The sequence below is a fragment of the Haemorhous mexicanus genome, chromosome 4 (assembly GCF_027477595.1).
Source record: "Haemorhous mexicanus isolate bHaeMex1 chromosome 4, bHaeMex1.pri, whole genome shotgun sequence".
In the NCBI taxonomy this organism is placed as follows: Eukaryota; Metazoa; Chordata; class Aves; order Passeriformes; family Fringillidae; genus Haemorhous; species Haemorhous mexicanus.
The window spans coordinates 23,197,253-24,245,408 of NC_082344.1; the positions used below are offsets into that span (position 1 = coordinate 23,197,253).

The window sequence follows — 1,048,156 nt, forward strand, 5'->3', positions numbered from 1 at the left end:
CCCCAACTAAAAGATTTACTGTGTTGCTCTCTGGGAAACATTCCTGTAGTTAAGGAACTCATGTAGGAAAGCTTAGCTGTGAGACAACCTTATGTGTCTGGAAGATGTAAGTCAAACTAAACTAAATTCCATGAATTTCCATGAATAGTGCATTAGCTGCCAGATTGCAAAGGATGGATAAGACCTGACTTTGATATAACTACCATACAAGCTACCATACAAATATCCTCTACAGAACTTTGTGATGCATGAGAGGCTTGTAGCCATTAAAATTTACTAGATTATGGCTTACTATATGTCAGAATATCTTAAGGCAGTGAATTCTTTGCTAATATCCTCAGTGTAATTGAAAAATTGATTTGTATATGGTCAATGTTATTTGATGCTGTTAATGTTACAGCTGGACTCTCTGCTGGAGTACTTCTGCAATGTTGCTCTAATTCCTTTTAATGTACATGCAGAAGTACCCTGCTTCCAGAAGAAACCAACATCCTCTTTCAGAAGTGACCACAGAGATCTGGTTTTTTTCAGTGATGTCTCCAGTTTTCTAAAGGTGTGTGATGACTTCACATGTTTCTGCTCTGCTGGAAAGGGTCACTTTGGTATAGCAGCCTGAGAACTCTCTTCAGCATAGGAAATTTGGTGGTGACTGGTTTTAAGTGGCTTATCCTAGTGGACAGGAAGGCAGCAGCTTGTTACAGATAGTGTACAGCCATCTGATATCACAGCTTGTAATAAAGCCTCATCCTTGGCAGGCCCTTTGGAAGAAACTCTGCCCCCGTGTAACTCCTTCAGAGCTCAGCACAGCATCAAACTTCACCACAGACAAAAAACTCCAGAAACTTCAGTAATTAATGAAGACACTCAGTATTGCTAAGTCTTCTTTTTATCATTTCCACTAAAGCAAATGAATTTGCTGTTGATACTGATGGCCATAGGATTATCTTCCTGTACACTTTGACAGGTGTCTATTGTGCATATACCTATAAAGAATTCATACTTTATATTAAAAAGGGAAAAAAAAAAAGTTAAAATTTTGTTTATCTTAGCTGAAGAGCAGTATCAGCTAGTCACACATGAAGAAAACTCACTTCAGATTCTGTTCACCTGACTGAGCTCATCTCTTTTTTTTTTACCGAGCTGAATCCTTTGCGCTAGAATAAATGGCAGGCTGCTGGGAGATTTTCTAAATGAGCCCTGGAAATCCTTGCTGAGTGATTGAAAGCTGCTTCTTCCTGTGATCCATCCTTCCTGGCAGGGATTTCCATCCTCAGGCCTGAGGGAGCAAAGTATGTGATGCTTTAAGCCATCTTTCTTGTGATTTTAATAAAAATCCTTGGAGCCTCACGCACTCAAGGAAAACTTTCTCTGTGTTGACTTCATGCTACATACAGTAAGCTGTAGTAAGAGAGTGCAATAGGCACAGGAGGAAGTGAAAAAAAAAACCCAAACAAACCAGAGAAGTGAATTCCTGCTTTACTTGCACCAGAAAGGGTTGCAATTCTGTTTCTGAATTCCTTGAAAACATTTGTGGGATCATGCTAGGAGCCCTTGTGGAGATGTTAAAGTGTCTCTTTTCTGCTAGTGATAAACCTATGCCATGAACTTCTTAATTCATTCCAGATAGGAATTTGTCTCTGCTAGTTTTAATGTAGGAATAGTGATTATCTTGGTTATCTTTGAAATTTGTGCCTGTCTTGAGTTCTGGAGTTTTTGTTACCAGTTCCCTTTTCTCCTCCTGTACCAATTCTCTGCATTTACTTTTAGTTATGCCGTTTACCTGTGTGTGAAGTGAACACTGAATTTATCATCGCTGCAGATTATTTCCAAGGAAGTCTTGGGCTGCCAAGGTTTCTATCAAAGGTCACAGTGTAATCTACAGCTTTTGCAGAAGATTTCCTTCTCCCTATGATGCCATGCCAGGTTTTGAGCATAGAACCCACTGCTGTTCCTTCCTTTCTTGGCTTAGGTTTGCCTTTCGCTGTCCCAGTGTATTCTCATCAGATGATTTTGGCAAGTCTTTTGACCCAACAAAAGAAGCATCACTGTCACAACAAGGTGATGCTGTCAAGAACTTCCCATGTTGCCTGTTTTCTCAGGAGTGTGGCCTGCAGAAGCATCTCAACCAACACATGAGCAGAGCACGTCCTGTACTTTCCCTTAGCCACTGGTGACTCTTCAGCATCACTGCCCATGAGCTTGCACACATCCACCAGCAGCTAAATAATTCAATGGCTGCTGAGGGATATATTGGAAAAAATTCAATTGGTCTTCTAAAAAGTGTATATTAATGAAGTGTGTCTATTTAAGAAACCACTTTAATAGGCAGCAGGAGAATTGTTGAGAATTCTGCCAAGGGCAATGGGTACAATTTATACTTCTAACAGAGGATATTACTCACATCTAGAAGAATAAATTGGATATCACTAAGGCACCGAATTACTCTCTTGAAATAGAGGTGGGGAATAGAAGAAAAAATAATATCCCAAAAGCATTAAAGAACCCATCAAAGAATTTAGACTTTTTATTAAAAACTGTAATCAAAGCTGGATCCCATTGTGCTCTCACTCTAGCTTAATGGTTGGCAATGCTCCTCTGATCTCAGTGGCATTGCTAAGAAGGGAGTCAGCACAGTCAGAAACAGACTCTTTTTCCTCTCATTTTTGTAAGTTAAAGGTGAACTGAAGAGAAAAACCTATTTATTTACCAAGATTGATGAGAAGAGGCTAGAGAAATGAAAGCAATATTCCCTCCTGTGTTCAGCTGTATTTCAGAACTGCAGGGACTAACCATGCCACCTCCAGGGACAGTCCCCTCCTTGTCACAGATGTAAGCCCTTCTGGCAGCAGGGCACAGGAGAATTTGCACACTCTGTGCCTGCCTGTCTGCCCCATGCTAGTGCATGGCCTCCATTAATGGCACCACAGTGTTTATCAGGACTCCTCTCAGATGAAAAGGCTCTCAACGCTGGCCAAAGTTGTTGTTCAAATTCTCCTGGAAGTTTTTTTAACAGCTTGGCACAGGCTAGCATTGTGTAAAGGGAGAGTATCCAAGGGAAAAGAAGGTGCAAGATGCACCCCATGCTGGGGAGAGATAAGGCAAAGTCAGCTCCTTTTCTGAAACTCACTGGGAGTTTTGTAATATTCCAGAAAGAGCAGAACTGAGTCGCCCATAAAAAACATCAGCACCCCAACCTCTGAAAAAACCTCAGCCATTGGAAATGTCTCACAACAATGTTAAAGCCCCTATATTTTTCAAATGTTTAATCTTCTGGAAAATACAGCATAGCCTCTCCCATGTGCTGAGCACTGATAAGCCAGCTTTAGCTCCTCAAAAGTTGAAGAAAATTGTGTAGGGAATGGACACAAATGAGTTAATTTCAAGTCTGTCACACAGAAGAGATGTGGTGTGTTTGTACAGTAACCAACATGTTGCTTTTCTGTGTAAGTCAGCAGTGTGTGGATTTTTCTCTTGTGCTGCATGTGCTGTTTACTGAGTCATTTGAATTGTCTTTCCACAGAGGATAACAATGTGCTTGCTATCTATAGCCACTGAACTCAGCTCTTTCTCCTCCAGGACTTTTCCCTGGCTGCATGATACTGGAGCGAGCACAGCCATTCTGAGCACATTAAATAAAGGTGCAGAGGGGGATTCAACAGGGGCAAAAATGCACCCACCTGAAATGGTTTTCTTCCCTTATATGGATTTTCTGATCCTCATGCAGGCCAGAGGCCTCATACAATGCAGGGCATGCAGCAGGACAAATTTTTTTCTGGAGAATTAATGTTGATCTAAGTTCAGGCTCCTGGAGGGTCCAGGGGGGTTGATGTAAGCTGCTAGACCAGAGCATGGTGCCTTCATGTATTTCATCACTTTACCAGGGCCAGCTAGCACTCTGCTGAGAAATTCCTGTGGCCTGGCTGCCTGGCAGATAGGATGCTCCAAGTCCATGCCAAATCACCTCATTGTGGAGGACACAAAAATTTACAAAATTCGATGGAGCTTGCTCCATGACATTTGGCTTCATCCTGCAGCAGAGGGGCCACAGACACAGTGTTTGCTTGAGGACTGCCAGAAGGATGTGGGGGAATGTAGTTTCAGGGCAGTTTTCAGTGCCCTGCCTGCCTCCTCCTCCCAGCTGCACCCTCCTGCCTCCCCTCAGACCAGCATAAACACTTCTTTTCCTCCATGGTGAGCTAGAGGGCTGATGAAGGCAAAAAGTATAATTCTCCAAATTATTAATTTTACCTGTACCAGCTCTCCAAACCATCTTACCACAAGTGTACAGGGACCTCTGGCCACCTCAAGGGAAATGTAGAAAGAGAAGTGAAACCTCCAGATCACAGTCTTGGCTTAAGTTGTTGTGGAACTGTACTTAAGCTGTGGGTAAGGTCCCAGCTCTCCTCTACCACTTCTCTTTACAATGCTGGTATGAAAAACAATTGTTTCTTAATTCTGCTTCAGAAACAAGAAGTGGGCCTTTCAGTTTCTATAAATAAAACCTGCCTCTTTTATAATAAGCCATCATAGCCCAAGGTTTAATTCATTAGGAAGAGTGGCTTCTTCAAGGTTTGAAAGATTTAAAAAATGTTTTAATGGATCTCACCACATAGTGGTCACTAAAGAAGAAGGGAACCTTTGAATAACTGTGGACATAGAAACACAGTTTGTCCTGGGCAGGCTGAGTGGTCCCATAGCAGTGAATAACTTGAGACAGGTACTGTAAACTCATTTGGTGTACAGCCTTCCTCGTTCCACATTTGCACAAGGCTTTACCAATGAAACCTCATTCCCTGTAGCAGCATAAGTAATGCCACAATATGACACAGAACAGCTGAATGGGAAAAGTGAGAAAGATTCCTGCTGAAATCAGGCAGATGGATCCAGGGCCCTGTCTACTTTTCATTGGACTGCCACTGGAAGGCAAGTGTCTGTACAGAATTCACCAAAGCTTTTCCAGCTGAGAACTTCAAGTGGGGCAGGCATCCCTGCAGGACAGCTTGGTAAGCTGAACATACCATTCAAATTTTACCCAGAAAAGTAAAAGCTTTCCCATTCTTCCCTTGAGAGGAACTTCAGGTGATGCCTGGCTGGCAGCCCTCTAGACATTGACCTTAGAAGCCCTAAAATCTCCAATTCCACAAGCAGTACATCTGTAAAGCATGCCTATTATTCACTGCTGTGCTACTCCAGCTGAATTCCAAAGCAGCTCTGTAACTGCTGCAAAATCTGACTAATGAAGTGCTAAATCAAGCCCAGCAAGTAGAAGGGTTCAATTCTTTTTTAGTTCAAAGCTTTTGCAATTAAGGATAATTATGATCCAATATTTAAACTGCTGCTGTTTCAGTTTTCCTGTGGACAAGATTTGAGTTTTGCACACATAATACTATTTTGTTTCAGTAAATATTTCAGTAATAGTATAAGTGGTCTATTATCATGTAGTAAAAATCTGTTGCAACATTTATTTACTAATAGCTGTGAACTATTCAGAAATGGCCAAAAAAAGAAAAAAAAAAAAAAGGCAGCCCAGTCTGGAAATGCATGAATGAGTTTGCAAGAGCACTGTTTGCTTTTTCCCTGTAAGCTTCTGTTGCTGCAGGGAAATTTGATTTATGAAGCCCTGAGTCCATGTCTGCTTCAGACCCTGGCCTGTTGCTTAATTTAGCAACAAGGCATCGGCTGTGGATTGGCTGCCTTGGAGCAGCACAGCAGTTGGGCTCACTCTCGCTTTCCCTTGTGTAAGGTCACTTTCTCCACCAGCTTGAACGTGTGATGTGCTGCATACAAATAGACAGGAAAAGGCACAAGCCTGTTGTGAAAACTGTCTGGCTCTCTGGTACTCATCAACAACATTCAGCCTGCTGAAGCTGAAATGACACTTACTCCTCCTGCCTTATACCTTAAACCTCCCTTTAGCCCAACTCTTTTTCTGCAAGTGTTTTCCTTCAACCCCCCATGCTTCGCTTGCTTTATTATTTTCTAGCACCTTTATGCAAGAGGCTTTATTTTGCAGACATTTGGAGTGGTGACAGACCATCTGAGCTCCAGACTGTTCAGTTCAATAGACCAAAAGGAAGGTGACATGACAGCTGGAGTAAGTATCATACCATTTAACACACATAGTGGGAGGCAAGGGACTCTTAAGTCTTACAACTTCACATGCTGACTGGCTGGAAGATGGAGGTGTAATAGGTAAAAAACAACTAACAGGAGCCCTAAATGGTTCAGCACCTAAATTTTAGCTTTATTTTTTTCCAGGTCTGTCTCTGTGTTTTCAGAACATGAAGTAAAGTTCCTTTCTTTTTTTACCTTGTAACCCCTCCAGTGGATATTCTTTATAACCCAGTTTAGGTCTGGAAAAGCTGCAGCTGCTCCTGCAAGAATCAAATGGAGGATATGGTCCACTGTAAAAATTTGCATTTATCAGATGGCAAAGAACAGAGATAAAGCAATTTTTAATGTCCTCTTCCAGCAAGTGCAGAGCTTATATTTCTAAAATTTGCTGACCGCTTTGGCTGGATTAACCCTTCAGTTATTGACTTCAGGACATGTTCTACTTGACTCTGCACAATGTACCTTTTTGGATATACATATTCCCATGGATGAAACTAGTATAGAGCTTCATAAGCAAAGCAGAGACATTCTACCACCATGGGACAGTCCTTCTGCCAGGCAGAAGGCTTATTCAAGCAAAGAAAATGTCTCAAGAACCCTTTCTAATGAAAATTTTCACAGAATATAAATATAGACATTTCTGTCAATTCCCTCATTAATAAATCACAAAGAAGAAAACACAATTGCTGTTTACACAGGAGAACAAACCAAATAATCTAACCTTTATTTAGCATTGGTTTCTGCTATGACTTTTTTCATAGTTGACCTTTTCTACTTCAAGAGAGATCTTTATAAAGAATAAGCATGGGGGGGGAGGAAGAAATGAAATTATCTTGCTGAAGTGATAATTAAGCAAGACAAGGGCCGTGAAAATAATATATTTTCAAAGGTCTGGGCACACTCAGTCGCCTTGGGCAACAGGACAACATAAGTGACGCTCTGCCCCTCCTACAGCCCTTCCTGTCCCTGACATCAGCACATCACTGTCATTAAAACTGTCATAAAAAAATAGACAGGGCTGATGGGCTGGCTGAGAGGAGCTGTGACAGCTGCTTTGTGTGTGTCACTGGGTTTTATCACTCCATTACAGGATAATGATAATGATTAGCCTTGCCTTGCTCTCAGAATGGAAAGAGGTATTTTTGATGAAAGGAACTAAAAACTTGGTTTGGGCATCATGGCAAGATTTCAAGAATCAACAGCATCTGTCAGCACAAGTCTGAGTTATTTGAATCTGCATTCCAATAACACCCTGATGGCAAGTGTATGATACAGTCCCTGGCCTGAAGGTTTAAAGAAAGGGGTTTAAAGAAAAGATTTTCATAGGTTTAAAGAAAAAAGGGACACGGTGTAGAAGAGGAGGCCATTTTTATGTGAGTTAATGTATAGCACTGACTGAAATACATGCATATGTGCATAGACATTTTGCATACAAACGTAGGGCAAGCCAGTTTCTAGCACTGCCTGTCAAGCAGCTCTTGCTTGTGGGACACTGAGCTACCTTGTACTCATGCCAGGTGGATTTCCCACTCAGCAGGTGATGTGAGACAACTCATGCAGGTTCTCTGAGCTGTATGACAGGCACCAAACTCTTCCTGTTGCCTGTATGTGAAGCCAGGGTATCCTGAGTTAACTCCTCTGATTTGCAAAGACAGTGTTTTGTTCTGGGCTGAAAGCATTAGAAAACAAGTCAAAGGTTCTGGGTTAGTTGCAGGCTTCCTTGTTGGTGCTAAGGATTTAACACAAGAGATTTACACAAGGACCTAATTGCACAGATAATACCAATTCCTGTATTTGCTGAGAACTAAAGATTTCAGTCCTCATGCTCATTAATGTAGTGTTTTAAGCTCTCAGACAAATGTGAAACATTCCAGATTGTTATATCTGGTAACCATATATCCTGGTAGGTATTCTCACTGTTTACAGCACTCCTCTCTTCACTTTTCCTCTTACAAAGGAAGTAGAAATCTGACTGCAAACACACCAACACTAAATGACCTGAAAATACGTCTGGTACACCAACAAGTATTTTGTGGCTCTTTTTGGGCCAGGATCTTCCACATTTATTTAATTCTGAGCATTTCTTGCTCAGGAGACAGTCCAGATATAATTAGTTTTTCCTCCAAATTAAGCATAGGGGAAACAGACTCACATCTTTATTGAAGTGTCCTTTTCTATGAAAATGAAAATGGAAGTTCTCAGCAAAGCAAGCACTTTAAAATGTATCGTGGGACCAAGGGTTCTCAAAATTGTTCAGATCACATTCTCAGCTTTCCTCACAGGGTAACATTGTAGCTGCTTTCTCAACAGCAATTATCTCTAGCCAGGCTTTAATTTTTCCTACTTTTGGAATTTTATCTCTTAGTTCAAATGGACATTCCTTGGACACAAATGACTTTTCTTGTTTTGTGAATTTCGGGAGTCCTCTCTGTTGCACATGCAACAAAGCCATGGGCTTTTAATGACTATTTGGGACAAAACAGAGCCAGTAAAAAAATCAGCCAGAAGCACAGACGTCTTTCCCTCTAATCAAATGGCCCCCAAATCAAATTGCTCTATGGTGCAAGAGACCCAGCTGTGCCACTGTCAGATGAAAATGTGACTTGACATTTGTTCACCTCCCTTGCCACTCAGTAGTTGCTCTGCTCTGCTCCTCAGCTGGAGCTCTGTCCTGCTGGGTCAGCTCACACTTCTCTGACCACAGGGGGCACGGTCAAGATGGACTCTGCACCCTGTGGTTCTATCACTTGCTGGCATGCAGGCCACCAGAGCCTCAAGCTCTTATCTGGCCTCATTCCAATCAGGTGCCAGTGATGACGGAACCGTCTGCTGATCTTGGGACAAGAGGTATTGTATCTCAGAATGTGCAAATGGAGCTTTCTTCATTTTGTATAGTAAGTTATTACTCCAGAAGAACTTTATTCTCTGTGTCCCAGACTCCTACACGTGATCCAGGGTTGGTATGTTATATAAACCCCACACAGAGGCCATAGCCAGAGAAGTCTAAGGTGTTGTCTCTTCTGAAAGGTTCATTTCCTAGCAAAGCTGGTCCACACCTTTCCAGCCAAGAGAGAACTGTGGATGGGCTAAGCCATAAAGCAGGTAACTTGTGAGAAGGAGAGCAACTACAGCTTCAGAATACACTAGCAATACAAGATCCTAGAAAGACCTGCCTGTGATCCACATGGTGAGGGTAAGATCTGGCTGCATGCTGCTGGTCTCAGTGCAAGCAGAAGCACTCATTCCACTGTGGGTGTGTAACGAAGTCAAATATAGTTTGGGAGTAATCCAAAGATATCAAGTTAATTGCTCAGTGCTACATCTGCATGCTGTGCAGAGGAAGGAAATGGCAATTTCATTAAGCTTTTAGTGCAAACAACACACCTCTTTGTCTTGCTTAGTTCCTACATGTTACTCGAGATTTGTTGCCTTCATCATATTTCATTTGTATAAACCGAGCTGTTATTTTGCAAAGGGGACACTGGCTTTGATTTAACCATCAGTAACATTGTTTAGAACATTCTGGTTTTATTCATAACAAGATAAAATACATGTGGTCCTCATAATTGGCCTTTTGGTTTACAAGGCAAAGGTATGAAGTGCAAAAAATATGGCACTGTATGAGTTCTGGATTGTAGTAGCCTTCAAAACCACCAGCAAAAAAATAGCACAATATCCTGACCTATAATTACTTGAACAATATAATTTGTGGCAGAAGCACAGAACATTTTGCAGCACAGTGACATTTTAATACCTGAAGAAAAATTCCTTTAGGTAAGCCTTGAGTAGAATCCTTTTCAGCAGCCAGACTCTCCCACTGGCAGAGTAGGCAGATGGATCTGTCCCACGGAGATGTGGAGGAGGAGTCACAGCAGGCAGCAGAGGGACAGCCTGCACATTTGGACAGCCTCCTTGGCTCAACAGCAATGTAAACACCTGCACCCTTTTACCCCCTCTTTGCCATCCTCACTCAAGGGAAGGCAGCTCTGGTTCAAGTCGCTGCTGCTGCTGCTGCTTGAGTGGAACGTTTGTAACCTGTAGATACACAGGCACCAGGAGTGACCCAGCTCCTTCTTGTTCCTCTACAGCACTGGGACCTCTGCTATCCCTTCCAGGCCAGTTATCTCAGGCTGTCCCTGCCTGCCCAAGCTCTTTTCCCCCTCCCCTGTGTGCTGCACACCTGCAGGTGTTCCAAGTCTTTGCTGCCTCCACCAGGTGTCCATTCAGCCCTTTGCTTGCTTACTCCTGCCAAACCATGCCAGGGCTTCAAGATCACCTCAGCCTCTGACCAACACTGACACTCTGTGTTTGCCATTTACTTCATCTTCTCCTGCAATGGCAGCCCCACTCTGCTTGTTTAGAGAGGCAGAGAAAAGCCCAAAGCAAACCTGTAAAAGCTGCCTCAGGGATTCCCAGTGCCCGTTCCAGTGGGTGGAACCAGGCAAAGCTGTCTCCCAGACATTTCAGACGCCTGCTAAAGGGCCCAATCTGTCACAATTTCATGCACTTACACTGTCAGGAAGAGCATTAGGAAAGAAAATTGCAATGAGTTTCTAACCTGAGAATATTTTTAGTTGCCAATCGAAGCATTTTGGCATTCAGAATTGTAACTGCATGGAATGGGCTGCAATTTCCCTGCTCCCTGTACTGATGTGATTTCCTGCTCCTTCAATCTTCAGAACAATTTTTCATGGAAACTGCACATTTTCCATGTTTTTGAGCAGTTAATCTTCATTCATGTAAATAGGAACCTTTTGATGTTTTCTAAGATTATTCAAAATTTTTAAATATAACATCCTAATAAAATTTGGTTATGAAATTGGGAATTTTGATGAAAAGAAGACCTTTGCAAAATTTTTTTTTGTTAAAACTCCTCAATTGATTACAGAGATGGCTAATATTTTACTGTTCAAACAATGATGAAAATAAAATAACATGCCTTTTCTGACTACCACTATTACTTGCTGTTGGAAATCTTTAGTGAAGAGTACATGAACTTTGACTTGGAGAAAAAACGTCTCCATGCTTTACCTATGCAATTAGCACCATATCAGTGCCGGGGGCTTGGCTGGCTGATTTCAGAACTGGCCTCTTGATTGGCAATTTGCCTTTTACCTAAATACCTTACAAGGCAATTTTGAGAAAAAGGCCTAAATAATTTGGGGTTTTTTTTTTTTTTTTTAATTCTTCCTCAAATTGGTTCCTAGGCTGTGGCTCTACATCCTTGATGCCACAGTTTTATAAATAGGAGCTAAATGAACTTCAACTGGATTGAGAGTTTACATGTGGTTGTGACATTTTAAATCTGGTTTACAATTGGTAGTTCCTTCAAAATTAGACTTAATTAATTGCAGCCAAACTAGTTTAAATCTAAACAGTCTTATCACCAGACACAACTGTTTAGCCAAATGAGTAAAACTACACCTTAAGCAGGCTGTTGGCCCATGATGGGTTTTTCTAGACACCAAATACAGGTAAAGAGAATCTCAAAAAAGCTCATTATGCAAATCATGAGGTACCTGGATGGTTGTTCTGACCCTTTATGGTCTTTCTTAGCACAGCCATGCCGCTGCCCTCTCTCAGCTAACCAGTGACACTGAGCTGTAGCACAGCCCCAGGCCAGGGCACTCTTTAGGCCAGCTTCACTGCACTGCAGGTGAGGAGGAGGCAGGCTGAGGCACAGCCAGAGCACACCTTCTGGAGCTACCAGGACCTGTTTCCAGCTGGCTGGGGAGGCTGGACACCCAGCCTCTGCACCCCTGCACAGCATGTTTGCAGCCCTGGCTGCCCGTTCGCCCTCCTTTGCTGCAGCTGGGGCAGAGCCAGGCATCACATTCTGACCAGATGAAATTACAGCTGGTGGGTCCAGGGGCGCTGGGGAAAGGAACGAAATGGGTGATTTCATGTCTTGTCTCTATTGTATTTCAATTCCTTTAGCCCACAGAATGTGAAAATGTTTAGTGATATCCTACATCACTGTGAGCAAATGAAATAGAAACAACGAGGATGTGTCTGATTGCAGGTTCTAAAGGAAACTGTGGAATGTTTCCAGTCATATTAGATTGAATCTAATCTGGCTTTTCCCTTTTCATTTTTTTCCCCGTAAGATAGCAGTCAATGTTCCTTTTTCATAATTTAAAGGGAAAATAAATCACTGCTGAAATATATAACACTTGCTAACATTCACCTGCAGGAAGTCCATAACCCTGGCACTGCCAAGCAATACATTTTAAAGCATGATGTTGAAGATGAAAATAAGGCAATGAATGCTACATAATCACAGATGCAATCTGCAAAAGGGGCTCCAGACTTTATGAATGAACACCCTGTTGTTAGCCTCCCATCTCTAGGCATAATAAGGGATACAGGAAAGGACATTTTACTTGGTTTTCAACTTTTTTTCTTTGTCAAGTATAAGACTTGAACTTTTGCTCCACATCAGTGGCCTGTTATTTTTTGGCTTTACACCAGTCTGTTAAAACAGGAGAAGGAAAACCTTTCAATCCTAAGGGTCCACAGGGAAAAAGATCTTAGTTTGATCTCATTTTCCTTTTAACATTAATTGCATGTTTATTTTTTGTAGGCAGAGGGCCAAAAAGTGAAATAACAGCTTCCACCATGAGCCATGACTGGGCCAAGCAGCAGAATTTAAGGCCATTTTGTTCTTAGTGTTTCTGGCACTGAAAATCCCCGACTCTGGCTCAGTCCTTCTATTACCATCTTGGATGTGTTACAGAACAACCCTGTGCATCTCTAAGTGCAGAATGGAACAGGAATGTAAGTGCCTGCAGAGCTTGAGATTATCTACACAAACATAGCATTTGTAAATACTGCAGTGCACCCTCACTGCTCTTCTGCTGTCTGTTCCCCTTAGCTCTTAAGCTGCACCAACCTCACTCTCTTTAAGAAATGGCACTGAAGACTTGATACACTTCTTTTTTAATCCGAAAATGTTTGTCCTTACCCTTTGCGTGTTCCAGCAAATAGAACCACTCCACTCAAAAAGAGAGCAAGGCATTTTAAAGAGAACATGCAGGGAAAGGAAGCATATTTTCATTTGGTTAGCTCTCAGTGCAAAAGAGATTTGTTTTCCATCAGTGGCACGATACAAACTGAGCCCAATAATCAGTTCTTCATGCCTCAGGAGCTGGGCTTAAGTTCATAACTTGATGTGATCCCAATTAGAGAGAGGAATCCTGATACAAGATAGCCCAGAACAGCAGACTGTGAGAGTGGCAGGCTGGAGATGAGAATAAAAATTATCAGTGGTATAAAATGGCTGTGGTTCCTTCTCCCCAGAACTGACCTGAGAATCCCAGAGTCTGTTGTGAATGCTCTGAGGGCCTTGATGAGAACAAGAAGATGCCCTCTCATTGCCCTGCTCATGCTGGAGATGTCTTTGTTCAAAGATCAGCTCCCCACCATGCCCAGGCAGGTTTGGAGGAGCCTGTGCCTCAAGCTGTGTTCTCAAAACAGGACAGGACTGGACCATTTACAGAAGGCCTGAGTTCACCTTGGTGTGCCACAACCACAGCTTCTAAGGCAAGCAGGAGCAAGCTCATTCAGGGCTGTGTTTTTTCTTCTCAGCATATTTTGGGTATACTTATTACAGCGCAAGCTCCTTTTGCTGCCATAAGGATTATAATAATTTAATCAGCTGTCATCTACTGAATGATTTCCTTCCTTCTAGCAACACTATCATTCTCAGGCCCAAATTCTTTAGAAAAAAGCAATTAACCACAAACTTCCTTTAGTTAACTAAAATGAGAGGAGTTCTTTTTATTTGTTTGTATTTGTTACTGCAATAGAAGCACCAATTTTGTTGGTTTGTTTTCACAATGACTTAAGGGGAAGCAAACAAATTATTTTAAACATGTAATAAATACCTAGAGAAAAATAACAATAATTACACTTTCAATGTCAAATAAGTTTTACCTACTCTTATCCTGTGCTTTACAATTTTATGGTGTTTCCATTTTTAAAGACTGCTGTTAAAATAAATGTCAGTAAGTGTTCCCCAGAAAATAATGTGTTTAATGGCATTTCTTTTCTTCTGTGTGTGAATGGCTTAGGGATTACTGTTGAGTTTTCAGCTGTAAATGCAAATGTAAACCTAACCCAGTTTACAGTTTGAATGTGTGCTGTTTGCTCCAGCTGTTCTGTGTTTGCAAGGTGGTCTGATTCAATCCCCTCTATCAAATGACACTGTTTAAATTCTCTGGTTGTCTGGAAAAAAACACTGACAGGTGGAGAAAAGAAAGTGATTTCAAGACAGACAAATACTGGTTTTCTGGTTAGATATGTAGGGAAACCACTACCTGTCCAGAAATTTCATAGGGCTTTTGAGCACCACATTTAGAGAATGGAAAGAAAACAGAACAGAATTTCTGATCCCAGTGAGACTCCTGTGGGACAGTGGATGGGGAGGTTTGGGGGCTCACCTCTTCAACTTCTGTGGAGCTGCAGGCCTCTGTTTTTTCCTGGCCACTCTGCCAGAGAGAAGTACATTTTATTTTCATGCCAGGAGTAGGCTTGCTGAGCCAGTAGGCTGAGTGCTCATGCTGCTTGCTGTACACAGTCAGGGACTGAAGGCATTCCCTGTGGAACAGGTATCTCAGCACACCTACATCTTGCAGGCTGAGAAATCCTGGTAGCAGAGTGGCCAGAATGGTGAAAAATCAATCCTGGGCTGGTGAGGCTCAACACAAAAGGCACTTACATGCTGGAGACAGGAATGCAGTGGCAAGCCTTAAAGCAAAATCATGAATTGCATGACCTTTTGGGGAGGGAAGAGTGCTCTTCCTGGCTGTGCCTGTGTGAGATCTGCTGCTCATCAGATGATCCCTAATGTCACAATATGGCAAGGTGGGAGCAGCGCCAAGGCTGGCAGAGGGGCTCTACCATACAGAGCATGGATCCTCCTCTGAACCTGCCCCAGGTTCTCTGAGGTTTTGAATAATGCTCATCCCAAGGGGTTGCATCATTTTGTTTACCTTTTTGGAGCTGCTGGTGTTACTGCCACAGCACTGCACACCTTGAGCTCAGCACACCTCCAGCTCCCCTCGCACATCAGTTGAGTTATGTAGGTCTCAGTCACTGTGGTGAATTTGTCTTGGGGCAGAGAGCCTGGTTATTTGAAATGCTGCTGCATCTGTGCTCAGTCCACATTAGGGTTGTGCAACCAATAAAAAAAATACAAGCAAATTGCTCTAAGTGCCAGTTTGGAAGCATAAATGAAATCTGGTTACATGCATTGTCAGATTGACAGGCTCTGCTGCAGGAAAGAATAACTTTCATTTTATGGCAGTATTTGCTTATGAATCTACTGGGAGACCATTTCTTTGTTGCAGTCTTTGCCAGCAGCCTTGTGAAGCTTTGGCATTCCCAATGTTCTTTGTCTTTCTGGTCAAGCACGGTGACCAGCCAGGACTTGGGAGTGTGACTTTCTTTTCCCAGCTCTGCACAGGCTATGGAGGCACAGCCTCACCCAATTGCAGCCAGATCAGCTGCAGAAGTGGGTAAATTCTACCTCCTTTCCCCTTCTCTTTGTCTGATGTTTAAACATTTGGATTTAGGAGCACCCTCCAAAGGTACCTCCCTGCTGCACCTATGCAGTGCAGAGGGGAGGGAAATATCCAGGTTGCCCTGAAGAATAAGTGTGAAGCAGCTCAGCCAAGTCCCACACCCTGCCTGGCATCATGTAGCCAGAAGCACAGAGTTTTACAGCTCAGATATTGCAGACAAGATCTCATCTAGTTCAGTTTTATCTTTGCATTCTGCAGCGTGCAGCCACCTTTCCTACATTTCTGCAGCCTGGTGACACAAAGGGTTGATGTTTTACAGTGGCTTTGTGATGTGGGGATCAAGCTCCTCCAGGATAGTGTGGTCTGCTCTAATGTAATTGAGGTCACTTTCAAGCAAGGTATCAAACCACAGTTTGTCTCATCAATACAGGCAGGAGATGGAGCACTTTAAAGGCTTTGAAGGCTGAACAAAAAGAGTGTAGAATCATATCCCCCTTTTTGGCAGCTCTTCTAATAGAAGGTGAAAAATCATTGTCCTTGGCAAGCCCCTTTCCTAACACCCAGAGACATGCCCCAACCTCAAAGCAGCTGAAAATAAAATAAAAAGAGCAACCAAAAACCCTATTTTCAGTAACCAGCAAGGCTTTTTCATCAAGCCCTTGCTTCAAGAACAGCCAGCATTAAGGCAAGGAAGGCAATGGGATGAAGAGAAGTAAAAATTGTCTGCAGAAGGCAGCCCATCATCTGCAGGGGTGCTCCCTGCTTCCCTCCCCACAGCTTGTTTCTCCTTACAGTGCACCGTATGGCTTAGCAACTCTGCAAATGCTGAGACAAGTGGGCTGGGGAGCAAAGAAATGTTTCCTTATAGCCATGCCAGGCTGTCACTCCTCTGCCTCCCCCACTGTTAGGAGCTGCTAGACTCTCTCAGCCATCTGGTGCAGGATTTGAAATTTCCTGCTGCTAACCCTGGCCAGTCCTGGCATTGCTGTGCACTTGCTGTATGGAGATGAGACAGGTTTTGAAGTGTTTCTACAAAGCTGGAAAAGCAGTGGAAAGGCTGGAGGAAAATGAGTGGGAAGATGTGAGCTGGAAATAAGACACACTGGTGATGGAGGCCTCAGCACTTATTTCCCTTTTGTGGGGGATAAAGCGAAGAGCTTTGCTGTTGGATTTTAGTGGTCATGGGACACAGCCATGGCAGAATAAATTGTGGATAACACACTCCTCTCCATTCCCTGCTGGGGAATGGAGATGCAGACAGATTTCCAGAGAAGCACAAGGACATGAAGCCCTTTGGATGAGGAAGGGTCTGTGAAGCCATCTGCCTCAGTTTCCTCTGCCAGCTCCTCCCTGTGGGATGCCACTCACGTGTGACAGTTGGGAAGCTAAAGAGATCCTTATGAGGTGTATTTGGACCAGCGTGCCAGCAACTGGGATCAGGACCAAGCTGTGCCTGCATAGGCTGCATGGACAAGAGAGGAAGTCATTGCTGCTCCTGTGGCTCTCCCTGCTGGAGTCTGCTCGGACCCCAAGTTACTGAGGTTTGCTAATGCACAGAGCTGTAAGGCAGGTGTTAGACCACTGTGATTGTGCATTTTTTTCATTCCACTGGCATGCAGAAACCCATCACACTGAATGCATGAATAATTTGGCCATGTGAGAAGATGTAGCCCTTTCTATACACTCAGTGCCAGCAGTGCTAGCAAAAGCAGAGACCATCCCTTTCCCTGGCAGACAGGGGATATCCCCAGCTGTCCCAAATCAGGCTCTGTGATCCCAAAGTGCTTATTCATCGCTGTGAACATATCCCTCATAGTCACTGCAATGAGTTTTAAGCTGGTCCTAGAAAGCCCTGAAGATTCCCAGAAATTCATGCTACTATTTTTAAAGTATTAAAGAAGTGCCATAACTTCAATAGGTGTTTTGCCTGGGCAAGAGTCTCATAAGGATGTAGCCTCTGGTTGGGTGGAGTGAGTGTGTTTGGCTATTCTTAGACACCATGAATACCCAAAACAGATGCTGCCTTGAGTGAGACCCTTCACTGGGTTTTCCTCTGAACATTATTACTCAGCAGATACAGTTTCCATGCAAAGTGACTTGACTTTTCCCCAGTAAGAATGATAGGATGGTCAAACAGTTCTTTAGTTATCAATATGTGAATTTTGAAAATATGTTAACTCCAGATAAAATGAGAAATATCTTAGAGTATATAGAAAAACTTTCAGTTCTCCAGTTTTAAACAACTCTCTCAAATATGTACTCTAATACACTAATATTGTTGCACTCACTATACACACTTGCAGTGTGTATAGTGAGTGTAACAATATTAGTGCAGGACTTCTAAGAAAAATACCCCATCTTTCCACAGGCCAGCATGAAACTGCTTGAAAATAATGAGCTGGAGATATTATTTTCTATTTCCCAGTGAATAGTTGCTGAAATTATTTACAGTCTTCCCACAGTTCCAATTATTTTGCTGTGTGTCCTTACAGGCTCTCTCTATGTGTGTGGCATTTTATTCCAGTATTTCCACACAGGGAAGAGAATTTATTGGCACAAGCTGGCACAGCCAAATTGACTTTAGCTACCTGCAGTGATTTAAGGTTGTAATAACTGAGGATGCTTCTCACACTACATGCACCACCCAACTGTGTGCCCTGAAATTCAGCCCATTAATTTGAATACTGTTTTGGTGAGGCTCTAACAAACATACTACCTTGGTCTTGTTCAGGGCAACTTTGCATGGACTTCAACATGAATTCACTTTATGAACAAGGAACAGGTAACATCTGCCCCATTAAAGATGCAGCTACACTGCAGTGGGGAAGGTAGATGGTGGTGGTGATGAAGATGATAGTGATAGTGATGACCATGGTGGTGGTGTGCTCCCCAGATGTCACTCAATGTCTTTATCTCACTACTTAGAGTGCCTTCCATTTTGCAGGCTAAATGCTGAACACAGAGGTTTGCACTGCCACGTTCTTCAGATTGCCCTTAAGCTTACAGGCTTTGGAGAAGAGGATGAGCTTCAGAGAAGCTGTCAGTGCTCCTGTCATTGGCTGGCAGTCATCAAAGGGACATTATAACCATGGACACAACAAGGAGCAGCTTGGACCATAAACAAGCTGTGTGGATACCAACATGTTATTCTCAAAGAAAACAGTTTTCTTGGATGTGTGCACAGCCTGCTGCTCTTTTGATCTTCAGAGCACCAAAAGCATGATATTTTCACCTAAACATTCACCTGAACCTGTCTGGAGGAACAGAAGTCCTTGTGCCCCAAGCAGGGCCTGTTTCCTTTTCCCCCTACATCACACAATGGCCACAAGAGTGGCAAATCTTATGCCTTTAGCATTTTTTCCCCCAAATCAGTGACTGTGGTGGGATGAAAAGAACACATGCTTCTGACTGATAAAACCAAGACTGTCATTTTCATCTGTTAAAAGAAGTCTATCTACTAACAGTCTAACACAGTTGAACAAAGAGTCTTTACTATATTTAAATTGATTCATACTATATTTATAATTAAATTCAGGAAAAATGGAATCATATACAAGAACTATACACATGAAGGAAAAGGTCTTTATACCACCTAACCCCCAAAATCCACCTGAGTCTGTGCTGAGAAATAGAAGTACTCAGCTATAAATGGGATCACATTCTTTGTGAGTGAGTTCTGTCCTGCAAGCTGGGCAAATGCTGACAGTCTCAAGGATGACAGAGAAGCACTGACTGCAGAAGACAGGGCCACAATAGAGTTGGCAAAATCAGTCATTCTCTTTGCACAACCTGGAAGCAAGGAAATCACAACTTGTATTGGGAGGAAAAAGTTTGAGTTTCCTGCTCTATTGGCACCAGGCCAATAGAACTTGGAATATCTGAAATAGTCTGTTACTGTTTGAATAATGAGAAACCCACGCATCTGCCAATGCCATCTTGGCTAAGGTTTCTCCCTCTACCTTCACCACCAAGAAATAACTTTGGAGCTTCAAAGCAGCAGCTGTGCTTCAAGCCAGCTGCACACATCATCCCAAATTATGTGGGTTGCACAGCTCCCTCCCTGTTGCATTTCCTGTCCCACAAAGCTGAAAGAATGACAAAATGTGGATCCTCACCCCTGAGTTTTCATCCACCCAAAATGGAGAACTCCCAGGACCTGCTGACCATGTGCTAGAGGGACAGCCTGCACATTTGGACAGCCTCCTCGGCTCAACAGCAATGTAAACACCTGCACCCTTTTACCCCCTCTTTGCCATCCTCACTCAAGGGAAGGCAGCTCTGGTTCAAGTCGCTGCTGCTGCTGCTGCTTGAGTGGAACGTTTGTAACCTGTAGATACACAGGCACCAGGAGTGACCCAGCTCCTTCTTGTTCCTCTACAGCACTGGGACCTCTGCTATCCCTTCCAGGCCAGTTATCTCAGGCTGTCCCTGCCTGCCCAAGCTCTGCTCCCCCTCCCCTGTGTGCTGCACACCTGCAGGTGTTCCAAGTCTTTGCTGCCTCCACCAGGTGTCCATTCAGCCCTTTGCTTGCTTACTCCTGCCAAACCATGCCAGGGCTTCAAGACCACCTCAGCCTCTGACCAACACTGACACTCTGTGTTTGCCATTTACTTCATCTTCTCCTGCCATGGCAGCCCCACTGTGCTTGTTTAGAGAGGCAGAGAAAAGCCCAAAGCAAACCTGTAAAAGCTGCCTCAGGGATTCCCAGTGCCTGTTCCAGTGGGTGGAACCAGGCAAAGCTGTCTCCCAGACATTTCAGATGCCTGCTAAAGGGCCCAATCTGTCACAATTTCATGCACTTACACTGTCAGGAAGAGCATTAGGAAAGAAAATTGCAATGAGTTTCTAACCTGAGAATATTTTTAGTTGCCAATGGAAGCATTTTGGCATTCAGAATTGTAACTGCATGGAATGGGCTGCAATTTCCCTGCTCCCTGTACTGATGTGATTTCCTGCTCCTTCAATCTTCAGAACAATTTTTCATGGAAACTGCACATTTTCCATGTTTTTAAGCTGTTAATCTTCATTCATGTAAATGGGAACCTTTTGATGTTTTCTAAGATTATTCAAAATTTTTAAATGCAGCATCCTAATAAAATTTGGTTATGAAATTGTGAATTTTGATGAGGAGAACTTTGCAAAATTTTTTTTTGTTAGAACTGCTTCAATTATCTACTCAGATTGTTAGTACTTCAATGTTCAAACAATGATGAAAAGAGAAAAGAGGATAATATGCCTTCTTTGACCATGTCTACTACTTGCTGTAGGAAATTATTTCCTCAAACTGATTCCTAGGCTATAATTGCATGATCGTTTATTCTGTAGCTCTTCAAATAGCAACGAGCTAAATGAACTTACACTGGATTGAGAGTTTACATGTGGCTCTGGCATTTAAAAATCTCATTTAAAATTTATATTTTCTTCAAAATTAGGCTGAATTCATTCCAGCCAAACTTGTTTAAAATAAAATAGTCACATAGCCTGAAAAAAACTGTTTAACCAAATGAACTTCTGCCTTAACTGGGCTCTCCTAGGCACCCACATGGGCCCCTGTACACCAGCAGTAACTGAAGGGTGCATTTAAAGTTATCCTTGGAAAATCTTGAAAGGGAGTCAATAGATAAAAATGTTTTCTTCTGTTCCATCTAATTTCACATTCCTTTTATCATTCACTTAGCTATTGCTATAAAAATAAAAACTACAGGAATATGTTGTCCTTTACCACCTTCATCTCATGCCTGGTGTTTAAGGCCAGAGGATCCAAAACCACGAGTGGAATTAATCAAAGTGCAAACTTCATATCAAGACAGATTCAGGTCTACACAGCAGAGCTGATTCTGGCCCAGGTATCTCCCACAGATGTGCTGAATTAATAGATAAGCCAAAACCTACACACTGAAAATCCAAAATCTCTTTCTGCAGAGCACCCGAAATTGGAAGAATAAAGAACCTCTCTCTTCCAAAGGAGCATCTTCTTCTTAGAGCTTGGCTTGAAACAGAACACAAATGAGTATGACATAGAAAAAGAGCAGGGAGAGAGTAATTTCAATAGAAAATAAAATAAGATATCCTTTCCATGACATGAAAAATAATTTCATTACTTCATACATGTTAATGTATGAGGAGTAGCCACCCTATCACAGCAGGTAAGCATAAAAAAAGGAAAACTTTTCTCCCTCAGTCTCATTTGCAGATTACTATGCTCAGCCTTTTTTAGTTAGGCTACATTTCTTGCTAATATTTATCCATCTCGGTAGTCATTTGCCAGTTTAGTAGTCATTGGCCAGCAAATTGAGAAAAATTACCTATACACTCAGCACCTTCAGAAGCCACCTGCTTAGCTGAAGGTATTTGCAGTACAAAACAGAGGGTTGTGGCTGTTCCAGCATTGCACCTCTAATGCTGAAAGAAACATAATATTTGCATATTATTAGGAGCTAAATAATTGTCCAAGAGTATAGAAAAAACCTTCAGATCATGCAAAATTGCATGGTTGGAGATGAACTTATAAAAAATCCTCCATAATTTACAGATATGAAAGTGAAATAGTAACCTCAATTCATTTTTACACTGTGAGAACTTGGCTACAGTAAATTATTTAAATATATATTTTTATTGACTTTGGAAGGGACAGGGATTAATTTGTTGATATTTTCTATTTCTTAAAGTGAAATCCCCAACTGCCAGTGCTTGGATGAAAACTGGGATTGAAGATAAGTGGTAAAGGGAGAGCACTTATTTGCCCCAAGCTCGGTCCCAGCTTCCATACCCAAGTATGGTGGCAGCTTGGACCCTGACCCAGAAATCCTTATTCTTACCCAGTTTGGATTAGCTGCTGCTTTTTCCCCCAAAAGCTATCAATATATCCAGAAATAAGTGCATTTGCTTTCTGTATTTTTTCTGGAACGATAGTGATTTGTTTGTTTTTTTGTTTGCTTGTTTATATTGCATAAAAAAGATCAAGTAGTATCTGAACTTCAAAAAAACCCCACATCTGACAGTTCCTCTAGAGAACTTCCATTTCTTCAGAGTCCATGGAGATGGTGCTTTTACAGGTGGGGTTTGGGTCAGCCTGTTCTCACTCATCATCTCACTCTTCATCTTTTTGTGTGTGTGAAAGTTCACGACTTGACAGGCAGTTCAATACCTATAAATGGCCATTTGTTATTTGTGGTGATTAGAAAGTGTCCATGTTTTCAGACCTGTTACGTGTGCAGTGATGTAAGGCTTCTATTTTAAAGACAGTGTTTATTTATCATACCAGGAGGGGCTGGTATCTGGAAAGGTTATATCGGTAAAGTAAACACGGAGCACTACTGAACAAAGGATAGCCTAAATGGCCTGTTTGCATTCAGTATTGCATTTTTAATCTCATTTCCCCATTTTGTTACAAACAGTGAGGGGAAAACACGATACAGAATCCATAGGGAAAAAATCCAGGGCGCTGTACATTGCATGTGAGGGAAAAGTCCCCATGATATCCTTCTGCTTTATTATCAACAACAGTTTGCTCCCTGCCACTAACAGTAAGAGCAGCAGAGCTTGCTATAAATTGTGGTTTTCCAGTTTGTAGCTAAGTAAGTTTATTAGGGGTGAAAAAAAAACAGGTGGAAAGGGGCACAGGAAGGAAAGAAGGCCTTTATGGTGTGTAGGTTGCACACTATGGAATAAATATTTAACACCCTGGTACCCTGTAAAGGCTGTGTTCCCAGGCAGCTCTGCTCTCTTGGGATGCAGCCAACAGATAAGGGAACATACTCCACCTTCAAGTCCCTTCTTTTTACAGTTCTGAATGTCAGGGTGAATAAGAATTAGAAGAGCCAAGAAAAGGGCAGAGAGAAAGAAGATCCAGATTATTAGCTGATCTGGAAAAGTGTGGGAAGTCAGACAATTTCTGAGTTGCCTGTGGATTCAGTGCAAGCTAAGACAGAGTCCTATTTTCTTAGCAGATATACGAAAAGAGAGCAACAAGTCATGCTGACCATGACACTTCAGGTTTCTAAAGCCTTTCCAGATGATCCTCCAGGGAGCCCAGTTCAGAACAGCTACAGAAAGAGCTCTGTCTTCCACTTTGACATGGTTTTATTCCTAAATCTTCTTATGTTTTTGGACACCTGCTGCCACATCAATCTTGAAAGAAAAAGGAAAGTCGCATGTTGTATTATTGATTTTAGAATCAATAGAAAGTCAGAATTCTGATACGATTTCTGTGATGGCACAAGGAAGATTAAAATGGCAGTTTGCCATAGAAAGCTCAGGAAAGTGAAGATAGGGTGAAATCCTGAGAGGAAGGTTTGTCAAAACCTCTCTGAACAAAGCAAACTTATTTGATTTCATGCACTCAGTTGGCACAACCTTCTTAGCCTCAGTTTTCCAGTGAGAGTACAACAGCCAAACCCACAAACATTTTTATAAACAGTGAAAGCAACACAAAGTAGAGAAGAACAAGGCAAATTAGAGCTGATTTCTATTGATTTTGTGATAAAGGCTCCATGGAGACTAGCTTTTAATTACCTTTCAGAGGAGACACTTATTTAGCTCGTAGCCAGGGTTGGGGTTTTGCCCCTTTCCTCTCAGGTACAGCAGACTGTACTGCTAGGATTAGCATAGGATTGAAACTATAAATGTGTATTGGGACTCACTTTTAATTATTCATTCATTTTATTGTGGTACTGCCAAAGACCAGGCAAGAATAAGACAATACACAAAATAGACATGCCCCATCACAGCTGCTCTGCTTGTGAGTAATATTTTCAGCAGTTTATCATCACTTTCTTTCTAGTCAAAATTATGCCAAAGCAGCACGTACCTGTCCATCTTGTTTTCCTTTACACTGCTGTTTCTACATATGTTAGTGACTTATCCCTGCCAGCTAAATGGCATGAATGACTTAACCCTGGGAGGTACAGAGCTCTCCTGATGCCTTCAGGGTGGGGGCAGAGGGGAGACACAGTGCTGTGTCTCTGTGTTTACCTCCTCTCTGAATAAAACCAGCGAGTCCCAGCGGTACGATGGCTCTGAGCTGTGCGTGGTGGAAGAGAAGCAAGTAGGGGCAAATGAGGCTTGAAAACCATCTGTTCACTCACCAGAGCCTGACATGGGCTGATTCACTGTTTGCTGCCCTGCCTGGGTGATGTGAGCTGTTCCTTACAGCAATAACAGGTGCAAAGCTTTCTGGTATAGTGTTGTTTTTAAACCCCTGAGTCCCTTCAGTAATCCAGAGAGGCGGTGAGCTGAGCTCTCCAAAGCCATAGGACCAACTTGGTACACGCAACCCAGGCTATTAGGGATGCAAAATGAATCCTGCAAGTGAAGTCACACTGTTCCTCACTTCCCAGAATTACTGGGGATAGTGTACACAGAGCAGGCTGACACACAACAGCAGGATGGCATGGTTAGACTCTGCAAACACATATGCTTTTCCTCGAAAATCTCTCTTCTGCTACGAGGGCTGATGCTGTTCTGCTGGAAGTCCTGATGCAGAGATCATGGAATCACAGGATTTCCAGGGACATGTTCTACTAGACTAGGTAGACTCAAAGCCCCATCCAACCTGGCCTTGAACACTTCTGTTGATGGGCTCTCCACAACTTCTCTGGACAATCTGTGCCAGTGCCTCAACACCCTCACACTAATGAATTTCTTCCTAACATCTAATCTAAATCTCTCCTCTTTTAGTTTAAGACTACTCTGCCTTGTTTTAACATAATCTGCCCCCTCTTTTTAAGGCCCCTTTAAGTGCTGGAAGATCTTCCATTTTTTTAGCTACCTTGAGAAAGAAGGTCAAAGAGAAAGGATGTTGATGACTGCAGTGCACAAGAAGATGAGCATTTAAATTATTCATTTTATACAAAATCTCTTTATACATGATTGAAAACAGGTGGTGCCTGGAATGACAGCTCATAGCTGCTTTCTGATAACTAATACACCATTATTATGTGGTGTAAGGAGAAGAGCTATAGCAGATGGGGCTCTCTAAAACCAGACAGCAGCAGGCCATACAGGAAAATGCATGACTCTGTTTTAGCTTACAAGCTGTAAGTACAAATGTAATACGATTTTGACTCAGAGAGAGGCCTTTGTGCAGTAAAACTTGGGAGTCTTCAAACACTGCAACCTCTCTAAGGAGACAGACTTTGGTTAGTCACTCTTCTCCTGCCTATCTTGAATTTCTTTTTCTTCTCTGTGCTTGTATAGCAGCATATCTAGTGCAAAATAAGCAAACAGAGTAAACTAGAAACAATCAGCATGATGATCTTAGTTCACACTACAACTCACACATCAAGAGTCTCTGTACCTTAACAAGCTGCCACTCACAAGGCAGCCAACTCAATCACAAATTAACAACCTCTGCTGGGTTTTGATTCCAGATCTATTGTGCCTTGAGAAATATTACATCTAAAAATACTCTGAATTAAGGTTCCCCCATGTGTTTCAAGCGGGGTGTTCTAGAAATGATCTATAACATTTTGCATGTTAAAGAACAGCAGTGGCCTTGGTGCAGAGCACTTTGCTCATTTGTATTTATATACATTCCCAGACCAACAAAGTGGCCAAGGTGACTTTGGGAGGAAAAGGCTGCTAGAGTACAATCAGTGCAATTGGGGCCCACAACTTTCTGTGCATGTCAAAAGTCATTTGCATATTCATTATCTTTTGATGAGCCTTGTGTGGTCAAGGGAAATGTGCTTTCCCCTTTGGTGCATATCTCAATTTGATCATCCTTCTGTAAATCTCCCATGCTCTGTATCAGTGTGGGTATAATTTAGTCCATTTGCTGTTTGGAAAGATCCTTCCCCCAGATTACTGTGGTTTTAACTGTAAACAGAATATTTGAGAAGGCAGAGAGCCTGGCATGGGAGTTTGCTGGGGGCAAATATATGCTGGCTAACTGTTTAATTAGGACCAGTTCCTAGAAGTTTTCTAAGAGATAAAAGAGGTTGCATGCTCACCAATGTTGAGCAGCAGAGGTGCCAGGCAGGGTTACTTATAAAGCCGAGAAATTTCAGTGTTGGGATCAGTCCTCAGCTCAGAGTTTATAAAAACCCCACAGCTCTTCTGTCCTCACAAGAAGGATGAGAATTTAAGCAGTTCTTGATCCACCCTTAAATATGAGACAGAAGCTACAGAAGAAAGAGTAGGGACTCAGCAGATGAGCTAACCAGTGCAAGGGAATTTGGAGTGGTCATGCTATTCATGTTCTTGGAAGCTGGATGTGCTTGGTCTGACTGCTTTGCTTCAGTAACACAAGGAACAACCTGGCTTGCAGCTCTATAGGAACAATTCCATGTCTCTCTCTCAGGTCTACTCTTACAGGACAGCAATGCCACTTAGTGGCTTCATGAAATCTGTTTTCTCATGAAAAGAATGCCTGTATTAGAGGGCAAGGTGTTTGATGGAATAGCAGCTTTTTGCTGAATTCTGAGCAGAGCTGCAGAGTAAGGATGAGACACCACCCAAATCTTTTGTCTTCATCTTTTCCAGGCGTTACACAAGGCATAGCCTCCAGTGGGATGTTATATCCCTGCCTTAGTGCCCAGAGCTGGCAGCACAAAGCCCACATGCCTGGGAGGCTGACGGGGAAGGCAAGGCTTTGGGCACAAAAGCCTACCTTGCCTTAAGAAGGAGCTCCCTCCGAACAGTGGAATTAGAACAAATAACCAGAGTTCAGCAGGAAAAGCCATTCTCAGGAAAGGAGAGGAGGCTGTATGGCTCTCACGGTCTGCGGAGCGTGTTCACTCCCAGATTTGTCGAGGTGCTGTGCCATCTAGAGGAATTTGGAAGGCATTTTCCCGTGCCTCTCCAAGGAGCTCGTGGCTGCCCCGTGCTGGCTGGTAAAGCTGCACCGGGCTGCCACAGGGGGAGCCAAGCCCTGAGACCTGGTCCTGGGCCAAAACCACTCCTGTGTCTGGTGTTCCTGCCCCAGCACAGCACCAAGGCACAGAGGGGATTTGTGTGAGTTTTACTAAATGCCTTTAAAATGTGTTCCTTTAACTGTTTGAGTGTGTTTTCTTTACCGGTTCAATTTACATCCAAGTGTGATTTACAGAAACAAGGGCACATCCCTACCCAAATTCCAGGCTACTGCTGACAGAGACACCTGCTACTAGATTAAACAAGGCCTTCATTGGTTTTTTTAATTTTTTGTTTTACTTTGTCATGTACAGCATCCCAAAGAGAACTGCTGTAAAATCCAGCTACCAGTGACTACAGGCAGAGGTGGGCTTCATGGCTTTTGGTGTGAGGAAAATACAGAGCACACTAATGCTAATGAACATGAAACAAGCTGTGGCCTACAAATAGAGGCACAGGGTAAATAGCTGCTGTCTCGGGATCTCTGCTGGTCAGAGTGACCCCGAGAGATGTACAAGTCTCTTTTCCCAGCCCGGCAGTCGAAGAAGGAGTCAGGATTCCTCGGCTGTAGTTTTTCAAGGTTGTTTATTATTTCTTATCTATAACATTCTTTCCATGGCCTGCTGAGGTCTGTTCAGCAGGTCAGACAGAGGCACACTGACTGCCCTCAGAGGTGGTGTTGTCTTTTATACTAAAAACTATGTGTACATTATTTACCATAACTTCCCAATACCTATCACCCATGTTAGACAGTCCGTCTCTACCCTAAACCAATCCAAAAGTGCCAGCATCACCCAGAACACGGGGGCTAGGAAGAAGGAGAAAGAAGGACAGGGCACACCCAAATTCCTCCATCTTGGGACCCCGAGCCCCCATTCTAAAACCCCAAAAATTTACTTTTCACCCTGTGACAAACTAACTATTGTTCTTCTTAAACTCTCTTGATTGTAATTCTTCATATAAAGGTGGTAATTTGTTCCATGGGTCAAAACCAAAGGCACAGGGGTCTCTGTGCCAAGGTCTCTGAGACCCCTGGCAGGGGCTTGAGCCATCCAGGACAGCCAGAGAGATGTCCTGGCTTCCAACATTGGTGAATGTTGCTATTGACTGAAAATAGTTATTTAGCCTTTAAAGTGTTATGTTGATGCACAATATTGCCTTCATTCCTTTCCTGTTCAACAACACCTCAGGTTTTATTCACCCCCTGAGCTGGCCATCCTCAGCTCTTTCCTGCCCCACGTGCCTGTCCTGGATCACATTTGTCTCCTCTGACTGGGAGCCATCCAAAGCTGATGGGCTGATTCCTTTGCATTACCAGAATAACCCTGTGCTCTCAGCCATGCACAATTCTTTTAGGCATCCTAATTCCTTATGTGATTCTGACCAGCAAAGACGTGAGCCATAAATTAGTAGAAAAAAAGCCTGTCCAATTTCCTGTAAGAAAAATAAAGGAATTTCCCAGGTTCTCATGATTTCAAAATCATCAGATGAAAATTCTACAGCCCACTTCCTTTTTGACCTGCCTTCAGTTTTGATGCCCTCTGCTCTTGATTTTGTCCCCCCCAGCTTGTGGGGCCGTGCTGTAAGGCTCCAGGAAAAGGGTGGCTTTTTCAGGCAGGAGGTGACTGTTACCAAGTGGCTGTCAGAGTAGGATGTTTGTAGTCAGAACCATCATCCCACACTGTTTGTAGTCTAGCTACAAAAACCTCAAATCCAACCAAACAAAAAAAGAGTGGAAACAAAAAAGCCTGCTGTTACAAGAAGTACTCCATTAGAATAATTTTTTTTTTAATGCTTTAAATTACCATGTGTGTGGGAGGCCCCTTTGTAAACTTTACTCTGCTTTTTTACTCTGCTCTCTAAGCTTTATTCCACTTTCACAGCAAATCTAGAGAGCTCTTCCATGTCACACTTTAAAAACGAAGATGGTTTTTCACATCCAAAAGCAATGTGCTTTCTCCTGGCTATCCAGGGGGTGAGGTCAGGGTCTCACAGGCTTGCAGTTGAGGTGCTGACATCCCCACCTTGCCCATGTGATCCAGGGGCTGGGACAAGGTCTGTTTCTGGCTCTCATTAACTTTCTCAGTAGCTCTTAGAAATTAGTTACTTCCTTCTGCCTTTTTATCCGTGTCCTGAGCCATAGGGCATACAGCATGAAGGAGAGAAATGAGCTTTCACTGTATTTGCTTTCCTTCTGTGATTTCTGCAATGTGCTCAGAATGAATGGTTTGTTTTGCCCCTTGTCCCTTGTCCTCACAACCTGCGTGGGTCCCCACCTCAGCCTCCTCAGGAGAACAGAAATAATTATTTCAGAGAATAAGTGAAATACTGCTGAGGCAGCAAGAGTTTCACATTTTAGTCTGATCCTGTAGTATCTGGGACTGTAGAAAACAGAGGAGCACATTTTAAATTCTAAAGGATTAGACTAAGCAAGGTCTCCAACCACCATAATTTCAGAACCAAAGAGCAGATGGTTTATATGTACACATTCAGCTGAATTCTGACCTGAAAAAATGATATAGCTCCTCCGGGTGTAGCTATTCCTGCTTTCCCCATGCCAAACCCAGTTGTGCTTATTCACTAGAATAGACTAGAAAAACAGGTTCAGTCTGTGCCTGGTAAGAAATGGCACCACTGTCTTGAAAATCAAATCAAGTAGACAAGGGAAGTACATATATACATTTTGATTCATGATATGTTTATCAAAATTACCCTGTGTTCTGTGAAAGATTATGTGTATGTTGCAAAACAAGAAATTAAAATGTGGCTGAGTAACTGGGTAAATGTGTAATATCATAAAGAAATGAATAATGATGATGATGATAATAATCTAAAATAGAATAGTAAATGACATGTGTCAAGGGTCCCTGTTGGGGATAGTCTGTGGAAGTTAATGCAGTGGGACCACAAGGTAGGAAGGATTTCTGGGCTGATTGGTGAATGTAAAAAGGTTAAGGGATATAAAAGAGTTCATGCTTTGAGTCACACAGCAATTGTATGGTTTGAATCATCAGACAGACCTAATTGAGGCACACAGAGATGCTGCCCTACTTAGAGTACAGCTTTGAAAACTGATCAAAGTCTGGCCAAAAATTACTACATTTTTATGTAGGACAACCAGGAAAATTCTTACAAAGTGCTGTTAAACCAGGCCCTTTAGGACCTTGCAGGAATATACAATTGTCCAAACTGCTCTCAGAAAGGTCTTGCAGGTAAGCAATGAACGTGGTAGAGAATCACACCACACAGATGGGGTAAGGGCTGCAGAATGCTGAGTGTTGTACACACATGCAAGGCATCACTGACCTTTAGGGCTTTCAGCACAGGCAAGCAGTGGTGGAGAAGTCAAAATTCAACACAATGGAAAGGTTTGCCAGTAAAGCCAGGAAGCATGACCAAGCTTCCCAAATCCCTATCTGTCTCCTTACCCCCAACATCCTTTGGATGATATGAAAGAGTTTTTACTGCTTTGTGACTTGTCTTCTAGAAGAAAATCACAGGAAGGAATTCTCACAGCAACAACATGAAAATGAAAGAACTAGACTGTCTCTTGAAAGAAATTTGGTCAACTGCACAATGTAAATTGCATGTACTGGCCTGAAATATCTGTTTTGATGCATTGATTTCTGAGAGGATTTTTGGATTCTTATCTCTCTATTTCAGTTGTCTGAGGGTCCTGGTGGACAACAAGCTGTCCATGAGCCAGCAGTGCCCTTGTGTCCAATGCTATCCTGGGGTGCATTAGGAAGAGCATTGATTCCAGGTCCAGGGAGGTGATCCTGCCCCTCTGCTCAGCTCTAGTGAGGTTTGCCTGTGTGCAGTTCTGGCCTCCTCAGGACAAGAGAGCCTTAGAGCTCCTGGAGTCCATGTGGAAGGCAACAAGGATGATTAGGGAGTGGAGCATCTCTCTTACGAGGGTAGGGAGGGGGTCTTAACCAAGACCTGTCAATAAGTGTCTGGAGGGAGGGTGCCAAGAGGACAAAGCCAGGCTCTGTTTGGTGGTGCCAAGCAATAGGACAGGAGACAATGGGCAGAAAAAGGAACACAGGAAGTTCCACTTCAACATGAGGAAGAACTCACTGCAAGGGTGATAGAGCAATGGAACAAGGTGCCCAGGGAGGTTGCAAGTTCTTTTTGCCTGGGTACACAAAAAGCTGTCTGGACACAATCCTGAGTGACATGCTCTAAGGGGACCCTGCTTGAGCAGGAAGGTTGGGCTAGATGACCCCCAGTTGTTCCCTACAATGTTATCCATTCTGTGATTCTAATTAAATATCTGAAAGCTGAAATACTTCAGGAAGGCTTGGAATCTTCAAAAGGAGATGTGATTTCCCCCTGCTCCAGAGAGTGAAGACAAAAATTGTGGCTTCCTTAGTAACACAAAGTAATCAGCCCATACTCTTAATCAAGCCTAAAAATGATCTTGTGATGGAGCTGTGTTCTTTGGAAAATGTCCTCCAAGCCTGACATCGTGTGGTGCTGGACCACAGCCTGCCCTCAAAGCTAATCAGCATGTGATTTAATGTGAAAGAGCTGAACAGCACTGCTCCTGCTAGCGGCACTTTCCTCCTAACACTGCAGGTGTCGCTGTAAAATAGGAAATCTGCTTCTAACAGAATCTGTTCTGGTGACTTTGCAGGGATTTGTACACAGCTAGAGTTTATGGGAAAATGTTTGTCCTCTGATGCTGGATTAGATGCTATCCTCTTTTCTAGCACTGTTGCTTGATCTGGTTCTGGTGATCATCGCAGTTCTCACAGGAAGAACAGAATGTTGATGTTATAAAGGCAGATTTCCCCCTCTCCGATGATATTGCCATTTGTGAGAGAAAGGCAGAGCATCCTTGGTCTGCAAAGCCAATGTGTTGCTTTGTACAAATGTAGCAGAGCAGTGAAAGTTCAGCAAAATGCAAAAAAGAAATTTGTTTCTTGAGCATATGATTGTCCATGGAATTTTGTCTTTCAGAGATGCCAGAGTAGCTCTTTGCAGAAGGAAGTTCAGATGCTTTAATTTGGATGGGTGTATCCAGTCCACCAAGTGATTAGGATGATACAGTGAGGGAATCCACAGCAGTCTGTTATACGTGAGCAGTATTTTAACTTTGCTGCAGCTCAGTTCCATAAGACAGAGAGATTGTGTCCTACCACAAAGGACACATTGTGAGGATAAATGCATTAAAGAATGTGGATCACTTAGATATTTTAGGTGTGAAGGTCAGATCAGATGCCAAATGAGATTCACCTCTTGTAGGAACCCAGGAAATTCCTCTGGCTGCCCTGGAGGACTCGAGACCCTGACAGGGGGCTCAGAGACCTTGGCACAGAGCCCAAGACCCCTGTGCCTTTGATCTTGACCCATGGTAAAAACAATTACCAGCCTTTATATGAAGAATTACAAGTCAAGAGAGTTGAAGTAGAATAATAGGTAGTCATGGGGTGAAAAATAGATTTTTGGGGTTTTTAGAATGGGGGTTCAGGGAGCAAGATGGAGGGATTTGGGTGTGTCCAGCCTTTCTCCTTCTTCTTCTTGGCCTCCTTCTTCTGCTGTGATGGTGGCACTTTTAGGTTGGTTTAGAGTAGAAATGAACTGTCTAACATAGGTGATAGGTATTGGAAAGTAATTGTAAATATTGTACATGTAGTTTTTAGTATAAAAAGATAACACTGCCCTGAGGGCAGCCAGTGTGCCTCAACCCGACCTGCCAGACAGACCTAGGTGGGTTGGAGAAAGAATGTTATAGATAAGAAAAAATAAACAGCCTTGAGAATGAGAACAGAACAATCCTGACTCCTTCTTCGACTGCCTGGCTAGGAAAAAGAAGCTTGTACATATCTCAGAGTCACTCTGACCAGCAGAGATTCTGAGAACCTCCCACTAAGAAATACTAGGTTTTGACTGTAGTTTCGCTGTTTTAACTCTCTGATGAAAAACCATGGTGTGAAAGCAAAAAAAAAAAAAATCACCCTGAAGCATTCCCATATTGCAAGCAAAGTTATCCAAGTTACCTACAATTATAAAGATGCTTGTAAAGGAAATATAAAATGCAAAATCATGAGTTTTTTTTTTCTTTTTGCATTAATTGCAAGCATTTATGCCTTTGAAACATGCCTAAGGATTATTTTAGTAATATAAATTTCGATACATTTAAAAAAGTCTTTGAAGCCTTTTTTAAGAATGATGCAAGAAATTCCAGAGAATGTGACCTTACCAAATGGCATAAAAGACTGTTTTAATTGTGTAGATATATTAGAGACATAAACCAGTATGCTAGCATTTATATATTAGTATTCTTATATTTGAGTATATTAGGACATATCAGCTCAGATATCCTGGAAGGAGAAAGACCCTAGCTGTCTAGGAAAGTGACATCAGCACCCATTTAAGCATCTGTTATCTAGGAAAGCCAGTAGGATGTTTGCCAGCATATCAACATCTCCGTATTTTCTGTTTCTCAGGTTGGGCAGTGGTTATTCACAGCCCAAGATTAACTTCTGCAGCCTGAACTCTCCAGTAAAGTCTCGACCACTGGAGTTCTGCCCTGAGCTCCACAGCACTCAGTACAGACACTCTGCCACGGGAGTCATTTCCCTTGGCAGCTGTGTGTGAGGGTAACAACAGCATCTGTGCAGGATCTGGAAAGAGCAAGGCTGTGAACCTGCAGGAAAAGCACCAAAGTGCAGCCAAGTTGTGTTGTGCCAATATTTCAGGAAGCTGTCTGTGTGGGATAAAGGTTCTCACCTCTCCTGGTATTTTGTGCTGATTCTCTTTCTATAACCAGGAACATGGAAAACTCTTGCTGCTGTTTTTCCACACTTCAAAGAAAATGTTTGCCTCAGGCAGATTTTTACCTTTGGCTTGTCCTGGCTAGTATTTTAACAGGTTCTGAGAAAATGAAAAAGATACATTTTAATGATTGATTCATTATAATTCCTGTGCAGGGATTCCTTTCACTGCTAGTGTGGATACAGCATACCACTTCAAATACTGTAGACATCTCATATAATCTTCTGTTTCCTTTACTCCTGCCCTGGACATAAGGATAGATTATTTTAATTTTTTTATTTCTGATGGTGTGCTGTTCCTAGATATTACAGTATAAATTTTTTGGTGACTGCCATTTACATTTAACTTATTATACTTACTTGTCATAAGTTGCATATTCTTATAAGCCTGTTGAATGGCAATGTTTTTCAGACATTGCCTGTAAGTTCCTTATTATTATTATTATTATTATTATTATTATCATTATCATTATCATTATCATTATCATTATTATTATGATTATTATATTACATGATTATTATTCTTATTTAAGTTGACACATGAATACCAGATGGATATGCAATAGAATAATTTATTAGATTGTCTTTTTTTTTTTTTTACCTACACTCTTAGAAGTCAGTTATAAATTGTATGTATTAGCATGGTGAAGAAATGAATGTAAAACTGAATGTGAAATATATGTATATATACTATGCAATTCCCTTCAGGTCACAAGCTTCAGAATTAATTCTTTTTGCTGCTTATTTCACCCTTCCAGTGTCCTGAAATGACAGCTTTTTTTTTTTTGGTTCCTAGCCAGCAAGCAAATGAATTCCAGGAGTATAAGGTAAGTAGCTCTATTGTATTCCTGGATTACTTTTGATCCCTACAGTTCAACAAGAATTTATAGACTGTGCAATGCATTGCCAGAAAATTTCTATAGTCAGAGAGTTTATTATCTATTCCCATCTCAGCTCCTGTGGAAAGTCCATGAAAGGAAGATTTAAAATCCTGAAGTTGTGCATGAGAGCTATTCTTATGTGCCCACATTAGAATTATTTATTATTAGGATCAGGTGGGTTTGAAAGCAAGTGAAAGAGAAAAGGAGAAAGAGAATAGGGCAGGGTTTTTGAGTGCTCTCAGGTGACTTAAATATTTTAATTTATTTAAAAATATTTAAATTCATTTGAATTTAATTAAATTTGTGCTTCTCTTTCTGGTAGTCCCAATAGGTACTTACCTATTTGGAAAACCTGTGGCTATTAGAAATGTCAGAATGTTGCAGCTCCTATTTCATCTAAGACAGCTGAGACTTTGCCACTGTGCTCTGTCATGAACATCTGCAACACTGCAGAAAGAGGTGCAAAACTCAAGAATGTTTTCTTTGCCATTAGCTTTCAGAAAAACCCTTTGCTGGTCTCTGGGAAAACACCTTGGACTGCTTTGTATCCACAGATCAACCCTCTGCATCTTCAGGTGTTGTAGGATCACATGATTAAAATCTGATTCCTTTCACTGCTCTTGAGTGGATGCCCCAAACCCGAATTCTCAATGTTCCTTTGCTGGACTGGGTACTCTGTTATCCTTTGTACAACAAAATGCTGATAACTCTGCCCTTGATCCTGCCAAACACTTAAATACACGCTTAAACCTACCTGCACATGTGCTTTGATGCGCAGCAGCCAGCACTCAGCAGTTTTCAGGTCCATTAGCCAGGGGGAATAGTTTTGAAATATTCAGTGAGAACTCCACAAACCTGAATTCTTTCAAGCAGATCAGTGCAGAAGAAGATATTCCCGTTGTTTTTTCACTTCTTTTATTTCTTGGGCAGGAAGAAAACGGAGTGGAAAGATAATAAAAGACCTGATGCAGAAACAACATTCCTATTCCTTACTGGCATAGCAAACTTAGGACACACATTTGGTTAATGAAGTATCCTGCAATGTGATCTTCTCCTTCTCACTATATTCAGGTTCATCCCATGGCTATATGAGAAGCAGGGAACTGTAAGAATAGCATAAAAGGAGAAGTCACACATACAATTTATCTTTTCCATCTTATCCAGGCCAAAAAAATTGGTACCCTTTACAAGAGGACTGGATAATTGTGACTCTTTCCTCTGATTCTGGATAAGGAAATGTGCAAACAAACCTGACATACACATTTACACCATGTACAGTGAAACCTGCAAGAATAAATATGATGGAAGAAAATCATAAAATAGATTATAGAGATATATTACTCAAACTTTATTTAGGAATGCACTAATTTACTGCTTTAGAACATTTATTTGAGTAAGAGACATATTTTTTCTGTTGACTGTGTGCAGAAATAGATAATTTTGTCCAGTTTCGTTTCAGGAGGGAATTACTCTCACACACATATATATAGGCATGTACTAACAGAATTAGTATTATTTCTAATATTAATCTCTGCCTCTCTTTTCTCCCAGGGTAGAATTATTGACTGTGAGATTTTCCTTTCATAATGTTTTTCAATGAAGTAGAGGTTGCTTCAGTCATTTAATTAGAAAAGTACATGTATTCATTTTTCTTGTTTGGTAGCCTTGTTTTAAAACCAACAAATGTAAGAAATTTTTTTCACACCCTTCTAAGATAGGTAGAGATGAAGTACCAATTTGAAAACCTTAATATTATACACAGTGGCAGACAATATTTAGTATTAAGGGCTGTAGTTTCCCTAAATCAATTATAATAATGTGCCCATTATCCAAATAGGAAGTTAAAACCCATTTCTACTGTATTAATAATATTTAATGAAGCCCTATAGCTGCAAAAGCACTTAGAAACTCTGGTACTGCCTAAAAGCCCGGCGTGAGTTGAGAAGTCCACGCTTCATTCAGCTGCTTGTTGATCCCATGCCTTCCAGAGGTTTGTAAGGTTTCTGCCGGGGCTTTCACCAGTGAAATCCCAGTGCAAATAAGATTCCAAAGTGCAGAGCGGTGAGGCGCTTCACATCCAGATGTTTCATTTCCACCTGCCCATTCTCTGGTGTCAAGACTGGTATGTATTCAAAAGGTCTCTGAGCAGGCAGTGTGATTACCCTGCTGCAACACCTCAGCCTTTCAGCTGCTGACTTGATAGTCTGGGATACCAGAAGCTCAATTACATTTTCTTCCCCTTCTTGAGGCAGTTTCACTCTGCATATTTCCCTATCTTCCCCTGTAGCAGAATTGCCTTAGCTCCTCTTGCTGTTGCATTTTGTATGTGGTAATTGCACAGTCATCAGACAGAGAGACTCACCATGTTTATTTCTTGCTCAGGCATTAGGCAGGACATGGGGATTACGTGGTGACAGCACCAGGAATGAATCAGGCATCTTAGCAACTCTGCATCAACAAGGAATCCAATTGCAGAGGATGCCCTTCTCATCCCATCAGCAGTCAACTGCCTGCAGAGCCATTCTTGCTTTCCCCAGCCATTTAAAAAAAATAAATCAGTGCTATTCATCATTTTCAGAAGTTGACAAAAATCTTGGAGGCTTAGCACCTGAAGAACTATATTAGACAAAACTATTTGCATTTTCAGTAGTTCCCCTTAGAAAGTCTCATGTTGTCATCTTGTACTGAACTGGCACAGCTTCACTTAGTTTTCTCACTATTACAAATTGCTGTTAAAAAATAAAAAACCCAACTTATAATATATTTAAAATATTGGTTAGTATACCTCCATAGGAAAAACAGCAAGAAAGATGATTTTTTACTACAAGTGATTGCTGCCAGTGAACTTCAAAGTTTGGTAATTTTAGCTCTAATTAATCTAGTGCAGAGATAGAAGGGCTAAATCATAGTGCTTCTTCATGTTTTCTTTCCACTAAAGGAAAGAGAATAGCTATCGACCTTTCTCCAGCAGCAAAAAGAAATTGGTATATTCAGTCCCCTGTTTATATGGAGGAAAGAATAGAAGTGCTCTATAAAACATGCTCAACAGCAAGTCCATCCATTCTAAAACTGTTTCCAACTTTAAGTCCTAATTTTATCCAAAGGGCCTACAGTGATAGGATTTCTTCACTAACTTTGGTAAAGTTTGGAGCTTAGGTATTACACCAGAAAAATAATATCCACTTTTCAGTCCTAGTCTGTTCATGGGAGTGGGAGAAAGAAGGAAGGATGTGAGCTGTCAGTTGGATGCTGGAACCCCTCCAGGGCACTGGAGGAAATCTGAGCTGTGGGAGCCAGAGACATGCACCAGACAAAATGCAGGTAGGAAGGGCAGCCATGCAAGTAAGTGCAATCCCTGCAATCTCTTTCAACAGAACGGACAATCTGAAGGACAGACTTGGTGTCACTGTCATATTTTTGGAAAAATTTATTTGCCCAGGATTTTCTCCTGGGAAGATGAGAAGCCTCAGAGGAAAATGAAAACAATAATTATCTCATTTGTTTCTCCTGTATTTTGCTGCTTTGGAATGTGTTTGGACATTGTTTACCAACAGGTAAATGTTTCATTGGTTTCACATGAATTGTTTTTGACTTAATGACCAACCACTGTCAGGCTGTGTCAGGACTCTGGAAGGAGTCACAAGTTTTTCTTTAGTATCTTTTAGCCTTCTGTCTGAATCCTTTCTCTACTCTTTAGTATAGTTTAGTTTAGTATTCTTTAATATAATATAGATCATAAAATAATAAATGAGCCTTCTAAGAACATGGAGTCAGATTCATCATTCCTCCATTCGATGGGGGTCTCTGAAAATACCACAGACTTGGGTGTAGAGGATATCTCATGGCCTTTTTACATTAATCCTTGATTTATGAGAGGACCCAGGACCTGATAATTTAGTTATAGGGAATAACCTAATTCATGGTTTGTTTTTTAATTCTGCATTTTTGTGCTAGACATGGCCATGATTGAAATTACATATGTGGTTTCATGTTCACTAAGCATTCTCTATGAGTTCACTAGGAGTTTCACTTTGACTTAGGAAGGAGTTTAGATTTCTTTATTTACTGACAGTTTTCCCTGACAGGAGGAAGACACTAAATGTTGCTGTCATCATACTGCTGCAAAACTAAGGCCAGAGAATAGTTTGTCTTGTGGATACATGCACAAAAAACATTTATTCACATAAATGAATAGCCTAACTGGTTTTCTACACTAAAAAGAGAAGAGGTCAGTTAGGCAAGAGGATGATTATCATTAAGGTGTAAGTTAGACACAAGCTTTTGGAAGGAAAAAATCCCTCTTCCCTTCTCCCCATAAAATAAAAAAGTCAGGGGATATGGATCAAAAATTTCAAAAGATAATGTTGAATTCTGGTAGAGTTGAAAAATTTTTAGTTTTTTGAGTTTTATCCATTTCTATATTAACTTAAATGGTGAATGCTTTTTGGCAAGATCTACGAAGACAGGGCAGGTAGGGCTCACAGAAAAACTCTCACAGCATCTTCCCTTGCTTTGATCTCTAATGAGAGAACTGCTGCAACGTTCATGAGTCCTTACACAAGAGTTCATGTCAAAACCTATGTAAAATTTACTGTGCAGTGCCCTGGAGGCCCTTTAAAATGCAGAAAAACCCATGAGATGTAAGGGAAAGGGAATGTAATGCCCTAGGTTTACAATTTGTACTTTCTTTTCAGTTCTTATGGTTTTGCTAAAATTAGAACCAGAAGGCACTTTGTACAATTCCCAAGTCACTGTAGCATTACACTGGGGCAGTGTATACACAAGGTACATGCTATATGTTACTAAAAAATATATAATCTCCCTCTATTCTACATACAATCTCTATATGTTTATCTAAAGTGAAAGTATGTATGGAAAAGATGTATTCAAAAAAAGGAACAAAAGGAAAATAAATAGGTAAAGAAATCCCTTCATTGTAGGGAAACATCACTTTCAATTTTGAAAAGTTGGCTGATAGTGCATAAGGAAATTTAGACACATCTCACTAAACGTGATGTCACTGAAAAATAACCTCTCTGAAGCACCTGCAAAACCCCCTCAAAATCTACATGACTCAAATAAGAGACATCCTAAATACTCATCTAAACTAAGTGTCTCAAAATGGGCTTTTGTGAGTCAGCAGGTTTGTTGCATGTTTATATCTGATAACTACAGCATTACTCCCTTACTTTTAAAAGCTGTGCAGAGTTCCTGTTTCTAAAACCGAATGAGACACAACCCTTTCCATCTTGTCTACCAGAAATATCAGCTAAATAATGAAATACTACTTTTCAGAGTTGTATTGAATCTGGAATCCTATGCTTCATCTGAGCAAAAGCATGCTGGCAAACTGCAATTAATATCTATGTGTGGTCAGCAGTAAAATAAATTTGGCAGGCAGTGAAAGAAATTCATACCAGTTCTGAAGAGCTGTCAGAAAAAATATGACCCATTTCATAATGGCTAAAAAGCATTTCCCCCAAACACCTCTCCCTGTAGATCATTGGGAAAAGCTGTGCAAGCTGCAGGTCTGACTCACAGATAAAAGTGTGAGAACAGGTGCTGTAAAGACTGGTATTATCCTTCAGAAGGGTGAATTAGTATTTGATGCTCTCTCTCTACATAGATCTCAAAATGTTTTTAAAAAAGCTAGAGAGTAATTTACTGTCATTCTCCAGTGGATTGATAATGGACCCAGGAACAGCTTAAATTCATTTATCTGGGTTAATATTCACATGACAGTAGAGAGAGAAACATAATTTAGAATGTGCTATTTTTTTTCCAGATGGCTAACTCCACATTTGTTGGCAATGATGGAGAGATAATAATGCCAGAACAGAATAAATAGGAATTCAAATAGTATTTACAGACATCAGCAAGAAAGATAGATAGATTGGCAAAAAATATCCAACTCTTCTGTCCATTGTCACAAGCCATTTAAAGACAGATTTTCATTCCTACTTCTCATTGAGATGCATCTACAGACCGAGTGGCATCTTTTATTATAAAGCAAAATAATGTGTGTCTGGTAGCCATCTCTGGATTTGTGTTCTGTCACTCTGTTTCACAGCTCGAGTTCCTGAGCCCATGGCAGTGGCGCTGCACACACATCAGCTTCCTCCAGAGGCTTTGTTTACTGCCCTTTGTCTGTTTCCCCACTCCTTTCTCCCTGCTCCCTGGAAAGCTGCTGGAGCTAAATCCTGCTCCCAGCCCTCCCTGTGTAACTCTGCAGTTGCCCACTGGAGGGACAATGTAAAATTTGTATGCAGTTGTAGCAATCTGCCCACCTTTGCTGGCCCAAGGTTGGTTATGAAAAATGCTGCAACCCCCCCAAGGAACAAGTAACAAATATCAAATCCTCATTAGACCCTAGAGGTTTTCATGGATTTCTTTGCTTGCAGATCAAAATCCACATAACTCTACCGCCTTTAAGGTTTTGTGGTTTTTTTGGTTTGTGTTTTGTTTGTTTGTTTGTTTTCCCCAGTGTGTTGGAACCCTGCATGCTGAGAATTTTAACCTTTCTGTGCTGAAAGGCACAGACCCACACGAGAACACTGCATTTGACCTGAGGCTGTGGAGAAAACTTCCAAAATTGATTAATAGCACTGGGATTATGGGTGTGTAATTGATTAGAAGTGTGCAATATCACAGGGTGGAAAACTTAGAGTTTGGGGTTTTAGAATATAGTAAAAAATATGAAGCAAGATGGAGGTTTTAGGGAGGAGACAGGTTGCTCTTCTTTACCTTCTTCTTCCTTCTTCTCCACGGGTTTGGGTGACATTTTGCAATTGGGCAGAAAAGCCTGCATTGCAGGCTCTTTGGGATCAGTTATTGGGTTAAAAGGGGAAATAATCTAGGTGTCAGTTCCTAATTGGATATTTCAGCCTTAAAAGACCTTGTAGCAAGAGATTGTTAGCCATTTTGTGCCTTGCTAATGACAGACTGCAGAACTCACAGTGCTGAGGCTGTAACACTAATAAGAAGCAATAAGCTCCTGAGTCTGAAGATGAGCTATCATCTCAAGTGCCTTCAATCCTGACCCTGACAGAGGCAGAAAAAATAAGCAGAGAACCTAAACCAGTGCTTTTCTGGTGCTGTGAGTACACCAGGAGGCTCTTTTGAAGACAGGGGGCTTAGCTGAAGAGCAGTTTAAGAACATGTAGAGCTTTTTTACTGACACAGGACACTGCCCTTGTCTAAACACATGGCATTTTAATCACTGATTATGCCAGCAACGTTCAAGGTTATATTAGGCCTTGTTCAAGTCTTAGAGCAGCTTTTCCACTGTTGAATTTACACCTCTGCCACAACATCATTAGGGGGTCCTCTGTAAAGGCCTAAAATGGGAGACACAGTTTTCAGCTTACCACAGTTCAGGCACTGAGGTCACTGTGTAAGGCAACAAACTGGGACTTGAGGCACTTCATTTTCCAGTCAGGAAATTCTCTGCCTTGGTAGCAAACTTCCTTGGGACTTGAGCTGTATCATGCTGGTATCCTCCCAATGCCTTCCCCTGATCTGGGACATTGAGTTACACCTGGAGATAAAAAACCATCCAAAATCCATCACCTCTGCACATCTAGCACTGAATCTGGATTTAATGCTAAATCTAACTAGCATGCAGAGTGTTTCCAACTTACTGGCAATATTTTGAACATAGTGAGGATCTTCTGAGTTTTGTGTGCATATAATTTATTTCCTGCTTCCTGACTCACAGCATGAGGAAATTTAATTATACTTCTTGAACACGTAATTTAGCTTTTGACTCCTCAGCACTGAGGTGTGAGCTCACAGCTTCTGCCAGTGAGCAAAATCAGTCACGGATCATGCAAGTTCCTCTCCCCAGTGGCACCACATCAGCCACTGCCTGGAATTTCGTGGAGAGCCTGGACACTCATGACAGCTTGCCAGACACAGAGGCTTGGGCAGATGGCTCTGAGAAGAAGCAGAAGTCAGGGTCACAGTATTGCTTGGGGTGCATTTAAATTGAATTGTCTATTGGCTTCCTGACAAAGGCTAGTTTTCTCCTTGGATTACTCAAGCACAAAGAAATATACTCTGCAGGGACCTAAAGGAGTGAAAATCTGTAAGCTAGGATTGCATTAGGAGAAATTGCTGCCTCAAGAGTGTGTCCTCAAGACACTGTCTCAGGAAAGTAATTTAAGGGCTGTAGAAAGCTCTCTCTGTGTAAAGTATCTGCTTATTTGGGCTGCTATCAACCCAGTGTTCTGGGTAATTCTGTGGTGGATGAAATGTACCACACTGTCAATTAATATAAATTAATTAATTTTGCACATAGTTTATAACAGCAGTATGTGCAAGAATATAGATTTTTCAAAAGTAAGTCTCCAGGAGAAAGACAGCTTATCTTGTGCCCATCCCTGTATCAAATTTTCAGGAAATTGCTGTTATAGTTCCCAGTCTATGTAATTTTATGTAATTATTATCAAAACGAGACTCAGTATTACGTACACAATTTACCTCAGCACTGAAGAATGCACATAGCTATAAACTGTGTGCCTGTTTTCTGTTTCTGGTTTTTGGGTTTTTTTAAAATGAATTCTGTGACATAAAAACTTTTAAAAAATAGGTAAAATTATAAAAAGCCCCAAAGTCTACTGCCCTGATAGAAACCCAAACAAACAAACAAACAAACAAACAAAAACCCACAAATAAAACCCCCAACAAAACAATAGATTAAAACAGCCTCAGCTCTAGTAACTGATAATTAGTAGTATTTCAGCCATTTTGGCTTTGAAAGTCATTTTGAACACAGCAGTCTGCTAACATTCATGCAGATGTCTCAAAAGATAGCAAATAATCGAAAATTATTCTAAGTAGGTGAAAACAATCAGATTTATTAAAAAGACAAGGTGTCCAATATTAATGGTAACTCTGATAATCTCTGCCATATTCAGTGCCTTAGTGGTATTAAATGCTTTTCCCTGTTCATGAAGGTCTCACTTCACAAATAATATGCATTTATTTATGTCTTTTCATGTTTGGTAGCAGGATTTTCAGGATTTTTCCCATGCTACTAAATATACTATCCTTTGGTAGCATTACATTCCCTTCCTGGAGCAGATTTCCAGCAGAACATCAAATATAAACTAACAGCAGTGCAGGAAAGCCTCTCCAGGCAGGCAAAAGAACATTGCAGCAGCTTGTCCATGTGATCCTCCTCGTTTCTGTAACTGAGCACATTCATCATCTTGACAGCCATGCTTGAGAGAAGATCTATAGTTTCTTTCTCAGCCACATATATCTCTGGGGCATGTGGAATCACAGAATGGTTTGGGTTGCAGGGGACTTTTTAAGGTCACCTACTTGAATCCTGCTGTTAGATCAGGTTGCTCAGAGACTTGTCCAGCCTGACCTTGAATGTTTCCAGGGATGGGGCATTGACCACCTCTCTGGGCAATCTGTTCCAGTGTTCCACCATCCTCACTGTAAAATTTTTTTCCTTATATCTTCCTTATATCTTAGTCTGAATCTATCCTCTTTTAGTTTAAAACCATTTAAAGCCAAATTTGTCCTGTATCCATAGGCCCTGTTAAAGGGTCTGTCTATATGACAGCACACAGTTTTCTTCTGCTTTCTAGGATTTCCTGACATATGGAATTGATGGGCACCTTTAGCCTGGTGGCTGCTCCACTAAAAAAAACATCTCCCATCAACTTTATTCAGGGTATTTCTACAGATGAAGATTTCATAGAAAGAAAGGAAAAGCTCATATATCCCTTTTTGCACACTGAGTATACCAAAATACAGAACTGGAGATGAAACTTTCACATAGTCCCAGAGGGAGGTCTTAAGTCATGTTTTCATTAGAAACCCAGAAAAGAATTCATGGACATGCTCAACTGATACAAAAAGCAGTTCAGATGAGGCTGGATGTGCTGTGATCAGGATCTTAATTTTCCTTGAAAATGTGCTTTTCTTGAAACTGAACTTAGTAAAATTGTACTAATTTGGCAAAACACTGCCTGAGAGCGAAAGAATTTTTACAATAATGCAACATGCCACTTTTCATAAGAGCTTAGTTTTAGGTGTTTTATTTAGCAATTTCCTATGGTATAAAGGAATACAGAGTGTTTAAATTGATTTGGTTTCAAGGTCATTTTTCTTTTTAGCATGAAACTTAATTTGGAAATCTGAAAAAACCCCAGACAATCAGACTTTGCATTCTCTAACTCACTTCTGCTCAGATGATTTGTGTTATATTTTTCTAGGCTTCTTTCTTTACATTGATTTGTGAAAATGAGAATTTATAGAAATTGCCCATGTCATGGTTGATAGAGATCACCGTGTATGAGGTGCTTAAAAGCCTTTGAAAAAATCTGACTCCAAGTCTCTATGGTATAATGTGGAGATGCATGTAGATAAGATTGATGAACGCAAGTTGGGCAGAGAGAAAAACATAATTAGGCTGTTTCTGATGTTTATCAGGGAGGAAGGAGCCATGAATGAAAAGCAGGCATTTAATCAGGGTGGAGAGACGTGCTCACGGCTGTAGCTCTCTGTGAGAGACCTTGCCTTGCTCCTTTAGGAAGCTGTTTGTCAGGAGCCAGGGCAGAGCAGTGGGAAGGCACAGGGACAGGAGGCACTTAGGGAGCACACCTCAGCTCTCTGGCAGCTGTGCCAGCACTCTGCAGCAGGGCTGGCAAAGGGCAAGAAATGGAAACAGAGGGTTTGATAGTACCAGTTTGATATAAGGATTTGTACCTGACAGTCCCATGAATGTCCCCTCTCCCACGGAGCTTGGGAAGAGGACATGGGAGCTGAAGCCCTGTCATGAACAGTTGTCCTTTTTTAATTGCTGTGGCACCCCTGGCAGTCAGCAGAAGCAGAATGTTGGGTATGCTGGTGTCCCACTGTGCTGTTGTCACAGCCCCTGGCCAGGTAATCATTAGCATTGACTCCATGATTCACAGAAGGCTGATCAATCACTTTATTTACTAAGAAACCCATTCCCTTACAGATACTCACAATACAGGTGCACCCAATTGGTCCTCCAGTCCAAACACCATCACCACTGGCTAATTAAGAAACCACCCTTTGGTCAACAAATCTCCATAACACATTCCACATGTTCACAACAACAGGTGCAGCAAGTTAAGATAAGAATTGCTTATCATTCTTTTCTCTGATCTTCTCACAGCCTTCCCCAGGACAATTCCTGGGAAAGTTGTGCTTCTCTCTGTGGCCAGAGAGCTGCTGCCACACTGTGCCACCCAGGCTTTGGGTCATGATTTTTAGGGATTTTTTTCAAAAAAATGTTGGAAGAGGGGGAAAAAACCCATAAAAGTTTTCTTCCAGTCTGAAAACATCCATCCATCTTGTCAGCCTGGTGCAGTCCATAATATCCCAAGAAGAGAATGGCAGATTCAGGGTCTTGGAGAACTCTGTGCAGAGCAGAAGAGTGGACTGCTGACTAAATCAGCTGCAAGGATGGCTCCAGTTAAGTTCTGACCCGGTACACAGAAGCCAAGTTTGATAGCTTTTTTAGTATGACACTAACTGAGCACAGGCAGTTTTCCCAGAGGGGTTGTGCAGTCTCCATCACTGGAGATTCTCAAAAGCCATCTGGATGTGATCCCAGTCAGCCTGCTTAGCAGGAAGGATTGGATCAGATGACCTCCATGTGTCCCTTCAAGCCTCAGCCACTCTGTGATTTGTGGTTCAATGAGATTATTACTGTTATTGTTGTGTCCACTTGCTGTTTCTCTGTAGATAGCACAGCAGAAGCTCCTTCTCCCAGCCTCTGAGCTGCCTGCTTACGTCTGAAGCTGCTCCTAAGGCACAGAGAACCTCTGGCTCAGTAAGGCTGTCGAGAAACCGTGACCTCAGAGGCAGCTTATGGCCGATATCATAATACTGCACTTGATCTAACAGCCTCCTCACTCAGGGGAAGGAGACAGCATTTTCAGTGTGTTTTCACTGAGTATCTATACAGGGTGGCCCAGAGATGGAAGCAGGGCTTGGCTGCTTATTCCCATCACCATGGGCTGGAAACAAAATTAGCCTGAGGTGGCTCACACTGGTATTATGAAATTGTTATTCACCCTTTAGTGGGAGGCATCTGTTTAACTACAAAATAATTACAAGCAGTAAATTCAAGCAATTTTATGTCCTTTAGTTCCAGTTCTAGGTTTATACCACCTCAACAACAGCTGTAATGAGTTCTGCCTTCTTGGTCATGCTCAATTTGATAGATGGATGGAAAAAGAGTCTGAGCACTGGAAATGCACATTAACACCACACAACCACTCTGCATGGGAGCAGGTCCTGGTGGTGCCAAATGTAGGTGCATGTTGACTCACAGCATTTTGGGCAGTTCTAGTGCTGCTAAAAGATGCCTCATCCTAGCAAGTGAGCAGAGGGTGCACTGAGCATCACTCTGGCAGTGTTTCATAATCAAGATTCCCATGAGATGTGAGGGATCACTGAGCAGTTTAGGCCATCTCACACTGGTAGGTGGAGGTGGACATTGAGGTTGAAAACCAGCCCATTCTCCCAAGTCCTTTCCCTTTGCCTATTTTCATGAACTGCAAACTGCCATTTCAATGTTCAACTCTTCATCCCCTCAGATGTACCTAGAACAGCTTCAGGAACCGCCACAGCAAATGCAGCCTTAAACACACAGGCAATAAACATCTGGAAAACGTGTGCAAGCACCACTGCACAGCTCTAGATCCACAACAAATCACAGAGTCCCCTCACAGAGACCTGCAAGGCTGAGCCTCACCTGGACAGGGTAGGGGCAAGTGCATCCTTTCCAGGAAAGTACACCAGAGCAGCAGGAAGATGGATACATTGCACTCTCCCAGCTTTCTGTGGTGTTAGGCACTGAGAGAGGGATGGCAGAAAGATGTCACTGTTCAGATAATGCACTTTCAAAAGGCTGTGCCAAATACTTACACTTTTTCTGATGAAGTACCAAATACTTACACTTTTGTTATTCTTCCCAGATACAGCTTGTTTCTTTGAAGACAGCATGGCTCAGTTCAGTCCAGGTGTATTTACAGTGGCTTCTCTTGCAACCTCCTTGTAACCAGGATAAAATTGTTCTTTTGTTCCACGTTTTCTTTTTCCTAACCAGCCACAGCTCCATTGTCCTGGCTTTTAACACTTGTAGCAAACCAGCAATTGCTGCCTGAAGTGCTTTTGTTGTCCATTTGCAAGGGATGACCTTCCTTTTCTCTCGGCACGAGTCTCCAGATGGAAATGAAATCTTTCACAGTTGAGTGGCTTTCAATACACAAGCAAAGGCAGAGTGAAAAAACTTAGCACTGCTATTAAAGCTGCTCTCTGTAAACAATTACTTGTCTTAATAAGGATTAATATAAGAAATAAGCATTGAAAGAAAGTGAAATCACTGCAAAGCCTGTCTTGCAACTGTAATTTCTTTCTGCAAATAGATCTGTGAAGCCACTGACTAAGTCAGGCACTCTCCATCGAGTAGGTAATCATCAGAGTGAGTGCAGGAACAAACTACACTGGTATCCATGGGAAGAAAACCTGTTTGTTTATTTGTTGTTAATTATGAAGACTGCAAACACATGCAGACATACAGAAAGCATATGCTGTAAGGAGTCTGGTGGCTTTTTAGCAACAGAAAGTTTACATAAGACTTCAACTAAAGGACAAACTCGTGTGTGCAGAACACAAGAACAAATAAGAATAAGCTAGGTAGTAACTTTTATTTGGTGAAATTTAATGCACAGTCAGTTCATTAGGAGCCACAGCAATAGAGAACTAACTACTCAGAGATGCACTAGCATAATCAGCTAGATTAAATGCAACCTTTTGAACCACTAATAAGATTAGATTTCAGTGAGCTAATCAATGCAATATTGTGATTACATGGAGTTAAAATAGATTTTTAGAATAGAAATCAGGCCAGTCATTTAGATGGAATTAATAGCCCACCTTTCCATGTTTTTACATTTCTTAAAACTCAAGTTCAGTGCTAACAGCTTTTAAGAATCCATTATTTGTTATGTTCTGTCTATTTGCCATTCACTGGAAACATCTTGTTCAGCCAAGTGAAGTGATTAGTGAAAATCTCATGCTTTGTGGTAATGTGTGGAAAAGGGACAACATCTGGGGAGATGCTTGTCACATTTTGCTAAGGGACACCAGTCACACAAAGATGCTAATAACTGAGCAGCACAAAGACTTTTTTAAATGCCGAGTGTTGACCCTGCAATCTGTCTAACTCCACGTTCTGGTGACAGTGCTGGCCTGCTCTGTCCCAGAGTCACCTGCGTCTCACCTGTCTCGAGACAGAGGCTGTTCACATCCCTCAGCTTCTCCATGTAGCTCAAGAAGTATCTCTGAGCTTAAGAGATTGCTCTGGACTCAGCCAGCACATCCCACTGAGCTGTGTGTGGCCAGTTGTGGCACTGCCACCACAGAAGCCACACATGCCAGCTGCCATGGGAGCACCTCTGTGTGCTGAGCACCTGGAACACACAAACACAGTCCATGTCATGCAGCACCAATTGCTTAGCAGTAATCGTTAGGTTATGGATAGCAGCTCATCTAAACAGTCATAAAGGCCCACACACATCATCCTGCTCCTTTTTTCCTTTTTACCTCCACAGCCAGGCTGTCTCCTGACTGCCCACTGCCCTGTGTCCTGTCCTTTGAGCAGTTTATCTGGGGTTTTTTGGCTTGTTTGTTTTTGTATTTGGTTTTTTGTGGGTTTTTTTTGTTTGTTTTTGTTTGTTTGTTGTGTTAAATCTTGTCTCCCTCGGTTTAAATAGTAACTTTTTTTTCTGGTGGTAGAGATCAAATACTGTGCTCTAAATGTAAGTTAGATGAAAACTGTTCTACTTTCTCATCTCTTAAAAAAACCCAAACATGTATCTTGCCTTAATCTGCCATAGACCACTGCTCAAGGCTTTTATTTTTCTCTGTCAGGTTTCAGAACTCTGTGCATTCTGAGGTTAGAAGACAGGATGCAATGTTTATGCAATTTGGTTTTTAATGTTTCTCCTTAAAAAAAGACATTAATTTACTTTTTGATGGTCATGGTATTTATGGCATTTTGATTCAGTGTTCATTTAAAATAAAAATTTAAAATTTTTACACCTTGAGCCAGAGCTCTGGGATGGAGAATACCCTATTTCCCTACGTTTTAACCTGGAGAATCTTTTTTACCCAGTTCAATACTCAACTATTTATTTTTATAGGTCAGAAAAGCCTCTGCTGCAATCTCCATTGAAAACTGATGCCAACTGTGCTGAATTTAATCCATCTCTTTACACCACTCCCCTTTTTTTTTCCTCTGTGAGACTCTTCCAATTTCCTTTGCATGGCTAATATCTGCCTCAGCAGCAGCAACTTTTACTTTATCATTATTCTATAATCTCCTAATATCCTTTTTAATATCCCCCTAGTGCAAGCTTTATTATCCTCTTTTACTAAAATAACTAGCAATCAGAATATTATTATTATTAAATTTTATAAATATCATACATTTATAAATTCTATAAAGAGAATAAGCAGACAAATGCAATAGAAATAAAAGGTAAATGCCAGATTAGTGTGACATTCTTGCTGTCATCAGCCTGGTTTTTCTCCAAATGACCAATTTCCGTCAACCAAGAGTTCAGGTTTGGAATCCTCTCCCCATATAGGGATGGTCAAGGATTTTGTATTGTTCCTCAGAGCAGAAAGGTTGGAATGGCTTTCTTTGCTCTCCTGGACATGCATTTAAGTATAAGCCAAACAAAAGCAGTTACTGGGTTTTGTGGTAAATCACAGAAGCTCAACATGCACTGTGAGCAAATTCACACTTTTCTCTAGAGCAGCTTCATGGTGGAATAAAACACTGTCTGCAAAAGGCATATTCAGATAATTTTGTTGCTCTCTTGTGAACTCTTTGTAATAACTGCAGAGGAAAATAGCACATTTACAGAAAATAATGGTGTTACATTGATGCTGTCAAAAGAGCTACAAAAGATCTGACAAAGGTTGAATAAGCCATTGAAATGCAATTTTTCTTTTATGTTACCTGTTCAAAATGCAAATTTCACTTGGTAAGTTTCACATTTGTGACATACCTTCTGCCTGGAAATGCAATTTGCTTAAGAGGTAGTTAACTTCTTTGTAAAAAACCAGAAATTGAAGTCTGAGTGAAATGGATCTATTTACTTGATATATTTACTTCCAAATGTGGACTTAGTTTTTATTTTGCATTTGTGCAAGCATTTTAGGTAGTTCTTATGTCTATTCAAAATGATTTAAAGACTCCTCTTATTTCTTTTTAAGGTATTTTCCCCCAGACATTTACTTTAAGGTTAGAAGGACCTCTGTAACCTTTATTTCTTAATCAAAACACATTAAAAAAAAAAAAAAGAAAAGAAAAGAAAATGGCTAAGTTTTCCTGCATTTTCTTCTGGTTTTCAAGCAATGACAAAGCCCCATGGTAGCTCCTTCCTGTTGAACCAAGTACAATGCATGATGAGGGGGCACAGCTTGAGTACAGGACCATATCAACAATTTTGGAAGCATGATATGCAGAAAACCAAGGAGGGCCTGAGTCCATACCCCAGTCTGTCTGCTTTTAATTTGATCCATGCAGAGTCTTGCCACTTATCATTGTCAGACCTGGCAGCCCAAGTGCACTTACACTAAATTACAGCTTCAAAAAAACCTCGAGGGACCTGCTGTGGAGTAGCCTGGCCATGGTACAAACAAGGAGAGGGCAACAAGCACTGGTACTAAATCAGCTTGCTATTTTGTTTCCTGCTTCTGAGCAATGGAAAGCAATCAAGAAAGCACTTCTGGTTTTCTATGCATGAAAAATGAATCTGGTATCACATCAGAAAAGACATCATCAGCTCCAGCAGGTTCTGCTATCCTAAGTTTGTCATCAGCACATCTGGCTGGCAGGTGAGTACAGGAGTGATGGTGAAGCAACAGTTTTCTACAAAGAAACAAACTATTTCTAGTTATACCCATATCTTTTTGTTTCACTGCAGTCATCTGAGCAAGTATTTGGAAATTTGCTTTTCTCAAAATGGTGCAGAAGCAGCAGATCACTCCTTCAAAGATGAAGAAGAATAGTTCTTCACAATTCTGCACCTATCAATTTTATGAAGAATGATGTATATGTCAACAAATTTCTTCCTTTTTTCTTTTTTTTTTTTTAAACAGGTCACAAAGAAATCAGGTTAGAAGGCTTAGCCAAATTTATCAGCTGCACATTGCCTCATATTACTCTGTCCAGACATTTTTGTTTCCTTTACTCTTCTGTTCTTACTTCCACTCCTCTCTCACAGCATAGAGATTTTCTCAGTGTTTTCACTGTATTTTTGCTTGAATTTTTACATGCCTGCAAGCAGCCTATGCACAAAAAAATTGAAAGAGCATAGCTTATCTAGTTGGCAAAATGAAACCTAGTAGAGGGTAGGATTTCTCCTCAGGAGAATTGCAGAATGGTAGCTGCTACAAATGGAGAATGCTGTTAAAACTACTGGGCTATACTGGCAGCAAATCAAACAGGCACCAACCAGTTATAAATTAATTTCACTTGGATGTTTTGAGGGTTCAGTGCTGGGTCTGAGCTTCCAGAATAGTCTTCCAACAGGAACATGAGGATAATTCACCAGAGTGGTATTAAAATAGTGTTTATTACCACTACAGTAAAAGGTTCATCCTGGAGAGCTGTAACACCAAGTGACTGGAGGTTCTCTCCAGATCTATTAGCTCACGTTACCAGCTTCCCAGTCCCTTTTCCTGTGCTGAAATTTCCTATGATTCTACATGAAAATTCATGCATTCAAAGAGAAATAAAGACAAATAAAAGCCTCTTCACTCTGTGCAGCCTTGAACTGGCCACATGCCCCAGCCACCTCAGTCACAAAGTGGAACTGCTGGTAACTCTATAGTGTAGCAGCACTTTGTTTTCCCTAGGTCTGCTTTCCAAAAAATAAAATGCATTAATTACACTAAAATGCAACAAACAGTAACACAGGTTTTGTAATGCTGCTGTTGTTACTTCACAAATTCCTGTCTCTTTTTGTGAGGCTCAGAACAACTGTGAGTCTGTCTCTTACAGAAGGTAATTAGCTCTTGATTAACACTTACACCTAATTTTATATAATTTCACATTTTCTAGTTTTCCCAGCTTAGCCGGCTCTGATTCTTTCTGTACTGAATGAACAGCTCTGTCTTACCCTGTGCTCCTCTCAAGAGAAGCATTCTGGTGCTCTTCTGCAGCCTGGTTCTCTGACACATCCTGCTGCACTGCTCTGCACCAGGGGGACTCTTGCAGGGCTGTATTTCTCCACGTACACAAACAAACAAAAGCAACTTTTCTAACATATTTTCAATGAACTTCAAATTAAGGCAAGAGCACCCTAAAACTATGAAGTAGGGGCTTGACTGAACAGGCATGAGGCAGCTGGTCTGGTACTTAATGGTGACTGACCCAGCATGAGACAGGTATGAGTTCAGAGCTATGCCTGAACTCATCTGAAGGATGTTTCTTTTTTCTTCTGCATCCACCAGCCCAGCACTCTTCTGGCTTCTTAGATGTCACACCTGTGTGTGAAGCAAGAAGTGTTGTCTCAGATAGCACGGGTTCTATCATCATTATAGCGCAAGGATTTCATACTGCCAGAGCTCCATACCTCCTCAATGTTTCTCACAGGCAGCTCCTCTAAGCACTGCCTGTTCCTGGTCCTTACAGCAGTCCTCTGACTCCAGATCCCACCAATCCACTCTTTTATACCACCTGCTCTTATTGGCTACAGCTGCGGCCTGTTAAGATCAAGCCTGCTTCTAATCTTTAGTGATTGGTCCAGCTGCAACTCATTGGGGGATTGGATTACCTTCTACACCACCTTCATTTACCCATACTGTATCCCCCTATACGTTTCTTTTTTGTTCTGCATCCACCAGCCCAGCACTCTTCTGGCTTCTTAGATGTCACACCTGTGTGTGAAGTAGAAAGATCTTGGAAAGTCCCCATCTATGGAAATACACCCTCCCTCAGAAGAAAGAAAGAATTTCTCTCTTCAGCATCAACCACTTTATCTGGCAGCAATCAAATATGTATTTCATTTTTCATTAAAGTTCTTTTACCTTTGGAAATCTGTAAAGCTCCTGAACAGGTTGTGTGGAAGACAACTGAGGGTCATATATTTTGGTTGATGGCTGGAATGTGCTGGAAGAATCAAGTGTCAAATCAGGCTCTGAAACATAAACTTAGTTTGAATTTTTGCTTTTTACTGAGAACATATGTTTGGGGAGATGCCCTGAGGCCAAATCACACCTTATCTTTAGATTTGCATGCTTTATATATTCAGACAATTGAACCATAAACTCTCAAGGTAACAGGGAAATCATCACTATTGGACTAGAATATTAAATATCAGTCTTGCTTGGTTGGTAGCTGAGGATACAGCTCAAGCTTAGTCTTATGTGGGTACACTTACTTCTGCCTATTGTCTCACTGCATTTGTGTGTGCTTTATTTTCCATTGGCCACGAGGCCCACCAGCTTGCACAGGAGTTGCCACTGTTAAGAGGTGGGTGGTGATAAATGGTGTAACCCTGTCACTTCTGATCATACTTTACCCTTCACAAATGTAGCTAATGAATGCTGACATCATAACTCCTGTCCCTATTCACTGGCTCAAGGTAAACAGCCTTTTCCTTTAACACTTTTTGTTAAAGCCTTTCTGACATGCTTCACCCACGAAGTATTTTGCTGCCTTTCTTGAAACAAGAAAACCTTTGATGCAAAGTCAGAATGACCTTGATATTTTTCCTGCTAAGATTATGCTCCTTGCAGGTACTGCTTCCCTTTGAATGGTTTGCTCTGACTTCTGAAGTGACTTTACAAGGTCTTCTTTATCTCTTCATCCCAGACTAATTCATTATAAATGTCTACAGCCTGTCTCAGACCTTGTCAGTGCTTGTACTGCAGTGCCTTTCCCAGGTGCTGCCAGTGCAGTTTGCTGTGTGTCAGGCACCTTTTTCACACCCTCCACACCCCTGGCAATCTTCCTGCAGTGATCTGCTAAATACTGCTGACCACCAGGTTAGACTGGCTCCAGTTAATGCCAGCCATTTTTTGCTTGGCTCCTTTCTGATACTTATTACAAGATAACAGGGATTACCATCAGCAGAAACCTTTGGTGTGGTCACAGTGTCATACAGTAAAACCTTCCTGGCACTATGTTTTTCCTTCCATACTGGTAATCTCTCAGGACAGACAGATGAGGTGGTGAGCACCTTTTAAAAGTGACCCTTTAAAGACCTGTCTGTAAACACGTACTTCTATAGTCTAGCAAGAAAAATTACCTGCTTAGCTAAAGGAAGATGTAAGCTTTTATCCCATCTGTACATGTGAAATAATTTTTTTTGTAGTGGATAGATACTAACCCATTCATATTTACAGTACCTGTGTGTAATGACACAGTTAATGTCACAGCTTTCCTGCAAATATTTCACAAAGCCCTTGACATCAGAGCAGACCAATGTCTATGTGTCAGCTCCTTCCTTTCAATGAGGAAATGTCCATGGAACCCTGTCCTAGACATTACAGCAAGAGAAACGAGTCAAGATTTCATGGCCTTAAGAGGCAGCTGCCAAAAGCAAATCATGGTGTGTACAAACCTGCTCCCATATCAATGGCACGGGCAGGCAAAGCCAAACCGCCCAAGGATCCTGTTTCTCTGTGTGCTGAGCTGACAAAGACTTTAACTGACACTGACAACCAACAGTGATGGCATGGCACCCAATCTGATTGTTTTCTCCCCAGATTTACTCAAGGTTACCTCCCAAAGTAAGGATATAGACAGGGGAAACATTGCAAATTTTAGATTCCTTAACAGCACTGACAGCCTGAGTCGTGTTTTCCGAAGGAGAGGGAATCAAGCTGGGATGTGCAGTGACTCAAAACCATTTTCAGATGAGTAGCTTTTGGCTGTACTTCAGATGACACAAGCAGCCTACTGAAGCAAGCACAGCCACCAAAAGAGGCAACCCTGCCCTTCTCCCCAGCTGTTTGTTTCCACACTGCTTCCTTGGGCTAACACAAGATTTTCTGTGACTGTTCTGCAGTACTGGGAAGACTGAAAAATAAATCTTTTCATTGGTTTTGGCAAGGTTATTTTTCTGCTCCCAGAGTCTCACCTGTCATCTGACTACACAAATATTTGTGCTAGCCCAAAGATGAGGCAGGTTTGAGGCCACAGAAACTACAACCTTCTGAGCTGTAGTAATCTGCACAGACTTTTAAAGCCAGATAATCCACCAGCTGTCCTTTGTCAGCAATGCTGTTTCTCCAGGTGAGGGTTGCATGCCCTGTTCCAAGATCGGTGCCACACCATGACACAGCCATGCAAGACCTTTGGCCTTTCCAAAAGAAAACTACCATGAGTAAGTGATCTGCCAACAGCAAAACAGCCAGAGTCATGGGTCTGTGAACAGCTCAAATGACAGTTTCTCTACACATTAAAATGAGATTTTCTAAGATGTGTGTATTTTCACAGAGTAGCTGTAATTGCTTTTTGTGCAGGCTGCTGTTTTTGTTCCTGAAAATTTACCTGGTAGGAACCCCTTTTAGGAGAGAACAGAAAAAAAGAAAAATAAAAGGAACTTTGTAGTCTTCTTGCTGAACAGCTATTTCGTTCTGGTTTTGCTTTGTCTTTTCCATTCCTTGGTGTGCCAGCAGTAAGAGAGCAAAACCCAATTACACCTGAAGTAAAGCTGTGAAATGAAAACAACTGAGAAAGCAAAATAGAGAACAGCAAGTGGTCCAGGAGAGCACATCTGGCTCTGCCCAGGGAACACAAGTACCCTGCCACTTTGTTAGGCTCCTGATGACTCAGCAATTGAGCAGCCAAAACTACCTGAAAATGACAGACTGTGGGTGCTGTTAGGAGCAGAAAGTGCCCTTCTGTGTGCAATCACTTTATCTCCTCCCGGAGGGGGTGGCATGTCTGTGTGCACGGATGCTTCAGTCACAGCTCCAGGGCCAGGGAAACCAAGGAGTGGAAAGGGCACTGCTTACAGGGGGACCCTAACAGGGGCTGCAGACTGGATGATGCCTACATTTTAGGCACCTGCATTGCTTTCTGCCTTAATACAAATACAAGATGGTACCCAACAGAACAAGGTGTTTAAGGAATTTAACTGCAGCTACTTGTATCCTTACAAGCTTAAGATGAAATAAGGGGAGGCAATATTGTTTTGTTGAGTCTAGTGCTCAGCTGTTTAAATTATCTAACTTGCTGAATAAACTGCATGCAGGGGTTTTTGTTTTGTTTTTTAAACTTTTTTTAAAATAATTTTTTTCCCTCAGCTACTAAACCTTTGTAATGTTTGGAGGCAGATGTTGAGAAAAGTGCCCTAGTGCAGGACAAGCTATGATGTGCTGGTGACCTTCAGCCAGCTCCCTGGAGCCTCCCTGAGTGTGTGATCATCCATTCATTTAGCAGAATCACTCTTCATCATGGACAGGGTTCATCCCACTCACCTTTAATCATGAAGGTATCTCACAGAAGCTATTTCTCTTGTCTTCTTCTGTATGAAGGAAAAAAAGTAGTCTCCAATTAGTTATAAAAACCAGAATTTTAAACAGAAACAGGGGAAAGTGTAGCTGCAAATACTTAAAGCTCTTTTAGTTCCATAGAGGTTGTTTTGTAGTTATTCATCTTTGAAATTTAATGCTCTGATTACTTTAAGACTTGCAAGTTATGGAATGAAAAATAATTTGGCTTTTTGTTACTTTTTTATATTGAGTTCATTACTGCCATTAGAATAATGCAGGACTTACAGAACTAAGAAGTACATGTACAAATTACAGTACTATGTAGATTACCTGACAAGCCATGGCTCTTTCCTCACCACTCCCTCTATGATTATTTTCATTTATATAACCAGATTTTTGACCACCAATATTACTTGTTTGTGCCTCTAGGCAATGAACAGATGCACCTCTCCTTCAAGCAATAATATTCTTTACAGGTGATGGTGTCTTAGTTTATTTGAGTTTAGAATTAATCTCTTGCAAGAGTATCTTTCTTTTATTTAGCTCTGCACAAAAGAACTGTCTTCTGTTGTAGCCTTGTGCTTATACAGCTAGTCAAAATGGATTTCCTTTGTTCTGATTTCCCAAAGGGTGTATGAAACATTATTGACCATTATTCCAAGCTTGTTCTGCAGTGGGCACTCAGCCTTGTACTGGCAGGTGTTTACAGGACCTTCAGCCAGATTAAAAAAGAGATTTGCTAATACTGCATCTCCAGGAAATCCTTCCAGCTAAACACCTCTGTCATAGTTAACTTTACTGTATGTGAAGTTTTCTGGGGCTCAGACCAAAAATTATTATTTACTTAATACAATAAATATTAATATAAAATATAAAACCAAAAATAGCAATATTTTTAAAACATGTTGCTACTTGTTAATAAGACTTATCATGCTGCTTTTCTAATTAGTCTGCTCAAATTGAAGTGCAATCAACACCAGGAGCTTTCATAATGCTCTCTATGTAGATAAAAGCAATTATCAATGTATAAATATATTTTATAACCACAGCTGGTCTTCCAACAGGTAGTAGCTTTACCCTAAAAAGAGTTTTTCCTTCATTCTCAAAGATTAGATACTTTTGGCAAAAATAACCATTCAGCTATTGTATTTAAGGTCTAAAGTCTTTTCTACTTATCCACCATCTCAGGAGTGTTTGCTGGTCCCAGTGCTTCCTTTAGACATCCCAAAGCTTAAATGATTTCTTTATTTTAAAACACTAAAGTACTGGGCTGGTTTTTTATTGTTTGTTAGTTTTTCTTTTTCTGAACAAAGAAAAAGTATCCTGAATCCTTTGGGTAGTCAGAATGAGCCACCTACCCCTGTCAGACTGAGCACCTTGCAGTCAGATTGTCTCAATGCACTTGGGCTCTGTTTTTCTCTGCTGGCACAGTGTGCCATCAGAGCACAATGACATAATTTTTCTTAATTTCACTTAATTTCTTATGCCATTTATGCCTCTTTATAAAAAGGAAAAGATCCTGCAGGTGAAAATAAGGCATTCTTTCCCAACATTAAGCAATGCTTTACCAGTGCTTAAACGTACATATATGTTTATATTTCTCACATCACCAGCTCCACTTTTCCCCTGCATTATAAGGGAAAAACTAGATTTGCCGATACATAATGAATGTGGAGAAGACCAGCTTCAAAGCTGACGGGGGCGGGGGGGGAAGTTCCTTAAACTGGGAGGACAGGAGAGCAAACACAGCACCGGTTTTGAGCCCAAGACCATCACCCCCTCTGGCCACAGCCAATACCGGTAATACCCCTTGGAAAGTTATCCGGGCGTTTTAGCGGCATTTCCCGGCTGCCGGGCTTGCAGAGGGACTCGCGGCTGGCAGAGGGGGCACAGCGGAGGGGAAGATGCCCTGGCAGCGGCCAAGGCGGCAAAGAGGGGTCTCAGGGCTCCTCTCCCCGCCAGGCACCAGGTGGCGATGCACGGCCAGCGAAACCCAGCTCTCCCGGCAGCATCCCCCGGGAGATGCTCCCGGCCCGGAGAGCATCCCTAGGGCCGGCACCGCCCTCCCCGAGCACCTTTAATTATGGGGCAATGTCGGGTAGCTCCTTACTTAGCTCTCCCCCTCCCCACTGCTCACCAGGTGAATCTTTACTTACCCCTGTGAGAGCTGGCAGATCCTGCTCAGAAAGGCACAAGATTTATTGCTGACATTTGTCCCTCACTTTGTTTTCCCATCTATTTCTAAAATATAGCCAGGCAAAATCGTTACTAAATACAGCAATTTTTCCTGCATGCAGCCTGTCTGAATATTTGTATTAAGTACATACAGCTTCCTTGTGAGGGGAAGAGGAGGGGCAGGCACTGATCCATCACTCTGACTACCACTGACAGGACCCAAGGGAATGGCCAGAAGCTGTGTCAGGAGAGGTTTAGGCTGGATATTAGGAAAAGGTTCTTCACCCTGAGGGTGGTTGGGCACTGAACAGGATTTCCAGGGAAGTGGTCACAGCACCAGCCTGACAGAGTTCAAGAAGCCTTTGGACTCCCAGGCACAGGGTGTGATTCTTGGGACACTCCTGTGCAAGGCCAGGAGTTGAACTTGATGATCCTTCTGGATGTTTTCCAACTCAACTTATTCCATGACTCTATGTCATTCTTTGGGCCAGCTGAGATGTGGCAGCAAGAATATCCATGCCTAGGAATTCCTTGGATGACTGTTCCATTCAGTCATCTGGCAGTGACTTGCAACAACCAGAGGTCTCCAGTACTCTGAGATGAGCTGCTTGTATTGGATATTCCTCCCCCAGAAGGAGACTTTCTGTCTGTGTTCTGAAAGGCTCAATAACCTCAGACCACATTCCCTAACTTTGAAAGACCTTTCAGCAATAAGCCCCTTTGAGAAAAAGATGTATGAATTAAAAAACGTTAATGCAGATTCCACCTCTATCTACAACTGAGGACACAACTGATTTTCTATAGTCTACCACTAAGACTTCTGTAGCTGTGTTATTATTGTGTGCCAATCCCTTCCATCTCTTACAGCCCAACAACTATTTGCAATTCAGTTGGAACACTCAGAACTGTTTCTTAGGAGGGAAGTGAGAATAAATTTTCATAATATTTAAAAGAAAGTATTTTCTAAGTTAAATATGGGCCATTTTTTCTTGCATTCTCTAAGGCAGCATGGCTCTGCAGTACTTTCATAACTATAAGCTCAAAGTCACACGATGGGTGAAATTTCAGAGTTGCAAGATTAAATATTTTTGTTAGTCACTTCAGTTTTGCTGGATATAGCTCTGTAAAGAAAAATTCACAAAAGATGCACAATTTCTAAAGCTGCCCTGTAAAGATTTCACATTGAGCACAGCTCTGCAAAAATGTTAGCTACCATTAATAAACAGCTGATTGAAAGGGCACCTGCAACTTTCACTGACCTCTCCTGGCCTCTCACATCCTGTAATAAACACCTTCCACCAGCAAGAAGAAGGATAGAAATGAGAAGGGATGAACTGCTCAAACAAAGAAAGTCAGAGAGAATTTCAGGGCACTCAGATATGACAACAATAAAAATGTAGGTAGGTTTATTTTGGCAGGAAGGAGCTATGACTAATCATGCACAAAGGAAGCCTCTACAGAGTGGGAGTTTGAGGTGCAGGTGGGGAAAAAAAAGGACAACACGAGGAGAAAGAATATTAATGTGACAGAATTTATATTTTCAGTGTCTGTCTGGGTTTCCCTTCATGGTGCCTCAGTCTGTGTCACTAGTACTCATTAAATCCAGAAGTTGCCGTGATGGCAAACTTGTACCTACCTTGAAATTCTGGAGTTCAAAGAAGAACGAGCAGATGCTCATTAGGTGCTGAGAGCTTAGATTGGACTGAAGTGGAGGGGGAGGAGGGAAACAAGCCCATTATCTGCTTTATTTTTAAAAACAAACCTACTAACAGTTCTACTTAAAAGCAAGCCCAAACTCTTCTCTAGGCCAAGATCAAAGTAACTAATCCAGGAGTATGCATGAACTCCTCCTGAAGTCTGTCCATGTCCATCTGGGACACCAGCAGGTACATCCAGCTCCTGGGCACGGTAAATGCTATCACGGAGCATGAAAACACAGACCACTGCAACATTTTACCTCCTCAAGTTGTGCCCCCCGTGAAGGTCTTTAAATTAATTAGTTTTTGACTTAGAAGTAGAAATCTGCTTGCCAAATATACTATAGTCTTAGACGCTCTGCAGATGATGGAAATTCCCAAGTTTATTTTACCTTAAAGAAAGGAGTTTCATGTGCCTAAACAAAAATAAGAGTCACCCCCAAAAGTTCAAACCTGTCTGTCAATGGTTAGTGGTTTCTTTTTTGTTTTGTTTTGGTTTTTTTTTAAAGCTGCCATTGAAGAAGCTGTCACTCTTCTAAGGACAGCTGGGCTTAAAACCAAGACTCAGCTACATGATGACTTGGTGATATTGTGACATCCAAGTGGCTGGCTTGGTACACAAGCAGCTAAAGGCAATTTGTCTCCAGACCACCTATGTAGACACTAGATGCCTCCACGGCCTGGAAATCTCAGAAGAGGTGAAGAGAGCTTATTCTGTGAGCCTCATCTGCATCTGATGAGCACCCATATCACAACCCACTCTTGGTGCAACCTGAGAAACAACCCCAGATTTTCAGCATTCCCACAACTGAAAGGCAACAAAAATGGCCAGAGCAGGCCTGAGTGGAAGGGGGGGAAAAAAATCTCAACTGTTAAACACCTATTGGGAATTAGCTAAATACTGCATTTTTAAAAATCAACCAGACCTGACCTTCTAAGAACTCTCTGGAGGGATTTCAGCTCAAAGCAGCAGCTTGAAAAGATAATAAGAAAAGTGTCTCAGGAGAGAGAAGAAAATATTTAGCCTTTTCAGAACAATGGGAAATCATCAACCAGGTAACTGCTGGAAAGATAAAACTGGATCTTGTGTGCTGAACATCACAGAAGGACACAACACTGAAATGTGGGACTGTATATAAAGAACAAAAAAGGAGGGGACACCCATTCCCTGTCGATTTTTAATTGGTTTATTGACAATGTCTGCTCTGCATTGATAGCTTAGAAGCATAAGTCCAGCTCAGCTGGGAAATCATACACAGGTGAGACCATGCAGAGAAGTCAGGACTAGGTGTTCAAGTCCTTAGATTAGATCAGGTTTATCAGATTTTCTACTGGAAGATTGTTTCTTCATTTGTACCTGGAATCAAAATGAAAACAACCAGAAGACGAAGAAAACAAATATATCCTGAGCCATGAAATAAAAAATAGGTGAAAGATGTTCTTGCAGGTCAAATCAATCTGAAGCAGGCTTGCTAGCTGTCTTATGAACATTCTAGTCTAAAAAATAAAATTATATCTTCAATCATCATCATCTGAAGAATGAGAATATGCAGCAGTTTTACATCATGGAGTCAGCAGAATTCTTATCCTTAAGACGATGATTTTTCCTTGAAATTTCCAAAACTCTATGAATGGGTCCCAAATTAGTCAGAGTTCAGTCCTATGGCATTTGCAGGACTTTTCTTGACATCACAGAGATCAGTAGTGGTATATCTGTCTTACTGTTTAGTGTAAATTCTACTTGGCTCCATATCCAAATTTTTAACACACACACACACACACACACACAAAAAAAAAAAAGGTAAGTTCAGAGATACATGGATGTATCCTGAGGCTTACAGACATATTCCACAGCTATGGGAAAAAGTAAAAGAAAAAAGAAACTAAGATAGCAGTTCTCATATCTTTTTAATTTTCAACAGAAAATGTGAATGGGGATCATCCATCCCTGCTGGGCAATTTCTAAGAAAGAATCTGCTTAATTGTGGGGCTGTTACACTCTATATTGCATGCATCTAAAAGTAGGAAAGCCTGGAAGTTATAGTCCAAGCCAATTATTAGTCTAATCAGTGTATTGTGCTTATTGTAACTCAGTAATGAGTTGTTGGAGAGATTTCTCTAAGTTGTGCAGAATAGCCTGGAAAAGATCCAATCACTTTACACATCTGAGAAGGTCACCAGGAGGAGAGGAATTAGATGTACAATGCTATTGTAAGAAAATGTTCACAATTTCTAATGGTTTTTTTACCCCTTTCAAAATACCCAAAGGTGAATAATTTGCAGTGACAATACAGGGACTGTGAGTAGTAACATTTACCTCACAAATATTTTTGTCAGATACCTGCAGCTTAACTACAGGAAGGAAAACCCAAATTAAACCATTCTTCAGAATTACCCTTTAAATCAAAGTCAAGCCTGCCAGGCATGAGTTGGAAGGATTCAGAGTCAATACTGCTGTGTCATGTTTGGAGGTAATTGGTTTGTTTTATAAATCTCTGCAAATAAAAAGCTATGCTTGATATGTCTAAGGCTGTGTAAACATTCCCCATTTGTGGCATCCAAATTCTGTTTCGAGCTAAATAATTTAAAATGCTGTCTGCAGAAACCTTACAACAAGCAATGAAGAATGTAAGTCTGACATTTCACTTTAGTCCACTTACTTTGAGATTTTGATTTCTTGAACACTCTTCTGGGACCCTGGGCACCTAGTTAATGATTTCAAGGTTCAGAACCTGACCACACTCTGCTCCTGCCTCCAGAGTAATAACATCCTGAAAGAGGCCTCCTAAAAATGTCAGTGTTCCCAGGAGAGAGCTGGGATGGAGGGGCTGGAACTTCTGGGCTGCCCTGAAGCAATTTGTACAGCAGGGATGCCCATGGGACAAACACACCAGGGACTCCCTTCCTGCTTCAGAGACCTCATGGCCAGCAACAGGAATATTATGGAGCAGCTCCGAGTAAAATATTTACTCAGCTCTGGAGCAGCTGCTGAGTAAAAGATTTTGCTTCAAACCTGCTGTAGTCAGATGCTTCTGAAATAAAGTTTTCTTTGATTTCTGGTTCACAGATTTCTGCTTGAAATAGAAGAAATGAAATGAACCAAATAATGTCTCATAAACAGTGGCTCCTGGCTGTTCAGTAATCCCCCTGTGGTACCGTTCTCTAGAATAAAATTTTATTTGAGGAGAGTTCCCATTGCTTTTCTGCAGGATACTGGGTATAGCTGCACTGCAGCTTGCTTTAGTTCCAAAACCTCATGAAGTAACTGCAGCCTTAACATCTGCACAAGAGAGAACCATACACAATTTTGCCAAAATCAGTCAATGCAAGAATCTTTAAAACAATACCTGAAGTGGGAGCAGAAAGAACTCCAGCTCTGATCCATCACTGCCTTCACTCAAATATTGTATTAATTTAAAAAGCATTGCCTGCAGCAATCTTTAGCAAAGCAAAGAAGGAGGAAGAGAATTAATTTAATCAATGGGTTTTCCCTTTAGAAGAGGCTGGTTTGGTAAATGTCTACAGGGATCACCAACAGGCATGCTGCTGGGTTCCTTGCTTTTTCTGAATGGTGCCCTAGCCCTAAAGAATTTCAGCTTCCTGCTCAGTTGCACCTCAGTGAGAACTGGCCCCACGGGCACAAAGGTGAGTGGGGAATTGTGTTCCTTCCTGTGTTCCCCAAGCAGCAGCTGCAAACCTGCTGGTGGGCATCCCCTCTATGTGAGTTATGGCTAAGATAATGTTTATTTTGGTGTTTAAAGCACAAGTTCTGAAAATGAGGTCAAGCAGGCATCTGGAGCTGAGTTTTTCCCTCTCCCACCATCCCTGGCACACTTGCTTTTTTTTTGTTTTTTTTTCCTCTCTGGGCAGCTTAGTCATGAGGTCATCCTCTAAACAGCAGCAGTAGAGTGGAAATACTTAACCAAAGACTGGCAAAGTAGACCCCATTTTAGAGAGGAAGCAGTGAGGTGGTGTGATTTTCATTTGCTGTCTTCTTGGGCACTTTGCAGCAGTTCTGCAAAACCACTCTCACCAGCAGGTAGAATTCGGCCAGTGGCAAGATGACAGCACCAGTGCCTCAAAAGAACTGGAAAAAACCCTGCTGCCAGGGGTATGCCCAGTGTTTTCCAGAGGTATTTAAGATATAAGGTATCAGTAGTGTTCTTAAGCAAAGGCTAGCTTTGGTCAGACCAGGGTGGAGAAGAGTATTCCAGCAGGAAATACTCCAGAGGTCCTGGGAAGTTGGATTGCATCCACTTAAACAATTTCTAGGATGGTGTCAGTCAATGTAGACAGCAGAGACAATGCAATTATGCACTGAGCCCAAGCAGAGGTCAAGACTGGGCTGCCTCTGAAACCTCAAAAACAACTTAAAAACAAAACCAGTGACACATGCAGAATGACAGCTCTTCTTCTGCATCTACTGGATACCACTGCCCCTTAACTAACAACTGAAAGTGTGAGAAAGAATCCCTGAAAACCCAGGTTTCAAAGTCTCAACATTTAGTCTGACTGAACAGGTGGGGAGTGGGACTTGGAAATCACCTTTCTCATGAAATTGCTGAGACTGCCCCAATACACAGTGTGAGGCTCAATCTCTCCTTTCCAGATGGGAACTCTTGCAGCCTAAGAAAGGGTAGCAAACTCTTCCTGCTGCCAGCAAGAAAAGAGGCTCCCACTGCTTGTACTCGGAAAACAGCCTCCCTGATGAACACCTGAGCGCCTGACCTGGGTCTGTTCTCTAGAGAATGTTTTAACAGCACAGTGCCCCCAGACAAACACAAATACAGGTGACTAGAGAAAGTCTGTGGTGAACAGCACCAGCAATTGCTCAGAGACACTGAAGCCAGTGAAAGTTGCTGTGATGTAACACCCTTAAAGCCAGGAAGTGCCTGGACCCCCAAGCAAGAAGTTGATTCTGGCAGCAGCATCACCCAGCACCTCTGGTGATGATTCCCTCCATATTTGGAGGCAATTTGGAGATGTTATTTTGAGTAGCGATACAACAAAGGACTAATGAAATATTCATCTCCAATAGCTTAAGAAAATTAGCTCCATAGGCATTTTTGGCATTATTTATTAGATCATTAAAAGTCTAGTAAGCATTTGTTAAATTATAAAAATTGGAGGTAAGGAGAGAAGCTGCAAATGCATATTTTCTCAGCCTTGCCTCCCTGTTGACATGTCTGTGGACTATGATTCATCAACACTGTTTTGGGGTTGGATTTACTTTTAAGCCCAGAAGCCCACTTAGATTAAATGAACAACTTTGCAATGCATTTGCTCCAGATTCTCTAAGAAAAATTAAACTTGGCAGTTCAAGTTATCCTGGCTGCCAGGCAGTCTACAAAATGTTTTTCTCAAAAGCCTTTGCACAGCTAAGAGCAGTCTTTGGGTTTGTTTACTTCATTACAAATGCCAGAGAGAGACTGGTAACATCACTCTCAGATCAAAATGTTTCCAAGAAAGAGTTAATGTAATTGAAAGAAAATGAAGCCAAGAAGACATTGCTTTCATTGGTAATTCCTAAGCAGGAGCTAAAAGGCTGGAATAAACAGAAGGACATAAATATTCTGCCTATGTTTCAGCTTGCTTGCTAAATGTTTACCTACCAACACTGTGGGATACAAAAGGGGTTTTAGGATGGGGTAGTTTTTCTCTCGTTATTCCTATTAATAGTTTAATTGAACATTTGGCTGTAATATAATTTTATTAATCTTAGTTAAGATATTTGCAATTTGTAATACTTTGATGTAACTTAATTGGTTAAATTCACTAGATACTGTGTGTACCTTAGGCTGAAGATGGAAAGGAGGAAAAAAGGGAGAACACTAGGCTTGCTGCAATGGGTGAAGTGAAAAATCACCAGACACAACTTCTAGGGAAAATTAAGGAATGTTAATGTTACACTCTTCTTGTGAAGGAAGGCAAACACTGCAGACAAAGAAAATGATGAGTTTGAGAAGGAAAGCTCTTGGTTGGGAAAAAAAGATAAGAAATTCAGTTTTCAATAGAATGAATAACACCATAAACTGCAGCAGGCTTGTCACTATGAAAAGCAGCAAGTGAGTTTAATTAAAAATGCTGCTTTTTCATGTAAGAACATGCAGTCTGGGCTGTGTCAACATGCTGCCTGCCTAATCTGTGTATAAAAAGAGCTGGTAGCATTGAGATAAAGACTGCAAGCCAAGGCAATGGTTTGATTGTTTGGATTTTTTTTTTTTTTATCGTTACTCTACCTTGTGGTTTGTTTCTTTTTTTTTTTTTTTTTTTTTTTTAAATTATCAGGCATTAAGCAGCTTCACCCTCTTTCTCAGATCCATATTAAATTGGATCATTCCATTCGGAACTGTAAAACACCAGAAGATGGATCTGGACTGCAAAGGGAGCGAAGACACCCCTCTTGGATTCTGAGATATGTTGGACCCAAGAAGTTTTGGAGTGCTCTTGGCCCAAAGACCTATGAACTTCTTTCAGTTTATTGCAAACTGAGTATCTGAAGAACACACAAAGGAGGGTTGTGGACGAGGCATGAAAACTCAGTAAGGCTCTCACATGCAGCAGATACGCTGAATACACTCAATGTTTTCCTGATCTGCAGAGGAAGTAAATTCCTATGTCATATCCAGGACTCTTACTAACCTTTAAAACCATTTGGAGGAAAACAGAACATGACCTGAAAGTCTTGGCAAATGCTGGAATGGACTCTGATGGGTTTTGGCTCAGAGTAAGAGGATTCTCCCTGTACAGAGTACACCCAAACATGGAATCAATCAGACTAGGGGAAAGAAAGAAACAAAGGAGGATTAAATTCCAGAACTTGAACACACACCTCCAGCATAATCTGACAAACCTTTTCATCATTTGGCAATTATCCAAAAAACTTGAAGAGTATAAAAATCAGTCAAGCTCTATCCAGTAAGCACCTTTTAAATTTTGCTAGTTGGTACATTTGCATGGCAATGATGCTATGAACAGTTTTCAAGTTTTAGTTACTGTTAGGAAATAAAGATTTCAATTGTTTGCAAATTAGAGCACCCATGTTCTGCAAATTTCAAAGTATAATTTTAGTACTATGATCCAGTTTATTTTCTGCATGTGTCTGCTTGTTAGGAATGAAAAAACTAAAGTGAAAAATCGTATTAATACAAGCACAAGAGACTTCAATTCTCAAATGCAATTACAGCGAATCAAGCTGAAGACCTGGAGCAGAACAAATTAAATGGTGTAAGTACTAATACTTTTCCACATTTTATACCAAGAAAAAAAACAAAAAAAGAGAAGAGTTGAGGGAAGAAGGTTTGAAAGCCCTGCTCAGCCTTCAACAAGCCACGGTCAGGAGCAGCCCAATGTCATCAGAGCCCAGAGACCTCCAGTGACAGCAGAATCAATAGGCAGTGTACAGCCATGTATGCATTAATGTTAAATATTCTTAAATCTAAGAACAAAATAGTAATCTTTCTGGTGACTAGAAGACAGAAAACTGCTAAAATGCATAAATTTTTATCTGCAAAAATATCCTTAATTTAAAATGAACAGAATACTTTTTCTTTCCCCCTGCAAATAAAGGCAGCTATTGCTGATCCTGCAATAACTTGGATTTAAAAAAAAAATCCAAATCCTTGGATTTTTTTTCCCTGCCAATAATTTATTCCTGGCAACTTTTCTTGAAGATCTACTGAAGAAGAAAATATGGGTATACAAAAAAAAAAAAAAAAAAAAAAAAAAAAGACAAAATCAAGTGTCTAGCTGACAGAGAGTTTAATTTCCTTTCAGCTCCTAAACAGAATGCAATGAACTTTCTCCAGCAAATGTAGTTTTAAAAAAATAAACAAACATAACTCTATTGTTTGACTATCAAGCAACAGTGTTCCTTTATATCCATTTTCAGGAGAAGCAAGAAATCATCTGATGTTTTTAAGATTCATGTGAGTAGTATAAAAACTTGAACCTGGAGATACCACACAGGACAGAAACTGGAAAAAATATTTTATAAATTAATTTTGGCATGCAAGCTTAGGGAATTTTCCCATCCAAAAATTCAAAAAGAAAAAGGAAGATGACCTAGGGAAATTCAGTTAACATCAATCCCAAGCAAAATTGGGGGAAATTAATATAAGACTCAACTGATAGCCAGTGAAGGATGAAATTAATGCCATCACCACAGTTTTATGGAAAACATCCTGAGGGATCTATGTTTTGTTTAATGGAGAAAACTACAGGTATGTAATGTTGTGTAATATAGTGTACACAGACCTCGCTGAAGAGCTCAGTTAATCTCTGCAGTATGTTCTGATAAAAACTGGCTCAAGTAAATGGATTTGATGAATTGACAGACTAGCAGACACAAATTTATTGAACAAGCATAATTGAAATCATATTGTTTCTGGAGATTTTTTTTTCCATTGAAGTAAATTAGATCTGATACAGCTCAATAGTTTTCATTTGTGATCCAGAATTATTTTTCAAAACTTGGATGATCAGATTTTCAGCTGACAAAGATGAGTAGAATAAAACCATTGAGACAGACAAGCAGTCATGGAAAATGACAAAGACAATCTGAGAGGGATGAAATTTTCATTTTAACAGGTTTCAGTGCAAAGCACTGTATTTAAACACAGAGATTACAAAACAAGTTCAGAAGATAACAACATCCATCCTGGAGCAACAACTCAAGGAGGACTCTGCTACAATAATCAGAAATCCCACCCTGAAGTCTCTGTGTCAGGGTATGATAGAGAAACAGGTCCTGCAGCAGACATCAAGGGCCTGAACACCTTATTATGTACTGCTCCAGTGCTTCATAAACACAGAACAAAGGGCAGCATCCCTTATCCCCAGAAATTAAATAGCACAGATGCAAGAGATGCAAATTCACTGACAAGAGGAAACTAGCATTCACATATCCCTGCAGCACTCACGTGGATCTGCTGCAGAGGCCAATTAAAACAGCAAACCAGGTAACAAATCCAACATCACACGGGGAAAAGGGCAAGCATGACAGTCTGAACCCTGCTGCATTTCTCAAGATAAGCAAGAAAAGAGAAATTGTGCAGACACAGGTCCCTGAAACAAAGCCCAGTGCCTGAGCCAGCTGAGGCTGTGTGATCCATGGCATTAAGAATCCTGGCTTCTGGGAAGGTCTGGGATCATGTGCATAAGCAGCAATAGCCAGCTGGACAAGGATCAACTCTGGCAGCAACAGTAGCACGTTTCACAGATGGAAATGATAAATGCTGAGAAGAGGCTTGTGGATTAAATATTATATAAAATATATTAAAACATAAACAGAAAAATATAAAATTATATATTAAAATTATATTAACCTGCACTGTACTGGTTTTTTATTTCTGCACTTCCAACCCCCTGGCTAATCCCTCCTTGGCAAGGTTTCCCTATGTTGTTCTCCAGTGGAAGGTGCAGGAGCTAACTCTGATCCTGACTAAACAGCATCTTAGCACAAGTACAGTGGGAGTCTTCAAGGTCAGCTCTCAGCCACTGGCTCCAGTCCTGGCCCTGGCAATAAGCCAGAGCAATCTGGGCTTGTTCTAACCTGTGACAACCAGTTAGGACCACCAAGTGACCACTGACCAGCAGAGAGCTGACACTTCCCCATCCCTCTCTAACTCAGTCTCCTAACATGCCTTCTCCTTGGAGTCCTGCACTAGTAAGGGTGTGCTGGCAGTGCTCCAAAAGCCACCTTGATGAACATAAAGGAAAAGCAGAGGGATTAGGCATGAACACATTTTGCTATTTCAGGACTCCTGCCTGAGGGGTTGAAGGCAGAAATGGCCTCTTCCACAGACAAAATTCACTGTGAAGATTTGCCTACAGCACAGGAAAAGATTAGGAAGGCTGCTGTCTCTGGAACACCTAGCAGGGTTTTGATTACACAAACTCAATTTTTGGTCAGCAGTTCTTTGCTAATGCAACAATTCTTCCTGTTGTGTCACGCATACCAGTGGGAGTTCTGCTATGGACTCTATATACAAGCTGGAGAACAGAAAAAATACTCTTGCTACCTTATTTTACTGAAAAAGCCACCAAAAGATAAGAGGCCAGCAAAATCTTTACCTTGGAAAGCAAGAATATTTGCAAACTCTTGTTTAATATCTATAATCTTCTGTTTCATAAAGACCCAAGTTGTTACCTACTTCAGGCACAATATTTGCAAATTCTTGTTTAATATCTATACTTTTCTGTTTCACAAAGACCTACTTGAGGCACACAGAACACATTCTGTGGACAGTAGAAGAAAGCTGCTGCATAGTAAATAGGGCACCACAAAATGCCTCCTGAACACCTAGCTCCAGCCTGCATTGGTCAGTGAAGTCAGCAGGGCAGCACCATGCCAGGTTCGTCTGGAATAATGTCTGAAGGTGCCTTAAGCACCTCCCCCCTGCTGGTGACAGCCCCTGAGGGGAGGCACAATGCTGTCCCCATGCTCATTTCCTGGCCCAGACACGGGAAGTGCAAAGATGCCACGTCCTCCTGGAGGGAGCTGAACCCTGAGCTCTCTGCAGGAGAACACCTCATCCCTTCTCTATACCTGTGACTGAGTGAGAGCCCCACATGTGACAGGTTAAGGACAATGACCAGTCACTTAGGTCTCCTAACACCTGGACTTCTAAGCAGATGACAGACCAGAAGACTGATGTACTGATGTCAGATTTTCCCCCTCCACTGGAATTAACAAGGTTCACCCACTCCATCCCAATGCCAAATCCAGCCCCTATGCCAGATATGAAATACAAAGTGGGTTTGAGGCCTTTCCATAAATGTAGCATGAATGTGTTTTTCTCAGTCTGAAGTATGAGAAGCCTTAACCAGGCAACAATTACCCAGAGTGCCAGAGTCAGCTGCAGGCAGAGAGCAGGAATGCTTTGCAGCAGGCAGGTGAGCAGCACCTCCATGGGAGGCATCACCAAGCTCCACAACACCTCCCTCTCCCTCAGAGACACAATGAGCATCCAGCTCCCCAGGAGAGACAAAACCTTGACTTCCTGAAGAAAAGCTCTGAAGCTTTGTTTACGCTTGACATTTAATATATCACATAAAATCTGTTCGGCTTCATTAAATGAAAGCAGGTGATCATTCAACTTCTTGAACATTACCCTTTACTGTACACACAGACTGGTACAAGGCAACAGCATGTGATAATGCAGATTCACCTTCAAATACTGTGAAAAGTAAACACCTGCCATTACCTGATTTCTGGTAATAGTGTAGCACCTGCCTCTTCAAAAGATCTCTGTAAAACAAACAAAAGCAATAAGCAAATTTAGGTATCACTCACCAGTACAATAACCCAAAGCAGCAATTAGAAAGCATTTGGGCCATGAAATGTGTATTTATGACTGTACAGCACCTAGCACAAGAGAATTTTGAAGCTTGATTAGGCTAAAACCCTTAGACACTGCCATCCAACAATTAATAACCATATTAACACTAGGAATTAAAACACAAGCCGACCACGTTGCTATGGAAATATGAGAATATGGCAAATACACCCTCCTGAATAGCAGCCAATAACTGGGAATGGCAGAAAGGAAATGAGCCTAAAATTAATCACTAAAATAGAACAGAATTTAAAAATGGAAGGAAGAAAGCCTTGCCTAGCCAGGCACCAGGAAACACAGGTGCATTAGTATTTGCACTGATCTTTACCTCCAATAATAACATTTCCAACAGCATAGTTACAAAAAGGATGGGAAGAAGAAAAATGAAGCAAACAAACAGAAGGTAAATAAACTAGATAAACACAGTTATTAATCTAAAATCTTTTAAAAGCACAAGCTTTCTGTCTTGAATGAAACAATGCTGCATCTTTTCTGCTTTGAGAAGGAAAGCTCTACTACAATATATCAAGATAAACAATTTAAGTGCCAGAAGACAACTAAAATGCTATTCTTCACTGAAATTTATACACCAGCCAATGCAGGGATACATCTAGAAGAGAAAGATCCTCTTGGGACTCCTTGTATCACCACATTTCCATCTGGTAACTTCAATCAGAGCACGTGTGTCTGAGTCTGCATTTCTCTTCCCCCTAAGGGAGGGCAGCACCTTTCCCCAGGTGCTGAGTCTTTCCAAACTGTGTTTGATTCCAGCTCATGGAGGTCCTTGAGTTGCTGAGAGCAGTCACACTGCCTCTGTGGATAAGAGAAGGAGCAATAGAAACAATTTCTGGAAAAACTTAATAGAAGGGCAATGAAGAGGCCTAGGAAATGACAGTGCTTGTTCAGGAAAGCAGTGAGCAAGAGGGGACAGAAATGCTTTTGCTTTCCTTTCCCCATAAAGCAGTACATCTCCTGAGATGCTTACTTTCAGCTATTGACAGAAACCTGCATCCAAAATTTCTCACAGGATCGCCTTCCCTGAGGTTCTGCTGTGCTCACACCAAAGAGATCTCTACTGGTTTGTGTTTGTGCTCTTCTGTTCTCACAGCATCTGGAAATTTCCTCACATGTACTGGGAGTTATTTCCCAGCAGAGGTGATTAATTTTTCACACACAAAACATTCTGGTGATTTTGACAGCATTTATTTTTTTGTGCTCATATGTTCTTTTACTGATTCTCCCTCAAAATTGTGGCTGAGAATATCATTCTGTCATCTTTGTGGTGGAAAAAGCCGATACACAGGGACAAGGACATAACTCTGTTATCTAGATCCTGGGCAGTACACTGCCTTTTGGAACACTGATATATCACTGCTTGAAGATACTCTTCTGAGCTGGATTCCCACTTCAGCCTGAGGAAGCAGGGAAGACATTCCCCCACCTTGAAGCACACACGTTGGGCACAGGTACCCCCACTCAGAGCAGTGGATTCAAGAGCTCTGCTCTTTCAGGATTGCCCTGGTCAGCCCCAGATAACACAGAGCACACGCAGAGCAGAGGAGCAGGCTGGTCAGACAGAGATTTAAAAGGGAGGGAGCAGGAGAACACACACATCAACAGTATCTATACACCAACTCCCCACCTTGCTCTGGGTAGAAGACTGCTGCACACAGCCAAGAGCTGTGCAAGCCCCCATGTGAGCAGTTAGGTTTTAAAAACAGATGCCTATTAAATGAAATACATCTCTATTCTCATCCCAGTAACAATTTGTACTTTTCTTTGCCCACAGACAGTACACAGAAACACTTTAATAACAATTTAAACACCAGAGGTTATGGAAATTTCTCAGTAGAATAAAGCCTTATATAGCACAAGAGACACAGACTTTATGGCCAGAAAACTTTTAAACAACAGGTAGTTGAAAAAAGTGGATTATTAAAAGCAACTTGTCATTTTTCACTTAAAGACACCACCATCAATAAAATCAGTTCTTTGCCTTGATGCAAGTTCCCTTAGAGGCAGACTCCATCACTTCACTTTAGACTTGGAGTTGTGTCTGAAGCACGAAAAGAAGATTGAAGATGTACCTGGAGTAAAATAAACAAATTGCAGTACAAAGCCTGTGGCTATCTAAATGCTGTCAGTTCCTTTGAAAAATGTTTCAGAGTATTAGCAGAGTAGCAAGAAGGTCTGCTTCTCATTTCATTGCTCTGAATTGTCTAAGTATTTAAGGGTCATTGACTAGGAATATTTTTCACCCAGGACCAAAAAAGGAAGTACCCATGGGTATTCATTATTGAGCACAGAACAAGGTATCATCTTTTAGTTCACAGAAAAACTCAAGCACTTCCAAAAAAACTGCAGCTGAGCATCGGGAATAAACTGCTGATAAATGACTGGATCTTAATTAGAAAAAGAAAAAAGCCAACAGTGAAATATAGTTTTTAAAAAGAAAAGAAAGGAAAAGAATGATGACTGATGCTACTGCTCTCCCTATTTCAGCTGATTAAGTTCTCTCTTGTGAAAATACAACACTAGAAAACAACAGATCCAGAAAGAAAAAATACCAGCAACCAAGACAGAACACCACATCAGCTAAAGGGGCAAGCAGAAGCACCATGCCAGTGCTTTGAACAGCAGGCTCTACTCCACAGAGGCTTTGTCTGGAAAGCTGATTTACCATTTATGCTTTATAGGCAATGTTCCAATAGCTGGTATAATCACATCTTTTTTTTTTTTTTTTTTTGTAATATTTTCAGGAAGCCACACAAGTTGGAAATGTAATACACTGTTTGGTAGCTTGTGAAAGGGCTGTACATGTGAGCAGAAAGGACAGAAGGCATTTGTTTCCATCTTTTCTAAACTGAATTTCATCCCAGGCCTTGTTGGGGATTGGATACAATACTAAGAAATCTGTATTGTATTGACAAGGCAACAACCAGAACTGAGTTCTTACACTGAACTGGAACCCAGTTTGGACCTGAGACATCAAATTCTCTATCAGAAGATTTTCAATTATGAAGCATTAAAAGGCAAACTTTTTATTGCAACTCTCCAGCCCTCTGCACCTTCTCTAGACAGAAACAAACTTGCTCACTGAAACTGCAAATAGTGATAAAATGAATAAAGGGGGAGGAGAACAACAGTGCACCCATAAACAGCATCTGTCTTTATAAGGGAGACATAAAAAGCTGAGGAAGAAATAAGGAGTTTTATGGAGGCAATGAGAAAACAAAGATAATTAAAACCAAAACTAAAACTCTTTACCATTATGATGCCCATATAATAGCTTCCCTACAGGAAAATAAAGGAACTACATCTGAATATACATGTACAGGGAAAATAAGTTCTCTTGGCACCAGAAATAAGTGACAAATCTTTTTTGTTTGGTTGGGTTTTTTTGGTTTTTTTTTGTTTGTTTGTTTGTTTGTTTTTAATTCAAATGAGCACCAAAGATACTTGACTTCAGTTCTTGTAATGCTAGAAACATTCTGGTGCCACTGGCCTCCAGTCACTGAAGGACACCCAGCAGAGGCAGGATCACTGTCAGTTCTCTCTGCCTGGGCTGCCCATCTCCAAGTAAGATGGTTTGCTTGCTTCTGTGGAGAGGAAACATTTGCCTGGTCTCTCTATTCAGCTAAGACAGTCAATGTAGCAGTTAATTTCACTTGTATTAATCCTTTCCTGCAAGTGCTTACAAGTGGAAACATTGCCCTCCAGCAGTGTTCTGGTCACCCTGCACTTCTCCAGCTCTGCCATCAGCCAAGCTCCAATACTCCATACCCACCACAAAACATCCCCTTCAGTCACAGAACTCCATGTGGTGCAGACATCAAGCTGTTTTGAGAGCTAAAATGCAAATAACTACCAACAGTTACACCTTCCTTCCTGCTCATTAGGAACATTCTCCAAACTCCAATTCTCATGTGTTTTTAGCTGCAGTTAAAAAACACTTTTCAGGAATAACACTACACCTTAGCCAAAGTTCTGTCACATAGAATCCACTCCCTGGTCTTGTAGGCAGTGATGGACAGAGCTGTACCTGTTTCTCCACCTTTCCAGAAACCCTTCCAGTAGGAGAGATGCAAGCAACCTCACCCAACACCCTTCCACCTCCTAGTGCATGACAGAAAGGCACCTGAAAGCCCAGACTGCACATGTAGCTATTGCTGTAGGGACAGCGAAGATCCCATTTCAGGGCTCATCTAAAAACCTTTCCCTGTGCATGGAAGTCTGCCAGAGCTTTAAGGAGGTGACTGTGCCAAAGGCCCATTTCAGAGCACATCTAACCATGCATGCCAGGGTGTAAATATTGCTTCCTCTTCTTTTACACTCTGCTATTGTTAATAATGCAGTTAAATTTGAAATACTGTGCACCCAAGGTCTCTGGTGGGAAGCAAAGCCTTTGCAGATGAAGCAGCTTAAGCCAAGAGCTTCCTTTCCTGCAAGCCCTCTCTGAACCACCAGCTGTGACTGCCAGAGTGAGCCTTGCCTCAATTCCCTCTCCAGACAATAAGGTCAGGCTGGCAACAAGACAGTTCTCTTGGAACAAGTACTTTCAAAAAAGGCAAACACAAACCCCAGCCCATTAACAGCTCCATGCAAGCCAGTGGAGCTTTAAAACCAAGAGTTTCAGCTCTGTCTCCACGTTGCCTATGACTTCGTGCCAGGGCCCACCCCTGCTGCTGCTTCTTCACCTCCCCTTCTTCTCTGAACTCAGTGAGCACATATTGAGCAGCAGATGTGTGAGCTGCCTTCCCTCCCACCTTCCAGCCACCAAAGCCCCTAAGTCTCTGCTGAAAATACTCCCAGAGACTCTGTCATGCCCTTGACCTTCTCTGTTGTGCTCATCTCTCTACCAGTTTGTACCATGGAAGTGAAATGCTCCAAACATACTTTCTGGAGGATCCTTACCAGGATTCATCTTTGCCCCTTTCCTTGCTCTCTCCATGATAAAACTGATGAGAAAATCCTTGGAGGTCCCACCTACCCACAGCACCTTTGCTACAGTGCTCTCTCACCTGGAGAAAGAAATACACTGCATTTATCTTCTGAGAAACAAGACTGACCATAATTCTGGTGCACAGCTGAGCAGTATGTAATCCTATTTATTATTTGCAATAGTAGACTGCAAGACATTAACCAAAATTTAAGCTTTTGGGTGCTAATGAGAGCAGGCTGGCAGACATTTTATGAAGTTTTCTTCACATTTTTGATCAAACTCTTAGCAAAGAATATTAAATAATAACAACAACCACCATCATCATCAACAACACAAACAAACAAAACCCCCAGTCCAACAAACAATCACAAAAGAGAATGTTTCATGTACTTCAGACTTAAAGAAGCACTTCTCATGAATTCAGCAATGCTGGTCAGGTTAAGATACATGTTGAAAACAACATATAGCTGATGCAAAATGCAACAAAAGCTCTTCCCCTCTGCTAAGGGCACCTATAAAACAGTTTATCTGTTTGAGTCATCTCAGTTTTTCTGATGGCATCAGAGGAGACAACAAGTCTGCCTCCTTCAGACAAACCACTAAAGCTAGCAGATGAACACTAAATTCAAGCAGAACCCATTCTTCTCTTCTGGAAGGATTTGCTAAAGTTTCTGAACATTCTTTCTACATCTGTATGCACAGAACTGAGCATTTAGCATTTTCCTTCCCTTTAAGGAATATTACAGGGCTGAGCAAGTGTCAGAATGTTATGCAGCCCTTGTCACTGACAGTATTATTTCATACTGTTTTCTTAGCAACTCCTGCTGAGATTCATAAACTGTTTGCACATAAGGATTACCAATGAAGTTCAGTCTCATTCTTCAGCCCCCCTCCAGCCCACAGTGCAAAATATAGCTGTACTTTGGATTTAGAAGACTGACTAATCATGCAAGATACCTATCATTTATCTATGGAGAAGGCAGCAGTTTCTACAAGAGGATTCCTGCAAGAGGATTTTACTCCTTTGCTCAGCTCTGTGTCAAGACAGAAGGACTATTCTGTGGACAGGGAGATAATCAAGACATCTAATCACAGAGTTTCAGAATGGGAAAGGCTGGAAGGGAGCATTGCTGGGGTCATCTGGTCCAACCCACCTGCTCAAGCAGTGTCCCCTGGAGCAAAGAGCACAGGATTGCACCCAGGTAGTTCCTGAATGTCTCAGGGATGGAGACACCCACACAGCAAATCAGAGCCTTCAGTCCCAAGGGAACTGTCAGCAGGTTTCAATACCCTACTCTTTAGAAAGACTGCCCACCATTAAGAGGTAAAGGATTATTGATCTAGTATTTATAGTATGAATCTGGGAGAAAAAATGCACCTTAAAGTGTTGCCTTAACCTAAGTTTTCATATCTTGGTACTGAGTCCAATAAAAGTCCAATAAACCTGACGATGACACAGCTCTCTTGGAAAAACTTGGCTAACACAAGTAGCCTTTCACAGATCAGGTAGTTATCCCTTCCAGGCTGTATTTTATAGTCCCAAAATATTTGGTGTTAATATTCAACCTCTATCAACAGTATCAAAGCAACATAAGAAAAGTCCTGCTACATTTTCACACATTTTCAGGTACAGAATCTTTTTTCAAAAGCCTCTGTAGATAAGAAGAGACAAAGTTTAAAGATAGGAAATATTTGTCTGGGCATCAAATATTTGTTTGTGCAGCCTTTACAAAGAGCACATCTGGAACAGAAAGAGGAAGAAAAGTCTTGCAGAAAAGCAAACCTCAAATAAATTGGTTGCATGTCAGAATCTGTCAGCAGTGTGAGTCATTCTGTGCTCATTTCCACTGTAACAAATTATTGCTTTTCCAGATTTGAATTTTCTCACATGCTGTTTTGCTACAGCACTGCACGAAATAACCCAGCACTGAGCACCCCACTGCAGGAGTGCCACATGCAGTTTATCATTAGCAATGTAATTTTGGCAAAGGATGGATAAGGGTGGTAGTGGAATGCATGAATGAAGCAATATAAAACAAATAAACAACGTGCAGCAGCAGCAGGTGGATTCAAAACAAGCAGCAGGCCATCATTACAGTAGGCTATTTTACACTGAGCCATCAGCTTGAGTGCTGCCTCAGTTTGTCAATGTTGCTGCCATCAAGCAGCCACTTATTTTCCTATTTCTAAACATGGTAGTGGCCACAGCTGTTCTGAGAGGGAAGATCCAGATTTTCAAGCAAACAGAGCACACCTATGGGCAGAGAAGACAGAGTATCACTGTGTCCCTGTTCTCCCTTTCCTGACAACAGACCTTCCCTTCAGCAGTTCTGCTGTGCTTGCTCAGCCTCACTACCATCCTCTCTGCATGCCTCCTCTGTTCTAGCCTTGGCATGGTTGCTGCAAAAGCTGAAAACCACTCCCTAGAAGCCCCAGCAGAAAACTGTGAAATATCAGTGAATGCTGGACTTTGCCCAAACACCCAGAACTGCCTTGAGCTCCAGTGTGGGGAAGAAGAAAAACTGGGAGTACACAAGCAGACAAAATAAGGAGGCTTCTGGTTTGAAAAGGACAGACTGGAAGATATCCCTTGCAGGGCATTTCTCTACTGTTTTCAGAGATTGGAGGAGAAAGACCTGGCTTCACTCCCACACCTTCCTTGGCACTTGCCACAGGGTTTTTAACTTGCTGAAAGAATAAATTAAAAACTCAATTAAAAAATTGCATATCAAAAGCATTCCCCACCTCAAAGCACATACCCTCAGTCTCCTGTAAATTGACTGTTGAGGTAGTCCAAGGTGAGTGTGACAGGGAAGAGGCTTCCTGAAAGTCAGAGCTGATGCAAGAAATACAAACTCATTAATATGAAATGAGATTTACCTGGTACAAAGTTAAATGATTGGTTCCAGAACAGCTTAAACAGAACATACCTCTTTTCTTCCCTTCTAGCAGATGTTTCCCTCTGTGTTACTCACTACAAGTAACAAAAAGATGACTTCTAATCAATACTAATTTAGAAATCAAAAGCAATCTCTGTGGTGTGATTGCCCAAAAGCACTGGGCATGCTGCAAAGACAAGAACCTACTCCCAAATAAAAAGAAAAACCAAGAAAATCTTCCTAATTGTGTCCACAGCACTGACTCTGTCCTGACATCACTAAAGCTAAACACCTGTGAGGACAGATTTTTAAAAGTGTTTAGACAAGGCTTCTATTTAAATACAGAGGTGAAGCATCTTAAATGTTAGCACAGTAACCCTGACTTCCTGGAAAAAATGCTCAGACAAAAGGTTGTATCTATCTGTAACCCTGATATTTGTATTTCTGCTTGTCCACCAGCCCAGGACCTAAAGGCTTGACCTGGAAATCCCCCAGCCTTCATCATCTGCACAAGACACTTCAGGCTGCATCTGCACACGTGCCAAAGGAAGCAGAAAATGGTAGAGCTGTTATCTGGTGAATCAATTGTTCAAAGGTCTCAGTTCTAAACAGACTGAATGCTCCTCAGCTCCTTCTCTGACAGCCTAAATAACACATTGTGTTTAAGGGAAGAAAAAACCAGGTGTGTTGGTGCTACAAAACAGATGAGAGGGTTTTGGTGGTTCTTTTAGGTCCTTTTTAATAAGAATCCATTTGAAAACAGAACATAAATGATGACATATGAATAACATTCCTGGTAGGGTTTTTCAAGTATATTCAGACATGGCCCCAAAAGGTGATGATGGTTTTTGAGATACCCCACAGCACGGTTAGACTCAGCATTTGGGGGGTCATTCATGTAAAATAACAGTAGTGATAAATCTACAAATCACCAGAATTGGCTGGGGGGAGGGAGGTAAAGGGAGGAAGATCTTGTGGTGGCATCCTAACAAAGTGAGGAACATGCTGAGTGCTGGCTTATCTCAACACCTGATGATTAGCTGCCAACACTACTCCTCAGTTTCCCCACCCTTTCCCCAGCAAATGCCAGAACATTCCATTGGAGGGTCAGAATGCAATCCCCAGCAGGTCAGTCTAAAAGCCAGGGTTTTTTTTCCAACTGAGTATGAAAAAATCTCCCTCACGCTTAAGCCCATGTGATCATTGGCAAACAAGGGACTGCTGCCATTTAAAACAAAAGTATTTAACAGCCTTTCTTTGCAATGTTGTTGTTTATTTGTGTGGCACTGGGAATATGCCAGATGTTCTAAAAAGCCACAGAAACTCACCTCCCTTTCAGCTTTGTAAATAGCAGGTAATGCATTTACATTCTTCGTCAGGTTTGTTTCTCCAGCTTGGTCTTTTAGAGCCCCTTCACCCAATCACATCTAGGGCCTGAGGATGCTCTCCTAACACCAGCAACAAATAATAGCTGAAGCCCCTGGGATTTCTGAAACTACTGAGAGGTGAAACAGGCTGCCAACCTGTCCAGAGTATTTACAATCTCATAAAACCCACAAAAATGACACCAGCAAGCTGGCTGATAAACTGTACATGACAGCCACAAACACTGATCTTCCTGCAACCAGTATCATTAAAAATGGCACTAGAAATACATCACTGTGTCAAACTGGATGAAAGCCAACAGGAAAGTGATAGGTCCTTCTGTGCTTCAGCACGGCTGAAAAAGCTTTTCTCAATGATAGGTGAAGCCTTGCATAGCCATAAAAATTGTAGAAAGTTACTTTTAAAGGTAAATCTGATAAGCATCAGCAGAGAGAGAGGCAGAAATCTGAAGCCCCAAAGCAGAAATGTGAAACAGGAGGAGGAAATGCCTTCTTTTAAGATTTTTGAGCAGCAAAGTACTGTGCAAAGCGGGATTCAAACAACAGCAAGGTGACTCCCCTTCTGGAAAAGGAAATGATATTGACAAGTGTGAAAATAAACTACTTGGATTTCAGTGAGCAGATTAATTAAATCTGGCCTCTGAGGTCTGGCTGACTTTTAATTGTCCCTATAGCTGAAAATGGATTTTGCTCCTCTGGGCATGTTCACACCTGGTTCTCACCTGGATCATTTATTCCAAGGTTCCCTCTTGGCTCTGCAAACCCAATCTCACTACGCTGTGACATGTAACTAAAATCACTGACATAGAAAAATGCCTATGGGGAAGCCTTTGCAGTGCTGGTTTCTATCCTCTATCTCTGTGACTCTGTTTCCTTTCAGATGGCCAAGACTCCTACTTAATGGCTAGTAATGTGCCCAGGAAAATACATATGCTCATAAACCACCTGGTTTTGAAATAATATAAATGGGAAAGGCAAAAATAGAGCAGATTTCCTTTTAAAAAATCAGCACATGTCCTTTGTACTAACCCTGCACTTTCTGTACATTATGTCTCCAAAGAGATTGCACTGGGAATCAGGGATGGGCAAGGCTTTGACCTGATAGTCAACACATCTTGGGCTTTGTAACTGAACACTGTAAGATCAGCAGGAAGACAAGGATAAAAGTTAAGGGAGAAAATAGACCATTTTTTTGGCAAGAGTGTTCTGGAAATAACGTGAGTGAAATTCTTCCCAAACCCTGAAGAAAAAGTCTAGGAAGGATGTACTCCAACTCCAGACACTTGAGCACACAGTACCAGAGCTCAGACTGGACTCTTGCTGGCTCAATCAACAAGTTTGGTGATGACAGCAAGTCTCAGCTCTCCTTGATCCCAGGTGTCACAGGGGTACAAACCCCAGACCTGGGATCAGCACGTGGCTCTGGCACGATCCCAAGTCAGGGAAGATGGAAAAACAATTACCTTCAGGTACCTTGGCTGTGAACTGATGCTGTGCAAATCAATTATATCCACGGGAATATTCATGTTCCAGTTTATTTAATGGAAAAAATAGAGAATTTTTTGCATGTCACATCTAACTGAGCACATTCCTCGCTTTCAAGTTAAACTAAGAAGTCAGAAGAAAAGACCTGCTGTTGCTCTTTTCCACCACAGAATGGTAAGCGAAATAATTTAAAAAAAGTTTTGGTAATGTACCCCTTTAAAAAACATCAGCCATCTACAAATAGTATGGCTTGGTGGTTTTAACAGAAATACCTGCATGTCAACAGGGAAACCTGCAAACTCATTCTTTTACACTTTCCAGTTCAGTTGTCTTGATCTTGTCCTGTGTTTCTTGAAGTCATGAGAGCCAGTTAGCCCTGGTAAAAGACACAAAAAGTGTGACAGGAGAAGTCAGAGGAAAAGAGACATCAAACTATGGCAACTAGCTAGCAATTAATTTCCCATTCCTTATCTTCTACTGTTGTATTTTGTCCACATTATTAAATGAAGTCAGGGTAGCTTCAGAACTAGCAGTAATAACACCTCTCAGATCAGCAAGCACTTTACAAGAACAGCTATTTCTGGTTTAAAGTTGGGCTCATAAATTCAGTTGAGGTGATTTCCCTACCACAACATCACGAGCAAATAGCAGAATTTGAATGAAAGTCTGCCTCTATATCCTACATCACCAAAGGATGCCCTTGTTGTGCCAATGTTGTGGGATCTGTACTTGCCCACTGATTTAGTTTTCTGATGTCAACCTTCATGTCCATCACAGACACAAAAAGCTGAAGGCACAGCCCAGTACTGGCTGCGCTGCTCCTGCAGGTACTAAAGAAACAGCAAAGCAATACTTCCCACTTACCTCCAGAAAGCACCTGCTCTTTGCAGCATCACAGTCACACACTCTTCTTCCTTTCCCTCCCTTTTCAGTTTCTGAAATAAAGTAAATCCCACTTAAAATGCAGCATCTCCTCTGGAATTTACATCCCTGTCAGCCAGGTGGAGGTGGAGCTGGTTCAGGCACTAAGAAGGAGATAGAGCTGGGAACACACAAATATATCATTTTAAACAATGCAAAATTCTTTGATGTTGGGTAAACTAAAACTTTTTTTTTTCCCCCCATGACAGCACCTGTGCTTTGTCTAATGAGAAACCTGGCAGGAACTTAGGCAACAAAGGGTTGAAGTAGCCCACAGGGACTGAGAGTTGAACTCTGCTCCAACACCACTCCTACCATTTTCCTGAAGATTTCAAAAGGGTCTCCAGAGACAACACACTTGACTCTGTTCTCCTGACCTTCAATTTAACACTATTATCCTTTTACTTCACTTAAGTTTCAGTAATATTTAAGGTCCTATCAAATAAGGGAACAAACACTCATGGAAGAGTCAAGGACCTTTCCCTCCAGCAACCTTGTGATGTGTAAGACAAGAAAAAGCAATTAAGGAGAGAGAAAAAAGATGGGCAATTTATCAACATATTAAATGCATTATCTCACCACAAGCTCTCCTCTCTTCACCAGCTCTTGCCTTTTGGATCCAGAGGGAGCGAGCACTTGTGTTCTCATTTCTAGACTGACTTGCATTAGTCAGCTAACATCCTCCCAGGAGCTGCCGTGCCATCAAGCTGCTCTGCTAGCACTCATCTATTCAGCTGTATAGTCAAGCTCAGGATAATTCCCTTTATTTAAGCAGCATAGCTTATCTCCTTATGAGAGAGAGACAGACTACCCCGATGTAACATGATTGTTTGCGTGATGGTCTACCCTTGACAGGAAGAGCTTGTTGGCATCACACAGGAGCCAAGGTCCCACTGGCACCTGGGTTCAGAAAAGCCATGCTGCTCTTAGGAGCAGAAGGTTTGCCAAAAAACTCCAGTGTTGTCACTGGAAATGCCAGGGTTTCTGGGCAGGGCGGTTTTATTACCACGCTCAGTTAAGTGGAACTGGCACTATGACAACTGCTTCAGAAAGAGCACTAAGTACAGTGTGGGGGAGAAAAAATGTTGGATCTCGACTGATGGAGCTGTATCATCCAGAACTCCTAGCCCTGGTGTAGTAGGGTAGTAGCAACAGTGTGTAACAACAGAGAATCTTTATTACACAGTGTATGTCACTGTAAAGGAACAAATAATGTCAGTAATGCTGCACCGTAGGTAAGATAAGCCACTTACACACTTATGTGTTATCTGCAAAGCTCTGCTAATGCAGGTTTGGGCTGTTAGTTGTGAGGCTTGAATTGGTATGTTACCTAGTATTTATATTAAATGCCTTAAAAATGGATTCCTTGAATTTGGGATAATCCCCCACCCTTGAAGACAATTACTGAAATACATTTACATATACTTGAATACACTTACAATACTTGAAGACTATTACTAAAATAAACTTCCAGTATCTAATGACAGTGCATACACATACTGAACAAGTACAGCAAGAAAAGACTTATCTGTCTGTGAAATGCAGAGTACAGGAGAGCTGTCACTCTAGTGCACAGCAACTGCCTTTGCACAGACTCTAATAGACTGGAATTATCATATTTGAATTTTTGAGCTTTCACAAAACTGAGAATGAAAATTGAAGCCTTTCAAAAGTCCATTTATTTCCCACCTTGGAACACCCAGTTAGTTATTAAAATAAAATATATATCACTCTCTTGCTGCAAATCTGGGCCAGAAAGGAACTGGATTTTGGAATGGGAGAGCTGAAGAAATAGGAGGAATTTTGTTTCAAGGGTTTTGTCAGAGATGCCACCACTTTCCTCTGCCAAGGAAAGTTGACACTTAGTGGACTGAGATCACAGATTTAATTTCTTTTTGGCCTTATTATGTGTTGCTTGTAAATCACTGTTCTTTATTTTCTCACCATTAACATGTTTTCCTATATTACACAACAGCACTGTTATGTCTTCTTGCTAAGGCTGCTCCTTTTGAGATTTTTCTGCTTTTGGGATAATGTAGCCATTTTAGGTTTTAGGTAATGCAGCCATTTCAGCAGGATGCTATCTTAACAACTGCTAACATTAGATGACCATCTTTGTTATTTTTGCAAGGATTCACGGAATTTTACAACTGAAATTCACATGAATAAAATGCCTGGCCAAATAACAGAGGATACAACCCTAAGGGCATGGTGCAGTTTCCTCTTCTGTTCAGGAGACTGATAAAATCAGATTTCATACTTTGGGTTTTTTTTTTTTTAATTCATCTATTACACTCAGTAAACTGCTTTTGTTTTTCTGGTACAGAGGATTTCAGAAAAATAGAAAAGGATAAAAATCCACGTCTCCTCAAACAGCACAGGAATTCTGGCTCATGGAGAGTAAAGCATCCCTGTTCTCAATTTACCTGGCTCCTGGAGGTGCCAGTCCCTGGAGTGTTGTAAAGCCATGGATATTTTCCATCATTAGCCTCTGACACCAGAAGCAGTGCCTGGGGGAGTGAGGCAGAACGAATGCCAACCAATTCCCAGCAAGGCTCTCATGCCTGGTTGTCTCCTCCAGCCTCCTCAGCTGCCCTTGCACAGCCCCTGTGCCTCCCCAGCTCAGTGCCTTTGGGCACTGCCTCTGCCTTGCCTTTGGCTGCAGCAGGGCTGGAGCACAGCAAGGAGGAGACAACCTGTCCTCTTCTCAGAGGGAGGACCAAGGACCAAAAACCCCAGCTCTGCAGACATGCTTACAGCCTCACCACAATGTACTAGACACACTGGCTGGAGTAAAATTTTGCAATGAAATGGACACTCAGCAATGGGCACAGGGTAAGATCTGACCTGCTGGAAACTGAGCAGATTATTGGAGATAAAGAAACCAATGGACAGTGGTGAATAGAAAGAAAAAGAGAAGATGAGGTATCCCAGCAGTTGCCTTTTCATAAAACATTATTCTGGTTAAATTTTATGCTTAATCAGTAGTGTATGGATGCTTTTGGCTTCCTGTGAAGAGCTCTCCCATGCTGCAGCTGAAAAACACACACTTGTAATCTCAGACACTCACCTTTTCTGCAGAAATGTACCCTACAGATGTATCAGCTGCTGGCAGACTCTGACCTATGCAGAGCTGTGAATATTAGTGGAAAATGATGAAACCCCCCTTTAATGCATCCAGTGGAGGAAGAAGCATTTGTGAAAGCATTTATTCCACCATGGGAGAAATCTCATCTGACCTAGTTTCCTATTCTGTTTGTTACCTCCTGGCTGTCTCATCTGAGGTTCCACCTGCTGTTTCTCCATCTGCCAGTCTTTTTCATACCAGAGGAACCTTCTGAGTTACATGTTAAATGTCAGGAAGGCTGGAGAAAAGCTGTTTATGTCTGCATTTAAACAGATTTCCATTAAAAGTGCTTCATGGAGACACTAAAGGCTAAGATGTCATTTGCATTTGGTTATTGCAATTCACAGGCAGGCCTGCTTGTGTGAAAACTCATGCTATTATTTCAGAATTTTGTACACCCAAGCAGAATGACCATACCCTGTGAAGTTCATTGTTAGTGTCTTTTCTAGTAACATTGAAAGCCTTAAGCTAGGGGCCAAAAAGTTACCAGATAATATAGTTAAAGCCCCTGGAAACCAAAACCACTTACCTCCTAAGCTATTTCAGAGCAGAACACAAAGAGGTAGTTTGGATTAATGTGTGAATAAACATCACTTACCTTAAAAAGGAATTAACTCTAAGGTTGCAATACTTAAGGGCAACCACCCCATTCAAACCCAGCACTTGAGGTGTATTTTGCCAGCATATAAAACCACAGCTATGCTGAAAATGCCCAGTAAGGACTAAACTGTGGGACTATCAAGATATTTATCTTTGCTTTTCTGTCACTTCTGCTATTCATAGATACTTAGCAAAGAACTTCCTTTACTTTCAGCAAGTTAAGGATCAGGGAGCATCACCTCCATCACATATCATCTGCCTGACAAAAAAAGTACTGCATAGCCAGTGGCTCAGGAAACTCCAGAACCAAGGGTCTCAGCAGTTATTTTCACACAAAAAAGCATATAGAAGAGAAGTGGAAACTCATCATGTCAATGCAGACTGCCATACAAAATTTGTAGAAGAAGATCAAATGTATACTGGAGCTACAGCTGTCCTAACACACCTATGTGAAGCCAGCAGGAATATTTTCACAGATTTCAGTAAACTTTGGATCAAATCTTAGGGGCAATTAATTAGTCCTATTATGTATATTAAGATTTTATGAATATGGGTAGGCAGACATTTTGTACCTGTCTTCCATTGTGCTCATGGAATTCGTTCAGCCTTTAAATGGACAGCTGTGGATCTTCCAGTATCTCATCTTGGAGGCTTGACTACGAGTTTGCTGCAGCTGTTTGACCCACTGTCCATTTCTGACCCATCCACAAGAGCATCCCTGGGCCTAGACTGTCCATGCTATGAAAACCAGGATGAATAACATCTGTGCTTCCTGGAGAGATACAGGCCTGTTACTTTTCTTTGAGTTTATGACATTGCAATTTACCTCAATTTGCCTACAACTGTCTTGAGGGAATGAACAAAAATCTTTGGTGGGGAGAGGAAACACTTGAAATTCATGATATAAAAGTCATGTAACACAAGTATTAACACTATGATTTACAGTAATAAAAACATTATTACAATGTGTTTAATTAGGAACCATTACAAGACCAATTAAAGTTGTCAAAATAGAACAAAAAAGCAACATGTGTTTTTCCCCTGGAGGAGTGGGAAATGGTGAGGCTCATTATTAACTCTTAATTAGACAATAGAAGATTGCTTTTGCTTTGAGTTAAAATCCAAGCTCTCAGCAAAAAGAGCTCCGAGTTATATTCCTCTCTGTCAGACATGGTTTAAAAATTCTTTAGCACACCAGCAGAAGCATTTTTTAATACACAGAGTAGACATTTTTACAAACCTGAATTCCACAGTATCTATTTAGTTCAGCTTTAGCACCCAACACAGTTCTGACATTTGCAACCTTTATGCCAATATCCATCTCACTGCAAAAATTAAGACACAATGACATTTGGTTTACCTGGAAAGGATGGTCAGGCAGCCCTTAAAGGAATCTAATTAAAATGCAGCTTGTTACCAGAGCAGTGCATCACACTGTGCTGCCATAGTAACCAGGGTCCCATGGACTTTTGGGGCCATCTGAGGGCATGCTTGCAAGAGGCACACGAGAACCAAACTGATCACCTTTGGTACATTTTAAGTGACCTAAAAACTCCGAATGATTTGCTGATATTACAAATGAAATAAACTAATTAACTCTGACATGTTCAGACAAGAGACCAACCAGTCTCAGAAACAAACTCATTACTGTTCTTTATGATAGAACACTCCCCACAGCTTATTTAAGAAGTGCACTACTTACTTGCAGCATGTGAGCAACCAGTTTTAATTGATTCCCTGGTAAAGAAGCAACAGAGAAATCAAGACCTGGGCTGTGAAAGTGAAGATGAACAACAGAAATACATATTCTATTTAGACTGCCCTTTCCAGTGCTATTTTCTGAAGTACCAGGCACAAGACTCATCTCAGTTGTTGCTTTTGATGGATGATTCCCTACTGCCATACTGGGGGTGGGGAAATCACACTCTAGTACTGAGCTTTTCTTTCCAAGTCCTCCTAGAACAGAAAGAGCCTTAAAAAAATTAAGGTATACATAAAAGCAGTATCTTACCTTGTACCCCATCTTGATATAATTTTCCAGGAATGCAACAGATTTGTAACTGAGGCATTCATTTTTCACAGTAAACATGTCCAGGTCAAGAAAATCTTTGATAATCACCTGTGAAAGAGACTTCGACCTGTTGGTGGGTTGCTACAGATTACCATGAAAAATTTCTGCAAAAAAGCACAGGACTTTAGATTCTGCTGAGCAATTAAACCATTGATGAAAATACCTGAAAGTTGTCTGAAATGTTCAAGGGAATTTTTCATTGCTTTGAAGAAGAAAACGAAACAAAACAAAAAAACTTGATAGTAATTCTTCAGAAATAAGTCAAAGTCCTGAGAAATATTGGGTTGGGACTGGGGGATGACTGAAGCACTGGTATTTTAAGCACCATGAAACCAGCATGTTCATGTAACTTTGGCTCACAGTGCCACATCATCAGCTCCCACTGTCCATAGATGGAATGGAAACACAGTTGCAAAGATCTATTTCATGTTGGGCATGATAGTACCAGAAAGGTTGCAGAAAGTCAGAAAGAAGCTCAGTTGACCAACAAGTTGGAGAAGTTCATCCTCCTTGGATCTGTGTCTCTTTTTGAGCACACCAGTAACATGCATTATGTGGTTGTGCCTAAGTTTCCCCACTTTCAAAACCAGACAATGATATTTACCTGTTACCCAGGACACTGAAAGGGGTAGTTGCAAGTTAAGCTCAAAATCCTACTCAAGACTAGAAAACCTTAAACACAAAACCACTTCAGGTTAGAGCCAACACTTCATCCAAAATAACAAAAAATAAAACATGATAGAAGTAAAACCATTTCAACATTTAAATCTTTATACTGTATGGAAAAATATCCAGGCAGCATGTGCCTAAAAATAGACAGCAGACTGTACTTCAGCAAAATGAGACTTTATACAAGACAAATTCACTGCAACTAAGCCATCACTGTAAATCCCAGCACTTTAACAACCTTGGAACAGTAATTCCTCAAAGGGCCTCCTGATTTCCTGATAATCTGCTGCAGCCCATTATTAATGGCTTCATTCACTTTCAGGTTGCCCTTACAACAGCAAGTTTATTAACCTACAAACAAATCTATCTGTCAGCAAAGCTGCACCCAGCTGCAGTGGCAGCCCAGATTTTCTCATTCTTCATGGATTTTGTACAGACTGGGCTTACATTTTCTGATTTTGCTTCTCCAGTTTCTTCAAAAGAAGCAACACAGCTTGAATGCTTCAACAGGGGCTTTTGGAAGGGAAAGGCGGTGTTAGAAATCATCACTAACTTAGAAATTCCTTTTCAATGGGTTACATTTTATTTGCTTCAGTTGAACACCATTATTTACAGACACAAGTTAATAAAACACATCACAAAACAATAAAATTTCAACAGCTAATATTTATAGGTGCATAGTTCATGCTCAATTACTTTTTTTATATGTATAATACATACACATATATATAAAGCTCTCACAATAAGTCATCTCTGCACAGAAAGAATAGTGATAGGAAACAAATAAAAACTGTATCTTAAACAATATCAAATTACTGACAGCCTATCAACAAAACATGTACAGAATTAGAAATAAGCAGTAGACACTTAGGTGTTTTCACTTAATGTTTTCTTTTTTAACTTTTAAACTTGAAGCCACAATATCCACAGCACAACAATGACCCTGCCAACCAGCTTTCATTTCAGCAGGAGGGAAATGCTGAAACAAGGTGGATGCAGTCACAGATACTCCAATCATTGCTGATGGAAGACTTCAAAATACACCGTAAAAACTGTAAAAAAATTGAACGACTGGGCACATTGGAACTCAGCACTTGTACAGGATGGGATGTCTTGAGTAGTTAGTAGACTTCAGGTGATAGGAAGGAAGGAAAGGACTCTCATGCTTCAGGCTCATAGTCTTGATACTCTTCCTATTGAGGGAGAACAGAAATCAACACTACTGCTATTTTAGATGAAGACATCCTATTTTCTCTATTCATTCTACTCCTGATGGATTCTATGCCCAAATATTATGGATTCTCATGTGACCAGGCTATGAAATGTATTTGGGTTTTGTCACATTTCCCAGATTCTGTACAAGTCATGGTACTTAGAGGAGAATTAGACTTCTACAGTGATTAACACACCATTCAGCTGATGCTGCCAGGAACTCCTGAGGCCACCCATGACAATTCACCAGGAGAGGAAGGAATACTGCTTCTGGGATGAACAGCACACCAGGTGCTGAAGATCCTCATGTGAGTCAGCAAATCATTTAAAGGCATGTTTAACTATGGCCACATGAGCAGCATCCATCATTTCAGTGATATTCAAAATGTTACCCTCAAGCCTTTAAGTCTTTTATTGGATCATGGCCTAAATTTTTTATACCTCTCATTTTCAGTCTTATTCTCTGTGCCACCATAAAACTGCTAGTCCAACTAACAGTGCATCATGCCAGACCTTGCAGAGAGCTCATTCATAAAAACCAACAAAATAATTTACTCCCATAATTGCATTAACTTAGGGTCATGCTTCACAAAGCAAGATGCACTGGTGAGTGGCCAAGCTCCTCAGACAATCTATGAAGATGCAGTTTGTCTTGCATTCCCTAGTAAACATACAAAAAAGGATTCCTCAAAACCCAGGCACAAGTGTTTTGAAACACAGAAAATAAATTCCCATTTAACTTCCTTACTATCAAAAAAGAAAATAATTTTGTGACTCCCAGCACTATACCTCTGGCAGATGTTGGCCAAAGAGACCACGTTTCTGCTGTGCCCTTGCAGCTCCCAGCACCAGCCTGGGCCAGGCTGACGTGACTTGAGCATGCAGCTTCCTCCTGTGGCCTTCTCTTACATGCATTCCCAGCCAACACCACAGCAGATTTACCTCTGGAGGCATTTCGTAAGCCTCGTTCTCAGGATCCACAGCAGCACCTGTATTGTTCACCATTCCCTCCTGCAGGAAGCCTTCTTCATTCTACGTTTAAAACAGGGAGAGAAAAGTGAGCGACTGCTCGCCTCAGCACTCCCACCAAAGTGTCAGCTTCCTTCCCCAACAGTGGTTGAATTCTTGGCCTGCCCTTTGGTTTTGGGATATTACCAGGGGTTGTGGAGAGTGAGGGGACATGAGTTGCAGAGAGATCTTCTCCATGTTTCACAGGGGTATTCCATGGGAATGATAATAATAATTTAGAATAGCTGAGACCTCATTTTTCCCTTGCCACGGACAGGCCAAGAAGTCAACGTGAATAAAAGAAGAGTACCACCACCAGCTTGCTGAATATCTTGGGAAAATATTTTAATTACACAGAAATGCTTTGGTCGAGTCACGAAGCAAACCAAAACAAGGGGTTTTTTGTGCCTTAAGAAACCGATCTAGGAAACAAAGTCCTGCACAAATGGTTTAAGTATCACATTAAGTTATCACATTAATTCATGTTTAACTGCTTTGGGGAACACAGTGACAGGTCTGCAAAAGTGCCTGTAAAAACAGGCCAATATCAAGACACACAAAACAGTAATTCAATTATTTTTTTTATGTTATAGACACATCCACCCTGTCATAAACCATTATTAATTTTAAAGTTTTAGTCTTTTCATATTGCAAAAAGGGGGAAACATGGTGCTTGTTTTCTTCTGTTTTAGAACCTAATTGTATTGGAAAATTCTTTTTTCCTTTAATGGGTCATACCTTAACATGCCTCCTTATGTCAAACAGCACGTTACTCTATGCACTACTGGTATGTGACACATCATGATACTTTTACCCAGCTTCTTGCATTTCTTTCTTTATTATAGGAGCACTTCAATTTTATACAGCAATTTTAGTAAGAGACTCCTGGAATTTACAGGATAGCAATGGCGTGAGGAATAATGTGTTGAATAAGACTATTAAAGAAAGATTATTATCCTCCTAGAACTACAGATGCTCTTTACTATATGAGACCAACACAAAGGAAAAAACCCACAATATTTCAATTGGGACAATCCTCTTTGCAGTTGTTACTCCAGAAGTTCACAGAGAAGAAGCATGAGCTCTGCCAGAGCAGAGGCTGCTGGCATACATCCTGAACTATAAGAAAACTGATATGAAAACAGGCGGAGTGTCTCAATGGATCTATTGCGACTATGCTGACTTATAACAGGTGTCAACCTAGACAGAAATGCACTAAAACCAATTACAGACACTCAGGAAGGAATTAATTTTAAAAAACCTACCTGCAGGCTGGTAGAGTAGACAGAAATACAAAATTAAGTTAATCATAAACCAGACTAATGAGATAATTCTTCAAAATCTATAAGTAAGATAGTGGCACTGAATTAAATTTAGGATACAGACAAAATGAGGATAAGCGAAGCTAAACCTGAAATTCACCTCTGAAAGCTTGACACAGAATATAAAATGCAAAAAAAGGTGGCACTAAACCCTCTTTACCTTCCCACAGTATTTACTGTGCTCCCCCATTTGCCACATATTGGCAAACCTCAGTGGTTTAACCAGGCGACCTTAGTCACAAACACTCTGTTCCTCACTTTCTGCACCACCCCAAGGACAAACTGTGACTTCATCTGCCAGATACCTGTTCTTCCTTGGCTCTGGCACCTTTCTGATACATATGTAGGTACACATTTTTCATCCTCGTCATCCAAGTCTACGATGCGCAGAATTTATAGCCATAATAGAGATTCTTCTTTTCAGCTCTTACTTCAGACATTAAAAGGTGCAGTTTGAAGAGATATCTGGTCCTATTACACCTCTATGCCTCTTCCTTTGGAGGTAAGCAGCACAGTCTGTGTGCAGTCTAACTGTTCTGCCAAGTTCCCTCCATGCGTGTGCCCACTCTGAGTCAACACCCTGAGCTGCTCTATGGCACAGACAACATGGACAAATTCCAGAAAGCCAAAGGATGCCAATGAAGTACCTGCAAGTACCTTTATTTAGGTATCTAATAGGCACCAGTTTGGTTTTCTAGAACTGCCAAAAATTTGGGGTGCTCAACACGAAAGGTAATTTTTCAGGCCTGAAATTATGAGAAAAACTGGGCCAAATTACATTTCTGCCTCATCTTATTAAAACCCCTGAGCTCCCAAGATTACTTGATTTCAGTATTTATTTACATTAGCTTCTAAACACATTTTTAATAGCATTTTTGCCTGTTTGCTTGTATGAAAAGTAGCATCAATCCTTACTAGCTTTAACTGAAATAGCCAAATAAAATGTGCAATGCAAATTTTACAGCTGTTACTGTGTCCTTGACCTAACAGACCAGCTCTAAAGACTTAAAGCTCCTGTTGCATGCTCTCCTGCTTAATCCAAAATGTAACTTCATTTCTGCTTCCCCCAGCCATTAAGGAACAGCTTCAGCTAACATCCAGCTCATGGAGTAAGACTGTGCCCAAAATCAGGCTTGAGGGCACACAAGAAAGCATGCACACTGCTTAATGTTATCTGTAGCAGGAAAACAGATGGCAAGTGAAACTGCCAGGACCATTATAAATGACAAGGAAAAACACTTCCCAGATGAATTTCAAATATGAGCTTCAAAGTTTGCATGCTGTTGTTTTGTTAGGAACCTCTGCAATGGATCTGGACTGTCCATCAGGATGATACTGAGACACAAGGTCTAAAAGACTGAAATTATCATCTTTCCAAGACCCTTCAGCAAGTTCAGGAAGTAGATTTCTCTACAGCTTCAAATAAAACAACCAGCAGTGCTAGAAAAACACAACATTGACCACATTTTTCAAAGGAAGTAAATCATAAGCCATAACAAATCTCCAAGGGAACTCCCTGCCCAGGAAAGGTTTATCACCTTTACCCAGCTGCAAACAGCACCACAAACACCACCTCTCATGTTGATGTCACCGCAGTTCAGATGAGGATGACATTGCTCAAGGTCATCTGTTGCATAAAAATGCACAGCAAAGGCGACCACCTCACTCTAAATGGTGGCATGCTCTGTTTCTGATGTACAGCCCCCCCCAAAGTAAGGGTATCACAAAAATAAACCACCGACCCCAGTAACACAGAGCCACCCAAGGTACACCTTAAATCCTATTTTAACTCCTTTAAAACAAAGAAGTGGAATTTTATGTTGTTGTGATCAGTAATTCCATATCCTAATCCAGTTATGGAAGGGGAAAACCACCCAAAAGACCAATTCTTGTCTTAGTATGAAAGACACATTTTTCTCTAGAAGCTACAACCTCTCTCAACCACACTGAAGGGCATTTCCAGAGGGAAGATTTTTTTTTATATTAGATCATCTGAAAAGCTCAACTAAAGCTTCTCAGAAATGAAGGCAGTTTTTAAATGGGGAGCAGGAACTCTTGCTGGAAAAACACTTTTGAAAGGGGAAATTACAATTCACCCATTCAACAAGGTGTTAGAAGAATGGCAAGGTGAGGACTTCTACTTGTCCCCTAAGGATTCCCTTAAGGAGAAATGATTACCCACCCATATATCAGTCTGAAGCATGGTCACTCTGGTTCTATTTTGACTCCAGAGTGTCTCATGCCCTTGGACCCCACGTTACAGGAAAAAAGCTTTTGCATATCCCAAGCAGAGCAGACCACACTGCTATTTTCAGGCATTAACAGGGGTGCCACTTTGTGCTATCAGCACTTCTGCCTGCCTTGCTGAAGACATGTGCCTATGAGAGCTGCACAAAGGCCATGTGCTGCCAGGCCACCTGGCAAGCCCTTGCACACTTTTCTCAGGAATACAGGGACACCCTCTCTTCCCTGAGGTTCTCTCCTTTGATCAAGCAACCTGTGTCCTTTTATAAACAAAGAGGAGATGGTATCCCATCATGGGGAAGTGACACTTTTGCATGACCCTGGGCACCAGTTCTGACTCAAAGAACAGGTATGAATATAAGTGGCATACAGGAGCATGAAGCAGAATTGCTGCGATGGCTCCAAAACATGGATTCCTCCTCTTTTACCATGGGAATGAATCCTGCTGAGCTCTGTGCACAACAGTGTGAAATGACTCACTTCTGGAATAAAACAGTAATCAAACTAATAAAAAACTCCTCCTGAAGACCTGGGCCTGTTAAAATACAGAATACTTGACAAAATTTCAGAACGATTCCTTCTGTGATGCAAATGTCACCAAATAAGTTTTACTTATTTCAGTGTTTTTGGTGAAAATTGCACCCCATTCTTTCCCTTCACTCTCTTTCCTACCTCATAACACTCCTGGTGGAAGGGAAGAGACTGTTTAAGATCCCCTACCCATGAAAAACAGACCAAGTGGTTGACTCCTGGTAGCGCTCCTATGTCAGCACCATGTAGTGAAAGGGTCACCTTCAGGAGTGTGCATTCTGCCCTCCTGGTGACATGTTGGTGCTGTAATGCCAAGCTATTGCCATCAGAAAAAAGGTAATTTACCCCAATCAGAGACAAGAGCAACTTCAAAAGGAAGAGTTATAATTGTAATTTAGTGACTGATCTAAACACTATACTCTGCCATCTCCGTGGTTAGTAAGATGTTTTTTCTCTCCATTATGAACACTGATGAAATCTTACAGTCATGCATAATTCTCATGATAACTGGAGACTAATTCCTTCTGGAGTGATTCTGCATCCTGAGATAAATAAACCAGGCTATGAAACTTTTTGCTCTTAGAACGTTTATACTGGCAAGAGGCAATCACTCTGCAAGCCAGGAACCACAGAGGCCAGAAGAGACCTCCAGAAATTGCCCACCTTGAGCAGGTTGCTCAGGGCCACACCTGATCAGGCTTTAACCATTCCCACAGAGACTCCACAACCTCACTGGATAACATCTTCCAGTGTTCAACTAAATTCACAGTGAAAAACCTTTTTTCTATATTTAAGTGGAGTTTCCTGCTTTTCATTTAGTGTCCACTGCTTCCTGCCATTTCACCACTGAAGAATCTGGTTCAATCTCCTTTACCTCCACCCCTACCAGGTGTTTATGCTCACTGATAAACTCCCTCCCCGCCAAACTCAGATCAGGTTGTTTCATGGTTGCTGATTTTCTGTCTGGTTTTGGGACCTCTATGGGATTTCCCATGCAGATATTGTGGGAGGACCTTTTCTCTAGTTGAAAGCCCTACTGACAACAATAAATACAATGAGGCTTGCCTCAAACAACTAAAAGATTAATGTAACCTGAAAAGTCATAGCTAATTCCAGCAAAATTATTAGAACTCAATGAGCACTGGTCACTACATCACTTGCCAGTCTGTTATTGAGTGTTTTGTAATGTAAAACTGTGAACCAATTAAATTTGATTAAATTAAATCTGTGTAAATTAATCAAATTAAAACTGTGAATTGAAAAACCTATGAACCGAGACAAAAGGCCTTATTGAGAAAGCAATGAACTAGAATAGGGGAAAAGCTGGTTTACAAGATAATCTTCTGGAAAGTCCTTTGAGACCCCACCAAAGCATTCCATGCAAAGCAATTTTAACATAGCCCATTTGTTGTACACACACTCCAGCTGGTACCTGTGGGAGCTCAAAATAAGAAAATACACATCTAAAAGCATCATTACCTTGAAAAATTATCACATACTAATAGAGTAATGCCTGCCAGCCATGGGCACATACATCTTTGCAGGCCCAGATGTTAATTGAAGCCCAGCATTAGTGAATTATTGAATTTTGTTGTTGTTACAGTCTGGATAATTGCACTAGCAATCTGTCTTTATTTATTTAGGGATAAAGTTATTTACCCCTAAAGCTGTTGGTCTCGTGCCTGTTACCGCATCCCAAACCTGCAACTCGGCAGGGCTGCCTCAAGCCCTTACAACTGCTAACTCCATGTCCCTACAGCCTGACTAAGCCCATTTCATTTTTGTATTATCCACCTCATGAGAGCCTTTGTCAGGAGCTGTCAGTCATTATATGGCAGAGCTTAAAGTAAAATTTTGGGATTCTTTTCTTATACCCCCAGCGCAGCTGTTATTGCTCCTGTGAAAACTTGCCTCCTGCTACAAGCTGAATAGCAATTTGCTGTGCTTATGGGCTTAAGATTCCCTTTTGAAAAGAAAATAATGTGCATTCCTTTTTCTCCAAAATGTCGCCCACCTGGATACTGTACTGAAGTGAAAAAATAACTGTCTTACTCATTTGGTAACTCATTTTTTACAGATCTTTTGACCATAAAGTCTGACTTTCTGGATGGGAGAAAGACCCTTGAACAAAGAATCCAACAAGAGGCAAAGCAAAGCTCTGCTAAAATGGCCTCAATTAATTTACTTTGCTAGTCCTAAGACATTATGTTCATGGAACTGACTGAGTTATAAAGTTACAACTGAGTTGCCAGGTCAGGTTAAGATACTTCAAAGCTCCTGCTCGCTCATTGCAATCATCAGTGCCTCCAAGACTCAGCTGTAAATGACAAAGCACCATCATCAGTCCAGCTGTTTCATTCCAGAGGTACAGAGATCTATCTGTGCACTATCTAGAAATAAAGCAAACTGTTTTAATTATCCCTAAGTTGAAGACCTAAGTGAAGGAAATGATGAGAAAGCATTATGTGGGAAAGAAATTAGCTGTTCCAGTGCACAACTCATTTATATACCAATAAAATGAGACTGTCTCCCTCCTTCTCCTCAAACCAAGAGTTGAAATGAAGAAGAGACATTTAATTAAACAAATAAATATCAGCATTAGCACAAATCCAATGAAGGCTAAAATAGTGCCTGCAAGTTCTACAGGCTGCGTTCTGATTTGCATTTTTATGCCTTTCAGTTGGCAATGACAAAAGTGAAAAGGAAAACAACTAAGGCTTACAGAAAAAGGAAAAAGTGTCTGTGGTAACCTGCAACCACAGGTCCACCTCAGTTATTTCCACCTCTACAAATAGCTGGAAATAACTTCTGTTTACAATAATCTACTAAGTGTTGCAAATGCCTTGAAAAATAAATTTCAGTACAACATAGATTGTGTATTTTTTTTTTCTTTCCTTCCTTTAAAATTCCCCAGTATTACTTGGACAGATGAGATGCCTTCAGAGAACAACAGGAACATTTCTGTGAGAAAAATCAAATTTGCTGAAACTCAGATTCATGTTTGCATTAACCAGGGTGGTAAAGTTCCTAATCAGAACTCCTGGAATGTTGCTATTTGCTGATAAATGAGGATCACATGGAGAACCAGCTCACTGCACAGACCACACCACAAGTTGACATGAGTTCTACAGCAACAGACATGCATCAATTCCAGGTGACAAAGTAAGAGGCTGCCTAAGGGCTGAGTCAATGTGACATCAGCAGCACATGTGAATGCAGCCAGGACACACAGCCCTTCCAGCTTCATCCTCTTCTGCTTCCCAAATCCATGGTGACATTGGAAACTCCATGGGCAGGGAAACAAAAAGCTAGAGCACATAATTTGGCAAGACTGAAGTTATTTCTAACTGCAGAATTAGAATATTAGAATATTCTATTAACTAGAATATTTCTAGTGGGGGTGATGCTAACTAGACATCACATCAGAGACGCGGCCCAGAAATGCCTCTCCTCCCATTCTCCTGAACAAGGTAATAACAATAATTTAGAATAATAGATCTGCTCAAACAATATCTGTCACTATATGCAACAAATATCCATTCTCGAAACTGAAATTTCAGACTGCAGTTCCACATTAATCTCCAGTCAAATAATACCACTAATTCCAGTAAGGATTAGGAAGAAGGGCCAAGGACTGCACTGAACTGTTTGCTCAATCTTACGCAGTAAGAAGGAACAATAAACACTCCAAGTTTATTTTAATTGTTTTTACTACATAAAGACACCTGGACAAAACTGAGTAAGTGACTGAAATAAATAACATGCACCTCAACAGCAAAAAGTGTATATAAATGTCACTTGGGCACTAACCAAATCAAAGATGATGGGCAAACAGTACACAAACAAGAATTACAAAGTCAAAGAGTAACATAAGCCAAAAATGTCACCCTAGTGCAAAAAGGAAAAAAGAAAAAAAGGAAGCCATTCTCTCATGTATTAAAAAGGCCTCTCCAGGGAGCCTTCTCCTGAACACAGAATTCAGTCTACACAATGCTCTTGGCTGGGTATGTTGGGGGATGCCAAAGGAGAACAGCAGGAATGATCACATCCTAGAACAGAGAGGACTATTAAGGAATCTGTCAGACACTATGTCACTCAGGAGCTCCATGGGATTAGCTAAACCCATCTGTCTCTTTCTGTAATGGAGGGTTCTCCATTCTGTGTGAACCCATTACCAAGAACGACCTCCAAGGACGATATCTAAACATTATCCTCATTAAATAAAACTAGAGCTTAGTGCATGACCTTGACAGAGCACATTAACTAGAGAAATGGCACACATCAGCTGGGAAGTCAGCATAGAAATGAGCAGTATTGGTCAGACTTGACTCTACTAGGTCAGTAAAGATAACTTGAGATAGTGTGGTCTCAGGCAGAACTGAAATGTTATTTTATCATACTTTATTTAAAACAGTTTGAATATCATAATCACATTTCAACCTTAAGTACTTTTTTAGTACAGATGAACTCCAGAAGTTTAGATTTGTATAGATTCCATGAGTACATGTTCTCTGAGAAAAAATTAAGGGAGAAAAACTAATTTCCTCTTAAAAAATTGTCCAGTTACACAGTTGATTCAACACTGTATTATGTAAAACAGCAACTTCTAAACCGTAGCTATTTCTCCTACTCTTAGAAAAAGTCCTTTACAGAACTGCAGGCCCAGCCACCCTTTGGCACTAAGAACAGCATGAGTTCCCACTCACATGGCCCCAGAGAGAGCACACGTTCCAGCTCTGCACCCTATCTATCTCCTGTGGCTGTTGTCACAAAGCTCACTCACACTCACTCCCAAGGAAGTTCTTAAAGAAAGGGGAAGATTCTCTCTCCAGGTATTGGGAAGAGGGCAGGTTTTGCTCCCTTCTGCTTTTTCCTTGAGTATGAGCAGACAAGCTACTGCAATCAGCACTGACTCATTTGCTTGTACTCTCCAGCACACTGAGCTGTGGGCTCATAGGTGATCCAGTGGCAGGATGTCACCTTCAAAGGCTGGGACTGATTGACAGGACATGTTATGAATGAAGTGGTCACCCTTCAGGTATTATCACTGAGCATCTCTCTAAAGCATTCCTTCAATTCCAACCTATTACAGCACTTTACCCAGCTGGAGAATTTTAAAATATATTTCTTGTACAGAGTAAACCAGCCCTTGTTTTGAAAAAAAAAAACCACTTGCAACAATTATTTGAACTACAAAGGTTTCAGGAGTATTTCTTGCCATTGTGATCCATTCAGCAGCAGATCAAACACTACAAAAAACTCGAGAGACAGCCTGCATTTTAAAATTTATACTCCTGAAGTGACACTCTTCATCTAGAAGCAAGTACACAACTATTCTGAGCTTTTACTTCAACTGGGAAAGGTTACATCACAGCTCAGTGGCACAAAACACAAACATCACCAACATGGCTTCAGTTTATTCTTCTCCCACCGAAGAAGAAATAACTCCTTTTAACTAAGTGGAAAGAATTTCTTAATAAAGCCTACTTAGTATGGTGTAGTATGCATATACAATACTTGAATATTTGTGCTGTCTTTCCCTCCTCCCCTGCACTGCTATTATCTTTGCTTTTTCCTCTGGCTTAGCTGCAAGAAAGCAGCAGACTGAAGCCTGCCATCCTCTACACTGCATGAGTGTGGACTTCAAAGCAACAGTTTCCCAGGCCAAATTCTGTTCTATCTCTGTCAGCAAAGGCCTGGTGTAGCTTTCCCCTTCACAGAGCCATTTCCATACTTACACCTGTATGTCTGAGGGCAGCCTGGGTTTATGACCCCCTTTTCAGACACCTGCTGCTCTCCCAAAAGGGATGGACACCAGAGAAGTCTTCACTACTACTTCATATATAAGAAGTCATAAAGACTGTAAGTTTGGATGGCCTTTGAGGAATCCTGTTTTAGGCAGGATGACCTTTTCCCAAATCATTCCCAACAGATGTCTCGGAAAAGCCACTTAAAAGCCTTAAAGTAACATAGGTTTGCTATTGGAAAAAACATTATCCTGATTGATTTCAGTCTTCTCTGGGCTAACCCAGTTTTTTCTGTCTACACAACACAGGAAAAACCTCTAGAGCATCTGCTACCCTGTACCTGTGGTGCTCATTTATGAGAGCTGCAGACAGGTTGTGTCTTGCTGGAGCTGGGATGTGACCACTTGCTGTTTGGAACAGAGCCAAGTGGAGCAGAGATGCTGCTCACCATGCTGCTGAGAAGGAAAAAGAGGGCAAGCCCCAGTGGTGCCAAAATTCCAAAACTACCTGAACCAGTGTGAACTGATGATCTCAGCCATAGATGAAACTTCAAAGGGGAACTGTTGCTGCACTGTTTTTACCAGAAGCAACCTTCTATTAATAAACTCTATTAAACCATTTGACATTAAAATGCAGAGCTGCCTTTAAAGGATCAAAGCACTAAATGTTAGTTATTAGAATTGTTAAAATGACACTTTCCCTCTGGTCCTTTCTTTTTAATTATCACAGTAGCTCCTCAAACTTGACCAGCTCAGCAGGGGCTGCCCCAGGAATGCATTTAAGACACAGTGAAGTTATCACCATAAACTGCTAGAATTCACAGGAAGCAGTCAGTCCCATAGCCACTAGGAACAAAAGGGAAATATCACTTTTCACATCGACTCTCCTGATTTGAAAGAAAGAATTCCAATCATACTCCAGCCCTCACCCTGTTTATATTTAAGCATACTAGAAGAAAAAATTATGCATACACACAAAGAGGTATGCATAATTTTTGCCAGAGGTAGCACACAAAAACAGTAGGCGAGATAAAAGAATTTATTCTGTTCACAACATCCAGAATAGCAGGTAAAACCACAATTCTGCCAGGAAGTATTGAGTGAAATGCTGCTTAGTAATTGCACTCATTACACCATCTACTTTGGGGATACATAGGAAAAACCAAACCACTTTTCTTCAATTTCACGGCATAAGTCAGCTACATGTGATTTATGGAAGTACAGATGAAGCTGAAGAAGAATAATTTCATGAATGTCACATCAATGAGACTGATTACCAACAAAGCTTATTCTATGAGAGACAAGAATGCTCAGCTAAAACACAGGAGGAGTGAGAGAACACATGTAACAAATTGATTACAGATGGTATAGCTCTTTCTTCTCCAAGCCAGATTTGTAGTTCCTGAACAACAATACACTGCCTGAAGCAATAAAACATTTCTTCTATCATAGCAGAAACCCAAATGCTGCTCTTCTGTATTTTGAGAACTGAGGACGAAACATAAAGACTGACAGGATGAGTCCATATTTCAGAAGAAGATGTGTACTTATCATATGACTCCCTGTAGTTTGGAAACAACATAAGACCTATCTGGTACCAGCCATAAAGATTGTTTCTCTACACGTGCTGTTTGATGAACATTTGGATAAGAACTAGAGCCAGATCTTGAGAATCACACATGCAGATCTGAGCACAACTGACTTGAAAGACTGCCCACAGCTCGATGCCCAAGTGTTTCTAAACACTCAAGCAGTATCAGTTAGGCACTCAGCTGGTGAGTTTATGGACAAACATCATTTTAGAAATGACCCATACTGGAAAATACTTCTGTGGAATACAAGGCTAAGGGTAAATGTACTTTGACATGAACAAAGTGAAATTCAGCACTATGCTGTATCATCACCTTTTAATAACAAGCTCCAAACAATTCTGTTTCAGTTATCTGATAAGTATTTGTGCATTCCCTCAATAGGGGTATTGCAATGGCTCTCATTAAAGCATGATAATTTTTGTAGTTGTTTAGCATAAAGCCAAATGATGTGTTTACTGTTCCATAACAAGCATTGTTCAACAAGCAGAGTCAGTGAGGAAACATAGCAGTGAAATAAGCAGTGATTTCTTTTACACATGTGTATAATTTCTAATACAAGAAGGCAACAAACCAACTGATCCTTGTTCTGTGGTTTAGTTGCTCATCTGCCTGGAATTATCCAAGAAAGGCAGTGGCATTGGAAAAAGCAACAGTTGACTGCTCTAATGTTATTAATCTCTTTCCCATACCTGGGACAGACATAAATATGCCAGGTGTGGATGCTTAGAGGGCTCCATTCACCTGAAGTCACTTCTACCAAGATGCTCTCTGGACCAACTAGCACCCTCAAAAAGCTGTTTACAGAATGCCACCCTAAGACAGAAGAACTAGTGCCTCAAGTATTCCAAGCATTTTTAACTTCTGAATTTAGCACTGAATAGACTATTGCAGAAAAGTTCAACACATTCTTTGCAACAACAACAAATGTAAACCATACAGTGTGGCTGCATGGTATTTATTTGCCAGCTGGACTTAAACCATGACAAATATGTAAGCAATCTGACAAGAGAAGCTTAAAATAACATGGCTACTGAAAGCTTAAAAGCTGATCTACTTCAACTTGAATTATTTTTAAACATTTAAATTCATTCATTTGATTCAGCAAAGATTTTCAAGCATACACTTAAGCAAGTAGGTAGCTGCACAGAAGGCAAAGCTTTCACACAGGTTTAATACTAACAGAATGCTGCAGTGAATCAAGAATCACCTTCAGAAATCCAAGGTGTTTCAAGTGCCAAAAAAATCTAACTACTTAGTATGGTAAGGTAGGATATCTTGGAAACTGGATGCAAACCACTTTCATCCAGTGAGACAGACTCAGCATGTATCCATCTGTAATCTCCCAGATGAAATCAGTGACAAGTGAGCTCTCCTACTGTACCCTCATTACAATCACAGCATTAAGATTCAGATATAAAGAGACAGCATCCAAACGAAATGTGTTCCTAACACCAGTTCCAACAGCCCTGGGAAAACCAAGAGTTAAGTCAAAGCAAACTTTGGAGACAACATTCCCCCAATGACTATTCACTGCAGGAACAGAATCCCTTCAGCACTTGAGGCTTTTTTTTTTCTTTTGTGCTGCTGATTACCCTGTGCAGAGGAAAAATGCTCCAGTGCTTTGTGTTGTGTGGGTGATGCTCCCATTTCCCAGCTGAGTTTGGTTCAACATTTATAGAAGGGATAAAGCATTCTGAATTGGCTTCTATCAGTAAAATGACTCAGTGATCGCTATGCAAGTGGGAGGACTTCAAGCATTTGACATTGCTTCTCACATTCTTGCTGTCAGAAATGCAAATGTTGGGGAATTTAAACTCGTTCCTATCTTGTCATTTTAAAATCCTAAAGAGACCTTTGATCATTCAGTGGCCTGTTAAATATTTAGGAGTCAGGAAGAAAAACCATCACAGAAGGAAAAAAAATCCTAACTGGTTTCAAATCTAATACTGCTTCCTTTATGTGAATACAATGTACCAGCATTTTCCTCAGAGAAAAAAAAAATCGCTTCAATTAAAAATTGATCTGCCTTCTAAACTAATGAAAAAGGAAGACAGAAATAATATAGACAGAAAAAGACAGGGCTGTGAACTCCACAAGCTACATAACCTGCATGCACAGAGCACATGTCCATCTTGGGGGCTTAAAAAATAAATTTTAATTACTCTGTGCTCTTCAAAGCTAAGAGCCTCAGAAATATTGGCTGGGGACATGCTCAACTTGTTGAAGGCAACACTGCCACCACCCTCTTCAGAGGCGCAGGGCTTTGATATGAGGGCACCAATACCCCTACTACACTTGAACCCTTCATCCCCACTGAAGCACCCGTGATTGCTGTCATCCCAATATCCACCACACTCCATGAGGAGATGTGTCCCTAACCAAGGAGCAGGAATGAAACACCAGGGAGCCCTGAGCTGTAAGCAGCCCTGTTGTGCTGGCTCAACTCTGCTTGCAGCCCGAGGAGAGAAGGCTCCTGTGGCCTCCCACACAAAGCCTCTCCCGTGCCTGTTAGCATGCCTGTTCTATTAATGACTCATCTTCAGCGTAAAGCACCAGCTCAGGCTTCTCATTAATCACCTCAAGTGTGCTGGCTCCTGCAGTTTGCTCAGAGTCCCTGCTAATTCAGCCTTCAGCATTACAAACACGGGCAAGGAGTTTATGGGTCAGGCCCCACTCCTCAGCAAGGACTCTCTAACTTCACAGAAAACACCTTAGGGTCAGGATCTGCCTTTTCCAACCCAGTGTTGGGTAATTCCTGGATATTTTTTATGAGCCAAAATAACTGCTTTCAAAATATGATTCTTAAATTTCATGGGTGGCCAGCAGGTCACTGCTGGTGCATTCCCAGTGACAGGCTCAGACAGAGAACTAGCCCTGTACCACAGCCCAGTCCACCCTTCCTGTAGAAAAAAAACACTGACTAGCTCATCCAATAATATGAAAAACCTAGAGTAAAAAATGAATGCATTGTACAGCAAATTGACTTTTCCTTCAGGGGAAGAGAAACATATTCTGAAAAAGGCTCTATACACATTATGAGAAGGAGAAAGCCACTGAGAAGAGCTGCAGGTTGTGATGAGGAAGCACTGACTTTTCATGGTCTGTGGGCACTTTGTCTTGTATCCTAGCCACCACATTCACAGCTCCTTCTTTACACCTCCTTGGATTTCAATTACTGTTTCTTCATTATTCCTGTAATAACTTCATTTTATTCCATTTTACAGATGACCTTTTTTAATGCTAACTAAAAAGTAATATGGCTTCCTACTCTAGCTTAAAATGGATTTTGCACAAATAAACAGCAGGGCAAAGTGCGCTGTTAGCAAAAACGAACAGCCTATAACTGATGTAAATTTATGTCCACCCACTGGCTAGCCCATCAATTTCTTCTCTTATGAAATGTCAGAGCACCTGTCAATCTCGCAGACAATGTGAGAGGCTTCACCACAGAGACTAAAAGAACAACTCTGCCTTCTAACTTGCCACACCATTCGGCGGGTGTGCCGTTCAGTACAGAGGTTAGAGCCCAGACATAGCAGATATGCATCAGAAACTTGACAGATATGTAAGCGGTGCATCAGGGCTGTACCACTCCTTGACATACCACTTTCTTAAAATACACACTAGGTAACACATATGAGGGATCCATCTAGAACCATGGATTTGGCAGGTGTATACCAGAGCAGCTGCACTGACTTTAGATCCCCTGATTGATCACTTATCCATCCTGAGAGATTACTTATCTACCAAGACTATTTTTGTATTATTGGAGCACCAATTCCCAAGTAGCTGGTCAACTTCAGTTCAAGAGCTGTGCTTCATTCAAGCCAAAAGCACACATCTTCATGTCACTCTTGCGCCGGGGTCGGGGCAGGAACAGGCGAGAGGCAGGATCGTAGCAAAGGCGAAGAAGCGCTTTATTCAAAAGAACTGCGCGGTTTTCATAGAGTGGTACGATAGATTCTGTTCTATTGGCTAAGTAACAGAAACGCCTTTCTCACACACTGTCCTTGAGAGGAACAGAAAAATAAAGTAGAAAAAAAGCACCTGTTTATAGTCAAAAAGTTATCACATCTTTCCAGCTCCCTAAAACTTCTCACAAGCCGCTGTGAGAAACGCTTGCTGTTTCTCTCTCTCTGTCTCATGGCATCCAAGTCTTCATGTATAGCTCTTGCCACAGAGGAAGGAGACAGCTTCTCCCCTGGCTGGGACTGTAAAATCGAACATACAAAAGCCTGTAACACCACTAAGACTGGATGTGGATAACTCACCAGCGTTTCTATCTTGAAAACACTACTCAATTTCCTTCCATGGGACAAGTGTCTGCAACTACCCTAAAGGAAGTGTTCATTCCTTCTTCCCTTGCCTGCTTAAAATAAATACCTTTTTGGCACAGAAAAAGCCTACTTTTAGACCTGCTACATATGAGCAATACATTTTGCTGTAAGACAGCAGACTGAGACCTGAGCTTACGGCAGCAAGGGGCAGCCCACAGCTGACAACACTCCCAGATCAGCTGAGCTCATGTCACAGGCAGCATTGCTTTTCTGCCTGAAATACATTCTGTTTCCCCTTCGGCTTTAGATTTGTTCCTTTTTTGCTTTTCCACTTTGGGATTACTAACTGCAAACCCAGCAGCCACGTGTTGCTGCCCCTCCAAGTCCCAGCTCCTCTGCTGAATGGCCCCTCAGTGAGGACCTCACCATCCTCATCTCACTGTGCTCTTTTCACCTTGGGTAAGAGCAGTCCAAGCCCAGTCAGCACTGACCTGTGTAAGGAATGGTCTCCTGTTACACAGGAAAATTTCCTGGCTCAAGGGGCCAGGCTTCTGGAAGTGATGAAGCTTCTCTCCTCTCCATCCCCAGAGGACTGCCTGCTTTGCTCCAAGCCCTGCTCCCTGCTAGATGGCTGTCAGTGCAATTCCAGAATGCTGGCCCAATAGCTGAAAACTGCTAAAATGCACCAGTGACCAAACCTCACTCAGCACTCCAGCTTGGGCAACATTGATGCTGTGGCTTCACCACATTGACTCTCAATTTTAATTGATTCAAACACTTGAAATCTCAGTAAACCATCCAGCGGCTGTTCAAGTCTCCCAGCACAGTATGAGTATTCATGAGAATACTGAAGGAGCTTTCCAGTTCTCTGAATAAAGCAACTTTTTATTTCCTTCCATAATACATTGCTTTAGTCAGAGCAATCTGACACTGTTCAAAAGCCCATTTTTAATCAATAGCAGTTAAAAGTTGTCTTTCTACACAGGAACTTCAAGTAATTCATTTCAGCTGCTGAGCTTATTAAGGACACTTCCCAGTCCAACACACTCACACCACCTGAGCTGGAACTGAGGCCCCCTCATAGCTACACCCCCACACTCACACACAATAGTCTTCCTCATCAGCTGGACCCCAGGATTCTCACAGCACACTTTCAGATGACTCCACTTTTTAACTACCTTAATCATGGTATAATAACAACAAAATTACAGCTCAAGCTGGTGCCTCTGAGGAGGAATTCAGAACAAAGGACCCCTGGGCTTTTATACCCTCACAGTGTAAGGGCAGGAGAATCTGGAATGACCAGCTCCTACTGCATCCCTAAGTGTCCCCTGGCTGGGCTACAGGTCCCAGGGCCCTCTGTTCTGCCAAGGGCTGGCACTTCATGGCCTCTTGCCTGGGGCTTGGGCTCCTGCCCCCCAGAGCTGAACCTGTAACTCCACAGCACTGCAGCCACAGCCTGAGCTACCCGCACTGAATACAAGCTTGCCAAAATGCTGAGAGAACTCACTCTGCAGAAATTCCAGACTAAGTTTGCACTGGAGAGTTTTGCTGTATTATTGGTACATAATGGGAGCATGAACCAATCTGTCTTTATTGATATGTCTGTACCCACAGCAATTCTTGCCATGCAGTTCCTCCACCAGTATAGCATATTCTGAAAAACTTTCTCAATTTTTTTTTCCTTTTACTATAAAAGCTTTGTTGACATTTGGGATGAAGTTCCTCAGAGAACTCTACCAGTCTCTGTCTACCTTCTAAATATAATCTTTCTTCAGACATCTATCACATCCTCCCATGATACACACAGAATCTGTTCAAGCTTTTTGTACAGTCAGTGACAGATTTAACTCTGCATTTGCCAGATTGGGAATGGTATAGATGTGCCAGCACACTTCTCTGACAACAGTTCTGTCCTTTCCCATCAACTACTGTCTCCCAATGCCACATAACTGCTGAGAAAGAGCCTATTTGGAGGTTTGTAAAGTGCACAAGCACATAAAAGGCCCTCTGATGCTTGCTCTTTACAAACTGCACAGCAGGAACCAGCTCCTAGTCCCTTCTCTGGATAACCTCTCCATTTCCCAGACTGCTTCTTGAGGTTCACTTGGAAGTGTGATGTGCTTTGCACTGCTACAAAGCAAAATAATCCCAGAGGATTGCCATGGGTTGGAAGTCAAGGGCAGGCCATGTTTACTTGTGATTTCTGTTTTCTTTGGGAAGCCTTGGAGGGAAAAGTCAAGAATAAAATAATCACTGCTGACACAAAGCACTGCTTCCCAAGCACAAATGTTTGCACACAGTGTCTCTGAGTGCAGAGACACTCTAGGTACCAGATGTGACCATAACAGCATCTCTGCTTTGAAAACATGATTATTCTCGCCTTTTTTTTTTTTTTTTTTTTGGTGAGAGAAGGAAAAGGTTTAAATTCAGGTAATGTTCTTCAAAAGACTGCATTAGAGATGCAAAGATAAGCAAAGCAAACCATGAAACACCATCTGCTCTCTTTTATCTTCTAATGTCTATCAGCATCCCCAGTGTTGCCAACATTAGTCACCCTCCTCATGACATTGGGTGTTTTTCTTATGCTCTCAGCTCTCATAATCAAAATTATACAATAGCAGTTTACTTAAACTAAAAAAAGGATGATGCCTGAGAAAACTGGTATAAGTCAGTAAGTAGCTCAGAGAAGTTAGAGCTATTTAGATAGAATTTAACAGCTAAAATTTGTAATGACATTAAGTATACTCCAGAAGCTATATTTCAGACTAGCTCAGCTTCCACAGATGTACCAAAGGGATAACCACACTTAAGACCCAGGGCAGCACACTGAATCTCTCAAAAACCTGCTTTTAACTATGACCACAGAATATCCAAAAAATCCTATTACAAGCCACATTTTTACACAGGCATAGTTCATGACAGAGAAGTCAGCTGAACTCTGTGCCTTTAGAAGCCAGGCAATGCTCAAACACCGAGCCCCATATTGAATACAGTCTCATTATCTCCTCATAGGAGCATCCAGGAGAACGAGCGCAGCCTCTGCCTCTCCTGCCAACTTTACACTATCAGGATGACATCTTACTCAGCTGCTTCACACAGCTTTTATTTTTATATAAAGTGAAGAAAGTTTCTGCTATTCTGAAACACAAAACACGTCACTGCCCCTGCCTGCTGAGACCAGGGTGCAGCTCATGACAAGTGCTGTAGGGACTGGAGAGGCACCAGCAGACCTTGCCTGGAAGGTGGAAGAGGGCAGCCCAGGAAATGCTGCTCACAGGTGCTTTTCAACAACTCAGCACAGCTGAGCTGGGACCTGAATTATTTGGGTCCCTCTGTATGCAGCCAGCAGCTGGGAAACACATCCATTATGCCCCGCTCTATCTCCCCACTGCACCTCCAGCACAGGTGCCAATCAAAAATTCAGCCTCATCCTTGGCATTTAATGAGATCCAAAGTCTTTACCCCAACCTCCTGCTGCTCCTGTTAGAGCTGGAAAGCAGGGGCTGCACTCTGTGAAAGTGATCTGTTCTCTGCATGCATGTTACAGCCTGCATCTTTGCAGGAGGCTCTGTGACTCACGTCTGACTCATGAGAGACCTGTACCACCGACAGAACCCAGCACAGCCAGAAAACAGAGTACTTGTCCTCAGGTTAGGAGCTATTTTAATGCCATGTGTGTAAAGGAAGAAATAAGCACAAGGCAAGGTAGCTGGCACAAGATGATTTGAAGATGATGCTGCCCTCATCCCCACAAGCCTCACCCAGCCCAAGCACTGGGGCTTCCAGGAGGAAGATCAAACTAACAGCCACCACCTGAACTTCAGCCACAGCACCTTGGCAGCCAAATCCTGCTCAGAACTTTCTGCACATACCCACTTGAGTTCATACACCTACACAAGAGTAAACTCAAGCACACACTTGGTCTTTTTCACAATCAAGTCCTGGTCTTTCTGGCACTGTGACACATACAATGCCTTTTTCAAAGCTTCATTTATTTTCCTATCTATATTTTCCAACATGAAACAGCAAAGTTAGTAATTTTCTTACTGTTACAGCCTTCCCCTGCCAAGAGGGAGGGGAAAACCAGGATTTCAGAACATTTGAATATTTCTTACAAAGTCACCTCCCTCTCTCCTTCCAGCCTCAATAAAGCAAAGCCATTTCTCCCCTACATTTAAAACCACAGATCTCATTAACTACTTAATGAATTTTGTGCTTTCCTGCTGCACAAGCAGCAAGGCTCAGTCTGTTTTCCAAGTTACAACTTCTTTTTTTTTGGTTGTCATTTCTAATACAGTTTTGTGCACAGAGGTTTCCTAAGAGTCATGTGGACCAAGACATGTTTCTTCACCATGGGAAATACAGAAATTAGTAGAATAGCAGCACTAAAATGAAAAGATTTATTTGAGACGTCAAACAAAACCTACACCACCAAAATCAGGCGTTCCTTATTATATTACACTAGATTAAGACAGCACAAGCAAAATCCGTAAAATATAATGTAAATAGAAATTTTAAACTCTTACAGGGTATATTATATTTAGCAATATAATTTAACTACACAGTAAAGCAAAACTTCTTAAGCACTGGACATGTATATCATTTTAGCTTACCCACTGCATGTAACTCTGCCAGTAGAGACAAGGGAATTGTCTGTAGGGAATTCTTTTGGATGAATTATCAAAGGTTGGTTAAATATTCAAAATAAGATACATTTTAGAAACCAATTTCTCAAAAAACGTCCTCTTCAGTTGGTCCTTCCAGAAAACCAGGCCAGATTTTTAATCGTGTATCTGTCAGTGCAGATGATCTAAACCAAACATTTAAATTATGCTCCATTTTTAGACATTAGTTTTAAAAATAAGAAGAGAGAAGAGACCACAAGACAATCTGCTTGGTTGATCTCCGGCCACTACTGCCACTAGAGCTGCTAGCAGGGGTGTTATCTCAGATATCACAAGTTCTAACGTCATTATAGTACAAGGATTTCATATCACCAGAGCTCCATACCTCCTTGATGGTCCTCATGAGCAGCTCCTCTAAGCACTGACTGTTCCTGGTCCTTGCAGCAGTCAGATGACTCCAGATCCCACCAATCCACTCTTTTATACCACTTGTTCTTATTGGCTACAGCTGTGGCCTGTTAAGATCAGCCCTGCTTCTAATCTTTAGTGATTGGTCCAGCTGCAACTCATTGGGGGATTGGATTACCTTCTACACCACCTTCATTTACCCGTACTGTGTCCCCCTACAAGGGGGAAGCAGACATCCACACATGCAAGAACCCATCTTTGTAATCTACTGCAAATCAAATCAAATGACCACCTGGGCAGCATTCAACAAATGCCATTAACAGCAGTCTCCAATACATGTCTAGAAGGCATCTTTGAACTAATTAGTCAGCTTCCAAACAGCAACAGCTTTCCAACAAGAAAACAACCATCTTATTTTGTCACTTTTTCAAGTCTGTATTTTACCTCATCAAAACCATATAAAGCTAACATACCTGGCATTAAACAAAAGGCTCAGATCCAAAGTCCGTGCCATAGCTGCCAAAAACCTAAGTCAGTTTTGGATTGAGCTGTCATTTGTGTGATAGGCTTCACAGTCTTGGATGCTTAGAAATGATAATAAAAAGCAAAATATGATTCTGTTAGCCTTAACACAAGTGACCTGCATCATATGAACTGCTCTAGCATTACCTGAATTCTAAACTTGAATGTTAGTTCAGGTGAAAGCAGGCAGGAAACAGCAGTGACATTGAAAGCATCACAATTTCAGGAAGCATACAGGAGCTGAAGAAAAGGCCAGTGAGCCGCATCTTTCTCCACATCCCCAATCCTTCAATTACCCTGTGGTGAACCATAGGGAAATCACAGCCTTGGTCCTAGGAGGGAGAGGATATGTGATAGACAGTGAGGAGAAGAAGAGGAGGCGGTTTTTAAGAGTAACCATTTAAGCAGAGTTTACAAATCACCAGCAAATAACTGCAGAAGAAGGCAAGAAAACCAAGAATGAGTCCCTGCCACAGGCAAAGAAGTATGGGCCTCTCTCTTTGTAATAGCTTTTCCTGACTGGAAAAGTCAAGCCAAGAGTCCTGTTGCCTGCAAAGTGGGAATAATCAGGGATCCCACATAGTCATTGCCTAGCAACACTGGTACAAAGAAAAACTAGCTTCTATCAATTGCAGAGTAATATTTTTTTAGAAGAAATTTATCCTGACATCCACAAGTTTACAGATTTATACCTTTTTCCTTCTTTAAAACACTTACGTACTTAAACAGAGAAAATAATGCTATTTGGCATTTAATAATTTGGCATAAAATCAAAGAAAAGAACACATATAAACAAAATGCTTCAATGGCACAGGAAATATTTATTCTCTTAAGATCTTACTGGGTCAAATCAATATGAAAAAAGGAATGCAATAGCAAAAGGTATCATTACTCATCCAACTACCATGGTATAATGAAAGGAAAAGTCTCACAGTAAGTCTGATCTCACTATTAGTCCTTGGTTTGATCACTCTGTTTCTCTAGAGATTCTGATGGGAAATATGTGAATGAAGTGAGGAAAGGGATCTCTCAACTACTCAAAACCCACAAAGATATAAATAAAAGCAAAACCCCAAAGTTGGTAAGACAGCTTCAGACACCTTCTTACATTCAATCCCTCTTCCCATCGCTTCCATGTAATGCTTCCATTATAATTTTTTTTCTAACCTTACCATTATGGTACCTGTGAGCCCCAGTTATTGCAGGGCTCCATCACCTTCTGGCCAACAAATCACTCAGCACAAAACATCCAGCCTAACCTGTCTTGAATGGGAATGATTTTTTGGAGGAGTGGTGCTCAAGCTCTATCATGGAGTTAAAGTGAGATCAAAAAAAGTCTATACACCTCTGTCAACCATATCCATTAATTTCAGCTTTCTGAATGCTTTGCTAAACACTGTGCTGGTGCTCACCTTGGCAGAAGTCTCCCCCTTGCTTACAATGGCATGCCAAGTTCATATTTAACAGAGATAAGGCAGAAATATCTTACCAGCTCTGCAGATAGGGAAACAGACTTATTAGATTGTCAGTGATTAAATGCAAAGCTGCAGCCAGTTTATGATAGAACAGAACCACTCCTCCTACTTCTCCAGCAGCCTCTGTCCATGGATCTAAATTTCAAAGTAGCTCAGAGTACATCCAAAGCATTTTAAGCTCTGGAGTTAAAAATTAGTTTTGCCCTTAAGTTATCTTACTTTCACAGAACTTGTGAACTTAAGCAACGTGCCCTTAAGTTATCTTACTTTCACAGAACTTGTTTCAGTGATCCTTTTTGTTACAGAGGCAGCTTGGGCTCAGTATCAGCCATTTCATTTACAACTGGTACTGAAAGAACCTGGAAAAAGCTTCACTTCATCCATCCAAACTTGAATTTTCTTCCCTGCTTCCTGCACCAATCCTTAACTGAGTATCACTGTCCCCATTTCCCCCAGAACAACAATTCAGGGAAATTACCTGGTTTTTTGCAGTACAACACAACATATTAATTTCTGATTTTCTCTTGACACCTGTGAGGATGCACAGAGTTCACTATGGGGTCACCAGCTGCAAATGTCACCTCCCATATTTTCGTACAGCTTCTCTTGACTACCTGCTTGTCTGCCATCAAGCAAGTTATCCTGCATTACTGCCAGTGTCTCAGGACAGAACATCTAATTGTTAATGATCACACGTCTAAAATTCACCAGCTTCATAACTACACTCCAGCTCCTCTAAAGATGCTGTGACAAAGCCTTCACATATTCACATATCTTCCTTCACATATCTTCCCCAGTTCCATCATATGAAAATTTGTCCTAGTCCTTTGAACACCTTTAAAGTCTCTGAAGAAAACCCTCCTGGCTTGTGCTTCACACACACAGAGCTCCCTCCTAGTCCTTAGCAGGGACAACGGACATAAATCCTATGTACAGAACAAAGTTTTCCATATTTAAACAGGTTTTCAGTGGGAGCCATATGAAACTTTGTGTGTTACCCAAATAATGCAGTTCAGGATGAATATTCCTATTTTTTTTTTTTTTTTCCGAAATTCCTATTGTTGCTGAAGAAAAAGGAAGCCTTAAATTGCTTTTCAGCCACAATCTCTGCATTGGATACCCTGCCAGATCTTTGCTGATCACTATATATACTGCTGCTGCTGCTTTTTTTTTTTTTTTTTTTTTTTTTTTTTGCCTGTTGAACTAATGGTTTTCTTTTTTTTAATTTTCACACAATGTTCTTTGGAAAAATGCAGATTGTTTTCCCAGTTATGCAGCTCCCATCATTATCTTAGCCACAAGTTTTGTATCTCTGTTTTGGCCACTTCCCCTCATTATTTAGTGTAATTTATGAACACTGATATTCATTCAGCTCCCATGCTTTTAACCAGAGAAAACCAGCCCATTAAATGCTTGCAGGAACTACACTACCTGTCATTCCTTCTGTAATCCCTGGCATTTTCCTGAGTAGAAAATGAAAAATTGAGGTGGGAGAGCATGCAACATCAGTGTCTCCTGCTGAAATGACTATTTTCTGTTCCTCCAGGAGCTGGAACATCAGGTGCAGCTAAGCATACCACCTGTGAGTTGCATGTTCCTCCTTGGGATATTGGGTGGTCACATCACAAATGAAAAGCTCTAGGGCCAGGCTTTACCAGGCAGCTGATACTGAGTTCAAATTGTTCACAGTAGGGTTATGCAGGCTGAACATGCAGTCCCAGGTTTTAGTGGTGCAGTGATTTCCTCACCAGTTTCCAGCAGCAGTCATAACTCATCACTAGGATGTTCACAGATGAGATTTTTGACAACATTGCAGCCATTTTTAATTCCCCTGCTACCACCATTCTCAATCTCAGTTTGTCCTGATTTTTTTTTTTTTGAGTCAGATTCCCTTAGAGTTTCTCAGGTCATTAAAAAAAAAAAGACCAAATAATTATGTATTTTAACAGGGAATAAATTAATTGAAACATAAAAGATGCTGAGCTCTAAGCAATTGTAAGGGAAATTAGGCCAACTTAGTGAAAAGCTCACCTCCTTGGCTTCCAAAACCACAATCATTCCTTTTGCCCAACTGTTTACAGTTACAGCCTTTAGAAAGATCTCAATTTTACATGCTCCTTGCTTTCTCTCATCGCTCTGTGGTGGTGAAACCATTAGTATTTAGAACTGAAGAGCCTGGCTAAGAAGTGTCTTAGCTCAAAGAACATTCCTTTTGACTAAAAGCCAACAGTCCATGATGGTTTCCAACTGTCCCCTTGTGAGCTTGGGTAATACCAGACAGGGGAAGATGCCATCTCAGTGCTCTCTCGCTAGGGCCACAGTAAATAAGGTTTCTGTCTGACCTGCCCTCATTTGTTCTTGCACTGCTACACACTGGAGTCCCCGGAGCCCCTGAGAACTCTGTACCACATTTCTTTTGAACACAACAAAACCCCATTTTTCTCACAGGCCCAAACAAATGCAACCAATGACCTTATTTCATTTCCTTTTCCCTCAAGGAGCACTAATTTCACTGCTGTGTTGTAGCTGGCAGAACAGTATGTCTTACAAATGAAGCAGTGAGAAGCAGCATTCCCAACATCACATTGCATAATGCAAGACACTGAGATTTACTATGTTATTCTCCAGCCTTAACATACTGTACTCATCTATTCACAGAGCACTGAATCCTCCTTTTCAGAAAAGGCTCCTACATGTCCCATGCTAACAAAGATGACATTTAGGAGTTTTACCATGAGTCTTTTTTCTCCTCAATTAATTTTGTCACGGTAGGAGTATGTCACTTATTTATGGCACGCGTTTGGGTGGAGTGTGGGGTTTTAATCACCAACTGCAGGAATTTTGGTTGTTGGACATTTTGGCCAAAGCTGTGTTAATTTAAGAGCGGTTCAGATTTAGTAACCCTGCTGAGCACTTTAGGAATATCTATTTCAGGATAAGTAATCTCAGATTAGACACCCTGAAGTAAGAATCCTAATTATGGGTCACTTAATTGCCTTGGACAGTGACCTAATCTTTAATGCTAAAATGATATCATCTGTTTTATTGCTGTTGAGAGGGAAAGAAAGTAATTAGCTGGTGCTTTTTAACAGGACAACCAGCAATTTTAGTTCCTTTTACAGGGAAACAGTTGAAATTACAGAGTTATCAGCAAATGAATCTTCACTGAATTGCTTCTCCACTGCCCATAATAGGCCCCCACTGCACAGAAAGCAGAGGCTGATGGGAGAGAACTGCATCATTAAAAAGCTAAAATGTGTATGTTATTCCACTTTCTCATGCAAACATTGCTTCTCTTTCACAGCCTTAGAGTAAGAGCATCACATTTGAAGGAAACCTTCTCTCTAGTTGCTTTGGAAGGAGTAAAATAACCAGTACAAGCTTACACAAACAAAGTAAAAAAATGCCAAGGCCCTAGAAGTCAAATACCTTAAGGCTTCTAAAAAGTCTGGTTATCCTCTCACCAAATATTCTATCAAATACTTGACCAGATGTTTAGGTGGGCCAAAATGAACATTGATGAATGTCAAGTGGCAACCACTGGCACCTGATGAACAAGAAGGCAACAGTCTGGGTGGAGAATTGAGAACTGCACCAGGGTCACTGAAGTTGCTCTCACAAAGAAAACCAGTAACTCTTGCACTGACTGCAACAGCCAACAACTACACACAGCCAAAAATCCTGCTCCTGGATGGAAACTAACACAGGCAATAAAACACCAGAGCAAATCTTGCCCAAGAAGATTGCTTCTTTTGCACAGAATCATAAGATTAGTCAATTAAGGGTGCACAGTTAAATTAATCTAGTCAGATTTTATCCAGGCAGCTGGTGTTATACCTTAAAAATCTTAATTTGAAAACTAATTCAAATTGATTTGAAAAAAACCAAAGCCTTTTGAATTTAAGCTGTAAAGAAAGAACCACAATAAATGACAGTGTTTCAGTTTGAAGGAAGGTGTCTTATCAGTTACTAAAAGGATTTTTTAAAAATATCTTCCTTAAAAGATCTGTGATAGAAAAGACAGCATACTAGTCACAGATTTAGAAGTGGTAATGAAGTGGAAGAAATTCTGATTACTGGCAGCAGAACACGGACACAAAAATCTAAAAAGTGAATCTCAAACATTAAACTCCCAGAATTTATCTCAGAAATAATTGGTTCATAAACTTAAAGTCTCACTTAAAAAAAAACCCCAAAAACTATTTGTAGCAGGAAATCTTGAAAACATGAGCCAAGTGTAACTGTTACATACATGTGTAAAATCCCAAAAGTACTCAGATGACAACTCAGAGATGCCTTCACTTCTGCCTGTTAGGTCAGAAAACTAAGAACAAGAGCTTAAAGGTCAGCAAAATTAACTATCTCAGTAAGTCTTGCTACAAAACCAGCATCCAGCTAAAGCTCATAATATCCACAACTTGAAAGCACTGTCTTTAAAATGCCTATTTTAAAAGTATCCATGAGAAGCTGCAGTCACACCAAGCCATTATGAAATATCTCAGAACACTCATGCAAACACAGTTCTTGTAACTGTTTCAACAGCATTCATCATTCCTTTTATTTACATTCTATTATCATATATATGAGAAGTCACTGCAAATATGCACACAGTTATGTATTTGCACAGTTCCTTCAAAAAAAGGCTTTGTGAGCTTGGAAGACTTTCTATCCAAGAGCAAGAACATTCAGTGCAATCCGTGACCAAATGTGCACTTCAAATAACAAACTGCAAACAGCAGACGTAGCAACTGATAGGCTGAAACAGCCAAATAATTTTGAATAATGGGCAAATTAATGGAAATTGAAATCTGTTCACGCATCATTTATGGACACAACAGCTAAAATCTCTGCATAACAAAGTTTTGAAATAAGTATTAGAAAACACTTCAGGAAAAAGATGGCTACCAGGACCAAGACTGGAAGATGATATTTTTTGTTACCCCCCCTGCCCCCCCCCCCCCCCCCAGTTTCTTATAATCATTCAGTCTAAGACAAGAACAGCACAGATAAACAAGTCACATTAAAAAAACAGGATTTCCCCTTTCCCATTTTATTGCAAGGCACACATTTTTCAAGGAGTGCAGACAGAAACTCAGTTAACGTCAAAAGACATCAGGATGAAGAGCATCTCCAAGAGCACAGATTTGCTATTTCTTTCATCATTAACTTGACCTTTGCCTGCTAAACAGCACAGAGATAAGGAATGATAGATCAGCTGTCTTCACAGATGAAAACTAAAGGACATCAAATACAGCCACCAGTGCCACAATAAAAACCTTCACGTGGGACACTGGCTGCAGAGGGTTACATGGATTCAAATAACTGCTCAAGGAGTTGAGAGGTACCACAGGGAAACACAGCACTTCTCAACCAATGGTTCTGACACCTCTGGTTAGGAAGTCCCTTAACTGAAAATCCCTCCTGGCAAGGGAAGAGTGAGACCATGCCCTTCATCTTGGAGATTCGCATGCCACACCAGTGTTTGTAACTCTTCTTAGGTTCTTATATCCGATGCATTTATAAACAAAACAACTAAGACATCTAATGCCCATTTTTCTCCTTCCAAAGATCAGCAAAACACCATAATAAACTTCAAACATGTCAGCAATGGTTGTAATTTCAAGAAGGACAATGAACAAACATCTACATTGCAAATCTGACCCAATGCTGAACACTGAAGCAACAACACCGAAAGATGCAGCTCTGAGGCTAAGCAACTCAACCCAGAGTCACATCTGAATTTCATGCTGCTCTGTGCAACTCCCCCTTGCCTTGCATTAAAAGCTTTTAAATAAAAATGTTGTTCAAAGAGATGCTACCAAACTTTGATTTCATGTTACTATAAGAAACTATCTTAAGAAAAATGAAGACAGTCATCACCTAACTAAAAATTTAATTAGTCTAAATTTAAGAGGACAAGCAATTCATCTGGGTTGAGCTGTGCCTGACTAGACAGATGGTGTTAAAATTTCTTTCAGTGTTCAGAAACTGTAGAAAGGACAGTTTCTAAAATGCTTTAGGAGTGCTGGTGTGTATTAGCCAGTAAATAGTTGCAGGTGAAGCCCCAGAGGATGTTCCAATAAACCATTTAAACATATCTGTAGGTGCCTAAATCAATACTGTGATGGTGAACCTGTGCTCACATGTCCATGTTTGGCAGACATTTGACCAATTCAGGTTCATACCTCTGACATCAACACTACTAATAGGACTAATTAATGTAGCTCATATCCTTCTACTTCTCAAACAGCAAGAGAAATCCAAGCTTCCTGCCTTGCATTTCCAACAGAGTAGAAGCATCTGCTCTGAAGATGAAAACTGACATTTGCTTTTAAGTTCTTTGAAATAATCCCCGTGCTTTTCAGAGTGGAAGGACTAATGATTTTTGTCAGTTTGGATGTTTCAGGATCCTGTTCTAGTGAGCTACAATCCTGTCACATTTTTTCCTGGATAAAATACAAGTAAATCCCAATGCAACAAAGCTTGCACAGTTGCAAACCCTCGAGAGGTGTATTACACTCTATCCACCCAAACTACACTGTGTTGGATTCAGACAACCACTACAGAAGTCTTCACCCAAAGATTACTAAAAACCACTGTGTTCTACTTGCAGTTCCGACTGTGTGTGATGAAAGGACCTTGGCTGCTTAGAGAACAACCCCTGCGACTCAGAAACATGGTTTTTGTGGGTCTGGTCCATGCTTCCAAGTACAGAAAGAGAAGTATCACAGCAGCTTCAGGCCAACATCTGTGTTCCTCTTCAATGTGATCCACTAAGGCACAAGGCATCCTCTCCCCCCACCATGCAAGAGGTGCAGTGATTTATTCTCCACAAGGACTGGACTCTAAGGTTACCTAGTTGATGCTGAGAGACTGACTATGACCCATGGGCTCACCATCTACTAAAATGGAGTAGGGCCATGCAAATACAGTTATTTCTGCAGCACCTATGTCTATAATTTCTGGACCGATGCCTGTTCAGGTGGTCCGAATACATACTTTTTAGCTGTATCTATAAATACTGGCACTGAACACTTAATTCAGTTTCCCATCCCTTTTCTCCAACAGAAATAGACATTCATGTGTGGCACTTGAGCCAATCCTGTCTAAATAATGTGACACAGAAGGAAGAGACTGTTGAGAAAAACATGCACAGAATGGTACTGCTATCACATCTCATGCTGCTGCATGTGTGTTCTGGTAGGAAGCACCTCAAATACAGCCCAACTGCTAAGATGAGACTTAAATCACAAGGAGGAAAATATTAGTTCATGCACTAGAAGGCATGGTTAAAACAAGCAAGGCAAAATTGAAAGTGCAATTACTTTGGTGCAAAATTTGACACATCTCACAGATATTTTAACAGATGTATGTCTACTCCTCTGAAATGCCCCCCTATTGTAAACATGTCTCCATCCTTGATTGCCAGTAATAAGACTGGAAAAAAAAAATCAAATAATCCAAACTCGATAGGAAACAAAAAATTCCCTCTGTTCCATTTCCACCTAAACACCTTTTTTTTTCCAGTGGACATGGACAAGGACTAGAAGATAGGCTATTCTACCATCCTGGCTTCATAAAGCAACTGAAAACTCAAAGGCCACCAGCCTTGTGATCACTGTCTCATTTCAAATCAAAACTTCCCATCACCTCACAGTAATTGTCTGCTTCTCTGGCTGTATGAAGAAGACTCCAATAACTTGTTACTGTATTTCAGAGTCTAAGGCAATGAAGAGCCAAACTGCTTGGCTTGGGAAAGGTGGAAAGGAAAGCACAAAAAAAAAAAAAAAAAGACAGGAGAGTTCTAAATTATTACTACTTACCTCAGAATTAATATAGTGATCTTTCAAAAGGAAAAAGGAGTTACAAGGCAGTACATGCCATCACAGTAGACTAAATGCATATAGAACAAGAGTACTTCAGGAAAACAAACAGATGACAGTCTGGATGATCTGTCCAAGAGCACAGCTAACATCTGTGTTATTTTTTTTAATTGCAAAGCACTTCTGTGCAATGCTTGACTGATCATTATTTCATATATTCACAGCTAAAGAAGCAGGTCCCTGACAAGAATATCCTGCTGCCTGGCATTTGTACTTTTTACTAATATCCCAATTATGTTACTACTGATGACCAAGAAACAGAATAAAGTATTCAGTAAAAAAATATGGCCATGCACCAAATTATCTTAGATTCTCAGATGTTCAGTCTACACAGTCTTGAAAAACAAAACTATTTATATGGCATAAAGAAGTACTCCAAGATCAGAACAATTTTGAATAGAAGGCAAAATAGAAATCAAACACCAAGTAAATGGAACAAGTTTTCTGTTGAGTAGGTTTGACTGACAAGATCATCCTTACTTGCTGCCAAAGAGTGACAGTCCACACTGAGGTGGCTGAACAAGCAGTGAAATAAAATCTTACTGTCAAAGGAAGTAAGAAAACTTAACTGCCACCAGCTGTCACTGTACCAGCCTTACCCTCTTGTTCTTAGTCAATTCTAGTTGCTTTCCAACCTTGCCAATCTAGAAGGCATACCAGGTTGATCAAGAGTACAAGACAGAACTGACAGCTGACAGGCCCATAATAGCCCTTCTTCATGCAGCCAGACAAATCAAATGGGAACAAGGGATGAGTTTAACAGACCCCAACACCATTTTCCATGCTAAGACTATGATGTTATTTGCTGCTCTGTACTATTTGGATATTATCCACCCAGTGCTTGATGCCTTTGGAAGAGCAGCTGCCCAGATGACTAACACTGACTCCCACAATGGAGAAGACAACACTCCAGATGCTATGGAAGAACAATACAAGGAACAATGGAGAACAAAACACATTTAAAGCTAGAAAAACTACACATCCTACTTATTTCCACCCTCTAGAGAATTATTTAATCATTAGTCCATAATGCCTGTGGGCAAAACTCTCAGGGTTTTGGTTTATTGTTTTGTCAAGGAGAATTACTATATTTTTTTCTCTCACATGAAACTTTACCAGACAGTGGTTGAGATTATTAACAAAAATGTTAACATTGCAGCATCCACTGCAATAGTAAAAAACAAGCAGAAACAAGTCACAACTGTTCATATATGGAGCTCAAAAAAGCCCAGATATGGCAATATCCCAAGGGCTGACTTAATGAAACTATGAACTCCTTTTAGCTAGTACACTTAGACACTTGACGGAGAAAGCCTATTGTTACCCAGAACAACTACAAAATTATGTACTAGCATTGTCAACATATGCTAGAATTCTACCTCACCAGTTCTATACGTGGGGATGTACTTTAGATTATTTTATGTTATCAATATGCCCATTCACTTCTGCTTGTTTTTCCTGCAATCACCTGTCAAACCTTCCTGCATTCTTGAGCAGCCCCAGTGGCTGCAGTTCTGCTTACTCACTCACCAAAGGACTGTTGGGTGGCTGAAGAACAGCAGAGTCTTACCCTTGATGCACTTTTAGTTTTAACATGAACATACTAAAGCACTGCAGCCTGCTTAGCACTCCTGAACAAAGGCAACCACAAGCATCATGCACTCAGGCATAAGCATGTTTTTGCAGTGAATGATTCTCAAGCACATCCCAAGCACTTCCAGTGCCAGTCCACAGCACAGGCAAGTGCTGCACTCTTGTTGTTTGATTCTGGAACTGAAGCAATCTGTGCTTCTTGAGAGAGACAGATCAAGTCACCAACCAAAACAGGAGCTTCTGGGTCCATCTCCCCCACTCCCTGCTGTCCTAAGATGGCCAGGTAATGTAAGTATTCTATCCCCGTCTGTTAGAAGTGTGGCAGGTCTCTTCTCTTAACTGGGCAGTTTTCTTTATCTCTTCCACAAGCAATCCTCCCTCCGGAGAGACATCTGCTGTTAATGGGCCATTGAGTGCCACTGCATCATCCCATTGTGAGATGCTCTGCCCAGAGGGAGGAGCCAAGCATTCCTAACTGCATACAATCTGAGATTTTGGGACACCAGGACAGCTTTTTCCACTGGATTCCCAGAGCAGCTGTCTTTTCCACTGGATTCTCAGAGGAAGAACCAGGCCCATTTGTACCACCACTGGATCTTCAGAAGAAGCCTACACACTTCTGCAGGCTCCCTGCTCCAACAGAACCACATCTGTCACTCCAGGAGGACTGCAGCCACATTTCCAATTGGACTGCTACCAACACCCTGACCAACAGGGTGTCATGCTATTTTCTGATTCTGTCAGTGTTGTTTTGTATTACTGCATTGTTTATTTTATTTTTATTTTCTCCCCTAATAAAGAACCGCTGTTCCTGCTCCCATATCTTTGCCTGAGAGCCCCTTTTAATTTCAAAATTATAACAATTCAGAAGGAGGAGGTTTACACATTCCAGTTCAGGGGAGTCTCCTGCTTTCCTTAGCAGACACCTGTCTGTTCAAACCAAGACACCTGCATAGCTTGGGTCCTACTAGCAGCCCTCCCAAGCTTCTGTAAGCTACTCATCCAAAACAAACAGGGTAGGAACTTCATGCAATGCCTCACTGTGAGGAAGATAGCTCCTGTTAGGCAAAGATAAGTTGTAAATCTGCACTTCTTTGCCCCCACTTCTCAAATCAGTCTCAAATGCTGGCCACACACAGAATGATGCTTTGTGAAAGCACAGTGTGTTCTAACAAAGAGCAACCAACAGCTAGCTGGGTGTTCTGAACGACAAGCCACATGTCTGGGGATGAGCCAGGCAAATTCCTGCCTCTCCTCCAAAAGAGATTTTAAAAATCCCAAAAAATCCAATGCAGCTCAGATATCACAATGAGAAATTATGTGATGGTCTTACAATAAAGGACATATCAGGTGAGATACTGCAACACAAAAGCTCTTCATAAATATGCTACATACAGTAGCTTGAAACACAGTCATGATTTTAACAGCTACACTGAAATGTTTTTTTGCAAGTAGTCGACAGCTCATGTCAAAACAAAAAAATACAAATGATTTCAAGTTTTCTTCCTTCTGAAAAATGTTTGGTAAATGCTATGACAGGTTTGTTTCTCTCCTTGAATGCCAGATACACTCAACTAAACATAAAGAAAACTCTAAGTCAACTTGAACTCTTACTTCTCCTGGATCACCGATACATTTTACTAAAGATATATACTCCAAGCTACATATTCCATTTTGTCTGCATAGCCACTGTGGATAAAAGTCTTGTACCTGTTCACCCATGCACAAGCAAAGCAGCCTTCGATAGATTTACAAAAATTAAGCTGAGCATTAGGGCAATAAAAAGCCTACTTTGACTTGCACCTTGATGATTTGTAAGAAAAGCAGGAAAGCACCCATCCAGTTCTGATCTCCCACCAGTCCACCTGGGAGATCAGGGCAAGAAGTGCACAAAACAAACATTCAGAGTAAATTCTTTATACTTTGTTGAAACAGTTGGCGCTTTCCTTGAGTGCCAGTATCACTGGCACTGATGAAGAGTCACCCCCCTTGCTGCCCTGGTGTCTATCAATACACAGCAGTCATTGTTACTTCCACAGGACTGCTGCAGAGATCATGGCAAAGGAGCCGGGAAAATAATGGCTGGGGAGTTGGAAGCAGACTGTCTTTAAGGTCCCTTCCAACCCAAGTCATACCCTGATTCTCTGGCAGAGCAATATGATGTTGTTCTGGACTGATGAAATAGCTGGTCAAACACTGTGCACCCAACAGAAACCAAAAGGATAGGGCTCCTCTACAGGGCACAAGAGTGCTTGTAGGACAGATGGACCTAAGGCCCAGATTTTAGCAGATTATAGAACCCACAGGACAGATTTTAACTCACTGGAAAATTTAAAAGGTATCCTGATTTTATTTTTAATGTGGATAGTCAACAAACACAAAGCCCATGGCTGTAGATTTTTCTTAAACTTAATAATCTTAGAGAATTCCTTTTGTCCTTCTTTCACACATAGAAACCCATCCAAATTCAAGATCCTCAGAATCTGATAAGTTTCTTTCTCCTTGGGGCAAGGGGTACTAATTAGGTGAGCTAGTGAGATGTCAGCATACAATCTAGGAACACTTGGGTGGATGTGATGGTTTGCACACAGCTCAGGCATTGAAGGGAAGGACAACATGATGGACCCTGCACAGATCCTTTCAGATAATTGGAAATCTTAGCTGAACCTATGTCCCTGTAAAACAACCACTCAAACACCCCGATTTTCCAAACAACTCCAATTTTAGATGCTAGGATAGACATTCAAAAGCAGTCAGCCCTTACAAAATTCTGCTACAAATAAGTTTCATGGCAGTTATCAAACGGATCAACATTAGGACAGATGCAGAGCATTTATTTTAAAAAATAATCAAAAATGCAACTTATTCTTCCCAAGAAATTCACATTTATTATCAACGTTCACCAAAAAGGCAAAACACCAGGCTGAAATATTAAAGTTCCAGAGCAGCTCAATTCCAGTCCCAGCCACTACTCTGCTGGAAAAACCTAGGTATAAGACAAAGGTGGAATCCATTGTATATCCCAGATCACAGTTTGAGCCCTTCTTCTATGTTTCCAGAAGCAGAAAGATTTCCAGAGAGTGAGTTCTGTGCCAGCATCCCATATCCCTAGGAAATAGGATCAGAGATTGCCTCATGGTGCTCAAAGGCAAGGGGAATCAAGAACTATCTTCTCTCATATATGGCCACTCTTTTCTCCTCCCACTCATTCCCTAATCGTCAAATATCCCCTACCCACTCTTTCCATTCTCCCTGAACCCAGCTGATCTCCACCATGGGCTCTGATTCCGCAAATAGACTTTTGCTAACTAGGGGATGCAGAGAAAGGTTGGGTTTGACATCTGTCCCCATCAAATCAGTTACTGTTTCCTTAGGCCAACTTTAAATCCAAGATAAACAGAGAAAAGGACAGTCAGTTACTTCAGGTTAAGTCTCTGTGGAATGCATTAACCTGACACGTTGACCAGCTATGGTCATCCGTTTTGAGTACAACCAAGAGGCCTCCACATTGTCTTCACGTAGCCTGCATACTAGGATGAATTCCCAGATCTGATTCTCCTTCAGGAGGCCTGCAAAGGCTTCCCTTCCCATCATGTACCACACACAGTCTAGAGGCATAGACCTGAACTAAGGACACAGAGGCTGGGAAAAGAAGAAAAAAAACAAATCCACTACTACTCATCTTAACATAAGTCATCAAGATGTTTACAAATAGATTTCAAAGCAAGGTGTAAACTTTGCTTTCTAAAGTGGTTTCATTACTTCTCCCAGCCTTCCCTGTTTCTCAGCTGGGACAACAGCTGGCATTCACAGCAGTCCAACCAGTCGCATTTTAAAGCGCACATCCAAAATGTAGCTCAGGGAAAAAATCCACAGAGACAGCTAAGACTTAAAAACTCCATCTCATAGATGGTGTGTAGGAGGTGGAAAGAGGCACTGCTAAATCTGTTACCTTTCCTGTGAATGATGAGTACACCACCCCTTCCAAAAATAGACCCCAGAGGAAACGTTATGCTGGTGACTGTGAAAAAGCAAGCTCACCACTCCGGCTCAGACACCAGGTCAGCTGTATGTGAACACATGCCCTCCTTCAAAGGTCCTAGAATAACTATTACTTAGGTTTTTTTAAAAAAGTAAACACAAGGAATCTATTGAGAAGAATGGTGCTTAAAAAAATTGTACCCTCATTTCAAGAACCTGTTTTATAAATTCCATACTAACAAAAGGTGACAGTAACTGACATAAGGTTCCAATATAAGCTTCCACCTTCCACCTGTGGGTCTGACAACCCTGCACTGTATTCTATCACAACAGCCATCACTAATCCCACCTGCCTTTTCCTTTTAAACTTTTGCTATGCAAATATATGCTCATAAAGCCTGTCTCTGTGCTGGGGACAAGGGAGAGAGTGCAGCTGCTGAATGCATTGGTCCAGCATCATCAAATACAGCAAACGCACTTCCAAAAAAATTTTAACACCACTGTAGGGATGAGGAGAACGGAGGAAATCTTTCTTCTATCTGAAGATCTGTGCTAAGCCAGTGACTTCACTCTTGACCTGTTAGAATAATTTTCTCCAGAGAGGGAAATGAATTCAGCCTCCAGCTCTATTTGATCTCTGACCGTTCTCTACGAAACAATCTGCATACAGTATGTCTGCACTCAATCAGTTCTGTCTTGAGGGATTTGTAATATGATGTGGTCCATGCACAAAATTAAAAATGACCCAGCCATTAAAATTGATGCTATTAGGAATTTGAACAGAATCCTTTGTTCAGATCAACCACATGACGTATTAGCTAAGTCAGACAGGGGTTAAACAAGCATCTGAGTACAGTCCTCACAGGGCTAAGATATGCTGGTTGTTAAGTAATGAACTGAAGTGTTTGATGCCACCAGAGTAATATTCTTTTTAATTGACGTAAGTATATTCATTAGGCAAAGTATAAGTGTTTCATGCACACATTATCATCTTTAAACTGCATTATGGATATAAATTCTACCAAACTGGCCAGTAACTGCATACACACTTGTAATTAAACCACACATTTCAATACCTTTAAAGTATTAACTTAGTACAAATTATTGGCTTAGTAATTAAAAACACTTCAAATTAGAAGCAATCAGAAGCTCAGAGTGAGCTCCCAACACCAGAGATGCTAACAGGTTTTACAGCTTCCAGCCTCCTTCCTGAAGGCTCACACAAAAATCAAGAGAACCTGCAAGTTTTAAAAGCACACTGTATTCCAGCTTAATTGCCCTTGTTATTTCCTTCCCAAAGCACATTTTGCATTACAAGCTGCTTGTTTCAACCACTGCTTCTTGCCTTCTTCATCTTGAATGGACATTCCCTGTTAGAAATACTGTCTCTATGGATAAGAAGAGATTTCTTGTGACTGACACATAACCTGACACCTTCACTGAATTTTTCACACCACTCCAGGGCAATGCATGTTCATTCAGACCACAGTGAACGCTTTGGGCCTTAAAACCATCACAGAGAATTAGTAATAAAAAAAAAAAAAAAAAATCCACATATCTTTCTTACCTGTAGGAGCCCATGAAGAAAGACCTACATTACACAATTAAAAGGTACAGCAGAGGTCAGCCAAAGAAGCCAAGAGCCTTTGCTTCATCCCACAGCCCCTGAGAAGAAATATGCATGGCTGACAAAACACTGGGAGGGTATCAGCTGCTCTAGGTGATGCCCCTGCTACAGAGGATGGAGTGGGAGGTGTGACAGAGGGATTAGGCTGCTTCAAAGGCACAAATACTGCTTTATGTGCTTCTGAAGGAAAGGCAATTAGAGACAGCTCCTCTTTCTGTTCATAGCTAACCCACCAAGCAGGGTAAAAGTAGTTCTATACTGGCTGCATCTCCTCATTTTGACTTTTCTGACCCAAGTCTGGCAAACCTCCAGGGCATGTGCTAATAAAGCAAAAGGAAATACCTCTGAAAGCTAACACCAAAAGCTTGGAGGGCAATCAATATGTCCAATACACTTCAGAATCAGGCTTTCTGCCTGCTTCAGTCTTGCAAAAAGCATATTTTTTTGAAGGACAACTTTAGCAGCTTACACCTCCAGTTTCCTCATAGGGAATATTTTGCATTAGATAAGCCACTGGCAAAAAAAGATGTTTCCAATCTAAACGTTCAGATGCATTTCTGAGACATTCAATGTAGTTTCGTCCAGTAACAAATTCCAGTGTCCATATATATCATGGAAACTTTTGAAACACTCTGAGACAAGTGCTTAAAAACTGAAAAATTATTAGCAATCATGCTTATCCAGGCCACTTAACTTCCTCTAGCAAACAAATTAACGCAGTTGATAGCAGGTAAGAACTAGAGTTTAATGACAGTTTACTGCAGGAAAGATGGATCATCTCTTCTCTTTCATTATGTCCCAGCAGCTTCAAAAAAGTCCCAGACATCTGCAAGCTCTGTCCAAGCTTTTATCAATTACTCCACAGATTATTTAAGAAGTTTTGTCAGTGGTTAAAATAGTCATGAAAAGGATGTATATAATATTACACTAATATTTGCTAATCATCATCAGCACTCTGATGATAAGCTTCCTTCCTTCTGATAGTAACAGCAGCACTGCCAGTTGTTAGGTAGTCCCAGTAAAGCATTCCACCTCACTTCTTTCATCCTCCCTCTCCCTCTTAACCTACAGGATTTCTTCAGGAGAGAGATGACATTGGATTGACATTCTGAAAATACAGATTCATCTCTATCTCCACAGAGAAGTATTTACTCCACATTTCAGTTCTTGAAGTTTATACAACCCTCATCATTCAATCCAAGACCCCAATTTGCTACTCATGCCTATTAAACATCCGCTGCAGTGCTTTGCTGAACAGACTGACAGACATAAACACACAGTGCAGTGCTTTGCCAAAATGTCATTTCAGCACCATAAACTTTCACTGCTAGCTAAAAAAACATGCCAGCTGCAGTTCTTGGCTTTTACAACATCAGCAACCAGTCACCATCACAAATCCTCTGGAGACAATGACTTCCTGATAGGCACAGAATGAATCACATTTAAGCTTCTTACCTTCCAAGGCTTGCACACTCTTCCTTGGCCAGCAGAGCAAAGGAGCACTGAAACATGGCAGAAGATGCTAAGGAGACAGCTTTCAGCTTGTAAACCCTTACCCTAAGTTGCCACTTTACAATTTGCCCAGCTATCATGGGTTACATGAAACTATTTCCCATCTGAAATCGCTGAATCTTTCACACAAGTGGGCAAGAACAGGAAGAGTTGGCATGAACGTGTATCATCCCCAAATGAACTCAGAAGTATTCCTCTCACCAAGTAGCACCTTCCTGAGCATTTAGCATAGGATTGGCAACTATTTAGAACAGGAAAAAAAATTCTGTGAGCACTGCATGAAATCCCATAGATGGATACATAGGAAAAAGTGGAACTACAAAATGGAACTGGTTCCATAGTTAGCCTTAGAGAATTCCATAATGCAATGGCCATAGCTACATAGGGGAGATAAACACAGAAGCCTGGAATGTGCTGTGGGGGCATATTAGGGAAGTTACATGGAAACAGAGGCTATGGGAGGTTGAAGGGAGACCAGAGTAAAGAAGGAAGAAACAGAGCAGATTGCAGACAAGCAAATCCTTATAACAAATGCAAAAGGCAGACTCCTGGTAAAGGATGGGGAATGTCCTTTGCTTCTCTATCAGAAGTTGAAGAAAAAGAAGTTTAAAATGGTGTTCTATTTGTAGATTTTGCAAATGTTTTGTCATTAGCATGACATGAACAATTCCTAGTGGAGAACATGTTTGCCCTTCTATCAGCTGGCAAACAATTCTTCTTGGAGACCAAGTGAGAGAGGCATACTCAGATTAAGATGGGGGTACTTAATTTCTCCACAGTCAAAGATAAATCTAAGGTTAAGCAATTGCTAGAAAACAAAGAATATGATGCCACCCAAAAGCTCCTTAACCTAATCTCTCCACAGATAATTAGGAATACACTATGGTCAGAGGCAGTGAAGGCAGCAGGTAGACCCTGAATATCAGTCTGCACTAAAATGTTCTCACAGCATGGAAGCCATTAGGAAACCAGGAAAACTCCGAGACCTTTATATTACACTGACATTTGCTCCTGAATTAATGAGGAGCAATAACCTCCAGGATATTTTGATAACACCTTAGTAGTTCTCTTTCCTCAAGTTCTGCTTAAGTCACAGATATGGGAAGTGCTTTGACAGAGAGAACATGGCTTTCCTTCAAATACTATTTTGCCCTCTGAGGAAAAACACTGGCAACATGCCCCACAGTAGGAAAAGTATTTTCTCTGTCAACCAGAGAGGTCAAGCATAAGTTGATATTCAAAGTTCTACCAGCACTTCAACAAACACAAAAACTCCAGAACTTCTATCTACAGTCACCCATCTTCCACCTTCTGCTTCTTCCCCCCTAAGTATTGTTATTTTCTGTGCACATTCATTTATATATTGCCCAGCCTAATTTTAAATATTTCAAACAGAGGTGTTAAAAGTGACATAAAATTAATCTACTTACATCCAGAAGTGCTACCAGAATGTGTACACACCTGCTAAGGAGGAAGTGACAGGTAAGAATAATCTTATAAAGCAAAAGAAAGGCAGAAGAAAAACATTCTATCTCCTTGCTGGCTTTGTGACTTCTGTACCCTTCCTATTAATCAGCATATTTTCTGTGGGCATCATTAGCACATTTCATCAAATAAAATTTCCTGTAAACATTGGAGTCTGCTTCACACACTCCACACTGTTCTTTACTGTGCCATTAGGCAGTACCAACATATACTAAGCCACATATGGGAGGCTTGCTCATGTGGAAACACCAAGAGAAAACAGAACTGCATTAATGAAACTGCATTGAGTGGCCTCAACTGCAGCTGAAATGTGCTTCCAAAATAAATTCAAACCACTAAATCAAAGCCATTTGCATTCCCACACTCACAATTCATACTGGATTGCAACACAATTTCACAGGTCTACTGACATTCATACCTCTGTACAACCTAGATGAGTCATGAGCTTTGCCATTAAAAAAAAAAATACATGTGCTGTCATGAGGAGGAGATTGGACTGTGTACATAAAGCAGATTTGAAACTTTAATATCACCTGCCTATGTGTGCCTTATGATTCATAACAAATTAGAGTTTGCTGTTTCTAGAATATATATTAGCTTTACAGAATGAATTTCTTAAGATATTTTAACACAATACACCATCATTAATTCTGAGAGCAGTAAGAAGAGCTCTGCCAAAATAAATCAGTCCAGCTCTGCTACAACCAAAGAGTTATGCCAGCTCACTGACAGTTCCACTTCCTTCAAGAACTTAAAGAAACATCTAACAAAGGCTTTCTCTTAAGAGGGTCCTCTGTGAATCAGCTCTGGAGCAGTGTGGATCCCCTAACGGGAAACCCATCCCTCCTTCTTCCACTCTCAATCAATCTACAGACATTAAACAAGGAGGCACTGCTAACAGCTGCTAAATATCCTCTTTGTTTTGCAGCAGCCACTCATACATTACACATAGATCAAGAATAAAATGAAAAGGGGAAAAAGAAAACTTACCCTGGACTATATGCTCTGCACATGATGGTTCAAATGGAAATTTGAGAGCAAGTGTCTGACTGATGTTCAGCTGTGACTATCTGAGCACCTAAACCACTTTGGTTTCCTTGAGGAAGACTGACCACGTACTAGTCATCCCACCAGAAACCACCCTATACAAGCTTGCAGGGCCAGGCTGATGGGGCACTGAGCAACCTCAATAGAGGAAGGTGTCCCTGCTTGTGGCAGGGGGTTTGGAACTCGATGATCTTTAAAGCCCCTTCCAACCCAAATCATTTTAGGCTTCCAGCCCATTGCTGTAAATGCTCCCACACGCCAGGCAGGAGTGTCACACCAGAACAAAGGTGAGGCCCACCCTGAACAGCCAGAAAGCCCATTTCCCTGCATGGCACAAGACCAAGTGGCACTGCTTGCCTCAGGCATAAAGGGTCAGACCCACGACTGCGTGCAGGCCCACTAACAAACTAGGTTATTTAATATATTTAATCAAACTTATCCATTCTCCACCGTGACTTTTGTTAGAGCCATAAAGGGTAAGAAGTAGCTGAGGAGGGCAATTAGATGCTGTACCCATAAAGCCTGCCTGCTCTACAGTCCCTACAGAAAATATTTAACTCCAGAAGTCAACTGGGTGGAGACTATTTCCGCATTTGACACGTCAAAACTTTACTGACGTTTCTTCACTTAAATCAAGGCTTGATGTTTTGCTCATGCTAAATGCTCTGGGAGATCTGCATGCTCCAACCAAAGAAGAACAGTTTCAGTCCCATGCAACTTGCACTTACCATCCTGCTTTTCATTGGGGTCTATTTGCCTTTGGGACACATCTAGCAAATAGCAAAAAATGGAATGCAAAGGTGAAAAAACTCTAACTCCCTTTCTGAAAAAGGGAATTGGACATCTCTGCTTCACAAAATTACCTGACTTCAAAATTATTTGACTAACCTGCAGACTGGAAAGAAGGGGAATGGTGATCCTTCAATAAGCCAAGCATCCTCTACAGTATACTGAACATGAAGGTGGTCAGAGAACCAGAAGATCTTTATATTCCATCAAAATATACAGTTCCCCCTACACCCAAATTCTGCAATGATCAGACCTACTTCTAGAATTTTATTTACAACAAAAAGTACATTAAAATTAATTTTAAAATTTTCAGGAATTTTCCATGTGGCATGTCAGTATTATGGCACTGTAGCAAAGAAATTATGCTAAATAGATCTCAAAAAGATAAAAAGAGACAAAATGAGAGAATGCCTTTTGAAGCTTTTCAATTACCAAGCCAGACATTTTTTATCCTATGCAGGTAACAAGGAGAGCACTAAAGCAGTGTTGGGGAGTTTAATGTTGATGTTAAAACTTTGGAACCTGACATCCAAGATAACTTAAGTAGAAGTCAAATGTCATCCCTAAGTTACTTCTGCCTAGGACTGCTACAGAAGGGTTTCTAAACTGATCTCTGTTTTACATCCAAGTGCAAAGTGCAAAATCTCAGGATTCTATATTCAGCTTTTTTGGTTTTTTTAAACTACAGATGGCAATCAAAACTTCTTTGGAACACACAGCAATCTCAGTTTGCAACAAGACAAATCAGATAACTTTGAAAGAAGTGGTATTGCTGACATTCAAGAAATTGATGCTTAATAAAGCAGAAAAGTATCCTTCCTTCTGCCACTAAAAGGCAAATTCTCAGAGACACTCACACGGTTTGCATTCCTTCTACAAGTAAGGTTTCCCAAATAAACAAGTAACAGATGACTGGAGTACACTGTGATGTTTGGTGTCTTAATCAAAACTGAGTTGCTCTCACCAAAATTGAAAGTTTCATCATGTCTTTAGTCTCAGCAATGCACCATGTCTCATGAAGCTTCCCTGTACGAAGGGGCAAAAAGGCTTCTACAAATTTTTATACTTGATTATGGTGATTCCCCAAAGTGGAATCATTCAGCCTGGCTCTGAACAAGGGATAATGTCTGTGGAAAATTTTGGTGGTTCACAAGATTAGCTGTTCTAGAAAAGAAAAGTAGTAAGACAAGAAATACTCTAAACCTGTGGGTTCCACTGCCCTGAATGTTTATTTTATGACACTGCTTGAATTCTAAGAAGTGCCAGGAAAGGCAGGGGGTGGGAAGGGAAGATACAGCTAACTTGCCATTGCTTTTACTCTTAATTTTCACATTAAATGCAATTATCAAGGGCTCCTGCTTAATTCCCATTTTCTATAGAAGAAAACACCTAATGCCTAAATTGTCAGTCTTGACACAGACTTTTTCTCTGAAAGCTTCATAATTAAACCAATGAGTTGTATTACCTCCTCAGAAGGCATATTGCCAACCTACTTGCTATCTCCTACTGTAGCTTTTTGTTTTCAGAGCTCTTTATTGCAAATGTGTTAAATAAAGAGACACTATTAAAAAAAAAAAAAAAAAAAGGATTTAGCACCTAGAGATACCAAACATGATCCAAACAGAACCCGAAAATCTTAGGGACAAGACCTGCTCTTCTGTTTACTTGAGCAGAATTTACAGCACATGAAATCCATATGACTATAGCGCCATAGGGCACTCAAAGAACCTTGACATTTCAGCTTGACTGGGCATTATGGTGCCAGAAGAGTAAAAATAAAATTACTCAGCATGGAAATCACAGAAGTTGGCAACTGTTTATTCTTGAGATGCCAAGGAACCAAATGCCATGGATTCAGTGAGGTTAAGAACTTCAACTGGTTAATTACCTATCTGAAAACAAACTTTGTAGTCCATATTTTGTTTTCAAAATATACACTAGACGCAGATGCTGGTATACCCCCGCCCATTTGTATCCATACATTCAGGCTGGCTTGCAAATAGAACATTCATGTTCATCTCTGCATTAAATGCAACTATCAGTAATCTTTACTTTTTAAAATACTCATTTAGAAGACACACAGAACACAGAAATAAAGCACACACAGTCACACAATAAATGTTCTGCCATACAGTAAAACAGTGCTTGCAGTACATTAGCCCTTTTATAATTAATTTGAGCCTACTAACCACCACCACCCTGGCTGTGTTTAGCAGTGAGCTCCTGCCAAAGCAGAAATCCCCCAGGCAGCCTCAGATGGGCACTCTCAAGTGACCCCTGTCTGTCACTGTCTCAGCTGTCACTCCACACTGCCTGCTCACACCAGCTGCAGGGCAGGTGGGTGACAGTGGGGTGTCACAGCAGCACTCCAGCCTGGCCTCACTTGGCTGCCTAAGCTTGTGCTTCATGCTCCGAAGCACATCAGTTTTTAAGGCTGCACGAGGCCAGCTTGGAGAAGCTTCTTAAGAAAGAGTTTTACCAAGAATTTGCTACTTACTTCCTCTGCATAAGTATCATTGTATCCACAGTTTTTTTTTTTTTTTTTTTTATATTGTGTTTTTAGTTAGTTGAAAGTCAAAGCAAACTTCCATCACAGCACAAGAAAAATGCCAGTCACCATGCAAGACAGCAGGCTTGCCCACAGGCAAGCAGCCCTAACACACATAACCTTACAGAGAGAGATAAGGGACACAAAGTTACATTGATACTTTGAATGCCTGGCTGGCACCTTCTGTTTTCTCAGAAAGACTCAACCTGCTTCCTTCCAGATCCCACTGCTACTCTGGATGCCCACACCTGCCCTACCAACCTGTCAGTCTACCTGGAAAATCCAAGCAAAATTTATCTCATGTGCCTCCGAGCTGCAAAGGAATGCAAACCCACCAGGTTTTAAAATAACTACATGATACTCAGTGTTGATATGAACATTTTCTAAATGGCCACTCATCCTTTGCAGAACCAGTAAAACACAAAAGTGCAAGGCAGTCCAGGAGGAGCCACAGACACTCATCAGCGACATGTCCACACTGCATAGATGACTGAGAATCTCAGTCTAAAAAATATCAGTATCAAGCCTCAAATGAACGATTTTACATATCTACAGAACAAAACACCAGTTCAGAACAATGTTGCTATTAATAGAAATAATATGCATGTACATTATGGATGTTCTTTCACTTCACAGATGTGATTTTATTCTGTTACAGCCATCACGACTCATATTTAAGCTTTACAATACAGAGAAGAGATTTAAATGAAAGTCAGCAGACATTTGCTTTATACTTGATAATTACAGGGATCTCTCCCTATAGAGAGAGATAAAAAAGGCATTAGTTATGGTCAATACTAAAGGGAGTAATTGTGCATTACAGCAGTGATGATCCTTATTACACTGAGTTTCAAGAGCTGTGAACAGAAAAGAATATTCTCAGCATAAAACTACGCAAGAGCCTTAGCAGAAATGAAGAGCAGAGGCTACTGTGACCATGTCACATTCATGTATTCCCTGGCAGGTCATTAGATTCTCCATTTTGCAGGTCTTCCCACACAGCTTTTACAAAGATCCATGACCACATCAAACGCACCATGTTACTTATAGCTGAAAAAAAACAGGACAAAAAAAATGCCCCAGGAATATTGATTTGAAAGAGAATAAACTGCTTGTGAGATGTTTCCCAGACAACCCACCACAGTGCAATGAATGCCTACCACAAGGTAATAGCCCTTTCTGCTCTCCATAGTAAAGCACCAATAAGATTTGTCAGACAGACAGGACTGCACTTGAATAAGGATAAAAAACTCCAGTTTTTAAGGATTCAATTTTTTACAGCTCCTCTGGACACCAATTGCAAATAAGAGACACAACAGAACTTCTTGCTCAATTCCATGACAGCCATATTCTTGTGTAAATATTAGACACTCTTCCTAATCCTATTTTTGTCTAACTCTTAAATGTTCATACAAAAAAACAAAACAGCACAGAAGGAGGCATTTGTCCCTTCCAAGTTATTTTTGTCTATTAAAAAAAAACCACTCCACACATTTTGGAAGGCATTGTTCCTGACAGCTGGGGTCACTTTTCACCTAATGTCAGTGGAAGAGTAATAACTACAGCGTATGAATAAAAATACCTACAGTGTTTTTTAGGATGACCTAGAGGAAAGTTGATCAGCATAACTGAGGCTATTTGGAGGCATTTTTGCAATAGTGTCACTGTATTAAGGGAAGACAGTGACTCTACAGATAGTACTCAACTTTAGATGCAATGTGTCTAACCAGTCAGTGGATTGGTACACAAATCCTCCTCTCTACAACTAGAGAGGATACAACTTGTGCTGTTAAACCTGAGATTTGCTGTTTGACCTTTCAGCACTAGCAGATTGCTTTTCAATCCCAAATTACTGGGAAAAACAGTTATATTTCCACAAAACTAAACTGCTATCCTACAGCAGCTGGTCTCCACTAGAGGCTCCTGAGTTCAGAACCACCACTAGATCACACTTTAAACCATGACCCAAATTAACTAAAACACTTCAGTTTAGTAAAGTTCCATGCCTAATCCTACTCAAGTTCCCAGATCCTGCCAGTCACTCAAAGTACAAGCTATAAACAGCAGACATCTTTGCTTTTTGTTTGGCACAACACAATTAATCCTGCATTCATACAACTGAGAGACAGAAAACACTCCATCTGCCTCTCAGCTCATGAGCCCCTCACTGCTCACTTCTTCACCTGGAAAAGGCTGTAAATAAACCTACCTGTTTGGCCAACTGGTCCTTCTTCACCAAGCCAGTGGCTGCAGCGATGTTCCCTGCTCCTTCCACCGTCTTTTGCGCCACCGCCGTCACTCCTGTCACCACAGCTCCCCCAACATTGGACACCTGCTCTTTGGTCTTCTCAGCCACTGAGGAGAAGCAGAAGATGGAAAATCACATGATGCCTCTGGGAGCTCTAAGTTTTTCAAAGAATTTATCACTGACAGCCTGACATCATGAAAAGCCATGAGGCCATTACACTTTGTGTACCCCAAGTGGATCTTAAGAAATTAAACTATCCATCTGGTAATTCTGGAGCAGCAGAGGTAAAAATAAGCCTTAGCTGGGGCTCAATTTCTTTCATGTGAAATATATCTGACATTTTCATTCATGTCTAACTGCACTTCAGGGAAGAAAAGTCATTATTTAGGCGCTCTTACTATGTCCACCTCACTGTATAATATATCCTAGTTAGGAAATGCATTCCAATTAGTCCACCACACTGCATGATACAAGGAATGGAAGATGTGATTTTCTGCATAAGACTAAAAAAATGTTGATTATTCCTTTTTTATTTTCTAAGATCTATTTCATAAAAAAACAGATCTATCAATGCTCAACCAGAGCATTTCAAACAGAACCTTTTATCTGACCCCCTCGAGATTTTTGCCCCAATGCTGATACATAATATACTAATTTATAAAAAGACTGAATGTCAAAACAAACTGGATTAATAGCTAACTTCCAAGCCCCAGGGAAACAACAACTCATTTAGCCTGCATATACATCAGCAGTTGCCATTCTACCTTTCAGAATATCACTGGGGTTTTTCTGCTAGTTCATCCCCAAGGGCTCTTTCTGACAGCAGCTTGAGCTACAGTGAAACTGCTCTAAGAAAAGAGATAGAATGACTTCATGCCTTCAAGTTACACACCCAGATTTTTAGCAAAACACACATTTTTGTACTTCTCTAAACAAGGGAATGCTTTTCAAAAACATCTATCATATATCTTTGCCATTCTAACTAATCCTGTACTTTCCTTCAGGCTAAATCCCATTGGATCCATAAAATGTACTCATAGCTTTATCTGCATCCTTTGCAAGGACTGGACAGATTCTGCTCCAAAGTTAGGCCATCATTTCTGAGGTTTTTTTGGGAAGCACATGTGAACATTAGACTTTCTGTGGATAAGTTACATTTCTTTAATTCCTTGCATAAAGAGCATCAGTTGTCCATATCACAGAGCAGGCAGCATGCATTACTATGATTGATAATAAAGAGCAAAAATTAGGAAAACACTAGAAAGCTAAACATGACTAATATGTAATTTTTATTAAAGATGCAAATTATAAATATCTGCTGACTGAAAATGGAGGCAGATAATTTAATGCTCATTCTAGCTAATTTAAAGGGAAAAGCTAGTAACTAATTAAGCATTATCTCTTATGACCAGGAGCTTTCATTATAGAGTAGAACAACAGACTACACGTTGTCTGAAATCAGAAACAGAAAAAGTCTGTTTCAAATATCTCCCTCACTATACATGTTAATAACCTAAAAGTTCATGAGAAATTTCCTTGTATACATCCACTACTGTACTGCCATGCTTTTTTCAGAGAGGGGGATGGAAAGATAATCAAAAGTGGGTTTTGCTGAAAAGCAAATGTTGCCCTCAGGGAAGGTTTGACTTAATGCTAGCAAGTGCAAAAATACATCTGTTAAGACGCCCCATTTGATTATTACCAGCTTCAGACAACAAAAAGCTTTGTATTTTATGCATGAAATTTATATAGAAAGCTTTCCCCTAGTTCTTTCAAGCATATATCTTCAGATGTGTCTCCTCATAATATGCTATATCTTGCAAAGCCTAGTGAGACCTGATTGTGCTTGGAGTCTTTCAGAAAGAAACTGTGTACTGTTATGAAACTCATTCATGTTGATCCAAATGGCAAAAAGAATTCTAAAAAAAATAAAGTATCATCTCATAAAAGTAGATTCAAAATCCAATTTTCCAATAAATACTTAAATTTAAAAAATTAAGAGAAGATATGTTTTGGGTACATTTTAGTACTGCCTTTTCTTTTTCCTCTGTTTCATTAATCTTCTGGGAGAGATCCTGGGGTGCATCCAAAGCTGCATAACCAGCAAGTCCAGGGAGGGGATTCTGGCCCTCTGCTTCGCTGAGACCCCACCTGCAGGGCTGCCTCAGCTCTGGGGTCCCAGCACAGGACAGACCTGGACCTGATGGAGCGAGCCCAGGGGACACTACCAAGATGATCAGAGGGATTGAGTGCCCCTCCCATGAAGACAGAGCTGGTGAGATCCTAATTGTGGCCTTCCAGTACCTAATACCCCACAAAAAAGGTGGAGAGGATCCTGTGATCATGTTGGGACAGGGCAGGAGTAGATTACTTCAAACTAAATAGGACAGGTTTAGATATGGAGGTAATTCTTTACTGTGAAGGTGGTGAGACACTGAACAGGTTGTCCAGAGAAGCTGTGGATGTCCCATCCCTGGAAGTGCTCAAGGACAGGGGGCCATGAGCAACCTGGTCCAGCAGAAGGCATTTCTGCCCATGTAAGGGGATTAGAATCAGATAATCTTTAAGGTCTTTTCCAAACCTAACCATTGGGTTTGATTCTATAATTCAGGGTCCTTTGATTCTGTTAAATTTTTTTGTATGGAAGTGCCACATGTTGTTTTGAAAACTCCCCTTTGCAAAAAATGTTGAATGGCAGAACACACAAAGTACAAATTCAGTAGGCTTGATGCTGACAAGGGCTCAGTCGGCCTTGAGCAGACTCATCCTTTCTGATAAATGATAAAGCATGGCTGTACTGTGCTGATGGTCTCAGGCACTATTAGTTTCATTATCTCAAGCTCTTGAAGCACCTTCCCCTCAAAATATGAAGAAACAGAGAGGAACTGAGTGCTCTTTGGATGCTGCAGTATAAACCACCTGATTCTCAATGCCTTTATTAGTCCCACATTTCTTACACTGTGTTGTCATGGCAGGTACAACCACCTACCAAGAGCAACTACCCAGTGGCTGCTGCTCCCACTAGTACAGGATTTTGGGAAGGCGCTGTCTCAACTACATTTCCTCCTCCCTGCAACACATTATCCTAGGAAAGACCTAGAACACACAAACTCAAATGAAAAAGGAAAGAATCAGGCCACTAACACTGTTACTGGCACAACAATAAGATACAGATAAAAGTAGTAACAAAAGCAGTGTACTTAAGACTGCTTCTATTTCAGACAGCCATGGTTTAACCCCAGCTGGCAACTAAGCACCACACAGCTGCTCATTCTCTTCTTCCTCCAGCAGGATGGGGAGGAAAAGAATTGGAAGGGTAAAAGGAAGAAAAATCAAGGGATAAGTATGGTTCAATTGAAATAAAATAATAATAGTAATAAAAAATTATAACACAAAGGAAAACAACAAAGAATGAAAGATAAATCCTACAGGTGATGCAAATTCAAACAATTGCTCATCACCAACCAACTGATGCCCAAGCAGATGACCGTCACCAACCTTCCCCATAGTTTTACTGCTCAGTATGATGCCATATGGTGTGGAATATCCTTCTGGTCAACTGTGGTCAGCTGTTCTGGCTGTGTCTTCCCCCAATTCCTTGTGAACCCCCAGCCTTCTCACTGGGGGGGTAAGGTGAGAAGCAGGAAATGCTGTGATGTGTAAGCCCTGCCCAGCAGTAACTACAGCATCCCTATGTTACCAACACTGGTTCCAGCACAAATCCCAAACAGCCCCATACCAGGTACTATGAGGAAAATTACCTCCATCCCAGCCAAAAGCAGCACACAGACACAGCATAAGAAAGCTGACACAGGAGTTACCATGGAAGATCTCTCACACACTGCTTCAGAAATCAGAGCCATGAAGATAAATTGAGCAAACTATATAAATAGCACAGTTTGGTAAAAGCAATCACAGTAAGGAAAAAAATCTTCTTTCCTGTCTCTAAGGAATAACTAAACATCAACATCATTACCAGAGTGACTCTAATAAAGAGATCCAGCCCGGTGACCCTACAGCTCTGAAAACCCCACAACAGGAGAAGAAAAACCAAAATAATTTACCAAACTCATTTATTTTATTGCTTACACTAAGTAGTAATGGGGAAAGCACTAAGTGTGCACAAACAAATCAGTTTAGAATGCAGGGGATTCATTCCAACTTAGTAAATTTATCTGAATACCAGGTTGCTTAATGATCTTAAGCCATTAAGTCTTTGTAAAATAGATATTTGCTTTGCATCACAGTGTCAAGACCCAGAGGAAATCAGTTTCTGCAGAGCTTTACTGTGCTATGGCCTGATTCCTTCTTTTATCCATGCAGAGACTGCCCATTCCATTAAATGACCCTGGGACAGTGTACAGTGACCACACCAAGGGTGAGTTTGATTTCTAACACTGACTATAGCACTGGGTAAAAAGTGTTAGCATGGAAGCTGTCTTTGCACTACTTATTACAGACGACTGGGTAGCATACAGTACCAATGCAGAACCTCTGGAGCAATTCAAAATAATAACAAGTTACATTCAATATTGAACAAAAGTAGATTCAAACCACAGAATTTCCCTGAATTGATGAACTTACTGTTATTGCACCAAATATACTTTTGAGTATGTATTTCAAACAGTAAGTTTGTCTTAAGTACTTGAAGAACTCATTTACAAAGATGCCATAAATATGGTGGTTCTTTAATTTATGCAATTTTCTGTAAGATACCTAGTGGAGTTAAAGAGCAGGAATACCAATGACTAAGAATGTTAAGAAGAACAAGAATGATCCTGAATAAAGAAAGAATTAAGCCAAACACCTGACTATGGTTTACTGCCATCAATATTGTGTCTTCACTCACATGACTGAAGAACTAAGAGCTTTTTTGCCCTGACTTATTTACAAATAGTGCCTTATTTACAGTATCTGGAGATGGACAGTAAATATTTCATCTGATACTGTTTATTTCTAGGAGATGGGTAAGATGGGTGAATTATGCATTTACAGTCAAAGGCCAGGAGACATTTCAATTAGGAAGTCAAGTCTAAACATAGGGCATACACCCCATAAAACCAACAAGCAAAGCTGCTTTTATCATAAATTCAGAGGAAGGGTGACCTGACAAATAACACCATATTCCAGTGACTCACAGCCTGTGAATGAGATACTGTGAATCCTCATTTCACAGTATCTTGATGTCAATAAATCTAGTACAATCAGGTCACATTTAAAGCAAGTCCTGAGTCTAGTAATTCTGGGTTTGGAAATGAACTGACTAAAGAATGCAACTAGGTTTTTTAGCTCTTCAAGGTGTGTCATTTCACAGTCATTTCACCAGCATAGGGGCCTAAATCACAACTTATTCAAAGACAGCAAAGCTATCAAGATTCTGGAACTCAGGCATTAAGAAAAGACTGACTGCAGAACTGTGAACACTCATTTTGATCTGTGACTCTACTTTGTATCTGACTGTCTCCAACCTCTCAAACCATTTTTATTTACATAACAAAGTGTTTATTTCACCTCAGGTTTCACATGATACACTAGGGAGTTAATATCATAAGACCAGCACAGCTTGTGAACTCCCAGTCACATGAAAAGAGACAAGTAGGTCTTTACAAGCAACTTAAAAGGCATTTTTGTCACATCAACTTTAACAGCATTGATTTAAATTGATTTGATTTCTACATCAACTTCACTAGCACCTGTCTTAATGTTACATCTCACAGAATCAATCACTACAGTGAACCCAAGTCTGTTTTTATCTACCTTCTCTTCTTGCGAGCACAACTATTTATAGGCTTGCTATTATTTTTTTATTCTTAAAATGTGTCCAAGCACTTGCTCTGTTCTTACACTAGCGAGCCCATACTGCTTCATTTTGGAAGCCATGACCTCCAGATTTTGCCTGAAGTCTTCTCTTCTCATTGCCACAGTTCAGCCTGTTCACTCCCTGTTCATTTTCCATTTTCATGCAACAGCCAAACATGTCAAACAGTTTGAAAGGACAGAGGGTGCCAAACTCCAGCACAGAATCCATTATTCCCAAGTTTTGGGCGTTTCACTTTGTGTCACCTGTTTCCTAAAGCATGTGAGGAGCAGCGACTGTTTTGCCTAAAATCAACAGTAACTTGTCCAAATTTTCTATTCACAGGCACAGCACATAACAGGTGTCTCTCCCTTATGTTTGGCTTTACAGTCTGTTTTGTACCTCCCAGAAGAAAATTTAAGGTATTTTAAAACCTATTAAAAATTTTATTCACCCACTGAAAATTTCCTGCCTAATTAAAAATATTGCCATCACATAAAGAGAGGCACAGCATTTGAGATCAGTAGTTACTTTCAGGATGAGGAAGAGAAGTCCCCCACTGAGGTAGCCAACTAGAATCCCAGAGCTTAAGCATGTTTCATACATGTGCAAATGCCCTTGACTTAGATTCCACCACATGCCAGCTTGGTGAACATCACCTCTATTAACTTGCTTCCTAGTGCTGTCAGCTCCTGCTCCCACATCTGTGATGATATTGGATATAGGTGTCCCAAATCTCATTCTACTGCAACCCTCTACTGGTCATAGCAATGATCCCTCTGAATATTTTTCTTAATTGAGGTCTAATGAGCTGAGATTTCAACTCTCATAACAACAGCACACATGCTCAGCCTGAGCTCTGAAGGACTATCCTCAATATTCTGTTCTGTTTTGTTACTGGAAATACCCTTGACTGACTTTTCAACCATTTATGTGGGTTGTGTACTAAGTACTGACTTTTGTTTACTTACCACTGTTTATCCTTTGCCTTGTGAGCACAATGATACACTGACACATGAGCTGAATGAGAGACTGGCTGTACACTGAGAAAAAAGAAATGCTTTTCTACTATCTTATTTGTTTCTCAGTTTGTTAGGAGAAAAATAAATTTATTGACCATGCATTCTCTTCACATCTTCCGAACTCCCACAGTCTACAGCAGAAAATTATACATTTTATTCAATGCCCTACGGTCAACTAAGGCTTTTCTGCACTCTGTAGATATCAAAGACATTGCCATTCATTTTGTCCCTTAAAACAAATTATTGGTTACTGGTTTCAGTTCATACCTAAAATGATCCCTGCAAATCAATTTAAAATGCAAATTTACTCTTTCTTGGTGTAGAAACGCCATTGTGAAGATATATGCCTGGCATTAAATTCCAAGTTTGAAAGTGCTCTTGCTAATGAGAGATTAGTCAGCTTAAAAAAAAAAAACATTCAAAACATTCATAACTGTGACAAATTCCAATCAAAACTCTAAAATTTGTTTTTTTCCTCTAAGCCATTTCCATTCAGTCTTTCCACCCAACCAGATATCTCAATTTTCCTATGGTCTTCCATCTTTGATAAATTATAGTGCTCTCAAAAAACTCAATTTTTAACTTGGCTCATGAAGCAAAGAAGCTGAAATCAAGAGGTAACTACCTTACCTGTTGTAACACCATGAACAACTCCTTCCTTGGTCCTGGAACCTAAACAAAGAAAAATATTAGGTTGAAAATGCATATTCTTAAGTATTGGTAAAGACTAGACAGATGATAAAGAGAGATTACATGCAGACTGCATACTGTTGCACACAGTATCTTCCAAGGTTATTAAGAAATTCAGTCTAAGGGAAGAGACAAAATCATCAGTAAAGAACAACTGTTCTTTAAACTAATTAGCACATACTGCTGTTTAAAACAGAAGTGGATGTCTTTTTCCCTACCAGCCCTCTACTTGCCCTTGTCAGGTTCCATAATTTGGCTACATTTCAGGGATTAGTATCCATCTGTGGACTATGATGCTTAACAATGTGCAATTAACAGAGTTTATGGCTCCTAGTTAATCATCTCACCTAGTCTGCCAGAGATAGGATGACATTTTATTTTTCTTACCAACACAGAAATGACCTTATTTGTAATGCAATTTTTTTGCTGTCATTCAGTATTTGAGATATTATAATTTATACTTCTGACTTTACACTTCCAACAGAAGAAAATGCATGAGCACAAAAATATTAGGAAAAAAGCAACTTTTTCTCCAAAATTCTTTGCAATAATACAATTAAACATAGAAACACAATATAAGCTCATTCATCAATATGTCCCACTTGCTACTAGTGCAAATTTATGGAACTTTAGCCATGTAGTTTTGGCACTTTTAGATTGATTACAAGATTGAAAAGCCTCTCTTACCTATGGGCAAGAGCAGAATAATAATTTGTGATAAAGACAAGGGGAAAAAATATTTCATCAAGTAAAATGAAATGTTCCTTTAGCTAATCATGAGGTTAAACAGCTGAGAGGACTTTTTCCCCTGTTTATTCCAAATTTATAATTTTAAAAAGTTTGTTTTCTCTTACTGAAAAATATTTACCATTGAACAAGAGCTCAAGAGTTTCATTGTATACAGTTCATGCCTAAGGACCTGTTTTAGGAATTTGGTGCTCAATTTTGTACCACCACGAGTCCTGAAGAAGCAAAGCCCATCCTGGAACTCAAGCAGATGATGGTTCTACTGATTTCTAGCAACTAAACACCACTGCAGGCTTACAGTGTGTCCATTGGAACACTTACTATTAAGCACATGCTTTTAAAGGCATTGTTAGACCTGGCCAATATCTTGTTCACGCTGTTGAACAGACTGCTTGCAAGCCAAGCCATTAAAGACATGGCAACCTATGAATTAGCAAATAGCCAGTTCCCTAAGGCCAGAAAGGCATGGATGGTATTGACAGAGTTCCCTGAGGACCTGGGCAGTGCACACTTCTCCAGAGGCACCTATTCCAAGTAGATTCTTACTTATGACTTGCCCAGACAACACTGCTGTAACCACAACTCGCACAGAAATGCTGGTCTCTTTCATGGAAGACAGACTTTTCTTTAAAAAAAGCTCAGCTCACAGACCCATATGGAACAGGGGTATGTATAGCCAGATCCATTAATTGGCAAACAGCCAGCTGGTTGGTGTTCCAGAGCCTACAGCATATGTTAGAGCACAAGAGTACCTGCCCCACTGCTGCACACTTGCATGCATGTAGCTGTTCCTGCCATGGCAGCTACAACAGCATCCAGAAGCACAACAGGAGCTGCCAGAACAGGCCTGTAAATAACAACAGTTGAATTCAGTAGGACGACTTCTGGCTAGCCATGAAGGAAAGCTGGTTGTCCACACTGGTTGCAGGATAAACTAGCATCTTTCATCCTGGCATTTCCAAAATACCAACAGTCTTGCTCACTGTACCCTGCATAACAAGGGGAACAGAGTAATCAGAGCAGAGATCATATGAAGACCAAGGAACATGACTCTAACCTAAACCAAGAAGCAATAGTGCTATGTGGTAATGCTACTTTTCCTAGCTGTAGTAGACATCTGTGAGAGGGGAAGGAGAACACTAAACAGCACTTTTGGGTTTCTTCCATTATAAAAAATACCATAGGGTCTCTTCATGATTTATTATCATGCTGTCACTGTGCCAGAATGAAGGAATTTATCAGCAGTTTGCAAATACACTAATTTCTGGACTATTTGAGAGACCAACAGACTACTGACATTGCTTAGTCAGAGCTGGTTACAGACTGGGAGACATAAACCCAAATTAGAAGGGGCAATCTATATTTAAGGAAAACACTTGCTTCCAAGTCCTGAAGCCATTATTCCACCAGACCAACACTGAGTTCCTCAACTACTCTGCTGGCTTTTCTACCACCAAAGGAAAATAAGAAACACTATGAAAAGGGAGTGGAGGAATTTGGATGGCTTTGCCAAATAGGTCATGACTGCTCTGCTCTACTCTAAGGCTACGTGCCAGCACAGGGAGTAGTAAACAACTGTCAGCCACGCTGCTGCTAATAAACTATTCTTTTGTTCTGTGAGCTTATGAATCAACAACAACAATCAGACTGGCAACTTCCATTCCTGAGCACTAAACATGCACTCAAGAGTCAACTGAGCAAAAACTCCAGCTCCCTGGGAGCACACAGAAGCTCAGCAGACATCATGAACACTGCATTGCCAAGAGTGTGTGAGCACATCCTTCTTACTCAGTTCCCGGTTTCAAAGTGAGTGGGGATTAAGTACTGCCCCTCCTCTCTGCTTCACACCAAAAGCTCTTAAAGGCTACAGAAAGATGCATTTTTCTATCTACAGCACACACAGGATTGCTGAGCCTCAATCCCTCGTTCTAAACAATGACCAGGACAGTTTTTGACATCGAGAAAGGTCCTGATGCTGTGCTTCAAAGAGTTAAGAGAGAACCACCAATTTGAGCCAGCCAATGCTGAAGCGCACTGGCAGAGAAATTTAAGGGAAAAAAAACCCCAATACTTGAAAGCACAAAAAACCATGGTAGACTGTATTGAAGGGATCTCGGGTACTTAAAAGGAGGCCAGACAGTGGACTGAGGGAAGGAACTAAAGACTTCAGCATGGACAGGGGAAAAAAACCAACTAGCCTCAATTAATCCTCCAATACACTGCTCTCAGTTTCTTCTCCCTTTACTAAGAGAAATTTTCCTTTCACCAAAAAAATGCTAAAACCAAAACAAGAATTAAAGAATTACAATGACCACATTTCATACTTAACAGCAGCTGTTGTTTATAGAATTCTTACCAGGTAGTCTTTCACATAATAGTTAAGAGCAGCTTGGACAGAAAGGTCCAGATGTTTTCCACATTTACTTGATTCTTCCCACATTTCAGTGGGAAGCCACATCACCTAGGGGATCTGGACCAAAGACTCTGCATCTTCTTAATTCTCCACCAGCAACTGGAGGCTGAATGTTATGAAACTGAAAATGATTAACAGGTCCCACTCAGCCCAGTGTTGTTAGGTTATTTTTTGCAAGATGTCAGGCAGCTTTCACAGTATAATGTGGCTGTGAATCTCAAATCTGAAAACCCAACTATAGAAAAAGGGAGTAAGAAGTCTCCATGAGCTCTAATGAATTGTGCTGCTCCTCTCCTCTGCTCATAAAGGGGCTTCACCACCTTTTGCACGGCAGTCATTATCAGCCTGCAGAACAAAAGATTATCACACTGGCCTCTGCTAATGCTGCACAGGGGAAGTGACACCTCTGCTGTGTGCTTGGGAAGCAGACAGAAAAACACTGAGCTCCTCCTTTCCCTATTTGAACTTGTTGAGACATCCTGCCTGTATGGGCAAGCACACAGCTGGACACAAGCTGCAGAGCTTCTGGACACAGCTTCCAACCAAAGGCTCTTTTGCCTGCACAACAAACTGTGCACGGAGCCCTTGCCTCCTGAAAAGGAGGCACCTGGTGGAAGAGGGATCCTCCACCATTACTACAGTCACAGGCACAGGTCCTTACCATGGCTCAGAGCTTTGCAGTCCCCAGTAATGTCTTAAAATTCTTGCAAAAAATAACAAGCCTGCCCTCCAAAGTTCAACCTCAGCAAAAACGTGTCTGAAGACAACAGGAAATCTGTTGCCTTTGGGAACAGAACTAGGTTCAAATGTTATTATGGTCTGGAGAACAGGTCAGAAACAAAGATGAATTTAGCACACAAGGCAGGATTCTAATATAAAGAAATCAATGACCCCAGAAGCATGGCCAGGGCTACAAGAAAACAGAATAAAAGAAAGTCCTACTTCTGGAAAATAATTCCAACATCAAGCACAATATACAGTGGAAGAACATCTATTTTGCTGTCTTGAAAATGAGCAGATGCTCATTTTAAAATAGATTCATCCTACAATTAGTGTTCAAAATGACTGCCATCCCTGTTGGCAAGAGCACTGAGCTTTGCTATGGCTTAAAAGGCAGGGAAGTATATTCCAAATGAGTAGTCCACACTATCTGGAGCAGAAATAATTTCTTACAGACTGGCACTAGGCTGCAAGAGGGAATCCAAAAAAGGCACTGAATACCAGAGACCTCAGTACTCCCATTGAAAAGAAATGCCTCTGGTTTTCAGCTCTGTTTAACTTCTCTGTGTTTTGTGAGCACATCTCCCTCAGCACACACAGCGTCCATCACAGAACTGACCCACTACATAATCAACAGAACAGAAATGACCTACAGAAAAGGGTATCTTTTCCCCCTCCATTCTTTTATAGACCAGCTTTATTTGATGAATAAGAGAAACAGAGCCACAATCATTTTTTTATAAATAACCACTTACTCATAGTCTTGGCAGATTGTTTTTCTGTGAATTTTTCATGACAGCATTTGCACGACACTCTTTACAGTCCAATACTTGCTAAATGAAGATGACTACTCTGCATGAAAGTACCACTCAGGGATTTGAAACTCATTTTATCCCAGGCTCTATGCAAAACTTGTTTGGCCTAGAATTAGACACTAACAACTGTTTTGCTACCTCGGGGTCTTCCTGCCCTACTTCATTAACTGTAGAGGCTCTTTCTTGAGAAGTCATGAAAAATATTTGCCATGAATTTGCAGTAGTAATTACAGAACATGAAATTAATTTCAGAAGATGAAACATTGACATACAAAATGTTACCATCAACGTAGCAAGCAGCTGGCATGTCTACTACTCAACTCCTGAGCTAACCCCTGAAGTGTCTTCTCCTGAAATCCTGTTCAAACTCCACATGCTCTGTAGAATGTTATGAAGCTACCTTCACCTCCAGCTTTTACATTTTTTCACATTTATTTTTACTGTACCAACCACCTCTTCAGCCTTGATCTGGCAAACTTCTTGCATGGAGTGCCACCCAATGACCCATACTGTAAGGCACTTGGCTTCAAAGAACCAGAGCTCAGGAAGGCACAAATTTCCTCTTGCTTCCTTTGCAATGGCCTCCTATGAGCAATTACATATTTTTTGCAGAAGAATGGGCCTGAGGAGGATCCAGCTGTGAATGTTGGGGTGCACCAATCAGCAGAGTGCTCTCTGCTGCCCACCTACCCACATAGAGGACTCCCTCTTTCGTCTTTCCTGCTGCCTCTGCCACACCCTGCTTGGTTTTTTCTGCTGCTGCTACGACTCCCTCCTTTGCCTTGGAAAGCCCTTTCATGAACACATCCATGGCTGAAGACTTTCTTCACACAGCTCTAGAGAAAAAAAACAAACAGTACACACTTTCAGTAAGGTTTTTTCAGCTTTTTATCCCCAAAAGGGAAAAAAAATATTCTAACTGAATGGCATCACAATTACTTTAAAATTATATTATTTATACCCTCAAATTGTATGGCTATATGAAACAGATATCCTATTTCCATGGAATCCTGTGGAGAGGCTGCCAATAATGCAGGTCTGATTGAAAGATGGTTCCATTGATAGAAGTACCTTCCTTGCCTATCAGGGCATCATTCTCCCAAAGGACAGTTCTATTCATGTGCTGAATGCAAGATTTGGTCCTGTGATTTGATGATACTCCACCTCTCATCCAGAGAAAAAAAGCCAGCTTAAATAAACATCAGCGACTTAAAAGCAAACAAACAGACCAAACTGAAAACCAAAACACATAAACCAAAACATCTCATAAATGACAAATATTCACTTGTAAGAAAATGCCATTACAACTCAGGACAGGAGGAAATAAGAATTGCTGCATTTCCATTAGTCCAGTATTTTACACACAGTCCACATCATTCTTTTGGAAACTGAGTTTTCCTGAATGAGTTCCTTGCATGCATCACAACTGAGAAAATATTTTACTAAAAAGCAAAAGCAAAAACACAGGATTCAAAAAGCACTGCACTAAAGCTACCAAGAGAGTCCTCTGGCAGCAATACAACCCAGTGCTACACTGAAACCACCGAAATAGTAATTAAAACCCAGGATCAGCGTCCCTTCAACAAATCCATTATCAGTATTCCTTTCTCTTCCTCCACCCACACAGACAGAAGTGCTGCCTGTTATCTTCGCTCCTTTGCCAGAGGCTGAGTAGGAGGAATGGATGTCTAGGAAGGCATCTGGGCTGTCGCAGCTTTCCACTAACTCGTGACGAGCGTGCGAAGGAAGGCAGCGTTTGTGCTCCAGCCAGCCTGCCCACGATACCTGCCGCCCCGGGGATGGCGGAGGGGCTGCGAGCCTCACACACAGCGCCGGGGGAGGCAACGCCGGCCCGCGGGACCCTCGGGCTCCTCCACCGGCAGGGTCCCACGGCCCGTCCCCGGGGCAGCGCCGCGACCAGGTGCGGGGGCACCTGGGGACCGCGGGTGTGCATCGAATAACACACGGACACCTGCAGACAGAGGAGGAAGGGAGCAGGGCGTCGCGCCCATACAAATGCAGGCGCATATGTAGCTATACATACACAAACACATGAATACATGCACACAGGGAGGTACCTACCGAGAGAAGCAGAGCGGCGCGACCATATGGGCACCCCCGGGCTCCCGCGGGCACGCCGTCGGCACACGAGGGACACGGCGCCCGGCTTTTCCTCCCTCCCCCGTGCCCACACGGGAACGTTCAACAGGATACCTCTACCTCTATCAGAGATACACACCGATAATTCTATGCGGACAACCCCGAGCGGCCCCGCCCTGCCCGCACTCACCGCCGGCTCCTCCGCCACCGGCGAGCGACCCGTTCCGAGCGGGCGGGGCGGGCGGGCTGCGGGCGGGCTGCGGGCGGCGGCCGAGGCGCGGAGCGGCCCGAGGGAGCGGCCCCTGCTCAGCACATCCCGAGGCGCGGAGCCGGCCGGCTCTGCTGGCACCACCCCGGCGGCAGCCCCGCAGGCGGCGAGAGGCGAGGGCGGGGGGCGGGAGGATGCGCCGCGGGAGGGAGGAGCGGAGGCTCGTGCTCCCGGTTGAGTGTGCGCCCCCCGGCCGGCCCCCTGCTATGCCCACCCTATCACGTTCTCCGTGGCGGTGAGGTGGGAGGCGTGATAAACTGAGGGCACCTGTTGGCTGGGCACTGACGAAGGGAGAAGCCGGGGTAGGTGGCGTGCCAGGCGACTTGGTCCCACTGGGACACCGCACAGTCACCACTCCCTCCAAAGGCTGGAGCGCCTCATCTTAGAAGTGTAAGGAAGCTGTTGACGCCGCACAGCCCTGAGTCACTTCACCAAAGCCTTAGAAAATCTCCCCCAGCTTCTAGTTCTTTTTCATCTGCTTCCTAATCTTCAACCCTGAATGACTGCAGTTCAATGTCACTGTTCTCACAAGATTCATGATCCCAGCTCATTTTAAGCACGGGAGGTGGTGCTCTTGCAGGTGTAATTCCAGTCTTAACTCTATTCCACACACACGAGAATTCTCATCCCAAATGAAGAGCAGTACGGGCAGACTTGCCCAACCCTTACACCTTGCCCATCCTCCACCACACAATCCATTGCAACTGCCACCCGAATCCTAAACTTAGGCAGAGAAGTCACTTTCTCCCCAGAAAAGGAAACCTATCAAACTCCTCTATTTTGGTCACAGAATTGAAGCATGAAAAGCCAAGACCAGTAGGAGACAAGGCACTAGAACAGATGGACCTTCAGCTTCAGTACATCAATTCAAATCCTGCAAGACTTGCAGAAACAGCTTGGGTTTTATTGCACTCCAAAAGGAGAAACAGAACATGACATAGATGAGATACAAGGTTGTGAGCTGCAAGGAGCATCTTGCGTCCTTCATCCCTTGCAGACAGCTGATGCATCCCTGCTTTTGTTTTCATGCTCAACATGTAGTGCAGGGTCTTATTCTTGTCAGGTTTCTCTGTAAGTAATATTTCTGTCTTGTTTGGTAAGCTTTCTTTTGCTTCATTCTACTAGTATTTTTAATCAACCAAGCATTAGGCAACAGATTTTACTTCTTTGTGTAAGAATGTTCAGACTAGTAATACAAATAATTTTCTCATAATTCTGCCCTCAAGAAAACCTTTTAAAAAAGCCCAGAAATTAAATTACATAAGGTACCTCACCTCATTCATCCTGTGCAGCACATTCATAGTTAGTAGTGCAACAGCTAGAAGTGGTATTTCTATTTTCTTCCTATTTTGGGGTGAGAACAATAGGTACAGTTCCAGACAGTAAATAAAATCATATTCTTTGCACATGTTAACTGGCACAATTTATGTATCTTAGTATGTAAATTGTCTCATTAAAAACCCTTGCCAGTCATTCTCTACTACCCTGAGCAGTAAACTTAGACCCCAAATAAGAATTAAAGTGAATCACGTACTCCTGATGTAAGTATTATCTTCCAGATTTAAAGAAGGCTTTTGTTTTTCCAGCATGCAAGTGACTATGAGTATGAAATGTTGCTTTTTATTATGCTGATATAAATCTAGATATACTTATTGTATTTAATTATGTTAGGAGAAACAGATAATCCAGTATAATATACAACCTTTCTCATTTATGGCTCTGTTTCTGAAAACTTTACAAAGAAGACCTCAGATATTTGCAACTCCTAAGTTTTGTAAGCATTCTTTATTTGCCTTATGTTTATTAAAGGCAGTCATTATGTTCTGCTGTTAAACAAAGTAACAGCTTGTCCTTTAGCAGAATCATGCAGCTAGAAATAGAGAGGTAAAGGCAAGAGGGATCAGTTGCTACAGCAGAAGTAAAGCTTAAAATTTCAGCTGTAGTATTCAAACTAGGCAGCTGTTAAATTCTAAATCATTGGGTAAGAGGCACAGTAAGAAAAAAACAGAGTACAAATGTTGACACAAGAAATTCTTCATTCTGAAAATGAATGGGACTTAGGTGAAAACCAGAATTAAAAATGGTAGAGGATGGGCATTGTATCTCCAAGGCAATTGCTATTTAAACCACATGGTCTACAACAGCTGGCTGGGGCTTTTTTTAGGTTGTCTCTTCAGTACTATTAGTATCACAGTAAGTTCTCCCCTGAAGCCTTTTCTGTCTGAAGAAAGGATAGCAGCAAACAGATTGCCCACTGATCACATTTAAAACAAATCTTTATTTAATGACACTGTTTACTTCACATGAGCATCTAGAGCAAAAATCAATTAAGTAGTACTAAAATCTACTTTACTTTATCTTGCCTTGCAGGCTAACTTACTGGTTTAGTTGCTAGTGATCGAGTATGTCTACTTGATCACTATAAAAAGGACAATTATGGACAATTGAAAAAGGCTGCAGAGTAAAATTGATCTGCATTTACTGGTTTTGGATTACTGACTCACACAGGCTCCCTGTGTTACCACAGAACTGATAGGTGATGTTCCTCAGAGGAAAGGTTCCTTTGAACACCTGAAAGCTGCAGTATGAAGGGAAGCTGTCTTAAGGCTCTCTGTTCACAGTTAACATTGATTACTCCAATTCAAGGCCCTTCTACTGATTGCAGTTAATCTGAAAATGGTCTTAATTGGATAAATACATTAACTGTGAGAAACTGTGAACACTTTATGCACATATAGTGCAGTATTTGGATTTCTTACAGAACAGTTTACTATGGATTGCTTTAGAGGCAACTGGGAGTTCAGATCAGTTTCCTAGACTTTTGCATCTCAATGTTTGCATTTCTATTCCCACTCAGCTCCCTCTGTGGACCATTGCTGTCTTTACTGACCATGCTGTAACTACCTGTGTGCATAGCCCCTTTCTGAGAACTCAAAAATATGCTCAGTTAAAAAAAAAAAAAGGTAAGGAAGACCTCATCTTTGCTTATAGGTAAGCCTGAGATCTAGAAAACCATTATCTTTCTTATAAACATTCTCATAAGTGTTGTAATTTAACACTCCAGAGCATGTATGGTGTTCCCATGATGTTTACCCAACTCAAAGTTAAGCACATGTATTAAAGCCTTCGTACAATCAAGATACAACTCATATCAGAGTTCATTTCCCAGTGGAAGAATTCGGTTTATTAATTTAAAATTAATATTTGTTATTATGCAGCACTCCCATTGCAAAGATTTCTGTTTGTGGACTGTTTTGATAGATATAGCTCTAGGTGCTTATTATGGGCTGGGCTATTGGATGTCCACTGCCATGCAGCCATGGCCAAGAGACGCAGGTAGAACTGATCAAAAAAGTTTCAACTGATATAGACATATATGACATCTATATATTGTATTGGAGATCATGGAGGTATCCACACACCTACACACACAGATGTATATTGTATTTGCCAGGTTCCCAGACGAAGGAAGGAATGATGCATCTGACTCCATGTTCTTAGAAGGCTAATTTATTATTTTAAGATACTATATTATAATAAAGAATACTATACTAAACGATACCAAAGAATAGAGAAAGGATACTTACAGAAGGCTGAAAAAATAACATTGAAAACTTGTGATTCTTTCCAGAGCCCCGACACAGCTTGGCCCCGATTGGCCAATAAGTCAAAACAATTCACATGAAACCAATGAAACAATCACCAGTTATGGATGAACAATCTCCAAACACATTCCACATGAGCAAAACAGAAGAGAAGCACTGAGATAATATTGTTTTCCTTTTTCTCTGAGACTTCCCAGCTTCCCAGGAGAAGAATCCTGGGCAAAGGGATTTTTCTAGAAAATATGACTGTGACAGATGTACATATATGTATATGTCAGGAAGATTGATGTATGTCTCTCATCTGGTGGATTTCAGCTCAGCTCTACTAATCTTGACACCAGACAGAAGGGTCCCACAGCTTTATACCACCTCTGTTACAGGCAGAACCTGCCAGACTTTTACCTCTTCTTCACTTGCAGTCGGCGGTGAAGTTGCAGAGCCATCACAGCTTTCATAAACAGTGGTAACATTTCATTAATTAATTAACCTCTCTGGGCTAGAAATTCATCCTAAAGGGCACAGAAACTCTGTCTGTTGCACCTGGAACATTTAGCAAAGCTTTACTCTGAAAAGCAGTATCTTGAGTGCCAAGGAGGCCATCTGGCAGCATGTTTCTACTCAGAGACAACCAGTAGGTCAGACGAGGCTGACCTAAGGGTGCCTGGCAAAATCAGTGTTGATTATTCTTTAAGGTGTTTCCCACAGAATTACAGAATATGCAGAGTTGGAAGGGACCTCATTGAGTCCTTCTCTCAGCCCTTCACAGGAACATCCCCAAGAGTCACTCCACGTGCCTGAGAACATTGTCTAAAGGCTTCTTGAACTCCGTCAAGCTTGGTGCTGTGACCACTTCCCTGGGGAGACTGTTCCAGTGCCAAACCCCTGTCTGGGTGATGACCCTTTTTCCTAATATCCAGCCTAAATCTTCCTGATACAGCTTCAGGCCATTCCCTCAGTCCTCTCACAGGTCACCAGAGAGGAGAAGAGATCAGTGTTTTACCCCTGCTCTTCCTATCACAACAAAGTTGTAGACTGTGATGAGGTTCCCCTCAGTCTCCTCTTCTCCAGACTGAGCAGGCCAAGTTGCATAGCACCAATAAATTGATTTTACCTGAAAGAAACAATCACCTTCCGCACATGTGATGCAATGTGTTATCAGCACCTCATATAAATGAAAATGCTAATGCTAAAAAAGTGGAAATCACCAAGCCAGAGTCAGGTCTGATGTGTGTCCTGTCCCAAGTTCTGTTTGACTGAGACACCAGCACCAGATGTCTCCAAGGTCAAAGATAAGGCAGCATGTTCTAAAGTAGCCTGCTGCAAATGTAGGTCTCTGAGCCAGTGCAGGCACAGCCCATTAATTACCTGGATGGCAGCATTTCTCAAGGGGTGCACCAGGAAGGCAGGAGCTTTAATTAAATACTACAGTTAGTTACCAGAAAACTGTTTGAACAGGTGGAAAACCCAAACAAGAGCATACATCATTCTATCACACTGTCTTATTTCTGTAATTTCTAATGCAAAGTAGACGTCACATAAGGAAAAGTGTTTTTCATTCAGGTATTAACCCACAGGGAAAACCTAAAATCTTATCTGACAACACATGACTCTCTTCTCATTTCTCGGATTCCTATGTTCTAGCTTCCCAGCCAAGTTGTCCCTTGGATATTTTTGCTGGTGCCACTCCAATCACCATAAACTCATAACACTGTTATCAGCTGTCAGCACTTTTTTGGTTACACCAGCCACTGGTCCAATTCAATTCCCATTCATGCTGACATTAAACCAGAGATTGACTCAGGGGAACCAAAAATAGCAAAGGAAATATCACTATAAGCACAGTATTATCTGTTCTGGTTTCTCTGGCTTTTTTATTTATTATATGGAATCACTTATTGGAATCCTATTCTAGTGCAATCTCCAACCCACAGGCAACCTTATTGTTGATGTTTGTATTACCACAAAACATAGAGGAATTTGTCTTGATCTAAAATTTTTAATTTTTGGCAACACTCTGGGCTATTAACATTTATCTATATGGAACACTAAGCAGAGCATGGAACAACTGTGGGGAGCCATTTCAGATTTCTTCACAAGGAGATGTATACTCAGTCTTGGGCAATGTAGACAATAGGAAAAAAATTACTTTTCCTTGTAATCATGCACAAAATAAATATACTTGCAAATTTAATTTAAATTACCATTTCAGTTACAGCCTCAAGCTCAGATCTTGGGGGAAAAAAACCTACCCTAGAAACATTTAATTTCTGTTATGCTCTCCAATTTGTTTCAATTCACAGGCAGTTTGAAGCATTCGCATTTGCAGTGATGCCCAAGAGGCAGGAGAAAAAGACTCAAAACATCACTTCAGTAAGAGACAAGGCAGTTAGGAAAGGGACAAAGGGACGACTAAGCAGCAAACAGGGTGACAGTGGTCAAAATTAAAGGCCACAGTCAAACCCAAGTCAAATTTGTGTAGGTATCTCAATGAGGGGTTTGTCCAGAAAGAAATTGCAGGTTGTCAGTGAGCTAAGTAGAGATTTATGGAGAATGACTTTTCATCTCTGAAGACTTCCTTTTGTGTAATGAAATACAGATGTAGAATTTGTGCAGAATCAGTGTCTCAGAAATTTACTTTCTTCTAATGCTACCAATCTACAGGAAATATTCAAAATATTTAATAAATTAAATTCTTTCCCTCTATCAATATATTTTGGCATTCAATTCACTCATACCTACTGATGAATGCCCCACTGGGCTTGATCTTTTCTAGCCATGATCAGACAATTTTCTTGCCTCAAAGGGGCTTTTTATCTGGGTTTCACGACAAGACTCCGACTGGGGAATAAAGCACAGATGAAGAATTTCAGAAGTAGTGAGAATGAAACACATGAACCATTCACAGTAACCCAAAATCACAGATCACTGCCTTTCTAGCTACTAACTGCCCTGTGAAATGAGAATTTGACATTTCTGTAGCAGTAAATTCTTTGTACCAGTGGTACATACTCATCAATAATATCTTCTGCTGGCATCCTCATAACCATGTTACCAGGTGCTTATGAAGTTTCCTCCAAAAATTAAACTCTTTCAGAACTACTTGAAATGGGCATAAATCAGAATTGCCTCTTGCTATCCACGACTCAAATGCAAATTTCATTATTCTATGACTAATCAGAACGTTCTGGTGAAGAAAGGCTTTGCCAATCATCAGCAAAGTTGAGTTTCAATTTGAAATATGTCTCATTACATGCATTTGAACTGAACATTAAATTTCCTAAATGAACTTAAATGTTCTTCACTTAAAATCATTGTGCTGAACACCTTAACGAAATGTTGTGTATTATATATTCATTTACTGATTTTAAAAGATTGTGTTTCAGTCACTGCTACTTCTGTCTGTTGTAAGTAATATAGAATTTACTCTGCAGGGGTCATCTGTGCTGCAAAGTACTAGCAGCATGAATGAGAAAATGAGACCTTGACACTTCATTAAGCCATCTCAGTCTGAGAACAGCCTTTTCAGTCTCTAACGTTTTTCATAAGTCAGCTGTGTTGCTCCCATCCAGTATCTTTTCATCACAATGTTACATTTTTGCAGTTTTGACATATCTAGTGTGTAGTCACCGAAAACAACCCTCTCCTATTTCTTACTTCAGTGATCTCCATTTGACTTTACCTGTCTGATTTGGGCTACCATTTAGACCAGCTCTGTGGAAGACTGATTCCTCGCAGGCTCCACAGAAGTAACTTTGTATATAGATGCTGAGTCAGCCAAAGCCACAAGAGATGGATCTATCATGTCCTTGTCTCAAAAGATCAAAACATTCAAACAGCTAGGTATTTATAAAATAAACCAAATTTTCTAGTGAAGTCAGCTTAGATCCGACCAACTAGTTAGCCCAACTGAAAATAAAAATATTTGTACCTGACTTTGTCCCACATTGCCAGGTTCTGTTTTGCTTCCAGACCAGCTCATCATCTTTCTGAGTTGCAGCAAGCAAGCCCTGCATGTTCTCCTTTGGTCCTGGGAAAAGTCCTTCAGCCCCACCTGAGGCTAGGGAGCTGCTCTCTGCTCTTCAGTGCCATACCCCAAGTTCTGTGAGCTGTAGGCTTTGTCTGCAGGTGGTGCTGTGCAGCCCTGCCTTAGGAACTTCCCACCCTTACCACTCCACCAAAGAGATTTCAACCTCTTTCTGCCTCCTAGGAAGTCTTCCTGATCCAGTCTTCTTAGGCCATTTCTCATCAACCAAGAAAGCATTCCCACCCTCTTAAACTACCCTGAGCAGCACATTCATAGTTAGTAGTGCAAACATTTGTTCATTTAAATGTCACACCCTGTTCAGACAGAGCTTTGTTGCAGAGACACAGCTGTGTCATGCACCCTTGTAAATCTGGAGATACTACATACCTCAGATATTGAGCTGAAATCCCATGCTGAAGATGGTCATGGTCCAAGCATGTAGAAAGTAAATGACATTTTAGCATTGAACTTTGACCCAAGTGCTAGTGGCACAGTCTGTTTGAGACTTTTTTCATCTGCTGTTGTGATTACAGATTTCAGACAGACAGCCTACATTTGACAGAGGGAGAAAACTGTAAGCACCAGAGCTGCTTGAAAGAAGCAAGGAATGCATTTAGTATTCATTGTAGAAACAGCAGAATTGTGTTAATCAATAGATCAGCAGGATCCTGTTGCAGTATTCCTTTGCAATTGTAAGGAGAGAGAAATTTATTTCTTGCAATAAAACCCTGTGTATGTCCACAAAGACAGGCTTATTCTTTCTAGCTGAGAATATGGTAAGGATCAAATATGTTTCTCTCAACTACATGTCTGTATAGGCACATGTAGGAAGACCTCAGTCTGCTGAAGTGAGATTGTTCTGTGAGGCTGTAATAGCATAACTCAGCTCTGCTGAGAAGCTCAGTGTGATGTACAGCTCCCAGTCCAAGTAATGCATGGAAACAAAAGGGCCCTCTCTAGCCAAGGGTATGCTGCCTTCGCAGCATGTGTTGCTGCAGCTTCTATAAAAATCTTAGTGACTCTCATTTATAGAGTAGATCAATACTTCAGCTTGCATGCTTCCTGCATGTTTAGTCTTGCCAAGCTTTGCCTTGTTCCGTGGTTTAAGTTTGGTGATCAGCTTATCACTGTGCAGCCACTCACTCACTCACTCCCCCACAGTGGGATGGGGGAAGAATCGGAAGGGTAAAAGTACAAAAATGTGTGGGTTGGGATAAAGACACTTTAATAGGTAAAGGAAAAGCTGCACAAACAAGCAAAACACACTAAGGAATTCGTTCACTAGTTCCCATCTACAAGCAGGTGTTCAGACATTTTTTAGGAAAGCAGGGAACCCATCACATGTTATGGGTACTTGGAAGGTGAAATGCCATAATTAGGAATGTATCCCCTTCCTTCTCCTTTGCCAAGATTTTATTGCAGAACATGGCACCATATGGTATGGAATAGCCTTTTGGTCTGTTGTGTTCAGCTGTCCCAGTGTGTCCCCTCCCAACTCCTCATGCAGCCCCAGCCTCTTTGGGATGTGTGAGGGGCAGAAAAGGCCTTGATGCTGTGTAAGAGCTGCTCAGCAATAACTAAAACATCCCTCTGTAATCAACCCTGTTTCCAGCACAAACCCAAAACCTATCTTTATGCAATCTACTATGAAGAAATTTAACTTTATCCCAGACAAACCAGTACACCTACTTTTGGTTGAATAGGCTTTCAGTGTGGTTTGCAATCTTCCAGGCTTTCTTCCAAACATGCAAGCAGCCATTGACATTAGAAGCTCAACTCTACATCTGTTTCTCTGAGATGCTGTGTCACTAGCTCCCCTATCCTGTTACACTTTGTGAGTTACAACTTTGTCTCTCTCTCTCTCTCTTTTAGACTCACATAGGGGAGCATAAAGAGCATGTAATTATGTTGTGGTTGAAGAAGAGGTTCAGTAACTCAAGCGGATTCATCAAGTGTTTCCTCCAAAGGATGAACACATCTCTATATTTGACCTTTTCCTGTATTCTTTCCAGTTTTTAGATACTGAACTCTCTAGGCAGCCAGGATGTGTTGACTTCAGTGAGAATTAGTCTTTGATGAAAATTTCTGCCTGTTCCTTCTTCTGTTACCTTAACAACCAGTATATGTGCCTCTCAAGTTACATCTTCATCTGAAGTGCCTTCCTCTTCCACATACATTTCTACTCTGAATATTCACTGAAAAATTATGCTGGAAATCAAATATTACACAGAATTAGTATATTCCTGTGTCCTGGTTTTCCCACAGTAATTGAAATTGTCAGATAGCAAGCAACTCTCCTGCCAAATTGTGTGGGTTTTTCTTTTTAAATGTACCCCAGTCAAAAAGGATAACTTCTTGTTCAATCTGTTGAACACCTAAGCAGAACTAATAAGAAGTACTCAATTTCCTCCTAAGAAAAGATTCTGTCACATTCTACATTAACATCGTGCTAGTTTTCAGTGGAGGACTGCAGATTTTTTTTTTATTTTTTAAAAAATTCAACTCTTCAAAATTCAGTTAAAGCAACAAGATTCTCAATGATTATACATGTAAAAGTCTCACCAAAGTCCACAGTATACTTCAATAGGATACATCCTTAAGGCTTAAAAATTTTTATGTTCCAATATTTTTTTATGGTGATGTGCCTATATGAAATAATTTCTCTGTATGGGAACACTGGTAGTTCAGACTCCTCAATTCAATGGTGTATATCAGCAAGTTCTTAAATTTGAAGTATGCACAGCAGCAAGCCAGACTTCACACATATTTAATGCTCAATTTGTAGACGAGAGTCCTGACATTACTGATCATACTTTATCATTCTTGATATATTTTCTATAAATACTGTCTCTAGGACTTTTAAATTGTTGTAATACTAATTTTTCCTTAAAGTCTATCATAAATGCACTTTGAGGATGTAACTTGTTTTATGGATGTTAGATTTTCATCCTTCAGTATCATGTGCACGTATTCTGTGCTAGTAATCCTTTTCTGAAAAATAAGACCCCCAAGTCATCACACTAAAATGTCTCGCTATGAGATTACTTTTAAAATTTGTGCTTCAAACTTGTTAGGGTTTCAATCAAAGAAAGGACTTAACCTTTTCTGAAGTACAAGTTCAAACACACTCTATCAAGTAAAAAACTAATAGACTTACAATCCAATTGAAATATGTTTCAAAGTTTAAACGGGGGGGGGGGGGGGGGGGGGGTGTGTAAAACCAACCTAACCAAAGCCCAAAACATTTTCTGTGATGATTTTTTTCTTTTTTTGACAATTTCTTCTCTACACCTATAAGAGAGCAGATTAAGATTTTTGTCTTCAATGTCATTTCCATGAATTTGTATGGAGGTTGCATTTTTGGCAGGAAGTGTGCCTTAAGATTGTATAGTTCAGGTATATACCTGACCCCTTTCTGCTTTTTGAGTTGAACTCTTCAAATGTTTCTGAGCATCTTGCAAGAAAAACATGGATTACAAAAACAAATGTCATTAACCTCTTCCTGTATTGCTGAATACAACAAACTTCTCCTCTTTGTTGCCTGTGCTTCATGCTTTGGTGTAAGGACACCTCAGCTGGGCTGCTGGCTGTGTCACCTTCTCAGAGAGACACCCCTTAATTCCTTTGAGGTAATTCCCTGGTGTTTTCCTGTTGGCATTTTTTGTTTCCCTGTTGGATCTTTACCTCAGGAATGCCAGACTCATTTCTGTAAGACTGGAAGTGTGCTCCAGTGTGGTTCACACATTGCAGAGTCCCTGGCAGAGGGGCCTCACTGTCCCTCTAACCTTTGCATATCACCCCAGGAACAGCCCTGACATTGTTGTGTGCCACGTCTGTCACTCCCCTAGCACACATAGTTTAAAGCTCTGCCAATTCCTGCTAGTTCCTGTGCAGACTGTCCTCACTTGCTTAGAAAGGTGGCTCCCATCTGATGCCAGCATGCCTGGTGCTATTCAGGCCATTCCACTGTCAAAACCCCCAAAGTATTGACCAGCCATGGAGCCATGTATTAACATAATCAGCCCATCTGTTTCTTCCAGTGTTGCTGCCTTCAATCAGAAATCTGGAAGAGAATATAACTTGTGCAACTTGTTCCTTTCCAAATGTCCCAAGGCCCTGAAGTCTTGTTTTGATGGCACTTGGACTGCATGTTGCCATTTCATTGTCCCCTGTGTAGGAGATCAGTATTGGGGTACTCTGAGGGCTGCACCCGGCTAGGAAGTTTCTTGGTGTCATCCTTGACTCAGGTCCCAAGGAGGCGCAGATGCTCCCATGGGTTGGGCCAGGTTGGCTTTTTGAGCCCTCTTAGAAAGGAAATCCCCTACAACTTCATCTTTCTTTCTTTTTTTTTTTTTTCTTTTTTTTGCATCTTTCTTCCACTTGGAAGTGGGTGTAATACAGGGGGTTGACCTTTCTGATTGTAACCTATCTGGCTTGTGTAACTGGGGCTTCATCCTCTTCATCCTTTGGCTGGCCTCGCAGGTACAGAACCTCATAGCTAGTCTCATAGCAGAGGGTGAGTTCAAAATTCCCTTGAGAAAATACCAGTAGTACAGAGCAACTTGTACTTCTGAGATTGCCCCTACTTCTTCTCTTTGAGTAAACAGACTGTTCATTGCTCTCTTACCAACATAAAGTCATGATGGAGGAAAAACCCATGGAAATAGAACCTGATCAACCCAGAAAAGAGGGTCCCTAGTCACCTCCCAGCCTCTCCACCACTTTTCTGGTGGCCCTAAGAAAGAGATCCAGCACTCAGGGTGGGGGAGCCATGGTTCTCTGCCACCCCACACTTGATCTGGACAAGAGTGAGGGTGAATGCTGATGCACACTAAGGGAATAGATTTATTACATTGTGGGTTAACATGTCAACATCATGATGCACCTTGAGTCAGGTGTTCCCATATCCTTCTATGTACCCTACAATGCCTTGCTTAGTGGCTTTAGGAAGGCTTTAGGCTGCTACTCTAAATATACATATTTTCTTGCACAGTAACTGCCACCATCCCAAACTAAAGCTACGTTTTCCACCCTCCCGACTCAGAAATTTGTAAGTTAGTGCTGTTTGAAACTCAGTAAATGTAGCTGGCAGTGGCAAAACAACTGGAAACATGTAGAAATGGAAATTGGGGCTCATAAAGAAAATTTTATTACTGCAGAAGGCAAGCATAGCTTGCATGCAAACATAAGCACTCATCTTAGGCCCCAGCCCACCACATGACAGGAAAATGTGTTGCTCAGTTCAAGCAGTTTGAAAAGCGAGGAATAAGCCATCAATCATTTCATTTTACTGTGCCTCATAAATTTGTGAAGTCTGTATTTCCCAGCAAACCATACAACCCGTTTTATGGAACCATGGAGCTTCATAGGAAGCCAGGCACTGCCTGGCCTGCCCCATTCTATTACATTTTCTTTGTCTTCTCACCAGAATTGCCTGTCATTGACAGTGAGCCTTTTCACAGAAATTAATCCAGTGAAACTCCCCCTCCAGTTATTGGAAACATCCCTGGTTAGTGGCCCAGGTTACTGGCAAGGTTTATCCTGGACTGCAGCACACACTGATGGGTTTTCCTCTGCTACTTCCAGTCTGCTGCTCACAGTTCAGATTCTGCTCTGCAGCTTGATGCATCCATATTAAAGATTAAATTGCCTGAATCCTCCACCATTATATTCCAAATCCATGAGCAAAAAGGGGAACACACCTTATATACAAAACCAACAACTTATTTTTAGTTTAATGAAACTCTAAGCCATGGACTGAAATAATTATTTTTGGTGCAGTTACAATGATTCTTACACAGTTCAAATGAAATACAGTTAAAAATGACATATACACAGACTTCCTAAAACCCATTCCTTTTCTCTGTTATTGTGCTCACCCTTGCACTGCCCCTCTGGGTATGAAGGCTGATACCTTCAGGCCATGGGCAGGGAGTTACAGCACAGTCAGCATCTCCTCCCTGGGAGGAACAGGGATATGGATTCTCCCTTCCCAATTCAGGAGTGGTGGTTGAGATCAATATTATATTTGGTAAGAGCATCTACACTCTGCTCTTTTTCCTTTGGTCTGTGATGCCATGCTACCCCTTCATTTGTGAGCTTAGCATGTGTTATATACTAATTCTTTGCTCTCTTCCCACTAGAACTGGTTCTAGGCAATTCTAGTAGGAAGAGAGCAAAGAATTAGTATGTAACATATATAGGCTGCTTTCCTTAAAAAAAAGGAAGCCTATTTGTATCTTCTTTCTAACAATAGGCCAGTGCTAAGTCATGGGTTTGCTGATATGGTCCTTTCCCTGTGCTTCACAGCCCCTGCCAAAGATGGCAGGTTGAGAAGGAAGAAATCATGCTTATATACTTGGTACAAGGTTTTCCAACTCTTGCAATTGGAACCATTTGCTGGTGACCATTACTGCTGCTCTGACCTCCTTTGATGCTGTCTTAACCTTCAGTTTTCCTCTTGCTGGTACAGGTAAGAAATCCTTCAAACACCTTTGCAACCCAAGCTCTCATTTGGCACTTACTGTGTCATGGCTGCTAGACATGAGCACACATGAGTATATTTAGATTTATTACTTGCTCTCAAAGCTCTTTATTTTCTAAATGAAGCCACTTCAGGCTCCAGTCCAACTCTAAACTCCCAGCTGCGGCAACCATTGCATCACACATTACTCAACCCTCCTTCACTTTTTTGTTCTAAGGGAAAAATTAGTCACTACAAATAATCTACACTTGCTCAAATAGAAGATTACACACAGAAGTCTATGTTGCCTTCCCTTTGTTTTTCTCCCAGGGCATGTCAAGGCTGCTAACTAATTTTCTAGGAATAGAATTAATCATGTGAGCCAGAGAAAACTCTTTCAAATTTATTTTCTGTATGATGGAAAAAGCTTCTTTGTAAATAGCAGAGGGCTCATTCCTAGAGCTTGGAGCAACATTCTTCTGTTGCACAATCAGAGGATTTTGAGAAGCCTTTAATGTAGATTTGTTTTGCCTATTATCAAGGTTTGCAGGAAAACAAAATATAGCTTTATATACTAGCAATCTACACAGTAGCTGAATGTGAGGTATTAAGTCTCATAATTAATTTTGAAATACTTGTGTTAAAGGCTACATTGAAGAGTAAATTTGAGCTGGTTTGGAATCTCTTTTCTGACAAATCCTTGGCTTCTCCCATGCTTATACACCATTTTCTGACCGGAAAATTAAAACACGTCAACACTGGTCAATCTGGAGATAATTTGCCCTACCTTCAAATGAGGTACCATTAAGGACCATAAATCCCCAAGTATCTCTTTAAGTAGGATAAAAGGGAGAAACACATGATAAAGCAATTCTGTTAGAGAAACTGAGCAGGTTAAATCAGTGTTGGAAATTGGGTCCAGCCAGTCATTGCAAATCAGGTTATTCTCTTGTATAGATATTCCACATCCTTAGCTCTTCTACCAAACTTATTCATACGTAAACCCACTTGCAAATCTGAGACAAAACTGTCTGCCCCCAGAGTGCTCCAGTCTTTGGAGAGATACTTGACACGAACTCGTTCCGTTCTGTGACTTAACTTACTCCACAGTCATATCTGAGGGAAATAAGACACTACCATATCCTGACACAGTACACTTCAAACCACAGAGATGACAGGTGAGAAACACCCAAAAAATCAAACTTCTTGCCATACTGAACTAGAACACCATGGTCACTACAAAAACTAGAGACTGACATTTTTATTCCTGTGCATTTCATACTCTCATCCTATGAACAGCAACAAGCTCTAGTCATGTATCCAACCAAACCTGGACAAATTTCAAGCACAGCAGCAAAATCTAGGAGACAGAATTATGCATAAGCTTAAATTTATGTATACTGAAATGTCTACAGCTGTATTACCACCTTCCCTTTTAGGTTTCTATCCCACTAAGCTTTTCCAAATGTCCCAGGCAGAGTTTGGCAGCAGACCACAGCTCATGAGTAGTGGAAGAACTTAATGGCTATCTGTGTGCTACGAGTTGCAATGCTGGGGCCTCACTGCTGGAAAAATGGGAAAAGGAATTCTGTGTATATAATGACAAAAATGAAATTGACCCAGAGATGTCTCAGAAGAGCAAAATGCAAAAAAACTATCATGAGCAGAACTCCTGTAGTCCTAGGAAATCACATGCAGCTTTTTATCTTGATTGGATCCATAAAGCCTTGTTCTTAGCATAACTTACACAATGTTCATCCTCCTTAGAAAGAAGCAAATGGGTTCTCACTGTCCTTTTAAGGATCTATGACTCTCACTCCAGACTGAGCTGCTTGCAGGGAGAGGACATATTTTCCCATGAAATGCATACCTACAAGAAAAGTGGTTAAAGAGTGTGATTGTAGAAAGCCAAGTCTGTATATTTGCCATGGAAACAGCAGTTTTAAGAAACAAAGTGATGGGAGGAATATCAGCTATCACTTCAGTCTGATTTCTTCAGAATGCAGTTATAGCAAGCTGGCTAAAAGTAGGCTGCTCCTCATGCAGCTTGACAGACCCTCCAGTTTTATTAGCTGGGTGATTATGGGTCATTTCTGGCTGCTACTTTTGAAATGTCCTAGCTTTCCTTTATTATATTCAGAAAATATAAGGAATTAGGTGAAAAGAGTGAAAAGGGCTCTCACCTCACTCTGGACAATAACCTCATTTTTTTGTGAGGCCAGGAGCACCCTTGATGCATATTTTATTCACACTTTTGCCTGTTTATTTACATCCTAGCAGAGGCACACAATATAAGGAAGGAAAGGGACTTCTTTGGACACCACCTTGTCCAAAGCAGTTCAGGCCTAATTCTGGTATTTTACTTTTGGAAGCTTTTTGCTTTGCACATACCAGGAAAAACTTGAAAGCACTTCCAGGGTCTACGAAAGCTTAATTGACATTAAAAGCACTTCCAGGGTCTAAGAAAGCTTGATTGATGTAACAAACACAAATTTTAGCTCAGGGTTCCTTTTCCAGAGCTGTCACTAGTTCTATAGTCACCACCTCTCTGGTTTTTGCCTCTTACCAGTATTCTTCCTTTTGATGCCCTGTTCCTCTTCAGTCACCTCTCTTTCCCTTCTTTATTCCATTCTTTTTGCTACCAAAGGTGCGGTGGAAGCATCCCAGTTTCCCTTCTCATCCCTACTGATGGGAATGAAATGAAGCTACTGCTTTTGCTGAAGGAGAGACATAAACATGCTCAATGCAATCTCTTAGCCCTAGACTCGACAAAACAAGTATGGCACACACTCCAGAAGAATTCCCAGCACCTGCCCTTAAGGAATGCCAAGGGGTTTGCCTGCTCCCAGAGTTCAGGGAAATGCTGCTTTTCCAGTCACTTACAGCACTGCTATTCAGGAGGGTTGATCACCACGTGGAGTTGCCTTCAGCTGCAGGAGAGCAGCCCAGCACAGACATGGAGGTGTGCTTCCAGCAGAGGAAACTTTTGCTCCTCTGGTCTTTTGTCACAGTCCTGGCTTCCTTCTAGTTTCCACAGAATGTTACGGATGGATACACTGGGGAATGAGCTGGCATGGGAGCTTGTCAGTCACACAGATTTGCTTTTCCCAGGGTGTTGCTAATGACACTTTGTCAGTAGCAGACATGGGTGGGAAATCCACACTATCAGACAGATGAAAAGTGCATCCAGGAAGTTTCTGTCCTTCAGACATCATTACTTAGTCCCCAGCTTGCCACATTTTCTTGAAGATAAAACCAAGCTTTTCTTAGTGTCAGATTTAAAGCCTCTGTAGGTAACTGTTGTTTTCCTAGGTCTCTTGCTGACTACCTGGCTCATGGGAATGGTTTGGTCTCCAGAATAGTGTGAGCATTACCTCAGCTAAACTGTTTTTTTAGCAACATCACCTTGAGGCTGGTAAAAGAGGCTGCAATGGTCATTAATGACCAGTGGCTTCATCACACTTGGGTGGCAATGCTGTGAAAAAAAAGGCCAAAGTCAGATCTCTGAAACAATAAGTTATTTCTTTTGTTCTAGGAAAAACCTAGTGTTCTTTGGTTTATTTGCCTATCAAGGTCAGAAGGGAAGTGCTAGGAACAGCTCACAGAGGGTTTTTTTAAAGCAACCACATGATTGCCCAGTGCCATTTATCTGATGTCAGCTTTGCCATAGGGATAGGCTGAAGTTAGAGCAAAGCAGACAGCAATCTCCTTCATCAGCTGCTGCTGCTCCCAAGTAAAAGAATACATAAATGTCTCTGAAGGCTAAAAACGTTCCCACTGGCAAAGGAAAAGAATATATTGGAATACACTTTAAAAACACAGCTAGTACATGATACTTCAGCAAAGGTATAATCAGATACAGTAGGGTATTTTGTGTGCTTAGTTTGATGAGGAGTGATGCTGGGGATGGAATAGGACTCTGTGCCTTAGCTGGATCCGGATCACAGCTGAGCTTTTAGAAACACTCATGCTGTAACCATGCAAACTTCACATCCTGACCTTTTACTGGAAAATCCTTATGCTGCTATGTCCTTAGTACATAAAGTAATGATTTCTCCTGTTACTACTGTTCTAAGGAAACTAGGATGCAAAGAATTTATTTTTTGAGAGGGACACAGTGGTCTGTATTATGTAATCAGAACAAACCTAAAGAATCTTACTGATTCGTTGAATCTTATTTTAGATGTAAAATTTCAGTTGCCTGCATAGACATATAGAAATACTTTTTTCTAAGTATAAAATGGTTGTAATTTGTAAAATGTGGCCACCTTAAGTCTGATTACATATTTTGTAATGCATACTTTTAATTAATGCTAATCAGCCGTAGACATTGGATATGAGCTCTTAAATAAAATAAACTAAAACTAAAACCAAGCCAAACAATAACTATGGGTATTGCTCAGGAGCCTTCAGTATACTTCTGGACCTTACAGAAGAAACATTATGACAAGAAAAAATAGCTTTTCTTTTGATATAGAGGTATTTAGAGCTCTTCAAAACTCTTCATAACCTGATAAGAATTTTCTGAATCATTGCAGACTGACTGCAGAAGTGATTTCTTCTTCCTTATCCTGAGGTACCTATTTTCCTGTCTTAAGTGCTGCCCTGTGCATCTGTATATGAGAGAGGAAAGTAAAGTGGCTTTTTCACTGGACCATTCAGCTGGTACCAAGAGGCACTGCAGGAAATGTGAGAATTTATGTCAAATACAAGTGTGTTTGATCTGGAGCAAGGGAAAGCAAAATTCTCCCAGCAGTAAGCGCACTAGTGGAATAAAGAGCTATTCAATAACATCTTTCTCACTGTTTTTGGCTGGGGTAGACATAAAATTCTGCCCAGTGGCTGGTGTGTGGCTGTGTTTTGGATTTGTGCTGAACACAGAGCTGATCATATTGAGATGTTTGTGTTATTGCTGAGCAGGGCTTGCACAGAGCTAAGGCCTTTTCTGCTTTTTGTGCTGCCACATTGGCAGGGAATTTTGGGGTGTGTGGGAGGTTGAGAGGAGCCACAGCTGGGACAGTTGACCCCAAAATGACCAAAAGGCTATTCCACACCATGTGGCATTATGCTCAGTGTAGTAAGGGTGGGGAAGAAGGAGGAAGGAGAGGGGATGTTTGGAGTGATGGTGTTTGTCTTCCCAAGTAATCATTACATGTGACAGGGCCCTGCTCTCTGGAGATGGCTGAACACCTGCCTGCCCATGGGAAGCACTGAATCAATTCCTTGTTCTACTTTGCTTGCTTGTGTGGCTTTTGCTTTTCCTAGTGAACTGTCTGTATCTCAACACATGAGTTTTCAACCTCTTGCTTTTTTGATTTTCTTCCTGATCCTACTGGTGAAGAATTGAGTAATCTGTGTGGGGCTTGATTGCTGGCTGGGGTTAAACCATAGCACTGGCATAGACACTCATTTTTTACCATATCACTTGTGACCCCCTGTGCTGAGCAGAGTGCCCACTGAATGAGCAGTGTTTTACAGGTGTTGTAGCTGCCAGCAGAGGTAGAGGAGACAGATGATGTGGCTGTGTAGTCCTTGGCCTGAATCATTCCAGGGTAACTAATCCCTGTGGATTCAGACTACTCTGCCTAAGACTGGGAATAGGTTTTCTACTGGTGAAGCCTGAAGAATGAGGATGACAGACTGTGGTTGTGTAGCCATGGTGATCTTTTTGAAGTTGTTAAATAATCTGGAGGATCAACAGTAACTCTGCCAAGGTGGCCATGCAGTCTGGTAACTCAGGGGAGAGCAAACCTGATGCTCTCCTCACAGTGCTTGGGGAGAGGTGAAAGTTCCTGAAGATGGCTCAGGTTATACAATGAGATGTTCAGGGACTTGTCTGAAGTCACAGTGTTGAGTGTGTGCTAGTAGCAAATGTAAAATATAAAAGTGTTTCTAAAATCACACTCTTTGTCAGCTCATTCAACCATAAGTAACTCACCTTGTCTGAAGAACCATTGCTGTGACCCTGAAAATAAATTGTGTTCTTCTGCAGTACAGAACAGGGATAACTCTTCTGTTAGCAGAAGGGTACTGCTCTTTTATATAATGTAGCCTGGTGACTTAAATGTGACAACCCCAGAAGTGCATTTGCATCTTTACAATCCATTTCCACCTCCCAGAAAACTGCTTCCTTTACCATCTTTTGCCCTCACAGGAGATGAGAGGCTCTCAACAACTCTTGCTGAATGTGCCAATACCTGTAGAGTTAAAACTCATGGAGTGAAAGAATATGTGTTCAGCAGCACATATGAGTGTAGACTCTGATATGGACAATTAATATGGATTGGAATATTGAGACCCAGCTTCTGGTCCAGGCTCAATTTTTAAAATTTCCAAGAAAAGCCTATGAGGCCAGCCCAACATGCAGGGATTTCAGTAACATGAACACACAACTAATATAAAAAATGTGGCACCTATGGATTTACGCTTACGGGAGTGGGCAGCATGTTGAGAGGGAGTTTTCAGGATAATTTTGAATCTAGTCCTGAGTTTCACCAAATGCATTCAAGTGCCGATCTTTTCCTGGGTTCAGTTTACAACAAGACAAGCAGCACTTGGATGTGAACTAAAGCTGAAATAAGACTTATAATGAGCTTGGGATTCAGATCCAGCATACAACAGTCTGAAAAGGGATATCATGAGTTTCTTACAGTGCCAAGATTGTTTTGCTAAATAAAAACAGCCTTCAAACAATTTTATATTTTCATCTAAAGCCCAGGCATATGCTAATGAAGTAATATAACCAATAGATTTTCATTTTGGAGTATTCAGACAGGGAAATAAATGCTGCTGTAGTGAAATCTACCAACCACCGAAAGCCAGACTCTTCTGCATTACTTTTTTCTGCACCAGTGAAAATCTGCAGTCATTTCTCTGAATTTAGAGGCAGAATTAACACTTGCAATGGAGTGACACAAAGCAGAATCCAAGCTTTTTTGCTATTAGGCACTCTAATTGCATAAATAAATACAGTATGTAGCTGCTGTATTTTTTTAATTAAAATCAGCTTGCGTTTAAGTTGCAAATATAGTCAACACTTATTTACCATTCATTTTGTCTAGGAATTTCTAAAAATATGGAATGCTAAATGTTAATTCTGGTAATTGTACTACTTCAAAATCTCAAATATAATGCTCAAAAAGCTAAGCACTCACATGAAATTGCTTGTGTCAGTCTTTAAATTAAATTGCTCATTGGATTGTCTCCTGTGTCCTACATTCAAAGGTCATGTACAGATTTCACTATGAGAAAGAAAAAAGAGAGTGGAAATAGTCTCCAAAAGAAGGCACAACTTCATATCTTTTCTAGTATGTTGTATCATAAAATTGCATCTGGTTTACTTACACAGGAGAAGCCCGTGCTTTCCAAGACAATAAACCAGAAAAATGTACCGTAAGAGAGGGAAATCCCAACCCTTTAGCACACCTAAGCTTTTTCACCTGGAAACTGAAAGCAAGACACTGTTATCCAAATCTTCTAAACAGGAAAAACCATCACAGAGATTTATTTGACTGCACCAAAAGCTGGTGGTTTATCACCAGCTTGGTTTGGTGGTTTGGTGTTTTGCTCTTGGGTTTATTGGTTTGGGTTTGGGGTTTTTTCAAAAGTATTTTCTGAAAAAATATGCAAGGAATTAACCAGCTTTTCCACTGTGTCCCTGTTAGTCACCAGATTTCCACGGAACAGGGATTTTGCATCTGATTTTGAGAAAAAGTGATCCTCAAATGACATGAGGGACACTCAAAAGATGCTGTTCTGTTTGCAGGTGTGTGAGCTTGCTTTCAGGGATGTCTTGTCCATAGACCTTAGTGCAGCACTTGTGTCAGTGGCCAGAGGCTTTTTGAACTGATGTGCAATGGCCTCTCAGATCTATATGGTTCCTGACAGGTCTATTCTGTTGCTGCTTTGTACTCACTTTAAAATTTCATGTTGTATTTCTCTATGCAATTTCTACAGCAATTACCTTTTCTCTGTCTTTTCCTTCAGCAAGAAACTAAGCTGAACTCTCTCTCTTACTCTCAGAGAGCTGGAGAATGGCAGAAGAGGAGGAAAGCTTTCATCTCCTCTTTCCTGGCTGCAGTGTTCAACCTTGCAGCTACTAAGCATAATTTCATAGAGTGATATAGACTGGAAAGGACATCCAAAGGTCATCTGGTCCAAAACCCAGTTCTAAGTAGGGCTGAGATTATATTGCTCAGGGTCTTGTCTTTGAGTTTGGAGTCAGGTTTTGAATATCTCCAGGCATGGACATCAGTGGTGGGTACAATACTCTTCCTTATATCTGCAGTTTTAGCAGCAGTGTGCTTAAATGTTCAGAGAAAAAAGAGAAGACACAGCAAATGTTCAGCTTTTTGTAGCGCACCAGTTTTGTCAAGTCTTTTTCCAATAACAAGGTCATAAGTTTGAACCATCCAAAGGGCACGTGTGATAAGTCACTTGTCCGTGCATGAACATGTGAAAGGAAAAATAGCTTACAATTTCAGGTTTTATCCCTCAGGATTACTTCACAGTACATATTTTTCCACATTTCTATCACACCATTAATCTTTATCCTGTGCCTTCTGCAGACTTCTTTTTTTCCTCCCACATTGGCTGCCAGGGTCCTGCTCTCCAAGAGGTCACAGGTTGCAGAGGGATCCACAGAAACAGGAAGCCAGGCTTCCTCAGTCAGTTTTGAAACACCAAAACCTGTTTCCTTTCTACAGAAATAAAGCCTGTCAGGGCATCCTCTGGCTAGTCTCACTATCTGAACAGCAGCCCAGGAGGAGAGAGAAGCTACAGGATTTCTTGTTTAGGAAATAAATGTGAGATAACTTGTAGAATTTACAAACCATCAGAATGAGAGAGATCATTTTTTTGCTGCTCCTGTTGCCCTTACAGAGGGGCAGCACTGGATTCAGCACTCTAGGAAAGCTCTGGACCACAGGACAAGGCGATGAAACCCAGACAAGTCACTCAGACTCGACTCCATCTCTGACAACAATTAGGGGGTCACCCCAGTCTGAAATTCAAGCTGCCAAAGCAAGAGCCTCACAGGGACCTCCTTTTGCATCTGCAGGCGAGACACTGGGAATGACGGCAGTGAAGAAAACTTCCAGTCCTACAATGTCTACCACTGCAAGTCAATCAAATGGACACAGTGATGGTGACTCTGGCAGAGACAAGATGGGGAGCTCATCCCGCAGCAAAGGGACCCTACAAAGCACTGCTGGAGAGATCCCTCTGCTTCAAGGGGTCACTGCAAGCCTGGATAGAGCTGCAGGGAACAGATCTGTCAAGCAGTCCTCTCACATCACTGGTATCACCAGGAGCCAGCAGGATGCCAACTCCAAAGCATCCGGCTTTGAAACTACCAGGGGAAAGTAAGCTACATTTTTTTTTTTCTTGTCTCATATGTACTGCTTATTTTCCTGTTTCCAGTGGCATAATTGGCAAAAGTCCTAGCAATTTCAGTAAAATTATTTTTTGACCTTAAAAAAGAGCATCTAAAACAAGCAAGGGACCAAACTGGCAGCATTTACTCAGGCAAAACCATTGCAACATTTCTAACAGTAAATGCTGCAATGTTTTATACCTTAGGGTAGATCTCAAAATCAACAGGGAAGTCATTATCATATATGGTAGGAAAGGACTACAATAGGTGGCTGCCTGTTTTATGCACAGTAAACTGCTGTTGATTTTTTTTTCTTCTTTCTTTTCTTGTGGATAAAAGAAATTGCAAATGCACTATTTCATTTTGAATCTATTAAAAAATATTGTGTTTGTAAACTTCTCTGCTAAATTGAAAATACAAACGATTAAATGTACAAAATGCATCAATGTCTGACAATTTGAAACATCCTATTCTGTGATAAAAAACTTACGAAAAGTGATGTTGTAGATGAATGTGCATTCAGAGCTCTATAACTTAATACACAATAGCTGTGCATAATAAAGTACATCAAACCCTACTGTCTAGTTTTATAGTTCTGGAGCATTCAATTCTTTTCTTTGTTCCCCAATGTCTTCAGTTCTCAAAGGGGATATTAACACTGACTTTGTAGATATTGCAAGTTTCCCTTAATTGCTGATAATATAATCAGATACTGGTAGAAAATGAAAGTTGCAAAGGATTGGTTGTTTTCCATAGTATTCATGGAGAGTGAGCTTTCAGAATATAGATTCTTCTTTTGATACTACTTTCCCATATGGTAGCATCCGTTGGATTCATGGAAAGGAGAATAAATCATTACTCCTACAATTTTCTTGCTGCGTGTGGCTGGGAGTTAATGTTCCTTCAAGTGAAAGAAAAGATTCCCATTCACCTGAGCTTGTTTTAGATGGTGTGTAAGTGAAACAATGCATAAGGACCCAAAGGAAAGGAGACCTTTGCTTGGAAGACGGAGCCCAGTAAAGGAGCTGTGTTTCCCAGACAGCTTTCCTAGCATACTCCTTAAGTTCTAAAAGTCATCTGTTACCTCCTTACCCCAGTGTTTGGCAGAATGTCTGAGTTCACCTGAGTTAATTGGAGTCTCTTTCCACATGAGTGCTGATAGCTACATCTCCACTGAAATAAATCCTAATACATGCTAACCTTGGTCTTTAGCTTTCACAGCTTTCTTCAAGAACAGTATTCCAGTTAAATCAATCTTCAGCAAAACTCTGTGATCAGCAGATTTCTGCCTTTTACTTGAGATATAAATACAAGTAGCAAAAAATTAGTCTCTGGTGAAGATGGTCACGTATTTTATTTATTATAATGACACATGATTGCAGCTGCAGAGAGGCAAAAGAAGCAAATCTTGTATTTGCCAGCACCTAATTTCATGAGTGGTCAAGGAGCAACCCGCTGTGCAGCATGCATATTGGAGTTCACTGATCCAGTTAGCAATAAAGCCAAGATTGCTTATCACATTTACAGGAATGTGTAGCAGCATGAAACTCCAGCATAAAATTGAATGCTGAATCTCCACTTTCTTGCTCAAACTGCTGAGCTACATAGCCTCTCCCTCTCTAGCAAATATCTACAGTTTTAGGTGTGGCTCAGTGTAGACGAGACTGGGGGTAGCACGGTCGGGACGGACGGAGATAAGAGAGATCTCTGAAGCCAAGTCGTGGAACTTGCGGTTTATTGCAAAGGGCGTGGGTACAGGGCCCTGCTGGGAGCTGCCAGCTGCAGCTCGGAGCACGCCCGAGAGAAGAGAGAGAATGAGAGGGTAATAACGTAAAAAGGCAAGAGCTAAGAGCATAGAAAATTAAGTAAGAGTAAGAGTAAGAGTGCAAGAGTAAAAGAAGAGAACAAGAGAACAAGTGAGCGAAGTTCCCGTTACAATACAATAAATCATCTTCTGCGTTGAATATTCTGATTCTCACTAACCAATCTAGTACAACATACAAATCCTATAGCATTTACATACAGCCTATAAGAATCACTACATCACCATATTGTGCTACATTTTAAACCCTAAAAACTACTCTTCGGACCCCTTCTGCCAAGCTGGCAGGGTCTGCTCTGACCCTTGGACCTGCCTGCTTGCAGAGGGTATTGTTTCATCAAAAGGGGATTACCTTCAGCCAGCCACACCATTGTTTTCCTGTTGTTCAGTAACTAAGGGATGTCAAAGCTTGCTTTCATTTCAATCTCGCTTATAGTTTCTATATTCTCAAAATCTTTTGCCAGGCAATCATATTTGTAAGGCTTTCCTGTTTTATCTTCCTCAACAGCTCAGTCCTTTTCAGAATAAGATTCCTGTGCTACAAGGCTTGTCTTCCCACGGTATATGAGTTTTTTTATAATAAGATGTGGTGTTTTGAACTTCTCTTCCACTTTTGCCATGACCTGGACTGTGACTTAAGTCACTTTACTGTTCCACTTCCTTTCCTTATGGATTAGACCTGGATGAATAATAAACGTGCTTGTGACTCATTTTTCTTTTTCAGCAAAGACATGAGAAAATGCCTAGTCTAGGGTGTTGACTGTTACCAATCACTGCTATGAAACACGTGAAAAGCTACTGCTGAGAAAATATGCATGAGAAGACAATTTTTTTTTATTTATTAAGTGCAGGTGCCATTGACTACACCCTAAATAATTAGTACCATATATTTCCCTTAAAAAAAAAAATCACAAATTAAGTGAAAAAGATACTGTAAGAATTCCAATAAAGACACAGCTTTCTTCAAGGTTTTACTCATTTGAATCCTGAGCTGAGCATGACTTAATAGCAAATTCCACAGCTCTAAAGTGTACTGTCTCTGAGGAAATTTGGAAGAAAAATTTGCTTTTTGAACTTACTTTGAATTAAAGCACCTCCTTGGTTATAGTCTGTACTCCAACCTGAATTTTTCAGTGACCTTGTAGGAGCTGCATGACGCTGTAATCCTTTATGGCAACCCATTGTGCTAACATATGTGCAGAGATGCTGATGTTAGGAGGCTCCATATTTCTAAATGGAACAATGGAGAGAAATCTGTGAGGGACAAGGAAGGAAAACAAGAAGGAAGACAAGAATGAGCATTTATTTTTAAACATTTAAAATTTAGAAAATACCAATACATACACTTTGTTAGAGAATCTGCAAGGCTGTCAGATTTTCCACAAGGTACAATATGTGTCCATTGTAGAATCATAATTACCTAAATACCCCTTTCTGAAGGAGGTCGTATGCCTTAATGGCTTAATTACAAAGATAATTCCCTTGCTGTTGCTACCCTTGGTTATGTGAGGTCAGTATTATGCACCCATATCTTATCACAAGGACTCTAGAAGTAGGTTAGGCTTTGAACCTCTGTCTAGCACATCCTAATATGGTATTACAAGGGCTAAATATTTTTGCATATCCTTTTCTCTAAGAAAATGAATCTCTTCCTTATTCTTTACTAGCACAGAAATGCAATTAAATCTTGTTCATTCACATAGGAACAACTTATCATTAACCTTAGAATAGGAACAGGAGAACACAATTTGTTGCTGTCTGCTCTCAAACCATTTCAGAGTGTTTTCTGTGTGAGGTATCCCCCCTTCAGGCAGGGTCTGCACCCAAGCTTTCAAGAGGATAAGAAAACTTCATAGGGAGCATATCTGGAATGGCCTGAGCTGAAGAAAAATTCATTTCTTCACTCCTAGTAATGAATTTGACTTACCTTCTGAAATGTGAAACTTAATGTCTTTACAAATATGCAGTTTTTTCTTTTTTTTTTTTTTTAATCTACCTATCTTCAAAGTTTTATGCATACATATCGATGAATAAAGAAATAATGAAATGTAGAGTGAGAGAATTTCTCTGAAATTAAGTGATATAAATCTGAGTATCAATTTGGTGTGAAAGAAGAAAATTTATGATGCATTCTTTTCAATTGAGTTTATTTGAGATACATGTTTTTCAGCCTTTGGAGAGAGACAATTGCAGTATTTCACTGTGTAAAGAAGCTTAAACAATAGTGCTGTAATGGAGTAAGTGTCTGGTGGACTCCTGAGACCAGCACACTCATCTTTTCATTCTGAACCTGATTTTATTAATTGCTATCCAAGGCAGCTCCTGAATACATGAGACCTTCATTCAGGTTGTAATTTAGGCAGAGTATCCTCACATTGCTGAGTGGCTCTACGTTATTCTTTTCTCTTGTTGTGCATATGTTACACTTTTCCCAGTTCTCTTGAAGCCATTGAGGGTCTTTACAGACTTCCTTTACCATTATCTGGGGTAGTGCTGAGGTGACAATATTTTATTACTAAGCACAGAAGGGTTTAATAGAGTCAGCACCAGGGACAGATTTGCTTAGCTGTCACATGTGATAGGAGTGCTGAAATATTTCATTCTCATGACCAGACGTGTGCATTTCTCTCTGGAAATTGCTTTTGCCTGTATCAGCTTGGTAGAAATCTAGTGTACTGGCAAATTAAAATGAATGGTTAAGATCAGCAGACAGTTCAGAAACATGAGGCATGTAGAAACCTGATTTAACTGCCTAGTTAATGCAAGGTTCACAGTCTCTTTTCATCATGTCACCTTTTAATGGAGCAGAGAGAACAATTCTTGAATCGATTTCCTAAGATTTTGCATCACTGTGCATTTACAAAAAATACAGTCACAGATGGCTTAGGTTTCTGCCTCGCTGGGTATATTCACTATGACCTGAAAGGAAGGAAGAAGCTCTTACACAGGCCTGAGTTTGCCTTGGTGGCTGTGTCAGGGTGTGTTTGACAATCTTTGTCCCCAGAATGTTGTACTACAGCTATGCAGAAGATCTTTGCAATAAGTCACTCTCATCCAGCAGCACATTGAATTTATTTCTGATGCTTGGCTGTAAGCCCACAATCCATTTTTCCTACACATGCTAAGCTCAGTGTTACTCCCATAGCAGTCCCAAGGACAGACTGTTTGCAGCAGGACAGGAAACATAGCCCTGGGGGAAAAAAAATCACTTCTTAGCCAAAGTTGGTTTTGACACACTCACAAAGTACTTAGCCTCCTCAGAGTCTTGCTGTTTAGATTTTCTGTGATCAGACAAGGCACCACTATACAGATGATTTCTGATTTTTTTTCAGAATGGTAAGGAGTGTTTCTGTTTGTCTCATTACACTAACTATTGCATTAATGCTCATGCTTATCTTGCTCTTGTTCTTTATTTCATCTGCCATGGGAACAGCAAGGATTAGAAAGAGGTGGTTTTCCATCCCTGGAATGTCCCTTCACCCCTGTGAATAGATTAGGATTACTGTACCAAACTGGACACGTTGTTAGGATTTATCTACTACCCACTGCAAATAGTCAACTCTTTGTGGCATTTCATTTAGGTGCAACAGAAACATCTGTTCAGGTGTATAGAGAAAATAGGCATTCTTAAAAATCTGAATATAATTAACATTTTAGAGAACTGATACTAATTCTAGAATAGACTTGGCAAGAGGACTGCAGCAAGGCGTGTCCCCATGTGTCTTCCAAAGGCATTATCTGTGTTGCCAGATAGAGAATGCAAGTGTTGCAAATGTCAGATTTTCTGCCAAATCTGATACAGAGCATCTATTCTGTATCACATTCTTGGTAAGCAACACCATTGGTCATGAGGAAAAGCCTGTGGAAAAAAAATCACCTTGAATTTTCCTGGACTTTGGCTCAGATCCTTTCTGTTCAAGAGCCCCATAAGATCAGGACTGTGACAGCATAAAGATATGTATCTGTGTGAATAAGTGGCAAATCAGATACAAAGAAACTGGCAAGGCTTTTAATCATTTTATGAAGGGACAAGAACCAAGAAAAGAGACGCTGCCCTAAACAACACTATAAACAAGGACAAATTCACCCCGGAAACTTTAATGGATCTTATTTTTTTGTATTTTCATTTTGTCATTTAGAAAGTTTTTTGTTGTTTTTTTTTTTTTATTGTCTGCCTTTCTCAAAGTGGAGAAGCCATCACTGCCATACTGCAATCTTCTTTTCTGTAGATCACAAAAGCACTAAAAAAGCATTGAACACCAATACTACTTAAGGTTACCTGGAAAGCACTGACAGTAAACAAGACCAGAGCTACTTAATGAATTTTCTACTCTGGGTCAATTAGAAGATAGAAAATAAATTTATATTCCTGAAGTAAAAAGGAATTCAGACCTCTTTACAGAGCAGTTTGTCTGCATTTTTGGATGTGTTTTAATTCTCAAAGATGTGAGATTAATGGATATCTTCTCCAAAGTCTAAATTCTATCTGGAAAAGTTTGATTGTGTTAAAGAGCTCTGAACATGGAGTGGACAATCATGTATCAAAGAGATCTGATTTGCAACAAGATAACATTTTAAATGCTTAAAAAGATTGGTGAAGTGCTAGATAAGTGGAAATGGTGAATTAATTTTTGCAGCATGAGGGAGGACAAACAGTAAATAAAAATTCAGATGAAACAAAGAGGCTGTTCGCAGTCCAAGGCTTCAGTACTGTAATACGAAAAAAGGAAATGAGTGATGAGAGCAGAATTTGTGCTTTGTAATAGACAGGACAAAATGTCAGGACACTGAGTCCTGAAAAAAACACATTAAACAAATCTTTGACACCTAATGCTCCGGTCAGTGTCAACAAGTCAGCTGTTTCTCAGGGATAAAAACATATCCTATAACATATTTTACTATCACTTGCTAGTTTATATTACATGTCACATGCACATTTTAGTTTCTTCCATTCCAGCCAGCTTGTAAAACACATTTTCCAATTTGATTTGTTTATGGACAGTCCCTAGTGAGTACTGAATTTTTATTGCAACTGAGATTCATACATTTCAGAGCAAAGGAAGCTGGGCACTGAACCTAAAGAATTAACTGGTTTTTGTTCAAGCTTATAATTTCTTTTTGAAAGAGAGCTTATATTTTTGAAAGATGACCGACGTTCACTTAAAGATACAGAATTTACCATATCACAGTGAGAAGTCTCTGTGGTCACCTGGTGGAATTCAAGGGAAATTGCCAAAGCCAGTCTCCCATGCAATAGCAGAAAAGCACCTTGTGAGGGTGCTTGCTATCCTTATAATCTGAGCGTTTACACTGTGTCAATCAACATTATCTCTCCTCGTCCAAACTTGGCCGGTTGTTTAAAGCAAATTGAAAAGCCAGCATCTCCTGGCTCAAGACGCTTGTAGCATCTTTGTGCATCCCCTTTGCTCAGGTGTAAAGGACAATATAAAATTAAAACTGTTGTAGAATCAAGGTGAGTATTTAATTAACTACTCTGTGAAATAGAAACAAGCCATATACAACATGAATGAGGCATAACCACCAAACTGGGCATGAACTTTGACAACAGCTTCAGCTCTGGGTCCTTTTGTATTCCATCAGCAACACAGTAATCACATTTTCATGAGTCAGTAATGTTCAGCTGGGCTGATTGAATACCATTTCTATTAAAAGCCGGGTAATCTAATTTACTCACAGACAAAAATCAGTCACTTTCAGGTACCATATGAAGGGGCCATGCCTGATTCTATACCCTTTGTGGTCCGACTAGCACTGGTGCTCCTATGGGGAGGCTTTAGGACCACTTACAAGGATCTGTGCTTACAAGCAGGCAGAAGCAATCACGTACAAGCATTGCCGGCAGTTTTTGTGACGTTTGCTTTTTTCTCGGCAACGGACCTGGGGAACATTTTACAACAGAAATGTGCCGTGGAGGGGGGACTGCAGGGACCCTAAAAAACCTGGCGTAAATGGTACTTGGCTTTCAGAGGCATCGGGGGCCCCAGCGCCGGCACCTCCGCGGGCTGCGGCCGCCACCTGCCAGCCGTGCCCGGCACTGCCGGCCTGAGCCCGGCTGATCGCGGCTTAGGACGGGGTTTAACAGCGCAGAGACGGGTTTAAGAGATCTCGAGCGTCCCCGGAACCAGCAGGTGGGGATCCCAAAAGCCACAGAGAGGCTTAAAGGCAGCGTCTGGGTGTCACTGATTCCCGCTGTGGGCGATTTGTTCCAGCCGCCTGGGCAGGCGCCAATTCCCTACTCAGGACTTGGAACTGGGAACGGCCCCAAGGCCCAGAGGGATCTCTCTGGCTGCCTCGGCTGCCGAGCTGACGGGCTCACAGCTTCCATGCTGCTCCTCCTGCCGTGCCCTGCTGCTCGGTGCGGGTGCTTCCTCACCCCTGAGGGCTCACAGCCTCCATTGCCGTGCCCTGCTGCTCGGTGCGGGTGCTCCCTCACCCTTGAGGGCTCACAGCCTCCATTGCCGTGCCCTGCTGCTCGGTGTGGGTGCTTCCTCACTCCTGAGGGCTCGCAGCCTCCATTGCCGTGCCCTGCTGCTCGGTGTGGGTGCTTCCTCACTCCTGAGGGCTCACAGCCTCCATTGCCGTGCCCTGCTGCTCGGTGTGGGTGCTTCCTCACCCCTGAGGGTGGGATGTCACATTTGGGTACAGCCAAAGCCCACCGAGTGCAGAGCTGGGCCAGGAATAGTTTGATTTAAGCTGGAAATACCGCAGCAAATACCACTTCAAGGAGGCTGCTTCAAAGGCCTGAGGACTCTCCCACACGCTGCCACCAGTGCGTGTTCCTGGCCAAGATGTGCGAGAGGAGGATGAAATCTGTCACTTGGGCTTTCTGCCAGCTGGGGACTTGTACCACTCTTTCTTGTTGTATGTTGTGAGGGTTTTGTTTTGTTTTTAAATACAGCTTTCCTGATTGAAATCAGGCTAAACGTAAAAGAGACGCTAGGCTCCTCCAGTCCTCAACAAAATCTGCATGTTAGAAGCCTGTGCTGATGATCTGGAATAAATTATTCCAGGGAGGGTAAAGAGGATTTTCAGGTTTAAAGTCCTGTTATGCAAATCAGTTATCTTCTGTTCTGCCTTTGCATTACACAGCCTGTCATAGTTCTTCCGCCACGCTTCATCTTCTATTTCCAAATCTACATTTTTTCAGACAATTTGATTTCAAAATTATATTTACATTCTTAACGTCTCTTAATGAGCTTATTTCATTGGTAGCGTAAACTTAATTATGAGTCACACCAGGGGCTCTTTTGCTGTGAATATTTCCTCCAATTTATCCTGATCAAAGATTGCTGGGCCATGTGAGAACCACAGTTTCAGACATTACACTCACGTACATTAAGAATGAGTTAAATATTTTAAATGGAAACAATTTGCTCAAGTTAGTTACATTTTTGGTAGAGACCAGAGGCTGAGTTCAGACTGTCTTTAAAAAACAAGAATAGCCCTTAACATTTGGGCTGTACTGGAACATATTTTCCTTTGGAAGGCATCCCTAAATGGGCAAGCCCCAATAACTGTTCCTCAAAGCTAGACACCCTTAGTAATAGTAGTAGTAGAAGTAATAATAATGATAATGATAATGATAATGATAATGATAATATTAATAATAATAATAATAATAATAATAACAGTGTGAATTTTTAAAGGTTTGGGGGGAGGTAGAGTTGTTTGGTTTTTTAACTGAAAACTATATTCCAGTGCTTTTGTGTCTTTGCAATTTTTTTAATGCCTGATTTCATTATTTTATCTTTTCATTGACCCCATTTGCTCAGGTGTGAAATGGCTCTCAGTTACTATGATGTATACCCCAAACATGTGCACTGCAGAACAGGTTGTCAATGACAATATTGCTGTATGTCTTGTTCTTCATCCCTTTTCTCTGGTGAGCTGTCAGATCTGCATGCAAGGTTAAAGGGCAGGCTAGGGAGCCACAGGCCCAAGTCCCTAACATCACCCCTGCCTCACTGTAGCCCAGATTTTAAAATCTGACCCCTATATTTGGCTTCTATATTTGCAGAGGTGGGATGCTTAGCACCCAGCTGCCCAAGGCTTTAGCTCCTCACTTCCTAGAGATCTAATGTGGAACAGAAATGCACATGTGGTACTGCATAACAGCTAGAGATGGCATTATTGCTTCAGGGGTTTACTGCACAGACTGTGTATGCCATCAGTTAATTGCTAAGATTTATTTAGGAATTTAGATATTTACATTCTCTATACTTAGTTTAAATCATAAGCAAATCCCCATGCTTAGTCAGAGCTCCTCCTGAATAGATCAGTGTCAGTCTGGCCCAGAATCACTTCCTGCATTTGCTAAGAAATATTTAGTATCCCATTCATATGCTGAGAGAGCTTGCTTTTTTTTTTTTTTTTTCTTTTTTTCTTTTTAATCTCTGTGCTGCACTTCAGAGGAAAAAAAATACAGTTTTTAATCTTGGGTATGAATTTGCAGAACCCTCACCACAGCTGTGAAAGGGAAGAGACAAAAGCAGGATAACAAGCCTTGATGGTCCTCAGCAACCTCATCTGTAGCTTCCACCCATACCCCTGTGCCAGGACTCCGCTTAAGCCCAGGCTTGAGATTGCATTATTTTCCTTATGAGGGTGCTTGTCTCCAGCAGTCTCCTCTCCTTGGCTCCTTACCTGGGCCCTGCTGGGCTGCTCCTTGACCCGTTCCTGCCACCCCACTGCTGCCTGCAGGTTCCTGGTGCTGTGGTAGCTCTGCTGCTGGGGAGGTCAGTGCCTGGCTGGTGTGGTAGACCCTTCCCTTAGGAAGAAGCCCCACTCTTGTGCTCCCTGATCCTTGGTGAGGAAGCCCCTGGAAGGGCTGTTTCCCTGGCAGTGCTTCCATGGGCACCATGTCCCCTATGCTGCTGGTGTTTAATTCAAATATCATTCTTACTTTGTTCCTACTCCCAGTCTCTGTGGTACAGGAGACTGTGAAGGACCCACATACCCCACCCAGAGGGGTGTGTAAGTAACTTCATTATTCTTTTGCAAAACTTGAAAGACTAAAATTTCTTCTTGATTTGCCAATTTTTATGTCTCTCAAATATTGCTGCTTCTGACTTCCCCAGAGAAAGAGAGCAGAATACCTAATTTTTATGCTCGTCAAATGCTTGATAACTGCTTTTGACTTTCAGTAAATATTTATGGAGTCTTTAATTAATACACACAGATAAAAGGCAGTAACTAAAGGAGTGAGAACCTAAAGGAAACATCAAAAAAGCACAGCCTTTTCATACCTAATTAAGAAGAAATACTATCTTAATGAAAACTCTCAAGCAAGCAGAGAGTGAGTGAGCAAAATCAGATCAAAGGCACTCAATAAAAGCCCACTTTGTATGAGGCACATTATTCCTCAAATAAACAATGTGTGTTGTGAGAGAGAGTGCTGCAATATTGGCAGTAGAGATATTGTGAGATTAAATCTGTTAGTTTTAGCATCTTTCTGGCTTATTCTGCTTTTTTCTCAGGAATCATTTTCCAAGTACAGCACTACTGAGCTTAATGTGCATACACTGGTAGGATCTCAGTAGACAAAAGCAATCACTTAAGGATAGATGCTGATACTATTTTGTGTTTTGTGCTGCTTTTCATGTTTGAAACACTGTAAATCTGTACTAATCCCACTTAAGTAAATTGAACTAATCTGGTCTTAATTGTATTTTGATTTCCACTCTAAGGAGCCCATAGCAAGGTATGATATCTGGGGTAGACATATATATTCATGAAACATGAAAAAAACTACTACTGGAAGAAAATGTTAGCAGCAAAACACAACACAGAAAGATGAACTTTAAGTTCTCATATGCAAATATTGTTTGGAAATTCTTGCAGCTCCACCAGTCCTGCAATTGAAACAATGTCTAGTCACTAACCTGCTAAGTCAAAAATGAAATATGTTTCAGCATGGACAGGGGAATAACATGATCCTGAGAAAGGCTCACCAAGTTTAAGATGAAATAAATAAGTCAGCACTAGGCCGAATAGGCATTTGTTCCACCAGCAGAAACACAATAATACTTTCTTCAGGATGCCTTCCAGTCTGCAGCTGGGAGACTTCCTGAGACGAAGATTAAAGTTACAGCTTAATGATTGTTAAAAAACCAAACTGATAATACCCTATTGGAATGTTTTTTTCATGAAATACTTTTGTTGCTTTTTAAAACCCCTTTTGGCTTCCAAATTCAGCACAGGCTATGGCTATGGAAATGCTGCCTGATCCTTCATTTTTGTCTTCTTTAGTTTTAAATCCGTTTTGTTTTCATGCCCATTTATCATAACAAGACTAACTGAATAATGAATGTCATGACTTCAGCTCCCTCCCGCTCTTCATTTGTCTTTTTTCCACCTCTCTTTAGGGTGTAGGACCAAACCTGAATTCTCTGTTCAAACTGGCTATAAACTCATACACAGCAACAGAGTTGATTTTCTGAAACTGTGGTGATTACTGTTTGTTCTTTAGTCCTTCCCTAATAATTTCAAGCATTTGATTACTTAGCTTAGTTAAGGAAAACCAATACATTGGCCTATTGAGAGAGCCATTAGCAAAAACTCCAAGATTATTTTTTACTCTGATGGAAGGTACTGTATGTAGTGATACTATCTCTATAAGCCTGTATTTGTAACTGATTCTGCATTACAAGACCCTTTTCTGACACCTACTTAGTTGGAAACTCGGTATCATGAGACTTATGCAATTCTTCAAGTTGAGCTTTTTTTACTGCACAAGATGATTTTGTAAACTTCTGTATAACCCTGCCATCCCCCTATTTACTTACTTCCCCCCTAGTTAATCAGTATAATGCCTATTACAGATTAATGTGGGATTGTGTTGATAAACTGCTTCTTGAAAAAGCAAACTAGTCTTTCATCTCTGATTTACTGCCTTATTTATCTATTACATGATCTGTCTTCTTACTATGTAATAGATTGCTTCCCCCCCCACCCCCCCATATCTTTTGGTGAGTGACCTTGCCAAAAGCCTCTGAAAATCATACATTTATCTACCTGCTTCTGATTCAAGGAATATCAATATATCTCTGTGGCATAATTTCTCAGTACAAATCTGTCCTGAGCCATTATTCACATGATTTAATTCTATTCTCTACTGTAGCCAAGTTTCAAAATCTGATTTAACAGTTTGTGTTTTCTTGCAATATCCTTAGAAACCTTTTCAAAAAGAAACAGCAAACCACCTCTTGCACTGACCAGCTCTGGTGCCCTGTGCTGCAGTGATATGGAGTTTGATCATTTTATATGTGACTGCCTTCTCTGGATGGGCATCCAGAGGCACAAGGAAGTGTGGAGCCATGGCATGTGTTTGCCGTGTGTGGCTTTGACCTCACAGTGCACTGGAAAACAAAGTCTACCTGTATTGCTGGGCCAAGGGAGAAATACTAGAAAGGCTGTCCCTAAAGTGAAAGCTGTAGATGATTAAAAACCTCACTGAATGATCCTTTGAATTCTGGATAAACAGTTTCTGTAGTTGGAAAATAAGGTGTGTTTTAAGACCTGACGTTACTGCAGTCTGGGAGAGCTTCTTTGTTCTTGGAGCTCCACAGATGTTTGCAAATTAAAATACATATTTGTAATAGAGATGGAGAAATGATTATTTGTTTTCTTTGTTGAAGCACAAAGACTAAGTAATTGTCCAAGACAACATTGGCAATTTGAGTGAAACAAACTTAATTTTTGTAACTTACTCTTATTTGTAAATTATGGGTTTAACTTTCACAATTAAGTATCATATATATCATATGGTGAAAAATGTTATTTGTACTTTTAATCATTTTACCTTCTCTGTTTTATAGAAACTGGTGTGCTTATGTCCATACCAGACTCATACCTACAGTTGTGGTGGATAACCTAGAAACCTTCTCATCAGGCAGAGCAAAGCCTTGCACTTGGCAAATTGGATCCTGTGCTCAGAGGTATGGAGAACTGGGAAGAAATACTATTTGCAAGCATTTTAATTACAACCAAATACACCATAAATGTGATTATAACTTGAAAAATTAAAAGGAAAACAAGAGGAAGCATGCCCTCACTCTGGCACCCTCCACTCTATTCAAAATCTTTGAGTCGAAGAGACATGCACAAGTACAAAGCTTTAAAGCACATGCAGGGAGGAAAATCCTTTCTGTGCAGTTTTCCAAGCTTGTGATCTGTTGAAGCAAAAAGCTTCCCCTGAGAGGCATAAATATTTTTATTATCTCTCTGCTTAGTGCTTATTTCTGGCACAGCTTTGGTCAGGCAGTGAACCTAGACAAGTAATTGGCCTGGATGGAACTTGTAAATAACACCCCTGTTAAACATTCAGGTTGTCCTTTGTGATTTTGGTGCCTCTTTGTATTCTCTAAATGTTAGATTTCAGTCATAAGTGAAATTGGATTTTGATGCATGAATTTGGAAAATGACAAAATGAAACAGCACCAGCAAAATGGAGGTTTAATGTATTTTTCCCTTGACAAATTTTATAAGCCTCTTAAAAGTCAGTTTGACTGTTCTGAGAGTTGTCCTCTAGATGGTATGGCAGAACACACTTAAAGCTTTGAGTTGAAACTGGGAATAGAGCTCCTTTAGCATTTGGTGACTCTGAAATGCAGTTGACTGCATGGCAAAAAAAAAGTAGACCCTGTACTTGAAATGTTGCCAATTTTATTTTGTTTTAGGTTGGTTTTTTTCCATATTTCATTTCCTTTAGGTCCTTGTGCTGCCCCTACAAATAAGGCTCTACTACATAAATTTCATGGGTTTTTTTAATGTGGATTATTTTTGAAATTGCTATTCCTGATTAACTCCTTTCATGGACGCTTCATTTTTATGAGTGGTTTTAGGAATGGATTATGCTATTGCAGAAAAAGGGGTTTTTATCATAAGACCATCCATACAGTAAAATAACCAGGAACTCTCTTGAATTCAGTTCACCTTAATCTTTATTGAGTTCTTGCTGCTGAAAAAGCCATTTCTTAGAGCCAAAGCTGGCTGGGGACACATGCAAAGCTTCTGCCAGCTGCTATGAGAATTTTAATATATGTAATATTACATCCCTTGGGAGAGGGTGACAGCATTAACTGGAGTGTAAAATACAGTGCTGTTTTTTAATGCATTGGGAGGATATTTTGGTCTGACAGCCTTTAGATTTGTCTTTTTCTGGAATGATTTATACAGGGATTCTGTGTACAAAACAATTCAGTAACTGTTTTATCATCATATTTTCTGAGATTTTAGGTGTTCTTCATGTCAGTGCTTATAACTAGTAACAGCATGTGACATTATTTTTATTTGAACTTTGTATTTAACACTTTAAAAGGGTAAGGAGAGTTGCTGTAGCTTATTTTGTATGCCCTACTCTGCAGCATGTTCATTCTAAACTGACTTCTCTGTGAAGTTAACAAACGTAGAAGTGATGGGGTAGCCAGGACATGCAGAATCTGTTGGAATACAGAAAAAAAATTGCTGCTTCCTCTGCAATTGTATGCTGTAAAAGTAATAACTGAGGCCTCACAATTACATAGAAAGGCCCTCCTTTCCCTGAAAGGAGTGGAATTTTTCACACTTTATTGGATTCGTGTTTGTGTAATCTTGTTCAAAATAATCAGAAGGGAAGGTTTCCAGTGTGCACTAAATGTGTGCTGATGTGGTGTAAATTTATTGTGAATTCATTTTTCCACTGATTTCAAAGAAAAGTGATACATGAAAATCATATTTTTGCCTCCCCTTTTTCAGTTCAGTAGTTATTAATTGTAATGTCTTCCATAAAAGATTGCAGTATTTGAATGCTGAGTAAGATATTCTGGGAAGAAATCTAAGTAGACATCAGGTTTCTTTAAAATTCATGCAGATAATCTGGAGGTTGCAGTATTAAAGCTGTGATTGCTAATGAAACACCAAACCCTGGTTAAAATTCATTTTGAATTAAAAGGATATGACAAGGGAGATAATGTGATGAAGCTATGCAGGTATCTTAGAGCTCCTCTTTGGTTACCTAAAACACATTTAAATTGTTCTCATTTCACAGGTCCCAGACAACTACACACCAGGCTTACAGAATCAAACATAAAATAGTGACATCACTGGAGTGGAAGTGCTGTCCTGGGTACGGTGGGCAAAACTGCCAACCCAAAAGTGAGTAAAACTGTAAGGGTCTGAACTCTTCATTTCAGCAAAAGAAAACAATGCAAGTTTGATCTGTGAGCAAATGGCTCTGTTGAAAACAAATGCAGTGCTTTCTGTTAAATTCAAAACCAGAAAAAATGAACAGCAAACTAAAGTGCTTTGGGACGTTGACTCTTCCCTGCACGTGAATTTCCAGAGGATCTAAGCAGAATGTCTTTTCCCCTCTCCCACTCTAAATAAAGCTCATAAAATCTCCAGCCATATTTCATTTTGGTAAAATATGGAGTTTGTATTCAGTGCGTCTCTTTGACCTTTTAGTTATTGAGAATTGCAGTGCTGGGGGAATTAAATCCAGGTCCTCTATTGAACACTTGCTGTAATATTCTTCTACAGCAGTGTTACTCTTTTGCCTTTTGGTTTCAGGCTCTAAGAATATATTTTGTTTGCGATAAAATATTGCATCAACTTTTTTTTGCTTCTCTGAATTTTGTAGTTCTTCTGCTAGTCACTTCAACAGTGACTGAATTTTTCTAGGTATTACACATGATCCCTGTATAATTGTGCCGTTTTTGACAGAATAGCCTTTTACCTCTGCCCTGGTGATCAAACGTGTGGCATCATATTGTAATTTTACATCTGTATAAAAGCTCTGTCTTTTGCTGCTGGCCTAAAGCAAGCAGTCCTTGAAAGATTAGATATGGCATCAGCATACAGGTTTTAAATTAATGAATATTGCAAGAAAGGCTATTAGATATGATAGGGAATTCAATCAGCAGTGGTAAAGTAAAGGGCTGTGATTAAAAATTAATGTAGAGGAATAAAGAAAAATCCCTATTGTTCACATCATGGAGGGAAATTTCAGTGCCAAAGAGCCAGAACCTTGGCAGGCACAAAATTCTCCTCTGCACAGCAATGTGGAGTCAGACGTTAACAGATATAACAGAGCACAGTTGGTCAGCAAGGCTGTGCAGCCAACATGGATCAAGTGTTTTAAATATTTCCTTTCTGAAGAGAGCAAACATTAGGAAAAATAGATTAAAAAAAATCTAAAGGGTAGCATTGAAGAGGGAGGTCACAGTTGACAAAATTGAAATGGCATCAAAATAACAGGCAAACATTGACCAGGAAGAAAATCTGTATAACTCAATTTGTAGCGGCATCTGTGTAAAAAATAAGGATAAAGGGAAGTGCTGTGAAGTGTTACAGGAGCGGGTGTTAGATCTCCTGGGTTCTATTTTTAAACCTCTTCTGGCTTACTGAATAACTTGGGGAAGCCACTTATAATCTGCATAACCAAGTTTACCCATCTAGAAAATTGAGATGACACTTATCTCACAAGGGCCCTGGGATGTTTAATTAATTAATGCTTGTAGAAATGCTTAAAGAGATTGGGATGAAAGGTGTTATGTCAAAGAAGCTTTTCTTCCTTGCTTCTGGAATCCTGCCTCCCATGAGGAGCAGACCACCAGCACAAGCCTGCCTGTATTATTCAATTCCCACAAAGGGATGTGGGCTAATGAACTTGAATATCTGGGAGCCCAAGAGCCTTGTCTTCTTTCCTGTGCTCCACAACAGCAGGGGAGAGGCACTGAAAGTGCTGAATGGTGCTCTCCCGAGTCATTGAGCCTCCCACTTGGCCTCTCTGTTGTTCAACAACAGAATTGTTACTGAAGGGTTTCTGTGCCAAGGGAACTGGGCTGTTCTGACAATCCTTTAGATCCTGGAATAGCGCTGTTAGTGGGATGGGGGTTGCTTGTAGCAAATGCTGATTTAAAATGCCTTCTGCTTTAACTTCTCTCTCAGACAGAGTGAAGTCATATGTAACTATTTCAATCTGATGGTCTAGGCAGGAGAAACCACTTACCACCACCTGATAGCTATTACCAGACATCTGAAAGTCTTATTTGGTAGCCCCCTTGTAACTGCTTGGCTACAGATGCTTCTCAAGTCAGTGCAGTGGGGAGAGAGATGGAAGTGATGTGTTCTGATCAGTTTCTAACCTTACCTCCCTTGTGGCGACACATGACCAAATTGGCTACGACATGGATCCTATGCCAGCATGGAAAATGCAATTTTTAATGAAAATTTATGAGAATGAAAAAAATGTAGACATCATTTTTAAAAGTCTAACGAGACAAATCAATATGGACAAGGCAACAATTAAAGCATCATCATTTTAACCTGGGAATATCAAATGCTTAACTGAGAGCAAAACCACTAAAACAAAAGGACAGTTCAACTCGGAGTTGCAGACATAATGATGTCGCTTTTACTAAACACAGCTTTATTTTAACCTTGTGTGTGTAGTAATGAAATCCCGGTTCCCCCATGCGTATTCAGAACACCGAATTATATGGTTTAGAGCCAGCAGCCGGCTCTGCCACAGCCGCTGTCAGCACGAAATTCCCTGGAGTGGCAGTGATGCCATTTCTCCAGCAGATGGCCGTGCGATGTCCCATTCTCCGTGTGCGGTAAGCGGCGCGGAGAAAAGGTGGGAATTCGCCTTGAAACACAGGGAAAGGGAGGAAACTACCTAACCCCCACTCTGGGAAACCCCTTCAGCCACTCGTGCTTCATCAAAGATATATTGAGTCAAAAAGACGCAATCTCTCTCTCTCTCTTTTTTTTTTTTTTTTTTTAATATTCCCTGAAATTATTTTGAGTGCTATGTTTAAAAATACATGGGACAATAAATTATACATCAAGGCCAATATATTGGATGGTAGACACCTAATGTTATATTTCTGTATGCATTACCTGTTTTTCTGATACAACTGGTAGGACTCATTGCTCAGGATTTCATATTGCTGCTTTTTCGGTTTTGTTTGTGGTGCTTTGCTATTGCAAATGGCATCTCTAAGGTGGGTCTAGCTGTCTCATTTGAATTTCTATTTTTTTTTTTTTGTTTTGTTTTGTTTTGTTTTGTTTAAACTGAGCATGGCATATCTAATTTTTAAAAGGTCTCAAATGTAAGTAATTTGATGGCTGTTTCTACCCTAAAGTGTATGTGTATTAGGTTTTTGGTCTGGTGCTCCCATCACACCTGCTGTTATCCAGCATCTACAATGGGAAATCTCAGCTGTGGGAATAAGAGGCACATAAATGTAATCACCATATGATGTCTTGGAGTGATTCCTTTGGAAAAGGCCCGAGCCCTGCTGGAAGAATGATGTAGGAGAAGCTATATTGCCAGTGACTCCCCTGAATTTTTTTCACAAATGAAAAGCCTTGAATTTCTAATGCTACTTGCCAAGTACCTTTCCTGTACCGTGGTGAAATGTGATAAGTACACAATATGTGACTGTCTGTGGGTGAGGATGGTGTGGGTGTGCATCGCTGGCTCCAGCCCTCACTGCTGTCAGAGGCAGTGCAGTGCACTTGGGGTTTGCTCCATGGCTGGTTTGCTCTGACAGAGATGCTATGTGCTTGGTCTCACAGCCATAATGTTACCTGAACGTTATGTTACATGAACAATTTTAAAGCATTAGTAAAACAAGCACACAGGGAGAAATATGTATCCTTGGAACTTTAAGAGTGGATAAAACTGTGAGGGCTTGGGTGTTCTAGAATGTGGGCAATTGATTTACTAGGGAGGATGAAAGATAAGTGGACGGTATATATTAAAAAAATGTGGCATCTGTAGCACCAACAGTGTCAGTGAATGCATTTAGAGCAATGGAAAGACCAGTAAATAAAAAAGGACATTGATTAGCTGGTCTTTATCACAGGCAAGTAACTGACTCCCTTGTCATAGATTGTATCACCACAACACCACCTAATAAATCCTGTATAATGAGTTGGGCTGACTGCAAGAATTTAGCTTCTGTCAAAAACCATGCCACAGAAAGATGACAGAAGCTGTTGAAATTATAACCATTTGAGGATTTTGTATTTCTCATCAGGCATTTTGAAAAGATTCTATCAAACTATTGATCCATATGATGATTTCATCTGAGTTCCTAGCCTAATTTTTACAGCACCCTTAATTTACAGCTTAAACACCTTATATTTTCCTAAGTGCAGTCTATTTATCTTCAAATGTTATGTGAAACATGGAATGTCTTGACTCCGCATTTTAGTCTGTTTTCCTGGAAACTTGCATCATGACTAAACTAGATTTTAATATTTGAAGTTCAAAATAATGTCACCATACCCAAGTTATTCTGCTTGTACTGTACTAAAGACTGGAAATCACATTAGTGCCACATAACTGGCATTCCTTAGATGTGCTCCTCCTGGAACATTGACTTCAAAATGTTCCACAAACTGAGCAAGTATATAAAAATTGCTATAAATTTACACAAGTAAATTTATTATCTAATTTGTACATATTTTGTTTTTCAAAAAAGTAAAATAAAACAACATCACTAAGCCTGATGGCTAGAGAATGTATGTCAGGAATATGGAAATCTCAGTTCTGTTCCCAGCTATCTGATCAGTTCATACCTTTTTGTGATTGAAGGCACTTACCTTTCTGGACCTCAGTTTCCACAGCTATGATATTGAACTAATAATGTTAGTCCAGCTATTTGCAAATTACCTTTGGATCTTTTGGGCTGAAATGTAAAACAAAAACAGATAATCCCATCTGCCATCACCAGAGAAAATATTTACAAAATTGCCACCTTTGTGAAGTTTTTTTATATGTGTACCAGTCATAAATGTCAGATGACATTTGCTGGAACTCAGAACTTGATTATCTTTTGAAATTGTTCTTATTTTTTAGGTGCTGCAAAAATGTAGCATCACCATTGCCTTTAGCAGTAAGATTTCCGTAGTTGAAGATCTGTGTAATCTGTAAAAAAACCCAAAACAAAAACAAACAAAAAAAAACCCAACCCAAAAATCAGTTTCAACAAACCTGGTTGATTTGGTAACCATTAAAAATCCCTAATTAACTTTACAGGTGACAATCTCTGTATTGTCTTTATACTGCTGTTTTATATTGTTCTAAAATATTCCTCTAGAATTTTTGTCCATGGCATTTAAAAATTCTGTTCATTATACAGCAAATTTTGAGATTTTAATATTAACATCAGCCCCTGTCATTCTTGAGACATCCTTTATAAAGCCAGTCCCATCTTCAGCAATGTGGTCCCACTACATAAAGCAGGTAAGAGTCACTGCAGATGATTAGACTGTGGTACAGCTGGTATAGAATAAAGAAAGAAAAAAAAATTGTTGTGTAATCATCCCAATTATCATGTTCTGGGGTTCACTCACATCCTTTACTTTCCTTGTTCTCCCTTCTCCAGCTCAAGAACAGCAATCAGTTATACACAGCAGTCAGGCTGAAAGCAGCAGAACTGTTGGTGAGAGGACACCAGGAGCTCTGCAGGACCCCAGTGGGCCAGGTCAGTTGTTAGAATTGCTCTTACCTCTACCCAGTCACTGAGATCACTGCAAAAACAATTTGAGGAAAATCTCTGCCTACTGAAGGGATCTGAATGCAATGTCTATTTCAATCAGTCATGGTGCAGTGGTTTGCTCTTCTGATAAAGATGGGCAGAAGATACTGAATTTAAATGCACCAGCAGGTTAGAAATAACAGAGGATTTTGTGCCTAAATTAAAACCAAGGAAGTATTTGGTATAAAAATATTTAAACTATTATGTTATTGAATACAATAAATTAATTAACAGGAAAAAAACAAAAGAAAAGTAAAGCAAAAAACCCCAGCCCAAATACAGTAGTACAGACCAGCATTGCAGACAGAAGAAAATGTAATGAAGTTATTGACTCTCTGAATACGTGATTATTGCTATGTATTTTCTTACAAATATTGGTTCTTTATTCAAAATCAGTACAAAGATGTTTCAAACCTTAACAAGGGCAGCTCAGGCTTCTTTTAAGCTACTATGTCTAGGATGATCAAGTAACTAAGAAACAAAGAGAGAGTATAAACATTTACACCAGAGATGCTTGAGAGTATTTCTTATTGCCTTATGCACTTGCTCATTATTGTGTTTACTTTATATAATCTGGATATTATGTTTTTGGAAGATAATGTCAGTGTTGTCTTGCACAAGTATGTACAGAAAAATGACAATTGTAGGAGCTGGTCTGTAACAAAAAAGATTTATTCAAATAGTGATCTAGATTGTGAACCTATGTTAGATGAGTGCTTTGTGAAAAGCTTCTCCATGTTTTGGTCACTAATTGCTGGAAGCTTTGTTTGGGAGATACCCTGCGATATTTGCCATTTTAGGAGGAGGCATCACACTGTTGCCTAGACGTGCTGCAACATGAATGGTGGCCGTTTCTCATGGGGATAAAGCCCCATTCCCTCAGGGTCAGGTCAGAGGTGGAGTTTGGGGCTCCAAGGGCAGGCAGAGTCCTAGTTGATGGCAGCTTTGGTCTTGGAGAAATCCTGAAACATTCATGATTTTTGGAGGCAGCATGTGACTTTGGCCACATGCACCTGGTCTCAATTGGTGGCCCTTTTCTACTTTTCATGGTGAGGAGCCAGAAAACGGCCAAGATGTGAAGGAGTGTTTAATGGAAGTATATTCCTTGAACTTTCTTACTACCTTCCTTTTCTTTTGAATCTATTGATTTTTGTCTTATTTTTGTCTACACTGGCTTTTTGTATAACCATTGTCTGTTCCACACTGTAGTGTTGTTGTCACTCACCTATTGGCCTATATCCAGAAACATTCTCCTGAAGCAAATAAATAAGTCAGGTTCTATTCTCAGGTCTGTGTTTTGCAGTTTTAAATACCTTTTTGTGGGCTGTAATGCATGCTGAGAAAACAGGGTGTCACAATTAAGATTGCTACAGAGATTTATGGAGATTTTACACATGCATGTGCTTATATGCATGTATGTGCTTTATTTTAGATCTTAATAGACAGGAGGAAAAAGAGAGGGAAAGATGGAATCTGGCGTGGAGATTTAGAGTGGTATTTTTGAAAGGGAGTTAGGCGTTTGTGCCTTGGTGATACTGAGTGATCAACCAAGTCTCTCAGGGCTGGAGGGAAGAGCATGTTTAGTAAAGCAGACATTACGAAAAAGTGAGCTTGATCAATAGAGCACTGAGACATGCCACTTCTGTTAGTAGGAATTATGCTCTGAGAAATAAATCTGAAATTGGAATCTCTAACCTCCATGTTTGTCACTGACATATGTTCTATGAAAAATCCTTTCCTTAGGATTTTTCTCTCCTGAGTTGCTGAGAGGCCTCAGGAACAAACTGTAAGCAATGATTATCTGCTGCTGTAGAATGCAACAGGTGGATCTGTGATTGGTCTTGTCTGGTTGTTTCCAATTAAGGGCCAATCACAGTCCACATGTCTAGACTGTCTCAGTCAGAGACAAACCTTTGTTATTCATTCCTTTTCTATTCTTAGCTAAGCCTTCTGATGAAATCCTTTCTTCTGTTCTTTTAGTATAGTTTTAACATAATATATATAAATAATAAACCAAGCCTTCTGAACGTGGAGTCAACGTTCTCATCTCTTCCCTCATCCTAAGACCCCTGTGAACAATGTATCACATGTTAATTGCTTTTCAGTTATTTTTAAATGAAATTGGGTCAGTCTAGAAGGAGAGAGATACCTGTGGTGGCTGTCAACCCTGCAAACATTGCCTGGGGCCAGGCCTGACTGCTGTGGTCTCTCATTCCATCAGCACCTGCTATGGCTCTACAAGCCAAATTCTGCTTCCAGCTCCCACTTCGCAGCTGTGCCACTTCCAGGCACAAAACCTCACTTTCAGGTTCATCTAACTTCTCTTCTTCCCTCAGTGGGAACTGAGGGAAGAAAAGCTAGCTAGAAAAGCTAGAAAAAGCATTACACCCTGCAGGTTAGTTATCAGTTTGGGTGACTGTGTGTGAGCTGCTAATGAATTCAGATCCCTTTCTCATAGTTAACAATTCAACCAGAAGCAGAAGTGTCCAGACCTGTTTGTGTCTCACAAAGCTGTATTATGAAGACCAAGGTTATCAATGTCTTTGCAGTGCCAGTCAGAAGAATTGCCAGAGTCTAAATGAGGTGGTTGAGTCAGAAGCAATTTAGTACTTGTGTTAGTAGATACCTTGGCAGAGAGCACAGTTGGAGATCCTAACATCCTAACCTAAAAGAGCCTTACTCTCCAGGCTCTTAGTATGATGGCCTTTACAAGCAACATGACTCTACAGGAGAGCATTCTCATGAGTGTTGGCCTGCTTCATCTGCATCTATACCTATCTTTACATAGCAGAATTTTAAAGAATACAAGTCATCAGAAGAATATGCCCTTTTGCATATAACTTGCTTGGGGTTTTTGGAGCCTTTAGACTCCTGTACTTAGACAGGATTTCTGATTAGAACTATTTGCTGCCATGGAATAGACACTGGTGCTATAATGAAAAGTGACAAGGGATCAATAGGAACACTGTAGACTTACACTAATAAATATTCATATGAAATGCTAAAGAATCTCATCCATAGCAGTTTATTAAGGCATAGTATAGCCCAGATCATTTGGGATAATATATCATATTCCTAACATAGGCTGAATTCTCATAGGACATTTTCTAGCTTTTACAGGAATTCAAACATTTAATTTTGTCAGCATCTTCTGAAAATCCCAGACTAAGTTTGATACCTATCACTTGTCAAACTCAGATTGCTGGCTGAAGTCATGTGGAGTCCTAATTTTCAACATCAGGGTATCCTTCACCATTACCTATCTTAAAAGCATCCATCTAGGCCTTTTTATTTCTGAGGAGACTACAAGTGTCAAGAACAACTTGGACAGGTTTTAAAACAAATTTGACTTTGTAGGTTAATCTTCGATTTTGATTGATAGACTAATCATTTTTCCAAAGTAATTTATCTATTAGTTGTTTTCCTGCCTCGCTGCTGTATTGTACAAGTCTTTATTTTGACCCTAACAATGGAAAGATAATGTATTCCTTCAGACACAAGCCTTGCAAATTCATGAAGTTGTGTTATAAATGGAAAGTAAAAATGAATGCTTTTGTGATTGTGTTAGAGGAGATGGACTAAATGAGAGTTAACTGAATATCCTGTAGGGTGCTAGGTAAAGGAAGGATGGCATTATGTTGATTAAAATAAGCTAACCATTCAGATTACTCTTGGAGAATCATAAATACTTTATAATGGATACATATGCTTCAGCAATTTGTAACTGCTGTGCTGCTGAATCTCACTAATACATGATACATGACAAAAATCAAGATGATTCACTCAAAACTGAAAATTCAGAAAATTTTCACTCCACTTTTAGCTAATGTTTCTCAGTCATTTATACCTTCTTTTATTTATTCACTAAATGATGTTTAACAATACTTGTTTTGGGGTTTTTTTTCCTCTTTTTTTTTTTTTCCTGACCAAGCACTTTATCAAAAAATGAACGAGAGGATTAGCAGTCAGGAGACGAAACTGACTTTTCTACAGAAGAAGGTTGACAGCATTGCTGCTGCCATGAATGATGTGAGCAAGATGCTTTCTTCTCTGGAAGGCAAAATCAATGAAGATAAGGGCAGAGACTTCCAGTCTTTTCTAAAAGGTAAGAAAAATAAATTAATGTAATCACTCACCCTGTTAGAAGTGCCAGGGAAAAAAAAAAAGCTAAAAATCTTCATAGACTGTTCTATTCTATTACTCAACACTTGTTGGGAGAATTCATTTTTAAGATTTCATTTCATAAGAGAGGGATTTGTTTATTTCAACATTTGCTATGGAGTCTTTTATAGTGACAAAAAATTTATATTCTTGGGTGCTTCATCATCTACATGGCAGCTTAAGCCACTGTCAAGGCATTTTCATTTGCTTAGAGCATCTGCAAATATTCTTATGTCTGTTTTTGTTTATCTGGCAGCTGCTAAAGGATGTAGTATTTGTTTTGCTACCAAGTCTAATATTCTTTAATACATAATTCACACACACAGGGCAAACTATAAGGAATCCTGTGGTGGTTGAGTTTATAATACAGCAAACATTCTGCTGAATAATTTGTCCCTGATTGTATTAGGCTATCTTTGATAAACATCTATACTCATGTTCAGTATATGAGAAAGACACAGATAGAAATCAGGAGCTTGGGCAGTTCCTCACCAACAGAATTGTGCATCTATTTGTTGTGAGTCTTGCAGCAAGATGTGTGTGTCACCCAACTGCAAGTGTTGTTTAACAAGCAGATTCAGGATGAAACTTTCATTTCCTCAATGTGCAGTATTTTTCTAATTTTTCAGGAATATTCCCCAAACCATATTTTACACTTCAAAATCCAGAGACTTTTCTACTATTTAAAATAGAAGGTTCTGGTGTTCCTTACATTGAGGTAAAACTGAACAAAACAATAAGTGGCTTTGTATCTCCCTCAGATTTACCAAACTGGGTGCCATTTCTTGTATTTTCAGTCCTCTGTCTCCTGAGCTGCTCCTGCCATGTGCTAGGTGGCTCTCCTGTATGCAAGTTCATTCCATCTCTTGATCAGTGACCTACTTTCACCTCTCCGCATATTGCTAGATGGCATTCTTGACCTTTGGGTGCACATTTAATCTGTCTTTGAATATTTTCCATTTCCCTTCTGCTTTCTCCTCATTCTTTTTTTTTTTTTTTCTATTTCACTCATTCTAGCTGTCATTTTCATGCTAGTCTAAGAGGTGTTTTTCAGTATCCTGTGCTTCTGCTTCTGCACTCCCTATCTCTATTTCAGGGTCTAAGTCTTAATTAAAAACTGCTGTCCAAAACCCTCCTTCTTTGAAAATGCCCTTCAAGCCTTTATTGTTTTTACCTGTAATCTTTTATATTATACCTATATGCTCAGAAAAAAATCTCCAGCTGATATCCCTCTTTTTGATTTATCTTCTCAATCTATCTCCTAATCAAGGAGATATAGCACCAATGAAAAAGATGCTATCAACTACATTCCTTGGCTCTAATTATGAGCATTCTAACACAGGTTATTCTTGGCTTCTACATAGGTAAACAGCAGGAATGAGGAAAGGAGGGGAGAAAGAAAAGGTTAGTGTGTATGGTGGCTTCTATGTGCAATGACAAATGGCAACTGCAGTTTCTGTCCAGGATATATCAGTCAGTTGTACTCAAATGCATAAAGAGCATCCTAAAGTAGCAGGACCTGAAAGGATCTTCCATCCACTGTAGCACTGGACATTCTACCTTGCTAAAAATTACTCTTAGAAGCTCTCCTGAAGCAAACCACAACTTTCCCAGTACCACTGCCATCCTGAAGCAACCTGCTTTTAAAGCACAGCTAAGTCTGGAGTAGCTTTATGCTATTCAGGCCTTTTACTTCTTCACCTACTTTTTCGTTTTCTTCCTCTGGTGCCAAGTCCTTTTCTCACATCCATACATCACCTTTTTTTCTTATCACAGAAGTTCTAATGTTCTGCCCAGCTCTGTATCAGGGTTTGTTAGGAGTGAGGTCAAACAATTCAATACAGTTTAAAATGTTTTTAATTCTTGGTTTCATCTATGACTTCAGTGACACAAATATGTCACATGTCATGCTGATAGAGGGCAACACTCACTGTAGTAACTGATATGCTCCTCTGTTTAGTTAATGAAACCTGTTGTGCATTTTAAAAATTGCTTTCAGTATTCAGGAAGCTGTTCCCATTTGGTACTTAAGGAAAATAACTTTGTGCTCTTTTAAATTTAAAAAACTCTCATTACTTCCTGCTATTATTTTCTTCCTCCTCTAATTCCATATTTAATATACACCTTTCCTCTTCATTATAAAAATGTACATTCCTTTCAAAATGAACTCAGTAATGGGGTGTTAATCACTTCCAAGTCAGAAATGTCATTTGAAGCCACATATATAACCTCAATTCAGTCTCCTGTGTACATAAATTTATTTTGCACATTATTCTTCAAATAATTGAAACTGCAAAGAGAGTATATGTTGACACAGAGTAATTACACCCTTTGGTTTTCAGCCAGGAAGCTAAAATTAAAATTTATAATCTCATAAAAAGTGCAAGAGATCTGAAACGTTCACAGGTAGTTTGCTCATTTTGAAACAGAAAGGTCCAACAGAGAAATTGAGTTACATCCATGAGGGCACCCATGTATTTGCAGCTCAAGCTTAACAATATATCCAATTGTCACAGAGTTTGGGTCAGGTCTTTGTGGGGACAAGTGTGCTCCCACAGCCCCTGCTGTGCTTTGCTTATGAGCTACCCAGTTGTCCTAGCCAAAAGGCAGGATAGAGAGAAACCCAAAGCTGTCTGGTTTAGCAGGCTCAACACTCCCCTGGTCAGGGGAATGCCTGAAAACCAGAGCTGAGCTCCATACTACTACACTCACTATCCAACTGCATGGAGCTGGAATAGCAGAGAGTGAGGCTGACACTTTCATGGCTGTCACAGAAAGAAAAGGTTGGTATAGACCCTTTGGAATGCCTCTCACAGATGAATGGTCTGTTACCAAGATTTGTTGCTGGGATGAACAAATTTATTGATTCCTCTCAGAAGGTTTAGAGTAACCTTGGTTCTTTCCACAGCCATTAACTTTTTCTCCACAGCTCATTGTGTCTCTTAGAGCACAGAACACTTTTCAGCATCAGTAAGTAACCTGACCAAATCATCACTTGGAACGTTTTTTTCCACATGTCAGTTTAACTTGGTTCATATCTTGGTTTTTCCTCTCAGCTGCCAGAACACCTTTATTCTCAGATATTTCAGTGTGGACATAGATGTGCCTATTCATGTACATGCATCTGTTTAGTCATTGACTGGCTTTTTAGGTAGTTAAAAGGAAGATAACAAAGGTAATCTCAGTATTATCACTGCTTTTTATTATATTTAATGTAAAATTGCTGGGACATTTGGGACCTCAGGTGACAATAATGGAATTTAATTCTTAGGGAACTTCATGCTAGATTTCTGATGTGGCTCTTGCCTGGGCTAGCAAACTTGGGTCTGATTTCTTGATGTTTTACTGCACTTGTTGAGAATGTACCTTCAAATAAGTTTTGAAGACATGCTTCAGTGTTTTAGAGATTAAGAAATAAATTCAAGCTCTAGAATTAATTGAGAATAAAATGGAAGAGGGCAACAGATAATTTCTGCCTTTATCAGTACAGTTTTAATCAGAGAACCTGTGGTCATTGAGGCATTGTAGAGGTTGAAGAGTTTAATCATTACATCAGAGTCTGGCTGTAAATGTTCACAGGGTCTATGAAATCTGTGCAAAAAATGCTTCAGTGTTTCAGTTGGACAGAGGAGCTACCTTTGAAGAATAAATTAATACAATTCCTTCTATTCTCACACCAGAGCAGAACTACTGCTCAAATTGTTTGAAATATCCAGAAGTCTGTTATGCCTGTCTTGACCTCTCTAAGTCTATATGGGAAACATATTCTCATGTTGTTCACTGGGGCAGAATTCACACATTCGCTTCTGCCTAGTACTTTGCAGGATCAGAATTCCTAGGAGCTGTTTAAGGAGTTGTATGCAAGACTTAGTTTCTGCTTTTAAAATGCCTGCATCTTGCAGCAGTTGTTATGTTACTAAATTTAGCTATTCAGTAAGGCTATTTTAAAAATTTTGCTTCTTTCTCACAATAGTGTGTTGCATCATCACCTAGCACATACAATACAGTAGGAAAATAATAATCTCTGCTTTCATTTCCTGATCATAATCTTGTAAAGCAGATTTTTTTTTGCCTTACTTTCCTAGTAGAGAAAGGACACATAATTTTTTATGAGCAAGCCACAAAAGCACACAGATCTCCACCTTTTAGTGCTCAGAAACAGCTTAGGTAAGAGGTCAAAGCTGGTACTATATGTAGAGTTTGAGTTTGTCCTTTCAAAATACCAACAAAAGTTCCACTGATTTCAGTAGAAACAGGGATGAATCCTCAAACACTGTAGCTGTATATAAACTGTAAATATCCTCTGCATTCTTCAACTATACATTTTAATCTCTGTGTGGGTAAATTGGGGCAGGGATGTGTGTTTCACCTCTGTGAAGCACTGTGTTTGCTCGCATTATGGGAAAAACTTAGATGTTATTAACACAGTTGATTTGATTGTTTCCATATTTCTCCTTTCCCCCAAAGGTCTCAAATCCAGAAGTATCAATGACTTAATCAAAGATGTAGTCAGAGAATACTTTCAAGTATTTCAAGGTGAAATGCAAGAGAGCATGGCTCAAATTTTCAAGACAATGTCTAGCATGTCAGGGGACCTTGAAAATACAAAAGAACTAGTCAAGCATCTGAATGAAACCCAAAATAAATTTGCTCAGGAGAAAGATAGTGGGCCTACAGAGATTGACATTCTGGAACTGAAGAGTCATATGGTGCAGATGAGAGAGGAAATGGCCCTCACTTGTGAGAAGCCTGTGAAAGCTTTACAAGAAAAGCAGAAGTCCTTGGAAGTTAACTTGGAGCACCAACAGTCAAGAAGTGTAATTTATTATGAATCTTTAAATAAGACCCTCTCTGAAATGAGAGATGCTCATGAACAACTGTTATCAGCTGAACAGTCTTCAAGACAAAGCCTCCCCTCAGCAGATCAAGTCACGGAGTACAATGTTACAGAGTACATGATCACACTTCATGAGAAAGTAAAGAGACAAGGCATGATGGTGCTGGAGATCTATGATGACTTAAGAGTGCAAGATAGCAAGATCAACAATCTCAGTGTTGCACTGGAAATTCAGAGAGACTCTGTTCTGGGGGTCTGTGATGACATGTTGTCAGAGAGCAGGACAGATTTCCAAGCACAGCTGGCAGCAGTCCAAGAGAGTGTGATTGTTCTAAACAAGAGTCTCTCTGATGTGTTCCTTCCATTGGGCAATAAGATGGACAGAATGAATGAGCAAATTAATGACTTGTGCTATGATATGGAAATCCTGCAACCCTTGATTGAGCAAGGGGTACCTTTTAGTCTAACTTCAGAGTATGAGCAACAAATCCAAGCTAAAGAATTGAAAGAGAAACTTGATAACCTCACTGTTGTCATTGAAGGAATGAGTTCTGCAATAAAGGAACTTTACAAAACTCAGGAAGGACTTAAAAATGAATCTCAGGCTTATCAGGAACTGTTTGAGAGTCGTGTTAATGAATGCTCCATGGAAATAGAAGATGGATTAAACAAGACCATGATAGTAGTAAACAGTGCTATTGATTCTATTCAAGATAATTATGTACGGAAAGACATGCTACCTGCTCTGAGAAATGAGACTGAAGTTTGCTGTGGCAGAGCTGAGGAACTGGACAGCCTCCTGGCTTTTATTCCCCAGTTCCAACAGTTGAATGAATCCCTCCAGTCACTGTTTTATAACAAGAGATACAAAATTACTTCGCAGGTAGCACCATCTCTTTCTGATCTTCCCGAAAAGGAGTCTGACAAAAGTATCCTCCTCAATTTCAGTAGAGTTTTCTATATTTTAAATGATATGTCATCAAAAGTGGACAAGCAGCAACAAGATATCAGCCGCCTGGAAGAAAAGCTGGTTGACTCTGTGGAAGGTTCAAAGGACCATGAGGTTCGCCTTCTGAATGTAGAGTCAAAATTTTCCAAGTTTTTGGCAAGCAACTGTGTCTCACTAAAAAAAACCAAAGCTGCCTCAACAGACAAAGAACAGGTGGTCTCACTTCAGCTCCAGGCACTCAGTTCCAGGATCAAGGCCCTGGAAGCCAAGTCCATCCGTTTCTCAAACATCATTCCACTCGTGAACAAGACTGCTCATGAGGCCTGGGGGCTGTGCCAGGACACCAACAAGAGCATCCAGAAAGTGAACGCAAGCATACCTGTACTAATTAAATTGTCTCAGCCAGATATGCCCCTGCTGCAGAGAGGCCTCAAGGAGCTCGTTGAATCGGCGCTTGAAGTAAAAGCAGGAACTATTCTGACAAATTTAACCCAGCATGTTGACATATCCATGGTAAATGCAATGAACAATATCACCAAACTTCAGAAGCAGCCAAAACCGGTTATAAAGAAACCCTCCCCAGCAAAAAAAGTGGCAGGAAATGCCACCATGAGCCTGGCAAGCCGAAGCCAGAGAAACACGGATAATGCAATAGATCCAGGTAATGCATTTTCCTAAAAATCCAGGTATGTTTTATAAAGATTATGTAAGCATTGTGATGAACTGAGTGGCAGAACTTGACTGAGAGTAAATAAAAAGTCTAAAGACTGCTGTGAAGAGTGTTTCAGAGGATCCTGAGATTAGCCTCTTGCTTAGAATATAATTTATTTTGCTTATGAACTTTTGCACTCAATCTAACTTTTCCTTAATGGGTTCCCATCTGATCAGTTTAAGATATATACACATGCACATACACTCAGCTGAGAACCTGACCTTTGAAAAGTTACTGACAGTTTAGACAAAACCTAAAGAACCAGAATTTTATGCCTGCACCTCAATTAGCAATTTCAGTAGAAAAGGATGTATGCAACCTGGAAGAGAAATTTGGAGTTGCATCAGTACTTTGCAGTGTCAGTAGGGATGATGGGTATCAAAAACCTGAAGCAAGTGAACAAAAATGACTGTAATGAGGCTTTTGCTGGCTTCTTCAGGACTTCATTGAGAAGTGCAGTTATAGTTACAGCAGTGTGTTCCTGAAAAGGAACAAATCCAGCCAATCAAGTAAATTTGGCAGCAGTCTACCTGGAGAACAGCTCAGCTAAGCAGGAGCTGCCATTCTTAAAAAGAAAATTTTGAGTGTGATCTGCTTCTGAACTTAAATTCAAATGCCATCATGTGAAATGAGTTATGAATGAAGTGACAGAAGTAGAAACTCTTGAGTTGTGACTTCTGCAATCATACTTGAGTGAAAATCACAAGCACAAGATAATGTTTTATGGAAATATAACTTCTGGCACAGTACAGAAAATGAGGAGTGGATGAGTGACTTGAAATACTCATATGATTCTAATTCACATTGTTATTATGAAACCTTAATTTCAGAGTCATGTCCAGATATTCTTGAAGATCCAGACCTGAATATTTTCTGTAACATGCTCCTAAACTTAAGAACATTTCTAAACCAATACTTGCTCCCTATTGCAAACAGATGTAGAGGTAGTAAGAGCTATTGCTCTTGTTCATGTCCTAAGGCCATGGGCAATTTCCTTTTCACTTTCCATGCTTTCCTCCTTCCTTTCCACTTCAATTCTTCATCTCTTCCCATCCTAGGGACAGCATTTCTCAGTGATCAATGGAAAGCATCCTTTTTAATGCCATAATTCCATGAGTAGCTTGGTTGCTGATGAAAGTCATTCCCATTGAAGGATGTCAGTCCTTGGTTATCTTTCCAGTTAGAGAGAGGACACAGCTACCATAGGAGGCAATCACACTTAAAAATGCACGAAGTAATTTGAATATTTTGCTATTCAAATTTGCAATTCATCCTCAAGTCCTTTTTGGTTTATGTTACTGGCACTGTACAGGATGGAAATTCAAAATCTTCGTTCAAAATTGAAATTAAAGAGAAAATGAGGGATGTCTTTGAGCCTTCCCACACCACGTACTTTGTTGGAAAGTATCACTAGTGCTACCTGCCTGGAGCATGGGAAGGTGCCACATGCTCTGGCTTTCTCTCCATTTTGATGGATTAATGTCTTTCCCATTTATTATTTATACTCAATTTTAACAAACAACTTGCTTGATAGCATTGGATATATGCTCACTTGCAGAAAGTGCAGTTCTTTGCAGCTGTGGAGAAGCCTTATTTTTATATGAGGTTTTTACATAGCAATGTTTATGCTGACTTTTCCATTGGTAATGAGATGTTGTACTTAACAAATTTCATGGCTAGCAAAGCCATACATTGCATATCTGTAAGTTAAAGAAGCAAGACCATTACCCTAATTAGCAAGTATCCATCTTCTGCCTGGGTGGATTTTACTTCTCTGTGAAAGCTTTTTCTCACAAGTTCTAGGAGACCACCAGAGATTTTGCTGCCTTTACTAAAATTTCTAGAAGAAATTCTAAGGCCTAATTGGCTAATTATAAAATGTATTTAATCTTAGATCGCCTTTTTCAACCTAAAAAAAAAAAATAATTCTAGAGAGAGGTAAATGACAATTTTCATTGACTCAAATATATTTAATATTTGAACCTGCTCTAACAGATTAGGGTTTAACTGGCTGTAATCTGTTCAAGATTTGACCCTGAGGTAATACTTTCTAAAGTAATTAGTTGTAATCAGAAGAAAACAATGTGATTTGCATTGCATATGCAGGAACATGAAGCTTTGCAGACTTCCCATATTGTGGAATAAACTTAAGAAAAGTTCTCTGTCAAGTAGAGGCTGCAATACATGAATGAGGGATGAAAGCACCAACACTTCACCTGGCACTGACTGTAACAGCAACCCAGGATGCATAAAAAAGTGATTATCTTAAGACAGCTTCAGTATCTAAAAGGAGATGACAACATTAAAATACATACATTTTTAATATGCATATATACACACAGTAACTGTTACATAGTCCTGGGTTTGGGCTATGACTGGTCCTACTTTCCAAAGCACTGTTCTCCTGCAGTGTGGGAGCTCAGCACATCACTCCTGATGTCCAGAGCTACTGAGAGAACCCTTGGGGGGCTCAAGAGTCTTAGAATGTTGCCAAAAGCACTTGGTGGCTTGATTTTGATCCATCTAGGGATGTGCCACCGATGTATGAGGAAATGGAACCTGCGAGAATCACTCGGGTGTAAATGGTGAAGGGAAGATATCATTATAAGGTGTATCACAAATTTTGGGGTTTTGGTACAGGGGACTTGTAGAGACAAGATGGAGGAATCAGGGCGTGCCACCAGGCTCTTCTTTCTTCTTCCTGTCTTCCATCTTCTGCAGTGGTGTTGGCATTTGGAGATTGGTCTAGGGTGAGGGTGTACTTGGTGACGAGGGTGATAAGTATTGGGGACAAAATGTAAATATGATATACGTAGTTTTTGTTATAAAAGATGCGGCTGCCTTAGGGGTGGGCAGGGTGCCTTTGGCTGCCGTGCTGGTCAGATCCTTCGGGCAGAGAAAGGACTTTATAGATAAGAGATAATAAACAATTCTGAAGACCAAAAAAGCCTAGCGTCCAGACTCATCTTTTGAAGCCCAGCGTGCAAGAACCATCCTAAGCGTGTGTGGGAGCAGAGACAAACAGCCAAAACCCCATACTGCAGAAATGAGTGATGCAGTGTCAGGGCAGTTTAGCTCAGATCCCATTTTCCTGTTCTATTAGTGCTGCTCTCTAGGGAATCTAGAGGTTGCTGTGTTTTCCAAATGTGAGTGTGCTCTCTTGTTGCATGTCTTGTATTGGTTGTGGGTTTTGCTTTATTCAGATTATGCCACCCTCACATCAACATGAAAAACTGAGTCAAGCTGTGTTGTATTTATGCATTTAAAACAGTGCACCTGTAATTTCAAGAGGTAATTTCAATTCATTCTCACTTTCTTTGTGTTTTATTTCTGATTTTGTTTTTACAAGATTTCTAACTCCTAGCGGAAAAGCAACCTTCCATTGTTGCTTTATTGTTCAAGCCTTCATTTCAAGTGAAATATTAACCTATTCAAATGTTTTCCATCTTGTGTTTTAATTGCACAAATGAGATGGTTATTCCAGTTCAGCTGGGTGACAGACACTTCAAATTTGCATATTTCCTCTTTAGACTAATGGGTTGATGAAGCCGTTGTGTTGTTTTTAATTTGGTGAGCCTAAAACCATCCCACAGGAATTATTAGATCCCTCTGCTTAACAGCGAAACAGAGTTGCTAGAGTCCAAGTAGCTCAGATTGGCCTGACTCTCTGCCCCACCCAAACTGGAGGGCACAGCCCTCTCCTCCTTGCTTTTTGCCCTCTGTCAGCCTGAGGGTGCTAAAACAGGGGTGATTAATAACTATGGGCCGGCAACCAGTTTGACCCTGTGTGAGCAGGGTGGTTTGGTAGGTACCCAGGCTCTTGCAGTCTCCTGGGGCTTCCTGAGAAGCAGGTACTGATAACTCAGTACTGGGAATATGTTTTTAGGTTACCTCCTGGTCAGAACAATTTCCAGGCTGAACTACTGGAGTCAATCTTTTTCATAAGGAGACCGTTAAATTGCTGAATATTTGTTTTGCTTCTAAAAAACCCCCGGTAGATCCTGAGAGAGCTTCATTATTTGTTTGAGATTTGTTTGCACAGCATTGGCAGTCTATTTCCCAAAAGAGCTTCTGGCTGTCTGCCTTCTCAAAGAGTAGCAAAACTAAGCATTACCTGGCTCTTCTCATTACTACCATACCAAGTGTAATTAGCAACTACATTATGTTCTCTGCTAGTAATAGTGACAATTTAAGCCTTTAATTTATAGTCTCTCTCTTTTACTCATCTACAGTACTAAGTTGTGAAACATTAATCAACAATAAAATATTTGTTTTAGTAGGAGATCTGTTCCTAATCTGCACCCTCTGCTATCTTTACCCAAGGAGATAATTCAGACATAGTGTCTCAGGACACTCTTTAGCAAGAAGAGAGAAAATACTGGGCAGAGGAGCAGCCTCAGCCACAAATGACAGCAGAAAGATGCCATTGTAGCATAGTTACATGGAGATGATTGGCACAGTGGAGAGCTGCAGAATTTGCCTCTTGCTCTGAAAATCCTAATTTGACTCAAACCCCACACAACTTCTCTTCTAGCAAATCGAGGAGCTTCCCAGTTGCTGTTAAGCAGTGTTTCACAGGGAGGGTTAATTTCATGTAGATAGAGCCATGTCTGAATTTGAATTAACTCCCGGATTAAGTTTGGGCAGAATCACCCCACGGCAGACTTCCAAAATGTCTCAATCTCATTATCATTTCCTTGTAGTGATGATCTTCCTGTTTCTTGGGTTTACTTCTTGATTATGATAAGTGGAGGCCAATTAGCAGAGAGACTGCTGTGTTCTTAGAGGAAGCTTTTGTATTTTGGGAGTATGATACAGTCAGCACAGTCAGCTGTTTTCCTTCCTTTTCTGCTTTCCTTTGACACTTGGTAAATATGTGGATGCTTGGAAAATATCAGTGAAATGTTGTGGGTGCTTGGTGAATGTGAGTGAAAAATAACTTCAATGAAGGATGTAGCAACCTATTATCTGAGAAGCAAACCATTATTTTCTCATGTCCAGTTGCCTGTGCTGTGACCCCAGTCATGGCAGTCCTAAATTGCTTTATTTCAGGCATTCCAGACTAGACATTATTTTCTGTGAAAAGAATGACTGTTGTGTTTATAAATTCATAAGCTATATCAGAGCAAATTCAAGTGTCACTGTACAATGTGCCTCAGCATTCTGCTCACTGAACTAAAATATCACACAGAAACAGTTTGCCTTAATGCAGCAGTCTGTGAAATACCTGGTTGGGAAAACGAAGATAACACTGGAATGACTGAAATATCTATGTGAAATCCAGATCAGCATTTTCCTGGCAATAACTAGATGTTTTTATGCAAGACTTTTTCAGCTCTGACCTACCAACCTAGATTTACTACAACAGGACTGTGTAGAGTTTTCTCTCCAGAGTTCTGCTGGTAGTTCCTGGCAAAGGCAAGGGTTCTTTTCTAAAATATCTGACTTTTATTTGACCAGACCAAGAGAAAGCAAAAATGTGTGGTTTGGGTTTGTGTTCAGAATTTTTCATAGCAATATTTAATTTTTTAATGTCACCTGAATTTTCTCCCCCCAAAGCACTGCTATGAGAACACATTATTCAATTACACTCAGTAATTACTGTCTCAGAGCTCAGCAGCATTGGTCTGACAGATTTCTCTGTATTGGCTGAGTTTAATTTGGCCAGCTCATACCGAACTGGCAACAGAGGCAAGGCCATTCTCAGTGAGGGTGCTCTGCAAAGCCACCTGTTTGGTATAATTTTTCTTGCTTGCAGTCCAAAACTTCTTTGACAACCTTGATAGACGTACTGGAATTAGGACTTAGGGACAAGTACTTGAAGTGGCTGGAACAGGATTTAGGACTTTTCATCCCCAGGAGCCTGGCTCTCCAGCATTGTGTGTCATGTGCCTGAGTGAAAAATGTCATAGACAAGGCAGTCCAACCTGTACAGCAGCAGTACAAAATCTCTTCTGGTACACCCAAGGATAAGATGGCTCAGCCCGGAAAGAGCAGCCTGATCTAACTTCTTTGGAGGGTCTTCTTTCTTACTTCTTGGGCCTGACCCTCTGAGACCAGCAGAGCTCAGAATTTACAGGTAATCTGGAATATCTTGGAGGATAGCTGCAGGTATGCTGTGTTCAGGTAGAAAGGGAGGCTGGACAGGAAGTGAGGTTGGCCTTCACAGAGAACTTCAGCAGAAATTGTGAGTTGACAAAGAGCCTTTCCAAAACACTGCATACTTAGGAAGTGTCCCTGCTGTGACATTACAGCTGAGGCTGTTGGGTTTGCTCCTCTCTTTCCCAGGGCAGTTTTCAGCGTGTGCCAGCTCCCCGTGCCAGAATGGAGGAACCTGTGTCAATGACAGACAGAGTTTTGTCTGCGCCTGTCGCCACCCCTTTGGAGGAGTCAACTGTAGCGTGAAGCTGGTGAAGGACAATTCCCTGAGTGTTGGCAAGTACAGAATTTAGCAGTGCAATACAGGATCAGTGCAGGCCTCCGCCCCAGGGCCTAATTACAGAGCATTTGCTGGTCAGAGGTCTCACGTTTCACTTTAATGAGTGACAACTCAAGCAGCAGAGTCCTGTGTTTTGGTGCTGAAGACATCAATCCCCACGGGTGACTCGTGATCTCTTTTCTTAATATGACCAGATGATGGGATTAAATTGGTTTGGGACCTGTGATAATAGCTGGAAAGCTCCCTGATGAAATGTGCAGAGTGGGAGGCTGTGCAGTAGATGTATTTCAACACAATGTCATGGATTTTGAAGGGAAGGTAAAATCACACCACTGGGAAATACTATCTTCAATAAGCAGCCATAAATGTTCTATAAATTCCAACAGCTACCAGAAGGTGTGGGACTGTGCCCTCAAGGAGTCATTTTAGGCCTGCCTCTGGCTTTCATCAGCAAAGGATGCAGCCCCTTGAAAGATTCCAAAAGAAAAAAAAAAAGTGAAAAGTATGCTTATTCAGCATAATAAATACAATAAATAATTTACACCCAGGCCACACAAAATGTGAATTTTATGCTGCATCTTTCAGCAGTCATTTGGCTGATTTTTACTCATGACAGCATATGGATAGTGAATGAAATCATTTGTACAGAAGCAGGGAATGATGGTGTACAGGCTCAGCTTGAAGAGAAACCATATATTTTTATCCCCTCATTTAACATCATGAATGCTAAACCTCCTCACTGTTTGTCTAAGATTTGTGCCGAAATTGTTGGCTTCAGCTCGCTCACATGAGCAATGAAAGAGATCCTGGAGTGGTGAAACTAGGAGGGAGTGTAAGGTGGAAAGAAAACTCCCTTAATGGTAACATAGTATAGATAAACATAAAGTTCCTTTGCTGTTGCTAAATTTTTCTCTGGTGGATACATTTAGCACTAATTATGAAGAAAATTACTTTTAATATACTATAAAAAGATGTGTTTATGCAGGAACACTGTGTTTCAGTTGCTCAAGTTCTGTCATCCACAGGATGACGTGACATCAGAAAATCTGCATTTGTTCTTCTGGCTGGTCAAAGTTGCCTTTCGACTATGCAACATCCTAAAATTTTTAACAACTTAAAATTTTTCTTTATTCCTTTCCAGATTTTTCAAAAGGATCATACAGATATGCACCTATGGTGGCTTTTTTTGCTTCTCATACATATGGAATGACAACTCCAGGACCCATCAGATTTAACAATCTGGATGTCAACTACGGTGCCTCGTTTGCCCCAGCAACTGGGAAGTTCCATGTTCCATACCTGGGGGTCTATGTTTTTGAATATACCATTGAATCATTCAGCCCACGTGCCTCTGGCTATCTGGTCGTTGATGGAATAGACAAACTCACCTTTCAGGCTGAAAATATTAATAACAGCAAGTACACTGACAGAGTAATTACTGGAAATGCTTTATTGGAGTTAAATTACGGTCAGGAAGTCTGGCTCAGACTGGCAACTGGCTCTATACCATCCAAGTATCCACCTGTAACTACATTCAGTGGTTACTTGTTGTATCGTACCTAATCAGTCCAAAGAGTGAGCTGTTAGTCAGATGAAGCAACCTGCGGGTGAATTTAGCTTTGCATTTCAATTCTTTGCTTCTTTAAGGCAGGAAGCTTCCCATGTAATGGCTTTTCTGGTGCCGATCCTCCAAGATGTTCTTTGGTTGTAGCCATGTGCACAACCCCAAGGAGACCACAGGCTGGAGATGGGGGAAAACAAAGCATCTTCCTCATGTTAATATGACTGGGAAGCACAAATCTGATGCTGTTCTGCTGATCCATTGCACAGACATGCTTTCACGAGATAGCTGAGAATTACTTCTCAAGAGAAAGCTCAGTTTGATCATTCCTTTACACCCTGACTGCAAATCAAACGTGATGGATAGATTTTGATGGCTCAGAGGCTGGAATACTACTTAGCTCATTGTATCAATTGATAATCACGTGTATATATTCTGTTTGGAAAAAAAGATATTTCTTTTTCATTTTGCCTACCATTATTCACTGCATACTTTGATATGGCGGTATTTCACTGATTCATGGTTTTTTATGTAACCAGTATGATAATAAACTAGGTTTTTTGAATCTGGCAGGAAAAAATCCCAAGAGGAATACATTCAGATTTGAAATAAGGTATTTTTATCATTTAAGTTAGTCACAGGATAAACACCATAATGGATTTGGTGGATTCTCTCTGCTGCTTGAACTATTTAAACCACAGCTGGATTTTGCTTGGGTAATATGTTTTAAGCAAACATTGCTATATTGGCTTCACACAGATTTTAGCATTTGACCTATAAAGTACACAAGATTAAATTATGTAACCAAAGTATTTTCTGAGTTGGAGTTCTATAAATCTATGGTATCCTTTGTTTCTGCATTATATTCACTAACTACTGATGCAAGATGAAATTGACTTCAGTCTGCATGTGATTTTTCAAGCACCAATCCAATAAAGAAATATTTTTAATTGATGCCTGACTGCCTGAAAAAACAAACTCTCAGGTTTTTATTCTTCTTCTTTGCCAAGTCCCAGGCTGCTACAATTTCTTGATAGCCTATCTCCTGGTGTGACTGGCCAGGTTTGTGTCTTGTTATTGCCTTTGTTAATGATATTTGACCAGGTTTTTCTGTGTCTCTGTGTTTGTCTCACTTCCTTGTCATAAAAGCTGAAAAAATCTCTCTATGATCTATGCCAATCTATTGAAGCACAGAATGTTTTAGAGCTTCCTGAATTATTTTGTTTCCCACCATCAGGAACTTTTCTTGAAAACACATGGGCATTGTCAATGCTCTTGTTAGTATTACTTAATGTACCTTACAAGATCTTAGGATGAATATCCTTGAAATGACTGAATTCTTGCCATGCTCTATGTGGATAAGAGAATCCACAATATCTTCCCTCAGATGCATAAATGTACCTTTTATTGTTCCAAAGAGAAAGGAGCATTCCCCGCCAGAAGCAGAGGTGCTGGAGCCTCTGGGCGTGTGCCTCTGGGTGCTGGCTACCTGAACTACAGAAATGTGCAGCACTCATGAGCATCCCTCCAACTTGAGGGGACATCTTATCATGGCCTGTGGTTAAGGACAGCAGTTAAGAATTCATGAAAGTTTTCAATCCAAGCCCACCTTCTTTTTTTTCCTAAAGGTTTTTCTGAGACCAGAAATCCTTTCTTTTCTGTAATTAAAGGGTTCTTAATATAGCATGGACACTGCATGAGTGTGCTACAGAGCTTTCTCTTGTTGCATGCCACTTTTTTTTTCTAAACAAACACTCAAATCTTTGATATGGCACTAACTCAGCCTACTGTATCATTGAATGTTATGAAATATAATGAACACAAGCCACTCTCTCTCCTTGTATGACGTTGTCATTTTACTGTGCTTAGTTCTCTTTATTTCTGCTGTGGTTACAGCTAAATGGCATGAAAATTAATCTCTAGGTGAAATGAAAATGACCCACCAGAGTCTGCATCTCTGTTTTAATGTGACTTTCTTTGCCCTTCCCTCCAAATCCTTCAAGCTGGGTCCTCATCTTCACAGGCACTATTTCCCCCAGCAATCAGATAATTTCTGTGTCATTGTACTGGTTTTCTTTCCTCTTTTCTCTCCCCTTTTTTTTCTCTCGTCTCACAAACAACAGATTCATTGGGGTAAAGTAAGAATTCTGATTAACACCACATATGTATGAGTAACATTTAGAAGACTAATTTCCCTAATAGAAATAGTTCTGAAACTAATTCTCATTTTCCTATTTAAAACATGGTAAAAAAGAGTACTTTAAAATGATAGTAAATGTATACTCCCCTTTTTATGGTGTTTAACAATCCATTCCAATCTTTCTTCAGATATCTTCAAACTAATTATAGTTGACTTGTCTATTTTTAAAAACTAAAATGCAGGTTGTTCACTGTGAAGATAGTTTTGTATCAATCACTGAAGCTTGATACAGTCCCACTGGGCTTGTGGCTGTACTTGAGCTGGCTGGACTCAGAATGCAAACCACTGAATAATAAGTGAGGATCAATAAAATCAGTCAGCCTACCCATTATGCAGAATAGGAAACAACCAGCCTGAAATCCCAGGAGAACTTTTTAGGCATCAACCAGGATAGGTGGTTCCTGAGGCACTTTGTCACCCCTCTGCTTTCATCTTCATGTTCTGATTTGCATTCTCTTATGACAGCAGGCAGCAAATCTGAACACTCATCTCTGCCCCCAGCCCTTGTGAGGACCACAAAGCCATCTTGAGCCTTTGTACTTCAGAGTGAATGGTGTTCTCTTTATTTGGGGGACTCAATAACCATGGCAACATTTTGTCTGCTCTGGCTCTGACAAGCCCATCCAATTTATTCCAGAGTTTGTGTTATCATTTCCTCACCTATACCAAGTGAGTTACAGCTGAACCCAGCCCCTCATCCACTTGGGATTCACACTGAGACCAGCAGCTGGTTTTCCTCACATGCCATTTCTAGCTGCAGAGCCAGCACAGCTTGTGCCAAGCTCCCCTGCTAACCCAGGCCTTCCTGGGTCTGTCTCGTGGGTATTGCTGTTTGTCCCTACATCTGGGATGTTTTTGTTCAATTATTTTTTCTCTGTGATAATAACATCAACGTTAGCAGCAAGCAGGAGAGAAACCATTATTTCTGAATTCAGGCAGTGACTAAAAGTAGCTATTAGGAGCAGCAAAATCCCACCAAAATCAGTGGATACCTGGTGATTAAGTACCGTTGGCAGTGGGATAAGAAGTGCATTGAGGCAATTGCAAAACTGAATCTACCTAGCAGCTCAATTGGGCAGGTGAGCAGGAGAGTGCAAAACAAAGTAAGACAACACACAAACAGTTTGGGCATTTCCAAACTACAAAAGTGTGCACCATGGCTTTGTACATCTGTCACTGGTGGCTGCTAGCTGGCTGCAGAAACAATTGCCTAGCAGCTCCATGCCTTTCATTTACCCCTTCAGGCCATCAGATGTATCACACTGAATTAACAATGTCTAGATTTTTTTCTGTTTAATTTTAATAATCCATACTTCTTCCTATTTTTAGCTGACTGCTGGAAAGCCTGAGCCAAATACTCCTGTTCCCATGCTAGAGGGTTATCAACAGCAGAAGATGGAAACCTTCTTTAACTGTTGTGGAATTGTACTTATTAAAGCATCCTGGTGTAATCATATTTTTAGCAGTTTTATAGGAAGTACAAATATTTATCACAATTTTGTTTTTAAAAATATACAGTCGTTCCATTGCCGTAATTTTCCCTTTGCAAGGCTGCCCTTCTCCCCCTTTGTATGATGGCCCCGATGGAAGGAGAGTTCTCAAGGGTGAGATAAAGTAAAACACTGTTCAGATGGGACTCCAGTCGAGAGTGCATGGTAAGAAAGCTTTACCAGCAAGCTGCTTCCTAGCTGAAGTTGCTATAGACATGTTACAAGCAACACACTGCCTTGTAATGAACTTCCTTGCTCTTCCCCACCCTCAGAAATCTGGGGTGGCTATGAGCTGAAAACAGTCTTCTGCACTCACATGTTACATGTAAACAAACCAAAGTGTTTCTGAAAACACCGATTGCTGTGGCTGCTGCTGAAAATTCTTATCTTAGAAAAAGCAAGTTGCAAACAAAACAGACCATGGCTGTTTACAAACAGTGAGCAAGTACTTCCAGAAAGTTTGCTATTCAAATCTGCAGGCGTTGGGCAATGCCATAAAAATAATCTGAAGTGCCCAGAAGACCTTTATAAATACTATAAGCATTCTAAATGCTTTTTGAACCCTTGAAAATCAGTATATCTCACATCCACACAGATTTAGCGTGGTGAATAGCAAAGTCAAGAACAGTGGCAACTAAAACAAAACAGACTTGTTTAGATAAAGAATTATCCTCAGCTCTAGCTGATGTCTCTGAATTCTCTGCAGCAGTCCCACGGCTCACAGCCTGCCTGGGGACACCTCGCAGGTGGCAGCGCGGCGGCAGAGTCCTGTGAGTGCCCCTGTGCCTCCTCACCTCCTGAGGGATTTTGGTTGGAAACGTGCCCAGCCCCACAGTGCCAGGATGGGTGCAGGGACACTGCTGTTCTTCTGGGACACTGGTGACAGCAGTGGGGTGGCTGTCAGGGCTTTTCTTTGATTCCCTCTGCAGTTCGGTGGCTGGGCAGGGAATCAGGAATCCCAGAGCTCAACCAAAACTTGTTTTTATTTCCTGTGGTGATGAGCACCCATGTCCCTGCCCAGCACCAGTGGCCACAGCTCAGTGCCTCCCTCTCAGTGTTGGCTGAGTCCCCCTTTCTCTCAGCAGGCTGAACACTACGGTCGCACCCCTCTTCTTCACAGACCAGTTCCTGCAGATCTCCAACTCCCTGCCCTCCTATTTAATTTTGGGGCCAGGGAAGCACCTGAAACTGCTGTTCCTTGACACAGCATGGACCAGGGTCACCATCTGGAATTGGGAGATGGCACCCATGGCACAGAGTGGGGCTGAGAGAAAAGGAGACAGATTCAGCTGTGCTCCTGGAGGTGGCCCTGCAGCCTCTCCTGGGGCTGGGGAGATGTGTCAGCTGGTTCAGCCCTGGGTCTTGGCCATAACACTGGACAAACCCATGGACCCTTGTCCCCAGGCCCAGGTTTGTCCCCCCAGAGCTCTGTGCTGCCTGGGAGCTGTTTGCAGGGCTCTGGCTCAGGGCAGGGCTCGGCTGACTTGACAGAGTTTGGGAGCACAGCCCTGGGTTTGCACCTGAAGCCAGTGCTCCTGACTGGAGGTGGGGGGAGGTCGGGTGGGTGTGGAGGTCTCCAGCAGAGCCTCACTGGCACCACACCGAGCTCTACTCCAGCCCCACGTCAATCTCTACAGCTCCCACCCTTTCTACCTGGTGATGGAGGATGATGGTTTAGCCCATGGTTTCTTTCTGCTGAACAGCAACATGATGGGCGAGTCCATTGGGGGCGCCGGGCACAGGCCTGGCCCTGTCCTGGTCCTCAGCTTCCTCCCCTGGCACTTGTGCTTCCCCAGACATGCTCCTGCAGGCCAGCCCAGCCCTGAACTGGCACACAACGGGGGGGATCCTGGACTGCTACATCTTCCTGGGCCCCAGCACCAAGAGTGTGGTGTGGCAGTACCTGGATGTGGTTGGTATGGCTGAGCCACAGCTGGGATGCTGTGAGCCATGTGGCACAGCAGGGCTCTGGGCTGGCACAAGGCTGGGCCATCCCTGCCAGCACCCACCCTCCGCTGTCCAGGGTTCCCCTTTGTGCCCCCGTACTGGGGCCTGGGCTTCCACCTGTGCCACTGGGGCTACTCCTCCATCGACATCACCCGGCAGGTGGTGGCCAACATGACAGCAGCCCGCTTCCCCCAGTAGGTCCAGGCTGCTCCTGAGGGCCGTGGGGGGCTGGGGGGAGCCCCGTGGGCTGGGGTCCCACAGCAGCACGTGGGGTCCCTGCTCCTGCCCAAGCCGTGGTGCCTCCATCCACAGGGTGTGCAGTGGCACGACCTGGATTATGCAGATGCCAAAAGGGATTCCACCTTCAACAAGACAAGCTTCAAGTACTATCTGGAGATGGTGCAGGACTTCCACGTCTGCGGGCTGAGGTACATCACGATTGTGGTGAGTTGCACGGGCTGGCTGGCACAGGTTCAGCTGCGCCAGGGTGGTGATGAAGGCAGGGCTGGCTATTCCCTGCTGTTGCTGCTAAAGCCCTGGCTTTGTGCCCTTCCAGGATGCTGGGACCAGTAGCTTGGGGCCCCCCAGCACCTACAAGCCCTATGACAAGTGTGTGAAGTGAGGTGTGTTCATCCAAAATGCCATGGGGCAGCCCCTGACTGGGAAGGTGCATGTGGGGAGCAGCCCCAGTGCCCATGGACAGGGCTTGAGTGGGGCTGTGGAGCAGGACCCCAAGAGTGGGAGAGAAACCTCTGGGGGGCCATGGTGGAAGGTGGGGTGGTGCGTGGGGCTGGGGGCTCTGCCCAATGCTCTTCCTCCTGCAGGTCTGGCCAGAACCCACGGCCTTCCCAGACTTCTCCAACCCAGAGACTCACAAGGGGTGGCACACCCCCATTTCCCAGAGCGCTGGGGGTTCCCAGCTGTTCCTGCAGCCCTGGTTGTGCCACAGAGGCCCTTGGCTTGTCCTGCTGCCTCCAAGCTGTGGGCTGCTGCAGTGGTGTGCTCAGCTCCAGGTGAAAATGGAGCCTTATCCTCCAGAGGCTTTATTGAGGGGCACCTTGACCCTTCGGCTCCTCTGGCTGAGAGCCAAGGCACCAGGAATCCCTCAGTGCTCTGGGTGGTGTTGGCAGCAGAGGGCAGAGCCTCGTGGTGTCGCCTGGGATTTGGGACCAGCCCATCATGGTCCCAGTCCTGGTCCGAGCCCTCGTGCTCCACAGGAGCACAGCACTGTCCCGGGCACATGTGGCACTCACAGCTCGTTGTGCAGTGGCCAGCACTGGGGGCTCAGTTTCTCCTCCAGGATAGCATTGAGGGCGCACACATGCACAGCAGCTGCAGGACACCGGCGTAGCATGGCTCGGGGGCCAGGTTCTGGCTCTCGGCAGGGTCACGGCTGCAGTCAGAGATCTCCCAGCAGGCCCAGGGTCTCCTGCAGGGTCTTGTTCCAGTGCATCGGCTGCCCCGCCTTGGTGCAGTTCAGCAGGTTCTGGAAGGTGGGTGAGACATAGAAGTCCTTGTTGATGGGGAAGGGCATCTTGTAGTTGGAACTGCTGGTGCTGGATGGCTCGCATGGGGTAGCACGCGGTCTCCTCATGGTGGCTCTTGCTGCTGAAGGCGGTGGCCCACGGCTGCTCCGACTCCAGGGCTGGCAGGAGAGACTTTCCAGTCAGCTGCACCCACCTGGTGCCAAAGATGCTGTAAGCAGAGTAGGGGATGGAGAACCAGTCCAGAATGGTCGGTGTCAGGTCTGGAGGGATGGAAAAGGGTGAGAGCAGGGACAGGCACCTGTGGGAGGAAACTCAGCCCCAGAATGCAGCAGAAAGGTCCCTGGGGATGGTGTCCCTGTGCAACCTGGCTAGGCCATGTGCTTGGTGCTGGGGAAAGGAGCCCCAGAGGGGTCCCAGGACCCTCTGCCAGTGGTTCTGCTCGGTCCCTGAGTGCCCTGCTTGGAGCAGACCAAGCTGAGCACACCCTCTGCTGGTGACCAGCTGGGGGCTTCCAGGACACCAGTAAAACCAGGACATGGGATTTGGTCACTTGCAGGAGGCACTGGGTGATTCTCTGGCACAGTGGGTTTGCAAATTTGGAAGCTGAGGGTGGTTTACAGCCCCAGCAGCCCCTCACTGGCCTCACAGGGACCTGAGTCTCTGCTGGGCTGCCACACTTCCTTTGTGGTTAACCCAAATCAGAGCCTCTGGCAGCAGCTCCAGGCCGGCATTGGCTGCGGTCACGGCGCTGGGCTGTCAGCACGCTTTGTCTGCCTGCACAGAACATCCTGGGGCTGCAGGGCATCCCGAGGCAGCTCTTCCTGCAGGTCTATGAAACGCTGCAGAGGACTGGGGAGACCAGGTCAGCACCATCCTGCCCTGCTCCCTCACCATCTCTTGGCACAGCTTGGGACTGATTTCTTGGCTGTGACACAACCCCCCTCCCCTGGCCTTTGTGGGAGCTCTCACAGCGTGTTTGGGGTGGAACTGATGTGCCTCTTGCAGGGCTGGGGATGCTGTGCTGGGGCTGAGCTGCCTGGCAGTGCTGGCAGGGCTCTGGGCCATGAAGAGCCACCTGCCCCAAGCTGCCCCCACAGAACCACTGGCTGTCAGGATCAGCTACCTGATTGTGTGGATCTCTGCCACAGGTGTGTCAGCTGTCCCCTGCCCTGTCCCCTCCTGGGGGCTCATCTCTTTGGGTCAGGGAAGAGAGAGCCTGAAACTGGGAAAGCTCAGGCTGGTAGGAGCTGAGACCTGCAGGTGGGGCAGGGAGGACAATATCCCAAGGCCCTTGTCACCATGCCCTTTCCTAAGGCTGGGAAGTCTCCAGCAGCTCAGATGCCCATCTCCTGCTCCCCTCCTGCTGCCCTGGGCTCTGGGCACATTTCATGGTTGTTCTCTCCGCTTTGGCAGTACGCAATGCTCTCGTTGTCCTGTTTGCTGGCCTGGTGGCTTACTCCTTCCAGGTGATGAGCTTTCAGCCCTTCAGGCTCGCCAGCAGCATCCCCCAGGGCCTGCCAGACTTCCGGCCACCACACTTCTCCCTGGCAGCACCCAATGGCACCGTCCCCTTCCAGAGCATGGTGCAGGTGGGTGCTGGCAGCTCCCCAGGGGCTGCTCTGCTCCCTCCTGCATGTGCTGAGTCCCAGCCCCCTGACTGGATTCTTCCCTCCCAGGACATGCTGGTCGGGCTGGCTGTGATGCCACTCATGGGGCTGCTGGAGACCATCGCCATCACCAAGGCTTTTGGTAGGGCTGTGCCAGGGCCCTGCCCTGTGCTCTCAGGGGGTCTCTGCAGGGGCTCGGGGTGCTGGGGAAGGGTCTCTGCAAGGCTTGGGGTGCTGGGGAAGGTGCTGCTCCTTTTGGAGCACTGGGGGGGACTGGACTCCAGTTCATAGCATGGGCTGGTAGGAGGGGTCCTGTGGGGTGCCCAGCTGAAATTTGCCCAAGAGGTGAGTGTTGTCTCAGGGTGCTCCTGTGCCCAAGGGGTGCCAGGACAGGGCCCACACAGTCCCAGTCACTGCTGGTTCTGCTCTGTGTGTGTGGCAGATGCCTGTGGGAGCCTCAGGCCAATGCAAACATCTTCTTTCAGCCTTGCAGAATGATTACAGGATTGACCCTGACCAGGAGCTGCTCGCTCTGGGTAAGAGCTGCTTGCTCAGGAGGGCAGGGGTGGGGCTCCCAGCACTGCCAGGTATCCCACAGCCCCTGAGCTGCCTGAGATCCCCATCTGGGCAGTCTGGCCTCCACTGAACTTTCCCTTCCTTACCTCGAATGTTCTCACAGCTTTGGAATTTCCGGAGCAGGCGGAAACACTCTTGCGGTGGGTGGGCATTGTGTCCAGCCTGGGGCATTGTCTCCAGCCCCCGGGGCCGGAAGGAAGGGAGGTCACAAAGGGAGCTCAGGGGAACACAAGCACAGCAATGACTCCCCAACCCCTCTCCTTTGTCTCCTCCGGCGTAGCCAATGTCCTGAGCTCCTTCATCTCCTCATTCCCCATCACGGGCAGCTTTGGCCAGTGGGTAGCAGGAGGGGGAGCAGGGCACTCGGTGGGGTTGCATGGTGAGAGAGCTCTACAACATCCTGAGTGGAAGACTGTGCTGTCCCCAGTGGGTCCCTGAGCTCACCCAGCAGCCCACCTTTGTGGCTGGGCTATGCGTGTGTCCCAGTGGCCGCCTTCCCTTCCTGCTGTGCAGTCCTGGAAGCCAGGGCTTGCTTATGTTTCTCCCTGACAGGGTGGGCGCTTCTCCTGGGTGAGGTCTTTGGGCAGTGGGCAGGAGCAGCTCCCAACTTTCCTATCGTGAGGGTTTGCATTTCAGGATCACAGTTGAAATAAACAGGGGAAGGAGTTCTTCCTCCTTTTAAAGCCTCTATTAAAGTGACATGTTCAAAATAGGGGGCTTGGCAGATCCGCGGAGTTCTGCCGCCACTCCCAACAATGATACGGAAGAAGAGCATACGCAGTCCTACCCTCTAGAAGTCAGAACCACGAGTCCCATTCTCTTAAGGGCAATGGAGCATATGCGCAGAATTTCAGTTAAAATTGTCAGTCCAGGGGGGTCCTGGGTCTGACTGGCATCGTTTGTAGTTGGGGCGAGGAGTGACCGAGGTTTTCAAGCGTCTCTGCCGGCTTCGGACCTCGGCCCTGCTGTCCAGACACCACGCTGACTTCTCAATTCTGCTTTGGCTCGTCTCTTTTGGGGTATTTTCCAGGATTTGGTGAAGGTCCCGTCCCAGTGCAGTTTGGGTTTTGAGATAAATTTGCATGCCTCCTGAGATGCAAATATTTCCCTCTCCCCACCCTCCGAGGGGGGGTTGTCATCCTCCTGGCAACAGGCTAGGGTGGTACTGAAAAACAAAAATTCTCCACAATAGAGAGTTAAACGGCGATACTTAAGGATACTCTACAGGTGATTACAACATTTCACTAACAAAGAACTCTTGGCCAGCGATCAGTTTCTCAGTTTAACTCAAAACTCCTCTGCAGCTCCTTCTCATAAAAAAAAAAAACAGGCAACTTTTTGTTCATAACAGCAGTGAATGCTCAGTCAGGGGTCTGCACCCCCGCAGGAGGGCGCGTCTTAGGTACAGCCCTGCCCTGCCCCTGCCCTGTCCCCAGGCTGCTGCCCGTGCCGGGGACCCCTGGGCAGCAGGGACCCCTGGGTGTCAGAGACCTCTGGGTGTTGGGGTGCCTGTGGCTCAAGGTCCCTCTCCTGCAGGTGCCCTGGTCCTGCTGTCTCTGGCATAGCTCACCTCTCTCTTCTGTTACATCCCCAAAGCAGCACTGGCCGCTGTCATCAACTCGGACGTGGTGCCCATGTTCGACGCTGGCATCTTCCAGATGCTCTGGCAGGTTAAGAGTGAGGGCATCAGTGAGCAAGAGGCAGTCCAGCCATCCAGGAGCCACTCTGGCAGTCACACTCGCCCCCCTGAGCTGGGACAGAGGCCCCTTCACGGCTCCCCCTGCCCTACGCACACAGACCAGGTCTCCTCACTGGTTCTACCCCAGGTTTGCCATAGCAGATTCTCAGACATCCAGATCCTTGAAATAACTTAATCATGCTGCCATAACTAAATTACAGAATAACAGCTCTAGTTGGGTGTTTCTGAGGAGGGATCCAGAACAAAGGAGCCTATGAGCTTTTATCCTTTATCCCCTCACAGATGTGCTTAAGTCTGAGGATGGTCTCTGAGCGTGGTGTCCCATCAAGGTCTCTGAGCGTTCCATCACTGCCTCTAAGTGTCCCATCACTCTCTCGAGTGTCCCATCATGTGGCTGTCCACTGGGGCCTGGGTCCTTTGTCATGGCCCCTTCCAAGTGCTCCCACCCAGAGCTCCACCTGCAGCTCCGCCGAAGCTGCCCTAGCCACCTGCTCGGAATGGATTCTTCAAGACCTGGATGCAGCCTGGCTGTGCCCGAAGAGCTGATGCTGTCACTGAGTGCCCTGTGGCACCAGGACCAGCCACAACTGGTCTGCAAGAGAGCAGGGCTTCTCTCTCTTGCAGGGCTGGACCTTGTGCCCCTCTGTGTGACATTCATGCTCTGCTTCTGGAAGGTCCAGTATGGAATCATGGCTGGGGTGCTGGTTTCTGGGGTTCTCCTGCTCTACTCCGTTGCCAGTCCACCAATAAAAGTGAGCTTCTCCCCTCCCCTTATGTTGGTTTTCCCAGCTTTTCAGAGACAGGGCAACTGAGAGGTGTTTTAAAAGACTGTATTCCATTATCAGCCCCGATGAAGGGTGAGACATAAGAGATGTAAAACTCAATGCCATTCTATCAGAAGCCACCCTATTTCCTGGTTACAATACCTTAAAAATGTTTTTCAGCCTATTACCTTTTGCCCCACAATGCTGCTAATACTTCTAACACCAATCACCCATATTTTTACCCCATGTAATGCTACAATGCATCTTTCACAGTTCTAATTCTCTAAAATATCTGGTCTTTTTGCAAGGACATCATTTGAAACTTGTTGAAACTTGTTTCTAGCTCAATCTCGCTCTCAACAATGTCATCTCTATTCCATGGCCTTCCTAGGTGGCCACACCTTATCTCAGAGTTTGCATACACTTGTACAAGACTGTGTGAGCTTTCTGTCAGGTTTTGAGAATTCCTTACAAATCCATTTCTCACACCCTTGCATGTAGTGGGGCCAGGGAGGTGGGAGTGGGCTCCTGAGGGCAGTGAGGTGCTGGAGTGCAGGATGCTCCTGACCTGTTCTTGCTGTCCCCAGTCTGCCATGGGCACAGCACAGGGACCCCTTTGAAGGAGCACGAGGAAGGGGATATCCTCAGATTGGAGAGCAGGAGAGGGAGGCATTGCTGTCCCTGCCCTGCTGACACTGGGCTGTGTGCAGGAGGGTTTTCCTGAGGGATGGGGGCTCCTGCTCCTCCCACTCCACCAGGAGGGCAGGGAGTGACACGGACAGTTGTCCCTGCCTGGGAAGATCACAGCCCTGAGCTCCCTGTAGCTGTCTCCCCCCACAGGTGTCAGAGCGGGGAGTGTGCTGCTGGTGCAGCCAGGGAGCAGCCTGCACTTCCCAGCCGTGGAGCACCTGAGGGACTTGATGTGCAGACGTGCTCTGGCAGGTACAGTGCTCCTGGCCTGGCCTGGGGACATGGCTGTCACCGCCTGTGTCACTCTGGTGTGGGTGGCAGGTGCTGCCCAGATGCAGGGACTGTGGGTGTCAGCACAGTGTCCCATCCCTGCCAGCCCTGCCCTGGCTCTGAGGGCTGTGACCCCTGGGCTGCTCATTTCTGGACTTGTTCGGATGTGCCTTTATGCTCGTCCAGCAGCATCCCCACCACATCAGCAGCATTGATTACATGGCAGTGCTGGGGCTGGCAGAGCTGCTGCAGGAGCTGTGCAGGCATGGCCTCTCACTAGCCTTCTGTGCCCTGCAGGTGTATGAGACCTCGGCCACACCACCCCGGGCCCGGGGAGGGTGTGGCTGATGGGCTCTGTGCTGGACTCTCCTCTGGTGGCATCATCACTATCCCAAGCACCTTCATCTCCCAGACCTGGAGGCTGCGGGAGCTGGGAAGGGCTGGGTGCTCTGCCCCAGCGGGATGGGAAGTGGCCAGCAGTCCCCAAACGCAGGTTTCTCTGCCCTCAGGACCCCATTCTCCAAGTCCTCCAGTCTGCAGACTTAGAAGGATTCCAGCATTTCCTCAGCTGGGAAGAGGCAGGTGAGGCTCTGGGGCTGCTCTCCCAGGATGGGGTGAGTGTGGCTCTGGAGGACACCCGTGGGGATCTGACCTGTCCAGCTGAAGAGCAGCAGTGTGGGGGCTCCAGGGGCTCTTGGGAGGGTGAGCTGGAGCCTCTCCCAAGAATTGGGTCTCTCCAGCCTTGGGGATTCGTAGTGAGCTCTGGTGGTGCAACCCAGCAGCAGCTCAGCATCATAGAGCCCTTCACTCCCCCTGCAGAGGGGTTGGGCAGAATCAGAGAAAAAGTAAAACTCGTGGGCTGAGATGAAGGCAGTTTAACAGGACAGAAAAGAAAAGGAAAATTACAGTAACCTGTCCCAGATTGCAAGGCAAGATGTATTCTATTTGCCATCTGTATGGCAGTTGTCTTCTATTAAGTGGGCAGTTTTTCTTATCTCTTCCACACCCACTCCCTTCCACACCCACTCCTCCCTCTGCGGGGTGGGGGCGGGGGCGAGGGAGGAGAACATCTGCTTATGACTGATAAGAGCTGTAGCATCCCACTGTGAGGTGCTCTGCCCAGAGGGAGGAGCCAAGCATTCTACCCAGATATAACCTGGAGATCCTGGAATACCAGCACAGTCTCTCCACTGGATTCCCTGGCTGCCTCTTCTTCCACTGGATCTTCAGAGGAAGACTACACCCTTTTTCTACAGAATGCCTAGTCCAGGAGAACCACACCTGACACTCCAGGAGGACTGCAGTCACATTTCCAACTGGACTGCTACCAACACCATGACCCGCAGGGTGTCAGATTGAGTTCTGACTCTGTCAGTATTGATTTCGTTTACTACACTGTTTATTTTATCCTTTTATTTTCCTCCCTATTAAGGAACTGTTATTTCCTGCTCCCATATTTTTGCCCGAGAGCCCCTTAATTTAAAATTTATAGCAATTCGGAGAGGCGGGGGGTGGTTTACATTCTCCATTTCAGGGGAGGCTCCTGCCTTCCTTAGCAGGCACCTGTCCTTCCAAACCAAGACATAACCACACAGGAATATCCAAAGCCAGTGATGCACAGGGTGCTTGCTCACCACCCTCTGAGCAATGCCCAGCCAGCCCCTGAGCGGTGGCCCTCACCCCTTGGCCAAATCACCCCAGTGTTTCCTTCAGCACCATGCCCTGTGCTCTGCTACATCCCTCTGGGCACTGGGGCAGCTCTCCTGGCTCTGCCCCCTCACAGCTCCTCGCTGCCCGCCCAGCCTGGGAGCCTGAGAACTCCTTGGCTTAGTGGAAGCACTGCTCAGCATCCAGCTCAACCATCCAGTTCTTATCAACAGCAGCCTCACCCTGAACTTAAACACAGCTCTGAACCCGCTCCTGGGAAGAACACTGCCTCTGCCCCAGGCAGAGCCAGCACATGAACCTTGCTTTGACTTTGCTTCCCCCCTTCTTGTCCCAGGGTGGTGCAGGGGAGCAGAGCTGGGGGGCAGCAGGGCAGAGTTCTTCAACAACACTGCCAAGAGCACCAGACTCATCCAGTGAGAGCAGTTTGGGCTGAACGTCCTGTGACACCCCAGTGACACCAACACCCTCTGTGGGAGCTACCTGCCCCATCCTGGGCACAGGGATGGACTGTCCACATGTCCCATACTGAGATGGACAAAGAAGCACCAGCCCGACCCCACACAAGCTGTGGGACAAAACTATTCCTTGTCACAGTGACCAGTGCAAAGGCATCCTTCCTACAGGGAGCTGCTGACATTTTTTAAACCACTGTTTCAATTCTGGACCTTTTTCATATTCTGGGCCGCTCCAGTGGTGATGCTTGGTGAGCTCTCAAAGCTGTTTCAGGGCTGCTGTGCTGCCCTCCAAGCAGACTCGGGGGCTCAGCCTCCAGATGAAGAGAGGGAAAACATCTGGGATTGTACTCCTCACTGATTTTTATCCTTACTTATCCTTACCTTTTTTATCCTTGTCTGTGGGTTGTTGTGCCAAACACTGTCCTGGGTTAGGGCTGAGCTGTCACCCTGGGGTGCAGACCCTGGCCTGGGCCCTGCCAAGGGGACAGGCATGGTAGCACCAGGCTGTGCGGTGGGGCTGCGCAGGGTCTGGAATTCAGTTTCCCTGAACAGCCCTCGGGACATGGCGGGTGTAATAAATCAGAAATAGCTAATGAGTGTGATCTCCGCCTTCCTGAGGGAAAGCGTTTTACTTTTGTGTGGGAAGGGGAGTTCTGGGTGTTGCTGAGTGTGCTGGGGAAAAGAAAGCGAAAGCAATCTTGGGCAGTGTGGGTGAGTCGAGCCCGAGGCCACGTTCTGCACAGCTCCTGCTGCCGGAGGTGCTGGAAGGGTGGAACAGGTGCCCGGGAGCCACACACCTGCCAGGACTCTGGGTCCTGCCCTGGAGTGCACTGAGCTGTGGGTATGCCGGGAGGGGGAAAAGAGGGGCAGGGGGGTAAAATGGGCTGGTTTTTTAGGGCAGGATTGCTGGGAGCCCGTCTTCGGCTCGGTCCTGGTCGGATCCGGGATGGGGTACCAGCCGTGCCCCCACTTTTGACTGCAGAGTCCGCTTCTGGTTGTCGGGACCAGCACAAAGTGCTCTCCTCCATCACACCTGCCCTCACTGGTGCTGCCGGGTCCTGCCTGCGCCCCTGAGCCGGCCGGGGACTCCTGCACCGGGCTGATGCGTGGGGGGATGCTCGGGGGGCACCGGGGGGGACCCCGGCCGGGATGGGGGGGCCAGACGGGCCGGGACCCGTCGAGACCTGCTCGGGAGCGGTGGGGCTGCCGGGGTCGGGATCGGCCGGGGTGGTCTGGGGCTGGCTGGGGACCGTGCCTGTAAAAACGAAAGCGGAGAAACGAAACTTGTCAGGGTGGGGATCGGCGGAGCGGCAGGACGAGCGGGCGCTTCGGGTAGTGGTGCCCGTACCCGTGCCCGGTCACTCGGTGAATCGCGCTGCCGGGGCGGCGAGTGGCGGCACGGGGCACCGGGCCTGGGGGGCTCCGGGGCGGGCGGCGCGGGGCGGGGGCAGCCGCGGCTCCGAAGCAGGCGGCGCTGCGGGCTCCGGGCCCCGCTGCACCCTCGCGGTGTCCCGAAGCGCCTCCGTGCGCCTGGATTTCCCCGGTGCACCCTGATGCCCGATCCGCCCGGAGCCCTCCGGTGCGTCCCCGGGGACTGCCATCTCCTCCCCGTTCACTCGGGACGCCCCTATCCCGTGTATCCTCCCGTGTCCCCCTCCGTTCCCCCCACCGTCTCCCCCATGTCCCCCTCTGTTCCCCCCCCCCCCCCCCGGTCCCCCCAGTGTCCCCTTCGGTTCCCCCCCCCGATCTCCCCCGTTCCCATTCCATTCTTCCCCGTGCCCCCCCCCCCCCGTCCCCGGGAGCCGTGCTAGCCCCGCCCATCACATAGCGGTCTCATTTTCATACAGGCCCCGCCCATTACATAGCGGTCTCGTTTGCATACAGGCCCCGCCTATTACACATCGATCTTATTTGCATACAGGCCCCGCCCACGGGACAGCGCCGCCTGGGGCGAGGCCGAGCCGGGCAGCGAGCGAGGTTCATGTGCTGGCTCTGCCTGGGGCAGAGGCAATGTTCTTCCCAGGAGCGGGTTCAGAGCTGTGTTTAAGTTCAGGATGAGGCTGCTGTTGATAAGAACTGGATGGTTGAGCTGGATGCTGAGCAGTGCTTCCACTAAGCCAAGGAGTTCTCAGGCTCCCAGGCTGGGCGGGCAGCGAGGAGCTGTGAGTGGGCAGAGCCAGGAGAGCTGCCCCAGTGCCCAGAGGGATGTAGCAGAGCACAGGGCATGGTGCTGAAGGAAACACTGGGGTGATTTGGCCAAGGGGTGAGGGCCACCGCTCAGGGGCTGGCTGGGCATTGCTCAGAGGGTGGTGAGCAAGCACCCTGTGCATCACTGGCTTTGGATATTCCTGTGTGGTTACTGTAATTTTCCTTATCTGTCCTATTCAACTGTGTTTATGTTAACCCACAAGTCTTGCCTTTTTTTCTGATGCTCTCCCTCATCCAGGGACTTGGAGCGACCTGGTACAGTGCAAGGTGCCCCTGCTTGTGGCAGGGGTGGAATGAGATGAGCTTTAATGTCTCTTCCAACTCAAACCATCCTGCAACCCCTCTGGGGGGTGAGTTTCCAGTTTAACGATTAATTTCCCTCCTTAGCAGGGAGAAGAGCGGTGAGGTCCATGCAGTCCCTGACGCAGAGGAAGAGGTAAAGGGAGGAGGTGCTGCTGGGCCTCCTTCCACCACTGAAACAAAGGGGCAGAGGGTGAGTCACTGATGGATCAAGCAAGACACAAGCCCAACACCTCCAACACCACACCTGACACTGCAGGTGGATCTCCCAGCTCTTCTGAGACACGTGAGGAGGAAGAGGGATCCTCAGTGCTGGAGTATGTCACAGCTTCAGAGGACAACACAGAGCCCTCAGCTCAGCCTGGGGCTGGCGACTCTGCTCAGGTGGTTTCTCTGGGGAAGAAGGTGAGGATCCTGCTGGGGACCAGCTGTGATTTGTTGCTCTCTTGCTAGAAGTGAGGAAGCCAGGCTGCATCCCCCACATCCCTTTGGCCATGTCAGAGAGCTGCTGCCTGGCTTCCTCCAGGAGAAGCTTGCTGTGTTTGCTGACGCTGTGTTGTGTGTGTGGAGCTGTGGTGCCAGGAGGGGGAAACCACAACTTACATGAGTCAGCTTAGACACTGCTGCACTGCTCTGTGCTCCTGTTGAGCAAGTCTTGAATATTAAACCTACACAATTCTCAAGAGTTATTGGCATTTCACTGGCTGGTCTTGTACCTTCTCTTCCTGATAATTCTCTGTTAGCCCTGTGTAGCAGGACGATGTCGGCACTTGCTGCAATGGAGGAGGTGACAAAGAGTTTCCCTTTGGCGATGAATAAACAGACATTGTGGTCTTTGTTTTTCTTTTTTTAATAGAAAGAGAACAAGAGTAAAGCAAAGAAACATATGTCCATCTCAAGGGAACCTGTTCCCCTGGGCTCTGCCTCTTCAAACCACAGAGTTGCCTGACACATATGTTGTCCCTCAGGAAATCCAACCCCCTGTTGGTGAGGGGGCAAACCCAGGTGCTGATGGATGCACTGATGCCAGTGGAGATGCACCTGAAGGCATTGGCACACCTGGGGAAGGAAGCTGGCAGCCCGGAAGCAGAAAGGCTGAGCCCTGCAGAGCAGAGCAGCCCAGCCAGGGGGGCTGCCCCAGCTTGCAGTGCCGCAGCCCCAGGGGACAAGGTGGGGGATGGAACAGCCAGGGGTAATGTGGAAAGGGGCAGTGGTGCCCCTGGCCAGCTGCCAGCAGCCACAGTGTGTTCCCAGGCCCGGGGCAGCAGCAAGGAGCTGCTGTCAGCAGGGCAGGAAGCGAGTCCCTCTGGGCTGCCTCCTGCCAAGGGAACCCCCCAAAGCAAGCCTGAGACCAAGACCTCCCCTGGGGCTCAGAGCCGGCAGGCTGGGAAGGAGCCCAAGCAGAAAGGGACTAGTTCCACTGTTAAAGTGAGTGTGAGTGAGCTCTGGTGAGTGTTCCAGTGGGCACAGCTTCCCACTGTGTTCCAGTGTGACTTGCTCGTGCTGTCAGTGAGGCTGAGGAGCACCTGCCCAGGCATTTAGGGGTGAATTGGGGAGGATTATGGGGATGCTCTAATTTGAGTTCTGTTCTCCTGGGTATCAGTTCTAGCCCAGCTCTCACTGAGGGGTGGTTCAGATGCCCCCAGGACTGGCAGGTGTCTCTTCTCCAGCCAGCCATGCTCTCTGGAGAGCTCCAGGATCCCCTTGAACAAGGGGATTTTGTGTTTTGCAGGTGCCTGTGCTCTGTTCATACACAGGCCTGCTAAGCTGGAAGTTGCTCTGGTTTCTCTTTCACTTTTTTTAAGTCCCATCCTCTGGGACCTGGGGCTCACTGAGCTGACTGTGTGGCAGTGTGTTTGGGTTGGGCTCCTCTTCTATCATGAGCTGTTTTCCTTAGCCAGTGGCTTCCCTCAGTGAGGGATCAGTGCTTCCAGGAGAATGGAGCTGGTGGTGCACCAGTGTTGGGGGGCAGATGGGCATAGAGCAAAAAGTACTGCACAGCTGATGGGTGATGTGGACATTTTGACTCTGGTGGGCCAGAAGTCCTGGGAACATCAAGCAGAAATGTAAGCGAGGAAACAAAAAGGAAATTTGCTTTGTTTAAAGGAAATCATGCAAGACTGCAGGTGCAAGACTGTTGTTAAGCAGTGGTTATTTGAATAATAATAATGTGAATAATGTGGTTATTTCTTAGCAGTGAAAAATTTTACCTAAGGCTGTAAGAGTATATAAATGGAGTTGTAGAAACAATAAATGGCTTCTTGCACCAGGAGTCCCGTCTCTCAATTGCCTACACACCATGAGGAGATGCTGTGCTTCCAGGGTCTCCTGCTTCATTGGGCATTGTTTGTCTCCCTGTTGCAGGATGCAAACACAAAAGAGAAAAATCAGACCCCATGTGAGAAAATGCCCAACGTGAGTGAGAAGACAAGTCGGAGCCAAGGAGCAGAGGCTGCCAGAAAGGAGGGTGCTGTGGCTGCAGCAGACAGGCCCAAGAACAAAAAGGAACAAAGGAATCTGAAACCTGTGGAAAAGGTTAAAGAAAGGTAAGAACAGCCCTGCTGTTCCCAGCATTCTTCACTAACAGGAGTTAGCTGTGAGGAGGACTCAGGACTCCAGACTGAGGTGCTGGGATTGGGTCAGTATGTACCTTGGACATGTGGAAATGGGCTTGTCTTGAAACTGCGGTGAGGTGGTTGTGCACGACAGAACCCGTGTTGAACGGGAGATGCAGCACAGGTGATGTCCTGGGTGATGGGTTGAACCTGCTTGAACATCTGATAGATAAAAGAGAGATTTTTCTCTTATTTCTAGCTCTAATGAGCACCATGTGCTTCACACACACAATGTTTCAGGTGAATAGTGTGAAGAGCTGTTTTGATGTTTTGCTTAATGTGTATGAGCTGGAAGGGGTGGAAAGTGTGGCCATTCCAGGTGACTCTGCTAGGCCAGAGCATCTCCTGCTGCCTTTAGGAGCCCATTTTTCCTTTTTGCACTGGGCTTTGCACTAGGCCTGCTCAAACATCAGTTTGAGTGAGCTGCTGCCAGAGTTTATGGATCTTGCAGCCACTCAGCTGGTCTCAAATTGAGTCTGATTTGAGGTCTACAGTGACTTGTGCAGTTTAAAAACCCCAACAGAATCCCTTCTATTTCCCTTCCAATTCTTTCCTGCAGTTCTGTGAGTCGCAATGAGGGTGTTACAGTGCATTTCCATGCAATATTATCCAAAGACTTCAAGCTCAACCCTGGTACCGATAAAGTGTTCATCAGGGCTCAGGGCATTCCTTCCTACGCTGACTGGAATGACAACATCTGTGAGCTGAACTGCATCCGGTGAGTGTTTCCTGCTCTGAGAACGGGGCCTCAGCCGCTGTGCAAGGGGTGGCTCTGTGCCCACAGATGGGGGTTGTAGCAAAGGGTTTCGCAGTGCAGAAAACTGTTCTAAAGTGTTCTTGTGAAAAACAGTCACCATTCCTATTAAAAATGGAGCAGTGCATGGAAAAGGAGGTCTGTAGATCAGCTAACGTGTCCTTTGCCTGTCTTTGCTGTGTTTATGTTTCCAAGGCCTCTGGAAGAACATGGATACCTCATTGAAGGTGCTGTAACTCTCAGCAGAGAAATCCTGGATAAATACATTCCTTACAAGTACTGGGTGACCTGTGAGAAGGGGGAGTATGAGTTCATTTACAAGAAGTCAGTATCCAATAATCCCGTCAATCGCTGCTTATTGATAAACAGTAGATTCCTCAAAAAAGGAGGTGAGCTCTGTTGGCTGGACCTACACCTTGGGGTGATCCCTGCAGTCCTGTGGCCCAGCATTCCTGGCAGGCAGCCCCGTCTGAAGCTGACAGCTCAGTGGGCTGCTGGGGGTATTGCTGTGCCCACTGGAAGGGAGAAGGCTCCTGATTGCAATGGCTGTTTTCCTGTGTTCTCCTTGTGTTGCTGTTCCAGAGTGGCACCAGTATGATGACATTGTGTGTGCAAAGCCTTCCAAGCGCAAAAACGTATTACAGAAACTTGGTTTTGATAAAAACAAGGAAGTGGTGGAAGGGAAGAAAATTGCTGCTGATATTATGTTAGAAAGTATCTTCAGCATTCTTGGAACCCGGAGTCCTGACAATCTGAGGAATTTCTTCTGTCAGCTGGGGCAGTTCCATTACGTTGCAGTAGGCCAGCGGGTGTTTGATGGTGTGCTAATGACATGGAGAGAGTTAAACTTCAGCACAGAGCAGGTAATCCCTTCTCTTGCAGAGACAGAAAACATTCTGTTGCTGAACACAAACTTTCGTTTTGCTGCTGACCTCGCTGGGTTAATTTTACTTTTCCAGTCAAAGTTCAGGTACAGAAGCAGTGGGGATCCTTCTGGGGTGGCTGTCACTGACTGTGTTGAGGGCTGCAGTCAGCCTGTGCACCTCAGTGTGGTTCTGAGACCCCATGGGGGTCAGCAGCAGGGCTGTGATGGGGTGACTTCATACCTGAGTGGGTTTTGTGTCTGGATATTAATTTCCTAAGCCTTGCCATTAAGTTTTGCTGCCAGTTGTTCTGTCACTAACAACTTCTCTGCACTCATCTCTTGCTCCAAAATTGCCTACTTTTTGGGAGAAGCTCCTGACCCTGTTCTAAGCAGTGATGCCAGTAGGGTTTCTGGAGCCCAAAATTTCTTATTTGACATAATTAGGAAATGTGACAGAAATGCCACATTGTCTTTTGGTTTTCAGGGCTGCTCCTTCCTGTCCTGTGGCCTCACTGGAACTGGCAGAAGACATTGGCTTCAGAAGAGAAAGACTAATGCTGTGTTTGGTTTATTTCTTCTCTTCTTTATCCCAGGTGAATGATTTGCTGCTAAAATATGTGAAGAAAATAGCTCTCCCTTTCCTTGCACCAGTAGCAGCTCCAGAGGACAGAGTCATCCTAAGCAAACTGACTGTGGGGCTCACCATTCTTGTGGTAGTTGAAAACTATTCACTGTCAGTACCTAAAAGTGACCTGGCTGACCTGTGCAGCCTCCTGTGCTTGGATCAGGTGTCACCACAAGATGTACAGAATGAGATTGATCACATCAAACAGGCTTTTGCAGGAGATTTCAGGTAGGTGCTCCATGTACCTTCTAACTGACCAGGCTGGTGTTGCTTTGATAAAACAACAGGAATCCAGCTCTCTACTGCTAGAGAACCAGAGAAAAAGTTCCATTTGGAGGTATCTTTGGAGGTCTCAGTTCCAGCCTCTTGCTTGAAGCAGGGCTAACATCCAGGTAAGGTTGTAGTGCATCATTCCACACTTTTTGGTTGGTTTCCCCCATAGTGCCTGTTTGCCAGGTTGTAATCTGACTGCTTACCTGGAACTGGATTTGGAGTTCTTCACTCACACAGCTGCAGCCATTGCATTTCTGTCTGGAGTCCTTCTCTGTGTGGGTGTCACAGGGATGGGGGGGCTCATGGGGAGACTGTAGGTAAAGGTTTGGGTCTTCCCAGTGCTCCAGTAGCAGGATCTGTGCAGAGAGATTCAGTAGTGTTGCAGCTCTGGGCCTTAAACCAGGTACGCTCTGCAATGAAGAGAGATGGAGCTCAAATAATGACCAGAGGTTGATTGAAGGTGCATAAGGCAATTGAAATGTAGTCTCCCACACCCCTAGAGCATTCTCAAGGCCAGGATAAAGCTGTTCTTTCACTCAGTGTCTTTGTTTTGTTTTCTTTTTTTATTTAGCTTGAAGGTTGACCTGACAAACTTTTGCCAGAGGTGCATTGAACGTGACGTAGACCAGTGGGTGTGGGTCCTTCCCCTTCTGCATTCCTTTGCTGCTCCCCTGCAGCAGGAGCACGGGCTGGTGGAGGAGGATGCCTGGGCAGGGCTGGAAGGGCTTCCATTTGCTGAAACCAGGAGGAAGCGAGATGCGTGAGTTTTCCAGAGCTCCCAGTTCCTCCCAGTGCCCTCCTCATCTCTCTTTTTGTTTTTCCCCTCCCCCATTTTTAAAGAGTATGAAATGTAGCATGTTAAGGGAGGATGTTTGGGGTCTTTGGGCACACCACACTGGTGGCTCAGAGGTCACTGAGTGTAGCTCAGTTGGGCACTGTGTGACCCCTCAAACACAACCCCCCCAGTTCTGCCAGCCAGGGAGCAGGTGGGAGCTAAAGCTGCTCCTATTGTGTAGAGTCTGAGCAAAACCTGGAGTTTATTTTCCCTGAGTACTTGTGCTAAGTGGTTTGGTTCTGCTGTGCCACTCCTGGGCCCTGGGGATTCCCACTGATCTCAGCTGCAGGGACAAAAGCACAGGAATGGAGGAGACTCCTCTGTGGGCTGCACAAGCTCACAGCCTTTTGTTCCCTAGAATCCTGAAGATTTTCTTTTGTCTCCCCTCCAGAGCGACCCTGCTGGAACGAATGAGAGAAAAGAGATACTTGATAGAATTTGATGGGACTCTGGTCAAGTCCTGGCTCTGTGTGCTGCCCCTGGGGAGCCTGGCTGACTTCATGACAGACTTCTCCAGTGACCTGCTAGCTATTCTTCAAGGTGTTTTGTACAGATTGGAGAATGTTGAGCTCTCGTGCGATAGCTCTCAGGTTTGTCATGTGGCAGCTTTACCCAGCTCTGGGATGAAGGCTCAAACTGGGCTCCTGGGTGTCTTTTGGCAGAGCTAGCCATCACTGAGGGAACTGGGCCTGGCAAAAGGTTGCAGCCCAAAGAGCCTCAAACCTAGCTAAGAGCAAAAATAGTTGCTCTGAAGTTAGACACTCCTCAGGGGGAGAGTTGGGGGTTTATCTGCAGCCAAAAGTGGTGTTGGCATTGGTGAGAGGAGGGTGTTCGTAGCTGGATTTGCTCTTGATTAGTCATGGCAGATGTTTTAATCCTGACCTCCTCAGATGTGTGCCTGAAACTGGTTTTTTTGCACAGAAGGGTTGGGCAAGGGGCTGCTTTTTTTGGAGATCTTCCTGCTGTTGTGAAAACTTTTGTATTGGTGTGAGGACAGCAGGAGTAGGACCTTGCAACTGATAAGAGAAATTGTAAGAAGTACAGGTTAAGTTTGTGCATATAAAAGCTGCCCAGATATTGTCTCTGACATCCAGTAAATAAGTTCTGCTATTTTACAGTGTATTTATAAAAATGTTGGAGAAGATGCGAAAGAATAGTGAGTTCCCTCCTCCTCAGCTATTCAGAAATCAGTCTGTAAAATTCCTTCCACAGTTTCATATTTTTGTCTTTCCAGTCTCAGGTGCTAGTGAGGATTCTAAACACAGTGCTGCATGCCTTGGATGAGCCCCCAGCCAGGTAAGTGCAGTGCACCTCTGTGAGAGCATTGTCTGCCTCTGCACCAGGGCTGGGGTCCTGCTTGTGTACCTTGAAATCTCTGTGGGGAAAAGAATCCTGGAGTTCTATCCCATCTTTTAAATCCATCTGAGGGAGGGAGCTGCCACACTGTGTTAAATTTGGTGGGTTTTTTACTTTGTTTTTAATTTTTTATTTTTCCTTGGAGCAGAAAATTAACTCTCCCTCTGTGTTGCTGCTCTGCAGAGCTCTGGGGGCTCCTTCTTGGCAGTGCTGCCTGTCCTGCTGCCTCAGGCTGCACAAGAAGCTCTGCAAGGCTGCCAGGACACTGGGGTTGTTCTTGATCCCTGCCACTGCTGCCACCCTGATTGCCAAGGTTGCTCAGCTTCAGCCCCCAGCAGTGAGTACCAAGGAACTCTTGGCTTGATACAAGCAAGGTACCCAGAAATATTAGTGTGGCACAACACACGGGGTTTAGGTCACATCCAGTTTCTGTTTGAAGAACTTCACACTCTAAGCAAGACTGTGATACTTTCGGACAGGTGTGGAGTTACCTGATGAGTTTGGTTCTTATTGAAAGTAAGGTCAGATACTCAGGTTTGCTGTGATAAGCTTTGTTTTAAGTCTGGTTTTGTTTCCCCTTAAACATTTATTGTCTTTACTTCCGTGGAACAAGCTTATGCACAACCTGCCTGTAAGCACTGCACTTTCCCAGCCTCTCTCTGGTCTTTATTCAAGCAGTGCTGGCTCTGTTGCTGGGCTCTTGTGTGTTCTGGATGCTTTTGGGCTTCTCTTTAGAAATACTGATTTAAATCAGTTGTCTATTGCTGTCCTGCTTGAGCTGTGTTTATTTTGTTGTCACTCCCTCACTGTGGGGCAGGTTCCAGGGAATGCTGTGGAGGAAGTTCCAATGGAAGAGTTGCTCAGTGGAGCTCTGAGGGAAGCTCGTGCCTGGTTCACAAAGGTTTTAGATCGCAAGTTACTGGAGAAGTACCAAGATCACGTGATCTTCTCTTTCTCCTTTGAACTTCAGGTTTGTCATCTACTGATAATGTCAGTAGAAAGGGATTTTACTGTAGCTTAGCCAGGTTCTTGAGTCTGCTGGCTCTTTGCTGGGCTCTGTAGCTGTGGCTGGGTAAGGAAAGGGATGGGGATGGGCAATGTTTGAAACTCACCTCTGTTCTGCTTTTCCTTGGCTGTTCCTAAAGACATTGCTGGAGTGAGGAGATGCTCCTTGGTGTTGTTTTGCTCCCAGTGTGTCCCACTGGTTGTCCTCAGGCCTTCCAGCAGGCAAAGCTCAGAGAAGCCCTGCCAGTCTGAGCTGCTGCTCCCAGCCCACCCTGGGACAGTTTCCAGCAGCAGGGTGGAATTGCCTCATCCAAATGTCTCATTCAGCAGCTGAGACATTTACACACTTTTTGGGCTTAAAAGCTGCCTTTTGCAGCTCTGGGAGTGTTCCTTTCCTCAGAATGGAAACATCTGAAAGGGCTCCAGACTGTCTGAGGCGTGTGGGGCATCTCTTCTACATTGTTCTCTTAATTTCCTTTCTTTCATTTTCCTTTCTTTTAATTTTCCTATTAAATCTCAGCACTCAGTGGTTTGGGTTGGTTTGCTTGTCCCCTGCAGGTCTGGGATAAGTTTGTGAAAATCAACTTTCCAGATAAGTTCACCCAGAAATGGAGGAGCGCTTTACTTGCAGATCTGAAGAAAAGAATCCAGCAGGTAGGGGAAACTCCAGGCAGCCTTGGCTGGTGTCCAGAGCAGATGGTGTGACGTGTGTGTGGAAACCCAGGACACGGGGAATGTTTCTCTGTCTGTTCTGGGGTGCCCTGACCCTCAGGGGAGCACTGACTTTGACCCTCATCCATGGAGAAAGTTTCCTAAACTTCAAGGTAGACTAGAATCCACAAAAGTGTGAAATAGATTATAAAGAGTAGCGTAGGTGTATCACTTGGTGAGAAATTGACGTTTTGGGATTTTTAGTATGTTCTGGATGGGAGCAAGATGGAGGGCACAGGATGTCATCCTGAGTTTCTTCTTCATGCTTCTTCTTCCTTTTTCCTCATGGGTTTGGGTGACATTTTGCAATAGGGCAGAAAAGCCTGCATTGCAGGCTCTTTGGGATCAGTTATTGGGTTAAAAGGGGAAATAATCTAGGTGTCAGCTCTTAATTGGATAGTTCAGCCTTAAAAGACCTTGTAGCAAGAGATTGTTAGCCATTTTGTGCCTTGCTAATGACAGACTGCAGAACTCACAGTGGTGAGACTGTTTTACTGATAAGAAATAATAAACACCTGAGTCCGAACATGAACTACCATCTCAAGTGCCTTCAGTCCAGACCAGAGAAACCCACAGCTGGTACCGCCACACTTGTGCTGTGCTTGGAGCAGGAGCACATGCAAACACGATGGCTTTGGCCATAACAATTGCCATTGCTGTGGAGAAACATGTTGTGGAGGCTCAGCAATTGGCCATGACAATGTCTCATGCTGTAATCTTGGTCAGTGGCCTGGCTGTGAGTCCTGGTGCTTCAGAGGAAATCCACATTCTGAGTAATTGTCACCTCTGTGGTTTTAGGAACCAGCAAGTGCAATGTAAACAACCAGGGGCTCAGAGAAGTCAAGTTGGTGCCTATCTTTTCATTCCTTGTGCAGAAATGGTTCTGCTCAGGCTCCCAAATACACACCCACATGTGTTAGTCCCTTCCAAACTGACACTGTATATCTCCTCATCTCCTTTCTACAGCAGTTAGACGTTTACTTAAGCCATTGATTTTCACGGTGAACTCAGGAAACAAATATTTTCTGCTGCAAGCTTGGCTTGGAGAGGTAGATATTAAGTAATCACACACTTTAGATGGAAATCATTACAATATTTCCCAAGCATTTATTTGTTTGATCTCTCTCCCAGGCCCTCAGAAATGATCCCAGGCTGATGCTCAGGTTCCTTTTATTGTCTTTATAGCATCACTCCTTCATGCTGCCAGGAGAAACTTTAAGTTGATGAGAAATCTCCCTTTTGCCCTTCAGGAGCCTCCAGTGAACCAAATCTTGGTGTACTGTTCTCAGCACCACCACATCACAAAGATGAACTCCTCCATCAGCCAGTGCTTCCAGAGCTGTGCCATAGAGGCTGTACCTGCAGCTTGCCAGGTATTGTGTGTGCCCTGGTAGGGGAAAGGAAAGGTAGGGAAGGGAGGAGAAAGGAAAGTGGGGTTTCACAACAATTCTGTTGCGCAGGGATGTACCTTGTGGTGGAAGGGGAGGTGGACGTTCCTTGAGTTGCTGTGGATTGTTTTTTAAACCAACAACAAAAAATGTCAACAAGAAATCAGGAAATGAGGTCCGTGAGGAATATTTGTAATGTGTTTCCACCGTGAGCTCTGGTGTCAGTTGTGTCACAGGGCTGCTTTGGACTATTCCTCAGCACTGGAGGCGACTCCTTGGCATCAGTGCCAGTTCTGAGACACAGACACTGTGGGACCCCAGAGTCTGACCCTCTCTGTGTGCCCTGCCCTCTCTGTGTGCCCTGGCAGATGCACAGCAATCTCCTGGAGCAGATCTCTGCCTACAACATGGACCAGTTCAGCCAGCTTGTGTCTGCTGTCATGGTGAAGTCATGGCCAGTCACGGCTGGGCGGTCTCAGGGGGATTTTGATACGATTCTGCACCACCTGCTCACATGGCCTGACATCAAACATATCTTCAGCTTTAATGGTAGGTCTGTAGTTGGTTTTTAGGAGGCCCTGAGAAGCTTTTCTCTGCCTCACTGCTGCCACTGCACAGAGCAGCAGAGAGAAATTGTCCTGCTCTTATTTTAGTCCCTATCTCAAAGCTTGAACTATTCAGCTTGGGTTTGGAGAGGGAAGGCCAAGGAAGAGGGAGTCACTATTCCTCTTGGGCTAATCCACTACAGATTCCTTGGGATTTGTGGACCATAACTTCTTTCCCTGAGAAGTTCTCAGAAGTTATTGGCACACAAAAATGCCAAAGAGTTGGCCAAGTGAATGGATCCAAATGGCTTTTATTTGCCCCACAGGGTTTGGGTCTTGCCTCTCCATGGGAAGTTTCCACATTGCTGTCCTGGGATCCTGGTTTTGTTCAGAAAGACATGAGGGGTTGGAGGGTGGTGTGAGTCCACAGGCCCTTGGGTAGGGGTTCAGTAGGAAATGGAAGGACTCTGTGCCATGGCACGGAAAAGTTCCTGATTCTGCCAGTTTTCTGGGAAATGTAACATGCTTTGTGTCTGGAACAGGAACAAACAGAAGCCTTCTGGACAGGCTCACAGATGAAGCAAAGAATGTCGTGGGCATAGCAGACTCTGTGCTTATGAGTGTCACCGACGTCATCCACAGTGGCTGCATCCTCATTAAACACCTGGAGAAGGTTTTCCAGCACAAAGAACAGTTCCTTTGCATGTGGGACACAAGTAAGAGATGGGTTCAAAGGGGCATGGTTGGCTTAGAGCATCACTGTAGTGATGCTGGTCTACTCAGGAAGGGGGTACCAGGGTTGGGAATGCTCAGGAGGGGCTGCAGCAGTTTGGAGTGCTGTTCCTTGGTCTGGGCAGGGATCTACCAGCTCCAGTTTGTGTTGTCGCTGCAGGGTGTGTGACTCTGCAGTTCCCAACTTGAGTTGGGATGCAGGGCTTGGGAAATGTCTGCTTTGTGACTACAGGTGAGTTTTCTTTCAGAGCACCAGCAATGGCCAAGTGAGCAAAAGGAGCAGTTCCAGAGAAGCCTGAAAGAAGTTCTGGCATTGAGGCACGAAGAAGTCACACAGCTCAGAAAAGAGAAAGAAGCAATAGGAACCTTCCTGAGAATGTGCCGGGGGATAATGAAGCCTGTGAGAGGTAGAGTTCTGGGGAGCAGTCTGAAAGTATCAAGTCTAGAAAACAGCATTTTCCTTGAAAATCTCTTGGCTTTGGGAACAGGTTTGATTCTAAGCCCCAAAGTGAGGGTGAGGAGGGATAGGGGAAGTAAACCCAGAGCACTGGGATGGGGGGATGGGGGGTGGTCAAGTGAGTGCTTGTGCATCAAATGACACTTAGAGGGGTCCACCTGCCTGGTAGCATTTTGTGGCTTAGGGAATGGAATGAAGTGAGCTGGAGCCAGCTTGCACCATCTGATCTCCCTCTGGCCTGTCTCTGGTTTGCAGTGGTTTTAGGTGAGGTGGAATTTCAACACTCAGTAGATCTCCGCACAAAAAGACTGGAAAAAGTTGTGGTGGTGGGAAAGAGGCCCCTGCAGACCTTCTACAGCCTGAGCCCAGAGCTGAAAGAGTTTGTCTACAAAATGCACACTTTTGAGAAGAGCCTGATCTTCCAGCAGTTCTGGGAGGAAGCAGTAGAGAAGGCAGGAGAGAAGTATGAGCGTGACTCTTCAGAGGAGGAGGAGGACGTGGAGGAGATTGTTCCTGAGCTGGGCCTTAATGATATTTTGAAAAGCATGATCCGCCCTTGCTTTTACAGCTATGCAGAGCTGTATGATGAACTCAGATCAGGAAGTCTCACACTTCTTGCAGTTGATAGAATTTTCCAGGGATTCAGAAATGATCCTGAAGGTCTCAGAGCAGAGCTGGAGACCATCTGTGAGCTTTGGCCTGGAAAGGACAGAGGCTGGGTTGGCCAGCGAGTCCAGCAGATCCAGCAGTACCATGACATGAATTCAAGCTGTGAAGCTGCCAAGGTCATTGACTGTGTGAAAGAGAGTTTAGGCCTCTCTGGTGACTTCAGTATCCTGGAAAGCTTGTTGCATATAGTAAGTATCCATGACTTCAGCTTTTTACTGTCAGGGTGTTGGCTAAATTCAGACCTTCCCACAAGTCTATCGCAGTCTGTAAAGAGTCAGTCCTTATCCCACAATGCTTATTTGAGGTAAAATTCAGATGTTCCAAGTGCTTTTGTGTAGTCATTCCTTAAAGAGAGATGTTGATACTGCTTTGTTGGGGTGTGGCTTTGCAGAGGGCTTTCCTATCCCTGCTGCAGAACCAGTGATATTTCCCAATTCCAGACTCAGTGTATGTTTGCACCACTTGCTTTCCAGACAGAAAAGCTTGAACCCTACAAGACCCAGAAGCTGGATTCCATCAGCCCTGAGCTCATGCAAGCCAAGCAGCTGCTGCAGGGGATCACTTTGCCCCGCCGTAGCTGTCTGAGGGAGCTTGCCCAGCAGAAGGAGTTTGTCTGCTGGGTCAGAGAAGCACTGAAAGGTGTGTGCTGTTCACCCAGGAACTGGAGAGAGAGTACTAGAAGGGATGGCAGCTTGTGTGGGAGCAGAAGGAATACTGAATCCCTGACCCATCTACTTTATACCTTTGCAGCTTCTGGTGTTGAGAGTTACATCTCTGATGGGCTTTGGTGTAGAACATGCTACGAGGATGCTTTAAACATGCCCATGCACTGGTGCAGCACACAGGGACCACCCAGCTGGGAGTCAGGCTGGATCTGGAGGGCTTGAGCAGCTGCTGCTGCTCAGTTCAAACCTCTTGTTTCAGGGGATGGAGTTGTGTGTCTGCCAGCTGAGCTGTCCGACCTGCGCTGACACACTCGGCTGCATGCACCCCCAGGCACTGCTCCCATCCTGGCTGGGGATCTGGGGGTCTGTGGGGGTCCATGGATGGACAGAGGGCCTGGGAAAGCTGATGGGCACTTACACAGGAGCTGCTGTTCAAAGCATTCTTCCTGCATTTCCTGTAGAGGGTAGTCATGAGGGCTGGTGTCCAAGCTGCCTCACATGTTGCTCACTGCTGTGTTGCCTCGTTTCAGACATAAATGAGCTGAAGGTGTTTGTTGACCTGGCCTCTATCTCGGCGGGGGAGAACGACATGGATGTGGACCGTGTGGCCTGTTTCCATGGCGCTGTGCATGGCTACTCCTCCCTGCTCTATGAGCTCCGCCAGGACTCGGGCTTCAAGGACTTCACACGCTGCTTGGAGAAGCTGTGGCGAGCCCTGGACAGTGATAAGACCCTCCCTGAGAAACTGGTGAGTTCTGCTGGAGCAGGGCCTCTGCATCCTCCTGCCTTTCTGCCTTCCAGGTGTGGCTGGAAGTTGGGCTGCACTGGGCAAATGGCACCTGTGTGGGAACATCACCGCGGCTCTTGTTAATGGAGGAAAAGCAGCTGATGTTCCCATGGCACAAAAATTCACTGCAGCAGCTGCAGTTGGTGTAGCACAGGTTTCTCCAGGGTGCTTTCAGGCTTTCCACTGTGATATGTGGCTTGGCTCATTCAAGTTTGATGGTGTGAAAGAGGTAAGGCAGGTGCCCGGGAACTTTTATCCTTTTGCAGCAGGGGCCTGCCTCTGTAGCAAGAGGTGTCGGAACACTGTGGGCTCTGTTCAGCCTCACGTGATGTGGGTAAGGAGGAGCTGTGCAGAAAGAGCAGGCTGAAGCCAGTACTCATTCCTTTCTTCCTTCCCTATCATAAAACTCTTGTGCCAGCCCAAGCTGTTTGTCCTGGTCAGGTGTAAGCAGAGATCAGATTTCAGAGCAGTCGGGCAGTGCTGTGTCTCCTCTTCCCACAGCACGCCTCAGCTCAGCACCTGGAGTGGCTGAAGACAGTGAAGGAGAGCCATGGCTCTGTGGAGCTGTCCTCGCTGTCCCTGGCAGCTGCCATCAACAGCAGAGGGGTCTATGTGCTGAGGGCACCAGCTGATGGCCAGAAGGTGAGGCTTAGATCACTCAGCTCCCGCTGCCCCTCCTGCCTGGGGGCTGCTGCCCTGGCCTTGGGCAGAGCCGCAGCCCCAGGCACGCTGACAGCTCCTGCTCTTGGCAGGTCTCCTTGGACAGTGTCCTACACTTCACCCTCCCGCCCGCCTCAGGGGACACTGAGGTCTCCCGGAAGTACTCACTGGCAGAGCTCCGCGAGCTGCAGAACAAGCTGATGCTCATGTCTGCCAAGGGAGAGCAAGGCCTGGAGGTGGAGAGGTTCTCTGAGGTCAGATTCCAAACCTAGGGGGTAGCTGGTGTTGGGCCAGGGCTGGTTCTTCCCCTAAGATTTTTAAGGCTGTGGTTGACAGTGGAGTTGCTGGGGGTGGTGGTCACAGGCACATGGGTGTTTCTGCCTGTGGCTCCTTGCTAAGGTGGAACTAAGCTGCAGTGTACTGGTGGCCTTATCCTCTGGCTGCACTGGGGATTGTCCCGGCTGCCAGCATCACTGTAATTTTGTAGCAAGCTGGGAGTTGCTTACTGGTTTCCTGGGGATGCTGTTGTTAAAAAGTCACAGAAAGTCTCTGGTTGCTGTACAAGGCCTGACACGCTTTGGGACATGAATCGAATGTCTTTCCAGGGGTTTCGTGGCTGAAACTTGCAAATCGGCTTGTTTCTATCTCCTCTGTCTTCGCCCAGGTCTTTTCCAATGTCCAGAGACTTGCCCAGGCCTTCATAGACCTTTACTCAGCTGGGAACATGCTTTTCCGCTCCTGGCTTGCCCAGGTGTATTGTTCCCCCGACAGAGAATCCTGTGTTTCTATAAACTTCTCCCTGGGCCTCATCCCAGAACTGAAAGGGCAAGGGGATATGGTAGCGGTGCTCCCAGCCCTCTGCAAGACCATGGAGAGTTTCCTGGAGAGCTGGAAATGCTTCATGAATGCCAGGCGACGTGAGCATTTCTACCTGAACTACTACAGTGCAGAACAGCTAGTCTACCTGTGCTCGGAGCTGGGCCGGGGCAGCCCCAGCCAGGCTGCCCTCATGATGCTTTCCTTCCTCAACCCTCACTGCTGCAAGCAGGATGTTGTCACAACCCTCAGGAGCCAGGGCCCTCCCAGATCAAGGAAGGCTGTTTCTGACTTCCGAGTGCTGCTGGATGGGAAGAGGGACCTGAGCGCCCAGCTGAAGCACATCTGGGAGTGCTACATGAGCAACATGGGCTCCTTCTTCCCCAACTGCCTGGACATTGACACACTGGGCGTGTGGCTGAAGAACCTCGCCAGCAGTGGCAGGGAATATGTCACCAGAGACTTCCCTCAGGACCTGCTCTGTGTGGGCCAGCCCAACCTCATCCTCTGCCCTCACTCTGAGGTGCTCAGCTCTGCCCTGGCCATTTACATGAACAGCCCCAAGCAGCCCCTGCCCACCTTTGACGAGGTGCTACTGTGCACGCCCCAGACCAGCGCAGAGCAGGTGGGGCTGTTCCTGCGCAGGTGCCTCATTCCCTGCCAGGGTGGGGACAAGATTTACACCATGCTCTATGCAGATGAGCTGAGCTACGAGGTCAGCTGCAGGGCAGAGGAGCTCTTCCAGCACCTGAAGTGCTACAACAGCTCCTACAGGCTCATCATCCTGTGCAACTGTGAGCGGGAGAACAGCTACCTGCCCTCTGCCTTCAGCCACTACAAGGTGCACATGATTCCTCAGAGGTCACAGGAAGATATCCAGCAGTACCTGCAGCGCCACTTCCGAGTGGCTCAGCCCTCCAGCTCGGCTGCAGCCGTGTTCAGGGAGCACATGTGTGTTGGGATTGTGTCCTCCAAAAGAGCTGGCATGGGTAAGATGGCATGTGCAGAGTGGGCTCTGCTGAGAGCTCAAAACCAGGGTGGGGCTCACCTTGCCAGGTTTTGTGTCCAAGATTTTAATATCTTGGTCAAAAAGAGCAATTCAGACTGGTCAGTGCAGGGAGGTGAAAACTCAAAGTCACCTTGTCCCCTGGTTTGACTTTAGAAACAAGCACAAAATAGAATAGATTCAAGTCCAAATAAAGAGTAAAGCTTCTTTCAGGCAGCGGAAGGAAAACAAACCTTATGGATAACAAGAGCAATGTGTTGGATTGCAGGGTCCAGCTGCTCAAACCAGACTTAGACTTTGTTCAGGAATGCCTTTTAGGAAGCTTCAGATATTTTAGAGCATGGAATACTTAAACATTTTATTTCCTTTTATTGTCTGTTAATGTGATCTATCTGATATTGATGGCTTTGATTCTTGTGGTGATTTTAATAACAGGGAAATCTCTGTATGTGAAGAGGCTGCATGAGAGACTGCAAAAAGATCAGCCTGACTGCACAGAACTTCTGAAAACCATCAGACTGATTGAACCAGAATTGGATGAAGATCAAGTGCTAAAATCTCTCCTGCCTTTTCTGGAGAGAGAACACCAGACAAAGCCCATGATATTCCATTTTGATATCACCTCCTCAGTGAGTACATCCCTCCCCACAGCTGTCTTGTCCCACAAGTCCTGTGTGGACCCTTGCAGGAGCTTTCTGATAAGCTCTTGTTTCTCAGCTAGCCATTTCCCTAGCAAGTGTTCTCTCATTATTGTGTAAGTAATACAAATACCATCAAGGTGATTGAACTCTGGAACAGTTGCCCAGAGAAGCTGTAGAGTCTACACCTTGAGACATTAAAAACCTGTCTGAATGTGGCCCTGAGCAGCCTGTTCCAGCTGGGCCTGCTTTAAGCAGAGAGCCTTCCCACCCTCAACTGTTCTGTGATTCTGCAAAGTTGTGGTGGGCAAATAAAGAGGAAATGCCTTGGTATCTCTCTTTGTGATAGGTGCAGCGTGGAATTCCAGAGTTTCTCTTCAAGCTGTTGGTTTTGCAGTACCTGACAGATAATAATGGCAATATGTGGCTACGGCAGAAGTGTCATCTGTACATCATTGAGATGCTGGAGGTGTCCCCAGTGCCAAAGACAGCAGCTAGACCTGTATGTACCAGCAATGCTCCTTTTCTGGGAATTTCTCGGTCACTTTGCACATGTTTATACATAGCTGTGGTGAGTTGTAGAGACTGTAACTTTAAACACAGCCCAGGAGTTCCTTGTTTCATTGGGAATGTGCTGTATTCCATAGCAAACTGGTGTCCCTGGTATTGTACAAAGTGACATTTACACCGGACAGCAAATTAGGCCTGTCTGGTTTTCTTGGGTTGGTGATTTCTGAAGGCCTGTTAGTCCAAGCCCCACTGTAGTGTTTATAGGATTCATAAAAATGCAAAATCTAATCTTCCCTCATGTTAATTTGCATGTTTGAAAGTAGGGGAATATTTATATGCAGCTGTAAGAGCAGAATGTAGAAGTGACTGGAATAAATACCAGCAGTTTCTTGGGTTTTGTTTTCTTTGAAGTAGCCCTGGGAAGAGGCTGGAGGTGATGCCAGGCCCGTGTTCCTGGAAGGAAAATGTAGGAGGGAGTAGGATTCCTTGGTGCACTTTAAGTGGAAGAAGGGATGCATGGGGAAAAGGCTGGTTCCTGTTCCTCAGGTCTGTGGTTTTAGGCAAGGAGATTGTTAAGAACAGATTAACTAAGCTGATGAAGATTGAGGCTACAGCTCTGTGATGACCTTTTCTTTTTCTCTTGTCCAGATGTCAGTGGACCAGAAGTATCACTTCTTGGATGTGTTCCCTAAAATAACGTGCAAGTCTCCCAAAGAAGTGCTAGACATGAAGACACTTGGGAACCATTCTGGGGATGTGGAAATGGACATGGAAGAATTTTGCAGTGAGGCTTTCCAGAGACCCTTCCAGTACCTGAAGAGGTTTGACTGGGGCTGTGACCTGGACAGGTTCCGGTACAAGGCACTCTCAGTGGAAGGCAGCCCTGCAGAATGTCTGCAGCTCTTCCTCCTGCACTGTGGGGTTGTGGATCCCTCCTGGGCGGAGCTCCGTAACTTCACCTGGTTCCTCAACATTCAGCTGAGAGACTGCGAGGCTTCTGTCTTTTGCGACCCTGGCTTTGTCGGGGACACTTTGAATGGTTTCAAGAACTTTGTGGTTGGCTTCATGATTTTAATGGCGCGGGATTTTGCTACGCCCTCCCTAAGCATTTCTGACCAGAGTTCAGGAAGACAATCCTTCCACCTGGAGAACGTCGCGGAGGAAGATCTGCTTCCTTTCCGCATCAGGAAGAAGTGGGAGTCAGAGCCTCATCCCTATCTGTTTTTCAATGCAGATCGTACATCCATGACATTCATTGGTTTCCACTTCCAGCGGACCAGAAATCACATTGATGCCATTGATCCTCTGAATGGGAACGTCATCAAGAAGGACATCATGACTGCCCAGCTCTACCAGGGCTTGTTACTGCAGGGGGTTCCCTTCAATGTGCCCTTTGATCAGCTGCCCCGCAAGGAGAAGCTCGAGAGGCTTTGCATGGTGCTGGGGCTCCCCAGGGTGTTTGACCCTGACAAGACGTACGAACTCACCACAGACAACGTGCTGAAAATCTTGGCCATCGAGATGCGATTCCGCTGTAACATCCCAGTGGTCATCATGGGAGAAACAGGCTGTGGGAAAACCAGGCTGGTGAAGTTCCTGTGCCAGTTACGCAGAAGGTCTGCAGAGGTGGAAAACATGAAGCTTGTCAAGGTTCATGGAGGTACCACTGCAGAGATGATCTACACCAGGATCAAAGAAGCAGAAGCCCTGGCTAAATCCAACAAGGAGCAGCACGGGTTGGACACCATCCTCTTTTTTGACGAAGCCAACACAACAGAGGCCGTGAGCAGCATCAAGGAGGTTCTGTGTGACCGCACGGTGCAGGGGGAGCCTTTGGCCTCTGGCTCTGGCCTGCAGATCATTGCAGCCTGCAATCCCTACCGGAAGCACACGGACAGGATGATCCAACGCCTGGAGCTGGCTGGGCTGGGCTACCGGGTGAAGGCCGACGACACCCGGGAGAAGCTGGGATCCATCCCGCTGAGACAGCTCGTGTACCGGGTGCACGCACTCCCACCCAGCATGATCCCGCTGGTATGGGACTTTGGGCAGCTCAACAACCGCATGGAGAAGATGTACATCCAGCAGATTGTTCAGCGTGTGGCAGAGCAGCTGCCCATGGCCAAGGACGAGGTGAGGATGGTCACAGAGGTGCTCTTTGCCTCCCAGCAGTACATGAGGCAGACGGATGACGAGTGCAGCTTCGTCAGCCTGCGGGACGTGGAGCGCTGCATGGAGGTGTTCAAGTGGTTTTATAGGCACAGCCACATGCTGCTGAGGGAGCTGAGGAAGTACCTGGCTGAGAGGAAAGCTCCCAAGGGCGGCGGTGACAGAAACAGTGTCATCTGGTCCTTGGTGCTGGCTGTTGGGGTCTGCTACCACGCATCCCTGGAAAGGAAGGAGCCATATAGGACTGCCATAAGCCAGGTCCTCCCAAAGCCTTACAATACCCAGAAAAACATCTTGGAAGAAATCTCCCTGATGCAGGACGTATTCCTGAGTGGGGTGCCACTCCAGGATACCATAGCAAGGAACTTGGCCTTGAAGGAAAATGTCTTCATGATGGTCATCTGTATTGAGCTGAAAATCCCTCTTTTTCTTGTTGGGAAGCCCGGGAGCTCCAAATCCCTGGCAAAAACCATTGTGGCTGATGCTATGCAGGGCCAAGCAGCTCATTCTGATCTGTTCAAGCACCTGAAGCAGATCCATCTCGTGTCTTTTCAGTGTAGCCCCCTCTCCACTCCAGAGGGAATCATAGGCACTTTCAAGCACTGTGCTCGATTCCAGGAAGGGAAGAACCTGGAGGAGTATGTATCAGTGGTGGTTTTGGATGAGATTGGGCTGGCAGAAGACTCTCCCAAAATGCCCTTGAAGACTTTGCATCCACTTTTGGAGGATGGCTGCATCGATGATGTCACTGATCCTCACAAAAAGGTTGGCTTCATCGGGATTTCCAACTGGGCTTTGGACCCTGCTAAAATGAATCGAGGCATCTTTGTGTCTCGTGGGGTCCCCAGCAGAGAGGAGCTCATTGAGAGCGCAAAGGGCATTTGCTGCTCGGCACGAGGCGCTCTGCAGAAGGTCAAGCAGTATTTCCATCCCTTTGCAGATGCATATGAAAACATTTGCAAGGCCCAAGACAGGGAGTTCTTTGGCCTGCGTGACTACTACAGCCTCATAAAGATGTTTTTTGCCTTAGCTAAGAGCTCCAATAGGGACCCCACCCCTCAGGATATTGCCACAGTGGTTCTTCGTAACTTTGGCGGCAAAGATGACATCAATGCCTTGGAAATATTCACTTCAGAGTTGCCAGAAAAAGGGGAGATAGATGCTCACGATATCAGTAGGATAGAGCTGATCCGACAGAACATTTACAGCAGTGCTGAGGATGGGGACTGCAGGTACCTGCTTGTGTTGACTGAGAACTATGCGGCACTGCAGATCCTCCAGCAGACTTTTTTCACTGCCCGACAGCAGCCAGAAATCGTCTTTGGCTCCAGTTTTCCTAAGGACCAAGAATACACCCAGATATGCAGGAACATCAACCGAGTGAAGGTCTGCATGGAAACCGGCCAGATGGTTGTGCTCCTCAACTTGCAGAACCTCTACGAGAGCCTCTATGATGCCCTCAACCAGTACTACGTGTACCTGGCTGGGCAGAAGTACGTGGATTTGGGGCTGGGCACGCACCGGGTGAAGTGCCGGGTGCACCCCAAGTTCCGCCTGATCGTCATTGAGGAGAAGGAGGTGGTGTACAAGCACTTCCCCATCCCGCTGATCAACCGGCTGGAGAAGCACTACCTGGACATCGGCACTGTGCTGGACAAGGGCCAGAGGGAGGCCGTGCAGGAGCTAAAGCGGTGGGTGCAGGAGTTCACGGCGGCCAACACAGAGGGGCTCTTCATCAGCCAGCAGCAGTACAGCCCTGCAGACGTGTTTGTGGGCTACCACGCCGACACCTGCGCCTCGCTGGTGCTGCAGGGCACGCAGCGCCTGCGCCCGGCCTGTGCACCCGCTGAGCTGCTGCCCCGCGTCACTGAGCAGGCGCAGCTGGCCCTGCTCAACTGTGCCACCCCTGACGCCATCATCCGCCTCCCCATCTCCGTGGGGGGTTCCATGGCGCTCTCCCTGGCCCACACCTACTTCAGGCAGCAGCAGCACACCTCCTTTGCTGATTTCCTCAGCATCCATGTGGGTGCAGGGGCTGGGCCCCAGACCGCCTTCACCGAGGTGAGGCTGGGGTGCTGCCGGCCCTCCTGACCCCGCTCAGCTCCATGCCAGGGCTGCAGCATGGCACCGCCTGCGTGTGCCACAGTGCTGGGTGTGCAGAGCTGGGTGCTGGGACATAAGCATTGATTTGGGGGTGCAGTGCAGCTCTGCAGCAGGCCGGGGGGCAGTGCAGCTCTGCAGCAGGCCAGGCAGTGCAGTGCAGGTCTGCAGCAGGCCGGGGGGGCAGTGCAGTGCCGCTCTGCAGCAGGCCAGGGGCGGAGTGCAGCTTTGCAGCAGGCTGGGCCGCAGTGCAGCTCTGCAGCAGGCCAGGCCGGGGGGCAGTGCAGTGCAGCTCTGCCACAGGCCAGGCAGTACAGTGCAGCTTTGCAGCAGACCGGGGGACAGTGCATCTCTGCAGCAGGCTGGCAGCCCTGTGAGCACAGGTGCGTCTGTACTGCATTGCTGCCCCTCTTTCCCCAGGTCACCACCTTCTCACGGCTGCTCACCAGTGCTGACGCTGTCTACCTGGAGAGAGAAGTGCAGGGCAGGGCCCGGAGGCCCCAGATCCTGTTCCTGCAGCAGTTTGACACTGAGTACTCCTTCCTGAAGTGCATCCGGTGAGTCTGGGCCAATGTTTTCCTGCTTGGAACGGGCTGTCAGCTGTGTGGAAGGTGCGTGGGCAGAGCATTCAGAGTAGCACATATGGAAAAAGGAGGCTGTGCTGGCAGTGGGCTGGCTCTGTCCAGATATCTGCTGATGAGGGACAAACCTTGTCAGCTCCATCACATGAGATGGGATTTTATGTTTTTCTCTCTCCTTCTGCAGAAGCCAAAGCTAATGTGGAGTGGCTGGTTCTACGGTCTCTAATGTTTAATCTTTATACTTAGTGATTTTCGTTAAATCTCTTTTCACCCTTCAGGGATTTCCTGGATTCCACTTCAGGAAATAAAGTCCTCATTATTCAGACAGACTTTGAAGATGGCTCTAAGGATGCCCAGCTCATCACCTCAGCCAAGTGAGTGGGGTGTGGAATGGTTCAGTTCTCCCTGGCCACTCCTCTCTGTGTTTGGTTATTGGTGCTGTTTGGGGATCTCACTCTCAGGAATTTGCAGAACTTATTCTGTAGCAAAATGAATCTAAATGCACTGATTGTATTTCAAATAATCCATATCCCAAGTCAGAATAAGCAAAACTGGGTGAAATGAGCGGATAATCCCCTTTGTAGTGTGAATTCTTGCCCCTGGCTGCAGAAGCCCTGAAGGGCTGAGGGGCGTGGGATAATTCTGGGCACAGCTGGAGGTGGCAGCTCAGCACCACAGCTGGGAGGAAGGAGTGGGAGTCACCTGTGTCTGTTCTGGGAGAGGACACGTGTCCTCTCTGAGGAGAGACCTGTGGCCATGGGCCTTTGGTGTGCCAACAGCATTTTCTCTTTGCTTCAGGTATGCTGTTGTCAATGAAATCAACAAGGTGGACCTGGGGGAGGTCTCTGTCTTTGTTTACTTTATCATGAAGCTTTCCCGGCTGGAAGGAGGAACATCCTACATGGGATTCCATGGAGGTGGGTGTGCCCATCTGTCCCTCCTCTCTCTTCAGCTGCCTTCAGGAAATCATTTCTCTTGCTCATTCTTCCTTTAAATGCTGAAAACCTGGACTCAGTGTGTCCTGTGGGTTGTCAGAGCTGCTTCCCTGTCCCAGAGGACTGCCCAGGGGATCAGTACCTGGCAGTCCTGGCTGGAAGCACTTGCCTTGTCTGCTGACAGACAGGTCCCCTCTCCAGTCAGCTGGAGAGCCACAAGGGTAACTCTGTGGGCGTGTTGTCCTCCAGAGGCTCTGGAGCAGGTGCTGATGTGTTCAGCAAAGTTCCTCTGGGTCTGGGGACTTCTGAGAGCCTCAGAATCTTGGAACTGTCAGGCAGGGATGTGTGCAGCAGCAGGTTCTGAGGGCATTGTGCTTTCCCCTCCTACAGCAAGAGGTGAGAGTTGGTGACCCCTGAAGGTAACCCCAGGGCCTGGCAGGTAATTCTGGGGGAGCTCTTATGGAAGAACAAGCTGCAGGCTGGGAGTGATTCCTTGTTCTGTGCCTGTAGGGCTCTGGCAGTCAGTGCACATCGATGACCTCCGCAGATCCAAGGACATGATCTCTGACTTGACAGCCCTGCAGAACCTCACCATCAGCCAGGTGTTCTCTCAGGATCCAGGTGCAACCAGAGGTGAGCTGTGTGCTGGGGAAAGGGGGAGCTGTGGCCCCAGATTTGGTACTACAGGAACTGATGGCTGGCACAATATATCTGATGACTTTCCCTGCTCAGCACCTGATTTTTGTGAGGGTCGCCACCTGTCTCCCAACTTGTATTTAATTCGTTACTACAACTTTAGGTCATCAAGCAAGTTAATTTGGTATTTTTCCCTTTTCTTTTTGACAAAAATGTGGCATTTGCACTGCTCAGCAGCCTGAGTGCTGTGTCCCACCACAGGAGGTAGCAAATGCTGCATGGCAGAGACTGACAAGGATCTTTCTTTCCCCTTACTCTCCTTCCTTTCACCACACTGCCTGACAGGAGTCAGGGAGAGCTTAAGGCATTAGCCCAGTGTCACATTCCTTCCAGCTCTTGCTGCATGAAGCCTGACAGCCTGAGCAGCTGTGGCTGTGTTTGAGGTGAATCTCAGCTACTCATGCAGGTGCTAATGGGTCTCTGACAGATGTTTTGCTGCTCTGGGATGCAGTTGCTAAAATAAACTCTCATCTGACTGATGGAGGGTGCACTGCTGCTTTCTAACAAAAATTCTGCACCTTAGCTGCATCTCTGCCTGCCAATGGAGAAGCACATCAGGAAGAGGTGGAGGTTGGAGCACCAGTGCCAGGAGCAGAGCACCGTGAGGTCAGTTCAGAATACATTTGTTTGCCTCTCAGCTGTAACTGTGGCTCTCTGCTCTGTCATCCATGGGTGCAACCCACCTTTTGTGTTCCCCTTCACCTGAAACCAATCAGCAGTATTTGCATCATGGATGTTACTGATCAGATACAAGTTCCTCCTCCCCACTACCCAGTCAAAATCAGTATCGCTAAAGAAATAAACCATTCTAAGGACTCTATAATTCCTTAGTAATTTCATTCTTCTGATTTTTAAAAGTCAGCTCTAAGAATTTCTGTTGCCTTTCTCCCCCTGGAGGTGGGAGCTGTGGTCCTGAGCCTCATTCCAGCTGTGTGCTCTGAGGTAGAGCTGGAGCTGGCTTACGACTTGGCTGTGCTGCAGCCACATTCACACTGCCTCGTGTGCCCCTGGCAGCCTCAGGTGGACATGCCCAGCACCAGGGACATGGAGCATTTCCCAGGAGGGGCAGATTTTCCCTGGTCACATTGATTATTTCCATTTCTTTCCTCAAACTGCTGAATCTTTCCCCTGCAGGAATCTCAGCTCAGCACAAATGCTGTCTCACAGGCTAGTTTAAAAGGGCCACAGAAGCTGCATCATGTTCTTGATAGCAAAAGAGTTGAGAATTGCAGCCTGAGCTGAGGGAAGCTGGGAACAGGAATGCCAGGCAGCAGGCCCTTTGAGGGAGCCCTGGAAACCTTCCAAGGGAGTGTGCTGGGGACAGGAGGGTCACTCCAGGGGAATGACCTGACCTTGTTTTCCTGGGCAGGGTGAGATCCTGGACACCACGGTGCTGCTGAGGACCTGTGTGCAGAGTGCTGTGGGCATGCTGCGGGACCAGAATGAGGACCTGAGTCGGAGCAGGAGGAGAATTGAGATTCTGCTTGGCCTTTTCTCCAAAGAGGATGAGCTGAAAGGTGTGTGCTGCAGGGAGTCCCTGGACATCTGGGGTCCACTGAAACAGTCAGTCAGCTCACTGGGGATGCAGAGGTCCTTGCTGTGGTGCAGGCAGGGGGGCTTTCCCAAGAATGTGTGTCCATGCTGCAGTGTGTTGGTGGGTGTAGGGCTTTTCTGCTGTTTAAGTGGTGGCTTTTTCTCTCACCGTGCTGGCTGGTTTTTTCCCCACTTGGCCAATTATTGGAACAACTGTCAAATGCTGTTCTTGGGGGATATTTGGGTCCAAGCTAATAGAAGAGAAAACAAACATAAGTTCCCTGTTGTTTTGTAGCCTCTTTCCTGAAGATAACCAAGGCTCGTCTCTCCAGCCTGTTGAAGAAGCAAGAAGAAAATTCCTATCACCCAGAAAACTGGATGCTTCGGGAGGCTTGCAACCTCAGTGCTCTGCAGGAGGCAGGTACCTTGAGGTGAGGACAGCAGCACTGCCTTGTCACCTGCAGCCTCCCACGAAGGGTCTGCAAGTGGCGCCTGTGCAGCAGAGACAGCAGCTTTGTGTAATCTCAACATTTGCAGTGTCAGTCTCCAGTCTGTGCTAGAAAGTCTCTGAAGGCAATTTTAGCCTCTCCTGGGGAAGGGTGAGTTAGAGCTGAAGGGGGTGTACTGGGACAGGGATGCACAAGTGCTTGAGTGAAACAGTGGGATTACAGGTAAGCCAGGAGTGAGAGAAGTGAAGGGGTTTTTGTTGGTAGTATTCTTTCCCATAAAGGCAGCATTAGAATTCTGACACATGTTATTCTGTCACATGTCAGAATACTGACATGTGACAGAATTAGTGACTCAGGGCAGGCACCTCCTGTTTTACTGATGTCATTGCTCACATTCTCTCTGGGTTTCTCCATCTCTCTCTCCCCAAAGGCATGCCCTGTGGAAGCAAGTGCAGAAGGTGGTCATTCCCTTCCTGGCTCTCCTGATCGCTGTCATAGACAGGAATGGCAATCTGGAGCTGCTGGCCAGGTCAGGAGCAAACTGGGTGACAAACCTGTGGATGTTCATCTTCAATGACACCAAATTCCTGAGTGTGGGGAAGAACAGGTGAGCCCAGGGGAGCAGCAGGAGGGCTGGGCTGGACTGGCAGCACTGGGAGTAGCCCAGCACTGGCTCTAACCCCCTGAGGCAGAGGGATGTTTTTTGTTGGCTGCTCCATGAGGGCAGCCGGGCACTGCTCACAGTTCAGCCTGTTCTCCTCAGAGTCCTGCAGTTCCCTCCCCTTCTCTCTCCCCTCCCTCCTAGAGCTCATTTTCTTTCTGCAGCCTCTGCCTCTGTTGTCTGCACTGTGCTTCCCAGACAAAAGCCCTGTGCCTTAACCCTGTACCTTTTAACCCCCCAGCCCTCAGCCAGAGAAAATCGTGGTGCAGAACAACATGATGGTATCTGCTGATGCTGGGAATGAGATGCCCTTCAGCTGGAGGATAAAGGAGTACCTGGAAGAGATGTGGTTGGCGACTCAGTACATCCAAAACACTGAAGGTGGGAGCCTGGCTTCAGCATCTCCATCCACTGCCCTTTGAGCTCTGGTTTGTCACTGCTGTGCCCCTCCTGTCACTGGAGTCACCTTCAGTCCTCTATGCTCTTGTGAGCCAGCAGAGTTCTGTGCAGGCAGCTTTTCTTTGTGCTTCTCACCATTGATCTTTCTCACCTGTTCTGTGCCCTTGCATTCAAAGTGCTGTGGAGCAGCCAAGAGTTAATGACAAGGTGAGATTCCAGAAATACAACACAGTGCTGGACTGACAAAGCCTGGCCTGAGTCCCTCCTCAGTGCCCTGGATGCATCAGTGTTTATTGAGGTGTCAGTGTCTCTAGGATAGATGCTGTGTCAAAGCCAGCTTCCTCCTAACATCCAGCTTTTCTCTGCTTCCTCATTTTCCAGGCCATGCTGAGAAGTTTGTGCAATACTTCCAGAAAACTGCCCTGGGAAAATTCATCTCTGCTCTGACTGGGGAAGAAAGGCAGTTGCTCTTTGAGTGCTACATCAGAGACTTTATTGTCTTGACGATCGGTGTGTCCTCTCAGAAGCAGCTGCAGGTCAGGGGCTGGAAACCCTTTGGATGGGGAGAAGAGTGTGATGCCTCTGAATGTGTCCTTCTGAATCAGCCCTGCCCTGGGGAAAATGCCCCTCTGAGACAGTTGCCCCACAGCAAGGGAGCCCCAGAGCAGACCACTGGACACGGGTCACTCAGAAAGGCAGCACCTATATAAATTGACACATTTAATGCTGTCTTTGTAGAGATCTTTGCCAGGCTTTCAGAGATTTTTGCCAGGCTTTTCAGTACAAAATAAATTATAAAAGTACTTTTTCACCTTTGGTTTTCTGTGTCCCACCCCTGCAGTGTCTGCGTGTGGCGTTCCTGTCTTGTGTTAAGGAGTGGATGGCAGAGTCCCCCTGGACAAAGGAGCTGGTGCCCTCCCTGCCCTGGGCCCACCTGGCACACAACCAGTTCAAGAGCCGCCTGCAGAACTTCTCCAGGATCCTGGCTGTGTACCCCCGTGTGACTGGCTACCTCCTGACCCAGAAAGAATGCAGAACTCCATGCTCTGAGATGGTAGTCACTCCCTCAGCCCTGGCAGGGAGCTCTCTCTTCAGCAGGGAGCACTGCTCTTCAGTCTCCTTTGGATTTCAGCCACAGCAGAGGGGGAAGCACAGGCTGGGGTTTCTCAGAATTGGGAATGATCTGCTGTGTTCTTATTGCTACAAGCAGGTTTTTAAATAGTTTGCCTGGCTTTTGCATTAGTTATTGGACATGCTAGCGAGCCAAGCCACAAACATGAGAATTGCAGAGCCCAAAGTAATCAAGTAGGACATTATTCAGTAGAACATGTGGTGTAGCAAACCAGACTGAGAGCCCTAGGTCCATAAATAATTCTGAAATGCAGCTGTTGTTACCCCTGTCCCTGTGTGTGTGCAGGTTCTGGATGTGCTGGCTGCCATGGTGTGTGCTGAGGAGCTGGAGAAGCTGGTGCAGACAGCCTCCGCTGAGCTCTGGCTGCAGAGAGTGAAGAACCTCCATATGCCCATTGAATTCCTGTGCAAAGAGGAGGGTGCCCAGCATAGGGGCAGCCACTGCCATCAGCTGCTGAGGAAGCTCAGGTGGGTACCAAGCTCTGCTCACAGCCCTACTCTTTGCCTGGAGGTTCTCTGGGGCATTGGAGCAGGCTGAAGCTGTTCTGGTGCTGCTTTCCTCAGGCTTTGCAAACCTGTCCAGGTTCCTGCTGGGCTCAAACACATAACAAGCAGCAAGAACCACATTTTTGTTCACTCCTCTCCTTGCAGATTCTCTCTCTAAATTTGGCAATATCATCTTCTGCATTCTATTTGGGTTCAGAGGTTATTTAAAACTCTTCTCAGCTTCCTGTTAACCAGCAGTGTCTCCCCACTTCGTCCTCTGTGCATAAGGACTCAAGAGATGGGGAATTTCACTGTTTCTTGTGTTTTGGAAGAAAGCTCAGAGCGCTACTCCAGTTTCTCACAGACCTTGTTTAGTTTATTTGAAGTGAAGAAGGTGCAGCTAATTGTGATTGGTATTTTAAAAATTTTTTGAGATTGAAGTTAGAGGTGTGAGAAAGTATGTCCAGTGCTGCTGGTCCTGCTGCAGTGCTGCCTCCAGGCCAGGCCCTTGAGCCCCCTGGGTGAAGTGCTGGAATGTTCTGTCCTTGACAAAAACCCCTCAGAAAAGCCAAAGGGCAAAGCAAGTGAGAAGTGTGTGGGAGTGCTGTGGAGTGGACCAGGATTGGCAGTGAGCCCCTGGCTGCCCTGGTTGCCATTCCTGCTGTGGTGCCAGCCTGCTGTCTCCCCCAGGGCCTGCTGGAGCCGTGTGTTTGCCATGGCACTCTTCGTGGAACACGTCTTGTTGGACATCCACACCATCATGCCAGAATTCGAGGATTTAGTGAGAAAATATACTTTGATTCTTGCCGAGGTGAGCAAAGCTGCCATTTCACCTCTTCCCTCTTCAGCTGACCATGGGCTCATCTCAGGTGCTGCAGCTGAGTTACTGGGCCTTGTCCTTTTCCTCTGCAGTGTTTCCAGCACGATTCAGACATCAAGTCTCATCCAACCTTTGTTGCAGTGCTGAGAGTGCTGCACAAATGCAAGGACGAAGTCAGCAGCAGGCTCTACAGGTACTGACACTGGGGCAGGCTGCAGGGGCCAGCAGGGACATTGCCTGTGTTGCCAGCACACTTGTGGCAGTGCTGCATGGGGTGCAGTGAAAGCCAAGGGAAGAGCAATGACCCTGCTTGGTTCTGCACCCTGAGCTGAGCAGTGAGCCAGCTCTTGGTCTAGCTGCGGCTGAATGTCTTGTTCAAGGCTTTTTGGGAGGCAGCACAGAAGCAGCTGCACTCATTGCTGTTTCTGGATTCCAGGCATGGTCTGGAGTTGTGTCCTGTCTGCCTGGGAGAGCCGAAGGACCCCATCTTCCTGCCCTGCAACCACATGTTCTGCCACAAGTGCATCAGCCAGTGGCTGGTGCCAGCACAGATGTACTGTCCCTACTGTAGGGCTGCTGTGGAGAATGTGGAATTAACTGTCTCTGAGGAGCTCAGGTATTCCAGCTGCCCTCTCCAAGGTGGGAGTGTTGGGTGGGAAGGCTTTGTGAGGAAATTCTCAACTCTGAGGTGGTCAACACAAGCAGAATGGAGGGTGAACTCTGCTTCATCCCTCTGGAACTGAACAGGTCCTGTCTGTTCTGTTGTTTGAAAAAAGGGGAAAGCTGCCTTGGCCACTGTGAAAGCATGCAAATCATAGAATGGTATCGGTTGGAAGGGACCTCAAGGATCATCTCATTGGGAAGTTTGAAAAGTATCTCCCTTGGGTGACTTTTGCTTGTGTGTGCTCGATTCCTCTGTGGTTTAAGAGGTTCTGTGTTTGCTTTTGCCCCTCCCAGAGCTGCCACAGAAAAGAAGGCCCTGTTCCGGCAGAGGTGCAATAATTTCTTCATTGACGTGGTCACCACCATGTGCTTCAAGGACAACAAGCCCCCTGAGCCAGAGGTGATCCAGCACCTCCTGGATCTGCTGTTTGTTGAGAGAAAAACAGTCTTGAAAGACCCAAGTGAGCTCTCTTCCCCCTGACACTCAGTCTTAGAGAGCTGGATTTGTCACCACCTTCTCTTAACTGCCAAACCTGTCCTTCCCTTATCTCCACAGATCACCCTGCTGTCTACACAAAATTCCTGTCCCCTTTTAATGATGAGGTGGATGAAACTCCCATCATCCGCTCTGTGATGCTGAAGCTGCTCCTGAAGTACAGGTGAGCACATTCAGCTGAGGGAGGTTAGGCCAGGGCCAAGTTCAGCTTTGTTCCTCACCAATCTCATCCCATTGTTCTCCTCACCTCCCTGAGTTTCATTGACTCTGAATCCCTTTGTATTAATTCTGCAGCTTGGCTGGCTTGCACAGGGCTTGTGGTGCAGTGTGAGCAGCCTGTGCAAGGTTTACCTGGCTGTCCCTCACTTAACCCTGTGCTGAGGGTGGATGCCTGGGTTCTATAAGGTGGCTGAGTAGTTGCTCTGATCGAGGTCAGCAAAGCAAAACTCCTTCTTCACGGAGATTTAATCAGGATTTAAACTGATCTTATGTCTGCTCCACAGACCTCCCCATTCCCACAGCCCTCCCAGCCTCCCTTTGCAGGTAGGGCACAAAAGCCCCTTCTCAGGTATGAGAACCAGAGGCCTTTGTCCCTGGAAGTGCTCATTGAACACTGGTGATCAAAGCCTGGCTCATTCCCAAATGTCACCTGCAAAAAATCACAAGGGCTTCTCCATCTTGCAGCTGGATCCAGAGTGACCCCACCTGTCACACGACCAGCTCTGGGAGCTCTGCTGTGATTTAGAGCAGGGGCAGTCCTGTCAGCATGGCAGCTGTGTCAGGGGGTCTCTCTCTCTCCTGTAGCTTCAATGAAGTGAAAGATGATGTGCAGCATTACCTATCCCAGGTGGAGCACAACAAGCTCTTAGAGAAAAATGATAAAAAAGAGCTCTACTTGCTTTTTGTCAACTGCTTGGAGGTAAGAGCTGGGCAAGTGACTTTGTAGTTAAAATCACCATTCATGTTCTTGCTAAGGGACAGACAGGTTGAGTTTGGCATCCTGGAACATGAAATGTGTGTTATTCACAGCCTGCTCCTGGATCTAGCTCAGCTCCAAGCTTTGGGAGTGTAGGACAGCTGGGGCACATCCTAAAAATGGTGTTTGGTGACATGGCAGAGATTTAGGATGAGGGGGCAATGGCAGTGGTTTGGAAGGCTGCAGGGATGGTTTGGAGGCTCAGGGATGGTTTGCTGTGCTCCTGGCAGGCTGGGCTTGGAGGGTCAGGGATGGTTTGGAGGCTCAGGGATGGTTTACTGTGCTCGTGGCAGGCTGGGTGCCGTGGGGACACAGAGGTGGCTGAGTGAGGTGGCTCTGCCACTCACCAGTGTTCTGGCCTCTCTCTAGGATTCCATGTGTGAGAAGTTAGAGGACAGCCTGGGATGTGGGCATGGAAACAGTCTGCCTGATGACAGAGCCTTTCCAGAGAACTACCTGCCAGCCAGCAGCAGCGAGGCTCCCCAGGAAGCCTCTGTAGAATACCTGCAGGCTGTGGCTGAGGTGCGCCTGTGCCTGAGCAAGGCTGCAGAGCTCATCTTCGACCTGCAGCAGCACACGGGTGAGTCTGATTGCTCTGCTGGAAATGCTGCATGCAGGGCAGGTGAGCTGGACACAGGCAGTGCCCTGTGCTCTGCTAGGACCTGTTTTGGTGCGTGGCCAAGAAGGAGAGCAGCAACTCCCTTTTTCCTTGGGGGTGTCAGTCAGTGTCTGTCCCCTGTACTGCGTTTTAGAAGTGGTCTGTAACTGGCAGAAAGGCTGTGCTGGTGATCCCAGTGTAGTTACATGGCAGTTAACACCTGCGGAAGGGGATTTATTTTATCTTCCTGATGCTAACAAGGAGATTTACTTAGAGCCCACTAAATTGAACTTTAAAGCATAAATGCTGCTTGAGACCCAGGACTGCTGTAAGGGAATGAGAGCTCTGCACATCTAGAAGGGATTAAGAGTTTCTATTGATGAGTTTATACCTTCCCTGTCAAAGAAAGGAATCATTGTCTGAAATCTGGCTGAGGATATGCTCCAGACAACACCCGAGGAAGGGAGGACTCTGAAGTTCTTCTGTGTAATAGCAGAGTACTAATAAAGGGACTTGGTGCAACAGCTGGGGCAGACAGAAAAGTTTTAAAGGATGGGATGTACTTTTGCCTCTTTGTTTTAACCTCTTTTTTGCCCTCCAGAGCCAGAGCAGATGAAGGAGAAGCAGCGTTACCTGAAGAACGTGGAGGAGTTCTGCAGCCTTGCCAGGAACGACTGGCACCGTGTGTACCTGGTCAGGAGGATTGCCAGCCAGCACGGGATGGAATTTGCTCAGAAGTTGGTCACAGAGCCACGGTTCAGCTGGGTGTTCCCAACAGAAATTCTGCAGCAGGTAGACAAGAGGCGTCTACTGGTGATGGTTCTTGTCTCCTCTTTGCCTTTGTGCTGCTTTGGGGTGTTCCTACTGTTGTGTGTCTCTTGGGGTCAGGCCAAAGTGGCAGGGGTTGGGAGGTGGCTTGTCCTGGCTCTCGGATGAATGGAGTCTCTCCTGGCAGCACCATGTCTGCTGCTGCTGCTTTGGGAAGCCTGTAATGCGCCGGTGCTCAGGAGGAAGAGAAGATTCTGCCACCTCCAGCTGGGTGGTTTTCTCTAGTGCTGTGCATGGCTGTTCCCTTGGCAGATCCAGCACAGCCAGTCCAACCACATCGACCGGTACCTGGTGTATGGGGAGCAGTACCAGGCTCTGCGCAACAACGTGGGACGAGCCATGATGGAGGGCACAGCCCAGAGGCTGCTCGAGGCCCAGGAGGTACAGTCCAGTGCTCCCCCAGACCCCTGCTGGGCCCCGTCCCCCCTCCAGACCCCTGCTGGGTTTGCATGGCCCCAGCTCTGCTGTGTCCTTCTGGGCAGTGTCTGTTCCCAGCACCTGGGGGCCTCTGCTGGGAGGTCACTGGGGCTTGTGCTCAAGCACATTTTCTTTACTTTCCCATCTGCACATCCCATCACTGTAGCTGGGGCAGCTCTGGCCTGTTCCCAGCCACATCCTTGGTTCTTCCCAGGCCTCCAACAGCCCCCCAGCTCTGGAATCTGCCCATCTGCTCCTGGCCATCTTCCGAGAGGTCACTGCTCTGTATGGGAATCCAAGCCTTCATCCCAAGCAGCAGGTAGGACACCCCCCTTTGGCAGCTTGTGGAAAACCTGCTTGGTGGGTAAGGAGGAAGGGGGTCTGAATCAGTAGTGGAGGAGCTTTGGTTCCTGTGCCCCAGATGGCCCGGAGCTGAGCAGGCTGTGGAGGTTTTGGGAGTAGGGTAACCCACTGTGGGAAGCAGCTGCCAGTGCTCTTTGTTTGAGTGGGGGCAGTATCCTGATGGCTTTAGCTCTTTCCAATCTGTGCTTTCAGCAAAGAGAGATGATGACTAGATTCATCCAGCGCTCCCGAGTGCTGAATTCCCGTGAGCTGCAGCTCCTTGCAGTTGCCCTGGTGAAGAACACCCTGCCTGGGCTGGCCGTGAAGCCACAGGGTTGCAGCCAGCAGGGAGCCCTGGTGGAGATGGCTGTGCACATGGCTGTTGTGCTGCTCTGCGGGCACAGCCCTGTCCTGCAGCCCCTCAGGAACCTGGCCTTCCAGCCGCACATCATGCAGGTGAGGACACGGAGCTCACGTGCACTTCAGCTCATCCTTGGTTCTTGCCTGTGTCTGCTGGATCCTCTTTCTCAACAGCAATGCTCCAACTCACTGGTTGAGCTGTGAAACACTGGGGGGAATTATTTCAGTGCTGTTGGGATTAATTAGCACAACACCAAGCTCTGGCCTGGTATCTTTTCAAGGCACCTCTCCATCTTGAGCAGGATGAAGCAATACCTTTGCTGATATTTGGGTGAGCAAGGCTGAGAGCAGCTGGCAGCTCCTACTGTGCCAACCTGCCTGCTCAGAGAGCTCTGGCTCTTCAGTCAGAGGGAGAGAGCTGCTTCTCTGCTATTCCTGGCTACCCAAGGTGTAAGGGAACATGCTGTTATGTACCAGGGTGCATCAGCAATGCACTGCAGGATGTCTGGAGAGTGCACATACAAGTCTTAACAATAATGAGGGTTCTAAGAGTGGATTTTCAAAGGTGAATTTGAAAATCTGCATCTGCGTCACCTGCTTGACCTGTGCTCTCAGATGTCTCTTGTAACCCAGAGTGAACAGAGAACCAGTGAGTGACTGCTACAGGACAGAGCTGATTCCCAGTTCCATTTGTGACTGCTTTCCCCTTTCCCTCCTTAGCACTCTTTTCTGCCCACGATGCCTGAGGACATCATGGCTCAGGCAAGGACCTGGCAGGGAACACATGATCTGCACTGGTATGGTGAGTGCTGCTGGCTGGCTGGGGAAGGAATTCCTTGAGTTTGGAGAGTGAAACTATTCCAAATGTGAGGAAAAACACACTCCTCAGTATGAGTTATCCGTGGTAAATCCAGATTTGTAGACGAGGTACTGTGGGTGATGCACCAAAGGACATCCAGTGCTGTTTAGTCTTCAGCCTGCAGCTGTCCACAGAGCATGAGGGGGCACAAAGGCAACACAAACAGGGTGTGGGAGGAGAGCTCTGCCACCTTACTGGCCAGCTTTGTCTCTGCTTCCCACAGCTGGACCTTCCTGCAGCAGAGAAGGGGGGGTGAGAGCATTCCTGCCCTCAGCCATAGAATCTGTCCAGCTTTGATTCCTTGTTTCTCAAGGAGAAGCAACACTGAAAAATTCCTTGGCTTCCCGCATGGGTCTGTCAGTCCTTTGGGCTTTGGGATAGTCAGGGCTTTTGATTAACCTTGAAGTATATTTCCTGCTCCTGGATGATGGTCCCTAGGAAAGGGAATAACAAGGGCTGTATATCTGTCTTAGAATGCTGTCCTGTTTGTTTCTCTCTTCACAGAATGTCCCAATGGCCACCCCTGCACTGTGGGAGAGGTAAGAATTTAGGACTGGTGGGTATTTAAGCAGACAAAGTTTTCAATAACAAACTGATTTATTTTGTTTGCAGGTTTTAATGCTCTAATGCACAGAGTTCCACTTCTAAACTCATTATTGATCATTTTGTCATTGTAATGTAAAATATAGCATACCCCTAGCATTTATACCATAGATTGGGAAACATCAGGCAGAGGCCCAGTTTGTAGCAGGGTTTGAATTAACCACTTAGAGGTGTGATTTTTGTTTCATTCCCTTTCTCTGCTGGAGAAGCTATTGCTCTGGAATTCAGTGTTCTTCTGTTGCTTTTCCCAGTGTGGGCGCCCCATGGAAAAGAGCCGCTGTCCCGAATGCCGCGTCCCCATTGGAGGCAAAAACCACACACCCGTGAAGGGCTTCCATCGTTCCAGGTGGGCTTTGCTGCAATGCCTTTGCAGGGCTAAATGATGTAGGACTTGCCTGTGGTGCCCTCAAAGGCCAAAGGTACCAACCACTTCATGCTGCTCTCTGGAACGTGTAAGGGAGAGATGTCCAAGCAAGAGTAATCAGGCAGCAAAACCAAAGAAATTTGCTTTTCTGTGCACAAAACTGACTGGAAGCCTTCACTCTAGTGAAGGCACTTTGAATTGGCAGCTTTTATGGCATTCAAAGATATTATGGGTCAAAAAGGCATTTCTGGGTATCAGAGATGTCTTGTGTGGTTTTTGTCTAGGTAAAAATAAAAACAACATACATGCACTTTCCTACAGAACTCATCAAGACAGAACTCAAACTGGCCACATCCTTGGAAACGTTGAGCACAGAAGGACACTGGGAATGTCTGACAGGGGCATGTCCCCCGTGGTCTTTGTGCTGCTCCGCTTGCTCACCCACCTGTCCATGCTGCTGGGAGCCTCCAGAGACCTTCAGGTATCTTCCAGAAATGCTTCCAAGTGGTCACACAAAATGTAGGGGAGGGAACCTTTGTATGCTGCTGGTCCATTTCATCATACTGCCAAGTGACCAGGTCAATCTATCAGGATGCAAGACCCAAATTCCCTCCCTCCTTGCCTAGGAGGGATTTTTGTTAATTCCTGCACTTCCATGCAGGCACATCCACCCAGCCCTACCTTGATGGTTGCAGGTGGCAGGAATCCCACAGGTAGAGGTGCCTGGCAGGACAGAGTTCTGTGTGCTTTGTGCTTCCCTGGGTGTTTTTGGCCATGCTCAACTCTTGCCTTTGTTGTCTTTAGTCCCTGGGAAGGATGATCAAGCCGACAGTGGATGACGTGGTGAGCTTCCTGCAGCAGCACATTCAGGAGGACTTGGCACAGCTGACCAGGATTTTGGGGAAGAGTGTGGATGACACTATCAACATCCTGCACCTGGTGCTCAGCAGCCTCCTGCAGGCCCCCCAGCGGCAGCCAGGCCAGTGTTAAGAAAAGCCACCTGCCCTGTCACACCTGGGGCTGTGGTTGAAGAGCTGTGGCCTTGCAGCCACCTTGCTGATAACCCCCTTCACCCCTAAACATCAGCAGCTGAGCTGAAGAGAAAAATAGAGAGTTTGAAGTTTATTTCTTACTGTAGGGAGGGAAGAATTTTTGGCTGTTTGCTTCTTTCAGTCAAGTACGTGAGGTTTGCAAGGTTTGGTGCAGTCGGTAACTCTGAAAATGAATTATTGACAAGACAGTGTCATGACAGGTGGGCAGAGCTTGCAGCTCCTGAGCAGGGCTGCTTCCCAGCACAGCAGCTTGTTGTGAATCCCTGTTCTGTGCTGCCTCTCAATGACTCCCAGAAGCTCTTTGGGAGAAGAGGGATGGAACAGTGGGGTTCATGGTGGGGTCTGGAGTCACTGTGGCACAGAGGCATTAATATGTAAATAGCCCATATTTGGAGTGTGGGACAGCACCAGTCAGTATTCCAAGCTTTACTCTGTCATGGGACATGGTCTGAGCTTGGACAATCTGTTCAATATTTTTGGGGTTATAAAGGAGTTGTGTAAATGTCCCCATCATTCACATGAAGCTCCTGGAAACCTGGATCACTGTGTGATGCTTGGGTGTCACTCTCCAGCTGAACCAAGATACTCAGTTTACTTCTAGCATCTGTGAATTTCTTTTCACTTAAATACTGCAGATATAAGAGATGAAATATTCCTGTTGCAGGGCTGGTGTGGTTTGATGACTTTCTGTCCAGCAAGGACAAGAGAAACAAATGGGAAGAAATTGTTGCAAGCACAATTATTGTTCCTGAATTGAAGGTGAGAAATCTGCTGTACAGAGTCAGTAGCTGAGCAGTTCAAAATCCACTGGAAATCTCATGTGTTGTAATATCTGTGCTACACTTTTCACCTGGCTGTTCCCAAAGCCAGCACATCCATGGCACAGCTGCAGGTTAAGGATTTGCCATCTTTATTCTACCTGGGGAGTTGAGAGCCTGAGACTGGAGTTGTTCTGGGATGAATTTGTATAGCTGGAAAAGCAGAAATGGCTTAGCTCTTTTGAAGGTATTTCACAATATCCAATAACTTATTATTTTTTAAATGCAGGATTTGGATAAAAAGCTTCTGAAGTTAAACCGACAGATACAAGAGGATGAGAGAATCTCTTCCAACCCCATAGTGAAAATAGTATATGGGGACCCAGGTGCATTCCTGTCCCAGCTGCCACGGGACAGCCACATCCACCATTCCAAGATGTGGAGCTGCCGCAGGAGGGTTTCAGTGGAGAACCTGGGCCACGTTGTGCAGCAGAAGAATGCCAAGGACACTGTCCCTCTTCTCTGGAAGTTCCTGCAGAAGGTGAGGCTGGCACAGGGGTGAGAGCCTGGGATTGCCCAGGACTAAACCACATTTGGATTATCTCAGTACTTGCTATGATCTTGAGAATGAACATGGAAGATGTTGTCTTTTAAAAATTTAAGAAGTAATTCCATAAAAGTATTCCCAGCTGGTTTGTCCAAGCACAGCTGTACCCACAAGTTCCCATTTCTCTCCCAGGAAAGTGAGCTGAGGCTGGTGAAATTCCTACCAGAGATTCTGGCTCTGCAGAAAGATTTGGTGAGGCAATTCCAGAACACAGCAGAGATCAAAGACTGCTCCATCGAGGAATTCCTCAGGGAGCCCCACTCAGGTGAGGAGACTCTGCCAAAATTGTAATTAATGAAACAGAAAATGCTGGATTGTCTTGTTGAAAGTGAAGGGGAAAACTCTCCTTTTCCTTTTAATTCTCACCTGAATGAAATGGAGATTTGAAGAGGGTTGGAAAAGTTACCAGATGACTTTAAAGGGAATTAAGTACAGGAGATTTTTTATGAGGGGTGGTAGCTCTGTGCAGTGCAGCAGTGGTTCTTTTGGCATTTTAAGCTCAGCCCTAGAGCAGGACTTGCCTTACTTAGTTTTTAAGTACTTATGGGAAAGTACATAAAGGTCATGCAGAATCAGACCAAGGACCAATCCATCCTTGTGGCCTGGCCCAGGAGCAGACAATAATGGAAAAGTAACAAACTGAGCAGGTGACGCCATTTGATACCTTTAGAAAGGTGCTTGGTGTCTGTTTAGTCTCTTGAGCAGTTGGAGCAGGTGCCTGCCTGGATTTCAGTGGTGTGCTCTGAAGATCCCTGCGTTGGAAAGTTTTCACCAAGGAAAGGTGTTTCATGGATTTATCTTTCCGTTGTTTCTCAGGTGTGATGAGGGACCTGTTAGAGAGGAGAGTGAATGTGTTTCTGTCTGTCTGGAACAAGCTGAGAAGCTCCCTGGACACCAATGGTGAGCAGCTCCTCCACTGCTTCTCAGAGTTCAGGTTCCTCCCATCGCTGATGCTGAGGCATATCCTCAAAACTGGGCTTGGCCATTGAATTTTAAGGATGTAGGTACAAAGGGAGGGATTTGTTTCCCTGTTGTAGTATTCTCACCCGAACTTGTTTCCTTTTTCACCTGAACTTGTTTCCTTCCCACGTGAACTTGATCCCTTTTGTGCTTGTCTCTAACTCCGAGTGCGCAGCTTTTCTCAGCTCGGTACCTTCTCCTGCCCTGGCTCAGCCTGGGCTGGCTCTGGGCCTCCTCAAAGCCTGCTGTCTGTATTTCAGGGGAAATCAAGCTGCCTAAAAGCTACTGTGATGCCGAGCTAAGCCTGGACAGCAGGCTGGAGGTGCTGCTGCCGCGGCGGCAGGGGCTGGGGCTGTGCTCCACGGCGCTGGCCAGTTACCTCATTGGGCTGCACAACGACTTCGTATACTCTGTCATCAGAGACACCAAGGAGGATGACAGGTGTGTTGCTGCTCTGCTCCTTGGGCTCTGCTGCATTCCCTGCTCCCTCTCAGGCAGCTTTCCCTGCTCCACAGAGGCCTCTCCCACTGAACACAGGCCTTTTGCTCCTTGCAGGTACCTGGTCAGCCCCTCAGAAGTGGCCGACCTGCACCTGATCAGTTACGAGGTGGAGAAGGACCTGATCCCTCTGATCCTGTCCAACTGCCAGTACAGCATGGAGAAGGGAGGGGAGACCTTGCAGGACTTTGATCTGAAGAGGATCCAACAGCAAGTGATCAGCAAGTTCCTGCAGGGGAAGCCACTCATCACGCTAACGGTAGGAGGGGCAGGGCCCTGCAGCCAGGAGGGCACTGGGAGCGGCGTTCCAGGCTTCACATCCATGGGTTTCTCTCCCGACAGGGAATCCCCACCCTGGTGTACAGACATGACCGGAACCATGAGCAGCTGTTGAGTGATGTCAGGAGCAAGCTGGAGCAGGTTGGTTTCTGCACTGCAGGAAGGCAGAGCAAGCATGAAATCCCTGCTTTTGTAAAAGTTTTCTGTGCCTTGCCTTGTCCATCCAAAGGCTTGCCTGCTGATTTCTCAGCATGCCTTGGGTACGTGCAATCTGGCCTTGTGCTGTCAGTCAGGATTTACAAAGAGAAGGGAGATAGTTCAGCATTTCAGTTTCCTAAATCTGGGGCTCTGTTGTCTTCCTTGACTTGAGTAATTGGAACAGAAAAAGGGATGGCTCTAAAACAGTATTAACTGTGACTTGGTGGTTTTCAGAGTGCTCTGCCCAGTTCTGTGATGAACATGATCAGTGGGGAGCTGCAGTCCTACAGTGATGTGTGTGATGCTCTGTCCCTCACTGAGATTACCCTGGACTTCCTGGCCACTGCTGGTGAGAATGCTGACATGCTGCTGACTGAGTACCTTGAGCAAGTTCTGCAGATGGGGGATCAGACAAACCCTCATGTCCTGCAGGTGAGTCCTGAGGGCAAAGCTCAGATTCTTGTGGGCTAAAATCTGCCCTGGTTTATGCTAAATCCAGCCTGTGTGACAGAGCCCTCTCACTTTCCCACTGCCTGTTGTGATATCAAAAACTGGCTTATTGAGGGCAGATGGGCTCCACCACAGGCCAAGGGGCTGGATGAGCTCTGTGCTGAGCTCTCCCGGGCAGGGCAGGCAGGGGACGGGCTCCAAGGGCATCCCTCACATCCACAGATGTCCTTCTCTTCCAGGCCCTCAGACGGTGCCAGCTCAGGCACAGCGTGGCCCTGTGGCAGCTCCTGTGTGCCCACAAATCTGAGCAGCTGCTGCACCTCGGCAGGGTATGGCACCCCCAGCACCTCTGTGTGACCTCCTCTGCTCTGCTCTGCTTGCAGCTGTTCAAATGTGTCTTTGGGTTTTTTCTCCCCTCGCTGCAATTTCAGGATCCTTTTGCAGATGTCAGTCTGGACTACAAAGAAAAGCTCACCCCAGAGCTTGCCAAGCTCCTGCACACCTTCCTGGTCCACTCCAGCCTGGAAACCTTCCTGCAGGAGCTCCATGAAATGATCATCCTGAAGTTGAGACATGTCCAAGCTGTGGAGGAATTCAATCCCACGTGGAGGTAGGGATTACACACCCAAAGGCACCACAGTTGTTGTTAACTGACGCTTCTCTGCCTCTGAGCATGCACCCAGTGAGAACACTCCCTTGGTACATGCATGTCCTGGGGGACACTGCCCAGGCAGCAGCATTAGGAATATCCACACCCATTTCTGGCAGGTGTCACTTCCATCTCACACAGGCTTTTTTGGGGACCCTGCTGGAACACTCCAGGAGCTGCTGTCCAGGGCACAAACACCAGCACTTCTGCAGGCACTTGGATAAAATAATAACAGAATCACAAACTCATTAAGGCTGGAAAAAAATCTCCATGGTGCTCAAGGCCAGCTTTCAGGGATAGGCACACAGCTCTGCACAGGCACAGCTCAGCCCCAGAGCTCAGCGGTGCCCTGCAGCCTCCCCTTGCTGGCCTCTGTGCCTCCACCTGGCTGTTTAACCCTTCTCATTACACACCTGCACACCTGTTTGGTTGTGTATTGAGTATTTTGGGTGCTGCAGTGCACTCATATTGTGGCACTTGAGGTCTGCTGTACCCCTGCTGTTAATGCCATTCTGCTCTGTCTTCCAGCCTAAAGGAATCACTCTGTGGTTACCTTGATACCAAAGACTCTGAATTAGCTGTGGAGCTGAAAGACACATTCCCAGATGAGATTCTTCTGTCTCAAGCTGCTGGGACCTGGAAAGCAGCTGCTGTCTTCAAGAGGGAGCACAGGGACAGTTAGGACGGAACCCTGATGCAACACCAATGTCAGGGCTTCTGGAACTCTGGGCACTTGTTTGGGTCTTGTTGGTTGTTCTTTGGGTTTGGGGTTGTTGTTTTTACATCTGATGTGAAGAGGGGAGTGGCTGTGGAGGAGGAGGAGGGTGAAATAGACCCAGCAACTTGGTGCAAACCCTGGATCGCCACAGCTCCAGAGCCACTGGAGGAACGTGAATGTGAAAAATGCATATTTTATGATTGGCTTTTTGCAAATATTATTATGTGTTATGTTAGAAAGTTATGCTGTATTAATTTTCTCAAATATAGTTTTAGGTTATAACATAATGTTAAAATAGAAACTATGTATGTGGGATATTTTTTTAAAGAAAGGAATGAGGTATTCACATCAGATAGCAGCCACAGGACACCTAAATGTTTCAGAAAAAAGAGGATTTATTGCCCCCTTATCAGAAGAAACTAACTTCTTCCCACCTCGCTCACCTATGACAACGCCTTTAGGATCAAGAGGAAGAAGTTAAGGATGACCAGACAGAATCCTTTGTTTTTATGCATCATGTATGAAGTGTATGAATATGCAACAGGCTATTGTTTTTAAGGGTTAATCCTCTGTTACCGGGTGTCCTTTTTCAAGGTTATGCTGCCCAGGAAAAGGTACCGGGACATCCGTAACTCTTTGTTTCTATTGCCTCATATTGTGCAAAATTTTTATTACTCGAATTATATTGCTATTTTTATAACCATTTTATTACTATTAAACTTTTAAAATTTTAAAAAACAAGTGATTGGCGTTTTTCACAGCGCTAACGGGGCTCGGGCTGGGAGGGGCCCCGGGGCCCGCCCGGCGGCGCCGCTGGGATCGGGGATGGCGCGGGGCCCGGCCGCGCTCGGGGCTGCCACGGCGCCGCGTCCCCCCAGGCACGGGCACTCACGGCAAGAGCTGCCGGTGCTGCATCCCCCGGTTGGGGTCAGGCGGCTCCCCGGGGAGCGAACGGGGCGCGGTTCGGGACGGGGGCTCGGGCAGGCGGCTCCCGGGAGCGGCCCCGCTCGGAGCGCGGTGGCCCCGCAGGGAGCAGGCCCGGCTGAGGGCCGGCGTGGGGCAGGAGGACCTGCAGGGCTGCGGGCTGCAGAGAGTGGGAGATGTGGATTTATCCTACCTCAGGGGGGACGAGAGCCGTGCCTGCGCCTCCCTGGTTGTGTGCTCCTCTAGCCGGCTATAGAGGTACCGCCCGGGCCGGGCTGTGCCGCGACTGTAATGAGGTTTTTGCTGGCTCCTTCAGGACTTCATTGAGAAGTGCAGTTATAGTTACAGCAGTGTGTTCCTGAAAAAGCAGGAATCCGGCCAATCAAGTAAATTTGGCAGCAGTCCACCTAGAGAGCAGCTCGGCTAAGCAGGAGCTGCCATTCTTAAAAATAAAATTTTGAGTGTGATCTGCTTCTGAACTTAAATTCAAATGCCATCATGTGAAATGAGTTATGAATGAAGTGACAGGAGTGCAAACTCTTGAGTTGTGACTTCTGCAATCATACTTGAGTGAAAATCACAAGCACAAGATAATGTTTTATGGAAATATAACTTCTGGCACAATACAGAAAATGAAGAGTGGATGAGTGACTTGAAATACTCACATGATTCTAATTCACATTAAAATTAAGGTTTCTTAATAACAGAGTCATGTCCAGATATTCTTGAAGATTGTCCTGGTTTTGGGCAAAATTGGGAGAGAATCCCCAAAAAGGGGCCCCTCCAGAAAGCAAACCCACACGGCCCCTCCCCCCAACCAGTTTGGGAAGAATTCCTCGGAGAGAAGTGGAAAGAACCTGTTTATTTAACAGGCACAGCACCCCCCAGCACACAAAATGAACAATACTGGATGACACCACTTCTTCACCGTTCTGAAAAAGATGACAAATTCAGAAAGTCTCTCCTGGGGTGGTCGCTCTGTTATCAGTCCCTCCGGCGCTGGGGCAGCTGCTGCAGCCTCAAGGTGCAAACTCTCTCTCGGTGTTTCCCAGGTCCCAGTCCAGAGCAGGTTTGGGTAGATCCAAAAAGGAAAGGAGAAACAATCCAGGAAGGAATTTGGACTGTTTAGCTAAACTAACTAACGAGAAGAAGCAGAAAGCAAGAGCAAGCAGAAGCAAAGCAGAAGCAAGAGCAAAGCGAAAAGCAGGGCCAAAAAGCAAAACCAGCCCTAGGTATGTCTGTATGTCCCGCTGGCTGTGAGGGAGTGGCTGATAAGAGGCCCAAAACAAAACTTTCACTCTGCAGGGCCAGTCTTGAAGACACAGAACATAATATCCAGCATACATCACACACACAAATGGGGATACCAGCATCCGAACATCACCCTAGGACATTCATCCAGACCTGAATATTTTCTGTAACATGCTCTTAAACTTAAGAAAATTTCTAAACCAATACTTGCTCCCTATTGCAAGCAGATGTATAGGTAGTAAGAGCTATTGCTCTTGTTCATGTCCTAAGGCCATGGGCTATTTCCTTTTCACTTTCCATGCTTTTCTCCTTCCTTTCCACTTCAATTCTTCATCTCTTCCCATCCTAGGGACAGCATTTCTCAGTGATCAATGGAAAGCATCCTTTTTAAAGCCGTAATTCCATGAGTAGCTTGGTTGCTGATGAAAGTCATTCCCATTGAAGGATGTCAGTCCTTGGTTATCTTTCCAGTTAGAGAGAGGACACAGCTACCATAGGAGGCAATCACACTTAAAAATGCACAAAGTAATTTGAATATTTTGCTATTCAAATTTGCAATTCATCCTCAAGTCCTTTTTGGTTTATGTTACTGGCACTGTACAGGATGGAAATTCAAAATCTTTGTTCAAAATTGAAATTAAAGAGAAAATGAGGGATGTCTTTGAGCCTTCCCACACCACGTACTTTGTTGGAAAGTATCACTAGTGCTACCTGCCTGGAGCATGGGAAGGTGCCACATGCTCTGGCTTTCTCTCCATTTTGATGGATTAATGTCTTTCCCATTTATTATTTATACTCAATTTTAACAAACAACTTGCTTGATAGCATTGGATATATGCTCACTTGCAGAAAGTGCAGTTCTTTGCAGCTGTGGAGAAGCCTTATTTTTATATGAGGTTTTTACATAGCAATGTGTATGCTGACTTTTCCATTGGTAATGAGATGTTGTACTTAAATTTCATACCTAGCAAAGCCATAAATTATATTTCTGTAAGTTAAAGAAGTAAGACCATTACCCTAATTAGCAAGTATCCATCTTCTGCCTGGGTGGATTTTACTTCTCTGTGAAAGCTTTTTCTCACAAGTTCTAGGAGACCACCAGAGATTTGCGCTGCCTTTACTAAAATTTCTAGAAGAAATTCTAAGGCCTAATTGGCTAATTATAAAATGTATTTAATCTTAGATCGCCTTTTTCAAACTTAAAAAAAAAAATCTAGGAGGAGGTAAATGACAATTTTCATTGACTCAAATATGTTCAATATTTGAACCTACTCTAACAGATTAGGGTTTAAGTGGCTGTAATCTGTTCAAGATTTGACCCTGAGGTAATACTTTCTAAAGTAATTAGTTGAAATCAGAAGAAAACAATGTGATTTGCATTGCATATGCAGGAACATGAAGCTTTGCAGATTTCCCATATTGTGGAATAAACTTAAGAAAAGTTCTCTGTCAAGTAGAGGCTGCAATACATGAATGAGGGATGAAAGCACCAACACTTCACCTGGCACTGACTGTAACAGCAACCCAGGATGCATTAAAAAGTGATTATCTTAAGACAGCTTCAGTATCTAAAAGGAGATGACAACATTAAAATACATATATTTTCAAAATACATATGTACACACGGAGTAACTGTTAATTAGTCCTGGGTTTGGGCTGTGACTGGTCCTACTTTCCAAAGCACTGTTCTCCTGCAGAAATGAGTGATGCAGTGTCAGGGCAGTTTAGCTCAGATCCCATTTTCCTGTTCTATTAGTGCAGCTCTCTAGGGAATCTAGAGGTTGCTGTGCTTTCCAAATGTGAGTGTACTCTCTTGTTGCATGTCTTGTATTGGTTGTGGGTTTTTCTTTATTCAGATTACGCCACCCTCACATCAACATGAATAACTGAGAGTCAAGCTGTGTTGTATTTATGCATTTAAAAGAGTGCACCTGTAATTTCCAGAGGTAATTTCAATTCATTCTCACTTTCTTTGTGTTTTATTTCTGATTTTGTTTTCACAAGATTTCTAACTCCTAACAGAAAAGCAACCTTCCATTGTTGCTTTATTGTTCAAGCCTTCATTTCAAGTGAAATATTAACCTATTCAAATGTTTTCCATCTTGTGTTTTAATTGCACAAATGAGATGGTTATTTCAGTTCAGCTGGGTGACAGACACTTCAAATTTGCATATTTCCTCTTTAGACTAATGGGTTGATGAAGCCGTTGTGTTGTTTTTAATTTGGTGAGCCTAAAACCATCCCACAGGAATTATTAGATCCCTCTGCTTAACAGCGAAACAGGGTTGCTAGAGTCCAAGTAGCTCAGATTGGCCTGACTCTCTGCCCCACCCAAACTGGAGGGCACAGCCCTCTCCTCCTTGCTTTTTGCCCTCTGTCAGCCTGAGGGTGCTAAAACAGGGGTGATTAATAACTATGGGCTGGCAACCAGTTTGACCCTGTGTGAGCAGGGTGGTTTGGTAGGTACCCAGGCTCTTGCAGTCTCCTGGGGCTTCCTGAGAAGCAGGTACTGGTAACTCAGTACTGGGAATATGTTTTTAGGTTACCTCTTGGTCAGAACAATTTCCAGGCTGAACTACTGGAGTCAATCTTTTTCATAAGGAGACCGTTAAATTGCTGAATATTTGTTTTGCTTCTAAAAAACCCCCGGTAGATCCTGAGAGAGCTTCATTATTTGTTTGAGATTTGTTTGCACAGCATTGGCAGTCTATTTCCCAGAAGAGCTTCTGGCTGTCTGCCTTCTCAAAGAGTAGCAAAACTAAGCATTACCTGGCTCTTCTCATTACTACCATACCAAGTGTAATTAGCAGCTACATTATGTTCTCTGCTAGTAATAGTGACAATTTAAGCCTTTAATTTATAGTCTCTCTCTTTTACTCATCTACAGTACTAAGTTGTGAAACATTAATCAACAATAAAATATTTGTTTTAGTAGGAGATCTGTTCCTAATCTGCACCCTCTGCTATCTTTACCCAAGGAGATAATTCAGACATAGTGTCTCAGGACACTCTTTAGCAAGAAGAGAGAAAATACTGGGCAGAGGAGCAGCCTCAGCCAGAAATGACAGCAGAAAGATGCCATTGTAGCATAGTTACATGGAGATGATTGGCACAGTGGAGAGCTGCAGAATTTGCCTCTTGCTCTGAAAATCCTAATTTGACTCAAACCCCACACAACTTCTCTTCTAGCAAATGGGGGATGTTCCCAGTTGCTGTTAAGCAGTGTTTCACAGGGAGGGTTAGTTTCATGTAGATAGAGCCATGTCTGAATTTGAATTAACTCCCGGATTAAGTTTGGGCAGAATCACCCCACGGCAGACTTCCAAAATGTCTCAATCTCATTATCATTTCCTTGTAGTGATGATCTTCCTGTTTCTTGGGTTTACTTCTTGATTATGATAAGTGGAGGCCAATTAGTAGAGAGACTGCTGTGTTCTTAGAGGAAGCTTTTGTATTTTGGGAGTATGATACAGTCAGCAGAGTCAGCTGTTTTCCTTCCTTTTCTGCTTTCCTTTGACACTTGGTAAATATGTGGATGCTTGGAAAATATCAGTGAAATGTTGTGGGTGCTTGGTGAATGTGAGTGAAAAATAACTTCAATGAAGGATGTAGCAAACAATTATCTGAGAAGCAAACCATTATTTTCTCATGTCCAGTTGCCTGTGCTGTGACCCCAGTCATGGCAGTCCTAAATTGCTTTATTTCAGGCATTCCAGACTAGACATTATTTTCTGTGAAAAGAATGACTGTTGTGTTTATAAATTCATAAGCTATATCAGAGCAAATTCAAGTGTCACTGTACAATGTGCCTCAGCATTCTGCTCACTGAACTAAAATATCACACAGAAACAGTTTGCCTTAATGCAGCAGTCTGTGAAATACCTGGTTGGGAAAACGAAGATAACACTGGAATGACTGAAATATCTATGTGAAATCCAGGTCAGCATTTTCCTGGCAATAACTAGATGTTTTTATGCAAGACTTTTTCAGCTCTGACCTACCAACCTAGATTTACTATAACAGGACTGTGTGGAGTTCTCTCTCCAGAGTTCTTCTGGTAGTTCCTGGCAAAGGCAAGGGTTCTTTTCTAAAATATCTGACTTTTATTTGACCAGACCAAGAGAAAGCAAAAATGTGTGGTTTGGGTTTGTGTTCAGAATTTTTCATAGCAATATTTATTTTTTTAATGTGACCTGAATTTTCTCCCCCCAAAGCACTGCTAGGAGAACACATTATTGAATTACACTCAGTAATTACTGTCTCTGAGCTCAGCAGCATTGGTCTGACAGATTTCTCTGGTATGGCTGAGTTTAATTTGGCCAGCTCATACCGAACTGTCAACAGAGGCAAGGACATTCTCAGTGAGGGTGCTCTGCAAAGCCACCTGTTTGGTATAATTCTTCTTGCTTGCAGTCCAAAACTTCTTTGACAACCTTGATAGACGTACTGGAATTAGGACTTAGGGACAAGTACTTGAAGTGGCTGGAACAGCATTTAGGACTTTTCATCCCCAGGAGCCTGGCTCTCCAGCATTGTGTGTCATGTGCCTGAGTGAAAAATGTCATAGACAAGGCAGTCCAACCTGTACAGCAGCAGTACAAAATCTCTTCTGGTACACCCAAGGATAAGATGGCTCAGCCCAGAAAGAGCAGCCTGATCTAACTTCTTTGGAGGGTCTTCTTTCTTACTGCTTGGGCCTGACCCTCTGAGACCAGCAGAGCTCAGAATTTACAGGTAATCTGGAATATCTTGGAGGATAGCTGCAGGTATGCTGTGTTCAGGTAGAAAGGGAGGCTGGACAGGAAGTGAGGTTGGCCTTCACAGAGAACTTCAGCAGAAATTGTGAGTTGACAAAGAGCCTTTCCAAAACACTGGATACTTAGGAAGTGTCCCTGCTGTGACATTACAGCTGAGGCTGTTGGGTTTGCTCCTCTCTTTCCCAGGGCAGTTTTCAGCGTGTGCCAGCTCCCCGTGCCAGAATGGAGGAACCTGTGTCAATGACAGACAGAGTTTTGTCTGCGCCTGTCGCCACCCCTTTGGAGGAGTCAACTGTAGCGTGAAGCTGGTGAAGGACAATTCCCTGAGTGTTGGCAAGTACAGAATTTAGCAGTGCAATACAGGATCAGTGCAGGCCTCCGCCCCAGGGCCTAATTACAGAGCATTTGCTGGTCAGAGGTCTCACGTTTCACTTTAATGAGTGACAACTCAAGCAGCAGAGTCCTATGTTTTGGTGCTGAAGACATCAATCCCCACGGGTGACTCGTGATCTCTTTTCTTAATATGACCAGATGATGGGATTAAATTGGTTTGGGACCTGTGATAATAGCTGGAAAGCTCCCTGATGAAATGTGCAGAGTGGGAGGCTGTGCAGTAGATGTATTTCAACACAATGTCATGGATTTTGAAGGGAAGGTAAAATCACACCACTGGGAAATACTATCTTCAATAAGCAGCCATAAATGTTCTATAAATTCCAACAGCTACCAGAAGGTGTGGGACTGTGCCCTCAAGGAGTCATTTTAGGCCTGCCTCTGGCTTTCATCAGCAAAGGATGCAGCCCCTTGAAAGATTCCAAAAGAAAAAAAAAAAGTGAAAAGTATGCTTATTCAGCATAATAAATACAATAAATAATTTACACTCAGGCCACACGAAATGTGAATTTTATGCTGCATCTTTCAGCAGTCATTTGGCTGATTTTTACTCATGACAGCATATGGATAGTGAATGAAATCATTTGTACAGAAGCAGGGAATGATGGTGTACAGGCTCAGCTTGAAGAGAAACCATATCTTTTTATCCCCTCATTTAACATCATGAATGCTAAACCTCCTCACTGTTTGTTTAAGATTTGTGCCGAAATTGTTGGCTTCAGCTCGCTCACATGAGCAATGAAAGAGATCCTGGAGTGGTGAAACTAGGAGGGAGTGTAAGGTGGAAAGAAAACTCCCTTAATGGTAACATAGTATAGATAAACATAAAGTTCCTTTACTGTTGCTAAATTTTTCTCTGGTGGATACATTTAGCACTAATTATGAAGAAAATTACTTTTAATATACTATAAAAAGATGTGTTTATGCAGGAACACTGTGTTTCAGTTGCTCAAGTTCTGTCATCCACAGGATGACGTGACATCAGAAAATCTGCATTTGTTCTTCTGGCTGGTCCAAGTTGCCTTTCAACTATGCAACATCCTAAAATTTTTAACAACTTAAAATTTTTCTTTATTCCTTTCCAGATTTTTCAAAAGGATCATACAGATATGCACCTATGGTGGCTTTTTTTGCTTCTCATACATATGGAATGACAACTCCAGGACCTATCAGATTTAACAATCTGGATGTCAACTACGGTGCCTCGTTTGCCCCAGCAACTGGGAAGTTCCATGTTCCATACCTGGGGGTCTATGTTTTTGAATATACCATTGAATCATTCAGCCCACGTGCCTCTGGCTATCTGGTTGTTGATGGAATAGACAAACTCACCTTTCAGGCTGAAAATATTAATAACAGCAAGTACACTGACAGAGTAATTACTGGAAATGCTTTATTGGAGCTAAATTACGGTCAGGAAGTCTGGCTCAGACTGGCAACTGGCTCTATACCAGCCAAGTATCCACCTGTAACTACATTCAGTGGTTACTTGTTGTATCGTACCTAATCAGTCCAAAGAGTGAGCTGTTAGTCAGATGAAGCAACCTGCGGGTGAATTTAGCTTTGCATTTCAATTCTTTGCTTCTTTAAGGCAGGAAGCTTCCGGTGTAATGGCTTTTCTGGTGCCGATCCTCCAAGATGTTCTTTGGTTGTAGCCATGTGCACAACCCCAAGGAGACCACAGGCTGGAGATGGGGGAAAACAAAGCATCTTCCTCATGTTAATGTGACTGGGAAGCACAAATCTGATGCTGTTCTGCTGATCCATTGCACAGACATGCTTTCACGAGATAGCTGAGAATCACTTCTCAAGAGAAAGCTCAGTTTGATCATTCCTTTACACCCTGACTGCAAATCAAACGTGATGGATAGATTTTGATGGCTCAGAGGCTGGAATACTACTTAGCTCATTGTATCAATTGATAATCACGTGTATATATTCTGTTTGGAAAAAAATAGATTTCTTTTTCATTTTGCCTACCATTATTCACTGCATACTTTGATATGGCGGTATTTCACTGATTCATGGTTTTTTATGTAACCAGTGTGATAATAAACTAGGTTTTTTGAATCTGGCAGCAAAAAATCCCAAGAGGAATACATTCAGATTTGAAATAAGGTATTTTTATCATTTAAATTAGTCACAGGATAAACACCATAATGGATTTGGTGGATTCTCTCTGCTGCTTGAACTATTTAAACCACAGCTGGATTTTGCTTGGGTAATATGTTTTAAGCAAACATTGCTATTTTGGCTTCACACAGATTTTAGCATTTGACCTATAAAGTACACAAGATTAAATTATATAACCCAAAGTATTTTCTGAGTTGGAGTTCTATACATCTATGGTGCCCTTTGTTTCTGCATTATATTCACTAACTACTGAGGCAAGATGAAATTGACTTCAGTCTGCATGTGATTTTTCAAGCACCAATCCAATAAAGAAATATTTTTAATTGATGCCTGACTGTCTGAAAAAACAAACTCTCAGGTTTTTATTCTTCTTCTTTGCCAAGTCCCAGGCTGCTACAATTTCTTGATAGCCTATCTCCTGGTGTGACTGGCCAGGTTTGTGTCTCGTTATTGCCTTTGTTAATGATATTTGACCAGGTTTTTCTGTGTCTCTGTGTTTGTCTCACTTCCTTGTCATAAAAGCTGAAAAAATCTCTCTATGATCTATGCCAATCTATTGAAGCACAGAATGTTTTAGAGCTTCCTGAATTATTTTGTTTCCCACCATCAGGAACTTTTCTTGAAAACACATGGGCATCGTCAATGCTCTTGTTAGTATTACTTAATGTACCTTACAAGATCTTAGGATGAATATCCTTGAAATGACTGAATTCTTGCCATGCTCTATGTGGATATCCACAATATCTTCCCTCAGATGCATAAATGTATATTTTATTGTTCCAAAGAGAAATGAGCATTCCCCGCCAGAAGCAGAGATGCTGGAGCCTCTGGGCGTGTGCCTCTGGGTGCTGGCTACCTGGACTACAGAAATGTGCAGCACTCATGAGCATCCCTCCAACTTGAGGGGACATCTTATCATGGCCTGTGGTTAAGGACAGCAGTTAAGAATTCATGAAAGTTTTCAATCCAAGCCCACCTTTTTTTTTTTCCTAAAGGTTTTTCTGAGACCAGAAATCCTTTCTTTTCTGTAATTAAAGGGCTCTTAATATAGCATGGACACTGCATGAGTGTGCTACAGAGCTTTCTCTTGTTGCATGCCACTTTTTTTTTCTAAACAAACACTCAAATCTTTGATATGGCACTAACTCAGCCTACTGTATCATTGAATGTTATGAAATATAACGAACACAAGCCACTCTCTCTCCTTGTATGACTTTGTCATTTTACTCTGCTTAGTTCTCTTTATTCCTGCTGTGGTTACAGCTAAATGGCATGAAAATTACTCTCTAGGTGAAATGAAAATGACCCACCAGAGTCTGCATCTCTGTTTTAATGTGACTTTCTTTGCCCTTCCCTCCAAATCCTTCAAGCTGGGTCCTCATCTTCACAGGCACTATTTCCCCCAGCAATCAGATAATTTCTGTGTCATTGTACTGGTTTTCATTCCTCTTTTCTCTCCCCTTTTTTTTTTTCTCTCCTCTCACAAACAACAGATTCATTGGGGTAAAGTAAGAATTCTGATTAACACCACATATGTATGAGTAACACTTAGAAGACTAATTTCCCTAATAGAAATAGTTCTGAAACTAATTCTCATTTTCCTATTTAAAACATGGTAAAAAAGAGTACTTTAAAATGATAATAAATGTATACTCCCCTTTTTATAGTGTTTAACAATCCATTCCAATCTTTCTTCAGATATCTTCAAACTAATTATAGTTGACTTGTCTGTTTTTAAAAACTAAAATGCAGGTTGCTCACTGTGAAGATAGTTTTGTATCAATCACTGAAGCTTGATACAGTCCCACTGGGCTTGTGGCTGTACTTGAGCTGGCTGGACTCAGAATGCAAACCACTGAATAATAAGTGAGGATCAATAAAATCAGTCAGCCTACCCATTATGCAGAATAGGAAACAACCAGCCTGAAATCCCAGGAGAACTTTTTAGGCATCAACCAGGATAGGTGGTTCCTGAGGCACTTTGTCACCCCTCTGCTTTCATCTTCATGTTCTGATTTGCATTCCCTTATGACAGCAGGCAGCAAATCTGAACACTCATCTCTGCCCCCAGCCCTTGTGAGGACCACAAAGCCATCTTGAGCCTTTGTACTTCAGAGTGAATGGTGTTCTCTTTATTTGGGGGACTCAATAACCATGGCAACATTTTGTCTGCTCTGGCTCTGACAAGCCCATCCAATTTATTCCAGAGTTTGTGTTATCATTTCCTCACCTATACCAAGTGAGTTACAGCTGAACCCAGCCCCTCATCCACTTGGGATTCACACTGAGACCAGCAGCTGGTTTTCCTCACATGCCATTTCTAGCTGCAGAGCCAGCACAGCTTGTGCCAAGCTCCCCTGCTAACCCAGGCCTGCCTGGGTCTGTCTCATGGGTATTGCTGTTTGTCCCTACATCTGGGATGTTTTTGTTCAATTATTTTTTCTCTGTGATAGTAACATCAACGTTAGCAGCAAGCAGGAGAGAAACCATTATTTCTGAATTCAGGCAGTGACTAAACGTAGCTATTAGGAGCAGCAAAATCCCACCAAAATCAATGGATACCTGGTGATTAAGTACCGTTGGCAGTGGGATAAGAAGTGCATTGAGGCAATTGCAAAACTGAATCTACCTAGCAGCTCAGTTGGGCAGGTGAGCAGGAGAGTGCAAAACAGAGGAAGACAACACACAAACAGTTTGGGCATTTCCAAACTACAAAAGTGTGCACCATGGCTTTGTATATCTGTCACTGGTGGCTGCTAGCCGGCTGCAGAAACAATTGCCTAGCAGCTCCATGCCTTTCATTTACCCCTTCAGGCCATCAGATGTATCACACTGAATTAACAATGTCTAGATTTTTTCTGTTTAATTTTAATAATCCATACTTCTTCCTATTTTTAGCTGACTGCTGGAAAGCCTGAGCCAAATACTCCTGTTCCCATGCTAGAGGGTTATCAACAGCAGAAGATGGAAACCTTCTTTAACTGTTGTGGAATTGTACTTACTAAAGCATCCTGGTGTAATCATATTTTTAGCAGTTTTATAGGAAGTACAAATATTTATCACAATTTTGTTTTTTTAAAATATACAGTCGTTCCATTGCCGTAATTTTCCCTTTGCAAGTCTCCCCTTCTCCCCCTTTGTATGATGGCCCCGATGGAAGGAGAGTTCTCAAGGGTGAGATAAAGTAAAACACTGTTCAGATGGGACTCCAGTCGAGAGTGCATGGTAAGAAAGCTTTACCAGCAAGCTGCTTCCTAGCTGAAGTTGCTATAGACATGTTACAAGCAACACACTGCCTTGTAATGAACTTCCTTGCTCTTCCCCACCCTCAGAAATCTGGGGTGGCTGTGAGCTGAAAACAGTCTTCTGCACTCACATGTTACATGTAAACAAACCAAAGTGTTTCTGAAAACACCGATTGCTGTGGCTGCTGCTGAAAATTCTTATCTTAGAAAAAGCAAGTTGCAAACAAAACAGACCATGGCTGTTTACAAACAGTGAGCAAGTACTTCCAGAAAGTTTGCTATTCAAATCTGCAGGAGTTGGGCAATGCCATAAAAATGATCTGAAGTGCCCAGAAGACCTTTATAAATACTATAAGCATTCTAAATGCTTTTTGAACCCCTGAAAATCAGTATATCTCACATCCACACAGATTTAGCATGGTGAATAGCAAAGTCAAGAACAGTGGCAACTAAAACAAAAGCCTAAAATGACAGACTTGTTTAGATAACGAATTATCCTTAGCTCTATCTGGTGTCTCTGAATTCACTGCAAATTTCCTTGGAAAGGAAAAAAAAGGTTCAGCCATTCATTGCTAGGCTACTTATTGGTACTTACTGAAGGGGAAAAAAGACATGTAAGAAAATTGTGTACTCTTATTTCCTTTCAAAGAAAGGGCCATTACCAGCTTACTCAAGCAAGAGACAATTTTCAGGCTCAGCATTTAGACACATTCTAGAAGAACATGTTATAGTTTTCATCAATAATTTTTAGGGTCTCGCTATTACCTTGGCCCAAATATCTGGCATTATTACAGCTCTTTAATAAACTATCATAAAACAATTAATTCTGGAAAAGCAGGAACAATGCTTACCAAAAAAAAGGGAGGGAGATTCTCTAAGAGTTAAAATGTAGCAAAGGAAACTGACATGCCATCAGCAGTGAATGACAGAATCATTTAGGTTGGAAAAGACCTCTGAGGTCATTGTGTCCAGTCTTTGATCATCACCTTGTCAACCAGAGCATGGCACTGAGTGCCATATCCAGTCATTTCCAGAACACTTCCAGGCATGGTGGTTCCACCATCTCCCTGGGCAGTCTATTCTAATGTTCCATGAAGAAATTCCTCCTGATGTTCAACCTGAACCTTCCATGAAACAGCTTGAGGCCATGTCCTCTCATCTTGTCACCAGTTGCCAGGGAGGAGAGGCCAGATGTGCATTAATACAGCCCATTTTGGGCAAACATTGCTAAAGGTTATTCCTGTATATGTAAAATAATTTGTGTGAACTAAACAGGAATATGATGGCAGCTATTAGGAACTCCTAGCTTCTAGAGCAAAAGATACAGATCTAGGACCACTCTTCAGTTTGTCTGTGGGCTTACCTCGTTTGTTTGGACTTAATATCTGGTCATCAAAGGAAGATCAGATGCTTAAATAATTGTGGGAGAAAGGTACAAATCAGGGAAATAACACAGGACATGTTTGTAAACGTTAAACAAAATGCATAAATAACAATATGTTTGCCTTCCTATGTCACTGACATGTTTTATGAAAAATCCTTTCCTTAGGATTTTTCCCTCCTGAGAAGCTGAGAGGCCTCAGGAACAATCTGTAAACAATTCTTATCTGCTGCTGTGGAATGCAACAGGGGGAATCTGTGATTGGTCTCATCTGGTTGCTTTTAATTAAGGGCCAATCACAGATCACCTGTGCAGACTGTCTCGGTCAGAGACAAGCCTTTGTTATTCATTCCTTTTCTATTCTTAGCTTAGCCTTCTGATGAAATCCCTTCTTCTGTTCTTTTAGTATAGTTTTAATATATTATCTATCATAAAATAATAAATCAAGCTTTCTGATACATGGAGTCAACTTTCTTGTCTCTTCCCTCATCCTGGGACCCTTGTGGACATTACTACAAATGGTGACCCTGAGTGAAAAAAGGAGCACCACCACAAAAGGTGAACACCGAGGACAGAACTGACAGATGGTGCCTCGAGTGAAGAAATCACCACAATTGGACCCTGAGTGAAGAAGAATTCTTCATTTGGTAAGCCCAGAGGAGCATTGCTACATTTGGGTAAACCCCGAGTGCGTGGCATTGATGGTCACCTACACAAGTGACCACAGAAGTGGCTTCTAGCCAGGAGCTGAAGAACCGAAGATCCTGAAATTGGACAGAGTTCACAGCCGAGGCTGGCCACAGAGAGAACCTTTTGAAAAGTCTCCCAGACAAGATGTCCAGAAGTCTTCGTAGCACAGAGCAGCCTGCTGAAGGCCAGAGGACACTGTCACAAGGTACTGTCAACTCTTCCCTTTCTGAAAATGCTTCCCTTCTTGCAAGGCAGATTCGGATGTGGACAAGGGTGCCTATGGAGAGGGAGGTTCCATTCTCTCCCTCAGAGGAGAAATTTATCGGCCTCTGGCAAAAATGGGGTCATGAGGACAGAGTTCCTATGCTGAAGGTACATTTCTATGAGTTTTTCAGGTGGGCAAAGCACCATGGCTTTTTCACTGATGTGCTGTATGCCCTTGATTCATACATATGGGAATGCATGGAATTAATTATCCGAGACCTTTTTTACCGGGGACTTGGATTTCCTCGGGTTTATCCGTCATTCAGAACTCTCTTCCCAGTTTTGAAACGGAAAGCGTCTGCATATCAGTGGATTGCGGATTGCCGAGGTATGGCTCCCTTCTTGCTGGAGCTGGCAAGAGAGGAACCTGTGCAAAACCACGGTCTGCAGGTTCCCAGCCCTCCCGAATCGCGACGGGGGGCGAAGCCTTGCCCGCAGCAGAAGAAAAAGTTTTTTCTGCGCCTTTGGAGCATGCTCCAACGGAGCCGCTTCCCCCCTTCGCTGCTCTCAGGGGGGAGGTGAGTTGGTCCTGCCGCCCGAGACGGAGCCGCGGGCCCCACCCCAGCCCGCCCCGCGGGAGGTGCCAGTCCCCGCGGCCCCTCCCGCGGCCCCGCCTCAGCCCGGACCGGACGCGTCGCCTCCAGCGGAGTTTGTCGGCGTTCCCGCGGTTGTCCCGTCGCCTCCCGTGTCGGCTCCGCCGGCTTTGCTGTCTGCACCTGCGCTGCAGCTTCCGGTACCCGGAGAAGACGCGGCTGCTGTCCCCAGCCCGGCGGGGGATGCGCTCCCCCCGGCTTTGCAGCCCCCACCGACCACCTCGGTGGCCCCGCCTTCACCTGCCATGCCGGTGGAGGAGGCTGAGGTTGAGAACCACCAAGCAGAACCATCATCGGAGCCACCCGTGGCCCCGCTGCCCTTCGCGGCCCCTGCGATCAGCCTGGATTCCCCCCCGAGCTTTTCGGGCTGTCCCGAGGCTGCCCCTGCGGGGGGAGCTGGGACAGGGGAAGGGGATGCCGGTCTGCCCCTCCGTGGGGGGCTTGTGGCTCGACAGCTGATTGCGGGCTCAGCCCGTCTGCCTGCCTTCAAACTCAGCGTTTTTCGCGGGCCGGTTCGGGTTTGGTTGGGAGGTTCCCGCTGGGGGTGGAATGCCTGACTCCCCCTGCGTGCCCCAGCACCGTGTGGGAGGTGGCTCCTGAGCCTTCTGCTTCTGGTCCCCAGCCCGGTGGGGGGGGTACCGAGGGGCATTTGCGTTGCAGAGGCAGGAGAATCAGTGGAAAGCGAGCATCGCTCACTTGCTCTGGGGACAAAGCACCCCCAGATCTGGGGTGATGATCCCTGGGAAAGCTTCTCTTCCCCAGCTGCTGGTCTGCACCGGTTCAGAGGGGATGAAGCGTTCGGTCACTCGTGCTGCCCAGGCACTGGCAGCAGAGTGCCGGGTTGTGAGACCACGGAGCCCGCTCCGCGGGCCGGGTCTGGGCCGTTTGGCTCGGTTCCCTGGGCCAGGGCCTCCGCCCGGCCAGCGGCTGTTTGGTTCGGGGGCTTTGCTTCCCCCGTCAGGACCTGGGCCACCGTTCTGTAGGCCAGGTCTGGGAACCCTGATCCTTCCACGAGGACCTGGACCACCTTTCTGTAGGCCAGGTCTGGGATCCCTGGTCCTTCCATGAGGGCCAGGGCCCCCACAGGGCCTCAGTGGCTCCTCTCTGCTGCTGCTCTTTCGTCCAAAAAAAAAAAAAAAAAAAAAAAAATTCATAAAAATAGTTGAAAGAGGTAGCAGCTCAAAAAATTTTGCAAGCCTATTTCAGGACCAAAAGGGACTTTCAGCGATGTCAAAGAGGAACATCTTCAGTTTGGACTTTTTCCTGAAACTCAGCTGTTTGGACTTGAAGCAATGAACTTTCTTTGCATTGTTTTTGCATTTTCTTATATCTTAAGATTGTTTTGGTGATGTGATGGAATTTGGTGTTTTGCAGGTGAAGAATCTCCCTGCTGGTTCCACACCAGCATTTGATTGATGTTTTGATTGGCAACACTAAGCCTCTCTTGGTGCTTGTTCTTTCCTCTGCATGGCCCAGCAGATGAAATTGCAAACACTTTTCTTTTTAATTTATTTAAAATAAAAAGGGTGAGATGTCACCGACATGTTTTATGAAAAATCCTTTCCTTAGGATTTTTCCCTCCTGAGAAGCTGAGAGGCCTCAGGAACAAACTGTAAACAATTCTTATCTGCTGCTGTGGAATGCAACAGGGGGAATCTGTGATTGGTCTCATCTGGTTGTTTTTAATTAGGGGCCAATCACAGATCACCTGTGCAGACTGTCTCGGTCAGAGACAAGCCCTTGTTATTCATTCCTTTTCTCTTCTTAGTTTAGCCTTCTGATGAAATCCCTTCTTCTGTTCTTTTAGTATAGTTTTAATATATTATCTATCATAAAATAATAAATCAAGCTTTCTGATACATGGAGTCAACTTTCTTGTCTCTTCCCTCATCCTGGGACCCTTGTGGACATTACTACAAATGGTGACCCTGAGTGAAAAAAGGAGCACCACCACAAAAGGTGAACACCGAGGACAGAACTGACAGATGGTGCCTCGAGTGAAGAAATCACCACAATTGGACCCTGAGTGAAGAAGAATTCTTCATTTGGTAAGCCCAGAGGAGCATTGCTACATTTGGGTAAACCCCGAGTGCGTGGCATTGATGGTCACCTACACAAGTGACCACAGAAGTGGCTTCTAGCCAGGAGCTGAAGAACCGAAGATCCTGAAATTGGACAGAGTTCACAGCCGAGGCTGGCCACAGAGAGAACCTTTTGAAAAGTCTCCCAGACAAGATGTCCAGAAGTCTTCGTAGCACAGAGCAGCCTGCTGAAGGCCAGAGGACACTGTCACAAGGTACTGTCAACTCTTCCCTTCCTGAAAATGCTTCCCTTCTTGCAAGGCAGATTCGGATGTGGACAAGGGTGCCTATGGAGAGGGAGGTTCCATTCTCTCCCTCAGAGGAGAAATTTATCGGCCTCTGGCAAAAATGGGGTCATGAGGACAGAGTTCCTATGCTGAAGGTACATTTCTATGAGTTTTTCAGGTGGGCAAAGCACCATGGCTTTTTCACTGATGTGCTGTATGCCCTTGATTCATACATATGGGAATGCATGGAATTCATTATCCGAGACCTTTTTTACCGGGGACTTGGATTTCCTCGGGTTTATCCGTCATTCAGAACTCTCTTCCCAGTTTTGAAACGGAAAGCGTCTGCATATCAGTGGATTGCGGATTGCCGAGGTATGGCTCCCTTCTTGCTGGAGCTGGCAAGAGAGGAACCTGTGCAAAACCACGGTCTGCAGGTTCCCAGCCCTCCCGAATCGCGACGGGGGGCGAAGCCTTGCCCGCAGCAGAAGAAAAAGTTTTTTCTGCGCCTTTGGAGCATGCTCCAACGGAGCCGCTTCCCCCCTTCGCTGCTCTCAGGGGGGAGGTGAGTTGGTCCTGCCGCCCGAGCCGGAGCCGCGGGCCCCACCCCAGCCCGCCCCGCGGGAGGTGCCAGTCCCCGCGGCCCCTCCCGCGGCCCCGCCTCAGCCCGGACCGGACGCGTCGCCTCCAGCGGAGTTTGTCGGCGTTCCCGCGGTTGTCCCGTCGCCTCCCGTGTCGGCTCCGCCGGCTTTGCTGTCTGCACCTGCGCTGCAGCTTCCGGTACCCGGAGAAGACGCGGCTGCTGTCCCCAGCCCGGCGGGGGATGCGCTCCCCCCGGCTTTGCAGCCCCCACCGACCACCTCGGTGGCCCCGCCTTCGCCTGCCACGCCAGTGGAGGAGGCTGAGGTTGAGAACCACCAAGCAGAACCATCATCGGAGCCACCCGTGGCCCCGCTGCCCTTCGCGGTCCCTGCGATTAGCCTGGATTCCCCCCCGAGCTTTTCGGGCTGTCCCGAGGCTGCCCCTGCGGGGGGAGCTGGGACAGGGGAAGGGGATACCGGTCTGCCCCTCCGTGGGGGGCTTGTGGCTCGACAGCTGATTGCGGGCTTAGCCCGTCTGCCTGCCTTCAAACTCAGCGTTTTTCGCGGGCCGGTTCGGGTTTGGTTCGGAGGTTCCCGCTGGGGGTGGAATGCCTGACTCCCCCTGCGTGCCCCAGCACCGTGGGGGAGGTGGCTCCTGAGCCTTCTGCTTCTGGTCCCCAGCCCGGTGAGGGTGGTACCGAGGGGCATTTGCGTTGCAGAGGCAGGAGAATCAGTGGAAAGCGAGCATCGCTCACTTGCTCTGGGGACAAAGCACCCCCAGATCTGGGGTGATGATCCCTGGGAAAGCTTCTCTTCCCCAGCTGCTGGTCTGCACCGGTTCAGAGGGGATGAAGCGTTCGGTCACTCGTGCTGCCCAGGCATTGGCAGCAGAGTGCCGGGTTGTGAGACCACGGAGCCCGCTCCGCGGGCCGGGTCTGGGCCGTTTGGCTCGGTTCCCTGGGCCAGGGCCTCCGCCCGGCCAGCGGCTGTTTGGTTCGGGGGCTTTGCTTCCCCCGTCAGGACCTTGGCCACCGTTCTGTAGGCCAGGTCTGGGATCCCTGATCCTTCCACGAGGACCTGGACCACCGTTCTGTAGGCCAGGTCTGGGATCCCTGGTCCTTCCATGAGGGCCAGGGCCCCCACAGGGCCTCAGTGGCTCCTCTCTGCTGCTGCTCTTTTGGGGAAAAAAAAAAAAAAATTAATAAAAATAGTTGAAAGAGGTAGCAGCTCAAAAAATTTTGCAAGCCTGTTTCAGGACCAAAAGGGACTTTCAGCGATGTCAGAGAGGAACATCTTCAGTTTGGACTTTTTCCTGAAACTCAGCTGTTTGGACTTGAAGCAATGAACTTTCTTTGCATTGTTTTTGCATTTTCTTATATCTTAAGATTGTTTTGGTGATGTGATGGAATTTGGTGTTTTGCAGGTGAAGAATCTCCCTGATGGTTCCACACCAGCATTTGATTGATGTTTTGATTGGCAACACTAAGCCTCTCTTGGTGCTTGTTCTTTCCTCTGCATGGCCCAGCAGATGAAATTGCAAACACTTTTCTTTTTAATTTATTTAAAATAAAAAGGGTGAGATGTCACCGACATGTTTTATGAAAAATCCCTTCCTTAGGATTTTTCCCTCCTGAGAAGCTGAGAGGCCTCAGGAACAAACTGTAAACAATTCTTATCTGCTGCTGTGGAATGCAACAGGGGGAATCTGTGATTGGTCTCATCTGGTTGTTTTTAATTAGGGGCCAATCACAGATCACCTGTGCAGACTGTCTCGGTCAGAGACAAGCCTTTGTTATTCATTCCTTTTCTCTTCTTAGTTTAGCCTTCTGATGAAATCCCTTCTTCTGTTCTTTTAGTATAGTTTTAATATATTATCTATCATAAAATAATAAATCAAGCTTTCTGATACATGGAGTCAACTTTCTTGTCTCTTCCCTCATCCTGGGACCCTTGTGGACAATACCACATTCCTAAATAAGAATGAAGAGGAAAATAAATTAAGAGATGGGAGAGTGATTATCAACAGTTAAAATGCCCAGCTGAAAGGGATTGTTCTCCCAGCTCTCTCAGCATCCATGTGCAGTTGCTGGGACTGAACCACAGCTCTGCCTTTTCTCTGCCTTCCCTGTCTCCAACCCTGCATTTTTTTTTGCTTCCCTGCTGTTTGTGTGAATGACAAGACTGCCATGACCTTGGAAATTGGTCATGATGCAATATCCTTGCACCACATTTCTTCTGAGCCATAAAATAAGGACATATTTTTCTTTCCTCTGTTATTTTCAGTTTGCTGACTCCAATGGGCACCCCAATCACCACCATTTTAGTTTTGTTATAGTACAGCACAAAACTCCAAAAAAGCTTGTTTGGAAGGAAGGGATAGAGCATTCTTTCAATATATTTCTACACAAACACAGTATTTCATTGTTCCTGTTTGTGTGGTTTTTTTTTTTTTTCAATCAAGAACAGGAAAAACTGGTGAGGAGAAATTACTTTTCAACAAGGTGATATACGCTTCAGTTAGAGAAAAATGTGCACATGGATCAGAAGCTGTCTAGTGTCCCATTTTAAACTCCATTCCATGCTTTTAATTTTTTACAGGTGTATTTTCAATCTCTTCACACATTTGGTAGCCAGTTTCACAGCTCTGCCTGCAGACTGTGCTACCTCAGGTCATTTTGCCAGTGACTGTGAAAACGTGTATGTCTAAGGCCCTCTATCAGCAGTGAAAACCAATCCATCTTCTACAAAAATACTTGGAGATCCTTTCAGGTTAAGGTACACTGCTGGTCACCCAGCAATGCTGCCCAGCAGGCAGACCTTGATCTATCATTTGAAAGAGGATTAGAAGCAGGTTCAAAGATACAAAGGTAAAAGAGGAGAGTTAAAACCACAGAACAGTTACAAACATTGCAGAAGCAGGGTTGGTATATGAATTTGTTGCTCAGTGCATAGGATAGACTTGTAAGATTTCCTAACATTGCTCAGAAGGAGATGAAAAATTCTCTTCTGTGCTGATCAGAAAAACTTCCTGTTTAATGAAGACACAGAACGTGTGGCAAGATATAGCCCTTTAAAAGGAGATTTCATTGAAGCATCTAAACACAAGGAAGGTCTTGAGGTCCACCTAAAAGCAGAAGGGATATACAGAATGAAGATTCATGCAGCTTCTGAAACTTGGCAGGAAAGCCATTGATAGGAGCAGCAGAACAGAGGCTGAGTGGGTCTGAGCAGTGTGCTGGCTTTCTTACTGGGAAGAACACAGTTAAGCTGGGGGCCTCTGGGGCACCTTGGGCCACCTCAGCTCTTATTGTGCCACCTCCAAGTATTAGATCAAAACTGGCTATGGATTTGTAACCAACCTAACTAACCAGCTTGGGCTGTGATGTGTATGTACAGAGCTCCCCTTGGCTTATGAGCATTGATAAAAATAAACTCATTGAGTGAAGTGTCTATCTCATGTCAAATTACCTGGATGTCAGCTGCCTGCAATTCTAAATACTCTTGCAATAACTTACTGTAGAAAAAGATTGAATCCTTATCTGAATGAGGAACCACTCAGCTGAATTTAAGCCAAGTAATTACAAAATGTTTAAGAAAATAATGAGATTTCATTTTGCATTTAAAAGTCTCAAAATAGACTTAAATACTACAGTAAAAGATGTCAAATAATTTTTCAGTATTAACTGAGGGAAGCTAAAAATGTGGCGATGGTTTTGCAGCCCTTTAGTTCTGCTAAAAGTATTGAGCCTGCAGAAGGGAGGCAATTCCTCCTGCATACAGAGAACAGTGCTAGTGGAAGTATTAGTGTGGCAAATTTTTTAAAATCTCAGGCTTAGGTGGTTATAGCAATGAATAAAGACCAAATTGCATGTATGTCACTCCACCTACCTGATGGAATAGAACTGCATGGAGAAACAGGTGCACAGCAGGTATTCTATTGCAAGGATGTAGAAAAGAGCAATGCTTGACAGAAGTAAATTAACACTTACGAGAGGCATATAAGAAGTTGAAGTAATAGAGAACAAGTGCCTGACAGCATTAACAGGTTAAGGGCCAGGCTCCTGCTCAAGTCAAGTATTTTTGCTAGTCTCCTGTTGTGTCTTGGACCTTTTGGCCCTCATGCCATTCTAAGGTGTGCTTGTGAGCTTCACAGCCTGCAACCAGAGTACGTGTGAAGAACAGCAAAGTCTGTTTGCCATCTCTGGAGAGTATCACCAAACCAGTGAGCACTGGTACCGTGTCAAAGGCACTGAGAGTGTTAGGGGGGGTCGCTGATGTCAGGGTGAATTGAACTCTATAACCACTTATGAAGGTGTCTTTGTAAATTGGATAGATCTTGCTTCACAACTGCTGACTAAAATAATGATGTCTGGTGGGAAAAGGAGTAGTCTTTCATCACCATCTGGTTTACTACTTTTCTTTACAGAATTTTTTTCCAAAGTGCCGGCAAGAACCCATTTCCAGCTAACATCTTTAATAAGAAATTTTTGTTTGACTTTTGATCTTCCCTCAGCATGGTGGCTCTCCTCTGCAGAGTTACAGCAGCAGCCATGTGCTTGTGTGTGCTAAGAACAGCTTGCTGCAAGTGCTGATGATGTTGGGTCTGTCTCTCAAACCTGACAGGATTGATCACAGCAATTCACCTCTCAAGTGGTCAATACTTCTGCAACATTTCAATCTTTCTGTAGTGAATCCCATACACTTTCATGCTTTTAACTTGCTTTTATTTCCTGCCAGTTGACTCCAGACACACTGGAGACTCACAAGGGCTCAATCTTTACATCCATGCTGTTTTGAGTTTTTACATTTCTTTGGAGCAGGCAGCATGTAAAATATTTTCCACCATCATTGTTATGCTGATCATTCAGTGTTTTATCTATCAAGTGCTCCCTTTGGGAATTTGCATTCAATCCGATTACTAGCATAATCCAGGAGCCTTAAAGAAATTGCCTTGGGAACAGCACCTTTTTCTCCCACCTCAGTACACCTCTGTGTTTGGTTTTAAGGAGGTGTGTTGTGTGATCTCTGATCTGCTTTTTTTTATGAACTTTAAAATCATGGCTGGTTCTAATGCAGCTCTTTAGGGCCTGGTCTGGGCACATACTGCTTCAGTTGCCCCCAGAAAGCTGATTCAGGTGGGCATTAAGAAAATTAAACTCTCCTTTAGAGGTAGCTTCCCTTCAATGCTGCACCTCAATAAATTTCCCTTCCCTGTTTCTCGGGCTGTTATGTCTCTTTTTGTGACACGGGGGTTGCAATTGAAAATTTCAGGCTTTTCTACCTGACTTGAGAGCAGGGTTTCACATGGAACAAAAAATGCCACAAACACCCACAGCTGAGAATGAGTGAGTGAGTGCTGTGTCTCTCAGCATAAAAAATTAACTTCAATAAAAACAACACTTTCTGGTAACTGCAGAGGCTCTAGCTCCTTATTTGGCATCATACATGACTTTATGAATTTTGATGGCAAAAAGTAATGTAAAATATATTGATTGATTCTGTTTTACCCTCATCCTGGGATGACTTTGATGTCTAATACTTTCTTCTTGGAGAGAGACTATTTGTCACAGCATTTCAAACAGTTAGCTTGAAATTATATGTTCTTCTGGAGCCCCCAAAACACTGGAAGCTAAACACTTCAGAAGTCAAAGAGAATTTGCTGAAGTCTGTAGATACAAAAATGCTTTCACATAAACTGCTGCAACCCTTTTAAAAATCCCCTCTGTTTCATGCCCTGTTTCATGATGAGACTAACTCCCCTTTCAGCTGGCAGATCAAAATGGCACAGTTTGAAGTCACAAAGCTTCCCCATATTCTCCTAGGAGCTGAGAACCCAATTTCTCCACAAAACTATCCAGTCTGCTGAAGTGCTATAATCTTTCAGAAAATAATGTCATTTTGCTTTGGAAGCTTGCTCTCATTTACTTGTATGTTGTCAGTATTACATGAGTTACCAGATATTCCTCCTAATCTAGAATCCTCCAAATAAATTGTCTTTATTGCTCATGTGTCCTCATGATCCTTTTATCCAACCATATGGAATGAGTACTGGCAGCAACCAATTTGATAATTGTATTGTGCAGATGTACAGAAGGATAAAAATTCAATTCTTAAAGACAAACCCAATGAAAACAAAAGGAAAACATCTTGCTTTGGCTGCCCTCTCCTTCCTTTGTACCAATACCCTCTAAAACAGTTTTCCCCATTAAGATTAAAACAAGCAGCTTGATTCTTGAGGATAGCAATTATTTTTGAGTACTCTGGTGAGTATAATTACACTGTCAAGAGTTCACTTATGTTCTGCTGGTAGCCATGTGGCTCTGTTTCAGATTTCCAATTTCTCTCTCCTACAGGATCTATGCCCCTTGAATGGATTTAATGCTGTACCAGTCCAATATGTTTGTGCATGTGCTGTGGTGAGTCACACACCACCTGCCCACAACTATAACAGCACTGAGCATACAAATATCATAGTCCAGTCCCCAGAGGCTCCTGATTCCTGTTTCCCAACAAGTGGCTGCACAACAATCCTGGAATGTCACCAGAAAATGAAAGTGGGAGAGGGAGAAAAGGAAGAACTGTGTTGAAAGTATGAAACCCTGAGAAGCCTAGGTGTGAGACGAGTCCTGATAACAATGACAGGGATTGTATTCCTGGAGTGAGAGAAGTCAGCATTAGGGGAAATACCTCACAGGGAAAGGAGATGTACCGTGAGCTGAAGGCTGTCATGCTGCTGAAGAGCATCCAAAACTGGAAAGCAGCAAGAAATAAAGGAACAGTGGTATTTGACAAGAGAGATACTGAAACAGAGGAGAAACATTTAGAAAAAAAAGCAGGATTAAGAAGAAAAGAAAACACAAAGGTAAAATGATTGTAGGCAGTGATTAATTAGGTAACATTCATGGGGTCTCTGTTATTGCCTGAGAACTAAAGCTCCACTCAAGGTATGCTTCAGAATAAATTCAGGCCTTCTCAAGGAAGGCAGAATGAATCCATCTGGTGAGCAAGATAAAACAGAGAACAGGAGAGACAATGAGAAATTATCTTTGCCCTACTGCTGATTTTCTTTCTGTGTGACTCAAGCTGCACTTCAGGTAGGCAGCACCAGTGTACCTAATCAGCACACCCCCTTGACCAAACTTAAGCATTTATATAAGGTTTGATGGCCAAATGCTAGATGGGGAAGAACAGAAAGATTTTTATGATGAGCAGAAAATGTTTTCATATGCTGCAGATTCTTTTAAGCTGGAGCAATGTACGTTTGTGCTATTCTGCAGAAATCTCTTACAGATTGCTACTCTTGGTTTTTTTCCCCACAGATAGATGTTATTATAGCTTGTGTTATGTGAAATAGGAGTGGGAGGGACAAAAAAAGTCTTGGGGGATTCAGAGTGGAAAAAGGATGAGCTTTCTTTAAAGGTAAAACTGGAAAGACATGAAACATCTTGGGGCCCATGACAGTGTTTTTGAAAATATGTCTTGACTCAAATGGGAAAACCTGTTAAGAGGATAAGCCCACTTGCTCTGCCTTGTCGCCTCCAATTTGCCACTCCCAAGAACATCCCTCTGCTTGGGAGATGTGGGGGAGACTGACTCTTCAGCAGGAAGCAAAAACACTTTTTCTCGGTGTTTTGAAAGGAAGAGATGACATCCCCTTTGGAGCTCAGAGTTGTCTGATCTCTCTCCACCTCTGCTGTAAAATGCAAATCTGTCTGAGAAACGCTGAAACCAGCAAAGGAAATGTGAAGACCTAGTTAAAGCATGTCCTGCTCCCTGCTCCAAAGGGACAGGAAAGTCCCTGCACAAGAGGTTTGAGAGGCTTTGGCTTGGGAAAGAGCCAGTGACTGACGTGCCCTGGGAAAGCACCTGCTGTTAGTGTGTTAGTGTTGAGACCCCTGGAACAACAATTACTTGGCTATGGGTGTGTTGGCGTTAATTGTTAAAGCTGTGGAAGGAATAGACAGGGCACAGAGATGAACACAAAATGTGTTCTGGACCATTTTTTTCATTTTGGTTTTTATCCCTTTTGTTGGTTGTCACTGTTGTTGCCACCTGCAATTTCTTGGCCTTATCTTTGCCTGCATGCAATTTTCTCTTTGTGCTCTGATTTAATTTTGTAATCTATATTTTTATGTATGCGATGATTGTCAACTATATAATGAATCCCTTTCTGCTGTTTTTCCCAAAACCTCCAGAAAGCATCAGATGGTCTGAGTTGGCTGTTCTGTTAGAATTAGAATTCTGTTCCACTGAATTCTGAACTGGTGAAGCAAAGCTGGCATGAAGGGCTGATGTTACAGTGCAGCAAAGGGAAGAGGAATTTCCCCCTAACTTTACCACACAAAATTAATAGGGATAAATATGATTCCATTTCTCATCTTTTTGACCAATGCTGTAGAATGACAATAGATATTATAAAAGCTTTCCATTTTTCAGTTGCCTGTGATATGGCACTTTGTTGACAGAAAGATAATTTATTTGCTTTTCGAGTATCTCTGCACAGCTCATGCTTGTCACAGGGTGACAAGCCTTCCTGATTCATTCCGTCTCTGTAGAAATATGCATCTCCTTTTCTAGTTTTTTATAAGATCAATACATGGGTTCCTTCCAATTTAAGATATTCTATGATTCTATTCCTTCCCTCCACTCCAGTGCAAGTGATACGGGATAAGCATGGGATTAAGGATTAAAACAAACAAGTGAAAACATATATTTATTGATTGCCTGGTTGTGGTGACAAAAATCTTCTCAGACTCATTGTGAAGTGCAGAGGTTGCAGCAAGGTGCATCCTCTGTGGATTTGGCTTTTCATGGGCAGCACAAGGGTGGAGTAAGTATTGTCTGGTTTTATCAGATTAAGCCAAAAAATAGAGGAAGGTGCAAAAGGCAGTGTGACATTAAGGTGCACATATGAATGCTTTTCCTTGTCACTGGTTGCTTTAAAGCTGGCAAACCAGTTCCTGCCTGTGTTTTGACTCATTTCAGGAAATTGCTTTCACATCCAGGTGAGAATTCTCAGGGGTTAGAAGATGCATTGCACTTACATAAAAATCATTAACTTCTGGGGTTTTTTCATTGGGATTCTATTTGACTGATTTTCTAACTCCCAGTTCTTTTGGCCAAAAAATCAGGGATAGAAAAGTGCGTGGAGTGGATTGGCTGGAAATGTCAGTTTTGAGTAAATGTTAAGGTTTTCATGTAAACCCTTGCTTTATGATCTGGATCTTCAAAAAGGTTCCTGTGAGACTGCTGGAAGCTTAACAGTGTGTTTACTTTTGGTGGATGTCAGGCTTGTGTTTCACATCCTGTGAGTTGTCATCTCTATAACCCATGTCTCAAATAGGCTTTCCCGTGCTTTTTTTCTTCTGACACAGCATTCAGAATTTTCCTGTTGCTATTTACTATGAATGCAACAATTATCTGCTCTGAAATTCAGGGATACAGCAACAATAAACCATCAGAAGAATCAGTAAGTCTGCATGTGCAGATAATCATATGCCACTTATGTTGCTGGGACTTAAGTGCTCAATGCCCAGTGCTGTATCCCACCCAGCTAACACTTTACATGTAAATGTAACTCTCAGTTAGTGACAGATGCTGAAATAAATATACAAATAGGGAGGTGAGGGTATTAGTTTATATACAGTCATTTATCTTCTGATAGCGTGAGCAAAGCTGAAGTCAGATACAGTTAAATGAACTGAAGCTGTAACAGTGCCTCTTGAACTGCTTGAATTAACAAAATCAATCCTCATAAATTAAACTCTCATTGATCTATGGTACAATTAAGTCCTATAATCAAAATATACTATTGGTGCACGCAGCGTAACCATACTTGTTCCAACGCTGAATTTTAACCACTGCTGGCTAACTGCTCCTGCCATGTTCTGTAAGGCTCCCATCTGGCATGGGAGATGCTAACATTATGATACAGTTATTTCTTTTCCATTTTTCAATTTAGGCTGACATCTGCTGGTCTCTGCAAATGGCAGGCAACCCTGCTGAATGCAAACCAATTTGAGGCTGCGGCTTCTCGTGTTTCCCCTTTGTCATTTTTCCAGAGCTGGGAATGGCAACCAAACCACTTAATTACAAAGGAAATTCATGCAGAATAATAACTCAGTGGAAGAAGAAAGGCAGGAACAATGCTGTGTAGAAGAAAATGAGTTTGACATGATAAATTACATGCATGCACACCCAGTGCACTGTGCAAGCACTCAGAGGAGCCAGTGGCAGCCACTGTATATTGGCCAATTAGACCTACACAAAAAAGGTGTTATTTAAGGGCACCACACTGTGGGTTGTAATGAGGAGGCTGGAGAGGGGAGTTCTCTCTTTTACACTCTCAGTGAGGGTGAAGAGAGGGGGAGTGGTTTGATATTGGGCAATCAGCAATTGATGTCTGCCCAGGCAGACAGCAGTGGTCTCAAGGAGCTGGGCATTGGAGGGGTGTGAGACATGCCAACAGGAGCTACCAGTACTCCAGGTGATGAGCTACACACACCTGGCCAGAAGCAGCAAGAAATAAGAGGCTATATGATTAAATAAAGCAAGAGGCACCTCCACATTCCCTGCTGGCTGTATATATCGTGGCTCTGTGTTTTAGGAAACTGAGTAATTTGACATCTTATATTGACTGTAGCACTCCTCACCCTGGCAGATCATTCAAGGATATCTCCAGTCATCCAGCTTCCACCTGCATGGACTTTCAGTTTGATTGTCACCCAGTTGTTATTTTGGACAGGAATCCACTCACAACCACTGCTTTCCCACTGAGGTTTTGAAACCCTGAGTAAAACTGTAGTCACCTCTGAATGAGCTGTGAATCTGTGGGGTACTGATGCTTGAGCTACAATGCAGATCTGGATAGGCAGCATTTACTGACTCCCCTGTGGTGGTTTGTTGTACACTTTGAAGTCCAGACAGTTTGCAAAATTTTTCTCTTGCCACTTTTCATTTCCTTTTGGTCCATCTCTCTGTTTGAAATAGCTGGTGTGCCAGCTCACCTCAGCAGCAGTATTTCCCACTTCAGCTGCATCACTTTGTCTTTCCCAAGATATTTTGTAAGCAAACAGAAGAAAGAAAGGAAGCATTAATTATGTGATGGCAGAGGTACTCCTCTAACTCCAGGGTGTTTGAAGCACTGGTTGCTGACAGTGGGTGTTGTCCATGCCTCCTACAGGCTGCTGTCCTTCAGCAGCAGGCATGTGAGTTGGAATATTATCCTGCTCTTCCCTGCTTTTCAGCAGGGTGATGACATTGTGGTGGCTGTCTGAGCTAACATCCTGAGACATTTCAACACTTAAGTCATTGCACAGGGCAGATTCACTTTAAATCCTGCACTGCAGATCCCTGAGTTGGTTTTTTTGTAGGGTGTTGAAAATACTCGATGCTAGTTGTGATAACTCGTGACGATGACATTTATTCTTGGGAAACTGGGTTGGAGTTTCTGCTGTAGCTTGGAGGAGCCAAGAAAGTCTGAGCCAGTGATAAAGGAGAGCACTTAGAAAGTTGCCACCTCTATGAGCTGCATGGCTGGTGCTGAGAAGCAGCCTTACAGCACACAAAGAAAGGGAGAAAAGGTGGATAAGATCTAGGTCCTTACACCTCGTGAGCACTAAGGATTCTCCAGCTGATCCTGCCCAGGAAAGCAGAAAGCCTCACTGCTTTGGGGAACAAGGAGTAACGAAATTTGTGCAGTTTATACATGCTGCTAGTATTTCAGCCAGGAATCTGAAGTCTAATTGGGGTTTGGCACAGGTTTAGTGATGGTTGCCAATTACAATTAACTAGTATTGTCTGTTAAGTGCTGACAGGCATAAAAGGAGGCAGTGCCACCCCCAAGCATGATAACAATCAAATGAATCAGCAGTTGCTACCAATAATCCTCATCCCTGGCTGCTAAGGTGCAGCTAAGTTACAGATTTGGACTTGATGAAGAGCCTACAAATAGTGCTTGGTTAATGTTGATGGGATGTAGGGGTCAGGAGAGTCCCTTGTGCTTCTTTTGATACTACTATTGCTAATACTAATGATCTTTTTTCAGCACCTATAAGAATAAAATACCATTTCAAAGTGTCAACCCTGTGGATCCTCACTAAAAATGTATTCATGAAGATAGGCAGGCCAGCTAGCAAGGTGAGTTTTTCCTCTTAATGCTTCAAATCATACCAGTTCTATGAAGTAGAAAACTACACTACTGAAGCTGACACAAAAGTTTGTCTTAATATTTCTAACATTAATTATATGGAGTTTTATCAGGTTGTTTGCTTTTGGTTTGTGGGGGGTTTTAGCATTTAGGCTATTTTTAGAGTTTTAGAACTTCTTTATAAAAATGGTATAAAAAATAATAGCACACTGTAAAGCAAGTGCCCAGGCAACATCAGTGTAACTATCAAGTAAATCCTTAAACTGCCTTAAGCCTTTAAATGACTTGTTACAAAGCAGTTTGGACTGTTATGTAAGTAACTGTAGTGACATTTGGTGCTTCTTCAGGTTAAAGCCCTCTGAATGCTCCCAGCAGCCCTGAGCTGCAGTTCAGATTGCTCTGTGCAGCTGCTTCCTGGTGAAAACACAGCATTTACCACCGAATGGCTCTTTGACTGCTGGTGTTCATTTCTCTCACTCTCTGATTCTGGGACACCCCGTTTATCTCAGGTGTTTAATAGTGACATTAATATACTGACAGATACACCCAGCCATGTTGCAATTTACTGGAGCTGATGGGGAAATGTTCTCAGGGCTACACTTGCAAAATGGAGCTGTTTTATAACTTTTGTGATTGCTATTCTTCAAAACTTGACCTCTCAGAGTGCTGATAGACAATTTTCCTTTCCATTCATTTCTCTGCTCATTGTAACAGATACTTTAAGCACAGATCAGTGAACTGTAAATCTGAACAGACTCCTCAGCATTTCATACAGTAGGAGAGAAGCACCAGAGAATTCACATTTGTTACAAAGCTAAAATAAATTATCACTCAGATATCTTGCTAAGATGGATTTCAAGTTCCAGATCTTCAACATCAGAGCCAAAAAAATTTAAGCCAAGTTCTCTATCTGCCTGCTGCTGTGCTTTGAGTGGACTTTAAAAGGAGTGATACACCGGATGGCTGAATGGACCTGTGAACCTCTCATTTAAATGAATTCCTGTAATTGCAGACTCATGTTTAGTGGGTTGTGTATCCTGGATTCGGATAATGGCAGAGGATAGAATCACCATGTGTGTACAGACAGAACATTTGTGTAGGTATGAGGCACATCATACTAGTGGTGTACCCAGAAATGTGTTCAGAATTTAGCCAGAAGCCAAACCAGCTATTCCCCAGCCATGTTGCATCTTAGATCAATAATGGAAAACTTTATTGTGGCTTTGACTTTGCTGCAGTTTCAAGCCACAGAGCAAGATACACTTAAGACTGGGCTATGGTGAGTGGTCTTTTACTATTAAATCACTGCTTTTTTTTTTTTTGTACTAATGACTTTTGCAATTTAATGATATGGCAGCAATGGCTTTTATTGTGAAAGTGAAGGTAGGTAATTTCAAATTTGTGAAAACTGTATAGTACTGCCTAAGTGTTTAGGATATGCTGTGATAACATCTAATTTTGTGTCATGGCAGGCATTCAGCTTGCATTTGTGCTGCCCTCCTTATACAATTTCTTTGACAGTGGCATCACTGCTAATGAACAAGGCCTGTAGATAATTATTTTCCTGAACATTTTGTGTCTAGACTTGAATAAGTCTAGAGGATTTCAGTTCATTTGAATTGCCACGTACTTTTGCACTCTGGAGTCTTACAGAAGTGAGGATAGACATGATCCAGAACTGCAGCAGTTCAGCTGTGCTGGGCTTTTTTTTTTTAGCTATTCAGTTGACAAGGTGAATAATCTTTGTCATTTTAGTATTTCCTGAGACAATAACTCTTTTTTTTCTTCTTGGAACTCACTAGCAAAAACATTCACCGGTCTGAACTGAAGATAATAGTATCTGAAGGCATTTCAAATTGCTGAGACAAGTAGAGTTGGTAACCACTGAACTTGAAAAAAGAGTGGAATTCCTGGACCAAACCACCTAGATGACCTTTCAGTCAAGTCAGAGAAAACTCTTCAAACAGTTTGGGGAGAGGAAGGGAAAGTTCGTCTTTCACAGCAGTGTCATGAATAGAAGAGGTTCCAAAGCAGTAGTGTGATTTCCTGCCTCTGGGTCCTTTTTTACAGACAATATACTCCTCTGGAGCAGCCTCTAATCACTTTAAAACTCCTGATCAAATTTCCCACTGCCTTCTGCTTTGTCTCTTCATGCCAGCAGAAGTAGTTGTGAGACATTTTAGAAGAGCTCACATGGTCACACTTCATGCCCTGTTTGCCTCCGGTGGAGGCAGCAGGTAAAAACCACCAGAGACTCAAAAATTGACCTGATGGAGGGATCCCAGAGGGGCAGCTGCAGAAGAGAGCAAGATGAGGACCTCTTTGCACAGCAGAGCTCAGGGCAGCACAGGCCATGTGAAGCCACTCCTGAGGCATCCAGCTGGGAGACAAGAGCAGGATGTAAATTGGTGGAGCTGCTCCAAGTCATGCTGATCACAGACTGACTAGCTCAGGGGATTTGGGGGCTGCAGGGTGCATGCAAATCCTCTGTAAGACTCAGCAGTGAAGAGCTCAGGCCAAAAAGCTTCAGGGCTGCCGTGTCGTCTCTGCCTCTGTCCTCATTCAGCTCCCACAAGAATGCTTAAGCAGCAAAGCTTAAGCTTAATCAAGTTATGTGAGCCAATAAACTTTGCTGCATTTCTTATTGCCCTACTACAGTTAGATGCTTCTAAAATGTTTTGCTTTAAATCATGGCAGGTTTTTTACAGGTTTCTTCTAGCACAGTCTCTCTGCTTCACCTCTTGAACTTGCTGCCCTGCAGCTCAGGTGGACTCAGGACTGCCTGGTGTGCATGTCTGTGAGGAACATTATGAACTGCACAGCTTTCACTTGACCTCAGGCTTCAGAAGGAATGTCAGGATCAGACTCTGAATATCTAAATTAAAGGCTTAACTTTGAAAAGCGCACCGTCCACGCGGTCAGAAGGTCTGTGGGGTGCACAAAGCAGCCAATTGTGCACCCTTAGCCCCCTGTGTAAACCTTCCAGTTGTTGCCAGCAACCAAGGCTGAAAGAACATGCTTGTGTTGCAGGTAATGACATGAAAAATAATTGTTCTTGTTAAAGTTCAGTTTTGCAGAAGCTGGCCTTTCTACCTCATCCCCCCAGCTTCACAGTAATGAGGGAAACAGCGAGCTCTTCCTCTCATGATAACTGAGCTCACCCAGCTTCTTCCCTGTTCAGTGTCTGCAATCCTGCTTGCTGTACTTTAAAAGCAGAACCTGTAACAACTACAAAGTCCTAAGGGAGGCAAGGCTTCAATTCTGTGGACACCAGTGACATTCTCAGGGGTGCATCTCTCTTGATCCCAGCCTGTGCTTCCCATCTCCTGGCGAGCACAGGAGCAAAGGCTCTTGTCTCAAGGCAATGCAGCTCCCAGGCATCCTTCTTCATGATTCACACAGAAACTTTTAATTTATAGAACTGACATATTAACTCCAGTGGCCTAAAAGAAGAAATGAGTAATACTGTGGGGTCTTCCATTCAACAAAGGGAATGTATTCCCCGAGACCTCTTTTTAATTGAAGCCATTTGTCATTTTGAATGTCGAATGTATTCATTAGAAAGCAGCACCTCGGAGGGAACTGGGGAGCTCAGGAGATTAGTAACAGGGTACAAAGCCTTTTGCCTCCAGGTTGCCAGTTTCAAATCTGGCCATGTCACTATTGATCAGAAGAAGTCATTACAGGCTGACAGATGTTTGGCTGCTTATATAGAAGTGACCTTGTCAGATTAGTCCAATTCTTTGTTAAGAGATATGTCCCTTCTCCCTCACACACAAAAATCCTCATTAGCACCTTGTTGGTAGTGCTCACAGCATCAGTAAGGACAGGGCACAGTTGTTTATGCAGAATCAGAACAGAGGGATTTTTGAGCTATGTGAGGGCTGATTGAAGCATTTTCAAAGCATCTCATGATGCACTTTGAAATTTCTAAGTTGATTCTGTGCTGCATAATTTAAAATGAACCCTTCTTAGAATATTTGCAGTGCTTTGATCAATATAAAATTTATTTTTTTTTGAATCTAAGAACTGGGTTTTTTCTATAGCATCTATTAGCAGTGAAGGATATTCTTAGCAGAAAAAAAAAAGGGGGATGACATCTGAAATATGTGGGGGAAAAAAAAAGAATGGTAATACTGCATACATTTTATTTAGTAACTTTGAGACTAAGGCTGAACATATTAGTCCTGTGATGTTGCAGACCAATACTTAGGGAAGAGAAGAATCTTAGAAAATCACCCCAGACACTTCAGTCCAGCCTGCAGTAACTCATATCTCTAGTTTGGATTAAACTCCTGCTCCATGGACCTCAATTGCCACCGATGGTGATGCCAGACATCTCCTTTCACAAGGCTCTGCTACCTCTTGAGCATAACTCATGGCTTTCAAAATCTCCAAGGACAGGCACTTGGGAGAGTGTACATGCAAATTTTCAAATACAGGCTCTTCAAGGGGTTCCTTTCCTGTGTCCTTTTAAGGACCCTATGAGGAAGATAATTCAGCTTGGGGTGAAGCTTCCTCCAGCTGAGACTCAAAGGAAGTTTACCCAAGTGGAGGAGCTCTGACAGAGATGAAAACCTCTGCACAAAAGATCTGTAGGAGAGACCCCAATTCTTCTCTGAAACAGAGGAAAGAAAATGCCAGAAATCCAGCGGGACCTCAATTTGCCATAGGGAAGAAAAGATTAGGTTTTTGTCAGCTTTGCAGCCTATGTTGCAAATTCAGTTTGAGACAGAAAAAAATGCTTTGGGGTGTTCATATTTTTTTACATCACCAGCAATAAATATCCAAGCTGGCCTGATAATGTTGGAGTGAAAAGTGCAGGTGCCTTTGGTCGGTATTGTGAACAGAGCAGGTAAAGTGTGTCTTGATTAGAGAGGTTGGTAGGTGACAGTTTGTAACATTGGGGGTTTGATTCCAGTCCAAGCTCTGCTTTTGGAAGACTAAATCACATTTTTACCTGAGCTGATCTTGCTTCTAACACAGGAGTTTTGAACAAGGTATTTTTAAAAACAATTATGATCTCTCTGCAAAGGGTGGTGGATTATAGAGTGTGAAAGCAATAAATAATAGCTTTGGGCAGGTCTGAGCTGTTCTGAGAAATGCCAAATGACTGCCACACCTTATTATGTCTTTTAAGCAATCACAGCATGTGACTCCAGCTCTTTCTATGTCAAGAACATTTGTTGTTAAATGCCACAAGGATATGGGAAGGTGTGCCAAGGCTTCTGTGCACCTTCAGCTGGTCTCAAGGTGATGACTTAAAAATGGCAATTTAGCCTTTGCAGAGCACAGAACAGCACGTGACATTCAAGTCTTGGGCAAAAAGATAAGATATCATGTTGTATTTTAGAGCTGAGGATTATGAATTGCATCTCTGGGGGGTGGGTAGGGGGAAGGGTGAACACTTCATCTATCAGACTTGGCTGATTTGATTTTTCTTATCAGTGAGGAGATTTAACCTGCCTGATACACCACTTCTTTAAGTAATATTGGTTCTGCAAGAAGTAATATTTCAGTGTGTGTATCTCAAAACCTGGCTTGCCTTAAGGTCACAACAGCCATAAGTAATACACACTGAGTACTTAGGATCCCACAAATGTGACCTTCTCCTTGTGTCCCACTAATGCAGAAGGCACCAGCCCAGAGCAGATCTGTGGATTTCATAGGCATCTAATAGGGAAAATAAAAGGACAGATATTTCTATGTGTTTTAAGGGATGGGGGGAAGACAGAACCAACAAGAAGCTCTAAATTAGTTCTTGTGGTGATGAATGCTGTGTTATGGACCTGTGTGTGTGCCTCAGGCTTTATGGGCTTGTAATTGTATTAGGAGATATTGCTTTGACCTAGACATAACTGTACAGGTTATTTACTATTATTATTTGTTTGAGAGAAATAAAACCCAATACAAACTCTTTCAAATACTGCATGCCACACTTACATATGACAACATATAGATTCCCTGATGAGAAAAGGAACTAAAATGGCAGCAGAAATCTATTTCAGGGTGGATTGATGAATGGCAATATTGAGGGTTTCATGATGGTAATTTAGCTTGTCTTTCTGTGTTGGTGTAGCTGAACTGAAGTTTGTTCTGCCACTCCCTGTCACCACTCTTCCCAGAGGCAACATGTCCTGATGGACTCAGGGAACTTGGCCTATTTCATGATAATGGGACAAATTAAGTTGAATCACCACTGAAGGCATTTTGGAACAACCTGGCTAACTTTTCTAGGTGGCCTCAAAGCCTTCACACCACCTAGAAAAGCTGCTTAGCTGGGAGGTTGCAATAAAGCACTGTTCTAAAATAATGATGACTGTTCATAAAGCAGATGAAAGCCTCCAAGTAGTACAGCCGAGCTGTATCAAAGGCTAAAGTAACGAGACACATGATTTGTTTAAGACTTTACCTCTATTTGCACTATTTTTTTCTTTCTTGCATTAAAAAAAAAAATAAAGCTTTAAAACAGAAGGCTAAGAATTTTCCAAGGTCAAAATTAAGGTCTTTAGTAGTCCTGCAAAAGTGTAACATTACTGCTACAAAATGCACATAGAAACAGAGGATATCAGGATAAAAATTTTAAAACATAAGGAGTTAATGACACATCCTTTTTAATATTGTTTCAGTAAAGGTAACCATGCAGCAAATCAAACAACAGTGGATATGAAGGATTCCAATTTCAAGGGAGAAAAGAAGAAACCTGTAACAAAGCCTGGAAAGCACAGCTATTAAAGCAGAGGGACTTTCTGAAGCTACAGGTAGATGCTATGCTTCAGGAGATACTGACACTCAGAAGGGAAAACTAAGCTTTAAAGAAAAAAGAGGGGGGTGGAATCTCCAAAACCAATTGAGAATTTATGTAGTGGGTGACTTTACTTGCATTTCTCATTTGTTTTCCACCAGGTTTCTTTTTCATATCAATATATACTCTCCATATCCAAAGTGCAAAGGCCTGAATTACTTTCTAGGTGATTTCTTTGCATTGCTGCAAGGCTTCCAAGCAATGAGAAAGATGTAAAGTCTCTGTAGCATGAACTACAACTTCTTAAGGCATTGAAAGTTGTCAGTGTGGCCAAGCTGGACTTGGCAGGCAAACAAAGAGAGTAGAAAAGAAAGTGATTATTGTGCCATTGCTGTAGTTGCTGTGTGTTGCTGCTCCTGGCAGTGCTGCTTTAAACTGTTTCTACTCCAGCTGCTCCCAAGAGCCTGTAGTGTCCCAGGGAAGCTGCCCCTTTCATCACATGCTTTCCCTACTCCTTCACCCTTCCCAAGGGGAAGTCAACAAAAAAGCTTGGGCTGGTTATCTGCAGGACCTGAGTGGTGAAGTGCTCTTTGCACACACAAGCACTTTCTTGAGGCACGGCTGCCAACAACTAATCACTCTTTAATCCTGCTAACCTCTTTGCCTCGGCCGTATGGTGGGGTTCAAATTCCTGCTGATAAGATTAAGTGCTGTCTTGGACTGGGGCCTACAGAAATAATAATGCTATTTCCACAGTCCCACTCATTAGAATGAAATGTAAAAAAGGATGTTGGTCTTGCTGCTGTGGGATGCCAGCCAGCAGCTAATTGTTTATGGTCAGAAAGAAGTTTTCTTCTTGTCGTTCTTTAGGGATCTGTGTGTGTGGATATAAGTCCATTTTACACTTGCACTGAACTACAGTATTTGAACTAGATTTTTACCTTTAGAGCACTGGATAGCTGCGTGTAAGTCTAGGTTGTATTAGCCACAGGTTTTGTCTTTAGTTTTCTTACAAGGTTGTCTTTTTAATCTCAATGGCACCTACAGTAAAATCCTTTTTAATGGCCAAGACACCTCAGATGAAATCCCCTTGTTATAAAGCAGACATGTCTTTCCCATTGTCAGACCAGTTGTGACTCGCTGCTCCTTTCTGCTAATAAGAAATCCATTATACTAATGTGAGCTTGAGAACTTCAATGACATTATTCCAGTATTTTTTAATTTTAAATATTCATCAGCAAGCACCACAGAAACAGAGTGGCTAAGTCTGCTATTTTACTGAACAATATAAAAAGAAACAGCTGTTAGAGACTGAACAATGGATTTGTGGCTTTAATCTTTAGAGGTGCTCTGTGCCTTGTCAACAGCTTAGGCACAAAAAATATGAAGCACAAGCCTAATTTTAGGCACACCTGCAATTCTGGAGTGCCTAAATGCTTTGGTTACTTTAGCTGTATGTTGGCAGACCAAGGAGACCTCTGGATACAACCAGTGAAGTCTGGAAAATCTTCTAAAGCAAATAATGTATGAAGATAAAACAATCACTCATGCGGCATTGTAGAACTAATTGTTAAAACAAACCCATCTGTTTTCCCTTGAAAAAATAAGGGACACAAAAGAGACTCAAGAGTAGCTTTCCTCCTAACAAGCATCTCAAGTAGAATAATGCAGGTGTGGCTGAAACTGTTCTTGACATAACGTATACAATAACACGTGTGATGGAGACGTGTTGACATTCCCAGCACTTTTTGTCTGAACACTTATGTTGAAAAAAAAAAAATCAATTTCCTTGTAAATTTCTCTGCTGGGGGGTGGGAAAAGGGTGGAGGGTAGGAGCACTGATATTTCCCATTTTGCTGGAGGTGTGCAGAGACGGCTTTGAACATGTGAGCTGAAGTGGCTCTGTTATCACCAGAGGAATCTGGCTGGCTGGGGAGCAGGGCTTTGCCAAAGGAGCTGTGTAGGGCACGCCTGCAGAAATTCAAATAACGCCTGTCTGTGATGCCGCTCCCCGCCGAGTGTGTCACGAGTCATCTTCCCTGCTCCCCAGCCTCGCACCGTTGAGAGGGAAATGCAAATTTCCTGATGTCTTCTGGAGGGCTATGGAGGGAAGAAAGTGAGGAAGGGAATCAAAGGGAATACATTATTGGTGACAGCAAGTATGCTAAGGGAGAGATGGAAGCAGGAGCTGAAGATGTGGTTAATGAGGGCGTGCGAGGGAAAGCAGCCCACCACGCACACTAAACCCTCAGCAGGGGGAGCCTGGGGGGAGACACTAGGGGAAAAGGACAAAACAGAGCTTGTCTGCTGGTGTTCCTGATACTGCAACCCTGCCCTTCCAAGAAAGCAGAACCCATCTGGTGGCATAATCAGAAGCCCTCTAATGCTTTTACTCCTCTTGATGTGTTCCCCATCTAGACCAGAGGTTCTCTCTCCCCTTTCTCAAACCCCTGCTACTCTCCTGCTCTCCAGCACTGACACTAAAAAGAGCAAAGCTTGGTGCAGTTTTGACATGGCAAAATGAATTGCTTATAGCTGCAATGACTTCTTTCAGTTTTCAGTTCTTTATTATTGTATCTTTTCATATTTTCAGAATGAAATGCCTTTGGTTTTCAAAAAAAAAAGTTCTTCCAATCTTCCAAGTAAAATGATTGTCTTCCCAGAATGTTTCTTTCCCCGGGGATTTCAAAACCACCATGTTTCATTGTAACTCATCTTGAAGCCAAGCCAGATTTTGAGTTATTTTAAGCCTTTGCCAAATAATATTTTCATCCTTTTGCCAGGTCTGGCTTAGGCTTGTAGCAAGACAGCAGCAGGACAGATTTGTACTATACATTCGTCCCTATCACTCTTACACAAGACTTGTAAACACGAGCATATGTCCTCATCTTGGCCTGTATCTTCATTTTCCTGATGGTTTAGTTTATTTTTGTTGCATTATTATCCCAGCCCTGCTTTTTCCCTAGAGGCACAAAAACCCAATGGAAGCAGCACAATATCACAATTCTGCAATTTTTATGGCAGGTGCTTTTGGAAATGCTTGATCCCACTGCTCTGCAATTATTATTATACTAATGCAAAACTTCCAGACCTCTTGATTTATATATTTATGCTATATATATATATATATATATATATAAAAGCACACACATAACCCCAATCATTCCTTGCATTTAACTAGTATTGGCATTCTTTCATCTATGATTAAGATGATCTTTCATGATCAATACAGTCTCCAGTGAACATTTTGCACACACTGTCTTATTAGCATCTCTCCTCAGAGGTCATGCCTTTGTATTCTCTACTCCATTGCATTTAGGACTCCTTCTGAAATTGTAAGAAGTCCAACCAAGATTGCCAATACTATCTTCATAAAAATTATTATCAGGATGAAGATGGAAAACTAGATGCATAGCCAATAGAACTTTTTTTTTATGTATAAGGAATATTGCTTTAAATTTTGTGTTCTATACAGAAATTTTCATGTTTGAATATCCTGAATGTGTTACAATGAAGGAGGACTCAAATATTTTAGAACGAGGACAGAAGCAATGCCTGGATGTAGGGACTTTGCAAAACATAAATGAAAGTTCTATTGGATGCATTCAATGTACCATATTCAGGGTTGTTGTAGTTATTGTTGAGTGGTGCTTGTGTGGTGTTGAGGCCTTTTCTGCTCCTTGCACCACCCCACCAGTGAGGGGTTGGGGTGCACACAGAGCTGGGAGGGGACATAGCCAGGACAGCTGACCCCAACTGACCCAAGGGATGTTCCACTCCATAAGGTGTCATTCCTGTATTTATTCCTGAAGGAAGGAGGAGGAAGGGGGGATGTTTGGAGTGATGACTTTTGTCTTCCCAAGTCACCACTGGATGTGATGGGGCCCTGCCTTCCAGGGGACAGCTGAACACCTGCCTGCCCATGGGAAGTGGTGACTGAATGCCTTGTTTGGCTTTGCTTGTGCACACAGGTTTTGCTTAACCTGTTTAATTGTCTTTATGCCAACCCATGAGTTTTCTCACTTTTACAGTTCTTTCCCCCATGCCACCAGTGGGACAGGGAGCTGTCTGGTGCTCAGTTGCCATCTCAGGTTAAACCACAGCAGTGCTGAGATGAGTTTAACACATAAATCCTCTCTAAATTCTGTTTGAAAAATTTCCAGTGGCACTTTGCTTTCAGGTCAGGTAGCGTATGCCAGTGAAAGGTCTTTCCATCCCCACCTCTAGTAAGAAAAGTAATTTCTGAGATTGTGTTGGACAGCACTTCTGACAAAAAAAGAAGACAGGTCAGTTGAAATGAGTTAGTATTTCAACAGAGAAACAATACAATCATTTTATCAGGAGACTGCTTGAAAAATAAAAGACATGTTGGGAAGGAACAAATAACTCCTTAGATGAACAGGAGAGCAGTCATTCATTTGAAATATTACAGATTAAATGAGTACACTTCTCTTAGTCTGATAAGAAATGAATTTGTGCTTTGCAACATTTTTAATATATACAGAATGAAATTATTATATTTTTTTAAATGCTCAAAAAAAAAAAAAAGAACTATATACATTTTATCAACTTGTCCAATCCCACAAAGTTTATATTTCACATAAAGCTAAGATTAAACTAAGTTGAGACTTCTAGGAGGATGAAATCTGTTTTCATAAGCACCCTCCCGCATTACAGGAAAATCCACACTTTAGGAAAAGCCAAAATCCAAAACCAAACCACCCTCCAGTTCTAGCAGCCTTATCCTGCTGGGGACACATGGTACCTACATACACTTTCTTCTCTGTAAACACATAACTGGATTAGAAGGACCTTGAGGGTGAGGATTTGATTTGCCTCTTGCCAACAGCAGAATGTCTTGCTGCCTTATTTTTAGTAAAGTTTATAAAATAAAAAGTATCTTTACAAATAATTTTCCAGGCAGTGCTTAAGAATATTTTACATTTAAATATTAAGATGCTAGGGAATATGATTGCTAACAGGAACATGGAAAAGTTAATAATTTTTTAATCCTCTTTGAATGTGGAAATACATGAACTTGAATAGAAATGTCTTCCCAGCTAAGGAATTGTCCCCTTTTTAATTAGCAATCACTAATCTGTCTATCAATTCCACATGTAAGTATCAAGCTAGGAAGCAGTCCTGTCATTCCCACTTTCATTTGTGCAGTTCTAATTTCAATGCAGAAATCCCTTTGTGTGAAAATCCCTGAAACCAGCATCAACATATTTTCTTTTTTACACAGTATAAACCTATGCCCATAGAAACTGCAGTTTTGGAATTCACTGATGATGTGTGTCAAGAGCTGCAGCTGTTTTGCAGAGTATTACTAAAAGAAACAACTACCAGTCACTTTCTGCTTCTTTTACTGTGTTTTACCTTGATCAGCAGCTAATGGCTTCTGCTGGGGACACAGGGGAGGATAAATCCTCTTCAAAACAAATAACACTCATTTTAATTCTTCTGTTGAAACAACATATTTATGGATCTAGTTCATCCCTTCCCTTTTGGGAAATGTATGTTGCAGAACGTGGCAGCTCCTGCGCATTGGGTACCACCAAGTTCCAACTGCAGAGCTTGGGAAGCTGGAAACACCAAATTCAGAGGGGGTCAGTCCTAAAAACTGCAGTGATACACTCCAGGCTGAGAAAAACGCGTGCTTAACTATGAGCAACTTCAGAATCACATAGCAGATAAGAGAGCAACTTCTGTGCTTGAAATTTTACTGCCTGTTGAGTTTTTTTGACAAAGTCCAGAGTGTCTCCAGATTGCAGGACTGAGCACCCCACATGACCTCTTCAGATCTGAATCCAAGCCCACTACAGGCAAGGAAACAGTGCCTGAGTGTTCATGGACCCTGTTATCTGCATCCGCCCCTGAACTGGGCCCTGTCATGGCAGCAATTTTTTTAGCTTTACTGAAAATTTTGTAGCTCAAATTTGAACAGTTATGGAAATTTCAAAACACTTTGATTATTCCCATCACTTAACTAAAATGTCTTCCTAAAGTTTCCACAGTATTATTCTATTACTTGTCAACTTGTTTTTCCCTATTATCTGGGTCCTCATTAATGCATAGTCTCTCATACCTCTTCACCATTTTCCTTTTCTGGGTGACTGATATAAGACAACAGGTCATTAACCCCACCACGATAAAATTCTTGTTAATTTGCTGATCCCCCTCATTTTTCAGTGATCTGACTTTTCCCTGGTTCTTTTTTATGCCTGCTCCATTAAACAGGCATTTATTATCACCCTTAGCTTTGTTAGATAGCTCATTGCCTTTCTCCACCTTGTCTTGTTCACTGCTGGTTATTTTCTGCTCTGTTCTTGTTTTCCCTCCCATTTCAGGACTTCCTCTTCCTTGCAGCTCTCTGGGAATCAATAGCACGTGCATGTTTTTAGACACCCAGCTGTGGTATGGTGGTTCTTTCCCTTTCTTTGGTGGCTCTGAAAGTATGGAGAAAAGATGAGGTGTGCCCTGGACACATTCCTCTGCAGTTCTCCCTCACTCTTCCACCTGTCTCCCTTTGGACAGGTCCAGAGCACTTTAGCTTCAGGACAAAGTTTTTTCTACTACTGACATAATATGAACTCAATTCATTATTTCTGCTGAAAATGAGTTCATGTTGTAAAATCAAGATGAGATTTCAGAAGAGGTGCATTTAGTCTGGAAGGAGGAAAGAAGAAATTCCCATCAGTATCCTGTCACTACTTTTGGCACATCATGTTTGGTGGCATATTACATGCTGCTGCACAAGTCTCTTCTACAAAACACCTGCTTCTCATTCAAGTTAAATTACAAAACTGCCATTAGCTTCAACATGACGGGAAGGCCTTGTGAGTTTTGCTGCTGGTGGAGTCACCACTGTGCTCTTCCTGAAGCTCTGCCACCACACCATCAAACAGGTACAAGGCTCTGTGCTCCTGCACTCTGTAATTTCACACACTTCTCGTGTAAGGGCATGTTTGAATTTTTGCCTTCCAATATGTTTTAACTGAGTAGCAGTGACAGGTGCTGCACAACACACATGGTGCAGAACTGCAGCTGCCAAAGCTTGCCTGCAGATTGGTCCCTTCAGTGCTGCTAATTCTTTGCTGTTAACCTGAGTGATCAGACTGAAATCTGGAAAAGGAGCCCAGCCTACATCACTCAAAAGAAATCTCTTTTACCCTCCCCTGGTCTCCTACATCTGAAAGATTTCCAGCCAAGGTGCTGCCATCTGTGTTCACAAGAGGGAGGAGATTCTGTAGCTTGCCATCTTTTGTATTCTTTCATGTCATCTCTATTTATGTGACCAAAACACTAGGATTAGAAGAAATACACAAAAGTATTCCCAAAAGAAATGGCATGAGCAATTTGATTGCTTATTTCCCAGGAGCTCATGTTAAAACCTCTCAATCTCTAAAATTAGTAGCTGGGGAAGAGCAGATCATAAAAGAGCAAACTAAGAAAAAAACCCACAATCATACAGCTGTGTCAGCTGGATTTGTGCTCTGGACCAGCTTTTGCTACTTAAATATGTATTAGTGGTAAAGATTTCTTAGTGTTGTCTTTATTCAGGGAGTTACTCTCAGTCAAATTACTGGCTAAAATCCAAATAGGTAAATTCTGGTTCCTTTAACTCTTGAATGTACCCATTTCAAAGCACTTACTCTGCATTCTGCTGTATTTTTCTCTGCTAATTAATACCTTTCTATGACAAGACTCTGAAAGTCCAAAATGTGCTGTACAAGTAAATAAGAAGCCACAGCTTGCAGTCCTTGGCTCCAGGCCATGCCATCCCTCCATACAGATCCAGACAGGCACAGGTATCCACCTTCACACACGCTGGGTTGTAACCTAAACTGAGGGAAGATTGCAAGAGGCTTTGACAAATGAGATAAAAACATAACTTGGAGCTTGGGATTAATGATAAATATACAAAGATTGAATGCCTAAACTGAGGCAAGGATGCTACATGGATTTGTAGCTGGCATCTAATTCCAGAAGCCCATTTCCAGGAAAGTATTGGCAAACACAGATTTACCTGATCTGTGGGCATGTGGATTGTAAAGAAAATGGAGTCACACAGTTTTCCTCTGTAAATCTGTACACCTGGAAGGAGACATAGGAAACACGGCAACAATCTCCCAGCCATGCTCTGCCTCTTCTAAATATTTCCAGGCTGATGGCTGGAAACACAGACCAAAGACACTCAAATACACCTGGACTTTTCTTCACTGCAACAACTGCACATTTGCCACCACCAGTTCAAGGATGCTGCAACAAGACATGCATGAAATAAAGAATGACCCCCTCCCAAAACTTGAAAGCCCCATGAAGCTGATGTTTCTGTAATACTCATATTCATAATTTACAGAGTACCATGATCAGCAGGGTAACCTGGAACATGTAGACAGCTCATTAGCACATTAGTTGTCATGGGGAATGTAATTCTAGCTCCCATTTCTGGCAAATTAAATTTTAGAATTAGTTCTGCTCTCCAACATGTTTTGTCCATCCGAATCAGACAATAATTTTGTTTTGCATAGTCTTGTCAGTAGACCTCAACCATACAGAGAAAATTTTTGTACAGAAAAATGTAGAGAAAATATACTCCATAGAACACCAAACAGTTTAGGAGAAACTGTCCATTTTAAAGATTTTGACCCAGAGCTCCCACACTGTGTTGTCTCTTACATGAAATGTGTCCTTCTCTTTTAATTTTTCTGGAGAGTACCATAAACTATGCCATGGCTTCTCCTTGCTTATAACAGGATCAATATTTGCTTAATCCTCTCACCTCGCAACAAATGAATTTGTTTCCTGTTTCATTCTCTTTTTTTTCTTTTTTAAGGGAGATTTATTTGCAAATACAAGGTTTCTTCTCAGACCTATTAACCACTCCTACATTGCTCCTTGACTTTCTTTCTCAGCATGGGTCTTAATCTCACCTAAGATACCATATCTTGCCAGTGTAGACAGGTGGCTAATAAGTTATTACAACCTAGATATTTTAAGAGTTATGTATTGCTTCTGAACAGATGTGACAAGATAATATTTAATCCCTGTAGCAGTCTTGACATCCACTGGGCTAAATGTCTAAAACCCACCACTCACATCAGAAATGCATGATTGCAAAAGAAAAAGGGAAATAAAAAAAGATTATTTGCCTTTTTCTTTGACTGCTGTGGAAACACACACACAGCTGTTCTTTTTCATTACTGTGTAGCAGACTGAGCACAGTATTCATTGTTGAGTAAAATAATTGCAGGAAAAAAAAGGAGAGATGAAGAGAGAAGAAAGACTTGCTTAATGAAGATAATTTGTTTGGAACTGAGGAATCTGTAATCCTTCTATCCATGCCTATTGCTCACTTGCACTGTATTTGTCTCCCCATAGCTGAGAATAATCCTACAGGCTTTTTTTTTTTTTTTTCCATCAGCAAAACCTGGAACTTTTATTAATTTTGCATTTATGGTGTGTTTTCTTCTGTGCCCCCTCTCTGATGGCACTGGTGTGTTACTTGAGTACTGAGAAGCAATATCTGCCACAGGAGTGGAGTGGGGGCAGGGCAGGGAATTGACTTTTTTAGTCCCTGATCATGCAACCACATCTGGAATTGTGGGATGTCTACAGTAAATCCCATCTTCTTATCCTGCATGTGAAATATAACTCAACTAATGACCATATGGAGCAGATTAAAGCAGGCAGTCTAATTTACTAAAGGCAGGGGCAAAAAAAGGAAATTTCTTGCTTAATTAACAAGGGCAGAAATACAGCAACAGACAGTATAACAGGAGGACCATATTTAAGGCATCTCCAATCAAATGTTTTAATGGCATATAAGACCCAAGGGAGATCTAAAAATGCCTGGCACTGCTAAAGCACTTGATACATGGTTCTGCTTTTAAAGTTATTTTGGGTAACAGTTTAGAAAACAATCAGTTATTAGGAATATCTTGATTTTTCTGTCTGTCCAGCTTGCAATGCCTACAGAGGGGATGATGTTTATGACTCTGTACAGTAATTACATAATTATGGCAAGGCAGAGCAAGATGATACACTCTCAAAGAATCAAGGCACCGTGGCCTCGGCTGGAGGAAGACACCACATGAGCCGAAGGACAAGGCAAACCCAGCGTCTGTCTGCTTGTTCCCCAGTGGTACCCAAGAAACATGATCTCACCTGGGACAGCAGTCTGTCATCAGCTCAGCAGCTGTAAAAGCAACTTGCAAGCATCATCCTTGGCCTGCGTGGGTGGTGCTCCATCATGTACTGCACGTCCTTGCTTTTGATTCCCTATCCAGCCCAGGCAGCTCCTTTGATTACTACTGCAGCCCTCAGAAGCCTTTTGTTTTCTCATATATTCAAATTAGTCCTGTGGATGACTACTGCATGAAAGGCTATGGAGTGTGTTTTTCCTGTTAAAGCAATAGTTTTTAACTGATTCTTTTTCCACTTCACAGCTGCTGTGAACCTTGTGAAGTTTGCTGTACAAACACATAGGAAAAGGCATTTCTTTTTCAGGGAAAGCTTTCTGTCTGAGAATCAAAGCAGGAAAAATGTGATTCATAAAGCCTAGAGAGACAGTGAATATAATTTAAAGAAATTAAGAAATGTTAAACTTGAAGGGCTTTTTTCTGCTTCTTTTCTCTATCAAGACAATGTAACAATGGGAAATGAGTAAAACCTGAAATACTTCAGATTTTTTTTTTGTTTGTTTTTACCGATGACCCTGGAACCTTTCAAAATGCAGGAAACCACAAACTGTATTTCTTTGTATTCCTGACAGCCTTCCTTCAGCCTCACTGCCATCCCAACTTCTAAACTGTTTTCTGCGTTGTCACATATATGACACGGGATGGCTTGGATTATGTATAGCAAAATGTAATTAAAGATACATATTGCATGGCAGAGGTAGAGTCACCAAGGAAAAGAAGATTTGCCAACCCTGAAATGAGGATTAAGGAAGAAGGAGGTTTGCAGAGACTTGAATACATTAATTTTCCTAACAGCTTACATAGCAATTCAGTGACTTCTATTGTGGAGAGTGTAGTTACCACCTTCCCTGACCTGAAATCAAGAAGAAAGGCTGTGCTTGTGTGGAGTCAGATGAAAGAACATGTTACTGCAGAGTCAAAGAACAAATATCCTGGTCTTGAAAAGAAAAGCTGACAGACTGTAGCCAAGGATTAAAGTGGCTATGTCCCTGAGGAAAAAAAACCTTTCTATCTCATCCTTTGGGACTGTAGTTAAGTGACAATTAAATGGTCAATGAGATTATTTTCCCAAATCACATGGTTTCACAGTGCTTGTTGGACTTTTCTTGCCTTGGACTCGTGATGAACTAGATCTGGAAATAAGATTAGAAATACCACCACAGTGTTACCTCTGAGCTGTTCAATCTCAACTCTGAAACCAGCCTCAGTGGTTGCACAAAGGAGAAGAAAATCCCATTTCATGTGAACATCTGTTCCAGAAGAAAATTATGATTTAGGAGCTCTGCTGGAATAGGAAGATATGTTCTCTGCTATTCTCCATTGTATGTGTCTGTCCACCAATTTGCATATTTTATACATCTTTTCAACTTTTGTATTTTGTGTTATACTATAGACTTTGCCAGTAGGAAAATGAAATACATGCAAAGGCACAGAGGGACAAATCACATCACTACAATGTGATGGTTTTCATTATTTTAATGATTAATTATTTAAATCTCTGTTGCTTTACTTACAGTTTTATTAGACCTGTGAACAAACAAACAAAAGCAGAGAAGATGCACAGATCAGAAGATTGTGTGGTTGTACAAACATTTACCCCAGCCCAGAAGCTACTGAGCAGGTGATATATTACTGAACAGCAAAGACACAGAACAAGGCACAGACCACCATAAAATTTTGATATCTGCAATGGGGAACACTGTGTTTCCCTCTGAGGCCACAAAGACATTGCTGCCATCAAATCAATACGTACAAAAAGGACTCCAAATGACAACTGAGCTGTGGTGGAACTTCAGGAACTCGAAACACTGATGTGGTTCACTGGAATCAACTTAATTTAGTTTTAATAGTAAAGGATTATTTCTTTGTAGCCTTGTTTCTCCAGACAGGCACAGGTCTGCTTCCAGCTCTGGCAGGAGGCTCTGCACACCCGTGGAGGGCTGATTCTTTCTGAAACCTTTCTAGTGCTGCCTTCCCAAGAGCTGCCCAGCCCTTTCCCCAGCTCCTTTTGATCCGTGGGGAATAGCTGTCCCAGTGGGGTGGGTACAGAATTTCCTGCCAGTCACACAGAACAGTCCCCAGTGGTGGCTCATGTGTTAAATACAAGCAATTTTGTGTTGCATTGCATGGGTGTCTCCATCACAGGCCAGGTGTTTTTGCTACCTGCTGAAAATCCTTGCCTTGATTTCACAGGAACCCACATGATGTAAAACTGTTCTTCCTGGATATGTTGAAGTTTATTTGCAGAGCCTAGGGAATGAAAAAGAAATGAGTGCAGCCAGACTGAAGTTCAATGAAATTTGCATTTTGTGCTGTCAATTGTGCATGCATAAGTGATTGCCTTTTGAATAATGATTAAGGGTTTTTCAAATTCAGTGATTATTATGAGGGCTGAGCTTTCTTTCAACACACAATTTGTAGGGAAAGTGAGAGCAATTCCCTCCCAGTTCCCTCCAAACTTTGCCCCCTGCTGTACAGCCCATATGGGCTCCTTTAATCTGATTCTACAAACACAGGTCAGTGGAGACAGTAGATGATTTCTCTTTTTTTTTTTCTTTTTTTTCTTTTTTATTTTTCCCCGAAGTTTGCAGTAGTGCTGATGGGACAGTAACATGAGAATCCACGGAAGGAAAAGCAATTGATTTAACCCAAATTTCTGGTGTGGGCTGTGAGATATTTCCCCCTCAGCTCTGGCCCTCTCCCAAGAAATAGCACAGCACCTGAAGTTTGGTCCTGCTGCTGGTGCATCCTCTGGGATGCTGCAGCCCTTGGGAGTTTGGTGGTGCTCCCCAGACCTTGTACACAAACACTGGCTCTTCTGCAGCAAGGGCTGAGGCTGCCCACATCCCCAACCTTACAGAGCAAAAAGTTCCTGTCTAGAACCCAGAAACTTGGATCCTGCTGCTTTTGCCTGTCTAGTAGGAGAGTAACCCAGGGCAGCCCTGCATGTAACAAACCTTTCCAACACCTTTCTTTTCTCCACTGGCAGTTTTAGCCTGGCACACTGTCCTGTGTTCAAGCAGTTTAGAATGGGTAGCTTTAACATATGACAGGTTTAAAGAGCATAAGTATGGGCTCTACTGGAAAATGTAACGTGTCTTTGCTGAACAGAATAGCCTGGGTGTCTTGGTAGTACAGGAGATCATTGTGCCTGGCTTATCAGAATAATTACACTATCAATGACCTTGACTAAGAAGGTCAGATCATTTCTGCTTATCTTCCAATTTAGTGTTATCTTTTTCATGCACCTTACACTGGCACTTAAGTGATCCATACAATGCAATTAGCAGGGAATGGCCATGAGTTTTACCTTCAGAAGTAGGGAAAAAAAGGTTGGATTTCTCTAGTACACTCTTGATTATTCACTAATTAGCTCCTGTTGTATCATTAACATCAGATACTGGTCTCAGGAAATTAAGGGTAGCTGACACTGAAAACAGACCACTCAGCATTCATTTCCAAATGGCAAATGCTATCTGCAAAAATTTCTCTCTGTAAAACTTTCTCTCTGTTCTTATAATAATTTATTATACAAAGTGCTAATCATCTTGAGGGGATTCTTAAATAATAATAACAATAACAATAACAATAACAATAACAATAACAATAACAATAATAATAATAATAATAATAATAATAATAGTTATTGTTATTGTGGGTGTTATTTTTTAACCCTCTACTATTAACTGTTAATTCACAATTCATACTCTAGAATGAGAATGCTAAGAACACACTGTTTCAAAGAGCTGACTGATCATGCTGTACTTATTGTTTCCTAGAGAAATTGTGTGGAAATGCTGGACTTTAATCATACCAAGTGCTATGCAATACCGTATGCTCTGAAACACCATGTTCATCATTGATCAAACCAGATCCCCACAATGAAGGTGTCTGTGTCTCAGTTCCTTTCTGTATAACAGAGATACTATCATCCCCTCACAAGGAGTACAATGAAAATTAATTATTTTTTTCAATGCACCCAGGTATTAGTGTAATGAGATTCTAGTCCTCACCCCCCCTCCCAGCTTGCTGTAATATCTGATTCCTTTCCCTTTTATTTATTCCTATCTTGATCTTAGATTTCACCCTTTTAAAAAAGGCACTTGTTCAAAAGTCCTCATTCAAAAATTAAGAATAAAAGTTGTTCAATATTGGACAATTCTTCTATGCAGAATAAATATTTCCACTTTCACTTTACTTAACCATTTTTGTGAATGAAATGAACGAGTTATATCCTTTTGAAATGGTCTGAAAACTTCCATGTTTTCTAAAAAACTTCTCACTTTCTATTTTACCGAAAATTGTGTTAAATTCCGCTTCAGGGGGAAAAAAACCCACACCTGAGATATGCTAAAAATGGTTACAGCTGAGTAGGCAACTCTACTTGGTAATAAAAGCAAAGCCCCTGTGAATCAGTTCAGCTGGGAGATTGAATCAGGGTCCTGCTTCAGGTGAGAAGAAGCCTCTGGGGCTTCCTTTGGGCATAGAAGGGTTTCTATTTTACCATTTGAGGACTGCTGTGGCCTGACCAAAGGAGGGCAAGAAAAGGCTTGTTATTTTCTCCTTTTTGTTTATGTGCAGTTGTACTATTTTTTCTGTGGAGAAAAGGTCTGGCTAAGTAGAACAGCTCTGGCATTTATTGTCCTGTGCTTGTTAAGTCCTGTAACAAATCTCTGGTGGAATGAAACGGCATAATCAGTCGTGGAAGAAATATGTCACCTTTTTTCAGCACGAGATGCCTGGAAAAAGTCAGGAGATAAGTTTGATTTCAACTTATTATGAGATTATTTTTAAATTTTGTTTTCTGTTGTTTTCAATGGAAATTGAGTTTTAGTATTGTTTCTTTAAGGGCTCTAATGTTTTGATTACTGTCTTTACCAGCAACACATGGCTACATCATGAGTTTTTAATTAGCAATATATGCCAGCTGAAAGAGATCTTCCTTTTCTTCATTCCCTGGTATCCTGTGCAGGACAGGTGCCCTTTGTGAGTTGTGTGGTCAGAGTAGGTACTTCTGCTCATATGTGCTTGTGCTCTCTGTAAGCGAGGTCCAAGGAGGAGATGTGAGAGAACTGGGAATTGGCTGCTATGACTGCTCTCAGCATCCAGAAACTGTAATTCCAAACAGCCAAGTGCTCTGTTTCCCTGCTCTCTAAGTGTTTCTTTCAAAGGCTAGAGCAGCCAAGGTAAGTCTAGAGTGATGAAGAGAAAAAAGCTTCTTTAGCGGAGCAGAAAGTGAGTACAGGAGAGATGTTGATTTTCCCTCTTTTGCCTGGACTGGGTTGTAACTGCAGTAAGATGACTACAGCAATTAGTCAGCCTTTCTGAAAGACAATTTTGCATTTATTTAACTGTATAAAATTGTTTTCATTTTGGAGTGTTTGCACAGTTGCCATGCAGGCTTATGCTTATTTTCTGACTAGTTGTTAAACTGGTAGACTGGCGAGATGTGAAATTTCTCGCTATATTCTCAACTTGATCCATTAATATCCCAGTTATCATAACATCTAATTAGGAAAACACAAAATGCATTCTTATCTAGCAGGTCTGAAATAAGAATACAAAGCTAAATGAGAAAAGAGCCAGTGAGAAGTGTTTTCCTTTAGCATCCTAGCTCTACAAACTGCTTTTGAAATGCAAGAGATAAATCTAGGTATTGGAAAGTCAGCTTAGAGAACAGCTGTGCATTAAGAGATGTCTAAGCTCCTTTCTCTGCAGAAGCAATTAGAAACCTTTACCATTAAGTTAATACTATTAATATAGCTGTAGAAGATTTCAAAGTCTGGATCTAGAATAAGAAGTGCTTTGTGTCTGTGCAGCCATTTGTTGATGCACACTTTGTGTCTATGCAGCCACAAACAAATATTCCCATGACAAAGCAGGGGGGAATATCATGTGTTTTGGATCACAGGTGTTTTAACTGTTCCCATACCCTACAATGCAAAGGAATAAGAAGCTGGCTATTCTTTGATTCAGTTGTGTACATGTATAAAATACGTTTGCCTTGTACAATGTATATATGTGTCGATTCTCGTATTTATTTGTATGCATCAATAGACACAACATTCCAGCAAGGGTCTTTGCCCCAGGGTCTCCTTACCTAACTTGTCACTCCTTCCAGCAGCAGAGCACTCCCAGCATTCAGGGCTTTGATGGATTTCTTTTCCCTTCCATGCTTCATTTGTTCTTCTTCCCCAGGGTGTATGCAGTGGGTGATGAAGTCTAAAATGAAGGATGTGCCTGGCTTTCTGAACATGCTTGTGCAGAAAACTGACAAGGAGAGTATGCTTACTACCTCTCCCTAAAACTTCCTCCTTGCTGTTCTGTCTTTCAGATGTGCAATGCTACCAGCTTGTTTTAAAGATAGATTGCTTTGGGTAATGAAACTTCCTATTCCTCAAAATTAGGTGACTGAAGTATATAGATCACACCTAGGGTAAAAAGGGGAGTTATATGCTGAGATATGTGTATCTTATGATAGTGATGTAAATTCTTATTTAGCAGATTCCATTTCTACTAATGAAGGGGTCCCTTTCCTCTATTATGCCTTTTGGGGAAGTTATGGCTCTCTTCCAAGATGATTTTTGCAGAGATATGGTGGAATATAACTTACTGCCAAAGCAAAAACAGAGCTTACAGAATACCTGGAAACAGGCTCGCGTTCCTCTGTGTTAGTGTTTACTGGAAGGTGCCACCTTTTTTCTGTCCAAGGACAGATGAGGTCCAAGAAGTCAGCAAATAAAGTCACAGTGCATGTCTTCCCATTTTCTGCCAAGGAGTCCTCAGATCTCAGAATTACTGTATTGCTGTGCTGTTGTTGCTCAAAGGAAAGGTTGTACTAGACCCTACCAGGCAGGGAAGCTGGAATTTATAGTTTTTCCTAGTGGTTTAAGTTTTAGTTCATGAGCTGCTGTAGAAAATACTACCTCATCTAAATATTCTGGGAAGCTTTACTGTGTACAATTTTACCTACTTGTACCTCTTATGCTACAGTCTACTTTCCACAGAATTGTTTCTTCAGCCTAAAAGATTAATGATTGAAAATTAAATATATACCTGTAGGTATTATTTGGTTTCACTATTTTAAGGTAGCTTTCATGAGATGATAACTTAATTGGAAAGAAAAGATAGTTAAAAAAAAGACCAGGTGTTTTATTGTCTTCATTTGAAGCCTGTGGATCCACAGTCAGAAAGAAAACACACAAACCCACAAAAAAACCCCACAAAAACCCAAACCAATATATCATGAGAGAGGTACTGAGGGACTGATTACTTCAGTGTTCCTGAAAATTGAAGGCTTGCCACAGGTATGCAAGGGGTTAACTGATGTCAGCAAACTTGCCTCTCAGCCCCCTCAGAGCACAGGGAATGAAAGCTGGGGACAGACCTTGCTACTGCTGCCAAGTTTCCCTTCTGGAGACTGGAAGGGAATTTAGGTAGGAGCTAAGCAGCAAACATGAGATTTTCCTGCCAGGTGGCTGGGCATGTAGATGATGCTAGCTCTAAAAATCAAACTCTTTGTTTCAGGTGATAAACAGTTCATAAAATTGAGTATCAAATAGCTTTTTGTGCTACTGATCTGTTAGGGTAATATGTGAGAAGAAATTCTTCTCTGTAGCCACAGGAAAAGAGGAAATAAAGTGTTAGAAAATGCTGGACTTGAATTATGGCTGTGAATGTATTTTGTATCTTCTGTATAGTAAGAGCAAGAGTCTTTTGCCAATCTTAATGCAAAATGTTGACCTGGAGTCACTGTAAGTGATTCTTGGGAGACCCTCTCTGCAGTCTGTGAAGCTATCACTGGAATAGGTTAAAGCTTTTCTTTACACTCCGCTTAGATATTTTGTCCTTTGACTTGATAAGTCAACATAGAAAGATTTAAGCATTAAAAATAAGATCTTGTTATCAAGTGGACTTAATTGGTACAATTAATGAGCTCACTGGAGATCTCTAGGTTTTTACATTGTGAAAAATTTTCCATTAGGTTATGGACCTGTGTTTTTCTGGGGTTTTCTCATTTCCATCTCCTTTCTCCTGCAGAAAACATAGATTGCTTTCCCTCCCTGGCCCCCTGCCTATTACTTATTAAATACAGCATGAAAAATGAATAGCATAATGGTCAAAGTAGTCTGAGTAATCAAGAAAGTTAATTATGAATTTTTGTGTTTACTTTTAAGAGCAATTAGTCATTAGAACAAAAATGCCTGGAGGAAAAAAAATGGATTTTCCTTCACTTGACATCTTTAGGTCTGGGTATGTGTTTTACTGTTCAAGCAAAAGCTAATTTTAATGTAGACACTTCTAGATTAGATTTTAATCTAGTCTAGTAAACTAAGTGAGCTCATATATGGCATCTAAAATAACACCTCTTGGGTAGTGAATTTAGACCTATCATTTTGCTCTTTGATCAGTGAAGGTAATCACCAGATTGCACTCTTGGAGAAGGATTAAATGCTCTTTCCTGTTCTGATGAAAATAGTTGGCAGAAAGGTGTAGTCTTCTACTGTGGTCAGTAAAAGCTCATGAAAAACCAATTGTCTGTACTCAAGATTCAACAGGAAAAAGTATCATGTGAGATGGCTTTGGCTAACACAGGAGCCTTTCCTGAGCTTGTGAACTAAAGGCTTTGTAACAAACTCTGAATTAGGTTTTGCAGTTCAGAAAGGATGATTTAACTGTGTTGCCCAGTTGAAATATTTTACTGTTCCTGGGCTCTATCTGAGCTTTTTTTTTAATTGTTATGAAATCCTGTTTATCCATGACTATCTGGTGGCTAAGATGGGGTGATGGGCATTTTAAAGGTACTTGGTGTTTGTCCCGGTGGAATGAGATGTAAAATCTCCTTTGTGTTGTGTCAGCACCGCCGTGTGTCACGTTGTCACTGTGCTATTTCAAGTGCTGCTGACCTCTCTGGGAGCGGGCAGAGCAGATTCAGGGTTGAAATTCCCCAAGTCCTTTGGTCTGTGCCAGTGCTGTGACAGCTTTGTGGAGAGGGAGGGCTTGGGGAGTAGATCTTGAGCTACAGGATGTGAAAATTATTTTGTTTTCTTTTATGTAGACAAAATGCACAATTTCTCTGCACACTTCTATCCAGCAATGCAGCCAGGCTCAGGGTGATTATTTTTGTGCTTCTTGTCTATACTGAATACCATCTGCTACTGAATGAACTGTATTAAGGAAATTTTTGTTTTATCTCATGTTGAGCTGACATGGTTCTTATTGACTGGTAGAATAATTTCTGAATGTATCAGGTGAAATAAATCCAAGCCATGTAAATACATATTCAGTGAGAGCTGGAGGAAAGTGCCTACTCCTGTATGATAGGCTGGAACAGACTTGGGAAGAAGCTGAGTGTACTTTGGCAGAAGGGATGTAGCACTTCCTCCTTTTTTGATAGAGCACCCTGCAGCAGAGAATTATCTCAAGCACAGCATAGGTTCCCACTGATGAAGCAGCTTGCCACTGGACCCAAGCATTTCTTACAAACCCAGTTCTTCCCTGTCCCATGCATCTCATAAAGCACCATCCAAAACAAATCCTTCCAGCTTTGGTCTCTAATACAAGCATGATTTCTGTAAAGCAAACAGAAACTTATGCTTCTGTAAACATTGCTAATGGATGTTATCAGAATTACCTATGTGTGGGTACAGTGATGACAGGAAGAAGCAAGAAATGCTGTACACTTGCATCTTCTGTGTCCAACCTCCTCCCATGCAGAGCCTCCCTTGCAGCCTCCCAGCACCTTGTGCTGACAGTCTGTCTGCCAGTGTCTGTCTGCAGCTCTTTCAAGGTGCCTCGTGCTCCTGGAGATCTGAGGGACAGCCTCTGGCTATGCCAGGGGTCATGCTTGAGGCAGAGCTGTTGTACAGTCTCCAAGCTTGGTCTCTGGGAGAGCCCTGGGGAAGTCTGATGTGATAAAGATGCAGTTTTAATTTATTTATTTTTTAACTTCCTTGGAGAGTGCTGGGAGTCAGCTTGCTCTGGGAAGTCCGTGAATGACTGATGTTGCTCAAGAGGAGACTTCAGCTCAAAATGTGAGGTTTTCTAAGCTCACTGTGATGTTCCTAGGCTGCTTTTGGGTTGGTCCAGAGTCAGGGAGCTCAGAATGGCTCACCCTGAGCTTGCTCTTGTGGGTCAGTGCTTGATTCAGCTCTCTGCATCTGACAGTACAGTTGTTCACTTTAGTTTTCCCTACCAAGCTGCCTGCCTTGCAATGGTCTCATAGTGGAGGTGGAGTAAGCACATCCAGAATTACCTGTTGTTAGTGGGCACAGGGATTTCCAGACCTCTTATGTCCTCTTTGGATAGATAAAAAAGAAACTGCTCAGTAGTTTTCAGTAAACAAAAATGAGCTGAGGAAAAAACAAATTAGGCTTCCTTTCTTATCTTCCAGCTCCTGGTAACACTTTCAAAGTGGCTTTGTACCATTACTTCAACCTGTTCAGTCTGTATGGTGGGTTATTTCCAACCCATGAGTGTGCGGGTCCGAGTCAGTAACACGGCGAGCTAAACCTTGGCTGATTTTCTTGTATGCCATTTCCTACTCAAAAAGAGTAAAACCAGAGGAATTTTTACTTTTTACTGCTACTTTTATTCACTCAATGCAAAATTACCCATCACAGAAGTCTTTTTAAACATGAGGCAGTATCATTGCCCAACTATAAACAGAGGTATGAGTATCCCCAGTCCATGGAAACCACTGCCAGTCCAGACCTCTGGACCCCTTTTTCTGCTTGTAACCACAAATCACCCTGCAGCCATCTGCACCCATCAGCTCATTTTTATAAGTATAAAATGGAGTGTAAATGGGTTAAGTGAGATACAGGCCCATCTTCTTATGTGTTTGAAATAACAATAGCAGCAGTTGACTGCAGTTTCTGTGGATACACTTGGTCTCTTTTATGTGCCTTCTCCATTGGCAATTGCTGCTCTGCTTTGCTAAAAAGCTGAAATACAAAAATGCTCTGTCAAGTGTCATCTGATTTACAATGGATAGTTTGTGAACAAAGACAAACTGTGGGCTTTATGAAAAGCAGAATATTGAGTAGAATGAATCCCAAGGATAAGCGTTCATTTGTTTTGTGAGTTTTATATCTAAATCATAAATAAGGCACAACAATTTAAATCTCCCTTCTGAGTTAATCTGATATGGCTCTGAAACAGTACTGATAGTTATGATCTTTTTCTTTCCCTTCAGTGCACTGGTGAGGGTGAGCACAGTCTTTATTGCCCTTTGTGCTGTTTAATTACCTAGTGGCATTAATTGCTGTACCTTAAAAATAGATTACCATGAATTCACATGTCCTGTGGTTGGCTTATGTGGTAAATCCATACACAGCTACAAGAGATATTTGAGGCTGTTTATGAGCCCTTAAGTGCTCACAGCTATTGACAGTGTATTTTAATGCAGCTATTACTATTGTTGTTTATTCTATTACACTGTGATTAGGTTCCACAATTAATTTTAATTATTACTAACCTTCCATTGATTTTCTGAATGCCTCAGATATTGGCAATAAATATATATGGATGAATAGTGGTCTGGAAAACAATTAAGGCTTGAGCTTTCAGCAAAGTGACTTGAGAGGAATTCTGGAAACACCTCCCCCCTTTTTTAAAAAACTAATGTGTGTGCAACATTTTACTATAATTTACTATAATTATTAACAGACATGCAAATTAAAAAGGAAGTCCTGGCACAAGGTACAGCCTTGCTCATCATGAGCTGGTATCTACAAGACTTTTTTTAAGATGTGGACAAAACAGTAGATAGAAGCAGCCACTATTTAAGTTTGTTTGAAGTTAGCTGAACAATAAAGGTCACAGGGAAAGGAGTGGCTTTACGTTCTAAGGAAAATGTGGCTGGAACTTGAACTTTGCCAATTTTCTTCTGCTTTAGCGCTGGCCTCCACACTTTAGACAATTGATTCATTAGCAAAGAAAATGGAAATGAAATCCAAGGCATTTAGCACAGCTTCTGTATTTGTAAGTCAGAATCCAAAGCAGCTCCTACTTTGCTTAGGAATAGGAGGAGATACCAGGGCTTTGTTTTTTCTGCAGTTATTCCTGCTCATTCCAGGCAGGCATAAAGGATGTTTCAGTGGGCTGGGCTGGAGGGGAGTTGATAAGGCTAGAAATGGTGCAGGCTCTGAATCAACCATCACCTCCTGGGACCTGCAGTAGAAGCCAAAGGCAGGTTTGTCTCTGAAAACCTCAAATGTCAGGGAAAACTGGAGCAACATGTCATCTCTCTTGCTCCTTCCAAGCACCAGCTGAGTCAGCCCTACTGGCTCAGTATTGAAGGCACTGAGAATAATCACAGTTGTTTAAGTTATTCTTGTATAGACAGAGGAAGCCCATGTATAATGTAATCATGCTGATGATTTAAAGAAAGGACAAGATGAAACACCATTCTGAGCATTCTTCTTCTTAAAAAAAAAAAAAGTGGTATCTTTCTTCTTAATTTTCTCATGCTTCTTAATTTGCATGTCAAATAAAACCTCCCTGACTGATTTTGATGGCACTGCAAGTGTTCAGCTCTGAAGACAATCAGTGTAAATTGTCACACATTATCAGATAACCACTGACAAGCTACCTAACCGTGTGCTTCACAGCCTAATGTGTAATGATTTTTCTCATGAAATTAAGAAAAATCGAGATCACTACAAAACTGTGCCTTTTGTTTGGGAACACATTATGTGCAGTGCTGGAAAATGAGAGTGGGGTCAGGGAATGTAACTGAGCTTCCTTTTCCCTCTGCCTCCAAGGCCTATTTAGCCTTGAGACATTTACCATATGCTGCAGATTGTTTTAACCATGAGTGCTCCACATCTTTATGTATTTGGAGCTACCACTGGGCTTTCACTGTTACTGGACTTTCAAGGTTATTTTTCTGAACCAAAGAATTATGCTAATATTGCAGACATGTCAATCCTGATCTTAGCATTGTTTTTCCTTTTTTTTTTCTTCCCCATGAATAAATTTAAGTATCTGTGAACAGCCATTGGTGACCTTGCAGTGTGAACTTGAGGCAGAGAGAGTAGAGTGTGTGCATGTATATTTTGCCTGGCGGGGGGTATGCCTTCCTTTAAACTATGGGAAATGTAGATATTGCATTTTCATATTAGGCACATTGAGCTCAGTCAGTTATCCCTCTTGGTGAGGTGAAGTGATCCATACTAAAGGTATTTTTCAGCAATATCTTTGCAAATGTCATAGAAACCATCTCTTTATCGATGGCAATTATTTTTTCCCAGTGGAATGATATCCCAGTCTTATATGACAAAACAATAGGAATGTGCAAAATTGGACTTGTCAACTCTGATAGACTTGATTGAATGCACAACAACAAAGCATAACTAAATATATATGCTTTCTTATCCTAGGATATTTTTTGTTTGTATCATGAGACATAATTTCACTTTTCTCTGTATTTTGGTTAGCAGAAAGTGAGAAATATCTCAGTTATGCAATGCTATTATTAGATGTTACCTATAAACATGGGTCTGCATTAGTTTGATCTGCTGATTGTTAGATTGTTAGCATTTGTTAGAAATTTTTTTTTCTCCTAAGAAAGACATGGTCTGAACTTTTTTTTTGTAAATGGGATTTGCACATTGTATATCATTTAACAAGGAATGAAAAGATGAAATGTCATGTACAGGTTTTCTCTCATTTGAAAGGTAAGCTTGAACTGCTTAAGGTTTGGTAACAAAAAAGCCACGAGAGTGAGAGATTTTTCTCAGGCCTGTTCCCAGGATTTTCTGAAGGGCCATCTTGTCGTATCCTTCACTCATCTGAGTCTCAGGTCACTTCCCCATGGCTGGAGAGCTCACGCAGAGTCCATCACATGAGGCAGGCATGTTCCTCAGCCATCCAGCTTCAGTACTTTATCCTTCAGCTGCAAAGGGGCCACGGAACAACAGAAAAAGAATGTAAAATGTTTGCCAACACACTGCTGTCATTGTGTGAATAGAATGCTGAGCTTCGTGTTGCACAGAGACCTCTTCTCTCTGTTGGTAAGAAATTATTTGGGTGCTGGTCACTTGCTGGCTGACTGGTATGAGAGCATTGCTTAAGAGCTCCTAACCACAGATGCTGGATTTTTGCCTTTTGTTTGGATGCAAGCACAGTGGAAATACTGCAGAGGACCACCGGGATATTTTGTTCTGAGGGCTTGCCTCAGGTGCTGCCTTCAACCTGTGGCTCAGGGTGAAGGAAGAGAGTGAGGAACTGTGCTCAGACACCCTGTGTCAGATGGGTGCTTAGAGGAGAAGGGAAGCACTGAGAGCCCACCAGGGCAAAGCAGCCCTCCAGCCCCTTGGGCTGAGCAGGACCCTTCTCTCCTCTCCCCCAGTGCACTCAGCCTGGCCTCTCCCACGGGAGTGGGAGGCGCTCCAGTCAAAGGGATGGTGTTCACTTTCCCAGCAGCTGGACAAACTTGAATGTCTGGTTCTGCCCTGGTTCACACGGGCTGTTCACTGAGGAGATCAAAGCCTATTTATTTCTGGCACAAGACTTGACAGAGATTCCTGTGGCTCTATGGAAGCAGGGCATGGATGGACTCTGACCATCGCGATAACCCCAGATCCACCAAGATGTCAACACCCCCCACCGTGCCTTTTGGAAAAACAGCCTTTCTTTGATCTAGCAGACCAACTTTCTCTACCAAGTAGTTTGTAATGATCAGAGACATCAAATTCTCTTGAATATTTGTTATTTTTGAGGTTTTATGGATTAAGTAATATCAGATTTTCAGACATCCATGTGAAATAGTTGTGAAACAGGATGATCAACAGTCTCATTTCATGTTATGCCATAATGTATGGCTTGATTCAGCTTTGAGTTTCACCTGTGTCTACCTGTAGTTATAACTGAGGGGTGAATCACTACCTCTCTTGGTCACTGGTCCTTTTGGTGTTGCTTGGGATTTATGACTAGAAATAAAAAGGCTTGTCCAAGTTAGAAATTTCCTGTTGCTTGGGCCTAACCTGTTCTAGCTAATTATCTGCGTCCTTACCATCCTAATGTTCAAATTCTTTTATTTGTTTGTTTCTCTTACTTTCCTAAGAGTTCTTGCCAGCTTGTGAAGAGGTTGGCTAGTTCACAGCCTATCCCCCACAGCTCTCTACCACATCACAAGCTCTGTCACATGTTAGGGTGACTGGCACTGAGTCATACTTTCCTTTACTGTACCTGTACTGTCTTTTTTCTTCCACAATCAACTTTACTCTTATTCTTTCCTGCCTTTTTATTCAAGTAATAATTCACATGCTAATGGGATTTTGTTTGGGCCTGTTTCTAGAAGAGTAGCTCTCAGCTGAAGTTTGTCTATACTTACCATTGTAAAGATCAGTTTAGATTTGAGGGGTGTTTTTTTGTGTTTCCCCCTCCCCAACAGCTGACATGGGTGATGAGCAAGCAGTGTGCTTCTCTAAATCCCTTGTGAAGAACTGAGTAGGATGCCTGTACTCTTTGCAGTAGTTTACCAGAGGTAAAAGCAATGTTAGAGCTCTCATGCTAAAACCACTGCTCTCTCCTCTGCCTCATGATTTTATCTGACAAATCCCCCTTTGACAGGGGCTGATTTGGCATTTTAGAGGGTCCACAGACAAATGTCTGCCATGGTAAAGATGCTCCAGAGTGTTGCAGGGCTTGCAGAGTAGCCAGGGTCCCCAGCACCACCATTTCAGAATTTCCACTTGTGTCTGAACACTCACTGTGTATTCAGCATTCAGGCCTCAGTTGGGCATCCAGGCTTCTTAGAAAAAAGGTTAAGAAAGTTAGAGAAAGGGATCCTTTCAAAGCAGGAAAACCCATATTGCTAGTGACAGCTAGGAAGTGACTACAAAAAGAAAGAACTGGAGTTTATGTATGTGCCACCCTCCTCTTCCTTTGGGGTCCAAAGTGTGACCCTTTCCTGGGGGCTTATTCCAAAATGTGGCATTAGTTATATACATCTTTGAATGGCCCTGCTTTGAGCAGGGTTTTGTACCAGGTGTCTGAGATCACTTCTGACCTAAATGATTCCTGCCTGGGGGGGGAGCTGGGTGGAGGGACATGGAACAACACTGCCTTGTTTCCAGGGGTTGGGATTTAAGCAGCAGCATGTGAGAGACCCAAGTTCAAGTTCCTGTCCTGCCTGTTTCACAAAACCAGGAATCCCTCTGCTCTACTCCTCAAGGGGCTGTCCTGACAAACGCGTTAATAGACATTCTGGAGAGCTCAGGTCTCCTTTGGTTTCTTTGTCTGGAGGAGTTTACCTTGAGGAAGAGACAATTGGATGTTGGCTCCACAGGTTAGTGCAATTCCCTGCAGATGCAAAAGACTAGGTCAGTAAATGTGGAGTTATTTGTGAAGTGTACACAGGGAAGAATAGAAAATAGCTTTCCTGTTTGTGTGCTTATCTGAATCAGACAGCTGGGTTGAGGGGGATCTAAATATGTTTCTCTGGATTCACTGCACCAGCAGATGTTTTGGTATTTGCTATGCCTACAAAAGCTTTCTAGCTCTTTGGAGAATGTCCCTATATATGCTGTAAACTGCAAATGTTTACAGCATATATAGGGACATTCCCCATTCAAAACCATGTTTACAAACCATGGTAGCAGCCAGCCCAGTACTGAGGGATAGGAGCATTCTCTGAATGAAGCTACAAGGTACCCTCCTTTTTCCTGGCAAATCTCACCCTTGGCATGACCACCATGAGGTCCAGGAGGCTTTCTGCCTGTTTTTATTTTGTTTGGTTTGGGTTTTTTTAATCTCAAGAAAGAAAGTGTGACTCTACAGTATGAGGAGACTTCCTTCTATAAATACTGCAACTGTGGGCACAAACGTGCTTTACAACCAGAGCTGAACACAATCTTTTCTTTACCTGCTAGGTAAATACTAGAATCTGAGCTTCTAGAAATGTATGATGTAGGGGGATACAGTGTGGGTAAATGAAGGTGGTGTAGAAGGTAATCTTATCCCCCAATGAGTTGCAGCTGGACCAATCACTAAACATTAGAAGCAGGCCTGATCTTAACAGGCCACAGCTGTAGCCAATAAGAACAAGTGGTATAAAAGAGTGGATTGGTGGGCTCAGGAGTCAGATGGCTGCTGCAAGGACCAGGAACAGTCAGTGCTTAGAGGAGCTGCCTGTGAGAAACATTGAGGCGGTATGAAGCTCTGGGGAGATGAAATCCTTGCACTATAATGACGTTAGAACTCGTGATATCTAAGACAACATATGCTGCACTAGGTGACAGCATATCCCCACAATATGGTAAGATTGATGCAAATAATTCTGTGTAAGACTCTAAACTTCTACACACATGCATACATAAAATTCTCTTGATCTAATGGATTTTCTACTGCAAAGGAAAATGTTTGGTTTGGATATTTTTCCATTCGGTTTTGCAGGAGAAAAATATTTCAGTATGCATTAAGAAGCATGCACTTAAATTGTAAGTCAATTGACTAGTTTCTATAAAAAGTAAAACCGGTATTTTGAGCCATTTCATTAGAATAAAAAGAAGTCTGCTGCAAGAACAGCTTCAGCTCTCAGCCCAACTCACATGCTTGGCTAAATTAGAGGAGTAGAAATAAGTGAATCTGGATCAAGTCCAAGTCAAAATTAGACTGCAGCGAACCCGACATTGAAGTCAGAGGTAATTTTCCAATTGATTTTGGTAGATAGAGGATGTTAGAGCCAAGAAAGATGCTGAAAAGCCTGCCATTTGTGTTAATAGTGCTGTGTTGAGGATATACCTGCTTCAGATTTTGCCACCTATTTTCTGCACAGGTAAAGTGCGGGCAGCAGGCTAGGAGAAAATGGTTGAACCCAGGATTTAAGGGCTGAAATTCTAAGGCAGTATCCTCTTAGCAGGCTAGTTTTGGAATTCAAGAACTAAAGCCGAACTGGCTGTTCTAGGAATACACTGTTAAATACCTGATCACTCTTCTGCTGGAACAACCTAGGTATTTCCACACGAGAGCACATCCAGTGGCATTATTTCCCTTGCTGTGAAGAGAACCTGTGAGGTCCTTTCAGATAATTGGGTTGCTGGGCTTTTTCACACTAATTAAACAGAAAATGTTTTGAAGTGAAGTCAGTCACTCTGCCTGGCACGTTGCCATGTGGAATGGTGCAGGGGCGGACACCCTCACAGCTCTTCACTGGCCACAGCAAACAGAAATTGGTAGGAAAATGACTGAGTGGAAAACAGCCAGTTCTGTGGAGATGTAAGAAATAGCAACATTAGACCAATAAAAATCAACAGTGTGATTTTTATAAGCAGCTGTAATTATTTTCCACTGAAGGAGGCGAGGGAGAGGCACAAAGCCTGTGATTCCCGTTGGCAGCAGCCTGCCTAGCAGAGCGCCTGCCTCCTCCTCACTGCCTCTCACAGACACACATCAAACAATTGCATTAGCACTTCTGCTGCCTTTCTTCTCCCACCCTCTTTTTTCGCACTATTTAAGAGCTAAAGCAGAGTGGTGTTGATAGTTGAGCCTGACAGTGAGTTTTGTTTGAACACAGCTTATCCTATCAATGATAATTCAGAAATTTCTGCACGCGTTTTGAAGGCAAGTTTAAGTAATTTTTAAAGATGCACTTCTCCACTTGCAAATAGTAAATAATTTGTTCTGTTTAGTGCTTCTCTTTGTGGAAAAGCTTGCTGTGGAATGCTGGAATAGGATAAAATTCTGCTTCTAATCACAGAGATGGGCTCTATGTGTTTGTGGATTTAGAACGTTTAGAGTTCTAAAAGACATTTTTATATCTTTTATGCTTTTTCTAATATTAGAAGGCTATCATTACAGAAGAACAAATTGTAATACTCCATCTTTATTGCCACATTTACTACTGTGTGAGCAATTTTAAGGAGTGGCAGTTCAGTAACTCTAGGTGCTTTCTGCAGACAACTGCGCCTTTTTTTTTTTCCCTTCATGTGTTTTAAACAGTTTTTGGATCAGGCCCCAAATATGTGTAATTAGCTTTTTATAAAAGCTATTAGAATGTAATCGTCCTCCCATCTGGATTTTATGTTCTATTAATGCTACAGATGCTTAAAAATATATAGCTCCAAGCCCAGCTCTGATCCTATTAGCTAAGGCCTAAATTCCATTTTATTTTCCAAGAGGCATGGAGAAATTCTTGGGATTTTAAAAATATGCTCACCTTACATAGGGAATGTGTTTAATACTGTGGTTTTAGATAATTCACCCAATGATATGAGTCCAGTGCTGTTCCTACTAAAATTACTAGGACCTTTGCCATCAGGTTCAGCATATACAAGTTTGTGTTCTTCATGTATGTATTAGCAAAATACATGCAGCTTCCCTAACAAGCTTTCTCTTTCACTAAGTCAGTGTTTCTTTACAAGGGTTCAGGTGTTGTGGTCTTACATAATCAGATGATGATCATAATTTCTAAATAAAATCTGTGGGCATCATTTGGTATTTTGAGAGGTTCCACTTTTGCAAGAGGAAATACAAACTCAAAAGAAAGTCTTGAGAAGAATGTTCATTTCAGATGGAATATTTGTGGAAGTCTGTGGGAGTTAGTATCCAATTTCTGGTATTTTAATAGGATTTAGGTCCCTAGCTCCTATATGGTCTCCAGAATCTCTGACTTACTTATTCCCCAGGATTGGCAATGAAGACCAGAATCCTGCTGGGCTAAACCACAGGCCCAGTATACAATTTCTGCCTGAAAGAATCCTCTATATATTACTTCAAACATAGGATCTGGTCAAAGCACAGAAACCACAGGTTTGTGTAAAAATGTCCTATACCTACAGTATAGAAAAAAATACTTTGTTCTTCTGTAGTGGTTTTTAAAGAATAATCCTTTAATGAATAGAATTATCTAATTTTTTTTTTTAAAGATTAATTCAGTATCTTAGAATTAACTAAAGGACATATGATTCCTCATGGCAGGTATACAAATGTTTATTGAAGAGAGAAGCATTTAGGGACATAAATCCATGCTGCTTGTTGAGGCATAACTTACTGTTGCCCTTGGGAGGGAAAAACACACTGCACTTCTGTGTGTGTCTTAATGAACACATATTTAATATACTGGCATGTTTTACTTGCTGCAACACTCAGGTTTTCGTTTTCCATTTGTTATTTAATGTCAGCTCCAATGGCACTAAGATGCCTATGGCCTAGATACTGATGTGTTAAAGTAATCTGAACACTAAATAGAGCTAGTAAGAAATATCTGTGTTTATTTCATAACTGTTCTCTACATGTATCTCAGAGGGATCCTGTTTACTGTCTGTGTATGGTTTGAAGATTGTAATGATGAATAGAAAAGTATACTCAGGGAAGAGTAAATAGGGACATGAAAGTCAGAAAATGTAATGTGTGAATTATTGTCACTATATATTAATGAAATTAAGTTTTGTGTTTAAACAATTTTTCTTAATTATTTGCTTGTGAAGGGCATCTGTCTGATAATGTTTGGGCACTACTGAACTCCAGCAATTTCTGGTACCTTTCTACACACATCCCCTATGCTTCTGCATTTGCTAAAGCTTTTGAAATCCCCACTACTGAAAATGTGTCTGTTTAATGGCAGTTCTCCCATTTATGTGACTATAAATAGCAAAAATTAAGAAATTACCTAGGGTGATGTTAACAGACCTTTCTGGTGTCATCCTTCAGGTCATTTAAACCAATCACCAACTGAATAGCAACTTCCACAGGAGAAGTGCAGTAGGGAGCTGGTGCCTCTTGCTGAACACCAGACTTGTCCTGTTAACACAGATTCTCTTTTCCAGATGCATGTTTCCTAGGAAGGGATATGTGCTTTAGGGACCTGAGCCAAAATACGAGCCTGTTCAAATATTCAGTGCATGAGGCAACACTCAGCATTTCTATATTTGGGGAAGCGTGCTGATTTTTTTTCTCATACTGACTATAGTGGAGCTACACATCATGGGTGCTTGTGATGTCCATAAAAATAATACTGTGTAATAATAGAGTGTTCCATAGAGTAATAAATATCCTTTAGGATGCAAGACAAAGTTTAATAAATTCATTAAGCAGACTAGATTTCCAGCCCCTAGCAGCAGACCTTGCACTTAAATCAAAATCACAACATGCATTTGTCTTTGATAGAGACTTGGAAAGAGACATTAGAATGAGTTGTCTGAATAAAGAAAATGCCCTTGCTTTCATAAATACCAAGTATGAATCTAGGCATAATAGACATGAATGTGGAAATGGAGGCATCTTAGCATGTCTTTGTGTCTCACTTTGATTGCACATTGTGAGGCCTGGTGGCTCAATGCCTTCTCTCCTCGAGCCTTGTGATCACACCAGCCAGTGCAGTGGCTGATGAAGCAAACCCATCCCTGCTGTAATAGAAACCTGAAGTGAAACGCAAGGTACTAACCTCTTCTAGACTTTGGTGCCAATTGGGATATTTCCATGCAAATGCTGCTCTGTAAAAATGCAATCTCACATTTACATAGACCTGCCTGAGACTGCATCATGAGTGGCAGCAAATACCAAGTAAGGGTGGTGCTATGGGAAGGGCAATGAGGTCAGGCTGACAAAGTTTTGTGGGGTTTTTTTTTTGTTTTGTTTTGTTTTGTTGGGTTTTTTTTTGTCTTTTTTTTTTCTCTAACCCAGTTCAGCAAGGGACTGCCAATTCAATACTCTCAGTTCTTTTAGTTCCCTAAGTCCATTCTCTAGCTGCAGCCTCAGACGGGGCTCAGGAATGTGCACATTAATTATTCAGACACACCCTAGTGCAATATTTCATATGTAATCTGACAACTGGATTAAAAATTTCCAAGTTTTGGTTAAGTCTAGAAAGGTTTAATTTTAACTTGGGCATATGTTTCCTGTTGTAATGATATTTGAGGTCTGCCACTGGTTGGTTTGTGTGACTACTAAAGATGTAAAAATTCTGGTTTTTCTTGTCCTTGGGGAAATATGGAGCTGGTGTTTTATGCAAAAACTGAATCCTTTGCCTCCCTGAAAAAGCACTGGTGACCATCCAAGTTGAGTTTTCCAAATTCTTCCCAGTGTGACTGGTAGAACCCAGAAATTAATGCATATTTATTTCTAGTCAGTTTTTCAGGTAGATCCCTATTCCTGAACACCTAGCTGAAAGGCTGTGTGGAAGAACATCAGTAACTGAATGAGCTTAGACATTTTTCTGGGTGTTGCCAAGATGCTGGTTATTCATCATACAAGCCAGTTGAATAGAATAGAATTCATGACATGCTCTTCTGATTTTGGCATTAATTCTTATACTTTGACCAATATTTGAAGGCTTTGTAGACATTCTTAGTAGGAGAAATTTTTTTTTTTTTAATTTAACCATCTGAAGGATTAGATAAACAAATGTTTTCTGTGAAGTCTGCATCAGTTTATAGGCACTAGTAGAATGTGGGTGTTTCAGGGGAGAAGTTAAAAGTACGGCTGTAGAAGTGAAAAGGAGAATTTGGGAAGGTAGTGCTGGAAATCTGGCTTTGCTCTGTATGGGTGGATGGTACTGAGAAAATCCTGTGGTATGGAGTGTCTGTAACAGCTGCAATAATAGACTAAGGGCCCATCTGTGCTGGAAGCCTTTCCAATAACTGGTCTTTTAGGTGTTTCTCTACATAATATATGTGTGCACTTTATATGTGTTGGTGTATTAATGTTTACAGCTGGATATTCTGCATTCCTCTGCATAATCTCAGATGATGTCTGCCTCTCTTTTTTGGCTCTTGTCTCTGGTCTTTTGTCTGCAAACAGCGAAGTTGCTACTCACTAAACGCATGAGGAAAACTTTAATAATTCCATACAAACTGAATAACTTGAGGTGCTATTTTGGCCCAAGACAAACTGAATTAATGAAACTTTAAATGCAGAATTTGCTCAGCCCTCCCAGGTTCACTGATACTGAAGAAAGCTCATGCTGTGATGATGTATTGGAGTCACAGATATCATAAAATGCAGCACATATTATTCTTTTTTAGTCGCCTATTTTCTGATACAGAATACCATGCTTAGACTATGTTTTCAATGCTAGCACTCAATCTATTACAAATAGAAATAAAATTTTCCCTTTCAGCAGATTTCCTTCCTTTTCCTATTTTATACAATGGATAAATAACAAGGCTGGAAAGAATGCTTGTCAACTTCAATTTTGCTAAACATGTAAATGTTAAAAAATGATCGGTAAAAAAAAATCCCTAGACAAACCAGAATATTTCCCCAATTTAAGTAGGATTACAAAGATGAACAGATAATGTACAAATAAACCCTGGTAGCCTGCAGGACCAAAATATTTTGTCATGGGGATCCTCTAAGTGGAAGAGTTCAGAATGAAAAGTAAAACCTCATTCACACAGACTTCCATCATTCAAATCAAAAGGCATGGAAACACACAGGACAGCCATTGGAGGCTTTTATTAGCTGCTGTTTGTGAAAATACAGTGCTCAAGCCCTTTGGAGTCCTTCAGGTTTATGTATCCATGTGAAGCTTTGGGGATTACAATGGAGAACCAGAAGTTGGCTCACCTACTTCAGGATTAGCTCCTCAGCCAGAGTGCACAGATTTTACTGGGGAAACAGGCCTCCAAGTCGATAACATTTTTTTCTTTACCAAGACAGTTTTGCCAGTGAAACACTGAACTAAATAAACAAAACTTAATTCTCCAGTTATAGCATGTTTCTCTATGGGCATGTAAACAAGCTTTACCACTAATCTAATTTAGATGAATATCAGAGCTGACAAGATTTTTACACTTTTGATGATACTGATAACAGCAAAGCAAGCAACTTGCATATTGGCAGTGTTTGAAATCAGATTAACCAGGTAAATATATTCACAAAGCTGGTTTGTTAAAGAGAAATCTTTTGGTGCTCTTCTGTGGTAGTTATACATTCATTGGCATCACAATTTCCAGCAATGAACAATGATAATATCTGCATTAACTGTTTGAAAGGAAACAATAAAGCCAAAATAGATGAGGTGCTCTAACAGACTAAACAAAGAAAAGTACAGGTATGGGGATTGATCCTTTTTTAGTGCCAAACTGGAGATTTTTCATCAAAGATAATACCGTGTCAGTTATCTCTCCACTGGGAGTCAAATAACATTTCTTTGTTCAATTTATTAAACTGAATTTTGAAGTGTAAGGAGCATCTATCTTTTTGAATGAATAGAAATTCTGTATTTCTAGTTGTAATAGTTCTTTCTGGCTTCAGTAGTGAAGGTGCTTACAGCTCTAGAAAGTGGTGTCATTTTTGCCATTGGTGCTAGAGACAGAGTATAAATCAATTTACAGCCTTTTTAAAAGTGGGGAAACAAAATGCATGAACCTTAACTCAAAAACTGATTCAGATTATTATTATTTTATGATTAACTAAAGTGGACTTGAACCTCCTTGGAGGTTTCAGTGTTAGCATGATAAAATTCATAGCTTTTAACCAACTGTCTGGTTTCAGTATTTATTCAGTACATTACACATACATGGAGCTATACAGCAAGGGGAAGGTCACTCGATTAATCCTTGCTCCAAAGGTGTAAGTGGATATGATCATATGCTATACAAAACTAATAGATATTGATTAGTGTGACAATGCTTCACTGAACAAATGTCTCTTGAAAGGAGAGTGGAAGCAATTTGGTACTGGAGGCTTTCTTTGTCCTCTGCTCTGATGGTAAGGTAAACCAGGACCTGACCAGAGTGCTCCATGCTCATGATGGTATGACAACAACCCCAATGCCAACCTGGCTCAAACAGTACTGCAAGAGAAAAACATTGAGTCAAGTCCATACATCCCCTGGACCTCCCAACATGTCTCAGTGTACCCCAGTGCCAAGGTAAGGTTCTCCCAGCCTGTGGTCCTAAGTCACTGCTGGGCATACTTAGCCCCTCCAGCATACCAGTCTTCCAAAACCGGTTCCTTTCAGGGTCATAAAATGCTCCTACAAACCAGAAATTAATCTGATTTATTCCCAAGGGTTGTTATAGCTCTGGCCAGACCCAAAATTAATGCAGTTAGGAAGCACTGCATATCTGGTCAATTGAATAAGACATACTAGGGCTTCTCTGTGCCCGGAGACTTCTCTCGAGAATAAAGAGGTGCTTTTTTGGTCAAGGGCTGAGACCTTCAAGAAGGTCACACAGGGATACATGCTCAACCCTGATGGACAAAGCTTTGGAAACCAGTTTGATCTCACATGTCTCAGCTTCCCCCATGCCTGCCTATGCTGAGACCATACATGTGGAAACAAAACCATAAAGAGATAAAAGTACAAAAACTGTTATTCCCTCTTATTTTCGGAGGGAGACAGCATCAATCACGAGGATAATGTGAAATCCTTGGTTAGGCAACAAGGAACGAATATGGAGAGAATACAGAGAGCAGACACCTGATGCAAGGGAATTGGACATGTCAGCTCTAATGACTTTCATGGCACATCTCAGTGAATGAAATCTCATGTCTCGATCCTGGTCAATATGCACCTCTGAATCTGAAATTTCCTTTTAAGCCTTTGTTGTGCTAGCAAAACCTAATGAAGAATTTGGTGAAACACCCTATCATAGTCTCAAAGAGAGGCCTTTGGCTGAAGTAACCAGGGCCACACCAGTAGGAAACTGGAGGGAAAAGAGAATTGGGTTACATGTGCTTGGGGAGATCTGGGGTGTGGTGACCACAAGTGCTCTTCCTCCAATAACTCCCATAGCTATCTGCTGAGACTTCAGGTAGCAATACTACTTCAGCACAGGTATTGCTCAATGCTTAAGCTTATGACCATGTTTAGGCCTTTTTTGGTCTCTCCTAATCCCTAGAATTTGGAAAGGGTGACATTTTTCCATACAACCTCTAGCTCCTCTAGTCTCTGTTGTTTGTGTGTGTCACTGGACTAATCAAAGCCTTGACAGCTTCACTGGGAGCGTCACTTGTGAGTATGTCTGGAAATTCTAGTTAATCACAGGGGCTTTTTTGCCTTTTCAGGGCAATGGCAGGAAAGAAAATTGGCAGAAACCAGAGAGCTTGAGTTAATCATTGTGATTAACTCTGTGAATCTTCTGCTTGAATATGAGGATGAGGAAGGGGAGGAAGATGGAGCTCAAAAATCACGCAAGACTCTTAGGAGATGCCTGATTCAGCAAAACACAGATTTCTCAGCCTCTACAGTCAAGGCTGACTCAGCTTAACACAGTGGTTAAGTAGGCCCATAATTTTACTTGTGACAAATACCCTCCTCTTCATTGAGACGACTCATGCCCTTGCAGTTGCTCAACTACTTTGTGGGTTGTGAACCACCTCTCAGTAAAGTCATCTGGTTACTGTGTACTCTCATTTGAAATTCCATATTGTGAAGGTAGGTACTTTCAATAATGAACACTCTTGGGGCTGTGTCACATGAGATCTTTTGCCTTTTAAATGCAGATGACAAGTTACTAAAAGTGTTTCTCTCCATGTAGCACTTTTTTTTTTTTTTTTTTTTTTTAGTGCTGCTATGTGCTGCATATGCCAAACTTTCTTCTGTGACTATAAAATATTTTACCTGGTTTAGGTTTATTATCTGTCCCAAGAAGAAACAGAAATGCCTTCAGATTTGGTTATCACATTTCACTGAACAATCCTATGAATTTGTTGAACAGATTGACCAGTTATATTAAAATATAATTAGGCATAGTGAACTCATGTGTTTCAAAGTTTAGTTTTGTAAAGATATAAGCATTCAGTTCCTTGTTACTTTTATACCAAGTATGACACTGACCTCTGCGCTCTCACAGAATTCTTACTCAGAATTTCAGTGGAACCTCATTGTTGCTGCTAACTTGTACCTGCATTTTTGTAAAAATCTGTTTTACTCAAAACTCTTTGACTCTATTCTGAATCTGCATTGTTCTGTAGCCTAATAGTTGAAAGTTCTTTGGTTGCATTTGCAGCATAAGCATAGATGTTACAGAATGAACACACTTTATTCCTGTCCAAACCGAAGTCAGCAAAGTCCATGTGTTCCTTCAGTACAAGGAGTTTTATGCGTGTTATTTTTTGGTATGAGAGGATAGTGCATGTATCTGCAGCCTGTCACTTTTGAGTCATCACTCATTTTACTTAATTGTTCTTAATGAGGTAAGGTAGCTCATTTTGGTGGGTGATACAGGAGAGATGCAGTATAAATTGGCAGAAAAACAAGGTATGAGAACTCATAGTTCTTAAGTATTAGTCACAGAGAAGATGGCTATTTCTCTGTTTTACCTTTTCTTTCTGAATTGAATAAAGAACTTAGATGTAATGAATTAAACGCCATGTATTAGACCTCTGCCCTCGCCCGATATTCCAGGGAAATCATTCCTGCTCCTAGACCGGTGCAGCTGAGACCTGTCCTTGGTGAGGAGCTGCTTCTTCAACGTCGTTTCCCTATTGCCTCCTCAGGACCAGCAATGCACCGGGATGGCCACGGAGGAACCGGGAAATAATTACAAAACACATCTCTGGAAAAAGAGGACGAGGGAGTGAAATCAGAGGGCTCCGCCGCCCTTCGGGAAAGGGAAAAATACATATAAATCTCTAAGCAGATGGTGAGTGTAAACACACCGGAGGGAGCTGAGTTCCTCCCGGGGGGAACTCGGACTTTCTCTTCTCCGCTGCTCGCCTCTCGCCCGAGGAGGCCGGGGGCGCTGCTCCGCCCGGGGACACACGGACAGACACGGGGAAGCGCACACACAGCCGCACAGAATACACGCTCAGCATCCTTGGCACACACAAGAGACGGAGGCAGCCCCGCTCCGTGCTGCGGGAACCCGCGCCCCGCACCGGCACCCGCGCGAAGCGCCGCCCCGGACCGCCCCCGCATCGCTCCCTCCCTCTCCTGCCGCCCTCCCTCCTCCCCGCCCGCGCACACACACACACACACACACACACACCGGCCGCAACATGACGGGCGGGCGGACAGACTGACAGACCGGGGCACCGCCGCTCCGCACGGATTATTCTCCCTGCGCCGGGGCGACGCGGCGGAGCAGCGACCCAGCGGGGCGGGGGCGGTGCCGCGCCGCGCTGCCAGGAGGGTCCCAGCCCCCGCCGGCGAGCGGCGAGCGCTGGAGGAGCCCGGCCAGGTAACGCGTTCCCTCCCGGGAGGTGTCGCCAGGCCGCGGGGCGCCGCCGGGTCCCGGGCGTGCGGGTGCCCCGGGGCGGCGGGGCCGGGTCGCCCCGCTCGGCAGGTGCCGAGGTGATCCGGCGGGTGTCGCCCCGGGGCGCGGGCGGCCCCCCTGCCTTGGCCTCGCCTTCCCCGGCCGCGGGGCGGCGGCCGCCGGGCGCCCTGCGCCGACCCGCGGCGCGGCTGCGGCGGTGGGGGCGGCGGAGGATCGGGGCTGCCGGTGCCGCAGCTCCGCGGTGATCCCTGGCAGCCGCGCTCCGGTAGCGCCGGGGATTTGCGAGGGCGGGCGGGCGCCCCGGGGACAGCGGCACCGGCGGCTTTGTGGCGTGGCGGCCGCAGGTGTCCCCCGGGGCAGCGGCGGTGCCGGCGGGGTGGCCTGGGGGAGCGCGAGGCTCGTGGGGCCCGGCCTGCGGGGGACACGGCGCGGGCAGCCGGTGGCCCGCTGGCCGTCGCTCCGGCCTCGCTGCTGCAGGTGAGGGGGAAGAAATCCCTTTTTTTTTGTTTATTTTTTGGCGTTTCTTCTTTCGGTTTCCCCCCCCTCTTCCTCCGTGTATGTGTGTTAAGCAATCTGGAATTAACCAGCGAAAAACGGCAAGAAGTGGTTTCAGAAATGGGAATGGGTAGGGGCCGGCCACTGGCGGTCATGTGTGACCTTTGCCACGGATTCGGAGGCAGTAGCTGGAGGATGCTGCATGCGCTTTCCAAAATCGCATGGCAAGCTTAAAAAGTGGAGCAGATGGTGACGGTAGTGCTTGTTATGGAAGAGGTTCATGGAAATCCTTTATTTCCTCTCGACAGTTTTTGTTTTGCTCCTCCTAGCTAAAGAGATTGTCTTTGACTTTTGGCAAGGAAAGGATGTTGCTGCAAGTTGTCTTGCGAAGGAACAGGGTTATTTTGCTCTTCCACAGAGAAGGGATCCCCCCCTCCCAGCTTTGTCTCTGTTTTTCCTTTGGGATTGACAACAGTAAGTGTCTTGGCATAGACAAACTGAAGTATGCTTTATTTTCTTATTGCACACCTTTATAGTTGAATATAACTAGAAAGGAGACTGAGAGTATTCTCTTATGCCTCTCTATGCCAGATGAGTTTTTCTGTCTAGTATATATTGTACTTGAAGTGTTAAAGTCTCAGGGGGCATGGAGGTAGGGATGTGAGGCAAGGTCTGCTAGTTACTTCAAACAATTCTCCTTGCTCATACTTAAGAAGGAGAGAAAGGAACATGTTGTAAAAGCGGCTGAGGAATATATAAAAGTGAAATATTAATGAACTGAAAAAGCTCAGATAGCGCAGACGTTGTGCCTAATCATTCAGGAGGGTTCTTGTCCTCTTTACAACTTTTCATTGTATGTGTTCCTGTACTACAAATGCAATTGGTATAAAGGATGGTAACGTTTGTATTTATTTAGCTGGAAGCAGTAGTAGTACATCTTGGGATTTTTTTGGCATTAGTGATCATCTCTGGAGTAGCTTCCTTTAGCTGTGATTTTTGAGGCTGCTGTAAGAAAGGGATTTATTACAGAAACAGTAAAAAATACTTCAAGAATGTTTTCTTGGAAATGTAAATGGGAAGGACTGACTCAGGCCTAGAATAACCCAGAGGAAGAACTAGTCTTGGAAAGTCCTTTTAGAGACATCATGATGACGACTGAGACATTATTAATCTCTTGCATCCCAGAGAGCAATGTCCCGTAAATAGGCAGCAGTGCCTCAGGAGAAGGTAATAATGCACAACTGTCCAGGATCTGCTGAAAGTGAGACATAAAAGCAAGGGGTGTTTTCTGCCAACTGAGGTTCCTTTACCTCTTTGAGTCTGGAGTGCAGTGGTCCCTGTAGTTTGATTAACTTCCCCAGCTTGGCTTGGAAGGAAGCTAAGTGCAGCAGCTTTTTGCTATAGTTTGGTGTGGGAATTTAGTTCAGCGGGAAAGTCAGCCTGCAGGGTGAAGTCTTGTAACCCTGGCTCTAATCCTTGGCAGGACTTTTAGGAGCAAAGTTGGCTTGAGTGAGGCCTGCCTTCTGGAGAGCTTGGGGCAGGCCTGAGTAGGGCAGCAGATACTGGGAGCTGTACCAGAAGGATGAGCTGGAGCAGCACATAGGGCATGTATCATGTCTGACTTACATGAGTTAATGTTTGTTTTTTAAGTCTGTTAGTCACAGAAGATGCTGAAAAAGCATCTTGTATCCTCAGGTCTGCGTGTGGTTGTGTGAGAGCACGATCTCTTGTGCTGTGTAAGCTGTATGTTGTTGGATTTCTCCTTTTTCATTCAAACCTAATGTCACATGAGCCTTTGAAGTTGACATTGAAGAAATATTTGGCAGTGTTTTGGAGCTTTTTTTTGCTTGAGTGTTTCGTAAACTGAAAGAGACGTAGAGAAGTTGCTCCATTGGAAAATATTCCCACTCTTCCATGAAAGTTTGTGAGAGATAGTGCAGCTTTGTTGGATTAGCCTATCTGGACTACTAGAAAAAACAATGGACACTGTATATTTTTTATAATGTTAGGAATTACACAGATACAAGTGAGCTACTGAGAAAAGAGGTTTTTTAAATTAAACTCAGTGATAGTTTTTAAAAATCATAAATCTATCTGCATATTCTAGAACCATGATACTTTCCGTGTTTAATTGGATTGTTTTCACTGTAATTTTGGAGGCCTCCTAATAAGAGGAGGCCTTCTTTTACCTATTTACCTTCCCTTGAGGCAAGGGAAGAAGTGAATGTTGCACTGTGGTTTTCCTGAGGTTGATTGCCACTACTAAAGCACAACATGAAATAGCATTCGTGTGTCAGTGAACATATCAATGGAAAAGAAACCCTATGAACACTTAGTCAAATGAAATAGCCACCAGCTCATTGTGGAGAGGAGCTGAACTACATCTTCTGTCCTCTTCTAAGAAGTTACTCTTTGTTGTAAGTTTCAGTGCCTCAGGTCTTCCCCTTGGGAATAGTTTTGCTGAAATTAGAGGGGCTCATCATCAGGTGGGAGGGAGGGAAACAGAAGGTAATACACACATAATGGCAAATAGGGGCTGTGTTTTTCCTGAAAAGTGACTGCAGTTTCTTCAGATTTTTCTCTCAAGATTGCCTTTATTTGACAGTTTTCTGCAGTGACAGTAAACTGGGTTACCTTGGTAAGGTAAATATGTTTCTGTGTTAGACTTTAGCTATGGAGTGTACTGGCTGTGTGAGATGGCATGTAAAATAACAGAACTTGCAAGTACCTAAAATGTACCTTGTCATTTGTACTGGTAAGATTTCATATGTATTCCTGTGCTTTAGCAAGGGCTTGTAATGTTAAGAGTATGGAAGATGCAGCTGTAGATTTTACAGGTATCAGTATTAAACCTCTATAGCTGTAATGGTAGTTAAATATGTGGTTACTTTTACTTGCTGCTTCTTGGTTTGTTCTCACTGCAGTACATAGTGGGCTGTGTTGGTTAGATAATACAAACTCACTCCATGACTGAAGGCTGTAGTATCATTTGTCTGTTGTATGACAATGAAATTATAATAGTAATAATGCTTTCTATGAAGTCTGCTGCCTTTACCTGAAATGTAAATGTCCAACAGAGGATAGTTGGTTTATAGTAAGAGAAAAGAAGTTACAGGCAGGCAATAAGTAAAAGTAGTCAAGTCCTAGATGTGGAAGAAGCAAGATTTTTATTAAAAGTGCACTGTAGTCTTGTTTCATGTGTTTTGTAACTCAGCACAAAAAGTAAAACCACACTGTTGAGAGGGATTACCACATCTGTGATGATGGTTTTGTATCCAAACATTGTATGTTGCCTACACATGGTGCTGTGTTTTTGCCCTGATTATTGCTGTGAAGGTCCACATGAGTGTTGAGATATGGATGTGTAGTTCTTTTCCTCATACTTGGGACATTGAAGCAGTGATGTGTGGAAGTCACACATCTGATTTGTGATAAAGACAGTTGAACTGGAATATGCATCCCAAGTCCCACAGTCTTATCTTAATGGATTAATTGTGTTGATATAGTTTGTTTGATAACCTGGCATAGATGTGGAAACTTGTTACAGATCCAATTACAGGATTGTGTGTAAAGTTATGCAGCATTTTCTCAATAAAGACTAATTACTATCAGGTGGTTTATTTTTTTTTCAGTCTAGGCAAAGGAGCTTTTCCTGGATATTTTTTTTTTGTTGTTGTTGTTAAGTTTGAGAGAAAGCAGTTCTGCACTCGTAGAATGTAATGATGCTTTTACATTATTTAAGGAAATACCACTTAATTTTTTATAATGCTCTAGCATATCAGGAATTTGAGATCTGGCTCAGTCAGTAATGCTTCTGAGGATCACAGCTGTTTTCCAGTGTGAAGAACCAGTTGTGACAGACTGGTAGGAAGCTTTTAAAAACACTCCTTTATAGATTTTGGTAGTGCAAATCATTGCTTCTGAAAGTATATTGTTTGGTTCTAGTGCATATCCAGCTGTGACTTTTTTGCTAATTTCATGCTTGTTTTGGGCCCCTTCACTGATCCTAGTTTGATGTGCCATGTTTAATGTGATCTCTTTAAACATTTTAATAAGAAAATAACAGCTCTAAGTGATGTACTGATTTTGTATAGTAGAGTGGAATTTAAATTTGGGTGGGGATACAGAAGTACTCAACAGGTTTCTCATCTGTGTGTTGCTTGTGGCATAGTCCAAACCTTGTAATTTACCTAGGAAGCAGTGACATCTGTTGAGATGTCACCTCCAAGTGATGTTAAACTGTCACTGTGTGCCATGCCAGCCAGATCTCATGCTGAGAGAAAAAGGAGTCACCCAGTACTCCAAAATGTGGTCAGAGAGGTATGTTGTGCTCAGGTGGCAGGCTCTGCCTACTCTGCCAATATCCAAATACACCAGCAGTTTGTGCTTTGTATTTTGTCCTGTGTGCTAGGTACTAATTCCAAATTCTGGAGTGTCTTCTAGCTTTTATTTTAATTAGCGCAGTGCCAATTTGTGGGGCTATTTTTCAGAACTATACTGCCTCATTTATTTATTAATTTACAGTGTTTTTTCTTAATTTTTTACTAAATGACTGGCAAGGAGAAGAGCAAAGTTTTACCATCTATTTTTGAAGAAGTTTTGGCCAGTGGCAGAATTGCTGCTGATTTGAATAGGAGCCTTGGTAATTGTTTTGTCAGGTTTTATGACTTTAAAATATGCTGGCTAGATTCTTGATGACCAACTCAACATGTTGGGGCACAGAGGCAATGGAAATAGAGTAATAGTCCTGCCAAAAATAGATTGCCTTTCATTTTTTTTTATTAGTTTTCACCACACATATTACTTTATTCTGTGCAAGAATATTTATTTCATTGTTAACACAGAAGCTTTAAATAAGAATTCAGTGTATATATTTGAGGGATGAAAATGCTAAGAAGCTAATTTCATTTGAAGTGTTCAGAAATATTAATAAACTGCCTTGGAAAGCAATTTCTGCAATAATATATTAATGTTTCTTCTCTTGATTTTGCTGAAGGGAGGTGAGTGGGAGAAAATGGCAATAGGGAAAATTATGTGGCTTTCTCCATATTTATTTCCAGTAAAGGGATGCTGCAAGATGATGTATTTTCTTTCACATTCATTGAGACCTCTCAAATACCTTGAGTGCAGATCATGCCTTCAGCTCTAAGTGTAAGGTATCAGTTGTGCTTGAAGTGACATGTTAAGCTTTTAATATTTTAAAAGGATGTTTTAAGTTGGGCTACCCAGTATCTGCAGGAAATGGCATGTCCACGTTGATATCATGTAACATGCATTAGGTTCATTTTGCATGTAGAAGCACAAACTTTGTGGTATAATAGAATCATAGGATCATTAAGGTTGGAAATTACCTCTAAGATCGAGTCCAATCTTTTATCGAATGCCAATGTACCCAATAAACCATATCACAAAGTGCCTTGTTTCATTGTTTTAGTACTTCCAGGGGCTGGGACTCCACCACTTTCATGGGCAGACTGTTCCAATGCTTAACCACTCTTCCAGGGAGGAAGTTTTCCCTAATATCCAGTGTGAACTTCCTTTGGTGCAGCTTCAGGCTGTCTCCCTTTGTCCTGCTGATAGTTGCCTGGGAGAAGAGGCTGACCCACAGCCTTGGGGTGCCTGAGCCACAGCCTCATTTCAGGTAGTTGTGGAGAGTGATAAGGCCTCCCTCGAGATTCATTTTTCCCAGCCTAGAGAACCCTCAGCCTCTCCTCAGAGGGTTCCAGACCCTTTTCTTGTTGAATGACTACTTGGAAGAAAACCCAGCCAGCAAGTGAAGGCACACCTGCATGTCTTGCAGAGGCAGCCTTTGAAGGCATTCCAGTTGATTTCTTCTGTTAGAGGTTACTGAACTGTCAGGGGTCCTGGGCTGGGAGAGCCATGTAGCTATCTCCTGTTCTCTTCTGGTTTTGCTGTTTCCCTGTGTAAAAGTAGGTGTGGTATGAGGAAGGTGATAGCAGGCTCTGCCATCTCTGTCAACAGCAAAAGAAAATGGTTTTGTTGTACATGAATTGAAATTTTGGATTATGTGAATATGTAGTGTTTTGTAGCTAGTTAGTACAGAGGTTACACTGTGGGTAGGACATTCAGGCATCCTAATTTGTTATGGTTTTGAACCTGTTTTTTCAGTGCAGTGGCTGTGAACTCAGGGAGAAATGTTGGCCCCTTAGCCCAGTGGCAAAACTGCTGCTGGTTTTAATGAGGCCTTAATTATACCCTAAGTAATATTTTACTGTATGTCTGTTTGCTTTGTACAACATTTATTTTTTTCAAGGACTGATTTTCAAAAGTTACTGAGCTTGTATTGTTTTGATGGTTTTTGTTACATCATTAAATTCTTAATATTTCTAAAAATTAGGTTATGAGAATATTTCTTACAATAACTAAGTCCAAAAGAGTAGGAATTTTATAATGTTTAAGACTGCAAATGCAATTGATGTGAATAAGTTCAGTGAAAATGAACTGCTTTGTACTTAGAGCTACCTATTCTGTACTAATGGTGGTTATGCAAGGGGATAACACAAGGCATTTTGAGTTTCTATGAAGTCCAGCTGGAGCAGAGATTCAAAAGACCAGGATAGTTAAAATGATTGCCTAAATTTAAAATTTTCAGAAATAGATGAATGATGGGAAAGTAGAAGGAAGAATAGAAGATTTAGGAAAACTGTATGAAAATAATATTGGCTGGAGAGTTGTGAAAAACATGCATATGGAGTAGATGAGGAGTAAATAATAGAAATATGAAGAAATGAGTTTGTCAGGTGATAAGAGCTGACATCACAAATGGTTTCTTTTTACCTGCTAATCTTTATTTTATAGATTTTCTACTTTCCCATCATTCAGCTAGCAAAGTCTGAGACACTTGCTGAGATGGTGAAGAAAAAGTCACAGAGGAGAGGTGGTGGGGAATGAAGGGAAAATCAGCAGTTCTGTTCTCAATGCTCTCTGCCTTTATTCTACTCAACCACAAAACGGGTGTTAGAAGAAATTTAGGGATTAGTCACATGAGCTGCAAGGTAATCTTTATTGTCTTTAAATCCTCATCCCAACGTCCTGATCTTGGTCAATTATGGCTTTGGTGTCTGTCTGTGGCAGCATCTCAGCAAATTTCACACCAGTCTTTAGTACTTGCTCATGGCCCTTAATAAGGGAGCAATGTACAATTGTCTGTTAATGATAGGTTTTGTTACAGATTAAACTTTTAACAGGCAGAAATCGGAACCAGAAGCTACAAGGCTGTTTTACACTGTCAGGTCTGCAGCTCTGCAGCACTTGTGTCTATTTTTAATAGTTTGTTTTGCTAGTTAGCTCTTTTCATTTAGTATTTGCCATGAGCTAAGAACATGCAAATAACCACCTTATGTGGCTTAGCTAAAGGCCTAATAACTTATGCATCTGAATCTTCTTTGGCAAGAGACATGTATAATTTTTACCTGTAATAGTTTCAATTTCAGGCTGTTAGCCGGTGAAGAAGACTAGGGTGTCAATATCCTAGTAAGCAACTCACAGGATGGGTTAGCTAAAAAGTTCATTCAAGTCATATTAACATAATATTCCCAAGACAAAGTGGGGATAAATTGTCTGGGGTAAATATTCCATACATATATGTGTTTGTGTGTGTGTATATAAAATACAAATATTTTCAGTGGAAGAAGGTCAACAGTGGTGGTTTCAGTTGAAAGCTGTGCTGTTTTTAATGTGGAATAGTGAGTGGTTCAGAAAAAACATGATTTCTTTCATTTATTGCTTCAGAAACAGTAAAATTGAAACAGAAATCCACTCTCAGATTTGCAAGTAGGGGGCAGGGGTAGGCAGAAAATGACAAAAGCAAAAAAAAATGCTACTTATCCCAGTTTTAAGTAGTTTATTTCATTGTGGGTAAGATGCTTCTCAAAGCTGTATATTGCAATACACACATTATTTGTAGCCTTGATTTGAGAGGCCTCAGGATGATAGTGTCTATTGAAGAAGGTGAGCAAGAAGTTACTGTTGGAAAAGGGTGAAAATTTTAGGGTTTTGTCCATTTTCTCATGCTTTCATTTGAATTTTATTGACATCTTGCATTATAAATGTTTGGTTATGATTCTGTATGCTTTGAGAATAGTTAATGGGGGAAAATGTATGTATAAAAGAAGCAATTCCCTAATCACAGTAATGATTCTTACAGTTGGCATAGGACAATGCATGTGACGTCCAAAATGCTGAAGTTGAACATCAGAGAAACCCTAAAACACTTACACAGCACTATATATTCTGCAGCATTTTCTAAATATAGACTAAGTCCTTGTCATAAAGAGTTTGTATAGTTAAAATAAAGCAAGACTTGACATGACACAGAACAGCTTGAGAGAGGCATGAGCTCTAGGTGAGGAACTATGAGAAATTAAACAACTGTTTGGAGTGAAGGATTTTTGGAAGGCTTGGGAGGACAGTGAAGATGGTTCTCCCCTTCAGCTGAAGAAAAAAAAAAGGAGTTTAAACTCCTTTTGTTGCTTAGTTTCTTTATTAGTAGGTTTTTAGAAACCACTATTTATGTCTAATTTATAAATAAATAAAACCAGTAACTATATGAAATCTACAGAAGTTTTTTTTTAAATAAGAAAGGAAATTAAAGCTGTTGTCAGATGTACACATGTGGGTCTAGATCCTCAGCTACTGTTACAACTTCCTGCAATGGAGATCAATTCAGGTATAGCTTGTAGCTCCTGTTTGTATTTATTAGGCTGAGCAGTAGCTGCTGATGGCAGTGAAAGAAGGATGGAGTAGGCAGAAAATGCAATAGCTTTTGATCTACAGTGCCTCTAGCACCCTTTCCTTGGTATGTTATTGGCTCTCCTCTGTTCCACTTGAAACTAGTTTTCTGTCCTAGTAGTTAAAAATGAAGCTTGCAAACTTTTGGTAAATTATGGTGCTTGGACAAAAAATGGAAGCACATTACAGAGGAAACAGCTTCTCCTGATTTTCTATGGAAACAATACTTGTTTAGCCTACTGTCCAAGGATCCTACTGCACAAGCTGCACCAGATGTTTTTGAACTTCTTGGTTGCTTTCAGGGATGTTTGACAAAAGATTGGAATGAATTAAAAATTGATTGAAGTTTTATTAAGTTTTGAGAAATTAGAGGAGAGACACTCATGTAAATTCTCTGGCTGAGAGAAAGGCTGCATTTTATGATCAGTATCAAAGAGTCCACCTAGGAGAGGAGTCTTGTATGTGTCCCGGCTGCTTGCAGCTTCTTAGACATTGAAATGAACCAACCACAGCATGCAAATCTGTAGGTAAATAGGCCTTGTTAGGTCTGGCATTCATAATGGCATATGAGGGAAAAAAATCCTGAGTGCCCTTCTTAAGTTGTTGTTTGTTTGGGGCTTGGTGTTTTATGTTTTTGGTGTTTTTTTTTTTTAATGGTCTTCCTCCCTTCCCCTGGGTTATTTTATATCACCTCTTTGAAAGTGGTGGGTGGAGCGCTTATTCAGGGTGTTGGACTGACGCCTGCTTGATGAGAATTGATTTGTTTTAGCCCTTCTGTTGTATCCATTTACAACACCTGAAGATTTGCTTTTTTTTTTTTTTTTTTAATTACTTATTCACCTGATGTCCTCAAGCAACCATTTTACAGCCATGAACCTTTTATTTAACTCAGCTTTTGACTGGAAAGATATCGGGTATTGTGTTTTTTAATTGGTCGGTTCACATTGACACTCAGCACGTCTATGGCAGAAGCAAAGAAGGCCAGACTTCTCTTTGTTCTGCGGTGTCAGAAAAGAATAGAAAGCCCAAACAAACCCTGCTGTGAGGAAGGCACAATTGAATTGGTTTTGCTTTGAACTAACCTGGGTGCTTGAAAGAACAGACAGAAACTGTGCCTACTCAGTGAAGTGTGTATTGGGCTGGCTGGCCATAGTGTAATAAGGGAGGGAAAGGTCCCAGTTACAGATGCTCAGCTGAAGGTGGGAAACCAGTGGTTTATGTATGCTCTGCTGCCACTCAGCTTCTCTCTGGTACCTCTGTTTGAGGTTTGTTAAACATAGGGAAGTAGGAGAAAACCTCAGAGGCATCTGCTTTTCTGTGCAGTAGCAAAACACTTAGCAATTAGTTGTGAATGCAAAATCCAAATATTTGTATTCAAATAGAGTGCATTCCTACTGAAGCGTTTTGAGTGGTTTGTTGCTCTAGTAGAAAATGAGCTTAGAAATAAAGCAAGGGAGTCTTTGTGTCAAGAGAAACTTAATGGAACGTTATGTTTCAGTACTTCAGTCTTTATGCTAAGATTTGGAAAGCATATTACTTTTCTGAACCATACCTGAGCACAAATTGTGGTGAAGAACATACAGAAAAAATGTTGAAGAGAGCGACTCTGAAAAATAATGATATTGTTTAAGTGTTTGGCACAGTAAGGACATCAAACCCCTCCTCATGTGTTTATTTTGGAAAAGAGTTTGGGCAGGGCAGTCCTGTGATTATTCAAGTCATGTTTGGATATAAAATGAGCTTGGTTTGCTCTGTCGGGCAGGTGTTGCTGCATTCCAGTAAAAAACGTTTGCTGAGCTTGTGTGCAAAAAATGCACCTGTTTATGGGAAGGACAATTTCAGCTGAGATAAACTGGTCTGCAGGGTACAGCAAAGTGACTCAAGGGTGAGCCATCCTTTTTTGAGCTGGGATTCTTCCTTTGGCACTGTGATAGTTTTGCCTTTGCTCCTGTTAGCTATGCTTCAGTCAGTGCTGGTTGGACTTCAGTTGAGCTCTGGTTACTGTATGCGTATGTTAAAAAGACCTTTTGTAATTTATGCATTATGAATGATGGTTATTGAGGAAAGTTATTTCATGGGCTACTTTATTATCTTGAATACAGCAGCTTGTAATACTTAGGGGTTTACCAGAGGGATTTAACGAAGCTGTGACAATAGAAACAATTACGGGGGGGTAGAAAGAATCCTTGAATGTATTATTTTTATTTCCCTGGAGTTAATCTTCACATATCAAAGTAAATTAACCAGAATATGCTGCCTCGATGTCTTCTGGATTCCCAAGTCAAAAGCTATTATGAAGAAAATGTGATTCTCTTTATTCCCTGTCCTACAATCCTCTCTCACAGAATGCTCTTAGTGAAGTCTGTATAAGTGAACAGAGTAATATTCTGCATGTGTTTCTGGTATTAGGGGAAAGACACTAGTCACTGGGATATGTACAGGTAAAATTGTTTCAGGAGGTATTTTTGCTTCCTGAATCTTCAGCTCTTGCCACCCTCTCAGTTTCCATCCAGCTGGCTGGTGTCACCTGTCTTCATGTTCTTTGTTATCCCAAGGGTTCACAGCCTCTTGTCTGGGTTTCCACCCAGAGCTCAACCTGCAGCTTGCAAGCTGAGTAGCCTGCACCAGGTGTATTCCTCAACACTTCTATAGAGTCTTTGCATGCCTCGCTTTGTCCCTGTGATGCCCTGAGGGATTGCTGTCAGAGTGGCATTTGCTGAAGAGGTCAGGTTTGATGGAAACTGAAATTGTAACTTGGCTAGAGGTGAAACAGAATATATTTTGTATTTGTTTATTTGCCTAGGAGTAGATACATGCAGAGATGAATATCAGTGTAATCCTCAAACTGCTTACTATGTTGTGCTAATCGCTACAGCTACATCTGATTACAAAAGAAAAAAGGGCCACTGGTAGGCTTTAAAAATTTCTGCCGTCTGTCCTGGTGCTTCCCCTCCGTTCACCGTAAGGATGTATTGTGAGAGGCTAGACAGCCTCCCCGTGTGAGGCTAGCAGCCTCTTAGGCTGGTTTTACCTTCTGTCTCTCTTTTGGACTCTGTTCAGATGGAGCAGCATGTGGGTCTTCAGTTTTACCAGGACAATGCAGATCCTCATATCCTGTGCTTCAGCTGTTTAACCTAGCAGCTTTGGATTTGGGACCTTCACCCTTTGTGTCTCTTCACCACAGCTTGCAGTGGAGTTATCACAAGGAAGAGATCTTGTAAGTTTGTTCTAGCAAGAGAAACAGTGTGGCTTCTTAAATCCTTGGGATTTTAGTTCTTGTGGAATGGTTTCACACTGCCTACCCTTGTTAGGTGAATGCATCTCCAGATCCCTGCCATGTAAATAACTGTATCCTTTGGGTACGCTCTGGATCAGGCTGGTCCTTTGTCCTCATCTGACTCTTGACTGTTTCTGTCTCTTTGGGAGATCTGCCTAGATCTGAAGCCACAGAAGGCGGGGGATAGCATGGACTTCTAGCAGGAAAATAGCTTTCCTGCAGCTCCTAGCCTGCTGTCTGGTGTGCACGAGTTAGTGTAGCTGAAATGGACAGGATTACTTGTGACAGTGTGGAGGAGCAGACTGATGTCTTTGGGAGAGCTGAGGGGGTGCACTGTTTACAACAATGTTGTTCATGCTGAAGTACTTCATTCATCTAAATCACATTTTGTTCTTGTCCTGAGTGTAACAAACACCATGTTATTAAAGCTAGTAACAACCACCATGGCTTTTGAGAAAATACTATCATTACTGAAAAGCTGGGTTAAGCTCTCCCTACATCCAAAAGTAATTCAAGCTGCTAATGGGGTTTCAGGACTCTTCCCTAGAAAGTGTAGGCAAGTGATGGAGATGAAGAAAATAATATACAGATAGCAAATTTGAGAGCTAATCCCTGTATTTTAAAATGTTCAATGAATAATTTAGAAAAATATTTTAAATATTTAAAATGTATTTAAAGTGCTATTTCAGCAATTCCTGCATCTTGAGATTTTTCTTTCTCATCTTTTTTGGTTCATGATGGAGGTTTCAGGTATGCTGTTATTTCCACCCCTTAGGCTATAATGAAATGAAGTATTATTTCAATATATTAAATTGTTGATGTCACTGCTTGGGCAAAGCTAGGCATGGAGACCTAAAGGATTTTCATTTCATGATGAAAATCCATTGTAATAAAGTTGTGACTTTCATAGAAAAAGCTGGGTTTAATTGGATTTATTCACACAACTTGATGGGAGAAAAGAGTGCTCTTAGAAAACATGATAAAATAATGATCAAGTTTTAAAGTCTCCACAAAGTATATATTCTTTAGATCAGTTGTGGTGTGAAAAATGGTATTGGTAAGGTTTTTTTATACTTAAAAAAAAAAAAAAAATATATATATATATATATATATTGTTTATTGTTTGTCACTGGCTGTCACAAATGAAAGTAGCTGTAGCCAGTTAAAACAAACCAGAATTTAGCATGCTCTTCATGCAGTGGGTGTGTAAACTTGAAGCTTCATGCCAAAATGTGTGTTGATAGTTAAAAGCATGTGTGTTCTAAAGGAACTGCAGGACAAATTGAAGTCCAGTGATTCCATATATGCAGAAATTCTGGCATGAAAATGGAAGGAGAATATTTTGGGGGGGATTGGTATCTTAGGTTCTTCTTGAGGACAAGATTTTGCAGGGTGTGTGGTCTGGTTGCAACATCAGAATGGCTGTACCAGATCCAAGTTCTGCCTTCACAACACACCCTCAAAAGTGTTTAAAGCTGTAGAAATGTGGAAGTCTCCTTGAGAGCTGGTTGTGTCTGCAGTGCCCAAGGTAATGCAAATTGCATGAGCTGACAGTCTTATTCTGTGAGCTCAGGGAATGCTGCTGATCTTCTTTTTGTTTTTTGAACTTAGATAATCCACTGTCCCATGTGGCTAAACAAGGGAGAGAGATCTTGTTTTCTACGCATTTAATGATGGCAGCAATTTCTTGGCAGCGGAATTAATTTTTTAGAGTCTGTAACATGACTTCAGATTAACATTATATTACTTATAGCTAATGATATTTTAGACTCTCAACTCTATTCACTGGAAGAAAAAAATCTTCTCTCTAGAGGTATTTGTGTTTTACATCTGATCTCTACTTCTTTCTTATATAGTGTGTGTGTCACAGTTTGACCCTTTAATAGATAGAGGTGTGAAAAGCACAGTGGTCGTGACTAGCATCACTTCTTTTCAAAAATTATTTCTTAAACTTTGAGATTCTACATGAACAAAAAGGTTGTTGGTGTATACATAATAAGAAGAATTCAATTTCAGAGTGATCTGTGCTGCATAATAAGATGAACTCACTTGTACAGGGTTCGTTTTAATAAGCTAAATGAAACATTGAATGAATAGGAAGCAAAGATTTAGGTCACTCTTAAACTACATTAGAAAAACAGTGACTCACTGAAGTAGTGGGTCACCAATTGCCTTGTCACACAGGGGATGAGGTTACAGTGTGTCTCTGCATGGGGGACTGCTGAGCAGAAATACGGGAGGTGTTTTTTGTACTGTATATTTTGATAGTGAGGCTTGCTGGATCAAGTCAGTTTGGTGTCTTACATGGAAAAAAATAGGATGTTCTTTCATGGAGGATTTAAAGAAAATGAGGGAAGCTTCTTCAAAAATCAGAAAATGTTTTACCCTGAGGGGTTAAAAATGGGCTTGTTTGATTTAACAGGGAAAAAAAGACTTTATGAATACAAATATGGAAGTGCAAGTGCAGGTGAGAGGAAGGCTCTGGAAAAAGAATGGTGTTTAATAGTTGGAAGTGCAAGAAGTGATTCTATAAAACCTGGAATCTGAATATGAAAGAACTAATTTCTGTAGACTGTTATATAGGAGGTTGGAAACAGTGCTCATTTTGGTTACTGCATCCCTAAAATCTGAGAATAATAGAACTATTCCTGGGATGAACACAATCACATGGTAAATTTTATTTTAAGGCACTGTGATGGATGGATTAAAAATGTAATTGTTTTAGGAGTGCCCAGGTATTTTCTCTTTGAAATATTTTTACAATGGAAGCAATTTTCACTCTGCATGCTGATTACTCTCTCCATTAATTTTTTTTACAGCTTAGAATAGGGAAATGATCTAGCCTTTTCCATCTTCATGTTCTTACACATGAGGACAGACTTAATAGAAAAGATGATGGAGAGAGGTTAATTAATTTAATTGGTTTCCATGGGACTTATAAAAATAAATATGGATACAGCTCATTTTCTCATGGAAGCCTGTTTTCTGTAAGCCTAATAGACTGAGTTAAATTTGGCTTAAAATCTCTTTGGAGGAACTTACTTTGATGTGGCCTAAGGGATAGGATGGCTCATGTTTTTGGGGTTTAGAGGGATCCAGGACCTGAGAAGTGCTTTCCTCCATCCTTGGCAGCAAATGTCATCCCCCAGGCCACTGTGGAAGTGGCACCTATGTCGTGTGCTAGACTGTGCTCAAGAGGAGGTGTTCAGCCCTGTGTGTGTGATCCCTGAGCAGCTGTTCTGCATCTCCTGCAGGTGACAGGCAGATGGAAGTGTCTCCTGTGCCTGATGCAGCCCACAGGCTGTCTTCTGGATGGCCCACGTGGCTGGCCAGTGCTCCTGGTGGAATCTCCTGCTGGCCTGAGTGGGTTTTCTAACAGCTTGCAATGCTGTTGGGTGTGAGTATGCTTATAAAAGCCTTGCTTTGCTGAGAATGCTGAATGAAAAAGATGAGGCATCTTTCTAACATAGAAACTGACTGTTCATGAGTTTTTCTAGCCAGAAACTTGTTTCTTCTCTCCCATTCATGACTGCAACTTCTTTCCATGTTATCTGCTGGATTTTTGCCTTTTACATCTGTGGGTGCATGTGGTTAGTCAGTCCCTAGCCCACATTAGCATGCTGTGCTGGGAGGAGCCCTTGGAGAGCATGGCTTAGCTCTGCTTAGGCTTTGCTGTACAAGCCTGTTGTTAGACAAAGCTTCACATTGAATTCACATTTTCATTATGAAAATGTGCATCTAATTGGTTCTTTCAGCTAACTGAAATGAAAGATGGGTGGCATCTGTTTAATAAAGTCCATTATCGTCTGGAGATTAAAGAGGGAAATACATTGTTTGCTGTATCTTAGTGTATCAAATCTGTGTTTCTGTAGGGGGTTCAGTGCTGACCTGGAGTTTTAGAGGAAACTTGGCGCAGTCAGCACGTATCTTGAAACTGTTAGGAACAGGTGACCATATTGATATTTTCTTGGACTCTAGTGGATATCAAAATATTATACCTGTATATTTGAACCCACAGAAAGTGGAGGTGTGTGAAAGATAAAAAAAATTAGCAGTCTTTTATCTGAGCTGTCCCATACACACATCCTAATTTAACCAGGTTTCTCATTTATTTCCACTGCGATTCACTGTATTTTTAGGAACTTAGCATATTGTATTTTTTCTTTCTTTATTTCTTTGTATTTTGAAAGAAATTTTTGGGCTGGGAGTTGGAGTCAAACATTGACACAAACCTGAAAAAGTATGTAGGTACTTGAGAAATGCTGTATATTGTCCTCAACTTTGCTGTAGCTGGGTATTTCAGAAGCTTGTCATGGAAGCATTTTGTGGGGGGAAGTGTATGGAGGACACATGGCATATTTTTTTGGCAGACTGTGGACTTCTGATGCTCTTGTGTATAAGCAAAGACATAATGCTTTCTTTTTATAGGTATTGTGTGTTTGTGTGACATGTATATGTGTGTGTATATATACATATGAGAGCTGATTTTATGCTACACTATTGCAGAGTAAGTGTTGTAAGGTATAATTAGACAAGCTATCATTAAACTACTACTGACTTATGTAGTTTAGGATTATATATAATTTCATTTTGGATTCAGGCCATTTCTCTCATGTGGTTTCCATGTCTGTGATTTCTTGTTCCTCAAAATACAGTTAAAGATTCAGCAGACATATACAGCTAATGACACAGAGAGAAATTCAATGTTTTAATGACTTGAAGTGCCGTCCATTTCTTTCTTTATTAAAATATTATGTAGTACTTAATCTGTGCTCGTGAAATAACAAAGGTGTAACCACAAAAATACAAAAATACACAGCATCTGTGGTGAAGCTGAGCCTGAGATATTTAGGATATTGTAAATAAAGGGTGTGTTTAAAGGCTGCCCTTTGTGCATCAGCTAAAACTGCTGTTACGCCATGTCATAGCAAGAGACTGTAGTGGGAGCTCTGGTTGAGGGGTTGCTTGCCATTGTTTTGGTGACTGAGGGATTTTGGTGGGGTTCCCCTGCTCCAAGAACTGTCCTTGTTTCTGCCCAGTCAGTTGTGGCTTAGGATAAATTCCTGGACTGGTTTGGATCATCTTCTTCAATACCACAGCTCAGGGTATAGCAAAAGAGGCCATTGCTGGTGCCTGTGAGAGAAATGGAAATGTGCCCTTGTGGAAAAGTGTGGACAATGAGTGGTACAGCTAGAGAGGGACAGCATTAAAGGGCCTGTGAGGAGGAAATGGAGAAATTTGGCCTCAAGGGAAGAGAGATGTTTTGAGTGTACATGAACAGGGTGTGTGCTAGGAGCTTGATATTGTCTTTATGGGATGACAGTAGAACTGCTGGCTTTGAATGATGCTTATTTTGCCACATCACAGCTGGACAGCTTGGGCTCTTTGGAATTAACCAGTTCAGCTGGACACCTGCAGAGGCTTTCAGAGAAAAGGCAGTGTCAAATGGATAGCTGACAGTGAGCATTGCTTCTCTTCTCTTTTTATCAGGAAAAAATTCTGAACAAACATAACTCACACTATGCTTGTGCATATATGCTGTTCAAAATATACATATTTACATAGGCTTCAATCCTTTTGCATGCATGATTTCTGTGATAAAGTGAAAATTGTATGTAATGTTTGAATAAATGTTTTTGTCAAGATTTCTGCAGTAGTGATTTTAGAAATAGGTTTGTTTTTTTTAAAATTTGCTTTTCTCTGTGAAGTGTGGTTTAGTTAAAGGTAGCTTAAGACTTAAGAACAAATACCTGTTCTGCTGTAAGAATAAGGAATGCTTTATTAAAACAAAGTGCATATATTTTTCAGCTGCTTGTAAGCTTCCCCATCTCCTTACCAAAGCAATAAATTTTAGTGCTTAAACAGTGCTTGACTTTTCCAGAACCACCTTACAAATATTAATTAATTGTTTTCCTGGGTTGGAAAAGCTGCACTGTGCAGACATGTGGGTAGGAGTGATTGGGGACAGCCAGGCCAGCAGAGCAGTGTGTCTTGCTGCACCTCATTATTTCCAGTTGTAAAGATGATTGTCAAAGGTGCCAGCCACCTTTAACTGTCCTTCCCTCTTGATGGCTTTTATCTGGAGGAGTCCACCCTGCATATTGCTTAATGACACCTCTGAGAATGCACCATCAAGTCTTGCCTCATATGTAATTTTAGGCCCACTAAGATTTTCACTGGAAAACAATTAGTACTGTGATATTTTCATAGTGTGCCTCCAACTAGCAGTGATTAGCATTTGCGTGGTGCTTTCCAAATAGTGATCTTGAGGAGTCTAATGAAGTTGGCATTTCCCTGTTTTGGAGATGTATAAAAAAATTAAAGGTCAGAGAAGATGGAATTAGAAATAGCATATTGGACTTCCGGCAAATAGCTTCTCTTAAAGTGAATGAATAAGGTTGTCTTAATGTGGTAAACAGAAGTGCTTTGAATTATGAAAAACAGTAAGATTACAGGAGTTGAGGTGCAATATATTTCACATCCCACGCTTAAGTCAGAGAAAAGGAAAAGCCAATATCCGCGTTGAATTGGGTTCACAGTAAGATAGTGAGTGCATACACCTGAGAAATTGTGTAGGAATTGATTGCTCTTTAGTTCCCTTAACAGATTAATTAGCAATGGCCAAGTAAGTTTAACTGAGTAGCAACAGCCAAAACTATTGTTTGAGACCACACCTATGTGCTGCAGTCGACTTTGTGTTGCATTTTGGCAGCAGAGGAGTCGGCACAAATCTGTTTAAATCCCAGTTTTGTTACCAAGCACATCAACCTATGTTCCTCCTGAGCACTTGAGAATCACTGAAATGCTTCTTTCCAGTGCTCTTTTTTCACTGGTACATCAAAACCAGGACTGCTGCTGCTACAGTCTCCTCACCTCCAGCTGCCAGTTAGAGGCATTACATTACGTGCTTCCCTGTGTTTGGTGAGGTGTGGTCATGATGTGTGCCCTGGATTCCTGCTGATCCTTCTGTGTTAGTTGCCTGGACTGCTTCTTGCAGTTTGAGTGTCCTTTTTTTTGTGCATCATGCCCCATCCTGTCCAAGGAGAGCAGGATGTCATTTCCAGTGATCCCACTTGGAGTAAAAAGATTGAGTAGGAAAGGGAAGATGGTATCAAGAAAGGAGGAAATTCAAATGAATTAAAGGCAGGAGATTAATATTCACATTAGTCAGACTTTTTTTTAAAATCTGGTATTAGGTTTTTGTAGAAGAATGTCTGCTACAGATTCAGGTAATTGTATATGCAAACAAAAAATGGCATTAAAGACTCCAGTAATCAGTATATTCTTCTTTGTAGAATTGAGCACAATTTTTGATTCATTCTGAATTCTGGCCTTTACAACTGGTAATGGGTTGGATATCTGCAATTCTTTTTACCCTCAAGAAATGAGAGCTGGGGACATAAATCATTGTGTTGTCAAGTACCTAAAAGTGTGCTAAAATCCTGTGGAATTACAGATTCTGATCATTATGTGCAGCAAAATGATTACCTTTAAATGACAGAATTTGTTTTTTCAGTTGAAAAAGACAGCTAGACTCTAACACCATCATTAGCACTGATTATCTTCAACGTTTGTCTGTTTGTGTTTTACTTCAAGAGCCACTTCAGGATGGATGAATATTTGTTAGAGGCACCTTGTTGTCGCCAGCTGGAAAGTTGACATATGCATACACAAGTTAGTCGTAGATAAAAGCAAACTTTGCTTTTTAGATCTTAGTTTTAGTACTCCTCTTTGCTTAATGGTGCTCTCCAGTTCGTTTCAAGTCCTCTCCGTTTTTGTGTATAGCTTTCCTTATGATACTATATCTTAATATTTAGGAATTTTTTTTTTGGAAAAAAGCTGAAGCAGCTAATATTTTTTTTAAAAAAAGATTGGTCTCAGTAGGTGTAATTAAACACCCAGTTTGTCACCTCAGTAGAAATTCTACTCTTGTCCTAGTATTTTGTTGCACTGTGTCTGGTCACACTTGGTTAATGTGTTATCTGAACTTTTGATCTGATCTGGGCAGTGGTGAAGTTCTTAAGTTGATCTCTGAATTACTAAATTAATTCATTGCCTATATGAATATAAGCAATGCAGTGTTGCACATAGGCCTATACTTCTAGTCTTCTCTTAATTCAGAGGAATAACTCTGCTTTGTTTTCTGTCTACTTATACTGAAAGACTTACCTTTGGAACATAGGATTTTCTCTTTCTTATTTTTGGCAGCTGAGGTTCTTTCAAGCATGGTAAATTCTGTGATCAGAGAAGGAATTCTGAAGTTATTTTAAATGTGAGGTTCTAATTGCTGCTTATTAAGAAGGCTGAGTTTCCATATTAGCTAGAAGGAATTAAAAAAAAAGTCTTTATGCTGAAATCTCTTATTTGCAATCCTAAACTTTTTAATTGTCTGAGTATCAGATCTGATTTGTTTGTACAATTTTTTAGAAAATTATCAGAATAGTGTTGTGGATGGTAGTCCTAGAAGCTCAACAGAAATTAAAACATCTCTGCAGCCTAAAAATACACACCCTGGGATGTAGATAGAGTATCACATAGCTCAAACACAGGCTTGGCCTATTGCATATGCAAATCATGTTATGATTTCCAGTATCAGAGTAGGTTTGATGTCCTTGATCACTGGTCAACCAGGGGTTGCTTGGAACTCCTCAGGTAGTGGGAGGACTGATAATGTGTAAAATTTGGTCTCAAATTTAGGCTGTTATGAGCCTGCAGTAACTCTGCCAAGCACAGTAGGGTTATTCTATGTTTATGTCCAAATAGATGATTATCCAATTACTTCAGTACAAGAAAGACTAGAAGCCATTGAACTGAAAGATATTTGGCTTTATCAAGGATGTTGATATTCATCCTTAAATACTAAAATATAAATGAACATAGAAGAAAAGAGAGTGCTAAGAACAGCCTGTTTCTTCTAGCCATGTGGTTGTTACTAAGAGCTTAATAGCGAGGTAGGTGTTTTGCATCTGCATTGGGACATTCCTTGTGGAAGCATTGAGCATAAACACTGCATATCCCAGCAATTTTTGCAATTTAAATCATGGGATGGTTTCTAGCAGGAAATGTCATTGCACACTGCCTGCTTGAGGTCAGTGAGTTAAATATTGGAGTTGGGTTCTAACAGGGCTGGATAATTTAATAGCCCATAACAGCATCAGCAGTTAGACAGGTAAAGATAAAGGTTCTCGTGCTTTGCTCTGTAAGCTGATTGCAGTGGGACCTGTGGGGTCTCTTCCCTTCTCTGCTTGCTTCAAGGCAGTGCAAGAGCTGCTCTCTTAAGAGTCAAATCACCTTTGTAAAAGGAGAAATAGTAGACTTAGAAGTTCAGTGATCTCAGCTTATACAGTGGGTGTTGCATTGCTCTGTCTATTCCAATAAAATGCTTGAAAAGCAGAGATGTTACAGGAGGGTTGGCACAGCACCCATGGAGGGATGAAGTGCTCTGCCTGACTAATGCCCAAAATGTTATTTAGGGTAAAGGAATAGAAGCAGCTTTGTGTAAGTTAGAGAATTTACAAGTGGATTAGGAGCTCTTCATCTCCATGTCAGTACAGATGGATACCTTGATAGAGGGAATCTGGTAAGCTTTTGAGAAAAAATGTTTAGAACTGCCATACTGAGACTATTAGCTAATCAGAGCTGAACAGCTTTAATCTGTTTGTTTACTGCTGAAAAAGTACACACAAGGAAACATAGAATAAAAATTGAACTTACAAGTGAGTAAAATGTTTCTTGTTTGTTGATTGGTCATACTTTTTAAAATAAAATCTGCAGTCAACTAGTGATGTAAGAGAAGGAAGCAGGGTACCTGCACCTGACAGTTAGATTTGGAGTAAAACCCTTCTGCTTCTTTGCATCTGCTTATTCTGATCTGGCTGCAATTTTTAAGCATGTTCTCTCTTGATCTGGACTTTATGAAACAATGTTGTGCAGAAGGTACCAAGTTCTTTGGAGATTACTTACCGGCTGGATCAGTATGTCTTAGCATCGAGTTTGTGCTGTAATGTGTTACAAACTCTTATATCCAGCCTGGGCATGAAGAAGATTTCATTATAGTTAGGTTTTTAGTGGTTAGGGGGGAGCTGTTGGCCTAAAATATTTATTCTAATAGTCTGTGCCCCTCTTTATGTACATTGCTACTATTTTCCCCTCACATTTTGCTGGAAGTCTGTTTCCTTCTTTATATTTCCTTTTTTCTTCCAGATTTCCGTATTTAATGGGGTGGTGAATGAATATTAAGTGTTGAATGATTGTTTACTGTCTACTGACATTGCAGTAAACTGAAATATGAGCTTTTTTCTAAACCAGATGAAAACTATAATAAAAAAACCCCACAACTATTTACTGTCTCAAGCCATTTAGGGTTGAACTTTATCCCTCATTGCATATTTAACTGGAAAATTAGAACCTGCCTAGGCTGAGATGCTTTATTGGAGACAATACCCTGACATGTGTGAGCTGTTGCTCTTCAGCACATCTGTCTTAATCATTTGGTGCATTAGGGCTACAGGCCTACCTAACATTACTCACTGTCCTCATCAACAGATACTTCAAGGAGCTTGGTGTGTGAATAAGATAAGCTTTAATGCTGTGCACGTTTAATGGATAAGTGAAAAACAAATGCATAGGTTTTTTTGTTTCATTTTATAGAAGCCTAGTTAGAGTAGTGCGGGGGGACTTAGGGTTTCCCCCCCTTTCCACCTTTCTTTGATCTTGTAGTCACAAAAAAGAGCTGGGGATGTGCAGATGTCTTAAGCTTGCCAGTAACAGGGATTCCCTCCCCCCTTTTCAACCTTAAGCTGCAGAGCAAAAAAGAATCCCCTCATCTAATTGAGTATCTTACTCCTTTTTCAGGCTGGTGGTGGTTACTGTAATTCTCAGGTTCTGCAATTGGTCTAGCAGTCTGTTATGGGACACAGTAAATGACTTCATGTATAGCTGTGATTGATCTCTCCGAGAGCAGGTAGTTTGTCTGGTGCCAATGTGAAATGTCAGTAATAACACACAGAAATCAGCATTTCAGCAAGGATTTTTACCTGAGTCTTTGAAATTGCAGAGACCTTTTAATTCTCATTGCTTAGATTAGTGGCATAGGAGACAGAAGCAAAGCTTGATTTTGAGTTTGACTGCATTGCTAAACACTAATCCTCCTATATAGTATAAATATTTGCACTTCTTTCTCTTTAATTAGTGAGAACTAGTTAGAAATAATGATTAAAAAACTGCTTTAAAAATTGAAAAGTATTTCATGCTTCTTCTGCCTCCTCAGGAAGGAGAGAAACTGACTCATCCAGGAATAGTGAAGCTACTCTAATGAAAGTAGAGTGTAGCTTTGGAAAGAGCAAAAGACAGGTGTATTTATCTGTTTATGAAGGTGCAACTTCTAAGCATGCATCTTTTACTACTGCAGCTATGATATTAATGTTGGAAAAAGACTAACCAGAAGTTCTGCTAATTATTGCAATAAGTGATGGCATTCTCTTTGTTTATGCCAAATCTTCTTCCATAAAGAAGAGTAAGTCCAGTGTCTTAGGCTTCTCCTGCACAAGTCTTCACCTATCAGCAGTTTATTTAGAATTTGGTAAAGATGGTTACTAAGCATCCCACGTAAGTTTTCCCTTGGAAATTACATTGATGGCACATGGGCTATAAGGTTCTCATCTCTTCTTACCTGACCAGAGGGTAAAATGCCTGCATGGTTGCCTCACTTGGAAGCAGCCTAGTGTTTGAGCAGTGAAATATGTAATGCTGTTTAGAGTTCGTGGCCAGGAAGAAAGACTGCTTGCCTTGTAGTGGTTTGTATGATATGGGAATTTACCATACAGGAATTAGCACTTGTGGACAAACAAACTGGCTTCTTTAAATGGGTACAGCTGGCAAAACTCCATCAATTACTGGCTCAGAGTCAACATGCAAGTTAGAGGATGAACATGGGTTTGAAAAATCTTTGGTAGCTTGTGCTTCAGGTGAAATAAAAATAAGGCGCCAACTCTCTTCCTTTTTATTCCCTCCTAAAGTATCTGCTGTTATGTTTTTCTTTATAATAAACTCAAAAAAATCAAGGGAAATTGTTGCTTGAAAATTGGCATGAAGTTCATTGTGTGTCATTTACACAGAAACAGCTCTGGAATAGAAACCTTACAATTGTCTACCAAGGAATTATATTTCCTTGTATTTCTAAAGTTTTTAATTTAAATGTTTTGGCAGTAGAAATGTTTCATTTTAAACCTTAATGGAAATACTTTGTGTGGGCAACAATTCCAAACTTTTATGCAATGGACTGTATTTGATTGCATTTTTGCAAATTGGATTTTTTTTTTGATTTTCATTTTAGTTTGTTTTAATTTTTCCTATTGATTAAGAACAGATGGTTAGCTTAATGCCAGCTAAGCTTAATATGGCCAAACAGGTTAATTTTCTGGATTTAATCCTCTAATACGTGTCAGGAAAACTTTGGAGCATTTTCAGCTACCCTCAAAATATGGTGGGCCATATTTGTAAGATTTCTAAGGTAATCTCTGCATAGTATTGCATTATAGATAATAATTAATTTGACATTAGTTGAAGAACCTCCTGGAGGTGATGTCTTCTCCACAACCCTTCCTAATCTCCTGTGTCAGGAAATACAGGGCGTGAGCTTGCACCTCTCTGGGGCTGTGGTGCTTGATGACAGCATTATCACAGCCAGGACAGCAGTGGCAGTGAGCTTGCTGGTGGTGTTTTAGCTTTATTGAGCTAAAATCAAGTGACTTCAGACAGAAGGTTTGTGGAGAAGAGGGGGCTTCTTGTCATCTTTGCTGCATGTTTGGGTTGGTGTGAAGTGACGAACAGGTGAGAATGTAACTTCTGCTAATGGTGAGATGAGTGTACATAGTATAAAACTTATCCTGGGTTATCTCCTTGGAGAAGAAGACAGGGTTTTATGTGACAGCTGCTGTCTTGGCATACAAGCCAGTGAGTGAACTGGTCCTGTGAGTTATTACGTGTTACAGAGCAGAATTGTGTAGCTGCAATTGCCACAGGTCCTGTTAGCACTGGTATCAGTGGGGATGCAACACCAGTTGGTTTCTTCTTCAGGGAAAGTGAGATGTGATATAGGGATTTAGGTTTTCAGGGTGTGTCTTCAGCTTTGAGAATCAAGCAGTGAGTAGTTGTATTTCAGAATGTGTTTTGATTTTCAGGGTGTGCATTTTTGAAGGGGAGAAGCATCCACATCTTCTAACTTCAGCCACATAACTGAGATTCTTATATTAAAAGTATCTTCTTCCTCTGCAGTCAGTAGACACTGAGAGACTTCTCTGTAAAGCAATTCAGAACATGTAAATTGGATTACTTCCTTGATTTGTTTCCTTATGGAGCCCCCTGTTCTTCACAGAGGAAACTCAGGGAAGCTAAAGTCATTACATACTCTCTCGTGTCAGGTATGGTAAAACTCCTCTACCCAGCTTCATTCATTTTTGCATTACATGGTGGAAAAACACCTGAAATTTGGTATCATTCCTATACATTTTAGACAAACTTTTCCATAAAAGATTGGTGATAATGAGCAAATATTGCAATTACTATGAAGTGGTACTTTCAAAATGTGGTATGTATTGCCCTGCATGTAACAAACTCCAGATGCTTTCAAACATCTCATTCAAGATGGGATAATAAAGTATTGTGGTACATGCTTAGAAATATTTATTACAACAACAGGGGACAAAAACAACTTAGTCACTCATAATGAATTTGTGATTATATCTCTGCAAAAATATCTTACTGCTGTCTGGGGCATGTGTATTTAATTTTTGGATGTTTTGCAAATGAGAAGGAGTTACAGTCAGAGATACTTTTTAAAGTATTATACATATGCTTGGAGGTTTATATAAAGTAATTAGTTGACTGACTTTGAGTAAAACTTCTCTTTGTGTGGAGTTACCTTGTCTTGCTAATACATTAAAATGGTAACAATTGCAGTGTACAGAAGGACTGGTTTTGTATCTCCATCACTGACCTGCAGAATTGGCACACAACTGCAGGAATAATTGTGAGCAGTCAGTCTTTCTCCATGGCTGACAGTTAAGCAGATTCTTTAGTAGCTTGGTGAGAGCTGCGTAGGATCACGTTGTGTACTTGAAGTTAATCATTGGCCAAGTGCTCCTTGGATCAGGATCAGCCGTTCACTTCCTCAAGGAATCCCATCTCTACTTACCATAATCTGTTTTTCTGACTTTCTGTAATTTTCAATTCAAGGGGGACTTGCTTTGTTGTTTCATTTGTGTTTTTTTTTTTTTTTGGTGGGGTTTCTTGTTTTTGGTTTTTGATTGTTTGTTTTCAAAAAGAAAAATCTAAAATAATTTTTTAGCAGATGCCTGGCAATAAGGCAACTTCTCTTACATCTATGTTCCTAAAAGTACAAGCAACAAGTTCCTAGTCCTAGGGGCTTGCAGCCTGATAGGAGGCCATGGGAACCAGGGAGGCAGTGTTCAGTTAGCCAGGCCTGGGAAAGGAGCCCAAAGGTTGCTGCAGTGAGATCATAAAGTTGCTCAATTTATGAATATTTGCATCTTGATTCAGTTCCTTTGGTGTGAGAAATGAGTTTCTCACTCAGCTGAAATAAAAAATACTGAAATGCAAAAATGCATTCTTGGAACTTCTTGCTTCAGTGATTTTCATATGAAATAAGAAATGTTAAAAATTAGTCCCAAGTTGAGTGTGTTTATACTATCTGTTGTTCCTATCTCTTGCAGTAGCATATTATTAGTGCTCTTGATTAAACAGGGTGTTTTCATGCAAAAGAAATGTGCCATGGTGAGCAGCAGAATGGGCAAAGACACTTTGGCTGACACTAGAGAACAGTGTTAAATAAGAATGTTTAGAGTGATGTTGGTTTGAAATATGTATGCGTATTGCTTTATAATCCCATAATGAAAATAAAATCAAACATATAAATCTGAGAGTGCTACATTCAGTTGACAAGTCTGGCTTGTCAGAAAGGACATAAACCAGAAAAATATTTTAATGAACTATAATTCTTTCCTGGGAATATTTGGTTATACAGTAGAGGGAAACATAAATAAAATAGTCTTGGAATAATTTATATGATGCTGGGTTAGTGAGTGCAGTGGACTTGCAAGGCTTCATCCCTTTGGGGAATAATACATACATATATCTAGAGATAAAAATACAATATTTCAATGACTGAATTTAAGAGCTCTGTTCCATTGTCAGAAGCACAGGTCTGCAAATTTAGGGAATTTGCAAGCTACTGTCTGGCTTAGAAGATTGAGTAATTACAGACTGCACAGGCTTTGGCATAATTCTTTGCATCCTTCCAGTCTATGAAATAACTTGACACCAAAAAAATGAGGCGCATGACAGTGGAAAGTGGCCTGAGAGCTCAGAGTGCAGCATGGCAGTGACTTGCAGCATCCTCAGAGCTGATGGGAGAGCCTTGCAGTGGGAGTGGGGCTTACCTGGCCCTCGGTGTTCAGGGAGGCAGCAAGGCACCTGCAAGCTCAGCACAGCCTTTGCTTGGCTCCATTTAGGGCTCAGCTCCAGCTCCTGTGTCTTCTGTGCACTGCTTCCCACACAGTCATAACAGCAGCTGTTAAGAGGTCACAAAACCATGGGCTTTATAAAATGACTTGATAACACAGTCTGTTACATGGAAACATGAAACAGGGTACAAGTTTGGGTTGTAGTGGTGTCTTTTTGCAGAATGTGTTGATGGAATCTCTATTTTTTTTTTTTTTTTGACAAAATATTTTATGGATATTCTCATCTGTTACTTGAATTTAAGTTACTGTCGGTGAAAATGAAAACAGTTGTAATAGAAATGAAGGCAGACTAGCAGTCATCTCTGTCTTCAGGTTAAAGACACTAGTATTTTCTTGGGAACAGGTATTTTCTGCAAATAATTACATTTTGACTTTGAAACTTATCACTTTGAGAATGTTTAAGTGGAAGATTTTATCCCACATGTGGAATATTCTTTTCTGTTCATTATTTGCAAACATAGTCCATATAAGATTCCATCATATAGACTGCTTCCTATTTTATGCCAGTCTCTGAAGACAGAACAGGGAACGACAGGGCCAATTATAATCTGTCATGCTTAGTCATCCACATACACTTCAAGGGTGAAAGTCAAACTGTTGTACGTGCATCTCATTACAGTCAATAAAAGTGCATTTTCTTGGAAATATTCAATATGTGAGTTTTTAAAAATATTTTTAAAATCACAGGTAAAAATGAATTGGAAAATCACTCAAATTTCTCAGTTGATTCTATCTGTGGCAACTCTAAAAGCAAACAAAAACCAGGGAGAATGAAAAGAGTACAAGCTTTTTTATTACTTTTAGTTTGAAGATTGCAGAGTTTTGAAAAGCTGGTGTCTCTTTTCAAGTGAGCCTTATTTTTTTTTAATAAGATTGTCACAATTTATAAGAAAGCATAATATTTTTATTGTATTATAGATTAGCTGTCAATAAGACTTTGGAATGCCCAGTTGACTGTGGCCATTTATTGGTGGAGATATTGCTTGCCTATGAGGTTGATGATTAGCAGAATTAATTACATCCAATTGGGTGATCATATCCTAGTGCTGTGTCTTGAATTCAACACATTTTTACAAGCTGCTGAACAAGTGTGTTGCTCTCTTATGGAAGTTTTTAAATCCTCTTCTCCTCTGTGTGAATATGCTGTGCAAAGGCTCTGTACCGCAGAGAGACAGGCAGTGAGATGAGTCCAATCTCTACAAGCACATTTTCTATGCAGTGCAGGACCAGACCTTCCCAGAGCAATAGCTAGATTCTGATAAAGCCTGAATTATACTCAGTGTGAATGTTTGTACCCTGAGGGCATCTGTCCCCTGCTTGAAGTGGCGTATCAGATCACATCTGTGAGCATATGTAGCCACTGTTGAGCTGGAGAGAATTTAAAATGCAATTGAAAGTGATTTGTAATCCCCTTACTGGAATTATTTCTGAGTTTTTTTCTCTCATATTCATTTAGTTTAAAGCTATGTCTATTAAATTAGGTTGCCTTTTCTTCAGTGCTTTCTTTCTCAGCTTCTCAAGAAAATGAGTGAAAACTGAATGTCACGTTGTGACCTTCTGGATCTCTGTTTAGTGCTCCCAATCAATCACAAAGATGTACATGTTCTATCAAATCCGTATTTAACATGCAGTCTGAACACAGAGATGTGATGGTGAAACGGTGCAGAATCAATAAAAATCAGCTCCAGGCTTTGCTATTTAGCTGCATTGTGTTTCAGCACTGCAGGGAGAGAAAGCTCAGGTCCTACCTTTCAAAGGAGAGGCACTGCTAGCATGGGAGCTGTTAAAACATTCCTCCTGCAGAGCCCAGCTTGTGTTAAATGTGCTGCTCCTTCCCTGTAACTCCAAACCCATTCCTTTGCAGGATTCTTTCCCCCTCAAGAAACATTTGCATCAAGGGGTGTCAGTTCTGTTTGGTACAACACAGGGAGGTTTGGGGCTTGAATGAATGCAGATAATGACACAAATTTTGTAGCCAGTTGGTGGGAGCACCAGGCTTCTCAAACATCACTGTAATATATTTATTCCACTGAAATTTCTTGACACAATTGAAAGTGTTTGTTTGAAAGCAGGATCCTCCAATTCCTGCAATTCTTTGGTGGGGTTAAACTGGCTCTCAGTTTCCAGCTTCACAAAAAATGCCATTGTGACAGACACTTTAGTCATGGGGCTATTAACCCCCCTCAGAAAGAAGGTGAGTGTTAAAATTAAAGGCACCGTCACAGTAGATGCAGCTTTTCTATACAAAGAAAGAGTCTCAGAGGTGGAGTATTGTTCATTTGCTATTTAAAACACTAATTTTAATTGATACATATTTTTAAAGGCATTCATGGGCCTTATTTCAGTATTCTGACAACTGGTGTCTTCCTGTATTCCCTGTTCAGAGGGAAATAGCTTCAAGTATAGTAAATTTATGTCTTACAGCTCAAAAAAGGAACTTGTAAGTATGACTGAACTTGCCAAAAGAAAAAGTTACAAGAGTCTTACTTTTTAATGCAAACCTTTCATAGATTTAGAGTCAAAAAAAAAAAAAAAAAGGTAAAGACATGGCATAAAAAAAAATGCAATGAATTTAAGAGATGATCATAGGACTTGGAATTGGCCTTGTTTTGGTTCTGTTGTTCTAATTTATTGAAAGCAGTATGAAAAAAAAGTATTCAGAACAGTAAGTGTAAATATAAACAGTAAATAAACTGATTATCCTTAGAAGTTCAGTAAAACTAGAGAAGTTTTAATAAAACCCATTATTACTTCTATTAGTAGCAATAGAACAGGAAGAGAAAGATGTATCCTCAATTTTCCTGCAATTCTGGAGCCTTTTTTTGCCTTGCTTTTAACAGCAATATAAAAGCTTCCAGAAATCTGTTTGACATAGACCTTTCTTATGCTATCTTCCTACTCTTCTCAGGCTGGGCCAAGGGGAGCTGAAGCTCTGACAAGAGCAGGTTCTTTTCCCCCTACCTTCTCTGGCAAATGGCCTTCAAAAAAATAGCCTTTATTTATGCTTTAGACTCAGAGCCAGCACATAACTTGTCAAATGCATCTCTTACCAAAGTGCAGTGGGAGGTGGTTGAGAAGGAGGGAGTTGTATTTTAGAATATATGTAAGAAAATGTTGCTTTTCTTTGTGGTGCCTCTTTTTCTCTAGAGAACTGAATTTCCTGGAGCAGGAAAGTGATTGTTTTGGAAAACTAACTGGTATTATGTAATAAACCAATTTCTTCATCTGTTTTGACTAGTGGAAGCTACTGTTGCAAGATACAAAAATGAATGCTGTGGACAGCTTAAAATTAGAGGCTATAGAGGAATTAATTTCCCTAAAAGCCTTCCAGAAATACACTTTTTCTATTATATCTAGACTATATATTTCTTTCATTCACATCCTGGGAGTGGAAATGCTCTGGACAGTCCTTTAGTCTCTTCCCACAGAGGAGAAGCGCAAGAAATGATGCATAAAATCAGACTTGGTGGAAATTTGTCCTGTGTTCATCCCTAAAAGATAGAAAACCTGTAATAATTATCACAAAGCCTCATACATTTGTTCTTAACACTGCATTCAAGGGGGTGCCTACTGTTCTCTTGAGGTGGCATGAGCAGATAGTGGCCTAAATAGGAAATGATGTGAAATTGTGAAGTCTTCCCATTCACCCTCCTTGGAACTAGTCAGAGTGCTCTTGAGGGAGCAAGGTGAATGTAGGATAAGATTTGACAGCAATTCAGACTAGGATGCTTGAGAAGCAGGAGGATGTGCATGTCCTAGGTTTGGCTGGTGCTGGCTGCACAGTTACTGTACCTGGAACATTATTTGTGGTGACAGGGCAGCCTTCCTGTGTGAAGAGAAATTCTCTTTGCAAAGCAGCATAGAATAACTTGCAAAAGTCTCTCTGCTGCAGAACACATGTGGAGGAGAAGAAAGGTCTTTGTGGTTACAGGAAGGAGATGGTGAGAGCAGTGTGAAGGCTTCCTGCAAAAATTAGGAAACATGTAAAGGTTAAAATGTTATCCTTTACTCGTCTCACAGGAGAACAAATTTTAGCCAGTCGTTCTGAAAGGAAGGAAGGAATAATTTGTTTGAAACTCTGCGGAAATGGTAGAGTTCCCTTACATGTACACAGGTGTTTCCTGGATAGAATGGGATCTATCCATTTATTAGTGTATAGTTTTGCATATATTTGGGCATTCTCTGGGGTCAGATAGAAAACTGAGCTTTTCTTGGGCTTGAAGTTGGAGAACTAATGAGCAACTTCTCAACTTTAGTGTGCACTATGCTGAACATTATTGCTATAACACTAGCATTGTTTATTTTGTTACAAAACCTTCCTTTGTCAGTGGGTTAAGATGGGGCAGCAAATTAGAAGCAAAGAATATTGATGGTTAGTGCTTTTGACAAAGCCTTACTTAAGTCAACCCCTAGAGGATCAGGGTGAATAAACCATTTGAGACATGTAAAATTAAACTGTGCAACAGTATAAGAAGACAGTGTACTGCCACTAAATTTTTGACTATAGGACATTATGTTTTGCAGCCTTGTTTAGAATTACTTAAATTCCTCAGATGTCCATGCTGCCACCAGAAGGATATTCCTGCCCTTGTTTTTGTCCCAGGCCTTAGCATTCATTGTGTGGCTGTTCTTCGTCATGGCAGCATCATAATTAAGCTTAAGGAGAAATCATTCTGCTTGTGTCTGATTAGATTGCAACAGTTAAATTCTCTAATTTGATTTATTCTGTGCTCTAACTTCACCCATCCCTGAAGGAAAGGGTGATGGTTCAGTGAGACCCAGCTGAGTGGGAGAAGAAGCCAGAGCCTATTTGGAGTGTCAGGCTGGGTTGAAGTGTCCCTCAGCTGTTTGTGGGGTGATTTGACAGGTCTGAAAACAAACAAAAATCAAAATAAATGGTGTATTTTGTTTTTACGTTAAGAAAACAAGTAACTAAAAAAGAGAAAAATAAAGAAAAATTATTAATGCATTTCTTTCAATACTGAAAGCAAAGATGAAATTTGTAGTGCTAGATTTGATCTGCAATTACTATCCTCTTAATTTCTGAATATTGCTGGGGCACTAACATTTGGAATGGGAAGCTCTATTGATGGAAAGCAGCATGTCCAGACTGCAGTTGGAATTTCCAACTGCTGCCAGATGGGCTGGTGCAACAGCCAAGTAGCTGAATTGCTTAGGATGCAGGTTGTACCTCCTGCCCCAGATGTTGTTCTGAGTCCCTCTGCAATTCAGACTGGACTGCACTTCTGAGTGTTGGTGTTTACACACCCTTCCTCAGCTGGCCTTGTGTGAAGGATTACAGCAGAGGTGTGTGAGGCTTCATGGGAATTTCCTTTTTTAACACCCAGGGGCTTGTCTGACTTGTGCTTTTGTGTTTTAGGGCATTGCCAAGTGCACAACTGTTCTGTGTGGCCAGTGCATTGCTGACAGGTAGAATTCCTGTTGCTTGGTTTGAGGATTCTTCCCACAACTCAGTGAAGTTTTCTAAAATCTATTTAACACTTGCTGAACAAGTCCTTGAGCTAACTCTTGTATTTTTCCAGTTAATGTAGTACTTTGCAAAACACAACTACACCGTCCATCTTAAATCTGGTATGTATTCTCTATGTTTTTATGTCTGTACACATTTGAAAAGGGTTTTGCTAATTACAGTTCAGTAGTTCAGACTTACTGCATGTTGAGATGACTCTGATTAAAATCTCAGAATGTGCATTAAGCTTGGTGGTAGTGCTTATGAATTTTTTTTTTCATTAAAATTGCTACCTCTTGTCTCATCCATGCAAATGCTTTCTCTCTGAAACACAGCTGCATTGTCATTTTCTGTGATTAATGTTAATTGATAAATGATAGTTGGAATCTCTTATGTTGACCTTATTAGAGATTCCAAATTAAAACTCAGAAGGCATGTTCCTGAATGCCTGAATGGTACAAGGAATGAGGAAAAATAGCTTTTGGGAAACATGTAAAAGATTGCACAAATGGATAGGCGAAATTCTTAGCGTCATTTTTTCAGCGCATGAATGATTCTTACATTAATCACTAAAGCGAGCACCAAAGGGACTCCTTTTCTAATAGATTCAAGTGATACACTTAACAATATGTATTTCCTGTTCATTGGTGTGTGAAAAAAATCTTAGTTTCCAGCTTTTGTGAATATATCTAGGAAGGAGATGATTTATGCTCCTGCTACATGCAGTTTTATTGTAACTGAAAGCTGCGGCTGCCATGTAAATTCAGCAAACAAAATCTCTTAAGGTTAAAAACAGCTTACATATTTGGAAATAGAGTAATTCCTGAATTGGGAGAAATCTAGGAGTGATTCTAGTGAGCAGATCTCAAAATCATAACACTTTAGTCAGAAGTGGGATTTTTCTGATGTAGGTTTCTGGTTGTATTCTGTATGTTAGCTAATATGTGTAACTTCATTTGACAGGATGATGTAGCTGTTGAACGTGAGGTCCATCCTGTCTCCAGTCAGATCTTTACATGATCATTGCCTTAGGAACCTTGTAGTGGGTATACAGTTGCACCATGATGAATTTGAAGACTTAAAAAAATTATATAGCAGTTCTGATCTGTCAATCCAATTCATGATTTGTTGTCAGAGCAAGTTCTGCTGGATTAGTGTAAAGGTGTATTTTGACACCACCTTTATTTAGGAAGGATGGAAAGGTAAATTTGTACATATATATGTAAACTCTCCTGGTGCCACACTCTTCTGTTGATTTAACTTTGTTTAATGGCATTATTCATTAGAACCAATTTCCTGGTATCATTTACAGTAAGTGATACTTTGTACTGAGAAGCGGGAAAGAGTGAGGATTGTTTTCTGTTTCGTTAATATGTGTACAGTAAGTTTTGCTAATCTCACTATCGATCTCTGTGTATGTGTCTAGTTTTAAGATTACCATTTCTGTGTTCATTTATATGAACACCTATCACTCTGCATATTGGAGTCTGTTGACTTAAGAATGTAATTGTGTATAAAAACATCATATGACCCTTTCCACTTAATTTTCAGATTTTTTGCTCCCTTTTAGAAAACATTCTTGCAGTAGAGAGGGGAGCTTTATCCCAGCCTGTGTCACAGCAATGCTGTTTTCAGTTTAATAGGGCTGCACTTACTACATGTGTTTAGAATATAATGAGTGTGTTTTTATGAATGTTGACAGTGTTGGTGTATTGTAAAATGAGCTTTTTGTATTTTAAAGATTGGATAAGAGAACTGGTAAGTTTTAAGAATCAAGTGGGGTTTCTGTTACCATTTGGTGCAGCAATGTTGCTTATACTTCTTTAGGCTTCTTGGATCATGCTTGTATGTCAGCCTCTTGTCTTTTCATTTATTATAGAATGCCCTTCTTTCAAAAATGCATAACTCAAAAAAAAAAAAAAGTTAATGGGCTGTTACACAGGTGGGACTTGCACCTAATTATTGATCTTTGATTTCTAGATGTCTTAATCCGTGAAAGCTGTAGAAGCTGTACTGAGTACTAAAAGGCTGAGATCTGAAATCTATTTGATGAGGCTGAATTGTAAAATAAATGAAAAAAAAGCTAGTCAAGGGTTATTCCTTTGTTATATGGCAGACTTAAATGAACCAGGAAAAATTGTTTTATTAAGAGAAAAAAAATCAGTATTTTATTATGATTCTTGACAACATTTGGGTAGAAACAAAAGATTTAATGTTTCCAGAGCTTGCAGGAAAAAAGATAGGACTGTTGATACTTTTCCCTCAGGTGTCCTGATTTGACTTTTGTGACATAGGTGACTCTGGCATCACTCACTTTGGTGGGACAGCTTGCTTTCTTTTTTCCTGCTGGGTGTGTGTTTGTGTTTGGCACAGAATGGAATTGGTTTGACAGGAGAGCCTGCTGGAAAAGGTCCCAAGATCATGATACCCTTTCAGTGAGGCACTGCCTGGAGAGCAGGCCTTGGTTCACATCTCTGCTCAGAATCATGCAGAGAGGGAAGCTGTGGTCTTGATCTTGGCTGTCCCTGGCAGCTGGATTGGATCCTTTTTCATGGGAGGAGGCAGTTGTAACCTTGCCAAGGGCCAGCTGGTCCTTCACCCTGTCCTAACACCTCTCTGCCTGCCTGCCTCCTTCAGTTACCTGATCAGTTACACCTGCAGGGGAGATGCTGTGGGAAAAGCAAGAGGGGAGGGGTAGGAAGCTCATCACAGATCATGAGTGAATTTTTATTGGTGTTGAAAAAGGTGGAAAATCTGTGAGTGAGCAGTGCTTCCTGCAAGGCAGTGGACAAGTTTTTAGAAAAGGAATATTGATCAGGTTTTACTTTTAAGAATTACAACCTCCACAGCAATGCAGTTGTTGGTTTAAAAATTGTGCCCAGAAGACCACTAAGAATATGGAATTAAAGGGCATAGGAATGAAAGACTAATTAAAATGATTGGGCTGTGAGGATATGGGTTTGGGATGAAGGGGAAGGAATGGGTATATGTGGCAAGTGAACAAGGAGGAGGTGGATGATACAGAATTATGGAGTAAGGTTACGCTGTTTTAAAAATATTTTAATACAGTTTAGTAATGCCTTTCATGTCCCTAAAATTGATTAAATTACTGTGCCATTTAGAAAATGGATCAGGCTTCATTTCTTTGGTCTAATCTGCCCAGATGTAGAAGTGCAGTGTTCAGTTAAATTAGTGCAAGCTCCATGTAAGTCCTGGGGTCTGTGCACAGCCAGCTGAAATGAGGCAGACTGAAGATAGCTGAGCTTCCAAAAATAGAAAGAGGAAACCAGAATTCTGCCTCTGCACTTCTCTTAGCAGTAAGGTTTTTTTTTCCCCTGTCTCTCAATGTCTTTGTCTTTTCTGATATTCCTCACTCTCTTCCTTGTAAGCTCACTTGAATCTACAAAACTTATTTTCCCTTCTTTTCCCTAGTCCTCTGCTTTTCCTCAGGGTTCTTGTAAGATTCTTAGCTACAGCCTTTCTTGCTAACTCTGCTGGTTTATTGCCTGCTGACTTGTGGCTGATGACTATGCTTCTCATGCTTACCCTTCAATTTCTGCAAACCTATCTGGCACCACCCAGAAGGACCTTTGAATGTCTGGAGCTGAAACCTGCATGAACAGTTCTTAGCCTGTTTGCCTTAGGGTGGCCATAAGGAGAACAATTCTGGTGGATCTTGTTTGAGAAATGCTGTCTTTGATTTTCATAGACCTCTAAGAAATGAAGTGTGTGAACCAGAAATGCAGTAGCATAATTTTCTATGTCTTGCTTCTTCATTTACTTATATATTTAAAATAATATTTAAATTTAAAACAGATTCTAGGAACTTCTTTCCATGACTATTGTTTAGATTCCAATTAATTTACTTCTTCATATACTTTCCTATTCTGCTGAATTTTGTAGTAAATCTTGTGACAGTTGCTTAAGAGGTAAAGCCATGTAGTTCAAAAGTTATTTCTTTGTCTCACAAGAATTTTTAAATTGAATGAGTATCATATGACACTATTAACTATTACTATTTTACTGTTTTTCAAGTAGACCTTCTAGGGGCTTTGCTCATTTTTCTTGTTTGAGGTAGAATAAGATTTTGCTGTATGAACTTGGCTTCTTTGGGGCAGTTGTGTAGTTACCATTTGTAGAAGTGTGCAGTTTACACATCTGTATATTTGCTAAGAGAAAGTGAAGCAGTGTACAAAATTTAGCAGCTGACTAATGCCAGTTGCAGATAATTCATTCTGCAAATAATTGGTTTATTTTCATTCAGGCAAAAAAAAAATGAAGATGTAGTAAATTTTCACCTGGTTAAATCAACAGGGTATTAACTTTCTTTGCTGGTATGGATTTTCTTTATCAATATTGATTTTGGGGAGATAAACCTCTTACCTTATTTGCTTATGGGAAAGGCAAAGCAGCACATATTGACTCATTCCTTCATTCCAACTGCAGCTGTAATTTGGTACTGAGGTTTATAACAGACTAAATGAGCTGTCTGAACTTTGGGCTCCCTCAATAAGATTCAGCAAACTCTTACCAGTTTTTAGAAGAAAGAAGGTACTGAAAAATTGAGGTTTTCATGTACTTTGCTTTACATGAGTAAATTTATTTGGAGATCCACACAGACACGTACACATGCTCTTTAACAATGATCAAATTTTGTTCTAAAAATTATCATGTTTGTGGGTTTTGATGTTTGACTGTCAGTGAAAAACCTTGTATCCTCTGTTTCTGTTTATCCTTCTGTAATGTCACTGTGTGTAAGATGGGTGTGTGGCTTGGAGAACACTGACAAACCACCACAGTATCCATCTGAAAAAATTCTGAGAGGTCTTGAATCGATGAGGATTTTACAATGTAGTTCTAAAAGCAGCACTTTGAGGTTTGAATGTTGTATTTTTGTTGGGTTTGGGGCTTTTTTGAGGGTTGTGGGTTTTTTTTTTTTTTTTAATGTGTTTGTTGTGGGTTGTTGGCGTGGATTTGCTTGGGGTTTTTTTTTTTGTGAGTTTTTGTTTCTTTTGCATTTTAAATTTCTCTTTTCCTGAAACATTCCTTAAAACTGTGATAAAATGTACTCCTCTGACCTCGCGCAGTTATTTCTAGGTGTGTTTTCTTGGTAATAGTTTTTCTTCTAGGCTCTTTGTTGCTTGCCAGTTGCTGGGTCATCTTGTTAGATTATAATATGAACTCTAGTGTTTGGTAAATTGTGTAAGCCTAAGAGCATTAAAGCAGGTTGAGAGAGACAGACACTAATGATGTCAGCGAGAAATTATGTTGGTGGTTTGAGATTGTGTTGGTGCCACATCTGCAGGAAAAAAGGACTTTAATTTTCTTATTTGGGTTTATTTGAAGGAATAATGTAATTCTAGTAGTGGTACAATGGCAATTTTTAATGTTTCCTGAAGTTAAAACCAATACTGTTAAAAACATATACTGTATTTTATATCTAAAGAGAGAGAACATGTGTACATTATAAATGGTACTGGTACATTAAAGTGTTAATTTCAGCTATTTCACTTGTTCTGATTTCTGCTGTAATTTAGCTCAATTCTTAAGCACTTATGGAGCAGCTTTTTAATGTTTTTAAGGGTACTATTATAGTCTTGGGGAAGTAGCATTGGAAGTAATAATGATTGTGAACGTAGTGTCAGAGGATTAAAGCCTAAAGCTCATTTTCCCTATGCAGCTATAGCAGTACTTTATTCTGGTCAGTATTACGCTGTGGGTAGTGATCCCACAATCCTCAATGACTGTGAATCAAGTCAAGCAGAGAAAATACAATGTTGAAGAGACTAATAACTGCAATATCTCTGTTTGCAAACTGCTTTGAAATTCTATTGGTGGCATGACTTGCAGCATCAGACTTCAGGTCTTTTGATGTGAATCCTTCTGTTTAAAAACCCTCAGGAAAGAGATACACCTATGCCTAGTAGAGTTCATTTGTTCAGAGTTTTGAAAGTAGGGCAGTTCTTCTAATGGTACTACTTCCAAGAGCTCTTCTGTTGTTGATTAACCTTACATGTGTGAGAGATTCTGGTTTTGAGAGGTTCTTTGGAGTTTAAAAAATCAGTTTTTATAAAACAGATTTCTGATGAGGTATATGGAGGGAGATTGTAAAGGGTAGTACCAGCGGTAATAAGTTTTGAAATCCTGGAGTAAGCTAAAGCTTCATTCACATTTTTTCATGATGGATTATACATCTTATTAAAAAATTCTGTTCAGAGTTAAGTGGGTAAGTATGCCTGTTAAGCTCTCTAGATTCCTGCAATTAAGCCTTCAATATTCAGGTGTAGTAAGGATCTTGAAAGTCTGATATGAGCCCTCACTGATGATATGGGACAAGTATATTGAAGTTGGCATCAGTAGGTGGCCTGACTTGTCGCACGCTCAGGATCTGTGTGAGTCCATGTGAAGGAAGAACATGAAGTCTGCAGATGTGCAAGGGTCAGCAGTCATACATGCTATTAAAAACGACATGTCAGCTACACAGCGTGTTCCTGAGGTTTCAGTGAGTGCATTTCATGTGCAGATCATTACACCCATTATTCCCCTTCCAGAGACAGGGAAGGTGAAGCACAGAGACAGTACCTGCCTAAAGATACAAGAGAGTCCCCTGGCTGGACTCCATATCTCATCAACCTCTTGTCCGTCTTATGTCCGCAGAACCAAAACAAGACATTTTATCTCTGGAAGTGCTTCTCTGTTGTCATAGGCATTGTATTTCAGAATGCTTTTAGATGTTTCTGTGCATTATAATTGTTTCTATTCAGAGAAAAGTGGAAAAACCCCAGACCCTTTTTTTGACATGCCATGCGAAAGGTATTCATACCTACTTACAGAAGCAGAGGACACAGTCTCAACCTGCACCAAAGGAAATATAGGTTGGATATTAGGAAAAAGGTTTTATGCAGAGAGTGATAAAGTACTGGAGTGGTCTGCCCAGGGAGGTGGTGGAGTTGCCATCCCTGGATGTGTTTAAAAAAAGACTGCATGTGGCATTCAGTGCCATGGTTTAGTTGTGTTAAGGCTGGGTTGGACTCGGTGATGTTGAAGGTCTCTTCCAACCTAGTCATTCTGTGATAGATGCAAAATTCCATCCCAAAGCAAATTTTATAGCTCAATTATTAACCCTTGGATAAAAATTCATAATGAAAATGCTGTCAGTTCTTTAATTACAGTGATTATAATAGAACCTGCAATAATAAGGCAGCACCCAATTTTTGAGCTGCTGTGTCAGCTGCCGAACCCAGGCTTACAAAAATCCTTTTCTGAGTGGAAATGTGGTGTAATGCTATTCAAGGGGGACTTGCATCTGTTCTTTTCAATGAGCACATCAGCTAATGTATGAAACTGTCTTCCTATCATTACAGCTGCACAGAAAGAATGTCTTAATGCATTTGAAGTTATTTTTGCTTCTTTATAAGAAAAAAAGCATTTCATTCTTAGACTAGATAAAAGCCACTGTTGTTTGTGACAAGAGAGGAAATATTAGCACTGTTAAGAATGGTACTTTTTTTTTTCTGAAAATATCTTAACAGCAAACTTTAGTTTGAAGCATTGGCATTTCATTTATGCATAGGTCATAGTGGAAAAGTCTTCCTAGCAATACTTGCCCACACAGTGTGGAAGATGATACACCAGTGACCTGATTTGTGAAGATCCACCCATTTTCCATTCTGTTCCATCTGTACAAAAACACTTCTCAAGTTGTTTACTTCCGGCTACAGAAGACAGTTCATGAAGTTGAACTTGGTGAGAACAAGGGCCATGAGCTGGCATTGAATGTCCAGTGCTGGCAGTTCATCTGTGAAGAAGTCCTTTCCTCGGTGAATGGCCAGGCAGAAGTGAGCGCTGGGTTACACTGTAGGTGAACCACAGTTCTTTTGAGTCTCAGGAATGGCTCATATTGGGAGTTTTTTCTGGCTCATGAACATGTTGCCAGTACAATACCTGATAATTAGCATGGATATTTCTGAATTAGGTTTGTTTGCACTTAAAAATGCATTAATGAACAATGAGTACTTTTGTATGTGATTATTAGCTCTTCTGTTTCTTTGTTTCTAAAGATATTTCATGTTGGGCTAGTGATGAAACCTTTTGTCATTGTCCATCTCAAAGTTGATTTAATTGGGCTTTAACTGTCAGACTCATCTACAGCATGACTTCCAGAGTAGGAAAAGGATAATAAAAGATTGCTGCTAAAGACAAAATTCTTTTTTGTCTGTAATTTTTAAAAAACGTACTTTCAATATGGTATGAAAAAATACCTTTTTAGAATAATTTTGTGTGGTAAAGGAATTTGAGATAAGTCATGATAGTGTTTGTGTGTGTTCAAGGAGTATCTTAAAAGTAATAGCTTTCAGAAGCCTCTTTAGCTGGTCATACTGATCACTTTGCTACTGAGACATATACTCTTCTTCATTAACACTTGGGGTAAATAATCATATAAAATTAACTTCAGTTTTATTTTTCAAGTATTATAGTGTCAGCAAAAGTAAAGAAGTCTTGACCAGTATTTAAAAAGTCAGTTTTATTTGTTATACAGTAATTATGAGATTTTAATTGACATATCCTTAAATAGTTTAAAAAATAATCAAAATTCTATTTAGTTTTTGAAGGTAAGCAGTTAAGTATTAACTGAAAAAATTTCTTTGGCTTTCTTGGAGGGGAAAGGAACTCTTTTTTTTTTTTTTTTTTTTTTTTTTGCAGGTAGGTTCATAAACATGGCTCTAAAATGATTGATAATACCAAGTCTTTTTTCTTTATGTTATTAAGTGACAAAAAGGCCGCTCTGGTTTTGATGCTACCACATGTCCTCTGCTACTTACATTTATTTGGGAGGAATAATGACTGGAAATGCTTAATAAAGGTGCAAGGCCTGAAGTCATAGGGTGCATTCTCACAGACTGCTGCTTCTTCAGGTCAAGTCCTTGAGGAGCTCTCTGAAGTATCTGCAAGCTGTCTTTGACTCCCACCCATATTTATGCTTTTATAAAAACCAGTGGTAGAGTGGTGGCTTCCCTGGAGTCTGGCCCAGGGGCACAGTAAGCAGTAACAGTTTCTTGTTGCTAACCTAAATAACAGTATCGGTTTTTAGGTGCTAGGGACTGTGGGTGCCTGCACAATTTGACAGCAGTCAGTCATTTCTACTCCTTTGATACCGATGCCACCAAAATAGCAGTTCAGAAAGTGACATCAAAGTGAAAGCTGTGCTGTGCCCTACAACCACTAACAGACAAGTGCTTGCAGTTCTCTTACCGTTTCTAGGTTTGTCCTGTATTGATCATTGTGATGGATGCTAGTTGCAGCTTACTGATAATGGCAGCATTAAAAGAAGATGTTGCAGAAACCCACTTCTTTTGTCACCTAATCAGCAGACAGGCCATTGTGGTGATGGATAATGAACATCTGTGTTTCAGATGGACCCCAGTAAAGCCTGGCCACAAAACAAAGCTTCTCCAGATTTTCAAGTGGTGATGATATAAAACCATATTAATGTTAAATGATGTGGGTAGATGGGCAAGCAGGATATAATTGGGTGTAATCTGTCCTTCCTTGTATAACTTAGTATGAATTGTGCACTCTGTTATTGTGGGACCTGTTGTGCCTTGGGCAGTTCTGATTGTGAGCTGTGTACTGCATTCACAGGTGAAGCTGAATCCGGTCAGGTTGATGTTGTTTCAGCTGAGGTGTCATCTTCTTGTGACAGCTGTGGCCATCCTCTCCTGGGAGCATTGTAGCTATTCACATCTTTGTGCCATCACTGCACCTGGCCTGTTATGCTCAGACAGTTGTCAGGACAATAAATGTTTCCTCCTTCCTCATATTAGGAAGGAGAAAATATATTCTCAGAAGTTGAATTTACTGTTTATTGGCCAAAATAATTAAAATATTTCCCATTTGGCTTTTCCCATGCAGTTTAAAGTGAGGTTATAAGAATAGGAGCTTGTCTCTTTGAGTTTTTATTTCTCTTGAGTATTTATATCTCCCTCAAATGAAAACATACATTAATGTAGTCCAAAAAAGAGCATCAGGAAATTATTTCTATTTACTCTTCTAGTTTTGGAAATGCTTCCTCATAGGTGTTGTACTTCTGTATAGCTCATTCCTAAACGGGGGAATGACTCAAGTAAGTATTCCTGGCCAACCTTACAAGATGTTTTTTCTCTCACTCAATCTTGCCTTTTACTTATGTCTGGCAGCAATAACTTTTGAAACTATTAAATGGTCTTAGTTTTGTAGAAGGACAGAGAAGACATTTTATAAAATCCAACTGTCTCACTTGATCTGCCTTATGTATTTCAGCATTCCTGTTCACAGCGCTGAGATTTGGTATTTTCATAAGCTCCTGAGGAGTGGTATAGGCATAATATAATGTTATGTTATTCTGCTGTCACCTGTACACAGTCCACATTGCCCTGGAATTTGTGTCTGCAGGCATTGTTTTGCCTTGGTACAGTGCATTCTGCATTTGCTGCCTTTCCAGAAGCTTACTGTGCTGCCTGGTATTCTCAGCTTTGGAAGCTGCATAGGGAAACCTGGGTTTGTGCTCTTTGGTCAGTTCTGTCATTTCTGTTTATCAGAGCCAGAGGATTATAGTTGTCATTTTGGCTATTCACTTGGGAAGCTTTTGGAGGTCTTATAGATGTTACAGACTGAAGCTGGGGTATTTTGGAGCAGATCCCTGGGCATGATGTGAGGGAGTTTTGCTGGAACCATGGACTGGTGTCAGGGCCAGGCCAGGAGCAGCCATGCAGGTATGTGCCTTGTGCTGATGTCCCCAGCCTGGAAACTTTACACAACATGAGCTACTATCCTAAAGAGAATAAGGCCAGAGCAGGAGTTGTGGGAACAGAGAGTAAAAAAACCATGGATTCACAACTTTCAATCAGGTTTATTCTTTGACAACGCCTTTAGTGATTGCAGTGATTATGAACTGGATGGTCAGGGGCAGGGTTAGTATTTGATGATTTTCTCTTTCCATGTAACTTTAGCTGGTCTGGATTAAAGAAAAGATTCATATATTGCAAGTACATATGTGTGCAATAGCTTAAAATTAGCTGCAGTAAGGCTGGAGTTAGGCTACTGGGGGTTTTTTGCCAGTATCTTTGGTGCGGATATTCCCAGAAATCCTTTGGTTTTTGTGGACTGAAAGTTTTGTGTTGGGCTGTAATGGACTATCTGTAGTACTTTCTTCTATTAAATAACTATAATTACATTTTCAGTACAATCTGAATTGTCTGTCCAGGCCTATTTCCTGTGTATCTTAAGCAGTACTTGGATAGTTTGGTTTCACCTCCCTTTTTAGTTACTATGTGCCTAAACCTCACTTTCCTTGTATTTTCTATTTATGATTCCTATGTATTTTGTTCCTTGTATTCAAACAGCCATCTTCCTGGGCAAAGTTTAACATCTGAGTCATTAGCTGTTTTCTCCATTTCATGGGCGTGTCAGCATTTTGTTTGTAATTTTCTTCAGATCCTCCTTATAAATGGAGACTCTTAAAGATGCAGTCAGAATCCATAAAGATAAGACCAAAATGGTTAATGTAACCTATTGGCCTGAATATTGCAAATATTTCCTTGTATAGGGTATCCCCAAATCAGCCAGGAGTGAGTGTGTGAAAGTGCCTGAGAAGTGTTTGTGTAAGAATGCAAATAAGTTTAAACAGGCTCACCAGCATCTGAGCTTTGATCTGTTAATGACTTCCTCATTCAATAAAGCGTGGAATGCCAAATCCCTGTGCTTGGCAAATTTAGACTGCTAATTTGTCAAAGCTGAATAAGAGGAAAACATGTATTTTGCAATTCATTGTAAGAATGTAAGGAAAACAGAAGTCTTAGTAAAAGGAGCAGTAAGATGCTGAATATCCCTTTTGTCTGCTGAAGGCAGATAAAAGACAGTAGGACTAATCCATAGTGTCCAATATTTCCACTCTCTTTTGTGTCAAATTAGACAATTCATCTGCTCAAGTACACAAATACACACAGTGTTTTGCTTGGTGAAGAGTGGGTGGTGGTCCAGAACTGGAGTAATAAAAAGTTCAAGTAAATGTGAAATTGTTGACACTTAACTATACATTTCAGATTGGTTCATCTAACAGAACTTACTTAGAAGGTTTTTTATGGGCTTATTTTGCTTACAGAGATTGGTGTAAACTTCCAGAACAGATTGTAAGTCTGATGCTGTCACCTGGAGACCCTTAAAAAAATAATTATCAAAACAAAGATAATTCTGAAAATGGGTACTTTCTCTGAAGTTTAGCTGGAGGTGAGATATCCATTACTTCTGAGTAATTTGATCTATTGAGTGACTTTGTGTCCTAGCTACATATTTTAAAAAGAAAAAATATAGATACATTATATAGAACAGTTCAAAACAGGGCCATGAGAACATGTGCCCAAATCCTGGTTTGCACTAGGTGGAGAGTGGACTGAGAGCAGCCCTGAAAGGAAAGATTTTGGGGTGCTGGTGCATGAGAGGTTGGACATGACCTGTCAGTGTGTGCTTGCAGTCCAGTTGTATCCTGGTCTGCATCACAAACAGCGTAACCAGGAGGGTGAGGGAGAGGAGTCTGCCCCTCTGCTCCAGCGAGACCCCACCTGCAGTGCTGCATCAGCTCTGTGGCCTCAAAAACAAGAAGGGCCTCGTCCTGTTACAGCATGTACAAAGGAGTGACAAAGATGATCTGAGGGCTGGAACACCTCTCCTACTCAGGCTGATAAATCATCTTCCAGTATCCCACAGGGGACCTATGAGAAAGCCAGAGAGGGACTTTTTACAAGGGCATGTAGGAGTAGGACAAGGAGTAAAAGGCTTTAAACTGAAAGAAAGTAGACTTAGATTAGATATTAGGGGGAAATTCCTCAGTGTGAAGGTTGTGAGACACTGCACCAGGTTGCCTGGAGCAGCTATGGATGCCCCATCCCTGGAGGTATTCAAGGCCAGGCTGGATGAGGCTCTGAGAAACCTGGTCCAGTGGAAGGTGTCCTGGTCCATGGGGTGTTGGAACTGGGTTACATTTAAGGTCTCTTTTAACCTGTTTTATGGTTTTATGAACGGCAGAGCAACCTGTATGGGGTTAATGAAAGATGATGAACAGTACAAGTGCTTCTCAAATAAAGTGCTGTATCCCCTTAGACAGCAGTCCCCATTACAATTGCACCATATGTTCTCAGCAAGCAGCAGATGTACAGTCTAACATTTAGCAATGGAACTTTCCCACTTGAATGTTTGGGATAATACTAAAATAATGAATAATGAATCTTTGACATTTCTAAGGCAGTTTCTTTTTCTTGCTGTCTGTCCCCAGTTTGCTGTGCCTATTTGTTTCAGAAGGTCTTGCCACTTAAAAGATTTTAGAGCTTTTAGACATTTCCTTATATCTCTCCAATAACCCTGAAAGCATTATTCATTGTAATGCTTGGATGACTAGGTGGCTTCCCCAGGATCACATCAGGCACCACAGAAATGCAGGGGGCATCACTGGTTTCTTGAAGACTGATGTTTCTGTGGAGACAGCCACAGCTGCAGGGTCGATGGGGAGCTGCCAAGGGCATGGCATCTGGTAAATGACAAAGTGCCACCTTGAAGGCAGTGCTCAAAGACATTGTCTCCTCATTTTCTTTACTTTATCCCTTTTGAATACTTTATATTTCATTAATAAAGGTAATTCTGTGGACTGGATGTTCATTGTATTCTCTACTGATAGAAGGAGCTTGCTTTTTAATACCATGGAAGGCAGGTATAAAGTTATGTCAGACCAGGGTGCGAGACAATTAAACCAGGGGAAAATGCTAAGTTTCCACTGCAAGTTTTGATATATCAGTTCATGCTTAAAGTACTCTGAAGAATAGAATCTGAATTAAAAGTTCACTAAAATCAGCTATGCTTTGGGAAATGGGGATTGACTGGCTATAATAGGATATGTTTTTGAAAGTGTCAGGTAAAATTGTTTTTGTCTGGTCATGTTCTTTAAGAGGGATCTTGTTGTGGGTAGTATGTTAACCTTTCTAGCCTCCTGAGGAATGTATTGATTAACTTTCTTTTTTCAATTCAGCCTTACAGGTCTATGGAAAAATATCCAATATGAGTATAATGTGTAGAAATGTGTATAATATTTCGTTCATTGGAAAACTTGTGATCTTCTTGCATTGCCCTTTGCTAGAGAGACATGTAGTCTTATGGGACTTTGGTTCTTAAGTTCTTGAAAATAGCAGTAAAGCTGTAAGGAAGGAAAACCACTTAGCTTTTACAGTTATAAAATAGTCAATAAAAACATTCTTAGCAATTTTGTCAAGTGTGAAACTTGATCTGTTCCCTACAAACAAACTGTCTCTTTCTACAGTTTATTTACAGTTCATTAGAAGTTCATGACCTGCTTTTTTTTTTTTTTTCTCTCCCTTAAATTCTGCTTAAGACAGTCAATAATTGCCAGATCTTTTCTTGGTGGTAATTTTGCAGGCTGATGTTTGATCTCTATCCCTTATATAACTGAGGATGAGTCAAGGCTGAAGACTCATTTCTGTGTTATGCACAAAGTTATAAAGAGTACAGTAAAAGGTGACAAATGGTAGGTGTTTTTTACACAGATTAACTTGTAATAGACTTGTAATAGATTTATTTGTTGTCTCTTGAATTATTTTGCCTTATTGGGTCACTGCATTATTCAAAGGGTCTTCTGAGAGTAAAGTACAAGAAAAAATCCTTCCTTTGTTCAGCAATATTTTTTGTTGATCTGGATGAGTGATCAAAACAGAGCGAGTTAGTTGCATTGATATTCTGTACTTTACTGGGCTATGGACTGTAGTTCTGGTGGTGAAGCCTAGGTATTTTCTCCTCTCTGAAGGCAGTCATTAAGTTTAGCATTCAGCACATCTTGTCAGTTGGACTTGCTTTTTCTAATCGAGCTGAAGGAGCGGCCACTCCAAGTGACTCTCACTTTGTTGTAGTTCCTGACACCATTCCAGACCTTTTCCAAAGGAAATGCCATGCTGTTAGCTTTTTTTGCCCTGGACCTTCCTGAAACTGCCTCTAGGGATGTTGACCTCATTTTTGAGTTGTCCAGTTATAAGATTCACCAAAATTAAGGGATTTGTTCTTTGCTACCTCTGTTTTCCTACAGCTGTCTACAGCTGCTTTCATAGAATAATAATTTGTTTACTTCTTGAGAAGCTGTTTTTTTTCCACTTGTCCAACCTCTCTGATGTCCCTCGAGGAGTTAAACATGCAAGAAATATATAAACAATGTGCTGCTGCTCTAAGCTTACTTTCTATTAGATGCAAACATGAAATCCTGTCCCTGCAGAGGTTTAACTGACCATTACTAGAAAAAAATGCAATTTAATGAAGGAGTGTTTTGTTAAAAATGAAGTTGTGACAGTGAGAAAGTTGCTCTGTCATTAACTTTCCTCTCTGCTCAAGATGCATGGTGTGATTCTTGGGGTTGCCCTGTGCAGGCCAGGTGTTGGACCCATGATTCTTTCTAACTCGGGGTATTCTCTGATTTTACAGCAGGCATCTGTTAACTTCTGCCTTGCTCTACATTTTAGGAGGACGGTCAGATAGCTGTGGCTCTTAAACACATCTCTTTTTCTTCTATGTCTTTTCTTCTAAGTCAATTTATTTGATGAAAAAGTGGAGCTCCTTGGCTTCAAATTTGCAGGTTATCAGCTCTCTTGCAGGTATGAAACCACTTGTCTTTAAAGTCATTTATTGAAGAAGTGGTGTCCCATCTTTTCAGCTGGAGTAACCTGCTTCATATACTTAAGTACTTCGCTTTCCTTATTAGCATAATATACTTAACAAAACTCAAACCAGTTTTTTCTGGCAGTATTTCTTCATTTGGAGTCTAGCAGGCTTCCAAGCCTCTGTGTTCCTGACTCCAAATCCCTAGCTGCTGACCTCAAGGCTCCTTTGGTGCTTTCTGCCAGAGGCTTCAGGAAGATCAGTTCTCCCTGACAGGTCTGCTTTTTACATCTTGTCCTGTCTAGGCTGGTCCGAGGGCTGCTGCATGAACTGTGTCACCTGTTTGATTTGTTCGAAGGCTTGTTGTTGCTCAGAGCCCCGCATGAAATTGTACTTCTTCTGGGTCACTTGATAGAGAAAGCTGGCAATCAGTCATTTGGAACATGTGTTTTTTGCAAACCTACAATGCCTAAGAAAGCTTGTGTGTTTCTTACTAATTGGTGATATGCAGGTGTGATTTTGTTGGTCATAGCCATTGGGATCTAACAAACTGTCTTACCATTTTATTCCTGTGCAGGTCTCTTGACCTTTGTTTAATGGTAAAAGCAGCTTTCAGAAAGATTTGAGGTATTTTTTCTGTTTCTCAAAAGCTTCTTCTGCTGTATTAGCACACATGATGTGTCATCAATTTACTGCAGGTGTTCCTGAGCTTCTCCTTGTTCCAGTGCAGCCTGGATTGGTCCATGGCAGATGGCAGAGCTGTGTCTCTCCCCCAGGGGTGGGGGATACTGGGTATACTGGGCACCCCTCCAAGTGCAAGCGAGCTCTACTGCCAAAGGGATTGAAAAACACACATTAGTGGTAGCAGTTTTGGTACACCACTGGGCTGCCTTTGACTGTGTTGAAGTGTGTCTGGTATAGCAGCAGGTCGATTGCAGTCATGTCACAATAATCTGCTGTTGATCACCATTCTCCATTAGACTTTCCTGCTGGTCATATGGGGCTGTTAAAGGGTGAGCAGTTCCTACTGATGACTCTTTGGTGACCAGTTGGTGACTCAGTTTATGGATGAGAAGCATGGAGTCTTGGTTGATGTGACGTTGCTGCTGGTGCCCTGTTATGGTCGAGATCAGCACCTTTGGTCCTTCATCCTTCGTTAATCCTGTGAGAAGAGAGTCCTTGAGAGACCAGGCAAGATGGGCAGCTGTTTAGTTTCCTTTGTCTCCAAAGCAGCTATACAGCAAGCCCACTGCATAGTTCAGTGCCATCAGGGCCCTCTGTGCTGGTATCTGCTAGAGCCTTGTACTCCTGTGTTTCTGATGTTCCAAGCCACTGGATCCACACAGTCCACTAAATCCAGTTATCCCTCATATCCTCTTGGCTGGAGGCAAGCCCCTCTAATACTCATCATAGGATCCTTCACTTACATCTTATAGAAATGGGTAGAATTTATTTCCATAGGATCAAGAGTAAAGTCAGCTTTACCTCTCAGCCTGGGAAATTGCCCACTGCAGACTGGAGCAGCAGCAGCAGCTTTCCTGAAGGAACTCCTGTTTCTGATTGTTTTCCCCTGCAATTCATGTGCCTATGTCTCTAGGGTTGAGGTAGGTTTTCCATCCCAGTTGTTCACATCTTCTCTGTCGTCTCACGGGTAAAACCATAGGGTAACCTATGGTTATAACTTTGGTATCCTCTGTCTTGTGCAGAAGTTGGAAGAGTTTTCCTTATCAACAGTGGAAGGTATCAGTGATGGGTTCCCACATCCCTGCATTGATTTTTAGTAATACTTAAGTTGGCTAGAAGTTGGTCCTAGACACGGTTATAGTACCTGTGACCTTGCCTGCAATGTTCCTGCCCCCATCCCCAAGCCTTGCTGGAGCTGTGAGTTTATGTCAAGTAGAGAAAAGAGAGAAAGAGACTTCTCTTCCTAGTCTTCCCACATTTTTTGTCAGTGGAGAATATCTCCTGCATGTAAAAATGGCACAGGTGCCTTAGATACTGCTTCATCAAGTAAGGGTTTCCTTAAGCCAGTAGACAGCTCATAGTTCTTGCAGGAGTAATCACCCTGGCAGCATCTTCCTGGAGAAGCTGAGGATGTCTGGCCGATGTCATGGAAAGCACAAGGAGGGGGAAAATGCCAGGGGCAGCAGGGTCTGAATGGGCTGAGACCTCTCTGTCTGGGCTTGGCCTCTCTTGGACAAACTCAGGCCTGGCTGGGCTGATCCTGGCAGCAGATCGTGTGGAAAAGACTTCAGGCAGGCTTTGTCTTGTTCTTCTTGTCAGCCTATCCTGGTTTCCTCTGCAGCAGCTGAGACTCGCCTCTGCTTCCTGGGATGTGACAAAGGGCTGGGGAAGAGGCAGAGGAGCTTTGGTGCCTGCCCAAGCTTTTCCTTCACTTGGGCTCTCAGCCCTTGCCCTGCATGTTGTTGGCCCAGGGCCGTGGCGGGTCCTGGCTCGCAGCCGCTTGGCACCATCCCACCTGGCTGAGCCCTGTCACTCAGCACTCTCGAGTGTCTCCTGGCTTTCCTGCAAAGGCAGAGATGAGCCAAACCCCACTGAGCTCCAGCAGGCCACCTGCCAGGCCCTCCAGGTGACAGCCAGCTCAGCCAGCTGGGCACAGGAGGACTGGCTCCCTGTGCCTGGGCTTTGCCACTCCAGGTTGTGGGGAGGCACGTCCTACGTGAGCGTGGCCCAGGTCGGATGGCTGAAAAGGCCAAGGATGCTGGGGAGAGAGTGGCTGTGGAGAGAGCTGGCCATCCTACCCGACTTGTGCGTGTCATACCTGTCTGTTTTGCCTTTTTGTTGAGAAGAACTCAAAGCGTTTTGAGTTGAGGATGAGACAGAGCACAAAAGCAGTCAGCTGGAGTCTGAACTGGAGAAATTCAGTTCAGACTACTGCTGCCCTATTGCTTTAAATCACAGATAAATATAAGAGAGACACGGAGCCTGACCATAGGAATCTGAGGGAATATATATATATTTACTATTTCAGGAGGATGAAGAATTGTGTGTTTATATTTATGCCATTTACATAATACAGGCAAGGTAACTCTTGAGGCTGCTCTTGGACTTCACTGAAGCTACACCACTTTTTCAGTTGGCTGTGTCTTTGGAAATCGTGTGTGATAGGATCTAAAAAAGGGACTGAAAGAGAATCCATTGTTGTGACAGCTATAGCTGGTCTATAAGTTGCTCAGATAAATTTGCCATAACAGACTTCCCCTCAACCAGCCTTAAGCATGGGAAATTTGAAGCCCCTTTAAAAGGGAGTGCCCATGAATAAACTTTGGCAGTTGTCATATGAACTTAAGTATGTTCAGTTGAGTGCCTGTCTCCAAAACTGCAACACATGGGAATATTTTACAGAGTGGCCTTTGGCACACAGTAAAAAACCGCTGTAACCCTTGACATAATTATTAGAGCAGTAATGATCTTAAAAGGTACTAGAAGTGCAATCTCTGCCCTTCTTGATGGGAATTTAGCACTATAGGAGAGGTGTTAATTTTATTGATATCATTAAGGGAAAACTAATAGAGCCGTAGTGTAATTTTCCACATGGGATGGAAATTAAAGAACTCCATCCACTTTGCAGCAGAAAGAGAAAGTCACAGATATGATATGTGATCTTTCAAAAACATTAGTAAAAATCTAGAATTTCATATGTGTAAAACAACTACAATAATTTTTTAAATTGGTTTCATAATTGGGCATTAAATGAGCAATGTAGACAAACCTTTTAGAAGTTTGTTGGAGGTACACTTTGAAATTCCTCAAGGACTGTAATTTGCACAGTAGGTAGGAAATGGTAAAAGTCAGCAAGGGGGAAGACTCAAAGGATAGTGTTACTCCACTTCCTTGGGGTAACAGTGAATGTGTATAGAAAAACTAAGACCAAGAAACGTGCTCATCAAGAGAGATTTCCTTAATTATGTTAAGCCTTTTGCTTGTCTGTGGATGACCTAAGAAATCCTCATTTGAATTATTAATGATGAGTAAAAAACTTAATGTGAGCATGAAAGGAGAGGCTGTGGCTAACTAAAAAAGTGGCAAAATACCTCTAGTATCTCCGGACTCAAGGCTGAGGAGAAGGAAAACTTATTTCTTCTTCTGACTTTCATTGAGGTCTATGTAATGTATAATCTCTGTTTTTAAGACTAATTTAGAACCATACCAGAAAACTTTATATCATCACAATAAACCTAGTTTCTATGCTATCCTTTTAATTTCATCCTTTACCTTGGCTTGTTCAGATTTGTTTCATATTTTAATTGGAAGCTTATTGAAGTACTGATCATATTTTCTTAAATGTGGGGGTGATTAAATAAATAGGGTGACTGAGACAGGACCTACAAGCATTGATCTAATAAAAATAATACATGGCTTCTGAAAGAAGAAACTCCTTTTTTTTTAAAATACAAGATATTTTTATCATCAGTGGAAGTAGAGAAGCTATCTTGAAGCTTCTTGTAGCAGCATTTTCTTTCTAAGAAAGGACTTCATTTCTATTCAGTGTTTTACTCTACTAAGTTGCACTGTCTGGTCGCTGTCAGATGCTGGAAGATTATTGCCTCATTTCTTGGACATCTCCTGCATGTGGTACTTGCCTTTGTGACATATGTTCTTGACAGAAGAGAATGAGGGAGATTTCCTGTTGTCATCGTCTGTCATCACTGAACATGAAGACGTTGAATGTAACATTCTGGGAAATTATCTCAAGAAGCTTTTGCATATTTTTGCTGTTGTCTGTGTAAGCTGTAGTCAGCTATAGTAGATTTTTAGAAGTCCTGTTTGTCCCTTTCCACAGAGTTATGATTTTTCAAAAGATCTCAGCAAGAACTGACTAGTTAAGACTGCTGTGCATCAGATGTTGTTAAATATCTCATACCAAGCTGGTGGACCGCACAGTGCTGTCACTAGTTCAACTTCTTGTAACACTTTTAAAGTTCTAGAGCTTTCATACAAAATATATCCTGCCCTGCTAAAGCAGAGAGCTGGTTTCATGGGTTTAAGTCTGGCAGTTTGCTGTCCAGGAACAGACCTCTCCTTCATTAGTTCTGATTATATCCCCTCTGTGGACTTGAACTCCATTTCTCTGTGTCATTTTGTTAGCAGTGTTTTAACAGTGTGCAGAGAGAGACTGCAAGCAGGATGCTTGCTTAAATGTGACATTTACAAGTGCAAAGTGGCTGCCTGATGTCTAACAAGAGCTACTAGATTAAGTATTAATATACTCACCATCCTGGTGAGACTTCTAGACACTGTGTGCTTGCTCCTCATTCACACTATCTCTATGTGACACCTGTTTATATCCTCACAAGAATTACAAGCTGGTGTACTCTACCAGGGTTCAGGACATGCTCTAAGTTTTCTAAATAAGATTCTTAATCTTAGTACTGCTGTTGGAATTCAGGTGATGTTGCTCTTTTGAATCGAATTGTGGTTGCAGTTCCCATCTTCTCACAGAACATTCCCTGTTGATGTGTTTATCAGGTGGCAGAGTGTTTTTGTTAGGTAGTTTTGGGTTTTGTTTCTGGGTGGGTTTTGGTTTTTTTTTTTTGTGTTTTGTTTTGGATTTTGCGTGTTTTTGTTTTTCCTAAAGAAAAGTAGTCATGGAAGACATACCATTTTTGGAAAATAAATTCATGAAAATACAAGGAGAGCGAATATGCAATGAGATGTACTGTTGCTCATTTAGTTTATCAATAAGAGTTCTTACTCATTGAAGTTGGTAATAGCAGTGGCTTGAAAGTCCCATTATTTACCTGTTGGTTCCAGTGTGGAAGCTTTGTGATGTAACAGACAAAAAAACCCAGGCAAACGTGAGAATTTGAATATATGGCTGTCGGTAGATGTTCCTGTAATCAGATGTAAACAGGCTGTGTTTTGGGAATACTTTCACATGTTGAGCTGCAGTATAGGAGAGCCTGCTTCAGCAGCTATGTTCAGCAGTTCTAAACAGAGGAGGATTTCCCTCCTGCTGTGCAGAATCTGAACTGTCGTGCAGGTTCAGTTTTATGTTTCTCATTAAGGAACTTCTCCAGCACCACCCATCCCAAAATCAATTCTGAGATACCTTTGAAGTTCACCTAGAATTTACATTTGTCATTAGTATGCAAGTTCTCTTGCATTGGAGAGTTATTTTAGCAGGCTTTGTGTAGCTGACAGCTTTTAGGTGCCTTTCAACACTGCAGCTCTGGCAGTTGGGCAGACTCACAGAATGGTTTGGGTTGGAAGGGACCTTTAAATATCACCTTGTTCCAATCCCACTGCCATGGGCAGGAATATTTTCCACTAGACCATGATGCTCAAAGCCAAACCATCTTGGTCTTCAACACTTCCAGGGACAGAGCATTTTTTGAGCAACTTGTTCCAGTGTCTTGCCACTCTAATCATAAAAAGTTTCTTCTTTATGTGCAATCTAAACCTACATACTTCCACTTTAGAGCTGTTCTTGGTGTAATCCACAGATTTGTGGAGGGTTCACTTGCTTTCACTGCCTGTATTAGTGATGAAGATACTCAGTAACACTGGTCCTAGTACAGACCTTGAGGGACATGACTGGTTAGTGGTGTCCATGTGGACACTGAGTTATTGACTGTAATGAATCATTTGTTGGCTACCACTTTCAGGTGCAGTAAAGCTTTCTGACTGGTATTTTTCACTATGAATAAGAAGCAGCTCACGTTATTGACTATGTCAAAGCAAACCTTTAAAATGGGAAGGGCCAGTCTTTGTAAAACCAGCTGCAATAGGAATAATATTTACTGCCAGGAGTGAGTTTTGTTATCTGATCATTGAGGGCCATGGAGAAAGATGGATCTTGAATTACTGCTTTTGCAACAACTGTGAGAGTGTACAGTGCATTCACAATATGCCCTCTGATATTTGTAGGCAACTTTGAGAGTGTAGCAGCTCTATTGCTGTTTAATATTGAAGAGCTTAGGTGTGATGGAGTAAGTAATCACTAGACATGTCATGAGCTAAAACTTAAAACTGTCCAAAACTTTTAGCTGTGAGCTTGTAATTACACAATTGTGAGTGCTGATGTAGTAACTGAGATGGCACAGCCTAATGTCCTGAATTTTCCCTCCTCTTTACTGATATCTCTCCCCTGCAACTTTGTTCAGACTTAGCCGGTGCTATTAAGGCAGACAAAATATGCTTGTGTAAAATGAAATATGTGAAAACTGCTCATCTCACTTATCTCAAAGGAACATAACTAAATCAGCAAAATTTCAGATTTGTGTAGAATTAGAGGTCAGGGATATACAAATGTTGGTATCTCATAAGTATACATGCAGGAATGAACTAATATGTCCCTCTGAATCAATTTTTTAAAACCTGGTATTATTAGCCTTTAAGCAATTATTTTGCAAACAGTTTACTTATTGGGGTAATTGAGAAATACCCATAGTTGTTTTTTGACACCTCTTTAATACATTCAAGGCTGGAGACCTGCTGTATTTAGCTGTCCTTTAATCTGAGTTTTGTGTTCACACACAAGTGTGTGAATTCTGCTCTTATGTCTGATTTTTGGAACTGAGAACCATATGGTATCTTGGTTTTGCATTTCTTAGATCTTCTTAATTGTGGCTGCATAGCAATTAGGCTTGTGCATAAATTTGAGAAAATAACACATTCATTTGTTCGTAGTGTATAAAGTACACTGAGAATTCCTTTCAGCTTTCAAAATAACCATAAAAAGCATTCAGAAGAGGACAATTTGGGTTACAGTTACTACATACTTAATTTGACCCTTTAAGGCTTGCTTTACTTTTTTTTGGTCTTTTGTTATGAAATGGCAAGACACAGGATGTCCAATTCATCCAGTGCAGGGGGCTAAATTATGTTTTTGTGCACTGATCCAGCAAAGCACTTGGCATTGTGCTCATATCCCATTTGGAGTCAATGGGATCACTTATGTTTTAGAAGAAGTGTGTGCTTTTAAGTGTTTTACTGAATAGGGGTGAGATTATTCTCAAAGTCAAGCATGTGCTTAAGTGCTTGGCAGAGCTGAATTAGATAACATCTATGAGTTAGCACAAGAAAAACTGAACCTTGTAGCTTGCTTGTTTAGAACATCCTTTTTCTAAGTTCCATTTGAGTTTGGCTCTGAGAGAATGTCGTTGTGCAGTAAGTCAGATCCTGTGATGTATCTTACAATGGAATTAAAAAACAATTTGGGATGACTTTAGGACTCTTCCTCATTCAGACATGATTTTATCACCAAACTTTTCAATTTTTGCCTCTTATTAACTTTTAAAATAGATTTTACATTTCTGCCTTTTTTGTCTTTAACTCTCTGTTCTAGGCATTTATCTTCTCTCTAGGTTGAGAGGTGAGCTGAATTTCTTCCTTGAGTTTCTGAGCAGTTGTGTCTCTATAGGCTTGTGTCTGAGCAGTATGATCTCCATAGGCATCTCTCCTGTTAGGAGACAGGTCTCCAAATCTCTCACTCTGAATTGACATTAGAGGTTATTTCTGCCATCATTTCTCCATTACTATTGGCTTGCTAACCAAATTTCTGTTTCTATGTATTTGTTGATCCTTTGTACATGCTAAAATTGTTGAAGGCAAAATGTTGACTACAGATTTGTGTTGCTTAGATGTGAAGGAACATGTTGTAAAGAAATAGCAATTTGTCTTCCTACCAAACTTCTAGGCATGGTGTAATAGTTACCTCTCTGTCATCCTAGCCAGGAGGCAGAAAACCAATGGATTACACCCTGCTAAGAAGTTAATTATTTGATTGAACTTCCAGGACTGGCATTAAGCATCTGCTCTTGTATAAGTGCTGTCACTTAATGTCCCTGATGTTTCAGGAAATCAGACTAGCTTTGAGAGTTATATTTGGTGATGAAGGGGAGCAAATGATACCAACTTGGACATAATGGATTCTGATTAAAGCCTTTTAGAAGCTGTACAGTTTTTAACAGTGACAAAGCACACCAGAGACATCCAGGAACATAGAGTAAAAAAAAAATACTTCTATCTAAAGACTCTAAAATCTAAACATGAAGTTAGAATACTTGTTAGGTTTAAATATTCCTGGCATTGTAATTCTGATGAGAGGGATAGGTTCTTATGGGTCACTTGGTTACTTTTCCACTTAAACACCTGGGTATTTATGTAATACCTGTCATAAACGGATATACTGTCTTTTTGTAGACATTTTTGTGTTAACTTGGGTTGAAAACTAACAGTAATGGAAGTTTGTCTTGACTTGTGATTACAAGCTGTGAAGTGCCAGATAATTGGGTTCTTAAATCCAGGGAAACAAATTAAATTTGGTGTTCATTTTTTTCTGGAATCCTTAGGAGCTTCCATGATGATTTTGTTCTCTTTAGGCAGCTCTTGAGTTTTCAAGCTCGTTTCTTTTATTTGTTTCTGTGCTTGCTTTGTGGCCTCAGTTTTATGCTTAGACTTTGTTAACCTTCGGTTTTCAAAACAGAATGCAGATCTTTACTCTGTGTGTGTAAACTTGTACACGTGGCTCCAGGAGTTATTACAGCACTTGGTTATCTTCAAGTGTGCTATAGTCAATGCTAAAGAAATGTGAGCCACTGTGTTTTAATGTTTGATTAACAACTTGCAATTAGAATTTAAATATATGGATATGGTGTGTTGTCTGGAGTGTTCTTCTCGTTCATTGTTTTTGTTAGCAAGAAGACAGGTGGAAATGAGTGTGATAAATTTAATCTAGAAATAATATAATTTCAATATAACAAAAGGGTATTGCCTGAGTCTTTGCTAAACTTCATGGAGGTCCTAGGAAGAACATGATAAGTATCATGATTTAGTTCTAAATGTAGTGTGTTTGATTCCTAAAAATGTATTCTTCCTGTAAGTAGTGTCCGGAGTACATTAGCATATAAAGAAATGCAAGCAGTTAGTCTGCAATTAAAATAATGAAATTACACAGTATTGAGGATAGTAATTATGAATGTATTTAATATTCATCCCCATGAGGCACACATCTTACGTGTGGTAAAAACTGCAGGGAACAGCAATCATGTGGTTTCATTAGAGTTAGTAAGCTGGGAATAGCTTGCCTGGAAGTTTTCAGTCAGTCTGAATCCTCAGTCTGAGTGTTATCAGTTAATTTTGCATCACCAGATTTCTTCCAAGGCATGAGTTGGGAGTTGTTCTTTGCTGTTGAACCTAGAGAAATTTGGAAGAGAGCTGTTACATTATTTTGTGGTAATGCAGTCAACAACTGCAACAGTGATCTACTACAACTACCTTTTTATCAATTAAAGGCCAGTCTGTAAATTAAACTGCTTAGGGTTAGGCAAAGTTTTCACAGTTTATTTAATGAACAATAATACACAGATACGTTGGATTTTTAAAATCCTTTCACTCAAAAGCACATACTTATTTCAAGACATTAATGGTCCTGTTGACTTCAATGGGACATAAACACCCATCCCTTGTAAGAGTTTTTAGCACCCTGCCTTTTTGGCTGTGAGGATGTGAGATAAATCATCTGTCTGTCTCAGTGCTCTGTTTTTAACATAGCTCTAAGCAGGCACAGAGGGAGAAGCTGGAATGGAGCACAGGTACATGGCTCTTCAGAACTGCCTGTTTAATCTGCTACGGTTTTATTAATTTTCATTGTAATCCATTAAGGGATTCTGTCCTTGGTCAGCATAAAAAAAAAAAAGCCAGAAAACTTTGCTTCCGTCTGCTTAAATAACAAGTTTGTGTGCTGGGAATGATTGGATCATGCACATCCAAGTGTTGCTTTTGCAAGAGTTAATGAAGAATTGCAGATGGGATGATCGAGGCTTATAAGGATGAAAGGCCAAATGGTTTAAATCAGCATGATCCACTTCATTGGAGCCTGTTGAATTTACAGCAGGTGAGGATTTGGTCCTTTTTAATGTGACATTAAGGTCACGCACTGAACCAGTGACAGAGGTAATAAATGATCCCAACCCTTGTTGCCACTGTGGTTGCCATATACAGCAGAGGCAGGCAGCACTTGCGACTGAAAAGGAACCAGACTGGCAAACGTGCAGGAAGCTTTATAATAAAAAGTAAATTGCTGCTGACATTGGAGCTATGATTCAGGAAGGTAAGAGGAGTAGAGAGAGAGCACTGAACAAAGATTTGCAGCTCTGGTGGGACTGCACAGTGCTGAGACAGTTGTGAGGTGTTTGCTTGAAGTGAGCAAGAGACACATTTTAGAAGGAGCACATTAAAGCTGAACTTGAATAGACTACTAACTGTGCAAATCAAATGGATTATGCTTTTGATGCCCTCATGATGTCTTGTCTTGTGAGACAGCAGAATATTTTCAGGAAGCTGTTTGGTTTTTTGGTGTGTGATTTTTTTTCTATGTTCTTGTTTTTGGATTTTTTTAGTGGGGGGGTGGGGGGAGGCAGCACTGATAGAGATGCTTTGAATGCCTTTGGGAGTGATAGCCAATATTGGTGCTTTGCTTCACTCTACCAACAATTTTTATGCACTGAACAGCACAGCGCTAGGGCTGTGTTACTCTGGGTATTTTCCTCGTGAAAATACCAACTGCCTTGTGTAGTAGTGATCTGTTCCACTCAAATTCCAGGGCAAATAGCTGGCAAGAGTTCTCTTCCTCTCTTTATGTCCAGGGCTGAGGCAAATGCTAGATCTGCTGTTTTTCAGTGTGTTCTAGTAGGCATCTTACACCTATTTTTTGTGCATGAAAGAAAAAAAATACCCTTGATTGTCTGTAGGTTGCTTTTCCCTTTTAGTTAAAATAAAGCACAGCCAAAAGTCAAATTGCTGTCTATATATAAACACATCCTGTGTCTATGACTAAATAGTATTATTGAGTGTGAAGTCCAAATGTAATTATTTTCCTTAAAATGTTGTTTGAATATGCTTTGCTGCTATCTCTAAGAACTGAAAAACACAATTGTGCGCATTAAGAATGGGGGTGAGAGGAGAGAAAAGTGTCGAGGGAAGAAGGATGGCATCCTATTGAATCCTTCCCAGTCCCCAGACTGCTATCTCTGTGTCTACCCAAGATGTCTCAAAATGAGTCCATTTCTCTTTGTCTCTTGGTGGTATAATTTCCATGTGTACTCCGGGATCTGTGTGAGACCACTTCACTTGTTAAAAGTGAATAACTCATTGTAGGCAAGCATATTTGGGGAAGATAACTGGGGGAGTTGATGCCATGGAATTTGAGTCACAAAGAAAGCTCATGCTCTTTGATGCTTCCATTTCCAGGTTATTACTTGTAACTGTTTCTAATTAAGCTGTTAAATATTGTGAATACCAGATGCTGTAAGAAATGCATTGTACACTCCTCCAGAATCCAGATCAGTGACAGAGGTGAGAGAGGGATGGTTTCTCCTCTGTTGGAAAAACAACCCAAAAAAACATGAATGGTCTGCTTCTTCACAGTGATATAGTCCTTAACCCATTTCTGACCTTTCTTATGTCTGATTGTTGAATGGGTGAGAGTTTATCTTCTTCACACAATCAGTTTTTTGCTAGTAGCTTATCCCAGCTCTTACTGAAAAGCAATTGGCTGCTGGCTGTATGTAAATACTAAGAATAATATTGGTTCCCTTCTGTTATTTTGTATATTATACTGAAGTTCTTTGAGATAGCCTTTGCTGTGATACAGAGACATTTGAAATAGGTGGTGGCTCAAATGTGAGAGAACTGTGGCCTCTAGGTTCCTAAAGATCAGTTTCCCTGGTTCTCCTTTATTACAGCCACAGCTCACACGGTGGAAATGGGATAAATTTACATACCCAGTGATAATAAATGACAGAATCAGTTCTGTGTAACTTGTCTTATGCTAAGGTTTGTCTTCTGGCTAACTTAAAGTCAAAAAAGGATATATAGATAACTTACCTGCAGTTGTTGTCTTTGAATGATTGTTGCACTTCTAATTTAATCACAACACTGGAATAGCAGTTATGGATGTATGAAATCATTGTCTTGACTGGTACAAGACCAGTCAAAATGGGAGATGGGCTTTTGATGTATTTGTGTAGCTTCAGACTTCTTTATTACAAATTTATCTGCTTGTTTCCTCTCTCATTTCCTGAAAGCATGGGAGTATTTGAAAATAAAGATAGGCCTGGGCTGCAGAATGCAGGAAACTGAAGAAAATCTCATCTCTTGCCTTAGGGTAACTCAGTGTTTGGATTCTGTGTTCTTAGTTTTGGTGGGTTTTTTTTTGTTTGTTTTGTTTTGGTTTTTTTTTTTTTGTTGTTGTTTTTTAGTGTTTTTGTTTTGTTTTCCAGATACATAAAAGCTGTTCCTAGATATATAAAAGCTTTTTTTTGCCCAATTAGTTTTTCAGTACAGAGGGGAATAAGACTGTGGAGTTGTACATGTGTGCAGATATAAACAGAGATAGCTTTTAAAGGTCTGGTGCCCTGTTAGGTACTCTTAAGTTGTTCATAAAAACTGTTCAGAAAAACTAACCTCCAAGCAGGCATGGATGTGGTAGGAGCTTAAAAAATTTCACTGTGAGAATGATGACTGTGGCTGCTATTCCACAGAACCCACTCTGTAGCTCTGTACCACGCTGCAAGGGTTACATGCACAAGGAAGGAAAAGGGAAGAGTGTAATTCAAAAAAGCAAGTGGAGCTGTTATGTATTAGAAGGAGTTTCACTCATTTAATTTGCAAACCCAGATTGTTTCAAACCCCCCTTTCCTAGCTAGTGCCTTTTAATTTGCAAACCCTCCCTTTCCTAGCTAGTGCCTTCTATTGTTCAGGCATTTGGCTTTGCTGGTGTTTTCAGTAAGATCCTATTAATTCGGTTACATTGTCCTTGGTAACTGCTAAAGCCCTGAGTATTTATTTGTTTGCTTTTGTTTTAAATGTAAACTGATTTTTAATGGCTTTTTTAGACTCCTACATTGTGCTCATGGACAGGCTTGATGACATACAGTGACCTCTGGGAGCTGTGCCAGTAAAACCAAGTCCCAAATGTACTAGAGAGACAAATAATATTTGAACTTTATTGAAGGCAGTAATGCTTAAATGCTGAGGACAATACAGTGCTGGAATCCAAATGATGGAAGCTGAACAGTTTGGGTGGGAGCCACAGGCTATAATGTTACCCCATGGACTAAAGTATGGCTTCTTAGTGTATCAGCTGTGTCAGGACTTCTGTTGACACACCGGCAATTAAAAACATTTATTTTAATGTAGTTTTGTGGGTATTTGTAGTATCCTGGGGCAAATTTAATTTCTGTCTAAGGCTGGAGCCAGCTGGTCTATAGAGACTGTGTCTGTGAGGTGGTCCTTGCCTCCTGGTGCATGGTAGTGCTTGTGTGAGGGATGCAAGTAGGATTTTCACAGTGTAAGATGCTCGTCTTAGTCCTGTCTGTTCTTCTTTATTGTACAGTTCCCAGTTCTAAGCAATAAAGAAAATGTATCATCATCCTTAAGCTATGAGTGAAGCCAAAAAATCTCCCAGATGCTTATTGATATTCTGCTCTGATTTAAGGTTTGAGGTGTTTCAGCTGTGTGTCATGTTATCTCCCAGTTTAAGCTTTGATAGCTAATTCAGTTTTCTTTCTTGTTTGGAAGATGTTGTTTAATATTTCTAGAAATTGCATCTTTAAGGAAAGCCTCTTTAGGAAAGCTTTGTTTAGAAAGTGTTGAGAAGTAGTAGCAGGTTGGTTTATTTATGAAGGAAATGTTTGCACTCCCCCACACACTACAGTGTTGAATAAACATATATTGTCTTTTGGTGTCTACTTGTAATTATAATAATGATGAAATTCACAAATAATTTCAATTCCTACATTTTGCCTCAAAGGCAATAAGAAATGTAAAAGGCACAGACTGTTGCTTTTTCATATTTGCAGTTATTGAGAAAGTAGATCCATGGCTCCATCTGCTGGGGTTCAAAACCAGAAGCACAAGGAATTGCTGTTTATTAAAAGCACTGAGTTCTGGCATGCTTGTGAGAGTAGCTGCTGGGCAGAAGCTGAAATAAAAAGTACTGCATTTTATTTTTCAGCTGGTGAATTGATGGAGTAGATTTCTCTGGAGATATTGGTGTAATATTTTGACAATTTTGTCTGTTCTAAAACTTGTGGTTTTTTTTCCGGCAGTTACATTGACTGTTTGAAAGTTGAGCAATTTGTCTCTTTTATCAAGATACAGTAATATATATAATACAGAGCTGCTTGTTTAATTTTTACCCTATGTCTTTTTTTATAGTCAGGCAACTTCTGTAGGCAAAATAAAGACCTGATATTACAACATTAGCTGGATGGTTCCTCCAAAGATCTCCCGTGGTGAAAGAATACGACCAAACTATAAAAAACTTGAATTATTGGTCTTCTCTGGCAATTAAATATGTGACATTAGGATATTTTTGAGATTAATTTGAATTTTGCAATGTCTTGGTGCAGACCAACATGAAAGGAAGCTATTTCCATCTGATTAACTTTTAAAATTTCTGTTAAGAGGGGAAATATTTTGCTCACGCTTGGTTTCTCATTTCCATTGGTCTGAGCACAGGAGCTCAAACTCTGAGCTATAGCTTAGCTCTTAAGAGAATATTCTGTAATAATCCACTATTACTCTGCCTGCAATTGTGTTCAAAGCAGCTTTATTTTCTGTCATTATATCAAAATCTGTCTTGTGTAATGCCAGCTGCAAGAATATGCATCAAAAATCCATTCCATAAAAAGCAAAAATTGTGTCTTGTTCAGCACTGAGTAAACACTTCAGTTTCAGTAGTAACTGGATTTTAGAATTTGAAAGTATTACAAAGTAATGGCTGCATATTTGATCAAGATTCAAATCTCCATACAGAATAGTGTGCCTGTTTTCTTGAGTATTTTCATTATGTGCTAGCATATTTTGTCCTAAACAAGGAGCCTAAGGAAAGGTATCTTTCTCTGCTCTTTTTTTTTTCCTCTGTTGAAGGTTTTAAGAATGATGCTAGTAGGGACAAGGATTTGAGATAAATAAGAATAATTGTTTTGCAGAGAAGATGTAGCTGGAGTGAATTTCACTCTGTAAGGCTTACTACTGTGAAGTTGCAAGTACAAACACTCATGTTAAATGTGGAGCCTGAAAGGAAACACCTCCTATGTTAGTCATAACAGGCATATATGGCAGTTTATAATTCCTCTGCTGTAAACAAAAAAATTAATGGAAGGTGAGACTTCAGTAGTATCTGAAAGTATTGCTATCTTGAAATACTTGTTTTTTTTCCTCGTGTTGCAAGTAGAAAAGTTGTCATTTTAACTTAATGCTAAACTTTGGCAGGTTAACAGTGCAAAATGTGTGTGTATGTAAATTATATATAATTTTGTTAAATCATTCATATTAAAAATATTGCCAGAACATTCACAACATTCAAGCAGTGTATGCATATGGGCATGCATATATACAGGTGTGTTTGCCCAATGGTGTACGTTTTAAGAAATATTCTCTAATAGCTATTGTGGACCTAGAAAGAAGAGTGTATTGTACTGAGATCATATTTTATGGGTGAGGATTTCTGCTGCTTAGACAATTAGAGGAATGCTGACAGTTTGTGTTCTTCCTTCAAGAGACAGGAAAGGAGGAGTCAACTGAATAAATGCCATTTTGTTATCTGCTGTTAGAGGCAATGTATTCTATTAAAATTTATTACCACCTGAAAGGCCAAGGCTATGTTTATTCAGGGTCAGTCCTTGGGAATAATCTCTTATTGTTTAGACACAGTCTTTCTATTCCCAGTGCAAGTTACAGACTGTGCTTTTTGCTCAGTTTTCTGCTTCCTTCTGCTCTCAGCTTGGAAAATTTTGTAGTTATAAACTCGGATGGCTTGTTCATCAGTGAAGTGACAATTTAAGCTGTGAGTAGGGGAGAGAACAGCGGCATCAAATGTTTTAAACACCCATAAAATGCCTATAGAGGTTTAAGGTATTTTAAAAGTACTTTTTTTCATCTGCTGCTATTGTAAAACTGCATTCCAAAGTAGTCTTTTTCAGCAATTATGATCTCTCTTTAAAATACAGGAAGGAATCCTCACAATCTCTAAAAATCTTGTCTGTGTGTGCTTATCCATACCTACCAGTAAGCCTGCAGGTAGAGATTCACTACAGCAAAGAAACCCCTGCACAGTTATAGTCTTGAAGTGGTTAAAGAAGCCAGAGAAGCTTGAAGGGGAGGGGTGAAGAGTTTGACGTGGCTTTCAAAAGCCCGTTTTTGGTAGGCAGAATTGTGGACAGGTGAACAAGCTGGGATAACACCAGCTCATGTGGGAGTTCACAGGGCTTCGTTTTCTCTGCATTGTCCCCCCCTGCAGTTGCTCCTACACAGTGGTCTAAGTGCAAACTTTCACACCTGTCAGTGAAATGGATCAGCTGCCTCAGTTCACTGGTGAAAGTAAAGTTTTTCTGGTAAAGCTTTTCTGTTTTTTGCTGAATTCGATTGGGTTGTCAGTCGCAGAACCTGGGCATTGTCTAGGTCAGGCTTTAGCTTGCCATCACAGATCACCAGTGACTTCTTGCAATTAGTGATTATTCCCAAGCTGTTTTTCTCATCTTGAACTACAAAATTGCTTATTGATTCTTGGTGCTTGTGAATAGTGTGGCTGCTTGGCACTGCGTGTTCAGAGTGGAACTGTACGAGCATTTAAAAAAAAATGTTAACAGCAGAAAAGTGCAGTTCAATCTCTAGTCAGAAACAGTCTTTGAACTTGTTTTCCTTTCTTTCACAGTTATGTAACATATATGTAGTTTTATTAATACTTAAATATTCTGTTTCCATTCATGTATATTTGTGTGTATGTATACACTACCTAAATATATACATTGCTCACACCTGCTGAGCCACATAACACATATTAAATTGCTCATTAGATGAATTACTTTGTTTTTGCACTTGTCATACAAACATTGTCTAGACAGCTGACTTGGAGTTTATTTTTATGTGCTGAATTCTCGTCCCTCAGGAAGTTACATAGGGGCATGATTCCTACAGCCTTTCATGTTCTTGTGATTATATATTACATGTTTTTACTGCTGTCTCTCTGTGGTCCTGTCTTTCACAGTGGTGGTTTATTATAATGAGAACAAAAAGGCAATAGCACTGGTATATATTTCATAAAGATTAATATTCTTCCAGTACATCTACAGTACTGATCAAAATAAGTTTTGCTTATATATTTATGAAAAAAGGCCAAGTGCCTGTGCATGGAAGAACTTCTCCCTAATTTCAAAAACCATGAAAAATTAGCTAATTATAAGCAAATAGGCTGTGAGAGGATTCCAGAGAAGTGTTCAAAGGAAACATTACAGTTCAAATCTAGAAACATGATCCTATATTTTGGCAGTAAATTCCTTGAACTTACAGTTCTTTAGGAAGAATTTTTGGTGTTGCATATTTTGGCCGGACTGCAATGCCATCATTTTCTGTAATGCAAAGTGATACAGCCTTTAACAGAAGGACATAACTAATTGAAATCCAACTGGAAGTTCTGTGAAGATGGAAAAAATTAAATCCTCGTCTTTCATGCAAAAATCTGAGTATTTAGAAATACAAAATAATTACTTGTTCTACTCAGATCATGAAAAATGAACTATCTTATGAGTGCTTACACTTTATAAGAACTTAATAACAAGGATGTTTGGGTGATATATTTGTATATCTCTTGGCATTTAGACTTTTTACCATTACCCACTGTAACAGTATTGTACTGTTGTACAGTATTGTATATAAGATTGTATCTTTTGTTGGTAGAATATTTTAAGGGACATATTTGCTCAGTTTTCAGTGCTGGCTATTGAACATCACTTTGAAATGCTCCAAGTCTTCAGTAATGTGCTTGCAACAAATTGATGTTGACATCTCATGTATTTAGACTGACTGACAAATCTGTTTGAGTGGTCTTTGAGGCTGAATAATTTATCTTCTTTCCCCCCATCCTTTTATTTTTCTCTCATCCCAGGTTATTTTATTGGCTGTGAAGAACCACGGACCCTTTGTGCCCTGATGGGGGACTCAGGATCCAGACGATCGACTCTTGTATCTCGGTTGCCAATATTCAGGAGAAGTGTTAGCCGGAGACACGACTCCCTTCCTTCCTCGCCTTCTTCTGCCAGTGCCATTGGTGTCCACACCTCCTCCCCATCCAGCACGAACTCCAGCTCAGGGAGCACAGGAAAGCGCCGGAGTATTTTCCGCACTCCTTCCATTAGCTTCCATAACAAGAAAGGGAGTGAGCAGAAGCCTGACTCAGCGAGTCAAAATGTTAACATCTCAAATGGTGCCCAGTCCTCTCTTAGCACTTTTCAAAAACTCAGCTTAGACGAGCACATCAAAAGCAGAGGAAGGCATTCAGTTGGCTTTGGCAGCTCACGTAACAAGAAGATAACGAGGTCTTTGACAGATGATTTTGAAAAGGGAAAGGAGCCCTCAGCTAATAAGAATGTCTTTATCAATTGCATAAGCTCTGGGAAGAATGAGGGTGATGATTCGGGCTTTGCAGAAGAGCGAAGCCGATACTCTGTCAAACAGTCCACACGAAAACTTCTCACTAAGTCTTTTTCATCACACTACAGATTTTCCAAACCAGTTCCAGAGAGTCAGTCGGTTTCCTCAGTGCAGCAGCCCAGGTGCTTGCTGGAAGTTAAATCCTACGTGGAGAGCGAGCCTGTGATGGCCAAGTCATCTCCTCCATGCTCGGCTGAGACGACGGATTGCATGGGCAGCTCCCTGCAGTCCCCGCTGCTCTCGGCTGACCTCACGGCTGCCCAGACCCCCTCGGACTTCATCGCTCTCACCGAGGACTCTGTTTCAGAGGCTGATGCCCTGCCCAGCAGTGGGCCTGGGGCACTGCTCGCAGAGGATTTTGGCCATGATGTCTCTACCTCTCAGGTCTTCTTTAATCCTGCTGCTGCTCCTGAGAGGGAGAGAGATACTGTGCGAAGTGCTGGCCATTCTGCTGATGTATCTCCTGTGAGTCATGCAAGCTTGTGCAGCGTGGAGTCCAGTACCTTATTCAAAACCTCAGTTGCTGATCAAACAAAAGCACCCTTGCAAGCCAATGGACTACATATTAATGATGCCAGGCACATAGAAAAAATTAACTCAGAAAATGCACATTTAGAAACCTTGACATTACAGCGTAGTGAAGAACCAGTGGCACTCTCTCCAAAGGCACGGGGGTTGAGTGGAAGCAGAGATGAAAGCACTCCATCCAAGCACATGAGAAACACAATTCCTGTAGTGGAGTCTAACACTGTTCTGTGTTCAGAACCTCAGTCCTTTAAAATACAACAGGGTTATGAATCAAACCATTCTAAAGGTATGTTTCATTGTCTTTTCATTTTTGCATTTGGTGGGTTTTTGAGTCAGGTGGGTTTTGGGTGGGCTACCCTCATTTCTTCTATAATTATTGTTTTGTCATAAGAGTATTTTTTAGAATTGCAAGTGCTAACTATGAAGTTCAGAAAGTAGAAATTGTATCCTCCTCCAGAACTGTAGGAATTAAAGGCAAAGTCTGTGATTTTTCTGAGTTTGTGTTTTAGAGTTTGCAAACACCCATCAGTGCTGCTTGTAGTGATGCTTTACTTAATAGAAAATGAATTTAGAATGCAAGTACTGATTCCCAGCTTGTGTTAGAGGCTGAAGCTATGATTCCTTGAGACATGGCTGTTTTGGACTTGAGCCATGGGATTGCATAATTTGGGATGGAAACGTTCACCAGAGATACAAACGTTCTTGTAGTCTGAATATGGGAAATACTACAGTTTATTTTATATTTATCTGGGTTTAGAAATTTATAGAGTCTTGCTTTCTCTATTCAACTGATGTTACAGAGTAGCTCAAAGTGGATATTTTGTCAAAGAAGGAAATATCCTGTTTCTGCTTCCATCTGAAATAAGTGTCCAAAGTCTCATTTTGTCATCTATGAAACTGAGGGAGTTAATTGCCATATGAATTTCACACTGAGTCTTTAGTTTATGAGGAGTAATTTGGAAATACTAACAAGATTAAGTGGAAAGACTGTGCCTAGAGATCCCAATCTATAGAGATACAGATAAATGAGGCACCAGGCCCTTGAGTGAAGGACACCTGTCAGAAGACATTTATCTCTGACAGTTGATTTTCTCAAGCCAGCTTAATGACTGGTGCTTTCTTGCTTAATCCCGAGGCTGTATCTGGTGGGCCAAAATATGAGATTTACCAAGACAGCATTTGTAGTGATTGTATTAGAAGATGAATGATGGTAAGTGTAAACTCATATGAATTCACACCCATCATTTTGCTTGGATATTTGTCTAGGCATGTGGATTATAAGCAATCAAAAGCAATCTTGCTTTTTTGAATTATTATTCACTGCTAGGCTTAGTTGGATATCTTGTACATGAATGGCAATAGAAAGTCAAATTAATCCACTGAATTAGCCTTCACCAGAGGGCTCCTCTTCCACTCAGAACCTCAGTCACTTAGGGGAAAAAATATTCCCATTTATCTGTATTACTGGTCCCGAACACTCAGTTTGTCTTCCTTGCCACATTGTTGCATCTGTAAAAATAGCTCTTCTTTCAGAATCTGTCTTGCAAGAGTGTACTGCAGAGCATTAAATGAGCAGCTTGGAGGGATGTTTAGAAATACCCCTGCATTTCAAACTCATGCACTGGCAATTTGATATTTAGTCTGGATTTCAGTAAAGCAGCTAAAGGGAGTTGAAATTGTGATATAGATAGTTCTGTAAATTGGATTCATGTTCACAGAAACACTAGAGTACTAGTATACTAGTATACTAGTATACTAGTATACTAGTACTGCAGTATATAAAAGTTGCTGATTAATTGTTCTTCTGTTTTAGTGCTGTTAAAAATACTTTTTTTTTCCTGGTGTTGTGAGGAATGTATTTCAAATTAGCAATTCCCCAAGCCTACAAAGGAACCAGTGAAAATAAGATGAAATCCTGCCATATGAAATGAGTCAAATACAGGAAAAGCTTACATGGCAATCAGTAAGATATGGTTATAAGTACTTATACCTGTTCCAAACAGACTGGTTTGAACATTTCGTTTTCTAAAACAGTATTTAAACCTAGATGTGAATACAAAATACTTCTGTGTGTTTTCTTTGGTAATAGATATTTTCTCTTCTGTGCCTGGTCTCGTAGCTGATATCATTAGAGATAGCATTGTCAATGTGACATTAATGTATGAGCAGGTTTGATGTGCCATGTATTTCTTAGTATGCCTTTGTGTATTCTTATGTGATACGAATTCCTTTGAGAACCTTTAGAGAAAATGTCTCTTCTCTTGCAAAATGCAAAAGAAGGTAAGATTTTCTGTATGTGTGACATTTACTATGCTACTACTCTTTTATCTGTCCCCATCTCTAAATTTGCACTAACATATCAAACTGTATTTTCCTCCTCTTTTCTGGTGTGGTATTGTTTTAACTGGACTAGGATTTTACCCACTGACTGCAGGCTGATGGAGGGTACAGGTGTAAGGCTAAACTAGGAATGCTGAACAGAAATGGAAACCAATGTGCATCCCTGTCTTATGCAGGGGTAACAAAGTTGTCACCTGGCCCTTCAAAAGCTGTACTTGCCTTTGGGCCTAGGATAAGGTGGGTTGGGTTTTGGCACCACTGCACAAATGATAGTTGCTCTGGTAGATTTTACTTTCAGCAATTTGGGAGTGTCCTATGATGAAGGGAGAAAGAAAAGGCTGGAGCAAAGAGTCTTTCTGGACTCCATGAGTGCCCTGCTCTGGGCTGTGGTGTGCTGAGCATGTCTGTAATTGGGGCTGAACTGGGGGCCCAGGTGACACTTTGATCTAGGTAAGCACGGTCTGCTTTCCACGGAACGTTTCTCATGTGATTTCTTTTCAGTGTAGTTATTTCAAGTACAGCAGTGTTCTGATGAAGAACATACTTGTAGAGAGCAGCTCCCTGTACCAATTGCTGATTGCTTCTGTCTTTGTAGTTGATCTTGCCAACAGCCTCAGTCCATACCGGGAAGGCAGATTTGTTGAGAAACGCCTGAGGTCCTCTTCAGAAGGCACCGCTGGGGGCAGCCGGCTGATCATAAAACCAAAGGATGGAAATGCAGAAGAGCTTAACAGTCTAAGGAAGCAGAGAGCAAGCTCATCCTCTTCCAAAATGAACAGCATGGTGAGTTTTATTCCCACTGTTTTATTCCTGTGCTTTTATTTTTATTCCCACTGTTTTTCTTTCCCCATGTTTTATTCCCAAACACCCGTAAGTTTGTTTTTCTCTGATTGGTGTGGCTATAGTGAGAAGCAGTGACTTCACAACTAACAGTAATAAAGAGGGCAGGAGCTGTCTCAGGCTTCCAGAATGTGATCCAGGCTCAGCTTCAGATATTAAAAGTATTTTTTTGCAGGGTGTGGTGCTATGAAAAGGTTTGTGTACTTTCTGGGAAGAGTTTCTTGTTGACATCTTCTAGTGATTTGTGCTTGGAACTTTTAGTGTTCCTCTGTTTTTGCAGGAAGTTTGTATGCAAATATCAGTGAATAACATGTAATTTTTCAAAGCCAGAAATAACGTGATGATATTTAAAGATGCTGTTTCACGTGGGTATGCAAAGCATTTTGCAGGTGGAGTTCATGCCCTAAAATACTGGTTTCCCTGGCTCAGGCCTGTGAACTTTTCTTGGGTTCTTAGACCCAAGCTGTTAGGCAGATCTGTGTTTATTTAAATACTAGGCTACACTGATACTATTGCAGTTCCTCCTGTTTAGCTTTGCATTAATGATGGAAGTGGGAAGGTGACAACCCAGGACCAGCAGGAAGTAGGCAAACTGTGGATGGGATTAGGTGGGAATCTGCCCCCTTCTTTGTGTTTTGTTTATGAAATCTATGAATTTTTTTCCTCCATTGCTATTAGCAGGATTGTCCCCATAGCGACATGATTTGCTTATGCTTATTGGTATTACAGTCACAGACCAAGGACTTCTAAAACAAGATTAGAGAAGCATGCTCATGAGGGAAGGTAAAATTATTCGTGCTTTCCCCCCAATACATATGGATATTATCTTCCTATCTTAAGAAAATAGAGCTTTTTTTTAGTAAAAAGTGAGGTTTAGGAAGTAAATCAAACAAAATCAAACCTGAAAACAGGCTCTGCCCCCTCTCCTCCCCACAAAAACACCAGAAGACAAAAGAAAGACACTGAGTTTTCTGGGGAGCAACAAAGGAAAAAAAAAAAGAAGAAATTGAATGTCCAAAGTAACACGTATTTGAACAGGAAAAATGCCTCTTCAAAATACTTGTCACAATCAGTTTGTGTTTAACACCACAGTAGCAGATGGCTACCAATGAGTGATACTAATGAAGAATAAATACAAGATAAAGAATTGGTGTTATTACACAAAGTGTTATAAAAAGCCTTACATTTCTTAGGTGGCTATAACAACATGAGTCACATGGGAGCCTGTATTCATTTTGTTCAGTTCTGGAGAAAAATGAACCACAGACATTTAAGGGATGGCAAATCCCTGGGGGAGAGCAGAGGCCCCTGTGGCAAGGGCAGCTTTGCTGTGCAGTTCTGCTCTGAGGCACTGAGTGAGCGGCCCTGGATGTGGATGCTGGTTTTGTGGCATCACCCAGATGTCCTGTCAAGCTGAAGAAACTGTGTACCTGTATCTTTGCCCCTGTTTGAGTTCTTTTTCTTATTAGCAGGCAGTGTGAGCTGCTTCTGCTGAGGGACTGGGAGTGAGGAGCAAGAAAATCTCGCTGCAGGGGTGTGAGATTTTTCACAGGAGACTGGAAGTAAAAAAACCAGCATCTGAGAAATTGTTCTTTATCCTAAACATCTTGGTCAGCAGAGTATTCTTGCATAATTGTCAGTTGTTGGTGCGAAGATGAAAGATGAAAGCTTGGATAGACTGACCTCCTATGTAGTGTGAATATGGATCAAACCAACAAACAAGACCACTGCTTCTCCTAAGAGTGGCCTTAACTAACTTGTGAGGTGCTGTAATTTATATGCTGGCTAAGACCCGTGCTGTTTGTAAATGAAATTTAGGGAAGAAAAAAAATCTTTCAAAATAACTCTGCAAACGTGCCTATTTCATAGTGTTGTGAATAATGATGTGAAACAAATGCTTGAGGTAGATTGGATTGCCGGTTGTGTGTTTACACAGCTGCTGTTCCTGCAGTGGCCAATTCCTGCTACAAGAGGGCACCGTTTCACCAGAAATGGTTTTGGGGATTGATCACTGTAATTCAGGACGAGTGGTTGAGCAGTTTCATGTTGTTAGCCTGTGCAGTATAATAGACCCTTTCCAAATGAGAAGCATGGATAGTGATGCAATTAAAAGAGATAGATATCGCTGTATATAAACTCTGGTCATTCTAAGGCTTTAACCATGAACTCACGAGTCAACAAATTTAAATCTTTTGACATAACATACAGACTAGTTAACTATGCTTCAGAAGGTTGGTAGAAATTATACTTCACCTGCTGTTGCTACCTAGATGGTGGTTCTTTTCCAGTGTGTAAGAGAGACAAAAGGAAAGAAAAATGTGAATTAGTATAGGCAAAAGACCTGAATGGTCTGAAGTATGCAGTCCTGCCAGTGAAAAGAATGTCAACCTGGACAGTTGACACAATGAGAATTAGATTTACCACATTAAAAAAAAATAAGATCACCCCACCAAATCACTCTAAGTTCTTTAAGAGGCTTAGGAGACAGAACAGTAGGGGAGAAAAGACTACTTGTGTAACAGAACTTGGAAATAGGAGAAAGTGATATGTGTGTGAGCACCAGAACTATCCATCACTTGTCATAGCAGTGGCTAATATGGAAGGGTGAGTATCTTGAATATCACATTTATCAGTATAGAGAAAAAATTAAGTTTTTTTTAATGTATGATAGAGGTTTTTAAGTGCTAGCAAATTCAAGTCATTAAGACTGGATAGTCATGAAAGATGATATGAATGGAAGTAACTGTGAATTACTTCAAATTCAAAGAGAAACTTGAGAGAATGGTGGAAGCACGTAGATCACACTGCCCAATTTCAAGGCTTGAGCTACACTGTGCTGTATGCATACATGTGTTTTCACTCTGCGTATGTGCAGTGGATCAAGACTGCCTGCTTACATTTGGCTCTTGCAAATCTGCCCTTCTGCCACTCTACTGTTCTTTTCAAGGAAAATAGTTACTTGTCTTTACAACTGCTCCCTTTCCCATGCCTCATTATCAGCATATGTACTTAACTAAAAACCCCTTATTCTTCAACTTCTTGTCTCAGTGGGTGAACACTGCAGGACTGTGTTTCTCTAGGCACTCTTCAGCACAGTTTTCAGTTTCTCATACTCGAATCTTCTCTAATTGTTGCCTGTTTCTTGCTTCTTAAATTCAACTTCAACTTTTCACCTTTGCAGGTAAAACTTTTGTGCTTGCCTTCAGTGTTGCATCATCAGCATCCTTTGCCTGGAGCAAAGCAGCCTTGCCGACTTGTGCCAGCCCAATTAGAGCAGCACAACTTATTTTTCTGCAATGTTGCTTTGGCTGTGCCATTTCTCTCTTTGCATCTTTCCTGTGATTCCTATATATTAGACGTAAAACCAAGGACTTTTGAGGCCAAAGGATATCCCTGCCTTTTTTTCTCTCAGCTTTAACAGTGACCCTGTTGCCAAGCTGTCAAATAATTGTATTTGTGTTTTTCTCCCATGCTGCCTAGGGTGCACTTGGGTAACTGCAGTTACCTCAAAATTTGCTTCATTTCCTTTCTAAATTTTCAGTTTAATTTTTTGCCTTGCCTAAAGATAATTTTTCAAGATGCTTGCTGGTACTATACTGCTAAGGTTTTTACTGAGCTTTTTTTTGCTTGTCCATCCAGTGCTGATGCGTAGCCAAGATCCCCCATTTCTCACACTTGTCCCATGCTTGTTAAGTGGGAATGCTCCAAGTACTGACTATCTCAATAAATGTACCTACAACATAAATTAGGAACAGTGAATGTAAAACCCAGTGTCAGAATACAGGGCAGTATTTCATGGGCAGGAATTCAATTTGATAATGGAATTAGTTGAGTTTGTTACTTAAACATTAAATTTAAATAATTAATAATTTATTAATTTAGTATAGAGGGAGCCATCTGACATTTTGGGAATATAGAATAAAGGTAAATGATTGACACAGAATTATGCTTGCAAAAGAGAGATTAACTGAACATATTAGAGACTCCTGGTGTGTCTGGAGGGAGCAGAAAGCCAAAGCAGAGGTCACTAATGAAAGTGTGTTATGGCCAAAACATCTGTAGTAATTATCCAGCTACCAGCTGGGGTCTAAATTGTGGCTGGTGTCCTGGATTGTGTGGGGGTGTGTGTGTGTGTGGGTGTGTGTGTAACTCCCCCAGTTTTGTTACCCAAGTGATTTGGGGTGGTTTAGTAGTTAATAGTCAGGCTTCTAGTATACTTTAGAAATGGTACTTAGAATGATGGAGCTGTTATACAAACCACTGTATTCAAATCTCTTCCTGTATTTGTACCTTATCAGGCCATACCCAAATCTGTAGCTCATGAAAGTATGCTTACTGCTTCTCACAGATAACTTTGTTTCTAGTATTACCTGAGCACTCTTGTTTATTGTCAAGCACCACTTTTAATCCACTTGCTGCCCTGTGACAGAAACAGCAGGATGCTGTGCCCCCATGGACTTCAGTGAATGTACATAAAGAAGGGCTAAGATGTTTTTTATGTTCCCCTTGCTTATGCTGAGTTATATGATATTTTGCTGATGTGTGATTAGGCACAGAGTGTGAATCAGACTAGGTTGGCTGCCAGTCTATAGATAATTGAGGTAACTTTCATATTTGCTTGTGGTTACTTTAACATTGGCCTTCTGGAAGCTCTGGTTTTTATGCAGTGTGTGGCTAATACATGAGGTGGAAGCTGCCATTGAAAATACTTGCCTTGAATGAGTTTCAGAGAGTGACCAATGAGTAGATTTGGAAGTGGCTTTGAAGTTGAATGTGGCTGTTTTTTGTCACCCATAAATGTGACCTATAAAGACCTGAGAAAACCTTGTGGGGTACGCTCTCCTTCCACAGACTGGCATTAATTATTAATGCCTTAGCCTGCCCTGGAAAGGCAGTGAATGAAAAGTTAGAGGGAGTATTTGAGTGCTCAAGGCTTCAGTTTAGGTTGAAAAAACCCTCAAACAAAACAGCCTTTTTCAGATATGCCAAGACTGTTACAAAGTATGAACTAGGTAAGCAAAATGCACACAATTCTTTGTCTTCTGCACAACCTTCTTTACAACTAGCAATGTTATGTGTGCTCGGAATAGCTACAACCTGCTTTTAACTTGCTGTAAGGGTGTATTATCTCTGGTATCTGTGGTGTTCATAAAAACTTTGTCATAATGAAAATAGATGTGCTGTTCTTTTTCTGTCACTGAATTATGGTATTTCTGCTTAATTCAAATTCATCTGCTATGCTGGGTTTCTCAAGGGAGAATATTTAGGAACATCAATTGTTACTGAGCTGTTCAAGCAAACCCTCTAAGGCAGTGGTTCACCCTTCATGAGAAGTGGACTTGACAGCATTAATTTATAACTAGGTTGATACTAAAGTAACAAAATTTCCCCTTTTGCAATGAATTCGGCGTTTCGGTCCTTTCTGAAAAGAAACTGTGGAAGCCACTTAAAGCAAGAACTGTCAGGACTACTTTGGCTGAGCAGTGCTATCCAAGATAGGAGTAAACTGCTGACTATAGGTACTTAGTAATTTGAGCCTTATATTTCTAATTTAGCTTGGAGAAAGTGTCTTTCACATACTAATAGCATAAAAAAAATGGAAATGGCAGATAGGGATTTAAGCATTTTGGCTGTGATTTTTAGGTCAATTCATCTAGAAGCTTTTTGGATAACTACCCCGTGGGAAATTAATGTCTGTAGTGTAATGTGTGTTCCTTAACAAATGAAGGGCTTGTGAAAATCAGATTGTGGTTGTTAAACACTTTGAATTAATTCTTGAGATCAAGTAACTAACAGAAATTAATTTAGATGTGACTTAATGCTTATGCTGTGATGTTCTGTGCTGTTCTTTAAGGACATAATCATGGCCTGGAAAAGGGTAAACTGTTAATCTAACATTGGAGTAATTATTTAAATTGAATTGAGTTATATTTATACAGGTAGAAGGTAGAGCTATTAGCAATTTTAAATCCGAGGATCATCATGACAGTGGGGTGGATGCAAGTGGTGTGTAGCAAAAACAGAACAGAATTAGTTCTTTCTGTGGTTTTATGGGTTAACTGCAGTGGGTGAAATGCACCTCTCACCAACTGGCTTTCTCCTTCTGGCAGCATGAGGAGGAGAACTGAAAGAGTAAAAGTGTGAAAACTTGCAGGCTGAGATAAGGGCACTTTAATAGGGAAGGGAAAAGCTGCACACACAAAGGAAGTCATTCCCAGGGGTGGACAGGTATTCTTCTATCCATCCATCCCTGGAAAGCAGGGCTCTGTCACACCTCGTGGGTACCTCAGAGGATAAATGCCGTGAGTGCAAACATTCCCCCTTCCTTCTTCCTTCCCAGCTTGAACTGCTGAACTGCTGAACAGCATCATATGACTGGATCCCTTTGGTTGGATGGGATGTTGGATGGCACAGCTGTACCAATTCTGCCCCCTCCAAATTCTAGCTTACTCCCAGCCTCTTCAGTGGCAGGGCGGTGTGAGGAGCAGAAAAGGCCTTGACAACTGTGCAAGCCCTGCTCAGCAATAGCTAAATCATATCTTGCTGTGTTGATAATGCTGATTTGGTTACAAATTCACAACACAGCACCATAAAAGCAAGTGGATATGAAAAAATTTAATTCTCTCCCATCCAAACCCAGAAGAATCTGGGTATCTGATATTTTTTCTGAAGACTTGTAGGAGTACTTACTCTAAGTGTTGATTGAGCTAGTTTACAGGACACTGAACTTCTAAAACTATAGGTAGGTGTCTTCTGTAATGCATTGTGTTTAGTATTCTGTTTTAATATTTTTCAGAAAAACATAGCTATTTATTGCAACTCAAAATAGAAACTAAGGCAGTTGATGGATTTTTCTAACAAAACACTTGTGTCAGTCTTACTACATCCCAAAATATTTTTGCCAGTTAATGTAAGAGGTAGCTTGTTCTGAAGCTGCTCATCATTTAGAATTGATATTATCTTTATGGATTTCTTGATTTCTTTTTCCACGTGAAGAGAAAGATTTTAATTTTTTTTTTCTGCACAGGAATATCTGTTAATATGTTAAAATACACCCTAGTCATAAATATTATTTAAATAGATAGATATATTTGTCAAGCAAAATCAGCTTGGTTATTTTTCTATTTTATTATGACTTTTACATTTTACTTTCCTGTTAATTTCCATATTTTCCATGCCCTGAATACAGGTGAGTGCTGCAGCAAGATTGTTATGCAGTCTTCTTGAAGCAAACTACTCAGTCTGTTCATGTGAGCTTCTTAAATCTTTGTCACCACCTATAGTGCCACCACCAAAGCAGTAACTCATATGTGGTGAAGATACTTACCTTCTGTTCAGTGCCTGTCATGCTGTGGACCTGTGAGAGAGGTCAGGGATTTACCAAGGATGAAATAATACTGTGAAAAATCTCATGAATGCTCCCTGCCAGCTCTCACAGTATGTTAGTCAATATTAGGAGAGAAACAGAGTCACTGCTGCATGAAGGAACCTTTGGGCATGATCTGGTCCTGCACCTCTGCTCAAATCAGTGTCAGGGATGGCATCCCTACACCCAGGGGTATGTGTGTGGTTGGATTTGCTGTCTCTGAGGGTAGGGACTCCAGAGCCTCACTTAGCAGCCTGTCCAGGTGTTTGTTCAGAATTGTGGTTTAAAATAAGAACAAAACTTTTCTTGGGTTTCTTGTATTTCACTTTGCACTTCTCTGTTCCCTGGGCAGCCCTAAGAGGAGTCTGGCTCTGTCTTTATGACACCCATGACCACCCTTGTGTGTCAGATATTCAAAGGCCTTTGATACTGGGAAGAGATGAGTCCAGTATTGAAGGATAGGGAGCCACAGGGAATTCTAAACAGAGCTCCCTTGACACCCTCATTGTGCTCCCAGCTTGTTTGCTGTGCCCATGGGCTCTGCCTAGTCATTCTGCCTGCAAATATGATGTGTTGGGCAGAAATTGTAAAGTCACAGGAGCTGGGATCATCCTCGTGTGTACACACAGCCTCTCATATTTCCCCATCCTACTTCATGGAGCAGGTGTGCCAGAGATAGGAGGTGGTTTACAGGGAGTTCCTGTGATATCCAGTGATGGCAGATGGGAAGTAGAAATGGGGGAAGGTGGAGAGGCCACTGGGACTCTAACAAGTGTTTCTGAAAGGATTGGAAGAGGTGAAAGAGGCACCTGATGTATTTAGCTTCCATACTGGGATCTCTTCCCTGCAGAAGGACAGAGGTCAGGGGAACATGGAAGTTATCACTGGTGGAGACAGGTTAGGGGGTTGTCTGAGCTAGTGTGGCTGATCTAATGTCTGTGTTTTATTACACTTGATTTTTAAATAAAGGGGGGCCTTCATGCAATGAGTAATACTTGAGTGGAAACAGTTTTCTCTCTAGTATTGGTAAAAGAAAGTACTTCCTCAGAAAAAGAAGGTAAATTCCTTTAATTGAATGTCTGCCATGCCCTAGAAGATTACAGCTGCATCTCTTATCTTGGGAGATGCCCTTAGCACAGGCAGTATTTTTGCAGCTGTGGTATATATCTTCTTGGGTTAGTGTATGCAAGTAATACATATAATAAAAAACCTGAAATTTTTAGAGGACTTTTCTAAGGGGGACAGTTCATGGACAGCTAATTCACTGAACATGAAATTTATGACTGGTGAATAGGAATCAGTATCTTGGGTTTATCGTCCTGTAGGTCAGATGGTTCATCGGTAGTTTGCACTCACTTATTTTTTATGAAAATAAAACCAGAAAATTGCCCTGGCTTTGTTCTTAGAGTGACTAATTTTGCCCTTGTTCTTTCTTATGCACATCATTTCCTGCTGTGTGGGTCCTTCAAACAGTGTGTCCCTAAATGGTTCTGTAGTGTGAGCTCTGGAATGTCTTACTGTAAGCTGCCTGTTTGTATTCATTTGCTTATGTGAGAATAAACTCAGAATAAACACAGAATTTTTTCCCCAGGCTACAGCAATTCAGTGCAGGGTGCTTCTTCCAGGCTTTTGATCCTTTTGATTGATAAAAAGAAGGTAATGGGGTGAGAAATGGAAATTCTGTTGGGTCACTTGTTAGGTCATTTATATTTGCAGTCCTTCTTCTCTTGCCTGTGTGTTGCTGGAGGCAATACTGGATGAGCCCTGGATTAAGGATTTGACAGGGGCTGGAAAACTAGCTGTGGACCCTGAAGCTTGCAATTTAGAATAGGAGATTTTTCTGATTTAAGTCAAGCGCTTGGTAGCCCATGAAAGACTCAGGATCGTGCTTTGTGATTTGATACATGGAAGTCAGGTTTGGGCATGGCTATCTAGGTTCATTCACCTTTTAGTGAAGGAGTAGGCAGCAGTATATAATTCAGGAAAGGAATGAGATGCTAAAACACATTTTGTTGCCCCTGAGATAATCTTCTGTATTCATAGCTTTCATTCATTAAAACTAATAAAATTAAATTGAAATAACACAGACCTGGTGAATAACTTAGTATCTATCTTGTAAAATTTTTTAACTCACTGTGTAGATGTTTTCATGAACAAATGGCACACAATCCCCCAACAGCACAAACTTTCCAGAATTACTACCCTTATAATGTGTGTTTTGTATTTGAATTCTTGATACAGTAACAAACACTCTGTGTTTTTGTTCTATTAGAGGCTTTTTGGACTTAGAAGAATATTAGTGTTGGATAAATGTGTAAGATTTATATTTGCATTAACAGTCTGGATACTGTTATGATTTGGAGCTGATTTGCAATCAGAGGAATGTTGGTACTTGAGAAGTAATTGTTAGGAATAGGTGGAACAATTGGTTGCACGACACAAAATGCCTTGTTTGATACCAGAGAAAACCCGAGGAGAGAAATTAAGGTGTTTAGTAACAGCCTGCTTTGGGATCTTGAGCATCTGCAACAGGATGAGGATTTTAATCGATTGAGAGCTAATAGAAGGTTGTTCACTGAGGTCGATTTCTGTTGCTTAGACAGATATCTTGGATTGGAAGAAGGCTTCAGTTTTTCTTACTTAGTTGTTTTTTATTCATATGTATTTTAGGTTACTCCCACTTACCCACCCTGTTAGGTCTGATGCTGTGGAATAAGCAGCGCTGTAGAAGAACTCATCTCCTAAAAATGACTCCAACAAGATTCTTCACTGAATAACTATTTTTTTAGTATATATATGGAAATGAGGTTACTTTTGACTGCTCCAAAAATCAGAAGTCTCTTGTCATCTCTTTTTTGGCATCTTTTAGTTGATAAAAGTAAAACCCAACAGTTTTGACTTAGTCACTCTAGCCAAAATGATTAGATGGTAAGTGTTGGGAGTATATTTTGAAGAAACTATCCCAAAATAAGCATTGCGAAACTTGTGGTATGTGAAGCAACATGAGTAAACAGTGGGAGGGAACACTTAGCTAAATGAAGCTGCCTTTATAAATCTGTAGACTTGGCAGACAGTTATCCTGGAAGACTTTCATCTTTCTAAATTTGCCAGCTTTTGAAATCTGTCTCCTTACTGGAGTGGAGGAAGTGCAGTAGGGAAAATGAGAACCTGATCCAGAAAGCAGCAAGGAGGATAAAGGGCAGGACTTCGTGAAAACTGGGCTGTGTTGCCATTAGAAAATGGATGGTGTTATGAAGTGCTGATAAGAAAGGAAGAGTTAAATGTAAGAAAATTGTGATTTAGGATGGGATGGAGTTCACTGCAGGTGCTGGGGAAGAGATGAAACATTGGGAAGGAAAAAAGTTCAGGAGAAAGTTTTGGCTAGGAGATCTGAATGTTAAGAGGATGGGAAGTAGTTCAGTTAAAGAAGCTGGAAAGATGGGAGAGGCTATCTATATTGTTAAAAATTATGCAGGAATTGTGGGAGAAGCTGGCAACTAACAAGGTCAAGAGTGTACAAAACTGGTTGTCAAGAGAAATTTGTAATCCTTCTGTTACCTGAAACATTGAAATTCAGGAGTTAGTTTTGTCTTCTATGATTATTCCCTATAGGGGACATTGTTCAGAAGAAAATACAGCAGCCTGTAAAGTAAGCATTGTTGGCACAAACCTGTCAGGCATTTCAGCTGGAAGAGGGCAGTAATGCAGTTTTCCTGCTGAAAGTGTGGCAGTATGCACGATAGTTCAAGTATTTTCATTAGTCACATTTCAGCAGAGTTTTTCCTCCAGATGAATAAAAAAGTTGTCATTTTTGTCTTTATTCTTTAAGGACATATGTGACATGGTGAAAGCAATTTGATCTTGTTATCAAAGCTATATCTTTTCTTTTGAAATACTTGCCTTCGCTCAGCCTGTAGAAAAAAAGGAAAAGGAATATTTTTGCATCTTTATGAGTAAAAATGTATACCTGTAACTTCTGTTCGTGTTGGCTCAAGTTGAAGTTAAATCACAAAGTGTTTCTGAGATGCCTAATTAATATGCCTTGTTCACACCTACCCTGTTAAACTAATCATCACAGTACAGAGTCAAGACAATTTTTTTCCTTGTGTCTGAGAGAAGGTTCCTTTTGCAAAACATTTGCTTTCCTTGTAGCTCAGGATATCCTTTGTATTCCCCATCCCGAGTCTAGAGGAAGTGTGAGCAATCATTAAAGATTATGCAGAAAGAAAAATTAATAAAGGAACATAAGACACAGTCATAATGGGGCTTCAGGTATTGTTTGCTCCCAGGCATATGTTAAGGATGTGTTTTTGATGTTGTAAAATGCCTAACTAAGGTAAGTTAGTTTTCAGTCTATCAAGTTCTGCATAGGTTAACTTGTTTTTACACTGAACCACTTCTAAAGTTTACCAGAAAAAAGTGGATTATTTTCTGTGATGTGATCACAGTGGGAAAATTTGTTTATCTTTTAAACAAACCCAAATCATCATCAGTGACAGAGAACTATCTCTGTAGACAAGCTGTCAAGCTATTCATACTGCTTTCCAGGTTCTTTGAACAGAAGGGATGCAGAAGTGCAGTTAATTCCTTAAAACAGTAGTTTAGTAAGATGATATGACCAGATCTAATAACAGAATATTAGTAACCAATAATAATAGGAAAGTAAAATGTCCTTCTTGCTTTACTGTGCCCAGACTCAAAATCAAGAATAAAAAATTCCATTGAGAAGTAACCAACAAAGCTTATTTGTGCAAATGAAACTGTCAGAACAGACGGATTTAGACTGGGGGTTTGTGGATGTCAGATTTTTCATTGCCAGTATTAGGCACTGATAAGATGAGGCATTGAATCTCAGCGTGTTGGTGTCTTTGTGAAGTTTTTATTTCAAAGAGATACAGATACATGAATAAAAATCTTGAACCTAAGTGAAAGGAGTAGTCAACCACTCAGCCATGGTTCATGAATCACAGTAGTTCGTTTTAATAACCTCAGTTGGGAAAGTGGATGCCAAACTATTCTATCTGGATGCTTCAAGTGGACTCAGCTGTCTACTGGAAGGACCTACAGGTGGAAGAGAATAGGACTGAATCAGGGATGCTATGCTGACTCACACAAGAAAGAAAAGCACTGTGAATGCATGGTTTTGCTCTCAGATAGCATTCACCCATCTATACAGTCTGCATAACAAAAGCAATTGTGGCATTATTAAATGGTATGAAGTGATACACTGATTTCTTGAGGCATATTTATTGCAGCTCAGTAGGAGGCCTGTAAGGTCTATTAACCAGAGGAGTTCAAAGATATCTCTTGTTTTTCAATATTTATTTTTTTAAAAATTCCGTGCAGCAGGGTGTCGGTTAAAAAGGTTTTAGGATGCTTTGTTGTCTCTCTAATATGCATTTCAGTTTGTTTAATGGAGCTCTCCATTTTGGAGCTAGCACATGAAACTGCCAAAACTAAATTGTTTGTGAGCCTGGTTGTTGTTGTAAAGAGAGAAAAGCCAACATTCCTAATGGTAAATAAAAACATTTTCATGATCAGATACTTTGGTCATTGTTGCATATTTTAATAGATGGTGAACAAACTTATCACTGGTTTTTCTGCCTCTGTGTTGTGATGGCAAACATTGTCTATTTTCCAAAAATAGACCAAACAGTGCAGAATCTGTCAGGGACTTTATTTAAGCTTAGAATTGTTTGGCAAATAAAAGAAATTTTAATTTTCATTCATTCTGCATGTTTCAAAGGCAGAGAGAGAGCATTTTTGCATAGATGTATTGCAAGCTCTTTTCATATTCAAGGTAAACAGAAGGGTTTAGCAGATCCTAACATGAATTAGGATTTCATTTAAGACCGGAGTTCCATTTTGATACTCTTGCTACATACAAGGTTTGCCCATTAGTGTTTCAAAAGCCAATTAACCTTTTTCTGCTCATAGGTGTTTATAGGGAATAGCCATACATCAAATTTCAAACACAATGTAATATTGCCTGATGTTGAGAAACTTTTATTTTAGCTTTTTTTTTTCCCTTAGACTCACTGTTGGAAATTATTTTGCTGACACTATTTCTGGACCAACACAGGGCTATTTCGTTGTTTTCTGTACTTGTGTTTCAGTAGAGTGCTGGTGGTAAAGTGGCAGTGCTGTGTCCTCTGTGTGTTGAAGTAAAAGAGATGCTGGGATCTCAGACTAGAGGAGAACAGAGCATTTGCTTGTGTCAGTGTGTATGGATATCAAACAAGTGCCTGGCCTCTATGTGCCCACAGGTTTCAACAGGAAGAAAAGCTTGAGAACTTTCTAGAACTGGAAAGGACGATTGGATTCCACTTGTCATAAAAGGCTACCAGTTACCTCTGGGTCAAGGACAATGAGCTCTGTTGGAGTAAGGATGTGAAAAATATTAAGAGATGGGATAAATGTGACTTCATTTGCTAGGTTATTCCAAAGCTGTGAGATTAAAAAAAAAAAAAAACCCAACAAAAAACCAACCAAACCAAACAACAGCCAATGGACCAAACCACGAAAAACAGAAAAACAGACGTTAAAAAAACCAGGTCCAATTGCTAAATTAATGGTAGCTGTGTTTTTACTTCCAGCCATTAGGCTTCAGTTTGTCTCCTGCACCTAGACTTAAGTCCACCTTTTTAGGAAGTGGCATTTTTCTGTCCATTAAAACTACTTGTAAATGATAAAGCTACCTCCTTGTATTTCTTCTTTTTATTTGAACAGATCAAAATCTTAGCATGTTTTACTTTGCAAAATATTTTGAGTCTTTTTATTGGTTTTATAATTTTTACTTGGCTCCATGAATTTTTTTATGGAGAGTAGGTTCAGCAAAAGGAAAAGAAAACCCCTGTTTAAGTCCAACAAAAGAAGTGAAATATTTGTGAAAATAACTGATACAGAAAGACAAAAATCACCATCTTGTTGCTGTCCCACTCTGTATGTATAGTTGATAGCTACAGTAGCAATGAATATCTTAATCTTGCACCTCCCAGCAAGATAATTTTTTTGGTGCAAGGTATATTGACTGCACCTGGATGTTAACTCATGCAAATGATATGACTATGTTGTCTCTCATAAAGCATTTTTATCAGTGAAGAGAAAGGCTCTTTATAAATTTGTGCAAAATTGATAATTTGCCACTGCTGTTTCCTGTGAGGCTGATGCAACTATACATGCGATGTATGTGTGTGTATATATATATGTATATTTTAAAGAATATAAAGTGTAGGCTGTAACACACATTTCTTGATACCAGTTGTATTCATTGAAGCACGAGTCCTGTTGTTATCCTCAGTGGGATGACATAGGAAATTATTCCAGTATGCCATGGGAAACAATTTGCTTTGGGTTTTCTTGCTGATATTCTTAATGTTTTTTTGTTTGAAGGGTAAATAAGTATTTTATGGAAGGGCTGCTGATTATAACTGCTTGTCTGTCAGCCTTTAGGTGAGTGTTCTTCATCTGTCATCCACATGAACTGAATTCCACATATCCTGTGAAGGGATATTTGTTTTTGTCAAAAGATATGCTGTAGCATGGTGCAGAAAGATATGAGCAGTACAAGTAATGTGATTTGTTAGTCTAATTGAAACAGAGGAAAAAAAATGAACAAGCTTTTGTCAGAGAAATCCTTTTCAGGGCCAGCTCCTTAGGTAATAAGTAATTATTTTAGTAGAAGTGTTTGTGTCTAGGGAGTATGTCTGGTTTTTTAGCTGTAAAACTGGTCTGGTAGAAGATACTGTTTCTTCTACTAAACTTTGTTTTTCATAGCTTTTTAGTCAGTCATGCTTGCAACAATTCTGCTAATGTAGTTTTTCAGTAGCCTATCTCCCTGCTTTTATGTGTTTTCAACCAACACAAGCAGAATGTAAACTATCTGTCAGTCACACATTGAAAAGAAAAGTAGTACTAGATCAGAAAAATTAAAAATATATAGGTAGTTTATAAACTTTTTTCATATTGCTGCTTTTTACAAAGGTGATGCTGTTGCTTATCTCCCACTGCAGCTATTCACTGCAAACTCCCATTTCTTTGTAGCTATTATCTGGATTTAAAAGAAATAAAAGATGGTGCATTTCTTAATTTGGCAGCTTTCATCATTTACATTTGTAGGTGAAAGCTGCCAAGACCTGTTAGGTGGCTAAGCTCACCAGGGGGATACTTGTGTCATTTCAACCCGCTTGTCATGTTATTGTCTCTATACTTGCTAACTCAAACTGTCAACCTGTAAAGTGCTCTTATCACATCTGCACATGAGGTGCTGCAGGAGGTGACATAGGCTAATAGGAGGAGTTCATGGCAACAGAAAATCTCATTTGTACGTAGTGGGAGTGATGAGCTCAGGGACTTGCACTTTGATTGCATTGTAATTAACAATGCTTTGTGTATCTTGGTGTGATAACTGCAGAGACTGCTGCTGTCTCCCTGGTCCTGTCTGACAGGGCTGTTTCTCCTAAGAGGTGTGGACAGGAGAGAATAACAGAGGTACGTGATATGACTGGACTGATTGCAAGTTTCTCTGCTAATCACAGGCCCATCACTCATGATTAAGAACTGAAAGCCAGTCTTCAGCCTTCTGTTCCAGTTGTGGATATGATGGCTGCAGAACTGTCTTTTGAAAGCATTTCTTTTATTTATCAACAATAGAAAGGTTATGTAGATATCCACAGGAATAAATGCTAAGAAAAGAGAACAAAGAAAGTAAGTTACATGATAGTAACAAGTAAAAGGATGGCAAGATAAACTCCTGATGCTGAAGGTCCTGAACATGGAACTTTCTGCACCTGATGTTGATGAGAACCTGTGGGCTGTTTGGTTTCCTTGTGCTGTTTGATTACCTCTTTAGAGAGCCAAGACATTATCAACTGAACTTCTTACTATGCTGGGTTGCCATTTCTTCCATTTTCTTGGAAGAAAAGGCTTGTGAAGGGAATGAATAGAGCTGTCCCTGTCTGGTAGTAGCTGCAGTAATCTGGAACTTGTTTTGGTTTGCTCTGGTGGCAAATTGGCTTAGTTCTCTCTTTGTGAGTCCAGACAGGTCCACCCTTTTAAGATGATAAATGCCTGTGTGAATGCACAAGCCTGGTTAAAGGGGAGTCTATTTGCTGTCTCTTCAAGTCTGTGTTGGCCCCACATATTTTCCTTCTGACTTGTAATATCACTAACCCTGCTGGTTCTTCAGTGCTGAAGGACTGCTCATGCTTTTAACTTCTTGCAGAGCTTCAGACATTCAGTATTTCCCTGTCTGCTTTTCACTTGTCTTTTCTCAAGGCTTGGTGAATCTGGACTTGACTGAGTGTTTCAAGGAATGGGTATGAACAGCTTTATTCCTTCTGGGCCATCTTGCAATTAGCAAGCAAAGTTGATTATATTTTGCCTAACTGCCCAACATTTTTCATTTACATACTGAAGATTACATCTCTGTTTTCTTACAGAGCAAATATTTGAGCCCAGAGCCTAAAGGAAGAGAAACTTTAGCTAGCTCTTGAGAATAAATTACTTATCTATTGCCTTAATTCTACTGCATATCTCATTTCCCTACGCTGGACATTTTTCCCCTATAATCTGGTATAGCAACTATCTGTAGGACCTATTTGTAAAACTTAAATTTTATCAGATGATTACTATCCCAGGTGGATTTCATAGTCAGTGGAGAAAAAAGACTCCTCCAGGAGATAACATAACAGTGGCTAATGTCAACCTCCTTTCTAAACCATGTGTAGATTTTCTCACTGCTCTCCCTAAAAAAATACCAATCTGGAATAGCTGGCTACAAGGGTAGCAGAAGGCATTACAAACAGTTGCAGTGAGTCAGTGGAGAGAATTCATTTGAGGTTTTCTTTTGATTTGGTGCCCTTGGAAGCCTTTTGGTAAAGGGATTGACTCAGGGAGAGGAGATGGAAGACACATTTACTGAGGAGTAGATTTCATGCAGGTCTTCTTGTGTCCAGCGGTAGGGTGTTATTCATCATTAACAGAAATGGAAGCAACATTATTTGGGTTAACCTTCAGCACAAATATTAAAAGCCATGAAAGAAATCACCAAGCTACAGCAGTTTTTTTGCAGCAGCTTTCCTCCCATAACTTAATGTGCCTTGAAGTCAGGAAACCATATTCATACCTGAAAATGCTTTTGAATATAATATTCTGAAAAGTCTGTGGTTACTGCACATTTAGGTACTGTTCATCCTGGCTTCACCCATGTCAGTCAATCTCAATCAGAGATATTTTGTTGCAGGCTTGCAAGATTAAACTCAGACTGGCTTCTACAACTGTTGCTTTGAATTTCTTAGATTTGATTAGCATTTTTTTAATAACACTCCAAACTGCATGTCAAGGAGATTTAGTTCTTGGTGTTATCTGAAATAAGATTCTTACCACCTTGGGAAAAAACACTTCCTTCCTCTTTAATTTCCTAGAGCGTTACTGTATACAGAGTACATGACATTTTGTCTTATGATTGTGTTTTCTATTAGATTAGAAGAAATGAATTGGGGAACTTCTAAGAAAAATCAATTGAAATTTTGCATCGGGAAGTACATGGTGTAAATGAGTGGATATAACCAAGATCATACCATTATTCTTCATGACATTAAAATATAAACTGCATTGTCATAAAGTTGAAAATACCTTCAGTTTAGATTGCTTACTTTAGACTTGATTTAATCCTCTTTTTTAGTATGGCATTTTCATTTAAAGTCTGGAAAAATAGTACAAATTTAGTCAAAGGCTTCTATGTAAGGAGGCTATATTTTTATGAATTCTTACATGAATTGAAGTGATACTGTAGCCTCTTATTTTATGATCCTAGAATTGAAGACCTGAGAAATTAGTGAAGGAGCACACCAGGTTTTGTGGTGAGAAAATAAGCCTTTCATATCATTAACATGGAAATGTCAATCACCAAGCAAGTAGACTGCTTTTTGCCTGAGAAAATATAAACATGCTTTCAAAACAGTACTTCAAGTCCTTTTTTTCTTAACTCACTCTATAGAAAAACATGTTCAGAAAAAAACAAAAAGTTACATTGCATTCAAAAGTGCCTGTGGTAGTACAAGAATTCTCTCTTCTCATTTTTGCAAGAAGACTGACAACTACTTGTTGTAGTAATGCTCCTACTGCTGGCAGAAAAACCGAAAAACAAACTGAGATGAAAAATGCTTGCTGTGTCAGTGGCCCCTCACAGAGAGTTGAAAAAGTGTGCAACAGGAACAGAAAAGAGATTATTGGGGTTGTGAACAGGTATTAAAATATCCTAGTAAGGCAAAGCAAATGTTTATCTCTATTCAGCCAATACATTGAAGATAGAGGTGGAGGTAGAAACAAATATCAAAACAACAGATGAAGAGATAACAGGTTAAGATTTCAAGAGCAGATATTACTCTTTCATTACCTCCTTCCCTCTATTGAGTGATATATTATGGTTGTTTGGTTTGCTGCTCTCTTTGGGATTTATTTCTAAAAGCATGCATATTATATAGCACTTCATCATCTACTTCAGTTCTCCTGCTTACTGATTCCAGGGTGAAATCTGCTTTAGGCCTGATGCACTACATTTCACTCATTACATTCCTAAGAAAGACAAATGGTTGTAGCCCTTTGCAAGTTGACAACTCATAAATAGGACCTTTAGGAATTAGAGGCTTCTTCCTTCTCTCCTTCCTTACAATGATATAAGCACTTGGTAAGAACAGTAGAAGAAGGATCAACAGTGAATTATAACAACAAATAATGAAAAGTAAATGCACAGTGATGCTTATTGTGCATAGCTGGCTCCCCCAGTAATATTCAGAGCATTTTGTGCAGTCACAGTTCACTGTTAGATGCAGACATTTGGCTCCTTAACACAAATACATAGGTTATAAATAGGAAGCTTAACATTGTGATAGAAAGTTATAGCCTGGCCGTTAAATTGCCCCATTTCTTTTTGGAAAATCCTGCAGTCACTCTGCCCTTGAATTCTTCCTATTCACAGTCCTCTTGCTTGAAGCCCTCAATCCATCCTTTGTGATGATATGATGATATCATGATGATGATGATGATGATGTGGATATCATCTGTCATGTTTATTTTCCTTTTTAGTTTTTTTATGTCCAGGACTGATGGAGAGCTCCATGTGTCTGATCTGTTTAACTTGAATACTCTTTATAGTCACAGCATTACCTTTATCTCTGTACAAAGCTTGTGGTATGCTTGAAATGCTGTAAAAATTTTAAAATATTTGTTATAATTTCATCCAGATCTTTGGGTAATACAGGTTTGATTACTGAAACAGAATTTCCCTGTTAGTTATACTCTCTGTAGATAAGGTGGAATGCAGCATGAGTGCCTCTTGTTTTTCTGAGATAACACAGTGAAGGGATATAAAAGGGATAGTAAAACCTGGACAGAACTTTTTGAGTTTGTGTTTTTTGGAGAAGAACTTTGATTTGCAGTGCCTGGGACTGTAGGCTGTAAAAAGATGAGGGGCTGGTAACTGTGAGGCTCTCTCACAGCCTCACTGCATAGCCTGAGCTAAGTTGCCTTATTTTTCCCCATCTGGAAAAAAAAAAATACAATGATCTTGCTGGCTGTGAAAATGCTGATGTAATGAGGGGTTATATTCCCTAGAAGCATAAAGTGATAAAAGATATTTTACTAAAGGGTTTTGCAATCTCCTAATCTGTGCTTTTCAGTTTAGTGTCTGAATGTATGGCAGAGCTAAAAGCCTGTATGAGCCCTGGATTTTGCTGTAATGAATAGTATCAGAAGCAGCTGTGCATATGTGCATGACAAAGGAAAGATAAAGATTTATGCTTGTAATTCTGAGGCAGCTACTTACTGTTATGTTCTCCAGTTTATTGTTGCTGTAGTTCTGTTAGTGGTTTTGAGGCTGGAAATATACTTCAAAATGTTGACTTAACTAATAAGTTGCTATTATTTTGTTCAGAATTAATTTTTCATTCATTAAAAATGTCATAGCTTATTTATAGTTATCAATCTGTTTCATGGGGCTATTGACATTTCAGCCTTGTGACATTTGTTAAGAGGAAAGTAATTTTTTTTCCTGTTAGCATTACAAGCAGTAAACACAAATCACCCTTTTATGTCAGTAAAACATTTATTTCAAGAATTACTATTCTCATGGGAGAAGGAGATACTTTGACTTGCTGAAGGAAAATCTTAGATTTCCTTAATCTGGGAAGAAAGTTATCCTTGTGTCCTTCCTATTGCACTTAAAAAGCAACCAGCTGTCTCCCCAGCCAGGCCTGTTCTCCTGGTTTTTACTGTAGTGCAAGCCTCCATTAACTTCCCTGGCTTTATTGTGTTTATATTACTAGAGGAAAAAAAATGAGGTTTGTGGTGCATTGACTGGCCAAGCGCATCCAATCTTAGGCAGAAAATGAAAACTCTGACTCCAGTTAGCCTGCAGGCATGGCTGAGCTCTTACAATGAACCTAAGCTGTTTATCTGGTGTAGAAAATTACGTCTATGTATGTAGAACACAGTTGATAAGAGAGACCTGTAAGGGAAATACAGCGAAATATTGTGAAGGTGAATAATAATCTATTTGTTTGGCAATTAGAGGCTTTCACACTTGTGACAGAGATACCCTTTGTGAGGACACCAGTGCTTTGGTTTTTAGAACTACCTCGTATTAGGTTTTGTGTATAAATACAATGCTAAAATTTGCCATTAATTCTACAAGTGCTATATGGAAGCACATGGTGGTCACCTTAGACTACACAACAATTTGGATGCAAAAAACCTCAGCATAAGAATGAATATTCTGTCTTGAAAAGAAAAACTGGGCCTTGCTGGAATGCTGCCCCCTGAGAAACAATTTGAAGGATGGATCTGAAACCTACTGCGTTTTAAAGTTAAGATGTGTTTTGACTGCAGTTCACTGGGACACCAGGAACTGTGATGTTCAGTGGAGTCATTGGGAATATTCAGTCGCAGTTCATTCAAGTATGAGTTTTGCTTTTCTGGAAACCTTGAGGTGTTACTTTGTCTGAATGTCAAGCAGGAGTAGGAAAGCAGCTATCCATGGTAGAAGACTAAAACTGTATTGCTTTATTAATATAACTAAAAAACAAATAGCCCCCCACTCTCACTTTTGAACTTTTTAGGAGCCTGTGTGGAAAATGCTGAGTTTAGGCTGACTTGATTCTATAGGCTCCAAGTGGAAGAGTGATTATCTCCCGACTATGGGATAAAAATGTTTCCCCTTTTGAATTGTGATCAGTAGTGATCCTGTTTCTAGCAATACTTCAGTGGCATGTACAGGTGGTGGGTTTTGCTTTTTCCATTTGAAATAATGGTATCTAAATCTACTGTAAGGACAGATAAGTAAAATGGGGCATTTTAATTTCTCATTGCTGTGTACAGATAGCCATGGGTTGGTTTCCTTGACTTTTATGTATTTATTTATAAAAGGGAAGTGCATAAAGTGTTAAAACAGAGGGAAAAAAAATCCCTTCAAGTTTTCCATGGGGGAATGGGGAATAATCTGATGTTAATTTTTTGCATTCACTGAGATGTGCATTTTTATATGGTTTTACTTGCTGTTGTGTGTTCATATGTTGTTTTTATCAATATGGTTGCCCATACTAATACATTTTAGGAGTGTGAATGTCTGTGCAAGAGCTGCAGCAGGCAGCGATTTAAAGGTTTACTTAATGCTTTAATACAACCCTTGATCAAGTTAACAAAATTCTGCATCACCAGGGAGCAATCTTCCCTGTCTGGGCTCTGCTCTAATCTTAGAGATCAGCACAGCCTGCAGAACTGGGGATGAGAAACCTGAGTTTGGATTTGCAGGGCTGAGGGTTCATTATACAGGGAGGTAGCTGGTCTCTCACTCACCAGCACCATAATAAAACACACTTTTATAGATTAAGAGATCCTGGTGCTGAGCTCCATATAGCCTGTCGTGGGTAAATCAAGTGCTACAAAAATATTGCTGCTTCAGGCCCAAACCATGAAATAGTGTTTTTTGGAACACAATTTTTCAGTTATATTAAACTTGGCCCAGCAGAAAAAAACAGATTGCTGGTGGGTAGTCTGAACCATTGGAGGTTGTATGTCCTGAGTTTATATTCAGGAGAAGAGTCTGAAAAGCCAGGCCCAACTCTCTGCTTATTGCATCAGGAGAAGAGAACAGTGGAAGTGAACTCCTCTGCTGGTATGTCCTCCCACACCCACTACAGTCTCCTTTTGTATTGAAATATAGGTGAGTTTTTAGATACCTCCTTTTCTCTTGAAATATATCTGAATTTTTAGATATTAATTTATGTTCGTTAGTGGCAGCATTCTTCCAGAGCTAATAATACTCTGTTTTGGTGTGTTAGGCTAACTTGGGAAGAACTCCCTCTGACTATGAAAGGCATGGGCAAGTTACTAGTGACAGGATAAAAGGGTTTAAAATGGAAATAGGTAAAATTTGGCGTTCTCTCATGTTGCTCATGTGATAAATGGTCTCCTTGAGCCAGGTCTTATAAGCTCTTGGAGATCTATACAACACCTGAGATAGCTCAACCACCTCAGATGGCATAAAATCAGCAGGATGGCTTCTGTGGCAGTGTTGGAAACAGAAAACCTTTAATAAAAGGCAAAATAAAAAGGTCTTTACAGAGAAAAACCAAGCCAGGGCAAGAGGTTCTTGCTCCTAGTAAAACACCTCAGAAAAGTGATTAGTTTCTTTGTTCTCTTCTTTTTCTAGGAAATTGCTTAGGTGGGACTTTTTGGCTTCTGTCCAATTGGCTGTCCTTAAGTTTGAGGTGATGTTACAGTCATGATACAGATGCATAGGTGGCAGCCCAGAAACACCCAACAGAAGGCAAATAATTGGCCACTTTTCCATGGCTTTTTCCTTATGCATCTGGAACTCATCTTTATCATCCTCTTAATACCTAAATTTTAACTTAAGTGTACTCTAGTATGTCTGGTTGTTGGTGCCTTTGTTTCTTGATGAGGTTCCTCTTGATATTACTTTGATTTGCATTAAGGAGAGATAAGGAAGTATATTAGGAAATGGTTTCTGAGGGTAAGGGTGGTAAAAAACAGTCTGACTAAGGGTATTGTGGAATCTATGTAACTGTGAATGTCTTAAAGAACATTTTGGATAAGCAATGGATAGAAGGCACTATTAGATCACCTTTAACTGAAAGTATTTTTTCTGTTGGGTCTGTTATGTTGCTGGACACAAGTATTGTGTCTGAGAGAGGTTCTGGAGTGTAAATCTGTGTGTGACATGAATAGTTCTATATCGGCTCATGTGTGCATATATGTGTGTATAACTACACGAATTTGACGTGAGTTCAAATGTCCAGAAACTCATAGAATGTGTTTCTTTGCATCACAGTTCCTCAGAAAAACTACATTATGAATGTCTCAGAGTGGTTTTTTTTTCCACTTTGGCAACTATTGTATTTCTATAAAGGTTCCCACAGTGACATTTTGCAAAATTCCCTCAGGTACACATTCCAAGGTATGCTAGCACATCAGCAAGCTGCTGGAAAGCTGTCTGCCCGTTTTGTCCACCAAAGTGATGTCATTCCACTGTCTTTTCCAGGGGCAAAGTTTTCTGTTCTGAGTCTTCAGATGTTTGAAGTATTTCAAGGATCGAGTAATCTTAAATTACACTAATTTCTTCTGTCTTTAGTGCTTCCTTTTGGCTACTGCAGACCCTTGAGACAAGCAGCAATAGCAAACACTTGGTAGAGTGACTCTGATGGAATTGAAGCAATCTGAAACTGAGACTGTATATGAAGATATTCTTATCTAGTTTTAATAATGAGGGAAAAGGTGATAACTTTTCCTGTGTTCAGAAATAGAATTTAGATTACTTCTTTTCCCCCAAAACATTGAGCGAATCTTTCAGGGAACAGAGTATTGTTTTAAACCCTCCCACCTGTCCCTACACAAAAAATTGCTGTGTAAGGCCATTCTCTTTATGTTACAGAATTGTCCAAAACTCCTGCAGCAATTAATTTACCCCGTAACTTACATTTTACGTAGTTAAAAGAATGCCTTAGTATTCACTGAATGTATTAACTGTAGTTTAGAGGAAAAATATTCAGTATTTTAAGATGGAAGATAGCTGTGCTAAGGGTGTGCTGTCATTTTCCCCATTTACCACTTCATTTTCTATTCCCTTTCTCTTTCTACTCTTGATTAAATACTGTGCTATGGTGCTCATGAGAATAATTGGGATGAGCAGAAGCATTACTAACAGGAAAAAATTGCAGCCTCCAGCAAGTACTTTTTCTTATTAGTCAATGTGCCACCTTATAAGAATGTGATTAATTTCAGATCAGAACTTCACTTTAATGATGTGCTGATGTAATATTGTATGTAGGTCATTTTTTTTCTCCAGCCCCCAAAAATTTGCTGGGCATTGAAGTAGTCCTTGTCTTATTTTTATATCTGTGATGACTACTGATAAACGAATAGCTTTTTGTACCTATTCTGTGTCTTCACTGGAGGATTTATCTTGGTCTGAAGCCTAACACTACAGAATTAGTAGTAATATAGTAGTTGGAGGTTTTACTTTATTCAAGTAAAAAATTGCTGGTAGGCCCATTTTGCTAGAACTGTACTCCTGTGGAGAATTGGCTGTAGCACAGGAATGGAGACTGCTTTTTTTTTTTTTTTTTTTTTTTTTTTTTTTTTTTTTTTTTTTTTTTTTTTTTTTTTACTGTGTGATTTCAGTAGGGCATTTCAGAAATGCAGTTTCTGCCTGCTTATTAATTGTAGTCCATATCCTGGATTATCTTGGATCCTGAGATGAAAAATGAAAGAAGAGCAAAACACTGAGGCTTGCTAAACTTGGCTTTGGTCAGGAGTGTTGATGATGTTAGTACTAGGATTGGGTCAAAGCTGTAACTTTGGTGGATTATTTCATATGGCCAAATTATACTTGTGGAAATTGTAAGGCAGCTGTGTCTCTCTAAAACAACCTTGGACACTGCTAAAGAAGGCAAAAATTTTGATTCCTAATAATATGGAATTGGTTTGTGTTCATTCAAGATTTGCCTAGTATTTCTATGTTTTCTCCTTTAATTGTATCAGACTGTCAGGAACTTGGGGAAAGAAGGGCTGAATGTCCAGCTGAAATGAAATGGAGGTAGGAGGATTCAGAATTTTGTTGGTTTTAAGATAAATTATATTTCACTGAATTTACATACTTCTAGTTTCTAGGACTTCATTAGAAGCATTCATTAGTGCTTCTTTCACGAAAAGAATCCATTTTGCTTAGGCTTTTATTGGATTTTTTTAATTCCTAAGAGTGAGAAGAGCATTTTGGCTTGCACAGCAAAACTGTTAAACAGCACTCCCATTCCATTTGAGCCCAGGGAACAGACTTACTAAAAAAAAGTACGAGAAGGGCCTGTGTAAAACATCAAGGAGAGGCAGTGATGTTCAGATGCTCAGTTAGGGATTTGCTTCAGAATAAGCACTTGGAAATAACCGTGCTCATGCCCAGCTGTTAGTGACACATTTCTGCCCACTTGCTCCTTTAAAGGTAGGAGTGTTTTTCACTGAGGACTACACTGTTGGGGAAGTAATTTCATTTGTAAGTGAATGAATTAAAAAATGCCCTTTTTTGGTCTTGTTCCTGGCTCCTGTTAGTCAAGGTGCAGTTCCAGTCCAAAAGCCCTTCCTGAAATTTGATTAGCTTTGCATTTTTAAGCTGGTAGAATGTAACCCTTTGTTCTGAGAACAGCTTCTGTTTAAAGGAGTATGAGATAAGGAGTAGTTGAAAATGTTCTTGGGATAGTGTTTGGTTAATTTGCAAGTCTGTGGGATGCTCTGAGGGACCCTGCATGTAAACTCCCAGCTGCTTTGTTGTCTTTACTAACCAGCTGATTCCATGAGCTATCAGCTTGGGATAAATTTGCAGAGCACCTGCTATGGTGTGAACTTTTTGACTTTTTGTGCTGTGAGCTCTGAACGTACATGTGGACAGACATCACATTACTTTGATTTCACATAGAGAGTTTTGCTGCTCATTAGAGTTTACTGTTCAGACACTAAAATTAAGCATCAAAATAAATTGCAAAAACCGATTTTTATTTGCTAACTTTTATTCTTAAAATTTACTAGTAGTGATGACTACCTTATCTGTCAGCATAAAACATAACCATCTGATATTTTATCAGCAGATGCAAATGACTTGGAAATTTTTCTTCAGCAGTACTAAAATAAGAAATTGTGGTGTCATGAAGTAATTTCATAACTCATAAATTTGGAGTCTGACTCTGAAGAGGAGACTCCTTTTTCACAATCATAGAAAAAATATTCAGTACATGAAACAGCCACAGAATGGAAAATGTTTTGGTTGCTGATTTGAATGTTGTGTGAATTAACCTCTCCTTCTGTACCATGTCCTCAGGAAAATAGTTATCATTTGTATTTATAATTGCTGTTGGTTGACCCCCAGCCATGAGCCGGGAACCGAGAACATTTATCAGCTGCCTGACTAGAAGTCAAGCTTTTACAGGCTTTACAGATGAGTAGAAAATGAAGGGCTTCTCTTAAATGTAAACGCAAGATGTGCCTGATGATTAAAAAAGAAGTGTAGCATAAGGAGTCTGGTGAGTGAAAGAATAGGATGAAATTGGACATGCAGAAGATTGCAGATTCTTGGAGATCATTGCAAGTACTACCTTATTTGGTAAGAAATCCCATTTAATTTGCCTTAATAAATTCCCAAAAAGTCTCAGGGTTTCTACAAAGGGGAACCTCTGCTGTTACATGTATTTAATGTGAGAGTTGTCTGAAAAAAACCCCTCTTGTTTTATTACCTTATCACTACTAGAATGCCAGAAGCAACAATACAACATCAAGTGATGGCCACTGGTGGAGGAATAGCTTTTTATACTAATACTGTCATTCAGGTCAGATGGGACCTTTTGAGGTCTCTAGTCTAACCTCCTGCTCACAGCAGGGCCAGGTATGAGATCAGACCAAGTTATTCCAGGCTTGATCCAGCTGGGTCTTGGAAGTCTCCAAGGCTGGAGACCATACAGCCTCAAGGAAGTGTTTCAGTACCTGTCTGGCTTCCTATGGAATGAGTTTCTCCACCTGTCAGGTCTGAAGCATGAAGGCATACTTCAATGTATGTCTCTTTTATCTCTTGTCCTCTGGGCCATGCACTGCTGTGAAAAGTCTAAATCTATCTTCTCCTTGACCTTCTCCACACTAATGATGGGCTGCTTTTAGTTCCATTTGTATCGCATTGTGTTAAGGGCTGTATTACCAGCTAAAGCAGCAAAGATTATTAGTTATAGTGTAGAGATTAAATTAATAGCTCTTTTCTGAGTGCACAGGCAATCTATGAATAGATTTATCGTGATGTGGAATTTTACTACCACCCAGTATTCACAAAGAAATGAAATATTTAGCAGCTTTTCTTTTTGCTTGTTGCTGACTTGAGAGTACAGTATGAATGCATGTGTCAGAGGCTGTTATTTTCTCTGACCTGAGTAGAGGCAGTTTCAGATGTACAAAAATAAACCTAAAAACATTATTTTTCTATGCTTTGTGCTTGGGTTGAAAGTATCAGCTTGTACTGTATATCCCATGAAACAGAAAACAGTGTTCATTACCCTGAACTGTTATTTTATTGAAAATGGAACAGAGAAATTTAGAATATCTATGTGGTGTAATGCATTACCTGTGATGTAATTTATATGGATACAGAAAATTGCTAAGATTATTGTACTTAGGGCTTTTTTTTATATCAATGAGAGAAAAGGACAAATTGCCACTGAAGAAATTGCACTGTGTTTTGCAGTTATCTTCAAATCAGCAGGAATGGGCCAGAGTTCCATAACAAGATTATGCCCAGTTTAAGAACTCCCATGAAGAAAAAAAGAGTGAGGCAGATTATTGTCAATCACATGATGAGATCTTTTTTTTTTTCTTTTAAGGAGAGCTTTCTTCCAAGGATTTAAAGAAAAAAACCAAACAAACCCTTTCAATATAACTTTTCTTCATTTCACTTCTTAGAAACTTGGTTATTTTTGCAATGAAATTTTGAAGTATAAAGTTCATATACAGTAAGGGCAAAAGGCAGTGAGTACTATATCCTCCTGGCCTTAGTTTAAAAGGAAAGCATGTGTGTGTTAGGTTGGAATACAAGTGTAACAGAGAATGCATTTCCAACTTCTGTACCCAGACTTAATTTTAACAGGATGCCAGCAAGCTATCAAGTCTACTACTCATAACAACTATATTGTACTTTTTACATTCTGGATAGCATTAATATTTAAATGTGTAAAATTTTCCATTTTACTCTAAATTTACAATACAGAGCTCTTATACAAAAACTGAAGTCAATTACTCTGTGGTGCCAGTAGCCCATTTGTCTCTTTCATAGATCCATGAAGTTGTCTGTTGATTGTTGTGCCTAGAAATTAATTTTTGATTACCTGATTTCCTCAAAACAAACAGACTGCCAACTGCAATTCCAAATCATTCTTTTGGGAAATGTGTCTGCTTTCTGCAGATCAGTGCATTTTACCCAGGAGCTTAATTCTTCCACTCAGCCACTTGGTGGCACTAGGCTTCCTCAGAATGGTGGAAGCGGCTCAAAAATGCGCCTGGTTTCTGAGTAGAAAGCTGCTCGATTTCTTGTGTAGTATGATAGCTAAGCCTTTTGATTAAAACCTGGTTTATGTTTTCCTTATTTTATACAAATAGCAGTCAGATAATATTTGGAGAGCATGTAGGAGCAGCATGCCGCTCTGCAGTGTAGAAAACAGTGTTGAGGCTTTGGGAAGAGAGCAAGCAGGGTTCTTTTGATTTCTTGGCAGGTGAGGCCTGTGGCAAGGAAGTCTCTTTGAGCTTTTTATTTCTGATGATGCCACTGTCATAACCAGGGAGCTGTAACCCTGCAGTGCTAGCAAACTGGCAATGCTGTGTCCTTGGAGTTGGGAAGGATATGGGATCTCTCAGGAGTAAAGAATCGTGACAGATAAAATACCATGGCAAGTGAAATCCTTATGCTGGAGCTCGGCAAGGTCATGTGCCAAGCTTCAACTTGAGAGTTCTGTGGTGTTGCCTGAGGGGAAGAGATGCCTAAAGGCATTGGGCAGCTGGCAGGCTAAGGAGTTCTCTTGTGATGTGGAGGAATGCTTTGAGTGAGGTGATGGACAGGCCAGCTCAGCATGCTTTTACTCTGCCTCTCTGTAAGCATCATCTGGCTGTAAAAACAAATTTGCAGCTTTTTGAGTAGCAGAGTGAGAGCATCTAATTGTTCAGAGCTGTTGCTTAGTAGCAATGCAGGCACTGTATGGAGGGGAAAATAAAATCCTGCTGTATTGAGGCATAACAGAGTTTAGACTTGGTTTCCTTTTTACTATACATTGCCTCAAGACATTTCAGAAAATGATTTAATAATAGACACTGTACCCAAATGAAAAAGAGCTAAATTTCATGCAGGATGACATCATGGCAAAAAAAGATACTATGTGAATTTTCTTTTTAAAATATTGGAGTAAATCATGGGGATTTTGGGGGTTTTTTTGGGGATTTTTTTTTTTTTAGGATATAAACACTGGGTAGAGGTACTGATTAAAAGGCACCTTTATCATTCTGCATAGGCGTAGGATGCAGACACTGAAGGAAGCCATTATGGCCGAGGCAGTTACAGCTCACAGTTTTCTGCCTGGCTTTTGCTTGTAGCAGATGCAGTACTTGAATCTTACTCTCACAAAATATCTGCTGTAGCTCAGCTTCTGCATTTTGCCGTTGAGACTGTCACTTTCCAATTTAGTGAATATTGGTAAAGAGGTTCAAAGTTTCCAAGGGAAAGGACAGAAAATGTTGTGATTGGACAATGGGGTGGCATCAACCTTGTTCTTGAGGAAAGTAGGCTAATAAGTTGTTAATTGTAAAAGTTCATGTACTCTTGTACTGCAGAGCTGGGAATAATAGCACTGCATAGTACTGAACTCGAGAACAGTTTTTGTATGTGCTGGCTTTTCCACAATGATTGTGTTTGCTTTATGACTCCAGTAAGTGGAAAGAAAAAAAAAAATCCCTAATTTTTTCTTGATCCAGTCTATCCTTACAAAATTAAGTCTGCAGAAGGGATCGGCTTTAATGTTTGATCATATTTTTTTTGCTCAGCACATTCAGTAGTATCTGGTCTTTATGTAGCTTCTGATGCCTGACTGATCAACATCTTTACCTCTGTACTTTTATTTTACACTAAGAGCAACAGCAACTAGGAGAAGGAGGTTACATGCAGAAAAACATCATAAATATAGGGATAACTGACCAAGAAAGAACATATCACTCTTTTGGACGTGTGTAGATGTGTGCTAATCCTTGTAAAAAGTGGTATTGGAACCTGTTGACTGAAGTGAGGTTAGAACCTGGTTGAGAATAAGTAGTTTGTAGTTTTAACATCACTAGTATTGATACAGTGCAAGTACTCCAGAGTAGGATACTCAGAAATATAGTGCAAGTACTTGCTCAGTCTTGTGAACATTTCAAAAATAATGCCAGTCTGCCAACTCTAAGACATCAGATACTTCCTGTTTAATACTTCAGCTTATTCCTAAAGTCCTCGCTATATAGATGTGGAAGACAGGTCTCACTTAAGAGACTAATTTTTTTTTTAGTATAAAATTGAAAATTGTTACATGCTGAATAAGAGTTTGCGGCAGGTATTCTCTTAAATGAGTTTATTGTGATGGACCTACTGAATTTTAGTCCATGAGGATTCATCTCATTCATGTTATGGGATAAAAACCTGATGCGCTGAGCAAGTTGGGGTTTTTGTGGTGTTGCCTTAGAGTGGGAATGAAACAGAAACAGTTTGTTTTCTGAACCTATAAATGCCACTATCCCATTCAAATCAGAAGAGACTGTGTTTTACTTAATTCTGAAATAAGATTATAACTTACCCTGTGATACTTTTAAAGTCTAGACTGTTGACAGAGAGGCTTTTTTTAGACTTCTTAACAATTTGCCCTGAGCACCTAGCTGTTAACAAATAATGAGAGCATTGATTCGATGAAAGGAAAAAAAGTCCCAAACTGGAGCACATTAGACTATTAAATGAAAAATTTATTCCAATTAGTACTGGGGGACTGCTTTCTACTGTGGTAAATTAGGCAGCTGGGAATTAATGGCAAGTGAAAATCATTATAACGACAGTCTTTTTTAGTTAAGATTTGAGAAAGTTTCTGACAGTGTCACCATGACCTCAAAGAATTTAAATTGCTCTCTAGGCTGAAGGTGCATAAATGTTGATTAGTGAAAAAGGTCTTTGGAGTACTTCCTAGCAGAGCTGAGCCTTTCTAGACTGAGGTCTAACTCCTAAGTTTAATAGCCACCCATCTCCATTTGTTCAAACACCAGTCTTGTCACATCCTCAGGATGAAGACTTCTATGACTTCATAGTTGATATTTATATGGCAAACCAGAGAGCCTTTAACAACCAAGTTGCTGATTCAGTGACTGCATTTTTTCACTTACTGTCCTTCTAAGCCAAAAATGTGTTATTTCTTTGCTATTCTATATTATATGCACATTGTTTCTGTTAAATTTATAGGAAGAATGGGAATTGTCAAAGAAACACAGCAGATACCATTTAAAAGCAAAACCACACAGTGAACAGAAAGAAATGGAAACAAAATTGGGGGTTAAAGACCTATAAGCAGAGTGAAAAACAAGTTTTGTGCTTTGCTTTGTGGTAAATCCTGTATCTAATGTTTTAGAGTTTTGTTTTCTTCTGCTCTAGACACTGATCCAATCCCTACAATACTTACATGGGGTCCAAATGTCATATATATATATAACATAAATTTTATGTAACATTATTATTTTAACTTCATTGGTTGGGATGCATCAGCAATTACATTTTCTCAATCTAATAAGCCTGAGATCAGTCTGATTATTTTAAGCTGCTATATTGACTCAAATTACTGCAGGATTGGATGTCATGCGAGCAAGTAACAATGTGTGAGGCAATTAACATTGCTGAGGGTTATGTTGTACTTAAAATGAACTCTGAGTTCATTGCCTTACAAAGGGAATCATCTTCAGCTTCTGCTTTAGGCTCTGATGCAGTGATGAAAGTAGCGCTGTTGTTGGGGTAGGCTGAACAGACAGAGGTGCCCAAAAGCTTTAAGCTGGCCTAAATATCTTCCCTGGCCTTAGTTCAGTGTGTTATACCTCTCCAAGAGTGCTGTGTTCTCGGGCCTTTCTGCTTCGCTCTGGCAGGGAGATCACCCTCTTAATAGCACACTGACTTCATCAGCAGATAATTTTTTTTTTGGTAGGCAAATGCTGTGACACAGCCAGGTTGTGTTGATTGCCCCTAGTTGTGGTTGGCAAGGTGAGTGGCAGCTTTGGTGCAGTTTTGGTCATCTCTGAATTTGGACATAACAGCCAGGTGAACTCTGGTACCCACATGTAGTATTCTGTTGTTAAGCTGAGATGCCTGGCATGCCAAATTTTTCTGTGCAGGTGTAGCACCTGCACAAATCATGGGAAAGAATTGGACATTGTTTTGTAGGTATTGAGGCTGTTCTTTCATTCTGTGGTCTAGATATTTGCTAAAAGACGATGCAGATGGAGATACTGAAAAGAGATAGGTGTCTTAAGCATCAAATACTTTTGAAAGTACAGGGAAGAAGTAACAAAGCCAGTCAGATGGCTGCACTGCAGGATTTCCTGCAAGCGGCTGTGGTTTCTGTCTCTGCAGTTTCAATACCTCTCCAAGATGGGATGTTGCATTTTGTATTGCTGCTGCTAGTCAAAGCTTGTAATAGTTTGCCTTGCTTCAAGTTCCCAATTCACTGCCCACTCAACTGTGATAATAAAAGAAAAAATATCTTTCTTCTGGACCAGTAATTGACGTTACAGTTTTTCTTCAGATAAAAAAAGACAAAAGTATGCAGTAGTGGAAAAATGCCTTTTGAGCAGAAGAATTTCTAAAAGAATGCTATAAACCCCTGTTTACCAGAGCAGTTGTAGGCCAAAGTTGCCATGGAAACAGAAAAAATTCAAATAATATTAGCCATGGCATATCTATTATATATTGCATTAATGGCACTATACCAGAGGGTCACTTGTGGCTTTATTTGCAAGGCTAACTTTCCAGTGATTTATCACCAATATTAGAGGCTGGAATTTAAAATTAGAAATGGAAGGTTCAGCCTTAATTGGATTATAATAATATTGTGAAGGAAAAAATATTTATTTAATCATATGTCTAGAAGAGTTTTAAGTTTTTGATATGCAGAAAGTTCTTAGTCTTTTCTTAGAAATAAAATCATTCTCAAGCCATAAAACAGATTATTCTCACTTGACATCCAAAAGTGCTGACTCCAGCCATATAGCTGTTATAACTAGAACTGGAACATTTTTATTTGCAAGGAAAATCAATCAGTTCTTGAACTTGATATGTACCTGTTTGGGGGAAGGAGTTTGAGTTCAGCTGTGTCTGCCAGATGACTGTGGCTGGTATTGGATTGTGGCAATAGGTGAATTGTTCTGATGTAGTTTGTCAGAACAATGATATTCTTTAGATAAGAGTTTGACACAGGAGTGGTAGGGCTTTGTGATGAGTATAAATACTGAGGTTATCCCTGTTGTATCCCCGGATATTAATTTTTTCTCTTTTTGGCACTCAGGTTCTCACTAGTTGTATGGTTATATTCTTTTTTTCTTCCACTTTCTGTACCACTGGTTGAGAAAAGGCAAAAATAAAATTGAAGATTCCTTAGGTGTCATAAAACAAATTTTGACCCTTTAAATATTGACTGAAGCACTGACTTGGGTGCTTTCAGGACATGGACAAAGTTCAAGTGACAGAAAATTTACATCTAAGTTATTTGAGTGGTTCTGGAAAAAAAATAACTGACCAATCCATGTGTTGAATAACCTGTTGGACACTGTTAAGATGTACTAACATCTCTAAGGTATATACAAATGAGTTTCACAGAGGAGTCTGAATTACATCCTATATGAATGCAGGATAGAGACACTTGAGGAGCTTTTTTTGTGTTTGGCAGAAAAATCTGGCGAGAGTGTAGAAAAATTACACAAAGCCGTGTTCTGATAATGACTGCACTAGAATGCCTGCATAATGCTTTGCCTGTTACAAAGGCTGTAAAAATATTAACTAATCCATAAAGCAGATTACATGTTGCAGATGTGTCCCTCTGCTGGGAGGAAAGCATATGTGTGTGTGAGTGAGGAGGGAAAGAAAAAAGTTAAGGGAAGCTTTGTTTGGTCCCTTTAAGCTTCATTGCATTTTTTGGACTGCATTTTCATACTTCTGTAAGAGTGGGTTTTTTTTCCCCTAGGATTCTGTAAATGAAATTGCAGATTGATGTGTGAAAAACATATACATGCACCTTTTTGAACACAGAAAATACCATTGTCTTGATTCTGTTTACAACCAGAGTGAATCTCAACACTAAAATTATTTGAAGGAGTGGTGACTATTAAGTAAAGCACCTCTCTGATAGTTTTTTCCTTTTTTTCATGGGTACGGTTCTCAGGGTTTCTGCTGCATGGAAACTTTGGCATGTTTTCAGTGTGGCTTTTACTTTAAAAGTCTTGACAAATAGTCAGTTCAGGGTTAGGTGACTGCTGTCTTTCATCGGGTCTGTCAAGAGCTGATCTTTATCTAGAGTTGGCTTAAACATGATTTAGAATGCTATGATAGATGCTTAAAATGGCTTAAATTTGCTTAAAATTGTATAAAACTACGACTTAATTGCTGAGGCCATCTTTTGCCTCCCAGCTCTCTTCAGAGCTGTTTATCTGTGCCTATGTTGCAGGTGGGTGTGTGCACATACCTTTATATGTCTATGAATTAAAGATGGCTGCTGAACTAAAAATGGGATGGTTTAGGAGATGAGGAACAAGGTCAATCTTGCTGGGATGGTCCTTGCCATTGCCCTCACGGGGTCTATGGAGGCCAGGCTCTGCTCTCTGAACTATTGGAAACTGGATCCAGTGTGTGCTGCTTCTTCCTTTTTCATCTTTGCGCACATCCTTGATGGCTTTGTCCTTGTCAGCTTCCGCCCCAAAAGGAAAGGGAGGGAACTTTATCCACATCTCCTGTAGGTCATCTAATTTTTGTGGTGAGGATTAGTTCCGATTCCATCACTTGTCTCTCTCCTGCCTGTCACATTACCTTTGTTACCACCTTTCTGAGGTTTTTTTATGTGTTTTGCTGCACATGGTTTGTGCAAACATTTCTCTTTTTCAGTCTTTGGAACAGCGAATTATTCATATTCCTGTGCTTTGCAGTGATACAAAATACTTTTGTTACCTGTTCTACTGTTGGTGGCCTTCCTGTGGTACCAAAACACTGGCTGTTGCCTCTCTGTCTTTGACTGACACTGTGGCAGAACAGGAACATGGGTAGATCCTGTTCCTACCACCAGCAGCTCTTGGGCTTGGCTGCGTTCCCCTTGAGTGGCTCTGGAGAGCTGGCCGGATCTGTGACACATCGAGCCCTGCGTGGGTGAGTGCCAGCCTGAGACCTGTTGGGAGACTCCATTAGTTATATTCACTCAGGCAAGGGGAGCATCATTGCAGACGTTGATTTAATGCACAGAGAGAATCAAAAGGGCAGAAGCAGCAATCAGGTGGAAAGTGCTGCTCTTCCCTTACACGGCCGAAAGAGCGCATGCAGAAAATATTTTGAAGAATAGCATGATGGATCTGAGCTCTTTAGTTAGCCTGTTCCTTCCACTGCTAATTTTCTGTCTTTGGTTCTTAAGGGCACATTAATTTATTGTGTAATTGGATTTTCACATATTAGCTACAGAAGATGTTTTTACCAAACATGGCAACATTTGTTTTGTCTTTTCTAAAGTCTTCAGTTTATTTGTGTAGGTAATAATATGCTTTTTGGGTGGTGCTGTTTAGGAGAAAAGAACTGTTTTAAGCTGCTCTTGGTATGGAAGTAATCCATAAGCTTTACACTTGATGCAAAGATTTTCAGGCTGTTGGCAGAGATTCTATGTTTTTAAAAGTTTTTCTGTTTGCTGAATTTAATATACTTTCATTTTCCCTTTGAAGTGTGTGGGAGAGAGCAGAAGGGGAAATACTTCATTATGTCCATGAATTATTCAGGTACAGTTCTAGCAGCTAACATTACTTTAAATAGCTCAAGGTCTTTCTTTTTCCTTGAGTATGTCTCAGTTTTCATTCTTATGCTGATTGTATGCCACGTTCCTTTGTTGAATACAATTTTGATGAAGTACTATCCTTCGGCAATCTTTAGAAATCATTTCAGTCTTGAAATAAGTATTTAATTTTGTTCTTCTCCAGCATCAGATATTCAGTGACCCTCGGTTGATACAGGTGAATTGTCATACATGTGACTTTACAAAAAAATCAAATTATTCTCCCTAGAGTGTGTTTTCTATATACTCTTGCAAAGGCATTGATCTTAAGTAGCCTCCCACTGATATTTATACAGTGAAGGAAAAAAGGAATCTATAATATTAGATATTAACATTTACTACATAATTTCAATGGGGAAGCATGAACATTAAATCCTTACGTTTTGGAAATGTCCTTCCCTCTCCTACCAGTAATATATGAAAATCTGTATTTAGAAAATAGTTAAGTTAATAGTTATACAGAGGAAGACAATTAGAAAGATGTCTAGAGGCCAATGTGAGAGGAAAGGAAAGGAAAGCAAAACAGAACCCAAAGTGAGTTTAAAATACTGTTCTTGTATTTCCAAAAATATCTTTGAAAATCCAGTGATCGCTGCATAATCACTAATGCAAATGAGACCCTTGCTATCATTTCTGGGGGAAAAAAGTGTTAAAAAAATTATTCCCCTGAGGTTTAGGGCTTTCCTGATACAGTCTGAAGAGGCAGTGGGGCAGAATTACAGGCAGTTGAGGAAAGGTGTATCTCTGTGTGTGTGTGTGTGCGCGCGCGCGCAAGACTCAGGTTTCCAAGAGGGGTGCCCATGACCAAATCTCAACTGCTCAGTTTTGTTGCAGCAACAGTGAAAATTTTACAAGGCAAACATCAGAGGAAGTGCAGTGACAAAAGAGTGTCAAACAGAGCAAAGCTTGACCAAAAGATCCATTAAAGATTGAAATGTAGTCAATATGTTCATGTTCATGACAGTAAAGTTATAGCAATGTATTTATAACCAGAGTTAACTTGTGTATATTTTTTTCAGCCATGAGTGTGTTTGAGAGAAATGGTTTTGAATCTTGTAGTTGTGAACATGCCAATGCTTCAGTCTTGTAGCTTAAGTTGCTTACTGGACCTCAGGTTCTCCAAGCCCTTGAACAATCTCTGAGCAAATAGTCAAGATTTTGTTGCAGTAACGCAATTTAGTGATGAAATGGAAATCTCAATCTGTGCCAAAGAACCTGGAAATACACTGGAAAATGCAAGGCCCCAGATTCAACCTGTGTGTGGTAACCAAAAACTCTGGTCAGAAAGAAAAAGAATTGCATCCCCTTGCTTAGCAAAACAAGATTTATCAGGCCTGAATCTCTCTCAAGATGACCACTATAGCACTTGAGAAATATACAAAAGTTGTTTGAATATCATGTTGACCAGGGAGTACATGTTAATAAATAAAATTACCAAATAACAGATATAACATTCCAAAAATGCTGGTAATGACAGAGAATCTGTGACTGCAGCCTTGGGGACCTTGCTGTTACTTGATTATTTCAATTGTTTAGAAGAGCAGGAAGTGTAGAGTAAAGATGTGTGAAAACATGAAGAAATTGATATTTTGATTGGTGGCACTGATTACAGGCTGGTTCAAATGGGGAGATTTGTTACCTCAACCTGATTATTAAACTTGGTTTTATCTATGAGTTGTAAATACTCAGTTCCGCATGGATTTAGCCTGCTTGGTTTGTATATATTGTGCAATTAATACAGTTTTGCTTGGTCCATGTGGAATTGAATTATGTTGCTTAACAAAATAATATACACTAGTGTATTTACATATTCATATGTGTGTTTTATTGCCATTTTAAAAAAGCAAAGTAGTCAATTTTTATAGGACTATACTGTAATTCCATAAGCAGTAATTTGAATAGGTATTTATATGCTTAAGTTAGTTATTTGGAATAATAATTAGAAAAAAAAAACATAGTAAAGAAGCTTTCATAAAGAGATGTTATTTGCTTTTTAATATTTAAAGCCCAGTGGTAGATTTGAGACCTGTTACCTTAGGCATTTTATATATATTTACTGCTAAAGCTGCTGTTATTTATTCCAGACTCATTTTTTTAGTGTCGTCCTCTGAACTGAACAGGTATAAAAATAATTAAATACTTTGCTATTCTGGAAAGGCACTAAAATTTACGTATTATGCACTAGATTTCTTTTCATTTGTCCTTCTTAGGAAGGGAAACTGCGAAGAGAGAAACGAGATAGGGAGGGTACTAAGGTGTAGGAGGGAAATCTTCTTCAACAAGCCTGAGTAAAGTTACTGTCTGGGGGAACTGTGTGCCTGGTACATCTCTTTTACTAAAAAGTTTTAGCTGTTTCTGAACCATACCTCTGCAAACCACTGGCTATCTTTTGATACTTAAGTTGTTTGTAGGTCATATTACTTAAGAATGTTAATGAAGTTGTAACTAGGCCCAGGCTAAGCTGAGTACCATTGCGTTCAGTGAGTCCTGTGTAAGATACCCAGTTGGATGAAAATAGCAGTCTGTACTTTTTGTGGTTGCTGAGAGAATTTTGAATATGAAAATATTAATAAGAAGTTACTGATGCCTTGAAATAGCCTTAGATGAGCATCCTGTTCTGCTTTCAGCCACTATTGATTATCAAACGCATCCTGAGCCATTGCATCAACCACTGCCATTTAGGCTGAGTTTGTAACCTTTAAATTATTACTGCTGAATTCTTGCGTGAGTAGAAACTTCTTAAAATAACAGTGGTAGTCCACCAACTCAAGGTGGAAGGTATGGTTGGCAAACTGAATTTATTAGTTTTCGAACTTGTTGCAGGCTGTGTTGACCAGGAAAATCTGAGATGTGTGGGCAAACGATTGGTTAAGGGTGTTCATGTGCTCTTCTCACAGGTTATGATGAACTTCTAGGTAGACTAGAAGAAAAAAGCACTGTCATGCTAATTTTGAGTCCATTATAAAGTTAAAATGGTAGTAGAAGTCAAGCATACCCTGGAAGTAGGAAGTATGTCTTAAGGCTTCTGAAGGGCTGTTACAGGGTCAATAACGAGCTTTTTGCTGCAAGGTTATGCCTTAACTAAATGGTTTGCCTCCTAAAATAACTTAAAGCTATGCCACCCTAAATAGACCACAAGTGGTTCCTTGAGACTTTGGTGGAAGAATTATTTTCTTTTTCTTGAAAACCCTTGAAACTACTCACTTGGAATGCTCTTTAGGGCTCACTCTCCTTTTTTTTTTTTTTTTTTTTTTTTTAATATTTAATTGTGTTATTCTTCAAAGACCGCTGTGGCAGTGGTGAGGGGAAGAATGGGCAAAGGGTCAAGAGATATTAAACTTTAAAGGAAATTACAATTTTTGCTAATTATCATAGCAACAAAGGAATAATGAATCCTGGTGAGGAGGCAGAGGGGTGGAGGATGTTGGTGTGCACTTGCAGCGATATTGCTGAGCTGTGCTGTGACATTAAGCAGGTCATTCTGAGAGCTCGGCTCTCTCATTTTCTAATTATATGTTTTCAGAAAATAGTGCTTAGTTAGAACAGCCTTGGGAATCTAACAAGTGCTCTCTGCTTGGGTGGGCTTTTATGCATTCATGAGTTCATTTTTGGTTTGTGTCCATGGAAGAACTCTGCCCACAGGTGGGCTGTCAGAGCAGGGAATCAGTTAGACTGCCATCATTGACATCCTTGGAGATGAAGCAGCCCTGTCAAGCCCTTGTTCTTGCCATGATGGACAGTAGCTCCTCTAATTTGTTTGGTCTCAGTCCTGTGATTTGTCTCTTTATAAAGAGCAAGTGAACTCCTGGGACCAGAGGGAGACTCTTTGGAGGAGGTACTTATGAAAGAATAAATTCAAGGGTGCTTTGCTTTGTAATTCTGCTTGCTTGCTGTTGTTGGTGCAGTTGAAGAGGCTGTAGCAAAGGGAAGGCAAAGGGGTCACAGGTGCTTTGGGAGGGCAACTGGCAGCCCTCAGCTCAGGTGGAGACAAGAAGAGGTGTTGCTGTGTGGAGCAGGATGTACATCAGCCTTGCAGAACAAAGAGGGTAGATGGAGCATGGTTTGCTTCCACTCAGAGCGTTTCTCAGGTGGTGAAGATCTTCCTGAAAAGCAGTAATAAGCAGGAGAAGAGTTGAATACAACCATTTTTCTTTTGGTCCTTCTTATGTGGTTTTTCAGCTCTTCAGTTTAGAAAATTGTGATTCTGTTTGTATTTGTTAATTCCAAATCAAATGGAATTTGTTTCTTGATGAAGGCTGTGAGTCACTATGTTTTTGCTGGCAATCTCCCGGGATTTCAGATGACACAAAAATTACTGCCCAAGATGCAGGAGATGCTCAATTAACATGAATTCATTGTTCCTTGCTAGTGTAGCTTATCAAAGGATACTCAGCATTAATATCAATGTGGATTCAGTTGGTCAACTGTAGTATAGACAATAATTTTAAGGTAAAGAACAGATCTGTGTACTCCAGCCTTTTTACCTTTTGCCTTTACTGGCATGAAAAACTTTTAGCTGTGGCTTAACAATTGCAGGGATTGTTCTTCTGGATGTTTACACCAATTTTTTTTGTGACATGGATAAAACAATATATAAACGAAGTATGTTGTGCATTCTCTGAGTATAACATAAAATTTGATTAAGCTTGAGTGCATAATAGCATTTACATTTAAAAAGGGAGCAAAAATCTAGTAGCAGCATTAGCAGTGGCTTCGGTATCTCATAAGAGGTTTCTTGTGCTGATGGTAAGTCAAGAAAAGAATGCAAGAAAAAGTCCTTGTTTTGAGTGTATGTTGTTTGTGAAAGAGTAGAAAACAGAATTTGAAGAAATAATTTCTACAAAGGGTTAAATAAGTGCAAGTGGTGCATAGGAATAAGAGGTGACATCTATTGTAGTGGGAAAATTTGAAGAATTAGAAGGAACCTAAAAAAAAAAAATATGATTGGAACTGAAGTCAAGAAGGGCTTTCACCAGTTTAATGTATACTACTGTCATATTTCTCCACTTTCTATACAGCATATTGCTATGCAGAGATGTCCCAGACAGTTCAATGCTTTGGGACAATAACCTGGCCTCTTTCACTCTTGATTTGTTATGTTACATTAGTGTTGGGAGCATGTGCAGTGCACAGGGTGCCAGCATCCATCCCATGGCTTAACTTGCTTGTGGATGGACTGAAAAATTGAGCCCTGGATGGACTGAAAAATTGAGCAGTATTGCTTGTTCATCAGCAAACAAAATGCCAGCTGGAGAAGGCATTTTATTAGCTTTGGTTTGGTGTTGGTGACTGTGGAGAAAATGAGTGCATTACCACATCAAAAGAAATGACCATAAAGTAGATGGAGAATTATTATCCCTGTGTGTAACCCTGCCTTACCTGTCTTGTGGTTAAGACTAGGTAAACAAATGGTAATGGGGACCTAAGCAGCTGTACTTAAGAGTCATGTTTATTCTCTGTCTATATAAGCCTTTGCCAGCCACATAAGTACTTAAAAACTGACAAGTTGATAATTCATGCCTGAATTTCCTGTTTATGCTAAATTTGCATCTCTTTATCCTTTTAATAAATAAAACAGTAAATCTCTCTTTAAAGTATATTAATAAGGGCAGGCAGTGCTCAGAATTCCAAAATTTAATAAAAAACATGCACTGATACTTTTATGTTGTGCTAAAAATAACATTTTTATTCTTCATAAAAAGTTATGATTAAACTTGCAAGGGCACAAAACCATCACTGAACAGGTAGATGATATTACTTGTACTTCTGGGGTTTTTTGTTAAATATTTGAGATCCTCTAAAAAGACAACAGTGACAAACATGTTTCAGGTGGGACAGTTGTTTCATACCATTTCTCACTGGTCGCATGTTAGCAGAAAAGTTTTCTGTAGCTCCTCCTTAAACACGTTTTCCAGATCTGATTGGAAATCATTTTGTGCAGAGCAATTTGGCTAAAACATCTGTCTAAATGTTTCTAATGCTTCTTTTCTTTTTTCTTTTTATTTTTTAATCTATGCTAGGATGTTTTGAATAACTTGGGTTCCTGTGAGTTGGATGAAGATGACCTAATGCTTGACTTGGAGTTCCTGGAAGAGCAACATCACCAGCGTTCTGGTAAGTCAGATAAATGCTGTCTGTCTTCAGTGAGGTAATGTTATTCTAGGAATAAAAAACAAATATGTTCAGTACAATTACTTGGAAATAAAAAGGGGTAATTTTCTTGGAAGGAAGAGAGTGGTATTAATTTTTTAGAGTTATTTCTAAATGTGTTTGTAATTAATCAGAAAAATGCTATTTACACAGCACTTGGACTTCATGTGGTCAGTTATGAAATGGAAGTGATTTTTACAGCTACAGAATTTTAGTACCAAGGGCACACCCATCTGTTTTTCTAAATACTTAAAGTGACTGCTGCCTACCCCAGGCACTTAGCAAAAGAGCATTGGTGGAATAATTGTGTGGGCCAGAATAATATTTTTCAAATAAAAAAGGTTTGGCTTGAAACATGAGTGTAACTTGATGGTTTCTCTCATGTTTGGTTAAAGCCTTGTTGCGCTGCCTTGATTAACAGCAATAAACTATTGCTGTATACTGTGTTTACTACCATTTTATAATAGGATTATGCAAGGTAAGTTGTTGGACTAGTGAAGAGAAATTTCCTTTTCTGGAATGTGGAACAGCAGAGTTTGTCCGTGAATCCAAGTCCTGCTAACTCAGCAGGGTTTGGAGCAGGATTTTTCAAATATTTGTGGGACCTGTGCTTGATCCCAGGTAGAGTTCTGGGTTTGTACTCTGCTGTGATGCTCTGTACTAACAGTGCCATGAGTTTAAGCGCGAGAAATTCTCACCTTCTCTTTTACCTGCTGGTCCCTGATCCCAGTTTTTCCCACACAGATGCCCATAGTGCACATTCTTGTAGGCTCATGTGGAAGTGCATTTTTTTGAGACATGTGCTGGCTGGTGTGGACCATCTTCAGATCTGGTTCCTTCTAAGATGCAAGTTTAGAAATGGTTACAGATAAACTGCTTGAATTGTGGTCCTGTTTGATGTTTTCTGTGTTTGACTGTTCTGTGAACATATCTGAATTATCTCTATGATAATTCTGTTTAACCATTGTGCTGTTCTTTTAAACCTGTTTGCATATCTACTTACAGGATGAAACATCCATTCTGTTTGCTTTGGTAGAGAGTATGGAGGGTTGCAGCAGTAACATGTTCATGATCATAGTTTTCTAAATTGTTGGAAGCTGGGATGCAATAACTGAACTGCACAGGAAAGGCCCTTTCTAACCCATTCTGAATAGTGCTATTGATTGTTTACAGAAAGTTGAATGACGGGTAAAGAAATGTGGTTTCGAAAAGCTTCAGAAACAAACACTGCATTTTATAAGAAATCATATGAGGTTCAGACTTATTTATTCCCTGGACTGGTTGGAAAGGAGTTAACTTGGAGAATTTGTTTCCATAAATAAACTTCCCTGATGTGTTGGACTTGGCCTGACCTTTGTTTTCCTTCTTTATTTTACAAAGCACTGAATTAAGAGTGAAATTAAATTTATGTCCAGTACATGATTACAAAGATTTTATAGCAGCTTCTGGAGCAGCTAAAATAATAATGTCTGAGCGACATACTGATAGAGAAGTAATTAAGATGGAGATGTGATATGACACATCATCTTCCTGCTCTTGGCTCATTATCCAGAGCAAATGAGATGCTTTTAAAACAGAGATCTACATTGTCCTCTGAAGAATGGTCCTCTGAATGACCATTTCTGTTTTGAGTAATAAAACAGAGACACACACTGCAGTATGCACATTGTCTTTAAACACAAATGTGTTTATTTTAGTAATATTTGCTCTTTGGTTTTATTTGTTTGGTGGTAAACGTAGCTGCAAAAAAATTAAGGATTTCCCTAACTGTCACTGTTTTTTTAAAGTCATTCACTTGGAAGAAAGATTTGGAAGGGTAGAGCCACAGTATGAGGTTGACTAAATTTTACCAAAAAAACCTGATATCTTTATTTTGCTTGAGGATCTGGGCCAAAATCTCATGTGGTTGTAAGTCATCGCCATAATTTGCATTAAGGTATTGAGGCAGTATGCTTGATTTTTAGTGACTTAGCATTTGAATACCACTGAAGTGCATAGTAGCCTTGAACTAGATACTTACATTTAAACACTTTCAACATTTCTGATTCCTTTTTGAAGTTGTGGCCAACTTCCAGGATTTAAAAAATTTCAACAAAAATTCTTTTCAGGAATTCCAAGTCAATCTGTTCTATATTTTCATGTCTAGGTTTGCTTTTTTTTTCCCAAGAGGCATCTCTATTCATACCTAAATAGAATTCTTCCAAACTTTTTCAATTAAATTACATTATCAAATATTTTTGGTGCAATTTTTTCCACAGGCACCAGAATACAGAAGTGATCAAGTGATCGTGTGAAAGGCATACAGTTAATTTAATGCAGAGCTTCACACTTCCATAAATTCATCAGATTGAAATTGATCATATTTCTGGGTATACACATATAAGCTCCTTCAGGTAATTGGGAGGTGATGTATGTTTTGTAAGACTTTTAATTCCGACTGCTTCAGAAGCAATAAGACAGCCAATAGCACATGGAGGATGAGCCAGTGTTGTTACTGTAGAACATACTATTCTAATGGAATTCGAATTAAACCAAAGGACTGTTTAATTCTTCAGGTATGTGACTGGACTGAAAAGTAGATGATTTTCTGTAATTTTTGCCAGTTGCAGATTTGTTGAACTCTTTGTGAAGGCTTCTTTAAAACGATGGGCTCGAGAGTTTACCTGTGGCTCACTTCAGTAAAATTCAGTCAGGACAGTTGCAGGTGTACTGATTTGTGAGCCTCCTTTAGTTGGAGGTTAGATGGATGTGCCTTCTCTTCTGTAGAAGATTCAGCCTTTTATTATGTCAGCCTTACATATTTAATTCATTTTATTGCAGTGTTTGTTTACCTTCCTAACAAGGTCCTCATATTTCTAATAATTGCAAGGGATCTGTGTGTCTGACATTCACATGTGTGTCATACTGAAGTCAGAGACTTAATGCATGTGTTCTTTGTTATCAAAATAAAGGTGTTCATGAATATAAAAATATTGCACAAAAGGCTGCTTTTTTGAATGGAAACATTAACATTATGCTCTTCTGGAAGTCAAAGGTATTAGCAGTACTGTGACTGTTTGTAGTACAGTAAAAATCCTGTTGATGTTCTGTGTACTGATGCTGCTTGCAGCATTTTTTTGGTTAAAGCCATCATTGTATTGCCGTTCACCTGTGCTCCGTTTTGCTTTTGATAAACAATTCTGTGGGGAATTACTATGGGGAGAAATGTTCCAAGAGAAGCTTTATTCAGTCTTTTAACAAATAAATTGAAATATGAAGAGGTATAATTGGAAAATTATTCTGTTCTTGCTTCATTTGTTCTAGAGGGATAACTAAGAAATAGCTAGGAATAACTATTATTTAAAAGGTTTTGAAAATTTCTAATGGCAAATTACATTAATACAAAGACTAACATCACATTTCTAACTTGAATATCAAAATTATGCCTTGGTGAGGAGGCTGTATACATCAAGCTGAGTCCTTTAGACATAACAATTCTGAAGGGTATTGCCCCAGTTAATAAACACTGTTGATGAACTGATTAATAACAAATTGAGAAATTCTCCTAAATGCTATTAGGAGCTCCAGTTTTTTAGAGATTTGTTAGTTAAGACATGATTTACAATAGTTTCTGCTTTTAGCTGCTGTAGTTTTAAAGAACAGTATTTGTTAGTGTGAGGAAATGTCTCCCACTTTGTACTGAAGCTTACAATATAATACTACTTTTACAAAATAATTGTATTGTATTGATCTACCATTGTTTTAGTGGCCATTTATTAATAGAAAATAAGATCATATTGGAAAGATTTCTGGGAGAATTTTCTATTAAGGAGCTTTCAAGAGGAGCTACGAGCCAGTTGGTAGGAAAGGAGATGGTCCAGGAAGTGGTATGCTGTGTTAATTAAAATATAGAAATAGAAAGGAGAAAGAGACAAAGATCTCTTACCTTTTTCTTGTTTATGGTGGTTTTTATTTATTTATTACTCTAACTTAATTTTTTACTTGTGCTCTTGTTCTGTCCCCTCAGCTTTTCCCTAATGAGCTGGTTGCCCTCCAGCAGCATCCTCATGAAATGAGGTTTCTGCAAAAAGGTGCTATAAATCCTTTTGAGTACTAGCGAATTAGCAAATTAAAAAATATCCCTAACTTTTTCTCTAACCATACAACAGAAGCAAAGGAGACACCTGCAAACCTCAGGCAGATGCTTCTACTTTGGACATAAATGTCTGTGTTTTGCTGGTCTTAGCACAGCTTTAGAAGTCTGGAATTCCCTCATATCCGACTTTCTTGCTGTAAGTGAGTTTACTGCTTTAATTTACTGCTTTTGCTTCTGTTTTAAAGGCTGAGTTGTTGACACAAAGAATGTGAGACAGAGACATTTTATTATCCCGCCTAATGCAATTGCTTTGAAATTTAATAAAATAATATTTATATTGTGCTTGGTGAGTGCAGAGCGCTACTGCATACAAATTCAAAATATTAATCAATGTGATTTGCTGAGAGTTTTGCATACTGTTCTTAAGATGGAATGGGTAAAATGAAGCATAATATGACATACATGATGAGTCTTGAGGGTGTCTTTTTATTAATCTCAGTAAATTAGACTTTTAAAATATGCTGCAGCTCTGATTTCCAGTTGTAAAATAATGAAGTCAGTGGTTTCTATAGTGGGAAATCATTGCAGGTTTATCGAAAGTGACAGCATTAATTTAACTTCATTCACTTTCCTTTTCCCTTGTGAAACACGGTGTATTTGATTCCAAGTATTGATTAGTCAAATGAAGGAGGAAGGCCTTTATATTCCGTGATACAAGCAGCGGGGAATTGATTCAAGTAGCGCACGCTAACGCGCGTGAGTTGTGTGCTGGTGTTGTGCCGTAGCCTATTGAAAGCGAAGTGGTTTTATGTGGTCAGTGTTGTCATTAAATCAGGACTGCAGTAAATAGTAGCCTTTTCTGAAAGTTCACGATGGCACAGCTATCCAAGGGCTTTGGTAATTCCTCAAGTATTTGCCATGGGTGGCAGGGTGCCCTGCATTTTCCTACAAAGATGTGTGTGTGTAGCTGAGCTGGAATTTGCAGTGAGTGCTGTGGCTGAAAGCTGGGGGACTGCTCCTGGTGCTGAATATTAAGCACATGTTCCTGTCTCTTCCCCATCAGGCTCCACACTATGCAGTGACTGTTCATGGGTGTGATATTGATTAGCTGTATACCCATGCTGGCCTGTGCATCCATCATGTTGCTGCTGGAATGCTTGCTGAATAGTTTTGAATAATGTAGCTTGCTAAAATTTTTAGGAGAGATTTTTCTTCGGCCAGTGCTTTAGCTGTTTTGGATTAAATGCCCCAGCCTCAGCTGAAAAGCTGTGACCCAGTGTCTAGTGAAGCTTAGTTATTTCACCCAGCATATTTCAGAAATGAAATAATTTCATCTTATTTGCTGGGGAAAAAGAGTGGAAATACGAAATTTTATATGAATATGAAACTTTATAATCCATCAAAATATTATTTAGTTCTTAAAAAAAAAAACTACTTTCAGAGATGGAACACATTTTGATCAAACCTAAGTTAAGACTGTGTCTGTTAGAAGCATTTTAAGTGTCTTCTTAACTCTATGGTAATACACGTTTTGGTTCCTGCTCAAGGTTTATGAATGAAATTACAGATTACAGCATGGATTTTGCAGGCTGAGGGGAAGGCAGAAAGGGTTTTGAGGTGGATACACAAAAATACTTATGTAAATGTCAAATGAGAATAATTCATTATATCAGAATATGATCTTTTAGTAACATCTCTACATTAGATATTAGCTGCCTCACCAACAAAAGCACAGTGTACTTGTTTTTTTAGGAAGCAAAAGTCTGGCATTTGTATCGTATTTCTTTTAAATCCAGCTAGTCTGCAGATCAATTGCCATCAGTACCCAGCCAAACTAAATTGTTGGTGTAATGACCCAGTGATATTAATTAGGTAGTTGCTGAAGTATTTTGAATGTGATGAACAAACTGTGTGAAAATTCTGTGATGAGTCTGGAGTTCCCCCTGTGTCTTATTAATTCAATGTATTAATTATTTTTATTAATTTTTTAGTAGGCAGTAGGAGTGCTGAGTTGTGATGAAACTCCTTTGGTCTTTTGGTGTTTTTTTTTTTTTTTTTTTTTTTTTTTTTTTTTTTTTTTTTTTTTTGACCAGGAGTTTTCCAGTGCAAGGAAAGCAAATTTTTCAAAGGTTTTAATTTGCTTTTAAATAGATAATAGGAAAAAAAGACCCTAACTATGCATTTTTATAAAAAAAGTGCTTAGAACTAGAGCAGAAAAACTTAAATAGTTTGAATGTATTTCTTTGCTCATGAATGTGTTGCTGGCAGCAGATTATGTTTCTGCATTTACAAACAAATGACTTTTTTTGATTTTTAATGGAAACTGGACACTCAGCTCCTTGAGAATTTCTGAAACCCTCATCATTGCCAAATGCCATCTTTTAGAGTTGTATTTGTTACAGATCAGGCTAAACTAGAACAGCATTTCTTTAGGTTTCAGTTTGGTATGTGTAACAGCAGTTTGGTTTATACTTAAAAGTTTTGGACACAATAAAGATTGTGTCAGTAAAATAATAGAGAACTCTGTGTCTCTGCAAAAGAGCAGGTTTAAAGAGTATTTAGCTAACTAGCATCTTGCCCTGTCACTACAAATTTTGGATAATAAGGTAATAAAAAAGTAAGAAGTACTAATAATGAAAAAAACAGATTGTGATGTGTGACTTCACTACTTTACTGTATACCACTATACAGATGTCCTAACACCAATCAAAAGGTAAAGTTCATGTTAGTTTTCAGTTTTGCAAGAGTAAACGTCTTGCTGAGTAAATGCCTGCAATTCCTCCATCAAACTTGTGGTGAAGGGAGAGCATCATGAGCCACAGCTCTGGCCAGTCTGATTTCACACACGTCTGAATTCCAGCATGGATTTGAAGTATTGAGTGGAAACTCACATGCCACTAGTTTCCATATATCTAGGAAAAGTTATAACAGGGCTTTTTATGTATTTTCAGAATGACCTATTCTACTAAGCTGCACATTTTCCCCTGAAGCATTGTTTAATAAATATTGCACTGTAATGGAATAACTTAAGGTCTCCAGGGAATGAAATAAAACTTGGCATCTTCTAAACTTTTCTAACCAGGGTATATAGCTTCTGAAAGAGCACTGAGCATGGAGGAAAGGATTTTTGCAGGGTTTGCAAGTGAAAGTATCTGTGGCACTATCAAATGGAAAGGGCATATTTGTGTTAGTTGCAAGTAACCATTGCACACTCATGGCTAGGCCTGCCTTAGGACTCTGGAAGTGTAAACTGCTGAGAGTAAGGAGAAGAAGAAATAGTGAAGTTGGTATTAAATTGGAATGGAATTAGTTAGAAATTATAGGCTAATATAAGTTTAGTCTTCCAGTATCCTGATCCATATTCTGAAAATGAAATACTGAATTGAGAGCCCTGTTTCTGTTCCCTTATTTATGTAAATGAATGGTGCAATCCTATTTTAATTGAGAAAAACAAAATACAGCCTAGGACTGCCACCAAGTTAACTTTATCCTAAATCTCTTTTAGTATATTTTACTTTAAAAGTTGAGTTGTAACCAAACCTAGTTGATGAGGAAGCATGTAAGACTAGCTTCTAGCTATGCCTTCCTCAGAATATGTTTAAAACATGTCTGGGATATAGATAATGTGCCTGTGCTGTGTATTCTCAGTGGATCAAAGAAAATACTCAGTTTCCTGAGCAAACTGGTATTTTTAGCTCTTTGTTTTGTTGTGAAGAGTGGTGAAGGACTGATATATTCAAATGGTGTATGTTAGATTCCTATCTGACTGTTAAAAATTTTACTAGTGATAGGTACTGGTTAATCATACTGCTCCATTTAAGTGGAGCAGTATCACACAGCATCACATAATTTAGATACCAAGAGATTTTTTTCATTAATGGAGAAGAGGTGCAAAAGAGCACAGTCGTGAACTTCAGGGTCATTAGAGAATACTTTTGACTGAGATGCATATGTATGGTTATCATAGAACAATTAGATTCAGAGTCTGTATCTAATTTTTTTGCTCTTTCATAGTTATAGTGCAGCATTTAGTTACAAATCCTTATTCATATTGGTATGCTCAACCATCATTTACTGAAAGAACCAGGACAGTAATTAAATTAGGCGGATTGCCTTTCTTCATTCCTTTGATTTTATACATACATTGAGATGAAACATCATCTTTAATAATATCTGCAGGCAGAAAATAAATGCAATAATAAACATTATGAAAAATCAAAGCATAGTGTCCTATTTAAAGCAAATCTACACTTCTAGATGGCAAAGTTTAAGCAGGATGCCAAAAGCTGCTTTTCTCTCCTGCTTTGTAAATTTACAAAGATCTGGACTGGATGTCTTGCTAAAAGGAAAATGTGATGAAAGCTTTGGAGGAGTATGGCCTGTATTCTTACTTTTATGAGAGATTGAGGGAGTAAGAGAAACAATTTTGAGCTTATAATTGTTTTATAGAATAGCCATAACTCTTTTTATATAAGAAGACAATTGCTCCTTCCATACGACTTGTACAGTGATCCTACTTCAAGGTCAGACTGAAACTGTATGTGAGTTACTGATGGCTTTTGACCTTTGGAAATACTTATCTCTGGGATCATTGTAGCTTCACTCTTAGGTAAAGAAAGAAATAGTATTCTGATAGTTAAAACTTGAGTGTGGGTCTCCTGGGTTGAGCTGGGTTCTCTGATGCCAATTTCCAGCGTTACCATGGGCTTGTCAATTAATTTACTTGTAGTACATAAGTGGTACTCCAGTAGTCATGGGGGTTTGGCATTAAAGTCTGAGAGATACTCATGATACCAATGGGATGGAGCTGCAGTAATAACTAGAGTCATTTCAGTCTTCAGAGGCCAATTATGTTCTGGTTTGTGCCTCTTCATGTGTCATTCCAGGAAGTGGAGCAGACAGTGCCATTGCTGTTGCTGGTGTATCCGCTACTGTTACTGCTCCTGTGATTTTTAAATTTTTTTTTATTTTCCTTCTGCAGAATAAATGCCAAAGCAAACCACAAGCTTCTTTATATAAACAAGAGGAAAAAAATATTGCAAAAGCCTATCATACTAATCAACTAAAGCCTGGGCTCAAATCTAAATTACTTTTAAAATCTTTCCAAAAGCCTTCATTACTCAAAGATTGGGTCAAATCTGCTGTAGTGTTTGAAAATATTAGGTGACTTTATTTTTGTATGTCTTTACCTAAATCTCTTGTGATGAGAGAGTCTGTTGCTCCTTCTTTCATCCCTGTGAGTGTTCTATCAAGTCCTTCATGTTGTTCATGTTGTTTGGATTTTGCTAAATTTCATGTATATTTTAACCTCCAACTTCCCTTTGGAGGAAGGAATTCAGAAATAAATGCTGTGCAGGTAGTAAACCCTGAGATTTATTGCAGTCTAGATTCAACTTTAGGAGGGGGGATCAGTAGGTAGCAGATAGTTTGGTTGGGGGTACAGGGTCTTCCTGAGACATGAGAATGTTATGTCCTCTCCGGGACTCCTAGAAGAAGGCTGTGCTTTTGGTTTGTATAGGCTAGCTAGTTTTCTGCACTAAGAAGGACACTGTACACCTTTCTTTGCCAAGGGAGCAATTTGAGATAGATAAACTCTGAAAGGTAACCTTGAAGAAATTTTCCAGTTGTACCTTCTGTAGTTAGGCTTATGTTAGGAATATTCCATCTGACCCAAAGTGGATAATGCCCAGCAATCTCCTTATCACATTGCAATTATCAAGATTCTTCCATGCAACCCCTTCTGCTTGACAATCAAAATTTGTCAAAGGCAGGTTTGTCTGCCACTGCTCCAGTAGCTTCATCAAAGAACAGTGTGCCTTGTGCCTCCTGAGGGTAACATCAGTGTTACGGGGTTTGGGGGCTCTTTTCCCCCCCTATTTTTGTAATGTCGTGATGTCCTTAGGAGATAAAGTCTGTTTCCAGTTAAGATTTAAAGGGAAGTGTGTTTGCAGTGGGAAGTATTCCAAATGCACTCTTAAAAACAGCAGACTAGTGTTCTGTGGCAGGATGGGTAACGCGTATATGCACAGATCTGCAAGTGGCAAGTCATGCACAAAATGTTACTACACACTGCAGTACTGAATCTATGGGTATCCCTATAATTTTGGTTTTTTTTGGTGGTTTGTTTTGTTTTGACAAAGAACTAAGCATTTATGACTTTGATATTTGAGCAATTGCTGAACCATAGACTTAAAAGTGGCTGTGAAAAGTTGATAACTGGCGACATTGGCCCCAGGCAGGATCCCTCAGCCTACGATGCTCTGTGTGCATGTGCTTAAAATAGCCTTTGTAGAAATGTCTGTAGCTAAGTACTAGCACGTACACAAATATGAGACACACCTGACAGACCAAAGGCATTCCTCTGAGCTGGTTCAGTGTTTAAAATGCTTTACTTCCTTACAGCCAGCTTTTGATAGTGATGCTTGTTTGGAACACAGTAACTGCTGAATCTGAGAAATGAAACAGAAAATTGATGGTTAATAAGTGTAGTGCCTTGTGGTTGAAGGATGGATAATGTGCTCATTTCTCTCGCTTTCTAAGTGTTTCCAGCCCTGCAAACACAGTTCACACATGTTTTAGGAAAAAAGGACTACAGCAATGTCTTTGCAAAAGCTAAGGAAACCAGAGAAGCCCTAGGGCGTGAGAAACTGTTATGAAAAGAAAATGTTGGTAGTAAACTTTTATTGTAATATATTGATTTTGCTGACTGTCAAAGGCAAAATCATAATTAACCTGTTGAAGATCTTCCTAACCTGACCAATTTTTTCTCACAGAGGTTTTTCTTAATAAAAAAAAGTTATTTACTATAAAAATATACTTATTTGGAGATTGAAAAGCAGGAAGTAGATAAAATGAAAGCACAGCTGTGTTGTAATACTATTTTTGTGGTTCTTCCCAAAGCTGTTAATTTCACAGAAAATAGTTTTGACAAGTCTCTGTATTTCTAATGCATTTTCTACTTTAATAAAACATGAAATAACTCTATTTCTAAGGTTCAATTTCATTGTTTTCTTTCCTACTTAATCTTTAATTTGTTTGAATATTTGGAGATTTTTGCAGGATTGGGGGTTCAGGAAAAAATACTCTTTATACTCCTTAATATAACATTACTGATATGATGTAAATTATGAGGTTTAAGCTAGAATGACATTAATACATTGCTTAACCATCTTATTGTCAGCATGTGCTGGATTAAATGCAAATAGCTCCTTGTTCTGAGCATATTCAATCAAACCCGTCAGTTTGCAAAACCAGCAGACTTGTATTCACAGATGGGCTGTGCAGAGCTGTGTGGAGTTACATGGAGAAACTGCTAGCTGTGTCATTGAGCACCTGGAAGGGGTGGGTTTGGCTGGTGGATGAGGTTGACCAGGCAAGAGCCATCGCCTTGTACTGAATTTTTGTGGAAACCCACACTGTGATCCTTTGACACTGAGTTAACACAGGTAGTAAAGAGTAGGGGTAGGCAGAAAAGGGAAAAGAAATGAGTAGAGGTAAGAAGGAAACTGGTATGGGAAAATCTCACCTTTAGCTTCTGGGAAGAATAACATGTTTTGGAAGGAAGTTTCTCTAAACTTCATTCAGAATGATACATGACAAGCAGTTTAAAAGAATTTTTCAAACTCTCCCAGAAGTAGTATTCTGTCCCTCTCTTCCGAAAACAAATCAAGAGGTTGAAAGGAACCCAGGTGGTTTGTGTTTTTCAGGCTGCAGGGGCCATGAGCAGGGGCTCTGTGGAGCACGTGTGTTCTTCCTGCCCATGCTGCTCCCCCTCATCCCCACGGCGGACACAGAGGAAGGAGTGATGGAGACCTGTGTTAGCTGGTCCATCTGGTTTCACAACAGCCTGCTCTCTTACCTCATCTGCCAGGAACACTCCTGAGGCTCTTTCCCCTCAGAATATAGGAATAATGAGCTGTTGAATCAGCTCAGTGCTATGTGCTAGGCGGGTCACAAAGGATCCGCAGCAAGGCCAGAGGAGGTGACAGGAAAGACTGCACTTTGTTTCAGTGGGAGGATTGATATTTCCCACATTTTCAAACTGTAGGTAAAGAAAGTCACTTCTTGTTGTGTCACTTTCTTCTTAACTAGAAGTGAGGTTGTTTTGCTCTCCCTTCCACAGGCACATTTAACACATCTCTTCCTTTCTTACCTCCCAAGCTTTTTGTACTTTCCTGAAATATGCAGAAGCCTATGTTACCTTAGATGGCACTTGGATTTATTACAATTGAAGCTGTAAAAAATCTGTTACTACTTTTGCAAATTCAGCTCATTTTGGAGTTGTCATGCCAAAAAAAACCCCCAAAAAACCCATTACTTTTTCATCTTTAGTCCGTCTCTTGACCTAATTCTGTTTGCTTTCTGTTAAAAAATTGTGGTTTGATGGGCTTTTTTCTACTGTACAATCTGGTCTGAATCTCATATTGAGGAGTGTGATGCTGACAACCTCTGTGTTTTGTATATTTTCAGTCTTTGATTAGTGCTTGATTTCAGTGAAGTTTATTCAGGTAACAGTAATATTTGAAACTGTAGGTAAAAGATAGTGAGTTTTGCTTGCTTTCAGGCTTAGATGCACAGACAGCTGAGATAAGTTTGATGGATTTTTATATCTATAATAATGAAGAATTCTGTCTCCCCAGTAGACTGTAGATGTAGAATAGAATTACCATGATTATTTAATAATGCTAGCAGTATTTCTAAATTACAGTTTAGACATTCTGTAGTCACCAGAAGTCCTTGGAGATGAGAATACTTTCTAATTATGTGTGGGAATAAATTGTCCCTATACTTACTGGTGCAAAAACATATTTGAAATGCTGATATTTCATCAGGGTTTAGGTCATCACATTTACTGTTCTATTCAACTTCCTATCTATATGAAGGATGATACAGCATGTTTTACATTTACCACTTTTCGATCTATCTTTTTAGAGTTCATTATAGATTGAAATTTATTCCATGTCTTCACCCATTTGTATAAATGCATCTTCTCTATTTTTGGGGAAAAACATTACTAGTGTATCAATGATTTCTAGAAAAACCCTGTTTTTTCCTTTGGGAAACAGGAAGTTTTTGGTGCTTTGACAATTTGCTGTGAAAACATCTCAGTGGAAAATTAAGAGTATATTTAGCCCAAGGCACATAGCTAGCTCCACTGAAGTCAGGGCGATCACAGACTTCAGATTTAAGCTCATTCATAAGTGACCTCAGGCTTTGGAGCCTGGACTTGATACATCCACTGCCCCCTCTGAGACTGGTTTTTTTATAGCTACTCACTTTCTGTCATTTGCCTTAAACACGATTATGCTGTGGCTAAAAGTATGTGTGAGTACAGTATTGCTAACATATGGTAAAAGAATAAACTCCATAGGAAATTTGTAGTTATAGCTAATGTATGGACTGATTTATTAGCAACAGCAGCATAGTTTAGAGGAACAAAAGGTCATATTGTGGCTAATGATAGTTTTTCTGGTAAATAAATTGGGGGATGCCATGTCTGTTTAATTTCAAGTGTTTTCTAGAAATGGATATGAAAGAAAGATGTTTGAAGCTAGCACAGCATTTTTATTTATATTGCAAGGAAAATTAGAATTGGTAGCAAAGCATAATGTGCTTCCTTAAATTAAAATGTTAATATCTGTTTGAGAAAAAAAGCCTTCAGAAGGTACTCCTTCCTTGTGAGTCTTAGTCCACATAAACTCTGCTATTTTCCCAAAACAAAGAGAACATAATTTCTGACTATTTCTTAATCATCCAAGCAGTGTAGAAATAGGTAGGAAGAAGGCTTTATTCCTAAAGAAAATTTTTATTAAACAGATTTTTTTTTTTAGAAGACTCACTATGCTCACTAGCCTGATCAGACCTTGGAAGCAATTATGAGGAGGAGAAAGAAAATCTACAGCAAAAATAACTTATTCAAGGTTAATTTAGATGAGGTTAATTTAAAATCTCAGTATGCCTTTTAACCCACTACAGCTCTGTTTAGAAGTGATGTGAGACTGCTTCTTTAATATAAAGTAGAAAGAGATAAGAAGCCGATTAGGTCCTTTCCTATCTCTGACCTTAAAGTTATTTTGTTCTCTTACATGAATATGATGCCTTGATATCTTCCATCTATCAGAAGACATTACTGGGGGTCTGTGTTACTTGTTGTAAGTCATTTCCACTGCCAGCCTAACAAGTTGAATGGTCTGGGTCTAACTTTGTCTTTCCTGGCAGCCTTGATCAAACAAGTAGGTTCCTAAAAACCTAAAGGAAGAAATAAATCTAAATAGGGGATTCTTAATGAGGATATTTGATTTTCTTACCTAACCAAAGACCATAATCTCACAATTTCATTTCTGATTTTTGTATCTTGAGCATGTATTTTCCAATAGACTTTCCCAGTAGGTGACTAAAATTGCTCTCTTCCACACAAGATTTTTTTGGGCACAGGATTTTTATAAGCTTTTCCATCTTTGACGTGATCTCTAATACTAGCATCTAGAATACTCCCACTGGGAAAAATTAGTCAAAACCCAAGGAAAGACTTGGAGGTTACTTTATAAGCATTGGTGTGTTGTGGATCAAATCATAATTTTGGGAAAAGCAGTTTTGTCTCAACAAGCAGAGGCTAATTCTACCGTGGTTTAATGGCATCTTAGCTACTAGCTGAGTATGTTGTCTCTGCCATTAAGTGATTTAACCTCTGCTCCTTAGCCTGCTGTTCAGGTACCAAATAATCAAACAATTTATTGAGGTGGTGTGCACTGATTAAAGTGATTTTATGGAGTTATGGAGCACTGGCAGTTGCAGTATAAGGTGTTATGATTTGATAAAAATCATAATGCTGTCCCTATTTGCTTTATCTGATACAGTGCATACATACAGTAAGTAAGATATGCATGGATGTAAAAATAAAGGAGGTTAGGTACAGGTTGCTTACAGTAAGGAGTTGGTCTATGAAGCTGTTGTCCTTTAGGTTGTTAATAATGTGGTGAGCTGTAATTTTTCATGTGCTGGTGCAGTGGAACTTGGCCTTCTGCTATTTCATAATCTCAGTAGTTTTGCTGTGGTTTTTTGTGGTTTTTTTTTTTTTCCTCCTTCTTCTATCTTGCTCTTCATGTGGATTATTCTGTTCAGTATAGCTGTCCAGATTGCAAGAATAAGCTAAAACCTTTTCCTGCATTTAGTGTACCTATGTATTTTAAAATGATGGCCAGTGTTCCATCTGAGCAGAGGATAGGATTTAGAAACATTTATCTGTTTGTTGGGGACTTTTTGTCAGTCTTTCACCCTAGGCTTTCATGTATTAGTTTAAAAAGTTGTAATTGTCTTTCTATAGGAAGTACTCTAATGAGTATTGCAATGTGGTGTCGTACAGCGTTGGACTATTTTCTGTAATTTTTTTTCAAACTCTTTTCCTAAACTGTTCCTCATTCTGAAAAATTACCATGTACTGTCTGTGAAGATTTAAGCATGTTTTTGTGAAGTAATACTAGAGAAACAGGACTTCTTGCATGCTGAAAAAACTACTTGTTTATTGTCTTAATTCTTGAGGTGGCAGCCACGAAATGCTGCTGAGTCATTGCTGGTTATTCGTTCCACCGTTTGTCACTTGCAAATGGGAAGAAGCTGCCAGCTCTCCTGGAGGTGACACAGCAGATGTTACGAAAAGGGAATTCTCATGGACAGTCCAGGGTTACAGAGAGTTTCCAATGAAGTGTAACTGTGAATTTCAGTCATCTTCAAGGAGCAATTTTGGTCATTCTGTTAATGTAGCAAATGAGATTTTGTGGTTGTGATCTTGGGACCTCTTTGTGCCCTGTGGCACTTTCTCAGTATTTGGGGAATAGTTTGGAAGGGAATGTAATATTCAATATGTCATTTAGGTTAGATTGTTTTTTTCACCATTTTTGGTAAAATAAACATTGCTAAGATAGTGATAAACTTTTAGATGCATATTGGCTTTGAGAACAGCAACAAATGTTTTCTGTAGTGCCTATAATTCTTTAAACATATTTACTTCAAAGAAATATTTGTGTTGGGAACTTGAGTTCAGTTTCCAAGTTAATGCAGAACTTTGCTTTTGAAAGTAACCCTAGCAAACTGCTTGGTAAAGATGTAGCTTTGCTCCAGTTAAAAAAATTCAAATCAGCTTGATTATGTTCTTTTTTCAGACTGTGTTCCTTGGTGTTTTATGATGTTAAGAGTTGGGTCAGCTCTGATGAAACTGGGGAGGATCAAGGATAACATGAGTTTCCAAGACTCATATTTTCTACTGTAGACTTGTTAGCTTCCTTAGTGTGTTTTAAACGCTAAAACAAAGTAAAAGTTACTTGTGAGGATTATTTGAATCAAGGACTGTCATTTTAAATATGTGCCTGTTGAGTCAGATGAAAGAATTGACTACAGTGACTTTGCAGGGAGTGACATTTGAGCAATGATCCTCTTCTCATTTGCACCCAGTAGGGAAGTGTCTGGTAACAAATGTGAGATCTCGTGTATCTTTCACATAATTCAGAGGGATTCTAGCAGAGGGATCTAACACTCAAGGGTATTGTGCAGATTGGTGCGTTCTCTGCAGCACCTCTGGTCCAGAAGTCAGTAATTAGGCTGTCACAAAAATGTTGTGCTTTATGTTGTTTGATTTCTGGGTTTTTAGAAGGAAAAAAGGAGAGTCAGAGGGGAGTTATATTTTTCTTGTTAGTTTTGACTTTTTTTTTTTTTTTAAATAAACTGTGTACAGGTAAAGGCTATGTAAAATTTAACAAAGAATGAATATATTTTAAAGCTAGTTTTACTTTATAAATAATCTAAATTAAACCATCACTAGCTTCCCACTTGTGTTAGTATATTGTATCCTGGACCGCTTTTTTTAGGGTTTTATGGCCTTCCCAGAAGCTTTAATGGAATTATAGATGTACTGTGGGCAAGCAGAAATGAATCATGTGGTTTACAGGAAAAGTGTTTAGTCTCACTTCATGAAATTTGAGATCTGCTTCTGTCTGTGCCACAGGTTGTCTTGCATAATCCTCTACAAGATACTCTGCTCATCAGTATTTATCTGTCACATAAGGATCATTTTGGAATGCATTCTTTTTTTCATAGGTGTTTATATAGTGTGATTCCAAGTGCTATAATGTATCCTGCACTTTAATAACTTGCAGTAAGAGTGTTGCAGATAAGATTCTGATAGCGACTGGATTGTTTGAGGAATTTCTTGTTACACCTTCTTTTGCTGTAATTTTTCAAGTGATGTTTACTCTTAACAAAAGGGAAAGTAAATAGCTTTCAAATTGACAGTGATGAAACAAACTGCTCCTCAGGAAGCTTGGTGTCTTGACTGACAGTGAATAGAAAGAGGCAGGAAATTCTGATCTGGAGTATCAGGAATGAGGAGCATCAAGTGCTGCATCCTCAGGCTGTGACAACAAGTCTGTACTGAGGAAGGGGCTGGTTCAAGGGCTCCAGTGCCCTGTGCTGTCATTCTGTCTTTGGCAGATCTCTAGGTGTGCTCTCATCATACGTATCCTGCCAATATGTGAAGTGCATTTCGTTCACAAGTATATTTTCTGTACATGCATCCGTATTTTAACTGAAGCTCTGCATCCTGAAGAATCTAGAAATATTTTATTTCAAAATAACATTTTGAATTGCATTGTGATCAATACTAATGGAATTATCTCACTAATTGTATTCTTGGTTTAAAACCGAAATTGGAAAACAAGGTTCAACAAAGCAAAAATACTGCAAACCACCTGAGCCTTTTTTTAAACTGCGCTTACCAGTGTGCTCCATACCAAATCATAGATGGGATTGTTTTGTGACTTTCTGGTTCCTGTGGTTATAAGACCTTCTCTGTACTGTTTTGTGGTATCCACTAGTACTGAGAGTTGAGATGCTTCTAGTGTAAAACTTAGTAATTATGATATTGCTAACATCTGTTTATTTGCAGAAGTGGAGAAATGCTTTGTTTCAAAATTAGATGGCTAAATTTTGAAAGAACACGTAATTGACCATCCATTCTTGTGTAAAAATATTATGACATCTTTTATCCAGCCAAAACCCACTGATTTTATGAGCCAATATGAATCACTTCAGTTCTGGAAAAAAACACCGTAGTTTGGCTTATGTTAACGAACTAAGCATCTGTCTTTCTATGCTGTAGCTGTGAAAAGGCACAGCATGATCTTGTTTGGTATTGGGACACGGAACTAGTGCTCTTGTTGAAGCAACAAGCCATCCCCAAGACACAGGTGTTTGCTGCTCTTCCAGTGCTTCCTCATCTAAATGCTGGTCAGACCTGCCTGATGCAATGAATGTTCTGGTGGGGAGGTTCCTGCCTGGAATACCATGCCTGAAAAATGATCAGTTAAATGCAGTCATATCAGTTTACAGGCAAATTGCCTGGTAATTGGTTTTTTTTTAAGTTTCAAATATCATTGCTCAACAGAAATAATTGGCAGAATGGTATGGTTTTATACATAATTCAGCATCATGGGCAGATAATTTTAATGCTTTATTCTCTTGGAGGAGGTCTTAGTTTCCTCACTGTGTCATGGGCGTTAGTCAGGAAAGCTGAAGTTAAGAGTGCTTGCTGAATGTGTTGTGAGCCTCAGGTTGAAGAACCAAATGTGTTTGTTTAAAATATAACCCGATTGTTCCTGAATTATGTTGATCGCCATAGTAACGTACATTGGCTGTATTTTGCATGAAGTAATTTAAAGTCACTTAGCTGGAAGAAATAAGTGATGTCAATTATTGATACATAAGTGAGGCTTAATTTTAATAATGTGAAACATTTTTGTAGGATGAATATTTCTTCATGCACTAGAGTTTCAAGTCATTGTTATAATTAGTGTCAGTCATTTATGCGAACTGGAATTCTGAGAGATTTCTGGTTTGGGAGATTTTTTTCTTAGTGTTTTTTTTCCCCCCCTTCCGTGTCCCTTTTATACCATATGTTATATTCAGCATTTTTAAATTATTTCAGTTGCTTGCTTTTGCTTGCAAATGCAACTGGATTGTATTTGAGAAGTACCAGGTGCCTGCTAGGTTCTGTGGTAAAGCTGTAGTCACATACACACAGTTGTGTATCTACAGAATATCACCTCTATTATTTGTCTTTTATTTATTTTCCTGACAAAACTTTATTGATGTGATCTTGTAGTGAGTTTTGAAGTTGCTGGAAAAGTTTACTTGATCCTGATTCTTAATGGCTTTTTGGTTATATACTTGATTAATCAAACTGTTGCTTATTTGTTTAATTAATTAAACGCAGTGATGTTTGAAGGTTCAAAAAGCAATGAAATAAACAGTCTATAATTGACTGAAATGGGAATTCCATTTGAAGAACTGCTGGAGAACCAAGTTCACTATGTAATCTTAAAATGCAGAACACTTTTGTTGTTTATGTATGCAGCTCCTATTCATTATGCTGAAACTGAGCTGAAAATTGTTTTCTTTTTCTGCCATTAATTTTAGCTTTTAAATCCAAAGCAAATTAAGTTGCTAACTTCAGCAGCTCTTGGGATGACTTCCTAAATATGAGATAAACTCAGTCTCCAGCTATGTCTAACAATTCTCATTTTGCTGGGTTGTTTCCAAATACCTGCAGTGAAAGCCAATGTATTTGAAAAAGAATTTGTCATTATTGCTCCAACTAGTATAAAGTGTCCATTGCCAACAGTAGGCAAACAACCCTCAAGCTTTACTGCTCAAATTTTACATGCCAGTTTATCTCTTCCACTGCTAATCACATCACCAGCAGCATTCAGATGGCCTAGCAGAGCTGGATAGCACAGAAGTTACAGATGGGAAGAGCTAATTACCTCACCTGGTGCCTTTGTTTTTGTTGGTTTTTGTTTGTTTTTCTTCTTTCTTTCTTCTTCCAGTACAGGATTTTTACTGCAGTGTGTTTCTTATCAGCTTTCCATTATCTAAGTTATGAAACTGCAGCCAGGTGCCTTGAGAGTTTTCTGTGTTTTGACATTTTTAAAATTTTTATCTAGCATTCATAAATCTAAGTGATGTGCTAATCAACTGATAGCTTAAACCTCATTGTAAAGGAGATTGAGTTCAGTCTCTTAATACACACAGAGCTAAAAATACAGGCGATTACCACATTATATTTGTTTTTGTTCATAATTTCTGTGAAACAATATAATTTCTTCATTGTGGTAAGGAAAATGCCCAGGTAAATACCTTCTTGTTCAGTTGCCTATTCTTATTCTAAACTGCTCACTTTCTGGCATAACTGAATATCTAGACTGGTTCACTGCATTTGATCTTTTAAGTCATTAGTGGAAGAAAGGGTATAAAAAGGAAGAAGTCAACTATTTTTCTCTCCTTGGTCCTAATCAACAGGTTTTTCAATCAACAGAGCTGCGAGTTGCTTTTGATTTGTGTTAGCAATGGTTCATTAGCCTAAAAAGAAACCCAGAGGCCATGTTAAGTATTCTGATGTTACCATGAGGGAAAAGAAAAGGTTATGGTAATAAATGGAACATAGTTGCTCTGGAATCATTGTGAGAATGAATGCAGGGCTTTGTAAGACTCTCCCACACAGAGTCAAGCTGGGATGATATTTTCAGTGAATACGTACACCAGCCCCCAGAATAATATAAATATACTTGCGTCTGAAACTCTCCAAGAAGGCAAATGATTTCACTTTGGACAGTTGAATTTGCACTTGAACTCTCAGATCTGCACTTCATCTTTGTTTGTCTGTGTTTGACCATCCATGAATGCTTACAAGGTGCCTAAATGTGAGCTTGAGTAGTAGCAATTTCAGTAGATTGATTTTGGTGCCCATGTCGCTCTTAAAAGGTAGCTTGTTCTTCTCAGCCTGGGTGTCATTAAATGAAGTGTATTTCCCAAAGTGTTTAATGTTTACATGGAAAACAAATAACAACAGAACTCAGTTCAGTTCTCAGTTTCTGCATCTGAGGGTTGAAGAACAGCTTAGACTCCTGAGTATACTCTGAGGAGATCCTGGAAGAGTGTATTAAAGGTGGTGAGCACTCTTCCAGGGTTAGAGATGAAGATGTGTAGGGATGTCAGGATCCAACATTATCACTAAGCACATGGACAGTTTCTCAGGCAGATGGTATGATTCTTAGAGTTCCCCTTTGCAGGGCCAGGAGTTTGACTTGGTGATCCTTTTAAGTCCTTTCCAACTCAGGACATTCTGTGAAATAATTTTTGTTTCTTTGCCATAATCCTCACCATGTTCTGAAAGGTGTCAGTTGCTCTGAATGAGTAAAACTGCTATGAAATAATAAAATGATGATATTTTGAAATAAGAAAGAACTCCTTCTGTTTTACATGTTTCTTTGTACAATCTTTGTTGTAAAAGGGAATTAGGATGCAGCTGAAGGATTTGCATTGACAACTAGAGTGCAAACAAGCTAAATTTTATCAAACAATGAAGTAAGATTCCTTTCAGATTATCCAGAGCAGGAGAGTTGTAGCTTTTAACTGCTTATGCAAAGATTTTAGTGACAGACGACTAAAGTTTTATTTGAGGCTCTATCATACTGCTGTGTATGATAAATTTTACCAGCCAGAATATTAGTTTATAGAGGAGCATAGATGGATATACAGTTACCTCAGTTGCCTCACTTCTTTATTTTAAAGTAACTACTGCTTCTGTTGTTAAAGCTCTTTTTCATATATAAGTGTCAGCACAGTTTTATCCTTTCCTCCTTACCAAAGGAGGCTTGCTCCAAAAAATAGGTTGTGACACCTTTTAATAAACTGCCTGAACAGCGCAGTGTGGGCTGATTCTTGTGGTGTTCAGGTCTCCAAAGTCAGTAAATTTGAACTGTAAAAGCAGCCTCAACCATCTAAGTCTCTCTAATAGTCTCTGAAAACTTCAGAGTAGCTGGAAAATGAGTGATGTATCTCCACTGTGTGCAGCATAAATGATGCTATGACAGTGCTCAGTTGTTTGAGTGAGTACTCAATAGAGCCTCAGAGGCATTGAGGGAAGAGCTCTGGGGGTGTGTGGTCAGCTGCAGGTAGCTGCTTGTCATGCCTGTCTCTGTGAGGTGTCTTCATACAAGGCTTTGTTACAGTGCCTTGAATTGGTAGGATGAGTGCGGAGGACGCCAGTCTAATTGGGAGGAGGAAGAAAGTCTCCAAACACTTTCATCTATGACAGTGTCTGTCAGAGAACATGAAAGACTATTCCTGTGGTACTTAATTAAGCCTTGGATCTTTGTAAGGAAAACAGCAAACAATTAATGATTAAAATTAGCTGTGTGTCCTTTGTGTAGTGATTTATGTCCATAATTAATACTGTAGCATTTTAAGGTGTTAGCTGTCCTTTACAGAGCTGCGGAATAAACGGTGGCTTAAAAGGTGTTACTTAAAATTCAAATTAACATTTACTCCAAAAAATTCTCAGGGCCTAAGAGGATAACTGGAAGCAGAAACCCCCCCTGCCAATTTTCTGTGTGTGTGAAGAGACATCAGTCTTGCAGAGGGACTACATTATTCTCCATATCTGCTCTAACTAGCTAGGCAGGCTCTTGCTGGTTCTAGGAAGATGATTTAAACTGCTCCTGTTCTCAGGCTACCAGAATGACTGATTAGACAGCCATGTTGAACTACAGATATGGGTACTGATGGATTGTTGAAATCGGACTGAAGTCCAGCATCCAAAAAGAGTGAGGTGTTGTATTTTGTGCCTGTTAAAACTTTTGGATCTATTTAGAGCTCGGTTCAGTGAAGCTGTACAACCTCAGGAAAGCAACATGCACATCTGTGTTAAAAAGCTGTGCCTTATCTTTACTTTTACACATGATGGACAGAAGGTGAGGCTGCAATTCAAGAAATGTGTACACGTTACTTTTATCAACTCACAGGGGTTTTGCTGTATTGGTGATGGATTTAGGAATGATGGCCATTTTTTGTTGTGTCCAGCCTCTTCATCTGCATTCCAGTTTTGTGTGAAGAAGGTTATTTCAAGGTTCACTCAAAATGCTTGTCCAGTTTGACTGTGACACCTTGTACACTTAACTACTTCTAAAAATCCTTAAGCTTAAAATAGTATTTCAAAACAGTTTATTGCTATGCAGAGGAATATACTTTTATCCTCCTGCAAATACAGTTTCAACTATGAGCATTGATTGGAAAATGAAGGTCTAAAGGAAAGCTGTGGTTCAGTGGCTGTAAAATGCTTAAATTGAACATGTGAATTAAGGAGAAAGCAATTCACTGGCTATAAAGCCTTGAAATACCAGAATTAAGGCCACAAGGACAAGGTACTGTAGAAGCAGGCTTTGGTAGAAATAGGGTGAGAAAATTAATTATTTTATTTCTCACCCTCCCTATGACTGTCTACCTACATTTGGGATAATACAGGGTTAGATATAAATAATTCAGTACAGAGGTGATAATTCATTTAGTAAAAATTGATTTGTAAGTACAGGGAGCTCCTATATATAGAAATTATTATAAAAAGGCCAGAATAACATGGTAACCTGGGAGTTCGTGTTCTGGATTAGAACTGTGTCTGTTCTCATTCATTCTCCTGTCTTTACCTGAGAGACCTTAGCAACAGAGAAGAGAAGCTCATCTTTTTGTAGAAAAGATCTCGCAAAACTCAATATATTTCTATTATAATATGGCATATGCTCAAAACTTTTTTTTATACTCAAAACCACAAAGCAAATAACAGCACAAAATGCCAAATTCATCTCTTTTAAAACTTTCTGTACCCTGATGGTGTTCTTAAGCGTTAGGGAAAATTTGTCCAGCTTGATTTTCTGCTATACGGCACAATGTAGAGAAATTCTGTTTTATCCTTCTGCATCCTCATTTCCACATCCTGTCTAGCCCTTCCACCAAAATTGTTTTTCCTGTTTATCTGATGCCAGCGAATTCCAAAACCTGTTGGTGGTACAGTTTGTGGTCCTGAGTTGTGACTTTGGACACAAAGAGTGTTTTGTAGACAGAATAATTCTGATAGTGTTTATTTGTTTACACGACAGAAAAATTAATCTTTACCTGCATCTTATATAATTATTTAAAAATCTTATATGACACTGGTAATTTCAGCAGTAATTTGCAACCTGGTAAGAAGGTAATTGCATCTACAGAGACTGTGTTTTCACATGTTTAGCAGTCTGCCTAACAAGCCACACCAATGAAAACAAAACCCAAAAAGAATATTTAATCTAGAGCAGTTAGAGGTTTACTCCTATCACTGTAAAATAAACACAAGGTACCGAGAATTTGAATAATAATCCCTCTCTATCCAATACCTAATTAATAAAGGTTAATCAGATTGTTAAAAAGCAAACCCTTCTACAAAGTGTACCTCTGTCATTGTTCCCGTTAAATATCAGGGTCAAAACCCTGCTTATTCCTTTACATAAAACCTCCCTGTGGGGTATTTTTGCAGTGCAAGGTCTTCATGGTATGTGCACTCCCTCTATCAGGAAGGCAATGGTCCATATCTGAAGTCCATAAGAAATTTAGGCATTGTAAAAATGGGAAAAGTGGCTGACATTTAAGGTGTGATTGTGCTTTTTCTCTTAGTTAACCAAAGTGCTTTTTGACATTATCAGTAACTTTGCTGATCAGATACTTTGTCAGCATGAAAATCTTAGTCAGAGGGTAGGGCTTTAACCGCGCACCTAGAAAATTCTTCCCTCCCACAGCATCACTGCAGTGTGAAAGGGCCCATGTTCCTTTTCAGGCCTCCTTGTCTTCTGGAATTTCTGCTGGGATAAGTCTGGAGCAGTACAGTGCTGCACCAGGAATGTATCTGGTAGTGTTGAAATCCCTAAACTCTAGAGGGTTTTTTGTTTTGGTTTTCATTTTTGTCTGGGATTTTTTTTTTTTAGTGTTCGTAAACTAACACTCTTGAGTCTCTGTGTGAGAACCTGCATAAATACACTCTCCTTAAAAAAAGTAAAGAAATATTCTGTTTCAGAGTAAAAGTGATACTTATTTGGTATTCAAGCCTTAAGAAACAAAAGAGGATTCTTTTTTCAGGCCTTTTATTGACTAGCACATCAGGCAGGGTGTATAGGTTTTTCTGCCTTTCCTTTTCTGCAAATCAAAACTGTTCTGTTGAATTTCAAGGCTGGAAGCTGGAGGCTGGAAGGCAGTACTAATGCAGAAGTTTCCTGAGTCATGGTTAGTTTAGACATTTATTGTGGAGCCTATCAAGGAAACCCTTTCTCTTTCACATCAGTTCATAATTTCTTCAGTTTTATTTGTACTTGTTTAGAAGACATTTTGTAAGTATCGGTGTATGTTACCCAAAAATTCCAAAAAGATGGCAGTGTCTTCCCATCTTTTAAGGACACGTCACTGGGCATGTCCCTGTCTGAGTGCCCTCCTGATGCTTGTGACCATATTGCTTTTAGTAGTAGTAGTGTCTTGCCCACAAACTTGCAGTGTTTCATTGTCCTCAGAGAAAGTATAAAACCCCAAATGGTTGGTACTTGCCTTGCTTGCTTTCAGCGTGTCATGAAGGCAGAACTTGGAGATTGCCTAACTACATTTCTCAGAGCCAAGTTTCAATTTGGTTTTGATGCATTCATTTAGAAATATTTCTTAATTTTCATTATATTCGTGGCAAGTTGGATATTTCACAACCCAGGAAGAGAGAGCAGAGCTGAGTGTGTGTTGTGATTGACTGTACAGTCTCCATACATCAGCAGGACCTCATGGATGCTTAAGTGCCACAGCAGGCTCCACATCTTCGTGTTAGTCTTTAACTGAGGTGTGGGAAACTCCTGCTGAGAACAGCTACTGGGCACATCAGCTGTATCCTGGATTTTACAGAAGGTTTTGCATGTGATACACTCTGTATACACCTTTCCACTGCAGTTTTTTTTTATTCAGAGGTGTAACTGGATGATTTTAACATAAGCCTGTTGCTGAACAAAGAAACTGGCGTAGAGATTTTATCAACTCAGTTTCTTTCTGGTTTGCTAACCCCTTCTACTTTGCTAACAGTTCTCTTGCTCTCAACTGGAATACAGTTACTTCCTCTGTGTTCTTCAGAGCTATGCCAACAGAAAAGCCACAAAGGGTCACATAAGTGTGACCCCCAGAACTAGTGGAAACTTCCTGCCCCATAGGTTTTATCTGCTAACTGAGACACCAAGCTGAAGGCTGTTAGTTCTGGCTGATAGAGCCAGAAAACCTGACTTCCACCATCCTGAAAAGGTGCCACTTGTTGGCTAGTTTTGTTTACTAATAGTTTAAATTAGTTATCTAAGAAGGAAACTTATATCCCTCAGTAAATGTGTGTCTTTGAGATCTCTATGGTCAGCCTTGATCCCACAGTTGTCCTGACTCCTTTCTAACTTAGTTTTCAGTCTTTAGCTGCTTGTTACTTGAATTCCAAGGGGTTGAGCAGGAGTGTGCTGGTCCTTCTGTCATTCTTGACCTTTCTTGTGGAATGAGGGGGCTGCATATATCTTATGTGAAGCTGCACTGAACCCATACCTTAGTGTGCAACCTTTGCTTCCTGCTCTGTCAGAAGGAGCTGTGGCTATGTAATCTTTCCTTTCTTTAATATTTTCTGTTCTGATATCATTAATACTGACAGTACAGCTCTGGGAATCATTTGCTAGTTAGATTGAACAGTCATTGTGCTGTCTTAGCATTGACAGGTTGCAAAATTTTTAATCTATTACTTCCTATTACAAACAAATTTCCTTAATAAATCCATTAGCAGATCTAAAAGTCAAAATAGATTATTGGAATTCAGTTGTAAGGTCAATCTAAAATTTTAATGTATTGCTTTTCTCTTAGCATTTTCATTTGTTGGTAGCAGTTCTGTACATAATCATTGCCATCTACATCGCTGAAACACTGGTTCAGAGGCTGACAGGGAAATGTAGTCAAATGAAACCTTGATCATGTGTTCTATCCCAGGGGATTGCAGCTGTCTCATAACTGTGTTTTATGCTTTATATTCTTAGACTAGGCAGTACCTCTGACACCAAAGCCAGTAAAGATATAGTGAATATATGTAGAAAAAGTAAAAGCATGCAGTGAGAAATCTTTGCTGAGTAGAAAATGTGTTGCCTGCTTTTTAGATCTAAATTGGTGCTTTAGCACATTTTATGCATGACTTCTCACATCAGAGTACAGGAATTACTCTTTCAAATGCAATAAAGATAATTTAGATAGCTGATTTCCCAGCTTTTTTATGCTGTTCAGTGTATAAAGCATCTAGCTAGTTCAAATGCCATTAGTGGATGCAAATTAACGATATAGGACAATTATAAGAGGTGGTTTTAAGGAAGATGATGTGATAAGTGTATTTCCTTCACCTTTTGGATCTTTATATTTTGAATATTTTTGTAGATTAACTGCAGAACATAACATTTATATTTTAAGATTTTATCAGAAGTGAAGTTTTATTTTGATTAATACATATGATATTTAAAATATTGGGTGACTTCCAAATAATTCTCCTTTTTGAGTTTGAGGGCTTCTAGCAAATGTCAAGTGTTAATCTTAAGCCTGCTCTTAAATTCTAATCAGCTAAGAGCATAATTGTTCAGTAGAGAGTGGAGTAAATTGCCTTCTTAAATGCAGTGCCTTAGAGAACTGTGGGAAGGAGGTTCCACAATTGGTGGCCACGTGCTCCAAAATGCAAAGAAGCGCTCTGCATACTGAAGATCCCATTAGTCACCCTCCCTCTAAGGAGACGAGGGTAACCTTTGTGCCCTGGTGTCTGGACTATTCTTGAGGGTAGTGGGACTCCTCCCAGTGAGTGCCAGGGTTCTAAATTACGTCGTGCAGGGGATGGCTGTTGACATTTGGCTGAGAATGGAGCAGTGTCATTGAGTGCTCTATGTTTCAGAAACTTTGGAGCCAATTTGTTCTGATTCTCTATGTAGGTTACAGTTTTTCTGGAGCCTGGACTTCTTTGTGCATGTGTTGTTTCTGTGTGCCACCCTTTAGGAGCCAGCTGCATAAATACACAGTAAAGGACAGTCTTGTCCCTTGAGAGCAAGTGGTGAAGGCTGATGGATAGAGCTGAGTTTTTAAAAGGTCACATCCCCTGATATGCAGTTGTAGGTAAAAGATCACTCCAGAATCACTGTGGATTAGGAAAAAAGTGGTTTGTTTTAATTTTTAGGTACCTCTAGAAATCTGGTCCACTTGCACTCGGCTACCTTTCAGCAGGATCTGTTGTACTTGACTGGTTCCTTGGATGCCTCTGGCATGACATCTGAAGTAAAGATGGAAGATTTCTCAAGGGAAAGCAGAACGTGGGGCTGTGAATGTGTTGTCACTATTTAAATAGTCATTAGGCCAGATTTTGCTGGATTCACAGATGCCCAACCAGTCTTCCATATTCATGAACACTCTTCATCTGCTTTGACAAATGGTGCTATTTGAGAATTGAGCTTTCATCTTTTTGCTTCTATTTAACCAGTTCACCTTGGGTTCAGAAATTCTGAGGCTGGTGAATCCAGAGAAAGCTCCAGGTGAATCTGGCAATTTAATTTTTATCTTCAGCTGGAGTGTTATTCACTGAAAATCAGTAGTGTAGATTTTACTCCTATTTTCTATACTTCTTCTGCTGGTTTAGAACATAGTGGCTTTTTCTGTGGAACAGGTTTTTGAGTTAACCTTCCTGCCAGCTCCTTCAGAATTTCCGAGTATCCTCTTCTGTAATCATAAAATTTAGAGCTTAGTTTATCACCTGGTGGAGAGCAAGAGGAACAGCATGTAGTTCCTTACTGTTGAGGGAGACAAGGCTAAAATATTTAGTGCAGGTTTTAAATCATGCTTTGTGTAAAATATCATGCTTCTCAAAAAAACATTTACAGTAGTTCCTCAAGTAAAAACAACAGTATTAGTGCTTGTGTAACTGCTCAGCATTTGCAATTCCTGTGCTAATATTGTCAGTGTGAGCTGCTGCATTCGGTTTAAAAAGTGCAGCAAATCTACCTGACCACAGTATGGCACTGTTTCCTTTTCAGAACCAAAACCAGAGGAAAGGTGTTTAAATCAAAGTTGAGGGATAATATGCAAATGTTTATTTTCTAATTATCTAGTCTAGTCTCCAAATTGTTGTTTGTCACTAAAAGAATACTGACTTGTTTGTTCATTCTTTGCTTTGCATTTGTTATCACTGGTAGAATCCAAACAGAAGCTGATGAATTTCTAATGGCTTGGCTTTAGCTGTTGCATTGCTTCAAAGGTTTGTATGACTGCCTTCTGTGGAGAACTTCACCCATAACACAGAGGAGAAGCAACTGAATTTATTTGAAAGTTAAAATTGTATTTGATTCATGTTAGGAATTTGAATTACTCTTCTTTGGTAATTTTTTGATGTTTAATGATGTTAGAAGAAATGTCATACAAACCTGGGTGGACACAACTGAGTTCTGGTATTCTGTTTGCAGCATCAGTCTGTCTGAATGATGCATTGTTGTCCTGTGGTGGTCCTCTCTCAAGTTTTTCAGACATTTTCATATGGGTGCCAGTGTTAACAGACATCTGCATGTGGTTACCTATAGGTAACTACAGAGGAAAATATTTTTTGAAGAAATTAACCCCATATAGTTTTATAACTCATTCTCTGATACGTGGTTCTTCTTTCCCCCCATTGAATTCTGTGGAGCTGTGTAAGTATCAATATCAGATTTGAAGATTAGGGCTAGTGGGAAATGGCATTCAGGTAACTTTCTTGAAGAAAACAGCCTCCAAAATGCTTCTGTATAGGCTAATGCTATTTTGCTTGCCGTGACTGCTTGTATAATTAGAAACACTGGCTTGAGGATTGGTCCAACTGGAGCATCTGTGTCACATCCTTGAAGTGTGATGTGGAACAACCAACGTTTATGACTCTTAACAGGTGGAGACCTCAGTTGATCAGGTCCAATCTCCCAAATAGCAAGGTGATTATACTTTGCCAAGTTGTGCTATGCAGCTTTAAAATATATATTTGGCAAATACACATCTTAGCTTTAATCTTAATTTAAATATGTCTGCAGACAGTCACCAATTTTGTTTAGTGTGTGGGTTTTTTCCCCCCCAATAATTTAATTGCTTTTAATGCTTCAGTTTGACTTCTGCTTATTTAGGGAGGTCTGGAATTTTCACCCATACAGGATCACATACAGTGTAGTGTATCTTCCAGTCATCTTTTTGAGAAGTTGGAATGGTAACCGAGTTGTGCTTGACTTCAGTGACTTCAAAGGCACAAATTCCACGTTCGTATAGCCTGTGCTTATGTTGGACATTTTTGCAGTGGCAGCACACTAAGTTGATGGTTTACTCTGAACCAAAACTGCACTTCAGAGGCATAGTGATAGTCTGCATTCTTTTTTCTAGGGCTGTAATCCTGCATTGGGCTCCATTTAAAAAGAGTTTGTAAATCTTCTGGTTTAGTGGCTCTTCAAGATTGCTGAGCTTGTGTCACATTCCTGTCATTTTGATCTCGACCATTTTTGCCAAGCACAATCTATTCCTATTTCAATTTATTTGTCTTTAAGGTAAAATATATTGCTCTCAAAACTTGCTTGGACTTCAAGCCCTATTGAATTTGGGTGTTTTTCTTTAGAATAGTTAAGACTTCTAGAGAAAGTGTGTACAGTCATCAACATCGTGATCAATTGTTTTATTGCTTTTCAGAAATATGCATATATATTACTTGGCATGTGCTTTATCTGCAGCATAGATGTCTGGCTAGAAGTGTGTACTTCTAAAAATCAATTGGAAAAATTATGCTGTTATTTTGACCATTAATGGGAAGAATTCCTCAGATCACTTACAAACCTGGCATAGCAGTGACCTGAACTCTTCAAAGTTTTGCATCAGGACTATAATATTGAACTTTTGGAAGAACCACAGGATGTGCTTGTGCCACATGTCAGATCAGATGATCCCAGTAGTTTCATTTGGCCTTGAAATGTAGTAAATCATATGCAGTGAGTACAAAGCATAGCAAAATCTGCAAGCTGTGCAAATGGGCAGACTTGAAACTGCAGGTACATCAAATAGTATTCTCTTTTTCAGTTTTCTTTGTGGCATGGGAGGTTTTGTATCATTTCACAACTACCTCTAACCTTTCTTGTCACATAGCCAACTTGTGAACATGATTTCCCTGATACTGCATACAAAGCTGTGAGAACAGCCTAGGAAATTTCTGGGCTGATTATCTTCTGGAGTCCATCTTCTGCTTGCTGTTGCAATGCACCTGTGAAGAGCCTTCACTTGACAGCTCTTTGAACATCCAGGTGTTTTTCCCTCCCACCCAGGTTTAGTGGGTGCCTGCCATAGGTGCCCACAGGAGGAAGGTGTTGTGTATTCTGTCTTATCCCATCGTTTAACCTGCTCTTCCTTAAAGCCTCTCCATGTCCCCTCTTGGTTCAGAGGTCTTTCACTAGGGGCTCCTGCTGGCCTGTCCCTTTGCTGTGGGAGTGCTGAGTGGTAAGACTGAGGGTGATAGGTATGTAGGATTGTTAGGATTACCTACCCACTTTACTCATTTCTTCCCTGCTTTGTGGTTTCACGGGAGCAGTCAGCTGGAGCAGTAGCCAGCTGCTTACTTGTGCATGCTGGTTTGTAGGATTGTTAAATGCCTGCATAAACACTTGGGCTGAAATTTGCTTTCTTGTATGAGTGTATCACCTTAAAGGGAGCAAAGGTATAGAATAAATGGCCTGCATTTTATAATAAATATGGAAAATATCTTCCCTGAGCAAAGAGTGAGATCATTGTTACAGAAAAATTTCTTTCAATGTCTGGTGTAAATTTCTACTGTTTGGTATGTGAGTGACTTCTGTGAAGGCAGCAATGCGTCTGGAATGGCTATGACCAATGTGCTGTAGTAGGGACTGATCACTGAGTTGCTTGTCACTGGGGTTGACAAAGGCTGTCATTCTGCAGCTGAGAAGTTGTACAGCTCTACTGGCAGCTGTACCTGGTGCTCCTGCTAGAGACTGCCAGCACGGCTATAATAGAAAGCCAAATAGCCTCATACTCCTGCAAAGCAAAAATACCTCATGTAATTTTCCTGGTGAGCTTTTAGAATCTGCAGGGAAACCCAACAGTATGATTTTATTTAATAATTTCTCTTGGGCAACTGTACTTTTGGAGGTTTTTCTGTGTATTAATTGCTGAAGTAAATTTCTGATGACTACAGCCATTCAATACAAAACACAATAAATTAATCTTGCTTGCCTGTCAGTCTTTATTTCAGCTAGGCCAAGAATAATAGTTGAAGCCAGGAGACTGTGCTCCTGAAAACACTTGCTATTGAGTTTTGACAGTTTTACTTGCAGTGAGTGACAGTCGAGGATATTGTTGTTAGAGTAGTCATTCCTTCAGGGGATTGTATTATGCCTACAGAAATGCCCTGCAGGCCTTTTTATATTCCTTCTTTTAAGATGCCAGTGTCACAGTCACTCCTTTTTCTCTCCTTTTCTTGAAGGCATCACATAACATAAATAGAAACCCAAATGTGATCAAAAGCAGAACTAAAACTATTATTCTCTTGGCTGAAAAAAGAATTTTGAGGCAGACCGCTCTTGCAGCTGGTGGCATCCCTGTTGGGATTTCCTACATGTCCTGTAGGAAGAGAGATAAAGGTTTCCCAGTTCCTGGTACCTTATGGCTATTACCAGGGCACGGCTTTATGCTTGCACCTGAAACTGGCACTTTCAGTACTACCTTTTCCATTCTTATTGGACAGCTGGAGTTTTGGGCTGTTCTGTTTCCTTCCATCACCCATGACCTGTGGTGTTTTTTGTTCTTACTACCCAGTGAGGCAGCTTTGCCAACAATGGCAGAGGCTACCAGTAGGGGAGGTCTGGGTGAACCTCATTTCCCCCACGAACCAATGTGCAGCTATATTCTATGGTAAATTAATTTAATGAATTTAACCAGTTGTCTTTAAAAACTCTTTGGGAATAAACAGATGCACTTGTTTGGCCTGTGTGGTGATTAGTACCACGCATCCTAGACCAAATGACTAAGCCTCCACCTTTTATTCTAATAGATATTCATACTGTTTAATTATGAGGCTTCCTGGAATTTGTCAGAGTTAGATATGATTGGTGGGATTCCAATCATTAGTCCTTCATTATAACCTTTCCCTCACACAGTTGTGTATTTATGCACACAGTTCTTATTCATGCTTGTGTCACAAAACAAGTCATAGGCTAGAGGGCTAAAAATACAGGCCTGTGACATCATCCTGACTGATAGTGCTGCCAAAAGCTAATGAAAGTTAGTAGTCATTTTAAAAGTTCTATTATTAACACTTAACCAATGATTTTTGACATTGAGAAGTGATATCTACCTACTGGATAGAGAATATGCCTTTATTTTTAAAGGCTGATTTTTCAATTCCTGTGTAGGCTGCTTGGAACAATATTTGCTTTACGTAGTTCACTGTGGATAAGAAAGTATTTCAGAAGCAGCCTCAAGCACAAATAGATGTATTTAGAATGTTTTAGCTGTGCAGTAGTTACAGCTGAAAAACTAACCCACTTAATTTTCTGGAAGTGCAGTTACAGTTTCTCCTGGTCTTGTTACAGTGATCCATCATTGCAGGAACTTCAGCAAGGAATGGTTGGTTGTGGAGAGGTCAGCAGGGTGACCTCTCCACAAAACCTATGAAACAGGTTTTAAGCAGGAGCACTTGCAGATAATGCAGCCTGTAAAAGAAATGGCTGGACAAGTATCCAAAAGAAGTCTGTAAGGGTGAAGGGGTAATTTGTGCGTTGTCTTCTCCAACACTAAAACTGGGGAGGGGGGTGGTCGGATGAAACAAGCTGGTGGCAAGTTTTAAGTGGACTGATTGGAATATTTCTTCACATAAGCCATATTCAGCTTTGGAAGTCTACAGGACACTGTGAATACTGCAAGTTCACACAACAGTATAAGTAACTGAACAAACCCATAAAATCCCTGAGGGATTAGTGAATACAGGCACAACCACTTTGTAGAAGAAAGTCTGCCAGTCACTGTAAGCTGCGGGAGGCTGCTTGAGAAGACTGATCAGGATCTGCCTCAGGAGAAACCAAACTGCAGTCGTTCTCTCAATACAGTGGAGTTAACAAAATGTGCAAAAAGTGGGTCATCAGTTTTGTCATTACCTGTGTGATTATTTTAGGAGTTGGTGTTTCCATCCCTTACCATGTCTGTAGGGTTGGTCCTTAGGTGATGAGGGCATACCCTTTCATTCAGCATTCCATCATGCATGAGCATTGAAAAATTACAGTTTAATTTCTTATGCATGGGGTACAAGTCACCAGACCCAAATTTTACTTGTGGCTCTTACTGTGTTATCACAGTGGCTTGTGACAACAAACAAACTTAGGAAAAAGGGAGCACATAATCCAAGGGTGCAGATAGGCACTGCAGAACTGTTGGTGTGCAAGAGGAATTCCCTGGCTCCTGCTTAATGCTGCATTTTGTAACCTTCATGTTTGTGTGCCAAGTGTAGATAGCACAAAGCAGCTATGTGTGTGCAGCCTTTGTGTTAAAAGAGCCATGAACCATAAGAACCTGATAGAAAGTATTTCATTTGCCTAAAATGGGCCTGTAATTGTAGCTATTACAAAATTTCTGATTGTGACTATGTTGTGTTTAAGAACCAGGCCTGTGGTTTTATTGCAAAATTATTACAGCAAAACCTTTGGGGACTGTGAGCATATACACTCATTCTCTTAAGTATTCACTTGGCCAATATTGTGAAATGTAGCTGTTTCTAGGGAACAAGGGGCTCTAGAAAAACTGTTGAACTAATAAAAATAGAGATTCATTTAGTTTCCTTTTTTCTCCAAAGACCATCATCAAATCTAGGATCAAGCAGCAGGAAAATTAGGCTTTTTTATTATTATTTTTAATATTGAACTTTTTCTAATATAAGTAGATGGGCAAAAATAGCTTTCACATAAAGTACCTTGACCTTTTGTGTTGTTTTAAAGAGACTGAAAGTCTCCTTGGGCTTTAAGGTTTAATAACAAAGTAGTAAAAGACTTTATTGTTTTTCTGGGGCTGAGAAAGAGTGTATGGAACTGAATTCATGCACTTGGTTTTGCTGAAGTGTTTTGTGCAGGTGATGTTTGGGGTTGATGGTGAGACAAATCAGAATTCTGGTTCTTTTCTGAGCCCTCTGAGTGACCTAGGACTATCAGAGGCCATATCTGTGCAGTCAGGAATGGATTAACCTGGTGGTCAGTCACAGTTCTTCCTGCACATACCAGAATTAAAAAGACTGGATTTCAAGATCCTCTCTTATATGCTATTTCTAATGTCAGCAGCTTTCCTGAAAAAATAACTTCAGTTGCATGTTGTAAATGTTTTTTTTCCTTTCCTCAGCTCTTCACTTGTTCTAATATACTGAAGGAATTTCCAGTGTATCCACTCTTCCTTTTTGGTTGGTTGGTGTGTTTGTGGTTTGGGTTTAGTTAGCTTGTTTGTTTTAGCAAAAGCTCTGTTTTAAGTGTAACAGTTCTTTGTCCTGAGTTTCCTTTGTCTGAGGAACCTGTATAGGGGTTAGATATTTTGCAGCTTTTGTTCAGAGTGCCTTAGAAGGTGATTCATCTCCTCAGCCTTTTCATGGCAGAGAGGTATTTAGGAAACCATGTGCCAAAATGTTCTCAGTGCCGGCAATGAGATTGGCGTTCCAGAGTTATTGAAACATGTCTGGCCTTCAGTAATAGAAGGGATCTGGGACTGGATACTTGGCATCCAGATGTTGCTCCCTCATTCTCCAGTCACCTGTCTCCTACAGTGGCAGCTGACTGATCTTTCAGGGTAAAGCATTTAGTGCCTTCCATGCTCCTGGCTGCTTGCCTAGTTTTTTACCAAAGCAGAAAGATTTTTGGTATAAAACAGCATCTGTTTCCAGATTTGATCTGTCTCTTGAATGATGAGAGCCGAAAATTTTAAATTTGATAGGCATAAATGTAAATACTTTGGATTGTCAGGATAAGTGCCCAGATTTCTGAAATCCAGAAATACTTCACTGTTTTTGTGTCCCTGTGTCATGATTCCCTTATGCTTCACTGCACCCTGCATATGAACATCTCCCTTCTGTTTTCTCTAAGCAGGTAGTACTTGCTGCTAATTTCATCTTGCATCTTGTGTCAAGGGAGACTTTTTTTGATAGCAAGCGGTGATAACCAGATTTTCTTTCTCCTCAATTAAAAAAAAAGGAGGGGGGGAAGTGTGTACAATTAAGTGTTTGAGATAGATGATGTAAATGACATCCCTAGAGCTTAAAAATTTTTTTATTCTCTGGAGAAACACATTCTATTCAGTAGCTGTTGAAGGCTTCCTACTGTCCTACTATTTAGGGAATTAAAATTTTTTCTCTGGTTGGTTCAAAGTAGAAGAAAAATGTTTAATTAGTCATTCTCATTTTTCTTGAAAGAAACAGCAAAGAAAAAAAAAAGGCCCAATGTTTTTCTTCTCCAGATGTAAAGATCTGTTTTGATAGTGAATGATGTTCTGGGACTGCCTAAACCAGCTAGGGTAAATCCAAGCCAGCACTCCTAGTGATAAATACATGGGGTACTTTTAAAACACTTGGCGATGGAAGAAAACAAGCTGCATGCATCATTAAACTGAAGGATCTGGGGAGAAACCATGCAGCTTCAAAAGTAGTGCAGATCTTTTATAACAGTAGTCTGTGAAGTTAAGAGTGTTTGTTTTCCCTTTCTGTCGAGCACTCCTTTACATGACTTGTAATTTGTAGGTAGTGTCTTTTGTTTCACTAAGAAAAATATGGTTCTATAATGATAACACGTAGGTATTCCTCTGGTTGTGTTATTTCACTGCAATTATTAGCTTGTTCGTGTAATGGTTGAGTTGCGAATAAAGGACTGAAAAATACTATCTCACTTGCATGCAAATTGCTTTTTTTTTTCCCTGAAGATACTCAGTGTATAAAACATTCTGAGATACTAAACATTAGTTTCTTAAAGAAACTGCTAAAGGTAGTATAAAATTGATTGAGTTTTCCCCTTGTTGGTAACTTGTACAGTTTTTTCCACAATTCTGCATCAGGAATAATGTAGTAGGCTGAGACAGCTGATTACGTTGATGGCTTTGCTAAACACTAACTCAGATGACTGAAAATTCTGCTTCCCTTACCAATTCATGTGGGAAGGCTAAATTTTTAAGTTCTTGCTGGATGTTAAGGAACAAGTTTAACGTGTGAGAGGATTTATGATTAAAAGGAGCGATCCCTTAGAGTAATTGTTTTTCTGATGGTTGTGATATTTTGAGGATTGCACAGATTTCATTTCATAAAGAATACAGTGTGTAGACATCATGAATGGTCTTTTTTGGGGTAACTTCAGCCACTCATAGATTAAAAAATGAAGTTGTAGAAACGAAACTTCGTTTACGAGTTGGAAATGTAAAATGCAAAAAGTCTTAAGTAAAACAGTGCCCATCCCTGTCAGTGTTAAAGTTGAGACTCCACATTCAAACACCTTCTCATTATTTTAATGCAAGTTATGAACAGATAGCAAGAGCATACACTCCAGGAGGTGAAAATTACTTGCTGCTATGCCGTCACTACTTCATGACATTTTAGTTAATTATACTGTCCTATAATGACTTATGACTGTGCACAGAGAGTTGAGATAAAAAGGAGGAATTTTAGTGATTTTCAAAAGCAAGACCAAAGAGTATTGCTGTCTAGAATGGGGGGATAATACATTCCACCAGCTGCAATCACTGGATGACCACGGGGTTTGTCTCCAGCTGTAAATTAGGGGATTATACAACTCCTGTATAGCATTAATTATTAAACAAAAGCAGTTTCACAGTTTTATTCATTCATGAAATTTCTGTACAGAGTGGGAGACTTGCAGTGTCTTCTTTGTTACTCATGATTCCCTCTTTTATCATTTTTTGCATTTTTTGTAACTGCTCTGATGGACAGTGCCTGATCTAAGCAAACCCTCCCCTGTGATGCTTGTCACTTGTTCTAAAGTAATAAATTGATACTCTAGTAATAATACAGGTCCTCTGAAGAAAAATATGTATTTTCTCCATCCTTTATGCTCTGTTTTACCAGTGTTTCTGGTTAAAACTCGGGTGCTGAATATCACTGGTGTACTATGACAAGCCTATTTTTTTGCAATTCTTTGACTATAAATAAAGAGACAGACAGACATGAATGTTCTCTTTTGCACATACTCCGTTGCTGGTTGTAATGAGAAAATGCTGTTTTGTAAATTCCTTGGTGCCTACCAAGCAGAATCATGCTAGTAGATGGTCTACTTGTCATACATAACGCAGTAGAATGTAAAATCACCAAAAATTCCATTTTTTCTTATGCTGTCTCTTTAGTTCAATGTATTTTGCATTAGTTTCTTCTTAATCTGTTGAAAATCAAGCTATAACAGAAATCCTACTTGCATACCTGCAGTCAATGTAGCAAGTTCACTTTGTGAATGACTGTCTTTTGGAGGTGTGTGTCTATGATAGTGACAAAGTATTTGAGAAATGCTGGTTCCAAAGAAAAAAAGGAAGGTAAGGCAAGATACTGGGCATCTTAGGTGGCTTAGTTACTTAGCACAGTGTGCACATTAACATTTAAAACGCAAACATAAACCATGCTGGACAACATCGGATAAATTAATCGCAATTACAAGCACTCCCCAAGAGGTTTCCTTTCTGACAGAGCTGCCTGTGCTCCAGCCATTTGTGCTGCTTGCTGAATGGCTCGGAATTGCTCAGAAAGCAGAAAAAGACCTTTGTAGAAATATCCAGCCCCGACCTGACCTGTTCCTGTCAGTGTTTCGGGGGTGTTTGTGGAGCACCAGTGTGTCTGATGGTGTGGCTGAGTTTGGGCTGAAGGTAGTGCATGCCCTCGGGGTAAAATGGCACAGTTGGTTGTTCTTGACCTAGTCAGGTCAAGATGGGTGAAGTTTTACTCCAGTTTTACTTCTTTTGTAAGGGGAGCAGAGGCTATGGCAAAGGTGTGTTGTCTGTGGGCAGTAAGGAGGCACATGATTGTGGAGAACGGAATAACAATAAATCAGTGCCACGGTTGAATGTTCCCAGCTGTACCAATCTTGCATAAATGTATGTACTTGTGAAATGTGTTCTTCCTGGTTCTGAATTGCTCAGAATTTGCCACAGTCATTCTGGTTTTACAGGCTATGTTATTGGCTCTGTGGGCATGTGTTCACTCTTCATGAAAGAGTTCTGTATGTTATAAAATACTGTGTGTCTTTCTGTTTAAACATAGGCCCCCACATTTCTTCTTGCTTGTATATAATACATTAAAGTACCAAATGTAAGATGAGAAGCTGTCATGCTTTGTTTAATGCAACCAACTCTTAATTTCAGCTTTCATTTGTTTCATGCCTTGGCTGTAAAGGAAATGTATAGCTTCAAAATCAGTAGGAGTGGTCACTGCTAAAAGCTGAATTACTAGCACCACTTGAAACTTAGAATTTAAGGATGTTTGTGAATTATAATAGATATAATTGTCTGTTCAGAGGTCAGAAACTTTTGGATATTAGTTTATTAGTTCTAATTGATCCAAATGCTCAGCTCAAGTGTATGATCATTCTTCTAGCTCTCAATATTGTCTAAGTTGTAACATTCGGCGCAGTAATACAGATACAATTTTTATTAAAGGGGAAAGCATGACTCATTATATCACATACCACTTCTAGACCATTTGGATTTGGCCTTTTTGGAGTAAAATGAGTCATAACAGTTAAAAATGAAAAATAAATCACTAATTAGATTTTCTTAAATCTCTTTTCTTACAAAGTCTAAAATTTTTGAAGGTAGGAGGTTTGCCTGGAAACCACTCTTTATTTTCACTCTTATTTTCAGTCTGTGGTGAAAAATATAACTAAGAAGTGAATCATACTCTGATGTCATTTATGAAACATGAGTCCTTTTAGGACTCAGATGCACCAATGAGCTAGAGCAGACTGACAGCAGATCTTGTGCTAGGTAAAACTTAGTGACTGGTCAGTCAGTGGCAAAAAATGTGCAAAGCAAGCCCGTTAGGAAATGTGAAAAATAATGGCATTTTCATTGCTTGTGGCCACAGTGAAGCCTGATTATTGTTTGCATTTGTGTTTATCACAGTAGGAATATATATATATATATATATATATATATATATATATATATATATATGTACTTTTTTTTTCTTTTTTCTTTCTTTCAAGTGGAAACTGAGTTTACTGTTTAACACTGATACTTTTTATCTTTGCAGTGTGCCGGGAGGACTCTTACCAGTCAATAGTGTCATGTGCTGCTGTAGTACTCACCCCTGTGGAGACCACAGTGGATGCAAGGAAAAAGGAACAGATGATAATGCCTGATGTGTCCAAACAGTGAGTTATTCAAATAACATGATCTTTTACAAGTGCAATTTAAACACCAGGCCAGATTCCTTCTCATGGATATGCACACACACCCTCCTTTCTCTTTCATCTGGGCTTTCATAGGTGTTTCCAAAAATAGAAACTGGCCTGAGGCTAAGCTGCTGCTCCTGTTCATTAGCCTACATTTTTTCCCCAAGACTTTTGGTAATGACATGTATAGAGGGAATGGGCCTTTATATGCCAAGAAACTTACTTTTAAACAGGTTTGATAAAGTGATTCTTTTTATTTAAATAGTCCTTCCATTCTTGCAAGTATTTGATTTTTATAAAGACAGTGATTTGTACAGGCTCAGCTCATCTGCTATATTTCAGTATTTTCCAGTGACCATTTTACCTCTGTGGCACAAGAGGCATCTTCAAAAGTGTGGTAGTGCATTCTTCTAGGGAAATTTTGTTTACTTAATTACAATGTGTTTTGGTGTCTTGCATTAGATGAAAATCAGAATGTGCAGTAACATTTGCCTTGCAATACCAGGCAGGATGGTTATTTCTTAATGACTGAGTCCTTGGAGAATAAAAGTAATTTTGTTTTCATGAAAAGAAAGAAAACACTATTGTAAGGCTTTATCACAACACAAATTTGAGGTCTGTGCTTTTTAAAGTGTGGAAGATATTAAAAATACACCGTTCCTGTTCATTTATGTTTAGTTTTCTGCTTCTCTTGGTATCTACAGTTTTAGCTTTAAAATTGTCTGTGGAGTCCTGGCTTGCATGCCTATTACTGTAAGAAAATTAAAACATCCCCCACATCCACAAAATCCCTGAAACATCCAAAACACCACTGGTGGATTAGAGTAGATTAGATGGGTTGTGATCTTGCTACAGATTTATGACTTAAGTCTGTATCTGGCTGTGGTATCTTTTTCAACGTGGTGATAAACCCATTTCATCTAGACTACCTGTATTTAAAATTTAACACAGTATGTTACCTGCTGTCTGGGTATTACTCCAAGGGCCTTATGTTTGAAATGCTGTGGGCATCTAATTGTTGTTGTGCTTCTGTTGTGTGGTTCTCTGAATACCAAGAGATTGGAGAGGCAATGGACTTTAAAATACTGTGCTAAAATCCAGAGTAATATTTCTGGTTAGTTCAAAGCAGCATAGAACATTTTTTCTTGTCTTCACTAAAAGGGAAACCTGCACTTTTGTTTGATTGGATTTTTCATCTACTGTGATGAGATTCTCTTATGAATTCAAAGTAAGAAACTCTGGTATCTGTTTAGCACGTGCTGAATGAAGCTACCTCCCAGATTTTTGGCATGTTTGGGCTTTGTTTTTTTTTTTTTTGGTTTTTTTTTTTTTGGTTTTTTTTTTTTTTTACAACCTGATTAGTGTTATCTTCAAAGAACACAGACATAACTTTTCCTAAGCACTCAGAGGTCTCAAAAACATGCTCTAACCTTTGCTACTCTTCCAATACTAATGCTTAAAAATATGACCTGGAATTCTTTCAATGAGGAACCAGATTGTGTTTAAACAGATTAAATGGGTTTGAACTTCTCCATATGAAACTGTATCAGTGCATAAGTGTCTTTAAGCCAACATTTCTGACAAGTATATTTGAAATTAAACAGAACCATCTTGCTGGAAAAGGTTCACAACTGGAATTTGGTAAATTTTGTGGAAACCTTCAAAGTAATTGTAGGGAGGTGAAAGCATGCAGCTTCAGGAAAATGTCCAGCATTATGAATGAAATTTCAGCATACTGATCTTGCATTTCACCCTGTGCTTTCTACATGCAGATGGCTTTCTTCATATCCAGTTAATAGAAGCACAACAGATCCTAATTCCTGTGCCTAAGTATCCCAGTGTCATCTGTCTCCAATGCAAATGTGCCCTTGGTGTTTGTTGGATTCCATTGATTGGAATGCAGACTCCATGTACAAGCTGGTGTGCATGTGTGAATTATAGTTATTGATACTCAATTCATGTGGAAAACAACATTGATGCTTTGATTTTTATTCTTATCTTTGTGTACCTATATGGTTTGGACTTGCATGTCCAAAAATTGTGCATATCACAGAGGGCTGAGCAGGAGGCAGCCATAGGGGTCCTGTAGGGAGAAGTTTCTGCCTTCAGGCCCTACAGGGACAGGGTATGTTTAGACTAACTAATGCTTTCTAAAGCTGCATAAGAAAGTCTGTAATCCAAACCAGATAAAATGCATATTAATGATAATAAAATGTTAAACAGTTACAAATAGCTAAAAATAATTCTCTTGTATGGCACAGTAAAATTATGTCCAAGACATTCAGGACACAAGAAGCTGTGAAGACTGGGCAGGGGGGAAAAAAAGGCTTTTAATGCTACTTGTATAATATTTGATTAATGATGTTATTTTGTTTTAGAAATAAACTGTTTAGTGGCTTTAAATAATGTATTTGCCTAATGTATTTTTTTTGTAAGCAGCAAATGGTGCCAGAAGTGGTAGCAGCAAATCTTAATGAGATTTTAAGTGTCTGTGACAAGTTCTTATCAGGATTGCAGGAGTAAAGGACCAATTCTTTTTCCCCGCCCTGTATTTTTTCTTAGAAGCTCGATCTGTTTCATTGGGGAGTAATTTCATAGTGATACCCAGGTAATTGCTGACTTGTTGCTAGTGCACTGGGCAAAATTCCTACCTCAGTTATTACCAGGAATGGATTTGGCAAGGGGAAGAGCGTGCCTTTGTGGTTTTTGTCTTTCCTTTCCACAGCATAATCAATGGTCACTGTGAGGTTAGGATGACAAACAGGAAATGTGAGGTCTTCCTTATTTTATTTTCTCATCCCTCCACTTTGTCTAGGGTGTGGCATTAGCTTTGCTATATTTTGTAGAAATACAAGCCTTAAAAACCTTTTGCTGTCTTAATATTTCCAGTTACTGAGGCCTCTTTGTGTTGCCATAGTGATATATCAGTCAGTTGTTCTCAAAGGTGCCCAGATGCTAAAACAATTGGAACATTTTGAACAATGAATTCTGCTTACAGAGTCCTAATTTTAGTCCTTCCTATCTGAATTCTAATATAAATAAATCAGCTGCTGGCACAGAGCAATGGCATGAGGAATCCTTACCTCAATTTCAAGTTCTTACAAGGGAGCATGGGAGGGAATAGATGGCCCAGGGAACTGTACATGATGCTTTAAATTAATTTAGCTTCTGCTTCACTGGGCAAACTCCAGGGCTGAAAGGTCAGCCTACAAGGGGCAGTGTGGAAAAAGACGTGTCTAAAGACACATGAGTCTTGGAGCAGACCATGTTCTTCTGCTGTGTGATGTTCATAGGTAAACATGGAAAACCATTCATGTGCTACTAGCGCATGAAAAAAGTATATGAAGTTCAGGTGCACCAGTTTTTAATCAGATTTAAAGTTAAGCTGATAGTTGTCTACTTCATTTGATGTGTTTCTTTGGATATGACTGTCCTGCTGTTCAGAATAGTGATGGCAACATGCAACCCTCTGAGCTGGCTAATTTGAAGGTGGTTTGTGCATTAGTACTTCAGCTGCTGTCATATTTCTAATTTTGATTTTTACTTAAAAATATTGTTTGCTGTTAAAGTGTTCTTAGAGCTACAGATCTTGTTATGTCATGAAGCAGACACTGTAATTTGACAACTCTTTTTCATGTCAGAAATATTTTCCTGAGTTTTAGGAGGGATTTACAGATGAAGAGCCTATGATAGGATGAGTTCAATGTTTTTAAACTGAAAGAAGGTAAATTCAGATTGGATCTAAGGAAGGAGGCTTTTACAGTGAGGATGGTGAAACACTGGAGCATGTTGCCCAGAGAAGTTGTGGATTCCCCATCCCTGGAAACATTCAAGGGGTGTTGGATGGGTCTCTGAGCAACCTGTTCTAGCTGAAGGTATCCCTGCTTATTGCAGAAGGATTGGATGAGATGGCCTTTAAAAGTTCCTTCCAACTCCAACACAGTCAGTGATTTTATTTTACGATTCTAAATGTCACCGATCACTGACAGTTCTTCAGATTCTTAAGACCAAGTTGGATTTTTTTCTGGTAAATGCCTGAATGAGCCTGTGTAGTGAGTCTTTTCAATATTCTGTCTGTGCCAAAGCTGTTTCACTTGTACCTTGCAACTGTACTTACCTGAGAAAGATTCTTAAGTGTGAGATCAAATACATGACAAAGCTTCTTGAAATCACAGTGACTATCTGGGTGCTTGCTGATGGAAACAGGCTGTTAAGGGGGAGAGCTACAGCTCTAATGCCATTCTGTACAGCACTGTTTAGGGCAGATGCTAACCCAGGACTTTGGTACTGATACAGATTGGCATCTAGGAAGATTTTGGTGCATATAGAGGCTGAATTTATTAGCTGCAGTAAGCATATTTCAAAATTTAGGTTTTTTCCTTTCTCAGCATTTCAAGTTTTAGGTATGTAATTGGTGCATCAGAAGACTGGTAATCTTTTTTGACTCTTGAAGCCTTGCCTAATTTCTTTCAAAAGAAATTCAAACCAAGCTGATTATGTATCATTCTTCACTTAATCAGTTGTGGATTTTCTTTTCATTTTTTTTCACTATATTTTTTTTTTTTTTTGCATTTTTGATAAATCCCAGGGAAGATCTTCTTTCCCCTCAAAGCAGCAGTGATCTTATATTACCTCTGTAATTTTTGATGCTTCTGTTATGATCCTGTTATTGAGACATGCCTCTGCCTGAATGAAGGTGTAAGCGAAGGGTTGAGGTGATACCAGCTGAATGTGTGCATGCTTCTCCACAGTTTGCCAAAGTGGGAACCTTTGTCTGGATGCATTACCTAGGATGTGCCAGGTCTGGAGCCAGGCCACCCTGCCACTCCATCCTCCATGGCAAAGTCCTTCTGTGGCCTTAAAATCACATTTGCCTGTCTCAAGCACCATTGAAGTCCTTAACAGCTCCTCAGTGGTGATGTGAAGTGTGGTCTCTAAGCAGCCAGGCTGTCAGGCAGTGGTGTCCACATCAGGATTCCTGTCTGCTCTGGCAGTCCTTTCAAAAAGGCATCATTCAGTGATGCGAAACAGGAATGCTTTTCTGTTTGGAAAAGCAGAGAAGAGATGATTGTACTGTTTCAGATTCTGGATGATTGGGACAATGGGCTATGGAAGCATGTGTCATTCTTTGGGTGAGAGAATGCAGAAGAGAATAGGGATGCCCAGTGTTGCTTTGGAATGACCATACTTTGAAAGCTGTGGTTCCAGCTCAGCTGAAAAACCTGAGACATAGCTGGATGGCAGTTTACTCTCCAGCACTACCTTTAGTGATAACAGGTAGGAGAGGTAGCATTTATTTTCATTTCTTTAAAGCAGATACTTTGAAATGGAGTAAACATAAACAATGTGTTTATGCTGTCAGTGGTCTACTTTTACATTCTTTTATCTATTTTGCTGGTTAGTCTTTAAGATCTTTTTAGTGACTTGAAGGGGAACTGAAAATTTCTATTTTTTGTGTTGTCTGTCATATGGTCTCCTTGTGCATCCTGTATTGCTTTTTACACATAATGGGAAAAAATTATTTTGCTGTACTCATGTCTTCTTTGATGTGGGAAACTTTTCAGAAAATAGTAAAAATACAGTATTTACACTTTTTTTATTGTCTGCTAACTAGTTGAAACTACTACCTGACATTGCCTCTTGTCTAGGCTGCTCAAATTGGTAACTTATTTCTTCTTGCTTTGAGGAAAAACAGAACAATAAACCAGACTCTGTTTTTTCTATTTTTTCCCTGTGTCCAGCTGCTGCAAAAATGCGAATGATTTTGTAAAATCACTTATAGGTAACAGTTGTGCAAAGGAAATATAATTTCACTGCAAAGTGAATATGGAAGAAACCTTATATCTGGTTATAGAACAGGAGTATCATCAGTTCTCATGCTCCTTCTCAGTCACTGCAACCATCAATTTGTAGGTGAGATTGATGGGAAAGCAATCTACATATGTAATTTAGGTATCTTAGGCAATTGTTTGCAGCCAAGGGATTTAGCAGTTCTGTACAGATTAATTTGACCATGAGTTGCAAATGTTGAATAAGCTGGTCTTTGAGAGCCACCAACTAATTGCAGTTACTGTACTTACTGTTTCAGTATTTTGTAATTCAGCTCCTGTCTTTCCCTCCTTTGTGGTAGTGAATAATGCAGGAGGGAGAGGAATGATGGCAGTAGTTCTATGGAGGAAGGGTGCAACATAGGTTTTATCTATAGCCCTGCCAAGGACTTTGCAAGTGATCCTTTGCAAGTGTAGTCATTGTTTGGAAAGCCTTCTCTTTCCTATGAGAAGAGATTTGGTTTCTAATACACAATCAGCTGTGAATGCTTCAATCATCTCCCTTAAAGTATTACTGATGTGACTGAACTCAACTTGATGAAAAGATACAGGGGTGGAATGTTAAGCAAGACACTTAATGAGGTCATTTTGAATCAAAATGTGGAGGATCAAGACTTCATTAATAAAAGAAAATTGAGGAAATAATAATATGTAGGGATAATATAACTTTGCTGATGATGTTTCTGAGCACCAGATGGTGAAAATTTGGATGGGACTTTTCGAGTCAAAATATAGCTGCTGTAATGTACGTTGACAGAGTGGGGCCAAAGCTGATTTAAAACACTGAGCTGCACGAACAAAGGACAGTGCAGTTATAGTCATTGGCAATACAAATTTCCCCTGCTTTAGCAGCAAGCACTGGACAACATAACTGCATCTACAACTACAGTTTCTGAACTAGATCTGAAGTTAGCATAAGAAAAAGCTTTGACACCAAATTGCAGTGACATTTAGAAAACAGCTTTGCCTACAGCAAGATCTCTTTGTTTCATTAAGATACATTAAATTATATACCTTTGTGATACCATAATGTCATTCTAGTTTTGGCCATCACCCTAAAAAAATGTCCTTTGGAGTAAGATTATCAATTTATTTATCAGATCTGAAAAACGTTTTTAATTTGTAAATTAAATGAAAATCTGTGCATTCCCTTGTATCCTTCTTTTCTCTGTTCTCTGTGAATCATCACATTCTTCACTGGGTGTTTCTGAAATAGAGGAAGCTTTAATTACACTACTTGCTTGTCCTTCCTTTAGGTTCACAAATTTCCTCAAAAGAAATACATCAAGATAAGTAATTTTGCACTATTTGGTTATAGAGCTTATTTAAAAATATGCCTTTCTTACATGAATATATCGGCAGGTGCTTAAGATGGGCTTGGTTCCAGAGTGCAAGTTTTATCCTATATGTAATGTAGTGTCTGGAAGTGTCTGCTTTATTTACATAACTCAGAATTACAAGTCAGACCACAAATACCAACTTAACTCCAAAGTGGCAGTCTCACACTTGGCAATCAAAAACTCTTCTAAACTGATGGCCTTGAGTAATCATTGCTAAATATTTTTGGCAAGTACAATGCAAGTATTTTTGGCAATTTTAATTAGAACAATGAACCATAAGACACAGTTTTGATTTTAATTTTGGGCTGAGATTTTTGCTGTGTGATGAAATAGAAATTACTTTATATATATATATATATACACACTTCTTAATGTCTGGGACAATTCTAAAAGGAGATGTAGTTCAAGTAAATAAAATCTGACCTGGTTCAATCAACCCTGAGGAGGATGGTTACTATAGGTGTTGCAGGCAGAGATGTGTGAGACAGGCTTAGGCAATTGAAAATCAATTATTTTATCTGGACACCTCCACCTGAAGAGCTGCTGTTGTAAGTTGTAGTGTTAGTCACTCTCAGCATTTGTTATTCTAATAAAATTACAGAGTTTTCTGTTATCTTACATAGCAGCTGCCTAAGCCCTGAAGAGCACACCCGTCCTCTGCTGGGATGACTGCAAAGCCACTCAGGACTGCAGTGGGGCATGCAGAGAATGACTCACTCATTGACTTTGGATTTAAAAGAAAAAACATAATTTTCATCCAGCCTCAATTCATGCCCAACACAGACACTCAGAGCAAGCATTGTTATGCCCTCAGTTTCAGGTATTAAAGGAGATCTACAGCTTTTATTTACCAGGTACCTATTCAAAGGGATGAAGGCACTTGATTTGGGGGCAGCACAAAGAGTCCCCAAAATAATGGCCTGACTGGATTTATGCTTCATTTCAAAAATACAATTTTTTTAGACAGTGTGAGTGTCAAGTTAGATCATATACCAGGTTTTAAATTTGTATTTCAATAGCCAGTTCTTGTAGCATCCTACATCAGTTGGGAAGGCAGTGTTAGCTCCTGTCGTTCACCTTGGTGCCTGGTGTTGCCTAAAGAGAACTTGCTGGGAAGCTTCACTGAAGGAGGATGTTTTCAAAGTGCAGAACCGAAGATTTGGGAGCAAGCCCACTTCACTCAAGTGGGCAGAGTGAGAGAAGTGCTAGCTGTGCCCATTTTATTCTTTTTTCTTGTATGTCCAAAATCTTGAAAGTATACAAAAATTATTTTGCTGTAAAATTGGGGCAAATAGAGTTGTTAAACTTCTTTAACTCAAGCTTTCACTAACTTAAGTGGAAGTGCTCAGTCTTAGGAACCACTTCAGAAAAGGAATTCTACTTTCTAGTCCGTAAAAGCACAGGCTGTATCTTAACTCCACCTGAAGTTCTGTTTGAGACCAGTGGTTGTATTTTATCCTCTTGCAAGGAAATTAAGGCAGGTTTGGGTCTGTACATTTGTGCAGCAGAAACATGGGTGTGGGGTAGCATTATCTAAATGCTGAAGAGATGAGGGTGGGGTGGTGGGGGAGGAGGGACCAGGAGATGATTTGTTTTTTAATTTAGAAGCCTGTAGTGTTTGTATTAAGGTACAGCCTCAATTCTTACAAATTAGATTTCAAAACATAATTGCCACATCAAATATAAAAATTAATCAACTATGTTATTACTAGTGAACAATTAAAGCATCATAAAATGAAAAATATGAGGGAAATACGCTCGTATGTGTAATGCTAGGACTGCAAAGTACTTTATTTGGTTAGACAAATGTATTGTAGATTAAAACTAGAAAAAACAGTTCAAGTGCATAGCAGAAATGTATTTGTTTCACTTTCACAGTAATTTAATAATTTCTCTGAAGCATAACAAAGAACAGCATTTCTTATTGTCATCAGAAGGTGGGGGAAGGAGGGATGTCACAGAAAAACTAGGTAGATTTGCATTTATAATTGCATTGTGTAACTATTGGACTATTGTGCTGTGCTGTTTCACAGCTCATTGTAGGATGCCAGTGAAAGCATGCTCAGGTAGTCTTTTGAATCTAATGGGTGAAAAATACTGGTATTGTTTTGATGTTATTACTGGCTTATTGAGGGGTTTTCTAAACCAGGTATTTTGCAGAACATTCCTGAAAACCCATCATTCTCCACAGTGGCTATATTAGGGTTGGCTTTGTTAGAAAATATACTACTCTTGAGTCATATTATCATGACTCAAATAGGAATACCACTGCAGCAAATGTAAGTTAAATCAGCATACTGCTTAAAAATATATAGACTGCTTCATGCTGCTTAAGGTTGAGAGATTACCTGCATCCTAGAGGGAAGGAATTATGTGAAAAAATATCTATACTTGCCTGCTATGTTTCACACACTATCAGGAGGAGTTAGCTTTTTATTTAGCACAACTAAATGCAGAGGGATACTCCAGAAGTGTGCATAATCTAAATATTAGTATTTTTAAGAGCAAGACTTGATCTGTTTTGCAGAGTGAAAAAGAGATGCTAGGGAGGGACAGAAATAATTTTAAGAACAATCTCCTTATCCCCACCTCTAGCACCAGTTTGTTTTGTTCTAATTTATTTTTTCCTGGAGGTAACAAAGAAATAGAGCCAATATTCTTCTTTCTCTACCATGTACGTTTTTCAGTGTATCTGTGAATAGCCCTGGGAGCAGTAATTTTAATAACATATTAAAATCTATGTTTGCAGTGAGTATTGAATACGTTATTTTTACTTGCCTGGATTTACTGATAGCAGAGGTGGAAGACCATTGCTAAAAAAGGACAAGTGGTGCTATTGTTCTTTCTTTATCTCCTCTTCACCCTCCTGTTTTGTTACCAGTCAATACACTGGCTGCACTGGCCACCATATGGGATGTATAAAATACCTACAGCATAAAAAAAACAGCGAAAAGCAAGATGGGAAATGGGGTGGTAAGAAGGAGAGGAAATAAAAGTGAAAAGACGGTGCATCATCACACTAGGACACACGCAGCTTCGGTGCAGTTGGATTAGGACATAAATTTGCAATTATATTGCAGTAGTGTTAAGCCATGAAGACAAAATATTGTACCAAAATACTAGTGAATTTAAAAGAGCCAAATGCTGCAAAAACTATTTGTACAGTTATGAATTGAGTACAAATCTAAGTTCTTCCTGGGCTCCAGGAGCAGGATTAAGCTCTGTTATACTGAGGACATCAACTAGCCCAGCTGCTTTTTATCAGCAACAGCTGCAGTAGCCACCATTTCAAAAAGATGTTTGTGAGGGAAGAATATTTTTTGGCTTTCTTTTCCTTTGCTGAAGCTGAAAGTATTTTGTGTGCTTCCAGGTCCATTTGCTAGTTCTTTGTGGATGTGGTAGGATTTCACTTCAATTGTTTTGTTTTGGTATTTTAATTCTCTCTTAATCATTATGTAAGGGAGTAGTATGTAGCTTTTGTTGCACATCAAAACATATTTGCTGCTGCTACGTTGATTAAATGTGTAACAGCATGTATTGTGGATATATCCACCTAATATCAGTAATAATCTGGATTCAGGGCTTTCATCACAGCAGCCCACAGTATCAGCTTGTGTATAGCTTTTATAAATGTCTTAAAAAAATAGAAGTGGGAAAAGAAAAAGAGGCCAATGCTTTCATCATAAGTGTGAGGTGGCATTTTCAAAAGCAGGTAGATATACATCAAAATATGATAGGTTCCAACCCCTTTTTCCTCCCAGATCAGCTGTTTTATATGTTCAGTGCATCCCCCTAATCCCAAGAGAGTTCCAGTGATGAGCAGCACAAGTAGGAGACAGATAGGAGTGAGCTACTGGGAAAAATCAAGGGAAGCACAGGCTGGGGGAGGAGTGAGGTAGCTTTGAGGTAAACTTCCCCATGTTTTAGTTAGTCATGCTTACAAACTATACTCTTGATAAAACTCTTTATCTGTCTGTCTGTATGTTCATTTGTTTATGCAGAAAGCCTGTAGAGTATTCATCCAAAAATATGGTAACATTCCTCTTAATTTTTGTAGTCATCTTCTACTCCATCCCCAACCCTTTATCCAGACTTTTCAATACTGATTTTTCAGGAGCATTCCATTCTCACTTCCAGTTTTGTCCTTTTTTAAAATTGACATATTTATGTACAATTTTAATATGTGCCCAGATTGCTGCTTTAGGACATACAAACTTAACAGGGCTCATCTCTCCTGGCAGCCATAGGTGCAAAGTGACAGAGACCTCAAGTCAGAGCCACAAATCAAGCTGGGATATACATTGTGAGAACCAAGAATGAAAAGCATTGTTTTGTTTTAGAATACATTTCTTGATGTTTTGATTGCATTGATCTAAAAGGTCATGTGCACACAGTTTAAAGGCAGAGCAGAAGAAACAGAATTCCTTTTTATCAGATGAACTAAAAGGTGAGGTGATGTCAAGTTATTTTGTCCTACAAGAGCCCCCTATTAATAGGGCTGTGTTTTGGGGCCTTTTTTGATCATCCCTTTTAAAACTGAATCTAATGTTGTAATCTTATTTTTGTATTCTTTATCTGGACCTGTGTAAATGGAAGTGATTGATACTTTTGACTGAAAAAATTTAGATGTTCTATATAAATATTTTCGGAGATACAGTCTAGATAAACATTGCTATATTGATTATTTGTTGCCAATTCTAACAAAATGTGCTTCAGCACTCTAAAATAGGTAAAATAAAAACCCCCTCATTTTCTTGTCCAAGGAGCAGGGAACTCTTTTTGGGATAATTTATGGAGGAGATAGAAAATAACATTTATTGATCAGTGAGAATGGACACTCTGAAAGGTGTTCAGAAGTAGGATTACCTATTACTTTCTAAAGCCTGTACTGGTATTGTCAGAACAAATACACATAAAACTAGTGTTTGATAGCAGGTGGACTTGAAATGGAACAATGCAAGTAAGGTGTGTAATAGTGATAACAAATGCTATTTGCAAGTTCTCTACTTGCAGTTCTCTTAACTGTGCTGTAGATTCAAGTCAGAAAATAAATATGGTGCCAATACAAACCAGATTATTTAAGAAAACTTAAGCAGGCAAATCATTATTCTGTGATTTATTCTCTCAGAAGTTACTTAAGTTTTTTGAAGATGTCATCACCTAAAACCAGGAATACATTCACAGGCCTTGGAATTCAGTCCAGATATGTAACAGAAATGAATCACAAAGCTGAGTCATAGTTCAAAAAGGGAGTAATTCAGGTAGGGAATTCTGATATGAGCTCTAGTAAGGCTTGTTTTTCCTCATATTTGAAGTTACTAAAATTCACCTGTTCAAAACAATGTTTGATGCATCTAGCTTTGTGCTATTAGCTACATTCTTCTTCCTGAATTATTTTATTATTGCAATACTACATACTTAAATGTAGTAAATGCCTTAAATTACAAATTATTGAAAGCAAACCTGAATTTATAATGAATGCCTGATGTACTTCAGGGAATCCGTAATTTAGATGGCAGAAGAACACACTGATTCTAGTTACAAAAACAGATAATATTTGAAAAGGCAACAATTAAATACAAAGAATGGTTTTGGTTACTATGGGAACAGTTAAAGAAAGGTTTTTCAGCATTGCAGGCTGCTGTGTGTGTACTAGAGAAATGATGTTCTCCAGAGTCAAAGAAGCTATGAAAGCTTTTCAAGGAAAAGGCTAAATAATAAGAAATATTTAAAGCAAAAGCTTTAAAATATCTCTGTATTGTTGGTGGTTTTATATTCTCTCTTCCTGCTTTCCCCCTATTTTTCTGCCACTAATTTTTGGAGTTAGAGGTTTTTTGAGTTGTGTAGCAGAAAGCGCTTTGCAAAGAGGGTTAGTGAAAGAAAGGACAACATGGATGAGTTATTTTATTTCTGGGTCTGTTTACAAGAGATCTAATCCTATCTCATAAATTTGCTTAGGTGAAGGCATTTGTACTCTAGATTAACACTTTTTCTCACATACTTTTCTATTTATTCTGATAACATGGAAATAATGAAGAGACAAGTTGGAGTAGGAAGAAGTGAGGAAAATTATCAACTCTGTATTTCGCTAAAGATGAAGTGCTTTGTAATGGAGTTGCACAGTCATATTATGTATGCTGTAGTTAATATTATTGCTAAGGCAGGTGTCAATATTTTCTTGTTTTGCCTTTTTTTTTTTTACTTTAGTAATTATCATTGCTTCATATATTTTTTATATTTGCAAAAATAAAAGAATGTCAGTCAAGTATTTCTTACAGCATCAACTTTGCAGTGGACCAAATGTTAAAATATGCAGTATTTTTATATATATAATATAATTTAGATTTTTTTATAATTGATCTAAATCAGAGGGTTTGTTTATCTATTGAGGAAACTTTAAAAGTTGAATCATCAGGAATGCTGAGTCCTGCCTGGAAACAGTCTGCAAGACTCGGGATCATCTGAAATGGGATCCCTAGGAATAAAAAATAAAAAAAAATAGTAGCTCAAGTGAATGAGCATATTTATTTTCATGATATGGCAATGAATTTAACATGGAGAAGGTTCTTTGATTCCTTTTAAAAGAAACAAACTGTCTGAAAAGTGTGTTGCCAGCTATTATTTAAATATGTATTAAACAATACTGTGCTATTTCTGGGTATCTTTCAAACCTGAGATGTGGGAATGTGCTGACATTGAACTACAATCCAGCAGTTATGTAAATTACACTAAATTTGTCATCTGATTTTCTGTGCTTACTTTTGTGGTGAGAGCCCGCCTTGTGATCCTGAGTACCATACAGCTCTTTTATTTTTAATACTGAAGCAAGACTATATATTTTGAGAAAAACATGTTTAAGGGCACTAAGGAGATATATTAAAAGTCACAACTCTTTTTGGATGCAATATTTATTATGAGGTTGATGTGCAGCATTTTTTGCAGCTGGATATGAAAAAAGAAGAAAGACTGTGTTGCAGGAAGTCCTTGTGTATCCTTATTGAGCGACCTGGGAGTAACTGACATCTGTGTGTACAGTCATAGGTGAGGGGAAATGCTACTGTTAGGTCAGATGTGACGTACACACGTGATCAGGGTCCAAGAAGAAAATAGTTTTTTATCCTGCTTGTTCTCTAGCTTATATACTCTTAACAAAGTGTGATTTTAAGTCATTAACTACATCACAATAACTTATTATATTCATTGGTGCAAAGCAATTAGTGTCAATATAATTGGCAAAAGTTTTACAGAATTTTAATAAGGCATGTACACACATCTACTTATGCACGTAGTCTAGCTTACAAAAATTTTCATGTATCTTTTCTAATCTGTTTCCATGCTGACGGCCTTGTCTTCTTCCTTGCTATGGATACACTCAAAAATCATCAATTGTTATTTCTTCTATTAGCTCAGCTTTGCTTGCAGGCCAGCTGTCAAGCCCCTCCATAGGGAAAGTCTCTAGATTTAGACCCATTTTTGCTTGTTTGGGACCCTTACGGTGCTTGTGTATGCAGTCCTTGTTTTTTTACAAGTCATCAATAAAAAGGAAGGACATGTTCTATATCTCGCAGCCACATTTCATTTATAAAATCAACCTTTCTGGATTCTGCATTTTGGGAAAAACATATTTCTTTATAACTGATTTTCACTTTCACCAGCATTCATTTGTTCAGATCATTCAATAATTTGTAACTTCAAGTTGTTATCATGAACAAGTGCTACAGAACTGCTAGGGTGAGATACAGAACTGCTAGGGTGAGATAATGCTGGCTTTCTCAGAGGCCTTCTCAACTTCCCTGATACTTATTGGCCTTGACATCCTCCTCCATGAAGAAGGAGGCCAATAAGTTGTGTTACAGATGGTTTTGTGCTGATCTCTCTCAGTCCCCTGTGGAATCCCCACTGAGCATCACTGCAGGGGGCATGGGCTCCGAATGGCATAGCTGTCACGATTTCCATGTGCTCCACTGCCATCCTGAGCCTTTTCAAAGCCATATTGAAAAGGTGATGAAATTGCTTTTAATGGGGACTGAGACAAATCTGTTGTGCTGTCTGCAGACAAATTGTTGCCAGGACTGAAATGAGTTTAGAGCTCTGCGTTACCTGTTTGAAATCCTTGTCAGAGCTGTGTTTCCCATCATCTAGGCTGACGGTCATTCTGCTAACCAGGGAAAACAGCAGTGGCCAGGAGAAAAAGGGCAGGGATGGGCTCCCCTGGCCGAGCAATAACTTCAGCAGCACTTACACTGGCAGGGGCTCTTTCTCTTTTCTTGTTGATGGTTGTTCCAAAGATGACCTCAGAACATGCCAGGAAAAGTAATAACAGACAGACAAGAAGCCTGGCTTTAGACAAGAAGAGGTAATGAGTAGATTTTGATAGATTGCTTCCCTCACCCGGGCTGGAGAAAGCTGACTCAAGGCTAGCCACTGCTGAGGCTTCATAAGCAGTGTTACAGGTGCTCTGGTGATTTGGGGCAGCCAATATTTCATAAAATGATAAGTTCCTTTTCAATAAAGTAAGAGTAACCTTGCTTCCTTTAATCTTACAGGTGGCATTGGCCTGATTGGTCACATTTACCTATTTTCTTAAATAACCTTGTGAAGTTAGCAAAGAGCAAAATAGATCATTCAGAAAGCTTATTTTTGTACTCTTTTTTTACTTGCACTGACTATGGAGAAAGCATAATTCTATGTAAAGTCTGGCAGATTCATTCTTATTGGACCAGATAGATAATTATTTAGCATCTTGTCTTAAAAACAGTTACTTATGATTTTCACACACATTCTTGAGGGATAGAGTTACTTTTCTATGCTGCAATTTGCCTAAAGTTGGGTGAAATAAGCAGTGTTCCTTAATTTCAAACTAATTTTCCCTGGGCCCTGAATATTTCCTAAAATATTTTCCAAATATGGCTTCCCTTTTATATATAATGAAATATAGTCAGTAGTAAATAATCAGTTGTAAGAGCAGAGATTATAAGTGAGTTTACTTAATAATAAATCACACTACTCTGTGATCATCCTCAGAGCACCAGCTTTTGGAGGCAGTAAGAATTTCACATTTGTAGGGAAGGTACAAAGGCAGTGCATCTTTGGGGGTTTTTAATTGACCATACATGAGATTCATAAAGGTCAGTTTTGTTGCCTACTTTTTCTTTATATCAGGGCAAAACCAGGATAATGATACAGACCTAGAGAAGCCCTGGTTATGCCGAAAGAATTTTATTTACTTCTTCACTGCAATTTTGTTGGGGTGAATGGGGAGAAGTACTTCACATGCACTGGGGGTGCCTGTTCCATCTGCACTGGATTCATGTGTACCTTGCCAATAAATCAGGCTGTCCAAGGCACCTTTACTGCTTATCCTCAGAGGTGTCTTGTCTCATAACAAGGAAGCTGCACAGATATTTCTTGAATAAATATATGCAATTATGCCTGTAGGTGTCAGTGGTTCGATACAATGCCACAACAAGAAACCTAAAATAGATAAGCAACCTTCCTTGGATTCCAGAAACAACAGTTAACTTAATTTCTTCACATGTTAGCTTACTAAAACTAGGAGCATTTTACCTTGAATGAAATGCTACATAAAGTGATTGACAGTATACCACAACTGGACCATACCTAAAGTATGTCCAGTAGTGTATACTGTCAAGTAGCTACCTGGAAATAATCACAGATTAATTATTTTTAGCAATTTCTTTTTTGGTTGATAGAGTTTATCAGTGTAGGAAATGGTTTTGTCAAGTATGGTTTAGATTTTTTTTTCTCTTTTTTTTATTGTAACTTTGTAGGTTTTGTAGGAAAGAACTCGATGATTTCTCTGTTATACTGAGTAATGCATCATGTAAGGGTTCTTCATTGGTGGTGGTGAACAGAGGAACAAATGTTAATCTCTGTTCATTCATCACGCTTTTTCACAAGAGGAATTAGCCCTTGATCATTTTGATAGAGCTGTTGTGTTTTGTGAGGCATCTAATCTTGAATCTGTACTTGCTTACATTAGGACATTGTTTTCTAACAATGCTGTGCATAATGTGGTCAGGACTGCTGCTGAAAACATACACTTCAGCCCTGTGTATCCTATGAATGCTGATGAGCAGGAAGCAGGTTTGCTGTCTTGCTATCTACTCCTCAGGCTTCTTGGGGCTATGAATCCCATTGTATATTGATGACACAGGGATAAACTTGTTCATTCAAGCACACCTATGAAAAATTCATGTCTCTTTTAAAGATCTGTCACTTTGGATGCGTATTGGTGGCTATGTGAGCACATTACATCGTGTATTGGTCAAAGGCTGTCGTTTTTAAACATTTTTTCAGAATGGCTTTACTCATCTGCCAAAGCAGAAATGAAGGAAAACCTTTGGTCAGCCAAAATTTATTAGGAAAGTTTGATTGAACAAAGTCATGCCTGTCGTGAGGTTGTGACTTCCTCTAGATAGTGATGAATTAAGGTATTTAAAAGTAGGAACTTTAAACCATGAGTTAAATAGCTGGATAAATATAAATGTGGCAGCTGCTTTAATGTCTTCAAAAGACTAATTACAATCTCCCTTTTCATATATTAATACATATACAGTGATAAAGCAGTTGAGCAGCTGAGATTTGCTGTGTAGAATTTAATTTCCTGACATTAAAAGTTTCATCTATTTAATAATAAAATGCCAGATACTGCATTATGCTGGATGTTTTTGCCCACTAGTTTGTACTGGCCAGGAGTAGTGCTGCTGCTCTGCACAAAAATAGTAGAGAACCTACCCTTGCATGCATGTGTGCTTGTTAAATGGGGACTTCAGCATGTATGAATAATATCTTTAGAAATCAAGCATTTGTTATTAATTTTTAGTCTCTTTCTGGAAATAGTGGAGATTGTTTTGTTGTGTTTTATTTTTCCCCTGAAACACAGTGGCTATGTGTATTAGAACATTGTGAAGTCAAGAAAGTTCATGAGAGCCAGTTGTATTCATATGCATGATTCAATGCTCAAACCCCCCACTGACAAGAGAGAAGTATAGGAGAAGATTTGAAAATTCTATTTTAACTTCTGCCTGAAAGTCATAGGTTCTGATGTATTGAGTTTTGCAGAACTCAAGTAACTTACCATAAATGCACTTTTATCAGAAGTCTGAAAATGTCATAATGAAGTTAATGTATGTTAAAAATTCAGCTACAGTGCTATGAAGATCTGCATAGTTATTCAAATTTAGGCAAATGACTGGTCCATTGAAATTTAAGCCTGTGCATAAGTCTTTGTGGCAAGCTTGTGCTGTTTTATCCAGTGTTCTTTCATTCAGCAAAGTAGCTGGGATGATACATGTCTGTGAAATGTAAATATAAGTAGATTTGCATGGCAATATTTAAAGAACTTTAGGAAAATAAGTACTGAAACACAGAAATTAAAGATAAAAGCATTCTTATTTCCTACAGAACTAGTCAGAAATTTTCAGCTATGGGAAAATACAAAGGACAAAACTGTAATTCAAACAGATGAAGGTTGTGTCCTTGTAAAGAGTGGACTCTTTTAGCTTTGAATAATTTAAACTATTTCTTTCTATTGAGGTGAACATAGTAGAGCGATAAAACCTCTTGTACCATTTTGACCATTAAAAAGAAATTTGGTGATATCTTACCTTTTCTGTCCTTCATTACACGTACATTTAAAATTCACTTTTGATATTAATCATACTTAGAATTCAATTTGCTCCCCTTAGTGATTTCACTAGGGAAGACTCATATCTTTCAGGGTAATGGAGTTCTAACTAAGTGTTAGTTATTAGGTACTTAAGATCTTACTTTTTCCAGATGGCGATGCTTAATCTAGATCTTACATCTGATGGATAAGGATTCCAGATCACGTTCTGAAAAAGTAAAGGTTTTCTCATAGTGCAGTTGAATCAGGTGGATTCAGCTTCTGTGCAGCTCTACACCTTGCACAGAAGCTTTCCCAGATCAATGTCACCTTCTGCAGGCTCCAAACGTTGTTCATGGTGATTGGCACTGCACTGAAACCTTCCAGCAGTGAGGGAGGTTTAACCTGCAGTCTTAAAGCATCTTACTGGAGCATTTAGGGAGAGGTTTCCACACAGCTTGCTTGAACTGGAAATTGAAAACTGTCAGCAGGGTTCTGAGCCCATGCAGCATTGGCTTAGGCCATTGTTATTGTCAGCTCTGGATCATAAAAAGTAAGGTTCATGCCTGCCTTATTGCAGCATTGTCCTTCATCCCAGACCCACCTGAAAATTAGGTGGGGCTGGGATGAGCACCTGTCTACTTGCTTCAGCCTCACTTGGGAGCAGAAAACTAAACAGACAACTGAGGGAGTGGAGTGAATGTCTGGAGAAAATTTAGTATGCTGCAGTAGATATTAGCAGAAGTGGGACTTTTGTAAAAGCCCATCCCAGTCAAAGTCAGTGCTCTTGAATAACAAAATAGAGTATCCAGTAGAGTGTACTGCTCTTCACATATTTTCTTTATACTTCCTATGTAAAACTAATCCTTCTGTGACAGTCATTAAAACAAATACCAACTCATTAGGAACAACCATTAAAATAAATCTTAACTATGAGCAAATCTCAATACTCATTAAAATAGGTCTCAGCTCATTAGGATTTTTAGTATACAGGTTGAAAACAGAAGATTAGATCATTTTTTAAAAGAAAAATCAGGCATCAAGTCCTTTTATGTTTCTCTTACCTCCTCAGAATTGAGGGGACTGGGGATGCCCAAGGAGCTGGGAGAGGACACAGCCAGGACAGGTGACCCCAACTGACCAAGGGGGTATCCCAGACCATATGGCATCTGCTCAGTCTGTACAGCTGGAGGAAGAACAAGGGATGTTTGGACTGTGATGCCATTCGTCTTCCCAAGCTTATGATGGAGCCCTGCTCTCCTAGGAATGGCTGAATACCTTCCTACCCATAGGAAGCAGTGAATCAATTCCTTGCTTTGCTTTGCTTGCATGTGCAGCTTTTGCTTTACTCATTGAAGTGTCTTTATGTGAACCCACAAGTTTTTTAGTTTTTGCTATTCTGATTTTGTCACTTCTGTCACAGGCAGGGCAGTGAGCAGCTGTGTGCTGCTTACTTGACAGCCGGGCTTAACCCACGACAGTCCTGCAGGAACTGCTGGTACCACAGTGTAGGCACACAGTTGGTGGTAATTGGGGTGGGGCTGTGGCCAGCCTCATTCCCAATGGGCACAGCTGTGAGCAGCAGGTGAGCAGCACTGACAGCAATGAGCCATGGAGTGCCCAGGGGCACTGACCCAACACCAAAGGGAACAGAGGGCACACAGGTGCAGTGCATGGACGTGAGGGTTGGGCTAAAGAACAAGAAGTGCAGATGCTTGCCGCCTTCTGAAGTGACAGGATGTTACTCTGTATGAGGAGATGCCTGATGCCTTCTGATGAGGTATGGTGTTATTCTGTATGGGTGAATGCTTAAAGCTTTCTGAAATTGTATGGGGATGCTCTATTGTGGCTGTCTCAACTGCAACGTGTGCTGGGAAACCACAGCTGTTCATGACAGTGTGCCTTAGCTGGTTTTCCATGATGCTGTTTGAAAGAGAACAGAGAAGTGTGAAGTCATACCAAAATCTTGGTGTATGGCTACAGGACTGTACAGTGGAAAGGTTAACAGCTGCATGTGTATTTTGCTGTTATAGTGGAAATGTTTGTCTTTTCTATTCAAAAAAGATACTAATGCTTTAAAATTTAGAGGTACACCTTTTATGACAGAACATTGGTCATTTAAAAAAAATTCTATTACATCATAATCTTTAAGTGTCTTTTAGTCACTTTGGATCAAAATCTTTTTTGAAACAGTGTTCATATTCACTGCATGTTGTGTTTCTTCATCCCTGCTTCCTATGGAATTGAACTTTGGTCATTGTTTTGTTCTTAAAATTAAAGGAAATTGATCAATGGGAGTTGAAATCAGTGGCTCAGCTGAATAGGAGTTACCCGTGCATACCTGAGGTCTGAGTATGAACCTTTTATGTTTGGATAAATGTAGTGGTCTGAGTGCAAACCAGATCTAATCTCTGTTTGTGGCAATGCAAGAATGAGCAAATGTAGTTAAGCAAAAGAATAGCAGCACTCTGTTGGATCTCAGGGACTGGAGGCATTGTTAGAGGTCTAAAACTGGCTCTTCATCTACACCTGAAATAGATTGTATAGAAGACTTTAATTAGTGCTGACTTGTAGATTCTGGTACTAATGAATTTCTAAAATTAACAGAACATTGTTGTAGGAAAGAGCAGGCCTGTTCAAAAAGTGTCAGCCAAAGACAGCATGCCTTTGTATTAGCTCAGCTTTTAGATAAGCATTTAAAGCTATGCCAACTATTTCTAAGGTTTTAAAAGCTTGATATCATCCTTTTAATTTTATCAGACTTTGTTGTGAGATTTTCTTGGAAACTCAGTGGTTGTGAGCACACTTATAAAACCCTGATATGTGGGCTCTTTCTAAGGGGTGCAAGAGGGAATGTAATGCCATCTTTTTCTCTAAAAATTATTCAGATTTTATTCTGAAATCTCATGGTCTGTATTTGGCATAGTCTAAGAACAGGAATAAATAGGGAGTGTTTATTCCTACTGAGCTCAGAGGTTATGGAATCTGTACCCTTAATGTTAGGGACAATCCTTCTGCATTTCCTTCCAAGACTCTTCTATGGAATCCTATTAGGCAGCTAATGAAAAATCAAGTTTCATCCATCAAAACTATTTTAGCATTATTAAATATTTTTTTTTTTTTAAAAAGTTTGCTGAAAAGCCACATTCTGTAGTTTCCAAACTGATAAATCTTCATCTGTCTATGGTTAATTTGACAAGACAAAGATAAAAGCAGAAAGAAATCCCAGAAGAGATGGTTTGTTACTAGGGCAGAGACATCCCCCTACCCCTTTAGGTGTTAGGCCATTGGTTACTTCAATTTCCTGAACTCCTTAGTATATTTGATGTATACTAATAGCTGCTCTGATTTATACAAATAACTCTTACACTGAAAATCTTGGGTCTTTGCAAGGGTGAGATCTGGCTGCCTTTTCTCTCAACCTCCTGTGGAACATATTTCACGCCAGTCTGCATTTCCACTTCTAAAATACCACTGGTTGCAGGAGCCATTACAGGAGTTATTACATTGTCTTTGTTTGATGAAGGGTAAACCAATCACTTTTATTAATATTTCTTCTGTATAGGTTCATTTGTGACAACCTGGTCAAAGCTCCCGGTGATGTCCAGGGTTCCTGGCAGTAGGCAGTAATTGCACAAGTAGAATTTCCTAAAATATCACTGCACAAGGAAGTAGAAGTGTATAGTTCTATTTATAGAATTGAAATGTGATGGGGAAAAGAAAAATACAAGAACAGTGATTGTGTAGGTTGTTTAATTTTTTTAAATATACTCATTGTGATTGCCAGCTAAAAATGAATGTGGGGTTTGGGATTTGTTTGTTTTTGTTTATTTTTAATCTAGAATTCAGGAGGTGCTTGCTGAAGCAAAGTGATTAGGTTAAGATTTTTTTTTTGTGCTTGTTCCAGTGAACTCATGCTGTTTGAAGCCCAACAATATTGCTTTAAATCTCAATTTTCTCTCTGTTGCAAGCATTTTATTATAAACACATTGAAGAAAAAAGAATCTTACTTGAATTATATCAGCATGCAAGAAAAGATGTTAAAATGTTTGAAAGATTTTAGTGTTAGTACTGTGCAAGATCTGAGGAGCAGAGAAGTCGCTTGCCAAATGTAGCAAAATATGAAAACTTCATTAGTTTTGAACAAGATTTTTAGATGGTGTATGATACATTAAAAAATAATGTATGGAAAAAAACTGCTTTCAGATACTTTTTGTGCCCCCTGTCCCTCCACTGGAAGTTGGTTCTCACAATGCAGTGCCTTTAGTTTGCTTACCTGCTTACATGAAGATTTTGTGCATTTGATGTAGGGTTTGGTAATCTGAAAAGCTCAGCTGTATGATCCAAACTAGCTCTAGAGAAAAATCCTTTCCTTTATCAGGAATTCTTTGTTTTCATTCTGAGCAGGGCAGAGTTTATTTGAGATGTTAAAAGCCCATGTGGCAACGAACAGTGTAAGTGGATGGAATCTCTGGAAAACTGAAAATCTTCTGTTCTGAGTTGCAGCTAACATCTAACACAAGATTAAAATCTTCAAGATTGTAAATCTTTAATTTAGAAGTGGTGGGTGTATGATGAGAAGATACATTATGTAAAGAATGACCAATGACCTCTGCCTTTTGTCAGGCATGCACAGATACCTACACAGATAACACTCCTTAATGTAAATTCTGCCTTTGTTTGGATATATACAATGCCTTGTAAACTTTGAAGATTCGCTTGAGTGATTGAGAGTTTGAAATGGGCCTCTTTTTTTCCTCCTTATGAATATAATGTAAAAGATCATCTCCTGTGCAATATTATAGTTTCATATAAAAACATTAGCTTGCATGGATATATTTGACCTTAGGGAATATCAACAGAGATTAACATCAGACAAGATAAATAAACCATTACTGGTTTTGCTGTCAAATCTGTGCTTGGGCAAGAAGTTTTTTTTTGTTACTGAAACATTTTATTGCTCTTAAATTTGTATTTGTATCATATATTATGCTGTGTTCTCATGTTGCCTCAGTATTTCAATAGTACTGCAAAGTTCTGTAAATAAAAATATAAGAAATTGCCAGGCAATTTAATATTACTTTAATGGAATATAGTGCCAATTGCCACGTGCAATTGATAATACTTGCTGTAGTCAAGCTAAAATGAATGAAAAATCCCAAGTTTTATCCTAAAATATATCACTGAGCCCTCGATAGCCATCTCTGACATGGCTAATTACAAGCTGTCCTCTCGTTCCAAATACATAGCTGGATCTTTACCTCCAGATGGTAAAACTTGACTGAAGACAAGAATCAGCTTGATTTCCTGTTGACTAGGTTTTCTGGTTTCTCATGGCTGCTTTGGCCTCAGTTCCTGTCTGCAGCCCTCCTTTTTGAAGATTCAGCCAGCTGTAGACAACAAGTGCTGTGTTTTTCCCCTTATGGCTGTGCTAAAGCAGAGTTTGGCCACCAGGTCACATTACCCATGACAGATGTAGTTTGTGTGAACTCCTTGCTCACACCTTTGCCTGCTCACATTCAGTGTAACCAAAACCATTGTTGCCACCCACCAACTCTACATTTAAACCCCAGGTTTGGAAGCCTGGCAGTCTCAGGTGCCAAGTAGCCTTACACAGTTGAGTACTTACACAAGTGAGTTCTGTCTTTGCCCAGCTTCCCTGTCCCAGCCCTGCCTCTCAGCTCCTCCCCATCTGGCCAGGTCAGACTGCTGAAATTTAAGACTCTGAGAAATTGATTTATTCCCAGAAGGGGATGAGGAAAACTCAACTTGTATGGGTCATCTTCATTTCACTGGGCATAAAAGGTGTAACAGTGCATGTTGGAGTGTGAAGGGTGGAAGTGAAACCCACGCACAGAACCTGTGCTTTTGTTCTGGTAGAACCCTCCTTGGGACAGCAAGACCTTAACCAGAGCTTCTGCCCTTGTGAGTGGCTGAAGGAGGCTGATGCTGTGCAGTTGCACCAGCTGTTGTTAGGTTTGCACTGAGGACCTTGGTTTCTAAAAGGATTATGACTGTAGAATTTTCACTATTGAAATTTATTTAATATTTCTTTTGCACTGATATTTATCATTGGTAACGGCAATTCAGTTTAATCCCTATTTACAGATGTATGTTTCCCTAACTTTGAAAAAACACCACCAATGGTATTTTGCTTGAGGATCAACATACTGGCTTTCATATTTCAAATTATTCTATATGAAAGCATGAGCTTTATTCCCTGCACTGTAATCTTGAATCATGCTAGGAGTCAGATGCAGAGCTGCGTTCCTTTCCAGGTGACAGGATGGTTTCTCAGAGAAGCCTAGGAAATTAATTGTACTGGGCAGCAACCGTCCGTGGGGTGCATGGAAGCTAAATGAGTAGCAAATGTTGAAGGGTGGCTCCTGTGGACAAGTGGATGAGAGAAGCTGCAGTAGCTCATTGTGGGGAATGTGTGGGGACACAGCTGGGTGTGGTGGCACAGTAGCCACATGGGCAGGCCTGGGGGAGTGGTCCCTATACCCTGAAAATCCTAAGTCTGTTCACTTCAACATACTGGGTTGTTTTTCTCAATGATCATTTCTTCTATAATTATTTTAAAGTAGAAAAACATCCTACACCATGCTCTACACTGTACAGATGGGGTAGCATTTCAGGAGACAAAAGGTACTTTTGAAATCAAGCACTGATGCCATCCCTTTCCCCCATACAAAATCAAGTATTTTGTCTATACCTTTATGGAATATGTTTTTCTAGGCTTTGCCTGAAGGAATTAATGCTCTGCATCTGCAGTAATGTCAAATCTGCATGGTTTATTAATCTCACTGTAGGCTGGAATTTAAACAGTTTTCTTATGGTTCTCTCCTCCTTATGGTTTCCATGTAGTTCTTAATAGTAGGGAAGAAAGCAACAGTCTTTTATGCTGGAAAAGAAAAGAATATTGAAGAGCTCTGTTGTGTTTTTTTTAAGCACACTCTTCAGTTACATGAGCCTGACAAAAGGAAGGAGTAACAAAAATTGCCTCAAAAGCTGGGGAAGGCCCACCATTTAGCTCTGCTCTCATCATTATTATTCACTTGAACTGATAAACTTTGAACTTTTGTAAATTATGTGCAGTCAATCAACAACTGGAGGGGCAAATCTGGAGTGAAATCTGCTTTAGTGTAGTTTTTTTAATCCCCGTGTCCTATCTCTTCACATGGTGCTATGTTTCATGTGTTTTATTCAGCACTTTGTGTGGTGAAACACCAGTTTTGTGTCTGAGTTGCTGGCTGTGGTTATTCTTGTTCCTATCCCCATTTTATTCATGGCACTGTCTTTGTATCAGCAATATAGTTACATTTTTTCCTGCCTCTACATCTAAAATATGCTCATGAAATACAATGAAGAATCCAAAAAACCAACCAAGCAAACCAGAACATGGGCAAAGAAAGGGAAAACTTTGGTTAATATACAGTTGTTTAAAGATAACATTATTTTCTGCATGAATTAATGAGCAGTGACTAGACCAACTGAGGTTCCACAGAAAGTATTGGCACTTTTAAATGTATTCTCAAGTGTATTTGTATATATTGCTTTAAACTGTTTGATGTTCACATTTAAATTCCTGTCTCAAGTATGGCACAGAAGTTTTGTGCTGAATATAAATGGAATTTGGAATGCCAGTTTATCATTTGATGTGCCTTCAGCTGTCTTGTCAGGAGGATTGTGATACTGAAATTCTGCAAAAAGGGGGTTCTTGTCTACTCCAGTGCTGCTTTGGAAAGTCCTGCTTCTGGAGTATAGAGTGATCATGCAGAAAGTATTTTGTCTTTATTAATGATAAAAAAAGCAAATTAAGATTTAGAAATCTGTTTCTCCTGGGAAATTGCCTGATACCATCCGTTCAGAACAGGCATTGTAGCTTCATGATGTGCATCCAAGATTGACTCTCCAGTGATGGCCTGTCAAAGAATCTTAATATATTTCAGAGAGGGAGGGAGAAAAAAACTCCCACACAATTACACTGGAGAGGATCCTGTTTTCATGATTATTTATTTTTTAGTCAAATGACTAATTTTTTAGACCAATATGCTGCATTCACTTAATTGCATGGAAAACAGTTAAAGTTAGTAGTCAGATTGCAGGTTGAGAGGTAAAAAACTAAAAGTCACTTTCTGGCTTTCAGTACCCTGAATGACATAAATTTCCACCATACTTTGGGGAAATAATGGAAGCTTCAGGTCTGTCATTTCTGTGATGACTTTTCTTGTTGTATTTTTTGGTAGGAGAGGTCAGGAAAGCTTTTGGGGTTTTCTGAGTGTTCATACAGAATGAAAATAAAACACTGATATTACCTCTCTTCTTGCATTTTCTCCACAGAAATAAGTGTGGTGGGTGTTTTTTTTAATGGTCTTTAGTTATTGCTCAGTGCAAAGGCTAATGCATTCTTGAATACGTCTTCGTGGTGTAAGTGAGAGACTCATTAAACCTTTCTATTTGCAGTTGCACACAAAAACCAGTCCTTAATTGCCTCCCTGGATATGGACAAGAGCTTAAAAAGAAGCAAAATATAAAAGATTAAAAGAGCATAATGACATCTTCTAAAGATGAAAGATATGATCTAAATGTTAAAAAAAAAAAAAAAAGAAGAAAAGCTTGAAATCTCTTTGTGTTTCCCCCAGTTAAGTAGGAAAACTTTGAAGATGACAGTAATTTTCCATTGTGTTTCATCTTTTTCATAATAATGTATTTTTAAATCTGGTATGAGTGTATCACCTAATAATGTTTTTTAGGACTACATAAGTTGTAGTATAGAGCACAATATAAGCAAGTTTTTTTTTACTTTTTGCCACAATAACTAAAGATACTGTGCTGTGTGGTTTTTAATAATTCTAATTGGATGGCATACTTGGATGAGGCATTCCTAAAAGAAAAGGAGATTGATGCTGGTAATTTATCAGGTGTTGTTCTACAACTTGGTTGCAGACTGAGATCTTAAAGGCTCAAAGTCATGCAGTCTTGTTTTTAAATGAAGTGTAAACATGGTTCTGACCATTTGTGGTCCTGGAAGATGCCATGGTGCTTTTGAGGATGTACCCTCATGTACTTGCCAAATTCAGTTTTTGTTAGTTCCATGGTGATTGCTTCATTCTCCCTGCAGTTTTGGTTAGATGTGGCATCCCTTGCTCCCCATTCAGAATCCCTGCTATGAGTTGCTTTGATGTTGCTTAGCCCATAGGTTTCAGCCTGAAGGAGACCGCTGTTCAGCACAGAACTGTTTGTTTGTTAGGTAAGAAGTTTCTGGATTCATTTGGAGAAAAGATGCTTTCTCTAGGTAGAGGTGACGATTTCAACACCAGCCCGGGCAGTGTGAATTTACACATGCTGGACAAATGTCTAGCCTGTTGTAATAAACACTGATGATGTATGCAATAATTTGATGATGTCTGGTGCTGTATGTAATAATCTCTGTCAAGGAGGTGAAAAGGGTTTGTATTTTCCAAATGCTACAAGTTGCTAGAAAATTCCTGACTAATGGTTCAAAACCTGTGTTCAGTTTTTTTATCTGAACATGGAAGTGCAACAAATTCCAGTGTTTATGCGTGTGCCCACCCACTGTAAAGGGATTGGTGTGCTATGACAGTAGTAAATGGAATTACTACTTCTGTTTAGATTGTAACAAGAGGTCCCCTGGTTTTAGAACATCAAGGAATCTGAAGTTTTCCACTGATTTTGACATTGTCTCTTTGTAACAATGTAGTTTGTTCAATTTTCCAGTGTGTTATTTGAAAGGGGTGAATGTGACTAGCATACCAATTATCAAGATTCTCTACTCGTTTGCATCAAATTCCTTTCTGGGTGAGGGCATGCCAGATTATTCAACAGTGGAGTGAAACATTTCCCTTATAGCTTCAGAGTCACAGTTTGTGTCAGATGGACTTTGATGACACTTAGCAGAGAGAGTTTCTGTACGGCTGCTTTGTATTTTCAAGAATGTTTTTGCTGTACCTCTTACAGGAAAATATTACATCTTTGTAGTAAAATTGTCTATCTTTGGGGTGGATGGGTTTTGGTATGGAGTGGAAACCCTTTTTCTTAATACATCATCAGTATGAAGAGCTTCAGTCAACAGCCTTGTATTTACAGGTTGCTTAGAAGGTCCTTAGAAACCACCGGTCAATAACCTTTCCTAGTTACTAGGTGTGTTTTTGTAATGCATCCTGATGTGAGTTTGTGTGCACATAGGAATGCCTGCATTAATATTGCATGCTGAATTTTTTGTGGAGTGATTTATATGTGATTTTGTGTCTGTCCTTGTAAACATGCAGGCGATGATGGATCAGCTTGTTTTTAATGAGTTTGGTGACAGCGCCAATTTGGCCTTGGCAGGAAGAGCCTGAGCTCCATCTCACAGCCTGTGTCTGTCTAGGCAGTGGGATGGAATAAAGTACAGTGCCTTGGCCATCATGACTGAAGACTGAAAGCTTGAGTCTGTCCTAGCACGTTCCAGCCATTGCATTGCTTTCCTTTACATGGAGACCTGGATACAGCAGGTACATGGGATAGAGGGAAGCTTTAAACTCTGTCACACAGCCCTCACACCCAAGGTGGTTTTAATAAATACGTCTCATTCATGTCTCAGAAGACAAAATGTTCTTTACCCTTCTGTTCTTGCAAAGGTAGGTTTAAAGATGGGGGGGAGTAATTTGCTAACTTGGGAACACTGCCTTCAGCTTACTTAGGGTGAAGTCAAATGGTTAACCCAGCACTGGGAGGAAAAGAGTTTGTCTTATCATGAACTGGTGATTTTTGAGAATTAAAGGGTTGTCCCTAAATTATGACAATTAAGGACTTCAAATAAGATGCTCAGAATCCCCTCCTTGTAAATGGCATCTCTTTGTTTATAACAAGGCAGGGAGCACGGGCACCTGTCTTGGTCCATCTGAGCTGTGCCAATGTGATTTCCCCCAAACAGATGAGTGCCCAGCCCTGAGACTCTGGCTTGCAGGAGGAGGCTGTAAGGGTGCAGCCTGAGCTGAGGGAATGTGCCCTGAGAGAGCACTCCTAAGAGAGATTTCCATTTTAAGGATGTACTTTAAACATGAGGTTTTTGAGGTTAGCATTTAAATTGCCTCCCATGGATAAAGGTGTCCTTTGCTTTGTTCTCTTCATATCCTGTGATCTGCCTCAGGCTCCAGCTGAGCTTCCTGCATGTTGGGTGTGTGACATTTCACTGGCCAGCCCAGTCCTTTCTGTCTTCCTCATGGTCTCCAGCTGGACCCCAATAAGGTGAAGGCCATCTTTCTAGCTAGGAGGAAGTTTCTGCATTAAAAAAATCAGGCTTTAAATGAGGAGTGAGCTTAAATCTTATCTTTGCCCAATGCACTTATCTTTGACCATCATGCTATAGAAGAGGAGCAAAGGCTTTGTGTCTCTAACAGGATTTCTGGCATGGGTTTCTTTTATTGGTTTCATTAGCATCTCAATACAGCTCTGCTTTTAAAGACACTGTGCTTTACTTAAAAAGATTTTAACAAAACAGCAGATGAAAAATCTCACATTTAATTTTATTGTTTTGTGAAGCTGTTCAGATTTTTTTTGCTATCACATGGACCTTTCACCTCTGTCTTAAGCAAAAATAATTGCAGGTATTCTGAAATGAGTTACATGAAGAAGTCATTATTATTTCATTCCGATGTTTAGAAGCCAGATTTTAGATGCTGTTGGAGGTGCTGACATGAGCACTTTCAGTGAGCTACAGCAGCTGCTGTGCAGTTACTGCTCCTTAGCTAATGCTCTGCGACCAGCAGATTATTTATATTTCATTAACATTTAATTAGCCCTCTGTACCTATGCCTGAATAATGACAGATGGATACAGTGAACTTGAGGACTATTTGGCTTTTTAAAGTTTATAATTTTAAACTTGTTTTTCTCTTTCTTCTTGTCTTCTTTTTACCAATCTGGCATTATGGTAGATTTTGTTTTATTTTAATCAACTTTTGGATACTTAAACTTGGAGAGAGATGTAAGCCTCATCATAGCACTAGCAATCACAGACTGCTTTAAGAGTGTGGCAATTTCATGTTCCTTAAGAGAATGTCTCAAAATGACCTTTTCCAACAGATTATGGCATGGTTACACACAGAATCATTTGAAGGTCAGGAGATGCAAGAACAGTGTCATCCATTTCCAAGAGATTGCTCCAAACATCAGGTTATCCTTGAACTACTGAAAAAAAAAAAATCTGACCTCCAGGGTTGTTTAAAGGATATTTTAGTTATTTCTATAGTCTTTTAATGGCATGAGAAACTTCCTGCTTTTGTGAGAATGAGTTTTAATTTTTTTTTTCCTAAATAACAGTGAATTGAAGTTATAGAAGATTATATAGACTCTGCTTCTTTATATAGGCCCTGTGCTGGAATATTAAAATGCGGAAAATGTCTACAGCATCGAATCCAGAAATCGTAAAATACTTTCTAGCATTAGGAGGGAAGTAGTGAAAAGAAAACTTTGCAAACTAAGGAAAAACTGGTATAGTTACGAAATGCAGCTGGTTTGATGAGAGACTCTTCACTGATTTTAGTATGGAAAAGTAACAGGGCACATTTCTTTCTTGTAATTTTGCAGGAATCTAGTAAATATCCAGAAAACTAAAAGAACAAAAGCAACAAACAGTATTATTGACATCTGTGCACCTTTGACTCTTTCTTGTGTCCTTTGTTCTCAGAGGAAATTTAAATCTGCTTTGAAAAATATTTGTTGTAACTCCTAGGTAGAAGTAACTAGAAATAGTAGACTTTGCTTACAGAGCCTAGAACAGCCTTGAAAGCACTGTTCCTCAGAGTGCCAGGAAAATCTTTGTTGAATGTGCCTTATATCTGCACATAGCCTGTTGTTCACTTTCTGTTCAGGTCTGTGAAGTCAGATAAGCCCAATGGGAATCATACTCGTTACCACAAATGCCTAAATACTAAATCTGATAGGATTTACAAGGACAAAGAAAAAGAAGAGCTGTCGTAACATTTGATTTTTATTTTCATGGCCAACTCAAGTTTATATTGGTGCCATCAATAAAAAACACCAATAAATTCAACTGTAAAAGATTACCTCTTCAGATATGGTCAGTGGTATCTGCTTGGTTAAAGTGATGACTGGTGACTCTTTTGTGATGAAAACTTATACAGAAGTCAGGTCAATACATATTTCTCAGCCTCATAAGGCCAACAGGAACACTGAGCCTATCTCAGGAAGGGAGAAAATTTGTCAAAGGAAGGAGTTTGCTAAGAACTTTCTAGCCTGTGAATGTGAGGGATGCTGGAAGGACAAAAAGCAGTTTGAGCAAGTAAAGGTTGGAAAGACATATGTTGCCCTTACCTTTGCCTGTTGGGATCTGTCAGCCAGTTCATTTAATGTTCTTCTTTCATGACTGAAATGGTTCACCTGGGAAGTTAGTAGTGAGAATGTCCTCATAAACCCAGAGTCTGCCTGGCTGCCCTCTGCCATACATCACTGCTGGGCTGTGAGAAGGGAGAGTTTGTCTGAAGTGAAGGAAGACTTTGCAAGAAAAGCTGGTTTATAAACCTGCATCAGGTATCATGTGTTACTGACAGTGAAGGGTTATGCCAAAACCAGTTGTCTGTCATTTCCAACTGCAGGTGGAAAAACCAGGTGGTGACAGTGTTTCATATATCATGTGTGGGGTTTGGGAAATGGTATTTGAACAGAAGCGAATACAAAATAGTCGCTTTAACCACCCCAGAATTCCTACCTGGAGCAGCACAGGGTGTTTTTGTCTGCCATTGTAGCATTGAACTATTTTAATTTCTAAGTATAAAGCCAGACACAAAAACTTGTGTTTTGGAAAGATGGATATTTTCATTCTCCACAGCAGACCATTTTATTTGTTGAAAAATTGAAAGTAACATTGGTGGTTGAAAATTTCTATTTTCTACCCTCAGAAAAGAGAGAAAATGAAGATTAATACATTCTGGATTAATTTTTTTGTTTTCTTATGTGTGCAATTTTAAAAGGATGAGCTCTATTTCTTTGTAAGACTCTTACAGCTATTCTTCTATCTTCTAAAATATCATTATGCAAACTGATGACTGCATACCCCTGAGGATATTGCAATATAGAAAGTCTGGTTTTGTGAAACTAATCTCTGTAAAATTGGATAGAAAACATAAGCAGCAAAGCTCTTGAAGAAAATCTGTTGATTTTAGCAATTACATATGCCATTTCAGTGCTGCCAAAGGGTGATCACAACTCAAAGGTATTGTTTACCTGTAGAAATATAGAATTTCCTCTGTTTAAAACTCTTGATCAACACAATATTTTTTATATATTTGAAGGGTTTCCTCTTCCTGTTCATGATTTTTAGTAAATACCATAATTAGTTTTTCAGAGTTTTACTTAAAAAAATATTTTTAAATTTAAAAATTGTATTATTTAGGGAGATGAAAAAAAAGCCAGGTTCTACACATCCAGTTCCTGCCGTCCTTCATGATGTCATGGGAGGATGTAGAAGTGGAACTGTAGAAGAATGAGCAAGACTTAATTTCTTATGCTCAAGTCTTACGTATTCTGTCTAATTTTTATCCCTTGAATTTGCCATTCACACAATAGTCTTTACAGTTAACACTATTGTGATATTAGATGTGAATTCAGGAATTCTTCTGACAGCATTTTTGTTTTCATATACTCAGAGTAAAATGCATTAGGTTGATCCCTGATATTTCAAATGATGTGGAAGGTTATTCCGCTTTGAATGCTAATTCAAATAAAATTATAAGAGACTGATTTTGTTATTCTACTTAAAAAAAATTAAAACATTCTGATAATAGACATTATTTCCAAATTAATTTTTTGTGCTAAGTGGGAATGAGAAGAAACTTTATGAAGTTATTTGTATCAAAGTTTGCAGAGATATTATCATGCATATATTACAATACATTGGTGTCATTGTTTGCACATGAACTAAAAAATGAGAGCACAATGCTTTTGAAACAGCGACACAAAATTATATAACTGCTCTAAAAAGTAAATCATACTTGTTTTCATGTATTCCTTTTTCACCATATTAAATCTCCTTTCTGACAGCTAAAAAGAAATTACTGTGATTTAGGGAGTGAATCTTTATCAGTAGCTGACAGGTAGGAAAAAAATGTTAAGTCCATATAAACAGTTATTTATTGTAGCATTTAGCTGGAAAATGACAATTGCTGAGCATTTGATTTATGTAATTTTCCAGGACAGTAGAAATACCTTCTGCAGTCCACCAGGTACTTTTTATGAGCCTGGAGCATGGAAGTCTGCCTGCTCACTCTAGAAGGAACAAGATAAATGTGAACTGGATGCTATTGTGTAGCAGCTAATGTGTTTGCAGATTCTTTTCCTGCTTAGAAAGAATAATTCCTTTATGAAGTCAGCTTGGTATTTAAACATTTAGGCTATTTTTTGGCAGTGTACCCAGTGGCCAAACTGTGCCTGCATGACTCTGCTTCAGTAAATGGGAGATTGGCACAGCCATTGAGCATTTGCCTGGTAGAGGCAGACTAGTGATAGTAACTTCACTGTCTTTTCCATCTTTTTTGTGTTTCGTCTGTTCCAGAGGAGAAATTCTTTGTCATGTCACTAGATGCTTAGCTGGTGTTTAGGGTGGAGGGATGAGTCCCCTATCTGTGTCATATGTTACTGAGAAACATTGGTAAAACTGATTATTGGAAAACTCTAAAACTGCTGTAGTCTGTTGCTTTCTAGGACAGGATGAAAACTGTAGAAGCCAAAATGTGGTGAGGCTGTATTTTTTTTTTTTTTTTTTTTTTTTTTTTTGTTGATGTTCCTGCCAAATACTGAGGCAGAAAACACCAATGTGAATCTTGACTAGAAATTCATCTTATGACAGAACTTTACAGTTTTGGAAGGATAGGAATAATCAGCTACGAGCTTTGAGATTCAGCTGAAGGAGCTGTGATGCTTTGGGATCACCTCAGCTCTCTTTAGTTCCTCTCAGTTTGAAGGTGACTGTAGAAAATGAATGTTTTGCTCATGCCATACTTTTCCAGCTGTTGAACAAAACTGCTTCATTTTGCAGGTATCCAGTCAAAGTGGGTGGACCAGGCGAGTCTGGGTTTCTGGAGAGCTAACAAGTTAGCCCAAGATTACAGCAAACACATGCCTAGGGAATTCTTTAAGGGGGAAAATGTTTCAATATTGATACAATATTTCAAATCTCATGATGGTGTGAATACACACAAATCAGAGAGATGATGTCAAGCTAATTTGTGGAGGAGCTGTCCTGACCAGCATTAAACCCCTAGGAAAGAGTTGATGAAAGTTGAAAACAAAAATTAATCATTCAGTAATCATAGCCAAAGATGACTCATTAGGAATTAGTTTTTCTGTCAACAAATCTGTTTTCCATTTTTTTGTATGAGTTTGCACCCTCCACCAACTGCTTTTGTACATGACCAGTGCCTTCTAAAGTAGTGCTGAATTGATGTTGCCCAGAAAGGCTCATTGGAGGAGTCAGCATTTGTTTGAGGCCTCAGGTCAGCCTTATTGTGCCCTACAAAAAAACAACAGAATCCTAAAAACCAATTGTTACTGTTGCATTAAGGCTACAGGAGAAAATTGTATTTGACCTTTGCCTTTGCAGATTTTGACAAAAAGTGGATGCTCTCTCTCTTGCAGGTTTCTTTCATCTGTTTGTTAAAGCCTTCCTCTGCTGTGCTGTTGCAGTTGAAGATTTTACAGTGCTTTCCCTAGCAAGCACCAGTTAATCATAAGGTGCTTAGATTTTTTTCCTTAAGTCCCAGTACAGAAATTTAATAGGGGTTTCAGTGCTTCAAGGAAGCAAAGTCAAGTAGTCTGCTAGCTGAGCTTCCTCATTATATTACCTTATGCTTAGCTGCTCAGATGAAATGAATAATCATTTTCTTCCTTGGCAGGATTAGCTCTACAGAAGCACCATAAGCATCCAGTCAGGCAATTCTGCATGTTGAACTGTTTTTAATTCATCCATTTGAATACCAGTTTAATGTAGTTTACTATGATTCTGCCATCACACATAAAATGGCCTATCTTTTATCAATTTTTTTCAAAATTGATTTTGAGCTCACTGTGTGTTAGGGTGTATATATGTAACTAATGATTCGTGGAGGTGTACATCTTGCATCAGTTGTTTGAATAATTAGATAGAGGCACTGAATGTAGAATATGAAACAGAAATATTCAAGCAGAAATCCTAATCTGCCACAATAATTTAAAGAAAAGGTTTGTCATTGCCTCTTGTAAGTCTTGAAAAGACTGTTATCTTGCAAAGCCACAACAGCATAAAATTTAACTTCGTGAAATAGAGGTGCTTTTTTAATATCCTGGGGTTTATCAGCTGTGGAAATAAGCATTTTGGAAATAATATATAAAAAAGCACCAAAATTTTGATAATGGAGGTGAATTTCTTCTGAAATGTGTGGTGTTTTAAGTAAAAAGTAAAGAGACCTAGCTACTAGGTAATAAGGTGGAAAAGTTCTAAATGCTTTGTCACTGGCAGTACAGAAGATGTTAATATTTTTAAAAATAATGAGGAGGGAAAAAAAAGTACAATCTGTTGTAAAAAAAAGAACAATTTGTTTCCTACCTCTCAGTTACATGACTTTTCTGAGGATGAATTTTTCAAGATTTTTCTCAATATTTTTTCCTCTAATGGTTCAGTCTCAAATTTTGGCTTTAGCAACCATAGCTGAGAAAACAGAACAATCTGGACTGGTGGAACAAGCTCCTCCCATTGGATCAAAACTGCAGACGTTTTTCATATAAGTTGTTTTCAATCCCAGTGCAGAGTTGTACTTCCATGTGGTGCACAGCACTGTGCTGCAGGTGATGCCCCGTTGTTGTCATCAGTATGAGCTGACTCTGTAGCTGAATTCTATTTTCCATATCAATAGATTGCCTCTTGTGCAAGATCATGATAGAGTTCCTTTGGACTTGAGACAGAGGAAAGTGTTTGTCATTTCTTAACTTCTTAGCCTATTATTGCATGCTCATCTTATCTCATGGCATCCTGTGATGGGATGATGATCAAACATTACTTGTCAGAGCCATGTGACAAACCAGTGCTAAATTATTGAGTCTCAGTTGACAGCAGTTAGTGGTGGAGAAGGTCTTTGAGTCATCAGTTTGAAAACGTAAAGGTGTCAAAAGAAGGCTTTCCTTGCTGGGGAAACTGAAATAAATCACTTTGTAGACTCAGCTGCTTTATGTGACATGTTGATTTGCTTTTCTTCCTCTTCCCCTCCCTCTGCTGCCCAACACGCCCCTGCACCTCCCCTCCCACCCCTCCCCAAAATAATGATTTACTTTATTTGTCAGTATTTTACCATTCTCAGATGAGCATAAATAAATTACCATGATAATAATAGCATGATTGCTTTCAAAGATTCTAATGGCTGCAGTCTCTGGTTTCCATTTCAGTGATCAAAAGTTACGGTGGAAGGAACTGAGTTAATAAGTTCCAGGATTTATTGGTGTGAGGAGGAATCAGCTTTGTCTCTTGAATGCTTTTGTGAGCTAGGTAGGGTTTTCAGTACCTGTTGGAGAATGGCAAGGGATGCTCATTTTTTGATTTGTGGGGTTTATATGAGGTGTGTTCCAGAGTTGTTGTTCTGCTATATTTGGCTGTGCTAACGCAGTGTAATTTTGCTTTCTGTGAAGTTCACTAAAGATTTACTGGTTTTGCTGAGTTTTCTTATCATTAAACTCACTTGGAAGGAGATTTGGGAGTCATGACTGCGTGAAGTATGCAGAGAAAAGCAAAGGGAGTTACGGTTTTATTTTCTGTTTGTTTCTATTTTTGTGTATGTTTGTGAAAGAATTTAAGAGACTCCTCTGGCCTGGGAAAGCATTTTTCTTTGAATAAGAGCAATTGCTTGGAATCAGTGAGAGCTCTGTCATTGATACCAGCTGGAGCATTAGTCAACTTGTTGCAAGATTTGCCAACACAACCTGGCCATGTTAAAAAAAAAGTCTATATCCAAATATTTCAGGTCTAAGACTTGTTGCATATATTTTTGAGCTCATACTGTTCATTTTTTTGCTACTGTTTGAGAACTACAGATTCACTTGCAATTTTTTTCCAAACCTTTGTAACTTGATTATTTATCTCTTCTGTGGGATGATATATTAAACTAATTTCTCCAAAAACCTAAACATTTGTTTTCAATTTAGTATTTTATCAAGGTTATGAAACAAACAACAGTGTAGATAAATAATTTAGTTTTTCACATTGGAGATAACACTCCTACACTGTATCTCTCTTAAACACATCCAGTATTTATCTGGCAGTAAGTTTTTTTCCTAAGATAAGAATGAAATTGTATTGACTCTTAGAATTTTAAACCTTGAAAACAAATTAGGTATTACCTTATGTATTTTATTACACATTTTAGTTTGGAAAGGATTCAGGTAATTGCAGGTTTAAAAACTACAGGCAAGGAAATTTTATTCAGGTTTATTCTGAAAGGTTTTTATGTCTTTGCTTTATTATATTTCTGTTATTATTGTAAGAGAGAGAACAGAAATATTTTTGCAACCTAGCAGTATTTCAGTGGTGTGTAAATTAATCTTTTTATGACAATTTGAACTTACTTTGAGTGTCATATTTTAGGAGTTGTCTGGGATTTTTATCAAGTTTACATATGGTGTATATGTTCCTCTTAACCAGTAGGCCAATCAAAATGCTTTAGTGAATATTCATGATTAGAAACTCAGTACCATATACAAACTATTGAGTGGTTAGCCCTTAATTTTTATCTGGTTTTATGTACTCACACAGTAGAAGTCATTAGAGGCACAAGGAAATAAGGAGAACATGCTCTGACCACTCTTCACTTGTCCATCAGGAGCCTGAAGTTCTTTTGTACAAAGCAGTTTTTATCCTGTCCATGCCTGTGCTACGTTGGTACCTGGTGTAATCCTGGGGACAGGAAAACAGCTTCATTCTTGCTTCCTGCCTCTGGCTTGCACTCATTTGTTAAAGTAAGGGTGGAGCATGTTCTCATGGCTTGGATGCCTAAACACAATGAACAAAATCTGAGTGTCAGTCTAACAATTGTAATCTGTAACAGGGCAGGTGTTGGACAAGGCAGGTTATAATTTTTCAGTTTGGGATGTCTCTGACATCCAATTTAGTCGTTGTAAATGGAAAAGATTGAAGAAAGTCTTCTCCTGTGCATGTTTCTTGTGCATTGTTTAAGTGTTTCTGTTCTGAGCCTGTTCTACTTTTGGGCAACTTCTCTACCTACTTTACAGTAACTTTAGGTGCCCAAGGTAGGGCTGTGCTTTCTGCTCCAAGGATCTGGGTTCTCAGCATCTGTTGCCTTGTTCAGTGTCACAACCTTTAAGTGTCTTTTGTATCTTGCCACAGGTGACTGGATCACTGCGCATAATTTACTTGACATATTTAGCTTGTCTTTTTCTGGTTTAATGCTTGTGGAAGGAGTACATGTTAAATGAGTTATCTGAATAGCCCCAAAGAATGGCTTTGTCAAGTATTTTTAAAATCACAGTCTTAATTGCCAGAAATTCATACCCACATCCAAAATGTGTGCTGTATCGTCAATTTGATCTTACTCTTTTTGTCATGGCTTTTGTTTCTTTTCCTGCACTGAAGTATTTCCCATGATAGGAAACTGAAGATCACAATCTAGCACCACATATTTCCTGTGAGATTTGACTGACTCTTCATGAGAGTAAATGATTCTTTCTCTCTAGCAGGACAAGTTAGTGCCCATTATTCCTCACAAAAATATGTCACCTATTTGTTTGCCCATGTTGGATGTTTTTTGTTCTTTCCAGTTATGTCAATGTGCAGATGCATATGTAGAGCTATCAAAGGAAAATAAATATATTTGAAATCCAGTTGTTGCTGTTGCTACTGGAAAATAAGACAAAGCTGACTGGCAGACTAATAAACTGATGTGGCAAGAATTATTGTGCTCTTTAGATACTGACAGGTTATATTGGATCACTGTTTATGTGAATAAACTTCGACTACCTTAGATCAGGTTTGTTGGTATGTTTGGGTTTTTTGTTTGCCTCTTTGTTTCCTGTTTAGAGTTGTGGCATCTCATAATCTGTGCAAGTGTCAAGGTTATAGTTATAAAGTGATAATAGAAAACAAATTTTGTAGGCACCTTGTTAGAGCCTTCTGTTGCTGGGCATGCTGAAATGTTGCGCTTTGCATTTTAAAATCTTGATTTTCAGATTTTTTTTGTTGGGACTCTTCACTTTTTATTTTTTTGTTTTGAATATAAGCAAGGTGTAGGGATAGATGCAAACCAGGAGCCATTAATTGCCCTCATTTTTAATCCTAGAGTGGGCTGAAGTATAAAAGGATCTCCAAGATTCATTTGGGTAGGGAGTAGAGGGATAAGCAGAAATAGTCTTTTGTATAAAGAGAAAGGGAAGCTTGGGAAGAGTGTAGTGTTAAGATTGAATTTCTTAAAGAAGAAATAATGAAAAAATACGTGAACAGTTACTGCTTCCCTTGTTCTCTAGAGCACAACCTAAACCAGATAAAGCCCTGAGGGGATGAAGAGACTTTTAGTAACAATTGCCAAGAGGACAGGTGTTATCTAACCTGTTTTGAGTGTAACAGACAGCCCAGGCTTCTCAAAATGTCAGAATCCACCCCTAGGGGAGAGTCAAAGGTGAATGGTGGGGTTAGCTTGTGGGGGGAGGAAGATTGTGCTTAAAAGAAGGTGCCTGCCTGGGAAGGCTGCTCCCCAGCTGGGTCCCATCTCTTTGTGGAGGTGGCAGCTGTGTACACATCACCCCTGTCCTCCTGAACATGCTGCGGTTTTTGTGGAAATCAAACCTGAGCATGAGTGGTCCAGGACTGACTGCACATGGCCTCTGGGCTGCTGTTTACATGTAACCTGTGGATCCCAGAGCAAACCTGAATGGTCACCAGTTAGGATGTAGTTCATGTGTCCGCTTCAGAATGCATTTGGTCTATTCTGATTTATTTCCATCTTGGGTTGCAGATTAAATGTATCACTGTGAAAAATCTGAAAAGAAAGTGTTTAAAAGAAGCTAGTCTAGCAGATCTGAAGGTCTATGGCAGGCAAACTATTAAGCTGGCAACAGGTAAAACATCTTATAGTGGAGACTTGAACCACATTCAGAAGAATTTGCTTGATACAAAAGCCACCCTGTATTTTGAGCCATAGCTTTTCTAAAAAAACTTAGAGTAATGCTGTTTCATAATGCTATCTATCAGGTCTTTGAAGAACCACAGAATTCATGAAGTTAGTATGTTTTGTGGTGACAGATCCTAGCAGGATTGGAATTGATTGAAACACATCTTTGGAACAGGAGTGTTCAAAACTGGTAACCACAGGAAAATATTTTGATGAAAAATGGTAACTTAGGTAAGAATGAATGATTATGGTAGTCAAGTCACTTGTTATATGATATTAGTGAAAATGGTGTTTAATTTGTAGATCCCTTCCTAGTCTTCATAGTCTGGTCTTAGATAAATGTTACAAGCAAGTATTATGTTCAAACTCCTTGTTATTTGTATCAGCCAGCTTTGCATCTTCTACATCACTAGCATTTTCTCCAAAAGAGTTGTGATTACAAAATCATTTGCAGCAAGGTTTGATGTAAAAATCTCTTCCAAAAAGTTGTTGTAAAAATTCCTATAACTTTCTAAAATACTGCTAAAATCAGATGTTGAAATAAAAGGATAAAATGTATATTACATTTGCTGGAGGAAATGTGTTCCAAAGTGCCTGGAAGTACAAAGCACAACAAATATTTCTGCTTCAAATACTTGAGCTCTTAGGTTTCACTGCACCCAGTGAAGTGTACAGCTAGATGACAGCTGCTGTAATTCTTCAAGTAAGAAATTTTTGACTATGTATGATTAGGGTGTGGCTGAATGGGAGGTTGCAAAGAACCCAAGCTTTTAGGTGTGTGGAGATTCTGTTTACTACCCTAATTGAGTACTTTTGGAAACAGAAGATCCATTTTTAAAGTTTGTTTGTCCTATTGAAACTTTGTGGAATTTTGATTGATAAAAAGGCGAAGTTCTAAGGAAAATATGGGATTTTTAAAATGCTGTCTTTTGCTGTTTTTATTGTGAGCAAGGAGTTAGAATAATTGTTAGATTTTTACCTGGGATCTCTCTTTTTTTAGGCACCAAAATACATAAAAGGTTTTCCTAAGCCAGAGGAGACTTTGTGTCTCAACCACTTGACCTTTGCTCTTGAACTGTCCATGTTTCTGGGCGCAGTGTTCAAATGGAGCAATGTCTGACACTGTGCTCCACACTCCTTGAAGGGCTTTTGTCTCCATTCTGAAAACAAAAGCCTGTGCCGTGGAAGGCAGGACATATTCAGTAGAAATTTTTGGTTTAGGAGTTCATTCGTGCCCCAGGTGGTTCAGGGGGAAGTGACTCTAGCATGACATGGGGCACAGTGCTTAGAGGCATTTGTGTGGCATCTTGCTCAGTGATCTCTTCTTGTGACAGAGGAACTGATGGCTTGAGAAGGCTGACCTGAAACAGAGGCTGGACAGAGTTAAAGAATAAAGTAGATATTTATTTGAAGGCTTCAATGGATACACCTTGGGGACAGTGCAGGAGCCCAGCTGGGGTTACACTCAAGCTGAACCCAAAATGGTCACAAAAATGGACAAACAGTCATGGGGTCTCTCACTTTTATAAGTTCTGCTTCATTTGCATATTGGAGTTACTTGTCCAATGACAGCTTTAGGTTATGAAGTACCATCCTTCTTGTTTTTCTCTCTTCAGTCCATTGTGGTTTATGCTCTTGGATGTGAAATTTGGATCATTTGTCCTTGGTCCCCAGCTAGAGAAGGAATTGTTTTGTCTACCTACTCTGTGAAGAGAGCTTACTATCCCTTAATATGAAGCTCAGAAGTACACACTCAGGCAGCACAGAACCTGAAAAATATAAAAGCTAAAACCTGAGGCAGCAAAACTCCTGTCTGTAAATGTACTCTGAGCATGAGAAAGGGGCCTGATGATTCCCCTTTGCACCAGATAGACCAGTTCATTAGGGAAGGATGTGTCTCAAGAAAGACTTCAGAATAAATCAAGCAGTCTTTTCATTGAATGCTTACCTTGTGCTTTAGATTAGGAAACAATGGTTTGGGTTGTAAGGGACCTTAAAGGTCATCTAGTTCCAGCCCTCCTGCTGTGGGCAGGGACACCTTCCACTAGACCAGGGCCCCATCCAACCTGGCCTTGGACACTTCCAGAGATGGGACAGCCACAGCTTCTCTGGGCTGTCTGCTCCAGTGTCCCACCAGTCTCAGTGATGATTTTCTTCTAGTATCTAACCTAAACCTACTCTTTCAGTTTGAAACCATTGTCTCTTGTCCTGTCACTACCTGGCCTTATACAAAATCCCTCTCTGGCTTTCTTTTAGGCTCTCTTTAACTACTGGAAGGCTGCAATGAGATCTTTCTGTACCTTTTTCTTCTCCACTCTGAATAACCCCAGCTCTCTCAGCCTGTGCTTGTGGGAGAGTTGCTCCAGCCCTATACAACTTCCTCAAAGTATGACAGATAATATAGTGTCTGTGGACTTTTTTTTGTTTCCCTTTTTTATATAGTGACACAATTTAAGATTAGCTGTCAGATCACATTCAGTTCTCTGAAATATTTTGTTGTTTAGATGAAAACAAGTCGTCACACAGAAGAAAGTGAGAAGAGCATTTGAGCCAGTCAAGTTTATAGACTTCTTAACGTTTAAAGACGTTGTTCTTTCACAAATTTTCTTTCCCTTTTCTCTCCCTATTGCTGGTAACAATTGCATCAATCATAGGAGAGCTATCAAGTTAAGCTTCATGAACCCCAGTGAAGTTGTTTTTATGCAAATACGGTTCAGTTGCTTTAGTTTCTCATTTGAGAGAATTTTTAGTAGGAAACCTGATAAATCAACACTGGAAAGCAAGTGGGTAAAGCAAGATAAAAAAAGCCAGAACTCCTTCTTGAATAATGGCCTTGGGGATTTTTTTTTTTTTTTCAATTTAAAGGGCATTGATTAAGTTTAGAATAACATAATTTTGTAACTGTAGTTTAAATGAAATCTGAAATGCTTTAGGCTTGCCAGCTATGCTGGCATGCTTTGACTGAAGCACAGGCAACTGGACAGACTCCCCTACAGCTGCTCCTGTGCATTTTCTTTGAAGCCAAGCAGTGCCCCTTGATGAATTTGAGACATTGCATTTGTTCAGCAGGGGAGCGTGTTCATTTGCATCTCTCTGCTTACTTGAGAGATTTGCATGTTTCCTAAAAGCATTTGTCTTAACAGCACAGTTTCTGTCACTTCAGAGAGAAAACACATACCAAATTGTGGTTTCAGCAAACAAAGTGGGGCCACAGGGGCAGACTCTGAGAAAGTGGGGAAAAGCCCTGCTAGCTGGCACCATCAGATGTTTTTCAAATTAAGTCTGACTTTTTACAGTAACTTTTATGGGCCTATGGGATTGCACTTTCTGACAGAGATGGCTTTAACAACATGCAGAAAGACGGTAAATTTCAACACATTCAGGAAAATAACCACCAATGCTTGGAGCATTTCTAACAAGGAGCTTCCAGTGGTTTCTTCTGCAGCTTCCCACCCATTTAGAGCTAAGCTTTCATTGTTCATAGTTCTGTTTGTGAAATGTTTCATTTCTCCCTAGGAGATTGTAATGGGCTCAGGCGTGTCATTCTGCAATTTGAAGAATACAAATGTTTACACTTTGGTATGCTGGTCAGCAGTATTTAATGCTGAATTGATGGCTGACTTCTTACTATTGTAAGTTTCAGCTAGAGAGAAGGTATGGAAAATCCATTTATCTGTGAAAATACACTTTCCAAGTTCTTAGTGGGTGGTATTTCTTAATTAGGTGGAAGAAAGAGTCTGAAAATCACAGAGTAAAGAGGCTCTGCCATTTTGTATTGCCAATGACACAGTGTTAAAGTCTGTGTCAGCAACATGGACCTTCACATCACTAAATGCATTTGTCTGTTGAGTGAGGAAGAAGTTGTTGCTCTTTGTGTGAGTGGTGTTCAGATTTGGCCTCTGCATCTGGAGAAGTTTCAGTGAAGATGATATTGAAAAGGGCATTGGCTGGCCTAACACTCAGACCTGTTTTCTAGTCAAAGCCTTTGTTAGGTTCTGAAGATGGAGAAATCCCTTTTCCTTCTATCTTTGTCCCTATTTAGATCCAGAATCTTTGTATTTTGCATTCTTCCTGACTAAAATGACTTCACTCACTCTTGCTTTGAGCCTGTCAGTTTTAAAGCAGAACAGCAGTGTGAACAACACTCTGGTAAAGACAGATGAGAGAGGCTCACATTTTATTAATACTGAGCACTCTCTATTTTAACCAGTAACCTGGTAAGTTCTTTTTCTAGTTCTGTTCTGCATTAAAAGTTAGTATGAATTTAAAATTGCCTTTACTTGCCTTCATTGCATATACTTAGACTGAGAGCTCATGAGAGACACTTTCCTGTAACTAATAAAATTTTTTAAATTCCATATGGTGAACTGATATGTAGCTTGATAGGAATCTCAAATTTATTTTCCCTTTCAGAGCTCCAGTTTAAATACTCAAGTTACCTAAATCTCATTGATTTCTACACCATTCAGTGTTCTTCATATTTCAACTTGTAGTGTTTGAATAAACGTTTCAGAAAGCCTGAGTATAATGCAATTGCATTATTATGCTTTGGTTACTTGGCAGTTTAAAGCTATTTTCTTCCAATTTGGAATTAAAGCCTTTATTGGCAGATGTTGAACTAAGTATAAGCTGGATATCCTCAAAATATTTTGCTTCTGTTTCAAACTTTTAATCGTTTCTCTTGTCATTTATAAAAACAAAATGCTATTTTAGTAACATGATTTCCTTCCAACTGAAAATTGGATATTTCTTTAAATTACAAGGTCTAGCTATATCTATTTTTTCAAAGAATTTCCAATAAAATTTGCTCGGAGCTATAATTCTTTTTCCATTTGATAGAATCCATTCTCCATTCATGTAAAACTAGAGAGAGCAGTTTCTTTGCCCTTTAATTTTTTCTTTTTAATGAAGGCTGAGGAGGTGAATTCAGTAGGCAAAGAATGTTTTCCTTGCAGTCACTTTACAGTCTGCAGCAAAGAGCCAAAATTTTGGCTTCTCTGTATGTTTAAAATGCCTAGATTTCATGCTGCACCTTGGAATGGGTATGTGTCTAGGCTTATCTGTCTCTGTAACTTGTTTGGTTCCATTGTGCCTTTCTGGGCATTGCACTGGCTGCAGGATTTGTTACTTGAGCTCCTGGCCCCAGAGCAGTCCCCCTTCTCTTCTTGCATCAACCTGCTCAGTTATTTGTGATTACCTGCAGTAGTAATGGAAGCAATCATTGCATGCTCCTGTGGTGCTGTTGGAGCTGCAGCAGATCCTCTGCTTATTGCATCTTTTTTTGATTGAGGAACTTGTGGACAGCTCTTAGAGAAATGGAGAAATTCTAAATTTTTGCTTGTGGTTCATTTACTGGACTTTGCCTTGACTTGTGAATCTGGGAAGTGATTACACAGTTACCTGGGATCTTGTAGGATGAATCCCACTTCGTATTTCTAGATAATTTCAAGTTTCTAAAGCAGAAACTGCCGTGTCTCGCTGGAGAAACAAATACCTGTTTTTTTTTTGTGATCAGGTGTCATCTCTTGAGGTTGCAAATGTCTGTTAATAACTCCTTGACTCAAAAAAGTACAAACTTCCTCCATTTCCTCTTTCTGGATGACTCAACGTCTGGTGCTTGAACATTTTATTCGATATTATCCTATTAACAGGACAACTCTACATAACACAAACCAGATTAATTTGTGAAGCCCAATAATAGCTCTGGACTGAGACCAGACCCAGTGGTAATCAATGACTTTGGGTTAGTACTAAGTTTATGACTGACTCTAAATCATATCATGTGATGTTTCAACTACTGGAGAAAATAAAATACTAAGTTTAACATTCTTTACAGCAGTGAAAGTGTGAGGCTTCTTTTGATAAATGCAGCATTTTATGAGAACATATCTAGTCAAGAGACATTTTTTCTTCCTAAGATTTTTGATTTTTTGGGGTTTTTATTTGCATTTTAAATATATTACTACTCAGCACTCTCACTTTTTTACTGCTGTGTCTTTTCTACCAATGTAATTTTTCTCAGACAGACTAGTTTTTAAGATCTTGTAGGGTTTACTAGTAGTGGAGCTGCTGATGAACAGACTTCACCCGAACATGAGTTTGACACATTGATTACATTTAAAATTTTACATTTTCTTTGTAGAAGAAAAATATTCAATGTTTTGGGAATTTTTGTTTCTACTTAAAGTTCAGAGAGATAAATAAGCTTACAGAGTTTCATGCTATAAGGAGATAATTGTTGAAATTAGTTTACAGAATTAAAAACCTAGTTTTACTGAATCATTGTTTTGCATACTAGAGCTTCACTTGCTCTTACTTCACTTTTGTATTTGACATAGAAGATTTCACAGCTCTGCTCAAAGACTGCAGTGGCCAAAACTTACTTTCCAAAAGTGCACCTTGACTGCCCCTAAATTCTGTGGGCTGGCATTGGAGGGCACTGTCTGTCCTGCTTAAGGACTGTGGGTTTTCTATGCTCTGGATGTGTTGGAAATCCACATGAACTGTTTATTTTGATCAAAAGTCCAGGAGTTCTGGCCGTGGTACTTTCTTCACCCAAACACCTCTGCCACTCAGAAGTGGAGTTTTCAGTAAGAAGAAAATGGGTTGTGTGCATTTGGTCAAGGTGGATTGATGTGTAAGATGGGAAACAGAACAAAACCCGTGCTTGGTGAGGGGTTTTCCCACTCTCCTCTTACTTCTCATTCCCACAGAAGCCAGCACAAGTGTTACCGAATTCTTTGTAAAGAGGAAGAAAATCCTTGGAAGTTATGATTCAAGTCTTAAATAGAGGGAAGTATTATGAAATTTATAAAGCAGTAAATCTTTAATTCAGTAGAAATAATGCCAAAATCTTATTGTATTCAGTAGAGACAGACTTCTAAACACTTTCTAAAAACTTTTAAATGAAATTTTTGGCTTGAATTCAAAGAAATTGATTTAATGTATAATGTTATATACATTAAATCATGTACATATTTAAAATAGATTTTAGAACTGAATTACAAATGCCAAGCACATATGAATTTCCTTGATAGTATACTGTTAGCGATACCACAGAAATGCATTTTTATCCTTTTTATGAATCTGTTTTCTGGATTTCCTCCCTGTTCCTGGAACCAAGTCATAGTACCAGACCATCAGTCAGCCAGGAAAAATGTCTTAGGAGAATTTTTTTCACAGAAGAGCTGCTGTTGCTTTATCCTCTAGACACAGCCCACTGTCAGAAAATCCCTTAATCTGTTTTTTCTTTTGTTATGGTATTAAACAATAAAAAAAGAAGCTAGCAACCTTTTTTTTCCCCCCTAAGGCTTCAGTAATTTTTATTATTGCTAATTCATTATTACAGAAAATTTTGTAATTTCTTGAAGCAGGGCTTGTCCTTGTGTGCTGTGATCAGCCACAACAGTCTTTTAGTTGATATACCACCAGCAGAAGCAGTAATTATTACTTAATTAAGTAATTATTTATTCATATGTTCAATGCTGTGTTTTTAATCTTCAGTGTTATTACACACATGCACATTACTGTCCACATTTTTTAAGTAAATTTGAGGGGGGAAAAAGGAAACACATTAATGTTGTATGAAGTTTAAATCTAGAAGAAATTTAAATAATGTCCCTGAGACAATATTTCACTAAAAATTTAGATGTAATATCTCTTGGGGAGGATTAGTTGGTAAATGTGATTTTTTTATCTCACTCTGACCTTTGCCCGGAGTCTTCAGTTAGCTATTGTTAAATTTAGATTTAGAGACTTTGCAGTTTGCTTAAAAATGGCAGTATTTGTCTTTGTCAACTGGTAGACATAGACTAACTTATTTCATAAGTGAATTATTTATTACATTTATGTGAAGGGCAAAAGTTCAATTAAATTAGTTGCAAGGTCTTTTGATTGTTCATTCATCTGAACTATGATCCTATGAGAGAAATAAGAATTGTGAGATGTAAGATGCATTAGGCTACAGCAACATAAAGTAAAATAATGCCTTACTTTTTATTTTACTTAGAGGCTTTTTTTTTGGCATGGTGGTTCACAGGTTGAACAAAAAGATGGTATCTGGATGATAAAGCACAAGAGAACGAGTATGACTTCAGTACCACTATAAAGGTGGGAGGATATAATTCTCTTGGAATATTGAAGTTACCCACACAGGAAAAAAAAAAAAGTGAAAATTAATAAAGTCAGACACAAGCAAGAAAACCCATTATGACTGACTATTAAAAGAGATGGGGAACATATTTGAAAGTAATGGCATGCAGAATAGAACTTATTCTGACATAACATATTAAACATGGTGCTTTGCCTAAACTAGAGATGATACATTACCCACTCTTTATGAAATAATAGTAGGCATGCTTGAAATAGTCAGGAATGGTAGGATGTTTATATAGGCAGTATGCTATTTGAAATGAGGAAAATTCAATGCTCTAATGGATTATGTAAATAAAGAAAGATAGATAGTATTTGAATATAGAGGGGGACTAAATCAGCCTAACAATCATAACATAGCATTGATTTTCTTTGCAAAAAGACAAGTTGGCAAAGTCTTCTTTGTTTGCTAAATGTGGTGGCTCTTGAGGTGAGATAGTTCTGTGGATTGTTCTTATATCAACTTAGGTGCAATGAAACTGTAAAATTTATATCCCCATGTGTATTTTAGCCGTGTACATAATGGCATTGTTACTTTAGTCCTTATATAACAAGCTCTTCTATAAATGTAAGGATGGAGGAAATAATTGTTGTGTATTAATAAAGTGAGACTGATTTACCTCATCACGTTCCTTTTGGCAAGCTAGTTTTCACTTAAAAGCTATCGTGAGAAGAATGGATGTTATCCATTTCTGCCTTCTGACCAGTCAGCTTCCCTTCACATTTACTCTCCTGTAATGCTGGACTTCCTGAATATTTTGGAATCCAGTATTGATACTGACAGTACTCTTCTCAAAAATTTGATAGTGAACTTGTTTTTGGGGTCAGGTTACTGGACACTGTTAAATTGGTGATCAATGGGTTATGCTGGAGTAGAACTGTGCACATGTATCCATACTGCAGGGTTAAACACCTGTATCTTCTTGCTGTGGGTTTATAGGTGTCTGAGACCCATACCTGTGAGGGGAACTCCTGGCAGGCTCACACACAATATTGTGCTCCAGCAGTCCTATGAGATCTTCTAGGTTCTTATTTGGTTGTCACAGTTTACAAAAGGCTGTTTATAACCTACGCTGCTGAGAGCTTAATGATCCCCTACTACTTGTAATATTAGGAACTTTCAGCCAGATTAATTTGCAGCTTCCAGTTCTCTTTGCTGAGGAGTAAACCCTTGGGGCTTTACTTGCACTGCAAGAAATTAAAGCTATACTTATGTTGTTGTGCTGTCAGTTTGCTTTCTTTTATCAAAATAGTGAAAGACAGGCCGTGAGTACAGACTGGAATGTAAAATTCCCAATGCACTAGAGTGAGGCCAAATATGAATGTGAGTCATTGGCTTGAGGGGAATTTGCTGAAATTGCAAGTAAGATCTGCTGGAAATGAAGTATTTCCTGTTGGAAAGATCTGTAGTTTTTTGCAGATGTCAGTGATGGCTGCAAGCGCTGCATGTACTGGGATTCAATCAAAATATCTTAATAAATATGTCTTATAGCAAAGGAAATTGTGAGAACAATGAACTTCCCTTACTATTTTAATTCTCATAAAACTGTTTGTCTAAATAAATATCAATAGGAGGGCACACTTCCTGTTTATATTTCTGCATCTTTTCTAGAACTAAGAAGTTAGTTTTATGAAGCATGATAGGGATTTAATTGTATAAATAAGTCAAATCACATAAATTTTAGTCAAAAGTCTTAGATGTTGTAGGTCAAGAAGAAGCTGTTCTATTTTTTTTTAGTGCTATTCTGTCTCCTTTTTCAGAAAAACACGAATAGAAAAAATTTCACTAAATGAAGCCTCTTTGGAGATTTCTCACACACACCCCACACACTCCATGTGCATACAAGATTAATGAATATTGATGAAATTTTAAGTTATAGCTTTATGACCTGAAATTACAGCTGAATTTAATTCCTGTTTAGAAACCTGGCCTCTGAACTGTTTGTCTTCCAGTGTACAGATTTGCGTTTTATTCTGTTACTGCTCGTGCCAGTATAAACTCCTGATACCTTGAGTCTCATTCTTATATATTTGGCATAAATAAGCCAAAGCCAGCAGTAGAACTTGTGAAAAATATGAATTCTGATCATAGAGTGAAGATAGTAAATAATTCATAGGTTCTCCAAGCTTATTGGGATCAGCAGGTCCTTGTGTCTGACCTCTTCCTTAAAATAAACACAAGAATTTCATTCAAGTATGTTTCTACTAAGAATATTATGGGAAGTTTAATGTATTTGCTACTCCAGTCAAAGTGGATCAAAGTCACTTTTCCTTATGTAATGAAGTTGTATGTGAGACAGGTAGGAGTTTATTTCAACCATCACAAAACTTTGAACTGTAAGTGGGGTAAAATATACGCTATAGAGGGCCTGAGGAAGACAAGATAATTTGCAGTACCCTGGTTGGGGGAGAAAGGGTTGGTGGAGGTCACAGATAAGTAGTAACAGCATCAAGGGACATAATTTCTGAAACTTGGAATTAAAAATCCTGATTTCAGATGTTGCTTGTGTATTTCACATTCTAGAAGCAATGATTCATGCTTTAGAAGTAGTCATTAATGAAATTTAGGATAAGCATCTAATTGTCTTAAATTATAGAACATAGGAAAATTGCTCACACCAAACAGCTTCTAAATTTTTCCCATGGTTTCTTACAGCCTCTGCTCTGGGAATCTTGAACATCAGAAGTGATTAGCTCCTCTGTTTATTGGAAGGAAAAGGATAGAGAGTATAAGTGTTCTTGAATTTTATTGTAGTGGTTCTGGCAGAGGGGATTCCCCTTTCCAGGCCCCCCCCCCCCCACTTTTTCACCATTTCATGGGCAAAGTGCTTTTCTGTATTTCTGGCCTTCATTTGTATAAACTACAAGAGAAAACAGAAAGTCCAAAGTCGTGCTTTTTAATACTGTGAATAGCACAACCTCAGTTAATTGTTCTTTTCTGCCTTGTACCTTCTGAGTTTAGCAAATGTGCCCTAGTGCAGTATTTTTATTCTATTTCACTCATGTTTCCCTTCATCCTGTTTCCTGCCTATCCCAAAGAAAGGCTGGAGAATACACTGTTTGGAGTCTGATGGCAAAATGGCTTGATGGCTTGATTCTGTGTCAACATCAGTTAAAGAGCTGTGGGATTTTTAAACTTTTTTGAAAAGACGGAACATTTAGAGGTTAAGGATATGAAAAGCCAACAAGGTTACCTTTTCATAGGTGATTAACTCTGAAGAAAACTTCAGTCTTGTTAAAAGTAAAAAGTAAATGAAGGAGATAGTATGGAGAAACCATCATACAAAATGTGCTTCTGCAACTTCTCTGTTTCTGTATTTACTTCCCAGACTGAATTACTCCATGAATTACTGAATTACTCTGACTCCTGGTGACCTGGTTTGAGTTGCCTCTCTGTGTCAGTGCCATTTAGAATATCCCTGACTTCTCTTAGTAACTCTCTTTTCTATACACATCCAAGGGTAAGGGCTTCACAGCATAAATTCAATCCCTCATATGTCAACAATTTGATTAAGAACAAGTCTTTCATCCTTGTATTCAAAATTCTGCTACTAGCTAGAATTTATTTACTGTGCTCACAGGTGATCTGGAGATAAAGGAAGTAGTAAGAACTATTTAGGTCCTTAGTTCTGGTATGCTTCCATTCAAATTTGGATGTTTTTTCCCTCAATATGATCAGTGATTTATATTTTTGGACGCCATAAGGGGACCAGGCATCTGCCTCCAATATGTAACACCACAAATTGGATGCAGAATCCTAGAAAATTAGGGCCTATATGAATTATACTTTGTTACTCAGTTTTGAGTTGATCCTGTCAATAGGTCTTTTAACTTTGTCCTGTCCTTCCTCTTACCAATTTTTTGATTATTTATGAAGTTATTATTTTAAAGTCTCACTGCTATTTTTCAATATACTGTGTTTAATTTTTTTTTTTAAGCTACATTTACTTCTACATCTTCTGGCCTATATTTCCAACAAAGACATTTGATTTTTATTACTGTGAACATAGGGTTTAGGATCATGTACTTACTGATCTTATAGGACAGGGGCTAAGTCTTTTTGTACCAGAAATAATGTCTGAAGTAGTCATCCCTGTTTTTGATAGTTATTAGATTTCATCTTGGGCTATCATTACCTGAACAAGTGTAGATAACCAATTTTTTTCATGTGTAAGCAAATATTCCCTGTGTATACAAAAACTGTTTTTTGTGAATTTTTCCTGTGGAAAGCTACATAAGGTAGCCATGATGTGTCCATATATTTTAGTCTTTATTCTCTCTACCCTCAACCTTACTTTCCTAGTTGTTCTTCCTCTGTGGTGTATGCATTGAGTCCCTAATCCCATTGATTTAACAACTATTCTTTATTTACTTGTATGGTTTCAGCCACTTTTATATGTATTAAGAGCCATGTATGCCTAAAAATACAGCAATAATGTCATCTGTACTGCCACACAGGTTAGAAAGGATAACATTGCACTGCCTGTTGCCTGTCACCTTTGTGAAATATTGTTCTGCCAGTAGCCATTGATTTTTGTGAATCATTCAGGGTTTATGGAGAGTAGTGATTTGGGAAATGTCAAGACACCAATCACAAGGTGTTATGGAGTAGTTTTGTTCACAACTAGTAATCATTTTTACCAGTAAAAGATTTTTATTGTGTAGTCCTATACTCCTGTCAGCTGTTGAAAAGTGTGACTGTGGAACGTGGGTCTGAAGGTAGCCCAAGTGCTCGGTGTCAGCCAGTCTGTGCCTGCCTTCAGCTGGTGCCTGCCACCACATGGATTGCTGGGATTTTCCTTTGAAAGGACTTACCCTGTACATTGTGCATTTAAAAAGGCTCCCATTTGAAAATCTGGGAGCAAGTGAAGGAAGAATATAAAAGGATAATGCTGACATTTCAGTGGGTAATACAAATTTGAATGGTGGTGATACTGCTATTGTCTGCATCCCAGCAACGTGAGCTTTAAGGACAGAGTACTAAAGCATCATTAGTCCAGGGAAAAAGAAACCACAATCATCACAGCAGTGTGATGCTACTTTTAAAGGAGAAAAAATGGAATATAGTTTGGGATTTTATGATTCTCACTATTTTTTTTTCATTTTATGTCTTTTTTTGTGTGTTATTTCCATATTGTAAAGTGAATGATATTAAAGCAGAATTCTAGGTATTTGAGGCCACCTCTTTTCTCTGTAACTGTCTCCGGAAAGGAGACAGTTCTTTAGTGGAAAAATCCCTGTAGCAAAAGTGGATCACATTCAACCCTACTAGACTGACCACCTTGCACAGAGCTGTGAAAGGAATTAGCTCAATTTGTGGCTCTCTAGACAGTATTAATTAGCTGATTGTTATTTTTAAGTGAATATTGTTGTACAGAGAAGCTCAGTAAGTGGTTTCCCTAAAACCATTTAGAATTTAGGTTCTTCAAGAAGAACCAGCATTTTTGAGTCCTAATATTGTATGTAGGGTTGTACTGCATATTTAACAGGAAATGCTACTCAAGGTTTAATCCCTCTGTTACTATTTCCAGGTGACAAAGAACATAGAAACAGAAGAGTAGACAGGGAATAAAGACAATGTTAACTTCATAGTTTGTATGTGTCCAGGAAAACACAGAAATCAATGGTGGAAGTTAAAATCAGGATATCACTTGTTATTTATGACTGTTAATACTGCAGAAGTATTTTTTAAGCCCTGTTTTATTAGTAGGTGGTTGTGGAAGACATACAGTTTCATCTTTGAGAAAAAGAGCTTGGTGTCTAAAGGTACCAAAAGCCTGAATAAGATAAGAGGGAGAAGTACTTGGCAATTAAATCAAAAGTGAAATGGAATACATTTGCAATGGAATGAATTAGTTGTTGCTAAGGGTTTTCAGAATGCTGGAAACAACTCTTTTACAAGCACAGTATTTTCTGAATGTCTTTGAAAATCTCTTTTGGAACTTGACAACTCATTTGGTAGATGTCAGCTTCAAGGTTCAAAAAGCTTGGCAAATGAAATTCAGCTTGGAATGGAAAATCTAGAGCAGCTTTCCTGGCAGATGCTCCCAGCAGCATCACAGAAAACTTCCACAGCATAGGTGATGGGGTTTTAACACAGTTGTCTTAGTGCTAGATTAATTTGTAGACACTGTTCCATAGTTACTTGGCATTAGGGCAAGTTAATAAAGGAGGCATCAAGTTCATGTGGAGAGGTGTGTAAATCTTGACAAAAGCAGCAAAGTTAGAGCAGACACAGCACAAACCCACTCCTGCAATAGCAATCTGGGCTGTTTTCTTGAGAAGAATATAGAGCTCTATTGATTTTTAGCAGATAGCCTCTTTCTTTTTCCTTTTTGTGAAGTGAAAGCTGTTGGAAACAACTGTGTGTATGTCATGAAATCAGTGATAATTTTCAGACAGACATAAAAATGTTCAATTTGCTTGGTTATTCTCATGGAGAAGTCCACCCATTAGTGGGAGTAGAAGGCAAAGATTACGTGCCTTGTTCTTGATCCAGATCTCTCTGAGGCAGTTAATTATTCTGTATATATCATCTTCTTAAATGTTACAGAGAATAAAAATACCTGATGGTTGTTTAAATGAAAATGTGTATGGTTTTTCTTAACTTTTCCCACTGATTTCCAGTGTTCTTTATATTCTGGCAGACCATTTGTCTCAGTGCTGCTATCTGTGATATCATATAACATTATGAAAGGGAAGCCCTATTTTTTGCCTAGGACATAAGTTATTGAATTTAAAGTTTGACTTTTTGACTCTTTCTATGCTCCTGGAAAGAAGATACAAGATCTCTGCTGCTGCTCTCACTTCTAAATCATGATTTACAATTCTTTTGGTCTGACTGAGGGCAATTTTTGTTGTCTTTGTACTGTAAGAGATCACAGGGAAAACTCCTTATCAGAGATTAGGACCCAGCTGTGCTGGCATGACACAAGCATACAAGAGAAAGATAGTGTCCATCACCTAAAGAGTTTGCAGGGTCTATGTGTGTGTGTCTGTGTTCTGTGCCTGGGATAAATGCAGACTGCTCATTTTGGTGGCTGCTATCTGTGTAGCTACTGCACCTGGATTCTTATGGTAAGAGGAGGAGCAACCCTGTCCTGGGGGCATCAGGCACAGCATTGACAGCCGGGCAAGGGAGGGGATTGTCCTGCTCTGCTCTGGGATGGCCTGACCTCCAGTGCTGGGGGCAGTTCTGGGTGCCACAGTGTAAGATATGAAGCTATTAGAGAGCATCCAAAGGAAAGATAGGAAGGTGGTGCAGGCTCTTGAAGGGGATGCCTTACAAGAAGAGGCTGAGATGACTTTGCTCAGCCTGGAGAAGAGGAGACCGAGAGGACACCTCACTGCAGTCAGGGGAGATTTAGGCTGGATATCAGGAGAAGGTTCTTCACCCAGAAGGTGTCTGGGCACGGGATCAGGCTCCCCAGGGAAATGGTCATGGCATCAAGCCTGCCAGTGTTCAAGAAGCTTTTGGGCAACATGGTTTGACTCTGTGTGTGCACAGCCAGGGTTCAGACCAATGATCCTTTCTGGTTCCTTCCCTCTCTGGATCTTCTGTGATTCTGCACAGCTATTTCATTATGCATTTATGTAATTTCCTATTGAAAGGTTTATGTTAGTTGAACTGGTATATGTGATATATTCATGCCATGCTGCTTCTAAGACAAGTGATTTTTTTGAACATAGTGCCAAAAGATTGAAACTCTTCTAAATTGGCCTACATGACAATGGAGACAACATGCATATCAGTCTTTTCAGGCTTTGGACTGAGAAGCCTTTAGGTATTTGTGCAATATTAGATAAATAATTTGGTAAAAATATTGCAAAGTCTATTACTGATAATATTTTTCAAGCTTTAAAGAATGTTTAACATCTCACACATTTGGGTGCATAATTCTGCATAATTCCAACAAGAACTATGACTTTTCTACAGAATTAAAAAAAACCTGTAGGGCTAAATAATGTTTTTTTGCAATATCAGCGTCAGAAAAAAACTGTATAGAAAGAAATCCACTTGAGACAGTGACTAGGGAAATGTAGGTAACTGAATAGCTTTAAAAATTTAAATAAGAACTTCCAGACACTTCCACTATTCACAAAATCGTGGTGTAATTTGTGGTTCCCAAGTTTATGCCTCTAGGTATGCTCAAAGTTAGGTAATTTTGACATCTGGCCCCTTTTTTTAGCTCCTTTGGGATTCACAGAATAGGCATTGCCCTGACTTCTTCACCTGTGGAACCAGTTGTTAGAAAGGATGCTAACAGTGTTTTTTCAAAAAGCCACTGAAAAGACATGAAGGAGCAGTTTCAGGTTTTATCAACTCTCTCACATAAAACCTCTTCCAACTTGACAGAAGTATTTCTACCAGTTTCTCAGTGATTTGATTCTCATTGTATTGCTCCACTTGAACACTATTTTTCTGTTGGAAAAGAAGGACCTAACTGGTGTGACAGGAAATTTTGGAACAGGTTTGGAACAGAATCTCAGACTTCTGCTTTATCCATTAGCAGAATCTATCCATTATCCATATCTATTTAGTAGGTCAGTGTCTTGAAAACAGGATTATATTTGGGAAGCCTCCATTTCAGTCTTTCTCAAGGGCTTCAACATGAAACCCTAGAGCTGAGTAGAGATCCTGAATTAAGTTAGTATTCTGAGGGTATTTCCATCAGTTTTGCTGGAGCTCTTCTGTTTAAATTGGTCAGAAAATCAGTGAAGCATTCAACAATTTCTGAAAAACTCCCTGTAGTTTTGTGATTGAATCATAAGGAGGAGTAGGAAACATGCAGGTCAAAAGTCCATGAGGTAGATGAGGGATTTAAGTCCAGGACATTTGAATGTTCCCCCTGATTCTTATTGTCAGGCTGTGGAATAGAGGGGCTTAGCAGCTCATAGATTTCTTTTTCTGCTAATGTGTAAAAGTGGCTACCCTAATGTTTCTCTAATGCTTTTAAGGGCTTTTTACCTAAGCATGCTTTTCACTAAAAAAGCCATTGAAATGAGTGTTTTCCCAATAGAAGGAGGTGATTTTTACTGTTGCTGTGATATGTGCAACTTAGGATCACCATCTGCACTCCACTTCTACCTCGCATAAATTACTGGTTGTTTAATTTAGCTTTTCTCTTGTGTCGTTTGTTTTCACATACGGAGGTAGCAGCTTTACCAGTAGATAATAGGAAGTTATTAACTTGTTTCACCTTACATTCCCACAACCACATGCTGCTATTTCTTATAATAACCTTGGCTTCAGTAATGTGGCCCTTTGTGGGATCATGCAAGTGTGCTGTGTAATTATATTGCGACTACCCCATGAATGTAGGCTGTCGTTCCATTGCCCTACTAATCTAATATGGTGATAGAGGTGTTGTTTGTATCATACTTTCCCACTTGTCTCATCTGATAAAATTCTGTTTGAAATTGACTGCTTCCTTTTTCTGCAGCACTGGTGCACTCTGCTCCGCAGTTCAGCCAGTGAAGGAGTAGGGAAATGTCTGTGAAACTGCTAAAACTGGATTGGTAAAATTGATGGAAATAATACTGATTTCCATGTTTTGAAAGAGCATTGCCAGCAGCAGACTCAACAAAATTTAAACTGTTTCTGGGATTATTTTTTAGTGGTTTTGATGAGGAAGCTTAAAATATTTTTTTTTCTGAAATACTTTAACCTGAAACAATTACAAATAATACTTGTCAACACTGCAAAAGAAAATAAATATGTTTATTTTCTTTTTAGTTATGCATTACTTGCTGTATTCTTATCATTGCAGTTTTTCTTTGTAAGCTCCTAAGTAAAATAAATAGAGCATAAATAATTTATAAATGTAAGGGGGACAGAGGCTGTGATTCTAAAACTAGGGAATATATTCACTGTGCGCATTTAAATTCTTTTTGTTACCGTTTAGTGCCGAGTTTGGCTCCTTTTGAGAATATTCCTGTAATTGGCAGATTATGGGACTCTCTGCAAGGAGATGGCAGCAAATGCAGTTTGCCATCTGTGGGCAAATGTTTCTGTGGCAGCATACCTGTATCAAGAATGGTTGTTTATCGTCATGCTGTGTTTTGAAGTTAATGTCCAAATTTTCTAGTGCTGCAGACCAGCCTCTTCAAATGAAAATTAATGGGGTTTAGCTAATTAAGCTGTGTGAGGTCTGCCCTGTTTTTCAAGATGCCCCCTATTGTTTATAAAATGACATACTGGTAATTGTTCAGAAGGACATGTTAGTGATTGTAAAAAATAAATTAGTTTCTGGAAGTTAAGAAGTTGAAAATCTAAGCTCTAGTACCATAAAAAGATGGAGACCTCCGAGTAGATATGAAATTTCTGATAACTTCAGTGGATCACAAGTAATACAGGCCCCTACTCTGGTTTCCAGTATTTGACTGTAGTGCTTACAAATTCTTTGGTGTGCCTTAGAAAAGGTCATCATGTTGCTTTCCTCCTACTACAAAGAGACACATTTCATACCATGAAAAAACCCCTTGATCTGTCCTCTCCTCTATTTTTTTTTCAATAAAATGAAGATTGTTTCTGTTGGAGATGAAGGGGATAATTTGTGGATCATGGTAATATATTAATTGCTTTATGAACCAGAAGTTCTTTAGAGGATGCCACAAATATTTATAACGTCCTTGAGTTCTACACCAGATCTGTAAATTAGCTGAAAGATGTGTAAAAATTCATACAGTCAGACAGCTCCCTCTTGGCTAAGCACATAGAGTGGCTGAGGAGCATAAATTATTCCTGCTGAGGTCAATCATAATTTATGCTATTTTGCTTCTGCATCTGCTCTTCTGAGAAGGAAGAATATAAAGAACATCTGTATTTGAAGAAAGATTTCCCTCTTTGCATCAATTTTCATTCACTTTGGGGAATCTTTTGGTACAAATGATAATCTGAAGAGCTGCAATTTGAATTGGCAGGTCATAAGGGAAGAGTGCTTCAGATTGTATTTATGAAAAAGCTGAAAACATTACCACAGCCTGGACAGTTGAGCCTCAGAGATCTGTAGAGATGCTGTCATTGAGGACGCATTCAGTCACATGCATAGGAAAGAAGAATAATCCTTTAAAAAACTCTGTCAGACCAAGTCAAATTTCTGTTCTGTAGCATGTCGGTGAAACCTGGATTTCATGTCATCCAAGTTGTATTTTGGTGGAAAGAATTGGTTCTGTCTTTGTGGCGACAGTGGCCACATTTAAAACTTGGCTGTCTCTTTGGTTTTCACATTTTATGTGTTCTTAGCTCCTTAAAGGCACTTTTCATAATATACCTGAAGTATATTTCCTAGAGAATACCTGAAGTAATTTTAATACATATGTTGATGACACCATCCATGAATTAAAGGCTTTGGTGGGGGTAGTCATTTCAGTAGCTTCTTGCCTATAATTCTTTGGCTAGCTGTCCTTACTTTCTTTAGGTGTGTAATACTTTGGTTTTAAGATGTCTAAAATGAATAAAACAAGCAGATAAGAGCTGTAGTGATGCAGGTAGAAGTCAACAAAACAAAATAAGAGAGTCAGACTATTTCTACTAAATTGTATTTCCTGTCATTGTCTTCTGCATCTTTATGACAATGTTATCTGAAATTCCATGCATTGCATGCTACATGTAATAATAGCTCAAATTGTAAATTAATTTAAGAATTTTTTATAATTTCTTAATCCCTCTGATATATATCACTAGATAAAGGTTGATTCCACAGCCATTATGAGGAAAATAATCTAATTTTTCTTGATGTCACTTCCAAACAGAAGATACGTCTCTGAACAAAGCAGTCAATTTAGGCACATATGAACAGGTTATTTACAAGACCTAGTGGCTATCTTATCTCCAGTTCTTTTTTTCTTTCTTTTGGGGAAAAAAGAAAATAACAGGATGTAAAAATAATGTATCAGCTTACATTTTTGAAGTTCATCCTTTTTGAGAGATAGTAAAACTGGTGGTTTACATTAGAAATGGGCCTTGCAGGTTTGAATTCAACATGAGATATTTTTGTGCTATATTGCTATTTTAATATCTAGCTCTAAAAGCTTACTTAAGGTCATTCTAAGAAGGAAAAAACTAGACTTTAGCTTTTTCCACCCCTCACCTATGTTCAGCTAATTTTTTACAGTCTAGTTAGCTATCATAGACTGCTTATACCATATTGCATTTTCAAAACTATACTTGATCATGCTTCTTCTAGATTAGCAGAACTGTTGGGAAGCAAAATGAATAGTAACAATTTCTGTGATATTTGTTTTGCCAGGCAGATGTGCTGTCTCAGGGTAAGGAAAACTAGCAGTAGAGAACACATACTGTTGGAAAGGCATCAGGATGCCAGTAATTTAATCTGTAATTGATGGAAATGAATGGGTCAGTCTGTATTTTTAGTTTTATGTTTATAAACTATTTAATATTATTACCTATCAGAGCTTCCCCTGCAGACAGCCTGAGTGAGCTGGGAGAAGATAAGGCTCCAGGGAGACCTCAGAGCTGGCTTTCAGTACCTAGCAGGGGCTTCCAGGACAGCCAGAGAGGGATTTCACAAGGGCATGTTGGGATTCAAGGGGAATCCCTTTAACTGGCACAGGGTAGGTTGAAGTTGGATATCAGGAAGAAATTCTTTCCTTTGAGGGTGCTGAGGCACTGTAGCAGGTTGCTCAGAGAAGCTGTGAATACCCTATCCCTGGAAGTGTTCAAGGCCAGGTTGGATGGGGCTCTGAGCAGCCTGGTCTAGTGGAAGATGTCCCTGCCCAAGGCTGAGGTTTGGAACTGAATGATCTTTAAGGTTCTCTTCCAACCAAAACCATTCTCTGATATTCTGTGACAATCCTTAGGATGAGACACTGTGCCTAGTGCTTAATCTCCTTCCATGAAAAGGTAGGCAGCCTGATATCAGTGCTGTGAAGTGCTAAACAGCTCCAAGAAATTCTGATCTCCTTAAATTGCAGAAACAAGCAATGGCATAATTATCATTTCTGATGCCAGTACCATCTCTAATGAAAGATGTTTTTGTGCTGAGATGTAAAAAATTTGCATTTAAAATTCTCTGTTTTATTTTTAAAAGGCAGTTTATGTCTGAAAAAATGTCATTTGCTGCAGAACACCAAAACAAAAACATGCAAATAACACCAGAGTTTACCATTTTCATCATGAATGTTGTTATTTCTTGTAGAATGAAGATTTTGCTCCTATTTGCACTCTTTGTTATGCATATTTGCCGTGTTCATCATGCTTGATCCTGGTTTTCTTCCAAATTTCATTTTCTTTTGCCAAAAATAATAAACAATGATAATGAAGCAAAGTGTCTTTTCTATGCTGTACTCTAACTGATTGCAGCATACGATAGCATCCTTTACAATATATTTCAGGAATTGCTTGAAATCATGTTAACTATATTTCAGTGCTACTAGCTTTAGGGTTTTTTTTTTTTTTTTTTGTTTTGTTTTGTTTTTTGGGGGGGGAGAGAGAAAAAGAAAAAAGTAGAAGTATCCATTTGAATATTGCTGCCTGCAAGAAGTTTTGCATTTTTCTTGCTACTTAGAGAAGTTAATTCACAAATGTAAATTGTCATTTCTTTTTTTATTACCCTGCTTTAATTATAATTATATCTTTTGATTCTGTTCTTGAGGGTTTCAGCTCTTAGTATTCAGTCTCTATCTGCATCATATTGGTGCATTTCCTATTTTGAAGCTCAACCAAAGTGGATTTCTAAGGACAAATGTGTCTCATTATCTTTTATTGACAAGATTACTTACACACCAAATACAAAAACCAAGCAGATTTTACTTTGCAATTGCCTTTTTCTGTTCAAATACTCTAGTACTTGCAGAAATTTAACAAAAGGCAACAGAAAAATTTGAGGGGTTTTGGAAGATTTGTCACTGTGGTGTGTGACAACTTCTGTTATTTTTAAACATTTTCAGTCATGTAGACCTACATTTTCACTATGAGGAATAAACTCCTCAGTCTTTCTTTTTAACAATTCATAGTCGATATTTTAATATTTTTTTTAATTTTTTTTTTTTTAACTGGGGAATGCCAAAATCCATATGGTGCTTTCCAGGCTGTTAATACTTCAAACTTGGAATGTGAAATGTGTTCTCTTTTAATTCACCCCAGGACAGATGGAGCAGAGTGATTCCAGCTTTGCAAAGCCATCATTTTTTATCATTTCTTTGAATGGTTGTTTCTTAGGTGCTTTCCTAAAGCAATAATTTTACTAATAGCAACTGAAAATTTCTGTATAATTTTAGCATTACATTTTCTGACCTGTTTACTCAATCACACAGGAATTGTAGTACGGTGCCTTCTGCACAGTAGATTATCACATTACTGCCTGTGATACCGGTCTCTTCCAATACCATTCCTCTTAGGATCATTGCTATCCAAGTCTCATTTACCCCATGGCTTGTCAGCTTTTCCAGGGGCTCAGTTACTGTTGGAAGGGGTAGGGGGCTGAGATGTTCCCCAGTAGCTCTGGGGGCTTTCCTGGAGTGCCAGGTTTGAAAGCTGCAAAGTACATCCTGTACCTTCGGCTCAGGTGAAACCTCTTTCATCCCTAACAATGGGCTTGGGAGCAGAAAGGGCTTTGCCAGTGTCTGGCTGAAATCTCTCTTGGCAGATGAGGGGGTAAAGAGTATAAATTGACTTCTGGTGAGTACTTGTCTGCCAGGAGTGGACCTTGGGTCTGTAGGACACTCCATGGAGCTGATGGTGTCCTCACCCTTCTCACTGCACAACAAAAGAGAGCGTTGGCTCTGGATATTAAGAGCCGAGTTTGAAAGCACTTGAGCAGTATGAGCTCTTCTCTTCCCTTTTTTGTGCTGCAGACATTGGGGACAGTTGTTACGCTGTTCAGTTTTACTAACCCATCTTTTGACCCTCATCATGCCTTAGTAATGGCACACAAATGAAGTGTGAAGGCACAAAAGTGAACATGGAGATGGGGAAATAAATAGTCTCCACAACCCTTCAAGTGCTCCACTCTTTAACTTCTGCTGCACGTTTTTATGGCTGGCCCCAGATGTGGGCGAGAAAGGAAGAATATCAAAGTTTTGGAGCCAAAGGAAGTTAGCAGTTGTTCAAAAGCCAGCAAAAGACTGATTTTCATGGTTCTCAATAGAGAAGGATGGACATTAAAAGGCAAATTGACACTTTATACACAGGGATGTTAATATGGCTGTAGCTTTTTACTGTGCCAATAAAATGATACACGGCCCTTAATTTCTAACTGTGAAACATTTGGCTTTATATCATAATTTGCATGGAGATTTTTTTAAAACAAAAGTGAACCATGCTTCTGCCATTTGGTTTTATTCATGTTGTTTGACTAAGACAGTGGAAAAAAAATCACTCTAAATTAGATGGGCACTAAGATTGCTTTTTCAAGGATTTTAGTTGTCTCACAGATGTGAGCCCAAAAAAATATTAGGCAATGCAGTTCAAATTTTTTTGCTTCCTGATAAGCAGCTGAATAACTGAAACCTGCTTCTGTAATATTGATTCTCAAGTAACTTTCCAGTGCTATTTTCTCACAAATTGCTGATACGACTCACTTTATGCTTCTTGCTGTTTAATTTCTTTTCATTGTAGAAAGGTCCGTTTAAGAAACTAGCAGAGAGATCTGCCAAAAAAAGAAAAAAGCAGTAGCTGCACTGTGAGGCACTTCACATCAAAACTGATGAGTATGAGACCCTTCCTGGGTTAATTGATTTTCCCTGTGAGATGTAGTGTAATGAATTTTCTGTAGCTGAATTCTATTCTCAGTGCAGTGGCTAGTAAACCTTTTCTATTTTCTATAAATAGGCTGGTAAGTAGACAATCAATGTTTGAACCTACTTTTTCTCCTGTTCATAGAAAACAAAAGAAAGCAACTCCTCTCCACCATCACTGGTATTTAAAATAAATTAAATAGCCTTTTCTAAAACTTTGTAAAATTACATCTCTTACCTAGGTTTGCTGAATGAATGGCAATTCATACCATGTTTAATTTGCTCTTGTAAGCATTCTCCAGCTTCACAAGGGTACACAACAAATTTTAGCTGAGGTGAATCCTTCACAAAACATAAATATATGGCCTACATCCTAGGGCCTAGACTTGGATCAGCCACTTTACATAGACAAAACTAATTGTCTGTCTTTTGACTGGTGACAGATAGGGAACAGATTGTGCTGATAATCCCTAATGAGTGAGTTTCCTGGGCACACATTTTGAGCTGTGCCTTTTAACCAGTGCACAGGACATAACATTATGATAATGCAGCGTGCCACATCAGTAATGATGGAACCTGATAGAGCAACTGTGGAACCCAGCACAGCAAGATGTTCATTGCACTGCAGACCAGTGGTCTGGTAATATTAAAGCTGTCATCAGAAAGAAGCATAGCATTGGGATCTCAAAGGAGCTCCAGCTTTTCTTTGCCACAGTTTGTGCTGTCTCCTTCTCTGTTCACGATATTTCGAGACAGGAGGTCTCTCAGCAAAATTGTTTTGCCAAACACTGTATGATACGGCCTCATTCCCTCAGCCTCTTATGGTGCTGTGACAAAATCCTGCTGGTACTTGTTGTCCCAAGACAATCTGAAGTTTATGGGACTGATTTATTGCCAGTTTGCAGAATGCATCCAGAAAATCTATGCAGTGCTCTCGTATCGCTTGAGGTGCTTCTTTCTGAGTGGTAGAGCTCTGCAGTGCTGAGTTGCAAGGCTGTCGTCTTGGAAAACAAAGGTCTTCAGAGAAGCCTTTGGTAAGGGGAGTCTGGTAGAAGGAAAGGTACAAGTTATCTCTGCAGGTAATTAGGTGGTAGGAGAAGGTGTTGATCAGTTACTCCACTGCCACATTTCGGCCCTTATCAGGCGTAGCGGGGGAGGCTTTTCTCCCCTACAGTGATAATTGCATACATGTATACTAGGAGGGAAAGGCAGAGTAGTAAATGGCATGCTAAGTCATCAAGTTATGTTTAGATAATGGAGATTTCTGGTAAATTTTGGAGTAGCAAAGCATGTGCAGAAGTTGAAGCAAGGAACCAAAATTAAAAGGAGTGGGTATGCAACGAATGCATATTAAGATGCAGAGCAGGAGGTAATAAAAGAAGAGGGTTCGAGTTCAAATTGAAAGGTATCTGTCGACTTTAAAGGTGAAAACTTTAGGTATGAGAAGAACAGCAGAAGAAGGTGAAATTAAAGGTTGCAAAATCTCCAAGTGTTAAAGATTCAGTCAGGCCTGGGAAAATTTCACAAACCTGATAGCAAGTCTGAACAAGTTAACAAATTTCTGTGGGGGTATGTTTTTCTTGGCAAAAGATGGGCAATGTAAGAGAAAATGCTGTGTTATGTGAGGTGGAGATGAGGAAACAAAATGAAGGAATGAATCAAAAGGATATTGATGAAAGTAGACAATGTAGATTTGGTAGAAGTAAAGAGGAAGGAACCAATGGTAAAAGAAATAAAACCACAAGAATATTTTAAAGCAGAGGTGATTAATTCAAAACTAAGGAACTAAGCATAGAAATGGATTTTAAACTTTGAAAGATAAGGCTAAGGATTAACCTCTTCCCTGGCACAAATTCATCATAGTAATTTCTTCTTCAGAAGGCTCAGAATGGTAAATAGGATGCAACTGATTTTCTGCCTCTCACTGAGCATTGTTCAGCTACATTCTGCCATGTTCTCTTTCAAATCACTGTCTAATATCTCCTGAGAAGAAAAAAAACCACAATTTACTTGACAGGGAAAAAAAAAAAAGGAATAATTTTGAAGCTGTTGTTATTGTTTGTTTATTAAAAGCACACAAACTCCAAACTTCTCATTGGAACGTTTTCAGGTGCCTCCACCCATGTAGGGGAAAAAAAAAATAATTTTTTTTTCTACCTCAAACTATTACCGTAGTCCTGAAGGGAGGTGCTATAAAATGGCATGGACTTTCCTTTCTGGTTTTCTTTCAATAAATTTTTGTGCGCTGAATGGTACTTCTCAAATTCTCACCCATTGTAAAAAAGCTTTTGGACTGCAGAGTTTACATGCACTGTGGTCTTCCATTTACATAAACTCCTGTATGGGAAAAATATAGTTCAAACACCTACAGTCATAAAAAGTCACTTCTGTCTCTTTTCTCTGGGAGTTATTGTTGTATTATGTCTTTTTGTCTGTGTTTGAGTAAATGTTCAATTTCTTACTTTTCCACAAGTCTCAGAAAATTACCCTTCCTGATATGATAGAAATGGACCCTTATTACTTTTGTTCTTGGAGCATCACGCATTGTGGTGAAATTGCAGCTAGAAGTCCAAGGGCAATCAAGAGATGTCAGGGCCTTGGCATGACTGGTTAAGAGGTAAGGAGCAGTAAATCCTCTGTCCTGCCAGCTGCAGAGAGTGATGGTGGAAGGAGCAGGCAGACCCCACTGACCAGTAACCGGCTTGCTGCCTGTTGTCACCAGGAGAATTTTGGGTTCTTGACTTGTGGGTTGGTCTACATGACACCAGTCCTGCTGGCAAGAGACAGTGTACCCCAGTCTCCAAGGGGCAAAAGAATCTTCATCTAAGAGTTAGCAAGGCTTACTGAAATAGACTGAAAGTAGATTTGGAGGGGGAAGGGGATAAAACCAGGCTTGGTAGTGATGAGCATGTCACTGATTAAGGAGTAAAATACATTAATTCTGAACACTCCTGAGTCATGAAACCAAGAGCAGCAAAATTCCCATTGCTAGAGCTAAACTCTTGTCCAACTGAGAGTGTGTTTTTGATAGGGTTTGGATGCTCTAAAAGTATAGCCCATGGCATTGACTAGAATTTAGACTGTAAGTGCAAACAGCTTCTAAAAATGTACTATGAAGGAGAGAGCTTTCCATTTAGAACATACCAGCAGTTTTGTCGAGGAAAGAAAACACAGTCTCGCTTTCTGCAACAAGCAGGAAAAAAAAGCTATGCAAAGAATTTCAAGCTCTGAATGGGGTTCCTTAGTTTGGCTTTTCAGTAATGGCTTTACTCTAGTCCAAAGCAGAAACTCAGATCACACATTTATGTTGCTGTTTCCATGTCACCAGAGCAATGAGGATAATGGGACATAGCAGACTCCATTCATGGGTTGCCTTAAACTTTTCAATGTGTGTTTATTCTGATTCAATGCTGAAAACTTGTTTTTAACATTTCCAATGAAAAAGAGGCTATAGAAAGTTAGCTCCAACTGATTGTTTGCAGTTAGAATTGGAATGCTTGCTTTTACAATGAAGAATTAGTTAATTCAACTAGAATTAAACAGCCGCTGTAACAACTGAGCAAGAGAAGAAAATCTAGTGTTTAATTTTTCTCCTTCAGGTGTTCTGTATTTAACAGTGGTTCACCTGTCATCCAGAAAGCATACAAAGATAATATTTTCCTGACTGATAAAATTGACACAGAGCTGAACTACATTGAATGATTTATGTCAGTGTTTTAAATGCAGCCACCATGGTAGATTTTTGGAGAACTGAGGTTTCTCAGAATGTGTTCTGTTGAAAACTGTTGCTATAAAGGTGCCTGTTCATGGAGTGTTGCTGAGGGAGGCAAGGAGATCACCGTGGGGAAGCCATTTCTTGTGTTTTGCCAGCAGGTCAGCCTGGCCATTGCCCCATCAACCTCACTTTGGAAGATCTGCAGCAGCTTTGCCAAGCTTGTCTCAGTTTCAGAGATACCTGCCACATCCTGGTAGCTGCAGCAGTAGCTTACTTCATTCTTTGTCTTACTGATTTTTGTGTTTTAATCTATTCTATACATCTTAGAGAAACACCGAATTCACATCTGACTTCCTGCTGTTTCCTTTTCCCCCGACTGCATTCCTGTTGGCATGACAAGCCCTTCTGGCACACAGTACTGAGAAGGCAATTTAAATGCAGGAGAACAAAGGTTCCACAATTTGAATTTTTCAGCTATGTACTTTATACAGAAGAGCATGTTTGGCACATTTTCCATAGGGAGTGAACCAAAGCCCTCTGTCTGCTGTACATTATTATAATGGGAAGTGTCCCTTTATGTGGTCTTTAATATTTATTTTATAAGCTAACATCATGAAGGCTGAAACTCTGTCATTGCTATTTATACTGTATTTGTGCTTTGAGATAAAAAAGAAAAGCATCTGCATGGAAAAGGCTTATGGGAACGTTCATACACGAAGATTTTTCATTCTGGGGTATGAAATGCGTTATATAAAAAGTAACAAGAACTCTTAATCCTGTTTATGCTTCACAAGTTCCCTCTGGGCTTTAAATTTTTCTGACAGTGGAAACTGAACTCTTTATGAAAACATTAATGGTTAGAAAGGATTTTCACATTAAGTGAAATAAATAGTTGGATTTTATTCCAAATGAGATTGTATAGAGTGACTTGATTCACCTATTGCTTTTATGCACTTTTCCTACAAGGATATAAACGGATAGGTGTAAATGTCAGTTCTGCAAAGGAACACTGTATGGCACAGAATCTTCCTTTAACTTCTTCATCTGATTAAAATAGTTTACTGATCATCCAATTAGAACAGCAGCAGCAATTAGGTAATATTTGAAATTTCTAAGATTATTATTGGGAATGCTCCTATGCAGAGCCATCCTGGACTGGATGATTCTTGTGAATCCCTTTCTACTCAACATATTTTGTGTTATGTATCTATTTCTTCTCTTCTTTCCCCATATTACTTCTATATAAAAAAATTCTCCTCAGCTGTGCAGCAACTTCTGCCTGTTTTGCCCCATGTGCAAGAATGATGTGTAACATGTATTCCATCATTTTATTTCTGCTGTGGAGGAGAGTATTTAAATAAAATAAATTTTAAAAAAGGACTAACTATTTCTAGATATGAGCTAAAAATACTATACTTAGAAGATTAATGTCATGGCTGTAATTTGAAAAAATTACAGCAAAGGAATGTTAGAGAAGGAACCACATTCGAGAAGGACCCAGTCATGCCAAATTTTAAGTCTGTTTTTAATTTTCTTTTCTAGACTAAAGCTAATATGTTTTGTAACCTCTCTAGAACGCGTAGTGTAATCAGATAAATATGAGAGGGATGGTTTCATAAAAGTAATAAATCTGGGTAAATCACTACTGAATTTCATGATCTCATCAGGATTTCTTTTTTTTTTTTTCTTTTAGTTAATGAAAAGATATTAACATGCCAGTTAAACTCTCCCCATGTTTCTGTTTATGCCCAAATACAAATGGGCACAATTTTTGTTAAACAGTTTTTACAGATTAACTTGTTTCTCACTGGAATGTGTTGATTTTCGTTTTGAGATCTGATGTAGAAGTTCTTGGGCTGGGTTTGGCTGGGGCAGAGTTATTTTTTTTCTTAGTTGCTCCTTTGGGGCTATGTGTGGATTTGTGCTGGAAAGGGTGTGAGACAGATGAGGGTGCCCTAGGAGCTGGGAGGGGACATAGCCAGGACAGGTGATCCCAACTGACCAAGAGGATGTCCCAGAGCATGTGGCATATGCTCAGCATACACAGCTGGGGGGAAGAAGGAAGAAGTGGAGATGTTTGAAGTGATGGTATTTTGCTTCCCAAGTCACCACTGCATGTGATGGAGCCCTGCTTTCCTGGGAATGGCTGAACACCTGCCTGCCCATGGGAAGCACTGAATTAATTCCTTGCTTTGTTCTGCTTTGCTTTTGTGCACAGTTCTTGCTTTACCCATTAAACTGTCTTTAGCTCAACCCTCAAGGTTTTTTTTCACTTGGACTCTTTGATTATCTCCCCTATCCCACTGGTGGGGGGGGTGCCAGCTGGGGTTCAAATACGGCCCTGCTTAAGTCAGTTTTGATGAAAAACAAAATCTATGCTTGAGATTTTCATCTGTGTGTGGGTGACAATGATTCTTGGCTGTCAGTCAGGACTTGCCTGCAGCTGTATGCTTACCTCATGGGTTTTAGCCAGTCTGCTTGGAGCTGTATAATATCACAGGTGATGCTAAACTGAAGTGGAGCTTCAAATATCTATATTTAGTCTCCTTTGTCCTGTCACTTACGTGTGCTTCAGCTGTGGGACTAGGGCATGTAGTTTGTAAAATTGGGTTGTCATTCCCTCTTTCTGGATTTTGGATTGTCCTGAGTGATAAAGTAAGGCACAGAAGTGAGTGGTACACCAGCTGCCTCCAGATAACTGCCAATGTTTACACTTTCTTTCTGTTGCTCTTCAGAGCTGTCATTGTCTCTGTCAAATTGCTCTTACTGTAAATTTCATACTCAGTTATTGATTTTTCTCTTCTAAAACTGGTTCATATTGTATTTATTTATTTATTAGTGCTTCAGTGAAGGTTTTATTTTAGCTTCACTTCCTTATGAAATGCCTGTTTGATGTTTATTTGTCTTTCCAATCATTACTGCTACTAGAAAACAGTGATGAGTAGTGGATTGGTAATCTGGTGTGGCTCTTGGGCTTTGATGCTTGGTAAGATTTTTCAAAACAGAGCAATAACAGTTTGGAAAGAATATCCAGAACAGAAGTAAGATATCCTGTTTTATTTCCATTCAGGCAGCAAAAAATACTCTTTTTTTGCCTTCTTTGCTTCCAAGCAGCCCTCCCTAAAGAGAAGGGGGAAAATTGTAATTTAGATCTTCAAACAATATTTTTATTTTCTTAATATTGTGTTGGCCAAATGAGTTGCAATGCAGGAACCTCTTTGCCCATTTGTAAGGAGTTGTCTCCCAAGCCAGTGCAAGGGGGAAGTATAAAGCAATGTTAGAAAACAGTAGCAAGGAAAATTGTTCTTGAATGTCTTTGGTAGAATCAAGGAAACGAATAACAAGGCTTTTAGCCAGGTGTCTTTACCTGGAACCACTGAAATCGCTCTTCGCCATCTGTCTGGCATTACTGGGATATGTTTGGAAGGATAGTTTGGGGGATTAGCAGCACAAAATGAGGTGATAATTTTTCTTTTATAACCTCTGCTTTCACACACAAGTCCTTGGAGAAGGGACTGGTTTTGATTATATGTCCTTTTCCACTTGTTCTGCCTGCTTTCACCTGGGCCCCTGCATTGATTCTGTGCCTGAGAGCTTCCTCCCACTCTCCCCTACCTAAGTGCAGTTTGTTCACCTATGCCAGGAATCTTGGATCAGACAAGAAACAGCATTAATTACCTCATGCAGTAAATCCAAGCAAATCCAATGAGGTAGTTTGGATAACATTCACACCTTCACATGATAAGTGAAAGTTGTTTTTTCATCTACCATGTCCCCTTCATCAGCAGTAGCCTTTGTCACATCCGGTAGAGACCAGCATCCTGCTACATGGAGCTCCTTTTAAGCATCTAAAATTTCATTCTGATATCTACAACCAGGAAATAGAGGGAGGCAAATTACACTCCTGGTCATGATGTTCTGCAGTGTTGGGTTTGGCATTGCCATGTCCCTAGTGCCTTTAACCCCAGGGTAAATGGTTGAGCAACACTTGACCAAGCTGACCTGTTCTGGTAGTGATGGGCCCTACAGATCCCACTGCAAGAGCTGCCCCTACTCTTCAGGTTTTTTTATTTAGTAGAAGACTTTTTTCAAAAGTTCCCCTTTTAAACTCTGCTTAGTCACAAATACTGACAGCAAGTTACCTGAAAATGGACTTTTTTTTCCACTTAGATGTTGAAATTTGAAATTCAGTGGAGAAAGTCAGGAGAGACCACAGCAGAAGTTGCACAAATAGTGTGATAAGCTCTGAAGTGCCTCAGCAGAATAGGAGATTGCTTTTGATCTCGCTCTTAGCTGGAACATGCACAGAGAGAGACTGCAGGAACATAGGGGAAATAGTGTTCCCCAGGTTGGGAAGAGGATGTCCTTCAACAGTACCTCCTTATATGTTCACTCTACATTTTTTTTCTTCCTCTAAAAACTAAAAACTTATCAAGAAATATTTTATGTGTTATTACCAGCATTTGGATGGAGGACTGGCTAAAAATTGCTGCCTCGCTAGCCAGTAGGGCTAATGAGGAGCCAGTACTTTCCTTTCATATTCAAGGAGTAGTTTAGTGTGATGATAAAATGTGCTAACTTAAGCAGTGATATAAAGTAGAATTCTTGCCTATGTTATGTTATTAGCATTCCAAATATTTCTCATATAAGAGCAGTAGCCCCAGGTGCTATTTGTAATTGATGTTTCTAAATTTCTTCTTTTAAACTGGACACTGTGCTGTTCAAAAACTTGAAGAGATTTTTCCTAGTTTAGAAAGAGAAACTTGTATTTCAGTGGCAAATAGATTTATGTCTTTCAACCTACGTGTTTGAAATAAGCAGTACACTTATCCAGGGCTTTCATTGTTTTTGCTGTTAATATCAAGAATAAAAGAGGGAGCATGTACAGATACTCATAAAATGACAGAACTTCCAGCTACCAGACATCTCTAATACTCATTTTCCACCTGTTTCTATTGATAATCTTATGGGCTATAAACAAAAACATTTCTGGTTTGGTTTAGTTGCCTAAATTCCTTGAATTTTTTTAATAAAGACAGTGTATGTATTTTCCAAACTTCCAAACATCACAGTTTTCAGTGATGAAGATAGATATAAAGAGACAGGTGTAAGCATATCATTGAAGGTGTGGAATTGCTGTTTTATTACTTCTGTTATTCCTTGCCATTTACAACTGTAGTTTCCCACTGAGTGTTGATGTAGTGGAGTTTAAAGCCAATTAAAATGCTGGACTTTTTTTTTTTTTTCTAAAAAACTTGTAGCACACAAATAATTGAAAATAAAGTAATTAAGAATAGAATGCTCAGCCTGTTGTTTTAGATGATGCTGTGGGGAAAAATGTTGTCTACACAAATAACATTACTGGTTGTTTCAGTCAGCCAAGCAGGATGAAAACAAAGAGTGGTAGAGGCTAATAAAGATACACCATCTAAAACCTTCTTCCTTACAACTTTTATTTGTTTCAGTGGCTGCCTCAGCAGTTAGATTGATACTGCAGTGTCTGCAGTAAATATGCAAGTGAATTCTCTGGCTCATGTTCTGAAGAGATGATCATTTATTCTTGTGTAAGTTAATTGTCCTTGTAGGATCCACAGGGTTCCTCCCTGTTGGTAGTGAGCTGATCACAGTTTGGAAAAGGAAGTCTACTCTTTCACTTAAAGGCTTGAGAATTACAATTATTTCTTTGGTTATCCTCACTTCATTTGTTCTAAAAATGAAGTTGATATTCCTGTTGCATAAGCTTTACATTTCCACATTTTCTCTCCTCTTCATTACTGCAAGTGAACATGGCTTGTACCATGCAAGTTTTGTATGTCAGAAACTCCCCTAGTTTATCCTGAGGTGGAAGAGTAAAGATCTCCTACTTTTCACTGACTGGCATTTTTAAAATGAGAGTTACAAAAATGCCAATTCAGAGGTCCAGTAGGCTTGGACTATTTTATCTCTGTTTTCTAGCACGTGGATAAAAGTGTTAGTCATCTAACTCATGGCTTTTGCCTGGAATTAAATGGCTTGCTTCACTCATCTCTGAGTTATTCTAGTGACAGACCTTAGTCAGGAGAGAACAATCTGCATTAGGTTAATTATTTCTTACTGTATTTTCTAAAAGTAATTAGTAATATTACAGGATTTAGTAATTTAGAAGAGATTTTTGTTTAATCTGTGCTCTGATGTAGGCATTTCTGTTTCTATGTCTTTTTCCAACATTGCATTTGTTCTTGAAAATTAAACAAAAAAACATGATTAATGATGTTGTGTAGAAGAAATGCCAGCTTCAACCCATCAGGGTTCATTTAGTCTGAAAAATGACACTGGAATTTCAAAATGCTTCTTCTAGAACTAATAAAAATGTCTCTAAGGGAAAGCTTATTTATTTAATTCTCTGCTGCTAGGTTTTGCTGGCAAACTTTGTGTTTTGCTGTATGACCCTGGCCAAGCTGAAAATGTATTTCAGCAAAAGATGGACTGTAGTCCTGTGGGGATGGAAAAAAGCTTATGGATTATGCTTGGAGTTCTCTTGAAGCCCTCATACTACTAATGGTCAATGACCATGTTGTCAGTGTTGTTTGACTGTGCTTAATTATGTCAGTTTGTTGTGCTGCCTGCATGGAACCTTTCAGGGGAAAGCTGGAGGCTTGTTGGGGGGTGTGTGTAAAGAGAGAATCTCTTTGCTTTGTGGAAACAGCTCCTTTGCAGTTTTGGGAGGTTGCTGCCAGATATTAAGTGTGGGAGATGCAGGTACACAGGCTGTGTAGGTAGAGAGCAACCAAGCAGAGCAACCAAGTGAGAGGGAATAAAAAAATTTCAAGGACAGATAGCCCTACTCCTCAATATTGCCTCAGAGAAATATGAATAATTCCTGGCCACTCAAAGAAGTGACTAAAAATATACATTCTGCATTCCATAGGACTGAAGTGCCCTCTTTCCTGTTTGAAGATTTGATCACACTTTCCATCAACTTGCTGTTAGAACCAGTAAGAAAAACTTTGGGTTATGTGGTAAAAATCTTTATAACTGGTTTGATGCAGACTAAAAGACATGACATTGGCCTAAGAACTGTGCTTTTAAGTGAATGCTATTGGTTTATCTATTTTTTGTAACATCAAGAGTTCCTGTAATAAAGGTGGGACAGACTTTTTTAGCAGGATCACAACTTTTTGTTGTGATAGAACAAGGTATAATGTTAGATAGAAGGAAGAAGTGTTTTAGAATCAGGGTGGTGAGGCACTGGAACAGCTGCTAGGGAGGGGGTGGATGTCCTTGAATGGGAACATTCAAGGTCAGGCTGGATGGGGCTCTTAGCAACCTGATCTAGTTGAAGATATTCCTGCATGTTGCAAGGGCATTGGAGTAGATGACTTCTAATTCCTTATAGCCCAATTCTATCTATGATTCGACAGTTCTCCTCAAAATGTTTCACTGTGTGTTCAAAGCTGATGTGTTTTTTTCCTTAAAAAAAAAACAAAACCAAGCCCAAAATTAAAAAAATAAGCAAAACCAACAACAAAAAACACCAACAAAATAATAAAAAGTGACTCAAGTCAAATAAATAAAGAAAAAAAACCCCACAGCATTCAGGTAATGGCAAGCAATTTTCTTGTTCATCCTTCCTTTACAACTTGACCATGAGTTGTGGCTCTTCTTTTCTTGTCTGTCCATGTCCAGTGTGTAGTTTTACAACATATTTCCTTTTAATATGCTCACATCCCATCGTGTTCCTCAGGTTTGCTGTGTTAGATTTAGGGCAGAGCAGTCTGGCCAGTCATATGCATGCCAATCCAAGTGGCTGATGGATTTCTGATCCCTGAAAGCACAGGCAGAGAGTGGCCTTGCCACAAAAGGTTCAGACTCATAAGTCAAGCAGTATTCAACCTCAAAGACTGCACAGTGTTTGTATGTGCACAGGTGTATCTTTGGAGTGCTTTCTCTTCTGCATCCAAAATCTATAAGGCAAGCTTAGATCAAAATGTCATGCTGTATCTGGCAACAGTGTGGGCCAGAAATTGACATTTTGTGCATTTATTTTTTAAAAATGGAATTTATTCCAAAAGCTGGAGTCATACTGTGAGGTGCCTTGAAAATAAATGAGTTGGCAAGTCCAGTTTTAATCTCAGTCTAAGTTGAACTACAGGCAGCAAGTTTTAACATACATTCCAGTTATTATTAGGGCTGTTCTCTGGGCAAAATCAGTAACTAAAAGTATTAATTATGCTATTATGTAATGTACATTTAGGTTTTCACAGAAGAAATGCTACAAATTCTATTATAAATTAATAATCATACTAAATTTTTAATAACTTCCTTACAGCAACTTTTACAAGTGTGTTTTTTCATTTTCATATTTGTTGCAAGCTTTAATAAATGAATGGCACAATTTATCCAGTAATGTTAAATTAAGAGAAATTGTGTTCCAAATATAACTGTCATTTACCACTTAAAATTTGAAAATGTGCAGTGTAAAAGGATTCAGACATCAAACTGAAATCATGGGCTGTATGTTTTCAGTGAGATGCAGCTTTTCTAAACTTGCATGGTTTTGCACAATATTGCTCTTCATGTTATTCTCAGTCTTAAACTGCAAACTGGCTCTGTAAACCAGAAGCTGCTGCAGTAACCCCAAATATTCAGGTAATTCAAGCAGTTACCCAAACTAGAGAATGTAGCAACCAGAGAGTAAACAGCTGAAATAAACATTGAATTTTATTTATGACAGTTTCAAAACCCAGTGTTAAAGGCAGTAGACCTGATGCCCTCAAAGTTAAGAGAGACAGGAGGCATTGCAGAGAGAATGAAGCTTCTGATGGGACGTGGTTTGTAGGCACTTCCCTTTCAAGCAGTGTTGCATCAGAACAAAGATATTGCAAGCATGAAGAGCTGAGCTAGTATTGAAGTTTTAGCATGCTTATTTCCTCCTCTGTGCTGGTGTACAAATAAATATTTGGAGATATTTTCAGTGTGATTCAGAGATCTGAGCTTGGGTCCTTCGCAGTCAACCAAATCATCTCTCTCTGGCCTCAGTTTAACAATTCATTAGATTTCCTTTTTCACAACAGGCCACATCATGGGGGAGGGAAGGGACAAGAAATGTTTTCTTCTGTAAAAGAACAGTATGGAAGCACTACTGCAGTGCTCTAGTCAAATGAAATTAAATATTCTGATTATTTTTAATGAGTTATTTACAATCAAAAATAAAAACACTGAAGGACCATACTGGCAAAGTCAAAGAAATCTCCTGTAGGCGAGCTAATTTCACTAGATGATAAAATAACATGTTTCTGCTGTGGCACATAGTGATTGATAACGTCATGTGAGAACAAAGCAATTAGGTTAATTTACACATTAATTAGTTTATTGCTTTCTTTTTGTTTGGTCTCTAATGCATTTGTTTAAAAAATTGAGCGTGTGCTGTTGCAAGGCTTTAATTTCACTAATTAGGTTCCAAGTGCAGACATGGCAAACACCTGCTTTGTAAGTGAAACCATTCTGTGTTAATTTAAGCCCTCTGGTTGATTAAGAGGACACTCCCAAGGAGACAACATGAGGGGTCCCACAACGTAGACTCCTTCATCCCTGTATGTGGCTGGGAATTTTTCTTGAGTTATTGGCCTCTGTTTTTGCTAGGGGCAGTTTTTGTAAGTTGGTGTCTGGAGCTGTGCAGTGTTCAGGGGAGGAGGAGAGATTTTGAGCCTTTGGAAGGTGAGTCGTTCCTGAGAAATCTTTGTGCTTGTGAAGCTCTCAGACTCTTGTATTTCAAGATGATGGAGTGTGAGCTGTTTTCACTGAAGCAATAAACTAGCACCAGTGCTGGAATGCTTGTATTATTTTGTTACTTTTGCATGGATTACACTTCCCTAATTAGGAAGAACACAATATAACCTCGGAAAAAAATATGCTTGTAGATAAGTATCTTCAAGAATGGATATGTAGTTACATACATGGTCTGGATTTCTTTATAAATTATGTTCCTCAATCCATTACTGTTGGATTCTTAGCTGTTGTTTGTGATAATAGAAAGGATGGGTTTTTAAGTTACAGTTTCCTTCTGACATATTTATAAAGTTTGTTACATACCATAGGTGGATGGTATCCTCTGAATTTAGATACAGCAGTTTTCCGCTCCTTGTTCTAAAACTGCTAGTTGGAAGGGAGAAGGGATACATTGGTTTCATCATATGTTTTCACCAAAATAGAAGTTCATTGTGTTGGTTCCATTGGAGGGTATTGAAAGGTATCATCACTCAGAAACCTGTGTATGTAATTAGTGAGTATTTTGGAGATAATGTTCTATTACTGACTTTACATTTCACCATATGAAAATATAGAGTTAGTGCTAAATTTTAGAGTTACTAGTTGGACTTACCTGAACACCCACACAGTTGTAACTACTTAATTGTTGTACTGGGCATCCCTTAACTGCTTAGCTCCTCTGACATTTTATTCTTCCTCTGAGTCACTGCCATCTAATCCTGTAGGCATGGGCATTTTTGCTAATGGAGGAATGTGTGTGGCTGTAGCATGATAACCTGTAGGATGATTATTTAGAGATCTGTATCTGGTTTTAAGCCCTGGCAGTGTAAGAAATGCAGACATTTCTATGAGTGAACACAATCCAGGAAGAATTTCCTGAATCACCTGATGAGGAGAAGACAGGCAGGGTTTGGGATATAGGGAAAGTTGACAGAATGCTGAAGGTATTTTAGTAAATATTAATTGGACTTCTTAAAATCTGTTATACATCTCAGACGAACCTCTTGGCCAACACAAGCTATAATGAATTGCTTGCTTGCTCCACAGAAGTGTTTTTAATGCTTAATAGCTCATCAAAAGGTAATATCTTAGGTTAGGCTTTAATAATATGATTAGGTGCTTCCCAGGTATTTAAAGACCAATTCAGACAGGTCTTGCAGTGAATGGCTTGTCTCCTTTATAAAGTATATGAATTTTCCACTTAATTTTCTGGTCTCACTGGAACTCCATCTTTGTTTGTCTTAGCCATGTCTGTGAATTCTACTTAGCACTAAGCAAATATAACCTTTCCTGTTAGCATACCTATCTTCCCACTAAAGCCTATACTAACAGTTCAGTACCTTCTTACTGAGCACAGAAAATTGCTTGCCTTTTTCTTCCTTCATTTAAAATGCACATAATTTTCATCAGGATTTCATAAAGTTTTGATAGCAAAAAGTACTACCTGTAGTAGGAAGCATTTGACAATTTTTGTTTAAGTAATGAAACCTAGTTTGGTAACTGAATGAAAGGAGTGTACTACTTGTGCTTCTTGGAAGGTAGTAATCAAATCCAATATCCGTTGTGATTTTACAGGGTTTTTTTTAACCTAGTGAAAGCTTTAAAGTTTAATGTTGCATCTGCACATTTTCTAAAGGAAAGACTGAAACATTTAGAGCAAAGCTGAAGAGAAATGTTGTTCTGATCTATAAGGTAACAGTGACAAAACAGATTTTCCCCTCATTTTTTCCATTTCCTCAAGTTTTCTGGACACATTTCAGTGGCGTGTTGTTAATGGATTAGATCAAAATGTTGTGGGTCTAGTCCCAGGTCAGCTGAGGTGATCCCATTGTGTAGTTCTAACTCCCCTGCTATGGACAGAAATAGGCAAAATTTATTTTTTCTTTATATCCGGAACAGAGACATAGTGTTAATTAATAGTTGTAAAATGGTTTCCAGAATGATCTCTTGCTGACTTGTTTTTTTCAGGGGGTGGGGAAGAATTTAAAAAGATGGAAGCTACCAAAGTCTCAGTGCCAAGTCAACCTCATTTCCTTTGCTGGTTTGTCTTTAATGCTTTACTTACTACTGCATTGTTAATATTTGAAAGTGAAAAAGGCCCACTGGTCTTTTCCAAGTAGCTGTTTTTTGAACATTCTCTGATTAGTCATTACATTATCTTTTTTTTTTTTTTTTTTTTTTTTTTTTTTTACTAAGTTTTCCTAATAGGTTCCAGGAAGAGGAAAAGGGATGAAGTTTGGAGTGTTGTGTGCTAGATCAGGGGATATAAACAGAGCTTTTAACTCCTGTGGAGTTGAGAGAAAGGAAAGAAATGCTTGACAGGCCCTTAAGAGCTGTACTTTACCAGCAGCTGGAAGATGGAGGGCTTTTAAAATTTTTTTTTTTAAAACTTAAAAAAAAAAACTGATTCTGTATATTTTGATCACCATGTTCTACCCCAAAGGATGTCTTTATGACTGTGATATAAACCTTGGAAAGAAAAGCTGTTTTAATGGAAAAGGTTGACAGTCTCTTAACTTAAAGTAGTGCTGGCCATTAGCGTTTGTGTGCACACTTGTGTGTGGGTGGAGGGTTTGATGGTGACAGATACTGGACATCATTTCTCTGAAAGGCTGACCTTGAAAAATCATAGCAGCAATAGAGGATCCACAGCTCTAAAAGCTGTAAAATGTCAGACAGCTTGTACCTTATGCCACACTGATGTACAAGATTCCTAGATCTTATCCCTACGACCTCTGAAGCATTTCTCTTACAACAGAAGCAATGTTGAGAAATTGTGTGAGACAGAGAAAGGTAGAAATTCTGATGCCAAAGAATGCTAATACGGGTAATTAGCCAAGTGTTTAAGTTCTGGTTAGCTTTTTATCTTAGTATTGAGAGGCCTCCTGTTTCAGAACTGAATGAGGAGTCTGCCAGTTTTTTTATCCTCCCTGACTCCGTCTTGAGAACATTTAGGCACCGAGCAGGACATTATTTTAGATGTTCATTGTAATATTTAGGAACATGGCTTTTGAAGTCTGTACCTTAATTCTGCTAAATGTGGTGAAGGGTCTTGGTTTTTTTTTTCCAAAATATGTCCCTATATTTCAGTAGTGAACTGTTTGGGATAGAACATGTTTCTTTACTAGATGAGATTAGTAGGAGATTGCTCAAAGATTAAGATTCAGTACGGGAGGATAGTAGGGTTTCATGGGTAGTGTACTTCATTTTAGAAGAGCCACAGAGTGCTTCAAACTGAATTTTGGAAGTATTTGAGGTAGACAGCTTTTCCTCTAAAAAGCAGAAGCAATTGCTCTTACATGTCTTACGTGGTCCAGCTGAGGGATATTTATGAAAATAGTAATTAGTTGATTCTCTGAAGGAGGAAAACCTATTTACTGTTAGTGAGGAAAAAGAAATATGGATTGAAGGCTTTCTAGATTAATAAGAAATAGGATTTCAGGACATAACCTCTGTATGAAACAAAAACATCTTTCTTCTAATGTAAAAGGATGGGCCAAGCTATGGACAAATAAGAACTACTTGTTTTTTTGAAAAATTTACCAAGATCACATTTTGGTGTATTTATATATAGCTATGACTTCTACAACTATATATATGTATATATTTATGAATATATACACTCACAGCTGCACACTTAAACACTGCATATTAGAGATTTAAGGCTTTAGAAGATAAGCCCTGAGGGAAGAAAGATGGTGTGTTCAGCTCTTCTCATAGAGTCTGGGGTCTTATGCTTGGCTTTCAGAGCCTTCCTGATGCCAACAGTGTTACATGGGTTCTCCTCTGTTAAGCTGATATCAAGAGAAGCAGACTCAGGGGAACCAATTGTATTAGTTTAGGCTAATTCTGATTTAGCAACATCTTGAGCACTGCTGATGAAAACTTAGAAGATTAAAGCCCACATAATCTGGGGATCTTTATGTAAGTGAAGTTCAAATTACCATAAGCTCTTCAAATCATCGATCTGAGGATCAGTAAGAAGGGAAGAATGACTTAAACAAGTCCAAGCTACAAATCCATGTCTTTGGGTCCCCTTTCTTTTTTTTTTTTTTTCCCCTTTCCTTTTTCCTCTCTTTTCCCTTTTTTCCTCTCTCTTTTTTTTTTTTTTTATAAAACACTACAAGAATTCTTTAGTAAGGGAAAATTGGTTTTGTTCTACCTTCCTAGGGAAAAGGAGCTTTCAAAGGATCTGCACAACTGTGTCTCCTACTCAGTTAACATGTGGTTACACTGGATTGATGGAGGCTATTAAATGCTGAAAGCCACTGATTGATTATTTTATTGCTAGCATACTATTTCAATAAAGACAGCTTTTGAAATAGAAATCTGCCTTAATGGCACTACCATTTTACTGACTGTGGATATTGTAGCTTCTAATTCTTTGTACCAATTAGAAATGAGGGAGTAGATTTGTGGTGCTCAGTGGATGTGTCCAGATACATAAGAAACAAGCCAGCAGGATCAAAGTATGAAGTACTGTTGAGTTGCACAAGTTTTCACTGTATTTAATATTTACAGACTTGGAAGAAGGTTTCTGTGGATTTTCTGACCTTATGGTGGCAGTAATTCTACTAATGTTGTGTCCTTTTCTCTGTTATCGTTCATGGCTCCTTTGCAGTGCTCAGGGATTTGAGGTGACCTCTGTATGGGATGGTACTTGAGTGCACATCTGCACCACTGACATCCTGCAGAATGGAGTGGAACCATCCAGTTTACCTGTAGTGACAATGAAACCATGCCAGGGAATCACTGGGAAGAGTGGTAACGGGGTTGGGTCAAGCTATTTCAGAAGCATTTTCAAATGTACTTCCAGTGCTCAGAACATTTTCAGGTGTGGTTTTGTTAGAGTAGGAACTTAGCCTGAGCATATGGCAGGTGAATTTAGAGCTCAGGCTGTAGCCATGTATTTAAAAGTGGCCAAATTGCCTTTCTGAAATACTGTATGTTGATAATAGTTGTAGTTAATGTTGTCACTTACAGGAAATACATTGCTTTGGTCATTAAAATAGACCTTTTGAGGCTTTTTTCCAAGGGCTTAAGGAGTTTGTCATAGATAATATTTGCCTGTGAAATGTTTTTATTACAGTGAATGCATGTTAGCAAGGTGGAGGGGTCTGGCCATCTGTAATGAGCTCCTTCACTACCAGTGAGGGAGCCAGACCTACACCAGCTTCAGAGGCTGACATGTTTTACTGATAAAGTGAAACTTCTAATTTAGGAAGAATTGGGTTGGGGTTTTTTTCCCCTTTCTATGTGTCTATTGCTGCTGTGCAAAGAACTGCAGTGGATTACTGTAATAATAATGTAACAGACCACCTAGATGCTGTTAATAGTGAACTTTATGAAATACCATTTCTGGAATGAAGCTTAAATTAGCTTCTTTTTTTCTGTGGCAAGTAGAATGACTTGTATCAGAGAGTGCAGAGTTTTTCTGTCACAGATCAGTTAAAGTACTCTGAACTATCAGGAAGGACTGTATAATCTGGATGTTCTCTGTATACCATTGAACTCTGAGTCACCATTTTCAAGAAACAGTTGAATCAGATTTTAAACTCTTAGGACTGTGAGTGGTAATATGTTATTACAGTGCTTTTCATACTTTAGTGCAAGATTCTGTGTTTGCAAAGATGGTAGTTTTGTGTGTTGAGCAGTGTGATAGCAACATGAAGCCCACTGAAGTAACTGAAAATACTGTCTTTATTTGAAATTCAGAATTGCTATATTTCCAGTACATCTATAGCTTATACCTAAACAATGCTTCTCTTCCAGAGTGGAGGATCGTTTTCCAACAATACTGCTTATTTTCTCCTCACAGGGGAGCAGGGCATGGCTGGTGATACCAGGTTCTTCTCTTTGATGATGGGCAGTAAAAGACTCCTGCTGGGAGACAGTACTTCTCAAATTGGCCCTTTCTCAGGGCCGGGATCGGACCCACATACAATGCCTGTAGAGGAATATGAGCAAGATGAAACTTCAGTGGGACTTAGGAAGTGAATGTACAGAATATTATAAGGAATAATCCATCTTCTAGTCTGCAGGTGTTGGGTGGGGAAGAAAGAAAACCTTGTTGTTTCATCTTAATTTAAATAAAGTGCTTTTCTGCATACATACATCTTATGCAAGTGTAGATTCCAACAGTTTGAGTATGGCTTCTTTTATAAACCTTTAAAAGTGGTCTATGTTATGATACTTCAGTTTCTTAAGTTTTTTCTTTGCATGATTTATACCTGGGTCTTGTTCAAAGGCTATAAAAAGGCAGTGGTTTAATCTCCTTCAATCAAAAGGAACTTTACCATCCACCTCATATTTTTATTTTAAAAGATGCAAAATGCTCCACTCAAAGATGTTTGAGTGAATATTAAAATTTAAACAGACAAATTTTTGTTGCTTTATGAGTCTTGAAGAGCCTGAAATTTTAGTTCCATTGGCCAACATGAGGATCTGTCCATGTGTGTGATCTCTGTTGTACATTGCTTGATCTAACATGTTTGTTACTGCATATTACTTAGCTTTCACAATATAAAAATGAACCACCCATAAAAGATAGGTACAGTATCGTAATTTCCATGGTTTTTAATATGATAGTGGGAAGTGTTTGTCTTAAGAAAGCGTATTAATCTGGTTTTGTCTGTGGATCCTATGAAACCAAAGCTAAGGAAAATCTTATGTGGGAAAATGTCCTTTGTCCTTCCAAACTATGGCAGACTCACTTTTTTGTTGCATAAAAATTCAAATGGAAAATTGGAACAATATTTTAAATGAATAATAATTGTGATTTTCTTCACTGCTTAAGTGCTAGCATCCTTAATTGTACTGAGTTAATTTAGTATGACTTTCTTCATCATGGGAAAAATTTTTAGATAAATTGTTCTGATATTAAAGGAAGATAGTGTGTATGCAGCAAAATAATGGTCTTTAGTTACCTTTAAAGTCCATCAAAATCTTTCTGTATCTTTAATGGATTCTCCTGTATCTTTAATGGATTCTCACCTACAACTTACTGGGTTTTTTTGTTTCATGTTCTGCTTAAATAGCTTTAGTAGTAACTAAACCTAAGAGTGATGCAGATTAATTAAATTCCATATTCCATGTTATACAATAGCAGGTTCATCTTATGTCACTGGGCCAGCCCAGAAGGGAGATTTTCCTTTTTTTTTTTGTTCAGTTTTCTTTCTGAATTCTAAGTCAAAGTGTGTGGAAGATTATGATTTGATTTAGCTTCTGAAAGTGCAAGACAGATGACAGATTCATTTTTTTGTAAAGCTCAACTGGAATAAAACAGACCTGTTCAAGTTTTGCCCATAGGGTATTTTGTTTTTAGAAAATTACTTTTTTCTGTAGGGCGTGAGCTAGAACTTGATTTTAATTCCTGTAGATTATGGTCCTTTTATAAATGTGTATTTTATTGCTAGCACCATATGGCTACCAGTATGTTTTAAAGGCCGTTCATGGTAGCGGGCTCTAAAAGCAAATGTGTGTGTTTTTAAGCTCAGAGGAACTACCACCCCCAAATTGTTAGTTCTTTTTCATATTTTAGTGTTGACCTTTCTGTTTTCTCTCACAAGGAATCTGTCCTTGAAGCTGTCGAAGGAGGTGGAGCAAGGAGAAGCCAGGTACCCCCGTGTCAGCCAGCTGGCTGGCAGCCCATCTGTGGAGTGGCCTTTCACTGGTCTGGAAGAAGGTGGAGGCATTGAGTCTCTGCCCTTCAGACTGATGCTCCAGGACTGCACGGCTGTCAAGACATTGCTTCTGAAAATGAAGAGGGTTCTTCAAGAGGTAATCACCCACTTATTTGTTAGATTAATATATTTCAGCATTAATGAACTAGGCAGCAGAAAAGGGTCAGTAAAGTTTATGGACTTAATGTATTTTAATACATCTTAAATACATGGAATTGATGCAGAAGTATAAATAGTCATGCCTCAACATGGTGAAGGTCAGAAAGTTTATACTTGAGCAGAATTTAAATGATCCTGCCATCTTGGTGTCCAGAATGTAAAGCTGTTTTTCGGCTTTTACTGAAAAGGGGACAGGGGAAGCCAACTGCTTCTGGCGAAAATACATTTCATTGTTTTCTTCCAGCATTTTAGAGCTTTTCAGTTTTCTTACTACAGTTGATATCCATTGTGAAGTCGCATGGAATTCATTTAGAGGAGAAAGGCAGAAGGGAAAAAAAAGAATCCCTTAAGTAGCAGTACTAGAGTTAGTACTCTAATTCTGCCAGCTTGGGTTTGTAAATGATGCCTGAAATCAGATTGTAGGCCATTCACTGGGCCATTCTGAACAATTTCAAGAGTCCTGGCTTGTCTTGTCCTGCTATATTTTCCTGCTTCCCCTATGGACTGTGGTGTTGCTTTGAAAATTTCCTTTTCTGTTTGTCTTTAGAATTTTAGAGAAATAAAATTTTTTTTTTTTTTTTTTTTTTTTTAATATACTTTCCGGTTGTGGAGCCTTTACTCTGATATAGGCTGTGAACTTTCATCTTCATTGTTAGAGAATTGCAGTTTGCATTATGTTTTGACCTACAAGAAGGTTTTTGGTTTGTTTGTTTTTTATCTGTGTTGTTCATAGAAATACAGAATAATTTGTGTGTAGAGGGATCTCTGGAGGTCTACTTTCTCTACTCAAAGCAAGGCCAACTCAGGAGAGGTTGCTCAAATCCTTGTCCACTTAAACTTTTGGTACCTTAATGGGGTCTCCACATCATCTCTGGGTACCCGTTCCAGTTTGTGACTACATCATTGCTAACTTTTTTCCTGAAGATGAAAGCAGAATTTATCCTGTTGAAGCTTTATATAATAAAGACTGAAAATAAATTGGGGGGTTTTACTGCTCACTTCTAGATCATCTGTATTTAATTCAACTGGTGTCCTATCTGAAAAGATTTGTCAAAGGTTTAGCCATGGTAGTTTGAAATTAGTCCTCCTAATCAGCATGGCTTTTGCTCACTGGCAAGCCCCAGGCTTTCCAGTTTCACTAGGAGCTTGATTTCTACTATATGGATCCTTAATGCCCTTCTGACTTGCTGAATCCAGAATTGAAATACTTAATTCTCCATTAGTTGCTTTTTTTATATAAAGTGAGACTATAGAGTGGATTTTAATGGATTGGTAACTTCATTTTATCTGTAAATAAGAATTATGTAAAGTAAATAAGAATTATGAAATTATATGACATAGCAGTTCTAACATTCAGGTGGTGATATTGGCAGCATTCTCTGTTGCTTCTAGTGGGAATAATTCTGTAATGCACAGAAAAGGGCATTCTTACCATGATGATAAGTGTAAGAATTTTAGATTTAACTTAGAGTTCCATTAGACTTGTGTAAGAATCTACTGTTATTTTCTGTTTGGAAATATGTCGTACCTTTCACTACTTTATCTTTAAAAGCAATCCCCAGGTGATCTCCACAAAAGGAACATAAGGTATTTCATGTGACTCACTGGAATTTCATGCCCACTTACTAATACCTCCTTATGTAACTCATTGATCTTATCTTTCTCATCCAAATCATTCAGTCTTTTGCTTATTTGTTTCTTTGTACTATATAATTTTCATCTCCCCAACTGGTTATAGCACACTCTGTCTCTGTAGTTTTCTTTTTGTCTTGCCATATAAAATCAAAATGGCCTTTTCCTAATCCTACATTTGAATGTCCATATATGCTGTAATTTACCTAGAAAGAACTTGAGTAGCTGCTTTGAACAGTCAAGGACATGACCCTGAAATATGTTAGAAATTTATATTGAAATGACACGACTTGATTATCTTCAGATATTCAGACATTCATATGTTTGTCACTTTTAAATTATTAGTGAAAGATTACAGGAAAATATAATCCCATAAAATTGAAATATTGTATTGAAGAATCTGATAAATAAGTCATCTGAGCATACTTAGCAGACAGTTTCCATGGAGAAGATCCCTTACTTCCATTGCAACTAGGTGTAATTTTTTCATCCAAGAATCACTTCTGCCCCAACCAATATTATAAATCAAACTCAGAACAGTACAGAACAAAAGACATAAAAGAAATTCTTTCCTTACTATGGAATGCTCAGGTATTTTTAGACGTAGTAAAGCATAGTCTCTGGCAGTCTTTTATAGAATTGAAATATTCTATACTTGCAAGAGTGTAAAATAAGATTATATATTTATAAAAATAATAATATGTCACGTTTTCATCCACTTCAATAATATACAAATCGTACCAATGTCATGGGGAAAATTACATGGGTTAGCACAAAAAAAAGTTGCACTATTTCTGTTTTATTGCTGATATTGCCCATAGAAGGGAGAGTTACGGTACTGTATACCTCTTTATTGAAAAATAACATGCTAATTGAGTTAAAATATTAGCCTTGTTATTCAATGTAATCCTTCTTCTTAAGCACTGAGTGCTGCTTCTAAGGAATAATTTAATTATGACCTGCCAAAATGTAATACTAGCTAGTAAAATATGCTTTTTTTGCTGCAGTTGCTTGTAATTGAAGAATCTAAATGGAAAAAATGCACACAATATGTGCTGTACTGTGCTGCGGACTTAGAGACTTGTTATTAGTCTTATCTTGAAAAGGGAAATTGAAGACATGGCAGTAACTTTCAAGACTGAGAATGTTATTTAGTAAAAGGCTAATGAATGATCATTCAATTAAGAGAATTAATTGCTATTTCACTTTCAGTGAAAAAGCCTTGCAAGTGTCTACTAGTAATTCTTTATGGGTTGGGCCATGCAAGGCTCATAAGGCAGATTGTTACCCAGGGTTTTGGAAACCTCAAAAACAAAGCTGGTTAGTCTGGAGGACCCTGGCATGTGAGGAAACTCAGTGATTTTCCATGTGCTCTGGAAATCTCCCTCAGTCTCGTCTGCAGCTTTTTCTCATGGATGTTCCATTTCTGACAGACAAATCTGCGATAAATTGGGTAACCAAGGCCTGTGGGATGCATAATGGAATGAAAAAGCACTACCAGAGAATTACCTGTATTACCCAGCATGGGCAGCTTGATAAAAGCCACTTCAGCACAGCGGACAGCGCAAGCTGTTTTGCAGCCTGTCCATGATTTTGTGGTTTCCCTTTCTCTCCAGCTCTTGGATGTTTATTTTGATGTTTGGTTTTTGTTTTTTTTTATTTTCTCAAAGTCTTTCTAGTACTGACCTTTTTGTCAGTAGTAACTCCTCTCATTTGAGAGAGAGCAGACAAGAAAATAGGAGTTGGATGGATGAAATTGGGAGCTTTATCCACTCCTAAGAAATTGATTCTTTACCTTCTGACTTGAGACAGGCCTCTCTGCTCTGAATGTTTCTTCAATTATTTTCTGTCATTTTTTTCTCCCCCATTTTGAGGGGAAAGTATAGAACAATTGATGTTCTATACTTTCTATCCTTTATAACATTTCTGGCAACCAATTGATTGTGTTTGGCCAATGAGCTTCTGAAAACTGGACTGTAGCTTCTTTCTCACCCATTGCTATCAGCAATAATGAATATATAACACCTCTTACCAAGCAATATGTTGGCTTTCCTGTACTCTTCCAGATGAGAATGAAATTATTTCCATCTGTTACCTTTTTTTATGGCTTGAGTTATAGCTGGCTTAGGCAGTGTTGAAGTCTGGCTAATCGAGGGGACGTTTAAGGGCTTTGCCTTTTTAAAAATCTTTGGTTGAGCACTTCAGGCAGAGACATATGAGCAAAACTTGTATGGCTTTGGCTTTGTGCCTAGCAAGAGAAGGTCTTTATGCTGAAATAAACAGAATGGAAAAATACAGTTGCATTGGGAAGGAATCTGTGTAGTCAGTGATAATGGGGTTTTGTTCAAACTTTAGTTGTTGAGCTTGTAGATTAATTTTACTGAGTGCCATAATAAAAAGAAAATCTTTAGGCTTGTCGAAATAAGGTCATATTTTCCTTGTGTTCTTTATGAAATATATAGTTTATCAGACGCAAAATTCTACTTTTAGGTATTTTTAAGGGTCTGTCAGAAGTGATCTTACTGGTTGCTTATCTAGAAGACTGATATGTTGTTTACATGTTTGTGTAATTTGGAGTATAAAATATTCAGCCCATGGGTTTTTTTTCTTTTTTGGAGCTCTGCAAAACACCATGCAGGCTATGGAGTTTTAGCTAATTGCTACAATTAGCAATAGGACTAAGTCACTTTGGACATGTATTGCATACTGTGTTTTACTAATTAATCATTTATTTTACTGAGGGAAATTGCAGCTGCCTGTAACTGTCATTAAAAGTTAATGTGTCTGATACAGTGTCTTTAGAATACACTTAGAAACAAAACTCAAAAAAAAAAAAAAAAAAGAGAAATATGGAAAATTATCTCAAAATTGCTGAGAGACAGGCCATTAGTGTTGCCTGAGATTAGTGGGGCAGAGTGATACCACTCAGGCTGCAATTAGTCTGTCAGATATCACTGGCTGCATTACTTCTCCCCATGCATCTTTCACCTCATCAGTAAAATAAGCATAATTATAGAGTCCCCTTTTATACTGCACTTACAATCTACTGATGGAAAGTACTCAGAGAAAGCTAATTGCTGTTTGCTAATTGCTGGTCAATATGGAATTGGCCTTAAACTATGGTTTTTAGAGATGTTAAAGAATTTCCATCAGTCCTCTATGAAATCTATTACATTTGCTAATATTGTGTTAGCCATGCTAGGAACCAATTGCAAGTTGAATACACTGTAAAATACTGCTGGTTTTCTTCCTTTAAGTAACTTTGTAATTAACCACTGTAGCATTGATGCTTAATTCAACAAGTCTGCATCTAATGCAGTCCCTTTTATCAATTAATTCATGCTGGAAATTGGTAGTTCCTTCATTTCATGGTATGTTGACACTGCATATACTCATAAATTTAAATAAATACTGATGAAAGTGTGCTAGATTTAGTAATAGAATTCAAATTTATCATGTTAAATTGGCTTTTTCTCTTGGTAAATACATTGGCATACCCATGCCCAGCTGGTTGCAAAGACAGGCAGCACACCCCATAGTGGCACTTCACGTCATTTTTTTCTAGGAGTGCATCTCAGAGTAGTAGAGAATATTTGGAACAAGTGGATATAATCAGGTATTCACTTCAGCAGTGAAAATGTTTTATTCTAAGATTATCCATTATAAGGTATTTAATAACAATGAACAAACCCAATGTCAATTATTTAGTTATACACTTTCAAGGTGCAGGAACAAGTCTGTCCATTCCAAGTGAAGGCTCTTAAGCAGATCTGGCACCAGGCTGACAGGCCTGTAGATTCTGGGAGCCTCCTTCCAGCCCTGCTTGTAGAAGGGCATCACATTTGCTAGCCTTCAATCAATTGGGACCTCCCTTGTGAGCCAGGACAGGGGGTAAATGATTGAAAATGGCTCAGTGAGCTCTTCCACCAGCTCCCTTTGTACCCTTGGGTGGATCCTGTCTGGCCCCATAGTTGTGTGCATGTCTAGCAGGTTGCTGGCCATTGCCCCTTGGATTATGGTGGTTTCATTTTGCTTCCTGCCCCTGTCTTCCAGCTCTGAGGACAGTTGATCTTACTACTAAAGATGGATGCAAAAGCAGCATTAAGTTCCTTTATCCTTTGTCAGTTGGTTTTCCCCTGCATCCACTAAAGGATAGAGAGTCTCCTAAACCCTTTTTTTGTTGTTTATGTATTTATAGAAACTTTTTTTGCAATTTTTTATGGCAGTAGCCAAATTAATTTCTAGTTGGGTTTTGTACCTTCTAATTTTCTCCCAGTGTAACCTCATGAAGTCTTTGTAGTCCTTCTGATTTTCCTGCCTTTTCTTGCAAAGATCTTAAATTCACTTTTTTTTCCTGAAGTTCCGATCAAAGCTGGCTGTTCAGCCGCACTGGTTGTCTTCCCTGCTTTCTTGTCTTTTGGCACATGGCATGGGCTGTTCCTGTGCCATTAAAATTTCTTTCTTGAAGAATGTCCAGCCTTCCTGGACTCCTTTTCTCATAAGGATCTTTGCACTTTATAACAGATGCTCCTGGACAATGTGTTCATTGACAGGTTGGGATGGGCGCACAGCTCTGGCCCTCTAATCCTGGAGTCACACTAATCCTGGCTCAATAAAAAGACCTTCTGAATTGGTTCAGCTCAGTTATCAGTTTGTCATTGCCCATGCTCACGTTGAAGTTCTGTTGAAGGCTACATTCAGAATGTTGTTTGAGCCACACTTTGACGTTATCAGTCTGAAATGAATACCCTTAATTTTAAATACTGAAAATGTAAAATTTCTCTGTTTCCATTGTTTGTTCTGCCACTGGTTTAGTGGCTTAATCTTTGTAGATTACATGTGTCTGTGTGCTACAGCCTCACTGAAACCAGATTGGCAATGAAGCATGAAGTTCTCTTCCACATGTAGAGGTGGTGGTGATAGACGTATCTACTCCATGTTTCAGAAAGCAGGAGAGGACTTTTCTTATTTCTCCTGTGGTTGAATTGAAACATTGTTGTCTGAGTGAAACATTTTCCTATGGCAGGGCAGTGTGGTCCAGGTCAACACAGATTTGCATAGATTGTGCTCCAGCCTCCTCCACAAGCCAGGTCTTAGCAGCACCTTGGCAAGAGGCATTAAAAATAGTAACCCTATTAATATGTATTGTTGCTACATCAGCACTTCTGTGCAATTGACTGTGATTAACCTGTGGCTGAGCACCATAAAATTATAACTGTTGCAAAACTGAAACCATGTTCTCATTTAGTACTTCCCGTGGTTTTGATCAGTTGCTGCAGGTCAGTCAGGTAAATCCCACCAAGAGAGCTGATCACACCAATTGCATTTTGGGATAAATCTACAAATACAAAATAATGAGCAAGTGGGGGAAGAAATCCAGAATGTCTGCAAGAGTCTATAGAAGGAATTGATTATACTAAGTTATTAGGGCTTATGAGTAATTTGAGTTAAATGACAGTAGGTAGATGGAAGAATTTCTGATAAAAACATACATAATACTGCCAGGTCTAACAAATTTCCCAATAAGTTACCCAGTTATCCAGGTTTTTTTTAAGGAAAAACTGATTAAAAGTAGGAGTGGGATGAAGATGAGCACACAGCATCTAAGCTTCATTATAATTGATTTCCCTGCAAATTTATTATTGTTATGAAAAGAGCAATACATCAAACAGTTTTGTAATTTACAAAGAGGATTTTATATGAGTTTTATAGCTGGTGTCATTACCTTCAAGTCCAGTAGGTTAAAACCAAAAAGAATTATCCTCATCTAAATAGCCTCTCAACTTCTGAAGTCATACATTTTATTCCCCCTATGTATTAATATTTTTTTAGTCCTCATGATAGGTTTCAGAGTCTTCCTGGCCCTGAAAAATGACTGGTTCTATAGATAAAGCACTGAAACTGGTAATGGGCAACTGTTGCTGTAAATTGCTGTAAGAAGAATTACAATTGCTGTAATTGCTGTTCAAGAAGAGTAAATGGTAACAGATAAAAATGTAGGTCTAATACTCTGGCAGTGGAGTGCCAGCTGTACATGGAGTTACCCATTTCAATATTTGTCTTCATACATGACCATAAGGATGATTATGCAGAGTTTAAATTTGATCTCTTAATTATCTCTAGTGCCTTGGTCATCCAGAATTTCTGAAAGAGGAGAAAGGAGTCAGAGGAGAAATTCTCACAGTTTGTAGCATAGCTGGATCCTGGCACAGCTCTGTGCTGCAGATTTGTTTAATGTTTTCTCTGCACACTGCATTCTATTACTTTGCAGCCCAGTTATCAGAACAGTGCTGATCATTTTTCTAGTTGGAGAAAGAAAATATATGAGAAATGCTGATGCAGCATGCTTACAACTGAACACCCTGATGTAATAGATGTCATCTCTGCTCACTGCAGGGCAGTTGGACTGTTAGGATTTTATGGTTTTGACAGAAAATAATAGTGCTGGTTTTGTGCAGTCTGGCTCCACTTGAATTCATGAAGATGAAGTGTTTTGGTTCAAGGTTTACATGATGAATGCCAGGGACAGAAAAAGAAAGATTTTTTTTTTTTTTTTTTTTTTTTTTTTGAAAAGTATTTAGAAATTGCACATCAGGGACATGTCCTACACCTGGTTGTGTAATTGTCCAGAGCCACTTGGTAGGCACAGGTATTTTTCACGAGCATTTGGTGTATCTAAAGAAATACTGCATCTGTCCAATAGTCTGTATTTCACTCCATTATGTACCTTAATATTACAAAAACAGCAGTTCTCTGCCTCTGGTCAGAGCCTCAGCTGGGTGGGAAATAGCACGGGTGCATTTAATCCAGCTGGGACTTTGTGCCTTGTCAGAATGCTGCTCTCTTTATCTTTCTCCTTCCATGTTTGTGTTCATGGTGAGTTCCCTTTACAGAGACAATAGTCATCCATGTGATGAAGAACTCATGGATGTAATATGCAAAGTTGCTCATGCCTAGGAATTGTTTTTAAATTTGAATTGAAAACTCTCCTCTGTTTTCCCTCCTGGATTTAAAAAAGTACTGAAAAGGTTTCAGGTAAAAGCAATATCCTCATCTGCAAGCTGAAGAGGAAGATTCTTTTTTTAATCAACAGCTCTTGTGTCAAATCTCTGTCAAGATAATCAGAATAGGAAGAAATGTATGTTCAGGGATAACTTATGTTGCTCCAGCAGAAATTCAACATGTCACAAAGCAGCCAAGGAAGTTGTCAAACTGTACCTTTACACCTCTTTTAAGCAGGATAAATAGAATGAGTGACTAGACAAGGATCACTTATGTCCTAGGAATTTTATTTCTCTTATGTGGCACTATTTTTCCTGTCCCTTCTGGGCAAATCAGTGCGGTGGGGTTTCGGGAGGGTTGGGGTTTTTTTTTAAACTTTTTATTTTGCTTTATTTTATGAAGAAAACAAATCTCTGTTCACAGCTTCAAACTGCCATTGTGGAAATAGAGGAGCAGTTTCCATTACTTGCCACCCCATGCAAAAATGTCTTCTAAATATTATTCCTCATGTTTCATTTAAACTATGGTATAAAATTAGATCAGTGGTGAAATAAGTTCCTAAATCTCCAGTGTAGAGCCATGCCAGCCTTGTTCATCTGTGTAAGACCTCTGCTGCTAATGAACTTCTGGTAGTAGCATGGAGAAAGAAGGCAGTATTTGGGTCAGTCCTTTTGCTATGAAAATGAGCATTTTTATCACCAGTCCCCAACCCCTTTTTGTTTTCCACCTCTACACTTCGTGATGCAGCTTTGGATCAGTTGGTGTCTTAAACTTGTGCTCCTACCCACATGCACAGTGCTGTGGAACAACAATTGCTTTCAAAATTAATACTGGCAGGGTGCACGTAGAGGGAGAGAGTTTAGTGGGTCTGAATGTTTTACAGCTAAAAGATTTAACTAAAATCACTTAAGTGAGCAAATCTTTGACATGAGTAGGACCTTTCCTGACTTGCCCATCAGAAAGAACTTTGTATTCCTTTTGTGTAGATTGCTTTTATATTGAAAAAGAGATTAGCCTTCTTGGAGTAGTCAAACTGAACATTCAAGGTAGAGTTTTAGATAACCCATGGTAAAAATATTGCTGGGTCGTACTGACTTTTTTAAAACTAGTCAACTAGCATAAGTTTTGCTGTCTAGTTTTTTATTTCAGCAGAGCTTTCTTTCAAAGTTCATTGAGGCAGTGAAGAGCTCTGCCTTGATGTTAGTGAGCTCTGGACTCCCTGAATGAATATGACAATGACATCAAAATGGATTCACACTCACAGGTTCTGTTTGCATGTGGTTGTCATTATAATTCACATTCTGGTGGGCCTGACTACTTTTTTTAATTAGAATTGTGTCTCTGGGTAAAATGTGAGTATATAACTGTATAGTAATGATACATTTTTACAACCAATTACTTAGAAAGATATACATGTGCTTTTGTAATACATACATAACTTCACAGTTCTCACAGATATACCAAAAATATGCCACTGTCTTTTGCTAGTGACACTGATGGTTGCATTGAATTTGCTCTAAAAAGTGAACCCATACCAAAAGTCTTATATAATTTCCAAAAGAAAGTACTTTTTAAATATGTTTCTTAGGCTGAGCTTTCCTAACCTACTTCTTTCTGTCATTGCATTGTTCTTCACAACTGATTTCTCTAATGAATATGAATTTCTACTGTATTTCTTTTGACTTCTGTGATGAAGCTCTTTCTAAGTTGCATCAGTCTTTATTAAGATGCCATTCTGTGTTGACAATGCAAGCTCCATCAGTATATTTTGTAGGCCATATTTTACCATATGCTGTAGTTTGCTGATACAATACAATATTTGACTCTCGGTTTGTTTATTCATATAATTGATTTTTTTTCACAACTTCAGCATTTTTCTGATTATCTTGTGTTTATGGCATCTTTTTCCAGCTTCTTGAGCAATTTATTAGGATGATTCACTGGCTCAAAATAAAATCTTTTACTATTTTTATCTCTGCTTTTAAAAAATATAATTACATAGTATTATTTGGATAAATTATTTTCTCACATTCTAGTCACTTCAGGACTTGGATTATGTGCAGCTTAATTGGCTAGGATTAGTAAGAATTAGGATAAAATAGAATACTAGTGTTAGAATTAGTACAGAATATTCTTCTCATTATTTTGATATTATTCCATTTCCTTCCCCTATATATTTGTATCTGAATGCTGCAGAGGATCTTAAAGAAGCATTTCTAAATATCTTGACAATATTTAAATCATAGAAAAAAAATTAGTTTTGTATGAACTCTGGTCCTATAATATTGTCATTGCATAATGCTGTGTTCTCCACAGTGTTTAAATGGGTACTGTTTATAAGTGATTTTCAGAACTGTGGACAGATAAATGAAATGCAGTGTGGTCTTGCAGAGCCTACTTTAAAAAAGTGAGATTTTATTAGTTTGATACAGTGTCTTGTGGAATCTGTTTCTGTCAGAGTTGAGAGAAGATGTAGTATGGCGATAATTTCAAAGCCAGTGCTTGCTTTTATTCATGTAGTAGAATGAGTGTATAAATAGATACATGATGAGTCTTCAAGACCACATTATTCTTGTGCTGATTTTTTATTTTTTTAGATTTCATTTAGTTTTATCTGTGCCATGGTTGCAATGCAGAACCGCATTCCATTTTTTACAGAATACAGATAGGAATTAACCTTTTTGGACATGCTGGGAACTGAAACTAGTTGTTCTTATGGAACTGTTTCAATGTGTCAGAATAATAAAAAATTACATTACATACCTTTAAACTACTATTTCATTCAGATCTTTTGGGGAAATGCAATACCAGCAGTGAAAGCTTTGCTCCTGTGTGTCATTCAGAAAGGATTCTCTGTTCAAGTTACACCCAGAAAAAACCCCCTTCATTTATTCCATCTTGGTTTTAATGTTAAATTGCAAATTCCTGCCATTATCTAGAATATAGCTGCAAAAGGGAGAGAAAGCAAAGCACAGATGCAAAAATAGGAACAGGAGAAAAGTGTTGAGATAGGAACTAAATGTAGAAATGCTTTCCTGGATGGGGGCTGGTTGTTTGAGCTAGTCTGGCACCCTGGCAGGCTTGCTTCTGTATTTGGTATTTGCTGAAGCAAGTAATTTATCCTGACAGTAACTTTGCCAGTACTGCAGGAATTCTATTTCACTAAGATTAACACTTTCTGCCTTGTTTCTAAGGGCAAATATGCTTAATTTCTTGTTCCTGGATCTTCTTGTCATCTGTCTCTTCTGTGGTTTGTGTGTGTATGCTTTAGCAAGTGTCTACATCAACTCCCGAAGTAAGATCAAGCAGCTGAGCTCTTCAGCTTTCTTAAGGTGGTGGGGGATTTCCTTTCTCTATTATTTGGTTTGGTTTTTTTCTGGTTTTTTGGTTTTTAGACTTTTTTGGTTTGTTTGCTTAGTAGGTTTGTTCTGGGTTGGTTTTTTTTTCCCCGTTGTTTTTTGATGGAGCTGGGGGGTTAACACAGTTTGCTGTTGCAAGAATATGAGCTCTAACCACAAGGGAAAGCAAGAGGACTAAGGTTTGGGGTAGCCATTATTCCAGATGGCTTTTGGAGGAGTAACATAAAATATTCATGTACTGTCTGATGAAATCCCTGTGGCTTTGGCCCGTGACATTTTTCAGGGCCTTCTTGCTCATTGCTATGGTAAGAAGTTCGCTCAGCTGCTTTTGAAGGAAAAAAAAAAAAACATTGACAGAGTAAAAAGAGAGAGAGAGAAAAAAAGTGTTTATAATTGCATAATGTACAGCATTTATTCTGACTTGGAAGGATGCTAGGAGTGAGATTGTGAGGCTTCTATATTCCTACATTAGGGCTTAAGACAAAGCTTTTTTTATTTATTTTCTGCCCAGAAAAAAGCATTGGAAGCTTGTAATACTGGCAGTTAGGGAAGATATTTTGTACCCTGGATACCAGCAAAGAAGGGGGCTTGTACCAAAGCATTGTTCAGTCTCATGCCATGATTGGCAAACTACAGCTGAAATTAAAATAATGACATTAATTAAAAAAGAGCTAATTATTTTAGAGTACACTGAAGCACAAACTGTAGTTTGGGTGTTTTTCTGATTTTTATGTGGACTCATTTCAACAGTTTTAATTTTGACTAAAAGCAACAAATCTGAAATCTGCCATTTTTTTTCAGTTTCAAGTGCTGATCCTGCTTCAAGTCATGGTCTTGCAGCAGAAGTAATCAGATAATCACTATCACAGTTTTTGCCATGGGTGCCTGAATTCCAGTTTTCCACTTGACTCCAGTGCACAGCAGCTCGGTTGCATCATGATGCACAGCCCTTCATGAAGCATATGAAGTCAGTCTGGCAACTTGAATTTAAAAGAACCTCTACACAGGCTCTCCTCATGCACTGACCATCTAGAAAGGCCCAGCCTGGATCAGCCATCCAAGCTGACATGAAATAATTGGGGTGTTGCACCCATTGGGCACTTGTAGGGAAAAAACCTCCCACTTGTGCTTCTGTATATAAAGCCAAATGCAGGCACCAAAACTAACTTTTGGAAACAGTGGCTTTTTCCTACACAGACTCTGTCTTTGTAGAAACTAATTTTTTTAAGCAAATACTTAGATTTCAGTAACATTGAATGTTGCTGTGGACTTACCCTGGTGATTGTGATACTTCTGTTGCAGTAGAATAAAGAAAATGACAGTATGATTTTACAGGTACATTTAGGGTCTAGAGGGGAAACCATATGAGGAGGGGCTGAGGCCACAGGCCACTTGTTTTGTTCAGCCTGGAGAAGATGAGTCAGAGGGGGAAGATCTCATAATGGTCTGCAACTTCCTCACGAGGGGAAGCAGAGGAACAGGTACCAATCTCTTCCCTCTCAAGACCCAAGGGAGCCACATGAAGTGGTGACGTGGGTAGTTCAGTTTGGATATTAGGAAAAGGTTCTTCACCTAGAGGGTGGGGGGGAAAAAAAAAAGTAAGGCCTTTGTGGGCAAGTAGCTTCTTTGTGCAGCACAGATGTATCTTGATTGGTGCTAGGTTTATAACTCTGTTCTTCTGCATGCTAATGGGGAATTGTGCAGTCATCAGTTTTATTTTTAATGTCTGCCTATTGCAGTTGTTTTTTTTTTTGACTAGGCAGGGAAAAGATCCTTTGCTGTGGAACTTAAGAAGCTTTTTTGTTGTTATTGTCGTTTGATTGATTACAGCGCAGAAGAGCTGCGGTATAGGTTGGTGCAGGCTAATTCTGTTTACAAAAAAGTCTTTACCTGTAACTAGAATAAATACTGTCAAGCTTTCATGAAACCTTAAGACTTTTTAAAGCCAAATCAATTTCAGAAGTTAGGGATTTGCATAGGTGTCTTCGTGATTGTTTCACCCATACCTCCAGTGCGCCATCGAATTCCAGACAGGAGCTGGACAAAAGGCTCTTCATGGCTACTTCTGGAGAACAGGGATGGTGCTGTTCTTATCTGCATTTATCACTTGGGTTTTAAGCATTTTAATTGTACCGTGAATGTTGCAAGATATCAGTGTTTTCCTAGTTTCTTACTCCATCCAGGAGTTGATTAATTCATAGCAAATTTCTGCTGCTGTGTGTCACTGGCCTCTTCAGTACATTCATATCACTTTTCCTAATATCCTTCTTTCAGTGGCTATCTGACATATGAAAGGTCAGTTTGATAGGTGCCAATTGATAAGATAATTCAAGTCTTTTCAGCTCCTTTTAAATAAATTTTACAGGGTTTGATGTGGGATTTTACAGCGTTTGTTAAGGGATTTTTTATCTATCTTCTAAAAGTGAATAGATTACTGTTCAGTTACTATAGAATTTTGTAGGACCTGAAAGACCTATTAAAAACTTACATTTTCTGTGGAATCCTATACATTGGCTTTGTTGTGTTTTCCCCTTCATTTGTTAATGGACAAATAATAAATCATGAAGGTCATACAGTTCTCTGTTTAGGGCACATACATCCTTGTATTCCTAATAGTGCCAAGTCCTGTGCAATATTTATGATATTTAGATTCTGCAAGCCCTGATGCTGAAATGTTTACATATTTTTGCTATACAAATTAAGTGTTGATGGCTTTCAGAAATTTAACTGAAGTGATTTTAAACTGCATGCATTGGTATGGTTTTTTATATATATAGGTTTTTAAAAGTAGAAACAAGGTCATCTTAAGTTCCAGTAAAAGCAGGACGAAAACTTGTGAATACATTCTGAATCAATATATAGTTTCAAATGAAGTCATACCCTTAGGCTCAAGAATTTTAGTACTACCGGAAATATCTGCTCTTGTTATTTGTCTTTGTTTGCTGCTAGGGTTTTTGGATTTTTTAATAAATAAGGTGGCCTAATCAGATTATCAGAAGCAATAGACCTGGGAAGAAAGGGCAAACACAGCTTTGGGAAGAAGGATTTAAGATTGATGGCATGCAGAGAAAAGGCTTCTCAGGACACTTGAGATTACCTCTGAACTATTTCTAGGTGGGAATAGATTTTTTTTTTTTTTTTATGCATTTGTGTGGGAGATGAACAAGATGTGTGTAGAAATTCCAGGAGGCATTTTCAAGTAGATAGTTTTACATGCTTAGCTGTTAAGCTGTGACCACTGTAAATGCCTTCAGGGAGCAGAAGCAGTTGTTTTACAAGCAGTGTATGGAATGGCAAGAACCATTCTGCATCTCTCCATTTCAAAACTTCTAGCAAATGTTTCTAGTATTCTTAGTTCTTCATTCTGAAAAATGTTATAGAAATTCAAGAGATTTTAATCTGATGCTTTCTCATTCTCTTATATGGAATAGATTTTGCTCTATACCAAGGCTATAGCACATGGATTGGGATAGCATCAGCCTTTCAACACAAGGAGCAGCTGCTAACTGCTGCTCTTAGAGGAAGCCGGAGAAGACATGATGCTTCATTTCCTGCTTTGCTCATCTTTCAGGCAAGATCAGGAAGGATAAGGGAACTAGTACAGTTCTTCCAGGGCATCTCATTTCCTTCCTTGTGCCTGCTCTGCTGCACTGACTGCAGCTCAGGACAACTAAACCTCTGTGTTCTTTGGAAGGATAGTTTGAACACCTTAGTGGCAGCAAGGGAGAATCCACTGGGCAGTCACCAGTTAGACCTGAGCAATTGCTGAGTAGGAGTAAGGTTGGAGGAGGAGGCATAATTCTTCTGTGGGGCTGAGAGCACACTGGCAGATTGTGACTTCCTTCTGCAGTTTCTGTGTACTAAAACCTGCCTTTATTTTCAAATTGAGCAACATATACTGGCGTTTCGCGAACACGTAGAGCAAGAAACAAGTTGTTGTTTTTGCAATTTACCTTTGAATGTGTAATATAAACATGCATGTGTTTTACAGTGCCTCTGTGAATGTTCTCATATTTGTCACATGCAGGTTTGCCTTTAAATATTGAAGAATAAATGGGCTTGAACAGACAACTAATGAGACATTTCTTCCTACATGGAAGGCTTGCATTTATGAGCCACATATGTCCTACTTGTATTTTCAAATGACAAGCCTTGTCAAATGGTGAACTTGTTTTCTGCCTGATGCTCACAGAGACGTTTTTTGGTATTTAGAAGTACATTTGCAGATTGCAGATCTAAACCAGTTTCACAGAATGACAGACCAAACTCTAAACACTGTTTCTGAATGCAAGAACAGATGAAATTATCCTTTAAAAATTCCTGTCAGTCATTCTAAGTGATAGCAAGCTTCAATTTAAAATTGGAATGTAGTGGAATAAAAATAGCTGGGAATAAAATTAAAAGAGAATGCAGTGAATCTAACTTCTGCATGGAATGCTACTTTTAAAAGCTTTAAGGTAAAACCCAGAGGTTGAAAAATATATAATTTCAGTCTGGAAAAAGATTGATAGCCTTGAACTGTGTCTTACCATGCCAAAAATAATCTTTATGCTAATGGACATTTCTCATATTGCCTATAGGTAATTAGAAATTATGGAAGGGGGCAGGAGACCTTGAGTTCACATTAATAAAGTAGTACAGTGAGGGAGGGGGGAGAGCAGCTAATGTGTACTGCTGTCTGGAAGATAGCATTGATCATTGAAAGGATATTTAATTTTGATACTAAATCAAAGTTGTGGTAGCAAATGGGAGACAAACTTTTTCCTAAAAAAGCCCCAAATATGTGAAATTAGATCTTCATTGGCTGTTTTTAAGGATAGGTTTGAGAATAGTAAAGGTTGTTGTTGCAGTTGCTTCCCTCATTGAGAAGAGTCTCCCAAAGACGTAGAGACATGGTTTTGGGTATAATAGATGGTAGTGTCCCTTTATCAGCCAGACTGGAGAGGAAAATACAAGTGTATGTGTGTGAGGGGAAGTGTAACAGGCACTGGATAGGAGTGGTAAAGTGTGGAAAACAAAAAATTACATATATCCTTCAGTAACAGAATATAAGGAATAGGAATATCCTTCCTGAAGCTGTTTGCCAATATGTGCACAGGAAGAAAATGGGAATACAAGAATGGAAAGAGATTTCCTTAAAGCAGTGTTAAGATATAATAGGAACCGTGGAAATGTTTGTTGATATTCAGACATACTACACTGAATTCTGAGGACGACAACATTAGGGGTGGTGGGGTGTGCCTTGAAGTGTTCTCATGTTATTTTTGTAAGTAAAAAGTCACATCTTATAGGATTGAGTTTAAATGGCACTTGGAGTTCATTGGTGAGAAATGTGCTAGTTGTGCTAATGCTGCTTTCAGTCAGTGGTTGTTCTGGGACCCTAGTTTGGGTGGAATTATCGTGATTTACTGTAAAAAAAAAAAGTAAATAAATGTGAACAAACACTATGGTGGTTCAGCTGCTTTCAATTTCTTCCAGAAATCCAGAGAGCCTTCAGTGGCTTCTAAAGTATAATGTGAGCTGTGCATGTGCCAGATGAGATTTTTATGCTGTATTTTCATAATTTCATACATAGCAAGAAGTAAAAAAGGAGCAGGTGAAGACAAATAATAGATAAATAATTTAATATAAACCTCAGTAAAGATTATTCTTTTGGATAAACTATTCTTAAGATTCCTCTTAATGGTCAGGTGTTTTGATGAGAGATTCAAAAGTTGCACTTCCTGAAGTACCTCATTTCATGTTCAGGGTGTTTTAAGGGGAACAATCTAGTCTTCCTGCAGACATTCTTACAGACTTTTACCTTACTATAAACTGTACTCTTTCAAAGTTGTGTACACTAGCAAGGCATAAAGTAAATATGTTTAAGAATTGAAAGGGTTTGTTTCAGTTCCCCTGCTGTAGGTGTTGAGTGCCATTGAATATGCTGTATGGTAATCTCATCCAGCTTCTGGCTCCAGCTCTGGAAGGGTCTCCTCCATGTCCTGTGCCATATCTGCTGGCCTCTCTATGGCTCAAATACCTTAGGATATCTCAGAGAGACTTACATTCAGGCAACTGACCTGCTCCCACAATCTCAAATCAGAAACCAAACAGTTCAAAAGAACTTAAACCTACCGGAAGAAATTTTTTTACAATGAAGATGATAAAACATTGGAACAGGTTGCCCAGAGAAGTGGTGGGTGCCCCATCCCAGAAAACATTCAAGGTTAGGTTGGATGGAGCTCTGAGAAACTTGATCTGGTTGTAGAAGTCCCTGGTCATTGCAGGAGATTGGAAAAGATGACTTTCAATGTCTCTTCCAGCCCAAACCATTCTATGATACTAATGTTAGACTTCTGTAATGCTATAGAGTACAACAGAACATAAAGTGGGAGTAATGATAGTTATAAACGTATTTGCTGTGCTAGGGCTACTTATGTGGGGGTGTGCCTTCTGTTTCCCCTATTAAAAAAAAAAAAGCTACTTTCATTCTTAGCATGTCATTTTAAGAACAAGATTACGAACAGGTATTAAAGAAGCCAACAAAAACCCCCAAACAAAACAAAAAATAATCCACAAGCAAAAACCATTAAATTCAGTTTATGTGGAAGTCTCTTTGCCTTTTAGACAAGAAAACCTAAATCTCCATTTTTCAGTGTTGTTAAGCATGCAGGAAAATAATGCTGTTACCAGACTTAATAGCAGTATCAAGCCCACACAGCTTGGCTCTATCTTTCAGAAGAAACTTTTCATGTGAAGCAAGAACGACACTGAAATAGCACATCTAAGAGCACCATCGGTGCTTTTCTGCTAGGTTTAATTTCTGAAGTTATGGGCTGTTGCTTTGGAAGCTCAAATTTCAGCTAGAGTGTGTATTAGATTTAGTGAGCTGTTTGATTTCATTACAAGGCATAGGTCTGCTGCGTTTCTCTGATGGCACAATCCACCTGCCTTTGCTGAGAGCGCTCCCGCGGGAATCAGAGTGTTCCTGTGATGATGAAAAATTAAACCTTCCGTTTGATGCTCCTTTTATTGAGGCTCTGCAAGAGGATGTTGAAATGCCTTCTCTGTAATAGGCAGCTGGAGTAAAGTATTATCCATCAGCATGGGCATAATGATTTATGTGAATACATATTTGTCACTGGATGTGGTGACAAACTCCAGTGAAGCTAAGAGCATTCCTTGTGGTTACCAAAGGAGTGTTATTACATTTCCTGTTAGACTTTGATGCTTTTTTTTGGTTGGTTTATTTATTTTTTTTCTATAATGCTTGTTTTTTATCAGTTTCTCTGTATTGAAGAGAAGGAGCACTACTCTTGGCAGTTAATCTCCCTCTCTGTAGAGACTTAACCTTCTCAGGGCACCTCACTGCACACCCAAAAAATACAAACCTATCTAAAGGGACTGTCAACAGCTCAAAAGGGGCAAGCACAGCAAATACCTACACTGTGGTGACTGCAGCTTGTATGGATAGACTTGGAGTAATGTGATGTGGCTGCACACCGTTAAGTGCAACATGAACTTCAAAAGCCACTGGTGTCTATTTGAATAGGCTCTAAAGCTACCTTAGTGCCACTGTGAACTCCAGGCTGCCCCAGCTTCCTTGCTGGCAGTGCCCAGTGTAGCTGGTTAAATGCTGGGGGTGGAGGTGTCCTGCTCAGCAGAAGTGATTTTGGTACATCCTTTGCTATGGCTTCAATTCTGTATTGGCTTAGGGAACTTTCCTTCTAAATTTTGGGAAGAAATATGAAAGCAAGTCCTACAAATTCATTGCAGTCGCTTCACTTCAGTTGTGTTTTGGGTGGTGTAACTTGGAAGGCATTGGGTACTTCCGACCTCCCCACCTTTGATTTGGGTTTCTGCAGAATGTTGCTGTTTCTTCTTTTATTAGAAAAAAATTTCTATATTTATTTATCCAAAGGATATTGTCTGGTTTTAATTTGAACAGACTTCTATTAAAAATTTCCTATGTAGTGGTACAAAGATCTTTTTAATGATCTTGTTCCTAAACTCTTGAGCCTCTGAAGTTATTAATTCTTTAATGAGTAAATTACCTCATCATTTCTTTCTGAGGCAACAGTGTTGTCCCAGCTGTGTGATCTTTTCAGGGTATTCCCAAAGAAGAAAAAAAAAAAAATTAGCAACAAGGTCAAAAACCCTGAAGGATTTCCTACTAGCAATTACATTAATCACGTGCAGCTCTCTTGTGGCTTCTTGGCCTCACTAATTGCCTGTAGTGTGAAGTAATTTTATGTCTAAAATAGTTTATGTGCCTCTAGCTTGGGTGAAGGCCAGAAACCGGGCCAGAAGTTAAAACTGCTAAACTGTAACAGAATCCAAGCTATTGAAGAAGTCAATTGGCCTGTCCCATCCTCTGTCTGTCATAGCTGAGTTCAGGTCTTTCTTCCACTTTTTTTTTAAGGTGAATTAGTGATTTTAAGCCAACCAGTTGGCATTCTGCAAAGGCATGTGGTTTGTCAGCTGCTCTCTGTGAGCTGGGATGGAGTTCTGACTCCTGGTAACATCCAGGGGACCTTCCCTCTTTCAACAACTACAGCTTAGCAAGGAACCATCAGACTAGGAGGTGAGACATGTGATGTGTTATTGGTACGAGTCTGAAGAATGGGACATTTCCTGACCAAGTTCTCTTTTCCAGAATGCTCTGCTTCCCAGCAAGAGAGGCAGGCCAGGTTGTCACACCGCAAGTCTATCAGGCAGTGGGAATCCATGTCCTCCCTTCTGTGTGTACATCCATGCACATGCCCACACAACATGCTCTGCCACCCCAATTCCATAGACAGTATGAGAACCATAACTGCTTTTTGGCAGGGATTTTTTATACTGTTTAAAATATTAAAGGATTTTTTATCCTGGTTTTCATTCTGTTTTATTAATAAAGAGTCAAGTACAGACCAAAACTAATTTTCCTTTCTAATTTCCTCTTTTCCCTTTTCTTTCCCATTGCCTGATAGGCACCTGAGAAGAATTAACAATCTGAGGAGTAACACTTCTTGGAGTAATGCAGATAATTGGTTTTCCCTTAAATCAGTTCAGTCCCCCACGGTGGTTTTGCTCCTTGCCTTTTTTTTTTCTTTCTTTTTTCCATTCTTACATCTCACAGCTCGTACTATCCATATAGCCAAGATCGATATCCTGAACAGTTTATTTTTATTTTTTTTTTTATGTTTCAGGATAGCAGATTCTGGAAGATAATAGAGTGTTTCCCCATAAATCAAGTTAAATTGGAAGCACTTGGCAACAGTATTTTCCTGTGTATGTGTATAGAAAAGCTTTTTCATCCTCCATCTGGTTGTTATGGGTAGAAATTACTGTAAATTAGAAGGTGCTGTGTTGCTGTGATGGCATCTTTTATTCTTGATACTGAACAATCAGAATAATTTCCATTCATTTTTGGTGTTATGTTAGTATATCACATTTTCTTCACTAAATAATGTGTTTGCTGGAATGAAGGATGCATTTTATACTCAGCCTGCCAGAGTGCCCTTTGCTATAATTCAGTGTGACATAATAATAGTTTGAGTGTCTTTTTCTTTGTCTATATCATTTGCAGTATGGGAAAACTAAGAAATTGTGGCTTTAGTGTTGTTTGTCAGGAAGCCCTGAAACTGTCTCTTATGTTACACCTTCACTTTTCATCTTGTGCAGTTTTCTAAAAGAGAGCAAAAGTGGTTTAAATTTTGAGTGACGGTTGGCATCAAATAGCACATAGAAAAATGGCAGCAAAGCTTCTCAAATAGAAACATTGTGAAATAATATATACAGTTTTCATGCTAAAGAAGATTTCACTCTCTGTTGCCTCCTTAATTACAATTTAGGAGTCTCCAGCAATGTAGGAGTCCTAAAATTTGGATTCTGAAAGAGCAAACATAGTTCAGTGGTGGTTTATATTTGCTAACCAGGAGGAGGTGCTAACTTTTTTTCTGTCTGTATGGATCATATAGATGTAGATTCTCAGCATCTGTCCGTAAACTTGCACTGTCTCACAGCTTCCTAGGTACCTCTCCTCTTGCATTGTCTTTTAAATCTCTGTGCTTTCTTACTCTTTCTTATTACTGTGCATAATTGTGAATTTAGGCTCTTCAGTTGAAAATATAGCCTATGTAGTGGAGGTTTTAAGTCCCAAAGACTGTTTCAGTTTGCTTCCTGAATTACTGGCAGAGTTGAATGTCATACTGAATTTAACTTATGACAATCTATTTTGTTGTCTTTTTGAGATGAGAGAATGTAAAGTCAAAGCAGCAGTGATGGAGTGACCTAGTCTTGGAATAACTACTCAAACCCTGATTTATTCCCTCATTTCTTCTCTGGAATTCATGGAGTTACATAGGGCAGTCAGTTAAATGTCCTTTACCGACTGTATGGCTACATGTATATTCCGTGCAATTCTCAAAAAAAGCTTTTGTTCAAAGTAGCATCTGAGCATATTTTAAAATATTTTGGAAGTCCATGGAATGCAAATGCCTGCATAGATTGAATGTATTTGTCTGAAGAGGGAGCAATGTTAACAATTATTTTTGCACTTATTCTGAGCAGGGGCCTCAGCTCCTGATTTTGTGCAGGAAAGGCCTGCCTAGAAACCAAGCATCTGTTTATGTGAACATCAATACTGTAAGCATCTTGCTTCAGTTTCAACCTACAAGGATCAATATAGCGCAAGGAAGAGAGGAAGGACTGCTTATTGGTCTAATTATCTATCTAGAGCCTTGTATTTTCTTTTTCCCTTAATGTTCAGAAAGTCAGTAGTAAGGCATCTTTTATGAAAAAAACATTGTTTGAAATTAAGGTAAATTTGTTAATACAGGCAAATCTGCCCATCTCTTAAAATTTAGAATGCTGTCTGAAGATGTCAAAATATGACATTGCAGCTACACCAGTGACTGCAGTTTACTGTTAGGAGTTTGTAAGTATAGCATATGAAGAGGTACCTGATGCAAAATTGATTTGCTCAGAAGTGGAGGGAGTTACATGTGCATTGTGAAATCCCCCAGAGAAGCAGGAAAAATTTGTACTAGCTGGTCACTCATTACAACAGTATATACAAGAAAGGAACCAAACCCTCTCCTGTCTACCTTGAGGTTAATCTTTGAAGGCAATGAAAGGTATTCTTAATTATGATGCTAACATTCAGGCTAAAAGTGACGCTTAATTTTTTAGCCCTGAAATGCTTCTCATTTTTGTTTCTCATATAACTATTACTTACGTCATGGATTAATGACAGTTCAGTACCTCTCCTGCAGAAAAGCAGGCAGATTTGACGGCCTTTCTCTTTCTCCAGAAGTGTCTAAAAGTGATCTTTGTAGCCTTATTCTCTGCAGAGCTTGATGCATTACTCTGTGAATCCAGCCTGGAGCGTGTTGTAGACTACCCCATGCCCCAGGAGTGCTCGCTTCCTTCTTCCTGCCAAAATATTGACAGTTGTAAAACCCAGGCTGAGCCTCCAGCAGCTCACAACCAGGTCTCCATGTTACCGTAGCGCCCTGTGGTGATGTGGAGAAGAAATTACCTTGACATGGCCCTCCAGGAGAGTATCATTTTCATGATGTTAGTTTTAGCTGTGGTGCATATGAATGATATGAACATGATGTTGTGATTCCCTGTTCTTACTAGAAAGAGGAGTTATCCTCTCTTCTTGTTTTGTTTTAAAGAATATAGGGTTCAGATCAGGCTATTGGTCACTGATCAACAAAAGAGTAAGGTCAAAATGTGTCTGCAAAAAGTACCACAGAAACTTGATGCAGATGTGTAAGTAGGTAGTTACTTATCACAGAATCACTAGGTTGGAAGAGAACTTCAGGATCATCGAGTCCAACCCATGCCCTAACACCTCAACTAAGCCATGGCACTGAATGCCACATCCAGTCTTTTTTTAAACACATCCAGGAATGGTGAGTCCATCACCTCCCTGGGCAGACCATTCAAGTACTTTATCACCCTTTCTGTAAAAATTTTTTCCTAATATCCAATCTATATTTCCCTTGGTGCAGCTTAAGACTTTGTCCTCTAATTCTGTCACTTGCTGTCTGGAGAAAGAGGCCAACCCCCACCTGTCTACAACCAACTTTCAGGGAGTTGTAAAGAGTGATAAGGTCACCTCTGTGTCTCCTTTATATAAAGGAATATCCACTGGCCTGCCAATAAATTGTTTTCATCTAAACTTCTTTCCATCAAATTAAATGCAAAGCACAAAATCTGTCTCTTGAGGTATAACTCAATGACATTCAAAAGAGTTTAATTACATAATTACTGTTGGCAATAAGAAAAAACAGATGCAATCAAAGTTATCAGATCTAACTTCACAAAGTGTTTCAAGTTTCTGAATTGTGTTAAAATAAAGGAACATATATTTTTGGCTTATATATGGCATATATGTTGAAGTATGCAAAACATAGTTTAAACATGTATGTGCATTAGTGTGTGTAAATGTGTATATTAACATTCATTATCCATATGTGTGGATGCAAAATTATTAATGTTCTTACAAATGATGGTGAAGAGCAATGTGATATTGCTTGTACAGTGGGAATATAAGAAAATCCCATTTTGGCTCCAAGTGTATTATCCATGTTAAGAGGGTAACTTTGCAACTAGGAGTATTACTAAACTTATTTTTATTGCATACTCGTGTTTGGATTATGTAGGCATATTTTGAATCAAGCATGTGCCCTGCCAAATGGCTGGTGCGGTTTGCCAGTCATGTGGAAAAGCAAAAATCTCTATTTGATTAGGTGCTGACAGATATTTACATATATATTTCACCATTTCCAAATATGTTCATATAGTTGTAAGCACTTCTATTTTTATAAAGCTAACTCTTACTGATCATGCAGAACTGTTAATGATCCAGATTCAAAGAAACTTCAATCATTTAAGCGTGAAGAGTGACTTGGGAATGTTGTTGCTGAAGTGCTAAACTGGAGTCTAGCAAATGTTATCTATTATGAGGTTGCCAGAATGCTGTCCTTGCTCTTACAGGGTCTGGCTCAAGGTTGGGAGCTGTCTGTTCATCTCCCTGTGCTCAAGGGTCTCTCTCGTACTTGTTTTTGTGGTTATGTTTGCTGAACATCAGTGAAACCAGGTGTCCTCAACAGTGCCACTGATTTTTAGCAAGCAGCCGTAGAAAGTGGGAGCAGCAGCACCTCCTTTTTCACAACAGCAGGGTGGGAGGGATGTTGGATTGTGTTAGGGAGGGATTATGTTCTTCTTGCACATGAGTAAATTCAGACCCACTTCTGGCGATTGGGCAAGCAGCTCATGAAGGCAGAAGGTAAATGCTTCTCTATTTCTTCTTCCAGTATTGTGCCTCTGTGCAGAAATGTATCTAAGATGAATTGTCTTGGGGAGAGAGGGGAAAAAAAAAAAACCAAGAGGCATTATATGAGTATCAGTGAGTGTGATTTTGCATTGGTCTTTGTTCAACACTTGTCTAGGAAGGAAATGTCTTTTTTTTTTTTTTTTCCCCCAACTGGATCCCGGGACTATCTCTGTATTTAATGCAGTGCTTTTTTAATGAAAATAATGTTCTTGGGAGTGACTAACACATCAAGAAGAGTTACGTAAAAAATGCTGAAGTAATTTAAAGCATTGCAGAAATTATTTTGGATCGCTGTGCCAGTCTAATGTGGAAAGCAGACAGCTGGCTTTAAGTAAAACATTAATATATTGGTATTGGAAGTTAACAAGCCTTCTTCTGTCAGTTGAATAACAAAAAGGCAAGAAATACCACAGAAATCAAATTCTTTGAAGAGCAGTTCTAAGTTCTCTGTTTCCTAAGCTGGGATCTTAGAAAATGTTATTTTGGTCTGCCTCGCCTTTCGGTTTTTCCCTTGGCACTTAGCAAACTGCAGGTCATGTATTATGAACATGGTCTAATACCAAAGTCAGGATCTTGGCTTCATTAACTTCCACCTAAGGAGAGATGCCTCTGGCTGATATGCTCATTCATTTGGCAGTTTCATCAATTCTGGGAGAATTACTGCTTTTTCTTCTGGCCTGAAGCATTAAATTGGTCACTGAAATTGAATCTCAGGTTTCTAAAGAAGTGAAAAATATCACATAATGTGCAGTTTTTGTATTAACCAGCAGAAACCTTGTAGTAGCCTTTGTTTTTATGTAATAGTGATATACAGGTTTTAGAAAATGGGCAGCATACAGGATTAAAGGTTTCAATCCAATTTGAAGTAAGAGGATAAAGCAATGTATGCATGCAAATTTATTGGTCTCTTTGCTTTCCCTCACAAGGAAAAGGGAGAATCTGTCTTACCTATGGACAACTTGGCATTTTCAGGATCAGTTCCCCCCTTCTTTGTGTCCACATAAGCTTCTCCATGATCAAGTGTGAATCTCCACAGCACTTTCTGTTCCCCAAAAACACACTACTTTTGTGGCCAGGTTGCATGAACACTGTCTGGAAACCATCTTGCAATGCATTAATTACAAATGTAGAGACTGCCAGCGGAATTTCTAGGAGTGCTTGGCATCAAGCAGAACTGACAAGTAGAAGAAAGCCTCCCTTTATAGTCTGCCTCCTGTGCTAAACTCTGATTTGAAGCTTGTGGTTCCTCTTACTAAGCTGATGTGTCTTGCCAAGTTAACCTTTACACTCCACAATTCCTAGGAGCGCTTTTTATGGAAGTATTTGTTCCTATTTTATTGCTTCCCTCTCCTATTATAAAACAGATCAGTTGTAAGATCATTTCTTGCATGTTTTTTATGTCCCTCAAAGCCACTGGCAGCAGCTTGACTCTTTTCTTCCTTCCTTCCCTCCCTCACACCCTCTCTCTTTTGTTCCCATAACCTAGAGGCATTTTATTTTCTAATGTATAGTTTCCTCCTCTTCTGTCAGTCTTTGATTATGTTATTGATCATGGTTGTTCAAGTCACTCTCCTTCACCAAATATTGACATGACTACGTGGGTGTAGATGTCCGCTTAAAAAAACCCCTATGTTGCAGAATGAAAATTTCCTTTTGTTCTGTTGGAAAATTGTGCGTTTGCGCCAAGTTTCTGGTGAAGAAATAAGGTGTTTTCTTTAAGTGAGTTGAGGATTGTTTGGGGCATTTGCATAATTGATACTGCTCCACAGTTAGAACATATTTAGATGTCTTGAAAAAAGTAACTTAATTATAATTACATCACTCACTTCACAATCTTCTTTTCAGGACATAAAGCTTTAGTATTGGCAGTTCCAAAGTCAGAGGGAATGAAAGCTGACCTGCCTAGGACTTGGGCTCTATTGCTATAGCCAGTAAATACTGGGAAGCCTTCCAGGTGTATTGTACTTGAACAGAACAATTAAAAATTATAACCATAAGCTATATACCCTAAGAGGTACAATATGTAGCAGAAGTATAGGGATAACAGATTTATGTGTAGAGGCTGGATTTTAAATGTGGTGTAAATGTGCTTTTGTAAAAGAAAAATTAAGTGGAATTTTCATTTTTTCTTTTAAGGCAAAGTCAAGGCAATGTCACATTATACATTAGCTTGGTCCCATTATTTGTTGGTATGTGACTTATGGAAGCTACATGGAATGCAGCTGCATTTTGTCATGCATTTTGATTCTGTGTTTTTTTAATGTTTGTATATGTTGTATATATTCTATAAATTCTGTGTAAGATGGCGTTGTCTTAGAATACTTACCTGGGCTTGCACTAACCTAAAGTTGAGATAATTATAGTTGCTAATAAAGTTGGGGTGGAAAGTGCAGGATTATTTTACTCATTATTAAAACAAGGAATTTTTGAAATTAGACAGAATTCAAAAGCCTTCATTTCCTTTTTTTAATTTTGCACAGTGTTTTAGTTAACTACTTGAGGGCCTGATCTTTTCATTCTAATATTATAGACTCCTTTAGTCGTGTCGTGGTTCAGTATACAGTCAGTCCTTGTTGCCTCTCCAGTGACTTTAGCAAAAGAGCCTTGTAAATGTGCATTTGAGATCCTGGGTTCTAGAAGTACTTTTCAAGACTGACGTCCTGAAGTATGCTGGTGGAAATGAGTTCTGATTCAGTTGATGAGTTATGAAGGTACAGATTTGCACTTTGATTCAAATGTCATGATTTTTAATGCTTCGTTTTCACACATTATGCTTCTTAAATAGTGCCTTTAATTTTCATTTTTTATGAGGAACAGGATCTCAAGTCTCTGGAAATTTATCTGTATTATTTTTGTTACTCTTTACAATATCAAGTTGTCAGTCCATTTCACTCATGCACAGTTGGCCATCTGTCCAGATACTCTCCCTTGGAATGGTGCTCAGTATTGCATCCACTTTGGTCATAGTTCCTTTCAAATATTATTTTGTTGTTATCTACTGTGTAGCTGATGGCAAAGGCAGACACCTGTCGTTTTTAGCTTTGTCAAAGAGCTTTCCAAAGAAAGAGGGCCTCTTCTAATCTTTTCACAGCAAATCAGAATTTTTTTGTCTCTGCAGGTTCTTAAGGCTGATTTTTTTGGCATGGTGCAATATTCTTTTGTGTTAACCTTGTCTGACTGCCAGTTGTCCACCAAGCCACTCTTGGTCCCCTCCATGGACATGATGGGGAGAAATATGCATCAGAAAGTTCATGGTTACAAATAAGGGCAAGGAGATTTCTTAGTAATTACTGAAGAGGGCAAACCAGGCTTGACTTGAGAAAATAATTTTAATTCCTTTTATTTCATTGCCAATTAATTGGAACAAAGTAGAATATTGAGAAACACTGAAAAACTAAGAACACCTTGCCCCTACCCTTCCCTTCTTCACAGGCTCAGAGTCCTCTCACCTCTTCCTTTTTGCCCTCTTTCACGAGTCCTGAGTGGTGCAGGGAATGGGGAATAGGGGTTGTGATCAGTTCATAACACTTCATCTCTGCTGCTCCTTTCTCCCCATGCTCTTCCCTTTCTCCAGCATGGGGTCCTTCCTCAAGGATACAGTTTTTCACAAAATTCTCTACTCTGGGACCTTCTTGGTGGCTGCAGTGCTTCAAGAATTGCTCCAGTGTGGGTTCTGGTCATAGGGTTCAGTCCTGCAAGAGTGGAGTGCTCAGTGTGGGCTCTCCACAGGCTTCAGCCTCATTCAGGGAACTTCCACATAGTCCAGTGTGGAGTGCAGGTGCCAGTCTGCTCTGATGTGAACCTCCATGGGCCGCAGGGGCACAGCTGCTTTGCCAAGGGCTTCGCCAGAGCCTGCAGGGCAATCTCTGCTCCTGTACCTGGAGCACCTCCTGGCCCTCCTTCTGCACTGATGTTGGTGTCTTCAGGGCTGTTTAGCTCAGATATTCTCACTCCTTTTACCAGGTGCTGCACAGCCTCTTTTACCCTTTGCTAAATCTATTTTCCTAGAGGTGCCACCACCATTGCTGATGGATTCAGCTGTGGGCAGCAGTGACGCTGTCTGGGAGCTCGCTGGCATTGGCTCTTCTTCTCACAGAAGCCCCCCTAAAATGCCCTTCTCTTCTACCAAAACCTTGCCATGTAATCCCAGTAAAAATATTAAAAATTGGGATATATGATGTAGGGAAATTAAGTCTTAATAACAGTATTAAAAGCTGCAAATAATTGGGAGCCAAGCTGTTTAATTAAAAGAATCAATGCTCTGCTTCTCTCTGGAAGCTTGTATTTTTGTAAGGAACTTTGCAGCAAGGCAGGAAATTACTGGAACTTGGTTTTCTTTCTTCTATTCTGCCTTTCTCTCCAGGCCTTTCTCCTCTTCAGAAGGAATTTATTGTAATGTTTTGCATTTTAAGGGCTTCATTTACACTGTTTGTTCTGAGCTCGTATCATCACTATCCCTAAACACGAGGCAGAGATGGAATGGCTTGTGTAAATCATCCGACTAAGTACTCACAACTGTGGGGTTTTATTGAATTTGATATGGCACTCCCTGTGCTTGCAGGTATGCTGAATTGTATTGCATTTATTCCTGATAAACTAGTGTCACATGTAGAGTGAGAAATTTTGATGCAAGAGAAGCTCATAAATGGCTTTAAGATCATTGAGGAAGGAGTTTTTAAATGATATATAGCTGTTAAAAATCTCTGACATAAGCATCTGTCCCAAATATTTGTACTTTTGATTTGTGTCAAAGACACCTGAAACCTAATTTGATGTGCCTCTTGGGCCATCCTTGAAATTCAAAACAATTAATAAGTGCTTAGGACCAGCATCAGCAATTGAAAGTACTGGAGAGAGAGAGAGAGCCTCTAAGGCATCAGAACTTTGCATAATGGAAGCTATTTGCTTTTATTTTTTCTCTTTGTGTCCTTACATTTTTCAGATCCATTTGTGTTGTGTTAAGTCACTAGAGTTCATGGTTTTTATATATTGTAGTGTGTTTGTGTAGGTTTTATTTGGGCTCTTAGTATTGGTTCTGCTCTAATGGTTAAGTACTGTTAGTGTCTAAACAAAGAGGGATTTTTTAAAAATCAGAACTGCTTGTGAATAAGAACGGAGTATGAGAGAAGGCTCTGCTGCATCTGTGACACAGAAAGCTGGGACTGGGAACAGGGCTCTGACTGTCCTCAGAGAGAGGAGAAGAGGAGTTTTACAATTTACAAGAAACAGGTGTTGGAGAAGAGACTGCCAAACCCTGGGAGGAGCCATGCAGAACGTCATGCCAAAGCCTGACAGAATTGGTGTGATGGTGATATTGTGCAATATTAATTTGGAAACAGCTTAGGCTAACTAATCACCCTTTTCAAGTTGGGGCTGCACACTTCATTTTTGCTTTACAAGTATCTGGATTTGCTGAGGTGAGAATCAGCCCTGTCCTCCTTTACTGCTTGTGGGGTTATGTCTTTGAGTTTGGGAGCTCAAAATTTGTCACTCTTTAAAACTTCTTCACCATATGTGGTGCAGAAAAATGCAACATATCATTCCCTAACTGCTTGTTGAGCAAGCTGCTTTGTGAGCTGAGCAGGAGATGAAGGGGTTATAGTACTTTATAGTGCCTTCCTTTTGGTTCTTTATGCTCTATGACAATTCAGGGGTAGATATCAGTGATTTAGTTTTTCCATTCAGACAGTGCCAACAATAATTTTAGTTATTGCTATAAGATTTTAAAAATTCAGTACAAAGCATCCCAATATCTTCCAGAGGACTCTAATGCCATGTGGAGATTGTAGGATATGAAAGTATATTATCATCATAGTGCCTAGTTAGCATGTACTGCTGCTGTATTTCTCTTTTTTTCCACCCAGCTTTATAGAGTTTGCTTTAATTCTCTTAATTTAGCCTGTAACCTCTGTGAAACAAGTTGTTTTCAGAAAGCAAGTGTTTATATTGTAATGATGTGTTTGCATTGCTTTTATTTTGCTTTGTAAGCTCTTTCTTTGTGGTCTGTGAGCAAGTGATTAAAACCAATAAGGGTGAAAAAAGATTGTGTGGGTGAAGCTCTGATTTGAGACACTGGCAAGTACAGGATAAGTATTGAATCAGCAATGAGGCCTTTGATTTTTGGGCCATTTCTTTTCTCTTTGCATCGTCGACCTTTGTCAAAATAAATTCATTGGTGTTGGGTTTAAATATCACTGTGATATATCAAAATATATGTCTGTTCCTGTCTTTATCCATAGCAGAGCAAGTGGGGTAAGGGGTGTTGGTTTTGAGTCTGAAAGGCTTGCAGACGTGAATCAGTAAGTGCTGGGTGGCTAAGCAGCAGAATGAAGGTATTTGCTCAATCAGTTTCAGGAGAAGCAGCTATTACTCAGTTTATTTGAGTTGATCTGCACTGATGAGGATAACAGTTTAGCATACCTTCTTTGTTTCCCTGGCACTAGCCAAAAGTGCTTGAAGAACGTGATTGATACTTGAGCCTAAATCTTATTTTAGCAAATCTGAAGGGCTGCTGGACATCCTGGAGGAATCGGTCAAAGCAGAGACACTTGCAGATCTTTGGGCTCTGTTTGCTTCTAAACTTCCCCTCTTTACAATTCATTGTTCCCTGCAATTTGCATAGGGCAAAAATATTAGAGCATCAAAATCTCTTCTGAAACCTGTGATTTGTGTTGGTTCACTTGAGGCTGCTTGCTCTGAAGGCTTACTGTACTAACTTGGATGTTTTTCCTCTTGACCTCCTTTGATTCTGAAGAAATCCCTATAACTTCTGAGAAGCATGCAAAAAAATTAACACATACTTTAATTTTAATTCCAGACTACTGTTAATGCTTTCACAGTTTCTTTCATTCCCTATAGCTTCTACTAAGGGGGCAGTTCATCTGGAATGTTTTTTGCTTAAGTGGAATTGTAATTTCAAGGCAGTGAACTATAAACTTAAAAAAAAAATCAGCCTAAAAATTGTTGATTAGTATTCTGCACATCTGTTATATAGACCAGCTTACAGACAACTGCACTTAAAAATACACATACATAAAGGGTGTATATTCTAGCCTAATCTTCACGGGTTCAAGGATGATGGTTAGAGTGGGCAATGTGCAGTGTTAATCAGATGAAATGCCATTGCCATGACTGTGCTGGTACCAGAAAGCATTTCTAGTCCCTTTGCAGTGAGTGAAGCCATGGCTTTAGCATACCTGTTACTCACAGACTGAATGCTTACGTGATGCTCAGTCTGCCCGTGCAAACGAGCACATAAACCAGCTCAGTGTGTGTGGTCTGTCTGTAGCAGCCTCCATCCATCTCCGTCTCTTTCCTGGTGCAGGCTTCCTTTCACTGCTCCTGCATCTTGCCCTCTTCTCAATGATGTTTCCAGAAAACTGGTCCCTTGAGATGAAAAATTACTGTATCAGGTGAAGCCTGCTTTTCAGCCAGCACAGAGCTGAGGTACTGAGCCTGCAGTCTCACTCTCTGGCTTCAGATACACAGACAAGGCTTGGTAGCAACCCCTTTCATCTTGAAAAGGAGTCATAGTTAATGTCTTTAGTGTATTAGAATAGCAAGGGAAGAACATCCATGGTGCTGAATAAACAAGCCTGCTAATGACTGCTGAGTAATATTAAACTGTAGTAAGAGAGCTTTATAGTTGTTTTTTTTTGTTTTCACACATTAATCTGTGTTTTGTGATATCTCTTGAGTCTTTATTTTTTTTGTCCACTTGTTGAGACTGAAGAACATTATCAGATAGTTACGGTGTCCAACTTTCAAACCCTTTTTTTATTTGTGGAATGGTGGCCCTGTAGGAAAAGAGCAGGGGCATTAGGACAAAAATGCTCAGTTTGCTGCTGTCAGTCTGAGGGTCACCAGTAGTAAGGGAGAGGGCAACTCCAGTGCATGGCTGCCTTTTCCTGGGCTGCCTTTCACACTGAAAGTAACTTTGGTGTCTTGCCATGCCAACCCACAAGGAACTGCTGTAGCACTTCATCTTCAGAGAATTTCCTCCCAAGTTCCCAGATGTGCATCAGAAAATATGTTATAATCCCCACCAGATAAGGACTGATAACTCTGCTGGCAGACACAGTGGGCACATTTTGCTTCCAACATCCTGTACATGTCATGTGCAATTCTCAGGAATTTCCTGCATCTCCTGCCTGCTCTCACAGCAGTTGCCCACACATCTCTGGTTGTCAAATACATCAGCAGTCAGGAAGCACAGCTGAATTGTAAACAGTTTGACAGTTTGAACCTGATGGAATGACTGTCCTGAATATTTTCCTTGTAAGTAGGTGTTGCATCTGGTATGTGCTACTACAGTTCTAGGTGATGAAGATCACATGTCAGGCCATATAATCTAGGTGGGGTGTCTTACAATTTCAGGAGTTTTTTTGTGTATGTTGATAGATTTCTCTTTATGGTTCAATTCAAGTGGAAGGTTCTTAATTTCCTGGTAGAAATTGGTTTGTATGGTGCAGCAAATGGACAGTTTCCTCCCACTGACAACCCACAGCTATGCCCTTATGGATTCAGTAGCACACAATAGCATTTCAGTAGCGCAATAAACTAAGTTTTTTGAGTTTTGTGTTGATGGGCTAATGTTTTAGGTAGACTGTGAACATTTTCCTAGGAAATGTGAAAAAAGTGTAGTGAAATTGTAGTTTTAAGTGGTTTATACCTCAGCAAGATTTCTTGAAACAAAAGTCACTTCTTCAGTTCAAGACTGTTTTCTGAACTAAATATAAAAGACCTGCAGAGAAGAGGAGGTGCATGAAAGCTTAGAAGAAAAGGTCAGAGGAATTCTTTAAAATGAAAAACATTTGGCAGGCTGCCTGTAGGTGTCATTACAAGCTGTCTTGTGTGTACCCAGAGGCCTAATCTTGGAAACAATTAAGTGCAGACATGTGAGTAACTTTAATTGTGTGCCTGCCAAATCAGTAAGACAAGCTGAAATCTTTGAGCATTTGTAAGATCTTTAGTTTATATGTTTCCCCTTCAGCTTTTAAAACAAAACCATGTAAATGAAACATGGGAACTTGTCTAATACAAGTTTAGTGTTATATTGCAAGACAATGAAGAGCTCTTTTACATGATACTTGTGGGTGGGGTTTTTTTTTTCTTTTTTTTTTTGTTTGTTCTATGCTCTTGCTAGGTTTATTTTGTTATATACATCAATAATTATCAAGGTTTCTGCTTTCCATTTCCTTCTCTGATAGAGTTCTTGATCTTAAATTGACATTTCACTTCTTTTTGTGTGTAAGAGAAAGTACTGTCTTTCAGGCCTGTGTGTGTTACAAACTAGGTGGTTTGCATACAGTATGAGTGCATTTTCTGAGAGTAAAAACCAAAGGGTGAGCTCTGCTGGGAGAAGAAATAAGTCTAATTACCTGGGTAATTGCATTTGTATTGTGCTATATATTGCACTGGGTGCTGCAGAGTATCTCACAAGACATCATATTTTATCTCTGTTTTCATCTGTCTTATAGGGTGCTCCTTCAGGGAAGCAAAAACACTCCTTTTGCTTGGTGTAAACATCATTGAAAGGTGAAGCATAAGTACTTGAGTATGTGTATTGAGGATGGATGGAAGATAGAGACACAAACCATATTTTTTCCCCTTGGTCAAAAATATTGCTGATCAATGTAAAGAACACTTTCATTAGTATAGCCTGTTCTAATATAGTTTGGTTGGGCTTTCTTTGTATTAATTTGTAAGCACGTGAAATTATTTTATCCTTTGTACTGGCTATTGTCTCAGACTGATTTGAGTGCTTAATCTTCATTTTATTTTGCCACTTTTTTTTTAATATTCAAATCTAGCAGTACTAAGGTTACATGCAAAAGCCATATTGGAACACAGACATGAAATTGTACAAGAAATGTGTTATTGAGTTAGGAATAGCAAGATTTTTTTTCCCCTTGTATGGGTTTCTCCTTTTTTCTTTTTTATTTTGTTTGTCTTTCGTTTTTGTTTGTTTGTTGTTTTAGCCTCAGAGTGTGTTTTGTGTAGCACATTGTGAAACTGAAGAAATCCATTTCTGGAACACACCAAGTATTTAGGGTGCTCTGTTGCTTTATTTCTTTGTGTTCTTTGCCCCCTTCAGAGAGAAGAAATTGGGAAATACCTTCTTCTACTTCCCTCTTCTATAAAATCCATTTTCTTTTTAACTTCTATCAGGCTATAGGTTTAGGCCATATCAAGATCCTCACTTGTTCTCTTTCTCCAGTCTCCCCACTTGCCCCAGTCAGACCCTGTATCTTGATTAGCTTTCTGTAGAAAGCGTACTGCAAGTGTTTCCTCCTGCTTGTTCTCCCCAGCCTCTTCATGCCTTCTCTGTCACAACACAATCCTGTTTCAATGTCTTGTGTAGTAACTGCAGATAACCCTGGGACCACTTTATGGCTTCTTTCAGATTTATAGAGACTCCTGTACTTAGACTTCTCCTTCTCCAATCAACTTTTCCTTAAGTCCATCCTTCCTCTCCTTCACTTAAAAGCCTTTGCTCCATTCCCCCCGTTTCAGACCTGCCAACGACATATGTCAGGATGTTCTTCTTCAAGTCCTGTCCTTTTTGGCATCACTGAGTGTTTGACTCTCCTGCCTCAGGCTCTAGAGTGGTTTCAGCAGTACAGACTGCCCTGGCTCTCTCACCAGCACATTGTCAGATGCCATCAATCACATCAGTGTCCTTTTCTACTTCATTCACACCTCACTGAATTATCTCATCTGACTACATTAATCTGTCAAATAAAAGGTTAACTTGGAGATTTCATAATCTTCTACAGCCAATTCTTGTTTGGTTGAAAGTAAATCTGAGTGGGCTGAGAGATAAACCCCCTGTATAGCCACATGTAATGTTGTTTATTGCCCTGATATCAATCCTTCCTAACTTTATCTTGCAATGTACTTCTGGAATTAATTATGTGCAGTGCTCTGGAATCAATTACACTATTAGGATGCCATTGTATTTGGCTTCCTGAATTTTCACCCTCTTACAAAAATGTGCCAATAAAATACTTCAGTTATCAGTTCTTCTGGGTGATTCTTCATGTCAGGAGCACATCACAGCAAGCAGTTTAGGCATCAGCTGAACTAATAAAGATATAATGAAGACTTTTTAAATTAATTTTTTGCATTCTGAAATGTATTATTTGTCTTTCTTAAAATAAAATATGTAAAATATACAGAATTAGTAATGAAATTCAGATACAAAACTTGTTGTTGATGGTATACCAGTGAGATGTTTTTCAGGAGCTGTCTTAGTGGCACAATCCTTTAGTAAGCACCAAAGTCTATTTTTGGTCTGACATAGTTCTTTTCATGTCAGTGAAATTATCTTTTGAAGGCTTCCCTTCCCTCCTTCAAGTTTCTGTTGCTCAGTGAAAATTAACTGCAACTGATGTTGCTTTTTATGGAAGTCCCCATATGTGGTGTGCAAGTGGATTTGCACCAAACCCACACATCAGCATGCTGACTGAAACTACTGGAGTAGAGTAAATTCTCAGATACTGCTGTCCCATTGTTTGTAAAGTCTTCTGTTGACATTAAACTGGGTGAAAATAATGCTGCATGAGACTTTAGTCATACCAAATGTTACTCTGAACTTACACATTATTGTAGAATTGAATAGGTAGTGAGTTACACAGCTTGTTCCAAAGAAGTGTTTCAGCCCCTGTGTAATCATGCTTCTAAGTTTTGGATGTGCTAGTGGTAATAGATTCTTTGTAAAGGCCATGGGGATAGATAATTAGTGAAAATAAAACCCCCAAGTACCTCATCCTACACCAGGACTGTAGGTCACTGCAGGATCACTGAAGGTGAGAAAGAGAAAGAGACATCTGCACATTGATGAAATTCCTGCTAATGCCATTTTTCAAATGCAGTGATGATTCACTGTGAAAATGGTCTTCTGTATCCCTTAGCAACCAGAAACAAAATGTCTCTGTTCTTGTCTGCTGGCCTTCAAAAACACATATGAGAAGTGATTTGTTTTCACAAGACAATCATGCAGCATTAGAAGCCTGCTTCTATCCATTCTTCATCAAGAGTAAACACAAAGTAGACAAATCATTCTAGCTCTTGATTGAATTGTAGGGCAAGTCTTTTTTTGAGAGGTGTGTGTTTTTTTCAGTTTTGTTCTTTGACTTTTTAATGCATGAAAAATAAAACTGTACCTTATGCAAATTACTCCTAGTATTTAATATACTCTTGAAATCTGAGAGATGTGACTTTTGTCCTCAATTTCTGAGACTTCTATAGCAACACAGTATTTTATTATTTTTCACTCAGCATGCTGTTGAATTTTATTCTTTAGTATGTTTAGCATAAAAAAACCCCTGAGACTCCATATTTCATAAAACATGTAAAAATAAGGAACACTTTCTTTAAACATAATATATCAAATGAGTGGTGTATCTTTGTGTAGGCAGCTGAAATTCAGCAAGTCAAATACTGAAAAGATTGTGTCAAAATAAGCACAAAAGATACAAGTTCCTTTTTTCAGGCTTGTTTTTCAGCAATCACGCCCTTTTCTCTTTCCTCACAGCATCTAGCAATTGATGCTATTTTTAGAAATTATTCTGATAATAATCACTCAGCAAACCTTAGGCTGAATTGTTAGGAATACTGTACCCTTAGCTGGAGAATTGCATGATGATGTTCAAAAGGCTTTGACCTTTTAAAATCTCCAGTTTCCCTCTTTTGCTTTAAAAATGTAAAGCATGAGGGGGGAAAAATTGGGTTTTATCCAGAGGAGGTGCTTATTGCACAGTTACAATCTGCATTTACAGAGCAGTGGGTTTCTTCCAGTTTTGAAATAGTTTGGTTGTATTTCAAATTAGCAATTGTGTGAAGAATTTTCTTGTGGAAAGTTGGATCAGAACAGATCATTCTCTGTGTATGTTCATGTCCTGACTGACTGCAGTAGTAGCTCCCTGCCTGCACAGTCTGTGGGGGAGAAGATTCTTCAGTCCTGGAAGAATTGGCTGGCTTTGGCTTACAGATTAATTTAGCCTTGCTTATACAAGTGGTGTAAGATAAAGGTTAAATTTGTGCACCTGAGGCAGAGATTTAAATGAGAAGCAGCTGAAGAAAAACATGTTTCTCTTGAAAAGTATTTAAATTATCATAAGAATTGAAATTTGAATTCATTTTATACTATAAAGCATTAATCAGCTTTATTTATAAATAAATTCAAATTAGACTGCATAAGTGATCATACTGCTTGAAATAGAAAATAGAAAATAAAGTTATCAATGCTATTTTGATGTTCATGCATTTCTGCATTTTTACATTTTTTCCCTGCATAATTTTCCCTTGTATTTTTCCACTGCTGTTGATTCCATAGATTGAACTCTATTATTCATCATTTCAGGCCCCATTTATATTTGACACTCTGTGCAGGCAGTACCCTTCATCTGCTTGAAAGGGCTTGCAGAGCAGGAACACCATAACTTTAGTTTGTGACTGTTGGGCATAAGTCACTACTTCATAAATCTGTTGAGGGCCTGTGCTTGTCTTTTTGAAGATGTGGAAATCTGTGATATCCTGTGTTCAAGAAACAAAAAACCCACAAACATTTTAAAGGCCATCTAGCCCAGTGTCCTGCAGTGAGTTGAAGGGACATCTTCCACTAGATCAGCTTGCTCAGAGCCCCATCCAACTGACTTTGACTGTTTCCAGGGATGGGGCACCACCTCTCAGTGAAACCTGTTCCAGTGGTTCACCACCTACATAGTAAGCAACTTCTTCCTTATATCTAACTTAAATCAACTGTCTTTTAGTTTAAAACCATTATCCCTTGTCCTGTTGCAATAGCACCTGCTTAAGTCTGTGCCCGTTTTTCTTACAGACCCTCTGAGTCCTGAAAGGCTGCAGTGAGGTCTCCCTGGAGCCTTCTCTAGGCTTAACAAACCCGCTTCTCTCAGCCTTTCTGGTTGCTATTGCTTCTTCCCCCTCTGTTGCCATCAGGGGTTGTCCCAGTCCAAGTCCAGCACCTTGCATGTGGCCTTCCTGAACTGCATCAGGTTCCCATGTGCCCACTTCTCCAGCTTCTCCAGGTCCCTTTGGGTGGCATCCTGTCCTTCCAAGCTGCAAGGTGTCTGTCACACCTTGCAGCTTGGATCACAGTGGCATTTAAAAAAGACTAGTGACATTGTGAAAACAAGATACTTCTGTTTTAGGAAACTTGCAGTAAACAGATGGCAATTAATAGTGTTAATGCTGTATTTTGTGTGACTTTGTAGAAATCCTCTGAAGAATACTTACCTGCAAGTAGCTTCCTTGAACATAGTATTTTTACTTCAGGTATATGCCTAAAACCTTTCTAAAGCCTTCAGCAAGAATCCTATGAGAATTTTCTCTTTCCTTCAGGAAAACCATACTTAAATGGTGAGAATTTTTTGTTGTATTTTTGATTGCATCTATCAAAAAGCTACAACATGCCTTTATTTTTTTTTCCTGCATTTTTGCTATGGCACACTTTAATTTGCAGAAAACAAGTAAATTAAAAGCAATGTAAAAGTTATTTGTGTTTACTGCTAATACCTTCTTTCTGAGAGCCATTAGTAAAAGCTGCAAATTCTTCTTTTATAAAAATGTGCATTAATAGGGTTTTGTTTCATGTAAGAGTTTCCAGAGCTGGTACTAAACTCCATGTCTCTGCTTAGGAGAAGGATTGAAACTACTTCTGGGCAGCTGTCCATTGCCCTTTAATACAGGAACCATTTAGACTTTATACTACTGAAGAGTAATCAGAACTGAGTGAAAGAAATTGAGGCATTAGATTAGAAATGATTGAAACCTGGCAGCAGATTTTTTCTTTTTCTGATCATATGTGGGCAGCTTCCAGACCCTGGGCTGCAATATGAGTTCTGTATGTTAAAAAAAAATATACTGAGAAGCTTTTAAAGGCCATCATCATGTGCTCTGATTGATGCAGGACTTGGGGCAAAAAAGGTCTGCAGCCATTAACTGAAAGTTACAATAAAATAGATGGGCATGGGGGATTGATTTTAGTATTTCCTCAATATTGATTTCCTCTGTTGAGAATGAAGTGTTCCACAAGTATCTTTTTGCATCTTCGGTGTGTGTGTTTAAAGTTTGTTGTATTTTACCTGTTTCTTGTATTCCAGTACAAAACCATTTGCCTCTGTTCTCAGGGCAAGATTTGCCTCTGCTCTCCTTTTCAAGATTCTTCTTTGTATGCAATATCTGACACAGCCATAGTAAATTGCCCCAACTTTAAGAGGCATGACAAATTTTTGTGTTGAACTTCCCACTCCTGAAATGTTGAGAGCAGCAGTAGGATAAGAGCTAGAGTTCAACAGCAATAATTGTGAGCTGGGCTTTTCCGGCCAGCTCTGCTGGTGGACATCATTTAAACCCAGTGTATTTCTGCTACCTTTGATCTCTCAGGGGATTGTTTTATGTCCTTTTGGATGTCAGTTTCTTTTGGAGTTCTTGAGGGTTGTAGGAAGGAGATGGGGAACCAGCTTTTGCATATCAGTGGGGTGGCAGCAGTGACAACCACAGGGCCTCCGTGCAGCAGCCAGGAGGTGTTAGCACCTGCCAGCACCTCTGGGGTGCCGAGCAGGGAAAGATCCAGCAACTCTGCCAAGGAAAGCTTCTGTTTTTACCATAACTGAGCCTACAGAGATTCCTGTAAGCAGTGGCAGCTGCTGAGAGCTGAGATCACAGTGGTGGAAGCGAGGGGGAAAGGAGGAGATGAAAGTAACTTGCTGAAGCCGTGCAGAGAGGCTGCCATCAGATAAGCCAGAGTGCCAACTGCTCCATGGCAAAATGGGAGTATGGATAAACTCCTAGCCTGGAGCAGAAGCCTAGGAGTTTGTTAACATGTCTCCTCATTTCCTTTGTCTCCTGCTGATTTATTTATGTAGTTTTACCAAAGCTGTTGCAAGGAATACTGATTTATCACATGGTGACTGAGCCAGCACCTTAACTTTGCTTTGTGAAATTACAGAACTAGAAAAAAACAATAAAATGTATTAATACTGTAGTGGAGATCCCTGTAACAATACCTCCAAAGAAAACAGACAGTATTATTATTTTAAAATTGTTTTTCATTTGAAAGGCTCTTTATATTTTATTTTAGTTAAATGAATGTGAAAGATGTGTTCAATTTTTCACCCTGGTTTCCCTATTAATGTTGAAGGGTAGGAAGAAATTATGCTCATTTGTATTCCTGGACATAATATAAATGAAAAATGAATATTTTATTGTTAATGGCTTTATAAAATGCTGTTCAGATATCTCAGCAAATTTAGTATATAATTCTATTGCAAAACATAGAAATAAAAAAAAGCTCAGATGAGGGCTTTAAAAGTAACAATAATGCAAAGCCTAAGTACTAGTACAGCAGCTGTTAACTCCTCTCTTCCTTTGCAAATGGTATCAGTTTCTTAAACAGTGTAGCTTGTCCTCCCCAGACTTCACAGAGCTTGGGGCTGAGAAGTGTGTCAAAATGAAGGTTTTCTGTAGAAAAACCCTACAACTTTTTCACACCTTCATTTTTGACCAGCTTCACTGTGTATATATCTTTTCAGTAGCAAACTAATTGCATAGCAGCTACAGAAGGATTCCTTCAGTCAATTGTGTGTATTTTTTAATTTAAGTATATATATATACATACACACACACACAGAGTATTTACTTTGGATATACTAGATGTATTTTAATATACATATTAGCCTCTATACAGACTGAAAGGGATGGACCTTGGCCAAAGGAAGGGAGAAAGGTAGAGAAGGTGGGAATCCTTTGAGGTTCAGAGGGATGGCACAACAGGGCTAGTATTGATGATGGAATGGGTGCAGGAGTGGGAGAAATGGGAATAGGAGATGCTGTGCAAGTAAACCAAGAGATAAGAAAGATCACGCAGTCTTGAAGATGGTCTTGGGAGTGCTGGGGAATGAGAGGCTGGACATGATCTGGCAATGGGCACTCACAGCCCAGAGAGCCAAAGGTGTCCTGGGCTGCATCCGGAGCGGTGTGGGCAGCAGGGGAGGGAGGGGATTCTGCTCTTCTGCTCTGGTGAGACTCCACCTGCAGGGCTGCATCAGCTCTGGGGTCCCAGCACAGGAAGATCTTGTTTAGCACTGGAAAGGAGACAGAAGAAAAAGTGGAGCTGGAAGGTCTGTGGAGAACTTGCTGCAGCTGGGGTAGTTTCTACTGAACCTTCTGACAGGGTGGGAGTTGAAGTTCCTGTTGTGCCTTACCCTTAATCCTTCCCTTAAGGTAAGAATTCAGCATACCATGTTTTTACAAAATCAAGGAATTTTTGTTCTGCCTGGACCAATGCCACTGTGGAATCTGTTTGTTAAACTAAAAAGTGGGCTTAGCATTCTAGAAACTGACTGTGGTAATCAGAATTTCTACATTTCAGAAGATGAAATATTGCCTTATGTAAATATGCCACATAAATTCAACTTTGAAAAGTTATTACTGTTGAAAACACTGTGAAGCAAATAACGTGGCAAAACTCACTAATTTTTTAGCTTTTACTTCTATAAACATTATACAGAAGTAGTGCTGCAGCCATGAAAAACATATTTTAAATTGTAAAATGTCACTTGTTTCTTTTCATGTAGTGTGAGGAAAACACCCGCCTGTCTTCCTTGATTTAGTAGCAGATACATACAGATGTTTAAAATATTTCCTTTAAGCTGTTACTGGGTAATTCAAGATAGTTTTGAGAATGAAGCTTCCGCATCTAAATAAGTTAAAATACCCTGTCAGGAGTGGTTCCATACTAAAATTGTAAAAACCCTTCTGAGAACTGATGAAGAAGTGAGAATAATTGCAATCACAACATTTAGGAAGTGCAAAATAGCTTGTTAAAACCTCAGTGAAATGCATAGCAATTGAAGGCCTCTGAATCTTTTTTGGGAATCACAGAAAAATAAAACACAGCCTCAGATTAAAACACAGTTGTGTAACTCTGGCAAAGTTGTCCATGATGCTCACAAAGTAAAATAAACTTAGGAAACAACTGGACAATTTAGCAGAAAATTATTCATGTAAGTCAGGTTGACTTCATTGTGTTCAGATTTAAAAAATAAATTGTGTCAATATTAGGAAACATTGCCCTGATTTAGATGAAAGTGCTGTAAGTCAGGGAAACTGTAGTCAGTTGACTGAACAAAATATTGGAGGAGATAGCACCTATATCCCCATGTACTTATGGGCAAAGGGATATACTGGATGGTAAAGCATGTGGAGTTTTTGGATGTGAGTTGGGTGTATGTTAAAATGTGTGCCTTCAAGAAAGATATTCATTAATAGCAAGTACAAAAAGATTTTTGTCTTGAAGGAATTGTGTCTTTTGTAGACTAAAAAAGGACATTACACTGGCTGTAAGGAGATCACAAACATCTTTCAGAGCTTCATGGAGAACAGTGAATTGTGAGCATAAGAGCTGTTGTGCTGAAACTGGCTCCTAAATCCATGTCTGGCTTCAACAGTGGCCATCTGTGGGTACTTCAGAGGAACTTGGAGAACAACCTGGTTTGGAGCATTTCTTTCCTAACCATCAAGACAGTTGCTTCCCTATATCCAGCAGCAAATAAATGTGTATTCTCTCTCTACTTTCGTCCTCTTTAATTTAATGGTAGTTGCATTTATTGTTTGTGTTGATATCTGGTCCTTTTAAATTTCACCTTTTATCTTGGTCCCAGTATGTTTTATTAGGTAATGATGCATAACATGCCTGTGTGTGTAAGGGAGGAAGAAGAGTCAATTCTGCTCTCTGATTTGACCCTTCTCAGTTTGATTAATTGATTAGTCCTGTTCTAAGTGTTTTATCTGAAAGTGCAGGAAAACAGTGGATCTCTGTGCAGGGAAGATGTAGAAGTCTGAGAGAGCCCAGAGGTTCTCTGCTGATGGCCTCTTCTTTGAGTGGATGTCAACCAGACATTTTCTTTCACATTCAGTTTATGACTATGGTGTGGAGTATCAGGTAGTTACTGTGAGTGCTGCGATGCAGGCTTTGGGGGAAGAAAGTGTCTTTGTGACTTAAGTTAAAAAAAACCCATACTGAACCTACTGTGAGAGACAACCATCTTTTTTTCTACAAAGCTGAAAGCAGTTTGAGGAAAAAAAAAAAAGTGTACATTTGAAAGATCTCCTGCAAGGAAAGAAAAGCAATTGAAATAGCCTGCAGATTAAAATCCCTGGGGAGCACTTGGTTCTCTCAATTGCCTGCTGAAAGAGCAGAAAAAGCTGATTTTATATGATATTATTAGGGAGGAATATACAATAACAAAATGTCAAGGCTGGATAGTATAGTCAATGAAGTATGAAAGAAACAATAGAAACTGAAGAGGGAGTAGAGTTTTGCTTAAGGAAATCGGTTCTCCACTGTGTTGTCAGCAAAGCATTTGCATCTGTGAAAGCAACCCCCTGGTTTTCATTAGGATAAAAATATGACTGGAGTTGCATTTAATATCATGTGTCATGGTAGCAGTCCCAGCTGAGAGAGTGACAGTCACTGATGATCCCGCGGGTCTTCTCTCAAAGAGATGTTAACCCCAAAGTCATTGTCCAAATTAGTTTTGAAATTAGATTCTGCTTGCAATAGAAGTGAAGGGGATTTTTAGAGATTAACTTGCAGTGAATTTGCTGTTGGGAAGGTAAAAATGATTTTCTCCTACATATTAATGGACCCTTCATGTAACTTTTCTGTAGCAGGAAGTTGTCTGACAAGGAAACTTGTGTCTCTGTTTATTATGAGTTTTGTGGAGGAAAGCAGGGAGAAAAGACAGATGGGGAGGATGAGCAAGATTAAAATCAAGGTGAAAGTAAAGAGCAGAAAGGAAGATATATTTGCTGTTAAGTAAGTACATTCATTATGTAATGACATATATGTCATTGTCTGTTGTAAGCAATGTGATATTTCTGTGCTTATAAAAACAGACTTTTTTCCTCACTTTGTATTCACTGAATGGCAAACCAGCAACCTCCCATTTTCAATAGTTCAGCTCTCTACTTTGTTTACAAATTTGAAAACCTTTATCAAGGTGTATTCCTTGTCCTAGCTACCAACTTATTTTTATGCTAAGGAGTTTCGTATTGCCATTTGAGAAACTGAAAACCAGATAATAATAGTAAGTTGTGCTTTGGTGTTCTTACACTTTTGCAATTAATATAAAGAGAAGACAGATAGATAACTTGGTAAATGTAAATATTTGAGTCAATTCAGTTTATATTAAATATAAAACAGTGTGAAAATGTAGTCTGAGTCTAAGCTATTTCAAACACAGTAGCCCTTCAACAAACCGAGTATGCTTTATGTTACTTGCTGGTTATGGGCTTTAGAATTGATTTGGCCTAGTTAGAAGGTTGAAAGATCTTCTTTTCAGCTATTTTTTCAGGTGGAAATAAATAACAGTCAGCAAGATATTCTTCATAATAGCCCCTCCTTGGTGGAAGAAAAATATGTGAAGTATTAGCTTTAAGAGACTCCCTGAAAACTCAGACTCTTCTGAAAAAACCCAAAAAAAATCACAAACAGTACTGAATGTGCCAATACTGCTAAGTGACAGATCAGTATCTTATCTTTTATGAGGTGGCATTTCCCAACTTCCCCAGGTGACTGGCTTTGCTGAGATTGAGAGAGGAATCAGGACTCATCTGTGTGCCTGTATACTAATTGCTGATTGAGAATCAGTAGGTAATTGAACCACTGAAACCTTCCCCGGCTGTCTGTACCTCATGGAGCATAAAAAGAGGTAGCAAGACACAGCAGCAGCTGTAATTTATGCTTCACCCCTGCAATGGGAGCTACAATAACTCAGGTCAGATGCAAGACCCTTGTGGCCTTCCTAGCTATGGGAACAGCAAGGTCCAGGCAAAAACACTGGAAAATAATACTTAAAAGGTCTCAGCTGTTAATTGCATGCATTAGTAATTAGTAAGATATTTAGCTGTATTTTCTAAGGAAGGAGATTGACATGGATTTATAAATAACCACCTGAATTGAATCCATAGATATTACAAAACACATTTTAAGGAGGCTCTCACTCCGTTCTTAGTGGGAGCGATGGGAGATGTTGGGGGACGTTACTCAAACCTGATAGAGGGTGGGAGGTGAAAGCTTTTATTGTGTGTCTGCTGTTTTCTTTAATCTAAACCAATTTTCATTTTTCTGGCCTCAGTTGTTTATAGAAAAGTTATTTGCTGGAAGTATAGGTATGAGCAAAACCTCTTCATGACATTAAATAATACAGAAATTAGAGAAACCAGAGCACTCCAAAAGTGTGTAGGAGAGCATTGCACACCCTGGATGAATAACTGGATGAATCTGTCTTTGTTTTTAACCTCCCTTCATAGCTTTGAGCAAATCACTTTCCCTTCTTTTTCACTTCCATGGATAAAATGGGATAATGATATTTAAGTACAATATTTCATAAAAATACTGTGCAGACCCATTAATAAATCCATTTGCAGGTCTTTGATTACCCTCAGTATATCAAAATGTCACTACTGAGCCTGCTGACTGCACTTATTTAATTTCCTAGTTCTACTCAACTTCTAGATTATAAAATGATATTTTCTGACATAACTTATGATACAACTAAAACTATCACTCTGAAAGTCACATCAGCACTCATCCACTACCCCTTAGACAAAGCTATAAAGTACACAGATTGTCTCTTCTTCAGTTATTATAAAGATTTATTGGATCTCTAGCTCTAATATCCACTGAAGGTTTTCTCTGTCAGTATTAACTCCTTAGATCAATAAATTGTGATACTGGTCTCCTGAGGAGTCAGTGTCTGCCAGCTACCATTTCAGTGTTTACCCCTGTTGAAAAGCAGTTGTAGCAAATTAAATTGGCCTCTCTTGGTGGATGGTCCTTATTTTATGGCACAGTTAATGAAGGCTGACAGGTAGGCCACTTCCTAAAGAACGTCAGATTAAAGGCAAGGGCTTGTAGCAAGAAAAACCTGAATTTATGCCATGAATCTGCTTTCATTTATAGAAGAGATGCTGAAGACTGGAAGATGACTCTTCAAAAGGAGGAATCCTTTTCAAAGGAGGGTGTTTTTAACACTATGCACATACCTTATCCTCTGTGTTGCTGGAGAGCCACTGACTACATTCTCTAATCTGCTGTTAGACAGTTTACATTGTTATGTAGGTTTGTGAAATGTTCTGCTTTGAGGAAGGTAGAGATAAGTGGATAAAACAGAACCAAGCCTGTAACTACTTTAAAACAGCTCTAGAAACAGCTGCTTTCACTTCCATCTAGCTCAAATGATGAGAATTTGTCCTCAAAGAGGATCCTGACCTTGGATCTCCAAAATGGATGTAGCAGTGGGAAAAGTTTGTTCTCTTGGACTTGTTTTCTTTGTTTGGCTCATTATCAGGAAACTTCCTGCTCACAGTTTTAACATTGCTCTCCAAGGATAAATGATTAGCATGGCCTGTCAGTGACTCCAAGGTACCTTTTCAACTGCACAATAAGGATGATGTATGTTTAGACTGATTCTAGAAATTAGAATAAAACTTGAGTGTTGATTTTTACAATCATGGAAGAGTTATTGACAAAATTCTAATAATGTCAGTCTTCTGGATATTAGTAGCCTGTTCCAAACAAAAAAAAAAAAAATGGCCTAAAAGCACTGTGAAAAATGCTCACAGGGTTTTGTTGGTGGTGGGGTTTTTTTTGGTTGGTTTGGTGTTTTTTTTTTTTTGTTTTTGTTTTTGTTTTTTTGTTTTTTTTTTTTTTTTTTTTTTTTTTTTTTTTTTTTTGCATGGGCAAGATGGTATTTTTCTAAACTGTTGTTCTGAGAATTACTTGAATTGCTTGGTATTCAGATATTTTGAAAATGTAGTTTAGGTGATTAAAGCTGTGCAAATTTTCTGCCCTCTGGTAAACTGAGAGGTTTCCAGTGACACATGGAAAAGGCTCAGTCAACAAAACCCAGCTGTGCATTTTGTGCATAAAAACCACATATTAAAATGATGGTTGCACAGCAAAGTACTGCAAAATCAGAAAACTCAAAATATTAGGCAAAATTAGGATAAGATACAAATTATGTTTATTTAGCATTTGCAATGACTTACAACATGTAATTATAGCCTCATGGTATAACATCTTGTGGTTAATTTATAACTAAAACCTATCAAGTTTATGCTGGACTTGAAGTGAGTGGCTGCTTTTATGAGAACACAATTGGTTTAGACAACATTAAATAAAAAGTCCCCATAGAGTAAACTCCTCACAGTGATTTTTTTTTTTTTTTTTTTAATATGTATGGGGAGCTTTAGACTGCAAAGTGTGATTATGATGAACACACCACAGAGAGCAAATTTAAGTGGGGAGTGTGTGTTGTTTGAAATTCTTCATATATTGCTTCAGGAGGGCAAGCTATCAACATCTTTCCTAGCAGTGATTAGTTTGTAAGGGTTTGGGTTTTTTGAGAAACAACCCTTTGGTGCTGTCTCACTCAGTCCTCCACTGTAATAAACTGTTTTAGTGCCACTGGGTTTAAATAATTTACACAGGCACAGATAGTACTCTGCTTTCCTTAGAGAGGAAAATTACTGAAGGGTTTGGAGGGGCCACTGAGAGTATGTATATGTGGACAGCTCTAGGCTCTCCTGCCACTGCTCCTGTCTGGCCAGACTCAAATTAATTTCAGTCCAGAAGCCATGTAGTCGTGGTGCCCCTCTTAACACGCTCCCAACAGCCCTTTTGGTTCAGGCATGGAGCCGTGTGACATCGCACCTGGGCTGGCTCCTGTCCATGTTTTTCTGAGGCCATCCTCTGGATGTGCCTTGAGGTGTTTTGTGGTAACACCAGTGTCATCCTCAGGGCTGTTAAACCTTCCTTGGATTCCAGCTATCCCAGAACAATGCACAGCTCATGCTTTGCAGATTTTCCTGGTGGTGCTGTTTCAGTGCTTAAAGATAGGTCTGTCCTCCTGCACACTTCTAATTGCAAATTAGGGCATTTGATTTGGTTTGGAAATCAGATGCTTGATTCCCCCCCCCCCCCCCTTAGTTTTTTTTCTAATCTATCTAAATTAAAAGGTGAATTGTTTTCTGCTGAGCTGCTGGCATTTGAGGCAAAACATTCCCACAGAAGGGTCCAGTTTTGTCTGCACTCTGAGTTTCAAGCTAAGTTTCACTTCATTTTGTAAATATTACTGGGCATTTTTCTTGATGATCAGGTGTAGGAGTGCGAGTTAAAATTTGTAATGTTCCTGAATACAATGGATTCTACAAAGATACTGGCTTTCTGACATGCTGCAATCTCTTTATTCCTCAACACCATCTCTGTGTTCCGTGGGTTATAAATTACCTGTCTCTTTCTTAGGATACAATTACTGTGGCCCCCTTCTTTTTCATTTATTTGCATCCCTATTATTTAGCAAGTAACCCTTGTCTTTTGTTTCAGCTATAGTGTAACTGATAGGTATTTAATTTAACTCACATTTTCTCAGTGGGTGTTAACTGTGAAGTCTCTGTGCCCTGCTTTGGATTTGACACAGGGATTTCCTACCCAAAAGTTTGTCCTTTTTCATCCCTGACCAGTTGGCTGAGTAAAATGCACTGTCTCTCCATAAGCATCTTCTGATGAATGAACTGTTAGAAATTACTGGGTGGAGCAGTGTGCTTCACTTGCAGAATTTGGGTTTATCAAAGTACTTAGAGTAGATCCATAGCGATGCAAAACCAGGTATCAGATTAGTCAAGTGTACAAATTGAATTTATGAAATCATTCTGCACTGCAGTGCTATATTGTGAAAAGGAATGCGCTACTAGGCCATGCAAACTTGTGGATTTTTTTTATATTCCTAATTTCTGTTTTATTGGTGGTCATGGTGGTTTTTTTTTCATTTTAGTACTTATGGACTTGTTTTCTCAAGAGGTAGCCTTATTCTAGTTTTCTCCAGAACAATTGTGATATTGTTTATATATAGTTTTTAAACTCCAGATTTTTTTCTTCTATTTTTTTTATTACCATTCTCTATTGTTAAGAGTCACACACTTGTTTTAATATCTGTCACAACTGTAAAAATAATGACCTTGCTAACCAGCAGGTTACTGAAATATGATTTGAAGAGAGTGGGGTTCTCAGTCAATCTTTCAAGCATTTTGACTTGACAGATCCATTGAAGTATACTGAATTGTTTTGATTTGTAACTTTGGTATTCACTGTTTCTTTTCTTGTATTACTCCTTGTTTGTAAGGTATATTGACTCACCTGAATAGGTTCTTTTTTTAAACATTGAACCTAATATTTTCCTGCAATATATTGCTTTCCTGTTAATATTTCCTTCTAAATATACTGTTGAGCCATCCCAAAATAATATAAAATTTTATGTCATAATTTCTTTTGAGATGCATAAATTTTTTATATGAACAAATATGAACAGCATGTTTGTGTACTTGTGCATTTGTTTCAGTCTTTGAATGAGGAGTTAATTCAAAATAAAATGCAAGTACTTACCCATTAGTGAAATACTTGAACTAATTACAAGCAAATAAAGTACAGGTTGCAGTTGTCAGTCTAATTCTCTTGGATTTCCAGTGCTGTTTTCAAACTCTTTCATTCCCTCCTCCTCCAGAATGTAAGAAAGTTGTCCATAGAACTTGCCTGGAAATGCAAACTCCTGTGTGCTTTTCTTTCAGAGTACGGACATGAGCCCAGCTGGCAGCACAGCCTCCCTCCCTGTCAGCCCCCTTCCTGAGGAGCCGTTGTTTTTCAAGGTACAGTTAATTTATTTCATCATAAATACTGCTTGTTAATCTTGGCTTATCATGTTATCTGCTGTACTCTGAAGTGCCATTGTTGCTTCTTTCTTTTCTTCAAATTGCTGTGATGTCAGCAGATGTTCTGTGTATATACCATGCAATTTTCAAGAAGTACCTAGAATGCAGTGTTGGTTTGAATAGTTTTCCAGCAGACTACAGCTGTGAACTGTTATTTGTATGACTGTGTTTTTATCCATCATCCCATTTGGATCTGTCCATTCCTGTACAAGTGTGTTTCATCAACAGATTTATCTTTATTTTGTAATTCAAATATACCTTTTAACAAAACAATGATTAGTTTGTCCAAGGATACAGGAGACATTAAAGGTCTGTCAAAAAACAGTTTTGGCATAAGTCCAGTGTAAGCCACAGGCCTGGCATTTTAGTTAATAATAAATGTTGGGACAATGTCCGCAACTTCATGAGGTTTAACCTGTGAGGAGTGAGTTGCCATATGTCACATTTTCAGCTGACACCATGGTATCCATCCCTGGGACACAGAACAGCCTTAGGCAGATCCTCTTGGAAGAGGTCTCCTGAGGCCACCCAGGTACTCAGAGCAGTGCTGCATCACCTAGCAAAGAGGTCACCTTGCCAGTTGTTCCCTTAGATGAGGAAGAGGGAACTTGTATTTTCAGCACCATTCGTTCAGTTGGGTGTCATAATACAGAGTAAGTTACACTCACAGGAGTATCCCTTTTAAAATTTTCCCTCTCTCAAGTCAGTTAGTTTTCACCTTTTCTGTGCAATGAGTTGCCTTGGTTGAGTTTTAGTCAGTTTGTGATGATGCTAAGTTAAAGCTGAGTAACTGGAATCAATGAAGTTTGGCCATGTAAAGTTTGTGTCTCCCCTGGACATTCTTCCAGCACAGAAAATAACAGTGTTTTTCAGATCTGGCCAAGCCCAGAAAATATACTCCTTTCCCTAGCCCGCCCCATATTTTCAGTGTCTGTGAAACATTTGTACAACCAGCCAGCGAATTCTTCTTAGAAGGGTTGAGGCTTGTGCTTGCTCAGTTGTTTCATCAGTGGAGGTACAGATGGGATACCAGTGGTCAGCTATTCACTGATTCTTACTCCTCTTTTGTGATTTAACACTTCTAAGACCCATCTCTCAGTCAGATTTAGCTGATATTGAGAAATGTTTTGCCCAGATACCAGGATACACATCTTTATTTCTTTGGAACAGCGCTTCAAATGCACATTGAAGTCTGCTCAACATTCTAAGTCAGGTTCAGTGGTTGAGTCTCCCTGTGCCTGGAAAACCATGAAGATACTACACTTAGAAGTGGGCTGTTCAGCTCAGATAAAGGTGTAAGAGGTGAGGAAATCTAACTTCTTAATTTTCATGCTGAGGTAATCAAACATTGCTCTGTTTGCATCAGGGCACTGACAAGTACACTGTAGTGACTTTATTTTTTTAAGGAAATGGTGTTCCTGTAACCTAAAATGGCTTGTAAATTACTTAATTGAAGTGGAATAGTTGCTCTAATAAAACAATAAAGATGTTTTTTTATATTAAAAGTCTAGTAGAAATGGTAAAAGAAACTGAAAAATAGGGCAGAGAGCATTACTTGATCTTTCATTTCAGTCAATTTTCAAACCAGGAAACGTTTTCCTTTGCAATTCAAGTAAAATGAATGGAGGTCAGACCAGGAAAAAGTTAAGTGCATTTCACAGCAGTTAGAAGAAATAAAAATAATATAAAATGTAACAGTTTCTGTTATTTCTCCTTGGCTCACTCCAAGAGAGAGCACTGTTGTTCCAGTTGTAATGTGAATGACTGGTTTTACAAGCCATAACCCTGAATACTGTCAGTCAATAATATTGGCTTTTGATGATGGGATAGTGCATTTCCCTTGGCAACATGATAATAACCTTTCCCACATTCTTACTGTAGAGAAGGAGATTGAAAAAGAAATTCCATTCCGTGGTTCGGAAAGCGCAGGTGTAACGAAGCAGGGCCCTCTAAACTGCCTCTCTTTGGGACAGTTGGAGATCTCTGAGCTAATGAGCTTTTATATTAGACTGTGAAATGAAACCAAGCCTGGGTTCTCAATCATACCTGGTTTTATACCAAGAAAGAGAGCTGTCCTTCCTTGGACTTTAACAATTTGCCTTCAGAAAGTCTGCATTTCTGCATAAGGAAAGAATGCAAATCCTGTCACCATACTCTTCTTGCATATCCAACTTCACCAAAGCAGATGCCTGTCATTTTTAGTCCCACAGGATATGTGCTGGAAAAAATATGGAGAACCTAAGCTTCTACAAAACCGTTTTATGATTTTGAATTTAATCTAATGAAAGTTAGAAACCAGATTTCCGTGGAAGTACTTGTAAGTTGCATCTCAGCTCTGCTAACACCAACCTCGGCTGCCATTCTCCCAATAGATTGCACATGCTGTGACTTATAGCAGAAAGGTCCAAATCATATAGGACCCTGCTCAGGAGTGTTTGGAGCAAGATATTTTCTACTGCAGTGAGAGACAGTCCACCTGAGTCCATCAAATGCCATTACTTTAACTGAGGCATTGTGCTTTACTTGCATCATGACAGTATCTTTAAAAGTGTATCACTGATACCCAGCAAAAGGAGTAGAAAACAATTGAGAAATAAAGGTAGCCAACTCCAGAGCTGTTGAATCCTAAAAGCAACAAGGAGAAAATTACCAGATAAACATACAGTTAATGCCATTCAAAACCTTTCTTCTATAAGTGTTGTAAATAGTAGATTTGGTTTTCCTTGAGGAAAGGGGCAACTTTGCACAGCAGCCAGTACAGCCAATTTTCTGTGTGGCTTTGGGTTCCTTCTCCCTGTGGAGTTAGCAACATGCAGATGTAGCTGTGCTCTTCAAAAGCTTAGAAAAAAATCCTGTTCAGCTATGTACACAGACCCATTGGCAAAATGTTTCTACAGCCATTTTTGATAAAGCCATCATAGGCATTTCTTTTTAATGAGGGTTATTTTCAACTTTCAATCCTCTGCTGTTTTCCATGTGTTTAGAAAAGGAAGATCTTTTCCTATATTGTAGAAAAAGTTTATTTCTCCTCTCAGAAAGGAACATAATCTTTGTTGGTGGTTTTGCTCTTAAAGTTTCAAGTAGGTAGGATCTTCTTTTGAAGAGAAGTTTTTTCTTCTGTCCCTTTATAATATTTTCTTGAAAAATTAGGTCTTTGTCTTGTGGGAAACAGTTATGTCACAATTGAAATATTCCATAACTAAGAATTTGGAATATAATGGAGCAGAATGGTATTTGTCATGTAACCTTAAGTGTTATTCTGTGTTATAATAGCAAAACTGAAGCTGGCTCAAATGTGAGTGACTTTTAATTATGATTACTTATATCCACTCTCATTAGCTGGAATTAAAAATAATCCTGCCTTTAATTTAGAAGATAAGTGAAGGAGTGGGTATTTCTAAAAGGTCAACTTAGCAAGCAATGTCTCATCTATTTTTTAGAACCTGTTCTTTTCTCCTACTCATTATCCTGTGCTTTATTATAATAGTATTTTATTATTTTTAAATTATTTTAAAATATAGTGACAGTCTTTTAAGAAGAGGTCTATGACAGCCACTTGGTACATCAAATATCTAATATTAGCTAATTATACATTATCTGTTGTAATGAGCATCAGTCTCACTGGTTATTAGTCACAGCCAAGTTGTAAATAATAACCATAATAGTAATATTTTGTAGAGATGCTTAATTGTGTCTCAATTCTGATTAATCTCAACCATGCTTTACTAATTGGCATTAAATGAAAGAAAAAAATTCCTCAATTATTTCCTTTCTCCTTTGAGGGAGCTGAGAATTTCCTTCAGTATTTATTATCCTACTGTGTTCTGACTTCTGTAATTAATACCCTTGATGCAAATTCTTTCAGTAAGAAAACAGAAGTGCCAGGTCAAGGAGCAAAAGCTGACAGTCCTCAGTAGTATTACCACTGCTGTAGGTCTAGTAAAGTGTAATCTGTACTAAATTATGTCTATACTTAAGAGTTTTGCTATTCATCCTGCAGCTTTACAGGCTCTGGAAATGCAAATCAGTGCAGTTCATGAATGGGCATGAGCTCTGGCAGCTCCTGACCGTTGTGCCTAGAATTAGCAAGAGATAAATTATCCATTTGGTCTGTAATCACCGTTTAATTTTGCTGCAGATATTTGGAATAATCGATATGAAAGGTGCAGTAATGACTGCTGGTTAGCCTAAGGAACTCATCTTTCAGAGGGGGACTTGGTATTTCTAGGTGTAGAATGAGATCTTTTCTTAACTTACTCAGCAGCGATGACAGCAAGCAGGGCCTGTAGTTCCAAAAGCTTCCTATGCTAGTTGGCACAGCCAGCTTACTTACCCTCTCTACCTTAAATGCACTGTTTTGAGTATTTTAAGTATTTGCTGACACTTCCTAAATTAAGTTTGTAATGTGTTGCTTTGTGTTCAAAATGGCCTCTGAAATAATCACACAGGCATTGTGACCCCATGGCAGATACAGCAGGCTAGGGTTCAGTGATGCTCTCCAGTGGGCTGGAGGCCTCCTTGGCTCTCTTCCCTCTTTTTCCACCCTCCAGCTGAATTTCTGCTTCTACTGAGAGAAGCATCTGAAGCCTCTGTAGTTTTGGTTTTTTTGTTTGTTTTGGAGATGGTTTTGCTATTTCTAGTAAAGTGAGTAGAGTTGCAGAAGTATGACTCTCACAACCCCACCTTTACTGTTCTGCTGCCTCAGTCTCCATCCTATTTTAAACCAGTCTGTCGCCATTCTTCAGTGGCTTAATCGATTCCTCCCACTCCTAATTGTTCTCTCCCATGTCAGAATTTCCTTTCTTTATGACTCCTGTGCTGGTATAGCCCTGACTTTTAAAAGTCACATCATCACAGCAGCTTTCTGCCTTCAGTGCAAGCCTTCCATTTTGTCATTTCTCAAAAAGATTTATACATCTGATCTGTTTCACAGTCTTTATCATTGTAGGATATGAGCTCTTGAACAGCCCTGAATTTGTTCTGAAGGGAGCAATGTGAAGCAGGTATTATGGGCCCTGTTACAAGAAGCTTCTGAGCATTTATTCAGTCTTTTCCTTTTTCTCAGTAGCTCTGCGCACATTTTTCCTAAGAAAAAGAGCTCTGCCAGCAAGTCTGTCTGAATAGAACCACATCACCTGTTTAATGAGTAAATTGAACATTTTTTAATTGTGGGGAGTGTAGGTACATCAGTAGTTTCCCGGTATCACTGATAAATTTACTAAATACTAACATATTTACTAATGACTAAAAGGATCAGCAATGAGACTGGGAAATAAACATGTCTTATTTGATTTCTTTCAGCCTCTATGCCTTGATCACAGTTCTCTTTCTTTCCAAATTTTATGTGCATGTATTTTTTAGTGTATTCTCCTTTATTTTATTGAAGCTTTCATCACAGGTTCACCACTAGTTCAAAATTTCAAAATTAAAATTCCTATCTTAGGCAAAACTGATGCTTTAAATGCTATAAATTCAGTTATTTACTCAATCAGCCACATATAGGAAAATGATTGATCTATGTCTTAATAAAATCTTTAAAAGCAACCAGGAGCACAAATGATGCTTCAACAAAGGCATGGGCAAAGGAACATCATTACTGGCTTTTTTCAGTTAAAAGGGTTTCCAGCAAAAGTTAACATTTTATATAATCAGCACTGCAAGGGTAAATATTGAGTTCATTCAGGTTCCTTTCCTCAGGCAGACACATGCTCACTCAATGAATTCTGATGCATACCTTCAAAGTAAGCTTTTCCTGCTAGTACTCTATATGCAAGATTTAAAAATCATCAAACTTGTGACATTATAGGTTGCTGACAAGATTTTATCACTAAGCCTATGAAAAAAGATTTTCTTGAAACTCCATGGGAGGATTGTGATACACCCAGTAAGAGCACTTAAAGTGCTAATCCAAACATCTCGATACAGGCAGTAAATCCTCCTAATTTCCCCTGTCATGGGACTGATAGGCATAAGGAAATCTGGGGGAATGCTCAGGAATCCATTCAGTGCAGGCAGCTCGGGGTGCAGCTGCAGGTTCAGCTCTGGGGGGCAGGAGCCGGAGGGCTCCAGACTTGCCTGCACTTAGACTCTGAGGGTGTAAAAGCCCAGGATTTTTTTTGTTTGGAGCCTCAGACACACCAGCTGGAGCTGTGATTTGTTATTTCATTACTGCACCATGATTAAATGATATTAAGGATCTGGAAGTCTGAGACTTCCAGACTGCTCCAGGAAACCTGGTGTGATTGTGGAGGGTGTAGCTGCAAAAGGTCATCAGTCCCAGCTCAGGTGCTGCCAGAGTGGCTGCCAGAGGGGCTCCTGGATGGCTGGACAGGGAAGTTTCCTTATCAGGCATTTGTAAAATATGATGCATGGTTGTTTTGTTTGTTGGTTGTTGTTTTTTTTGTTGTTGTTGTTGGTTTTTTGTTTTTTTTTTTTTGTTTGTTTGTTTTTGTTTTTTGCTTTGTAATGAGCAGACTCATTATAAAGAGTTTGGAATAAAATTTCATCTAAATCACTGGCACGGTGCCCACTAACTATAGTGACATGTCCCATCAGGCCATGGATGACATGGATTATGTCAGAGGCATCAATTACTTTAAAGTGAAGATGTTCATCTGTGTTGACCATTTTAACCCCGTCAATTATTTTAAAGGTGAAAATGTAAATCCATTTTGACCATTCCAACCCAAGAGTACTTTCTGCAGTTGTTGGAAAAGAGATAAAATTCAAGTGCTTTCATCAATTATGTTCAATATAGTGAAAATGTAGAACTGTTTGCAATGCAGGAGTTTATTTAATAATAGTTATTCACTTTCCAGCATGTGTTTCAGCAATGAATGTTTTCTTCCCAGGATAAATTAAATTAACTGGGGACTTGAAAATGGGTTTTGTACATCTCAGATGTGTATTCTCATTGTAGCTGGTCCTCTCTCTCCCTTTCTGGCCAAGAGCTGCTGCTTTTTCATCCAGAAAGCCTCTGAAAATCATAGGTGTGGAAACTTGACATGTTTTTGACAAGAAGTTTTGACTTAGTGAAATTAATGATTTTAAATGGAAAACATCTGATCCTTGACTTTGCTATTAGAACATGTATAAACAACTTTCCCAGGACTGAGTAATGTTAATGACCCAGCCACATGTTTTCAAACATAATCCATTACAGTAAGAAATTGAAGGTTGGCATTTTGAAATTCTTATCAAGTTAAATGTCTCAAAAATACGATACTAAAAATAACTGACTTTGAAAATGTTCGCCGAGAGTTTAAAGAGGCAGATATTTTTGTGAGCAATTTAGACAGCCATTAACTGAAATTAAAGGCAAGATCTAATTGCTGACACGTAGACACCTTGTGCCACTTCTGAAAGCTCTCTCCTGCCTTTCCTCTGGCTAGCAGAGCCAATTATTGACAGGTGATGAAAGCTGTTGTGCTGTAGTTTGATTTTTGTTGTCTCCCTGTTTTCTTTTCCATTTAAGTTTGTGACTTGGTCGTGCTCTGTCTCTTGGTCAGTTATAAACTCCTTTGTGAGCTACTTGTTTATAATGAGCTCTTGAGTTTTACTGAGGAATGTGGCTTGTCTGGGAGGCTCTGTTGGCCTGATGCAATGGTGACTTAACATGGTTAGGCAGGGTCTTCTGAAGTGCTGGTACTGTTTCACCAACCTTTGCATGGTTGTATAACATTAAGGCTAAAAAAAAATTCCTCTGTATTTAAATATTGTAACATCATTATGGTAGTACTGGGGTAAACTTCATGGTTTTGAAAGGTGTAGTATACTCTGATTTTGAGCCATAGCAGGTGCATTCAATTTATTCTCTGCCCTTCTCCTTGCTCCTGGTATAGTTCAATACTTTGATTATTGGTAGTGAAATATATTTGTGTGCTTAAAGTAACTTTTAGTGCCTTACCATTTTATTTAAGAGCCATAAAGTTTTTTCCACTTTTTTTGACACACTTTTTTACAAAAGAGGACAGGTAAAAGGATTTCTTTGTCGATTGAAATTTTCTCAAATGTGGCTGTATGAACTGGCTCTTAATAGTAGTCCAGAAAAGTTATCGCTCTTCATGTGTATAGAATAAGAAATCTATTTATTCAGGCGTCTTCATTTAGCAGAGATTTTAATAAGAGTCCTGAAAGGTACTGGGGATAGAGACAATGGAAAGTGTCAGTTTTAATAATTTTTAAAATGTTGGAAACTGTAGGTGTGTTGTATTGTTGTCACAGGGAACACCTATAAGAAAATGCCATTCCTACTGTGAGTATCTCACAGATAACTTTGACAATTTAAGAAAAACTTCCAAGTTTTAGACCATTTAAATTTTTAAACTATTTCTTAATAAATAGATGAGGACATGATTCGCTTAAAAATTCTTTTAAATAAAAAAGTGGACTTAAGGAAAAAGAGCATGGCATTTGTGGTTAAAGGAGTTGATCATAGGAGGGGGGAAAGCCCATAAACAGACTTAATCACTTCATTTTGTCCTAGTGAATAATGAACTAAATATTCAGCAGATTTTTTTTTTAGATTTGATATTTCCAAGCAGGGCTGAATGCTATAGATGAGAAGGAATAACAACTTTTTAATTTGGATAATATTTGCTAAGCATTTCAAACTTATACAGCTGTGTGGTACACTGATAGCTTTGTGATAATTGTATCATTAGAGTTATCATCTGTCATTAGAGTTCTGAAAGATTACATTAAGTTTAAGGAGGATGCAATGGAAAAAAGTTTTCTTTAGGTGCATATCTGATTACCTTTTGTTGTAATCATTACATTTGTGGATGTTGTCAGTAACCAAGAAAGGAATGAACAAGCACGACTGATTGTTGTTTATTTTGTGTTTTTCTGCAAAGTTTCATATTTAAGTGAAAGGGAGAAGCACATTGTCCTCCATATGACCCTATATATAAATAATATTTATTTCTGGTTCTTCAAATAAGTTTCCAGTTTATTGAAATAAGTCAGTAAAAAGAGGTAAAGTTTGGGGGGTGGGGGGGGGGGGGATGTTTATCTACAGCTGAACCAAGGGAAAGTTGCAGAATGAAGATGGAATAGGTTTTACAGAAAACATGAGACAAAGATGTTTCCTGAAGTGTTCTGTGTACTGTTCATTAAAATACCTAAAGCCTTACCATTTTCATAGGCTGGTATGTCTGCATCAAATTTAAAATGCTTAGGAAACATAGACTAACTGGAAATCTGCAGGGTATAATAATGTATCATAGAAAAACAGCTGCAATGGAAACCAAGAGAAAAGAGAAATAAGAAACTGGTGACAGTGAAGTTTAGAATAAATTCGTTGTTTGGCATGCCCATGTTACAGAATGTAGGAGACTCACACACACAAATTAAACTTTTTTTTGTACTATGAAAGAAAAAGTTTAAAGATATTAAATATTGTTTTCATTCTGGTGTTGCAGATGTGAAGTAGGATGAAGTTGGGATACTATGTAAGAGGGGAAATTGGACTACAAAGCTGACTTACTAATATTTCTCAGGGATTGTTTGGATTCCTCTAGGTCAGTTTTCTTTGATCAAGTTTTAGTCTCTTTGGATAGAAATGTTCCTGCAATTACAAGCTTAACAGGCTGGGGCTGGCATCTTTGTGCAGGCAGTTCTGGGTTTGCTGCTTTGTCCATAGTGAGTTCTGCTCACTGAGCAGCACTGGGAGGAAGGATTTTGTCCAACCTGACCACTTAAATGAGAGTTGTCATATCAACACACAATGACATGTGGATAAGAAACAGTTTTCCTGTACCCTGGAAGTTCCAAATATTTCAGGACACTCTTGAGCCTGGTATGAAACAAGCAGATCATAATCTGTGTCATTTGGTCACCCCAGCTCTAAGCAGCAAAGTCTTCAGCTGTGATAATATTTGTCAGAATTAGAAAGGGCCAGAATGGTACCCATGGCTTCTTGTATCTTCATTATTTTGCTTTATGCTTTGCTGTATTCCTGAGGATGATCTTTCAATTGCACGTTTGTGTATTTGATATTTATTGCCATGTGTATAAACATTTTGAATGAATTTTATATATATATATATATATATATATATAGGCTTTTAAGTTATGAATTCTTTAAGCCTTTTGCTTCAGTCTCCTCTTCTGAATGTCTTTATCCTCTTTCCTTCCACGACCACAGAATGGTTGATTCCAGTACTCTTCATTTCCATAATTATCCTTAGTGATGTGTGAGGATGAATGCAAATTTGTTAGCAGAATGATAATTCCTTATCATAACAAGGAAAAAACCCACAGAAATAGCTCTCCATAAATCAAGTCAGCATTATATTGGGTTTAATCTATTTTATAAAGCGTTGTGCACCTCTTAGACAGAAAGAGGTCCTTAGAGTAAATGAAATTAATTGGGGAAAAATTAACAAATGTTATGAAGCTGTCATTTTTTTATGTATCAGTACCACAGTCATATAAATGCTACTCACATGTTAACTAGATGCCTTCAGCATGCAAATTTGATGGGACTGATCATCATAAATATTAATTAAGTCAGAGGTGCAGAGGCTTTTGCAAACACTAATCCCTGTAACACTCCTGTAGGGTGGAGAGGTGTTATCTTCCTTTCACAGAAAGAGGCTTGAGCTCTTTGTATTGGTGATCCTGCATGCTGTCCTGGTCTCGGGCTGGGGAAGTGATCCTGCTTTTCCTGGCTTCAATTTCCAGTTGTTAGTAATTCCTCACTGACCTGTGTCTTACTCAAAGAGTTAATGTTCCTACTCAGAAGAAGAAGTCTGGAGCTCCTTTGCTGCCACACTGGGAAGTGAAGCCCAGTCTGCAAGCAGATTTCCCCAGTCACAGTCTGGTGTAGGGAAAGATAACTTCTCTTTAAATAAAGAAGTGGCATCTAAGGAATATTTATTATGTTTTAAGATAGCTTTCATTTCATTACAGCATTAAATAGAAAAGTCTTGGGTATTGTGTGATGCTTCAGTTCTCTGTAGTATAATGAACTTTTTTTTGCTTATAGGAATGGAAAGATAACATGAAAAATAGTTTGTATATACAAACACAAATAGACACTATATTATTTGCTGGGAAGTGTAGAGTGTTAACTACTCCTTTGTATAGTTCTTTATTTTCTGTCTAGAGAGTCCTCAACTCATAAGGAAATTAGTTTTTTTTTTTTTCTGTTTTATGTTTTTTTCCCCATTGGGTGTCTGTACCCTTAGGGCTTTAAGTGTGGAAACATCAAGAGCAGAGTAAGAAAATTTAGTGTCTCTTCTGGCACAAGGAAATGAGCTGTAAGTGTCCATCATTATTCAATCCCTCTTCTCATATATTCACACATTTATTTTGTGGCCTATGGAAATGATGATTACTTGTACATAAGAATGTCCTGCACACCATTATGAATCATTCAAAGCAGCACTGCAAGCAGGCTTTGTGAATGCAGTTACTTTGAAAGAGTATTCCCAGAAGGGTCCAAAAAGGTAAAACTGAATCTAAGCAAGTGCTTCCCTCACCAGGGAAATGTTTTAGATTAAATTGGCTTATGAAAGTGATTTAAAGGACATCAACTGTTCTTCTGTGATGCATCTACATTTGACTGCCCAATTGCAGCAGCTTCATCCCTTCAGGCTCTATTGGCAGTTTAAAAAAACTAAATGTGAGGATGTGAATTGGAGGGCAGCTGATGATATTGTCAGGTGCCTTTGTACCTCTGACTGTGGATGGTTTGTCACAAGAAAGGTAAGAAAGGTGACTGCTAGCAAAGGTGGCATTTAATGGCAGTGTGAGCCTAATGGCAGAGAAAGAAGTAGTCAAGAAACAATCACTTGATTTAAAGAAAAGGTCAGAAGCAAATGAAGCACCTGTTCTTTGTGTCTGGTGATTCTGGAGGCTCTTGTGTGCCAGAGGTTTGGGCCTTATTTATTTCACCCAGCAGGAGTGAAAGGGAGCCTGAGCCCTGCAGTTCCAGGCTTTCTGAAATGTCCAGTTAAAAATGGGTGAGTGGCTGGACAGATGGATGGATCATGTCACTGGACCATGCCACTTGTCTTTTCCTCAGATCCATTCCAAAGCATCCTGTGTGCACATAGAGGACTGCCCTAAAGTTCAGTCCAGTGACTGAAGTATTAATTGAAACTACCATTCTAATCAATGTGACTAATATTCTCCTTTGTACCTGCATTAGTCTAAAGGCAGAACAACATAGAAGAGATACTTGCAATATGACTTTTCTACATTCCAAAACTTAAAGTGCTGGTAGGGAAATTCATTAAAGAGTTAATCTGAAAAGATTTCCCTGCTGGAAAAGATTTCCTCTACATAAGTGTTGCTGTGCTACTTTTTGTACTTTTTGGCCCTATCAGGCTTATCAGTTTTGGGGTTTTTTTGGTTTTCTTTTCCAGTTGTGCTGTAGTTTTGATACAATTAAATTAGGCTTAAGAATGGCTAAAGGAACTTGGGTTAAGGAAGTTCTGTTCCTTTGAAAGAATCAAGTAACTCCATTTCTTGGTGTGTGGCTGTCAAGAGGGTGGAAGAAACCCACCTGACTGTCACACTGTGGTTCAACCAAGATTATGCTGTTGAGCAAAAAAGAGCATTTAGCAGCAAAACCAAGATGTTTACAACAAAGATGTTTAAAGAACTGGCCAGTTGTTAAGTTCAATCAACAGAAGCCATCTTTCTTTGCCCTGCAAGAGTTCAGGTTATCAAGCAGCTCTTTCCATCTGGTTGCATGGTGATTTCTTTTTTGTTGTTGTTGTTGTTGTTGTTTGTTTCCTTTCTTAAATAACAGCACGTTAATAATTTTGTCTTCTTGAGCCAGTTTTGTCTCTGTGATATCAACTCCTACAGAACAATGCTACTGCACAAAATAACACATAGCTAACACCAGAAAAATATCTCCTCTGTAAATATTTTACTTACAAGAGGGTTCAAATACAGTCTGTGACGTGACAGTTAATGTTAATCCTACTTTTAAATAAAAATCCTTCTGTGGTGCATGATGAGAAACCCTGCTAATAGGAACAGAGGATTCCTCTTGTGCCATTGCAAAAAGATGTGGAAAAGATGAGCATTGTGGGAAATATTACTATGTCAAACAAGCTTCTTGTAGATTGACTCTTTCACAGTCCTTTAGGCAATTGAATTTTTAAAAGTAAGGATTTGGAGGCTTGTTGGGATTTTTACAGCGAGCTGATTGCATTTCCTACTGTGATTAGGAAATGCAGCGGCACAGCTTTGTCCCCAGTGCTGTTATTAGGAGCCTCTTGTGGATTAGGTTGATTGCCCCTTGTTACACTGTTGGTCAAAAAAGAACTCTCTCAATGCTCTTGGCAAATGGTGATAACCTTTTCTGATGTCAAATCCATTTGGCATCAAAGTTAGTGTTTACAGGTATCATGGTGATATAAACCAATGTAATTCAAAGAATCACAGAAATTGCTGACACTTACTTAAGCTACAACTTTAACTGTAAATTTATTTAAAAGCACTGTAAGAGTCTAATTGGTGAAATGACTACAAAATTGATTTTAAAAGATCTGAACTCCCAGTCACTTAGCCAAGAATATGACAATGTTGCAGCCTTAGCAGAATGATTTACTTGTAAGGATAATATTGTTTGTATGACAGCTGTCATCTCAGGGAGTCTGTGTAACACGGGATTCTTGCTATTTGAACAAGGATCCAGAGTTTTGTAAAACGCCCATGCAGTTTTCCCACAGAGGTGGAATATTGTTGCTTTCTTTGTTTGATTTTAGAGTTGTGTGAAAAATGCTGTGAACACATAAATATGAGAGGATCATGGATCAAATATAATTTCAACAGAGATCTGGTCATAATGAATAGAATTTGATAGTCCAAAATAACCTTGTTTTAACAAAAGAAAGTAGTTCAAAGAAGGGGTGGAAAACACATTTGTGTAGCAGATGACCTACAGAATTAATTGTATCCTTGTCAGTCTCTATTAAATGTGTGAAATTCTTAAGAGTATTCAAAAAGCACTACAACAATGTATGTACAGTGCAGATAGTTGCCACACTCTGTTGGGCAGACATGAAGTTTTTGGGGGGCTTTTTCTAGGTCATAAACCTCCCAGGAGGTGTGAACCCTCCCTGCTTCTTTTCTGTAGCAAGTTTATTGCTATTTTTACAATTAAAAAAATCTTGAGATTTTTCTAAATTAAGGTAAAAACAATGATCAGGGAATAGTACAGCATGGATCTGTGACTTTAATAAAAAGCTTTGCAGTGACAAATCCAGGTCTCATGATTTTGTTACCTGGTGCTTCTCTGGCTTAATCTCTTTTTCCAACTCAGTATAGTGATAGGCTTCCAGAAGTAGTTACATTCCAGCCTTGCTTCTCTTTTGCCATCACATTTCTATGAGAGATCTCTCTTTTGGCTTTACTCTGCTTGCTTGCATGCAGATGGGAAATGAGCTGAGGTTGAGGAAAGGGCAGTGAGACCTGGTCTCTTGGCACAGAACCTGCTGATTCTGATTAATTATTAATTGCACTATAAGATCAGAACTAGTTACTTGAACTAAGTTCTGTAATTAGTTTAATAAAAAACAAACCAAAAGCCAGCCAAGTCCAAAAGCCATGACAACTTTTTTCCTTGTGTGACAAGCTAGAGCAAAATTATCTGTGTGCAAGAGCTTTCAGGAAGCCTATGGGTGACCATGATCTGGTCTGATCAAGAACATGTAAGCATACAGCTTCAACTAGAATATGCTCCCACTGGAAGGATAACCAATGGAAACCAAAGGTGCCTGGAATGAGGATGTAGTTTCTTGCATGGTGGTGGTTTGGTACATAGAGAAGCTCCACAAGACTTACCCAAGATGTGTTACAGGCAATAGGAGTGAAAAAGAGAATTCCATTTTTCATGACTGTGTGCTGGTTTTGGCTGGGGTGGAGTTAATTTTTGTCCCAGTGGCTGGTGTGTGGCTGTGTTTAGGATCTGTGCTGAACATGGGGTTGATAATACAGAGATGTTTGTGTTATTGCTCAGCAGGACTTAGAGCCAAGGCCTTTTCTGGTTTTTGTACTGGCAGGGGATTTAGGGGTGTGTGGGAGGAGCCACAGCCAGGCCAGGTGACCCAAACTGACCAAAGGGATATTCCAGACCATTTGACCTCCTGCTCAGTGTATACAGTGGAGGGAAAAAGGAGAACGGGAAGAAAATTTGGAGTGATGCTGTTTGTCTTCTTAAATTACTGTTACCTGTCATGGGGCCCTGCTGTCCTGGAGGTGGCTGAACGCCTGCGTTGGAAGCACTGAATAAATTCCTTGTTTTTCTTTGCCTGTGTGTGTGGCTTTTGCTTTTCCTGTTAACCTGGTGTTTTTTTCAGCCTGTGAGTTTTATAGCTTTTACCCTTGTGATCCTTTCTTTGGTCCTGCTGGGGAGGGACTGAGTGAGTGACTGTGTTTGGTTGCTGGCTGGGGTAAATCCAGCAACACACACATTGCTCTTGTCACAGAGGAAATTCAATTTAATAATAGAATGTAGAAGGTAGTTGAGTGTTGTGGGAGATGCTGAAGCCAGGCCTGCAGAACAAGATAACTCCCATGGCAAAGGGGCAGCTGAGGAGTGACTGAAGTTCTCTTCAGTTTTCCCTAAAAACCTCAAAATTTTCCTATAAAAGTTTCTTAAAAATTTGTATGTTTTTGTGTTAATCCTAGCAGAGCTTCTGAGCTGGCTGTGTGAGTTTTAGACCATTTAGATTTCATGGAGTTTAAAGAAAGTTTCATAAAAAGTGTATTTAATTTAAGTTTTACTAGCAGGCTCCCTGGGGAACTGATTTCACCCTGATACCAACCCACCCACAGATACAGGTGTACATTTCTTACAGACATACTTATTGTAAACATGCTGTCAATTTTAAGGTTGCCTTTTTTTTAATTACAGCTGCTGTTGTTCAGAGCTGCATCTGTGTAGCTCTCAACAGCAGCCTACTCATCCTCTCTTTCTCCTTTGTTTCATGAGAAAAAAAGGCATTAAAAGAAAATGGGAGGAAAAGTAAATCAAATGCCAATCAAAGGCTCTTATCAAGAGCCCCAGGAGAAGAAAGGGTTGAATCTACCTGTGATTATCCAAAAAGAGTGTTGGATTTTCTTTGTCTTTCTGGGTGTACAAAAGGCAGAAGATTGAAGGGGTGGGAATTTCCATTTGTGAATTACAGAAATGTGTTTAAATTGCAACTAGTGCAAGCTTTGTGCTATATTAGTAGTTTATTTTTAGAGAAAGATGGTTTTGGGTTTAAGGTACTAAATTGAAAATCAGAGGATATGGAACTTCTGGCCCAGAAACAGCATTTCTTCCTGGGGGAAATAATGTAGGTGATTTAAATTCTATCTGCAGAACAGCCAGAGTACATTTATTCTTTTTAGTGGCATGGTCAGACTAATTTTATTAAACCTTTTAAGTGCTCAGAAGGTAGCCATGGTATATGTGCAAAATACTTGTTCTTAGAAGTGTTGTAGATGCCAAAATGTGTAAGAATAGGGCAGTGAACATGATCCTGGAGGCTGCATTCTGAAAACCTGGGAGAGCTGATGGGTAATAAGAAGATTAATTCACCTAAATAGTCCACATTGAGTGTTTGACTTGTATGAATGCTGTGATTTAATTACTGCTTTTTGGCACGTCTGAGGATGTTTGCTTGAGCTGGTAAGATTAGATCTGGTATCCATGAAAGCAATGGGCAACATCTTGCCTATTATAACCATCTCTAATGCTATGTCTTAGTTATTTTCTGTTATGAGCATAACAGAGCTTAAGAAAGGTTGACACCTTACATTACATGTTAAAATTACCTTGCTCTAGTGTTTTTCAACCTCATACATACAATGAGATTAAAAAACATCATATTTGGCAGTTTCAATGAAAATCAGGTTCCCCTCTAAGTCACATTGTCCCTAATAAACAAGTTTGGATCAAGAGAGCTGTCATAAAAACCATAAGATTGAATATGTTTTGCAAATGGCTGCTGGTCTTAAAAGTTTGTTTATGAAGTTCTTAGTAGTCATCTATTTTGTTATGTACATAATGTCATAAAGTTTAGGATAAGAACCTTTATCATTGAATTCTAAGCAAAGTTTCATTACTGATTATTCTGTCTTTTAGTTTTTTCCCCCTTCCCTCATATCACAAGAGGACCCAAACACTTCTTTAATGTTTACCAGACAATGAAATTGGAATTCAAATAATAATGAAAATTCCATTAAAGAAATAACTGGCTTTATCCCTCTCCATTTTCTGCCACACAGGTGGATGAGAGACTAGGAACAGGTAGTGGAGTAAAAAGTCATGTAATTATAACTATGACATTACTGTTTCATCTTTCCAGTATCTAAATTTAAAACAAAAAACTACTCAAAGCCATGAGATTTGGTCCTATTTGCTTTGCTAGAAAATAAGTTCAGAGATGATTTTTCACTCATAAGGGAAAGGAAGATGTAATTTCTGAATGAAAAACAAGAATACAGTTTCAGTAGATACTGCCTATCAAGACAGATTTGTGTTCAAATTCTGCTACAGCGCTAGTTTCTTACTCCTAAATATATCCATCAAATTTTTGTAGCTATTAGAGTATGATAGCAATGTTTCAATTAGCTGAAGTTAAATTTTAGCAAAGCAATTAACAGAATGGAGATAAAAGAAAAGCTTAAACACCCTAATGGGAAGATTACAGGAGTCATGTGATCATACACCTCATAAAACATGAACGTTTTTTGAGAACAGCCGAAACATAAGTAGTAGGAAATCCACATGGCACAGAGTAGTAGAAGATAGCTAAATTGGGGATAGCCACCAAATTGCTGATGGGCCATATGCTGCCTTCAGGAAGAGAAGTCAAGGGCTTGATGCCTCCTCTGCCTTGATGACCAATCTGTATGGCATGGCTTGGAAGTTTCATAGTGCCAGCTTGTCCTGATGGACCCATGGTAGCAAGCTTAGTTTTCTGATGCAAAGGCTATATTGGAAAGTCGATGGCTTTCTGAATTCCCATCTGTCCAGACTCTGTTTAAAGGGGCTGGAAGAGACTGGTCAGAGCTGGGAGCTCCTACCAAAGACTAGATTTGGAGAATGGAGCAAATATGAGACTGCTGGATGGATTGGAGGACAGCATCTCTCATGATGGTGGAGGCACTTTTACTCTGGTCATTTCTGTGGAAAAGGCCATGGCTGTGTAAGAGGATAATGCCAGATGGGATCTGTGCTAGCATGAGAATTTACTCATGAGCAGAGGGTTGAGAAGGGTTTCTGTGACTTCACTGAGCTGCAGGTACTCCTGTTGTTGGGAGTGTCATTGAAACTACTTTCTCCAATTATTTAGAGTCTGCCACCAGCTTGATATTTTGGGAAATTACAGGTTTTCCAAAATCCACCTGAACAGAAGTTGCCAACCCAGTTTGTAGCAATGAAGGTTAAAGGACAAAGGTCATTTGAAGTGGGGGTTTCATCTTTTCCTGGATAAATCAGCTGCATACTGCAGCTGTCTTCTCTGTTTGTGTGGTGATAGAAAGGGAAGAAGAATTCTGTCTTTCCATTATACTCACATCAGGCATCTTCTATAAATCTTTCCAGCAGACTGTGATGCCAAATTTTAGGCACACAGTTTGTGGTAATTGGGGTGGGGCTGTGGCCAGCCTCATCCCCAATGGGCTGCAGCTGTGAGCAGCAGGTGAGCAGCACTGACAGCAATGAGCCATGGAGTGCCCAGGGGCACTGACCAACACCAAAGGGAACAGAGGGCACACAGGTGCAGTGCATGGACGTGAGGGCTATAAAAGGTTGGGCTGAAGGACAAGAAGTGCAGATGCTTGCAGCCTTCTGAAGTGACAGGATGTTACTCTGTATGAGGAGATGCCTGAAGCCTTCTGATGAGAGATGGTGTTATTCTGTATGGGCGAATGCTTAAAGCCTTCTGAAATTGTATGGGGATGCACTGTCTATTGTGGCTGTTTCAACTGTGACACCAAATAATCTCTCCTCAACTTTTTATCTAGTTCCACTCAAATTGCTTGGAATATCTTTTCTATACTAAGAAAGTTTAAGTAAGATTTTTACCTATCTTACGCATTCAGAAAGCTTAATGAATTCAGTGGCCCTTTCCAGGAGCTTGTACAGTAAACTTCTGCAGGAACATTTTTCTCTTGCTCATGTGAAAGTATTGTGTTTGATTTGTGAAATTTTGCCTGTGTAAAAAAGAATGCATCAGCAATGTCTAAGAAAACAATAGTTCTGTCTGATCAAATGAAAATTGCTAATTTTTTTTTTCTAACGTGAAAATGTACTTTTCCATCATTAGAGTTTCCACGGGGGAGGAAGGGGCAGAGAGAGAAGAGATAAATTGGCTGTTTAGAGTCAAGTGTGCAGTTCAATGCTAAAATAAATCAGGACAATATAGCTGTGGCTGAAGTTTCAAGGTTGTCAGAAATAAACATAATAGTTGTTTTTCTCATTGTTTGGTTCTTCCTCCTCCCTCATCCATCCCTAAGTGTCTGTAAAGCGAAAAAGCCTAAGCGTAAATGGTGTCATTTCAAGAAAGACATTCTTGATGAAATGTAGCCCTTTCAGATGTAGTTATGATGTTACTCAAAACTGGCTGGTTTTAGCTGAAATTTGCAGGAGTGCCTAGTGGTGTGAGCTCTTTAGCTTTTATGCATAGCATAATACCTGAAAAGGAATAGTATTTTGTGCTCAAATACCCAGTGGTTTATTTAAGGTAAGTCTCTTCAGAGTTGCTTATACCTAAAATTAAAGCTTCCTTAAGAGCCACTTGTAAATATCATCTGTACAAAAAAGAAATGCTGCTCTTCAGAGCAGTTCGTGCTGGGTGCGCCACAAAACTTAGTTCAGAAGTTTAATGTTTGGGCATTAGAAATAGAGCATCCATCTATGGGGTGTTTAAGATTAAACTGATAATAGTTTACGTTTTATGTAGCTTATGACTTTGAGGGCTGGTCTGCAAACACAGTCTCAAAGGCTTCCAAAGTATTGCTGGTAGTTACTGTAAAATCCATTACTGATTCATTTGAATATACAAAAGTGCTTAATATCAGTTAAAAGCATTCATTGAGTGATGTTTGATGATGATTAAAGTAGGGGAAAGCCTTTTCTAGTCATGGTAGGTATTTATATAAATGAAGTCTTTCTTATAAAAAGTAGCTGCATAATTTACACAGTGGAGAAATAAAGTTGTCTGAAAATAGAATTCTCAAACTGTTCACTGTTTGTCAAATGCACACCCATACACACATCCAAAGTGGTATACAAGGCACCTACCTATTTTAGTACTTTAAATGTATTTCTAAAGAAGTAAGGTCATAAAACTCACCCTTCTGTTTGGAAAACTTGTTCAAGTCCATATTCACTGTAGTATATATATTTTGTTTAAAGCACAATCTCTAAATGCTCTCAACTTTTTATTTAATAAATTTATCAACTGAATTTTATGATGCTGCAAGAAATGTCCATATAACTTTGATGCCTCTGTCAATATATTGATTTTTACAATAGTTTTCCCAAAAGTATCTTTCGTTTTTCATAAAAAAATTATTCCTATACCTCTGATGTCCTGCTTGAAACACAGGGTTTCTGCATGTGGTCTTTCAAGACACTTTACCATACAGCACTCCTTGAACTAATATTTTGGAAATCATAACTACCTGCAACAACTTCCTTCAAAGAAGGTATAATAGCATGTTTATTTCTTTGCATATGTGCTTGGGTTCATTATTGCACATCTCTGGTATTTTCAGTGCTGGAGAAATAAAATTCAAGTGTCATTAAAAGTGTACTTTTCAAAAAGAAAGCAGCCATACTGAACAGGAATGTTTTCTGAAGCAATGGTCCCAACTGTTGGGACTCATAAAATACATAAAAGGAGAATTCAACAGCACTCAATTCAACTGAAAATCTTCTGCATATTCATAATATAACAATATATTCATAATATAACAATATATTCTGTTTTCAAGTGGTGTTGTGATAGCAATTCTTTCCTTTAAAAAAACCCCTCAGGATTTATCTAGCATTCCTTTATTAGGTGGCCATGTCAGATTCAGAATGAAATGTGATAATCTGCTGCCTTTACTGCCAATGTCTTTACGTGGGAGTGCTATTGTACAAACAGCTTAAAAATACCAGAGCAGAAGTGGTGTCATGCCCTCAGAGATGCAGGGAAATCGTTCCAGCAAACTTGATGTTGGGGATGAATAGCCATCACATGGCAACGAGGCAGTTTGGATATTGTGCATCTGCCAAGTGAGTGCACAGTAATGAATGTCTGCTGAAAGAAAGCACGGACCTGTGATCCCACGAGGAATGTTTGATGAGTCTCAAGACCATCTGATCTGTACTTGAGATATAAATCTCTTTAACCTTTCTGGTAGGGATGCAGCTACAACCTGATATTTCAACAAAGAAACATGTTGCTTTTTTGTTTGGTGAAAAGTTACATGATTAATGGATCACTGGGTTATCCATTTATTAAATAATACTGTGTTTCACACCTTAAGAATATAGTTGTACAGATGAAAATCTGTCAAATTATTTTTAATTTTGAAAGATTTTCAAAGCCAAAAATTATATTCAGAAAGTGCTTGGAATAACAGTCTAAATGAGCACAATTTCTTTTCATTAGTGACCTGATGAGACTCAGATAACTTTGACTAAGTAGACTAAATATTCTGATTTTTACTGAGCCTCTTTGAAAAGAGATGAATTCCGTTGTATTTGTTCACATACAGCACACCAGCATCCCGATCCTGTGTTTATTACAGCTTTATTAGCTGAGGTTGCAGAGCATTAGCACTTTTTGGGAAGTTGTAATTGCATATTGAAATTACGTATTTTAATCTAATTTTAATTTAAGATGTTTTATTGAGCAGCTGAATTAGAAAGTGTTTTTTATATGTCTCGAGTTGTAGCTCAAGTAATGAAAGATCCAAGTTTTATGCCTGATCATAAACTTGTAAATTTTAGAAATTATTTGGCATATTTTATGTCTGGCTGTGGCAGGATGTAACCCAGAGCATTCCTCACTTTGGAATGGTGCTGTACTTCATCTGATCTGTGAAATATTCTCTCTCAGAAGTTTACAGAAAGCCACTCCACCTTCAGTATGACTCAGTCCATACATCCTCCTCACTTTCTATCAAGGGGTGCCTTCCTGACTCAGGGGGCTTTGAGAAGTAAAAGCCCCACCTTGGCTTTCAGATCCATGCTGAAACAATCAAACTTGCCTGTCCTGTCTTTCTGGACTCAAATTCCATATCTTTGTACATCTCTTATCCTTTTAATTACTGTAAAAGGCATCACATTTTTTCATGTGTGTCTCTCACACTTGGTGTGTTTAGGGTTATTTCTATTTTAGAAACCTGAATTCTCATTGCATTTCCTTCTGGGCCGAGTAGCAGTAGCCTTTTTTAGCCAGTTCTCTCATGAAAGAGGAAGTCACTCCTTGGATTAATGTTTCTCCCACCCCATTCTTAGTTGCTCTGCATTTTTATGACTGTGCAGCCTTTCACTGCCCACCCTGCAGGCTGTGCTCTGGACTGCAGCGTCCCCTGTACTGCCTCTCCTGTCCCTGCAACAAGCTCCTGCTGAGCTTTCTTGTCATGGTTCTCAGCTCTGATATATGCAATTTGAGTTCAGCAGCCTAAGTGGGACCTCTTCTAGCCCATAAATACTATGAGATTAGTCCCACCATCCTCCCCAGCAGCCTGGATGAAACCCCACAAACCACGCAAGGAATGTGTTGCTTTTTGTTGCAGGTGGGAGTATTTTGTTCTCTGTATATAAATTAACCGGTTTTACAAAGTTCTCTTGTCCTCTTACACTTACCTTTCAGCAAATAACCACTGTAAGTTACTTATTGGTCCATTTAGAAGATCTCTGTATTGAACAAATTTTTAGGTTTTGTCTTTTTTTAATACTATGCTTTTAAAAATGTAAAAACTGTTGGTGGACAGTAAGACAATGACTATCCTGGCTTTCAGCAGTGGAAAACTCAAAATGGGACAAAATGAGGTATAGCTTTTTTCTTGGTTCTTAAGCTCTGGGTCTTGGGACTATTGTCTGATTAGTTAGGTGGCTCTGCAGTCATTGTGTGTTTAAAAATAAGCCAGATACGTTTTTATGGTAGTTTTCCCTGCTTTAAAGGAGAAGTGGGAGAGTAACCAATATGTTAACTCATTTTCTATCACAAAGATTTTCATAGTGACATAAAGCACAGAGAATGTTTCTGTCAGTGCAAAAACAATAGCATCTGGTATTTGATTTTGATTATTATGTGAAGCTTAGAGTAAATTTGTATGATTTTCTGTCAATTCTGTGTAGTGATATACACATTCCTCCATGAAATCAAATTCATTATGATTGCCATTCTGTTGATACTGGAATAGGTACTATATAAAGCCATAAAACATTTATGGAATCTTCACTAGTGAAGCTTGCATGAGTTGGTGATCCATCCTTTCTGTCTGAGGAGAATGAGCCCAATGTCTGGCTATTTTAAGACACAGGTTGAATTGAAGAGGCAGAGATCAAGTCCTCTGCCAGCCACGTGTGAGCTGGCTTTTATCTGAATCCAGAGACTGAAAATTATACCGAAATAATATCTAATTATCATAGCATTGCCCATGGAACAGAGAAAAAGAAACGACTGGAAAATGGAGCGTATTTGCCCTTCTGTCAAGGCCCACACTTCTCACCAAGCATCCAGAGTTATGGTCTCCTGTCCTCCTCAGGCCGTGTCATTTGTTCTGGCCCTTTATTGTCTGTCTGTAATTCGCAGCTTCTCCTGCTGGGAAATGATCCTTAGCTTATGTTTCTGTCCAGATGCACTGTCTGCTCAAGGTCCAGTTGATCTTTGTAGGTTTTTTCCTAACTCTAAAATGTTGTCTCTTATGGTCTGTAACATCAAACTCTTCTCTCTATCTTTTGCTCCCTTTTCATTGATTTGAGTCTCTTCTTCTGCTGGAACAGCAATTTTTCAATGGGTCTGCCTCTAAAACTTATTGAATACATAGAATTTTTCAACTGTTGGCATTTTTTCATGTAACCCTGACTTCCTTCCTTAAGCCATTACATCTTCTAGATGATTTCTGCAGGATTGCATGCCTTTTCAAGGCAAGAATGAAAGATGGATACTGCACCAAGTTTCAGCAAATTACTTTCTTAGAACGTCAAAAGTTCAGACATGCCATAACACATTCATTTTAGATTCTTGTACAAGAAAATTAGTTTCTGCTTATATATAAAATGAAACTATTTACATTGCTGAATCTGTTCTGTTGTCAATTAGAGTGGAAAAAAATTCAGGTTTTCTGTGGCATTTATTCCGCTTATCTTTCATTTTAATCATTTTATGTTATCAAAACCTTCAACTTTTCTTCCGTTATTTTTGCTGACTTCCTCTAGGTTATTTTTTCTTTCGTGATTTTTCTTATTTGTTCTTTCATGTAATCTTCTTTTCTTCATGTCTTATTTAATCCATTCTTTTATTACATTACTCATTTACCCTTCTTTCACAGGTCCTCTCCTTGCAGATTGGAGGGTTTGTTTTTGCCACCACATAGACAAGCCTGGACACTTAATAAGCTTTCTGGTGTTCTGGGTCTGATAAGCAGGGGACAAAGCATCACTTGGAAAATAAGTTTAATCCTTTCCCATCCCAGTTTCAGCCGACAGGTTTTCTGGATAAGAAATGGTCTGAACTGAGATAGAACTTTATGTTTAAGTAGCCTTTAGCAAAGGTTCGTGAACCTGTCACTGGACAGGTTTCTACACCTCACATCAGCATCCAAATCCATGAATTTCTATTGTGCATAACAGGCTGCTCTCTCTAGAAATCAGCTGGTTTATATAAATTTTCTTGTTCAGTTGTGTCATATGTGTGTATTGAATTTTAGCACTGAGAAAGCCAGAATAAATTCAGTCAACAAACTCCCTGTGCAGCAAATGATGAGCAAGTAACTCTTTTTCTAATAGATTAGGATTTTGCTTACATTTGGTGACTAGTTTAATGCCTTTTGATGTCATTCATAATTAATGCATATAGACTGCTTTGCTTTTAATGGACTGCATTACAAAGGATAATAGCATTCTTAAAGATTATACAATAGTTGATTACTACCTGTGCTAAAGGATTTTCATTGTTGTGAGGTTTAGTAGAACACTGAAAGTAGGCTTGAACAGTGAATAATTCATCTGATAGTTCATGAAGAGTGAAATAATTTCATCATTTTGTCAACATGCTTGACTACATACCAACAATGTTAAAAATTTTAGGGATGAGAGTAAAGTAATTATAATTTAGCCAGGCAGTAAGAGAACACACATTGCTCTTGTGGACAGCAAAATGGAGGTTGCTCAGATTGATCTTCATGATACCATAAACCAAAGTGTTTCTTTCCACTAAATCAAAAGAAAAAAATCTATGCTTCCATTGTAATGAAAAAATTCTCCTTTGGGGTTTTCATTCTGTTTGACACCTCTGTGAAATCAGTCTGGGTTTTTCATTTTTCTGAAAACTATACTCATCTCTCTGCAGGATATAAAAAGTTGCTGTTCACTCCTGTAGGTGTATAACACAGGCTTTCTAATTTTCATAGCTCCATTAATTTTCCTAACACCTAGTAGTAAGTGTTAAGCCTGTTCTTACAGGTGGGGAAAATATGTAGGGCAAATCAACATCTGTCTTCATAGAACTGTGGAGATATATAGAGGATGAGAATCTGATTGTGGCAGGAGCCTTTTGGTGAAGAGCCAGAGAATGAATTTTGTGCAAAAGTAATTGTTTTGTTGGTGGTAATGCTTGCAGCAGTGTTCACCTGGGCATGATCTGCTTCTATTTATGTGGAAGAAAGGCTGTGCTGCAGCTTCAGTGGTATTATGTCTGGGTACTACATCTGTATTTGTTAAATATACAGGCAAACTTGTTTAACCTTGAAAATTCTCAAGTTTTTAACAACAACAAAGTCCATGACCTTTGCTTGGTGCTGTTTTGCTTATGCCTGTTAAAATGGCAGTAAGTATTCTAATGTTTTGCAGTTTGCTTCAAGGTGTGAGCATGCCTCACACTGGCTTCTTTGTTTTAGGTCATGGGTGTGGTGTTAAGGTTTTCATAGCCTTTTACATGAGTTCTTGTTTTATATATGGCAGACAGAAGAAACAAAGCTGTGTCTCAGTGTAGCATAAAGGAGATTTCTTTGAGATACCTTTTAATGGGCAGGAAACCTCCTGTGAAAATGAGTCATTCAATCAACAATGAAAGTAAATGTTACTGTTTTCTTTGGACATTTAACCTATAAGACTGAGAGTGCTCAGTGTACCATCTTTAAAGATCAGGACCTCACTGGGACAGATGTTTTATCATATATAGTAGATATGGAAGTCACCCCTGTGTCTAGTTTATGGCCCTAATTAAACTACTCATCTGCTGATGTGAAAGATGCTGAAGGACACCTTTCACCAGAACCCAAGTAATTTTCTAAGTAATTTCTGTTACTGTTGTCATAGGATTTTCACACATCTGAGTTCTGGGGTGGGGGTGAAGGCAGTCAGATGAAACCATGCATAGTATTACCACAGCAAATTTTGCCCTTTAATGATTTTTTTCCTATTAGTTTTAGAAAAAACTTCCGCTCTTTTACTGCAAAATCAGCCATTTTATATTTCGAGGGATAGCATTTGACTTCTCTAGGACAAAATTACTGCAAATGGTGTATAAATAGAGCAGCAGCTGAGGACTAATAGTTGGGTCTAACTTCTGCTTGTTTTTCTGTCAGACTGGGCATCTTTGAATGAGAGATGTTTACAGCATTGACCAAGGCACATAGACTCTCACTGAGAGCTTACCAGTACTCTGAGTCCACCAGCTAGAGTGAGAGCCATCAGCTTATTTCATTCACATTTTCATTTCATCTGCAGTCAAGAAATGTAACTGAGGAGAAAAGTACCCTTTCTTCTCTTTCTGACTTTCTGACATGAGCTAATTGTTCTGTGTAATTTGAATTGAGCAAGAAGACAAAGAACTTTGAAACATGAAAACACACAATTAGCTAAGTGAGAAGGAGCGTGCTTAATGCTAACAGTTATTAAACATATACATGCTAATAAAATCAGGATCCAGGTTAATCACCAGAACCTGCTTATTTTTTTAGGCATATAAACATGTAATCTTTAATAGTCTGTCCTTGTTTTGCTCATAGTTCTTAATTAATTCTCTTTGTTTTCCCTCTACCTCATTATTTCTTTTTATAGGTAGGGCTGATGCTTGGGTTCAAACTTTTTAAAAAATGTACACAGAATATGAACTGTAGGACAGTAAGTACTTTAAAACAAAAAAGAATAAAGGTGAATGAGATTTATATTTTTGAAATGAGAGTCCTAAAGACTGAGTTGTAATATAGATTTATACACATCGATGATGTTATTTGGATAAGTCATTTGTCATAAACAGGTTATACTGATGAAAAATTTAGTATTCTGAAGAAGCATTTTCTTCACACATAATCAGATGATTTTCCTATTATATCTTTATTGTGTACAGCATAGTAATTTTCAAAACATCTAAACAACAGGTTTGTCAAAATTTAATGTATTAGCTGTGCAAATGGTTTGGTTGTGTAGCCTTATAAAAATAAAATACAATTGTCAGATGACTGTGGCAAAGTCAGCTCAGCTCCTCCCACCTGGATGTGAAAGGGTGTTGTATGGTGGGCTGGGCTTGTTTTGTTTCTGTTTTCACTGTTTCATATCTTAAATTGCAGAAAATGTTTATCCTTACTTTGTATGATTAAAATGTCAAATGTTTACTTGTTCACATGTTGACTAGATACTCATAGTATAGTTGCTAGGGATACTGTTTGTTGACCCTCAAAAAGATTATGCACAAGAGGGAGAAGCATACAACTACAAGAAGCATACAACTTCTAACTGGTTAGGAAATCAGTATTAATCCTAAAATAAGATCCTAAAAAATCCTTCCATTCTGTTTCAATGACTGAAAGTAGACCCAGGAATCCTATAGTAAATACTTTCAGTTTTGGGTTCACCCTGCCCACTCTCAAGTGTCTGGAAAACTTCTGGGAGTATCAAGTCCTGGGCTCCAAACCAGCACGGCTTAGGAAAACTGTGAAGTTCTTAATTGTGCCTGATGCAGGTGTAATACAGGATCAAGAGGATTAAGGGGTCTGAGAGCCATGACGAGCAAAAGAGAATTCAGTTATGGTCATGGCAAGAAATGGAAAATAAAAACCTCAGTTTTGTTCTGAGATTTTTTTGTTGTCCTTTTTTTCAGCTTCCTCTTCTCTAGGATCACAACCATGACCTATGTCAGAAGGCTTTTGTAAAGCTCATTTCATTAGTTCTGTGAGCTCAAGTGCAGTAGCAGCACCTCCCTTTAGGATAACAACACACAGAACTGTAAAGAAGTCAACCCTAAAGTCTGTGTGTTGGCTCTCTTAGTTTTTATTAGTCCTCTATCTGTGTTGCTTACATGCCACATATTTTCAACAGGAATTTGAAAATATGTGAGAGTCAGATGTTGCTGCTCTGTCAGTCCCAGTAGTGTCATACTCAGCTAATAGCTGGTGGATTCCCTTTCCACAGGGAATGTTGCCAAGGAATGAGGCTCTAGGGACATCAGTTTTCATACAAGAAGCAAAATAACAATGGGCAGTTGCTCTGATGTGAAGTCAGAAGTATAACCTGTTCTTTTGCACTAGAAAATTCATGAGTAACTGGTGTTTTGCTTGTGGAAATTGGAAGAGAAAGAATTGCTTTGAGGTAGTGGGTGTTTGGAGTAGCTCAACAACACAAGGCATGAAAATGTAATGGTATGTTTGAGAGCTGGGAAGCACTTTTTTTGCACGTTGTTTAGTTACCTTACAGTGGTGGGTTGATGGGGGGGCGGTAATCTTCCAATAAGCCACTCTAAAACCACCCCAAAATCATCTTAAAATGGAAAGAATTCCTATCACTAAAAATATGCTCAGCCATAATTTGCCATACTTTATTATGATATGCTATGGAAAAACTTGATCATCTCTGATCTTATGAACCGTTAATTTATATAGTCTCATGACATGCTCTGACCATGAATAGTACAGGGATACTTATAAGTATTTCCTTAACATTTGTATTAAAACAAATGCCAAACTCTTGATTAGATATAGAACTTGATAATAGTAAGCAATTTATGCAAAATAAAACTAATCAGGAAGGTAGGGCTTAGAAACATTTATTGTTGCTTAGAGTGAAAGAGAGTGTAATTAAAATGATAAGGTAGTCATGATTGGAATAAATTATTGAGGTTTCAGAGATTACACCTTAAAGCATTTGATTAATGTTGAGAAACCTTGATTGTGAATATGTTCTAGGACTTTAAACATTCAAAAAGTAGATCCTAGAACATAATCCTTTCTTCAGTGGGGCTTTTGCAGACTGAACAAAACTCTTATGCTAATTTTCTATTTCTCTCCTTCCATATCTTCTACAATTTTATCTGCATATTTTTATCTTTGTGTACAAGTATTTTTTACCTATTGTTTACTTGCAACTTAGAATTATCAGAAAATGTGAGAATTATCAGAAAATGTGTGGAAATGTGCTTGCTAATCTGAGGCGTGACTGGAAAAAGAGGCTCACGTACTCCTGAAGAAAATCCAGTTACCAATTAAGATTTTCATTAAAATATTTGAGTCAAAGTTAATTTGCATTAGGATTTATTATCTGAGCAAACCTGACCTATTAAACCTTCTAAATCTATTACTGTCAGTTAATGTCATGATTACAGGAAGAGCCCATGGTGTGCCATGGAAACACAGCTGTTCCACTGAATTTTTAACTTGAAATCACCATTGTGCAGTTTATCACTGAATTATTAGACACAATAAATTATTTTATGCTAGCCAATCTCATGTCCATCTTATTAATATTTTCCTTGTCATTATAAGTGCCTTTAGCCTTACAGGGTAATGAAAGGTTCTCGTATCAAGTCTGATTACTACTCTAATGTTTTCCAGGCATGCTTGGTGATGAGCTTGGCATATGAAACAATTTCCTACAGTAATAAAGCTAATTAAAGTGGGCAGTCATCCCCACATCACTCTTTAATGAATTATAATGAGCTCATTAATCTATCCAGTCTTGCTCACCACATATATTGACTAAGCTTCTCTGGCAGTACAGAACAGAACACATGCCCAGGAAAAAAAATGGACACTGAAATGCATCTATTTTCCCATTTTTGGCATAGAAACAGGAGAAAGTAGAGGTATGCTTTAAGTGGAATATGCTTTTTAATAATCAGAATTGGAGAGGGTAAACAGCTAAGTCCCTCCAATGGTGGTGAAGGAAGAACCATGCAGGACCTTAACGAGGTCTAGTATTGCGCTGCAAGTGATAGAATAATTAATGCTTCTGTGGCACACACGTATCAAGTAAAACATGACTTAGAAAAAATCTTTTAGTAGCTGGCTCTCTGGGGAAACTGCCTAAAGAAAGTAACATTAAGCTCATTTTTGGCTGAGTTTCTTGGCATTTTTCTTTGTTTTCTCAAAATGAGCAAAGAAGATCTTGCAAGGTTATTTCATATCCAATTTCATAATGACAAATATTGGGGAATTAAGCAATAGGATATATGAGTGGAAAGAGATGATTCATGCAAATATACATCTAGAAAAAACACCTATTTTTCTTTGACTCTAACCCCACAACTTTCCCTGTCTGTAACAGGCCAAGTCTAGTAATAGCAAATCGCAGCTAACTGATGGAGTTACATGGTTCTTCTAGCATTCCAATGCTCTTAAGTCAAATCCCACAGGCATATTTTTGTATTTTTTTATACACAGAATTTTATCTGTGCATTGATCCATTTCTTTACAGGGTACCTCAGAACCAGGGTGAGCAGTTCTGTATTAGCATCTTTATTATGCTGGTGAGTGGTGCACTAATTATTTAGACTGTGCTGTTTTCTATACTGACCAAAATAGCTAGGCATTTATAGTTGGTTTTGTTTTGTCTGAAGAGACTTAAATTTTTGTAGTATCTTTGTAGTTATGCTGTCATAGGACAATTATCTTATGATAGCTGAGTTTTGTTTGTCTCAGTTATTTGACAAAGCCTTGGTTGTTTTTGGTTTTTTTTTCCCTCAAAAAATCATAAGGATAAGCAAATCTAGTCTTTTGTAATGACCACAAGGTCAGTCCAGAAATTTGATTTTCTGTATGTATGCAAAGTGGAAGGTATTTAAAGATTGATGTATCTGCATAAACTTGCAGGAAAATGTCCCATTGGTTGAACAAAGGTTTATTCTCAATTAATAAATGTATTTTCATTTAAGGTCAGTAAGTAATTGAATATGCAATAGAGGAGGGAGTAGTGCTGAATATATAGTCTAGTTAAGCTGGTTGACTTCACCACAGTGAAGTACATTCACTGTAGTTCAGAATCTAGTCTTGACTACTGATGAGAAGACAAAACCTCAGTGTGTCAGAGCTCAGTGTACTAAATAGCTGTAAGGTGAAAGAGGAGATACAGGTTTTTTATGTGGAGAAACAAATCCAGCTGTGCTTGGCTGTCTTGGTTTAGGGCAAATTTGGGAGAGAATCCCCAAAAAGGGCTTCTCCAGAAAGCAAACCCACACGGCCCCTCCCCCAAACCGGTTTGGGAAGAATTCCTCGGAGAGAAGTGGAAAGAACCTGTTTATTTAACAGGCACAGCACCCCCCATGAACAATACCGGGTGACACCACTCTTTCACCGCTCTGAAAAAGATGACAAATTCAGAAAGTCTCTCCTGGGGTGGTCACTCAGTTATCAGTCCCTCCGGCGCTGGGGCAGCTGCTGCAGCCTCAAGGTGCAGACTCTCTCTTGGTGTTTCCCAGGTCCCAGTCCGGAGCAGCCCAGACAGGAAAGGGGAAACAGTCCAGGAAGGAATTTGGACTGTTCAGCTTAATTAACTAATGGGAAGAGGGAAAAGAGCAAGCAAAAGCAAAGCAGGAGCAAGAGCAAAAAGCAGGGCAAAAAGCAAAAAAGCAGCACTATGTACTGTGCTATCTGTATGTCCCACCGAGTGGCTGATAAGAGGCCCAAAACAAAACTTTCACTCTGCCAGCCTTAAAGGCACAGAACATAATATCCAGCATAAATTACACACACGAATGGGGATAACAGCCACCTTAGGACATTGTTTCCTGCCTTTATCACATTTGCCAATCTTCACGTTTTATACGTATAAATTCTACAATAACTTTAGCAAGGTATTCTAAAATATCAACATGTCTTCCTGGTTTTTTTCTTTGACTCTAAACCCACAACTTTCCCCATCTGTAACAGAGAAAGTCTGGTAATAGCTGGTTTGCTCACCAGCTGTGCATCATTTTGCTAGTCCCTGATAATTTCTTTAAAGGGTCAGTAATATTGTATAGGAGTGATATGTGATAGTCTTTAAGCAGTACTAATTTACAAGTATTAAGTATAAAGGACATCATATTCTCTCAATACACCTTCATGATGTAAATATAAAGAATCAGTAGAACATCTGGGGTTTCATTTTATCTAAATGTGAGGGTTTCTTTCTTTTCTGCGTCACCAAGGGGGATCTAGGGAACCTTTTGGAATAGGTTAATTAGGCTGGTATACTCAAAGATTGTCAAAGTGATTTGTTCTTTTCACATGATATCCATGCATGCAAGCATTTGTATTTTTGATCCTAAAGACTTCCCTGGAATGGTATACTATTTTCATAATTAAAACTTCAAGCAGATCTGGCTGGATCTCTTCTCTTTCTTACTCTCTTGAGAGTGTTTAATAAGATTACTTCTGTTAATTCTAATGTACTTGGAATATCTGAAAGCTTATTCATTGCTTTCTTCCCAGAATCATCCTCATCAATCTAAAATTATTTTTATATATTTTTATTCAGGTTCTAAAGAAAATCTTGACTTGCCTTTAAAAGCAGTAATGGTAAAATAAAAAGGTGTTTTGTCCTTTTTGTCCACAAGATGTTGTTTTGTCACATTTTTCCTCACAACTGGAGGAAACCAAGGTCCCTTATTTCATAAGACTCCCCTTTCCTCCTGTCTGAAATTTTCTTGTGATTCCAGGAGGCAGGACAAAGAATATTTTAAAGCTGATACATTGCATTCAGCAAAAAGTAATAAATATTGTGTCACATATACAAGCCGATAGTAGAAGACTACACTGGATTCAGGGGAGGTTTGGGCTTAGTGGCCTATGCTGTGTTGGAGCTAGAAGAAACTTTTCTATTGATCTACTCACAGGGCAGCCAGGATCCAATTTGGGCCTGTCTCCTTCTGTTTAGACAAATGAGGTTTTTTTAGCACATTTTTCTCTGAATATGAAGAAATAATTTTACTGTTGTGGCAGTAATGAAACGTCTACAAAAATGCTGCAGATTGGCAGATATTTTTACTTTTTTGGCCTGAATGTTTTTTGTCTTGCTGCTTGGCAGAAAGAAACTGACATAGAAATGAAAAAGTGGCTGCATTTCAGTAGTAAATTAAATTATATTTGCACAAAGTTATAGATTTTATGGATATTCTTTCATGTGACTCAGTTGATGTGTATTAACATGATTAATAAGGTTGTTTACCTGTAAAAGTGTGAAGAGGTTTTGGTTTTGCTGATTCGACATTAGGGGAAAAAATTGGATAAGAATATTTTATCCCTGATGATAATGAGAATTAATAGGACAATATTAAACTGCTAAACATATGGTTACAAACAAACTAAACCCCACCCTGATTACAGAATGCTTTCATCAAATTAGTAAGTGCAGTGAGGTCTTGTAGAGAATTTGCAATGCTGAAAAAAAAAGGTGTTTAAGGAAGCACTCTTGGCTAATAAGATTTTGTTGAAGAAAAACAAAAAGTATAATTAAAAAATTGGTGTTTGTTTCCACATCAGTAAATACATCAACTACATTGGGGGAGCTAATCCAAAGAATGAGTCTTCAAATGACAATTTAAGATATTTGAGAATAGTAATGGAACAGGAGAGAACAGGAAATCTCTTGCAGCAGCTACTCATTCTGAGACTGATATGAGAAAGTGTTGAGCTGCTAACTCTTGCCTTTTACCTATTGCTTTGATCTTTGTGGCTAAATCTCAGATTGAAATAGACAACTGCTTTTTGTTTGTTGGGTTTTTTAAAAAAGTTCTTTTAATTTGAGTTTGTTACAGGTTAAACTAGCAGAAAGTGTTCTGGAAAATAGATTTGCTTGGAACATGAATGAATATAATAAAGGGGGAAGAGCAGAACAGGCTTCCTGAGATTTTAATCAGACCTCAGAAGTCTGCTAAAAGAGTCATGCATGTGAATAAGGATGATCTGTTTTGTGTAGTTAACTCAATTTCCAAAAAGCTTTCAACAAAGCCTTTCATCAAAGGCTTTTAAAAAATAAGATGATGAGTAGAAGAGTCTTCTTTTGGATTAATGGCAGATCAGAAATACAGTACAAAAGACATAAGTAGTCATTTATTAAAGGAAGAATTATACTTCTAGAAAGTCCAGAACAATTAGAATTACAATGAAGTTTGAAATGTTGCAGAAAGATTTAATCATGCTAAATGATGTAAAGATGAAAGACAGTTGTGATTCAATGTCAGCAGGCACAGTGGAGTATGCAAGGGGAAGAACAATCCTATTTTTCCCGATGAGGAAAGAGAACTTTCAGACATGGTGCATAGTTCCTTGAAAGGCCCCCTTTATTTCAGTACTTACTAAAATATTATTTAAAAAAAAAAAAAAAGGGACTTAGAGTTGAGCATTTATTCTTGGTAGAATCCTGATTACCTGGTTCAAATGAAGAACACAGTCCAAGGGTGGAGGAAGGTTTTGGTCAGATACAGAATGTCCTATGTAAGGAGGGAGATATTTGCTGGTTTCAAACAGAGATGACAGTAGTTACACAATAAGCATGTGGATTTATAAAACAGTGGAAGTCATGGAGAAGATGAATAGGAAATACACCTACCTTGTGTTCAAGGTTGAAAACCAGAGGAAGGTTAGGGGGGTTTGTTTCACTTGTTTTCTCTACATGAATGTAGAATTTATTTAGTGGTATCACCAAAGGAGACATTGTACTCTGTGTGTGATTTCTGGCCATAAAGGGAATATTGGTGGATTGGTTAAATTGGGAAAAATGCGTTCATATCTTTTGTTATGCTCTTGGCTGCTATTCATGGTTTTTGCAGGTTAGAAATATCTTGGGCTTTGTATGGTATAATCATTCAGTTTCATGTTCTGCAGTTCATTAATCAAGCTTCATACTTTTAAACTCAATACTTTTTATTATCACTCAGAAAGAGTGAAAATTTCAACTGGATTTAAACAGGAAATCTAAATTAATTTGCTTAATCTGTGTTTCAGAGTTAATGGAATTTGGCTCACTATGAAGAAAATGTTAATTTAGCTTTGTATTCATAAATGTCTGAAGTCAAAGTAGCATAGCCTATGTAGTCTCTCTGAGTGTTACCTTCACAGTTGGATATCAGTTGAATTCTAGTATTAAAATGGGTGTAACTGCCCTAAATCACCCAGTAAAATACTTATAGACATGTTCCATGTAAGTGAACTGAGAATATGTTATAGTATTGCATAGGTCGTTTTTTAGGATTAATCACCCTTATTTATCATAAGAAGATCAGATCCTGTGCTCCCCAAACTCCATTTTATTTCCTGATCAAGAAATGAAATAGCTAGTTTTTCCTTTAGAAGTGTCATTTCAATACTGGAACTGTGTGGAAAGAAGATGTACAAAATGATGTCTTTTTCTAATATGATCAGGGTTTACAAAGCTGATTAAAGATTTTATTTATTTGTGTTTTTCCTAATGGAAAGATAACTCGGAGTGAGACTCTGCATGTGCTGGGTCTAAATGGTCATGGGGGATTGCTCTGAGCTGGTGTGTTGTGCTTTAATGGGAATTTCTGAAGCATGGACTTGCTCTCACCCTTGTTCTGGGCTTCAGCAGCAGCTGGTGGGGCAGTGTGACATGAGAAGCAGGCGAGTTAAGTGTGACCATTGCCTGCAGCCAGCAGGGATGCTCTTTGGGAGCACTGTTGGGACTCCAGCCAAGACTAACTGGTCTGGCAAGGTACCAAAACAGCAGATGAGCCAAAGGAACAAAATCAATGTGCCTTGCACATGTGAAGAAATGCAGCCAGCCAAATAATTTCTCTCTTGGTGTGATTGAAAGGGATTGATACACGAGATATGAGGTGATGCTGTAGGTGAAGCTAGAGAGAGTACAGAAGGGAAAAAGCCCCACTGTGTACGTGAGGTGCCATGGTGTACTTACAGCAGGGACCAGACCAGTGACTTCATTTTGACACATGAAAGGAATAATGCAGACTTGGACTCTCTGCTAATGTTAGGGTCTTTAGGACTTTCATTAGAACAAGAGTAATGATAAACAGTGCAAGTACTCATGATCTGACTGAAAACTCATTTCTGAAAACACAGTCTGTAATATCCAGCAGTCTACTCATGTAATCTCAAATAGATAGATGCTCTTCCTTTTGTAAAACAGGCTAACACAAGTGGTGTCTCAGTTTGGAAAAAGATAGTAGCGCTCCTACGTGTAAGATCCACAAAACGACTTGCTGCTTTTCTGATGTCAGGTGGTATAAAGGGAACCATAGAAGCCATCCACAATCCCTCTTCAGGCTCCTATGCTGTTCGCAGAAAATTACTGTATGTGTTAAACCTTGTGTTTTCTCTGAATGTTCTAGACAGTTATCCATAAATTTATGAACTTTTCTGCGTAGATCTGCATAACTGAGAGGAAGCTTCAACTGTTGTGGCATTTGTGTACCTTTCTGGACCTGATACTCAGTTTTAAATTTCCTAATTTTGTTTGTTCCAGGATTATTTTCTTAAGACACCATATCCTAAGTAATTGTTGATTTTTCAATGCCGGAAGTTGATAAACAATCCATTTAGCATCTGAAATTCCGCGCATTTATCAAATGAGTTTTATCATATTGTAATTTTATGGTATTTCTTTAAAAACATATTCTGTTTAGTATCAGAGGAAAAGCAGTAAATTTATCTTCCAGAATACTTGGTTAGTTCTGTTTATAGCACTTTGATTGCAGTAAGCACAATATGCCTCTGTGTTCCAAATTAAGAAGAGGTATAAAGTAAGTTTTCAAATTTAAAATTATTATTCTTTTTGGCACTTATGCATAACCTGCTGCAGTTGTCTTCACACACAGCACAATTTTTCATCTTGTGACCTGATCTGAGAAGAAACAGATTTGCTACTATGTTTAGCATTTTCCCAAATGAGCAGAATTAAACTAAAATAGGAAAATACTGGCACTCAGACATAGCAATTGCTGTCATAGCTAGCAACTAGAAAAAAGTAAAGAGGTGATAATTTGAGGAATATTCTGACCATAAATGTATGCAGTTATAACAGGAGATCCATAATGAACTTGCACCTAAATCACGGATTTTTTTAAGTATCACAGGATATAAATGAAGAAAATGAGAGGTAGCTTTTTGCACACAGCTACTTTTACATTTTTATGACATACACTTGGAATTTAGTCTGAAAAACTTTTTTTGATTATATTTAATAAAAGAAAGTAGTTTGAAGATGTACTGTTTACAGATTATGCTGTTTAGCAGTTTTCTTTAACAATGAGGTGTTAATTGACTTTTTATCAAGCATTTCCAGAGTCATGGACATCCTTACTACAATTGAGAGCAGAATTCTCATCCTTTTTTTCATAGTAAAACAATGAGAATAATATTCATAAAAACAATGAGAATAATAATGAAAATATAATATGTAGTCTATATAATTTATTAGGCTCTTCAAAATGGCCTCAAAGCTGCAGTGGTACAGGTATCTTATGAAAAAATGCCTAGAGCTTAGATTAAATTATTTGGATTGATAATTTCATAGCATTCATGTTCTTACTGGACTAGTAGCCCTGATAAAACACTGACATAAACTCATTTTGCAGAAAGATAAGGAATCAAAGTGGCAAAGGACTTTGGTTTAGTAAATAGAAAAAGTAAATCTCACCTAGCAGACTTTTAAATCTGTGGACATTTTATTGATTTTAGTTGGCTTCTGAACTCAGCATTACTTATATGACAGTCTGTTCTTTTACACTCTTTAAGTATTGTAAGGGCTGAAAAGAGCGGGAGACGTATTTTGCAAATATGATCATGCCCACACTATGACTGGGCTTATTTTTCTAAACACAGGAATACATGAGTCAGGTGTCTACTGCAATGTGGAGATAGCTAAGAGGCTGCCTCTCACAGCCCCAGAGAATTCAAAGTGTGTTTAGAAAGCCGTACTTTATGAGGGAAATGGTTTTTTTCCAGGTTAGTAAGATTTAGTGTAGATTTAGAATACATTGAGTGCATGCTTTCCTAAAAGCAGGCCATCATTTTCAAGTTATTTCTTCTTTAATATATGTTGCTGTGGCAATTCATTAGGAGGCAATGCTGGGTTTTTGGGAGGTTTGATTTTTTTTTTTTTTTTTTTTTTTTTTTGGTACTAGTGATCTTCATCAGATTGTGTCTGCTATTTCTCATTCACCTTGAGAAGCTTTTATAAAAAAAAATTTTGGTCTTTCTACAGCAGCTTTGCCCTGCATTATAGTTTCTCAGCAGATAATGAGGCATTTCAGACCTCCTAAGGAGTAGAGATGATCCATTCCTGAATTCACACCATCAGATATACTTTGCTGTTTACAGACTAATGAAAAACGCAGCATTCCACCAGTTTTTGCTGCCCTCCACACCTTTCCATAGCATTTAGTATCATTCATGCAATCCTTCACTGAAATAGTTTGGTTCTTGCATGAGAAAAGGATTTTCTGAGCCTCTTCTCCTGCCATAGCTTTCAGTAGTTACTTCCTGGAGGGACTGTATTCTGTGTTTTGGCAGCAGTTTTTTTTCCTCAACATTTTTTATTCTGTTAGTGCTACATTCAGACAGGTGTCTGGGACAGTGAAATTGCCCAAACCTTTTTGCAGTCAACTGCTTGACAATGTATTTTCTTTCTTTTATTCATGCTCTTGAATTTGAAGAAAGCTTGATCCCTCTGCAGATACCGTGCAGCAAAATGAGATTATAACATCCTAATTCTACTCTGCATTCAACAACAAACAGCTGTCTGCTGCTCCAAGAAAGCAGGGCTCTATCGTGCGTAGCGGTGACTTGGGAAGATGAGCACCATCCCTCCTTCCTCTTCCTTTCCCTTGCTTTGTATACCCAGCACGATGCCATATTTGATGGAATGTTCCTGGGATCAGTTGGCTGCCTTGGCTCTGTCCCCTCCCAACTGCTTTGTGCCACCCCCCTCTCCTCACCACAGTGGCAGTCAGTACAAGAAGCAGAAAAGACCTTGGAGCTGTGTGAGTTTTTGCTGCTTGGCAAAAATGAAATAAAATCTTTATTATCAACACTTCTTCCAGACCAAATCCAGCCTGTAGTGCCATAAAAGCTGCTGTGAAGAAAGTTAACTCTACCTCAGCCAAAATCATCACACAGTCCAAACCTTAGTCTCAACTATCCCAGAAATTGCAGGGTGCTCTTTGACAAGGCTGCAGTGCTCTGTGCAGGAGTTGATAATGCAGGGCACTGATTTTCCAAGCACCGTGTCCCACTGGAAGGGTTAATCAGAGTTTTGCTGAAATGAGGCAATGCAAGGGAAAAACCTTAGCCTTCATGCTTTTCTCCAAGCTCTGAGGATAGTTATGGTCTAAATTTTATGAGACAATTGTTGCATGGAATGTGGCAGGTAAGTGCCTGAGCAGGAGGAGTCCATTCCTTGCATGCGTGAGAAAGATCCAGCTGGGTTCACTGCTGGATCCACAAAAGCTCCACTGCTCTTTGCAGGAGAGGTGCACGGTGGGTTTTAAGTCTTAGATTCTGCCTCAGAGAGCTTCCATTCTTCAAGCTCTCACTAGTCCAAGGGAGCTCTGCTTTGCCTCTTAGACAAAACCTAGTGCCAAAGCTCACTGCAAAAATCTTTCCTGCTGTGGCTGAGGCATGATGTTACAGGCCTCATTGCTATATTTGCTTGTGCATGCTTTCCAGAAGTTATTTTTGTAATAGTCTTGGCTATGGGACCTTGATGTTTTTCTTTTTCCATTGTGAATTGTACTATTTTATTCTAAGTTAAAAAGGAGAATTTCAAAAGGTAGCAACAGTGTAAAACTGTGCTGACAAAAAGAACTTAGCACAATGTAACAAAAGTTTGAAGTACCATAGCTAATGCCGTATTGTTTTTAAAACCATTTTGTTAAATAAAGACCTTGCTTTGATAAAATAATTCTTGCTGATACCTAAAACCATGTTTTTTAGAAGCAGATATTTTTGCTAACAGTAATGTTAAATGTGTACTAATATCATATCCAGTGCTGTGGGCTATATTCTGGGATGCACTAAAATTTTATTTTCAGCTATTGTGCCTAAACATCAATCTGCCAGTAGACAGTAAAATGCTTCAATAGCATATAATAAAGAAAACTTCCATGAGTTTTCCCTAGTAGAGATAGTGTGAGTTCTGGCTTTTTTATAAATTTGAATCTTTCAGAAGATCTATAGCAGTACGGAAATAGTGTGCAAGTGGCCAGAAATGGTGTAACACTTTCTCTTGCAGTTATTTTAGAAAAGATATTTAGAATATTGATGTGCATGTGTCTTGTTTCTTCTTCCAATTCTGTTAGAGCAGATGATGAGCAATAAAATTATTTTGAAAGAATATCATTATTATCTTTTATGTGAGGAAAATGGGATCACACTCTACTTTTTTTGTCCTGTATTTCTGTGTTGATTTGGATTTATAAACACATTAGTAGTGGCAAAGTGCACACTTATTACACTGGTTATAACCTTTCAGACCTCTGAACTCAACACAATATAAATAATTTCTGCGCTCTTATACTGCTATTAGCTGATAACTAGAGGTCAGTTTTTTTTTTTTTTTTAATTTTCAGAATAAATGCTGTGAATATTATACCACCAGATTGCTGAAAGTTTTTTTGTCATGCAGCTTGTGGTTTTCTGGGGTTTTTGTTGTTGTTTTTTGTTGTTTTTTTTTTTTTTTTTTTTTTTTTTTTTTGTTGTTTTTTTTTTTTTTTTCTTTCAATAATAGTACTCCAAATCAGTAAACTTCCCATGTTTCCATGCTAGAAGGATGTAAAAATAGAGTTCTTATGTTACAGTTGCATAACCAGCTAGTTGGCTGGTTAGTTTACAAGGTTTTTACTTTTCAGCAGTTCAGTCTCATTATTTGAATTTCTCCTCTGGGATGTTTATCAGAACAACACAGAAGTTGATATTTCTTCTTCAAATACGATGTTGAGACTTACATGAACTCATGAGATTTCCTGGGGACAGCTTGCAGCCTGCTTCCTGGGCATGGGTTTGGGTGCAGTTTTAGCTATTAGGGTCCCTTTCATGGGGGTCAGATTGAGTTGCAGTAGTTATTTCACTAAGTGGTAACTATATTCTTTCCTCCCTCAGTTAATACCAGAGCTGCTGCTGTTTTAGCTGGTGTGGGACAAAAGATGTGTGGATGGGGAGTGTGCTTTCCTTTTCCTGTGGCTGTGTGTTGTGCTTTCTTTTTCATCTCTCCAAGATCAAGAGCTCTGCAATAATGCTCTAAATTGATATTTCTCTAATGTTGTTTTGTATGATTAAAATTACAGCATTTCATAGCTGTTTCTCAAATGAAAAGGAATGACCTGATAGGATCTTCAGTAAAAAGAGTTCAAAGATTCAGAAAACGGTGAAATGGACTTCTGTGCAGGCAGCTATTCAAATTTCTGTGCAATGTTTTTGGATACATTAATTTCTTTATGCAGCAACTTAGGAAATGTTATTGAAAATACCACACATGACAAAGAAAAATGGAGTTTCATTATTTGAATGTAATTATCTCACACTATGTGAAAGAGCCTTTTCTTGTCATGAGCAAAGTCGAAGCGTTAAGCCTATTATAACATCTCTTTTGATGTTTTTCTAGGATGGAATAAAAGATGAATGCTCGGTGCTGAAGCTGCAGCTGAAGGAGAGAGACGAACTCATAGCCCAGCTTCGTGAGGAGCTGGTAAGCAGGAGATGCAATGGGGGGTTTTTCTGGGTGTTTTTGGGTTCATTTCCCTGATAATGTCACTCCAAGGCCAGATATTAAAGAAATACAATTTCACACCTGCTACAGAATTACTAGCCTAAGGCTATGTTAATCATTCAGATAAACACTGATAACACTGACTGTACTTTTCTAGGGACTTGCCAGCCTCTGAAGTGGCCACTGTCTAGGTTCCCTGCTTGTAAAAGTTTCTTTGAAGACATTGTGTTGACAGTTGTCTGATCAGAGGCAGATAAGCACAGCACTGTATGCATGTGCCAGAAATCTTGAAGGGCCATGCACATGCCTGATAACTGGTCAGTATTTCTCCCATGAGCTGCTTTTCACATCTATGAAAGTCTTCTGTAGAAAAGGAAATAAAGGGGTTTTTTCTCCATAATAGATGTCTTTGCATAAAGTAATAAATATTCTTACTCTTGCTGAACCTTTCCTTAGCAGATGAGCTAGTAATGCTTGGCTACTACTGCTTTAAGGATTGACAAAATACTTTCCAGTGACTGAAGCAAAATACATGATTCAGCAATAAAGAAAAAACTAAACACGTGAAAATGCATTTTATTATTTTGCTAAGGCTGTGGTAACAGAATTTTAAGATTCCTTTTTTGATGGAATATGGTTAAAGCATGGATGTCTTCAGTATTTTCAAATAAAGGAGGGGGAGTTTGCACCTTCTCTCTCACTGCAGAGAAATCCTGTAGGGTCACCACCTTCAGGAGAACATTGAGCACATTCATTCCTTCCATGAAAGCTGCAGCTGTGTGGGCACCTAAGATTTTGTTCAAGCGCCCTTTGGGAGAAGGGATTGTTTCCCTAATTAGATCTTAATTTGCTGATCTACCTCAGGGGATTTTTGTGCCTTGCTGTCTTGTGCCTCTCCTGCCTAGCTCAGAACTTGAACAGAATTAATTCAGGTCTCGCTATTATTGCATTTTTTTTATACTCACTAAAAGCAGGAGTACACAACTTGAGTTTTGAGTTGCATGGGAAAAATGTAATCTTGCCCAAGAGTGAAAGATTTCTTTGCTATATTAACATCTGCAAAATAAATACACATCATCAATATTCTTTGTTTTGTATTTGGCTACATTAAGAAATGATGTATTGTGTAATTATTATCTAAAATTAAATGACAAAATGGGACATAGGGTGCATCAAACTTCTCCACAGTCCTGGAGCATTAATTTTATATCAGTCTAGTTCAGAACATATGCTGTTTAACTGGTAGACAATTTTTTGAATCATGTAAAATCATCCTGTATTGATGCAGGGAGCTGTAGCTCATTTGCTGTTAACTGTTGTCAAAATTCATCTGTGTATACATCATTTGAAGAAAAATAGAGCCACAGGGAGCTTTCATAATAGACAAAAAGTACAACTTCCCAGGGCCTTGAAATAAGGATTTCTATATGATTGAAAGTATCATGGACTTAAGCCATTATTAATTTACTTCAGTTTTGACACTAAGACTTGTAAAGGACTGCAGGTGGGATTCTTGAGACCATGTTTAGTCGTTTGAAATTAAGCTTTGAAAGGACCCAGTAGATCTGATTTACTCCTAATTGAACTGACTAAAGCCAGGTTGGGAGGTGAAAATGATAGAAACTAATTTAGTCTATGAAACCTAGAAAAAAGCAAGTGGGAAGACCACAGGAAAATAAGTGGTTTGTTTTTGTGATGTGGTTGTGGGGTTTTTGGTTTTTCTTTTGTTTGTTTAGTTGTTATTTAGGGGGTTTTTTTGTGTGCTTTTGTTTTTGGTTTTTTTTTTTTTTGAGTTGTCTAAGTACAGTCATGGGTGTGCTTTTTAAATCTCTATTTCATCTTCTGCAATACTGCACTGCCAGTGCCCTTTTTCTGGAGGTGCCCTGGGTCCTGCCACCATGACACTTGATGAAGTTGGCTCCTGATTGTGTGAGATGTTCTTAGAAACTTTTTTCAGTGTGCTCTTGAGGAAAAGTAAGCTGTCTTTCAGAGCTGTTAAAAATGAATTAATCTGTAATGATTGCCAGGAAATTCTGATAATGTTTTCCTAGCTTGCATAAAACTCACCAAAAATTGATGTGAAACATGCTTTAATATTCTGCAAATGCTGCATTTACTTATGTGTTTATGAGACTGTAAACATTTGCCAAGTGAATGTTTAGAAAAGTTAAGAGCCGTCGTTTGTGGCTAATGAAACTGCACGTATTTTCACATAGCTGCAATTTATTACAGACATAGCACTTAATAGAAAACTAAAGCTTTTGTTCTTGTGTCTTGGGGCAGCCCATGTTCCATTTGTCACTCTGAATACGGAAATATAAAATCTGTAAATGCACCTTGCCTGTCTTGAAAGCATGGCATCCTGATGGTAATTCAGAAATGGCACATAAAAATTGATTTGAGTGGGAGTCAGTTTTGTGCTTTTTGAGAAGTGCATTAAAATCTGCACTTCCAGCATTCAAGTTGAATGTTTGCATGTCTATGTAAAACCCTTTGCTTAGTTGGTTTTACTGCAAAACTCTTCAGCTAACCCAAAGTAAACTTAAGGTAATTTTGGCTGTGTGGGAGCTTTTGCTTCTTACTTTACTGTAGATTTGCTAGACTTTTCTTGTTGTTTTCCCCTCTGATTTTTTTTTTTTTCATTTTTCTTTAAAAAGTATTTTAAGTACTTTTAAAAAAGCATTTCTACCTCATTTGAGTGCATTATGAATGAGCTGAGCTGAAGAAAATGTCAATGGAGTGTGAGCTGGTGAAGCTTCAGAACTTGCAATTGTCCCATAGCTTTTTAAGGGGGAAAAGACTAAATACTAGAGAAATGAAAATAGGGGTTTAGATGCTCAGCAACAATACCCAGGTAGAAGGAATAAAATACAAGGAGCCATTACCTACCTCCTAATAAAGAAGAACATAGTCTCTTGCAGATTTTTGTTTGTTCTCTTATTTAGTGATTATTAGAGAAATAGAGATAGGTAGGTAGGGAAGTAGAATTAATTCCTCCATGCTTCCATTATCTCCTGAAAAATGCTTGCTTCAGAAATGTCAGGTACCCAAACCTACTCTAAAGATACCTGGACATGGTAAACCTCAGCAGGAATTGAAAATTTGGGATCCAATACCACTTTTCTCAAAACTGTACTCATTTGTGAAAATATTACCTGGGGAATCAAATCAAGCATATGCATTCTGCAGGGAATGTACTCTTCTTTTCTCTTTTCTTCTTTTTTTCCCCTTAAATAACCAAAATAGATAAACATCTTAGTTTTCTTTGGGCATGAAGATGTTTGAGACCTCAGCTGTCTCATACCCAGGTCTGCCTGCAACTGCATCTTTCCATATATTTTCCCAAATTGATCTTTTTCCTCTGCAGTGTGAGCACTTAGAATGACTTTAAGCAGAAAATATTTTCATGCTATATTGGCAAAAATAACTGACTGCTGTTTACAGTAACATTTATTCTATTGCTGTCATTGGTACAGCAACATTCACGCTGAAAAATGAGAGTTAACACCATTATCCTTTCAACCTTGATTCCCTGTGTGACTTAAGTCCTGTGTTGTGCCACCAAAATGAAAAATGTAGTGAGGCAGTTGCAGTGGATTCTGAGTGGAACTGGAGGCAAAGTTAGGTCAGGAAATTAATCCCCCTTATAGCCCAGCTGATGGGACTATTTTTCTGCCATGGAGGTGGCTCTTTATCAAATGTTAGACTTTCTACATTTATGGAATAGCGAAGTACAGTGCCACCTAAGTGGGCTTTACCTCAAGCTGTAGAAGTTACTGCTTTCAGGCTGTACTCTGCAGTTAGCTCAACCAAACATAGCTGCCCTATTTTTATTTATTTTTTTTTTTTTTCTCATCTTTTCAAATCATAAATAAGCTCTACCTCCCTGCCCAAAATGTAGGTTAAATGGTTTGAGAGAGCATGGGACTTGTGCTGTGGTTTGGGGGGAGGGGGTTGGTGGGTGACAGTTTTAGTGAGGAGCAATTTTTTTTGTATTTGTTTGTGTGGCTGCTGTATCCTAAATACAGTGTATTCCTGGAGGGCAAGAGTGAAGGCAAGCTTAGCTGTTTTCTGTAGCTTGATTTCAATAATGGACAATTAGCCAATTGCTCGATTTGTGAAGTATGGTGAGGATGAGTGCTTGTTACTCAGCTTTGAAGTGTAGCAGAAAACCTTAGATGCATTTGAGTCCTGCTGATGAACTGTTTATGAAAGACACTTAACCTAAGTGTAAAAATCACTTCAAAATGTAGTTATGCCAGTACAGATCCCTTGAATTTTACAATCTTAACGTTACAACTTGTTTTGACAGGCAAAGAATGAGATTCAGATAAAAATGTCTTGAATGCATGGGGAAAATAATTTTTTGAATTGTTGTGAAAAAGAGACCTTTTCATTAGTCCAGGTTACTGTCTACATTTTAAAAACAGTTGTTCTTGAAATTTTAAAGAATTTAGATAGCTCCCAGTTGAAAAGGATAGTAGTCCTTATTTTTGGAAAAAGAAATCTAGATTACTCTTTACACTGATTACCCATTTGCTTTACATTCTGTTGGCTTGTAGTATCATTTCATGTTGGCTGTTTTTATGAGAGGGTATTACAGACCCATGGATAATTTACATAAGAACCAGCATTTGTAAGTAGTTTCAAATCCTCTTTCTTCACCATATTTAGGAAAAAATTAGGAGTAGAAAAGAAATAGATTAGGTGTACTTAAACATTATTAAAGTGTCAGGCATCTTCCCCGTTTTGTGCAGGAGAATTAATTGCACATATTCCAGAAGAGGCTTATCTGAGCAGTAATTGCTCTCTGAATCAGTTCCCCTAGACAGACATGGAGTGTGAAAATGGCAATATCCTATAACCCACAATGGGGATTAGGCTCCAACTCCTTGTCTACACCAGTCCCTTGATGAAAAGCTGCCAGTCAGATAGGATCTTTAATATTCCTGGGCACTTGTAGAGGTGATTCTGCATATGAGTTTTAGTTCCTACTTGAAAACATTGTCATATCATGGTGTTTGGCATAGATAAAAAATATGTCATGAGCACAGAGTGTATTCCTGGTCTCACTGAGGCTCTGCAGTGGAGTATTTCAAAAAAATAACACTTTAAAATGAACAAACCTGAAATACTGAATTTGTCAAAAGTCTCTCTTGAGACACAGGGCTCAGGCTTGCCCTCCTTCAATAATAATGCACTGTGTGTGCTTATCTTTGGCAGGAGTGTCACTTGTAGACAGCTGCCTTCATGAGATGTGCAGTGTTTTACTGATGGGCCTTCTAGTATAAGCAGGCAATTCTGATCTGGCCCTAGGCCAAAATCTAGGAAAACTTTACTTTTTTGATCTATCTGAAGGACAAAATGTATGTCTCAATGTCACCTTTCCTTTTTTTAACTTAATTTTTTAAACTGATTTTTACTCAAGTGATAATCTAAAGACAGCTGACAACAGGTGAATTTTAGGACAAATGGAAATGACATCTTGGGGATGTACAGGGAAGGAAGACTGTATGTTGCAGTTCAGCTTTGTAGGTGTTTTCCTTTGTAGGATGAAAGTTGGCTAAAAAGTACTGAAATTCATTGCTGCTTGATTGTAAGTTTGGGATATTAGATAAATTCTCAAAGAAGTACTCAAGTTTGAGCTGGCATGACAATGACTGCTGTCAGTATCATCTAATGAAATATTATTGCCTCTGTGTGATTATAAGGGAAAAGAGAAAAGTAAAGTTGCTTAAAAACAAATACAGGTGTGCTGGGAAGCTTGTTTTGCTTCTGAAGATGAGCAGTTTAATTTCTATGACTTAACACCTTCAGTGTGTTGCTAAAGGCATGTGTTTGACACATTTTTATTGTAATCATCTGATATGGATGACTTTCAGATTGATAAATGCATTATCCTCAGCTCTGCACTGCAGTGTGTAATGAATCAACTGTTAGTGTTGTTTCTTCCAATAATTAATTTTCTGGTTGGGGAAATATTTTTGCTCTTCACGATGTGGGGATGTCTGTGCAGTTTGTTAGGGATCTGATGGAAAAATAATGTTTTGTTTGATTTCTCTTTTCTCCCCTCCATCTTAGTTTAGTGTCTTGTCCAGTTTTCTTTGCCACAGCTGAGCAAAATTCACAGAAAAGTCTGTACATACACACTAGTATAGTAACTATCACAAATAAAAAATCATGTATGTTTTAATAACAAAATATAATTTTTCTTTGTATGCTAGTGAAGATGTTTAAGGAAGAGTGTTATGCAGTGTTCATCTCAGTGAATATTTTTTTCATTCACTCTTAGTATATTCCAGAATTTAGACATCAACTATTTTTGTCTGTAAACAACATATTGTTCACGCATGAGAATTTTTAAGAAAAAAAAAAATTGAAAATACTTTGATGTTAGGACTGAGAAGCTGTTCCTAAGGCACCAAAAAGCTGAAGTGCAATCAGTTAGTCCTTAGTCCTTTCCTAAAAGAGAAAACTAACAAGAAATTAGTTAGATGAAAGTATTTCTTACATCTCACTAATACTGCTTCTCAGAGACTGACTCTATAGATCCTCTCCAAGTTTTGTATATTTTTGTTGTTCCATTACTCTATTTGAGTTTGTTATTTGAAATGCACAAGATTTGAGATTCAACAAAGGCTCCATTTCAAATTCTGTTTCAAAGACTGAGCACTTTCTCACTGAAGATACCTTCTGTACTTTGGCATCATGAATATTGCATGGTTCAAAGGATGCTCAAACACTTCCTAAGGTTCTCTGCCTTCTTTGAAACACATTCTTTAGTCATTTTAAGTTCTGTTTAGAGCTGGGGTGTGTATATGAAATTTGGTAGAACTTCCATGGAGAGGTTCTGATTCATAGCTAGTTTGTCTACATGAGGTTATAGTGCTGAAATTGGGAAAGTTGTTCCTCCCAGTTTTTGGAAGGCAAAAATACCCTTTGCCATAGCTGTTTCCCATGGTTTGGAGAAGTGAATTAAATAGAATAAAGTACTACTGACCTTCTAGATTTGAGTAGGTAATCATTATACTGCATGCCCTCTCATATCTGTGTTATTAGTCTAGGATGGGTGGGACTGGTGCTGGGGCTGGAGAACTGCTGAAGTGGCCATTTATTTCAGAGATGTTCGATAAATGCTTTTTTTTCTTCTTTCTTTTTTTAGATCAGAATAGCAATCTTACAACAAGAGGTAGGTTTTGGTCACAGTGTCAAGCCTCTTTCCTCCATGCAGGTCTTTAATGCTCCCCTTGAATTCTTTCTTCTGCTGTTCTGATTCCCTGCATCTTTCTTCATCTATTGAAATACTGTTCTCCTCTTTCTATAGAAACCACACACAGGCTGCACATCTTTTCATGTCCTGTGCATGTTGTATCAATTCTTTATCCAGAAACTTATTAACGCCCACTTCTGGTTTTTGGGTGGAGACTTGTTTCAAGCTTAGGCCTTTGTAGTGCTGCACAGCTATAATATTTTTGGCTCTGATGAGATTTTGTCAGTATCCCAGTGCAACAAGAAGGCAATGGGCTCTGTAGCCAATCTTTCAGAAATTGCCTGCTGATTGCCCTGTACTTAGGCTGGGTGTTTGGTGAAATAGGCAGTGCAAATGCCCTTCACTGCCCTGCAGGGAGGAGGCAGGTGACTGAAGAGCTGTAACACATTCCTGCCAGGTGGTAGTAAAACCTCCCATGTGGGATATCCTGGATACAAAAGTGTGTTACAAGACTATGTACAAAAGCCTGAGTAGTGTCCTAGCAGAGAGCTAGCTTGCAAATTTCTACTTCTGCTTTCTAAGTTGTTTCCAAAAATTATTGCTCAAGTAATCTTGTTTGCCATTTTGTCTCCTCTGATAGTTTAATGAAAGAACATTTTATATTCCTTTGTATCTTGGTTAGTGTTTGGTCATTATCAAAAATCAAATAAAAAAACAATCTTACTGACTTTTAGGCACATATTGCAGTTAAACTACAAGGAGAAAATAAGATACTGGTTAATATGAAGTCAGCCTAATCTCACTCGTACATTTATTTGGTTTGTCTGTGTACTCAGTACTCAGTTCTGACTGTTTTTTCATTAGATTGGTCTGTATAGCTAGGAAAACAAAAGCAATGAACTGTTCCTTAATATTCTTTGTTGACTTCAGAATATAGAATGAAAATATATCTTTTTTGGCTTGATTGGTGAGTTTTTTTCCAGAGCTGTTCTTCATGAATAATTCAGTACATTTGAAATGTACTTAACGTATTTTAGCGTTTTCTGGTAATAATGGAAGACATTTATCTTACACTTCCCAATTTGACTTACAGATGATATTGTTTTTCTCAAAGGGAGCTCTTGTGATTTGCCAGAAGAGTAATAGAGTTTGCAGGCTATGATATTTATCAGAATTCACCGCTTATTAACATAGGGATTTATAAAACCAGACTTTCTCCGAGTGTGATATTTGTGTTTCAGCTTACAAATGAGGGTTGCACTCAGCTATGCTGGTTGAGAAATAGGATGCTGTGTTATTATGGCTTTAGAAAAACAAGTGGACCTATTGTGCTGGTAGTATAGTGATGAGGAGGAATCAAGATAAACTGTGTAAACTTGCACCTGTCTGCTTGCAGTGGAGCTCAGGTTAATAGGCTGGAAAAATAAAAAGTGGTGCAATTAAAGGATGATCTAAAGCAGCTGAACAACTTGTTCTAACTTTTTAGCTGTACTGTGTGTTTATCATACTGCTTTCAAGAGCAGGGTGTTGGGCTCTGAATGGAAGGGCGGTAGAGAGAGGACAGGATTTTTGGATTTTCCCTGAATATATACCTTCTAAGAATGCTGCAGATGGAGGCATGATTAGAAAATTGCTGTGCAAATAAATAGAATTTGCTGTGCAAAGGATCCTCATTTAGCCAATGTGATTAGAAGAAAGCTTTGACCATTTTCTGCAGTTTTTTAGAAGTCATCTTGTTGCATCTCCTTCAGTTTATGGAAATAGAATTCAGTACTTAAGGGACAAAGATATTTGCTTTCTTTTGTCCCTCCACTTCAGAACCCCTGGGGTGATGAGGCTGTGGAGAAAAAGCTTATGAACCACACGTAGCTTAAGACATCTTCTCTAGTACTATTTTGTCTTTATTTGTCAAATCACAGTTAGGAATGTGTATCTGCTTGTCTTGACTTTAACTTTAAAATTGATGGACCGTTCTGCTTAGCCAGCAAAATTAAAGAAGTATCCAGGTGGAGAGCTTTTTTCACATGCTTGATTCTGCAGAAAACCAGATTTTTGTAATCATGTAAGCAGATTGAGGGGGAGGGAGAGAGTGAGAAAACTACCACTTTAACTGTAAGGTGACAATTAAGTGGGAAGTGCAGCTTTTCTTAACCTGTAGGGAATCAGGAAGCTTCAGTTGTGTGCATGCCTGTTTGTCAGCATAGAAAGAACCCTAAAAGTGTAACAAAAACCCAGTTATGACTTTGAAAATTCTTAGAATCCGTAATTAAACCCTGTAGAATTCTTATCTTTTATCTTTTATCCATTTCAGCTTTATTTTTTTAATAGTTTTGATAATTTTTTAAATTTATTATTCAGGAGTTATTAAAACCTTCCATACCTATGAAGGCCCTAACTTCATGGGAGGCTGTTCAGATTAGGAATATGTAGAATTTGGCATGAGAAATATTAGAAACAACAAAGGCCTAGCAGTGACCATGTTGCCAGAGAGTTATTGATACAGGCAGGTTTTTGTTTTGTTTTGTTTTCTTTGTAGAACCTAAGCAGGTAACTTAAGATGATGGGTAATTTAGGAGTGAAGGACCTTAGAGGGTGCCCTACTCCTACATCCTGGCTCAAAGTATCCCATATTTACATAAAATCGAAGTATCCCATGAAGTATCCCATATTTACATAAAATCAAAGTATCCCATGAAGTGTCCCATATTTAAATAAAACCTCTACATGGCCAGTGGCATTTGGGATAATCATCAGTGTCTCAGTAGAAGATACTCCACAGAGCTGAGAACCCAGCATTGCCTCTGTTAAACTGAATGCTTAGGAATGCCTGAGAAACTACACTTAAATGGGATATATCTTTAGGGAACTAGGATATATTTTTAGTAATTAGACTTTAAAGAAAAAAAAATGTGTGGGAAAACGTTTTTCTTGTCAAGGGCAGTATAAAGCTAAAATAGATGAAATGATGGAATACAAGTGGATATGGGTGATTACAGCTCAAAATTTGAGTACTGCATGGAACTGTGTATCAGATGAGCACCAGCTGTACCAACTAGATGTTGCTGTGCTTTGTCTCAATAAGAACAGGATACAATTACTCCATACTTACTCTTTCTCCCTCAGATAAGGTGTTGAAGGCATATAGATGCCTTTTCAGAACAGACTTTTTACTTTCTCTTTCCACAGCTTTGACTAAGATAGATAGTTTGTAAAATTTGTTGTCAAAACTTTTATTTTTGCCATTTTATTCAGTATGCATAGATAGGTATTCAAGCACTGCTCAAAAAAAAAAAAAATTAATGGTTATGTGCTGCTGTTCCAATTTCTTTGTCTCCTCCTTTTGCACAAAATGCTTTGTAATTTAATTATTTTCTGACTTGGTATAATGTAATTAATAGAAAGGACATCCCAGGCTAATAGACTTCATCAAGACAAATAAGTTTGTTTAGAAGGGTGAGGAATCTATTCACCTCTCTATGGAGAACTGCTCCCTAGGCAGCCGCTACTACACAAGAGGAGGGGTTTGTGTCAGGTGACTTCTGGAATGCTTTTCAGCCTTTTATGTCTACTTACACTGGTGTACACTGAAAATGTCAACATAAAATGTTGACAGAAGTTTGCTCATTTAGTTTGCTGATCATCTCTTCCCAGCTGCATTGTGCCATACATCAAACCTACGGGACAGCATCTTTAAAGGGCTCTTACAGGCCTCACATTTACAGGCTACAGGAGTTTATCTCTCTGAATGCCTTTGTGGTTCTTGATCAGCTTTCTTAGTAACTACATCAGGCTGCAGAATTAGAAATGTTTCTTGGTGAAGAATGTTAGAGAAGTGTCACACCCTGTTACTTGACATTTCATCATGTGTCATGGTTTGAGCCTGGCGCAAGGCCAGTGCCCCCATGAGAATACCTCTTTCCCTGGTAACTACTGTGAGATGTGGTCAGAGACAGAGCAGAGCAGGCTCTAACTTAAGATTGAAGGAAAAAAACTTTATTAACCTAAAAATACAAGAAAGAACATACAGAACACAGGATGAAAACCTTCCAAATTTCCTCCTCCTCCCCCCACCAAATTTCCTAATTCCGTTACCACCCCTCAGATCACCCACTCTCAGTCCATCACCACCCTTTAGATAATCAATTCTCAATTCCTCTAGAAGAGAAGAGTCCCTCTTGCACCACAGACTTCACCCAGGAAACAGTCGAAACTTCTCGTGTTTCCGTGTCACGTGTGGCACCGCCCGGAGAACATTTTGCCATCCTGACCTCTTCCTTCCATGTCCAGTGCTCTCACCACTGCACATGGACCAGAGCTGCTTCTAGGGTTTTTCTCTTTAAGGATGCTTTGTCCAGTTCCAAAAAAAGAGCACGGTCCCTCTCCTTTTGGGACACCTGTCCAAATTTCACCCCCTGGGGCTGAGGGGTCTCTTGAACAGAGATCATCTTCCTCTTCTTCTTCTTCAAAGACGGAGGGCACCACCGCCACCCTCCTCACCCTTCGTCTCTGTTCACACACCTTCACATCACCGCACTCTCCTGGCTCTGAGCCATTGCCTCCCCCTAGGATGCAGTCTCTGTGTCACAGGAACTCAAGGGTTCTGGCATGGCTAATCAAGAAAAAGTCCAGCCAAAAGCCACTCCATCATCTCCTCCCACCTAGAATTCTTCTCAACTTCTCTCAAAATCTTTCACTTGTCCGTTTCCTGCTATCCCACTCTATCTCCTCAACTCCAGGAGGAATCAGCATTTGCAAGGTTTCCATCATCCCACGAAGGGTTAAAAGTCCCAGGCTCTGCCGGTTTGGTTCATGAACTCCCACGGCTGGCTGCCCTGCTGGGCACCCCCCCCTTCTCCTTCACTCCAGCCGCGCTATCACAGGCACAGGCTGCTCTCTCTCTCTCTCTCCCTCCGGGGGGGGAATGGGGGATGGCTGCCCGAAGCCCTCGCAGTGCAATGCTCCTCCACCCTTCGGCACAGGCCTGGCCTACCTCCCTCCGGCCGCATGGCTCCCCTCCCCCTGTCCAGCTTGGAGCCAGGCAGGGGAAGGTCTGCTCTCGTCCAGGACCGAAACCCAAAGAGAGTTTCCCTGGGAGTTCACAGCTTTTAACCCCCTGTGTTCTCAGAGGCGTATCCATGCCCTCAGTGGACAAACCAGGTGGCAGTATTAAAATCTGAACACCGATTGGCATGACCACACCATCCCAAAAAAAAACTTCATTTCCTCTCAAACCACGACATCATGGTTTTTCACTTTTCTTTTAGTAGAGCTCTAATAATTATTAGCATGCCTCTTTGTGTTTTGTGGTGCTGGAGTCCTTGTACCTGTATGGAATGATGTGAATAAATAAAACATACAATATTCCAGAGCCCAGTAATGTTGCTAGTCTCCCACAGGGGATTGGGTAAAGTAGCTCCTGAATTGTACTATAAATAGTATTATATTTTTCAGAAGGTATGGAAGTAGAATTTTATACTTATGACTAATTAATGCTATTGAGAATAATCACATACAAGGAGACATCTTTCGCAGCTCATCTGTTTTTATGCTAAAATAAGTGAAAGTAGCTATCCTTCCTTTATCTGTAAAACATCTGCTTTGGTTTTTCATATGTAATTATTGTGAGAGATTTGCATGGACAGAGTTATGCATGGTTCTTTGCTGTTAAAAGCAGAAAAACATGTTAATTAATCCCAGCTGTCATCCATACATCAACATGTAATTTGGGCTTGGTTCCCTGTTGTGTCTGCCTTGAACTTAAACGCACAAACATGTTGGTGGCATCCCATTCATGTCTTAGGGTTACAACCAGGTAATCTCTTATTCCACTGGAGTAATAACTGAAGTGATAATTCAGCCTTTTTCTCATTCACTTCTGCCAGCCCAGAGTAGCTGTTTTTTGTTTCTTACACAAGGTTGGGAAGTGTCTTAAATCAAAGCTCTCATGTGGAGGCTTTATTTCTGGCAACTGTCATTGTTTGCATTAATACCCACATATGTTGTTTAGCAGAGGCAAAAAGTCCTGGAAAAAAAAAAGCAAACAAATAAGCAAAACAAATTCAAAATGAGATCTTGTCTCCTATAAGCATGATTAAGCTATTTCATCATGTTAAAATAAAAAAGATGGTTTTTGTGACACTTTTTTCTGCAAAACTTCAGTGTGAAATAAGAGGAAAAAAACCTCTAATTTCTGCTCATGGTGATTTATTTGTCAATAAGGGCTAGGCCTTTAGTGAGCATGTGTAAGTGTGGCTACATGATGTGCTGATGGGCCATGCTGATTTACATCAAGTCCTGTCATTGTAAGCCTAGAGGGGAAAGTTGTAAATATCCATTTTGTAAGAGAATGATAGAATGGTTCATTTCCCTAACATGCTTTTGGTGGACAGGTATATTAATGTAACACCTCACATGTAAAGATTGTTGGCAACTTACCTTGCCATTGATTAGATCAGGTTGTACCTTTTGATTTAAAGATGATTTGTGCACTGCATTGAAAATAGAAAAGTGCAAGAAAGGCCAGTGTTAACAAAGCTGACTACCTCCCTTCCTGATTTATGGTGTGACCTCCTTAATTAAATAACCAAAAAAAACAAGGTGTTATTTTTAACATCAGGATGGAAATGAAGAAAGGAAAAAGTTGACAGTACCATATGCTATCCCACATGCACATCGACATACCCACACAGCCTTATCTCAATAGAGAATTGAAAGTTAATCTTTTTAAAGTAAAAAAGCAAGTTTTTCACAGACTTCATGTGATAAAAACAAAGAAAACAAGAGAATAACTTTGAAAGTTTAGTAATTATTTTTGTTTTCCGAGACCTTTCTGGTTTATAGTAGCTGAAGGACACAATCAGAGCTTCAAGAGTGCAATCTCAAAATCAACCAGAATGGTTCTGTGTCAGGGAAGATTTGAAAAACGTGTGTGCTAGAATGCTATAGAAAAATCTCTGTTCACAAGGTCAGCTGTTGCAGGTGGTTGTTACTATTCTTTTCACTTCAGCTGCTGTGAATCCTGTAATATTTTTGCCCACAAGAGGAATCAGAAATGCATTAAAACATGTCTAAGCTTTAATGAAGCATAGGTAAGAAATGGCTTTGAGAGGGGTTTAGGCAGTAGCATCAGCTTAAAGGAGTATTTCAGTTGTTCTGGGGAAAAAAGCAGGGTTTTACCAAAGCAGAATTATGTAGCCTTGACAAAGGAGTTACCAAAAGGTTACATATGAAATTAATTTTGTTATTGTGAGTAGAAAACACTGCTGCTGCTGCAGACTCTCTTGGTGATGAAATAGAGGAGTTAGATACGTATTTAAGTCTACCCTGCTTGCGGTAGATTTACCATGAACAGAAGAAAGAATGTTTGTGTTCTTTGGTATCTCTTACTTTTCTTGGTCATCCAAGATACTTAATTATTATTAATATTTCATTATTCTCTTCATTACTTTGGTAAACCAGAATTTCATTGTCAAAAACAATAAAAGGCATTTTCTTTTCAGACAGAGACAATTAGAGCATTACCAGCAGAGTAGAGTTTTATAGTTTAATAGACAGGGCATTTTTTGTCCATATAAAGATTGTAGTGTGATAAGTACCTAGAGAGATATGAAGGTATGTTTTGAGGAGAGATATGCAACATGGTGTTGCAGGGGTTTAAAACAGTACATTACCCTTTAGGCTTTAGAGGGTGGGGTTCCAAATGATCATCTGAGAACCTCGTACAGTCTATTGAACACAGGTTTTTTTTTTTTGTTCCTGAAGTATGGCTGAACATACAGTGCCATGTAGGCCATTTTCTAAAAATACTGTTTAAAATAATGATGAACTCCGTTTAAACCACTGTGGGGTCCTCTCTTCATCAGGAGTAAAAATTTAAGGCTTTCTGCATGCAGTTCCATGCAGGAATTAATAATTTATTATTGATTAGTAATTAATTATTTTTCATAATACAGAGGATTAATAATTTTTTGCAGGTTACTTCTGAAAGTGAAAAGTTTTTTCACTTACTGTTGTCAGGGTACTGGAATTCTAAAATTTTTTTCTGCAACCTTTTATGTAGTACATAATTTTTATTAAAGATAATGTTGGCATTGTTGTTAGTTTGAGGGTTTTGGAAGAGCTTGTTTTCATTTCCAATAGTGGCAGTAAGTATTGATGCTTTTCTGGGCCTCCCTTAAAAAGCCACAACAGATTGGTTTTTTGTTTGTTTGGGGTTTTTTTCTTCTTTTTTTGTGTTGGTTTGGTTTTTTTAAATGGAGTTTTGTAACATGTCTGGATGTATGCACACACATGTGCCAGTAAGCATTAAAGATGTTACTGGGTATTTGAAAAAAGCACCATGAAATGATCTTAGTGTTTTGAAGTCTCCTTTTTTCTCTAGGAAGTGACTGAAATACACATAATTGCCATGTTTTTCTGCTTTTTGGTGACTGTGAGTCCTTTAAAGATACACAGATTGTGAGTGGACAAATCATCATTTCTCCCTTTCAGTGCCTAAATATTTTATAAAAATCCTGCTATTGCCATTCCTGTAGCATTCATGCCAATGTGATGTTTTCAGTGTAGATCCAAAGAGAGAATGAGTTTTTGAATGCAGGGTGATAGCATAAAATTTTGCAGTTTATGAATGAAGCAGCACAGAATTCATTTAACTATCTCTGATTATCTCTGAATGTTTCATCATATTAAAAACCTCTGCTGTTCTGCAATTTCAGGTAAGCAGTTACCAGTCACTCTGAGAAGTTGATGTCAGTTGATGTCAATTTCTGTTAAGTTGATTAGATCTGATTTTTCCCATGTAGTTATGGTTACAAAGAAACTAAATTTGCTGGGGAAGAGGTCTGTACTTTATTTTTAGGTGATTATTGAGCTTTGCCCACATTGAACTCAATTTCCTGTGGATATCTCTTCTTTTCTCTCACTGGATGTTGTGTTTCACTGTACATTTCCCCTAAATATATTGATTAAAACATCCTTTGTATCCCTATTATGTTTATCTCTCCAAAAAGTTCAAAGCCATCATCTGATTTCCATATTTACATGAAGTGATGCTCATTTCCAAAATTGAAAATTTCTGTAAAGTATGTTGCTCTACAGAATGAATTTTTCAATCTCTGCATCCATATTTTAAGCAAAAAATAATGGAGAACCTCCCAAACATTTAACCCAAGTCCTTGAATAGGTTTATTTAACTTGGATAAATTGGACTTCATCTCATGGCACCTAAAGAGATTTTTTGACAGTGTGGCTCTTAATGCATTATCCACAGCTTTGGAATGAGAAGTCAAACCCTAGGAAGGTTATGCTACGTCTTTGACCACTCTCTCAAGGATTAGAAACCTTGAATTAAGGAGAAAGTGAAATCAGTTTTGTGTTAGTAGTGAACAGGACAACCATGTTCTCAATGCTGTGCATGTCTCTTCTAAGTCCTTATTGATAATTAGAGGAAGACTTTGTTTGGGGACGTGCCTCTGAGCAAAGTCACTTCTCACATGGATTAATATCACTGGCATAGTTCTGATATTTTTGAAATGCCATTATGAGAAATCTTATTAGCCTTTAGAAAATTCAACAAAATCTTCAAAAATGTTCCTTGGCTAAGATCTTTCATCTCCCAAGGTTTTGCACTTGTTCTTGTGTAGTTACAAGTTGTTTCTTTTTATAAAATATTGAGGGAAATTGAAAGTTTTTTTTCCATTAATCTGAAGTGAATTCCAAAAAGTTACAGGATTATTTTTTATGCTATGCAGGATTAGTAATTGCCTGTTTGTTCCCAGACTATAAGAGTGGTTATAAAGGCATTATCACTACATAGTGCTTTTCTCAGTCCTGTTTTTTGAAGCTATTATTTTACAGTCCTTCACTGAAACAGCTTTGAATGCAAACAATAATGGGTGCCATATATTTTACTGAAAGATTGTAAGATGTATCTGTGTGACATGTAGTATCTGACATTAACCGCTGTCACAAGCAGGAAGTCTGATTTTTGAATTAACATTAAATTGGAAACTGTTCATGTCAATTGATATTAAATAGGTACAGGGGTCCTTAATTACTGCAAAGAATGAGTTGGTGGGGTAGAAAATTGTCTTCCCATTAAGTGAGATTCTCCATTAAGCCACCTGTCACAAAACAGTGGCTCTCCTCACTGTTTCACTGTTCAGTTTAATATGTGGAGCATAAGATGGTTGCTTTGAGGTTACAAATGTATTTCTTTATTTGAGTGGGAAGCAGCTGTTTTGAAAGCTATAAATGGACTATTTCATTAGGAGTGAGCATTACCAGGGTGTCCCTATACTTTGGTCAGACTCCCTGAGCTGAAGGGCCGTGATTATGGAGTTAAGAATAGCAAGAACATTAGAGTATAATCCAAGTCTCCATGCATTGTGCTGATCTACTCAGCTGGTGCAGTCAATTTAAGTCCAATCAGATGTGTTTTGCAATATAGAGGTGGTTGTTGCTTTGAAAATTTGTTGTGCTCCTACAGTTTTCTTGGTTAAAATCATGAAGTGCAATTTTATGTAATGCAAGTCCTGGTTTGGATCTGTTCACCACTGCTCAAAAGCTTTTATGCCCGCTGAGATTGCTCTGTGAGCGATGCAGCTTTCCTAGCAGAGTTTATTTGTGGCACTGTGAGCGTGCAGAAGTCTCTAAAGAGTAGGTCTGAAAGATGGAGCAATCTACAGCCTCTGTTGTGAGCAATCAGTTGGCTCCATCAAGGTGTTCTATATGCTTCTCAATTACTGTGATAAAGATTTACCTGATGATGGAAGTTTAATAAATTACCAAGTGCTATGATTAGTAGGATCAAACTGATTTTTCTGGGGAGGTATTTCAACATCTCCTTTTGGTCCTATGAGGATAACAAAATTATTGCCATGTAGGACAGTGTGTAAGATAATGAATGAGAGAAAGATTTATTTTGCCACTGAGATGTTATTTAACTGTATTTTCTGGGTACATAATTTTATCACATCTCCATAACTCTGGTTCCATTTTGTAATGTGAAAGGAAATAATTTTAATTATTATGCATTGTCATGGAGCCAGCAAAATGCCTGGTTTGTAACACACAACAGGGAACGTTTTGCTACTGTAGCTTTTTTCTCTTCTCTTCTGAAGTGGAAGCACCTACTTCCAAGCACATATTCATTATATATTGAAAGCAAAACTTAATTTTCATTAGGCTACATATGAGGTACTATCTTCCAGATGAACATCTTTAAAATAACTATTTTAACCGTATTAAACCAAAATTATGCCTTCTGTATTCTCATTTATTGACTTCAATAATCCAGCTTTATTAAAACATTGGAGATATTATTTGATTCAGTTTTCAAAAGCGTTAGTGGTGATGTCAGTATGTAAAGGTATATCCGAACTCTTAAGACACTGACAGAGTCAAATGTATGCAGAAACTCTTCTTTACAGTAAACTGGAGAAGAGCCTATAGCTGAAAAGTTAGGCAGGGTATGAGCAGTTCTGTACCATCCTCTGGGTTTCTTACTGCTGCAGCAAAGCATTTGAGCATTATGTGTGATTTAAATACTTAGGGGTTTTTTAAAGTGACTTGAATTATTCATGATCTTAAAATTAGGCATGTGTTTAACTGCTTGGCCAAAAAGTGAGGCTTTAATTTTTCTAGAATTTCATTGTGAGCTCTATTGCCAGTTCCATTGTAATGCTTGTGGAGTTCTCTGTAAGGCCATAAAAATATAAGAGTATAAGAACATTCATATATTTCTAAAATTATGAGACCCATCATCCTTTGGTTCAGCTGCACTATTTGTCTCATACCAAGTAATATATCTAATAGTAGTCAGTAGCAGATGTCTTGGGAAAGATACTGCATTACTGTTTTGCTAATAAACCCTTCCTAATAATTTTCTGTCTTTGAGCAGTTGAGTTAAGTTTTATCTTTATGTCTTATAAAAACTGGTGGTTTTTTCCTTCTCCAATTCCACTAAATAAATTTCTAAAACAATCTACATTTTCTGCATCCACAATATGTTGTATCCATGAGAGCCATTATTTAGCAACATAGAATAACGGAATATCACCAAGTTGGAAGATAAAAAGAAGGAAAAAAAATAGATTTTTACTAACTAATTCATTTTTCAATGTTTGAGCATAATAGAATTAAATATTAACAAAATGCATTTACATAAATATTACTGAGGTGTTAATATTTTATAAGCTGCAAAAAAATTTATTTAGGTAATTCATTTTGGATCCGTTTATCTAATACACTAGATGAAAATATTTATTTATTTACATACATATGCAAATGTTTTGAATATTACTTTACATTCGTACCCCAAATCCATCAATATTCAACATGACTAATTTGTGTCACTTTCCATTTCCTTGCTTCCTTCAATACGGAAATAAGAACTAACACGGCTCCATGGGTACTAATGGGTACTTATTATGTACTAATAAGTCTCATCAGTATTCAGATAATAAATAAATTTTAAGTCTTCCTTCAGATTGTGGATGAGAATGAAATCTGTACATCAGTATCAGCAATTCACTGTGGTAGAACTCTCACAGGCTGATGAGGGTGTGCAGTTAAATTGGGCTTGGAAGTGTCTGTGATCCTTTAGCATGGCACTGTTGGGTGTGCAAACCCAATACCGCTCACAAGGAATTTTGGACTTCTGCTGCTGTCTCCCCCAGAAGCTTGTGGAGGTCTCCTGTGCAGTCCCTGGCAGAGCAGGGAGCTCATTCCTGCTCCTTTCCAGAGCATTCTTGCCCTCCCTGAGCTATGGAAAGTGTGGCAAGGTTCACACCCTTGTCCTCATGAGCAGTCGGTGCCCCCTGTGTTTGCTGTGTGTGTGTTTGCTGAGCCAGAGCTGCAGTGGCTTGCAAGTGAATGACTCAATGTCTGGAAGGGCTGTGCTGCCATGGAAATTAAACCTAACAGAAAGACAGTGCTTTTCTTTAGAAAACATCTCCATACCCATAAAACTGTAGCCTTCCTTGTAATTATAAAGTAATTTATTAATTTCTTCAATGCAAAGAAAAGTCTAATGACAAGCAATGCTTTTACTTTGGGAGGGAGAATGTACATTCACTAAAGAGTCTGATGGAATGATGGAAATGCTCTAACTGCTTAAGTCCTTTGGTTCTTGGTAGTGTCCTGAAACTTTAGGATAAAAGGGAATTTTCCTCAAAGGAATTTACTTTGTGCCATACCATTCTAAAGCTATGTTCATGTCTTTTTAAAACCTTACTGACCAGTTTTAGATGAGAGCTGTTAGGAATTTCTAGTTTTCTTGAGATTGTCTGGGGAAAATGGAAGTGTGTAAAATATAACACTTTGAATGCATTACTAGTGTGTTTTAGAAAGAGATTGCATAAGTTTTGAGATGTCACTTTTGTCCTGAATGTAGTGTATTCCATGGAGAGAAAATTAAATACTTCTTACACATGTTTAACCTGAGATCTTTGGCTATATAATTCTTGGTATAACCAGAAGTTAAATTTTCATGAGCCATCCCTTCTGTTTCCTGTAAAGCTGATTTATTCTGATTAGTAGAAAAACACAAGCATTACTAGCCTATTCCCCCTGCTCCTTTTGCCTCCAAAAGGGCTCAGATCCTAACTGTTGATATTTAACAGCTGTCTTTGCAAAATAGAGTAACTTTTTTCCTCACTGATTTGTCAGAAAAGAAAACTTCTAAGGAAGTTATACACATATCCCTAGGGAAAATAAACATCAAGTTAAGTTTTAGGAATTACAGAAAGGATTGTTTTCTTCTGAAATTTTTATCTATCAGAAAATAATGTGTAGGAAACCTGTAGTCAGCAAAGCTGCTGCAGAATAGAATAGAGAACATTACTATTGTTTGATAGGTAATACTTCAGCAAAATATTACAGTAAGAGTTGCAGAATAGGAACTTTTTCTGGAAAACTTCCTTGCCTGCTTTTTTCCTGTTCCACAAGACAAAATAGCAAATAATACTATTTTTCACATTAAGAGTCTTGAAGGCGTATCTTATCCATTGCATTGTCCAGTCTTTCATACATGCATCTATACATGTTGGCAGGTCTGAATTTCTTCTGACAGAAAATACCATTTTGTGCACTACAATGTTGTTACAAAATGCAAATTCAGATGATATTCAACCAAGTACACCATTTGTAAGCAACACTTCAAAGTTACACGCTGCATGTAGAATTTTGATTACAGTAGTGAGATAGTTTTAGATATTTAGATGCTTATTCCTGCAAGGTCCACCAATTTTGGTCATCAGCATATGTTAGGAGAAGATGAAGTGAACTCCCGAATGAAATTCAAGTGGGATTCTGGCATATGTTTCTTGTTAAACACAAACTTCTTATCTGGAGTAATAAAGTAATATTTGTGGGAACTCATTTGTGTTGATCAAAAAAAGAAAAAAATGAGCAGACATCTGAGCGAAGCACTATTAGTTTCCTGTCCCTGCAAGGATTCCAAAAGATTTTAAAGATGCTAGTGACTCCAGGAAGTCTCAGACACAGCTATTTTTTACAGAAAGAAATCAGATTTTTTTTTTCACTACATTTTTTTGGTTTACAAAACCACTAAGGAAAGTGCTATTGAGGTTGAATTGCACTTTGTTAGCTATTAACCATTCATTATTAAATTTTCTTGGTGTTTCTTACCCATAATAACAAAATCCTTTTACTCATGAGTTTTTTTTTTTACCTGGAAAGTTATAAATTAAGGATTAATTTTTTGTGCTTTGGGTTTTTGGAGTTTTTTGGGGGGTAGGTTATTTTCTTTTCTGTTTGGGGTTTTTTTTCCACAGGTCTTGATCTAGTGTGTTCTTGTCACAAAATTTAAAGCCTGCTTTTATAGGCACTTGATCTAGTTTGCAGTTGCCAGAGTAACGTAACATTCTGATTTCAGTATTGGCAGGCAAACAAAGGAGGAATTGACTGTCAAGTATTTTGTGTTTAAATATAATTATCATGGATCTTTATTTTGTAGTTTGGGTTTGGTTTTTTTTTGTTCCTGTCTGAGTTGTAGCTAGTGTCTGTTTGAATGGCAGACTCTAATCATTTGGAAATGCTGCCTATATTAGAGTTATGACTTCCAACATCTTGTATTCTGAAAATACTTGATTTTTTCATGGTTTTTAGTTCTCTCTGGGAAATTATAGCATTGTTTGAGATTGCACAGATGACATGGAGTTTGCCTAAACTTTTATGTGGGTGTTTTAATGGTGGTTGTGTTATCGTTGTGTTAATAAGGATCAAGCCGGGAATTTTCACTTAAAAAGTCCTTTAAATAATTGTTGACAACATTATAAACCATCCTAATGCTTAGCTTGGCTTTGTTAATTTTGAGATTTTTTTTCTGAATCTGAAGGAATGATTTTGAAATAATACTATATTTCAAATTTATGTTTGTACCAGGTAATCCCCAGTTTTTTAAGTATTAGTACAGCAGACTTCTGATTCTAGAGGGTAGTGAGAGTAACAGATTCCACCCTTCCCTAGATGGTAATAGTTCTGTCATGAGGATGTTGGTATTGTAGTCAGCTTTCAAGCAGCCTTTCTCAATTTCATGATCCCTTGATGAAACTGCCCACTGCAATCATGCACCATCATAATATGGCAGGGGAGCAGAGTGGTGATTAAAAGACATTTAGAGAAATAAAATTTGACATCTATTTTATTAAAATGTATTTAAAACTACTGTGATTATCTTGATATTAAAGGTGGTGAGTTTTCCATTGTCCTTGGAGTAGTAAGAATAACAGGTATTTTTTCCTCTTTTTAGTTGAGGTGAGTTTGAATAGATTTCACTGAACTAGTAGTACTTTTCCAGTTTCCAGTAAGGGAAGCTGCGCTAACCCAAATAGAATGAATGCACAAAATGCTTCCATTCTGGAAGGCACATTGTCAGAAAGTTTTCATTTTCCAAGACTCTAACATCTTTCTAGTTGCAGAATGTGTGTTATGTTTCCTATATTTATAAGCCATGATATCTGTAGGTTAAACTTGTTAAAAGAACAGCTAACCACCCACAGAACAAAATAGTGAGCTGGTTACTATGCATGATGGTTTTGCCATATATCAATATTATTGCTGAACCAGTTCCTTTCTGGATGGTTAGCCTGAAGTTTCAACTTTCATTGCATTGATTTTCACACTTTTTGCATGTGATAAATATACATGTCATAGTTTTTATCTCCTTTATTAATCTCACAAGACATTCCAAAAGGTATTGGTTTTTAATCATTCAGAGAGTGTTGTTCCTTTCTCCTTTTATACATTGCCATTGTCAAGAAAAATACAATGGTTTAACCACTGTTGGAGTGGATTTTCTCTCATGAGTGCTTCATATTTAGAAGATGCTTGGCTTTGGGGTTTTTTTAAAATTGTTTTTGTTACAATTATTCAGCTCTATGTACTGTATTTGTTTGGGCAAAATAACTGCTTAAAATGGTGCATTATGACAAAATAGTTAATGACTTTTTTCTAATTCTCTCTTTCTCACAAATGGAGAACCTCCATTAAACATAATAAAGGATAAAATGTAGCCATAATCGAACAACACATTAAACAGAAGGCTTTGAAACTGTGTTTTCAGCAAAGGCTAGAACAGTTTGTTCATTTATTCTCTATAATATGCAGCTTTGACTGAATGCCTGTGCTGTTTACAGACCCAAAGCTTAAATGACAATGTGCTCCGTGTAAAACGTGGTGAAGATTGTAACCGTTTTGAAGTGCATTTAGCTTAGTAACATGAAATATAAGTTATTCCCTAAGGTATTGTGTAGTTGTAGATCATAAACTTTTAGCCTAAATTAAACATCACAGCTGGTTGCCTTAATTTGATGCATTATAGCACAAATGTTTCAACAGCTTGACTAAAATGAACCATACTGCAAATTCAAAAGAAGAGCGAAGGTCAACGCACATGATGCTTAGTGATTTGCAAATTTCCTTTATTTGGATATATTAAATCTATTTTGTGGAATTTAGCATAGAGGAGTGGAATTTGGCAGGGTAGAGTTGATAGCAAAGTATGTTCAATCAGTTTTGCTTAAAAATAATGCATTACTATAAGGAAGTCAAAATAGTACTGTCCCAGATTTTCAGAAGGTAGTTAAAACTAGAATATCTTCTGGATAGTTAAAACTCTTGGATTCTTTTGCATGTGTTTACGTGGTTATGTTTTTCATAATCCTGATTTCTAATTTGTGTCTACCTTTAAACTTCATTGCTTTTTAAGAGCACAGTACAGCTGCTACCTCGTTCACATTTAGGAGATGGCTTTGTTGAACAAGAGACATCTAGAGATGTCTCTGTGGTTGTGTTTCTGGTTGTCTGAGGAAATGCATTGTGCCATGTTTAAAGAGATCTGGAATGCAGAGCAGCTCCCATTGCTCCCCATCTCTTCAGTGAGAGTTTAGTGTTAAGAATTCACATCTGTGCAATAGAAAACTTTGGACTGAGCTGCGACTAAGAGAATGAAGGCAGCCTGGGCACATGAATGCTGTAATTCTTTGTAGAATCTTTTTAATATACGCCAAAAATTCATATAGCTGTTAATTTATCTGCAACTGCACTTGGTGTACATAATTCTGTACAACATTGAAAGACGTGGTCCAGCAGTTTTCACTCACCTAAGTAGTAGGTAATTGTAAGTTGTGTGTGCTTTTAGGAGTTTGAACTGGTTCATACCAAAGATAATGGCTTGAGCTTTGAGGAACAAGCCCTCTCGAGGCTTTAGATTGAAAAAAAAATGCTGGCATAAACTTGTTAGTTCAGTTTACTTGTCTGCATTGTTTTCCAACTACTGCCTTGCTTTGTCTGAGTCAGGTTTGTGCTAGTGGTATTTCTTGTAAGAAATGTATTCTTGCACGATTTATGGAAATCCAGAGGTTTAGAAAATGTAGTTATTTCATGTTCTTCCTTCACCAAACCAAACAAGCTTAAACCGTGCCTTTCTCATCATCTGGTCTTCTATCTAAATTGTCAGTGGTCTGGCACCTGTGGTGCCTGTGTTGACACACTGAAATATCAGTTCATGCAGGAACTCTTTGCTACAAAGCCAAGGTCCCTACCAGTCCTCTTGCTGGGAGGTCTGTGCAGCCACCAGCTGGTGTTCTTGGTAGAATGCCTTTATGTTTGCAGTTAATAAGCAGTGACTGTATCTCCTTCATAACCATCTTTTATACCTCCCTAAACTCCCAGATACTTATTTTAGTAATTTTTCCAAGTTTTTTTTCCCATTATATTAGAGCGACTTTTTTAGTTTGTCACTTCTATACTTTACTTTCTGCATGCCTGTTTCTTTGCTCTTTGAAAAGTAAGTGTGGGTTTTATTTTTTTCCCAGATATGCCATTTTATGTGAAACCTAAGAAAATATTAAAATCTCATGATTAGATGATTATGACTCTGTAACAGTGCATAGCAGAAATAATTATTGGGAAACTAAAACCCTTTGACTGCAAAGGAAAACCTCTACTTAAACTGCAAGTGCTTGCAAGTTTACCTTTCCACATTAATGGTATAATGGTAATGACATGGTATTAGGAATATGGTGATGAAATTACTTTGTCACTTGTGTGAGATCAAATACAGGTTTTTGTCCTGCTTTATTGGTATGGTGGTGATGATGTAGAAATTTTGATGAATGTTGTTTGGATTCACACTGTGATACTGAAGCTGAAATGTGATGCAAATTCAGTATTTATAATATATCAATCTTAATTGGCTTCAACCTTTGCAAATTCAAGACTTGTTACCATAACTTGAAGTAATGACCAAAGGCAGTACTGCAGTGAAACATTTTCAATCTGATTATTTTAACAATTTTAATCATAGAGAGTGTAATTGAAAGTTACTGTATTCATAAGAAATACAAGGTACAGTGGCTGACCATTTCAGTGTACAAAAGAAAAGAAATTGTATCTGCTAAATATTTTCATAAATAAAAAGAAACAAACTGCTGCATTCTCTGGAATTAGTTTCATACTCAAAACACCCATTCTTCAAACTCCAGGATCTAGTTTTCATAGTATTTTTTTAAATACCCTTCATTTTCTGCAACCTGATTTCTTGTGTTCATGGTTTTTTTTAAATGCCTTTACTTCTAGGCTGATGCTTCAGGTTTTCATTAAAGTTAGTTTTACTTGACAAGTTGACAGGAACACTTGTTGCTCACTGGCCTTTCAAAATTTAATTCAGTTGGTGAAATGTGTTGTTAGTATGTAAAGATTAGTTTAGTCAGATGCTATAAAAAGAGAATACTTAACTCCCTTTTCTCTGCTTTTCTGATTTAAGGGCACGAATTTATCAGAGAGACAAGTTTTGGAGACAAATTGCTTATTTTGTGGTATTTTTAAATTCCTATTAAATTTTGGATTCTGGGTCCTTACCTTGAAAATTGCCAAAGTCTTCAGATACAATTGGTATTTGAGAGCCTCATGGAAGCTAATACAGGTAATTGTGTGCTTCCAGCGTTGGAAAAATGGGTTATTTATGGATTTAACAGCTTAATCCAAAACTGCATTGTAATAAAAACCATAACAAATCAAAACCCCAAACCAAAAATAATCCGTGCTGCTTCCACCCCTCAAAAAACCCACCCCAAAACTTTACAACTTTGTTTCACAAGCAAGTCCATCAACCAGCTACATGAATTTCATTTTCATTGAGTCACTTTACAGTGAAGAAAGCCAAATTGTTCAAGTACCTCTCTTCCAAGGAAATATGTAAAAGGTAGTTCTAAAAGAAATATTGGAAAGCAAGGATAACCTATTATCACTTAGCTCTGCTACATGTTTTTAATAAGTTGGCTATTACAGTGATAACTGGAAAATTCAAACTTGCTCTTTTTGTGAGATAAAATTAAGAAGTACCTAAGTGTATTATTGTTTATGTGACTCAATTATGGAAATATAATTACAAAACCTTAAAGGAAAATGAAGGCTGCAAAGCACTCCCTTGGGAAGTACAGAAGACTGGCTTTATTTCTGCTCATATTCCTGCTGGCAGTGATAAAACTTCCAGTTTACATGAGCCACCTTCCTGCTTCCTCCCTCCTCAACCCAACCCTTAAAAAAAGGGAGAAATTAATCTTCTAATGAGAATATATTGAATTTAATAATGCAATATTAGTCATTGTATGCTATGTAGTTCAGATTTTGTTTTTTCTTTTCTGACAAATACAAAGTAATTCCTTGTGAGCTAAGCCTTGGAAATTTCCCCATTCTTGCCAGTAATTGCTGCTGGAAGATGGAGGCCTTAGAAATCAATTGAAAAGGTGTATTTCACATGGATTAATTTTTTGATAACAAATTAAACACTTAACCCCAAAACAAAACAGCAAAACTCCCAAGATAAAAGAATTGTTAAGAAAAAAAAATCTGAGAAGGCTGAACTTCATTGAAACTATTGTTTTGGGAAAACTATCCCTTTTGAGAAACAGTAAATGTTGCCCAGTGTTTTGTAAGGTTTTTACCATTAAGGAACATATAATAGGGCAGTATGCTTATATGGTGGTGTTCTATTGAAACAAACCAGCAAAAACTCATAATGAAAAAAACAAAAACATCCCAGGATTTAGAAAGCAGTGCTCTTTATCATACAAAAAATTATGTCTGTGACATACAAACCAAATTTTTTTACAACTTCCTACTATATACCTGAACTTCTTTATTTTTGGTTTGGGGTGTTTTTTTTTTATAATTTCATTTAGTCTTTGGAAACTGATTTGCTGGAATATTTTGTCTGAACTAGTGTCTGACTGCACTTGATTTCCCACAGGTCCCAAATTATTTTAAGTAATCCGTTTCTACTACCACATTGTTTCACATGTAGAAAATAGTTTCATGGTAGATTACAAGGTAGGTCTAGACAGCTAATTTTGTGACATTTTGAATTGTATAAATAATAATATTTGCCCAAGCATGCAGGAAGATCTTCCTGTTTTTCTCCAGATTTTCCACAAAGGTATTTAATTTGATATTCCACTGAAGTATTCTGTCATTGTGCTTGTGACTAAAACATGATGATGTGCTCATGGTTTACTTTTCCATAAGAAGTCTAAAGGGTATACATTATTTTGGAGCTTCCTTTTTGGATGGGGAATGAAGTGATAAGCTGGATATGCTAACCTGACAGATTGTAATGACACAGTACACTTGGGGGAATCAGAATTACTGTTCTTTCAGAGTAGCATCCTGAGACTACCACTCAGTAACTACAGGGAACAGAAATTCAGAGATGGATAAAGAAACCACCTGTCTAAAGCAGTCAGCTGAAACACATGAACAAACAGAACAGAGGGGAGTGTATGAACTGCGTGACCTGTACTGCAAGGCAATTTGGTGAGGATCATTGATATAGAACATTGAATTTCTGGTGACTACCTTTCTGAACTGCAAAATGAATGAAAATAGAAGAGGAAAGGGTATCTCAGAGAGAGGTATGGTACATCACATATCCTTTCCCTTTTGACCTTGGATCTCTCATTATGTCCAATTTAAAGATTTCCCTGGAAGGGTAGCATCAAAGGCAATGCAACTTGGAACCTTTTTTTTTATTTTTTTCTGCCTGAGAATGAATTGCTAAAAATGTGTGTTAAATTAAATTCAAAACCTTTGAGTTTTTCTAGAGTGCAGAGCAGCTACTTGCACTCTACCAGGTATAACTTGAGTAGTTGAGACTGTTGTAATACTGTTGTATTTATGAGATACATAAATAGATTCCGTAACATTTCTTTTGGACACTACAACAAAGTTTTCCATCATTTTTCCTTCCAGCAGTAAAGGCCAGTGCAGCCATACACTTCTGTGCTGCTGGTACATGCAAAATTTCATGCCACTTTTCTGGGGGCACATCTCTGCAGGCTCACAGTTAACCAAGTGGGGTGGGCTGACTGTGGCTGGGCGCCAGGTGCCCACCAAAGCTGGTCCATCACTCTCCCTCCTCAGCTGGACAGGGGAGAGAAAGTGGAATTAAGGGCTCCATGGGCTTAAGATAAAGACAAGGAGAGGTAACACACCCATTACCAAGACAAACAGACTTGACTTGTGGATGTCAGTTTAATTGATTGCCAGTCAAATCAGGATAAAGACAAATGAAATCAAATCTTTAAAAAAGTCTTTCACTCACCCCTCCCTTCTTCCCAGGCTTAACTTTGCTCTGGATTTGCTCTAGTCCTCCGTGACAGCATTGCAGGGGTCAGGGAATGGGGTTGTGCTCATTTCATCACACATTGTCTCTGTGACTCCTTCCTCATCATGAGGAAGTTCCCTCACACTCTTGCCCTGCTCCAGCATCAGTTCCCTCCCACAGGCGACAGTCCTCTACCAACTTTTTCATCATGGGTCCTTCCCACGAGCTGCAGTTCTTCACAGACTGTTCCAGCATGGTTCCCTTCCATGGGGTCCACTCTTTCAGGAACAGACTGTTCCAAGGGTCAGTGCCCCATGGGGTCACAGGTCCTGCCAGCAGACCTGCTCTAGTGTGGTCTCCTCTCTCCTCTGTGGTGCCACAGACCCTGCTGGGAGTCTCTCCTCCAAGCACAGGCTTCAGATACAGTAACAGATTCCTTTGCCCATTTACCTGCTCCATCATGGAGTTTTCCTCAGGCTGCAGGTGGATCTCTCTTCACCATGAACTTCCATGGGCTGCTGGGGCACAGCTTCTTCACTACGGGCTTTTTCTTGGTGCAGGGGAATCTCTGCTGCAGGTCTGGAGCACCTCCTTTCCTTTCCTTCACTGACTTTGGAGTCAGTACACAAACATATATTTAGTAAAATTTTATAGACAATGTATTTTTTCCACTAGGAACCATGTAGGGTCAGCATACAGCACAGGGCTGTTTTTCCTGCCATGATAAGCTAAGGAATCAACATCAGGTAGCTTCTAGGACAAGATCTATGGAAGATCCCATTTCATTAAAAGCATTCTTACCTGTCTCTGATTAAGCCCAGTATGGTCAATGTGCCAGCTCTGGGGACAGCAAATTAATGGAAGCGGTGGTCTTAGTTTCTTTTCTGAGAACTTGGCAAGGGAGCATTGGCTGTGTCCTCCTCCTGTTTAATGTCCCAGTCAGCTCAGGTTTTTCTACAAAATCTGAGCTATGCAGTCTGTTTTGCTAAAGGCAGAGGAGTTCTGGAAGATGTAGGAAGATGGGGTGAAGACCAGCACCCTGCAGTGTGGTGGAGGCTGTGCTGCTCTGCCATAGTGTCACTGGGAGGCCCTGCACTCAAGGGGACACTGTGCAGTCCCAGCTGCACACTCAGCTGTAGCTCCACTTCTAGTTGCAGGGTAACTTCCCTAGAGCTTGGCCAGATGGAGGAACAAAAAGATCCCAGATGGAGGAACAAAAAGATCCCATTCCCAGTAGTTGGAAGAGGAAGCAGGAAGTGAGGGACATTGCCCTCCCCTCTGAAGGGTTCTTAGTCTAGACACACATTTAGAACATAATATAAAACAAATATACTCGGTTTGTAAATTATCCTGTGACAGAGAAAGAAGGTGCTCTCCTTGCTGGGAAAAAAAAGAAAAAAGGTAAAGAGAATCACAAAGATGCTGTGTTTGTATTTTCATGCCTCAGGATGTTCTAAAGCCATGAATGTATCAGTTCAGAGATAACTTCTGCAGTGAAGTGAGCTCCATTTTTTTGTCCCCTCTTGAACACCTTTGCTTCTTCAGAAAGAACTTTAAAAAAAATGGCAACCCTGGCACTTCAGAAGCCAACTCTTGTGGCTGCCCCTGAACTGAAGTTATTGCAGTGGGGAGAGACCTTGGATTTCAAGGTTGCACGTATCAGAGACTGAAGTCTAAAGGGAAGAGTGAAGTGTCTCAGGGACAGAAGGAGGATGAAGGTTATCAGCCATTTAGTAGCAAGGAAAGAAAGGACCAGGAAAAGTTACAAAGTAAGGAAGGAGCAGGTCTCCAAGGACCTAACATGAGTGGAGAGCAAGGAATACAAGAGATGGTCATCTCAAATCCTGTGCAGATGAAAAGAGAAAAGAGGAATTGAACTGACATGACTAGAACTGAGAATTTTGTGTCAGAATTCTGGTTTTGTAGCATTTGAGTCCAATTCTTATCTATCCTGATCACTGATAATGAAGAAGCTGCATGTGCAATTGTAGTGGGGTGAGCTGTGTTGGTGTTTTTTCATTTTCCCTGTTTTTTATGAGTGGAATAAGATGCGTTATTGGGTCTCTAACAGTGTAAAGATCACACAAATCACACCAGCCTAAGGAAGCTAAGCCTGAATAGTACCACCTGAGCGGATGAGACACCAGCTGTAGGACTAAAGATGGTCATCTGAAGTTCTCTTATAACCACAGTTTTTTTATAGCCACTGGCAAAAAAATGATTTGTGTTGCCCATTTCGTGTGTTTTGTGTAAGTTCTTTGACAACGTCTCTGCATGATGTGGTTTCTTTCTAGTTGTGAGTCTGTGTAGTGATCTCCTCCAGGACCAGTAAATAAACAAAACAAACAACTAATGGAACATTATATTCCAGCAGGTAAAACTTGGCATATGGATGGGGCTGAGCTAAATATATAGGATCAAGTGTCTTGGAAGATCTCTGGAGTGCCTCAGGAAAACAAGCTAAGTCTAGGATAGAAATGAAATGCACTCAGAAGAACACAAAAAAGGAAAATTCACCTATTTATAATGTCTATCATAATGACTGTGCTAGAATTGGAGACTTAGGCTGCCAAAAACAATTAAATCTTTCGCAGGTTGGGTGGAATTTGGGCATTTAAAAAAATAGTTGCTTCCTTTACTTCTGCTTGTATGCATATTCTGACAGGAAAGCAAATACCGTCTCTAAGTGATGCTGGAAAAACCAGTGCAAACAGAATAAACTGAACAACTCTTCCTAAGGATATTGAACACTACATCACTTTTCAAGCTTTCCACTCTTGATATAGAGTGGTGCTTGTAAATAACAAGTCCATTTTTTTTCTGCAGCATTTCTAAAACAAATAGCTAGAAGAACCTGAAAGCTTAAGACAATCTACTTGAGAAATTCTGTGGAACTCATGAAGAACTCAGCTAATTTTCCACAGAAGACAAGTTACATCTACCATATCTGTACTTTATAAATGATGTTTGCACAAGTAATTCTGTTTTCTTTTCTGCTTTTGTATTTCATTTTTTATGCAGTTTGGAAATAGATGTGTGACAGCCTTCTGTAAATGAGTCGTATTCGGAGGAATGAGACTCTTGGTTGCCATGAATGGAATAAATGTTCAAGACACAAAAATGTCAAACCTTCTATGATTATCAAATTGGCAGCAATCTGAACCAGTTTATTCTTATACATCTGACTTTGAGAGTTCAGTGATGTTCTCAGTTGTTGGTCTGTTGAACCAGTTTGGGTTTCAATACTAGACAATCAGGAAACAATGGATTGAATGATTGGATAGGAAAAAAACCTTTAAAAACCTAGAAGGACATAGTCTAATTTGGGTTCTGCAAAACCTATTTAAGGAACAGAACAAAATCAAGAGTTTTACCTTTTCTGACTTTTTAAAATTATCAGTGAACAAAAATGGGCTTCGCTTTTTACACAGCTTGCACTTAATGATTGTAGGTGATATTTAATTCCTAAATTCACAGATATCTTAGAGAAGACAGTGCAGGAAGTTTCTGAGGAAAACAGAAATCTGAACCAAATAGCAGTAGTGTGGTGTAGAGGCACAGGTTGCAATCCCCAAGGTCTCACAGGTAAATGCTTTTGGCATTAGCTTTCGGATGCACCATTTGAGGGTCTTTTAGAGTCTCTTGTTACTTCTGTGTTAATAACGCATCTGTTTCTTTAGCATGTTTGATAATGTCCATTCAGCTTGAAATTTTGAAAATTGAGAGAGAGCTACCATATGGTTCCCAAAGAGTTATAAGTTAAAATAAGTTGTCTGGATTTCTTTTAGATTAAAGGGATGGGTTTTATTGTGTCTACACAAAGTGTCTTTTAGTTGTTAAGAAAAAAGGAAAGACTGGATGAAAAGCAGGGGAAACAAATTTTCTTGTCCATTGAAACAATATGAGCTGAGTTCTTGGGAGTCTGATATTGCAGTCTTAGAAACCAGAGTGGATTTGGGTTAGTCTTTGTAATATGAAATAAGAAAATCTGTACTGGGTCAGTGCAAGGGTTTATCCAGCCCTTCAGCTGTTTCCAGTAGTGGCCACAAGCAGCTGCTTTCAGAAAGGCTGGCATTTTAAGAAATTCAATATTTTCTTCAATGCTCTCCCAGTCCATCAGTTTGCAGCTCAAGGGATCTCCTGAACTGCTTTTTACCTGTTTATTTATTAACCCCCACAGGATTTCTGTTGCTCACTGTGCAATGCAACTGGGCCGTTTTTGTAGTTTTATAGCTCCATCTTCTACTGCAGCCATTCATTGCATCTTTCAACCTGCCTAGTTTTAAAATGCTTCTGTTTCAAAGCTGTCTTTTTTGGTTTACACTTGGATAAAGGAGGGAGTCCCTGGTCTTTGGCCAACAGACAGGATTCATCTCTCTTCTGCATGTGTTGAAAAATGAGGTGTCTTCCTAGGCAACACTGACTTATCTAAAAGCAGCATTTGCAAACAAATCCTTATTTCATAATAGGTACACACAATGAGTTCAGACACCACTGGGACAGCATTAAAAAACACTTGTAAAAATTCTAGCAGAAAAATTGTTATCAACAATAGTGTACCAACAGGCTGATTATGAGACAATAAAAATGTTTTTTTTGGTACAGTGAATTTATGTTACAGTATAAACTGGCTATTACTGTTTTTCAAGTGCCATAGATCTACCTTCATCTCTTTTTTACTTCTTTTTTTCTGAGGCAAAATGAGAATTTATTCCTCTTCTGTCTGAAAAACACTATGAGTAGTATCAGGGTGTGTCTTGAGACTTGTATAATGTAATTCTCATGTTTTTATTAATATATCATAGTTTCAGTTGTGATTTCCCCTCTTTGAACAGTTTTATGTGACAGCTGCTTTATGGTCATGATTATAAGTCATCCTTTTTGGTTTGATTGCAGCAGCAATCTGGGGACCATAGCAACGTGTTTTGCTTATGAAATATGTCAGTGGGAAATAAAGGTCTAGTCACCATTTCCTTAAACAATGAGAAATTGTAGTTTAAAAAGGAAGAAAAAATGCCAGGTCTTTTTTTCAGTACTCTTTCCTGAAGATCTTGTAATTCTTCTGGAAACAGTAAAAAGAATCCTATTTCAATTCTTTGTGCAACAGTTGCCTTTTTGCATAGCCATCATAGCAAAAACCTGAAAGAATTAGTTACTTTCCTTGTACAGTGTTATACTTGTTATTGTCATTTGCAGATGCTTGGAAAGCTCCAATTTTTATATGATAATGAAAATACTTTGCTACGTATTTTGTTAGTTTCACCAGTTGAAATCAAAATGTTATTGCTAAAATGCTTGACTGAGTCCTGGCATCCAAATGATTTGCTGTAGAATTTGTAACATTCTCACAGCTCTCACAAAGTCAAACTTCCAGCATTGGGGAAGTTTCTGAGTTAATTAAAGACATGTCTGAAAGAAGAGGAGATTGATATGCTCCTCTCTTCTGCTTTGGTGTTGTAAAAGTGAAAGAAAATATTGTTGTCTGGTCACAACTATTCTGCTTAGACAAAGTAGTACAAAGCTGCTGAAAATTACTTGTGGGTCTTGCAATACTATTTGGAATACCTGATAATGCATATTAAAGTGTGTTGGTTTTGTCTTAGTGAATTGAATATGATGTGCTTCATACTTAATTTTCAGTGTCTCAGTTGAGGTGACTGGGTAAAAAAGGAGGGCATGAATGATGAACCTGAACTCACAGTAAAAAGCTATCTACTTTAATAACATTCCAGTGTCAATTACTGGCAAAAACCATGCTGTGACTTGCCCTGAGAGAAGGTTCACAAAGGGTAAAAGTGCCTTGTGTTCCTTGCTTAAGCAGTTAATTGCCCAGGAAAAAGTCTTTGCAGTGTGAGTGCCTGGTGTAGTGGCTGAAGCTTTTTCCTGAGCTCTACTGCTAAATCCTGAGTATGTCTCCTTAGTCTTTTATTGAAGCTGTCTGTTTCCCTAGAATACTCCTTGCCTCGCTTTCCCATAAAATCCCTACAAACCCTTCTGTGCTCCAAAATGTTGTCTGGGCAGAAGGTGCTGCACAGCTCTCTGTTGGTTGCCTGTGGGCTGGCTTTCAAGTTGAAGCTCCTGCTGAAGCCCCTTTGCCAGCTGAGGCCCTTCTCATCCATCCAGACAGTGATTTTCATGAAACTCACTCTGTTGTTGTACCAGTTAGTGTTGATCACTGTAAAAAAAATAATTAGAAGGACAGGCAGCATGATCACTTCCAGCATGTGCATTTGAATGTGTACATTGAGTGGGCTGCACACCAGTGCAGGACAAAAGCAAGTCAAAGAGTTGTCTTGTTCTGGCCATGCTAAGCCCAAACTGATGGTTCTGTCCAAAACACCTGCCAAAATTTATTGAGTAATTGACATAAATTCATAGGGACTGCAGCTCAGAGTGGCAGCTGTGAGTTGCTTTCAATATTGCTGGATATATTTACAATGATGCAGGGATTATATGTTGTTGGTATCAGTGAATAAGACTGCAGCCTTATTTAGCACAGAGATTGGTCCAGGGATTTGTTTTGATTTCCATGGTGACAGTGATTATTTGATTTATGTCTTTATTTGTCTCTATTCATTTGACCAACAGATGATCAAAATCTGCCTTCCTCATGCAGTTGCTGCTGGGAGAACTCAAAAATGACCCTTCCATTGCCTTTGTACTGTATGCTCCTAATGCCACAATTGTGAATCTCATTCCTCAGGACAGCAGTCTGTAAAATTGTTGTAAATACTTAGCTGTGTGAGGTTTAATTAATGCCAGAAGCCTTCAATAAACAACAGTTGCAATTTGGACTGTGATGATTTAATGATTCTTGCACTCTGTCTAATGCATGTTCTGTTAAATCTCTGTGTCAAGTGAGTGGCACTGATTTGAATCACATCCCACCAATGTCTCTCTGTGCACAGAGGCAAAGGAAACCTCCAACCAACTGAAGTATTTGATAGGCAGTGCTCATAAATATCTCCTCTTAGAGACCTAAAGGATGTTAGCATTTCAGTAGTGGGTAGGGAAGAAAAACATAACAGAAAGTTAACAAATGCCTTGGATCATTTCAAAAGTTAATGAAACAGCTTCCCCAAGAAAAATCTTATCTTAAATGTTTTGCAGAATCATCTGTTAGTAATGCTACAGGATTTTGTTAGTGCTGTTGCATTGTACTGTATTTGTTTAAGTAGAGAGCTTTCCTTTGGATGAGTAGTGATAGTCGCCAAAAAAACCATGAAAAGTTACAAAAAAATAACTTCAACCCTTTCAAAACAGATGTTTTGGACAGACTGAAGTTCTGTTTGTCTACCCATGCAGAACCTGGCAGCATTTAAAGTCATGTACAACATAAAAGTGATAAATGTGGTTGTTCTGAAAAGGTTTAAAGGAAGAAAAAATACCCAAGTTATAAACAGTGCTTCCCTTCTTAATTAAATTTAGTAAGCTTGTGCCCATTTACATGTTAGCTTTGTGTGTGTATGTCAGCATAACTCTGCCAGGTAAATCATGAGCATACCACCTAGAGGTGATGTTATTGCAGGATATTTCAGTGAAGGCAGAAGGGCAGGAATAATCTGTCTAATCCATATTTTCCTATCCAGATTCTTAGTTAGTTCATGCTAGACTGAGAAAAGTAATGTGCAACCTCCTCGAGACAAATACTTGAAAAAAATATGTTTATTTCCTTGTTCAAGGAGTATGGTTTTCTAAGTTGCAGTTATTTCTGAAAAACCTGAACATGAATTTGTAAGCAATTTAATTAGAGACTTGGTCTCATCTCCATTTTCAGCTAGCAAATATAAGAAAAGCAGAATTTAAATTGATTTGAGCTTGCTTATTTTTAATGATTGAGTACTTCAAACATTATGGGTCAAAAATTGGTGTGTATAAAATTGCTAAGCTGTTTCATATCTTAAAAGGGACTATTTAATACTGCTCAATTAAGAAAATGAGAACACTAAATGAAGAGAATTCAACTGCCAATCTGTGATGTCCATTTAGATAAAAATGCTGTGTAAAAGTACTGTGAATCAGTGGTGTGCAAGTTCAATCTTTGAACCCTACTGTGTAGCTCTCCTTTGCAGTCATCTTCCAGTTCTGAGTTGTACTGCATGCTCCTCTGCTGTGGGCTCTGAGAAGGTATCTGAGCCCAGAAATTCCTAGCCTAAAGTGAGTGTGTTGAATTTAGTGGTGTGAGGCAGTCTGCTTTTCCAGGACATGAGATTTGGGCTGCATTTTTTTGCAACACTCCTTAACTCTTCATGTGGCTTCACATGACCTTGAAAAATAAATCACTTATTATTTTTCTTCAAATATTTGTGGAATGATTAAGTCAATAGTGCTTATGTGGGGTTTTTTTTTGTGTTTTGCTGCTGTGTAAGGATTAGTGTCCCACCATTTCTGAGTTATCAGACTGGGGTAATACTGTCTCCTCATCTTGTCTGTTGTATGTTTTATATTTTGGGACAGGATTTAATTTGTCTAGGTGGTCCTAGCAGTTGGTGTAGCAATGGTAACCCAAAGATATATGGGTTGAAAGAGATACTCTTTTCTATTAGATGAGCTGCTATAAGCCTTAGTAATACCTTCTTGGACATCTGGGTGCAACCACAACACAAATTAAAACTAACAACAATGCTTATTAAAGGTTCAAGGCTATTTGTAGAGATAATTTCTACATGAACTCCTGGACTTGCTATGTCAGTCTTTTGAAGGGTTATGGCTGCACAGCTGCTTGTGTTCTTGTGTTTCCTTTCCTTCCAATAACTTTCTCAGGTCTTGCTTTTTTTGTTGTTGGGGTGTTAAGACTGGCATCACTTGTTATGGCCATATTATTCACAGAGTGTGACCATATAAATTTTTTATTGCATTGCATTATTCAAAGCATGCATGGCCATGTCTGGGCCATATGTGAGTATGTGAATTTTATGTGTTGTTTTTGGTTTGGTTTATTTGGGTTTTTTTTTTTTGGTTTGTTTTTGTTTTTTTGGGTTTTTTTTTTTTTTAGGTGTGATCAGTAGAAAAAAGTCCCTCCATTTTTTAGTGACATGTTTACTTAGGTGCATATCTAAAAGTAGCCACAGCAGCCATAATCAGTAAAGGAATGACAATGCTATTCAGATTTACTGAATGACTGAGTGATAGAAATAAACAATATACAGGTATTGCTTTAAAATATAAATCAGAAATTCTAATAGTAATTTAACATCCTGTTGATGCAACAGATAAAACAGTAAATAATTAATCAAAATACGTCTATTGTCAAGAAATTCTCCTACTCCAAGAATTGCAATAGGTTTTTTTTTTCCACATGGAATAAAAAGACACCTCCCACTGTTTAATGCTATATTTTCAAGCATCTTCCCAGGATGCTTTTGAAAAATAACTTAAAAACTCAGCTATAATTGCAAAATCGTTGTTCTGAAATTCTGAGATGGTCTTGCATACCTGTAAACGTTGATTTTTAATTTCGCAGTGCATACACAAGTGGTAGAGGCAAGTTCTACAGTACAGCACCTTCCAGTCAAATAAATGAGTCAGAACATGCCACTTTAAAGACTGTTTTCCTGTCTCTGATATTTGTCAGCTCAGTGGGCTAGGACATTTACTTTTTGTGTGTTTTCTCTTTCTGATTTGATAGACTGGGCTCTCAAAGTTTGGAGTCATCTTTTATTGGTAAGGTCATACAGAACTCAACAAAAGAAAAGAGTTTTTATATTGCAGAACTTGGGGATGAAAAGTTTAAGGCAATACTTGGGATTATAAGGCTTTCAAAACTTAATAGGGTAATAATCCTCTCTGGTTAGGATCTAGTAAACCTCTGCAGGTTTGTAAGGTTAGCTGGCATGTCTGCTGCAGGACTTGTAACTCTGTCAGAGATTTTAAACCTTGATAAATATTGTTGATCTTCAAAGACCTATTATGAAGTGGCTGCATTTTTAGAAACTGTCTTTTCTTCATTAGATGTGTTCTGACTTGGCAGTAACTAAATATTGAAGTATTGCAAACTGCTTGGAGACAGGCTTGTCGTAGCCCTTTTTGATTCATACCTGGATATTGTGATATGACAGAAATCATAGCAGAAGGTGTGCTGTCTTTCATTGCAAATGCCATATTTACCATATGCATAGAAATTTGCCTTTTGTTTTAAAAGAAGTCTCATAATGGGAAAGCTGGAAAACTATTTTGGTTTGTGTAAGAGTCCTATGTGAAAGCAATGGAATGTTCTTTGAAATTCTGTGTAATTTTGGTGTTTGTTGTTTACAGTGATTTGACAGCACTGTAAGCCTCAGTGAAACCTGCATTTGTGCATGCTTGGATGCATTCCCACCAAGTTTTCTCATGTTTTTCTCCTGATCAATGGAATAGTCCCCTTGGGGATGGTCACACCTGTTTGTCACTGTGGTTCCTGAGTAATGCTTCTAAATCTGTTGTGGCTATTTAGCACCTCAGTTCATAGTACATTTATGTGTGGACAGCTGAACCAAGTTGTAGCTGTTTTCTCATGCTGTGCTCAAGAGACAGCTGGGCTTTTTGCTGGGCTTCACAAAGTGTTTTCAAGTGTGATGTGACTCAGCTGTACCGCAGCTGATCGCTGGAGCTGTGCTGGATATCATATGTTTTCTTCCCAAACTGAGACTCAAACCAACAGGGACTCAATTTCTATGGAAATAGCTGTCATAAAGTCAATTCTGTAGCTCATTGTAGTCTGTAAATTAGGTAGAATAGATGGTGGAAAGCAGGTTTTTTTCTGCTTGTTATTCCTTTGCTCTCTGCCTAACTGCTGCTGTTGATTAAGTTTAATCCCAAAGCACATCAGAATTAAAAGACTTTGCATTTTTATAAGTCTTCTGAAGAACAGCTTTTTCTCCCCAGTTCTGTGGTGAGCATAAGTTGTTATTCTCAGTGGGGTTAATGCCTGAGTTAAGGGAAGTAATCACATGCAAGTTGTAAATCTGACTGCAGTGTTAGTGGCTGTTGCCGGCTGGTCTGGATGTATGCTGAGACAAAAAGTTAAAACATCTCTTTTATTTTCATTTTATATTCATTAAAATAATCTGTACAGACTGTAGCAGACAGAGGTAAAAAGTTAATTTACGATATTTTATATGTTAAACCAGGTAACAATAAAGATGAAACAGCCATTAGAAAAAAATATTTAATATGCTATCTACTAGACAAAATATAATCCATGAAGATGAAAGCCACAGCTCTACTGGACAGTAGAGTTTTCCTTTAAAATAGCTGGAGCAGTAAGTTTTGCTCCTTGATTTAATGTGGGGATTTGAAGTAATTGTCAAGCACTTTCTCTTTGGAATTTGCAATTAAACAAAGCACCACAAGTGGTCACCATGCTGTCACTGGTAGGGAATGGAATAAGAAGACAGTCACAAAAAATAACTTAGACATGTTTTCAGTCAAAGCTGTGAAAATTGTTTTGATGCTCTCCGGTTCAGAGAAGGAATGTTTTAGAAAACCAATGTCATGTTTCAAGATGTATCAATATCAACTTCTACTGACTCCCTAAATCTAAGTAACTGACTACTTGTTTCCTATTTGCCTTTCAGTGGGGAAGACTTAAGTTGTTTTCTTTGTCTTACATTTCTTACTTTTTTATCTTACATTTCACTTTTCTGTTTCATTTGTAATATTTTTACTTGCATCAGTTAACAGCTGATAACTGTTGTCCTCCTATTTCAGCACCTTCTGGTGACTTATTACTAACATAGTAATAAAATAGTAAGTATTCAAACCATGACACTCTTGTACCAGAGATAGATTGAGATATAAACTATGTGTGAACTTATTCCCCTGTGAAGAAATAGACAGAGAAATGATTTTCATTGATCGTGGTCTAATGCTTTTCACTATGGTTGTTGAAATACCACAGTCAGTAATCTCAATAATTGAAGCAACTGCAATGTTTGAAAAAATGTCCTTCCATGTAGTTTTTCTCTCTCTCCCCCCTCAAAACACACACTGATAGAAAAACACACACACACAGGTACTTCAGAGAAAGGGGTACAATGAATGTCCCTGGCAATGTTGCTGTTAAAACAGCCATGAGCTCTTCCTGCCTTTTCACTAATTAGGATGGACCCAGGGAATAAAAGTTTTTCATGCTCTTATCCGTCTCACCTACAAATGTACTTTTGTGCTGTTTATTTTAATAAGAAGCAATAACAACACACAGAATGGTAAGAAAAGATGCTCATTAATGCTCTCATTTAAAAAAGTCACCTAGAAGTATTTTGGCTAATCCTAAAAATATTTTTTAAATAAATTACTCGGTCCCTTCTTAGTCTTTAGAAAGGCAAAGGTACCTATTCTGTTTACCCTTTCCTTTTGTTCTCCTTATCCTTTTAAGAAAAAGGATAAGGAAAGATCTATTTGCAGTCTTTTTACTCTGTAATATCTTAGAGGAGGGAGAGTTGACTCCTCTCGGATACATAGAGGAAGGGCAGAAAGCAGGACTGGGTTACATATGGAAAAAGTCAATAATTATTCATTTTCACTGGGAAGCCTCTAAAAGAAGGAAATTTTTGTCTTTTATAAAACAGCAAGAAGGTCTCAAGGAAGTTTCAGGGCTTGAAAAAACTTTCAAAATTGCTTTAAAATGTTACCTGATAATAGTAATCATGCTTAGGAGAAATGCTGTGAGGGTAGTATAGAGCTGCTGTGTGAATAGATGTCCAGGTAACTCACTTTTTTGTTCTGAATCAATGTTAAAGCATGCTACCTTGCTTGTAAATATCTTTCATTTTCTATTTTGCCATACTTGAGAAGAAAGAAGAAGGTTTGAGTTTCAAACTTTCTTTTCCAGTATCTGGACATCTAGAATTTTTCAGTTCTTCCCATTTTATTAGTTTGCTCACTAAAAGTAAATAAAAAATATTACCATGTTAATGTGGAGTCAGAACTTGGATATGTTAAAAATGGATCTCACTGCCTATGCATAGTTAAAGGAGTAGCTCCAGGAAAGGAAAGAATATTTGTTATTCCAACCTTTCTAGCTTTCCCAGTTAATTTGTTGCCTTAATGAATATTTGGATTTATTCAGGTTTTTCTTTTTCCTCTCTGTTTTTTCAAAATATATATTTGTCAATTCATACAGAAAGAACAGAAATGTTCCATTTGATCAGATACAGTTTAATGATGGTATTACTCCAATTGCTATGTTACTTGAACACCCAATATCTGTGTTTGTAACTTGAAAATTCATGGAGCTTCTGAGCAGTAAAATGTGGTAAAACAAGACAGTAGATGTAATGCCTGTTTTTTAAACATGTAAATGTGAGCTGGGTAATGGACAAGTAAATTCAAACCTCAAGAAGACAAACCATTTCTGTGAGAACTAAGATTTCCTTTTCTATGAATTCAGTTTTAACTTGGTTTTCACCAAGCAAATTTGTTATCAGCAAATTTGGGCTCAAGTGTTTTGTACAGCTGAAGAGATCAGTCTGAATTCTGTTTTCCCCCAACCCTTATTTAAAGGGTTAAAATAGTGGAGACAAGGATCACTGAGGGGTTGACTTCTTTCTGCTGTTTGCTCAATGTAGTCATGTGCATACCTTGCCTTGAATCAAATATTTTGAGAACTTGAGAGTCAGTTAACTTGAAATTCAATTTAAACAAATTCTCTTTTATTGTAATACATTCCTGTCGGTAGCATTCAACTATGTTTTGTACATCTTGAGGAATTTGAGTTCAAGGTAAGCATTTTTTGCAGATACAAATTAAAAATTAAACTGAATCAGTAAGCAGGAAAACATAAATCAATGCAGTAAAGAGCTTTGCATTCTCCCTCCCCTCCTGTGTGCCTTTTCCTGCCTTACCCCACATATTTAGAGTTGTTTCACCGGATACCTTCTCCTGAAAACTAAAATAATATGCTCAAGGGCTTGATGAGAATCAGCAAGCTTAGTGTTAAGTTTCAAATGAAATATCAGAATCTGGGCTTTTTTGTGTCAAAGCAGCCAGATATCTTTGCTCAAGCCTGTTCACAGGTTCCATGCCACACTTCCAAAAATTATTGAGTTACAGAGGAACAAGGATGGGAAAAGCAGAAAGCAATGCAATACCCAAGAAATGCTTAGGATTTGCTAACATGTTTCTGTTGGGGGAGGCAGAAGTCATCTCAGGCTTGTGATCTGTAAGTTGGCATATTCCTTAATGTTTTTAAAAAAGTAAATTATTTCTTTGCTGTTGAAGTGGTGCTGGTATTTGCTGGAGTCCCTGCAGCTGCTCAGTGCTTTGTGCCTGTCTGCCTCAGTGCCATCCTTCTTGTGGGCCCTGCCATAGCACAGAGTTGGGCTATCTGAGTCCACCCTCTGTTTAAGAGAAAGATAAATTTATAAAATTATACAATAGGAAGGAAATGAACCTCCCAGTGTGAATAGCACCATAATAAATCTGTTTCTTACCAGCTGTCCATGCATGAGTTTTGAATTTATCTGGATGTTTGGAGGTGCAAAGCCCAGTGAGGAAAAGCATGACTCACCTATGCAATGTTATTTTGTTTTACAGGAGAAGGCTCAGTGCTTTCAGAAGGCTCTCACTTCCCAGGCAGATAAATCCACACAGACAGAACTCGTAGGCCATGATGTAAGTAGCTGCATCAAACAGTATTTTTTTATCATGTTTGTGGGTGTTCAGACTTCTGTCAGCTGGTTTGCCTCTGCTGTTGTTGTGTCCATGCATGGATTTGGTGGTTCTAAAGTACCTTCGGAAACATGAGAAGATAATTACAACTGCCTGCCAGCACACCAATGCCCTGTTAATTTTAGGCTTTATGAAGAGCTGAGAATTTGCATAAATGAATGTGGATGGTATGTATTAGTGCTTTGTTTTGGTTTTTTTCATTATTTGTTTGCACACTTACTGACAGTTAATGAGGTTATTATGTTTGGAATTGTCATATGCTGTCTAAACAAGATCTGAAATTTGAAAGATAATGGAATAAGTACAGTTTTGCCAAGTGATATTAAAATTCCTTTTCCTAAAGAGCATCTGCCAGAGTTTCTCCTAGAATGTGTATTGATAATATGTGTCCTCATGCAAGAACACAGTCAGTGAAGATTTCTTAACTGTAGAAATATTATTTCCCCAGTTCTTTTAACTGGAAATATTCTGTCTGTGTGTGGCATTGCTTGAATACATGTAAGAGATTCTCACATGAGCCTCTTGAAGAATCTTTGTGGAACATTTAGCACAGTTCCATTCTGGGACTTGTGCAAAGTCTAACAATAATTCTTCAAAAACTCTTCTACAAAGTAGTGCTGTGGTTGTGCATTAGTATAGATCAACATGCTGATTCAAGTTTATGGAGAGACCTCTGGAATTAAAGCAGGCTTTGAAATCTTCCTTTTAGTTCTGTTCAGTAGAGCATTAAAGTTTTGTCTTCTGTGAATAGAAACATCAAAATTTCACGCTTTAATACAGAAAGTTTTTTTTGCACTAACTACTTTTTTGTGGGCTACCAAACATGAACCCTTATGTTCTACTGTGTCTGTGAAGTCATGTCTGGTGGAATTTACTGAAATTCTGAGGTGTGTATATGGTACTTTACTGCTGAAAAATCCAGAATATTCAAAAATATTTTAAAACATTTTTCTATATTGCAATATGATGTCCACTTCTTCTGCGACCAATTATCCTTCGCAATACTTTCTTATGCATTAGATGTCAAATAAAATTCTTCCACTGAAAATAGGAACAGAAAATATGTAAAGTTTGGGGAATTTTTGGTGTTGAATTGTTTATTTTTGGGTTTTGTTGTTTGCTTGTTATTTTTTAAGCAGATGTGATTTATTTCTTTTCGTTGTTTTCTCCCAAATCAAATATGTAGTACTCATGCTGCAGGGATTCCTGCTGTTAGCAGATTATTTCTTGTTTCCCTTTTTCCAGTCTGTGTTCTGTTGGAGTTTGGTGGGGAGTAAAAAATAACATTAGAACCTCCTCTCCCAAACAGGCTCAATTTTCTGGCTGAGATTTGAGTGTTAAATGTCATAATAACAACAATAAGTTAAATAAATCCTTTCTTTAGCATCATTCTCTTCAATTAGTGGAACGTATTTTTTAGCCTTCCCTGGTAAAATTCCTGCCTTGTCGCAGTTTCAGTAATGTATTATCTCATACAGTCTGTTGCAATGCAGGAATAAAAGGAAATGTTGAATGTTTTTCTGCGGAACAACACTTCACCTGTATTTATGTGGTACAGAGTTCCTGTGAAAATTCCACTGCAAGGGATGGATAGCCGAGAAATTTGAATGAATTTACAGGAATAACACAAGCCTGCTATGATCACAATTAGGGGGGCTCAGTGAGGAGCAATGTGCAAATAAATAGTATTTGTAATACTGTTTGAACTTCTTGCTCTTTGATTTATCAGGTTGTGCAGCTTTTCTCTGAAAGATAGCTATTAATGATTAGTTCGGCTGTGTTTCTGTTGAATCCAAGTGGCAATTACATTTACTTTCTTTGCTTTTGCATGAGACTTTAAAGAACAAGTTGTAACTGTTGCAAGTAGTATCTGTACCTCATTTTATTCAGGATGTCAGTAAGTGTGTACAACTACAAGAATATTGTGCTAATATGAAATTCGATGAAATAGAAAAGTACAAAACAGATCAGAGAATACAAGATGTATTTTTCACCCCATTAGTTACACATTCTGAGAATAGTATACATTGAGTACTTCAGATCTGGTTTAAGAGGCAAGCAGAAAATTTAACTTCATTTCATCATTACAAATTTGCTGCTTTAATTTAAAAGAACAAACAAAAACAGAAACGTCCTCACATTTTTATTTTTCCTTAATTCAAATTTAGAAGCTAAAAGCAGTTTTATAGAAGTGCTACCAGGAATTTGCATATCATTATTTCATGAATGTAGTACAAATATTGATACATTGATATACAGTACACAGTGCAATAATTCAGAAATGCTTAAAACAATGCCTCTGTGAGTGGTTTGGTTTATATTCTCATACATTCTTTCGTTCCACTGTGTAATCTTAAGTTCCCTGTTTTGCAGTTGAAAAAACTGAGACAGGTTAGTCCCCTGCTTTCTTTTTTGGGTTTTTTTTGCTTGCTTCTGGACATCCTCCAGTAGTGAGACAGTTTTTTAGCCTTGGAGTTCATTTAGATGTGTCATTAAAAGTAAATGGAAGTTCTGACTTTGACTTAGATGAGGAATTAATCCTTTTGTCCGTAGGGTGTACAGTAATGAAAAAAAGCTGGAGGCGAGTCTATATTTAGGAAGGAATGGGTGAAGAAGGAGGATATTAAGTGTTTCACAAAGAGGAAATGTTCTTGTTTTTGTGTACTGCTCTGAAAAGGCATAAACAGTATTGAATGAGTGTTTTGGGTAAGTGTATGAGCAGCTACCAGAATGCAAGTTGTTAAAATGTATTTTATTTTAGTGGCTATAACATAATTACAGTCAGAATTTGACTGTCAAGGTGGTCAGTAAAGTTTGGATGATGCAATGTCCTGCAGTAGCTTTGAATTGTTGGATAATATTTCTGATAGAGCTCTGATTTTTCCCTCATACAGCACATAGAGATTTTTCAGCGGAAATTGCTTTAGAATACTGTTTAGTAAACAAGTAGAAGATAAAGTCTCTAGCAGTAAAGATAATGTTTCTCATAAAGAACTGTTTGAACTGGAGAGCAAACTGCTTAATGTCTTTTCTGTATTAAAACAGTCTAATGCAAAATTTAATTACAGAATTAAAACATAAAGTTTAAAGTAATTTCTGATAAGGACAAGAGAGGGTCCTCCATGATGAGAAATGCTACAGTGTCCTTAAGTGAATAACATGACAACTTTGCTATTTGAGGAAATTGAAAGTAAAATATCAACACAACTATTGTATGTATACCAGGGAAGACATTGGAAGGCACTCAGGGTTTCTATAAAGGCTAGTTGCCTTCTAGTGCAGTGTGTCAAGGAATCCTCATCTTATGTTAGACCTAAATTTATTTGGTTTTCTAATATGTTTACTTAGAATCATTTAAAACATGTTGGGAGTCTTGCAGAAAGAGCCATGTGCACAACAGATTGATGTTGAGGCTGCTAGATAATAACTTATTATGTGTCTTCAGTAATCAATGCCAGTTTAACCTCCTTCACCTTCCTGTGCTTGCAGAGTTTTCGTATATTGAAAGATCAAGGAAAAATGTCTTTCATGTTGGTCAGGTAGCTAAAATGGACTGGAAGAGAAACAGATGCAGTTGGCTAGCACTGGGACTGATTGCAAGTTCATGTTGTGGGATACAAATCGAATAATGGCTGCCAGCAAAATAGGAAGTCCAAAGTATCATGCAGGTAACACACAAGCACTCTGCAGCCTGAGCCACTGCTAATGAGCTTTCTCTAAAATGTGTCTCAAAACAGAATCAAACAATCCCAGGACAATTCTTATTTCTGTCACCAAGGGAAGTACAGCTCAGCACCACTTTGTCAGTCTTTATCAGCCTTTGGATTAAAAGAGTGTTACTTAATTTTACTCTCCACAAAGTAGAAATTCCTAAGAGCTGACATGATTTCTGCAATGCCTTTTCTGTGTTTGCCCTCTGCTGATGTTATGTGTTTCATATCTGAGAACTGCTATTCTGTTTGTTCTTTGTCTTTCATACTGAGATTGAAGCTGATATAAACAGGCTTTGGACTGGTCCTAAACTCATTCCCCCTTTAATGAGCATTCTTTCCAGTGTAGTGGTACTTACATTTTGTATGATGCTTCTGATGTCTCAGGAACAAACTTGTGTACTGCTGCTGTCAATGTGCAGCAGTTTGGTTTGCACAGCTACATATAAAAATTACCTTTCTTTGGTGCTCACCAGCACTGTGTTTACAACAGTGCTGTGGGACAGATAAGAAGGCACTGACTTTTATCACCTGTACCATCATGCAATATTGAAATCCATACTGATACATATTTTAGGGTATTTGTTTTGCAGCTTGCTGTGCATTACCTTGGACAGCATGCCTCCCTTAACCTCTCAAAGCCTGGGCACTGCCTTCTGCAGAGCCTCTGTCTTTGGTTGGGAAGAAGTGGAAGACAGGGAGGAGGGTGCTCTAGCTGCAGCTTCCTGCTGTGCTCCTGTTCCTCCCCAGCAGCCAGCCAGCCAGCAGGGGTTATGGATACGGTGAAGGGACTGTGTTGCATTGTCCTCTCTCCTTCAGGAAAGCAGGGAACAGAATACTGTAGTTGAACTTCCTGAACTTTGCAGTCTAATCTAAATATTCTCCTGCCCTAAGTATTTGTGTAGTTTGTTACAGCCTGAAGGGAGTTGTGTTTTACCACCTAAACTGGAAAATACATCCTACTTCTGCCTCTGCTCCTTCCCTTGGAGACTGATGTCCATCTGCTGTTGTATTTAACTCCTAGGTTATTTTTCTCTATATTTTTATTTAGTCTCTGAGTTTGTAGGCTCATGTATACAGGGAAATAATAAAAACTTGTGCATTATATACCCTTCCCTACTGCAAAATTACTTTTTTTTTAAAAAAAAAAAAAGCTTTAGAAATCAAACCAGCCATTAATCATTTCAGTATTTGCTTTGATTATATGTCTATGTACCTATTAATATCTGGATAACCAAGTTGTTCTTGATATGCTACATCCTTTCCTACAACTTCCTTTAGCATTCATTTTCTCTCCTTCTCATGTCCAATTTCCATTTTTACTACACAACTTTAAAAAAACCTTTCCAAATCTATGTTTTCTGGGGTGTGTTATGTGTGCAAATTATGAAGCTTTGATAGTGTCAAACTAGGATGACACTTCATTTGATTTTAATGATTGCCTTCTACCAACACTTAAATTACTTCACCATCAAACCTCTGTGTACTTGGTGTTTGAATTCCATTTAACCACTGAGTCATGAACAGGAATGAATTGTTGCACCTGCTTGTGGCAGGGAAAAACAGTTCAAGTTACTGGTGCTGAATTTGCTGGAAGATAAGTGCTTGTGCTGAGGGTTTGGTGTTTGTGATGCTATATGAAAAGTGAGAACAGGTTTTCACAGAAAATTCAGTAGTAAATGGGTTCTGGAACAGAAATTGAGGCGTGCCATATGAAAGAGACACTTTCATTCTGTGGCTGATTATCAGCAGGGTATTCTGCGTTTAATTTTGGCCATCTTCAGGAAAAAGGAAAAATGAAATTTTCATTCTGCTGTGATGCTTAATTGATGTGAATGATCTTCAGGTTTGATTTGTGGCATGCAAGCGGGCTTCTGGATGCTTGTATAGATAAGTTCTGTGCTGTTTAAATATTTGTAGTAATATGATGATGATATTAAAACTGAGTTCCGTACAGACCCGAAATTAATATAGTGCTTGTACTATATTAATTATAGTTTTTGAAAGTATATAAAGTACAACTTTAAAAAGCACTGTTTTCTGGTAATATAATTTTCAATAACAGTGCAGTGTTTTTATTGCCTTTTAAGTTTTAAATCTTTCTATTTATTCTGCATTTTTCTGTCATAGCCTTCTGTCTTTATGTCTGCAGTTATTCTACTCCTATCTTGCTTTGAAAGTACAATAAAATATGAGGTACTTTGAAGTATTGACTGAACTTACTAATTTTGCTTAGATGTGTTGAGGTGGGGGAGAGGAATAGGGGGAGAAGCAAAGGAAGCTGTTCAGATATTCCTAATTTTTCATCCTAGAAGTTCTGTTGGGTTCAGACAGAAGTCTTCCCACTTTTTTCTGCTTTAGCTCTATCACTGTCTCTTCCTTGGACTTGTCCAGAAGTTTGCTTTTTCACTTAAATTTATCCATCTAGACTTTTTGTCTCATTTCTTACTTTAATTTTTATGCTGTACTTACTTTTCTGCTGTACTAAGTATGACTTAGCAAAATTTATTTGCAGAAGTGTATTTGCAGTAGGTTCTAGTTGCATTATTTCTATTGAAAAGAAAGCAGTTCATGACTTCTCTCAGTAGGAACTAAGCGAGCAGCTATCCCTACAATTATTAGTATATTCTTACTACATCCACTTGGACCTGTTACATTAAGGATAGAAAGCAGTAGGACACTGACAGACAGGATAATTGAATAGCTTTATTTGATTGAAATAAAACAGCTATCCACCAGATTATACCTTGCTGAATCTGTTGTTGTATACTAGCAGTGTCTTATTTGTAAGGGCAGAAAATAGCAGCACTAAACCTTTTAGATATTGTTTAGAAGAATGAACTGGGAATTTAGTAAAATACACTCAATAACAATCAAGAATTCTAAAAAATAGCAGCATTTTACAATAGGTGTTGAGTATATTTTCTGAAAAAAGACAAAAATTTGATTTCACCTTGAAGAAAAGATCAATAAACAAAATGAGGCATGGATAACCACTGCATTATAAGATGTGTGTATGGGTTTTGCTACATTAGTACACTTAGGGTGACTGCTTTTTATTACAGACTGATCTACTCACACAGTTTTATAGTAATGTGGAAATGTTTTAGCATTGTGTGCATGTTGCATGTAGATTTCCTCTGTTAGGATAGTTCAGTCTGGTGACCTTATTCCAGTATAAACAGGGCATCTGTTGTACATAAGGGTTTTCTGACTGGAAGGGTGTCATTCACAAGCTGATCAGTCATATTCCTGTTTTTCTCCACATTGTCACTTAAGTCATTGTTGTGTTGATCATTAGTGTGAAAGAAGCTTTATTATTACCTGCTGCCTGCATGACTGCATACAGCAGAAAGAGTAATTCTTCATTTACTTTGTGTTGCCATCAAACCATGCATCACTAAGATTTCATTTCATTTCTTTTTTCTTTTCTTTCTTTTTTGTTTGTTTGTTTTGTTTGTTTTTAAAGGCCCTGTGGAACTCTCCATGTTCTGAAGGCTTAGTTTACAAACCTATCAGCATCTCATTGGTTCCATCATTATTAAATTAAAAAGCAACATCTGGACACTCTTCACTTACGGATATAATTAAATACTGCTGTATCTGAAATGAGCTGCAAGTTACCATTGCTGGCAAAATTCTACTACTTAAGATAATATTTGTATTATGAACGGTCAAACGTCACTTTTTTTGGCAGTATCTGCATTATTAAGTGTATCTATGAATAAATTATTAGTAAGCTATGACAAAGTTATTATTTGAAATAAAAGTTATTCTTACCATTTTGTGCACTTAGTCATCCATTGGTGATTCACTGAAAGTAAGAAAATGTAAGAAAATCCTTCAGCCATGCTTGTCTCTGGAGGTTGAAAAAATATGTCTTCAAGATCTGGAAACCTGAGGAAACCATTATTTTTTAAAACCCATATTTTTCCTATTTCAGTAATAACACTGTTGCACTGACTGTGCATACAGGGTCAAGACCTTTCAATATGTGGTCTATCTGATAAATGTTCATAATGATGTACATAATTCTTGCGTGGGATTCAAGAATCATTTCTGTAGGGTATTGGGTAAGCTTTTAGAAGGCCAGAATTTACCCAGCTTTATCCCAGGGAACAGGAGAGTTGATCCTAAAAACATCCATTGATTTTTTAATCCATTAGAATTATAGCTTTACTGTACTTTCTATCTAATTTTCATGTGGCTTCTAAGAGACATTGCTAAGAGAGCAATCAGTGGGGGCAAAGTAAGCATTGTGTTTGCTGGATGTGACTGTGCTGCTTGAGTGGATGGTGGTTGTTGTGCAGAGGGTTGGAATGGGGTGGGTGGGGAAGGGCAATTCCAAGTTTAGGGCTTTATTAAGCAAGAAACCAGTGAAATTCGCCACTGTCAGTCGTCCTGTGTAACCTTATCCAAGAAGAACTTCATTCACCTGGATGTGCCCTACACCCACCCTTACCAGGTAAGATAAGAAGATGGTTGTACCAGCAGTATTCTTTACCCTTTTCTCCTAATATATTTTCTTACTAGCAAGAAATGATGCTTGAATCTTTTTACTGCACCATTTCAGTCAGGCCTCACATTATATAATACGAACAGTCCCTCAGCTGGAGCAACATTTAGCACCTTTAACTTTAAACAGAGGACATACTGCATTCATTCAATAATAATATCTTACCAGTTATTCCTAAATGGAGCAGAACTGAAAACAAAAGTATTCAGCTAAATATTCATGCCAGTCTTGAAAGTGAATGAACCTACTTCACAGGGGATGTTGCATTATGTTGGCTGATTCTGTACCAATTAACATGATGATGTTTCTTAGTCTCACATTGTCTTTTCTTTGATCCTAACAGTCATCCTTCAAAATCCTCTCCTGCCCTTTTGGTCAGACTGCCTGGCATTTCTTTGTGTGTATAATTGCATAGTTCATAATGTATTTGTTGGAATTATCTTGTAAAAGCAATTAAGTAGCTAATTCATAATTTAAAGAAACGACTGAAGCAAGCACGTGCATATTATCCTTTTGAACTTCACTTTCCATGTTGAACTTGACCTGTTACAATTCTTCCTTCTTTCCTTGAACAAAAATCCTTTTTGTAATTGTTGATCAGCATAGAAATGCTTACCTCTTGCTTCTGTCTTTCATCCCTCTCTTTTTTATGATAATATTTTTAGCCTTTGTCAGATACTGCTCTCTGGAAGAAGATAGAGATAACATTTTTCATTGTGTTTTTGGCACAGAGATCTGTATTTCACTTAAAGAAATATATATATATATGGATAATGGAGAGGTTGTGAAAAATTGTGTAAGTTAATGAAGGAAGAACAGTGGAATTAAAAAGATGTTTTCAGGATTCCGATGAGAAGGAAATAAGTTTCACTTTTTAAATAAAGAAGCTTTTTTGCGTGTTCCTCCAAACTCTGTGAAAGGGTGCTTCAAAATACTCCAAGAGCTAGCTTATTTCTATATCTGTTGCATCATTGAAATGTTGCAAACAGCTATAATTTCAGTGCAAAACTCAACTCAACCCTTTGGCTTTTGGGTTGGAGTTTAAGAGTTGGGTTTTTAACTTCCCCGTGAAATTACCCATAACTTCCAATACCTTTTTTTCATAATTTCTTTGGTTTATTTTCATTTTTCTATAACTTTACAAAGTAGTATGAACCAATAAAAATTACTCAGTTTGCTATTTTGCTCACCTAACATTGGAATGATCTGGAAAAAAACATGACTGACTATTCAGGCTTCAAGGATACACAATCAATACTTTGTATGCAAAGGCAAGAACTTAATGCTAGTTTAATTAAAGTCTTAATAGCCTGATGAAAGATTTTTTAAAATCATTATTGCAATAGAGAGTGATACAGCACATCTAGTTCAAACAATCCAAAATTAAAAATACGTAGTGTTCTTCATACCTATCTCTTTCTTTGGTGTATTTTACTGCTCAATCTTGCACAGCCTTTTCTGATCTCAGATCACAAAAAGTGATCACAAAAGCTCAGTGGCTTCTGGTCAGTTGTGGGAGCATTGCAGTAAATCTGCTATTACAGCTGCTTGTAGGAGTCCTATAGTAACGTTCATTTCCTTCTCCTCATTCCGGAATCCAGTTGGGATCTGTCTTTTATGTTTGTTAACATGTTGTACACCTTCCTCTTACCATGGCTTCCAAGTGCATGTGAATTCTGTTACCCTTACGACTGGTTTTACCACACTGCAAAGATTTCTTTCCTTTGATGGTGAGTAACTTCATAGCCATGGAACCTCTGGTGGTATGCAAGGCCTGTAATTAGTTGGACTGTTTGTTATTGGAAGATCATTCACAGAGAAGTGCTTGCTACTGGTATCTCTAAGATACAAACTTCTAGCTGACAAAGCCAGCCTTGCTCTCCTCCCCACCACCAAAACCTATTGCCAGGTAAATCCTATAAAAGGTGTTACACCACATAGCTATAAAAAACTGAACAGCTGGTGCAAAAAGGGTGATAGTGATCTGGTCATTTGGTAACTGCCCTTTGGAGCTTAAGTAAGTTATCTTGTAAATATTCAAAAATAAAGACTTCTGTAAATATCCGAGCCAGAAGAAAACAGAAAAGCCAGAATAAAACAAATGATGCCTATGTCATTAGCTTGATCCAAAGGCTGCGTCTTGTTCCAAGCAATGGTAACACCATGTTAACAGAGATAGAACACTAAAACACTATTGGCGAAATACTTTGTTCTCATTCTGAGCATTGGCATTTAACAGATGCAGAGGTTTGTTACTTTAACCAGCACACAGTGTTTGTCTCCATTTGATGCTTTTCAAGTGGTACCAGCTAACCTGAGTTTGCTTTCTGCGCTTTCCTCCAGGGACTTCTGAATGTGCGAGTGCAAGGCTGTTTTGTACAGCGCAGGAGGGGGAAAAGTAGAAGTTGAGTGAATGGACTTAAAAGTAACAAAGGTGCAAAAATGTTACACCTAGAGCAAATATTCTGTGATAAATGTTGAAAGGCTGAGTAGGAAAAAGAGTGATTTTTAACAGGTATGAGCAGTCAAAGGCAGACAAGTCTCAGAAAACCAAGGGTGGTATAGAGAGGCAGAAAGGTTACATCCAGCTTGAATTGAAGGCAGATATTTTTATCAGATGGTGGGTTTGGAGTTTTTTTGTTTGTTTTAATCTTCTGAAGTTATTTCAATCTGAAAACACACAGAATATTGTGAATAGTGGCATAGGAATTATTCTGTTGTAACTCAATATGCATTTGAGGCAATAAAGAATTCCTGTAGGTTACCATGTTTATGAAAGGCATTTTAAATAATTTTTAGCATGATCATTGAGACTTTTAGTGGTCATAGGTACTGGGTGTGTGGTGAAACAGCTGGACATGTCATTGGTTTTGAGTAGATAGGAGAGCTACTCAGTGGCTTATCTTCTGAAACTGAGTTTACCCAGTTATAACTAGTGGGTTTTAGGTATATTTATACTATTTGGTCACTTCACTAGTTTAAACTGCTCAGTATGCTCTAGAATTTTAGATAAGAATTTTTTAAAACTTAGGGTATAAAGCCAGTATATAGTACTAAAGAAACAGCAAGTGCCATTTCTATCATTTATCTATTGCTATTTCTTCCTCAATAGAAATGCAGTGGGAACTGTATCCAGGCTGTGTACTTGACCTCCATTTCAAAACAGTGCTCTCTTAGTATTCATTTATTCATTTTTAGTAATGGAAACTTCTACTTCTTAAGAGACAACAGAATATTAACATTAATGATAAAACAGCAAGAAGGAGCATGAAGGGAAAGGATTATAAATGAGATTTGGGAAGTAGTAATGTTTCTTTTGTATTGTACAAAAAAGCATTAAAATGAAAGTAGAATCTACTGGATACCAGCAATAAAAGGAAAAAAAAGTTCTGTTTGGTTGCTAGCAAATGCATTACAAAAAAAACTTGCAAAGATATATTTTGGTGTGTGCACCTATTAAATCATGCTGGAGTTGAAAGTGCATGAAGTAGATACCATATTAGAACTTTATATTCAGAACCAGCTTCATTACTTTCAAGGAGAATTTAATTTGTCTAAAGACACCAAGGAAAAGCTTGGTGGTGCTGTTAATGATAAGTTTAATGATGAAGTTAAGTGGTAGTTTTGGATTTGATACTATGTGTAATGGTGCATGCATGATATTGAATATTTGGAGAGAAGTGCCAACACCTGCACTGACATATTACATTTTAAGCAAAGAATGAGGAAAGCACAACTGCATGAAACAGGTGATGGAGACAGTAAGATCTTCATGTCTCAAACACATAAAACAATTTTAAGTGCACACATCAAAGACATGAGCTTCCCAATGTGCAGGTATTAAAAAGCGTCCATGTGAATATAACTTTGTGTACGTGTGTATGTCTATTATTTCATTTTCAGTCTTGAAATGATTTAAGAGAGAAAATTAATGCAGAGGCAAATCTACTACAAGAGTCCGGTTGTGTTATGAATAAATTCTGCCAAGAGAACCCCTAAGAAATTGTCGTATTTCAGATATTACAGAAACAAAGACAACGTGGAAGAAGCAAAGTTTCACTGGTTAGAGGTAAAATTTGCAAATGGACCAGTTCAGTGATTCTGTTAGGCTTCAATGAAGTCACCTTTTGAGATTCTGTATGTTTTGCAGCATCCAGATAGCCCAAAAAACACTCAAGTAATTGAACAGAAATTTAACATGAACAAAAATCATGGGACTAATGATGAACAGTTAGCTTTTCAGACATTTTCATGCATCTGCTCATACTCCCACCATCACAAGTTTCTTTGAAGGCTTGTAGAACTGTTCTCTGACATTGGTTCATATATGTCTGTATATACATAAATACATACGTACATACATACACACACGTATATATATAGCAAAATAAATCCAGGAATTTTAAATCATTCTGATACCCAGATAGAAGTGAGCCCATTTTTCTCTGTGTCACAAGCTTGCTGAATTGCAAATCTAAATAGAAAATGAGCTGAAGCCATAGGTAACGTTACTTATGGGACTCTGGAAATCATGAGAGCATTTAAGTGAACTCAAGGCAGGGCTCAGAAGTTGTGTCATTTGTGCTTTCCTGGTTTTAATTGGGGTCTGGGACTGAGTGTCTTACTGTGCTTCAAGAGATACTCCAGTGTGCTCTCTATGGGCTGCAGTTTTTTCAGGGTATATGCATCTGCTCCAGTCCAGTTCTCTTCAGAGGCCACAGTGTATATGTTTTCTTCAGTCCTTGGAACACTTTCTCCTCCTTCTTCACTGATTTGGAGGTTCACAGTGCTTTTTTCCTCACCTTTTTTCCTTCACTTGTCTGCATCCTGGTCTTTGTTCTGGCTCTTCAATATGTTTTCAGAGAGGTGACATCAACTTTAGTGATGCTCACTGTGCACTGTGTGTGAGTTCATGGAGTTACAGATCTGGTAACATTTGAGAGATGAGTATTATAAAGTGGCTGATTAGAGCTGTGAGTTTAGATCCATAACAAACTCAGGAGCAAATGGAACTGCAAACCTTGTGTTCTGAAATACCTGGATCCACTGAGACTGTGGTGTTGGTGATGACTGCTGTGCATTCATCCATTGACTTCCATTGGTGCTCCAGGCCAAGAGACCTCTTTTTTCCCTGCAGGAGCTGGGCATTGCATCACTTTAGGAGGAAGGGAAGAAATGAGTTGGTTGATTCCATTCCTAAAAACCAGGTTTTTCTGTTTTCCTTTCTCTTGTTTCCATGTCTGCAAATTTCTCTTGCTGTTGGAAATATTTGCAAACCCTGTTAGTGGTAGGGCTTTTGTTCTGGCTCATTATTTTCCCCTGCTGTTGCTCTTTTGCTCATTTCCTTTTATCTTGCTTGTATTGTTTTTATTCTCTCTCCACATTACAGTCCCATTTGGCTCATCCTCTCCTTTCTTTTCTATAAAACATGATTTTTATCACCCATAAAGCATGCTTCTAAAACTTCAACAATACTAAAAACCGGAAAGTCACACTTTTCCTTCTAAATGCTGTTTTGCCTCAGTCTTTTTCTTATTTTTAGGCAGAAGGAAAGAGAAGACGACATTTAAGGCAAAATTACCCATACAGGATAATTCTCAGGGACTAGGAAGTGTGATACCTTTTCTGTAGTTCTTAATGCTAGTTGCTGTGTTCAAAATCTATGAAAAGAAAATAATGCCATTTTCAATTCTTGTCAGGTGAAGGTAATTTTATTTATCTTTCTAAGTGCCTAGAATGTTATATTGGTTTATTCCATCTTGTTTATTCTATCTTCTACCAAAAAAGAAATTCCTGTAAAACTTGTTTATCCACCATTTGGTTTTCTTGAACTATTTGTAACACACTCTGAAAGGAATATCAAGGAAGTTGTACTGTGTGCTGCCAGTTTGGATTGCATAGACAACAACCATTTTTAGCTGGCCATGCAGATGTACAAATTAATTAAAATGCTTTTAGATTCTTTTTGGGATCTGCAGGAAGCTTTTTAGATTCCCAAAAGGCTTATTTTACATTAGTACCCATAATGTATCAGATTTTCAGCAGGTCATGCTACTGTTCTTGCTAAACACAGAATAATTTCTTCATATTGGGTCATGTCACACGTTTGTGGAAGGTCCTAGGACAGTAAATTGGAGGGTGGAAAGGGAGGTAGAACATGAGCTATTCCCCATCCGTATTGCTTGCCTGGACTTCAGAAAAGATCTCACAGTTCTTGTTGCACAACAAGAAGATTGCTTCAAATCTTGACGCTCTTTAAAAGTCTGGATGAGTTACTTAATGTTATAGTGTAAAGATAGGCAAATTTAATATTTTTACCACATTGGACAGGTTTCTTTCCAAAGATACTTATTTCTGCTTCATTTCTATCCTGGACTGTTCCAGCTGTTGCTCCTCTTGCCCTTTGGTTATAAATACTGAATATAGTATGCTCCTTTACTTTTGATAACATTAATTAATCTGTGATTAGTAAAAGTATTTCTCCATAAGCATTTAAAAACATGCTAAAAGACTTGGGGCCATGTGTTCATAAAATATTCATCTTGTTCTTGTTTTAATTTGAGCAGATCATTGCAAGACCAAATAAAAATCTCATTAAATCCACCTGGCACATCATACCTACTCAGGATTTTGCATGGCAAAAATTTCACCTCCTTTTGACAGGAGCCCTTTTAAAGGCCAGGCTAGAAAACTGTTCTGTTGTCTGGGTCATTCTTGCCCAGGGGAAACCTGCTGCTGCTTCAGACTTTCTTAGCCATCAAACTGAGAAAACTACAGAAATATTTACAGCTCAATACCTGTAGCCAGAGGAAGTTCTGTTTGGATTGAATGACAAGGAAAAGTGAACAGCCTGAGTCAACTTCCTTGTTCAATTTGGGACGCCAGAACATTATATTGAACTACCCTGAGGCTTTAGGCTGAGTCTTTCAGAATGTCTTCTGCACATTTTCTTAGTTATTTGGGGTTTCTTTTGCACATTGTAAGATTTTTTTCCTCTTTTTTTTTTTTTTATAAACCTCATTAAATATAACCCCAACAGTAATGTGAAATGTTATTCTCTAACCCTTATTTGGATACATTTGTTCCTCTCTGTGTGTCTGTGTGTATAAGAGCTGATGTTGATATTTCAAATAGATAGCAGGGAAACCTCCCACAGTGCATGACATTTTTTCCCCTCTTACACCTCTCCCAAGACTGAAGTCCAGGTCAGTTCTCACAGGTTAACAAATGCATTATTTCTGAAAATGGTCTGCTGCCTACAGGAAACTATTTTCTTTTGGAAGGTGCAAGCGTGGGAGGCACTGGGGAGGGAATCAGGGATGGAAACTCTATGGTATATTTCATGGAGTGTTAAATTTTTTTAAATTTTTTTCTATCTTTCTCTGAAATGTTATCTGGAAATTTCCACTGCTTTCACTGCCTAGTCTGTTAAGCTTGCCTTCTTGACCCATTACAATTCTCTAATTCCCTAGTCTCTGTTCCTCCCTGTATTTTTCCTTTTTCCTTTTCCATTGAGTCTTTTTCTTTGTCAGCACTTTGGTTTCCATGCTACTCTGTGCTCATTTGTGAACAGTCATCTTCCCCATCTGCAGTTCTCATTCTTGCTCAGCATCTTTCCTTGAAATATGTCTTTTTTATTTTCTTTGAAGTCAGATTGCTAGTGCAGAACCAATAACTTAAAGTCTTGAAATGCATGTTTATATGGAGGTACCAATGAAGCCAAGAGGAAAAATTTTTGACTGTAGAATGAAATTTCCAATTGGAAAAAGTTACTGCATAATTTTCACTAAGACTTTTTTGCCTTACTCAGCATCTCTGTCAGTTTTATTGCAAAATAGGTTGTATGCCCAGGTTAAGAAAATAAGTTATATCAAAGATTGTCACAAAATTGTTATATTTATGCATATATATATATATATATATATATATATATATATATATATATATATACACTTTTTTAATTTCATTTTTTTTCCCCTGGAATTCTCCAAGCTCTTGGTTAGTGTTGAGTTACTGCATCTGGTGTGGGTTTCCTGAATGCATATCGAATTAGCACATCACTATTACTCAGGCAAGTAAACTTTGGCTGGTGCACAGGCACTCCAGCAACAATAATGAGGATATTTAAATATTCTGACACTTTCTCCTTCTGTTGGCTGTCATTTTCACCTGCTTTGTCTTTAAAAGCCAGTATCTGACTACAGAGTCAACATCTGTGGGCAAGTTTCAGCTGTAGCTGACAATTGGAGGACCTACGTGATGGAGTCTGCACTTTGATCATTATCTTTGCTACAGATGTTTCTGTGTCTAAATCAGTGTTCCTTTGGTCCTTGCACTACCGGGAAAAAGCTCTGCCACCTAGGCCTGGTTTTGATAACTGCAGAGCTGTCATAGAATTGCAGTGACCCTTGGGAGTGCAGGAGCTTTTACTGCTTCCTTGCCTACTAATTTCTGTTGTTTTGCTTAACTTTAGTCAGAATTAAAATCACCAAGAAAACCCTCATGGAGGGTTTTCTTTTAAAATGTTCCTTTAACATTGTTTGGCTGAGCTCTGTGGGGATAAGGCAGGTTTTGGGAGAAGGAGTATTTAACCCACAGGGCAGTTTAGATTCTCATGTTTAGATTCAAACTGTTTCCTGGATTGGTAAGAAAAAGGCCATAAGGGAGCCAGAATGTGTCTCTGTGTCTCTAACTTGCTTTATTTAATCACCAATTAGATAATTGCTATTTTTCCATGTAAAAAATGGCACACAGGCACTAGACATAACATAATTCACAAAAGCTGCCTCCTTTTTGTGACTGCTTTGAATTCAGTGCAACCTTTCCACAGTAGTTGATCAAATGATACATGATTATAAGAAGCAGTGTGCTGGTGTTGACACCCTCTTAATTTCAATTTACCAAGGTAGGAATGGGCCAGCAGCAACTCTGGATTTTACAGGTTGATGAATAGCCATGCTTGAAAACTGTTCTTTTTTTTTGTTGTCTAAATTATTTATGAGGCCTGAGGTTAGGCAAAGTTGGCAAACCAATTTATGATTGTACATGATCATACTACCTACACAAGGACCATAATTTCCTCTCTAGCCCTAAATGGAAACAAAATCCAAATCACAGCATCAAGTGTCAAAGTATCTCTTTATCTCTGTAAAGAAAAGTATCCAAAGGGCTTATTTCGTGGGTCTCTTTTAGTAACTTCTTTTAAGAAGGGTTAAGTTGCTTGCTGCAATAAATATTAACTTTGATAACTCAACATCTTGCCATAGTTTTCTTGTTTCAGAAGAATAATTTGTTTTAGCAGTGTAATACACCACGAGGCTCTAACGTAGCTTTAAATTATATTTAAGATCCAGGCCTTTATTTAGCAAACTATAAACTCCCTTCTTTAACAATATCTTTGTCAGTGAACTAGGTAAGATCAGCACACAGATCCTTACCTGGAACTTTAAAGGAGATGTTTTTTACATACTGAATTTTGTTGCACATCAGCCCAGGTACAAATCTCTTTTAAGTACCAGCTGTAGTCAGCATCCTCAAAAAACCTTAATGTTGATTGTGGATTTCTATCAAGACAGTTGTTGAAATTTTAAATATCTTTGTAATGTAAGGGACCCAGGTACAAGTTTTCATAAAAATATGAGGAGCTGGTAGGTTTGCAGAGGAAATAATAATTATTTGTAAGTCTGGAGGATGGGACTTGGTGTTGTCTTTTATTTTTTTTCCTTAATAGAGCACTTTTTCATTTGTGCAACTCTTTTTGTACATAAAGGTGCTAAAATCTTCATCTCAATTAATACTGATGAGTATTAATTGTTGTGTCAGTTTGTAGGAACACATGAAACTGTCATGTTCTAGGCATTGGGACTCTTCACTGTATTTGCCTGAAAGAGGGTTCACCATTGCTAGAATAGAAATCTGCTTTGCTTCTTTGCCTTTAAAAGGCTGCTGTGAAGGGTGTCAGAGATGGGAACCATCCCTTTTTTGTTTGTGGTTTTTTTTTTTTTTTCTTGTAATGGGATCTGAAATTGAATATGCTGTTCCTGTGAATGCATATGCCAAGATGGAAGTAAAAGGTGTTTGCAGATTTGAAGAAATGGGGGACAGAAATTGCTGATTGCTTCCTTTGTATAGCTCTCCAAATTCGAAAATTATTTAAAATGTATGCCTTGCTCTAGCTTTCTATGGCTTTTGTGCCTTATTGAAGGTTCTGGTCAGGCCTCATTTTGTGACGAAACCATGCCTTACATGGAGGGACACAGTGTGGGTATTCAGCTCTGTCACTTCTGAGGCACAGAGAAGTGAATATTCCATCACCTCTTCTCAGCTGTCACCCTGGGATCCTGGTCTGTGCAAAATGAGAGCACTCCACCAGGGAATCCTGGTCCATCATAAGCCACACACGTTGCACTGCCTTTTGTGGGGGCACGACCACATGCCTTTTGTATATTTTTGCTGTGAAAGTTTCTGAACTGATACTGGAGTATGTAGTTCTCCTTGTTGAAAATTTTTTTTTTTTTTTAGAAAAGTGGTGCTGACTTGGCTTAGTCTGTTACTTGAACAAGTGTGATTCATGGTTAATCTTCACTTGCATATGCTTATTGCAAACACTAATTAATCCTTTTTGCAAAGACAAATTATGATTAATGCATATCCTTAAAATTTACACCTAATTAGTCAGAATATAATCTTTACATTTGTATAAATAGAACTTAACATTTTGAACATTGTAGATAATAAGCAATTTTCTGAACTTACATTTGCATGTGCTAATTAATGCCTGCTTCATTGTATTTACATTTGCAAACAGTTTTTTTCTAATTACTCAACTTAGTGCTCCGTGAACAGAGGAGAATAACGTAAACATTTCACATCTGCTTTTACATCCAGCTTCATCTTTTATTGAATTAAAATAGTGGCTTTATTGCTATAGATTTAATTGAATTTGCCTATACTTAAAAATGAGGGAAATTCTGCTTTTACTATATTGATGAATTTTATTCTTGGGAAAGTGAACCCTTATGTAATAATGAGCTTGATCACAGCATGCTAAAAATGCATGGGTCTGTATGCAATATGACAAATTTCTTGTGATAATAAATATATTGGAATTTTTCTTTATATGTACACTTTTTGTTCATTCTTAAGTACAAGATTTTGAGATCTGGACAGTCTAAAATTCTGAGGGAAAATAAAATTTCTCAGAGGCCTTAATTTTTGGTTCTGTTTCCAGAGGCAGATTAAAAAGTTCATATGCACATTGTGATGAAATGGGTAATTTGTACAATGTGGTAGTTAAAGCAAAGTACTAATTTTCAACTATGATATGCTAAAAATAAAAGCTAGCAGATCTTATTTTTGCAGCTGGTCTTTTATATACTACTACTTTCTAAACTAAAGTAAAACCCATAGCTGAAACCCAATCATTATCTTGTATTTAAATCCATTCACTGTTTTCAAAGAATCTTAACTTTTTTTTGGCTCCCTACCATAAGTCAAAAAATGTTTTTTATAAACATTTACTATCAGTACATAAAAAGTACACTTCAACCATCTTATAAAAACATAGCTATTAACAGTAACTGGTGATTATATGCTGCTTAGTGAAATATTTGTTGTTTTGGTTATTGGATATGGCCGCTACAGTATAAATAAAGAAACCTGAAGTGATTAGTAAAGACTTTGAATACATTTGATCTCTGACATTTTATTATTTTAGTTATTATATTTTCTACACTACTAGTGTGAGTTTCTGATTTAAATAAATGATTCCAGGGCAGGTCTTGACATTGCTGCCAGTTTTAACACTGGGCTTCATAATGTGAGATGTAATTCAGGTCAGAGATGTAGCCTGTTTTTTGCCTCTGGTCACATAATTCAGTGGTGTGGTAGTGGGTAAATTATCTGCATTCAGTATGTGGAAAGCTGCAGTACAGACTGATGAAAAGTTACATTTATAAAAACTCCCTGAAATACCTTCGTAAGCCTAACTTGGAGGTTATTCAAAAAAGCTAGAGATAGCCTCAGTTAGACTATCCAGTGTTATTTCTCCTTGGACCATTTTTCTGTCTGTCAGTCAGCCCATGAATTTTACCTTTTGGGTTTGTAATTACACCTGGTAGTATTTTAAAAGCTACCAACTTTATTGTAATTTTTTTTTTCAGGTTATAGTGTGTCATACTCATTCTTCTGAGTCAAAAATGGACATCAGTTTTGAGGAACAGTGGAATTTTTCATGAATATTGTAACTCTTTAGATGTGTGTGCTTTTGGTTTGTTTAATAATTACTCAAAACAATACTCCAGGGAAAGCTTCTGACATGCTTCCATTGGAGGGGCATGACATGTCAAACAGATAAAGCAGAAAATAAATTGAACTGAGAACAACAAAAGCTCTTTTACTTCGTGAGGCTTCCTGGTATTTGAAGGTCTGATTTCTTAGTAGTGCTTGATTCATCTCTGACTACTGAGATACAACCACACTTTTCAATGCACCTTGTTTTTTAAAAAAATGTGATTTATTGCTTGGAGGATTTTTGGGCCAGAAAAAGACAAAGATTATGTATTCAACAATGAAGCATTATTAGGATCAAAGTAGGAAGACAAGGTCCTTTCAAATGTTTTAATCAAATTTTTCATTTACTTAAGAAAACTTGAACCCAAGCCTATTTATGCAAGTTTTCATTACTAGTTGCATCTATTTACCCTTCCACAGCCTGTTGCTTCCCTTCCTTTAGGTTCTGAAATCAAGCTCTTTGCTCTTAACCACCTATTAATTCTCCAGGTCTACAAAAAGCAGTTTAATTTATATTCATGTGTTGGGACACTGCTGTGTCACTGAAATTTCAGCAGTTTTCTGTACATTTGCCTACCTCACATTATGTGTGGTATTTCCTCAGAATTTTACCTTTAAAGGAGACAGATCTTATTCACAAGTACAAATCTTATCTTTAAGTTTTGACAGTTGTTACTCTAAAATTTGTCTACTTTTGTCTGTTAAAAGACTTTTTTGGATAAAAGTCTTCAAAATCAAAACACCCTGTAATATAAATAGAACAACTTTCCCTTCACAATTATTCAGTTCAGATAATTTACAGTTATGCAATAGGTCCCTGTTTCACAATTATTTTTAAACCTTAAACTGCATCATTTATGTGTTGTTGTTCTTAAAATAATGTCACTATTGAACTTCAAGAGCTGTCCACAAGTTGTGATCCAATGGTAATTTATGTAATAATGTTTGCCAGGGATTTGCAAGAGCTGCAAGTAATCACTGCTAAGGCAATTTGAGTCTCCATATGTGTCCTCATTTAGGTATTCACTTATGCTGTCATAATGACTTAAATGTCACATTTAAACATTTCATCTTTTTCAATGCCTTAAGAGAGAGCCAAGTGATTACGGTGGCAGCAGCAGTTACCTGCAGGGAGGGAGTGCTACGTTTTGTATATATGTATATACACACAAGTGGATCAGAAATTTGGCCCCAAGACACCCAAAATAATCCTTTTTGTCAGCTGGGGGCTGGTAAAGTTTCCTGAGATTGCTGCTGTGTTTTGGGGCTGCATTTCAAGACTGGAAATTAGTAATTTGTGAAAATCCAAAGCAACCAGAAGGAGATGAGCAAAAGTCAAGAAACCATCTCTTGTCCAGAGAATTTGCTGGAATCTGAATAGCTTAAGGAAAACCATCCTGGAGACTGACATGGATCTCTAAGCTTAGAGTTTCTGCAAAAACTGTGTCTCAGTTTTTTTGCAGCTTTAGTGTTGTATACAAACAGTAGTGAAATTGGGACAGGTAAAACTAAGTGGGAAAGAGAAAAAATGTTGATAATTCTTTACTAATAGGAACCTGGGCAGCAAAAAATATTTATTAGCAAAAGCAGCCTTCAATGATACAGATCTGAGGTTACCTGAGAAGGATCACCTTGGGATTCAGTTCCATGACAGAGTGGACATCTGACTTCCTGCTGCCCCTTTCAGTCACGCTGAGCTGCTCACTCATCTTATGAATTTACATCTTCACTTCAAAAAGTGAATAGTTTTCTACTGGCTGCCTCAGTTTGAGAGCTGTTTAGAGCCAGGCCTGGCAGTTTAAAGAGCACTATCATGAAACTGGGAAGAGTAGATGGTTATGGGGAAGACTAACACCTCCTTGAAGACGTGATTCACTCCAGCTAAACCTATCATTGACAGTTTGCCGCTGAATTTGCACTAGCTCTCCCCAGACAACCTGGAGAGCCAATCCAGGATGGCATTCACTTCTCTGTTTGGTTTTGGTGCCACTGCCTGAGGTCCTGCCCAGACTCCCTGGGGTGTGAGACCAGCCAGTGCTTTTAAAAAAGGAGCAGCAGCAGACCCAACAATACTATTACTGCAGCCAGGTGGTGTAGCACTTAAGGTTTCCATGAAAGCAGAGGGCCTGGCATGGGTTTTCCCTTTCTTCTCATAGTGGACAGTGTTTTTCAGGTGTTTGGGTGGTCCCTTTTCTTGGTGAGCTCACCATGACAGGTAACCTGTGATGCAATTGCTGCTGCTTGCATTGGACTGGGCAGGGCTGCAGGACAAGCCTGTGGAGTCCAAATTTTAAATTCTTGCGCTCTGGAGTAGTGATATCCCACTGGCTGAAAGAATTGAACTAAAAGTTAACCTGATACTCTGTTGATCCAACAGATGTTTCAGTGTGGGGTCAGAGAAATCATGGCTCTGGCTTGAGAATTCACAGGGATAGGTGTAAATCAGTGTAAAGTTTGAATGGTGTAGAAATAGCTGGAGTTCAAGCCATAGCAGGGGTATGGGCATGCTCAGGCTTGTGCTTGGGGTATAGATTCTTGCTGGTCTTCATAAGTGTTTTAAATTGTTAGTAATCAATCTCAAACTGCCACATAATGCAGTAAGTTGATGGACTTGCTTTTTTGAATAAATGGAAGTGAAAATACTGATTTTGTTAACTGTGCTCTCAATTGGGTCATTAAAAGTAGTTCAGTTACCATATGCACCATAGTGCTGAAACCCTGAAGCTATTGAAAAGGAAGCCTGAAAAATGTAGTTTTATGTTTGCTAGGAAAACTCAATGCTATTAATCTAAGGCTGGCAAGAGATAAATATCTGTTCATCAATATTTCATCTAGACAAATTTATCATAATGTTTTCAGAAGCACCCATCCTTAAATATATTCCCCAAACTCAGCTGAAGTGTCTTTGTGCTCTATCCTTAATCTAGCATCCTGCAACCCCTGGAGTATAGGAGTGAGAAGATGTTTACATAGTATATTAGCTCCAAATATTGATTTCTTTATTTTTTTGACAGCTGTTCAGTCAACTGTTACTAGATCTTCTGGGACAAGATGAATATTTTTCTTCTAGGTTGAAGGAAGGAAGAGAAGCAATCACTAATAATGTAGTTCCTCACTACTTATGGCACTCCAACAGCGAGGTGCTAACTGGAGTGGCTTCAGCTTTCTGTGTAGTGTTGGATTTGGTCATCATGGAGCCACGTGCAAGTCAGTGGGCATGGTCAGAGGGCTCCATCTGCAGCAGCAGGACAAGCTGGTGCAGATGGATCTCTAAAGATCAGCATCCTGATCTTTAGAGTTGGCATAAATTAGTGGAGGCATGTGAGAACCCACTGACTTCCCTTTCAGTAGAGGTTGCCCCTGCAGCAGCAGGTTGGTTGTGGCAAAATGCACCACCTCGTAGTTGTGAGAGGGAAAACCATGAGTGAGACAAGCTGGCACTTGGCTTCCCCCACTGTCTGTGGGCTGTGTCAGTGGAAGCACACACAGGTGCTTCTTGGTGCTGTCATCTCGTGTGGGCAGCTGCTGAAGGTATGGGATGGTGGCGTGGTGATTCTTTCTGAGAAATGGAAACATTTACATATGGCACTGAAGAGCAGTACTTAAAAAAACAACATTTACACACCACCAGGCAAAGAAAAAAACCCTAAACAAACATGCATAGTATTATTTTAAAAAGATAAAGTATCAGAACGAGGGATTCTGATATTCATAGGGTGCTGCAGTTGAAGTGGAGAGCATTTCTCTTCATCTTAAAATGATACACAAGTGTAAATTAGTCTATCCAAGCAGAAATAGTTCATGCCTGGGTTGTAGGTGCTGTGACTAAAACATGCTGTACATGAAAATTTTGCTTTCTACACATTCACCACTCCAACGAGTTCATAGCATTTGAAAAAAATAGTAGTTCTAGGCAATCAGGTATTTGTTGAAGATAAAATGTTTTAGTATCTTTTAGAGCTCTGAAAGGGGTGATGAATTGTTAATATATGAATATTGGTATTTTTGCTTTATCTTCATTGCTATCTTAGATTATATATGTAATTGTAATGTCACTCAGTGTTTTAAGGATTATTCTGGAATTTCTGTTTTACCTTTCTGTACCTGCATCGTTTTCTTTTTTCTACAGCATGATTTAGCAGTTAGGCTCTTGAATCTAATTGTCTAGAAAACCTTTTCTCTGACCATATTCTTCCACTGAAGTCGTGTCTGATCTCACCTTGGTCATTTTCCTTTCTCTACCTTGGTTTCCTTATTTGCCATTTATTGAAGTGCTTTGAATTCTCTGAATGTTCAAAATCACAATTTATTATGAAAAGGTACCCTTTTTTTGGTTGATATTTGCGTAAAATATTTCTATTTCCCTCACTGCAATCCTACCAGTTTAGTCGAGGTAACAACTGTGATGGCTTTGTGTCAGCATTTCAAAGTAAAAATAATTGTTCATGATGCAAAATTTACTCAGCTTGTTATTAGCAGTTAAAATAGGCAATTTTAAAACCCTTTCCTGTCTTTACCTAACTTGAAAAGTAATGCAGTGAGACTCATAGTGATTCATAAATTTTCAGTAATCTAGGAATGGAAGGATCAAGATTGAAGTGCAGTACTTACCAGAGACACACATGCTTTAACCCAAGAAGTTTGGATGGGTAATTTTTCTGCTCTTTGTTATCTGTTTATTTTTCAGGGCTAAAATTTAGATAGTTTGCAATCTAGTTTGTTATTTACTACCTCAGAGGTGAAATACTTTTTAATACATCTGGAGGATTTTCATCTGATGGTGGTGGATTTTCATCTGGTGATGCTGAGATTAATACTGATTTATAAGACATATCTCATCTTTTATTACAGTAAAAAATGACAGAAGATTTCTAAAAATAGAACTTAGTCTGGTGAAGATTATTGCCTATGTGGGTTTGGATGGTTAACTTTGAAACGTTTGATTACTAAATAAGGTAAATAAACAAAACAAAAAACCCTGGAATTTGTCTCCTCAAAGTGCAGAAATAACTTTTGCACACTTCTCCCAAAAGCTCTTTTGGTATCTGTGACACCTGTCCCTTGAATTAGCACAAATCACAGTTAAGGCACATGTGAAGGCTTCTCCAATGGTGTGTATGGTATTATTTTATTGAAGGTGTGTGGGAGGGTGACATGGAGCCCTGTTCTCCTTTACTGTGCCATGATGGGATTAATTTCTACTGTAGTCAATGCTCTTTTGATTAATGAATCACCAGATATGGGCCACCTGGACAGCAACCTATCCCATGAGCCTTGTGATGCTCCCAAATCCATCATTCTTGATGTGTCTCATTTTCCCTGTGGGCTGCCATAGCCTTGTATTCTGCAGCGAGGTTGAGCTTCTAAATTATCACACTTCAGATGAAAAAGTGAAATACAACTCAAACATTCAGAATTTTCTTGTAACCAGTGAGTCCTTCTGTCTTTTGTTATGGATGATCAGTCAATTGACTTGCAATTTTATATTTTGCTCTTCTGATGGGTTGGATGTAAGGATGTGCTGTTTTCTTTTGGTGACATATCAGCAAAATAAATTGGCATGGTGATTAAATACTTCCTGATTGCAGATAGACATGTCTATGGGTCACTTTGTAAGGATCTCAGACCAAGTTCAATTTTGCAGGCAATTCTATGGTGCTATTTTGGATTTCTTTTATTACTTCAAGTTTAGAAGAAATTGTTTGGTGTCTCCAAACACAGCCAACTCAGACTGCACCTTCTTTGGCTACTCCGTGAATACCATCACTTCACTGAAATGTAAACCCTCATTTACATTTACCCATTGTAAACCATGATGCCTGGACTTGTGTCTTAGTGCCCACATGCTTCCAAGAAGACATTATATAGAGAACTGGAGAGGATTTGGGAAAACATGCTCTATTATGACAAAGTTATTTATACTTGTGTATTTAAAAGATATTTTGTAGTTGTATGTAACAGCCAGTTTACAGTGAAGTGTACTGTTTGCTTGAAATATTATCCATCAAAGAGTTTCATTCAAGCAAGTGATGACTCCAAAATTGACCTCTGCAACAGAATTGTTAGGTATAAATAAAATGTAAAATGCTGTGGGAGGCAGCAATCTCATATTTATCTTTCTTCACTTGTCCTTATAGTTTTCTGTTGCTTTTTCAAGGATCTCTGCTTTTCCAGTAGGGTGTAGATCCCCTAGTGAAGAACATGAACTGCTTTTTGATAGCTGGCCTGCAAGCTGCAAGCAGACCATTTGCTGAGGCAGCAATTTGTTTAAACTGTGGGAGATGTGCTGAATGATAGATAGCATGGGTATATCTAAAACCAGCTTGGGCTGTTTTATGTGGCCTCTGTCTCTTTCCACAGTAGTGGAAGACTGAGAAATACTAACATTTGTCTGTGGGGTGCCTGATGAAGTTGGAGGTTTAATTTTTAAATGAATTATTTTAAAAAGTATTTTACTATGAAAAAAACCCAGGTGTTTTCGTTTTGTTTTTTTTTTTTTAAAGCATTGCAAGCATGTGTCTTTTAAAAATTTTTTAAAATTTCATTCTGTTTTGAAAGGATATGAGAAAATTTACCAACAGGAGAATAGGCTTCAACTTCTGTATAACTGTAAATAGTACATAAGTAGTTTCTGTATCATCTTTACAGAAGTAGTAATTTCAATAAAGTTACTGTTCTCATCTGATTTACCATGTAACCACGACTGGCTGAAAATATAGACATAAATGTGGTTTCTAGGTTAATTATTTGAAAGCGACAAGGTAAAATAATAGCAATAAAATAACAGTATAAAATTTATTTTGCAGAAAAACTGATATATTTCATGGGTATCTTCAAGTTTTTACATCTGAAAATGCACTCTGAATTTATGCCAGGATACTGCATCATTAATGTTTAATAGAGAAATAAATCAAGGTATCATCAGCATAACAATGCTATAATCTTTGGATCTGAGTAATGTGTCTCATGTGGGTGGGCATCAATGGCAAGGAAGATTAGATAAAATATGCAGCTTTATGTAAGGCACTGTGGGGGATTGCTGAAGATCTGGATGCTATTCCTGAGTCACAGCATAGTAATGTTTATGTATAAAAACACTATAAAATCAGAGTTAGGACATAAAAGAGGCAGCAATAATAATATAAATTAAAAGGAAAGAAATCTTGAATTTACTTTAAGACACACACAAAAAAAAAGGTACAATGAAAACCCCACTAAAACCAGAAAACTTTAAACTTAAACTTAGAATTTTTTTTTCTGTGCTACGATAATTTGGTTACTTAGATCCAGTAGCTTGTATTTCATAAAGGACAAAACCAAACCCTTAACTGATTTCACATGTGAGAAGACAGCCCTTTTGATTCATGGTTGTTTATATTAGATCTGTAGATTGTATAGAGATTGATAGAGAGCCTGTCCATATATCAGAATGGTTCACTTTATCCTCAGAAAAAAATGCCACAGCAGTTGTATCAGTAGCACAGCGTAAGCAGCCGCAGCAGGGCTTTCATAAAGCTTCATTAGCATGATAACAGTACAAGTGTTTGGTGAAGACAAAAGTTTGAGGGCCAAACTACTGCTCTCCACCGTTTGTGTTTATGTGACTATACCTTATGTGTCTTAAGATCACCCCAGGGACTGGTAATCAAAAGTCAGTCTGTCTGAATTTGTTAGAGGAGGGCAGCCAATGTTTTTCTAAACTTTTGTCCTTCAGGCAGCCTGTAAAATACAACCAAATTTTGTAGGGAAGCTTGTCAACATATTCCAAATCACAAACATAGGAGCAGTCTGCTAGAGAGCTTCAATCTACTTTTAAGTTTTTGGAATTGCTGTTACAGATTTTGCAGGTTTGAATATTTAGGAGAGGAGTGGGTTAGCTGTTGGTTCCGTTTTCAATCTTAGATCTTTCAGTGCCTTGTTAGTGCTATTGTGCATTTATATAGAAACATAAAGCTAATGCCTTTTATATACATAAATTTTAGCTTATCTCCCTTAGAGGTGCTAAGTAGCATTTTTTTATTCTCCATTTGGTAATTCTTATTAACAAAGGCCCACTTTTTCTTTTTGTCTGTCTAGCATTTAACAGTCTTCCCACATATTGCATCATTTGCAGGTTTAATTAATGGCTTCTTCATTTAATGACTATTAGTAGAAGTCTGGTGAAGCTTTAACACCCATCTAGCCACTAGGGGAGTAGGCTGTGTTCCATCTACACTTGGTGAAATTCTGTTACCATCCGTTTTACTTATTAGTTGGCACTGGTTGTGATTCATCTAGTGATACATTAAAGCCAAATTAGTTCAATCTTGTTGTTAAACTTCCTGACATGATTTACCAGTCACATTGCTTTGCTTTATTAAATGTAATAAAATGTCTCAGATCAAGAACATGAGTAGTTTCAGAGATTTTTGTGTTGGTTTAAGTGACTTGTGAAAATTAAACATTTTGCAAACATCAAGTTAGACAGAAAGCAAATACAAAAATTTGGTTTTGTAGATAGAAGTCTTCCAACAAAGTCTAAGGTCCAGTGACCCTGATCATTGCCTTAGGAGTATTTGAAGTGCAAAATTTTCCAGGCTGTTGTTGTCTTAATACTGATAATCCACGTATGTACCTAAGAAAATACAGGAAAATGGAGAATCTCACTGAAATGCTTATTTTTTTCCATAAGTATTGTGCACTGGTGCAGCCTAAGCAGGTTTCCAGAAGTTGTAGGATCTTTTTTCTCTCCTCTGAGTAAAAGAAATCTGATTCAAACAAATAAGGACAGTTGATCCCACATCTGTATTTTTTCTTCTCTTTTTTTAACAGTTGCAGGTTTCTAAATTTGAAACTGCAGTTTTTCTCTGTCTTGCAGGTATGTTAAATGCTTGCTTTTTCTCTAAGAAAATTATTATTCAGTTATGTATGTATGAACTCTTAGATAGGTTGAGGGGGTTAATGTATCCTCACTCATAATGCCCTTCAAATGCCCAGAGAGATTGGAGAGGTCTCTGAGAAACAGAGTCTCTAATTCAGCAACATATCTAATATATTTATAACCTGTTTTCATTTTGTAGAAACCTAAGCTAGGCAGAAGTGCACACACTCTGGAGTTTTGTTGAGTTGGAATGGAAGCACTAAACTATCCATCCTCAGGCAGGAATGGAAATTTATAGCAGAGCTAGAAATGGAGCCATAATACTTTAGAATGTTATCTTGGCTCTTAAGAGATAACCATCATCCCTTCCATTTACTTTATTTATGGTTAACCAAGATGTAATAGCCAAAGAAGAGAAAAGAGGTACTTCTTCGTTTTTTTTTTCTGTCACTGTGTGTTTTTTCTTTCACTTGCATACTGTGAACTTCTCTTGCCAAAACATAGTTTGATTTTGAACTACCTAGCTTTGACTATATCATACTTATATATCTGCACCAGTAGTAGACTATTTGGGATTTGCCATTGAAGAAATTTCATTAAGTATATATATTTTTCATACTGCACATATTCTCTTCAACATATTGAAATGGTAGTAGTTGCTTAAACAATCACAGTAAAACCACTGTGTCCTTCTGACCTCACAGTCCTTAACCTTAAAGCATTGCTAGCATGATAGCCTGGGATTACAGGGCTTCAGATTCTATAGCTGGCCTTAAAAGAACTCAAATAGTTGTAAAAAGAAGACCAAGAAAAACCAGCAACAAATACACTGACTGGTCAAATTTTTTTTTTATTTTGCCTCGGTTCTACCCGACTTTGTAAGAATTTAAAACTTCGTAACTACTTCCTGAGTTAGTACCTATCATAAAGTTCTAAAGGCTATTAAACAGATTTAAACTCTCCTATTTGAAGTGAGAAGCCATGTTTTTGCACACCATTAGCTGGAAGGTATGTGTAATAAAAAGAATAGTTTATTGGGCAATAATGATGAAAGTCAAAGATATTTATTTTAGTTTCCTGGAGGAAATGTTCAGGCATGTGTTTGGCTTGTACCTGGAGCTCAGCTCATGTGAACCTGATCTCAGATCAGCATCCTTTCCCTGTGCTCTTGATGTTCCTACAATTTCCTTGTCACACCTATTCCATGGGTGTCTTTGTCACCACAATATATCCTAAACCCTCCCGCATAGCTGTAGGACTTAGTGCAATTCCTGACATCACCTTTAATGAACTGGTAAGTCTCCAGTGCTGCAGGGTTGCACTGCAGTCTTTTGGTGCAGTGCATCCAAACAGTGCTCTCTGTTATAATAAAAATCCCCATAATTGCATTTTCACATGTGTCCTTTTAACCTGCTGTGAAATGTGCTGGCAGTGATGCATCAAGCATAAGAAGTGATGAAAGCACCATTCCTTCAGCATGGTTTTGGAAAAGGTCTCTATTTGATTGTGTTTCGTCCCATTTTATGAATACATTTCAAAGAAAAAGGCAGAATAGAATACAAGCTAACCTCTAGAGAAGGATTTGAAATGAACAGAAGTGTTTTTTGTTTTGCTGGGAGGAAAAAAAGTAGTGTTTCTTTTTCTATTTGCATTTGAGCTACAAATTTCTTAGCAACTACTAATAGTTTGTAAAAAATTTACCACACACAGGCAAGGCCTATAAATATTATTTATTTATCTATTTATTTATTTATATTATTTGCACTGCAGAAACCACATATTGGTGTACAATAGTATAAAATCCTTCTTCTTCTTTTAATATTCCTCATGCATTTAATAGCTCTCTGATTATTTATATTTGCATAGCAAATGGACACAGAAGGCACCAGTTTTGGTGAATGTAATGGGGATTGTCTCCCAAAAGATCTGATATTTAAGTTATCAACTTTGGAAAGATAAGAGCTTGATCTAGGAGGAATGAATTTAAAGTAGCACTGCCAATCATTTAATCATCTTTAATACACATTTTGATGTCTTAGAAACAATTATTAGCTTAAGCAGTAGGAAGACCAAGATGCAGGTAATGGCAGCCCAGGGCAAGGTTTTCTTTACAGTTACTCTGGAACACAAAAAATTGAAATGCAGTGCTTTTAAAAGCAGGGAGCCTTAATTACATAAATAGTAGACCTTGGAATGAAAGGAATGATCAGATGATTAATATGTTTTGCAGGAGGAAAAACAGTAACAAAAACATTTTATTTTTGCATGACTCAATTTAATTTGAAATTTATTGATGAGTGAGATTAACAGAGTTATTTATTCTTTCTATTTGGTTTCTGCAGCTTTTTTTTTTTTTCCCCCCCCAGGTCAGATAATGCTAGCAGATAAACACTCTACCTAGTGCTCCTTTTTACCTCACTATACATACTGCAGTGTTGTTATAATTTAATGTGGTTGTTGGGTGGCAGGATGTTTGTAAAATTTATGTTTGAGCCATAAACATGGAGAAATAATGCACAAGCAGTAACGATGGAGAAGGACTGAATTTTCCAATCCTGAGCACAGGAGTGATAATTAAAACCCTGAACAGGGGGAGAACTGAAGAGCAGGAGGTCACAAATAAATCTGTGGGACTCTGTTGTACGCAGCAATGCGGTGCCAGCCTCTGACAGCCTCTGTTCCTATCTGCAGGGCAAGGACAAGGACAGAAGAGTATGAGGAACCATAAAACTGTCCTTCACTTGAAGGGATATGAAGGAGGTTTCTAATTTTTTAAAATTACGTTAGACTTTCCAAGATGAGATTTTTTTACCCTGTCATTCTTGTTCAGATTTGGTCTGTCTGTCCCCTAGTGCCATCTTGTTTCTTTCAAGGGTGTGTGTGGGTGTATATGTGCACATGTGTGCATCTAAAAATTGCCTGTATCACAAATTCTGTGTGTTTGTAAAGGACTGTATCCCCCAAAGCTGAAAATTATGGTGTAGAAGATAAATTAGGCAGTAATTTCATTTCGGACCTGTTTCAAGATAAATTGGCACAGAATACTCATGAGCTTAGCAAACGTTATTTTTATTCTGCAAGATGTATTACAACATAGAAATAAAAATAAACAGTATCTAAAAGGGAGCGTTTCACAGACTGGTACTTGTCAGCCTTCTTCTGCTTGAAGATGGCAGCATAAACAGTTGCATAAACATCATTTTGCAGAACACACTGCACTTCTGCATCTTATTTATCCTCATCTGAGGGCTGAAGCCTTAAGTCTGTACACAGTTGGTGCGATCCCATTAACTTAAAGTTTTTAATAAATAATGCTTTCTGAAAGTGATGGACTCCATGGCCTGTCATTGGATTGAGTTGACTGTTGACACATCCAAGTAAATGAAGGTTTGTAGCCCAGGTTCTACACTTTAGGAAAGCACTGAAGTATTAGTTTTAGTGACTTGATGAATCCTTTCCTTGTCCTATTCTTAAACAAGGCAAGGTTGAAGAAGTGTTTAACATAAAAAAAATGCATGCATTTATTTGAATTTTTGCATGTTCCGTTCAAGTACAAGTTGATTTTTTTCCAGTATTTTAAAGATGTTTTGTCAGTTCTTATAGTTTATAGGCCTGGGGGAGGAAATCAGTTGTTAGAAGTATCTCCAAGTTATGTCAAGGAAAACGTAGAAGGGTTTTCCAAAACTAAGAGTTAGATGAAAGGAAATTTGTGAATACGTACAGACAAACATTATTACAGATGTTTAAATAGTGGTAGAGATAACATAAATTACTTACCCTAGATCAATGACAGATGAAGAGAGCTCTTCATTTCTAATAAATTCTTATCTTTGGCCTATGGATCTTTTGACATTCTCTAATTCTCATCTTGTAATCAGAATAGTCATTCATAAGCATGTAATGAAAGCTTAAACAAAGTTATAAACATTTCATTTAATCTGATCGAGAAATCAGGATTCTTTAGAAAAAGTAGATCTGTAATAAATTACTAATGAGGTTGGCAGGCAATCAGATTACTACTTTGAGAACAAAATCCATACTGAGAGCTCTACAAAAAGAGCATGAAAAAGAAATATTTAGCTATGTTACTATAACTCAAGTAGCTTCAACATTTACTTGGATTTTTTTTGATAACATAGATTTAACCTTTTTATGAATGATTGTATATAGTATAACTAAATCTTTTTTAGCCTTTTTTTGACTCATTAAAAATGCAGTTTATATCATGTCAAGCTTAATAATCAATTGTGGTATAAGACAGAAACAATTTGAAATAAAAAAGAAAATATTTTTTATCCTTTTTTCCAGAGACTAACTGTGCAGAAGAGGGTAACCCTAGCAGTGTTACTCAATCTTTATAAGTGCAGATAAATCTCTTGTCAGATCCTGTATCTATTCATGAACCATAGATATTTTTAGTATAGAATTCTGCCCTCTTTATATATTTTCTACCCTCTCTCTTCTTTGTTTGAAATTAAAGTGGCGCATGAAGCAAATGAGAGAAACACTAGCTTAGCATTTAAATGTTAGTTTAAAAACTTTTAAATGTTACTGAGTCAGAGCCACCTGCTGAAGAAAGACTGATACATGTGTTAGTGAGAGAATTTCATTCAACTTCCTTTTTGATGCAGTTGTCAATTTTAAGAAATTTCCTTTTTCCTCTGAAATAAATGAGGTCTCGCTTGTTGGGAATATGCAGTGATTTACATAGATGTCTTTGACCATGTCTTCAGTTCCTGGGGAAAAAAAATTTGTAATTAATGGATCTCATAATAATTCTTTAAGTATTTTGTGTATCAGTGGATGTCTGTTATATCAAAGGGGTGTATAGCCAAGGCACCATCATGGGACCTCAATAATTGCTTTTTGTGTTTACAGCTGCAGTGTGTTCTCTTATGAAACTGATGATGCTGTTGGATTTTACTGTGGGGTTTTGTTGGGAAATTTGCCCCAGTAAGGTCATGAGCCTAAAGCCCACGTGTGTTACAAATGCACACGGTGAGTCAGGAATACATGTCTAGCTTAATGTCCCGAGTGGAAGGTATTTCATTTAAGGGTTTATAAAGTAAAATAAAGTAGGGTAGTTCACCTATGGATTGATTGAGGATTTTTATTTAATCAGTTCTGGCAAAATCACGGGATTATAAAGTAGGTTAAATTGTCTGGGTTTTTTTGTCAGAGAATCAGTGAAATGAATGCTGCCTGACAGAGATGTTCTCAAGAGAGAACATTGTTCCAGGTACTTCATTCAGCAGTAGGTTAGAAGCAGTATTTTCTGTTATATCTATTGCATTTTTGGATTAAGGAAATAATACATGCCAAAGGCAGGGGAGAGAGGAGTTTGAAATCCAGCAATGGGTGAAGCATTTATTGTGTTAGATGCTAATTGCATTGCTGTCAGAGCAAGAAGAGCATTGGAGGGAACATGAGTATGGTGTCATGCTGAAGTGAGCATGACTTGTGTTGCTGATGCCTCTAAATGTAAGAATGAATTCTGATTTTTGAGGTCTGATTCTTCATTTTCTGTACTGTGTTTTGTACTTTGCCCTTAAAAATGTGCAAACACATTTTAAGATACTTTCTCTTTGCATGTGAGGGAAATAGCAGTGAGAGAATGTATAAAACAACAAGAGCTAGGAATTCAAATTCTTGCTGAAGGATCCATTAATGTGGCTCAGGATTTCATGGCACACTTTAAATTAATGCCAGACTCTATTGTCCTTGTATTGAACAAAGGAATATCAGTTGGTTTCTTTGTAATTGCATTTGTCTTTCAAAAGATCATAGAGGGGTACCTTTCGGGTGTGTTTGCAGTTATCCCTAAAAGCCTGGTGAAGGAATTTGTCTTTCAGCATTGTAGAGTCATCTAAGTAGTTTTTAGTGTTAAGGTTCACATTATTAATTTTCTCTTTATATTCTTGTGGCTTCTCAGTGGACAGTTCTGAAGGGTCCTTTGGGAGGATGTTGAGATGGTTTGCACATTCTCCCTGAAGTAGTTAAGGATATGGATGCCCAGAGGGGGCAGTAAGAAACACCAAGAAAGGGTCTTGGAACCTGGGCTCAGAGGGGGCAGTATGGTGTTAGTTTGGGAAAGGATTGGTCTAAGGGGAGTGTGGAGAAATATGGTTAAGGCAAATAGCAGCAGGAGGCTTTGTGATAAGGAAAGAACAGTGAGGACTGGGTAGTTCTCTACCTTATCTTCAAAATCTGCAGTCTAATACAGGGCCAGCTGCAATGCCTACATATTCCCAGCTTCCAAGAGAGACCAAACAGGCAGATATTGCTCCTAGACCCCCAACCCTCCCTAGGCCATTATGGAGCCAGGGTGGAGACTTTGGGTTTGCCCACTTGCTACTCAGGACTGAAGGGGGTTTCTCTCAGGTGAGGAGTGCCAAGGCCAGGTACAAGAGTACTGGACCAGGGGCACAGGCTGGGACCTGTGGGGGAGATGTGGGACCGAGCCAAGGAGGCCGGAGGGGAGCGGCTTCGATGTGTGGTGTAAGGTACAGTGACTGGCTTTGGTATGCAGTGTAAGAGACTACATGTCACCAAAGCCTGGCCTGATAGAAAAAGGGATGCTGTTTAAGTCACAGTTGCTCTAAATTTAGCTTCCTGATTTCTTATGTGGAGCTTTTTTGCATCCCCGATGTAGCCTCTCTCCTGTGGCCGCAGGGGGTGTACGGGAGCCCGGCTGGGTGCCCCTGGCCCGGCCAAAGCTGGCCACATGAAGTGCCACTCCCAGATTCCCTCCGGAACCCTGGGTAGTGGGTACCGTCTGCGGCGTGGGTGGTGCAGGCGGGATCTTGGCTACAAGGTACCAAAGCAAAGGAAGGAGGAGGGACACCCGTATAAGAACCAAGGATCTTTTAATCTCCCCCAGTGGTGCTAGGGACGGGTGACAAGGAGGGGGTTTCGGGGGGCGCTGATAAAGGGAGTGGGTGTGATGGGAGGAGACACAAAGCTAACCAATAACGAGGACCCAGGGAGGAGCATGGGTTACAGCTAAGCCACTGAGGATCACACAGGGGATGGGAAAAACCCCAGGGGCAAATCATACATCGAATAAGGGATGATTGACACAGAGAATTCTCGAGATAAGGGGGGTGGTTACCATGACAGGTGGGGAGGGGGGGCAGCTCCAAAAGGGAGGAAATAGGGAGAAACCATTGTGAGGGAAGTACATGGGGGAACCGAGGACCAAACTATTATTGAATTACAAAAGGAATAACCGATTCTAGAAACACACAATGCCACATCTCCCCCTTCTTTGTTTAAAAAGGAAGGAGAGGGGCACTGTGGAAAAGAACAAAGTCCAGTCTCTTTTTCATCCTGGTGCTCTCTGTTTTCTGGATTTCCCATCTTGGACGCTGAGGAAGGCTTTGTGGGGGAGGAGGTGATGACCCACCCAAGGTTCTTGAAGGTAAAGGCACAGAAGAAGGAAATGGGGTAGCATTAGGAGTCTCTTTTCCTCCTGTGACATTTTCGGTTCTGCGTGAAAGTGTGGTCATTGGGATCTTGTTGTCAATGGGGAGTCACGGCCTGGGACACCTGGGCAGTCCCTGTTGGGGTATAGGGTTTGACAAATTTCTTAGGGACCCACCTGACACCTGAGGGCGTGGACACTCAGGCGTACCCATGTCCCCAAGTGATGAGATGGACCGGACCCTGGATTTCTCCAGAGTCTGGGTCCTGGATAAGGACAGGTGGTTTTTCCTTAAATCCTGTGTGTTGGTGCTGGTATAAGTGTCTCAGGACTGGCGTCTCTGGTCTGTCAAAGGAACAATTCAAGAAATTGATAGTGAAGAGCGCTTTGCAGAGCCTGAGATGTGGGGACAGAGCTCGGACATCTCCCCGCTGGCGGGTGAGGACTTGCTTTAAGGTCTGGTGAGTGTGTTCTGTTACAGCCTATTACAGGTGGGGGAGTGTGGAATGTCCGATGTTGCACCCCCCATTCCTGTAAAAACTCAACAAACGCCTTGGAGGTATAAGCCGGGCCATTATCTGTTTTGATAACTGATGGAATTCCTAAAACTGCAAAGGCATGCATTAGGTGGTTCTGAGCATGTGCTGCCTTTTCCCCGGCATGGGATGAGGCGAAGACTGCCCCCGAGAAGGTATCCACGGATACATGCACGTATTTGAACCATCCAAACTCGGGCACATGGGTGACATCAGTCTGCCACACCTCGCAACTGCGGAGCCCTCTAGGTTTCACCCCAGAACCCAGTGATGGTAAAGCTGGCTTCTGACAGTTGGGGCACGTGTCCACAATTGCTTTGGCTTGGTCACTCCGAAGGTAAAATTGGCGGACCAGCCCTGGGGCATTTTGATGGAACTGCTGGTGGCTTAATTTGGCCTGCTGGAAGATATTAGGAAGGCCAGCCAGCTGCATAGATGCGGCCAGGGCTTCTGCCCTGCGGTTTCCCTTGGCAATGAACCCAGGGAGGTCGGTGTGTGATCTCACATGCATCACAAAAAAGGGTTGCTCCTGGTGGGAAACCAGGTGTAGTAAATGCGAGAGCAAGCTGAAGATGGCAGGATTAGAGACCTCTTTCAGTACTGCAATGTCTGCTCGGGCCACTACACCTGCTACATAAGCCAAATCAGTTACCAAATTAAAAGGTTCTGAAAATTTCTCAAAGGCTTGGACAACTGCATCTAGCTCAGCAACTTGTGGAGAACCCTTCACGATCTTGACATCGGCCTCCCACAGCTGAGTTCGAGGATCCTTCCAGGTTATTACTGACTTGTGGGATCCTCCAGATCCATCTGTGAAAACTGTCAGGGCTTTGAGTGAGTGACGACTTTGGATTTCTTTTGGGATCAGATTAAATTCGGTGTTAAATAATTTGTGAGCCAGATGGTTGATTGAAATTTGTCCGGTGTAGCTATCTAGGGAGAATTGCAGAATCTCATTGTGGCGGAGCAAATGCTCCCAGGTGTCACAATTCATTTTCCCTGTGGATGTTTGAATGGGGAGGTAGATACAGGCAAAATCACACCCTGCCAACACACATTAGCGAGCCCTAGCCCTTATGATCAGCTGGGCCAGCAGTTCTTGTGGCTTGGTGATGCTTTTGGACAACTGGTGACTGAGGAATACCCACTCTGTGATTAAGAGGGGGTCCCTCTGGTCCGTGTCCCATTGAAAAATCAACCCGTGGAGATGTGGTAACCTACCCAGGATTATGAAATTGAAGGGCAGATCCTCCTGGCATTGGTGGGCTTGCCATGGTGGACTGGACCTTCTCAAGTGCAACCCCGGCCTCTTGAGTCAAGGACCTTGGGGAATCCAGGCTCTCCGCCCCTTTTAATAAGTTGAAAAGAGGGGACAGCTCCCTTGTGGTGAGCCCCAGCCAGGGCCTGATCCAGTTTAATGAACCACAAAGTTGATGCAGGTCTCTTAGGGTTTTGGGCTTGTCATTAATTAGGATTCTTTGGGGTGTGATTGTGCGTTTTGTGATTTCAAGGCCCAGATACCTCCAAGGCAGCAGGCGTTGGACTTTCTCTTCCTGCAGCTCAAATCCTACCCCCATTAAGGCTGTAATAGTGTCCTCTAAGGCACGTGCAAGCATGTTGTCGTCAGGGGCACAAACAATAATGTCCTCCAAATAGTGATATATTATACATTTTTTCTTCCTTTTGCGCACTGGGGAAAGAACTTCCACGACATACCACTGGCAGATAACAGGACTGTTTTTCATCCCTTGTGGAAGAACTGTCCAATGGTAGCGCTTCATGGGAGCCCCTCTCCTGATGGAGGGCACAGAGAATGCAAATTTGGGCGCATTGGCTGGGTGAAAGGGAATGTGAAGGAAACAGTCTTTTATGTCAGTGACTGCCAATTTCTAATTTTGTGGGAGCATAGATGGGGACGGCATCCCTGGTTGGAGAGATCCCATGTCTTTGATGGCATCATTTACTTTTCTCAGATCGTGGAGGAGACGCCAACTGTCACCTCCATGCTTTCTGGTAACAAAAACAGGAGAGTTCCAGGGGCTATTGGTTTCCACTGTATGGCCCTTGGCCAGTTCTATCTCCAAAATTTGGGTGAGCGCCTTTAATTTCTCTTTGTTGAGCGGCCACTGAGCTACCTGGACCGGTTTATCAGTAAGACAATTCAGCTTCAAGGTAGGGCGCCCTGCAGTGGCTGCACCTAAAAAGGCTGAGGAGCAGGCAAGTCCAATTTTGTGCCCCACTGTGACATGGCATCTCTTCCCCACAGGGTAAACGTGGACTTCAAAACGAATGGGCGCTAATTGCCCATTTGGCCCCATAATTTGTATTAGGCTGTTAGATCTTCGGGCTGATTGAAGACCCCCAATCCCCTTAACTGACTGGATCACATCCTGCAATTCCCATTGTGGTGGCCACTTGTGTCGGGGAATGACTGTCACGTCTGCCCCCGTGTCCATCATCCCCTGAAGTTGGATAGAATGCCGCCCGCTCTTAAGGCCACACCACGCAAGAGGCTTTTCCTCTCCCAGCACCTCGGTGTAAAAAACAGAAAGGTCCAGGTCATCACACATAAAACAGGGTATTGGGATTGCTTGTGCAATAATCTGGCCTTCTGGCAGGGAGAGGAGGAGTGGACACAGCGTGTCATGAGGGTGAAGCATTCCGGGTTAAGGGTAAGGACTGCAGGAATGATATACACCCCCAAAGGAGTGTGTTTTGTGTCCCCGACAACAAGGTACTTGCAATTCAGTGATGGAATGTGCCTGTAAGTCTCTGCCTGCTGGATGTGTGGGAGAAGTCCAGGCTCTGCACCAATCTTGTACCAGTCCTGATTGGAATAAAGGATAGGGTTAGTTAGTTTGAGTTGGAATGGTTCATGAACATCCGATGTGGTTAATTGGCAATTATTTTTTGAAGTGACTGGCCTCCCGCAAATTACCCTATTTATGTCCCTGTGCGGGGTTTGCTCGCACTGACTGCTTAGTTTTTTTGAGCGTGGTGACTTGAAACTTGATCACCTTTTTCTCCCCTCACATCTACACCCACACTTGGAGGAGCCCTACCTAGAAAAGGACAGCTATGAACGCAATGATCATCCTGGCCGCAATGAAAACAACAATGCCCCAGCGGCCCCGGTGATCTGGGAGGTCTTGTGGAGATGCTGGGTCTTGCTGGAGCTGAGAAGGCTGCTGCCATTGTCTGTTCTAATGTCGAGTTGGATCTAATTAAGTCCTCTATGACGAGCATGGCTTTGCGTGTGCATTCCTCGATCAGCTTATCGAGGGTTGGCGGTGGAGACGCAGGAAGAGCCAGGATGACTCTGCGGCTCATCTCGTTAGCATTGGTGGTTACAGCGTCTAAAATCAGCTGCTCTTGTAGCTGAGGGTTATCCACCTTTCTCTCAACCGCAGCTCTGACCCTGTCAATGAAATCTACAAATGGATCAGAAAGGGTTTGCTTAATTGCAATGTAAGGCACCACAGATTCTTTGGAAGGCATCCCAAAGAATGCTCGTTCAGCTGTAGATGTAATCATATTTAAGACTTCTCTAGGTATCCCAGCTGCTTGCTTTTGTGGCAAGCTCCAATCACCCTCACCAATAAGACTGTCTATTGTGATCAGGTGGCCCTCAGCATCTGCGGCACACTGTTCACTCTTTTGGATCTCTGGGAGTAGATCCCCGGTTAACCTTTTCCAAGTCCTTTCCCACAGTTTATACTCTGATGGGGGGAGCAAACAACTGAACACGCATTTAATATCATCAGGGACTAATGTTTTTGCAAAAGTAGATCTTAAACGCTCCGGAAAAATTCACTTTTTGGGCCAAATTCTTGTTTGGACTTGCAGAGATCTCGGATAATATCATATGGAAGTGGCTCGTACCGCGGATGCTGCTATTGTGTACAATGCTTCTATTGTACACAACAGGAGCTAAAACCAAAGGCTCCGTATTACTCAATGCCTCCCGCCTCACTGTCCCCCCACCTCCGGCTGCTGCATCACTGTGGGAACCAGAGGGTGGGTTGTGGGAAAAAGGAACAGGGAGGGCGGCACCTGGAGGGTGAGGGGTGGAACTCTGGGCGGAGGAAGTGTGAGGCAGGGGCAGGGCCGATGGTACTGCCATGGGAGGAGGGGAGGGGTCAGGTGACGCGGGAGGAGGTGCGCAATCCTATTTGGGAGGAGACAGCAATGCAGATGTCACAGGGGAAGAGGAGAGGGGAAAGGTGGGGTCCAGGGCTGGGTGGGGGAGGAGGAAGGGATTCTGAGAAGGAGAAGAGTCTGTCATGGGGTAGCAGCCACTTTCCAGCGTGGGAAGGGTTGCCACGTGGTGGCAGCCATTTTGAGACATCGGGGTGGCTGCCACCACGAGGCAGCAGCCATTCTGAGGCACCTCTTTGGAGTGTACGAGGAACGGGTTTCGGGAACCAAGGTGACTTTTAACATTTACAGAGTTATCTACAGGGATAAAGGGATTGGAACGAGGTTTAGGAACAGATTCCCCGACGGTGAGGCCATCACCGCCGTGGCAAGGGTATCGAGAAGAGCGGGGGGAGCCAGGGAGATGATAGCAGCGCTGCGTCTGCTTTGGACGGTCTGCTCCCTCCTTTCTCCTCAGTGTAGGGGAAGTGGGGGTAGGAAAAGCAGGCAGGTACGAGGGTTTAGGGAGAACTGGGGAACTGGGATATTTTTTACTTTCCCACTTCTCATTCGTAGCTCTGTTCTCCACAGTATCAAATATTAAAAGAAACAACCTCATAAATCCCTCCTTTAGAGCAGGGTCCCTTTTTTTTATGCTTTCTGATAGTACATAGCCCACAGCTTTCCAAAACTTCTCATTCTTAACCTCTTCAGCCGTAATGTGCGGGAACTTAAGAAACATCCACTGAATAAAACCCTTAAGTAAACTTTTAGAAAACTTTTCTTTCCCACCCCCCAGGATACCCACAACTTGGGAATAAACTTCTCTCTTCTGGGTAGACAGCTTTATCTCTATGCTGCCAACCTAGCAAACTTCCACCTGCTCAACTGCTGCAAATAGGGAAAAAAACCTAAAGCCAACAGCGGCAAACCTCTCTCTTGCCGCACGCCACGCGTCCCCTCACTCCCGGGAACGGGGATGCCTCGTGGCGCCGGGAGTCACCAACCGTCGATCTCAGGGGAAAAAACACAGCAGTGAACAGTCCTCGGTCCAGAAGGCGTCTCTTTTCGCTGCAAAAAGAGGTTGTGCCTTCTTCCCCTTGGGAACACCACCGGACAGAAATCAGTGTGCTCACACGAGGGTGTTGGAGCTGCCAGGAACCAAATAAAATCCGAAAGAGCCAATGCTCTCCGGAGTGGTTCGTCGCTGAGGGGCTGCTGCCGCGCAGTCTCCAAAAAGCCGCCGCTGCTGTGCGGTCTCCGAAAAGCCGTGGCTGCCATGTGGTCTCCGAAACGCCACGGCACACGGTCCGCACGGTCCGAGCCGAGACGCGTGTCCGAGCCACGCCACGTGCTCCAAGAGCCGCAAGCGCTGCCAGCAGTGTAAGTTCAGCAGTGGCTGCCCTACGGTGGTGCGCTGACTGTAGCCTCTCTCCCGTGGCTGCGGGGGCTGTATGGGAGCCCAGTTGGGTGCCCCTGGCCCGGCCAAAGCTGGCCACACGAAGTGCCACTCCCAGATTCCCTCTGGAACCCTGGGTAGTGGGTACCGTCTGCGGCGTGGGTGGCACAGGCGGGATCTCGGCTACAAGGTACCGAAGAAAAGGAAGGAGGAGGGACACCCGTATAAGAACCAAGGATCTTTTAATCTTCCCCAGCGATGCTAGGGATGGGTGACAAGGAGGGGGCCTCAGGGGGGCGCTGATAAAGGGAGTGGGTGTGATAGGAGGAGACACAAAGCTAACCAATAACGAGGACCCAGGGAGGAGCGTGAGTTACAGCTAAGCCACTGAGGATCACACAGGGGTGGGGAAAAACCCCAGGGGCAAATCATACATCGAATAAGGGATGATTGACACAGAGAATTCTCGAGATAAGGGGGGTGGTTATCATGACAGGCGGGGGCGGGGGCGGGGGCGGGGGCGGGGGCGGGGGCGGGGGCGGGGGCGGGGGCGGGGGCGGGGGCGGGGGCGGGGGCGGGGGCGGGGGCGGGGGCGGGGCGGCAGCTCCAATAGGAGGAAATAGGGAGAAGCCATTGTGAGGGAAGTACATGGGGGAACCGAGGACCATTATTGAATTACAAATGGAATAACCGATCCTAAAAACACACAATGCCACACCCCAAGTGGTAGGCTGGGTTTCTCTGGAACCAAGAAGTTGTGTGTAGGTATATGTTTTAAACAGTTTTTATGGACTTTGTAGACACAAAAATTGAGGGGTATAGGAGACAAAATTTTTTTGAGTTGCAAGCATCTGACTCAATGGAACAGTTTTTCTCTTGTGTTTGTTAATGGATGAAAATCCAGAATGGCTTAATAGTAGGGCAATAATGTATAAAATTATGAGCAATAGACTGTTTCAGTCCTCTTACAGAAGGAGGAGGAGGCTAGAACTGAAATGTTCCCATGTCATTATGCAAGAAATCCCTAGGTATGGAGGTTGCCATGCACTGCAATACATTGTTTTGACAATGACATGCTGCCAGGTGTTCCATTTTCATTGTGTTCGTAGGAGGAAAATAAAACCTGTGGGTCTGTCACAAATGAAGCAGAACTGATGGTGCCAGCATAAAATTTCTGTTTAGAAAAGTAAATCCCAGCTGCTGTGTAACTATGGATTAGGTAATTTATTTCATAACAGAGGAAATATACCACAGGTTGAAAATGTTTGGCTCTTTTCTATTAAAAGTATGTTGCATCTACTCACTTACAACAGAGAAATCCATCTAAGTTTGTGAATGCAAACAGATTAGATAATTTAAAAATTAGAAACTTAGAGTGAACTTAAATATCTGCATCTTCTTAAAATAGATACTTAATGCATTATTTTAACTATGTAAGATGTGTATTTTTTTCTGAGTCAACTGTTGTTCCTTAGAACAAGTAATTGAGTATTTCTTTTGTTCTCTAATTTTGCTGTGAATTTAGTCTTACTTTTAAGTAAGCTTTATACAGAGAGAGGGTATGTAATTTGTTTTGCTTACCACAGAATTAATACTAAAACATAAGCAGGTATTGAATGCATGCAGTGGACAATGTACAATGACAATTATGCATGCGTATTCCTAGTAATATTGTATTTTATTTTTCATAGATTTTCTTGAGTTACTCTATTTTAAAAGGGAGCATCACTCGCTGTAGCTTACACCAGTTCCATGCTGCTGTGATTTCTTCAACTTTGTTGAAGATCTGTGAACCCATCCATAACTGTTACTGCTGTGAGGTTTTTCAATACACAGTATGGTATTCTAATAGTTTATGATGCAGAAATCCTGGAAATTTCAGGTAATTTCTGGGTTATGAGACCAGGATGCAGGATAAAAATTGCATGTGAAAATTGTCCCTGTGTGCACTTATTACTGGTCTCTGGGAGAACATGGCACACACCTGCTGAGCTCTGCTCCTGTCCCTTTGAATATCTCTTTTAGCTCCCTCCTGTGTTGCAGAATCCACCCAACCCAAGCTCTGTTGAGTACTTACATCTAAGCAAGGGCCATCAACCTGGCAAAATCTGACCCTGTCCCATCAGACTCTTTAGCAGAGAAAGAGTGGTTTTTGCAAAGAGCTTCATTGCTTCATTTTAGGACTATGGGAATGGCTGCATATATAGGATTTTGAATGAAAGCTTTGTATGGAGCTGTGGCACAACCTCATGGAGATTAAAAGCACAATAGTTTTTCTGCCATCTCTAAAGCAAGATCAAATCACAGCTCAGTGGCCAGATCTGTTGTTTCGTTCACCCAAAAGCAGCAAAATCTCATGGAGATTAAAGGCTTGCTATCAAAATAAGTGTTGCTTCAAGGCCTGATTTTTGATTATTGCAGATATTTTTGCTGACATGGGCCTGAAGTGTTACTTATCTAGACCTTCTAGGACCTGTTTTGTCCGTTAGCACTGATGATCTAAAGGGGGGGCAAGCAATAAAGCTGTTGTGGAGTTCTGCTGGGGGGTGTTATTGTGGGTCTGGCAAGACACCAATGGCAACATGAAATTATTAGGAGTCTCATCCCTGCTCAGATCAGCTCCCTGTCCTTGTTGAGGAGCAGGAGCCAGACACTTGACAGCCCTGTCCCCAGCTGTAGCTGCCTCCCCCTCAGAAACTTCTGGAGAGAGGCAGGCAGTGCTCCCAACTCATCCCTGTATTGTGATTTTTGTGGAATTGTACGATGTTTCCACCATGAGCAAAAGGCAGAGTATCTCCTTTTGATTGTTGATAATTGTCTGACTTTAACAAAGTCAGATTTTAATAAAGGATTGTGATTGGAGTTATGGTCCCCTAATACCACTTGTATTTAAATTTATTACAATAATTGCCATGTGATTAATAAAATGTTAGTGCGTTCATTGAAATCCCTGCTCTGCTATCACACAGTGTGGTACTTAAACACATTAAATGCTTCTAATTAGTTAGTAATTGAATAACATGCATTAATTTTTATTATCTCACCCATAGGATGTTTAATTGTGTAGTTGGCTATTAGCTGCTGTGAAATACATGGGAAGGGTTAAGTCGTATAATTTTCATGATTCAGGCCTTTCACTACTTCGCAGCTCCAAACATCAGAACGAAATACTTTCATTTCCTAAACTTAAGTAAACATGAAGTAAAATTCAGATTTTTAATTCCTAGAATACCTTTTCTGCACTTCTAAAAGACACATAATTGGAAGCATAAGGACATATAAGAAAAGTACTTAAGTAGGATGAGTTTGTCGTGGGTAGAATGACATCTGTTGATAATGCAACAGTCAACACTTAATAGTAAAGAACTTTTCTATCACCACATTATTATTTTTGCTTGTGTTGCACTCTTTTCCTCTCTCCCCTGAGCCACCTTGCTTTTTATTGCATGTATAATTTAAAAGAAGTTCACATAATCAAATTTCATTAAGCTTCTTGGTCCAGAAAGAGCACATGAAAGGAGGGAGTGCTGGAGTTTTCTTTTAGAGGGGCATTGTTTTATATTCAAAGACTTAAAATTTGTTGTATTAAGTATAAGAGAAAGATTGTAATGTAATCATATCAATTTCATAATAGTAGCAGAAAAAGAATTTTTTTTGACTATTTGTCCTTTTTCATTATCTTCCACATAAAAGAAAAAAATTAGGACATCTGGTCTCTCTGAGAATCCCCAGTTAGCGGTTTCCAGCTTGGTGATACATCAAAACAGTTCTATTTCACAATCTCTGGTTTTTCATAAGAAAATATTTTAAGAATATTTTTAAAAGACAACTATTAACACCACATAAATAAATAAAAATAAAATAAGAAACTAGCAACTTGATAGCTATTATGATACTTTCTTGATTTGAATAGAGAAGTAGAAGTCGATAATAGAGGAAAGCAATTTTGAATTAATTTTTTTAAAAAAGACTGGAGACATTCAGGGTGGGAGGAACCTGTTCACATGCTGAATGTCAGTTGTATGGGAGAAGAATATCTTGCAAGAGTTTTTTCAAGTCACCAGGATGCTGGGTCCAGCTTTACATCTGAAATAAATGCTGGCAGGCAAACTAGCAAAGAGCCAGTTCCAAAGACCATCCCCCAGCTTCTGGCACCATTTGTAGGCAAATGTGTGATTTTTAAAGATGCTTTTTCCCATCTGCAGTCCCTTTGTGGCTGATAAAATCTAGCCACCATTCCCAGGTCCCACAGGTTATTTCTAAGATGTAAAGATCAGCTGGTGGATTGTTTCTTCTTGTTATCACCAGTCCTCCAACTTTTTTGTTTATCATTGAAATATACTCAATTCAGGGCTGGTGTCGTGAAAGACACTTCCTTCAGAACTCGGAGTCTGACCTGAGATACAGGGATGAGATCTCACTTCCAGCTGAGCTATGATTTCAGAAAAGCTGTGTTTCTGCTTGCCTACAAAGGACTACTGAGAATATTGATCAAAAACCACAGACAAGTGAACAAACACACCATAGATCTGATGATGGGAGAATCTTGCCACTCTTCTATTTTTTAGGCAAGTAAAAGTTTTTAAAGATGCTTTTAAAATATGTCTCTTTATGTTAACATTTCTTCAAAGTGATCTTTGAAAATACTATTGTGGACCTCTATAGAATATTTAATGAGAAAATTACACACACGATTCTTTTTTGTTTACAGACAATTTTAATTGCAGAGATTAATTGGTTTTTTCCTTTGTTCTCACCCCAAATCAGTTCTGAAAGGTTTTTCTTTCTCTTGCACTGCTTTTAATTAGAATATAAGCATATATAAAGGTAAAAACTTGGCTGAAAAACTTTTCTTCAAGTGATTCCAAGTCTGGCACATTGCAAAGGTGTGGGTTGTTCAGTTATGGGGGTTTGTTTTGGGTTTTTTTTGTTATAGTCTTCCATATCATATTCCTTCTGCAGTCTCCACCTACCTTTGCAAGAATTAATTATTTGAAGGTTTAAAGACTGCTGCTGCCAAATGGTCTCACAGTTAGTGACTGGGTATAGAAATAAAACAGAGCACTGAACCTTGGGGATTCACCTGGCCTCCTTTGCAAGCCAGGTTGGCTCCTACAGTGTTGAATAACAATTAAAGGAGTTCAAGTTTGAAAGTGACTCTTCAGATGTCAAACTACAAAGCAAGTTTCACTTTCTTGGCATAGAAAAAGAAAACACAAAACAGGAAAAGCAAAAATATTAGTACATGGGTGATGTTTGACAGTTTTATCACTACATGCACGATGTTTGCTCATTATTTAAGAGATGTTAGTGGTTAATACTTGTTTCTTACTATTCCCCTAGGGCCATGATCATACAGTCATGTGTGTGTCTGCATAATCCATACCTGTCAGAAGGGCTCCAAGATGAGAACCTTGTTTTTGCCATTGTAAACATGTAGTATGCAGGTTGCCTTATGAAACACAAAGGGTCATGGGCATTTATGCATCAGTGTAATGAACACAAGTGTCTCCTTTTATCTCCTCCATCAAAAGATGTCAAACCATTCTTATATCCTTGGCTATGCAGTCCCTAACTGAAAAATTCAAACATTCATATTCTAAGATATCAAAGATTTCAGGAAACCAAGTATCTGTGCACCTTTCTGCTGAAGCAGCTGATACTGCCCATCTCTTACCTTCCAGAAGGTGACCCACCCACCAGCCTATGGGGTGTCCCTAACGCTCCCACACAGACCCTCTGTTGAAGTAGTTCTAGAGAACCTGTGGATTTTCAGACTACATAGAAGGAAGATTTTTTTTTACAATAAGGGTTTTGAAACCCTGGAACAAGTTTCCCAGAGAGGTAGTAAGTACCTAATCCCTGGAAACATTCAAGGTTTTGTTTGTTGGGGCTCTGAGCAACTTGATCTACTTGAAGATTTTCCTGCTTGCTGCAGAGATGCCTGTAAAAGGTCCCTTTCAACCCAGACTTGTCTGTGATTCTGTCACTGCAGCCACTGAGACACATGCCTGGGAGAAGAAATGTGAGATGTGGTTTATGGTTTGATGCATTTCAGGTGCATTGAGCAGCCACTGGGGCAGGGTCAGGGACTCTTGTGTCTCTGCGCAGTGCAGCTGTGGTGTTCCTGTTCTCTGAAAAGTCAAATAGTTTCAGTGCAAAGGATTAAAGCTTCCCATTGCACAGTAGGGGACAGCTTGCTAATTAGAGCACCCTGCTAGGAGAATCGAATCTCCTGAGTCTGAATAGGGAAATCAAACTCTTTTCTCACACTCTGGGTGCATGTTCTAGCAACTTAAACTTTGGTTATGAGTTCTTACGACTCAGGCTAATGCCTCCCAGTTTCCGCTGGAAGAGTCATTTTATTCAGCACCCTGCCTTTTGTGCATTCCATCCTGATATTTGTCCTATTTCACATCCTCAGCAAAAAGCCTATAGGCTTACCCTGTTAGATAGCTGGCAACCACACACATCCTCAAAAGCCTTTTGAGCACTACTGTGATCTCTGATTTAACTGGGAGCAAAGTACTTAAACATTTTCAGAAGCGAAGCCTTGTTACATGAAAGGTGAGATTAATTTCAAAGAGCTGAGCTTGTCTGTCCTGTGCAGCTTAAATGCATCTTGCAGTCTGTCCAAACAGTCTGTTGACATTGTCTATGTTTTCCTTGGCATAGGATGTGACATTCTTCTTTTCTTTACACTTGCTTTGATCTATTTATTAAGGCTACAGATCTCACATTGTTTGCCAGCCTATGGAAGGGTGAAATAATCCGTTGTGAGTATAATAAAATTTAACTCCAGATTGGATTCAAAGTGCATGATGTTTGAGAAATAGTTTAATCTAATATATTTTCTTACTTATTTCTTCTTCTGTTCTGGAAACACCAACTGGATGAGGTGTTCATTCCAGGACTGGAGACATTTAGGATTGGGGCAGCACTAAATGTAAGGTGAATAAGGTTGTTGCACATACTCCTGAGACCAAAATTGTTGTTAAGCACTGCATGTTGTCCACTTGGCTCTTCTGCTCTGTTTGAATATTCAGAACTTTTTCTAAAGCATTTAGACATAAAAGTTCAACATACAGGCAGGAGAGATAGCTAGCCGTGAGAGACCTGCCATAAGAAGCTGTAAAGGTTTTCATGACCAAACCTGGCTCTTAAGTAGTCCATTGTCCAAAGTGAGAAATGTACTTTTTAGATTTTGGTGGAGAGGGGTGTGAAGCTGGGCTAATTCTTAAGTAGTTTTCCATATGCAAGAGAAAATTATATGAGCTATTCTACACTAATGTTTCCAGAATGCTGTGATTATCTGCTATTAAATTAGTAAACCTTATTTTAAAGTGAGCAAATATTATCCACTTGCACCAATAAGAGATTTTAACTTTATAACTTTGAGAGATGTTTCTACCTGACCAAAGTAATCTTGGCTGATGGATGTGTGTGCACCTACATTGCTCCCTTCCTGCAATTCCAAGAGAGAAATGTTACTTTCAGGCAGGCTGTTTCTATCCATGATAGCCACTGCTGATGCACACCCTGTTTGCTACCTTTGAAAAAAAGAGATTGGAAGCCTAATGTTACCCTTTACTGCATCATGCATAGTTCATTGGGCAATATTACTTGCTCCCAATTCCAGAAAGTTTCTCACTTCTGTAGAGCACGTTGTGTTGTATTGACTGCAGACCAGACACTGTCAACTCTAACTCAAACCCCCAGGACAGAAGGGTCCAAAACATGCAAGCTAAAAGGTTTCTTGAATGATAAATTCCTGTCTAGGAACTTGCTCAGTGAAAAGTTCTCATCCTCCTGGTTATCTGGTAGCTCTAGACAGGCAATGGAAATTGGCCTAGAAGCCTTTAAAGGAAGTCAGAGCTAAACAAAAATATTCCTTAATCTGTTTAATCCCAAATGATGAGTAAGAGGTATATTTTTTTTATTTCTTGCTGCTGTTTTCAAAGTAAATGCTATTTAGAAGGCACTTAGGGATCCTGGTTCAGCCAGCAGATGCCAGGGGACAAGCACACGCAACAAGTGCATTATGTGTTTCTCACAGTGTGAAATCTTTAGTATGACACAATAAGTAACAATTTAAAACCTCAACACACATCTGTTTTCAAGGGAGATCTGCTGAAGAGGATCACAGCCTTCTTCAGCAGTGCTATGATAAGATATGCAGAAAAGCATTGAGAACACTTTAATTTTAAGATTTCATACTGTGATGGCCCTTAAGTGCTTCTGGGGAATGGGACTGGGGTGCTCCACAAATACAGTTCTGTGTTTGAAGTATATCATCGTGAAATTTGTACATAACTAGGAAATAAAGTAGAAGGATAAACACGGAGATCAAAGCTGAATTTGATTTGGGAAAGATGCTTCTAAGTATTTTGTGTCACACTTTTTCTGATTTTAGGGGTTTTTTTTTGTTTGGTTTGTTTTGTTTTATTAGTCTTTTTTTACTTATTCTCCAAAGGGTTTGCATTTTAAATCAAAAATGGTCAGGTTGGAGTACAGACTGAATTTAAAAGGAAGTATATAAGCTGTAAGTGCTGATTTAATAAGCCATTAGCCTATTCATCTTGTAAACATCTTTGGAGAAAAACTAATGAACTCATTCTGGACAAAATTACTTGGTGATAGAACATCACTGCTGAACACCAGCAGATAATTTGGTGCTCTGAGGCCGTGTCTACCCTGCAGGACAGATGCCTGCTGCTGTGCCACCCTTGTCCCCATGTGCCTGAGTGGAGAACCTCTTAGAGTGATTTGTAGCTCTCTTCCAACCTGTGTGCCCTGCTTGCCTCCCATGGGAATGAGCTGTCAGACAGATGGTGTGTTCCTAATCCTGTCCTCCAAGGCCAGGAGCTTATATATGCTTCAGGGCCAAAAAAAAACCCTCCCTGCTTTTCATATTAGCTAGAGAGAAAGGGTGCAAAAGCTTATGTGGCTGAGCAAAAGAAGCATGTGTGAATCCCTTCTGATTTTGTACAGTAGCTGTAATGTTGGTTTATAGCCTGTATTTTTTAACAAAGGTTGGATTTTTCACTTTTATGCCAAGAATAATATAGTTATTTTAACAATTAATATTACAAAATGTCAATGACTTCAGACATTTGTTGCACTTAGAAAACTATCAGGCTCTGCAAGATAAGAAGCAAGCTAACTAGCAGGTCCGTGCTAATTACAGACAACAATATATTTTCTTCTGTGTATTTTTAGGGGAATTTCTTCTGAATTATATGTCATATAGAAAATGAGCAGAATTCTATATAGAACATGAATTACTGAATTTATGAACAGGTGAGGGAGGGAGATGAAGGGAACTCCTCCTGAAGTGAATACTGAGGACATGGTGAATTTTGGGTTGAAAGGAGTAGAGCAGACCAAAGAATAATTTTTAGCACAGAATTTACTCATTAGGCCATAGATGTTTTAATAGTTCCCATTTGTTCCACAGATATAATTAATGGGAATAAGTGGTTGAATTTTAGTTTTAAATTACCGTAGACAAATGTCCTACTTGCAGACAAATTCAAGGATCCCTTACAAAATAAATTTTGCACAACTTTATGCTCGTTTGAAAGTATTGGGCATAAATAAGGATAAAGGTCACTGTGCTCAAAAGACAGCAGCTGAAGGGCAAGTGAAATTACCTTTGGGAGAATTCCGAGGCTGCTGTATCAGAGATCTGTGTAAATTAAGAATCCTCAGCATCTCTTGGGGGAAAAAACCCCCTCTAACTAAACATGTTATCTAACCTTTTGATACCTAAATGTAGAGGTTTTGGTTTGTGGCTGAAATAGGACTAAAGAGTTTCAGCTCTTTGCTCATTGGTACAATGGAATTTATTTAGGCAACAAGGAGTAAAAAACAACTGCATGTCTTGTGTTCAGACTTTTACTCAGACTAAATATTTCATTTAGCCTTCAGCTATGATAACCACAGACATATCCTTAGAAATGTTATTTGTGCTCATACAGTACCATTAATTTCCTTTTAATCTTTCTCTGCCTCAGGAAATATTTCAATTTAATTTTGCTCTTCATGCAAGAAATCAAGAGTACCAAGAGCCCAACTAATTTCCTTTCATTTTCCCTTTATTTCCATATTTTTAATAGATTCATGACCCATGATGCTAATACTCTAGCTATTGTAAAAACATGTTAAATTAAAAGTATATATTTGTTGTGTCCATCTGCTCAATTCCCAACATCTTTCTAGAGTTCATTGAATTTTCTGTCGTCAAATCTCGGTTTCACTGTTTGGTCTAGTGGCATTTTCCTGACTGGTGATTTTGTGTTCTCTGCCCTTCCCATTGCTGCTCTCTTTCTTGCACAGTTTTACTCATCTTCTCAAGCTTCCATGGATTCCTTACGCTGCACTCCCTATCTTTATTGGCCAAGGACTATCTCCTGTTCCTCTTTTAAATTTATCAAATTGTCCTAACCTTCTCTCCAGCTTTATTCTAGTTTTAATTCATTACTTTTGCCTTCACCCCAGGTAGGGGAAAGCTGTTGTGTTGGCAAGAACGTGCAGAAATGTGAGTGTCACTTGTGTGAGAGCTTGAGAGAGAGGGATTTTACTCAAAAGCAAATAGTGAACAACTCTGCATTTAATACCCTATTTCACTCAGCATTCTGGTGGCATATTTCTCTTAGATACATTGAAGCAGCTGTTTGACACAGAATAATGCCACAGCAGAGCTTGACAACTTTTTTTTTGAGCAGGCTTTGGATGGGTAATGATTATAAAATCAGGATCTCTGCTGAAAGATAACACCTCTAGCAATCTCAACCCTGAGATGCTGGTTCAGAATTAACTCAGAGGGAAGTGTACCATCTGTTGCTAAAACCTCACACTAAGAGCTCAGGCAATTTCTAGCTTAAAGGGAAAACGTGGACATGAACCTAGCTAATTAAGGGAAGCAAAGAGAGGGATGGAAGCAAAAACTTTAAAATAGCTTCTAGTCCTCTGCTTGTGCTTGGTGCTGTGTGATTGGAGAGACAGCAGAGAGAATTGACGCTGCAGACAAAAAAATCTGCCCAGAAAATTCTGTAAAATGCCCAAAGTAAACAAATGGGAAGCAAATGTTGTTTCATTGCTATTTGATTTATAATAACTGTACTGTATTATGTAAAGCTTCTCCAGGCTCGCTTAGGATGTTTAAACTGTTACTGTTCCTTCAATGCTTGATAATCAGGACTAATTTCTGTGCCAAAAATGTATCTCCAGTTAGCTTGTTTACTTAAAGACTGCTTATCAGCCAAGCCACGCAAAAGACTCAAAATTTCTTGTTGGTTCTTCTTTTATATTAATAGATCATTTTTTCTCTTAATTAATTAATTGAGCGGTTTAGGTGACCTGAAAGACAAGCCAAAATGTTCTGAGCTTTGGTTTTGGTTCTGCTAAGAGGGGAAAAAAAGAACATCAAAAAAAGGCAAAAATGAGAGCTGGAGGCTTGGTCTGCTTGAAATGAAATACAGTGCTCCAGCTTGCTTGCCCATGCCATATCTTCAGATAATGCAGTGATAAATCTCCCATAACTGTGGAACCTGGGTAAATGCAGATCTGACCTTTTGTTTACAGGGTATCATGGGAAATCTTTATAAGACCACAGAAGTGATTCAAAAGGTTTAGAAACATTATGAGATGGCAGAATGTGTCCCCTGTGGATAATTCTGACAGCAAAGATCTGACACTGTTTCTCAATGAGCAGTGCCCTTTCTGTAGAGCTTTGAACAACCCATTTGGTAGTGATGTTTGAGAAACATTTTTGGTAATACAATTCAGGGAAAAACTGATCTTTGCTGCTATAATTAGGCAAGATTTTAATATTTTAAAATATTGACATGAAAATATTTCCTGGGTGTTCAGATGTTGAGGCTGGAACAATGCAAGATAAAATAGAAAAGGTGACATTTTTTGTTTAGGAAGAAAATTAGTCAAATGAAGCTTTTATGCTTCCTCAATTTTCACTGGTTATGATGGTTTATCTGCTTATAATTTAAATTGAGGACTTAAATCAGCTTGATTAAAAATCCAGATTGTGTTTTGTTATGTAAAATGAATCTATTGATTAAATAAATACAGAACAAAAATGTGAGCAAGAAAGGAGCCATGCTGCTGAATTCCAGATTAAAGTCTGTTCTGCTGCCTGAAAGGAGCTACTTTAAAGAACAGAATAGCAGTAGAAAGTTGGGACTAATTTTTTGGGTTAAAACACCACTTCTGGTTTTGGTTTGGTTTTGTTTTAAGTTTCAGGCATCTCCGTATCCTGTGATTTGGTTCCTGATCTGTATGAATGTACGCGTTATGAATACATCCACTAATTATCCCTGTGTGACGTTGGCTCTCCTGGAAGTGGAGAATGGTTGGACTCAGTGATTCAGAGGTCATTTCTAACCTTAGAAATTCATGAACTTTTTTGTATTGTGTGCTCATGCACCTGTGGTCACTTCAGCATTCCAGGTTTTCCAACAGGTTGCTACAGCAACAAGCTGCTGCAAGGAGAGGATTATCTGCTGAACATGTTTATTGGGGAGCTGTGGAAACAACTTAACAAACTTTCAACACTGCAAGTAAGCAAGCATCTGGGGTTGCTGTCTCTGGCACCCTGCAGAATGAGGGTGCTATCATATTTTATAAAGTGGCCATGAAATATTACCTGACACCAAAATTCTTCTGAAAGGGTTACTGAGCTTTTGCAACGCAGGTTGTATATTTCTGTTTGTGGGTGTTATGTTTGCTTACAGTCTTATCTGTTGTTGGCCTCAGGCCATGAAATAAATACATAAAAATATTCTAAGCAGAAACATAACAGATCAACAAAATGTGTAACCCCTGCACCATAGTAATAAAAAAAGACAAATCAAGGAAAAAAAAAGGCAATTTATGAACAAGAAAAATCTATGCTTTTATATCACCTGTCAGCCTCATTTGCCCTAACTTATGATCTCAGAAATTAGATCATCTGAAAATGAAACAGATGGAGGCTCCTTTAGACTCGGTAGGTGTGGGAATGGGAGGGAGAGGGCCACAGCTGAAGGCACCTTCCAGGGTGAGCAGCGCTACTTTAGCACCTGAATTTTTGGCTTTCAATTGTCGTCTGGTGACATTAGCCTCATGGATATGTTCTCTGTGATTCACTGGCTTTACTGTGGTCTGGCTGCGTGAGGGGGGAGAGGAGAATGACAGATAGGAGAGTAAATATCATCTCAGTATATTGGTCTGACCCTTCTGCCAATATTGATTCATTCCCGAGCAAAACAGCCGGCATAATGCAGTTCCCATCTTCTGTCATGCAAGCAATGTGCAGAAAGGATTCCTGCCTGCCATCCCCTTTTTCCCAAGAAAGTGAGCTGAAGCCTGGTACTGTTCAGGCTATTAGAAAACATACAAGGTTTCTATTATGTATGCCTGCATTTTGTTTCTCATTATGACCTGCTTTTGTAATAGGCAAAACTAAAATATTAAAACTACAGAAACTCTCAGCTGCACAACAGTGCTTTTCTTTGGGAGCTATATTCTCTGTGTTACCTAGAAAATAATTTTTTTTCACATAGAAGTTCTTCATATACCAGTCAAAAATAAACCCAAACGGGAAAAAAATCCACTGTTGTGCTATTATGTATCTCTAGAACCTAAACTTGTTTTAACCTTGTCACATGTTGCATTCAGTGTTTGATTAGCATTTTTGAGTGCATTTCTTAGTTCTTTCATTGGTTTCAGTTCCCAGTTTTCTTTTTGGCTCTGTAGGTGTCTTTGGAACAAACTGTGTGGTTTTTTTTAGATCATCCATTATCCACGCTAGTGTTTACCTTTTTAATGTTCACTGTGAATGTGCCAGCTAAAAAACAGGTTTATTTTGTATATATACAAAAGGTTTTAAATACTGTCATTTTCAAAGTGACTGTATCTCTTCATATGACTGACATACTGCGTCTTTGATATTGATTACAGAAGGAATGGCAGAGTAAATAATAGACAAACGGGTTTTTTTGTGATGGTGGAAAAATATAAAAAGTACTTTATTTTCAAGATTAAATGGGAGAAGAGACAAGAAACATCTCAGTATCTGTCATTTCATCTAGGTAACTTTTCTGTCTCAGAATTATCAGAACTGGTGTTGTTCATAGACAAGACCTATAAGTCATTTAAACATAAGCAAACAGCAGTTTGCAGCTTTCATCATGAAGATTTAACTGTCACGCATACTGGATTACAAAAGTCAGTCTGTTGTATTTTCATTTTTCCTCTGTGACATATTTTTATAGTGAAGAAAAAGCATTTTAAGGAACAGAAGAAAAATCTAACCCACTTTAAAATTCAGTGTTCAGAAGCATGTACTTCTGAGCTGATGTAAATTCATAGCACTTAAAAAGATCTGGCACAAGTTAGCATTCTTCTCTTTTTCCCACTGAATAACAAGTAAGAGAAGTTCTTTCTGTCTGCCTATTTAAACAAGGAGCTAACAGTATCAGCTCAGGCAGGCTGAGTAATGTATGATTTTATTTTTTTCCATGCTTAGAGTTATTTAATAATACCCCTTCCTGATCTTATTGGTGACAGTGGAAATAGTCTCTCCTTGAAGCAGGTGTTTTAAAGCAAAATAAAAGGACTATTCAAGCGAAGCAGGGTAAGCTGTATCTAATACTCTTTCCCGGATGAACAGCTTAGTATATGGTTTTTGCATTTCTTCTTAATTTAAACTACTTTTCTCAAGCTCTGCACAGGTATAAACTAAGAGATAGAGAAGTTACACATGGTAGAGTACCAAACTGGGATTTGGTGCGTTTTTGCGTTAACATCTCAGGTTTGCTAAAGGCTTCCCATGTGGCCTTGTCATGTAATGTAGGGTTTTTGGGACCTCACTAAATAATTATGTTTATAAAAATGCAATATTAATGATTTTTTCCTCTGTTCTTTGTTTGTCTCGTTTATTGTCACTACTCTCTCTACTTTGCTGAAATGTGCTTTCTTCTGTGGGCTGAGTGAAGTTTGTGAAATTGTATGGAAGTACCACAGTCTGCATGGAACAATGGAACAGTTATTTAATTGTTGGACATTAAAGCTTTTTCTTTAATTAAGAAAAACACTCTGGTTTTCAAATTACATGAGCACTACCCCATACATGGTATCAAGATGCTGTATTTTAATATGCAGTGTCACACAAACCTTTCTTAGGTTAGAATCTAACTGCCCCAAAAGGCCACACAAATAATTATTTTTTTTTTTAGCTTGGTGCTTCCCAAGCTTAGATTGTTTAAAATTGTTTTTGTTCACCTTAAAATATGCTGTGAAAAATTCTATGCTCCCTTTATCTTTTTATTTCTAGATGTTGTCACAAAAGCCTTAAAAAATTCTTAAGGTTTTCAAATATTTTTTCCTACATAAGCTTTAAAACATGATAGTGGATAATATCACAGTCTGTGTCTTGTAAACAGAGACCAATTGAGTTCTGTTCCATTTTATGTGACAGACCAGACATCTCTGATTGACAGATTTGGAGCAGGGAGAACAGAGGAACTGACATTATAGCATTCCTTATTGTTCAGCTGTGCACTTACTTCTTGTCAAATTTTTTTTTCTGGTAAGTTTACCCAAATGTCTTGAGGTGAGATGAGGTTGTTTTGATGCAATAACTTCAATATTTAGGTAAGGCCTAGTTTGTCATGTGGCTTTCACAAAAGATGGTTCAAATGAGATATAGAATCCATGTACAGGAGAATTGCATGTGGTAATGTTGCTGTCATAAAGAGATGGATTCAAATGTATTCAGGCTTTTGACATTTTCTGGGTTCATTTTTTACAGCTAAAATGTGATTGAAATATGAACTGTCATTGTTCTGCTGGAAGGTGCTTACTTACAGGAGATAGATATTTACAAGTTGCACTTTTGTTCAAAGCATCTCAGTATTGCAGGTCAGGTTAGTTAAAAACCTGTGTAGGCACAGTAGGGTCCTGCAGGTGCTGCTTCTCCCTAGACTCAGCATCCTTTTTGTGCTACTGATAAAGTGTACAAATGTCAGTGATATATATCTTGGTAATAGATTCCGTGTAGCTGTACAGGTAACTGCAACTTTATGGCAAAAAAGGCCAAAAATAGGTCAGGACAAAGGGTCAGAAGAAAAAGAAATGCTTTCTTTGGTTGGTGTTTTGTAGCATGTAAAAGTGTTTTGTAGTAAGGATATGATTTTTCAGCATGAAACTGTGTTTCAAAAGATGCCACAAATGAGCGTTTCCATTCTAAAATTTCCTTTTATATTAACCATGACATCCTCATGACTGATAGTTATTTCCTAGACTGATTTTTGAGTTTGATTGGGAAAAGGCAATAATAGAACAGCAACTCTGAAGAAGATACAGGACTCAATTATGGGAAATTAGCAGTGATTACTCTGATATGCAACATGAAGAAATTGTATAATGACTGGGTAGATCTGCTGAAAGGAGTCAGAAAAGCAAATTACTCTGTTGCTCAGCTAGTAGAATCCTGAGAATTCCTGTCAATTCTGAACCTCATCAAGGAGTATCCATTAGTCAGGTGTACCTTACTGATCACATAAACCAGCTGTGTTTTGTAATCATGGTGGCTGACTGTGGCTCACAGTGTGAGTGGCCTTGTGACAGCCAAAAGACTCACTGGCCAAAGTCTTTCCAGGAGAAGCCTTGCTTGCCCATGGCCTGCTCTGAGAGAGGTCTGTCTGAGGATTTCCTTTGAGGATCCTGACTGACTCATAGGGTAGGTTGGTTTGTAGCTTGCCATCTGGATGTGCCCCAGGAGAAAGCCCGCTGGAGGCATCCTGAGCTGAACAGTGCATGACTCTGGCCTGACACTTTGGCCAGCTCTCACCCTGTGGAACTGTGTGTTTCAAACTCAGAATTTGGCAGCAATAATTGCCTCTTACTGTCACTGATGTACTCCAGTTTAACCTGCAGCTGTTTCCCCCGGGGTAGCACTGGGTATGTTCCTAAGCATCCTTTACCAGGTGGTCTTGAGGTGAATGCTGGCTGTGTCACTTGAAGAGGTTCCATCTGCTTATTGGAGGGAATGATAACAGATGAGGTGTCCTTGGGAAATAAAAGCACACAGTAGTTTACTATCAGCTAAACAGGTAATAAATAGTCCTACGGAGCCAATTGCTGGACAGCAAATCAAATGCTGCATGCTGAGTACAAACATAAATGAAGAAGAAAAGATTAAAATGTCATTTCATTTACTTTAAAAGCAGATACCAGTACATTGATTCATTAGAGTATTGGTCTTAGTAACCTTAAATAGTGCTTTCCATCTCACTTGCACTAAGCATAAAGATGTAAACACATATTACCAATGCCTTTTACTAATAAGTATTACCAATAATGTCATAAGGATCTGAGAGGAATTCTGTTGTTAGTCCATTATTGTACCTTCAAATGTTATTTGTTAAAATCCCATCATTTATATTGTGATCTAACTTACCTTTTCATCACCATAAAACTGAGTGATATTATACTGCTGAATGCTGTTGTTTCCCTCATCTGTATGAGATATGTTGTCCTTTTGCAGGGCCAATATATAGGCTACAGAAAATGTCTTAATATATCCTGTGCTTAAATTTGCAACCTATAAAAGGGAAAATGTAAATTTATGTCCAGACTTAAATGCAAGTAGCTTGCACAGAAAACATATGGATAAATCAGAAAGTAACTTCTAGTCCATTTCCTTGCTCATGTCAGCACTGTTTCTCATCTGAGCTTCATTAAGTGGTGAAAACTGCATGCTAGGGGATTAGAATATGCTTTTCCAAAGGGTTTGCATGAAAATTTTCCTTAAGATGCTGTGAGAATTAACAGTGATTTGAACATCCAAATCCATAGAAAGCCTTTAAAGTCTCAGCTACAAGATAATTTTCTTCTACCATTGCCTACATCAACCTTCTTTCTTTCTATTTTCTTCACCCCAAAAGCTTTCCATGGGCTCTGGACAATAAATGAATCTGTTACAAGTGAGTTAACCAAAGAGGCAGTACCAGTTACGAACTCCTGTCTTGCAGGGGAGAGTAGAGGCACTGACTTGAAATTGATAGCCATATTCTGATAGAGCTTTTTTGAATTCCTTTCTAACTATTTATATATGAAGGAACAGCTAAGGCTGTAGAAAGAGACATGAATTTCTTAGGCTGTTTACAGTGGTTGCTCACGATGTTGGAGATCAAGATTCAGTTACCTGTTCTCATGAGTACTCATTTACATATTCGACAAGGTCCCAGGAGAAACAAGTACTTACCTTGTGATATCTGCAGCTGCCTCTCCAGGGGCTCCTGTGCAATGTGGGTGGCAGAAAAGCCAGGGTCCATGTCAAGAAAATAAATCTGAAACTGTGCTGTATTTACAAAGGACAAAGTGGACCTTTGCCTCTTACCTTTCCAGATTAAGTATTTTGGGTCCTGAGAAGGACTCAGTGCTGGGGGTTGAGAGGCTGGACATGATCTGGCAATGGGAACTCACAGCCCAGAAAGCCAGGCATGTCCTGGACTCATCCAAAGCAGTGTGGGCAGCAGGAAAGGGAGGGGATTCTGCCCCTCTGCTCTGCTGAGACCTGGAACCCTGCATCAGCTCTGGGGTCCCAGCACAGGAAGGACATGGACCTGATGGATTGGGTCCAGAGGAGGATCACCAAGATGATCAGAGGGATGGAGCACGTTTCCTATGACGGAAGGCTGAGAGAATTGGGATTGTTCAGCCTGGAAAAGAGGAGGCTTTGGTTTGACTTAATTGTCGCCTTCCAGTACCAGAGGGAAGCCTACAAAAAAGATGGAGAGGGACATTTTACAAGACCATATAGTGACAGGACAAAGAGGAATGTTTTCAAACCAGAAGAGAATAGGTTTAAATTAGGTGTTAATAAAAAATTCTTTACTGTGAGGGTGGTGATGCACTGAACAGGTTGCTCAGAGAGGTAGTGGATGACCCATCCCTGGAAGTGTTCAAGGTCAGGTTGGATGAAGCTCTGAGCACCCTGGTCTATTGGAAGGTATCCTTGCCCATAGCAGAAAGGCTGAAACTAGATGGTCTTTAAGGTCCCTTCCAATCCAGGCCATTCTATGATTCTTAAAGGTCTTTTTTAGCTGAGTCAGTGCAGTACAGCTGAGTGATATCAGAGCCAGGGTCCTTGTTACACCGGCAGCAAAGCCCCTGGGGTGTGTGTGTGTGGAGGGCACTTCGCACTTCCAGCAGAGCTACGGAGAGAAGGGATCACACAGGTTTGTGAAGTTAACCTCGTTGCAAATCAGTCTGCTACACATTATCTCCTGAGGTTTAGAAAAGAAACTAAAATGGGATTAAATCATCCATAGTCTTAACAGCTGGATGCTTTATTCATTATAGAACACATCAACTTTCTGTTCCCTTGGGGAAAATACAGCTGTTCACTTTATATCATACAGAGTTTGTAGCTCCTAAGAGCATATGATTTCAGTTCTCCAAATAAAACACTAGTTATGATTTGAAAAAATCACTATTTACAAGTGCCATTATGTGAACAGGAACATCCCAGGGTGAGACGGTGCACGTGTTCCTGTGGTATCAGAAGTTAATAAGGGTACTGTAAAACTACATAGATGCTTCTAGTTTTAGGTCCTGGAGCCAGCTGCTGCGCCTTTTGCCAGTCCCTCCAGAAAGGAAGGAAGAAGAATGCATTCGTGCAGGGGATTCTCTTAGAGTTGAGCAGGAATATTATTGTCCACAGTCATTCCCAGGTTGATGTAGGTAGAGGAGCCTGTGCTGTATGTTTGTTGTGTGCAATGTGATGTGTTGCTTTTGTAGTGGCTTTGGATTTGTTTTCTGTGCTCAGGCAATGCAGTTTTATTCTCTCCTTAGGCCACTTTGTGTTTCTGAGTATTTTACCTTTCGTATTTTGAATTTTAAATAAGTCAGGACTACATGTTAGTAGTTTTGCTTTTAGGCAGTGCAAGAGAGGAAGAAAACACTGGGTAAAATTTAAGTTACAGTTATCAAAACAAAGCAAAGTAATAATGGAAAATTGTATTCTAAGCCCTTTTTTGATGATTAGTAAGGAGTGATTGACCATGTGCTAATTTGGGTTACAGTATCCTTCACAAACTGCACAGTGTTCCATATTCCCATTGCCGCAGCGGAGGTGAGAGCCATGGTTTTCCTGAGGAGCAGGAATGGGTACAGCTCTGCCAGGTGAGCCAGAACAAAGCCTGCCTCTGGCAAAACCAGTGGGGATGCTGCTGAGCTTGTCTCAACTTGGAAGTCATTCTGCATAACTTACTGTAAACACACAGGCATAATTCAGAGATGAAAATTAATGCAGACATGAAAAATGATAAATGAGAATCCAAAGCTTTGGTCGTAATTGACCTTCGAGTTTGGGTTCCTACACATGCAGAAACATCTGCATAGAGTTTATTAAGTCAGATTACACAGCCTTATACTAGTCTCCATAGCAAGCTCAGTGGCTTTTTTCTTTTTACTTGATTTCTAGATGTTAATTCTCTATAATTAGCCAGAATTCCGTTGTTAATTAGAAATTTGAATTAATGAAAGGTGTTCTGGTAGAGTGTCTCATTCGTACATTACTTGTTAGTTTCATTTTTTTCTTTTCCCACCCTTTTTTCAGATCTGATTGGTGTTACTGAATTACCCTCAATGAAATTATCTCTGAATTATGAGATTGTAAGAGTGCCATTAAAGTTTTAAGTTCAAGTATCAGCTCTTGTGATAAATCTCAGAAGACATTCTGAGCTCAAGTCATTTAGCAAAGCACATACAGTTTGACAAATACTTCACAAGGAGAGGAGAAGGCAAAAGCGTCAGGAGAAGAGGAACAACCTAGAGGGAAAACCACTTAATTGTTTTCCTAGCACTCAGACTCCTATTAGAAGAATGAGCTGTGGAAGCAGGACATGAGAAAGGACATAAGAAAATTACCTAGGCTTTTTGTTGACTTTGTGAGGGGTCCCCAGGATGAGGTGAGAGATGAGAATCTGACTCCATGTTCTCAGAAGTCTGATATATGATATGATATGATTATATAGAATGCTATACTAAAGAAAGAGAAAGCATACAGACAGTAGGCTTGACAAGAATGATAATGAAAAACTTGTGACTGGCTCCTCCAAGTCTGACACAGCTGATGGTGATTGGTCATTAAGTAAAAACAATTCACATGAAACCAATCAAACATGCACCTGTTGGTAAACATTCTCCAGCCACATTCCAAAGCAGCAAAACAGGCAGAACCACATGAGATGTTATTGTTTTTTCTCTGAGGCTTCTCATCTTCCCAGGAGAAGAAATCCTGGCAAAGGGATTTTTCAGAAAATATGACAATGACAGCTTTTACTCAGCTAGTAACACAAAGCAGAAAATAATTCATTTTAGTAGAGGAAGTTTTTAAATCCAAAATGCAGTTTTATGGGACACTGTTTTATATTTGTATTATATGATTTTTGGTCAAGTAAAAGTGCAATTTTTGGTAGAGCTTTTAGAAGTCTTCAGAAAATTGAATATATAGAAATTAATATTTTTACTCCCTTGTGTTGACTTTTGGGAGTATCTGGGGTTCCCAGAAAAAGTGATAAATGCAGGCAAATTCTATGTTCTCCTGCTCATGATAATAAATTAAAAATTAAGTGGACATGCTTTCTATAAAACTCGCACCCTGCTCTGACAATTGTTGGGCTGTAAGAGAAAGTGTTTGCTTGTACTTTTACTGGGAGCTGCAGATGATGTGCAGTGATTTAGCAGAAGGTAGATTTTTTTTCCTCCCTGGAAATTGTATTGTCACATTCAGATGGATTAAGCTGAATGTTTCCTGAGAAGCCTGTAGATTCTGGCCTAATGACCTTTTTGAATATTGCCAGTAACTTGCAGGGTAATTGCATGATAAATGAGCCCAGTCAGAGGAATGACTACAGTCATACTTTGAACTCTTGGATGAAGAGTTCAAAGCTAGGCCTGGAAGCCATCCCCATTCAGACAAAGGCAGCAGACAATATCAGTGTGCTTCCTGGTCTGGTCCTGGAAGCTGATAGAAAAAAAAAAAAATTCTTTTTATTCCTTCCCACCAGTAAAAGATCAGAACTGTTGGCTCGTACAGATCTATCTCTATATAAAAGACTTACTTGGACTATTTGCAGAACATCTTGTGCCCTTCCACAAAGAGGGGCCAAACTTAAGATGTATTTTGGGTTGGTACTGTCCATTGTTTTAACAACTACTTTTTTCTATATCAACTCAAACTAAAAACAATTTTTGAAATAAAGCTGTTGTAAAATAACTTCTAGGTTCTAAAAAACTGACCTTCTACAATGTAAATGCACAATGATGTCATTTGGAAATAGAAATTCAACAGCTTTGAACTGTGTAATATTTCAAACTGAAGGAAAGGTGCAATGTTCATATTTTATATTAAATAAGAGGACAGCAGTAGTAAAAGTGCAAGGTATCTACATGTGTCCTTCCTTACCTAATGTCATGTCTGTCTGTGGTGTTTAAAGTACTGTGGTGATTTCAGAAGTTTGGCAGATTCCTGGGAAGTTAAAATATTGAATAGGTAATAAAATTCTGTGGCCCTGCTGGTACTTTTCAGGGCCATCTGTCTTTGCCCATCTTTAGTTATCATGTCATTATGCAGCCCAGGATATCAATACCTAATTATACTATATTGACATTCTAAGTGATCTGCCATCTCAGAGACATCTTGAAAGGTAATAACATCATATCCATAGTTAGTGGAAGTGTCAGCAGTTTTTTGGCAGCAGCTGTATGGGATTGTTAATTGTGTATTTAGGAAGGGGATTATGGAAACAGTTTTCATAAAGCCACAGACTTCCACAATCTATAGTACTTCTCATAAACACCAAGATTGTGATTATAGTGGTCACATTGGTATTTTTTTAAATTTTAGAATTTTTGATTTTCTGAGTCTAATGACAAATATTAGCTCATCCAAAAGTCTCTTTGTATTTTAATTAGTATGCTGAAATTTTTTCAGATAAAAAAGCATGAATGAAAATCTTTCCTGGAGTTCTTGTCAGAAGTACAAAATATCTTCATGTACCAGCCAGGAATGTTCCAATCTTAGGCTTACTGAACAGCTCAGTCTAGCAGCAGTAGTGTGGGAAATATTTGCTTTTCTGTAATTGAGGAAGCTCCTTAGCTGCCAGTCCTTGGGGAATGGTGTGAGGAAGATGACAGACTTCACCTGTCTCTTCCACTCAAAAAATACATTTTGTTAGAGGGAGCACAAACTTTGATGAGCTGTGGTCAGCTAAAGCAAATGTCTGCCCACAGCCTTTGAAGAGGTTGCTGGTTCATGCAAAGTTTCCTCTTCAAGGTAAGTGGTTCCAGAGAAGGGGATTACTGGCTCAGTTCAAACTTGTAAACAGTCTGATCTTTTAGTGGCCTGAGGTTGTAACATAAATTTTATAACTGGATAATAATTAACTTTATAGCTATGTTGAATGATTTTGTCACCATACTGGTCTGAATATTAATGTTCTGTGTGTGATTTCAGTTTTCTTTCTCATCACCTTAGGTAGGGTATACCTGATGCTCCAGCTGAATTTGCAGATTAATCTTTAAAATTGTATTTTAAATGTCCATTTTAAAGTGTTTTGATTTCTCTGAATTTAACTTACAGTTTGATATGCCGCTAAGAAGAAAAAATCCCCACCAGTTTATCTTGATTGATCACAATGTTCTCTTGTTTCTTGTCTTTTTTAACCTCCCTTGCCCATCTGCAATAAAAACATTAAAGTTTAGTTTTCAAAGATTGTATTTTTGGGCTTGAAACTGTATCCTCTGAAGGGGCTGTTGTCTGTTTGTAGTAGAGCAAACATATCTTAAATAAAACAACCAAAAAATCCACTATAAATAATCTTGATGCAATCTCAGGTGAATGACTAACCCTTATTTCTATATAGGGTTGTAGTCAAACTTAATCAAAAAAGCAAACAAAATAAAACTTTGAGGAAAAATAAATCCAGAGTCAAAATGTGTGTTCAGGACCACCATTGATAAAGGAAATGTTTTGGCCATGGCATTAATGCAGAATGAGTTGGATGTTGAACAAGCTGAGGAAGTTTGATGTTGAGGAAGTCCAAGTTTTATTTTGGTATTTATTTCAAGTCTTGAATTTGGATGGTTTAGATCCCCATTTGTTTGTCTCATATTTGAATGAAAATCAAGCTCAACTTTTTATCTTCCTGTTTTATCATTACCAAAAGCCATAAGGTGATTAAAAATGTGGCTAATTGTTTCCCCTGCCCTCCAAGCCCTAGAATTTCTTTAATCATATTTTGGCACTGATTATTGCTCTAAAAAAGACTAGTGATTTTCTGGGGCTCTTTCTCATTTTGTCCTTTTTCTTTTAGTTGAAATAGTGCTCCCTGGCTAAGAGATTAGCAAAGGGCAGGTGTATTCCACCTTCATCTCCCTTCATTAGTACAGAGAGAAAATTCATTAATTTCCTGCTCATACACAGGTGATACTCTGTAAAGGCAGGGCAAGAAATTTTTTCTTGCAACCTCTGACATTTTGTCATTTATGCAGTGCTAAGTGTGGAGCTCTTGGGTTATTTGGCCTTCCACACAGGTCTTGTGGAATGCAGGCAATGCTAGATGCTGCTGCTATAAAGGCAATTTGTATATGCAGTTTATGACAGTAAAAGGAGCTATTAATTATATTGCCATTTTGTATTCAGCAGAAATTGCAGCTAGATAAATGATCTCATTCCTTATCAGCTTTTGGAAAAGCACATGAAAAAACTAAATTTTATTATTTTTCCTTCATAGGATTTGGTGGCAAGATGGATATTTTTCTCTTTTTTCTCAGTTAAGTAGAAATCATACACATTTGTGCATGCATAATCTCATTAAATTTCTAATCAGATTACATCAGCCTTGTTCTGCTCCTAAGCAGTCCTGAAAGCATGTTGGTTTGTATAAAATGGCGTTTGCCAAAAGATAAACAATCACTTTGTTTCCATTCTGAGGCCTCAGAAGCAACCGTGCAGTGTTTAGAAAATGTTAGGCAGAGATATCGCATATAAATGTGGAAACCTGTTGCAAAAAGGAATGAAATTTTTTAGGTTTATGGTGGTAAAACATTGGCAAGGGGCATGTTGTTTTTTAGGTACTCTCTTAAATTCTTGTCTACAAATTCCAGGAATATATAATGATGGTCATATGAGGGGACATTATTAGAACATGCATGTATATCTAACGTGCCTGGATTCCAAAGGTTAATGGCACATTATTGTGTTCCGTATGCTGATGTGTTCAGAAACTGCATTTCAACAGCTATGCTAAAAGATGATTACAGCTTGAAATTTGCTTAGCACTAGTGGAATGAAAATTCTTGCAGCCTCAACTGAGTCCCATAGTGCTATTCTGTAATAATTGCACCCAAACAGAATGGCTTTGGCACAACAATGTTGTTACTTCACGTGTGGAAAACAGAGACAAAGGGGTGCTAAGACTTCATATGGTCAAAAATGCACAGTTGTTTGAATTTTTTTAATCTGTATTGGTTTTTTACCATGCCTTGGTTTTATTTTTGTAATTTTCAGAACATGGATACAGATGAGTTAATTTGCAATCCTGGCCTTTCTGTACTTCATCAAATCCAACCCTAAATGCCTCACATAACCCTGCAAATGTAGAATAAAAGGCTTGTGGATAGCTGTGAAAATTTGAGGGTTGTTGGCTTTGCTGCATTTAGAAACTTAATGGTGGAAGCAAGGATCTGATTTCATAGGTACTATTCAGTAACTTCATTAATCTCTGTTATTTAACATCTTCCAATTTCTACTCATCAAGGGTACGTATAGTTAGCAGGATCAGTCACTGGGCAGTACTTAGCTTGGGCACTGAATCAAAGAGGCCCTCTAGGGGAAAATATGTGATTACCAGGTTTTGATCTCTCTTGACAATGTTTGAATGCATTAGTTCAGTGAATTCTGATGAAACTTTTTTTTTTCACCAAGAAACAAGGTTGAGTTTTGCTTGTGTTGAACAAATTCCACAGGTGGTTGCTGAGACTGAGGAAAGTTGGTTTTGTCCCAGAACAGGGAGTCTAGTAGTTGTAGGCTTTTCTTTTCATGATCTGTAAAACTTTGCAGCTTTAGCCTGCATCTGATTTCTTAATGTCCTCATGTACTGAGTCTGCATGCATATTCCTCTGCTTTTATTTTTGCCTTCTCTCTTTCTTTTTTCTCCTTTCACTCTGGGTCCTGTGGCCTTTCTTCAGATTTTCCCCTCAATTTCTTGTCTTTAAAACAATTGCTTTTTCATTTTCTACACAGCTTGAGCATCTGCCAAGTAAGTGGATAATTGGGAGTACAAGGAAGGGTTTGAAAGCCCATTAGGAACTGCAGACAAAAACCTGGACATGTGGTGGGAGGAGTGAGTACCCATGAAGTCCTGCTCAGCTGCCTGCAGCATTGCAGGCACATTTGGGACTTGAGGAAGTAGGGTTTTTTTGCACACAGGAAAAGAAAAAAAAAAGTAGATGCCAAATGCCAACATGTCTTCCATGAAGCTCTTTGAAGAAGGCTTTTCAGTGGCTTGCTATTTTCCCAAGCTCAGATTCCTTTCCATAAGAAACAAAGGACGTATCCAAGAAACATAAAAAGATAACTCTGAGGAATTAAAATTGTGAAGTGAATGGTGTCAATTTGGGAACTCTACCTTAGAGTGTTCTACTTTGGCACCATTCTCAAATTTAACCAACTTATTTCAAGTTCAAATTTTTAGGAGTCTGTTTTTTAAAGAGTTGCATTAGTCACAGGAATTACCAGCCCAGACTCCTTTAAAAATTAGCAAGTGATTAGCACTTTAATAAACTTTTATCTAGGGAAGAATTCAGCAACCAGAATAATACATACAACTGAACTATTAGCTTAGCCTATAATCTTTTTATCCTGTGTGTTACCAAAAAGATTAGAAAATAAAAATGAAAAGCCTGTATTGACTACAAATAACTGAATAGTTGCAGTAATTCCAGAAGGAAAATGTTAGAAAATACTTTTTTTTCCCCTAATACTGTTGAGATCTTTAGGATATTCCTATGCAAGATAAGTGGTTTTGACTAGCACTGTTGTTCACTGATTGGTATTTTGTTTGTAATTGTAGCTGGGCTCTATTCTTTCTCAAACTCTACTAAAGGTACATAATGATCTCAGAGGTGTCATTCTTTCTCTGTTTCAGGGACAGGTGGAGAATGGTTTGAGATCACAGGCATTCCTGTAAAGTCTGTTGACATCTGCATCTACCCCTTTGTTTTGACTCACAGTCAATTATCAAACTCTAGTGAACTCAGTGGAAGTTAAGGATGCTCACAGTGACTCCAAATCAGACTATAATTGATGCCAGTCTGTATGGAAGAATACTTCAATATTTCACACTTCCATAATGGTATTACTGTGCATGGATATTCTCAATCTGACAGATGTTTAAGAAAGATAAGAGTAACTAGCAGGGATTGTTTAATAAAAGAAAAATCAATTCTTTAAGCCTGAAGGCTGTTTGGGTTTGGTACATGATATCAGTGACAATGTTTTCAGCAATTTAACCACTTTCTTTGACCCTTACTTTGACACCTTTGTGTGTCAGCAATACTCTCAAGAATTCAGTAAAAGAATATCAAGCATGAGGGAAAGAAAAGTTACCAAGTAAAAGCCAGCCAGTGAAGGTTGAGTGGGGCCATTTTTTATTTCACATGTGCAACAAGATTCTTGAACACCATCACCTCCAAAAAAAACCCCAAAGTGACTATTTCTCTGGTAGAGCAGTAAGATCATCTTGGCCAAGCAGGGTCAAGATCCTCTCCAATGCATGTCAAGAAGATCCATTACAGCTTCACTTGGAGTTATCAGCCATGAACTGAGTGTTCAAAGGAAAAAAAATATGCAACTGTTCAAGCTAATTTCAAATGTGTACGTAATTTGTAGTTCTGAGGAGTGCTTTCTGTCATGGTAGATTGGCTTCTTTATCTGCTAATTAGGGCGCTTCAGTTCCTCTGCATAGACACCTAGAGTTACAGCAGTAGTAAAGAAAACAGCTCATTATTAATCTAGTGATGAGGATGTAAAAGCTGAATGAAAGCACTTTGAATCAAGCCTGTTGAATTTAATGTGTCTAAGCCTGCAGTTTAATCATTAAAGTGCAACTGATTTTGATTCAAAATCTTTGCACTTACAGACAAGCCTCTCTGAGTTCACAGAGCTTATTCATAGGAAGAAGCTGAGAAAAATGCTTTCTTAGAGTCCTAAATGGTCGATCAAACACATGAATTTATTTAGGCTGAATTCTCTGTATATTGAATTCTCACTGTAATCAGGGTATAGTCTGAATTATCATTTCTTATTTCAAAGAGAATTGACAAGCTGTGGTGGTGAAGTAGCAAATGTCATCTGCAGATCCATGCCCCAGTCTGCCACTGAAATTCTCCTGTTCCTTTTTTGTCGCCAGCTCTGAGTTTGTTTCCAAAAGTGTGCTGTGAATATTATATTCAGTGTCTCCACAGAAATAAGCAACTACCTCCCATATGCAGAGAATTTGGTTGCAGTTTGTGTTTGGGAATTTGTGTTCCCTGAAGGAAGAAAAAAAAAAATCATAATGGTTTCAAACAAATGCATCTTTTGCTCTTGTTGGAATGTGACTAATTACTATGACTTCCAGCTCTTTTCCCACAGTATTCTGCTGGGACCAAGTGAGAGGTATGATCCAGCTGCAGTCTGTAATTAGGGCAGAGCAAGTTAGCAAACAGTTTGTGTTGCTGTACGGTGTGCAAACTGGATTCCTGTGATACACCTGGAGAAATTGCAAAAAAGAAAAGAAGCATAAATAAAAAGAAAAATGCTGTCAGAAAACCATATTCAACACTGAATATGCAAAGTGATGTGTGAAATCATATTCTGTGCTAGAAGGAAGGAGAAGGCTGTTGTTCTTACTCTCAGGGGTATGTGTGGCTTTAAATATATTTTACTGCATAACAACAGCATACAGAATTCAGTGCTTAAATATATTCAAGTAGCAGCTTAACCTGAAAGGAATGTGTATCATATACTCAGTTCAAAGTTGTTTTTTGTTGGTCTTTGTAGTATTCATGTAGAACTCGTGAACATACACCATCAAGATTTGGCCACTGGAGAAAACAAGGATTATTTTGTTGGGTTGTTGTGGTTTTTTGCCTCTGTAGCACCCTGTATAGAATAAATAACACTAAAAATACCTAGTGAGCTTGTGTTTGCTTGGAAGTGCTCTGCAAGTGTGTGGATGAACGTGCTTTGCCTGTGCTTTTTAAATTACAAGCATTTAAGCTTAATCACTTGCTCTTTCAAGTCATTTGCAATCATCTGCTTTTGTTTTAATATTCATGCTTTCTTTATGCATGCTTTGGAAAGATTGCTTTCTCTCACATATATAATTATACTTAAATGATATATAATGGTTATTACACAAATCAGAAAAACAGCAATGTGTTTGGGGGAAGTATAAAAATGGGGGAGGTAGGTCAGACTGTCATCATGCCATCTTTGACAAGCAATACCTTTAATTAGTCATTAGCTGAATTTCCCAGACAGTTTTCCAGCAATGATTGTGTCACTAACATTATAGGAGAAGGCATTGCATGGCAAAAAGGAAAGTCTAGCCAACAGTGTCAGTCAGAGCTGTTTTTAAATGGATGATTTAAAGTCTCATGTCTCTTGTGGGGCTCTTCAGCCAGTTTTTCTCCCTCTTGGCTGAAACTTTCCCCTTTGCAATGAATTAGGGGCTGTATTGTTATATGCCTGTTGCTTTTTGGTTGATTTGCTTCTCAGCAAGTATAAATGTTGTCTTAGCATTTGTTTTGATACAGAAAAAGCAAACCTGATTACCAAAACTGTACCAAAATTCTGGCCTTTTCACTGACTCAATTTTTCATTCTAGTGTATTGTCTTGGTCTAGAAAATTATATACATGTATGTATGTCTCCATGTAGCTGCATTAAATGTCATCTTAAGAACTCTGCTGGATTACAGTCTTTAGCAATGTGTTCTTCAGCTTTTTGAGAAAAATAATTGAAAAGTTATACTTGTGGTTTGGGAGGGAGAAGTTTCTGTGTCTTCATATCATCTGGGTGTGCTGATTGACTAAACTGTGCCTCCTAGAAATATCAAGGCTTTCAACCTAAAATCTAAACCAGCACTCTTTATCTCCTTCCTCTCTTGTTATCAATACTGAATTTTTTGATTGTGTTCTTCAGACCAGCAAGAAATTGGGGTTAACAGAGGAATTGTTTTGCCGCAGTTATACTGTTGTATTCTACTGACTCACAGATGGCTGCAGGCTGGCACTGGCTTTCTGCCTGTTTCATAGGGTAAAGGGTAAACCACCCCTTCTCCTTGAAGAGCTCTAAATGTCTTAAGAACCCCTTCACAAATTCTGAAGTCTTGCTACCATGTTTTTTCCTTTACTTCTTCCAATATTTTTTAGCAAGTTTTTGTTGTGTCTTTCTACGGGTAATGAATTGTTCACTCATGGGTTATGATGCTAATATCCTAAATTTCTTGGAGTCTCTTGTTCTTTGTAGCATCAGATCCCAGTAGCTCTGTGATGAAAGTGAGTATCATCTTTATGTTGAATGTGGCATTGTGATATTGTTATAGTCATCCTTGAACTCCTCTGGTGTTGCTCTGGCTCTCTTTCTCCATAACCAAACCAACATAGCCATTTCCAAGCTGCATTGGTTATAGTCATGAGCACCAATATAAGAGATAATATTCCATATTTTTGGGTAGAGACTGGGTGTTTAACCCCTGTATCTGGTTCAGACTCCTGCTTGAAAGCACGAGGGAATGGCATACATGAGCAGCAGTTTGCCTCATTTGTTCATGTCTATGTTATGCTGTCAAAATTACTCCAATAACTGCTGCCAAAGCAAATGCCTATTTTTTGTTTCAGTAACCAATGATTTCTCTGGAAGGAGTAGAATTTCTCACAAAAATAAAAGGTTCCTTTTCTCTGTGCTGTGGCTGTTGTAATTTTTAAGAACATTGCTATCTAATTGATATGAACTTAATTCTGCACTCAATAGTTGTCTCACAGCAGGGAACACCTCTCACTGACTGTGGATACTACCAGATGAAAGCCTTAGAAGATAATTTAATTAATTTCTATGTCTTTGAAGCCTTGTAAAATAGTCAATACTTTGACTTTTAAAGCGAAGCTAGCACTCAAATTGACATATTTTTAGTAGTGTATCATTTATGTACATTTAATGGTAAAAAATACCAACAAATGTACTTACATGCTTCCTCAATCTTGTGCATCAGTTTGACTAGGAACTGGCAAAGACTGAAATTGCTAAGTCTAAAATAAATATATTTGACTTGACATTAATGTGTTAGTCTCTGTAGGTGAATATAGAGGATAAAGTGTCCGCATCAGTACATTTTTACTTTATCTGTTTACTAAGAGGCTCATCTCAATCCAGAATATTTAGCTCAGTATAAAATTATTAGTTTTTCGTGTTTGTTACACTCTATATTGCATAAAATGAATAATTTTTATGAATTGTGGAGTTTGGTGTGTTATTTTTTTCAAAAGTAGGCTACTATGCAGTTTAATTCAATGATTTATATGCCTCATGTTAAGAAAATGAGATTAAAAAGTAGCATAGAAATTTAAAATCTAGCTATTTTTCTCTTTTGCTGAGTTAACAGAATGTAATCATCTGATATGGTGACTGTCTTCAAAGACAGTGGTTTTGAGTAATAAAACAATTTCCCTTCTTTTCCGTAATGGAAAATTCTGCCTCATATTTGGATATTCTTTCTTGACATCCAAAATGAACAGGCGGGTGAGGTGATGGCTATTCCCACTCAGTCATCAGATTGTAAAACATTTTCTGAGGTTAATCTAGAAAAATGTTTTGTTTCATTTGAAGTCAAAATATTTTTATATTTATCACCCACACAAAAGTTACCAAGTTGATGTTAGACATGGATAATAGTTTTAATTATGTTATTAAATACTATTTCTCTCCTCATTTATATGCATTAAATGCAGTTAGTTTCTTTCCTTTGTCTTCCTCTACAAAGATAATGAAATAGGTTTTTTGATTTCACATTTTTCAGTTTTCTGCTGAAATTTTGGACTTGTCTATAGCTGAGGATATATTTATTTCTAATATGTGTAACTGCTTCCTTCTGAATTTAATGAACACATCTTGCCAGTACGTAAGAGAGGCCAATCTTCATGACGCTGATATTAAGCAATTAAAAAAAAAAAAGAAATCAACTTTGGAAACAAAGTTGCAATGAGATTCTCTTGAGAAACTAGTTGTGGAATGGTCAAATCATCTTAGAGTGGAAAAACTAACTCAAATTTAAATGTTCTGGAGCCTGAGGGTGTTATGAAGCTTGAATAATGTATGTGTTGAAAATAATGTCAGATGAGAGGTGATATATAGGAAAGAAGTATTGTAACTGCATTGTTCTTCCTTTTACTCACACTGCAGACATGGTCCCTATGGCTTTGGGCTGGTTTCATTAATTTGTTTATTCTCTACATATGTTTTGTGGAAGAAGCCTCCCATAACATTGCATTTGAGACCCCAATGTTTGCAAAAGATAAAATTTTTCATCTGGCACAGTGTGAGATGACCAGTGACTGAATGTTGCTCCCAATCCCACTGTCCCTGTCACCAACAGCGATGTGCAGCAGGGCTGGTCCCAACACCCAGCCCTGAGGTCACAACTCTCACTGAGCTCCACCTGGACGCTGAGCCACTGACCACAGCTCTTTGGGTGTGACCATCCAGGCAATTCCCTATCCACCAAGTGGTCTATCCATCAGATTCATGTCGCTGCAGTTTAGAGACAAAGATACCACATGGGACAGTGTCAAACACTTCACACAATTCCAAGCCGAGGATTTCAGTTGCTCATCTCTCGCCCACCACCGCTGTAACTACATTGTAGAAGGCCAGGAAATTTGTCAGGTGTGGTTTTCTTGTAGTGAAGCCCCAGTGGCTGTCAAAAATCATGTCCCTACTTTCTACGTGTCTTACCAAAGTTTCCAGGAGGATCGGCTCCCTGATCTTGGTGGGCACTGAGGTGAGACTGACCAGCCCATAGATACTGGGTCTTGCTTCTTTTCTTTTTTGAAAATGGGGGTGTTTTCCCTATTCCAGTCACTGGGAACTTAAAGAGACTGCCATGACTTCTCAATTATGATGAAGAGTGGCTCAGATCTATGTTGTGCTGATATCTGTTGATATTCTGAATCTGTTTTGTTGTTATTGATTTTTGGTTGTGGGGTTTTTGTTTGGTTTTTTTGTTTGGCTGGTTTTTGGGTTTTGTGGGGGTTTGTTTGTGTTTTGTTTGGTTGCTTTTTTTTATTACAGTCCTGTGTGGTAAGAAACTTTTCCGCTTTTCCTATTCTGCCTGAAGGCTTAAGAAAGCTTTATTGTGTGCTGTTGAAGATGCAATTGATATGAATTCAGGATTAAGGAACTAATTCTTTTCAGTCTCTATGTGCAATGTGCTGGGAGTCCTGAAATGAATATTTGCTTTAGAGCCCTGAGTGTCTCTGTCAGGATTGTGTTTCTGCAGCTCTTTCAAGATAGAAGCCAACTATTCAGGTATTTTATAGGTGATTTCAGGTGTGGGATTTGCTTGAGCTTTCCAAGTATATCCCATTTGTGGTTGACGCTTCCTTCCAATGCCCTGGAGAGCAATCTGTTCAGCCCAGTGAACAGCACAGTCTAAAGAGTATAAACCTAATTTTGTTGGCCAGATTAGCCTTACTTCTAAATCAACAAGTTTACAACAGATAGCCATGCTTGTAGATCAGCATCCAAGACAGCATTATTTTCTCTTTCTTTAGATATTGTTTCACATTTTGGTATCTTCCCAATCCCCTAAATGTGTCCCTCTTCTGTGCCATAATTTCTGTCTCTGTTCCTAGAGAAACCCAAACTGTAGTAATCAGAATGAGCTACACTTGCAATTTTTTGTCTTAGGTATTTTCCTGTTATTTCTTAGAGCACTCTTGGTACTCTCTGTGATACACCTTATCTGTCCTTGCTGCTCCTGGTGGTTATCTTTCACCAGAGATACCATCTCAAGAGAATTGGAAAAATAACAAGTATTTTCAGTATGGTCTGTAAGAATTTACAACTCCACCCCCTTTTTTTCTCCTTACCCCAGAATCCAGTTGGCTTCAAAGTCCATTAATTAGTTCAGAGAGATGACTTCATGCTGTCAGGTAATCCTGCCCCACTGGGACACCTGGTGAGTTTCACAGTGTGGCAGGTTTCTCACTGTATCATAGTGTGAGCTCAGCCCCCAGCCTGAGCTTTTGCAGGGTTCATTGTCCTTCACTAGAAATTGAGCAAGTTCAAACTGAGAGGAGTTTTTCAGCCTGTGCAAGGTCCAAGCCTTGGTGCTGTTGAAAACAATTTCCAAGGAAAAGCAAACCGAGCAGCTAGACTTGCATTTTTGGCCTTGGAATGCAAGGTATTCACACCTGCATCATGAGGTCCTTTTACTTCTTAATTTAAATGAAAGACTGTGGTTGTCACATTTTTGTTGGCTGTGGGTTGTTGGGTTTTTTGGACAGCATAAAAGGCAATAGCTGGCTTCTGTGTAAGGTAGTTTGTGTGTAGTGATAGAAACACGCCTTCAAAATTGTCCTGGTGCTGGAAAAAAGTCAATATACTTCAATTCCAGTTCTCTTGTAAAGGAGAAGCATGCTTTCCCCAATAATTGTTTTTGTCACCATTCAGTGCTTTTTTTTTTCAGAAGGAAATGAGTAAATACCTTGCAATAAATAAGTTTGGAACCCACCGAGGAATCAAAATTGCCTGATACAAGAGTGAGACAGGTAATCATACCATGGTTAAATATTCAGAAATAATTAAATAAATGTATGGAAAAAGAACTGATCTATTATTAGTTACATTTTCCACAGGCATTTCCCTAGTATCATGCAATCAGCATTAATTTTGAATAGGTATTACCAATTTGTTATTAATGTTATATACATAAATATATTGGTAAAGTTTCAAAAGCAAAACTGCTGAAAAATCCTAATTGTGAAACTTTACAGTTATGTCTTCATTTAAGAGAGATTTCTGCCGCATTCTTAAGAAATCCAGAATAATTTAGGATAATACCTCTTTTTAAAGGAAATTAAGAAAGCATATTTTACCTTGTTTATTTATTCCAGATGAGCTTCAGTACTTTCTTTCTCTGTTCTCAGAGAAATAAATAAACATGATACACATAGAATAATAATCTCCTGCTTTCAGACTATCAGTAGAGGAATCTAAATTTAAAATAAATTCACTGAATTCATGTGCTCAATAAATTCAGTAGGATGTCAAAGAGCAAATTCTCAAAGTATTTGTGAAAATAAGAACTTAGTGACAGATTGGATTAATTTTTGTATAAGGGACAAAGCCCTAACTGAAAAAAAGAAAAATTGACATTTCACTGTTCTTTCTCTCATCAGGTCTGTGTCCCTCATGTGTGCTTACATTCATAGGAGCAGAGGGACTGTGTAGTCTGGGGTAAATTTCTTGTTCCATCTAGGCCATGGATTAAACGAAAGATGAAGCTCATAGCAGAGATTCCTTGGAAAGCGCAGATTCCCCGTGTGATAGTGTAACTGTCTCATGGCGCATGACCAGCTGATGTCATAGAGGTGTGCACATGGCTGGTGCAGAAGTACAAACAGACATGCACAGAGAGTTGCATATCCTGCCACAGTTTCCAAGTGCAGAGTGTTCAGCAGCCCCGAGGGGCAGCCCCAGGGAGTGCATCATTTAACCAAACATGGCCCTGGGCTTGACCTCAGTGGCTGGGGCCGTGTCAGGCTGCCTCAGGGAGAGGCATAAGTGCAGAAAGAGAAGCAGAGGTGAGCAGGGTCATCAAACTGTGGCTCCCTGTCAGCAGCAGGGCTGAAGACAGAGCTGCAGGTGGCTCCAGGGAAAGTCACAGCTACAGTCTCCCTGTAGTGATATCAGAGCATATGAAGTGAGACAGGGAGCTGCTTTTTCTTATCTATGCATCCTTGGATTTTTGTTCTTAACAAGTGTACAGAATCTGCTGTGGTAAATGTGCATTGTCAATTATTAGGCACCGCCTGGGGACTGCAAGGGGTCATTTCAGTACCGTGTCACGTTTTAGGGCTTATCTACACAGCATTGTCTGAGTATACAGGCACTTGAATGGGCTTGGGTAGCCTGTGTGGGCCTTATAACACTGCTGAGGTACCTGTGCTGTTTATTTCAAACTAGCTTGAGTGGAAATGAACTTTCATTAAAGCGCTGCGTGCTGAGGGGTTTATATTGTTAGCTTGGCAATGAAACTGCTTTCTTTCTTTCCTCCCTCAGAAAAACCCCAACAACTACCCATCAATTGACAATAGAGTTCCTGATTCAAGCTCCCAGAAAAAGCTGCCTTTATAAGTGAAATATGTGGACCTCTAAGAGAACAGTGTGTACAAAAGCACAGAGATTATTTAACAAGGAGCAGTTTTGATGTGTAATCTTGGGCACTGTGCTTTTCATACCTGGGAAACAGCATGAGTGGAATCTATTTAATATGCAGAAATCACTGCAAACCAGAAGCTTTTACCCTTACATGTGCTGTTTAGTATCTCTTTGCATTTAAATTCTTTCCGATTTCATTATGTTTGCTCAGTATAGATTGAGCAGAACAGTGATTTGGTCAATGGTTTAATACATGCTAGTGCTTCTATGTTTGTGTTAGGGAGTGGAGTATATTCTCATGTTACTTTAATCAAAGCAGAGAGCAAGTTATGTTACTTTATTTCCCATACATGTGGTGTTTAATAATTAGTAGGACTACGAAAGTTTACTGTCTTCATAGAATTAGTGTAAAACCATTGATGGGGAAAAAAAAATTCAGCTTGGCCAGGAATCTTATACCTACAGTACATGTTTTTTCTTTATTTCTTGTCTTTTCTAACGCCATTGTCTTTAGCTTTTTAAACTGTGTTGGACAAAGGTTTTATTCTGGCACGTTATCCTTTATGAGGAGCATTGCACAGTAGGTACCTTAGCGGGCAAAGGATTGCTTGCAGTGTATTTGAAGTACTGGTCTGTTGCAGCAAGGCAAGAGGAGAAAACACCTCGGTATTCTTTCCTTAGTTCCTACCCTCCCTTTTTTCTTTCTTCCCTGCTGCTAATCCTTTGAGCTTTGAAACCCAAGCTCAGAACTGAGAAGTATAGCTGTTGACCAAGTGTGGAAGAAAACAAGTACCAATCCATTTGTTCATACAAAGTCTAATTTATATGAGGAAAAGTTGTTTTGAATTGACAGTTTTCATTTACCTTTTATTCCCAGTGCTGTTGAAAACCTCTGTGTTCTGTGATAAAGCTGGCTAACAGACTTGAGGCATTTGCCATCTTGTCAGCAAGCATTTGGAAACACATTTGTAACTGCGTTGGCCCTGGCAGACAAATGCATTGAGTCTAACTTCTGCCCAAGTGCTGAGCTAAACCATTACTTAACAGGCAGCTCTTGGAGGGGCTGGAAAGGTGTGCTGATGGGCTGCTACAAGAGCAAATGCACTCTGACAGAGTCCCAGTGGTGGCTCACAGAAGTGTATGAGGCTGCTTGTCGTGCAGCTAAGAACTGCAGGCCCGCATCGCATACTTGAGCACATCTCCGATTTGGGCATTTTCCAAGTAAATCTAAAAACTTAAACTACTTGTTGGAAACCTAATTTTGAATTACTGACCCAAAATTAGTGAATCATTCATATGCCGAAATATTATATCACTCATATGACATCCTCCCACCATGTTTCTTCATATTGGAGGGAAGGGAGGAATTAAAAGGGATTTTGAGTTAATACAGCAGCAAATAACAAAGTCTTGCATTAAAAGTTATTAAAACAATGAACAACGATTCAAATTGACTATCTAATTAGTTCTTGGAATTCACTGCTGGGTACTATACAGAAAATCTAAGGTGTAGTTAGAATATTAGATTGCCAGCTTAATTGGGCAGTATAATTTTGAAGCAGTATATAATGAGAATTCAAGCCAACAACTAATTCAGTAGTTTAGCTGGTAGAATTCTTGGGTTGCAGCCAGCTTTGCTTGTAACCTCAGTTACATCCTTTCTTTCTATTCTCACCTTTCTCCTGAGGACAGTCAGCTTGATTTTCTACTACTTATTGTAAAAGGAAATTATTGTGAAATATTTTCAGTTAGATGACTTGAAAATCCAATGCCATTCATGAACAAAGATTGAGTATTTCATGAGGCAAGAATAAAGTAAGAGCAGTATGTTCATAAATTATTTAGATGAAGTAAAACACTTCAATCTAAATGGTATGCTATGCTAAGAAAGGATGTTATTTCTGAGTTATATTTAATAAATACATAAAGCTGTACTGAAAAAGTCTTTTGAAGCCCTCTTTATTCTCTTTATGTCATGATTGTAGAATCTTTCAGACTAAAGTATTGATCCTGAAGTATGCATGCAAACCAAAAATGTTAGAAGTATTCTGCATATTTTACAGTTCTCATAAATTTGCTTGTGTTGGTTTCAAAATGCTGGCAGGCAGCAACCTTATCTCCTGATACCTTTCTAATGTATTTTAGACCTGTGTTCTTTGAGGAGGAATGATAGTAGACATTTATATGTAAAATGTACATAAAATTAATCACATATTCAGGAATTACTTGTAATTCAAGTCTCATTTACTTCTGTATAAAGATGAACAAAATTGCCAAGTCTACAAACTGTTTTCTTATTTGAGAAACACTGAAGGGTACTTCAGTTTGCTGTAATTACTTAAGAGAATAAGCCAGTGCTGAGGCAATTTAAATTATCAGTTTATATTACAGACAACTTTAAATCCAAGTGACTGCCTCTGAGAGCTAGAATTTAGGAACAGTGGTAGAATTATGATTTAGGAATTTTTCAGTTCTTTGTAGGACTTTTGATATGGATTTTTAGGTCTTTGTTTCATATATAAACCTTGTGGTTTTCCTGGTCCCAAAATACATATTTTCATTACTTTATTGGATGTCCTAGTTAAAGAGGCAAATGCATTTTCAAAGAAGTTGAGTAGAAACTGTCAATTTAAACAATGAAGCTCATTTACTAACTGGTCCTTTCCAATTTTTGGTAGTGCTTTCACTAAACTTGCTTTATGTTATAGGAGTCACAGTGCTGAAATGCCTTTTTAGAGATCAAAGCACGGTGCTGCATGTCAGTAAGACATGCTGTAATATTTTCTGTTACCTTTAAAACTGTCTTGTGCTAATGTAATTTGTCCTGAAGAAATGACTTCAGGCAGTTCCATTACCGTTCAGTACTGTATATTAGTAAAATAGTTGGATAGGAGGCTTTGTAAATAAGTAAGACAGATAGCATAAACAGAAAGCAGTGAAATATATTTGCAAAAAATCAAAACAGGGAATTGGTTTAAAAATATGGAATCACCTGGGAATTTACCTGGGAGTTGACCTGTGTAAACAGGCTTGGGACGGGAGAAGAAGCAAATAGTAACACCAATGGAAAACTGCCAGGATGCAAATTCTCCAGCCTTCTTCCACATTTAATTGCTTAGTCCTGTATTCTGCAAGCTGCCTATGTACTTTGTCTAAAATTAGTTTATTTTCCCACCTTGTTCTTTGTTTACCTATGGAGGAGACAGGAAGGGGTGAAAATGTGGAGCAGTATCATCCCACTGCAGCTGTCAAAGGTACACCAAACTGTCCTGCTCTAGGACAGACCAAAAACCTCATGGATATGCTGCCTTCTGACAGTGAAAAAAAAAAAAGAAACAAAAAGAAACAAACCCAAATAAATGTAATTAAAAGGTAATAGAATGCAAGTGTGTGTTTCTCTTAGTATTATCCAGCAATGACAGATGAATTCTGAGATAAAGCCGAGATACTTATTTTTGAAGCAGTTGCAAACTGTTTTCAGCAGGAAAGTTCACATCCTATTAACATTGTCACTATCCAAGCAAATGTAAAGCTTTTAAAGCTTAGATTTCCACTCTCCGAGAAGATAGTTCAACCTGTCACTTGGATTGAATCCAAAAGTCTTTGCTGCTGGCATTATCACGGTGACACCCAAAATTTTTCAGTGCCATGCAAACAAACACACACACTTTGCTTCTCAGAAGGCTTGTGGTGTCACAAGTGGTAAAATCTTGCTTTTGAAAGCCGTAGGAGAGTTGATTTACTTTGTGTGGCTGCCATTACACTGTTGCTAATTCTACAGTGTTCTGAAGAGCTAGATTTTATATATATATAAAATATATTATTTATTTTTTTAATATTAGTCCTATAAAATGTGGTATTCACTGATGGGGAAGTATTTTTGTAGGCTATACCAGAGTACGTGGTCTCAGATATTGCTCCACATCCTCAGAATTTTGACTCAAAAATTAGGGTATTTTCCTAGCTTTAGTAGCCATTCCTTATTGTTCATAAAATCTGCTAATAACATGAACCATAAATGGCAAACTATGCAGGCTGCATGCATTAATAGTTCTCCTTTTAAGATTTGAGTTCTGTTTTGGAAGCTAAGGTCTTTGCTGTTGACTCTTGCACTGTATCTTGTGCAATACAGCTTTATTTTTCTCAGCAGGTCTTTCTTCTCATGTTTTTTTTGGGGTATTTTTCCTAATAATAATTAAAACGTTCAGTATTTGTGAAATACAAATATGTAGTAATGCAGCATTTTGATCATAGATCCAGGTACTCTGGTTGCTCTCTTGTGCCTCTTCCTTGAAGTAATCTATTATTTGGGCAACAAGGGTGAGCTGCTGATCATGCTGTTGCACTTGCAGCTTTTGAAGGGCTCTTCCCTTCAAGTAGACTCCATTCCCAGTGATGTGCTTCATAACCTGTTATTGATTAAGCAATCTAAATCCCATTTCAGTCCACACAGATGTGTTGCAGAACATAATAGGAAAAGCCAGCATTTCAAGTAATACTTAAACATGCTCAGCCTGAAAGGCCCATTTTCTGTTGGAATAGATGCAGTTCAGCCAAAGACAGAACTATAGTTTTGGATGGAGAGACATATGAATTTTTACAGGTATATTAAGCTTGAAGGAAGAAATGCCTAATCACTCTTCTTAGTTTACAATAAAAAGTACAATTCATGGTTACAGGTGGGATTATATCAGAGAACACTTCATATCAGAATAAGCTTCAGCCAGAATAACCTTCCTGGAAAGAAGAGCTGGTTTGTTAGACTGTTCATTATTGTTTTGGTGACGTGGTTTTTCTCAGAATCCAGAATGCTGAGTTTCTCTTAGCAAATATGCTTTTAAGTGTTTTCTCAAGAGTGATATAAAACTGTTTGGTCTCCCCAGAAGTTTTACCCTTTCAGAGTATGGTCCTGGAGTAAGCATTAAACTTCTTTGGGGTTTTTCAGATTGGTTTGATACCTTTTTAGTGCTTATTATTTGCTACTTACTTGCATGTTATGCCAGCGCTAGGAATCTCCTGGAACTGGTCAGATGTAGTTGATGTATCTGCTGCCTGTGTGGTGTACCTTCTCTGTGGTTTCAGAAGGCCTTTTTCAGCATCTAGAAATTAGAAAATTGTTCCTGGGTAGCATTAGTGGACATGGCAAGTGCCTTTCTGCCGCAGAAGCAGCTTTAATAGTTTATTAATAAATGCATTTTATGCTTTTCTCACAACTTGCTACTGCATACAACTCATGCCATTGTCATATCTTGGCATGGTTAGTGTATTTATAGTGCAAACACGCTCTGATGATTTACAGTGTCATTTTTGAAGGCCGGGGAGCAAGTAATATTTCATGAGCTAATTGTTTCATTTTCTCTACCAAATTTAAAATTTTGTGTTGCCACTAAGTTTACACTTGTCCTTCAGAGTGTTAGGAGAAATAACATTTCTTTTCCTGCTTTTCCTATGATAATTCTGAATATTATTGAGATCCCTTTGCCTTCTCTCCCCATCACATGAATTTGGAGTTTAGCCCTTTCTGCTCCCTGTGCAGGGACTTGGAATTGAGACACTGAGGAGAAAGATCTGAAATAGTGTATAAATCCCTCCCACCCTCTTTCAGAAGAGATCAGGGTAAAGGACCAATACAGAAAATTCTCTTGAACCTGTAAATCATTTTTTGGTCTTACTTGGGACACTCTAACAGTGATGCTCACAGATGAAGCATAAAAAAGATTACTGAAGAATGGAGGTCACAGAGGTGACATTATCATCCAGTTCTAATGAAAGATGGGAAATTCAAAAAGTAAAGATTTTGAACATTGAAAATAATTACACTATAAAACTATTTTTATACCATGTATTGAAGTTAAAGTTTCAAAAAAGATGTTGCAAGCAGTTCCTTATTTTATATATGACTTGTGTTTTTTGGTTTTTAGCAGTTGTTTAAAACTCGATGTTAAAAATGGCATATTTGAAACACACTGTCTTTCAGAAATAAAAAAGCAAATGCTTCACTTCCAAAACTATAAAGCACTGAGTGATCATTTCTTTCAAAATATTAATCTCTCCAGCTGTTAGTAAATCTATTTACATGATCTGTGTGATACCATAAGGTCCATTGATTATATAAAGTTCATCTTAATGTTGCTTTGTAAATTAATATTGAGTTTATATACTATCATTATTTTGTTCTTTAGCAAGCACTGTTAAGGAATATTTACATTTTCGAGTTCCTTTGCTTGATATTGTTAAGATGTGAGGGGGTCTGATCAGAGATTATTTTATATACTTTCAGAGTAAGTGCCTGTTTGCTTTGATTATGACATCTATAACACTGTGTTTTCAGTAGCACAATTTGAGTTGTCTAAACATAAATGAGTTCTATTAAAAAACAAATTGGTTCAGTTGTACTTATATCTCAACCTCTATGGCAACATCACAAACCACTTTCAGAGGTTGTGAACTGGTCTTTTCCAGTCTATGTAACATTTACTGCAAATGAAATGCCAAGCTTGATGGCCAGCACGTGGTGCCCTGAACAAGGTTTTTGTCTGTTGTGTGTAGGGCTCTTTTCCAGATGATAAGAATCTGCATCTTCTTAGAAGACAAAATCCTGCTTGTAGCTATAATGCCTTTTAATTTTGTCTTTTCCAGGGCTTTTATATATCCAGTAGAAATTGTAAAGATCAGCTGTTAAATGGGTCAAAGTCACACCTGCTGTGACTTAGCTAGTAGGCTGGTTGTATTAGAGAGAATGCAGACATATAATTTCATATTCTTTGAAGGTACTTAGGAAACTCCAGGAAATGGATTTTTTTTTTTTCAAGATGTATTTGTACAGTCTTGGAAATGCAGTTAATTAGCATTTATTTCTCCCAGTCTATATAGGTATTTTAATAGACAATATAAATGTTAATATATCTTTCAATAGTGTAAAGTATTTAAATATTTATGTATCTGATACATAAGATAATTTGAAATGTATCTGAAATGGCTGAATCTTTACATTTGTAAGGCAGGATGAATGAAACATCTCTGTGCCACAGAACTGGCTTTTTATTCCACAACCTGCTCCAATTAAAATTAAGTGACCCCACATTACTGAAGCTTATTAACCAAGTTGTTACTGGTTCTAGAAACTGAAATTATTCTGCTCAAACACTTCCAGGTCATAATGGTGTTCAGTTAGTTTACAGATTTTTAGAAATCATATTAATAACAGTTAAAAATTTGAAGAAAAACTGTCACTTGTTTAAGTGTGCCAAAATTTGTAAATGCAATTTCTTTTGTGAGAAGTAGTTTACACTGAGATCCAGCCCATTTAAATACAGCTGTAAAATATAAATACACATTTTTTATATATTTTTAATGCCTACATATGTATAAATTTGTAGTCTAGAGTATGTACACATATAAAAATAATATGAAATAATGTAAAAATAATTGTGTAGACAAAAAAATTTGCCTGCATATGTTAATATTTAAGTAAGCTGTATATTTAAAGCCATAGAAATGTAAATATTCTGTTGTAAATAGTTCCTTCTTGCAGACAATTACACAGAAATAATAATGTGTATTTTACCTTCCCTGACAAGTACTAGTATGGCTTAGCATTATGTATGGGCCCATTCAGCTATACATGTGTGTGTATTTATTCATATAAAAATGCCTTTCTGTAATAGTGAAGTTTCAAAGGTTAAATTACAAACTCTTACTATCATTAGCTTGACCAACTTTCTGCTTAATGTATCACTTTCTTGGCAAATGTTAGCAGGTTCTGTACTGTGTATCATTAAATATACAGAAGCCGTGATGTTGCTCCGGAAATGTCATTTATCTTTTCCCCCTTGGAATCTTAGTATCACATTATTATAGCTTCTGTTCAATCTCCTCAGCTTAAAGAATGAATAAATAATGGCTTGAATTGTGTTCAGTAACATTTCCATAACTAACTCCTCGTGTTTAGGGCCCTCCAAGGTGAACATCGGGCTATGTGTGGATCAGCTCACTTTTCTATTGTTACTATGGTGATACAAAGGCCAGTTACACTTTCTCCTGAAAATTAATTAATAATTACTGAATATTGTGGTCTATGGAGTTTATTTTTTTTCCAGACATGAAGTTTTCAGTATCATGGTATTTGTGACCATCATCACTTCTTCTAGAAAAATGGGTTGTGGTGCCAGCAGACAAAATGAGTTTAGAGGTTTCATGTAAACTATATTGTGTATTTCAAGTGTCCAGGCTGATTCCTGATTTTCCTGGGAGTAAAAAATGAAAATGTCAGAAAGGCTGGGGAGTTTGCTTTCCTGAGTGATGGCATTGTCACAGCTTAGCAGTTCAGTAATAAAGGCCCTCAGCCTGCTTCTCCATCACCTCCTAAGTCCAATTGTAGAGCAGCAGTATTGTTCCATGATAAAAGAGTCCCTGAATATATCTGAATATAGTTAATGACTGGATGTTTTTTGTTGAGGTGTTAATCTTTCAAAGACTTTTACATTTTGTTACCTCTAAACTTAATTGTATTAGGTTATTCCCTAGAAACAGGACATGTGCTAACAGATGAAACCAGGAGATAGAATCTCAAATTGGTTTATGGTACTCTGCTTAGCACAGCTGGGTGATACAGTCATATTTCCTACCCTGCTTGACTCAGATGCCTTGTGATACACTTCTCAGAGGATTTTATTTTCTTTCTACCTCTTCATCTTTCAGATGAAATTTAATGGATTTTATCCTAGTCAAAGCTTCGCCTGTTTATCTCCACCGCAGTGGCCCTTTTGTGGGGTTCAGATGAAAAGCAAGAGTAGAACGATTAAAAAATAATTAAAGGGGGAGAAAAAGGCTTGAAGTCTTTTCATATATGAAACTTCAAGCTTTTATGTTCACCGTAAAAAAAACAATGTTTCTGTTTAATTTCTTCTGCATTTAGTACAAAAAGAAAGAAGTAATTGCCTTGCTTGTAGAGCTGCTTTGTTCATTTTGCTATGGAAAATTGATGGTTTTAAATTTTTATAGGACTGGTACTTCTAAGAGTATCATTTTTCATTTCACCCTTTCTATTATCTCAAATAACATACATTTTGTGTTACCACATTTTGCTCTGTTTATTCTTCACACTCTTGGTTTTGCACAATTCAGTAGCTCTGAAAAATAGCACAGATGTATTCTTAAAAACAATAACAGTACTAGGTGAGTGTTCCTTAGAAAAATAAACTTTCCTTTGTCAGTTTAAAGCTCTGCTGGATGTAAAGCTGTGTATTTTAACTACGTGGTATTGTAAAAATGATGGAATGCACAGTAAAATTGCAAATTAGCACTGGATGGGACCCAGGCCCTGATACAGTAAAGGAAGATTAGAAATGATTTGTTTGGTCTCTGTGGGGAGGTGTGCCAGATGTCCCTCTGTTCAAACAATCCCCAGTGATTAACCCCTGAAGCAATACTCTTTTTCTGAGCAGAGCTGCTTGCTGCTCTCAGTATCAGGTTAGGCATTGCCTCAGGTGTAAAAGATATTGCCCCACAATATCAAAAAGAGAACTTCCCACAAAATGTATCACGTGCCAAAACATCAGGTTTTGGTGAAGGGCATAGCTTTCTATAGGTTAAAGTGCCTTACTTCCAGACTCTGTAACAGTGCAGTCCAAGTCAGTCAAGTAATGCAGTTTTACTATAGCAGATCTACATTTTGTTGGCTAATGGGCCAATTGCATCAAAAGCAGAACTCTTTGCACCTAAGGGAGGGCAATTTTGAACAGATTGAAAGTTAAGTTTTTCTAACATGTCTTTACATGGATGTGCTTGTATGCATAAACATCAAATGTATGTAGCTTTTTCACAATAAATTAAGTAAAAAAATTGAGTAAAAAAATTACCTAAAAGAAGTGTTGAAGATTGTGCATTAGTGATTTAAAGGAAGGGAAGTGTCACAGCAAAGACCTAGGTGTGCTGCTGGTGTAAGTTGGTTAAACCTGCTAAAGTCAGATGGTAGACTATCTCTAAGAATTGGCTTTCATTTTGTCCTCTTGCTGTGTGTAACTCGCTGAAGACAGTAGTTGTATGGGCAAAGTTTTTCTCAGTAATTAAAAAATCACCATCTATTTTGGCAGTTTGCAGGGTGAAAGCCTTGCTTTCTTGTGGAATTTTTTTTTCATTTTATTTTATAATACTATATAAGTGAACATGAACAGCTGTCTTTGCTATCTTAGTCTGCAAAATCTGAATACCCACTGACTATGTATGGATGGTTTGGAGCTCTGGATATGGCAGTGAAAGACTCACCTGCTTAACCCCTGAGTTTAGCTGGCATAACCATTCTCCTCTTCAGTACAGTCAAGCAATTCTTTTTAAGTGTTGTGTGTCTAACTCTTCCTTGCAAGTGGTGTTTTACCTGAAAACATTGTGTATCTTAGTTAAAGTAGCTTATTTGACTGGCTAAAAAATGAGTGCCTTCACTTTGCTGTGGTTCCAGTGCAAAAGTGCTTCCATGCGGATTAGCTGCATCCCAACAGGAGTCGTGATTGCAAAGTTCCTTTTTACAGAACAGGAGCTATTGTGCACAGGGCACAAGGGCAAGTGGAGACAAGTGCAGTGTGTCTTTCCTGATGCTCAGTTTCCTCAGGAAATGTACCAAAGTGTATGTATACTTTTCCCTTTGTGGTAGTTGCTAGGAGGCTGTGCCCCACGGTCAGCGTCTGGAGCCCCTCATGCTGCACAAATATTCATTATGGCTGTTCCAGAGATCATGAGTGGCAATGACTTGGACCTAAGCCGAGCTGACATTTTGACCCAGATTTAGCTGATTAGGGAAATATTTCCATTTCAAATTTGGCATGTGCTGTAGGCTACCGGGAAACTAGGGCACAGATTCCCAGAGGGTGGGGGTTTTGAATTGGATGTGTGTTCAAATGCATGCTTATGTAACTATGGCACTGCTAAATTACACACCCCTTCGTGCTTGACTATTAAATAATCAAAAGAAGACATTGCTCCCTAATTTATTCTTATTTTCCCTGCCAAATTCAAAGCTTTTGTACAAGTAACTATTTGTGACCAACATTATAGTTGTGATTTTTCTATGCCTAGAGAGTAGTGTGTTTGAAGACTCAGCAGTGTTTGCAAAGTTCTTTATGGAGAGTAAAGGGTGGAGCTATGGTATTTGTCAACCCATCTTAGTCAGGTAAGCATGAAATATCCTCAGCATCTGTGGGTTTTGGGATAGGACAGCATGACTAAAGGTCAGGAAAGTGCTTCCAAAAGTGGGATTGTACTGCCTTGGCAACTTTATTGCTGCATAGGTTAATGATTAAAAAACTCTGTGGTTAGAAATAATAGTTCTTGTAAAAATTAATCAGGGCTTTGTGTGTAACTCTTGTGTAGGAATGTAAATGCTTGAAATACTGTTTGCATTGTATTTCCTAGCGGTTTGGTGTAAACAATTGTGTAGTACAAGGTAGCTTTTGGCTACCAGCTGCTTGCTTGTTTTTGTAAGGATTTGTCTGCAAGAGAACAGAACAAAAAGGTGGTTTTTATTAAAGAATATAATGACCAAATTGTTTCGCTCATCCCAGTTTAAATTATTGTCAGCTTAACAAATTAGTCTAATTAGGCTAGCAGCATAATATATAATAAATATGATACCCTGAAAAGCTTTTGTGGAAGTATTTGTTTTAGTTGTTATACAGTTTAATTGCTAAAAGCGCCTTTCTCTTCTTCAGAAAAAAATGACATTTTTGTTGCATAAATATTCATAAAATACAGGCATGATGGACTTGGAGGGAAGAAGAAATATTATGACAAGATTTAAATGTGATCTGTTGTTTCAAACTGAATAACTTTTTTTTAAAGTGATTTTATTATAAATACCTCACAAAACTGTCAGTGTTGGAAAAAGAATTAAACCAAAATAACTTGACAGTATTTTAATATATCTTTGTTATTTAGATTTATCTGGCTTCCATAATGTTAAGCTTTCTGTCCTTTTAAGTTATTCAGCAAGATTTAGATATTTTTATTTCTGCATCAGTGTTTGGCTGGCTTCCTGTAAGGCCCTTTTACAGTTTTTGTCGTTCTTTATCCAGCCATCCATCTCTAGATTATAATGCAGCAGTAACTATTTCAATATTGAAGCTTGAATCAAACTTTCCATTATATCACTTCTTATTTTTTTTTAAAATCTAAGATTCTCCTGCAATAAAATTACCTCCAAAATTGTAAATGGTACATCATGGCCAAAGATGGTTTCCTTTCTGGACAGAGTATATTTATGGAAAATGGTTTTAACAGGGAATCCTGAAACACGAGAGTACCTTGTACCTGCCCTTTTTTAATACCACTTTTCTTACCTGATATCTTAGCTGAAATCACACTGTTTAGCAGATATCATTAAGATTTGACATAAAAAGCAATTCTCCTATCTAGAAAATGTACTGCCAAAATGAATGTTTTTCAATTGTGTGTATCAGTTGGAAATTTGTACTTCTGAAATGAGAATCAGTAATGGTGAATCCGTGGGGGCCACTCGTGTGTGTGCAACTTGATTGTTCTGTTTAAAGGCTCCTATGTTTTAAGCAGCTCTGCCACTTATAGCAGTATTTGCTTTTCAGGGTGAACTAGAAGTGTAAAGTAAAGCAATAGAAAATTTTTTCCTCTACTGCTTAAGAAATTGAAAATATTTTTACTTGTTTTTTCCTTGTTTCTGGGGAGTCTCTTCTGTTGAGATGTAGAACAAACATCATTTATATGAAGAGAACATTCATAGACAGGGAGCCAGGTGTCATGGTTGAAAGCTCCTCTCAAGAAAGCAGCAGTGGCAGGTTCAGAGGTATAGCCTGTAGTCATGAAATTCACACCTACGAGTGAGAGTACATATTTACTCTAGCAGCACCTACAATGTGCTAACCAGCTTTGGAAATTACATGCAGAAGTTATTCCGCAGAAATGTTCAAAATAAATTTGAGTTGTGGCTGCTTCATGAGGTTTACTTCCCCTCCCCCTGCGCACTTAGTTAAATTCACTGTTTTCTTCAGTTCAGTGTAAGCTTCAGTCTGTGCTAGAGTTTGATTCACCATCTTTGCTCACTCTGCAATTATGCAAACCTTTGAATGTGAGTGACATTTTACTGCACATCTTTGGGTTTCCTCCTTTTCCAGCTAGTGTGATCATGGGATAGCGAACATCAGTGGCATACTTGGCAAAATGAGAGACTTTCTCATTTCAGCTACAGCATCTCTGTTCAATTCTCATGCTGTACAGGCAGCTGAAGGGGTGGAGGAGCACCAGGAAGCTCTGCTGAGATATAAGGAATTGGTCTTTATGCAGACCAGCAACTTGCAAGGGTCATTGGTTGCAGTGGCTGGTGTCAGCATTTTGGCAGGAGCCACCACAATGTGGTCACTGTCCTTCACAGTTGGGAAGTGTCCTTTCCCCTCCTCTTTCCTCTGGCAAACATTCTTGTACTCCTCCAAGTGCCTCTGTGTCCAGACTACACTGATCCCTTTTGCCTGACCTATGGCTCACTTGCCATCCTTGTGCTTCTCCAAGAAAAGGGGACACAGCATGGACAAGAAAGTCAGTATCCTAACCTAGCAGTAAAATAATATATTGGGGTAAACTTTTAAAACTCTTTAAATTCCTGTGCAAGCAGGATGTTTGGTCTTTGAAGAACAAGCTCTTGAATTGTAGCGGCTGTACCCGTATTTGACTTTTTATAATTATTACTAATTTCTCTTCCCCACTCAGAGTCTTCACAGTCTGCTTTCCCTTCCTTAGATCCTGTTCCACATAGACTGTAACACCATGACATGACGCCTTTTGACCTGCAGAGTGTGTCAGAGAGTTTTAGAAACAGAAAGGAAGCATGTACTCCAGTCCTGGTATTACATTTTTCAGTGCTTGAGAAAGCACTTGATGTGGGTTTCTTTGCAAAATGGGACTGGGGGACAGTTATTTCTGCTTCCAGTACAGGCTGATGGCTTGTGACTATGATGATCTTTTTCCACTTTTGCTGGCAACTGGCTTGGAAAAAATGCTGTTCAGATTAATTTGTGATTAATATGCTTATTTTTATTAAGGTATTTTTTCCTACTTTTCACATTGAGTTGAGAGAAAAAGAAAAAAAATTAATTATAATCACTAGTTCTAATAGAGTGGCAGAAAACCCTGCAGACATTAGTGCTGCAGGAAGATGCAGCTATGTGCTGGAAGAAATTGAAGGGAAGCCAGAATATTTAGCAAGGAAGTTGATAGAAAAATTGAAGAAATTGGAGATCAGAATCAAAATCAGATCAGTTATAGGTTTTGCACCAGAGAGAATCTAAGAGCAGTATCTCAAAAAGTTTTCACTGGGGAGTGAGGAGAGGCTTGCCATCCCAGCCCTTCTGATAGAGTAAAGGAACATTAAGTCTGGGTAAGGTATGTGAAGCCTAAAAAAAAGGGAATTCTCAGCATTACCAAGAGCTGAGATGTAGATTTGAGGACACAGTATTAATACTATTAATACTGATGACATGAAAGTTGCAGAAAACCCAAGGAAGGAGGGAGGAAAGGAGGAATGGAAGGGAGAGATGGGCAGTTTATGAGTATATTGGTCCAGAGTCAGCTTTAGGAAATGTGTCCAGAGCTTAGAGTCAGGTAAGGAGACTATTTTTTTCCATTATAATATGGATATGGAATTTGAGGCATTTCCACTGGCCATTGTAATTGCATTGCTGTGTTTCATTACTTCTAAATGTTTTAGTATTTGAGTAGTAAGTGATTTGTAGAATTAACAGCAGCTATAGTGAAAATGTAAATAATGTAAATACAATTGGCACAAAATCCAGCTAGCCTGTTGGATTCTGTTCTCAAAGGAAAAAGTACTCAGAAACTGAAATAATTCACATATATCTAGTCTGGCTGCATTTTGTCTTTTAATTAGATGGTTCTCAGGATGTATAAAAAAAGTGGAGAAATACAGAGGAAACTAAGATTAATAACTAATAGTTTGGCTGTGCTCAGAACTAGTGTTTCTATTTCAGTTAATGTATCCACGTCATTAAGGGGGCCTTAAATGAGTAAAATAAGGGGGAAAGAGAAATTGTCTACACACTGTTTCCATTAGAAGGAGTCTGCAGACAGGTTTGCTTGCAGGTGTTTTATTCAATTTTTCAAGAGGTCTCTAGATTTGTTTTGCCTTTCTTCTTGATGGGTTTCCCCATGAGTGTTTGGTTTGTAGGTTTGTTTTCTGTTTTGTTTTGGTTTTTAATCATTAAAATGCAAGATCCTGATCCTGCTATGATTTTGTCTTTGTTTTTGCTTTTAAATTGGAGGAAAGATCACTGAATTATGATACATTGTGCTCTATGAAAAATACTGCAGGAAAGGTCTAAATATAATTCTAGAGTACCAATTTCAGCAGGAAGGGGTGAGCTTCTTTATTAGTTACTAGGGGTCTTTTTTTAAAAAACAAGTGCTGCCTTCCACATATCTGAATCTGAGCAAGCACTAAAAGCACAATCTCTTGAATACTCAACATTTGTCACGCTAACCATCTCCAAAGTGCTAAACCTGCTAAAGAAAATTGTTCAACCAAGTGCAGTGAACTGCCTAAATAGAAATGTAAGTTTGAAAGATCTGCGGAGTTTTGATTTAAGAATTGGTTTAAGTTTTATTGATCTGAGATTCGTTTAAGTTTTTACCATGCAGTATAGACAGAGACAGTTTGCACTCTAAATTGGATATTTTTATTCCACCTTTGGTAAGTACAATTACTCTGCCTGGTGCAGTATCAAGCCAGACTGCACTTTTTAAACAGTGAACAAACCAAACCATAAATTATGGGAAATAAAAATACCATACTCAGTAAGAAGTTTTAGAAGCAGGAATAAATTAGTGACTCCAGCTAATTTATGTCATAGAGTACAGTTGTCAGTTTACATTCACTTGCTCTCAATTCTCTTACTCCAGATTTTATACAAATCAAAATACTACTCAAATATTGTACCAAATCACACATTTGCACAGTTTGCAGAATTGCACAGAGGGCAGAAGCGTAGGTAAGGCAGAGACTAATGAAGTGATCTATTTTGTCTCCTGGAAAATGTGTGCTTTATTGATAGGTGACTGAATAAGTTGTGGATTCTTATTCTACAGCTGTGCTCGGATTTTAAATTAATCTAATCCCTTTCCAATTATTTCAAATTAATCCTTTTTTGAATAATGGCATTTTAAAGACTCTGGTTGAGCCTTTGTTTTTCATCTAGGAGTTAAACTAGCATGCTAGTTAATTGCAGTAGCAACTAGTTAATGCTAATACCCCTTCTAAGACAAATGGCAGAGATTCCCTGTTTATTGAGGGATTTTTTTTAAGATTCTGGTCACAGACTGAAAAGAAAAGGAAGAGATTGAACATATGTTTTCTATGTAGTCTCTGGCTGAAATGAGGAGCAGGTCAGGTTCTGGAACTTTTTAGGACAAAGGTAGGGAATCTGGGGCCAGTTGATTGGCACTTGACAAATTACATTAGACTGAAAGAGAAAAGGTGCTACTAAGCATTGGTGCGCCAGGAGGGAGAGGAACTGGCAGCACATGCTCTATCCTGGTACTCAATAATCATGCATGTTAATTTCTCTGAAAAATGTAGTTTGGGATGAGCTGTGGTGTTCAGTATTTGAAATGAGTTTTTGCATAGGTATAGGTTTTTACTTCTGTTGAGCTGTATGCAAGTGAACTTGCTCTTTGAATTGCACATTAGAATCATCATTGATCTAGAAATCTAGATAATGGTCCCTCTCCTTTTTTCTTATTTCTTATTAACTCTGTGTCTTCTTTTGAAATTAACAAGTGTGATCAGGAAAACAGAATTTTTCTCTTATTTGCAAGGGATTTGAAAATGCTAGATCCAAGTGCATGTAGCTGTAATCAATATTCAGTACTGTCGTGGAAGACTACAAATCCTGTTCATCTGAACAGAACAAATTTTCATCTGGAAGCCTCTAATCCCACTTTCAGTTGCTACCAGCCATGAATGTGCCCACAGTCTGTATTTTACTGTTTGTCCATGAGGTGGCAAACACTGTTGATCCTTGCCTTGCCACAGAGAGATATAACCTGTTGCTGATATTTTTTATTATCAACCTGGTAGTCGCAGGAACCTTGCAGATGTTTTGCAATAGAAGTGTTTTATATTTGCCAGTACATAGCAGCATCGTGATTTCTCTTCTGAAAAAGCTGGTCTAAAAGGTTATGATCCCTTCCTTTTCCCTCTGCTCCTTGCCAGGTTCTGGCTCAGCTACAGTGGCAATTACTGCCAGTGATCTAAATGATGCAGTGCAGGGAACAGGAAGGAACTGGAACAGGGTGGAGCTAGGAGCACATTTCAGCAGACTTTAAGAAAAAAAAAAAAAAAATCTGTTGTAAAAGAAATTGCTGTGTGGATTTATACCTTAGTTTCCATGGGGAAAAGAGTTAATTTTTTGATCAGTTCATTTTTTCCTCTTGCATGGGCAGTGCACCTGGGCCTTCTGAGTGGAGCTTGCAGAATTAAAGTCCTGATGGCAAACAATTAAGAACCAAGCTGTTTAGTTTTTAGGAGAAACTCCAGAAGTAAACAGAAGTTTCTGTTGATTATATATGTATGAGGATGCTTAGCTGTACTTCACAGACCTTCCCAACAGGATGTACACAAAAAAGCCTCTTTCAGGTTTTCACATTTATAGAATTTAGAAATCTGTGGTGATTTTTCTTTGCAGGTATTCAACTAACTATGAACTCTCTTAGATTCAGAAAGAACAAAGTTTTCCTGAAGTGTTATGTTTAAACACTCGGGAGTCTCTGACATTTAGTGTACTTAATAACATTTCTTTCATTTTTGTAATTTAAACCAGGTCTGCTACTGGCAGATATATGACCTTACCTTTATGTAAGGTTCATTTCTTCTTGTATATGGTTTGTTAATTCCTTAAGAAGCTCCATATTTAAAGAGTGTCAAGATAATAAAGTGATATGTACCCTATGAAAATCAATAATTATAAAAGTAGACAAGCACCTTCTTCCCAGATTCTCTTGCTTGCTAGCTCTGGGATACAGTGTTCTTCAGTTAAGTTCGGTACTGTTGCCTTTCACAAGGCAAAAATCAATAATCATGCCTAGCTATTTTATGGCAGTGTACCTTTGCCAGATTCCTTATCTGTGTGTTACAAATGAGAAAATTGAGAGCAGCTGTGTGACTTGCTCGGGGTCGTACCTGAAATCTGGCAGTTCTGCACATTTCCTGACTTGAGTTGAAACTATTAGACCCTTTACCTCTCTATGGGGAATTGCCTGGGGACGATGGTGCTGATCACACAGAAATAGAAGTTTTGCTGCTGGCATCATTGGATCAGATTTTTTGTCATGTTGCTTGGATTTTCTTCCACCTTGTTTATCTTTAATGAGTCTTTGTGTTGTTTGATAGGGAACATGTATCCAAAAGTTGATTGAACCTAAGGGCAGCTGCTAGCAGCTGCATTATGAAAAGAAGGAGAAAGCAAAAGGTGAAGCCAAAACCCAAATTGCTTTGATCAGGGTCACGATTTACTGCCTCTATTGATGTACAAGTATTTTGTGATTTTTGAGGACTGCATAAAAAAAAAAAAATTCTAGCGTTGAATGAGTAGAACTAAGGGGGGATTATTCACTTGATAATTTGTCTCCTGAATAGAGAAGTGTAAATATGTTCTTGTTTTTGAGATGGTATTGTTTTAGGGAATGGGTCTTTGTTTACTATTGTTGGTAGCCCATATCTCGTGGGGATCTTGAAGTCTTAACTTACTGACCATGGTTCTCATAGCAAAAAAAAAAAGAGCATTTTTTTCAGCTATTTTAAGTAAGTGCAGGGAAGAGGGAAAAATTTACAGCATTTAAGAGTTGTAGTCTGATGGTACTGTTTTACATTAAATTATGGAGACATCTGCTTTCTTTACTGTTTCTTTTTTATGGTGTTTATAGATAGGTGTTTTCAGTGCATTGCTCTTCTCTACGTATGGCAAGTAGTTCTATTACCACCTATTAAATACCACGTTTATGCAACAAGTAGCTTCAATTATGGTAAAATTTCATATTTGTTCAATATAGAAGGAAGCTAATCTCTCAGGGTCTCATTTCTACAGAAGAACTAATCTCTGAGGGTGGAAAAAGTAAAGATTCAGACAGCTCTGTTACCTTTGTTGCTTATATTGTACGTTTTATAAATCCGCTTTTCTGTAATAATTTGTGAGGGACCTTCCCTTAAAATGATTAAATACTTTGCTTCTGAAAATGTTTCTACAGCCTTAAATTCTTGCCAGTGCTAGGACATGATTACAACTTCATGATTCCTGCTGGGGAATAGCAAAGGGGATTGAGCCTGGTCTGTCTAATCTGGATTTGAGCATGGTCAGATACTCCTGCGACTTCCATCAAGTCATGGGAAAAAGCTCTAATGGTTCTCATCAGGTTCATGCCTCTGGCCTTGCCTTTGTCTATGACTCTAGTTAAAAAAACAAAGGTGTTTTTAATTTCTTGCCTTCCCAAAGAGAAGTTTCTGTCCCACACTTTTACATTGAGAAGAACATTACATCTCTTAAACAGAATAAAATTGCCATTTTTGCTGTTATTTTGTGAAACATGCAATATTCAATGAACTTTCTCAGAAGACATTCTATCATGCTTTTTCTCCTTAGTAGCTATGTTCTTAGTCAGCAATTATGGCACTTGAAATCTGGGCTGTGATTATGTCTTACATAGATGACTTCAGTTTGTTGGGAGCAGAATGTTCCCCACTATTCTCTGTGTCAATTTATGTCTAATATAGAAGAAAAACTGTTGAAAAATATTATCAAATTTATGATTTTGAGACCTCTAGTTCCTAGCTCCACAAATAATTTGCCATCACTTACATTTAAAATTATCATTGGTTGGAAATAGGAAATGGAATTACTTCTGTGACAAACTGAAATGTTTTTTTCAAATGACTGCTTTATGCCTATGATAAATCTGCATCCGTCAATAAACTCTATTTGCTCTGTCCTGAAAACCAGTTCCTCAGTGTAGTTATCAAAGGAATATAATCACTTTGTGCACTGAACTCTTACCATCACTTAGATAATTATCCTTGGTAGTTGTATTTGTGTGTTGGATGTGATATGGTGCCCATCTGATTTAAGTATACTGTCTCTGTGAGGGTATCAGGAAATAAAAGGGAGAGTCTATTAAAAGTTTTGTGCATTTCATTGATTATTATACTTGTTTTATAAAGTTGTTCCTTTTTTTTAACCTTTGCATATTTGCAATCTCTTATTATCAGAAAACATATTACAAATATGCTCCTCTGATTTGGCAATACTCGTACAATGTAATTTTATTTTTGTTGCTGACAATTCATCATTACATGGAAATAACAGAATACTTTACCTCCTGATGGCTGGGGCTATAGCTAAATGTTCAAGGTCACTCTGTCTTGGATAGATTTCATTTTTAACATACGTAGCATTTTCATTTAGCTAATCCATGATCAAGCAGTCTTTTTTTTCCCCCTTTAGTTTCTTTGATAAAGCTTGCCCAGGGACTCATTAAATCTTAATTCACAGTACAAACCTTAACTCAGCTCATTCCCTGCAGTGTAGCCTGTTGTCAATTCTTTGTAGATCTGTCCTTTTGTGAGGTAATTGCCTATCTTTTAGCCCCTTCAATTCTCATGCTAGCCTGGGCATTTTCAGGGAGCACCATTCATGCTTGTCCCCCTGAAAGAACAACTTGTTAAAAAATACCAGAGATAAACAGTATGCTTGACTTCTTGAGCTGTTTTAGAACTGAGTCCATCATGTAAAAGCTGTGCACAGCCTGATCAGTCTGGTAAGCCTCTTACCTAGAGGTCCAGTTCAGGAAAAAAATGTAAGAACATACTTAATCACCTAATTTTCAAAGCATGAATAATTTTATTGTTGTCAATGAGATTACCAATGCTTAAAGCTGGTGGCCTTATGTCCTGCACCACTGTGAAAGTTCAGAAAACATATCTGTTCTTTTTGAGCCAAAAATAGTCTCATAAACACAATGATATTAATATCTACCCCAAAAAGTTGGGTTGAAGGAGTTCTTCCTGCATTTCGAGCACACTGAATTTCTTGCCTGATTTAGCAATACAGGAAGAAGGCCTTCTGTGATGATCTGGTCATAAACTGCAATTAGAGTGTATTCTGTTGCTGTGTAATAACAATAGCATGGTTTTGGTTAGTTGGCTGTTCAGAGGGTTGGTTGGTTTGTTCATACTCTACGCGTTCTTTTGGCTTATAGAAGTCCTAGAAGGTGCTATCAGGAAGAAAAGCCAGTTCTGCAGAGGCTGAAATAAGGAAAAAACCAGCCCTTTATGCTGTTTAATGGAACTGCTAAGGCTTTTCTTCAATCTTGACAAAATTTTGCATTCATTTCAATGGCAAGATTTCCAATAGTTTCCATGGCACCTTATGGGCCTTAGTATGGTTTAAACACATTACAGGAGCACATCCTATTTCTAAGCATTCAGAGTGTGAGCATAATTTATCATGCTGGAAGAGCCTTTATCAGAAACTGTAACCTCAAAATGTATTGTTGTGACAGCATCTTTCAAAGGTGATGTGAATGTGACTTGCTTAATGAAATAGTCAGTTTTAAATAAGTCCCTCTATCCAAAGATGCTCCTTTGGAGTTCAGGAATAATAACTTGGCAAGCAGCATGATTTTATGTAAATTATTGAAGCTAACGCATTGTTTGAAACTCTGAAGCATGATACAGTAGCATGTAACTGAGAGGGCACTTCTGTAAAAAGTTTCTTAGATCATTTTATTAAACAAAAAAACCCCAGCTTATTTTTGATAAGGTAAAAGAACCCCAGAAAAAAAAAAGTCTACAAACAGTTTATGCTGGTCCCAACAGATGACATAACCAGTTTACAAATGTAAATGCAATGAGCAGTGTACATTGCTTAAAGTGTAAATTTGTAATTTGTGACTGTTGTTCTCCTTTCCTGTTCCAATATTAATAATAAAAAAAGGTTTAAATTCCGTTGTGGTACAGAAATAATGTTTTTTTAAACCATGTCTTTAAGTGTTTGTTAAAACTTATCTGTGTGAAACAACAACATCTGTTTGCTGCAGTTACTGCTGCTGCTGTTTCAAGAAGCACTGCTGGGCTTGGCCATTTGGGAATTTCTTACATTTGTTGGGAAACTTGCCTTTCTGATTAACTGCTTATGTTCACTCTGATTAGGGTCTCTGAAGAGGCTTAAGTGGGAATCCTTGTGGGTGATTTTAGGCTCTTACAAGCAGGGAATTAGTATGTGGCTGGTCTTTTACAGTCTGAATTGCTGAATTGCTCCGCTGTTGTATGATCAATCATTTCTCTGCAGAGGAAAAAGTGGCACACTTTCTTCTACCTCACTGAAACCTGGAAGGACTTGATTGTAGAGTTGCCCTGGGGTTTAGTGTCTCCGCAGGTGGAGAGCGAGGGTAAATGTTTGAAATACAGAAAATTGAAGTACTGGAAGACCATGTGCACTCTCATGCAGTGCTGTCTAAGAGTGGAAATCAGCATTAGATTTCTGACTTCAGTCCAGTGTGTGGGTGCGTGGTGGCTGATAGAAAAGAGTGCTAAAAATCTCTGAGATGTAACACAGAGCAAATGTGAGTCCCATTTCCAGTGCCTGATCCCACAATTGTTTACTGTAGCACTGGTGCATACCATAGCACTAAATGAACTGTGACACTGCTGCTACTGCTTTGCCTTTACCTCTGTGAATCAGAGCATTTCCATCCTACAGGTGGTATTTCAATATTGCATTCATTGCACTGTTCTGCTTTGTAAACTAAGTGCCATCTGGATTTTTTTTCTTGCCTGGGAATATCTAAGCACAGCGTAGATAATTAGTTTAAGACATTAGGACATGTTCTTGGGGCTCCCTTAAAAATAAATAATACTTTATCTATCTGTATTGTGTTACAGCAAAAAGACCACTTTCTTCTCTTTCATTATCATGATAAAGGTCAACTTAAAAAAAGAGAAAGAAAAGAATCTTAAAAGCAAAGTTTGTTTCAGAGACCCCCAATCCAACTGTATTTGTATTTTATGGCAGGTGTTTCAGCAATTATTACTAATTGGAAAATTAGATTCTGTTGCTATAGCAGCATCTTTATTCACTAATTGGTTTTGGCACATTTTAACTAGCGCTGGCTCAGCTAGACACAGTTATTCAAATGAGATCTGTGAAGATTTGTATGGAAGTGGTGAGCCAGTGGTGCAAGTCAATACATTAGCCTTCCACCTCTTGATCCTGGGCACCGACCAGGTTCTCTGTGGGAGCACAAGCAAGACCTTGGTGGCCTCATCCATATTTGTAGAGCACAACAAAACAGGAAATTAATGACGTTCTGAGCTACAGCTCTTCAGTTCCCATTCTTCATGTCTATTTTGACTGTATCAGTTGCTGCAGGGTCAACAAACTCAAGTGATTCTCCTTTTGAGATTGCTTTTCTGCTGGTTTTCTTGCTTATATTAAAGTGGGTGATGTGTTTCTTTGCTGATCTCAAAAACCTTTGAACTCATCTTTTCTTGACCTGTCTTGTGCTTTTTTCCTTTGGTTCCTGCATTGAATATTTACTGGGGTTTTGGGGCTTTTGTCACTGAAGTTACCTCCATGTACCATGTAACATTTATTTTTTGGGCAATTCTGGTTTCTGTTTGAGTTTGTCTTCGCATGTGCTTCACAGTAGGATGAAGCTCCACTGACAGGCTGCAAACTGGAGGATTTTCATACTTTGATCACCTTAATTCCTTCTTGGACTTTAAAAGGTACAGCTTGCTATGCCAATTATTTTTTCCTCTTTTTTTTTTAAATTTATTTTCTTCTCTACCTCTCCTGGATTTTAAAGTCTTGGAGGTTAGTAAAATTTGAAAGTCAACAGCACTTTCAGATCTGCTTGCCTGCCCCTGCCATGTCCATACACTGTAGGTGATCTTCTCATCCACCCTTCCTTCTGTGACTGTAGGTACCATGTAGAGAGCAGAGTTACTTAATAATAACTCTGGTTTCTTGTCAAATGTTACTTCTTCACCATTAGTTGTCTGCCTTTTCTCTGTCAGAGTCTTTTTGAGTTAGTGAAAAAGAAGTTGAAGAGCTTTTCAAGGCAAGGATAGTGTAGAACTTTTCCTGCTGTATGTCTGACTCAGGAAGTAGTGAGCAGGTGTTATATATTCTGTTGGAGAAAAAGAAGATTCCTGTTTGGGTGGTATGGGTTACCATGAGAAGTGTTGTGTGTGTGTGTGTGTGTGTGTGTGTGTGTATACAAATATTTAAAGTTATTCAGAGTACAGTTAGAGCTGCACCTCTTTTCCCTGCAAGCTAATGATAAGGTTATTTGCCAAAATGTTGAAGTGCTGTGTGCCATAAAATTGCCAATAGTTTTTCATTCTCAAATATTTTTTGTAATGGGTAGTGAAATAAACAATTTTAATCATGAGACTTTAACTTCAAAATAAGCAATTCTGTTAAACAGGGATCTCTATTTGAAGATGCATCATTAGGACAGTGGATAATATGTAAATGAGAGTTTGATTTCTAAATGTAACATTAGTTACTGTTAATCATGTCTTGGCAGCTTTTAAATAGTTCTTGCAGTGATAATAATTTTTTATTGATAATAGTAAAAGATTTGTTTTGATAAGATGCCTACTGATAAGAAGTATACAGGTACAAGTTCTTTGAGGGAGTGACAAATACACTTTACACAAATAACTTTTGAATTCTAAGGCACAGAGCATATTGAAAGTTTAAGGATGAGTAGGGATTTTTTCCTTTAATTTCGTTATATTAATTTATATATTTGTTAATTTGGGAGACAGAAAAAATATGCCTTTAACCCCCAGACAAGTGGCTGTGTTTATTCATCGTGTTCTTGGAATTACCTCCTTCTCATCATAGTAGACATTCTCTAAAAGGAGAGGAAAAGCATTTTGAAAACCCATATTTGTTACTATAGCATTCACTCTAGGACAGTTTTGTTCATCAGTGCTGATATTCTGTACTTAATAGCTGGTGAACTTTCCTTGACAGTAGCCTCAAGGCTAAAAAAAAAAAAAAAAAAAAAAAAAACCAACCTTGTAACATCTTGCCTTGTCATTCAAGTTTGAATTCTACAGTGTTTAATAACCTGCTTTTCAATAGTTGCTCCTTTTTTTTTCCATATCTAATCTCTTCTGTTTTGTAGTGGTTATCCCTGTGATTTGGGAAGTTATGAAATTTCTGTTAGAAGGCTTGACACAGCTTGAATATGTCTCTGGCTGCACAGACTTCTAATCAAATGAGAATTGCAAAGATCCCCAAACCTAAACCCAAAATGTCTGCAGCAGTTTGGAGTTCCAAGTAGAAGTGTCACCCGTCTTATTTTCAGTCATGTTTCAACCTACATTTATTAGAAGTAATTTCCACATGTCATCATCCATAAGCTGTAGCTGAGCTCTTGACTTGGCATGGTTGTTGATTGTAATAAGAGAAGCAGACTCCTAGGCCATCACCTCCTCCCAGGTTTGTCCATTTCTTCTGTTTCTTCATTTTTATCCACACCTATAGTTTTCTCTTACTTCATGTTTCATTGATAAATCTTAGTAAAATAGGTACCCTTTTTCTCTTCATATCCTACTGTCCATTCAGTAAAAAGTTGGAATTTATTATTGCATGTGTACTAGCAGCAGATCTAATGAGAGTAGTGAATTTTAATACATTAAGTGCTAAAAAGACTTTTCCATTTTGGGACTGCATAAAAATGCTAGTTCAATTGCAGAGTGTGGGAAGGAAGAAATTATTTGTGCCAAATTAGGTTTTGTTGTGCCACACATGCTTTCTGTGAAGCATGCAGCATGGTATTCTTAGGAAAATAGGCATTAATGAGATATCAGGGCATCTGACAAGCAACAGAGGCAAAGGATTGAGTTTTGTTCAGAATGTTTTAATGTTTTACAAGGCATTCACATGTTTTGAAAATGCTTTTGTATGAGGCTGGAAAAAATAGTGTTCAGCTGATTCTTTTTAGATAAATGTTGGGGAAAGGACAGATTCAAATGGAATAGAGAGTGTGTGTCTGAAAGGTGTGCCAGCCCTCACAGGGAAAGAAGTATAAAATCAAATAGGAACAGAAAAATAGTAATAGCACCACAGAGGTTGGTAAAAGTGTAATTCCCTGCAGCTGTGTTGTGGGTTTGTGGGGTTTTTGTAATAAATTCCTGAAACAGATAAGGTGGTCTTGAAACACTGTGCTAAAATGCCTCTGTAAAAAGCTGAAGTGTAGCCTTATGTTATATATAATCATACATATTGGGTTGTAAGGGACCTTTAAGACCATCTAGTCCAATTCCCCTACAATGAGCAGGAACATCTTCAACAGGACCAGAAGTTTCAACAGGTTGCTCAGAACCCCATCCAACCTGGTCAAGAATGTTTCCACGTGTGCGACATCCACAACTTCTTTGGGCAGCTTGTGCCAGTGTTTTACCACCATCATTGTAAAAAAGCCTCTTCCTTGTATCTAACCTAACCCTAATTGTGACCCTCCTTCAGTTTAAGAGCATTCCCCCTCGTCCTGTTGCAACAGGCCCTACTGTGATCTGTCACCATCTTTCTTGCAGGCCCTCCTTAGGTACTTGAAGGTTGCTATAAGGTCTCCCTGGAGCCTTCTCTTCTCCAGGCTGAATAACCCAACTCTCTCAGCCTTTCATCATAGGGGAGGTGCTCCATCCCTCTGATTATCTTGGTGACCCTCCTCTGGACCCAACCCATCAGGTCCATGCCCTTCCTTTGCTGGGACCCCAGAGCTGATGCAGCCCTGCAGGTGAGGTCTCAGATGAGCAGAGGGGCAGAATCTCCTTCCTCCCCTGCTGCCCACAGTGCTTTGGATGAGCCCAGGATACATTTGGCTTTCTGAGCTGTAGGCATGCATTGCTGGGTCCAGCCTCTCATTCCCCAGCACCCCAAGTCCTTCTGGGCAGGGCTGCTCTGATCTGTTCATCCTCCAGGATGGTACTGGGGATTGATGGTACTTGATTCAGGTGCAAGGTCTGATACATGGTCTTGTTAAAGTGAGATTCCCATGGGCCCACTTCTCAAGCTTGTCCTGGTCCCTCTGGATCATATCCTGTTCTCCTGTGTCAAACGCCCCACTCAGCTTGGTGTCCTCTGCAAACCTGCTGAGGGTGCACTCAACCCCACCTTTAATGAAGATATTCAACAGCACTGGTCCCAGTAGACCCATGAGGGGTTCCACTTATTCACTGACCTGTATCTGGACATGCCAGAAAAGGTGAAATACTGCATTATTCAGGTGAACATAGGTCAAATTGACTCACACATAGATATATATATATATACAATTACATGAAAACGAAGACAAGAAACAGCTAGGAAAGCTAAATGTAAAGCAAACTTTTGTGATTGACCATCTGTTCAATTTTTTTATTGTATCAGTTGAAAAGCTCAGATGTTGAAAAAAGTGGATCAAAGTATGAGCACATTAATCAGACTGTGGTTTAGATACAGGAATCATAACAAAAAATTGTAGTTTTAATTTTCCTAATGGGATTTTTATAATTATTATTATTTATAAGGTTTAACTGCCAAGATACTCCCATCTACACAATTTGGAAACAAACAAAGAAAGATTTTCTTTTTAAGGGAAAAGAACAGTCAGAAGAGATAACTGTCTTCGGGAGCTGAAAAATTAAGATGTTTACTACCAGGCAATTGGAAATTAAATTCTGAGAGCTTGTCATACTGCCTGCAAAAGAAAAATCAAAATGAAATCTATCCAGAATCATGTCCCCTTTTTTAGTGTAGGATGTGTTTTATTTATATTTTAATTTGCTTTTGAAAAGAAGCTGAATCAATAGACTGAAAAAAAAAAAAAAAAGAAATCTTGCTGTTTGAAGGTGATACAAATTAGCATACACTCAGCAGCAAAGTCTTTCTCAAATAACAGTTTATTTCAGCTTTGGGCATAAGAGAAGAACTTGTATCCAATATATTTTTTATTTTTCTACTGGATAAGGGTGGTGATGTTTTCTATCTCCTTGGCTGTCTCATCCCCACACCCCTACAGCACTGCTTTATTTTAATGTGAGCATTTACCAGTTGGGTCCAGGAGTCCTGACATGGGGGCCATATTTCATCTTCTGTTAACCATTCCTTTTCTTTCTTGCCAGTCAGTCATCTTTGTTTGTGTATAGTCATATGATTAGTTTTATTTGTAGATAATTATTTTTAACAATAATCCACATTCCTAATAGAGCCATTCAATTAGTATAATAACTCATGTTATTTATATTAATGAGTTATTGATGTTAGGTACATATATCATTTGTTACAACTAACATTTAAATTAATTTAAATTAATGGAAACTTTTACAATTATTTTCCTACCTTGTGGATTGTGAGTACCTTCATGTGGACAACCAATTGATACCGAGAAAGCTCTATACTGTGCGTGAGCTTACACAAGAAGAATACACTTTAGGAAGAGAAAAACTTCCAGTGACTTTTGGTCAGACCTGTAATGTAATCACGTCAAAACTGGCACTCGTAAGCACATTTATGGTGATTTGTACAAGCTTCATCTTCACCCCTTAAAAATAGGAAAATGAGTTTGACTTGCTGGGATATTTCTGACAGTGACAATTACAGGAAATAATATACAGAACTGTGGAAGTATTTATGTGTGTGGAAGGATTTACGTAGTGTAGCAAAGCAGACATTGCAGATCTGCACTTTCTAGGCATGTAAGTAGGTCTGAAGCTTGCAAAAGGAAGAAAAGTCCAAAGTACAAAGGTTGTTATCCTGTTCTTAACCCCAGCCAGCAGCCACACAGCCACTCCCTCACCAGTGGGATTGGGGAGAGAGTCAGAAGGGCAAAGGCAGAAAGCTCATGGGTTGAGATACAGACAGTTTAACAGATAAAGCAAAAACTACACATGCAAGGAAAGCAAACCAAGGAATTATTCTGTGCCTCCCATGGGCTGGCTGGTGTTCAGCCATCCCCAGGAGAGCAGGGCCTCAGCACGAGTCATGGTGGCTTGTGAAGACAAACCATCCCTCCAAATGTCCTCCCCTTTCTCCTTCTTCCTCCCTCTTTATACACTGAACATGATTTCATAGGATATGGAATATCCCTTTGGTCACTTTGGGTCACCTGTCCTGTCTGGTCTCCTTCCAACTTCCTGTGCACTCCAAAATTCCCTTTCAGCATGGCAGTGTGAGAACCAGAAAAGGCCTTGAGTCTCTTAAAGCCCTGCTCAGCAGTAGCACAAACATTTCTATATTATTGAACCTGTGTTCAGCACAGATCCAAAAAGTAGCCCCATGCTAGCCACTGTGAAGAAAATTAACTCTACTCCAGCCAAAACCAGCACTGTTATTCATTGTCATATATTTCTTTTTATCATTAACATTGTTTTTTGTGAAACCACAGAGGTTTGTTTTTTTTTTTAAAAAAGATCTGTAGTCAAAATATGAGCTGAGCTGAAAAGGTAGCTGTAACTGTGTGCTTCAGCATTATGTTCTGATTAAATTAAAATTGGAATATGAATCCCTGGGCGTTTAGTTAAGCTTTGTACAAACATTTACTGCAGCATTATTTTCTGATCTAGATATAATCATCCAATGGTCTCTGCCCTTACTCTATTGAAATTTTAATTTAGGGGTGGTTAAGTCAAAATTCATTGTTGACAAGGGGCTTTGAGCAGGAGGGGGAACTATGTGACCAGCAAATGTCTCTTTCAACTAGAAGAATGGTGTGGGTTGTGTAACAATAAATCAATAGGGTATGCATACATCTATATCATATGTATTTTTGAAGTGGTTTTTGAATGTTCTGTATGCACCTCTAATGCATATGTATATCTCTGAAGATAGTTGTGTAGGCAAAAACAGTAGCTAAAAATGGGATGTGAAAAGAATCAACTTCACAAACAGAATAATTTGTCTTTTTGCCTCCCTTGGAATCTAGTGAAGAGAGTTTCCCATGGTTGGTGCAGTGAGTAACTTAGTGCTAAATGAGAGCAGTTTTCAAAAAAACCCAACAACCCAGCCCAGTGTAGCCATGTCTTAGAATCACTGTGTCTGCTCCTGGAGAATATCAGATTCACCCACAGGGGTGTCTTCCAGGTAGACTATTCACATAAGGAATGACATCCACTCTACCTGGAAAGGTAACGTGAACTGAGAGGCAGTGAGGTACCCAGGACTCCTTAAGCCATCTAGAGCCCTGTACTAAACACAGATCAGCAAAAAGTATTTTTCTGAAATGAAATAACTTTAAATGGTGGGGAGTTTTATTCTTCTGTGACACATTGTCTAATATATGTGGCAATTTATAGCATTGAAGGTCTGTAATTGCCCTTAAAATGGACACCAAATTGACTTGCTATATAATGCAATGAATTACTTTGTTGTTTATTGGTTTTGCCAAACAATGGCTGAACTTTCCTTGCAGAGTTGGATGTCATAGTTATGAACTAGGTACAAGACAAAAAAGTCTTGTGGTAAAATCAGTGGTAAATTTGGTTCTCCTAAGAGGACCTAAATACATGGGATCAGCCTGGATCTGACTGCCAGCAGAAGGGTGGCTTTTGGCAGGAGCAAGGGGCTTAGAAGAATGGGAGAAGGGGTGGAAGTTGACTAAATACTGAAGCTGTCCATTGGAAATTCAGTCTGAATTTCCAATGCAGAGCCCTAAAATAGGAAGACCTTTCTGAAGTGTGTAAAGAGAATATGCTTTAAAAGAAAGACGTCATAGGCATTAGTGCCTAAGAGACCTGAAAAATCAAGTTCACAGAAGATTTAAATGAGCAAAGCGGGGTGGCTTTAAAAGAACTTGTGTAAAATTGAAGGCAGGGATAGCAAAATTCAAGTCCTTTAGTCAAATCTCCCAAAAGGATAAATAATCAAGAGATCAATTAAATGAGCAATTAATGTAAAAGAACATCTGTAGTGTGAATGAGATGTCTGCAAACTAATTAATATTTTCCTATTTACTTTCTGTATTATGTTTGCAAAAAGTTATCTTAAAGTGTAAGAACAGTATTTTAGCAGATGTTGGGACATGCAGGGGTCATCCACAATTTATTAGAAATTTCTACCTAAGCAGCATGAGCAAGGTATTTTTTCTCATGAAGTAGTACAAGGAAACATTCAAGTTGGAGGGAAGCTGGCTGTACAGAAACATTCCTTGGATTATCCATTTGAAACAGGTATCCTATCACTATCAGGTTAGGGACTGTAAATACCCAGAAAGATTGTTACTGCCTTGTTTGATTGTATCTAGATCTAAGGTAGTATTGTAGTTTGGCCTTTATGAGATTAAAATCCAAACTCTGGTGTGAAAGTGTATTTTAGGATCCTTTACTTATATGTGGAAGCAGATTGCTGAAAAGTGCACGTAAATGTTGATTCAGAGTTGAAAGTGTGCCAAGAGACTGCTAGTAAATTATTTACTGATAACTTTAAGATGGAAATACATCTTCCTTATTGAGCGATAAGTTTAGTTTGGAATGTGTTTTGAGGAGGAAGATATTTGTATTAATATATCTATAGTCTATGGAGCCACATTTGCTCTTGGGGATATTTTCTTTTAGTAATTTTGTTCATGCCTGGCATAGCTTTCAAAAAAATGAAAATAAATGTATGTGATTATGTGCTATCATCTTCAATTGCATATACATTTAAATATTTTGGAATTGTAAGAAGGCCTTACATTATTTTATGCCACCACAGGAACAAAACGTTTTTTTCTTCTATCTTTGTTAAAGGTAAAGCACATTGCAATCTGAAATCTAGTAAGGGAAAAAGACACAAATGATAAGCAGTTTTTGATCAGAGGGAATGGAAAGACTGAATGTTGGCCATTAAAGTTGGATAATGCTATGGAAGAGATTAAGTTGTGAACAATTCTCTGTGAAAAATAATGGGAGGGTTGATTGTGGTTTTTTTAGCATTTTCTAATACTGTCTTTCTAAAAAGTTGAGTTTGGCTTTAAAATGCTGATGCTCCTCTTTAATACTACTGCTTTGACTCTGATTTTTCATTTCCATTTCTGCAGATGATTTATTTTCCAAAGTTTCAAGTTTTCCCCTCTCTGTATTCAACTTGTCAAAATGAGCCTAAAGGGTGGATGGTTTCTGCATAAGTAGAAGTGGTCTCAGCTCTTAAAATTTTAAATGGAATTTTTTAAAAACATTTTTGAATGGGATTTTTTTTAAAATTAGAAATGGAATTAAGACTTAAAGGCAGTGTATGAATTTCAGGTAGAAAACAGGACAAAGCTATTGTAACTGACATAGTCCCATTGAATCAGCTCACACAAAAAATTTGCCATGTTACAAGAAGCAGGTTTTTCAATCAAGGTGATAAAAATCTTGAAACTGAAATGAGTGCAGGTTGAGTGTGTACAGTGAAATCCAGCGATCAAGAGGTGTTCATGAATAAGTTTGTTGCACCAAAATTGAAACTTTGAAGAGAGAACCTGAAGTTTGATAGAAGTCTGCATCTCTTAGAATCTGGTGGCGCCATATCTGAAGGCATGCTCTTGTCATTTTACCGAATCAACTTACATATGTAAAACCTTTTGAGAGATATTGCGTTGGAAAAGTAGTAGATCCTTCTTCAGGCAGCTTTTACTGAACTCAGTCCTGAGCTCAGAGTAGCAGCAGAGTACTTTGTGTGTCACTTCATTGACACATCCTCTGGTGAAGTGCTGCGTAATGCAAAGCCATCGCACCAAAGCACATCTTACCACTTTAATACTTACTCTCTTTTATAAAAGAAACATGATCTGCTCTTACAGCAGAATGTGGGAGTGATGTAGCAAGTCTTTCTGTCTCTAGGACATCTTTCAGTGGTATTTTGCCATCATGTACTGATGTGAAATTATATTTCTTAACAGTTGTGAGATCAGTTAACTTTTTTTTTTATGTGGTAATAACTAAGACTTCAGTATAGCCTGTCTTCTAAGATTGTGCCTTTAACTTCTTAGCAGTGTTCTGAAACATTCTGTGGTATTGGTCTGATTTCTGTGATGAGAAGAAAGGGGTATGTTCGTATTCAAAGTTCCTGCCAAACTACCACGTGCTAGGGAAACTTCTAGGGAAAATGTTGCATATCACTAGTTAGCCTTTTTTAAAATCATAACATGAGGTTGGGATGGTTTAGAGGTTTCGGGTTGTTTGGCGGGGGGATGCCTGTTTTTTTGGTTTTCTTTTTTAACCTTGGTTTTCTTTTCTGCCTTTTAACCATGTAGCAGGTGGGTTTGTGTGCTAAGGGAAGAGAGGGCATTTGTTGGAAAAACATTTATTTGATGGGTAGCAAGCTGCTCTATTTATTCCTGGCATTGATTGGTCAGTTGTCAATACACGTCTTTGTGGAGATTCCTCACAGAAAGTGACAAAAAAAGAACAGCAATATTTGTGTAGTTATGCAGTAGAGGGGGTATTTAGCTGTGTTGATTTGATTGTTTCATATATTGCAATACTCAGATTTTCAAGTTGCTCAAGGTGAACCCAGAGGACTTCAGTCACTATATTCAATTAATAACAGTTTAAATCATAACTTAGAGTTCAGACAGATGTTGGAAACATATAAAATTGGTTAAGTATTTTTAGTGAAAAGCTTCCTTTGAACAGCAAACTAATACATACTTGGATGTTTTGCTTTGTTGAAGAGGTGGAATTATGAACCCTTTTCACTTGGACTTCCTTGCTGCTGTTGTCCCAGAATAGCTACAGTCATAAATATTTAGACTGGTTGGTGTTTTCAGTCATTACTCTGAAAAGCTGACAGTAACTGTTCTTCAACGTGAGGATGTGACAAACAAAGCAGCAGTGGGAGCTAAATGCCATATTCCCTTACAGAGTTCATTGGAGTTTTCAGCAAATACTTAACGGTGACTTCTGACAGAAACTGTGTCATACTCTCACCTTGACACGATTAAAAATTGATAGTGTTTTCAAAAAGAACTGAGTTTTGTAATGTTCTGATTGCATTTCTGAAAACTAAGTGAAAAGAAATTAGGAATGACTGACTGAAGCAATGTAAACGAACAACTGTATATCTGCTTGTCTGGTGCATAAAATCCACATTCATTTTAGAGCTGTCTTGGGTAATCAAACATTCCTGCATTAACAATGAGAGGATGCTGCAGATATGTTATATGAAGGTAGAAAAGATAAAAGCCTCTCTTACTTTTCCCTTTTGAGGAACAAAGAATGTAGCACTGAATTGCATGGCACAGGAATGTATAGAAAAATTAGTCTATGCCCTTCTTCCACTGGAAACATGGGAATCTATGCTAAACATGAGCTAATTAGCAGGTTAGTGCTTAGTTCAGCGTCTGATGCTATGGTAAATATTAAATAAATTAATCTGCATAGAATACTTAAGCCTTAAGCCACCCTGACCGTCCCAGGCCAGCAAGCACTTCAGACTGAAATCTCAATATATTTATGACAAAGGCTATAAGATGTAGGCAGGAATCAAGACCTGAGCAGGTGTATTTTCTTTTCATACTGTGTTCACGTGCAACGCAGTCCTAAAAAATGCCCTCATTGACCTTCTGAATAGGCCAGGTGTTATAAATGAAGCATCCTGATAATTTTTGAGGCTTCCAGATCGTGATGGGTACCTGAAATAATCCCATAAAAAAATACCGTGGGGCTAGGGGATAGTGCACTTGTAGGGCACTGACTGCCCCAGAGGAAAGGGCTTTGAACACACTGCCTGTTTGCATGTTTTCCTGAGAAATAGGAGAGCTTACTGCCTTTTCCTGGCAGCCTGGCAACCTTAGAAACAAGGGGTGAAGCTAGTGGGTTTTTTGCTGTCCCAGCTCAAGTTAACCCCAGCTTGCCCCCTTGGCTCCTTGTTGCTGTGACTGTGACCTCTTATTGTAGTTTCAGGAGGGAGTCTTGGAGTGACAGGCTTGGGATGTAGTGAGACAAATGGTTTCTGCTGAGCTACCCTGCACTGCATGTGGTCACAGCATTGCAAGCTGTGGTCTCAGTGACACAGCCATGATATCGAAGTGAGGAATAATCCTATTTATTCTGGTTTTCTTTAAAATGTGGTATGGGAATCAGTAATGTGAAGGTGGTTCTTCTACAGGGCTCTCTAGATATGCATATATATGCTTCACTCATCCTAGGCAAAGGAAAATGGAATTACACAAGACCTGGAAGAGAAAATTATCTCCAAGACCCAATGCCTAGCCCTGCCTAAATGTCTGGTAAATCAGTTCCCTGCCTTGACTTCAAAAAGATGATGAAAGTCAAAATGGAAGCCAAGATCCACTCAAGAATCATACGCTTCAGGTGTTTGATCAGTTATTTTTTTAAGGCAATACTTCCAATATAAATATTTCTGTCATTAGTCCTCCTTGGCTACCCAGTCCAAATGATCAGTAAGTCCTTTTACATTGGGAGGGAGGATGCAGTCTTGGGCAACAACTCAAATCTCTGATTCATGATCTAGATTCAGAATGAGACAACATTGTTTTAACAGTGCTTTTCAAATTTTATATACAAGAGTTTATAAAATTTGTTTCTCTTTACCTAGTCATCTCCTTTCTTTCTGTTATTAGTTTGTTTTTCTGGGATTGATTTGTTGGTTTGGGAGAGAGTGGGCTGAGGGAGATTGTGGGAATAGGCTATCACACTGGGAGGAGATTTGCCTACAGATCTTAATTGGTGTGACTTGCTTGGTGTTTGGTTCATGGCTTGTTTACATGCACAGCTGGTATTTCAGAGATGTGTGGTAATTGCTGGCATAATGCACAAAAGATGAAGTACTCTATCTATTGGAGAGCGTACTGTGTGTATTGATCAGGGGTTTAATAGAGCTGCTTCCTGTCAGCTGGCATAAAACTGACATATTAAAGAGAGAGACAAGATGAGGAGGAAGTGGCAGGAACCAAACTGTACTGCACACACTCTCCTTCCTACCTGTTTGAAATGTACCTGCAAGCAGTGACAGTATCAGCTAAGACATTGGTGTCATTGAGCCTTCTTGTAAGGCTCAATGTAAGACTCTTATTGTAAAGGAATTAATATTAACATATACTCTGTACATTGTCCTTTCCATCAAATTTAATTTTTGAAAAGTGTGAGCATGCCTGTCTTATGCTGATACTTTTTTCCTGTCTTCTTTCTTTCTCTCCCTTTTCTCTCTTTTTGGTTCATTGTGTTCGCTGATGGGTGGATTACTTATAGAACATTCTCCACTATAATTTATGTTTATCTGAAAATAGAAACTGCAGTTCTTCAATAATAATAAACTCCTCTATCTAAACAGTCTCTATTTCTATTCACTGCCTTCATTTTCTTCATGTCCTGTCATTTTTTTCATTTGCTACTGCTGTTAATCTGACATCCTTTGCTCCAAAAAAAAAAAAAAATGTGTTTTATTTACAGGGCACAGCATTGGGAAGTGCTCCTGTACCTTCTCGCAGGCAATTATGTGAGTCTCTTAAATTCCGCTCTGTGTTGTAAAGATGACTATGTGTTCATGTGCTGTAGCATGGCATGCCAATCTAGAGTTTATGCCCTGAGGTCAATATTCAACCACTGGTGTTGTATATTGCCTGTAATGTGTTTGTAGCTAACAGCTTCTATTGACCCCTTTATTTCTTCGTTGTGTTTTGTTCAACACATCATGAAATGGGGCTGCGCTGTGCACTATAGACTTGCAAGCAGGGAAGAAAATACCATAATGACTCAAAGTCTGGAGGGGAATAAGAATAATGTTACCAGATCATGTGTGCAACATTGTAATGAGTAGTATTAAAGCTAAAGAATCTCGTTTTCCTATTCTTCAAATTAATTTCTCCGTTGCACGGACAAAATTAATCTGGGCCTCAAAAAACAAAGAAATGGAAAATCAAACAAAATGGTGTAAGGCAGATATTACTGAGACCAGTTGTGTTCCTTGTAGGACTTTCCTTCTAACTAATTTGAAGAACAAGTCCACCTGCTGAGTTGAGGAGAAAAGGGAACTTTTAGAAAGGGATTTAATTAATTTTTAAAAAATCTATTGGAATTATTGATGATAAATAATCTTTCTTTTTAATTAAAATAAATTCCCCTGTTGTTCACCAAAACCCCAAGAAAACACACAAAAAAAGTGCTATATATTTTTTAAAAAAGAAAAAAAACAAGAAGAGAAAGGCTTGCATTCTAATTCCAGATGATTTCTCTGCTGCATTAACAGTGTTCGCGTGTGAGTGTGCATATTGAATATATAGATCCTCAGAATACCATCAGACTTTGAGATGAGGACTTTCTTACATTCCTTATTTCTGTCTTTCTCCTCCTACCTTGAGTTAATTTCCATCCTAAGGACATTGGTGTCTTCCATATGCATATAATGAGCTACAGCCATGCACTGCATTATTATAATTACTGTGCACTGCATCACACCGCTGAATGTGAAACAGATTCATTGCAATATAACATTACAGGCTTATTCATTAGTACAGTGCAGTTTGACTGATGCTCCATTGTTGGCAGTCTTGAAACACGTTGCTTGCGTAAATTCACCGGTGCTGCTCTTGTGTATTCCTAGGAAAACATACGGCATTTGTCTTTGAGTGTGGGTCTTGCAAAAGTAACAGAAAATACGATCTGTACATGACCGTCCTTTCTTTTGTGCAATTATCTGTGATGTTCCTATCCAACTGAGTATATCTAAGGGAAGGAAAAAATACCAGGATGTAGCACTCTTCATGAAATGTAATTGTGCTCCTATTACAGTTATTTAAGGTGTGGTGGAAACAAGAAATATTATTGTTGTGTCCTTCAGAAAAATCAATGCTGAAGTTATTTTTCATCCAGTATGTATGTCACTTAGCAGTCTCCTAAAATGAAAATTTTAATTTCTGGCTGGCTTACTCTCATTTAAATTAGTCCTGCTACTGATTTATATGATTAACAACCTCAGCGAAGACTTTGGGAACACACTTAAACAACATGCTTTAACATGCTTAGTTATAAATAATCAGCATGTCCACTTCCTTCCTTGTATAGAGTCCCTGTTTGAAGTGAATGATGAAGTGTCACAGAATGAAGTGTGAGGGATTTGAACATAAGGGAAGGTGTGGAAAGCGCAGAACGTGTTTTGTCTGACAAAGACAGATGAGTAACAAAATGAAGATGCAGACCTCTGAAATACACAGAGGAATTGACAGTGGTTGGGTTAAATATGTGAATGGGTAGGTTGGAAGAAGTGGTCAGAATTTCCACTCTTCCTTGATGAAATAAAGCTAACATTGCTGAAATGTTGAGATGTGAGAAGTGTAAAGCAGCATATATAGAATGTGTCAATGGCTTAACTGTGAAGCAAAAAGAAACAAAAAACACCCTGTAAATAAGGGAACTCATCATATCCAAGTGAATTATTTCAGCCAGTTGTTTCTTTCTTTTATGTGTTCTGGTTGGCAAAGATTATATGGAACAATGAATATGTTGTGGTAAAGTTCTAACAGGAAGCTAAAATTAAAGCTTGGACATCCTGAGCTTGTCTTTCAGTCATTGGGAATAACTCTTCTGGTCCTTGCAAAGCATTGGATGTTTCTGTTTGTGTGCCAAAATGGGAAATGAGGATCTGTGGAGATCCAGAGCAGCAATGCTACTGAACGAGTGTCGTGTCCTATTACGCTGAAACTGAAAGGTAGCAGGAATGTTTTCTTCCAGGTGCTGTGACCAGTGATCCTACAGTAACTCTACTGCAGTGGAAGAGGCAAGAGTAATCTGACCTCAGTTCATGCAAGATGTTTTAGACTACGGGGCACTTGTGCTTGCTTCACCTGCAGAGTGACCGGGGGGGGGGGGCTCAGTGGTGGTGTGGGAAGTCACTGGGAAGTCACCTCTGGGCATCCAAAGCTGTCGAGGACATTGAGTGCCTTCTGTGCCAGTGCTGTGTTATGACATTTGCTCTTGGAGCTCGGAGTCCAGAGGAGCTGCTGGTGAAATGTGGAAAAGCAATGTGTGGTTGAGACTGAGTTGCTGTTTATAAGCCTTTTTAAAATAAATTTTTACTCATAGGAAACTTTAACATTCTTTCTATAAACTCTGAGATACTGAGTATAATGATAGCAAATAAATTACAATATGGGAGTTAAGTCTCCTTTCCACAAGATAAAAACTTCTGAATTTGAATAGATTGCACCTTAGTTTCTATTTTGCAATAAAGCCGGGAGTGGGGAAAAAAGGAAGGTACAATTCAAACTAACAAAAAATGTGATAACATCTGTAATTAGCAACAAAATAAAATGGAAGAAGCAAGGATAAACTGAAAAGAGACTCCAAGGTCAATACAGATGTCCTCAAAAGTCTAATGAGAGCTGTCTGACAGAGCTTTGGTCATGTGAGTGCTGCTGACCTAAAGGCAAAACACAGATTTGCCAAATACAGTTATGACTAAATAAAATGTAGTATTCAAACAAAATGTAGCTGCAGATTTTTTGGCAGAATTGTGCTATAATTGCTTTAGGGAGAAGAAAGCTCTCATGTTTTCTCCTGTTGCTTGTTCATCACGTGGAGTGGAAGCACAAACACGCCATTGAAATACATGGAGTAGAGTAAACCCCACAATTCTGAAAAAACATTGGCTTGTTGCAAGATTTCCTTCAAAATGCACCCTTCTCCTGCAAAAGTATATGTTAGAGTAAGGTTTATCTCAAGTGTTCAAGCACAGTGGATCTTGGACCAGATGACAAAGCTTTAATGTGTTTATATCTGTGGTCCTTTTTGTAAAGACTTCATTCCAAACATTTTTCTTTGTTTGACATCAAATGTCCTCAGTAAAGTAACTGCTAATTTAATGTGACGTTGGTAGTACTTTTTAAAAATATATATTATCGCTTACATGTAATTTGGGAAATGAAAAATGCTTACCTGTTTTGATTAGCACTATTTAGGAGGAATCAATGAGAAGAAATAGCACAGAAAGAGCCTTGCTGTAAGAGAATAGAACCTTGCTATAATGTTCATGAAACAGAGTAGGAAGGCATCAAAAATCAATACAGTTGTGTGGTACCTGACAATCAACTTCACAGACAGAAAAAAAATGTATCAGGTGCTTGAAATAGACATATAATATCCAAAGAATTTCATACCATCCAATGATAAGAGAAGTGCCAGAGCTGAGTGCAGCTAAACTAATCTTCCAAGCTTGGAATTTCATACAATAAAAAATTAAAAATAAACTAACATAAAAATTCAGGGATTCTTAGCTGGCTTATAAATGGTATTTTAACGTTACGCTCTCACAAAGTTTAATTGATTAGGACAAATACAAATACATCAGAGTTTTAAACTGTGGTGATTTTAATGACAGCAGAAAATATGTAGAAGTGAAATTAGGAGAGTTAAGTTCCTAATGTAGACAGTTGTACTTGTCCACTGTCAAGTTATTTCAAAGCACTAGACAGTTCTTTTGGTCAACCAGGAGAAAACAAGGAAATAAGAAAATGCTGAGAAGTTTACTTTTTTGATTCATGGTTTATTGCAGAGGAAGAATCCTTTTCCAATTGAGTGGTTTTCTGATAAAGAAAAAAATCCAAGGTGGTTGTGGTAAATTAATAAGTTGTGAATGAAAAGATTTTAAATGTTTCATTTCAGAGTTTTAATGAAATTCATAATAAATAGGCTTGCATACTAGGAAAACAGAGTCTCTTGGGGAAAGGTACTGGCAGTCATTGTCTTGGAGAGTCTATCAAAATTATCTTGGTTAAAGCAATGCTTTATAAAAATTATTAAAAATACCTCCATGTTTGTAGAGTCATACCATGGTAATTAAGGTTTCTCTTTCAGAATTCTCTTCTATGTAGGATAAAAATTGTAAGCATAGGAAAATAGATAAGTGTATTTTGAGCTTTATAAGGAAGTTTTATCCTCATAGAAGGTTGCAAAACTCACCTTCCAATCATAGGCCAGATGTGAGTTTTCCAGATTGAACACCTGACTTAGAAAAAATGCTCTAGAATATTAAGCTCAGATATATATTCCATTACTGATTGGCTAGAGCATAGAACTGTATCTGACTAATTGTTAAAAACTTCCAGTCAGGTTTTCATTCACTTGCAAGAAAATTAAACAGCAGTATTATAAATAAATTATGTAAATAGTAATAATCCTTAGTATATATTAGTTTACATTTTGGGCTCATAATTCTTCATTATAATATTTCCAAAAAAGGCCTCATCTGACAGTCACCTGCTAAATTCAATTTAATAATTCATCTGAAAATTATATATTTAACTGAATAATCTTTTGATCAGGTTTTTTACCTCAGTAATATGTTCTTAATGATTTAGGCTTATTGTAATGTAATCAAAAGTTATAGCCCTATTAATTCCAGTGAATGTAAGATCATGCTCTGCTTTTGCAAAATGAGAAAATGTATATTCTGACAATTTTTTTATTAATATATTATTATTATTATTTTAAAGTCTTTGATTTGTGGGAGAGAATTCTTATTCTTTTGACAGCAGCTTCTGCTTTCATTCCTGTTTCCATAGAAACAACATTAGCACAATGAAAATTTTTAAAAAGTGATTATTCTAAAACATTGGAGACTGGAGATTTCATTTAGCAAATTTGGAACCCACTAATAAAAAAGTAGAACTTAGATATAAAATATATAAAATAGAAATAAAAATTTTCTATGTGACAGCCTAACATGTGGGTTTTATTTGTCTTTGTTTCTTCATTCCATGATTGAAAAGAAGGGTAATTTTGTTATTTATCGATTTCTGCTTGGTGAGATAGAAGTAGTGTTTATTGGACTGCTGTGTACAGTGGTGCATTGAAAGCCAGTTTGATTTGCAGACTTCATCTGAATATGGAAGAAGAAAACAAATGTCTTTTTGCTGTCTTACTGTGGCATTGACCATCTTGGCTGACTTATCACTGAGCATGGAAAAATGGCTGTGGCCGTAATTTGATTAAAAACCAGATTCTGTGTCTGGTTTAAGTACAATAGCCCTTCAAAAACTTAATCTTTGATCTTTGGAAAAAATAGTCTATCAGGGTGAGATCCACTAAATTCAGACATAATCACTTCTTCCTATCCTGCTCTGAGTTCCTAGACTTGATTACACCTCAGTGAAGAGAAAGCAGAGTGTGGAAGCCATGAGCTTGAAGAATTGCTTTTTTCTGTGTGCTGTCCTTGCTTTCGCTGCCATTTATGTGTAAAAATGAGATATATGGTTTTGCTCTTATTTCGAAAGTTAAAAGATGAAAACTGAGGTAATCCATTGAAATTAAGGAGGCTCTTGCTAAGTAGATTTTAAACCACTTTGTGAGATTCTCAAAAGAAAGCTTTTTCTGGGCTTCTTGAGCTGCCTCAAGTGCCTGTAATTGAATGTTTCTGAAAATTTTCTCTTCAAAACCTCCATAAAATAAGTAAAATTTCATTAGTAAAGACTTACTTTGAAGTAATTTCTCTATGAAACCCTTTAATATTTTTGGGGTTTGTAAACTCTTTGTTTCCATAAAAATAAGCAGAAATGACAGGGTCCAACAGATGTAGTTTACACTCTTAAGTTGTTGGGGTTTTTTTTTTAATTTTTATTAGTAATTTCTGTGTTGTCTGTGCTGTTGGTCAGTACAAAATGGAAGAAAGTCTGTAGGATCTCTTTCCCTCTAGCATCTCTGAAAAAAATATGTAGCTAAAATTATCGATAACTCCTTTCCTAAAAAGACTGAGCTCTATATTTTCCACAGAAATTCATTAAACTTTTCCATGAGCTGGGAGTTGACAATTCCATGTCTCTATTTCTGGAATTTGTGTCTGTCACAAACAGAAAGCAGTGAAGGAAAACCTCTAGAAACCCCTTCCAGCCAAGGCTTTCGAGTCTGTAATTTGGAAAGCACTTCTGTTGATGGAAAGAAGGGGAAAAATACACAGACTCTCAAGCTGCATCTTTCTTTCAAGTTTATTTTCTGTTTTCCAATTCATGTGCAGTTAATCTAAGAAACTTTAGCTACTAAACCTGGTAATTTATCTTTTTAATTGGCTAATGATTGCTTTCTTGTTTTCCAAATGAGATTGACTTTTCCAAGTGGTGATACTTTTTTTAATTCTAAAAATAAGGTTAACACAGTAAATAACTCTTCAATTAAATTAATATTTAATTCTAGGCCTAACAAAATATTTCTGATTGATCTGATCACTTTAATTCAGGCATCAAATTGAAGAGTCCCTTATTCACCTAACTCAATTTTGAGTAATGAATGTGAATCTCCGATAGATCTCCTTTAGGAGTAAACTCAGAGTTTCATTTATTCTGAATAAATTACATCTCAAAGTAATCCTATTTCTGATTAGTCATTATCTAAAATCTGACAGTGATTTTTTTTTTTTTTGAGAGAGCTATGTTTGAATTGTAATGACTTGTCAGTGTAGCCATTTGTTAACTTATGCTTTGTCAGTGGAGTAATTTCCCTCATTCAGTGCTTCCCCTTAGCCCACTGCAATATTTCTGCTGTTCCTGGACTTTCCCCCACAAAAAAACATCTTTCTCCAGTGACCATCTTCTGTGCTATAATAATAGTGATACATACTTTCAGATTGGCTACTGGAAAATTTTGCTTTGAAAAACTTGTCCTACTACTGGCTTAGCTGTTTGCTTTTTATAAGTATTCTGTTGATCACTTAGTTACCGGATGTTTATATAAGAAAAGTGTGAGGAAAATTAAGAAAAATTACTTGCTTTATGTAATTAATGAGAACAGTAAGGGTAGAAGAAATAGAAACATAGAAATTCAAAATAAGGCTTCCAGTGAAAGAAACTGGTAGAGGAAGGATATGAGAGAATGAAAGTGAAGAAGAGTGAACATTTCTTCTCAGAAAAAACAAAACCTGAGGCTGAAAGACTCTTTCTCAGGACCTTTGAGTGTCAGAGACTTCATGGCTTCAGATACCAGTCTTCTCATTGATGTTGGAGCAGACCTGAGCAAAGCAGTCTCAGGCAGAATTTAAACAAAGGAACATGCTTTCCCATGTTTTTCTCATTTGTATGTGCAGTCATGAAAAGAAAAATATTCCAAGATGTGAGGAGTTACAAAATCATTTTACAATGACTTACAGCCTAGACACTTGTATTTTAGTTACCTTGGGTGACATTCTGCATTTACAATTATGGAGACTGCATTTGCTTTTTGGTCAATCATTATAATGAATAGTGCTTTTCTCTCATGTTCTTAGGTGAAAAACTGTTGTGTTCATTGTTTTGGTCAGCAGTTCTGTCTTCAGAGGATTAATGAAATTTGGGAGTGCTAAAGATGGTTTTTTAAATTACTGAAATGTTTAATGGGCAAGTCAGTGTTCAGAAGTTTCGAAGACATTCCCATTAGCATCCTTTGATTGCAGTGGAGAAATTCCGTGGAACTACACTTCTTAGACACTGCTGGTTGTTTCATATGTGACCAGAAATAGCAAAAATATGGGGTTTTTGTTTTGTTTAAGATGTATATATGCTGAGTAATGAACTGGGGCATTTTTTGTTCTTCTGATACAGCTGTTGAACCATTTAAAAGTTTTCTGTATTGTATTTAAATCCATTGAATATATTAAAAAAAACCCACTGCCTTTAATCAACATGGCATAACTTTTTGTCCCAGATTTCCCTTCTGAGATTTTGCAAGTATTATTATTGCAATCTCTTTTGCCTTTTATCAGTAGTGGGAAAAGAAAATCAACAGACATTTGGCTTCAGATGGTTGAAAAGAGTTAAATGCTGGAGTAAAAATATTCACCATTGCTCTGTGTCATACAAGCATGTATATGAATGCCCCCTTTGCTGTTCTCTCCCTCACAGAAAAGAGACAGTCTGTACCTTTCTAGAGAGAAGCTACACCAATGATTCACTCTGTTGTTTTCCCATAAACAACATGGATTTTGTATGCTTCATAGACCACTAATTAGAATTACTTGTTTTTAATGTTTTTAATACATTGCTAATGCTTGAATTATCTACAGGTATTTATCAAGTTCATCCATAGGAACTATAAATACAATTAATGTGGTATGGATTGCTAAAAATGAATATTTGACATCATACAGTTTTAAGCAGCATTATATATAATACTTTTTTATTATCACCTCCATTTATTCCTAGTCCACTTGTTTTTCTAAGAAGATTTTTTTTTCCTTTTCATCCATTCATTTCTAACATCTGCAAAGTATCTGCTGCTTTGCTTTCATAGAAAAGTCAATTCATTATTGTCATTTGGTCATACTGCTGAAGTTCAAACACACAGGGAAAGAATGAGAGGCTTTTATGTGCTTTGTTGGAGTCATCTATTGTCGGAAAATAAATATCTGCTGAATGTTTTCTGGAAGCTATTTCAAGCATTTTTTATAAGAACATAGAAAACCTCGTTAAGCTTTTCTGTAAAGTAACAATCATTTTTAGATCCCTTCTCTTTAAAATGCTAATAATTGCCTCCGTTTGGTTGTTAAAATAGCATATTATATGAACTTTGCTTCTTTCAGAACTTTTTTTAAAAGATAAGTAATGTTGTTGACATTTCCCTGTGTATCTGATCTTTGGGAAAGATAAGAGATGTAAAAATGAACATAGTGAAAATGAACTCTACCATAGATAATAAAGATATATGGGGCTTTTATTACTTATTTTAAAATTACATGTTTTGGCAGTGGAAAAACTTATCCTCTGTACTAACAGTATAGCTGAAGAAACCCACTGGTAATTCCCAAGTAGAAAGAATTGTTCAATTTCTCCTGTGGAGTCTGTCATACTTCTGCCACAGTCTCCTGCCAGTCTCCTGGGAATGTCTCTAGACCTAGACTAGCAAATCAGGATGTAGAAATGCTCTATAGCTTATACTGTGTAAATTTCCCTCTTTTCCCTCTCTAGCAAAATTATGCAGTATTCCATGTTTTTACAGGTTAAAACTGTAAGAGAAGCTAAGAGAGACCAGTTCTTGTTAGGATAGTGAGTATATGCATAAAGTTGGCCTCATGCTAGCATTTACTGTTTTACTCATCAGATTATCACCATTACCCCTGGGCTGCTTATATTTTGTTGTTACATGTAGGATCAGACATTGAAATTTAAGGATCCGGCACTTAAGCGAACAGAAGCATGACTCCAAACAAGCAAAATGCCATCATGCAGGCAAACAGAGGGGTTTGGGAGAGAAGCAGAGGCAGTGGTACAAAGGTGTGATTCACTAGCTAGACACAGAAACAGTCCAGAAGCCGAATTCTTGTCCTTGTGTATTTCTCCCAGGAAGACTGAGGCTGGATCAGCCTGCAATAGTCGTGGGTTTATGTACAGAACAGTCCCTTCTCTGCCTGCTTCTGGGCTGTCCTTTCAACACAACCAGTTCTTGCTGACTGTATTTTATCTCCTCTAACATCCAAAATAATTTCTGATGTGAAAATCCTTATTATTCTATTTATTTATAGTGGTTTCTTTCAAAAAGAAATAAAAATCTGTGGAGGTTGAGAAAAGAGACAATACTACTGTGGGATCAGCTTGGTCTGTACTTGTCACTAGCTACTGTTTTGTAATCCTCACTTGCTTACAGCTTCTGTCTGAATTTCCAATCTGAGCTACTGTTTTTGTAGATAAAACTTCAGTGGAGATGATCAGTGTGTTGTCATTTTTCTCACTGAGGCTTGGAGAAATCTTTTGAAGTTCAAATTCATTTGTGTTTTGGCTATCTTGGCCATGTGCAGTGTGTGTGATAGTGTCAGTTTTCCCTACTCATCTGAATGAATTATAATCAGTATAATAAAAGCTATTTCTAATACTCATTAGAAAGGGTTAAGGAGTCCTCCCATGAAGAACACAGAGGCTGAGGCCAAACAGGCTTTTTTTTTTTTTTTCCCCCTTTAATTTTTAGCTTGCATGGAGAACTCCTGTCACTCACCTTGTTTGGTAGCCCTCAGCTATGGCATGTGTCGTGGTGTGTGCTCATGGATGATGATCTTGCCTACCAGTTTATGACTGTAACTTAGTTTTACTTGCAATCTAGTTGTTATTTTAGCTTCATTGACTATGTGAACCTTTTCTCATGCAATGGCATGTGAGCATATACTTGATTCAGCTAAGGATTTCTGCTGGTCTGTTCATGTTCCTTGGCTGGGAAATCTGAAAGAATGACATTTATTTGGACCATAAAAAAGATAGTAAAGCTGTAAACCCCTATAGTTTTGTCTTTCAGCAACATTGATTGTTTTTAAGTTGAAAATTTTATCTAACTTTATAAACAAGCTTAGAGTCGCTTCTCTAAGCTGTGTTAATTAACACAAAGCAACTGCTACTGTAGGTTGGGAGCAGTATGGCTGTTCTTTAGCATAACATAAAAGACAGTGCATAACCCTCCCCTTTCTAGTTTTTGTCTTCTTTTGTCTCATGTGGCAGAAGTTAATGACGTAGGTGCCATAACTGAAGGACAACAGCAGTCATATGTTTATTTTCTTCTAGTGGCACCCCTTGGCTTGACCTCAGGCATCCTAAGAGAGTAGGACACTGAGACATGGAAGGTGGGATGCTCACCTGGAGGGCTGTGTCCCCCACTTCTCACCTTCTACAAACAAGTTGGGTTTTTTTTTCCCTAATGTGCCTTTCAGCCAGAGAGGCGGTTGTATGTGCTTAACTTCAGGGGTGTGAGTAGGAGAAAGTGAGATGGTTCCTATGTAGGAATAAATGTTTCTCTGTTTTTGGAGCAGGGCTGGGCATGTTTCCACCCCATTTTGTGAATTTGTGTTCTCTTGCCTCAGCACAAAACACACAGCAAGAGGATCGGGGCATTTAGGCAGGTTTCTTGTGCTGGAGTGAAGGAGTTTTATTAATTTATAAAGCATTTACAAAACTTTGGATGATATCACATGCAGCTGTGAAAGATGCCAGCAAGTTGCAGAATCAAATGTTCTGTTAGGAGCAGTGGAGATGTTGCTTTACTGAAAGCTTTGAGAATGCAATAATTTCATTTAGATTTAGCTGTCCAGGCCAAATATGAGCATGGGTCTCACAATTTGAAAAATTATTTCTCTACTCATCTTTGTGAAGTAGAATCTGACTTTGGATACAAAGACAGTATCTTTTATTATTTGTTAAATATTATGTTTATAGTGCTATAAATACTTCAAGTATTTTTAAATGAGGTATCAAATACAGACACAGACTAAAACAGGAGTCACATCTGGACATTTTGCAGTTCACTTTTACTTCAGTGCTAAAATTTAAATGCAATTTGTGCAATAAGACGTATAGAATAAAACAATAATGTGGAAAATACCCTGCAGTATTAATTTGTCTGCAAATTAATTTGAAGGAAAATTACTGAGTCTGAGTACTTCTGTGTGCCAAACGTGTTTCATGGCCGTAAGCACAGGACGCCTCACTCCAGATTCAGCATTTACTTTTACACTGAGCCATTAAGTACAAAAGCAACCACTGCAGGAAGATGGTTTTTCCTAATGGATTTATAATGACATTGAACAAACATTCCTAAAAATACCTAACAAAGTAATTACAGGATGAGGTGCTATATTGTTACAGTTTTCAGGTGTACTGTTTAACCAGTTGCCCAGCTTCTGAATTAGGTGGAAAATAAAGCAAGACAAATATGAAGTAATTCTTCATATTGCTTATTTAGTAATTGCTTGAAGACTGATTTGGAATTTTTTTTTTCCCCTTTGAAAAACAACAGGCAGAAGGTAATTTAAATAGTGTAATTTATCTTTGATGGATGATGTATTTAAGGTAGCTGGAAGCAAATAATTGGAGCATGTAGCAATTAACATTCTGATCCCGCTAAGGGAGCTGCATATACTGACCTCACTATCTGAATGTGGCTCCTAGCAGGTATGAGGTCTAGTGCTAGTTTCAGCTTCAAAGGGAAGTTGTTGCACTTTCCTGGGCTGATTTGAAATGAAATGCCAAATGAATCTACAAAGGGGTTTCTAGCCTATCCAGATTAAGGTGGCCAAGTCTTGTGCAAAAAACAAATCCACAAGCTTTTGGGAAGGCGTGAAAGGAGTCATGACTCAGTGACATGTCAATCACTGTCCTTCCTTAATCTAAATAATATGAACTGAGTATTATCTAAACCATGATTTACATAAATCCTTCTCATTGTTGATGTGGAGTTCCTCTACAGGTACCCTTGTGTTTTTCCTATTCTGTTTTATTAATGCTTGGTGGAGGAGCATCAGTGGCAGCAGAGGGACTCTGCTGATTCCTTAAATGATTTCCTTGAGGACAGTACAGCTGTAGTACAACTTTTTGTTACCTTTTGGCTCTCCTGGAATCAGCCACTGCCAAGGAGACAATGCAGGTCCTCTCAGGTAAACAGAATACTTCACAATCAGATCTCTGAAGTAAAACACAAAATGCGTCATGTAGTTTTACACTCCCGGTTGAAATCAGTGATAAGAATGCAAATCTGTAAAACCAGACAGAGTTGTTACAGTCCTTTTTCCAGCACATACTTTGCTAAGGCTTCAGGGTGATTCACATTACAAAATTTTGCATGCTGGTTTCACCTTCAGATCCTGACGTCAAAAGTGTTAAATGCTTATCTGTGCTTCAAGCAAACATTAAGAGCTTTCTTCAGACTTAGCTTAAATTTTCTTTTTTTTTTTTTTTTTCGTCAGGTAGCCTTGGAGATTTTAATTTTGCTTTGAATTTTCTCTGCTCATTGTAAAGTTAGTTATAAGCTGTAACTTTCTCAATGAGCAAAATCTAAGTGCTTGTCTTTGTTGCTTTACCTTGACAGTGGAATGCTGATCCACTGATATCAATGATTTTAGTATTTGGATCATTGACATTCATTATTTTAGTTCTACCAGCATTTTAGGTTTGGGGATTTGTTTATTTTTGCTTTTTGTTTGCCAGTGAAATGTTTTCCTTGGTTATTTGCATTTGTGGGAGTAATTTTGAAAGTCTTGACATTTATAAATATATGTTTCACAGGTCTGAAATTACCTACCTTCTTAAGACCAGAAGCTCATAATAGGCAGTTTGATTAGACATTGTTATCTTCTTATAATTTGGGATATCTTAGGATTTTAATTAAATTTTGATGTATAGGATTGCTATTAATACATATTTTATGTAGTGATAGCACAGGGGAAGGACTGTTCTCTACCCAGATCAGTGAATTGCTAGATTGAAGGAGAGATACAGGTGTTCTTGTCCTTCTGATTTAGTTGAAGAGCTTCACCAAATCCTACACAAAGTAGGGTTGTAAATAATTCCTTTGAAGTATGAAGAGTAACACATTTTAAATAATGTAACAGATATAATTATATTTGAGGCTTAACATTTTCAATAAACATTTGTAGGTTGTGCCCAGCCCTGGGTCAGGCCTGAAAGTGAGACTATTTGTATGACTTTTCTGGAAAATCTGTTGATATCAGAAATAATTTTGGTCGTTTCCCATTCCCTCATAAATCACTCTGTATAATGAGATGCCATTAAGCATACATTAACCTGTAGATTTTTAATGAGATGAAAAGGCAGAAAAAAGATGAAAGACTATCTTTCATACCCTTGGTGCAGATCTGTCTGAGATAAGAGCCCACATACAATTTTTGTGTTAGCAGTAGTGGTGTCACATCGAATAAAATGAAATCTTACATTGAGTGTTCCAATTAAAGTAATTCTGTAAAGTCGACTTAAGCTTTTGGTGGAAGAAAATTTCTGTTTGTCAGTGAAGCTTAAATAATTGACCTGAGGACTCTGTATTTTTAGTTTTCTTGGTAATCCGTCATAACTTTCAAGCCAGAGACATCAAAGTTCTGCTTCTTGCTGTGACTTTTATCAAGAAAAGCTTTCTTTTGTACACAGCAATGTGTTAAAGAATGCAGAATGATAATACATATCAAAAATAATGGATTCCTTTATTACACACTTAATTGCACTACATAAATATTCTTTAAATATGCATTCACCTATAATTTTAACCTCTTTAACCCTATCAGTACCTTTGTTACCACTATTATTATTAGAGAACAGAGCATTGCTTGGAAGACTGCATTCTGAGATTGAGACACCAGGCAAATATCAAAACCTAAAGCAATTATTTATGCTCAGCTAATTCGATTTGGACTTGTCTGGATGAGTGTTAATTTCTGTGTGCAGTTCTATTCTGGGTCATTGAGACCAACATTAACTATTTGCTGACTGACTTCAAGTCATCTGGTTATTTCCAGCAGTTGCAGGCTGGAAATTACCTGAGTATTCATATTTTTGTACCAAATGAAGAACTTCTACTAAACACTTTGCTTCCTTTCTTAAGTCAATTTTGTATATCAGAGCATAAGGCAAATCCAGCAAAATCAGAAATAGTTTGTCTGCTGAGTCAGCTTCCAACTTCCACTTATCTTCCTTTTCCAGGTCTTATCCTCAGTTTCAGGTATGCACTGTTTTTCACCTACTCCCTGAAAAACCCAAGAAAGGGAGTACATGTATATTTATTCAAACATAACAGACCTAATAAACACAGTATTACTTTGACCATTCATCTGTTTTCTTCCATTTGCTCTGGTTTGCTGTTTTTAATTTTATTTATTTATAGTTTAAACCAGATACTCCTCAAGGTTCAAGTTCTATGAAAAAATGTAAAATATCTAGGCTATACCGCTGTGTTAAATCCATAATGGTTTTGGTTCCATTTAATTTTAATAAATAGCCAAATCGCTCACAGCATTCCCTTTGAGTGAGACACACATGAGGTTATATCTCTCAGGAGGTGATCCTGGAATAATTTGCTTATTTAAAAAGATATTGTTTGCATTCTTTCTTGTAAGAGCTATAATACAAAGAGAATGTAGGATAAAAGGAGGGAAAAAATGTTGAAGTGGCATATTTTATTGTTTTTTTAAAGCTGCCTCCTAAAAACAGCTCTGTTTTATATTTAGAAAACCTTGGTGTCTGTGGAACATCATTATATGTGATATATGAAGTTTAATACAAGAAAATTGTGGCTTCAGATATAATATAGTCATTAAGTTATATTCAGATAACATTGCTTAAGTGCTCAAAGGCTTCAAAGTCAGTGCCAATCATTGGATCCTGGAGTGAACTTACTTGATAAACTGCTGTGTTCTTCATCTGTGCAGAGCAGTGGAGATTGCTGGCACTATTGATTTTAATGCTGGAAAACAGAAAGATGGTCTCTCAGGGGAGCTTGCCCTTTTAAATAGCAATGTGAGCATTAAAATTACACCTTTATTAAATATTAGTTCTTGAAGGGAAACTTCAGAAGAGAAGCAACATTTATTCACTCTTTGAATCAAGGTACCGTGTCGTAGGTGGCTTCACATTCAACAAGAGTTTTATAAGACCATGAAAGGCTCCACAGACAAAGCCAATTTCAAGTCAAAACCTACAGCTATGAGTTTTAGACGTGTATCCATGTATTTATGGGAGTGGAACACTAACTGATACTTAGCAGTGGATGATGTAGTAGAAGATGTGGTAGCAAGAGGGTGCAGTAAAATGGTGTCTAAGGAGGAAAGAGACAAGAAAATAGTATGTTTCATTCACTGTGGAGACAAGAAGCAGATAATTACTTTATAATTGTGTGTTACTATATATAGTTGAGATTCTTCTAGGAGAAAAGTAAATAGGAATATCTGGGAAGTACTTACTCCAGTAATTGATTAAAAGGGTCAACAAATTAGGCACATACTGTTTTACACACAGGCAGCTCTCATGATGAAACTATTCCTGAGGCATTGGTTCTCACAGAAGATGTTTTTGATGGTGGGCTAAGTCAGGGTAATGAACTGCTTGAATTATAGAAGATATGTCTCTGGGAAGATTTCTTTGAATGCTGATCATCTCCTGGTGCTAGTTGTACCTGTTTAGTGACTTTTGGCATGGGTGCCACAATCGGATAGTAAGAGACATCCAGGATCTGCAGTCACCAACAATCTATTACAGTACATTCCTGTGTGTTATTCAGGTAGTTCTTAAAAAGTGTGACCTCTTTCACCGTAGGTGAAGGTAGCTTCTCCAGGTACAGAAGTACTTAATACTGTGTATTTGCATACTTATTTGCATCAGAGTACCTAATTTGCAGGTTTTAGATTGAGCTGTAAGGTGGCAAATAAGTAAATGGCACCTGAAGTTTCATACATTTTTCACCACCACCAAATTTTAGTTTGTACAGCTGGGGGTTAAATGTGGATTTTAATTTCCATTTTTTGGTAGCTTTTATCAGTGCTCAGCTGGTGAATGCAGCACATGCTCTTAATTGGAAAAGGATGTTTTGTTCTAGGCTGATCGGGGTAACATGATTTGTACTTCTCTCCTTTCACAGAGGAATTCCTGTGAAGGATTAAGCATCTCTACTGAGTTGTTAAGCCTGAAGAGTTCAGGATATTCCTTACCCTCAGTATTAATCCAGTTAGTCTATCTGTAGCAGAGAGAGACAAATGAATAGCTGTGTTCCCTGCTCCTGCTGTGCTGTGGATGCAGTTCTGCAGCTTCATGAGTAGACTGTGTGTGTGTCTATAAAGCATCCCTAATAATGTTTCCTTTGTTTCATGGTTTTCCTAACCCCGTTATGAAAATTTGTCATCTTAGAGACTAGAGTTTGAGGATAAAGTTATTCCCAGACAGGCTGTAGCCTCATCATTTGATGGCATCTGTTGAATAAAGCAAAGCACATGAGGAGAATGAGGGGTAAGGTACCCTGGGAGCCAGCAGCTGAGTCAGTTCATGTGCAGAAATAAACAACTCAACAACTTGTTCAACTGAGCATTAAAGTGTTAAGTCAAGGTAAGGGGCACCTGAACATGCATGGTGCCAGACCCTACCTGAACGTGAAGGAGGAGTACAGGAGCAGCAAATGGCAAATCAGGGCCCAGAGCTCAGTTCACTGAGCTCACTTTGAACCTCTGTCTATGTGCATGTGCAGGATTGTGTCTGACTCACAGAGGAGTCCGTCCAGCCCTGTACAATTATGAAGCAATGATAATTTTGCAGTCTCTCACTTTCAGAATGTTGTGGCCTTTTGGAAGAAGCTTTTCATTCCAGCAAATTTACTATAGGTGGTGGTAGTGTTAGGGGATGAAAAACATTTGACTACAGAAACGAAAGACAAAATTTGGGGATGACATACTGCATTATAATGAACAACAAACTTCTCATCTGTCATTTAAGTTAAACTGTAGTACCTTATCAAACAAAAGAAAGATGCAATATTTTTGTAAAAAATTAGAGACCTCCTGAATTTGTACATTGATTGGAGAGTGCTAGGACCAGGTTTCTCAGAGGTAGCGCAAGGAAACAGAAGTTAACACTTGCTAAAGTCAGTCCTGAGAGGCACTCAAGACAGAGGAAAGGCCAGAGAGGTGAGCTGATGGACTGCCTGATTCCGGGAGAGGGACATGAGCTGGTTTCTGCTCCCCAGTGGTCTCAGAGATGTAAACAGAGCTTGTACTTGTGTCTCCTGGCACAAATTGGTTTAAGGGGGCGTTGCTGCCCCTGCCACTGCTTCTTCTGGGAGGATTAGGGGCACTACCATTTCTTTTACTTCATGGTCATCAAACACTAAGTCTTGTTTTTTCTCTCCACAAGTGGAGCTCTGTGTCTGGAAGCACCCGGTGTGTTTGACACTCAAATAAACATCGCTTCTGAATGTGTTCTTCATAAGAACACAGCTGGGAAATTTCGCCTTTTGTATTGGTGATGCAATTAATTAATCCCTACTAATAATTTCATGATTTTGGTCCAAATCTCCATATATACATTAATTTATTTGTTGAATATTAGAGCAGGGGCATGGAAGTACCTGGTGGTATCTTTCCAGAAAGAAAAAGAAACTGCTGGCTCCCTAATCAAATTCTGAATATGAATATTAACTAAATACTAACATGTAGTATGTATTTCAATTTTGCTGAGTATTCAGCCTTGGAGAAATACTAGCAGCTTAGCTTTTTTGCCTGAAAGTTAAGAACTTTTTAGGTAAAGATTCAATTTCAAAACCTCATAATAAGTTCATCATAAATGCAAAAAGTAATGTGATAAAGTAATGGTTATATTTACAAACCAATATTTTTCAGTGACAGCATTTCTTTGATTTGTTAAAAAATCCATTATTTTCAAGATGGGTATAATAAATTTCTTTTAAAATTTTGAAAAAATTAATTACTGTAATAAACTACTATCAAGCTTTCTGATAGCAGCAGTTATTGTAATGAGTTTTGCATCTTGAACTATAAATAATCCTTCCATACAGGATGAAAAAAGCCCACAGAGATAACCTTTTTGATTGAATATCTTAAAAGAAGTTTATATATTCTTATACAAAGAAGTCAGGAGTGCAAAAGCATTTTGTACAAGATCTCTGTATTTCTTCATGTCTTGGCTACTTTTTGTGAGGGGCTTAGTAACCTTTTTTATTTGGATGCCTGTAGTTCTATCACACTTTTTTTTTGTTGTTGTTCCTGTTTTTGTGTGAATAGGCTCTCTAAAAGCCATCAACTGAAGCAATCTAAGTTGCACCCACAATATCCAAATTACTGAAGAACATTTTGTTTCCGTGCTTGCCCAGCGTGCGCACCAGCTCCCAGCACACCGCACCTCTCTGAGACGTGGGTCACCCCAGCCAGGTCCTGCCCGTGGTCAGTCAGTGCTGGCACTGTGGAATGCAGATAATCAAACCTATCATTGATATCTCTTAATGCCAACACTCTGCAATTCCACAGCTGTCTGGAGCAACACCGTGGGAGAGCATAAAGCAGACGCTGCTACGCTCTATGCTGCAGTGACTGAACTTAAATGAACCCAGCACTGAAAAGTTTGTCAGATCTGTATTATCCCCCACACACAATGGAGTGTGTTTTCCAAGTATGTTTCTCTTCAACAGGGTTCTTAATTTTCCCCCATCACTTTTAAGAACCAGCTAGGGAAACCACAGGACAGAGAAAGGGGGCTGGTCGTAGTCATGCTGTTCCCACATATATTATCGCTGTGTGGCTGATTTGTTATGGGTCAGCAAGAAACCTAACCTGTGCCAGGTGTAGTTCCCTCTAGATGCATAAGTGGGAATTTTTGGTTTTTCTTATCTCTGGTTCCACACAGCAGATTGATATTTTGAAAACACCTGAGGAAAGGAAAATATTAGCAATTACAGTTCTGAGCACCTATCATGTAAGTGAAATACAGAGGAATGAAGAGACAATAATTCCAGAAGCTTACTCTTTGGAGGCTTCTTCTCATACAGCTTGTAAAATCCAACAGTTATTTCAGGTTTCAACATTTCCATCCTTGTCTTTACTAGCAATGGAAGATACTTTAAAAATTACAGTTTGGACTTCACATATTAAGACACTTAAACACTGTTCAAGTACGTTTAGCATTTAGTTTTGATTACAGAACTTCCCCACTGTTTTCCTAATAGAATTTGGCCTTTATAAGCAGTTGAGATTTAATGAAAACCTCCTTATTTATAAATAATATTTTGTTTATACAATTCATTTTTCAGTATTTTAAATAGGAGGGGCAGCAATAGATGTCACTGAGTTTGGTTAAAAGAGAAACAACTTCAAATAGATCAATGGTTTGCTTAAAATGGAAACTACCAGTGCAGAGTGTTTAAGGCAGCTTGCAGAGACACATCCAAAGTTTACCTGCCAGTTGTCTTGGTGAGTCGTTACTCTTACTGTGCAGGTATTTAGAGTAGCCTGATTTGCTGAAACCTGATTTCATTTCAGTGGCATACCAGTGACCAAGTACTCCTTATGTCCCTTTGATCCACCAGATTACTTTTTTCTATCCTGCCAGCTCCTTTATAGTGTTATGAGACATAACCATTTCAGAGGAGAAGATTTTTCAGATGTTCTGTAGGTCATGAGATAGTGTAGCCATGACTTTACTCACAAATATTTTGTATATGCTATATCTCTGTGTCTTGGGGAGGAAAAGCCAAAGCTAATCCACCAAGCCATTGACTGGCCCGTGATGGCCCTGTCCAGATATTTTCTCAGGCCCTAGGAGTAATAATTTCCTAATGATCTGAATGAAAACAGATGGAGTCTAGACAGAATAGCATTTTAAAAAAAAACAAGAGGTGAGGCTATAGGGATGGGTTCATGAACTCCTGCTGCTTTTGGTTTACTGTACAGTTGGAAGACAGGGCTCATTTTCTGAGGAATAAACTATACCCCAAGTATATTTAAAACTGAACTTACTGGGATGCACTAGCACTTTAACTCTGAGGTGCTGGGCTGGGCCATGCTGCTCGACCTCCTGCTAAAATGTAAGGTTGTGTTATAGCAGCAAAGCATCAGAACCAGCCCACAGAAATTCATGATGCTTCAGATATATTGTTCATCTTTTTATTCTGTTAATTCTATGTGCTGCTTCTTATCCCACCTTTTTAAATATGGGGCCAGTGGAGACAGTCTCTTTTTTTATTATCAACATTCAAAAGACCACAAGAGAAATATTTTGTTGGCCAAGATTGCTTTCAGTGTAGTTAGCATTCTACAGAAAAGCACAGATTAAAGCATGTGGCACAGCCTTATAGTGTGATGTCTCAAGTCAGACTTGTGGTCTCACCCATTTTTTGTACTGAGCATTGCTTACTTGCATTGCCAGCATTCTCTATGGTTAATGCATGAGCCAATTCACAGATCCTTCTTCTTTTATTACTTTTTCTGTGCTAGGAATAATGTGCCCACACATCCTTAGTGCTTTGCACTGTTATGTTTCTCTTTCAATCCTAGGCAAGAAAAACAGGCTGATATCACAATTAAATATTAATAGCTTAGAATACTGAGGGTTTGAAAATTACCCATTACTTTTATCTTGGAAAATAAAGATATTTATTCATTAGTAACAACTTTATGAATCAGTTATTTAGTGGAACATAAATCTATTTTTTTTCCTATTTGCATGAGTAATTGTTAGACTTTTCTTTGGCTCCTGGTGAATTTGTCTTTGTGTGTATTACATACTAACATGGCTCTAAAGCAGCTTCTCACTGAAGTTATGCTTAGCCTAATTTGTTACCTTCTTAGAGGAAGAGCTTTGCAGAAGGGTTAAAATGGTATTTGTGGCTGTGGGCTGCAGAACCAGCTATCCTGATCCTGGAATCCACGCTCTTTCCAAGAAAAGAGGCCCCAACTACATCTGCTTTCTTTTGATTTTTTCCTTAGACACTGATACTCTTGATAGTTCAGTGATGCTCATACTTGCACTGGCTCTCAGGTGCAATAAGGGATATTTGTGTCTCTCTTGTGAAAGAGGGACATGAGGAAGAGCATATTTTGTCCTTCTGCCTACAAAAACTTTAAATACCTATCCAGTCCTGCTGTTTCCATAGGAAATTCAAAACTTCTTGTTCTTATGAGTTTTTAAAAGTAAGCAGGCATGCCTGGGGCTATCTGATATACAATATAACTCACAGTGGAAGGCCAAAAAAAAAAAAAACCAAAAAACTGTAATATAAAAAACTACCTCATAAGCTTGCAAAGACAGTTGATTTTTTTTGGCCACAAGTAAAAAGCCAGTTCAAAACAGAAAGTCTGCTTTGGTTAGAAAAACTGGAAAAATGCAAAATGCTCAAAAAGAATTATTCCTTCTCATCAAGTAGATACTTTGTCACAACCGCATTGTCATTTCAAATTGTTAGAATACTTCTCATATGGATTATTGCTTGGTATAGATGCACAATTTTTTTTTTCTCACCAGGAGATAGAAAGATTATTGTTTGATGTATAATTGAGTATATATAAAAAACTTGTTTTAAAGATGGCATGGGTTTTAAAAAAAAAAAAAAAGAAAATGTATGTGAAAGATGCTAACTAAAGATCCTACCATAATGTTCTCTCAATTATAGCAGTTCATCTTTTATTCATATGTCACCCTTGGCACTCGATTACATCAAATTCTCATTGGAAATACAAAGAGTGGATTCCCACTCACTTTCTTTTTTTGCTGGCTTTTTTATTTATGTGGACGCGCTTGCAAAAAGAAGCACGTGTGTAAATTGTTGGAAGGTCGTGAACTTCAGAGCTCTCCCGACCTGTTCTGCAAATCACTCACATTATGCCAAGTGAAGTGACCCATCCTCTGTTTTGGGGGCAGTCTTCCTCTGTGCTTTTCTCTTGTTAAGGATGAGCACTCAGGAAATGAAAAGCATATCCAGTAATTGTCTCAGTCTTGTAAGATCTTACAAGTTTCAGATTGAAATGTAGACGTGGAGCTGGAATACATTAGGAACTTAAATAGATGGAAGAATGTTATGGATTTGGACTGTTGGTTTTCCTGGGTGATGCTCTGCCTGCTTGGACGAAGGGATCAGCTGTATGGCAGGGTTGCTGTGGCTTCTGTAATGTGAGATCCTGCTGGGGCTGTACATCTGTGGTGGTTTTAAAATAACACTTCTGAGCAAGCTGTAAGTGTACAATATAGTCTGTGTGTGCCACAGCTCATAAAACTGACAGCATCATCGAGGATGGAAATGACATTGAGTTCAGCTCTTGGACATGGCCAATTTCTGAAACTTTCCTGTTGAAAACTCTTCTGCCTAGACATGAGGCTGAGCAGAAGAATTAGCAAGATGGTACAAATCACAGTATACATATTGCCATAATTCTTGGATGATTTTCAGGAGGAAAACTAGAAGTAAAAACTTGATTATTTTTCAAAGTATTTGCACATGCATTTTTGCAATTATGTGCCACCAATTATTCAGTAAGTGAAATTCTAGTTAGCCTTCAAAAGACTCTGTAAACCCAGATAACCTTCTTTGAAGCTCAGACATGGAAAATAAAGTCTAAGAATGTGTATGTGCATATATCTCTGTTAAAAAAAAAATAAATTAAGGTGCCCAATATGACTTTCTAGGTCAGTGAAATAACTGAGCTAATAGCAGGGCATGCTGTTGTACATAAGACCATGCAGTTTGGTAGATTTAACTGATTGTCATGTTCTGACTTCCTCTGAGGAGGACATGGGGTGTGTGCATGTAAATCGAAATGTTATAGCAATTATGGAATTATTTAAAATATTTATTCATGACACTTCCATCTTGCAATTGAATAATAGTATTTAGTCTTATGCTGTTTTATGATCTTCTGGAAGATATCTGCAAAAAGAAATCTTTTCACTTTGGTGTAAACCACTCTTGCTTTTCTTTCTGATAATATTGTTCTTTTTTATATGCAGTTATAGAACTGTGTAAGTCATGCATAACCATCCTTATTCTAAATTATTAATGCAAGATCAATGACCAATAAAATATCAGAAAATCCTGACAAATTTTCATTACTTAAAAATCATAAGTAGGATTTTAATCTATAGCAGAGATGAATAAGTCTGGGAAGGGGAAAGCTTTCCAGAAGGAATTACATAAGTTAAGCTAAATGTTCCGAGCAAGATTGTTTTTTTTTTCCTTTTTTTTTTTTTTTTTTTTTCATCTGCTTGGTACCCTCAGAGAGAAACATGAGACACATTTTATTTCTAGGCAATATCTTTTTATTTACATCCACTCAACTCATTAGCTCTCGGAAAAAAAAAAGGCAAAAAACTTGTACTAGAGCTGATGAAATAATTGCTTCAAGCTGCATGTTTAGACACATTGTACAAGTTAAATGTACAAAATACACCCATTGGGATCCCTTGTGCCCCCAGTTTGTCATTCACTCCCAATTAGGATTTTTCTGTAGAGCTAACAAACAAAAATCCCTCAAGGACCAATTCTTCAAGGTGTTGAGTGTACAAAGAAGGTGAATGTCCTTGCTTGAACTGAGGTCATCTCTCAGAAGTTGACACCTTTTTTCAGGCTGATGTGCTGGAGTATCCTATACCCACTGTAATCATTGAGGAGTTTTGCTATTTTGATATTTTTTCTGCTCTCCCCATTCTCACCACCACCATTTTATTTTTTTAAATGTGTTTCCATTACATGAGACCGTTTCTCTATGGCACATAGTTGTTTGTTTTATATATTTACACATGGTCAACTGATAGTCTACAAGCTCTGATGAAGTTTAGGAGTCTATTAAAAAATTTCAGGCTTCTCATAAGTAGATCTGCAGTAGGTCCACACCAGTGTGGAAGCTGGAAGAGGTCTGTTGTCCTCCAGCTTCCCCTTTCCCTCCTGAGCAGCTTAATATAAGACACAAACTATATTAAGTTTATAACTGCTGCTCTAGCTTAGGATATTGAGGGTACCTAACTGCATCTTTAATTATTTTCCACATGTTTTTATTGCTGAAAATTGTAAAGAATTTGCTTTAAATAACACTGATGAGTGTCTAGACACACTGTAAAATTCTGAGCTTCTGCAGGAAATGGTATTCGAATTGCTTTCAATGTAAAGAGGTTTTGGCATATGCTGTGCTCCAAACAGAATCATAATGGCAATTTTCTTAGCCCTCTTTCAGTCTTATTTTTGATGGAATAACTTCTTTTTTTTCTTTTAAATTATAACAGTAACAGTTTAGGATGGGCCAGTGATAGATATGATTCTACATGTCTGTCCTCTGGGTTGGTGGAACATGAAATATTAGATACCATTTTGCAATTATGCTGCTGTCGAGTTTAGGTTTTATATGGTGAGAAGTGATACAATATTTCAATTGAAAACTATCTACTACTGCTAAGTGGGTGCAGGGGATAATTCTGATGAAATGAAATCCGTATAAAAGTCTTTTTAAAACTAATTCATCCTCGTGAATAGCTGCAGCCATGTACCAATGAATTTGGGCAGCATCCTTGATGTTTCAAGAGGAAATGAAAGGAGTTTGTTCTTTGCCCAGAAAAACCCCAGAGTACCATCGATACAGCAGTTAAGCAAACTTAAGTTTCAGATACAGTTTTAGCACATCAGTGTCAGAATACTCTGTGGCTTCCAACAGGGCTTTGCAAAAGATGTGAGACCCGGGCACTGGCCAAAATAGCGTGTAGAGGACAATATTTGTATTCTTCTCTTGCCATTTATTGACAATACCTGGCACCCAACTCTTGTTTTGTAGGAGAGTTGGTTTGCTGTTGTTTTGCCAAGGACAAGACGGTGCGTAGCTGAAGGGTATCATGAATCTCAACGGCCCAAAGTGCTCCTACTTCTATGAAAAAAAAGCTAATTAAAGTAGGAAGTCAGTGAGTTTGGATAGGAGGATTTTTTTCTAGTCAGTAGAATGACTGGAAATAAATGGATTGATTAATTAAAATCAGTATATCTACTTACAGAGTGAGGTACTGGAGCGTGATTTATGTGAGGAGTTATTGCACTGGACTCTTTGATCCCTTGCTTTGAGAATTAAATGTAGAAGTCTCATTCTCAGTTTCAAGGTTGAATACAAATGTGAGCCGGCCCCTGTTAAATTGTGTCCTGTCACTCTCAAGCATTCAAAACTTACATCGAGGCCAAACTCACAAATTCCTTCCTTAACCTCCAGTTTCTTTGCTATTGCTACATGTGGAGTTAACCCCCATGAAAATTTACTAAAGTGAGTTTTTTTCCAGTCTTCCTATAAATCTCTCTCTGTGTCTCTTACAGTGCTGTATAAAATTTGTTGATGAAAGATTAAATGTGCAGTACTTGCATGCTGGTTAACCATCATAGGAATAATTAATTGTAACTATTCCCTTTCATGCCAAAAGACTTATTAGGCATGCTCCACTGGAGAGATAATATAAAATGGTTTACCAAATGTTAGATATTTACTTAGGGCTATGTCTTGGTGTTTCATTATAAAGTGTCAAGAAATCTATTTGTATCAAGGAAGTATTTATCAACATTCATTTTGCAACAATTCTTATGGAAAGTTTCCAAGTGGTTATTGGATGGCTCCAGACAGAAACATTTTTCTTCCCCAGTAAAGAGACACAGATAAGACAATTGTGAACCCTTCAAATAAAGATATACCAAGAAATGTAATACTGATGATATTCATGAAGGGAATTGCATGAAAAAAAAATACAGGAAATAACAAATTTTCTTTCTAAAATAGAAAAAAAAACTTTTGAGGCAACCAGATTTTATGTTTTATGCTGGGAATAGTTCACAGTGTGAGACAGTAGTAACAAGGATTCTGAATAAAGTCCATAGGCAAACCCATGGGAATCTATGCAAGGGAAGAGGAACTAACATTGGATGAATAGAGTTTACCCAGAAGAAATTAATGAAAGAAATTGCCACTTGACGCCCTGAATGATCTGAAAGGATGTCACAAAAAAAACAAAAACAAAAAAAAAACCAAAAAAAAAAAAAAAAAAAAAAAACAAAAAAATCAACCCAACCAAGCAGCCAAAACGTATAAACCAGCCCTCAGAGAAACCAGTCTCATACTGTTTTCAGTCCTTGTTGGCCACACAGTTGCACCTGCAGTTGATCCTGCTGCTGGGTAGCTCTATCCTGATCCTCTGGGCATTGGGGTTTTTGTTTGTTTTTAGTTTGCTTGGTTGATTTGGTTTATTTTTATTTTAGTTATAGGGGGTTTTCCACCTTAGGATTTTGTACATTTTCATGTCAATATTTGCTTTTAAATCTTAGAGCTGCTAACTCTTCCCACATCAGCAGTGAGAACAGGTATTTTGAGACTGCATTGGCCTGTGGGAAAAGAGGAAAAAATGCTTTCTAGGTCTTCTTCTGGACTACCACAGTCAGTGATAAGCAGCACAACATCTCTTTGAGTGAATCTCAACAACAGAAAAAACCTACCCCCTCTGAAGTACTGATATATCCATGTGGGGAGAGGAGAGAGATCTCCATGCAAAGAATGGAGGAGTAGGGGAATTAGTGGGTGTTTCTCTGTATTATAGCCCAGTCTAATCTTTTTATTGAATTGCATTAAAATGTAAGGTGGGAACAAAAGCCTGGGATAAGTATTTAAATGACAGTGGGTTTGCATGTAGAATTCCTGGAAGGAAGCCCAGTGGTTGAGGTAGCTGAGTGAGCTGTGGCAGAGCTTTGAGTGGCTTCAGCAGGACCACTTGCATTCAGCAGTTTAAATTTGAACCTTGATTCTGGTAGTCTTTTGCATTTAGGATTATTTATATTCATGGCACAGGATCACCTCTATTACCAGACCTCAGCAGATTTCTTGGCAATAATTTCTAGTTTCAGTTCCAGGCAACTTGGTTAAACACCATTTGTTTTGAGTCTTCCTTCAAATCTTAGTGGTATCCAATTAGTAGTAGAAGATGTTTAACCTCTATCAGTTAACCATGGCTTTGCTGACCTACCATGAAAATTTTAGCAAAGTCTCTATTTGAAACTACGGAAAAGTTTCCCAATTTTAATGAAAATATTAGGAAGAGGTGGGATAACACAGTGGCTTTGCTGCCTGCATCAGTGGATTCAGCTGGTGTTTCATCCTGGTGCCTTGAACTTCATATGTTATTACAATGGCTTTCACTTCTTTGATTTATATGTGACTTTAGAACATAACTTTTTGTGTTTGAGTTCTGTGGTTTATTTTTAGATGTATTTTCTTAGTAATTGAAAGCTGTGATGGTGCACTAAGGAGAATGGTAGCGTAAAAGAATCAGCCTGCTGTGATTCCAGCATTTCACTTTGAACCATCAGTTGGCTCCATGATATGTAGCAATTTTGCTTTGAATCATGGGATTTCACTCTATAATCTAATTACTGCTGATTTATAAGGTTATTTAAATTAATTTAAGTATAATACTAATGATTTTTTAGATAAATCAAGTGAATAACAGAAAAAAAATTGTGCTATTTTTCATCATTATATGGTTGCTTTAGTTGTGTTGGATTTTATTAATTTGTCATGTGTTCCAAATTATACTAGTCAAATATATAAACCAAAACCCCTAAGAGTGCTTGAAGTTTCAAGAAAAAAAAAAAAAAAAGAACACATAAGGTGAATGCAAACTCAGTTTTTGCATTTATTTGCAAATTGTCATGGTTAGGTAGTTTTCAGAAAATGAACATAATATGTGTACACACAAAATATATAATATATACAATGTGTTTAGTGTACATTTACAATAATGTATATTAGCAAAGGACATAGAGGTAATACTAGTAAAAAAGAAGTGCCAATTCAAGAAATTTTCACTTTTTGTACAACTGTGAGCCAATTCTTATTAAATATAGTTGCCATTTTCCTCTAATAAATTGATATTGTCAGAATGACAGATTATTCAAAATATTCAGAGTTTCAGCAGTCCAAGTAATACTAAAATCTTTAGTTTCTCACGAACCTGTATCCTAACTAAAAAAAAAAAAAAAAAAAAAAAAAGTTAGTCCAGTCCTTATAGCTGTATTTCTTATTTCTAATTGTGAATCCAGAAATGCAGTCCCTCAGCTCCTTCCATATGGAGCACTGTCTATGCATAAGAGGGCACTGCAGTTAAATCTGCAACCCTTTTCTTCTCCCACAGTCAGTAATCTGGCTATTTACTGTTGCAGAAAGAAAAACCCCAAAAAATACAATAAGTAACAAGAGCAGATTTTTCTGTAGTCATATCTTTTGTATCACTTTCTGTAAATGGCTTTTAGCAGTGATTACATCTTGCATTAGAATCTATTCCATCAGTAGACCAACATATGAGAAAATTTGTAATTCTGATTTGAATGTAACAAGGTAATTAAAACGCTAGATATAAATGACAGGTGGGTCTAAGGTTATCTGCAGTTTTATTTTTCTGGTCATGTATCACTTGAAAGGCTGGGTATAGGAGTTGTGAGCAGTTGCTGCTGCTTAATGTTGCCTTGCTTTGTTGTCAACAGAGGTTAAAAAGGTCCCCTCCCTTTGCTGCCATGCATCCACGCTCCCTCAAACCAGAGCACGTCCCTTCCCTTCTGTTCCATGATTGCCTGGTTCAGGAGGGGGAGCCTAAGCACATCAGTGAAGGAACAGACAACAGGAACCTCCTAAGTGGTGTTTCAGCACCTAAAAATATTATGGGCAACCGAATTAGGAAAAAGTCAAATAATGCCTGGACTGGGCTTTCTGAAAGCAGGTGGATCACACCACGTTGTTTAGCTCCCTTAGGGTACCCTGCTGAGCCAGAGAGTCAGAGCTTGGTGTGATCTGTACTTCTCTAATCCTCCATTTGTTTCTTCTTGTGGATATATAAAAACCAGAAGATACAGTCACAGGGTGAAGTTTTAGTGGAGGTGGTTGTTATATATTTTTACATGTATATTTTATAACCTTCTTCATAATCATCAAACCCTCTTTGGAATGCATCAAGATCAAATTTAAATGCTTCTTCTTTTGTTAATTTAACCAAGTTTTTTCTGCTGTTGTTGAGAAGATGTTAAACACCTCACTCCATGTGTTCGTAACCTACAGTAGCACGTAAGGTCAAGGTGCTCAACAACAAAAACCCAGCCGCACTCTGGTGACAGTTTCCAGTCTGTAATACTTTAATAATGAAGTAAATGTTACATTCAGAGAGGACCAGTCTTTCTTTAATGCAGCTACAAGCAGACAGTAAGCAAAAATCAAGGTGAAGTCTGTAAAGATGATCAGTTTAATTTAGAGGTCTGAAGTGAGTTGAAAGGGGTACTTCAGCATGTCCATGTAGTTTTCTAGCTGTTCATTTTTTGTTGTATGTGTTTGAATACCATTCTCATTCCTTCTCTCTTTTTTTCTTTCTTTTACCTTCCATCCATCCCTTGTCACGCATTGCATTCTTGATTACAGTCTGTGTAATCATTACCACCGTGTGAAGAGTGTTTCCCACGTCACCAGGTACGGTGCCACACATCAAAAAACATGTTTGTGTCTTCTCAAACCTAGTCAGGGTTGTGATAGGAAATTTCTCCTGCCTTAGCCTCTTTTCTTCCTCTCTTCCTTTCCCATTCGATATAAAATAACATTGCTGCAGGAAAGTGATTTTTAAAATTAGTGTCTTAAAAAAAAAAAAGTTTAATTTTCTGGATCAAAGACGTACTGTCTTTCTTAAGGGCTAAAAAGCAATACTGTAGAGATTTTTGGTTGTCCACAGGTTATGGCCTGGAACCTGTAGTCTTTTTAATGGATTAATAAATGCTATGAAGTTCCATTTTTGTAAAATCCTTGAGCTGTGTTGTTCAGTAATCTTTATTCTGATTGTGATTGGTTTATGTTAAAAGCCTGATACTCAGTTGTAGTTTTCATCTCTGTAATGGTAAATACAGATGGATAAATTAGTGCTTTTGTCAATGCTTATTGTTCTAGCTTTGTATCTAAACTGTCATTCTTCAGTGTTTATGCGGCCTTTAGAAACATGTTATTTGCAGGTTGCTACATGGCTAGATGATTTTTTTGAGAAAGTAGTAAGATCCTGAAGGTGCTCATTTACATGCAAATTTTTATAACTTTTAATGATGTTTCTGAACATCACTGGCTTGTAGCTTGATTACTTTTGCACTTGGCAGAAGAAAATTTCATTAAAGAGCTTTTGCAAGAAACTGTTTTTAGCAATAGTGGAAAACCATGTCTTACGACCCATTTTTCAGGGATTAAAATTAATGTAATTATTGTGAGTTCATGAGCTTATGCACATTTATTATACCTAGACATGTGGAACATGAATCATGTCTTTCTAAGCATTCTTCTTACAAGAAATAAAAAAGAACAAGTGTTCTTTCTAAATGCAAATTACCAAATTCAAAGCTGGTAAAAATGATTGCAAGCCAATTGCATCTTGTGTGACACATCTCATACACCATTTCTAATGCCATTGCTTTCAATTCAATATTTATTTTGGATCAACTTACAGTCATTATGGCTCTTGAAGCTGCAGTGTACCAAGAGGTATAACTTTTTCTGAATGAGGAAGAAAAAGTTTGAAAATTACACAGTTACTGTTTCTAAGCTTTTTAGTTATATTTCAGCTTTTTCATTCTGATATCCTGTGTTGTCACCGACATGTTTTATGAAAAATCCTTTTCTTAGGATTTTTCCCTCCTGAGTTGCTGAGAGGCCTCAGGAACAAACTGTAAACAATTCTTATCTGCTGCTGTGGAATGCACCAGGTGGAATCTGTGATTGGTCTCATCTGGTTGTTTCTAATAAATAGCCAATCACAGTCCACGTGTCCAGACTGTCTCGGTCAGAGACAAACCTTTGTTATTCATTCCTTTTCTATTCTTAGCTTAGCCTTCTGATGAAATCCCTTCTTCTGTTCTTTTAGTATAGTTTTAACATAATATTTATCATCAAATAATAAACCAAGCCTTCTGAACGTGGAGTCAACTTTCTCATCTCTTCCCTCATCCTAAGACCCCTGTGAACACTGTCACACAGTGTCTCTGCAACGACTTCAACAGCCTAATCATTTCCCCATTTGAATACATTTAACATACTGTATCAGTTCCTCTTTTGCTAAGACACTGGTTGTTTCATCTGTCCTTTCAACTTCAGACTGTAAAATGACAATAAATTAGGTAAATAGTAATAAATTAGGAAAAGGGAAGTGGTGAGTACTTATTTTTAAAGTAGTACTCTGAAATAGCTGGATTTATTGTACAACAGTGTACAACTTCTCCTTGTATTGAGTGGTAACAGCACTTAAGGCTGCTAAGATCCATCTCAGTACTTCATTCACAAGCTGGAGGAATTCAGGATGTTTTTTGGCATGAATAGGATGCAGTTCTAAACAGCTGCAAGCTGCAGCTTTGTAGCTTGCAAACTGCAAGGTGCATTGTTGCAAGGTCAAATGTAAATGAGCTATCCTTGCTCCCTTGCTTCCAACGTTGCATAATTACATTACTTTAATGGATTTTCCTTACTTATTAGTAAGGCAAAATATGTGGGATGTAAAATTATCTATTAATTGGCACAATTCAGCCAAGGGATAAGGGTCATGGTTCAGTTGTAATCGTGTGAAGTAATGGCTTTGTTATGGTACCTGCTGTAGAATCACTAAATGCAAAAGGACAAATTTAACTTAAAATAATTAAGAATTGATTTGTTTCAACAGTGAGCTTCCTAGAGAAGGAATAGCTGGAAACATTGAGATAATTAGAGATATATGTAATGGATGGATGAATAGTTGCATAACTGAGTCTAATCCCTTTGGCGGGCTCAGTCATTTTGCAGCATTTTTGGACTCAGATTAGTAGAGACTGTTCCACATTATAAATAGTACTTTTGGGTAAAAGAAGCCCACAGTATACTTTTCATGCTTAAAACAAGACTTAAATCTGTTTGTAAATGTAAATATTCCACTTTTACTAAGGTTTTGCAATCTCAAGATCTCTCCTGAAGTTAAAACACCTCTTTTGGTATTTGAAGACCATATAACTCCAGCAGCTTTTTTTCTTTCATTTTTTTAGTATAACCTTAGTCTGATGATCAAAGTTCAGTAAACTGTAGTCATTCAAAATAATTTTTAATGTGAATGTCTATAATAAGGGAGGAGAACAGGACCTGAAAAAAATACAAAAAAGTCTGTATTGTGCTTCTGGGAAGAGTCTGAGAACAAACAGGAAAGCCTCATTTTGTAGCACTACTCACAACAGTGCTAGTAATATCTACCAAATAATTCTGCCTATTTTCTGCATTGTATGTTGCTGGTAAGAAAGTAGGGCAATTCACACAAAAGTGTTATTATAGGGTATGGATCATGAATTTGCAGTAAGTTGCAAAAAAGAAAAGATGTATTTAGCTACTGCTATTTAAATTGCAGTCCTGGTAATCAAAGCCTTCTGTGATTGCGTTGTTTGTATTATATTATTAATCACAAATATGCCTTAAATTATTGCACAGGTTGGAGTAGCACATTTTAGATGTAATCAGTACTAAATGAAGCTAAGCAAGGAGTACTACTTGTATCTGGCCTCTTGGCCTGTGCTACTGAACTTTCTGGTCTGTGTATTTTCACTGGTAAAGCCTTATTTTTATTTTTTCAAATCTTGGCAACTTGAACTACCTCAATGAGATTGTGTGTCTTTGGCTATTGGCATTTAAATACTTTATATATTTTATCATTTTTCATTTAGCTGCTAAGACATATAATAAGTGTAATATGGAATTGCCATGTAATTGATACTGTGCTTTTACATTAGACAATGAATAATTGATATTTCAAGTTATATCCAGGTGCTATTCTAAGACGAAATTGTGAGATTTCAAAGTATTCTTTCACCCAGATCATTAAAACTCTGCTGGAAGATTTTCTTCTGAGTCTGTTTTGGTTTTATGTAGAACATATTAAAAGCTGACAAAAACTCCAAGCCCCCAAAGACTCAAGTTAAAGGAAATCTCTGTAGTTCCACTCATGAAGAGGCTGAAATTCTACGCTTTTATAATTTTGTGAAAAAGCAAGAAATCAAATCTATCTGTAATTTTATTTTATAAAGAAAATACTGTTACAGTTTCTCTGAAAATGTGCTTGTGGGTATATTTGAAATGCACTGGGAATATGAATGCTTGATGGAATTAAGTGCATACAATGAATCATGGTGATCAGATATTCTCTATTAGCAAATATTATCTTTTAAAAAGACTAATTTTTGTAACTCAAAAAATCAGTCCCTTTTGTTTCAGACTTTAATGAAACAATTCAATTTTGGCACACAGCTGTAATGGACAAATGCCAGAGGATGGAAGCAAAGGGCAGCATGTTTCAGTAAATCTAGATAGAGTAATGATATTCAAACTCAATTTTAATGTCATTCTTGTTGTTTCCAAGTCTAGCCAGAGTCCTTTGGAGATGTTAGTTGGTGTTTTTTTCAGCACAGACTGGGAAGCTGAGTGTGTCCCAGTTTGCTTGGTACCTGCTGCTGTCCTGTGCTGCTGCAGTTAGGTCAGCTGAACTTCACACAGCTTTTGACTCCTGCTGTTTTTAAATGCTAATTTTAAGCAGTTTATTAAGTGAGGGTGAATTTCTCATGGCTCAATGTATTCCTGTGAGCCTTTGATAATTGGAATAATCACTTTATTTCCACTTGCACTCATCTAAGCTACTTAAGTAGATAGTACAGTAGGCTGAAGCAATGAATGATTTCTTCTTTCCAGCCGTTTGTCGGTCATGCAATAGAACTGCAAATCAGAGCTAGACAGCGTGCCAATTACTACTTCCAAAATGTGTCTCTCCCACAGAAGTTATTTATGCACACTGCTAATTAGCCACTGAGATTTTTGTTCACTGGAGGAGAACAAATCCACATGCGTGGCACCGCAGGAAGCCTAAAGTATGGGCAAGGATATCTGTGTCCAAGGCCCCAGGCCTCCTGCTTCTCAGCAGGACATTCTGACTTTTGGTACTAATTTACATTTTAAGATAAAATACTGCCACAGGTGTCTGTGGCTTGTAATTTTAGACCTTACCTGAAGAAGTGCACGAGGGAGTTTAGCAGGATCAATATGAATAAAAGTCCAGGAAAATGTACTGCCTTCTCCTGTTTTCATCACTCAGAATTTTCTCATAGTGCTGAGGAGCCTTTGAAACTGTCAAAAATTTAGGGCTTTCCAAAATAGCAAATCACTCTTACTTTTGTTTCTTTTGTTTTGTTTCTTCAGCATAATTTATTTATTTTTTGTTTCAGATGCTTCACCCAGGAAAACGTGTGCTTCTGCTATCTTGTCTAACCAAGCCTTCTCATTTCCACCCCATATACACCCCATATAGAAATAATGTATCTGAGACATAGCTCTGCTCACAGGTATAGCACTTGTTTCAAATAAATAGCAAGTTGGTGAGAAATGGGTGAGAGATGTAACAGTACAGTGCAGTCAACCATAACTGGGGAAAAATGCTAATTCAGGAATAAGACAGAGAGCAACCATGATGGAGAAGTTGTTGTAATCAAGCTGACCTGCGTAGGATGCAAGGAAAGCATGAGGAGCAAAAAGAGAGTTGTCATTAAATCAGTTATAGGTAACTTAATGATTGTTTTAGGTAGAATCAAGATTTCAACCTGTTAGTGAACTTTTTCTCCCTTTCCAGTTCTTCTGTCCTTTTTTGCATGTAGCTCTGGTGGCAGCCTTAAACATGATTTCTTGTTTTAGTCAGTTGCTGTTCTTTGTGATGTGAGTTTAGAAGTAATGTCTACTGAGTGCCCTCACCTCAAAGATCTTAATTTATCCTTTCTGAGCCCATAAATCTCCCCTTTTACAGTGGCACAGCATGATTAGGATGAGCAGTGAGTACTCTGCTCTCCGTGATCCTCTGCCACTGCGTGGGCCTCTTAGAAGGAGCTTAGAGGTAAATGACTCTGGCCATGCAGCTGAGGAGGGGATGAAAACAATATTGTTTAAAAAATTACCCCCTAAGTGTCTGCCTTCCCCTTCTGCTCCTGTTTTGCACAAGAGTGAGAGGCTTCTGCCTTTCTCTCTGAGATCTGATGGGGCGTCCTTGCCAGGGAGGATGCCATGCCCTGGGGTGCTCTAATAGGTGCAAATGTTGCAGTCCTGAGTCAGCAGCATAAAGATAATATGTCTATTTATATACTAATTTAGGGAGCTCCAGCTTTATGGAAACTTCACAGCATGTTTAAGGGACAATGATTTATTAGCCACTGTCAGGAAAATCTCCGTAAGCAGGATGGAAAAATTGCAGAAGTTGTGAAGTAGATGAGGCAATAGAGGAGAAAAAGAAAGCACTCAATCTCGCAAGTGCATATTTTATTCCAAATGTTGGAGGCACAGAAATTATGGTCAGGGTAAATTAAAGCATTCACATAACAGAGTGAAACTCAGAATGTAATCTAAACTTGTGATGATAGTATCATCTGTGAAAATTGTATGCTTTCAAGTTGTTTTTCTATATTTCCAGTGTCAAATGAACAAAACCAAGAAATTCACATTTCTACTCCTAGGAAAAGGAGGATGGCATTTAAATAGCTGTACAAGTTAGATTTGAAAAGCCTACCATTGAATATCTAATTGTTGGCAGTAATGCTCCTCTGCATTCTCTGACCCATGTGGAAAATTTGAAATATGATTTAATATCTGTATGAAACCTTTCAAGAGAAGATGTAAGTAAAGCTAAATAATAGTCACTCATTCATCACTGGCTATAGTAGAATGTGGCAGCCAGAAGCTTTTTCATATTATCCTTAAAAAAATGCTGTCACACTGTCAAACATGCCAAAGCAATGCTTTCTGGATTATTTTTCATAGCTGTTTTCCATTTCACAAAAACAGCACGGAATGAATGGGTTAACTTTTAAATAAATTTCAATTTTATTTTTAATCAATAGCAAATTAGGGATTTAGTTTACTGAGCAGCTGTGCCATAAATTATAACAGCACAGCTTAGGTAGGGAGAGATTTTTGACACTCCTGAAGAAAGGAATGAGCAGTCAAGGGACAGACAGATGGGAATCTCATTTAAGGAGCTTCATTGTCAGTCACAAAACCAATGGGATTTTACATCTTCTGAGGGGGGAAGAAAAAGCATTCCTTTAGAATGTTTATACCAACTTAGGAGAAGTTTGTGCAAAGGACCATGGAGCTATGTGATTTAGGTCTAAATGAGACTTCAGCCAAGGTGCCAAGATGAAAACATGCTAAATAAGATGGAAATAAGAGTGTCATGACAGCACTGCAGCTGCCAGTGCTACCACCCTGTGCAAATCTGTCTTGCTGGGCCTGGTAGTCAAGACCAGTTGTGGATTTGTTTCATCTCATCAGAGCTGTAGTGCAGTTTTTGGAAAGCACCAGAAAAGAGGGGCAAACATAATGGTATAAAGATTCACGGAACTGCAGTTTTGTGGTAAAAGCTGTAGGTTTACAGGACAGTCAGCAGTAGAAAGTGCAATGGAAATGCCTAGCTGTTTCAAAAAGTCAACATTTTTTAGGTTGTCTAGTCAGCCAAGTTCTTAAGAAAATCTACTGAGCTCTTAAAAGAGCAGTGAAAATATTATCTTTATGTGAAGCAAAATATGCTGAGATACAAAGAAAATTGTAATATGCAATAACTACAACAGGCTATTTATTAGAAGAATGGTTAAGAATTGCTTTTGCTGTGAAGGAAATGCATTATACTCAGCAGTGGTGCTGAAGCTGTGTGCTTCTCAAATTAGGTTTACACTTTCAGATTAGAAAAATGAGCTGAAAATGTGTTGGGAAATGTGAAACTTTCCTTGGGAGCTTAATGGCTTATTTGCATAAACTACAAAATAATCAAACAAACCTGAGGCTGGCTTTTAAAATACTCACCAAGGAAATAATATACTCTGTTTTTGTGTAATTTTAACAAAAACTTTAATTGACCTCACAGTGTGGTGGTGTAAAAAGTGTGTGATATAGCTAGGTATTGAGATAGGCTGTTTAATAAGACATTAAGAAAGAAATAGCAGATGTGGTAGTAAACAGAATCAGTGTAAATCAGGTGAAGAAGTGTCCTTAACTACTGATGCACTGCAGCATGTCATTTTATACTTAAATTAATGATGCAATTTAAGAAAAATGCTAATATACTACTAGAAGTCATGTCAGTTGTATTGCTAACTTAAAATTTTATTAAAACATGTGTCAGTAATAAAATATTTTATTATTGAAATCTGGTTTTTGTGTTCTTGGGGGCAGTTTGGATTCACAGAGCTTGATGGCCCACTAATTCTCTATGAATTCTGATCCAGATGAACCTGTGCTTGTCTGTGTTGTTGTTTAGCTATTTCATGAAGTCAGATAATGTAATGCTGAAGGCAAAGGTTTCATAATATAGTTCCAAAATCAATCCATTGAAAACAACCATCTACCTTTTTCCCTGTCTTTAGTTAAAGACACATTCCTCATGCCTTCCTCTGGCTTTTGGCTGTTTCTACATGTTTCTTTGCTGTGTTAAATTAGCTGGAGGGAAGAGTCATAATTATGCACAATTCAAACTTCATTCTGCCCTTTTTCTGTATTGTAAAAGGGATGCGGGTCATGTATGATTGCAGAAGAGCTCAGAAGGGTTTCTCTCCCTCAAAGGAATAAATAATTTTGTAAATAATTATATGCTCTGTGCTGTGTTTCTGAATGCTCTGAGTAAGAAGTGACACACTGAGCACACACATTAAATTTTCTACCCCTTCGCTACTGAGTTGCTGTGAATTGGGTTTTTTTCTTGTCTTGAGCTAACATTTATGTTTTCACAAAAGTGCCATATCTCTTGATGCAATTTTCAGCTTCAATAGCAAATAAGGTTTAGGAGTAAGAATAAATTATTAAATTATTTCCAGAAACAAGAGACAAAGCATTTTGTTGCAAAGACACCTGGGAAGGTCTCATCCAGATTTTAAACAGTGCTAATGCCAAGTTGTCCAACAAGAAAACTTTATTTCAAATATAGTGCATAAGTTAAGCACCCGTTCAAAATTAGTCTTGATGGTAATACTGTGAGGACCTAGGGGAATAATTCTGTAGCCATATAAAGTTGTTTATGGGTCTGTAATTAAACAGTAATCAGTCAGTACTTGACATTTTAGCACTTCAGCCGGCTGCAATGCTAAAGTACTAACTTCAACTACAAATCCCTCATTAAACTTCCAGTAAAACAGAATTACTAACTGCTTAGACTGTCAACATGCATTTTATTTTAAATAGTAATCAGAGAAATTATTGTAGTTCAATCTATAAATATGCATATTTTTTCTCTCTGTTTTTTTAAAGTTTTTAGCTGTGACAAATTAAGTAGGATGAGGTCATTGAGCATTTTCCTTTGAAATAGTGCATAGTTCTGTGCCAGTTTAAATCTTTAGCTTCAATTATAAAGAAAAATTAAGATGTGCTGTGGAGTGAAACTACAATGGTGAAAGATTAATTAGCTAATATTTGTGAAGCTCCAAAGATAAATCAGGCTATGCAGTGTGTGTGTTAAGTACTACTGTAACAGGCTTGCTAAATGCACGGTTGAGAGTTAGTTGGAGGGATGAATTTTTTCCCAATTCACTCACTTGTTCTCAAATCTTCCATATTGTTAGGACTTTAGGTGCTCATGATAATCTCACTGGCACTGGTGGATCGATACTACTCAATTAGTTCAGCCCACACTTCTTTCACAGTCTATTAGTGCCTCTACATGTCTCATCACACTAAATCCTTTGGGGGGAGCTGAATGATGAATCATTCCTTATTTGCAGTTCCTCATCTATGGAAGACAGTTTGTTTGTTTTAGGGGCAGCAGTGAGCAGTGGAGAAAAAGTTCCTTTTGTAAAGTGAGTAATGCCTGGACCTTCATGTTCCTCCCAAGCATAACCCATATTGTGGACTTCTCAATAGACAAGCTGTTACAGTGTGTGCAGACCTCTTAGTACACAAATCAGAAATGCCACAGTCATATCAAATGAAGTGCCAGTCCAGTATAAACTCACTCTTTTGCTCAAAAAGTCTTGACAAGTCAGTTTTGTCTGGAAAGACTTAGGTGGATTCAGGCATAGCCTGGCTTCAAGTGCCATAAGGCCAGCATGAAGACATTGCTTTCATTCAGATATAAGGTGTTACATCTTCTGCTTCGTTGGATAATCTGCAAAAACAAGGTTTGATTTAATAACAATAATACCAGTGGTAATAGAACTAATAATAATAACTGGATGTAGGATTTGTCCTCCCACCTAAGAAATAGTAGTCAAAGGAGCTGTAAAAGGAACATGCAGTTCTCAGTATTAACCCAGTGATAGTTTCTTTTCTTAAAACCCACTAACGTATTTTTGGTATTTTGATGTAATTTGTCATTAAATTTGACATGTTGTTCACAACTTTTTAACGAGTCTTTCCATAAATCTGAAGAGTATGTTCACTGAATTTTTCACTTAATTGCATCTAAGTAGCAATCTATTTTGACAGTGATAACATCATTTTTTCATATTAATTTCACTAGTGTATCTTGTAGGCATTTACTGAACTGTTCAACATTGTTCTGGTAGGCACATCTGTAGCCTTAACTTTGTCTTCAACCTTCAAGTCTCTTTCTGTTTAGCAGAATTCTCTTTCCCATCTCTCACACGCAGGTTGGGAAGGTTAGGTGGTTTTCTGCTCTGTGCAGAAGTAGGAAAAAATTGATAGTGCTTCCTGGTTTTGCTTAGCCCAGTGACAGTGTCACACTACATGGTGAAACCAGAGTTACTGGAAAACAGCTGGGCAGTGGTGCCTTTGTGGACAGCACCCTGGCTCTGATCCTGCCTTCCTAAGTCTTCTATGTGAAACCAGCAGAGCTTGGCTGCAGTTGTAGTTATTCACTACAATTGTAGTGAATATTGAAAACTAGGACACTTGTGAATATTTTAGTTACTGTTCTGTAGACGTCAGAAGGAAGTTCCAGGTTGCTGCATGATAAATAATAGAGACTGTGATTTATTTACTATTTATACACTCTGCGTTTGTCAGAAGTAAGAGCGCGAGTGAAAAGTCCTGTGTCACCAAAAAATTTTCCTTACCTCATCACAGTTAAGCTGTAGCTGCAGCATAGCTTTTTGCTCAAGAAGGGTTTGCAGAATTTTAGTCTCTAGTTCGATTAGCCTCTGTAGAGCTGTGCAGAGCTGTCACACTTAAAAATGAAGGGGAGAGGGTATCAAGCTCCTTTTTGAAACAGCTTGGAGAGTTGGGTTTTAGTTCTGCTGTAAGGCCTGGAAGTGCCTTCAAGTGCAATGTGAATTGTATGCCCAGTATTAGTTATATCCTTTGATTTTTACAGTTTTAAGAACTCTGGTTCTGATGTGCAGTAAAAAAAAGGAATCATTTATCTGTTCTTTAATTATTAGTGAGATGGTCGGTGTGGTCGGATGTTCTGTAGTTGTTCAGTCAGGGAAATTTGTTTTGTCACTGCATACAGGGAGTGGACTTCTTTTCTGCTGAAAGAAAGCCTATCTTCCTGAGCTGCATCATTTCACTTAAACAAACTCCTGAAACTCTAAATTTTAAATATGCTCTATACCATCCATCTGTAAGTGACCATAACAGGCAACTTTGGGTGTGATTACAGATTTTCTAATTTTGAAGTGTGTGTGTTGATTTACTGCACATTTATTCCTGTTGCTTGAACCCTGAAGAAGGTCTTTTTCAAACTCAGAAATACTAAAAAAAGTTACCTGATTTTTTTTTCCTAAGTAAATTAAATAAGTTAATTCCAAATCAGCATTTCTGTAGATTCCAGTTGCATATTGGTAAAGATAGTATTTGCTGTTTCCTTCTGTAATTTAATAATAATTTTACTGTTCATTAGTAAGAATGTTTCTTTTCCCTTTCTTGATATTCCCATGCTTTTGCAACTACTTTGAGGGAGTAGTGCATGGCCACAATGTAGACGAGCGAGTTCTCTTATCTACTGGATTCAATGTTTCATTTAGATTTATAGATTTTGTTGTTGTTGTTGTTGTTGAGAGATGTAATGTTCTAGGAATGTGGTTGGAGTGTGCTTTTTTTAATCTGCAATTATTTGGATTTTCCAATTTCTGTATTTTGTAACAAATTTTCTCATGAACAACTTTATTCACCACTGGGTACTTGGATTCTATAAGAATGAAAACCTTGGTATTTTTTTGCCTATGTTTGTATTGTGCCACTTAGTCTTCAGGTTCAGCAATTTTCTGATAGGAAATTACAGCCACAACAGCAATCATGCTTCATCTGAGTATCTTGGGACTGCACCTGAGCTTGTGACAGTTTTTGGTTATTTTTGCCTCATTAAAGTTCTTGCTCTAAAGATATTTTGCTGCTGTTGACTGGTCTGCAGTCTGTGATAGAACAGGCAACTTACATTCACCTGGAGGATCTTTGTTACATCTTTGCAACACTTCTCAGGAATACATTTGTTATTGTTGTCACAATTACTACATGTTGGTGTTTCTTCTGGATTAAATGAAGTTGTATTTTATATTGATCTAAAGCTACAGTGCATGTACTGCCCCTCTGCAAAGTGACGATTTTGTAAAGTGTTTTTTAGTGCAGTTGCTTGAACTACTCCTTTATTTCCCAACAGATTAAAAGTGCATTTAGATTTACCACATCTCTTTGTGCAGCCCAGGGCCCACCACGCAGCAGTGAGGGGGGCTGGAGTTGAGATGGGGTCACCTGAGAGGTAGCAAGGCTTGTGTGACATTCAGGGAGGTGTTTGATGCACACCACTGGCACCCGCTGGGCAGGGATGGTGGCAGATGAGAAGGGGCTCACATAGAACCTCACTGAGGAGGTTGGCTGGCCTTGTCTCCACCCCTTATCATTAGCCCAAGAGAACATTGTTTTGTTCACATCAAATATTCTCTTTATTTCTAATGTAATTCACTTGCTGTTGAATTCCCACCTAATTCACACTTGCTGTATTCCCTTTGTCCCTTAGTGTGCATGACATTATACCATAAATGCTTCAGCCTCTGTTAAATCTTAATGAGAAGAAAACTGGCTTGAATTAACCAGGTCTGGCTGTATCAATATTTCAGCAACGTAATTTAAGACTATATGTAAAATGTGACTTGTAATTCAGAGGATTATCTACTGTTGTATAATGAGGGGAGGGAAAAAAGATAACATTTTAATGCCTTTTTAAGGCTTTTTGAAATTAAGTTCTCCCTTGGTTGTACTTGCAATCAGAAGGATTTTTATTTTTTTATTTTATTTCTGTTTCATCTCCAAGCTTTATAGAAAAGCCCTCCAGACCAGTGGAATTAAACTAGGATAAAATAGTGGGTTATTGCTGAAATTAAGCACCAAATTGTCATGTTTCCTCTAGAAGGAACCGAGTGTCTGTTAAGGCTCCCTTGTTCCCTGGGATTTACATTTAATGGTGGAACTGTTTCTGTTTCTTTTATTATTGATAAGTTGTTGTAGCTTACCAAGAGTGATGTAGTCACTTTAGTCTCATTCCTGGGAGGGTCATAGCTAAACTGTTTTGAGCCATATTTTTTTATCTCTCCTCAACCCTTAGCTCAGGGATTGTGACAAAAACCCCAGCCCAGCGATCACAAACAAATCTGTGGTTATGTGGCAGTTGCTGCCACGTATAATCCACCTTTTAAATAAATTGTGTATCGCAAGTATAATATTTACCTGACAACAAGTGTGACACACTTGAGGGTACCTGTAGCTTTTCTTTAATGTTTATTTGCCTAGAGCTGGTTTGGAAAATATTTTCTCACCCTAATGTAATCTCTCTAGTATATTTTCCCTAGTGTTACTGAAAAACAGTCTTAACGAAAATGCCAAAGAGCACCTCTGCACCCAGCCTTTGTAATCTGGTATCTACCAAGTCTAGGCTTGGGTGCAGCCCTACCAAAATCTGATGAACTAGCAAAGAGGGAAAACAAAGTCTATTTTCTTCTAAGAAAAAACAGCTACATGCACTGTCCAGAGCACACTAGTTGAGTCTACAAGCTACCCAGAACAAAAGTAATGAATTCAAATGTTGAAAAAAATTAATTCCTTTCTCAATTGTTTTCATTCAGTTATTCCCCAATATTTAGCAAGTTTTTGGAAGAGAGCTGTTCCACCCCTGTTAACTCCAAGTGGCTTCTGAAAGCACATGTCTCCCATTAGTAGTGTACTAGTGTTTCCAAACCACGAACAAGGAAGCTGTTGCTGCATGTGACAATTGTGACATCATGTCACCTTCTTTTGGCTTTCACCTTCATGGCTGAGTTACGATGCCTTTGACCATTTGAGTCCTTGTCAAAGCACAGTAGTCCTGGCAAAGCAGAAATTTTACTCTGAAAAAAATGAAAGTGTCTTTTTCAAAATTGAAAAAGGCAGAAGTTTTGAGGTGTCTACAACACTGGTTTTCCAGGCAACCTTACCTTTTGTAAGGTTCCCATTTGGCTCTTGGCAGGGAACTGGGCCAAGTGTGTGAAAAGCTTTTTGAAAGGCCAGTTTGCTCACTGACTTTCACAGTGTATAAGTGATACAATGGACTAAGTTTCCTGAAACCTGCTGACAAACTTTGCAGATTTTCACACTCAGGTTTCCATCTCCATGCAACAACAAGGGAAAAAAAAAAATCACAAGTGTAAGTTTCATCAAGCATCATCTGCAATCCTATTAAGAATGAGAGAGAGAGGCATCATTATTTTTGCAAGCATTTTGAAAAAAAAAATTGCTAGTGCTTTGGAAAACTCCTTTTCTAAGTATTGTGATTTGCACCAGCTGTTTACAAAGGAGGGGTGTGATCTGAGCTCAGCAAGAAAGATCCAATCCTGTCTGTGAGCCTTTTCCTCCAGAGTAAATAAAAAGAATTTATGTGAATAGATTTGTCAGGAGATCTGTGGAACTTTGTCTGTTTTTGTCTCTTTGGAAGTGCTTTGTTTTCATGCAGTAAGCATGAGTCAGTAAACAGTCATACACATTGACATAAAAAGTATGAAATTCTGTCTTCTGGTCCCAGAGACTCAGTCATTCATTTGCCATTTTTATGTTCACAATATATTGTTTCTCATTTTTAAATTCCAACTTAAAACATTACAGAGTTTGGCTGAATACAGAGATCTAGTAGCCAGAATCACTTTTTTTCCAAACTACTTCTGAGGGCTTAAAAAATCTCTTTTTGGGCCAGCTCCCTTTTCCCACTTCTGTGTTCATTAGTAAAGACCAATGTGTTTGTGCACTCTTCATCTTTCTTAACTGGTAGCATGTCAGATAAGCAAAATTATAAAAAATGTCATTTTTTTAATGAGTTCATTATATCTATCCGAAGCAGGACCAAAAATATTCCACATTATCATGCTGCAGTTGAAATGACTGTGCTAGAAGTTAATGTTGTTTCACGGTCTACCAAACTCTCTTGAGTTTCTGAACACCCACTTCTTGTTTATTGACCTGTTCCTTTTGTAGAACCATTGTTTCTAAAATTACAAAAAAAAGTCTGTTCCATGAGTATTAACAGTATTACTTATTAATATCTTTTTATGAACTGAAAATCTGCTGTGTTGCCAGTTAGTATATTAGAAAAATTTATAATACAATTGACCATCTGCTAGTTATATTCTATGATATTGGCTGGCTCTATCTGTTGAGGTAAATACTTAAATTGAAAAGGCTGTTGTTCATAGTATTATTAAATTTTTGGTGTTTGTGCTCTCTGTACAGCCCCACAGCTGCTTTTATAACTTCTATTAAGAAAATAAGATCAATTACTTGGTAGAAGTGCTCCTATTTTTATTAAGAAAATGTGAATCTATGAATCCTATACACTGACAACTCTACTTTAATATCTTGGCTCTCCCATAGTTTAATTAATAAACACACATTTGCTCATTTTGTTGGAGCAGGTTTATTGGTATAATGTAATAATGTTTTACTGGTGAATGAAACTCTCCAAATCTTCAGCTTGATTAATTTCTTACCATGAAAATGAAAGGTATTTCTTAAAAAGGTTATTTCAGCATGAATTTAATATAGCTGTTTTTTTTTTTTCCATTAATACATTTCCATAGAATTTCCCTTCATTTTGTCTTTCAAGTAGCGCTTTGGAATATTGCATTTAGAAACTTTTTTGTGTTTTTAAAATGAGATGATCACATTTTCTATTTTCTACTTTTTGTGAATTGATTCCATTCTGTTCACAGACACACTGAAATGTTGCCCAGAATTTTAGCTTTGTAGTTGAGTTACCTTTACACCAAAACGTCTTTCCTGTAGGTAGCTTTTGAATGTTGATAAAAGAAGCTTGAGAATATTATTTAGAAATACTGCGTTTTGTCCTTTGGATGATACATGCTATTTCCCCAGGTTACATTAACTCCTTTAACACAGAGCTAAAACAAAAGTGAGCCTAAAATGTTTAATGAGTCTTGGTTTCTATAGGTAAAATATGAACATATGTATTTTCTAGTCTAAATATATATGGAATTACATCAAATTGTAATTCATATTATTTTTATTCCTCTGTATGTCATTTTCTCACTCTGATTTCCAATCCATTTGGTGTTTGGACACCTAAAGAAGTCCAATTTTCTTTTTTTTTTCAGAACCCTAAAGGGGAGTTTGCTTTTGTTACTCATTTCTGGGAACACCTGTGCACTGTTGAGTTTAATTGGGCTACAGCTGGTGCCACTGATGTGTGGAGTGAGTGGGGCTTTGCAGCCCGACTGGAAACCTTGACATTGTGTGTCATTGTCTGGTTCCTGAGCTATTGCTGTGCTCAGGTAAGATAGAAGGTGCTCTAATTTTTAGGGAATTGCATTCTCTGAGGACTGGTGCAGTTGGTTTAGGAAGATCAATGCTGTGAATTGTGAGTGCATTGCACGCTAGGGCAGGACGAGTCTGCTGAACAGCCACAGGGTTGGGTTGCTGTTTGCAGAAGTTAGGTGGTCATCTTACAGCTTTAAAGTGCTGAGGAGAGTTCTATTTAAAAAAAGAGAGAGGAGCTACACATTTTATGGCTTTAAAAGTGTGATGGAAAGCAAGCTACCCATCTCCTGTACCAAGGAGATTCTAGAGGACTGGTGAAGTGCAAGAAAGGAAGAAATAAGATGGAAATAGTGTACCAAAAAATGCTTATCAGAAATAAGAGAAATTTGAAAACAAAATCTTTTTATGGTTAGTTTTTATCTATGGAATAAATTAAGGTTAGAAATGGTAACAAAACAACTAATATTGAACCTAAATTGTAGGAATGTAATTCTTCTGCTAAAGGGCTGAATAAAATCGTCAAGTAAAAAAATCAGGGTATCATTCCCTGTGTGTGAGAGGTGACCTAGTGTTCATTTTCTTGCACACCTGATTTCCATAGGTTTGGTGGCTGTTTTACACAGGCAGTAGCACATCACTGCACGAAAGAGTTGCAGACAGTGGCTTGGCTAATAAATCAAGTTCACCAACTTGTGTGGTTATGTTAAAATTGGTTCAAAGCACACAGTAGCCCCAGTGCCCCCCTCACAGAGAGGAGATGGACAGGGTATGTGATAGAGCAATGGGTCTGGCTGCTGGCTCTGGTCTGCTGAAGAGCAAAAGCTTGGCTTGTACAGCTGAAATAATTTCAGCATAAAATTCCTGTGGTGGCCTTGAATTACCACAGACAGACTTAGCCATTGGCACTTTTTGAGGACATGCTGCCAAAGGACCAGCTGCTTCCTGTAGGAGACCTGCCATCTGGAGCTTAGAGAGTGATCTCTTTGATAGACATCTCTGGCAGTGGATGGTTTGCCACATGCAATTTTCCTCTTTTTCTTTTTTTTCTTCCCCCCCTGAAATTTTGGAGGATTTCATACAGTAAACTTTGTGGAGATATGTTAAAACATTTCTCTTCTCTCTAGGTTGACAGTGGGGAAAGTTAACTGAATAAGTGTTTGGGATTCAGCCTTAAATGACTACAGTTCATAAAAAGTGTGCCATAGGAGTGAGGGTCATGTCAGAGGGTAGCAGCCAGAAAGTGAGTGGATGCAGCTTCATACAGGGGAGTTTAAACGATTGTGTTCCTGACAGGAATCTATTAAGTAGCATTTTGTTTGGTATGTGATTAAAGATTTAAGAGAAAGAACTTGAAACATGATGAAATCCTCTGTTGAGCTGGAACTGCTGAAGAAAGCAATGAAGTAGGGAGTGATTTAGACAAGCTTGGCTTCAAGCTGGATAGATGGATTTCCAGTTACACGTAGAGAAATATAGAATAACAGTAACACAGGATAAAGGACCTAAAATGGAACATGCACTCACTAGCCAGAAGTTAGGAAATATTGTACAGGAGTTCAGTCTAGAGACAGGACTAGGTGGAATTGTAAAATCCCTGTGATAGAGAGCAAAGAGTAGTGACGCTGCATTCTCCTTGTGGTGTCTAACTGCTGACTCAAAAGATGTAAAGATAAAAGATATAAAAACAAATCTGATGAAGATTGTGGATCCAGTTCTTCCTAGCAGAGCAGACCTGTTCTTGATAGGTTTTGACTTTTGAACTTTTCCTACAGTGTAGTTCCAGCTCAGTTTATTGTGGAAGTGTTCCTGAGGCAAAGCAGGGTCCACATGGTGACCATGAGCTGTATGCTGTGGTGGTGGGTCATTCACACCCTTCTAAAAAAGCAGAGTTGGGAGTTTCTGCTCCAGTTCTCTTAGTTGTTAGAATAAACATTCTTAAGACAATGCAATACTGAACCATCTTCTTGAGCAGCAGGCAAATGTCTAGGCAGAGCTGGTCCTTCTCAAAGCAGCTCTGGGCTTACTAGTGAGGAATAGAAGCAGGAGGGCAGCACACCCACCATTCCAGTGGATGCAATGGTAAATCAGCTGTTTGTGAATGTTTTGCCCTGATTTGCTTAATGACTTTGCTTTACAGTTTTGTACTTTTATCATCTTGGCTACCAAAGCAGAAGTTTTTCAGATAATAATGGTCCTTGCCATGACTTACACAAGTCCTACAATAACAGGACCTGCTCTTGCTCGTGATGTCTATGTACTACTCACATTTACAGAATCATTCCACTGTTTGTTTTCACAGTGGTATCAAAGAGTTCACAAAACTTGTGCCAAAGGCGTAACATTGAATTAAATGAAAAGCTTTGTTTCATTTTCATCTCATTTCATTTCATTTCATACTCTGCTCTCATTCCTTGTAGTACAGCAAAATAATAAATTGTTGCTGCAGATAATTAAAAGTGGAAGTGCAATTTAATTATTCCACTTTCTGGAAGAACTGTCTTGTGCGGACATCAAGACAAGAGAGATAATTTCTTTTATAAAAAGCTTATATTATTAGGAAATAGGAGGAGAATTCATCACAATCTAGTTTTACTCTTTGAGAGCTTCAAACTCTAAATTTTATTTTATGATGGTATGTGGACCTGGCATAGGTAAAGCACACGTGGATGTTTACAAATGATAACTCACTAAGGAAATTATTTTTGTCACATGAGGGAAGCTGTGCCATGCTGGAATACAGGTGATGGTTTTGGAAATGCTTTATATGGAGTGATGCAATAGTCTTACTGCCATGTCAAATGTCACCATTATTCTTCCTGCTGCGATTGCTGCAGCTATGAGAGATTACCAGCACCTGTTGCCCACCCTCTGTGGAAGGATTAGTAAAGCCACAGCAGGAGCAGTGAATAGAAATGTGTGTCTGGACAGCTGTGCCAGTTCTGTGCTCCCAACACTGAGCTGCATTCACTGGGCCTGGGGCATGCTTTTGTTTCTGCTGCAGGTGCATTGGTTTTTCTCAGCAGCAGCAAGCAGGGCCTGTGTACTCGAGCATCTTTGTGGTATTTGGATGTGTTCCACAGGGAAGAAAAGTCCCATGCCTTGCTGTCTTGCTTTTGTTAAGAGCAGCAGTTCCTAATTCATTCATATATGATGTTCTTGAAGAATCACAAAGAAAAGCCAAGGTAGAAATCTGTGTGTTCCCTTCTGAAGGCTGGTGGAGTAAATTTGGGAACTATGAATGTGTGATTACCCAGAGTCTTTAGCCCTACCCTGGGCATTAGTTCTTGGCTGCAGTCAGAGGTAGGACGCTGGGTTGCCACAATTTTACTTATTTCCTTCTGTGTTCTCTGTTTCATAAGCAGCAGGCAGAAGACTTGGAAACTCTTTATGATGAAGCAAATGACAATCAAAATGAAAAGAAAAAGGATAAGATTTTTAACTCACTGAGGTAGAAAATTAGAATAGATTTTACAAATTTATTTTCTTTTTTTCCCTGCAAGTGTTCCTTTAGAAGATATCCCAGTGATCTGTTAGGATTAGGCCTGCAGCAGATGAAATAAATAAAAAAAAAAATCAAAGCATGAACACTAAAAGCTAGTTGAGGATGAGAAATGTTAATGTTACTGGATCTATCAAAATGCCAAATGCTGAAACTGCAACAAAAATACCTTTGGTCAAATGTTAATTGAGTCTGAAAACAATATTGCATCCTTCTGTGTAATATCAGCTTTTCATTTGCATTGCTGCAAAGTTTTGCAGCCCCCTGACTTTATCAGCAGAGTGTTTCAGATTTATCAATTAATTGAATAGCTCTCGCCATGAAATGGATCTGGCTACAGATGTGAGTATAGAGGAAAAAAAAAATATTCTTTTAAACGTTAAATACCTCAGAAAATAAGAAAACAATTATTTAGCTCAAAGATAACTTTTGACTGAAAGGATTTGTTTGGGAATGTTATCAGAGAAGTGGAGTGAGGTATGGAAGCTGGAACCTAAAAGTAATAATTTGCTTGCGTTATAGTATCTGCTATATATTGTTCTATATGTAGTTTGTTAGGTGTTGTTGACACATTTTCACTTCTTACACTACATTTAGGCTAATAACAGCTGGGTTATGCCAGCACTGTAATTGCATGATAAGAAAGGCTTTTCCTTCTGTCAGTTTTCATCAGTTTTTCTTTTCCCTTGAAGCTGATACAGTAGGTACAGTATTCAAAATGGTATTCTAAGTTTTTTTTTTTTTAATTATGCTATGTACCTCCTATAAATAACTTGGCAGTCTTATTTCCTCTCCAAATTACTAATAAGAAAAAGATTCAATGGTTGAATTCTGAAAGGACAGGTTTTGTACCATCCATTTTCTTTTATGTGTACACTTCACACCTACTGTTGCAAAACAGGCATTCTTCACCGTGTTATTTGTTGATGCTTAAAGGTTCAATGAATAATTCAGCCCCCTTACCCTTCTTGCTTTGTTGCACACCTATTGAGCTCCCAGAGCAGAGTTGTATCAATAAATTCTGGCTTATTTTACAGCTCCAATTTCATGCCTGGCATTCCCTAAGATACATACAATCAAAAATAAAAGAAAGAAAATATCTGTACCGATCGTTTTATGAAATTTCATATGCATGCAATACACCCATCTCTCCTGAATTGAAATGGATTGTTAAAATGAGTTTGGAATCCTTGGATCAGGCAAACACTGTTGTGTTACAACTCTGTCCACCAGTGTGAGGGTGAGAGTTTAGAACTACAACGAAGGTGCAGAGCACTGTGGGTGCAGACTTTAAAGGTCATGAGCACATCAGCATGTATGTGCATAAATGAAGGATATAATATGGTGGGAAATGGAACCATTGAATCCTGCATTGGGAAGCTTCATGTCTGCATGGGTGCACTTCAGGGTGGTTGCAGGTAGGTAGATAGATCATCTGTATGGGTTTCTAGCTTTGCCATTGTGACAAAATACAAACAAACTCACCCTACCTTAGCTTTAATTGTCAACAGTTTTTTCAACTTGCTTATTCACATATTCTTCATGTGCGAAAAAAAAAGCTAATTATGTGCTGATGGGTCAACAGAGGAAACAATGGTTTTTAACCTTCATTGTAGATGTATTGTCTGTATTGGAAAAGTGAGGACTTCTTCAATAACCATAACATGAAAAGTGATTCATTCCTTAGTGTAGTCAAGATAATCAGAGCCTGTCTTAAAATAGAATGCAGAGGTTTCTCCTCAGAAACATTTGGGAAACTAAATACCCTTGCAGTCAGGGATTTAGGGATCCATTATGACCCCACATTTAGTTTTTCTAGAAAGATGAATGATAGGACATTTGAAACAAATCCACAATCATTTGAAACAAATCCCAGTGGAGGGTTTTGTTGTCCTCAACAACTTGAAGGTGTTCACCATCATGCTACTTAACCTTGCCTTAATTATCAGTGTTTATCAGGAGTTAATGCTTGCAATGATTAAATAAAAAATGCACTCATCTGCTGGAAGAGATTATTTAAACTTATTTCTTGAGAGCTTCCTTCCTATGAATTTGTTTCAGTGGAGTAATCATCTGGACTCTTCTGAAAATGAAAATCTGTTGGCATTTAAATTAGAATTTCTGCTTTTGCTCAGTCACCAACTTGTGAGACAAATATCTTGGAATTCAAATTGTTCAGGAGAAGAAGAGAACGTCCCTTTCAAAAGGGCTGATTATCTGTGAAAAATAAATTGTAACAATAATTGAAGAGAAAATATTAAATAAAGTACTCAAAGTATAATTGAAGGTCAAATTTTTCTCTGTGATGAAGCAAAGGGATTTGATTCTCCTAAAGAAACAAAACCTCTGGCTGCAGATGAGCTGTCCATAATGTCTGCAAATTTGTGAGAAGTTCAGTTTTTTCTGAGTAGCAGTAGAAGACCTTGACTGCTAAATTATTTGCTAGACCTCAAGGCATATTTAAATATGATTTTGTTTCTTCTCTTCCACATGAAAAAAAATATTGTTGACGAAAGTTCCTTGGAAAAATCTTTTCTGAAAAACATTTATAATTCAAACACTACCATGCAACTTCTCCCAATATGCCCCAAGGGACAAATCTTTAGGAATTTGCTAAATGGAAAGACTCATGCAGGGTAAGAAAATGTGAGAAACTCATTTATTTAGTGTATTTTTTCATAAAGTTTAGATGTGCTCGTTTGAGAGTAAAGTGTATTAAATATTTCTGAAAATGCTGGAATGCTTTGGTTTGACAGGTGTTATTTTCAGTGAGATCTTCATTTGACAGCAGTGTCTCTACTGGCTATTACAATGGATAATTGAATTGTTACTTAGATTTTTTTAAAAAACAACAGGGTTACAAGAAAAATGTAAGTGGTTCTATGAGGTGCACATAAACACTTTTAAAAAGTTTTAATTGTTGCTCAGATACTTCAGGCTAGAAATAAGAACAACTGTACTCTCATCTTGTGTCTTTTTCCCCAGACTCTTGGTATCATTGTCTAAATATTATCTATTATTAAACTTGCTTGCTGCTTGTCTTAGTAATGTACTCATTTGTGGATGGCAGTGCTGAGATATTAGTCCTCTAGAGCTCTCCAAAGGGGAAAAATATTCCAGATAATATTCCAAAAATTTTTAAAGTCTTTTCATTTTCTGGGTATACCTAGCACATAATGTCAAGTTAGCATATTAGTATTCTTTTTTTCAAAGAGTATTTTAGCAAAACTTTAGTGAGTGATGACCATACATCACTCACATAACCTAATTATATTCTGCTGTTCATATCTCATCAAGCATGCAAGTTGTTGGGACAGCAGTTCCACGTTATAGCAGATGGAAGTCACTATTTTTATAACTATAAATAGTTAATTTACTTCCATTCTTTATTCCTTCAGAGGTAAAGGAAAAAAGGAAGTAGTTGATAGAGTAATAAAAAGGCATTTGCAAGGTTTTTACACTGGCTTTTACTACTGTCTTTGTGTGATTGGTCTTTTTAAGTGTTTTGTTGTGTAATGACAGCAGTGGGAGCATAATGCAATTTCTGTTGTAGTTGTTTCAAATTATTATCTTCCAAATAATACTATCTTTTTGGAGAATGCCATCATCACAATGATCACCTGGCCTCTCACAGTTGGTGTTGCTGACCTTAGTGCCCGCCCTGCATGTGGGTCAGTGGGAACCACGTGCCTGCAATGAAAAATGCAAACACATGGATGTGGCAGCAGTCAAAAGGGATTCACTGCAATGAGTGCGTGAATTCCATTTGTGCTCATGCCTTTAACCTTCTCTGAGGTTTTTTTCTCTCCAAAACTTTGCCAAAAGCTACACTTAGGATATGTATACAAAGTTTCGTTCCTGCTCACTGGCAAACACCACTCTGCTCCAAGAGTTCTTGACTCTGATACCTCTGGACTTCAGCTGGGCTTACCCTGGAATTCCGGGTCCAAGGGTTTTCCAGATGCCTCACTGTCCCATCTGGGGTGCCAGAACTGCTGCCCTAAACAGCTGGAACAGAGGCTAGACAGAGTTAAGGGCAATAAAAGGATATTTATTGAAGGGCCTTCAAAAGCCACACCCTGGCAATACCAGAGCCACAGCTTTGGCTCTGCCCGGATGGCTCCAGGATGGAAGCAAAGGAAGGCTTGGTCACAAGATCTCACATTTTATAGGTTTTGGTCCATTAGCCTATTGGAGTTAATTGTCCACTTATAGCCCCAGCCCATGAAGTCCCATCCTTCTTGTTTTTTCTCTCTTCAGTCCACGTTGTTTATACTCTTGGGCCTGAGATCTGGATTGGCTGTCCATGGGTCCCCAGCTAGAGAAGGAATTGTTGTGTCTACCTACTCTATGAAGAAGGCTTACTAGCCCCTATTTGAAAACTCACACCTTACTATCCCCTTATATGAAACCCAGAGCCACACACCAAAGCAGCACAAAATCAAAAAAAGAAAAAAATAGAAGGCCAAAACCCAAGGTATCATGGGGAGATCTGACATCCCTGCAGCAGTGAGCACACATCCACAAATTCCCAAGTGTATTGTTGCATCCTCTGCCATCCCAAGATCCCACGCAGGTGTAGTAGCCAGGAGGCCTGTGGCATGACCGCTGTTGAAAGCAAGAATTGCTTTTCATGTATTTTCAATTGTTTTTCATATGCAAACAAACTTTGATTTTATTCTCTTCTTCCAAATTTAAGAATCTGAAATAGTTTCTCAGCTAGAGGAGGAAGGCAGTGAGCAGTACACATTTTTTTTTTAACACTTAGAAATAGAAGTATTGCAATTATCTTTCTTTTTCATAGCTTTTCAGAATTTGTTGGTTCTCTGAGAGCTGCTCCTGCTGGACCAGGTTCTTACACCTGTTGTCACATGATGTGAAGGATTTCACTCCACACCAGTCAGGTGTACAGATTTGATCCTTGGTGTGTGTATCAGTTTCCTGATAGCATCTGCCTGTAACAAGCTGGGATTTGCATACTCCCACAGATTTTTCTGTATCTTTCCTTCTAGAAGGACTTGTTTAATATAAAGCAAGGCACAAATAAATGGTCTAATGGCACAGTCCTACTTGGCTCATGTACTCTGAGAAAAAGATTTCTTGTTAGTTTATCAGACTTACATTCTCCATCCCACTCACAAGCTGCTTGCTTGTTGCAATAAGTCATTGGAAAAGTCCAAAATTTATTGCATCTGTTTTCCTGTGTAAACTGTGCAAGTCTAACGACAATCTCCTGAGTTAAAAAAAAATTTGTACTGATAGGTACTCACAAATTTGCTGCATTTTTAGTAAGAGAAATGTCTCAGTTGATGCCTTTACTTAAGTAAGCACAGTAAAATCTGTGGCCAACTACTGCAGCAATAGAAAGTTGCAATGAAGGAAACTTCTCATGATATGTTGAACTCTACGTGTAAGAGAACCTCAGCATATGAAATCAGAAAAGATTTTTTTTTCTTGTTTTCTCACAACTACCAATTTTAATTTAAAGTGATTAAAGCACTTGTGATATTTAGCTCCTTGGGTTAACAATGAACAGAGTAATTTAAGCTGCACTGAAGGGCAGATTTTAAAGGTTAACATCTTCTGCATGCTGTTTTGATGAAAGCTTTGATGAAGATACAGTATTCAAAGAAATGAATGTTTTGTAATTAGGAAGATTCATTGACAGGTGTAATGGGATTTAAAAAAAAACAAGTCAGGGAGAATTTTTTTCTTGCTTTTTCTTAGCTTTTACAATTTTTACTGAATCTGATGATGAGTAATTGAGGTCAAATTTCCAAATTTCAGCATTGACCTAAATCAGCTCCTACTGAAATCACTAGGAATTCTAACCACGTTTTGAGACGAAAGTGGCTCTTCTGAATCTTGTATCTAAAGTTTGGGGTGGAGATGGGGGGGTGTGTCAGTGAATGAACTGACTGATCTTTGTTCATTTTTTTAGTTCCTCAAGTTAAATTAAACCATTTAAAAATATTCAGAATATAATTTTAAAGAGACAAAAGACAATTAAATTCCAGTTAGAAAGAAGTGTGCATTTTTAGCATCCTAGAATAAATCCTCCCATGTTAACAGCTCTAAAGCAGTAAGAGTTTATTGTTTGCAACTGCATTAATGGTCAGAGATGATCACTTACGATGGAAACGTTTCACTTAAAAATACAGGTAGTACTGTAAAAGTCAGTGTTGGAGATATTAAAGCCCCCTTATCTGAGGGAAATAGTCACATGTTTCACTGTCTGCCCTCTGAGTTACACAGTATGACCTAATTACTTTCTAGAAAAATTTCATGCATTCAGAATAATTAATATTCCCTCTTGAGACCTCTACTAAGTTAGTGTACTAGAAGAAACAAAATTATTTATTTATTTCCCCCCTCATGCTAGCCTTATGTCTAGCTGTTGAGTCAACTTTTGTTTTTCCATGTGATAGTGATCTGCACTGCTATCAACTCTTGAGGGAAATTCTTTGTAATGGGTCACTGAAGTGCACTAGAAAAAAAAATCTTTTGTGTCTTCTGACACTCACTGTTTCAGTTTTCTGACAGGGTTTTTGAAGATGCCATGGAAGTTTGGTATAGTTGCTGCTTATTTCATTGAGATTAGGATGTGTTGATCACCAGGCTGCTTTGAAAATCTAGCCTTTGGAAAGGATTTACAAAAGCAATTAAGTGACCTGGAAGCAGTACTTCTGTTACAATTCATGGACAACAGAATACAAGTGAAGGGGGGAAAATGGGGGGAAAAGATAAGCATTTAGACTTGTGAGTGGCTTTGAAAATTCCCCTATATTTAGGATCAAAGATTAGACTTATCTGATAGTTCTTCTTCTGGGTTTCTTCTCCTGTCTTTGGACTGTTTGTTCAATTGCTTTGGACTGTTCAAGCAAATCCTGGGGATTTCTACTGCTCCCTGTAGCTTGTGAATGTACACTAGTTAAGATGGAATGGAATGAGAAATTCTTCATGAAGTTTAATGTTTTGAATTATTTCTTTATTTATGGTGCATATTATCTTTCTTGAAAATAATCCTAATAAATTCAGTAGAAATCAACCTGAGAAATAGTCTCCACTAGGAATTTCTGATTTGAGTCTGATACAGAATTATAGCAGCTTTACACATAGTAGAAGCATTCAAAAGCTGTTCCACCCAATGAGTCAAAATTAAAAATGGCATTTGATTGCCTAGTTCTCCATAGTTCTATAGATAAGGCTGTTATTAAAAAAAAAAAAATTCTTTTTGTTTTGTATAAAAGAGAGAATGTTTGTCTTTCTTTGATTTCAGATTATATATGATGATTCTACATTTTGATTTCCAAAAGGATTCCCATCATGTGTGCATGAAGCCTGGCAGTCTTGGGTTGAGCAGGTTTTTTCATTCACATGCCACATTTGCTGAGCTCTCGAGCTTATGGGGTTTTTTTGAAACATGGAAATAGGTGAAAACACAGCAGCAGTCAGTATTCAAAAGGAAAGGTATTTGGGTGTTGGGTGTATTTATGCATTTTACTGGAGCATCTCTAGTTCAAACTTTGTGAATGTGAAGCTGCAGCTGGAGTGTTGAACTGCAAGTCTAAACATGGCTGGGTAGAAAATATCTCCATATTCGTGACACAGCAGAAAATTTTGTGTCATGAAAAATTGTGTGTCACCTCATTAAAAAAAATTGAGCTGAAAATTGAAAGCGCATAATGTTTTCAGAAAAAATCACTTTATTTCAATCTTTTAAGAAAAACTCAAATGAAATACTTTTCTTTTAAAAAAGTATAGAGCTAAGTTTTCCTTTAAAAAAGCTTCCAAAATATTCATTTGTCTTCATTTTTATGAATCCTATACCATTGACAGCACCTTAAGATACTCACTTAATTTTGTCTTTCTTCCCCTTCTTTAAAGGCAGAGTAATGAGATTTAATTGCATCAAACTATTGTGAAGAATCAGAAAACAGCTAAAAGAAAGGATCTTAAAAAGTAGTAAATAGTATAACTTGGTCTTAAATGTCTTCATGAAGTGAAAAGCTCAAGTTTCAAAATTACATTAATTGTTTAATTTTATTTTTTTTCTGCAGGCATAGGCTCAGGTAAGTCATGTACGAAAGAAAGCAGTGTAGGAATGGTATGGAAATAAAAAAAATTAATTCAAATAGTAAGGCAAATGAGCAGAGTGAATGCATAGAGAGGGGGAAATTAATTAATGCCTTCCAGTGGCACAGCCTGAAACTGTGTCATGGCATTGGGCTGGATTAATGTAAATGGTATGACAGCATGATTCTAGCAGTTGTAGTGCTGCTAATTGTTTGTGTTCATGGCTTAATGATGCTCAAAAGAAATGGTGCATTTCTCAGTAAAATACATCTCACTGACGCTTAAGCCAGCATTATGTTCAGCACTGAACCGAGTGACTGTGAGCTGTGTGTAGCTTCTTTGCAAGTGTTTGAAGCAATGGTAACCTTTGAGATTCCCTGAGGGAAAGACAGTGTTATTCTCTTGATTTAAAATGTATTACAACTGTTCACATGCTAAGCAACATATGCATTAGAGAGATTGCTGTAAGCTTGCAGGAAAGTTTGCATGTCTTACATGATAATATTTCCAAGTGCCTTTCAGGGCATGCCTGTGCATTTTTTCCTCCTTGCAGGACTTCTTTTCTAACTGGGATTGGCTTAATGGCAAGAAGAAAGCTTTAAAGATTAAATTTGCTAATGTGGATAAGGATTTCTATTTCAAATGTCCTTTTCAAACCAGAATATAAACATTCAGCAGCAGCACACACAAAATTACCTCATGTAGGAGCACAGGACAGAAAAATTGGTGTATCTGTAATTGAACTTAGTGCCATGGAAAAAGGCTGGTGATACTCACAAAGTCCTAAGCCCAAACACAGAGCAGGTGCAGCTGTCCCTGGCAGTCTCAAAATCTGTTTGAAAAGGCTTGAGGCAGAACCTTTAACATGCCCCTAGGTGAGAGGACAGCAATGCTGCTGATGTCCCAGGTCTCTGCAGCATTGGTGTCAGCATTAAATAAAATTCCCTAATATAGCCCCACAGCACACATCAAACCCCAGTGATTTTAATGACCTAATGGGAGCAAAGGAGTCCCTGCTGTGCCCAGAACATTGGTGTGCCCAAGTGTGAGAGCTGATGCACACCGAGTACCTCAGAAATGTTGGTACCACTAACTTACACTAGTTTACCTTGCTTTGCATCCTACTTGCAATTGCAGCAGTTGCACAGTTACAACACTATCAGCTCATACAATGCAACAGGAGTTATCTCCTTGATTTTCCAACACCAAGATGCTGTGTGCAGACCAAGAGATGAAGAGCACTTTTTTGCCCTCCATTTGTTTTTGGGGATATTTTTTGGGGGGGTGTAGATTTTTAAGTTGGAGGCACCGTTTATTGTGGTTGTTTATGGTGTGCACTGACAGGCTTTTGAAATCTTTTCCCACTTAATTCCCATGAGAAAGGAACCAAGGACCAGTTTCCTAAGATGTAAATTCTCATTGAGTCACATGGAAAGACTTCAGGACTGGGATTGTTGCTGATACTGGCTCACCTTGTCTTGCGTAGAATTTTTATCTGTATCTGTGGTTTTGACAGTCATTTTGAAGGGTGAGAAATGGCTCCATATTTGCATTTTTAACATTCATTATGGAGAAGCTAGAAGCCTGTGGTTTTCAATTGCCTTTCTAACAGTGGTCAGATGATGAAGACAATCTGTTTAACAAACTGGCATATAAGATAGCTCCCTCCGTATGTCACACATTTGCCATTCCATCTGCTGGGTAAGAAAGCCAGCAAAAACCCAGCCTGACCAGCCCCTTAGGTGATCTTCTTATTGTCTTCCAGAAAACACCAGAAAAAGTGACAAACTCATTTCAACTTTAAGATATTTTATTTCATTTAGTGCTTCCTGTTGTTCTTGATACTTAATAATGCAGTAAACACATAATAAGGATAAATCAAGTATTTGAAGTAAGCAGTAGTTTTTGACCTTAAAGAAGGAAATATGGGGAGTGGGGGGTGAAAATATGGTGCTCCTTGCCAAGGATTTATAATAGGAACAATAAGCTAGTGCTTTTTATTTTTTTAGGTCAGTTAGAGTTAGTGAAGAAGACTCACAGTATTGGAAGAGGATGACCATGGCAGGTTGTAGCATAAGCAGGAACAGGGCCAGACAAAGGGAAAGTTCTCTCTGTGACAAAGAAAAATTAAGCAAAACATCAGTGTGCCAAACCAAGTCTTTAATATGCACTTTGAATGTAATGGAAAATAGAAAACTTTTTCAAGGATTGATTGGAACCAGGTCTTTTAGCTATAGTCTGGCTACAAGGCTGGACAAGCACAGCAATTAAGGGAAAGTTCAGTTTATGGCATTATTAGGAAGTAAATATGTCAGAATGCACCACAGAAATTTGAGCTTTAAGGAAGTGTATGTTAGGTAGGCAGAAGTCTGCCAGAAAACCCCCTCAGTTTTTGGGAATTATTTGGGAATTTAGAGGTGATAGTAGCAGAAGTTGATGATTTATTAGATGTTAGACTATAAGATGATCTCAAGTCACAGATGTGATCACTAGCTGCAAAATTGTTACTTAAATCCTAAATGGAGTTGCTCTTATCCATCATTTCAGTTTTGTGATGTGATTAGAAAGGGGTATACAAACACAACACCGAATTGCTCTGAACTTTTTCAATTAGCTCTTGCAGAAGTCTTCAAGTAGTGCACACAAAACTCTGCATCACTGCAGTCTATGAGATGCAGCCAAAGCTCTTATCTCAAGTGACAAGCAGGCAGGTACTGAGAAGTCCTTGATGGATGCACTGTCCTTTGAAGGGACATCTGGGTGTGGCATTGCTACCATGCCCTGCTGTAATGTCAAAAATCCAGGTGCACACGGGGAAGTTCACTTTTCTGCTGGGTGAAGCTCCTCTTTCTGCAGACACCGAGTGGAACAGCCATTTATTCTCAGTTTGTGGCTCCATGAAAGGATGCTGTTTCTATAGCCCAATTTTAATTTTCTTTTTTTTTTTTAATATGGGAATAAATACATTATTCTTGAGCCAAAATTTATCCTTTGACAGGCACAGTTGTGCAGCATATGTTAGCCACTCAAATCTTAGTGCCATGAGGACCACATAAGAGCTTTAAGAAAAAAAGGGACTGCCAGAAAATGAAGTATTGCAATTTCCTTCTGTTGAAGCAAAGAACTTCCCATGCCTACATCCCTGCACTGACACCCTGGAACTGAACTTCAGTTTCTGTGCTATTTCCAGTTTTTATCAGTGCTTGCAGAAGTCTTCAAGTAGTAAGAGCTTCTCTTCTGTCCCTGACTAAGCTACTTGAAACCTAACTCTTGTGAAGCACTGGAGAGAACAGAGAGATGGCTTCTATTTTTTTCCAGAAGAGCAGGTGTTGCTGAAACAGAATGTAAATATGGATGGATGCTGCTGTGATGAGAGCTTTATAAAAGTACGTATGACACAATGAAGGGCTACTTCTGCAGGGAAGGCTGAAATATGTTGTTTAAAACCTGGTAAAAAGGAAAGAGCTCAGATTTTGATTTTTTTTTTTTAATGCAGCATAAAACTATATGGCAGGCTGTTCTATGAGTTATTAATATCTATGGATTGTATTATACAAAGTATTATATTATTTTAGCAGTGATTATATTATCTTGAGTATTAGCCCAGAGGAGAGAATTTTCATTCCCTCCCTGCAGATCCCTAAGTGACTGAAATCTTTGAAAGGAGCATACCTTAGCACTTTTGTAGTCCTCATTAAAAATAAATAAATAGCAGATTGTTTTAAATAAATAAATAAAAAGCAGGAAATCATTTTAAGGTTTGGGGAGTAAGAAACAATGAACACAAGAGTCCACTGTGTGTCACAATTCAAGTTCCATTTAAGCTGTAGAAACAAGTTTGATAAATAATATTTTAATCTGAGATTGAAATTTGTATGGGAGAGATTGGTGGTTTAGGACTTGAAAGTTAGATACTGCATTGTTCACTCCTTTACAAAATAGAGATTGCATTTTCTAGCTTTGCTGTATTTTTCTTACTCTTAAGGTTTACTTATAATCTCATATTTCTGTATATGTTTTTGTGTGTGTAATTGTTGTTTTGTCCAACACATCTCTGTAGTGATCTGTCTTTTTATGTTGCAAAAGCATGCCCTTGCTGTTACTTCAGAAATTGTTCCAATGCCTTCTCAGTTGCTTTTGTAGCCTAATGTGAACTCTTTTTTTCTCCTCTGGGAGAAAACCTGGATTGATTTTTTGTCTTGACTGAAGAATTTGAAATCCCAATTTCCATCTCCTCTCCTAGACATACAGTTCTCATATATTAAGAGGTGACTTACTTTCAGGCTTTCCTGTTGATTCTTTTCTGTGTTGCGTTTCAAACATGTTATGGGCTTTTTTGTAGTGGAGGAATTAAAAAGAGGGTGTATAGGTGGCTGTGAACATTTGGGAAGGAAATGCCAGTATTTTTCTCCCTATTTCAATACATTTTCAAGCTTTCCATAAAGAAATATGAACAACAAAAGTGTCGGGTCTTATCTCAGAATGTTGTGTAGCCCTGTGGTTATGACCCTTGCTCAGATAAGGGACTTCACATTCATTCTTTTTAACATGAAGATTCAAATCTTTTTTGTCTTCAGCTGGAGATATTTGATACTCTCCACCATTCTCTGAACAAATACTTTGTGCTGAACAAAAGGAAGTGTGTGAAAGTTACCTTCTCCTAAAGGGATACATAGGGTTGTTTTATTTGGTTTTAACTTTAAACCACTTTTTTCCCTTTCACTTTTTTCCTTCTCAAAGGTTGAAGGAGGAGTATTGTCTCTGACAGGGACCCTCGCAACTGCAGTTTCTCACATAAAAAAGGCAATCATAAAAATACATACTTTATAGGGTGTTCAGCATTTTCTGTGGCGTTTATATCTCTTTTCACCAGTGTACGGCTAAATTTGTTGTGTGTTTTGAAATTCTAATGGAGAATGGGAGAAGTTGAGAGTTCCTAACATAAGTTTAACAAAGTAGAAAAAATGAAATCAAAGTGAAGGGTGGGTGACAAGGTTTTGACAGATTCTGTGGTAATAAATATTTGAAGTATTTCCTTTCATAGTTCTTTAGGTTGTTAGAGAATCTTGCATTTTCTGAAACCTTAGTATTTCTTTTGCCTCTTACGGTTATTTGATATTTGTGCAGCATTTTTTCATAGCTTGTGCAGAAAAAATTATTCCACTATATTGAGTCTTCTGCTTCCTGGAAGAAAGGAAGCTTGGCTTTGTGCATTGATCCATCTGCACATAATATACTTGTGTACATTTGTAGCGCTCTGCTGCAAGTTCAAATGCCTTAAGCTGCATACAGGAACAGATTATATGTAATATATTGCATAGTATAATATAATAAAATATATCCATAAGCACCTCTTATGCCAGAAAGTGTATTTTTGGCTGTTGCAGGGGTTCTTTTGTCATTTCCATCTCTTCTCCAGTGGCTCAAAATTGATTCTAGCATTTATGCAAATACCATATTCAGTACTTTCTCTGCGATCATAACTTGTGACCTTAGGCTTTAATCTTCGTATGCAGCTCTTGCATACTTAGTGTTCACATTATTCATGTCTACCATCATTGCAAAGTCGTCCAAATTGTATTTATGGAATTTATATGTGCCATGGTGTACTGACAGTTTTATGGGGGAAATTAATCAGAGCATCTAGAGATAAGTTTGTTACTTGCCACTTTCTTCTCATCTCTCTGCCCCATTATAATTAATCAGCTTTTTTTTCTTTTTTTATAGCAGACTGACATAATTTTAATGATGTTTCTTCTGTGCAAGCTTTAATTATATTTTATAATCTATGCTACATTATACTTTCTCCTTCCTTGTGCTAACAGGGTGATAATCTGTAAAATGATGCTTGTCTTCAGGCTTGTGCCGACAAGGAGTGATGAACAATATAGACACAAGCTGTTTTTCTCTTGAAAGGAATGTCAGCCATCAATGTAGCTCTACTTGCACTCAAGCTGATGATATTCTTGATGAAATTGAATTCTTTTCAAGCAACATGGCCCAAAGTGAAAGGGAAACAGTATACAAAGGCTTATTATATTTAATTATTGCAAGTATGCCACATGAAGTAGAAGACACTACAATGTTCCTGATTTGTTTGTCATCCTGCATGTTTTCAGCAGCAGGATTTTAGCACTCATGTTGCTCTGAACTTCAAATGTTTTCCAGCATGATGACATGAGAAGGCACCTGCATTGGTTCAGTGTTAAAATGGATTCACAAACCCAGTGATGTAGGTTCACTGCTGAACATAGTAGGCATAGATTTATAGTTTAATTCTAGACAGCTTGAGTGTATTCAGTCAAAGCTCACAGGTATAAATTGACATTTTTATACAAGTGTAAGACCAGATTTTGCTAAATCAATGGTCTCATCAACACTGGAGTATTCACAAGAATTTGGGGTTAATACCCTCTTCAGGAAAGGAAGATTTTGGTGTCAGCGTGCAACAGCATCAATACTTAACAATCTGTGGTGGCTCAAATAGGTTGGATACTGTGATTTACAAGCCAAAGTTAAATCTCTGGTAGCTAATGCCCAGCTGAACAGTCCAGGTGCAGAATGCCTATTATTTGCTAAATGAGAGGTAGGCCACACTTAAGGGAAGGTCAGCTTCTTTTGACCTTCTAAAGGAATACAGCTCAAACAGAAATCCTGCTCAAAAGTAGCTAGTTAATGTAAAAGCTCTGCTAGGATTTCTTTCTTTCTTTTTTTTTTTTTTTTTTTTCAGAAAATAGGCACTTTGTGAGCATTGCATCTAAATTCTGCGGTGTCTTTTGCCTTGAGGGATATGCAGAAATGTGTCAAATCAGGTCACATCTACCTATTTATCTATTTAAAATCAGCACATTTGTGTTCACTGGGGTTGTGAGAGCAAAAATATGTCAAACTTCACATAGAGGTTTTAAAATAAAGGTGGAGCAGTAATCCGGAGAAATGTAGTTTAACTTTCTATTCATAAATGCAGAGTTATATTTTTACAATTCTGCAGTAAGATTTCAGTAAGGTAATCTCATTACATAGCCTGGCATTTAAAATTCTTTAAAATTCTTAGGCTAACATAAGTCAAGAGAAACAGAAGTGGTTGCCTCAGTATCACAAAAAGCAGATGCAGATTTTCTGATGAACTACTAGACCTCAGATTTTTAATGAGTGATGAAGATAGGAAGATTTTTTTGCCATTACTAGCATATCCATTTTTTTAACTTGCTTCTCTCTCACCTCACATATAAGTGATCTTTCCCTGCCCTTTATTTTTCCCTTTCCCCTTTCCTCCTTTCTCACAGATACTGGCTTCAGTTCACCCTTTGCTATTTATTTGCACTCACTCCTTTTGCCTATACTTTTTACGTTTTTTGCACCCATTTATGTGACCATTTGCATTCTTTGCAAGGAAGAAGTGGTGCTTTCTATATGCCTGGAATATGAAATGCAGAAAACTTTACTTTCCATTCCAAACTTGATGAATAAGATTAAATTTTCTGCAGAATAAAACTTCTGCATATTTTAAGATAAAGCAAAAATGTTAAAATTTTATGGGGTTTTATGTTTTTAACAAAAAGGATTAAAAAATGCTTTTTCACATTTATATTTTGCTCAAATCAACATAGTGTTATAGGTAAATATCCTTTTTTGATTACTGTAAAGGTATCTGAATGATAATTTAAATTATTGGATGTCAGGGCAACATCACTTATTTTACTATTTGATCTGAGTATTTAGACTATTCTTAAAATTGATCTTACTTTCTTACAGCAAGAGTTAGTTGCAAACAGTTTACTCAGTCTTTCCTTAAACTCTTCAGAGAACATTAAAGGATGATGAGTGAAAATCATTAACCTTCTGCAGGTTTTTTTCCTTTTGTTGCCTTATACGGTTTTTTCCTCCTCCTGTCTGTAAAGCACTGAAATTTTTGCAGTGCTTGAAATGAAGTTGAATTACAGTGTGATTTAGAACTTGTGGACAAGATTAAAAAAATAGGCTGGAGAGTCTCAGTAGCCCTTGGCTGTGCATGTCTGTGAGATATGAACACAGCTTTAATTGCCATGTTCATAACCGTGGGATGGGAGCAGCTCAAATTGTGATTCAGGAATAGTGGCAAGGCAACTACTGCTACTCATTCTAATCAAAGGTATATTGAAAATATTAAAGCAAGCTGCACCCAGCACAATGTTTCAGTTGAGCCTTCCATAGGAATTCCATAGGAAGGACCACACTCTGTAATACTTGAGTCAGTTGGGAATAATTATCAGTGTGAAAGTTGGAGGTGTATGTGTGTGTTGTCCTTTGCTGGTTAATAACTAGCAGAAATAAAATAATCTCGTTTGTGGTACCTTTTAGGTTTCCTTTTGAAGAGGACTTTCATTGTTTCTTCATAAGCCACTTTGTCATGGATGTAGTGACACACTTCACTCTTAATTCATTCTTAATTCACATATTAATGATGTAAAACAGTGATTAAACATGGTTTGATAGTAAAATGGGGCTGTGGTTTAACAAGATTAGATAGCTTCATGGAGGACAGAGTCACACAGAGACCCTCCTGTTGAGTGATGGGATTCAGAAAAGAGCCCCTTTGCATGTTCTTACTTCTTTTCTGGGGAGATTTTAGGTGTGTCTGGTTCCACGTGTGGTCAGTGGTTTGCGTCTAAAAGATTGTTTGTGCACAGTCAATCCTTCATCTCACTTAGCTGAGATTTCACAGTCTCAGCAAACTTATTCCCAATTCACTTACCAAGTACGTGGCACAAATAAGGATTCTTTCAGCCCCAAGGACCAGCCTGGAGGGGTGTCTCTCCTCCAAGGGAGATCCTCTACTGCAGCCCACTGGCATACAGGAGAGTCCAGCAGGCTCTGAGCTGTCCACTATCCATGGAGTGAAATGATTGAATTATACTTGCAATACCAGTTGTAGTTTGGCTGGGGCATGGTCAACCAACTTGAGTTGCTGAGAAATATTTACAGCCCTCAGCCTAAGCCAGATGTGACCATCCTGACTGCCATGGGTGGCTATTGCTAAAGCAGAATGGGGTTGGGGGACACATGGACACACTCTTTTCTTACAGGAGTTTCACTTTACTGCACACCTGCATATTAGGATAGTTAAGAAGAGACTTTCAGTCCACCTCTTAACCATGCCTTGCTGATGAAGACACTTCATCTCCATCTTGAAAGTATTTCCTCTGTTCCCTTGTACTTGGAAAATGTTCATGGCCCTGGATACTCATACGTAAAGAATAAAAACCTGAGCCCAAGACTAAACTTTGTGGCACAGGTAAGTTCACCTTTTATCTTCCTCCATTTTCAATAATTAATTCTTGCTAAGACCTTTTCTTTTGTCTGTAAGTGGGCTTTAATTCATTTCAATAATTCTTTTCTCCTGTGGCACTCTGACACAAGCAATCAAACCTCACTGCAGGCATGAATCTTACACTGCAAGACAGTTTCTCACTTCAGACAAATCATATCCATTACTTCACAATTTTGCTTCCCAGTTCAGTTGTGTGCTTGGAGGATCTCAGGCATGTCTGACAGGTGCAATCCTCTTTTCATGGATGTGGGCTGGCTGGCCCTTCACTGCATATAATCTTTCTCTCATATTAATGTGTCCTCACAGCTGAAGACAAAACCATTTCTTCATCTTGTTTTTTTACCTCTGGGAATATCTGCACATCTTGGATATCTCCTGGAGTTTGTTCAGGATGATGTGTATGACAAATCCACTTGCCAAAGGTTTATCTCTTTTCCTCATTAATTTCTGGACCTGTGACCTTCTAATTGTTTCAGTGCAGCTTTCACGTCTTGGCTACCAGCACAATGAACTCCCTAATTGATTCCAGGATATTAAATATTTAATCCATGCCTAAAGTCATGCCCCATTATCAAGTGTTCTTTTACCTTGTGGTAATCAAAATAGTAAGTAAGGCACTTCTCCATCAGAAAGATATCTCTGTCAGGGGATCACCTTCAGCTTTCACTGTTTAAAAAATTGGCAGAGACTTCAACCTCTCTGCAATTTGATTTCATCTGTCACCGCAATGTCACTCTTGTCCCTTAATGGTCCTACTGTCTCTTCATCATGCTGCTCATATGCTGGATTTTTAAAGACTTGCTTGCAATCCATCTTTATTTTCTGTGCTATTTTTATTTCACTGGCTGCTTTCATATCTGCTCATCCATGCTGAGATTCTAATTTAATTATTGTTTGTATGTCTTTCACTCAGCCTCCTTCACTAGTATTCATGCATTCCAGTAAGGTGTTTTCTCAGTCCTTTTGTCAATCTGCCTTTCCAGGCAAATGTCACAGAGCTGTGGCATTGCAGCAATGTATTATTTATTTTCTAACTCCTATAGTCAGTGTCAATATTATCTTGTATGTTCAGTTAATCTTTCTCAATTCCTCTCTTTTCACTTATTCTTACTTTTGTGCCTCAATCTGTTTGCTTCCACATGGTTTTAGCTGTACCCAGCCTTGACAGTACGTCTTCTTCCTGTCCTAACTACTACTTTAATAAAATTTATGTTGCTGAGATTCCTCTCTGCCTTAAAACTGTCATTTTCATTCTTTTCCCTTGAAATTTGATGTACATGTTGAATTTAGTCACTTTCAGCTATTCTGCCCACTGGTCTTATTACTTCAAATAGATGCAGTCTAGTCTCTATGTCTCTGGTTAATTCAAATTTTACACTGCTATCATTTCAACCTTTTAAAATGCTTTTTTTTTTCTTTTTATCACTTTGTAGGCCAGTTGTTCTTGCTTCTGAGAACAGGGCTAATAATTTACCCCTGTAACTAACTCGCCATCTGAAGCTTTTTCAGCTACCATCCATGCTAGTTCTTTTCTGTCCACATTTCTCTCCTGATCATTTCTTAAGGAATTCTAAGTGTTCCTTGATAAACCAGATTCTGTCTTTTTCTTTGTTGTTAGCAATGTAGAATATACCCATATTCTCATTTTCTGGAATATAGTACTGAATATCTTCCAGACAGTTTTTGTCATCATATGATAAAGAGAATTCTCTGCTGTTTTGCATTGGGAAGTCAACAGGGGTAGGAATTCAAGCATCAGCTGTTCTTCAGAAGATCTAGACTAAGGGTGATGAGTGGAAGGAGTGGAAACACAGGTCATCTTCCATTCTATGGCGTACTACTGTAACCCTCAAGTCACTGTCCAACAGCCTTTTTTCCATAAAGAAAATATCATGTAAGGCAGACTACGCACATAATGTCAAGTGACTACCCATTCAGATGTTACCATCTGTGACACTCATTGAGGACACCTTCTAGGCATCTCAGTGTTGGGACTTCATTGAACCTTCAGCTGTCCCAGGTGTGCCTCCTCCCAGCTCCAAGGCCAGAAAAGGCCTTGATGCTGTGCCAGCACTGCTCAGCAAGAGTTAAAACATCCCTCTGAGTCTTGCCAGCGCTGCTCTGGTCACAAATCAAAAGCTCAGCACAGTACAATCAACTGTGAAGAAGTAAAACTCTGTCCTAGCCAAAACCAGTAGAACTGGGGTAAATATTTGTAGTGCTTTAATAAGATCCTGGCTCAAGAGCTGTGGCCCAACTATTACATGCAAGTTACATGCTGTAGTCTCCAAAGGGACACTGGAAATGGAAGAGACAAATTGAGCACATAGATTTCTGGAGCTCAGAGACAAGCATCTTCTGTAGCAAAGCTGTAGCATCTGATGCTTCCATTAAAAAATAAGTATAATTATATACTGTCAAGTTTGAAATGACTTTTGATTGATTTACTTATAAAGCATAATTTTTAGTAGAATTGACACTTGATATTTACTGCGTATTAACACTTCTTCTAAGTATGGTTGCACCAGCAGGCATAATGTGAAGCCCTATGAGGAAAATTTGTGCTTGACAAGACTCAGAATGGGCTTATTGTTAGTAAGGCTGTATTTCATAAATGTTTCATGCTGACCCAAGGATATGCTTGTGTACAAACAGAATGTGAACACTTCTGTCTAAATAGGTTTCCTTGTGATTTTATAATAGCCTTTTCTTTCGTATTACCCAGATGGGAGGTTTAAAGAACCATGCCATGCTTTGGGGGTGTTTTCTTATGTTCTATTTTATTAATTATATTTACACATTTTCTTTGTTCTGTCTACCCCTCTGCAACCACACAAAATACTTGACTTGTGCTGCATTTACCTGTGTTCATTTCCCTGCTCTTAGTGCTTAAGATTATGTGTGTGTTTAGCACTATCAGAGAGCTAATAAGGGTCTACCCTTAGTTTGGTGGCAGCAAGGCTGCAAGGGGTGTAAATCTTGGAAACAGAGATTGAATTTATTTCTAGAGACAGAAATGGTTTATAATGTTTCCAGTTTGGTGTATCTGCAATGCAGTGTCACCCCTACTCTCTCCTTATTTTCACCTCTCTCTTCAAGTTGCAATTTCTATTCCTTTCTGGGAAGAGAAGTGCGATGTTTTAGTGTAGTTGTTTTGATTTATAAAGCTCAGCGCATGGCTATTCTTTATTCATTTTTTAACAAAAATTAAAAATGGGTCCACTTTCCATCCATTTGGTGGGACACATTAGTCTTGGGGATAGGGAAAAAAAAAAAAGGTTTTATCATAATGATCCTTATTTTTTGGTATCACAATTACTCTCTGAGTTGCAGAAATGTAGCTCTCTAATTGTTTGCCTATTCTGTCCTTCCATGGAAGTGCTGTGGAAGTGGTATGTAGGCTCCTAGGAGGTTTTTTTCATTTTGTTGCAGGGAACATGGACTAAAATAAACTCAGTACTGACGCACGCAACTACTTTTTGCATGAGCAGCATTAAATCTGTCCATTGGATAGATTAATCTGAGTCTGAATCAATCTGCCCAACCTCAGCATACCTTTTTTTCAGAGGATATTAGGCTAAAGAGAAAAAGCCAGAAAAGTTGTGTTTTAAAGTTGTAGGTCACACTACAGCACAGTGCATTGAAGACAAACCTTTTTTGGGAGAGATAGGGGCAATTTTAAGCTTTATGTGGTGGTAGCATGAGAATTAGATGTCATCTTCTTCTCTCTATACAGTGGAAATAGTGCTGCATATGTAAATAAAATGTTCAGCTTACTTTGTAGCAAACAAGTAAAACACATTGAAATTCAATATATGTTTAAGATGAAGTGTTATTGCATGCGGGCCATTGCACAGCATGCCTTTGAGAGATTGCTGAGAGAAAAGAAGGATACTGCCTAAATGACAGGTCAGAAGAATTGTCAGGTTGCAGCAAGTCATCATTTAGAATAAATGAATTTGGCATGTATATTTTATATAGCTTTAAAGCAATAGCGGAAGGAAATTATGTTCCATATACCAGATTTCCCAGTCAGCTTAAATAGCCCTGCCTTTGTTATAGGCATAATAAATTTGCTGGATTGCAATTAATTTAACGTTCCACAGAAGGAAATTGTTCATCTGAGCTATTCTTTGTACTTAACACTTACCTGCCTCATATTTTATAACAAAAAAACCTGACTCGGTGGGAATTTACTTGCAGCTCAAAGGCAAAATTGAACATTTGTTTATGTCTCACATCTGGTTTGGTAAAAAAAAAATCTTAAGGGAGCTCTTACTGAGAAAATGAATAGTTTTTTAATGTTTCAACCAATATTGGTAGGAATAAACACAAATTGTGTGTGTGTGTGTGTGTGTGTGTGTGTGTGTGTGTGTGTGTGTGTGTGTGTGTGAGATAACATCTGGAATAAAAATGGTTAAGCATCACATTCTGGTGCCTCTGATTGGAGGTGGTAGCTGTATCATTGGTTCCAACAGCCATACAAGATCAGGTAAAGCATCTGAAGTTATTTTTCTTTATTTTATCCTACAAATTACTTAACATTTTATAGATTATTCATTTAGAGAAAGCTGCCTGCAAGAAAGCTCATTTTTAAGAAAACCTGGAAGCTCAGAGTTAATTTTACACACACTTCACATCAGCATTAATAAAATAGACTACCTTTCTGCATGTGAGTGTGTTACTATTCCAACTGGATTTAATATGCATTTGTTTTATTTTTGCAAGTCTCTTGCAAGAAACAGAATTATGATATTCCAGCACCAATTCTTTTTTATCAACAGCTTCATTTTCTAATTGTCCATGTGGCATTATGGGATTGGAGATAATGAGTAGGATTTTTTTTCTCATTTGAAAAGCTTAACACTAAAAAAGGTATTATATATAATTGTTTTAAAAATTGCTATTTCTTCATGTGTACAATTTAAACAGTTTTTTCCCATAATTTCTGGCCAAAGCTTACTTGTGACCAATAAGACTGCAGAAAAATAATTCAGAAATAGTATTTATGATTGCCATGTTTGGGAATAATCTTTGCACATCAAAATATACCAAGCATTCAATTATTTTCAAAATAAAGAAAGAAATGATTGCTAATTAGATAAATTACTTAATGGGTTGTTGACTGCTCTTTTTCCTTTGAAACCCTTATTGAAAACATAATAAAATATTTCTGAGTCTTAGATTAGAAAAAACACTCTTTTTCATATTATCTCTAATTTTGTAAAATTTTAATTCAAGTTTACCTTTGAAACCATGTCAGATATACATCTTCAACATAAAGGCAATTACTACTAATACTTGCAAGTAATTAGAGAAATTACATTTTTTAGCAGCAAGACTCATTAACTTTAAAAGTCTTTGGCATGTTATCAGCATTGAGAGAAATTGCATTCAACTGGCATGAATACAGAAGCACTACAGAAATAGCTGTATATAGCTAAAAAAAGACCATGGCTTCAGACAGGTGTTGGTGCAAACGTGCTTTTCTCAGCTTTGTAAGTATCTGTGTAGAAAATCTTTCCTTTCTATACTCTGCAGCACTGCTTATCTTGCAGCAACTTTTCACCTTTCTGGCCACCTCTGTAGAGGCCAATTTGTAAAGTTGATTGAGGTCTTTTCCTCAACTTCCTGTGTCTTTAGACAAGATGCAAATTCTTTTTTTCCTGAATCAGCATTGGATAAGTTGTTTTTCTCTACCCATCCCCACACTCCCAGCCACCATTGTTCGACTCTGCAGATCATTTTGTAGTACAGAAGTGTTTCTGTATGTGTTCTTATGGGCTTTGTGAAAAAAAAATACTGTTTGCCTGCATAGGAAGGCTTTCCTAATGCTCCTGGAACATAACATTATGGCAGTTCATCCAACTGGATTTTCCCTTGCCTTTCCAGAGAACAAAAATCTGTAGTCAGTTACTGTAATTGTCATTATTCCTGTAAGAACTTCCCCAAGAAATTACCCTGTCCTAGTTTAGAGCAAATTTGGGAGAAAACCTTTGAAGGGGTTCCTCTAGAAAGCAGATTCAAGCAGCCCCTTTGTCAACTGGTTCGGGAAAAGATTTCTTTGGAGAAAAGTGGAAAATAGCTGTTTATTTAACAGGCAAAGCATTCACCAGCACAAAAAAAAAAAAAAAAAAAAAAAAAAGAGAACAATATTAAACAATAAAACTTCTTGCCGCTCTGAAAAGATGACAAACTCAAAAAGTCCCCTTGGTGGGCTGTAGCTCAGCTCACTCAGTCTCTTATCAGTCCCTCCAGTGCTAGAAATGCCACAGCCCAGGCCCAGCCAGGCGTGCCACAGGTGTGAGCTTCTGTGCTCTTCTGGGTGTTCAGTCCAGAGCAGGTATAAACAGGTCTAAGAAAAGGAAAAGCCACAGTCCAGGGGACCTCTCTGCCTCAGCTAGCTAAAAACTAACTAAAAGGCAAAAGAGAGCTCTGTCCCCCATCCGTTCTGCAGCCAGCACAGTCCAGGACCAGGATGTGGGGCAGCCAGTGCAGCTTCTGATAACAAACATTGCACTTCTCCTGCCGCCCCCTTCGCTCTCAGAACCAGCCTTAAAGTTGTGGAACTTAATACCCAGCATAAACAGAACAGATGAGTGGGGATACAAGCATCATAAAGTCACCCCAGGACATACCCATATACTGACTTCCCACTGGCAAGTAGATACTTTTTTTCCTCAGTGTTTGGGGAAGTAAAAGAACAGGCAGAGCAAAAGAACAGGCATGGTGGGGATGTCTCATAGGAGCTGGCATGCACTATGATGGGATGTGAGGTCACTTGCCAGGGTGAGTAATGTAAAGTAATACCACTTACATTTTTTTAAGGGAGAAGAAAGCTCCCAAATTTCAAGTGGTTTGATTTAATAGTAGAAATTCTGGGATAGATAGCAAGGTATTTATTTACATTCTGTTCTTCATAAAATAATGCAGAAGTTTTGGTGTTATTTTTTCTTTGGGGGGGTTTCTTTTCCTGGTATATCTCTTTTTCACTGGTAATAGAGATGCTTTGTTTCTCTTAGTTGGGGTTTAAATGTATACATCATGGTTGGTTTGGGGTTTTGTATCAGATTTGTATCCCTAAAATACAGAAAGCATGCTCTGGCTTGGTAAGGAGGAATAATATCTTTTAAGGTTGGAGGGAAATTGAGTGCAAGCTAATCTGCTAGCCACTGACAAATATGAGGAAAGCAATGTCATGAAACCACCTGAAATTAGATGTAGTGGAGGTACCAGTGAGAAAAGTCTAGGCTAGCATCTTGGTGGAGCAGGTTGATGTGCTAGATATTTTCAGAGATCTTTTGGTAAGTTTCCTGCCTTGCTCAGGTAACAGCATCAAGCCTAAGAGTGCATCTCCATGTTAGAAAATAAAATTTTTTTACTAGATGACACAAAGCATTTAGATTGGTTCAAGGAATGAACATTTTCTATGCTCCCTTACCTCTAATTTCATAATGGCTTCCATTCACGCCCTGTACCAAACTTGTCAGAATAATAAATGCACAGAAAAATTGGAACGCCTGCCAATCACCCCTAAATCCATCCCTCAGTCTCTTGGCTGTGTCCTGCAAATCCTCATTGCAGACTGAGTTTAGCAGGTGAGGTGCTGCAGCATCAAAGAAGAGCACCAGAGCACTCAGCAGGTGTTTGTGGCAGGAGCCTTCCCCAAGGTGTGCTCGGCAGACACACAAACAGCACCAGCACAAACCTGCCAAGAGCAGCAGCTCAGGGTCGGGCAAGGGGAAAGCTCTCAGGGGTCTGCTGCCACCTCTTAGAAAATGGACATTATGAGGGAAGCCTCAAAAAGGAGACAATTTAGGGAGTGTTAAAATACAGCAGGAAGCTCCAGGCCTAGAAGGTAATAGGGATAAAGAGTATTTTAAAAGAGAGGGAACTAGCCTGAAGGAGGGAGCCATCATTGTGTTGGAGGTGGAAGGAATATAGAAGCTCCTGGAAAGCTGCTCAGCTCTTTGGTGGAGACAAGGCCATAAGCTAATAGAAAGATTTGAGAGAATAAGTAATGCAAACAGAAGCAACATTTATTTTCACTTCTGAGGAAGGAAATTCTTGGAGATAGGATTATTTTAAATGCAGTCTGCTTAGCATAAAAGCAGTTCAGTCAGCAGTAATGGTAATTATTGTGCCATGGTTTAATACTGAGTAAGAAAAGACTAGCATATTTTATAAACATCTTCACACAAATACTTTTTCAGGATTTACAGTAAAGTCTATATGTATTTAGGAATGCTGCTTTTTAAGAAGCTGTGTTTATTCACTTAGCTAATTTTCATAATATTTTGACAACTTTTGTCTTTAACAACTTGTGTATTTTTAACCTCAGGGTTTTTCACAGTCTATCTTGAGGCAAATTGCTAAATTGAAGTTCTTGTTGGGCTAAGTTGCCACAGGTTTTCAAGATACAGTGAAATATCTGCTAAAGGATTGACAGTGAACAAAAAATCCTCTCCCCATCCCCCCAGTCCCTTGGAACCTTAATGCTTAATCCAGATCTGCTGACAATGTGTTCAGGAGAGACCATTGAAAAGTTGGTATAAGCATCAAATGCTGGCCCTATGAAGAGACAAATGGATGCCAAATTTTTGATGAAAGTTTCTCCTGTCTGTGAGAAATAGCTACTCACTTTTCATAGTTGAGGAAGGTTTATTAAACCTTATCAAAAATACAAGAAAAGACTGAATAAAGAAAAAAGGTTACAGGGCCGGGAGCAAAAGATTTTCCCTGCCGTGTGCTCAGCCCCCTCACAATGGAGGTTTCCCCTTTTTAACCCTTTAAACCCTCCCAAAGTTTTGTCTATCAACCCCTTCTTCACTGTCCAGTGGTGAAGATCTCTTCCTCAAATCCTGATTGGAGTTCAGGTGTCACCATAGTGACAAGCCAGCCCTCCCAGATGTCCCAACTCCAGCTGTCCCTTGATAACCATGAGAGGGGGTAAAATATAACTATAAATCTATAAAACTTTTCTTAACCTATATACATGCTATTTGTCTATTGATTGTGAGAGTCAATCATTGCATTACTCATCTATCACTTGTCTGTAGTGACACACCTTTTGACACACAGGTGTGTAAAGAATATGAGGGTGGGGGTCCCAGGATTTTGCAATGCACAAAGACATGGAGATCCAGGTTTGTAGTAATTATTACAAATTACTACAAAACTGCCATTAGTAAAAATATAAACATACTAATATTCCCAAACACTCTACAGGACACTACAAAATTAGCACTAGAGAGGGAAATACACGTACTAAAACTTCCTACAGAATTCCAACTAGTATATAATGAGTATATTATTACAAATCTTTACCTGTGTGCACCTATAAATGTATTATGTGAGGTGTTACCACTGTGATTTTCAGCAAACCACTCCCAGCAGTGGGTTACATCAGTGGCAGAAAAATCTCACTTCAAAGCTGACCTAGAGTCAGTCAGGTGTCCCTAGCTAGGGGTCCCAGACTGCCCAGGAGATCTTGTGCAGAGAAGTTCATTTCGGGTACTGGCAGTTCACTTTTTATCACTTCTGGTGTAACTGAGTGTCAGACATCAGTTCCCAGGATTACTGTTGCTGCTTTGTGTTTTCCTGAAAGGTCAGTCCCTTATCATGGTTTCTTTGTCCTGTACCCTTCAAGGTTTTTGTCCTACACCCATCAGGTTTTCTTTCTTTGTCCTGCACCCATCAAGATCTCTGCCTTACACCTATCAAGGTTTCTTTGTCCTGCCTCTGCTCCCTATCAGGTTTTCAGCAGAGCTTATCAGGGATGTCTCAAGGCTCCCACTAAGGAGATGTCCTTTGTCAGTTTGTTTACCAGTCTTTGTGGCAGCTCCAGATATTATACTTTGAGATAATATCTTGAGTAAAATTTGCAGTTTAAAAGTAAACCTGCTGTTTTTAAGGAAATATTTACTTAGTAAAAATATTTACTTATAGTGTTCATTGCTGTTTTTTCTGACCTGCAAATTTACCTGTAGTAAGAAAACCTACCCTAGGCCTTCTGAAACACCTGCTCCCCCAGAATCCTGTGTGCTTAAGAAAAGTGCTTATTGAATATCCCCAAAATATGTCCAGTACACAGCCCTCTGCTACATAATAATACAGAGGGCTGTGTACTAATATACTAATTAATCTTTTACTTGCAATACTTCATAATTTCCCTTTCTTTTTTTCCTTTTTTTTGCTTCTTCTTGGCTCTTTTTTTTTCCATTTAGATTAATGCATTCACCTTTTCTGTGGAAGCATAATTATTCATCGTTTGAGCTACCTTATAAAGCCTTTTCTGCAAGAGCTAGTAGAAGCACTTCAGAATGAGTGGTGCTGAGTAATGCTGGCTTGAGATGGGCATGGAGAAGGCACCTTGCTCCCTGAGCAGTGAACTCAGTCATCTCAGACTACCAGAACAGTGACTCATTTGCTGTGATCATCGGTAAAAAGGCACCTCTGTGAAAAGGAGATTCAACGCCCTTTTGTTCCCCCAACCGTTCCCATCTCAACTTCTGGTACTTCAGCTTCACAAAGTCTGTCTATTGAGTCACTGTGCACTTTGTAGAGCATTCAGTGGGCAAGGTCACACAGCAAACAGCAGCTTGATGAGGAATCTGATTCTCTTTTATGTTCAGCTTCTTTCTCTGCTCTCTAAACAGGAATGACAAATCTACCCTTTTCAGGTTGCTTTCCCTTCTTCAAACATTTTTAACTAGCTGGGTATGGGTTGTGGTAAAATAATGTTATTGGATTATATTTTACTTGTATTCTTACACCTCCTTAGTCTCTATGCTGTGGCAGATTTTATGTTTATTTTATTGAAGTGCTGTTAAAATGGGTTGGAATGTCTAGAGGTAAATTTTGAGGTCTTAATATAGTGTCTGATGTTGTCAATGAATGCTGTAAAGAATTAAATGCTAAAAGGCTATGAATACTTCCAGAACAGCTCTGTTTCGATTCCAGTCACTTTTCATAAAGTATTTGAAAGATTGTTGGGTTTTTGTCTTTTTGTTTTGGTCTTTTTTGTTTTGTGGGTTTGTTTTGGTTTTTTTGCCATAAAGTAATATGTCTGGCAGTGCATCTGTGAATTTTATTTTGCACAGTTTTAGGCATCACTCCAGTTGTCATTTATATGTCTCAATCTATTAGACAGAGAGAAGGAATGAAAAAGAACAATTCTCATTCAGAGTAATTTTGATTGGCTGGAGGATGTAAAGTAGGGGGAAAACATCGAGTTTGCAAAAATAAATGGAGGATCTTCCAGTTAGAGCAGTAGTCCAACTCACTCAAAGAACAGCACAATTCTCAGAAAGCAAAATTCTCTGTATATTGATTATGAAATGTGGAATACTAAAGACTGCTGAAAAATTGTGTGGATGCAGGAGGAGGCAAGAAGGGAATGTAGGAAAAGTGAAGCATAACACAAAAATAGATGGAAGATTTTTGCATTTGCATGGATGTGTAAAAGCAGAGGTAAAAAGTCATTTAGGGTTTCACTCATGCTTGTGTGTTTGCATCATCTTTCATGTTTTGTATAAAAAGGGGAATAGAGCTTAAAGAGGTGGAGGTTTTACTCACACACAGACTGAAGTTTTGTTAAACAGAATATGTTCTATAATCTCTCAAGAGGTAAGAGTCTTAGGGGAAAGGTTATCAGCATTGATTCATTTTTTAGAAAAAAGGAAACTTGTATGTTGGAAATCTAAAGTGAGAAAATTTCCAAAAGGCTGAAGTGACATGGCAGGACACCGTGCATGCAGGAATGGAATGCTGCCTCCATTTTTTGGAAAGCCTGGAGTGTATGTTGAAAGCTATTTGCAGTTTTGACTATTCAGTGCTCACTCAGATGGACACATCCTAATGGTTTACATTTGACAGGGGAAGCACATGTTACTTTGCTGGTTTGTTCTTCCAAGAAAGAAGTAGAACATCTGCTGTCATTTCCTAAGTGTAAAATTGATCAAAATTACTTTATAAAATTTTACAGCATTTTGGAAATGGAAGAGCTGCTAAAGTGGATAGCTACAATGTCTCTGAGAGGTATTAAATATGAAGCAGATTTAATATCCTGACTTATATTTAGCTTTGTCTTATTTTGCTGAAGTTAATACTGATACAGAAACAAGAGTTGATGGTGTCAAAGAGAAAAATACTGTATTCTTTTCTAATGGAGGTCTTGATCTGCCTCCACAGAAGGCAAGACTTGAAGTGTTAACTTCCATGAAGTCATAACTGATATCCCATTGCATAAACAGAAATCTCATTCTAATTAAACAGAAATCTCATCCTAATTAGGATTCTTGCCATGAGCAGACACAGAAGACTTTTTTTTTTTTTTTCTATTTAAGCTCCAGGACTGGACTAGAAGCTGATAGAAATGGATGTGTTCCCAGTAGCAAGCACAGGTATGTGGAGTCAGGCTGCTAGTGCTGCTCATGAGAAACACTGTCTTCTGATGAGAGAGGGCAGTGCCCAGCAGCAGGAAGGTTCACTTAGCCAAAGTTTGAGTACCTTCCCTGTGAAAAACGCCAATCACTTGATTTAAAATTTTAAAGGTTTAATAGTAGTAAAATAGTTATAAAAATAGTAATACAATTAGAGTAATAATAATTTAGACAATTTGAATTAAGACAATATGAGGCAATAGAAACAAAGAGTTACGGATGTCCTGGTACCTTTTTCTGGGCAGCACAAGCCCGAAAAAGGACACCAGTTAACAGAGGATTAACCCTTAAAAACAACAGCCTGTTGCATATTCATACACTTCATACATGATGCATAAATTCCGTTCAAACAAAGGATTCGATCTGGTCATTGTCAACTTCTTCCTCCTAATCCTAGCAGCACCTTCGAGGCGGGAAAATGTTCGTTTCTTCTGATAAGAGGGCAATAAATTCTTTTTCTCTGAAAGATTTAGGTGTCCTGTGGCTGCTATCTCGCTGCAAGTCCTTTCTTTAGAAAAAGTATCTTACATAGCATAGTTTCTATTTTAACATTTTTTATAACCTAAAACTGTATTTAACACACTACTTAAGAGAATTAATACAGCATCACTTTCTAACACAACACATATAATATTTATTTTAATATTTGTGAAAAGCCAGTCATAAACCACGCATTTTTCACATTCCCCCAGATGGAGCAAGGGGAAGATTTGGTTAAGCCTCCTCCTGCATATGCACTCATTAATCAAATGCTTTGGAAGTACAGGTAGCAAGTGCATTATGTAGTAGACTGGAAACAACGGGGAGTTAGGATTAATTTGTTCTGTTTCTAGATGATCTAGAGACTTATAGGCTACTCTGGGCTGGATTCTTCTTCTGTCTGAGTTTCCCTAATGAGTAACAATGTTTACCCAATTATTAAAAGCATGGTAAGATATGCTCTCTAATTCTTTCTGCCACATTTTAACATGACTTTAAAACTTAGATGGCTGCCTACTATACCTGACTGACTGGGAACAAAATTAAACTTAATCTTAGTAGAAAAAAAAAATGAACATTTGCAAGTATGAAGTTAGACAGTCTTGAGGCATAAGTCAATAGTAGTTGGCTTGCATATTTCTTTATCTGTTTTAAGGATACTTGTCAAAGATACAAAGATAAGCAGTTGCAAAAAATACAAGAACTTTCAGTTTTCACTGGGTACACAGAAGGGTTTTGAAGGAAAGACTAGTTAGTAGAAGGTATTCTGGACACAGGCATAAAAAGGGAGAGGACTGACTGGAGAGCAGCCCTGCAGAAAGGGATGGGGGTGTTTAGGTTGACAGCAGTCAGTATGGCTCAGCTGCATCCTGAGGTGCATCAAACACCAGCTGGTCAAACGAGGAGATTTTATCCTATTGCATTCAGTGTTGGTGTGGCCTCACCTCGAGCACTGTGTGCAGCTCTGGGCCCCACAATTTAAGAAGCGTGTGAAGGGCCCTTAAGTGTGTCCAGCGGGAGGGCAGGTGAGCTGGTGAAAGAGCTAGGAGCCCTGTGAGCAGTGGCTGAGGACTCTGGTCCTCTGGTCTGGTTTGAAGAGAAGGGAGCTGAGGGGAGACCTCATTGCACTCCACACCTTCCTGAGGAGGGGACCTGGAGAGGGAGGTGCTGAGCTCTCCTCCCCAGTGCCCTGTTCCCCTCTCTTCCATTCCATTCCAATGAAATTGCAGCATAAAGAAGGTCTCTTCCTTGACAACCAAGATAACCAACATGTACATTTTAAATAGCAGAATCAGCTGCAAATCTCTTGCTCATAAATATAATATTAGCAGCACAATGTTTTCTGTGATGTAATGTAGACATGAGTGTACTTTTCTAAGGACAAGAAACAACAGTTCACATTAGCATCATTTTTCTTCAATCTGCAGGTGGCTCAGCTTCACAGGGAAAGCTAAAAGAACCACTTAATGCAGTGCAGGTAGAGGATTTTTTTTATATTCCAGTTTTATAGAAATGGGGGAGGAGAATAGGAAATGATAGCAACCCAATAATGAGTTTATCAGCTCTACTGTCATCATAAAAGTGTCACTGTCATCAGAAGACGTTGTTCCGGAATACTTCAGAGGACAAAAGGATGATTTGACAGGCTCAGAAAAGCTGTGGATTGTGGAGGAAATGGGAGAATATTAGAGGGAGTCAATTTACATACCTGAATCATGACAGGTTTATAGTTTAAATATTTCTGCATAGTAACTAAGAAATGTGTCCCTTTTTTTGTTTGCTTCTTTGTTACAGAATGATAGGGAAAAGTGAAACTATATTTTCGTGAAGCCATGGGCAACTCTAACAAATCCATATTTAATGCGAGAGGAAGGAGAAAATACAGTGCACTAAGGAGGATGGTGTACTGTGCTCTGTTACTCTGCAGTGACTCTTAAGCAGTGTAGTAACAAGTATCTTTGCCTTTTATTTGGTGTTTTGTAAGCAGTTTTATTTGCCACAATGGTTGCCATCAGTGAAACCATTCAACTCTGATATATATAGCAATTAATACATTATATAATTTTATTTCACTGCAAATACTCATTCCATCTTTTCCCAAATATCATTCACTGAGAAGGTAATTTTTACACTCTTCTACTGTTCTAATATGTATTTATTATTATTTATTTCTGTGGCTCCTCTTTAAATAATGGTGAGGGTTCTGTTTAGCAAGGAGAGAAGGGAGACTGGCAAGAGCTTTGTAATATATAAATGTGTAAGGTGGTAGTAGGGATACTGAACAAAATGTTAGATATGGCTAGATTTCATGTGTGATTATGAGGTCTTCAATTGCAGCAAAAAGTTTTCAGTTCCCCTGTCTGTTTTAAACAGGTTTCTTAGCTATGTGCTTGAGCTGGGGCTCCTAGACTTTGAAAGGGTAAAAGGATCACCAGGGAAGGAGCTTTGCTCCAAAATTCCTGTGTCTCTCTGCAAGAGCACTAGAATAATGGAATTTGCTATGTCATTTAGAGCTATTCTGCTCTAAAATGTTGTGCCATAAATGGATGCTGTGCCACTGAAGTTGAAACAAGTCACAGCTGCATTCAAAGGAGAGCACATCAGACAGTTTTTAATTAAAATCCATTAAAAATAACTCTTTGAGCAAGAGACACTATTGTTTTTGCAGACTTCCACTATCTTTGCACTGAAAATTATTTGGCTATTAATGGGGCTTGTATTCTCAGTTTGCTGTTTTCCTTTGAGATTTCTTTCACTTTGTAGCAATATTAAAAAAAACTCTACCTTGACTTCTCATAGCTCCTTTCCAGTAATGCATTAGAGAGTTTTGCTTGCTAGCAACAGCAGCTTTTAAAAATGCCAGAGGGAGGCTGTGGTACCAAGGGCATAATAATGGTACAGCTACTGCAATCATTAGATACCAAAATTGCTACAGGATATTCTTCTCTGGTGAATAGGACAGGAAAATGCTCCTGTGAAATGTACATGCAGACCAATAAATACACAGGGAATGTTAAAAGCCATAAGTGCACTGTTCTGGCATGGTAAGTAAGTGGTTTATTATACAAGTAAATGCTAACAAAGAGTTTTAGTCCTTTTGATTCATGCCTGCTTTTCAGCTGATTTTTCTGGTGTGGAATTCAGTTAATTTATACAAACAACTTAAAGAATTAGCAGTACGAAGGACAGGATATTTCAGGTTTCATTTCCTGTATTACAGAGGAATCAAAGGATTTTGCCTTCTTTATGAGCTCTCACTGACAGAAGTTTAATTTAGGAAGAGCTGAACTCTATTGAAGGGCAATAACAGTGGTTTAGCACAGGGATAACTCCTAGGCAAGCCGTAGGTTTTCTCTATCCATTTCTGACTTTTTTTTCTGTCAATTAGAAGCAATAGCAGGAGTTTCCAATTTTGATATGAGTTTTAGGAGGAAAATACATTTTTATTGTGTTTTCTGCAAAGAAAAAAATCCCCAAAAGTTTGCAGTTCATCTGTTCTTTATACCACTGTAACTCTGAGCACATAAGAAGTCTGGCTGAAGTTAATGACAGTTCCTAGAGGCTTCAGTTTCATACTGTTGTTTAAGTGCTTTTCTAGATGAGAACAAGTCATTACTAAATTGCATCACATTGCATCCATCAAACAAACAGTAGATCTTTATAGGTTTTATGCCATGGGACACCTGAAATAAACGACCCTTGCAGACCAGTAAAAAGCAACAAGCAGTTGATAACTGCCATACTTTTAGGAGCTAGACATGGGGTGGCAACAATATTCAACCTTCATTCTGATTTGCCTTTAGTTGAAAAGTTCCTCATTTGTAGTACTAAGGACTTGTGGACAAATATTTGTATGTGTATTTAATTTTAATAATTTGTCATGTATTAGGAAGGAACTGGTTCAACAAATGTGTTTTCAGAAGAATGGAATCAAAAGAGGCTACAAGAAGCGTGTCACTTTCTCAGCAAAAGATCCAACTTAATGTAAAAACCCTATAAGCAGAACTTAAAAAAATGTCAGTGAACAAGTTCAGCAAATGTTCAGTTCATGAAGTTAGATCAAATTTAATGAATACAGTAAGGTCAAGGAGAAAATCACCATGGTATGCAAATAAGATTATTCTACTTGATATTTTATTTTAAAAAATAAGTAGAAGCCAACTTTTTATTATAATTTAAACAACAACAACAAAAACCCCTAAGTTTGCAATTTTTTTTTTCTGTCTTTTACTGCCCTCTGCACACAAGAAATAAATGGCTTAGGACAGATCTAATGAATGTGTTGTAAAAGACAGTAATAAATCATAAATTAAAGGGAAACACAAAGCTTTTTTCTCAGAGATCCAGAAATATTCTCTGAAGCTGATATTCTTACCATTAAATCTCAGGTATTGAAAACTGGAATAAAATTATAGCACACTTTTAACTCCATCCTGCTCTGCCGGTCCCCCTTGTCTTTGTAAAAACATGTAATGCCACAGTAGGTTGAACCACAGAACTGTACATACTTCACATGGGTCTGTGGTGTGCCTGTGAAACCGTGGCCTGGCTATGCCCAACATAATGCATACATTGTCTACATGCTCAGTATTTTGGCCTTTTGTTGTTGCTGTTGTCCTTGTCTTTATTTTTGGGGGGGAGAGGGTTGGGGTTTTTGGCTTTTTTTCAAGTTTTTTTCTCTTTCTTTATCCCAGCTAAGGAGGTGGATTCTGTTTATAAGTGGTGTGGCCTTCTCTGTTAAGTAGGGTGCAGATGTGTTTTTTTCCTCTGCTTCCAAATGCTGCTTTTAGTTCCAGAATTGGATGATCATAGAATCATTTATAAAACCACTCAGACAAACTGGTGTCTATATTTAGTTACCTGTTTATTTCTTAAAAGAAAATGGATCCCTTTTCCACGATTTCAGTGTTCATTACCTTTGAGAAGATAATTATTTAGCAGATGCCTGAGATAATTGTAAATATGAACATTACAGTTATGTATATGGATATCTCCATAAAATCTGTGGAATTCATTGGCTTTATTCTACCTCGTTATAAATTTAGCTTATTTGCACACCTTGCAGATTTAGATTTGCTGCCAGGAGCTTGCCAGCTCTTTCACCTTGCTCGTAATGTTTTTGTTCCAAATGGTGAAAGACTCCATTTAGTCTTCCCATTAAGCAGATGGTTTATTATGCCATGTTATTTTTCTTCAGCAATAATCTGTTGATTCCCTAGCATTATGAGGTTAGCAGATGCTATCACACCTATCACAATGTCCAACTAAGTTGTCTGGTTTTTTCTCTCCCTCACCTGTTTGCAGTAATCTTTGTCCAACAACGCGTCCCTAGTGCAGCATTTTCTTTATGACACTCAGAAGCTGCAGTGACCTGGTGTTTTGAAATCATAAATGTGTGTTTTCCCTTTTCTGTATCAGCTCTAGTTTTGCTAACTTTTAACAGGAAAGGTGTGTTAGCAAAGGTGGCAAGCAGACAGTGGCTTGACTTCAAATTTTTCCTCTGCACCAAAGGCTCCCATCTTTCTAGGCAATAGTCAGTCTTCATTTTCCCCAAGCCACTTTTGGCAGTTTCTAGTGCTCTACAATGTCTTCCTCCTAATTTGCAGAATAAATCAGATTTGAAAAAGAAGAACTTTGTTTGACCACCAGCTCAGGGGACGTTTACTTCCAATTGCCAATCTCAAGCTACAGTACTCCTGGTCTTGTTTTTCTAGTCATTTTACCTCTGTTATTTGGAAGCAAGACTGAGCTGGTTGGAAGAGCCAGTTAGGAGAATCACTTGGAGGATATCAATTCTCTGAGAACACTGCTAACAAGAGAGACCCTCTTTCTCTCTCTTGGCCCTTTTTTCTCCTAGATTACTCAGTCAGCTCTTCAGGCATTTGCTTAATTCCCAGATGGATACATTTCTGCCCATATGTAAAGCTACATGGAATTGAAAATAGCACATGACTTTAATCCTCTATTATAATGAAACAAGGTAAAGGAAAACAGTGTTGTGTGCAATTATATTTACAAAGACAAAGTAACAGGCAAATTTTCATCCTGTTAGTTTTGAGTGAGGCTGGAACCTGGACAGGATGCTAATAGGAGCCAGTGCAAGGCAGCAATTGATTATTGCTCTTGATCTTGTAGCTAATCAAGCTGCCGAGGCAGCGTGTTAGGCCCTCGTTACAGTCCACTGCTTTTCTTCTGAAAACCCATTCCCCTACAGTCATGCCCCTGCAACAAAATACTGCCTTTGAACTCATGAATCCAGCTGCTGTCTTTTAACACAACTTGTTTGCAGAGCAAAATTAGGTTGGAGTTGGAAGTTTAGAGCTCAGTTTTTGAGTTGGGATGAGGATTTAAATGTAAAACCTCTAACACAGAATGCAGTTTTCACTAAAAATCTCTTATTAACTCAGACTTATCTTTAATCCCAGTTGCACTGCAAATTTGAAGTTACCCCTCTAAAAAAAGTTTTGTAGAGGGTTTTTTTCCTGCACTCATTTCCTTCATTTTAGAATCTGTTTAATAAGTCATTTACCTAGCATTCTGCTGGGGTCTCCTCTGAGTCATCGTCCCTTTAAAATAAGCAATGTCTGGTAATCACGTGGGTTAGCTGTACAGGAGGCTCAGCATCCGTTGATGTTTGCCCCAAGTTTACACATTTTACATTTTACAGTCCAAGAAAAAACCTATCTGTGGATTTTTAAGCAGCACTTTTCAACAACAGTGGGCATTTGCCAGGGTATGTTAAGAACAAAATGCAGCTTTTGCTGTGTGAAGAATGCAGTATCTGCACTGCACAGTTCCATGTACCATGCAGTGTATCTGCTGATAAGTTGCTGTCACACTGATCTTCGCAGAGCAGCTCTCTGTTCCAGACTATGTGTGAAGAGCTTGAAGGATAATGGGTTGAACTGTGCTGTCTGCATAGTTGCAGCTTCTGTCACACAATGCAGATGCAATCCTTTGCTTACAGTACAAAAGTTTTTAATTTGAAATCACATCCAGTCTCTGAACAGCTTATCTGCACCAATGCATTATTCCAAGTACTTGATTCTAGCTAGGTAATACCTAAGGGAATGATCTGATTTTCAAGTTTGCCCCAAAATGAACTTTTATGATTGTAAAAGCTCAGCTCTATATCTTGGAGCTGTGATTGTCTTGTCTTTCTCTTGTTCCTGATCCCCATTCCTGCACTTTTTTTTTGACTGGCAATACAAGATCACCTTCACCTGCCTTAAGTCCATCATGATGTCCCTAAGTGTTTCTTCATGAGTTTTCCTTGTCTTACCCTCCTAGAGTGCTCCGTTAGCAGTACTCACACATTTTCCTACGTGATATATCCACTATACAAATGCCAGTCTGAAACACCCACGAGTTTTTCACTCTCCTGACCAATCCCTTACTTTCTGCATCTCATCTTCTTAATTACGTTCCTGTTGCTTTAAATTTGCACTTATCACACACAATATATGAAATCACTTCTTCACTTGAATCTTCCCATTTATGCCACCCTTCTGAAAATGAATTCAAAATTAAACTATCTTGTCTCCAGTTTGGAGACAAGAAAATCTACTATTTTAAGTTTTTACAAGGTGGTTATCCAAATGTGCATCATCCACTTTTGGAGGAGGTGAAAGTGAAAAAACCTTGTTTAAGTTTCAAGGGAAAGGAAAAAAAAAAAAAAAATCCACAGACAGCTTTAGCATTAAACTGCCTGTGAGTAGCATGCTGGAGCTTGCTGTGGGGCAGAGCCCTGGTCATGGCAGTGCCACTGAAGCTTCTCGGTGGTCAGAGGTCACAGATCTCAGTTTCCAGAAGGCTCTTGCTGCTGAGTGTTCCTATGGAAATGTCTAAAGAAGGGATTTTTACCAAAGGTTTCTAGCACAGGAAGCTGAGGTGTACCTGTAGGTATGAGGGTCTCTTGTGCAGTCTGCCTGGTAGAACTCTACGATTTTTTAAGCCCAAATTTTCTTTGTAAGAATAAACAGGAAGAAGTCTAGCACTTTTCTCAGCAAGTGCTGTAACATCATAGAATGGTTATTTCCAGATCTGAGATAATTACTGTGAATGCAACCACAATAGGGTCCCTTTCATGTTTAGATACATATATATATGCACACATGCGTGCAATATGAAAATAACATTTTGAGGAGCGTATTTGTGTTCCCATGTGTAGGACTCCTGCAGTTTGTCAGCTTGTTCTCATGCTTGCATCTGAAATGTGCTGTTTCAATGCCACCCTACTGGGATAATTCCCTATCTGCAGTACTTAACATCAAAGATTATATTCCTTTTTCAGTTGGCAGTCTTTTTGGGGTTTGTTGAGTAATAATGATAAATAAACAACTGAACATGGAATAGTGGGGGGAGAGAAAGTACTGGTTGTTACTGGAAGGAAAAAGTTATCTGAGAATTGTTAATGATCCTCAGGAATACAAAAATGTTCACAACATTTGATGAAATGATGTAACTTTAGCAGCCTGACTGTATCATTGTCAGTGTTCATCCCATGAAATGTATCAGATCATAGGTGACATTGCCACCTGTAGAGCCTTTTTGTGTGATGAATCTTCTCCTTTGTGTCTTTGTCAGCTGCTGATATGGATGTCTGCCTCCCTGTATATTACAGGAGTGCACACAGATTCCTCTGTGTGAACATCCATCTTAGAACATTAAAAGAAAGCCAAAGCAGAAAAGAGAAAAATAAGGAGGAAACCTTCATTTTTAAAATGCAATACAAATCACCATGTCAGTGACTGACTTGTTTGTCAATAGTATTACGTAGGATACTAAAGGAAAAGCAATTTAATACAAATCAAGAGAACTACAGCAACATTTAGAGTAATAGATTTAGTGAGTGAAACTAATTCATACGTAGCATGGTGGTCTGTATGGAGAGTATTAATGGAGAGTATTAATGGCTTTTATCATCACATTTCTCATTTGAGTTGTTAAGGTAGCATATTTAGTTGTAGCTGTACGAGTGGCTGGGAATGAAGTATGGGGTACCAATTCGAGGGGTCTTCCATAGATATGAAATTAAGAAATATTGCTAGAGAGTCCTGTTTCAATTGTCAAACAAGTGTGGCTTTCTATTTTTTTTTTTTTTTTTTTTCACTTCTTTCTGCTGGTTAGTATGTTTTTTTTGTGGGGTCACATGTCCTGCATTTGTCCCATGTACCTGAAAGGAAATCCTAGTGCAGAAAACTTTGCTGCGAGGGGTTCCTGTTTAAGGTCTGCATTGCAGGATTAATCACTAAGTTGAGACAAAATTCTACCTGCTTGTGGGGAATCCTTTGTCTTCAGAATTTGCCTTGAACATCACTGTCTTTATTTCTTTTTGGAGGTCACTTCCTTAGTCTAATAAAGTGAAGGAAAGAAATGCTGTGGATGTGAGTTCTAGCATTTGAGCATATGGTCGTCAACAGGGGTAAGACAAGACTGACCATAGTTTTTTCTGCAAAATAGAAATTTGTGTATATCCATAGTGCTCATTAGTGGCTACAACTTGATTGAAGACCCTCAGATGTGACAGGTAGGATACATGAATAAACTCCTTCCTCATAATGTTTACATTGTCAAAAGCCAGGCAGTATCCTAACCTGATATGCTTTTGGAAGCCTGATAAAATTTTTGAATTATTAGAAATTTTCATGTGCTTTTGTCCTCAAATTGTAAGCAATGTTGGCAAAAAATTGTGGCCCAGATAGATTCTCCTCTGTGCAACTTCTGTGGAGCATCATGAAATCACTGGAGCTTTATGAGACTATTTCTTGTGAGACTTTTAAAAGGGTTGGGAAATGAAAAGAGAGATTTAATCAGAAAGTACCTCTAGTCCAGAGATTACTCTTGAAGGCGGCATCAAACAGTTGTATGCTCTTTGTTTTGAAATATGAAATGGTTAAATTGCTTTGATCTGTTTTATATCTGATGCCTAAGCATATGCTATCTGTTTTGCTTTCTGATGCCTTTGTAATTGATCCCAGTCATGAAAGAAATCAGTTGTTCAGGTTTTGTCATTAAAGAGAGAAGTAGCTAGTCCTTGTGTGATGTGCCTAAGCAAACAGTTTTGGGGAAGAAGAGTACAGAAGAAGGGTAATGGCTCCTCTTATATTACTTCCAAAGACTAGAAAATTTAGTTGTTACTATTACCTGTAGGTTACCAAAGGCAAAAGAACTGTTGGTGGAGGGGAGCAGTAGTGGCAGCCTCTTCTTCTTAAGATAAAATGTTTAAAGTGAAAACTTTGTGGATATTCTGGAAAGTAAGAGAAAAAGTCTTTATCTGGACAAGATTTCAGTTAAAAAATGGTAGTTCAAATGCTGAATACTTCCAGCAACAAGAATACATGTTCACTACACTGGTTAATTCCTACCAGGATATGGGAGGAGACACTCAAGCCGTGTGGAGATCCACTGAGAGCTTTCATGAAAAAAAATTAGTAGTATTGAGTATGACTTAATCACCAATGAACCTTCCTAGGCACATAGGTCAAATGGTTTCTCAAAGTCCCACCAATTCTCTTTCCTCTGCTGTCTTTTGATTATATTATTAATGTACACTACCCATCATGAAGTGGAATGTATATGATTTACATTGGATTTGTTTCTATATCTAGTCAGAGGACAGTGAATGCAAGCAGAAATTATGCTGAAAGTTCAGAAGTGATCATTTTGATGTAAACTTACCACTAAACAGAGTGCATTTGGAAAGCATGAAGTAGCCCATGTGCACTAATGCAAATTTTCATTAAAATCCTTCATGATAGTTGATTATTTGCTGTAGGCAAGACCCCAGTCTGCTGGGTTTATCTCATTTCCCCCATAAAAGTTAGAATTTGAAAGTGTGTTCATCCTACCACGTTCAGCCCATATATTTCAGTCTAGTCCCAAATAGCCTCATGGTTTGATCTCCCAAAAGCAGCATTCCATTGCACAGAAAATGCAGAATTTTAATAATCTCTCCAATAAAAACATGTGTACTTGTATTCAAGGCGTTGTTTTGAATTTAGGATGTTAAAGCTGCAAATAAAATATATAAAATGAGTATTTCTAATTCTAATGTGAAGAATTTCTAATTCTGAATGTGAAGAATCTCAACCACACTGACCTTAAAGATGATTGTTTTTAGTCCACAAAACGCTTCTTGCTCAGCAGCTTTGTGTTATATAGAAAAGAGCTCTTTCTTTCAGGTTTTCTTATCTGTGCCATTATTACTGTGTTGTTATGATGTGTTATCACTTGAGCGGCTCTTTCAGCAGGTTCTGAATTTGTACCTTGCTGTCACCCTTCAGAAAACCCTGCGAGTTTTTTATCTTTGCTCTCACAACAAGTGTTTGAGATTTTACAGCCCTCTGCCATTGGAACTTTTTCACATGGTTGAGAGTCAGAGCAGCAGGGAGCAGAAAACCACTGACATTTGTGCAGGTTGTTGCAATCAGCCTTTGCAGAATACGAGTTTTCAGCATTTGTTTTTTGGGTGTTTTTTTTGGGGGGGGGGAGGATAATGCGGTTTTTCAGATGAAAAGCTGAAGAATTTTATATAGGATAGATGCTCCTCTCTTTCACCCTTCCAAAATTTTGAATCAGTGGATTTATCCATAGATCAAAAAATAATTTGTCAACCTGTAAAGTAGCTGCTTTCTCTTTTGGTAGAATGAATTCTTGTACTGCACATTCTGCAATGCAAATGTCATCAGCTGTATTTCCAGATAACATATTTCATGATTTCCTATTAATGAGCTTTTTGTGTATACCAATATACAAATGCTGGTACTGCATGGTAATGCAATACTATTTTCTCTGCTAAAGTTTTGGTTTATAAATGCTGTTGCCACTGCTCTTGATGTATTATGTCATTTCCAGGGTAATTTCTTATATAAGTCTATGATTATATTTTTTTTAAAGGAAAAGGAAGAAAGGAAAAAGAAAGGGGGCAAAAAAGACTTCCCAATGTCCCTGTGACTATTATTGAATGTTAGACTCAGGGTTTTTTTCTCTAGAAATAGACAGTGAAGAAAAGTCTATGTGCAGTTTAATTTTTGCTAAGGAAATACTGTAGCTCACACACATTGACAATTGAATGGGATGAATCAACTCAGTATTGGAAACTCGGAGAGAAAATTCTGAGAAACACCGGAAAAGCTGTTCCAGGTGCCACATCTCCCTTTGTGGCATTTAAAAAGCAGCATCCTAACAGTTTTTAAAGCAAGATTATGTAACACCTCTGGCACTAAGCTAAGGTAACCCCAGGTCTTGTTCCCAAGAGTTTCATCCTGCAGTGACAGTTCTGCCTGGTGTGTCTGAGTGTCACCTCTGAGCTCTGGTGTGTGTTTGAGGCTTTCTTTGAGCTGGCTTTCCTCCTGGTGTAGCTGCATCCAGCTTTGCCCACGAGAGCTGTTTGCCATGCCAAGGCAGAGTCCCTCTTGCTCTCTCTCTGTGTATCCAGCTGAGCAGAACCAGCACCTAGGGGAAGTTCACTGCCTGTTCCACAGGGGTCCCTAGCACAGCACAGCAAACCAAATCCTGTTGAAAAGAAAAGGGGAAAAACCATAAATGCTTACTAATTGTGGCAAATGAAATGTCATCTGAAATAAAATCAGTCTCACTGTTCTTAACCCATCAGTTTAAAAACTTTTTGTTTCAGTGAGATTGCTTACTGCTATAAACATGCACTATAGTTTTTCTGGTTTTAGTACAGTTTCTCTTGGATTCCAGGGAGCAGGAAAGGAGGAAAGAAAAATAAAACAGATAAAAATCAGATCTTGTTGAACACAGTATAGAGAGAAATGAGGAATATCTCAAGCTGGAGCCTACTATTCTTTTTGCACAAAATAAAACCTTACCGAGTATGTGGTCTTGTTGAATTAAATAACACTCATTGAACCAGGAAAGAAGTTTAAAATTCCTATAAAAGGGATTTTTACATAAGGAAGAATAGATATTATAAAAGAGTTATTGATTTGTGAATGATATCAAACCATAAAAGCCCATCACTTGATGGTGGTTAAAAACCAAAATAAGTGAAGACAGCTTTGAATATAATAATTTAGAATTTATTTAGGACCATGAATAATAAGTCACATTAGTAGTAATTCATGTCTGTGCTGTTATGGGTCACTAAAACTGTCTTATCTTTTTATGTATTTTTCTCCAGCAAGAAATATATGTTAATATGCCACATATGTAAGTGATAAAAAACTAAAATTTGAAAGGGGAAGGTTTGACTATTCTTGAATAGACATTTATGTTAGAACAGCTGGATTTGATTCATTTTTCCATGAATCTTTAAAAAGCTTTTAGTCTTCAGGCCAATCATAAGGCATAGCAGGCATCTAGTACAAATCATAGTTCTCTGAGGTGAACAAAATATGAAAAGAAATTTCTCAGGTTTTTCCTCACTTTTCTATCACGTGCACTTTTTATTTTTGTCCTTATTGGTTTTCTTGGTTTAAAGGAGATGGAGAAGTGTATGAAGTTAAACTTTTATGGCATAGATGGTAGAAAAACATTTTTTTTCTAGAAGAGATCTAGAGTAGTTGCACAAATCAGCCTAGAGCTGTAGAAATTCCCCAATCAGTGAGCTGGCCCAGCCAGGCCAATGCAGACAGGGGCCCTGCCCTACTGTCTCAGTCAATCATGCTGTGCTTGTTTTGTACTGCAGGGGCTGCAAGCACTACAGGTTTGCTTATCAACACTTGCTAAGTCTTTTGTGGCTTTCCTCCACCAACCTCCAGTGGAACAGGTGCCAGAAAAGCTAAGAAAAGTCAGTAGCCAAGGAATCGCATGCTAAACCAGAAATAAATAAGTAAACAAAAGCAGAAGATGATGGCAGATCTTTCACTGATGAGCTATCAAGCATACAAGGGGTAGTACTGGTGTTCAGCTCCTTCGAGGGAATGATTGCACCTTATGCAGTCAGAATTGGAGAACTTCAGTTATGCAAATCAGGATTCTGCACATGAGGAAAAAATCACATTTTCCAGACCACATTTTGGTGAGAAGACAAAAGTTTACCACTAAAATTAAAACCCAGTGAAACTCAAGTCTCTCTTCCCTTCTACCCTTTCCTACTTTCTATAACCTCCTCCCTTCCCACTTTGTTTTTTTTTCCTCTCAATCTTCAATATCAACAATTCTTCCCCTCTGACTACCAAAGGAGTATTCTCTACATTATGCAGACCAAGAAAAAGCAAGTGCCGAGCTCTAGATGCACATTAGATAGTTCTTTCTAAAAATAGGTGGTCTCTATGGCAATATTTCACAGTGCCCTTGAAGGTGAAAATTCAGTTTTGCTAAGCAGAAGTCTTTCAGCAAAAATGACAGATCTCACTTCTATAAGGAGATTGCTATTGTCAAAGCTGTATATTCAAAAAGCCAGAAGTATTTTTTTAAAAGCTAGGAACTAGACAAACTCTTCCTCTAGAAACTGCTGCATGTTACTGTTTCATTACTTTGATATTATTTTTGTCTCCTTTTGTTCAGCTCTACAAAATTTCATAGTTTGATTTTCTCAATTTGATGACCAAGACCTTTATGAACTGTTTAATTTATTATAGAAATTAAGTACTCAACTCTCCTTATCACTTCAAGAATTGTTTGTGTTTGCAGAAGGTGCCTGAATATTAATTATAATTGACTAATAGTTGCTCTGTAGTATAGCCTTCATTAAAGTTTGGCAGGCTAATTCCTACAGCTTTAGGTAATTTAAAATAGTGGGCATATACCATGACAAAGCAGGACCCTTGCTTTCAGCAAATGACATTACAAGGATAAGGTAAAACATTTGTTCTGCTCAATTCTTAAATTGGGAATTGCTAAGATTAGTACTGGTGAAATTTTAAATTCCACTTCTGTCCTCCTGGAGTTTTGTAGCCAGTAGTTTGGTATTTGTGTGCATTAATCACCAAAGTGACAGATCCACAGACATGGGCAGATCCATGCACATGGATTCTGTTGTGGGTCTCATACAGGCAAGAAAGAAGAGATTTTATATCACCTTATCAACTGCTTATCCCTTAGTGTTTTTCATTAGAAGACACTCTGAGTGCTGTGAAGTAAAATGGAACTGGAGAGGGCAATAAAGAAACCATCAAATTTAGTTCTGTTCTGATTTTCAGTGTGCAGTACATATCTACATATATGCAGGACACATGTAAAATTATAATGTTAGTGAATTCTGGGATGCTTTCCTAATCATAAACATGGAGTTAGAAGCTTTGAGAAAGCCCTGAGCGTCACACATGGGTTTTTCAGTGTCAAGTTGTGTCACATCCCTGCCTAGTGGATCAGACCCTCGTGACATCACAATCTGCATATGGTCCTGCTGTACTGAATTAAGTTAGTCAAAGTGCCTTAAGAATCTGTCTAGTCTAGTAAGAATCTGTCACTATTTTATAAAACTTCTTGGAGATCTGCTATTGAAGTGAATGTGAAGCCTCATAGAATCATATAAAAACTAATATAAAAAAACAAATGTGATCAACTAATGTGAATTATTTTTATAACATTTGTGTTAATTTTAGCTTTGTTTTCCATGAGCATTAGATGATTAGATGTTGTGATGGGATTGATCATTATAATATTAGAACCTGCAATGATAATGTGCAGTGCTGCTCCTGTAATTTCTTTGTCTTCAAAACAGAATTGAAAATAATCTATGATGTTACTCTACTTAGCAAGTTTATTTTTATTGTAGAGAATCAGAAAATCCCTCTTGGAATGTGAAGCTGCCAGAGACACATGAGAATTACTTTATTTGTGACTGAGAATGCCATTGCTTGATTTTCCTGGTCTGGGCTAAAACACAGAGACTTTTTAATGAATTTTACTTGTGTTCCCTTTCCTGTGTCACATGTTTGAAACATGTTCTGAGCATTAGTATTGACAGAATGTGTTGTAGATATTTATTTAGAAAAAACACATAAGAGGGCAGTGAGAGGGAATTTATTTACTTTTTTTATGTATGTTTCATCTCTTCCCTGAAGCACTTCATATCCCAAGAGCCTTTTCCTCTCCATTATGAATCATTTTCATATCCACTGAACACTGAAACTGCTTTACAGATTAATAATAAAAATACATTTTTAAGGCAACAAATCTGGAAAACAAAATCCTGTGCACAGTTCTTACATTGCTGCAAGACTTTCTTTTTCTATAACTGTGAGGAAAAACCCCACCAAGTCAGAAATAGAAGGTTTATGAGAAGCCTGTTTGTTCTTTTGTTATTCACACTGATAAAGCAACCTTGAGGTTTGAAATGCTGCTATCCTAAAAGATATCAGTTTGTTGAGGTGCTAAAAGACACTTCAGGTTGTACTGAATGGCTCTGGTAATAAATCTGAAGGTAATATACATCAATGAAATACAGTTTGAAAATACCTCTAAAGGAATTATTTCATGCTAACTTCTTTAATTTCAAGGAGTATATGAGCCAGTTTCTTTGAATGTTACTGTTGTGTCCAAGTAAAAGAAATAGAACTTAGAGACACACCAAAAATTACATCTCATTATTCATTACAAGTGCTCAACCTGCCCAGTTGATCAGCTTTCAGCACATTTCTGTGCACCATGTAAACAGCAGAGCTATGCTAAGCACATTAATCAATGGCTTCATGAACAAGCATAGAAATGGAAAAAAGTTCTGTTCAATCTTAATTCCTAACATATGCATTAGGTACCTCCTCCCTCTCTTTCTTCTTTTTCCCATTCTTCCCTTCTGCCCTTTCTCCCTTCCCTCCCTCAAGGTTATTGAAGTTTGTGTCACAGACCACGTCCATGGTTTTTCCCCTCACCCTCTCTCTGCCCAGCATTTTCTGCCCTTTCCCAAACACACTTTGCCCCAGGCACTGCCATTCTGGCTGAGGGGCTCAGCTGTGTCCTGTGGTCTGTTGGTTGGAGCTTCACTGCCTTCTCCTTTGCTTCCCCCAGGGAAGTTTCACTTTATTATTAATTTGAAAATGAAGTTAGTTCAAGCCCTGCATGCAGGGGTCCAACAAGCCCTTTGCACTTCACAGTGGTGGAGCCTTCTTAGCTAGAATAAAATTTGTCACCTGGTGAAAAGTGCAAAACCCAGGGATTGCTAAGTCGTAGATAAATGTTCCCTAATTAAATTCCAGAATGCAGGGAAATCTTTACTATTGTTTTAACAGTAATGCATTACTGTAAGACTGAAGATGGAGAATAGTGTGCATTGTGTAAAGTGACCATTTCATTACACAGCAATAGATAACTGGGGCTTCTGTTTCTTCTTGAGAATTGTTCTGAACAAGATCATTACAGAATGTTGATTACAATGTTTCTTGTTACTATCTGACTGTGCAAAATTAAGAAAATAGCAAAATAAATTCCTGTAGGTTATAATCTGTCTTCTTGTTCCCTTGAAAACACAGAGGTTGTGTTTCAATCTTTCCCCTGGCAAATTTGAACCACAGTGTTAAAGTGAAAATTTGAATGTTGCTTTTCACAGAGCTCTATGAGCTCCAAGCTGTGAGTTTTAAACAAGTTTGGATCCAGATCTGATTTTGGCTTCCATAAGATGATAGGTTTACAGCTTTACTGTTTAAAGTAGAGTACAATTGTATACAAACTCTGTCATTAGAATCCATGTTGTTTTATTTTGAGGACTGTTGACTGTGCTACTCTCCAATAGCCTTATTAACAAAATGAGACACTTTGTGTACTTGCTGAGGAAGAAATGGGCTGAAAATATTCTATGGTGGCTTCAGAAATGAATCTTAAAGTATTTTCTGCAATTCAGTGTATAGTATAATGCTAACAAATTGGTATTTCATTAAGCAGTTAAATGACATTTTAATTATATTTTAAAAAGATGTTGTATGGTTTTACACTTTTTTTTGTTTTGCACTTTGGTTTTTGGTTTTATAGTTTGTTACAGGAGTGTTACCGTATTTTTTTTTCCAATTTTTTGTTACTATTACCAGCATTTTGTAGTCTGAGCAGTTTCAGAGTGAAATTTCTTACATTAAATCACTTGACAGTTTTAATGCTAATAAATTTTGCTTCTTCAAGAGGAAAAAGGGTAAATCTGGATTCTTGTCTGTAAGAGCCTGTTGAGCACATGGAACTGGTTATAAACCACAGCAATCCAAACAGCTCCCCATCCCATGTAATGTGGGTGACAAAGAATCCCAATCCCAGTGGCTGAGATTGGCATTATCCAGGCATTGCATAATTGCAGTCCTAGGACAAGCAGCTCTTTTTAGCTTTAACAGAACCTCTGAGGTAGGTAGGTGTCCCTTCCTTGAGAGCACAAACAAGAGCTTTAGCTTCTGAGATATCCAGACATGTCCAATTTTAAAGGCATAATGATATCCCAACTCCCCCACATTGCATCCTAAAGATTGAATGTGTTCTTTATGAAACTGCTTTCCCTTATAAAACATGGTGAACTGACTGCTGTGTGTGGTAAAACTAGAGAACTGTGCCAATTTTCAGTGAACTGACAATCCCAAATTTATATTGAGAGTACAATAGATGATTTTCTTCTGAGTTATATACAGTCATTTTCCTATGCTGAAGGAGAAGGAAAAAACAAAGACCACAGAATTACAACAACCCACTGATGTTCTCTTTTTGCCATTTGTTTCAGTGAGGGCTGAATTAGCTTTATTCTCAGGAAGCAGCTTCAGGAAAAAAGTAATAAAAATGAAATAGCTTTCTGTTAAAAAATAATTAGCTTCCTTTTCCTTTTTCTTTATCAAAACAACAGGGAAAAAAAAATGTAGAATACCCTCTTTGCTGAAATACTCCCTAGCATCTAGTCTTCAGACTGAATTTAAGTATTACATCATTACATTTTATTGTGACTTTTCAGAAAACTAAATACCATGTTCTATCTTTCAAACAAGGTCAGACTTAACTGAAATTGCAAAAGGTCCCATATAAATTTCCTCCAAACATTTTTTAAGGATTAGTACAAAACTTTGCAAAGCTCAAACCTCAATCTCAAACCTCAATCATTAGGCACATCTTTTGAGGTTTTTCTCCATTTCTGTAATTAGTTTTAGTGGGGATTTTACTGAAATTCAACCTGCTGTTCTGCTGCATGATAATGGTACATTTTGGCCAGACTACTGGAGTAATTTGAGAGGAGGAATGATGTTTTGGCTATTTCCATTTAAGCACTCAGTCTTACTTGGGATATATTACTCATGACCAGAGAAGCATTATGAGCTCCTCTTTTAAAATGTCTAATATATTAATATAATATTAGGGAGCTTTCTTTCCAGCAGGGTTCTAATGTGCTTTGCCTGCACATTAAAACATTCAGAAGTAAATTCCAATTATTAAGGGCCTAATTTGGAGCTTGCTAAAGTTAGTGGGGTAATTTGTAAATTCCTTGGTAAGAAACACTGAGTTATATAATTTAAGGGCTGAACTGAAGCCCTTAAGAATTTTATAGAAGTGCACCTGGGAATACAAATTAGATTCTTTCTACAAAATGTTTAAAGTTAATATATATGATGTAGTTAGCAATCCTGGGGAGGTAGGTTAGAAAAAAGTTACCCTTTTCAGACAGGAAAGCAATTCTGAATGAGTGAGGTGACAGTAAAAGTAGCAGTGAATTTATATGAATCATTAAAAGGAAGAGGAAATTAAAAAAAAATTAAAAAATAATTTTAAAAAAGAGTACAAAGAAGACCAGAAATTTGAGGTAGGATTAAAGATGTTTTCAACAAATATGTTCATACCACTGAGGGAGGTATACACTGGCTTCCGAGAGCTTTACTTTAAACCTCAAGCAAGTTTTTTAGAAAACTCATAGCCTAAACTTGTGGCATTAAAATAAATCTGTTGGATTGTTTTGAAAACACTGTGTGCAATGGATGGAAGGATATATGTATGGAATACATGCACCTTACACAATTGTTCTTGGCCTCAGGAAACCTTTCCACTACATTTTGTGTGGAGTTCAGAGACTTGACATAAAAATAAGGAGGAAAGGAGTCTTGTATTGCAGGAAATTCTCTATTGCAGTGTCTGAGCTTCCATTATAATGGAGGAAGTGGGAAGGAAAGGTGGGTTTCCCCTTTGCACCCTCACTCTAAAAGCTCAAAAACTAGGGTTGTGTCCTTAATGCTCTTAAAAATATACTTAAAATACATCCTTAAAACATACTCTGATAGCAATATCTGCCTCTAAAATCTGATCATGCACATTTCACTGTATACATAGCAAAGAAGAAAAGCAGTTTCTTCCTTCTCAGTTATCTGTAAGGCCAGGGACAATAAGTTCTCACTTGATACTTCTGGGAGTTAGTATCTCTCATATTTGCAGTTACTAAGAAGATATCAGAATTGGGGGAAAACCAAACAACCAAACAGAAGAGCCTTTTAGGTGTGTTCCTTAAAGCCCCAAACCTTCAGTAAGAGTCATGGTGGAGTATGCTCAGATCCACTGAGCAAGTGCTCTTTGTAAGCAGCTGGCACAACTGCACACAAAGGACTCAAATCACAGCGAAGTTCTATTTTCAGCAACAAAATGTTCTGGAGACCTTACAAGGGCTGTGTACAAAGCAGAGTTTCACCTGAAAGCCACAGCTGCCATTTGTCTTGTGTGCAGCTTTATATCACCACCTGCAGTCATTTGTCTAAATTCGGGATCTCCTCCCAGAAATCTGTAAAGAAAAGCAAGGTTTAATTATGAAAAAGGCTTTGTCTGGGTCATTACATCACTTGGTTTTGAGCAGTGTGGATGAGCAAAAACCATTCACTCTCAATATAGAAATATTACAGTAATTCAAAGTTGCAAAATTTTTGGAAGCATCTTTTTTCAATGTATGTAACAGGGCATAGAAGTGATTGTGATTTATTTATCCTATACTGCATAGTGTGTTTGAGAATAGCAGTAATGGTGATAAATAATAATCTGATAAAGAGTCTGTCACATTTTAAAAATAAGCAAATGCCTGCCAGACCAGAACAGATGGACTTGGGGTGTTGCAGGATAAGAGTGCATTGAAACTTTCATTATCTCTTCTGTAAGAACAAACCATGAACCTTTTATTTGCTCTGTGTAAAAGCAGGTACCTTTTACAAGCAGTGAAGGTCTAAGAACCATGTTCTTCTGGACTGGAATCCAGAATGCCTGAGTCAGCCCTGGGGTTGAAAGATTGTTGTGTAGAATGAGAAAATCCTCCTCTTTGTCATGTGCCTGTTAGCTGATATTTCATCCTTTTCTCCCTTGATTGTAATCAGAATAATTTTATTAATACTTGTGAAGTGATCATATAGTGGAGGACAGTATTTGTATGAGTGGACACCTTAAAATGAAGGAAGTGTAAATGAAAAGGAATTATTTAAGCTGAACTTCTGAAAGATGAAACACACAAGTGCTTTATACCTGGCATCCTTCTTCAACTGGCACTTCCATAATATGGACAGCAATGTTTTACATCCTCCTGTGACCAGCAGGCTTTCACAGCAGCATTTACTGAATCATTTTATCTCCCAAATTTAGTAATAAAATTTGTCTTTACAACTTCTTTTTAAAACCTGGAAAATATACATACATTTCACTTTTGCAGATTGTTTTTTAAAAATGTCATCCTACAGAAAAATATATTATGTCTGGTTTTAAACAAATCTGATCTCAGTGGCAGTCAATTGACAGCTAGTGCTTTAGGATGATGTAGAGCCCATGCAAATCCTATGTAAATGTGTTTATTCCAATACAATTTTTATTAATAATTTGCATCCAAGAAAGAATTTTGAAGGGCTCTATATATATTTTAGTTTTTGGTTTGGGTTTTGTGGTCATTTACTTGAAGACATGACATTTACCATGATGATGGCTTTAATTTAACAGCCTAATAGGAACTAAGATAGTTGGATGTTTCTGGCTTTTTCCTACTGAAGCAGGGAATATGAAGTTCCTTAACAGCACAGTTCTGTTAGATGGTACCCTTGGGAAATTCCAGAGTTGGTGACTCCCACTGATGTCACATAGAGAAAAGTTCATTCTTAGTAGAGTATGCTAATAATAGGTGAATTCTGGTTCTTACAAATTCCCCTGAATTCTTCTTATCAGGGGAAGATAAGGAAAGGAGGTAGGAGAATGAAATAATTTAGAGAAAGTTCAGCCAGTAATTGCAGCTGCTTCCATGCCTGGACAACCCAGAACCAGGAAACAAGTCTCAGAGAGGAATATGGCAGATCCAATAGCCATGGAGACTGGGTGGAGGTAGCAGGGGCATAGGACTAGAAGTGGGAAGGTTGTGGTTATGAACAGGGAAAACTGCAGATGGCTGGGACCATCCCAGCACTGCAGATGGCTGGGACCATCCCAGCACTGCAGATGGCTGGGATCCTTTGAAATGCCTTGTGTCTACAGGAGTCTTGCTTCCCTTCAGGAGCAAATGCCGCTGGTGCCTCACAGCACAAGAGAAGCAGAAGTGCTCTGCATCTGGCAGCAGAGCTCAGGCAGGGGAGGAGATGGATCTCCACCAAACTTTCTTGCATAACTTGCTTTCACTTTCCACATCACTGCCCTCTCATTTAAAAAAAAAAAAAAAAATTAAAAAATCTTGATCTCTCTCTTTCTCTTCAGCTGATTGTTCTGGCTGCTTTTCTTGTGTGACTAAAAAGCATCTGATCAGTGAACTGGTTTGCTTGAAAAATAACTTTCCTCATAGAGGGAGGTTGGAAAGATGTAGTTTTCATCCACATCAGATTCCTTACTTAATTCACTGCATAACCACTCAAACCCTGACACTGGCACAAGGGAATTAGCAGGGATGGCTACAGAAAGTTAAGCAGTAAAGGTACAAAGCTTAATATAGCAGGGTGAGTTTTGCTCACAGAGGGTTCTGCCCTATATTGGCCAGCATAGCAGTGACTGGTTTAGTTGTTCAGTTTTAAAAGGTGTGGTTCCAAAGAGAAATATCCTGTAGAGAACCCCTAGTCCTCAGGGTAGAAGTTTAAATGATTCTGTGTGGATGCTATATCCTGCTTGAGGTGATTCCCTACTTGGTAGATATCCTGTTACAGCCTCATGTTTGAGAACAAAGCAAAAACGACCACAGTTAAACACAACAAATACAGCCTGAACAGAGACACAGCTGCTAAATACGAGGCATTTCTGAAACAGGCTTTGGAATGCACTGCAATTGTTGGAATGCACACACAAAGCTTGGCAAGAGAGGGACATTAAGGGCTTTTTTTAATACCTCACCCCTATAAATTATTTCATTCTCGTACTTCATTTCCTCATCTTCCCCTGATAATTTGTAAGAACCAGGATTCACCTCTGATTAGCATACTGTACTTAGAATGCCTAGTTAAAGACTTTGCTGACACAGTACAAATGGGAAGCTGCATATATTTTTCTTTTATGTGTCTTTTTAGCATTGTGCATGCTAAAAAGTCAAGCTGTTGTTGCTTTCTACCAGTAATAGCCATAAATGTTAAGAATAAAGTGAAAATAGCTTAGCAAATTACCATATATTTCTTTCCCAAGAGAATGAAATAACATATAATAGGTATTGTTTATGGCACTGTAGACTAGTTAGATTTAGTGTGCTTTTTATTTCACATCTACACTGGCTATACATGTGTATATATATATATAAAATAATAATATTTCACATCTACACTGGTCAAATTCAGACAGTACATCATTTCAGCATTTCTAGCAGCATTATAGAAAATATTACCTGTGCAATGTGACCTGACCTGTTCTTACACTTCTTGTGGGTAAGAAATTCATCATTTTTTTCACTAGGGTAAAGGATTTTTTCCTTTCTGCATTTTGATATCTATGAGTTTTTTCCTTCTCTACATTCATGAGGTTTGTTCTAGGCAACCTTGTTTGAACACTATTTAATATTAAAAGCTCCAAGGAGGAAGTAAAATATTTTTATTAAGCAGAATCTTAAATAACAATCAATATTATTTTTTCTGTGTAAATATCTACTAAACCTAGAGAGGGAAGTTTGAACTGTAGGTATAATTTTTTTTTTTTTCTTCATGTTAACATACAAGTCTGCTCGATCTTATTTTAAGGTGATATCATGATATTTAAATTTAATTAGAATAAAGCTTAGTGACTGTTACCAGGTTAAAAAAAAAAAGAAAAATAAAATATTATATGTCCTTATTAGAGCTTTCAGGAGCATGTGTTTTAATATTAGTGAAAATTTACAGTTGGTCATTTTGGTTATAGATTGTCATAAGGGTTGTTTGTTGTTGAACTTACAGCATAAATAAAGATAAATCCACCGTTATGGTTTCAAAGCAATGGTGCTCTTATCTTGAAATCAAACTTTTCAAATAAATAATTTCTGAAGCAAAGGAAGAATCTATATTTCTGCTATTTAGAAGTAGTTTCATTTTTGCATTGGCATGGGATGTATTTTTCTTCACCTTTAAAGTCTTGTATTCACATACACCTTCCGCATTGCTCTTCAGGTACTAAAAGGGGTGTTTTAAAAGCACTTTAAAGCTGCTTTTCTTTCTCCACAGCACCTGCTTATTACTAGTTTTCCTATATGCTTTTCTGAATTTAAAGGGAAGCAGTTTGAAAAGGTAAGATCCCCATCTCAATTCAAACCCATTTTGCAAAGGAGTCCGTCTGAGGGTGTTTTGGCAACCCACTTTACTCCACAGATCATTGCATCTCATGGAAAGATTTCAAGTGTCTGTGTGTTTCCCACATTTCAGGAGCAGATAGTTCATGGAAGGGGATCACGGTGTCATGTCCCTGGTCAAGCTTGCAGAAAGAGCATGACTCCAGCTTTGTTAGTCTGCTCCTCTTCTGGCAGGGTTCAAATTCTTTGGAGCTCAAGGCAGGAGCAGCTCTCTGCGCTGCAGCCTGGCACTCAGGCACATTCAACATTTTCTGTTGTCATTACTCCACATATTGTCACTGTGACTGTTGGACAGATGGATTTTTGGCGTAGAAGCAACTGCAAGCTGGAAGTTCTTCTTCCTTGTAGCTGTGCCTCCCGAAAAAGGAGGAAGTGGAAAAAGAGAAGGGCAAGGAAGAGAAAGATCAAACAGGAATGCTTCTTGAACCTGAGTGTTCCCAAAGCAGCCATGTTCAGTGCATTAAGGGATAACTGATCAGGGTGGCTGGGCTGTGTTGGAGGTTTGGGATAATCAGGCTTGCTGTAGAGCTTCTACATTTCATTTCCTTCCCCTAGCACTATGCAGGCAGATGTCAGCGTGGCAGTTTGTATGCTGAGGAGTGTGTAATTATTCCTCTCCATGAAGAGCCAGGGGTTGGCTGGTAACCTGTTTGGCCCTTGGAGGTGAGCTGTTGAGCCTGCTCTGACAGGGAGCCTGGGAGCTGTTTATTGCACGTGGCAGGTACCAGTTGGTGGGTGTCCTACTGCTTGCCAAACTTCCTGAGCTTACTCATGGCTCTCTATGCAATTGCTCAGCCAGTTGGAGGGAAATGTAATCTTGGGACTATCCTGGCAGCTGTAAAATAGATACATGTTGGGACAAATAGGCTGTTTGGTTCCAATGTGCTCCAGTGCCCCAAAACTTGGTTTATTATATTCTGGTTTACAGGAAAATGTTTGCTAATTGTTCTTTTCAGAATTTCTCCTTGACATTCCTAATAAGACAAGGGGGCTTTTTCAGCTCACCTGGTTGTATAGTCATCAGCATATTTGTTTTTACTCCAGGACACCCTGCTTAATCAATCTCTCTTTCCACAGCTGAGGAAGGATTTTACTTTGGGACCAGAGCAAAGAACTGTCAAACTAGTGCCTAAGCATCTTCCACATCACAACAGAGATTGTGTTGAAGAGACAAAAACGTAGGTGACATGCACTAGTTGAATGTCTGTAGGCAGCAGAGTGGGTGTGTGCCCTGAATTAGAGAGTATTCCCTGTTTCCTGCCAGGTTTACAAAAGTGAGGGGAGCAATTTGCCAATGGCTGAGGGGCAGAAATCCAGAGGTGAGATAGACAGCTTGTAAGATATCTTCTCCCAAATAATCATCACCTGTGAGTGGTAAGCATAGCCTACAGAGCCTGCTTCGGGTTGGAGTATTCTGGGATTTGTGTGTGCTTTATAGGTTTTTTAGGAGTTGGGGGATGTCAGTCAAATGTGAGACTGTCTTTTATCAATCCTCAAGGCGTGTGTTGAGTGTGTGCACTCACATTGTCCTCCTCCATGAGTTTCAAGCATTGCTCATCTTTTACTTCTCCCTGTACAGTTAATTGGAGTGTCTGGGATGTTGCCTTAGACAGTTCTGCTGTCTTTCTAGAGTTTTCTTATCCAGCTTGTGGCTTTCCTGAGTTGAAGCACAGTTTTGGCTATATTGACTCAATTTTTAGCTGTATTGGCTAAATTTTCAGCCAGTTTATGTTGTTGGTACCTCTCATCCAGAAGGCAGATTCATTGCCTGTGGATGACATTAACTGATCCTTTGTAGGTAAGCAGCCATTTAAAAATATGCTGTTTTGGCTGGCAAGGGAAAACACTGAGAATATCTACAACAGTAACAAGATTGCGAAATTGAGGAATTCATCTTCAAAGGGATTTCAGTTTGCAGCAGAAAATCTGATAGGTCAGAGATTTGTCCTCTAGAGAGTGCTTTGAGAGCCATTTGTTGCTTGAATGGTTTGACTGCAAACCATGCAGGTCGTGCCACTTAAGCTGCTGAAAGCACATGCCCCTTAGAAAAGTTTGTATTCCTTGCTAGATTTAGCTGTAAAATCTTCTGGTCTTATTTAGGACAAAGCACTACTTCTGAGGTTGAGCTCTGGTGACAGTGATGAGCAAATAGTCTGTGATTTTTTTTGAAGTGAATAACCAACATAATGGGCTGTAAAGAAAAAAAAAGTAAACTTTTACAAAGAAAGGGTATACTGTAACAGGCAGTGCCTTCCTATGTGCTTCATTACAGAAAGTTGGAGGTATAATATGAAATACAACCTTGCTAACTTTGCCTAGCCTAGGCATTGGAATAGAGAAGCAGAAACCAGCAGAAGTATTCCAGTATTTTTGCCAAATTTTTTTTATGTCAGGTCTCCTAGAAGAAAAGGTAAAACATAAAATTTCAGTGGATGTTTTTGTTTGGTTGGTTTTGTTTTCTTTTCTTCATTTTCCCTTGCTGAATTTGTATAATATCGTTTTGCTAAAGGAAATAAGGAGCTGTTATGCTGAATATTTTGAGATAACTGCCTTTTTTAAAATTTCCCTCACATTTGCAGGAAAGTAAGATAGAAATGAAAGTTACTTTTCTAAGTAACACGATCTTGGTACTGTAGGTTTGGGGCTTTTTGAAGTTTTGGGTTCTTTCTCATTTGAAGGCTGAATGGGGTTCCTCATGGTCATGCATCCTGTATAATCATTTGTGTAAGAGAATAGGGCCTTCAAATCATACATCTGTCTACGTAAATGACCAGAACTTTCTCCAGACTGGCTTAGCTCCAAATCCAACCAGCACTTTCTCCAAGACTTGCATATTCCCAAATGTCTTAGACACTAGTCCCCTCTGCTCTGAAGGGATGCTATCTCCTAGCAGCAGTTTTGTCAGCAGCAATATGCCTACTTTTTCTTGTTCAATGCTAATGTAGGATTTGTCACCAAAATATAGCAACATTTCCAAGAAGGACCTGGATAGGATTGTTCTAAAAATATTTTAGTGAATTAAGAAGAAATAAAATACATTTTCCATAACATCTAGTCTTCTAAATTATGCTGTAATACCACCTCCTCTTCTGAATTACCTGATTTTGCCAAGAGAAATCTATGGCTCCCACTACAGAGAAGGGCAAACAAGATGATTATAACAGCATTTTCTGGCCTTAAAATACATTAAATGCATGCAATTGTTTTACCTTGTTAGAGTTCATTTTCCTGGACACTGAGTAGTGTGTTTCATAATGAATGCTGTCCTGCACTAGCTGGGTTAAGGAGAGCTGAACTGAATGGATCCTTTGAGAGGTATAGTAAAAATGCTATGAAATATTTTTCTTCTTTTGTGTAAGCCACTAGTGTAGGCAGAAAGAGGTTATTTCATGTACTTATCTGATGGGTTATTTTACCTATGTGAAACTGGATTTGTCTGAAATTACACAGTAAGGGAAATTTTCTATCACTGCCAACTATTGACAATTTAGAAATGTTAAGAAGATAAGGTTTTGGATATTTTTAGAACATAATGGGTTGGTGACAGCCAGCATGGCTTCGCTAAGGGCAAATTGTGCCTGACAAATCTGGGGGCCTTCTATGACAGTGTTGCAGTTGGTTTAGGGAAGAGCAAGTGACAAAATCTACCTGGGCTTGTGCAAAGCATCTCACACTGTCCCACACGACATCCTTGTCTCTGAACTGGAGACACATGGATGTGATGGATGGACCCCTCAGTGGAAAAGGAGCTGTCTGGGTGGTCACACCCAAAGAGTTGTGGTCAGTGCTCAGTGTCCAAGTGGAGCTCAGTGAGAGTGGTGACCTCAGGGCTGGGTGTTGGGACCAGCCCTGTTTAACATCGCTGTCGGTGACAGGGGCAGTGGGATCGGGAGCACACTCAGCAGGTTTGGTGATGACACCAAGCTGTGTGGTGTGGCTGCCACCCTGGAGGGGAGGGATGGCATCCAGAGGGACCTGGACAGGCTGGAGAGGGGAGCCCACGGGAACCTCAGGAAGTTCTGGAAGGCCAAGTGCAAGGAAGGTGCTGTGTGTGGGTCAGGGCAATCCCGGGCACAAACACGGGCTGGGCAGAGAATGGACTGGGAGCAGCCCTGCCCAGAAGGATTTGGGGGTGCTGCTGGGTGAGAGGCTGGACATGACCCAGCAATGGGCACTCACAGCCCAGAAAGCCAAACGTGTCCTGGATCATGTCCTGCATCCAAAGCAGCGTGGCCAGCAGGGCCAGGGAGGGAATTCTGCCCCTCTGCTCTGCTCTGGTGAGACCTCACCTGCAGGGCTGCAACAGCTCTGGGGTCCCAGCACAGGAAGGACATGGACCTCTTGGAGCATGTCCAGAGGAGGGCCAGAAAGATGATCAGAGGGCTGGAGCACCTCTGCCATGAAGACAGATTGGGAGAGTTGGGACTGTTCGGCCTGGAGAAGGGAGCACTCTGGGGACACCTTACAGCTCATTTCAGTACTTAAAGGGGGCTTAGAAAAAAGAGGAAGAGAGACTTTTTACACAGACAGTGACAGGGCAAGGGAGAATGGTTTTAAACTAAAAGAGAAGAGATTTAGACTAGATAATGGGAAGAAATTCTTTCAGAGGGTAGTGAGGCACTGGAACAAATGGCCCAGAGAAGCTGTGGATGTCCTTTCCCTGGAAATGTTGAAGATCAGGTTGGAAAGGGCTTTGAGCAACCTGGTCTACTGGAAGATGTCTCTGGCCATGGCAGGGGGATTGGAGCAAGGTGATGTTTAAGCTCCCTTCCAACCCAAATCATCCTGTTGTTCTGTGATTACATCGTTCAGCTGCAAACACTGTTTTGTTAAAGCAGTTTCTCTTTCACGTAAATCAGTTGTGAGGAATCCTTATGGAGGTCACATTTCCTTTACAACTACTTATACCTCTTGTCTGAGAGTCCTTTTCCTCTCTCTGACGAGATTTTCTTGCTGTAAATACATTTGATGCTGACAGATGGAGATTAGAGAACAGAATTGATATGTACCAATTCTGTACCAACAAGGCCAAAACATTCTTGGGTCATTGGTTTAACAGAAAAAAGAAAAAAAAAAGGTAGAGATAGTCCCTATTCCAAGAGAATCCTATTTATTATTTTGCTGTTTCTAAGATTGCCAATGCCTTAAAAAAAAACTAGGTATGAAATGGTTCACTCAGCATAAATTTTTAACCGTCATAGTTAGTAAGATCTTTGAAGAAAATATTTTAAGGTAAATTTTTCTATTATGAATGAAGTCTGATTCACTGAGTATTGTGCTATTTTTTCCTGACTGAATCCTACAGCAGGGAGTCAGTATCTTTCTGGAATAGTAATGCTTCATCCTGTCATAGGAGTCTATTTCTTTATGTTGTTCAACACATTAAACCAAACAAGTAAAGGCTAGGGACTGATTATAGTTATGTCATAATTTTTTTGTCCAGCCACAAGGAAAGGCTTAATTACAGAAATTTACTTTTGAGGTAAAAAAAATCTGACTACTTTGTGATATTTTATTCCTAAAACAGGTGCCCTCATATATAGATATTGAAGTAAAAAGAATATTTTCCCTTTCTCTTCAAGATTATAATGGTCTCAGTAACCTCATCATAAAAATAAAGAGTCAAGTCCATTTAAGGGTAATTAGGATTTCTTTCCTTGTCATCAGGATAAAATTTGCCCTTTGTATCAGTCTGCTGATTTCTCCTTTGCAGACTGTTTATTGACCTGAGGGGCAGTGTCGCTGATTAATATGACAGTAGCTGATCATCATTTGCCAATGTATGCAATTTCCCCTGCTATAGTTATAAGTTCAGCCCTTATGGCTTTCAACACTAAGAATGCTAATTTATGGAACTCATTTATGAAAATTTAATGTAAAGAATTTTTATTGTTGTTAAATAATGTAATGAAAAAGGATGAGTGTTGGCTAAGTATAATCCATCTGGGTTTGTGTGTTCTTTTATGAGAAAGCAAGCAGTGCTTATTTCAGAAGGCAGGCATTCATTAGAAATCTGATTTGTGGCATTCACTAATTGAAAGCTAGACAAGAAAGTCCTGAACTCAAAGATAAATATATATGATTATTTTCTTCACAGAAGGTAGGATATAAAAAATATACAGAGACGTGTTTTGAGACCCTATAATATGCCCAAGCTATTAAAGCAAAAGCCTCACATGCCAAAGTATTAGGATTCTTATCCTAAACATAACATCTGTAAGCAAAGTATCTATAGTTTTACTATCTTTTCTTAGAAGTATTTTTCAGATATAGAGAGAGGAAATAAGTACCTGTACAATGCATATTAAAATCTTCCTTAGACTACCACTTCTAAGGCTGCTGTCTCCTAGTATATTATCTAAGGGAATACATCCTCATATGAATTTCATTTTATGTATGAAATTTCTAATACTCTGGGAAATCATGCTAGGTGATATTAGATTAAGAAAACATAAGTGTATAATTGGAAACTTAGTAAAGACTAAGCATGTATATATTAGTAGTTGTCAAAGGTACTTGCCACCTACAAGTCAGTTGTAGCTCAGATGATCTACAGGTACAGTAATCAGGTTTTGGTGATCACATGTCAGGCCTGAGGCTAGAAATGGACTTGACATCTTTCAGACAGCTGGTCATCAGTAAAATAGGTAAGGCACAAGGCAGAGATCTTCAAACAGCTGATTATGTGTACGTGGCACATCCAGTGCAGTACAGGAATACTGGCTTGGCTTGCATAGCAATAAATGTCAGCTGAGTAGCGCACACTTCCAGAAGGGCTAATTAGCACTTGTGCAGTTTTCCTGCTTGTAATTTCTGAGCAAACTCCCTTAGTGTTTCCTCAAGACCTTTGTGTCTTAATTCACTGCCCACAGTGAACAAGCTGTGGTCTTTTGAGGTGACCCTTGTGTTCCCATGGATCCACTTCTCCTTTCCCATCAGTTCATTTTGCATGTTATGCCTCAGAGGACCTTGACTGTACACACCTGTGGCTTTTTATATGACTGTAGCTAAAAGGATGGCATAAGTGGCCCTAATTTCTCTTGGATTGCACAGAGTCAGTGAGACCTGATGTGCTGGGTGAACACGAGGCCTGTCCAGTCCCCTGGAATGCAGCCTGGGAGTTCCAAGGGCAAGCTTGACTTGGGCATCTTATTCTAGACTCTGCTGCCTGTAACCAAAGGTGGAGCCTGTGCATGAAAAGAGCTTAATGAAGAGATTCTCCTCATTGTTGTCTACAATAGCTGTGTCTGCCCGAAGAACCTGAGGGGATACAAGATAAGCAAAAAAGATGCTAAAGGCTTCTGTAGGAGCAGAAGTGTTATGAGAATTGCTGGAGACAGGGGAGCTAGTATTTGCTTAAGATAGGATGTTTCTGAGATTAGGGATTTAACAGATTTTTTAAATGTGTTTAAAAGTCCGTTGCATCCACAATAAAAGAAAAGTTCATTACCTTTTCCGTTTTGACTTTCTGTTCTTGGGGAAGATCTTAGATGCAGACTGAGAAACATAAGATTTGTTATTTCACATAGAGTGTCTTGCTGTTTGGTAATTCTGTCATTGAAGGATCCACACTATTTAGTAGCTTTCATTTTCATAAGTATTTTTAGGGTTATTTAAAATTTGAAACCATAGTGTATAAAAAGGTATACTTAGTATCATCTAAATGAATTTTGCAGTATTTTTGAAGAACGTGATTAACAGCTGCAAAATTCTAATTGTTCTATTTGGAAGGTGTGGTAAACAGCTGTAAAATGCTGAATCTTCTCCTCAGCTTTACTGATGAGAAAAATCTTCCACTTAATCCTTGAAATGCAGTATTGAGAGTGCAGAGTAGTGACTTCCTGTTACTAGAAATTAATGGGAAATTCTTTGCTGTTTTCCTCCTGCTTTATAAAACAGCACTACATCTTTTACACCTTGTTATCTTAACTGTGCATTATTACTCAGATAAATAAAATTTGTCAAGGATAATTCCATGTTGTGAGAAGATGAAGATCATTTTAAGCACTCAGTCTGTTACTTATCACAATGTATCCTCACTACCATAAGTTCTTTTAGGATATTAACTCACCACTATAGTTAACTTTTATTCCATTTGCCTGTTTGTTTAAATGGTCTTATGGCAAAGAGGCAGCATTTTAGTATCTCATAATTTTTGCTTTCAGTGAGGAAATGGAAGTGTTTGAAAGGCAGAAAGAAAAATGTTTCTGATTTATGTTGACTGCATTCATTTTATAAAGGACAGCAGTAGAGCTGACAAATTGATCAGTAGCTGGTTCTTACCCACAATCTATTGATAAAGTCCATGCCTTATTTTGCCATGCTGGACTTTATTTCTTTCATTTGTCCTGTGTTGCCAGAAGGCAGCATGAGATGTACGATAGATGCAGGTCTGGATTGTAAAAGCTACATTCTCAGTCCAGGTGCTACTGAAATCAGTAAGAGTGAGTGATTTTTAAGAGACTTGAATGAAGAACAATTACTTGCTGCAGCTAAATTACATTTTGTGTTGAATCATCTCTAGGCTGGAAGCTGGTAAGCACAAAAGTGAGGAGGTGTAGAAATTAAGAAGCTGACATAGTGACAGATGTGGCATATCAAAGCACTGAGTTAACCTGTGTTTTGGTAAATTAGATCTGCACTTTTATAAACTGTCAGAACTGCAAAAGGCATCTGAAGGTGTATAAATTCAAAAGCATCATGAAGGGCTTCATCCTTTCCATCCTCTAAAGAAATATAGAGCTATAGCACCTTGTTTTGTGTCTGTACTCCTTTATGTTGCTTTATATTTTAAGAGTCTGGGCTAGGCTGCAAATTGGGACAGTTCTGCGGCAGGTGCTGCAATCCAGCTGAGATCTGACAAGGACCAAGGGAGCCATGCTGGGCCACGTAGTAAATATTACATTGGGGAACACATTTTACCTTCCTTGTGTATCAGCAAACACAAAATAATTAAGCGGTAGAAAACATGACAGAATCCAGAAAGTCTTCAGGTTCCTGTCAGAATAATTGCTCTCTGTAGCATGCTTCCATTAACACCTCTGAAAGTGTAAAATCCTTTGGGGTGGTAAAACCATGTTCTTGAGCTGCAGCATTGTTTGGTTGTCAGGGTGCAGCGGGTACACCGATGAGAGCATGTTTAGTTTGGTTTTATTCTCTATGTCTGTTGTCACAATGATGTATTTAAGAAAGTTGCTGTACTTGTAAGAATTACATTATAGTCATCTAAGACTCCCAAATGCCTCTGGGCACAAACATCTTAAAAATTTGCACCCTTTTTGGGGTGTTTTTGTAATTCATGTCTTTTCCCATCATTTTTTATTAGTGCTTTATCACCAGACAGACAGAAACAATATTAATTTTCAAATGTCCTGCAGCAGTGTTGTCTTGTTGTTAACTCTTGTCATATTTCACTCATTGGCTTTGAAAATGGAAAGTGATGAATGGCTGCAGTGTTTTGTTTATAACGTCTCATTCTGGAGCTTTCTATAAAAGTAGTACATTTTCATTACTTACCACTGGGTTGTTGAAGGGCCTTGGGTTTTTTTCTTAATATAAGAAAAAGTTGTTAGACTTACAATCACAAAAATGAACCCTCAAAAAAATTATGGAAAGAATATTTTAAGAATATTAAGTTCCCATTTTGGTTCAATCTTAATTTATTTAGCGCTAGTTTGCAATAATCAAAGCTAAATTATTTTAAACTTTCTCACTTTATGTACCTTAAAACAGAAGTGATCATGACACAAACTGACTAAAATTGTACAGCCAATCAGATTTTAATAAAATATTTTTTTTTCCTTTTTGAGAAATAGACTCAAGCATGAAGGCATGCACTTCTTGTGAGTGTGTTTAATATCATCAGGAAATTGAAATCCAGATGTTTGCTTAAAGGTTAAGACATATTTGAAACAACAAAGGAGGCCTTTTCTTTCTGCTGCATATATTTAAAACGGGCTACTTTTGAAAGAAATTTCAGAACCCCATTTGCATCCTAATTGCAGCCCATTTCCTGAGTCCATAGTTAGGCAGACTATAGAGTGGCATTGGGGATTTCTGGGGCAGAGAAATTGTTGGTTCTAGCTGAGCTACCGAAAAATAAAAGGGAAAAAGATGAATGGATTTTTTGCTTCAGCAGTCACCAGCTGGCAGATCGGCTCCTTGGAGCTCCGCCAAGCAGCAGTTTACAGCAGCCCTGCAGCTGCTCTAGGCTGGGCTGGAGCACGACTGGCACCAAGCCACCTTCAGCTTTGGACAAGGACTCAGCCTTGGAATCGGCCAACAGATGCGCTGGGATTGTGGCTTTGCTCGCTCATGTCTGATGCTCAGAGAATGCAGTTGGGACCTGAAGGTTCAGTGCTAGGAAATGTGTGTTAATCACATACAGGAAGATAAGGAGAAATAGGTTAAAAATAAATGTTTAACTTTGGAAAAGGTTGGTTTGGTTTGGTTTTTGTTTTTTTTTTTTTTTTATGGCATGTGTAGCTTTTACTTTTGTGCGTCTCATTCTGGGACATTTTTCTTTTTTTTGCCCAGTTCGTGATGATCCTAAATAACTGTAAAATGGACCAGCAAGAAAATTTGGTCGTGCTGCATTCTTTCAAACTAAATTACCTGAATTCATCAAAAGAAAAATTAATTAATTTCAATCCTGTATGTTGCAATTTTTATAAAAATGTTATAATCGTACCAAAATATAACTTGCATGAAAATCAAAGCAGCACTGGACTTTTTATTGACAATATTTTGGAGGGAGAATAATGTTATTGGGATGAGGATTTTTTGTTGATTTTGACTCCTGTTTGACAACTGTTCTCTCTTTTCCTGACTGGAAGCTGTTCTTCAGTAATTTATCATAGATAACAACAATAGTATTGGGTTTTGGCAGTGTTTCATTAAAGTCTCTGCTCATTTGATGTGTAACTATGCATCTGATAGAATGAGTCTGTCTTTCCTTGTTGACCATCTTATTATCTTATTGCTACAGGACCAAACCAATTTCTTAAAATCATGATGGCAAACTCTGAATTTCTGTTGGTGTTTTAATGTAGGTAGATTAGATCTTAATTTGTCATCACCTGGTATTAGTTTAATTATTCAATAGAAGGGGAATTTCAGCAAGTTAGAGTTTCAGAGAACTAATACCTTCCCTAACCACATGTATATTATTAAACATTTATTGATACATACACACACATTGTCTTCCCCCATCGGCCAGCAACCAGAAGTCAATATTTCATAGACCTAAAAACCAAGCATTTATTTTCTAAACTGAAAATATTTCAAGCAAAATGTAACCTTGATAAGGAAGAGGAAAGAAACACACCAGTGCTAGACAGTCATAACAGCTTTTCATCAAGGTAAAAAGCAATAGGTGACAATAATCAACTGAATTTAGATATAATAATTTTGCATTAAAAAATCATGAAAATATTTTGGACAACTAGATGAAGATGAATGCTGTTGCCAAATAAAATCACTAGCCTCCTATTGGAGTAATTAATAAGAAGCTGATGAAGAAGTCCCTCATAGGATTAATAGTGTTTTTTCTGCTTCATATTGGTGGGGGATTACCTTGATTACTGTACTCCTGACCCTTCTACTTCAAGAAAAAAATAGTGGAATTACTGAAGGGGATCTGTAGAGGGGAGAAGTGTGAATGACTCAGAGTCTAGCAGATGAGTCCTATGAGAAAAAGTCAATGTGGTATTTTTTTATTCTAGAGCACAGAGGATTAAAGGGTTGCTCGACAGCATTCTTTGAAACCATAAACAGGTATTCAAGATCAGAAAGCAATTCTTTCTTAATTTTCACTAGAGAGAGAGAAGGAATGATCTTGAAGCCAGAAAGATACAGTTTAGACATTAGGAAGACCTTTTCTAAAAGCAAATGTAATATAGTGAGAAAATCTTAGAGGAGAAGGCTGTACAGGTTACATCGATGAAGGTCCTTAAAGAGATGATTAAGAACCATAAATGTCCAGAGGGATAAACTGGGGTTAACCAGAAGTTCAGGATAGACTGGAGGTCCCACAATGAAGTGCCTCTAATGTTCTATATCAATCTTTAGGTTTTCAAAGATGCTAGGTGACATATTGTAACTCCTGAATCATTTCCTTACAATAAATGCTTGGATTTTTGACAGGGCATTAAATTTTACTCTTGTCCCAGTAGGAAGATTATATTTGCTGGCACGGAATTAAATAATTTATGGATAGATAGATAGATAGATAGATAGATAGATAGACAGATAGACAGATGAAAAGTGTTTGAACTTACAGACAGGTCCTCCCAAAAATGATACCCTAAGAATTAAATGGAATTTAATTTCAACACCTGTGTGCTGCAGATGTAAAAACTGAAGTAATGAAGTTATGTTTTCTGGAAGTGTTCTACTCCCATTTATAAATCTGTGTGCAATCAGCACTGAATAAAGTGGGAAAAAATGTTGTTCCAGTCCTAATATTTTTTTTTTTTTTAAATACCATCTCCGATGTCTAAAATGCCCTGCAATCCTTATACCCAAATCTGCATATGGCTCTGCATGGAATCATGACTATTAGCCTGCAGTAAAAAAAGGATTTAAGCTCTGAATACTGACATCATTCCTATATCATTCTTCTGTGCTACTTAAAACAGAAATGCATGTGAAGTGATACAATTGATTCTGAAACAATAAATCTGACTTTCCTGTGAAATCATGGAAACACCATGAAAAATTTTTAGCCAAATATTGTTGGAAGGCTTGGTAGTATTTTTTATTCTCTCAGCTTTGTTCTGCAACATCAGAACCCATATGTCAGTGTAAATGTCAGGAAGCTGCTCCTGTGTCCTTTCAGAATTCTATTGCAGAAAACCTGTAAGGAGTGAAATTGGGCTTGTGTTTCAAATTAACCAGTTGCTTTAACCATTCCCTGGGAAAGGGTACCATCACTTCCTCCCCAGTCAGGTGTTCTAGGGACAGTACAAGGCACCACAGCAGGTACACACTGAAAGTCTGCAGTGATCTGATTTGCCATGCACAGATAAATTACCATCATTTCAACAAAGTCAGATGCACGCATGCTTGCACAGCATCAGAAATTGGTTACGTGCTGGAATCCTTCTTACATTGTATTTTTTGCCAGGCAGCTGAAATAAAATTTGTGCTCTTCTCTGGCATGTGTTTGACTTGTAAATGCACAACAAAACACCTGGATTCAAGGGGCAGTGAAAATTGAGCATGTTCTGAGCTTAACCGAGGCATGAAGATATTTACAAAATATGTTCTTTATATTTTGTAAGGATTTGAGAGTATTAAGTGTTGAACTCTATGGGATCAAAATTCTCTTTGTTTCATTGTGTGAAATGCTTTTGAAAATCTGCTTACAATTCATGAAAACTTCTTATCCACTTATTATGTTCTGAAAAAAAAATTCCTCCTTTGATTTCAACTATTTTTTAAAGGAAAATGCCCAAATCATTACCTGAAGCAAGCATTTTTCAATCCTAGTGCTATTAAATGGGAATGAAGTTTTGGAAGTTTGACCATCAGTTGGAGTCGTCTTTCATTTTAATATGCCAGACCCATGGGCTGTTCATGTGTAGTGAGGAGTGGTTTATGTACTCCACACCATTTCTCTACTGTGTTCTACTACTTATACTTTTTGTTTTGTCTTTTGTTTCCCCAGACTACATATCCAATCAGAATGGTGAGCCAAAATCTCAGCACAAGGGACAGAAAGTCAGCACTTACTCCCACCGAGGACCCTTTTAGACACCCACCGGGCAACCAAGCAGCAGCGTACGAAAGCAAGAGCTGTCAGCTGTCTAATTTGTGTCTGAGCAGCCTCCTGAAGGAGAAGGAGATCGTGGAAGCCATCAAGCACACCCGAGGCACGTACGAGACCCTGGCCCCAGAGGCCGCCCAGAACGGTTTGGCTGTCACGGCGCCCAGCCCAGCACAGCCAGCATCCAAGGCCGACGGCTTCCCCGCCTTCTCAGGAGCTCCCAAGGACCAAAGTGCTGTGCCTCGGCAGCACAGCACCTTCACAGGGAGACTGGGACAGCCCCCGAGGGGACCCATCTCCTTACACATGTACAGCAGAAAGAACGTTTTCCTCCACCACAATTTACACACGGCAGAGCTACAGACTTTAGGTCAACAAGATGGCTAACAAGGAGCTTTATTTTCTTGCTGTGGAAGGAGAGTTGATTAAAGAGGGATGTAAGCTCACCTAGAGTTCTGTCTTCAGTTCTCATCTGCTGCTACTTTCATGTGAAAAAAAAAAATAAATTTACTTTGTCTGTAGCTTCCATATTTTCCCACCTTGGACTGAGGCAAAAGGATGAACAAGATTGTTAAATAACTCGGCTGATTTGTCATGCAGAAGTCACCATGAGTTTAATAAATGGGACTGCTAGTCCAATATTGGCTAAATATATTTTACCCCTCTATAAGTCACTATGATTCCCTGAAGTTCTAGAAGATGGTCTTATATAAAACCTGTATGTTTTATTACTGTTAAAGTAGATGCGAGGAATAAATAGATAAGTAATTAGTAAACCCTCTTGAATTTCATAGAGATTAGAGAAATAAGGAGTCAGAAATCTTTAAGGACCCTCTTTTTACACATTTTTTTTAATACAGTGAAATTTGGTAACTTACGGAGTGTTACCTCTTCCTGCTGTATGAGTTTCATGAGTGCCTCATGCTACAAGTGGAGGAAGTAATTGATTTTCCTCTAACAGGTTCATAGAAAGTTGCCAGGTATTTGAGTCAGTAAATTGGGTCCCAGGCTGAGGATGTCAGCTTGTTTCCTCAACCTTCCCTTCCCTCTTCACACTTCTATTTAACTAGATTTCTCTGAGTGTTTCTGTTCCATGAGGGCATGTCAAGTTGTGGTGATCTTTGTGCTTTACAGGCACTGTGGCACTCATGATGAGATGTGACATTCTGCTGCGTAATTCATCCTATAATTTCATTCCACTTCCCAAACCAAAAATGTGTGAAAGCCTAAAGTAAGAGAAATCATGTTATTACCCAGGCTGAACAACCTGCATCAGTCATCATTTCTGTGGGCTGTATCATCTGCCCTTCAGGACCTGTTGGTTTACACCAGCTCAGTGGGTTTGTTAGTCCTGACATGTAACAGACAAGTGAGATTAATTTATTGCCTGGTCTCTGGGAGTATGAAACCATCTGACCATGCCACAGAACCTGGAGACCTGTCGGTTCCAAGAGATCTGGTTTTCCTCTCTCAGAGGCCTGGGAACCTCTCAGTCAGTTACTCCAAACATGTGGCGTGTGTGAAACATGACACTTGGTTTACAACCTCTCTGATGCAGGGTAATCTGTTTGAGTTGCAGTGGCACGTGCAGTTAGTAGTTTAAAAAAAATTTGGCACATTTAAGTATGATTGAGGCAGATCTGAGACAAGTCACTTCTCTCTTTAACCGGTGATTAATAAGGAAAGACAAGGGTGCAGCACATTCTCACACACAGAAACAAGCCATTGTGACTTAACAGACAGCATATAATGAAAAAGAAAGCTTCTGTAGCCACTAAAAATCTGCAACTTTTAAAAGTTAAGTCACACAGAGTATATGAAATAAAGATAAAGTTTTATCTAGTATTAAATATGTCTGCTTCACTACTTAGTATTTGGATTATTACAAGGAAATTGTATTAACAAGTCTTGGTTAAACTAAGAAAAAAAATAGACCGTGGTCTTGGTAGATATTCTGAAAAGTAACTTCAGCAGCCTGAAATTTCAGGCTTCTGTTTATTGAGGATTTTATTTTTATTAGAGCAGAATTTATTACATCATCTGATATTGAAGAGAACAGGTTTTGTCTAAATATTCTGTAGTGATAATTTTGGGTATCCAGAGATGGATATGTAAGAACCAAGACAAACATTTGCCAAAATTCTTTGTGTTCATGTGTGCATTGCTACTGCCAAAACAGAATGTGCAAAAATTGCAAACACAGCTTTACCGAATTAACTGTGGGTATTCAAGACTCCCAGTCCTGCATTGAAACTCATAATTTAAAGCCTACCAAACAAGTTTAAAATAGTAATCAGATAATTTCGCTACTCAGAATCACTTCTTCTTCTTAGCAATATCTTAAAGTCATGGTAGATTGAAAAGACAATTAATTCTTGCTATCAATTCATTCCAGTACTGCTCATCTCAAGAGCTCATGTATGCAATTTAATTTCAGATCTGTAGATAAATTAAACAGACACTGTAATCAAGGGATTTTTTTCCAGGATACAAATGTACTGTACTATGTTTAAAAAAAGCAAAACAAAACAAACCAATACCCTCCTCAGTTTTAGGTTATGTACTGTATCTATAGTTGTTTTTTCCTGGGATAATGGACTTTTGGATTACACTTTATTAAAAAAAGATCCATCTATAAACTTCAGAAATAGCATTTCAAATGCTACTATTTTCTTGGAGAATCTTTTATAGAGCTGAAACTTAGAAAAACTGGAAAAAAACAGTTCAATAAATATGAGGGATATTTTTAAAATGTCATCTTGAAGCTGTTTTGTATCAGTATTTTCAGCAAGATTATGTTATTTGTAATACTAAGTGTAAATCTCACCCAGAGAAGAGTATTAGCCACATGTTAATGTACAGTACAGCAGTAACTGTAAAAGAGGTCCTTTCTTTGGTCCTCTCGTGTATATAGGAAATCATAAAGCAACAGCATGTGGACAATCTTGCAGTGAATTGATTCCTTTGTACTAAAAATCTCTAGTTTTTTAAGAGTTCCATGTACAAAATGATTTATACATTTCTCCAAGGCTGTACATATCCAAAGACATGACACCAGGGGGAAAAAGGCATTTATTATTTTTTTCCATGGATGTACCTTTCTTCCCTTCCTTTTTTTTTTCCTCTTTCTGTATAACAAAGCGTAACTGCAAAGTTTCTGCTTAAAATTACTTGTTAGTTCCATGTCTTTCAGCGTGATAGAGGGCATTTTAAGGAGGAGGAAATCCCCAAAGAAAACTGTTTCCACTTGAAGCAGTGTCCGTCCCACTTTTTTAGAGCAATCGCTTGGCAAAAGAAACCTTAGAGCTGTGCCCTAAATATTTTTTTAATAATTTACCAGAGCCACACCTGAAATGTGCTTATCATCATCTCCAGCCTTACCCTGACTAGGACATGTTCATAAGACAGAGTATCATGCTAGGGCCAGCCCTGGTCATCAATTCTTGAGATGGAAGGAAAGCATTTGTCCAATAGTGGTTTTAAATTTGCATTTCAGAGCAGTGGAAAGGGGTTTTTGTATAACTTGTGCATGTAGATGAAGGTCAAGCTGTGTGCTTGTGCATACTGGAAAAACAAACCTTGCTACAAAGCTCTCCTCTATTTAGGCCATTTAGTAGCATATGAAAGTATCCAGCAACAGAAATTTCTGCCACCTTTCCAGGCATGCCAGCCCTCTCTCTGTAAAATAAACAGCCAGAATAGATGCCTTTACTTCATTCCAGACTCTTACTGGTTTTTATTCCACACATCTCCACTTAAATGTTAGAAGGGCTTTCCTTATGTGGCTTTTTTTCCTGGAAGTTGTGAAAGGGTGTTTATCCCGACTAAGATGCTCAAATGATGTTTAGATAAGCATTTGAAAGCTTACCAAAATGTTCATTTTTGTCCTACAGGTTCATTCCAGTCATTACAGGTTCATTACCAATAAAAATTGGTGGTTTTCCCTTTCCAAAAAGCCGATTTGGAAGTAATGATTTCTGTCTGTGCTGATTCACTTTCTACAGTTAAATACACAGTACACTTTTCAGACTAATAAAAATAAGGTGTTTACAAATCAGTAGTGTGCTTTACATGCCCTAAGAGTTGTGCCATATCTCCACTGGTTTGATTGGTATGACACTGACTTTAATTAGGTTCTACCAAGTTAAGTCACCTGATGATTGGGATTGTGGCCTTTAATCCAGCTAGTCTCAGTTTATGCACAGGTGTTCTCTAAATCTGGAAATCTTTCCTAGGTCAAAAAAAGACAAGAAAATATTTAACCTAACAAAAACATCAGATCACGATCTATGGTGAATGCCCTTCTTTTTCCCCTTCAAAAGCAAAAAAGCCCTGCAAACCCCTTTGTACATCTACACAGCTCTCAAATGAGCTAGAGTAACATCTAACAAAATTCAAAATCTTGAACTAAATACCTGGAGAAAAAAATACAGGGGAGTCTTCTCACAGATGTTTGTGAAGTTGCTAAGTTTGCCAAGATGTTGGGAACTTCTGTATCTGAGTGCAGTAATGAAATATGTTCTATGGCCGCTACCACTCTCACTCTGATGAATTTTTTCAGGGGGAGAATTTGCTGTTTGAAGCTTGTTCTAGACATAGCAGGCACTACAGTGTGAGAAAGTACATTGAAAGTATCCAGGGAGGTCTTCTCCCAGCTGGGAGTAACACACAACATTCTTTCCAGGATCTATCTTAGTGCTCTTCAGCCAGCAAGAATTTGACAGAGATTCCTCAGCAGAACAGCCTGAAATCATGCAGACCATGGCTGTCTTTAGGTGGACTTTACTTTAAAATATCCCATATAAGGCACTTCTAAAATTATATGGAAATTTCAGCAACTGCAGAACACACCTTCCTGGGTTGTTGGGGTTTTATTTTTGAGATAAAAAGGCCATGTGCTGGTTTTAACCTTGTAAACTCTGTTTGGAACTTGCTTGCTCACTGGTGATCTACCAAGGATGTGAGAGTTTATCCCCTGTAACAGATATGATCCTAACTCCTCACAGTATAAAGACATTGGATATCCTCCCTGAGGAGCTCGAGATTTGCAGTGTATTTTCAGTCTAGGAGAACTATCTGGATTTAATTATCTTCTTCTTCAAGGATCTTCAGTTGTTGCAAAGTCAGTAAAAAAGAAACTTACTTTTTATTTTAAAATTTATCTCTCTGTATCTAAAGACAAGAAAATAAAAAAGGAAAAGGAAAAAACTTTTATCAGCATATGTTTCCCACAAATTGGTGCTTCTCACTAGCCGCAGCTGTCACTTGCATTCTGTACAGCTGTGAAATATTTTTGGATTTGTTGGTTTTGCTGCCTTCATTACCTGGAAATCATTACCTCTAGTTCTGGGGATTTTTTGCCATCAATCCAGTACTTGAAACACACAGGGAGGGCTGTTGAGGATTTCTGCAGAACTAATTCTGCTACTCTGAAAGCAGTGCAACAAGAAAATACCTGGAAGCCTCTGTGTGTTTCCTGGGGATGGAAAACCTATTCTGAGTGATCTTAACCATGAAGGATTTGTGAGAATCTGATGGAGATGGCAAATATCAGAACTGTTTGGTTTCTACATCCACATAGAGGTTGTAGAACAGAAAATACTCCACTGCGAAGATTTTTCTAGTGGGCAAGTACTGTCTCCTTGTATTCTGTATCATGACCCTTTCTGTCTCTCTGGATTTCAGGAACATTTCCCTTAGGTATGGAGTTGTGATGACTCTGTAAGACAGGATGCCCCACAGTGTTGTTCCTGTTGTGAGAAGGCTCCATTGGATTTTTTTTTTAAATTTAAAATATCTCATCATTAAAATATTTTAATGTCTTCTCCTAGAACTGCTGTGCTGCTGGGGTAGTAGAAAGCAGTGCATCCACAGAAAGTGTCCCTTTCCCATCTGGGTAGGCTGCTGATGAGTTGAGGTCCCAGCTGATTTACATCTACTCAAAAACTGTCAGACTTTTACTTATGCACCTACCAATACTTTGCCAGGTTTGACCCTGCTTTTTGCCACATTGAAAAGGCCCTAATAATGTAGTTTTAAAGTGCATATGGGTATCAACAGTAGTAGTAGAATTTTAATTTAATTTGAATTTTCCGTTTTATGTCAATGCACTTTATAGAATGGTTTCATATGAATTACACTGGGACTTCTATTATTTTATAACCTAAACTTGATTTCGACAGGGTTCAGAATTCTCTACTTAAATTTAAGCAGTCCCATAAAACAGTCAAATCCCTCTTCTTTAAAAAGCTAACACACAAATAAATATTTTTTCTGACATAAATGATGTCATTCATGTTTATTGTTTGAAAGGTATGATGTATAAAAAGTATTTTTACTTATATCTAAATATACCTACTTTTCAAACACACTACATAAGTAGAAAAGTCAAGAAACAGCCTTCGTACTAAAGTTGCTTGTCCAGCTATACCATTAGGCTTTGTTTGCCAGATCATTAATTTCTTTTTAAGGAAAATCTATTTGTTTTCCATGGTTAAGAGGGTGAAAAAAATGAAATGTTTTAGTACGTGCTCTGCAGAATGCGTGGAGAGATGATCAATGTCGCGAGGAGAATATAAGCAATCAAAGTCCTTAATCAGTGATTCATCTGATGTGTTTTAAGCAAGAGGATCAACAGGATATAAAAAATCTGTGTAGGAGGAGAACAGATGTTTTGTTGCTCAGAAAAGTCTAATGGAAGGGTGAAGGCTGACAGATTAATAGCTCTTTTTCTGTTCCAGGGCTGGTGGTGCAGAGCCATTTGCTGTGAAATAACACTGAGGCAATATATTTATGAAGTAAATCTGTTGGAATAACAAGAAATGAGATAAAATGGTTGCGTAACATTCCAAAGTGTGGTAAAGGGTGCTTCCATAATTTGATCAAAGAGCATCTGAGTGAATTTACATCCTTTTATTACCAGGATATTATCTTTATCTGAAGGATAAGTGTAAGTGGAGCAGCACAATTTGCATTCTAATATAGAAATAATTCAGACAAAAAGAATACATGAAAATATTCTGTCTCTAAAGCCTTGCACTTTTTACAGTCTTCTCTAACTATCTGAAGCAGTTTTATGTAATTTTATTTCATGCAGCTGTGGTAATCCCTTATGTTGGGCAACAAGGAGAAAACTTTGAAGAGAGTCATGACACTGACCCTACATCAAGAGCTGCACTTGGTTAAAAGGGTCACAGTTTTGGTTTTCCTTTCCAATAAAGGAACAGGATCTTGTGAGAAAAACCTTTATTCAAACATCCCCACAAACAGCTTGGCCTATCTGAATTTTAAACTGGTTAGGGGAAAATGAAAATTTTAATTTAAAAAATTGATTAAAACTCTGGCTATTTTTGAGAATATTTTCTTTTAGTACTGCTGAGGGCAATTGGAGAGCTTTTGGCATTTTTCTATAAACAAAGGTGTTCTGTTTTATGTATCAGAACTGGACATTTTATCTGATCATTTCCTCATTGTAAACTTGTCTGTAAGTATCCTCCCATCCAGGATGATATTTTTTAAAACTACTGACCACTATAAAAATTTAATAGCTAAGAAGACATTGAATTTTCTATTCTGCACTGCTGAACACCCATTTAATTTTAATAACAGTACATGGCAAGGCTATTTGTTATATACTATTGAAATTAATTTTTTGAATTTAACTGGCAATAGAGATTACTTGAATTAGAGACTTTAAAAGAACAACACAGATGAGAAAAAGGGGAAAGTATTAGCTTGAAGGTAAGGTATATGTAGTTCACTGTTGAAGAGTGTTAAACAGGGAAGTTGTGTAGGAGACAAGGTAAAACTTTTTCAGTGAACACACTCCAGTCAGTCCAGGATCACTTTGCTGATTTAGATGGTAACAGATTTAAAAGGAAATAAATGAGAATATTTTTGCTAAGAGATAATACACTTAAAAATCAACTTGGAGCAGAATTTGCAGTAGTGAAGTATTTGCCTCAAGGTATGGTCCAAAAAGAAAGCTGTCAAATGTATCTAAATTCTGATTAAACAGGTTCATTAGTGAATTTAATGGTTTTTCTCTATGAAGCCATAGATTGGTTAAACTCATTCTTATTTAACAGGCAAATACTTTGTAATATTTAAGAGTTGCCAAGGTATAACCCTAACCTTTGACTTCAGCACCACACATCCTTTGATTTTTTTTTTTTTTTATTTTCTACTCTTGTTAAAATTGTTTTGAAGTTCTGTAACTCCTGTGCAATAAGAATCTGAGTGTTTCATATTCAGTTATTTTGCACTGACTGAAAACAGATATGTAGCCTTTAGGTGAGAACACTGTTGTGTCTGAAGAATATCAAGCAGCATTCTGTTGATTTTTTAAAATCATTTTATTGGATAAATAATTTTTGTGGATTACTCTGAAGAGTTATGGCAGTTTGTAAAACAGTTCTGTGGGATTCTCTTGGTATTATTTAATGGTCATTTGTTTGTCCCTGGTTTTAGTTGACATTTATTTTCCTTCTATGTTTTATGGAAAGAAATATTATTTTTGAATATTTGTACATTTTTAACTTTAAACCTTATTGTAGAGGTTCATACTCATATATTTCCATATTTGAAATGAACATAAAGGGCTCTTACAGGTTTTTTTATTTCATGCTGCTGAAATTTTATTTGTTAATAAAAATCCTGTGTTCTAAGATGAGCCTGTGTTGGTTTTCTCTTTGAAATAGTTCATATTTCTTTGGCATTTCTTCATACTTTTGCTGGGAAATACATGTTGCACTTTAATAAACACTAATTATTTTATGGCCTAATGCTATTAGCAATCTGTCACAATCAAGAGATGTATCACTTTTCCTTGCTGTTCTTTATTCGCTTAATGAGAACTCTAGGTTGAAGATATTTGATACTGTGCTAATAATAAAATACAAACACCTGTGCAGAACATTTTATAAAATCTAAAGATTATATACAAAAATTCTACTGTCTTGCAGGAAAAAAGAAACATTCTACCTTGATATTTTGCAAATTCCTTATTACGCTCTTTCCTGAGTGTCCACATAACTTTGCTTACACAGCATGTCTCAATTCCCTACTGCACTTCTCAGTTGTTCTTAGTGTGAATATAGTAATTTCCATGAATAAATCTGGGCTTTACTTTTGTTTTTCTTCTCTTTAGCATCTTGTCCCATTATCTTCTTTTGCTTTTACAGTATGTGTGTATTTTTGTGTTGTCTATCCCAGGTTTGAACTAAGGATGTTATAAAGCACTCCTGCACTTTGCTTCATTTCCCCCATAGAATATCTAAATGATATGTCTTCACTCTCAAAGGCCAAAATCATTAATATTACTTTAAGTCAACTATAAAAGAAATTAGCAGACTTGCGCATTTGTAAGGCTAGAAAGTATTTGTCATCACTAACAGCAGTATATAAATAAAAGAAGCATGAAGACCAAAGTGATTGCTCATTGTGTCATAACTGAGTTCCAGTTCAGCTTTTCCCTGCATGTACCTAATTCTAACGGGCTGCATTCTCAGACCAGGAGGTTTTTTTGTTTGGGGGGGTTCTGCTTATTGATTTGGGTTGGTTTGGGTTATTTTTTGCATCACTACCAGTGCACCATTTTCAGTGCCTGCATTGAAAGCCTCAGCTCAGCTTCCAATTCTTCATCTGGAAATGGCTGCAGCTCATTTCACAGTACTTAAATGCCTACTACTCTCTCAGTAATACTCTTTAAAATATATGTCCCACTCTAAGCTGTTTCTTCCTGTTGCTATCCACTCTTGAATAGCTGCTCCATTTCAGTGCTGTTTATAGGAATTCTTTGTAGCATTTGGGTCCCTGGCTGGAATATGAAGCTTAATAGGTTATTTGACTTTATAACTTTATATATAAATCTTCTAAGGAAAAATAAAGCTGAAATATTAGAAAAGTTTTTAATCTGATTTTTTTGGTGAATTTAAATTACTGTATTATTAGCCTTCTACTAAATGAAGCTAAAGAAACATCAAATTAGATGCAAGTGCTGGAAAGTGGAAGATTCTTTGAAATTAGCACAGGTTATGCAAAGTGATTGGGAGCTAAGGAAGCTTTCCCCCATAACATCACTTCTATGAAACTTGAGTGTGTCCAAAATAACAAACAGCTTAGTCTTTCTGTTGTGATGGGCTTTAAAGTGCCTGAAAATATTTTCATATTTACATTATATATGTTTTCTTACTTCCTTGTAAAGTGTTCTCTTCTTTTATGGAACAACAGGACAAGAATTTATTCCCTATCACTAAAACACCTCCAAAGCTACTGATTACTGAGAGTGAAACAATATTCATCAGACAGCAAAGTAATTCCTCAAGTAGTTTGGATGTATTTTATTATATGTATTTTAAATATTTCATAATATTTTATGTTATGATATCTCAAAAAATAATATGAATATTGTTGCTTTAGAAAAACTGCATATCAGAGAATGAGCTTAGCCTTAAACGTAGTTTCAGATTGAAAAAATACTAATATGAAATTAAAGGCAATTGTTCTCTGATTTTTCAAGTGTTGGAAGCACACTAATAATCAGCATAGCTCGATTGCACTCGATGACAAACATGAAATACTTTTTCTAAGCATATTAAATGTCATTCAGAAAAATATTGCATACAGTGACTAAGTGCAAGTCAAAGTAGTAGCAAACATGATTGCATCTCCATGCAGCACTGTTGCAAGCGCCCTGATGATGTGCAGAGCAGTGTCAGAGGAATCAGTAGCTACCCCTGAGCTGCTGCATTCCAGCCCTGCTTGCAGCCCTGGCTAGATGCAGATACTGCTCCAAATTACATCAGTTATTTTAATACATTCCTCCTTCCATCCTTCACTTTTTTCCTCTTTTCATACTTCTCTTTATTACAAATTTCCATCTGTACTCCTGACTGCCCTGACCCCTTTGAGACACTGGGAACATTAGGAACTGAGTTCCACCTATGCTTGATTTAATTACCAGAAGATGAGACAATTACAGGGCTTAAAAGGAAAGGGTGGGGGAAAGACAATTATTTCCCTCATCAGTAGCAGGTGTTTAGGGGAGGTAGCACCCTGGTAAAAGGTGGTAGCAGTGTATTTTGGGGCAGGGCAGTGTAAAGGTCTGTAAGCAGCACAGGCTTGTTTTTGTAGCTATTTTGTTGTTTGCTTAGTTTGGTTTAAGTCTATATTACTTTGGGCTCTTTACTTAATTCAAGTGCACAAATTCACTTGTGCACTTGCAGACTTGTCTGCACAAGTGATGCTCCAAGCAACTAGCTGAACAAGTGTTTTGGTAAATCCATGCATTCCTATGGTTTATTGTCCTGAAATATTTAAGCAGAGATGCTTGTGCTGTTGTGTCCAGTTTTTTGCACCCATTAAATAATACTGGATTTTGTTTAATCCCTTATTTTTTTATGCTTATGGACTTGTTAGTCATGCCAGTCTATCATTAGTCACCTGTTATGTTTCTCCTTTTAAATTGATTTTCATTTTGAAACATGAATGCTGCCTACTAAAGTGAATGTGATATTTTTTTCTGTTAATTAATATGGCTTAGTGGAGAGAGCTCTGATAAAAAATTAAGGTTGTGTGAACCTGTGTTCCTAATTCTGACAGCTGTGTGTGATAACTTGGTGTGTAATCCTGGGGTAGTTATTTCTTTTGTGTTACTGTATTTGCTTTTGGCCCTTTTTTTTTTCAGACTATAATAGCTTAAGGCCCAAGACTCTTGGTCTTTAAGACTCAAGTGTGAAAAACATCCAGATTTGTGGTCTGTTCTAACCCATGGGCATAACACACATAAAATCTAATATAAAATTCTATAGCTGAACCTACTAGAAATTTTCTCTTCTTGAAGCCTTTTGGCTTTCTTGCTGCAGAGGTACAATTCTTCCTGTTTCTATTTGGTTCTAAGATAGGATTTGTAAGCAGACCAAACTAGATAAGATGATGGGGAGAAAAATTACTGTGATGGGATGCTGGAGTAGGAGGAAAGGGAGTGAAAAGTAACTCTTATGAGCAAACAGGGAAGCGTTGCCTCCAACAGAGAAACATCCCTTTGGGATTTTCTATGCATTCCACTTCATTAGCAATGAGAGGAGCTAAGGCACCTCAGTGTCTTAGCTGCACCAAGACTTTAAAAAGTATGAACTAGAGAAGCATCAGATGAAGTGCATACAAAGTAAGCAATTTTATTAGTTTCTATGGTAACACACCACTACATAAAGCTAAAAAAGAAGTACTCCACAAAATGCAGCATTAATTCACCCGTGTGAGCAGTGTCACTGTTTGTCTGATGTGTAAAGGCATAAGAAAACTGTAATGTATAGTGGGAGCAATCTAATGTTAAATTAAGAGCCTGTCTTGGAACCACAGCACTGCAATATATTGCTGTGATAAAGCAATTTGTATGGACTGGGAGGTGGCACTGCTAGATAGTGACCCACATCATTTCTCAAAAGGCTTATACCCTGTAACAGGATTAATGAAAGCAAAATGAAAATCTTCTTTTGCTGTGAAAGGAAGGTCTTTAACTCCTAACCAGTGGAAAAGCTGCTGGAATGGAAAAGGCAGCACATCATGCAGGGTAACTGGGGTCCTTCTTAAAGGTTTTCACACATCCAAATTAAGTTCAATGGGACTTTGGCAGCTCTGACACTGCTCTCAGGTTCCTGAACTGAAAGGCAGACTCCAAGGAAAAAAATTCAGAACTACAGTCTGGTGTATCTCTTTGCAACAATGTGGATCACCCTAAAACCCTCCCAGGTTATGCCTTGATGAAGAACTTCATCTAGTAGTTCCAGCAGGCAGTGCTGCCTCAGTGACTGGGTGACTCCTGACACTGACATTAGGGCTGAATTGGCTGCTCAGACATTTCTTGCCCTTCTGCTTTCTGCCAGGGATACAGCTATTTTATATATTAACTTCACCTCCTTAAATTGCTGATATCCTACCTCTAGTAGTCATCTCAAGAGCCTGGTATCTTGTTTCAGGGACAGTTTTGTTGAATTGCCCCCCTGTTCCATGGAATCCCAGCTCTTTTCCTGCCCCACTCCCCACCTGGACTGTTTGCTTGTACCAAAACTCTGACTGGCCCTAACAGCTCTGCCCGTGGATCTATACAAGAAAAGGAGGTGAAAAACAAAAGTAAAAATCAAGGCTTGAGCTCCTTCAGAGCTACACTCAGAAGCTGGAGGTGGTGTACTAGGACAGATAAATTAACAGTGGGCAGCTTTGAGTAAATGACTGGTATACTTTATTTCAAAAGTGATTAGAAGTTAATTAGAAATTAATTTATAAATTTAACATTCATGTCCTACCCTTTCAAATATAATTAACCTTCTAATTGTATTAGAATGTGGAAATTTAATGCTGATATTAATGAGCATTTTTATATACTCGCTAAATGCAATCTCAGACCCAGCAACTTCCTGACATTTTTTTTTCCCTTTGGAAATTCCTGGGGGTATATTCTGGTGACTGTTAGTCCTATTTTGATAGGAAGAACAGGAAAATACTCAGAGAATGGGCATATGTATTGGTAGAACATTTTCTTGGGTCTCTTCTGTGGCATCCTACCTTGTGAAGATCTACTGAGACCTGATGGGATGCGCTTTTCCCAGAGGGGAAAAAAGATTTTACTACAGGTGCTAGCAGGGCTCTTTGAACTAGTTTGAAAGGGGGAAAGGGACACAACCATGCTTGTCAGGGATAAGCAATGGGATGGCATATCAAAACTCTGGGAACTGAGAGCTCGTGAGATCCCTAAATCTGCTGCATGAGATCTTGGTGTAGCCATCTGATTAATACTTGGGGAATCATCTCTCCTGTCAGCAACCTTTGCTGTGAAAGGTACTTGAAAAAAAATTCTGTGACTCATGTGTAAGACAGGCACTAAAGGCTTGAGAAAATATGGATATTTGCAGTGTATGGCTCAGAAGTGGGTAAAAAAATAGTGCCTTCAAGACACTGATGCTTGAAAGAACAAAGCACCTTAACAAGTATCCTTTTCCCTCCTGAATCCTGCATTCTCACATTTAGGTGTGACTGTATAAATTGGCACTGGTAGAGCTGGTAAAGTAAATGCTGAAAGGAAGCTGTTGGCTATGGCAGTTCTTAGGGAGGTGCAGGGAGAGCTTGGCTTGTCTGTGTCACCCTGGGAGAAGTGACACACTCTGGTCTGTTCAGTTCTCCCCTTTTTTACATGCTGGTGTTTGCTGGCAGCAGCTGATGTATTTCTGTTTTCTTTCCAAAGGATTCATCTATTCCAAACATCAAGTTCTTATCTACTGGAGAATGTGAGCCACAGTAGGGCTGATGTCATGGTTCAGCTAATCCAGTGGTCAATAGGAAATCAGAAATTGGAGAACTTCTGACTCTACTCCCATCAGCTTTTGGATGGTTTGTACTAAAATGGCCTTCCTGGGCTGGCTTGGGGAAGGATAGGTTCAATTAACCAGTAAGTGTCTTTCACTTTGAGGAGGGGTATCTTGGTAGTTTTCAGAGAAAATTCTCTGCCTGTGTTAACTCTTTTGTACTTTGCATATGAAATCCCTTCAGGGGTTTCTGTAGGCTGTTTTCCAGAAGTTACTCTACTGAGGGTGCTTGTCATGTAATCTTTCTGCATCTCAAGAAACCCTGCCAGGACTGGACATGGATTGCCTTCTATAGTAGCTACCTTACAAAATCAGCAAAGTACTTGGACAGTGGAGGCTGACCACCAGGAGGCCAAGAAGTGGCTTTTTTCTTAGCAATGCCAGCTGAATCTTATTTTCTTTATCTGTAATTTGGAGCTAAATTGTGTATGGGGACACAATTTAGCAGGCCCTTAATTGCCCCAGTTAGGAATAATTTTCTATTTCTAAGAAATCAAAGTTGCAGTGTTTTAGGCAGGCTGCTTCAGGACAAACCTGTTATTTCCTTCACTCATATTTCAACTATGCATTGATGTGGTTCTAAAGCCTTTCCAATAGGTTGCCTCCATAAAACAGGAGGACTGCTCTTTAAATGAGACAGAAAACCATCCCAGGTTTAAAAGCTGCCCTCCCCCCTTCCTTTAAGGGTCTCTTTTAAATACAAGTCACTCCAGTCTAACTTCAATAGCTGCTGTAGGAGTGTTGCTGATCAAATAGGCAGTAAACCCACAGGAACACCTGGGGAACACAGGCCCTGACCCATATGGAATGCATGCTCTGCCCTTGGTGCTGTGCTATCAGGTCATGTCAAATTCTGCCTTCTGAAATAGCTGCAGCTTGTTCCACAGCAGCAGGGGCATGTGGCCACTGGGTCACATCCTAGCATTTGGACCTGCCATATGGCAATCTTAGTTATCCAGGTGGTTTTAGCCTCCTGTCTTGTGACATAATGAGAGATTCTTGCAGACTCTGTGCAGCTCCCAAGCTCCACTTCCACATGGGTCATAACTTTACAGACACCAAGCCTTTAGCCCTTAAAAGATCAAACTCACTTTGTGCTGTATCCCAGAACCTGAGATGTGCTCCCCAGTACAAAACCTGCTGGTGGTAAATACATCATGGTAGGAGTTTACATATGGATAATTAAAATCTGGCACGTAGGAAAACAGGAGCCTCAGTAGCTTCCTCTTTGGAAGGGATATCATGAGGGGTGCCAAGTCTGTGTTTTGTTTTCTGTTGTCATTACAGTCAACTAAGAAAGTGAATTATTTAAGGGGTTTTCAAAGCAGAAAAATATTCATAGAAATTGTTTAAGGTTATTTAAATATTTATACAAATAATGACAATTTCCATCTGTCACCCTAAAAATGGTGCTGATGATTATTCAAGATCTGCAATGCTTGAAACCAGCACCCTGAAAAGGGCAGGGAGAGAAGTAATTTGTTTCTCTCCTATGTAGGTAAAGAAAATTGTGCATACAAGTGTGTATATGTAGCAAATCAGGAAGTAGTGTCTTTAACTTAGGAAAGCACACTATTTTTTTAACAAAAAACCCAAATCCTACCTTAAGCTCAGTAAGTGTTACAAACACATCTCCTATATTTTCATAATGTAGAGTCAAAATAATCAGTATGCAAGACAACGTGGGTGACTCTATTAGTGCCTAATCTTCTGGGAAAGGGGTGTGATGTATGTAGGGCAATGGCTCCAAGAGCATTTTTTTTTCAATTTGGAAGCGGTGCCCTATGGTGTAGAGCTGCTGTCACAGAAATGCTTTATCAACACCCCTTCTTGTCACACATTGAGTCAACTCCCCTGTTATCAGTGGTGTGGGGCAGCCTGAGAGTCTCTGAGCAGTTTCTGATGTATCAGACAAGCAGTGGACCTCAGCAATCCCTGGGCAAGTTGCTGAGGGTTCCAATTACAGCCATTCTTTCAGCTGAAAATGCGTCCTGAAGGACTGGCAGATAGATCTGTGCTTGGAGTTACTTGAGCTATGGAACTGTGCTGCTTTTGGTGCTAATAGCAGAAAATGGTCTCATCCTTCAGAGCAAGTACCTGGCATTCACTTCTGTAATCTCTGAAGGTGCCTGGGGCTCTTCACATTTCTGTGGGGTCCCATATTTCTCTTCTAAAAAAACAAGTGTGGTTTCCTTGATAAATTAGTATCATTGAAGTGGATTCTATAGTCTTAAGACTGTGTGCCTTACTCTTCTAGTATGCTGTTCTTCCACTTTTAGGCAAGATGGTTTCTTTTTCTGAGCAGTCTAGGGACCTTTATTCAGTGTGATGGCAGACTTAAGAATTTCACACTGTATTATTGCATTATATTAATAAAAGTATGAGGGTTGGTTTAAGTAACTGAGAATTTGACTTGGAAAAATCCTGTATAACATCCAGCAACAGTACTGATTTTACTGTACACTAAGTTTTTTGAGGCACCATAGCCCAGTCAAATTTCTAATACTCAAGGCTAAGAAGGAAGTCTTTGTTTAACAACATGACCATGTTTGCTAAACTAGGGAGAAAAAAACAAGCATGATTTCAATAAGTAAACAAGTTATTTGCATCCAAAACAAGCAGTTTTGACTAAAAAACCACTTCTAGTCAAAATTACTATGCGGTTATGTTTATTTTGGACTAAATACGAACTCTAGCACAAACATGTTTCTCGTCTTTCTCTCATCAGCCTCCCTCCCGGGTTTTGGCTAGGTTTTCAGGCTCATCCAGAAAACAGGCTGGATAAGCTAAGTGAAGCAAGTTACAACTTGGGATGGGGGAAAACTATGAACTTTAAGGATGCCAGGCTTGGAGCCAAGTATTGATCTGTATGATTTTCCCCTCTTTCTACTCCCGTAATTCACATCAACTGACAGGATAAAGGAAAACACAACTTGTGCTCCTCCCAGTAAGGACAATCAGGAGAAACCTCAAGACCCTGGGATGACTGGTTGAGGCATCTGGAGCCAGTTTTGCTGTGGGCTGTCTGGTGGTTCTGCTGGGCCTTCTGTCCCTCTCAGAAAGGAGTCACCTGTTACAAGTGCTCTTCTCATTCTCTTAATGAGGTGGTCATGATCTAGGAACTAGAACTGACTCACCCTTGGCAATTCCTCCAGCCTTCATGATGGATCTGTATGCCTGTTTTTTGCCTGGTCCCCAAGTGCCCTATTGTGTCAGGACACCTGGGTGGGTGGGGTAAGCTGGGAGGAATTTTCCAAACCCCCTCCCCAGCAGAAACCTGTTTGCATTCCCTTAGGTCCCCTCCTGCCTGGTGGTGAGAGGGCATCCCTGGCTGTTGGTGCATTTGTCTCAGGGATAATGGACTGGGAGAGGCATGTTCTACCTCCTCAGAGTCCCTGAGGGTACTCAGCCTTTCCATCCTTCCTCAGATCTGCCACCAGGCTGGGCAGATTGTCCCCCTGGTCACTCCAGGGTAGCTGCAATCTCTGCTGACCTCTGACACCAGTGGCAGGCTCTGGCCCTGGCTGCAGCTGCACGTTTTCTTGGGAGCTTTGCCTGGGGCACCACGTGCTTGGCATTGAGAGCAGAGAATGGATCTCCTGCTTGCTCCACTCTGGAGGGGCTGCTTTTGTAGCTCCGTGGGTGGCCACCATCTCTCCTGTTATCAGTGTTGTTGTAAAATATGATCAGTGTCTAATGAGAGAGTTTGGCTTGTGATTGCCAAATGTTAGGCTGGAGGAATTCTTGATCCTGCCCTGTCAGTTTTAATCTTTGATGGTGGAGAACTTTTCAAAGTGTGTCCCTAATGGAAGTAATGGTCACTGTGTAAAAATAAAAGTGGGTTTCTATATTGGGAGGTAAAAGAGACAGAGTTGTACTTGCCCTTGTCTCTTACACTTTGCTGTTTGGAATTACAAGGATGTTGTTTGCCAATAATCTGGCTGACAGTCACCTTTTGAAGGTTATTTCTTCCTGATAGCCGGCAGAGAGCCCAATCAGGAAGGAGAAATATATTAGTTTCCTTCTTAATTTGCAAGGACATCTGCTGAATTTCCAGCTTTAGAGAAGAAAATTGAGAAAAGGAATGGATGGGAACAAGGGCTAAATACTAGGCATCAAAATATCAGGCAAGGTTTTGAGGGGGGAAAAAGGATATATGCTTTGAGATGCTGAGAAGATACCTTATCTTTGACCCTTTGTTAGCCTGTCAGCAGTGTTGACAAGTGCTTTCTGTCCGTGTCAGGAGCATTATTATGCTTTTCCTTTCTTTTTTCTAGGTACTGATAAATACCATTAAAACACTTTTTGCTCTGTGCCACTATAGATGTGATTATGGTGACGGCATGTCAGCCTGCCTGACAGGCCAAGGAGTAATAGATTACTGAAAATTATATGTATTACTGTTAAAAGTAACCTTTTCTATGTGACATGACAGCACAGGACCCTGTTACCTCTTCCAGGCTGCCTGTTTTGAGTTAGGGTGGTGTGTGTTCTATCTGGTTACCTATTCCATGCAAGGGTCACCTGGAATGGAGTTATTCCTGCTCCAAGGATGGGGATAAGGCACTGTAATAGCATATCCTTCTGCCTCAGGGAACAAAACTACATTATGCAGGAAAAAGAAAAGTCTTTGAAGTTTTAAATGCATCCTAAGTGAAGCATCAGAGCAGATCACAGCTTGGATACTGAGCTGTGGGAGCAATGCTACAAGCTCAATTTGGGCTAACCTCTCAAATATTTGCAGATTTCTTTCTTTCCCTAAATTGACATTTGAGCCAGCTCATAGCAAGTTTTTGCAACTTTCCCAGTCCATATAATGTCTGAAATTTTGAAGTGTCCAAATTGATGTTGTAAGCATCATTGTTGACTTCATACCTTTAAAATTATTTTTGTCATGAGTAAACAGTGCAGTCTAGGTCTGTTCAGGTTAATGAAAGTTTGTTTCTGATTTGAGTGACCAAAACCATGAAAGCCAGTTTTAATACTCAGGCTTGTGTGTCTTGTATTTAAGGAAAACTTCACCTGTTATTTAATGTTTTTGATTTCTGACCCAGTTTTGCCCTGTTTCTCTTTGCTGTTAGAAATTTAAAAAGGAAAAGCTATGCATTTTCAGAAAAAATTATACAAGATCAAAGGTTTGTTTTTGTCAGTAAGACAACCCTGGAAAAAAGACATTTCCATGATAGAGGGCTCGGAAATTTTTGGTGGCACTTTAAATCTCAAAAATAGTTGTAAGATGCATGCCCATTCAGTTAGCTAAGTGCAAACTTTTCTTGGGAGGAAAAAGTTATTTGCTCCTATGGAGGCTTGAAATATTAAACAGGGCTTCAACAATGGTCCCAATTAGAAATGGTATGGCTTTACCCATTAATAAACATGCCATGGCCAAAGTACTCTGGTAAGAAGGATCTCTATTTTTTAAAATTATTTATCTTGTTTTGCAGGGTTACTTCTGGTAGTGATTGTATTTAGGAGTTTTTTTTCCTTTGGCTCTTTTCAAGTACAGCTGCTTGATTCTGATACAGATTCTGATCAATTAGATAAGGTCTCTTGTTTCTGTATCTGGCTACCTCTTGCTTCAGAGAGGCAAGAACATCTTACCCTTATCTTCTGTACAAACGATAATTTTGCAAACCAAGAAAAAAATGAAGAGAAACCAGCTTATAAATCCTGACTGACTTGTTTAGGATGAAAGAAAAATTTGTTTTTTAGTTAATTTATTTTCCAAGACCATTCTAGGGATTAAGTTTTTCTCACAGACAATGGTTCTTAGGCTGTTCTAGGAGGAAAAATTCAACTTCTGTTTTGGAACTTTTTCATTTTCAAGTATTTGTTGCCAGATCAAACAAACACCCCTACTGCTAAGTCAGCAGATCTTGCATACAGATTTCCCAGCAAGCTCAATGCATGCAGAGGGTAGGACTGATTTGCAGAAATGCAGCTGAATGCTGGACACTTCATTGTTTATACATGACCGATTGTCTTATTTCACTGGAAACATGGCATGAGTCTTTCCCCTTGTTTAGACTTGTTGAAAAGAATTTGATTTCGATAAAACTTCAGTTTCTAACCTCAGGAGAGAAAGAGAGTAGTTCAGGCAAAATGGAGGAAAGCAAATAGTGAAATTGGAAAGGCACATCTTGATGTCTTTGACAGTTTTTAGTAAAAGAAATTGCCATATTTGTACCATGACATTGCGATGAGTGGGAGAGGGTTGTGCCAGTTAGAAGACACACAAAACCTAGTATGGATTACAAAGAAGCCTGGACTGTAAAGCATGTAGTTCAGAGATGATGGTCTGAAAGACTACTAATTTGTCAAGGTTACAAAGAGAGAGTAGGGCAGCCACACATATAATAATAATTTAAAATAACTTAGTTATTTAGGTCAAATCTATCAGGAGAATAAATGAAGTGCCATGCCAAGCAGTTTAAATTGATCCCTATATCTCATGTCCAGGAAGGACAGTTGTCTGACTTAGAGTAATTCAACTCCAAAACAAGCTTAGCACCTCCTGGCAAACTATTCCTGCACCCCTTATAGCCATTATTTGCATTTGTGGGATGGGGATTTTTTACTGTTATACATCACTGACTACAAGTCTTCAAGAGCTGAGTGTTACTTTTAGACCTTGTCTAAGAATTGAGTCCCATTTAAAAAAAAAAATAAAATTATAGGTATGAAGTACTAAACATTGATTCTCCGGTGATGAAGGTAAGCTGTTAATGGAGGCATAGGAAGCTTAAAATATACAAGGAAACTCCTGGTGGTCTTAATGGTATAGATGTAAATAATGTGTTTCCTGCAATGTGCTCAGATCAGCACAGAAAAAGCTACTCCATTATGCATCCAAACTCAGTTGTGGGGTTTTTTTTGTTGTTATTTGTTGTTTTGCTTAAATTAATGGGCTTAATTTCAAAGTAAGTTTAATATCAGGAAGGAGTCTAAATGTAAGAGAGGCAATGCTGTCTTTAGTAGGACAGTTAAAATGAGTACATGATTGTTGAAGGAACAACAATGAAGGTCGTTATTTTTTTTTTTACTGTGAAAAAACCCTACCCCAAAGACCCAAATTCCAGCATGCGAGCTGAACATAACTCCTGCCATCTGGGAAATCGGAAGTACTCCAACAGCGCTGTGGCACCGCAGAGGGATCTGGAGAGCAAACTGCTTTCTGATGAGCTTCCATGCCTCCAGGGCTTAACTTATTTTGTCTCTGGCTAGGATGACAGCCCCTGGAAGAGGCTGTCCCTCACTCCAACAAAGACTGCACTTCACATGATGAACTGTGTCATCTTTAAACTGATCTTCTTTAACAGGCTTCTTCAGTCAGATCCATGTGTCAGGGACAGCCAGGAGGTGTTCTACAGGTGCAGTGTTAGCCCCTAAGCAAGGTGATAATTGAAGTGCACCTTCCTATGGGTTTTTATACGAGTAGAGAAAGAGGATGTTGCATTGTTTTTAATGAGATGTTAAATGTAAATCAATTTCCAGTGCCAGAAGCTGCTGTTCACTTAGAGAAGTGTGCTGCGTGCAGAAGCCAAGGGTGGAACTCTAATTACGTGTGACATGGCTTCAGTTACCCACAATATACTTTGAGGATTAGAATGCCAAGGTTGGGGTACAAATCTGTGACCCCAAATGTTTCAGTATTTTTTCCAACTTTAACCTGCCAAACAATGTCAGGAAATCTCAGGAGCAGCGGAGGCCCTGCAGTGTTTTTCTGCTACTGTGCAAACAAAGATGATGCTATTTAGGTTGTCATTGTAGCTTTTGTGTTTTGCCACCAATGTGAGTCTCAGGGGAAAGAGAGAGGAAAAATAATCTTCACTGCATTGAAAAGGCCTGTAAATTAGTTAAATCAACAATAACTGCAAATTACCCACAAATGTTCTATGAACAGCTTTTTTTTTTTTTTAGAGGGTCTATAAACAGTAAACCTATTAATGTCTAACTTGTCTTTTGAACAAAATTATAAATAGCTGAAGTACCTTTATTTTTTATTATATTGCAGTGAAGGCATTTACTACTGGTTGCAGGAGATGAATACCTCACTCATCTACCTAGTGCCATTTCAGAAAATACTTGGTGAGAACATCATTAGTGCCACTTCCATGGCTTTTTCTTATACTCTGGTGATAGGACATGGAAAAAGCAGCAGCAGCAGCTTGTGATATTGTCATCACACCTGAATTCACAATGATGAGCCCATTGTTCCCAAGATATTCAAGCAGAGCTAATTTAGGAAGGAGGATGTTCCAATGTGAGCTTGGCCGATTTCTTGGTTTATGTAAATTAAAATTAATGCAAATATATCTAAGAAAGTTCAACTTCTTAAGCAATGCTTAAGAAGCATTATTCTGAACTTGTTCTCCTGAAGGTCTGTTTTCAAGGGTTGTGTTTTTGTGTATGTATTCCAAGCAGAGGCCAAAGCAGGGAAGTTTTTGGTGAACCTTGATTTCATTGAAAGAACTGACACACACACCTACCATGTGTGTATGATTACTATGGTATGAATGCTGTTTGAGAAAGACTGGTTTTAGCAAGCTCAGATTTTGTAATGTTAATTCATGCAGTTTTCATGTTCTCCTAACATGAAATTGAACTTAGGCCTTTCCTGTAACAAAAAAACTTTGGTCTATTAACAGAATGCAAACAGTTCTGCAGGAAAAGAGAACTGGACAATTTTGTGTTGCCTCAAGAGATGAGGATTTTGTCCTGCTTTTCTTCTAAAACACCACGTTCACCAGTACAGTTCTTCTGGTAACCACAAGGGAAGCTCTCACCACAAAGACTCTGTGGATGATTTAATAATATGAATGTGAGTTTGGGTTCTGCCTTGTGCAAGAAGGAGCCTGCATTCAGCAGTGACTGTTGGTGGCTATTGCTTTGCCAGGCACTTGAGCTGCTTTTGCTGATCGCAGTAATTGGGAGGTGCTTATCCTGGTGAAAATGGCTCACAAAGCAGTTAAAGGGCTACCAGAGCTGGGAGGCTTTACCAGTGTATTTCTGCTTCATTGGCCATATAACCCTTACTGGTGTTCTCAGTGTGTATTTGAGCAAATGACCCAAGGCAGAATACAGATGTTACATCATCCAGATGTTCCATGTTGAGTAATTTTCTTCTTGTAGACAGAGACTTCAATGCAGAAGTGAGAAACTTGATTGGAGAAGTAACCCACAACTGGCTTTTTACGAAATGTCTCTACCCTGGTATTTTTAGTCTATATCATAGAGTGAGTTGTTAATCTACCATCTTTCTGGCACTCACTCAGCATAATTTATCTTTTCAATGATGTTTACATAATGAACAGCCTAATCCCACTTGGATATTGGTATCAAGTAAGTTTGCTAATGTTTAGATTTACAGAAAGTTCAGTAGTGGAGTTGCTTCACTCTTTATTGAACTGTTACTTCAGGGTGACTTATCAGTTGGGAGGTAGAAAGGGAAAATTTTTGACTGAGCAGCCAAGAATGTGAGACTGTCTAAACAGAATTGTCTACCTTGGAAGTATAAAAACATCAGTTTAAAAACCTGACAATTTGAAGGATTCTTGTAAGGTAAAGGCAAACAATTTTCCAATGAAGAGGAATGATGACATTTGATAAGTCAATTTTTAGCCCCTGGGGGCACTCAGAAGTGCAGAAAAGCAGTGAAATAGGTTGTGATAGGTGGTGATTTTTCTAATGGATGCCACCAAACAACAGGTTCCCATTATAAGAGACAGAAATTCTGAGATAGTTTCCTGATGTTATCAACAGCAGGCCAGCTGGCTTAAGGTAGAGAAGAAATCCTCAGATTTATCCTGAGATATGTTTGAGATCACTGAGCCAAACTCAGTGTTGTACAAAGGGGTGATCTAGGCTCTGGCCTATAGAAAAATATAATAAAGAGAATAGTAGATCATCCTGATTGCAAAAAAGTAGCATGTGAAGGTACCAGAAGTTCCATAAAGCTTCCAAGAGACAATCTGGAGTAATTATATAAGGTGGTAGAATCATATTGATGAAGGTGTAGATGAGTGAAATCTGACAATTTAAAGTAGCAATTTTGGATTCAGATTTTAGTCCAGAAACTTTGTTTTATCCTTTCTTCTCCCTTCAACCCCACTTTGGATCTCCCTCAATATTGACATAGGAATTGGAGCTTATATTTCTGATAAGAGAGAGAATCATATACTTGGTTTATGCTTGAAGGAGAATCAACATAAATCAGTCTAATCATCTTACTATTATTCATTCTTATCTTCATTACATTTTCTTCCCTTAGTGGTGGTTTATCCTTGGTAGAGATCAGCCATTGATGTAAAAGGAGGCAATCAGTTCGCTCCATCCTGCTTTGAGTTTGTTTGCTGGTGTATTATAGGACAAGACTCATGAAAACAAAAGAAGAGAATGTGCTCCTGTTCTTTTCATGCTGACTGTAGATGCACTTTATCTCACTATTTGAGATGACTTTCTGTTTATTGTCATGTTTCGGCTTGCCATAAAAGGCAACATTATCTTTTTAAGGAATAATAGTGGTATATGGTTCTCTTATTTTGCTGTTTTCATTTTCTTGCCCTGTAGGAACACAACGATTGGCCTTTGATTATGTGTCCAGTTAGTTTTCCTGGTTTTTTGAACAAACATTGGCAGATGTTGCAAATTTTTCCACTCTTTCTTCCCAAACTTAAGAGTTGCATTATTGCATGTTGCTCTGCAAATCTTTACAACAAAATATAAAAATGTTGAACTCTGACACCAGTTCTGTAATGATGTGGTGAACTGATGATCTGCTAATAGTGATCTCTTCCTTTCTGGTGTGCTCTCCCTAAGGATTGTTGTGCCTTTTTCCCTCAGGTGACAATCACTTGGTGAATGAGTTTCAATGCCAAGGTCCCCACTGCTCAGTCCTCCCACAAGTTATAATTGCACTGGGACACTGCATTCCCTGCTCCGAGGCAAAGCTGCTCAACAAAGCTGGCTTAACTCATCCTTTACCACCTATAAAGACTCTGTTTGCTGAACAAGCTCTCCCCCAGTCATCCACCACATGAAATAGAAAATGTGCCCCTGTTTCTGAGAGCCACCTTCTGACCACCTGCTCTTCTAAGTGGTTTTTATTCCTCCTCTGCCACTCACCTCCTGCTGGCCCTTGTTCTCCTTCTCACTCTGACCCAACTTTTGCAGAATTTATATTACTTCTCTGTTTGCTGCTCTGTTATTCCTTTGCATGCTTAAGTCTCTGAAGATAAACCTGAAAAGACAAGACAGAAAATGAGAGGTGGGGAAAGAAGCAAATAAAAAACCCCCCTAAAAGACAATTACCAGGCAAGACAAAATCCCTTAGAACATGTAATAAGTCAGAAAAACATCATGTAGAGAGTTTGTACTCTTTCAGATGACTAAATGGAATATATTACAATAATAGGAGAAATCATGTTTCTTGGGACTGAAAATTATCTGTGGACTTCTATTAATTTTGTGCTAAAAATATGAATTTTTTAATGTAACATCTAAGCTTCTTCTGCTTCATTATATTTCACTTAAAAATCTTCAACCCTATATTCTCTTTTAATCATCATCCCTTTCTATGCCATGTTATTCAATGCAATAGGTCTTCAGACTTTTCAAATTGGTATGAAATTTAGGCTAACAATGGCAATAACATCTGGAAGGTATTTTTTAAACTTATGAAATCTCCATTTGGTACTACATAACTCCAGGCACCTCAAGACAGAAAAGGGCATTTCTTTTCCACCCATTAATGTCTTTCTGGATGATTTCCCTGATGTTTACCTTCAATATTCTCTAAAATACAGAGTTCAAAACCAAAATACATCCCCCACATTATTTCTTCAGCATCATCTAAATTCTAATACCATTCTAAATGAGTATGTGAATAATGTTTTCTTTAAACTGATCATTTAATTTCTCTGTAAATTATTTCAAATGTAGTCAAGGTACAGTGCTTTCTAATAATACAATGGCCACTAGCTAAAGAAAGGACTGTTAATTTTTTTGTAACTTTTTTCTTACCTCTGGAATAGAGAAATTAGATGAATATGCCCAAGGAAGTGTGTACTAACAGACTTGTGGAAACGAAGAAAAACTTCAAGGGAGAGGATGCGTCACTGGGAAAAAGCAGCTACTCTTTGTCAAAATGGATTAGAATTGATTCATCAAATTGAAAAAATACACTTGTAGTGGTGGAGTTTTAGAAGAATTTCAGATGGGAAAGGACACTCGAAAAACTTGGTAGGAGAGCTAGTCTGAGGACAGTGAAGCCAAGTAACACGAAAGAACTGAAACAAAATAAGGAGGAGGAAAGTTATTTATGCAGAGACTTTAGGTGATCAAAATAATGCTGTGTTAAATTTGCAGGGGACTTTTTTTTTTTGCTTGTTTCCCTAAGCTGAAAATGCATTCCTGACTGACTCAGGAATACATACACTCATTTACTACTTTGAATTCTAGAATTCCTGAAGTGGATTAATCTTGAGTAAGACTGTAAGGGGAGTAAGTGAACTAAACAATTTTAGCAGTGCTCTTTTAGCTCTTGTAAATTTGTTATCAGAAAATTATTTGCCAAAAGAAAAACTTACTAAAATTTCAAATTGGGACAACATTTTGCAGAACCTGGTTAAGAGAAAATTTCCTGGTTAAGAGGAAATTTCAGAACAGGGTGGCATCATAGGCCATTCTACTTGGCTTTGTGGTGCTTGATGTTTAAGATCTTGGGAGAAATTAGAGTAATTGACTAAAAGTACAGACCCAGTGAGCGGGCTGACATTTATTAGCATAGCCCATGTGTGACAGGAAAGTTGTAAATATCTTTAAGTCTTTTATTTGAAAGAAAGAAAAAGGTTACAAATTTCCCTTTAACCGGGGCTTTATCCTTTGAAGTAATTCATACATTAGTTAGGCCACAGTAGATGTGACAATGGTTACAGTGATGCTTTTAACCCTTTCATACTCCAGTTCATAAGCTACAGTCTCCCAAGCTGTCTGAGGATCTGATTCCTGCAGAGAAGCAGAATAAAGTTGTGACATCACACTATGCACTCTCCCTCTCTTTGGCTGAAATGTAGTAAAATTTCCCAACATGAAATGCATCATTAACAAACCCTTTAATGTAGCTTTCTCTGTTGTTCTGGAAAAGATGATTTCCAGTAATTTGTATTTCTGGAAACAATACAAAAAAGTTGATTTGCTATGGTACACATTGCGTGTAAAGCATTGAGGATATTTGTTAATGGGTGTATCACCAATGTGAGCATCCTAACATGAAAATATCAGTTTCACTGTATATATCTGAAGCACTGTGTGGACACATCTTAAATTAGTTCATGTGCAATCATTCACTGACACTTAATGTGCAAGTACCCAGTTTCTGATGCTGAGATTTCAGGGAATGTTTGCCTCTTTCCTCTGCTGTTCTCAGCTAACAGGACTCTGTATAGAACAAAGCAATCTGCTGAAGATCACTGCTCTAAATCCCTTCATTAAGCATCAGAAGCATTCCTCATTTTGTGAGGATAATGGAAGTACTGGGTCATTCTAATTTCGTGTATCTTGCCTAATTCAGTGTATTCGCTGTATTTAAGTAGTATCTACAGCATTCCTTGTTCTTGGAGTAGGTTAGTTTTGAGTGTTTAAAACATTGCAAAAACATTGCTGGTGGTTTTCTTTCATAAGAAACTGTATCTTTTAATAACCTTAAATTTTGCATCACGCTAAGTTTTTTTTGGCATGTATATGTTTTTGGGCTGATTTTCTTTCTTAATATTTGTTTCATGTCTTTACTAACAAGACAGAAAAGGTGTAAATTTCTAAGGGATGAAGAGGACAGGTATTGATGTGACATGTGAACTCATTGTGTCTGATGATTTTTGTTTGGTATGGCTTTATATTTATTTGTACCACTCCATAGAAAAGACACGCTGAAGAAACCAAAGCATACAAATAATTGAACTTAATTAAAAAATGACCAGAGTAAAGAGGAAAAGATAGTATATCTCAGTTGATACTTGATAATCAAGTTCAATCACACAATGTTTTAAATGTAAATATTTTAAAATGAATATTTATTACTGTGTGTTTTGCCAACTAGTATGGAACAGTTCAAATTAACGGTACAGTTTGCTTAACTAGAAGTAATTTGAAATAATTATAAATGTGCTCAATTATTTCTAGAAATATCAATTATTTACTAGGAAGTGAAAGAGAATATGTTCAAATTAACAACTGAATATTCACAATTAGCAGACATGGAAATATAAAGAAATAAACTCAATCTTGTTTTTGTGAGAAGGAAGGATGAGAACAGAGGAACAATAAGATGTGTGGTTTTAGATACTTCTGTAATAATGACTTTTTATGTGATTAATGCACAATAACATCTCAATTGTGCACATAACTGAAAATTGGCTAAATGCCATTTAAATAATGATGTCTCCATAATGTGCATCTAAATCACATTCAAATCCTTCAAAAACTTGTGGTTCTTTTAGAAAGGATGTTGACCTGCTTAAAAAGCAAGGTGACTAAATTGAAATAGGCATTTCATTACTTTTTGACACCCACTCATGCGATTATGGGACCTTCACCAAAAAGTGATATCACATGAATTGAAATATTCAAGTTTCACGTCAAAGGAGTAAGTGCTAAGTGAATGCAAGCTGTGGGGGAAGAGAAAGAGAAGGAAACTGCATGTTGCAGGTTATATGGATGAGACTGGATTAATTTAAAACAGATTTTTCCCCCATAGTTTGGAAGTGGGAAGTTGAAGAATCAAAGAATTTCTATCTTTTAGGAATAGAACGCTTTCTGGCCCCTTGAATGAATAAATTCTTTTCATCTATTACCCACTTGCACTTTTGAACCTGGAAGTTTAAGGCAACTACTGTAACTAGTGTAGCCAATACATTTTTTTTCTTCTATAAGTCTTGGATCTTATCTCTTCTATAAGTCTTGGAAGCTTTTATTTCTCTTTAGCCACTGGAGATGCAATGGCTTTTCAATTTCTGCTCTCTGTTCTGGAAAAAGCCTTAATAGCTAAAAGGATGGCACAAGTGTGTCCTTGAGGGTTACCCAGGGGCCTACTGACACTTTATTGCTGGTGGAGATGCACCAGAAGAAAATGATGCAGATTTCAAGGCAGTGCAGCAATGGTACCCTTCCAACTAACAAATAATGATAGGAAACAAAATCTGACACCCACCGTAATATTTCAGAAGCTGTGTCCTATGAATGGTACCAAGGTGCAGTGAAAGTTAAAATCACTCTTTGCTTGTCACAAGACCACTTTCTTTGATGCTTCTGTGGAAAAAGCTATCTTGATTCTTATACCTGTTCCATTAAAAAAAAAAAAAAAAAACAAGGCTTATAACCAGTGATTTTTTCCACAAGGAATCTGACACTTGCAGCCTCATATTGAATTTTAATTGATTCTGCTTTAACATCCTGTTGTTGATTTGAGACAGTTTCATTACAGTTATTTGGACTATGGCACTCAAGTAAGTGCTGAGATGGATTTACTCTGTCAATTACCTTATGTGCTGCATTCTGCACAGAAAAGTATCACACAGTGTTCATTACAAGTGCTTTATTGTATCATGTGATTTGTATAAGAAACAGAAAGTCAATTTAAATGAACTGTAACAAAGGTTATTCCAATAAATTCAGGGCATATTTCAATGAATAATGCATTGCTGAAGGTGTTTATGGATAGAGAACATCAGCTAGCTTTACTCACTGTCATTTATTTATAAAGTAGTGTTTGTTTTTCATGAAAGAGCAGGAAGCCCACCAGTTGTCCCTGTGAATGTGATCAGGCAGAGTAAGATCCAGCTGCCAGATTCAGTCTGAATCAAACAAGTTACAAATTCTTGCAGTCATCATGCATCAGATAATCTGCATTTTAGATCAGTATATGCATATTTTATACACAGTCCTTTTTAATTAGTAAATATTATGCTTTTTCTCAGGTGATTAAATTGAGTTATATATCCCTTCACTGAAATGGATGTACACACAATAACATTCATCTGCTGTTTGCTACTGTTCTAATAAGCTTTTGTAAAAAGTCTGAAATTTCATAATCTGAGCCTTGAGCTTTTGTCTATCTTAACAAAATGGCATGAGCTAGCCTGGTAGACTTTAACTACAGTGAAAGCTATTAATGAAAATTCCACAGTGCTTTGAGAGGAAGGGGTTAAGTCTCACTGCAACTGGTCCATTGTATATTTTACCAGTTAGAAGGACAAGGGACAGGAGCTGAGTACAAAATGGAGAGTGTCTGAATGAAATAGTCCTGCCTGATGAATAAGGGCCTAATAATCTGAAGTATTCCTTGCAAGCAAATACACTTCACAGGATGCACTTGAGTTTTCCAGCATGAAGCTGTGGAGAGCTGTGTCCAAACTGATGAACAGATTTTGGCTGTATATAAGTAGATAGCTTCTAGCTTCCATGGCCACTACAGCAGGGACAAGCTGTCTGCTCTGTTAAAAGTAGAACAAGAACAAAAGATAAGGCATTTTCTCTTTTTTTTTTTAATGCTAAAAACCAAAACCAGACTGAAAATCTTTCCTGGGTCTGTTGCAGTGTACCCTCACTACTGCTAGAGACATGCAGAGCAGCACCTGTATCTCTCCTTCCTGAAGTCACTTTTAAGGAAATGCTGAATGAATTTATCTAATACTGCAGTCTGCATTCTTCTGGCCTTGAATACCTGTAGTCCCAATATGCTTTGCAATTTATTGCTCCTAGACAGCATTTCCCTCCCACTATTCCCAGTACAGAATGCACTTGGATAGCTCCTTTGTCCCTTCTGCAAGGAGAGGTGAAAGGCCCATTCAGGAAATCTTTTCTTCTGTGAATGTTTTCGCACTGTTGTGCTACCTCTGAAAAAACAATGCCATTTTTGAACGTTGGGCATAAAATCAGCATTATTGTTTTCTCAGGTTTCACAAACAAGCAAAAACAATCCCCAAAGAGTTCATGATTGCTTCCCTTTCTTTAACTCTTGTGGCAGATTGCCACATCAGATTTTTATTAGTAGACTGGTGAATGTCAAACACGTGTTTTAGCACAGCAGATGCATGTTGCTGGTTGGAATGTAACTCTGACAACAACAGCATTTTGATTTATCAAATATTCAAATAAATAAATGGTTTTTTACTGTTTGTTCAGTTAACCACGCAGCAAGTAGAGAAGGTGATTGAAATTTGACTTGAAAGATGCTTTAGTGGGGAGTTCTGGGTGAGGAACTTGTTTGAATTATAAGACATCAAATGCTGTTAAGACTGTTTAATGCCTAGTACCTTTAATAAAGTAACTCTTCAGTACTTGTATTCAATTGAAATTTTCCATCAAATTCCTGGAGAATGAGATCCAAATTCCACATGCGGTGAGCAGTTACTAATGAGAATAAATATGTAAAAATAGTTATTTATTGTGCGAGTGCAGTTTGGAACTCATCAGGAAACATCAACTGTCTATTCAGGATAATTTTTATCACTATTGAGTTAAAAATTATATTCCATACAGCTCTTCATTCAGAAGAACTTTGTGTAAGTCCTGAGGCTCAACAGTAAAAAGCATTGCAAAACTTAGAGTATAGGGAATGATGTTGTTGGTATACTGTAAGGTGAAAACCACAAGGTCATGACTTATCTAAAAGCATATAAATTACTTGCAAAGTAATTAAAATATTCAAACTTAGATAAGAAAAGATAGGGTCATATCTTTCATGGTTTATCTGATTTGATTTCTGTCATTTCCATTTTCAGTTCAAATAATACCATGTTCTGTTCTAAAATTTTTAATTTATGAGTAAATATTCTATTTCTTTCTTTATAAAGAGCATATATATTTCCTTTTTTTAAATTAACTTTCGTTTACCTGTTGTTTATACGATTTTTTTCCCTCTAGAATGGAAATATTTCTTATACACTACATTCACAATCATCATCTTCATTATTAATCCTGGAAATAGCATTACTAATGGGCTCGTTATCATTTTTGTCACTTGAAAACAAGTTCATTATCTGATGAGATGCAATTCTTTTCATATGCGTTTTAAGAGCCTTGATTTTCTTTCTTTATAACCTTTGTAGACAATCCTTCCTCGTGAGCAGTAAAGAAGAAAATTTATTAATAGAGTAAGATTCTCTTTCTTCCCTGTGTACTGTTTCTCTGTTATCTGTCTGTCTAGATATGCATGTGAAAAAAAAAAAAATTCTCCAGCACTATTTTTTTTTTTAAAGTAGAATTGTTAATTGTTTAAGTTCTCTGTGTTGAGCTGGCTATCTGACTTTAAAGGTCTTTGAGGTCAACAGGAGAGGTTCTACCAAAAATAAATATTTATTTTACACTTAGCACTCCCTCTTATCTCAAACACACACTCATATATAATTCACCTATTTTAAGGTATCTTTAGAAATGCCTTCTATAAAATCTCAATATTTACCTCTTTTCTATTGGTGCATTTCTATTGATTTTTGGGGTAACTTGTATCAGCTTGCCTGACCAGGCTTTTTGAGTCCATGTGCCCTTTGTTTAGTACTTACAGACAGATCAATTAAAGGTGTTTTAAAGGAAGAATAATTTCAACTTTATGATCTGCTCCTCCCTCAGTGTGACAACTATGGATGGAGATGCATATGTATGCCATTATAGACAAATTAAAGAAAACCACCCAAATATTTTCTGTAGACTTCTGGAGAAAACATTCTAGTTTCTTCTGGACCAAGTCAGAAGACTGACTTCTTAAAACATGTGGGCTATAAGTATGCATCATAAAATCCAAGCTTTTGCTTAGTGTAAGTTGGCTGCTAAGTTAAATGAGAGGGAATTAAAGACATAAGCCCAGACAATTTCACGAATAAGTTATTAGCTAAGCTCCCCCCAAACCCTCATGAATTTTTTGCATGCAAGCCTGTAAATTTTTAAAGTGTGGCATTGTAATTCTGGATAAAAATGTATGATTTAAGGTATTTAAAATTTATTAGTATAACTTAATACTGAGGAAATACTCTAGAGTCCATGAAGTATTGAATGTAGTCAAATAAAAATAACTTTTTATTGCAAAGAATTATTGGGAATGTGAGCCTCTATTCTAGTAGAACTTGAGATATATGAAGACATTCTGTCAGCCTAACACAGACATAATTTCATTAATTGACTAGCATCATATATTTGTAGAATATCTGTCTGGAAAATAGTTCTAGATGATTTGTATAAAATGAGATTTATCTTAAATTAAACCCTCATTAATCAATCATTCTCATAGAAGTATATGCTTGGGTTTGAATATTTTCAAGGAGCAGAGTCAAATGGTGTTCTCTGAAGTGTGTTAATTTTACTTAACATGAAACATTTTACTTCTAACTTACTTAATTTAAAAAGACATTTTGCAGAAACCTGTTATGATTTGTCAATCCAAATCCCGAAATGTGACAGAACAGATTCTTTTCTGCTCTGATAGCCTGTAATAATCATGAAGAGTTCAGGAGAAGACTGACTTGCTGGTTTGTCTCAATGTGTTAGCACGGCAGTTAAAAGAGCATTTGAGCAAGGAATGCCTTAAGAGGAGAAAATAAAACCTTTTGTTGGATGTGAAGTAGCATCTAAAAGAAATCCATCTATTAAAAAATTTTCAGATATAAGATTTTTTTTTTTTCAGTAATTGTCCCATGCTTTTTTTTCCCTTTCCACTGAAGACTAAGAGTGTGCTAAGAGCCTTCAAGGGAGCACTATCAGCACCTGGCTCTAAAACACCAGTAATTTCCATTGATGCTGTTGCAAGGAGATCTGTAAGGAAGCTGCAGTTTTAAGAGTGCAAATTGGTTTTCCCCAACACCCCCACTACCCTCAGTTTAACAAAAATAACCACAAATGCTTGGGTTTGGAGAACAGAAGTAAACACAGGTCGAGTTACTCCAGTTCTGTCTTCTTATTTGTTTGCTTACTGGCAACTTCTTCCTCTGTCAGCAGCTAATGGAGCAAAAAGGGACATCAGATCTGGGGTTTTTCCCATTTCCTGGACAGGAGTTTTCCTTCCTCCTGAAGAAAAAGTTTTTATTTTTTTATATTTCCCCCCCCCCCAATCTATTGGAAAAGAATTTGTGGTCCTTGGTAGTTTTTTGCTTGTTTTGGTTTGGTCAGTTTTGGTTGTTTTGGTTTTGGGTTTTTTTGCTTTGCTTCTTTTCTCAGCAGATGTTGGGGAGTCTGAATAATCCCCATGGTTGTTGTCAGCCTGTTGTCTTCATCCAAATGCCAGGCAGTGTGAAAGATGCAAAGAGCAAACACTTTAACCTGTGTAAGGAGTTTAATGGTAGGAACCACAAGGCACCAGCAATGCAAGAGATGAGAAACAGGAATGAGTAATGAGGCACTATCTGTTTTTCATCTAGATTTAGATCATCTTGTTAGGTCACAGCCTCACAGCTATAGTCACTGATCACAAAAAGTTAGCTTTTTTTGCCCTCCCATGTGTAATTTTTTTGCATTTTTCTATGTTAGGTTTAGTTTGTCATGTTTCATTTACTCTCTGTATATGAATTCTGATTCAAGTAAGAATTTATTCAATTGTGTGGGTTAAATTCAGACCAAGATGATGTGACATACTGTAGGAAGATGATTGATTGCTTCCCTTTCACTTCTTGCTGTCTGTGGAATGAAAAATTGTTCTTACAGAACCAATTCTTGAACTGAACTCATTCTGACACCAGGAGTAGACCTACAATAAACCTGAACTGACCTATTCTACATTTCTGTAAAAATCCCTAGTCAATCACCTTTGTGAACTACTTCTCTTTTGCCCCCTCTTCCACCCCCATTTTTATATATATATATATATATATATATATATATATATATAATGTTGTTTTTATTAGCTTGCACCTATTTCCTTCGGCTGAGGTTATATGATTCAACGCTTCCCTTTTCATCCTAATGTTGTGGATATGTGTGTTTACACATGTGCTTACTTACTCCTAAAACTTGGAGGAGATAACAAGTCTTTTGTTACTGTGTTCATTCATGCAGAAAAAATCATGTGGATCATTGAAGTCAGTGCCACTTCATAGCTGACTTCATACTGTTTGTAGTTGTTAGTTGTCCTCTGAATGGGTTTTTGTTTTTTCCCCCCCACCCAAGTCCAGGACGTAGATATACCTATATAAATCTCATATCTTCTAGAGGTGTAAACTATCCACTGTTTCAGTAATACCATCAAAGTTTGTATTCATGAACCATGAGAGATTAAGAAAGTAGGGAAGAGTGTAAAATAAGTCAAGACTTTGTGCTAAATGGTCAGCACCTTTTCCAGAATCATCTTAAATAGAGGCAAAAGAGTGAGACGAAAATATACTCAAATGAAAATTATATGAGTAAAATTATACAAAAATAGCCTATGGAAAATATTGCTCTCAGCTGATAACGCACACACATTTTATGGCCAGGAATTCCACAACTTGGCATAGCAGATAGCTTCATACAGCAAGACATTTCTATACTCAAAAAAAAAAAAGTGTTTTAAGTTCATAGATGTATGCTCTTAGCAAGTTAATTAAAAAAAAAGAAAAAAAATATGAACAAATTAACTATGTTGGAATCTGGAATTTCCAAAGCAAATTGCAACAATTCCTTAGAGATGTGTTGGAGATTGTGATGGAACAGTAAAGGTCATGATCTTAACAATTCCAAGTAGAAATCATTTTTGAACCATGATACAGCTCTAGTTAATATGAGTAGCTAAAAACAATACTCTAACACTAAAGGTAAAAATGGAAGGAAAAAGTATTTTAATAGGAAAAGTGGTTTAGTAAAATACTCATCTTAGCACCCCTCTTGAAATCAGATTTCTTCAGTTCAAGAAGTTCCCATAGCTTAACCACATGGTTTTTTACTCACATCAGGTCCCACGTGACAAATTTTGTGCCATAGTCTTGTTTGGAATTGCACTTTCTCTTTTACCTTCTTAACAGGCCAAGTAGGACTTCCCAAAAATCACAATAGAAAAGGCAATGTAGTGCTTATCCTTGGGTGAGTCAAAGAGCTGGATGGATCTTGTGCATTTGAAACCTCCCTGTACTCAAATTGTTTAACAAGGGGATGAGGGATTGATTATATACCTGTATTTTGCCAAAAGGTGTGTGCAGAAAAGAACCTTTTTTTCCAGCCTACAAAAGGTATCTCAGAAACAGTTAGTAGAAGCCTGCTAAATGATTTTTTTCTTTTTGAAAGCCTTTTATTTTCTAGCTGAATCTCAATATTACTATTGATAGGCTATTGTACAGTGCAACATGAAATATAAGTAATTTTAGAGTATTTATGTCAGTATATAATACCCTGGTCAGCTCATGTTGCAGTGTAATAAAAAAGCCACCTAGATATTCACATGGAACTTATTTTAATAAATATATTATTGAGTAACATAAATTTTACCTTATTAGTCTCACGGTGAGCTGAAACTATATTGGCAGCACAATTTAGCATTTATAATATGCAGCTTTCTGAAATTAATCACTTTTATCTGCATGTTCTTAAACAGCTTTGGCGGGGGGGGGGGGGGGGGTAGATACCATTTATTACTCTGAAATACTGTATTGCTGTTCTCCTGGGCACTGTTCAAACATGGCATGCCTTTTAAACAATTACCTCCTGATCCTAGAGACAGAAGGAGACTGTCTCATCCAAAATAAGGATCATCCAAACAAGGTTCTTTTATGGCTGCTACTCCAGAACACGGAGTTGGAGTTTTGACAGGGCACGTGTGTAAATACCTGACGCTGAAGTCCCTGTGGCTTTGCTGAGCTGTCACTGCCCAGGTCAGCCCAGCTTCCCAAGGGAGCTTTTCCCACTGCAAAAGAGGTGTTAGCAGGGGTGTCCTTGCCATCTAGAGTGGTGTGGAGTTGTTGACCTCAGGTGTCTACCCACAAGGATTCCTCTGGGGTGCTGGAGAGGTGTCCACTGATGCTTGGCAGAAAGGTGCCAGTCATGTCATTCCTAGCAGGTGTGGCAAAGACAATTACTGTGCTTAAGTTTTCTGATACAGGTTTGATTCACAACAAATAGACAAAGCTCAGGAGAATTCTTGCTGCATGATTGGTGCAGTTTTTCCCTTATTTCTCTTCCCCTTATGCAGCACCAGAGAATGATAAGCATTACATAATCACAGGAAGTGGGCTCCTGTAATTATATAGCCTTAGTAGCTTTTGACTTGTTTCAGAAGCCTACCAGAGCAGTGACAGGCAGGATGGCTTTGTTTGCTTTCTGTCTACCAGGAATCTCTTGCTCCAGCTTGTCCAAATGGTCTCTTCATAAAATCTGTGCTCAAGAGCAAAAAAAGGCCAAGTTATTTGTGACTCTACAGAAGCTGCTAAGCATGGTGATACTGCTGCAGCAGAACTCCTGGCTTCACAAAACAAAACTATTGACAGTAACATTCAAAAATAAGCAGCAATTTACTGCTACCTGGAAATAAGTAACTGTTGGAATGCAACAGTGTTGTTGAATTTTAAGATATTGGTCAAAATTTCCTTAGCACCAGTGAGAGAGATCTGTGCCCATTAAATACCAACACTCTGGCCCTGTGTTCTCTGAATAACAAAGATCCATGTGGTAGTAACAGTGCTCTGTAGATGAGTGAAAGTGGGGGGAAACAATAATATTCTGGTGCAAAACTTAGAAGTAAACTGAAATTACAAGCGTCCAGTGTGGGGGACTTGACTTTTTTCCTGTTGAACGAGTGACTGCCCATCCAGAAGACAGAGTTTGCTTCTGCTGAAGTCACAGTAGTACCAGTGAATTTACTGGCACGAAAAGCCAAAGCAAAGTACAGTTAGCCTAGTGTAAATCTGAGTTGCTAATGAGGTGAATGACTGATTTTTGCCAGTGTTGATCAAATTGTTCACTTTGGAATTAATCTAAACATCAGAATTTTTCCCCCATAATTTTATTTTGAAGCTTTAACCCACAAAAACCAAAATTATTCCAAGTGCTTTACTAATAGATATTGTGTAAAATGTCTGCAAGTGCTTCTCCCTGCTATTCAGACCTTCACAGAAGATGAGCTATATTCAATTATATGGTCAGAGTTTGGCATGAAATATAGGGGATTTTTAAAAACTCCCATATATTTTCCCTTGAGACTTAAAAGGACCAGAGTCTTTCAACATAAAAGGAAAACAAAAAAGAAAAAAATCCTGGATTTAGGTATCTAGGCATTCCAAATCTGCAATGAAGATTTGATCACTGGGCTAGAGGCTGAAGCACTTGTGAGAAGTCTTAGCTCTTTTGAAGTGTCACAGACCTAACAGTTGGCATGGTAGACAGCACATATTCAAAATCTGGAAGGCATCTGACAGTACACCACACAAACTATAGCTGCAAAACTGTGAATAACTAATATTCATATAGTTTGCAATGTTTTCAAGTAGAGCAAGTTGATACTGTTCTGAGACTGTAAATGAGGCAGATATTTGTGAATAATCAGTAGAATGAAACTGTATTTAAACATGGTGATGCTGCTTTCATCTAAAAAGGCAGGTCAAAAAGTGCTGATAATGGCCACAATGAAGATTGCATCCATGAACTTGACTCAAACTCTTTCAAGTAGCTATTTTTGCCTATATTTTGCTTTGATCTGGCAAGCATTAGATCAAGACCTGTGACTTCAACTCTGATTTTGTTTTTCCCTCTTAGAAGGGTTGATGAAATCAGTGTCATCTTTCTTGACACATTTTATTACTTCTGGTATTAGAACAGTTATTCAGTTATATGTACTGTAAATCTCTAGATGTGTTTTATACAATTTGCCTCTCACTTACCTTGAAAGCATAAAAAAAAAAAGGTGAAGAAAATTTATCTTAAAGAGAATCTCTTCAAGGTTGCTTATTGTTCAGTAGTAAAAACAGAAAAATATAATATACATGATTTGTGTTGGGAGAATTAACCAAATCTCTGGCAGAAGCAGGAAGAAATGAGGAGGTAGAAGAAATGACTTGAAGTCCAGGATGGGAATGGCTTTTAAAATGAGAGTGAAACTTTGGCATCAGAGCCTGCTCTTGTGCTCCTGGGTTACGCAAAACCATTCAGTGTATACACAAACAAAAATGTAGAGCCAGTGGAGTGGCAACACAGAAATGAGGACCTCACCAGAGAGTTCCATCCCCCTGCCTGCAGCTAGATCTTGTTGGCAGCAGGAGCACCAGCCTGTATTAAATCTTTAGCAGCAGTGGCCACTGTGATAGGGAGAAGCCACCCCCTAACTCTGGGACAGCTTGTAACAGTGATGTCCCACCTGAGGTGGAATTGCTGCTGGAACAGTTTGCAGCACAAACATTAAGCAGATTTGGGGGTCAGGCTGAGGGAAGAATCGAACAGTGTGATGTTAATTGTGCCAAAACCAACATTTTAACTATCGGTGTCACCCCTCTGTAGGGGAAGAAGGTTAAAAGTTAGTGCATTGCCTTTGACGTTGATAAAAAGCTTAATTAGGAATTACATATGGAAAATTGCAACACAGCTGCCTTATTGATGATTCTTTGATCTATGATCAATTTTTATAGCATGCTGTTGACCTGTACCACACTATTTCTTGTTGTAGCCCATATTTGATGGCTACGCTATCTGAAAAAGCCTCAGCCTCAATTAGCCCTTTTATCCCCCCCCCCCTTTTTTTTTTTTCCTTCCCCTGTGCTGAGCGTTTTTCTCTGTTTGGTTGTTCCTAAAATCTTGCTTTCTCTGTGGGAGTTCTGTATTGGTTAGTTCTAGTGTTTTAAGTCAGATAATAAAGGAAGAACACTAGAGGTGTACAAGTTAGAATTAGAGTAGGGCCAGGAAGCTTGGCAGCAGGACTACTGTTTTTTGTCTAGTTAGTGGAAGGACTGAAATTCTTAAGAAGTTGTGTGTTATTCTCTTTCCTGCTATTTCTATAGTGTTTCATTTTTTTTTTTTCCCTTCAGCCTCCCAGGTAGTGACATATGGGCCTCAATGGAAAAGCAAAAAGGAGGGAGAAGGACAATCTAAATTTTCTTGTCCCCTGTTTAGCATTTCTGACTGCAGAGGAAAAAAAAATCTAACCTGTGGCCGAAGGTTGTGTTTCAGCCCTTATTGCCTTTTAAAAGCAAGGTCTCTATCACCTTCCTTTGCATCTGTCTCCAAATATGCATAAAGGCTGAAAATAGAGGACAAATTATATATTTCCTAGGAAATAATGCAATAGGAATGTGTTCAATTTTACAGCCCGAATAACTAAGGAAAAAAAATTGCCTGAATAAGAAATGCAAAAATTGTAGAGTTTGGAGTTTTGAACAATTTTTAGTAAGATTTTTGGATAAAATGAATTCTGTCTCTATTGTTAAAAATGCTTATTACAGCATCTTTTCATGATTCGTGAAAGTTATTCGCAGAATATAATCCAGAAGTAGTCCTGGTTTACGTGTATGAATCTAGAGAGAAATACACACTTGACTTGAGTTAATTTGAGTTATTAGGCCAGCTTTCAGGCTGAGAAATGTAGCAGATACTTAGTCTTAATGGCTCGAACGCACAAGTGAGTGGCTGGTGCACGGATAAGTGGAGTACACTTGGATAAACTAACAGCAGAACATTAAGGCTCTCTATTTCCCTCTTTAGTGGAAGGAAAGTGCTGCTCTATTTTGTAATGTAAATAAGCTTGAAATAATATCCCTGTCTTGTTTTCATGAGTGCAAATAAGCTCAAATGTTCTTTTGCGATATTCAGTACTATCAAGAACCACAATTTTTTTAATCACCATAATTAGGGTGCTCCTTTAGATATCTTCAGTTTTTTTTATTTTCTGAAGTAGTATCAAACTCCTTTTTTTTCTTCTAAGAAAATATCTTAGGATGGATTTCAAAAAGTGTAGTTTATACAATACATTCTCCATGTGCTGTTACTGCATTTGTCATTGGTGTTAAGTAGATTTAAAATAACCTGCAAACACAAATTTCTATTTTTCCATCTTGACCTGCATTTTGCATGTAGATAAAATCATTCCAGGAAGTGCAAGCATAATGACATTAGTGGCAAACTGTGGTTTGGTCTCCTCTCTCAAGTTCTACTGCTCTTAAATGCTTCCTTTTACACTAGTGTGCTTCTCTTTAGGGGAATGCATTCTGTCATTCTCATTACTCCTTCTGCCATTGAAGGACAAACCAGGGTTTTGTTATCACTCAAAGACAAACATTAAACAAAACTTGGCTTTTTTTTTTTTTTTTTAATCTACCTTTTTAAAAAGCAGTACCTCTATCAATGTTGAGAGGGCTAAAGGAAACTGAATGCACATGCCAGTAGGGAGAGCTCTTTAAAGACCATTGTTTCTAGGGTTGGCTAATTTGAGAACCATGGGGACAATAAATAGATAAATGCAGAGGTGTAGTCCTTGACTGTAACTATCTTCAGACAGTGATGATAGATGCAAGTGTTGAGAAGGTGCAGAACATTTCAGTACCCAAAGTCCTCAAGTATCCTCAGAAATCTAAATACAAAATTGTTGATTTCAATGTCCTTATTGACTTACCTCAGACTGTGTTTTAAAATGTGGATTGAGAATTATAGAAGGCATTTTTTCCATGAGTTCTCAGGAGCAAACCTTAAAGATGAAAATTGGTTCCTGTTTACTTTACATACAGGTGTGGTGAAAAGGGAAGCAACCAGCTCACTCCTTGTGTGAAAATATCTTTGTTACTTTATTTGCATTTTACCCTTGTAAATGCATATTTCTGTTGGGGAACTCAAGACATCCCTTTGGGAGTCTGGAGTTGCTGGGACCCTTGCCAGGGGGCTCGGAGACCCTGGCACACAGCCTAAAACACCAGTGGGTTCAAATAGATTAGAAACCATAGAGCAAATTGCCACCTTTGCATGAAGAGATAAAAGCCACAGGAGTTTAAATAGTGTAAGAATAAAGTAATCACAGGGTGCAAATGTAAGTTTTAAGATTTTTAGTAAAGGGGTTTTTGGGGACAAGATGGAGGGATGTGGGCGTGTCTAGCCTTTCTTCTTCTTCCATCTTCACTGGTGATGTTGGCACTTTTGGATTGGTTTTAGTCGAAGCTCACTGTCTAACATAGGTGATAGGTGCTGGAAAATAACTGTAAATATTGTACATGCAGTTTTTAGTATATAAAGATAACACCGCCCTGGGGGCAGGCAGAGTGCCTCTGACTGAACTGCTGAGCGGACCTCAGCAAGACAGGAGAAAAAGTTTTATAGATAAGATACAATAAACAACCTTGAGACCGAGAAATGAAGAGCCCTGACTCTTTCTTCAAGCACTGGGCTGGGAAAAGAAACTTTCGAACTTTTCTCAGGGTCACTCTGACCAGCTAGAGACCCCGACATATTTCTTGTGATAAAGACATCTTCCCGTGCCTTGAAAAGAGTGATAGTTCATCTAAAGTTGGCTCAATGCTATTCTATCACTTTCTAGAGTTGACTAACTGCCAGGATATTTTCCTGTTTTTTTCCATTCCCCCAGCTGGGATCTGTTAGATGTTTGTTATAAAGAAAACCAGAAAAGTTGCTAGTATTTTCTCCATCTGGATATTTAAATTAACCAACCTGTGCCGGGGAAAATGATACTTTTGCTTTTGAGAGTTAGGCAGAAATGAAATTCAAACTTTACATCTGATAACAGAAGTGTGGGACCCTATTCATCATATTTGTCCTCAGGAAGAGAGTGGTCCAACATGACAGTTTGCAAGGAGACTAATAAATTGCATGGAAGTGCAGCCCCAGGCAGGAATGGGTGGGTAGGAGCTCATCTGCCATGCCTTTCCCTTTGCTGCTCTTGTTAGTAAGCATCTTTGTTTTCCGTGGCCCTTCTGGGAAGAGTGCAGAATTATCAATAATACTTGAATGTATTTCCCCAAGGAATTGGGGACTGGAGGGACAGAACTGCTCATCCATTGATTTATCACTATGTCATGTGTTCAACTGGAGCACAGATCTTTAGGATAAGTTTTGAAGATTTAATTCCTCTCTGCATTTAAACCACAGTCATTTATGTTCATCAATTGCTTCATAAAATGCTTTAAACCATCCATCTCTTGATCTATTTATTCTAAAATTTCCAACAGGTACTTTTCTTTTTAGAAGGAAATGCCCTGTTGCCTGAGGTTTTTGAAAAATAAGTGCTTCCCTGAAGGCTTCACCCCAAACAAATTTTCCGTACTTCCTATAGAAATGAGGATATAACAGCTTAAAACCTGTTTGATCATCAAGATTGCCACAGAATATGATGTTAGAAGTGAAAGCCACATTTTTTCCCCAGTTCTTGATGCATTATATGAACACGCACTTTTGGGTACTTGTGTATATAAATATTTATCTTTATGCACGCCTCTCAGTGTACTGTATCTCTGTGGCCTTTCTGCTGGAAAAGTTTGATTCCTGACAAAATAAGTGAAAAGATTCATTACTTACTTTCCAAAGATTACTGTGGTTTGACCTTGCCCTATCAGTTCTTAGACAGATTTGACTTCAATGCTCAGAAAATACATGTCCCTGCCAAAACCATAGTCTAAAACATAACTGACAGCTGTCTTCTTTCCAAATCTTGCCTATGAAAGAACCCTTGAGAAAAAAACAAACAAATTTAAACCTAAAATGCAAGAGAAATTTACTTATCTTGGCAGAAACTTGGAGATTATTAATAAACTGTTAAGTGAAGAGATTGACTGTACTCGACAGAGACACCAGGAATAGTGATTTCTCTTGAAGAGCATTACTAACAAATGGGAATATCGGTTTGAAAAATTTCTTTTAATTTCTTACATACAAGATCTTATTGACTAACTTTATTATCTCAACTGACTTTTGAGTTCTGGTGCCTCTGCAATGAGCCATTCTTCTGGGAGGAACAAGCTAGTTTTGTTGGTCTGGTGTGTCTAGTTGGTATTTTCAAGGGGTTTTGTGGTCATATGGTATAGCTAAAAGCTACACAATTTTTTTGTGCATGTGTGGTCTTGGTTTTCTGATTGCATTTCATTAAGGGAAGTGTTTTTGTTGTTCCTTGGTTCAAAGCCCCTATAGCATCCTAGAGAAGTCTAAGGGCAAGTCTCAGGAGTGTCTACCAAACCTCCTAAAATTTGCTTTGCAAAAAGAAAAAATGGCCTGAAATTGCCTTTCCCACTTCCAACATCCTCACACTTACATAAGAGGAATTAAGTTTTCTACTTACGTGGGCACTTCCCTATCCAGAACCAGGAATTACTATGCAGATAAGAGTGAGAAAAATACTCAGAGGAGTCAGGGAAAATAACTTTGTGGCATCACGGTGTAACTGCAGAAACATGATCTTATTTATTACCACGCTTTTCTCTTTCCCCTAATTTTGGCAGAAATTTATTTTTACCAAATAATTAAATTACTTCCATTTATCTGATACTTAGGCTGATTTTTAAAATGATATCTAAGACATGTCTATTCTGCTTGGACATAGTTTAGCACCAGCTGTGCTGCTTCTAGGTCAGAGAAGCAGTGTGGGTGCCAGGGGAGTGATTCCAGGTCATGATTTGATGGTTCCATAATATGACGGAAATATATCCAGAGTAAGATGTGGATATGACAGCTGAATAAGTGGAATTTAAAAATTAGTTCCTGTTGCAGCACATATGGTGGTGCAGGGCCTATTTCAAAAGCAGGGGTATAGTAACTAAAATGTCTCTCCCAGTGCTCTCCCAGGGACTAAGAGTGCATTTGTCAGTAGTGTTAAGCCCTATGCTGTTGGAAAGTAGGATTGAAGCTCTTACTTTTATAGTTGCTTTATGAGAATATTATCTAAGGCTCAAGTAACAAACTTTGGAATTGGAGAGGCTTGATAGAAACACTGATCTCTAAAAGTTTGGATGACCTCTCTACCAGCACTTGGAAGCAAGAGTCCATACCTTTTTAAAGCACACCATGTATTTCAAGCCCATTAAAACTTCATCTAAAAACATTATAAATCCCAAATTTCAACCCTAAACATTTTCAAACAGCTTCAACCTAACTCTTTTAATGCTGTCATATTTTTATCTCAATTTTCCACAAGCACATGGAAGACTGCTTCTCTTCATGCCTAAAAGAGCTTCAGCTTAGATAGGATTGGGTAGTCTAGTTGATTCTTAAAAAGAGTGGCTGTCCAGAAAAGGGTTTTTTTCTCCCCTTGCCACTTTCTGCCTCATGGATCTTGACACAGAAGTCACTACTAGAGGATACAGGTCATTTAAGAGGGAAATAGGGATATCTGCTTTCTCTGCTCACACAGCTGCCATGCTAATGTCTTTGTACATGACTATGAGAAATTCAGTTTATTTTTATTCTCTACCTGAGATCATTCTCATGCCCCTGTTGGGTCGATTGTAGTGATTTTTATGTAAGACATTTTCCATAATTTCTTTAGTATTAAGAGAAAAGGGGAAAACTATGAATAGATAAAAAGGAGATTAAGATATCATGATGTTTTGCACACCACTGGAGAATCCTATATTTCGTTTATTACTCCAAAGTTAATTCAGAAATTTTCCTCAAAAAGCCACTTAACTTTAAACTCCTCTTGCACAAATTTGAGTTTTTCTATTTTCCTCTAGTAATAAAGCTCTTAATCACAAAACACATCATGTGAACTCTTCTTTCACACAGCCAAGATTATAAAAGATTTTCTATCATCACTACTTCCACCTTTTTCTCCCCCCAACCCTGCACTTTTTAATGAGCCTTTAGACCCACTATGAAACTTATGGTCTTGCTCTGTTATATAATTATGACTTATGGATTTTCTCTTGATGCTTTTATCAGTGTTGCTGGCAAATTTCTGACTTGCATCTTTTAGTCCAGCTTGAAATTAATGAGTAGTTACAGGGGAAAAAATCCATTTCCCTTGTGCTGAAGCAGACTAGCGATCTCATGAAGAAATCCTCTGAGAAAGGAGACCTCTTTCCATCTTCTTTTTCTGAAGAGAAACACCACACCTACTCAAGTAAAGAGTAGTTCTTTCATTTCTTTACAAGCACCAATTACTATCACCACCACAGCAGTGTCTGTACTGGGGGGCTTGGGTTGGATTGTAGGGCTTGGGTTTAGGTATTTTGTTTGGTAGGCTTGTTGGTTGGTTCAGCAGGACTTGGATGGCTGTTGTCGTGACTTTTGCAGTCCTGCATCTCCGAAAAAGAAGCCCTAGCTGAGTGAGGATCAACAGCAAAGCCCAGGAGATTAGGGAACACCATGGGTCTGGCAGCAGATGAAGCTGGGGCTGAGTGGTCGCCTGGTCTCTGCTGCAAATCAAATGCCATCCCCAGCCCGAAGTGAGAGTGAGTCATGTTGTCCCCAGGCTATGCCTACTGGGATAGGAAACTGCTTAAACTCTTATTTTGTGTTTAAGGGAATAGGGCAGTTTGCATCTTCTGTGGTGAACAGCAGCATTTTTCCAAATACAGTAATTTTACCAGTTTTGCTTTCTTAGAATAGTGAGAACCAGCTCAGAGAGGTTTGCTTGGCTTGAGAAGGGTCAGCAATAAAACTACAGGCTGTGACAAGGTAGTTAGCTATTTAAAATTTTTAAAAAAGGGAAAAGTGATCCATCTGACAGAAAGTGTAAGAGAGTAGAAGGATTTTAAAGGTGATTCAGGTTGAATGGAAGATTGGAGCTGAGGCATTTTGATAGTGAGATAGACTGTTTTACAGCTTGTGCAGTGTGAGTAGGTGTCTGAAAGTTTGGAAATCTGTGGAATTGGTTGTGACTAAGCTTCTTTGCTTCTTAGCTGTCCCTAATGCACCAAATTTGGTTCTACACATCTTTTAAAGGCTATCACTAAGCAGGAGAGTTGCTTGCATTTCAGCCCCTGATCCTCTTCTCACAAACGCTGCCCCTGCAGCCCACCTTCCCCACGCCGAGAAGCAACATTGCCACACACAGAAAACTCAGTGATTTGATTTGTTTTGTTTTTCCTGGTGCTTGATTACCTGATAATGGCCTTTTCTTGCAGGAACCATCACCAATGGTGTGAGGGAAAAGGGCAGGTCAGAGGCAGAGCTTAACTAGCAGGCACTGCTGGAAACTCAGGGGTGTCTTGGGACAGCTTCAGGGTGGTGGTGAGGTGACTGATGCACACATAGCCAGGATCATATGGGAATGTGCTAATATTTAAACATTACATTTTGGAGCAATCTGCTTTGGATAGCTCTAATACTGATGTTCCTACAGTAACAATTGCCATTCTCCTAAAAAGATCTAAACCAGAGATCAACTGGAGAGAAAACATATTCAAATATTATTGTCATCTCTCTGCAACTCCATACTGAGATGTCTTAAAGCAGTAGAAGGAAAATTAACAATAAAATTTGAGCCTGGCAAAGCTGAAATGAGAGGTGTATTTTTGAGAGAGTGATATTAGACATTTCTTTAGTCCTTGATACTTTGAGTCTCAGGGAAAGCAGGATCTTAGTTATTTTAATGGTCTGAGGATGTGGGGCAGGAAAAATGACGTCTTAGTCCAGAAACTTCTAGGCATCACTTTTCACCTAAAAGGTTGTAAACACAAGATATTTTTCCCTATGAATATTGAGGCCTTTTCATGTCATTACTTGCTTCTTTTAGTGTTTACAATAATATTTAACAGTTGCTGTATCTGTTTAATGTTTTTATTCATGTTTGGATGGTAAACAGATTCGCAAGCCAATCTTGTGGATTAGTTAATTTCTAAACACCCTTGATGAACTCTCTTTAGAATTCCATTTAACAGTACCATAATTACTTCTGTGAGCATATAGAACACCTGACAGGCTGCTGAGGCTCTGATGTAAGCCAAGGACACAGGAAGAGCTAAGAGGTTTTATTCCTCTTGAAGTATTACTCTGCAGTTTTTCAGTGAAGCAATTTCTGAGCAGAAAAAAAAAATTATAATGGTGGCCCATGCTGTAAAGAGGGAATATGGTACCAGTTTAAAGGAGTGCAAGGACCCTGTCTCTTGAATAGGAAAGTGAAGGAAGCATAACACTGGCCTTGCTTTCTTACTATTCTCTTGCAAAGCTGGTTCTCCAGTTTTCTTATCTGGAAGAGGGGGATAACAGCACTTTACTTCTTTAGTGGTATTTTGGGGGCTGCAGATAAACAACCTGGATACAAGCTTTTTGGTTGGTAATATTTTTCTATGAGCCTCTTCTTGTTTTGCTCAAGCTCTTGCTCACAACACATGAAAAATAAGCTTCTAATTCATCGCCACCAAACCCTCTGGAAGAACAATTCATAATCAGTTGGGACATCTCTATGCCAGCTGCTCTCCTTCAGGAGTTTGAGGACTGTTCATAGGGTGTCATCATCCAGAGTGGAAGTCAGTGTTTTTGCTGATGCTGGTGCTAGAACCTGTGATTGCCATTCCATGTGATCTTAATGATCTTGAGACAAGTGCTGACTTTCAAAAACATACTCAAGCATCTAATTGTATTTTAGACAACTGGATACTTTTAAAAGTAATATTAACCAATTCTACTTGAACCTGTACGGGTTACATCATCTAGGTGTCTTAAAAGAGAGGCTGCTTTAAACTTTCATTTTCCATTTTATTCAGACAAACATAAAGAAACTACAAAAATAGCCCTGTAAGGACTGTATAACAAGTTTTATATCTTGTAATCAATAGCCATTCACACATCCTAATGAACAACCATAGAAAAGTCACAAGAAGCCAATTTTACCCCCACCCACCCCACTTCCTCCCAGATTTTACTGCATCAACTCAAGGTTGACTTAAGGGTCATTGACTTGAGGGATCTAATTTGCTTTTGCACTAATGGTAGTTCAGGAAGCAGCAGTTCTGTGAAGACATCTTAGTGTAAATGGCAGTCAGATTTGACAAGAGCCAGAACTTGAGTTTAGTCTTGGTTTTGGTAGTAGAAATATAAAGCATCTCTACGGTCTTGAATGCACCTTATTCTCTGTTACATTAAGGCCACCTAAAGGATGTTTCATCATTTCCTAAAGCAGGTAAACAGGGATTGGTTGCTGTCAGTATGTAAGATTTTTGAAGAAGGTGAATACAAATTAAGGAAAAGACAGTCCTGCTGTGTCTTCTACTGTATGTTTTAAAAATATTCATTAGAGAGAACTACCTTGTTACAAAATAGATTAAGCCAAGATATTCAACTACACTGTGAGAGCATATTTGCAAAGCAAGTGTGAACAATAAATGACTAGTGTGAAACACCAGTACTCAATTTAAAAATGACCAGAAAATTATTAGTAGCCTCTAAAATAGTTTAAAAAAATTTCACTTTTACAAATTTCTTACTTTGAATATAATTTTTAATGGAATGCATTTGAATATAATACATAATGCATTATGTTTATAATTCTTTTAGCTTTGCATTCGCCTTCTTTGTTTATAAAAGTGTGTGGAAGGGAAAATAAGGATGGAGGGGAATTATTGTCTTGAGAGGAATCACAAACCAAAACATCACTTGCAATCTTGACTTTGAGAAGAAAGGTAGGAGGGAGTTATTTCAATCATTCTGGATAGCTCATGCTCTTACAAAGCAACCCATAAACCACGTTCTTATGCACATGCTTTGCCATTAAATACTTTGTTATGAAGATGTCAATATTCCTTTCCATAATATGAGTAATAGAAAGCTAAAATGGAAAGTGCACTTGTAGCTTGAATCATATTGTTTTATCTGGATTCATTTCAACCTTTGCATTGGGACTGTAACCCTATGAAGAATCTTGATTTATAAAGAAGTTCTTCTTGAGCTTGTATTAATGAATAAATTGCTTGTGAATTATGGGAAACTGGGTCTTCATCTTGAAAAGAACACTTACGTACATATGAGTTTTAAATCTTATTCTAACATGCAGGTGCAATTCTGTAATATATCTTTAATTGGTAGTATCTCAGTGGAAGGTTTTGATCCAGTTCAACAGCTTTTCCAAAATGGTAGGAGGTAATTTTTCTTCTAAGTATGAAAAGACTAAATTACATAAAATACTTCACTATAAAAAGATGCAGTAGAAAGATTAGTCTGCTTTATCTTTATTTGATCTTTGATTCTTTAAATTTTTAGTTGGCAACTTCATTATTAATAGACTAGCTCAGAATTTCACACCTAATTAATGCTCGGTTAAACATTTAAAATATTATTTTTTGTTTCCTTAGAAGTCAGTTCTAATCCCCTAATTCCATCTACACTTAAAATGGCATGAAACACCGATCCGCCTGGAAGGAGGAGCTCTTCTTTGGAGGTTTGGTCTCCACAAATAAATAAACAAATAATAAATCTGGCTGGTTTAGCTTTGAGCACAGATTGTTTCCTGACCCACTTCATTGGGTAGGCACAGCAGTATTAATGTCAGTATTACTGCTCAGAGGCAGAGCAGGGCTGCCTCTTTAGGAGACAGTTTCATGGGCAACACATCTCAGGGAAGTGTGGGAATTTTACTTGAACTGTCGCCAATAAATGCAAATTTCTCATTGCAGATTTTCACGTTTCTGAACAGGACAGAAACTTAGACAAAGCACTTGAGTGAAAACCAATTCTCCCCCTTCCCATGCTCATATTTGTGCCACATAGAGATCAGAACTGGGATATTTTTTGACTCCCACATGTGCGTGTCATTCTGCCCTGAGTTCCACATTAAGCAGCTCAATCAGCTGAGCAGAAGAATGGAAGGGTATTATTGAACTGCCACCTTTTTAAAATATATTTTTCCCCCTTGGATTTTTCATAGGGATTGCAAAAGACATATTCTTGACACCCAGACATTTCACATCCTGATTTCAAGCCTGCACTTCAAAGCACAGAAGCTTTCCAGCATAGTGTAAAGCACTGTATTTTTGTCCCCTAAAAGTAGGCTGAACTATTTTAAATTAAACTTAAAGGAAAAAGGAATCAGCCTGGGGTAGACATGCAACCTAGGAAATTTCAGTCTGAGCAGCTTACATTTGTCTGCTGTTGTTTCTCGACTAATTTATGCCACAAAGAAAGCAAACTATGTATGGAAAGTTTATTTAGAGGGAAACACAGATTTTTTGGTAAACTCTCTATGTTCTTACATATGATGAATTTGGTGTACTGAAATGCAGTTCTTACTGAGGGAAGTTTCCAGTAACATTAGGGCTAATGCTGTCCTAGGTGGATCTGATACTGACCAGCCCAAGTGTAATCCCAGCTCACATTCGAATATAATTTCAGACTTTCATTTTTTTAATTATTAGCTCTGGTTATGTTAGGGCATAATTTTCTTAATTTTTTCAAGTATGAAAAGGTTTTATTCACTATCAGTGGTACAGAAATCACAACAACAGCTTAATTATGTGCAATTAGAAAGATATATTAATTTCTTGTGGGTATACTAAAGAATGCAAAACTATTATGAGAACTTCATACTGTTTCTTTATATCACAAAATTTACAAAATCTAATTGAAAAAGAACCATGGAAATTCTTTAGCCAAAGTAACAGAAGGAGATTCAGTGTTAAGCATTCCGCATCAGACACCTAAAGGGTATACTTACCATTATCGTACCGTGCTTGTTTAAACAAGGTTACAGTTCCCACAGCAGCTTTAATTAATCTTTTGTTGTATACAGGTAACATTTCTGAACTACTGTACTTGTCATTGTTGTGTCTTCATATGAGCAAGCAAGGCAGTATTGAAGATTACTGACAGTCAATGTGAAATGGAGGACTAAACTGAGGGACCAGAACTAATGTTGTCTATGCAATTATCACCACAAGTCATTAAGGTTGCAAAAGACCTCCAAGATCATCCAGTCCAACCTATGGCTGAGCATCAACATGTCAAATAAACCATATCACTTTCAAGCAAACTGTAGCACCGGGTTCTTTGTTCAGTATACTCCACCACTTCCCTGGGCAGTCCATTCCGTTGCTGAAACACCTTTTCAGTAATGAAATTCTTCCTCGTGTCCAACTGGAATCTCCTCTGGTACAGCTTGAGGCCATTTCCTCTTGTCCTGTCAATGCCTGCCTGGGAAAAGTGACTGACCCCCACCTTGCTGCAGTCTCCTTCAGGCAGTGGTAGAGCGTGATGAAGTGTCCCCTGAGCCTCCTTTTCTCCAGGCTAAATAACTCCACGTTCCTCAGCTGCCCCTCTGAAGACTTGTGCTTCAGATCATTCACCAGCTTTGTTGCCTTTGTCTGGTCTTACTCCAGTGCCTGAATGTCTTTTTTTGTCATGAGGGGCCCAAAACAGGCTCAAGGACTCAAGCTGCAGCCTCACCAGTGCCAGAGGGATAATCAGTTCCTAGTTCTCCTGGCCACACTTCTGATATGAGCCAGGGTGCCACTGGCCCTCTTGGCCCCCTGGACACACTGACAATCATGTTCATCTGGTGTCAACCAACACTGGTAGCTCCTGAAGTCACATGAACCGATGATAATCTCCCTTTTTTCCTCCCATTACTTCTATTTACATGGTATTAATTTTAATCAAAGTATTGTATAGTATGAACTACACTGTTTTTGGAATTGTTTGGGACCTATGGAAATATTGACTAAAATTATGTCAAGAAAACATTAAGCAAAGGAGCCGTTACCATCTTTTTTCTAATATGCTTGTTTGCCCCAGAGGTAGTTCCAGTTTCATAAGACACTTTGATTTTTCTTGTTTCTTGACAATTTCAACTTGGTACCTAGTTAAAAGTAAAGAAGCTCATTAAATATATCTCCAGACCTCAGTGTTCTAAAGAAAGCGTACAACTTTGAACCTTGAAAACTCTTTAAAGTGTAGCTGTGTGGACACAGTAGTACCTGAATGTTGATATAGAAATATATCCAGATATGTAATGAAAATTGTGTGTAAATATTTTTTCTAATATTTGAACTTTTATGGTACCTCAGAGCAATTAATAACTACTGGATAGTATGTAGCAGGTGTAGAAGAGGAGAAGTTAAAATGGGGACTAATATTCTCCTTGGGTCCTACTTCTCTGGTAATAGGCAATTCTGTTTTCACTGGCTTGCTTGTCATTTACTTCCTAACACCTTAACTGTTTAAATTGAAACAAATGCTCTTTTAAAGACTCTCTTAAATATCATTCTGTGCACCAACTTTCTGAAATCATGTTAAAAGAAAAGTAATCTTCAGTATGTAAGGCTTTTACTGCCTTTTTCACTTGGTCTTTTGTAATAAATTGGCCCTTGCAACTTTTAAAACTTGATTTTAAGACACCTAGAAGGGGAAGTATTGAAAACGTGCTAATTTCTGTCCAGTCTTAGGGGAGCTGGACTTCACTGCAATATTAAATATTCCTAGTAGCTCTTACTTACATTGTTTTTTTCAGATGAAAAGAATTCTCAAGATCTTTCCCCATTCTCATTAAATGTTCATAGTAATTCTCTGAATTTTCTAATGTCCAGCTGATGGGAGTATTAGAGAGTTGGCCAATACTCAACACATGGCTTGTGGTTTATTAGTGTCCCTGAGATCACAAAAGGATGAGCTGCCCTGCTGAAGTGCTCCTTCTAATGCAAAAAGGAGCAGGAACACATTCAGGGTGGAAAAAGGAACCTTTTCTTCCTGTTTGTGGTCAAAACAACAGGAAACTCTCTGAGTAGGTGGATTTCTCCTGTTGGTGTTTCTGAGGAAGCAGTACCTTTATCGGATCTCTACAGTAAGGCAAGCTGCAGTTATTGCAATGTAGATTGCTTTGGAAACCTGCTAACTTTAACAGCTTATTTTTAGTGATAACACGAGATATTTCCTGTTCATTAAACTGTGGAAGACTTACTGAAGTTAATAGTTGTAGTTACCTCTGCTGAAGTCATTATATAAATTCAGTGACAGGGATGCAATTTACTGATTATGACAAACTGATATTGTCCTAGGATATGTTAAAAACAGTTCTTAGTGTAAAAACTGCGCTAAATCTGTAAGAAGCAATTTCCCATTGCCTACTGCAATAACAATACTTGCAAATTGGTTTTATTGTAATGTAACTGTGTGTGTTATTTAAAGAGGTAAATAGCTACTGGTAAAGTAAGGAAAATCTAAGCCGCAGTGCTAAGCAAAATGCAATTGGCATGAGGTTAAGAGATTAAGGGTTTCTGTTATAAATAATAATAGAGCTAATGCAACAAAATTAAGTTTTGTTCTCTATTGCTATTAGTCCAAGTATAGGTAAAGATCAGGGGATTAGTATATTCTTACTGTATCTGGCTTTGGGCCTTAAAAGATTATTCTTCAGATGACATTAACTGGAGCAAAAGCTGAGCCCTCATCAGCAGGGGCTGTGCAGGAATGAAAGTAAATCAGGAGTTAGTTCACTGCTGTTGTGAACCCTCTGAATCAAGAGAGAAATTCAGTCCTTAAAGAACTTGTACTTTGGTGACACCTAAACAGTGCTTTGATCCTGTTCATATCCTTTTTTGTCCCTGTCCACAGACATTTCAAACCTACCTGGCTACCAGCTGTCCATCTTGATAATCTATCAACATCAGTCCATGCATACTCTCTGCCTCTTGGCTTGGAAAGCACAGAGTGACTTTGTAACTCCTTGATAGCGGGATGTGACTGTGGAAAACCGTGGAGAGTGGCTTCTCAGCAGGACTGCCTGGTGGAACCCTTAGATGTCAGCAGCTGAGGCTCCAGTATGCATTTCAGATCAGAGCATTTGCCCTGCAGTCAGCCTGTGCCTCGACAGAGTGTGCAGCAGGCTTGGTGCTGGCTTTACTGTGGTGATGGAGAGGTGAACCAGATGGATGTCTCCATGGCTTTTTTTAGGTGCCATGCTTATGTCTGAATTTTAGAAGTAGGAAATCGTGTTCCCTCCCTCCCTCCCTTTGAATTTTCTTGTTTTCCAGCAAACTCTGAATGTGTGCTACAGTCGCATGCACCTACTTTTCCTGCCTTTGATCATTTTATATTTGCTCTATTAAAGTTATCTTTAGATTTGTTTGTCTCTGGCTCCGACATCAGTCAGCAGCATTGTCTTTGATGGCTGGATCAGTCTGACACATGTGAAAATACATTAATTTTTCCACAGGGAGGCACCAGTCTTCTGGTTTGCTTTTCTGCCTTATATGGCCTCTGCTGGGCGATGTTGCCGAGGACAGGCAGCAATCTCTGGCTGCAGCACTGGTTTCTGGCCTTATGAAAAAACAAAACCCTCATTTTAGAAGCTCTGGGCTTGTTGGAAAGAGGCATGAAAATTTCATAGGTGATTTTTTTCTTCCTCCTCTGATATTCTTAAATGTCGAAGTCTTACTATGTTAGCAGCCAAGATGTAGGGACTTCCAGCCAATGAGTTCCAGCCAATGAGTTACTAATAATTAAACAAATAATTTGAATATTTTTATTTGAAATGGAGAGGAACCATGACTGCTTTCTATTGTGCATGTATGCCAATTTGCATGGACAAAACCCGTAGATATATCAAAAAGATATATTAGGGTTGGAAACAAAACAGGCAAAAAGCATTTCCTAGTTGGTTTTAAAAAATTTAGCTGTATCTCAAAAACAGTTTTTGTGTTCATGCTTCACTAAGAGAGTAAGTGCTGTGTGCAATAAACGTACTAACTTGAAATCATAACGAGAGCATAAAAAGCATTGTTCTATCATGGTGTAACAATATTTCATTGCACTGCTCACTTTTAAAAAAATAATCTGCATTTTTGTGGTATGCAGATGAGTATTTTAAACAGTTAAAAGAGTCTTGAACATATTCTGCTATTTTTGCTTGCTCTTTATAGTCCAGGAAGAAAAAGTGTGGCGGGGGGGGCAGACAGAGTGATACAATCAGTTTTGGAGAATAAAATATCTTCTTGCTAGGTTTTAGGAACAGATAGTTTCTCATTTACAAATCTATGCTTCAGGCATAATTCAATAAAATATATAAAGCTTTTGTGGCCTTGTGAGATTTAGTAGTGCAGAAACTGGATATATTTTTATTGAACATATCTTTCAGAAAATTACTGAGTAACAGCCATGAGCTTCTGTTTCCTCTTCAGAGCAGTGTTGCAGTTTTATTATAGTAACATCCAATTGCAATGCTCCATTTGAGGCTGTCGAGCCTAATTTTGCTCTATTCCTCCTATTCAGATGCTTTGTTACTAAGTCAAAATGAAGTCTGGAATTTGTGATAAAAAGGGATTTTAAAAAGATCTCTGAGCAGGAGCAAATGTTGATGTATGAAGAAAAAGATAGATTATCCATCTTTCTTCACTCTTTTCTAATTTTAACATTGTAATTCATCCATCAATTTATATACACCTAGGGTTTGTATCTTGGCACATTGGTCTATGTCATTTGCTCTTCGTTCCCAATCATTATGGCATAATCTCAAATTTTCTTGATCTTCTTGAGTAAATTTGATGTTTAGGATTGTGGAGTTTGGTTTTGTTGTTTTGGTTTGGTTTTGGTTTTTTCCTGTGGGTTTTTTTTTTTTTTTTGTTGCTGTTCTTGGTTGGGGTTGGTATTTTTTTTTGTTTTGTTTTGGGCTTTTTGCTATCCTTGCTCAATTACCAGTGAATAGGTAATAAGATGTATTGAGAGACAGGAGGTGAGTAAGATCAAAAATTTCTATGTGTCTGAAGACCATTCCTTAGGGATCTGATATTGGAATTGCAGGCAACAGGACTGGAGTTGCTTCTGCTGTCATATTTTTTTAGAGATGGGAAGTGTTTGCTCCTGGAAATTCTTGGCACTGATATTAGAATCATTAAATAATTTTTTTTTTTTAATCAGGTATATTCTCAAGAACGTATCCAAAGTATGTTGTTTGGCAGTTCTGTTTTTTGGGGTGTTTTTTGTTTTATTTTTTTCCCCCTCTGTAAAATCCACTTTTTTTTTTTTCATTATGATACACAGAAAGTTTGTTACATGTTGTAAAAAAGCTACAAAACACTTTCAGAAAACATCAGTATTCCTCTGAGTATATTTCTATCTTGGAGAAAATAAGGCATAGTAAGAACATTCTTAACAAGACCACTTATAAGAAAATTATACTCCTGGAATACATTTGCAAAGAAAAAAAAAATCCAGAGGTATTTTTTTTAAGTTTAGCATTAGCACACAGGAATTTATGACCAGAAGTAGAGAAAGAAACACAAGAAAAGGATCTATCGTATTATTGTAGTTTTAACGTAGAATAATTTTTTAATATTTTCTAGTTCAAAAGTGTTCTGTTTTTTTATTCATGGCAAATTCTTTTTCTTAAGACACACCCTGTACCAATATTAGTCCTAGAATTTTATTTTTAAATTGCACCTTTTTCAAGTTTTATTGTGTTAGCTTTTTACACATTTAGTGGACAAGGGTAAGTAATTTTAAGGCAAGATTTTAAACTGTTGGTATGTGCCTCATGGTTTATTGAAAGGCAGCATAGTTTTTTGCTGTTTCTCAAAATCTCCATGTACTGAGTGGTGCCTTTGTCAGTGCAAGCTGACATTTGAGGTGTTAAGTCTAAGTCTCTTTCTGGGAAGAACACTAAGATGCAAGAAATACAGTCTGACAGTGAAAATGAGCAGTTTTATAGAGATATCTCTGGAAGCTGTGAAGAAAACCTATCATAGATTTGGCTAGTCTAGTGGCAGAGCTATTTGAAAATAACTGGTCTAAATCATGTGCGTTGGCCAGTTAGGCTGGCCAGAGCATCCTTACATACAAAGGAATTCAAAATGAATAGGGCCATGATCTCAGCTGGAAACAAAATCCTTGAACCAGTTCTCTTGTCCAGCTGGAGAGGAATTTGTAATTTGCCCACATAAGCAGGCACACATGTTGATTTTGGAAATCTGCCTCCAATTAGCAGGTGTTTAATATTCCAAGTGTATTTGCTCAGGTATCCACAGGCAGGAAAGCTCCACTGTTATTCTCCATGAAAGGAAACTTTCATCCATAGGTTAGTAATGGAAAGTGAACTGAATTTTGAATACATGCTGAAAAAGAAGTCTTGAAGTTATCTGTGGCTTGTGAAGATTCTAAAAAACATGATTTATATGGCTGAGGCAGCTGAGTTTATTTAGTCTTGAGGAGGATTGGGGTGGGGGGACTTCCTCATTGTCTATAACTCCCTGAAAGGAGGGTGTAGTGATGTGGGATTGGTCTTTGCAGGGCCTGTACTGACAGGAGCAGAGGAATTCTCTTTAAACTGAGACAGGGGAGATTCAGATCAGATATTAGAAAACATTTTCACTGTTATGGTAGTCAGGCATTGGAATAGGTTGCCTGGGGAGGTGGTGGAGTTGCCATCCCTGGAGGTGTTTGAGGTCTGTCTGGATCTGGCACTGGCTGATGTGGTTTAGGGGTTACAGTGGTAATGCTGGGTGGTTTGCTGAACTGGATAGTCTTGTAGTTCTCTTCCAGCCTTGATGATCCTATGACTTTGATACTATTCCCTAGGCTTTTTAATTAAAAACCATTTGTGCCTTCTCCTAGGACAAAGAAAATAACAGCAAACTGTAGAGCTGGTCCCTGGCGATGTAATGTGAGAGCCACTCTGATCTAGGCAGACCACTGGTGGAACAAAAAGAGAGAAAAGGGAGGCTGTGGCTTAGTATTACATAGACTGAGCTTTTGCTACTCTGCCTCTCCCCAGGGCAGACTACTGTGTTATATCAAAGGTATTTTAAATTTACAGCACTAGATACTAGATTTATAGTGCCAGGCAATCTAGTGGGGCACAGATATGTGTGCTCTTCATCCATATTCCAGCAGAGGAATAATGCAAACTGTATTAAGGAATATAATCTGTGCTCTGTCAAGCATGTTTCAGTAGCTAAAAGAGGCTGTACAGTTACTGAAAATTGGAAAAAAATGGAGAAACCCAACCAGCAGAAATGCAACTTAATATTTACTGTGTCAGAGCATATTGCTTCACTATTATATTATAAGTCTAGAGTTTAGAAGCAATCTGCACCACTGTGCAAAATACCTCTGAGAAGAGGAAAGGGGAGAACATAACCCGAAAGCGACATAATTTTAAGGACCAAATCAGTAATTGATAATCACTGCATTTGCATTAATACCTCAGTGGAAAATAGTTACAATCCATCCTTTGCACATGCTAGTTATTTTAAATAGCATTACTCATGAGAAAAGTTTTAGGACTTCCAAATAAATTAGGTACAGATAAAATCTTTTGGTGTCAGTGACTTGTTTCATGGTGTATTATTTGAGCCTTCAGTGGCTCATTTAGTTGTTTTTTCTAGGTTTTACCTGATAATACAGGTCAGACACCAAGATTAGTTTTAATTGTAGTGTACTATACAATTTCACTAGGCACAAGGTAATTGTGGGGATAAATTAATGAAGAGAGATTATTGTAACAGAGAAGTTAGCACTAAGCTAGATAAACTTGGAGAATAGATATTTGCTCTTATTTCTATATTATAAATAAAAGATGTCTTCTGCACCCACACTTGATCCAGAGATAAGATCCTTCACATCATACCCGAAATTACATGTTAGTCATGTTAGTTGAGGTTTGTTAATAGTTTGGTTTTTGTGAAAAGTAGATAAAACATTGTAGGTGATTTGCCACTGTCAGGCAGAGGTTTCAACAGAAGAAGCTCCATTCACATGTTTTATTCCCAAATCTCCTCAAGTAACTCAATTTGTAAGCTTTTCTTTAAGTGAAAGTCAACTGTGTGCAAAATCCTCTATAGTATTGGCAGCTCTGACTTAGAGCTAAGTAAGTAAGTGTAGTACTGTGCTCTTCTCCATTTGCTAACGTGGCAGAGATCTTCTGCAACATCCAAAGAGGTTATTATTATGCAAACAATCTTCTGCTCATCTTGAAGCAGATGGATCCTGTCTAATTTAAATGGCCTCACTTTCTGCAAATGACAGAGCCCTCATGTTTCCACATGTTGGATTGCTCCCGAAGGAGGAAGGCAAACAGATTCTGTCGCTGCCTATGCTGGCACTGCTTCTGTTCCCTTTTGCATGGAACATAATAGCAGATCTGTTGTGCTTGGAAGTATCAGGACCTGTCCCCCACACCCCCCTTTAAAAAGGAAGTGGTGTTTAGAAGAGAGTAACAAGTTTCAAATAATAGCTGTGAACTTTGATTTACAAAGTTGAAAGTGCTGGGTTTGCTTTATTAATGCAAGGAGATGTGGTTAGGGAAACAGAAAATATTCTAGCACATCAATACTGTTATCAGGAATTTGTGTCATTTCTGCACATGGGATAAGACATAATCTGTAGACAGAGGATTGATGTAAAGAGGTAAGCCAGGAGTTTTTTAAGAACAGGTCACGCAAACATCTGCTTGGAGTGTCCTCGGTGTGCACTTCATCTTGCCTCAAAGAAAGAGGATGAACTAGGTAATCCCATTGGATGCCTTTGAACTCAGCACAACTTTGATTTTCACATCGATAGGTACTTCCCAGGAAGCAGCTTCTTGTTTGAAAGAATAGCTCAATAAAACACTAAGGAAGGTGTTACCCCCTAAATCAGAGATATATTGGAAGGACAGACTGCTTCACTGGAAAAGATTTTTGGAAGGTCTCCAGTTCTTTACTTTTGCCCATTACAGTACTGCTCTGCTAATTTGGACAAGTTGTTTTTAGTGTTATTTTTCCTGAGTGCTATGTGAACAGAAATCCAGTTATAATCTCAGTCACATGAGGGGTTGCTACATCAAAAACAACAGTCTCTTTACAACAGTTCTTTATAGGCATCAGGTGAAGATGTCTTTTGGGACAGTCATAAAAATTATCTTCTAAAAATCAGTGATAGTCTCATTTGGCATACAAGTATTCTTTTTTGTTTAGGAAAGTTACATTTTCATGAAAGCCAGTTGGAAATTGATTTTAATAGTACTGGGAACATTTTTTGGGCTTGCTTTCAATCTTCTGAAATGAATGGAGCCCAAAATCAGAGTTTTCTTGTCCCTCCTGTTGCATCGAACCCTTGTTCCCTCAGGTCTGTGATTTATTCATGTAAGTTTGAAACAGAACATAGTTTTGAAACTGATACAATTTTTTTTTAGGCAAGGACCAAAAGTTTCTAGTTTATGAATCTTTAGGAAGATACCATTTTTTTATTATGTTTTATTTTTGTCATCATTTTATTATCTTTTCAGTAAGTCTGCAGGTGTGACTAAAGTCAGGAGTTCTGATATTTATTCCACTATAAACTAATAAAGTCAGTATTTTAGCTTCAGCCTTTGTTTCAGAAGAGTAGTGCAACTGTGATGGGAAATTCCCAGGCCCTCTGTCATCCTTGAGTTTGAGCTGGCTCATTTGGTGTGAACCTTGCAGATTTTGGGAGGAAATGGATTTTCTTTTCATTACTCTATTGAGGAATGAGGAACTGAGCTCTTCACTCAAACTTCCTTTTTGTTTTCTTGGGTTTCCTTTTTTTTCCTGTTTTTTGGGTTTTTTATTTTCTTTTTTTTTTTTTTTTGGTTTGGTTTTGTGGGTTTTTCTGTCTGTTTCAATTTACTTTCCATTACTGATGGAGATTGGTGGATGCTGGGTCCATTACACAGCAACTGGTCTTGAAAAGTATTGCTACACTTCTAATTGGAACAACTGATGTAGCTGAATACAAAGAAAGTGTCCAAGGAGATTTTGCTGCTGTCCAAGCTCTGCTCAAAAGAAAAACAGGGTTCAAGTTAAGTGTTATTTAAGCTACCTTTTCTACATTTCAGGCCATTTGTAAGCAGCCTGTAAGGAATGATTTCAGGAAACAGGGATTAGACTCTCCCAGCTGTCTTGCAACAGCGTGCAAGAGGAATGAAAATGCAAGAGAGGATGCAAAGGCCACTGTAATTGGAATATTCAGGTGTAATCTTTGTCAGTCTTCTCAGCCAGGTTTATTGATGTTTAGAAAGAGGAAATTTAGGCTACATAAAGAATGACACAGCCAGCAAACGAAGAGTTCATGTGAGGTGATGAAAATTAGTTGTGGTACCTGGATTTCTCCAAATTTATCAATGGTCAAGCTTAGCAATGAAACCTGAATGTCTTTATCTGCTTTGTGCTTGTTGTTTTCAGCATCCTTTGTGGCTGATCTTTTGGAAACAAAGAAGTATAAGAGAACAATCTCTTGCTGCAGAGGTAGTGTATATTAGTAGTTAAAAGCCATGCTAGCAAATAGAAAAAGGTAGGTTCCATTTCCACATGCTCTGTAAAGGCAATCCCTGTCCTGGTAGATCAAATCATTCTATTCTCAAACTAAAATTTTCCATATTGTGTTATCTTGTCTATGGCTGAAATAATTTATTATCTCTTGGGATTATAATTTGTATTGTGATATTCCATTCTTTCCCCTAATTTTTTTAATTGTTAAATTCTTAAGAAATAGTTTTATCACTACGCTGGGACTCCCAAAGGCATAATTTTGTCAGTGCTGTGACAAGAGATAATAAAGCCAAAGGATGAAGCCTATATTTATTTTTATTTTCTCAGATATGGTGCTACTCTAGAATATGCCAGATTGAAACTGGTATTATTGAGGTGAGAGGTTAAATATAATCTGCATGTTGGTTTCTCCTTCTGCATCTCACCATCTGCTGGCAGTGGTTTAGTTTTCCTCCTCATACTCGGGGTTCTGCCTCTGAGAAGCCCTTAAAGATTGTACTCCTGTTTTCCTTCATTAACATCTCAGGGGGTGCAGCTGCCAGGATTTAGCAGGTATAGTGTGTGGTTCAGTGGCAGCTGTGACTAGTGAGAGGGTGGGCACCCTGGAGTCCCCAGGATGTGTCACTGTCTGTAGGTGAGACGGGGGGTAGCACGGTCGGGACGGATGGAGACGAGAGATCTCTGAAGCCAAGTCATGGAACTTGTGGTTTATTGCAAAGGGAGTGGGTACAGGGCCCTGCTGGGAGCTGCCAGCTGCAGCTCGGAGCAGGCCCGAGAGAAGAGAGAGAATGAGAGGGTAATAACGTAAAAAGGCAAGAGCTAAGAGCATAGAAAAGTAAGAGTGCAAGAGTAAAAGCAAGAGAACAAGAGCAAAAGCAAGAGCATAAGAGCAAAAGCAAGAGCATAAGAGAGCGAAGTTCCCGTTACAATACAATAAATCATCTTCTGTGTTGAATATTCTGATTCTCACTAACTAATCTAGTACAACATACAAATCCTATCGCATTTACATACAGCCTATAAGAATCACTACATTACTATATTGTGCTACATTTTAAACTCTAAAAAATTACTCTTCAGACCCCTTCTGCCAAGCTGGCAGGGTCTGCTCTGACCCTTGGACCTGCCTGCTTGCAGAGGGTATTGTTTCATCCAAAGGGGATTACCTTCAGCCGGCCACACCATTGTTTTCCTGTTGTTCAGTAACTAAGGGATGTCAAAGCTTGCTTTCATTTCAATCTCGCTTATAGTTTCTATATTCTCAAAATTTTTTGCCAGGCAATCATATTTGTAAGGCTTTCTTGTTTCATCTTCCCCAACAACTGTCCCTATGGATGCCATCTCGTGGCTGCACAAGCTTGTAAGGACTGAGGGTTTGTCTCCACCTTGGCATGCTGGGTGCCCTTAGATGGAATCTTTTTCTAACTTGATTGTTGCTATGAAAACTGTGGATTTTGGAGGCCTTGTTGCACCTTTTCTTTCCGTGTGTATTTGGTATAATGTTTGTACCCAAATGCTACTAGAGCAATTGTGATAATGCTTTCTCTTTTTGGATGTCGGTGGCTTGGCAATGCTTTACCTGAAGCAGGTGATATCCTCACACTACACCTTTTTCCCAATGGCAGATTGTAACATCAAAAGATTTCTTCCCTCTCCTTTTCCATTTTACATATTCCTAGACTTTGTCAATTGTAGCTTTTTAGAAAGTTTGAAGCGGTTTGGTTTGAGCTTCTTTTTAAACTGTTTTCCTTATGCTTTAGATTTGCCAAAAGCAAGTTACCAACTTGGAAACGTTGTGGTAAAATGGCCAGAATCCTACTGCTCTTTGCCTTACATGTGCTTTGTGACCCACTAAGGATTTCATCCTTTGTTTTCATACTCCGTGACTATTGTCAGTTTATATCTCTGTGAGGCACCAGTGGCACTTTAAGCCTGAGTCATAGCTGGAATCCCTGACTTCTCTGTGTTCTCTGGGGCTCTGTTTGAGTCATACAGTAAAGACTTTGTTCCACAGCTTTAGCAACAGAGAGCATTGCTGGCCTGGAAATGGCAGGAGCCTTTTCTCCTCAAAGGAATTGGTTTTGCCCTTGGTTGCCTCATAGTAAAAGCAAAGTTTGTGTAAAACTATTTGCCTTGGCAGAAGGGTTTTTTTTTGAAGTTAACAATTCTTTTGTCGGTTTATGAAATTCATTTGCCAGCAGAAAAAGAATTCAAGCTAACACAGAAGTGTCATCCTTTTCTTCTGAATAAGGGTAAAAATAGATCTATACTAATGGATGCAGTTTTAAAGCCTTTTTGGTTTTATAGCATGTAAATAAACTAAGAGGCAGACGAGCTTAGTTTTCTCAAATAAATTGTCACCAATGTTTCAGAGGGATACATGAATAAATTATGCCTAATTATCATCACATTTGTGTTTATTAAGCATGTTGCTTAATATTAAACATCAGAACTAAGTAATTTTAAATAACCATCTGTTTTCATACATTAAATCACAGTATTATTTCTATAACTAATGCTATTCTGTTAGTCTCCCAGGCAAGATAATAAACCACAAAAATGAATATGTCAACATACGAATCCATCACCAAAGAAAAACAGAATGCTAATGAGTATTGGGGAAATAGGTAATTAATGAGTATTGTAAGTGATAGGATATTCAGCCTTTCAAAAGCTGAACAAACAAAAATTTTAAAATATACAAATATTGAGGTATATATTGCCCCTGCTGGTAGATAACCTCCCATGTCTGTTATGCCAAATATTTCCTTTGTGGCTTTTTAATTATATATAAATGACATTCATCTCCCTGACAGGTTGTAGATTATCCTGAATATAGAATCACAAAATCATTTAGGTTGGAAAAGACTTCTTTGAGATCATAGAGTCCAACCATTAACCCAGCTCTGCTAAGTCCACCACTAAACCAAGTGCCACATTCACATGTCTTTTAAATATCTCCAAGGATTGTGGTCACTCCTGAGCTTGACTGTTTTAATCATATTTATCTTGCATGCTTTCTTTCCTGTAGTTAAGTAGTTTAATTTGATTCATTTGTACAGTTTTTGAATGGGCTAGGTCATAGTCAAGATCCTCTTTACTCAAAAAAACCTATGGACAGTCTCTGGGAGCAAAAAATGCACTGATACTAGAAGACTACACTGAAAAGAGCTCATTCCCTGCATGCTCTTTCCTCATTTCACTTCTCAATTTCACTTCTCAATACTACCATTTTTAAGCAGCATGTCAAGGAAATCTTTAATGTGTATTAGTGATCTCTTTGTTTCTTCAAGTTGCAAAACACCTTTACATCTTAAGTATAATCTAATTGATGTTAATGTGTACAAGGCAGTTCAGTACCCTTTCTAGAGCTGTATTGAAGCCATACACCTCATTTATCAAAACAGACAGTACAAAAAGTTTCAAAACCCTTAAGATTTTTGAAAAGGAACATGAAAATAAGCCTTTTGACATCGTTGCTGTGAACTCATTCTGTGGGAGGAGAGTAATTTCTCACTGGACTTCAGCAAACAGAATTTTATCTCAACCCTTTTCTTTCCAGAGCCAAAGAAGGAGGAGGTACTTTAGTCAGAAAAGAATTAACTTAGAATTGGAAACTGGTATACTAGTAAGCTCAGTGGATTGCAACAGTGAAATCCCATATTGTAACACCTTGAAGACTTGTAACTTTTTAAAGAAGTCTGTTATTCAACTACATCCTCAGGCTGAGAAAGTCATTGGATTTCTCTCCATCCCCTATTGATAAACCCATAAGATAACAAGGTGAACCTGAGAAGACCTGTCAGCTCATATTGTTCATCTCTCTGCACTTTCAATGCTCCCCCTTACTGTCTGCATTTTTAGCATTTTGCAAAGGCCAGGATTCACTGATTTCCTGAGCTCTGTTGAAAAAATATTGTGGAATCTAAAACATAATCAGTTGTGTGGCAGTGGTGCAGTGTCAAGGGTTTGATTCTGACCTGTCTCTAGTTTAAAAACAAACCCCCTCTTTGAGGTGTTTTTTTAAAAATACCTTCATTCAAGGAGAGCCAGATCAATGCAAATGCATCACTATTTAAAGTAAGATCAAACTGCATATAATTCGAGAATGTTGTTGTATTTATTCATTCCAAAAGCTGGTTTGAATGTGGCATCAGTAGGCAAGTACTCCACAGTATGCTTAGGTCTTCTCTTTACTTCTTGTCTCTTCTGGGGCTTTTAGTTTGTTTGGTTTTGTTTTGTTTTTTGGGGGTTTTTTTGGTGGTATTTTGTGGTGGGTTTGTTTGTTTGTTTTGTTTGTTTTTTGAGGTTTTTTTTGAGGGAGATGGATTTAAAGAAAAAAAATCAGTTGCAGTTTTATTGATTATATACTAGAGGGATCCTGTGAGAATTAACAGCTCATTTTTGCTTTTTAGTCAGGTTTCAAGACACATTTTTCCTTATTATTCTGAGTAGCCAAAATCAGCAAGCGTTGTCATTGTTGCCATCATCATCATTATTATTTCACAGTCAAGATCACATTGAATAGCATAATAAAAGGTCAACTACTTCATTTCCTCTACAGTTATGCTCCAAGTGCTTCCATAATTTTCCTTCAAAACAAAGTGGGTGTTAGTTTGAAACCTCCATGCTCTGCTGGTCATTTTGTATAAATATTAATCTTTGTTTCAGAAGAATGCTATTTACGTCTTGATGCTTTTACAGTAAGTTTAAATAAATAAACACTGTAAAATGCTTTTGCATTGCCTATATATGCAGTAAAAAGTCAGATCTGGTAGGAGATGACCCACATGAACACACAGATGGCTAGAGAAATTGACTTCATGAAAACCAAGTAATGGATTCTCTCCTTTGATATTGAATAGATAACAAGTTGAAGAAGTGGGGTTTGTTTTAAATGTAAATTTTCTTTCTGAGTAATCTGAGACTTAAACATGAGGTTAAATGAAATTATTCTAGCAGTGCTCTTTGAAAAAATTATATGCTCAGAGAGCCAAAAGGGTCCTGCAAGACAAAAAGGGAAAAAGAATTGAATACTGCCAGTCTGTCAGTCTTGAAATCAGCGTGAGGTGGTTTGAGAGACCCAAGCAGCCTTCCTGCATTTTGATGTGATTTAGCAGGGCAGCCAGCAAGGCAGGGAGCTCTCCTTGCTTTGGCCACTCAGGGCCACTCCAGGATCTTACTGACAAGCACACCTGAGACATTTATTGCACACCAAGTCTTGCCTGGGACGTGGCACTGGAGCTTTGGTTACAGCTGATGGATTGTGCTGTTCTGCACACATTGCTGCTGTTTCTCCAGTCTGCTGCAACCTCCCATTTCCTCCTTGCTTTTTAATGTCCACAGCAAAACAACTAAATAAAACTTAATAATATCTGTTTTGAGCAAAATCAAAGGAGTGGCTCACACAATCTGAAATACTGTGAATGGTGCAGCCAGTTGGGGGATATTGCTATCCTTGTCACTTGAGTAGTGCTCTTTTTTGCAGATGGTGTATTTAAAAGACCAATAAAATAATTAAAATGCAGAAAAGCTTTTAAATTCTATTTACCTTTCCCCCTTCTATATGCTGTCTCTAGTAGGTCTGTAAAGGTCATACAGCTCATTTCACAGCAGGGTGAAGGAAGGGGAGTCATTATGTTGAAGTCATTTGGACAAGTATAGCAGACAAAAGGAAATGAAGGTGAATGTGGTGGGTGGTGGATGTCATGGATTGCTCTGCACCTTAGTGAAAGCTTCAGTTAAATTTAGTCAACAGCAGGCCAAGCTATAAGGAAATATTAAGCCAAAGAGGTCTAGGATATGATATTCGTGTTGGTTAGGTAAAAGATGATGGGGTTCAATTACAGAGTTGGTGCTGTAGCTGACATGATTATTTTATTTAATAGTTAACAGATATCTTCAAAAACCCCTCACAGTTTCCCAAAGGCAGAAGCACCATTGAAGTTTGTGATAAATGCAGAAAGTGTCAGAGTGCAATACAAGCCAAGGTCAGGACATTTCTATTTCACTTTTAGAGAATGCCCAGCATAGCCACCTTACAGCTATGAGCCTTGCTGAGAGAACTGAGGCTTTCCCAAATAACATCTGCCCACTTTTTGGAAGCAAAAACTTCCAGAAGACTTGCACAGTACTGTGGCTGGTCAACAAATCCTAATTTCAAGCTGTTTTGCATTTATATAATTCAAATTCAGGGGTTTCGTGTAGTAGGGGTAATAAAACCCATAATATAAGTTATTATTTCATGGGATTTCTTGCTTCATTTTTCCTTCACCAGTCCAGTGATTTGTTAGAAAAGTGGTTTGTGATACACAGCCTGATATCCCTGAAAAAGAATTTTGAAATCTTCAGCTAGGGCAACTGAGCAGATTTTTAACCTTGGAGTCCTTTTGCAAATCCCAGACTGTAAAAAGGTAAAAAAAAAAACAAAAAAAACAAAAAAAAACCAAACCCAAAGAAACTAACAAAACAAAAACCAGGCCAGAACTTTGTATAATCTTTCTCTGGTTTAGATTGATGCAAAAATAGCTTTTCTCCTTTTCTCTAATCCTTAAATTACACAGATATTCACACAGGTTTAATGCTTAGACTGCATTTTCCAAATGGCAGCATTTCTTACACAGGGGCAAGACCCTCAGAGATGTTAAAAAACAGTTTGAGTTTGACAGAAATGCATCTAAGGATCTGTGTCAAGGTGCCTTGAAATACGGAGCCCAAAACACCATCTGGTTCTATCAAAAACTAATGGGTTAGACAAGTCAAGCAGTTCTGAAAAATCAGGCCACTTAGTGCTCTATATGTAACATGCTGAGCTGCTCCTGCCCTTCAGGATCAAGCTGCTTTTTAAAAACTTAAGTTTGAAACGTTGGACATAATTAATTTTCTGCTACAATTAGTTTGAGGCCAAAGAATAGAATGCAGCCTCAGATCCAGGCTTTAGCTGGATACTAAGGACATCCTTGCTTTGAAATGTAATATGCCTGAAGAAAGAGAGAGTCCCACACTCTTTGTTCCTTATGAGAATTTAAATATTTAATGTGTGAGAATGTAGAATTACATTTAAAATCTGTGTACTGAGTCTGGCTATCTAAGCCACTCTTATTACATATCTCTTTGCTAAATTTGTTCTTCAGAAATCCTTTTGATGATTTATTTCCCCTGTCAACAGCCATTACAGGGAACATTACTGAAACATTTAATGTTATTGTTAATTTTTCATTAGGCTTTATTATTTTAGATTGGTACTCTGTTGCTAAACCTCCCCCCACACTTTATTAATCAAAGTTCCTAATGTAGTAAAACCACATGGTATAGTTTCTGCTGAGCTGTTTGTTTGTCAGTGTTTTGTTTACATTTATCCTTATCCAAGGTCATAAATAATGAATGTTTCTCTCAGTAGGCCTTTGCAGCCTAGTCCTGAAATCCCTGAGGTCTGTGGTGAGCGACTGTTGAGATCCCAAACCTGATACTACCCAGCCTACTGTTTCTGTTGAAAGATTTTTATTTATACCATGGGTATCTTCAGCATCACTGTGCCTTTCAGTGGGCCACGGGACTCATGTTTGCATACACCCTCTAAAACAAAGTCAGAGGGAAATGGAAACGGTGCTCTGCTGGCAGTCACCTGACCTTTCATGACACACATTTCTGAATGATGCTTATTTTTTTCTCCTCCTTGTCTTGCTTACAAAAAAGTCATTTTTTGATACGAATGTAAACACAAAGATGATGATTTTCAGATGTGCTTAATGCTTCTTTGTAGAGCTTGCACAGCAGCCCCTGTGGGTACTCACAGCTTTGGTACCTTTACCTGCTTGCCATAAATAGCTGGGGACCCCAGAAGCTTTTCAAACCATAATACACTGAAACACTTCTAAAAGCTTGAAAAAGTAGGAGAAAGAAAAGAATGAACCCCTCCCCCACCTCCCCCCCACAAACAGCACCACCTCTGGGATCTGCTGGGTATACACAAGGCCATAGATATTTACTTTATTAGGAGTATTTTCTTGTTGTTAGTTAAGGGTTCCTAATGCATACAGCTAAAAAAAATGGGTTCCCTATTTTTGGACACAAAAAGTTTTGTGTGAGCTGCTCAGCACCTGCTACAACTGCACTCATCCTTATCTTGTTCAGCCAGGCTTGAATAGCTGCACAGACCAATTATTGTAATTTCCTCCTGTTCAGGAAGATTTTTAGCTCCAGCTAGCCCAGGTTCAGGTACAGGAGTGCAATCAGAGCTGAACACGAGGGACATCCATAATGGTCATCAATAGTGTTGCTACTAATGTGTGTACTAAACAGTGAAGATTTTTAAGTTCTTTTGGCATCTGAAACTGATGTCATCACCTTATTTACCAATGGGATTAAAAAAAATCTAACTACCAGCTTCTTTTATGGCAAATTGCTCCAGCACAGTGCCATACTTGTTGAAGTACCATACCTTATGTATTAATGTCATCCACTCAAGATGCTCACCAAAAAAAAAAAAAAAACCAAACACAAAAACTCTTCTCCAAGTAAAAATCAATTTCTAAAATGTCTCCTTTGGAAAAAATCAGTTTTCACCAGAAAGTTTACAGTAGCTTAACAAGTTAGAGCTTGTGGTCTGGCTTTTCTTCTTGGCCTTGAGTTTTTTCACTAATTCAGCTGCAGTCTGACTGGGGGACAATACTACAAAGATGTGAGCACTGTGCCAGGGTCAAGCATTAATTATGCCTGGTACAAGTGGAACTCATCACCGTTAATTAAAACTACTAGAGCAATAACCTGGTCCAGTCTTCACAGGTCAAACAAGCAGCACTCAGCAGCAGCAGGTCAGCTCTGCACCAGGTGAGGGTGGTGGTCACTTCTTCTTAGGGCCAGGATGCATACTAGACCTGGGGGGAAAAGGGCAAAAGATGTTATAGGTGATAACAGAAGCACCCCTTGTGCTTTAGTACTGGCTATAACAGTAACTTTGCAAACACTGAGATGCTTGAAAGATGCAGTGATTATTAGAGCGTAATTCCTAATTACCACACAGCTGAGTGAAACATGTTTCAGATTCCAGCAGCAGAGAGAAAATCTCCTAACATAGAAGGAAAAAAAACCAATGAAATAAGGAATGCCTTGGAATTGCTGCTTAGGCAGATGTGTGAATAAACTCATGGCTACCTCTGGCACAGCACAGCTACGCAGGAGCGCAGCGGCTGCCGCTGTGCGCTGATCCCAAGTGGTGTGTTGAAAGTGAAACACAGATGAAAAGGACTGTGGGGTGGATGGAGAAGAAAAGGAGAGAGAAATACCCAAGAACTTAGCTTGGAGGGACAGGAGGGCTTGACTAGAATTTTTCTCTAGCTGTCTTGTTTACTGAATGTAAATGCCTAAAGTTGTTCAAAGGAATTTCCCTCCTTTTCAAAGGGTTTTAATGTATCTCACACGGTGCTTAAAAAAAACACCTTTGAACACAGTTTGTTTTCTCTGTGTGCTTTAGGAAGTGATTGATGCTGCTTACAGGACTTCATTAACCTCCTCCCTATTTCTCCTTGTGCTTTGTTCAGTTGTATTATAGATGTTTGGACTTTAAGTAACTTGCTCCAGGTTATTTTGAAATGTTGCTCCCTGCCAACGGCACCTTCATTCTGCTGCCTCCAAGCAGGTTCATTAAAATCTCTGTGGAGTAGCATGCATTTTATTTGGCATTAACTCTAGTACAGCTCCTGAAACAGCAGTTTCTGATTGATCTTGAAAAGTACTTTGGTTTTGGCTTTCCTGCAAACCCCTCCGGTGCACCTTGTACCTTCTAACAGTGTTCACCACAGACAGCTTTTCAAACAGTTTAAACCCTTGGAAAGCTATTGCTACTTTATTCTTCAGTGAGTTTGGGTTTTTTTTTTTCCCCGTTTTTTTTTTTCCTTTAAAATCTGAGGAATCTGAGGATAGAATGGTATAAAACCCTAGTGAGCAGTCATTTTTTCCTCTGTTAGTCACCTCCTTTCACCATGACATCTTTCCCATTCTTATAGCTGTAATACTTTTTTCCTTTGTTTTTTCCTTTTTTTTTCTTTTTTCCTTTTTTTCCTTTTTTCCTTTTTTCCCCTTTTTTCCTTTTTCTCCCCTTCTTTTTTTCCCCTTCTTTTTTTCCCCTTCTTTTTTTCCCCTTCTTTTTTTTCCCTTCTTTTTTTCCCTTCTTTTTTTCCCTTCTTTTTTTCCCTTCTTTTTTTCCCTTCTTTTTTCCCTTCTTTTTTCCCTTCTTTTTTCCCTTCTTTTTCCTTTTTTCCCTTCATTTTCCTTTTTTCCCTTCATTTTCCTTTTTTCCCTTCATTTTCCTTTTTTCCCCTTTTTCCCCTTTTTTCCCCTTTTTTCCCCTTTTTTCCCCCTTTTTCCCCTTTTTTCCCCTTTTTTTCCCCCTTTTTTCCCCTTTTTCCCCCTTTTTCCCCTTTTTTCCTTTTTTCCTTTTTTCCTTTTTTCTTTTTTCCTTTTTTCCCTTTTTTTCCTTTTTTTCCTTTTTCCTCTTTTTCCCCTTTTTTCCTTTTTTCCTTTTTTCATTTTTTTTCCTTTTTTTCCTTTTTTCCCCCTTTTTTTTTCCCTTTTTTCCTTTTTTTCCTTTTTTTTTTCCATTTTTTTTCCTTTTTTTCAAGCTATACCAGTTTTTAGAACGTATAAAAAAATCTTTTTTAATGTCCAAAATCTGATTAGTTATAAATCAAGGGGGAAAATATTAGTTTACTCTTTTTAGATAAAGTAAAATTGCAATAATGTTCTCATCCACTCCTTCCCCAACACTGGAAATTTGTTAAAACAACTGCAAGTAAAATCTCTAAATCATTAGTATCTTCTTGTATTTGCAGGGAAATGAATGTTCATATTTATGTCTGGCATGAGTGAGTCTTAAATTATAGCTATTTTCCAGCAATGAGATGCTTCATCTCTTTTATGGCCTTCTCTCAAGTATGTGAAGCGCTGCCTGGTTCTGTGTTCTTTCTATTGATGAAGTCAAAGTTATCCAGACAACCCAATTACTGCTTTGGTAATGTCTTCTCCAAGTGACATGACATTATTGGAGAACTGCTTCATTATTCTGGCCACTCTCATTCTTAATATTAATTACAGCCATATCTAAAATCCTTATTCTGTGCTAAGACTTAATTGTACTATGTTTGTAGAAATATTTACAAAACAAGGAATTCCTGCCTGAATGGCTCCTGATCTAAAATTAAGCAGAGGGCAACAAAAAATATTTAGGGAGTAAGGCAAAGACAATATTGACTGGTTTTGAAGAAAGATGTCTCTTACAGAGCTTCAATTTTCTAAGGATCTTTAAATTTATAAAAGCAGCCTTAAAATATCTTAGAAGGAGTATAAGAGGGTGAAAAAGTTTTTAAGAAGGTTCTGTGGTTTAGTCTGACCCTCTTTCTCCTCCAGCAGGATAAGGTGGTGACTGAAACTTTGAGAGATAAAAATGTTCATATAAGCACACAGGTACATTTTACCAGATTGTCAGTCTGAAACTAGGAGGACTTTCCATCTGAATGTGTGTTTCTCTCTACATGGAAGGGCACTAAAAGTTGGGCACTAAAAGTTAGGCTTCTTTGCTTACTGCATATGTTTCATATACTGTGTTTTTCATCTGTTAGGGAATCCACTCTGTCTGCCTATGTTTTCCACCTAGTAGATGTCCACTTTAAAGAACTCAAATGAAAATATTTTCATTTGGCCTTCTCTCAGTGAAGGACAATACAGAAGTTATTGGGAAATACTTTCTGCTGCCCAGGATTTTTTATGTTCAGTTACCCTGCAGGACTTTTAATATAAGATAGCCTCAAACCAACCTTAATAACAACATTACTCTCTGTTTTTTCCTTTGATGTCACACTAAGACATTCACCATGTTGTTGAGTAGGAGTATGGTATAATATCAGTTTTAAAAAATGTTTGATGTTGTGTTTGCAGTGCCTCCTTTTTCTGCCACTTTGGGATGGTACTCAGCTTTCAAGAGCAAGGGAATTAATTCCCATTTCCCAATTCCAATACTCATGTTTAAATTTTTCAGAGTGCCATGTGTTAGTGCTCTATTTTGCTTCAGAGTTCTGCATTCTGTAAGTCTTTAAGCTGTGAAACTCAATACTAATGTTCTCAAAGACCATTTTCCCCCCAGTCTCTTTCCTCTTTTCTGTTTCCTTTGCATCTTTCTACTTGACTTGGCTATTTTTGAGCCTCTTTCTCTGAGTGTGAACGTGGGCTCATACAGAGAAGCATTAGGAGCCCCAAAACACCTCCAATGAGGTCACTAAGGATCCTGCAGATTGCCAAGCAGGGTGTTCCAAGACTGGCTGATCTCAGTCCCCCTTCCCCATGGCTATAAAGTAGCTATGTACTTCAATTTCACCAGGACTCTGATAGCATTAAGGATTACTGATGCTCTCTGAAATGATGTCCTCACTTAAGACCCTTTCTAGCCTCCTCTCCTTCTTGCCTAAATTCCCTTTGGGTTTCTTAAATTCCTTTTGGGATTTCCCTGCATTCTCCATTTCCCCATCAGCTGCACACTGGCTGCTGTTTTGTGGGACTGCACAGCCCCACTGTGAAGCCATCCCTGTCCCTACAGAGCACATTTGTGAGCACATTGTCACAGCTTAGGTTGCTCACACACAGGGAAGAAGGATTGCTTTATTTTCCTTTGCTGATGATGCTTGTTTCAGCATTGGATTGCTCTCTTACTCAGTTTCCACACTGCTTTACTTTTCTGTGATGTTGTTTTTGACTAAAATAAAGCTTTTACAATTTCTGAAAGAAGACAAATCTTAGAACTCAAAGGAAGCTCAGATAACATAATTAATCCTTTCTAAAGTCTTATTTGTGTGGTTGAACAAGGAATGTTCAAAGGCAGTCCTTAGCAGTGCCACATAATGCCATTTATGTTTGGTTTTTTTTACCCTTTTATAATAGAAATGTAGTGCTTTACCTATGCTTTATCTACTCATAAATGCACATGACATGCATAATAATGTAAGCACATACTGTGATATTAAAAAAAAATCATAAATCTATGAAAAGGTGAAAAATCTGACCAAGATATGCTTGCAACTCACAAAAAAAGGAGCTCATATCGCTACTCTCTATACAGGCTCTTCAGAGTGTAATAGAATTATAAATGAAGAAACATCTTTTTTAATCAATAACTTGATGTAGACTAGCAATTACAACAGAAACGACAGAATAAATTGTTATTTCTCCAATTGCTTGAATTGCTTCTAATGATAAAAAGACAAACAATGCACATTCACGGAATAACCTTGTTTAAGGAGAAGAGTTTTACACATTCAGCCACAACATGCAGAATTAGGAACGTGCAATAAAGCCAAAAGGAAGTTAAGCAACCTTTTTTTTTTTTTGGTTTTGTTTTGTAGGGTAGCACACCCTTCTTTCTGGAAAAGAGCCTTATTTATTTGCCTTTATTGTGTTGCAGTGAAGAACTGCTCTCCATCCCACTGCAGGGGCTACAAGTGGTGACTATTCTTTTTCTAGATGAGCAGAGCAAGGGAAGGAAACTGGAAGGAAGGTGAAACCCCTCCTGGTTTGATCTTGGTATAGCATAGTGTCACCTGAGAAAATATCTGGTAAACACAAAAGAAAGCAAAGTAACACAAAATCCTTTCCAATGTGTTTCATTGGCTGTGATATGCACCTAGCTCTCTAATATCCATTTTTGAGCAGATGTTCCAAAGAACCCATCGCTGCTTCTGAATGTGTCAGCATGTTTATCCATTCTAGCATATATGTGAAGAATGAAAACAGAGATGAAGATAGTTATGGATTTTTATAGCATGCTATGACTTTTTTGGCAGCAGCAAAATCGTTTACACATACTACTGAAATTAGAAAATCAAATTTTAACCTCTAATGTCTATTTAAATATAGTTAGCACATAAGTAAACAGCTGTGCTTATTATAAGATCCAGAATTTATTAATAATAATAAAAAAAAAAATCTAATTTGAAGTTCGCCCTTCCCAAGTGTTCCTCTGAGATGAATTCTCAGGGCTCGCAGCAAAGGAAGTGGGACTTGGAGCTTCTCTTCCTGAATCAGGCCCTATGAGAACAATATGTTTGTTCTTTAATAATTTTCAGGAATATTTAATACCCAGAAAATGCAGATTCCCAGCTGTTGCACATCATCTTACAGTAATAACACACTGTGATAGTTAAATCTAAGAGTTATTTTTGTGTAAGTGATATTCAACATAGTTAAAATTGTCAGTAAATAAATATTTTAGTGTTTGGCTTAACTTGTTTATTGGTACATCTACTTGGGAACTTGGTAATAGTGATCAACATTTCCAAAAATTAAGCTACCAAGAGTGATTGGAAAAGTTTCCTATGTGTTTGTGCAAGTAACTATGCATGGTCTATTCTGCTCTGGTTGATCTGTAATAGGAAATTAGGAGGCAGCCCCAGCTTGGGAGGAAGCTGAGGGAGCTGCCTGAACCTGGGCATGGTACAATCCCCTGTGGTCTTGCCTGAGCAGAGCACGGCTGAACTGTGATGAATCCTTGCTTTGCCACTCCTGATTTTCCCTTTTTTTTTTTTTCCTGTTTGTGTAATCTGCTCTGGGATGTGTGCACATGTGTGTTTAGGGTTTGGTTTTGGTTTTTTCTTTATAGTTTCATCCTGAGTGGACATAAAGTGGCAAGACAGCCTATTCCAGCTGGCAGGGCATTGGCACAAACCAGTGGAGTTCTCATTGTTATTTTTTTTTTCCCTCCCCACCTGCCAAAGAGACAAAAACCCCAGGGCAGTTACAAATGCTGTTGTCTGTCCCCATAAATGCAATGAGCTCCTATTGGGACAACTGCTGACTGCAGAGGCTCAGGAAGTGCCTGACAGCCAGACTTTCCTCAGGCAGCACTCATGGCTTCAGCCAGGCTGAACCAAGCACTCCACTCTGCAGACTCAGAGGATGCCCTTTGGAGAGTGCTTTCAAATGTTATTCTACAGTATTTAAAGGGAAAGAGGTAGAATCCCATGAAGGTTGGCACTCCATCTGGGCCAGGAGAAGCGGATTGCTTAGCAACTAGCACTTACTGTTCTTCTCAATTATTTCTTTCTGTTGCAAGTATATCTCCAGACAAGTCTGTTTGGATTTTTTAAACCCATTTAGAATGCAAACAAACAAATGAGAACGGCTCCAAAACTTGGAGATGCCTTGTAGCAGAATGCATTTTAATTCCCATGGGCCAATGCCCAAAATTAAGGTTACAATCTTGCATTACCTTCCTGCACTACCATATAAAAAGACAAAATTTTCTGTAAGGTCCTGCCATCCATGTATATCTGAATTCTGGTTCTCCTTGTTCACTGGATGTGGTTTAAGATGTCCTAAAATAAGCAATGTATTTGAGTTGGGCACTTCCTTCGCTTATTATACAAAAGAAGTATTTTCCTTCTATTTGGATTTCTAATGTCTGCAGTATTTGAACTTAGGAAACATAAAGGATGAACGCACACAAATGGAAATAAGCACATATCCATGTATATTTCTGCAAAGCTGTTGATGTGTCCCCATTTATGTGAGAACAGCATATCACTTTGAAAATATTTATTCAGTTCCTTCTCTTGTTGGATGATCAAGAATCAGCACACATGGGTGGTAAGGTGAACATTCAACTTGGTAAAACCATATAGTAGTACAGGAAAACCTACTTTGTGACTCCTGAGTTTGATACAGATCTTTTGCCCCTTGACAACAGTTACTTTGCACAGCTGGCTTGTAGGAATCAGTTGGCTCTTATAGTATGAATAGGGCTTATTTTTGCTAGGAAAGCTATTATGGGGAGACAAATTGGTGTAAAATCATAATAGTATAAAATGTTTTAGAAGCGGTAGGTTATTTTCTACATTTTCAAGGAGTTTATAAATCCTGTTTGCTACATAGTAGAAATACTCACAGTTTATTGGAAGCATTTTTCACTTCCCTTGATAGAGTACAGGGTTAGGATATGCTGTGCATGAAACATCTGCCTTGCACACTGCATTCTTCTGGAAAAACCCTCATACTTGAGCCTTTATGAAAATATTTATCTTTAACACACATTTAAGAATGTCTGATTAATATTTGAACTGCACTCACTGGAAGTGAACCTGGCTTTTCCCTCAGAGTTTGCAGAGAACCAAGAGGAATAAGGATCTGACTTGATGATCAATTCTGGTATTCCTTGTGAAGAAGATAAAACCATTGCTATGTGAGCCCTTCCCCTCTCAGCATTGTAGTCTTATTATTTTTAACATGCAAGACAGCTACTCCAACACAGACATAAAATTTAGTTTTGCTCAATGGCTTTCTTGTCATGCATGTGAAAAAACTTCATTTGCCTCCAATTTAAATTTTTGTTTTCCTCTGGTGACTCATTTTGCTGCATCTGTGTTTATTCCATAATCTGAGGATAAGGCATGTTTTCCTAGCTGGGAGCTGGCTGGGCTTTTGCTGATGTCTGCCATGTGTTGGTTTAGTCTTGCATGCAATTTTCTCTTGATTTCTCTAAAGCTCTCACAGTCAGCATTTTCCCAAGGTGCTCCACACAGGTCTTCTGGGAAACCCTTTAGGTTAAGTTCATCTTCAGGCTTATGTAAGACATCACAGACTCTTGGTTCCTTGTAACCAAGTTTATTTCCCTCCTATATATAGGCAGACTTCCCTAGTCCGTGATAGATGATTTATTATTGTAGTTCATCTCTTGCTTTATAGATTCTGTTTTGATCACAGTGATTTGATCTGTTTGGTTTTCTTGCATTTTACATGTATTTCTTGGTATTTTTTAATTCTGTATCTTTTCTGTGAGCTGCAGCTCGTGTCACTGTGCTTTGCGGATGACAGGAAGCAACTTACACACCTGAAAGGCTAATGACAAGAAAGAGGTCAAGTAACTGTTTTCCAAGATAATCTTCTAGTCAATAGTGTGAGTTTGGGAGTTCTTTTTTATCTATGAGAGACTAAACTTCGTTCAAGCACTCCTATTGGTTTGTTGGCCTTCTACATTCAGTATTAACCTTGTCTGTATATTTTATCTGCTCTTATTATTACTGTAGAAATGGTCATGTAGGTGCTTGAATGTATTTTAGGCTTTCTGTGGTATCCTCTCAGCCCCTCCCGAAGTACTCCCTTGTCTAAGTGCCTGATCTTTTCTGACTGAGCAGGTGGAGCCGTTTTAGAAACTAATGAGAGCTTTCCCCAGGCAAAGACTGCAAAATTGACCCATTGTCTTGCAATGACTTTTATCAAGTTGTAAATAGCTATCTCAGGCTTCATCTTGCTGACTTCTGGATCTATGGTTTTCACTGTTAAGTTGCTTTTGGGCGGTGATTAGCAGTGTTAACCTGTGTTATGGTAGGAAGTGTTGTATCTGTGGTCTTTGGTCTTTAAGATCAAACAGTTGTTCTCTCAAGTACCAAATTACTTGTGGGATGTAAAATTCTTTAACTTTTAACATTTGCTTAGGAACAGTTAATATGTTCTCTAGGAATACTGCAAAGGTCAGATTATCGTGAAAATTATTTTGATATAGTTCATAAAAACAAATAGTATTAAAAATTTTTTTTTCTACCTTCCTTTTATTTGGCAGTTTGTGTCAGTCAGAATTTTTTTTCTACTCAGCAGGACATCACACAATGCTACAAACTTCATGTCATGGTAGACTGCTTTACTTACCTCTTCTTAGCACTAGCTGTTTTATTAGAGGCTGCTTGTGGCTTTGTCTCCTCCTTTGTTGCTGAGGTGCTTCAGCGCAAAGTGTTTGTGTGCGTAAATAACAACTCACTCCACGCTGTTATAACTCAATGGGATGATAGGGGTGATGGATTGCTTGCTGAAATGAAATACCAGCTTTATTTATAGCCTCCCCTCCAAAGGTTCTGATTAAGATACTTCAGTACAAATCCATTTCTTCAGAGCCTTCACATTCCTCCATTTAAAACTGCCGTGATAATGCTGTGTGCAATAACAACTTGTGTCAGTGCTGATGCAAATCTTGGGTTTAAAGGACTGCATGTACGCATGGACTCCTTAAGCAGGCATGGATCACATAAGTTTTTG

The 1,048,156-nt window shown here is 39.5% G+C and overlaps 4 protein-coding genes, 1 long non-coding RNA gene and 1 pseudogene across 19 annotated transcripts; 4 read left to right on the plus strand and 2 right to left on the minus strand.

Moving 5' to 3' along the window:
- Positions 1 to 46,081: 46,081 nt before the first annotated feature.
- On the minus strand, positions 46,082 to 81,262 carry LOC132326196 (uncharacterized). 3 transcript variants are annotated; one of them, XR_009486166.1, is made up of 8 exons: positions 80,756 to 81,262; positions 80,585 to 80,661; positions 77,798 to 77,904; positions 72,752 to 72,795; positions 57,658 to 57,704; positions 49,433 to 49,622; positions 48,106 to 48,405; positions 46,082 to 46,949 (listed from the first exon to the last, which is right to left on the minus strand). It is a non-coding gene; the product is annotated as an uncharacterized LOC132326196 (long non-coding RNA). The 3 variants fall into 3 exon arrangements; XR_009486165.1 differs by having other exon boundaries at positions 46,082 to 48,003; XR_009486167.1 differs by lacking the exon at positions 49,433 to 49,622 and having other exon boundaries at positions 46,082 to 48,003.
- Positions 81,263 to 91,522: 10,260 nt separating this feature from the next.
- SNCA (synuclein alpha) lies at positions 91,523 to 155,274 on the minus strand. Of its 2 annotated transcripts, none has more exons than XM_059844105.1 (6): positions 155,135 to 155,274; positions 153,535 to 153,680; positions 148,090 to 148,131; positions 140,602 to 140,747; positions 93,117 to 93,206; positions 91,523 to 92,155 (listed from the first exon to the last, which is right to left on the minus strand). In XM_059844105.1, exons 2-6 carry the CDS (start codon positions 153,653 to 153,655, stop codon positions 92,123 to 92,125), a joined length of 432 nt encoding a protein of 143 aa, XP_059700088.1. In that variant the 5' UTR covers positions 153,656 to 153,680; positions 155,135 to 155,274; the 3' UTR covers positions 91,523 to 92,122. The 2 variants fall into 2 exon arrangements, with proteins under 2 accessions (XP_059700088.1, XP_059700089.1); XM_059844106.1 differs by lacking the exon at positions 155,135 to 155,274 and adding an exon at positions 154,927 to 155,076.
- A 22,755-nt stretch (positions 155,275 to 178,029) lies between these two features.
- On the plus strand, positions 178,030 to 219,665 carry MMRN1 (multimerin 1). Its single transcript, XM_059844107.1, has 8 exons — positions 178,030 to 178,666; positions 192,337 to 192,456; positions 194,547 to 194,653; positions 199,900 to 199,998; positions 203,984 to 204,157; positions 208,681 to 210,660; positions 217,000 to 217,146; positions 218,292 to 219,665. Exons 1-8 carry the CDS (start codon positions 178,143 to 178,145, stop codon positions 218,711 to 218,713), a joined length of 3,573 nt encoding a protein of 1,190 aa, XP_059700090.1. The 5' UTR covers positions 178,030 to 178,142; the 3' UTR covers positions 218,714 to 219,665.
- A 6,396-nt stretch (positions 219,666 to 226,061) lies between these two features.
- On the plus strand, positions 226,062 to 234,157 carry LOC132326886 (sodium-independent sulfate anion transporter-like; annotated as a pseudogene).
- Positions 234,158 to 234,260: 103 nt separating this feature from the next.
- LOC132326200 (E3 ubiquitin-protein ligase RNF213-like) lies at positions 234,261 to 279,360 on the plus strand. Of its 4 annotated transcripts, none has more exons than XM_059844110.1 (66): positions 234,261 to 234,405; positions 236,160 to 236,208; positions 236,332 to 236,477; positions 238,437 to 238,618; positions 239,247 to 239,405; positions 239,637 to 239,830; positions 240,024 to 240,304; positions 240,900 to 241,159; positions 241,776 to 241,964; positions 242,431 to 242,629; positions 243,274 to 243,335; positions 243,579 to 243,732; positions 244,213 to 244,365; positions 244,959 to 245,054; positions 246,362 to 246,484; positions 246,868 to 247,048; positions 247,587 to 247,760; positions 248,025 to 248,183; positions 248,489 to 249,090; positions 249,376 to 249,541; positions 250,098 to 250,315; positions 250,856 to 250,996; positions 251,107 to 251,268; positions 251,679 to 252,819; positions 253,272 to 253,465; positions 253,824 to 253,976; positions 254,633 to 258,214; positions 258,674 to 258,810; positions 259,113 to 259,208; positions 259,633 to 259,751; positions 260,280 to 260,402; positions 260,989 to 261,071; positions 261,835 to 261,982; positions 262,294 to 262,429; positions 262,878 to 263,054; positions 263,350 to 263,489; positions 263,889 to 264,043; positions 264,349 to 264,561; positions 264,925 to 265,106; positions 265,815 to 265,935; positions 266,037 to 266,137; positions 266,381 to 266,560; positions 266,902 to 267,068; positions 267,164 to 267,266; positions 267,908 to 268,022; positions 268,449 to 268,659; positions 269,279 to 269,469; positions 269,758 to 269,886; positions 270,137 to 270,241; positions 270,478 to 270,720; positions 271,345 to 271,426; positions 271,988 to 272,022; positions 272,338 to 272,432; positions 272,772 to 272,931; positions 273,255 to 273,429; positions 274,167 to 274,261; positions 274,550 to 274,801; positions 275,000 to 275,132; positions 275,684 to 275,767; positions 276,088 to 276,268; positions 276,383 to 276,584; positions 276,668 to 276,745; positions 277,037 to 277,234; positions 277,492 to 277,581; positions 277,684 to 277,862; positions 278,430 to 279,360. In XM_059844110.1, the coding sequence occupies exons 4-66, from the start codon at positions 238,479 to 238,481 to the stop codon at positions 278,581 to 278,583; spliced, it is 14,451 nt and encodes a 4,816-aa protein (XP_059700093.1). In that variant the 5' UTR covers positions 234,261 to 234,405; positions 236,160 to 236,208; positions 236,332 to 236,477; positions 238,437 to 238,478; the 3' UTR covers positions 278,584 to 279,360. The 4 variants fall into 4 exon arrangements, with proteins under 4 accessions (XP_059700093.1, XP_059700095.1, XP_059700091.1 ...); XM_059844112.1 differs by having other exon boundaries at positions 234,261 to 234,401; XM_059844108.1 differs by having other exon boundaries at positions 236,160 to 236,477.
- A 74,727-nt stretch (positions 279,361 to 354,087) lies between these two features.
- CCSER1 (coiled-coil serine rich protein 1) lies at positions 354,088 to 974,314 on the plus strand. Of its 9 annotated transcripts, XM_059844116.1 has the most exons (12): positions 354,089 to 354,316; positions 422,485 to 423,843; positions 426,493 to 426,680; positions 469,283 to 469,376; positions 509,678 to 509,798; positions 595,662 to 595,872; positions 646,896 to 646,973; positions 689,053 to 689,136; positions 696,320 to 696,346; positions 733,008 to 733,085; positions 848,964 to 849,009; positions 967,582 to 967,808. In XM_059844116.1, exons 2-12 carry the CDS (start codon positions 422,529 to 422,531, stop codon positions 967,665 to 967,667), a joined length of 2,328 nt encoding a protein of 775 aa, XP_059700099.1. In that variant the 5' UTR covers positions 354,089 to 354,316; positions 422,485 to 422,528; the 3' UTR covers positions 967,668 to 967,808. The 9 variants fall into 9 exon arrangements, with proteins under 9 accessions (XP_059700096.1, XP_059700098.1, XP_059700099.1 ...); XM_059844113.1 differs by lacking the exon at positions 848,964 to 849,009 and having other exon boundaries at positions 354,088 to 354,316; positions 967,582 to 974,314; XM_059844117.1 differs by lacking the exon at positions 696,320 to 696,346.
- Positions 974,315 to 1,048,156: the final 73,842 nt, after the last annotated feature.

Bases quoted from the DNA above. Each gene is read 5' to 3' on its own strand.
- SNCA (XM_059844105.1), bottom strand. From the start codon at position 153,655: ATGGATGTGTTCATGAAAGGGCTTTCCAAGGCAAAGGAGGGAGTCGTA. The intron at 140,748-148,089 runs GTAAGGTAGTTA...GCTTCTCCTCAG, and splicing joins TGTTCATGGTGTTACAACAG to TGGCTGAGAAGACCAAAGAG. The intron at 93,207-140,601 runs GTAGGTTTATTT...TTTTAAACGTAG, and splicing joins AGGACCAGTTGGCCAAACAG to AATGAAGAAGGCTTCCTGCA.
- MMRN1 (XM_059844107.1), top strand. From the start codon at position 178,143: ATGAGAGAGATCATTTTTTTGCTGCTCCTGTTGCCCTTACAGAGGGGC. The intron at 194,654-199,899 runs GTGAGTAAAACT...TCCCTTCTCCAG, and splicing joins GCAAAACTGCCAACCCAAAA to CTCAAGAACAGCAATCAGTT. The intron at 210,661-216,999 runs GTAATGCATTTT...TCTCTTTCCCAG, and splicing joins GGATAATGCAATAGATCCAG to GGCAGTTTTCAGCGTGTGCC.
- CCSER1 (XM_059844113.1), top strand. From the start codon at position 422,529: ATGGGGGACTCAGGATCCAGACGATCGACTCTTGTATCTCGGTTGCCA. The intron at 469,377-509,677 runs GTAAGTCAGATA...TTATCTTTGCAG, and splicing joins GCAACATCACCAGCGTTCTG to TGTGCCGGGAGGACTCTTAC. The intron at 595,873-646,895 runs GTAATCACCCAC...CTTTTCTTTCAG, and splicing joins TGAAGAGGGTTCTTCAAGAG to AGTACGGACATGAGCCCAGC.
- LOC132326200 (XM_059844108.1), top strand. From the start codon at position 236,277: ATGGATCAAGCAAGACACAAGCCCAACACCTCCAACACCACACCTGAC. The intron at 241,160-241,775 runs GTAGGTGCTCCA...TTTTTTATTTAG, and splicing joins GCTTTTGCAGGAGATTTCAG to CTTGAAGGTTGACCTGACAA. The intron at 244,366-244,958 runs GTTTGTCATCTA...TGTCCCCTGCAG, and splicing joins CTTTCTCCTTTGAACTTCAG to GTCTGGGATAAGTTTGTGAA.